Raw genomic sequence first — 1,153,433 nt, forward strand, 5'->3', positions numbered from 1 at the left:
TCCAGATGTTTCTTTATACGATGGGGTATGGTCGACTGTGATGCCATCATCCTTGGGGTAGTTAATGTGATGGAGAACACTGCCATCAAATTGTACCTTGAGCTCAGTGTAAACTTATTTCTTGTTAAGGTGAAACACACAAACTTCGTTGTTACTGGCATTGGGGTTCAGTCCCCATTTTTTGAAATATGAGTTAAGGGCCGCTAAGTCCTTTACTAGTGTTCCCTCTGAGCGACCAACCTTTCTTGATTGACAAGCCAAAGCGATATCGTCTGCAAAGCAGAATTTCCTTGAAGTTTTTCTTGGAAGGTCGGAAATATAAAGCCTGAATAGATGACGGCCAAGAACAGAGTCCCATGGCAGGCCATTAATTAGTTTCCTTATTGAGCTTCTATTTTCACCCAAACAAACCTGAAAGTATCTATTACTTATCATGTTATTAATGAGAGCTGCTGTTATTGAGCATTTAATTATTTTCAGCAATTTGTAAATCACATCTTCCCTCCAGACAGTGTCATATGCTACTGTGAGTTTGACAAAAGCCACGGAAGTCTTCACTTTCTTCTGGAAATTGGCATCATTGAAAGCTGTCAGAGACAGTACCTGGTTGTTGAACCTTCAGTGAGACCTAAATCTCGCCTGTTCCATTGGGATGTATTCTAGAATACAACCACTAATTCTATTGTGAACAAGCATATACATGCAACTAAGCAGGGAAAGTGGCTGAAAGTTCTGAGGGAGATCCGTTTATTTGTTACATTTTAAGATTGTTGCAGTTTTTATTTTTTTCTGTTCCTTCCTGTCTTCAAAATAACAAAGAAGATCCAGTCCTGGACCCTTACCACTTTTAACCTCTGCTAAAGCTACATCTGTTTCATCTACGGTGAATGGGGAAGAGAATTTTGAGTTGCTTGGCGACTGAGCTTTCAGATTTATTAGCTCTTTTTAGATTCTGGCGGTGTGCTGTTTATCTGTGGACGCTCTGGACGAGTTTACTATTGGCTTAGCACTATGACTGACTGAAATACCGGGTTTCTGAGCAGATTTATTAAAAGAGCTACCCAATTTATGAAGCAAGGATCACGTCTTCCTACTTGAATGTTTAAAATTCAAATTTTTTACTGTCTCAGACCAGCACCTTTATCTTGCATTATCGAGACTATGAAGAAGTTCATCCATAAAACCACTGTCTCCACTTCTGTTAAAATGTTTGTATAGGTGATCAAATCCCTCATCCTGTACTGGGATATACTCTCTCCTACATCCCCAAGGAATATGTTTGTTAGCAGATGGCTGTAGCTCTAGGGTTCTGTTGGATTGAAAAAAAAAGTGTTCTTCTGGGTGGTCAGAGAAATCCTGTCAGAACGCCTTTTTAAAATTACATCTAAGTTGTGGCACTGACGTAACCAGTGGGATACAATATTGAAAATAATTGGTCTGTGTTGGCTATGTGGGAAGTCTGACAGCGCTTTTCATGATGTAAGAATTGGTTTATCTTTACGATAATGACAGACAAATCACAGGTCTGGGTTGTAGCCTCTCTGCCATGCAGCTGATCTAAATGTATCTATATCTTTGGAGTCAGAGACTGATTAAAGGATTTTATTTTCACTCACAGCCACAGTATTGGTTTCATGTATGCTTCCAATGTGCATGGTGCCTGTTAAAATCACCAACGTATATTCTTGGATGGGCAGTAATCGACAGAGCATTTGGTAGTTTCCAGATTTTATGGATAAATGACCTCTTCAAGTTTTATTGAAACATGAATTTCATCAGTTGTATATGCTGAGATTAGGTGTGCATGATCAGTGTTAGCTCTAACATAAGTAGCAACAACATAAACGATGTGGTAAGTTGCACCAATAACCTCATGACCATGTGTCCTTCCTGTTCTACAAAGAGCCTCTTCATTTTAGACATTGGTTTCCTGGATGAAATCCATATCAATATTATTACTTAAAATAAAGTTTGACAAGTAATCACTTTTGGCTTGCCTAATTCGTTCTATGGGTTGGGGTTGGATTGTTTGGGGGAAGAGACCAAACTGTGAGGTCATCAGTCTCATCGGATTAGGAAAGGAAGTTGGCCATGCAATTTCAAAGGAACCATCCTGGCATTTGCCTGGAGCGACTTAGGGAAATCACGGAGAACCTAAATCAGGATGGTGGGATTGAACCATAGTCTTCCCAAATGCGAGTCCAGAACGCTAACCACTGTACTGTATCACTCTGTATTCATTCCATATTTAGTTGGCAATCAAGGACTGAAGGTCTCAGTGTTTTAGACGCTTGGTCCTGAGAAGGGCCTTTTGCTAGTGTTTTGTTGCCTAAGTTAGTCTAGTGTTTTCAACCAGGAAGTTCAACAAAGGTATGGCTGTTGAGGCGCTCTAGCTTATTTAACGTCAGTTCACACGCACATTGCCTGTCACATCATGGCATAAATCAATATAGGTCATGTGATCACCAATCGCATGGCTGATTGTGAGCTGTTTTCTTCATAGAATGTTTGCAAGATGAGTTTCAACTTTTTTGTGCAGGATTCATATACACAACATGATAGATTATATACATTTGTGAGAAAATGACTTGTATTGTACTTGGATGGTTTGAGCTTGCAGGGATGTGTTGTATACTAGAGAAGGAAGATAGAAGTGTAAAACAATTCGAAAAAGGGTGTGGCTGTAGAAAAATGTCATTACATGGTACAGAAGGGAAATTTAACACACTATACAAGGATCTCAAAGAACAGAAATCCCAGTTATTTTCATTAATGACGCCAAATTGCACCCAGAATTACTGAAAGGAACACAGTGTTATGAACTGCCATCACATCCCATGAAAAATTGATTTGTTTAGCGTTAAGTTTAGTTGCTAGTCCAATACAAATTTTTGTGTAATATTCATGTCTCCCTCAATTCCTTTCCCTTCAAGATTTATAGGTTTTCTTTGAATCTTGTACTTGGCTTTTAATATTTCAAGAGCTTTACTTCTACTGAGGTTAGCTAGTGAAACTACATAAATATTGACCACTGACGCTTGCAAAACTGTTTCACACACAATCCAGAAAGCTTCTTAACAATAAATAAGCCTTGTATTTAAACAAACAACTCTAATACATTACTTGGTGTGTACTTCACAAAAAGGGATCTGACCATTGTTATGATGTCTAATGGCTTCAGTACATTTATTTATGAAACAGTAGAAATTCCTGACAACATACCAATAAATTCCACTTCTACCCACAGCATTTTTTTACTTCAATTACAACCATATTGCAAACATTTCATTATAAAATATTAAATACAGTGACGGTATGTATAAAAATCCACTTCATAAGCATAGTAGAGATCAAGTATACTCATATACAATTCACCCCGTTACCTCACTGCCTCAACCAATCTTTCATCATTTATTATAAATTATGGCAAAAGAAATAGAAGAACAAAACAAAACAATTTATAACAAATAACGAACAACAAAAAACCGATAACAACCACGAAAATTATGACAAAACGAAATATGGAGGTCTGCACATGGCCGTGTATCAGAAGTAAATGAGCTTGAGGGTCACATGATCAACAAAAGGATGGATCACATCAGCCATCAAAACTTTCTTCCCAAGAAACCTTGTCAGTGCCATTCTGTGTCGTGACATGACGTGGTGTGATGTGATTCGATGTGGATGCCGCAGTTTCAAATACAATGCAGAATAATATGACAGGATGTAACATGATGGCCAGTGTAACTGGCCTTTGTACTCATTGCATGTGACTAGTAGCATTGCAGCACTTTTACTTAAAATATTAATTTACCAGTCTGCAGTCAGATACGTGCTCTAGTTCATTTTAGTATGCATGTAACAGAAATAAAACAGCTTTTTCGAAATAAAAAAGGAGAATGGGTAGTATGGCCCCATCGACGAGTGCAGCTAATACGGTACATAATTTGTGGGTTTCTGTAGTGGCATCATGAGCTACTGTTCACACTGGATGCCACGAATTCTAGGGTGCAAACAGAATAAGGTGGCCAGTAGATGTGCAATCAGCAGCACACACGTGGGGAGAGTAGTAATGGTTGGAGATGCAGGCAAGAGCTGTAGGGGAAATGCCGAGGGCTGTAGGCGAAATGCCATTCTAAACTGAAGGCGATGTTCACATATTTTGTAAATATAAAGTGGAGCACCTGCATGTCCACTCTTACATGGTGACCATTTTAAAAGGTATACTCTCACCTCTGCTTTGGTTAATACCTAAAAGGAAATCCGCTAAAAATGCAATAAAAGCAGCGATTTATTTTCAACCTGGCTTGTTAACCACTTGTAATTTTCAGAGAAGCATCATGAGTGATAAAGTTTGTGTAATACCTACATTTTTCTTGTTGCTGTGTTAAAATTTTCTTCTTTTGCCAATACACAGCGGAGTTTACACAATTTCACCTCACTAATACATTATGCAGGCACTACCGCAAGTTTTGAAACCATGGTTTATTAAGTTTATGAAGTGAGAAACTGAGGAAAAGTAAGATCAATAGCTTACGAAAAAGCATACCCTTGGTGGAAAAATAAACATATAATGTCTTCACTTATGCGATTCTGTAACCCTCAGCATTTTTCATTTCACCAGTTAACAATGCCATAGAAGATTGAGTTCTTTCATCGAAAAAGTCTGTTGTTAATGGAATAACACTGTAGATAATGAGGTTTTGCATAATAATCTTATGGGAAAATACTATCCTTTTTGCATGCTTTCATTTTCCAAAATCTAATTTCGATATCTCAAACCATTTATCAAATACAAGGAATATTGTCGATATGGCATTCTGGCTTTATCGGTGGTGCGCACGATCGCAAATGAGTGTAATACATCAGATCAATTTTCTCGATATTAGTGACAGATAGAGACCTCTAAACAAGACCCAAGAAAAGTTCAATATGTTGGATAAATTTCATACACAGCAACACGTTATGTAATATGTACCAAAAACAAAATCATAGCGACCCCCACTTTTCATTGCAAACCTTTTAGAATTTTTTTTGCAATGTCTTACTTACATGCAAATATCACAATAATTATGACCATTAACGAAATGATGGACATGTCATGTCATCTTAAGGCTCACATATAAAGATATAAGTAAAGCTAAAATGAAATTTTTACCGAATATTTTTTGTAAAACCGTTTGAGAAATATAAGTGGCATACCCTTCGATTGACATCGCAGATGTTAAATCAGGCAAACAGTGTCAGCCTCCCCTTCTGAACAAACGAATGGACTTGTCGAGAGCTTGGGACAGAAACTGGTAACTGTCCATTGGCCACAGTATCCTGCGTGGACTTTAGATAATTGTGAAGCTTTCAGTATGGCATCAATTGAAATCATACTTGCTGCATGAATGTTACAATATGGGCTACAGTAGTGCATCTGTGACCAGAGTGAATGCAAAGGAGACGAAACCCAAATGTGGGATCCAAAAATAGGCTTTTCATAGGGAAAATCTGGGACTTCAAACACGTTTATAAAAGAAAAAATGTTGTCTGAAATGGTAAACTAACCAACAGCTGGCATGTAAATATCATCTGGAGACACACCACTATTCAAGATGTTAAAATTTTATTGTATTCGTTCATCTAGGCATCTTGAATAACTAATTTTAGTTTAAAAGCTTCCAAATGACACTCTGGAGCTGTTTCCTGCATGTAATCCACAATTTATACAAAGCTTAGTCTCACAAATCATGAAATTTAAACAACTCGCCTTTTCCGGTTACATATATTAAGTTTACTGCTTATTCACCCAAAAATCTTTTAAGATTTTCGAATACTGCCATCCACCTCCACACACACACACACACACACACACACACACACACACACACACACACACACACACACACACATGCACATGCACACACACTGCTGCAGAAAATCAAACATAGGTTGCTGTTCTTATAGTTTCAGAAGCTGCCGAGCTGTGGTGGAAGATAACTGGCGCAACAAAGTACAACCAAACTGAACTTTTTCAGGCATGACATAAGATGTGTCACTAAACACTGGAGTTCACACCTGTAACTGTAGTATGCCACTATTTGTGGCGAGACTTTTGCTGCATGTGTGAACACAGATTATTTCACAATGCCAGCATGCTCGGTCAGAGGGTTAGCCCTCTGTAATAAATGAACTGAGTGAACGGTTCAATGATAAAGCTTGAACGGGAGTCATAGTATGTCCACCCAAACTAATAAAACGAACAATAATGAACAAAATGAGATTTAAAAAAATAGTGTATCAGATTGCAGATAAAGAGGTCACATGATCTAATTCTGGAAGCATAATACATTTTTAAAAGTTTTACGCAAACTACGAAAATCGCGTTAGCAACAACTGATGTTGCAGTTGTTTCGATTGTGGAATTTATTATATCTCTCTTGACATTAGTCTTACTCTGAGAAAAAAGAGAAAAGAGGATAAATGTACTTACTTTGCAAACAAAAAATTTACTTTTTTGGAAAGCACTTCTAGTACTGAAGATATCACCATACACCCAAAGTATAAGGACGTTTACAACGATGAGGTGATATGGATAGATATAAAGTGTACTGCATACAACATGCAGGTGACACAAACGTGAGGGCTGTGGTGTAATGAGTATAAACTAACGTTCTCATCTGACACAGACCTACTTCATCTTTATGTAAGATGATGAAACTGTAAAAATTTAAACAATAAGGATCCTAGCTAGACAGCACAAAGAAAAAAAAAATGTTTCTAATAAAGTAAAAAGTGTGTGGTCACATTAAGTAGAAATTATCTTTTCGAATGTGATGAGTGCGAACAGCGAAGGCAAATATAAGCGCATGTGAACAGCAAGGAAAACAATAATATTCTGTTCCTGACTGATGTGGTGAATTTTTGTATCTGGGATTTGGTTTTTATATGAGAGGACTGTCGAGTGGTTTTACAAATAAGTTCAAAATGTTTTTTCGTGTTAGCTTTGAACCAGCGATCTATGGACGTCGTCTTATAAAATTCGACGGTCTACAATTCTAACCACTAAACTACCATACAATTGAGACGTAATTAGTTGAAACAATTTTCACTATGTGTTTAATTTCGCTGAATGACGCAATCTTTCGTTGTAACAGTGGGAGAGCGTATCTCGGAAGCTAGTTAATGTTAACTGCACTGTGTAACATATTTTTTGGTTCATTAATGAAGTCGTGCATCGACGTGGTGGCAATTTTCTGGTACAGGGCAACCACATTTTATGCGTCTTATTCTCTGAACTCTCAAAAACAACTTTTCAGGAGTTTTTATAAATGTTTATGTACAGTATGGTACCACACATAATTTGTAACCCATTAGAGAGTGACATCACGGGCATCACATCACACGAATGGAGCGTTTTAGTGGCCTTTCAAATTATTTGATTTTCATTTCCATTTTCATAAAAGAATACTGAAATTTAAGATGGGGGGGAAAAACCATGTTAGGAGCATAAAATGACATAATTAATCATTTTAGACAATTTCCAGAAAACAGTCAGGTTGTCCTTCCTGGTGCCTGCAACAAACTTGGATGTCTCTCCATGCTAATTTGGAATTTTTTGTAAAGGCAAAAAATCACTTTTAATTATCTGTTCAATGAAAATACCAAAAGCTCATTTTTCAAGTTCATGATCTCCAGGAAGGAAAGAATCTTGACAAAATCTTGCATTATTCAAATTAACAAGATAAGTTCTTTTACAATGTGACGATCGTCTGCAATGCACTTTTCTTGTTTTTTGGAAATTTTCTGGTACAGGTAAACGACATCCGCAATTTTTATGGGAAGCATTTATGCGTTCAGCAGTAGCACAATGATTTCCACTTTTGCTCAGAATACTACAAATCGACCAGCAAGAAGAATAACTAATAAGCATCTGCATTCTATTTATTTCAACGCAGAGATTTGCAAATTTGTTTGCATTAACAATGCAGGAGTAGTGTTCAGTCCCCCCTCTTCTCGCTTCCTGTATTCCTTGTTGCGCATGCGCGGCTTCGTGATAGTTCCGACAGTCAGGAACCTTTGGTTCTATTGGAAGTCTCGAACGCATAATTTGCACGTTTCTTTGCCTGACGGACTGTGGTGCTGGTTGACACTTCTGGTCTATTCACGTTGTTGAAATGTTTCTGATGTAAATAATGAAACAATGTACTAGGTACGTATGTTTTTCATGCTTAGCACAACGCGTTTAGAGAATTTAATCGCATTGTCAAGTGAAAATATGCACGTAAGTATTTTGCGTACTGTTTGTACGTATGTTGTGCCTCTCTTGTATTGCATTGTGTCGTCTTGTCGAGGTTAAGTTACAGTATGTGCCTAACACTAAGACACTGTGAAACTTCACAAACACTATAAGAGTGATGGCTTGCAGATGTCTTGTTTTCTGAATAATTGAGAAGGTACAGAATCTTATAACAAAGAAAAGACGGCTACAGTGCAAGACAGGAAGCACAACACAGAAACACTAATGTAAATATTTTATCATGACCTTGAGAAATTCTCGAAACGCGTCGTGCGAAGCATGAAAAAATACGTAAGTGGTGCAGTGTTTCATTACTGTATTTTAAAACCTGAATTACATTTGCTGGCTTTCCAAAAACATCGATTTTGATTAATGAAATTGAGTAAAATGTTTCTGCTTCCCACTTGTGGTCTGCACTTGCACGTCTTGGAGAACCAGTAATACAAAATGTTAACTGAAGACGTTCTTTATTGTTCCCGAGACCATTTTCCTCATTAGTGGTCTGTTTTCTTTACATACTTTGATTATATGCATATTATCAAAAAAATTGAGCAGCTGTCTCATTGACTTTGGTAACACAAATTTTGTTTCTGATTGACAATACATTCCAGATAATTAGTACCAATGTTAATAAACATTGTAGTACATGCCCGAAAGTATCTAATCTGAAGAAAAATTATCGTTGGTTTAGTTGGTAGTGAGTGGCCGCAATAAGTCCACTGGTTAAGAATGCAGCTTAATTTCACTATTTATGTATAACAACATAGCGTGTTTATTTCTAACTATGTATCTCCCCTGTAAAGGGAGCCAACATAATCTGTGCGTGTCATTTATAGCAATGAGTTTGACCTCCCTATTATCGTCTATTGTCATCGGATCATTGTATGGATGAAAAAATGTATCCCTTTTGAAAGCGGTGTTAAAGGATAAAGAGATTCTGTTGCTTTTGGTTCCTCAGACTTTATATAGGCAACATATTTCTACAGAAAAATCCCTCAAGAGAACAAAATCACACTAGGAAGTATTAAATTTTCATAAGTTTGAGAAATACAGTTTCTTTACTAGGATATCAGGAACATAGAACTTCCTATCTTCAATGACAGTGCTACGACTTACGAGACTGGACATAAAAGCTCTGCACGTGCGCGCGCTGATCCCTTTGGTACAGGCTTCTGAAAGGTTTTGGAACCAGGCAAAGAATTAACTCTGATCAATCGAAACTAGTTGCAACCGTCCGTTGGTAGCAACTCGAACAGATACCACGCAGTCACTAACAACGGGAAGAACTGTGAGAGTACATGCGCGAAAGCATTCACATGGTTGAAACTGGATCTCGAACGAATATAGTAATCGACTAATCTCGGAAACTACTGTCACTGTGGTCACTGGTGTGTGAGCATAGGAGTGGAAGAGAAATGTGTGTTCGAGGTTAAGTTGTTGTAAACGTAGCACGTGATATATTGAGAAAAACACCATGGGAAAACTAAATGTTTCCATTTTGCGGTATCTCACGAGGGAAGATTTCCGTGTTCTAACTGCAGTAAGTTTGACGCCTTGTTGGGTTACCTGTAATAAGCCACACGGTTGATCTCAAAAGCTTTCTTCTTCTTTTTTTTTTTTTTTTAAAAAAAACTCGGCAAAGTGACTTATTTTAGTCGAACATTTAATAGAAAAACACACTGTCTTAATAACCTTTTATAATTTAGATACATCGTCAATGCCGGATATTCATTGTATAGTGTCAGAGGCATGGAGGAGGAGGGAAGGAATTAGGCGTCTGAAACACTTTTGCAGTGTCTCAGAGATGTGAAGGACGACAGGTGTTGAATATGTTTGTTATAACATGCAGATTTAGAACACACAGACATAAAGAAGAATTTTAGATTACGATAAATGATACTTTCACGCCATGTAAAATTAAAAAAAAAATCTAACGTACTTGCCCTGACAGTATATTATTTTGTATATTATTTTGTTCCCAGATTGAAATGGGAATGAAGAATCATGAACTGGTTCCTGCACCTCTTGCAGCCTCAATCGCTAACTTGCAGCATGGTGGCGTTCACAAAGTGCTCAAGGATTTGTGTAAACATAGACTGCTCAGCTATGAGAGAGGGAAACGATGTATGTAAAAATTTCTTTTGTATTAAGCTGATTAAATTAGCTGTTAGACATCGTTCTTCCGTGAAATTATTTATCCGACTTCGATACTGATGTTTGATTTGCAGATGACGGATACAGGTTAACAAATTCTGGGTATGATTATTTGGCACTCAAGGCCTTGACTATGAAGAATGTAATATCATCGTTTGGCAACCAGATAGGAGTAGGCAAGGAATCGAATATTTATGTTGTTGCTGATGAGGAAGGAAATCCACTGTGTTTGAAACTACACAGGTAATTAAATGTATATTACTATTCCTAACTTTAAATTATGTGCTAGTGGAGATATGTTAGAGTATATGCTATTGTATCCCCATTGTGTTTGCAAATTCCACATGGCAGTATCCCAAAACAAATTAAAACACTGGTGCTGTATGTAACAGGCAGAAGAGGTCTCCATTTGACTGTATACATGAGTCACAAATTGTACATATGGTTTATGTGTCAACACATCAGCAGTGTACGTGTCAAACAGCTGGTAAAAGTTACACATTGGACACCTCTTGCATTTTTAAATATGGCGCAGATGTAAACATTAGGCTTTGCTACCAGTCAATTTGTTACCACAACCAGATTTTCTACTTTCACATTCATTGGCTTCACAGTCTCCCAACCAAATTGTTACTTTTCAACCTAAGCTAGACTTTGGGCTGTGTGCCTTACGGAAGTGTCCAATTCTGTCTTTGACCCTTGATGTGATCAGTAAGGTGAAAATGCCCACTGCCAATGTACACAAAATGAAGACAGTGGCATCACTACATGCACACGCCATCAAATGCGGACAAAAATGAAAATGACATAACGTCCCCCTGTAAACATGAAATGAAACCAACAGGAGGTATGTGGAAAATTAGGCTTTTAGTATGCGGACAAGCTAAATATACAACAAGAAAAAACACCTCCCTATTAAAAAAAAAACAATTTAAATTGTATCTGTGTGGTACACCAATTAAACCACAGTAATTGGACATTTCCCTTGATCTATATACCTCAGCCACAGTTATTGATCTCTCTCTCTCTCTCTCTCTCTCTCTCTCTCTCTCTCTCTCTCTCTCTCTCTCTCTGGCAATGCCGCATATACATGTCCCTGGTCTGAACCACTGGAACTCTGGTCAGTGTCATGTTGTTGCCATAAATGACACCCAAATTTTCAGCAATCGCTCCGAACATCTGCAGAAACTGTATGCTAGGAATCATAACACCCATCTCTGAATTTTATGAGACACTCATGAACTTCGCTGTCATATTCATACCTAACAAAAAAACAATAAAAAAATACTTCTTTCCTGACAACAAACACCAAACTAATCAGACCTAACAAAAACGCCAAACGCATACAAAGAGACCTCAATAACTCACTGAAAATGCCTTCACAACCCACGTTATCGAACTAACTACTTAAACTCAAAACCACATTAACACGATGACAACCAAAACCAAAATGAAACTCAGCATGTCCACATCCACAACCAAAGTGTATGCTCTAATACAATACGACATCCTAAAATGCAACTAACTTAAAAACTCAGTGCAACAGTGATGTTATTAACCACACAAAACACTGTTACGTCATGGGTCAGAGCAGACTGGTGGAATTGGATGCTTCCATTGACTATAGTTCAGTCTTTCACAACAACCAAGATTTTTTGTGGGACCGGGGGGGGGGGGGGCATACCACATTTCAATCAACAACTTTATATAATGTAGTTTTTGTGCAACTTTGCTTAAAAAAAATTGCTTGTAGATTTTCTCCATACAGTAAAGGCATCAAAACCATAAAAAGCAGCTACTTTCAGTGGTAAGTAGAATGTATTGTTCTCAGCTATAATTTGGGCCAACTAAAGTGTGCTAATGTGTAACTGGTTTCATAAGTTTCAGTAAGAAACTTGGTGATTGTTATTGTCTTTGTGGTTGTTGAGCTTAGTGGGCAACCAGCAGGGAACATTCCATATACCTTTTCGAAGCTTACCCCAAAGTCAGGCTCATGCTGTGTGAATATTTCTCCCCGTAGGCGGAAGGAGAGGGGGGGGGGGGCTGCTCTTTGGTGGTTTGGTTGGACTAATGAACTTAATTCTGCTGCGGTGGTCTCCCCTCCAGAACAAGTAAAACTTCTGATAAGTGTTTCAGTAAGAGAGCACATTTATACCAAAATGTGTTTGTAATAGTGAAAGAGAGAGGGCACATGTCTGTAGCTTCCACCATTTAATGTTTAGTCATTACACACTATGATACAACATATCAGTGTATTACAAACATCCAAATTAGCAGAAACTTTAAAAATAAGATAAGTTTGGTGGGTTGTCTGATGTTATCAGAATGTGCAGCATACTTTATTTTCATTAAAGCTATTATCAGAGTGTGAGCTACATAATGTTCCACAAGTAAGGAGGTAATGGAGCAAATAGTGTGCTCAAGCACATGGCTAAACAGTGAGCTCAAGAAAATGGCTGTGTTAATACCATCTTGTATTGTTGAAATATATGAAAGAAGGCTTCCTCCACAGTAATGTGCAGCCATGTCTGTCCAGTCCCATGTGCTGCTATAATACCAACAACATGTTCATATTATACTCCCATGTAAAGGCCAAGCAACATCTGGAAAACATGGACAGGCAGCTCATGAAATGGAGATTGTATGGTGCTCTTTACTGCCATATCTAAATCTATGTACATTTTCCGCAAGTCAACTATTTGCCCTCCCCAGTATTGTCCTTATGTGCTCACACCATTTCTGTTTGCTTTGCAATGTTACATGGTGATTGTATTTCTGTGTGTGTGTGTGTGTGTGTGTGTGTGTGTGTGTGTGTGTGTGTGTGTGTGTTGTTCATTGTGCCTGTCTGCCGACGCTTTCCCGCTTGGTAAGTCTTGGAATCTTTGTTTTTTGCTCAAGTAACACTTTTTAAATCCATGGTGATTTGTGGACAGGAGCTTTTCAGTTCAAGGACATTTATTATATTTGAACTCGAATACATTCAAGAATTCTGCAGCAAGCCAGTGTCAAGGGTAATGATCTGTAATTTTGCAGGTCTGTTCTTTTATCCTTCTCGTGTGCAACTTATCCATGCTCTATTCCAATCACTTGGGACAGTATTGTTGCATGAGAGATTCACGATAAACAAATCTAAGTTAGGGACCAATGCTGTAAAGTACTCTTTGTGAAACCAAATTAGGGTTCCATCTGGACCTGCCAGTAAATTTCTTTTAAACTCTTCCAGTTGCCTGTCCACACCAGGGATGCCTATTGGTGTGTCTCCCATACTGCAATCTGTGCGAGTGTCGAACGATGATATATTTCTATGACCTCCTGCATGAGTGATTTCTTAAATCTGAAATTTAAAACCTCAGCTTTCCTTTAGCCATCCCATATTGCCACACCAGATTAGTCAACAAATGGCAGGATATATGTCTTCAACTCACATTGCAATTTTATGTAGGAGCAGAATATTCTCAGGTTCTCAGCAAGATCTTTTGCTGCAGTAAGACAGTTGACATTGTATGCTTTTTGCATTGATTTTTGATGGACGTTGTCAGTTGACTACACTATTTAAGTCAGAAATACTCAGTGTTCACTGAAGAGATGTCCCCGGAGCTGATGGTGACTTACTTACAAAGCAGTAAAGTCACTGCATTTTTATTGTTAAAATGCCAATGTTGGAAGTTGATGTTATTGAGATGCTAGTTTCTGTTTGTTGTGAAATGTTGTTCATAATTGTAATTAACGTCTTGTACCTTTCAGGAGCTGTGAGAAGTACACATAACACCAAAACTTGTATTTCCAAAGTAATTTTTCCACATGGCATGGAAAGTATACTTACAACAAAATTATATATATATATATATATATATCTTTTTTTTAATGTGGGAAGTGTACTTACCACTGACTTAACTGTTTTATCACACCTGTGGTACTCTTACACTTCTGGATGTGCCTGACATGTTGTGGTAGTAAGATGTACCAGATGTATAAAAACTTTGTGCCTTGCATGTTCTGGTAGTACATTGTGTCAGGTGTACAAAAAAAGCTACAGCAATCAGTTTCCATTTGCCATAAGATCTATACCGTTCTCATTTGTAAAGTCGCTGAATATCCCTAACTGGTGGGAAGAGCAGAAGTCATCAAATTTTCAAAATTGCTGCATAACAAATTGGCTTCCGATGATGTTTAGTGCCATCAAGGAATCTTGAAGTATGTGTAACGGCAACTCGTAACAGCTCCCAAAAAGACCATAAGTAGAAACTTAGCACTGCAGTCTTGGGTCCAAAATCACAAAGATTAAATATATTCAACTGATCACAGTTCTATTATGATACCAAAAGATTAACTTCATCCATGTTTTGTCACATTAATATGTTATTAGGTGGCTGGAGCTGCATGTAATGTCTTCCTCAAACTACCATGTGATAAAGTTTGTTCTGCACTGAGAGACTTCCATTTTTAATCTATTAAGGATCTCCAAGTGGTGTAGGGTAGGTGGTAACTGCAGCCAATCTATTCCCTTGGCGTGCAGACCTCTTCCTTAGGAACACTGCCTTGCTGTAAAGGGATAAAGTTATAAGCAGGTATTGCAAACTGCCACAACACAACCAGAATACTACAAAGTCCGTCAGTCAGCAAAGGGGCTGCATTGTCAGAGACTTCGCAACAATATGATGGTAACAGACACCACTTGTCGCCAATGTGTAACACAGCCTGCAGAAGTATTGCAACCCAGTTAATGACATCTAGGAAGTCACTGATAGTTTCCAGACGGTTCGGTGTGGCACACTGCCTGTGGTAAATGATAGAAATTGACACAGAGCAGCAGTATTTAAGGAAGCTCAAGCCATGTGATTGTTGTCGAACAGTTGGGCTGTAATGTTAGGTCGAACTTCTGCTACTGTGTCCACAAATATCAGATATTACATGAAAGATACAGAGAACATTAACACAGCGACGGCATTCACTACAGAAAGGAATGATATTACTCAAAGAATGTCACCAACTTCACCATCAAAAGGAAAATATATAGTGAAAATCAAAAGTCAAAGATAGTTGCTAAGCTATCAGATGCTCATATACTGTTGTGTGATGATTTGGTAAACACACACCTGCTGAAGCCATTTCAACTGGAAGTGTATCAAAGGAATCAGAGAATCCCTCTATTTTCCGTAACTTATGTCAATTTCTCTGATAAGTTGATATAAAAAAGGATGAACACCGAGTAATAGCACTTTTAGAATGGCTTCTGCATTTCAGTAGGACATTACTCATTCACCTATCATGAACGAACAGATTGCAATATGCACAATTGAGAATACACATTAATGAAACATGAAAAGTTAGTCTGGTACCGCATGCCGCGGAATTTGAATCTCCGCGAGACGTCATGGACATTGACGACAACCAGAGGTCTCTGCACCATTGCACCGTAAGCTGTAGAGTATTTAAGTGCTTGCCTCTTGCTCAGCCAGTGAGTCTAATCGGTGCGTGAGTCTTGAGACATCGTCTTGACATGTCAGTGTGTTTATCGTTATTTGTTTTTGTTACTAGTGGGCATCTTGGATTTGTTTGGTTGCCTCTGTCACTCCATTGCTTCTTGCATGTTGTCGTCGTAAGGTCTCTCTGCATCGTTTCGTGTCCGTCCTTTCCATTCATTCGTTGTTCGCGAGCTGCTCTCCTTTTGGTCCCGCCGCGCTTTCTCGGCCACCCGGTGATTGGAACGGTCGTGGTCACAACAGATTACAACAGTTAGTATGTCATTTAATAACTAATAATGTAAACTTAATAGTATACTTTTTTAAAATAGTTGTTGGTTAAATTGAGAATAATAAAGTTAGTCATAATGTGACATCATATGGTTTAATAACATGCTCTGGCTGTTCTATACATCCACCTCACAACAGATAAAAATTCATACAGATTTCACAGTCTTAGAATATTCTGAATTCTTGTTTCCAATTTTTCCAGTGGCATTAAGCATTATTAGCACAACTGCTGGGAAATTTTCACATTTTGTGAATAAGGAAAAATTCATGATATGTGCTAGTCTTGTAATGAAATCACCAGCAGTAAAGCCTACAGCAGTAAAGCCTACATTTATCTGTCAGTCTTAAGAACTTCTGTGAAGGTTGCCCTTTCCAGAGAGTTTTGGTGAAAGAAATTAATGCATGAAAAAAAAAAAATTGTTCTTGCAGTTTGTGTGTCATAGGTAATTCAGGGAAATGAATTAGTTGTATATTATATTTTATTATATACATTATTTGATGTTGCTTGTGGTTTTATTGAGACAGCTCTTACCTTTAAATATACCTTATTTCTCAGGCTTGGGCGTACGTGTTTCCGTAACCTGAAGGAGAAGAGAGACTATCACCAACATCGAAGAACTGCCTCGTGGCTTTATCTTTCTCGTATTTCAGCCACAAAGGAATTTGCATACATGAAAGCTCTGAGAGACAGAGGTCTGCCTGTTCCTAAACCAGTAGATTTCAACAGGCACTGTGTTGTTATGGAGCTTGTAGATGGGCATCCCCTGTAAGCACTATCTATCTGAAATTACTATCTGTAGTGTTTTTGTGGTAACAGAAGTAAAGCTGTAAAATTTATCATGAACTGTTTTTGACTGTTTCTTTGCATTATTTTTTCAGGTGTCAGGTTCATGAGGTCAAGGATGTTGACGCTCTGTATGACGAATTAATGAATTTGATTGTCAAGCTTGGGAGTCATGGTGTGATTCATGGAGATTTTAATGAGTTCAACATTATGTTATGTGAAGATGACAAACCAGTTATCATTGACTTCCCACAGATGGTATCCACATCTCATCCAAATGCTGAAATGTGTGTATTATTTAGTAACATAATATCACAGAGGAATAATGAATCTTTCTTGCATTTGTTATCACTAGATAGGCTACTCCCATGTAATTGTTATTCCCAACAAGTGATTAAAAACTGCTTTTTTGCTATACGTATTTTTATATACATAGTGTGATACATAATTGCTGGTAAAGACAAGTGTTAGGTGGTGTAATTACCTGATTTTGATTGGAATAATGTTATTTACATTCACATGGGTCTGACATGAGGGAAGGAATCTTTGCTGTCAGCAAAGCAAGAGTCAGCATTCACAGAATTCCCATACCACATGAGCTAGAGATTCTTTCTTTCATATACAGTTGGCAGCTAATGGGCCAGCAGCTCTCCTTGGTGTGAGTAGAGAGCCTTGGTCCATTTGGGGAACATGTGGTGATTACAGGTGTTACTTATATCTGAAGCCTGACATATTGATTGATATACTTATACCTCTAGTACAGATAGCTTATAAGGAATTGCAAGTTCATTTCTGTTTGAAGATGTGGCATTTTAGTTGGCAGAGCCATTGTGATAGCATATGGCCTTGTATTAACTAGCTGGAGGAGTTGTTGATGGAAGAGACTGATTTAGTGAGGCTTAATTTGAGTAAATAAGCTGTGTTTCTTTTGTTGAAATGTGAAGTGTGACTTTAAGCTGTTACTCTATTTTCTCTCTGTGGAGATTTTCCACAAGATTGCTGGGGCTCAGATGAAGTTGGTACATTGACTGTTAATAGTATAAATTTATCAATCCAATGATAGGATTTTGTCACGTTTCAGAATGCATTGAGATTGCTGCATATAAAATTGGTGTAGGAAAGATGACTGTTAACCTTGTCTTGCAGGTCAAAGTGAGACCCAAGACTCTTAATAAGGCTGTTTTAAAATTTCAGGACATACTGATACACATTAAGACTTTCGCTATGGAAAAGATAGTCATAAAATTTATGAAAGCATTGCTTATATTGAACATATGTAGGATCTGACTCATGTTTACACACATGTCGCTCCTTAATATCTTTTTCAGAGGTGTGTTCTGCATTTATATTCATTGTGATTGTCACATCTTTGTAGATGTAGAGACTTGAGTGAAGTAACTACCTCTAAAAGTGATTTTTTCCCATGTCGTAAATAATAATTAAAAATTGCTGTGTCTGACAGGGGCGATTAGTCAAACTGTTTGCTTCAAAAAATTCCCAGGCCGTTATTGCATTGTGGGACTGTGTGTGCTAAAGGAACCAGTAACTTGTATCACCCTTACTTGTCTATGGACTGAAATCTTCTAAGATACCTTATATTACACAATTGTTGTCCATGGCTTGACATTCATTGGACTATCTAGAACAACTTTGTTTCGTTACATGCTAGCATTTTTAAACTCCCTATCTCAAGGCTTCAGCTAGCTGCTGTTTCTCCACAACATCGAAAATGGACAAATTTCATAGTAAATAAATTGGTGTGACATCATGCATATCATGTCCAGGCAGTCATAACAAGCATAGCCATAAATGCCATCCCTGCCAGAACCCTGTATGCCATACTTGTAGCTGAAGAAAAGAATATGGCTCCTATCTGGGAGGGCCACTAGATGGCAATGCCTGAATACAATGCACTAGTTCACAGCAACAAAGTTGTGTGCAGCACAGCCTTTGGAACTCCCAGCCAGTTAATCATTATGCTGGATGTCAATGCCAGCAGAGTTCTGGGTTGAACAGATATTGCAGCGTCATTTATTAACATTGACATACTGAGGCTGGGCTCTCCACCACTTCAGCCACCTTAGTGGCAAGTGACTTCATATGGTGAACAAACAATACCACACAAAAGGCCAAATTACAGTGCAAGCTTGAGTATAAAAATGTACATTTGGTACTAGCACTTTCAGTAATAGCTTCACCCATAGTAGCTAACATATGTGCTCTTGATGCTTTTTCATTGTTTGCTTTTTAGAATACTGAGAAAGTAAATTGCATTTGTCACACCACACTGTTCAACCACTTGAAAATATTGTGGTGGTAAGGGCAGATGTTTGTTTGATCTTGGTCGTAGAGAAAATTTTACAACACTTATATCCTCAAATCCTTGGCTCAATCATAGTTTTGAAAAGCTTATCTAGTTCCATTCACCATATGTGATCTGGTAAAGGCAGATCTGGACAGACTACAAGGAATGGGAGCTTTTTCACCCATTACATCTAATCAGTGTGTATCACCCATGGTAGTTTTTAAGAAACTTATGACGTGTATGTATTTGTATTGATTTTAAGGCTACCATCAATGACTATAGCAATGTAGACTTCTATTCCAAGGCCAGAGGAGTTACTGAAAATACTATCTGGGGGTCAATAGTTTACTAAAATTAAGTGGATGTATACTTAGATTACCATCAAATCTAGAAATCGAGAAACTCTTAGAGACACTGTATGGACTGTACAGATATAATAGATTATCTTTGTTTTATGAATATGCTGACCATATTTCGAAGATATTTGGAAGAGATGAGACTATCTTGACAGATGCCAGAAATCTGCAAGCACTCATTAATTCGTCAATCAAGAGGGTTACATTGTTGTCTGGATGAATGTAGTTTTTCCAGCATACTTTCACATATTTCGGTGGTATATGAAGTATAACTGAGGTAATATCAGTTTCACGCAAAAGCAGTAATCTTCTATCTCCCCTCTCTCCCCCCCCCCCCCCCCCCCCCCCCCAACATTTACAGACATTCCTGCTGAAAGTAACATCAAATGACAAATTCATGCAGTACATTGCTCAGGTAGCTCATCTGTTAAACCTGTTATGCATAAATTATATTAGTTTTAAGATAGTTACAACTTTCCAGAAGGTTTCATGCAGTTTAAAACGTACCAATGGTCTGCTCCCTGCGTCACAATCTGGCAGAACTCTGATACCTATCAGTGTGTTACAGTATGCAATCAGGGTTGTTCTATTGCACAAAAATAATGAAGGCACAGAGCAATTTTTGTACACTTCCAAAACATCAATGGCACAAAGAAATCATTGTTGAATAGTGAATGAATCACTAGCTATTATTCATGGCGTCAAGGACGTGGGTGGACAGAGTACTTAATGAAAGTAGCATACATGTCATATCACATCTATTTCTTCCTCCGACACGGTCTCTACTCCAAGGATGGTGTCATTATGTCAGCCAAGGAGGATACAGTGTCAGGTTATTAGTCCAAAATGCGCAGGCAAAAAATTCCAAAGTTCCCCCACCAGTTACTCACATGACCCACATGAAAGAAATTGTGATGACATGTCTACTGACCAGGTGTGGATTAGGAAATAGAAAGAATGGTCTGGTCTTGTCACACATGCTGCCTGAGTCAATCAGCCACCAAATAGCATTTTTCGTGATGGCCAACATTAGAGCACTCATACGAAAGGGTGCATATTGATTCTGCCAGACCGTTCAAAAGTGCAGTGTTGTTTGTGGTTGATGCTCTCTCCAGTTTCCCGTATGTCCTTGGCTACCTCCCTGGCAGTGATCCAGGCCCTTCACAAACAATGCTCATGTGAGAGAATATACCATACAATTGTATCAGACAACAGCTCTAAGTTTGTGTCATTTGAGTTCAAGAATTTCTGCTAGAGAAACAAAGTATCTTATGTCACCACTGCTCCTTTCCAACCGGCATCAAATTCAGAAGTAGAGTGGGTGGTAATCACATTATTTGAAAACTCTTGTGGCAAAGACAGTGAAGACTGTCTCCCATGGATGCTTTAATGAGCATCCTCATGCTCTAATGGTCACCCACTATCACAGGTTGCAGCCCAGCAGAACTGCCACATGGGCACTGGTACTGTTTGCTGCTGGGTAATCATGAGCACCCAGAGCTCGTGGCTAACACCATGTTACCCTGCAGGCTCTCATTTAATGATTTTACAAGCTGAACCACATCCTCGGATGGACTGTAGGCATTGTAATAGGCTATCAGGGGCATCAGTTATTCTAAGATGTGGCAGGCCAAAACAAACTGGTTTGCCCATATAGCAAACTGCAGCTGCGACTACAGAAAACCTGTGTACCACCCAAGAGCCACGTGAACCCTCTGATCGCCCCATGATTGGCTGCCGCCTCCTCCAGACCCCCCACCCTCTGCTTCAGCCAGCCGTCATTCCTGCCTCCATGTATACAGTGCCATATCCTACATTTTTATGTTCATCCAGCAGTATAACTACAATCCAAATGAGACAAGCATACAGAGGTTGTGTCACACACAATTTCGACCTTCACCTCCTCAGACTGAAACAGAGATGAGCTCATGAAGGTCCCAGCAGAGACTGCCCAGAAAATGCGACTGTGTTTAAGTGAGACTGATATCATCATACCCCATAATGACAGAGCTGCTGGCTGTTACAAACATCCTCCACACTTCCACATCCAATACATTACCAGTTAAAGGGAATTAGGAATAATGTACACTCATCCCACAGCAAGACGAAACAGAGATGTTTGATCTACCACTGGGTGATACCAGTATGCTCAGTGTAGAGCATATTGCTGGGAGGCAGAGCCTGACAGAGGCCGTGTGTGGCATTAGAGGCCACTGCAGATGCTGACTGCTGGACAAGCCCTGTGGCATGAAGCACTGTACAGTCTCCTCGAGTGTTTCCGTGAGTAGATCACTCTACTATATGAAGCTGTGAGGTGCCATACTAGGCCATTGTTGACTACCTCACTGTGTACTTGGATTTCACATTGGATTTGTCTTTGGATGGCCAATACACTGCTGCTACCTGCTTTGCTGTGTTTATGAAATTGACAGTACACAACTTCTGTGACGATGTACGCCTCCACCTCTGGCTGGGTACAAACTCTGAATGTAACCTTTACGTTGTGGACTCAAACACAAGCACCCCTTGTGGGCTCACCTTTGCCACATCTAGCAGACACAATTTGTTTTTATTTTGTGGGATTCAAAATACTCTATAGATGAATTTCTGACTGTATGTTGTTGTTGTGGTCTTCAGTCCTGAGACTGGTTTGATGCAGCTTTCCATGCTACTCTATCCTGTGCAAGCTTCATCATCTCCCAGTACTTACTGCAACCTACATACTTCTGAATCTGCTTAGTGTATTCATCTCTTGGTCTCCCTCTACGATTTTTACCCTCCACGCTGCCCTCCAATGCTAGATTTTAGATCCCTTGATGCCTAAGAACATGTCATACCAACCAGTTCCTTCTTCTTGTCAGTTTGTGCCACAAACTCCTCTTCTCCCCAATTCTATTCAGTACCTCCTCATTAGTTTTGTGATCTACCCATCTAATCTTCAGCATTCTGCTGTAGCACCACATTTCAAAAGCTTCTATTCTCTTCTTGTCCAAACTATTTATTGTCCATGTTTCACTTCCACACATGGCTACACTTCATACAAATACTTTCAGAAATGACTTCCTGACACTTAAATCTATACTCAATGGTAACAAATTTTTCTTGAGAAACGCTTTCCTTGTCATTGCCAGTCTACATTTTATATTCTGTTTATTTCGACCATCATCAGTTATTCTGCTCCGCAAATAGCAAAACTCCTTTACTACTTTAAGTGTCTCATTTCCTAATCTAATTCCCTCAGCATCACCCGACTTAATTCAACTACATTCCATTATCCTCGTTTTGCTCTTGTTGATGTTCATCTTATATCCTCCTTTCAAGACACTGTCCATTCCATTCAACTGCTCTTCCTAGTCTTTTGCTGTCTCTGACAGAATTACAATATCATTGGTGAACCTCAAAGCTTTTATCTCTTCTCCATGGATTTTAATACCTACTCCGAATTTTTCTTTTGTTTCCTTCACTGCTTGCTCAATATACAGATTGAATAACATTGGGGACAAGCCACAACCCTGTCTCACTCCCTTCCCAACCACTGCTTCCCTTTCATGCCCCTCGACTCTATCTGCCATCTGGTTCTGTACAAATTGTAAATAGCCTTTCGCTCCCTGTATTTTACCCCTGCCACCTTCAGAATTTGAAAGAGAGTATTCCAGTCAACATTGTCAAAAGCTTTCTCTAAGTCTACAAATGCTAGAAATGTAGGTTTGCCTTTCCTTAATCTATCTTGTAAATAAGTTGTAAGGTCAGTATTGCCTCACGTGTTCCTGTATTTCTACAGAATCCAAACTTATCTTCCCCAAGGTCAGCTTCTACCAGTTTTTACATTTGTCTGTGAAGAGTTCATGTTAGTATTTTGCAGCTGTGACTTATTAAACTGATAGTTCGGTAATTTTCCCATCTGTCAACACCTACTTTCCTTGGGATTGGATTTATTTTATGCTTCTTGAAGTCTGAGGGTATTTTGCCTGTCTCATACATCTTGCTCACCAGATGGTAGAGTTTTGTCATGACTGGCTCTCCAAGGCCGTCAGTAGTTCTAATGGAATGTTGTCTACTCCGGGCGCCTTGTTTCAACTCAGGTCTTTCAGTGCTCTGTCAAACTCTTCTCGCAGTATCTTATCTCCCATTTCGTCTTCATCTACATCCTCTACCATTTTCATAATATTGACCTCAAGTGTATTGCCCTTGTATAGACCCTCTGTATACTCCTTCCACCTTTCTGGTTTCTATCCTTTGCTTAGAACTGCGTTTCCATCTGAGCTCTTGATATTCCTACAAATGGTCCTCTTTTCTCCAAAGGTCTCTTTAATTTCCAATAGGCAGTATCTATTGTACCCCTAATGAGATAAGCCTTTACATCCTCACATTTGTCCTCTAGCCACCTCTGCTTGGCAATTTAGCACTTCCTGTCAATCTCATTTTTGAGACGTTTGTGTACCTTTTTGCCTAGTTCATTTACTGCGCTTTTATATTTTCACCTTTCATCAATTAAATTCAATATTTCTTCTGTTACCCAGTGATTTCTATTAATCCTCATCTTTTTACCTACTTGATCATCTGCTGCCTTCACTACTTCATCCCTCATAGCTACCCATTCTTCTTCTACTGTATTTCTTTCCCCCATTCCTGTCAATTGTTCCCTTATGCTCTCCCTGAAACTCTGCACAACCTCTGGTTTAGTCAGTTTATCCAGGTCTCATCTTAAATTCCCACCTTTTTGCAGTTTCTCCAGTTTTAATCTACAGTTCATAACCAATAGATTGTGGTCAGAGTCCACATCTGCCCCTGGAAATGTCTTACAATTTAAAACCTGGTTCCTAAATCTCTCTTACCATTATATAATTTATCTGATAACTTTTAGTATCTCCTGGGTTCTTCCATGTATACAACCTTCTTTTATTATTCTTGAACCAAATGTTAGCTATGATTAAGTTATGCTCTGTGCAAAATTCTACCTGACAGCTTCCTCTTTCATTTCTTTGCCCCAATCCATATTCACCTACTACGTTTTCTTCTCTCCCTTTTCCTACTCTCGATTTCCAGTCACCCATGACTATTAATTTTTCGTCTCCCTTCACCACCTGAATAATTTCTTTTCTCTCATCATACATTTTATCAATTTCTTAATCATCTGCAGAGCTAGTTGGCATATAAACTTGTACAACTGTAGTCGGCATGGGTTTCATGTCTGTCTTGGCCACAATAGTGCGTTCACTATGCTGTTTGTAGTAGCTTATCCACATTCCTATTTTCCTATTCATTATTAAACCTACTTCAGCGTTACCCTTCTTTGATTTTCTATTTATAACCCTGTATTCACCTAACCAGAAGTCTTGTTCCTCCTGTTACCAATTCCCACTATATCTAACTGTAACCTATCCATTTCCCTATTAAATTTTCTGACCTACCTGCTCAATTAAGGCATCTGACATTCCATGCTCCAATGCGTAGAACGCCAGTTTGCTTTCTCCTGATAATGACGTCATCTTGAGTAATCCCCACCCAGAGATCCAAATGGGGGACTATTTTACCTTTGGAATATTTTACCCAAGAGGACACATCATTTAACCATACAATAAAGCTGCATGCCCTTGGGAAAAATTAGGGCTGCAGTTTCCCCTTCCTTTCTGCCATTTGCAGTACCAGCACAGCAAGGCTGTTTTGGTTAGTGTTAAAAGGCCAGATCAGTCAATCATCCAGACTGTTGCCCCTGCAACAACTGGAAAGGCTGCTGCCTCTCTTCAGGAACCACACATTTGTCTGGCCTCTCAACAGATGCCCCCTCCGTTGTGGTTGCACCTACAGTACGGCCATCTGTATCGCTGAGGCACGCAAGCCTCCCCACGAACAGCAAGGTCCGTGGTTCATGGGGGGGGAGGGTCTGACTATATAGCATGTGTATATGGTTGGGCAACATTTATTAAATGTTGTTGCAGATTGAGGTTAAGAAAAAGCTATGAATTTGCCAAAAACTGAATTGGACTGAGTAAGTTACCTTGTTGTGTATCTTGTCGGCACTTTTTCTAAAGTTTCCAATACTTCAATTTTTTGGTATGTATTTAACTGCACTTTAAAGACTAAAATGCTATTGATATTGGCACTCCCCTTGTGTGGATGGACTGATTAAGGCAGTGGATTGTTTATATGACACTGAACCTGTATTAAGTAAAAGTTTGTTCGTATAGGTGTATAACCATCCTGATTTAAATTTTTTGTGAAGTAACATGAGGTTAATGCTCACATGGTTATCTTGACTATAGAACATCGTATTCCAGTTGGGCTAATGATTGAGTCTTAATCACACATTTCCTCCTTCCCTCTTCCAATTCTTTTTTTCTCAGTTCTGTCTTCCTTTGCGTGAATAGAATGTACATAGTCTCATTAATAGGGAAACAAAATTTAGGAGGGGGGCAGCTTCAAATAGGGCATTCCATAAGGATCAGGATATGGATTGTTATTGTATTTGGCACTCATAAATGACTTACTAAATATGTATAACAACGAAAATAACCAATTTTGGCACAACATAATGTAACAGGGTAGATAAAAAATAAAATAGAAAAGTCTCCCCTTACCGGGGGTTCTAGGTGAATTTCCGAACTCTACCTGTTTTCCTAAACCTCTTCAGTCCTTTCCTGCACCCCTCTTTTTTCCCCTTCAACCCTTACGCCAGGATGAGGAGTCACTGGCTCTGAAAGCTTTCAGAAGTAAAACTTTTTTATTTTTTATATGTGTGTTCACCTTCTGCCACTTGGTGAGTAGATTTTTTATCTATCCAGTTAAATTATTAAATATGTAGGTGAACTCTTAAGGAATTCTTAAGTTTGCTAGTAACATAAGGAAACCTTGTGGGTCCAAAAAGTTTCATGACTGGAGTAATAAAAAAACAGTAGGGTGATTTTAATGCTTCAGGTGTTCTAAATAGTTGCTCTCCACTTGAGAACATTGCACAGAATAGTCATATTGTCAGAAAAGTCCTCCTTTGGTATACTGTGCAACTATGGTTACCAAATCACCTGGATTATCTGGCTTCTACTTGGTTATCAATGTTCTTTCTCAACTCTGGTTACAAATTTAAAAAAGAAAATCCGATTTTTGGACTCCCATGTCAAGTGATGTGAAGTGTCATCTGGCAGACTGAAATTAAAACTGGAAGTAATTTGGAAGAGATAAAAGCATAATCCCCCCCCCCCATGAACCACGGACCTTGCCGCTGGTGGGGAGGCTTGCGTGCCTCAGCGATACAGATAGCCGTACCGTAGATGCAACCACAACGGAGGGGTATCTGTTGAGAGGCCAGACAAACGTGTGGTTCCTGAAGAGGGGCAGCAGCCTTTTCAGTAGTTGCAGGGGCAACAGTCTGGATGATGGACTGATCTGGCCTTGTGACAATAACCAAAACAGCCTTGCTGTGCTGGTACTGCGAATGGCTGAAAGCAAGGGGAAACTACAGCCGTAATTTTTCCCGAGGGCATGCAGCTTTACTGTATGATTAAATGATGATGGCATCCTCTTGGGTAAAATATTCTGGAGGTAAAATAGTCCCCCATTCGGATCTCCGGGCGGGGACTACTCAAGAGGATGTCGTTATCAGGAGAAAGAAAACTGGCGTTCTACGGGTTGGAGCGTGGAATGTCAGATCCCTTAATCGGGCAAGTAGGTTAGAAAATTTAAAAAGGGAAATGGATAGGTTAAAGTTAGATATAGTGGGAATTAGTGAAGTTCGGTGGCAAGAGGAACCTGACTTCTGGTCAGGTGACTACAGGGTTATAAACACAAAATCAAATAGGGGTAATGTAGGAGTAGGTTTAATAATGAATAGGAAAATAGGAATGCGGGTAAGCTACTACAAACAGCATAGTGAACGCATTATTGTGGTCAAGATAGATACGAAGCCCACACCTACTACAGTAGTAAAAGTTTATATCCCAACTAGCTCTGCAAATGACAAAGAAATTGAAGAAATGTATGATCAAATAAAAGAAATTATTCAGAATGTGAAGGGTGACGAAAATTTAATAGTCATGGGTGACTGGAATTCGTTAGTAGGAAAAGGGAGAGAAGGAAACGTAGTAGGTCAATATGGACTGGGGCAAAGAAATGAAAGAGGAAGCCGCCTGGTAGAATTTTGCACAGAGCACAACTTATTCATAGCTAACACTTAGTTCAAGAATCATAAAAGAAGGTTGTATACATGGAAGAAGCCTGGAGATACTGACAGGTTTCAGATAGATTATATAATGGTACGACAGAGATTTAGGAACCAGGTTTTAAATTGTAAGACATTTCCAGGGGCAGATGTGGACTCTGACCACAATCTTGTGGTTATGAACTGTAGATTAAAACTGAAGAAACTGCAAAAAGGTGGGAATTCAAGGAGATGGGACCTGGATAAACTAAAAGAACCAGAGGTTGTACAGAGTTTCAAGGAGAGCATAAGGGAGCAATTGACAGGAATGGGGGAAAGAAATACAATAGAAGAAGAATGGGTAGCTTTGAGGGATGAAGTAGTGAAGGCAGCATAGGATCAAGTAGGTAAAAAGACTAGGGCTAGTAGAAATCCTTGGGTAACAGAAGAAATATTGAATTTAATTGATGAAAGGAGAAAATACAAAAATGCAGTAAATGAAGCAGGCAAAAAGGAATACAAACGTCTCAAAAATGAGATCGACAGGAAGTGCAAAATGGCTAAGCAGGGATGGCTAGAGGACAAATGTAAGGATGTAGAGGCTTATCTCACTAGAGGTAAGATAGATACTGCCTACAGGAAAATTAAAGAGACCTTTGGAGAAAAGAGGACCACTTGTATGAATATTAAGAGCTCAGATGAAAACCCAGTTATAACCAAAGAAGGGAAAGCAGAAAGGTGGAAGGAGTATATAGAGGGTCTATACAAGGGCGATGTACTTGAGGACAATATTATGGAAATGGAAGAGGATGCAGATGAAGATGAAATGGGAGATATGATACTGCATGAAGAGTTTGACAGAGTAGTGAAAGACCTGAGTCGAAACAAGGCCCCCGGAGTTGACAACATTGGAACTACTGACGGCCTTGGGAGAGCCAGTCCTGACAAAACTCTACCATCTGGTGAGCAAGATGTATGAGACAAGCGAAATACCCTCAGACTTCAGGAAGAATGTAATAATTCCAATCCCAAAGAAATCAGGTGTTGACAGATGTGAAAATTACCGAACTATCAGTTTAATAAGTTACAGCTGTAAAATACTAACGCGAGTTCTTTACAGACGAATGGAAAAACTGGTAGAAGCGGACCTCGGGGAAGATCAGTTTGGATTCCGTAGAAATGTTGGAACACGTGAGGCAATACTGACCCTACGGCTTATCTTAGAAGCTAGATTAAGAAAAGGCAAACCTACGTTTCTAGCATATGTAGACTTAGAGAAAGCTTTTGACAATGTTGACTGGAATACTCTCTTTCAAATTCTGAAGGTGGCAGGGGTAAAATACAGGGAGCGAAAGGCTATTTACAATTTGTACAGAAACCAGATGGCAGTTATTAGAGTCGAGGGGCATGAAAGGGAAGCAGTGGTTGGGAAAGGAGTAAGACAGGGTTGTAGCCTATCCCCGATGTTATTCAATCTGTATATTGAGCAAGCAGTAAAGGAAACAAAAGAAAAATTTGGAGTAGGTATTAAAATCCATGGAGAAGAAATAAAAACTTTGAGGTTCGCCAATGACATCGTAATTCTGTCAGAGACAGTAAAGGACTTGGAAGAGCAGTTGAACGGAATGGATAGTGTCTTGAAAGGAGGATATAAGATGAACATAAACAAAAGCAAAATGAGGATAATGGAATGTAGTCGAATTAAGTCGGGTGATGCTGAGGGAATTAGATAAGGAAATGAGACAGCTAAAGTAGTAAAGGAGTTTTGCTATTTGGGGAGCAAAATAACTGATGATGGTCGAAGTAGAGAGGATATAAAATGTAGACTGGCAATGGCAAGAAAAGCGTTTCTGAAGAAGAAAAGTTTGTTAACATCGAGTATAGATTTAAGTGTCAGGAAGTCATTTCTGAAAGTATTGGTATGGAGTGTAGCCATGTATGGAAGTGAATCATGGACGATAAATAGTTTGGACAAGAAGAGAATAGAAGCTTTCGAAATGTGGTACTACAGAAGAATGCTGAAGATTAGATGGGTAGATCACATAACTAATGAGGAGGTATTGAATAGAATTGGGGAGAATAGAAGTTTGTGGCACAACTTGACCAGAAGAAGGGATCGGTTGGTAGGACATGTTCTGAGGCATCAAGGGATCACAAATTTAGCATCGGAGGGCAGGGTGGAGGGTAAAAATCATAGAGGGAGACCAAGAGATGACTACACTAAGCAGATTCAGAAGGACGTAGGTTGCAGTAGGTACTGGGAGATGAAGCAGCTTGCACAGGATAGAGTAGCATGGAGAGCTGCATCAAACCAGTTTCAGGACTGAAGACCACAGCAACACAAAAGCATAATGAGATTTTCACTCTGCAGCGGAGTGTGTGCTGATACGAAACTGCCTGGCAGATTAAAACTGTGTGTCGGACCGAGACTCGAACTCGGGAACTCTACCAACTGAGCTACCCAAGCACGACTCACGCACCATACTCACAGCTTTACTTTTGCCGGTACCTCGTCTCCTACCTTCCTGCACACAGTTTTAATCTGTCAGGAAGTTTCATATCAGCGCACACTCCGCTCCAGAGTGAAAATCTCATTCTGGAAACATCCCCCAGGCTGTGGCTAAGCCATGTCTCTGCAATATCCTTTCCTTCAGGAGTGCTAGTTCTGCAGGGTTTGCAGGAGAGCTTCTGTAAAGTTTGGAAGGTAGGAGACAAGGTACTGGCAAAAGTAAAGCTGTGAGGACGGTGCGTGAGTCGTGCTTTTGTAGCTCAATTGTTAGTGGACTTGCCCGCGAAAGGCAAAGGTCCTGAGTTCGAGTCTCGGTCCCGCACACAGTTTTACTCTGCCAGGAAGTTTCAGATAAAAGCATGTTGGCAACAATTCTGGCACTCATTGATTGTTGTGACATGATGCCTTGATCTTACGCTTAGCTACTATGGAGTAACTTTTGTGCTTTCCTGCACAAAAGTCAGTTGGAATTTAACATGTATGTGTTAGACATTCATCTTAAATTGTTACTTAAAGCGTGACTGTTTGTGCCTTCATGGAATCTAGGTATTGATGGCTCCAGTATCAATCTGATTCTGTATACATAGTGTGTAGGGTCATAGCAGTAATGAGATGCTGAAACTGACTATCTAAATAAAATAACTTCTAGGATTGATCCTTCATGTAAATATGTACTCTGTTGTTTTGTGCTAAGTTCGTATTGATATAAAATCACGCATGATGAATTTTTCCAGGAAATAAATGTCCAATTTTTTGTTTGCATCCACATGTCATATTTGTTGTTTGGGGACTCAAGGTGTGTGGGACAAACTTGCGCCCCCCCCCCCACACACACACACACTTTTTCTCTTCTTCAAAATGTTCTGAAGAATGTCTTAAATCTTGATGTTGCGATTTGTTACTTAACAACTTTAACGCATTATGGCCACATGTCCCCTACTTAATGCTGCCTACTCACAACCAACTGGTTGAATGTGCATCTGTTGTTTACAGTTGTTAATTCAAGTTGCCACAGTTAATTACTGCACTAATGTTGCTTACATGCCAGGGAAAAATAAGTGTCAGAAGTTTTTGGACGGGCAGTTATTACTCAAGAACCTAGCGAAACACACATAGCCAAGATATCGATTGATCAGGATTATATGATACACTGTAGAAAATTTAGACAAAAAAACTCCAATCTCTAAATGAAATCACATGTCTAAAATTTGTAAGACAGTGGGTACTGAAGTATGTGTTCCATTGTTGGTGTTGAGCTTGTTGAGATTCCCAATTTCTTGAATTGTTGCATGAAAGCTTGTTGAATACCTGTGTATGACAGTGTATTAACTCTACTCTGAAATCTAGAGATGGATACAAAAACTATTTGAAAATTACTTTTGTGTCTTCTGTTATGGTTGTTAGATGACAGTTAAGATGAAACTGATTTTTGTCACCAATAAAAATCGTTGAGTAAATATACGGGTAAGTTGTGTAAGAATTCAGAGATCCTTAACAATGAATTTGAAAGATAGGCAGTTATCTGGTTTACACAGTATTCTCTCTGCTTACTTTCATTAATTACTTTATTTACTTTAGGTGCTCTGCCCCAAAAGAGTATCACATATATATGCTATGTAAACTTTAGTCAGTTTATCATAAGAGTTTACTTTCCTGTTGGCCCAGTTTCTTCATTCTCTTGAACCTCAACTTTCTTTCTTTGTCTGAAATTACCCTTCCCATTGTTTGTCTTGATTTTTTTTTTACTTTGATTGTATTGACTTTTGTCTTTTTTAAAAATATCCTGTTGTAATTGGTAGTTCTTTTATACCATCCGTGATTTTCATAACCTGTTTCACCATTATTCTTCAGTCTGTTCTCTTTCCTGGTATCCTCATTAGGTTTTCGAAGAAGGAAATGGGTTTCGTCCTTATTGTCCTTGTTTCTGGTTTAATTTCTGTGTAGACTGTTAATTAGAAGCTACTCTCAAGAGTCCACTTTTTGGGTGTTTTCATGTTTATCCATGTTCTGATTATTGTTCTTTCTGTCTTGAGAATTGCGTCTATTTCTGAAGTGTTAATTGTTTAGAGAGCAGTTTCACTTACAATTTTTTTTCTTGTATAACTAATTTGTTGTGCTGTAATGTTGTGACTGTTGAGAGGCATTTTTGTTTTTGTATTCTTGATGACATATTGTGATTTTGTCATTTTTTTTTTAAATTCTGTCTTATCACGAAGGTTTTCTATTGAGTTTAGGTATTATGACTTCTCCAACATACACTCCTGGAAATGGAAAAAAGAACACATTGACACAGTTGTCAGACCCACCATACTTGCTCCGGACACTGCGAGAGGGCTGTACAAGCAATGATCACACGCACGGCACAGCGGATACACCAGGAACCGCGGTGTTGGCCGTCGAATGGCGCCAGCTGCGCAGCATTTGTGCACCGCCGCCGTCAGTGTCAGCCAGTTTGCCATGGCATACGGAGCTCCATCGCAGTCTTTAACACTGGTAGCATGCCGCGACAGCGTGGACGTGAACCGTATGTGCAGTTGACGGACTTTGAGCGAGGGCGTATAGTGGGCATGCGGGAGGCCGGGTGGACGTACCGCCGAATTGCTCAACACGTGGGGCGTGAGGTATCCACAGTACATCGATGTTGTCGCCAGTGGTCGGCGGAAGGTGCACGTGCCCGTCGACCTGGGACCGCACCGCAGCGACGCACGGATGCACGCCAAGACCGTAGGATCCTACGCAGTGCCATAGGGGACCGCACCGCCACTTCCCAGCAAATTAGGGACACTGTTGCTCCTGGGGTATCGGCGAGGACCATTCGCAACCGTCTCCATGAAGCTGGGCTACGGTCCCGCACACCGTTAGGCCGTCTTCCGCTCACGCCCCAACATCGTGCAGCGCGCCTCCAGTGGTGTTGCGGCAGGCGTGAATAGAGGGACGAATGGAGACATGTCGTCTTCAGCGATGAGTCGCTTCTGCCTTGGTGCCAATGATGGTCGTATGCATGTTTGGCGCTGTGCAGGTGAGCGCCACAATCAGGACTGCATACGACCGAGGCACACAGGGCCAACACCCGCCATCATGGTGTGGGGAGCGATCTCCTACACTGGCCGTACACCTCTGGTGATCGTCGAGGGGATACTGAATAGTGCATGGTACATCCAAACCGTAATCGAACCCATCATTCTACCATTCCTAGACCGGCAAGGGAACTTGCTGTTCCAACAGGACAATGCACGTCCGCATTTATCCCGTGCCACCCAACGTGCTCTAGAAAGTGTAAGTCAACTATCCTGGCCAGCAAGATCTCCGGATCTGTCCCCCATTGAGCATGTTTGGGACTGGATGAAGCGTCGTCTCACGCGGTGTGCACGTCCAGCACGAATGCTGGTCCAACTGAGGCGCCAGGTGGAAATGGCATGGCAAGCCGTTCCACAGGACTACATCCAGCATCTCTACGATCGTCTCCATGGGAGAATAGCAGCCTGCATTGCTGCGAAAGGTGGATATACACTGTACTAGTGCCGACATTGTGCATGCTCTGTTGCCTGTGTCTATGTGCCTGTGGTTCTGTCGGTGTGATTATGTGATGTATCTGACCCCAGGAATGTGTCAATAAAGTTTCCCCTTCCTGGGACAATGAATTCACGGTGTTCTTATTTCAATTTCCAGGAGTGTATTTAAATTTGTATAAAATTTTGATTTCCTGTTACATTTTGATTTTTTTATAAGGGGTGGGCCAGTTAACAAATGGTATTTCTGATTTTTCAAAGGATTTTCTAAAGCAGTTTTCTACATGATCTCCTGTAGTTATTAAACATGTTGTCTAGTTTCCTGAGTGTTGTTGGACTGGAAAACAAGGTCATCAGTGATTCCCAGGCAGTTAACTTTGTGTTATCATGGGACTCACAATTTTGATATTCTTGAAGTTAACCTTGTCCCATTCTCTCACTACATATCCCAATGGACAGTTGAACATCAGTGATGGTCCATAGTCTCCTAAATTTGTTTGTGTAGGGAATTATTCAGAAAGTACTTGATAAAATCTATTATAAACTTCAGGATCTTATTTTATCTTGCTCTTTTGTTAAATTTGATGTCTATGTGAAGCTAGTTCTCATATTTAATGACCAAAGATGAACTGGCACGATCACTTGTAGTACCTGTAGATTATCTATTACATGATCTGTTAATTGGTAAATCACGTGGGTGTTTTCACATGTGGCTCTGCCTTTGATCATGTATGCCTTCCGGGTTACAGGACTGGAGTAGGAACAGCCATGGATACCAGGATGGCCCCCTCGTACTCCAACCTATTTATGGGTCACTTAAAGGAAGCCTTCTTGGTTACCCAGGCCTGCCAACCTAAAGTTTGGTACAGATTTATTGATGACCCCTTCATGATCTGGGCTCACAGTGAAGAACAGCTCCAGAATTTCCTCTCCAACCTCAACTCCTTGGTTCCATCAGATTCACCTGGTCCTACTCCAAATCCCATGCCACTTTCCTTGACATTGACCTCAGTCTGTCCAATGGTCAGCTTCACACATCCGTCCACATCAAACCCACCAACAAGCAACAATACCTCCATTATGACAGCTGCCACCCATTCCATATCAAACGGTCCCTTCCCTACAGCCTAGGCCTTCGTGGCAAACGAATCTGCTCCAGACCTGAATCCCTGGCCCATTACACCAACCACCTGAAAACAGCTTTCGCATCCCGCAACTACCCTCCCGACCTGGTACAGAATCAGATAACCAGAGCCACTTCCTTATCCCTTCAAACCCAGAACCTCCCACAGAACCACCCCAAATGTGCCCCACTTGTGACAGGATACGTTCCGGGACTGGATCAGACTCTGAATGTGGCTCTCCAGCAGGGATACAACTTCCTCAAATCCTGCCCTGAAATGAGATCCATCCTTCATGAAATCCTCCCCACTCCACCGAGAGTGTCTTTACACTGTCCACCTAACCTTCGTAACCTCTTGGTTCATCCCTATGAAATCCCCAAACCACCTTCCCTACCCTCTGGCTCCTACCCTTGTAACCGCCCCCCCCCCCCCCCCCCCGGTGTAGAACCTCTCCCATATCCCATGCACCACTACCACCACCACCACCACCACCACCACCACCACCACCACCACCACTTACTCCAGTCCCGTAACCCGGAAGGTGTGCACCGTCAAATGCAGATTCATGTGTGAAAGCACTCACATGATCTGTTAATGTACACGATACACATATACCATCATACACACATTTTCTCAGTGTTGACAAGCTGCTATCATATATCACCTTCTAGGAATGTGACGCCCGGTTTTGCACAATTTCATAGAACTGCACTTAAATTATTTTGTCACCATTCATTTCATGTCAGTGAATTTAATTCTGTTGACAAATACATCCCATAGTGACTGTCAATTTTCCTTAGAAGATTTTTAAGTAGAAATTATTTTCATTCACCCATGTTCTGTAAATCAAATGCTATGTCCATAAATGAAATATTTTGTACCCTCTGAACCTTTGGGTCTAAGTAAAATGACTTGCCCCTCCTTTTTAACCTCCATGAATCTATCGTTTCTTTCTTTTTGAGGAAGGAACTAACAGTTGCAAAAACTAAGCTAGTGTTTTTGCATGTGCCTGTTGGCAGCACCTAGAATTCACCTCCTTAAACTAATGACTGGGCACCCATTCTGTCTTCTTGTAATTATGTGAAAATGAAGATTTATATTTTCTTCAAAAAATAATATTCATTCCTAAGTAGGCCTGTGTAATGAAATAAGTATAGAAACTTAAAAATAGTTCGTTATAACCAGTGGAAAATAAATGTAGCAGCCCAAGAGTTATGGGCAATAACAAATACTCTAGAGATTGGTCATGACCAAACAGCAAACACAGTAACAACTCAGTGTATTGCTTACTTTAGTGGCTGATGTATCTGTGTTACATTGTTTACAGGGGTGTGTAAAATGTCAGTGGATTGTAATTTGTTGATGAAGCATTAGTAACAGGTTTTATAAAGTGAATTTTGTCTTTGTGAACAGGTTCTTTAACAGAGATGTCAACTGTGTCCGTGATTTTTTCCGAAGGCGATTTGGATATGAAAGTACACTGTATCCATCATTCAGGGATATCATGTAAGAGATGTTTCTTGATATTTACTTCTTATATTACTTCATATATCAGAAATAAATTGTAGAGGAGACCAGGTGAAGTAGCCAACCCATAATTGTAAACCCTCTAAACTGTTATAGGTTGGATAGTTGTTGATATAACAACAGTTGTAATTTCAGTAAATAAATGTGCTCAAAGCTCTTAAAAGGAGACTAAAGGTGTAATTCCCTTTGTAGCACACTGTGCAGAGGAAAAAAAGGCTACAAACAATTTTTTGTACTGTGTTGTCATTCTGTGCATAGTCTTCGATGAAATTGTCAGTAATTGCACATTAAATCCTAATCTTCCTTTTTCTCATAAATGTTCTCTCTCTTCCAGGAGAGAAGATACTTTGGATGTTGAGGTCCTTGCCAGTGGTTTTACACGGCAGATGGACAAATATCTCAACATTGAAATGGGCGTTGAGGAAGATGACAGAACTGGTGACCTTGAGGATGACAGCAGTAGTGTGAATGTGGATGAACTGAGACAAGAAGTAGAAAATTTAGTACAAGAGGGAACATCTCAGATGTCTGACAAACAGAGAAACGTAGCAGGAACTCAGACTGTGTACAGCTTGTCTGAAAGAGATGCCAAGGTAGAAAGTATTAGCACATGTGATGAAAGGACTGGGAATCAGGGTTCAGTAAGTGAATGTAGTTGTGTTGACGCAAAGCAGCAACATACAGAGGAGGGTGGAAATGAACACCTGCAGAAATGTGAAGAAAATTATGAAACATTGTGCCAGAACACTGCAGAGCAATTATCTAGTGTCATTAAATTTAAAGATAAAATTGAAGAGCATGATAAGGAGAGTTGTGGAGGCAGTGCCATGGGCGTTTCTCACAGTGATTATAGTGATGATGGTAACACAAGGGACTGTAACAGCGTAACGACAGGCTCATTTGACACTCGTAGCTTCCGCAGTACTTCCACTGCTGCAACAATTGCTCCACAGGCCATCCAAAGTCGTGTAAAGAAGTCATTGATGAAACGAGAAGCAGTGCTGGCTCGTCACAGAATGCACGTAAAGGGGGAAGCAAGTGCTGTGACGCGTGCCCGCAGGGACAACAATGATACCATCAAGCAGTCAACTGGAATATGGGGCTGGGCGTAATATTCCTTAGCAGGCAGAACTCAAGAGGTGAGTGTATTTAATGTGTCAAGTCAAATTATGCAGTAGAGTAATATAAGCGGGACTGAATGGTTCAGTCATTTAGGTCCAGTCCCCTCCCTCACTGTGTGTGTTGCATGGGCCTCGAGCTATTGCAGCCTTTTTTTCTCTCCTTAGCTGCATTCTTTTCCCCATACCCACTCCTCCTACTCCTACCTCCCCCCTTCTCCCTTGGCGTTGTCCTTCATGATGATCCAGCTATTTCCTTAGTTCCACTATTCTTTTTTGGTCTTGTCATATGTTTCCACTCTGTTTTTTATTATTGGCTTTTTCTGGTACCCCTTGGAGTTTGACATCCATTTATAAATTTTGTTTCAGTGGTGTGAACCATTTGGGGAAGAGCTCCCTCCCTAGCTTCTCTGGCATATGTTTCTCTCCCCCCCTTCCTTCCCCACTAGATCACTAGCACATGTAGCTAGTTTGTGGGGTGGGGCTGTTAAGTATGACAACACAGGCATGATACTTCTACTACCTGAGCTGCCACCACCTCGTATATGCTGAGTAGCAGCAGCTCATCTTCTTGGGGCTTTGGAACTCCCAGCAATGACACCCGTTTCAGGCGACCTTTGCCACAGTGCAGTGGCGTCCATAGAGTGAGACTCTGATCAGAGTGGGTGGTACAAGGCTGTCTGCTCTGCACATGAAGTGTGCTAAGCTCCATATCTCTGGGCGCTCTTCCGTGGCCGTTTCTTGAGACAGGAATGGTTCTCTCTCTGCTCCTGCTTTTGCTTCCTCAGACTACTACTGCCTGGCCACCCCATGGGAAAAGGACCAGGCCCACCAGCTCAGGGCGAAACCCTTTGCCTGTTACTTGATTTGTTCCAGGCAAGACGGGGAGACTTTTGCTGCTACCAAACTGCTCTTCTTTCGTAGAATGTACTAAAGATAAGTTTGGTAAAGTTGGCTCACTTACTAATGTGTGATGTGGTTCCCTACTGATTAAGACCTCTTCTCTGTCAACCCTTTTGTGCACTTAGGAGACATGTTGCTTTACACCACAAACCAACCAACCAACCAACCTGGTGAACATTATTCCTCAATGGTCCTTACATAAGACTCAGGGCATTATTTTCCTCCTCCTTCAACCTAACAAGTAACTCTGGACTAATCTGGCATGATGCAGCATTAATTTTGTCCAGTGAGTCCAGATAGGTCCTAAGGGCAATAACATTGATACTGTTGCTTTCATCCTGTCTTTTGAAGGGTACTCGTGGCAAAATCAAAGTTACGATTTACTGTTGCCATGTGAAGTTCTATATCCCACCTCCAGTGTCTCCAATTTGGTCACATATCTTTGGGATGGGAGACGAATTCTATTTGTGGGGACTACAGCTGCTCTCTCCTTGTGGCGAGTTTTGCAAACCATCATCCAAATGTGTGAACTGTTCCGGTCCAAATTTTTGTCACTCACAGAATTGCTTGATCTCTAGAAAGGAAAGGAAGCTCCAGGAATTCAAAACTCTCGACCTTGTAGCCTACTCTGAGGCCCAACACAAATTTGACTGTCTCTGCCTGATATCTTTAATGTCTACATTTGCTTCTGTTGCCTCCTCCCCTCTCCCTCGCCTTTCCTCCTCCCTGGTGGTTCCCATTTCCTCCCCTTATGAACCAATAATTCTCCTCAGCTGCAGAAGAGACACTCTTCTCTAGCGCTCATGGGGGTGGGGCTCCCTCGAGGAACCCCCCACCTTCAGGATAATAAGCCTCCAATGGAACTGTAATGGTTTATATTGGCACCTTCCAGAATTGCAGCCTCTTATTTCTCTCTACTCTGTAGCTGGGGTTGTGTTTCAGGAATCTTGTTTTGTGGGTACTCATTCACTGACTCTTTTTGGTTTCTAAGCTGTCTGTTGGAGCCAGGTTGGCCCTTTGCGAGCCTCCCGTGGTGTCATACTTTGGTCCACATGAACATTGTTAGTTCCTGGTTTCCTCTTCATACTGCACTGAAAGCGATGGCTGTTCGGGTCCATTTATACTCTGTGATAATGAAATGCAATCTTTATCTCCCTGTCCTCACGACTTCCCCACTATCCCCTCCTTCCCCTCTCTGTGTTATTACCTGTTTCAACCTGGTCATCCCTCTGGTTTCTTGTTTTATTCCTCCTTACCTTTTCTCTTTCATCCTTCCTTTATGGCATTTTCGGTCCTCCTCCTTTGGGATTTGACCTCTACTTCTATGTTTCCTCTCCGTAGTGTGAGCCATTTGGAGAACAACTCCCTCTCTAGTATCAGTGGTATGGATTCCTTTCCTCCCTTCCTTTTCCTGTTCTGTCTCTGCTGTAGCCCCCCACCTCCCCACTAGGTCACCAACACTTGTATCCAGTCTGTGTGGTGGGACTATTGGGTACCCATACTGCTTAGCCCCCTCACAACACAGGGATACCTGAACTGTTGCCTCTCCACGTATGCCTAGGAATCGTCGCTTGTCATCCCAGAGCTTCAGAACTCTCAGCAATGTGGCTGCTGTGCCAAAAAGCCGTTGCTATGGCTAAGTGGTGCCTACCAGGAGAGCCCTTTATTGGAGTGGCAGATGCTTTGTGTCTGAAGCATAACAAGCTCCAAAAATCTGGCCATTCTGCTATGGCCATCTCTTCAGTTGGTAACGGATCATTGAATGCTGCTTCTTATGTCCCTTTGGCCTTCCGTTCCAGGGCTGCACCCGGGGATGAGTGCCGGACCTGGTATAAGGATGTAGGGGGAGCATTCGCCGCCACAGAGCCATTATTTTTTGTGGAAAATGTCAGACAAGATTGGCTAAGTGCAGTGTCTTAGTAAGATGCAGTCGGATTCCTTGTTGATCAAAACTACTTCTGCCGCCCAATCTGCAGCGCTTCGTGTTTGTGACCATCTTGGCGACATCCCTGTGTCTATTACACCTCACCAGTCTTTGAATATGGTCCACGGCATCATCCCTTTGAGGTCTTCCAGTGGCATCTACACACTGTACTGTACGGATACTGTTACTACATGGATCCCACTTTATATCCCCTTGGAAGCAGTTGCTGTTGAGTCCACTTGGACTCTGCAATCATAGTTTGCAATCTGTCTCCCTCCTGACACGCCACCTACATATGCTGTCCTAACTGCCTTCCTCCAGTAACTCCACCCTCCCTTCCTCTTCCTTTGGAATTTTAATGCTAGTCACCCTTTGTCAGACAGTGCTTTTTCATCTAGTCGGGGGGGGGGGGGGGGGGTTCCTCATTGACCAATTTCTTGCAGACCTTGACCTTTGCGTTCTTAGTGATGGTTTCCCTACTCATTTTAGTGCAGCATATGGCACTTTCTCTGCGATTGATCTTTCACTCTCTTCCCCTCCCCTTCTTCCTTCCATACAGTGGTCATCACACAATGACCTCTGTGATAGTGACCACTTGCCGTTGATTCTCTTCTCCCCTTCCTGACTCCCAATGATCTGGGTACCACCCTGGACTTCCCTCATGCTGACTCGCTTCTGTAAGCCTCCTGGGTCATGTTTACACCTTCTTTGTCAGGTTGTATTGATGATGTCATCCATGATCTGTCCTATAAGATAACCCATGCTGCGAGCATTGCCATTCCCTGCTTTACGGGCCATGTTCACCATCGACCAGTTCCATGATGGAGCACAACCATTGCCACCACTATCCGTGATCATCTTCTAACATATTAAGTAGCACCTGTCTTCCGCCGCTCTTTTTACCTTTAAACATCTTCACACTAAAGCCCGTTACTTAATCAAATAGAGCAAATGGGTGTGTGGGGAACACTTTGTCTCCTCTCCTAGGTTCTTCTGTTCCTTCATCACGGATGTGGGCTACACTCCACACCTTCTAAGGTTGTCAGCAGGTTTTCCATTATGGACCTTGCACTTCCAGGTGGTCTTTGTACAGATCCATCACTTCTCGCAGAACACCTCACAACCTGTTTTGCGACGGCATTGCTGTCAGCCTCTTATACAGCTGCCTTCCTCCTCCAGAAATAGCGAGCTGAAGCTTCCTGCTTATGTTTTACCCATTGTCAGGTATAAACCTATAGTGAACCTTCTGTGGAAAAGGAGCTGCTTCCGGCCATCTTCTTCCCACGATCAGCTCTTGACTCTGATTCCGTCCATACCAATTGCTTCAACACCTCACTCCTCCACAACACCCGTATCTCGTCCAGGTATGTAACATTATTTGGCTCCAAAGCATTTTCCCCCCTCAATGGAGAGGCAGTATTATGGATCCTATCCTGTTTTTCGTTCCCTTTTCCTTTCTTCTTTCACTTTCTCCTATCCTTCCTCCACTTCAGTATTTGAGGCTCCCCTTTCTTCTTCTTCTTCTTCTTCTTATTCTTCCCTGTGCGCTCCTGAAGGCTGGCCCATGCATCTGACGCACAACAGGTGACTGGGTAATGTGTAATTCCCAGCCCCAGTCCAACAGATAGGGTTCACACATACCCTGTAGTACAGGTGAGGCCCAGGGAGAGGTGATTACCTGAGCTGCTACCTTCCCAAAATGCTGATTGGTCCCTCTGTTAGGTGATAGGGAGGTGTGACCTGAGGTGGGAACAATCACCTAAGATGGGTGTACCCCCTTGTGAAGGAGGCCCACAGTTGGAAGGAGTGCACCATCGGAGATGCTGGCAATTGAGGGGGTTTCCTTGCTATGAGCCAATCGTCATCTTTGCAGTCCAAATCTACCAGACAAATGAAATGAAGCTCCTGATTCAAAGACCCTCCCAGCTGCACCACGGTTCCCCGTGTTTTCACGTACTGAAGACAGTCAGCCTTTCACAATGGTAAATTCGTTTATTACTCAGAAAGGTGTTGATGCAATTGCCGGCTGTATGAAACCCTGCTCTCGTTTATGGAATGGCAAATTGCTTTTGGAGACTACATCTGATTCTCAACCAAAACAACTGCTTGCCACTTCACTTCTCCACGGCTATACTGTTTGTGTCAAGGGCCATAGAACTCTGAATTCTTCGTGTGGTGTTATTTACAGTCGTCTGCTTGACCGTTCAATCAAGGCCGAAATACAGACAAACCTCTCTGATCAGCGAGTCATTGCCATCCATCAGGTGATGAAAAATGTGGATGCCTTCTTAGTGCCCACACACCCTCTTTTTCTCACTTTTGATGGAGTGGTGCTTCCATCCAAGATCAAAGCAGGCTAAGATGTTATTACAGTCCAACCATACATTCTGAACTCGATGTGCTGCTACAAGTGTCATTGTTTTGACCACACTCGAATGTCATGTCAACACCCAACCAAATGTGTAACCTGTGGTAGGGATGCGCATGAGGGCGATTGTCCGCTTCCTTCTCCCCGCTGCTTCAACTTCAGTGGCGACTATACCCCCTCCTCTCGAGGTTGTCCCGCGTACTTCGATGAGCGGGCTGTCCAAGAGATTCAGGTTAAGAAAAAACTGCCTTACACGCTCGTTCACAACTTACTAATTGCAAACCCTGTGTTCTACCATCCGACACTTGTAATACTGTTCTCGCTACATTTCACTCCCAGAAGGATGTGGTCGTGCAGACGTGCGGCCTCAATTCAGCTCTGAGGTTGTCACCAGCTACACAACCGGTGTGCCAGAAAGGACAGAGTGAATACTCCTGTAAAGACTTCTACGTCCCTCCAGCCAACTAACATCTGATGCTTTCTCTGCTAACCGGAAAGGCTCGAAGAAGTCCAACAAAGGCAAACGGTCTTCTCCTTCAGCACTCGAAGATCCTCATTGATGGTGTCACCATGTGCTACCCTTGCCTGGCCAGCCTCCATATCGCTGGTGCGCACCACCTACTGTTTTTTGTTGTTGGACTCTGCAGGCCAACAGCAGAAGAAAACGCACACTTTGGTAGACCCCATGCAGCAGCATCCTCCTGCCTCTGTGCCCCATAGTAGTGAGTCTTCATACGCTGGTACTTGGTGGCTGCTGAGGTGACAGCCCTTCATTTTTTCATCATGACTCTCCCTACCCGTCTTCAAGCTGTTGCAGTTCACCTTTTCCTTCTTCACTTGACCTTTTCTCTTTATACCGTTTACATCCCTCTGTCATTAGATGTCACCAGGGGAGACTTCCTCCAGCTTATTGGGCAGCTACCTCATTCATTTCTGCTGCTGGGTGACTTTAATGCACACCATCCCCTTTGGGGTTCTTCCAGAAACTCTGAGAGATGCCTTCTGGGCTGACTTTCTTAATCAACTTAACCTCTTCTGCCTTAACACAGGAGCACCAATGTTCCTTTCAGACTCCTCGCACACATATTCCCATTTGGACCTGTACTTGTGCACTGCACAGATTGCCCATTGTCTCGAGTGATCCGTTCTTTCTGACACCTACTTGAGCGACCATTTCTTGTGTTTTATCCATTTGCCAACTCCTACCCCACCTATGTACACACCCAAATGGCAGCTTACTAAGGCTGACTGGAGGCTTTGCTCCTCCCTGGTGACCTTCGATGAACAAGATTTCCCCAGTTGTGATGACCAGGTGGAATATCATACAAATATTGTCTTTACTGCTGCAGAATGTTCCATTCCTCGCTCTTCCTCTGTACCACACCGTGTACCGGTTCCTCGGTTGGCTGAGGCACGCTGTGATGCAATTTGCACTCGGAGACGTGCTCCCTGCATTTTTAACCGTTATCGTATGATGGCAAACTGCAATCATTATAAATAGATGCATGCACAGTATGGTTGCATTCTTTGGGATAACAAGAAAGCTAGATGGATTTTATTCAGTAGTTCTTTTAACAGTTCCACTCCCTCTTCCATCATGTGGGCCAACCTCTGACGGCTCTCTGGGTCCAAGACCGATTCCCCAATTTTCGGCCTGACAGTATCAGACTATCATTGTGGACCCTATTGCTATCTCCAACACGTTGAGCTGCCATTTTGTGGAAATTTCGAGCTCCTTCCTCCATCAGAAACGAGTGGAGGAGGCTCGGGTGATACTCTTTTCTTTTCAGAATCGTGAGTGTTACAATGCTGCCTTTACGGTGAGGGAGCTAGATTGTGCTCTCATTTCATCCCTATCCTCTGCCCCAAAGCCAGGTGCTGTTAACATTAAGATGTTGCAGCACCTTTCTCTTGCAGGCAAGCTTAATAAGTACAACTGCATATGAGCAGAGGGCATGTTCCCCAGATACTGGTGTGAAGCTAATATCATACCCGTACCTAAGCCTGGTAAGGACAAATACCTTCTTTCTGGCTACCGCCCCATCACTCTCACCAGTTGGGTTTGCAAGGTGACGGAACATATGATTCATGCCCGGATTGTATGGTGGCTCGAGTCTGGCAATTTGCTAACTACTGCACAGGGTGGATCTCGAGTGTGCTGTTCTGCAGTTGACCATGTCATTACTTTGTACACCCACGTCATGAATGGTTTCCTGGGGAAATCCCGGACTGTGGCAGGGTTTTTTGATTTGGAGAAGGTGTACACCATCTGCTGTAGAACTGGTATCCTCTGTACTCTTTACATGTTGGGCTTCTGTGTGTGCCTGCCCTGTTTTCGTCTGGCATTTCTACAAGACTGGGTTTTCACGGTACGTGTTGATCCTGCCTTCTCAGACACCTTACTCCACATAAACAGTGTGCTTCAGAGTTCCTTCCTTCCTGTCGTCCTCCTTGCTATCGCCACTAACCCTATAATGACCACTCTCTCGTTAGGCATCTCTGGCTCCTTTTGTTGATTGTTTCGCCATGTATTTCAGTTCTGCACTCACCTATCTCATTGAGCGGCATCTTCAGCAATGTCTTGATCATCTTTATTCATGGAGAATGACTTTCGTTGACAAAAACATCTTATTTTCCGTCGATTGGGATTGACGTACACTATGTGATCAAAACTATCCGGACACCTGGCTGAAAATGACTTAAAAGTTTGTGGTGGCCTTCATTGGTAATGCTGGAATTCAATATGGTGTTGGCCCACCTTTAGCTTTGATGACAGCTTCCATTCTCGCAGGCATACGTTCAATCAGGTGCTGGAAGGTTTCTTGGGAAATGGCAGCTTATTCTTCAGAGTGCTGCACTGAGAAGAGGTATCAGTGTCAGTTGGTGAGGCTTGGCACAAAGTCAGCATTTCAAAACATCCCAGAGGTGTTGTATAGGATTAAGGTCAGGACTCTGTGCAGGCCAGTTCATTACAAGGATGTTATTGTCGTGTAACCACTCCACCAAAGGCCGTGCATTATGAGTAGGTGCTCTGCAACAGTGGGAAGCAAGAAGGTGCTTAAAACATCAATGTGGGCCTGTGCTGTTATAGTGCCATGCAATATAACAAGGGGTGCAAGCCCCCGCCCCCCCCCCCCCCCCCCCCCTTTAAAAATACCACCACCTCTTAATTTTACTGTTGGCGCTAGATTATGTGTACCGGGCATTCGCAGTAACCACACCCTGCCATTGCATCGCCAAATTGTGTATCATGATTTGTCACTCCACACGACGTTTTATCACTTTAAATCGTCCAATGTTTACACTCCTTACACCAAGTGAGGTGTCGTTTGGCATTAACTGGCGTGACGTGTGGCTTATGAGCAGCCACTTGACCATGAAATTCCATTTTTCTCACTTCCTACCTAACTGCCATAATACTTGCAGTAGATCCTGATGAAGTTTAGAAATCCTGTGTGCTGGTGTGGATAGATGTCTGTCTATTACGCATTACAAAACTGTTGGTATGAATTTCTGGTGGTTCAGTTGGTTTCTCCCACCATCTTCACATCTTGGTCCTGTTGATTTTCCATTTGTTGAAACTATGAAATTCCTTGGGCTCCTGCTCGATAGCAAACTATCTTGCTCTTCCATTGTGACTTACCTGGCAGTCTGCTGTACGCAGTCCCTCAATGTCCTATGTCTCCTCAGTGGTACTTCCTGGGGTGCAGATCGAACTACCCTTCTCTGTTTGTACTGGTCCCTTGTCCGTTCAAAAGTAAACTATGGGTGCTTTGTTTATTCATCTGCAAGTCCGTCCCTCGTATGTTGTCTCAATACTATCGACAATCGTGGCAACCATTTGGCCACTGGAGCCTTTTACACTAGCCTGGTTGAGTGTCTGTATGCAAAAACTGCTGAACTGCCCCTGTCCTGCCCCTGTGACTTTCTCTTCAGCAGATATGCATGCCTTTTGTCTGCCATGTGTGGCCACCCATCCTATACCACCTCCTTCGGTAAATCCGTTGACCGCCAGTATGGGATGTGTCCCTCTACTCTGTTACCTCCTGGAGTTTGCTTTCAGCTCTTGCTCCGGCAGATTAACTTCACGCTCCCTGCAACTTTCCTGGCGGGTGTGAACTCTTCACCACCTTGGCGACAGCATGTGTTAACCTTGGCCTTCATTCAGTTCCTAAGGACACTACTCCAGTCTCATTCTATCACCTTCAGTTTCACAACCTTCACATGGAACTACGCAATAGTACCTTTGTGTACACTGACGGCTCTTGGACTGATCTTAGTGTCAGGTGTGCCTTCGTCTTTGCACCGACATTATTCGGTATCGGATTCTGGGACACTGCTCAGTATTTACAGCAGAGCTCTTCAACTTGTATCGGGCCACACAATACGTCCGGCGACACAGGCTTTTCAATTGTTCCCTCTGCTCACTCATTCAGTGCTCTTCAAAGCCTCTGTACACAGTACTCTGTCATAACCTTAGTGCAATGGGTCCAGGAAAGCTGTCACTTGTTCACTCTTGATGGAACCACTGTGATGTGTATGTGAGTTCCTGGTCATGTCGGTCTGACAGGAAAAGAGGCTGCTGCCAAGGCTGCAGTCCTCATACCTCAGACTCCCAGTTCTTATATTCCCTCCAATGATATCTGCGTGCCATCTGTCAGGAGTGGTGTCACTTTGGCATCACCACTGGTCTTTCCTTCATGGGAGTAAGCTCCAGGTAATTAAGCCTCTCCCAGCAGCTTGGACGACCTCCTCTTGGCTCTTCCACCTCGAGGAGGTCATTTTAACTAGGTTGTATATTGGGCACTGCCTTTTTAGCTGTCGCCATTTGTTAAGTGGTGCTCCCTCACCACTTTGTACTTTGTGCACATTGCTCTCAACTTTTAACTGTCTGCCATTCCCTGATGGAATGCCCTTTTTTTTAACCATTTACATTCCCATTTGGGTTTGCTGTCTGAGTTATCTGCTGTTTTAGTGAACATCGTGCGGGCCGTCAATCCCATTTTACTTTTTATCTGTTGTGGCAAAGGCTACTTAATTTTTAGTTCTGGACCTCGGTTTCCCTATGGCGTATTTTATGGACCTTTCTTCATGTCCCTGTTTTTAGCTGTCTTCTGTCGATTGGGATTGATGTACACTATGTGATCAAAAGTATATGGACACCTGGCTGACAATGATTTAAAGTTCATGGTGGCCTCCATCAGTAATGCTGGAATTCAATATGGTGTTGGCCCACCATTAGCCTTGATGACAGCTTCCACTCTTGCAGGCACATATGTTCAGTCAGGTGCTGGAAGGTTTCTTGGGGAATGGCAGCCCAGTCTTCATGGAGTGTTGCACTGAGGAGAGGTATCGATGTCAATAGGTGAGCCTGGCACAGTCAGCGTTCTGAAACATCCCAGAGGTGTTGTATGGGATTTAAGCCAGGACTCTGTCCAGGCCGGTTCATAACAGGGATGTTATTGTCATGTAACCCCTCCACCACAGGCCGTACATTGTGAACAGGTGCTCGATCATGTTGAGAGATGCAATCACCATCCCGAATTGCTCTTAAACAGTGGGAAGCGCGAAGGTGCTTAAAACATCAATGTAGGCCTGTCCTCTGATAGTGCCACGCAAAACAATGAGGGGTGCAAGGCCGTGCCCCCCCCCCCCCCCCCTCCCCGTGAAAAACACTACCACACTGCACCATAACACCACCACCTCCGAATTTTACTGTTGACACTACACACCCTGGCAGATGACGTTTACCGGGCATTCACCATACCCACACCCTGCCATCGGAGTGTCGCATTGTGTATCGTGATTGGTCACTCCACACGACGTTTTTCCAATGATCAATCGTCCAATGTTTACGCTCCTTACACCAAGCGAGGCCATTGTCTGGCATTTACCAGCGTAATGTGTGGCTTATGAGCAGCTGCTCGACCATGAAATCCAAGTTTTCTCACGTCCTGACAAAATGTCATAGCACTTGCAGTGGTTCCTGATGCAGTTTAGAATTCCTGTGTGGTGTTGTGCATAGATGTCTGTCTAATACACATTACAACCCTTCTCAACTGTCGGCGATCCATCAGTCAACAGATGAGGTCAGCCTGTACGTTTTTGTGCTGTACATGCCCTGCCATGTTTTCATTTGACTATCACATTAGAAACAGTGGACATAGGGATGTTTAGGAGTGTGGAAACCTCGTGTACAGATGTATGATGCAGGTGACACCCAATCACCTGAACACGTTAGAGATCCGCGAGTTCTGCAAAGCTCCCCATTCTACTCTCTTAAAATATCTGACTACTGAAGTCACTGATATGGAGTACCTGGCAGTAGGTGGCAGCACAATGCACTTAAAATGAAAAATGTATGTTTGGGGGTGTCCAGATACTTTTGATCACATAGTATATAGTTGTTTTGAATTCCTCTCTTTGTCTTTGTTTTACACAGTTTTGACATGGGCATGTATGTCCTTAGTTGTTTTTGTGCCTTAAAACAAAACAAACAGCATTAGCCCTGTCAGTAGTCTTCTGGTTGACCCTGGGATCCCTGCCCTTTTGATTCAGCGGTCCTAGCTCCTGGTTTCCTATGCCATATCTATCTGTTCTTCCTCTGCTCACCCCTCCTATTCTATACTTTTCGTGGCTTGGAGCCGTCGCCTGCCTGCTGCCTGGCCTCAGATAGGTCTACTGGCTGGGCTCCATCTCACTCCTCTCCACTGTCACTTCCATTTCTTCTCCTTGCCTTCTTCCCTACATTTTCTCCTGACACTACCCTCCTTCCCCACCTCTTGGTTAGTTCTTCAGTTGTAGATTTGGATATACCTCTTCTGGGGTCAGGAAGCCTCTATTGCTCCAGTGGTGCCTTGTTTGTTGCGAATGCTCTTACGGGCATTTCACGATTGCTTTTTACACGAATGGTTATAAAATTACAGATCATATGGCATATGCTTTCATGTCTTCTGTTGGAACGGAATGCCACCTTTTGCCTGCCACATGTGGAGGGTTTACTTTGGAAATACTGGCCATCTATCATGCCCTCTGCTTCATTAAATAGTCGTCACTTAAGTTTCGCTATGTATGGACTCAATGAGTGGTCTTCAGACTATCGCTCAGAGTATTTCCCTCCACCACATGCTCTCTGCCATCTGTGACCTTCTCACTGATCTTGGTGATGATGCTTGTTTGATTAATTTTCTTTGGGCCATGTAGGTATCCCATGTAATGGACTTCCTGATCACCTACCTCCCCATACTGTATGCCTCTCTGGGGATGGATTTGTGGCTATAATTTTTGCTCAATCATGGACTGACTCTTGAGAGGCCCCCTTCCCCCCCCCCCCCCCCCCCCCTCCCCGACTAATAAACATAGCACCATCAAGGAGACTCCCACCATGTAGTGTTCTGCACTCTGCCTCTTCCAGCATGACTCCACCATCCTCTCCCTTCTTCATGCTGGCCATACTAGGTTGACTCATAATTTTTTATTCTGCATTTAGCGAGTGAGAATTTGCCAGCACCCTTGCTCTCTGCCCCAGCATGGCACTTGGATGGGACCAAGTGCACAAACAAATGCTTCAACACCAGTGGCTAGCCATCATCATATACTTGTTCTTTTTAACTGTCTCTGGAGCAAGGGATAATTCTCTTCCCAGTGGCGAGAAAGTGTCATTAATCCGGTTTTGAAATCAAGGTAACTGCCTCTTCAGATGGACAGCTATCATTCAGTCAGTTTTAACTCTGCAAGTTACTTGAATGTCTGATAAGTTGAAAGCATTGACTCTCGGCAGTGGATTGCTCTGGCTGGGTGGTGCCCATGGGTAGAGTCCCCATTCCGAGTGGGTGGCACCATGGTGGATAATTTGCACATGAAATGACTTTAAACTCTCTCTTGCTGATGGTCACATAACCCCTCTCCTGCTGGTGGTCACACAGCCCCAGCAGTCGCTTCAAATGGAAGAATGGCTCTGTGTGTTATTCCCTGCAATCTGTGTTCAGCAACCCCTATTGCTAACTAACAAAATAAATGCAGAATCGTCACCGTAGGCCCCGCAGCCACCAATAGATCTCTGATAGCCACTAAAAAGAGGACACTTGAAACAGAACCCTGTGGAACATCATTCTCCTGCAGATGGGAGGTGATACGGGAGGCACTACTTCGCACCTCAAGAGTGCAACATGAAAGAAAGTTAGCTGGTTGGTTTGAAATGAAAGAGACTAAACTGTAAAGTAATCAGTCCCTTCATTCGTTATGTGACAAACCAGGAGTAGTCGTCAAAGGAAGGAGGCAAAAGGCAAATCCTGGAAAGCCTAAGTGTAACTAACACAGGACCGTTGAGGGAACCTGGAGGGTGCGGGGACAAAAAGCTCTACCTTACAGGGATGAACAAAAACCATCTTTGTGGACAAAACGTATCATCAGATTAGCCACTTTGGCATCATCTGCTAGCATCAGAGGTAGCGTGACAGGAAACAAAGAAAACTCCTCTAAGTAGCCAAATTGAGACAGCTACAAGTAATTTATTTATTCTTCGTAATTACAGCCTATTATCTGCAAAGTTAAAATGTTGTTGTTGTCTTCAGTCCTGAGACTGGTTTGATGCAGCTCTCCATGCTACTCTATCCTGTGCAAGCTGCTTCATCTCCCAGTACCTACTGCAACCTACATCCTTCTGAATCTGCTTAGTGTACTCATCTCTCGGTCTCCCTCTACGATTTTTACCCTCCACGCTGCCCTCCAATGCTAAATTTGTGATCCCTTGATGCCTCAAAACATGTCCTACCAACTGATCCCTTCTTCTAGTCAAGTTGTGCCACAAACTTCTCTTCTCCCCAATCCTATTCAATACCTCCTCATTAGTTACGTGCTCTATCCACCTTATCTTCAGTATTCTTCTGTAGCACCACATTTCGAAAGCTTCTATTCTCTTCTTGTCCAAACTAGTTATCGTCCATGTTTCACTTCCATACATGGCTACACTCCAAACAAATACTTTCAGGAACGACTTCCTGATACATAAATCTATATTCGATGTTAACAAATTTCTCTTCTTCAGAAACGCTTTCCTTGCCATCGCCAGTCTACATTTTATATCCTCTCTACTTCGACCATCATCAGTTATTTTACTTCCTAAATAGCAAAACTCCTTTACTACTTTAAGTGTCTCATTTCCTAATATAATTCCCTCAGCATCACCCGATTTAATTTGACTACATTCCATTATCCTTGTTTTGCTTTTGTTAATGTTCATCTTATATCCTCCTTTCAAGACACTGTCCATTCCGTTAAACTGCTCTTCCAAGTCCTTTGCCGTCTCTGACAGAATTACAATGTCATCGGCGAACCTCAAGGTTTTTACTTCGTCTCCATGAATTTTAATACCTACTCCAAATTTTTCTTTTGTTTCCTTTACTGCTTGCTCAATATACAGATTGAATAACATCGGGGAGAGGCTACAACCCTGTCTCACTCCTTTCCCAACCACTGCTTCCCTTTCATGCCCCTCGACTCTTATTACTGCCATCTGGTTTCTGTACAAATTATAAATAGCCTTTCGCTCCCTGTATTTTACCCCTGCCACCTTTAGAATTTGAAAGAGAGTATTCCAGTCAACATTGTCAAAAGCTTTCTCTAAGTCTACAAATGCTAGAAATGTAGGTTTGCCTTTTCTTAATCTTTCTTCTAAGATAAGTCGTAAGGTCAGTATTGCCTCACGTGTTCCAACATTTCGACGGAATCCAAACTGATCCTCCCCGAGGTCTGCATCTACCAGTTTTTCCATTCGTCTGTAAAGAATTCGCGTTAGTATTTTGCAGCCGTGGCTTATTAAACTGATAGTTCGGTAATTTTCACATCTGTCAGCACCTGCTTTCTTTGGGATTGGAATTATTATATTCTTCTTGAAGTCTGAGGGTATTTCGCCTGTCTCATAGATCTTGCTCACCAGCTGGTAGAGTTTTGTCAGGACTGGTTCTCCCAAGGCCGTCAGTAGTTCTAATGGAATGTTGTCTACTCCGGGAGCCTTGTTTCAACTCAGGTCTTTCAGTGCTCTGTCAAACTCTTCACGCAGTATCGTATCTCCCATTTCGTCTTCATCTACATCCTCTTCTATTTCCATAATATTGTCCTCAAGTACATCGCCCTTGTATAAACCTTCTATATACTCCTTCCACCTTTCTGCCTTCCCTTCTTTGCTTAGAACTGGGCTGCCATCTGAGCTCTTGATATTCATACACGTGGTTCTCTTCTCTCCAAAGGTCTCTTTAATTTTCCTGTAGGCAGTATCTATCTTACCCCTAGTGAGATAAGCTTCTACATCCTTACATTTGTCCTCTAGCCATCCCTGTTTAGCCATTTTGCACTTCCTGTCGATCTCATTTTTGAGACGTTTGTATTCCTTTTTGCCTGCTTCATTTACTGCATTTTTATATTTTCTCCTTTCATCAATTAAATTCAATATTTCTTCTTTTACCCAAGGATTTCTAGCAGCCCTCGTCTTTGTACCTACTTTATCCTCTGCTGCCTTCACTACTACATCCCTCAGAGCTACCCATTCTTCTTCTACTGTATTTCTTTCCCCTGTTCCTGTCAATTGTTCCCTTATGCTCTCTCTGAAACTCTGTACAACCTCTGGTTCTTTCAGTTTATCCAGGTCCCATCTCCTTAATTTCCCACATTTTTGCAGTTTCTTCAGTTTTAATCTACAGGTCATAACCAATAGATAAGCCACAAAAATCAATTTCCTTGGAGATATACTACTACTACTACTACTACTACTACTACTACAGAAGTACATTAAAACCCTTAAGCAATTACTCAGCTGCTAATAGATTGCAAACAGTACAGAATTTGTCCTCTGTTCGTTCATTTAGCTGGTGTATTTGACTTGTGGATGGTTGTCTCCGCTAGTGGATCTGCCCTCTCACTGCCCCAATACACAGCTATAGTCTGCCAGATTCCTTGTGTGTCGGGCAGCATGTCATCAGCGTTTCCACTATAGCAAGTAATTCCATTCATCACTGTTACTTCTTAAAGTCCACACATCCAAGATCACTTCCAACAATGCAATGTAGATTGTTGGGAGAGTATTTCACTCAGTGGTTGTTGACCTCAGTTATCTTCTCTCCAGACTATGTTGTCTAGCCTGGATGGCAGCATGCTGACTTATGGTTGACTGCTTTGTGAATTCTTCCTTGGCCTTCCCGGATACTGTGGCTGCAGTATTATCCAAGAACCGTCAGGACAACTTGCTCCTTAGTGCTGCTTTGGGATCCAATATCCTTAATATGTGAAGTCCGTTACCCACTGGATCTTCATACAGCATGCCGTCCCACAATGTGCATTTTGGTGTGCCCTAACTGCTGCAGAGGCAGCTATCATTCATTTGTCTTCTGATTTTGTATGGATACGGGGCATAAAGGAGATGGGAAGTCAGGTAATGTATCAATCCACTCAATGGGCTAAGAAATCTCATTTTTAACCTCTCCCTGATGTTAGAGAGAAATTTGTATGTTCTCCTGCCTGTTCCTGAAGTGTCCCATTCATTTTACCACAGTTGTAATATGAGATCTTTTATTACCTTTTATGAACTGGCCTCAGTTCCAAGCACTCTTCGTACTTCCATTTGATCACTTTGCTGTAACCAGCAATAGGCTCTCATTTTCCTAATATACAAGTCCAGTGGGTACACTCCTAGAATTACTAACAAATCATCATTCAGGGTAGTGGGTATGTCAGCCACTGCCAAGTGAGCTCCACATCAGCGGTGGGGAAGGGGGGGATCTTCACGTCAGAGAATGTGGCCGTGGGTCAGACAAATGATAATTGATGTGACCAATGTAGAGGACGGTGGATTCCCTGGTAGAAACACTCAGGGAAGACTGCCATATGGGTAGCCTTAAATGTACTCAGCTCATTTGTGGAGACCTGGGCAGACAATTCTGAGTTCCAGGCTTAAACCAATTGATGGTGTATGACCGACCAAAGGTCTGGTTCTGGGATCCTCATTTCCAGAATCAGCATCCTGGTGGCCTTCCTGACCAACCAGTCCGTCATTTTACGGAATCCCAACAAGAATGAGGGTCCAGATGAAAACGTCTGGCTGTCCAGCTTGATGGAGGTCTGGCTAGCTGTAACCAGTGGATGAGGAGAGTAGCACTGGTCTACAGCCTGAAGGCTGCGAAGGGAGTCACTACAGATTAAGGTACTCATGCTAGCGGAAGAACAAATATGGCTAAACGCTAGTATAATGTTCATCAATTCAATAGTAAAGACACTGTAGCCGTTTGGCAGAGAGTGGAGTTCACTACACCATGCATGCGTATATGCAAAGCCTGTTAGTCTGTCGACTGCTGAGCCGTCATTGAATGCTACTTCAGATACCGCATATGTTTCGAGGACAGCCGTGAAAAGGCAAGGGAAAAATTGTGGAGTCAATGGAATCTTTTGGACCAAAGGAGACTTAGAGACAAATCGGAGGTCGGGGCACAAGCCACGGGGGAAGATGTGGTTTCTCACCGACCATAGGTGACAGTTGCAGTCTGAAGAAAGAAAACACACACACACACACACACACACACACACACACACACACACAGGAAAAAGGACATGGCAGTTCGGATGTCCAGGTAAGCTACGAATGCATAGAGCTTTAATACAGGAGCTGCTGTTGGCACCTGATAGGTAATAGGGACTCCAGCCTTGACTAGTAGGTTGTTCACAGGGCTAGTTCAGCAGGCTCCTGTTGCAAGTCAGACTTCTCAATGATGCTTGGAATCCAGTATCTGCAATGCTGAGGGTGATGCTGAACTGTGTGCAAGACTCCCATAATCGAGATGGGACAAAATAAGGGGTTTGTAGAGTCTGCACCCCAATTAGTGTTACTGAGGCAGTGAAGTGTATTGAGGCATTGCCAGCACTTTCACTTAAACTGGCAAAGGTGGGAAGCCATGTCAGCCAGGAATCCAAGACCAGTCCCAAAAAGTGGTGCGTCTCAACCACAAGAAGTGATTAATCGTCTAGGTGAAGTTTTGGGTGTGGGAGGGCAGCATGACAGTCAAAGAAATACATGACAAGTCTTGGGGGCTGAAAACCAAAAGCCATGGGTGAGAGCTCATGACTGCACCTTTCGTATGGCACCCTGTAGGCAACACTCAGCAACACCCATACTAAGGGAGCAGTAATAAAAGCAAAAATTGTCGGCATATATGGAGGGCGATTCCTAAGATCCCACAGCCACTGCTAGACCATCGATGACCACCAGAAAGAGGGGTATGTTCAGTACAGAGTGCTGTGGGTCTCCATTCTCTTGGATATGTGAGGTACCGAGTGAAGCACTCACTTGAATCTGGAATGTACGGTGTAACAGAAAATTGTTCACAAAAATCCGGAGTGGACCCTGAAGATACCACTCATGTAATATTATAAGGATGTGGTGATGCCATGTCATGTCATAAGCCCTCTGTAGGTCAAAAAAGACAGCAGTGAGGTGCTAATGTTCAAAGGCCAGCCAGATAGTGGACTGAGGTGCACCAGAGTATCAGCAGTGGAGTGGCCTTTGCAAAAACCGCCCTGAGAGGCACCCAAAAGGCCTCAACATTCAGTGAGACAACTTAGCCATATGCTCACAATGTGTTCGAGCAACTTACAGAGAACATTGGTAAGGCTGATGGGGAATAACTATCTCTGGGGTTCTTACCTGGTTTCAGTACCAGAACTATCATGCTTTCTCATCACTGAGATGGGAACTCACCCTGGTTTCAGATCTGATCAAAGAGGGCAAGGATGTGATGCGGACAATCCACTGAGAGATGTTTGAGCATTCAGTTGTGGATGTGGTCTGCCCCTGGGGCAATGGGTTAGGGTACTGGAGAGTTACCATTCACTCCACCCACTGGTTACATGCTGAAAGGCAAGGTAGATGTTCTCAGATGCATATGTGCAAGCATAATGCTCAGCAATATGTTCAGTGACCGTATCTGGATCAGTAAACAGCACCATTCTAAGGAAATACTTGGTACAATTGCAGGGCACTGGAAGCCATAGAAGAGTCTGATCTTTACCCATACTTCTGATGGAGAGCTACGTGATCAAATGGTGGAAACGTACAATTCCCAGGATTCTTGCTTTCGTCATTTTATGAGGTAGCATACTTGGGCATGGAGCCATATGCTCCAGTGAAGGATTCCACCGATGAGTTTGGAGAACCTGCCTACAATCTCTACTGATCGCAGAATCTCTGGAGTCTACCAGGGTACCATCATCTCATGGAAGGATTGCGAGGAAGAGGGGATGGCTCGGTTGGCTGCCAAAAAGAATGGCTGCCAGTGTATGCTGAACAGCCACATCAATACTGCCTTGCAATGGAGAACTAAGGTGAACCCATATGGGTGGGCATCCAAAGGGGAAACACTGAGGGAGGGACAGGAAGATCAGGGAGTGGTCACTACCACACAGATCAGCATGGAACCTCCAGTGGATACGTGGTAGAAGACCAGGACTGCAAATGGAGAGGTCAATGGTCGAATTAAGTTCCGTGTGCCATGCTGAAGTGTGTGGTGGTAGCAGAGTTCAAGAGGTGAATATCGAGTCATGCCAGTAATTCTGATGTCTTTATGATGGCCAGTGATCATTCTACCACCCCACAAAGGATTATGGGTGTTGAAGTTGCCCAATACTAGGAAAGACGGGAGGGGGGGGGGGGGGGTGACAACACCAAACACCGTAAGGAGGGAGATAAACATTAAATTACAAATGGTAAAATCCTGATGTGCTCTTACCCGAACAGCCGCAGCCTTGAAAGACGTATCAAGAGGCACAAGGTCACTGTATATACATACTTAAAAACTCCATCAGAGACCCACTCAGTCAGGGCTGCTCTTAAAATAACCTCAGCATCTACGAAGGGCAGGGGTCCAAGTTGTTGAAAATCACATTTCCTGGACGACAGTACAGAATGCAGGGTAAGTGCTTGAAAGCTGCTGTAACTCCGTCAGGTCGTGGAAAAATCCATTACATTTTGATTTGGAGGATCAGACTTGACTGAATACTGTTGAGGCACGAAGTGAACAGGAGGGGAGTAGGTTATGACCAGGTTGATGTGCTGCCACTGGTTGAGACATCAGGGGATCTATTGACATAGGTTCTGCGGCACATTGCCTGGGGAGATTTGGTGTCACAGAGGTGCCACCTTGGGCACAGGAGTAGTACATGCAAAACTGTGGTGTAGGGATCACCAGAGTTTCCTTCATCTTAGAGGACTTTTTCTGTCCCTGTTGTCCTCCTCCTCCTCCTCCTCCTCCTCCTCCTCCTCAGAAGATGAGGAGTGGGAAGTTTTCCCTGAACTGGTATCAGGGACAGAGGAGGAACAAGTCCAATGGCCAGCAGCCTGTGGTTCCTTTAGCCACTGGCTGGCATTAGGCTGTGGACCAGTGGGAACCATGGAAGGAAGAGTCCCAAGAGACCTCTTCCTAGCTAGAGACGCTCCTGAGGATGAGGTGCCTCTAGCTGGGGGATGGGGACCGATGTGCTCAGGAGCCAATGCTCCCAAAGTGGATGCACTGAAGCAGCAGAGGGACCTGTACTGCCTGGGGGAGGACCCACCAAAAGAGGTGCAACAGAGGAAGGCACCATTGACAGAAGGTGAAAATGTTGTGGCTGTAGCTTAAAATTATGTGCAATTAAGACAATCGTGTTTTTTCCTGGCTCTTGGTATGTGAGCTTGCCCATGGTCTTATACTCTTGGATTTTCTGCTCGAATTTAAAAATAAAATGGAGCAATCTCGTGAGCAGGTTGAGTGGAGCTCGCTACAGTTTACACAAACGGGGAGAGAGGCACAAGGAACATTCACGTGCAGTAGACGTCCACAATGCCTGCAGACAGAAATAGCGGTGCAACAGGAAGACATGTCCTAACTTCATACACTTTAAGCATCTCATAGTAGGAGGAAAATGGGGTTTCACATCACACCAGCAGACCATCACCCTGACCTTGTCATGCAACATATCACGGTCAAAAGCCAAGATGGAAGGTCTGGTAGCAACTCTGCTTTCCCCTGGTCACAACAGATGAAGTCTGCACTCCATCACTCTAAGTGGTCCTTCAGCTCAGATTGCAAAAGAAGATTACAGTGAAAGATGATGACCTGGACAATATTGAGACTCTTGTGGCGGCTGACAGTCACAGGAATGTCACCCAACTTTCCACATGAGAGCAGCACCTGTGACTGGGCAGAAGATGACATTTTGATCAGGAGAGAAACACTCTTCATCTTAAGATGCCTGCAACTTCCCTGTATTTGTCTTCAATGTGCCCAACAAAAAATAGAGGCTTCGTGGACAAAAAGATGTCCTCATCGGTCCTGGTATAGACCATGTATTTGGGGGAGAATTTTGCTCCTTGTCATCTAGTCCTGCGTTCCTCCCACAGTGTGGCCAAGGAAGAGAATACATTAGGATCATACTTCGTTGCATCCTGAGGCCCTCTGCCACCAGTTCTCATGTTTCTGGGTTCAGTAGTAGTCTGTACTGAAGGCTCAATGGCTGTCTGTTATGCTGGTCTTACTTAATGTTAATGGGAGATATAATGAACTCTATTCCTTGTCCTGTGGATTCAGTGTTTTGTCTGTGGCGATGGTAACCAACATTGTGATCTTGACCATATCTGATCCTGAGTTAGTGAGTCCTTCCTCATCTGTAGTATTTTGTTGAGCAGTTTACAAGCTCTTACAATCCCTTTGTCCTGAATATCCAGGATGCTACTTTTTGGCCTTAAATACTCACCTGGCGGTCTTTGTCTGGACCCGGAGTCATGTTGGGATCTTGGGGACTAAACTCGCTGACTGGCTGGTTAAATTGTATAGTGGCAAGCTGTCTTTTGAGATTGGTGTTCCAGAATTTGACCTTCAATCGGTATTACACTGTCACATTCTATAGATGTGGAATATTATACTGTGACTTTGCTGAACAAACTACAGGCAGTAAAGAAGACCACTAATTTGTGGATGCCCTCCATGCAGGCCTCTCATAAGGACTCCAGTATTTTTTAGCGGCTCTGCATTGACCATATTTGGCTGGTACATGGTCATGTCCTCCATCGCCAGTGTCTGCCCCACTTTCATTGTGATGTCCAAAACATTGGTCCACAGTTTGCTGTACATGCTGCCCTGAGGCAGACTCATTACCCATGGTATTAGTGGATGATGCCTTAGTGGCTGAAGAAGTTGTACAGTTTATTCGTGAAGAGGTTTTTTAACACTCTTTAAGGGAGGGTACCTCAGCCGTGTTGGCCCATGCAGGGGTTGGCAGGACACCCTGTTGGCGCCTCTGCTCTGAAGGGGCAGTGGCTGTCTGGGCTTGGTGGCCCGCACTAGCACTTGTCCTAACCGTTCTGGTTCCTCTTCACCCTTCTCACGTTTTCTGTTTGACTTTTGTGTTCTTCCTCTGTTTTCCTGTGCTTCTCTCTCCCTGTCTGTTTCGCTAGTCTTTTCTGTGTATTGTTGGGTAGGGCGCCTCATGGTATCCCGTATTGACAACCTAGCTTGTACGTAGGACATTTATTATGGTTTCTCCTGCTTTTTCTATGTTACACTATTTGTTTTGGTTAACCAATATTTGGTACCAATGTCAGGTTTTACCTCGCCTTTTTCAAAAAAATTTTCAGTCTCTGTGGGGAAGATCATCCTGTACCCAGCATGGTACCCAGTCCAAGTGCTGAGGATCTTATCTGGTACCTGTAAAGTGTTAGCCCCTCTCCCCCCCCCCCCCCCCTCCCCTCCCAATTGTGCAGAGCACACACAATTGGTGCCTGAGCTGCTACCTCTCCACACTCCATTTGGGGGCACTGTGATTCCAGGCTGTGGCTGTGAAGCCAGGTGGCCATTGCTCTGCTTGTGTGGTACCCATGGGGAGAGTCCTGATTCAGAGCAAGCAGCCTTAATATGGTACAGGATTTAATTTTTCACTGGGACTTGATGCTTCAAATGGCTGAAGAATTATATGGGAACTAGAAGTAAGGGGGCCACTTTCAGCAGCATATACTTCATGAAAACTCATTATATGAGTAACCACATGACTACTTCAGTTGTGGATACAGTGGCCCTCCCCTATCTCCAAAACTTGTTACCATAATTAAGTTGCAAAAATTCCAGGAACTTAGTCTCGGATTGCCTCTCATATTTTGCAGCTCTGAGAAAGTGTGATCGCTTATACTTTGGCCCAGTCGTATTGTTCTTGTGGTTCCAGCAGGTTCATCTTCAGAAACCTGGACTCCATGCATCAGGCCAGAGGAGCAACCTACTCTTCCAGTGCCTTCCAGTGGCAGGGCTTCCATTAGGAAACCTTCTGTACAGGTTGTCAGGTGGTCAGGATTTGGGAGTTGGTGTCAAGGTTAATAATTCAGTATATGGAATGAATGGGGCATGCCTAAAGAGGCATTAACAGGCGTCGGACAGTTTTAAGAGATAGAATTAACTGTAGAAGTAGGCAGTGGGAGAGGCTGCGGCTCATGTTAAGTTTTGTTGAAGGCAAGTCGTGCAGTGCCAAAGACTCTGTCTCCCAAGTGAGACATCTGCTCTAATCAAGGTCTGTATCATCGTGTGTGTGTGTGTGTGTGTGTGTGTGTGTGTGTGTGTGTGTGTGTGTGTTTGGGAGGGGGGGTGAAGGGGGAGGGAGAGAGAGGAAGGACAATGTTCTGCTCTGCAGAACCCTCCAATGACCACACACATGGCCCACCTCCAATGCTTACTATTGGTTAAAGCAATGGTGTGGATTTACCAGCAAATTCAGGTGAGGAGGAGTAATCTCTTGTCATTGGCTTTAACTAGGAAGAACTGATTGTGCTGAAAGTCAATCAGCTTGGGTCACACAGGCTCAATAGGAGTTACATTAAAAGAAAACTTGTAAGGACTTGTCTGGGGACTTTGAAATAACTTTTTTAAACTAAATCCCTAACTATTCCTTGCTTACCTGTTACCGCATTCCTTGCTGTCCTGCTACCATCTACACCTCTCTTTGGAAATCAACAGACCAGCAACACAACCCCAGTCAGTGGCTCATTGAGCTATGAACTGCAGGGTGCAGGACTGCTCACTCCTTTTCAGTTCCTAATCCCACAGCGAATAAACCCTCGTAAGGATCCTGACCTACTGTAATGGTTAAAGAGAAAAGAAATAATCATCAGGAGACAAAGCTACTCCAGTGATCCTGGAGATGACCCCCCGATCCTGGGGATTCCAAATCCCCCTTCCCCAACACCATTGGACCCTGAACTTATGTGACACACAGTGGTGTGTGATATGTCCTCTTGGTCCCCTCAAGCCTAACCAGGACCCCGTTGCAACAGCAATGCAGGTGCAAATGACTCGAGCGACCACCATTTTCAACTTGTCTTTACCTCTATGCAGGGCATTTGAGATGGCTACCTTTATCAGACTACTCTTCCCTCCCGTTTCTCACAGTTGACAATTTCACACACACAACCCCATGTGGGACATGTGGTAGATTCCTTCTGATTGAGATGGCCACCTTAATGTGAAAACTCTCTCCATCCCTTTCTCATACTTGGAGGTTTCATTCTTAACCCTCCTGTTGATCATCTGGTATGTGCCTTCTGATTAATTAACTTTTTTCCAAACTTGATCAGTGTCTCCTCAATGATAGTACCCCATCTCTGTTAACACCCTTGGCACCTATTTGCTGTTGACCATATGATGTTCCCCCAATCCCATGGCTTTGTTAAAATGTTTTCAATACTATGATCTTATTGACAGTGATTTTCTGATGATGCTCTCTTTTTTATGCTACTGCCAAGCAAGCCACAGCTCCAAAAGAATGACATCCTTCAGGGCTCTCTGCTGAGTGTTACAAACACACTTCCTTATCTTGGGCTAGAATGGCAGGTTATCAAGATTTAGGTGCGTTTGAACGTGGTGTTATAGTCAGTGCATGAGTGATGGGACACTCCCATGCGACCATATCACGAATGTACTGTGAATAGCAGGAATCTGGTAAAACATCAAATCTCTGATATCGCTGTGGTGAGAAAAAGACCCTGCAAGAATGGGACCAACAATGACAGAAGAGAATCATTCAATATGACAAAAGTGCAACCCTTCTGCAAATTGCTACAGATTTCAATGTTGGGCCATCAAGAAGTGTCAGCATGTAAACCATTCAACGAAACATGATATGGGCTTCTGGAACCGAAGGCCCACTCGTATACCCTTGATGACTGCACGACACAAAGCTTATGCCTTGCCTGGGCCCATCAACACCTACATTGGACTATTGATAACTGGAAACATTTTGCCTGGTGGTCGGATGAGTCTCGTTTCAAATTGTATCGAGCAGATGGACGTGTAGACAACCTCGTGAACCCATGGGCCCTGCATGTCAGCAGACGACAGTTCAAGCCTGTGGAGAATCTGTAATGGTGTGGGATGAGTGAAGTTGGAGTGATATGGGGCCCCTGATATGTCTATATATGACTGACGGTTGACATGTATGTAAGCATCCTATCTGATCACCTGCATCCATTCATGTCCATTGTGCATTCTGAGGGACTTGGGCAATTTCAACAGGATAATGCAGCACCCCACATGTACAGATTTGCTACAGAGTGGCTCCAGTAACACTCTTTTTGAGTTTAAACACTTCCACTGGCCACCAGACTCCCTAGACATTAACATTATTGATCACATATGGGATGCCTTGTGACGTGCTGTCCAGAAGAGATCTCCACCCCCCTCGTACTCTTAAGGATTTGTGGATAGACCTGCAGGATTCATGGTGTCAGTTCCCTCCAGCACTGCTTGAGATATTAGTTGAGTCCATGCCACATCTTGTTGCAGCACTTCTGCTTGCTCGCAGGGCCTCTACACGATGTTAAGCAGGTGTACCAGTTCCTTTGGCTCTTCAGCACATATGTTGATGGCTTTTGCATGTGATATATAGCTCCTGATCTGTAGCATTGGCTGAATGCCATCTCTAAGGACCCATCCAGAGGACTTCTGCTTGGATCATTACCCAAAGTTTCCAATTTTCTTATGTGAAAACGCAATCTGTGCTTTGGTTTTGTCATACCATGGTTCATGCTCAGCCAGAACAGTACTAGGGTACTCAGTACTTGTTGTAGTTCAGCCCCCCCCCCCATTTCTGGAACTCCTCTTTGATAAAAAAAGTGTTTGGCTGCCCCAAGCTGGTTAACTTAAGAGAAGCTACTTGGAAAAGCTTAATGTCCTTTGTGTCCTTGGAATGTGGATCGCACTGCTTTACTCATCCCAACTAGACACTGATTGTCAGGTTTATGGCTGAGTGGCATCTTCAGCTTTAAATTATTGGACCCCGTGCATCATCATTGACTAAAGTGGGGTTCGTAACTCTCCCATTCTGGTGGAACCAAGTCCTGTTCATATACACAATCAGCATATGACAATTTTCTGATTGTCCAATTTATACCACAAATTAAGACTGATCTATTTCAAGAACCTAAGTTTATTACCTCTTCTGTTTGGGAGTATGAGAGTGCTAATGTCATTTACACTGATGGCTCTAAAACTATGAGTAGGATGGGCAATCCTTTTACATACCCCACTGTTCAGGAACATCATTTGTTGCGAGAAATTTTTAGTGTTTTTAAGGTGGAGCTGATTACTATTAGCAAAGCCCTTTTGTTGTTGTATTCAGTCCAAAGATAGGTTTGATGCAGCTCTCCATGCTATTCTATCCTGTGTATGCATTTCCATCTGCAAATAACTAATGCAACCTACATTGTCCTGAATCTGCTTACTGTGTTCATCTCTTGGTCTCCCTCTACAATTTTTATCCAGCCTGTCTCCATCCCCCTCTCCTCCCGTACTAAATTGGTGATCCCTTGATGTCTCAAAATGTGTCCTATCAACTGATCCCTTCTTTTAATCAAGTTGTGCCACAAATTTCTTGTTTCGCCAGTTCTGTTCAAAACCTCCTCACTACTTGTTATACTGTCTCTCAGCTATTTCTCTTCATGTCTCAAGTTGTACGAGTATCGAGAGGAAAGAACTGGTTGACCATTTGTCTAGATATGTGATTACGTGCCCAACATTCCCTCGGACACTCCTTCATGCTTATTTGTGAGTGCAAATAAAACCTGATCCATAGACAGAACATTGTTAGGCAGGCTGATAAACTCTACCTATGGAGGAGACCACAGTTGCATGGCACTCTTCCTTATGTTCCTCTTAGAAGGAATCCACTATTACTTGTCACATGCAGATTAACCCATAGGTTTATCTGGCATAATGAGCTGCCCCTGTGTTACAGTTGCAGAGCCTTGCAGACAGTAGCCCGCATCCTGGTGGAATGCTCCCTCCTTGTGGCTCTCGAAACCACACACAGACTTCAGATATCTTTGCCTCTAATTACAGCAGATGGCATACAGACAGTTGAACTGGTTCTTCACTCCCTTTGAGATAGTAGTTTTCATTCTCCGACCTAATGTGTTAAACTGATTTCAGGGGCAGTGTTGTTGAGGTTTTGTTATCTTCCACCACTGCTGGGCTGGGCCCACTTGATCCTGCCTCCTATGCCAGCCATCCCAATCATCCCTCTTTCTCTGTATTCAATTACATTCAGATGCAGTTACCTTTTTTTCTGCTGCACCCTGTTTTACTTTTTTAGGAATAGCCCTTGATGTAACATTCCAACTTAGCAAGACTGGAAGTGTTTCTTATCCTCGATACTAGCTGATAACAAAGGGACAGTTGGACAGGTTTTTGTGTTTCCTTCGAGAGTAGGTTGTCTTCCCACCTTTAAGACTTAGACTGTAATGGATCAGAGAGGGACAGTTGTGGAAGGGACACCAGCCACAGGCCGAGGCTGCAGCCACTCCCCTATCACCTGGTTATTTTTGTCACCTTAATTTAATATTGTTGGTCCTACTGAAATTAATTATGATTTCATGCTTTTCAGTTTTACTGATATTGGTGTCCTCTCCACACACCTAGAAAGAATTATTTATTTCATCACACTGCATCGGGACAGTGAGGTTCAGATGTCTGGGAATTGCTTGTCCCTGCAGATGAGCCCTGAGAAAGCTTCATCTGCACTCACCTACAGACCAGCCTGGCTGTTGAATTATTTACTATCTTTGGCATCAGTACAGCTTTCGGTGCCTCAGTTGTATCACTCCTACAACACAACTTGATCAAAGTTTTGCCCGGCATCACTTTCTCCACGTTGGCTACCCCCTTGAAGTAGGGACTGATGCCTTCACTGTTTAGTCCCTTAACCCCCAACAAACCAACCAACCAACCAACCAACCTGAGCTAAGAGACAGTATTCAGATCACTGTCTGGAGAAAAGTGGTTAGGTGATTTATGCCCTAATTTGAAAAATAATTAGGGTATGCAATATTTGAGGACACTGGTCACTATTGGTTACAATATTGTGTTACCTACAGTTTGACTGTTTCAGGTTTCTGGTCTGATGTTTGTCAAGTTTCATTTCCCATGTCATGTAATTTATTGACAGCGAACTCTGTTGGAGATATTGTCCATTGTTATCAGCAGCATGTTACACAGAGTATTACAACTAAATGACCTAAAATCCAAAATGACAAGCCTTTATAGCATTTATTTGTTATGCTCATTGAAGTCAAAATAATTTGATTTCCAGGCTCCAAATTTCACTTTATTGTGCATAAAATTACTGTCAAAATACTCTTAGTAATTTGACAATTTGATTTTCTGAAACCTGGTTAAAAAAAAAAAAAAATCAGGGAAGTGTCTTTGCTTTCATATTATAGCTGCTCTGGTCCAAGCTCTTCAGTTCTTAAATTGCTTCAGATGCTATTCCTGAATTGTTGTTGTTGTATTGTATGAGCGGTTGATTTAATTTGAATGAATCATTGTATGAGGGTTTTGTTTTACAATGACAGAGTAATTACCAAATTATTCTTCTTGCGTTACGGCCTCCGTAGGACTACAGGTAGCCCCTTCATGGACTGCATTTTCCTCTTCGTCTCCCAGAACCTCTTCATTCTTTCTCTTCTTCTCTCTCGCTCTTCTTCAGAGTCCGTTTCTCCTGTTGGCTCCACTGGTGACACACTAATCTTTTCCTGTATTCTTCTCTGTCATTGATCTCCAGCAGTGGTATTTAATGTTTTTGTCTTGTTATAGGCGATCCTCAGTCCCACCTTTCTGGCTACCTTATTTAAGTTATTGAATTGTGTCTTTGCATCTTCTTCTGTCTCACTTACTATTGCTATGTCATCTGCAAAGGCTAGGCTGTCCACTTAAGCCCTGTTGTCCTTTTTGTCCCCCACATGGGTCTTTGGTATTCCCATTTCCTCGTTTATTGCTCTCCACTGTCTGATCACTTTGTCCAGTGCTATATTGAACATCTCCCTGTTTAACACCAGTCTTGATCTCAAATTCTTCTGACAGTGCTCCTCTGGATCTCACCCTTGCTTTTGTGTCTTGTCAGAATTTCTTTTGAGTTCTTGTGTAGTTCCATCAAGTCCTCTGTTCTTCAGGATCCTAACAAGAGTCTGTCTGTCGACGGAGTCATATGTCTTGTGAAGTCCACAAAGGTTATTACTGTTTTTTGTTTGTTTTGTTTTTTAAGGCCCTATGTTCTATCAGTTGCTTCAGGATAAATATAACTGTAGCTCTCCAGATCTGGTGAATTATGTTGGTCATGTTGCCTATTGCTTTGTTGCCTCCCCACTTTATCATCTCGCCTGTTATACCATCTTCTCCAGTTGCCTTATTATTCTTTAGATCGCTTGTGGCATGTGCGACTTCATCCCTGGTTGGAGGGCGTGGCTCTCTCTCTTCTGTGTCAGTCCCCAGTTCCAGCTCTTTTTCAGGTGGTTTACAGTTCAGCCCGTCATGAAAGTGCTCTGCAAAAATCTGACAGTTCTCCTTTACACTAACAGCCAGCTCTCCTTTCTTATCTCTTATAAACAGTTCTCTACCTTTGTATCCAATTAGACTCTCTTTGAATTTCCCGAAAAAGTGTCTGCTGTTGTTTTTTCCGAAGTTGGGCTCAATCTTGCCCAGTTCCTGCTTCATCTTCTGTCTTCTGGTCCATCTGATTGTTCGGGCTGCTTCCTTTCTTGCTCCTAAGAAAACTTCCATTTTTCCAGATCCTTCTTGCTGCTCCAGTCTCTCCAGGCTTTCCTGCGAGTCTCTACCGCTTCCTCTCATTCCTTTTTCCACCACCAGTGCTTCCATTTCTTTTCTTCCTTTCCTCATAGTTCAGCCTGTTTTGCCATATTTTGCTTCATGTCGTCCCATTCATTGAATGATTCAATTCCTTCCTCATATCTGGATCGATGTGTCTTAATTTGTCTCTGTCTACCTTTGTTTTCCGTTCTTCTTTTCGTCTGTGGCAGTCTGTCCCTGTTTGGAGTCCAAAGGCACTTAACTTCTGTAAGATAGTGATCCAACTCTATTCTTGTGTTCTTCAGGGTGTATACGACCTGGGACGACCGTAAGATCTGGGAGAAACCCAGGAATTTTTCATCCAGGAGAAAACCAGGGAATTGTTTAGAATGAAGGAGAGAAGAAAAAAAAATGAAAATAATGCTTCAGTTGCAAAGGAAATGCACCATATACAACAACAAAACACATTGCTCATACAAGCGTCTGCTAACAGCACAGTGTGTCGAAGGCTTAGGAAGAATATGCAGTGCTTCATAATAACATATTGTCTCCGATGAGCGTGACGTGACAACTGTTTAGAGTCGTTTGAGCAGTTGCGGACGGGCTCTTGCGCATGCGCAGTTTAGTCGCGTATGAGTAGCACCTTCTCCCACTTCTGGTTACAGAAGTGTGGCTGGGCGCCACTACCTAATATTTCTCCGGTTCGGAAATGTAGTAAATGCACAGAGCAGTCAGAGTTGTGGTGGGGAGGTGGGTTGTCTCCATATGACCCGTGTTTACATTCAGTGATTTTGTTGTTTCATCTTCGTTTATTGCTCTCACGTTAAATGATGATGAAACAGATTTTTGTGGCCGGGAGCTATCAAATGAATAAAAATATATTTGCTGAGTAATGGAAGGCTCAGATATGTTATTAGTTTCAGATTTTATTTCCTCTTTTCTGACACTCAAGCATTAATCGCATTGCAGAACAATGAAGTTATTTTTGTCGGTTTGCTAAAGAGATTTGGCTTTTATTAATATTTTCTGCTGAGGCAGTCAGTTTGACACGAAGTGTTTAATTTCACACTATTGGCTGGTTTCAACTGTTCGCAGCATTTCAAGTGCATGTTTGCCATTATACCATAGTTAAGAACCAAACGTGAGATAATACAGCACTGGTACTCCAAGAAAATGTGCATCCAAATACGGACATATGAATGTGCACTTTAAGCCAAAATATGCATTTTAGTGTGGTTCACAAAATTCCAATGCTCTTGGAGTATCCTCTGGTGTCTTGTTTCTTTTATGACATAATGTAAGATCTTTTAATGTTTTACACGTACGAACATATGGGCTTCCTGCATCGTCGTAGCTGCACAAGCGTGATGATGTGGTGCTCTCTTGCAACTGCTGAAACGAACCTATTTCTAACAGGTCGCGGGAAAATATTCTGAATGGTGGTTTGAAAAGCTTTACATTCAAAGCAAATTTCCTTTTGCGGAAGGTGAACTATGTGCGAGAATGTACGATGAATTTTTTAAATCACAAAGCATTAGACTCCATTTAAAAATCAACTCTTTGAGGACGCCCATTTAGAAGAATTTCGAGCCCAGGTCAGACATTTATGTCATTATTAAAAAATTTTACTGGCACATTTGTGTGATGTATCTTAATTTAAACCATGACCTATTCTTATTTGTGTGTTCGCACTAGTTAAGAGTGGTCTTGCTATTGGCTGACTAAGTCACGTGTGCTCTGTTGTCATCAGTGGGTGAGATAAAGTGACATGAACTATGACTGGCTTACAAAAGCGCATCGCATTCTCGATTTCAATGCTTCGGAAAGTGACATGTGGTGTTTTGTGGAATTCAAATTTATATCTTCGTAATACGAAAATATGCAGCTTACATGCCCCTCCTTCTGGGAGTTTCGTTTTCTAAAGTGCCGGGAAATTCTACGTTGGAATATAAAACCACAAACATTCAAAGGATTGATGAGTTTTACAGTGCCAAGGAAGAGTATACTGTCACTTAACACAGAATAAGTGTATTTTCAGCTGGGAGAATGTGTATTTTTAACCGAGAGATCTGGGAAAAATCTGGGAATTTTTTTTTTTCTTGTCCACATATACACCCTGGTTCTTCCTGACCTTTGCGTTCATGATTTCTTTAGCATTTGCCCAGCTGATTGCTATGTGGTCAATTTGGAATTCTCCAAGGCGGGTGCATGGGTTAGTCCATGTCTTTTTCTTACATGGTTTGGCCCTGAAGTGTGTTGTCATCAATCTCATTTTTTGTTCTCGGCACAGTTCAATTAGTCTTTCTCCATTTTTGTTTGTCCGCTGGTGTGCAGAGTACTTGCCCACTGCCCCTTTATGTTGCTTCTCTCTTCCAATCTGTGGATTATAATCTCCTGCGAGTATCTTTACATGCCTATATGGTATGTTTTTCAGTGTATCATCTAGCTCTTCCCAGAAGCTATCTGCAACTTCATTGTCTTTTCTCATCTTGTCATTTGTAGGTGCATGTCCATTTATTATTGTATACTTTTTTGTTCCCTGCTTGAAATGTCAGTGTTTCTGACCTGCTCTTCATTTCAGTTATGCCATCCTCGTATCTCTTGTCTACTATGAACCCTGTACCATAGCATCTAGGTGCATATCTTTCCTTTCCCACTTTAACTCCTGGTTTCCCCTTCAGTATTATGAAGCCTTCTGACACCACTGCATCTTCGTCAGTGTATCTTGTTTCTTGCCTCGCTAATATTCTGCTGCTTCTCTCTTTCATCTCATCTATTACCTGTTTAAATTTATCAGTCTTAATCATTGTCTGTACATTTATGGTTCCAATTCTGAAAGTTTTTAGTTTTAATCTTCTTTGATGTTCTTGGGAACTCCAACTCTTCCCTTACGTACTTTTTGGCAGGTCCCCCAGAATCAGAGTGCCTGCTTGCATCAACCTTGGTCAACGGGGTATTGTCCCCTGGGGTAATCTTGATTCTGTAGTGCGATCCATTCCATTAGCTAAAAAAATTTTTTTTTGATGGGACGGCTCGTGTCCGTCCAGTTATACGACTAAAGTTGTTAGCCCCAGATGATGTGTTCAGGCCACCCCTGACATGGGGACACAGATGCCTTTGGTAGCCACCACTAACATGAAGTACAACCACTACCTGATATATTTCAGTGGCTTTTCCACTCTGTCTGCTGTTGGGAAGCAACGTTCCTCTTCAGCCTTCGAAACCATTGGCCAGGCTTCGCCTGTAACCCTAGTTAGGGACCCTACCTGGGTGCTACCAGTTGGACCCAGGTTTTTTTACGAGGTTGTTACCTCTCCCCCTCCTCCTTCCCCATGACTTTCGAGATGGGGACCTGGGCTTGGGACAGGCAATGGCAGAGTTAATTCCCAAATTCTCCATAAAGGAAACAATGTTGCATATTTCTTTAACCTGTTCCTTGAATTGACACATTTATTTCTCTTTTATTTGTGTTTGAGTATCCCAGCATGACAGTTACTACTGTAAAGAATAAGTCAGAGCATAGTATGTTATCAAAAGTGTCAAGTGTGGAAAGAAGCTATCAGTAATGGGGACAAGAGAATTGGGAAGGGGGTCTGGGCGCCCAGTCCTGCAATTTTTCTTTAAATTGTCAATAAAAATCGATTTGAAGGCTAATTGTAATACTAGGGGGCCCTTAACTCCTAGTAAGCAAGAGAAGAAAGGGCCTGGAAGAATAAAAATTAGATCTATATATAACCAGTGTTCTTTATTCACAAACAACTGACTTTACTTTGTAAAGGATAAAAGGTGTAACACTCTGCCGCCACTGAATAGAGCACTGAGTATGTCACTGGTCAGTTGGAAACTGTGGTTGCAGTTGCTAATGACGTGTTCAAAAGACCTGATATAGTTGTGAACACATGAGAAAGAGGGCCAGGAAAAAAAATTACTCTGGCAGAGTATTCGTGATTTCAAAAGAAACAATTATTAACATTTACATTCATTTATCTATCCACAAAAGAGATTAAAAAAAAAATTGCAAGACTTAATTCAAACGTCACTCAGTTGCTTGACACTTGTCAGTGACATTACACTGTGAAGATCACTACACCATTCCATAAAATTTCAGGCATGCAGCCACATAAATTTCACTCCTTCTTCTAATATTGTGGCTGTGTATCAGCCAGCCATCTTCAGAGTGAATCAAGGTGACTGACACTCCAGCACTTACTCCATCCTTTTAAAATCGCAGGCCACACTACTGCACATGCAGCCATGGGTACACAAGTCGCCAGGGACGTTGATCAGAGGTTGAGAGGTATATCATTTGTGTGAAATTAGATCTGGCTGCACGGTCGATCCACACCACGGTGATATTGATGTATCACTGCATGCTGCACCATTGCATCATCTTCGTGAGTTTATCACAGAAAGTCCCGGATTCCATATTTGTCCAACCTGAAGCCACTACCTCTATTAATAAATTTCACCGCCAGTTGAATTTCTATTGTTCCTTTCCCCACTCAGTCGCAGAAAGATGAAGTCAACGCCAAAATTGTACATGATAGAGTATACCCAGTGCTCTGCTGCTGTCAATTTATTAGGCTGTAAGAGCCAGGTGTACCTGTGTTGTTATGTGCATCTCTCATGGGTTGTACATGTTTTCTGTCTAATGTATGAACGGCCACACTCACAGGGGGTCGTATAAACCCCATGCTTCTGAAGCACCAAATCATCTTTAATGTAACCAGGAGTGTTGCTGTCTTTGGTTGAGGGCAAAAAAAAATCACTTTCACTTTGTTTGCTGAGGATCTGCCCCATTTTTGATAATAGGCTTGCAATGTACGGCAGAAAAGCTGTGGATTTAAAACTTTCTGTATGTTGTTCTGCATTCCTGATGCTCACTGTTGGTTTCATTTGTAGTGCCTTATGTATCTGCTGTGAAGGGTACCCATTGGCTTCAAAACCTCTCCTAAAGTGTAGAATCTCATTCTCATGACTGCTTTGTGTACCAAGAGTTCTGAAATCACTTATCATCTGCGGAGGATGGTGGCAGCCATTTGCACATAAGTATAAATCCGTGTGGGTTGGATTCCAGTATATTGCATGTCCCAAAGTGCCATTATCTTTGTGTCGTACCAAAACATTCAATAATGGGAGGCACCCCTCTTTTTCGATTTCCAACGTGATTTGAGGAGAAGGTGCTGGAATCTGCTAGCTTGAAGCACACAGTATTTCGGAGGTATGTTGAATGTTTGTAGTGTGGCCTCATGGTGAAGATAAATTAAAAGAATTTTTAAATCATCTGAGTTCTATCTGTAGACAAATTCGGTTCACGATGGAAATCGAAAAAAATGGGTGCCTCCATTTTTGGATGTTTGACACAATGATGATGGCACTTTGGGACATGCAATATATTGGAATCCAACCCACACAGATTTACATTTATGTGCAAATGGCTGCCACTATCCTCCGCAGATAAGTGTTTTCAGAACTCTTGGTACACAAAGCAGTCTTGAGGATGAGATTCTACACTTTAGGAGAGTTTTTGAAGCCAACGGGTACCCTTCACAGCAGATACATAAGGCACTACAAATGAAACCAACCGTGAGCATCAGGAATGCAGAACAACACACAGAAAGTTTTAAATCCACAGCTTTTCTGCCGTACATTGCAAGCCTATTATGAAAAATGGGGCAAATCCTCAGCAAACAGAAAGTGAAAGTGATTTTTTGCCCTCTACCAAAGACAGCAACACTCCTGGTTACATTAAAGATGATTTGGTGCTTTGGAAGCCTGGGGTTTATACAATCCCCTGTGAGTGTAGCCATTCATACATTGGACAGACAATATGTACAGTCCATGAGAGATGCATGGAATAACATAGGTACACCTGGCTCTTACAACCTAATAAATTGACAGCAGCACAGCACTGAGTACTCTATGGTGTACAATAATGTTGAAATTTTAGTGTCGACTTCATATTTCTGGGACTCAGTGGGGAAAGATACAATTAAAATTCAGTTGGTGATGAATTTAATTAATAGAGATAGTGGCTTCAGGTTGGACAAATGTGGAATCCAGCACTTACAGTGATCAGCTCGCAAATACATCACAACGGTGTAGCTCGCTGTGATACATCAATATCACCATGTGGATCGCTCGCGCAGGGCACAGATCTAATTTCATGCAAATGATATACCTCTCAGCCACTGATCAACGTCTGTGGACTTGTGTACCAATGGCTGCATGTGCAGTAGTGTGGTCTGGGATTGTAAAAGAACAGAGTAAGTGCTGGAGTGTCAGTCACCTTGGTTCACTCTGAAGATTGCTGGCTGAAATACAGCCAAAATATTAAAGCAAGTGGAATTTATGCAGCTGCACGCCTGAAATTTTATGGAACAGTCGTTCCGCTGCGAAAATATGGGTTCATTATTAAATGTGATAACAGCCATTTATGGTTACATTAATATTAAAACACCGTGTATTGCCAATGACTTCCCTCATTAGAGTTTTGCTTTACAGTTTTAATAAATTTGCTGTTAAAGCAAAGCTTAACCTACAAATTGTTCTAGGGTAGCAATGCACTATATGTGGAGGGGAGTGTGGAAGTTAGCAGTTCCAGACTTTCTGATGGTAGTATCAACAATATTAGGAAAAGGTTGGGTTGTTTCACAATAAAGATGACATTGAGTTGTAAACAGGCACAATGAAAAGACTTTCACATTTAGTTTTTATTCAAAGCCTTTTTCAGGGAAGAAAGCACACACAAGCAAGCACATTTCATGTGCACATGACAGCCATCCCTGGCAGCTTGAACCAGAATTCAGCTGTCACGATGAGTGACAAACTGGAGTGGGGCAGGGAAAGGAGAGAGAGAGAGAGAGAGAGAGAGATAGCAAGATATAGGTGGTGGTAGAGGGGGCTTGGGGGATGAGATGAGAGCACTGCCAGGCAGAGTGTTGGGTTGCTGTGGGGCTGGGTATTGACAGCAGAAAAGAAGAGCAGCAGGGATGGGGAAAGAAAGGCGAGTATCCAGGAGAGGGAACCATACAGTGAGAGTGAGGGTACATGAATAGCGAGGAGGGAGTAGACCGTGGAGGGGAGCGGGATGGAAACTGTTGGACGGTAGGTGTGGAGACAGTAAATTATCATAGGTTGAGGTGTGAATAATTTTGGGTGTGGAGAATGTGATCTAAGGATAACTCCGTATCTGCAGTTCAGAAAAGCTGGTGGTCAGGGGAGGATCCAGGTTGTGAAGCAGCCATTGAAATCAAGCATGTTATATTCAGATGCACTTTGTGCCACGGGGTTTCTACCATGCTCTTGGCCACAGTTTGGCAGTGGCTATTCATTGTGGTCTTTCACTGACAGCCTGGCCCTGATGGTGTACGATAAGCCTGTGATGGGATTGGGATAGAAAGTGCCAGGTGAGTGGATTGAGCATGTGTTACACCTGAATCTTCCAAGGTTGGGATTGGCATAGGGATAGACTAGGATGTTGTGGAGGTTGGGTGGGCAACAGAACACCACTTTAGGAGGGGTGGGAAGGATGTTGGGTAAGATGGCCCTCACTTCAGGGCTTGATGATGGATCTTGATGAAGGTTGTGGTTCAGTTGTTCATTGGCTGATGAAGATGACACACCTTTGTAACTGGCTCTTGAGAGTAGTGGGGAAATGGCACGTGAGGTACTCTTGCAGATTAGGTATGTTGTTAGTTCCTGTCATTGAAGGCCTTGGTGAGACCTTCAGCATATTGGGCAAGGGAGGTCTGGTTACTGCATATACACTCATGGAAATGGAAAAAAGAACACATTGACACCGGTGTGTCAGACCCACCATACTTGCTCCGGACACTTCGAGAGGGCTGTACAAGCAATGATCACACGCACGGCACAGCGGACACACCAGGAACTGCGGTGTTGGCCGTCGAATGGCGCTAGCTGCGCAGCATTTGTGCACCGCCGCCGTCAGTGTCAGCCAGTTTGCCGTGGCATACGGAGCTCCATCGCAGCCTTTAACACTGGTAGCATGCCGCGACAGCGTGGACGTGAACCGTATGTGCAGTTGACGGACTTTGAGCGAGGGCGTATAGTGGCCATGCGGGAGGCTGGGTGGACGTACCGCCGAATTGCTCAACTCGTGGGGCGTGAGGTATCCACAGTACATCGATGTTGTCGCCAGTGGTCGGCGGAAGGTGCACGTGCCCGTCGACCTGGGACCGGACTGCAGCGACGCACGGATGCACGCCAAGACCGTAGGATCCTACGCAGTGCCGTAGGGGACCGCACTGCCACTTCCCAGCAAATTAGGGACACTGTTGCTCCTGGAGTATCGGCGAGGACCATTCGCAACCGTCTCCATGAAGCTGGGCTACGGTCCCGCACACCGTTAGGCCGTCTTCCGCTCACGCCCCAACATCGTGCAGCCCGCCTCCAGTGGTGTCGCGACAGGCGTGAATGGAGGGACGAATGGAGACGTGTCGTCTTCAGCGATGAGAGTCGCTTCTGCCTTGGTGCCAATGATGGTCGTATGCGCGTCTGGCGCCGTGCAGGTGAGCGCCACAATCAGGACTGCATATGACCGAGGCACACAGGGCCAACACCCGGCATCATGGTGTGGGGAGCGATCTCCTACACTGGACGTACACCTCTGGTGATCGTTGAGGGGACACTGAATAGTGCACGATACATCCAAACCGTCATCGAACCCATCGTTCTACCATTCCTAGACCGGCAAGGGAACTTGCTGTTCCAACAGGACAATGCACGTCCGCATGTATCCCGTGCCACCCTACGTGCTCTAGAAGGTATAAGTCAACTACCCTAGCCAGCAAGATCTCCGGATCTGTCCCCCATTGAGCATGTTTGGGACTGCATGAAGCGTCGTCTCACGCGGTGTGCACGTCCAGCACGAACGCTGGTCCAACTGAAGCGCCAGGTGGAAATAGCATGGCAAGCCGTTCCACATGACTACATCCAGCATCTCTACGATCGTCTCCATGGGAGAATAGCAGCCTGCATTGCTGCGAAAGGTGGATATACACTGTACTAGTGCCGACATTGTGCATGCTCTGTTGCCTGTGTCTATGTGCCTGTGGTTCTGTCAGTGTGATCATGTGATGTATCTGACCCCAGGAATGTGTCAATAAAGTTTCCCCTTCCTGGGACAATGAATTCACGGTGTTCTTATTTCAATTTCCAGGAGTGTATGTCATGCTTGGGTGGCCAAGCTGTATAGGTGGAATTTTTGGGTGCGGAAGGGATGACAGCTGTTGAAATGCGGGTACTGTTTGTGGTTGATGGGATTAATGTGTGGATGGCGCCATAAGATAGGTGATCAAAGTCCAGGAAGGGGACCTGCTGGATTATGGATGACCAGGTGAAACAGATTGGAGAGAGAATGTTGATGTTGTGAAGGAATGAAGATAGTTTTGTCTTCTCCCTGAGTCCAGATAGTGAAGATCCCATCCACGAGCCTGAACCAGACCAGGGTTTTGGGATTTTGGTAGGCCAAGATTTGCTCTAGATGGCCCATAAACAACTTGGGATAGGAGAGTGCACTGCAGATGTCCATGGCTGCACTGCAGATTTGTTTGTATACTTTCTCTTCAAAGGAGAAGTTGTTGTGTGTTAGGATAAAGTTATTAAGGTGTGTGAGGAATGAGGTATTGGGTTGGGAATCTGAAGAACGTCGGGAAACGTAATGTTCAATAGCAGCAAGGTCATGGGCATGGGGGATGTTGGTATATATGGAAGTGGTGTCAGTGGTGACAAATAGGGATCCAGGAGATAAAGGGATAGGGATGGTGGAAAGACGGTGAAAGAAATGTTTAGTATCTTTGTCGTGGGAGGTTGGATTTTGGGCGATTGGTTGATGATATTGGTTACTGAGGGTTGAAGTTCTTTCAGTGGCATCCAGGAGTGTTGGGTTTGTCGATTTTGGTGAGCATGTAGAAGGTGAATGTGTGGGGTATTGTAGGGGTGAGAAGGGGTATGGATTTAGGAGAGAGGTTCTGGGAAAGGTCGAAGGCTTTAACCACTGTGGACTTAGGGATCACTCTGGCAGAGTTTGTGGATGAAGGTGTCAGATAATTGGCAGACGTCTTCTGCCAGGTATTCTCGGATATTTGTGGCTACAGTGGAAGGAACCTTTGTCTGCAGCTAGGATGATTAGGTCAGGATTTATTTTGAGGTTGTGCCTGGCTGTCCTTTTTTCTGATGAAGGTCAGTTTTCTTTGGAAGAGGCCTGGGGAAGGATTGTGAGGCCAAGTTAGAGGTAAGAAATTCCTGGAAAGTGACCGGAGGAGGGGGGGATCACGGGTGGATAGTGGTATTAGTTGGAAGAGGCAGGGCTCGTTTTTGGCTTTGGTTGGAGAGATTGGTGGCAGAGACGTTTCCCCGAGTGCAAGGACTGGGACAAGGAGAGTAGGTTCTCAACAAGTCCTAAAGTTAATTTTATATGTAGGGCAAAGGTGAGGGCTTTGGGTGAGAATGAAATTTCTGTGGGAATGAAGATTTTGATGGAAAGGTTAACAACAGTGTTAAAGTTTCGGCTCAGGAGTGTGGCAGGCTGAAATGGTCAGTTAGGCAGGGTCTGGGTGCTATGAGTGATTGACGAGGAGTAACACTGTGGGTAGAATATGGCTTTTGATGGTGGTGCTCCAAGGCAGCAGTAGGATGTCAGCAGGTTGGATAACTTATGGAGGTGGTGTGTGGAATACTCATACAGGTGCTGGAGAGCAAGGGAATCAGTTTCAGAGATGTGGTGTATGTAGTAGGAATTGCACAGAACACTATCTTGTGGAGGGAGCAGAGGTGGTTCTGGAGTACCTGTGCCATGGATACAGAGAAAGGAATTTTTATGGTTAGACTATTGGGGGTGGGGAGCATGGTTTAGGCAGCATTTAACGAACAGGGCGTGGGACTGAATTTTAACCAGGGAAAGAGATACTTACCTGAACCGATGTGTAAAGATGTAACAGGAGTAAATTGTGGCAGGGATGGCATTGGGGAAGGAATGGTGCAGAAATGGGCAAATTAAGGTGTTAAGTGGCTGTGAGGAGAACTGGATAACAGAAAACATGCTTAAAATACAAAAAACATGTGCAAACGCATGAACACATGAAAAAAAATGTGGGAGGAAAGGATTTGTGGGAAGAATTTAGGGCACGAGATGCTGCACCAACAATCCATGTGGCTATGTATCTGTGTGTTGTGCTCAGATGAGATCATTGTGGCTTGGATGTCGGAGCATGTGTGGTTTGGATGGCAGTGAAAAATTGCAGCTAGTAAGAGAATGGACACTGAGAAGAGTAATGCTGTAGAGAGTATTAAAAAAAGGGAAACATCACTGGGTTGCGGGATGGAAGAAAACCTTTAGGCAGATTCAGATAGTAGAAACTCCAGGTAGGAATGTCTTATACATTTAGCGTTTGTCCAAAGCCTTCTTCATAACAGAAAACGCACAAAAATTCACACGAGCAAGTACACCTAATGCACACGTGATGGCCATCTCAGGCAGGTTGAACAGGAATGCAAATGTCACATTCAGTGGTGGCACCACTGACAGTGTGTGCAGGAACTAGATCAAGGGATGGCAAGACTGCCAGGTACAGCATCAGGAGGCTGTGGGGATGGGAGGAGGGAGTGGAAAAGGAGAGGAGCAGGGAAGGGAAAGATGGGCAGGTCTGCTGGTAGAGGGCAACACACAGTGAGAGTTAGGGGTGTGAACAGGGAGGAAATGATAGGACAGAGTGGGTGGAAACAGTTGGGTGGACAGTGTAGGGACAGTAGGTTACCATAATGTTAGGTCTAGATAATTTTGGAAGTGGTGAATGTATTGTAAGGGTAACTCCCATCTGTGCAATTCAGAAAAGCTAGTGGCGAGGGGAAGATATGATCCCCTGGTAAGGGGTTGCGGTTGGGAGTTGTATAGAGATTAAGGTGGCGTGGTTGTTTGGTGGTTAAAGGAACACCCTTTTAGGGACATTCTTTTAAGGGGGTGGCCTGTCCTATGCTACCTGTGGCAACCTGTTTATGGGCCACCTAGAGAGAACATCCCTAGCCTTCCAAACCCCTGGTCTGGCAGTGTCATCGATGATATCTTCATGATCTATTCTCAGGCAACCTATTTATCAGCCATCTAAAGGAAACCTTCCTAGTCTCCCAAATCCCTGGTCTGGTTGTTTCATTGATGATATTTTCATTATCTGTACTCAGGGCCAAGACACTTAATCCTCATTCCTTCCCAACTTCAATACCTTCTCTCCCAACTGCTTCACCTGGTCCTTCTCAATGTAGCATGCCACTTTCCTGGACATTGACCTACTCCTTCCTGATGGCTCCATTCACACCTCTGTCCACATTAAACCTAGAAACCACCAACAGTAACTGCAGTTAGACACCTGCTGTCCCTCCCACATGAAAAAGTCTCTCTCATACAGATTGGTCACCTGGGGATGGCAATCTGCATTGGCAAGAATTCCTTTGCCCACTATGCTGAAGGTCTCACCAAGCCTTCACAGGCACACGCTGTCGTCCAGACCTAGACTACAAACATGTCTCCAGTGTTTCCTAACACACACCCAGTCCTCATATGACCCACAAGAACTAGCTACCTCTTTGTCGCTCAATACCATTCCAGACTGGAACAAATGAACACATTCTGTGTCAGGGCTTTGATTACCTGTCACCATGCCCTGAAATGAGGGAAATCCTACCCAAGATCCTTCCCAACCTTCATAAAGTGGTGTTCCATCATCCACTCAACCTCCAGCATCCTAGTCCATTTCTATGCCATTCCCAATACCAGCCCATTGCCACAGGGATCATCCTCCTGTAGAAAACCCAGGTGCAAGACCTGGCCAATCCATGCACCCAGCACTTCCTATTTCAGTTCTGTCACAGGCTTGCCCTACGTCATCAGAGGCCTGGCCACGTGGGAAATCAGCCATATCATATACCAGTTGTGCTGCAATCATTGCACAGTTTTTATATTGGTATGACTACCAACCAGTTGCCCACAAGGATGAATGGCCACCACCAAGCTGCGGCCCCCAGGGGTCTCGTCACTCTTTGGCGGGTTTGTGCTTGGCTACCACAGGGCCCCAGCCTTTGCAGCACTGTGCCCTTCTGTGCTGCATCTCTATCCTCTTGCTATTCTTTTTCCCCTCCCTTGGGAAACATGTCTGGGGTATTGTTGGGAATGTTCTGTTCATGACCTGCAAACAGTCTCAACTTCCTTTTTGGCTCCTTTTTCATCTTTGTTTCCCTTCTCCTCTTGTTCCTCCGCTTCGGCATTTGAGTATCCTCTTGTTTCTTCTTCCTCCCTGTGTGCTTCTGAAGGCCGGCCCACACGTCTAGTGCGTAAAAGGTGACTGGGTAACGCGTAATTCCCAGCCCCAGGTTGACAGGTAGGGTTCGCACGTACCCCCTGATACAGACAGGCCCAGGGAGCTGTAACCTTCCCAGATTGCCCATTGGTCTCTCTGTCAGGTGTCCGGGAGGTGTGAACAATCACCTGAGGTGGGTGCACCGCTTTGTGTAGGGGAGTTGGAAGGAGTGCGCCATTGGAGATGCTGGCAACCATGCGGGATTTCCTCGCGATGAGTCACTCATCCTCTCCATCAACGTCGACGAAACTTATGCATAATGAGGCTACTGATTCGAAGACTCTTTCTGCTGCACCACAGTTCCTTGTGGTGTCATGTACTGAAGACGGTCAGTCCTTTGCCACAGTCAATCCATTTATTATTCAGGAAGGTGTTGATACAGTTGCTGGCCCTGTGAAATCCTGCTCTCGTTTACAGAATGGTAGTTTGCATTTGGAGATGGCTTCTGATGCTCAAGCACAACTACTAGTTGCTGCCTCGCTTCTCCACAGCTATCCCGTTATTGCAGGGCACATAGAACTTTGAATTCTTACTGTGGTGTAATTTGCAGCATGCTGCTTGACGATCTAATCAAGGCTGAAATACAATCTTACCTCTCTGATCAGGGTGTCATTGCCGTTCATCATGTAATGAAAAAGATCGATTCCTCCTTGGGGCCCACCCGCACTCTTTTCCTCACCTTTGATAGGGTGGTGCTGTCGTCAAAGATTAGAGCAGACTACGAAATTGTCGCAGTCCAGCTGTACATTCCGAATCCGATGTGCTGTTACCAGTGTCATCGGTTCAATCACACTAGAACGTCTTGCCGATACCCAGCCAAATGTGTAACCTGTGTCAGGGATGCACACAAGGGCGAATGTCCACCTCCTTCTCCCCGCTGTATCAACTGGAATGGCGGCCGCGCCGCCTCCTCCTAGGATTGTCCCATGTATCTAGATGAGTGGGCAGTTTAAGGGATTTGGGTAAAGGAAAAAGTGCCATATCCAGTAGCTCGCAAGTTACTGGCTATTCGCAAACCCTGTGTTCTCCTGTCTGGCACTTATAGTTCAGTTCTTGTTACCCCTTGCTCCATGAAGGACATGGCAACACAAGACATGCGACCTCAAATTTGGCTCAGAGGTTGTGAAGTTGCCCAATGTCAAGGTAACATCTCCATCCCCCGTCCTGCTGTGCAACAAACTGTCTAACTCTCGCCTAATGGGGCGGAGCTATCTACTACACAACTGGCATGCAGAAAAGGCCAGAAGGAATACTTCCTAGAAGATTTCCTCCGTCCCTCCAGCCAAACACCACCCAAGTCTTCCTCATCCCGGAAGGGCTTGAAGACAAACGGTCTTCACCTTCACCAACTTGACTTCCTGCTCAACGGTGACGCAACGTGGTCGCTTAGCCCGGCCGGCCTCTATCTCACCAGTGCACATCACCCAACTGTTTTTCGGCGTTGGACCTCACTGACTGACCGCAGAAGTGTGCTGGTGCATGTGTGGACCCCATGGGGCAGGATCCTCCTGCTTCTGTGCCCTGTAGTAGCAACTCTCTACCAGCTGTCCCTCCTCATGAGTGTCCTCCAATGGAACATTCGTGGCCTTCAGTCCCACAAAGAGCATTTGCGGCTGCTTCTAGCATCGCAGCATCCCCTTGTACTTTGCTTTCAGGAAATGAAATTGCACCCTCAAAACCACTTTGAGCTTCCACATTACTTACCGATTCGTTTTGGTCTTCCACTGAGGTCGACATCCCATCTCATGGTGGCGTCATGCTGCTTATACGTGATGTCCTTCATAGTCAACCTGTCTCCCTGACTACCCGTCTTCAAGCTGTTGCTGTTCACCTCTTCCTTCACCACCTGACTTTCTCCCTCCATCCTTCGATGTCACCAGGGCTGACTTCCTTCAGCTTATTGGGCAGCTACCTCCACCCAATTTTTCTACTCGGTGACTTTAATGCGCATCATCCCCTTTGGAGTTCTTCCAGGACCTGCCAGAGAAGGGCCCTCTTGGCTGACATTCTTAACCAACTCAACCTCTTCTGCCTTAACGCTGGTGCAACCACTTTCCTTTCTGACTCCTCTGACATCTATTCCCATGTGGACCTATCCTTTTGCACTAGCCAGCTTGCCCATCATCGTGAGTGGTCCGTTCTTTCTGATGCCTACTGGAGCGACCATTTCCCGTGAGCTCTCTGTCTGCCGACTCCTACCCCATCCAAGTGCGTGCCCAAATGGCAGCTTTACTCCTCCCTGGCAACCTTCGTAGAACAAGATTTTCTCAGATTTTATGACCAGGTGGACTAGCTCACAAACATTCTTTACTGCTGCAGATCGTTCCGTTCTTCACACTTCCTCTTTACCACGTTGTGTCCCAGTCCTTTGGTGGACTGAGGCGTGCTGTGACGCAATTCGTGCACGGAGACGGGCTCTTCGCATTTTTAACAGCCACTCTAAGCTGGAAAACTGCGTTCATTATAAACAGATGCGTGGAAAGTTTTGTTGAGTTCTTCGGTATGCCAAAAGAGCTAGTTGGATTTCGTTCACTGGTTCTTTTAACAGTTCCACACATTCCTCTGTTGAGTAGGGCAACCTCCGAAGGCTCTCTGAAACCAAGATCCATTCCTCCATTTCCAGCCTGACAGTAGGTGCCACTTTCATTGTGGATCCTGTTGCTATCTCCAACACTTGGGGCAGCCATTTTGCGGAAGTTTCGAGCTCTTCCCACTATCTCCCTACCTTTACCCATAGGAACGAGTGGAGTAGGCTTGAGCAATACCCTTCTCTTCTCCAAATCGTGAGTGCTACAATGCTGCCTTCACTGTGTGGGAGCTACATCATGCTCTCAGTTCATCCTGGTCCTCTGCCCCAGGGCTAGACCCTATCCACATTCTGATGTTGCTGCACCTCTGTCTTGTGGGCAAGCATTTTTAACACATACAACCGCATCTGGGCTGAGGGCACATTTTCTGGACGCTGGCATGAAGCCACAGTCATACCCATACCTAAGCCCGGTAAGGACAAAAACCTTCCTTCTGTCTACTGCCCCCATCTCTCTTACCAGCTGCATTTGCAAGGTGATGGAATGTACGATTCATGCCCGGCTGGTTTGGTGGCTCGAATCTCGCAATTTACTCACAAATGCACTGTGTGGATTTTGAGTGCGGCATTCTGCACTTAACCATCTCGTTTTTTTGTCCACCCATGTCAGGAATGGTTTTCTGTGGAAATCAGACTGTGGCCGTGTTTTTCGATTTGGAGAAGGCTTAAGACACCTGCTAAGAAGGCTTAAGACACCTGCTGGAGAACTGATATCCTCCGTACTATTTACACCTGGGGCTTCTGTGGGTGCCTGCCCTGTTTTCTTCAGGCACTTTTACAAGACTGAGTTCGCAAGGTGTGTGGGGGTTCTGCTTTGTTGGACACCTTTATTCAGGTAAATGGTGTGCCTCAAGGTTCTGTCCTGAGCATAATCCTCTTTGCTATCGACATTAACCCTGTCATGGCCTGTCTCCTGCTGGGCATCTCCGGCTCCCTTTTTGTCTATGATTTTGCCATCTATTGCTGTTCTCTACGGAACTGTCTCACTGAGCAGCGTCTTCATCACTGTCTTGATCGTCTTCAATGCTGGAGCATCACCAGTTGCTTTCGCTTTTCCACCGACAAACCGCCTGTATGAATTTCTGGTGGCACAAATGGTGTATCCCACTATCTCTGCATCTTGGTCCTGTTGCCCTTCTGTTCATTGACACCACAAAATTCCTGGGGCTCATGCTCTATAGGAAACACTCTTGGTCGTTCAATGTCTCTTACCTGGCAGCCCACTGTACATAGTCCCTCAGTGTCCTGTGTGTCCTACGTGGTACTTCTTGGGGTGCTGATCGAACCACCCTCCTCCATTTGTACCAGTCCCTTGTCCATTCGAAATTAGACTATGGGTACTTTATGCATCTGCACGCCCATCCATTTTACGCCATCTCAACACTATCCCTCATTGTGGCATCTGTTTGGCCACGGGCACCTTTTACACCAGCCCGGTTGAGAGTCTGTATGCTGAAGCTGCTGAACTACCACTGTCCTACCGCTGTGACTTTCTCCTCGGCAGGTATGCATGCCATTTGTCTGCCATGCGTTGCCATGCGTCCTATGCCTCCTTCTTAGATGGTTCCTTCAATCATCAGTATGGGGCAGTCCCTCTTCTGTTACCTCCTGGAGTTCGCTTTCGCCACATGCTACGGCGGCTTAACTTCATACGTCCTGCAGCTTTCTACATGGGTGTAAACCCTTCACCACCTTGGTTTCATGAAGTGGCCCATATTAACATTGGTCTTCATTCGGTTCCTAAGGACACTACTCCAGCCTCAGTCTATCGCCTTCAGTTTCACGACCTTCGCATGGAATTTAGCAATAGTGCCTTTGTATACACTGATGGCTCTCGGACTGACTGTGGGGTGGGGTGTGCATTTGTCATTGGCACCCGTGTCTTTCAATATTGGCTTCCGGCCCATTCCTCAGTCCCCCCTGTGGGTTCGGCGGTAAGAATAGGCCCACGGTATTCCTGCCTGTCGTAAGAGGCGACTAAAAGGAGTCTCAAACGTTTTGGCCTTGTGAGATGGTCCCCTAACGGGTTTGACCTCCATCCTTCTAAATTTTCCGAAGAGCGAGCCGATTGGGGAAGGGCGCCTTACAAGGAGCGATGTGTCCATCATGCATTACCATCTCTAGCCAGGTTTGTCGTCATCGCTTAGCAGTCCCGCTCACCTACCATCTCTTGGGCGTGGATTTGTTCTTGGGTGCAGTTTATTGCAGTCTGCTATGCTGTGTCGCTTTATGCGCCAATGACGATATTGGACTACATCACATGAAATCCAGCACGGTACCCAGTCAGTTGTGGTGGGGCCGCCATGTACCCTGTTGGTTGTAGCCCCCTGACCACACAGGGATCGCTCTGCTGATGCCAGGAGTAGATGCCTATCTCCTTGGGGCATTGGGACTCCCGGCAATGGCCATCCTGCCAGGTGGTCGTTGCTGAGGCTGGGTGGCGCCCGTGGGGAGGGCCCTTGGTCGGAGTAGGTGGCATCAGGGCGGATGACCCGCAATGAAGCATGGTAAATCATCTCTTGCTGGCGGCCAGCCGCCAGCAGTCTTTAAGCGTTCCAGGGCTCAATACAACACAACTACATATGACCCCAAATCGTTCCCCTCCCTGGCTACACCATGGGAGGAACGAAAGACTAAGGATGCCAGCGAAACATACTCGCCCCGCTACCTGGTGTGTACGAGAGCTGATGGTGAATCTTTTACATCCATGAAGCCTCAGTTCTTCGTCGAGCACTTAGAGGACAAGTTCGGGGAGGTGGAGGGCTTGTCCAAAATGCGCTCGGGCTTGGTTTTGATCAAATCGGCGTCTTCCGCCCAGCCCCGTCGGTTACTCGATTGTAACAAGCTGGGGGATGTTCCGGTTACAATCACGCCCCATAAGTCTCTTAATATGGTCCAGGGCATAATATTCCATCGGGACCTTCTATTGCAGTCCGATGTCGAGCTTCGCGCCAATTTAGAGCGGCGAGGTGTTCCCTTCGTCCGGCGTGTCCATCGTGGTCCAAGGGATAAGCAGGTTGCCACCGGTGCCTTCATCTTGGCCTTCGAGGGTGATACTTTACCTGAGAAGGTCAAGGTGATGGTCTATCGTTGTGACGTCAAGCCATATATCCCTCCCCCGATGCGGTGCTTTAAGTGCTGGAAGTTCGGGCATATGTCTTCCCGCTGTACTTCCAGCCTCACATGTCGAGATTGTGGATGCCCATCACATCCCGATACTCCATGTGCTCCGCCTCCCATCTGTGTAAACTGCGGAGAGCACCACTCGCCTTGCTCGCCGGACTGCAGGATCTTCCAGAAAGAGCGCAAGATCATGGAGTATAAGACCCTGGACCGCCTGACATACACTGAGGCCAGGCAGAAGTTCGAACGCCTCCATCCTGTTTGAATGACTGCCTCTTACGCCGCGGCTACTACTGTTATGGCCCCATTAGCCCTCCCTCAGACTGCCACCTCTCAGAGCCGGAATGCTACACCTGCCCCCTTGATGGTGGGGGGCACTTCACTCCCTGCTGCTCCTGCACTACCTGCCTCAGGAGCAGCTACCCCCCCAACCATCGGGGACATCAGTCCCCACTTCTAAGCTGGGGAAACCTCAAACTTCCCCGGCTCGAATAGCACGGAAAGGGTCCCTTGGGTCCCTTCCTTCCCAGGTTTCCACCTCTGGGAAGGGTGACGTCAGCCAATGGAAGAAAAGCAGACCAGCGGCTGGTCGCAGGGCTTCCCGCTCCTCCTCCGTCCCGGAGAATGACTCGCTGGAGCCCTCCCAGCCAATGAAACCCACGGACCAAAGAGACAAGACGAAGAAGAAGACCTCTAAGGCCAAGGCACACGAGGTGGCATCCACCCCACTGCTCCCTACAGGCCCTGCGTCCAAGGATAAGGTGGAGATCCGGGCGTCCGCTGAGGACCTGGATCTCGCCGGACCCTCAGACACTATGGAAGCAGATTGTACTGGTCCTCCATCAGTGGCAGCAGGTGACCCAGTGGCGTGATCTGCCTCCTCGGTCCCTTCACGCCTTTTTCGGACATGGAACTGCAGCGCTTTTTTCCACCACCTTGCTGAGATTCGCCAACTCGTCAGCAGTCAGTCACCCTTTCCTCTGCGTTGCCCTACAGGAAACTTGGTTTCCGGCAATGCGGACCCCTGCCCTACGTGGGTATCGGGGTTATTACAAGAACCGGGCAGCTTATGAGAGGGTATCTGGTGGAGTCTGCGTCTACATCCTTAACTCTGTCTACTGCGAATGTGTACCTCTTCACACACCTTTAGAGGCTGTCACTGTAAGGATGTGGACGCCTCAGCCTATTACTGTCTGCAGTTTGTATCTTCCGCCAGATGGCGATGTCTCGCGTCATGTGTTGGCTGCATTGATAGCACAACTGCCTCCTCCTTTTGTGTTACTGGGCGACTTTAACGCCCATAACCCCCTGTGGGGTAGCGCCGCGATTACTGGCCGGGGTAGAGATGTCAAGACTCTTCTCTCGCAGCTTGACCTCTGCCTCTTAAACACGGGAGAGCCGACACATTTCAGCGTAGTCCATGGCACATTTTCGGCCATCGACCTTTCTATCTGCAGCCCCGGACTTTCACCATCCATCCACTGGAGTGTCCATGACGACTTACGTGGTAGTGACCATTTCCCCATCTTTCTGTCACTACCACAGCGTCATTCTTCTGAACGCCCCTCCAGATGGGCTCTAAGTAAGGCTGATTGAGGCTTGTTCTCCTCTCTCGCCACTATCGCACCTCCTTCCCATGACACCATTGATGCGGTGGTTCAGTCGGTCACCACCGGCATCGTTTCTGTGGCGGCATCTGCGATTCCCTGTTCATCCGGGTCCCCTCGGCGGAGGACTGTGCCTTGGTGGGCGCCCGAGATCGCAGAGGCGATTAGAGATCGCCGGCGGGCTCTTCAACGCCATAAGCGGCACCCGTCCTTGGAGAACCTCATCGTTTTTAAACAGCTCCGTGCCCGTGCCCGACGCCTTATTCGACAACGGAAGCAGGAGTGCTGGGAACGGTATGTTTCCTCCATTGGCGTCCGTACCTCTGCGTCGCAGGTTTGGGCTAAGATTAGGCGACTTCATGGCTATCGGCCACCTGTCTCTGTCCCTGGGCTTTCGCTGAATGGAGTGGTGTGTCCTCACTCCGACACGATTGCGGACCGGTTAGCAGTGCATTTTGCTCAGTGTTCCGCATCTACGAATTGCCCACTGGTCTTCCGCTCCCGGAAAGAGCGGTTGGAAAGTTGGAGGTTTTCCTTTCACACGTGCCACGCGGAGTCGTACAATGCTCCTTTCACCGACTGGGAATTCCAGAGTGCACTATCTGCTTGCCCTGATACGGCTCCTGGGCCAGACCGCATCCACAGCCAGATGCAGAAACACCTCTCTGTGAATTGCCAGCGACGCCTCCTAGATGTTTTCAACCGCATCTGGGTTGAGGGTGTGTTCCCGTCTCAATGGCGAGAAAGCATCGTCCTCCCCGTGTTGAAACCTGGCAAGAACCCGCTGGAGGTGGACAGCTACCGCCCCATAAGCCTCACCAACGTTCTTTGCAAGTTGCTAGAACGTATGGTGAGCCGGAGGTTGAGTTGGCTCCTCGAGTCTCGAGGCCTTCTGGCTCCGTCTCAGGGTGGGTTCCGTAAAGGCCGCTCTGCCGTCGATAATCTGGTCTCCCTAGAGTCTGCTGTCCGTACAGCCTTTGCACGCCGCCAACATCTGGTTGCCGTCTTCTTCGACATGCGGAAGGCGTACGATACGACTTGGCGATATCACATCCTGGCCACACTTCATGGGTGGGGGTCTTAGGGGCCCACTCCCGATTTTTATTCAGAATTTTCTGTCGTATCGTTCCTTCCGCATGCAAGTTGCTGCGTCCCATAGTTCCTCCCAGGTCCAGGAGAACGGGGTCCCACAGGGCTGTCCTCTGTGTCTCCCTGTTTTTAATTGCGATCAATGGGCTCGCTGAGGCGGTGGGATTGTCCGTCGCAGCTTCGTTGTATGCAGACGACTTCTGCCTCTACTACAGCTCCGCTGGCATTGCAGTTGCTGAGCGCCAGCTGCAGGGCGCTATCCGCAAGGCGCAGTCGTGGGCTGTAGCGCACGGCTTCCAGTTTTCGGCCGCTAAGGCCTGCATTAGGCATTTCTGGCGGCGTCGCACGGTTCACCCTGAGCCACGCCTTTACCTTGACGGTGAACCTCTTGCTGTGGTAGAGACGCATTGGTTCTTGGGACTGGTATTTGATGCCCGGTTGACTTGGCTGCCTCATATTAGGCAGCTTAAACAAACATGCTGGCGGCATTTAAACACTCTCCGTTACCTTAGCCACACCGGATGGGGTGCCGATCGGTCCATCCTTCTCCGGCTGTATCAAGCGCTGATCCAGTCCCGCCTTGATTATGGGTGTGTGGCTTATGGTTCGGCATCGGCATCGCCATCGGCATTGCAATTGCTGGATCCCATCCATCACTGCGGGATCCGACTCGCCACAGGAGCATTTCGGACAAGCCCTGTTGACAGCTTACTTGTGGAGGCTGGTGTTCCTCCATTGCGGATCCGGCGCGACCGACTTCTGGCCGCTTATGCTGCCCACGTTTGTAGTTTGCCAGGGCATCCCAACTACCGTCTCCTGTTCCTGCACTCGATCATCCATCTTCCAGACAGGCGGCCCCGGTCAGCGTGTACGATCGCGGTTCGCATCCGGGCTCTACTGTGTGGGATTGAGTTTTTTCCTCTCCCGCCTGTTTTCCGGGCCAATCTCCGTCTGCCCCCTTGGTGTGTGCGCCGACCATGCATTCGGCTGGATTTGGCACAGGGTCCGAAAGACTCGGTCCCTCCTCCGGCTCTCCGCCGCCGCTTTGTTTCTCTCCTTGCCGAGTTTCCCGGATCTGCCGTGGCCTATACCGACGGTTCGATGGTCTCTGGTCGCACTGGTTACGCTCTTACTCTAGAGGATCATTGTGAGCAACGGTCGCTGGCACCCGGGTACAGCCGAGTTGGTTGCCATCTATCGCGCCCTAGAGTATGTCCGCTCCCGCTCAGGTGAGTCCTTTGTCATCTGTAGTGACTCCCTGAGTGGTTTACGAGCTCTTGACTAGTGCTTTCCTCGTTCCCATCTGGTGATGGCCATCCACGAGTCGCTCCATGCTCTTGCCCGTTGTGGCCGCTCCGTGGTCTTTGTTTGGACCCCAGGTCATGTCGGCATCCCGGGCAATGAGCGGGTTGACACGCTGGCTAAACAGGCAGTGAGTTCACTGGCTCTGGAACTCGGCCTTATGGAGTGTGATCTCCTGTCGCTTTTGCGCCAGAAAGTGCTTGGTGCCTGGGGTGCCGAGTGGCGCACCCTGCCCACGCCCAACAAACTTCGGGCGGTGAAGGAGACGACCGGTGTGTGGCGCTCCTCCATGCAGGCCTCTCAGAAGGACTCTGTCGTCCTCTGCCGGCTGCGCGTTGGCCACACGTGGCTGACGCACGGCCATTTGTTGTGCCGGGAGGACCCACCGCTATGTCGCTGCGGGGCAGCTCTGACGGTGGTCCACATTTTGGTGGACTGCCCGCTTTTAACAGGACTCAGGCAGACGTTTGCGCTGCCTGATACCCTCCCTGCCCTTTTATGTGATGACGTTGCTATGGCGGACCTCGTGTTGAGTTTTATTCGGGCAGGGGGTTTTTATCGTATGATTTGAGTGTTTGTCCTTTTATTTCCTGTATTGACTTGGGCCTTTGGCCTGTGGTTTTAAACTGTGGGTTTTAATGTCATTTGGTGGTTGGCTTTTCCTTATTTTCATGGTCGGCCAACCACCTTCACACTCGGTGTGATTTTAGTTCCGTTTGTCTGGTCTTTGTCTGTCTTTCGTGTATTGTGTCGTCCCTTGTCTCAGTTCTCCGTTTTTAACGACTGACAGCTTTTATTTCGTGTGATTTTATCGTGGAACAAGGGACCGATGACCTTAGCAGTCTGGTCCCTTCAATCCCACACCCAACCAACCAACCATTCCTCAGTATTTACAGCTGAGCTTTTTGTCATGTATCAGGGCACGGAGTACATCTGATGACACAGTCTTCCCAATTGTGTCCTCTGCTCCGACTCAGTCAGTGCCCTCCAAAGTCTCTGTGTGCAGTACACTGCTCAGCCCTTAGTGCAGTGGGTACAGGAAAACTGTCACTTACTCACTCTTGGTGGAGCCAATGTCATGTTTCTGTGGGTTCCTGGTCATGTTGTTCTGCCAGGAAGTGACACTGCTGCCAAGGCTGCAGTCTTCTTTATGTCAGCCCGCAAGTACCTCTATTCCCTCTGATCTCTGCATTGCTGTCTGTCAGGCGGTGGTGTCCCTTTGGCATCGCCAATGGGAATAAGCTTCGGCATATTAAGCGTCCCCAGGCACGTAGGACGACCTCCTCTCGGCGGGAGAGCTGAGAGGAGATAATTTTAACTGGGCTGCATATTGGGCACTGCCTTTTTAGCCATCATTAGCTCAGTGGTGCTGCCCCACCACTTTGTACGCATTGTGCCCAAGTTTTAACTGTCTGCCACTACCTGCTGGAATGCATATGGTGAAGGCCATTTAATTTTTAGTTTTGGATCAATACCATATTTCACAGTGCCTAATCTTGATAAGCAAATTGCGCAGTACTAGATAGGTAACACATTTTTCGATATGTATCGGTCCATATATCCACTGTATATTCACATGCATTCATACTTACGGCCCGGATAATGCTGAGCATTATACTTACTCACATTTCATTAGCTTGTCTTTCAGTGTTTTGTGCTACTATCATGTGATGAGGCAAAATGTTGGAAACACCTACATGCTCCAATTCTGAACAGACATTTACAAGCTACTGACATTTCTACGCACCTTTTTAATTACTGTAGCTTTCACTAAAACTCTTAATGCTTCAGAACTAACACTTTATCATGTACTGCAGACAATGTTCCTTCCTATAAGACAGGTGAGAGAGAGCACTTACCACAGTACATGCAGCTGACATCCTTATCAATCACTTTTCAAAATCTCTTCCAAACATTGTCACAACAATGGTCATTCATGCTCAGGATATACAGCAGAGTCCCACTAATCCAAACCCCAGTAATCCAAATGGTCGGTTAGTCCGAACATGAGAAATGTCAGTCTATAAGTATGGAAAACTATGCAGTAAACTGCTGTACATACACAGTACCGTATTTACTCGAATGTAAGCCGCACCTGAAAAATGAGACTCGAAATAAAGGGGAAAAAAAAAATTCCTGAATCTAAGCCGCACGTAAAATTTGAGACTCGAAATTCAAGGGGAGAGAAAAGTTTTAGGCCGCACCTCCAAATCGAAACAAAGTTGGTCCATTGTAATAAGAGACGAATGAAAGACGATACAGCTATTGTAGTTTGGTTCGAGTTGTAAGCTTAGCAGTTAAGCTTTACCAGGTACCCATTGCTGTGCACCAGGCCCTCCGTCCGTATTTATACGGGTACCCTTCCTTTTTCACGTGCTTCATCTGGTTTGAAACGATTGCTTATTTTGCTTTGATCTGATAAGTGTTGTTTTCTTTGTTATATGTGTTCACGTCACTCTAAGCTGAAAATGCATTACTGTACTGTGTCATGCATTGTTTGTCGCATTCTGATAGTGCGTGTTTACGGCCTGTAGCCGCTCGCGGCACGGCTTGATTCTGTGCATGCTATCGCCCCTTACAATATATAAAAAAAGAAAGGAATCGTCTAATTAGCGAAACAATGGCAAGAGACTGCTATTTGTTCTTACTTACACTTCTGCTTTCTTTGATAATGATTAACAAGAACCAAATAATAGACTGCGTATGATAGATGATGTTCTGAACGAGAGTTAGGCGAACATTTTTCTCTGTTTGAAAATCTTTGCGGCCGCTTCTTTAGTACATCAAATTGTGCACAGAAATTAGTCATCTTAGATTTAAAAATCTAGTCAGTTGCCGTGCTTCATTTCTGACTGTATCACTATTAGGTATAAAAATAATACAAATATAAACATGACACGATATGTATATTCTTCCGCGTTTGCTGTTGTCTCACTCTATAGTTCATTAGGCAAACGGGATTTAAATGAGATAGTAACAAACACGAAAGAATACAGGGCAAAATGTTTACATTCGTATTCTTTCTTATGGTGAAGAGAATACTGCATGTGATTCACATTTCGTCAGCTTCCTATTAGCAACCATCTCTTCTCACAGGTAAGGAAAAAATTCAGAACGTAGACTTGGCCATATTGACAAACATCCCAAACAGTCTCGCCTGTCGGATTTTCGTAGTAAATTGAAATTCTGCTACATTCGAAGATGAACAATACGGAATTTGTATTTACTTCGTTGGATAATGTCTGAAAATGCAGTGGTCGAAACTCAGGGCGGAGAATATAAGCTCGTCTACCACCTTTTTTAATTTATTTACTGACGCAGAGGTTTTGGCGCCAGTATCTTTGTGCCTACAAAGCATGCCTGTGTAGCGCTATGTATATTCGACGGCAGAAGTTAGTTGTGGCATCACCTACCAACATTTTTTAGAACTTCCGCTTGCTTTGCACTCGATTCTAAGCCGCAGGCGGTTTTCTGGATTACAAAAACCGGAAAAAGTGCGGCTTAGATTTGGGTAAATGCGGTATCTTAATTTACACAGTACAGTACACATGTATTACAAAAATTGGCAGGAAAACATCAGGCTTAAACAATGCATAAGAATAAAAGAAAAGCTGTCAATTTTACTAAAATGCAGCAGTCATTTTATCTCTGTAAAGGTTTCTTAAATTACCCCTACCAGTCACAAAATTTGTCAACTATTGTATTACTTATTTATTTAGTGACATGTTTTGAGGGAGTACCTCATCTACAGCCTAAATGGCATTACAAAAACAACTTTACAATAAGATCATACTGATGTTACATAGTCTTTTTATAAATGCAGTCCATCCTGTGGAAGAAGAGAAAACTTAGTAGGTGCAATGTCACTTTGGAAGCTGGACTGATGTTTGCACAAAATGTTTTGTAACGGTCTCTCACTTTGTTCTTCTGGCGTGGCAGTCTTGTTGTGATGTGCTGAGGTGTAATGGATTCAAATTCATTTTATCCCTACTTTTTTCGATGACAAAAACTGTCATTGTTTTTGGTGTAATGAAGACACTGTTATATGGCACATAGTTGCGCCATCGTCACATAAACATCAAATCTGCAGGTATAACAGTGGGCTGTTGCTCCAAATAACGTAGCGCGAGGTCAGGGGCTCCTGCAGCGTCACTGCGTGGCAACAGCTCTCCTTTGTCGCTTTCAGGCTCATTGTCACTTCCGTCACAGCAGTCCACTTCTTCCTGGTCTTGAGTCACAGCAGCAACTAAGTCAGCATCAGTAAGGTTCTCCACACATGCCCAATCCGTTGCCATCCACTCGTATACATCTCCTTCACTAGCTTCTTCACATCCAGGGATTATCTGTATCATTTGTAGCAGATTTTCCACTTCATTTCAACACAGTTCTCTCCACGATTTTCTCAGAGTATTTTCTGAAATATACTGCCATGCCTCAGCGGCCCAATAAACAACATCCGTCACATTGGTCTTTTTTATTTTGTCCACTAAAGGAATGCTATCATCCGTTCTTGAAAATTGTTTTCTGTAAATCGGTTTTAATGTTTGCAGTATGCCCTTGGCCATTGACTGTAGAAATGATGTAAAATTCGGCGGAAAAAACTTCGCAATTTCTCAATCGCATAATTCCTCAGTGCTGGTGTGAGATGGCGTGTTATCAATCAAAAGGATTGCGCGAGGAGACAAATGATTTTTCTCAGAAAACTGTTGAACAGAGGGAACAAACTGACCGTGAAACCATTCTTTGAAGAGCTTACCATCCATCCATTTTTCTGGTTGTGATAATATACAGGCAGGGACTTCATGTTGCAGTTTTTAAAAGCTCTGGGCCTAGCAGATTTGCCTATCAGCATTAAAGGCAGCTTGTGATTACCAGCAGCATTGCTGCACGCTAATCAAGTCACACAATGTTTGCACATTTTAAAACCAGGAGCGAGTGGTCTTCTGCTTTTGATGCCAGGATTTTTGTTTACAATACCCTAAAATTAAGGCCAGTCTCGTCAGCGTTATAAATTTGTTGGGGAAAATACTTTGTCTCTTATCATTTTTTCGAACTCACTCAAGTATTCCTTTGCTGCATTGTGGTCAGAAGAAAACTTCTCTCCAGTAGCTGTTAGCTGACAGATTCCATGACGTTTCTTGAATCTGTCCAACCAATCTGTACTTGCACTAAAGGACTCATCACCTTTCATTAACTTCTTCAGGTAACCAGCCTTCTCCTGAACCAGTGCTCCACTCAAAAGGAATTCCCCTTTCTCTTTCCTGCGTAAACCAAAGTAAAAGAGCTTCAACTACTTTAACATACTGTGACTGTTTCAAAGTCTGCCAAATTTAAAGTGTTTTTCCCGAAGACGTTGCACAGAACTGTTCACACTTCACTTGGTTCTTCTTCCAAACACAAATGGTTACTTTACCAACACTTGGTTCCGTTGTCAATTTAGATACATTTTCATCATTGTCTATCTGCTTCAAAGCGTTCAGTTTTTCTTTGAGAGTTAACTCATGGCGAAAATACATACACCACTACACAATACAACTGTTATGCATGCCAGCGATCGATAACTAACGTAACCAAACACTTTGTAAGCCAACTGGCAGTGCACTGGCCTCAGACACTAGATAGGTCTCAACAATGTACAACAACAAAAGCAGGAAGTGAGACTGAGCCATTGTTGCCACACTTGTTCCCATTTGTTACCTTGGTGTACCTACTTATTGCTTGGTATACTTCATTCTAGAAACTCTTCACCGTAATTCCAGCTAATCCGAACAAATCGGTAATGTGAACAAGATTTGGTTGCAATTAGTTCGGATTAATGGGACCCTACTGTATTATTTCAGATCAAGTTTCACTTCCGCTCTTTCCTTCACTTAGCATTCATGTGCCAAGATCCTACAGTGGATAACTGAGCAGTGCTCAGGTAAATACAGTAGATAGCTGGGCAATTCGAGCATGAGATGCTTCAATGAGTGTCATGGAAGTTGAATGCGGTTGTCTTCTCTGTCCAGAACGGCTGTATTGACATTTGATGGACTTAACATGGAAGTACACAGGCTGAGCAATTCGAGTGAGCATAAAGGTCAGATGCAGACCTCTAGTGTGCATGAAGTGTGATTGCTTGCTTTTGTGTGTGTGTGTGTTTTCTTTTCTGAAAAACACTCTGGTTGAAAGCTAAATGTGTATCAGTCTTTCATTGTGCCCGTTTGCAAATCAATGTACCATCTTTACGGTGAGTAGCAATCTATCCTTTCCCTAGTATCTTTGATATTCCAAACTGGAGTTTCCATTGTTTGATATTAATATCAGATGTTAAGCTTCTTGACTTCCACAGCATTACCCTGTTAGATATATCATTGTGTGTGCTATTTTGCTAATCATATCAGTGTGTTATGTGTTTATTCCAATTATTCTGCAGTGTTAATAAGCAATAGTGTATTTTGAACTTTGTCCTAAAGCTAAGCAATTAATATCCTTTGTACATGCCGATCAACGGTGAAGCGCTGCTTCTATTTGTTCAGTAGTGATTTGTTTTCATACATACCATCCTGGATTTATTACCGATGTACATATTGCCTAAAACAGCAGCTACATTCATGAAGAATCCTAATTGTTCTCATTAACGTGTGACTGAAGGCAAAAATGAGTGATTTTTGTGTCTCATCATAATAAAGTTTATTTCTTCATGTTGTTATGGTTACTGGTGAATGTTTCTCCTAAACATGACACATATTTCACTGACAATTCTGCCAGTCTGTCTCTCACCCCATTTTACGAGCAACCTGTTGGGCACAATTTTTTGTGCTGTCCATGGATTGTTTTTTTACTGGAGCATCTGTCTGGTATTTGGGCTGAATTCTTCACTGAGCAATAAAAATAGAACCTCATGCCCATGTGGCTCCTACATATGGCATATTCTGACAGCACAGCCCTCTGGTGGTACACTCTTTCTTCTGTGGATCACAAAGGAAACACTTGCATCTGGCGAGTTGGGTTGAACAGCAAAGGTGTGGTATTGTGAGAGCCCAAAACTGGAGGCAGCCAGCCCAGCCAGCAAGTTGAGTGCGACGGTAGGTCGGTAGTATAACTGAAAACCAGAAATGAGCTAAAGTTGTCAGGAGTCAAGCCTTCAGTATCTAGTTCCAAAAGCTTAGTCCAAGATGATAATTGTACTGTTATGGAGTATGTTCAGTAGCTTCGTAGATCTACATCTACATATATACTCCGCTAGCCACCAAGCGATGTGTGGCGGAGGGAACAATTCGCGCCAAAGTCACATTCCCCCCCTGTTCCACTCGTGGATCGTGCGAGGTAAAAACGACTGTCTGAATGCCTCAGTACGAGCTCTTATTTCCCTTATTGAATGATGATCATTACTCGATTTGAAAGTTGGTGGTAATAATATATGCTCTACATCCTCGGTGAAGATTGGATTTTGGAATTTAGTGAGCTGCCCCTTCCATTTAATGCGTCTTCTATCTGCAAGTGTGTCCCACTTCAAACTTTCTATGAGATTTGTAAAGCTCTCACAATGGCCAAATGTACCAGTCACGAATCTTGCCACTCTTCTTTGGACCTTCTCAATCTCTTGAATCAGACCCAACTGGTAAGGGTTGCATACAGACGAACAATACTCTAAGACTGGACCAGCTAACGTATTGTTTTCTATTTCCTTTGTTGAAGGACTGCATCGCTTCAGGCTTCTACCAATAAACTGCAATCTAGAGTTCACCTTACCTGTTGCTTGTGTAATCTGATGATTCCAGTTGAGATCATTTCAAATAGTCACACCCAGATACTTTACTGATGTTACCGCTTCCAAAGACTGATCAATTATTTTGTACTCGTACATTAATGGGGAATTTCGCCTTGTTATATGCAGTAGGTTACACTTACTAATATTGGGAGATAACTGCCACTCATTACACCACGCATTTATTTCCTGCCAATCCTCATTGATTTGTTCACAACTTTCGTGTGATACTACTTTCCTGTTGACTACAGCATCATCGGCAAACAGCCAAAGGCCGCTGTCAATACCATCAACCAGATCATTTATGTAAATCGTAAAAAGCAGAGGACCTATTACGCTTCCCTGGGGCACACCTGAAGTTACTCTTGTTTCTGTTGAAGTTACCCCGTTCAGGACGACATACTGCCCCCTGTATGTTAGAAAACTTTTTATCCAACCGCATATGTCACTGGATAGACCGTAAGCGTGCAGTTTTTGCAGTAAGCGACAGTGTGGAAGTGAGTCGAATGCCTTTCGAAAGTTGAGAAATATGGCATCAACCTGGGAGCCGGTATCTAGAGTCTGTTGTATATGATGCACAAAGAGGGCCAACTGTCTCTCGTATGACTGCTGTTTTCTAAAAGCGTGCTGGTTTCTGCAGATGAGATTCTCAGTCTAGAAAGGTCATTATGTCGGAACACAAAATATGTTCTATGATTGTACAACAGATCGATGTCAGTGAAATTGGCCGGTAAATATGTGCATCCGATTTTCTACCCTTTTTATAGATTGCTTTGACCTGGGCCTTCTTCCAGTCCCGTGAAACTTTCTGCCGTTCCAATGATCTCTGATAGATAACAGATAAGAATGGTGCTATATTTGTAGCATAGTCAACATAAAATCTTATGGGGATACCGTCTGGGCCAGATGCCTTTCTGGTGTCTAAGGATCTTAACTGTTTTACAATCCCAGATACACTAAACACTGTCAGCCATCCTTTCGTTTGTTTGACAATTGAAAGGGGGAATAGTGCTGCAGTCCTCTATTGTAAAGGAGTTTTTGAAAGCTAGGTTTAGAATTTCGGCCTTCTGTTTACCATCATCAGTTACATTACTTGTACTGTCAGCAAGAGAAGATATTGAATTATTCGCAGCGTTCATAGATTTTATGTACGACCAAAATTTTTTGTGGTTATTTTTGGAATCTGCAGGTAAAATATTGCTTTCAAATTCTTTGAGTCTCTCATTGTCCTCCTGACAGCTGCTTTCATTTCACATAATTTCTGTTTGTCAGCGGGGCAGTGACTACATTTAAAACAATTGTGCAAAATTCTCTGTTTTCTCAGCAACTTCCTAATATGTTTGTTGTACCAAGGTGGATCCTTTCCCTCCCCTATACTTTTGCTAGGCACATACTTCTCTAGCACAGGGTGGACAATACCTTTAAATTCCGACCAAAGATGCTTAATATATTTGTGGCCTGCTGTGAATGCTTGGAGTTGAATATGAAGGTATTCATTAATGACACTTTTATTTGCTTTCCGAAACAAGAAAACTCTACACTCCCCCCCCCCCCCCCCCTTTCAAACAAAAAATAAATAAATAAATAAAAATAACACAAAACTTCCACTGACATAGAAGCAACGACGACTTTATGGTCACTAATACCTACTTCTCGATTAACTCCCGCTAAAAGATCAGGTCTGTTTGTCGCCAAGCCATCTAATATGTTCCCATCTCGAGTTGGTTTTCTAACCAATTGCTCAAGGTTGTATGTTGAGAGCGCTCCTAAAATAACTTCACACGAATCTTTGCTTCTGCTCTCTGTGATAAGTCATTTTCCCAGTCAATGGTTGCTAGATTATAGTCTCCACCTATAACTAACGGATAATTTGGATATTTACTTCCTATGTACTCAAGACTTTCCCTGAAACGTTCTGCAATGTTTGTTGCTGATGCTGGTGGTCTATAAAAACATTCTAATACAATGGCCGATCCTTGTCTGATTGACAGCTTTATCCAGACTATCCCACAGTCCGACGTAGTATCGATCTCAACTGCTTTTAAACAGCTTTTAACTGCAATGAACAAACCACCTCCCATAGCATCAGTCCTATCCTTCCTAAACATTGTCCAATCACAGTTCAAAATTTCACTGCTTTGTATGCCTGGTTTCAACCAGCTTTCGCTACCTAATACAATATTGGTATTGCTTCTGTTTATTTTGGAGATTTAACTTGGGGATCTTGCTACAGACCCTTCAACAATTCAGTATCATGAGATTAAGTTTATTTAAATCCTTTGGAATTACCTGTTTAGGCGGACTAACAATTTTTTATAGTTGGCACACCCACATCAGTGTGACTAACTAGTAATTTTTGTGGCCAGCGGTTTGTTTCCCATGGGGAGGAACCTAATCTAAAAAAACCTCCATGTGCATGCCACAAACACTGTGCTACCCATGTAACTGCCTCCTGTGTGTAGTGCACCCCTGATCCATCGAGGGGCGTCCTACAACCTTCTACCCCATAGCGTAGGTATGGTAGGTAGAGGGCATACACTCTACTAGTACCTAACATGGATGTAATCTGAGGGCACTAAATTTTGTACCACTAGGAGGGCACTAAATTTTGTACCACTAGAGGCTGTGTCTCCAAGTCTATATCAGCATGTAGATATACTACTATGCAAAATATGAATCAAAACTGGGAAAGACTCTCTGTTGATTGGTATGCCACTTAGCTTCATCTTATTTAGTTCCTGCACAGTGATATTCTCAAATCTGGTGGTTGGTCGCCTTTGTGGTTTAGGATGGTTGTTTGCATTGCTGGTTACTAACATAGAGGTCTTGAGGTTGGTTCCTGGGGACCACATCAGTTTTATGTGCTTTGGAAAGGTCAGGAATTAAATTTATTCAGCATCATCGGCAAAATGTGTAGTTGCTTGAATTCAATACTAAGCTACAGAAGTATCATCAGATAGAAAGGCTTGCTCCAGGCTGTGCACCAAATGATCTTTTCTTTATAAAAAAATCTGAAGGCACTTATTGTAAGCATTTTACTACTGAATATTCCACCAAGGACTTTCCACTACCTTGGTACTATTGAGTTTGAACTGAAAAAAAATAAAGGAATCTTTAATGGTGTTGTTAAATTTTCATTCTTGTTTCTTTCAGAACAGCATGTTAGACTAATGCCTTTTGTTTTGTTACTTATTAGTTTTTTGTGTTGTTTAGGTTCCTTTGTGAGGAGAACATCAGTATAAACACCAGCTTGAAGTGCTGCGTAGCTGTAAAACCCATATTTGAATTTATTGGTAACTGGTAAGCCACTAATGACATCCTTGTCAATGCTGCTGCAGTCATGAAGTTTTGTTGTGAAGAGAAAACTCGTGTTTTCTGTATAGAACTGAATTATTCTCTTGTAATGTAATTGTAACATAAATAAAATTTGGAAGTAATTTTTTTCATTTGGAAAAAAAGTGAAATATAATTTATCTGAAATTAAGAACTAATATACCGAGTGAGATGGTGCAGTGTATTCGTGTTTGGGAGGATTACAGTGCCCCTTTCCTCAAATCAACCTATCTAAGAACTAATAGACTTTTGGCACTTTACCTGAAGAATCATATTGAACATTGTTTCATTGGATGAGTTGATGTGATCATACAAAACAATTCTGTATACTTGTAAGGTTTTCAGATGAGTTGCAACATTGTTGAAACAAACACACTAACTGATTTGTGATTGCCATTCATTTACAATATTGGAATTATATTGCAAATTTCTTGGCACTGAGTTCTCAATTTCCTTGTATTGTGAAGTCAGTGAGTTACCAAGAATTTTATATTTTGTGCTGACTAGATTCCTTATCACTGTGGAGCAGGTAGAGAAATAAAGCATATATTGCATTTCAACAAAGATGACATTGACGTCGTCATGACAGATAGGATTTATCAGAAATTCCCAAAGAAGCACTGAAAATCGTGTATACACACACACACACACACACACACACACACACACACACACACCACCTCCTTACAGTGTTAAACTATTAATTATTTAAAAAAATAAGATTATTAATATATTCAATTTAGTTTAGATTAATACCCACATTAAGTAAAAAGGCTATAGAATAGATGGTGCCAAAAGAAGTAAGTATTTAATACAAAAGTGCTTCCTGTAGATGATCTGCTAAAGAGGCTCTTTTCTGGTAGACCTTTTGAGGAGAAAGAGATAGAAGTACTCAAAATGTAAATCTAACAGCAGAGGAGTGTGGAATGAGGCTCACAGATTTGGCTTACGTAACACTGACAGTTTTGAAATATTTTGATCAGCTTCTTAATTGTCCAGATGCAATCCATAAGCATGAATACTCACACACATGAAAATCTAGAAGAAGATTGAACTCAAACTACCAAAGAAATTGAAGTTATTGAAGCCTTATAAAGTTAGTGGAGAAGACTGTGTTACAGCAGAACTTTTGAAGTGGCCTATACCAAAAATAGAGAGAGAGAGAGAGAGAGAGAGAGAGAGAGAGAGAACTTTTAAAACAGAAAATGGAAGGTAGCCTTGATACATCCATAAATAAGGGGTTGAACAAGTTGTTAACAACAATAAAGGAATAACTTATTGTCCAAGATTGTACTAAACATAGCAGAAACAACACTGGAGAATAATTTCAGTGAGTATCGGTGTGGTTTTAGGAACTGATGGAATCATTTGCCACAGATCACTGAATTCAAGAGGTCAGAATTTTTCGTTGTAACTCCATATAGTCTGTTGTGCAAGCATAGAGTATAATGGTTTTTGAAATGCCATTGTCTAGACTCCACAGTGAGTGAGTGGTCTAAATCATAGACTGACAATTTGCAGACCCTTGTTTGTTTCCCGCAGCTGCCAACATGTATATTTTACTTTTTATTTTGTTTTTATTGCTTTCCTCAAAATGTTAAAACTTTAAGTATATTTAAACAGTTCACTTTATATAGGCACAATTAAATTATTCAGTTGAGTTATGATTATTAACATTGTAAGTCAAAAGGCTATAAGCCACCACATTGTAGCATACTGGTATAATTTTGCTCGAGACGCCACTGCTATGCACCAGTGAACTTTTCTGTTAAATGGTGAGGACTGAACCTGAGTCACAATAAGGAAAACATTTTAACATACTGTGATAAATTTCCAATACCCTGATAGTTCATCAAAAGTAAAATATTTCAATTCATAGATATTACTGTTTAGCAGAGGAGGAGGAGAAAAAGAACAATAAATAGGAAACTAAACTTTAAAATAACTGATATGTATCAGAACTAATCAAGAGCTGGTATCAAATGTGTGTTATATTTAGACAGTTAGCAAAGTAAGCAGAAATTCTTAATTGTCAGTGACATAAAACACAGTATGTTGCTAAAATAGCTCATTGTTGAAAAAAATAGATATGATCTATGCACAAAATTGAAATAATTTTGCTATAAAAAAACATTTCCTACATTGCAAACTCAGTGCACGCCTCCAGGTTTGTTTGCTAATGTATTCTTACCAACTGCAGAACCAGAATAAATTGGAGTGGGGTTGACAGATGAGAACTCAAAACTTTGGATTGGGATGGAGACATTGTACAGTGTTAGGATAATGGTGTAACAGCCCAGAATCAATTTCTAAGAGTACTTCAATAATGTTTGTAGGTGAGTGATACGTGGAAGATGGGTGAGGATGGAAAAAAATATAGTATGCAAAAATAAACAAAATAAAATGAATTTAAGTGAAGAAGAAATGAGAAAAAAATGAAAAACAATATAAAATAAAAAAAAGATCTTTTTGTTTGGGTTGGAGGGGGGGGGGGGGGGAGGGAGAAAGTTACAGAAACAGCAAATGAGAGACAGATAAATAGAAAGGTTATGCAGAATGGAGTAAAGTTGTGGAAAGAGGGGGGAGGAAGCAGTGGCTTTCTTCAAAAGTAGTTGTTTTTGCCCTAAAATACAGGTACATGATACTCCAGAAGTGATTATCATAATTAATTTAGCACATTAGCAACAGTCATAATTTCTTGTTAGAACAATTTGCAGCCAGCAGAGATCGCTTCTATTAATTTAAAACTTGACTTCTTCCACATCCTTGAAGGCTCGCCTTCAGGTATATGAGTGAAGCAAAACCGAGATTGAAGGGATTAACAAGTTGGTGGGTGACAGAGCTATATCCTTGTTAGATTGTCAGTTTGAAACTGATGACTGTCAGAATTAACTGTTTAAGATGAACACCTCTGTGGTTCCTTTAAAACCTTTTAACTGTTTAAAGTACACTGGCCTAAGTAACTTTGTCACTAACAAGCAAATACCATTTTTCTGCATGAACCTAATACTACAAACCTTTGCATCCTTTATTTAGGAAATTTTAGAATTTTTTCAGTGGTAATTCTAGAAGACATGGCCTGCTGTGAGGTACAAGTGCTATCATGCATCAATAGACTCATCTTGTAGTTTTTTCGTTTAATTCAGTTTTATCCTGTTTTATTTTGTCATTGCTGTCCTCATACTTGGTATTTGAAGCTGTTTCTGGAGAAGCGCAGTTTATTTTGAACATAAGTCAGTGTATGTTCTAAGAGCTTCCAAAGCATAATATTGTCACCCTTTTTAAAAGGTTTTCAGTCAACAGGGTTTGGTTGCCATTGCAGTAGTATGATCTTAAGTTACTGTAACTATTGAAACTGGTAATAAAGTGCAGTAATTGTGATCTTGTTGACTGTACAAACATATCTATGAGCTCATTGCTTTTGCCTTTATGTGAAGTTAGTATTCACATGAAACACTCTCACAGTTTTACAGTGTTTTATTCTGTGAAATGTGAAGATTCCTAGTAATTACCATATTTATCTGATTATAAGAAAAGGTTTTCTTCCCCAGTTCATAATTCAAAAAATACAGTGTCATCTTATATTTGCAGTTCAAACTATTGCTGCCAAGGTTAATATTTTTACATTGTTTAATAGAATAAATATGGGTCATCTTACGTTACAGATGAAGCTTTGGCTGTTAAGGGCACATACAGATTTATTTTGAAGAATTTGGAAGAGTAGAGCTGGGCATATTATGCTCACCTTCGAATAGGCCTGAGATTTCCCATGATGCTGAAGTGCTTGATACAGTATCAATGTTACTCGAACATGCGTGTGATATTTGACTCACAAGGTACTAGTGCCTTGGATATGCGAGAAACTAAACTATTCACTACAACAGTATATTGTTCTGCTTAAAATCTGAAAATTTTGTGAAACAAAGGAGGAAATAGCACTAAATTTTATCATCTTACAAAACTCTTGTTGTATTCGAACAGGTTTGCAATAATGATCATGAGGATAAGATTAGGATAATTACTGCACACACAGATGCATTCAAACAACCATTCTTCCTGCACTGCATCCGTGAATAGAACAGGAAGGAACCCTAATAACTGATACAGTGGGACATACCCTCTTACATGCATTTCACAGTGATTTGCAGGATGTAGATGTAGAAAAGTTCTAATACATGTATGAACACAAGGTACAAACATTATGTTGCTTTTGAAGTAAAGTTAACATTCAAAAGTGGAAATGCTGCCTATCAAAAAAGTTTGCTAGATTTATATTTCATTTGATTATGAGGGACTGTAACGATTTACTAAGTGGGATGCAAATAAGGAATTCATTTGATTATGAGGGACTGTAACGATTTACTAAGTGGGACGCAGATAAGGAATTCAGTCACTGTTCATGTATGGGTAAAAATGTTACCAACTTTTAAATAGGTTTAGAACATTATGCTGACATTCAGATGAAACGGGAAGGAAAGTTCATCAAGAATGAATGTCTAAAAGATGAAATAAATCATAAGAAACTGACTGCAGTCATTATCATGATAACAAAATTACAGCTGCAAGACCTGCAACTGAAGATAGTACCAAGAGATGTCAGTAGATAGCAGGGCATGAGCACAAGTTTGAGAATTGGACTGAATAGTGATTCGCGATCTTTTATTTATGTATTACTTGCTGTTGTTACTTATGACTAGCAGCCTAGAAGATATTACAGTCTGTGTTTCACGGCTGCTCAAGCACAGCACTACAGAAGGCTTGTAGGGTGAACAGTGATGAGCTATATGAGTGTAGGGAGGGGAGTACTAAACAAGTAGCAAATTATCTCGTGTTGCCAACCATGGGAACGTATACCACATACTTTGGCTTTTCAGAAACATCTATCATGTTGACATTCCAGTTTGTGTTTCACCTTGTTCTGGAAGCCTTTCTCAATATAGGTTGTGAGGAACAGCACTTGATCGCAGCAGTTTCTACCTGCTCGGAAACCCGCTTGGTATATTGGAAGGTTGGCTTCGATGTATGGAGTTAATCTAGTCAGCAATATTCTCTCGAATAATTCATAGGAGGTACATAGCAGGGATATTGGTCTGTAATTCCTAGGATTATCTCCAGTCTTTCCGGGTTTCAGCACTGCGATGACTTTTGCTTCTTTCCATTCCTTAGGCACGACCCCCGTGCTTATGCATTCCGTACAAAGTTTGGTCAGCCACTAGATTGGACCCTAACGTACAGCTCACACCTTGAAGACACAAAGCAAAAACTAAAATCCCGCAATGCTATCCTTTCGAAACTGGCTGGAACAACATAACAACATGGGAATGTGGAGCGAGCGAGCACTTTGAGAACTTCAGCACTAGCCCTTGTCTACAGTGTAGCTGAATACTGTTCACCAGTCTAGAGGAGAAGTGCACACGTATCTAAAGTGGATGTCCAGCTGAGAGAGACAATGGGAATAATCTCGGGAACACTCAGGGCCACCCCCTGTGGATGGCTTCCTGTACTAGCGAACATAGAGCCTCCAGAAATCAGGCGATCACAGCTAGCCCTAAAAACCTACAGGAATATTATAGACAACCCGGACCTCCCCATCCACCAAGATCTCACACCGACAAACAGGCTTAAATCCAGATCACCTTTTTGGAAAATCGATGAAGAACTACAAACCTTTGAGCCGAGAACGGCCTGGAACGAAGTATGGTCGGCAAGTGAATTTAAGAACAAAAATTTAGTACACGATCCGAACAAGAAGAATGATGGCTTCAACCTACCAAGAACAGTGTGGACAGCTCTAAACCGGGTCAGAACGAGTGTTGGGAGATGTAAACACCTGATGATCAAGTGGGGCCTGGCAGACAGCACTGTATGTGAGTGCGGTGAAATACAGATAATGGACCATTTACTCGTGTGCAAAGTGTATGGCTATGGTGGTGAACTCATGGACATACATAGATTCAGTGACTCAGCCATAGAGTGGCTCAAAAACATATATAATATAGTGTAGAATTATATTGTTTTCTTTTTTAGTATATAGTGATAAGAATATTGTAAATTATGCCTCTGTGATGTTGAACGAGTAAGTAACCAGTTTGTGTGAATCTATTTGCAGTTGGAATTGAATTGACTTTATAATTGGACAAATACTTATTTGTTGTTGAGGTTCACTAAGACATATGACTGGTACGAAAGATTATCTGTCAACTGCTGGTTCTACGCAACCAAGGAGAGAGCGGTGAGCAGGCGATATGTTTTGAAAGCCAGAGATACAGGAACATTCTCACTTCAGTATAGCAGCAATATCCAGTATGTATTTGGTTAAAAACAGCTGTGTTCTCAGGTCCGATGGTAACCACAACCTCAGAAATCACAACATATTTGGAAGAAACTACTAAACATGTCACAACAAAAATATAAATTTCACAGCTGTGCTGTGAGAATGATGATTAAAAATAGTGATACCACAGATGACTGGTAGTAAGCAAAATAAGTAGAAAAGAAAACAGTCTTTATTTTTTATGTAAACAATTTCTTTTTATTTATTATCATAATGTAGACAATAAATGGCGTAAATTCAGAATAGGTATAATGTTAACTTTTTAGGGAGGTACTTTGTAATTGTGTTTAGTCAGAATATGTTAAAAATAAATTTTTATGAAGAAGCCTCTTGAAAAAACAGTCTTATTATCAGGGTCGTCTTATACCCGGGTAAATACAACTTCAAGGTAATTGAAGACGTTAAAATGTTCTTGGACATTCTCAGGAGTTATGCTTTGGTAACTGTACTGCATAACTGTATTGCTAAAGGAAAAAGAGATGTTGCTACAAACGCTTGGAGGTGTTTACTGAATATTCGCTCTAAAACTCATTCCATTTAGCTTTGAATGTAAAACCCCCTTTTTTGTTTGAGTGCTTACCTTCTCTGTTTTGCTTCAGTCTGCAGGATACCTTGAAGTGCCACTTCAATGAAATAATGTTGAACCTAAGAGGGAGCAGTACTACAGCATTTCAGTTTTGTTTTCTTGCATATTTCCTTGAGTCAACTGCAGCATTAAGATAATTTTATTGCTTACAATTCAGAAAACTGCACTCAGGATGGTGCAAAATGAACAAATTACATGAAGATACACCCAACTTCATTGTAGCAGTAACTTCTTTTTTTTTATCATAAACTATGGTTTTTATTGGCTACCATCTTAGAAGAAAATTTGTACTAATTTTGAGTAATCTGAGTATCACTCATGTAGGCACATCTGAATACAAGCCAAATTTTCAAGTTATTTGTTAACTTATGGCAAATGAAATTGTTCTGATCTCATAGATTCCATAACTTTGCTGACACATTTATAGAGAGAAATATGACACACACACACCACATACGAATAGATACGAAGAAACATTGTGAATATTACAGGTTAGTGCTGCCACACAATTTCAAATGTCAAAGAGATTTTTATGTTGGACAAAACATCAAGCATTTAATAAAGACTATCATTAAAACAATCACAAGAATAATTTCAACACACTTTCTTAATACATACAATTTTTACAAAGAATAGTAACTGTATTCATTGTACTAAGCAAAAAACATTGCTCTCCAAAATACTTAATTAATATATGTATTTCACATTCTATGTATGTGTGAAACAGTTGACACATGCACGATTGTTAAAAGTATATAATACAGAGAAAAATACGCAAGACAGTTTCATAATGAAGCAAAGCAGTCATAAATGTAATCTTGGATATATTTGTGCTGAGAATGTGGAATTCTCATCAAATTCAATAATTGAAGTCCATTTAGAGGAGAAAGTCATTTTACACTGTTATATTCCTTATTCAACAGTAGTCTTGTTATACTGATGAAAGTAAACAGTTGTTGCAGCTGAATATGGTAGTTGTACTTCAGTTATAGTTTATTGCAGTTGCAACTGTGGCTTGAAGTGTTCTTTTATCAGGACTTTTAGATCTTTTTTTATCATGGCCCTGAAATTAAAAATCTGTGAGAGAAGCCTGCAATATGATGTGACTTTACAATAAAGTTGCTAATATTGTACATTTCATTCATGAACCAATTTGGAGGCTTCTTAGGCTTTGAGTAGTTTCCTCAAAGAAGTATCATCAGTTTTTTGAACCCTGTAACAGTTCTGCTTCTGAATTTTTGCAACAGGAAAGAAAATCGTTAGATAATTAATTTAAGGAGTAAATGTAACAACTTACAAAAATGTTGCGGCACTGAGGTGCTGAAAGGGACATAAACAAAACTGAAAACTTAGCTAGCTTTTGGTGTAATCTTTTTTCGGGAACAAATTTTCAGCCTTGTTCATGGGTGTTTTGGTCGCTGAACTATTTGGGGAATCATTAATTTTACTTTTGAAGTTATTTATGTTTTTTCTGGACTTTCATAAATAACTCTAAGTTGTAGATACAATAGCATATATTAATTTTTATATCCTACGGCAGGTTCTTTCAATAACTGTCATGCACTCTACAAAAGGTAGAATCCACAATGCTGATATTTATTTTGGATGCTGAAAGATTGACATTGTGTTGTTGGCAATGAGAGGGAAAGGGAAAGTGTATGAAGTAGTAAAAAGTGACCAATTTTGCTGGAGTGGAGTGGGGGTGAGGTGAGGTGAGTTAGAAATCTGGTGGGGGAAAGCATAATTCATGTTAACCTTCAACTGCTGATGAATGTCATTTTCAAAGACATCATGGTGGTGTGCGGATTGACATATTTATAGCAGCAGACAGATAAGGAAAAAATGTCTACTTCGCACCGCACAAAGTAAGGAACAATATTCCAAGTTTAGACATTTTGGTTGATTTTGACAATATAGTATGGCTTTACACTTTGGACATAAATAATTATGATTTCCTCCCTTTTAAGTGATGTTAAAAGGCAGTTTCAAACAACTGTGATGTGAGAGAATCACAAACAAAAAATTGGGTTTTGGACCCTGGAAAATATGTTAGCAGTTACAAGAAAGATCTGTCCATACCATGTAAGTATCGGAGTATTATAGGCGAGGAAGATGAACAATTATTCTCTGTTGACAGTAGACAGTTACATAACACATGAAAATCACTTTTCCATCTCCTGAAAGTACAGATCAGAATGCTAGTATGATTCCAATATGAGATTGCCACAGTTACAGAACTAATTTGGGCAATCATCTCCCATCTTAAGATGTGTTGCATCTTTTCATACCTCATATGTCTGATTGCCATATGCTATGTTCATTGAATGTTGTGGGAGGAGAGAATTTTGGAAGATTACTGCAGAGTTGAGGTGGAGTAACAACTTAAACAAAAATATCTCTGGAACTACAGGCATAATTTTTTTTTTACTATGTACTCTTTTACATAATGAAAGGTTTTTCATTTAAGCTCAACTAAATGATCGATTGATGTTTGAAAATTCCTGTGCTGAATCCTGTATTGCATATGGTGATTTCCTGGGCATCTCTGCTAAAGTATCAGAGACAAAAAGTAAAGAGGTCAGTGCTCTCTAAAATAAATTTTTAAATGGTAGAGCCTTTTAGGAAAGTAAACTTCATATTTGAAGTTCATGAATATGACTACAAATATACTATTGTGCATTGAAAGGGCCGAATTCAGTGTAGTGTTTTGGAATTGCTAGTGGTAATTTAGGTCATTTAAAAAACTTTAAATGTCTGCCATGGAACAGAAAAAGCCACAAGTTTACTAATGAGTTTTATTTCAAATGTTTCTGCAGATGCCAGAGCAAATCGCGTGATGAATGTGTACATTCTTCTGCATTGGTCTAGTACATCCAAAGCAGCTTGTCTCAATATATCTGTAACAAATCATCTGGAATACATTATCAATAAGTCTGGTACAATTGTTAAATTTATTTGTGTTCAAGTGTGACTTTTTACTTTTCTATTGGCAACATACCATTACAGTGGAAATACTTGCCTTTTCTGAAGACTGACATGCAACTGGGTGTGCAAAAACATGCAATTTCTTGTGATCAGTGGTGAAATAGTTTTCAAAATACCTGTTAATTACTGCTTATTGTATTTTAGTTTTTTTAGTGTACATCACTGTAATTAGTGAAAGCTATGAACTATTCTGCAGTGTGCAGTTGGATACCAGATGCAGTTTTTTTACAATTTCCTGTGAAAAATAGAAATTATGTGGAGTGCAACAGAGGGGAAAATAGCTAAGAAATGCAGATATATTTAGCCACTAATTGTGATGCACCTGTGTAAGACACATACTTTGTTCTTTTGAATTTATATGTCAAATGTAATAATTAATTGTATTTGTATGCTGAAGTATGGCAGATGTGGTTTCATAACCATAAATATTATTCAGCTATAAATTTAATACTCTCTCAATATGAGGAAAATGGCAATAATTATTTCAAAAACCATCTTTAAACACCTGCTCCAATTCAGTTATTAATTTCTGCAAATGCTCTGCAGCTGCGGTGACTACTTGAATCTCAAAATTATCTGATTAGGCTATGGAAGTTGCCCATATTAGGTAACAACATTTTTCTAATTAATAACAAATTAATGTTATGACAGTGTCAATTTGTCCATTGCCATTGCAGATATAGTAATTCAAGACTTATATGCTGCAGATGGCCTGCCTTTTCACTGCAACTGGAATGACTGAATTATACCATTAAAGCACAGTAAATTTTGTAGTCCAGCTGTTTTACTTAACTGTTAATTCTGTTTGAAACTTATACCAGTTTTTATAGGTAAATAATAATTACTCAAATCATATCTGAGGAACACATTTTCAGATATGCTTAGTGAACCTTTATTTTAGGTTTATGGATTTTTTTCTTATATGGTTCCCTGTTGTTTGGACATTTTCTCTGTAATCAATCTATTGGTAGTATAGGCATAAAGAATTATTGAATCCTCACAGTTTTGTAGACTGCATCCAAACTACAGATTAGGGTTAAATTACAGCTTTTGTCTGTAATAATTTGGTAGTTAGCTTTCCTTTACACTTCCAATAGCAAGTATCTCATCAATACTCAGCTGTAGAAATACAGTCAGCTCATTAGTAAGCAGCCAGAAGACCATCGACCATTGCTTATGGTGACAGTGTGTCTCTGTGACAAGTCTCACGTGGCACGCTGGGATCGCTGGGGTGCACAAGCTGTGTATGTGAATGACCGAGTGCCTGTTAGCGAGATGCGTGGCTGTTGCTCCGGTATTTGGCTGTGATGTGCAGGTAAGGAGAGTCACGGCTGACTACCTTCACCTGGCAGGGGTCGTGGCGCAGTAGAAAGTGGTCCAATGTGTCCCAGCCTCCTCCCACACGCACCATCATATGCCGGCCTTTCAGCAGCTGTAAAAATAAGCCCACCATTGTCAGTAGATTATGTGCTCTACAAATCCTTCGCACAACTTATAATGATGTTGAGCAAGTATTTAAAAGCTACTTACTTTAATTCATTTTCATTCTTGGGTGTGTACTACCATTTCACACAAGACTGTTTCAGAATGTAATAACAAATTTGCAGTATTGCTCTAAGTGAAGAGCCAAAGCCTTGCATGCTTGTGAAGGAAGGATATGACCTTTGGGAAGGCATCAACATCAGCCAACAGATGACTTTGAGTGCACAATAAGTCAGTCAGAACAATATAACAGCAATACAGTCATGTACAATTTTGCAACCAGAGTCAGCTAACGTAAATACGATGGTGTATAAAAAGTAGTACTCTGAATAACTGCTTATTAAATAAAGCTTTATTAATATTCTACATCTTTATTACATCTACATATTTGTCTCTCAACATAGTCACCTTTGCGACAAACACATTTCTCTCAACGAGAGACTAGTTTGTTGGTACCAGCACTGTAGAATATTCGACTTTGTGGACAGAGCCACAACATCACCCCTGCATGCTTCATCCTATCAAAGTAAAGTTCTCAAAAAAAAAAGGTCTTTATGGAGGGTGATTGATGGCAGTGAACAAAAGGTTTCGGATTGCTGCAAGGGTCACAATTTTCGCGTGTGGTCTGGCATTGTTATATTGTGTAGTGAATTTTAATATGAGAAGAGTTATTGTTACTCATCAGTTAATCATCTGCTTACACAGTGACAGTTCATCAGGGAATTACATGATCACAATTTTGGGGTTGCTGAGGATTGCAGCAATCCGAAACAGAGCATTCCACAAGAACTGTTCAGCATGGTGCTCACTTAATGATCAGTTCTTGTGTTCTGGCAGCCAACTTGCTGTGCCCTCACTATACCCAGTCAGTGGGGACTCGTAATGTACTAATATATGTAGATTACCAATTAATACAAGAAGCACATATGTGGCCTGAGATGTCACACTACCTTGTCAGTACTGGCTCATGAACAAATAACTTCAGTGACTATTGCTTAGCAACAGAGGGTTGCAACTTGCATTAGTGAAGCAGAAAAGTTGAATGAGTGATATGCATGTCATGTAATACTTCAACTAGTATTGAGATCAGAATAAAACAGTTTAAGACATTACTTTTCAGCTAGCCCTCACATTTTTCTGGGTATGATGCCTTGTCATATTGTAAAATAGCTGACACTGCATAAAACAGACATTTCAGCCACAGTTTCACTGTCCTTGCTCTGGACCCACAGTGTTGTCTGGACAACATTATATTTCATCACAGCTCCTCTGCAGAACACGACATTTAGTCACAATTTTGAAACCACTGATATTATTGGTCTCCTTTGCTTGATGGACTGGGAAACTTCATTAGATTGGCTTCCTGTGGTGCAAGATGTGGCAGAAATTGTTACAAGTGGACGCATCTGCTTAAAAAGCAAAGTACAACAATCACTGGCTAATTGCTCTATTAGCATCTGTGCACTCTGTTTCTGATTAAATCTAGGATCATGCTCTATGGGAATTAGTTTATTTCCTTAGTTTTGCCTTTTGACAGGGAACTGAACACGAGCACTGAATTCACCTACGTAATTGTTAAGGTTTTCAGCTACCACAGTTGGTGTGCCAACTCGTTCCTTAGCCTGCCCTGTGATTATCACAAGATGATGTATGTGCAGATGTCTACATCTATTTTGGCACAATATAATGCTTAAAAATAGAACTACCTGGCGCATCTTACCACAAGTAGTAAAATTTGAGTGAATCGTCATGGGAAAGCATAAGGCAGAATGGAGGTGTCAGTTGTATTAGGCCAAGAAGTAGTATCATCTTTACATAGAGGAAGTCGTTTTCACAAAGCACAAAAGACTTCTGTCTAAAGGCATCCTACACCTTGCTGTGTGCACAGTATCCACAACTGTTAACATGAGCCACAAACAGAAATTTCAGAATGTGCAGCATCCCACATATAGCCGTGAACTCACCATATGACAAAGCTGGTGGAGCTTCACATCTGGTATGGTTTTCTACTCCCAAAAATAACTCATTTCCAGTATTATTAGTCTGTTCACACATAGTACTTACCTAAAAAAAGGTCTCAGAATCCTATTTAGTCTTAAGGTCACTTAAATTTATTATTCAGTTTATTTTTTCAAGTGTTCTTATTACATTTGTGTAATCAAGTTTCATAAGGGCACTGTTAATTGGAAGTTAAAGTAAGCTGAAGTTAGCATTGCAGTTTGAGATGTATAAACTTTGTGGGCCAATAAGTAAAAACAAAAGTTAGGCATTCCAACCCTCCTGCAACATATTTTAAAATACTTAAAAATTACCTTCTGCAATAATTAAACCTGAAGTTCTGGACAAGTACCATTTGACCTCAATTACATACTTTTGTTATCTTAAGTTTTCTGTACAGTATGCCACACAGCATTAAGTAATCAACTCACTGATTAATTTGATTAATAATTTCATATAATTTACCAGGATTAACAATACAGTGTCTATTCATGTAAATGAGGGGCATCACATTGCAAAAGAAAAGTAGTGTCTGTATTTTTCAAAGTTTCTGTCCAGCAACATTTTCTGTATTCCAGAATTCTATCGATTCTAGTAGTTCATAAAAAAAGTAAAGTTAGATGTCACCAATATTATTATTATTTCTTTCCTTTCTCAGACATTATTTCTGGTTAAAAATGGAAAGTGACGCGGATCTTGATCAAGCGTGACTTCCTTTTAACTGTACGGTATATGTTACATTGCATTTAGGAACTTTCGGGTAATTGAACATGTATCAATAATTACAGATTTCTGTAGTTGTATATATACGTTTGGATGTAGCTGTATTGTGTTGATGTACTGGTGGATATTGTGTGGTATGACTCCTGTAGTTGATAGTATAATTGGTATAACGTCAACTTTATCCTGATGTCACATGTCCTTGACTTCCTCAGCCAGTTGGACGTATTTTTCAATTTTTTCTCCTGTTTTCTTCTGTATATTTGTTGTATTGGGTATGGATATTTCGATTAGTTGTGTTAATTTCTTCTTTTTATTGGTGAGTATGATGTCAGGTTTGTTATGTGGTGTTGTTTTATCTGTTATAATGGTTCTGTTCCAGTATAATTTGTATTCATCATTCTCCAGTACATTTTGTGGTGCATACTTGTATGTGGGAACATGTTGTTTTATTAGTTTATGTTGTATGGCAAGTTGTTGATGTATTATTTTTGTTGCGTTGATGTCAAATGGTACTTGTCCAGAACTTCAGGTTTAATTATTGCAGAAGATAATTTTTAAGTCACATGTCCTTGACTTCCTCAGCCAGTTGGACATATTTTTCAATTTTTTCACCTGTTTTCTTCTGTATATTTGTTGTATTGGGTATGGATATTTCGATTAGTTGTGTTAATTTCTTCTTTTTATTGGTGAGTATGATGTCAGGTTTGTTATGTGGTGTTGTTATATCTGTTATAATGGTTCTGTTCCAGTATAATTTGTATTCATCATTCTCCAGTACATTTTGTGGTGCATACTTGTATGTGGGAACATGTTGTTTTATTAGTTTATGTTGTATGGCAAGTTGTTGATGTATTATTTTTGTTGCGTTTTCATGTCTTCTGGTGTATTCCGTATTTGCTAGTATTGTACATCCGCTTGTGATGTGATCTACTGTTTCTATTTGTTGTTTGCATAGTCTGCATTTATCTGTTGTGGTATTGGGATCTTTAATAATATGCTTGCTGTAATATCTGGTGTTTATTGTTTGATCCTGTATTGCAATCATGAATCCTTCCGTCTCACTGTATATATTGCCTTTTCTTATCCATGTGTTGGTTGCGTCTTGATCGATGAGTGGCTGTGTTAGATGATATGGGTGCTTGCCATGTAGTGTTTTCTTTTTCCAATTTACTTTCTTCGTATCTGTTGATGTTATGTGATCTAAAGGGTTGTAGAAGTGGTTATGAAATTGCAATGGTGTAGCCGATGTATTTACATGAGTGATTGCTTTGTGTATTTTGCTAGTTTCTGCTCGGTCTGTAAAGAATTTTCTTAAGTTGTCTATCTATCCATAATGTAGAATATAATAGAGGGAAACATTCCACGTGGGAAAAATATATCTAAAAACAAAGATGATGTGACTTACCAAACGAAAGCGCTGGCATGTTTATAGACACACAAACATACACACAAAATTCGAGCTTTCGCAGCCCACGGTTGCTTCATTAGGAAAGAGGGAAGGAAAGGGAAAGACTGTAGGTTTTCTATGTCGATAAATCCCCTTCCTCCTTCCTTTCTGCTTAATGTAAATCTTTCTGCTGCTGAATGTATGTGATGTATTCTATATTCGTGGCATTGTGATAGTGTAAGTGTATTGAGTGCTTCTAGGTCTGTGTTACTCCATTTCACTACTCCAAATGAGTAGGTCAATATTGGTATAGCATAAGTATTTATATCTTTTTTCTTGTTTCTTGCTGTCAATTCTGTTTTCAGTATTTTTGATAGTCTTTGTCTATATTTTTCTTTTAGTTCTTTAATATTTGCATTATCTATTCCTATTTTTTGTCTATATCATAGATATTTATAAGCATCTGTTTTTTCCATCGCTTCTATGCAGTCACTATGGCTATCCAAAAAGTAATCTTCTTGTTTAGTGTGTTTTTCCTTGACTATGCTATTTTTCTTACATTTGTCTGTTCCAAAAGCCATATTTATATCATTGCTGAATACTTCTGTTATCTTAAGTAATTGGCTGAGTTGTTGATTTGTTGCTGCCAGTAGTTTTAGATCATCCATGTATAGCAAATGTGTGATTTTGTGTTGGTATGTTCCAGTAATATTGTATTCATAATTTGTATTGTTTAGCATGTTGGATAGTGGGTTCAGAGCAAGGCAGAACCAGAAAGGACTTAATGAGTCTCCTTGGTATATTCCACGCTTAATCTGTATTGGCTGTGATGTGATATTATTTGAATTTGTTTGGATATTAAGTGTAGTTTTCCAATTTTTCATTACTATGTTTAGGAACTGTATCAATTTAGGATCTACTTTGTATATTTCCAATATTTGTAGTAACCATGAGTGGGGTACACTATCAAAAGCTTTGTGGTAATCAATGTATGCATAGTGTAGCGACCTTTGTTTAGTTTTAGCTTGATATGTCACCTCTGCATCTATTATCAGTTGCTCTTTAAATCCTCGTGCATCTTTACAACAGCCTTTTTGTTCTTCATTTATAATTTTGTTCTGTGTTGTATGCGTCATTAATTTCTGTGTAATGAGTGCAGTAAATATTTTGTATATTGTTGGTAGGCATGTTATGGGGCAATATTTTGCTGGGTTTGCTGTGTCTGCTTGATCTTTAGGTTTCAGATAAGTTATTCCATGTGTAAGTGTATCAGTGAATGTGTTGAGGTGAACTTCTTTAGCCAGAAATTTGCTATTTTATCTTTTCCAGGGGCTTTCCAATTGTGACTTCATGTTGCAAAATTAACACTTCAGGCATTTGTGGTATCATCCTGTATGTGTCTGTTTCTGCTTGTATCCACCGTACATGTCTGTTATGTTGTACTGGGTTTGACCATATGTTGCTCCAGAAGTGTTCCATGTCTGTTATGTTTGGTGGATTGTCTATTTTAATGTGTGTGTTATTTATTGTCTGGTAAAATCTCTTTTGGTTTGTGTTGAATGTTTGGTTTTGTTTCCTTCTATTTTGACTTTTTTTGTATCTTCTAAGTCGTTTGGCCAATGTTTGTAATTTCTGCTTCTTTTCATCTAATTGCTCTATCGCTTCTTGTTGTGAGATTTTACCTAACCTTTTTCATTTTTTGTCTGATATTTCATTTCTTATAAATTGTGTTAGCTGTCTGATGTCTTTAGTCAGTTTTCTATTCTGATTGTAGCCTGTGTTGCCATGCTGGTTTTGTAGATTTCTTCTGTGTGTTGGTTGGTTCTGATCTCTGCCTAGTGTGTATATTTAGTGTAGTGAGTGCTCCTATATAAATCAGTAGTTGTAACTCTTCCATCTATTTTCATTTATTTTGTTGTGTATGATTGTGTTGATAGTTGTTATTGTTGTTTCGACTCGTGGGTTATTTGGTGGTCTATGCAATAATGGCCTAATGTCTGTATTTGTGTCTTTGTTTTCTATATCTGTCAGATGAAATTTTTCTTCTATATCTAACGTGTGTGTCACTTCGTGTTCTATTTGTGCTTGTTCTGGTGGCTGTCTTAAGATTTCGTTTTCCTCTGATTGATTAATTGCTGTGTGTTGTTCTTGGTTTGTTTGCTCTGGAATGTTTGAGTCCATTACTCTATTTTCTTCTTCTTCTTCTGATTGCACATTATTTTGTTCCAGTATTTGTTGTACTTGTTGTTTGATTTTTTTTAATTCTGACTGGGGTATCCTGTTATTTTTTATTATTACACGGATCTGATCAGCTAGTCGTTTTTCTGTTAAAAATTTTTAATTCTGGGTATCTGGTAATAAATGTGTATATTTGTGATCTGTATCCATTTGTGTTGGTTCCTAAGTTTGTTGCTCGGTAATAACAGAACATGAGGTGTCGGTTAACTTCATCTGACCGTATCACCTGTCTTTGCTTTCTTTCTAGAGTGTTTGCAGGAAGCATATCCTGCAAAACACCCCTATTTGGATTTAAATCATTTTCCGTGTGGCTAGCAGTGTAGTTACCAATGTGGACGGGCATAGGGTTCAAGCGTCGTCCCCGACCGTGACAGCGCTTGTCCGAGGCTTCATTAGTTCTGTCCTGAACCAACTAATCACACTAAAAGGGGGGTTATCCCTATTAGTGGTTTGTTCTTTTCGTCACCTTTTACGACTGGCAGAACATACTGGAGGCCTATTCTTTTCCCAGGCCTCCAAGGGGTCTTTTATTATTATTATTATTATTATTATTATTATTATTATTATTATTATGCCATGAACCATGGACCTTGCCGTTGGTGGGGAGGCTTGCGTGCCGCAGCGATACAGATGGCCGTACCGTAGGTGCAATCTGTTGAGAGGCCAGACAAACATGTGGTTCCTGAAGAGGGGCAGCAGCCTTTTCAGTAGTTGCAGGGGCAACAGTCTGGATGATTGACTGATCTGGCCTTGCAACATTAACCAAAATGGCCTTCCTGTGCTGGTACTGCGAACGGCTGAAAGCAAGGGGAAACTACAGCTCTAATTTTTCCCGAGGACATGCAGCTTTACTGTATGATTAAATGATGATGGCATCCTCTTGGGTAAAATGTTCCGGGGTTAAAATAGTCCCCCATTCGGATCTCCGGGCGGGGACTACTCAGGAGGACGTCGTTATCAGGAGAAAGAAAACTGGCATTCTACGGATCGGAGCGTGGAATGTCAGATCCCTTAATCGGGCAGGTAGGTTAGAAAATTTAAAAAGGGAAATGGATAGGTTAAAGTTAGATATAGTGGGAATTAGTGAAGTTTGGTGGCAGGAGGAACAAGACTTTTGGTCAGGTGAATACAGGGTTATAAATACAAAATCAAATAGGGGTAATGCAGGAGTAGGTTTAATAATGAATAAAAAAATAGGAGTGCGGGTAAGCTACTACAAACAGCATAGTGAACGCATTATTGTGGCCAAGATAGACACAAAGCCCATGCCTACTACAGTAGTACAAGTTTATATGCCAACTAGCTCTGCAGATGATGAAGAAATTGATTAAATGTATGATGAGATAAAAGAAATTATTCAGGTAGTGAAGGGAGACGAAATTTTAATAGTCATGGGTGACTGGAATTCGTCAGTAGGAAAAGGGAGAGAAGGAAACATAGTAGGTGATTATGGATTGGGGCTAAGAAATAAAAGAGGAAGCCGTCTGGTAGAATTTTGCACAGAGCATAACTTAATCATAGCTAACACTTAGTTCAAGAATCATAAAAGAAGGTTGTATACATGGAAGAATCCTGGAGATACTAAAAGGTATCAGATAGATTATATAATGGTAAGACAGAGATTTAGGAATCAGGTTTTAAATGGTAGGACATTTCCAGGGGCAGATGCGGACTCTGACCGCAATCTATTGGTTATGACCTGTAGGTTAAAACTGAAGAAACTGCAAAAAGGTGGGAATTTAAGGACATGGGATCTGGATAAGCTGAAAGAACCAGAGGTTGTACAGAGTTTCAAGGAGAGAATAAGGGAGCAATTGACAGGAATGGGGGAAAGAAACACAGTAGAAGAAGAATGGGTAGCTCTGAGGGATGAAGTAGTGAAGGCAGCAGAGGATAAAGTAGGTAAAAAGACGAGGGCTAGTAGAAATCCTTGGGTAACAGAATAAATATTGAATTAAATTGATGAAAGGAGAAAATATAAAAATGCAGTAAATGAAGGAGGCAAAAAGGAATACAAACGTCTCAAAAATAAGATCGTCAGTAAGTGCAAAATCGCTAAGCAGGGATGGCTAGAGGACAAATGTAAGGATGTAGAAGCTTATCTCACTAGGGGCAAGATAGATACTGCCAACGGGAAAATTAAAGAGACCTTTGGAGATGTGTATGAATATCAAGAGCTCCAATGGCAACCCAGTTCTAAGCAAAGAAGGGAAGGCAGAAAGGTGGAAGGAGTATATAGAAGGTTTATACAAGGGCGATGTACTTGAGGACAATATTATGTAAATGGAAGAGGATGTAGATGAAGACAAAATGGGAGATAAGATACTGCGTGAAGAGTTTGACAGAGCACTGAAAGACCTGAGTCGAAACAAGGCGCCCGGAGTAGACAACATTCCATTAGAACTACTGATGGCCTTGGGAGAGCCAGTCATGACAAAACTCTACCAGCTGGTAAGCAAGATGTATGAGACAGGCGAAATACCCTCAGACTTCAAGAAGAATATAATAATTTCAATCCCAAAGAAAGCAGGTGCTGACAGATGTGAAAATTACCAAACTATCAGTTTAATAAGTCACAGCTGCAAAATACTAACGCGAATTCTTTACAGACGAATGGAAAAACTGGTAGATGCGGATCTCGGGGAGGATCAGTTTGGATTCCGTAGAAATGTTGGAACACGTGAGGCAATACTGACCTTACGAATTATCTTAGAAGAAAGATTAAGAAAAGGCAAACCTACGTTTCTAGCATTTGTAGACTTAGAGAAAGCTTTTGAAAATGTTGACTGGAATACTCTCTTTCAAATTCTGAAAGTGGCAGGGGTAAAATACAGGGAGCGAAAGGCTATTTACAATTTGTACAGAAACCAGATGGCAGTTATTAGAGTCGAGGGGCATGAAAGGGAAGCAGTGGTTGGGAAAGGAGTGAGACAGGGTTGTAGCCTCTCCCCGATGTTATTCAATCTGTATATTGAGCAAGCAGTAAAGGAAACAAAAGAAAAATTTGGAGCAGCTATTAAAATTCATGGAGAAGAAGTAAAAACTTTGAGGTTCGCCGATGACATTGTAATTCAGTCAGAGACAGCAAAGGACTTGGAAGAGCAGTTGAACGGAATGGACAGTGTCTTGAAAGGAGGATATAAGATGAACATCAACAAAAGCAAAACGAGGATATTGGAATGTAGTCGAATTAAGTCGGGTGATGCTGATGGAATTAGATTAGGAAATGAGACACTTAAAGTAGTAAAGGAGTTTTGCTATTTAGGAAGTAAAATAACTGACAATGGTCGAAGTAGAGAGGATATAAAATGTAGACTGGCAATGGCCAGGAAAGCATTTCTGAAGAAGAGAAATTTGTTAACATCGAATATAGATTTATGTATCAGGAAGTTGTTTCTGAAAGTATTTGTTTGGAGTGTAGCCATGTATGGAAGTGAAACATGGACGATAACTAGTTTGGACAAGAAGAGAATAGAAGCTTTCGAAATGTGGTGCTACAGAAGAATGCTGAAGATAAGGTGGATAGATCACATAACTAATGAGGAGGTATTGAATAGGATTGGGGAGAAGAGAAGTTTGTGGCACAACTGGACTAGAAGAACGGATCGGTTAGTAGGACATGTTCTGAGGCATCAAGGGATCACAAATTTAGCATTGGAGGGCAGCGTGGAGGATAAAAATCATAGAGGGAGACCAAGAGATGAATACACTAAGCAGATTCAGAAGGATGTAGGTTGCAGTAGGTACTGGGAGACGAAGAAGCTTGCACAGGATAGAGTAGCATGGAGAGCTGCATCAAACCAGTCTCAGGACTGAAGACAACAACAACAATCATATTGACCAACTAGGATCACATTAACAACTTCATTTCCTATCATTCCTTTGTTGTTGTTTTCCTATTTTTCCAGTATTCCCTCATTTTGTCCCCATGAAGTCTCTTCCTTGATTCTGATCACATTGTTTCCAATTTTTTATTTCTTCTGCTTTGAAAGCCTCCCAAATTTAGTATTTTATTTTTAAAACAGTTTCTTTCTGTTATTTCTGATTCTTTGATGATGTTTCTTTCTAGATCGTTCCTTACTTCTGTAATCCGTGCTATTGTCAATTTCTTCTTCCTGAAATGTAGGAGTATTTGTTTTAAATAAAATAGAAAGAAACTTCCACATGGGAAAAATATATTAAAAACAAAGATTCCAAGACTTACCAAGCGGGAAAGTGCCGGCAGACAGGCACAATGAACAAAACACAGAGTGTATGTGCGGATGGATATGTGTGTGTGTGCGAGTGTACACCTGTCCTTTTTTCCCCCTAAGGGAAGTCTTTCCGCTCCCGGGATTGGAATGACTCCCTTATAACCCACATCCTTTCGTGTTTCCCTCTCCTTCCCTCTTTCCTGAAGAAGCAACCATCGGTTGCGAAAGCTAGTAATTCTGTGTGTGTGTTTGTGTGTTTTGTTCATTGTGCCTGTCTGCCGGTGCTTTCCCGCTTGGTAAGTCTTGGAATCTTTGGAGTATTTGTTTTGTTAGTCTTGTCGATTTCTTCTACCAGAAATGTAGGATTATTTGTTTTGTTAGTCTATTTCCATCCATTCGGTAAAGGTGTCCGAATAAGGTTAACCTTCGTTTGGCCATTACTTTAGATATTTTCTCTATATTTTTGTAGATCTCTTCATTACTCCTTATTTTCCATCCATCTGCAGTTTTTATTGCACCCATTATTTTTCTAAGAATCCTTCTTTCAAGTACCTCTAGTCTGTCAATCTTATAGTTCATCATTCGGCATTCAGAACCATATAAACATTTTGGTCATACCACTGTGGTGTAATGTTTTAGTTTTGTTTTTCTAGATATACATTTCTTGGCGTAAATATTTTTGGTCAAACGATATGCTCTTTCCATTTTGTTAATTTATTACATCTATTGCAGATATTTCTAGTCCATTCTGTTGTATAGTATCTCCAAGACATTTAAATTTATTTACTTGCTCTATTGTGTTTCTATGAATTTTGGTGCATTTTTTATATTTGTCATGAATTTTGTTTGCTCGGCTGAAATTTTGAGACCAGTTCTGTTTGCTATTTTTTCCAGGTTTATCTGAATAACTGCTTCTGTCAGGTTTTCTGAAAGTATTGCACAAAAGCCAAGCAGTTTACCTTAATTCTATTTGTTTTCCTTCCCAGAGTATTGGTTCAATTTTATGATTTTTTAGCTCCAAATTCCAGATCCTTACAATTTTTTCTAGAACACAATTAAACAGTAAAGGTGATAAACCATCACCTTTTCTAACACCAGTTTTTATTTCAAATGGCTGAGATACTTCTCTCATAAATTTGACTTTAGATATTGTACGTGTTAATGTTTCATGAATTATATTTGCTAATTTTGATTTAACACCAAATTCTCTATGTTTCTCTGTCTATACAATCAAATGCTTTCTTGAAATCAATAAATGACACTGTTATTGGTTTGCTGGCAAAATATTGACTTTCAGTTAAAAATTTGTTCTGCACAGGATCTTCCCTTTCGATAACCACCCTCATGTTCTCTCAGTTGTTTGTCTAAAGTATCTACCACTCTGTTCAGGAGAATTTTTGATAATATTTTGTATGCCACTGGCAGAAGTGGCATTCCTCTGTAATTATTGACATTTTGTTTGTCTCCCTTTTTATGTATCATGTGGATTAATGCTGTTTTCCATTCAACTGGAATCTTTTCAGTTTTTCAAATGTTCTCAAAAAGCTGCTGTAGACCCTTTATGGTTTTTGGTTCTGACCGCTTCAATAATTCTGCTGCAATGGAGTCTTCACCACTTGATTTATTGTTTTTGAGTGCTCCGATGGCTTCGTGAATTTCTAACTCTGTTGATGGGAAGATCTTCATCCAGATTTTGAGGTGTCACTGGAAATTCTAATTTATCTGTTGGAACTGGACAGTTTAACACCTTTTCAAAAAAAAAAAAATTCTAGAATTTCACAATTTTTTTTTTGTTATTTAATCCATTTGGCCTTTTTCATCTTTGAAACAAATAGTTGGTGCCTGATATCCTTGAAGTATGTGTTTAAAAGTTTGGTAAAAATTTCTAGTATTAATTTTGGTGAAATTTTCTTCTCTTTCAATAAGCTGAGAATTTTCAACATTTCTTTTGATTTTCTGGATTATTTTTTATGTTTCTTTTCTTTGTTGTTTGAATTGTTTAATGTCTTCCTCTTTCTTTCGAACCTGTCAATTTTTCTCCATTTTTGAGCTCTTTCTATTAGTGCTTCTCCACACACTTCATTCCACCATGTCTTCTTTTCATTCTTGGCCAATCCTAAATTTTTCTCTGCTGCTTCAGTTATTTGCATCTGGAGTTCATGCCAATCACCTTCTTTATTTTTTTCTTTTGTTATATTAGCTGTGGTGGTGTTGTACCTGATCACTTTCTTGGTCACCTTTTTTGTTTTCGATGGGAGAAATTTTATTTTAATCTTAGAGAGATAATGGTCTCGAGTTGAATTCCCCATTTTTATTTTAACATTCATAATTTCCGTGATACACCTTGTAGATATGGCTACGTGATTATTTCTATTATTTTATTATTACAGCCTGTAACTGCTTATTTTTGTCTTGATAACCTGCAGTCGTATGTTGTAGAGAGAGGCAGATCATCCCTAAACATACAAGTAATTTATCACCCTTGCTTTGCAATATCCTAATATTCTGATGAAACAGACTAATTTAACTCATCTGAAAACCATCAGATAAGCACACCAAACAAAAAATTAGTCATCCCCAGGAGACATCACATTAATTCATTGTGACACCACCTCTAGCTTTGATAATGGTCTCTGTTCAGCAAGGAAAATGAGTCAATATGTTCTTCAGGTGCCATATCTAGCTCAAGCCATTCATTGAGAATGATATCCTCCAGAGCTACCAAATTGTGAGGATATTGTTTGCCAAGTTTCACTCGCTGGTCCAAATAGTCCCACATTTTATGTGGAATTAAGATCGGGTGATTTAGTGGGTCATTTGAGATTTAATAAGGTGCCAGAGTGTCAAACCAGAATGTATTCATGCAGCCTGTTTTCATCTTGGAAGATGCAAGTGTCAACAGCATACTCATCAGGATCATGTAGCGAAGGGACAATACATGGTCAGTGATAGGGTTGAAATAAACATCCTGGTTCATGTTCAAGGTGCAAAAAATGTCCCCAAGTATCACAGAACCACAACCAGCCTGAACTGCACTCTCCATACACTGTGGGTTAAATAGTGCATTGGGCCAACAGTGGACTTGATATCTTACAAAGTTGAAAGGAATCAAAATTGCAACTTGTCAGACCACACTACATGTCACCAAACAGCTAATGTGTTGCCTGGGTCAGCAAAATCGTGCAACTTAATGTGCTGCTGTGAGCAATGGTGTTTAGTGAGGTACCTGACTCAAAATGCCCATTGCATGCAGTTCCCTCACAATGTTCCCTTGGAAACTAGGTGGAAAGGACCTGCATTCTCTGACAGCAGCAATGTCTGTTTGGAGTGAAATTGTTTGTCACTGATAGGATGTGACACTTGTCTCCTGTCCATATCAGGTAGGATCTTTTTACACACACTCTTGTTACATGGCTGGGAGTGGTGCACTATTCTGTGTAGACACTTTGGACAGCCCTCGTAGATACACAGCCTAATGGAGCACCTTCATTGCTGGTGGTCGTAGCCACATCCAAACATGATATCTCCTTTATTTCATGTTTCCATGTCAATCTGTGCTATTCTGGTGATTCCCTACAACTGACTGGTGCATACACACTGCTTCACTATTGTGATATACATCTGTGATGGAGTGTCATTTGACAACCTGGTGCCTGTTCTGCACCACCTACAGTGCTCCAAGGTGACCATGGTACACTCTTAAGGACGGGTGCCTAATATTTGGTGAAGTGGGCCTATTTTGTATGTCTGTTCTATTTTATTCCTTTTGACATTTCCTGTCAGTAAAATGACTAACTTAAATATTATCTTGCAATTTCTACTGCATAAGAGGTGAAGCCATACTTGAGGCGACAACATAGCTAATCTTCCAATGTGGATGAATGGAAATATTCAGTCCATATTGTTCAAGATCGCCATGGCAGAGTGTTTTCTACAATGCAGGATATTATATATGAGTACATGCTGTGCAACACAACTGCTTGATCATAATGTGGTTGCTTCTATGATAGTTTTTCTCGTTTTGGTTTTTCCATCCTTTCTCCCACCACCGAGAAGGCAATCATTTTCGATTTATTTTTTTATCTCTTGTACATTTTGCAGATTATGTTTCCCCTGTCTCCTACCCCCTCCATTTTGTCTCAGCTTTACTTCTGTCTTGTGCCTGTCTATCCATCCTTATCTTTAAATTAATGATGATGTAAATAAAATAGAAAGAAACTTCCACATGGGAAAAATATATTAAAAACAAAGATTCCAAGACTTACCAAGTGGGAAAGCGCCGGCAGACAGGCACATGAACAAAACACACAAACACACACACAGAATTACGAGCTTTCGCCATGTCTGCTTGTGTCTGTGTATGTGCGGATGGATATGTGTGTGTGTGTGTGTGTGTGTGTGTGTGTGTGTGTGTGTGTGTGTGTGTGTGTGTGTGCGAGTGTACACCTGTCCTTTTTTTCCCCTAAGGGAAGTCTTTCCGCTCCCGGGATTGGAATGACTCCTTACCCTCTCCCTTAAAACCCACATCCTTTCATTTTTCCCTCTCCTTCCCTCTTTCCTGACGAAGCAACTGCCAGTTGCGAAAGCTCGTAATTCTGTGTGTGTGTTTGTGTGTTTTGTTCATGTGCCTGTCTGCCGGCGCTTTCCCGCTTGGTAAGTCTTGGAATCTTTGTTTTTAATATATTCATCCTTATCTTTAATGAGAAGTATTTTCATCACTTCTCAGTTGTTGCTGGTATTTCATTTTTGTTGACGAGGTCTTTCATGGGTTAGCACTAAATATTCATGAAGTTTGTAGAGGACAATTATGCATTTATAATTTGTTCCTGAAGCTGGAAAACAGTGTGCCGTCATAACTCAAAAAAACTACTATCATCACTTTTCCAGTGAGTGAATAAATTAGATTGAAATTAAATTATTCTCCTTCCAGCACAAGATGTTATATACTACATGTCGGTTAGTAACTGTGGGTTCACAACAAATCACGAATGATGAAAAACTGGGCTAGGTTATTTTGTTCTTCCCCATGGTAGCGACTGAGACATTTTAATGCCAGCCGTATTCCTGGACTTTGGGTGCATGGCACACGTGAAACTTTGTTATAATCTAACATGCAATGCATTATCAGATTTACCATCCAAAGTGAACACTCAATCTTTTTTCACCCTCCTGTCTTCTCTGATTAAGTCTGTTAGTGTCAAAATTATAAAGATAGTAGACTACTCAAAACTGAGGGCTTCAAGTTGCAGAGGTTGTATTATAAATAAAAATTTAGTTGTTTGGTGACATTAACAACTTAAATAATAACATAAATTTATAGACAACTGTTTAAAGTAATGGCTTCCAGTCTGTAAGCATGCATTATAACACAATATATTATGAGAATTCTGTGAATGTCATGGCAATTATCACGAGTTCAAACTCATTTTAGTCTAGTGCTCGTACACTGTGTTTATAATTGGCGTGTAACTGCTGCTCCAACGGTACTCTACACACTGAGTTATTTGAAATGTGAATTTTGCTGCCAAGATGACAGGTGCTTATTCATTGTGTGTTGTATGTTAACCAGGGATCTAGAAATGACGGAGAGGCTCTGTCCCCGCCGCAGCCGCAGTGGTCCACAACCCCACGACGACTGCTACAGTCCACTTCACCCCTCTGCCGCCCCCGACCGAAACAAGGGTGGTTGTGCGGTTTGCCCCTCCCCCCCCCCTCCCCTCCCAAGTGGACCCCCCCCCCCCCCCCCCCAGGGAACGTCTCACACCAGACGAATGTAACCCCTTTGCTTGCGTGGTAGGGTAATGGTGGTGTACGCATACGCGGAGAACTTGTTTGCGCAGCAATCGCCAAAAGAGTGTAACTGAGGTGGAGTAAGGGGAACTGCCTAAAAACCATCCACAGACTGGCCTGCTCACCGGACCTCGACACAGTTCCGCTGGGCGGGTTTGTGCCGGGACCAGTCGCTCCTTCCCGCTCCAGATGCTTATTCATTAACCTTTTCCCACACAACCTCAGATTATACTGTGCGAACAATTCTTTGCCAAGGACCTTCATCATCTCTCTAATTTGTTGTAAATTCTACTCGTGATTATAAATGTCTTCTAATGGTTAGACTTTTCCTTAATCTTTAGCTTTCATGGTACTGCAGCCTGTGACATACATTAAATGCAATTTGCTCTTTCTTCAACAACCAGTCATGAACTGGAAACAGTGTTTTACTACACAATCAATAAACACAAAAGACTGTGTATTGTTTTCAAAGGTGGTTTCACCACTGTTGATGTGGCAGGCAATTATTTGCTATAAACAACCAGTTTAATGTTGGCACATATCTAAATGAACTAATCGGCCACCTAGAATTGCTATGAGGTAAAGTGACTTAGATGCACAGCTGAATACTAGTGGGCTCGGGAAGAGCTGTAGCCAGCTCAGGTTGTTGAGTGATTCTGCCCAGTGATGTAAGAGACAATGAGTTTGTTGCTGGAAATGGGTAAATCCCAGAGTGGGGACGTATAATGCTCGCATTGCCTTTGTGCAGAATATGCTCCAGAAAATGGTGGAGTGTCAGATAATCATAAAGATGGCCAAGCTACAGCTCTTTGAGATTCAGCAATCAAATATTAATGGAAATCTGAATACATTTGTGGTCTCAGAAAAATGAAGTGCATCCAATTACACATTATATGTCAATATCTTTAAAACTACAGAAGGTAATATCTGACAGCGAATTAACATTTTCGCAATGAGCCTTTGAATTAACAACTTTTAATCACTTCATGCAACTACAACAGATGTTATGTCAGATGATGGCATTGCACTGTAGCTATCACCCCTGAAAGCTACAAATCTGTATCTATTTTATTTGTTGATTTATGATGTCTTTTACATCTTTTTCAGCATGCAAATGTATTGTCCACATTTACTCAGCAAGTAAAAGCAGCATGAATACCTCATCCTTTGTTATACTAGTGTTTTTATTTAATGAACAGTTAACTACTGTGCCAGTAACTTTATTTAAATGTTGGTTGCAAGTGCTATTAAAAACTGTGCTAATTTAAGAAATGCCAGTCACGTGTGTTAGCAGACACCACAGTTGAAAAGAGAACCAAAAGATGCCGCTGTCAAGAAGGCATAAATAATGGTTTACATAATATTTAGCAATAATCTGTAGTCATTTAACATGAGTGGACTTGTGCAAGAATACTAGTTTGTTTGTTTATAAACCAACTATTACCTATATTCATAAATGATCTGAAAGTAAACAAAGTGGTCAAGATGAGTCAAATCATGTATGTAGAACATGAGGATGATGTATTTTTGGTGGGACAGCCTTCAGCCAATGAGAGTTGGATAGTGGCGGAACATTGCTGGAGTGAAGAAAGGATTGGGACTTTCCAAGTGAAGTGCTCAAGGACGTGATTCTGGACTCTTTTACACGAGTTTTGGCAGGAGGCAGACCTGCCTGTGGTAACCAGTCATACTCAACTCTGAAGGTGATCGATTCTGGGAAGTGAGTGGCCACAGCCATATTTAAAACTTCTGAAGGGACATATATTTTGAAAGGCTCGAATATGCTCCAGAGTAGGACTCTTTAACTATTTACAGAACTGAGAATAGACACTACGAGTTACTATGCTTTTTGTTGCATGTAGTAGTTTGTTAATCATCATGTTGAACTCCAAACTGTTTTTAGCTGGTGAATCTTTAGTGTATTGTGATTACAAAATGGACATAGTTTTCGTGTATGATCAATGACTGTTTAGTTTGGGGAATTTGCTACCATGCTCGTAATGCTCTCAATGTAACTTTATTGCATTTGGTGAGAAAATTTTCTGTATGTATTTTAGCTGAATATCATTGGACCACTTTCTGTTTATTTGAGATGTCCTTTCTTGAATAAAGATTATTCAACATAATTCTCCGTCAATTACAGATGTTAGAATAGAGTCTTTATTATTAAATTATTCATTTATCATGTATTTTGTATTTGCGTGTATTTCATTAGTTTGCAATTCTAGCTAGTGAGTAGACTATCTGATTGCTGGATCACAGCTACAGGTTGTTATATGCACCGAATTAGCTGTGGGGAATGAAAGCAGATGTGCACAGCTTGACCCTATAACAACATCAAACTACTATTCTTTTTAAACAGAGCGATGCATAGCCCAAGTACTTAAAGTACGAGTAACTGTAGGTACAGATGCAACCGGTTTGCTTGTATGGGATGTTGTTTGGGGAGAGCAACTACACAGCAGAAACCCTTAGGTGCCGTTGCATTACAAACATGTGTCTAACACATATTGCTCATTCAAGACCTCATATTGCCTGAGATATTCATTTCTGACTACTGGTTCATGATCTCAATACTCACTGCAAGATCCTCTACTATATGTACATGTATGACCAGGTTGGTAGACTTATTCAAAAGCACAGCCAGCTTTTAAGTATTGTATTATCTTCACAGACATTGGGTGTCACATGATGAATGTCATGAATCATCAGACTAATGCTGCCACTTTAGACGTTATAGCCTCAGACATGTATCTGCATGCCTCAGTTTGTAACTATTGTCCTACTTATAGTCATCACTTCAGCAGATACGAATTTACCTAGCTAAAACCCACTCCCACATCATGTTCTTGAAGTGCTGCCTATGCAGTCAAACTCCCCCCCGCCCTCAATGGCCTAGCTGAAAAAAAAAAAAAAAAAAAAAAAAAAAAAGAAAAAAAAAAATGCCTTTCTCTGGATCAAACCCCTCCTGTCACAACAACCTTCACCTTTTCAGATTCGACCAGTCCATATCCCTCACAAACCTGGTCTGTAGAAATACATTGCTATGCCATAGGCATCCCAGCACCACCTCTGCTCCCTCTGCAAGATACTGTTATTGTGCAGCCCTAACTACGTAGATCAAATCTCTAACACCTGGAAGAGCATTCTAGACACAACCTCCATAAATCGTCCACTTCCGCCTTGGAGTATCACTACTCCTCAACACGTAACCTTCATGCAGTAAACCCCCCATCTACCCGTCACAGCACCCAGGCCCCGCCAAGTTGACCTTTTAAACTTGCCACATCCCCCAAAACTCTCTCCCAGCATTCCACAGAATCCAGAACCTGAACAAACACAAAACACAGTTAGTAATATTTTTGACAAAAACCTCAATCCCACAAAGTTTCAGTCCTATCAAGAGCCCCCACATTCAGCCCCACTCCCATGTTTAACCATACTGGACTTGTCAAAGACCTACTCTCCTTCTTCTGAGTCACAAAGTGGAAACACTTCTTGGCTACCAATCACTTCAACTAAAACCAACCTAATCCTAACATTAAAGCTTGTATCTTCCAGTTCACACCACCATCTGTCTGTGCCCCTTCCCACTTAACCATTCCTGATCAACATCTAGGAATTCCCTAACTCCAACTTGGCCTCACTATCCTTCTCCAGATCCCTTCCTAAGAACACTATGCACTCAACAGAGGAAAGGGCAAAATTCACAACCTCAAAACCGATCTTGAGCTAACGATCCATGATGATTCATAGTGACTACCTGACAGAGGACTTTCGCCAACTGTCTGACTCCTCCATCTAGAAGCTCTGCCGTAGTGATCTCACCACAGAAGTCCACCATAACCTCCAATTCATACTGAAATCCTTAGACCTATCCCGGAACCTTTACCCTGAGTCCATGTCCCTCCCCAACCCAATGACACCCCACATACCAACCTTCTATATGCTCCCAATAATCCACAGATCCAACAATCCTTGACACTCCATAATAGGTGCTTATTGTGTTCCTATTGAAAGAATCTCTGCTCTTCTTGATCAACACCTCCAGCCAATTGACCATAACCTAGTATCGCGCGTCAAAGGTACTAACCACTTCTCCATCACTAACTCTCCTCTATCCCCACCCCTTTACTTTTTGGATTTATACTCCCTATAAACTAACGTCCCTAATGCCCAAAGCCTTGCCACTATAAATACCATCTTTCACAATGTCCTCTCTTCTCATACACCTTACCAACTATATCCTGACAAAGTACTACTTCCCCTTTGAGGGGAAGGTACTCAAACAAATCTGAGGCACAGCCACGGAAGCCTCCTACGCCACCATTTTTATGGGCCATCCATACGATACCCTCTTAGCCTCCCAAAACCCCAAACCTGTTGTCTGGTTCAGATTTATTGATGACATCTTCATGACCTGGATGTAGGGCCAAGATACCTCCACAGCCTCAACATCTTCTCTTCTATCCCCTTTATGTGACTCAATGTACCTCGGGGGTACGAATAGGCCCGCGGTATTCCTGCCTGTCGTAAGAGGCGACTAAAAGGAGTCTTCAAAGTTTCGGCCTTATGTGATGGTCCCCACTTGGGTTTGACCTGCCATTTTCAAAATTTCCGTTGTTAGTGCGTGCCATTTGGGGAAGGACGCCTTACGTGGTGTTTTTCTATTGGTCCATCGTGCACCTCCATATTGCATGCTATCTATTGTCGTGTGGAGGGATTTACACCCCATGTCTTCTGGGTTGCCTCCTCGTCTTGTGCGCAATCCCCTTCTTAGCGCCCACGGCAATTGTGGACCCTTTCAACACCTAAAATCCAGCACGGTAGCCAGTCCGTTGTGGTGGGGTCGTCATGTACCCTCTTGGTGGTAGCCCCCTGACCACGCAGGGATCGCACTACAGATGCCAGAGCTGTTTCCTCCCCATGCATGCCAAGGAGTATGTGCCCATCTTGTCTGGGGCACGGGGACTCCGGGCAATGGGATATCGGCCAGGTACCCGTTGCTTTGGCTGGGTGGCGCCCTTGGGGAGAGCCCTCGTTCGGAGTAGGTGGCATCTGGGCGGATGTGGCGCAATGAAGCGCAATAAATCTCAGCAAGCTGGTGGCCGCACTGCCACCAGCGTCTCTAAGCGAGGTAAAATTGAATTCGATGCTGCACAATATGATCCTCAGTCGTTCCCCTCGTTGGCTGCGCCATGGGAGGGACGCAGATCTTTTGCCAAGCAGGAGCCTTATGTACCACAATACCTTGTCTGCAGCAGAAGTGATGGTGACTCCTTTCTTTCGACAAAGCCTATGTTTTTTGTGGAACACCTGGAGGATAAGTTTGGGGAAGTGGCGGGTTTGTCTAAAATGAGGAATGGGTCCATCCTCCTCAAGACGGCCTCCCCAGCCCAGTCACGGGCGTTGCTCTTGTGTGATAAGCTGGGAGATGTCCCTGTTACCGTCACTCCCCACAGTAGCTTAAATATGGTCCAGGGGATTATTTACCATCGCGACCTCTTGTTACAGTCCGATGACGAGCTGAGAGCTGACTTGGAACGACGTGGTGTGCATTTTGTCCGTCGTGTGCACAGAGGACCCAAGACCAACAGGGTGGCCACCGGTGCCTTTATCTTGGCCTTCGAGGGTGCTGTATTGCCTGAGAAGGTCAAGGTAATGGTTTACCGTTGTGACGTCAAGCCATACGTCCCTCCCCCGATGCGGTGCTTCCAGTGCTGGAAGTTTGGGCATATGTCCTCCCGTTGCCCATCCAGTGCCACATGTCGAGATTGCGGACGCCCCTCCCATCCCGATTCTCCATGTGCGCCTCCGCCTGTCTGTGTCAAGTGTGGGGAACACCACTCTCCATGCTCGCCGGACTGCCCCGTTCTTCATAAGGAGCGGAAGATTATGGAATTTAAGACCCTGGACCGGCTTACTTATCGCGAGGCAAAACTGAAATTTGAAAGGTTGCATCCTGTCCCTCTTCAAACTTCTTATGCTGCAGCTACGTTATCGTCGCCCTCGCGGGCGGCAGTTGTCGCCTCCTCTGTGCCGCCTTCAGTTGGCCCTCGGGGCCGTCCATCTCTGTCTGCCCCCCTTGTGTCTGGGGGCAAGCCTTCCTCTGTTGCCCCCTTAGCAGTTGGGGGCAAACCCCCTTCTGTCACTCCCCCCGCACATGCTTCAGGAGTGACATCTGCTCCAAAACCAGGGGGCTCGATCCCTCCCCCTCCCCCTCCCCCTTCTCTGCCGGCGTCGTCTCCGCCGGCGTCGTCTCTGCCGGCTCCTCTCTCGCGGAAGGGGTCCCTCGGGGCCCTCCCTTCTTCCGTTTCTTCTGCTACCCCGCCGGATGTCAGCCAGTGGCTGAAGGTTCATCCACCTGCTGGTCGTAGGGCTTCTGCGTCGTCGTCAGCCTCCGACGCTCCTTCAGAGAAACTCTCCCAGCCCTCTAAGCCAAAGGACAGACGCGAGAAGAAGGACCGGAACGTGTCCAAGAAGAAGGACGCTCCGGCAGTTTCAGTACCGCCTGCTGTCAATAGCTCTGGCTCTGGGGATGCGGTGGAGATCCTCGCCTCTGCCGCGGATCTCGCCCTCACGGAACCCTCGGGGACGTCTCCTATGGACACAGCTGACTCTCGCTCGGTGGCGGCCGTTGACTCTGCGGCGCCGTCTGCCTCTTAGTGGACTTAACGCCCTCCCAGTCCCTTCCTGCTTCCATTCTCCAGTGGAATTGCGGCGGTTATTTCCGCCACCTGCCTGAGCTCCGGATGCTTTTGAGTGTTTCCCCTGTTCTGTGCATTGCTCTTCAGGAAACTTGGTTTCCAGCAATGCGGACCCCTGCCCTTCGCGGTTATCGGGGATACTATAAGAACCGCGCTGACTGTCAACGAGCTTCAGGTGGAGTTTGCCTCTTTGTTCACCACTCTGTCTGTAGCTCACCAGTACCCCTTCTGACGCCTTTAGAGGCAGTCGCTGTCAGGATTGAGCTCTCGCCGGCTATTACTGTTTGCTCTGTTTACATTCCTCCGTATGGGCAACTCCCCCGACATGTCTTGGCTGCGCTGCTGGCTCAACTCCCGCCGCCATTGCTGCTTCTGGGCGATTTCAATGCCCACAACCCTCTATGGGGTGGGACTGTCTCCGATGACCGTGGTCGCGCTGTGGAGCATGTGTTGGCTCAGCTCGACCTTAGCCTATTGAACACCGGTGCTCCCACGCATTTCAGTGTGGCCCATGGCTCGTTCTCGGCCATCGATCTCTCTCTTTGCAGCCCCGGACTTCTCCCATCCCTTCACTGGAGAGTGCATCCTGACCTGTGTGGTAGTGACCATTTTCCCATCTATTTGTCACTGCCCCAGTGTCATTCTCCTGGTCGCCTGCCCCGCTGGGCTCTCAACAGGGCTGACTGGCCGGCTTTTACTTCCGCTGCCACCATTGCTTCTCTCCCACAGGGTGACATTGACGAGGTGGTCCGTGTCTTGACCTCGTCAATTATTTCTGCGGCCGAGACTGCCATCCCTCGCTCTTCTGGACTCCCTCGGAGGAAGTCTGTCCCCTGGTGGTCGCCGGAGATTGCTGAGGCTATTCGCGACCGTAGGCGGGCTCTCCAGCGTCATAAGCGGCACCCGTCTCTGGAGACCCTCATCGCCTTTAAGAAGCTCCGTGCCTTGGCCCGTCGTCTTATTGCACGGCGTAAGCAGGAATGCTGGGAGAGGTACATTTCATCCTTGGGCTCCCGTGTCTCCCCGTCGCTCGTGTGGTCCCGCATCCGGCGGATTTATGGATACCAGACCCCTATGGGTGTCCCTGGAATCTCCCTGGATGGCGCTGTCTGCACGGACGCCGCCACCATTGCTGACCACCTTGCCACGCACTTTGCTACGAGCTCTGCGACTGCAACTTACCCTCCTGCCTTTCGCTCTCTAAAGGAGCGCGCCGAGCGGACGCCGTTATCGTTCCACACACGTCGTTCTGAAAAATACAATGCTCCTTTCAGCGAGAGGGAATTCCTTGCTGCCCTCGCCAATTGCCCTGATACAGCGCCAGGACCGGACTGCATCCACGCGCAGATGCTGAAGCATCTCTCCAGGGACTGCCAGAGACACATCCTCACCATCTTTAACCGCATTTGGAGCGAGGGCGTGTTCCCGTCGCAATGGCGAGAGGGTGTTATCGTTCCCATCTTGAAGCCCGGTGCGGACCCTCTGGCGGTGGACGGCTATCGCCCCATTACACTAACCAACGTTTTGTGCAAATTGCTCGAACGTATGGTGGGGCGGCGTTTGTGTTGGGTCCTTGAGTCGCGCGGTCTCCTCGCTCCATCCCAGGGTGGCTTCCGTCAGGGCCGGTCTGCTGCGGACAATTTGGTGCGGCTGGAATCTGCTATCCGTACGGCCTTTTCCCGCCGTCAGCATCTCGTTGCTGTATTTTTTGATCTGCGGAAGGCATATGACACAACATGGAGGCATCACATCCTTGCTACGTTGCGCGAGTGGGGTCTTCGTGGTCAGCTTCCAGCTTTTCTTCAAAACTTTTTATTGCGCCGCTCTTTCCGGGTGCAAGTCGGTGCCGCCTCTAGTTCATCTTATATACAGGAAAATGGGGTCCCGCAGGGCTCGGTATTGAGCGTTTCCTTATTTCTAGTGGCCATTAATGGTCTGGCTGCAGCTGTGGGGTCGTCGGTGTCTCCTTCTTTGTATGCCGACGACTTCTGCATCTCATTTAGCTCAACGACTACGGGAGTCGCCGAACGCAGGCTGCAAGCAGCCGTTCGCAAGGCGGCATCATGGGCTCTGACTCATGGATTTCAGTTCTCTGCGGCCAAGACTCGAGTTATGCACTTCTGCAGGCGTCGGACGGTCCACCCTCATCCGGAACTTTACCTCGACGGTCACCTACTTGAAGTGGTGGACACTAGCCGCTTCTTAGGACTCGTCTTTGATGCCCGGCTCACATGGGTTCCTCATATTACTCAGCTGAAGCAAAAGTGCTGGCAGCACCTCAACGCCCTCCGCTGCCTGAGCCATGCGTCTTGGGGTGCAGATCGCAGCACGCTGTTGCGATTGTACAGAGCCCTTGTGCAGTCCAGGCTTGATTATGGGAGCCTGGCCTATGGGTCTGCATCGCCCTCAGTGTTGACGTTGTTGGACCCCATACACCACTGTGGGGTTCGGCTTGCAACTGGTGCTTTCCGTACGAGCCCCGTGGATAGTCTGCTGGTGGAGGCCGGGGTTCCCCCGCTGCGGATTCGCCGCCACCGACTGCTCGCCGACTATGCTGTCCATGTGCATTGCTCACCGGGCCATCCCAATCATCGCCTGCTTTTCCCTGCCAGGGTCCTCCCTCTGCCCGACCGGCGACCTAGGTCTGGGCTTTCCATTGCTGTCCGTGTCCAGTCCCTGCTGTCGGAACTGGGGTCGTTCCCTCTTCTGCCGCCCTTCCGGGCCTGTGCACCCACGCCTCCCTGGTGTATGACCCGTCCGTCCGTCCGCCTGGACTTGGCACGGGAACCCAAGGACTCGGTTCCGCATGTGGCCCTCCGTCACCGTTTTCTTGCGCTCGTCGCCTCGTTTTCAGGCTGTGAGCCTGTCTACACTGATGGTTCCCTGGTGGATGGTCGTCCTGCCTACGCTTTTGCTCACGCTGCCCATGTTGAACAGCGCTCCTTGCCGGCTGGCTGCAGTATTTTTACTGCAGAGCTGGTGGCCATATTGCGAGCTCTTGAGCATATGCGTTCCTGCTCAGGTACGTCCATCGTCATCTGCAGTGACTCCCTGAGCAGCCTCCAGGCTATCGACCGCTGCTATACCTCTTGTCCTCTGGTATCCTTTATTCAGGAGTCTGTTTTTGCCATTACCCGCTCTGGTCGTTCGGTGGTCTTTGTTTGGACGCCAGGTCACGTTGGCATCCCGGGGAATGAACGTGTCGACAGGCTGGCCAAAGGGGCGGTCGACGCCCCCACTTTGGCGATCGGCCTCCCGGCTCGTGATTTGCAGCTGGCGTTGCGCCGTAAGGTGCTTCAGATGTGGCGTGACGAGTGGCGTAGCCTGACTTCTCCGAATAAACTGCGGGCTGTCAAGGAGACGACTGATGTGTGGCAGTCCTCCCTGCGGGCTTCTCGCAGGGACTCTGTCGTCCTGTGTCGGCTCCGCATCGGCCATACCTACCTGACGCACGGACATCTTTTGCGTCAGGAGGATCCCCCCCTGTGTCAGTGTGGGTCCCGGTTGACGGTCGCCCACATTTTGTTGGAGTGTCCCTGCCTGCGCATCCTCCGGCAGACTTTTAATCTCCCGGGCACGTTGCCTTTGGTTTTATGCGACGATGCCTCCATGGCTGACGACGTTTTAAATTTTATCCGTGGTAGTCCTTTTTATGGTTCCATTTAGGGGGGACCTGTCCCTTTCCCTTTCTGTGTATCTTGTCCTCGAGTGTCTCATTGGTTGCAGATTTTAATGTGTGTATTCGGATGGTTGACTCTTTCCCAATTTTTGTACCCATGGTCAGTCAACCAGTCTCCGACCCTCTTATTTTCTTCCGTTTCTTTCTGTCCAGTGTTCGTCTGTACTCTTCTTGTCTCTAGTGTTCGCTGACACATTGGTGTTCTTTCAGTGACTGGGGGGAGGGGCGTCTCCTCCCCCCTTGGGGTTTTACCTGTTCCGTAAATTTTGTTTCGCCGGTTTTTTGGAATGGGGGACTGATGACCTTAGCTGTTTAGTCCCCCTTAAACATCCCAACAACAACAACTCAATGTACCACCTTCCTGAACGTTGGCGTCCACTTCTCTGATGGCTCTATCCACATGTATGTCTGCATTAAAAGCACTAATCCCAAAGCACCCACATTTCAACAGCTGTCAATGTTTCCACACCACAGAATCTCTCCCACTGAGACTGGCCACATATGGATGTGAATGCAGTGATGAGAACTTCCTTGCCCAACGTGCTGAAGGTCTCACAAGTCTTCAAAGAGAGACTTCCCACCCACCCCCCTACTACCACCCCCCTCCCCAACATAGTCTGCGAACAGATTTCCCGTGCCATATTCTCGTGCATCACTATTCCTTCCACCACACCCAAAAATAGCTACAAAGGAGCACCCTGCTCGACATGTAATATCAGCCTGGACTGGAAAAATTGAACCGTGTCTTTGCCACCACTTTTATTATAATGCCCACCCAAGCTACAAGTCATCGTGGTCCACTTCTATGCCATTCCCAGCCCCATGCCACAGGGATCATATCCCTTGGAAGACTTAGGTGCAAGACCTGCTCAATCCACCCATCCAGCACTTCCTACTTCAGCCCTGGCACAGGCTTATTTTACCCAATTACAGGCAGGGCCACCTGTGAAAGCATGAATGAATGGTCACAGCCATTGGCTGCTTCACAACCTGGACCATCTCGATCCCTCTCTCCCCTTCCTCTGTCCTTTCACCCCCTCTCAATCCACAGCTTCACATCATCTTCACATTGCACCCCACCCCACAGATTCTCGTTCCTTTGCATCACAAACCCAACCCGTGTGGCTGCCACCCCTTCCTGCCACATTCCTAGCCAGCAGACATACTGCCTCCCTCCAAGCCAGCCCCTTCTGTTTGCCTCTGACCCTTCTTACTTTCCCTCTACCCATCTCCCAGCCCGACATAAACCCCACCCACCCCACCCCAACTGCCGAAAATGTAATGCCAGAATTGTTTGATCAGCACACTGTGTGTGTGTGTGTGTGTGTGTGTGTGTGTGTGTGTGTCCATGCCTGTCAATGACTCAACCCTTCTGCTATTCAGTGTGTGGTCTCCTTTATGCCTAAATTATTTACATTCTGTGGAAACTTTCTTACTAGTGTAGATACAACTTTTTATGTCTTGCTGCAGTAGAATGAAACTTATACAGAGGAACAAAATATTATCAAAAGAAAGTACAGAGTACTGCAGGAAAACAGAAATATGTGGCAAGCACAGAGAAGCCAGTGAGAAGGAACAGAAGACAGAATCCAAGGTTTATCTGTACTTCACAGTGTTAGTAGATGACAATTACTCAAAGCACTCTAAGATGCTCATATTATTACTCTTGCCTTATACTTTTTTGCAAAGCACTATTAATGGACATTATAGGTGGTCCCACCCCTGTAGAACTTGTAGAAGAATGCATAGTATTATTGAATAGATGAGGCAATGGTGTAGATAATATTTATTTGTAACTGATCAAAGACCATCCCACTCTCTCTCTCTCTCTCTCTATCTCTCTCTCTCTCTCTCTCTCTCTCTCTCTATCTCTATCTCTCCCTGCTTTTTGTGAAGCACATAGAAAGACAAAGACAAAAAATTCTTGCTCACCCGCACAAAGACATTCCTGCCAGCAATATTGTATTTTCCCTCCCCGACCTTTCTGACCTTGAGCTTCGGGCACCTGCCAGATGGACAGTGACACTGACGTTGTGCTAGGCGTGTTGCTTGCTGTACCTGAAACACAAAGACATGTTGTGCCGTCTAACAAGGAATTATTTCAATGGTATGGAAAAAAGTTGAAGTAAAGAGCTAATGACATTAGTCACTGTAATCATCATCTTTGTTTAAATTTTTGATTTTGTAGCCTTTTAGGCATCTAACTTTTGTAGAGAGCAAAAGTTCCTACTATATAATTTTAACAATGTGGGAAAGCACAGATTGCTACTTACCGTAAAGAAATTTTGCTAGTTACCGTAAAGAAATTTTGCTACTTACCGTAAAGAAAACGTGTCAAGTTGCAGACAAGCACAACTTCTAAGACACTATCAATGTGCCTTTCTGCAACTTGACATGTCTTCTTTATGGTAAGTAGCAATCCATCTTTTCCTACATTGTTGATATTCCTACCTGGAGTTTCCACTGTTTGATACTACGTAATTTTAATACATCAAGAAAGAATTGCTGGCCAATGTTTAAATTCAGCAGGCAAAATTATAGCACTGCTGGCAAACACATATAAAAGTGACAACACTATCCTCACTTTCAGCACTACTAGGGAGGGACAGGTTTGGGCACAGCAGGTCACCCAAACTCATCAATGAGAGGTTCCACCTGTAATGTGTAAGAGGGCAGATATTTCACCTCTGAGATCAGAGTGATCTGCAGTGCATAATGAACGGAATATGAAAGGAGACACATCACATTAGGCATCCATCAGGGATCAACTGTAGGGCTGTTGTCATTTTCCTTATATATTAATAACATATTTTTCATACTTTTGCACTGCACCTACCCATTGCATGCAGAAAATTTTCAGTTATTGTTTCTGAACTTCAGAGCATGAAATTTAATGGAAACTATTTCATTCATTAAATTTTCCGAGCTATTTACAACAGGGTGAATAAAATACAACTCCAGCTCAACATTACTAAATTTTGAGGATTTATCACAGCGTGTCAATAACTCATTAATTTGCATCTGCACGAATTCCTTTCACAAGTAGTTCTAAACAATATAGAAATTCCTTTCAGTTAGTCAGAAAAGCCTCCCCTCCATGAACCATTGACCTTGCCATTGGTGCGGAGGCTTGCGTGCCTCGGCGATACAGATAGCCATACCGTAGGTGCAACCACAACGGAGGGGTATCTGTTGAGAGGCCAGACAAACGTGTGGTTCCTGAAGAGGGGCAGCAGCCTTTTCAGTAGTTGCAAGGGCAACAGTCTGGATGATTGACTGGAATTCGGTAGTAGGAAAAGGGAGAGAAGGAAATGTAGTAGGTGAATATGGATTGGGGGAGAGAAATGAAAGAGGAAGCCTCCTGGTAGAATTTTGCACAGAGCACAAATTAATCATAGCTAACACTTAGATTAAGAACCATGAAAGAATGTTGTATAGATGGCAGAACCCTGGAGATACTAAAAGGTATCAGATAGATTATATAATGGTAAGACGGAGATTTAGGAACCAGGTTTTAAATTGTAAGAAATTTCCAGGGGCAGATGTGGACTCTGACCACAATCTATTGGCTATGACCTGTAGATTAAAACTGAAGAAACTGCAAAAAGGTGGGAATTTAAGCAGATGGGATCTGGATAAACTGAAAGAACAAGAGGTTGTACAGAGCTTCAGGGAGAGCATAAGGGAACAATTGACAGGAATGGGGGAAAGAAATACAGTAGAAGACAAATGGGTAGCTCTGAAGGATCAAGTAGTGAAGGCAGCGGAGGATCAAGTAGGTAAAAAGACGAGGGCTAGTAGAAATCCTTGGATAACAGAAGAAATATTGAATTTAATTGATGAAAGGAGAAAATATAAAATTGCAGTAAATGAAGCAGGCAAAAAGGAATACAAACGTGTCAAAAATAAGATCGACAGGAAGTGCAAAATGGCTAAGCAGGGATGGCTCGAGGACAAATGTAAGGATGTAGAGGCTTATCTCACTAGGGGTAAGATAGATACTGCCTACAGGAAAATTAAAGAGACCTTTGGAGATAAGAGAACCACTTGTATGAACATCAAGAGCTCAGATGGAAACCCGGTTCTAAGCAAAGACGGGAAAGCAGAAAGGTGGAAGGAGTATATAGAGGGTCTATACAAGGGCGATGTACTTGAGGACAATATTATGGAAATGGAAGAGGATGTAGATGAAGATGAAATGGGAGATATGATACTCCGTGAAGAGTTTAACAGAGCACTGAAAGACCTGAGTCGAAACAAGGCCCCTGGAGTAGACAACATTCCATTAGAACTACTGACGGCCTTGGGAGAGCCAGTCATGACAAAACTCTACCATCTGGTGAGCAAGATATATGAAACAGGTGAAATACCCTCAGACGTCAAGAAGAATATAATAATTCCAATCCCAAAGAAAGCAGGTGTTGACAGATGTGAAAATTACCAAACAATCAGTTTAATAAGCCACAGCTGCAAAATACTAACACGAATTGTTTACAGACGAATGGAAAAACTAGTAGAAGCCGACCTTGGGGAAGATCAGTTTGGATTCCGTAGAAATACTGGAACACGTGAGGCAACACTGACCTTACGAGTTATCTTAGAAGAAAGATAAAGGAAAGGCAAACCTACATTTCTAGCATTTGTAGACTTAGAGAAAGCTTTTGACAATGTTGACTGGAATACTCTCTTTCAAATTCTAAAGGTGGCAGGGGTAAAATACAGGGAGTGAAAGGCTATTTACAATTTGTACAAAAATCAGATGGCAGTTATAAGAGTCAAGGGACATGAAAGGGAAGCAGTTGTTGGGAAGGGAGTAAGACATGGTTATAGCCTCTCCCTGATGTTATTCAATCTGTATATTGAACAAGCAGTAAAGGAAACAAAAGAAAAATTTGGAGTAGATATTAAAATCCATGGAGTAGAAATAAAAACTTTGAGGTTCGCCGATGACATTGTAATTCTGTCAGAGACAGCAAAGGACTTGGAAGAGCAGTTGAACGGAATGGACAGTGTCTTGAAAGGAGGATATAAGATGAACATCAACAAAAGCAAAACGAGGATAATGGAATGTAGTCGAATTAAGTCGGGTGATGCTGATGGAATTAGATTAGGAAATGAGACACTTAAAGTAGTAAAGGAGTTTTGCTATTTAGGAAGTAAAATAACTGACAATGGTCGAAGTAGAGAGGATATAAAATGTAGACTGGCAATGGCAAGGAAAGCCTTTCTGAAGAAGAGAAATTTGTTAACATCGAGTATAGATTTAAGTGTCAGGAAGTCATTTCTGAAAGTATTCGTATGGAGTGTAGCCATGTATGGAAGTGAAACATGGATGACAAATAGTTTGGATAAGAAGAGAATAGAAGTTTTCGGAATGTGGTGCTACAGAAGAAGATTAGATGGGTAGATCACATAACTAATGAGGAGGGAGGAGGTGCTGAATAGGATTGGGGAGAAGAGAAGTTTGTGGTACAACTTGACGAGAAGAAGGGATCGGTTGGTAGGACATGTTCTGAGGCATCAAGGGATCACAAATTTAGCATTGGAGGGCAGCGTGGAGGGTAAAAATCGTAGAGAGAGACCAAGAGATGAATACACTAAGCAGATTCAAAAGGATGTAGGTTGCAGTAGGTACTGGGAGATGAAGAGGCTTGCACAGGATAGGGAAGCATGGAGAGCTGCATCAAACCAGTCCCAGGACTGAAGACCGCAACAACAGTCAGAAAAGATGGATTGCTACTCATAGTAAAGATGAAACGTTGAGTTGCAAATAGCCACAACGAAAAGACACTTGCACATTAATTTTGGCCATGTGGACAAGAAAGGGCATTCCAGTCCAAGCTGCCGGAAATAGCAGTCATGTTTGCATGAAGTGTGTTTGCTTATGTGAAGGATGTGTATGTGCATTTCCTTTTCTGAAGAAGGCTGTGGCCAAAAGCTAATTTGTAAGTGTGTTTTCATTGTGCCTGTTGACATTCCAATCTCGCAGTCTACAATTAAAGAACTTGATGGAATGCTGGACAAGCACTTAATGGAATGATGGAATGGGAATACTTCTTTGATCCGGAAACTATATGGATCACTTCACTTTTACAAATTCACTGGAAACTTTCCCTGTTGCATAAAAATAAAAATAGCTCAGGGGCAAGATTTTTCCATCTTTGATTACTTTGATCTCCTCAGCGCCTTGACTTCTTTCTAAGTTCCCTTGCAAGATGCACTACTGTATGATCACATTGTCACTTCTTCTGGAGAATAGGTCTGGTTAGATCTAGTCTAATGGTGTAGATATTGCATGCTTTGTTTGCTTTAACAACTATTTTGCCATCACAACACCAAATACCTATTCTGAGGTATTACAAAATTTACAATATGCTAAATCACTGCCAGTGCCTCTGCAGTCCACAAGTGTTTGTGTCCTCTGCGCATCTAATGTGGCTTGCCCCATAAAAGGAGAGAAATTATAAAGTTTCATACTAAAAGCAATTTACAAAAGCTAATGGATTACCTCTCAAAATAATGGCAGCTCATTTTCCAGCTGTGTCCATAGAAAAAGAAGGCAACTGATAAGGAAATAGACTATAGTAAAATTCACTACTGAAGGGTCAATGACCTAATCTCATATCATTGAGAAACATTGGAAAATTCGGCAGAGTGTGTCAATCAATCAGAAGAATCAAATTCAATTAAAAAAACAATTCTGGAAGTTTTAGAAGAATCGTTGGAGCAGTAAAGAAAGAAAATATTGGACTTCCTCAATACAAATATAGTAAGAAAAGTTCTGACAGAACGTAAATAATCTTAGAAGTAAAGACCACTCACTGAATAACAGAAGCACTTAAGTCATCAATAGGTACACACAATATATTGGATAAAATGAGTGCTCAAAAGAAATGATAATTGTATTAGAATAACAATATAGAAAGCTAAATGATTAATTAAAAAGATTAACAAGAGAGGAGTGGGTGAAAAGTCAGTGAGACAAGAGAAAACTAGAGAAATTTTAGAAGAAATATATAGAACAGCAATGCAACTAACAAACAAAAATTTAAGAAACTTCAGCAAAGACTACAGAGTCAATAAAAACAAAATGACATGAAGATTGATTGGAATAACTTTAGGAATTGATAAAGAATATGTATGGCAAATTTTGCGTAACTAGTTTAACATGAGAAAAAGAGTGTGTGAATTTGGTCCTGAAAATCATCATGACTGAACAGAAATAAGCTCATGAAAGTGTTTTTATTCACACTTTGAATGCCACTGAAAATGGTCCTAATTTTTGGGGAATCTTGGTTTTTGCAGTACAGCATCCCACTGTTAGACCACCCATTTTATTCACCTGACCTAGCACCCTGTAATTTTTATTTATTCCCCAAGGTCAAATCTATGTTAAAAGGAACAAGATTTCACTCCACTGAAGCAGTGAAAGGAAAAGTGGCATGTGTCATCAGGGAGCTCACAGACAAAGACTTGCAGCACCGTTTCCATAAGTGGAAAATTTGCATGGAGTGTTGTAGGGATAGAGGAGGGGAGCACATTGGCGGTAACAATAACTAAATATGCATGGTATTGAAATAAAATTTTTTGCAACAGTTGTCCTGTTATTTTATAGCCACACCTCACATACACACTCAGTTGTGGCACCTCCAAGTCTTAAAATTTTCACAAAAAGGCCCAACCAACATGGGTCACTGGCATTCCATTAAATTTCAAGAGATTGCACTAAATTTTGTGTTTACATTCATAGGGCAAAGTAAAACAAATGTGATGTTTTGAAAAAGGTCAAGATTTTCAAACCACTTCTGCATAATTTACACAAAAATATGTGAGGACATGCTATTTTACTTTTAACTGTGTCTGACTATAAAAGATAAATCACAGAACTTGGAGACATAGAGGCTGCAAGAGTAACAACTAATATGATGATTAAATGAAAAAGTGGTTGTCCAGCGTGAACAACTTTTTGCAAATTTGACACTAGTAAGCACTCTCTTGCCCTCATTGACATGTGGACTTTACCATTTGTGTAGAGGTTTCTAATACAAGTTCTCTTTTGGGTTTGCAAAACTCAAGAATAGCTCACATTATACTGGACGGACTTAAGTCAAACTACAGCCTATTAACAAATGAATTGCATTAAGAATTTAAATACACTGTTGACATCATCTCACATGGCTGTCCAGTTTTGCATGTTTAAAATGAAAAACTGCTGTTCAATTTGTGAAGTTCATAATTAGGAAGCTGCTAGGGACTTCACGACTATCAATGTCACACAAACCTTGCGGTCAAGCTCTGTAACATCCTCTGCACGGCTGCCATCACCATCTAACTCCAACTCGCCATCAGCATCATCCTGGTCAGCGTCACCATCTGCATCGGCACTGCCACGTGACCAGTCATCATCAACTTCAGTGGCATCACTCGGTACTCCGTCGCTCGCTGCATGACCCTCACTAACGGTGCGCCGTGCATCGTGTGGTGGTGATGCCGATGAATCCAGCATCAGGCTTCGCCTGTCACCACTCCGCGGCCGCCCCTTCCCCCACCGATTGCCACTCGCTGACATTGAGATGGCTGATGATGAGCTGCAGGCAGGATAGTAATTAACATCGTCACCTATTGTCATCCCCAGATACTTGTGCAGTTTTGTAATGAACTTGGAAATTATCACATTTATCTTAGTGAAGTACATGATCCACCAAGTCTGATTTTTGCAACATGTTCCTAACAAGTCATCTGTATTAAAACTACATGAGTACAGCTACTTGATGCTTTTAAAACATGAAAATTTGAATAATTCATTGTTTTTTTTTTTTTTTTTTTGAGAATACGGGTCTTGGAGATTTAATTAAGAAAAGACTAGCATTTGTGCCATATTTTCTTTATAATTAAAATTTTTGGTAATTATGTTTAATTAGCTGGCTGTGTTTAAAATTATGTTTTGTAATTTGTTAAGCAGAATATTTTCTTACAAATGGGAGTATATTGGTATTGATTTCACCAGAGTCATAATGATAGTGTGTTTGTTGTGTTTTATTAAAATTTTCTCCTTAAAGTAATAAAAGTGATAAATTATGCCAACAAAAGTAATGTGACATTTATGAAATGCATTTTACATTGGAAAATAATTGTAATAGGAAATATTTAGTGACTCATGAATGTAACATCTGTGTACTTGGTATTTGGTATGCCAGTTTTTGTTACTGTCTGCAGCATAGTGTCTTACGTATTAATGAAAGTGTAAACAACAATAAATATTCACAAAAGTCATGAACTAAGCTGAATAAGACTATCTATTTAATGATACACATAAAAGCAAATGCAACATTTTAGAACAAATTGGGGACAGAAATTTTGTGACAAAAAAGAAAATTACAAGGAATAACAACTTATCATATTGAACAGAAAATCCTCTTTTTTGTTTTGATGTAGATATGACATTTGCTAAATAATTTATTAATTGTTGGTTTATGTGTTGCAGTTTAGAGATGGCTAGTTGGAAGGGAATTCAATAAGTAATACAACACTTTTTTCTGAAAGCAGGTTGGTTTTATTCAAGATTACAATACACCATTTTATCCCCCACTCTTTTAGCTGCAAAACTCTATTTTTTAACATACCTTCCTTTCAAGGCAACTGCTTTATGATACATTACTGGGAGGGCCTGCATCGCCACATGGTATCACTCTGCTCGTCGACATCAGAGACAACATCACCCTGCATCAATAAGCTCCCCATCATCTATGTACTGCTTCCGGAGTGCATCCTTTGTTGGGCCAAACAGATAGAAGTCGGAAAGTTTAAGATCCGAGCTGTAACGTGGATGAGGAAGAACAGTCTATTGACAATTTGTGAGCTCCTCTCACATGTGCAGACTTACGTGAAGTCTTGCATTGTCGCAGAGAATGAGAAGTTCATTTGCATTTTTGTGGTGACAAACTTGCTGAAGTCCTACACTTCAGAGTTGACTGTCGCACCACGAGGGAGAACACGAAACAGAATAACACCTTCAGAGTCCCCGAAGGCTGTCTTCATGAAGGTGCGTGTCTGAACTTTTTCTTCAGAATAGAGATGGTGTGGCATCAGTTCATGGATTACAATTTTGTTTCCGGTTCAAAGTGATGAACCTCTTGTTTCATTGCCTGTGGTGATGATCAAGAAAAAAAAATTATGATCAACCTCATAACATGGAGGCAATTCCACACAGATGGTTCTTCGTTGCTTTTTATGATCTTCTGTTAGGCCTAGCAGGCACACACACCTTTGTATACCCCTAAAGGTGGACGAGTGTGTCAACACTAGCAACAGAGACATCCAATTGAGCAGCAAGATGTTCATCTATCACCTCAAATGAGAGTGTCTGCAAGTTCCAGCACTGCAGGAGTCACAGCTGTGTGCGACTGGCCAGCACACAAGGGCTCATACAGGTTCACGTGACCTTGTTGCAATGACGGCAGACACCTTGCTCACCGTCTCACTGCATTTTTGTTCATTGTAAGGTCTCTGTAGACCAGGGCTTCCCAACGAGTGTTCCGCAGACCACTTAAGGGTCCGCTGGCTCTTTCTAGGGGATCCACGGCCACCTTTCACCAAATTTTGTAAAATTATTGAATAAAAATGTGAAAATTAAATTCATCACTATTTTTTTCGTGTGAAAAATGTGTACTTTTACTTCAGGTTGTCTTCCCAAGTAGCCTTTGCAGTTCCTAAGTGAGAACGCATACACAGTTTAGTGCCAGAGAATGTGGCTTCTCTGATCAACTGTTTCGCAACAATACGGGGGTCGTTTGTGCGCCGGCTCACAGCTCTAGATCCGCTGAAACCTTTTACGCATGTGCAGAGCAAGCTCTGTCAACCAATCGCAGCGCTCGCTGGTCCGTATGGGGCCCCAGGCATCATCAAATGTTAAACTTGCTTTTTCAGTGCACTACCTATTTCATAAGTCGATTTTTGACCAGTTTATTACTTCTAACATGGATTGGCAGCTCAAGTCAGAATCATTGAAGAAGGATTTAGTTTCTCCATCACCTTCCCAACAAAGGAAGTTTCCAGTTGAAATGAATGACGAGGGCGGACGGCCAAAGGAAGAACAATCACAAGAAGCTTCAAATCCGGATTTATTATGTGAAAATGCTGCAAGTACTCCATTGGTTGCGATATCCTGTAGAAGTGGAATAGCCAAAAAGTGTAAGTACATCAAAAGCTATTTAGAAATGGGCTTTATGGAGCAAAGGAGGGTAAAGCTCAGTGTGTAATTTGTGCGTGAGTCCTTCCGGAGAGTTCAATGGTTCCAATTAAATTGCGCCGTCATTTTGAAGGTACTCACCCAGATTTCCAGGCTAAAGACATAGATTTTTTCAAAAGGAAGAGTGCTGAACGAGCTGCTTCTCAGCATTGCAAACAATTAATGAAAATTCATTTAAAGCTTCTTTCTTGGTTAGTTATCGAGTGGCAAAAACAGGCAAAGCTCATACCATTGCAGAAAATCTCATAAAACGGTGTGTTAATGTTATTGTTTTTTGCATGCTAGACGAAAATTCAGTAAAGCTTGTATTTTCGGTGCCATTATCAAACAATACTGTCAAGAGACGCATTGTTGACATGTCAAATGATGTGAAAGACGCTCTTGTTTCTCACATCCAACACAATTCATTTTCTCTGCAGATAGATGAATCCACAGATGTTGAAGGATTAGTGATTTTATTGGCTTTAGTCTGTTATGAATATTCTGGATGTTTAGAGGAGGACCTCTTATTGTGCAGACCACTACCTGCCCACACAACAGGTACTGAAATATTTCGTCTATTGGATGACTTTTTTAAGGACTAATGAAGTTTCATGGTCTAATTGCATAGATGTGTGCACAAATGGTGCAATAGCTATCACGGGTTCTACTGTCGAAGCAATAACGAAACTAAAAGAAAACGCCAAGAATTGCAGCAGTAGTCATAGTGCTCTCCACAGATTCACTTTAGCTCTGAAACAAATGCCTGTTTCAGTCAATAAAGTTTTAGACGAATCCATTCAAATCATTAACTACATAAAATCAAGGCCATTGAAGTCAAGACTTTTCACAATACTGTGTGAAGATATGGGAAGCCTTCATCGTTCCCTGCTTCTTCACACAGAAGTGAGGTGGCTCTCACGTGGGAATGCACTGTCTCGGTTGTACGAAGTCTTAGCTTTCCTTTTGGAGCACAACACCAAATTAGCTGACCTTATTAATGACGAAAATTGGCAGCGTATACCTTCCTATTTATCAGATATTTTCTCCAAAATGAATAAAATAAATATTTCACTCCAAGGGCAAAGTGAAACAAAGGTCACTGCTATTGACATAGAGCATTCAAGAGGAAAATCAATTTTTGGGCAGAGAGTGTCAAGGAGGGGGAGGTCGAGTGTTTTCCTCTCCTCAAGGAGTTTTTGAAAAACAAAACATTGGTGGGATGAATTTGTTTCATCAAATCCTGGAACATCTCCGAAGCTCGATGTCATTTTTGGAGCATTATTTCCCATCAGCTGAAGATGAGAAGCTGCAGAAATACAAATGGGTGGTCAACCCATTCACTGTATCCAAAAAGCCGAACATTCTATCATCAAATTAATATGAGTTGTTTATAGAAATTGCCACAGACCCATTTAGATAACAAGAAATACTACCCCCTTGTTGAAAAGGCAATCAGTACTTCTTCGTTTGCCACAATATACATGTGTTAATCTAGATTCTCGATCTATGCTGCCCACAAAACTAAATACCGAAGCTGTCTAGACGCAGAACCAGACATCCGTCTCCTGTTGTCAAGAATTGAAGCCAACTTTTCAAAATTGTGCCAGCAGAAGCACCCTCACCCATCACATTAGGATTCCATTATTATTCCTACAGCTTCATCTATAGTAAAGAAGAAAGCATTTTTCTTCATAGATGCTCAGTGAGCTTACCTGAACTATAACTCTGTAGGAATTTTGTTTCTGTCTTCTATCATTTACAAAATAATTATTAATTGAATTCTGTTGGCATAGATATTTTTGTTACAAAAATTAAAATGATCTCTAAAGCTAATTTCTTTTCTTTATAATATATTCCGTCCTCTCAGTTAAAAATATGGTGTGCCTATACTTCTGTTACAATTACTTGGTATTACTCTGACACTATATTGTGGCAACTAGCTGTGAGCATAAACAAAATGAGGGCTTTTCACGTGCCACCTTGTAAAAGGTAAACCTCCTCTGCCAGGATTGTTTCCTTTCAGGAAAAAGTCTTATTTTCTGTGAAATACTTTGTCTTCTTACACAGAAATAAGAGAGTCTGTTTGTTTGTTTCCGTAATTTGCTTACAGTCGATGCTGACTGCCACGATATAGTGTCCAAGTAGTAGTTGAAGTTGTCAGCTGTGGCTAAACTGTTGCCATGCTTCCTGCCAGTTGCCAGCTGCCAACTGACAGTACACTCTTGCAACGGTGCCTGCTAGCTGCCGACTATGGACTGACAGCTGCTGTTCAGTGGATATGCAGAAACATAAAAATAACTAGATTTTCTGAGATGGTTACATAGGCACAAAAATCGATTGTGGAACTGGAAAACAGCTTTATAAAAGCAGATTTCCACAATCGATTTCGAAGTGTTTACCTGACCAACCAAAAGCGGGACTGGGACATTGGCTTACGAAATCCAGTTTTGGAAATGCATGTAAACTGGGTGAATGTATTTGCACACATTGCACAACAGATGTCACAATAGTCCTTTAAAGGCAATACCTTGGCCTCTTTTCTTTCGTGATGTGTTTTTATCCTGAATCATGGATCTGCCTCTTTTCTTCACAGCCACGCGGAATGACAGCGCAATCTAATGCGCCATGTCATCGTGGATTGCGTGGCCGCTCCCGCCGTAGCTTCAAGCCCTCCCTTGGGCAGATGTGTGTGTGTGTGTGTGTGTGTGTGTGTGTGTGTGTGTGTTTGTTTGTTTGTTTGTTTGTTTTGTCCTTAGCGCAAGTTAAACTTAGGTTAATAGTGTGTAAGACTAGGGACTGATGACCTCACCAGTTAAGTCCCCTAGACTTTACATACATTTAAACATTTTTCTTTGGATTTCACGAAAAACCACACACACACACACACACACACACACACACACACACACACACACACACACATGACTGTTACGAAATATGCATGCTCATTACACAACAGTAGCCAAACAGTGGAAGTGAACAGACCACAAGCGGCAGTTTATCAACAGCGAACAGTTTGGACATGACGTTGATTGATCTTGGAGGAAGGGGCAGCTCCAACGTGTGGATTGCCAATTACCAAGTAATTTTAATCAGGCTATAGTGTGTTGAACAAAGAGAGTAAATCCACTAGTAAGTGTCTGGATACAGTGGGAATTCAAATTGGATCGTTAATTTCAAGTTGTTTGCATTCATCTCCAAACCAAATAATATTGATATTTTGGGGGGGGGAGTCATTGGGAACATGGCACTTGCATTAAGAAGCTTTCAGTTCCCATCAGTTTCGTCCGCCGTGGATTTTCGACTGAAGAAGGGGTCCACCAGCTGAAAAGGTTGGGAAGCCCTGCCGTAGACATTCTGCAAGCAATTATCTGCAATGCTCTATTTTGCTGCCAAAAGAAACTCAATGACAACTCTCTGCTTGCAACACACTTCTGTTACAAACACCATTTCGAAAGGTATGTATAGTGGTGCTATCTATCAGGATTTCATAATACTTACAGCAGTTGAAGCGGGAATATTCCATGATGTTCTGTAACAAATTCAACATTTTTGAACCAAAAATGGCCGAGCAAAAATTGCATTGCATTACTTATTGAACGCCCCTTTGTAGTTTTCCAGCTGAATTAGGTGTTTTAATTAAAATGTGTGTTTCAGCTATTCTAATAGCATTTTGCAACAAATATTTCAACAGTGAGTACAAATGGAAGATTAAAAATAAAAGATTACATTTCTTACGTACCACACTGATGTGCAAAACTTGAAGGTGAAAGTAACTTTTTCATGATATTGTTTCCCTGCCAAAGTCACATAGCTTGATGAAACTTGGAACACATAGAAAGAACTGTTGCAGTAAAGCACAGAAGGCAAGTGAAAGAAATAGCCAATAAAACTAACAGATACCATGGTTCATTTTGGTCCCCTAGACATTATAGAAGATGGATGTGTGATCCACATGGAAGGCAAAGTTTGGTCTGTGACATGATGTCATGCTGGCCACATAGTTTGCCACAAATTCTGCACCTCCATCAGAGTGACTGACAACTGTCGGGTGGTAGTTGATGCATGTGGAAAATATGTTTCCCCAACACATCCCACATGTAGTCAGTGATATTTAAGTTGGGGGAACTGGCAGGTCAGTCCATTTTCCAAATAACTTCTCATTCCAAGAGCTGCTTCATCCTCGCTGTTTGATGTGGTCGTGCATTGTCATCCACACAACTGAAATCAGAGCCAAATGCACACCCCTGAAAAGATGAACATGGGAAAGGAGTACAGTGTCACAAAAACGTTGAACAGTGAGTGTACAGTGTTCAAAGATTTGGAGATCAGTACACCCATGCGACATTATGCCTCCCCACACTGCAACACCCGGACCACCAAAACCGTCATGTTTGACAATGTTCCTGAGGGCATTACGTGTTCCCACCTCCTGCCATATGAGGGTATGTCCACCATTGTTGAAGTTGATCATTTTGATTGTCCAGGTGTTGATGTGGTGAGGTATAATGTTGAAGGGGCATGTTGGTATACTTATCTTTGAAAATGAAAATGGTGCTCTCACTGGACAACGTTAATCTGACACTAATCATTCCCCATGTGTGTCTTTTGAGGGTTGGATTTGGCCCCAATTTCATTTTTAGGGATGACATTGTGCAACCGCATTGAGCAGCACTGGTGGAGCACCTCTTGGAACAGGAGGATATTCGGCAATTGGGCTGGTCTGCCCATTCCACTGACATAAATCCAATTGACCAGCTATGGTAGCACCTTAGGGGGACTTATTGCAACATGGGAGCATGGTGATCACATGCCCTGTTTGAAAGCATTCTCGTCTTTTGTAATGCCCAGTGGACCATCATGAATTGCAGTGATGTCAGTGTAATTATTGTCTTCAAGTAGAGATGTCATTACTGTTCATCTCACTGTATATTTCTTTCAGTTACCTTCTGTATTATACTGCAGCAGCTCTTTCTATGTGTGACTCAAGTTTCATTGAGACACGTTACTTGGCAGTGACACATCATGCCAAAGTTACTTTTGTCCTTAAGTTTTGCATGCCATTGTATGATGTATATCATAGGGTGTGTGCTGATGAAGTTTAATACTATGCAATGAAATTTTATTAAGGAAGAGTGGATTTCAAATCCTGATAAGGTTTTCTGTGGCTTCCCTATATCACTGTGTATGATTCCTCCAGAAAGATAATGACAAATTTCATTCACCAAATGTGTCTTACCAATTTAGTGTTTCGTCTCTAATGACACAGAAGTCAGTAGGATGCTGAAGTCTAACTTACCTTGCTAAACACTTACTCCTTCATTTCAGTGATCATTCAACAGATTTCACATGTGAACAGGAAATACATTTTCTCTGCTTGAATAACTTACACGAATGTAGTGGGGTAAATTCACTAGAAACCACCCCTGTTTGCCTTGTCATTTTCAAGGCTCACAACTGCTAACAGAAGTAGAGATCAATGCGCATACATTAGAGGAAGTCCCATGTGTGAAGTCCATTGCCATCAAGACAGATAATAAATAAAGCAATGTAGCACTAGCACATTGATAATTTAACTAAAGACCACAGTTCTTCTCACTTTGCACTTACAAACCTCTCACTCTGTTGTCATGGATATGTGATTCCTAGCATGCTTTCTATACTTTCTCTCAATGTTGTCCTATGACATGATCCTCTGAGACAACACAGCAGAGGTCAAAAAAGTACTTATTCCGTGTAAGTGTTGAGCAAGGATATTATGAAAGTCAATAACAACTTTCACAAGCCTCTTCAGCAACCATATAAACAATAGTGTTTCTAAAGCTATCATAAAAGTTTCTGGATGGAACAATATGTAAAATAAGGACAAGGCAACCATTCACCTGTAGCAGACTAATGTGGTGTGCAAATACACACATAACAGAAATCAGTATTAACTAACATTCGAGCTCTGGCTCTTTTTCTAGTTGAAAATGCACACATTCACATACACAATCACACAGACACCAAAACGTGTCCTACTGCACCTGCGACATCACTTATTACTGATTATTAATTACTGAGAGCAGTTGCCTAGGCTGATGGATGTGGGGAGATGATTGGGAAGGATGCACAAGGGAAGGATGGGGTAGCAGGTTAGTGAGAGGCAGGAGTGGCTGACTCGGTGACTGCACAAAAATATTGAGAGGATGTAGCATATAAAATGTACAGAGAGAGGGAAGGAGGGAGATAGAGGAAGGTGGAGAGAGTGAGGAGGGAAATGAAGAGGGGTGGGAAGGTGGAGGAGGGAAGAGAGGGAGATAGAAAGAAAGGGCGGGGGAGGGGGTGGTGAGGGGAGGGAGGGGGAAAGAAAGAGAGAGAGATAGAGAGAAATGGTGGAAGAAGACAGTACAGAATCTGGACAGTGAAGGAGTGCTGTGCATGACAACAGAGGTAAAAAGTGAAAAAGTAAGGTGAGGTAGTGGGGAACAGGTTTAGGCCAGCAGGATTGTGCATGGTTTGATGCAGAGACATTTCCCACCTGTATAGTTCAGAGAAAATAGTGCTGGGGGCGAGTATCTAAATGATGCATGTAGTGAAGCAGCTATTAAAGTACTTGCGTTATGGTGTGGAGCATAACTGAAATACATTGTCCAGTCGCATAAATGTGATCACCTGTCAATGGCATGAAAACTACTCTTTGCAGTGCAGACCACTGTGAGATGTGCAGGAAGAGAGTCATTGAGAACGTGGAAGGTACTGACAGGGATGGGGAGGCACACGGACTCCAGTATTGTGGCCAGATGCACTACATTTCTCATTGAGATACTACGGCAGAAACAGGCCGATCGAGGTCATCCCATAGTCTCGACTTTGTTTAAATCTGGGGATTTCAATGGCCAGGAGAGTTCGGCAAATTCATCCTGTTGCTCTCTGAACAACACATGTGCACTTTGAGTTGTGTGACACATTGCATTGTCCCGCTAGTAGATGCCATCATGCCAAGGAAATACAAACTTTGTTTAAGGGTGGGCTTTGTCCCCAAAGACAGATACATACCTGTGTTGTTCCACCATGCCTTCCCAAATGGTGATACACACAGGGGATCACACAAAAGAAATTCCCCATACCATAACTGCTGCAGGGTGTTCACTTTCAGACATTTGACAGTAAGTACCCACAGCTGTCTGTCCAATGGGGCATAAGGCATGATTCATCTGAAAAGGCCACCTGTCACCACTCATGCTTTCAGAGGTATGATAGTACATGCCCACAGCCATCTGTCTAATGGGAAAGCACGATTCATATGAAGAGGCCACCTGTCGTCACTCAGTCCAGCTTTTGTCACTGATGAACAGCATTCAGCATGGGTGCATGAACCAGGCACCAGACACTTGGTGTCTGCTGTGAATGCCCATACACAGTAATGTTCACCGAATGGTCATTGAGGAAACACTGTTGGTAGCCCCTTGGTTTATCTGGGTGATCTGTTGCTCTACAGTTTATTTTGCCTTGCGTGGTATACTTTAACCACTGCAGCATGTGAACAGTTTACAGACTTAGTCTTTAAGAAATGCTTCCACCTGTGGCTGGAAGCCAGTGATCATGCCCTTTTGGGGACAAAATAAATTATTCTGTTCCCTATTATGACAACTACTACACTGTTATCCAAGCCTCCCCAAAACACTTTATATACCATCCACTGCTAGTGATGACATCTGTGAGTGGATATTGCACATTGACATCGAACAGATGTGGTAGACACATTAATGCGAATGGGTCATATACGTATAACATAGCTGCTTTCACATGTGGCCCTGCTTTTTATAGTGCAGAAATTGTGGGACAGGTCTTGTATATGTGTCATCGACAAGGGAATTTCCTATGGGGTACTGGGTTGGGAGCAAGATTGGAATACAGAGGGACAAGGATACTCTGTAGATTAGATGGGTGGCAGAACACTACTTTGCGAAATGGGGTAGGATTATGGGTGCGATATCCCTCGTCTCAGGACATGACAATAGGTAGTCGAAGCACTGGTGAAGGATGTGGTTGAGCTTTTCGAGGCCATGGTGATAATAGGTGATCAGAGGAGAGTTGTTTGGTGTTTGGCCAGGCGATCAGAGGAGAGCTGTTTGGTGGTTGGCTAACAGGTCTAACGCTGTCAGAGGATACAGTACAGGAGATTTGATTACGCATGTGCTGGATTGTATGTTTTCTGTCAATAAAGTCTCTGGAAAGGTTAATGGTATATTTCGACAGGTTCTGCTTTCCACTGCTGACGTGGTTATGTGGAAAAGGTGACAACTGTCAGAGACAAAGTACTATTGGTGGCTGGTGCCCTTGATATGAACAGATGTATTTATGGAGCGATCTAAGATGTGGAAATCGACATCTAATAAGGTGCCTTGTTGAGTTGAGACCAGGTGAAACAGATGTGAGAGTAGATGTTGAGGTTGTTGAGGAAAGAGCAAAAGTTGTCCTTGCCGTGAACTAAGATAACGAAAATGTCATCAATGAATCTGAACCAGACAAGGGGTTTTAAGTGTTGACTCAAAAGGAAGGATTCCTCCAGGCAGCCCGTCAGTAAGTTGGCACAGGCTGGTGCCATGTGAGTACTTGATGGCAGAGCAAAGTAATTGTGGGCCAGGATGTGGTTGGCCAGGAGGATTAGGAAAGAATTGGTGGGTTTTGTATCTGGAGGACAATGGGAAAAGTAGTGCCATGGGGGATGTTGGTGTCATACAAGGGCATCACATCCACTTGACCAACAAGGAGTCTTGTGGTAACAGGACAGGACCTATGAAAAGGCAGCAAAGGAAGTCAGCAGTGTCTTGGGGATAGGATGCGAGATCATGAATAATAATTTGGTCAACAAAGGCAGAAGTTCATTCTATGGGAGCACTGTAACCAGCACAGTGGGGTGACCAGTAGAGAGAGAGAGAGAGACTGGTGGGGCTCGTTTTGTAGAGTTTGGAGACAGGTAAAAGGTAGGAATGCAGGGGTTGCTTCTGTGAGGAGGGAGATGGATTCAGGTATCAGAGTTTGGGACAAAGTCACTGAAGGTCATGTTGGACTTCTCCAATGGGATCACATAAGGCGAATACAGAGATACTAAAAGTTGGCCATAACCCTCAGCCATGTAGTCACTATAATTTGTGACCATAGTGGTAGCTTTTGTGCCTAGGAAGGATGATAAGGTCTGGATGGGTTTTCAGGTTAGGGATAGCTGTGTGTTTCACAGAAATAATGTTGGAGTCAGTAGGGAGAGATTTATGAAAGGAAGGTGAAGCCAGGTTAAAAGGGAGGACATCTTGAAAGATTACCAGAGGAGGGCTAGGTGGAAGGGTAGGAGGGTCACTGTTGGAGGGAGGTTGGATCAAGGTTCTATGTGGGGTTTTGGATGACTGTTTCCAATAAGGTGCGTGGCGAAGAAATGTTTGTTACTGCAAAGAACGAGAACAGGAAAGGAGGTGCTTTATAATTCCAATTTGGCCTAATAACCCAGAAGATGTTAACTTCAGTGACAATGGCCATGAAAGCCTGCAGACTTACATACAACAAAGGAGTCAATTTGGAAATGTATAATAGAAATTCCTGGATTTAATAATATGTGAAATACAGGAAAGGTAACCATTCACCTATACAGAGTGATGTGTGGTGCATACACATATGTAACAGGAAAGAGCATTCACTAGCTTTTGAGCTCTGGCTTTTGCTCCAGTGGTATTTGTGTTTATTAACGAGAATGAATTTAGGATTAACTGTGAAATTCACAGCCACAATATTACAAATAAAAGTATGCACCACACATCAGTCTGCTATAGGTGAGTGGTTGTCTATCCCTTATTTTACTTAAAAGTAAAAATTATTTACATATAGCCTGTGCCTCTCCAACTAGGGTTTAGAATAAGAGTTTTATATGCTAGTGCAACAGTCTGTAACAGGTTGCTAATAAGTGTCAGGCAGGAAATTGAAAATCCTCTGTTATTCGAATTCATAATAAAGGGAAACTTCATTAGCCACTCCTACAGTTTATCACAATATTTTGAATCATGGTTTTAAATTTCTCCGAAGTCTAATGCTGTTTTCAGTTCACTTTACTGGAGGTACCTCGAGTGGCTGCTTCTCCTTGTTAATACGTAACTTGACTTGTCGCACAGCCTTGAGTGTTCTACTTTATGGTAGGATTAACAAGACACAATGTGTGCGTGAATGAATGAGAACAAAATCAATATTAAAATGTTAGCATTGCATCTTGTGCCAAAGTAACTGATGCAGAGATGTTATCTTTGCAGTAGTGAAGAAAATAACCTCATCTCGCCTCATTTCATTGACAGTATGATAGATTAAATAGAGCTGCTCTTGAATCACATATAAATTTAGGTTCTTTATTTTTCTCAACAGTTGTAAAACAAGTGCAATTATTCATGAGTCACAAAGAAATATTTATAAATTTTGTTTGGTGATGCTTCATGTTGGTCAATCTTCAATATCAAGGTACCATGTCCTTGTGAACTGTTACTGCAAAGAACGTTTAAAGGGAAGAAGGAGCTTTATAATTCCAGTTTGTTTGAACTTTGGGCTAATGGTGAGGCCTTTAGAAAGTACCAACACTAGAATGGCAGAAGGAGTCAACATGACCCCTGTCATATATTTTTCTTCAATGTGACATCCAGTTTTTTTATTCTGTTCATGAAATAATATGACTTATTTGAATTTTTTCTCCTCCTTATGATGATGTAATAGAATTTACAAAATATTTATAGTTTCTTGGATATTTCATTTGATATACCTAGAAACAATCAAAACATCCACTTGACATTGCTGTAATTTCTCTTCTGAATATCTGTAAATAATGCAACACTGGAGTAGCAGTAATCAGCTATCATGCAAAATAATTGCTTCTGGTCATTATTGTGTATTTGCACATGCATTTTCAGTTTGACACAGTTTATATTGTGTCATTCAGATAATATTCTTTGTCCATGAAAGACATTTTTCAAGACATCTCGTCAGTGTGGACTTTCTGATGAAGAAATATTATATCTCTTACTTTCTGACACTGAATCGGAGATCAACTTCACTGATGAAGATGAGAATACTCTACCATAGACAAGATGAAGAACTTGTGAATGAGGAGGGATTAGTAGACGAGGACTCAGATGCTGATCCATGTCAGCTTTCACCTCATCCATCACAGCCATCCCATATGAACATTTCTGCAAAGATGGTCACTAGGGATGGAACTATGCAGGAAACTGCCAATTTTTTACCTTCTGGAAGAACGTCAGATGTGAACGATTTAAAGGAGAGAGGAGGTCCCACAACTTTTGCTTGCCAATAAGTAGACAACTCTGTGAACTGTGTTTTCTGTCTTATTTTTGATAAAGCAACACTATGTCTAATGAAGAAATACAAAGAACCAGCTGCTCAAAAAGTACCAAGAAACAATGATTAGACTGTGTCACTTAAGGAACAGGAAAAATTGACAGCCATCATATATGCCTGGCGTGTCAATTGTACTTAAGGTTTGTCTGTGGACTTGTCTGGTCAATTTCTGGAGACTTACTTTCATCAGGGAGGATAAGCCAAGGGACAGGTTTCAGGAACTTCTCAGCTTTCTCCATTCCAAGGAAGAATCAACCCAAGATGAACATCTATCAGCCAACACATTTACTTTTGTATCTGAAATTTGTGGACAGTTACCCCTGGACAAAATATAACTGTAGATATAGTCTCAAATTCAGGATTGCTCCGATGTACGAGGGTTGTTTGAAAAGTTCTCGGAATGGAATAGAAAAAAAGTACTTACATCACTGAAACTTTTTTTTTCAGTGTAGTCACCTTGGAGATTAATGCACTTGGTCCAGTATTGTTCCAATGCCTTGATCCCATCTCAAAAATGAGTTTCCTCCAGGCCAGCAAATTAGGTGTCAACTCTGGCTATCAATTCTTCGTTTGAAGTAAATCTTCGTCCACAAAGAAAAATTTTCAGTTTTGGGAAGGGATGAAGTCTGACAGAGCCATATCACGTGAATGAGGTGGGTGTTGCAACAATTCATACCTTAGTTCCTGTAATTTTGCAATGATGATGGCACGTGTATGGGTGCGCATTGTCTTGATGGAAGATGACATTCTTCCTTGATAAACTTGGCCTTTTTTGCGTATCTTTTGTTGGAATTTGTCCAGGAGGTTAGCATAGTATTCTCCAGTAATTGTTTGCCCAATGGGGAGATTATCTACAAACACAATCCCCTTTGCATCCGATAACACTGATGCCATAATCTTTCCCACCAAAAGAATTGTCTTTGCTTTCTTTATTGGTGAAGAATCAGCATGTTTCCACTGCTTTGACTGTTGCTGTGTCTCTGGGATACACCCAAGTTTCATCTGTGGTCACAAACCAGAGCAAAAAATCTTGTTTGTTTCTACTAAAACGTGCCAAACACTGTTCCAATATTTCCATTCTCATGTGTTTCTGATCCAGCATCAACAGTCGCGGCACCCATCTTGCAGATAATTATTTCATTTCTAATTCATCAGTTAAAATGTGATAATACACTTTCAGATGACATCTGGCAAGCAAAATTTCACGCACTTCCGATTGGTGATCCTCCATGACCATTTTGTGCACTTTTGCAATGATTTCTGGAGTAGTGACACATCTTGACCGTCCACTTCACAGATCATCATCTAAGCTCACCAGACCAAATTCAAATTCATTTTTCCACTTGGAAACAGTTGAATATGAAGGAGCAGAGTCCCCAGTATATTCTGGAAATTGGCATGAATGTCCTTTGTTTTCATATCTTTCTTTATGAAGTACTTAATCACTGCTCGAATCTCAATTTTTTTCCATCTTCACAAATCACTACACAGGATCAACAACAGAGCCACATCACCGCCACAGCTCTCTTCCGAGAGCACTGATGTGCATGATTGGCATGAATGTCCTTTGTTTTCATATCTTTCTTTATGAAGTACTTAATCACTGCTCGAATCTCAATTTTTTTCCATCTTCACAAATCACTACACAGGATCAACAACAGAGCCACATCACCGCCACAGCTCTCTTCCGAGAGCACTGATGTGGCATGTGTTTACAGGCAACAGTCCAATGAATATCATGTGAACAACTCGTTGTGCTAGCACTGACTCTTGTGGTGATTCTGAGAACTTTAAAAACCACCCTCATAGCAACGAAGTATATATGTAATGCTTTCTGCCATCTCAAGTAGAGAAAAGTAACTGTTTGGAGAGTACACTGTTATATATCTCATGGAGCCATTTCTAAATCAAGGAAGAAACATGGTTGCACACAACATCTTCAAATCTCTTGAACTTGCTAAGAAATTCCAAGAAAAGGAAACTTCATTAGTTGATACAGTGAACAAGATTAGCCATAAAATCCCTCATGAGGTAAAGAAGCAAAATGTTGAAATACACTCCATCATCATTCTGTGCCAGACTGGCAATAGACACTGTACCATGACTGTATACCAAGAAAAGAAGAATGAAAATGTAATTCTTCGGAGTGCACTGCATGCTGAAGTAGCAATAAGCAAAGAAGGAAAGGAGAAACCTGAAGATGTAAGGTTCTATAATTAACAAAGTACAGGATGGATATAGTTGAGAAGATAGTCCACAAATGTACTGCAAATGTACAATGCATATCTTTTACAATATCTTTAAGATGGCAGCAATAAATACAGTGGTATCTGCATAATTTTAACTAACAAGAAACTGTAGAGGAAGAAGTTCATATTTCAACTGGTGAACAAACTCAAGGAAACAAAAGAACAACAGAGAAAGACAAAAGAAGAGGATACAGGATCAATATTACCTAAAAAGCAGATGAAGTGCAAAACCAGCCTATGAAAAGGCAACAAGACCAGTGACACATAAATCACCTGTGATAAGTGTGTCAAGCAGATTCCAGTGAGTTGAGTATAAAGGAAACAAAGGCATGTGTAGAACACTTGTGAGTATAATGTGCACCATATACACTAAATGTGACTCAACGGTTCTACAAATAGTTACTGTATAAAAGTCTATTGTTTTAGGAAATTTATTGGCACAAGCAATGATAAATTGGTAAGATGTTTTTTGTTGAAATAAATAAGTAATTTATTAATTATCACATTCATTTACTACTGTTATAACTTGCAAAAAGGTTGTTGTTGTTGTTGTGGTCTTCAGTCCTGAGACTGGTTTGATGCAGCTCTCCATGCTACTCTATCCTTGGCAAGCTTCTTCATCTCCCAACATGTACTGCAGCCAACATCCTTCTGAATCTGTTTAGTTTATTCATCTCTTGGTCTCCCTCTATGATTTTTACCCTCCACACTGCCCTCCAATACTAAATTGGTGATCCCTTGATGCCTCAGAACATGTCCTACCAACCGGTCCCTTCTTCTCGTCAAGTTGTGCCACAAACTCCTCTTCTCCCCAATTCTATTCAATACCTCATCATTAGTTGTGTGATCTACCCATGTAATCTTCAGCTTTCTTCTGTAGCACCACAGTTCAAAAGCTTCTATTCTCTTCCTGTCCAAACTATTTATCATCCATGTTTCTCTTCCATACATAGCTACACTCCACACAATTACTTTCAGAAACGACTTCCCGACATTTAAATCTATACTCGATGTTAACAAATTTCTCTTCTTCAGAAGCGCTTTCCTTGTCGTTGCAAGTCTTCATTTTATATCCTCTCTACTTTGACTATCATCAGTTATTTTGCTCCCCAAGTAGCAAAACTCCTTTACTACTTGAAGTGTCTGATTTCCTAATCTAATTCCCTCAGCATCACCTGACTTACACTACATTCCATTATCCTCGTTTTGCTTTTGTTGAAGTTAATCTTATACCCTCCTTTTAAGAAACTATGCATTCCGTTGAACTACTCTTCAAAATCCTTTGCTGTCTCTGACAGAATTACCATGTCATCGGCGAACCTCGAAGTTTTTATTTCTTCTCCATGGATTTTAATACCTACTCCGAATTTTTCTTTTGTTTCCTTTACTGCTTGCTCAATGTACAGATTGAATGACATTGGGGAGAGGCTACAACCCTGTCTCACTCCCTTCCCAACCACTGCTTCCCTTTCATGTTCCTCGACTCTTATAACTGCCATCTGGTTTCTATACAAATTGTAAATAGCCTTTCGCTCCCTGTATTTTACCCATGACACCTTCAGAATTTGAAAGAGAGTATTCCAGTCAACATTGTCAAAAGCTTTCTCCAAGTCTACAAATGCTAGAAACGTAGGTTTGCCTTTTCTTAATGTAGCTTCTAAGATAAGTCGTAGGGTCAGTATTGCCTCATATGTTCCAACATTTCTACAGAATCCAAACTGATCTTCCCTGAGGTCCACTTCTACCAGCTTTTCCAATTGTCTGTAAAGAATTCGCGTTAGTATTTTGCAGCTGTGACTTATTAAACTGATAGTTCGGTAATTTTCACATCTGTCAACACCTGCTTTCTTTGGGATTGGAATTATTATATACATGCAAAAAGGTATGGATTAACATACAAAAGGGTAGCAATTAACATACACTGTAAGGAAATACTTGTATAAGTCAAATATGAAAACATTTTATGCAGGTCCAAAATGACCCCTCTCCACCATTTTAGGAATGGAAGGAACTCAACTGTCCTTGGTTAAGCTCCTGACACTATTGTGACAATGGATTATATCATTAAGTACTTCTCTGTGCTCGCAGGGACCCAACACAATATTAGGCAGGTGTACCATTTTCTTTGGCTCTTCAGTGTATGTGACAACATGTACAATTCTCACTGGCTATAACTGGAATCTGCCAGCCAGAGAAGAGGGCTGTCACACATTCTGCAGGCAGGAGACATATATCACAGCCAAACATATTTGGAGTCACAATCTAGGCACTAGTGCATACTGTTGTGTATGCAGGGACTCGAATGATTTCATTAGAAAGTTGCTAAAATGCATTTTGATGAGAACAGAGAGATGGTTGAGAGTCAAAAGTGCAAATGTTTGTGATATCTTATTTAGATGACTGTTCATATAAGTTATTTTGAGGAAGTGAAACAGGCATTTCTTACAAAATGCCAAACTTCACATGTCATATGACACAGAAATCATTTAGAAACTAACTAATGAACAGTGTAGTATTTTTGGCAAGTGTAACTGTACTGAGATTAAGTAACAGAAGGTTTAGTGTTTGATATAACTAGTGTGAATGCTGCACAGACAGTTACAGCTGAACTTAAACAGATGAACAGTGCACCACAGACTAGCAGTTGTAATTAAAGTACACACTTAGGAGCAGTCTGATGACTTGGCTAGTTCTGAGGACATACTTCATTTATTGTTTTCAGTACTTATTTCAAGTAGTAGAAAACTAATTCCAAGATGTAGAACATACATTCAACTATTTCAAAGAAAATAATATATAGTTTGGGGCACATGTGATGCAGCTGTAGTTTTACACAGTTTGTCACAGCTTTTCGTGGCTGCCCTAGGTCAGGCAGTGGAATTCATGATTCCTACTGAGATGAGTGAAACTGTGTCTTGCAGAATTACAGCAACTACATTTTAGAATCTGCACTATCACAAAATCACTCAATGTTATGTAACTATATGCAGCATACATAATGAAAATCTTCATCAGAAAACTACAAAAAAGAAACACCACCTGCTATGTCGCATCTTGTCAGGCGACGCACGTGGAGTGAGTGCCGGCGAGGCACGGAACTGCCAGGACAATAGCGAGTCATCTCGCTCTCTCTGCTCCTCTTCAGCAATCTCGCGTTCCAACTGCACGAGACCTGCTGGCTCCACCCCCAGCCTAGCTGCCAGCCGCGACACTTCCAGCAGGCACAGGACGACACTGCGGGGCTGGTTGTGTAGTACTAGAAGGTCAAGGTACCCACATGTTAGTTTCCCTCTAAGTACATAGAGTGCTGCATGAGGAAAGATAGGGCACAGTAGACAAGAGAATGATAGCTAAGTAAGTGCCAGATGAGAATTCCATAGTTTTTTATATCGATCCCTCATCCAGACCTAGAAATTTTCTTTAATTATGTATCACTTTTTTCTTCTTTGGAAGTTGTTTGTGTTTGCGAAAAAAAGGCAAACTGCACCAGAGTACACATTAAGCTGTTGGTCTTCCAATAGCTGGATGAAAGACCAGGTTGTATCATTTCTGATAGGACCATGCCTAGTATATCACTACGGTGTTCAAACCAAACCTCAGGTTGAGGAGAGCTTTAGTTAGTTAGAAACACTTACAGAAACTTACTCTTTCTATGTAGGTAAAATATCTACCTGAATTCCAACAATATAAAGAAAAAATAGATTGCCACTCAAATTAAGGACGACAGGACGAGTTGCAGATAGGCACAACTAAAAGACATTTACATATTAGCTTTCAGCCATAAGTCGTCTTCAGAAAAGGAAATAAAACACACACATATATACACCCGTGACCACCATTTCCAGTAGCCCAAACAAAAATTCCAGTCCAAGCTGCTGGACATGGCAGTCATATGGTGAGGTGTGCTTGCTTGAAGAGAGAGAGAGAGAGAGAGAGAGAGAGAGAGAGAGAGTGTGTGTGTGCGTGTGTGTGTGTGTGTGTGTGTGTGTGTGTGTGTGTGCGCGTGTGCGTGCGTGTGTGTGTCTCCTTCTGTCCTGCGTGCGTGCGTGTGTGTGTCTCCTTCTGTCCTTCTCTGAAGCTAGCTTTGGCCAAAACCTAATGTGTAAGTGTCTTTTTGTTGTGCCTGTCTGCAGCTCTATATATCATCTGTATAGTGAGTAGCAACCAGGAGTTTCCATTGCTTGAAATTCCAGACAGTTCTCAAAGGGAATGATTAAGGTGCTTTCTGTGTATGACAAATGTAAATGATTTTCTGCTGCTATTTGTTAGTCTGTTCATGTTACTGTAGCAATGGAGTGGTTTCCTCCCATGAAATGTTAATGTGGTATTCTACATTAAAGTATTGGTGAATTTCATGTGTATTCCAGAAGTATATGTTTATGTTGTTTAAGTGCAGATAATAATGCATCCAATACTAATCATTTGTATCGAAAGAATGGAATATGAATATATTTAAGTTCTGGAAGCCTTAGAAGGAGACTTGGTAGAAGTGAAGAAGGAAAAGAATGAGACTGACTGGATTACTTCAAGGATATGCTAAGCACTGTCAAGGGCATCATCCATCACAACTGGACTAAATGCCATGGTGTTGCATCAGGGAAAACAAACTGTGAATGGAATAATATTAGAAACAAATGACTAACCCACATTCCTCAAACTCAAATCCTTTGTTGGCTGTTGACTCTTCAAGAACCCATCATAACTTACAATGTCCTGAGTCTTTATAGCACAAAACTTGAATTTCACAGGAACAAATACATGCTCTTACATCATTATCATTTCACCTACCAAGGTCATCACTCTCAAAGATGAGATTCTCATGGACACCAAGTCTACGGCAGAATTGGATGAAATTCTCCATGTTGTCTCGAGAGAAGAAGCTGCGTCGCGCAGCATTGTCCCAGCAGCGTCCACGGATCACAGGTACCTGCTGTGTATCAAATAAAACTTCAGTGGACATCTGGTATAAATAGGTAGCTCTTCAGACTTAGACATAATTCAATTTTTACAAACAAGAAAATAAAAACATCTTTGGCCTTAATCAAAGCTTATAAAACAGCTATATTCTCTTGATAGCATATACTTTGTTGCACGACCAGCAGAAATACTCATCACCATAAGAGTTTTGTTATCAAATATTCCCACTTTTTTATCTCAATGTGGAAGAGAGATGATGTGAAATGATGGAGGAGGTTTAGTGAATCAGGAACAGATCAGGAGATATCCAGAAGGCACTCAGTACAAAGAGAAGGGAAACAAGGAAAGAACAGTGAATCAATCACTTGAAAAACATTGCCAATAGTATTTATTCATTCTTTCCATCATCAGTAGGAACTTTATCTGAGTCAGCTATAATGATGTGGTAGTTTACAAATGTTCACTCCCACACCCATTTGTCATGACAAAAGTTATCAGACAAGTATGAAATTCAAAGGAGATTACAACTGTTATTCTAGACACATGAAGGTGAATAAGGTTTGTGGGGATGTAACTCTGTGGAGTTACCTGGAACAATATTGCTGCCCTGAGGTAGCTCAACTAACCTCTCTGGACCTGCAGTTAGTCTGCTCCGATTGACATTTGTGACAACATGCTTTGTACCTTGTAGGACAATGAAATATTTTTATGTGGATTTGTACAACCTGTTAGTTATTATTATATGTAACTATTACTGAGCACTGTATTTCCTACAATGATGACCCTGAAATTTCAATCTTGCCACGTTTATAAAATCTCCCATGCCAGTCTGTTGTCCTACATTGCTGCAGCTACCTCCAGCTCAACCATTTCCTGCTCCGAAGGATGCCTGTCTCAACTCTTTGTCAACACCAGTGAATTCCATGAATTTTCTTTGTCTCAGTGTGATCCAATTTTTCCAGAACTTGGGCAAAGTGTCTGATTCGGTAGCATGTAGCGAACCGATGACAATGCTTCCATTGTTTCCATGTCTACCATGCCAGATCATGCCACTTCACACCAAACTTGCCAATGACATGTGTTCTATTCTCGGTGTGACCTTAGCAGTGGCAGCACTGTAATGGTGCTTGGTGACTATTTGCTTAGAAATTCTGCTACGACAACAAATGTTATTCTGGACAAACAATGGCTTCCTGCACCCCATTTGCCAGTACGCAGTGTTCTGAGCTTCAATGTGGGAAGTAATGACACTTATTCCTGTGGACACTTCTTTAGTGCCAGTGAATCTACATACATTTAACAGTTCCTCTGTTTTGCAGAACTATACGGACACCGACCAGAGTTCCATCATAGTTGGTCAATTCTGGCTCCTGCTAAATGATCCTCAAACCATTTCCAATTGTTTGCCACTTTCCAGACAAAACAACATAGATTCAAGTGATTTTCCTGGACATAAAAGTGAACTACCCGACACAGACTATGTCGTCATGCAGCATTCACATGTGTTATCTGCATCACCTTAGTGACATCACATCTCTGCACTATGGTGGTGGGGGAGGGGGAGGGGGGAGGGAGGGGGGTGGAGGCTCTGTGGGGACATAAACTCTGGAGACATGTGGAACAATATTGTCAAGTAGAAGAAGGTATAAATAGATGAATGACGAACACTAACTTCACTTAACGAACGAACTGCCTCTGGCCACAACACATACAGTATATATACAGTTACAGAACATCTCAGCACAATGATTCTTGACAATTGTAGATACTTCTAGAATGTACCCGAACTGAATATAGAAATTAAAATTTTAGAGTGCAGGTGAGTTTTGAAATCATGATCCTCCATGCAACAGTCTAATATCGTAACCACTACACCATGGTGACTGTGGTACTCAGCTTCTTCTGTGACATTGCTCCCCCCTCAGCTGTGGTTAACACCTGGCCAATGTAGTCATCGTCCATGTCCACAGTGTCTCTCACGTTACGTCGTCCTAGTCTGTGAACGAGTCATCAGTCCTGCATACTCCGACTCCTGATGACAGATGTCTTCCCTGGCACTGATCATCTTAGAACTTCCTTTGCCGCTACGCTCTTCATCACCTTTCTGCTTGTTGCCTGTCGCTGGAACTTCGAATTTACCCTGGGTTGCAGGATCCTTATAGGACTTCATTCGAAGGATGTGGACCGTATCTCTGATCTTTCGTCAAAATCTTGAAATTCATAAGTAATATCAGACAAACTGTCTTACAACCTTATAAGGTCCAAAGTAGCGCCTGAGGAGCTTCTCAGAGAGACCAACCTTCCAAACAGGAGTGAAGAGCCAGACGAGGTCACCAGGCTGGTATACAACAGGGCGATGGATCATGTCATACTTTCGACGATCATTTTCTTGAGCCTGCAGCGTGCAGAGTCGAGCTAACAGCCGAGCTTCCTCAGCTCTGGTTAACACCTGGCTGATGTAGTCGTCGTCCACGTCATCAGGATGTAACGAGAACACAGTGTCCATCGTCGTAGACGCCTTATGTTCATGCACCAGGGAAAATGGCTTAAATCCTTTGGTGTCTTGTTTGGCGGTGTTGTAGGCAAACGTCACGAAAGGTAGCACGTCATCCCAACTGCTGTGCTCAACACTGACGAACATCGATAGCATGTCGGCCAAAGTCTTATTAAGGCGTTCGGTAAGCACGTTAGTTTGTGGATGGTAGGCAGTCATCATGTAATGAGTAATGTTGCACCGACGGTTTATCTCTGTCACAAGATTCGATTGAAAAACTCTACCTCAATCCATAATCAACGACCTTGCGTCACCGCGTTTTAATACAATGTCTGCCATTATGAATTTGCCTACCTTGAATGCTTCGGCTGTTTTCACGGCTTTTGTAATGGCATAGCGTGTCAGATAATCAGTACAAACAATAATCCATCTATTGCCACTAGCAGACGTTGGAAATCGTCCGAGGAGGTCAATTCCAACACGCTGGAAAGGCGTTTCGGCTGGTGGAATTGGTATGAGTTGGCCAGGTTGTTTCTGAGGAACTACCTTTCTCCTCTGATACTCTTGACATGCGACACATAGTGATGGACACTCCTCAATATACATGGCCAGAAAAATCTCTCGTGGATCCTATTGTATTCTTAATACACTACTGGCCATTAAAATTGCTACACCGAGAAGAAATGCAGATAATAAACGGGTATTCATTGGATAAATATATTATACTAGAACTTACATGTTATTACATTTTCACGCAATTTGGGTACAAAGATACTGAAAAGTCAGTACTCAGAACAACCATCTCTGGCCTTAATAACGGCCTTGATAGGCCTGGGCATTGAGTCAAACAGAGCTTCGATGGCGTGTACAGGTACAGCTGGCCATGCAGCTTCAACACGATACCACAGTTCATCATGAGTAGTGACTGGCGTATTGTGACGAGCCAGTTGCTCGGCCACCATTGACCGGACGTTTTCAGCTGGTGAGAGATCTGGAGAATGTGCTGGCCAGGGCAGCAGTCGAACATTTTCTGTACAGGAACTGCAACATGCGGTCGTGCATTATCCTGCTGAAATGTAGAGTTTCGCAGGGATCGAATGAAGGGTAGAGCCACGGGTTGTAACACATCTGAAACGTAACGTCCACTGTTCAAAGTGCCGTAAGTGCGAACAAGAGGTGAGCGAGACATGTAACCAATGGCACCCCATACCATCACGCCGGCTGATAAGCCAATATGGCGACGACGAATACAGGCTTCCAACGTGCGTTCATTGCTATGTCGCCAAACACGGATGCTGTACAGAGAACCCGGATTCATCTGAAAAAATGACGTTTTGCCATTCGTGCACCCAGGTTCGTCGTTGAGTACACCATCGCAGGTGCTCCTGTCTGTGATGCAGCGTCAAGGGTCACCGCAGCCATGGTCTTCGAACTGATAGTCCATGCTGCTGCAAACGTCGTCGAACTGTTCGTGCAGATGATTGTTGTCTTGCAAAAGTCCCCATCTGTTGACTCAGGGATCGAGACGTGGCTGCACGATCCGTTACAGCCATGCAGATAAGATGCCTGTCATCTCGACTGCTCGAGTGATACGAGGCCGTTGGGATCCAGCACGGCGTTTCGTATTACCCTCCTGGATCCACCGACTCCATATTCTGCTAACAGTCATTGGATCTCGACCAACGCGAGCAGCAATGTCGCGATACGATAAACCGCAATTAGGCTACAATCCGACGTTTATCAAAGTCGGAAACGTGATGGTACGTATTTCTCCTCCTTACACGAGGCATCACAACAACGTTTCACCAGGCAACGCCAGTCTACTGCTGTTTGTGTATGAGAAATCGGTTGGAAACTTTCCTCATCTCAGCACGTTGTAGGTGTCGCCACCAGCACCTTCCTTGTGTGAATGATCTGAAAAGCTAATAATTTGCATGTCACAGCATCATCTTCCTGTCGGTTAAATTTCGCGTCTGTAGCACGTCATCTTCGTGGTGTAGCAGTTTTAATGGCCAGTAGTGTAAATGCTATATGTGCGGCCTCAGGTGGTTCATGGTATTTCTGTAGAACATCTAAGCGCATACATTTAGGAATCACTGGTAGCCACCTCTTTCCAAACGGATCAAAGTTTTTCTTGCAAATTAATCCATAAACTACCTTAAATTGTTCGTTCACATCCTCTGACCGCCTTAAGGCAAGCATAATTTGAGATATCTCTGCTCAGCAGAGAGACCCTGGAGTGCAGCAAGACGACAGTCACTACCTTCATCAAAGCCTTGATGGTCTTGCACACGGTTTCTTGAGAGACAGCATCTTGGTGTTGTTTGTTTTTTTCCTCTTTTGTACACTACGGTAGTGTCATACTCTTCAAGACGCATTGCCCACATGGCGTGTCGTCCTGTTGGATCTTTAAGACATGTCAACCAGCAAAGTGAATAGAGATACGGTCGAAATTTCCACATGGCCCACATCACAGCGCTATATTCTCTTTCTGTATTTGAGTAGTTTCTCTCGGAGTTTGTAAGTGTCCTAGAAGCATAGGCTCTTTTCCATCCGAAATTTGTACCAGAACAGCACCGATCCCATAGCCACTGGCATCTGTGTGTAGTTCGGTAGGTGCTCTCTCTTCATACAGACCAAGTATAGGGTCAGTCGTCAGAGCTTTTCGCAGCACATCGAAAGAGTCTAGTTGAGCACCACCCCACATAAATTTAGCATTGGCTTTTAACAACTCTTGGAGTGGCCAGGCTTTGATACAAAAGTCTTTGGTAAAACGACGGTAATGAGAACAAAATCCGAGGAAGCTTATCTCTAATACTTTTAGGAATAGGAAATTCCGTTATAGATCTCATCTTTTCTGGGTCTGGCCGCACACCTTCGTTTGACACAAGGTGTCCAAGTATTTTGATTTCTTGGATTAAGTCTCAGTCCACTTTGTTGGAGACACTTAAGAACGGCCCTCAGTCTTTTTTACGTGTTTATCAAATGTCTCTGAGAACACTATTATGTCATCTAAATGACAAAGACACAGCGTCCACTTCAGGTGACAGAAGATTATCCATCATCCGTTCCGAAGTTGCTGGTGCATTACACAAAGCAAACGACATTACCTTAAACTCTTACAGGCCCTCAGGGGTGATGAATGCAGTTTTCTCACGATCAGCCTCATCTTCATCGATTTGCCAGTATCCCTATTACATGTCCATGATTGAGAAAAACTTAGTCCCCTTCAGACAATCTACTGTATCGTCAGTTCGTGGAAGAGGGTAAACGTCCTTTTTAGTTATCTTATTAAGCTTCCTGTAATCAACACAAAAGCACCAACTGCCATCCTCCTTCCTGACGAGAACCACTGGTGACGACCATGGGCTCTGCGAAGGCTGAATGATGTCATTCTTCTTTATTTATTCTACGTCGTCGCTAATTATTCGACGTTCCATTGCTGACACTCGGTATGCTCTCTGGCTAATTTGTTGATGGTCTCCAGTGCTAATTCGGTGCTTCACCACTGATTTGTCTAATTTGCTCATCACTTGTGGAGTGAAGCATTCAGAGAACTCTTGAAGAATGGCAAGTAGCTTCTTCTGTTGTTCCTTAGTGAGACCTGGTGATAGTCGAGCTAGATCTTGTCTCGTAATGGTAACGCCAATTTCGCCCACAGACTCGGCATGGGAGGTTTTTATGATGCTCAGCCGTTCGGCAATTAAAGGTTCAGCGTTTGCTACGCACATGCGTCTTGGAAGGATCTGCGGTTCTCGGCGACAGTTAACTATTCACAATTCATGAAATCCGTTCTTAAACGAGACGACAGAGGCTGGGATGACCAAGTTATTCTTCAGTGGTATACTTCCCTTACATTCCACTACAAGATCCATGGGTTGATGCATGGCATGACACATGACAGCTACCTTTCTAGCGCTGACTGGAGGAATGATCACTTCATCCAGCACACACAGTCTCCACACACTTGGGTGCGCATCTTCCTGTCCACAGTGTCTCATCTCGTCTAGCATAATCTTCGAGTGACCACAATCTATAATTGCAGGAGAATGACTTTATGACTATACTCTTGTAAGACGATGAATTGTAAGGGCTGTGTATGGTCACTTATACCCACATGAATGACACATCTTCTTGTAGGTTTTGCATATTTCCCATTTGCCACCTTCGGCAGAGATGTTTTGTTGTCGACGAATACGGTTTTCTGTAACTAACGACGGTACTTCTCCGAAATGACTGAATATGATGCTCCAGAGTCCACAAGAGCGTCGGCTAGTCGGCCATCCATGAGGACATTGACGTCGTTTCCTATTATTTTTGTAGTGATCGACGGCACGGAATTTTTCTCGTCGGTGGCCTCACCTCCAAGGAGGCTCGCACCCTTTAGTTTTCCAGGTTGCGGCGGGTAGGTGATCGGCTAGAGGTTCTAAACGGCGATGGAGACCTTGATCGGCGTATTGGGGAGCGTCCTCTCCAGCGGCTAGCTTGCGGCGATGGTGACCTATGTCATACTGCGCCCATATCATCTTGTTCATCTTCGTCGCTCCGGAGTTGACGTCGGCTAAGAAAGGTCTGCTGTCTTCTGGTGCGGGCATCATAAAATATCCGCCGCCTTTCTCGACAATAGCGCACCACATGTCCGCAGTGGAAACATACTGGTTGCTTATCCTGAGTCCTCCAGACGTCAGTCTTCCTTGGTTCCCAATCAGGTTCCTCATGCGTCACTGTAGGAACGTAACTCCGCCTGGATCTCGACTTTTTCACCGTTTTAAAGGGAAATGAAGGACGAGAGATTGGATTCAATGTCTGTTCCAGTTCCTCCCTTATGACGTCTCGAAGGGTCTCGGTTTTTTGCTCGCCATGCAATCCAAATGCCTTGTGAACTTCCTCTCACACTATCTGATGAAGAACACTTGTGAGATCAGTTTCTTCCTCCATCACATACATCGATACGACGTTTGGCAGCCGTTCAAACTTCTTTCGTGTAATTTTTTTTTTTTTTTTTGATGCATTGTCTCGATATACCATTTTATGAAATCGTCTGCTGTCGAAACCTCCTACAGGAGTAGGGCTTGATACAGGTCCTCAGCAAAACCCCTCATGAGATGTGCAACCTTATCTTCCTCCTCTATTCCTGGATCCACTATTTTACACAGCTCCAAGACGTCTTGAATGTAGGATGCTGTAGTTTCTCCTGGACACTGTGCCCTGCACTTTAATTTTTCTTCAGCCTTGCACTTCTGGTGTTGTGTGTGCCGCCGTAATACTTGTACAGTTCCGCCTGAAATACTTCACAGCTTGTGAACTTCTCCTCGTTGTTCTCATACAACTGCTTGGCAGTGCCCTCCAAGTAGAAAAATACGTTAGCCAAACACACGGTGTTATCACATTTGTTAAATTTGGCTATGCGCTCATATACATTCAGCCACTTGTTCCGATCTTGGCCATCGGCACCAGAGAACCCGGAAGGATGTCTCATGTGGTGGCACACAGTTGCTGTCGTCGTAACGTCCTCTTCTTCTTCTGTCTCCGATCGATTGTGATCTGTTGAATATGGCTCAAACTCTAGTTTCTCGCCACCTAAACGTCGGCTCTGTCGTGGCCTGATGGGAGCCACTGTGTCGTCGATATTGTGCGCTGTCACAAGTTCCAATACCCGGGGCCTCCACCAGAATAATGTCACGTAGAAGGAGGTGTGATTAGATGAATGACGAGCACTAACTTCACTTAATGAAGGTTTATTCAGCCTGCAGCCAGAACACATACGGTATATATACAGTTACAGAACATCGCAGTACAATGATTCTTGACATTTGTGGAAGCTCCTAGAATGTACTCGAACCGAATATAAAAATTAAAATTTTAGAGGTGAGTTTTGAACTCACAACTCTCCATGCAACAGTCTAGTATCATAACCACTACACCACGGTGACTGTGTTACTCAGCTTCTTCTGCGACAATATTGCTGCCCTGACATATGTCAACTAACCTCTCTGGACCTGCAGTTAGTTGCTCTGATCGATATTGGTGACAGCATGCTTTGTACCTTGTAGGACAATAAAATATATTTGTATGGAATCATATGGCCTGTATGTTTTTATTACACGTAACTACTATTTTGAGTATTGTACTTCCTATAGGTTGTTTCAAAAAGGTCAATGAATAGAGCTATCTCCTCAAATCTATGATTTCTAATAGCTTCACAGCCAAAAGTCATTAAGTGTAAGTAAAGTCTGGAAACTGAAAGGAATTCATATGAGAAAGAACTACAATAACATGGTTATAACAGAATCTCTGTGGTAGCACTGGTTGACAACACACACTTCCACAATCATAAATGGATTTTTGGTCTCCCACATGTGACAGTTCTGGGTATTTATAATCTTATCAAAAAAAAGTGATTTATCTGTTCACAGCACTTTTAAGGAACATTGCAATATTTGCCATTTGTAAAGGAACACATTTTCCAAATTATTGATGTTTCACAGAGCTGGTTGCTTTCAGTTCCCTTATAAGGATGCCTTTGAGGGTGATTTAATTGATATTCAGACAAAGTGTTTTAACATGCTTGTTGGTCTAAGAATGATAGTTTTGTGTTTAATCTAGAGTGCAACTGCAACATACATTTTGGATCTTCCATTTTTCACACATGCTTTAAAATGCATATGCCTTCAAACATTTCAATCACATTTTTCAGTGATGATCATGTGATCTGTCAATAAACTTCTCTAAATGCTCAAATCTAAATGTTATACTCATGCAGTCAGAGTTATGATAACATAATTTCACTAAAAGATCTTCACTTTGTCAAGGGCACACTGAGAAGTAATGCCTTCAATTTTTTATACGAAAACTTTTTAAATGTGGCTTTTGAAACAAAACTTTGTAAATAAAGCTTGAAATAAAGCTTTTTAAATAATCATATTTCATTAACATTCTACATCTTTAGTCTTCAGGTGTATATAAATTATTTCTCAACATTTCTCCTGATGAAAGGCCAAGTTGTTGATACTGTCACTGTAGTATGTTTGACTTTGTTGACAGAGCCACAACCTCATATCTGCTTGCAGCACTTCATCACTCTCAAAGTGATGTCCTCAGAGGTAATTTTGGAAGCAGATGAAAATCAGAGGGGCCAAACTGGGACTATATGGAGGATGATCAATGACAGTGAAACAAAGGCATCAGATCGTTGCAGATGTTGCATCACTAGTGTGTGGTCTGGCATTATCATACTGAAGGAGAAGGTGCTCTATATGTGGTCAAAGTTTTCAATGATTGAAAACTATTACAGCACACCTTTTCTCATGCACTTACGTAATTCTGTTGCACACCATCACATTACACACTACAATCTGAAGCAGCAAAATTGGAAAGTTGACTGAGTAATATGTATGACATTATTCTATATGAGATATTATATGACATGTAATACCTCAACCAATATTGAGAACAGAATAAAGAATTCGGATGCACAGCCTTGTAAAAAACACAAGATGCAGAAAGTTAAATATCAGCTTTCCCTTGGTCTGAAATTTACATCCTTCACAGTTAAGTTGGACTGGTCAGTGTTCACAGTCATGCATGGTATGAGCAGGGAAAGCCAGGAACTCTGTTAAGTAGCAATGGCAGCACCTCCAGAACCAAAAGATCACCATTTTTTAATGCAAAATCCAACTATTTTGGCAATAAATGTTTTCATTATTAAAAACATCCAATTCTTTCACTCATTATCATGAAAACTGCTTTCTAACTAATACAAAATATTGTGGGAATATTGATTTTCACTTTTTTAACAATGTTGTGAATAGAATAGGATGCTACTCACCGTAAAGATGACATGTTGTGCTACAGACAGGTCCGATGAAAAGACTGTTACATATAAGTTTTGGCCAAAACCTTCTTCACAAAATAAAAAAAAAAAAAAATGCACAGACATTCACACAAGCAAGCACATCTCACTCACTCATTCACTCATTTACATACATCTCAAAATTCTGGTCAAAGAGAGCAGTCATATGAGTGTGAGGTGTGCTTGCTTGTGTGAATGCATGTGTATTTTTCTCTTCTGAAGAACACTTTGCCCAAAAGCTTATATATCAGTCTTTTTCATTGTGCCTGTCTGCAACTCCACATGTTAGCTTTACAGCAAGTAGCAATCTACCCTTTTCATAGCATTGGTGGTATTAAAATCTGGATTTTCCATTGTTTGCTTTTCAATTTTTTGCTATCTTTGGAACATTCAGCTTAATTTCTTGACGTTTAATGGATCTCTGAGCTAATTTTGAGTGTGAGTATTAGAGCTGACAGGTATGGAGATGTGAAATATCATTATTTCTTTTTTAAGAAAGGAAAAGCTACAACCATCATCACATTTCTGGGCATACTCTAATCAGAATACCAGATAAGTAGAGAAGTCAGCAATGAAGAAGAAGCAGACAAAAAATCCATTAAAAATGAAGGTACGTTAGAGATCCCTTTACGATGCAACAGTCAGTGTGTTGGCAGAATTTGCTGCACTCTTAGGAGCATACATGGTAAACCAGTAAGCTACCATTTTCCCCTGTTCCGTCTGTAGGTAGTGTATGGAAGAGAGATTGTTGGTACTCCTCTGAATGAGCCTGACTTTCACCTAATTCTAGCATCATTGTCATTATGTGAGGCGTATGTCATACAGTATTATATCTTCTTGACTTGTTTGAAATTTGTGTTGCTGCACGGAGTGGCCATGCAGTTTTAGGTGTCATGTCACAGATTGTGTGGCCCCTCCCACTGGAGGTTCGAGTCCTCCCTTGGGCATGTGAGTGTGTGTTGTTCTTAGCATAAGTTAGATTAAGTTAGTTCAAGTAGTGTGTAAGTCTAGGGACTGATGACCTCAGCAGTTTGGTCCCTTAGGAATTCACACACATTTGAACATGTTTTTTTAATTTGGGGTTCTTAGTATTTTGCTAGTAAGTATCTCTGTGATGCACATTCTCATCCTTGTAACATCTCTCACTGCATTTAGTTGAGCATATCTGTCATACTCTCAGGTTGACTAAACATATATGTCATAACTAATGCAGCTCTTTTTAAAATATTTTCTATCATTTCCATTCATACAAATTGATAAGGGTCTCAGAATAACACAATACTCAAGAACAGGTGAAATGGGGTTTTGCAAGTGACTTGTTTCATGTGTAAATTAATCTTCTTTAGGAAGTTTCCAACAAAGCCTGAGTCTGGCATCTGTCTTTCCCGTAGCTAGGTTACTTTGGCTGCACTCAACTTCCACTACAGGTTACTTATCTTGGGGTCTGAGTGACTTGGTCTTTCTTTCTAACCTCCTCCAACCTAGCCCTCTCTCCTCCCCAAGGAGGAAACTAGTAGCTGTGAAACGTAGAATTGCATCATCACTTTCTCTTTTATATTTGTCTGTCAGCATTTCACATCCTCAATTAAGTACTGGTCAGCAATTCTGTTGCAGTTTATTAGTTTTTTCAGTTGATTTTCCTTTTGATACACTAAAAATTGGATTTTAATTCCAATAATTTCACAGATTTAATTTTTATAAGCAGAATGGCATTATGGTCTTCAGTGCCCAAATAATGATTACGATTTGTATTACAGTAATAATTGTAGACTTCAAGATTTATTTGGGTCATAATGACACTGTGGTGTTTAGCACCTAAATACTAATTAAAGATAGTAATAATAATAGCAGATATTGAGAATAACAGTGAAATTATTTAGTTTTGCATTTGTGATCATGTTTAATATGATCAGAAACAGGAGGGATAATGACAGAGAGGATTGAAAAGACAGTGGCAGTTACTGTTATTATTACTGTTAAGGAAGAGCAGACTGTTTCAGTAGAGGTCTCCACAGTAAAGGATAGGTGGGGGGGGAGGCAGCTATTGGTTGACTAGCGAGAGTTTCAGACAATTAAGTGGACAAGCTAGCTATATTACAGATCATGGGACATTAACTGCCTTGTAAAGTTGGGAAGGAGAATTTCCCTGAGGTTGGGATGAAAACCACTCCAAAAACCATGTCCCTGAGGTGGAAAATTATTCTGAAATGGTGGCTGTGTCATGCTGCAGTGTAGAAAGGCTTTTCCTTTATTGAGAACTGGTATCTCTGCAATGCTGTTAATGTTATGGTACTAGAACTGACAACAAATAAGAGGGAATACAATGACTGAGCAAATGGCAGTGCAAGTAGAGGCTATGATGTTCTCTTCACATAGCAGTGCTAGTTCTTCAAAGGCAGGAGTTGTGCAGTTGAAAAACCAAATATCACAAAAGTAATGCACCCCAAAGCATTCATTTGGGTCTCACCCAATGTGAACTCTCTTATCAAAATCCTTGAAGAATAACATTACCATAATCAAAAACTGGAATTATTTTGATAACAGAACCTTCCGTCGGTTCTTGGTAGAACAACATTGTAATAAATGAACAGCACCAGAATGAAATGTAGAACAAAAGCAAACTGGTGCTGTTCATTTATTATTGGAATTATTTTCTTTATTTTTAGCTCAAGAGGACGTTCTTTTTTATATTTCTGCAACACAAAGAGAAATGCTGACATTGTCTTAACAACTCAAGTTGTGTGTTCAGTCTATTGTACACGATATCCTCAAATTCTTAGCAGAGAAACAAATAGATATTACTGAACCATACAGGATTAGGGACCAAAAAAAGTCTCTGGACTGAGAAGATATACGTTTTTTGTGACTGTCAAAATTGTATGTGTTTAGATGGTTTAAGTTTCAAACACATTATCTTTGTCCATTATGATAAGGCAAGTAAGTCACTGTTTACATGCTGGATGGCTGTGAACACTTGAATTTAGGTATAACTGGAGATCATCAGCTCATAGGCAATACTTACAATAAGAGAGAACAATTGACACAGCATTAACGTGTAATGACAAAGATGAAGGACTAAGTACTGATCCTTGAGGGACCCCTGATATACATGTCCCCACTCTGACGTTTTTGCTCTGATCATTACACAATGTTGGGGGAATGCTAGTCATGGCAAACACCACTCAACCCAAAAATGAGGAAAGATTTAGGATTGTTAATTTCAAAAGTATGAGAGGTACTGTGAAATATTTAATTTTCACCTCAAAAAATTGACCTCTAGAAAAATCAGCCTGTGACAGTCTTGGTGATGTTAAACTTCTTGAAAAAGTCACCTTTCAACTTGACAACTTTTTACCAATGGTGGCTGGTTTAGCAGAGACCTTGACTGTAGGAGTCTGCATATTGACCAGAAAAAAATCATCTTGCCATTCTGGAAATTCCTGTCACACTACGATTTCTTCACCCGATAGAGAGGGTGAAGTAACTGGATGCCATGTCATGAGAATTCAGTGAGTGGGATGAGGCAAAAATTTGATCGCTTAAGGAAGTAGTATTTTGGACTGTCTTTTTGCAGACTGAGCTGAGACACTGTCATGGTGCAAAACCATACTTTCAAAGAGCTTTGTATTGATAGCTCCCCTTAAAGTTGTTAGGAGATTTTGGCTGCGCACTATTATGACAGTTTCCCCTCATGAGCTGAATCTGTTAACACCACATCATGACAGTCATAGAAATAACTCAGCGTCACCTTGCCCAATGACAGTTGCATCTTTGGATTTTTCAGTGGTCCAAATTTTCCACTGCTCACTTTGCTCCTTTGCCTTGGGGTCATAGTGCTACAGCCAGTTTCCCCTCATGAGCTGAATCTGTTAACACCACATCATGACAGTCATATAAATAACTCAGTGTCACCTTGCCCAATGACAGTTGCATCTTTGGATTTTTCAGTGGTCCAAATTTTCCACTGCTCACTTTGCTCCTTTGCCTTAGGGTCATAGTGCTACACCCAGTTTGCCCTCATGAGCTGAATCTGTTAACACCACATCATGACAGTCATAGAAATAACTCAGCATCACCTTGCCCAATGACAGTTGCATCTTTGGACTTTTCAGTGGTTCAGATTTTCCATTGCTCACTTTGCTCCTTTGCCTTGGGGTCATAGTGCTACACCCAACACTCATTAACAGTAATTAGGTCACTAAAGAAGTCGCCTGGATAGGTCTGACACAGTTGAAAATTTACGTTGCTGCCTCGGTTCGGAGTCTTTTGGAACAAGTGTGAGCAGTTGCGGAACCCAAAGGTGGTGAGGTGACATTTGTCATGTTCAAAATGTGGTGTAACATGTTGAAAACTGCTCCTTGATAGATTTTCACTTTTTCCTTTTTTGCCCCACTTAGCTCAGTCTTTGAGTACCAAGGCTTCCCCTTCTCTTGTGATTCTCATTTCTTAACAGTGAAAGACTGCCAATTCATTCTTTGTCATTCAGACTTGTCAGACAACACATGAAATATCTGCAACACCTAACCACTGTGTCTATGTTGGTGTTTGCAGTGTTGTTCCCCTTCAACTGCAGAGAACAATTTATCGCTCAATACTCCAGTTTATCAATGGGCTGTGCCATTTTGCATTGGCTCCTCTCACAGCATGCTGTGGTATTGTGTAATGGGGATTCCAATGCTTATCAGGACTTCTGATGTGGATCTAACACAAATAACAAAAATAATTATGTAACTTTACTTTTTCAAACTTTCTGAATACCTCCCATCAAATGTCAAATTATACAGTTCTGAAAGCTTTTCTGAAGTTCAAAATACACATAATAGTCGCCTCTTGTTTGCCCATGGACATTTTATTTCATCTTCACTTTTATCTGAGCAGTCATTGTGCTGCGATTTTTGTAGAAACCTGACTGGTTTTCATCTAGAACAGGGTTCCCGAAACGTTTCTTCTGGTAGAACATTTTGTGAATACTGATACTGTGATGGAGAATCTTATTTATTTAGAACATCGATAAAACTAATACAGCTTTCAAAATGAGAAAACTTGATTTATTCGGTGATTATTTCAATTTTAAATCAACTAATAATAGAGAAATCATAACTTTTCTTAAAAACTAAGAAAAAAATTCTTTATTTGAAACATATTTAGTAATTATTTTATTTGTTTCCTTAACTCATTACAAAGAAGTCGAATGAAGTTTTCAATGGCATCTGTGATTTTAGATCCTTAAATTACAAATCTTCTTGATAACATAAGCAATAGTACAGAGCTGAATTCTAATATATGGTGTGGCATCAAGCCTGTTCTGAACTTCATCTTCATTGCAGCATATTTAGAAAATCCTGCATCACATATATATGTTGTGGTAAATGGAAGTAAAACAATAATAGCTCATTTTGATAAACTCAAATAGTCTTCTGATAAATGAGCCCAGAAATTACATAAAGCCTGACCTTTGTCCTTTTGCTTTAAATAAGAGTCACTTATTAAGTCATTTCATTTTTTGTAATCCCTTACACTTAAGCCTGTCAGGTTAGCTATTATACAAAACGGATTTTGAACTGAGAATTATTCTCACTAATCTTTGGAAAATATCACAGAAGCGTTTTTCCCAAGTCATGTAAGTTATTTATAAATAGCTTAGAAACTTCATTTATTTTGAAACAGTTTTCAGTCAAACATTCTTGTAAAGTGAGAAAGCAATTAAAATTGTTTCCTTGAAAGGAAGAAATTGAAAATTGCAATTTTCTCTCATAATATGCAATTTTGTCTCTTGTATTAAAAACTGTATCACACTTTCCTTACAATGACAAGTGAATCCCATTGCACTATGTAAAAAAGTCAGCCAAATACGCAAGTTTTATCAACCATAAAGGACTTCTTAAAAATTCAATAGATTTTTGTACTGAATTATTTTGTGCATTAACGAGGGGCCCACTATTCATTATGAAGTTACTAAAGGCTCAATAGAATTTTTCTCTGGATAGCCATACCACTTTTGTAAGTAGTAAAAGTGCGTCATGTTTACCACCCATTTTGTCACACAAAATTTTAAACACTTTGTCCTGCAGCAGTCGAAACTTTACATAGTTCATCATCTTGCCTGCTTCATACATAACTATAATTTAAACCTATAGGATTTCTTTTTGTTTCTAGAGCTTGCGTATGCAGAATACAATGACTACTGGTGGCCCTTGTAGCTACCTGCAGTATACACGGTATAGTTCTCTTTGTTTCGACTACCATGCTTATAGCACCATCTGCGCAAATATCAATACACTTCTCCCAACCCACCTCATGATTTATAAGGTAATCATTAATACAATTGCATATAACTTCTTCTGCTGATTTTTCACATAAATATGCACTCATGAGTAACTTGTCTTCAATACATTTATCAAATATTTAACAAACAAGTATTACTGGTACAGCTAGTCCTGTGACATCTGGCATTTGCAGTGTATACTCACTGAAAATCCCAAATCTAAAAATTAACTCTTTCTCTATGGCAGGGGAAAGATCTTCGATTCATCACAAAACAGTATTATTAGATTGAAGCAGTATTATTAGATAACTGTACTGCATCGTCTTATGTCTTTTACACAACTTAATGAATTTTTTCCCAACTGAATGAGTGTCACCATTAAGCACAGTACACTAAGATACACACTAAGATACTTTGATTATATTTTCATTTTCAGTTTTTGCAGAAGTAATTATCTGATATTTGGCTTTTCTATTGAGTCGTGCTCTCTTTTCAAAAAATTAAAAGAGAATATCTTTTTCTTTGTGATCAGCAGGTATTGTTCCTAGGTTCCTACAAAATTTAGCTGGGGTCAAAGAACTGTTTGCAAGTTTTGTCTGACATAAAACACACACTGAAACACAAGCATCTGACATGTGAATTAAAATTTATGCAGCTTTCATAATTCTTCATTTAGGTTTGTTTGTATGGGACACACATTCTTTAATATTATCTTTTGGAGAAGGCCCAGTTTTTGTATCATTTTCTTCTTCAGTAGTAGACTTATCAGTTGAAGTACCACAACTTTGAGAGGTGGAAGTTCACTCAAAGTTCCCCTCTTAGCTGAGCAGTCAATGTGTCTGCCATGGAGCAGGCTGAGGTTTCTTTCCTGGCCAGGTTGGGGTTTTTCTCTGCTCACGACTGTGTGTTTTGTTGTCCTTATCGTCATTTCATCATTGTCGAATTGCAAGTCACCTAAGTGGCACCACGTAAAAAGACTTGCAAATCCCCGGCTGGACTACTCCAGGTAGGGTCTTTCGACCATCAGTGCCGTGTGATCATTTCATTTTATTCCTCTCTTTAGCCGTGAATCTGAGGATACTTTTGAGGAATATACAAATTCTGTAAAAAGAAAAACAATCCTGTTGAAATGCCTTCCTTAAGCTTTAAATAATATATTTACAAAAGTTCATAGAGCTTTGATTTATTGATGCTGAATTGAGGTTTGGCCTTGAGGGAGCACAGGAAGCAGAGGAAGAACATAGCCTCTGCATGGTGAACACATGTTAGAGGAAATGTTGCTAAGTTTTTCTTTTAGTGGTAACCATTCAGGTGTGCACCTGCTTCACCAACTGTGGTATAAATTACAAATGGAAATAACAAATTTCATGAATGTCCACCACAGACACACAAAGACTGAAACACATCCATTACATGATTTATTTCTTTACTGACATATACAACATGACTCAGTCAGATGCTGCCACATCTGGTAGATTACTGAGTTTGGCAGCTGTAAGAAATATTTTACAGTGGATGCCAAGTGAACTGAGACACGTTAGGGTCAAATTCAGAACACCGATAGCTTTCTCTGAACTTAAGCCTGATAACTTGCATGATCAAACCGATGTAAAAACCCAACTGTAGGATACAAAATTTATTGTGCCTTGTTACGTGTATTGTCATTTCAACAGTAAATCCAATTTTATATGTGAAGAATTAAAATGCGGATCAACTCTTCCCCTTTTTCATTCCTCGCCGACTCGATTCTTCTCGAAGATTCGATTCGGGTACTTCCACCATCAGAAGCCCAGCAGTAGATAATTATGAAATATACCATCTGGTCACATTAACGGGAGGACCTATCGTGTGCCCGGATGAACACCTTTTGCAGCAGGTACTACTGCAAAACGTGCAGGAAGAGTGTTAGTGAGGTTCTGGAAGGCACCATCAGGGATGTGGAGCCAAGCTGACACCAGTACTGTGGCCAGCTGTGCTAGGTTCCTCAGCTGAAGGTCCACTGTGTCAACAGCCCGGTCCAGCTGGTCCCACAGATTCTTGACTGGGATTAAATCTGGGGAGTTTGATGGGCAGGGGACTACAGTAAATTCATCCTGGTGCTCTTTAACCTGTGTACATACAATGAAAGCTGTGCAAGACATTGCATTGACATTCTGCTATATGCCATAGTTCTGAGGAAAAACAAACTGCACGTGGAGGTCGACACGGTCTCCGAGGACAGAAGCGTACTTATGTTGATCCATTTTGCCTTCCAGAATGGCAAGATCACCCCGGAATGCCACAAAAACATTTCTCATGTCACCACCTCCTCTTCCAGCCTGGTTGTTTGCATTTAGATGCATTCATCTGAAAAGGCCACCTGTCACCACTTAGTGGACATCCAAATGCAGTACTGGTGTGCAAATTACACCCTTTGCTCTCTAATGAACAAAAATCAGCACGGGTGCATGAACCGGGCACCAGTGGTGAAGGCACATACACAGCAACAGTTGTTGAAGAGACACTGTTGTAGAACATTGTTTTACCTGGGTGATCAGTTACTCAACTGTAGCACGTCTATTTGCCCATACACATCTCTGCAGCTGGGTGTTGTTCATCCTGTCATCTGTGTCCTGCGGTGCACCACAGTTGCCTTGGTGCCAGTTTTGGATGGACCCATTTTGCCACACATGGCAACCGAGGTGGCACATGAAAAGTTTACTGCTGACTGTGGGTGGTTACTGTATGCTGAAGTCGAACATAGGCATTGGTCACATTAATTGACTTGACTGTGTATTATATATAAATGTATCATTTACAAAATCATTTTCCAAACAATCATGTGTTAAGTAGGTCGCACACGGAATTTCGGTAAAGTGTTTAGTGCTTTATTTTTTTCTTGTTTCCTTAACAATAATTCAGTTTTGTTTGCAAATTCATGAGTTTTTGGATATTAGTCACAATTACATTATTCAAAAACTCAGAAATCCATTATAAAGCACTGAATATCGTACAAAGTCCGAGTGCAAGTGGGTACAATTCAAGTCGCCAAATTTGGTTCCGACATATTCTGCCAACTTCTACAGTACAGTTACGAGCAAATGAAAATTGATTAATACTGAGGAATGGAAGATGTTCTGTTTTGTTTCTCTGTGTTGGCAGACCTTCCAAAATTAATTTACATTATTCTGCAGAATAATATTGAGTGTCACATTTTAATTGTAGAGTTTGCCAATAATAATGAGCAAAGCAAAGTCTCCCATACCCAATACCATCTCATGCCATTGTTGTAAAATACATATTCAAAGAAAAGAAACCGTCTCCTAATGGCACCCATGAATAAAAGCAGAAATGTATGTAGTGAATAGACTTGTCTACTGTCCATCTTGCTTCGTGAGTAAAAGTGTAATAAAATATACGAGGTGCATTTTTTAAGTAAGGTCCGTTTGAACTTAAGAACACAATGAAACATTATTTCAAAAAAGTAAATTTATTTTCAGAAAGTACATACTTCACTCTATTTATCGACATAGTTGCCAAGTTTGTTCAAACACGTATTGTACCTCTAAACCAATTTTAAAATACCGTATTCATAAAAACATGCCATCTACTCTGATAATCGAGAGTTCACTGCCACTTTCACATCGATGTTATCATTGTAAAGGTTGCCACTGAGGTGTTATTTGAGGTGGAGGAACAGTTGGTAATCGCTCGGTGCAAGATCAGGACTGTAGAGTGGGTAGTCTAAAACTTCCCAGCCAAAACTGTCCAATAAATCATGGGTCTGACCTGCAGTGTGAGGTCTTGCATTGTCATGGAGAAGGACAATTCCCTTTGTCATCATGCCGCATCTTTTGGTTTGAATCACTCTGCATAGTTTTCTCAGAGTTTGGCAGTATTCTTCTGGATTGATAGTGGTTCCTCCTTGCATGAAGTTGACCAACAAAACACCATGCCTATCCCAAAACTCTGACGCCATTATTTTGCTCTGTTGCTTCGAATCAGGCACGATATGTGAAACCCGTGTTTCATCTCCAGTTACGATCTGACTCGAGAAGCCATCACCTTTTTCATGATAATGAGACCAGAACTTCATCGCACACTCAAATCTTTGGCTTTTGTGGTCCTCTGTTAGGAGTTTTGGGACCCAACGGGAGCACAGTTTCCCAAACTTTAGGTGTTCAGAACCAATGTTGTAAAGCACTGATCTCGATATGTCAGGAAATTCATTTGAGTGACCTGTTATTGTGCAGCACCTGTTCTCACGAATCCTCGCTTCAACTGAAGCCACCAAATTATCTGCAAATCAAAGAAGGACGACCAGAGTAGCCCTCATCGTGGACGTTACCACAGCCATTTTTGAATTCTTGTACCCACTTACGCACTTTGCTTTCACACATCACAGTATCACTGTACACTTCACAAATCTATCAATGAAATTCTGTAGCAGACAGGTTCCTTGCTGACAAAAACTGTATCACTGAGTGAATCTCACATGCGGCAGGTGTGTTGATAGTCTTAAACATTTTGAAAGCACAGAACAGAATCGTACAGGTTGGCTACAGAGCTGAAACTGAGCACGGTTATTCCCGAGGCATGCCGGTACATGACACACCTGCTCGTTGTGGTATGCGCATGAACTACTAGTGTCTACAACAAAACAGACCCTACTTTAAAAAAAAAAAAAAAAAAAGCCTCATAGGAGCAAAATTTCTACTGCCATCCAAATGTTAATTTATTGTAGTTCAGATGAGTTTATCAGCCCAGTCTTTTCACATCTACTGATCACAAGTGGGACATTGAAACAATATGCCAGAGTGAATATTGGGATTTGATTAATTTTAATTGATAAAACAACTTGTAGCTACTTGTGAGTTACACATTATTACACCTCCGGAATTTAGACATCCTTACTGATGTATTTCAATTAGATTTATGAAAAAAGTATCAGCAATAATGTGCTGCCACGATGACTAGCCCTCTGCTGCACAGAATTACGGCAGCAGAGGAAAGAGATCCAAAGCGATCGCAATTGTCGAGAGGGACGGAGGTGCGGTGAAATGACTTTACGCACCTTAATTCTGTACAGAAAACACAACTGCTTTGTACAGATCACCTGGGTTTCATTAAGAAGCATTTCAGAGACATTCTTCTTCAAATGTGGTGCTTTTTCGTCATAATGATTATGAAATGAGTTATGTGAACGCTGTTGTAACTCCATTACTCAATGAGTAGATAAGGGATGACATTTTGAACAGCAATTTAACATGCAGTCAGGCAGTGCGCAACCACACTGTTAGATTGTTCCAACATTGAATGATTTCCAACATCTATTGACCATCATTGATAAGAGGAAGGAACACATATAAGGTATTTTGATAACAAATAAAAACTGGAAGAAATGCGTAATTTTATTGGTAATTTCTAACACGATGTTTTGTGACACCAACAGCAGTCGGTAATGAAATTTACATTCATTCAATGATTATCAGCAAAATTTCTAAACACTTATTCACGTCCCACGGGACAGTAGAGTCCCAGGAACACAGTTTGGGAAATGTGGGTCTAGAAGGTCATTTGATGTTAAGTACTTAGTAGATGTTGTGGGGAAGTTATTGTGGAATGTAAATACGTTAGAAATAAAGCAGACCATGTACCGAAAAGCAGAAGCATCGATTTGTCGATAGGCACACACAAAAGGAGGAAAACTTGATGGCTTCTTTCAGAGTTATCCTTTGACAAGCTAGAAACACACACACACACACACACACACACACACACACACACACACACTTACAACTTTGCATAATGCCAACTACACTGACACATTGACAGTACCAATGGTAACGCTGATTGTGCTGGGGGTAGTGTCCAGTGGGGGAGGAGGAAGGAAGAGGGAGAGGAAGGCGGGAGGCAGGGAGAGGGACTGGGGGTGGGTGGCTAACAGGTAGAGTGGACGGCAGTTTGCTGGGTAGGGGGTGGCAGGTATAGCTGTTGCTGGTGGCAAGGGGCACTCGCTAAAGGCAACACGAATTGAGAGGTGTGTCAGGATGGAGGAGGGGGGACTGTTGGGTGGAGGGAGTGGGACAGAAGCGGGAATGTGTGTGTGTGTGTTTACGTACTCTAACTCTTCAAAGGATAACTACAAAAGCTAGCAAGTTTTCCTTCATTTTTACATGCCACAGATAAACCGATATTTCTGTATTCCGGTGAGTGGTCTCCTTTAAAACTAAGAAGTTAGTAAGCTGATTGTGAGCTATGTAGTGTAAAGCCATAAACGATGATGGTAGAATGCGAATGTATATTAGAGGGTAGAAAGTGTGGTGGGTCGCTTACCGTGGAGCTGATGTCACCTCGATCGGCGAGTGCCTGGGCACGTTCGTGGATGAGTCTGGCTAACCTGCACAGCAGAGCACCGTTGTCCAGCACGTCAAAGAAGTTGTCCCCCGTCACGCAGTCCAGCCCTGCAACAGCCACACTATGCTTCATCATCCACACACGTTGTCTATCAACACACTGATGAGCTTAAACATTATGACCACCCATTTATTAGCATGTCGGTTCACCTTTGGAACGCAATACAGAAGGAGTTCTGTGTGACACAGATTCTACAAAGCCCCGGTAGTTTCCGAGACCAAATGTCTACGTAAAAATTTCGCAAGACCCATAAATTATGGGCTGGCAGTGAGTGGGTGTCCCAAATGTGTTCCACTGGTGGGCTCAGATTAGGCAAATGTGGTGGCCGAGACACCAAACTTAGTTCGCTATCGTGTTCCTCAAAACACTGTAGCATAATGAGATGGACAGTGATCCCACTGGAAGATGATATGGCTGACAGGAAGGGATGCAGTTGATCCAGAATGATGTTCACATAGTCCGTTCCTGTAGTGGTGCCTTCAATTATTACCACAGGTCCTACGGAAACCCAATTAAATGTACTCCTTAGGAAAATGCTGCCCTCATCAGTCAGCATCTGTGGCGTGTGATTTTTCGAGCAGTCATTAATCTGCATAACAGTCTATCCAGAACAAAAAGTTCACTGTTACCAGTCACCGTTTTATTTATTTCCACGACACGTTTCGAAGGTTTAAACCTCCATCATTGAGTGGATTTACATTAGTAAGTATTACATTTGTGTGTGTGTTGTGTTACGATTTTTGGAGGAACTTGTGACACTGCCTGGTGGAGAAAACAAGACACTATTTCAGAATATGGTTTAGGATTACTTTTGACAAAAAATTAAACTGATATCTAATGGTAAACATTAAATAAGTAAACTACTGTACCTTCAGTGGCCACAGGTTCCTTTTGCTGTTGTAACACATCACATGTATACTGCCACATTTGTAAACAAATATGGCGTAAGAAATCAGCTGGGTGTAAGGATCGTATAACAGAAGAGAAGACATAATCGCAGAGTGCAAAGAGTATACATCATAACAACATTATTACAGAATAATTGCTTTAAGCATTTGGCGGTGTTTGTTTTGAGGTGTCAAATATATGTGTGTGTACTTCATGTGGTATATAAATCCAATTCTGACAAGTTAAAACTGCTAAACATTCATACTCGTTAAACAATCAGGTGAAATGTTAAAATGGCTTAAACTTCATACTTGTTGATAACAATTAGGTGAAATGTTACAGACTTAAATTACAATGATCATATTGGCTACAATAGTAAAGACATACATACATTACACTCTTTGATTGGGATTAATAAACAGATGTGAAGTGAGGGGCTGGAGGCAGAGAGAGAGAGAGAGAGATAGAGAGAGAGAGAGAGAGAGAGAGAGAGTGATTATGAGAGCAAACATTTACATGGCAAGGAGTCTTAAGATTGCATGTTGCATATATTAACTGCCTAAAGGTTGGGGTAATACATCGGTTAATGTTATAAAATATGCAGAAAGATATACACTTGTGCCAGTAGTTGATGTACATACAGTTTTAAGCTGACAAGGGGTACAAGCTGTTGGTGTGTTGAATTATATGTGAATGAGGTCAATCTCTTGTACTCTTGGTAGCTGTCAATATTTATGGTAAATATTAGGTGTGTGTGTGTGTGTGTGTGTGCACTTTTAAGAGTGTAGGCAGTTGCTGAAAACGGAGATGATACTATTGTAAATATTGTAATTTTTGTCATTTAAGATAGATTCTGGTTGTTTCTTTTGATGTTTGTATATTTGGAGTGTTTCAAGGATGTCTAGTTTTCTGCCCTTTGTTGGATGTGTAGGATGCTAATACTTGTGTTGTTAACATGGTGTTTTGTTTCATGCGGGTGGGTAGCTATTGCTGATGTGTGATATTTTATGTTTTTTAGTGCTGCCATGTGTTCCTTAAACCTAATGTCAAATGATCTGCCTGTCTGGCCTATGTAGAAGCAGTCACAGTCCAAACATGCAATTTTGTACACACCTGTGTGATGAAGTGGGTTTCGTGTACCGATGTTGTGGGGTAACTTCTGTCCAATCTTGTTGTCTGTTGGAAACGATATGCTTATGCCTTTCCGTATGAAATGTTACCCAGAAAGGGGGTTGCATGGAAGATGTTATTTTCTTTTTGTTTTTTGTGTTGTGATTCCTTTGGCATTATTGAGTGTTTTAACGTGTCTACTATGGAGTTGTTATAACCATTTTCAATAGCTGTTTGTTTTATTATTTCAATTTCTTGATCACATTTATCTTCTGAGAGTGGTAGTTGGATAGCTCTATTAATCATGTACAGGAATGCTGCCATTTTGTGTGCTGTGGGGTGGCAAGAGGAGTTGTGGATTGTGGTATGTGTTGTGGTAGGCTTCCGATAAATTTCAAACTGATGTCTGTTGTTCTTTATTCTAATGGTAAGGTCTAGGAAATTTATACTATCATCTTTTTGGTGTTCAACTGTGAATTTTATGTTTTCATGGGAGTTGTTGAAGAAATGATTCACCTCAGTTATGTCGTCTTTAATGCCTTTGATTAAAATGATGGTATCATCTACATATCTGTAGTAGTAGATGATATTTTTGAGGAGGTGGTGATTGGAATTCAGGATTTTGTCTTCTAGGTTACTTATAAAGATTTCAGCTAGCAATCCGGAAAGATTTGAGCCCATTGCCAGACCTTCTGTTTGTTTGTAGATTTTATTGTTAAATTTAAAATAGTTGTGTGAAAGTGTGAATTCAGGCAGGTCCATTAGTTCATTAACGTGAGTTGAAGGGATTTTTTTGTGTTTATGTAGGTTGGCATTAATTATCTGTAGTGTGGGATCTATTGGCACAGAGGAATATAGGTTTTGTATGTCAAATGAGGCAAGTGAGGCTCCATCAGGTACTTGTATGTTTTTGACATATTGTGTAAATTCTGTTGTGTTTTTAAGTGTTCTCTCATTATTGAATGTTTATGCTTGTTTGAGAATTCTGAAGAGTATTTTATTCAGTTGTGACTGGTAACAGTGAACTTTTTGTTTCATTTAATGTCAGTAACTGTCACGGTAAAGCCTAACCTAAAAATGTTCGCATTTAAAGTCTATCCAGACACGACCACTGAACTGTTGTAACAAAAAATGTGATTCATCCAAACAGATGACTCGTTTCCATTCATTTGAGGTCTAATTTACGCGATTCTGAGCCCACTGCAGTTGTAAATGACGTGTAGTCGCATTCCACAGAGGACGTCTGCTATGGAGCCCCACGCTCAACAATATGTGCTGAAAATATTGTACATGCACCAGTATGGTACTGTGTGTCACAAGACCTGCCACAGATCACCGCCTATCCTGCTCTACAGGGTAGGCGCACCTTGGACCTACACGTTCCGAGGTAAGGTGTGGAGGTCTGATACCTTGTCACTTACTCTCTGTTTGACAATCCTCCAACCACTTCCAACTGTTGCTCACTCGGGGCGGGTTTGAGAATGTGATTCCGCACAAGCGACTTATCATTTTGCGACCATCCACCCCCCATTACTCTCTTTTCTCTTGTACGCTATTTTGAGCATTAAGAAAACTTTATATTGATGACAAATTATTGTACCCATAGCATCCTCAACCTATATACTGTAGACATTCTGAGATGGAGTTACGTCTGAAGAAAATGTTTGGTGCCTATACAGTGCTTATAAACGTTTCTCCAGCAGACGAATGCATCACTGCTTTGTTAATTTTACTTTAAAATGTGTACCTAATGTCTGTTGCGTGGCGTTAAATCATTGCCACATCCGTGTTGTAAGTTTGACATTCTCATCTTGTGTGCACTTTTCATCCGAATGTACAAGGTCGAGTCACATTAATATGGCGACGCCAGCGTGCAGAAACCACTGACAGGCGGCACCACTGCCAGTGGAGAACACATACAGCGTGACGGCAGTGCAGGCGTAACGGCAATGTGCAAACAAAGCGGCTTATGTCACGTCCAAAACGGCACCATCATTGGCTCTTGGGCCAAGTTTGGAAGCATTTCTGAAGTGGCTAATATTCTACCGAGGGCCATCGACTATGAGGGTGGATGACAACTGCGGCGACTGTACAGGCGAACAGACGTGCAACTTGCTATATCGACATTTTTTGATGTAGGACCAGCAACCCTTTTATTTCACTATTAGTTTATTATAAATCTGATATAGCTGCGTTATATATACTTTGGTGACTAGTTTTGAACTGATCGGTTTATTCTGATCCTGACCTACTGAGACTACACTAAAAGCGCCTTATGTTAATGACAACCAGCTAAAATTGACAATTTCATCAGAGATGCAACTGTCGAGTAACTGACCGCCCAGACGAACCGAGGAGCTACCGACAGTGTCTCCTCGACGACCATTCAGCAAAAATTGACTCGACAGTTGGCACCTGGTCCATACATATGTGCCGATTACTGTTCATCAGCGACAAATGCTGGAACTTGCACGCAACTGGACAGCAACTAAGTGGTGACAGGTGGCCCTTGCAGACGAATCAGGTTTTATGCTCCATTGGACATATGGCCTAGACACGTATAACCCTGCATCAATCGTCAGGATGATTCTGGCCGGAGGAGGGAGCGTTATGCTATGGGAAATGTTTTTGTGGCATTCCCTGGAAGATCTCGTCAGTCTGGAGGGCACAGTGATTCAACACAAGTATGCATCTATTCTTAGGTACCTACACCTACGTGCAGTTTGTTTATCTTTGGCACAGTGGCATCTACCAGCAGAACAATGCAACATGTCATACAGCTGGCAGTGTAAGTGCTTGGTACGAAAAACACCAGGATGAGTGTACTGTACTCCCCTGGACGCCAAATTCACTGGATTTAAACCCAGACGAAAATCTGTGGGGCCAACTCGATCGGGATGGGACGTTCACGGCACGGATCCTGGTGAAGCTGCCCACGTCACTGAAGCCACCGGAGCTTCACGTCCCTGTTGGTACACACCAGAGCCTCTGATTCTCTTCCTATACGTCTGCACCACAAAGGGTGGTGACTGAGGCTTTTGACATGCGGTCCACAAAGGCGAAGATGGTCTGCTGGTTCAGAAATTGCACGCTTCAGTTCCTTTCAACCTATCGAGAGCCTGTCCAATCTATGTAACGCAAAATGTGACACAGTATCGTGTAGAAAAAAGGTACCACAACACCTTGAAAACACAGTCATTCCCATTTTCAAAAATTGTCATTTAGCTGATACAACTAAAGGGTTATGTCTCTTAACATCATTTGGCTGTGGAGTTTTGGAATACGTCTCACTCTCGATTATTACAACCTTCCAGAAAACAGAATACGAACGTACTTTCCGTAATCAAAGACTGAAATCCAGTTCACACTGTACTTCCATATGCCTCTCCACACCCCACAAGGCAGTAGATATCGGTACCCAGGTTGATACTTTCGGTGATGATCATTCTGTCAAAATGATGGAAAAATACCAAAATTGCTGATACATAATTGGAGGTTAATTTTATAAACATTTGATACCATATACCGCCAGAAACCTATCGGCATCAAACATGCACAACCGACGTTATACTGCATGTAAAAAGTGCACTATTAAGCAGATCTTCACTTCCGCTGTCCATTCTGCCGAAGTAGAACTCTGCTTTGATACGAATATTGACAAATTTCGATCGTATCATAAGCCAATCTACAACCAGAGAAATCGGTGCTACTTAAGAAATAATACTGTCATATACCGAGTAGAATGTGACCCCTGCAGTCCCTCTGTGGTTGCTATACTGGAGTTTCGTACCCGAAAAGTTTGCAGTTATTGTGTATGTGGATCTCTACACCGGAAAACTTTACCATGTGAATGTATTTCAGGTGCTGGAAATAAGATTTCTCACGGTGGAATGTTAATATCGTTATAAGTCCAGACGACTAAGAGGCCATGAAAGTCTAGTTATAAAATAAGAGCAGTGTCAAGTGCTGAACTACGTAGCCTCAGAGAGTGCAACGATTGTGGTGGGGCGCACTACCCGTAGCGCACAACAGGCGACTCGCATCTGTCTGCGTGCCGAGCTGCGAGACGTGGCGCTGGCCGCTCCAGGCGGAGAAAACGATCTGCCTGGCACGCGGGCACCACACGGCGACACGCTGAGTTCCAGCTGCTCGTGTGGCCAGGACTGGACTCCAGCAAGAGTAAAACGTGTGTAGTCATCCGACACCGGCACATTTAGTGCTGACGCACGTCGCCTGCCCCGCCGATGTATCTGGACGCGTAGCGTGGGGGTTGCAGCCCTGTGCAGCTGGGCGCGACAGTGGCGGTGCCGGTGGCAGCGGCGGGAAGCGCAGGAGGCCTCGCGTGCTCTGCCAGTGGCGTTGTTTAAACTTTAATCGAATAGATGGCACCTCCTTCACTGATAGCCTGCTACGAGCGCGCGCACACACACAACAGCAGCACCTGTCTGACAGCCACACACGTTGCACCAATGAGCTACACAGTTTTAAACTTAGGACAACTGCTCTAATTCTGACAACCAGTGGGCTTCACACTATGTTAAACTTAGTGCATGTGGATTTTTTTTCATTTCTTGCCTTTTCAACTTAAGACAAGAGATTATTCTTTCAAAAAGCCCGTCTTTTAAACTTAGGGAATGTCAGTTGTTTGGATTCTAAACTTATGTGGCAAACAGAATGAAATTTTCACTCTACAGCGGAGTGTGCGCTGATATGAAACTTCCTGGCAGATTAAAACTCTGTGCCGGACCGAGACTCGAACTCGGGACCTTTGCCTTTCGCGGGCAAGTGCTCTACCGACTGAACTACCTAAGCACGACTCACGCCTCGTCCTGACAGCTTAAATTCTGCCAGTAGGAAGGTAGGAGACGAGGTACTATCAGAATTATAAAGCTGTGAGGACGGGGCGTGAGTCGTGCTTTGGTAGCTCAGCGCATATGTAAATTACCGTTTGCCGGCGCGGTAGCTCAGCGTGTTCGGTCAGAGTTAACAGCCCTGTCATAAAAAAAAAAAAAAAAAAAAAAAAGCTGAGTTAATCGATCAACAACAAACTTAAACGGATGTCTTACGACGTCCGCCCCGAGCAGATACAACGAACGAAAGCGAACAAAATGAGATTAAAAAAAAAAAAAAATGCCGGTAGAGCACTTGCCCGCGAAAGGCAAGGTCCCGGGTTCGAGTCTCGGTCCGGCACACAGTTTTAATCTGCCAGGATGTTTCTTATGTGGTAAATGTTTGAACAGCACAAGTGGGGTGGGGGAATTGTTTGAACATTCAAGTTGAACATCAGAGGAATGGGGAAAATTGTTTAAATATTAAATGTGACCACAGCACAAGTGAACTTAAAACTTAGGACACGTCCCCGAATTTAGGATGTCAGTCACGCAAGCTATGACGTCAGAGGGATGGGAGAAATAATTAAACTTAGGAAAACTCGACTACTCCTTTTCAAACTTAGCTCAAACGGCCTGTGACATCACAGGAATGGGGAAACACGATTTTTTAATTTCCCGCTATTTTTCACTTAGTACCGGATTCTAAACTTAGCTTTAAGTACAGCTTATGACAGCTAATACAGCAGACACGAGATGGCCTCACAATTGCTCGATTGTTTAACGATTAAGTTCGTCAAGAAATGGCAGCGAAGTCTTTAGTGATCACTTGCTGACTATTTCTATACGCATTTTCATTCTCTTGGGTCTGTAATGTCTTAAAGTATGTAGCAATCTTTCGGTTCAGTTCTTGTTTTGTGAACTGAAGGGTATGTATAAGGGGTAAGGATACTCGTTTCTCTATGCTCCACGTACGTCATTTTCGTATTACTTGGTACGCCGTAAGCTACGTACTGCTCCAGTGTTATCTCCGTACAAGAACTGCGGCAGGTGCACCGCAAGGGCTTCGTCGGGCCTTTCTCAGGGTTCCTTGTGACGCGTAGTACGACCGGCCCACTGCAGTGCAATGGAGGTCTTTTGTTAAATCTCGTTTATGCTTTTGCGTAATTAGATCGACCAATCCACGCTTTAAATTACTGTGTCTCCTAAATCAGGAGCATGAAAGTAATCAGTACGATTGGATCTTACTGAATGGCTCATTTTGCAGATTCTCACGGAAAAGTTAGTATCGCTTTTAACCGTGATAAACCTTTTCATTTGAAAATGGGTCAAATGGCTCTGAGCACTATGCGACTTAACTTCTGAGGTCATCAGTCGCCTAGAACTTAGATCTACTTAAACCTAACTAGTGGTCGCTCGGCTCCAGACTGTAGCGCCTAGAACCGCACGGCCACTCCGGCTGGCTTTTCATTTGAGATAAACAGAATGCGTATTAATCACTCCTACGTACTTAACCCAACACTGGGGTAGTTTCTCGATTCCGCACCTAAAAGTCTGCTGTTTTGTACGAGGGCTGTTCAATACAGAATGATCATATTTTTTTCGCTCTAAAATTTAATCTTATGATATTCGGTTAGCTTAATGTGCAACAAACACTTCTTAGTAGCAGTGGCGGATTTACATGTAGACCCACTAGGCAGGGTCTGGGAGCGGCCCCTCGGTTAGCAAGAGAAGCAGCTTGAGAACTGGGTGGGCGACATCAATGCCCTCACACATATTGCCAATAATACATTAGAAAAACCACTTGTGCGAGATGAAGCTTCAGCTTTATTGAAACAACTCAGCTGTCTAGAAATAGTATTCATGGATGGAAGGGCATACTCCAGAGAGTTAATAGTGTAAGTCTGAAATTGCAAAGCGTAAATATTGATACTAAAATAGTGCATGAATTATATGAATCACTTGCAGTATTTATTGCATCTATTCGTGGCATGTTCGACTACTATGAAAATATAGCCATGGAGATTGTGATTGATATAGATATTGATAAAAGACCACAAAAACGCAAACTTCGTGATGACGAAGAAGCGGACTCAGAAGAAGTTTTTCTGACTGGAAGGGAAAAATTGGGAGTCGAAACATTTCTCCCAGAACTCGACAACTTGTACGCCGAATTAGTGAGATGGAAGGAAAGCTACAGGACACTGTTGGACTCCTTCACAGTTTTCAGTAACCTTAAGAACAGTTCACCTGATAATACTGCTGAACGTGCAGCAAAACTCCAAGTGTCATACAACACAGAATTAGAGCCTTCCTTCCCTAGTGGATGTGTACATTTCGCTGAACATTTGAAATCTTCTGAGATTGCTGATATACCAGTAAATTTTTACGAAAAGAGGGGTTTCCGAATGTTGACATTGCCCTTGGAATATTTCTACGTATGGCGCTTACAAATTGTTGAGCAGAACGCTTGTTTCCTGCTGTTAAAAGACTGAAATCGTACCTACGTTCTACGTTGTCTGAGGAGAGACTGAACGCCTTCACATCGAAGCCGACCTCCTAACTGAAACCGTCTGAACTACGAGGCGTGTTTTTTTAAGTAAGTACCGTTTTGAAATTTAAAGAAAGACGTGCTAAGATATCTCAATAATTTTATTTTTACATGAAAGCCTGTACCTTAATCTAAGCACTGAAGCCATTACTGTCCTAATCTTCCTTGTTGACGTTGTGTACTGAGTGTTTAAGATGCCTTCGATAATCGTGAGTCTCGCCGACTGTGAAGTACGGGCTCTTATAAGATTTCTTAGTACTAAAAGCCTAAAAGCGATCGATATTCATCGTGAGATCTCTGCAGTTTACGGAGAAAACATTATGAGTGATGGATTGGTAAGAACGTGGGTGAGAGCATTTAAAGATGGTCGCACAAATGTGCACCAGGAACAACGGAGTTGGCGTCCTTCGCTCGTTAATGAAAGTTTGGTGGAGGAAGTGGACAATAAGGTGAGAGAAAACAGATGTTTTACGATTTCCTCCTTGCGGGATGACTTTTCTAATGTTTCTTGTAGTGTTTTGTATGACATTGTGACCGAGCACTTGAATTACCGAAAATTGTGCACAGTTTGGGTACCGAAAATGTTGACGGATGTGCACAAAACCAAACGTTTAGACAGTACATTAACTTTCCTTGAGCGGTGCTACAATGACGCTGAAGATTTCTTAAGCCAAATTGTTACGGGCGATTAAACATGGGTGGCCTACGTCACACCAGAATCACAGCAACAGTCCATGGAAGTTGACCAAGGACATCTTTTTTCTGCAAAACAATGCTCGTCCACATGTGACCAAAGATGTCATCACATCTTTTCGATGGGAAACTCTAGATCATCCTCCGTACAGCCCCGATCTTGCGCTCAGTGACCACCATTTGTTTCTGCACTTGAAGAAACCCCTGGGCGGTCAGCGTCTTCAAGACGACGACGAAGGCAAAACAGTGGTGACGCAGTGGTTAACAAGTCAGGCGGCAGACTTTTATGAGGAGGGTATTCAAAAACTGGTACAACGTTATCACAAGTGCCTCAATATTAACGGAAATTATATAGAAAATTAGATTTAGGTACAGGCTTTCATGTAAAAATAAAATTATTGAGATATCTTAGCACGTCTTTTTTTAATTTCAAAACGGTACTTACTTAAAAAAAACAAGCCTCGTATGAAGATATGATCAACGAGTATTCTGCCGTCAAACTAGACACAAACTTTGCTGACTGGTGAACTTGTTTATTTATTCATACTAGTTTTAAAAATTTAAGATTATAATGTGATTTTTATTATAAGTCAGACCACATTCATTAGATTTACAGACTACGAATTACCTGTTTATTTTACAATTGCCGATGGCAGAACGCGGAAGTAAACCACGTTTACGTGCAGACGTGACCGAAGGCAGCCGACAGTACCAAACAACACCCGAGTGACGCAGGCCGCTCGGCGCTGTACAGTCCAGTCGTACTGACACTGCAGTACTGTAGTGTATTACGACTGATGCGTATTCTTGGCGTCTTCTGAAATGTACAGTTATTGCGGAAATATGCGTTAACGGAGGGAACGCTCAGATGAAAAAGTGTTAATAAGTAATGTAGTTCAGTTCTGTCCGTAAGTACATAAATCTTTGCTGATACCGTCAGAGAGAGTTATGGTGAGAGCAGTAGTTTCAGTACAAAAAAGTTCAGCCCTTACATAGATTAACGGTATTGTGTACACCTAAAATGTAGCATCTAGCTACACAGACCCTAATGCTTTACACGTTAACTATTAGATTATAAAACAAATTTGATTTTTCCTCACTAGTCTGTAAAATTATGTAATAGCACTCCTATTCTGTGTTTGCTTGTGTGTATTTAGTTATCAGTTCGTGTGACGAAATTCTGTTAGATTTTCATTTCTTACGCTTTCTTATAGATCCACGTATGTATCGAATGTGTTTTTTTTAATCTATTGCACATTCAAGTTATTAGATAGTAAAACGACAGTGTAATTTTAATTTTGAACGCATCTCTGTAAAAGTAATTATTAATTTCTAATGTATGACACGTTCGCTTCAATTTTTAGATCGTAACACAACTTATTTATTTTCATTTTCAATGGTTTCGTGTAAAAGAACATATTAAAAGCGAATGTGTAACAAAAATCCGTTGTCTCCTACACGCTGCGCTCAATTTTTAGACCATAAAAGAAAAGTTATTTTCCTTGTGTTCGTTTCTGTTGTCTTTCGACAGAAGAATGTGTTAACACGATGCAGTTTTAAGTTAATTTTATCCGCTGCCGTACACCAAGTACAGTTCAGGAACCATATTACATTTTGATTGAGCGCGACTAGTCCGCTGACGCGTCCTTCAGAACAACGAACAGCAGATTACGGAAACAGCTCACAGCGCTCGCACAGACTGCGACCGTTGCGGTCGCGCTGTTCCAGACTGTAGCGGCTAGAACCGCTCGGCCACCCCGGCTGTCGACAAGGTCAGACATGTTCAGTATCGCCTAGCGATGCAGTGGAGGTAACACGCGAGGAACAATATGCGGCTTTGAAGTTCTGCTTTCGTCTCAACAAATCTTCAGCTGAGGCCTATACAGTGTTACAGGAGCCTATGGAGAGAGTGTTCTTCCCTACCACACAGCTCGAAGGTGGTTTAAAATGTTTAAAGAGGGGAGACAATCAATTTCAAAAGAAGGTGAACCCGGTGCTCCAGTTACTGCTCTTACATCAACCTTGCTGCTGTCATTGTGGGTGAGGATCGACGAATTACCTTAAGATCACTTTCTGAAACACACGTTCGTGACAGAAAAATTACACATGACACGTCTTTGTGCGCGATGGTTTCCAAGACTGTTGATTCTCGAACAAAAGTACATTCGCGTACAGGTCTGCATGCAGTTAAAGTTGATGTTAGAGGAAGATTCGGAGTGTCTTTCAAATGTAATCACTGCTGATAAAACTTTGCTAGATCATTTTGATCCTGAGAGCAAACAGCAAAGCTCACTGTGGAAATCTCCTTCATCACCAACCCCCCAAAAAGGAAAAAGTAGTTGCTTCTGCTGGGAAAGTTATAGTCATCTGATTGTACCTGCACACACATCAGTAACTGGCCGATACTACAGGGATGTCCTGTAAGTATTGTAATTCCGTATGAGGCGCGAGTGAGCAGACTTCCGGAAGCAGGCTGGGTGCTGCACCGCGACTGTGCCCGGCCGCGTCTCGCCAGCGTTGTTGCTGAAGATGTCGCAGAAATCCACGCCAAGTGCATCCCTCACAGTCCGGATGTGGCTTTCTTCTGTTCCCTAACATGAAGAAACGCCTTCGTGGAAGGCATTATGAATCATCAGAAGAAGTGCTGAAGGTTTCGGAGGCGATTTTGAAGGACCTCTCAAAAAATGGTTTCCAGCATGTATTCGAAGACTGGCAGAAACGCTGGGACAAGTGCATCGCATTCATAGGATACTGCTTTGTGAAGGACCATCAAAATTATGAGGATGAGTAAAGGTATGTTGTCAAAAAATTATGATCATTCTTTATTGAACTGCCCTCGTACTTTAAAAACGCTAGCAAGTCATGTTGCAAAGAACAAGGAAAAATTGGGAGTCTGAGTACCCAATATATAGAATAATCAGAGACGTGGGATTTAGCACATCCGAGTTCCTGGACGGCTGTTTTTGTTAAGTTCACGGTTTATACACTGGTAAGTTCACGGTTTATACAGTATTTCCTCAAGTTGCTCATGGCCTGGTGCCAGATTCTGTACACGTTGTTCGTCGAAACTTTAAACCGCATGCAAACAAAAGCCCGCTCATCGTGCTCACGATCATCGGGCGCCGTAGAGAAGGCACACCACATGCGACGCCATTAGCATTAGGCGCTACTAAGCGCCAGTTATTTTGTTTCAATTCCAGCGTGAGTGACACAGTGTGGCATGCAAAGGCACTGAAAGTGTTCGCGGCTTGCGCCAACCACAGCGCCGAGTGCCTGGCTCCTGCTCCTCAGCTCACAGCACAACCACAGCGCCGAGTGCCTGGCTCCTGCTCCTCAGCTCACAGCACAACCACAGCGCCGAGTGCCTGGCTCCTGCTCCTCAGCTCACAGCACAACGCTTTGTGTGTCCCGCCAGTTGTGCTCCTGTGGTGTCGTCGTTCGTTTGCACTGCGAATATGTAGAGAAACATGGACGCAGAAGATCGTTAAAATGCAGTGAGAAACAAACTGTGCTTTATGTCTTCGGAAAGCCACTGGACCGATATTAACGAACTTGGTATACATCTCCCATTGTCAGGCAACAACACCTGTGGGGCTAAGAACCACCTACGTATCAGAGTTCATGAGATGTGACCCCATAAATAATGAGATACGTGAAAAGGTGGCGCATCATGCTGGACGTTTAAATTTATTACTTCTGTGCTACTGATAGTATTCGGAATAGCCGGCCGCGGTGGCCGAGCGGTTCTAGGCTCTTCAGTCCCGAGCCGCGCGACTGCTACGGTCGCAGGTTCGAAATCTGCTACGGGCATGAATGTGTGCGATGTCTTTAGGTTAGTTACGTTTAAGTACTTCCTTCTAAGTTCTACGGGACTCATGACCTCAGATGTTAAGTCCCATAGTGCTCAAAGCCACTACTCAGACACTCCTACAGTCGTAAGTCGTGTCAACTTCAGAAAATGCCTGACCGTAGCAGCGACGCAAGTTGCCAAGCACAAGCGGCTGTAGGGGCTATAGCCGTCTATAGAGCTATGAAAAAGCGTGTTGCCATGCAGATGTTAACAAAATTGCGTTGTAAACACGCGAAGCAATTGTGCCAGAGTGCCGAAGATGTCCAGGATCATGCTTCTTATTACGGATGCTGTACTTACACATTTGTATGCGCATCTCTTTCCACAACTGTTTCACACTTTCAAAGGTATTTCCAAGAATACATGGAAATGAAATTTTTTTGATACTTCACTACAAACAAAGTTCTTTTTTTCCGTTTCTAACAGGAAACAGTCGAAATGAATACTCGAGCAATGCTGGATTTGTCAGCTAGTATTCTATATTTATTAAAGTTTTTGCTGCTGTTCGTTCTCTCTCGTATCTTTCGCTTCCTGCATGAACCCTTGCGTAGCGTGTTACAGAATTTTGCTGTTACATTATTTCACTGTCTGTACAAATTTTACTGAATAGAATATGAAGTGACACTATCTCTCCGCTGTTCACCACATGTACAACTTATGAAATATGAAATTTGTCGTTTTGGTGTTCGACTTTTACGATATCTTAGTCAGTTAATGTTGATGCAAGACTGAATCTCTCAAAGCGCGAATCCCAGTGGCTAAGAGGACAGCGTAGCTGCAGGTTAAACGCGCCAGCGAAGACGAGGCGGCCGCGCGGCCTAGGGCGGTGCAGTCATGGACTGTACGGCTGCTCCCGGCGGAGTTTCGAGTCCTGTGGTGTGTGTGTTTGTCCTTAGGCTAATCTGGGTTAAGTAGTGTGTAAGCTTAGGGACTGATGACCTCAGCAGTTAAGTCCCATAAGATTTTACACACATTTTATGAAAGACGATGTATGAGCTATGAGGCTGCCAACAGTAACGTACCGCAATAATCGTTCGCGATTGTGCACAACGAGACATCATTTACGTTCCGCCAGATCGAAAACGCCAACGATGTAACAAGAAAGGTGAAGGAGTACATAGCACAATGCTCATTTCCGTGTTAAACTTGGGATGCGTCACCGAGAAGTCTAACGTATGGAGTCTTTTGAGTATAACTGTTTCGCTTAGGCTGGTGATTCAGATGTTGATTTTTTTGGCGCTCGGTATAATAATCAGGCAATTGCTCAATATGAATGTATACATTTAGCGAAACGACCAAAGTAATTATTCACAAGCAACCTCGCCGTCACAGTATTCCATGGACACAATGGCAGCTTTTAGATAATGCCTCGCCGTGCCAACACAGCACGAGGAAGGCCACCCTCTCTCTGTCCCCTCCCCCCCCCCCCCCCCCCCCCCCCCCGTCGTGCCAGACCTGCGGTGAAAGCCCAGCCCTCTCTGCCCCACAAACGCCAGCACGTCCTGTTCTGTTCTGCTCTTGTGGCATCGCTCCGTACGTACGTACGGTTCACTGGACGAGCAAACATATCTGAATTAAGGTAAAGCCGTCAGCATGTGAAGGTTGGTTTAAACAGTACAGAGCACACTGCTGTACCAGGCTTGGGCATGTTGCAAGAGTCTTTCCTTCCTCCGACCTGTCGAACTGACTTGTTGGTGATTAGTTACACGGATGCTTACAATTTAGCGTGTGTTCAGAAAAAAACGACGAGGGTGGCATTTTTCACTTAGAAATCAATGACAGAAGTGAAGGAAGCGATGAATGACAGAAAAAATCCTTGGATCGACTGGGGAATGAACCCTGAACTTTTAGTTCGTAACATAAAGAAACCGTACAACAGTTGCTTAATCCACTATCTTTTATTGTGTACACGACCGGTTTAATAACACTTAAAAGTTTCATCATTTGGTGTAATCTGTAATAATGAAAATATGTTTAACGAGAATGGGAGGGGATCCTCAAGCCTGAAATATCAGGTAAGGAACTATGGGACTAAAATTTCTAAACTGAAATAAATCAAAAGAGAGAATAGGATGTTACTTACAAGTAAAATCACTTAGCCACCTGAGGTCATCCTCACCCCAATGTTCCCATGTACACTCCTGGAAATTGAAATAAGAACACCGTGAATTTATTGTCCCAGGAAGGGGAAACTTTATTGACACATTCCTGGGGTCAGATACATCACATGATCACACTGACAGAACCACAGGCACATAGACACAGGCAACAGAGCACGCACAATGTCGGCACTAGTACAGTGTATATCCACCTTTCGCAGCAATGCAGGCTGCTATTCTCCCATGGAGACGATCGTAGAGATGCTGGATGTAGTCCTGTGGAACGGCTTGCCATCCCATTTCCACCTGGCACCTCAGTTGGACCAGCGTTCGTGCTGGACGTGCAGACCGCGTGAGACGACGCTTCATCCAGTCCCAAACATGCTCAATGGGGGACAGATCCGGAGATCTTGCTGGCCAGGGTAGTTGACTTACACCTTCTAGAGCACGTTGGGTGGCACAGGTACATGCGGACGTGCATTGTCCTGTTGGAACAGCAAGATCCCTTGCCGGTCTAGGAATGGTAGAACGATGGGTTCGATGACGGTTTGGATGTACCGTGCACTATTCAGTGTCCCCTCGACGATCACCAGAAGTGTACGGCCAGTGTAGGAGATCGCTCCCCACACCATGATTCCGGGTGTTGGCGCTGTGTGCCTCGGTCGTATGCAGTCCTGATTGTGGCGCTCACCTGCACGGCGCCAAACACGCATACGACCATCATTGGCACCAAGGCAGAAGCAACTCTCATCGCTGAAGACGACACGTCTCCATTCATCCCTCTATTCACGCCTGTCGCGACACCACTGGAGGCGGGCTGCACGATGTTGGGGCGTGAGCGGAAGACGGCCTAACGGTGTGCGGGACCATAGCCCAGCTTCATGGAGACGGTTGCGAATGGTCCTCGCCGATACCCCAGGAGCAACAGTGTCCCTAATTTGCTGGGAAGTGGCGGTGCGGTCCCCTACGGCACTGCGTAGGATCCTATGGCCTTGGCGTGCATCCGTGCGTCGCTGCGGTCCGGTCCCAGGTCGACGGGCACGTGCACCTTCCGCCGACCACTGGCGACAACATCGATGTACTGTGGAGACCTCACGCCCCACGTGTTGAGCAATTCGGCGGTACTTCCACCCGGCCTCCCGCATGCCCACTATACGCCCTCGCTCAAAGTCCGTCAACTGCACATACGGTTCACGTCCACGCTGTCGCAGCATGCTACCAGTGTTAAAGACTGCGATGGAGCTCCGTATGCCACGGCAAACTAGCTGACACTGACGGCGACGGTGCACAAATGCTGCGCAGCTAGCGCCATTCGACGGCCAACACCGCAGTTCCTGGTGTGTCCGCTATGCCGTGCGTGTGATCATTGCTTGTACAGCCCTCTCGCAGTGTCCGGAGCAAGTATGGTGGGTCTGACACACGAGTGTCAATGTGTTCTTTTTTCCATTTCCAGGAGTGTATTTTAATTTACAAAATATAGCTTCATAGTTCCTTATCTGATATTTCAGACTTGAGAATCCCCTCCCTTTCTCGTGTAACATAATATTTTCATTATTGCAGTTTACACCAGATCATGGAACTTTAAGTGTTCCGAAACAAGTGATGTGTATGCACAATAAAAGCTTGTGGATTAAGCAACAGTTGTGCGTTTCCTGTTTTTTATCCAACGGACTTATGCTGCTTGTTGGTTGATTTGGGGAAGGGGATCAAACAGCGAGGCCGTCTGCCAATCGTATTAGGGAAGGATGGGAAAGGAAGTCAGTCCTGCCCTTTCAAGGGAACCATCCAGCCATTTACCTGAAGCGGTTTAGGAAAATCACGGGAAACCTAAATCAGGATGGCCGGAAGTGGGTTTGAACCGTCGTCCTCCCAAATGAGATTCAAGTGTGCTGACCAGTGCGCCACCTAGCTCGGTGGACTTAAACGGTTGCGGCTTCCCCATAAGAAGAAGCTGCACTGTTTAGTTTGTAGATTGGTATTTACCCACTCAGCCACGGCAGAAGAGATGAAACATAAAACAGTTTAATGTCATTGGCTCATCGCTTGATAAGAAATGGACGAGCCAAGCCCCTTAAAATAGTCCCGTACCCTCCCTCTAATAGCTTGGAAACGAGAGCCGACTCAAAACAGGATTTTAAAAATTTCGTTACCATATGTTCCTATAGGATAAAATTGATGACAAATCCGTGGGATGCTGTATAGTTAACATATAAAACACGAAATAATGTGTATATAAAAGGTAAACATTGCATACTGGTGGTTAGCAGCCGTGGGCAGTGGAGCAATGGCGCTTTATGTTTGGTGGGAGCCGCTTCCTTGCAGCTCAGCCGCACCATGCTCCCGGATGTACGGCGGCACGCTTCTGTGGCACGGCGCTAAAGGTGTGTCTGATCGCTGCTCCCGTTATATCGTTTCCTCTAACTGCCACACCTTCTGGCACTCAACACAAATATACTTTTTTCCCTCGGTTCTGAACGTTCAGCAAAGTTTCTCGTGTATTTTGAATCATTTCGTCTCTTGGTTATCTTTCTTCTTTTGACTGGAAAGCAGTGACATAGTTCCCACGCCCGGGTTCCCGGGTTCGATTCCCGGCGGAGTCAGGGATTTTCTCTGCCTCGTGATGGCTGGGTGTTGTGTGATGTCCTTTGGTTAGTTAGCTACTTAAACCTTAGAACTACTTAAACCTCTAAGTTCTAGGGGACTGATGACCATAGATGTTAAGTCCCATAGTGCTCAGAGCCAGCCACTGACAGAGTGAGTAGATAAGAAATTTCCTGCTAGGTTGATTTCACACACACTTAAATGCATTTTGGGGAGGTTCTGTGTCATGCACACTATACAGGTTTGGAAGAACAACGGTACAGTAAACTGCTTAGACCGATCAGTGTATAAAACTTTAAAGCATGAGATTCGCTTAATGATTAACCGGGAAGCAGGATACCAACTAAGCACTGCATGGAACCCGGCATTTGAACTGCTGAAGCAATGCCGGAGAACACCAACAACGAGCCTCAGACATGCGCACACTGCGGGCATGAACCAAGAAGGGAACACGAGGAAGCCTCAGCCGCAGTCGGAGACGGCCAGAGCGGGAGCGGACGGAGTAGGGAACGTCCAGAGCGGCATTGGAGCGCCACTCGCGGGTGCGGACCGAGAAGGGAACACCAGGAGGCCACGCTCGCTCGCTCGCAAATTCACAGAGCTTCATGCTCTCGTGTGTCGTAGGGTGAGCGGATCACGCCTTTCCTACTTCTATCTTGGGTTGATGGTTGTTTTCCTCTTTTTCTGGATCTTCGTCTCGGTTGCGTTGTTTCTTTTCTTTCTTCTAGCTCGTGTTGCGGCGTATATTTACGCCAGCAACAGATCTGGCCACCTTGTGGTCAGGAGCCAGTGCACCTGGTTGCCCAGGTTGCGGACGAGGCCGTTCTCCGAAGTCCTCGCGGCCGCATAAAATCGATGCGCCGCTTGCCGGAATCGGTGTTTGAGCAGCGGTACTCCGGCTATTCTGTGGAGTTCTCCGGTGCTGAAATCTCGTGGTAGGTGAAGCGCTAACCTAAGCGCCTTGTTCTGGACCGTCTGCAGCTTGGCGATTGACGAGTCGGCCGCGTTGCCCCACACCACAGCAGCGTACTCTAACAATGGCCTGATCAATGTTAGGTACAGTGTAACACCGCAGTGTCGTCGCTGGGTTCAGTGAGGGGTATAGCAAGCGCAATCTGCCAAGCGCTTTACCCCTTACTTCCTTGATGTGCGCCTTCCACGTCAGGCGCGACCGCAGTTGGAGACGGCCAGAGCGGGCGCGGACGGAATAGAGAACACCTAGAGCGGCAGGAGAGCGCGGCTAGCGGGCGCGGAGCGCCTAGGGAACACCGGGCACCGGGCAGGCATAAATATGCTACCCGGTCCAGCAAGCAGCCAGTCTCAGGGAACACCTGATGAAGACGTCAAGTAATGACGTCGAAATATCGTGTTTGGAAGACGCTGATATCCGGCACAAAACCCGATTTCCACGAGATGTCATTAAATCGCCGGGAAAGTCTAAGAAATTACATCACAAGTATTTATATGCTTGCTACGGAAGATGGCCGCACAAACAAACGTGTTAACATTGTGCGCTTCACAAAACGGAATAACCCTAGTGTCGTTTGATTACAATATCAGTGAGTTTGGAGTCGGTCAACTGATACAGATATCCGGGTGTAGCAGTTTATAGGAATATGAAATGGAAGACTCCCATAGGCTCAGTCGTAAGTGAAGCAGTTGGCAGATTTCGGTTCACGTAGTCAGTTTACAAAGAAGATTACTTACAATACACTCGTGCAACCCATCCTAGAATATTACTCAAGTGTGCGGGAGCCATACTAAATACACCAGGGTGGAGGCCACGGGGCGCCTCCTACTGCCGCGCGGGCTTCCCACACCGGCCGCAGTGCAGCAGCTCGGCCTGAACAAGCGGCGGGAAGTGCTGAGCCACGCCGCCCCTGTAGTCGTCCACAGTTGTGGGCGTGACGCCGGCGCACGGTATTTTGCACAAACGTACTTCTCGACTATGTCCCACAAACGTTCGATGGAATTCGTGTCAGGCGATCTAAGCGGCCAAATCATTCGCTCGAATTGTCCAAAATGTCCTTCAAACCAATCGCGCACATCTGTGGCCCGGTGACATATCAAATTGTCATCCACAAGAATTACATCGTTGTTTGCGAGTATGAAGTCCACAGACGGCTGTAAATGGCCTCCATGTGGCCGAACGTGACCATTTGCAGTCACTAATCGTTTCAGTTGGACCAGAGGAGCCAGTCCATCCCACGCAAACACCGTCCACAGCCACCGCCAGCTTTCAGAGCACCTGTCGGCTACTTGGCCCCACGGTTCGTGGGATGTGCGCCACACTCCAAACTTCCCGCCAGCTGCTGCCAGACTCACCTGACCGGCCTGAGGTTTCCCAGTCGTCTACAGTCCAACCGATACGGCCACGAGACCAGAAGAGGCGCTGCAGGCGGTGCCGTGCTGTTAGGGAAGGCATGTGCGTCGCTCATCTGCCGCCACAGCCCATTAGAGGCAAATTTCGCCCTCTGTCCTAACGGATACGTTCGTCGGACGCCTCAGATCGATTTTCGTGTTTATTGCGTGCTGTGTTGCCTGTCTGTTAACACTTGCGCCTATACGCAGACGGCGCAGCTCTCGGTCGTTAAGTGAGGGCCGTCGGCCAGTGAGTTGTCCGTGGTGAGGTGACGCCTGGCATCTGGTATTCTAGGCGCACTCTTGACACTGCCGATCTGGGAGTACGCAGTTCCCAACCGATTCCTAAATCGCAACTTCCGATCAGTCTATCTCCCAACTACCATTCCGCATTCAGAGTCCGCCAATTCCCGCCGTGTGGACATATTGACGACGGAAACCTTTTGACACGAGCCACCTGAGTGCAAATGACAGCTCGACCACTACACCGCTCTTTTCTACCTCGTGTACGTGATACTACGTCTATCGGTATATGTGCATATCGCTATCCCACGAGTTTGGTTACGTCAGTGTGTGACTAACAGTGGACATCGAACGTATACTGGTAAGTGCAGCACGAACACTCACAGGTTTTTCTGATCCGTGGGTGGATATCATGGGAAGACTGAAAAAAGTGAAATGGTAGATACCTGAAGATTTACTCAAACGCCCCCGAGAACGCCTACTTGCATAATTTCAAGAACCAGCTTTTAATAATGAATCTGTAAATCTGCGCATCGCTCCCGTAGGAACCGCGAGGGCAAGATTAGATTAATTAGAGCGCGCACAGTGGCATTTAAACAGTTATTCTTGGTGCGCTCCGTACATAAAGGAGCGGCAAGAAGCCACAGTAACTGGCACAATGGGAAGTATGTCTGCGATGCAGCTGGCAGTCGTTTGCAGAATATGTAGTACACTCGAACAGCAGTCAGTCTCTTTCCCGATTTATTAGCATCTACTCTGCAGGTCGCCTTATGGCGTGTGGCGAAGGATGCTCCGAGTGGCACTCTCGCTTCCCGCCATACCCGTAGTTTTTGTAACGTTGCGTATCCTCCTCAAATAGGCTCGTGGAGCTTCCCAAGTTATACACACCCCTACGTGAAGCGGACATCGCTAGATGTGGCAGGAGGCGGACCTGGCAGTACCGCACGCCGCGAGAGGACCAGAGAAGCAGCAAGCGCAGAATGGGTGGGTCAGGAGAGGTCGTTGACCCAGAATGTGGACTGCCGTGGTCACTGGACGTCGGCTGAGCAACACACCCAACAAGAGTACTGCAACCTTTCTAATGCTGCCCAAGTGGAGTGTCGGTAATGCGACCGTGAAGTCAGCAGGCACAACTGAAACGAGGACAGGCGCTCCTGATGAACAGAGCGGAGGGTGGCAGCGAGAAAGCGGCGTCGAGTCGGCGGGAAGCATCACTCGTCGCTTGGAGAGTGCTGCCGGCAGTGCAGCTCCGTACAATGATTCGGCACAGCGCAGTTGGCTGAGGAGCTGCTCCTCCTAAATGACACATTTCTGTACTCGGGGCCGAGCGGCGCTTGAGGAGGGGCCAAGAGCGATGTCAGTGGGCGCTGGATGATTAGAAACGAGTGATTTAGGCTTATGAACAACGCTATTCGCCGTGGCAGTCCGATGGAAGAGTTCGGTGGTCGCGAATGGCTGGAGGACGTTACCTGCCATCACGCGTTGTGCCAACAGTGACGTACGGGGGTGGCGGAGTTCCAGTATGGAGTTGCTCGGTTAGGGTGTGGTGCCTGACTGCGCTTAATTAAAAAACTGAGTGCGGAACGATACGAATCAGTTTTGCAGCACTGTGTACGGCTCGCAATAGAGTAACTGCAGACGACAGCTGTTTGTATCAGCAGGGCGACGCATCCTTTCGTACACCGGCATCCGTGAACCACTGACTTGTACACAATTACATTCCTCTCATGGACCGGCCTGCCAACAGTGAATAGCTTTGCAATCAGTTAGAACGTCGATTTCGCTCCAGATCCCGGCGTACAACGTCACCACCTTCTCTGGTTTCGGCTCTTGAGGAAGAACGGGCTAGCACTCCACAACAGACAATAAGAAACTTCATTGAAACTCTCCGAGCGAAGTTTAAGTCGTTATAAAATCGAAGGATCGAACCAGACGAAATTGAGTTACTTTCATTACATCTGAAGAATTGTCTCCATTAAGGATGTCGTTCTGTGTTCTGTGTTCTACTTGACAGAATATTCTAAAGGGAATAGGATAATTACACAGACTCGGCGTTGGCAAGGCAGATGGCAGAGTTCGGTTGATTTGCAGGATGCTCGAGAAATCCAGTAGTACTGCAAATGAGCTAATGATGAAACATACGGGCGTCCCAACGCAGAAGTGTGTCTGTGTGTAACCAAAACAGATACCACTAATAAGAGATACTAAACGTATACAAAAAAAAAAAAAAATACTTATGGGGACGGTCACAGGCTTATGTGACACGAGAGTAGAGTCACAGAAATTATGTGAAGCCTGAAAAGGCCGATACTGGAAGGTAGAAGCCAATTATCCCGTTAAAGTCAGTTTACAAATTTTCGGGAACGAGTATTAAGTGAGAAATGTAAAAATTTCCTTCCCCTTTACGTATGACTCCGGCAGGTATGAGAACGACAAGAGAGGACTAATTAGAACGCGCAGAGAGGCGTTTAAGCAGTTATTCTTCCCGCTGTCGGAATGTGAGTGGAACTGAAGGAAGCCCCAAACAGTTGCTTGTGGAGTGTGTACGGACACGCTCGGGCCCACTGACGCTGCTGGCCGCCAGCGGGAGGCAGGGCCGCGCCCTGGCTGGGGCCGCGCGAGAAGCGCCTGCGGGGGGGCGCCGGCGACCCCAGCGGCTCGGCGCCACTCCTTTACCCTGCGCTCCCGCAATCGATAGCAGGCCCACTGTTGCCACGTGCCTCGCTCGCAGCCCAACACCAACTAACTACTCCCTAAGGCAAACCCTGCTCTGTTAAAATAGCCGACAAAAATACGTGCAGTTACTGTGGTCTCCAGAGCGAAGAATGGTTTGAGTACTAAATGTGCCAGCTGATGCACTCTCCAGGATTGAAGCCATAACTGAAGCAGTTGATTTTGAAGCTCTCGCCGCAGCGCAACAGTCTGATAGTGAGCTCCGAGATTTGCTGGCGCAACTGTCGGGCCCACAACTCCGCCGTATTACACTGGCACTGTCAACTGTGCTGCCGTATTGGGTGTCGCCACCGACAAACCGAGACCTTTTGTGACCACTGACTTTCGCCAACAGGCAATCGCCTCTTTACATAACTTGTCGCACCCTGGAATACGAGCCACTACCGACACGGTGAAGCGAGCTTTTATCTGGCCACGCACGGACAAAGATTGCGAGCAATATGGGCGACAATGTGTGGCCTGTCAACGGAATAAAGTTACCCAGCACTGTTAGGTCATCTCTTGGCACATTTCTGCCTCTAAATCAGAGGTTTGATCGTGTCCACGTAGACCTCTCCCACCATCGGAAGGATACACCTACTGCCTTACAGCCATCCATCACCGCCGAAACTGTCGCGACTGCATTTTCAGGGAATGGATCGCCCGTTTCGGAATGCCGTTACGAATCACAACAGACCAAAGAAGGCAGTTTGAGTCGTATTTGTTCAAAGAACTCTCCGCTTTACTGTGTACAAGGCCCATTAGAACTACAGCTTACCACCCGTCAGCCAATGGTTTAATTGAACGCATGCACCGCCAACTGAAAGTGTCGCTTCGTTGTCACGACTCACAGCGGTGGACAGAGACGTTGCCCACTGTCCCCCTCGGTCTCCGTGCATCGCTGGAAGAACACCCGAACGCCACGACTGCAGAACTCGTTTATGGCCAGCCGATACGACTTCCCGGCGAGTTCTTTGCTAATGTGCCAGACAACGGCACGGGCACTTCAGATTTTGTACAAAAGCTGCGTACACAAATCCGGCAACTGCGCCCCGTTGCTCCGAGGCATCAGCAGACCCGTCGCCCATTTGCGTTTGGCGCGCCACGGGAACGCCAATATGCCTTCTTACTGCATGGCGCAGTACGCAAGCCGCTGCAGCCACCCTACGACGGACCTTATCGTGTCATCAGCAGGGAGGGCAAGACAGTCAATGCCGACGTGATGGGTACACCAACCACCGTCTCCGCCGACAGGCTCGAACCAGCTTTCCGCTCTCCCTACACTGGTACAGGCGCATTTGCTCCAGCAGCCCCACTGGTCAGCCTTAACGGACGTCTGCGGCTACCTGTTACGCACCGTCGGCAGCCTGTGCGCGTCCCGTTGTAATCCCGTCCGGACGACATGTCTGTTTCAACAGAAAGTGCCGTTGACACTAAGGGGGGAGTGGTGATGGCCATTTGTAATTACTATCTCTGGCGCGGTCTCTGATTTATGTTTCCTCATTTGTTTTTTGCTGTTCTGGCGTTTAATTCTCTAGTAAAGGAGTCGCATGACTTACGGTGTATTTTTATATTGCAATTAAGTAAAAACAACTAGTCCCGCAATACTTCTAATAGTTTCCACAACGAAACTCTGTCTCGCAATCTGGCAGAAAACCTAAAGAGATTCTGGTCGTACGTAAAGCAGACCAGCGGAAAGACAGAATCAACACCTTCACTGAGCGATGAAAAGTGTGATGTTAGTGATGACAGAGCCGCTAAAGCAGACTTACTAAATACGGTTTTCAAAAATTCCTTCACCAAAGAAAGCGAAGTAAATATCCCAGAATTCGAACCAAGAACAACTGCTAACATGAATAACTTAGAAGTAGATATCCTTGGTGCAGCTTAAAACACTTAAGAAAGTCAAGCTTCCAGTCCAGATTGTACACCAGTCAGTTGCTTTCAGAGTATGCTGATGCAATAGCTCCATACTTAGCTATCATATACAACTCCTCGCTCGTAGAAAGATCCGTATCCAGGGGCTGGAAAGCTGCCCATGTCACAACAATACCCAAGAATGGAAATAGGAGTAAGTCGCTGAATTACAGACCCATATCATTAACGTCGATTGGCTGTAAAATTTTGGAACGTAACCTGTGCTCTCACATTATGAACCACCTCGAAGAAAACGATTTATTGGCAAATTGCCAACATGAATTCACAAAATGTAGTTTTTATGAAATACAACTAGCTCTATTCCCACGAAGTAATGAGTGCTTTCGACAGGCTGTGTGGCGCTGAGTCCACACTTTTAGACTTCCAGAAGGCTTTTCCTCACAAGCGACTTGAAATAAAACTGCGTGCCTGCTGACTATCGTCTCATCTGTGTGACTGGATTCGTGATTTGCTATCGGAAAGGTCACAGTTCGTGATAACTGACGAAAAGTAAGAGTAAAACGGAAGTAACGTATGGTGTTCCCCAACAAAGTGTTACAGGCCCTCTGTTGTTCCTGACCTACATTAACGATTTAGGAGACAATCTGAGCAGTCCTCTTAGACTGTTTGCAGATGATGCTGTAATTTCCCGTCATGTAATGTCATCAGCTGATGATAACGAATCACAAAATGATTTACAAAATATATCTGTATGGTAAAAGGGCGATGTACTTGAGGACAATATTATAGAAATGGAAGAGAATGTAGATGAACATGAAATGGGAGATACGATACTGCGTGAAGAGTTTGACAGAGCACTGAAAGACCCGAGTCGAAACAAGGCCCCGAGAGTAGACAACATTCCATAAGAACTACTGGCGGCCTTGGGAGAGCCAGTCCTGATAAAACTCTACCATCTCGTGAGCAAGATGTATGAGACAGGCGAAGTACAAGAGACTTAAAGAAGAATATAATAATTCCAATCCCAAAGAAAACAGTTGTTGACAGATGTGAAAATTACCGAACTATCAGTTTAATAAGTCACAGCTGCAAAATACTAACGCGAATTCTTTACAGACGAATGGAAAAGCTGGTAGAAGTGGACCTCGGGGAAGATCAGTTTGGATTGCGGAGAAATACTGGAACACGTGAGGCAATACTGACCTTACGACTTATCTTAGAAGAAAGATTAAGGAAAGGCAAACCTATGTTTCTAGCATTTGTAGACTTGGAGAAAGCTTTTGACAATGTTGACTGGAATACTCTCTTTCAAATTCTGAAGGTGTCAGGGGTAAAATACAGGGAGCGAAAGGCTATTTACAATTTGTATAGAAACCAGATGGCAGTTATAAGAGTCGAGGAACATGAAAGGGAAGCAGTGGTTGGGAAGGGAGTGAGACAGGGTTGTCGCCTCTCCCCAATGTCATTCAATCTGTACATTGAGCAAGCAGTAAAGGAAACAAAAGAAAATTTCGGAGTAGGTATTAAAATCCATGGAGAAGAAATAAAAACTTCGAGGTTCGCCGATGACATGGTAATTCTATCAGAGACAGCAAAGGATTTTGAAGAGCAGTTCAACGGAATGCATAGTTTCTTAAAAGGAGGGTATAAGATAAACTTCAACAAAAGCAAAACTAGGATAATGGAATGTAGTCGAATTAAGTCGGGCGATGCTGAGGGAATTAGATTAGGAAATGAGACACTTAAAGTAGTAAAGGAGTTTTGCTATTTGGGGAGCAAAATAACTGATGATGGTCGAAGTAGAGCAGATATAAAATGTAGATTGACAATGGCAAGGAAAGCGTTTCTGAAGAAGAGAAATTTGTTAACATCGAGTATAGATTTAAGTGTCAGGAAGTCGTTTGTGAAAGAATTTGTATGGAGTGTAGCCATGTATGGAAGTGAAACATGGATGATAAATAGTTTGGACAGGAAGAGAATAGAAGCTTTTGAACTGTGGTGCTACAGAAGAATGCTGAAGATTACATGGGTATATCACACAACTAATGAGGAGGTATTGAATAGAATTGGGGAGAAGAGGAGTTTGTGGCACAACTTGACGAGAAGAAGGGACCGGTTGGTAGGACATGTTCAGAGGCATCAAGGGATCACAAATTTAGCTTTGGAGGGCAGCGTGGAGGGTAAAAATCATAAAGGGAGACCAAGAGATGAATACACTAAGCAGATTCAGAAGGACGTAGGTTGCAGTAGGTACTGGGAGATGAAAAAACTTGCACAGGATAGGGTAGCGTGGAGAGCTTCATCAAACCAGTCTCTGGACTGAAGACCACAACAACAACAACATGGTGCAAAAATTAGCAACTGACTCTCAGTCATGAAAAGTGTGAAGTCATCAACATACACTCTTGGAAATGGAAAAAAGAACACATTGACACCGGTGTGTCAGACCCACCATACTTGCTCCGGAAACTGCGAGAGGGCTGTACAAGCAATGATCACACGCACGGCACAGTGGACACACCAGGAACCGCGGTGTTGGCCGTCGAATGGCCCTAGCTGCGCAGCATTTGTGCACCGCCGCCGTCAGTGTCAGCCAGTTTGCCGTGGCATACGGAGCTCATCGCAGTCTGTAACACTGGTAGCATGCCGCGACAGCGTGGACGTGAACCGTACGTGCAGTTGACGGACTTTGAGCGAGGGCGTATAGTGGGCATGCGGGAGGCCGGGTGGACGTACCGCCGAATTGCTCAACACGTGGGGCGTGAGGTCTCCACAGTACATCGATGTTGTCGCCAGTGGTCGGCGGAAGGTGCACATGCCCGTCGACCTGGGACCGGACCGCAGCGACGCACGGATGCACGCCAAGACCGTAGGATCCTACGCAGTGCCGTAGGGGACCGCACCGCCACTTCCCAGCAAATTAGGGACACTGTTGCTCCTGGGGTATCGGGGAGGACCATTCGCAACCGTCTCCATGAAGCTGGGCTACGGTCCCGCACACCGTTAGGCCGTCTTCCGCTCACGCTGCAACATCGTGCAGCCCGCCTCCAGTGGTGTCGCAACAGGCGTGAATGGAGGGACAAATGGAGCCGTGTCGTCTTCAGCGATGAGAGTCGCTTCTGCCTTGGTGCCAATGATGGTCGTATGCGTGTTTGACGCCGTGCAGGTGAGCGCCACAATCAGGACTGCATACGACCGAGGCACACAGGGCCAACACACGGCATCATGGTGTGGGGAGCGATCTCCTACACTGGCCGTACACCTCTGGTGATCGTCGAGGGGACACTGAATAGTGCACGGTACATCCGAACCGTCGTCGAACCCATCGTTCTACCATTCCTAGACCGGCAAGGGAACTTGCTGTTCCAACAGGACAATGCACGTCCACATGTATCCCGTGCCACCCAACGTGCTCTAGAAGGTGTAAGTCAACTACCCTGGCCAGCAAGATCTCCGGATCTGTCCCCCATTGAGCATGTTTGGGACTGGATGAAGCGTCGTCTCACGCGGTCTTCACGTCCAGCATGAACGCTGGTCCAACTGAGGCGCCAGGTGGAAATGGCATGGCAAGCCGTTCCACAGGACTACATCCAGCATCTCTACGATCGTCTCCATGGGAGAATAGCAGCCTGCATTGCTGCGAAAGGTGGATATACACTGTACTAGTGCCGACATTGTGCATGCTCTGTTGCCTGTGTGTATGTGCCTGTGGTTCTGTCAGTGTGATCATGTGATGTATCTGACCCCAGAAATGTGTCAATAAAGTTTCTCCTTCCTGGGACAATGAATTCACGGTGTTCTTATTTCAATTTCCAGGAGTGTAAGTACTAAAAAGAATCACCCGAATTTCTATTGCCCATTAAATCACATAAATCCAAAAGCCGTAGTTAATTAGGTTACTTAGTTACATTAGTTAGTTACATTTTCCATACTTCATTTTGGACGATATATCACAACTCTATTTTTTTTCAAAAGAAAAACATATACACATGTGAATTAGTAATTGCTACCCATCTCCTTTTTCACATGACTGTAATAGAAAATCTTCTACGGACCAGGAGTTGTCGGAAACATTTTCAGTTTGTTATCAAATTTTATTCTGCTGTCAGTCAATTTATATCAGTGGATACTAGACGGAAGATGATTTACAAATATGAGGAACAGTAGTGAACCTCATACATTTCCCCCAGTCAGAGTTATGTCCCTGGCCTATTTTGCTTGATTTATTAAGTACAGGTTTCTGCATTCTTTTGGTTAGATATCACGTTATCTATTGGTTGGCTATACCACCAGTCCCAAGAAGTGTCAATTTATCTAGGAGAGTACTGTGATTCACACAGTCAAATGCCTTAGAGAGGTCGCAGGAAATACCAACCAGCGCAATTTTATTATTTAATGCTTGTAAAATCTGGTGAGTTAACGAGTACATGGCATTCACAGTACAGAAACGCTTCTGAAACCCAAACTGTAATTTGCTAAGGATGCTATTGGTGCTAAGGTGAGATACGACTCTAGAATACATCATCTTCGCAAAAATTTTGGAGAATGATGTCAGCAGTGAAGCAGGTCCGTAGTTTTTTTAAAGGAATACTGAAACCTGGTAGTCAAGGTAAGGCAGGATTCAGTTACGATTGTGGACAGGGCCGTAATGAGTTACTATTGATTGCCTTCTACAGTTACACACAATTTATTTTAAACTAGTAATTCCAGACTCAACAATAAATAAAAATACCACAAGTTATTAATGAAAGAATAAACAACTGTGTAAATAATAGTGTTTTCAGTGAGTTACAATTTAGCAAATCACCATTAAATACAGATACAGCAGATAATGTTTTAAAAGCAAGCCACTGTGATCTGGGCACAAGGCCTTACACGCCAGGAACGGCAATAAATTAAGAATTGTTTAAAACTCGCTGCAACTTACAAATTACAGGTATCGGAATATTAAAGGCAAGTCGCCACAAACACAGTAGAAGGCGTCTGTAATATTAGTATCTGTTTCGATAGCTTAAATAAACTTACATTCGATAATCTAACCATGCAGGCTCATAAAAGCAATACAATTTGTGTAAACATTTCTTAGATCGCCGCTGAGCAGCGACCACCTGATATTTCAAAGAATACCTTACGCGCCACTGCGCGGAATAAGAATTGTTCATAAATTGTATCGATGTCTTTCGTGTTTCTCATGTTTTGACAGCTGAAGAACTGTAATTCTCTTCTGTTACCACACTCGTGAGATTTTTTAAAGACAGTGGACTTGTATATGGCCTGGTCCGCAACCACTAATTAGTTATTATAAAATATTACTATTGTGCAGTGCTATGTAAGAATTTATGTGTGCTGCTAAGATGAAACGTTGAAAATGTTAAAGGGCTTTATTTAAAGAAATAGCCAGCAAGATATAAAATTGAAATGTACGGAGCCTATTGTTAGAAATACTTACTAAGTTAATTAAATTGGTTTAATGTGTTCTCAAATGCTGTAGTGCCTGCTTATTACTTAAAGTATTTCCATGCTATCCATCTCCTATTAATGGCAACAGAAATAACGGTGATTTTATAGTTTTCGTACAGCTACCAGGGACCGACTGCATGCCGGCAAACGTCGTAGTTAAGGCAGAAGGCGCATTGCTATTTTACCTTGTTTGTGATTTAAATCCAACTTCTTTTATTGTGTGGTGTAGTGTAGCAAAGAAAATTTAGAGCTCTGTCTGGCTCCTTAGGTTTCTCTGTTCGTAGTTGCTGTGTCTCATATCCGGTCGTGATCGAACATGATCATGCCACAAATAAATTAAGTGGCATTGCGAACTATGTTATTGATCTTGGGAACGCTACGCCTTCTCCAAACGATTTCAAGTGACATATAAACTATCACTTGCAGTACTTAAGTGTTTTGAAAAGTCTTAGCTCTTCCCGCCAAGAAGTGGTGCAAAACTCACAACAGATTTCTGAATCTTCACATGAGAATAATACTTTAATCAAAATATAGATTTTTTTCAAACACCACACACCAGACGTCAGAAATGGCAGGTTTTAAGGCTTACTGCTAAAATACAAATGCCAAATTAGAATTTTAAGGCAAGTGACCACAGTCATGGCTGAAGGCCTTGCACGCCAGGAACGGCAATAATATAAAAAAATTTAGAAATCCGCTGTAAAACAGCAAATACAATAGCAAAAGTTAATTAAAAACAAACAAGCAACTGATCAATACTCTCCTTTTGACTTGTTCTACTTCAACATTTAATCAGTTATGCACTCATATCCCTACTATCTTTTTTTTCTTCCTCATCTCGCCATCCCCTATACATATACCCACCTTTAACAATGCTTCTTTTCGCACTTCTCCTTCTCCTTGTCGCTATTGTCCTTTGGCATTGAGATTCCAAACCCGCCTCCCTTTTTTAATTACACTGCTAACTATCTTAAATTTCCTTATTTTATAAGGCTTGGTTTAACAATATATAGTCCTGTATTTCCCATCCCTCTTCAGTCAGCACCCATTTAACCCCCCTTCCTCCCCCTCCCCCCCCCCCCCTGCCCCCCGCCGCCTCGGGCGTAGATGTGTGTGATGTCCTTAGGTTTAAGTAGTTGTAAGTTCTAGGGGACCGATGACCTCAGATGTTGTCCCATAGTGCTCAGAGCCATTTGATCGATTTACCCCCCTCCCCCCATGTTTTAACTACTTTTGTATTATCAGTGGCACTTACTGTGTTCTTGTATGTGATTCACTGACTTTGAATTGTTTTTCATTTCGTTACTTGTAGACTTTAGTTCCTCACCCAGGTTAATGTAGATTCACTTACAGCTGCTTACAGTCTGATGTAAACATGAAACTTCCTGGCAGATTAAAACTGTGTGCCCGACCGAGACTCGAACTCGGGCAGAAGTAAAGCTGTGAGTATCGGACGAGAGTCGTGCTTCGGTAGCTCAGATGGTAGAGCACTTGCCCACGAAAGGCAAAGGTCCCGAGTTCGAGTCTCGGTCGGGCACATAGTTTTAATCTGCCAGGAAGTTTCATATCAGCGCACACTCCGCTGCAGAGTGAAAATCTCATTCTGGAAACATCCCCTAGGCTGTGGCTAAGCCATGTCTCCGCAATATCCTTTCTTTCAGGAGTGCTAGTTCTGCAAGTTTCGCAGGAGAGCTTCTGTAAAGTTTGGAAGGTAGGAGACGGATACTGGCAGAAGTAAAGCTGTGAGTACCGGACGAGAGTCGTGCTTCGGTGGCTCAGATGGTAGAGCACTTGCCCGCGAAAGGCAAAGGTCCCGAGTTCGAGTCTCGGTCGGGCACACAGTTTTAATCTGCCAGGAAGTTTCATATCAGCGCACACTCCGCTGCAGAGTGAAAATCTCATTCTGGAAACATCCCCTAGGCTGTGGCTAAGCCATGTCTCCGCAATATCCTTTCTTTCAGGAGTGCTAGTTCTGCAAGTTTCGCAGGAGAGCTTCTGTAAAGTTTGGAAGGTAGGAGACGGATACTGGCAGAAGTAAAGCTGTGAGTACCGGACGAGAGTCGTGCTTCGGTGGCTCAGATGGTAGAGCACTTGCCCGCGAAAGGCAACGGTCCCGAGTTCGAGTCTCGGTCGGGCACACAGTTTTAATCTGCCAGGAAGTTTCATATCAGCGCACACTCCGCTGCAGAGTGAAAATCTCATTCTGGAAACATCCCCTAGGCTGTGGCTAAGCCATGTCTCCGCAATATCCTTTCTTTCAGGAGTGCTAGTTCTGCAAGTTTCGCAGGAGAGCTTCTGTAAAGTTTGGAAGGTAGGAGACGGATACTGGCAGAAGTAAAGCTGTGGGTACCGGACGAGAGTCGTGCTTCGGTAGCTCAGATGGTAGAGCACTTGCCCGCGAAAGGCAAAGGTCCCGAGTTCGAGTCTCGGTCGGGCACACAGTTTTAATCTGCCAGGAAGTTTCATATCAGCGCACACTCCGCTGCAGAGTGAAAATCTCATTCTGGAAACATCCCCTAGGCTGTGGCTAAGCCATGTCTCCGCAATATCCTTTCTTTCAGGAGTGCTAGTTCTGCAAGTTTCGCAGGAGAGCTTCTGTAAAGTTTGGAAGGTAGGAGACGGATACTGGCAGAAGTAAAGCTGTGAGTACCGAACGAGAGTCGTGCTTCGGTACCTCAGATGGTAGAGCACTTGCCCGCGAAAGGCAAAGGTCCCGAGTTCGAGTCTCGGTCGGGCACACAGTTTTAATCTGCCAGGAAGTTTCATATCAGCGCACACTCCGCTGCAGAGTGAAAATCTCATTCTGGAAACATCCCCTAGGCTGTGGCTAAGCCATGTCTCCGCAATATCCTTTCTTTCAGGAGTGCTAGTTCTGCAAGTTTTGCAGGAGAGCTTCTGTAAAGTTTGGAAGGTAGGAGTCGGATACTGGCAGAAGTAAAGCTGTGAGTACCGGACGAGAGTCGTGCTTCGGTAGCTCAGATGGTAGAGCACTTGCCCGCGAAAGGCAAAGGTCCCGAGTTCGAGTCTCGGTCGGGCACACAGTTTTAATCGGCCAGGAAGTTTCATATCAGCGCACACTCCGCTGCAGAGTGAAAATCTCATTCTGGAAACATCCCCTAGGCTGTGGCTAAGCCATGTCTCCGCAATATCCTTTCTTTCAGGAGTGCTAGTTCTGCAAGTTTCGCAGGAGAGCTTCTGTAAAGTTTGGAAGGTAGGAGACGGATACTGGCAGAAGTAAAGCTGTGAGTACCGGACGAGAGTCGTGCTTCGGTACCTCAGATGGTAGAGCACTTGCCCGCGAAAGGCAAAGGTCCCGAGTTCGAGTCTCGGTCGGGCACACAGTTTTAATCGGCCAGGAAGTTTCATATCAGCGCACACTCCGCTGCAGAGTGAAAATCTCATTCTGGAAACATCCCCTAGGCTGTGGCTAAGCCATGTCTCCGCAATATCCTTTCTTTCAGGAGTGCTAGTTCTGCAAGTTTCGCAGGAGAGCTTCTGTAAAGTTTGGAAGGTAGGAGACGGATACTGGCAGAAGTAAAGCTGTGAGTACCGGACGAGAGTCGTGCTTCGGTACCTCAGATGGTAGAGCACTTGCCCGCGAAAGGCAAAGGTCCCGAGTTCGAGTCTCGGTCGGGCACACAGTTTTAATCTGCCAGGAAGTTTCATATCAGCGCACACTCCGCTGCAGAGTGAAAATCTCATTCTGATGTAAACATGTTTATTGTGGTGCATAGTGCGACCCCAAACGTATTCATATGTAGTCTGAAGATGTCAAACATTAATAGTCATGTCAAACTTTGCCATTTTAGTATTCGGTTGGTCTATTACTCATGCTCTTTGACTTCACTATCAGTACGCTTTAAGGACATGTGCTCATCTTTAATTTACCAACGAAAGCCTGTTTTTACTAAATATGAAGTGCTCCCGCGATTATTTACTGATCTGTTATAAGATTGTGATTTTACATTTGGCATTTCACGGGGAGCCAATATTAATATTAATTTATGCCCGACTTTGAACTTGACAACATGTTAAGTGTCCTGCAATATATGTTACAGACATAAAATTTAAGTACATATTTCGCAGTAATGCACCCATTTACTTTCATTGTTTAAGACATTTTACATCTTTTAAAATTTCACGTGGTCTTACTGTACGCAATTTTTGCTTTTAGGAAATACCTGAAAGCGGCATTAAAGGCCAGAACCTGCGTATTACTTAAATAAACAATAAAACAGTCCGATGTGGGTGTGTTCCTTTAAAAAATATTGTACGATTGTTGCTCAGCAACAACGAAAAGATAGGTAGTTATAAGATATCTCTCTTATCATCTTTCTTAAGATGAGGCTTAACAACGGCATATTTCAGTCTCTCTGGAAAGATGCCTTGAGTTAGTGATGCATTACATATTTCAGATAAGACGGAGCTTATTACATTGGACCAAATTTTTAGTACTATATTAGAAACACCATCAAAACCACATGAGCTTTTATGGAATGATGACATAGGTAATGTTGTGCGGAAAGCAACCAAGGACTGCGATTTATTGGTAGAACACTTATAAAATGTAACATGTTTACTAAAGAGACTGCTTACACTACACTTGTCTGCCCTCTTCTGGAGTATTGGTGTGCATCCAAATCAGATAGGATTGAAGGAGAGTATCGAAAAATTTGAAAGAAGGGCGTCATGTTTTGTATCACCGCGAAATAGGGAGGAGGTGCACGGATAAGATACACGAATTGGGATGGCAGTCATTAAAACAAACGGTTTTTCGTTTTAGCACGACCTTGTCGTGGAATTCCAATCACCACTTTTTCCTCAGAATGTGAAAATATTTTGTTGGCGCCCACTTACATAGGGAGAATTGATCCTCATAATAAATTATGAGGAATTAGAGCCTCGCTGACCAGTACACTGTGCACCCATAATCCAGCCGCAATCGAACGAAAGCCCTATAAAACTGGAGCAGATGCACCTTGTCTGCTCCCCAAATCTGTCGGAAGACACTCCATAATGTTCAGTGCCTTTTGGGCCCCAGCCTTCAGGTCTTCACACACACACACACACACACACACACACACACACACACACACACCTCCGCAGAAAACGTAAATTCAGCCCACTCCTCAGCCTCTTCAATGTGAGTTTCAACTGACGGGTTGCTGTTGCAATGTTGCAATACTGGAGGAGGAACAGAATACTGCAGAAAAGCCCACAAATTGGGAGCAGTATACGAGACTCTTACCATAGACGTGATACTGTTTATTGCTGTGTCAAAGAGGGTAACACGTAAAACACTGCTTTGAAGAACACCTTTTTCCTGCTGAAAGCGGTCTGACAGCATGTCACCAATGAGGCTTCTAAAAACGGCTTAGACACGAATGACATTATGAAGATGGGGATGTGGCCAGGAAACCCCCCTCGGTGGGTCCGAGCGAGAATACTATGTCCTCAAGTAGTGTCATATGCCTTACTGATGTCAAAGAATATACAAAGATGCTTACGTAGGAAAGCCAGCTGAACAGCCGCCTCTAGCAGGGTCAGATTGTCGACACTGGACCAGAAAGTCCGGAATCCACACTGAGAGCGGTTAAGGAGTTGGCTGGTCTTTAACAACTATCAGACTGGACGACAGTTAACCATTCGCTCTAGGGCTTTCCTTCACAGCTTATTAAGGCGATACTCCAATAACTACTGGGACGTGTGTGATCCTTTCCTAGTTTGAGGAGAGGTGTCAATGTTGCGTTTTTCCCCACTTGGAAAACTGGTATGTCTGCCATATCAAATTAAAACATTCGAGGAGGATTTCCTTTGACGCTGCTGTCAAATATCTAAGCATGCAGAACCGGATTTATTCATGGCCAGATGAGTCTCAGACACTGCTGATCCCAGCTCCCACATGGAGAAAGGGCAACAGTAAGACTCAGAATTGTGGGATCTGAAGTCCAACTCGCCTATCTCTGCAAATGCACGGTAGTGGCCAAAGGAAGGGATCCTAGCTGGCAAGGGCAGTGGTCATTGCGAAATGATCTGCCGTCATCTGAGCAATGTCGCTGGGCTTTGTTTGGACGCACTGCTGTCCCATAACTGCTGCTACTGGTAAAAGACGATGTTTACTGGTAATCCTCCTGATGGCTTCCCATACTATTGTAGTGCAAGTGTAACGGTTTATGGAGTCCAGGAATCTTGCCACGATCTTTTCTTGGTCTCCTTACGCGTCGAGCCGTGCTCTCCCAACTCGCCGCTGTGAAGTTGTCTGTTGTTGGGCAGCACATAAACCGTCAAAGAGCCAGACGCCTGTCGTGGATTGCCGAACGGCACTCATCGGACCATCAAGGTACAGATTGCCTCCTAAGATAACCTGGAGACTTTCAGACGGATAAGAGTGGCATGACGGGTCATCAGTCATGTAATACAGTCCACCCATTCCTGAATACTGTCGTGGTGTTCAAATATCCTCCAGTTAGGCCTGCTGACCATCCACTTTGGTGGCTTCTTTTCAGGTTATGCTCCATCTAGTAGATGTATGCAGAGTGGGAAGTGGTCACTGAATGAAGGTCATCAACAGTTTCTCACTGAAGAGTTTGCGAGGGCTGGAGAGCAGAAAGAGAGGCCTATGGCTGTGAATAGCCCAGTAGCAGCTCAGAAGTGGGTGGGAGTAACTGCGTTGAGGATGCACAGCACGTGAGGCATCAGGAGGCTCTCCAAAACCCGAACTCGAGGTTGAACCCCACAAGTGTCCCAGTAGGATAAATGATCAGGGGAGTAGTTCCACGAGATCTGCGAGAACCTCGCAGGGTATTGCGCCTTGTGGAGGTAGATACAGGTAGCAAACAATGATTTTCCGACACATTTAAATATCAGTGGCACATGCTAGCAGGTCAGTAACCAGAGGGAGAGCACAAGTTACTGACAGACACAGCGACCTCCCCCTTGGCTCTTTCCCCAGTCAGATCATTCGTGTGATAGAGCACGTATCTCCACAGGACATGGGAATCAGGCGTTTGAAATACATTTCCTACAAACACAAGGGGACGTACCTGTGCTAGGAATTTCAGTTCCTCCACATGTGACCTGAACCCATTAATGTTCCACTGTAGGGCGGGAGCCATCTATCATGGAGATAGCTCTTTCATCCTGTCTTTCTGCCAAGGAGGGTAGCGCGCAATGGATGTAGGCTAGTTCTGGGGCGTCTGAAGAAGATTCGAAAGAGGCATAGGAGAGGATGACATCGACATCGTCGTACTGTGCACTTCCCGTCTATGTCAATGGGCGATTCCTGCCTCTCAACTTCTACTTTATTTGTCTGAGGCAGCTTCAGGGCCACAATCGCGGTAGTAGCAACGCTGGATGGTGGACAAAACTGGATCTTTGGAGGGGCAAGGAGTCCCACAAGGTGAGAAACCGTGGCCTTTTCTGAAGTTCGAGGTGGACTGGCAGGCTTCGAAGTAACTGCAGCAACACAAGTGCACTGACAAATGCAGATACTAATGTTGACACTAGCAACTTCCAGTTGTGTAGCAGTTTCGGTTTTCTGGACTGTCTGTTTGAGAATGGAAGCAAAGGAGACAGCAAACGCGAGTGTCTGCATGTCCTTGACACCTTTTTGGTTTCACCATACTGGATGCGCTTTGTCGTTGTTGATTTTCCGTTCTTCAATGAAGATACTGCAATCCTTACTCCAGACAGGGTGATGCCCAAAGCAACTCATACACTTTGGAGGAGAGGTACAGTCAACGCCATCCTGGGCAGTTTTATCACATTTGTCGCAAGTGGCATCTCCCTTACAACTAAGAGTACTTTGCCAGAGAGCTGGCATTTAAAGCAGCATGCCAACAATGCCTTCCTGGGACGACGCAGCTTACAATTCTTCTTTGAGAATGTTAACTAGATCCCTGCAAACCACCACTGTAGTTCAAGGTGTCGTGCCATTCAGTTTCTACCACATACTCCCCCGAGGCACTGAGCTTTCTGGATGTTCTTTACTTGTTAGGAAATAGTTGTTTCTATCAACAGTGCCCATTTCGCAAGCGCTTGACAGATTTTAAAGTTCCAGCGATGCCCTCTAAACCTTTTTATATGTAGAAAGCTGAAACTTTCCTAAAGCTGCCCTCTTTCCGTTCAACTGTAAGAAGCACATTCTGGGCACCAACATGAGAATGAAAGGCTTCGTGTAATCAGGAAGTCAGGAGGACTGGCTAAACAAACCCTTTTATTTGACTGGGTGTTAGCATCTACCAGCGGCCCACCCTTTTCGCTGGAGGAGAAGGAGATAATTTCGAGGGTTGCATCTCGGTCCCACGAGCAGGTAGGGAAATGAAAGTCTACCTAGACAGAGCCCCACGTGCCTAAGTGTGCCCTCTACAACTGAGGCGCGGCAGGATCCGCAGAGCTTACCCGCTGACGACTGCCCCACCTCAACAAGCATGCACCTCATCGGCCCCAGCATACTTCGAGACTGGAGAGTTTCCTGCAGAGGTTTCTATCGTCCTCGCGATCCGGGTGGTCAAGCCAAGATCCCCCTTATCTGTGACACAACGGTCCAATGTTGCGTCGCACGGTGGTCTTTGAAGCATGCCCAGAGCTTACGGTGACAGATGTCTGGCCGTTCTTATCAGTGATAGCTCAGGAATTATGGGGTCGCCAAGCCCGTACCCAGCAAACGAATGACGGGCCGATGAGGGCTTGAACAAATTAGAGTACATTTACTTTGATTCCTATATTTTCGAGGGCTTCCCACAGTACGTTTCGTTTCCCCTGCCACAAGCCTTTTCGTAGTCTATGAACATATTTCATAATGTAAATTAAACCGTTTTCTTTTTTTGGTTCTTTCTTTGTCACAATATAATGTGCATATGACCTTCCCCCTTTTTACAAGCTCCAAAATAGTCGCGAATAAAGACAATGATCTGGAAATACATATATATTGATCTTAAAATGTAATGAAACATATGTGATTGAAGCAGAGGAAGTCTTACATTATCCTAATATGATTAATCCAAAATGACATCGTCAAAAGATACACACGAAATCAGCTTGGCATGATCGACGACATACCAGGCCACAGCGCAGAAAGAATCATAACTGCACGGCGCTGCTGTTCACAGCAATTGCGGGTGCAGCAACGAACTAAAAATTTTGTTTGTGGCTTAAGCTCGTCAGATGTCGCTGCTGTACACATGTTTAATAAATATGTGCGCCCAATTAAGTAAAAAACATACCATAAGGCAAGCCTAAGTTTTGTATATACACCATCTGAACAAAAATATCCGGACACGGGGTAGTGAACATTAAAATGCTTAGACCTTACGATGACTTGAACTGTTTTGGGGACACTTTCAATTATGTGTCTGAATATCTGTGAAGAAATAGTAGACCATTCTTTCTCAATAATAGAAACTGGAGAAGGCAGCGTTGTTGAATCGTGGGGGTCTCGAGCGAAATCGAAGTTCTAAGACATTCCAAAGATGTTCCATTGGGTTCAATTCGGGACTCTGTGGGTGGCCAGTCCGTTTCACGAATTTTACTGTCCGCAAACCATTGCTTCACAGATGGTGCTTTATGACGGGGTGTGTTTTCTTGCTGAGACAAACAGCCATCGTCACTGTACTGTTACTATACTGTACGCGGTTGACAGTGCTGTAAACTGTAGTCACATCCTTCCGCATTTAGCGTGTTCCCTTAACCGCAATAAGGACAGCAAACTTAACCACGAAAACCAGCCCCAAACTGTAACATCACCTCTTCCGTACTTCACTGCCGGCGCTACACACAACGGCAGGAAACGTTCTGAGGCCATCCGCGTCCGCAGCTCGTGGTCTAGTGGCTAGTGTTGCTACCTGCGGCTGACGGGGTCCCGGGATCGATTTCCGGCCGGGTTGGGGATTTTATATTCCCTGGGAATGGATGTTCGTGTTGTCCTCATCATTCGTGAAAGGGGCTAGATTGGACTGTGTACAGATTGGAAATTTGTACACGCGCCGATGACCGCACAATTGAGCGCCCCACAAACCAAATGAACATCCAGGCATTAGCGACACCGAAACTCTTTCATCGAAACGCCACAGGGGATACCTTTATCATGAGACGAGGTCACTCTTTTCCAGTCATCCACTGTCCAGTAACGTCCATCTTCACACCTTCTTAAGTGTCAGTTGACACTGACAGCAGAGACTGTGGATTGTGAGGAGCTGCCCGACCTGTGAACCCCGTTGTTTTTGGCACCCTACGCACAGCTGCACTGCCGATAACACTCTGCAACACGTGAGGGATTCCTGCAGCAGCTACCATGAGATTTTCTACAACCATCCTCCACAACGCTCGACGGGTCTGTCCGCAAGCACATGGAGACTGGCCAGTCTCTGTTCAGCTGTGTTCGTTCCTCCGCGTTTCCGTTTGACAACTGCACCACCAGGAGCCGACATGGGCGGCGTTAGAAGGGCTGAAGTCACTGAGCCCCTGTGACCGTACCATTCTGCCGTTAACGCTTCGATGCTGACAGCTCAGGAGTCCCTGCCTTCTTTCATACTGGGATCCGCGTAACGTTGTATCTAGTGGCCAGTTTCACATTATTTAGGGGTGAACAGATACCTTAAATTAGATAGTTTACACGAGATTGGTACCTTTTCATTATTTCATTGTTTATTCTTTACGAGATGTACATTATCCAAAATGGTACTTATGGGCCGAAATCGATGTTCTGACGACAATATTTTGTTTTCATCTACTGTAATTTGAAAAAGAAAGAAAAACAAATGATCTTACTTTTCTGCAGCCAGGGTCCAATCTTAACAGGCATTTAGAGAGTTATTCTTGTGTAATTTGTACACAATGACATTATTATTGTTATATGGCGAATATATTAAGGGCTTCATTCCGTTCTTCTGCTACACATCTTATTTGCCAAGAGGTATTCACAAAGATTAGCGGCCTTTGTAAAAGGCTGTGTGACGTATATTTGATCAGTTCTATACTAATATCTAATTTCTAATGTGTGTCGGTTTTCCACGTGCAGCTGCGGAGTTAGAGGCTTGCAGTATATCTGCGTCGAGCAGGGAGGGTGAAATACGGCTCCAGTGCTCAGCGTCTCCTGGGCTGTAGAGTGCGGGCTTGCCACGGTGCGGCGTATGTGGCGTGAGCGAGGCAGTCCTGCAGCCACGTGCGGCTTCCTCAGTGTTGCGTAATGCTGCACGTAATGTCGAACTGTGAGCAGAGGAACAAGAAGTACTTAAAAAGGTAACAAAAGGCTGCCCGCAAGACTTTGTAAATGGACCTATCTTCTGGGAGCGAACTGCCGAACCCTCCCTGTTTTTCCTCAACGGGAGGACTCTGTCGATGGTTGACGACGTGCGCGGGCGACGACCTCGTGGGTGGAGCTGCACGCTAATCAAAGAACAATTATTCTGAGCAAGAAACCCCATAATTAAAATCAATATTGCTGCGAAATCTGCAGATATTTGAAATTAAAATTGATTAGAAGGGGAAATTTTAAGACACACGTTGATGTAACCACAGGAAACGTAAATGGTGCACAAGTTGGTGCTAGCCGGTATGGGCTACCGTTGACAGGCACGTCCAGCCCGTTCGGCAAATATCCCCTCCTTCCAGGGGCTGCTCCACCAGCTCTGTTCGATGCGGGCACGTGCTGTCATTCGTAAGCATGAAGTCGGCGCCGAATGCAGTACTGAAGAAACGTACGGGGGGGGGGGGGGGGGGGGGGGGAGGAGGAGTACTGCGACACGATAGCGTTGAGCCGAAAGTCGACGGTGACCACAGATCTGAAAGTCGGCGGGCCCACGCATCATTGTGCCTCCCTGTCCACACCGTAACACGGGGATCAGCAAAACGATCATGTTTGACAATGTTCCTTCTTTGTTCATTATGTTTTCCCAACTTCCGTCATGTGACGGTATGTCGTGTGCTGTCGCACATGATCGTTTTGGTATTATAGAACGGGGAGGCATAATGTAACATGGCCGCACTGACCTCCAAATCTCTGAACACGGTACACTCATCGTCATTACGATACTGTACTTTTTCCCTATACGTATCTGTTAAGGGTGTACTCAACCCTGACTTCATTTTTATCAATGTCAATACGTGATCGTATCGAACAGTGCACGAGGTGGAGGCCTTAGAATTGGAGGATGTTCGTCCCTCCCCACTTACATTCCATGGACCAGCTGCAGCATGCGCTGGTGAGTGGCTCATCACGCTGGGTACTCCCTCCCACGAGAACTCTTTACCAGACTTGTGGCCAACACGGGTGCACGTTCGAGAGCATGCACTATTCTCCTTAGTGCTCACAGACCCTATTAACAACTATTTTCCGCATTTTGTAATGTTCAGGGGACCATCACAGATCGCGGTGTTGTCAGTGTAATCATTGCCTTTGTCATTTGTGTTCGTCTCATTGCGTATTTCTTTCCGTTACCTTCTGTCTCTACCCTAGCAGTTCTTTCTATGTATGGTCCTAGTTTGGTCGAGCTGTGTTACTTGGCAGCGACGCATCATGGGGAAGTTACTTTTGTCCTTAAGTTTTGCACACCAGTGTAGTTGGTTTTCACGCGAAGACAAGAGAAAAAATAACCCGTCAGACAGCAAGAAAATACATTGGGTTGTCATGCAGTGTTAAGCATCACATCGAAAAAGTAGTTACGAAATTAATTTTTGGTTTGTGAACATAAAATTTTGAGTATAGTGCCGCGTCACATTGTAACATAACCGTCACTGGATAATGCCAGTTTCCTGCCACGGCGTGTAGCCTAGTGTACATAGCAAGCGTGTCGCTTTCACTTATTGCTCGCCATGTTTCTGCCAGGCGGACGGCAGAATGGTTCATATATGCGTCCTTTCCAGATTTTGCCTGTAACGTTACAGAAGGCAAGGTGACCCCTAATAACATAATACCGGCACACATCGGCAACCCGATGGTATTCTAACGAACGAAACCGCTTGTGACACAATAAATGTGTGTCGAAACAGCTGTGCACGTTCTCATATCATCTAATTAAACTTCATTAAAGCTGAACGGATGTGGAACTGAAACTTGTGTGTCGAATGTGCCAAAGAAATTATTTCTTACTTTCATGCAGCAGGATGTTTAACTATGTCGATTTCGCCCCAGTACAAGGACATAGTCGGTCTAAAGACGAAATGGGTCCTCAGAAATTTCACAAATGCATATCTGAAAGATATTTGTGGGACTGAAAATTCTACTCGGGAACCTTCTGAGATATGACCCTAAAGCAGGTCCTGCTGACGGCGATGAAAAGTTACGGAGGAGTGATTCTTGGTCTCGCAGGATTTTGGAACATGCTACACCTCCAGCTGGTCTGCGAAATAAATTGATAGGTTCACTGCGGTATGTTCAGGAAAATGTAGATGTGAGGCCGTCCCATGTAAAAACAGTTTGTCACGAAGAGGTGAATTATTAGCTCGAGGGATTAGCATCCACCACACGGAGAAAATGCCGTGAGAAAATTTTGACGTTGAAGCGAGAGAATGTTGTTAATCTAGCCTCAGTTTCATATGCCCTGAAAATTGCAGAAAAAAGTACTTTCGATCCTCTTACTCTCTGCCAACAAGTTTGTCAAGGAATCTGATTATAACCAGTGAGAACTGTTCAAATTTGAGCTTGCTCTCTTTCCAATGCGTCTCTTCACTGAGGACGGAATCCTCATGAGCACAAAGTCAGCACTATACGCAGCGCTCACTCCGACACAATGAGTGTACTTTGGGATGCGCAGAAAGTGAGTGTGGATACGTCCTACATACAGTTGTGCAGGACACGACTACAGCTGCCACGTGGCTGCTGTATGATGTATATGGACTGTACATAAACACTTCGGAAGTAACGCCATAATAGTTGTCCGTATCCTAATGACGTCCGTTACCAAAGAACCAAAGCATCACACGTTGATGCACAAGGCTCATAAAATTAGTCTTCTGCACAAGAACAGCCGTAGCAGTGTCACACGAATATCTTTTTAACTAAATGACTCCAACAAATAGAATTTCATTTCAACGTTGGTGACTAAAGTGGCTGCAAAGGGCATTGTGGTTAAGCTTGGAAAAGAAGATGCTTGTGTGGTAATAATGAAAACCGCTATAGCAAAGGCTGCTGACTTTGACAACGAAACGATCACAGGTGAAGACACAGCCATCCTGGTATTGCCGGAAGCATTAGTCACGTCCCAAAATGACATCTATTGCCGGAAGCGTGGAGGGGTAAGTCCCCCGGAGTTCTGTACCCGTCAGCATAATTTAAATACAATCCACAGGATATTTTCTTCCTGCAGTAACCGGGTGTGCCATTACTTCGATTCCCTAGCATGAAAAACCTTCGTTATTTGTCGCTTTCACGAGGCTTTAGCAGAAATAAACATCACAGTGAAGGTAGGTGGGAAACATTTCTTGATGATAAACGTTGATTATTACAAGCACCTACCACTAATGTTTTTTAAAAAAAAGATGTAGTCTACACTTAAAATTATAATGTTAAAACCTGGTTTTCTTGCAGTTATTTTGATATTTTGAGAATTCTGCCGTTCCACTGAAGCTCCGGATTTTGGTTTGTATTTGGTGTAAAAATACGTTTGACAAGTGCTAACTGTAGAAAATTTTAGTTGTACAACAGAGGTCTGAGTGCTTTTTGTCACAAGACGCACAGAAAAAAATATTATGAAGCGAAAACTGAAAAAAATGCCAAAATTTGGCGGTTTTTGTGGTTCACCGCAAGTCAGCACTTGGCTGCTACACTTCACACAATCCACATACAACGCGCTAAAAGTTTTTAAAATTCTGGTCTATTTTAAGATCCAATGAACCTGCCAACTGGACTGCAAATGTCGTTTCGGAACGCTACGCCCAATTATTACACAGTGTGGTGTCAAATCGACGTGACGACGCAACACAGTCAAGCAGCAAAGCACGAATACTGCGTCCCAACATTCCAGTAATGCGTCCCCTACTCATATCCATTATCTTACATTTATCCACATTCAATGCAAGCTGCCTTTCATCTCATCTTTATATTTCGCGTATAAGGTGGCTCTAGATTGTCAATAATATTGTGCAATTTTTTATATTCTGCTATGTTACCGACCGTCTATAAGATTGAAGATTGTCCAATATATTGTATGATATATTGACGAATGTACTGACATTAGATTTTTATTGCAGAAACCTCTTACACTGTATAGCTCTGAATAATATTGTACATCTTTTTCAGCGTATGGTAAACTGTTTGTTTTGATATGTGCCCCTTCTCATGCTACGTATATGAGCCGTTAGGTTAAAGACTCCGGGGCAGCAGAGGAATGGCGTTATTTGGGAGGAGGAGCGGAGCCGGAGATGTCGGGCGAGCGGTCGCCTGCGCCTGCGGCCGCGTTGCAGAGGCAGCTCACGCCGGCCGCCGGAAGCGTGTGGCCACAGGGCGAGCCGCGCCACACACACCTAATGGCGGCTCCGAGCGACGCCGCCGACACCTAACGGCCTCTCCCGATTTTCGGCTCCGTCCGAAAAGTAGCCCGTCTCAGGCTATTGTTGTAGCGGTCTTCAGACCGAAGATTTGTTCGGTGGACCTCTACGAGCAATCCTCTACATCTCTACATACACTGCGGGGGATAGCGATACGCACATATGCAGGTGCGGTAGTGTCGCCTACACGTGCTGTAAAACGGCAGTGCATCGGCGGAGCTGTCGTTTGCACTAGGGTGATTTATGTGAAATGAGTCCGCCGTGATTATGACTGCACTACCGGAATTAACAGACTTTGAACGCGGAACGGTAATCGGAGCTAGACGCGCGGGACATTCCATTCCGAAAAGCGTCACGGAATTCAGTATTCCGAGACCCACATTGTCAGGAGTGCTGCACCGAGAATACCAAGTTTCAGGCGTTACGTCTCACCGCGGACAGTGCAGGCGTCGACGGCCTTCACTTAATGACCGACAGCAGTGACGTTTGCGTGGAGATGTCAGTGCTAATAGTCAAGCAACACTGCGAGAGATAACCGCAGAAAGTCAAAGTGGGACGAACGACGAGGCGAACGTATCCGTCGGGACACTGCTGCGAAATTTTGCGTTAATGCGCTATGGCAGCAGCAGTGGGTTCCCCTGGTCCAGCTGAAGCAATCGCTGATGCAAAACGGTTATGTTCGGCTACAATGGGATTTTCGCGAATGGGCGACAGTCGTGCGCGGTGGGTTTGGAGATCATTCTCGGCAGTTCGAGCGAAAGATCTGGCGACCCAGATCGCCCGACACGAATCCGACCGAACATTTATAAGAGATAATCGACAGGTCGGTCCGTACACAAAATCCTGCTGCGGCAACACTTTCGCAACTGTCGCCGGCTGTAGAGGCGACACGTAGGCGACTTCCAGACACTCGTCGAGTCCGTGCCGGGACGAGCTGCTGCACGGCTCCGGACAAAAGGAGGCCCGGCGCCGCGTCACACCTTTGTCACCTCAGTGTGCACTGCGAGCCGCGACGTTCTTCAGCAACACGTTTGTCCACCTTTGCAACACAGCATAGTAGCGATTCTGCATGGCACGAATTCGACAAGTCCTTGGTCAATTTCTGAATGTATGCGGCAGCAGGTACCTTAGCTCAGATCAAGGGCCGATGGTTTGTGGACGAAGAGCCGGCACCCGACAGCGTCCCGGCGGGTTCCGCCGGGTTCAGATCGGGCGAATTTGGTGAAGGAGACATCAAAGTAAAGGGTAATACGACCGCTAATTGTCATCTGGCGATCAGGGTGGGAATCAATGGTCCGCTGTTTGCTGACGATGCTGTGATGTACGAGAAGACGTCGCCGTTGAGTGACTGTAGGAGCATACGGGGTGACAGAAAATTTCGAGTTACTCTCATGAACGACAGGTAGCTGTAAATGTAGAAAAGTTATTCTGCCGCTTAGCACAATCACGTTATTTAACCACCTGGGCGCACCGTTGCGAAGCGATGTGAAATAGAACGACCGTGTAAGGATTGTAATAGGGAAAAGCCAACTGTCTACTTCGGTTTATCGTGTGAATTTTTGAGAGGTGTAGTTCATCTGTAAAGGAGGTAAGATGCAATGCACTAGGGCGACCTCTTCCTAAGTACTACTGGAGTATTTGATATTAGCACCAGGTTGGATTAAAGGAAGACATCGAAATGATTCAGAACCAGGCTGCTAGATTTGTTATCGGTAGGTGCGAACAACATGCAAAAGTTACGGAGATGCTTTGGGAACTCAAATGGGAATCCTTCTAGGGAAAGCGACGTACTTTTCGATGAATACTGTAGAGAAAATTCAGAGAACTAGCATTTGAAACTCACTGCAGAACGATTCTTCAGTAGAGATTTGGAGGACCGGTTTCTACAGGATATTGAGAAGTAGCCTAGTACAAGCTCCAGGCAAGCGACCCACCGACATTGTGTAAGCCGCAGTATGATGATGTGTGTCCTGTATGGCAACCGGTTTTATCTCAATCACCTGCAACGAGTACAACTCATACGAGCAGCACATTTCCCTCTACGGGACGTATTTGGTCGATGGTTTTAGCAACAGACCATCACAATTATGGGATCCCTGTTACCGGTCCTCTTTACCGGCAAAGTAGCCTCTACCAGAACTGCCATAATTAATCTGCGTAATTGTCATCCGTGGGCTACAGACACGGCGCATGGTCAGAGGAACTTGCATTCTTCAGCGTCATCTACCGTTGCAACGATGCATTTCCGGGCACATGTTCACAGGACCTTTTTCCTCCATTTCCAGTCGGGGGTCCGTCCCTGCAGTTTGTCGGTTTAATTTATGTTCACCCTGTGGACAGTCGTTTTTCCCTCGCTCTATTTGCGAGTAGAGGAGGAAAGCAGGTGACTAGTAGTGGTACAGGGTACCCTCCACCATGCACCGTATGGTGGCTTGCAGACTATGTACACAGAACTAGAACGTGAGTTCATTACCGCCGAACGATGTGATCACATTCGGGGAAGACGGGTGCCTCGCCGCTTTGGAGATGCTAGTTCTGAGGTGCCGCGCTGTAACAATCTGCCCTCTGTCAAAGAGTCGCTCAGGTCAGTAGATTTCCGGTTTTGCGACACCGTATCGTCGCTAGAATGGTCCCCTATTCGCCTCTGCTCCACTGGTGTACTTTCCTCACAACGTCACCACGCAGCATTCAGCTTTGGGCAGTGGTCAGTCATCATGTTTTAGGTCATCACTCCAACAACCTGCTCACCGCAATCAAGACTTGGTATCCCTCCCCAATTTTTATCCACAATACACCCTCCATTAAGAAATTAATTATTCCTCGATGTCGCAGGGTCTTCTCAGCGATCCCTTCTTTTAATCAAGCTGTGACCATAAATTCCTTTTCTCCCTAGTTCGGTTCTCTTCCTCCTCATTAGAAGCCGACTAACGAACCTAATCGTCAACATTCTTCTCGTAATGCTTTTATTCTCTTCTTTTCAGAAGAGCTTGTCGTCTGCGTTTCACTTCCTTACGAGCTCCACTCCAGACAAATACGTTCAGATAAGATCTCCTAACGTCAATTTGATTAGAACGAGTTTTTCTTTTTCCCAACCGTTTTTCTTGTTATTACCAGCTGGCATTTTGTATCGTCTCTGCCTCCCCGCCTTCATTTACATCTCTGCCCAAGTAAAAGAACTCATTTCTTACTTTTAGCGTAATTACGTAATTTAAACTACGGCATTGCCTGATTTAATTCGACTACACGATTGTTACCCTTGATTTGTCGAAGTTGAGCTCTTAATTCATAGCCCTTTTCAAGACACTACCATTCCGTTCCACTGACCTCACAAGTCTTTAGATGTGTGTGACAGAATTACAATGTTACCGGCTTGCTTCAAGATTTTAGTTTCTTCTTCTTAAACTTTCATTCCTTTCCCAATTTTCTGCTCAGTTTCCTTTTATCTTTGCTCAACGGACAAATCGAATAATATAGGGGGATTGGCTGCAACCCGATCTCACTCCCTTCGCAGCTATCGCTTTCCTTTCACGTATTTAGATTGTTATGAGTGCAGTCTCGTTTCCGTACACAAGCTGCACAAGTGGGTAACCGCCGGTTCCCTGCATGTTTTTGCTGCTACACCCAGAATATCAAAGAGTGTCTTCCAGTCAACATTTTCAGAAGCTTTCTCTTGATCTAAAAATGCTATTAACGTAGGTTTGGCTGTCTCAGATCGCCGATTTGCCCCGTGCACGAGCACAGGATGTTGTTTGTACGAGACAGTGGCTCCAGTTAGATGCGGCCGTTTCTTCCGGCAGTTGTGAATGGGTCCACTGGCTGTCGGTCACACTCGGCACGAGGACCTCCTCTCAGAGGCTCTCAGTTCGTTCATTACCGGAAAACTCTAGTTTGCCCAGCTTTCTGGTGAGCGCATTTTCCAAATTTATTAGTAGCATCCGTCTGGGGGGCTTATGTAACTTCGAATGTTCCCAGAATACTAGAAGGTGAACCCGAAGCTCCACCGACTAAATTTCGGAAATTGTTCAGTAATTTGCCTGACAAAAAAAGAAAGTGGAGCACTAAGAAGACGTGGTTGGACGTCACACACACACATACACGCACACACACACACACACACACCATCATGGGGTATGTAAATTGTTACAGCTGCAGTTGTCTGTCACTGGCAGAACAGCAACCAGAGTGCACTAGCGTTGTTCGTGTTTATTGTTGCTATCAGACCTTGTGAGATAGCGGGCGTCCACAGCGTCAGAGACTGAGGAACCACTGTGTACGACACGGGCATGCCGTGTACTCGTGTGATACAGCGCTATCAACATCTCAAACAGCTTGAAGGCAGTTTCATTTTGAATGAATATTCAGATTTTTGAGCATCCGACGGTGCGTTCGGCAGCAGCCGGGCTGCGAACCACGCACTCCAGAGAGCAGCGTTCACTGTGTCCGTGCGTCGGCTGCCGTCACTACCACCACACAGACGACTGCGCTTTCAGCAGTGTCCTCGGCGGGAGCGCAGGCTGCTGATGCCTGGCGTCGCACTGTGTCGAGCGACAAACAGCGGGTCTGCGCTGGCATCCGTGACCACCGTTGGCTGGGGACGACTTTCATTTTCACCATCTTTTGCAGAGGCACACTAGTGTTGCTCGTAGAGTGACGCCGTGCGGAACCATCGGATGAGACCCCGAGTGACGGCCGGCAGTGGCTGACAGGACGACGCAGCATCGCAGACATCCTGCGCCCTCTTGTGTCACTTCTCAACCGACATTATCGTGGTGCTACTTCTCAACAGAGCAATCATCGTCCACACGTGGTACAGGTTTGAACGAACTGTCTGTGTGATGTTTAGCTACTAACGCGACCTGCTAGATACACAAATCTGTTGCTGATAGAACATGTTTGGGACCGACTCAGATGTCAATTTCGTCCTGGTGCCAATGTCCAGGCTGTCGAGGACCAGGCACAAAAGCTGTGGGCCTTCTTGCCTCAGGAGAGGATACATCGGCATTATCAATACATTCTGGATAGATGGCAACATCAGTCCTAATTACTGGAATCCTTTATTTTACAGATCGATTTCGGTCACTGTGTGACCATCTTCAGAGCAAATTATTCGAACCTTGTAGACCCGCATCATAATAGCACAACATTTTCTACGAGGTGTAGCACGTACTGTGATGATTACTTCCAACATATGTCTTCACTTTTATTGCAGTCAATAATTTTTAATAATGGTTCAAATGGCTCTGGGCACTATGGGACTTATCATCTTAGGTCATCAGTCCCCTAGAACTTAGAACTACTTAAACCTAACTAACCTAAGGACATCACACAACACCCAGCCATCAAGAGGCAGAGAAAATCCCTGACCCCGCCGGGACTCGAACCCGGGAAACCGGGCGTGGGAAGCGAGAACGCTACCGCACGATCACGAGATGCGGGCAATAATTTTTAAATTTACAGAAGAGCCTAACTTGTAACCTTACCACTTGTCGATCCAACGTACGTACTGGTTAGTGGACTCATACTGCTAAATTGTTTCTAAATGTGACTCGATTTGGTACTCACTGAAATAACATCACATGCCATCTCAACCGGTAAACTTTCGTTTCGATCCGACCTCCCGTCCTGGGTGTTTCACTTTCTTTGTCGTTAAGCAGTGTCTGTCGTTTCGTTTTCACATGATGACCTGCTAATTCTGGTACCTTTTAAAACAGAATTTTAATTCGTAACCTGATTTCATGACACCACCATTCCGTTACCCAGAAAAAAAGTTTAAGTCTCGTCGCTAGCCTCCAAGTCCAATTCTGTGCGATAACAGCTGTGCACTGTCTAGAAAGCTGGTTATTTCGTTGCGTAGTTTATAATATCGCAGAATTTGTTGCTCACATCGTCAGCGGCATGTAGACGGTAGAGCTGTGCTCCACTCAGCATCGTGTCCGTCTCCATAATCTGCACAACGCCCACTTAGTTAAAGTCAACATTTTACTTGGACGATCTGTCACCTTTCCGGTCAACACTCTTTTTTTCTTTATTCTTGCCATTGTCATTGCGTTTAGTGGCGTTAACAACAATCCATACGGCTGCCGCGAAGGCGTTTTCTGCGGACACTTTGATCTGGGGCGTGGCTGTACCTATCCGTGCGGGCAAGGCACTCCGTGCTACGGCTGGGCATATTGTTCGATTCGTAGAACCACAATAAGAACATCTCCAAGAACGTGGAACATCTCGGAAAACTAATGCGCATCATAAGCACTAACAAAAGAATTGATGCGATCTTAAATGAGATGTTTCTCAAGGGTGTGGGGAAAAAGCCATAAATTTTACATGTTTTATACCATTTACACTTTATTTTATAAAGCTGAACACAAACAGTTGACTTTATAGATTCCGAAGTCCGTAATACAGTTCACAGGCTATTGTAGCCAAACATCGTCAAAATAAAAACAATTTAAAGGCTTACTTTCACATGGCGCATTACTTCGTTGAACCTGTGCCGAGGTCAAATAGTACACAGCGTTAACACTACGTGACGTGGAGAATTGTAAGCACTTTAACTGACTATACTAGAATTCTGTCAGTGCAGTAGCAACTGGCTACCTCAGACATCTCTTAAACTGTGGCTTTATTGATAATGAGATTTTCACTCTGCAGCGGAGTGTGCGGTGGTATGAAACTTCCTGGCAGATTAAAACTATGTGCCGGACCGAGACTCGAACTCGGGATCTTTGCCTTTCGCGGGCAAGTGCTCTACCAACTTTTTGTTTTGTTTTATTCTTTTAAATTTATGCAGTGGCGGGGATCGATCCCGGGACCGAAGACGTTTCAATTACGAATCAAGGACGCTACCCCCTTTTTTTATTTTTTTTATTTTTATTCCTTTTAACAGTAAGGAACAGAAAACTAGTAAGTGCACTCGTTCCGTCGAGTTGGGGACGCACGTAATTAAAACCATACTAATAGTTGTAGAAAAGGGCATAAAGAAAGAGAGCAAAGTGCGGGGCGAAGGAAATCATGAAACAAAACTGAAGGGTGGAATCCATACCACCATTAACAAGTGCTACATCTTGCACCGGATGGGAAAACTAAAACTGCGAAGACCTTTTCGCACCGGGGACAAAAAGAGGAAATGGGACAAATACTGCTGCAGAGTGTGAGGGTTCACAACGAAACTCTCCATCTGCTGTATCATCCAGGTATGACTTCTCGTAATGATGAAAGTAGATCCCACGTTGTACCGTGTAGTGTTCTATTATCGTATTGTAATTTTAGCTTCTCTTACCCGTGATGTTCCAGCTACGTGGAGGGTCGTGGAACGCACTCCACAAAAAATTGGAAAAATGTTGTCGATACTTTGGGTTACGGAGGATCTTGCAATGCCGTTCCTGCAAATAGTTCCAAAAGTCTAAAGAGTCCTTAGTGCCATCTTGAAACAAATAATGCACTGCATGTCCACGAAGCCACGTCATTGCATTAGTTTTAGTGCGTGGGTAATACGTTTCATCCGGGTATAAGATAGTCTTGGGGTCGATATGATGCGGCGTTACCCGAAGGAAGTATGCTGACATTTGCCTCACTAAGTGCCACACTGCTGTAGACTCGCCACAGCTAAGACGGTGTTCATCGTTGTCTTGAACGCCACAGCTCGTGCACATGGGTGAGTCTACCATGTGGATCGCATGTAGCCTTGATCTGGTCACCTGCTTACCGTTGACAGTGATATACCACATCGCCGTGACGTCAGTGTCTAGTGTTACGTGGTGAATTGTCCTCCACACTACTCGCCAGTTGACGTTTGGGTGCTTCCTCTCCACGACGTTATCGGGTCGTCCACGTTGCAGGACCCTATAAACAGTCTTTGCCGTCGCCAGTTGAGTCGCTGGTAAGGCAAGTCGAACGTAACTGAGTTCGAGGTAAAAGACACCGATGTAGAAGAGCGAAGAGGGGATGTGGTGTATCGGCACAGGCGGCAACAGGGAGTGCGGTGCTAGTTCTTCTATTAACAAACTGGTCAGACTGTCCGGACGGCGGTGCCATAGTTTGACTAATGTGCTCACAAATAGGGCGACCGCTCTGTCATAAACGTGATAAAGGCCAAGCCCTCCCCGATCCCGGGGAAGGGTGAGAGTCTCATATTTGATCTTGAAGAGCATTCCAGAACTCACGAAGGACCCAAAGCCGCAAGTATACGGCGAGCTAACATCACCGGTATAGGTAATATCTGGGCGTAGTGCGGAATGCGTGACGCTAAATGTGTGTTGGACGATATCCAGGGCTCGTAGGCGGTTGTTGGCAATTCCAGTCCGAACATTTCGTAAAAGCCGTCGAAAGTTGTGAGCAGCGGTCCGTCGTATATCGTCTGTAAAGTCAATGCCGAGACATTTCAAACTATCACTGAGCTGTAAGGGGGTGACACTGTTCTCAGACAATCCGACCCCGATGTTCATCGCCACCGATTTTGCGACGTTGATACGACTACCAGTGGCCATGCCATATTTCGCTATCCAAGTTAGTGCGCTAGCGGTGTCGTCCCCGTTGCGGATGACAATCACCAGGTCGTCAGCGTACGCTTTACATCGGAAAGTGTGGCCTCGTAACGCCATACCCGTTAGTCGTTGGCGCAGGCCGCAGAGGAGAGGTTCCATGGCCACAGCGTAAAGTAAAGTGGACAGAGGGCAGCCTTGGCGTATCGATCGAGAAATGGTGAGGGGCTGCGAAGGTCGGCCGTTGACGATCACCTTGGACGTCGCGCCACGGAGTAGTCGCATGACGACAGTGACGAATGGCTGTGGGTACCGCATATGTTGGAGGACCGCTTCCAAATAGTTGTGGTCCACTCGGTCGAAAGCTTGACTAAAATCGATGGCCACCAGTGCACCCTTCAGACGACATGCCCTCGCCAGTGAGATCAAGTCACGATATTCGCTGAGTGCCGTTTGAATATTATTGTCGCCTCCTAATGACGTCTGATCGGGTGAGATAACATTGCTTAGGGTCTGGCGTATCTGCGCCGCCAACAGTCGAGAAAATATCTTGAAGTCGCAGTTCAATAGCGTCAACGGGCGGTAGTCCTGCAGTCGTGAGCCACCGGACGGTTTGTGAATAGGAATAATCATCCCTTCCACAAGGGCCGCAGGGAGCGGCACGTCCGGGGATAGTTCGCGACAGGTCCGTCCATCGGGAGGCTAATAAATATTGAAAAGTCCGGTAAAATTCCAAGGGGAGGCTATCAGGACCCGGAGACTTGTTGACAGCTCCTTTTCTAATGGTGTTGATCACTTCTTCTTCTGTAATTTCTTCCATCAAGGCCGCTTCTATTACCGGGGTGACGGTGCCGTAAATCGTCTGAGAGACGTCCTCCAGTGCTGTCGGATCAGGGGTCTGAGCGGAATAGAGCTGGGAATAATGATTGTAGAACGCTGTGTTTATGTCTTGTTGCGTGGTGAGGCGATGTCCGTCCTCCGTGTCGATGAAGCGTATCAGCGCTCGTTGGCGTCGTTTACGTTCACGAAGGACGTGGAACATTGACGGGCGTTCGCTAGGTATCCGATCCTGCGTCCTCGAGCGGATGACTACTCCCTCTAGGTGGCGTCGCACATGAGCGAGGATCTGAGCCTTAGCACGGTGGACCGCCGTTTGTCGTTCCGGAGACGGCGCCATAGCATCGCAGTCGCGCAGGACCCGGAAGTAAAAGTCGAGTGTATGTCTTCGCCAAGTATCGTGGTCGCGACCGTAGGTTATCAACGTTCGCCTCAGTGCCGGTTTGGCGCAGTCCAACCACCAGCGGATCGTTGTGGGATATGCACGGAGGCGATTTTCACACGAATGCCACGTATCCTCAACGGCTTGGCGGCAATCCGGGTACGACAGGTGAGCGATGTTTAATTTCCACGGGCTGCGGCTTCTCCACACTTGTTGCCGCCGCAGGGTGACGGCACAAATGTAAGCTGAGTGGTCCGAGAATGCTGCAGGCCACAGTTCTGCATCATGTGTTCCAGCGGCGAGAGAGCGTGAGACATAAATCCTGTCGATACGACTGGAAGAGTGACTCGTGAAGTGCGTGAATCCCGGTCGGTGGCCGTGAAGATGTTCCCAAGTGTCCACCATCTGCAGGTCTCGAATTAGCGTCTCGAGTTCCGGGCACGGATTATGTCGTGGGAGTTGGTTTCTGGGCGACAGTACGCAATTGTAGTCACCGCCTTGGAAGAGCGGGGCGACGTCTTCCGCAAAGAATCGTGAACGTTCGCGACGTTTGTCCGTCCCGGAAGGTGCGTAGATATTGATAAGGCGGACACCCAGTACTGTGAGTGCCATTCCTCTTGCCCCAGGCAGAAACAGGATATCGTCCGCCACTATCCATTCCCGAAGAAGTACAGCGACACCGCTGCCTGTTGGGGAAGCTGGAGAGACGCAAGCATCGTAACCGTACATGCCTGGGAAGTCGTCGACGTACACTTCCTGGAGGAGGGATATGTCGATGGAAGCTGAGTTCAACATATCCTGAAGCAAGGATAACTTAGCGCGCGTCCGTATAGTGTTGATGTTTATTGTTGCAATGCGATAAGTTTGAGGTCTATCCACAGCATCCGTGTTGGCCATCAGTACCCCTGTAAGGCTGTCTCGTCATTCTAACTGATGGCGGGAAAGGGTCAGCACTGGTGGGGTAAATTTCCCCCCGTGTCGTCCGACACGATGGGCAAGGTGTGTGCCTCACAGTCGTCTGCCCAGTCGCCATGAAATACCATCGGCTGTTGGTGGCTGTTAGTGGCTGCTGCGGCACTCGGCGCTGACTCCATCGGCTCTGCTGGCTGGGAATCGGCAGCGGCTGTCTGCTTGTGATACTGCTGTTCTGTGGAGTCGGAGGGGCTGAAGCCGTTACCACGGCGATCTGTTGAGTTTGAAGTTACAGCGCCCTCTGTACCGCCGGTACCGTCGTCGGAATTTCCACAGTCCATGGCAGACGATCGCTGCAAACACTCGTCCGATGGAGCACGCCGCCGTCTCTTGTGTTTTCGCGGGGAACGCTGTTTACGGACGTGTGCTTTAGTATCTGAATGTGGGTGGATTTCTTCAGCTGCTCCGGTGTCTGGAAGAAAAGCCGCTGTCGGCAGAACCCGTGGGTCAATGTCCATCCTGGCATCTACGCCTTCTTGCAAGGTCGGTCGGTGATTATCTTCAGGTGGGGGTGCCGTTGTAGAGGCCGGATCCTGTACTGCAGAAGCCATTATGTTCTCGCCATCGGGGGCGGCTATCGGACTAATGTCGTCAGCATCGGTAAAGGTTGCTGCCCGTGTAACTTCGGCGTAATTGAGAGGAAGGGTCGTCACCGTAGAAGGAATCATAGATTCACCTGTCGGGATTTGAGTAAGCCGTCGTCGGAGACAATCCGAACGGACGTGCCCTACTTGGCCACAACCAGAGCAAGTGCGTGGCTGACCGTCATACATAATGATCGCCCTACATCCGCCGATGACAAGATATGACGGAACATGTTTGGTCAATTCAATTTTAATCTGTCGTACCCCGTTAAGAACGGGGTACGTTGTAAAGGTGGTCCAATTTTCGGCCATATGGCTGATCACTCTGCCGTAGGGCTGGAAAGCCGGTGGTACTTCAAAAGGGAGTTCGAAGACGCGTATCGTACGTAGGCCAAGCCCCGCGTGATCGATAGAGACCGCCCCAATATGGCCATCAGAATGTTTGAATTTAATACCGTTGGCATGTGCGCTCACGATTGTGTTGCACACCTCGTCAGTTACTAGCTTGACGTAGACAACACTGCTCGTGATAGAGAGATGGATACCAATTATGTCTCGCGGGTCAATTTTAACGTCGTCACGAAGGAAACGTTCCACTTCAAAAGCTCGCGGTCGTGCATGATCGGGTTGAAAACTGATCTTGATGGTGGTTTGTCTGTATGAATGTGCCATGTTGCGTCGGTAGTGATGGACGCTAAAGTAGCGACAACGCAGTAGTAAACAACTACGAGCACTCGCGACCGCGCGGACGGGACGTAAACAAGACGTCCTCGCCGCAGCGCTGCGGAAAGCAGACTGTTGGTGATATGAAACTTCCTGGCAGATTAAAACTATGTGCCGGACCGAGACTCGAACTCGGGATCTTTGCCTTTCGCGGGCAAGTGCTCTACCAACTGAGCTACGCAAGCACGACTCACTACCCCGTCCGCACAGCTTTACTTCTACCAGTATCTGGTCTCCTACCTTCCAAACTTTACAGAAGCAGTCCTGCGAACCTTGCAGAACTAGCACTCCTAGAGCACTTGCTCGCGAAAGGCATAAGTCCCTAGTTCGAGTCTCGGTCCGGCACACAGTTTTAATCTGCCGGGAAGTTTCATATGGGGCTTTATTACTATCTACTCTTTCTATAGTTGCTGCCACGCTATTGAAAATGGGTCATTCTACACAGCAGATACTTTTCTTGACCTAAGTGAATTGTTTTAAGTCTGTAAGAAAATAATTAATATTCCAGGTATTGATTCAGTGATCTGAGCTCTTGGTCTGAAACGGAGATACATGTATTAATTATGACACTTCAGTAATTAGTATATATCTGAGGTCCTTGAAGTTATTGAACACATGATTCGTATTACTGGACAGAGAAAAATTTAGCGGTGCTCGAAGGGACACACTAAAATATAATATCGTATGACATTGTGAAGTGAAAGTGAGCAAAGTATGATAACATTTGTAGAAACGAAAATCGAAATATTCAGTCCGTTAAGTGATGTTAATTCGCGAATCTCATTCATATCTCAGTAGCAATCTCTAGTTCCTTCCACTGGCACTCGAGCACATGAACTTCAGTGTGTGATCAGTTTACTGACAATACGAGCATGTTTGAACGGAACAGCGATATCCGTTCATTAAACACGAGCACACGAGCGATCTTCATGTTGCAAGTACCTTCCCAAATGCTCTCCAAAAAATTGTGCGGCACACAGCAACGTTACTCAATTTTCCATTCGCTTCCGTAGAATCTGAAGGATTTTCCCCTGGGGTTTACTTCTATTAACTGCAACAGTACCGTTAGCCAGATGACCGGAGTTACGCAAACGTAGTGAAGAACAGAAGAAACGAAACCATCGACAAACTTAACATTAAAATAACTGGCGAGGTGCTGAGAGGAATGGCGCACTGGGAGTTCTATAGAAAGTTAATCATGTATATAGACAGTTCATTCATTCCGGGAATCGAGAACGTCGCCCAGTTTTGCCTGTAAATGATACTGATCCTGGCAAGATATCGGTCCCAAGAATTCCAACATTTTAGAGAACGTTTTAATTTCAATAATATAAATGTGACAAAAGGTATGCAAGCGGCATGAGACCATTATTTACAATAATCGGTAGTTCTCCACTCATGCTGACTGGGTCGCAGTGGTCAAAGTCAAACATCAGGCGAGAATTGACTTTGTTGCTCGTACGATGCGTTTAGAAATTTACCGATCTCATACGTTCGAGAGTTATTGCTGCAAGCAGAGGTGACGTTCAAAGCTGTATGTGAAACAAACATTTGCAAACTAGTTGTTTCATATATAACTTCAAACGCCATACTTCTATGCAAAAATCGCTCCTGGAATTTTGCCGTTCCGTTGAAGCTCTGTGTTTCGGTTAGTATTTGGTGTGAAAATACTTTTTTCCAGTGTAAATTGTAGAAAATTTTACACTGTAGAAAAAAGGTCTGTGTGCTTTGTGTCGTAAGAAGCAAGTAAAAAACATTATAAAGCGATAACTGAAAAAAAGACAAAATTTGGCGGTTTTTGTGGCTCACCGCAAGTCAGCACGGAGCTCTTGAGGTCTAAAAATTTAGTGCTACACTTCACAACATGTATATACCACACGTTGAAAGTTTTCAAAATTCGGAACTACTATAAGGTCCAGTGAGCCTGACAACTGGACTGTAAATATCATTTTGCAACGCTACGCCCAAATATTGTGTAATGTCAGACAGACGTAACACAGTCAAGCAGTACACCGCGAATACTGCGTCCCAACATTACAGAAATGCCTCTTCTACTTATCCGCATTAACTTACATTTATCCACATTTAAAGCAAGCTGTCCTTCATAGCACCTTTTAAAGGTGAACGAAAATACTTCGTGTACAATGCGGCTCTAGACTGTCAATAATATTGTGCAATATTTTATACTGTGCAATGTTACTATTCGTCTGTGGATAAGATTGAAGGTTGTCCAATATATTGTATGATATACTGTATGATATACTTCGTGTATAATGCGGCTCTAGACTGTCAATAATATTGTGCAAAATTTTATACTGTGCAATGTTACTAATCGTCTGTGGATAAGATTGAAGGTTGTCCAATATATTGTATGATATACTGACGAATCTGCTGAAATTAGATTTTTATTGCGCAAACCTCTTAGACTGTGTAGTTTCTAACTAATATTGAATATCTTTGTCAGCTCAGTCTCATATGCTAGCCTATTTATTTTGGGCGATTTGTCGTATTGCGAAGCCCATATGCCTTCGAAGTCAGCGGAATGCACGTTCATTGATAATTCATGGAAGTATACAGGGTGTCTCAGGAGGTTTGGTCAATCTTCAAGGAAATGAGAGGAACGATAATTCGATCAAAGACACCGAGTAAACATAGGCTCTAAAATGCATACCTTGAGAGCTATGAGTACTTCTTTATCTTCGATACTGTGAAACATGTTTCCTGCTGCAAGTTCGTTGCTTTCCATATTTTGAGAGGTGATAGTATGGACCAAAACAAGAACAAGAGACCTGTAAACATGTCTCTTACGTGCATACCGTAAGAGCTATGAGCACTCTTACATCTTCGCTACTGTGAAACACATCTCTTCTTCTGTCAAAGTGTCCAAAGCTCGTATGTTATGCATTTCAGAGCCTGTATCTACTAGACATTTTTCCTTGTCCGGAGTAGGGTCCCTTGCGTCAAATTGATACGGTGAGTCCTCTGCAACATCCCTGAAAGTCTGTAACAGCATTACGGCAACACTCTGTACAGAGAAGGAAAACATCAATTATGACTACGCAGTATTTCACATAGTAACACAAACGTATTAGAAATCTGTCTATATTGTCCCTATATTATGACGTATCTTATCAGTTTTACGCCATAAGGCACAGAAGAAAAGGAGGAAGCAAACAAGCACTGTTGAACATATAAAGTTCTCCAGTACACATTTATCTCATAACGGGACGATGTGTTCCCAAAACATGTTGTGTTTTTAAATTCATGACACACCGAGACCGCTGGAGCGTCTTAATCTTCTTACTGATAACTTGACACAATTGTAGTGTGATTTCAGAACGGATAGTTCCATAATTGTCATTAACAAGGCCTGACGCTCGCCTAATGTTCACGTCGCTTAGGTCCCTCCTACGATCGTTCTCGTGGGCCACGCTACGTGTCTGTGGGTGGTATGCTATTCCTTGTAGACATGTCGTACACGTAGAGTGGTCATGGGCTCGTCCAAACACGACAGCTCACGTCTGCCGTTCTGCAACGTCTCCACTCCGACTCAGCCTGTTGTGCCCGCTCTATGTATCTGGCACGTCCATAGCGTCCATAGCCTTCTGGCTCAAGCGGTTGAGACACCAGCCATGCAGCATCAACGGCGCTGCAAAGCGACCAACGTGACTAATACTTTATCCGCTGAGATTACATCATCAGTTTAACGGCACCCCTACACATTTTAAAGAAAGTAGACCAAGGAAATGGCCTGGGGTCTGAAGATTAGACAACGTCAAAAATGAGAAATGAGGGACGTGGAAGAAGCTTTTGAGAGGAAGCAGTTACTACGGTATGGTCATTTTCGACGACATGGCTATAGACTACCAAAGAACGTAGGAGGAAAAGAATACGAAGTAGATCGCCAAATATGACAGATTTCAAGGAAGCCTTTGACTCCAGGAGTCTCCTATGAAAAATTAACGTTAAAATAGTATTCAGTGTGCTTCACAATTCATCTTACACACTTCTAGAGGTTGTAGACTGGACTTAGTAGATCAAGATTTGCATAGGAAGTCATGTTCCGAAAAGTCAACCAACGCCGCTACAGATCTTCAGAGTTATAGGCGCCGGCGCCTGATACACGTACTGCTGAGATTGTAGGGAAGGCAACTTTCCAGATGGTGATATGGAACCAGACAAGGAAAAAACGTCCAGTAACTATGGACTCTAAAATTAATACCGAAGGAGCTATGACCACTTGTTCATCTTCGCTACTATGGAACACTATAACCGAAGAAGTGAAAAGAAAATGTGCAATAAACAGTAACGACATAAAACGACTTGTTAATTTTTTGTATTAATAACAGTTTAAAACAATGCGAGATTGGACTGCAAAAGAAATAAAATAAAAATAAAAATGACATGGAGCGCTTGTGGTTAAGTCTGTATTACTACAGTCCTGTCTTCAGATATGCAGTATCCGGCTAAAGGCACCCACTGGCAACTAGATCCTGTAGGTTTATCATACTGTGTAGATGTTGACTGCTACGTTTCATCCAGTTCCCAAACAGTCTCGGACATCTTCTATGGGACTAATATCGGATGATTCACACGTTTTCAAAGACATTACCCACATTTGGACATCGAAACGAATCGATGGTACACTTGGAAAGCTGACCGGGACTCGAACCCGGATCTCTGCTTAATGCGAGCGGTTGCATCGTCTATCCGAACACGCGTCCCATCCGACCCACATTCCCAGCTTCTTCCATACTGCTAGTGTGGTGTCACGTACACATTAAAACCCAGTGTCGCTATTTCGGATTTCCACAAGATATAAAAGCCTTGGAGTGCATCCGCACTGGAAGAATGGATCTTTCTTAGGTCACCATATCTTATAGGAGGGGTGTTCAAAAGAATACATACAAAACAACACTGTGGGTATAATTGATGCCTTTATTCAAAAGTAATCATCAGAGGCGTGAGCAACACTTTCACATTGCTTTACGAGCCAATGGCTTCCCTGTCCCCAGAATACCTGTCGCCGTGACAGGATGGCTGGTTGCTTGGTTTAAAAGAGAGGGGAAGGGACCAAACTACGAGGTCATCGGTCCCTTGTTCCGAAGGAAACAATGCCACAAAGGTGACAATGACACTTACAACACAAAACAGAATGGAAGGAAAAACCACAACAACGACTGAAGGGCAGCAAACACATAAATGGACAGAAGGGGACAAGAAAACTACAAAGACGCAAGAAACAGGAAGAAGAGGTTAAAACGAGAAAGCAGTTTACCATGGCTGGCTGACCATGAGGATGTAAAGGAAAAGCCAGCCAGTCTGCAACACATTTAAACTTCCACCCTGAAAGCACTAGGATGGAGGACACAGAGGGACAAAGAACGTGTGCTAAAACTCAGAGCAAATGATAAAACTCACCCTCAAGAATAAAACGTAAAACTAAAGCTGCTGTTGAGGTATTGTAGCCCTACACCGAAGGTAGGGTACTGGGAAAGTTAAAAATCGGCCACAGAGTGGGCAGTCCAGCAAGAGGTGGACGAGCGTCATTCGTGAGCCACAGCGACACTGAAGTGGGTCCTCGCGACTGAGGAGGTGACCATGCGTCAGCCACGTGTGGCCAATGCGGAGCCGGCAGAGAACCACCGAGTCCCTGCGAGAGGCTCGCACGGAGGTCTTCGACACATTCGTAGTTTCCTTAATGGCACACAGCTTGTTGTGCGTACTTAGGTTATGCCATTCTGTCTCCCAAAGCCACAACCCCTTGCGGCGTAATACTGAACAAAGGACAGTTTCAGAGAAGCTGATCTCCATAAGCGATTTCCGCGTGGCCTGTTTGACCAGCCTGTCGGCAAGTTCATTGCCTGGGATTCCGACGTGACCTGGGGTCCAGACAAACACCACTGAACGACTGGACAATTCCGGGGCATAAATGGACTCCTGAATGGTCGCTACCAAAGGATGACGAGGGTAGCACTTGTCGATAGCTTGGAGGCTGCTCAAGGAGTCAGGACACAGGAGAAATGACTCGGCCGGACATGAGCAGATGTGCTCAAGAGTACGAGATATGGCCGCTAAGTCTGCGTGGTTCAATGAGTCCTTAGGGCCATGCGAAAGGTCCAGGCGAAGCCGCGGCCTAGGTGTACACCATAGAGGTGTTCGTGAGTGCACCTCAAGTATAGGTGGTAAAGGCAAGGACACCAGTTCGGGGATAAGGGATCGCACACGAGCTGGAATTGGAAGCCCTGACCTGGACCACCGATGCGGGAGACGAACCGCCGTGGGCGGGAAAAGCTGACGGTAATTCGGATGCGCACGAGAAATACGAACGTGTTCAACGTAACTGAAGAGATACTGCGCGCGCCTAACCTGCAACGGAGGGACTCCGGCCTCCACTGCTCGTCACCAGACTCGTCTCAAGAGCTCGTGTCGCTAGGCGGACGCCACAGTGGTGCACTGGGTCGAGTAAACGCAACGCTGAGGGCGCCGCCCAACCACAAACCAGACTCTCATAGTTAAGGGGGGATTTAACAAGGGCTCTATAGAGCTGCAGCAGCGTAGAGCGATCTGCACCCCAGTGGTGGTGCTCCGGCAGCGGGGGGCATTGAGGTGCTGCCAGCAATTCCGCTTAAGCTGTTGGAGGTGAGGAAGCCAAGTCAATCAGGCGTCTAAAACCAGTCCTAAAATCCATATGTCTCCACCACGATGAGCGGATCGTCATGAAGGTAAAATTCTGGTTCTGGATGAACGGTACGACGCCGACAGAACTGCATAACACACGACTTTGCGGCCGAAAACTGGAAACCCATGACTGCGCCTTGTGGATGGCTCCCTGTAGGCGCCGCTCAGCAACACCAGTACTGATGGAGCAGTAGTCGTCTGCATACAGAGAAGGTGAGATGGACGGCCCTACAGCTGCTGCTAGATCATTAATGGAAACTAAAAATACCTTGGACATGGAAAGTACGAAGCGACAAGAAATTTTGGATAAAAATCGGGAGCGGGCCTCGGAGAACTGACTCTTACAATACTGTAAGGGTATGACTACGCCAGGTAAAGACGGCAGGTGTTAGCGTCTGGAAAAGGGTGTTCGGATGACAGACTAGACGGACACAAGATTATCAGTGGTAGAGCGACCCTGGTGGAAGCCGCCCTGACATGGAGCCAATAGGCCACGAAATTCCAGGACCCAACCCAACTCCCGATACACCATAAGTTACAGCAGCTCACGAAGATCGTTGGTGAGGCTGATGGGCCTATAGCTATCCACACAGAGCGGGTTTTTACCGGAGTTAAGCACCGGAATAATGGTGCTTTCCTGCCATTGCGATGAAAAGACACCATCGCACCAAATCCGGTTGAAGGTGATGAGGAGATGTTGCTTGTCGTCAGATGGGAGATGTTTAATCATCTAACCGTAGATTCGATCTGATCCAGGAGCTGTGTCAGGGCAATGTAGAAGGGCACGGAGGAGCTCCCACTCTGTAAATGGGGCATTGTAGGGTTCACTGTGGCGTGAAGCGAACGAGAGGACTTTCCTTTCCATCCACCGTTTCAGGATGCGAAAGGCTGGGAGAGTTATCTGATGCAGAGGCTTGAGCATAGTGCTCAGCAATTGCGTTTGTGTCGATAGCTAACACGCCATTTATGTTAACACCGGGAACACCTGTTGGGGTCTGGTACCCAAAAACACGTTTGATCTTTGCCCAGACTTGGGAAGGTGATGTATGGCACCTAATGGACGAGACGCATCTCTCCCAAGACTCCTGCTTCTGATAAGATGGCATGGAGTTGCTTAAAGGCTATGAGGTGCTCCAGGGAAGGGTGCCGCTTATGCCGCTGTAGAGCTCGCTGACGCTCCTTAATTGCCTCAGCGACTTCTGGCGACCACCAAGGGACTTCCTTTCGCCGGGGGCACCCTAAAAAGCGATGGATCTCGTTTTCTGCTGCAGTGTTGTTGTCACATGGTCAACCATGACATCGATGTTACCGTATTACTGCAGAGGTGAAAGTTTCCCAGTCTGCTTTGTTTAAAGCCCATGTGGGCAGGTGTCTGTGGGCCTGACGCTGGGGCAGTGACAGGAATATGGGGACGTGGTCACTACCACACAGGTCGTCATGTGCTCTCCAGTGGATAGGTGGGAGTACTCCTGGGCTGCACATTGATAAATCAATGGCCGAGTAACTACTACGAGTTACAGTGAAATGTGTGGCGGCCCCAGTATTTCAGAGGCAGAGGTTGAACTGAGCCAGTGAAGTTTCGACATCTCTGCCTTGACCAGTAAGCATGGTGCCACCTCACAAGGGGTTATGGGCGTTAAAATCTCCCAAAACTGGGAAAGGTTTAGGGAGTTGATCAATCAGTGCAGCTAATACACTCAGGGATACTGCACCATCTGAATATACATTGCAGACAGTTATTGCCTGCATCGTCCTTTTTATGACAGCCACAGCTTCAAGAGGGGGTTGAAGGAGCAGAGTTTCACTACAGAGTTTAGGACATTAACGCAACCTCCACCTGACACTCGATTATAGTCGCTAAGGTTCCCATAATATCCCTTACAGCCATGGAGGACAGGGGTCTGCATTGCTAGGAACCAGGTTTCTATAGCTCATCCAGGTGTAATTCCACTGGAGGATGACATCATGAGACTGGGAAAGCATGGAACATTCAATGAGGCAGTTTACGCCTTCAGGGCCACCTGCTGACACCGACTTATTGCTTGAGCAGTCTATATCCATTGTTTCTGAGGGTCTGGCGAGATGTAGGTCCTCAGCAGACGCCAGAATCTCCACCTTATCCCCAGACGCATAGCTTGTAGGCACCGCAATTTCCTTGGCCTTAGGGGTCTTCTTTACAGGCTTTTCCCACTGGATGTCTCTGGCTGGGAGGGCTCCACTGAGTCAGTCTCCAGGACTGAGGATGAGCGTGAAGCCCTACGACCAGCTGCTTTTGGGCATTTCGGCCACTGTCGGGCGTCATCTTTCCCACTAGCAGAAACCTGGGAAGGGAGTGACCCAAGGACACCTTCCTGGCGAGAGGAGCCGAAGAAGACTTACGCTTCACCGGCTGACAAGTGGGTACTGGTATCCCTCACAGTTGGAGGGGTGGGGGGGGGCAGTGCTCCCAAGGTAGGTGGTGTGGGAGCAACAGTGGGGGAAGTGGCCCCCCACCATCAAGAGGCTCTAAGAGCCGACTGGAATTCACAGAACTGTTGGGGCTACAACTGTTCTCGTTGTGGCAGCGTGTGAGGAGTTGATAGCCACAGTGTAGTTCAGGCGGTCCAGGGTCTTAAATTCCATTATCTTCCGTTCTTATTCTAGAATCCTACAGTCCGGCAAGCAAGGGGAATGGTGCTCTCCACAGTTAACACAGATGGGAGGGGGCACGTGGAGTATTGGGATGTGAAATACGTCCACAATCTCGACACATGACACTGGAAGTACACTGCAAGGACATATGGCCAAAGTTCCAGCATTTAGAACACCGCATCGGGGGAGGGATATATGGCTTCACATCACAGTGGTAAACCATCACCTTGACGATTTTGGGTAATGCGTCACCCTTGAAGGCCAAGATGAAGACACCAGTGGCAACCTGATTATCCCTCAGACCCTGATGGATGAAGTGAACAACTCGTCGTTCTAGGCTGGTGCACTGTTAATCATCAGACTGCAAAACTAAATCCCTGTGGAATATGAGACCCTGAACCATGTTCAGGTCAGTACAGTGTCTTGTATTCCATGAGTTTCCTCTCTTTCTGTAAAATCCTGCAGTCTCGTTAGCAAGGTGAATGATGCTCTCTGCAGTTCACACAGATGGGAGGCAGGGCACATGGAGTATTGGGATGTGATGGATGTCCGCAATCTCGACATGTGACGCTGGAAGTACAGTGGGAAGACATATGGCCAAACTTCCAGCATTTAAAGCACTGTATCGGGGGAGGGACATATGGCTTGACATCACAGCGGTAGACCATCACCTTGACCTCCTCGGGTAAGGTGTCGCCCTCGAAGGCCAAGATGAAGGCACCGGTGGCAACCTGATTATCTCTCGGACCCTGATGGACGCGCCAGATGAAATGAACATCTCGCTGCTCTAAATTGGCGCGCAGCTCGTAGTCAGACTGCAAAATAACGTCCCTGTATAATATAATACCCTGGACCATATTTAATCTCTTATGTGGCGTGATGGTAACAAAACATCCCCCAACTTGTTACAAGCGAGTAAAGCCCATGACTGGGCAAAGGATGCTGTTTTTATCAACACTGACCCAGATCGCGTTTTGTACAAGCCCTCCACCTCCCCAAACTTGTCATCTAAATGTTCTACAAAAAACTGAGGCTTCATCGAAATAAAGCAGTCCCCATCAGTTTTCGTACATACTAAGTACCAGGGTGGATAAGGTTCACTGCCATCCTTAGCCTGGCGTTCCGCCCATGGGGTGGCCAGGGAGGGTATTGTTTTAGGGTCGTATTTTCTTGCTTTGTACAGAGACTCGGAACACTTAGAGACTGCAGGTGTTTGATTACGAGCAAGTGATGACGTGGTATGCTTCATCGCACGTCATCTGCCCTGATGCCACCCACTCTGACCAGGTGCCCTCCCCACGGGCGCCACCCAGCCACAGCAAGGGCCACCTGGCAGGATGGCCTTTGCCGAGGGTCCCGAAACCCCAGGGTGACGGGCATCTTACTCCTTGTCATATGTGGGAGGCAGAGCGATCCCTGTGTTGTGAGGGGCTACAACCAACAGGGTACATAGCGGCCCCACCACAACGGACTGGCTACCGTAGTGGATATGAGGTGCAAAAAAGTCCATGGTCATCGTTGGCACAGATATGACACTGCACAGTGCATGGTGGAAAACGCACCCAGGAAGGTGTCAAGAGATGGAGACTGAGCTGGACTGCAATGCGACGATGAGAATGTCGGCTAAAGATCTCAAGGCATGATGGACACGATGCACCATGTAAGGCGCCCTTCCTCAATTGGCTCGCTCTTGAGGAAAGTTTTGGAAAATCGAGGTCAAACCCTCCAGGGGACCATCACACAAAGGCTGAAACGTGTGAGACTGCTGTTAGTCGCCTCTTACGACAGGAATACCTCGGGCCTATTCTAACTTCCGAACCCGCTAGGGAGGAGGGGGGGAGGGGGAGGGGAGAGAGGGGGCGCTGTGAGACGAGCCAGTCATCCAGTGTGTCCCATGAGATGCTTTCTGTGCGGATCAACCACATGGAAGCCAGAGGGTCTTTAGCGCGAAAGCTCGAGCTGCTCCCACCTGAACTTTGCCATCACACTTTGTGTGACGTTGGAGGTGTGTGGACACGCGTCATCATGGATCACTCCCTCCGCTAGCGGCCCAGGCCATTAGTTGTCGGTGGTCTTGTATAGTCCGCAAGGTGCTTTACAGTACACGTCACTACGGGTGTTTCACAGTACACGTCACTACCAGTGGTTCTACAGAACCAGTGGTTTTACAGTACACATCACTACCAGTGGTTTTACAGTACACGCCACTACCAGTGGCTTTTGCCTTTCTCGAGGAATTCGATGAGCATCAGATCTCGGACCTCACAAAAGACGGTGAGCATCACCTAGCCTAGTGAGAGCACAGCTTTGAATTTTTAAAGGGGAGGTGACGACACCTGTTTCCACGTCTCTAGACGTTACACTTCGTTATCACAAAGCTGCACATGCAAACATCAACCGGTTTTGTCGTTACAACGTTTCGTTCCTTTTCATGTGAACATATGTAAAGAACCGGGAAAAAGAAATTAGTTCACTTGGGAAGTCGACGTCAATCTTGAACCGATGACGGCGTATGCCTCGTGGGTGATAGTAGATGTACAATATTTTTTCCATCTGTGAGGTGTGAGGGTTCACATTACATTGAATGAAATTTTTGAAATAGATAATTGTTTCAACGTCATCTGCTAACAATAGCGTAATAGCATAGCTACCAGAGCGCCATCTGTATCTATCCTTTATAGGGAACGCTGACAGCAGAAAGATCAGTGTGGTGCAAATGTGTTAAGCAAGCACACAAACGTACCAAGGAGACGCACTTGTGCTTTCTACAGCTGAATGAGCGAGTTTGAAAGGGACCAAAGTGTGACGTCTCGAGCGGGGTAGCACAGTCGTTAGCACACTGGACTCGCATTCGGGATGACGGCAGTTGAAACCCGTGTCCGGTCATCCAGATCTAGGTTTTTCGTGATTTCTCTAAGTCGCTTAAGCCAAATGCCGAGATGGTTCCTTTGCAAGGGCACGACCGAGTTCCTTCTCCATCCTTCCCAAATCCGAGCTTGTGCACCATCTCTAATGACCTCGTTGTCGAGAGAACGTCAAACACTATTCTCATCATCACCATCTCATCCGTCGTATTGTTAATGGCAGCAGTGGCAGATCGTACAGCTACCATAGCACAGATAGAAGGGCTTGTGACCCCAAACGTGTAAACACAACCCGAGCTGTTGCGAACCAGTTATGAGCAATGGACTAGAGGCGTGCAGAGCTCTTCCACCCGCGCCGCAGCATCGACGTGCCGTCAGAGGAACATCTGGAAAATGGAATGGCGCGCCATGGTCCTCAGGTCCTGCCTGCACGCAGGTGGCGGTCGCCGTGGTAGGCGCCGTCTCGTAAGAGCGCATTCGTTCTAAACACGCCGGCCCCACCCAGTGCCTTACGGTCTGGGGTGCGATAAGCTACAACTGTCGTTACCCTTTGGTGTTTCTAACCAGTGCTCGGTACATTCAGAATTTTGTCAGAACCGTTCTTTTGCCATTCTTGCTACAGGAAGGTGATGCGTTGTCCCTACAGGGTAATGCTTGCCCACACTATTTCAGTGAAACTCGACGTGCTCTGCAAGATGTGCAGCAACTTCCTTGGCGAGTACGACTTCTGGACTTGTCTCCTACCGAACACGCGTGGGATGTGACGGGATGAGACTCGTCAACCAACAACTCTCACAGAACTACGTGAAGGGGTCGTGCACTCGTGGCCCCGCGTGCCCCAAGGCAGTATTTGCCATCTGTTGCCAGAGTCAGTGCCTGCAGAGACAAAGACGCGACTCGTCCGATACCACCACACCACGCGCTACCGTGAGTCGCTCTGCACTTTCTGCGCTGGTTGGACCATTGACCAGCAGCTTTGTGAGCCGATGTGAGCAACGGCCCTTTCCGAGGCACTCGGCTCCAATTGCCAGTAATGTTCGTTCGGAAACTGATTGTAATGGCCCTGCAGTCACCTATACGGCAATTCGTTTCGGCCTTGAAACTGTTGTTTTATTGACACGACTTAACACTCATCCCCGAGTCTTTGTCGCTTATCGTGTTTTTAACGCTAGTCTTCATACGCCCTGTTTTATCGCTGCTACTTGGGTTCGCCATTCCTTGCAAACGAACTGAACAGAAGGCGTCGATACGGAAAAAAATGGGGCAACTTAATGTTTGGTCACGGGTACGACAAAACACTATAGGCCCTTCCTGCCATTCTGTCACGACTCCAAGTCGACCCATCTAAGTACGTCGATTAGGTACAACCGACTGGCATATGCACAATAATTCACTTGCGACAGAAGTGTAAAGCGATATGTCTGCCTGGTAGTATTTGTAGATCATCTACAACGCCCCAAAGAGACCAGTATGCTCTTTTATGGACGTGACTAATATTTTAGTGAGTTTACTTTTCGACTTCGAAAGTCGTTACGTTTACCAATTTGATGGAAAATATTGTGAAAAATGGTCCACCCCGAAGACAACAGGACAAACAAGAAGTGTGCAGGAAGCCAGGCTGGGGAAGAGCCTACGGCTGGCCTGTCGGCACGAGCGTGGCGTGCACTTCCTCCACTGACGGGACGCGCTCCAGCGAACACTGCGTAGCCGCCTGCCTGCAGTGCTGGGCCACTCGCCGCAGCGGCCGCGCCAGGCCACGTCAACTCTGCGGGTCCAGGAGCAGCCGAGGCGTCTCATTACGTAGGCAGGCGAGAAAACCACTCTGGGTGCCCCCGCAGCTCTATCACACGTGTAATATCTTCCGTAATTTGTACTATCATCTGGCGAGAATAAATGATACAGACATCTCAGCAGGATACGACATCAGATTTTCAAGCGTAGCAGCAATATGTCCACAGAGAGATACAATTTTATTGACAAAATCGGAATGTTAGGCGTTTAAAAATGGTTCACTTGGCTCTGAGCACTATGGGACTTAACATCTGAGGTCATCAGTCCCCTAGAACTTAGAACTACTTAAATCTAACTAACCTAAGGACATCACACACATCCATGCCCGAGGCAGGATTCGAGTCTACGATCGTAGCTGTCGCTCGGTTCCAGACTGTAGCGCCTAGAACCGCTCGGCCACAATGGCCGCCTGTTAGGCGTTTACAGAGGATCTCGACAACGAGTTTCTTTTACAGTGGGATCACGCTTCGTACAACGCTCTGTAGCACGGAGACAGCTGCGTAACGAACTTTGGTTCTCCCAGCAGCTACACCTAACTGCAGTCAGGTTCAGAGTATGTTAACTGCCGAGGCATATGTCTTCCTACTAGACAAGATTCCCAGTAATCGTAATAACCGATCCTTCTGTGAGAATTCGTCAGTTCGCGTGTTTTCGAGTCAGTTAATTCGCCACACCGTCTCGTAGCAATTAACGTGCTCTGCAGCCGCGAGCAGAGATGGAAACGCTTTCGAGTCAAATGAACAGCTGCAACAGGTAGCAGGACGGTGAAACCTCAGAGGCGGGGACCACACAGCCGTGTTTTCTCCGAACGAGCGTGCCGGCTCTGTCGCTCGTGAGCGAGGCAGGCCTTTTCGAGAGAACCTCTCCACACCACACGCAGATAACATGTGCTTGTTTCGAGTTCCTTCGGCAACAAATTGCCTAGCAATGAAACGTTTTCTTTTCTTGTCGCTAATTTATTCTTTGTTATGAACGAAAAATTAGCCGCTTTTGGGTGACAGGCTGTCTTTGATATATTGTTTGACGTAAACCAACTATATTTTGAAGAAGTTACAGAACTTTACAATACTAGAAAACAGCTCTCAGAACCGTTTTATTCCCTGGTCATCTAACAAAATATCTGGGAATAACACTAGATCATCTATTATTTGTCAAAGATCACACGACAGAAAAATGAACAAAACGTCTCAATATCAATGAGGAAATGGCCCCCTTTTTGTAAGCAATGAATTAAAATTCGAAACAAGAATAACATTGCACAAAGGCATAGCACTTCTGGCATTATTATGTGGTTACTCAATTTGGGGCATTCCCTGTACAGCCCAACTAAACAGATTGCAAACAATTCAAAATAAACTTCTCCGCTGGATTATAAAAGCTGTCCCATGGGAAAGAGTCGTTGGTGTTCATGAGGCCTCCCACGTGCACAACTCCAAAACTACAGTTAGTAAACATGTGGAAAACTGGCATCAGTTACGACAAAATAATCGAAAATCGAATGAAATTTACGTGACTTCCCATAATCCCACAAACACAACAGAAATACCGCTCAGCATCCTTGAAGAAAGATAAGAGCGATGGTTATTTGGAATGACTATGAGCCAGCAGCGTCACATTTAACTCCCATAATTGTTCCTCAATGTATGAAATGAAGAGTGCCCCTAAACACTGTACTTTAAATTCTTCGAGGATTTCTTGCCACGTCAGATTTGTAAGTGGTCAGGAGTTTCTGTAAGATGTCTGTGATGGAAAAACACTGGTACCGATGTTCATTTGTCAGATGCTCCGTGACTCAACTACTTCTTGCTGGCTTTCAGCATCAAGTGCCCCTTTCCACGAACCACTGGGAGTACAGGGCTATCACGGTAGTTTTTGATGTTACAAATTTCGATCTCAACGGCTTCCTTGATGACAGAAGCCCAGTAGGCTGATGCAGTGGATACTATTCCCGTTTTATCAAACATAATCGGTGGATCCGACTACAACAGGAGATCAAAAAAACTTTTCCATGTTGTATACGTATTGTCGACTTACCGCTACGACGTTGAGGTACTCTGAAACACACATCGAGCAAGCCGCAGACTTCACTATATTAAAGGAACAGCTACACCATACGCTCTCATACAAAGTTTTCATATTAATGCGTGCAACTCATCGTGCTAGAAGCGAAATAAATCTTGTGTCTAGAGCCATCAAAGACAGATTGAAAGAAGTCTTGGTACGCAACGGCTGTCTGTTATATGTGAGCTATTCGGAAAGTAAGTTCCGATCCCTCACGAAATGGAAACTGCTGTAAAACTCCGGTGAAGTTTTGCACAGGCGTGCTGGGCAGTGTCTTCAGCGTGTACGTCGGTCGCCGCATGTTGCTCTTTGCACTTCTGTATGCACAATTAGCACGTAAAGATGACTTGAAAATAATGTCTCCCGCCCAGTATGAGGGCCTGGTGACAAGTTTCGCCTCATGTCGCGCAGCTCACAGAACACACCTGTTACGCGTTTCGTTTTTCGAGACAATTCTCGGCCGCACTCTGCAGGGACAATGAAAATGAAGATGCTCCTGCAATTTTTCGATGGGAAGTATTTGATCACCGACAACACAGCTCATAATGCGCTCGTCCTGAGTTTCATCTCTGCTCACATGAACCGCTCGCTATGAAGACAACATTTTGACACAGACAACGAGCTGTAGACGAGTGTAGAGTATTGGCGAAAAGCACAAGCGGATGCCTTCTACAACGAGGGTACTGCAAAAGTTGGTACGACGCCACGACAAATGCCTAAGTCGAAGGAGCGACTATGTGGAGAAGTAGCTGTAAGGGGCAGCCGACTACTCTTTGACTTTCACTGTGGTGTCGGCTCCGCAACCGATCGGAACTCGCTCTGCGAATAGCGCTGCTATGTTTCTACTTGCCACTCGCCACTAGTGGCCACTTTCAGCTTACTGGCATGTCTCCAGTGTGAAAACCTCAAAATGAAATTAAAATGTAACATGAATCAGATGATCAAGGTAGACGTACATTCCCATTGTGATGTGTTTGATTATTCGCGAAAACTGACAGTTACTGACGATAAATATTCCGGGAAAAGACACAAGTGAACGTAGCAAGCCAACGCCCAGCGAGACACCCAGAGCTATGCATATAAACAGGTACTTCTTCTTCCTTCTTGTAATCAAAACAAATGGCATGCTGGGAACAAGAGTACCATAAGGCTGCTTAGCCAACAGTCCTGCAGTCTCAGCGATACTCCAAGTCTTCCAAGCCAAAGTGTTAGCACCTGGAAATGCTTCAAGGCACAAGTTGCGGTTGCGATAAGCACGGAGCGTCATTCGCTCTGCGAACGTCGAGGAGTGCGGACGCATAGCTAGCTCTGGGCTTCTCACTGGGCGTTGGCTTGCTACGCTCACCTGTGTTACCGCGCCACAGCAATGCCTCAGCGGCGTGCATGGAGTCGTCGCTGGCGGCGCAGTCTACCTGTGTATCGCAGTTTGAAGGCGATTGATATTGACTTGGCTGGGCAGTTTAATAAGCAGCAATTGATTGGAGGTCCAAATGTTTTTCGTGGACTCCATCTGAACTTCACCTGTGATGTTCAAGGAGTGTTTGGAGGTAGTAGGTGGCTCACACTTGCTGTTGTATGGGGCAATCAAGCAGATTATGGTGGCCTTGAAGCATTTCCAGTTATTAAAAATTTAGGAGAACGTTTTCCAAATGTTTGCGAGTCGTGTAAATGAAAGGGTAGGCGGGTATCAGCTTGGTATTCACCTAGTCGGGTGTGGTTTCCCACATTACGACCAATGTTACAATCAGGTGCCACCAGTTTATTGTTTATGCACAATATATTACATTTACGATAACATGTCCTGTCAACTAGACCGAGGCGTTTTAGACAGAAAGAGACAGCGATCGGGGATGAAGTTATATTTTGGATCTGCCAGGTGATTAAAAAAGTCTGTGAAATGGACAATGTTTAATAGCTATGACGTTTAGATCGATACTTTGTTATTCAGCATTTTATCTCCCACTTCTTCGGCATTAGTCAGTTACCTAATTGCCCAAAAGCAAAACTCAATAAGCCAAGAAGATGGCATTTCTAACATAGCATGATGTAATATTAGAACCACTGTACGTCAGCGGATATACATTTTGCATTCTGAGACGAGAAGACGGATTTAATGCTATCGATATACATCCATGACGGGATACCTTAGTTTTCTTATCAAAGATTTCCCTATTAATACAGTATTCACAACACACTTGATGACATATTCGTACAGCTAAGTATAATTAAATTGTAAATCGTGTATTACAGTGTAGTGCGAAAGCTTTCAAAAATACCTTTATAAATAATGTCCGTGACTTTTGTAAGCAAACGGCCTGTGAACTGTACTGTATGAATCCGCAAACAAGTATTGTCACAGCTGTACCGTAGGTGCGCTGGGAGGAGTCAGTGTGCAGTTATCTGGTAAGGTGGGAAAGCCTGTAATTATCCAGCGATGCCACATCCAGATAGCCCAGCGGGGAGCTAAGCACATATTGTCGCTGCTTGTTGATATAACCCAATAGCCCAACGTTAATTAATTACCGATGAAGAGCCAATGAAGGGAGAGCGAGCTATCGTTCGATGTGAAGGATGGTTCTGATCACGCTCTACACGCCACAGCATGGCCGAAACAGCACCGAGTAAACTCACTTCCTTTACTCCTTTCACTTAGAACGAACACTTCATGAACAAAAATTCACTCTTTTTAAACTTAGTTGTCGATTATGTCATCAACTAAGGGTGTACCGAGAGAGAGGTACGGTATAGCAACTGTACTCCCCGTAACTGTTCGTATACAAAAAAATAACCCTGGTCTTACAAAGCAAAGTCACATCCTGCCCAACCACCTACACACATGCTTGGTCTATGAATCACTTTGAAGAAAGTCATAATACGTAATGGATACTAACTAGCAGCAAGTGTACCCAGAGCCGTTTATCGATAAATCTCAAAAACTATTTCGAGATCGCCGCTATTCTCGTAGCACCTGAGAATGTCACGTGGCTTTGCGCTCCAAATGCCTCCACTGTGCGGCTGGTCCCGGCGGAGGTTCGAGTCCTCCCTCGGGCATGAGTGTGTGTGTTTGTTCTTTGGATAGTTTAGGTTAAGTAGTGTGTAAGCTTAGGGACTGATGACCTTAGTAGTTAAGTGCCATAAGATTGCACACACATTTGAACATTTGCTTCCAGTGGGGTTGCATCTTCAATTCACGATGTTTAAGTCTCGTGTTATCAGCTGAAGTAAAAAATTACTAAAATATTTACATGGAGCTGAGAGAATCCTGACTGACGAAAAAAAAATCTTTCGTCAGTTAAGATCGTAACCGCGTAATCTGAATGTTAGATGGTTTGCATACGTATTGGGCGTAACCTCACTTCGATCGGTTTGCTTACGTATGCGATCAGTCTCTTATTAGATTCCCATAGAAACTGGAAGCGGTGATCCATCTGGCAAACTGAGTGAGGATATATGGAACATTTTGGTTCTACAATGTCTGTAACTTAAAAATAAACAACGTTTATAGCAAAATTGAAATTGTCAATGTTTAGTTTTGTTTTTCTTCCGAAAACTGTTGATTTTTAACGAGAAACAGAGTCATGTTCTAGAACACATAAAAATAGAGATTTATCATACCTCGCTAGGGAACACAATTTTCTAAAAAAAATAATTAGAAAAACGCAAACCAAAAACTTCTCAGACATAGCTCCGTTACTTCCTAGAGCTTACTTAAAACAAGTTTCTATGATTCATAAACAACTTTCGCATTTATCAATAAAAAGAAGAAACTCTTGTCTTTGATTATTATGAAGAAAGTTCTACTGAGTACAAAATACCAACAATAATTATATAGATTCTTTAAGCCGGTCGGAGTGGCCGTGCGGTTCTAGGCGCTACAGTCTGGAGCCTAGCGACCGTTCCTGTCGCTGGTTCGAATCCTGCCTCGGGCATGGATGTGTGTGATGTCCTCATGTTAGTTAGGTTTAATTAGTTCTAAGTTCTAGGCGACTGATGACCTCAGAAGTTAAGTCGCATTGTGCTCAGAGTCATATAGATTGTTTTATGTTTGTGCATGTAAGCTGTACTTGCATCAAAAATAATTGGTTTGGTTACATAAAAGCTCAGAAGTTACGCGACAACTAATTCTTATTACTTATAAAATGCAATTTATATTTTGTAAGGATATAAAATACTCAATGGACTAACAGTGCACGATATGCGATTCCGATTATGTGCAAAACGAACAAACGCAAAGAAAAGTCGTCGGCTCTCAGTGCCTCTCTCTCTCACACGTTCATTTACGTTTCTTTCCGTGTCAGTACCATCAACACCCCCGCACTATCAATACTAGCGGCAATCCCACCATTTACTACGTCACTTGTGTACTGTATCGAAACTACCGAACCGTAGTTTTGGTAGAGCGCAACTCTGGTTGTTCCTCCACATTCGCTCAGATCCCGAGTTACTATTGCAATAGCACTTTTAGTTGTCACTTCGTAATCCACTGCGAAGCTTCAAACTGCTGTGTGAAAATGAACAGAGACTGACACTTTAATTAACGACCCGTCGACAACGAGGGCGCTAGAGACGGCGGTACGAGTTCACGTTAGGGATGGAAGGGGAAGGAAATCCAACGGGTCCTCTCCAAAGGAATCATCCCGATTTTGGCCTTAAACACCGGTATCCGGATTGCCAGACAGGGATTTGAACTGCTGTTCTCCTCAGTTCAGACTGTCTTATCACTGTGCCACCGCGGTAAGCATGTTATTCAGAACAGAGAGAGAGAGAGAGAGAGAAGAAAAAAGGAGAAAGCGAAAGCGGGGGGGGGGGGGGGGGGGGTAGGACAGAGAGAGGAGACAGTGGGGGCGTACCTGGACACGCACGACTTTTCTTCGATTAAAATTACTTGCTAGTTGACACCTGTCACCTGTCGCTTCAGTACTGCCACATCAGCTGCCGGCTACGGCTCGGTTATATGTGACTCACATACGTGGTGGATCACTTCACAAATCCCGTTAATGTGTAACGCGGAGCAAGTGGCCACTGAGAGGTATGTCAAAAATGCGAGATCCTCTGTCAGTTTTAAGTGATCAGTGACTAAACTGTAGCAGACGACGCGTTTTGTAGCCCCGAATTTAAACGCATGTCCTAAGGTAATCGTTAAGTACAAAATATTCCAGAAAACGGCGGTGAATAATCTGCGGCAGAACTAAAATCACGAACGCTTTGTTCACGACGACTAAAGTTAAACTTTACGAGCACACTTAAGACAAAAAAAAAATCAATTTCAGCTTTAAAAGTAAACTGTAATTTCTGTCTGTTATTGGCTGCCTGAAATTATCTTCGCACTGGCTACACGAGCTGCCGCACTACCAACCGATGAGCAGTCCTCGTTGGCACTTTGTTGCAGATTATAGGCGACACAGACAGATTGATAAGGAGAAAAATAAGAGCTTAGGGAAAAGACAGTACGATGATGTTAAACAACAGAGCAAAGGATCAGAAATAAAAATACTGCATTGAGACCAATTAACTGAATAAAAATTAAAAAGTAATCATAAAAATCTTTTCGCTAACTATATAAATAAGAAAAATATTTCACTATGTCTCACGAGATTTATACCAACCACCTTCTACACAGCACACTAAACCGCTACCAACTAAGCTACAGCACATGAGGGCCAGTTTTCGTTATAGACTGAAGCGCCAAAAATACTGGTATACGTATGCGTATTCAAACAGAGTTTTTTTAAACAGGCAGAACACAGCGCTTCGGCCGGCAACTCCTATATAAGACAACAAGTGTCTGGCACAGTTGTTAGATCGGATACTGCTGCTACAATGAGAGATTATCAAGATTTGAGTGAATCTGAATGTGGTGTTATAATCGGCGCACGAGAGATGGGACAGAGCATCTACGAGATAGCGATGCAGTGGACATTTTCTCGTACGACCATTTCACGAGTATACCGTGAACATCAGGAATACGGTAAAACATCAAATCTCCGACATCGCTGCGGCCGGAAAAAGATCCTGCATGAATGGGGCCAAGAACAACTGAAGAGAGTCGTTCAACGTGACAGAAGCGCAAACCTTCCGCAAATTGCTATAGTTTTCAGTGCTGGGCCATCAACAAGTGTCAGCGTGCAAGCTGTTCAACGAAACATCATCGATATGGGGTTTCGGAGCCGAAGGCCCATTCATGCTCGACACAAAGCTTTCCTCCTCACCTGGGCCCGTCAATACTGACATTGGACTGTTGTTGACTGGAAACATGTTGCCTGGTCGGACGAGTCTCGTTTCAAATTGTGTCGAGCGGATGGACGTGCACGGGTATGGAGATAATCTCATGAATCCATGGATCTTTCATGTCATCAGCTGGTGGAGGCTCTGCAATGGTGTGGCGCGTGTGCAGTTGGAGTGATAGGCCCCCTGTTACTAGTAGATAAGACTCTGACAGGTGACACGTGCGTAAGCATCCTGTCTGATCACCAGCATCCATTCATGTCAATTGTGCATTCAGACGGACTTGGGCAATTCCAGCAAGACAATGCGACACCCAAACGTCCAGAATTGCTACAGAGTGCCCCCAGGAACAGTCTTCCGAATTTAAACGCTTCCGCTGACCACCAAGCCCCCCACACATGAACTTTATGTAGCGTATCTGGGATGCCTTGAAACGCGCTGTTCAGAAGAGATCTCCAGGATTTTAGGCAGCTCTGCGGGATTCATGTTGTCAGTTCCCCAAGCACTACTTCAGACATGAGCCCATGCCACGTCTTGTTGATGCATTTCGGTCCATACACGATATTAGGCAGGTGTACCTTTACTTTGGCTCTTCAGTGAATTTTTAACTGCGGTTGCCCAGGCGCAACCTTAAAAAATCCGGCTTCACGCAGTGTCTCGCGAAGCTTATACAATTAATGTAAGATGAGCTCTTTGATTACGTTAACTGTATATGTGACGCTGAATCGCATCTTGTGCCGAAGTATCCAGAAGTTCTTGATGAGTGCTGTGTGTGAAACGTTTGTATTTCATTAGCATCGTCGTTTGTGGTCCAAAAATGGTTCAAATGGCTCTGAGCACTATGGGACTTAACATATATGGTCATCAGTCCCCTAGAACTTCGATCTACTTAAACCTAACTAACCTAAGGACATCACACAACACCCAGCCATCACGAGGTAGAGAACCCGGGCGTTGGAAGCGCTACCGCACGACCACGAGATGCGGGCTCGTCGTTTGTGTTTGTTATTTGTGCTGTGGTTATCACGTATGATGAAATACAAAAGAAAAATTCCAGACTCACGATTCGGGGTCCAAACACGCACAGTAAGAATTCCAGAGGATGAATTGGAAGTGAACTGCTGCGGCAGTTTGGCAAGGGCGAAATGTTCGGACGTGACGTCGAAGCGCTCTCAGTGGAGGCAACCAGCTCCAATGCGTGAAGTGTCAGCTATCAGGTAATTTTAATCGGTTTGTAGTACGGCCGCGGCACAGGGTGATCTTTCTCAGGGGTGGGGGGCGAGGGAGGCGTGAGGGTTACGGTCAATAGGAAAGTGCGCTGTGCGCAGGCATAACAGCTGGCAAATCTCAGCCGTCTCGGTGTTAGCGACGGTCGTTGGCTCGGGCTGTAACGCCTGGGCCCGCTGGCGCTGCTTTAAGTTGGAGCGACGGCTCCTGGCGCGGGGGTGGTAGTGTTACGGGCTCCGCGTCTGTACAGTGGCGACTAGACGAGCAGTGAGGGGCAACCCGCGAGCGGCCGGTGTCGGCTTCAAGTGGCGCCGCGCGGGCGCTAATTGAGCCACGTCACGCGACACGGGCCGCGGGGGTGGGGGAGGGGGGGGAGGGGGGAGCGGCCGCTGCCTGGCGGACGGCCCTGCCCCGGCACTGCGCGGCCGTCGCCAACCGCACCCAGGCTACCTCCGTCGGCTGCCTCAGCTTTGTTCGCCGTGTGTCCTGCCGTGGGTCACTGCCAGCCACCTGTTGGTGGCCCCGTTGTTCTCCGAAGCCGAACGCCGCTCTCGATAAACGTCTGCCTTGCGATTACCACGGTACACTGCTCACAGTGTCCTCAGCAGCCCTTTAACTCTTTAAGTTATAATGCTGAAAATGAAAGCCCTGTGTTCTGACACAGCCATGAATTTCCACTGATACCTTACCAACGAACTGGGCGCATGTAAATTTCATTGAACAATATTTTACGCGAGACAGCGAATGATCACCCTTAATTAATAATTTATGTTTCTCCGGAAATCAAGACAGGACCTCTAATATTGTCACTACCAACAGAAATGCTCTCATACTATTCTCACACGCTGTCGTTTACGGGAATTCGAAATGACTTGACCAACTTTCGATCTGTTGCACGACAGGTTATCGTAAATGTAAGAAATTGGTGGCACCTTATTGCTACATTGGTCGTAATGTTTCGGAGTCTGTTACATTGTCTAAATATTTTAAATTAAATTGGAAGTTCATGTGAAATTAACATTACGGAATGCAGTGATAAAACCTTCACAATTGAATGTGACGTCAATCGGTATCCACAGATGGCAAGTAACTGTTCCCATTTATTCTGTGAAGGCAGGACATGTGAGGACCTATTTGTACTCTGCTACATCCAGGCAGAACTCAGATTCTGATGTTATCCATCAAATTTGCGTCCTCCAAGATCTCATTTCTGTGCAGAAGTAGCACCTATGTCGCAAGCCCGTTGTTCTTACTCTAAATGGGCTAAGGATCGGTAGGATTCTAAATGATGAATCATTATCGACTGGGATGCCGATAGTTTTGTTTTATTTGCAACACACACAGCAGGAAAATCTACAAACGTACTAACAAGCGATTTAAAAAATGTACGCATACAATGTCGCACGTAATACAGTTCCAGGTCGTAAAAATTCTAAATATTAATACAAATGGGCACAAATTAGATGTGAATAGAGTGTACGATAGCTTACTGTTGAGACGATAGGCACTATGATCGTCAATTACATCTAAATTTTGTTTTAAAGAAATACCAGAAAAAGAAAATTCGTCCGCACCTCGATCCATTTCTTACGTCACACATCAACTAACGCATCCTTCCTCAATTATGAAGTGAAACTTGGGATTGAATACTACGGATCCCAGAGCCAGAAATACTGCATAAGGCGAATGGAATAAATAGTTTTTTTTTGTGGATATTTGGGAAACCTATTGTCATTCACTATATTTTAGGATAGTGATGTAACGCTTGAAATCCTTCTCGACTCTGCCAATATCGGAAGAAGTTCAAGCCATTCAAAATTACGCTGCTACGAGCTACTAGGTGAGTGCAGCTCATCAAAAATAAGAATTACACATAAGCTCAGGAACTGGAATGGGACTCGCTGCAAGAAAGAGGACGTTGAATACACGGAGTATGGCGAAGATTGGGTAGAACGGATTCTCCGATTATCAGTGCACTGGCTAGCAGCATTATGAAATACACGTTATATCAACACGTCGACATACTCGTACGGGGAACTTCAAAAGATTTATCTCATTTTACACGACTGTATGTTCTAGGTGAACGAAGACAGGAACCTGAGATAGAAACACATCGGAATTCGGAGATCAGCACACCGCCAGCTGGGAGTTCGCGGCTGTCGGCAGCTGCCTTCCTGGTGCAGCTGTAGCCAACGTGCGCCGAGTCGCGGTACCTATAGGGCGACGGAGGAAGTTTCGCGTTCTCCACTTCAACAGCTGCAATTCACTCACAGCTGCGCGCCGTGGTTTTCGTTCTTTTTAAGTCGCTTTCATCGTAAGTACGCTAATTAGCCATCAACAATTACACTAATTAGCTGTCAACATCATAGAAAATTAATTATTAATACAGAATGAAAATATTATTTTAAAGTAACTATACAGTATTTCTTCATTGTTCGCAAAAAGGCTTAAGATTTCTCAGTTTCTTAAACCAAAAGTAAGAATTACACTTTTGTCTGCACAAAATGTTTACGAACAGGTACGTAAAGTCACTGCGGGGAGATATTCGTTGAGAGTGCGGCTCTGCACCTCGTACAGCTCAAAGCATTCCACAATGGTACCATCAGTTGCAAGACTCTGGTTGTCTGTTGTTTATATACAGGCAAGAACACAGCCGGCCCTGTGTGTGAGTTCAACACGCCGAGCGCACTCAGCGGAGTTTTGCACTTGGTCCGCCCAAGTCTAACAGCCGTGCCAGCTGTGACTGATCGTTGTTCGCTTGTCTGACTGCTGTGTTTTGCGGCGTTATTTGTATTTTAAACCGTACAGGTTTCAGTTGCTGGTAGTCCTTCTCGACGGTGATAAACCACGAACTGTAGAGTTTCCTAAATTATTCTGGGCGTGGAGATGGAATGTGACAATTTCCTTTCACGTTTAGTATTCTGCATGAGGCTGCGTTCCTTTTAAGTGGAAGAGTGGAACACTACAAATTAAGAATGTAGGGAACTCATCAACCACACATCAGAGTCGAGCACGAGACAGACCCTCCAAAGTTTCGGGTACCTTGCACTGTTTCCCGACAAAAGATTAGCTGCCCTGTCCCTTATGCATTACAGGAATTACATACCTGCGGTATGTTGAAGATCTGGCTTTTTCCGCAAATGCGAAAACATGCCGTAAATTTCACGTTTTAACCAAACGTAACACCATTGTGCAGCTTACCGAGAATTATTCTTCCCACTCACTATTCGCGAGTAGATCTGGGTTGGAGGGATCAGTTAGTGGTACCGGAAATACCCTCCGCCACACTCAATTAGGTGGCTTTCGGAGTACGATGTAGACGTAGAAGTTTCTCAACAGTGAGCTGCCTCAACGGTGGGTCGGCTGTAAGCGGCGAGGCATCAATCATCTCGTATTGCACACTCAGCCTCCACCGTCACCCGTGCTCGTGACGTGTTTCACCACGATTGGCACGTTTGTCGTGGATTCTGGGCAGGGATCGTCGAACATTTGTAAAAGAATAATGAAAACGTGGATAAGAAACGCAGCTGTAAGAAATACCTGAAGTTTGCATGTACGTGCATGTTATAGATATATACCACGGTAAAATAGGACGGTTCGTTTGAAAATTAAAATTCTCTAGTTTTACGCGTGAGTTAAAATTTCTCTCGTTTCGTTAGAAGAAACAGTGCTGTGAAATCGTATGAATTTTTTGAAACAAACTCCATTTTGCATATTTCTTCTAAACGCTTTATTTCATGAGGGAGCTGGTCACTCAAAAAAAGTATGTATTCGTGGCACAAAAGGGATGATAGAGAATTAAAGGTAGGAAAAAAATGACCATCGGTAGTCAAAACTAAAGCTGACAGTGACTCGGAAAGGAGTTCAGCACGGAGCATGAAAATCTTTTCGTCTGCACAGTGGTGTGAAATACCTGAAGGTGACAAACCAAATGTTAACACTATAACGAAATATTGCGTAAATAGAAGATGAGGGGGGAGAAAGAAAAGGGAAAGGAGGGAACGAATGACATCAGCTGCACTGGGACTGCACGCGCGATCTCGGCGACGAGTGGAAACGCGTGCCGGCGCGGCATGTCCCGCGCGCTGGGCAGCTGCGCCCTCAGGACACGGCGCTCGCCGCAGGCGCGCCGCCTCTCTGGGCGCGGTCGCCCACCCACCACCACCCCCACCCGCAGCCACCTGTCCACGGCCCCCGTCCACGTCCGCCATGCTCGCTAATTTTAGATTCCTTCTTGAAGGTCGGACGTTAATGCGCATCCGCACGGGAGCTTGTGAATCCATCGAGGCGAATCCACTACACGAATGCCTCGTATCTGTTATGTTGCATATGTCTAAAAGCGCAGACACGCGAGGTACGATGCGAAGCAGGCGGCGGCCGGGAGTGTGGTGTGCTGACCACGTGCCCCCTCCCCCCTCCATATCCACATTTAACGGCGCCCGTGGGCGGAAGACGACACGGCGCCCGGTCAACAGCGTTGTGCCGTACCCCTGTTAGTGTGGATTTTAGTTTTGCACGTGTACTAGCGTAAAAATATGTTATCTTTTTGTCACATGAATACTGACAAAGACCATTACGTTTATCTTGATTATACACTCCTGGAAATTGAAATAAGAACACCGTGAATTCATTGTCCCAGGAAGGGGAAACTTTATTGACACATTCCTGGGGTCAGATACATCACATGATCACACTGTCAGAACCACAGGCACATCGACACAGGCAACAGAGCATGCACAATGTCGGCACTAGTACAGTGTATATCCACCTTTCGCAGCAATGCAGGCTGCTATTCTCCCATGGAGACGATCGTAGAGATGCTGGGTGTAGTCCTGTGGAAGGGCTTGCCATGCCATTTCCACCTGGCGCCTCAGTTGGACCAGCGTTCGTGCTGGACGTGCAGACCGCGTGAGACGACGCTTCATCCAGTCCCAAACATTCTCAATGGGGGACAGATCCGGAGATCTTGCTGGCCAGGGTAGTTGACTTACACCTTCTAGAGCACGTTGGGTGGCACGGGATACATGCGGACGTGCATTGTCCTGTTGGAACAGCAAGTTCCCTTGCCGGTCTAGGAATGGTAGACCGATGGGTTCGATGACGGTTTGGATGTACCGTGCACTATTCAGTGTCCCCTCGACGATCACCAGAGGTGTACGGCCAGTGTAGGAGATCGCTCCCCACACCATGATGCCGGGTGTTGGCCCTGTGTGCCTCGGTCGTATGCAGTCCTGATTGTGGCGCACACCTGCACAGCGCCAGACACGCATACGACCATCATTGGCACCAAGGCAGAAGCGACTCTCATCGCTGAAAACGACACGTCTCCATTCGTCCCTCGATTCACGCCTGTCGCGACACCACTGGAGGCGGGCTGAACGATGTTGGGGCGTGAGCGGAAGACGGCCTAACGGTGTGCGGGACCGTAGCCCAGCTTCATGGAGACGGTTGCGAATGGCCCTCCCCGATACCCCAGGAGCAACAGTGTCCCTAATTTGCTGGGAAGTGGCGGTGCGGTCCCCTACGGCACTGCGTAGGATCCTACGGTCTTGGCGTGCATCCGTGCGTCGCTGCGGTCCGGTCCCAGGTCGACGGGCACGTGCACCTTCCGCCGACCAGTGGCGACAACATCGATGTACTGTGGAGACCTCACGCCCCACGTGTTGAGCAATTCGGCGGTACGTCCACCCGGCCTCCCGCATGCCCACTATACGCCCTCGCTCAAAGTCCGTCAACTGCACATACGGTTCACGTCCACGCTGTCGCGGCATGCTACCAGTGTTAAGGACTGCGATGGAGCTCCGTATGCCACGGCAAACTGGCTGACACTGACGGCGGCGGTGCACAAATGCTGCGCAGCTAGCGCCATTCGACGGCCAACCCCGCGGTTCCTGGTGTGTCCGCTGTGCCGTGCGTGTGATCATTGCTTGTACAGCATTCTCGCAGTGTCCGGAGCAAGTATGGTGGGTCTGACACACCGGTGTCAATGTGTTCTTTTTTCCATTTCCAGGAGTGTATTTTAGCCGCTGCACTATTATGTATCCTGTAAATGACAATATCGATCCACGTACACAAAGCTATCGTGTACACATTACAAGTAATTTGAGTCGATCCACACCATGCTATTACAGTTCTTACTTCTAATACAGTATCCGCCCGCAATCCTAAATAACGGAAAAATTACACTGCCTGACAAAAAACGAGTGATGCACCCGGATGAGGAAGAGGAAACGTAATTAACTTCACGGGATGAAAGGGTACGTGACGCTATTTCTGTAATTACAGAACCGAGTCATATTTACGAAGCACTTGCCTGTTATGATGTTCCATCGTCTCTGGTCTGCATGCCGGAACTACATTGGTCTGGTTGCGAATGTCGTCATACCGCCGTGGTAGCGTCTCGTGAGGCGAGCTGGTCACACACATGTTCTGTCGGGGACGCATTTTCAGATCTGGATAGTCGCGGGAGTAGCTAAACATCACGCAGACAAGTGCACCTGTGTGAAAAGTGGCACCGCGACACTGTTGCACGAGAATTAACACACGAGGGCACACTAGATCCAGTAAGTACTGCTGTGCCACCAGAGTTCCCTCAGTGACTGTCAGCGGTGGCCTGTAGCCGTATCCGATGCCTCCTCACATCATGGAACCAGGAGCAACACTGCCTGCCTCTCCAAAACATGTGAACAACTGGACCTCTCCCCAGGCCGCCGCCATACGCGCCCACGATGGTGATCTGGGGTAGTGCAGAACACGGGGCGACGTCAGTCGTCTGCACTCTGTGCTTCCTGGCCGAGACATCACTCCAAACGCAGCCGTTTGTGTCGTGTTAACGGCAGCCCCCGCTTGGAACCATATTTGCCTAGTCAGGCGGTTAGCGACACCTGTTTCAAACTGTGTCTTTAAACCTTCCAGGATGGCCGCGCGCGTCGAAGCGCCCGCTTCTGGGACGGGGAAGCCCAGGCCCCGGTTCGAGTCTACGATGACGGCCGGTGTGCCGGCCAGCTTCATCGTGGATTTTTGGCGGTTTCCCACATCACTCTAGGTGAATACCGGACTGGTACCTACATCCCGCTTCAAGAAACGTTACGCAAACATTTAAAAAACTCTCTCAGACTTGCACACAGACTTTACTTAAAGTGCAGACGGATGGCTTGGGTTGTGAATACCACGCTGATGGCCTTAGATCTTTAGTCCGCTTAAAGCCATAATGAGCAGCAGCTCAGATGTTGTTAATAACGCTGTCTCACGCGAGGTCGCAGCATCTCCGTGTACTTCGCCGTGTTCGCTCAACATACGACGTATCCTAGCAGGCCTGCTAAGAACGCTAAACACGAATAACACTAACGCACTGCCGATCATTTACATACCCATCGATCGTGTTTACATGTACCGATTATGTCTTCTGGGTATGAAGATGGCATCTGTTCTTTCGGACATGTCATCGCCATTGCCATCGGTGACCGTGCAGCTCTCTAGAATGAAATTACAATTAAATCAATACCATTAGCTGCTGACGGGCTTGATATACATCAACGAGGACAGTTGAAAACGTGTACCCTTACCGGGACTCGAACCCGGGATCTCCTGCTTACATGGCAGACGCTCTATCCATCTGAGCCACCGAGGGCACAGAGGATAGCGCGACTGCAGGGATTTATCACTGGCACGCTCCGCGTCAGACCTACATTCTCAACTTATAGTCCACACACTACATTCGTAGTGCCCCTGTCATTATACCCATTACTCGCGGCAGACAATCCACCGACTACCTTGAGAGTTCAGGCAAATCGTGTGAATCCGCACTGAAGAAGGTCATGAGCCGGTTAGCCTTAAACGACATGAAGATGGCGTCTGTTCTCATCTTCATACCCAGAAGACATAGTCGGATGTCAAAACAATTTCGTACATGTATACACGATTGGTGGGTATGTAAATGATCGTCGGGGCGCCAGTGCTATTCGTGTTTAGTTTTGTTATCAATCGTGGTAGGATACGTCGTAGAGTAATGTGAGAAACCGCCTAAAATTCACGATGAAAGTGGCCGGCACACCGGCCGTCATCGTTAATCCGCCGGGTCGTGGTAATACACAGAAATGCATCGAGTGAAACATAAGCGATTTATGGCGTTCCACAAGGTAGTGTTATACCACCTCTGTTGTTCCTTATGTATATAAATGATTTAAGAGACAATTTGAGCAGCCGTCTTAGGTTGTTTTCAGATGGTACTGTCGTTTGCCGCCTAGTAAAGTCATCAGAAGATCAAAACGAACTGGAAAACGATTTATAAAAGACTTCTGTACGGCACAAAAATTGGCAATTGACCCTAAATAATGAAAAGTGTGATGCCATCCACACGAGTGCTAAAAGGAATCCGTTAAACTTCGGTTGCACAATACATCAGTCAAATCTAAAGGCCGTAAATTCAACTAAATACCTAGGAATTACAATTACGAACTTACATCCGAAACAAGACAGAAATGTTTCGTGGAAGGCAAACCAAAGACTGTGTTTTATTAGCAGAACACTTAGAAAATCTAACATATCTGCTAGGGAGCCTGCCAACACAAGGCTTGTCCATCCTCTTTTGGAGTTCTGCTGCGCGGTCAGGGTTCCTCACTAGACAGGATTAATGGAGTACACCAAGAAAATTCAAAGACGATCAGCACGTTTTGAATTACCCAGAAATGGGGGAGAGAATGTCACTGACATGATGCAGGATTTGGCGTTTTTCGTTGCGGCGGGATGCTCTCACGAAATTTCAGTCACCAACTTCCTCCTCTGAATGTGAAAATATTTTGTTCATGCCGATTTACATAGTGAGAAACGATTATTATAAGGAAAATATGAGTTCTCAAAGTAAGATACAGGCATTCGTTTTTTCCGCGCGCTGTTCGAGATTGGAATTATTGTAAAGGTGGTTCGAAGAACCCTCTGCCAGGCACTAAGTGTGATTTGCCGAGTATACATGTAGAATATGGATCATCAAATGAAAGACTACAAAAGACTGTGGACTAAGTTCTACCGCCTGCTTAGTACGTTACATAGGAAACTCTGAAAAAGGAGGTCATTCGCGAAGAGAAAGCTCTCGGATTGTCCCAAAACGCTTCCAGAAGGGCACGGACCGGCAACGCCGCAGACTGCAGCCCACCCAGCGTGGCCGTGTCCGGGCGCCGGTGAAGAGAAGCGAAGGCCAGGCGTCGTGGTCAGCAGTGCCGCGGTGATCAGAGCGCGCTCCGGCCCCGAGTGAACGAGAGTAAGGCCAATAAATCACGCCTTCGCCGGAGGAACTGTACTGGTATTCACGTCAGGTGGTTCAGCAAGTGAGAGGGCAGTGACACGGGACTTGAACCTCGTTCCTGCCGAAGTGAATCAAGCGTGTTAAACCGACGATGAGGGCCGACCGCGGCCCGATGCATTCTCGGGTAAACAGCGCTGACCGATACCGTCGGAATCTAGGTTAGGGGATCGCGTGACGGCACGCCAGAATGTGTGGCCACGCAGTACTTCCAGGCGGGCCTCCCGGATTTATAGGGCTGCGCTTATCTCACACTGGATCTGATTTTATGTGCTGCGCGTAAGTAAGTGATGGCACACATCTTTCCTGGGCGGCAGCAGGCACCGAGGAGGTGAGTTCCACACGCAAACCAGTACTTGCACAAATCTGTACGAGCCACTTTATGGCATTGCTGATTTAATAATCTTTCTAAATAAAGTAAGTACTTCAGACAAAAAGAAACACAACACGGTCATTTCACCACGTCCAGCTGGAAACACTTATTGACGATTAGATCCTGTAGAGCTAAGAAACTGATAGATTTCACCTTTTGTTTCAAATAGACCCAGACATTTTTTGCGGGGTTAAGAATTGAATTAACGGACCAGTCTAGATGCGATAAGGTGCCTGTGTATTCATAAAACCAGGAATGTATGTTTGCAGTCCTGTTAACCCGGCTGTTGGCATTTTGGAGGACGTGAATTCCATCGGCATACTGACCATGGAGACGTAGAAAAAAGTGAGACACTCGGTCACCGAGAACGTAGAAATAGCCATCGTGGCACACGTTCATGTTTACTCCAGTTGGAGAATGAAGCCAGAGCAGCAGAGGACGACCCGTGCAGCTGACAGCGGCTGCACTCGGGGCCCCGCACCGCCTGAGGAGAGGCGCGCCCGTGGCTGCCACTCGTCGGACCACTTGCGCTCAGCTGGTGTCCAGCACCTGCGTTCGTTGGGCCTCCAGGCCTTGCAGCCTACTGAGCCACTGCCAGTTCCCCACTCCACCTCACCATTACATACAGTTTGGCCGCGCGGGGTAGCGGCGCGGTCTCACGCGTCTTGTCACGGTCCGCGCGGCTCCCCTCGTCGGAGGTTGCAGTCCTCCCTGAGGCGTGGGCGTGTGTCGTAGTTAGTTTAAGTTAAAGTAGTGTGTATGTCTAGAGACCGATGACCTCAGCAGTTTAGTCCCATAACACCTTATCTGCATTCACTGGGAGCAGCAGCTCCTGCTTGGTTCGAAACTGGTTGTCATTGACAAAGCTGCGAAGGTTGCGGAATTCCTTAGACTCACGTTGGAAAAAGTCGGCAGTGGTACACTAACACATCCAATTAATTCACGTCACGCGCATTTGCACGTCCACATGCTACATCTCCTTCGTACCATTGTGTCACGTGTCCACGACGAACCATATTTCTGCGCTGATTCCACACAACAGACTAACATTTCACAGCATGGCCGCATTACTGTGTCGTACTAGTTCAAAGCCATCTGCAGCTCTCCAAATCCACCGAAGCGCTCTTTTAACGAGAAGACTAGTATTTTGCCCGGTGAGCTTAGGATCTTCAGCAACGTGCAATGTAAAGGACGCACTGTAGCTGAGGTTGCAAGTTGTGGCGGGCCACCAGGAAACCCTCAACTGCAGCAGTGCTTCAGACGGCACTAGCCTCGGTCGTCTGCTATTGCTCCTCGCCTACAGATAAGCAGCATCGCATTGTTTTACTAGGGAGCCTATATAGCCAGAGAATTAACAAACCTCTGGCCGCAGCCACGTATTTACTAGGCTGCGATTACGATGTAGAATTGGTTAGCGTTACATGGACGCGAGAACTCGCCCACCAATTATAACAACAATAAAGCAGCACTTCCAGTTTATTGCTTGATAATAGCCTAAAACATGTCATTTCTTCACTTCACCTACTATCCGTCTAGCAGGAAGCCCACAGAAGAATAAAGCTACTAACATTCGTAGTGCCCCTAAGAGATGTAGTGGTGTGGACATGTTGGGAATGTGGGTCACACGGGGAGCGTGCAAGGGGTAAGTCCCTGCAGTCGCGCTATCCTCTGTGCCCTCGGTGGCTCAGACGGATAGAGCGTTTGCCGTGTAAGCAGGAGATCCCGGGTTCGAGTCCCGGTCGGGGAACACATTTTCAACATGTCACTAATGAAGTACATCAACGCCCGTTTCCAGCTAGGGTGTCCATTTAATTATCGTTTCATCTCTATCTATCTATCCGCTCCACCAACATTGTACCACTCTTTCCAATTCCTTGAATGTCACGCACGTCACTTCGCTTTCCTTACCCCTCTTCGCTACCCTATACGAATTCTTCAGCAGCTCATCACTTTCCTCTCTCCCCTCACACACGTTCCACTGTCCTCGAGAAAGAGAACCTTTACTTTTAATCCTCTGAGCACCGGTGCTTGTTTTTAGTAAATACACCTGCATATGAAGTTGAAGCAACGTAAATTGGAGTTTGAACTGCTGATTTTATTAATGTTTTCGAATGAAACCAATGCTCTTCTCATTTTTAAATTTTAGGCCCATTTCGCTTGTTATTTGGGACTCTAATTTGTTATAGACATTATGAGTTGATGGACGTTTCAAGGTGTGGGATTATGTGCAGAAAAAATGTGAAAGTCATTTCCAATACATCACATTAAATGATGGGTGGTTGTAACCTATGTATCCCAAGGGTTCCAGAGTGAAACCACCTCCTTAAAACAATTTTCTTTGATTTTTGCCAGTTTCTTACTTTATTAGTTTCTTGCTGTGATAATAAAGGTTCTTCTTTTAGTGTTCAACCATGAGGTTGGTTTGCAGCAGAGCGCCGTTCCCCTCTTGTGTCTGCCTTCCTCTTCATGTCTACATTGTTCATGATCTGCTGCATGTATGATATCCTTGGTCACCCCCGCCGACTCCTTTCCTCAGTAGCTCCTTCTGCTACTATTCCAATGATGATGTAGTGTCGTAGGATGCGCCCTACGAGCTTGTCTCTTCTGGTTTGGGTGTGCCTCCACAGAGATCTGGTTTTCTGTACTTTTCTAAATACTTCTATAGCACCACATCTCGAGTGTCTCTAGCAGTCTTCTTGTTTCTCTACCCATTGTGCAAGTTTTACATCAATATAGGGTTACACTTCAAACGAAAGCTTTCGTGATACGTTTTCTTATTTTCAGACTGTACGTGCTGGTTAGTAAGTTCCTCCTCAGATTAAATGCAATTTTGGCCTGTTGTAATCTGCTCGGAATTTTTTTCCGGCTTCTACCATCGCTTGTGATTTCCTTCCCAGGTAGGTAAATTCCTGCATCACTAAAAGTTAATTTTGTGAAAAAAAATTAAAATTATATTCCAGAGTGAAGTGATCTTACTGAAACAACGGACAGTTTACTTTTTACCAATATCTTCTAGTATTCCTTGCTTGGTACGGTACTAAAGGTTAATTCTGTGAATAACTCTAAAATTAGGTTTCTCATGTTGCTGGGAATCAAAGGGTTAAACTAGATTATTCTTTCATTAATCGTGAACATTTTCGCCGTGAAAATATGTAACGAGCATTTGTGGTCTTTTTGCGTCTCCCCGTATGCACTTAGTATCATACAATACAATTTTGACTCTGTCCACCTCAACACACGAGAAAAGATGCTACTATTATTACAATTTTTTCAGATGAGGAAGTTTCATTACTCCAAGATTACTTTAGCAAGACGCAATACATTGGATTCACCCAGTTCTGCTCCAAAACTGTAAGTTACACTTCGAATTTACATGCAACGGTGAACAATGTGGTTTGTGCGCATGCGCCCTCGTGTGTGTGTGTGTGTGTGTGTGTGTGTGTGTGTGTGTGTGTGTGTGGAGAGGGGGAGAGAGAGAGAGAGAGAGAGAGAGAGAGAGAGTGAGTTTTTGTTCCGTGTAGCGAATTTTCTAGCTGCACTGTCGTCTGCAGACCCACGTAAAACACCTGAAACGACTGACTCTCTCTCTCTCTCTCTGTCTGTCTCTCAAACCGAGTATAACAAAATTGTCATCCATATGACGCTGATATCCAAACGCACAGTGGGTAAATAATATAAGAGGAGAGTTATTGGTAGTCATATTTTTTTTTTTATTTTTCCAGTGATCAAACATTTCTCAGTTCCCTAATAAAACGGACGCTGGAGACGCCAAATCTGTGTGCACCTGTGTTATTGCAACTACAGCACCCTACGGACAGTGCACGTTGGAATCCCAGTTCTGAACTCCCGCTTTACGTAGCTGCTTCTGCCGACACCACTCGTAGCTGGACCGCGGCAGGAGGCGCCGCTCTTTCCACTAACACAAAGACGTAACTCCAAACTGTCGCCACAGTCAAGGAAGCATCCCACTGTCGAAACTTTAGACTCTCGCAAATTTCACAGTGCACGTTCGCTGGAGCGCGACACGCCGTTTTCTGCAGCGCTTACAACGGTAGAGACAGCCGGCAGGAGGGGGTCGAGTGCAGCAGAGGAGCAACGCATGTGAAGCGTGCGGCTGAGCCAGCACGCAGTTTCTGCGTGGGGATGATGCGGGATGAGCCGGACGTAGCTTCTCACGGCTGGCGTCGGCGTTAGCTCTCTGAATGCCCCGCGCGTCACACCCTCACGAGATCCTTGGCGCGGACCTGGGTGTCGCGTTTCCAAAATGGTGCCGTCCGTACGTTTTTGTAACTGTCAGTACAATGTAAGAACGCTAAACGCCACAGAAAAGTAATATTTATTTTCTCTTCGCTTTCAATTTAGGGGATAAAGATACATGAATATGTAACTGTGCTTTATATTATAATATAAATACTTTTATTTTCAGTGATGTTCAAAAATGGTTCAAATGGCTCTGAGTACTGTGCGACTTAACATCTGAGGTCATCAGTCGCCTAGAACTTAGAACTACTTAAACCTAACTAACCTAAGGACATCACACACGTCCGTGCCCGAGGCAGGATTCGAACCTGCGACCGCAGCGGTCGCTCGGTTCCAGACGGGAGCGCCTAGAACCGCACGGCAACTCCTGCCAGCTTCAGTGATGTATAAGACTCAATAATTGCAGTATAAATCATATACATCTATTTCTTATATTAACTAAAACTAATGATATTACAAATAACAACACATAAATATGAAAACATTAAATATCAATCGCTCTGCACTTCCAATATCCCATCTTCTCTTCGACGACAGCAATCGCAAACTACTTGGCGTCTTGAGTGGTTCTTTCATACAAAAAGTTTGCATGTCGGACAACTACAGTAGTCTTGTTACTCTTGTGTGGGCCTCATTCCAGGCAAAAACCTACTTTTTTTCGTTCGGTTGTTTGTCGATTCGGTATTAGCTGGTTCTCGGTAGTCTTAGGTTTTGCACGGTCTTTGCAGTGTTTGGTCTGTATTATTCCACATCCACAGTATGTGTGCTATGATTCTTGTCATGTTGACAAATCTCAAAAATATTGCCAGCGGCCATCTTTCCGTTCTTCTGGAAGTCGAATAAGACGGAAACTTTTGGCCAGCTGCGTTGATGCCACCCTTGGTACGGTTACAGTCCGTTATTGGGGCAGGTTTTCCAGTTTCTCTGTCCGTTTCCTCGTAATAATGCGTTGCAGCTAACACGAGGACACATTTTTTCTTCTTTGGCATATAGGACTCCAGGGTGTAATCGGCCTGGAATCCAAATAGAGAAGAGCTCCTTTCTTGGAATTTCAGATCCAGAAACTCTGAGGGGATTTGTTTTTTGTTCTTTTCCATTGTACCAAGAAATGTTACACCATTCTCCAGAAGAAACTTGTAGATGGTCACATTTCTGTGAGAACCTAAGATGTGCTGAAGCAGTCGCTTTACTATGTCGAACGGTTTGTTCGGTGTAAAATAAGGGCCTTCACTCTGTTTCCCCCAGTATACCTCAAAGCTGCGAACATAAAACGTCCTACCGACGCACGTGGCATAAAATTTCAGGTCGTACTTTGGCTGCTTGGTAGGCATGTACGGGTTTCATGAAGAACCCTACAAAGACCCTGCAAAATCTAAGAATAGTATTGGATGAAACTACACCGACCTCGAAAGGGAAGCAGCATTTCATCAATGGGCACATATTCTGATAGGGAGTAACTGTTTTAAGTTACTTTCAAAGTCCCTTTACACCTCCCTAAAGCCTGCTAATTTATCTTTCTTCCCCTGGTCGCCCTCTCATCAAACCTGATGCTTCTCAGTAGAAAAATAAACCTGTTATAGCAAAATGCAGCTCGGCAAGCCATCATCCCTGTGCCGTTACGTTTCCAACTTCTTCGGGCATCGCGATGGCTACTTTTGTTGAGAGAGATCGAGAACGGAATTCCACAAAGAAAGCGTTCATATCAGAAGAAGAAATAAACCCAGAATCTCTTTCCTCCGTGTACTGAATTGTACATCGGCGTTCTGAAATACACGGGTTTGTGTAACTAACAATTTTGTCAATCATATATTTAGGAATGAATCCCATAAACGCACCTAATATGGGCGGGTCGGGCCTGGCAATACTTTTAGAATGTTTTTTGATTTCGTTTCATTCGACAGAGATCAGGGCCGGCCGGAGTGGCCGTGCGGTTCTAGGCGCTACAGTCTGGAACCGCGTGACCGCTACGGTAGCAGGTTCGAATCCTGCCTCGGGCATGGATGTGTGTGATGTCCTTAGGTTAGTTAGGTTTAAGTAGTTCTAGGGGACTGATGACCACAGCAGAAGTCCCATAGTGCTCAGAACCATTTGAACAGAGATCAGGAATTACTTATCCAAAGTGGTCCCTCATCTTTTTCGACGTGAAAACGGTAATCATTGCCTTGAATATCATCTAAGGGATTGGAATGTTCGTCCACGGATTGTTCTGAGTCGCTACTATGTTAATTCACATTCACACTTTCTTCCTCCTCTTCACTTTCATTGGTGATATTGCACGGAGGCCCTACCACATCATCTCAGACATCCCACAAAGTATTAGAGGTATAACTTCATCATGTATACTGTCCCTATTTCTAGAAAAGCAAAAGGGAGCAAAGACGTAATTATGTGCTTTGCACTTATTTCAGTACGTATATGACTGACCGCGGTGGTATGGAGTGCCTCTTGAGCGACGTTTCCAGTTCATTGGATAGTTTCTCATCGACTATACAAGGAAACAGGAGACTCACCCATGCAATATTCGGGGAAGGGGTGAACGTGGGAATTGCTATAAACGGAAAGTGGGGGGACTGAGGACTGACACGTACTTCCGTGAACTGTGGGTTTGCGGTACTTTCTGCCGCCGTGCGGTATTTAGAGGGTTAATTAGCTGCCAGGTGAAGCTGGTAATGGAACATCTGTCATTGTTGTGACTATCTGTTTAAGATTAAACACCCACTGTACTGCAGTCGTCAACAGAGGCAATATCTGGCAGAGGTAAGGGTGGTATCGTGAGCCGCTGCTGGTAATTTTGGTCCCTTAACATCTGATAAGCGAAGGTGCACATGCTGGAGGTGAATTTATCAGTTAGAGGTACAAATTTGGAGCTGGTGCCTGCAGAATACCCAGACGCACAAGCTGAATTTTGTAGACGTTACCTTACTTTCTTCGCCACCAAACACTTCTAGAGCTAGGGGTGTCGGTGGTATTATTACAGCTATGCCTATGGAAACACTCATTGTACTATATTTTGTATTGTACGCGTATAAGGGTTATGTTCCGGTATTATGGGACGTTCTAGTATTAATATTTCATATTATACTTATCGTTAGAAAGCAAAAAAAGAATTTTGGGAGTACGGTGGCGACATTGGTGTTACGAACCCCTTTAGTGCTGTCAATGTGAACACCCTACATAAAATGGCCGAAATTATATAACTACTACAGAACTTCTGTTGATTTTTGTGTTGCAGATACCTGGTGAAGATGTAACGTCGTGAAGAAAACAAAAAAGAAAGATTTTGTATAAAAATACATGAAAAGAGCTTTAAAGGGACTACCAGATAAAACAACTGGCCTAAAAAGGCAGCAAAAATGTTTTCTTTTCCTGGAACAAGCAAACCAAGGCTATTTGGACATGACTTGCTTTTTACAGAAGTAGTTAGTAAAAAAGTCGAGAGGAAGCCCATTTCTCTATTGATATGGAAGAGGAACTTGTTGACTATTCAATTATAATTGCATCTAAATTCTGTGATCTCAAAATACACGATGTGCAATGTTCGGCTTTCCAGATATGGGAGAAGAATTGAACCCCACATCCACTCACGACATGCCTAGTTCGAACGTTTCATGACCTGCCAGAAAGGTGTTTTGTCTCCCCCAAAACTTTCAACAACTTCACATTCTCGTAGTAACGAATTCACCAAGAAGGCTGCAAACTAGTTTTTTAATATCGAGGAGACAGGTTGATAAAGATATCTGTCCACTGGATTCACAAGCATATATATAGGGCAAAGCAAGATCCTCGATTGGTTGGTCTCAAAGAGAATGCAAACGCCAGGTTCGTGTTTCAGCTGCTGCTGACCGGAGGAGTCTCATTATAGCTGTTTATTGCACGAGTCTCGGAGAAAGTCCTGTCCCACCGCTGATGGTTTTCCCGAGGAAAAACTTGGTAGATATTTTAATGAAATTGGCCCCAGCTGGTGCTATTGGAAAAGTCCATTCTTCTGGTTAGGTTCAAGGAAATCTAGTTACAGCCGATTCAATCACTTCAGTAAAAAGGTCAAACCCACAGTAGAAGATTGTGTCCTCCTAATGTATAGGACGAGTTTGACTGTCATCTGAATATTTCTTGTAGGTTCGATGGAGGACGCATTGAACATTTGTGAAACATAAACGAAAGCTTTATTCCTAACTATAATTGTAAAAAGTATCTCACGTTATATGTGCATGTATTGTAAAAATATTCCTTTCTAAAATCGGTTGGTTCTTTCAAAAAATTGAAAAAATCTCTGTAGTCTTATGCGTAAGTCGAAACAGTCTGTACTTCTTTTAGAACATTGCAGTTGCCAAGAATGTAGCGTCGCATCATAACCATATCCTACATTTCACGTATTGATCCTTGTTTCAGTCCTGTTCTTGTCAGGCTGCCAATTCATCGAGACTGGTGGCGGACTCAATTAAAGTGGTCTCTCGCCGTAAAAACGTCATATGACGTGTACCTACCCTTTGTCGTTCAGTCTTCAGTCTTCAGTCTGATGATATTTTTAAAGCCAGCTTCTGCTGAATAATGTGTGTCATCCCTGAAATAATTGCATATTTGTATGGATTTTTAATCGCGCATTTAAAAATCCCCACTTTATCCTAAAACTGTAAACTGAATTGCAGACACGTTTCCGGCTCGCCCAAGACGGTAACTGAATAGCTTTTAGCCTTCGCTGTCACGACGCTGCTCCTGTGATCATGATTTCAATGAATAAGACTTAACAAGGAAGAGCTTGAGTGACGAAATGGTTTTAAGATTTCATGGCAAATGGCACTGAGTAGACTTGCTAGTAGTACTCAATATATATTACATGTTATGGCTTTTAAGAAACTGCAACTTAATTGGTAAGTCTTTGTCTGCGGCCGGACAGTATAACGGGTTAGTTTGTAAAAATATTTTTCTTTTTTTTTATGTTAGAGAATGGAGGAGAGGAGCTCCCGCTGGTACGCCCTTGGAACGCACCTCTGAAAATCATTCAGAGCTTGCCGCGTGTAATAAATACTTAAGTTTGTCATCAGTCACAATCTATGCTATGGGTGGAAAAACCTCCAGAGTATGACAGTGGTCCCCATACTGCCTGCTAAGCTCCTCGCGTTTGTCTTGTATTTGCCGGGATCAAATGAGCTCCACTACACTGAGGTGACAAAAGCCGTGGGGTACCTCCGAATATCACGTCGGACCTCATTCAGCTGATCAACTCGAGGTGGCGCAGTGTCCACAAGTGACAGAAAGTGCGCTGCAGACGTACTGAGCCGCGCTTCCTCCGTAGCGGAGGCGTCGCGCACCAGCTGACTCCCGGTTTCGTCCCACAAATGTTTGACGGGATTCGTGTCAGGCGATCTAGACGGCCAAACGATTCGCTCGAATTTTCCAAAATGTTCTTCACACCGAACAATTGTCGCCTGCTAACATGACATCGTTGTTTGGTTACATCAAGTCCACGAATGGCTGCAAACGATCTCCAAGTAGCCGGACGTAACCATTTCCAACGAATCAATAATTGGTTGAGTTGGATCAGAAGACCGAACGCATTCCACGTAAACACAGCCCACCCCAGCTTGCACATTGCACTTTTGGCAACTGGGCTGCGTGGCTCCGTGAGGACTCTGCGCCACACTCGAAACCTACCACCAGCTACTACCTACTGGAGTCGGCACTCGTGCGACCAGGTGACGGTTTTCCAGCGTCTGGGCTCCAGCCGAGACGGTCGCGAGCCCAGGAGAGGCACTCGCGTCAGCCGTCTCTGGTCCATCGCCGCACTGCCCCACCGTTCCTGCAGCGTTGCATGTCTGTTTGCATTTACAAATATACGCAAACGCCGCGATTCTCGGTCGTTGAGTGAAGGTCATCGGCTACTGCGTTGTCCTGATATGTGGAATTCTCGCAACACTCTTGACACTGTGGATCTCGAAATACTAACGATTTCCGAAATGAAATGTCCCATGCGTGTATCTCCAAAAACGATTCCTCGTTCAGACTATTATTTGTCGTCGCGCGGCCTTAATCGTGTTGGAAACATTTAAGGTGAATCACCTGAGTACAAATAACAGCTCCGCCAATGCACTGCCCTTTTATACCGTGTGTCGGCGATAATACAGCCATCTGTATATGTACGTATCGCTATCCCATGACTCCTGTCACCTCATCGTTTCCGGACCATCAGTTTGTGCAGCACACCTGAGTTGCTGAATTGTCTTCATGCGGTGCGCGCCAGGCAGCGTGTACGTGATTTGCAGTGCGGCTGGCGAGTCCTCGGTGGCTGCGACGCAGGACGAGCCGACCGGCGGTCCTGCAGCCGCAGCGCTGCCCAGTGCAGTGGCCGGCGTGCACCACACGTGTTTCGCTTCGGAAATGGCCACGCTGCGTTGACTTATTTTGCGATTCTCAAACACTGCGCACATGTCGATGGACTCAAATCCACTTAACACGATGTCAAGAGATCTATAAATATATTCCGTTTCCACCCAAACAAATTATCACTGCTCAACTACTTAAATGAGCTTGCACCGTTTGGAATTTCTCCGGAGCAAAAATTTATTTCCGTGCTGGTATCAACACAATCCCCCAACATAAAATGCAGTTTCCGCCGAATAAGCTGTCTGTGCAAGCAGTGCAAACGTTACCAAAGTTTGAGTTTCTAACCTGCTTCTCTTTGCAGCATTTTAAAATTCTGTTTATTTGTTTTGCGGTCGAGCCCAATGTTATCGTCTACAATATATTTACACATTCCTTCTATGGCTTGTTATTAATTCATTCCATTTTTATTGGGTATGTTGATCACAATTTATTTTGATATTATTCTAATTTTAAAACTAACTTAAGTTTAAAACGATGAAATATTCACGTTTGTTTTAAAGTGAACTAAAAGATGGATGACGTCTACAATACACAAGTACTGTTTTAACTAAGCCAGTGTCAAGACGCCGATGGTTTTAACAGAGACGGCCGGTTTGATCCAGAACAAGAGGAACACGGATGGCGTTGCGTTTACATTTTAAGACACAGGTGTTTGGTCGTGTGTAACAAAAAAGAGTTTATGGAGACGGTACTGTAGATACTGATTCTGATGGTGGCTAAATCTGCAAAGAGATGGTGGATTAGATTTGATAACTGGGCACGTTTCGCCATTTGGAAATGCATTGGGAGTCCTTGTGGAGTGTGTGTAGGTGTAGTGTTCAGGGGGGGGGGGGGGGGGAGGTGAGGGTAGAAGAGGAGGTAGTGTACTGGCATAAGTACGCCAGTAACTCAGCATTGGAAATCGACGGATTACATTAAAAACGTCAGTGTCTTGGCCATATGCTACTTCGTTAAAATTGATAACCGGTTTCGGCTTTGCAGCCATCATCTAATCGAAAAATTACAGGAGTGACATGTAGGCATGAAGACGAGGTAGGTTTATTGAAATATAGTCTCCGGGATTTATAAGATACGACCCCTACATGTTTCCATGTTGACCCAAAAGCATCGTCACTTACAGTACCAATGGACACGGGATCATCGACGTGGAGCCGTACATGAACGGAAGTACGTCGCCTGTTCGAACGAATGCCGTTTCGGCAGCTCGGCCGTCGTGTCCAGCTATGCTGTTATCCAGACGCGAATGGCTGCCCGAAACGTGCTTCTGCCACTCCTCGGGGGAGGGATCTGACTGTCGTGCTATGGGGGACGATCACCCCGACTTGCACCAGACCTATGCTACTAATCTAAGGCATTATGACAACTGTCGAGCGCGTCAACATTATTGCGAACCACCCACCTGCATCCCTTCATACCTGACGTCTTCCCCGACGGCGACGACATCTTCCAGGGGGATAACTGTCCGTTTTACGTAACCCGAATAGTGCTACGTTTGCTTGAAGAGCGTGATAGTGAGCTCACGTCGATCTGAATCAGGTGGTACACTTCTTGTATACTGTTGGGCGTCAATTCCTCTTCCACAATCCACAGGTCCGTAAGTTAGGTAAAATGAGTGGCCAGGACGTAGACATCTGACGTCACATAACTCGCAAATCCGTCGAGAACTTACCGAATCCGTGCTATGTAGAATGGGTGTTGCCTTGCGTTCCAAACTTGTATCAACACACTATTAAGTTGATGGTCGTAACATTTTGGTTCATCAGTCTGTACGCAGACGCTGAATGGAGACGATAGTTTGATGAGCTAGTAGGAGATTCCTCGAGGAGAGGATAAGTGGATGTGGAAAACGAGGCCTAGGTGACTCATGCTCAGTATTTCAAGGGCTCGACAGAATTTTAACGATGTGCACAACCAAACGAAACCGAAATAAGTTCGGGACCCTTTGTCTCTCACAAGAGATTCGTTGCTCCCGTGGGCACCGACAAAAAACAATTTCCTTCTAATTCGACAGTCGTTAAACCGAGGAGGAGGAAAGCGAGACGCTGTTGGGTGAGGCAGCGCTTTTAAGGAGCGTGGGGCGTGGCCGCAGCTGGTGCGCGCCCTGGCGGAGGCTCGGCGAAGCAGGCGGGTGTGCCGGGAAGCGGACCCTCCCTTCCGCTGGGGGCTGCTAATTGCTGATCCATTACCCGGATAACGCGTCACGCACTCCTGCGAGAGCTCGGCAAACGACGACCCGGGTCGTGTTGCTTCGTGTCCTGAAGCGGCTCCTCCAAGAGCAAGAACGGTGTTTACACGGTGACCTTCATAAAACGTAACAGCCTTTTTATTTTGTGAACGGTTCAGAAAGTCGAACCGAAGTTTTCGGCATGTAATATTACGCAAAGGGTCGTGTAATTTTGCTTCGTAGCTCTTCCGTCAATCAACTTATTGAAGAAAGATTTTTATAAGTGGACAGGTATAATTCTTTAACAGAATCCGAAAAGTGTTGAAAATACGAGTGGTGTGATATAACGCTTGTTAATGTTGACGTTCAACATTTCGGAAAAAATTTCCGGAGAATGTCCTGAAACTGGAAAGCGAGGCTGTCGGAGTCAGGTTTAAACACACCACCAAGTGAGCCTCCAAGGCTCCCATGCGACCCCCGTCGTTATGTAAAGTCTTCCCACTGTTCACGCGTTTTCATTTAAATTTGACTATGTACACACATTTTAAATTATCTTCCTAGAAGCCTTTTTATGTACAAGAGGTTAGCTGACTCCGTATCTAGGTCTACGAGATGTGTGAGAAAAGAAGTGGCACTGATTTTTGATCTACCAAAGTTTTCATGTTTTTCAAACAACAATATTGTCTCCTTCGGCAGCAGCTATACACCGGCGGAGTTGACTGTCTCGGGCTTGGTAGCAGCTCTGAAAAGCTTCAACTAATAGGTCCGTTAAATATGTCATATTCTTTTGAATGCTCTCTAAAGTCTCAAAACACTTCCTTTTAGACATTTTCCAATTTCGGGAAAAGAAAAAAGATCACCAAGATGCAGACCAGGTAAACAGGAAGGCGGTGGAACAACGGAATGTCTTCGGCTCAGTTGTGAGGTTTTTCGGCATCTTTTTGGAACAAACCTTTCGCATATGCGAATCTTTGATCAAAATTTGATGTATGGTGAAAGTGTTTAACATGTCATCAATCATTCGTACTGAGGTGTGCACGGCTTATATTCGTGCCATTTATTGTTTGTCATCTTCCATTACGGTACCGCCGCCGTGATTGCTATTCACAATAAAGTGCCTGGCAGAGGATTCAATGAACCACCTTCAAGCTGTCTCTCTACCGTTCCACTCTCGAACGGAACGCGGGAAAAACGAGCACTTAAATTTTTCTATGCGAGTCCTGATTTCTCTTATTTTATCGTGATGATCATTTCTCCCTATGTAGGTGGGTGGCAACAGAATGTTTTCGCAATCGGAGGAGAAAACTGGTGATTGAAATTTCATGAGAAGATTCCGTCGCAACGAAAAACGCCTTTGTTTTAATGATTGCCACTCCAATTCACTTATCATGTCTGTGACACTATCTCCCCTATTTCGCGATAATACAAAACGAGCTGCCCTTCATTGTGCTTTTTCGATGTCATCCGTCAGTCCCACCTGATGCACAGCAATACTCCAAAACATGGCGGGCAAGCGTGGTAAGTGTTCTGACAATGAATCACAGGCTTTGGTTTGCTAAGCCCATAATATTATCTATGTGATCGTTCCAATTTAGGTTATTTGTAACTGTAATCCCTAAGTATTTAGTTGAATTTACAGCCTTCAGATTTGTGTGACTTATCGCGTAATCTAAATTTAGCTGATTTCTTTTAGTACTCATGTGAATAACTTCACACTTTTGTTTATTCAGGGTCAATTGCCACTTTTCGCACCATACAGATATCTTATCTAAATCATTTTGCAAGTCGTTTTGATCATTTGATGACTTTACAAGACGGTAAATGACATCATCTGCAAACAATCTAAGACGGCTACTCAGATTGTCTCCTATGTCGTTAATATATATCAGGAACAATAGAGGGCCTATAACACTTCCTTGGGGAACGCCGGATATTACTTCTGTTTTACTAAATGACTTTACGTCTATTACTACGAACTGTGACCTTTCTGACAGGAAATCGTGAATCCAGTCGTACAACTGAGGCGATATTCCGTAGGCACGCAGTTTGGTTAGAAGACGCTTGTGAGGAACGGAGTCGAAAGCCTTCTGGAAATATAAAAATATGGAATCAATTTGACATTTTATTACTTCATGAGTATAAAGAGCTAGTTGTGTTTCACAAGAACAATATTTTCTGAATCCGTACTGACTATTTGTCAATAAATCGTTTTCTTCGAGATACTTCATAATGTTCGAAAACAGTATATGTTCCAAAACCCTACTGCAAATCGACGTTAGGTGTATAGGCCTGTAATTCAGCGGATTACTGCTACTTCCCTTTTTGGGTATTGGTGTGACTTGAGCAATTTTCCATTCTTTAGGTACGGATCTTTCTGTGAGCGAGTTGATAAATAGGGAGCTACTTTATCAGCACACTCTGAGAGGAAACTGACTGGTATACAATCTGGACCGGAGGCCTTGCCTTTATAAAGTGATTTAAGCTGCTTTGTATCGGAGTGTGTAGTGCTGTTCCCATTGCTACGAGGTTCGTGGCTCACCGATTCTGGACATGAAAGTTGAGTTTTGACTTAATCTACCAGCAAGTCACGACTGAAAGATTGTGGCGTTTGGAGTTCGTTGTCGGCTGTTGGGATATTCCCGCGAGCAACAACTTGTCTTTTCAAGTTGGCAAATTTCAGCCACCCTCCGATGGAGTTTAACTGTACTTGGTTATTTGAATTGAAGTGCATCTGCGGAATCTTCTGCCTTGTAGCCGTTAATGTTCCGGTTACCTGCCCTGGCCGTTGACGTGTAGTTTGACGGCTCAACGTACAATTGGTTGTGGGAGCCAATATTTTCTACATTGTTCCACTGAAGTTCCTGTTGCGTGCTGGTCGGGTGGAGCGGAAGTTATCTTGTCGGTGGGCCCGTTGACTGTCTGTCGGTTGGGTTGTCGTCGGACTGAGAATGTTTGGGCTGACTGCCTGTCTCACCTAAGCGAGCGTTAGTGCTTGAATCCCAGGCCGACCCTCGGAACCTCTAAGCGCCCTTGGGTGTACTGCCTTTTCTTGTTTGTTCTTGCTGTTTTTACTTGGTGGCTTCTAGCCGATTTTTAGATCCTGAAGTGGTAGGACACTCCCTGAGCAAGGGTGATCTTCGTCGCGTTCTCGACCTTCCAAAAATGATTTGTGCCAGTGAGAAAACTTGTGCTGTTGTTAAGGAATGTGCCCCATAGGCGTGTTTCAACTTTTCAATGGTCACACTCGCCGATTCCCCGAGTTTGACAAAACTTGATGGTATAACGTTGCTCTAAATTCCGCTGTTCCGTTTTCGTACTACACTACAAAAATACAACGTCACTGATGGCGCTCTGTGCAATCGGGTGACGGCTGTACGGAGCTGATGCTCGGGCTGAGCAGCTGGAAGGGATGAACGCGCCATCTGAGCAAGCAGAACAACACAGCGTTTCCAGATCTCTCGCAGTGTTGTCAGTCTCGTTACTTTTCTGACACACCTCACAGAACCACAAATAAAAGATAACAATCAATAAATAAACGTACGGAAATCGGAATATCAACATGCAAAACAAAAATGCAACGGACTTAAGATCCAGCCTCATACGACGAGAGTAAAGTTTTTGAAAGAAACAAACAGTCTCGAGTGCCGATTGTCTGTGATACGACACTGGCGTGTACTAAAGTTTAGTAGTGTCGTGTTAGGTGGACGTATTTTCGTCACTGTATCCTTCCATACTAATGCGCTGGTAAGTCTGTAAGGGGACAGAATCTTTGGGGGAAAGCTGTGAGTGTGGATGCTCGAAAAGATTCGCCAGACAGTGAGAACCACAGGCAGTGAGGTGGTTAGAACTGAGCGTGCTCTGGTGGCGGGCATGTCCAGGCGTGGCTCTAGCTGTCGGAGGCAGCGGGCGCTGCAAGACGTCTGGAGGCGGCGGGCGCTGGAAGAGGTCTGGAGACGGCGGGCGCTGAAAGAGGTCTGGAGGCGGCGGGCGCTGGAAAAGGTCTGGAGACGGCGGGCGCTGAAAGAGGTCTGGAGGCGGCGGGCGCTGGAAGAGGTCTGGAGACGGCGGGCGCTGCAAGACGTCTGGAGGCGGCGGGCGCTGGAAAAGGTCTGGAGACGGCGGGCGCTGAAAGAGGTCTGGAGGCGGCAGGCGCTGGAAGAGGTCTGGAGGCGGCGGGCGCTGGAAGAGGTCTGGAGGCGGCGGGCGCTGAAAGAGGGCTGGAGGCAGCGGGCGCTGAAAGACGTGTGGAGGCGGCGGGCGCTGGAAAAGGTCTGGAGGCAGCGGGCGCTGGAAGAGGTGTGGAGGCGGCGGGCGTGGAAGAGGTCTGGAGGCAGCGCCGCCTGCCGCGTGGCTGTGAGAGCGGGGCGCTGCGTGGCGCGTACCACGCAACACAGTGTTTCTGTCGACAACTTTCCGAGATATAGAAACGAACTTTCCACAAATGGTAGTACACATAGGGGCTTGTAATTTTGTATTATGACTAATATTTTGGTTCTTCTATCAATCGAGAAAATGAAGCAAATATTGTTTTAGTTTGAAAGACGAATAGAGTGGCATATTGTTCGTTCATATTGCAGTTGAAACGTATGCGAAAAATGTTCTAAAAGTGGAAAGATTTGCGACTGGAATCAGTTATCGCAGTGTACATTGCACTAAATGGAGCTGACGTTGCAAGGTGTGTAGTTATATGCAGTAAGGAGATGGGGCTACGCTAATGAGGTGTGTTGCGCCCTGCCCACTCGTGAAATACGGGGTGCATAGGGAGCCCGCTCTCTCGGGTCTCAAGACAATAATTCAAGCAAATCGTATTAATAAAGTTTATTACAAGAGGAAATGATTACAATACTTAAGTTCGAGAATTTACAATGATGTGTCGCAAGCAAGTGGCGACAGACAAATAAGAAGTCTCTTCAGTATATACAGTTTGTAATACAAGAGTAGTAATACAGTTCCTAGATCGCTGATTCTCGATGCCGCTGTGGAAGTGATAGAACTGCCGGTGTTCACGTGTGCGCGGCCGGCCGGCGCACCACTTACGGCCTCTCCGTGTCGAGGGCGCTGCCGTCGCGTCGTCCTGCTACAGAGGGGTCGGTCAGCGTGCGGTTGGCTGACGTCTTCTTCACAGCCCTCTCTGCTCTTAGCGTTCCCGACCCGCGTGCCGGGGATTAAGTCGGAACAAATGCTTCAAATGGCTTTGAGCACTATTTGACTTAATATCTGAGGTCATCAGTTCCCTAGAACTTAGAACTACTCAAACCTAACTCACCTAAGGACGACACACACCTCCGTGCCCGAGGCAGGATTCGAACCTGGGACAGCGCATTAGTATGGAAGGATTCAGTGACGAAAATACGTCCACCTAACACGACGCTACTAAACTTTATTACACGCCAGTGTCGTATCACAGACAATCGGCTCTCGAGACTATTTGTTTCTTTCAAAAACATTACTCTCGTCGTATGAGGCTCGATCTTAAGTCCGTAACACTTTTGTTTTGCATGTTGATATTCCGATTTTATTGATTGTTTATTTATTGATTGTTATCTTTTATTTGTGGTTCCCTGTTGCTATTTGGGTTCACATATCGTCATTTTGTTATTTGGAGATAGTGAGCGAAGCTGTGAACACTGGAAAATGAAATGCAAACTAGAGAATTGGGAACATTTCCAACACATTCTTCCGTTTGACTTCAATAGAGCGCTGATAGCAGCGTGTACTTGGGATAATGCCATTGGACGGAGCACGCCACGAAAATGGTTGTATCGCTTCGAGGAGGATCGTTTTGACGGTAGTGACTCTCCCACGTCCAGGAAGGCTTGCGGGGTTTGATAAAGACCGTTTAAACTCATCAAACCACAATGATCCGTGTCAGTGCGCTCGAGAACTGGCAAATGTGATCAAAAGTGAGCATCCACCATTGTGCTACATCTGCATGCAATAGGGAAGGTTGAAAAATCATTGGGTTGCCGTAAGTGCATCTCTGCTTGCTCGTCATCAGTTGTGTACAACGCCGACCATTCCTATCCCGTATCGTTACTGGTGACGAGAAGTGGTGCCTTCGTGCTGGTACACTGAAGAGGCAAAGAAACTGGTAGACCTGCCTAATATCGTATAGGACACCCGCGAGCAGGCAGAAGTGCCACAAAATGAGGTGCCATGGACTCGACTAATGTGTGAAGTAGTGCTGCAGGGAACTGACACCGTGAATCCTGCAGGAATGTCCATAAATCCGTAAGAGTACGAGGGGAAGGGGTTCTCTTCTGAACATCAGGTTGCAAGACATCCCACCTATGCTCAATAATGTTCATGTCTGGGGTGTTTGGTGGCCAGCGGAAGTGTCTAAACTCAGAATAGTGATCCTGGAGCCACTCTGTAGCAATTCTGGACGTGCCGCATTGTCCTCTTGAAATTGTCCATGTCTGTCGGAATGCACAGTGGATGCAGGTGATCAGACAGAATGCTTACGTACGTATCACCTGTCAGAGTCGTATGTAGACGTAGAAGAGGTCCCGTATCACTCCAGGTTGAACAGTCCACTGGTGACATGCAGGATCCATAGATTCATGAGGTTGTCTCCATACCAGTTAAAGTCTATTCGCTCGATACAGTTTGAAACGAGACTCGTCCGACCAGGCAACATGTTTCCAGTCATCAACAGCCCAATGTCGTTGTTGCCCGGCCAAGGTGGGGCGTAAAGCTTTGTGTCGTGCAGTGGTCAAGTGTACACGAGTGGGTCTTCGGCTCCGAAGGCCCATATCGATAATGTTCCGTTTTATGGTTCGCAATCTGACACTTGCTGATTGCCCAGCACTGAAATGTGCAGCAATTTGCGGAAGGATTGCACTTCCCTCACGTTGAACGATTCTCTTCAGTCATCGTTGATCCCGTTCTTGGCCGGCCGGTGTGGCCGAGCGGTTCGAGGCGCTTCATCTGAAACCGCGGGACCACTACTGTCGCAGGTTCGAATGTGTGTGATGTCCTTAGGTTAGTTAGGTTTAAGTAGTTCTAAGTTCTAGAGGACTGATGACCTCAGATGTCAAGTCCCATAGTGCTCAGAGCCATTTGAACCAACTTTTAAGCAGTTCTTGCAGGACATTTCTCAGAGCCGCAGCAATGCCGGAGATTTGATGTTTTATCGGAGTCCTGATATACATGGTACAATGGTGAAATGGTTCTACGGGGAAATCCGCAGTCCATCGCTGCCTCGGAGATGCTGTGTCCCGTCATTCGTGCGCAGACTATAACACCACTTTCCAACTCGTTTAAACCTTGATAAGCTACCACTGTAGCAGAAGTAACCGATCGAACAACTGCGCGGGACACTTTGTTGCCGACCGCATCGCTGTATTCTGCGTCTTTACATATCTCTGTATTTGAAAACGCATGCCTATACCAGTTCCTTTGGCGCTATAGTTATAGCAAGGAATCAGCCGATACAAAACAGCAACTCCCTGTGCAAAAACCTGCACGCATCCACCAAAGATAATGTTATGCATTTCTTGGGACAATGACGGTGTGGTGAATCACGAATTGCTACCCCGAGGTGTAACAGTAACTGCTGTAACTGCTGGCATGTATTGTCAACAACTGAGTCGAAGAACAACGATCAGGAATACTGCGTGAAGCGACGCTACTCCACGATGACGGCCGTCCTCATTCTGCTTCACCGACAAAAAACATTATGCAGCAGTTGGGGTGCGAAGTCATTCCTCGCCCAAATTATTCGCTTGACCTTGAGCCGTCAGATTTTTACCTTTTCCGTTCTTAATGGAACAAACTTCAAGGAACTTTGTTTCCAGATGTAAACGCTCTCCGAACGTGTTTCGATGACTTCTTCGTCTCAAAACCACGTGATTTCTACAGTCGCAGATGGGTAAAGTTACCCCAACGTTGGCAGACTCTTGTTAACAGTGAAGGAGAATATATTATTGACGACTAAACTCTCTGTTACGTGTATATGTTAAACTTATGCGGCCACCCAACGTATAACTCAGCAGCAGAGAGGGACCTACAGCAGCTCAAAGCTATGTACAAAGAGCGATCAGAAAGTTGCCGTTTGAACGTGCTGCTGCATCGTATATGCGACGTAGCATGACTCCGGAGCACCCACGTGTAAGCGAGGGATCAGTGCGGCATTCGTGTGTTTCCCTCGAGCCGTAAACGCACACTAGTCAAGTACGGCGACGTTGTTACCAAATGCGCCCAAACGAGACCCACGTGCTGTTGTTGTTTTGTCGGCTGCTGAAGGATAAACGCTGCCAGAGAATGAAGACAGTGCACGGATCAGCGTGTCTGCCGAAGACCACCGTTGTGGAATCGCGCGACGTCGCAAATGTTGCAGAGCAGGAGTCACGCCGACCCCCTCTGTAGTTCTGATCCCCCCCAAGCGACTTCGGCCCCTTAGAAAAAGCCTTGCACGGTCGACGATTCCTTCTCCACGCAGCAGAATACTATGTTTTATCAAGCGTGTGTCTTCAGCCTGGTGCATCGGTGAGATGATCGTCTCGCCGCTCACGATCACTTAATCGATTATCATACCGACTCTGGACTATACGGTTTTCGAACAGAAATTGTGAGATATCATCTCGTATATTTAAATTATTTATTCCACGTATTGTCATTAAACTTATTATTGTGACAACTTTTTATACACGTGTGAGTGTATTTATTGACCGCCTCACTTGCCGATACCCCATTGTTTATAAGAAGAGCGTCACCGTAGTGGAGAGCCAAGAAGTGACGAATAATAATGAAGACTCCCAAGAAATCCGGGTAACGAATTAATGAGTTAAAGGTATTGCGGTTACTTTTCCACAGATTTTTCATTTATGTAATAGTGTCTCTTAAAATAGATTCCACCAGAGCCACAGCGAACACTTTTCTTCAGCTACGGTTCGCAATCGCGGACCTCCAGCAGAAATGAAAAAAGCTGGTGGCAAGACGCCAGGAAGCAGGGATGAAGGTATGATATATGACGACGTCCTGGCGCTCACGGCAGGCACCACAAAAAGCCACTGGCAACCGGGAGATTACCTCCGACGGCGGAGGAGGAGGAGTAGGAAATATCCGACAGTAGGACGCCGAACAACAGCTACGGCACAAAAGACAACCAACACCTGAAAGTGTGCGTACAGAAATTGCGATTTTTTGGGTGTTGAAAATTAAATGAATAGATTAAAAACGACGGGGACAGAACGACTCTATATTCTGACAGCATGAGACGCTACACTTTTCTGAAGCAATTTTAGCCAAGCTACTAACAAATGTACGATTATCTTGGCAATAAAAATGAATCAATTGTGAAGTTGACGCACTAAAATACGATATACGTTTCTTTTATCCGTCAGAAATGGTTGGTCGAATCCTGTGACTGTAAAAACTGTTGTTTAGTTTGTTTATAAATAATTTTTTCTTCTGGTGGTCACGATTTTCAGTACGACGTGTTTCAGTAAGTGATTGCCATTATCAAAGACATTTTCGTGTGCTGTGACACTTTCATGCGTGAAGTTTGTGATGTAGAGTTGCTGCATTATTCTGGCTCCAGTACTGTACTACAAACACATGCAAATGTGCAGTTACCGGCGAATCTTTCTGTATAGTTAACGACAAATTTGTAAAAAAGACTTACTTACGGTTTTGTCGTACGTACTCCACTTATGTGGAAACACACGCACATTAAACATCAGTTACACAGTTTAGCCGGCAGATGTGGCCGAGCGGTTATATGCGCTTCAGTCTGGAACCGCGAGACCGCTACGATCGCAGGTTCGAATCCTGTCTAGGGCATGGATGTGTGTGATGTCCTTAGGTTAGTTAGGTTTAAGTAGTTCTAAGTTCTAGGGGACTGATGACCTCAGAAGTTAAGTTCGATAGTGCTCAGAGCCATTTGAACCATTTTTGATACATATCAAAACAAACATGTATCACAGCTGCGTCGTTACAGATCACACTGACGAAGCATTAAAGGCGAAACGCGTATGGGAGAATAACATACAGCGCAGCGAGAGAAGGCGTTTTTTATCTAAGGAAAAAATATATCTTTGCTTGCGGCGGACGATAGCCACGGTAACATTTAAAGACTTTCTCGCAATTCACGTTTGTGTTTATAACTTTGTCTTTTACTTTGACTGACGTTCAAATGATGCGATGTTCCCGAAACGTGTCAATAAATAAAAAGTTTTGGACAGCAAGTGACCAGTTACTCTAGCGAGGTATTTCACAGTGGCGCAAGTTCCACACGTTTAAGCCGACGCCACAGCCGTCATGCGCGAGCACCTATCGCACCTTAAGGTGTTTGAACTTTGCTGAAGCTGCCCGAGTCGACTGTCGGTGACGCGACTGTGAAGTGGAAACGCGAAGACACGACAACAGCTGAAGCGAGGCCACGCGGACGTCAGGTACTGACGACGGGGACCGTCGGGCACTGCGGCGGGTGGTCGTAGGGAGTCTGAAGGAACGACTCGGGGGTACCGAAGTGCCGGCACCTGGCCAGCTAGCACAGTGAGTGTGCTCAGGGAATTCAGTGGAACGGGACTCAATGGCCGAGTGGGCGAACACGTCTGCAGTCGGTGCTGAGCGGAGGGCGGCGCCAGTGGGTGGCGCTCGTCCGCAGCGGGTGACTCGCGCTGCGGCCTCTGGCAGTCCGGCGGACAAGTCTGCGTTTGGTGAGGTGCGGAGCAGCTAGTGTTACGGTGTGGGGATGTTTCTCGTTGTCAGGGTACGGTCCCCCAGCCGCGCTTACTTAAAACCTTAAATGCGGAAGTATGTGGACACATTTTACAGAACTGTGCAACAGACGAATGCGTCGGTGGCATTGATTTTTTGTATCAATACCGGTGATAAAGCGGCATCTGTGAGGCAATGGCTTCATGTCACGAATTCGTCCGCCAAAAGTTGCGATCTAAACCCAGTGGAACACTTTTGGGGTAAGTTAGAATATCGACTTCGCTCCAGCCTCCACCGTCCAACATCACTCTACCTTCTCTGGTTTCTGAACTCGAGGAAGAATGGCTTGCCGTTCCTCCACTGACGCACAGACAAAAAAATGGTTCAAATGGGTATGAGCACTATGGGACTTAACTTCTGAGGTCATCCGTCCCCCAGAACTTAGAACTACTTAAACCTAACTAACCTAAGGACGTCACACACGTCCGTGCCCGAGGCAGGATTCGAACCTGCGACTGTAGCAGTCGCGCAGTTCGACACTGAATCGCCTAGAACCGCTCGGCTGACGAACAAACACCTCAATGAAAGTGTCCCCAGCAGAGACCTAGACGCCATAAAGGTGAAGGGCGGACTCGCCGCATATTAATGTCCACTAATAGTTGTGCCGAAGTTTTTTATCAGATACTATATTAAAAGGCTTGTGCAAGGCGGAATGGCACAGAGCTGTTCGAAGCACTGATCACTGCGACAAACAGAGATCGCGTGACGGCAGGGACAGAAGAGAAGAGCAGGGACGTACCGTTGTGGAAGGTGAGAACGCTGCACTGGAGGGTTGTGAGCGGGCCAGGCGGGCGCAGGGTGGTGCCGCTGCAACACCTGCTGCCGCGGCGCGTATGGGCCAGCCGGGCCCCGTGCACTCCGGCCTGTCCCCTGCTCCACGCTCTGCTACTGCACTCTGGAGCAGCAGGGTGGTGCCACTGCAACACCTGCTGCCGCGGCGCGTATGGGCCAGCCGGGCCCCGTGCACTCCGGCCTGTCCCCTGCTCCACGCTCTGCTACTGCACTCTGGAGCAGCAGGGTGGTGCCACTGCAACACCTGCTGCCGCGGCGCGTATGGGCCAGCCGGGCCCCGTGCACTCCGGCCTGTCCCCTGCTCCACGCTCTGCTACTGCACTCTGGAGCAGCAGGGTGGTGCCACTGCAACACCTGCTGCCGCGGCGCGTATGGGCCAGCCGGGCCCCGTGCACTCCGGCCTGTCCCCTGCTCCACGCTCTGCTACTGCACTCTGGAGCAGCAGGGTGGTGCCACTGCAACACCTGCTGCCGCGGCGCGTATGGGCCAGCCGGGCTCCGTGCACTCCGGCCTGTCCCCTGCTCCACGCTCTGCTACTGCACTCTGGAGCAGCAGGGTGGTGCCACTGCAACACCTGCTGCCGCGGCGCGTATGGGCCAGCCGGGCCCCGTGCACTCCGGCCTGTCCCCTGCTCCACGCTCTGCTACTGCACTCTGGAGCAGCAGGGTGGTGCCACTGCAACACCTGCTGCCGCGGCGCGTATGGGCCAGCCGGGCCCCGTGCACTCCGGCCTGTCCCCTGCTCCACGCTCTGCTACTGCACTCTGGAGCAGCAGGGTGGTGCCACTGCAACACCTGCTGCCGCGGCGCGTATGGGCCAGCCGGGCCCCGTGCACTCCGGCCTGTCCCCTGCTCCACGCTCTGCTACTGCACTCTGGAGCAGCAGGGTGGTGCCACTGCAACACCTGCTGCCGCGGCGCGTATGGGCCAGCCGGGCCCCGTGCACTCCGGCCTGTCCCCTGCTCCACGCTCTGCTACTGCACTCTGGAGCAGCAGGGTGGTGCCACTGCAACACCTGCTGCCGCGGCGCGTATGGGCCAGCCGGGCCCCGTGCACTCCGGCCTGTCCCCTGCTCCACGCTCTGCTACTGCACTCTGGAGCAGCAGGGTGGTGCCGCTGCAACACCTGCTGCCGCGGCGCGTAGGGGCCAGCCGGGCCCCGGGCACTGCGGCCTGTCCCCTGCTCCACGCTCTGCTACTGCACTCTGGAGCAGCAGGGTGGTGCCACTGCAACACCTGCTGCCGCGGCGCGTATGGGCCAGCCGGGCCCCGTGCACTCCGGCCTGTCCCCTGCTCCACGCTCTGCTACTGCACTCTGGAGCAGCAGGGTGGTGCCACTGCAACACCTGCTGCCGCGGCGCGTATGGGCCAGCCGGGCCCCGTGCACTCCGGCCTGTCCCCTGCTCCACGCTCTGCTACTGCACTCTGGAGCAGCAGGGTGGTGCCGCTGCAACACCTGCTGCCGCGGCGCGTATGGGCCAGCCGGGCCCCGTGCACTCCGGCCTGTCCCCTGCTCCACGCTCTGCTACTGCACTCTGGAGCAGCAGGGTGGTGCCACTGCAACACCTGCTGCCGCGGCGCGTATGGGCCAGCCGGGCCCCGTGCACTCCGGCCTGTCCCCTGCTCCACGCTCTGCTACTGCACTCTGGAGCAGCAGGGTGGTGCCGCTGCAACACCTGCTGCCGCGGCGCGTAGGGGCCAGCCGGGCCCCGGGCACTGCGGCCTGTCCCCTGCTCCACGCTCTGCTACTGCACTCTGGAGCAGCAGGGTGGTGCCACTGCAACACCTGCTGCCGCGGCGCGTATGGGCCAGCCGGGCCCCGTGCACTCCGGCCTGTCCCCTGCTCCACGCTCTGCTACTGCACTCTGGAGCAGCAGGGTGGTGCCACTGCAACACCTGCTGCCGCGGCGCGTATGGGCCAGCCGGGCCCCGTGCACTCCGGCCTGTCCCCTGCTCCACGCTCTGCTACTGCACTCTGGAGCAGCAGGGTGGTGCCACTGCAACACCTGCTGCCGCGGCGCGTATGGGCCAGCCGGGCCCCGTGCACTCCGGCCTGTCCCCTGCTCCACGCTCTGCTACTGCACTCTGGAGCAGCAGGGTGGTGCCACTGCAACACCTGCTGCCGCGGCGCGTATGGGCCAGCCGGGCCCCGTGCACTCCGGCCTGTCCCCTGCTCCACGCTCTGCTACTGCACTCTGGAGCAGCAGGGTGGTGCCGCTGCAACACCTGCTGCCGCGGCGCGTAGGGGCCAGCCGGGCCCCGGGCACTGCGGCCTGTCCCCTGCTCCACGCTCTGCTACTGCACTCTGGAGCAGCAGGGTGGTGCCACTGCAACACCTGCTGCCGCGGCGCGTATGGGCCAGCCGGGCCCCGTGCACTCCGGCCTGTCCCCTGCTCCACGCTCTGCTACTGCACTCTGGAGCAGCAGGGTGGTGCCACTGCAACACCTGCTGCCGCGGCGCGTATGGGCCAGCCGGGCCCCGTGCACTCCGGCCTGTCCCCTGCTCCACGCTCTGCTACTGCACTCTGGAGCAGCAGGGTGGTGCCACTGCAACACCTGCTGCCGCGGCGCGTATGGGCCAGCCGGGCCCCGTGCACTCCGGCCTGTCCCCTGCTCCACGCTCTGCTACTGCACTCTGGAGCAGCAGGGTGGTGCCGCTGCAACACCTGCTGCCGCGGCGCGTAGGGGCCAGCCGGGCCCCGGGCACTGCGGCCTGTCCCCTGCTCCACGCTCTGCTACTGCACTCTGGAGCAGCAGGGTGGTGCCACTGCAACACCTGCTGCCGCGGCGCGTATGGGCCAGCTGGGCCCCGTGCACTCCGGCCTGTCCCCTGCTCCACGCTCTGCTACTGCACTCTGGAGCAGCAGGGTGGTGCCACTGCAACACCTGCTGCCGCGGCGCGTATGGGCCAGCCGGGCCCCGTGCACTCCGGCCTGTCCCCTGCTCCACGCTCTGCTACTGCACTCTGGAGCAGCAGGGTGGTGCCGCTGCAACACCTGCTGCCGCGGCGCGTATGGGCCAGCCGGGCCCCGTGCACTCCGGCCTGTCCCCTGCTCCACGCTCTGCTACTGCACTCTGGAGCAGCAGGGTGGTGCCACTGCAACACCTGCTGCCGCGGCGCGTATGGGCCAGCCGGGCCCCGTGCACTCCGGCCTGTCCCCTGCTCCACGCTCTGCTACTGCACTCTGGAGCAGCAGGGTGGTGCCGCTGCAACACCTGCTGCCGCGGCGCGTAGGGGCCAGCCGGGCCCCGGGCACTGCGGCCTGTCCCCTGCTCCACGCTCTGCTACTGCACTCTGGAGCAGCAGGGTGGTGCCACTGCAACACCTGCTGCCGCGGCGCGTATGGGCCAGCCGGGCCCCGTGCACTCCGGCCTGTCCCCTGCTCCACGCTCTGCTACTGCACTCTGGAGCAGCAGGGTGGTGCCACTGCAACACCTGCTGCCGCGGCGCGTATGGGCCAGCCGGGCCCCGTGCACTCCGGCCTGTCCCCTGCTCCACGCTCTGCTACTGCACTCTGGAGCAGCAGGGTGGTGCCACTGCAACACCTGCTGCCGCGGCGCGTATGGGCCAGCCGGGCCCCGTGCACTCCGGCCTGTCCCCTGCTCCACGCTCTGCTACTGCACTCTGGAGCAGCAGGGTGGTGCCACTGCAACACCTGCTGCCGCGGCGCGTATGGGCCAGCCGGGCCCCGTGCACTCCGGCCTGTCCCCTGCTCCACGCTCTGCTACTGCACTCTGGAGCAGCAGGGTGGTGCCGCTGCAACACCTGCTGCCGCGGCGCGTATGGGCCAGCCGGGCCCCGTGCACTCCGGCCTGTCCCCTGCTCCACGCTCTGCTACTGCACTCTGGAGCAGCAGGGTGGTGCCACTGCAACACCTGCTGCCGCGGCGCGTATGGGCCAGCCGGGCCCCGTGCACTCCGGCCTGTCCCCTGCTCCACGCTCTGCTACTGCACTCTGGAGCAGCAGGGTGGTGCCGCTGCAACACCTGCTGCCGCGGCGCGTATGGGCCAGCCGGGCCCCGTGCACTCCGGCCTGTCCCCTGCTCCACGCTCTGCTACTGCACTCTGGAGCAGCAGGGTGGTGCCACTGCAACACCTGCTGCCGCGGCGCGTATGGGCCAGCCGGGCCCCGTGCACTCCGGCCTGTCCCCTGCTCCACGCTCTGCTACTGCACTCTGGAGCAGCAGGGTGGTGCCGCTGCAACACCTGCTGCCGCGGCGCGTAGGGGCCAGCCGGGCCCCGGGCACTGCGGCCTGTCCCCTGCTCCACGCTCTGCTACTGCACTCTGGAGCAGCAGGGTGGTGCCACTGCAACACCTGCTGCCGCGGCGCGTATGGGCCAGCCGGGCCCCGTGCACTCCGGCCTGTCCCCTGCTCCACGCTCTGCTACTGCACTCTGGAGCAGCAGGGTGGTGCCACTGCAACACCTGCTGCCGCGGCGCGTATGGGCCAGCCGGGCCCCGTGCACTCCGGCCTGTCCCCTGCTCCACGCTCTGCTACTGCACTCTGGAGCAGCAGGGTGGTGCCACTGCAACACCTGCTGCCGCGGCGCGTATGGGCCAGCCGGGCCCCGTGCACTCCGGCCTGTCCCCTGCTCCACGCTCTGCTACTGCACTCTGGAGCAGCAGGGTGGTGCCACTGCAACACCTGCTGCCGCGGCGCGTATGGGCCAGCCGGGCCCCGTGCACTCCGGCCTGTCCCCTGCTCCACGCTCTGCTACTGCACTCTGGAGCAGCAGGGTGGTGCCGCTGCAACACCTGCTGCCGCGGCGCGTAGGGGCCAGCCGGGCCCCGGGCACTGCGGCCTGTCCCCTGCTCCACGCTCTGCTACTGCACTCTGGAGCAGCAGGGTGGTGCCACTGCAACACCTGCTGCCGCGGCGCGTATGGGCCAGCCGGGCCCCGTGCACTCCGGCCTGTCCCCTGCTCCACGCTCTGCTACTGCACTCTGGAGCAGCAGGGTGGTGCCACTGCAACACCTGCTGCCGCGGCGCGTATGGGCCAGCCGGGCCCCGTGCACTCCGGCCTGTCCCCTGCTCCACGCTCTGCTACTGCACTCTGGAGCAGCAGGGTGGTGCCACTGCAACACCTGCTGCCGCGGCGCGTATGGGCCAGCCGGGCCCCGTGCACTCCGGCCTGTCCCCTGCTCCACGCTCTGCTACTGCACTCTGGAGCAGCAGGGTGGTGCCGCTGCAACACCTGCTGCCGCGGCGCGTATGGGCCAGCCGGGCCCCGTGCACTCCGGCCTGTCCCCTGCTCCACGCTCTGCTACTGCAGGAGGGGTCGCTGAGAGTACCAGGCGAGGAACTGGGAGACACCGCGGCGAGTGCCCGGACTGACGTTCCGAAAACACTCACTGGCTTCCACTGCTCTATTTATTACCTTCGCGCGGCCGGTTTTGGACAGTGTGTCAACTTCTTCCCCTATCGCACGTGGCCTGCCCGTGACACGAACTGGCGCGCCAGTTATTACCGAAATAATAAAACATTGTATTCCGACTGATTGCGGCGACCGCCCTCCGAGGTTGTCCGCTTGTTAGTTCGGTTCTTTCTTACGTCTTCTTCTCCTTTTACCTAACGTCAATCCCGTTTTCAGTTTTGGTCCGCTGTACTCAAGTTTCGGCCACTTTATACACGTATATATTTTAACTTTATAGCCGAGCACTGCTCCTGGGCCGCAGTCTTGCAGCCTCGCCCTGTGCGGCACTCTCTACGGACTGTGTAAACTCGTCCTGTGAATCATCCACTTTTCCTGCTCGAATATCGCATTTTCTGACGCGGAAACTGATGACCAGTCGAGCATCTCCGTTTATTAGCGTGCTGCGCGTTACGCTATACGCGCAGGTCAACGTGATTTTCTTTGTAATGAGAAACGAGCGCGGGAGGGAGGTGATTATGTAGAATCGTGAAACAAAAAGCTTCGCATATACGTTATGTAACTCACTGAGTGGTCCAAGTAGTTTTATGTTATTTGTTTGAGTTACGAAACTACTTGTCGAAGTGTTATGCTGGTGTGTAACTTCGTAGCGTTTTTCTGTCGCATGTTGATAATCCAGTTGTTGTGGGTTTATTTATTAATTTCCATTTTTTATTTGTGGTTCACTGCTGAAGAATGAAGGGACGAGAATTGGCTTTAACGCCCCGTCGACACCGAGGTCACTAGAGACGGAGCACAGGTTCGTACTGTGTCTGGGGTGGGGGAGCAAATCAGCCGTGCCCTTTCAAAGCAACCATACCGGCATTAACATGTAGCGATTCAGGGAAATCACAGAAAACCCAAATCTTGATGGCCGGACGCGGGTTTGAACCTTCGTCCTGCGGAATGCGAGACCACTGCTCTTACCACAGCGCCACCTCGCTCGCTAGGTTCACTGTTGCCGCTTCATTTAATGTGTTGTCGTTTTGTCATTTGGAGACAGTGAGTGGAACTGTGGAGGCTAGAAAATGGAGTTGCATGTGGAGAAATGGGAACATTCCCAACGTATTCTTCTGTATTAATTCAATAGGCAGGTGACAGCAGCGGAGGCAGGCGGAAACATTTGTACCTTGTGTGGGGACAATGCCACTGGGCAGAGCACAGCAAGAAAATGGTTTTCTCATTTTGAGTAGCGTCGTTTTGACTTTAATGACTGCACGTTGAGGAAGACCTAAGGGATTTGACGCAAATCATTTAAACTCTTTAATTCACAATGATCCACGTCACTATACTTCAGGACTGGCAAATGTAATGAACTGTGACCATCAATCATCGTGCAACATTTGTATGTGTGGAAGGTTCAAAAATCGGGTGTATACTCTAAGCCAAAATCACAAAAATCAGAGTGTTACCATATGTGCATCTCTCCTTGCTCCTCATTGCTTGACTTGTGAACAAGATCTACTATAGCTATCCAGTATTGTCCTGTATTGTTACTCGTAACTGAGAATTGGTGTAGTTATGCTAACACGAAGTAAAGAAAGGAATTAGCCCAGACAAACTAGCAACCCCAGGTACAAAGACCTGCGCACATCCACAACATATAATGTTTTGCATCTGGTGCAACATCGCCGGTGTGGTGTACTACGAATTGCTTCCCCGACTGGAACCACGCGTCTGCTGGCACTTATTGTCAACAACTGAGACGTCTTGCACACGCAATCCAAGAACAGAGTCACTTGATGCTAATCCACGGTAGCTCCCACCCACATTCTGCTACTTAGACTGACAAAAAACTCTTTACAGGAGTTGTGCCGGACCGGGACTCGAACCCAGTCCTTTAGCGTACCGCGAGCGGTCGCCTTAACCATCTACGCTATCGCGTACGCTTGCAGGACCATTCCCAATTTGCATGTCTCCCTGCAGGAACAGGCAGTGTAGTAATAAGTGTTACAGGCTAGACGGGCAAAACGACAATACTAACGCTGAACACGTTTGTCTCATTAACCTTGTCGCGGGAACCTAGGTAATCTGCGAGCAATGAGGGCGTAGGCACGTGGCGTTAATGTGACCACTCACGATCCTGCACAAATTTTCGTCTGTCACAAACAGGTATGGTTACATGCCTAACACAACGGATGTCAAAAGTATTCGGATGATTCCATGCCTAATGATCCTTGTGTCAAAAATATTCGAAATTGTGATAAAATTTTGTTATATACACGAGCTCTAGAAATGGAAAGCGTAAATTTGCTTCTCCCATTGTCAAGAGCGCGAGACAGAGCATCCGGACGGCAATGTTCACTGTGCGTCGTTGTAAGGTCACTTTTAATGCATCCATCAATACACACAATTCTCCCTGTGTCCGAGCAGCTATTATGTTCTCCCTGCATTGAAACGCGAAGAAACCTGCAGGTGATGAGGCATGAGGGTAAGGGGCGGGGAGGGGGGAGTGGCAACATGACCTTTCCCCCTACAAAAAGCTTAATGAGAGCATACATGTTTTTACGCACCAATTTACAAATATTTCAGCTTTTGGTAAATAAAGTAGCTCGATAATTTAAGAGTCTCAAAACCGGCGTGGAATTATGGAAAATTAGAAGTCACATTGTGAAAAATGTCGTTTCATTGAGTAGCATGGAGATAAACGTGTATATCCCTGATCCCGATGTATTAGAGTCGATGGATTAATTTTGTTGTGGTCTTCAGTCCTGAGACTGGTTCGATGCAGCTCTCCATGCTACTCTATCTTACGTTAATTATAAATAATAATTTTGATATTGTGTTACAATGTCTTACTATTACTTGAATATGTATGATAAATATCACTAATTGTCTTTACGAGACTGTTATAGTGTCGCAGAAGAAGCTGAGTAGCACTGTTACTGTGGTGTAGCGGTCATAATGCTAGAGTCTTACACAGATGGTCTTCAGTTCACAACTTACCTGAACCGTAAAATTTTAATTTCTATATACGGTTTGAGGACAATCTAGAAGTATCCACAAATGTCAAGAAATTGTACTGGAATTTTCTGTAACTGTATACATATCGTATGTGTTCTGGCCACGCTCTTGTATGTGCAAGTGCTGAATAAATCTTCGTTAAGTGAAGTTAGTGCTCGTCATTCATCTATTCACACCTCCTTCTACGTGACATTATTCTGGTGGAGGCGCCGAGTATTGGAACTTGTGATAGCGCAGATTATCGACGACACGGTGGCTCCCATCAGGCCACGACAGAGTCGCCGTTTAGATGGCGAGAAACTCGAGTTTGAGCCATATTCAAGAGATCACAATCTATCGGAGACAGAAGAAGAAGAGGACGTTACGACGACAGCAACTGTGTGCCACCACTTGAGACATCCTTCCGGGTTCTCTGGTGCCGATGGCCAAGATCGGAACAAGTGGCTGAAGGTATATGAGCGCATAGCCAAATTTAAGAAATGTGATGACACCGTGTGTTTGGCTAACGTATTTTTCTATTTGGAGGGCACTGCCAAGCAGTAGTATGAGAACAACGAGGAGAAGTTCACAAGCTGTGAAGTATTTCAGGCGGAACTGTACAAGTATTACGGCGGCACACACAACACCAGAAGTGCAATGCTGAAGATAAATTGAAGTGCAGGGCACAGTGTCCAGGAGAAACTACAGCATTCTACATTCAAGACGTCTTGGAGCTGTGTAAAATAGTGGATCCAGGAATGAAGGAGAAAGATAAGGTTGCACATCTCATGAAGGGTGTTGCTGAGGACCTGTATAAAGCCCTACTCCTGAAGGTGGTTTCGACAGCAGACGATTTTATAAAATGGTATATCGAGACAACTAATAAAAAAAAAAAAATTACACGCAAGAAGTTTGAACGGCTTCCAAACGTCGTATCGATGTCTGTGATGGAGGAAGAAACTGATTTCACAAGTGTTCTTCATCAGATAGTGAAATAGGATGTTCAGAAGGCATCTGGATTGCACGGCGAGCAAAAAACCGAGCCGCTTCAAGACGTCATAAGTGAGGGAGTGGAACAGACATTGAACCCAATCTCTCGTCCTTCATTTCCCTTTGAAACGGTGAAAAAGTCGAGAACGACGTGAGATTACGTCCCTACAATGTCGCATGAGGAACCTGTTTGGGAAGCAAGTAAGACTGACGTCTGGAGGACTCAGGATAACCAACCAGTATGTTTCCACTGTGGACGACCGGAACATGTGGTGCGCTATTGTCGAGAAAGGCGGTGGATATTTTATGACCCCGCGAGAGGAGACAGAATACCGATCTTAGCCGGCGCCAGCTCCGGGACAACGAAGATGAACAAGATGATGTGGGTGCAGGACGACATAGGTCACAGTCGCCGCAAGCTAGCCGCTGGACAGGACGCTCCCCAATACGCCGATCAAGGTCTCCATCGCCGTTTATAAGCTGCAGCCGGTCACCTAGCCGCCGCAACCTGGAAAACTAAAGCGTGCGACCTTCCTTGGAAGTGAGGCCGCCGTCGAGAAAAGTCCCCCGCCGTCGATCACTACAAAAATAATAGGAAACGACGTCGATATCCTCATGGGTGGCCGACCAGCCCAAGCTCTTGTGGACTCTGGGGCATCGTATTCACTCACTTCGGAGAAGTACCGTCGCCAGTTGCAGAAAACCGTATTCGTCGACGACAAAACATCCCTCCTGAAGGTGGCTAGTGGGAAATATGTAAAACCTACAGGAAGATGTGTCATTTGCGTGGGTATAAGTGGCCTTACGCAGACCTTCATCGTCTTACAAGAATGTAGTCATGACGTCATTCTCAGATGGGACTTTTTGAAAGCTTCTCAGGCAATTATAGATAGCGGTCGCTTGAAGATTATGACAGACGAGATGAAATACTGTGGACAGGAAGATGCGCATCAGAGTGTGTGGAGACTTTGCGTGCTGGATGAAGTGATCATTTCTCCAGTCAGCGCTAGAAAGGTAACTGTCATGTGTCATGCCATGCTCCAACCCATGGATCTTGTAATGGAATGTAAGAGAAGCATACCACTGAAGAATAACTTGGTCATCCCAGCCTCTATAGTCTCGTTTAAGAACGGATATGATGAATTGTGAATAGTTAACTGTCGCCGAGAGCTGCAGATCCTTCCAAGACTCATGTGCATAGCAAACACTGAGCCGTTAATTGAAGGACTGCTGAGCATCATAGAAACCTCTCATGCCGAGTCAGTGGGCGAAATTAGTGCTACCACTACGGGACCAGATCTTCTAGCTCGATCTCACCAAGGAACAACAGAAGATGCTGCTTGCCATTCTTCAAGACTCCTCTGAACGCTTCAATCCACAGGTGAAGAGCAAACTAGACAAATCGACGGTACCGGATTAGCACTGGAGACGATCGGCCAATAAGCCAGAGAGCAAACCGTGTGTCAGTAACGGAACGTCGGATAATTCGCGACGAGGTAGAGAAAATGATGAAGAATGACATCCTTCAGCCTTTGCAGAGCTCATGGTTCTCGTCAGGAAGAAGGTTGGCGCTTTTGTGTTGATTACAGGAAGCTTAATAAGATAAGTGAAAAGGATGTTTACCCTCTTCCACGAGCAGGGAGTAATGTCACAGCAGAAGCTAAATAACACAGTCACCGTGGTGTAGCGGTTATGATACTGTTGCGTAGAGGGTCGTGAGTTCAAAACTCATCTGAACTGAAAAATTTTAATTTCTATGCTCGGTTCGAGGACATTCTAGAAATATCTACAAATATCAAAACGTTCTCTAACTGTATATATACTGTAGGTTTTCTGGCCAGAGGCAGTTCGCTCCGCGCTCTTGTATGTGCAAGTGCTGAATAAACCTTCGTTAAGTGAAGTTAGTGTTATACATTCGTCTAATTACACCTTCTTCTAAGCGACAATGTGTTTAAGAAGCTTAATTCCGCTGAGAATCGAAAGTTCAATAATGTGATTACATTTTTTTGTGCTACCATATGCATATTTGCATCCTTTCCCTTAGAATCTGCAGTCTTTACTGTTTGTTATTCGAGCTGCGATGTATTTCATGGCACTGTACTATATTTTAACACGGTCAATCACTACCAAAATTATTGCTCTTCTACGCCGATCTCTGCGTCTGGCTTCATCACAAAGGGAAAAATAATAGTAATGGCGCAGAATCAGCTACAGTGGGAGATTGGTTAAATCGTATCTTAAATGAAAACTAAATAATATAATTTTCTCTCCCGCTGCAGCCTTTGTGACTTTCCCGTCTCAGAACAATTAGTATTCTGAGGCACAGTGCAATCCAGCATTCAGTGGTCCCATCTTTATTCTGAATACACATTTTTAATTGAAGTATTACAGTATCTAACACGGGATACCTGCTAGTTTGTAGGCCATGCGGATGGTCTTTCACCCTGAACGACTGTGTAGAACGTTCCAATCAGCCAGGGGCGCATATTCGCAGAGTGGCCGTACCTGCTGATGGCAACAGATGCACAGCTAGGACCGCGAGCCTCGTGAAATTGAGTAAGCCGGGGCAGTCGGGAGGGGGGGGGGGGGGGGGGATGGGGCAACGGAGCGATGTGTGGCACTGCTGACACACTGGACTCGCTTTCGGAAGGACGGCGGTTCAAACCCCCGCTCATCAGCCAGACTGAGGTTGACGCAAATGCCGGTGGTTCCTTTGCAACGGATACAACGTGCATACTCTGAATACAAGGCCTTACGTCGATTATTAATTCTTTCTGGTGATTTACACTGAATCAGAAAAGGGTAAGATTTTTCTTTTAAGACCTATTACTACACTTTGTTCGTTGCATTTATTACTCCAGCAAATTATGTTCGTTAGAGCTTGAACGTTAATGAATCTCTAAGGGTATAGATGGCTTCTTATTTGCCTGGCCAACGCGTTGTACTTGTCTTTAGCGTCAGCTTGGAAGTACTCAAGCAGTAAGTTTTTAAATCCTACCACCGTAGCATGCTGTGAACAAAAATATTGGGGACATTCTCAGCTGTTTCGAAATGCAGGACTGTTTCTTGGTTGGACTCTTAGCAACAAACGGCTCAGAGCACTATGGGACTTAACATCTGAGGTCATCAGTCCCCTAGAACTAGTTAAACCTAACTAACCTAAGGACATCACACACATCCATGCCCGAGGCAGGATTCGAACCTGCGACCGTAGCGGTCGCGCTGTTCCAGACTGAAGCACCTAGAACCGCTCGACTACACCGGCCGGCCGTTAGCAAGAAAGTGTGACTGAGTCTCTTCTGCACAACAAGGTGTACGCCACGCGCGTCGGATGCTCGGTCGTGAGCTTACCCGAAATGCTTGCCCTCATCTGGTACCTTTCGTTCTGTGTGTTACATTAACTGCTGGTCGTATCCTAACACAGACTGAACGGTGCCATGGGTAAAGGAGATACGTGCTTCGCATATATTTATGTCATAATGTCTTCCAAACAAATCTTTCATTATTTTAAAGCGGATGGAAGTCTTGTCATGACTGATCGAATATACTACATTTTCCACTTTTCTTTCGCATTTTAATTTTTCCTCATTTTTTCTACTTCTTCTTTTTTAAATAATATCAGGAGGACCTTAATCTTGGGGGCATTTCCCAGACTGCCCCTGCTATTATCGCTGGATGGTTTACTTATTGTACTGTGATTATTTTCCGGTTATCGCCTTAGAGTAAACAACATATGGCGACGAGACGCAGTTCTCAACAATGCAGGTGTCGCTGCAGTGGCACAAGCCGTTGCCTGGCAACAGTTTGAGACGACACCACGGCGAGCAGCATGAATGCATCCGACCCGTGTGAGCAAAATCTTAAGAAGACTGCGGAATGCAGTAAGAAGATGGAGCAACGATAGCGTTCAGAAGGTAAGCTATCAACCAACATCTGATTTCTGCCCAGCGGTGAGACTTAAAACGCACGCGTCATATCGACTGCAGTTAGGAGGAATTCTACCAGTCAGCTTCGACCAGTGACATTCTGTGTGTCGGCGTGAGGTTACGATGCAGGATATAAGTGGACTGTTAATCAATTCTGTCTCTAGTTGCCTTATTAGCTGACGCAAACTGCGCCGTTTATTCTAAAAATGTCGCGATTTACGAGGTTGCGGTTAGCAAGAATCCAAGCGCACAGCGTAGCTGCTGCGAATGAGACGATCTGCAGTCGCATTTATAATCCTGGATCTCACAAATGTTGGCTATTTCATTGTGAATATGGCACGATTTACGAGGGTGAGTTTCGTCAGGAATCTAAGATAACAGCTGTACAGGCCAATTCTAGTTCTCCATTCAGCAGTTCGTTATTTTATGTGATTTTTCATTACGTGTGTATTGTCAGCTCTTTTATGGTTTAATTTTTCTTTCTGCCTCCGTACTTGAGCTTTATGGGACAAGTTATCAAAGCCAACGTTTGTTATTTTACGCGCTTTTTGCAGTATCATAGCGACACAAAAAATTAAATCATTAACTATATAACAACCCAAATCCGATAAAAATCACGAAAAATAACGGAACGTGAAATCGAAAATCAGATTTTACCTGTATAGCGAAATTATAAATAAAGTACCAAAATTTAAAATTTGAAAACAAAGCACTTCGCAAACCCGTCGCAATAACAAGAAAAATATAAAATCTTGGAATCTTTAACTAGAATTGATCTCTATGGGTGAATTCCAGTTACTGATTCCAAGGTTTGTTACTTTCCGCGGTTTTTTAATTGGTGTTTGCACTGGTATTTTTTAGCATTTTCACTTTCGGACCCTCTGTTTGTACTATTTAGAACAAAAGAAAACTAGTAATCGCAAGTCGAATTCATCTATATAGGTGAATCCTAGTTTTCGATTCTAAGGTCCATTGTATTTCCGTTTTTGCGATATGTGCTGCAGTGTTTTCTATCAACATTTCTATTTTTTTATGTTGCTCTCTGTACTACTGCGAAAAATAACGAAGCTAGGAGTCATTAAATGCAACAGACCTATATAGGTTACTTCTAAATTTCGGCTCCAAGGTTCGTTGATTATCGCTTTTCTCCAATAGTACAGAGAGTGTTACCCTACAGCCGATCTTCCTGACCGAGCAGTTCTAGGCGCTTCAGTCCGGAACCGCGCTGCTGCTTCGGCTGCAGGTTCGAACCCTGCCTCGGGCATGGATGTGTGTGATGTCCTTAGGTTAGCTGGGTTTAAGTAGTTCTACGTGTAGTGGACTGATGAACCCAGATGTTAAGTCCCATAGTGCTTAGAGCGATGCTATATACGGAAAGTCTCAGAGAACTCATAGAACATGCGTAATGCAACATTAGTAGCATACAATATCATACAGCAACCCTGCTGTACATTCTTGTAGAGTTTTCATATGTGGTATCGCTCTAAGTGTCCGTTGCAAGTTCCTTTATCACGCCACTCTCATTAGGTGTGGACTGCTAACTCCTTATGAAGTCAACTGTGTAGGTCAGTTCTTGTTACCGATTACCGAGCGGGGCAGCGCACTGGTAAACACTCTGGACTCTGCAGGACGACGGTTCAAACCCGCGTCCGGTCTTTCAGATTCAGGTTTTCCGCGATTTCCCCGAATGGCTTTAGGCAAATGCCGGGATGGTTCCTTCGAAAGAGCACGGCCGCTTTCCTCCTCCATCCTTCCCTTATCAGAGATTGTGGCCCATCTCTAACGATCCCATTGTCGACGGGTCATTGAACGCTAATCTCCCTCCTCTGGTTACCTATTCCATGGTTTGTTATTTATCACAATAGTACAGGTCACACCAGTATTCGAGAGAGGCAATAGGAGTAACCGACTAATTACAGGTCCATAACAAACTTCGATATGCAGCAGGTTTTGGAAAACACGTATATTGTGTTCGAAAATTATGAATTACCTCGAAGAGAACGGATTTAGAAAACATCTTCTTGTGAAACACAACTAGCTCTTACTCACACGAAGGGTTGAGTGCTATTGACAAGTGATTTCAAATTCATTCCGTATTTGTAGATTTCCAGAAGGCTTTTTGACACTGTACCTCACAAGCGCCTTCTAATCAGATTGCGTGCTTATGGTATACCGTCTGAGTTATGCGATTGGATTCGTGATTTCGTGTAAGATAGGTCACAGTTCGTAGTAACTGACGGTAAGTCATCGGGTAAAACACAAGTGATTTCTGGCGTTCCACAAGGTAGTGTTACATGCCCTCTGTTGCTCTTCATCTACATAAACGATTTAGGAGACAATCTGAACAGCCATCGTAGGTTGTTTATAGATGATGCTGTCGTTCATCGCGTAGTAAAGTGAGCAGAGGATCAAACCAAACTGCAAAACTATTTAGAAAAGATTTCTGTATGGTGCGAAAATTGGCGATTTACCCTAAATAATGAAAAGTGTAAGATCATCCACATGAGTGCTTAACGGGATCCATTAAACTACGGTTACACGATAAATCAATGAAATCTTAAGGTCTTAAATTCAACTTAATACCTAGTAATAACAAATATGAGCAACAAACTGGAAAAAACATATAGAATATGTTGTGGGGAAGGCAAGCCAAAGACTGCGTTTTATTGGCGGAACACTTAGAAAACGTAACAGATCTACAGAAGAGACTGCCTACACTACGCATGTCCGTCCTCTTCTGGAGTACTGCTGCGCGGTTTGAGATCCTTACCAAATGGGATTAACGGAGTACATTGAGAAAGTCCAGGGAAGAGCAGCACGTTTTTTATTACCGAGAAATGGGGGAAAGAGTGTCAGCGACATGATATAGCATTTGAGGTAAACATCATTAAAACAAAATCGCTTCTCGTTGCGGCAGGATCTCCTCACGAAATTTCAATCACCAGCTTTCTTCCCCAAATACCTACCTACTTAGGGAGAAACGATCATCATAATAAAGTAAGGGAAGCTAGAACTCACAGGGAAAGATATGGGTGTTCTTTTTTTCTTCGCGCTATAGGAGATTACAATAATAGAAATTATTGTGATAGTGTTCGATGAAGCCTCTGACAAGCACTTGTATGTGATTTACAGAGCATCCATGTAGATGTTGATGAAAGCAAAATGAAAAATAGAAATCCTACAACAAACGACTGCACACATCCACTGCATAAACGCTGTTAATAAGGAACTGCGTAATTCATAATTAGAACTGACCTGTTAGCCTAACTAGCAGAGTTCCTGCCGTTGTCCAGGTATGTATGTATTGCAGTTTTCCACGTCCCGCCCCTCCCACTGTCCGTCTGCTCCTCCCCCTTCCTCCCCTTCGTGTCCATTTCCTCTCCCTCTCCTCTCTCTGTCAGTCACCTCCTCCCCAGTATCTCGTTACATATGCTCCTCCTTCCTCTCTGTCCATCGGCTCCGCTCCTGTCTCTCTGTACATTTCCCTCTTTTCCCTTTCTCTGTCCATCGCCTCTCCTTGTCTGTGACCATCTACTGCTTCCATCCTCATTTCCCTTTCTCTCCCCCTCATCGAGTTACTGTCCCCACACTAACAGAAAGCTCGTGAGAACCAGCAACTTCTTACTGATGTGTGGATGATAGCGTGGTTCTTATCCGCATCGTATTTCCTTCCAGGCAGCGGGTAACACGTGTAGCAAGTTTGGCTCAAAGCGACCCAAGAGTCTGGGAGGAGCTTTTTACCCATGGCTTTGCCCGGTTTCAAACATGTCATATATATTTCACCTATATTTAATATATTTCACAAATATTTGTGCTCATATTTCACCTGTATCTCTAACAACTTGCGCCATACAGCTTCGTTTTCACGCAGCTCAATGCTTATGACATCAAATCTCCCGAACTATGTGCTATACAGTGGTATGTTTCTGTAAGTACTCTGTGTGGAATATGTGAATACTGTCTGCAAAATGTGTTACGAATATAATTAGTAGTAAAGAACTAATAAATTAAAACGTCATGCAAGACGCGGCAGCTTTTCCTCGTCTCAGTGCGATGACGTTGTATCTCGTGGGCTGTGTGTCGTACAATGACATATTTTTGCAGATATAGTCAGTGATACATGTGAATACTGTCTACAAAATCTGTTGCGAATAGAGTTAGAAGTAATGAAATAATAAATTAAAACGTCATGCCGGATGCAGAAGTTTCACTGGATGAACAGCGAAAATGTAGAAAGCGTGCACTTTTTTCCTTTCGTTATTTTGTGGGGGTCGTTAGCGAGAAAAAGTTTCGTAAAGGTTTGAAATATTATGTAAACTTTTTGCAAGTCACCAAGTGTTCTGTTTTTCAAATAATGGATGAATGTAGCCATAGTTGCACTTCTTTTTCGCAACCACCCCCACCCCTTTGAGAAGAAGGTGTTTCGTATCCTCAAACTGATTCTTTCAAGACTGTAAGTGATATATGAACTAAGTTTGGTTAAAATCGATCCAGTGGTTTAAGAGGCAATGTGGAACATATGTACGTACGTCATACTTTTTTATAATATGTATGGATTCTAGTTACCGATTCCAATATTTGTTATCTTTTCGTGAATTTTCGTTACCTGTGTAGTGTCTTTTCTTTTAGAATTTCTATGTTGCTTTCCCCTTATATCCAGTTTATGTTCCTTTTATGATTCTTATATGTTACTATTTATTTCGTTTTGCGGTTGCTGCCGTTAGATTTTGGTTTATTGCCACTCAAAACCTTGACGTTCTCGTGGTAGTCTCCACACATTCAGAATTTGTTATTAAGAATTACCGGCATTCCAAAACATTACAAATTTACGATGCGTGATATTGTAGTGGACTTTAAAGGTCATCTCTAGTTCTTCCACTTATTCGCTATAATTTTGATGATAATTTATTTCATGCATGTATACCTCCTTCTCTTCTTTTGTTACGTTCTTTTTCGTTACCTCAGTTTCTTTGAGAAACATTTCGTGGCGTGAAATGCGATTGTACTTTATCGTATGTACTCTATGTTATCGAAAGTATCCGGACACCTCCAAAAACATACATTTTTCATATTAGCTGCATTGTGCTGCCACGGCCTCCATATCAGCGAAAGCAGAATGGGGCGCTCCGAGGAACTCACGGACTCCGAACGTGATCAGGTAACTCGGTGTCCCTTGTGTCATACGTCTGTACGGGAGATTTCCACGCTCCTAAACATTCCTAGGTCCACTGTTTCCGATGTAACAGTGAAGTGGAAACATGAAGGGACACGTACAGCACAAAAGCGTCAAGCCCGACCTCATCTGTTGACTGACAGACTGCCGACAGTTGAAGAGGGTCGTAATGTGTAATAGGCAGACAGCTATCCAGACCATCACACAGGAATTCCAAACTGTATCAAGATCCAGTGCAAGTACTATGACAGTTAGGCGGGAGGTGAGAAAACTTGGATTTCATGGTCGAGCGGTTGCTCATAAGCCACACATCATGCCAGTAAATGCCAAAAGAGGCCTCGATTGATGTAATGAGCGTAAACATTGTTCAATTAATATTCGCTAGGCCCAGTCCTGTATAAGGCTTATTTACCTTTAGTAAGATTTATTGGTGTAAAATGTCACGCTTGTCCAACTTTTAAGAGACTCCTTTGATATCATTTTAATGATTCTCGCTTGTTGGGTTCTTAATTATTAATAAAGTACAAGGTAAATCTGGAGGTCTCCTCCTGGTAGAAAATTTTGATGAAGATTGTTTTAAGGAAATAAAGAAATATTAAATTATCACCAAACTTACGCACACCTCTCGATACTCCTAAAAACGCTACTATTTTAATACTGGGAAAAACTGCACTTGACCGACCAGCGTTATTAAATATCCATTTCAATCGTTCATCGTATCATTCTTCACCTTGTAACGGAGTGCGCGCTAGTTTGAAACTTTCTGCCATATTGACACTGTGTGCAAAACGGGGAATCGAACTTGGGATCTTTGAGTAAATCCTGCTAGGGTAGCTCAGTGAGTAGAGCACTTGTCCGCGAGATGCAAGACTTTAGGTTCGAGGACCAGTCCGGCACACAGTTTTGATCTGCCAGGAAGTTTCAATGTTTACTTTCTATTCGTTTCTTTTTCTCGGAGACAAGGGACCTGTCATTATAAGGGGTCCCGACTGCCCCGATTTTGTCTCGCCTCTGGGGTAGGCTCACCATTAACAGTACGCAGTAGCACCGACAATCGCTTCCCCACAGTACGAGAAATGCTCAAACAAATAGCATTCCTGCCATGTCCGCATAGCCATAGATTGCAGACCTTACATCATGCAAAAATTTGGTGATGTTTACGTTTCGAGAGTTTGTTGCCATAACACATCTTAAATTAGCTGCATGACACATGTACGAGGGTCGTTCGATAAGTAATGCCCCACTTTTTTTTTCTCAGAACGTATTTATTGTTAGGAGTCCAACATGTCTTGTCCATATCCTGTTTTCCTACGTTGTTTCCACCATGTTCTATGGCCGTACGCTAACGTTGTGGAAGAGCACATATTCTCTGCTTGCAAAAGCTCTAGTCGTGTAGTCATAGTGATGTTTTCACTGTATGGCTGTCGCTCTTGTCATCTTCAATGCTTGTTCCCCGTAGAGAATCTTTAAGCGGCCTCTCCGTCAAAACAGTCCAACAATTCAGATGAAATGGCCTTTCTTTGAATCTTATGGTCCATTGTGAGCATTCGTGAACACCTCTTTGAATATCAGAGTGTCTCTGTTATTTCAGACGCACTTCCAATGCTGACCGACAAAGTGATGCGCCGGTCGGCACGGATAATGGCGTCCGCACGATTCAGCACGTCTGGAGCAGTGGCTGTGGCAGGACGTCCCGAGCGTGGCTCTGGTTCTGCATTTCCTGAGGCTCTAACTTTCTTTGCCCATCGCCCAACTATACTCCTATCAATCGTAGCATCGTCATACACTGCACACAAACGTGTAGGATGTTCACCACGGTTTCTTTTTCTGCACACAAGAATTCAATAACAGCACGCTGCTTGTAGAGTGAGTCGTAAGTAGAAGCCATTTTGACGTTGCACTACGGCTCTGCCATCTGCCGGAACGGTTCGAAACTTCACCGGTGCACAGGACAAATATCGAATGTGAAGCACCAAAGAGGACATTTGTCTGTGTGTATTAATCGCTTTTAAAAAAAATTTGGGGCATTACTTATTGAACGACCCTCGTACTTCTCAAATTTTGGGACTTGTGCTTCTCACATCCTACATTTCTCTGAACTGCAATGTCTTCAAGGTTATGTTGAAGAGATGTACTAAACTCCTGTGTAAGGAAATTATTATCATTATATTAAGACCTTTTTTACGGCAGAGAGAGACTGTAACAATCTATGACCGTGTCCAGAACGAACCTTGGATCCGCGACTGCAAGTGATGTGGGTTGCGGTCTTCCATTTGTTGGTCAACGTCCGAACACACTTTCAGTGTATCTGATACGGTTGATGACGTTCTGTTCGTTAGGGAAGGTTCAACAGCGTGCGTTATTCCACGCTCCGACGCCAGAAACTCGTCGCGCAATCTGTTGACGATGGAATACACGAGCCGTCTGAGGACGACTTAGTCCGCGAAGGAAGTGGCGCTGCTGGGCAGGCCGCTGCTGCCTGCAGGGGTACCGTAGTGTACAGGGAGAGAAAGGTTACTTACAACTTGTACGTGAACCACACAGCAGTTAGAGGAGCAGAAGGACGTGAAAGGGAAACAATGGTAGTAAGCCTATTCTCGATGTTGACTAAGATAGGCTAAAACTGATAAGCTACAACCGCATTTTTGAAAAAGGGGCACTTGTTAAAGTAGAATATTAATTTTAATGTTAGGATATCTTTTATGAATGTATTTGTCTCGAGCGTAGCATTGTATGGAAGTGTAACGTTGACAAAACATTTCACAGAAGAATGTTGACGCGCTAGACGGGCAGATCGGATCAAGAGGTACTGAATATAATTGGGAGAAAAGGAATTGATTAAAAGATAGGATTGGTTGATAGAACATCCTTAGTCACCAGGAGATTGTCAGTTTGTTAATGGAGGGAAGTTTTTGTTTTTGGGGAGCGGGGTAAAAATTGTAGATGCAGGGAGTTCTTGAGTATTGTAAGGAGGGTCAAATGGGTGAAGGTTGCAGCAGTCAGGCAAAGAAGAGAGTTGCACAGTACAATGTGGAGAGCTGTATCAAAGCAACAACGTGCAAACGAGTGAGGTACTGTGCAGTCAGCCGAGCCGCTGGCGTGCTCCCACAGCTGGCGCCAGAACCCGCCGACGTCTCCCTCGGGGTCTGCTGCCGGGACGAGCCGGTCGATACAAGGAGACTGGGGAGCAGGGTCGCACCTGCCGCAGTGCCGCCTCCCGCGGGCAGCCTGCTTCTTAAACACTCCACCCCACAAACACAATGCCGCGTGGTTATTGTTAAAAAGCAGTTACGCACAGAGCTCCAGTGAGGGCTGTATTTGTCCTGTGGCAATGGAACTCGGTAGATAACCTAATCCGTCGATGCGGACCCGATTTACGCTGGAAAAAAAAAATAGTTCCAATTTAGGCACCAGGTGAAAATCTGGCGTTGTGAATGGAAGAAGGACGTGTAGAGACTTTTCTGTGTGCAATGGATGAGGAACGGGAGGTGGCAGAAAAGGTCAAACATATGCGATAAGCATAATGTCGGATCTATCATTAACCGCCACTTACACAGTTTGTTGAACAGCAACACTAGACACGTCGAGGAGATAGTGTACAGCGCTAGAATTGCAACTGGTGGACAAATCGGAACTAATTGTTTTCTACCGTAAATCAAAAAAAATTGTTCAAATGGCTCTGAGCAGTATGGGACTTAACAGCTGAGGCCATCAGTCCCCTAGAGCTTAGAACTACTTAAACCTAACTAACCTAAGGACATCACACACATCTATGCCCGAGGCAGGATTCGAACCTGCGACCGTAGCAGTCGCGCGGTTCCAAACTGTAGCGCCTAGAACCGCTCGGCCACAACGGCCGGCTGTCGTAAATCGGTTCCTCATTAACGCATTAGAAAATCTACAAAGTTTCACTGTCATACGATAATTGCAGCCCACACTAGATCTTCGTGAGTAGCTACGCTTTATTATAACCACCCGGCACTTCCCCTAAAAATCAACAGTGATTTAGAAAATGTCACTGTTCGCGTATCATCATATATGACCACTGTCAATCGCGAGAATGAATGCCGCCTGTTAGAGCTGCGAGCACGTGACGCGGCAGGGAATATACATATATATACGAGGACCCAAACGGGGAATCATTCTGTCGACGACATGGCCCGCGGCTATGAGAATCTACTGACAGAAGCGACTGACAAAGGCCGCCGACTACGAACGAGCATTTCGGAAAGAGCGAAGCTGGTCGGCTGTTTTTATGTTACTGTCGTGAGCGTCTGCGGGAAGTGGTCGGAGGACGCTGCAGCCGCCAGTAGCCGCCAAGTTGTTGGGGCGTACAATCCTCATCACAGAACGTACAAGTCGGACAGGTGTGGTGACGGCGCCGGTGTTTCGGCGCACGACGTTGAGCACACACTGTGCGGCCGTGGGGCTCCACAGCAGACAACCACTTTCCCAGTCTGTACTCAGTTCAACTACATCGTCGTTTACGATTGCAGTGAGCAAGGGGTCAACGAGACGGAAACGTGTCGCCTGCTTGGATGAATCACGTTTCTTCTCACGCCTGGTCGATGGTCGTGCCCACCCGACACGCTGTCATCCGGTCCAAACATACACCGTGCACGGACGCTGGTCGGCCGGGCAGTGTGTTATGATACGAAGCACATTCAGCTGGTCTTTCACGTGACATTTGTTATTACACGATGGCAAGTACGGACTACGTGGACATTACTGCGGACACTCTGCATCCCTTCATCCTCGCTTCGACGATGGCGACGGCATCTACCGACAAGACAACTGTCCACATCACAAATTCACACTCGTGCTACAGTAGTTTGAGGAGCAAGATATTGGTTCAAATGGCTCTGAGCACTATGGGACTCAACTGCTGTGGTCATCAGTCCCCTAGAACTTAGAACTACTTAAATTTAACTAACCTAAGTACAGCACACACATCCATGCCCGAGGCAGGATTCGAACCTGCGACCGTAGCAGTCGCACGGTTCCGGACTGCGCGCCTAGAACCGCGAGACCACCGCGGTCGGCGAACACGATATTGAATTCACGTTGATGTTTCCAGCATCAAATTCGCCTGATCTGAACCCGACGGGACACATCTGTAAAGCTATCGGGCACCAGCTGCTCGCTCACAAATCAGCTGCCCGTAACGCGCGGTATTTCCGTGACCTGTGCCTAGAGATCTGGCGTCACATGTTTCTGGAAACCTACGAAGGACTCGTCTATACTGACGAGCCAGAACATAGCGATTTGCTTCATACACACACTGGGTATTTTTCCTACAGGTCGTCAGGTTCACATTCTTTGGTGTTTTCTTAGATATACACAGTTTCGTTTTTGCAACGTGTAGCTGGAGTCAGCCCAAACGAAACCTCCTCATCATGTCTCACATACGATGCCCAGCGTCGACGGAGAGCACCGGTTTGTTTTCCGTTACAAACAGAAGCATTTTGAAATCGTAATTTTTAGTGCCCACTCGATAGAGCGATCCGAAATCACTGTAGTGCGTCATTCGATTTATCGATGTGTGTTAACGGGAACAGTGAAACACGAAGAATAATAGCACGGGTTGAGCAGAACTGCTGCAAGGCGGCAGAAATCAGAGCTGGCCACAGCGGTGCTGTGGCTGATAAAGAGTACTGGTAATGCTCCGTGTTTTACTGCCCCTGTTAATACACATCGACAAAACGAGTACTGCACTAGACTAATTTGGAACCACTCTGTCGAATGGGCACGTAAATTTCCATTTTAGAAAACGCTTTGTCTGCAACGAGGAATATCGCCGCTTTGCATCAACTCTGGGTGCCGAATGAAAGACGTGACGAGCAGTATTCGTCTGCTGTGATTCTATCTACACCTCGGTAAAATAAATTGCATGTATCTACCGAAATACCAGACAGAATGCGCTGGCGACTAATAAGAGAGACACCCCGTATATACACCCGTGTGTACAGTGGACAAAAATCGGGGAACACCTAAAATGGAACACATACAATGCGTAATACAGTATAGGTACGGAAAAGAAAGATTTGCTGGAAAATCGTAGGAATTCAAAACACTTCCTGGTCGTCTCCGAATGGATACAGGTCCCTGTACCATTCTACCTGCAGAATAATGACAAGTTCACGTAACGATAATGAAGAAGGATGGCGATTGTGCTGCGTTTTCTGCGAAGTAGACCACGAAGGCTCAATAATATTCATTGTGGTGTCTAGGAGAGGTGCGACAATGCAAACTCGTGTATACAAAACCCATTCTGGACGTTGTTGACTGTCTGAACGGGGTCCCTGTTGTCTTCGACAGCAGGATCGTCGCTGGGGAACACTGTGCCACAGGACGGACCTACTCAGCCGAGTGTCTGAACGGGGTCCCTGTTGCCTTGGAACGCAGGACCGTCGCTGGGGAACACTGTGCCACAGGACGGACCTTCTCAGACGAGTGTCTGAACGGGGTCCCTGTTGGCTTGGAAAGCAGGATCGTCGCTGGGGAACACTGTGCCACAGGACGGACCTACTCAGCTGAGTGTCTGAACGGTGTCAGTGTTGGCTTCGAACGCAGGACCGTCGCTGGGGAACACTGTACCACAGGACAGACCTACTCAGCCGAGTGTCTGAACGGGTCCCTGTTGGCTTGGAACGCAGTATCTTCGCTATGGAACTTTGTGCTACAGGACGGACCTACTCAGACGAGTGTCTGAACGGGTCCCTGTTCGCTTGGAACGCAGGATCGTCGCTGGGGAACACTGTGCCACAGGATGGACCTACTAAGCCGAGTGTCTGAACGGGGTCCCTTTTGGCTTAGAACGCAGGATCGAAGCTGGGGAACACGGTGCCACAGGACGGACCTACTCAGGCTAGTGTCTGAACGGGGTCCCTGTTGCCTTGGAACGCAGGATCGTCGCTGGCGAACACTGTGCCACAGGACGGACCTACTCAGCCGAGTGTCTGAACGGGTCCCTGTTGCCTTGGAACGCAGGACCATCGCTGGGGAACACTGTGCCACAGGACAGACCTACTCAGCCGAGTGTCTGAACGGGTCCCTGTTGGCTTGGAACGCAGTATCTTCGCTATGGAACTTTGTGCTACAGGACGGACCTACTCAGACGAGTGTCTGAACGGGTCCCTGTTCGCTTGGAACGCAGGATCGTCGCTGGGGAACACTGTGCCACAGGATGGACCTACTAAGCCGAGTGTCTGAACGGGGTCCCTTTTGGCTTAGAACGCAGAATCGTCGCTGGGGAACACTGTGCAACGGGACAGACCTACTTAGGCGAGTGTGTGAACGGGGTCCCTGTTGTCTTCGAACGCAGGATTGTCGCTGGGGAACACTGTGCCACATGACGGACCTACTAAGCCGAGTGTCTGAACGGGGTCCCTGTTGGCTTGGAATGCAGGTTTGCCGCTGGGGAACACTGTGCCACAGGACGTACCCACACATCCGAGTGTCTGAACGGGGTCCCTGTTGGCTTGGAACGCAGGATCGGCGCTGGGGTACAGTGTGAAACAGGACGGAACTACTCAGCCGAGTGTCTGAACGGGGTCCTGTTGGATTGGAACGCAGGATCGTCTCTTCGGAACACTGTGCCACAGGACGGACCTATTCAGCCGAGTGTCTGAACGGGTTCCCTGTTGCCTTGGAACGCAGGAACGTCCCTGGAAAACACTATGCCAAAGGACGGACCTACTCAGCTCTGTGTCTGAACGGGGTACCTGTTGGCTTGGAATTCAGGATCGTCGCTGAGAAACACTGTCCCACAAGACGGACCTACTCAGCCGAGTGTCTGAACGGGGTGCCTGTTGCCTTGGAACGCAGGACCGTCGCTGGGGACACTGTGCCACAGGACGGACCTACTCAGCCGAGTGTCTGAATGGGGTCCCTGTTGTCTTCGAACGCAGGATCGTCGCAGAGGAACACTGTGCCACTGGAATGACCTACTCTGCCAAGTGTCTGAACGGGGTCCCTGATGGCTTGAAACACAGGATCGTTGCTGGGGAACACTGTGCCACAGGACGGACATACCCAGCCGAGTGTCTGAAAGCGGTCCCTGATGGCTTGGAACGCAGGATTGTCGCTGGGGAACACTGTGCCACAGGACGGACCTATCCAGCCGAGTGTCTGAACGGGGTCCATGTGGCTTAGAACGCAGGATCGTCGCTGGGGAACACTGTGCCACAGGACGGAACTACTCGGCCGAATTTCTGAACGGGGTCCCTGTTGGCTTGGAACGCACAATCGTCGCTGGGTAACACTGTGCCACAAGACGCACCTACTCAGCCGAGTGTCTGAACGGGGCCCGGTTGTCTTATAACGCAAAATCGTCGTTGGGGAACACTGTGCCACAGGACGGATCTACTCAGCCGAGTGTCTGAACGGGGTCGCTGTTGGCTTGGAACACAGGATCGTCACTGGGGAACACTGTGCCACAGGACAGACCTACCTAGCCTAGGGTCTGAACGGGGTCCCTATTGCCTTAGAACGCAGGATCGTCGCTGGGGAACACTGTGCCACAGGACGGACCTACTCAGCCGAGTGTCTGAACGGGGTCCCTGTTGGCTTGGAACACAGGATCGTCACTGGGGAACACTGTGCCACAGGACAAACCTACTCTGCCGAGTGTCTGAACGGGGTCCCTGTTGCCTTCGAACGCAGGAACGTGCCTGGAAAAGACTATGCCACAGGACGGAACTACTCAGCCGAGTGTCTGAACGGGGTCAGCGTTGGCTGGGTCCGCATTATCGTCACTCAGGAACTCTGTGCCACAGGATGTACCTACTCAGGTGAGTGCCTGAAAGGGGTCCCTGTTGTCTTGGAAAGCAGGTTAGTCGATGGGGAACACTGTGCCACAGGACGGACCTACTCAGCCGAATGTCTGAACCAGGTATGTGTTGGCTTGGAACGCAGGATCGTCACTCAGGAACACTGTGCCACAGGACGCACCTACTCAGGTGAGTGTCTGAACGGCGTCCCTGTTGTCTTCGAACGCAGGATCGTCGCTGGGGACACTGTACCACATAATGGACCTAATCAGCCGAGTGTCTGAATGGGGTCCCTGTTGGCTTGGAACGCAGGAATGTCGCTGGTGAACACTGTGCCACAGGGCGTACCTACTCAGCCGAATGACTGAACGGGGTCCCTGTTGGCTTGGAATGCAGGATCGTCGTGGGGAACACTGTGCCACAGGACGGACCTACTCAGCCTAGTGTCTGAACGGGGTCCCTGTTGACTTGGAACGCAGGATCGTCGATGGGGAACACTGTGCCACAGAACAGAGATACTCAGCTGTGTGTCTGAATGAGGTCCCTGTTGGCTTGGAACGCAGGATCGTCGCTGGAGAACACTGTGCTACATGATGGACTTAACTAGCCGAGTGTCTGAACGGGGTCCCTGTTGCCTTGGAACGCAGGATCGTCGCTGGGGAACACTGTGCCACAGGATGGACCAACTCAACCGAGTGTCTGAATGGGGTCCCTGTTGGTTTGGAACACAGGATCGTCACTGGGGAACACTGTGCCACAGGAATAACCCACTCAGCCGAGTCTCTGAAAGGGGTCCCTGTTTTCTTGGAACGCAGGATTGTCGTTGGGGAACACTGTGCCACAGGACGGACCTACTCAGTTCTGTGTCTGAACGGGGTACCTGTTGGCTTGGAATTCAGGATCGTCGCTGAGAAACACTGTCCCACAAGACGGACCTACTCAGCCGATTATCTGAACGGGGTCCCTGTTGTCTTCGAACGCAGGATTGTCGTTGGGGAACACTGTGCCACAGGACGGACCTACTCAGTTCTGTGTCTGAACGGGGTACCTGTTGGCTTGGAACGCAGAATTGTCGTTGGGGAACACTGTGCCACAGGACGGCCTACTTAGCCGAGTGTTGAACTGGGTCCCTTTTGGCTTAGAACGCAGGATCGTCGCTGGGGAACACTGTGCCACAGGACGGACCTACTTAGCCGAGTTTCTGAACGGGGTCCCTGTTGGCTTGGAGCACAAGATCGTCACTGGGGAACACTGTGCCACAGGACAAACCTACTCCGCTGAGTGTCTGAACGGGGTCCCTGTTGGTTTGGAACGCAGGATCATCACTGGCGAACACTGTGCCACAGGAATGACCTTCTCAGCCGAGTCTCTGAAAGGGGTCCCTGTTTTCTTGGAATGCAGGATTGTCGTTGGGGAACACTGTGCCACAGGACGGACCTACTCAGCTCTGTGTCTCAACGGGGTACCTGTTGTCTTGGAATTCAGGATCGTCGCTGAGAAACACTGTCCCTCAAGACGGACCTACTCAGCCTAGTGTCTGAACGGGGTCCCTGTTGACTTGGAACGCAGGATCGTCGATGGGGAACACTGTGCCACAGGACAGAGATACTCAGCCGTGTGTCTGAACGGGGTCCCTGTTGGCTTGGAACGCAGGATCGTCGCTGGGGAACACTGTGCTACATGACGGAATTAACTAGCCAAGTGTCTGAATGGGGTCCCTGTTGCCTTGGAATGCAGGATCGTCGCTGGGGAACACTATGCCACAGGATGGACCAACTCAACCGAGTGTCTGAGTGGGGTCCCTGTTGGTTTGGAACGCAATATCGTCACTGGGGAACACTGTGCCACAGGAATGACCTACTCAGCCAAGTCTCTGAAATGAGTCCCTGTTTTCTTGGAATGCAGGATTGTCGTTTTGGAACACTGTGCCACAAGACAGACATACTCAGCCGTGTGTCTGAACGGCGTCCCTGATGGCTTGAAACGCAGGATCGTTGCTGAGGAACTCTGTGCCACATGACAGACATACTCAGCCGAGTGTCTGAAAGCGGTTCCTGATGGCTTGGAACGCAGGATTGTCGCTGGGGAACACTGTGCCACAGGACGGACCTAATCAGCCAAGTTTCTGAACGGGGTCCCTGTCGGCTTGGAGCACAGGATCGTCACTGGGGAACACTGTGCCACAGGACGGACCTACTCAGCCGAGTGTCTGAACGGGGTATCTGTTGGCTTGCAACGCAAGATCGTCGCTGGGGAACACTGTGCCACATGACGGACCTATCTAGACGAGTGTCTGAACGCGATCTCTGTTGTCTTCGAACGCAGGATCGACGCTGGGGAACACTGTGCTATAGGAATGACCTACTCAGCCGAGTATCTGAAAGGGGTCCCTGTTGTCTAAGAACGCAGGATCGTCGCTGGGGAACACTGTACCACAGGATGGACCTACTCAGCCGAGTGTCTGAACGGTGTCCCTGTTGGCAAGGAACGCAGGATCGTCGCTGGTTAACACTGTGCTACAGGACGGACCTACTCAGCCGAGTGTCTGAAAGGGGTCCCTGTTGGCTTGGAACGCAGGATTGTCACTGGGGAACACTGTGCCACAGGACGAACCTAATCAGCCTACTGTCTTAACGGGGTCCCTGTTGTTTTGGAACTCAGGATCGTCGCTGGGGAACACTGTGCCACAGGACGGACCTACTCAGCCGTGTCTGATCGGTGTCCCTGTTGGCTTGGAACCCAGGATCGTCGCTGGGGAACACTGTGCCACAGGAATGACCAACTCAGCCGAGTGTCTGAACTGTGTCCCTGTTGTCTTCGAACACAGGATCGTCGCTGGGAAACACTGTGCCACAAGATGGACCTACCCAGCCGAGTGTCTGAAAGGTGTCCCTGTTGGCTTGGAACACAGGACCGTCGCTGGGGAACACTGTGCCACAGGACAGACCTACTCAACCGAGTGACTGAACAGGGTCTCTGTTGGCTTGGAACGCAGGATTGTCGCTGGGGAACACTGTGCCACAGGACGGAGGTACTCAGCTGAGTGTCTGAACGGGGTCCCTGTTGTTTTGGAACGCAGGATCGTCGCTGGGGAACACTGTGCAACTGGAATGACCTACTCTGCTGAGTGTATGAACGGGTTCCCTGTTGGTTTGGAACGCAGGATCGTCGCTGGGGAACACTCTGCCACAGGACGGACCTACTCAGCCGATCGTCTGAAAGCGGTCTCTGTTGGCTTGGAATGCAGGATTGTCAATGTGGAACACTGTGCCACAGAACGGACCTTTTCTCTCGAGTGTCTGAACGGGGCTCCTGCTGGCTTGGAACGCAGGATCGTCGCTGGGGAACACTGTGCCACAGGACAGACCTACTCAGCTGAGTGTCAGAATGGGGTCCCTGTTTTCTTGGAACGCAGGATCGTCGCTGGAGAACACTGTGCCACAGGACGGACCTACTCAGCCGTGTCTGAACGGTGTCTCTGTTGGGTTGGAACATAGGATCATCGCTGGGTAACACTGTGCCACATGACCGACCTATTCAGCTGAGTGTCTGAACGGGGACCATATTGGCTTGCAACGTAGGATGGTCGCTGGGGAACACTGTGCTACAGGACGGACCTACTCAACCGAGTGTCTGAAAGGATTCCCTGTTGGTTTGGAACCCAGTATCGTCTCTGGGGAACACTGTGCCACAAGAATGACCTACTCAACCGAGTGTCTGAATGGGGTCCCTGTTCTCTTCGAACGCAAGATCGTCGCTGGGGAACACTGTGCCACAGGACGGACCTACTCAGCCGAGTGTCTGAACGGGGTCCCTGTTGGCTTGGTACGCAGGATCGTCGCTGGGGAACTATGTACCACAGGATGGACGTAGTCAGCCGAGTTTCTGAACGGGGTCCCTGTTGGCTTGGAAAGCAGGATCGTCACTGGGGAACACTGTGCCACAGGACGGACCTACTCAACCGAGTGACTGAACGGGGTCCCTGTTGGCTTGGAACGCAGGATCGTCGCTGGGGAACACGGTGCCACAGGACGGACCTACTCAGCCGAGTGTCTGAACGGGGTCCCTGTTGTTTTGGAACGCAGGATCGTCGCTGGGGGACACTGTGCCACAGGAATGACCAACTCAGCCGAGTGTCTGACCGGGGCGCCTGTTGTCTTCCAACACAGGATCGTCGCTGGGGAACACTGTGCCACAGGATGGACCTATTGAGCCGAGTGTCTGAAAGGTGTCCCTGTTGGCTTGGAACGCAGGACCGTCGCTGGGGATCACTGTGCCACAGGACGGACCTATTCAGCCGAGTGTTTGTACAGGGTCCCTGTTGACTTGGTACGCATGATCGTCGCTGGAGAACTATGTACCACAGGATTGACCTAGTAAGCCGAGTTTCTGAACGAAGTCGCTGTTGGCTTGGAACGCAGGATCGTCGCTGGGGAACAGTGTGCCACAGAACGGACCTACTCAACCGAGTGACTGAATGGGGTCTCTGTTGGATTGGAACGCAGGATCGTTGCTAGGGAACACTGTGCCACAGGACAGAGCTACTCAGCCGAGTGTCTGAACGGGGTCCCTGTTGTTTTGGAACGCAGGATCATCGCTGGGGAACACTGTGCCACTGGAATGACCTACTCTGCCAAGTGTCTGAACGGGTTCCCTGGTGGTTTGGAACGCAGGATCGTCGCTGGGGAACACTGTGCCACAGGACGGACCTACTCAGCCGATCGTCTGAATGCGGTCCCTGTTGGCTTGGAACCTAGGATTGTAGCTGTGGAACACTGTGCCACAGAACGGACCTACTCTGCCGAGTGTGTGAATGGGTTCCCTGTTTTCTTCGAACGCAGGATCGTCGCTGGGGAACACTGTGCCACAGGACGGACCTACTCAGCTGAGTGTCTGAACGGGGTCCCTGTTTTCTTCGAACGCAGGATTGTCGGTGGGGAATACTGTGCCACAGGACAGACCTACGGAGCCGTGTCTGAACGGTGTCCCTGTTGGGTTGGAACTCAGGATCATCGCTGGGTAACACTGTGCCACATGACCGACTTATTCAGCTGAGTGTCTGAACGGGGTGCCTATTGGCTTGCAACGAAGGATCGTCGCGGGGGAACACTGTGCCACAGGATGGACCTACTCAACCGAGTGTCTGAACGGGGTCTCTGACGGCTTGGAACACAGAATTGTTGCTGGGAATGACTGTGCCACAGGAATGACGTACTCAGCCGAGTGTCTGTACGGGGTCCCTGTTGGCTTGGTACGCAGGATCGTCGCTGGCAAACTATGTAACACAGGATGGACCTAGTCAGCCGAGTTTCTGAACAGGATCCCTGTTGTTTTGGATCGCAGGATCGTCGCTGGGGAACACTGTGCCACTGGAATGACCTACTCTGCCGAGTGTCTGAACGGGGTCCCTGTTGGCTTGCAACGCAGGATCGAAGCTGGGGAACACGGTGCCACAGGACGGACCTACTCAGGCTAGTGTCTGAACGGGGTCCCTGTTGCCTTGGAACGCAGGATCGTCGCTGGAGAACACTGTGCCACAGGACGGACCTACTTAGCCCAGTGTCTGAACGGGTCCCTGTTGCCTTGGAACGCAGGACCGTCGCTGGGGAACACTGTACCACAGGACAGACCTACTCAGCCGAGTGTCTGAACGGGTCCCTGTTGGCTTGGAACGCAGTATCTTCGCTATGGAACTTTGTGCTACAGGACGGACCTACTCAGACGAGTGTCTGAACGGGTCCCTGTTCGCTTGGAACGCAGGATCGTCGCTGGGGAACACTGTGCCACAGGATGGACCTACTAAGCCGAGTGTCTGAACGGGGTCCCTTTTGGCTTAGAACGCAGAATCGTCGCTGGGGAACACTGTGCCACAGGACGGACCTAAGTAGCCGAGTGTCTGAACGGGGTTACCTGTGGGATTGGAACGCAGGATCGTCGCTATGGAACTTTGTGCCACAGGACGGACCTACTCAGACGAGTGTCTGAACGGGGTCCCTGTTGGCTTGGAACACAGGATCGTCACTGGGGAACACTGTGCCGCAGGACAAACCTACTCAGCCGAGTATCTGAACGGGGTCCCTGTTGGCTTGCAACGCAGGATCGAAGCTGGGGAACACGGTGCCACAGGACGGACCTACTCAGGCTAGTGTCTGAACGGGGTCCCTGTTGCCTTGGAACGCAGGATCGTCGCTGGCGAACACTGTGCCACAGGACGGACCTACTCAGCCGAGTGTCTGAACGGGTCACTGTTGCCTTGGAACGCAGGACCGTCGCTGGGGAACACTGTACCACAGGACAGACCTACTCAGCCGAGTGTCTGAACGGGTCCCTGTTGGCTTGGAACGCAGTATCTTCGCTATGGAACTTTGTGCTACAGGACGGACCTACTCAGACGAGTGTCTGAACGGGTCCCTGTTCGCTTGGAACGCAGGATCGTCGCTGGGGAACACTGTGCCACAGGATGGACCTACTAAGCCGAGTGTCTGAACGGGGTCCCTTTTGGCTTAGAACGCAGAATCGTCGCTGGGGAACACTGTGCCACAGGACGGACCTAAGTAGCCGAGTGTCTGAACGGGGTCCCTGTAGGATTGGAACGCAGGATCGTCGCTATGGAACTTTGTGCCACAGGACGGACCTACTCAGACGAGTGTCTGAACGGGGTCCCTGTTGGCTTGGAACACAGGATCGTCACTGGGGAACACTGTGCCACAGGACAAACCTACTCAGCCGAGTGTCTGAACGGGGTCCCTGTTGGCTTGCAACGCAGGATCGAAGCTGGGGAACACGGTGCCACAGGACGGACCTACTCAGGCTAGTGTCTGAACGGGGTCCCTGTTGCCTTGGAACGCAGGATCGTCGCTGGCGAACACTGTGCCACAGGACTGACCTACTCAGCTGAGTGTCTGAACGGGTCCCTGTTGCCTTGGAACGCAGGACCGTCGCTGGGGAACACTGTACCACAGGACAGACCTACTCAGCCGAGTGTCTGAACGGGTCCCTGTTGGCTTGGAACGCAGTATCTTCCTATGGAACTTTGTGCTACAGGACGGACCTACTCAGACCAGTGTCTGAACGGGTCCCTGTTCGCTTGGAACGCAGGATCGTCGCTGGGGAACACTGTGCCACAGGATGGACCTACTAAGCCGAGTGTCTGAACGGGGTCCCTTTTGGCTTAGAACGCAGAATCGTCGCTGGGGAACACTGTGCAACGGGACAGACCTACTTAGGCGAGTGTCTGAACGGGGTCCCTGTTGTCTTCGAACGCAGGATTGTCGCTGGGGAACACTGTGCCACATGACGGACCTACTAAGCCGAGTGTCTGAATGGGGTCCCTGTTGTCTTCGAACGCAGGATCGTCGCAGAGGAACACTGTGCCACTGGAATGACCTACTCTGCCAAGTGTCTGAACGGGGTCCCTGATGGCTTGAAACACAGGATCGTTGCTGGGGAACACTGTGCCACAGGACGGACATACCCAGCCGAGTGTCTGAAAGCGGTCCCTGATGGCTTGGAACGCAGGATTGTCGCTGGGGAACACTGTGCCACAGGACGGACCTATTCAGCCGAGTGTCTGAACGGGGTCCATGTGGCTTAGAACGCAGGATCGTCGCTGGGGAACACTGTGCCACAGGACGGAACTACTCAGCCGAATTTCTAAACGGGGTCCCTGTTGGCTTGGAACGCACAATCGTCGCTGGGTAACACTGTGCCACAAGACGCACCTACTCAGCCGAGTGTCTGAACGGGGCCCGGTTGTCTTATAACGCAAAATCGTCGTTGGGGAACACTGTGCCACAGGACGGATCTACTCAGCCGAGTGTCTGAACGGGGTCGCTGTTGGCTTGGAACGCACGATCTCCGCTGGGTAACACTGTGCCACAGGATGGACCTACTCAGTCGAATGTCTGATCGGGGTCCATGTTGTCTTGGAACGCCGGATCGTCACTGGGGATCACAGTGCCACCGGACGGACCTACCTAGCCTAGGGTCTGAACGGGGTCCCTATTGCCTTAGAACGCAGGATCGTCGCTGGGGAACACTGTGCCACAGGACGGACCTACTCAGCCGAGTGTCTGAACGGGGTCCCTGTTGGCTTGGAACACAGGATCGTCACTGGGGAACACTGTGCCACAGGACAACCCTACTCTGCCGAGTGTCTGAACGGGGTCCCTGTTGCCTTCGAACGCAGGAACGTGCCTGGAAAAGACTATGCCACAGGACGGAACTACTCAGCCGAGTGTCTGAACGGGGTCAGCGTTGGCTGGGTCCGCATTATCGTCACTCAGGAACTCTGTGCCACAGGACGTACCTACTCAGGTGAGTGCCTGAAAGGGGTCCCTGTTGTCTTGGAAAGCAGGTTAGTCGATGGGAAACACTGTGCCACAGGACGGACCTACTCAGCCGAATGTCTGAACCGGGTATGTGTTGGCTTGGAACGCAGGATCGTCACTCAGGAACACTGTGCCACAGGACGCACCTACTCAGGTGAGTGTCTGAACGGCGTCCCTGTTGTCTTCGAACGCAGGATCGTCGCTGGGGACACTGTACCACGTAATGGACCTAATCAGCCGAGTGTCTGAATGGGGTCCCTGTTGGCTTGGAACGCAGGAATGTCGCTGGTGAACACTGTGCCACAGGGCGTACCTACTCAGCCGAATGACTGAACGGGGTCCCTGTTGGCTTGGAATGCAGGATCGTCGTGGGGAACACTGTGCCACAGGACGGAATTACTCAGCCTAGTGTCTGAACGGGGTCCCTGTTGACTTGGAACGCAGGATCGTCGATGGGGAACACTGTGCCACAGAACAGAGATACTCAGCTGTGTGTCTGAATGAGGTCCCTGTTGGCTTGGAACGCAGGATCGTCGCTGGAGAACACTGCGCTACATGATGGACTTAACTAGCCGAGTGTCTGAACGGGGTCCCTGTTGCCTTGGAACGCAGGATCGTCGCTGGGGAACACTGTGCCACAGGATGGACCAACTCAACCGAGTGTCTGAATGGGGTCCCTGTTGGTTTGGAACGCAGGATCGTCACTGGGGAACACTGTGCCACAGGAATAACCCACTCAGCCGAGTCTCTGAAAGGGGTCCCTGTTTTCTTGGAACGCAGGATTGTCGTTGGGGAACACTGTGCCACAGGACGGACCTACTCAGTTCTGTGTCTGAACGGGGTACCTGTTGGCTTGGAATTCAGGATCGTCGCTGAGAAACACTGTCCCACAAGACGGACCTACTCAGCCGATTATCTGAACGGGGTCCCTGTTGTCTTCGAACGCAGGATTGTCGTTGGGGAACACTGTGCCACAGGACGGACCTACTCAGTTCTGTGTCTGAACGGGGTACCTGTTGGCTTGGAACGCAGAATTGTCGTTGGGGAACACTGTGCCACAGGACGGCCTACTCAGCCGAGTGTTGAACTGGGTCCCTAATGGCTTAGAACGCAGGATCGTCGCTGGGGAACACTGTGCCACAGGACGGACCTACTTAGCCGAGTTTCTGAACGGGGTCCCTGTTGGCTTGGAGCACAAGATCGTCACTGGGGAACACTGTGCCACAGGACAAACCTACTCCGCTGAGTGTCTGAACGGGGTCCCTGTTGGTTTGGAACGCAGGATCATCACTGGCGAACACTGTGCCACAGGAATGACCTTCTCAGCCGAGTCTCTGAAAGGGGTCCCTGTTTTCTTGGAATGCAGGATTGTCGTTGGGGAACACTGTGCCACAGGACGGACCTACTCAGCTCTGTGTCTCAACGGGGTACCTGTTGTCTTGGAATTCAGGATCGTCGCTGAGAAACACTGTCCCTCAAGACGGACCTACTCAGCCTAGTGTCTGAACGGGGTCCCTGTTGACTTGGAACGCAGGATCGTCGATGGGGAACACTGTGCCACAGGACAGAGATACTCAGCCGTGTGTCTGAACGGGGTCCCTGTTGGCTTGGAACGCAGGATCGTCGCTGGGGAACACTGTGCTACATGACGGAATTAACTAGCCAAGTGTCTGAATGGGGTCCCTGTTGCCTTGGAATGCAGGATCGTCGCTGGGGAACACTATGCCACAGGATGGACCAACTCAACCGAGTGTCTGAGTGGGGTCCCTGTTGGTTTGGAACGCAATATCGTCACTGGGGAACACTGTGCCACAGGAATGACCTACTCAGCCAAGTCTCTGAAATGAGTCCCTGTTTTCTTGGAATGCAGGATTGTCGTTTTGGAACACTGTGCCACAAGACAGACATACTCAGCCGTGTGTCTGAACGGCGTCCCTGATGGCTTGAAACGCAGGATCGTTGCTGAGGAACTCTGTGCCACATGACAGACATACTCAGCCGAGTGTCTGAAAGCGGTTCCTGATGGCTTGGAACGCAGGATTGTCGCTGGGGAACACTGTGCCACAGGACGGACCTAATCAGCCAAGTTTCTGAACGGGGTCCCTGTCGGCTTGGAGCACAGGATCGTCACTGGGGAACACTGTGCCACAGGACGGACCTACTCAGCCGAGTGTCTGAACGGGGTATCTGTTGGCTTGCAACGCAAGATCGTCGCTGGGGAACACTGTGCCACATGACGGACCTATCTAGACGAGTGTCTGAACGCGATCTCTGTTGTCTTCGAACGCAGGATCGACGCTGGGGAACACTGTGCTATAGGAATGACCTACTCAGCCGAGTATCTGAAAGGGGTCCCTGTTGTCTAAGAACGCAGGATCGTCGCTGGGGAACACTGTACCACAGGATGGACCTACTCAGCCGAGTGTCTGAACGGTGTCCCTGTTGGCAAGGAACGCAGGATCGTCGCTGGTTAACACTGTGCTACAGGACGGACCTACTCAGCCGAGTGTCTGAAAGGGGTCCCTGTTGGCTTGGAACGCAGGATTGTCACTGGGGAACACTGTGCCACAGGACGAACCTAATCAGCCTACTGTCTTAACGGGGTCCCTGTTGTTTTGGAACTCAGGATCGTCGCTGGGGAACACTGTGCCACAGGACGGACCTACTCAGCCGTGTCTGATCGGTGTCCCTGTTGGCTTGGAACCCAGGATCGTTGCTGGGGAACACTGTGCCACAGGAATGACCAACTCAGCCGAGTGTCTGAACTGTGTCCCTGTTGTCTTCGAACACAGGATCGTCGCTGGGAAACACTGTGCCACAAGATGGACCTACCCAGCCGAGTGTCTGAAAGGTGTCCCTGTTGGCTTGGAACACAGGACCGTTGCTGGGGAACACTGTGCCACAGGACAGACCTACTCAACCGAGTGACTGAACAGGGTCTCTGTTGGCTTGGAACGCAGGATTGTCGCTGGGGAACACTGTGCCACAGGACGGAGGTACTCAGCTGAGTGTCTGAACGGGGTCCCTGTTGTTTTGGAACGCAGGATCGTCGCTGGGGAACACTGTGCAACTGGAATGACCTACTCTGCCGAGTGTATGAACGGGTTCCCTGTTGGTTTGGAACGCAGGATCGTCGCTGGGGAACACTCTGCCACAGGACGGACCTACTCAGCCGATCGTCTGAAAGCGGTCTCTGTTGGCTTGGAATGCAGGATTGTCAATGTGGAACACTGTGCCACAGAACGGACCTTTTCTCTCGAGTGTCTGAACGGGGCACCTGCTGGCTGGGAACGCAGGATCGTCGCTGGGGAACACTGTGCCACAGGACAGACCTACTCAGCTGAGTGTCAGAACGGGGTCCCTGTTTTCTTGGAACGTAGGATCGTCGCTGGAGAACACTGTGCCACAGGACGGACCTACTCAGCCGTGTCTGAACGGTGTCTCTGTTGGGTTGGAACATAGGATCATCGCTGGGTAACACTGTGCCACATGACCGACCTATTCAGCTGAGTGTCTGAACGGGGACCATATTGGCTTGCAACGTAGGATGGTCGCTGGGGAACACTGTGCTACAGGACGGACCTACTCAACCGAGTGTCTGAAAGGATTCCCTGTTGGTTTGGAACCCAGTATCGTCTCTGGGGAACACTGTGCCACAAGAATGACCTACTCAACCGAGTGTCTGAATGGGGTCCCTGTTCTCTTCGAACGCAAGATCGTCGCTGGGGAACACTGTGCCACAGGACGGACCTACTCAGCCGAGTGTCTGAACGGGGTCCCTGTTGGCTTGGTACGCAGGATCGTCGCTGGGGAACTATGTACCACAGGATGGACGTAGTCAGCCGAGTTTCTGAACGGGGTGCCTGTTGGCTTGGAAAGCAGGATCGTCACTGGGGAACACTGTGCCACAGGACGGACCTACTCAGCCGAGTGTCTGAACGGGGTCCCTGTTGTTTTGGAACGCAGGATCGTCGCTGGGGAACACTGTGCCACAGGAATGACCAACTCAGCTGAGTGTCTGACCGGGGCGCCTGTTGTCTTCGAACACAGGATCGTCGCTGGGGAACACTGTGCCACAGGATGGACCTATTCAGCCAAGTGTCTGAAAGGTGTCCCTGTTGGCTTGGAACGCAGGACCGTCGCTGGGGATCACTGTGCCACAGGACGGACCTATTCAGCCGAGTGTTTGTACAGGGTCCCTGTTGGCTTGGTACGCATGATCGTCGCTGGAGAACTATGTACCACAGGATTGACCTAGTAAGCCGAGTTTCTGAACGAAGTCGCTGTTGGCTTGGAACGCAGGATCGTCGCTGGGGAACAGTGTGCCACAGGACGGACCTACTCAACCGAGTGACTGAATGGGGTCTCTGTTGGATTGGAACGCAGGATCGTTGCTAGGGAACACTGTGCCACTGGAATGACCTACTCTGCCAAGTGTCTGAACGGGTTCCCTGGTGGTTTGGAACGCAGGATCGTCGCTGGGGAACACTGTGCCACAGGACAGACCTACTCAGCCGATCGTCTGAACGCGGTCCCTGTTGGCTTGGAACCTAGGATTGTAGCTGTGGAACACTGTGCCACAGAACGGACCTACTCTGCCGAGTGTGTGAATGGGTTCCCTGTTTTCTTCGAACGCAGGATCGTCGCTGGGGAACACTGTGCCACAGGACGGACCTACTCAGCTGAGTGTCTGAACGGGGTCCCCGTTTTCTTCGAACGCAGGATTGTCGGTGGGGAATACTGTGCCACAGGACAGACCTACGCAGCTGTGTCTGAACGGTGTCCCTGTTGGGTTGGAACTCAGGATCATCGCTGGGTAACACTGTGCCACATGACCGACTTATTCAGCTGAGTGTCTGAACGGGGTGCCTATTGGCTTGCAACGAAGGATCGTCGCGGGGGAACACTGTGCCACAGGACGGACCTACTCAACCGAGTGTCTGAACGGGGTCTCTGACGGCTTGGAACACAGAATTGTTGCTGGGAATGACTGTGCCACAGGAATGACCTACTCAGCCGAGTGTCTGTACGGGGTCCCTGTTGGCTTGGTACGCAGGATCGTCGCTGGCAAACTATGTACCACAGGATGGACCTAGTCAGCCGAGTTTCTGAACAGGATCCCTGTTGTTTTGGATCGCAGGATCGTCGCTGGGGAACACTGTGCCACTGGAATGACCTACTCTGCCGAGTGTCTGAACGGGGTCCCTGTTGGCTTGGAAACCAGGATCGTCGCTGCGGAACACTGTGGCACAGGCCGGACCTACTCAGCCGAGTGTCTGAACGGGGTCCCTGTTGGCTTGGAACGCAGGATCGTCGCTGGGGAACACTGTGCCACAGGACGGACCTACCTAGCCTAGTGTCTGAGCGGGGTCCCTGTTGCCTTAGAACGCAGGATCGTCGCAGGGGAACACTGTGCCACAGGACGGACCTACTCCTCCGAGTGTGTGAACGGGGTCCCTGTTGGCTTGGAGCACAGGATCGTCACTGGGGAACACTGTGCCACAGGACAAACCTACTCAGCCGAGTGTCTGAATGGGGTTCCTGTTGGCTTGCAACGCAGGATCGTCGCTGGGGAACACTGTGCCACATGACGGACCTACCTAGACGAGTGTCTGAACGCGGTCTCTGTTGTCTTCGAACACAGGATCGACGCTGGGGAACACTGTGCCACAGGAATGACCTACTCAGCCGAGTATCTAAACGGGGTTCTTGTTGTCTAAGAACGCAGGATCGTCGCTGGGGAACACTGTGCCACAGGACGGACCTATTCATCCGATCCTCTGAAAGCGGTCTCTGTTGGCTTGGAACGCAGGATTGTCAATGTGGAACACTTTGCCACAGAACGGACCTACTCTGCCGAGTGTCTGAACGGGGCCCCTGTTGGGTGGAATGGAAGATCGTCGCTGGGGGACACTGTGCCACAGGACGGACCTAATCATCTGAGTGTCGGAACGGGGTCCCTGTTTTCTTCGAACGCAGGATCGTCGCTGGGGAACACTGTGCAGCAGGACGGACCTACTCAGACGTGTCTGGACGGTGTCTCTGTTGGGTTGGAACACATGATCATCGCTGGGTAACACTGTGCCACATGACCGACCTATTCAGCTGAGTGTCTGAACGGGGTCCATATTGGCTTGCAATTTAGGATGATCGCTAGGGAACACTGTGCCACAGGACAGACCCACTCAACCGAGTGTCTGAAAGGGGTCCCTGTTGGTTTGGAACCCAGGATCGTCTCTGGGGAACACTGTGCCACAGGAATGACCTACTCAGCCGAGTGTCTGAATGGAGTCCCTGTTCTCTTCGAACGCAGTATCGTCGCTGGGGAACACTGTGCCACAGGACGGACCTACTCATCCTAGTGACTGAACGGGGTCCCTGTTGGCTTGGAACACAGGATCGTCACTGGGGAACACTGTGCCACAGGAATGACCAACTCAGCCGAGTGTCTGAACGGGGTCCCTGTTATATTCGAACTCAGGATCGTTGCTAGGGATCACTCTGCCACAGGAATGACCTACTCAGCCGAGTGTCTGAAAGGGGTCCCTGTTGTCTTCGAACGCAGGATCGTCGCTGGGGAACACTGTGCCACAGGACGGACCTACTCAGTCGAGTTTCTGAACGGGGTCCCTGTTGGCTTGGAGCACAAGATCGTCACTGGGGAACACTGTGCCACAGGACAAACCTACTCCGCTGAGTGTCTGAACGGGGTCCCTGTTGGTTTGGAACGCAGGATCATCACTGGCGAACACTGTGCCACAGGAATGACCTTCTCAGCCGAGTCTCTGAAAGGGGTCCCTGTTTTCTTGGAATGCAGGATTGTCGTTGGGGAACACTGTGCCACAGGACGGACCTACTCAGCTCTGTGTCTCAACGGGGTACCTGTTGTCTTGGAATTCAGGATCGTCGCTGAGAAACACTGTCCCTCAAGACGGACCTACTCAGCCTAGTGTCTGAACGGGGTCCCTGTTGACTTGGAACGCAGGATCGTCGATGGGGAACACTGTGCCACAGGACAGAGATACTCAGCCGTGTGTCTGAACGGGGTCCCTGTTGGCTTGGAACGCAGGATCGTCGCTGGGGAACACTGTGCTACATGACGGAATTAACTAGCCAAGTGTCTGAATGGGGTCCCTGTTGCCTTGGAATGCAGGATCGTCGCTGGGGAACACTATGCCACAGGATGGACCAACTCAACCGAGTGTCTGAGTGGGGTCCCTGTTGGTTTGGAACGCAATATCGTCACTGGGGAACACTGTGCCACAGGAATGACCTACTCAGCCAAGTCTCTGAAATGAGTCCCTGTTTTCTTGGAATGCAGGATTGTCGTTTTGGAACACTGTGCCACAAGACAGACATACTCAGCCGTGTGTCTGAACGGGGTCCCTGATGGCTTGAAACGCAGGATCGTTGCTGAGGAACTCTGTGCCACATGACAGACATACTCAGCCGAGTGTCTGAAAGCGGTTCCTGATGGCTTGGAACGCAGGATTGTCGCTGGGGAACACTGTGCCACAGGACGGACCTAATCAGCCAAGTTTCTGAACGGGGTCCCTGTCGGCTTGGAGCACAGGATCGTCACTGGGGAACACTGTGCCACAGGACGGACCTACTCAGCCGAGTGTCTGAACGGGGTATCTGTTGGCTTGCAACGCAAGATCGTCGCTGGGGAACACTGTGCCACATGACGGACCTATCTAGACGAGTGTCTGAACGCGATCTCTGTTGTCTTCGAACGCAGGATCGACACTGGGGAACACTGTGCTATAGGAATGACCTACTCAGCCGAGTATCTGAAAGGGGTCCCTGTTGTCTAAGAACGCAGGATCGTCGCTGGGGAACACTGTACCACAGGATGGACCTACTCAGCCGAGTGTCTGAACGGTGTCCCTGTTGGCAAGGAACGCAGGATCGTCGCTGGTTAACACTGTGCTACAGGACGGACCTACTCAGCCGAGTGTCTGAAAGGGGTCCCTGTTGGCTTGGAACGCAGGATTGTCACTGGGGAACACTGTGCCACAGGACGAACCTAATCAGCCTACTGTCTTAACGGGGTCCCTGTTGTTTTGGAACTCAGGATCGTCGCTGGGGAACACTGTGCCACAGGACGGACCTACTCAGCCGTGTCTGATCGGTGTCCCTGTTGGCTTGGAACCCAGGATCGTTGCTGGGGAACACTGTGCCACAGGAATGACCAACTCAGCCGAGTGTCTGAACTGTGTCCCTGTTGTCTTCGAACACAGGATCGTCGCTGGGAAACACTGTGCCACAAGATGGACCTACCCAGCCGAGTGTCTGAAAGGTGTCCCTGTTGGCTTGGAACACAGGACCGTTGCTGGGGAACACTGTGCCACAGGACAGACCTACTCAACCGAGTGACTGAACAGGGTCTCTGTTGGCTTGGAACGCAGGATTGTCGCTGGGGAACACTGTGCCACAGGACGGAGGTACTCAGCTGAGTGTCTGAACGGGGTCCCTGTTGTTTTGGAACGCAGGATCGTCGCTGGGGAACACTGTGCAACTGGAATGACCTACTCTGCCGAGTGTATGAACGGGTTCCCTGTTGGTTTGGAACGCAGGATCGTCGCTGGGGAACACTCTGCCACAGGACGGACCTACTCAGCCGATCGTCTGAAAGCGGTCTCTGTTGGCTTGGAATGCAGGATTGTCAATGTGGAACACTGTGCCACAGAACGGACCTTTTCTCTCGAGTGTCTGAACGGGGCACCTGCTGGCTGGGAACGCAGGATCGTCGCTGGGGAACACTGTGCCACAGGACAGACCTACTCAGCTGAGTGTCAGAACGGGGTCCCTGTTTTCTTGGAACGTAGGATCGTCGCTGGAGAACACTGTGCCACAGGACGGACCTACTCAGCCGTGTCTGAACGGTGTCTCTGTTGGGTTGGAACATAGGATCATCGCTGGGTAACACTGTGCCACATGACCGACCTATTCAGCTGAGTGTCTGAACGGGGACCATATTGGCTTGCAACGTAGGATGGTCGCTGGGGAACACTGTGCTACAGGACGGACCTACTCAACCGAGTGTCTGAAAGGATTCCCTGTTGGTTTGGAACCCAGTATCGTCTCTGGGGAACACTGTGCCACAAGAATGACCTACTCAACCGAGTGTCTGAATGGGGTCCCTGTTCTCTTCGAACGCAAGATCGTCGCTGGGGAACACTGTGCCACAGGACGGACCTACTCAGCCGAGTGTCTGAACGGGGTCCCTGTTGGCTTGGTACGCAGGATCGTCGCTGGGGAACTATGTACCACAGGATGGACGTAGTCAGCCGAGTTTCTGAACGGGGTGCCTGTTGGCTTGGAAAGCAGGATCGTCACTGGGGAACACTGTGCCACAGGACGGACCTACTCAGCCGAGTGTCTGAACGGGGTCCCTGTTGTTTTGGAACGCAGGATCGTCGCTGGGGAACACTGTGCCACAGGAATGACCAACTCAGCCGAGTGTCTGACCGGGGCGCCTGTTGTCTTCGAACACAGGATCGTCGCTGGGGAACACTGTGCCACAGGATGGACCTATTCAGCCAAGTGTCTGAAAGGTGTCCCTGTTGGCTTGGAACGCAGGACCGTCGCTGGGGATCACTGTGCCACAGGACGGACCTATTCAGCCGAGTGTTTGTACAGGGTCCCTGTTGGCTTGGTACGCATGATCGTCGCTGGAGAACTATGTACCACAGGATTGACCTAGTAAGCCGAGTTTCTGAACGAAGTCGCTGTTGGCTTGGAACGCAGGATCGTCGCTGGGGAACAGTGTGCCACAGGACGGACCTACTCAACCGAGTGACTGAATGGGGTCTCTGTTGGATTGGAACGCAGGATCGTTGCTAGGGAACACTGTGCCACTGGAATGACCTACTCTGCCAAGTGTCTGAACGGGTTCCCTGGTGGTTTGGAACGCAGGATCGTCGCTGGGGAACACTGTGCCACAGGACAGACCTACTCAGCCGATCGTCTGAACGCGGTCCCTGTTGGCTTGGAACCTAGGATTGTAGCTGTGGAACACTGTGCCACAGAACGGACCTACTCTGCCGAGTGTGTGAATGGGTTCCCTGTTTTCTTCGAACGCAGGATCGTCGCTGGGGAACACTGTGCCACAGGACGGACCTACTCAGCTGAGTGTCTGAACGGGGTCCCTGTTTTCTTCGAACGCAGGATTGTCGGTGGGGAATACTGTGCCACAGGACAGACCTACGCAGCTGTGTCTGAACGGTGTCCCTGTTGGGTTGGAACTCAGGATCATCGCTGGGTAACACTGTGCCACATGACCGACTTATTCAGCTGAGTGTCTGAACGGGGTGCCTATTGGCTTGCAACGAAGGATCGTCGCGGGGGAACACTGTGCCACAGGACGGACCTACTCAACCGAGTGTCTGAACGGGGTCTCTGACGGCTTGGAACACAGAATTGTTGCTGGGAATGACTGTGCCACAGGAATGACCTACTCAGCCGAGTGTCTGTACGGGGTCCCTGTTGGCTTGGTACGCAGGATCGTCGCTGGCAAACTATGTACCACAGGATGGACCTAGTCAGCCGAGTTTCTGAACAGGATCCCTGTTGTTTTGGATCGCAGGATCGTCGCTGGGGAACACTGTGCCACTGGAATGACCTACTCTGCCGAGTGTCTGAACGGGGTCCCTGTTGGCTTGGAAACCAGGATCGTCGCTGCGGAACACTGTGCCACAGGCCGGACCTACTCAGCCGAGTGTCTGAACGGGGTCCCTGTTGGCTTGGAACGCAGGATCGTCGCTGGGGAACACTGTGCCACAGGACGGACCTACCTAGCCTAGTGTCTGAGCGGGGTCCCTGTTGCCTTAGAACGCAGGATCGTCGCAGGGGAACACTGTGCCACAGGACGGACCTACTCCTCCGAGTGTGTGAACGGGGTCCCTGTTGGCTTGGAGCACAGGATCGTCACTGGGGAACACTGTGCCACAGGACAAACCTACTCAGCCGAGTGTCTGAATGGGGTTCCTGTTGGCTTGCAACGCAGGATCGTCGCTGGGGAACACTGTGCCACATGACGGACCTACCTAGACGAGTGTCTGAACGCGGTCTCTGTTGTCTTCGAACACAGGATCGACGCTGGGGAACACTGTGCCACAGGAATGACCTACTCAGCCGAGTATCTAAACGGGGTTCTTGTTGTCTAAGAACGCAGGATCGTCGCTGGGGAACACTGTGCCACAGGACGGACCTATTCATCCGATCCTCTGAAAGCGGTCTCTGTTGGCTTGGAACGCAGGATTGTCAATGTGGAACACTTTGCCACAGAACGGACCTACTCTGCCGAGTGTCTGAACGGGGCCCCTGTTGGGTGGAATGGAGGATCGTCGCTGGGGGACACTGTGCCACAGGACGGACCTAATCATCTGAGTGTCGGAACGGGGTCCCTGTTTTCTTCGAACGCAGGATCGTCGCTGGGGAACACTGTGCAGCAGGACGGACCTACTCAGACGTGTCTGGACGGTGTCTCTGTTGGGTTGGAACACATGATCATCGCTGGGTAACACTGTGCCACATGACCGACCTATTCAGCTGAGTGTCTGAACGGGGTCCATATTGGCTTGCAATTTAGGATGATCGCTAGGGAACACTGTGCCACAGGACAGACCCACTCAACCGAGTGTCTGAAAGGGGTCCCTGTTGGTTTGGAACCCAGGATCGTCTCTGGGGAACACTGTGCCACAGGAATGACCTACTCAGCCGAGTGTCTGAATGGAGTCCCTGTTCTCTTCGAACGCAGTATCGTCGCTGGGGAACACTGTGCCACAGGACGGACCTACTCATCCTAGTGACTGAACGGGGTCCCTGTTGGCTTGGAACACAGGATCGTCACTGGGGAACACTGTGCCACAGGAATGACCAACTCAGCCGAGTGTCTGAACGGGGTCCCTGTTATATTCGAACTCAGGATCGTTGCTAGGGATCACTCTGCCACAGGAATGACCTACTCAGCCGAGTGTCTGAAAGGGGTCCCTGTTGTCTTCGAACGCAGGATCGTCGCTGGGGAACACTGTGCCACAGGACGGACCTACTCAGTCGAGTTTCTGAACGGGGTCCCTGTTGGCTTGGAACGCAGGATCGTCGCTGTGGAACACTGTGCTACAGGACGGACCTACTCAGCTGCGTGTCTGTACGGGGTCCCTGTTGGCTTGGAACGCAGGATCGTCGCTGGGGAACACTGTGCCACAGGACGGACCTACTCAGCTGAGTGTCTGAACTGGGTCCCTGTTTTCTTCGAACGCAGGATCGTCGCTGGGGAACACTGTACCACAGGACGGACCTACTCAGCCGTGTCTGAACGGTGTCCCTGTTGGGTTGGAACACAGGATCATCGCTGGGGAGCACTGTGGCACAGGACGGACCTATTCAGCCGAGTGTCTGTACAGGGTCCCTGTTGGCTTGGTACGCACAATCGTCGCTGGGGAGCAATGTACCACAGGATGGACCTAGTCAGCCGAGTTTCTGAACGGGGTCCCAGTTGGCTTGGAACGCAGGATCGTCGCTGGGGAACACTGTGCCACAGGACGGACCTACTCAGCTGTGTCTGAACGGTGTCCCTGTTGGCTTGGAGCACAGGATCGTCACTGGGGAACACTGTGCCACAGGACAAACCTACTCAGCCAAGTGTCTGAAGAGGGTCCCTGTTGGCTTGCAACGCAGGATCGTCGCTGGGGAACACTGTGCCACATGACGGACCTACCTAGACGAGTGTCTGAACGCGGTCTCTGTTGTCTTCGAACACAGGATCGACGCTGGGGAACACTGTGCCACAGGAATGACCTACTCAGCCGAGTATTTAAACGGGGTTCTTGTTGTCTAAGAACGCAGGAACGTCGCTGGGGAACATTGTGCCACAGGACGGACCTATTCATCTGATCCTCTGAAAGCGGTCTCTGTTGGCTTGGAACGCAGGATTGTCAATGTGGAACACTTTGCCACAGAACGGACCTACTCTGCCGAGTGTCTGAACGGGGCCCCTGTTGGCTTGGAATGCAGGATCGTCGCTGGGGGACACTGTGCCACAGGACGGACCTAATCATCTGAGTGTCGGAACGGGTTCCCTGTTTTCTTCGAACGCAGGATCGTCGCTGGGGAACACTGTGCCACAGGACGGACCTACTCAGACGTGTCTGAACGGTGTCTCTGTTGGGTTGGAGCACAGGATCATCGCTGGGTAACACTGTGCCACATGACCGACCTATTCAGCTGAGTGTCTGATCGGGGTCCATATTGGCTTGCAATGTAGGATGGTCGCTAGGGAACACTGTGCCACAGGACAGACCCACTCAACCGAGTGTCTGAAAGGGGTCCCTGTTGGTTTGGAACCCAGGATCGTCTCTGGGGAACACTGTGCCACAGGAATGACCTACTCAGCCGAGTGTCTGAATGGAGTCCCTGTTCTCTTCGAACGCAGTATCGTCGCTGGGGAACACTGTGCCACAGGACGGACCTACTCATCCTAGTGACTGAAAGGGGTCCCTGTTGGCTTGGAACGCAGGATCGTCGATGGGGAACACAGTGCCACAGGACGGACCTACTCAGCCGAGTGTCTGAACGGGGCCCCTGTTGGCTTGGAACACAGGATCGTCGCTGGGGAACACTGTGCCACAGGAATGACCAACTCAGACGAGTGTCTGAACGGGGTCCCTGTTATTTTCGAACTCAGGATCGTTGCTAGGGATCACTGTGCCACAGGAATGACCTACTCAGCCGAGTGTCTGAAAGGGGTCCCTGTTGTCTTCGAACGCAGGATCGTCGCTGGGGAACACTGTGCCACAGGACGGGCCTACTCAGTCCAGTTTCTGAACGGGGTCCCTGTTGGCTTGGAACGCAGGATCGTCGCTGTGGAACACTGTGCCACAGGACGGACCTACTCAGCTGCGTGTCTGAAGGGCGTCCCTGTTGGCTTGGAACGCAGGATCGTCGCTGGGGAACACTGTGCCACAGGACGGACCTACTCAGCTGAGTGTCTGAACTGGGTCCCTGTTTTCTTCGAACGCAGGATCGTCGCTGGGGAACACTGTGCCACAGGACGGACCTACACAGCCGTGTCTGAACGGTGTCCCTGTTGGGTTGGAACACAGGATCATCGCTGGGGAACACTGTGGCACAGGACGGACCTATTCAGCCGAGTGTCTGTACAGGGTCCCTGTTGGCTTGGTACGCACAATCGTCGCTGGGGAACAATGTACCACAGGATGGACCTAGTCAGCCGAGTTTCTGAACGGGGTCCCAGTTGGTTTGGAACGCAGGATCATCGCTGGGGAACACTGTGCAACAGGACGGACCTACTCAGCTGTGTCTGATCGGTGTCCCTGTTGGCTTGGAACGCAGGATCGTCGCTGGGAAACACTGTGCCACAGGACAGACCTACTCAGCCGATCGTCTGAACGCGGTCCCTGTTGGCTTGGAACCTAGGATTGTAGCTGTGGAACACTGTGCCACAGGACGGACCTACTCAGCTGAGTGTCTGAACGGGGTCCCTGTTTTCTTCGAACGCAGGATTGTCGGTGGGGAATACTGTGCCACAGGACAGACCTACGCAGCCGTGTCTGAACGGCGTCCCTGTTGGGTTGGAACTCAGGATCATCGCTGGGTAACACTGTGCCACATGACCGACTTATTCAGCTGAGTGTCTGAACGGGGTGCCTATTGGCTTGCAACGTAGGATCGTCGCTGGGGAACACTGTGCCACAGGACGGACCTACTCAACCGAGTGTCTGAACAGGGTCCCTGTCGGCTTGGAACCCAGAATTGTTGCTAGGAATGACTGTGCCACAGGAATGACCTACTCAGCCGAGGGTCTGAACGGGATCCCTGTTGTCTTCGAAAGAAGGATCGTCACTGGGGAACACTGTGCCACAGGACGGACCTACTCAGCCGAGTGTCTGTACGGGGTCCCTGTTGGCTTGGTACGCAGGATCGTCGCTGGCAAACTATGTACCACAGGATGGACCTAGTCAGCCGAGTTTCTGAACAGGTTCCCTGTTGGCTTGGAACGCAGGATCGTCGCTGGGGAACACTGTGCCACAGGATGGACCTACTCAACCGAGTGACTGATTGGGGTCCCTGTTGGCTTGGAATGCAGGATCGTCGCTGGGGAACACGGTGCCACAGGACGGACCTACTCAGACAAGTGTCTGAATGGGATCCCTGTTGTTTTGGATCGCAGGATCGTCGCTGGGGAACACTGTGCCACTGGAATGACCTACTCTGCCGAGTGTCTGAACGGGGTACCTTTTGGCTTGGAACCCAGGATCGTCACTGCGGAACACTGTGCCACAGGACGGACCTACTCAGCCGAGTGTCTGAACGGGGTCCCTGTTGGCTTGGAACGCAGGATCGTCGCTGGGGAACACTGTGCCACAGGACGGACCTACCTAGCCTAGTGTCTGAACGGGGTCCCTGTTGCCTTAGAACGCAGGATCGTCGCAGGGGAACACTGTGCCACAGGACGGACCTACTCCGCCGAGTGTCTGAACGGGGTCCCTGTTGGCTTGGTGCACAGGATCGTCACTGGGGAACACTGTGCCACAGGACAAACCTACTCAGCCGAGTGTCTGAATGGGGTCCCTGTTGGCCTGCAACGCAGGATCGTCGCTGGGGAACACTGTGCCACATGACGGACCTACCTAGACGAGTGTCTGAACGCGGTCTCTGTTGTCTTCGAACACAGGATCGACGCTGGGGAACACTGTGCCACAGGAATGACCTACTCAGCCGAGTATTTAAACGGGGTTCTTGTTGTCTAAGAACGCAGGATCGTCGCTGGGGAACATTGTGCCACTGGACGGACCTATTCATCCGATCCTCTGAAAGCGGTCTTTGTTGGCTTGGAACGCAGGATTGTCTATGTGGAACACTTTGCCACAGAACGGACCTACTCTGCCGAGTGTCTGAACGGGGCCCCTGTTGGCTTGGAATGCAGGATCGTCGCTGGGGGACACTGTGCCACAGGACGGACCTAATCATCTGAGTGTCGGAACGGGGTCCCTGTTTTCTTCGAACGCAGGATCGTCGCTGGGGAACACTGTGCCACAGGATGGACCTACTCAGACGTGTCTGAACGGTGTCTCTGTTGGGTTGGAACACAGGATCATCGCTGGGTAACACTGTGCCACATGACCGACCTATTCAGCTGAGTGTCTGAACGGGGCCCCTGTTGGCTTGGAACACAGGATCGTCACTGGGGAACACTGTGCCACAGGACAAACCTATTCAGCCATGTCTGAATGTTGTCCCTGTTGGCTTGGAACCCAGGATCGTCGCTGGGGAACACTGTGCCACAGGAATGACCAACTCAGAAGAGTGTCTGAACGGGGTCCCAGTTATATTCGAACTCAGGATCGTTGCTAGGGATAACTGTGCCACAGGAATGACCTACTCAGCCGAGTGTCTGAAAGGGGTCCCTGTTGTCTTCGAACGCAGGATCGTCGCTGTGGAACTCTGTGCCACAGGACGGACCTACTCATCTGCGTGTCTGAACGGGGTCCCTGTTGGCTTGGAACACAGGATCGTCGCTGGGGAACACTGTGCTACAGGACGGACCTACTCAGCTGAGTGTCTGAACTGGGTACCTGTTTTCTTCGAACGCAGGATCATCGCTGGGGAACACTGTGCCACAGGACGGACCTACTCAGCCGTGTCTGAACGGTGTCCCTCTTGGGTTGGAACACAGGATCATCGCTGGGGAACACTGTGGCACAGGACGGACCTATTCAGCCGAGTGTCTGTACAGGGTCCCTGTTGGCTTGGTACGCACAATCGTCGCTGGGGAACAATGTACCACAGGATAGACCTAGTCAGCCGAGTTTCTGAACGGGGTCCCAGTTGGCTTGGAACGCAGGATCATCGCTGGGGAACACTGTGCCACAGGACGGACCTACTCAGCTGTGTCTGAACGGTGTCCCTGTTGGCTTGGAACCCAGGATCGTCGCTGGGGAACACTGTGCCACAGGAATGACCAACTCAGCCGAGTGTCTGAACGGGGTCCCTGTTGTCTTCGAACACAGGATCGTCGCTGGGGAACACTGTGCCACAGAATGGACCTACTCTGCTGAGAGTCGGAACGGGGTCCCTGTTTTCTTCGAACGCAGGATCGTCGCTGGGGAACACTGTGCCACAGGACGGACCTACTCAGTCTTGTCTGAACGGTGTCCCTGTAGGGTTGGAACACAGGATCATCGCTGGGTAACACTGTGCCACATGACCGACCTATTCAGCTGAGTGTCTGAACGGGGTCCCTATTGGCTTGCAACGTAGGATCGTCGCTGAGGAACACTTTGCCACAGGACGGACCTACTCAGCCGAGTGTCTGTACGGGGTCCCTGTTGGTGTGGTACGCAGGATAGTCGCTGGGGAACTATGTACCACAGGATGGACCTAGTCAGCCGAGTTTCTTAACGAGGTCCCTGTTGGCTTGGATGGACGCTGTGGAACACTGTGCCACAGGACCTACTCAAACGATCGACTGAACGGGGTCCCTGTTGGCTTGGAACGCAGTTCGTCGCTGGGGATCACGGTGCCACAGGACGGACCTACTAAGCCGAATTTCTGAACGGGGTCCCTGTTGATTTGGAATGCAGGATCGTCGCTGGGGAACACTGTGCCACAAGACGGACAAACTCAACCGAGTGACTGAACAGGGTCTCTGTTGGCTTGCAACGCAGGATCGTCGCTGTGGAACACTGTGCCACAGGACGGAGCTACTCAGCCGAGTGTCTGAACGGGGTCCCTGTTGTTTTGAAACGCAGGATCATCGCTGGGGAACACTGTGTCACTGGAATGACCTACTCTGCCGAGTGTCTGAACGGGTTCCCTGTTGGTTTGGAACGCAGGATCGTCGCTAGGGAACACTGTGCCACAGGACAGACCTACTCAGCCGATCGTCTGAAAGCGGTCCCTGGTTGCTTGGAACGCAGGATTGTCGCTGTGGAACACTGTGCCACAGAACGGACCTACTCTGCCGAGTGTCTGAACGGGGCCCTTGTTTGCTTGGAATTCAGGATCGTCGCTGGGGAACACTGTGCCACAGGATGGACCTACTCAGCTGAGTGTCTGAACGGGGTCCCTGTTTTCTTTGAACGCAGGATCGTTGCTGGGGAACACTGTGCCACAGGATGGACCTACTCAGCCGTGTCTGAACGGTGTCCCTGTTGGGTTGGAACACAGGATCATCGCTGGGTAACACTGTGCCACATGACCGACCTATTCAGCTGAGTGTCTGAACGGGGTCCCTATTGGCTTGCAACGTAGGATCGTCGCTGGGGAAAACTGTGCCACAGGATGGACCTACTCAACCGAGCGTCTGAACGGGGTCCCTGTTGGCTTGGTACACAGGATCGTTGATGGGGATCACTATGCCACAAGAATTAACCTACTCAGCCGAGTGTCTGAACGGGGTCCCTGTTGTCTTCGAACGCAGGATTGTCGCTGGGGAACACTGTGCCACAGGACGGACCTACTCAGCGGAGTCTCTGTATGGGGTCCCTGTTGGTTGGTACGCAGGATCGTCGCTGGGGAACTATGTACCACAGGATGGACCTAGTCAGCCGAGTTTCTGAACGGGGTCCCTGTTGGCTTGGATGGTCGCTGGGGAACACTGTGCCACAGGACGGACCTACTCAACCGATCGACTGAACAGGGTCCCTGTTGGCTTGGAACGCAGGATCGTCACTGCGGAACACTGTGCCACAGGACGGACCTACTCAACCGAGTGTCTGAACAGGGACTCTGTTGGCTTGCAACGCAGGATCGTCTCTGTGGAACACTGTGCCACAGGACGGAGCTACTCAGCCGAGTGTCTGAACGGGGTCCCTGTTGTTTTGAAACGCAGGATCATCGCTGGGGAACACCGTGCCACTGGAATGACCTACTCTGCCGAGTGTCTGAACGAGTTCTCTGTTGGTTTGGAACGCAGGATCGTCGCTAGGGAACACTGTGCCACAGGACAGACCTACTCAGCCGATCGTCTGAAAGCGGTCCCTGGTTGCTTGGAACGCAGGATTGTCGCTGTGGAACACTGTGCCACAGAACGGACCTACTCTGCCGAGTGTCTGAACGGGGCCCTTGTTTGCTTGGAATTCAGGATCGTCGCTGGGGAACACTGTGCCACAGGATGGACCTACTCAGCTGAGTGTCTGAACGGGGTCCCTGTTTTCTTCGAACGCAGGATCGTCGCTGGGGAACACTGTGCCACAGGATGGACCTACTCAGCCGTGTCTGAACGGTGTCCCTGTTGGGTTGGAACACAGGATCATCGCTGGGTAACACTGTGCCACATGACCGACCTATTCAGCTGAGTGTCTGAACGGGGTCCCTATTGGCTTGCAACGTAGGATCGTCGCTGGGGAAAACTGTGCCACAGGATGGACCTACTCAACCGAGCGTCTGAACGGGGTCCCTGTTGGCTTGGTACACAGGATCGTTGATGGGGATCACTATGCCACAGGAATTAACCTACTCAGCCGAGTGTCTGAACGGGGTCCCTGTTGGCTTGGAATGCAGGATCGTCGCTGGGGAACCCTGTGCCACGGGACGGACCTACTCACCCGAGTGTGTGTATGGGGTCCCTGTTGGTTTGGAACGCAGGATCGTGGCTGGGGAACACTGTGCCACAGGACGGACCTACTCAGCCTTGTCTGAGCGGTGTCCCTGTAGGGTTGGAACACAGGATCATCGCTGGGTAACACTGTGCCACATGAGCGACCTATTCAGCTGAGTGTCTGAACAGGGTCCCTATATGCTTGCAACGTAGGATCGTCGCTGAGGAACACTGTGCCACAGGACGGACCTACTGAACCGAGAGTCTGAACGGGGTCCCTGTTGGCTTGGAACCCAGGATCGTTGCTGGGGATCACTGTGCTACAGGAATGAATCTACTCAGCCGAGTGTCTGAACGGGGTCCCTGTTGTCTTCGAACGCAGGATCGTCGCTGGGGAACACTGTGCCACAGGACGGACCTACTCAGCCGAGTGTCTGTACGGGGTCCCTGTTGGCTTGGTACGCAGGATCGTCACTGGGGAACTATGTACCACAGGATGGACCTAGTCAGCCGAGTTTCTGAACGGGGTCCCTGTTGGCTTGGATGGTCGCTGGGGAACACTGTGCCACAGGACGGACCTACTCAAACGATCAACTGAACGGGGTCCCTGTTGGCTTGGAACGCATGATCGTCGCTGTGGAACACTGTGCCACAGGACGGACCTACTCAGCCGAGTGTCTGAACTGGGTCCCTGTTGGCTTGGAACGCATGATCGTCGGTGTGGAACACTGTGCCAAGGGACGGACCTACTCAGCCGAGTGTCTGAACGGGGTCCCTGTTGGCTTGGAACGCATGATCGTCCCTGTGGAACACTGTGCCACAGGACGGACCTACTCAGCCGAGTGTCTGAACGGGCTCCCTGTTGGCTTGGAACGCATGATCGTCGCTGTGGAACACTGTGCCACAGGACGGACCTACTCAGCCGAGTGTCTGAACTGGGTCCCTGTTGGCTTGGAACGCATGATCGTCGGTGTGGAACACTGTGCCAGAGGACGGACCTACTCAGCCGAGTGTCTGAACGGGGTCCCTGTTGGCTTGGAACGCATGATCGTCCCTGTGGAACACTGTGCTACAGGACGGACCTACTCAGCCGAGTGTCGACGTAGTGCTCGGCAGTCGTGCCACCTCGTAGAGTACCACTGGGCAACACATTACGGCTGCACAAATCGTCACCGAACCGCCGCCGTGTTTCACTCTCGGGTACGTAAACTCATCCACAAGTTAAAAACGTGCGTAACGAGACCTATCCGACCGTATGACGCTCTTCTATTGCTACGTAGGCCAGATTTTGTCTCTTCGGCACCATGTTTCCCTGTTACGGCCATCTGTATCACTGCACGAGTCGTTTTGAAACTGAATCTCGTCCTGCAGTTCCCTGTTTCTGGAAGTCTCTTTGTGTTGATTTACTGTTGACGGGGTTCGCGAGCGCCAAATTCACGTCCAGAATGAGTTTTGCAACTGTCGCCCTCTTATTTTTCATCACAATCTTTTTCATTGACTGTCCGTCACGATCACTGAGCACGCAGTTCCTTCCGGGTCGTGACTTATCAGATGGTGCTTTTCCGCTATGCTTGTATACGGTACAGCTGTTCGATACGGTGACTATTAAAAGTCAAAACACTTCGCCTCCTTTTGTTATGGGTGCACCCATCTTAGGGCAACAGAAATTTGGCGACGTTAGAATTCAGATAACTCCGACATAATGGACTCACAAATATACAGAACGCTGTTCTACCCGCTATTCGAAATAGGACCCCTTTGATCGGACAGAAGCGTTCTGTCGTTTCTCCCAGTGCTCAGAAAAGTTCAGCAGGTTGTTCTCCGCGATGCTGGTCGTGAGCTGAGTCGTTTTAGCCTCCACGAGCACGGGAGGACGCGTCTGTAATGCAGGGCACGTGCACTGCCACTCTGGCGATCATCTCGATGAAACTTGACGCACTCCAAAAATATCTGACGATTAATGGCTTCTTAGTAACCTCAGCACTCTTGTTTATTTTTGTGCTCACGTTGCAGGAGGAGAGTCAAAGAATTTCATAAGAAAAACGTCATTCGAACTTAGGACGAGTAATGGGAGGCGAATGAAAAACAGGAATGCTGTGTGAAGCACATCTACGTGTATAAAATGCTGCAGAAGTGGGTAGGTCAGTCGGTAGAGAGTTTCTTCGCACAAGACGAAGGTACCAGTTCGATTCCTGGCCTGGAACACAGGAAGCTCGAAACTAGCGCATACTCTGCTGTAGAGTGGAAATTGATTCCACTAGATATATTGCTGCCGTCCACCGGCAGGCATAAACAGCACAACTACTCTTCAGACTGGCGGAAAACGACATGTTGGTAAGTAGTGAAGGAAACGAATGCTGGGTGTGCAGGAGCCTTAATGGACGCCACTTCGGAGGAGACTCCCGCCTTGCAGCATCGATCTCGTTTACTTAGTAGCAGACTTCGTACATGACATTTACGGCGGAGCGCAACAACACGCTCAAATACTGACACTGAATGGATCAACATTCATGACAGTTGTAACAGCATACGGACGTAGGTCAAGATCGAAAACAATTTTGCTCTGTAATGCCGCGTTAAGTAATTCCTCATTAACCTACATACACAAAGCCTTAAAAAAGTGCCAAATATAGTTTCTTTTAATTTTTTAAAGACACATGACTCGAGCATTTACAATGCTGCGCGGTTATCGTCGCTATGTCGTCGTGTTAACGACGCGAGCCAGCGTGGCCCTTCACTGTGTGCATCGAGCCTAAAGGCACGTGCTGTATCAGGTTTCCGTTGCTTTTTCAACAGTCCTTTAACGGCATGTACGATAGCACCCGTAATTATGAATAATTGTCGATAGTCGTTAAGAATATCGCTCGGTATTACTGTGACTACTATTCTAGCACACAATGGTTGCAAAATTTGTGTATCTGAGAAAATACAAGACGGTACCATACAACTGAACTGTTTTTGTAACATTAGTGTATGTGAGCTTCGGACTGGGTGCTGAGCAGCTTCTTTGTGCGCGAAGTTGAAGGGCAGAGAGCCGCAGGGGCTGGGAGAGGCGGATGCCGCTATCGACGGGCCGCCGCTGACGCCCGGGGTTTCCCTGCAGGGCGGGAGGGCTTCAGGGTCAGCACCCCCCCCCCCCCGCCTCCCCCCCCCCCCCCCCGGACACTGCACTGACGCTGCTCAAACAGCAGCGTGCCTTACCGCTGACAACAAAACCTCCCGCCGAAGGGCTCCGCTCCCAACTTCTCTCTGTCGCATTTCGCTAACGAGACGGCTGAAAGCGCAATAATACAGTTAAAAATCTATTATCCCATGACCTAGGAATAACACTGATATCACTTACATATCAAATGGTGTACATATACTGAGGTAACAAAGTTCATGGGATAGCGACATCACGGACATATACCGAGGTAACAAAGTCCGTGGGCTAGCGACATCACATGTACAGATGGCGGCAGTGTGGCGCACAGAACATACAAAAGGTCACAGCTGTCATTTGAACTCAGCTGGTTCAAGTGAAAAGGTTTCCGACACGATTACGGTCGCACGACGGGAATTAACAGACAGTGAACGTGGAATGGCAATTACAACTAGAGGCATGGGACATCCTATTTCGGAACTCGTCAGGGAATAGAACATTCAGAGATCCACAGGATCAACAGCGTGTCGAGAACACCAAATTCCAGGCATTACCTTTCACCACGGGCAACGCAGTAGCCGATGGCCCTCACTTAACGAACCGAGAGCAGCCGTATTTGCGGAGAGTTCACAGTGCTTACAAACGAGCAACACTATGTGAAATAATTGCAGAACTTAATGTGCGACGTACGACGAACTTAACCGTCTGGACAGTGGCGTTGAGGGGCTGCGGCGGCAGACAAGCGACGCGGTTGCTCGTGATAACAGCACGACATCGCCTCCAGCGCCTGTCCTGGGCTCGGGACCAAATCGGTTGGACGGCAGACGACTGGTAAACCGTGGCGTAGCCAGCTGAGTCCCGACTTGAGCTGGTAACAGCTCGTGAGCCAGCTGAGTCCCGACTTGAGCTGGTAACAGCTCGTGAGCCAGCTGAGTCCCGACTTGAGCTGGTAACAGCTCGTGAGCCAGCTGAGTCCCGACTTGAGCTGGTAACAGCTCGTGAGCCAGCTGAGTCCCGACTTGAGCTGGTAACAGCTCGTGGTCGAGACAGTGTGTGGTGCGAGCCCACGAAACTGTGGACCCAACCTGCCGGGGCACTGTCCGAGCTGGCAGTGGCTCTGTAAAGGTGTGGGCTGTGTTTACGTGCAACGGACTGGGGCCGCTCGTCCAGCTGAACCCACCATTGTCTGGAAATGGTTCTGTTCGGTTACTTGGAGATCATATCCAGCCACTCGTGAACTTCATGTTCCAAAACAACGATGGAATTTTTGCGGATGTCGTCGGACCACATTTGTTCGCGATTGCTTTGAAAAACATTCCGGACAATTTGAGCGAGTGTTTCGCCCACCTATATCGCCCGTCACGAATCCTATCGAACATTTTTGGGACGCAATCGAGAGGTTAGATCGAGCACAAAATCCCGCACCAGCAACATTTTCACAATTCTGGACGGCTATAGAGGCAGCAGTCCCCAATACTTCCGCAGCGGACTTCCGACGACTTTTTGAGTCCACGCCACCTCGAGTTGTCGCACTACCCCGGGAAAAAGGAGGTCCGGCACGACATTTGGAGGTATCCCACGGCTTTTGTCGCCTCACTGCACGTGGAAAATGGTTGACGCAGTGGATTAACTGCAGTGGCAGTGTGAACTAGCAACTGTAAACAACAGATGTGCACAGGACCGGTCAGCTGTGAGCAGGCAGTGTTACACAGTATGTCAACGTTGTTATGTCACAAATCTCAATGAACCAACATATCTAAATCAAGCGTTACAGACATTCTCCAGAATGTTCTAAGAAGAGAAAAGTGTGTGCAGTTTTTGCTCTGCACGCGTTCACTCGCGAACAAAAGCAGCGACGCCAGGACTTGACTGAACTGCAGAACGCGGACAAATCTTTTCTGGAAAAAACTATCACGGCGGCGAGACTTCGTGCTGTCAATACGAACCTACCACGAAACGACACAGTGCAGAAATTCGCACAAACGTTGAATCCAAGGTGAGTTGCGAGTGGAAGAATATTCCAAAGGGGGACTTCTCTGACAGTTTCACGTGGCTGTATGAAGTTTATGTTCGTTGTAGTCATATGAGGGGAGACCATATAGACCACCTGAAGCATTAATACCAGCACCTTCACTTTTCACTATTTTTTATTATTCCCGTCTCGAAACACCCTCATTCATTCCATCTTCCATCCCCACGAAGATTTTGTACTCCCTTCAAATCCTAGGAATCCATGCACTCAGTAATTTTGTACATTGGAGTGGCCGAGCGTTTCTAGGCGCTTCAGTCTGGAACCGCCCTACCGCTACGGTCGCAGGTTCGAATCCTGCCTCGGGCATGGATGTGTGTGATGTCCTTAGATTAGTTAGGTGTAAGTAGTTCTAAGTTCTAGGGGACTGATGACCTCAGCTGTTAAGTCCCATAGTGCTCAGAGCCATTTGAACCAATTTTGTACATTACTTTGAACTTTTACGGCCGTATTGGGAACATTCTTGGAGACATTTAAAAATAAACGCTAGCGGTACCGATTTTATATTCATCTCTTTGCTAAAGCCATAATTCTTTTCATTTGCACATGACCATCTTCAGATGACTGCACTCACACATTAAGCAATACATATTAGCCCTAGCTTGTCCACTTTCACAATGTGTGAAATTTCGATCAAACAAGCGTGATATTAACGAAGAAATAATTAGTTATCACACAGTGCAAAAGCAAACGACATGGTGCGAAGAACATTCAGTGCTTAATATGTGCCTGTACGTAAGCCCTTGTAACACAATGGTTGCTGGCTTTTAGTTGCAATTTTCTCCCAATATACAAGGTAAATAAAAACTTGTGTTAGAAACTTTGGCAATTTATTCTTAACAACAAACAATACAAAAAGCTCATGGCTAGAAAAATCCTTTTGTTTGGGGGTATATGAAAGGAATTCCCTGTAGTGTAACCTGGTAACCTACAACTGGTTGTTGTTGTTGTTGTTGTTGTTGTGGTTGTGGTCTTCTGTCCTCAGACTGGTTTGATGCAGCTCTCCATGCTACTCTGTCCTGTGCAAGCTTCTTCATCTCCCAGTACTTACTGCAACCTACATCCTTCTGAATCTGCTTAGTGTATTCATCTCTTGGTCTCCCTCTACGATATTTACGCTCCAGGCTGCCCTCCAATGCTAAATTTGTGATCCCTTGATGCCTCAGAACATGTCCTACCAACCGGTCCCTTCTTCTCGCCAAGTTGTGCCACAAACTCCTCTTCTCCCCTATTGTATTCAATACCTCCTCATTAGTTTTGTGATCTACCCATCTAATCTTCAGCATTCTTCTGTAGCACCACAGTTCGAAAGCTTCTATTTTCTTCCTGTCCAAACTATTTATCGTCCATGTTTCACTTCCATACATGGCTACACTCCATACAAATACTTTCAGAAACGACTTCCTGACACTCAAATCTATACTCGATGTTAACAAATTTCTCTTCTTCAGAAACGCTTTCCTTGCCATTGCCAATCTACATTTTATATCTTCTCTACTTCGACCATCATTAGTTATTTTGCTCCCCAAATAGCAAACTCCTTTACTACTTTATCTCATTTCCTAATCTAATTCCCACAGCATCGCCCGACTGTTTCGACTACATTCCATTATCCTCGTTTTGCTTTTGTTGATGTTCATCTTATATCCTCCCTTCAAGACACTGTCCATTCCGTTCAACTGCTCTTCCAAGTCCTTTGCTGTCCCTGACAGAATTACAATGTCATCGGCGAACCTCAACGTTTTTAGTTCTTCTCCATGGATTTTAATACCTACTCCGAATATTTCTCTTGTTTCTTTTACTGCTTGCTCAATATACAGATTGAATAACATCGGGGAGAAGCTACAACCCTGTCTCACTCCCTTTCCAACCACTGCACTGCTTCCCTTTCATGCCCCTCAACTCTTATAACTGCCATCTGGTTTCTGTACAAATTGTAAATAGCCTTTCGCTCCCTTTATTTTACCCCTGCCACCTTTAGAATTTGGAAGAGAGTATTCCAGTCAACATTGTCAAAAGCTTTCTCTAAATCTACAAATGCTAGGACATAGAACTTAGAACCACTTAAACCTAACTAACCTAAGGACATCACACACATCCATGCCCGAGGCAGGATTCGAACCTGCGACCGTAGCGGTCACGCGGTTCCAGACTGAAGCGCCTAGAACCGCATTGCCACACAGGCCGGCTCGCATATTTATTATTCACTTTCTTGTTTACAGAATTTGTTTTGTTTTCTCTGATTGTCGTCTGTTCTCTCTTAGAGTAAATTCCACCACAACGCATCACAACGCTATATTTACTGTCTTAAGTGACGGATTTGCACCGTGTGTACGGCCTAGGAGATCTGAACATGGACGCAGCATGTCAACTTTGTGCTGAACGTTACCCTTGTAGGCTGTCAGTTACCTTGCCCAAGAACGTTTGTAGGACTCCACAAACACCTGCGGTAGAGACTTATTTGAGGAGAGAGTTCCAGGTGATGGAATAACACATAATGTACGAATGCTTGAATTTCAAGAATGGGTTCCTCATATTGTGGATCAACTCCCATCAACTAGTACAAGGAGGATAGCGAGAAAGGAAGGTGTTAATCGCACGACATTCTGCAAGATTCAGAACGAAAATCTGCTGTACCCGCATCGCCTTAACGGGTGTAAAAATTAAATGAGTCGGACTTTCAGGCAAGAATAACTTCCTTCAACGCATGTTAAGGCACTGTGTGTGTTTCTGCAGTCCTTGGCAAGTACTTGATTCGCTGATGAAGCTGGCTTTTCACGTAATTGGTTCTCCAATCATCATAACAATGAAGGATGGGCTTAAGAAAACACTGATGACGTGCGACAAGGCTGACATTAACAGAGGTTCGGGCTCAACATGTGGAATCATTCACGATCAGGTCTATGGCCTCCACTTCTTTCCGCAGCGTCTTCCGAGAAAAACGTGTCAGAAGTTTGTCAGACACTAGTTGCTTCATTTACTTGATGCTGTACCTCCAAACGTCATTCTACGAACGTAGTTTATGTACGATGTTCCTTCACCTCATTTTACACGGATAGTTAGCCAGTATCTCCTTAACCAGTTCCCGAACAGCTGGTTTGGTCGACGGGGATCCATTGGATGACCTGCTCTAACGCCAGATTTAAATCTAAAGGATTTTTTTCTTTTGGAAACAGTTAAGATCACTGGTGTACTGAACTCCTGTACTCAGTGTGGATGTTCTGAGGGAGCGTATCCATAATCGATGTAACCAAATACTAAACACATGAGGAGTATGGAACGCAGGCTCCGGACATTCACGGAAGCAGGAGATGGTCACTTCCAACAATTTTTGTAAGTTTAGCAAAAAAACTATAATTTTTCTGCCATAAATAATAAATCGTTTCATACGTCCCAAACGAAGGATTTTTGGACCCAAGTTCATATGTGCTTATGTAATGTTTTAACATCAAGAATAAATCCCTAAAGCTTGTGACACATGTTCTTATACACGCTGTGTACTCGTGCACGCTGCCTCCTCCCTCCTTGGCCACCCGTATCCTGTACCAGCTGACAAGAGTTCCCCTATACCTTCAAACGAGTGGAATACCTTCGCCAGTCCTGTGCCTTGCGCAAAAACGGATCCCGAAGGCCCACTGAGTCACACACATCCTTGCGGCCCCTGGCCTCTGCTACCGTGTCCCAGCTTCCTCACATCCTTTCCTAGGATCATTCCAACCGCGTTCGCCACCGTCAAATCATTCCTGAGATTTGTATCTGTGTCCTATCAATTATACTCTGCCCTGCCTCTTTCATTCCAAACGAAAGCTGCAATCCACGTAACTGCAATGCTACGGCCGCCGCCCACCGCCTACGTCTCGTCTCCTGACATTCTTTAATATTCATTCCACATCCTTTATCCAGTGCCATCTGCAACCAAATCCCTTATCTAAAAAAGGAGCGTACAGCACCACTAAATTCACAAGATTCAATCCAAGGGCTTAACAGCGGAAATATTACTAATTTGCCAGCCTGCTGCCTACTCGGGGGCGTGCTCAAAAAGTCATGCATACGATTTCTTTTATGTGAAAATTCTCAAAGCTTTGTAAATAAAGCAAACGTTACTAACATTGTACATCTTCTTTCTTCAGGTCTACATATTTATTTCTCGACATAGTCACCCTGGCGACGAAAACGTTTCTCGTAACGAGAGACCAGTTTGTTGCTACCGTCACTGAAAAAATGACTTTGTTGCAGACCCACAACCTCATTTCTGCTCGCACTGCTTCATCTCTATCGAAGTGGAGTCCTCGAAGGAGTTTTTTTTGTTTTTTTTTTTTTGTTTTTTTCGTGCTGTTGCCTGTGTCACAGCGCTCGTGTGTGGCGTGGCCTGCCAGAGGCTGCTGCGAGCTCCGTGTGTGGGCGGACTGTAAACTCTAGCACAGCACGCCGTCTCTCACGCACAGGCGTAATTACGTTACACACCGCTACGATTCGCAGCCTTCTACCGGCAGAGAGCTGCAAATATGCAGACACGAAGAATAAGGATGTATAATGTTAATAACGTTTGTTTCATTTAAAAACCTGTAAGTGTTTACACATAAAAAAAATCGGTGGCACTCCTTGCCAACACGCCGTCGTAGATGTAAAAGAACTTGTCTCACACAAATAGCAAAAACATAAAGAAATTGAATGTAAAATTAACGTGTTTCGATTAACAGGAGAGAGAGACAAGGTGCGCCATAAAGCGCTGCATTTCGTCACGGCATCCTCCAGTCGGGTGAGAGTGTTGCGCAGGTGCCTAACAAACTCCAGTGGCAAACGCTGCAACAGAGGCGTTGTGCATCGCTGAGAGATTTAATGTTGAGTTTCCGAGAGAGTACCTTCCTGGAAGAGTCGGACGACACATTACTACGTCCCGCGAAGTGGACACAATGAGAAAATTCGAGAAATCAGAGCTGATAATTGAGATTTACCGACACTCACGCTTCTCACACACCATTCGCTCGCGCGTCGTTAACTTAGCGGTCGTTCGTTGTGTTTTAACTATGAGGAACAGATCGCTGGGCTTATAATAATGTGTTATTACGTTTTTTGATCAGATTCGTCGTTATGTCCATCAAATGGAGAAATGAACACCTTTGGAGCCCAGGTAGTGCAGGACTGAAAATAATAATGTACGACCATAATTTATAGTAACCTGCTTCCTTAAGTGTAATCAACAATTTTCTGAATGATGGGTGATCCTTCCTGCGACATAAATGTACACATGACGACGTACTGCACCCTCAGCAAGTGAATTTACTTTGGTAATTTACTCATCCTTAGAGCAATTTCCCACCAGCGATCTTCCAGCTTTTTTTTCTTGTACGTTTCCTTGGCAAAATTGTGTCGAGCGAGGGGGCGCAGTGGTTGGCACACTGAATTCACATTCGAGAGGACGACGGTTCAAACCCGCGTCCGGACTTACTTATTTAGGTGACGGATGGTTCCTTTCAAAGGGCACTGCCGACATCCTTGTCTAATCTGAGACCGACCAGCCTTTGCAAACTTACAATAGCACTTTCGTTTATATCCAAAGCAAAGTAATTCTTCCGATATTGATGGGTTGATCGGTTAGGTTCCACTAAATTTTTAATCGTTTAAGCAGATACCTAACATGCAAACCCTTTTTCTCGACTGCCCTCGTACTGAAATCCCACGAGCAATTGTGCGACATCGAACGTTTCAAATAATAAGTTTTCACGAACTTTCTTCGTTCACTGTTCAGCATCACACAACGAATAGAAGAATTGCTCTTGCAACCGTAAGAAATAAAAAGAGACAAAATCACATCGCTCAACGAACGACCCGTGCGACAGCAAGCTGCATGTATCAGAGCAGCCGGGACACGAAAAGACGACGGCGTCGTGTGCACATGCGCAGCACGAGTGGTCAAGTCCTCGCTGTTCTCGTGGCGAGTGGGCAAGTGTGGGTTCTGTAAGGCCGTAGCGGTGGCGCCTGCTCGGCTCACACACGAGCGGCGGGTCGCGGCGAGCCCTCGCGTGTCAGACGGCCTGCAGTCGGTCGCACTGTTTGCTCCGCGTTTCTGCAGAGCGTGCTGCCAGCAGCAGCACTGCTCACAAGATTATCGTAATTCTTGTTATAAATTGCATAAACGAGATTAAGAGTATATAAATGACAACCCATTAGAGTGCAACTGCACAACAGATTTGCCCTGAACATTTAAATTAAAATGTCCTCTTAACGTTACTGTATGTACGTATGGTACTCTGTTTAGAAGCTAAAAATTATAATAATGAGGATAATTATTTCATAAATACCTCAAAATCGTAAGACGGAACCAATTGAATCGTGACTATTATTATGAACTTCCCACCATTTCTACTTCTATAGCACAAGCTTGAAAATGGTAATCACATTAAAATCGGAGGGTGTACGAGGGACGTTTGAAAAGTCCGTGCAAAAATAAAAACTACTTACGTGTTTGGGGTAAACCTTTTTTTTATTTTTCGAAATAGTGTCCTTTTAGACTTATACACTTCGTCCAACGCTGTTCTAATTTGTTGATCCCTTCCGAATAACAGGAACTGTCTAAATCTGCAAAATAGCTATTAGTTCCTGCAATCACCTCCTCGTTTGAATATAATCTTTGTCCTGCCAGCCATTTCTTCAAATTGGGGAACAAATAGTAATCTGAGGAAGCCAAGTCTGGAGAATAGGGGGGATGTGAACGAGTTGGAATCCTATTTCCAATAATTTTGCGAGACACATCTGCTGAGGTGTGATGGTGCATTGTCGTGATGGAAAAGGACTTTTTTGCGGTCCAGTCGCCGGCATTTTTCTTGCAGCTCGGTTTTCAAACGGTCCAATACTGATGAATAATATGCACCTACAATAGTTTTACCCTTTTCCAGATAGCCAATGAGGATTATCCCTTTAGAATCCCAAAAGACAGTCGCCATAACCTTTCCGGCCGAAGGAATGGTCTTCGCCTTTTTTGGTTCAGGTTCTCCCTTAGTAACCCATTGTTTAAATTGTTGTTTGGTCTCAGGATTATAGTAATGTATCCAAGTTTCATCCACAGTGACGAAACGATGCTTAAAGTCCTGCGGTTTCTTCCTGAACAGCTGCAAACCATCATTGCAACACTTCGCACGATTCCGTTTCTGGTCATGCTTTAGCAATCGCGGAACCCATCTTGCGGATAGCTTTCTCATTTCTAAATGTTTATGTGAAATTTTATGTACATTCGAGATGCCCACAACATTAGCAATCTCACGCACCTTAACTCTTCAGTAATCCATCACCATATCATGGACTTCATCAGTGATTTCTGGCGTCGTAACCTTCACAGGGCGTCCAGAACGTTCATCATCACTTGTGACCATATGGCCACTCGGAAAATTTTGAAACCACTTACAAATTGTTCTAATCGAAGGTGAAGAGTGAGCGTAATGTTTATCAAGCTTCTCTTTAGTCTCCTGAGGTGTTTTGCCTTTCATAAAGTAATGTTTAATCACCCCACGAAATTCTTTTTCGTCCATTTTTTGACAATCACCCGACTTCCTTGATTCACACGAATGCCAAACACAAAGAAATAGACCAATATGGATGAAACTTGGTGTGCGTTCTTTCCAATGATACCTCAATACGCGCGGGTGGTGCCATCCGTCGGATTTTTCAAACGCCCTTCGTATTTTGTATTACTTCTTAATTTAATGGCAACTCTGGCGCCCATTTCACTTCTCAGAGTAGTTCGTGTTCCCTGGGTTACAATGAGTTCTAACGTAAGTTTCTCACTCGAGGTGGGCAAAGGGAAACGAAACAAAACGATCGGTCGGAAAATGGAAACCACTGTGAAAATAAAAACTGTTTTATTTGCAACAGTTAGCTACACCTTCCAGCTACTTTGTGAAGCGTTGTACCGACGTTCCGATACACTCGTCGTAGAAGCCAGCCGCCTGCGCTTGCTGCCAATTCTCTACGCTGGTCTGCAGCTCGTAGTCTCTGCCAGAACGTTGTCTTCATAGCTGGCGATTCATGTGAACAGAGATGAAACTCAGGGAGAGTCAATAGCGGGCTCTATAGCGGGTGATCAAACACCTCCCATGGAAAATGCTGCAGGAGCATCGTTATTGCCCCTTAAGAGCGCGGCCGAGAATTGTCGTGCAGAAGGAAACGTATGGCACTTACGTTACGTGGGCTGGATGGCATCAGGCGAAATCTCACACGACGCTCTCGTACTTCGCGGGAAACAGTGTTGTTTTAAGCATCTTCACGTGCTGACTGTGCACTCAGAACTGAAGAGAGCGACGTGACGCGATCGACGGGCATACTAGAGACACTGCCCGAGACATCTGTGCAAAGCTTCATCGGAATTTAACGACGGTTTCCGTTTCGCACCCCATCGGATCTTACTTCCGAATAGCCCCGGTAACTGCAGAAGAGAGTCGTGGCCATACTTCCACTCATCGCTGGTAGCCGCCTAGGCAGCCATATTGCGTGCGAACCGTCGGATTGCCCAGGATTCCCGTGCGACCAGCGATCGGCGACCTGTCGCTGCAGCTTGCGCACACACGTCCAGTCTACGAAGGTATCGGTCGCCCGTGCGGCGTATCCACGCAATCCGCCGCTCGCACGTAGGGCCCTCTACACGTCTGTAAGTTGGTGCGAGTTTTCGCTGCCCACAGCCAGCCAGCCGCTGGACTCACCGAGCGTCTTGTTGATCCAGTCGGCGAGGTCCTCGACGAGCGGCAGCAGCTGGCGGCCGTGCGCGGCGCGGATGCGCTCCTGGAACACCTCGGCGCACTCCTGCTCGGTCTCGGGCAGCGGCTGCGGCTGCGGCTGCGGCTCCGGGGGCAGGGAGGCGGGCCCGCCGTCGTGCAGCGCGCCCCAGCCGCCACCGGAGCGCCGCCAGCGGCCGCTGCCCGCGCGCGCCAACCCCGTGCCCGTCACCGCCCCCGCAGCCGCCGCTGCCGCAGAAGTCGGCGTCATCGCCGGCGCCGTGGTCGGCCGCCGCCGCGCAGACCCCGCCACGCCTGCGGCACAACACCGAAGCGTCCGGTCAGCCGCCAGCAGCGGGTACCACACTGTAAACACATCAAATAGGTTCCCAGGTATGTGAGTCGCCCGATGACTCCCTAAGTAATACAACCAGCGTCTTTTCCTCGATGGCGAGTGGTTATCTGTGGAGTGTCCCAGGGAAGTGTCATATGACTGCTGTTATTTTCTATGTACATGAATGACCTGGCGGAAAGGGCGGACAGCAATCTGCACTTGTTCCTGATGACGCTGTGGTGTACGAAAAGGTACCGTAGCTGAGTGCCTGTAGGAGGATATAAGATGACTCAGACGAACTTTCTAGTTGGTGTGATGAATGGAAGCTGTCTCTAAACGTAGAAAAATGCACGTTAGTGTGGATGAGTAGGATACAGCGTTAGTAGTGTTGAGCTTGACACAGTCACGTCGTTTAAATAACTGGGCGTAACGTTGCAAAGCGATATGAAATGGAACGAGCGTCTGAGGGGTGTCGAAGGGAAGGTGAATGGTCGACTTCGGTTCATTGGGAGAGTTCCAGATAGGAGAGTGTGGTTCATCTGTAGAGGAGACCGCATGTAGGACGCTAATGCGACCTACTCTTGAAAGCTGCTAGAGTTTTTGGGACATCGACGCAATTCACAGGCGAGCTGCTACATTTGTTACCAGTAGGCGCGATCAACACACAAGTGTTATGGAGAGGCTTCGCGAATGTAAATGGGAATCCATGGAGGGGAGAGACTTCCTTTTTGAAGAATACTATTCAAAAAATTTAGAGAAGTGGCATTTGAAGCTGACTGCAGAACGATTCTACTGGCGCCAACATACACTGCCCATTGAGATCACGAAGACACGCGAAATTAAACATCATACGAAGCCCTATAGACAGTCGTCTTTCCCTCGCTCTGTTTTCGAGTGGAACAGGAAAGGAAATGACTGGTAGTGGTACAGGGTGCGCTCTACCACGCGCCGTACTTTGACTTGCAGAGTATCTCTGTAGTTGAAGATGTAAGTCGTGGGCTCCTCGTACCAGAATACACAGAAAATATCTCTGAACAACCTATGAAAGTTTGTCGGCGGAGTTCTGATTCACCCTGTACGGAACATGTAATGTGCTCCTTTCAGTCAGTGGGCCACAACTCTGCGGCGTCTTTCTGGAGCTTCCAGTCAAAGGGATCCAATCTCAGGCTTGTTGCCTTCTGTGTAGGAGATAATTCCACATTGGGGGGCTGTGGAACGGATCTGAAAATTGATGACTCAGAAGAATCCACCGTGCTGTAGATATTGAAGAAAAACTGCCCAAATTCGAGATTAGGCAGAAAAAATTTAGAAGAACATTCTCGGAGAGTGGGTCATTCTGTTAGTGTGGGGGAAGAGGGCATCAGAAAATAGCTTTAAAAGTTTCTACCAATAGTTTGAGTGGTGAGATGAAGAACCCGATCTGGTCAGTTGGATGGCTGGATATTGTACATGTACCACATCGAGTGGGAGCCAAGTTCTTTACGAGACAGGCACTAGCTAATGATGAGAGTTTTTCAGTTTGAGCATGAATATGTACAAAAAATCGAGTGTTAGTGGAACGAATCAGTAAATCAGGTTACAGGTGGAGATAGCAGAATCTGGAGTGGAAAATTGTGAAGACTAAAATGAAATAAACGTAGGCAGTAGATAAGAAGTGGAAATGTGATGAGAGTAAGGACATTAAGGAATTCAGGAGAAAAGACAGTAATAAGAAGTCGTTAAAGAAATTGCACTCGCGTTTAAATAGACCAAATGTCGGAAGTATTCAATCACGTGTACATAAAAATAAACAGTAATCGTTCTATAGGATGTGTCGTTTAATATCTTGTATTTTGCATGAGGAAATTTCCAGAATGGTACTAACCAGAGTAAAAATAGTATTGTAAAAGCAGTGACGAGTGTAAATGACAACTGAAGCTTATAAGGGTTGGAATTGGTGATTGTAATTATAAGAGCTATTTCTTCGCTACTGAATACAAAACAGGCACATCTCGCTATTGATAAAAATGAATATTGTCATACTATTATTAAGTATACAGGGAGATGAGATGGGTGCTACGCACAAGGTCACAGCTCCTAACGTCCCGTCGTTTACATCTGGATTGGTTTTTCAGCCTAACTTTGTAATTTCCGCTTACTTTCAATTAAATTCGTGACCATTAACTTACATAGAAATATAGGCGAGAGGGGATGGAGCCTTACAACACGCACATGGCAACTTTCGCTGAACGCCGGGGAAGAGATCGACTCAGTGTAAAAGAGCTCGCTGGTAGATCGATGTAAGGCACTTCGGCGTGTGCTGGGACGCCGAGCGAGACATCGCTCGCGCATGTATGTAGTCAGGCCCAACTGCTGATGAAGGGGATGCAACCTAGTGTGTGAGTGCGAGTCATGTCGGCGATGCTGAATGGGACAGAAGAGAACAAGTGTAAAGCAAGACGAACATTTTTATATTATGCTTGGCTACTAGGCGTAATTGAGCAGTTTTGGTAAGATGGTTTCAACATCGCAACGCGATGATGAGAACCTTCAGTGTCGAAATGCGCCGACGTGTTACGTAGTGAGGTGAACGCCGGTCAGTTGTGCCGCCTTGCTCGTATTTCGCATCTTTCATTCCCCGCTCAGAGCAAGGCGGGCCGTCGTAGAACTTAACCATTGTCAACCAGATAACGCAACAGGCTGGGAGTGGCACAGAGAGAGACCCAACTGAAAACAGAACGTTTCAAATCCGCAATCAATTTGCTCCATAGCGGATATATGTTTCATTCAAGCAGTTGGTTATCGTGACGATGTTTTAATGTTTACGAGTTATGGGAGAGCACTCAGCTGCAGTTTACTCAAAATAAAAGCTAGGAAGTCTTTTTTAAAGCCACCCAATCATAATTGGGATTTATCAGTTTTTGTGTCGGTCATCCATTTTTAATTATTTCAGTAAAATAATAATATTTGGTTCGAACCCACAGAATTCGCGATATGCTCACGACTGGTTTCGAGAGCGACTGTAGTCTTTAAAAAATACAAGAACTTTTATTGGAAGTTATCACTTTAACTATGTAAAAGGAAAAACAATGATTGTGTTATTGCATATGATTTGCTTGAAAGGGCGTCGGCTACTGAGCTTCATAATAGAGTCAGATAATTAACTGGTCGTGTTGTAAATAGTTTTACTGATTCAAAATCGAGACGAAAGGCGTACATGACTGCAAAGTGGAAAATAAAGAAACTTTAATAAGAGACTGCATGACACATAATAATTGTTTGATATAATAATAGTAGGGATTCACTAAACCTATGATACGATGCGATTAGTTACCTGATTCTACAATTGTATTATTCGCGAAGAAAGATACATAAATCAAAGGCGGTAACCAAAAATTGGAGCCGGATTGGGACTCGAGTCTGGATTTCCCACTTCACGCGAGAGGCTGCCTCAACAAAACTGGTTCAAATGGCTCTGAGCACTATGGGGCTTAACATCCGAGGTCATCAGTCCCCTAGAACTTAGAACTACTTAAACCTAAGTAACCTAAGGACATCACGCGCATCCATGCCCGAGGCAGGATTCGAACCTGCGACCGTAGCAGCAGCGAGGTTCCGCCTGAGGCGCCTAGAACCGCTCGGTCACAGCGGCTGGCTCGCCTTAACAGCTTCGGGTATTCGAGCACACCTCCCGTCCAGGCCACATTCCCACCTCACCACTCAGTACTTCCGCAGCGCCCCTACCATCATCATTGCTCGCAGCGTATCGCATGATTCCCACACTATTTCGGAGCTACGGTGCATCCAATTCGAAGATATAAGGAAATGCCGTCACGACGTACATATTACTATTACATCCTTGATTTTTCGTCTTATGCTTGCTGCAATTTGAGCATTTTTCCATCACACAAGGGTCGCTTTTATTTATAAAGAATTTTTTGTGGTTATTCTGAAAATATAACATGCACAATATGTCTCTACATTTTGGTACTTACAGGTTATAAACAGTATTTCTTGATAACACTGAAGTACAATTTACTTACGGTGTTTTTTCCTCTTGTTCATATACACTCCTGGAAATTGAAATAAGAACACCGTGAATTCATTGTCCCAGGAAGGGGAAACTTTATTGACACATTCCTGGGGTCAGATACATCACATGATCACACTGACAGAACCACAGGCACATAGACACAGGCAACAGAGCATGCACAGTGTCGGCACTAGTACAGTGTATATCCACCTTTCGCAGCAATGCAGGCTGCTATTCTCCCATGGAGACGATCGTGGAACGGCTTGCCATGCTATTTCCACCTGGCGCCTCAGTTGGACCAGCGTTCGTGCTGGACGTGCAGACCGCGTGAGACGACGCTTCATCCAGTCCCAAACATGCTCAATGGGGGACAGATCCGGAGATCTTGCTGGCCAGGGTAGTTGACTTACACCTTCTAGAGCACGTTGGGTGGCACGGGATACATGCGGACGTGCATTGTCCTGTTGGAACAGCAAGTTCCCTTGCCGGTCTAGGAATGGTAGAACGATGGGTTCGATGACGGTTTGGATGTACCGTGCACTATTCAGTGTCCCCTCGACGATCACCAGAGGTGTACGGCCAGTGTAGGAGATCGCTCCCCACACCATGATGCCGGGTGTTGGCCCTGTTGTGCCTCGGTCGTATCCAGTCCTGATTGTGGCGCTCACCTGCACGGCGCCAAACACGCATACGACCATCATTGGCACCAAGGCAGAAGCGACTCTCATCGCTGAAGACGACAAGTCTCCATTCGTCCCTCCATTCACGCCTGTTGCGACACCACTGGAGGCGGGCTGCACTATGTTGGGGCGTGAGCGGAAGACGGCCTAACGGTGTGCGGGACCGTAGCCCATCTTCATGGAGACGGTTGCGAATGGTCCTCGCCTATACCCCAGGAGCAACAGTGTCCCTAATTTGCTGGGAAGTGGCGGTGCGGTCCCCTACGCCACTGCGTAGGATCCTACGATATTGGCGTGAATCCGTGCGTCGCTGCGGTCCGGTCCCAGGTCGACGGGCACGTGCACCTTCCGCCGACCACTGGCGACAACATCGATGTACTGTGGAGACCTCACGCCCCACGTGTTGAGCAATTCGGCGGTACGTCCACCCGGCCTCCCGCATGCCCACTATACGCCCTCGCTCAAAGTCCGTCAACTGCACATACGGTTCACGTCCACCCTGTCGCGGCATGCTACCAGTGTTAAAGACTGCGATGGAGCTCCGTATGCCACGGCAAACTGGCTGACACTGACGGCGGCGGTGCACAAATGCTGCGCAGCTAGCGCCATTCGACGGCCATATTTAATAAAGTTTCATTATTTTAGCACACTGTTAAGTTAAAACAAAACATGCATCACAATATTTCATTTCCCTCCAACAATTCAAAGAACTTAGCGCGTAGACAATAAACACTTCATAATTATATACGCTTAATTACAGCTTTACTGTCTCAGGACTGAAGACCACAGCAACAACAACAACAACCACTCATAATCGATAATAGTGTTAAAAGCTCAGAGTCGAGTACGCCTGGACTTGATTTGGGTTACTCCACCAGTGTTCTGTGTAACCAGAGTACTGTGCCTACTAAACGAACCAACACCAATTAAAGTCTTTTGCAACGTGTTTCATTAGTTTATATTGTCTTCATTTCTGAACTGCCTAACGGCTGTCTGCTTCACGTCTGCTGTGCAGCGAGCTACCTTAATTTAAGTATTAATTGTATTTTTCTTACTTGTCACTTCTTCCGTGTGTTACTGCTTTTAGGAAATTTGTCGAGTGCTATTAAGTGTTCCACAGATTTCGTGTTTGTTTTGAATATAGTCAGAGTCCCTTTAGTCAGCCATAGTGCCAGTAGTGCTAGTGTTTGTTTTCAATACAGTCCAGAGACAGGTAGTGCTATTTTCATTGTTTTCTACAAGAAGTGGCTAGCAACCACAGTTTTGTCAATAATCAGCCGCCTTTAGTGAATTAGCAATCTAGTTAAAAGTTGATTAAGTCTCTTCAGTAAATTGATACCTTAGGATGGATAGGATGTGTGACTGCTGTGTACGGACGCAGGAGGAGCTGGCCACTGTTCGCGAACAGCTGAACGTGTTGATGGCCGCGGTCAGCCGTCTTCAGGCTGCTGCCTCGGAGTGTAGCGGCAGTAGGGAGTCTGGTGCGTCGCAAGGTACACCCCAGGTGTTACATGCTTCACCCACAGTCCCTGCTGTCGAGACATCTTCGCGGGTACCGGGCGCGGTTGGGCCACCCTCTCCCCAAGGGGAGTGGCGGGCTCAATGGCGTTCGTGTCGCACGAGGCGGAGGGTCAATGTGGAGGCTGGCCGTGTGGCGTCGCTCGCTCTGCCTGTGAGTGGATATGTGGCCGCTCCTTCAGCGAGGTCCGAGCAGACACACGGGGGGAGGGGATTATTAGTGATTGGGAGCTCCAATGTTAGGCGGGTGGTGGAGCCCCTTAGGGAAATAGCGGAGAGGTCGGGGAAGAAGGCAAGTGTTCACTCTGTCTGCTTGCCGGGGGTCTCACCCGAGATGTGGAGGAGGCCCTGACGGCAGCGATAGAGAGCACTGGGTGCACCCGACTGCAAATTGTTGTTCATGTCGGCACCAATGACTCCTGCCGTCTGGGTTCAGAGGTCATCCTCAGTTCATACAGGCGGTTGGCGGAGTTGAAGGCGGAAACCCTCGCTCGCGGGGTGGAATCTGAGCTAACTATTTGTAGTATCGTTCCCAGAACCGATCGCGGTCTTCTGGTTTGGAGCCGAGTGGAAGGCTTAAACCAGAGGCTCAGACGATTCTGCGGAGATCTGGGGTGCAAATTTCTCGACCTCCGCTATCGGGTGGAGAAATTTAGGGTCCCCCTGAATAGGTCAGGCGTGCACTACACGCCGGAAGCGGCTACAAGGGTAGCGGATTACGTGTGGAGTGCACATGTTGGTTTTTTTAGGTTAGAGAATTCCCTCCCTAGGCCCGACAAGACGCCCCCTGAGACGCGGCAAGATAGGAGTAGGCAAAATGCAACAGTGAATAACAATATTAATGTGCTAATAGTAAACTGCAGGAGCGTCTATAGAAAGGTCCCAGAACTGCTCTCATTAATAAACGGTCACAACGCCCGTATAGTACTGGGGACAGAAAGTTGGCTGAAACCAGACATAAACAGTAATGAAATCCTAAACTCAGACTGGAATGTATACCGCAGAGACAGGCTGGACAGTGAAGGGGGAGGCGCGTTTATAGCGATAAGAAGTGCAATAGTATCGAAGGAAATTGACAGAGATCCGAAATGTGAAATGATTTGGGAGGTCACGCTTAAAGCAGGCTCAAACATGGTAATGGGATGTCTCTACAGGCCCCCGGGCTCAGCAGTTGTTGTGGCTGAGCACCTGAAGGATAATTTGGAAAATATTTCGAGTAGATTTCTTCACCATTTTATTGTTCTGGGTGGAGATTTTAATTTGCCGGATGTAGACTGGGAGATTCAAACCTTCATAAAGGGTGGCAGGGACAAAGAATCCAGTCAAATTTTGTGAAGTGCATTATCTGAAAACTACCTTGAGCAGTTAAACAGAGAACCGCCTCGTGGCGATAACGTATTAGACCTTCTGGTGACAAATAGACCCGGAGTATTTGAAGCAGTTAACGCAGAGCAGAGAATCAGCGATCATAAAGCGGTTACGGCATCGATGATTTCAGCCGTAAATAGAAATATTAAAAAAGGTAGAAAGATTTTTCTGTTTAGCAAAAGAGTTTTTAGCAAACAGAACACAGCATGCTGTTATCAATGGAGAGACGTCTACAGACGTTAAAGTAACCTCTGGCGTGCCACAGGGGAGTGTTATGGGACCATCGCTTTTCACAATATATATAAATGACCTAGCAGATAGTGTCGGAAGTTCCATGCGGCTTTTCGCGGATGATGCTGTAGTATACAGAGAAGTTGCAGCATTAGAAAATTGTAGCGAAATGCAGGAGGATCTGCAGCGGATAGGCACTTGGTGTAGGGAGTGGCAACTGACCCTTAACATAGACAAATGTAATGTATTGCGAATACATAGAAAGAAGGATCCTTTATTGTATGATTATATGATAGCGGAACAAACACTGGTAGCGGTTACTTCTGTTAAATATCTGGGAGTATGCGTGCGGAACGATTTGAAATTGAATGATCATATAAAATTAATTGTTGGTAAGGCGGGTACCAGGTTGAGATTCATTGGGAGAGTCCTTAGAACATGTAGTCCATCAACAAAGGAGGTGGCTTAAAAAACACTTGAGTATTGCTCATCAGTGTGGGATCCGTACCAGATCGGGTTGACGGAGGACATAGAGAAGATCCAAAGAAGAGCTGCACGTTTCGTCACAGGGTTATTTGGTAACCGTGATAGGGTTACGGAGATGTTTAGCAAACTCAAGTGGCAGACTCTGCAAGAGAGGCGCTCTGCATCGCGGTGTAGCTTGCTCGCCAGGTTTCGAGAGGGTGCGTTTCTGGATGAGGTATCGAATATACTGCTTCCCCCTACTTATACCTCCCGTGGAGATCACGAATGTAAAATTAGAGAGATTCGAGTGCGCACGGAGGTTTTCAGACAGTCGTTTTTCCCGCGAACCATACGCGACTGGAACAGGACAAGAGGTAATGACAGTGGCACGTAAAGTGCCCTCCGCCACACACCGTTGGGTGGCTTGCGGAGTATGAATGTAGATGTAGATGTAGTGACAAAGCAGATTACACAGTACCTGACGGCTCAATATAAAATTTTTGTCTCAAGTACAGATAGTGTTAAGGATCAGTGGACAAAGTTCAAAGCCATCGTACAATATGCGTTAGATGAGTATGTGCCAAGCAAGATCGTAAGACATGGAAAAGAGTGGCAAAACAACTTAGTTAGAAAACTGCTGCGGAAGCAAAGGGAACTTCACAGAAAACATAAACATAGCCAAAGCCTTGCAGACAAACAAAAATTACGCGAAGCGAAATGTAGTGTGAGGAGGGCTATGCGAGAGGCGTTCAATGAATTCGCAAGTAAAGTTCTATGTACTGACTTGTCAGAAAATCCTAACAAATTTTGGTCTTATGTCAAAGCGGTAGGTAGATCAAAACAAAATGTCCAGATACTCTGTGACCAAAATGGTACTAAAACAGAGGATGACAGACTAAAGGCCGAAATGCTAAATGTCTTTTTCCACAGCTGTTTCACAGAGGAAGACTGCACTGTAGTTCCTTCTCTAGATTGTCGGACAGATGACAAAATGGTAGATATCGAAATAGACGACAGAGGGATAGAGAAACAATTAAAATCGCTCAAAAGAGGAAAGCCCGCTGGACCTGGTGGGATACCAGTTCGATTTTACACAGAGTACGCGAAGGAACTTGCCCCCCTTCTTGCAGCGGTGTACCGTAGGTCTCTAGAAGAGCGAAGCGGTCCAAGGGATTGGAAAGGGCACAGGCCATTTCCGTTTTCAAGAAGCGACGTCGAAAAGATGTGCAGAACTATAGACCTATATCTCTAACGTCGATCAGTTGTAGAATTTTGGAACACGTATTATGTTCGAGTATAATGACTTTTCTGGAGACTATAAATCTACTCTGTAGGAATCAGCATGGGTTTCGAAAAAGACGGTCGTGTGAAACCCAGCTAGCGCTATTCGTCCACGAGACTCAGATGGCCATAGACACGGGTTCCCAGGCAGATGCCGTGTTTCTTGACTTCCGCAAGGCGTTCCCCACAGTCGTTTAATGAACAAAGTAAGAGCATATGGACTATCAGACCAATTGTGTGATTTGATTGAGGAGTTCCTAGATAACAGAACGCAGCATGTCATTCTCAATGGAGAAAAGTCTTCCGAAGTAAGAGTGATTTCAGGTGTGCCTCAGGGGAGTGTCATAGGACCGCTGCTATTCACAATATACATAAATGAAAGGTGGATGACATTGGAAGTTCACTGAGGCTTTTTGCAGATGATGCTGTGGTGTATCGAGAGGTTGCAACAATGAAAAATTGTACTGAAATGCAGGAGGATCTGCAGCGAATTGACGCACGGTGCAGGGAATGGCAATTGAATCTCAATGTAGACAAGTGTAATGTGCTGCGAATACATAGAAAGATAGATCCATTATCATTTAGCTACAAAATAGCAGGTCAGCAACTGGAAGCAGTTAATTCCATAAATTATCTGGGAGTACGCATTAGGAGTGATTTAAAATATGGACTATCAGACCAATTGTGTGATTTGATTGAGTTCCTAGATAACAGAATGCAGCATGTCATTCTCAATGGAGAAAAGTCTTCCGAAGTAAGTCATATAAAGCTGATCGTCGGTAAAGCAGATGACGGACTGAGATTCATTGGGAGAATCCTAAGGAAATGCAATCCGAAAACAAAGGAAGTAGGTTACAGTACGCTAGTCGCCCACTGCTTAAGTACTGCTCGGCGGTGTGGGATCCGTACCAGGTGGGGTTGATAGGGGAGATAGAGAAGATCCAACGGAGAGCAGCGCGCTTCGTTACAGGATCATTTAGTAATCTCGAAAGCGTTACGGAGATGATAGATAAACTCCAGTGGAAAACTCTGCAGGAGAGACGCTCAGTAGCTCGGTACGGGCTTTTGTTAAAGTTTCGAGAACATACTTTCACCGAGGAGTCAAGCAGTATATTGCTCCCCCCTACGTATATCTCGCGAGGAGACCGTGAGGATAAAATCAGAGAGATTAGAGCCCACACAGAGGCATACCGACCATCCTTCTTTCCACGAACAGTACGAGACTGGAATAGAAGATAGAACCGATAGAGGTACTCAGAGTACCCTCCGCCACACACCGTCAGGTGGCTTGCGGAGTATGAATGTAGATGTAGATGTAATTTGGGTACGCCCCACGCACATGTTTTCAGAAAAACTTAATTTTATATGCGCGGCAGCGCAGTGCTGAGGTGATCCTGTGCGCCTGGCAGATGTACGAAAGGTGCCCACCCTGCTCCCGTCATACGTAAAATTGATTTTCTACAATTTTGTCTACGTAGATTTAGCTAAGTTTATAATTTGTAAACAGGTTTAATAAAAATGAAGAGCACCAAGCCTGACTGTCCAGTGAGGTGTTATACAAGAACTTCGTGAATAATAAGTTTAGCACAGTGATGACCAAAGAAATTTTGCCTTTCGGTGCTTTAGCGTGCGACAATGTTGCATTCGTGCTAGAATAATCTCAACATACCTAATGCAAGAGGAACGCATGCTTCCAGTGGTCTTACGACACCAAATGCTTAGCAGTGTAACCACTGACCGGTTGGGACGAACAACTCCAGTTATTGTGTCAATTAGTCGCATGAGGTTTATTCCAGAACTCTTTTTTTATTTATACAGCACATCGTACCAAACAAAACTTTGGAACTGCGAATGTACTGACTGGAGGGACAAGTAAATTACGTATTCCTCCTCCCCCCCCCCCCCAAACTTTCGTGCTTGCTTCCTCCACCGTCACGCCTCGCTCAAGTCCTCTGTGGGCAAAATAGGAAGCCTTCGGTCCAACAGAATATTTGCTTCAGCACCAGTTCGCTAAGTTTTGAAATCCCACAATACTGTAGCGAAGTAGCAGCAGTAACCCCATTGTTGACCATTGTGCTGTGTAGGCGCTCTGTTGGCACACAAACCGTTTTAAACATACACGTCTGTTCCTTAGTAGCCGTTTCTTTATAATACTACTTGGACGAAACTAAATTGTAGAACTAACACAATGCCAACAGCGTGCGTTTAAGGTCACGAGCCGAGGGAATGACTTCTTTTCGCGAGCAGAACACAGGAACGCGAGGGGTAGGAGAAATTGCGTACTCTCCCGGTAATTGTTGAAACGCCTTCCTTTCTATTTTTTCCCGGTCAGTTTTTGAGCCCCCTCCATCCTCTCGGCACTGCCCCGATACGGTGATATCGAACGTTCGTTGCGAAGTAGTGCTCTCCTGGACGTTAGGTAACGCTCTGTACAGGCAAGCGATGCGGGTGGAGAAGCGGCAGGCGCTCGCTCTGGTAGGCCGACTCGGTACGCAAGGTTGGCGGAGCGTCGCGGTTTCACGCAGGTGTACGCTGTGCTCAGCGGGCGAGACTCTATTAGCTGTGTGTGTGTGTGAGAGAGAGAGAGAGAGAGAGAGAGAGAGACTGGCTGGAGCGCCGCCTTAGCCCTGCGTGTCCACCGACAAGTACACCACAGTTTCCTGCACCCGTCAGCAACGTTTCTGGCCCGTAACCGCACTGGCGTAAACAATAACGAATGTTGATTATCACATACATTTAAAATGACACTGTGCGCGTTCCAAGTGGCTGCCATCGTCTTCTGAATACTGTGCCTCCGCGTCGTTTCAACGTGCAGTTCTCCTCCCCTTAACGGAAGCACACGCGCAACGCGCTCCAGGCGTATGCGAGGCACAAGGCCTCGCCACGCGCCGTAATTTCACCATTGTCGCAACTGTTAACCGGCAGGCTCCCACAGGGCCTTTACGGAGTGGCTGTCCTCGGGTTTCTTCAGCTTTTTAAAGCTTTACGGCGCAATTCTCAAAGAAATTTAAAAAATTGCGTTTGAATAGTAGAGAATTTCCTTTGTATCCGTGAGGTCGGTGCTTTAAATCTTGTTGAAAGCAACTTTCTATTTTAACAAATGGAATGCCAACTAATAAATTTTGAATCATAACTTTTTGATTTTAGTCACTAATCGCGTGAAAACGCTAGTATTCGCAAGAAATTGAAATGTGGTGCAAATATACTAAACATCATTTACAAAATCAGATAGTTTCTATGTTTGTAGAATTTAATAATGTTATTGATGAAGATAATTTTCTAACTCCTTGGCAGATTAAAACTGTGTGCTGAAACGAGACTCGAACTCGGGACCTGTACCTTTAAAATTTCATGTCGGAGCACACTCCGCTGCAGAGTGAAAATTTCACTCTCAAAATATTCTCGAGACTGTGGCTAACTCATGTCTCCGCAATATCCTTTCTTCCAGGAGTACCGTCTTGCAAGTTTCGCAGGAGAGCTTCCGTGCAGTTCCGAAAGTAGGAGACGAGGTACTGGCAGAAGTAAGGCTGTGAGGAGTGGTCGTGAGTCGTGCTTGGATGGCTCAGATGGTAAGAGAACTTTCCGACGAAAGGCATAGGTCCGAGTTAGTCTCGGTCCGGCACACAGTTTTTATCTGCCAGGAAGTTTAGTGTCAACATACTCTCCGGAGTGAAAATTTCACTCTCGGAAGACAATTTTCATTTACCTACAAGGAATTTCGCTTTTCTGTTCGAAATTGTAATTTATTATATACGGCCAGTATGCAAAGGGTAACCAGGCCTTACACGTGTTCCGACTGCTGCCAGCAGACAGCACGAGCAAGGAGCCATCTATTGTCGTGGGACAACACGCGATCCGCTTGCCGCTAATTCCGCCAGCCGTTATTGCCAGTACACGGATGTTGCTGACGCCGCTGCTTCTTTATTCGAGCAGCTCTTCATCTAGCGTCACGTGGCTGAGAAGCGCTCGCTATCTCAGGAGAAATCTGAGGAGGTACCAGCAATAGAATCCGGGCGGTACTAGAGATTCCGATATGGAGGTATTTAATACTAAATGTTACATTTTGTTGAGAAATTGATTCAGTATCTGTCAACTGGCATTTCCATTTGTTAATAAACATGGAAATTAAATAAGTATAAGACATATACGTTTTATCAACGGTATTTGAAACACCGACTTTACGATATGAACCTTTTACGGTACGCACTCAGTTACCAATGACTACATTAGTTGGAAAAAGTACGGAAACACAGCGAGAAATGCATTTCTGAACATAAATGCAAATACTAGGCTAGCCTGCAGGTTGTACTGCTGTATTTGACGACGAACGGCAACTGTGGAATGTCCTCGACACGTTGCAAGTGTCAGAACAGTGTTGTGTGTAGTAGTGAATGCACTACGGCGGAGCGAGGTGAAACTGAACGTGGGAAAATTATTGGTGCCCGTACGGTGGGTGCTTCCGTTACCGACAGAGCCGAGATGTTGGTGTATTAAGGGGCACCTATCGAAGATTTATACCGCTTAATGGAAAGCGGGAGAAAACTGTCATGTGAGATAATACGATCACGGAAGTGACCGTAACAAACGGCCACTGAAGAGGACCGCGGCGAAAACTAAACAAGACGGCAGAAGAAAGTCACTGCAGCGATAAATGGCGCACTCGCCAACGCTGTCAGCAACCGAAGCCGTGAAACCTGGGCTATGGCGGAATGGAAGAAAGTCCTTTAGTGGGATGAGTCTTACGGCACACTGTTTCCGACTTGTTAGGAAGCTTAAATCTGGAGAGTGAAGCACGGTGGGGGTTCGGTGATGATTCGGGCAGCCATACCGTGGTACCCCGTGGGGCGCCTTACTGGCAAGGAACGAGTGACCACTGGAGCTAGTAACGTCCAGTGTATGACACTGTGCTGTGTTGTGAGACGACGGGCGCCCTGTCCACACAGCTCGCGTCGGCCAGGACCGGCTCCGTGGACACGAGGCACCAGGATGAACTGGCGCCTCTCTACTGGCCACCCGTCACCAGACCTTAGGATTACTAAGCCTTCCTGGTCTGCTTTGGAGAGAAGGGCGAGTGATTGCTACCCACCTCCATCATGGTGACATGAACCCGCCACTATTTTGCGCTACCAGTGTTATGAAATTCTCTAGGGAACCATGCAGGACCAGTAGTTATCCATTCCGAGACGACTGGAAGCCATTTTGAACGCTAACGGTTTTCCTGTGTCATATTAGACGTGATACTGTGTTGCGCATTTCTTGCTTCCACATAGTTATCTAAACACTGTACGTTAGTACACTAGAAATGTTTTGTACATAACAATTTCCGACAATGTTTCAAGTTCCGAAAGCAATTTTTTTCGATTTTGTTTAGAACTGCGTCGTATCGCTTAAGGGAACTAACGTCAGAACACTGTGTGAAGAAGAAAATCTAAGATGGAAAAGAGTCTGAGAGATCTCCTCGTCAGAGCACGCTTTCTGCTGACGTCCCAGGAAATCGTTTTTGCTAACAATAGCTTACCATGAAAGTCTCTTCGGGTTTGCTGTCGGATCCTATAATCAACTTGATTAAATATTTCGGTAATCCAACCGTTCGCCATCTTCAGCCGAACGCTGCTGCGTCCCGCTGAAAATTGATACCACGGCTGCAGATGGTCATCCTGTCTAAGTGTACGTACTGTACACGGTGCATTCCCTGCCCATCACTGTTGCTGCCCTCAAAGAATGGGAAGGTGGCACCGAACACCGACGGCAACGATATATTGCACTTAAACACTATTTTCACACTCGAACTGGCTAAACAGGAGAACTTTTTATTTTGATGCGGCTTAGTACAGGGGTCGACGTCCTGCTAAGAGGAAAGCCATTGGCTCTATTAATCAAGTTGTCTTCCAACCGAACTTCAATTGCGTCCTTATAAACACTGTCCCAAATCCGGGAGTACAGGGAACTACCACCGTCTCGTCAAACGTCATCCCGTGTCCCCCGTTTAAACAATGTCCTGCTACAGACGGTTATCACGACTGCCGTAGCCTCGTACAACGGCCATCTTCCACGCACTGGTCCTCAGCTGTGCGAATCGAACGGACGATGTAAGACTCCCCCACACTGAGCCGGAATATATACGCCAAACTTACTAAGTCCCAAATCATCTTTAACCGAGACAAATAGTGCCCTATTGTTGTAAGGCGCACAGAACACACTCTTAATGTTAAAAATCCTTTAAATTTTGCAACCTTAAACGGGGTGTGCCCCCTGCCGCAGGCGGATAAGCAGCTGCCAGCAGCAAGTCGTATACTCTTAGTTCACTTATTTGTTACATAGTTTAATTCTTAATTTCTTTGCGTGTTTTTGGGTACTTGCATTGTTTAATTCATAAATTTCGGGCGTATTATAGTATTTGAGAGTTGTAGCATCGCACTTTAGTGTTTATTTTGTAGATTCTTACTTAAATTGCGTGTCAGTTTCGTATAGGAGGCGTAATTTCGAGTTTGTTACTATAATCGTAAATTCACGCAGATTGTAGCGTAGTCGCTAGGCATTTGTACAGGTTAGTTCATACATTCTTTGCGTGTTTCCCTTGCGTTATCTAGGCACGGGCTCGTGTTTCAGTAACTGTTGTTCAACATCGATTAGAATGGACAGGGACTGTGATTGCTGTGTTCGGATGAGGGCTGAGTTGGCATCCCTTCGCTCACAGCTGCAAGCGGAGCTGTCTTCGGTCGCGCAGCTTGAGGCTGTTGCCAATGGGCACCACTGTGGGGAGCCGGACTCGGGTATCACGGGGATGTCAACCTCGTCCCGTCTGTTCCCAGATCGGTCTGCCGCTGTGGTTGCGCCGGTTGCTGCCCGCAGTGGGGCTGAGCCCTCGCCTGTGGTTGATTGGGAGGTCGTTCCAAGGCGTGGCAGGCAGCGAAAGGCGTCCCCGGAGGCTGATCTGATAGCCTCCCCGGTGCGTCTGAAAAACAGGTTTCAGGCACTGTCTCTGGCTGAGCCAGATTCAGCTGCCTGCACTGTTTCAGAGGATGATTCTCAGCCTTCGAGGTCCGGGCAATCGCAGAGGGTGGGCTTATTGGTAGTTGGGAGCTCCAATGTTAGGCGCGTAATGGGGCTCCTTAGGGATACGACGGCTAAGGAGGGGAAGAAATCCAGTGTTCACTCCGTGTGCATTCTGGGAGGAGTCATTCTTGATGTGGAAAGGGTCCTTCCGGATGCCATGAGGAGCACAGGGTGTAGCCAGCTGCAGGTGGTGGCACATGTCGGCACTAATGACGTGTGTCGCTTTGGATGTGAGGAAATTCTCTCTGGATTCCAGCGGCTATCTGATTTGGTGAAGGCTGCCGGTCTTGCTTACGAGATGAAGGCAGAGCTCACCATCTGCAGCATCGTTGATAGAACCTTGGGTGCAGAGCAGGATGGAAGGTCTGAATCAGAGGCTCAGACGGTTTTGCGACCGTGTTGGCTGCAGATTCCTTGACTTGGGCCATAGGGTGGTGGGGTTTCGGGTTCCGCTGAATAGATCAGGAGTTCACTACACTCAGCTGGCGGCTACACGGGTAGCGGAGGCTGTGTGGCGTGGACTGGGCGGTTTTTTAGGTTAGAAGGCCTCGGCAAAGTACGGGGTGGGCTGCAATCTCAAAGGGTGCATGGTAAATAGAGGACGTGCTTGGATCAAGGAACAGTCGGAATTGTAGTTGTAAATTGTTGTAGTTGTGCCGGGAAAGTCCCTGAGCTTCAAGCGCTAATAGAAAGCACAGAAGCTGAAATCGTTATAGGTACAGAAAGCTGGCTAAAGCCTGAAATAAGTTCTGCAGAGATTTTTACGAAGTCTCAGACGGTGTTCAGGAAAGTTAGATTAGGCAGAATTGGTGGTGGAGTGTTTGTGTCTGTCAGTAGTGGTTTATCTTGTAGTGAAGTAGAAGTAGATACTTAGTGCGAATTGGTATGGGTGGAGGCTATTCTTAACAGCCGAACTAAGTTAATAATTGGCTCCTTCTACCGACACCCAGACTCAGATGATATAGTTGCTGAACAGTTTAGAGAAAATTTGAGTCTCGTAACAAATAAATACCCCACTCATACGGTTATAGTTGGTGGGGACTTCAGCCTTCCCTCGATATGTTGGCAAAAATACTTGTTCAAAACCGGTAGTAGGCAGAAAACATCTTCCGAGATTGTCCTAAATGCTTTCTCAGAAAATTATTTCGAGCAGTTAGTCCACGAACCCACGCGAATTGTAAATGGTTGCGAAAACACACTTGACCTCTTAGCCACAAACAATCCAGAGCTAATAGAGAGCATCATGACTGATACAGGGATTAGTGATCACAAGGTCGTTGTAGCTAGGCTCGACACTGTGTCTTCCAAATCCACCAGAAACAAACGCAAAATAATTTTATTTAAAAAAGCGGTTAAAGTGTCACTAGAAGCCTTCCTAAGAGACAATCTCCATTCCTTCCGAACTGACTATGTAAATGTAGATGAGATGTGGCTCAAATTCAAAGATATAGTAGCAACAGCAATTGAGAGATTGATATCTCATAAATTGGTAAGAGATGGAACTGATCCCCCATGGTACACAAAACAGGTCCGAACGCTGTTGCAGAAGCAACGAAGTTCAGAAGAACGCGAAATCCCGAGGATTGGCTAAAATTTACAGACGCGCGAAATTTGGCACGGACTTCAATGCGAGATGCCTTTAATAGGTTCCACAACGAAACATTGTCTCGAAATTTGGTAGAAAGTCCGAAGAAATTCTGGTCGTATGTAAAGTACACAAGCGGCAAGACGCAGTCAGTACCTTCGCTGCGCAGTGCCGATGGTACTGTTACCGACGACTGTGCCGCTAAAGTGGAGTTATTGAACGCAGTTTTCCGAAATTCCTTCACCAGGGAAGACGAATGGAATATTCCAGAATTTGAAACACGAACAGCTGCTAGCATGAGTTTCTTAGAAGTAGATACCTTAGGGGTTGCGAAGCAACTCAGATTGCTTGATACGGGCAAGTCTTCAGGTCCAGATTATATACTGATTAGGTTCCTTTCAGATTACGCTGATAAAATGGCTCCCTACTTAGCAATCTTATACAACCGCTCGCTCACCGATAGATCTGTGCCCGCAGATTGGAAAATTTCGCAGGTCGCACCAGTGTTTAAGAAGGGTAGTAGGAGTAATCCATCGAACTACAGACCTATATCACTGACATCGGTTTGCAGTAGGGTTTTGGAGCATATACTGTATTCAAACATTATGAACCACCTCGAAGGGAACGATCTATTGATACGTAATCGGCATGGTTTCAGAAAACATCGTTCTTGTGCAAAGCAGCTAGCTCTTTATTCGCAAAAAGTAATGGCCGCTATCGACAAGGGATTTCAAGTTGATTCCGTATGTCTGTATTTCCCGAAAGCTTTTGACACCGTTCCTCACAAGGGACTTCTAATCAAGCTGCGGGCCTATGGGGTATCGTCTCAGTTGTGCGACTGGATTCGTGATTTCCTGTCAGGAAGCTCGCAGTTCGTAGTAATAGACGGCAAATCATCGACCAAAACTGAAATATCAGGTGTTCCCCAGGGAAGCGTCCTGGGACCTCTGCTGTTCCTGATCTATATAAATGACCTGGGTGACAATCTGAGCAGTTCTCTTAGGTTGTTCGCAGATGATGTTGTAATTTACCGTCTAATAAGGTCATCCGAAGACCAGTATCAGTTGCAAAGCGATTTAGACGCTGAATAACGAAAAGTGTGAGGTGATCCACATGAGTTCCAAACGAAATCCGTTGGAATTCGATTACTCTATAAATAGTACAATTCTCAAGGCTGTCAATTCAACTAAATACCTGGGTGTTAAAATTACGAACAACTTCAGTTGGAAAGACCACATAGATAATATTGTGGGGAAGGCGAGACAAAGGTTGCGTTTCATTGGCAGGACACTTAGAAGATACAACAAGTCTACTAAAGAGACAGCTTACACTACACTCGTTCGTCCTCTGTCAGAATATTGCTGCGCGGTGTGGGATCCTTGCCGGGTGGGAGTGACGGAGGACATCGAAAGGGTGCAAAAACGGGCAGCTCGTTTTGTATTATCACGTAATAGGGGAGAGAGTGTGGCAGATATGATACGCGAGTTGGGATGGAAGTCATTAAAGCAAAGACGTTTTTCGTCGCGGTGAGATCTATTTACGAAATTTGTCACCAACTTTCTCTTCCGAATGCCAAAATATTTTGTTGAGCTCAACCTACATAGGAAGGAAAGATGATCAAAATAAAATAAGAGAAATCAGAGCTCGAACAGGAAGGTATACGTGTTCGTTTTTCCCGCGCGCTGTTCGAGAGTGGAATGGTAAAGAGATAGTATGATTGTGGTTCGATGTACCCTCTGCCAAGCACTCAAATGTGAATTGGGGAGTAGTCATGTAGATGTAGATGTAGATGTATGCCCCAGAACAAGGTGTAAAAGCCAAAAATCTGTGCTTCTCTTCGTGCACGTTCAGGAATGGTGCAAACTCCATAGTCCGAAGAATCTGCTTCTCAGAAGTATCCATTTTCCTTAAAAGCAGCCATCAAATGTGCAATTTCTTGGGTTAAACTGTCCACGTCGGAAATGGCATATGCTCTATGTACCACAGTCCTAAGGACTTCCTTGCGTTGGTTCAAAAATGGTTCAAATGGCTCTGAGCACTATGGGACTCAACTGCTGTGGTCATTAGTCCCCTAGAACTTAGAACTACTTAAACCTAACTAACCTAAGGACATCACACACATCCATGCCCGAGGCAGGATTCGAACCTGCGACCGTAGCAGTCGCACGGTTCCGGACTGCGCGCCTAGAACCGCGAGACCACCGCGGCCGGCCCTTGCGTTGGTATGGTGGATGGCAACTGTTCGCATGCAGATAACGATCTCTGTGTGTGTGTGTGTGTGTGTGTGTGTGTGTGTGTGTGTGTTTGTGTGTGTGTGTGTGTGTCGGCTTTCGATGAACACTATGTTCGAGAGTACCATCTTGTTTTTTTGTAAACAATCACCTCCCTAGGACTCTTCTACGCAGAGCATATGCCATTTCTGACTCGGAGAGATTAACGCAAGAACTTGCACATTTTACGGATGTTTTCAAGGAAAATGGATACCCTCAGTCGAAGATTCGTCTGGCTATGGAGTTTGGACCATCCCTAGAAGTACTCGGAAGATGAGCACAGATCTGTGGCCTTTATCCCTCATGCTAGAGGCATATCGTTTAAGAGTGGAAGAATTTTAAGCATTTTTAACATGAAGAGTGTGTTCCGTCCACCTTCCAAGGTTAGGGTACTATTCGGCTCTGTGAAAAATGAAGCCTGCCATGTACAAAATTCCGTATCAGTGTGGGAAGGCTTACATCGGCGATTGGATTCACACTCCGTGAAAGACTACGAAGTCACAAAAGCTTACCTTCCTTTAAAGCTCTGTCTCTGTTAGTCACCTCCATTTTACAGTCGGAGTGTCCTCGTATAAGTTCCAAGTTTCTACCACTGAATAGGAAACGTATGGCGCTAAGGATCTCTTTCTCGCTGTTCATAACGTCTTTGGCAACCTTAATAAAGAAATAGTATTCCTCAAAGTCAGTGCGGTATGTTCTCAGAGTACTAATCCCATCAAAGTCCGTTTCCTGTTATTCGACCAATGCTTTCTCCAGGTAATTGATCCATTTCAAAATTCTCTGCCGAATCATGACATACGCTTGGGCTCATTCACCCAACACTCGGTGTTGAAAGTCGCAACTTCATATCTACCCTTACAACAGTAAAGCTGCCGCCGCGAAACCCACCTGTTGTTCCCTTGTTCCCTACTTGATTTCCCAATTACACGGACTCAGTGTAACCACAGAAATTTCTGGAACCACACCGCCCCTCAGTCGTAAATTCTTCTTTCTCCTGACCTCTTAATATCAGCGTAGTTCGTACATTCAATGTCCTCAATCATTTCTTGGATGCATTCCTGTCTCTGCTTCTCCTACCATTTTTGCCCTCTCTGACCACCTCTACTACAATGGAACTTATGTCCTGATGTCTTATGCCTTTTTCTGATCGATACTTTCCGCATATAATTATCCTCGCCGACTCTTAAAATGCTACACGACCTCTGTTGATCTGAAAGTGCACTTATAATGCTGCGTCTTGTCCGTTAATTACCTTTGTAGTTTTATTTCCTCTACTCAGTGGGTCGGTAAAGCAATATTTTTCGGAAGATATTACAGTAATGCAGGATTATACTGATTAAAATTTTTCTTGAATAAGGGGAATTATGACCCTTGGAATCTGGGAATTTAAAAATGTCGTCACTGTCGCATAATTTTCTTGCAGTTGTTGATTGCTTTCCTATGTTATTCAGGAATAACCATTGACTGCTGCATACCTCCGTGGCTGCGTGTCAACCTGCAGTAATCTCTATGTCTCAGATAGGATATTTGAAAGAATTATATTCTTTTCTTCACATTTACAGTATAGTTACAGTAACAAAGTCTATCAATCACTCATTGAAATAAATATATCTAACTAGACGATGTATCGTGATGGTGACATAACCCATAGTGGAACGGCTTCAAAAGTGAAACACTACACTCTGTGGAGAATCTCCTCATTTCTTAACAGTCCACTGAATTTTCACCTTTTTCCTATAAAGCCACATGTCACCAACTAATATTATCTTCTTTTTAGTATTTGCCATAGTCCCTGATTCAACAACAGCTAACAACTCTCTATTCAGTGTTCCTGTCTAACAGTTTACCAGATTTGTAAAACAATATATGGACAAGTTCCCCACGACCTCATGAAAAGCCGACTGAAAACTACGCGCAGTGAGAGCTTTCACGAAGGCCACGTTATGCCCGGGTTTGGAGAAAATCCCTCAGACTGTCAACAAAGGAATAAGTCAGTCACCCGTAGTTCGGACCGTTTTCCGATAATCCAAGCTTTGCTTCCCCTTTTCTCAATGATTCACAACTGCAGACGTACAAAATTACTCTCCGCATTGACATCCGTATCGAATAACGACTCTCCCAACAGTCAGTCCCTACCAGCTGGGAAAAAGTACCAGTCCAGCCATCATTCAGTCTCGAGACTTTCTTTTGCAGCATTCGTTGTAGTTGCCACAATTCATTTTACTATTCACACCTTCTAGTACAGATGTAATGAGTCTTGCCATCTATCTTTTACTTATTTTTGGCACAAACTTTTAGGTCAAAGATGCACTTCTGAAAGGAGATAGGCCTTTTCGAGTGAAATATTTTATTTTACATCACACCTGAGTCAACCTGGGGTAGGTCATCTGAATTACTAAAATTCTTGGAAGATACTACCACGACAGAATTGTTCCCGTACGTATGCAGGGTTCTGAGACGGGCGAAATATCAATTGATTTCAAGGAAAAATAGAATAATATCGAAGAAAAGTACTGGCTAGGCCATTAACAAATCATCTGTCATGGTTGCAGAGTACCCACACGAATTAACTTCAGGACGATGGAAAGACTGGTACAAGCTGATCAGGGAAAAGAAAGTTAGGGTTCACAACAAACTTAGCAACTCGCGAAATAATACTGATCCTACGGCTTATCTTAGAAGATAGGTTCACTAACAGCACACCCACATTTTTTGGAAAAGGTTTCGATAACGTTGAATTAAACACTCCATTTCAAATTGTAAATTTCCACACAATAAACTAACATTAAAACCGAGGAGTGTCGAGTATGGTTAGGGATTGTATAAATTCCTAGCTACGTCTAACACAGGGCATTATGCAGCTGGTTGGGAGAGGACCTGCCTGCGTGGGTGGGATCGCAGCCTGACCGCCGCCTGCAACAGCCTAGTCGGGAAGACTGACCGCGCTTTCCGCCGACAAATCCGTAGCAAGTTGAGTGTGGCAGGGCAAAAGGGAAAAAGACCCTCCACTGACAAATATCAGAAAGGCTGAGTTTCCTTAGCCATAGTCTGCAGACCTGTGTTTACCCCTGGAATGCTGAGTGAACTACTGATAATGGTGAATGCAGACTACGGATCTGTATCGTGGGAATTAAGACGTTATTGACGTAGAGAGTTTTCTAATATTATCGTTCGTTCCTACATCAACTGCGTGACAGCTTCACTTTTCAGATGATCGGACGAATGAAATGCTGAGTTTCTCTGACGTGTATAATTTTTTTTTTTACATCAAAACATTGTATACGTTTTACTGTCACTAGTACGAAAAACGTAGGTATGTCTGAAGATCCATTACAGAGCAGACTAGTACGGGAGAATAGAGCCTTCCTCGTCAAAAGGAGTCGTATACCATCAAACATAGACATTAAACCGAGAAAAACTTTCTGAAACTGTACGCCTGGAGGCAGTATTGTGTGAAGAAGACTCATGGACTATGGGAAAGCCGGAAAAGAACAGCATCGAAGACACTGGTTAATAGCGTTACAGGTGAACACTGAAAACTAAGTCCACTGCTAATATAATAATAAAGGTCCTTCGCAAAACCAGGGAGCATATACATAACAAGAAAACAATAGCTAGAAGAAGTTGCACGAAGATACTGCATGTGTCAACATGTCGTGTGTAACTGAAAGAGTAGAATAAGGCAAAAACTGTAGGGAAATACGCATATACAAGAAATAATTGAGCAGGCCACAAAACTGATAACACCCCACCCCCAACCCAAAAAAAGTGTCCTTGGCTTTCTTATAACCGGAAACTCGGTCCCACACGCCCGGTTACTAAGGATTTACAGAACATGAAACACAGTGCAATTTCGAATTTTCCACACATGCTATCCATTGTCAGTGGTGCAAATCACACAAACAACAAATTCCAGAGCAAAATATCCTACGACTAGTGGACCGTGCGGGTAGGACTAATAGTATTAGAGACTGTACCGCATTATTAGGCCTCTTATTCGCATCAGCGAGTCATTTATTTGCATCGTCGAATATTAAGTTCGTAAGTTATTTTAACCCGTTCGGTTATCATGGAGCTGCGACGGTAGCATTGCCCCTGGCCTTCTTTTTTATCAGCAAACGTCGGACCCAGTAATTTTCATGTCATTGACTAAGGACATAGCCCGAGTAATTGTAAATCTTAGTAAACTTAATAAAACAATTATGAAAGCCCTCCGGAACTCTCCGCCACCTAAATAATGTCGTGCAGCACCAGTAGGTCGTTGGATTTTAATTTCGTAAGCAACACTCGAAAGCAAAGAAAAGAAAATTGAGCATCTGCTAGATGAGTTTGACTTTAGAAAAAAACAGAGGCAGCAATGAACCATCTCTGAAGCTACGCTTTAGAATGAAAGCAAGAATTACAAAAAAGTTCGACAAAGTAAAATGGCACATCATGTTCGAAATTCTCAGAAAAATAGGTATAATCTATGTGGAAAGGCCGGTTATATACACACATCAAAAAAACTTTTACATCAGCCCGTTTCCCAGAACTCTGGAAGATAGAAGTTGACTGTGGACATCGTATCACTGACACAGTCCCTTTGACTGTTCAGAGATGTCACTAAACCCGCCCAAAGATGTAAACACCCAAACATGAGCAGCGCCTATTTGACGGAGGGGCTCCGACAGCCGATCAGTTCCAGTCATTCCACCAGGAATGAGGTGCACGGCTCGTGTTGTCTGTAGTTCAACTATGCCTAGATGGTCAACACCGCGGTTCCATCGCGTCCGCATTGTTACTTTGTGCCAGGAAGGACTCTCAACAAGGGAAGTGTCCAGGCGTCTCGGAGTGAACCAAAGTGATGTTGTTCGGACATGGAGGAGATACAGAGAGACAGGAAGTGTCGATGACATGCCTCGCTCAGTCCGCCCAAGGGCCACTGCTGCAATGGATGACCGCTACCTACGGATTATGGCTCGGAGGAACCCTGACAGCAACGCACCATGTTGCTTTTCGTGCAGCCACAGGACGTCGTGTTACAACTCAAACTGTGCGCAATAGATTGCATGATGGGCAACTTCATTCTCAACGTCCATGGCGAGGTCCATCTTTGCAACCACGGCACCATGCAGCGCGATTCAGATGGGCTCAACGACATGCCGAAAGTACCGCTCAGGGTTGGCATCACGTTTTTTCACCGATGAGTGTTGCGTATGCCTTCAATCAGACAATCGTCGGAGACGTGTTTGGAGGCAACCCGGTCAGGCTGAACACCTTAGACAAACAGTCCAACGAGTGCAGCAAGGTGGAGGTTCCCTGATGTTTTGGGGAGCCATGACGTGGGGCCGACTTATGCCGCTGGTGGTCATGGAAGGCGCCGTCACGGCTGAACGATACGTAAATGCCATCCTCCGACATGGACGACAATTCGCGTCCCCGTCGTGCACATCTTGTGAACGACTTCCTTCAGGATAACGACATCGCGAGACTAGAGTGGCCAGCACGTTCGAACATGCTTGGAATAGATTGAAAATGTCTGTTTATGGACGACGTGAGCCACCAGCCACTCTGAGGGATCTACGCCGAATCGCCGTGGGACAATCTGGACCAACAGTGCCTTGATGAAGTTGTGGATAGTATCCCACGACGAATACAGGCATGCACCAGTGTAAGAGGACGTGCTATTGGCTATTAGAGGTACCGTTATGTACAGAAATCTGGACCACGACCTCTGAAGGTCTCGCTGTATGGTGATACAACATGCAATGTATGGTTTTCATGAGCAATAAAAAAGGCGGATATGATGTTTATGTTGATCTCTATTCCAATTTTCTGTACAGGTTCCGGAACCGAGGTGATACCAAACTTTTTTGATGTGTATACTATGCTTACAAGAAAAAAGAGGGAAAATAAGAATGGTAGGTCAACAACAAAGTGTTTGGATTATAAAGCGTATAAAGACAGCGATGCAGTTTCTTGCCACTACATTTCAATCTGTATATCTAAGAATCAATAACGGAGATAAAGAAATATTCAGAAGTGAGATTAAAATTCAGGGTTAAAAGACATCAATGATAAGATTCGTAGACAACAGTGCTATCCTTAGTGAAAATGAGAAAGAATTACAAGACCAGTTGAATAGAAAGAACAGTCTAATGTGCACACACTATCGACTGAGGCTAAACCGAAGAAAGTAATGAGGAGAAGCAGAAACGAGTGTACCGGTAAATGTTCCATCAGAATTAAGAGAAGGAATTCTGCTACGTTGGGAGCAAAATAATACATGACGGACTAAACAAGAATGACCTAAAAAGCAGATTAGCACAGGCAAAAACGACCGAAAGATAATTTCATGTTCCATGGATCATTTTTGCAGGTGAATCGTGGACTGAGGGGAAAACCGGAAAAGAAGGTAATCGAAGCGTTTGACATAAAACGACTTTGAAAATTAGATGGACTGATAAGAAAAGACATGAGGAGTTTCTCCGCAAAATCGGCGAGGAAGGAACATATGGAAACATTGACATGAGGAAGGGACAGGATGATAGGTAATGTTTTAAGCTATCAGGGAATAACTTCCTTGGTACTAGAGGGATCTGGAGAGGATGAAAACTGCAGGGGAAGACAGAGACTGGAATAGAAAAAGTAAATAATTCGGGCAAACAAATAAATGACGACATGGGGGGCTACTCTGAGATGAAGATGTTGGCACAGGAGACGAATTAGTGGCAGGCCGTATCAAGACTGTCAGTAAGCTGGTGACAATAAACCTTAATAACTGGTGCGATAACTTAATTTCCATTTTTGGATGTTAACAGATTTTTGTATAGTGAAATCGAGTACACCGGTTGTGTAGCAGGTAAAAACAACGCCAGTTTCCCGGGATTAGTAACGTCAACTAAGATCACGGTGTGACTCAGTGCGCATTTTTAATAAAAACATAGTTGGTTACCATACTGTTGTAATAGTTGCAAAGGAATGGACGTCTCTAAAAAGGGCCATCACAGAAGTTGGGAAGGAAAACATAGGTACAAAGAAGGTAGCTGCGAAGAAACCATGGGTAACAGAAGAAATACTTCAGTTGATTGATGAAAGGAGGAAGCACAAACATGTTCCGGGAAAATAAGGAATACAGAAATACAAGTCGCTGAGAAATGAAATAAATAGAAAGTGCAGGAAAGCTAAGACGAAATGACTGCAGGAAAAATGTGAAGACATCGAAAAAGATATGATTGTCGGAAGGACAGACTCAGCATACAGGAAAGTCAAAACAACCTTTGGTGACATTAAAAGCAACGGTGGTAACATTAAGAGTGCAACGGGAATTCCACTGTTAAATGCAGAGGAGAGAGCAGACAGGTGGAAAGAATACACTGAAGGCCTCTATGAGGGTGAAGATTTGTCTGATGTGATAGAAGAAGAAACAGGAGTCGACTTAGAAGAGATAGGGGATCCAGTATTAGAATCGGAATTTAAAAGAGCCTTGGAGGACTTACGGTCAAATAAGGCAGAAGGGACAGATAACATTCCATCAGAATTTCTAAAATCATTAGGGGAAGTGGCAACAAAACGACTATTCACGTTGGTGTGTGGAATCTATGAGTCTGGCGACATACCATCTGACTTTCGGAAAAGCATCAGTCACACAATTCCGAAGACGGCAAGAGCTGACAAGTGCGAGAATTATCGCACAATCAGCTTAACAGCTCATGCATCGAAGCTGCTTACAAGAATAATATACAGAAGAATGGAAAAGAAAATTGAGAATGCGCTAGGTGACGATCAGTTTGGCTTTAGGAAAAGTAAAGGCACAAGAGAGGCAATTCTGACGTTACGGCTAATAATGGAAGCAAGGCTAAAGAAAAATCAAGACGCGTTCATAGGATTTGTCGACCTGGAAAAAGCGTTCGACAATATAAAATGGTGCAAGCTGTTCAAGATTCTGAAAAAATGTACAACAACCAAGAGGGAATAATAAGAGTGGACAATCAAGAACGAAGTGCTCGTATTAAGAAGGGTGTAAGACAAGGCTGTAGCCTTTCGCCCCTACTCTTCAATCTGTACATCGAGGAAGCAGTGATGGAAATAAAAGAAAGGTTCAGAAGTGGAATTAAAATACAAGGTGAATGGATATCAATGATAGGATTCGCTGATGACATTGCTATCCTGAGTGAAAGTGAAGAAGAATTAAATGATCTGCTGAACGGAATGAACAGTCTAATGAGTACAAAGTATGGTTTGAGAGTAAATCGGAGAAAGACGAAGGTAATGAGAAGTTGTAGAAATGAGAACAGCGAGAAACTTAACATCAGGATTGATGGTCACGAAGTCAATGAAGTTAAGGAATTCTGCTACCTAGGCAGTAAAATAACCAATGACGGACGGAGCAAGGAGGACATCAAAAGCAGACTCGCTATGGCAAAAAAGGCATTTCTGGCCAAGAGAAGTCTACTAATATCAAATACCGGCCTTAATTTGAGGAAGAAATTTCTGAGGATGTACGTCTGGAGTACAGCATTGTATGGTAGTGAAACATGGACTGGGAAAACCGGAACAGAAGAGAATCGAAGCATTTGAGATGTGGTGCTATAGACGAATGTTGAAAATTAGGTGGACTGATAAGGTAAGGAATGAGGAGGTTCTAAGCGGAATCGGAGAGGAAAGGAATGTGCGGAAAACACTGATAAGGAGAAGGGACAGGATGATAGGGCATCTGCTAAGACATGAGGGAATGACTTCCATGGTGCTAGAGGGAGCTGTAGAGGGCAAAAACTGTAGAGGAAGACACAGATTGGAATACGTCAAGCAAATAATTGCGGACGTAGGTTGCAAGTGCTACTCTGAGATGAAGAGGTTAGCACAGGAAAGGAATTCGTGGCGGGCCGCATCAAACCAGTCAGTAGACAGACGACCAAAAAAAAAAAAAAAAAAAAAGGTGGGGAGGGAGAGAGGGAGTGGGGCAGACTGGCCGGAGGTCGTGAGTGTGTCGTTTCTCTAAGAAGAAACCAGAGACCAGAAAGTGCCTTTTACTGCCCGAGCATTAGCAGAAATTTCCTGAGCTGGGGGTTAATTAATATTTGTATCATAGTGCGAAAGTGGTCGAGTTAGAATCAAAGCCTGACGTGGGTCTGATTTCGCTGTTCGAGAAAAGCAAATATTATTTGATATCAGTGGCCAAATTTTATTTTTGTTTTTGCCATTTGCCACAGTTACAACGAGGGTGTGGTCGTTTAGTCGTATACGACGAGCAAGATAAATTCTCAGTAGAGATTCTAGGTATCTCCTGTAATGGTAAATGATAAACGTGATAAATTCATCTAATTTCTTCAAACAGAAAAGAAATGTGTTGAACACAGACCACAGTTGAAGCAAGTTCCATTGGCCCAATAGTGACAACCAGTCAAATATGCATCTAGAAAAATAAAGAATAATTGGTTAATTGGTCTCATTCTGTTAAATAATCCATTATATATTATGGGAACCTAATGAAGTAGGAATTAATAATTTGAGAACTGGTTTTGCTATAGCCCTCTCGAGTTTAATTATTCATTGCTATCAGATTTTCAATTACCTAGATGATTATCTTTTCAACTAAAGTAACTGGCGGCACCAGAATGAGCTACATAAAAAGAAACAGTAATCGAGATTCTGAGCATTATACTTAACCAGAAACAGGAACATTTCAGACCATTGTAAAGAAAAAGAAGATAACATACAATGGCCTGGCATCTTAGTGAGCTCGCCTATCGCCTATAAAATAAGTGAGTTAAATTTCCGTTAGAGGATTGAACCTACGATCTGGAATGAAAATATTTGTCATTTGTGACATTCCTAAAACATAAATCTTTGCTAAGACATTGCTGTCCTCTCCCCCCATCCCATACTAACCTCCCAAAAAATAAAAAAAAATAAAAATCATACATTCATAACAGCATCTCTGGAGTCTAGTGCGCAGAGAAACATTCGTATAGGCGACGGACCGTTTATATCTAAGGGACAAAATAAAATAAACAAATGTAGCGTCATACCTATCACAATCTTGATACGTTCTGTAAGCTAGTTTTCTGTGATTTTTTGTGCGGTACACTTCCGTAACATTTGGGAGTCAAATGTAGTTACTAACGGGTGTCGTCACATATCGCATTCTGTTAGTTGTAATGTAGGCTACTTTGTTTACCTAAAGTACGTAAAAACACTATAATGTTTAATGATATTAACGTACAAGCCATCTCCATGTAATAAGCGTTGCAATGTGTACCTGTAAATTTATTTCAAAGGAATGTTGACAGCTTCGCTGATTTTACACCGTACAACATTAATGTCGTATGTGGAACACAGACAGGAGCCAAAAGATGGAGAGTCGATTCCAGTGGATGTAATGGCCCAGAAGAGATATTATTATTATTATTATTATTATCGTCCATTATTTACGTGATTTTGTGTACGAGGGAAAGTCAATTATTAGCCACAAAGCAGTTATAAAATTTTATTGTAAACAAATAGGAAACTTAGAAGAACATAATTTTTCCGACATTGTCTTCTTACGTTTCAGCGCACTTGGTTCATCATTGTACAAGCTTCCCGATGCCCTCGCAATAGAAGGTTCTCGGTTGAGCTGCGAGCCACGAATGCACCGCTTCTTCGGCTGCTTCGTCCGAGGCAAGTCGGCGGCCCCTTAAATCGCTGTCTGAGTGGACCGAACAAGTGACAGTCAGAAGGGGCGAGATCGGGACTATATGGAGGATGAGTCAGTACTTCAAATTTGAGTTTCTGGAGCGTTTCAGCAGTGTGGGCAGCAGTAGGCAGGCGGGCACTGTCGTGCAACAACACAGCACCTTTCGACAGCAATCCTCGGCGTTTGCTTCGAATTGCAGGCTTTAGGCTGGCGGTAAGCAACTCACTCTAACGTACACTGTTTATTGTTGTGCCCCTTTCCCCATAATGTTCCAGTACTGGACCTTACGCGTAGCAAAGAACCGTAAGCATCAGTTTTCCTGCGGACTGTTGGGTCTAGAAGCTTTTCTTGCACGGAGAATTTGTATGTTTGCATTCCATACCTCGCCGTTAACACTCCGGCTCGTAATGATGGATCCGTGTGTCGTCACCAGTAATGATCCTGCCTAAGTAGTCGTCCCCTTCGCGTTTCTTTATGCGAGTGTGTGAGTAGTTTTGGGGCACACACTTTATGAAACCCAAGTCTGTTGTGGATGACTTCGTAGGCCACGCGGGATTAGCCGAGCGGTCTAGGGCACTGCAGTCCTGGACTGTGCGGCTCGTCCCGGCGGAGGTTCGAGTCCTCCCTTGGGGATGGGTTAAGTAGTGTGTAAACTTAGGGACTGATGACCTCAGCAGTTAAGTCCGATAAGATTTCACACACATTTGAACTTTTTTTGATTTCGTAGGCAAACCGTGACTAATTTGCAGACGATGTGCCACTTCGTCATAATTAATAATCTGTCTAAGAGAATCATTCACGTGAATGCTCAATGAATTCTTCATTTGTGCCGGTAAACGGTTGTCCGGCTCCTTCGTCGTGCGTAACACTTGTGCGATCATTTCGGAATTTTTCAAACCATTCGTAGACACTCCGTTGTGGCAAAACCCTGTTTCCATACTGTACCGAAAGTCTTCGATGAATTTCGGTCCCTGATACGCCTTACGACCACAAAAAACGGATCACTGAAAGTTGCTCTTCTTTTGTGCAACTAGACAGCGGAGGAGCCATTGTTAACAGCACGCCAGCGATAACGAAACTAACCTAACAGCTTGAAAGTTGCAAACATATAACGACAAATAAATAAAGCATCGACGTAAAACGACGGCACTGCCAAACTAAACAAAATAACTAAATTGCGGATAATAATGGACTTACCCTCGTATGTCGTAAAATGGTGGACTGGGATAACGGCGGTTGTCAGCTACCTGCGCATCAACTGCTTCACTAAATCGATATACATGTGACTGGTTTCCAAGATATATTTCATGACGATCATGTATGCTGCGTGAGTAGCCACATGAATATAGTTAATTTACAACCTATTTAAAAAAAGTACGTAGTGGCTGCGTACTTCCCGAGGTGCTACCGTCAACAACGATGGCGAGATTAAAAAAGACGGTCATTATTATTACTGATGCCCGGATATTTATCCGCAGGTCACTATTATTGCAGATACGGGCATCGGTCCAGACCTCTTTCTGTGACCAGCCAGCTATTGTACTCGGAACATTTGAATTGGCAGTTGACACCTACCTCTAGCTTGTCGGTGGCTCGGCAGTGAAACTCCTACTCTACTGACAGAAGTGCAACGCCTCTGCGTTTCCTCGGGGCGTCGTGTTAAGGCGGAGACAGCTGCTCGCCACGGCCGCGCGGCAGCAGGGGACACGTGGGGACTGGCCGGGGAGGTTTGTTTTCGTAGCTCTGCAGGCGCTGCTTGCTGCACGCCGCCGCGCCGCTCACACGGGCTCCCGTTTTTTCTACCCCTCTGCCGGCCTCTGCGTCCCATCCCTCGTCAAAAGAAACCGGTACCAGGGAGGGGCGCGCGCTTGCTCGGAGCGGTGCCCTCAAGCTGCGCGTGTAGCAGCTGTTACTGTCAGCTGCCGCACCAGCCAGCCACGGCGGTACCCGTCTGTGCACCTCACCTGCCGCACGGCAGAAACTCACTTTGTACAGCAATAATACTAGCAAGGGCAGGCCTTTCTAATTACTGTACAGATACGTTGCGTGCTGTTTGACTGACTTGACTAGTGTCGCTCATCAATTCTGCTCCCGCAGCTGGGTGATCGGACTGGCTGACTGCCACGCAGAGGACCCAGGTTCAGTCCCCGGTACGTTTCCTTGGCGGGAGTATTGGAATCGGTCGAGTCACACTCCTGACGCCAACTGAGGAGCTGCTCGCATCGAGAAGCAGCGCCTCCGACAGCGACCGGGGGAGCACTGCTGGCCACAGGCCCTCCAGTCGGCATCCAGGTGACGCCATTTCCTGGAAACGACACCGCGGTCACTCGGTCCCGGTTGGCCCGCCTGACACGTCAACGGTGGATAATTAACACGAGCGTTTTCGCTCATCGGGTGAGAGGGCCTTCAGATCTACATTTGTACTCTGCAGAACACTCTGAAGTACATGGCACAGGCTACTTAGCACGGTACCACATATTAAAGTTTCAGCTCTTCTCAGTATCGTATGGTGCCGGGAAGAATTACTTCTTAAATGATTCGTTACTACACAGCAAATAGTCTAATCTTTATATATTACTGACATCGTCAATATGGGGGCGACCTACAATATTGGTAACTTAAGTAAACTTAACAATCCAAGACAGGTAAAAGAGCATTTCATTGAATGGCTGGTTTTCTTCAGAGCTATGTCGTCATCATCGGATCTTACGCTTTTGAATTTTGGCAACATATTTTCCATCAGTGTTACAAGTTGCTTCACATTACAGATGAACTTCCCACTGCCACGAAGATCACAACACGTCGGCATGTAAAATGTAAAAATATTATGTAGAAACCAAACATAACTACACTGCGCCGATTGCAAGTGTTGGTGCTCAGTACCAGCTGACAAGTGATACAAGTGGTGTGAGAACGATCTCCGTGTACGTCCATCAGGCGGCAGTGCGCCAGTGTAGGCACAACGATCTCCACGTACCTCCCTGAGGCTACACCGTGCCGGTGTCAACACAACGGTCTCCATCTACGTCCACCAGGTGCCACAGTGCCAGTGTAACCACGATGGTCTCCATGAACGTCCACCAGATGGCACTGTGCCACTGCAAAACGACGACCTCCGTGTGCCACGGTAGCTATGTTTATGTTGGGGCATTTGACATGCTGATGTGTTGCGATCTTCGTGGTAGTGGGAAGTGCAACTGCAGTGTGAGGCGACTTTAATACTGATGGATAATACGTTGTAAAAACTCGAAAGAATATGATCCGATGACGGTAACATAGCTCCGTCGAAACCGACCAACAAGAAAATGCCTTTTTTAGCGATACTGCCTTGCGAAATTTTCTCAGGTAGCATAGTCTTGCCTTCACGGTTCCGATGAGAGCGTCACGTAGGGGCTGAAGAATGGATTCTTCATTTAATACTGACTTTTTTTACAAAATTTGTTAACTGTACACCTTCCATCCAAAAAGCTTCGACGCTGATTTTACTACTGTCGCGTAAGCGACAACAGCGTGGTAACTAAGGTGACAGTTACCACTAGCAACTTCAAACAAGAGATGTGCATTCCATCAGTGGACGTGTAAGCATAGTGCGTGGACGCGGCTGTCTCACAAATCACAATGGAGTAACATCTGTTAAATGAGGAGCTCTAGACATTGTCCAGAAAGTTCTGAAAAAGAGAAAAGTGGGTGCAGGTGCTGACCCGCACTCCTTGACTCACAGGCAAAACCGACGCACGGACGCCGGCCGCGACTTGATTGAAACGCAAGCATCAGCAGTTCCTTTCTGGGGAAAACCGTCACCGTTGACGAAACTCCACGTACGAATCTAGCACAAAACGACAGAGTGCAGAAACTGAAACAAAGATTGGACTATTTGACGATTAACCGTCGTTGAAGCCCACGTGACGTGCGAAACGAACAACATATCAAAGCAGCGCTTACTGTTTCAGTTGGTTGAATGAAACTTCTGCACAGTGTACGCTAGCGGGGAGAGACTACACAGAACATCTGAAGGAGCATAAACCACTATCTTAAATTTTCTTTATTTTTTATTAATCCTGTGTCAAAATTTTTTTTACCAACGGGTACTTTTCCGGGTTAATATTCGTTACCTTCGAGAGTGTCTGCAAAATCATGTTTTTCAGCATTTCCGTGGCGCTCTACCGCAACTCAAAGAAAACCAGTGACCATCCGTGCTGGCCTTCTTTATATACGGCCAGTGTTCCCTGCTTCTCCTCTTCGTTTCTTCAACAACCAGGGTTCAAAATACCTATCTCCAGATCAAAATAAACCAGCACTTTAGCGACTTTGGCTACGACAGGAATACTAAATTTTAATTGTTAATATCGTCTGCAGTCATACGGGAAAAAAGCAAAATCGAATTTCCAATTCTCTTTATCCCTCGATAGTGATATAACGCAGTTCAAATTTTCAGTAGCATTTATTTCATACTTTGTAACAAAAATCTCGAGGGGAATGAAATGAACAAGGGTAGCACTGACGTACGCCTACAGCCGTAAGTGAAACGCCGCTACCGTAGCCACGTCTGCAATCGGGAACCCAAGGATGGCGAATGTGAAGTAGGTTCAAATGGTTCGAAAGGCTCTGAGAACTATGGGACTTAACATCTATAGTCATCAGTCCCCTAGAACTTAGAACTACTTAAACATGTCACTGTTGGGTGGTCGTAAGGAGAGGATTTCCGCTTGGTGTAATGACTGGCAGTTCTCTTTACATGCGGGGAAAGGCAAGATAATGCCGATGACAAAGACAAAAGAGCTGTTGTACCCAGCTCATCTCTTACATATATCTGCTGACAAAAGAAAAAAATGAAGCACCTGGAAGTGGTGGAAGAAAGGAAAAGAAATTGCGCCGGTTGAGAGGTTATGTGATTTTTTGTTATTCAGTGATTAGAAAATCGAGTGAGATTTACACAGGACTTGTCAGTATAATCCCACTTGTCAGTACGATATTGTGGCCACTCTGGCTTGGAAGGACGCACTATTTCGGATGAGAAGGCTGTCTTTGAGCCATTGCATTCTCTTTCATTACGGGTCCTCTATTCCTGGATCCTGGCACCGGGGTAAAGTTGACGTCGGAGCTGATCGCACACACGTTCTATCTGGGAGTGATCAGGGGTTCTCGCTCACCACGGTAGTATCTCGACATTGTGCAGAGTGTTCGTGGAAACACGTTCCGTAAGTGAACGAGCACTGGCCTGTTGAAAAGTAACGCGTTGCTAGTGTCGCATGAGAAGTAATACACGAGGGTGGAGTACATGCGTGACGTACTGCTGTAGTGTCAGTGTTCCCAAGGCCATGACGGCAGGAGTAACACCCGTCGAAGCTCTCCAAAACATTGGAAGAATCTCAGCAGGTCGCCGCCATACTCGCTGAACATCGGTGAATACAACGCGACGCCATTCATCAGAAGTCCACGCTTCCCGGTCCTCACACACACACACACACACACACACACACACACACACACACACAAATGGTTCAAATGGCTCTGAGCACTATGGGACTCAAAGAACTACTTAAACCCAACTAACCTAAGGACATCACACACATCCATGCCCGAGGCAGGATTCGAACCTGCGACCGTAGCAGTCGCACGGTTCCGGACTGCGCACCTAGAACCGCGAGACCACCGCAGCCGGCACACACACACACGTGGCACCGTAGTCCCCTAGTGCAGGTCCGGCTAATCTCTGACCAATGGTGCGAGATGGCACAGAAAGCAGCAGGCAGTCCGCCTCTTGCTCTCGGGTGGCGTCCGCAGACTGAAGTGTTGCGACGTGCTCGGCGCGCAACACGGCGATCCTGCCTTTCGGCGGACAGACGTGGCTGACCAGAACCTCTACGACGAGTATGCCTGCCGTCCCGTTCTGCAGCTGCCCACTCCCTGTTTACTCTCACAAACAAATGCCCTCGAAAATCTGGATCAGTACGATTCGTCCGAGGGGCCAAATGGAGACGCACAACGAGGCTCCTAACAAACTGCGGTAACGCTGGCTCGCACGTGTACCGGGCAGTTCCGTGTCGTTCAGTGATCACTCGACACCTGGCGCTATGGACGCCCCTTGTGTATCCTACAACGCCTGCTAGCGACCCTGAACACTAACGAGACTGAAGCACGCTGGCACAGTAAATTGCAAATCATCTTTTCTTTCGGGCAGGGTCTTTAGAGATCGTACCACAAGGCGACACGAAACTAAATGAACACGTGAAATTATTAGTTGCGTGTCCGGAAGGAAGACTTAGGCGTGTTGGAAAGGCTTCGAGAATCTCTCGACGCATCTGCGAAGGAAACCGCTTACTGCGTGTCTGTGTGACCTATGTCTACTACTGCTCAAGCGTTGGGGTCGTCAGTGGAGGAGGCAAATATCGGAGATATTCGTAGACGCTCTGCTAGAATCGTAACGTGTCAAATATATCCCATAGTAAAATGTAGCACAGATCGTAATATTTTTCGCGATTTTCTCCATTATTTTGGTCGTAGAATTCTGTTTGCTGGTCCGTAGTTTTAAAGTATTTATTTAGAAAACGGAAGTTAGTCAGCTACACTTTGTACTTCATTCACCTATATATTTTTTCGCGACTAGTTTCCGGTCGCAGACCCTGTTCGCGTATACAGCCAAGATGTCGAGCTGCGATCTGGCTTCATGAGAAGTGGCAGCTGGCAGCGGACCCAGCTGGGCAGCTCGGCTGCGCACGAGAGTGAGCGCCAGCAGCAGGCAGGCGGTCCGCCAGCGCGGCCGACGTTCTGTCCCCACCAACCCTGTCACTTCCGACGCGTGCACGCCTTATTGCCTGCGGGCTCCGAGGCGACGGATTTATCGCCGATTCGTCGCACAGGCCACCACGGTGCTGGGATCTCCATCATCCATCCTATTCACGGATTAGGCTACCTATACGAGCATCGGCGTCGGCATCGGCAACGTTCACGACGGCCCCCTGTGAGCTACGGAGAATTCGCGCGGTACGGTCGCATCAAACCGCCAGCGCCAGTTCAGTCTCGTCACGTGGGCGGCGACTACTGGCGACAACCTCGTGGGGCCAGCCATCCTTCCACACCGCCTCAGAGGCGACGCACGGCTGCACTAGCAGCAGATGACCCCGGCTTTCCGGGCGGAAGACGTGCCTTTGGCGCTGCTGCAGCTCACTGCCCTTTCCAGTGTCGGCCTAAAACACCGGTACAAACATGACGTGTGTCCTCATGCATCCGTTTATCCACTGACACCTGCTCTGTCAAACATCCTTTATTTCCACCTTCAAGTGGTGTACGTTGCTCGGGATGTATCACCTTTTTTGCTCCTTCTCTCGCCGATAGTTTATTGCAATTTGTTTCCATTTAGTGAAATCTCCATGGATACAACGTATGGTTGTGAAACTTATGTTCCCAAATTAGGTGCTGAAGGAATCTGAGACGCTTTGGAAGAAAGAGTTTGTTATCGAAAAACTCTTTTGGGTAAATTTAATGGATGCGCGATGTAGGAAGACGATGCGGTAATTGTACTACTCAGGCGCGTGTCTCTCTAGGAACCGTAAGAATGAGAGAGGGCAGGACCCGCACCGAGGCGTACTCACGCTCTCCTTTCCCCTTACTCCATAGACGAAAGGAATAGGGCAGAAAATTGTACCGTTGGTACAGAGCGCCTACGGCCATGTGCTTTACAGTGGACCACTGGGAAACATTTTAGCTTGTTCAAATGGTTCAAATGGCTCTGAGCACTATGGGATTTAACATCTGAGGTCATCAGTCCCCTACAACTTAGAACTACTTAAACCTAACTAACCTAAGGACATCACACACATCCATGCCTGAGGCAGGGTTCGAACCCGCGACCGTAGCGGTCCCTCGGTTCCAGACTGTAACGCCTAGAACCGCTCGGCCACCATGGCCGCCCTTTAGCTTGTTCCACTAGAAAACAATCAAAGGTCGAGTGCTGATACAGATGTAGGTGTAAACGTTCGTGGCCAGTGCTTTGATAGAGAGGCGCCCTAATTCGACCTAAGTGCAGGCACAATTACGATTTCGAAACGCTTCTTGTAAAATTATCATTGAAACTTCGTGGCAGATTAAAACTCCGTGATGAGCCATCACTCGAACACGGAACCTTACCTGTTTTGGGTTCCGCTCTTAGCTTCTTTATTGCGGACCAGTCATCTAAAAGTTTATAAACGACAAAATTTTCGCCGTTTTACCATTCAGTACCTTCAGCATATGTCAAAAGTATCGCGCAAAAATCTGTATATACATGTCGCCGTCGAGTGAAGTATGTTTGACATCGTCAAATGGAGAATGTTTGACGTCGTCAAATGGGGTACGTTTGACGAAAGTGTGTGTAGATTTCTGCGTGACATGGTTGACATGTGGGAGGGACGGTGCACCGCCACCGCACTTGACGGTAGCCCTATTGACCATATTGCAATAGTGGACATAATTAAGAGACAAATGGCAAAGAAGCTGTCATTTAGAAAGCTCTTACCTTGATCGGCAAGAGCCGTTCCCAAAGAGTCAAGGCGCCGAGTTCAACTCCACAACATATAAAATTTTAGTCTGCAAGAACGTTTCAAAATAGCATACAATCCGCTGCGGAGTGAAAGAGCGTTTCTGGAAAATTATAATTTATTAGAAGGGAGTGGAGTCGTGCTGGTTTCAGTGTTCATGCTTTTGGCAGTTCGTAGGTCAGTACTTAAACTAGTAAGTGAGGTGCAGTGTTTGCAGACAGAGTTAGACCCAGAACCGTAAAGGGTGTTAGTCGGCGTTATTAATGTGCGAGGTATTGGACGCAGACGCGCTGTCGGCCACCGGGTGCTGCGGTTGGTGAGGTGCGCCGTGCGGTGCGGTGCGGTTAGTGTGTGACACACAGAGGCTCGGCTCACCCTCCACGATGGTAGGCCCGAGTTCGAACCTCAGGCGGCCCATCGGCCCCGACCTCGCAATAGTCGCTGGCTGGCCCGCTCTGCCGCCTACAACCTGCACGCACACAGAACACAACAAGTACACTGCCGAGGGGCGCACAACACAACAACACTCACAAAAAATACACTCATTTTCATACAATTCTGGTCGCGCACGATTAGCCCAGCGGTCTGAGGCGCTGCAGTCATGGACTGTGCGGCTGGTCCCGGCGGAGGTTCGAGTCCTCCCTCGGGCGTTTGTCCTTAGGATTATTTAGGATAAGTAGTGTGTAAGCTTAGGGACTGATGGCCTTAGCAGTGAAGTCCCATAAGATTTCACACACATTTGAACATTTTGAATATACACTCCTGGAAATGGAAAAAAGAACACATTGACAACGGTGTGTCAGACCCACCATACTTGCTCCGGACACTGCGAGAGGGCTGTACAAGCAATGATCACACGCACGGCACAGCGGACACACCAGGAACCGCGGTGTTGGCCGTCGAATGGCGCTAGCTGCGCAGCATTTGTGCACCGCCGCCGTCAGTTTCAGCCAGTTTGCCGTGGCATACGGAGCTCCATCGCAGTCTTTAACACTGCTAGCATGCCGCGACAGCGTGAACGTGAACCGTATGTGCAGTTGCCGGACTTTGAGCGAGGGCGTATAGTGGGCATGCGGGAGGCCGGGTGGACGTACCGCCGAATTGCTCAACACGTGTCGCGTGAGGTCTCCACAGTACATCGATGTTGTCGCCAGTGGTCGGCGGAAGGTGCACGTGCCCGTCGACCTGGGACCGGACCGCAGCGACGCACGCATGCACGCCAAGACCGTAGGATCCTACGCAGTGCCGTAGGGGACCGCACCGTCACTTCCCAGCAAATTAGGGACACTGTTGCTATTGGGGTATCGGCGAGGACCATTCGCAACCGTCTCCATGAAGCTGGGCTACGGTCCCGCACACCGTTAGGCCGTCTTCCGCTCACGCCCCAACATCGTGCAGCCCGCCTCCAGTGGTGTCGCGACAGGCGTGAATGGAGGGACGAATGGAGACGTGTCGTCTTCAGCGATGAGAGTCGCTTCTGCCTTGGTGCCAATGGTGGTCGTATGCGTGTTTGGCGCCGTGCAGGTGAGCGCCACAATCAGGACTGCATACGACCGGGGCACACAGGGCCAACACCCGGCATCATGGTGTGGGGAGCGATCTCCTACACTGGCCGTACACCTCTGGTGATTGTCGAGGGGACACTGAATAGTGCACGGTACATCCAAACCGTCATCGAACCCATCGTTCTACCATTCCTAGACCGGCAAGGGAACTTGCTGTTCCAACAGGACAATGCACGTCCGCATGTATCCCGTGCCACCCAACGTGCTCTAGAAGGTGTAAGTTAACTACCCTGGCTAGCAAGATCTCCGGATCTGTCCCCCATTGAGCATGTATGGGACTGGATGAAGCGTCGTCTCACGCGGTCTGCACGTCCAGCACGAACGCTGGTCCAACTGAGGCGCCAGGTGGAAATGGCATGGCAAGCCGTTCCACAGGACTACATCCAGCATCTCTACGATCGTCTCCATGGGAGAATAGCAGCCTGCATTGCTGCGAAAGGTGGATATACACTGTACTAGTGCCGACATTGGGCATGCTCTGTTGCCTGTGTCTATGTGCCTGTGGTTCTGTCAGTGTGATCATGTGATGTATCTGACCCCAGGAATGTGTCAATAAAGTTTCCCCTTCCTGGGACAATGAATTCATGGTGTTCTTATTTCAATTTCCAGGAGTGTAAAATTCTTGTGAGTTGTCCACTGTGTTATGTCGTAAAATGTAGCAACGTTTCGGCCAGTTACAATACCTGTTTTCAAGTTGGTGCATTTTACGACTTGACGCGGTCGACAAGCCACGAGAATCTTATGGAAATTGTCTCCTGCCGCAAATGCCTACGACCTTACAAGTATGCTTACGTTGCTGTATTGGAGGGTAAAATAACGTGTACTTTAAATGATCTGTTTGCATCAAAACACCTTTTTTATCTCCGATAATATTTCCTGGAGTGGCGCTCACAGTCATATAAAACTTTTTAAAGGACACCGTTGCAGCGTTCGACCGTTAAAATTATTAATTTGTGAAGTTGAATATTAAAATTTAGGTCTCTGACCATTTTTAAGTGGAACATTTCAGCTGTTTCCACGTGAAAATAGCAAAATGCCGAAATTCCAATTGTAAATAAATAATTTTAATAGTGTAAGGCGATGACCCTATCTTTTAGAAAAGTTTATTATCCCCTTAGTTACTTAGAAGATCCCGTTTGACTCATAGACAAACTTACGATGACCTCTTCTTTAACATAAAGCTTCTCAAGCAAGTTTCTGAAAATAATGTGAGAGCGTGGAGACAAATGTAGTCTTTGCGGTGAATTTGCTGAGAGTAAGCAGCCTACATGACATGGCTTCATACAGTGAAGGAAGGTACAAAGAAAGACACTACCGGAAATACTGTTTTTTTGGTACGGAGGGTAATCACGACCTTTTACTTATCACATCGGAGGAATCGAGTTATGTAATTAATTACTCGTTTGGCTGCAAATATACGGCTACAGTCCTGCTACACACTGAAACCACGCCACCACCGTCCCGTAGCGCATCGCCAGAGAAGCCGAAACAAAATAGCGTAGCCCACTGACACAGCGGAGATTTTCTTTTATTCTTGCTCTTCTAGCCGCGTGATGCCGTACTGTGGCCTGGGAGTTTCACTGTTTACCGGAACTGCACACACTTTTATGCAAACACAGAAAAATAAATTATTCGTAACTTTCCTTTTTGGTATGACACTTAAAATTTTTTAATACTCCTTTTACGTAAAATACCAAGTTATTTGCTGTTAAGAAACTTTTTCATTTTTACAACCGCTTCCATTCACTGAACGTCCTCAGGTGGCAGGAATACTTTGATCCACGGGAGAACAAATAGAATACAATTTGGTTTTATGAAAATTGTTTGCGAAACTGTTTTCATATGTACCAAATCACTAGGCAAGATTCTGGGCACGTGTCACCTAAGGATATGTACTGACGTAGCCAGTAGTGGCACCTAAAGCATTTCTTACCAGAAATTGAAGCGGTGATTTATATGTACCTGACGGTATGAATACTTATCGCCGTATAATATGCAATATGCATAAAGTTATTTCGTACGTCAAAGAAAAAGTTATTTCGTATGTCAAAGAAAGGCTAACTTAATTTTAAATGAACACAGTTTCCTTTGTTCTGTGTTGCATTAAGTTTCATTGATGTAAATGTGAGTTTTTAAAAATTGTATGAAATTAGTTTTTACACCTACTTCACCCATGAACATGCCGTGATTTTTCCATCTGAATTGTAGGAGGAAGACGGAGATTTGAATACGTCCAACAAATAACTGAGAGTAAAAGCAACTTTGAGATGAAGAGTATGGCATAGTATAAGACTTACGAGCTAAAAAAATAAATCTGTGTGAGTTCCTTTCGACGAAGCTTTTTCCCCTCGTTGTTAAAGAGACTTATGTCTCGCCCCGATGAAACACCTGTCAGTGCGGCTGTGAAGGTAACATAGTAACTTCCTGTAGAATACAGGCAATGCGGCAGTAGTATATATACATACAAGAACCAACAAGTGATTTGTCTACATAAGTATAAGCGGCTACTGCACGGAGAGTTGTTACATCACAAGCAGCTGCCTGACATACGTACAGTGACTCAGCTGCCCTGACAACCCTGCACTGTCCACAAATGGCGACAATAGTGAATCGTCGTGCAAATCATTCGAGGGAACACATTAGTCCCGAGAAGGTAATGGTTGAAAGTTCGCAAAATCGAAAAATTAAAATTTGTTTTTGGAAGGACCGGAATGAGTGACGGGATTGTTTGACCGCTGTCCTGGCGCTACGTCGTTAGCTGGCTGTTGCCTCTGTTTGCCAGAGGCATTAGCCAGTTAGCGCCTGGCTACTGGCTACAGCTCCGTCTGCCCGCGGCACAAGACCTCGGACAGAGGACAACTTAAACATCCCGCCGGGTACCGACTGGTCTGACCTGCAGTTGTGGACCAGTTACAACAATGGGAAGATTTTTAAATGAGGTCTCGAGGCATGGATATTCGGATCTGTTAACTCAGCACCTATGAAAGTAAATTATTACGCGAAACATGCCCAAATATCATAGCTCGCAAAATATATCGCACACAGTGAATATTGTAGATACATACTTGGCAACAACGATCTATTCATGTGTTAAATACACATTCTGTACATGGAAAATGAGCATACTTGTTGACGTCGAAGACCTCTCTATAATATTTCCTTCTTTTGCGGTGAGTATAGTGCTAAAACTAATAAACAGAAGCAATGGCGATCCTTTTGTGTATACTAAAATCCTCACTGACGAGTTGGTTCGGTGAACAGAGGTGAATGTGCGAAATCTGTGGAGTGGACACCCATTTGTAATAATGATTGTCGGGATTTCCTGAAATATTTCCACGAGCAGTAGAAAACAAACGATTATTATCGTTCAACAACGGCTAGAAAACTCTCGAAGTTTTGTTTTACTCTACTGTATCCAGTTGTCACATTTTACTGTAAGATAGCAGATACAGCAGTGTTTACAAAATGGGGGCCAGCTAAAAACAGTGAGCGTTCTGTACTCTTGAATATCATCTGTGTGTTACCACAGTTCTGCGCCATTTACGAATGAAACACGGGATGGAATGTTGTAAATGTGATCATGTATATGATGAAAAACACGACAGCAACCTGTGGCCACTTGAAGTATTTACATTTATATCACTCTTCATCTTCGCAATCAAAGACCTTCACAAAACTTTGAGTCTTGTACTTAATTAGGGTTTTGTTTTCTTGGGTTATGGTAGCAAACTTTGCCACAAGGTGCCCAGAAGTCACAGATACAATACACAAGTCTTATTAATTGACAGAAATTCATATGATAATGAAGGTTTAATCGCCCAATACGACAGGCCTTGAGGGAATAAACATAAATTATGACCAGTACTTCGTACCTTCTATTTAAAGTACGTCTACGTTCATAGCAACTTGCTACTTTCGAGACAGACTGAGGAGCAATGCGCTAGGAGTTTACTCCACACGAAGATTTACCAACAGACTGATGTGTCGATTTATTGCCACACCTTGACAGTGTGACGTGGTGTTGGATGCTGCGTGGCTAAACGCGATACCGTTATACCAAAGAACGCTCACAGATATACATTAACGTTCTAACAACCGCCGTTATGGCGGTTATATGGTTATATGGTCACGAATAACCATTTCTCGATACCCCGAAAACGATTGCAAAAAAATGGTTAAATGGCTCTGAGTACTATGGGACTTAAATTCTGTGGTCATCAGTCCCCTAGAACTTAGAACTACTTAAACCTAACTAACCTAAGGACATCACACACATCCATGCCCGAGGCAGGATTCGAACCTGCGACCGTAGCAGCAGCAGCGCGGTTTCTAACTGAGCGCCTAGAACCGCGAGGCCATCGCGGCCTGCAAACGATTGCACTTAAACACGTTAGTGATAGAAAGGTATTGACTCAGAACCAGCGCATTCCAAGGACTGACAATGGCGACACACAAAGAAGTTGGGAAGAAAGCCGGTGAGCTTTTTTTCCCCCTCCTATAGTGGGTTCTTGAGTGTCAGTACTTCCTTCCGCTGCCCTTCGATCCGTTCTCCCACAAAAATTTTTTCTGCCGCAGTGTAGGACGGTGGTCGCAATAAAAACTCTTTCCTTAATCTAGCGAGCGACAGTCCCATTGGTGTAGGCGATAGAGTGCTCTCTCCTTGCTCGCTTCACGGCCATATTGTCACATTTGTGGAAATTATATAAGTAACGCGAAGGCAACTCTGCAATTTCAGAAACCGGCCAAAAGCTCGCCCAACAATATCTTGGCACAAGGTTTCTTTTCTCTCTGGTTTATTATGGGAATAATTATAAATATTGATATGACACCAAAAGCATAAAACAAACGGATTACTTTTCCCGGTCTGAAGACGTACGCTCGCAGCGGGAGCAGCCGTGGCAGTAAGCCCCCCCCCCCCCCCCCCCACCCTCCGGCGCCCCCCTCTCCCCACTGTCTGGACTGTTACTACCAACACGTTTTCTAGGCAGGAGTCGCTTGTCTAATGCTCGGCTCCGGTTGCTGCCTCTTCTGCTTTATGGAGAGGGGTGTCCGCCCTCCATCGCGCATGCACTGCTACGACATTCTCACTGAAACGTTTGTCTGTACATACACAGGCAAGCGACTGTTTTCTCAGTGACGTTGCGCATTATAAGCGTCCTGCACGGTGCTACGTTTTGTGATACTGGTTAGGTGGACGCATTCTACACCTACCTCTACATCTACACTCTGGAGGCCACAGCGCGTGTGAGTGGACGTCACTTCTGGTACCGACACTCCCTTTCCCTTACAAGAACGATACGCAGGTAGAGCGACTTTCGAGAAGCCTCCATAAAAATAATTTCTAAACCTCTCTGTGGTGCCAAACGGCTCTCTTGTAGCGCTATCTGAGGACTTTGTTCAGCATCTCCTTCAGCTATCGTGCAAACCACGCCACTGGTCGTTGGTTCTTCTCTACCTCTTATCAATCCAATTTAATAAGGATAATTATGAAAAAGGTAGAGGTATCACATCTTTCGCAGCTGCATATTACGCAGGAAGAGTTATGAACAAAATCATTATTTTACGCACGACATACAAGCAGGAGTGTAATGAAACTAAAAAAAAAAAGATCGAAAGTTCTCCGTTTCTTCTAGCAGAAAGTTGATGAAATCATCAGATTCTCAGTGCAACATTTCCATTAACAGTTTTTCACGCATATGTTTCTCTCTCATTTAAACAATTCCTTGTCCAGGCGCCTTGTTTACTTCTTCTTGTTGTTGCTCCTCTTTAGACACAGTGCCAGAGTCAATGTTAGAAATGCTTCAGCTACATTCCTAGCTCTTCTCAGTAGCGCCATAATATATCATACACGAAAAGCGTCTGTTTCAAAAGTAAGGTTAAATTGACATGTCTTTTTGCTGCATGTACGGTCTGTCTGTGTGGCCCGTCTGTAGCCAATTTGACAGACAAATTTTCTCTTTTACGAGGGTCTTAACAAGTATTTAAAAGTTTCATGGTTCATTCGAAGAAATTTGATGCAATCATCGGGTTCTGATTGTAATATTTCCTTTAACAGATTGTAATTGGTTAATCTTTCATTTTAAGCCACTCACTTGACCAGCGCCTTGTCTTCAAACACAGGGCTAAAGCCAACAGTAGGATTGCTTTCTCTGCATTTGTAGCCGTTTTTACTGCTGTAAAAATACTCACGAACACGAGCAGCATCTGCTTCGAAGTGTGGCTAAGCTGAGAAATTTTATTTGTACGTGTGCGGTCTCGTTTGACAAATCCGCAGCTACACAAGGCTGTGATTGCCAAAAATGTTTGCTCGTTTACAGGGGCCTTAACGCCGACCTTGCAATTTTTATAATTTGGTTTTCAGCGTACTACACGCTACACGAAAACGAATGGCTGCGACAGCGCTAGCTAAATTATATTTCTTTAGTCCGTGGTCTAGTGCTTAGGGTTGCCGACTCGAGACCAGTCCCCAACCTGGCGGTAATTACCCCCCGAGGGCTAAAATTAACTTTTCGGAGGGGCAAAAACTAAAGGGTTTAATAGTCCAGAATGAGACTTTCAATCTGCAGCGGAGAGTGCGCTAATATGAAACTTCCTGGCAGATTAAAACTGTGTGCCGGGCCGAGACACGAACTCGGGACCTTTGCCTTTCGCGGACAAGTGCTCTACCAACTGAGAGCACTTGCTCAGGTACAGCACTTTCCCGCGAAAGGCAAAGGTCCCGAGTCCGGCAAACAGTTTTAATCTGCGAGGAAGTTTCGGGTTTTATAGTGTTTGTACTTACTTTATTTTACTTTACATGTGGCAAGAGCCTTATCGACCATACGCCTGCTCTATGAGCAGTGTTTGTAACGAAACTAAATTATTTTTAAAAGATCATTTCTATTGTCAGTGTTTCCTAATATTATGTAATTGCTGGTAGAGCGAGGCTGAGGAGAAACAAAGAAAGGAAAGGGAAGGAAAGGAACTATTGATATCAGCTGCATCGGGATTTTCGCGTAACTGGCAACGATGAGTGAAAACGCGCGGAGTATCTCCGGTACGCTCCCCTGCTGACCATCACTGCCATCTAACGCATCTATCTGCAATCGCCTCCATGTACGCTACTTTCAGATTCCCGCTGGAGTTTGAACTTAAATGTGCATCCGAACTGAAAGACGTAGATTAATTGCTCATCGATGCGAATCAGTTATATGAATGCGTGGTGTCTGTTCTTTTGGACATGTCCGAAAGGACACCACGCATTCGTATAAAATTTTGTAACCCTGTAATAGTGATTACCTTGTGTGTGCGAACATAGTCCAACCACTACACACATGCTTTGTACTTTGTACCATGGATCTATGATAATAAAGCTGAGACACATACAATGAAGAGCCAAAGAAACTGGTAAACGTGCCTAATTTCGTGTAGGGTCTCCGCGAGCACGTAGAAGTGACGCAACACGACGAGGCATGGACTCGACTAATGTCTGAAACAGTGCTGGAAGGAACTGACACCATGAATGCTGCAGGGCTGTCCATATATCCGTAAGAGTACTAGGGGCTGGAGATCTCTCCTGAGCAGCACGTTGCAAAGCATCCCAGATATGCTCAATAATGTTTATGTCTGAGGAGTCTGTTGGTCAGCGAAATTGATTAAGCTCAGAAGAGTGTTCCTAAAGCCACTCAGTAGCAATTCCGGACTTGCGGGGTGTCGCATTGTCCTGCTGGGATTGCCGAAATGCACAATGGACGTGAATGGTTACAGGTGATCAGACAGGATGCTTATGTACGAGTCACCTGTCAGAGTCGTGTCTAGACGTATCAGGGGTCCCGTGTCACACCAACAGCACACGCCCACACCATTATGGGGCATCCCCCAGTCGGACAGCCCGCTGCTGACATGCAGGGTCCACGGATTCAAGAGGTAGTCTCCATACCCATTCACGACCATTCGCGCGATACTGTTTCAAACGAGACTCGTCCGACCAGGCAACATGTTTCCAGTCATCAACAGACCAAAGTAGGTGTTGACGGACCCAGGCGAGGCGTAAAGCTTTCTGTCGTGGAGTCATCAAGGGTACACGAGTGGGCCTTCGGCTCCGAAAGCCCATATCGATGATGCCCCGTTGAATGGTTCGCACGCAGACACATGTTGATGGCCCAGTAGTGTAATTTACGGAAGGGTTACACTTCTGTCACTTTGAACGATTCTCTTCAGTCGTCGTTGGTCCCGTTCTTGCCGGATCTTTTTCCGGCCGCAGCGATGTCGGAGATTTGATATTTTACCGGATTCCTGATATTCAGGGTACACTCGTGAAATGGTCGTTCGGGAAAATTGCCACTTCATCGCTACCTCGGAGTTGCCATGACCCGTCGCTCTTGCGAGTTCAGACTCACTTAAATCTTAGTAACCTACAATTGCAACAGCAATAACCGATCTAACAACTGCGCCAGACACTTGTCTTATACAGGCGTTGCCGACCGTAGCGGCGTGTTCTGTCTGTTTACATATCTTTGTATTTGAAGAAGCATGCCTAAACCAGTTCCTTTGGCGCTTCAGTGTACATCACATATGTTCAATAGCTCATGAGAATGCTTTCTTCGAGCTGAAGGTAGTATCCACAATAAACTAGAAATTGCTTCATTATTCACTTCACATCAATGAGTGGACTAACTGACGTTCAACATGACAGTAACTGTATTGCCTACTGCACTGTTGAAGGCCTGCACAACGTAATAATAATAATAATAATAATAATAATAATAATAATTATTATTATTATTATTATTATTATTATTATTATTATTATCCCGCCTCCGCAGCCGAATGATTAGCGTCGCTGCCTTCGGCGCGAAAGACCCGGCTACGATTTCTAGGTCCTCCTCAGATCTTCGTTTAAGGTAGAGTGGTCTGGAACGGGGTTGACTTAGTCTCATGAGGCCGGATGAAGATCTGCTCGAATAAAGAAGCACCGGCCTCATCAGGTTTCATCCAGTGGCAGTAACGGCTGGAGGGGATGGCGACGTGCTGATCACACGCGCCACCACCGCAGTAGTGCCCGTAGGGACAGGCTTGTCGCTGACGGCGCGGCGCGGCGAGGGCGGACTGGGGAACTAGCCAGTACGTGGCTGCACTCAGGCGCTCTAGTCTCAGAAAGACTGCGAACCACTGCTCTGGACCGTGGGGTTCGATTTCCGGCCGGGTGGACTTTTATTCGCTTGGGGACTGGGTGTTGTGTTGTACTCGTCATCATATCATCATCACCAGGCGCCAGCCAACGAAGTGGTGTCACATAAAAACACTTGCAAGTACCCTTTGGTGCGCATTTCACATAGTTTTCAGAGTATAAACGTAGTAAACCGCCGGGGGTTAATTACTCCAAAAATCTGCGCATTTAATTTTCAGCTTACGCACTAACAACTAATCGCGTGCCGTGCATACAATGGAAGTGCCTGTTAGGAAAACGTTCCTCATTTGCTGACAGCTGAGTACGACGGGTTGCGGAATGTATGAGAGACTGCTTGGGACATTAATCTGCGAGACTCGTCTGACAGAACGGTGCAGAGTTCACTGTGAACTAAGCCACGCACAGAGATTGTCCACCTGTTATACCGGCAGCCGATCCCAAAATTACGCCGAGTAACGCGATAATAGGCGGAAATGGAAATCAAAGCGAAACTAATGAAAGCAGCTGGTGACTACTCAACTGGACTTCAAGACAGGTAAATGATTACCTGTGTATACTCTTTGAAACCCAAATCTACAGCAATAGCGAATTCATTGCTTGGCACAAGACTTCGGTCAACTCTGGCTGAGAGACATACACGCAAGTTCTTGAAAATAACCCACATACAAGGCGAGTGAGTCGTCTCCTTTGCTGTCTTGCTTTCTAAATACGTTTCCACTGGTCCGTTCGACCTTTTTTTTCCTGCCGTTGGTGATATTTTGCTCGCTAAATAATACCTCTCAGAATGTTTTTTAAAACTAGGTCTTCCAACGTTTTACGACGGATACTGTGACGGTACGTCACATAAATGTACATTTGGAGAAAGGGAAAGTAAGTTTTTGTTATGAGATGTGTGAATTATAAATTATTTCAAGACTGTGTACGTGTGCGCAATGTATAACAAATACACTCCTGGAAATGGAAAAAAGAAAACATTAACACCGGTGTGTCAGACCCACAATACTTGCTCCGGACACTGCGAGAGGGCTGTACAAGCAATGATCACACGCACGGCACATCGGACACACCAGGAACCGCGCTGTTGGCCGTCGAATGGCGCTGGCTGCGCAGCATTTGTGCACCGCCGCCAGTTTGCCGTGGCATACGGAGCTCCATCTCAGTCTTTAACACTGGTAGCATGCCGCGACAGCGTGGACGTGAACCGTATGTGCAGTTGACGGACTTTGAGCGAGGGCGTATAGTGGGCATGCGGGAGGCCGGGTGGACGTACAGCCGATTTGCTCAACACGTGGGGCGTGAGGTCTCCACAGTACATCGATGTTGTCGCCAGTGGTCGGCGGAAGGTGCACGTGCCCGTCGACCTGGGACCGGACAGCAGCGACGCACGGATGCACGCCAAGACCGTAGGATCCTACGCAGTGCCGTAGGGGACCGCACCGCCACTTCCCAGCAAATTAGGGACACTGTTGCTCCTGGGGTATAGGCGAGGACCATTCGCAACCGTCTCCATGAAGATGGGCTACGGTCCCGCACACCGTTAGGCCGTCTTCCGCTCACGCCCCAACATCGTGCAGCCCGCCTCCAGTGGTGTCGCGACAGGCATGAATGGAGGGACGAATGGAGACGTGTCGTCTTCAGCGATGAGAGTCGCTTCTGCCTTGGTGTCAATGATGGTCGTATGCGTGTTTGGCGCCGTGCAGGTGAGCGCCACAATCAGGACTGCATACGACCGAAGCACACAGGGCCAACACCCGGCATCATGGTGTGGGGAGCGATCTCCTACACTGGCCGTACACCTCTGGTGATCGTCGAGGGGACACTGAATAGTGCACGGTACATCCAAACCTTCATCGAATCCATTGTTCTACCATTCCTAGACCGGCAAGGGAACTTTCTGTTCCAACAGGACAATGCACGTCCGCATGTATCCCGTGCCACCCAACGTGCTCTAGAAGGTGTAAGTCAACTACCCTGGCCAGCAAGATCTCCGGATCTGCCCCCATTGAGCATGTTTGGGACTGGATGAAGCGTCGTCTCACGCGGTCTGGACGTCCAGCACGAACGCTGGTCCAACTGAGGCGCCAGGTGGAAATGGCATGGCAAGCCGTTCCACAGTACTACATCCAGATCTCTACGATCGTCTCCATGGGAGAATAGCACCCTGCATTGCTGCGAAAGGTGGTTATACACTGTACTAGTGCCGACATTGTGCATGCTCTGTTGCCTGTGTCTATGTGCCTGTGGTTCTGTCAGTGTGATCATGTGATGTATCTGACCCCAGGAATGTGTCAATAAAGTTTCCCCTTCCTGGGACAATGAATTCACGGTGTTCTTATTTCAATTTCCAGGAGTGTAGTAATCAACGTAAGTTATGAAAACACAAATATCGATGTAATTAACAAAACGCAGATTTTTTGGTATAATCTCTGTGTAACGTAGGCCATTACGATCAGAGACAATGCTTTGATTGCACTAGCTCTCCTGTTTTGTTTCGTCTAGCGGTAAGCCGTCATTGTAGTGCTGTCTGATAAGTAACGTAAGTTTTACTGTATTTTTGAAAAACATAATAGAAATTATTACTAGAAAGTGTGTATTATTGACTTAATTGTCACCTCTCATGACTGCAACCATTAATTATAATTAACAAAATTGTTACAGAACTTCATAGTGCAGGGAGGAGCTCATCTCCCCTACCAGGATTTAGTCGGTCATTACGCTGACTGTATTATTTAATTAAAATTTCATATCATAATATTAATGTAAATGAGAGAGACTTCTCCATTTTGATCTTTCATTAATTTCGAAGTTAAAATTACAGTTTGTGTAAGAATACGCATATTGTCTTTTCTAAATAGCAGCGCTCACGTAAACTTTTTATTAGAAGGCGGTGAGTCGCGCGCTGTGTTTAAAAAATATGTCTGGCTTCACATTCATATGCTGTGCTACACCGGGCCACTGTCACATCCGAGTGCCCCGCAAGTCTGGATGCTGCACGATTCGGCTAGCTGGCTAAACGGAGATCCACAATGAGGCTCCTCTCAGACGCTTTGTAGGGTCTGATAGTGCTGCCTCAGACGAGTACGCGGCATTTCCGTGTCCTTCACAGCGATAACTGAGCACCCGACGCTGTTCGGGCGCTTTACGTGCCTTACCAGGGCTGATGACAAGACTGATCGCGAACAGCACTAATCCACTTCTGCCTGCCACAGACAACTGCAACACTAATACCCGCCGTTCGTGTACGAAGTTATATGTCTTCTGGATGCTTTACTTTTTTTATACGATACCTTTTCTTTATACCTTCTTTCATCTCTTCACGCCGTGAGCCGGTCGGGACTTCTCAGACACTCGTGCCGTCCATAGTAGTCTGTCCCAGTACCTGTGTCGTACAAGGTGTCCTTTCTTCAGTGAAGTGTTTTCCATCGACTTTTGTCGCAGCTTATTCTTTCTGCGACATCACGATTCCACTTCTTATACGCTCAGCATATTTACAACGTCCTCCTAAAGCACAGCATTTGAAATAATTCCGAAGTCTGATCCCGGTACAATGCCCAACACTATTTTAAAAAAATAGGAAGGAGACGAATCCGAAGAAAGCGTATGCGCCAGCAGTGCCCGAGTGAGATAATGCCTGCAGTTGGCCATGTTTGAAGGCAATGGATTTGTTTACCTTCTCGATACCCAAAGTGACACGTTTCTGCTAATTGTTTACTGTGTGACCGCTAAGAGTGCCTGTTGTCCAGGACGGATATATGTCTGTGGGCGTAGATGAATAAAATGAATGTCGCTGTAGAGCTCGGTTTTCCCACTTGCCACGCAGGAACCTCAGCTGTTGCCCTACCAAGGCGTTGAGGCGATGCTCGATCGGTCTGCGGTTGTTTTCGTCAGAGCTTCGTGGTTGATTTCCCTGACAGGCGGTACGCTGAGGTGTCGCTGGAGCGTGACGTGAACCCTGAGGCAGTGCATCGTTGCGGAGAGAGCATCTGGACCGGAAACCGGCAGGGACACAAGCAGACGGGGCAGGACCCACTGACTCAATGTTGACAGATATGGAGCGAGCGCACTCGATCCACAGATCTTACAAGGGAAACACACATCCAGTGGGTCTCTGATTTAGCACACCTTTTGCACGATTATAGAACACACTTAGAGATGCTCTAGTATGACGCGCTTCTCAAGCGTTTTCTATAAATCGGAAGTTCAAAATCTTACAAGCCTGCTGATTACTATACAAATACACCAGCTGTCGATCAGCAGCGTTAAGCCTTCCTCACACGGAACTAGTTGGCCTCTCGCGTGGGGCACAAAATAAATTGTGCGATATTTCGGGCAAGTTTCACAAAATGTCAAACCATCAAGAGGCAATAACGCTCTCTACGTCACAAGCAGAACTTGCGGGATGTCATATAGTATTTGTCGTTTTCAGCTGAAGCCTGTATTTGAAGGATTTTGTAAGATAACTTATACCCTATAAATATCTGGAACCCCCTGAGTGCGAGGTCACAAAAGGCTAATGACGCCCCCCATGGTCTACCGCGCAACCACAATATTGGCTGCTAACGGCAACAGGGGGCAGGACTGGGGGTATCCAATGGTGAGCACAGCAAGGGGCTACGGGGTGTAGTTGAACAGCTTAGTGGGCGAGTAACTCTCAACAGTGCTACAGTTGTCCTCAGCGCGTTCTCAGAAAATTATTTTGAGCAATTATTACAGGAGCTCACTCTAAGTGTAAATGGTTGTGAAAACATACTTGTCCTCTTAGCAACAAATAGTGGCCAGCAAATACGGAGCGTCATGACGGACTCAGTGATTAATGATCACAAGATTGCTATATCGAGACTGAATACCGTAACATCCAGACCCGCCGGACATATACGCAAAATAGATCTATTTAAAAATGCAGACAACAGTTCGCTTGTGACCATACTAAGCGATAGTCTCCATCCTTCCCTAGCTGACTATATAAGCGTAGATCAGATGTTGTTTAAAATCAAAGAAATAGTATCAACGGCTTTCAGAGACATATACCAAATAAATTAATAAGAGGCGGTACTGAGCCCCCGTGGTATACTAAACAGGTCAGAGAACTGTTGTAGTATCAGCGAAAAAATCTTGCGAAATTCAAAAGAACGAAAAACCCTCAAGAGATTGGCGAAGTTTTAAAGAAGCTCGAAATGTAACTAGAACTCAATGCCAGATGCTTTTAGTATTATTCACAACGAAACTCTGCCTCGAAGTCTTTCAGAAAATCGATTTTTCGTAGAAAGATCCGTAGCTAAAGACTGGAAAGTTTCACAAATTACACCAACAAGTAAGAAAGGAAACAGGAGTAATCTGCTGAGTTAGAGACTCTTATCGTTAAAGTCGATTTGCAGTCGAATTTCCGAAAATATACTACGTTCTAACATTATGAGTTATCTCGGTGAAAGCGACCTTTAGACAAACAGCCAACATGGACACAGAAAATACTGTTCTTGTGTAACAAAACTAGCTCTTTATTCTCACGAAATAATGAGTGCTGCCGACAGGCGATGTCAGATTGATCCCATATTTCTAAATTTCCAGAACGCTTTTGAAACCGCACCTCAAAAGAAACTTCTAATTACATTGCGTGCCAATGGACTACTATCTCAGTTGTGCTACTGGATTCGTGATTTACTGTCAGAAGGGTCACAGTTGGTAGTGACTGACGGAGAGCCATCGAGTAAAACACAAGTCATGTCTGTCGTCCGCCAAGGAAGTGTCATGGGGCCTATGCAAGCGATTTAGAAGACAACCTGAGCAGCGCTCTCAGATGATGCTGTCATTTACCGTCTTATAAAGCCATCAGATGATCAAAACATACTGGAAAACGATTCAATCGAGATACTTTTATGGTGCGCAAAATGGAATTTGACTCTAAATAAAGAAAAGTATGATATCATCTGAACGAGTACCAAAAGGGATCCGCTAAGTTTCCGTTTCACGATAAGTCACACAAATCTAAAGACTGTGAATACACTACATACTTAGGGGTTACAATTACGAATAAATTAAACTGGAACGGTCATATAGATAAAGACTACAATTTATTAGCAAAACACTAAAAAATGCACCAGGTCCACTAAAGAAAGTGCTTACACTATGCGTATCCACCCTGCCTTGGAGCACTGCAGTTCCATGTGGGATCCACATTGGATGGCAGCGACAGAGGACATCAAAAAGTTCAATCAAGAACAGCTCGTTTTGTGCTATCGTGGAACAGTGGAGAGAGCGCTAGGATATGGTGTGTGAACTGCGTCGGCAATAATTAAAACAAAGGTGCTTTTAGTTGCGGCAGGATGATCTCATGATGTTCAATCACCAACTTTCTCCTCTGAGTGTGAAAATCCACCTACACTTGGAGAAGTTGAAACGTCCCCTTAGAAAAATTTATACACGACTGGTCTATATGAAACGTCCCCTTTGAAAAATTATACAAGACTGTGCTTAAACTAAAACACAATATTTTTTAGCGCAACGCAATCTGACTTTCAAAAATCCCTACAAAAGAATGGCCCTGACCAACATTAACCTATACCTTTCATAAATCACTTACCTCACAAAAATCTTCGTTACTCGAACTACTGCAATACAGCGAGCGCCACTAATGCCAGCTAAATAAAAGATTCAGACTACGGAAGGCACTAACTACTGATAGGTATAGTTAGCAAATGAAAGATTTTAATAGAGAACAAACAGTGTATTTACCTTAATAGTCAAAATATATATGGTAGTTCATGCATTCCAGTCTTACAAATTACAAAACTCCGCCATTTCTCTCCTCACATCCACCACTGCTGGCGGCTCGCCTCCAACTGCGCAACGCTACGCGCTGTTAACAGCCAACAGCCCAACGCTACAATGGCAGACAACAATGCAAACCAGCCACAGACTGCACACGGCACAGCCAGTGATTTTTATACAGAGCGCTACGTGGCGGCGGCGTTACCAATAAAAAAACCTAAACAGCCTACTTACAAAGCCCCCATGCTCCCCACAAAAAAAATTACAAATTGTTTTGGGCAGTGGCCAATACAGATTTGAAAAATTTTTTCATAATTACAATAACAAAGAATGAAATGCACACACTTATCGATACAATGTTGGTCAAAAGCTAAAATTTTCTCACAGTCTATAAAGACAGTCCTGATCATTCATCAAAGTAAAATTGCAGTGTTTTTCTCAAAGTCTGAGTAGTAAAAGAAAATGCACACGGAAGTAGTGGATTTCAATACAGTCTTGAAGAAGTAGTGTTGTCCTTCCAACGGAAAGACAGTGCTTAATTACAATAACAAAGAATTAAATGCACACACTTTTCGATACAATGTTGGTCAAAAGCTAAAATTTTCTCACAGTCTATAAAGACAGTCCTGATCATTCATCACAGTAAAATTGCAGTGTTTTTCTCAAAGTCTGAGTAGTACAAGAAAATGCACATGGAAGTAGTGGATTTCCATGCAGTCTTGAAGAAGTAGTGTTGTCCTTCCAATGGAAAGACAGTGCTGACTCTTGACATGCAGACAGGTAATGGGCCACAACAGAGCAAACCCACAGCAGAGTCAGTCGAAGTTTTGAAGAATATTGGTAGGTAGGTCATCACAGAGTAGACCCCTTGTAGTCCTGGTAGAGATTACGGTATTGGTGGGCCACCAGAGATGCAGACCCACTGTAGACCTTGTAGAAATAATGGTATTGGTGGGTCATCAAAGGTGTAGACCCACTGTAGTCCTTGTAGAGATGGCCAGCAGCCATCTGTTTGACTGTGCAGGCGCACAATCACCATTGAAGAGTCTTGTGAATAATATAGCAAGTCCATAACCACCACTTGTGCACTCACAAAAATTGTTTTTGAAATGTCCTTAGAACCAGCAATGCTGTTATCCAGTCCCTTACTGAATTATTAACACACGTGCAAACACTATCAGTCCCTACTTCTCACATATTTTCCATATACTATGACCAACAGAAATGTGTGCAGTGAAATGCAACTTACAAGTTACTTAATTTGATGAACAGGTGTCAATTACAATTTTATAACATGAGAATACAATAACAAAGGTACAAAAAACATCATTGAAGAACATAATAGTACAGATAACATTTGCAGTAATACAGGCTTCACAAAATAATCGAAATAACATATACATCAGTGTTACAGGAATTGTGACAGGAGCACATACATAAACAATCAGAATAAATTTCGAAACATCAACTTCACACATGAGCATTAAAACAGAACAGATAAATAATGTCTTAACATCTTTACAAAGTAAATAACATATTATCAGAAAAATTCTACAACGTAACTCTCATCAGATAAACACATAAAGACAGGAAGAACACAAATGCCCAAGGGTACACAAACACATAATGGGATAACACAAGGAAAGGGCAGGGTTTGTTTTACTGCAGTATTTTGCAAACAAAACTTTCTTTACTTCTCGGAGATCTCCCTTTGTTCTTCATTATTTCCAAAAAGTCCTATCTATACCTGCTTTTGTACTTTTCTCATATAACCTCTCAGTGCATTTCTTCAAATCCATCGCAACTCATTCTCTTATATAGGCTACCCCCTCTTAAGCTAACTTAAATCTACTGAGCTCAGATGCTTAACTAAGGGACGAAGCAATGCAGCAGCACAAAACAATTTACACAAACAGCAATGATAAAAAAATGGAAATTGGCACAAAAAAGGCAGCAATATTACAACTAATATAAGGCAATGCGCAGCAAACAAGAAAAATAAATCAGTAATAAAATTGGCTTCACCTAGTAATACAAAGTGACATTCAGTAGCACTATGCATGGCAAACAGCAGCAGCAAATGCTATAACTTATACCTAAACATGACAAAGCTCAAGCAGAAAAAATGTTACACTAAAGACAACAATGCAGATAAGGACAATGTCTATTCACATCTTAATGTCTATGCAATTAAAGTGGTGCACCACAAAAACTAATGCTACAACAAATTACCAAGTACTTGAAAAGAAAATTATATATACAGTTACTGTTATTAGTCGCTTCTTATTGCTCTTTCCATTCCAAGAGCTCCTTTTTCGAATAATGTGGAACATAAAATAATTATTTAATAGATCTGTTGACAGAAAGTGTTCACATTAGCAAATGCATTTAATTTTATTTTATAAAACCAATGCTGCAACACAGCTGGAAAACAGATATCAAATGAAATAAGCAACTATGTACAAAGCATAAAAATATCATTCAATAGTCATGCAACATTTCATAAGTTAGTACAAATTCTCTCAACTCTTGTAGAAAGGCACTTGTCATAATGAGGTGTGCAGATGTAAGAATGTTTCCATGAAATAAGCGTATCGTATTTGCGGTGCTTTCTACAAAGGACTGTCAATAGCGAGGATAATGGCCTCCCTTTTTTTTCACCTGTGCCTCTGAAAGGCACACACTAATGGCTTTTTCCCGGTGGCTGTCGCACAGCTGGGTGCCCACGACGCATTACGTGCAGGTGGTCACTTACCTTTCTTACTGAAAAAAATACGACAGCTGTTTCCGCTACAGTGACAGTCTCATATAAAATATTTTCACAGGTTGCGAATTTGCGTTACAAATCTGTAGAAACAAAATCCTTTAAATATAATAGTGTCCAAAAAATTTTCGCCAGCATTGTGATACATTCACTCATATACACACATTTCATAACTCTTAAAGTACAATTCTCGGTTTCCAACATCCTTTTTCACAAACCAGAGTCCGTAACCACTACTCTTTATTCCTTACCTTATTCGTCGACACTTCTTCAATATTTCATCATAACAGATATGTTGCATAATCAAATAACTCATATAGCATCAGCTTATTGACCATAAACATACCACAACAGCATAATACACATACTCAACGTAATAATAACATCATAACACCTCAGTCAACTCTCAAAATCGTCGTAGCTTCCTCCAATAATTTCAAAACCTAAAAAAAAAATCTCTGCTCATGTCAAGTGTCATCTGCTTCAAACGTACTTTAAAAATCAAGATCTCATACCAAATATGTCATTCAAAGCTCCTATAGTATCACAATAGTTCTGAAAAAATATGAACAGTTCACAAAGTACAGACAAAATACAATTTCGTAAGTGTGATGTTATCCAACTGTGTAATTACATAAAAATCTGTCACTGATGTAGTAAAATGAATGTTTGTCTCTCCCAATTAAATGATCAGATAGCTGTGTAATTAATGTGTTAGAGAAATATGGTACCGATGTGTAAAGTTGTATAAGCAAATACCATATTAGCTAGGGCTCCTTGTGCTTGCCATACACATGGTACACAAAGTAGGCGTGTACCCACCTGAGGATTAATGTAATTATATGCTCAGATGTTACAGGTTACAGCAATGGAATGAAATGTATCACGGAAAACCTTTGTATCATTGTATTTCAAATATCTTTACAAATAAATGTTTTAAGTACAAAATTAGGCACTCAAATGCGCGTATTGTAGCGCTAAACTGTGCGTCGTGTTGTAAGATATGACATCCAGTCTTACAAATTACAAAACTCCGCCATTTCTCTTCTCACATCCACCACTGCTGGCGGCTCGCCTCTAACTGCGCAACGCTACGAGCTGTTAACAGCCAACAGCCCAACACTACAATGGCAGACAACAATGCAAACCAGCCACAGACTGCACACGGCACAGCCAGTGATTTTTATACAGAGCGCTACGTGGCGGCGGCGTTACCAATAAAAAAACCTAAACAGCCTACTTACAAAGTGATAATAATAATAAAATAGGAGAAATCAGAGCTCACACAAAAAGATTCGAGTGTTCGTTTTTCCCGCGTGCTGTTCGAGAGCAAAACTGTAGAGAAATAGCTTCAAGGTGGTTCTATGAGGCATCTGCCAGGCACTTAATTGTGATTTTCAGAGTAATAATGTAAATGCAGATACGAAGCAGAGCAATATCGACGATAAACAGAGCAAAAAGTGCGTTATATCCATAGCCAAAGTTGACATTTCGTCAGAAAGGAATTTTGCAGAGCAACAAAGAAGTGGCAGATGACATATCAGCGTTGCTGCAGGATAAGTCAGTGAAGTGTGCGGTGTCTTGTAAGCTCGACTGTGTGAACAATGTACATGAGGAGTACGGCGATGACGATACGTGCTTAACAAGTGAAGGTGGTAGTGTCATCGTACTTGTCTAGTTATTGTCCTCTGGCAGGAAGCCTCAAATGCCGGCCGTTGTGGCGAGCGGTTCTAGTCGCTTCAGTTTGGAGCCGCACGACCGCAGGTTCGAATCCTGCCTCGGGCATTGATGTGTGTGATGTCCTTAGGTTAGTTAGGCTTAAGTAGTTCTAAGTTCTAGGCGACTGATGACCTCAGAAGTTAGGCCCACAGTGCTCAGAGCCATTTGAACCATTTCAAGTCTCAATCCTGTCTCCCGTTACACGTGTCAAGGACAATCCAAAGAGCGGGTACTAAACATAGTTACGTACGTGGCAGATCATCCGCCAACGCACTGCCGCTCTGTGCCTCGTGTGGCGGCGCTGCAGCCGCCTGTACGAGCGCGTGTCGCTGCCGCACGGCTTGTGAGCGGCGGTCCGGTCGCGGCTCCTCTGCTCCCACCGGAGCCCGGCGAGCCAGTGGCCGCCAGCCGCTCCCCACCGGCCACCGCTCCCCGTCCACAGCTCCGGAGGGCGAACAGCCGGCCAGTGCCACCTAAAGGCACGTTTACATGGGCCTTAAAATTTACTTATTGCCGGCAATATTTCTCGGCAATGTTGTCTGTCAACTTTGCGGCAACACGAACTGCAGCCACACGTACGACGATATTATCGGCCACTATTGCCCGGCAGTTCAAATGGCCCTGAGCACTATCGGATCTAACATATGAGGTCATCAGTCCCCTAGAACTTAAAACTGCTTAAACCTAACTAACCTAAGGACATCACACACATCCGTGCCCGAGGCAGGATTCGAACCTGCGGCCATAGCGGTCGCGCGGTTCCAGACTGAAGCGCCTAGAACTGCTCGGCCACTACGGCCGGCTGCCCGGCAGTGTTTGCAGCTATACACTTCTGCGTCCGAAGTGTTTACACTGTTTCCAAAAAATGGACGAACGCGAGCTAGCGGAAGTGAGTGTCGCCATACTGCTCTTACGTCAGACAAGCAATCAAGTTAGAAAGAACAAGAGAAACTGGGTTTTGTCGATGCGTTCTTTTTTAAATGAACGGAACGCTTCAAAAAATTTAATTAGTGGACTGACGCTGAATACACAACTATTCTACAATTTTACCAGAATTTCCGAACAAGATTTCTAATATCTCGTACAAGTAATTTCCCCGAGAATTGCTGAAACTCAAAACTATATGAGAGAGTATACCGGTTACAATCCGATTGGCGATCAACCTTCGGTTTTGACTATTGGTACTACTGCTGATTCGAACAGAAATGTAATGTACCTGTAATAAAGTTAACTAATCATTAACAAGCCTCGTGGTACTAGAAGTATGCAATGCTTTGGTAGAAGGACTGAAAGATTTCGCTAAAAGAGATTTGAAATAAATATATGATTTTTACGTAATTTTGTTCACTGGCATGCGTCATTATTTATGCTATCAGCCCTTGCTTCACTTACGCCTAGAGAAAGTGTGGCATTAAATGTAAGCCGTGTGGATTTAGAGGCACATACAGTCTTCCTACGGATCTTTCTCGCCTCCCATCTGGCACAGGTTCTAAGGCTTCAGAATTTTTTATACGTTTCTTCAGGCTTGATTCCGAGCTCGCCGGCAACAGTTGCGTAACTGTTTTTTCAGACTTATCTTCTTATACATTCATTCGATGTCCCATAAATGTCTCCGATGATTTGCATTTGTAAAATTCACAGTTCTCATATTTGTCCACTTCTCCATTGGTGTACACAAGCAGCTCACGGCAACGAACAACTACAGAAAATTTTAGGTAATACCCACGTATTAACCAGCTATTTTTGTTGATACGTGTTCTTTCTGGATTTACAGGTTAAATATAATTGGAGAGGAATTCCGCCTTATGCAAGAAACCTTTCTAGTTTTGTTTTCACCCACATGTGTTTCGGCTCTTATTGTGCTATCTTCATGGGGTTTAATTGTTTATTATTCTTCTCACATGAAGGTATGGATGTTTACACTAGTAGTTGTAATTGTACTGCGCTATCTACAGCTTGTCGTGTGAAGAAGTACGTAACTGCCTGCTGCAGATTATCGTCCACGAGGTATCGTCGACCCCTCAAAGCCTTTTTAAGGGACTTTGTTGTGCGTGCTGTTATGCCATTCCGTCCCCCATGCCGGAAAACCCTGTGGTGTAACACAGAACGCAGGTCAGTTTCGGAGATGCCCATGTCCAGAAGCGGTTTGCGCGCCGCCTGTTTGACGAGCCAGTCGGCAAGTTCGTTGCCGGGGATTCCGACGTGTCGCGGGGTCCACACAAACACCACGGAGCGGCGGGGCTGTTCCAGGGCATAGGTGGACTCCTGAATGGACGCTACCAGACGCTGGCGAGGCTAGCATTGGTCGATAGCTTGCAGGCTGCTCAGTGAGCCAGTGCACAGGAGAAATGACTCGCCAGGACAGGTCTTCTGTTTGCACTGTTGTACTGAAGTGCCACTGGGCTGTGCCCGTCTGACTTCTAGGAATGCGTTACGGGATTCATGAAGATGGTGGTTTGGTTTGTGTGCGTGTTTTTGAGTAAATGTTTGTTTCGTGTGTGTGTTTTAAATGTCCCTAAAGTGGCGCGTAAGGGTTAGTTTAGGTCTCTTATGTTGAAGGTCTGGATGTTCGCAGCCTAAATTTCGAATGAGGTGATGGGGCAATGTTTGTGTCCTCTCATAAAGTTTGGCAGATTTTTCCTTTATGAGGGAATAGATGGTGGGTTGTTCTAAGAAATCTCTGATTTGCACTCGCCAGGGCACGAGCGGATGCACTCGAGAGCACAAGATATGGCCGCCAGCTCTGCAGTGAAAACACTACAGCCAACTGGCAAGGAGTGCTGCTCAGCATGTCCTCCATGAACATATGCGAAGCTTACGTGACCATCAGCCACTCAGCCGTCGGTGTAAACCACTTTAGAGCCCCGGAACACGCCAAGAATCGAGAGGAAGCGACAGTGGAGAGCAGCGGGGTTAACGCAGTCCTTAGGGCCATGCAAAAGGTCTAGACGAAGCTGCGGCCGAGGCGTACACCATGGCGGCGTACGTGAACGGACCGCAAGTAGAGGTGGTAAAGGGAAGGACTCCAGTTCGGAGACAAGCGACCGCACGCGAACCGCTATCGTTAGCCTCGATCTGGGCCGTCGATACCGGAGGTGGACTGCCGCGGGCGGGAAAATGGGATGCTCAGGGGAACTATGAAGGTGTGCTGCGTAACTGGCGAGCAGCTGCGCACGTCTCATCTGCAGTGGACGGACACCAGCTGGTCACCGGACTCGTCCTAAAAGCTCCTGTCGCTAATCGAACCCCACAGACGTGCACAGGGTACAGTAAATGCAATGCTGAAGGCGCTGCCGAACCATGAAGCACACTTCCATAGTCAATTCGGGATTGGACAAGGGCTCGGTAGAGCTGCAGCAGCGTACAGCGATCTGCAGCCCAATTGGTGTTGCGCAGGCGACGGAGGGCATTGAGGTGCTGCCATAACTTCTGCTTAATCTGACAAAGGTGAGGGAGCCAAATCAATCAAGCGTCGAAAACCACTGCTAGAAACTGATATGTCTCCACTACAGTGAGTGGATCCTCATTAAGGTAAAGTGTGGGTTCCGGATGAACGGTACGACGCCGACAGAAGTGCATGACACTCGACTTTTCGGCTGAAAACTGGAAGCCGTGGGCTAGAGTCCATGACTGCGCCTTGTGGATGGCTCTCTGGAGGCGCCGCTCAGCAACAACAGTACTGTAGCAGCAGTACGAAATGCAGAAGTCGTCTGCACACAGAGAAGATGAGGCGGAGGGCCCCACAGCTGCTGCTAGACCGTTAATGGCCACTAAAAATAGAGAGACACTCAATACAGACCTTGTGGGATTCCAAACTCCTGGATATGGATCAAACTATGGGCTACGGAAAGTACAGAACGACAGGAAGTTTTGGATAAAAATCGGGAGTGGTCCCCGGAGACCCCACTCATACAATGTGGCAAGGATATGATGTCGCAAAGCCGTGTCGTATGCTTTACGTAAGTCGGAAAGACGGCAACGAGGTGTTGCCGTCTGGAAAAGGCGGTTCGGATTGCAGACTCGATGGACATAAGATTATCAGTGGTAGAGCGACCCTGGCGGAAGCCGCCCCGACATGGAGCCAGCAAGCCACGTGACTGCAGGACCCAACCCAACCGCCGACATACCAGATGTCAAGGAGACGTCGCTTGTAGTCAGATGAGAGATGTTTAATCATCTGGCTGTGGATCCGATCAGGCACAGGAGCTGCGTCAGGGCAATGTGCAAGGGCACTGAGGGGCTCCCACGTTATAAATGGGCCGTTATAGGATTCACTGTAGGGTGTAGTGAATGAGAGGGCGTTCCCTTCCACCCGCTGTTTGAGTGTTCGAAAGGCTGGGGGGTAATTCTCCGACAAGAGACTCGAGCAAAGTGCTTAGTAAAGTGCTCGGCAATCGCGTTTGCGTCGGTACATAACTCGTCATTTATGGTAACACCAGGGACGGCTGTTGGGGCCTGGTACCCGAAAAGACGTTTGACGTTTGCCCAGACTTGGGAAGGTGACGTGTGGCACCCAATGGTGGAGACGTATCTCTCTGAATACTCCTTATTCGATTGTAAAGGTAGCGAACATGGACACGGAGCCGTTTAAAGGCTATGAGGTGCTCCACGGAAGGGTGCCTTTTATGTCACTGTAGGGCTCGCCGACACTCCTTAATTGCTTCAGCGACTTCTGGCGACCACCAAGCGGTTGCCTTACGCCCCAAGCACCCTAAAGAGCAAGGGATAGCATTTTCTGCCGTAAAAAAATTGTGCTAGTCATCTGCTCAACCATCACATCGATGCTATCGTGTGGGGGAGATTCAGAGGTGACATCAAAGGTGAAAGTTCCCCAGTCCGCCTTGTTTAAAGCCCATCTGGGAAGGCGTCTGTGAGCCTGACGCCGGTCCAGTGACAGGTCGTCATGTGGTCTCCAGTGGATAGATGGGAGAATCCTGGGTTGCAAATTGATAAATCAATGGCCGAGTAACTACCACGAGCCACACTGAAATGTGTGGCGGCCCCAGTATTTAAGAGGCAGAGATCGAATTGCAAAAGTAAAGTTTCGACATCTCTGCCTCGGCCAGTAAGCATAGTACCACCCCACAAGGGGTTATGGGCGTTAAAATCTCCCAGACGTAGAAATGGTTTAGGGAGTTGATCAATCAGTGCAGGGGTACTGCACCATCTGGAGGAAGATATACATTGCAGACAGTTATTTCCTGTGTCGTCCTTATTCTGACAGCCACAGCTTCAAGAGGGGTTTGAAGGGGCACATGTTCACTACAGACCGAGTTTGGGACATAACGCAAACTCCACCTTACACTCCATTGTAGTCGCTACAGTTCCTGTAATATCCCTTATAGCTGCGGAGGGCATGGGTCCTCATTGCTGGAAACCAGGTTTCCTGGAGGGCAATGCAGGTAGCAGGTGTAAAGTTGCCGTAGCTCAGCCAGGCGGTGGAAAAAACCGCCGCAATTCCACTGGAGGATGACATCGTGAGACTGGGAAGGCATGGAACATTCAGTGAGGCAGTTTACGCCTCAGTCACCTACTGCCACTGATTTATTACCTGAGCAGTCTATATCCATTATGTCTGAGGGTCTGGCGAGAACTAGATCCTCAGTGGACGCCAAAATCTCCACCCCATCCTCAGCCGCAGAGCTTGTAGGTAGCGGTGGTGTGGGTGTCACCGCAATTTCCTTGGTCTTATGGGTTTTCTTTTTGGATTTCCCTCTCTGCTCTGTGGGTTTCCCTGGCTGGGAGGACTTCACTGGCGCAGGGTCTGAGGATGAGTGTGAAGCCCTACAACCAGCTGCTTTTGGGCTCTTCAGCCACTGGAGGGTGTCGTCTTTCCCACTAGAAGAAATCTGGGAAGAGAGTGACCCAAGGGAGCCCTTCCTAGCGCCAGAAGCTGAAGAAGACTTACGCTTCTCTAGCTTAGAAGTGGGGATGGACATCCCTGATGGGTGGGCTGCGGCGGGGGGGGGGGGGGGGGGGATTTGCTCCCAAAGTAGGTGGTGCAGTAGCAACAGGGAGGCAAATTCCCCCACCATCAAGGGGTAGGTGTAGTCTTTCGGCTCTGAGAGGTGAACTGGGTTGGCAGAATTGATGGTGACGGAACTGTTGTAGTGGCTGCGTGAGACTGTCATACGCACGGGACGCAGGTTTTCAAATTTTCTCTTACCCTCAGTGTAGGTCAGTCGGTTCAGGGTCTTGTACTCCACGATTTTCCTTTCTTTATGGAGAATCCTGCAGTCAGGCAAGCAAGGCGAATGGTACTTTCCGCAGTTGACACATATGGGAAGCGAGGCACATGGAGTATTGGGATGTGATGGGCGTTCGCAGCCTCGGTATGTTACGCTGGAAGTACACCGGGAAGAAATCACATCAGTAGACCATCACCTTGACCTTCTCGGGCAGTGTATCTCCCTCAAAAGCCAAGATGAAGGCACTGGTGGCAACCTGACTATCCTTCGGACCACGGTGGACACGCCGGACGAAAGGCACACCTCGCCGCTCCAAATGGGCGCACAGCTCATCGTCGGACTGCACAAGAAGGACTCTGTAAAATATGATGCCCTGGACCATATCTAAGCTCTAATGGGGCGTGATGGTTACAGAAACATTCCCCAGCCTGTCACAAGCGAGTAACTCCTGTGACTGGGCAGAGGATGCTGTTTTGATCAAGACTGACCCAGATCTCATTTTGGACAAGCCCTCCACATCCCCAAAACTGTCCTCTAAATGCTCAACAAAAAACTGAGGCTTCTTAGTCACGAAAGATTCCCTATCAGCTCTAGAACATCCAACGTACCAGGGCGAATAAGATCTGCTGCCATCCTTAGCCTGACGTTCCTCCCACGGTGTGGCCAGGGAGGGGAACGGTTTGGGATCGTACTTCTGTGCGTTGAATGAACTCGTGATCGCTTACAGACTGCTGGTGTTTCACCACCAGCGCTGCAGTGAGCATGAACAGTGGTGTCGTAGCGATCGGGCTCGAAGCGCAAGTGCAGAGCGAGCGGCTGCCGCTTGCCGTCCTACACTGCGGCTGGTGAGGCGGTCTTAGTCCAGAGCCGCTGCAGGCGTGGCTCAGCAGGCGTGCACCACTGGATCAGCCAGGTCCTACGCGATCCCTATCGCCGGCGGATGGAAACTTGCAACTCCGTGACGCCCGTGGGGTGGTACCGACACGTGATAGCACACGGTGGAAGAACGAGCAGCACCAGCTGGCACGAGACGTAATCCTGCACCGGCAGGACTGTTTATCACCCTGCGATATCATTGCTCGCTTTGGACAGGATCCCGTGAATGTTATGTGAATATGGAATCGATGGGCTCAGAAGGACCGGGCTCAGCACCGTGCACGATTTCAACACTTGCACGTGAGCAGCGCCTGTAGTGCTTCGGGGTATTTGTAAACATCCCAAGACACCATTGGAAGACCCTCGACAAGAGACGTTCGTGAGTAAATTGAATAAGGATAAATGTAGTGGGAAAGGGAAATGGTGCGTTTGCCTTTCTCGTATGCAGTGAATGTGGAGCAGTGGTGTAGTCGGCGAGAAGGGGACCACTAAAAATGGTGTTACAACCATTGGTGCAGCAAGAGCGTGACTCAGAGAGCCATGGAGTAAACAACGCAGCAACGAGGACGTATTGAACAACTGAAAATTGGTTGTCGTTTTCTTCTGATTTTTCTCTTAATTCCTACAGTATGCATGTACGGACGATTGAATGTACTCAAGACAGTGGTATTACCGTAGCAATTGTTAATTCTTTTGCGAAAAGTAATAGTGAAAATGTTGGACAAAACATAGCCCTCTTTGTGAGAAGTGTGGCTATTTATTCAGTAGCGCAATAGAGAAAATTGCGGAAGCATTCCAGGAATCTTCACCGTAGTTGGGTTGACAGAGAGGTGGCACGGAAGGATCCGACAACCAAGAAAGAAAAAAAAACTTCTCTGAGAATAGAGGATAAAGGTAATACTACCTTCATCTGGCGATGTAGTGGGATCGGCAAAATAATGCCCTGTTATATCGGTCAGGGACGCAACTTTCCGCTAGTGCTGGTATAAGACCCACCAAACATCTTACAAAATAAACAACAGCAAGAAAAGAAGGAAAAATATACCTCACGCTCAAGAGGACAGAAGTATTGTTTGGCTTGCCATGCAAAATCACACAGCAACGTGACGTGCCTACAGTCAGGAAATGAGGTAATTCGCAACAAGACATGCCGTGACACCTAGAACAACGACGGCTGTCTGCAAGGCAGTAGCATACAAGGGCACTCCGTAAGTAGTGCTTCGAATAACACTGATCAAACTGTCTCTTCAAGTGAGGCCCGGCCAGTTCTGCGTACAGCATCACCATTGAGGCTACAAGGAGGATGGATGCTGTCAGGTTGTATTCGTTATTCTCATATGCGCCCAGCAGCTGGTGCCCGGACCGTGATCTGAACCGAGCGAGGTGGCGCAGCGCTTAGCACACTGGACCTGCATTCGGTGGGGCGACGGTTCAAACCTACGTCTGACCATCCACATTTAGGTTTTCCGTCAGTTCCCTAAATCGCTCCAGGCAAATGCTGAGATGATTCCCTTGGCAGGATACAGCCGATTTCCTTCCCCACGCTTTACACAAATCGGAGCTTGTGCTCTGCTTCTAATGAGCTCGAGGTCGACGGAACGTTAAGCCAGTCTTCCCTTCCTTCCTGAGAGCCGTTGGATACACATCACCATCACTTCTCCTTCGAACTGCCAGTAATTTAGACAGCAGTGGTTACATTTCTGACTTATTCAGGCCGGAGACTTCGCCCCTGTTCGAGGTGTCGTCAACATCTGCCAGCAAGATAACGCAAGGCGCACATCGCTGTTGTTGTCCGGACCTGTCTCGATACACAAGATGTGGGACTGTCGCACTGGCCAGCACCTTCTCCAGTTCTCTCACCACGGAAACGTCTGGTCACGGGTTGCCACGGCACTGGCATGTCAGCCACTACGAATGGTGAACTAAGTCACAGAGTTGAAACAGCGTGGAATGACGTACCCGTACGGGTCGTGAAAGCCCAGTGTGACTCAAAGCCCAAGCCACTGTTTCTGCCAGAGGTGACAAATCACCTAAACAGGCAATCTCGCTTTATTTCTGCTATATTGTATACACACAAGTAACATTCCCCAATTTGCTATTCTTCCTGGAGTTTCTCTTGCACTTGTTTACGGTTTTGTAAGTTCCCAATATTGTCTGCTACACACGCATGTGGCGATGGCGCTGAAAACGTTTACACAGTTCTTCCACAAATATGATGAACACTGGTGGACGTGAGAAGCTTGTCGGCTCGATGCTGAACAAAAGCGACCTAGACGAGGACACTCCCTGCCGCACAGCAGAGTGCCGGTAGCGCCGGATGTTTCCGGGGGAGCTCAGCTGTGTGAAGGAGCCCGCAGTGGGCAGCGGCCGGCCTCTCACCTCGGAGTCAGCTGGCCGCGGTCCAGTGGCTCCGTCTCGCTACAGTGGCCGCAGCCGTCTCCCGTTACACGTGACGCATCGACACTCTTCTGTCAGCAGCCCGGCCCAGGTGCCGAGTCACATGGGAACGAGACACCTGACGTATTCCCAAGAGCAGCAGCGGCTGATATGCTAAGCGAGCACTGCGCGCCTGTCCGTATTACTGTCCACAGCATTTTACGCACAGTCGCAGGTAATGGGAGAAAACGCGAAGCAACGTTTACTGATCTACTGGTTAATATAAAACAAAAATTAAATACACGTAACTTAAAAACCAACTAATAAATATTTGCTTACTTTGGATCTCAGGTTTACATTTAACTGCCTCGGTACTTACAACACAATTTATAACACTTTTTTTCATATTTACAGTTTCTCACCTGTTCTTTCGAAGCATCTTGGACTCGTTTCCTGAACCTCTGGATGGCAGAATGAAATATGAGACAAAGAACAGCAAGTCTTCATCCGGACAGCGTCAATCACAGCGATGATTGTTCAGATCACCACCTGTCTACAGCGAATGGTCGAGTCATTCGCAGCCGTGTAGCATGGCGTAGAAGAGGATTATAAAAACTGAATGTAACTGACGGCGAACGAGAAGGGTGTCACAGCTTGTCAGAGACAACTTGTTTCACACCGGACAGGAAATGCTGTTGTCAGTGAAAGCATGCCCATCTCAGTCACTTCCCGAGTGAACATTACGCATGGAACTGCACGCAATGGACATTTGAAGTCTGATACTTCGCCGCAGTGTGTGTGTGCTCGGTGTAGATCGATCAGGACGTGACCGATAGGTGTTTTAGGACTGCTTTTCTTCCCGTTAATACACGATGTTAATTCCATCATTTCGCAGTGACAAAGTGCTGTCCTTTCTTCTACGTCATCGTGCTGAGTAAGTTGCAAAATCTCCCATTATAAAAGAGGACAACAACCTTGTTCCCTGCACTGCAGGCGTACGTTCCTGGTTTAACGAACACGAGGGCACCCCATCTAACTTTGAGCGGCCCGCTTAACCAGCCGATCATCATCTCATAGAAAATGTTTGCGTCTGTTTGGAACGGCGGATGAAACTTAGCGCTGTATATGGCAGGCATGAAGAAATTGTGGAATCTCATCCTCGCAGAACTGAGGTTATTACCAGCGCTGGAGGGAGCGGTATTAGCTTGATGTCTCCTGGGAGTCAATAACTTTTTGTCCAGTATCGTTTTCAAGTATGGAAGATAGTGTAATGGAATGTAGCCTAAACTCCATAGCTTTTCTCATCCCTATAACACCGCAAACACCGTTTCCAGGAAAAGTGGCGATATTAAACTCTTGCCCTGAAGAAGAAAAAAACCAACGACGACGACGACGACTTTGTTCATACCATTCTACTGGAACTGCTTGTCCCACACGACAGTAATAGTTTTTAAATTAGAATGTAATGTTCACTTCTTCCCTGCTGCGAAAAACCACTCCTTTTGAAAACTCAAAAGTAGGAGATGTAATGCGGTGGATTTTAAGGTGAATTGTTATGCGACAGTTTCTTCCAGTTTATCGTGCAGTTTCGACAGTTTAAACTGCCACACTTGCACTGTGTAGATGAGTAAGAAAGACTTGCTTCTCATTCACAGTCTTTACTGTGTTCTGTCTGAAGTACTTGCTCTTGGTCTTACATGTAAAAAAAAAAAAAAAAGGCATTTCACAACAAACAACAGTTTGCCAAGAGACAGTTGCACTTTTTTTTTTTTTACTGAGGTTGGCACACCTTAGCTACGCTAATGTCAGAATGTGATCAGTAATCAAATAACAATACATTTTTCAGGAGTTTATGCCGCACAGCTCGCATACATCAGAAAAGTGCTACACTACTGCCCCGAGCCGCTGGTAGCATACTTCGTTTACACAACCAGCTCCAGTCGCCTGCCCACCATCACGTTCATAAAAGTATTCACAGCCTCATGTTACGCGAAATATAAAATCATTATCATCCGGTGATAAAACCATGAGTTACATACTGTTATCACATCTGAAAGTAAATTACATCGTCAATCTGTAAGTTCAAAGCGTTAATACCTATTACAGTTTTAACATGAATGAGTATGCTACCTGCCATAGCGATTACAGATCGACGACGAAATTTTTATTACGATAACAGTGTGTTATATTGTAAATGAAGTATTTTAGCAGCAGCTAGAGGAAATAATACGAGATTTTTCGAATAATCGAGAGAGATGTCTTTTCCTTTATGACTCTCTGTGTTTCCTTGTCCGATAATGCACGGCTGTATCTCAAAAGTGACGTCGCGGGACGTGAAGGATGTTTTTCGCGGTGCACTGGGCGCGTGGCGTCACACAGCTGTCGCTGTGCGTCTGCTAATTGTCGCGGTCGTGAACTGCAATCACCAGCAGCGTACAGTCTGCGGGGAGCGGTCTTCATCCGCGCGGAGCCCGTCCAACACAACGGAAACTTCTACCATTACTTTATAGCTCTCTGTTATGTATGAAGAAAAAACAAACAGTCCCGTTAAAAGAACAGATACTAGGCGGGAATATACTCGAATGTTTCATGTACAGCTTACGCACCACGGAAATACAAGGCATGTTTGTCGTCAGTAGTGAAATTACACGTGCTCTGTTGTAGTGCACAACGCATAATGAGCCTTGAGATTTCATTTAATGATTAATATCGATTCTATGTGTGCTGCTGGTCTTGAGGGAGCGGGAGTCCGATGTTTTGTTTACTCGCTCCGCAGTAAAATGTAATATGGTCTAAAAGATGTATCACAGCAACTGCACCTACACATAGACACCACAGAAGTCACTGTACCTTGCTTGGTGGAGGGTAGTTCGTACCAATGTTAAGTATTCCCTTTTTCTATTTCCTTATGACTCCGCGAAAGAATGACTGCATCCCTTGATCAGCGTCCTAGAATTGGAACAGGGAGGGGGCTGGAGGGGTGAGTGATTTGTAACTTGGTATGCAGCATTTATCCACACTTGAAGAGAGCTACCATTCAGTACGCCAAGTGTTGATACTGGTCAAGTCGCACAGTACAGACATTTGATAATCTAGTGAAGAGGGTTTCTTGTAGGTCACTTCACCGTAGGTTAATAATTGTAGTGATTCTGCCACTATCTCTCTTCGGGAAGCACTAGATACAACTACTCATTGTGTTCAAATTCTTTGTCCAGTGTATTTGTGAAACATTGCTCGAACGAACATGTATTCATGAAGAATCTCGTTTCATCCTATGAATATTATCAGATGATATGGAAAGCTTTTTGGAAATCTATGTGGGCGGAAGGTACTTGCTCAGCTGTACCTTATGTGGCTGATAGAATGAGGACGATGTCTCATCAACGCCTTACTCGTTTGGGTCGGAACAATGGCTTTGGTGGGCATAACGGGGCAGGCAGCAGCCCTGGCAGCCGTCGCCTCTTTAAGGAACAATCCCAGCAATCGTCTCACGTATCACCGAGTTCAGAGTACCGACACGCCACTCAGTTTTAGTCCGCCAACGAACTTTATTCCACTGTAGAAACAAGCGTGTTAGGAAATAAATGAATAAATCGTAACTACTCTGAAATTGTTACAATTGTACAATGTTAATCGTAAAAAGTGGCTTGGGGAAGGCTGGGCGCAGCGGGCGCGAGCTGCGTGAGGCGGCGGCAGAGGAGCGTGCAGCCGCGGGGCTCCCGGCCGCACACGGCAGCCGCGCCGTCACCGGCGGCGACCGGCCGCCGCTTTTTTGCCGCCGCTACTGTGCGCTTCTTGCCCCGCCACGGCGCGCAGTAAACACGGCGCCGCGCCTCTGCCGGGGAGGAACAGACGCGTTCACAGAGCCGGGGGCGGGCCGCCTCTTTGTCCGTCTCGCTGCCGCCCGCCGTACAGCGGAGGGTCCCCGACTCTCACAGAGCCGCTGTGTGCGCCTGATAATGAATGGAACCGATCTTACTTCCGATACTTCTTGCGCTTAAAGCTCTCCACTTCCCTCGCGTTTATTATTTGAAGCCTTAACGGATAAATCCGTACCGTCAACACTTCGCTCAAGGTGGACCACGGTCATACGTAAGCCCATTACAAATAAGGAGGCAACTGTAGACTGTGCGATCCCGAAAAATTTGAGTGGTAAAATTATTTCACCTGTCACAAGTCATATCCGGCGAACGACATAACTATGACATGCAATATTCTGTTATCGTTTTCGGGCTTAAGTTCCTAGCTGGATGCCGTTAGCCCAGCCTGCGAGAGATCATTTTTTTCCCACTAATAATTCATTAGAAAATATGCTGTCAGTTACTCAGCATGTTAGAGCTGTTATCAATATTTCTAAAACACACACACACACACACAGGAGAGAGAGAGAGAGAGAGAGAGAGAGAGAGAGAGAGAGAGAGGGAGAGAGGGAGGGAGAGAGAGAGAGAAAGAGAGAGTTAATGCCTATATTGCACCATGTCGTAAACTATTATTTCACGTGTTTGTAACACTCCTTTCCTCTTTTTTCTAACTATACTTTCGGATTGGGCCTAGAAAAATGGTTCAAATGGCTCGAAGCACTATCGGACAGTTCATCAGTCCCCTAGACTCAGAACTCAGACTCAGAACTAGTTCAGCCTAACTAATCTAAGGAGATCACACACATCCGTACGCGAGGCGGGATTCGAACCTGCGACCATAGTAGCCGCGTGGTTCCGGACTGAAGCGCCTACAACCGTTCGGCCACAGCGGCCGGCCGATTGGATCTAGGAGATGGGGTGTTCCGTCAAGTACTCAATGCGAGTTAATTGTTTACGGCCGCGCTGCTGCACACTGCGTGTTGCGGCAAGATATAGAGTGGGCAGTCGAATGAAAAAGAGGCAACGGGAAAAATGCAACTTCTTATTATTACAAAAGTAACTGCTGTAACTGTTAATACACTTATCCTCCTATGAGACAAGACAGTCAGTGCCATCATGAATAAATGTTTTCGGTTGCCTACGGACCCATTATTTACGCAAGCGAATACTTCTTCGTCAAATGTATGGAAATCGCCGTGATAAGCGTCGGGAATACGTAGGCAGATCCACATGTTACCAAGCTAGTTTCGACTGCGACGCAGGTGGTTCTATGGGAAGTCCTCCCACATCATCTTTACAGCCCCGATGGTTCCCCGTGCAGATTCCATATTTTTGTAGGCCTGAAAAAAAAAGGAAAAATTGGCCGTCGATTTGCTTCGGATGAAGAAGTGGATGCTGGGGTAGAATCGTGGTTCCGCAGGCAGCCACAAAAATTTTCCATGACGACACTGACCATCTTGTCTCACAGTGGGATAAATGTATTAATAATTATGGCAATTACTTCTGTAATAAGGAGCAGTTTCGTTACTTTTTCCCATTGTGACGTTTTCGCTTGACTGTCCCTCATAAGAACATGACCCCTAATTTCCATTAAATTATTTTTGGTCTAGAACGCCTCATTTTGCGCAATCCTGGTATACAGCTGGCAAGTGAAACTGCTATGCCAAGAATGGAAGCTAACAACTTATTTTGTCTACACAGTATAATAGAAAGAATACACGGTCCAATTTGTTGCTGATTTGGAGGTATACAGTGCGCACACTTTAGTACACAGAGGTGCCACCTATGGTAGCAGCAATGGCGCTTAACCGGCTCGCCATTCAGATGCGTGACATACGGGTGGTCACGGCGTGCTGCTGCTACTCTGTGGCGGCGTTCACCTTGCTAAACTCGTGGATTCAAAAAACACCAGGCCGATAATTCTACCACCGGAAACCGAACACCAGATTGTAATTCTTTTATTAATCGAGGGAGTTTGATGCACAACGTGAGTTTTATCCGGGACCAGTAGCGCATTTAGTCTGCCTATTCACACGAGCAGAAAGCTTCTTCACTTAACCCTCTTTCACTGGATGACCGGCTGGTTACCGTGCTGTTTGGTTGGTCGGTTGACTTGGGGCAGGTCACCAAACAGCGAGGTCATCGGTCCCAACCATTCTGGCATTTGTCTGAAGCGATTTAGGGAAATCACGGAAAACCTAAATCATGGTGGCCGGACGCGGGTTTCAACCATGGTCCTCCAAAATGCGAGACCGTGGTGGTGGTCGTGGTGGTGATGCAGTCCTGGAGGAGTTTATACGAGTCGAGAACTGACCTTGGGCGTGTAGAAGATGCACCCTTCAGTACGCGTGGAGCGTCGGTCAAGAGTGCAACCTGCGTTGGTTTGTAACGCCGTGTTACAAGAAGTTGGTTACTGTAGTTTTGTTCGAGCTTAACACGCTTTCCGTCGAGCGTTTAATTTACCCCCACGGATTCCTGCACCATCTTCCAACATCATCAGCGTTTTTGAGAGAAACTTTGAAATCACTGATAGCACTGCAAAGGAAAGAAAAAGAGTTGATTGTGCAAAAAGAATTTAAACCGAAGACAATGTTGATCGTGTGCATCAAGTTTAGCAATCTCACTCTGTCTTCAGGCCACAAGTGGCCCATCGGGACCATCCGACCACCGTGTCATCCTCAGATGAGGATGTGGACAGGAGGGGCGTGTGGTTAGCACACCGCTCTCCCGGTCGTTATGTTGGTTTTCTTTGACGGGAGCTGCTACTAATCGGTCGAGTAGCTCCTCAGTTGGCATCACGAGGCTGAGTGCATCCCGAAAAAGGCAACAGCGCATGGCGGCCACCCGAGTGCCGGCCACGCCCGACAACGCTTAACGTCGGAGATCTGACGGGAACCGGAGTATCCACTGCTGCAAGATCGTTGCCATCAATTTTAGGATGTCTGCAAAAGCCGGCTATACGACACAGTTCAGAACGTGCAGATTTACCGGAGATTGGAAATTGTTCGAGAAAACTTACTCGAGTCTTAGTAAATGAACTAGCACAGATCTTAAGTGTCGTTCATAGGGCACGGCACTCAGAGACCGATGAAAGACACTCACAGCACTTTCAAAGCGACACCTGGAGCTCAAATAATTAAGCAAGCCATTCACGTGATCGGAAGATCGGCGAAGTGGAAGCAGTAGAACCAGGGGAAACCAACTTTCCACCTCTTGTCTCCCATATATATGACATAAACCTTTTATGAGCTTGTTCACTAATTTCATAACGCAATGGCTGACACACCCTGAACCTGATAAAGAAACGTACAAATTACTGCAAGCCAGCGCGAAGGTAACCTGTTGCACGGAGCAGCTGTATTAAAAATGTGTTGGAGGTAGTAGGAGAGAGGGCAGTAGCCCCCTAAACCGCTAATCTCAGCTGGCACCGGACTCGTGTGGTCGGCCCAGGCAGACGGGAAAGCCTCTCTGCCGCCCCCTGCACCGACCTCGCCTCGCGGCCTCACGACAGCGTTTCGGCGACGCTGGCGCAGCTCTCGCTGCGCACGCCGCTTGTGCCCTGGCGACGCCCACTGCCGTGCTCGTGTTGTGCTGCGAATGCGACGCGGTTCGCCGAGTCCGTAGTCAAACGTACAAATTACTGCTCGAGTCCAGGTTCACCGTGTCACTCACTTTTCTAACATGGGGGCTGTTATCTGTACTTGCTCAGGAGCTGTTATTTTAACAGTTTGTGACGTCAGTTGAGTAATGTGCACCAAAGTGCTTCGGGTCAGTAGGCAGATATCTATTAAATAACACAGCCTGAGGTGAAACAGTGGACGGCGCTACGGCGACTGCAGCACCGGCCAGGAGAGCGGTCCAGCAGAGCAGTTCAACTGCGCGCCGTGCCTACTCGGCGTGTTCCCGAGCCGCGAAAGCAGCCGACTCTGCTCAACTACGATATACTCTTCCATTCTGCATCTAATTTCATACACTTACCACAATTTTGTTTCGTTTTAACACCTTGATGTGCCACGTATAAACGGCGATGTTCGCTAACACGTTCGTCCACATTTTCTTATAATATACTAGTGACGATGTGCGGAAGCCGAGCGCAACACGTATAACTAAGTCGTTCTGCAGCTACTGTAAGTTCCGTAATACACTTTTATATCTGTCAGCCGTTTATTTCAGATTACGTATGTAAGATCAAACGTAGCAAGACTTTATTTGGTTTAACTGTTCTCGAGATATTCGTGTCTTGATCATAAATACGAGTGCGACATTAGACTGAGGTTCGAAATATTAGTTTGGTACATCGAATTTTCCGCAGCTGTTTCTAATTTATCTGAATATTAGTTCCAAGTTCTTCTCAGTTTGACTTACGAGGTCTATGTTATCTGCTAACTAAAAAGTTTGTGTTTGTCTTGTGGGTGAGAACAGCTACTACTCGCCTTTTCCTGCTGGACTTTTGTTATTGCGTTCAACCAGACATCTTTCGGTTAACTATTGCAGACATCTACCGTGTTCTAGAAGTAAACAAAGTAAATAATCTTTTGCTTAAAAATATAAAAAATAAAAATACTCGTATAAATCATCAGTGTCCCCATGACCACGCCGCCCACCGTTACGCTCTAACATCGCGCTCTGCAGCTAAGATGAAGAGCAGTGCTGAGCAATGTCCTGACATGACGCTAAATGAAAACTTAGAAAATAAGTTTGAGACCAGAAGTGCTTACAGGATAGCCAGTCAACATACAACAGCATAAGGTACTTAAAGTTACGGTGGGCTACACCATTTACTTCTAAATATTTTGACTTTACCGTAGAAAGTAATGTTATAAAACACTACATATCTCAAATCAACGTTTTATAATTATGCATACTTCCTTGTAGACCGCTTAACTGTGTATACAACACTTACGTGAACGATGTTTCCATTAATAAATCTTCAACAGCATAACAACAAATAGTTATTCTTCTCTATAAGGTAAACATCATTGTAATTCAGAAACAATGGCTGCAAACGTTGGTAAAACCAAAATGTTTCTAGTAGTGGAAATACAAGCGTTTTACACGATTTGTCTAGTAGCACATGGATTTCCACAACGAATCGAGACCTGGGCTAGGGATGGGAAGCGAAAGGTGCAGCAAGTGGAATCTCTCTGTCCGTGTAGCCACAATATTACGTCCTTTGTACGGACGTTTGGTTTGCAACAATTCGTAAAGACGCGACATCACTGCGAAGGCAGCCCTCGAGGGGCTGCAAAATGCTTTCGCCACTGTAGGTGGGTGAGGTGCACCCGCAAAGCCAGCCTTCTGGTGTCGTACGCAGACAGATGATTGCACCTTCCACGGGAGCCTTAGCTTTTTAAACTGGAGCAGCGGAGACAATAGCGCGATAAGGAGGTAGATGGCCTTGTTTGCCGCGCCGCTGTCCCCAGATAAGAGGGCACTTGGCACCGGAGGGCTGCTTTCGCGCATCGCCGCGGCCGCGGCACTGCCAGCCGCCTCCGCAGCTCGGCTACATCCGCCAGATGGGCAGGCCAGCTCTAGCTGCTACCGAAGTTTCGGCATCAAAACAAAAGGCCAGCTCACGATCCGAGTTGCAGGCTGTCTCAAACGTTCAACAATACTACCTGGAAACAAAAGAAAGGAGACTGTCGCATCGAGTGGGCGCTCCGCTGTTTCCCGAGACTGAAGTCTGCCCTTACGCCGTGACCACCTTAATCAAAATCTGTGGTGCACTTTCAGCATATTGATTGTGGATAACGAACTGCGACTGTGATTTAAACTGGCGATTTATCATGTAATAAATATGCGAACGGTCGCCTTTTTTAGTTTTTTAATACGATTTATTTCACCATACACATGCAGGCTCATCGTCAGATGGAGGTGTTACAAGAACATTATGCTGCGGACCAAGTGTAGCTACAAGCACTGCTGATGCTCATGGCGGAAATGAAGGAAATTTAGTAATCGGTGACGAAACGTTTACGAAACAGAAAGTTTTTATGTTTTAGGTACTTACAGTGCACTGTCTTATGGGATCCATATCAAATCTCTTCCTATAACGTACATTAATAAGCTACGAACAAAAATATAGACAGTATGTAGCTGCACTCAGTTTTACACTGATTCACAGAAAATAACACTGGATGTTTTTACAAAGAATATTCAAATGACAGATATGACTTTCTGTGAATCAGTGTAAAACCAAGTGCAGTTAAATTGTCTGTAAATTTGTGTACATAATGTACGTTATAGGAAGAGATTTGATACGGATACTACGGATACCACAAGACAGAGCACTGTAAGTACATAAAACATAATAAACTTTCCGTTTGGTAAACGTTTCGTCACTGATATTTCCCTCCTTTCCGCATCAACCATAAGCACTGCATCTCCACCGAAGAGCCAAAGAAACTGGTACACCCGCCTGATATCACGTAAGGCCGCGACGAGCACGCACAAGTGCCGCAACACGAGTGCCACGCACTAGACTAATGTCTGACGTAGTGCTGCAACGAATACGTAGGAGTCCGAGCGGGTGGAGATATCTTCTGAACAGCATGTTGCAAGGCTCAATAATGCTCATATCTGGCAAGTTTGGTGGCCAGCGGAAGTGTTGAAACTTAGAAGAGTGTTCCTGGAGCCACTCCGTAGAAATTCTGGACGTGCAGGATGTCGCACTGTCCTCCTGGAATTGCCCAAATGCGTCTGAATGCACAATGGACATGAACGGGTGCAGGTGAACAGACAGGATGCTTACGTACGTGTCACCATCCAGAGTCTTATCTAGACGTATCGGGAGTCCAAAATCACTCCAACTGCGGACGCCCCATACCATCACAGAGTCTCGACCACCTTGAACAATCCCCTGCTGACATGCATGGTCCGTGGGTTCACGAGATTGTCTCCATGCCCGTACACATTCATCCGCTCGATCCAATTTGAAACGAGAGTCGTCCGACCAGGCAACATGTTTCCAGTCATCAATACTCCAATGTCGGCGTTGACGGGACCAGGCGAGGCGTTAGGCTTGTGTCATGCAGTCATCAAGGGTACACGAGAGGACCTTCGGCTCCGAAAGTCCACTTCGATGATCTTTTGTTGACTGGTTCGTACGATGATACTTGTTGACGGCTCAGCATTGAAATCTGCAGCAATTTGCGGAAGGGTTGCACTTCTGCCACACTGAAGGATTCTCTTCAGTCGCCTTTGGTCCAGTTCTTGCAGGATCTTTTTTCGGCCACAGCGATGTCGGAGATTTGATGTTTTACCGGATTCCTGATATTCGCGTTCCGCTTGTGAAATGGTCGTACGTGAAAACCTCCACTTCATCGCTACCTCGGAGATGCTGTGTCCCATCGCTCTTGCGCTGAATATAACATCACATTTAAACTCACTTAAACCTTGATAAACGACCGCTGTAGCAGCAGTAACCGATCTAACAACTGCGCCAGACACTTGTTGTCTTATATAGGCGTTGTCGACCGCGCGCCGTACTCTGCTTGTTTACCTATCTCTTGATTTGAACATGCATACCTGTACCAGTTTCTCTGGTGCTTCACTGTAGCTACACTTGTTCCACAGCGTAATGTTCTTGTAACACCTCCATCTGACGATGAGCCTGCATTGGCTCGAAAACATATATTTGGTTGAATAATCATATAAAAAAATTTAAAAATCCGACTGGTTGCATATTTATTACCAGACAAATCGCCAGTCTATGGTGCACTTCTGTGTGTTCTCCTGATATGATTTTTTCCACTTTAAACACAATATTCCCACGAATGACGAAGCCGTCTTCTTCAGGAGCCGCGAGTTTTCTGTTACGTGTACTCGCTGCCTCAACTGCAACCACACTGTGCACTTCTGTTGTTCTCGCGTCGCTGTTTAAAGCTGAGTTCGATTCCCTATGCCTGCTACGCCCTTAGACGCTCTTTAGGCGTTCACAGCCTGCGCTGACATCCCGTGAAATGCAAATTCTCGCAGCGTTTTCCTTCTGTGCTAGATGTGTTGGCGAGATATTTTTATAAATTGCATACCAGACCCCAAGTCGTGTTTCAATTGAAACCTCCATCCCTCGATAAGGTGGTGAATTACTGCGTCCCAGACATTTGGCGTTTGTACCGCGATACTCATCGTATTTCATTTCATGATTACATTCGAGACGGTGGTCGGCCACGACTAATTTGCTTGGTTATTTTTGTCGACAGTGTCACTGATGTTATTGCACCTCTCCTCTACTTTTCTGGTAGTCTGCCCACGTACGACATGCTACAGTTACCTACAGAAAAAACAGAACACGTTCAACGACTAGAGACAGGCCATGTACATTAGTATGTTTTGCATAAATGATAAGCATTTGAACCATGTCGGCCCGCGACTTCGAGGTCAATATCGATATCGCGGCACAACACCACCTACCGGTAAGATGTGCCAGCGACTCTCGTTGTCGCTATAAGCCGAAGGAAATGGATCAGTGTGACTCGAGCAGACGTGCAGGATGCCTCGGAGACGTACCACGAACCGCAACGACAGACCAGTGAGTTTGAAGGAGGACGCATTAGTGGGCCAACAGAATGTGATGCATCCATCTGGAAAAACGCTGCTCGTGTGGGACGAAGTGTTCCGGCAGTGCAACGGGTGTGTGTGTGCACAATGGTGCCCGTAAGGCCGTACAACATGACGAGACGGGCCAGCTCCCACCAACACGCAGAAAAATCCCCCCCCCCCCCCCCCCCCCCCCCCCCTCGAGAACTCGACACTCAGTACGAATGACATTGCGGGAGAGATCTGCGTCGTCCTCAGCTCTGGAGCAGCAGTGGAACAGTGGAACACATCGTACACCATCAGGGCTGACAGGCCACGGAGTACATCCGGCAACACAGCCTTTTCTATTGTGCCTCTGCTCAGACTCACTGAGTGCCCCTCAAAGTCTCTGTGCGCTGTGCACTGCCCATCCCTTAGTGCAGCATGCCCAGGAAAACTGTCATCTGCTCACTCTTGGTGGAGCCAGTGTGCTGTTTCTGTGGGTCCCTGGTCGTGTCGGTCTGCCAGGAAACGAGGCTGCTGACGGTGCAGTCCTCGTACCTCAGCCCGCGAACTGTCTTCCCTCCGATGATCTCTGTGTTACCGTCTGACAGGAGGTGGCGTCCCTTTGGCACCGCCAATGGTCCTCTCTTCACAGGATTAAGCTTCGACTTATTAAACCTCTCCCAGCGACTCGGACGACGTCCTCTCGACCCTCCCGATGGGAGGAGATTATTTTAACTCGGCTGCATATTGGGCACTGTCTTTTTAGCCATCGCCATTCGCTAAGTGGCACTACCCCACCACTGTGCACACATTGCGCCCAAGTTTTAACTGTCCGCCAATTCCTGATGGAATGCCCTTTTTTTAACCACTTACATTCCCGCCGTTTTAGCAAATGACGCGTGGGCTGTCGACCGTGTTTTACTTTTTATCCGGCAAAGCAATATGGTGAAAGCCATTTAATTTTTAGTTTTGGACCTCCGTTTCTGTAAGGTGTCTTTGTAAGCAGGATGTTTAGGTTTTTTTTTTTTTATTGGCAACGCCGCCGCCATGTAGCGCTCTGTATAAAAATCACTGGCTGTGCCGTGTGCAGTCTGTGGCTGGTTTGCATTGTTGTCTGCCATTGTAGTGTTGGGCAGCGGCAGCTGGATACTAACAGCGCGTAGCGTTGCGCAGTTGGAGGTGATCCGCCAGCAGTGGTGGACGTGGAGAGAGAGATGGCGGAGTTTTGAAATTTGTAAGACTGGATGTCATGGACTGCTATATATATTATGACTATTAAGGTAAATACATTGTTTGTTCTGTATTAAAATCTTTCATTTGCTAACTATGCCTATCAGTAGTTAGTGCCTTCAGTAGTTTGAATCTTTTATTTAGCTGGCAGTAGTGGCGCTCGCTGTATTGCAGTAGCTTGTGGAACGAAGATTTTTGTGAGGTAAGTGATTTGTGAAACGTATAGGTTAATGTTAGTCAGGGCCATTCTTTCGTAGGGATTTTTGGAAGTCAGATTGCGTTGCGCTATAGAATATTGTGTTTCAGTTTAAGCACAGTCGTGTATAAATTTTTCAAAGGGGAATGTTTCATCTTTTTTAGCCCTTTTTCCACATGCGTATTTTTAGCTGTCTTCTTCTATAATGTATGACTCCAGTTGTTTTTTGCGTCCTAAAGCCAAACCAAACCAAACCGTCGCCCTTTATTACGGCATGGGTTACATGCGCGTCTTTCACTTTTCCGCCTACCGTTGACGAATGTTCAGAAACATGCTATAAGTCAGAGGTGTATGGAACACGTCATTGGAAACAGAAATGACATCAGATTGCTTTTTCGGACGAATCCAGGTTCTGTTTGTTTAAAAATGCCGGCTGCGCTTTGGTTCGCCGCAGACAAAGGGTATCACACTGACTACATTCGCACAAGACATACAACGGCAACTCGAGGCCTTATGATGTGGAGTGCTGTCGGGTAACACCAAAAACCACAGTTGGTGCGTGTCCAGGGCAATGTGACCAGTGTGTCCTACGTGGATCCCATTCTGCGACCCGCAGCCATACCCTGTATGCACAAAATCCCAGGCACTATTTTCCAGCAAGACAATGCATGGCCACGTGTTGCTGCATTAACACGTGCCTTCTCGGTGTCACAGGAGGTCATTCAGCCTTTTGCCCTGGCCCGCCAGTCGGAAACGTGTGGGCTGTGGTGAAAGGACGGCTGCAGCGCTGTCACCCAGTGCCGATCACCGCAGACGAACTTTGGAACCATGGGGCTGCAACATGGATGGTTGTATTACGAGACGCCATCCGCGCCTTATACGCCTCGATGCCATCACTCGTGTAACAAGTTATCAGGACCCATGGCGGACTCTGTTCCTACTAGGCAACAGGACATGTGCTGAACCGAGGTGTCTGAAATGGAAATTATTTCCGCGGAACATACTAATGTACATTCCGGTGAATATGAACGTTCTACCTCCAGTCGTTCAAGGTGGTGTGTTTTTTTCTGAACATGAGTGTACAATCGTACGAAATGCTATACGCACCCCCTTTCAGGGACATAGATCATCTTCAATATTACAAAGAAAACTTTTCATCTTAGTTGAAGGGAACAAAATACAGTGGATGGCGTGTTACCATAGGAATCTATCGATCTTTCCAGATATTGGCTAGTATATGATAGATAAGCGAATTTTGGCTTCTCTTCCTCGGACTCAGCCATACCGACATTCTCAGGGATTCTTGATTTTGGCTGCTCTATGGACTAGAGTCTTCGGCAGCGATTATCTTTGAGATGGATATTGATGGCTCGAGGCGAGGAGGTAGAGGTTTTCTACATACATCAACAAAAATGTTGCAGCACCCTGATATGTCGTACAGGTGTGTTGCAATTGTGGCCTCCCATCTACCGACCGGGAGGTCACCTCAGACATTATTTAGAAACAAACACATGTTTACCATTAACTCTACCTACGGGTAGAGCGCCGCACTGTAATGGGTTACAGCATTTCAGCTGAAAGTAAAGCACTAGTAAGTGGTTGAGCGGTTCTAGGCGCTACAGTCTGGAACCACGCGGCCGCTACTGTCGCAGGTTCGAATCCTACCTCGGGCACGGATGCGTGTGATGTCCTTAGGTGAATTAGGTTTCGTCTACATCTACATGACTACTCTGCAATTCACATTTAAGTGCTTGGCAGAGGGTTCATCGAACCACAATCATACTATCTCTCTACTATTCCACTCCCGAACAGCGAGCGGGAAAAACGAACACCTAAACCTTTCTGTTCGAGCTCTGATTTCTCTTATTTTATTTTGATGATCATTCCTATCTATGTAGGTTGGGCTCAACAAAATATTTTCGCATTCAGAAGAGAAAGTTGGTGAATGAAATTTCGTAAAAAGGTCTCGCCGCGACGAAAAACGTCTATGCTGTAATGACTTCCATCCCAACTCGTGTATCATATCTGCCACACTCTCTCCCCTATAACGCGATAATACAAAACGAGCTGCCCTTTTTTGCACCCTTTCGATATCCTCCGTCAATCTCACCTGGTAAGGATCCCACACCGCGCAGCAATATTCTAACACAGGACGAACGAGTGTAGTGTAAGCTGTCTCTTTAGTGGACTTGTTGCATCTTCTAAGTGTCCTGCCAATGAAACGCAACCTTTGGCTCGCCTTCCCGACAATATTATCTATGTGGTCCTTCCAACTGAAGTTGTTCGTAATTTTAACACCCAGGTACTTAGTTGAATTGACAGCCTTGAGAATTGTACTATTTATCGAGTAATCGAATTCCAACGGATTTCTTTTGGAACTCATGTGGATCATCTCACACTTTTCGTTATTTAGCGTCAACTGCCACCTGCCACACCATACAGCAATCTTTTCTAAATCGCTTTGCAGCTGATACTGGTCTTCGGATGACCTTACTAGACGGTAAATTACAGCATCATCTGCGAACAATCTAAGAGAACTGCTCAGATTGTCACCCAGGTCATTTATATAGATCAGGAACAGTAGAGGTCCCAGGACGCTTCCCTGGGGAACACCTGATATCACTTCAGTTTTACTCGATGATTTGCCGTCTATTACTACGAACTGCGACCTTCCTGACGGGAAATCACGAATCCAGTCGCACAACTGAGACGATACCCCATAGCTCCGCAGCTTGATTAGAAGTCGCTTGTGAGGAACCGTGTCAAAAGCTTTCCGGAAATCTAGAAATACGGAATCAACTTGAGATCCCCTGTCGATAGCGGCCATTACTTCGTGCGAATAAAGAGCTAGCTGCGTTGCACAAGAACGACGTTTTCTGAAGCCATGCTGTTTACGTGTCAATATATCGTTCCCTTCGAGGTGATTCATAATGTTTGAATACAGTATATGCTCCAAAACCCTACTGCAAACCGACGTCAATGATATAGGTCTGTAGTTAAATGGATTACTCCTACTACCCTTCTTGAACACTGGTGCGACCTGCGCAATTTTCCAATCTGTAGGTACAGATCTATCGGTGAGCGAACGGTTGTATATGAGTGCTAAGTAGGGAGCTATAGTATCAGCGTAATCTGAAAGGAACCTAATCGGTATACAATCTGGACCTGAACACTTGCCCGTATCAAGCGATCTGAGTTGCTTCGCAACCCCTAAGGTATCTACTTCTAAGAAACTCATACTAGCAGATGTTCGTGTTTCAAATTCTGGAATATTCCATTCGTCTTCCCTGGTGAAGGAATTTCGGAAAACTGCGTTCAATAACTCCGCTTTAGCGGCACAGTCATCGATAACAGTACCATCGGCACTGCGCAGCGAAGGTATTGACTGCGTCTTGCCGCTTGTGTACTTTACATACGACCAGAATTTCTTCGGATTTTCTACCAAATTTCGAGACAATGTTTCGTTGTGGAACCTATTAAAGGCATCTCGCATCGAAGTACGTGCCAAATTTCGCGCGTCTGTAAATTTTAGCTCATCTTCGGGATTTCGCGTTCTTCTGAACTTCACAAGCTTTTTCCGTTGCCTCTGCAACAGCGTTCGGACCTTTTTTGTGTACCACGGGGGATCCGTTCCATCTCTTACCAATTTATGAGGTATGAATATCTCAATTGCTGTTGCTACTATATCTTTGAATTTGAGCCACATCTCGTCTACATTCGCATAGTCAGTTCGGAAGGAATGGAAATTGTCTTTTAGGAAGGCTTCTAGTGGCACTTTATTCGCTTTTTTAAATAAAATTATTTTGCGTTTGTTTCTGATGGATTTGGAAGAAATGGTATTGAGCCTAGCTACAATGACCTTGTGATCACTAATCCCTGTATCAGTCATGATGCTCTCTATCAGCTCTGGATTGTTTGTGGCCAAGAGGTCAAGTGTGTTTTCGCAACCATTTACAATTCGCGTGGGTTCGTGGACTAACTGCTCGAAATAATTTTCGGAGAATGCATTTAGGACAATCTCGGAAGACGTTTTCTGCCTACCAACGGTTTTGAACAAGTATTTTTGCCAACATACCGAGGGTAGGTTGAAGTCCCCACCAACTATTTGTATTTGTATTTATTTCTTACGAGACTCAAACTTTCTCTGAACTGTTCCGCAACTGTATCATCGGAGTCTGGGGGTCGGTAGAAGGAGCCAATTATTAACTTAATTCGGCTGTTAAGTATAACCTCCACCCACACCAATTCGCATGGAGTATCTACTTCAACTTCACTACAAGATAAACCACTACTGACAGACACAAACACTCCACCACCAATTCTGCCTAATCTATCTTTCCTGAACACCGTCTGAGACTTCGTAAAAATTTCTGCAGAACTTATTTCAGGCTTTAGCCAGCTTTCTGTACCTATAACGATATCAGCTTCTGTGCTTTCTATTAGCGCTTGAAGCTCAGGGACTTTTCCAGCGCAACTACAACAATTTACAACTATAATTCCGACTGTTCCTTGATCCAAGCACGTCCTGTAATTGCCAAGCACCCTTTGACATTGCAGCCCATCCCGCACTTTCCCGAGGCCTTCTAACCTAAAAAACCGCCCAGTCCACGCCACACAGCCTCCGCTACCCGTGTAGCCGCCAGCTGAGTGTAGTGAACTCCTGACCTATTCAGCGGAACCAGAAACCCCACCACCCTATGGCGCAAGTCAAGGAATCTGCAGCCAATACGGTCGCAAAACCGTCTGAGCCTCTGATTCAGACCCTCCACCCGGCTCTGCACCAAAGATCCGCAGTCGGTTCTGTCAACGATGTTGCAGATGGTGAGCTCTGCCTTCATCTCGTAAGCAAGACCGGCAGCCTTCACCAAATCAGATAGCCGCTGGAATCCAGAGAGAATTTCCTCACATCCAAAGCGACACACGTCATTAGTGCCGACATGTGCCACCACCTGCAGCTGGCTGCACCCTGTGCTCTTCGTGGCATCCGGAAGGACCCTTTCCACATCAGGAATGACTCCTCCCGGAATGCACACGGAGTGCACATTGGATTTCTTCCCCTCCTTAGCCGCCGTATCCCTAAGGGGCCCCATTACGCGCCTAACATTGGAGCTCCCAACTACCAGTAAGCCCACCCTCTGCGATTGCCCGGACCTTGAAGGCTGAGAATGATCCTCTGAAACAGGGCAGGCAGCTGCATCTGGCTCCGCCAGAGACAGTGCCTGAAACCGGTTTGTCAGACGCACCGGGGAGGCTTTCTGATCAGCCTCCGGGGACGCCTTTCGCTGTCTGCCACGCCTTGGAACGACCTCCCAATCAACCACAGGCGAGGGCTCAGCCCCACTGCGGGCAGCAACCGGGGCAACCACAGCGGCAGACCGATCTGGGGACAGACGGGACGAGGTTGACATCCCCGTGATACCCGAGTCCGGCTCCCCACAGTGGTGCCCATTGGCAACAGCCTCAAGCTGCGCGACCGAATTCAGCGCCGATTGCAGCTGTGAGCGAAGGGATGCCAAGTCAGCCCTCATCCGAACACAGCAATCGCAGTCCCCCTGTCCATTCTAATCGATGTTTAACAACAGTTACCGAAACACGAGTCCGTGCCTAGATAACGCAAGCGGAACACGCAAAGAATGTATCAACTAACCTGTACAAATGCCTAACGACTGCGCTACAATCTGCTGAATTTACGATTACAGTAACAAACTCGAAATTGCACCTCCTATACGAAACTCACACGCAATTTAAATAAGAATCTACGAAGTAAACACTAAAGCGCGATGCTACAACTGTCAAGTACTATAATACGCCCGAAATATATGAATTAAACAATGCAAGTACCCAAAAACACGCAAAGAAATTAATTAAACTATCTAACAAATAAGAAAGCAAGGGTTATACGACTTCCTGCTGCAGCTGCTTATCCAACGGCGGCAGGGAGCACACTGACTGTGACCAACCGACACTGGCCGTTCACAACAAAAGTAGTTCTAAGTTCTAGGGGACTGATGACCTTCTGTAGTTAAGTCCCATAGTGCTCGGAGCCATTTGAACCATTTTTTAAAGCACTAGTAACGACGCTTTAAAGACTGTGTGGAACAGTAGAATGAACATCCATAGGTCCGCATCATGCATAACGCGAAGTAGGCTTATCAGCCTGCGAAGTTGATTCATGTGATCACCGGAGTCCTAATGATGCGATGCCGAAAATGTGTTGAGAAACTACACCGCACAGGGAGCCCACGTTCGACGTGTGCACGAGTGGTCAACGTCTCAGACTTTTGTGTGAAAGGAACCGTGGACTGAGTGATCCAGAATTGAATTCGGCTTTGGAAGAGGCTACAAGAAGTTATGTATCGTATCAAATCGTTAGCAGATGATTGCATGATCCGAATCTCCATTCGCAACGGCCACGGCGAGTGGCATGTCGTACATCACAACGCTATGGTCTCCGTTGCAGATGGGCACGGAATTACGCGTGATGGGCGCCCCAGGACTGGCGTGCAGTGTTGCTTACGGACCGTACTTGACTCTGTTTGTACCCTGATGACAGCAGGCAACGTGTTCGGATACAACGCGGTAACATCGAACGCTTCCAACATTGCATCCCACATCTGCAATTAGATGGTCATGGAGTGATGTTCTGAGATGGCATTAAACGGGGCCATTGTACACCTCTCGTGGTTGTTGTCATCTTTCGCCAACATTTTGTTGACAGTTTCATCTTGATGGATGATGACTCGCGTGTTCGTCGCGCTGTTCTCGTGAACACCGCCCCTTGAACAGAAGGGAGTGGGCTACTTATTCCCTGGACATGTATCCAATCGAACATCTGTCGAATCGACTGAAGCGAGATGTTTTTTGAGGTCGGCAACAACCGCATATTCCGCTCGACTTACGCAGAATCGCCATTGAGGAGTTGGACAGTTTGAACCGAGGGTCGATGATCTCATCGATAGTATGTCACGTCGCGACGGATTCAAGCAATACGACATTCCACTGCTTATTGACGTTGTTCATGAGTGACGTGAAAAAATCCCTATGGGAAATTAAAGACTCTGTCGTTACACAAATTTAAAAAAAAATATATGGTAGTATGGACGCATTGCAAATGAATATATACGCATTCTCAGAGCCAATTTTTGTTTTCGGTGCGATGAATTTCCAAAGACAGGGACGAGGCAAAACTTTTGTTGATGACCGGCCGGAGTGGCCGTGCGGTTCTAGGCGCTACCGTCAGGAGCCGAGCGACCGCTACGGTCGCAGGTTCGAATCCTGCCTCGGGCATGGATGTGTGTGATGTCCTTAGGTTAGTTAGGTTTAATTAGTTCTAAGTCCTAGGCGACTGATGACCTCAGAATTTAAGTCGCATAGTGGTCAGAGCCATAGTAGTTTTGTTGATGTGTGCATACACACTGTGACCTAGGGATCTGTTCGTCAATCTCATAGTAACACTTCGAGGAATGGGGGCTGGCTCTACTTTTCCCATCGCGAATTTTGTCTTAAGAAGGGTTGTTCGTGGAACTGCCAAGTTTTTTCGTTCCATGTGCAAAACTTTTTATTTCTTCCCCTTGAACTATAATTACCAGTCCACATTTCTCCTCTGCTTTCCATACTGATCGTTGAACGAACAGATTGAATAACGTCCAAGTACCAATAAAAACACGTTGTTTTCAACTTACCGATTTCTAGTGCCTTTACTTAAAAGGGCTCCATGTATAGGTTCGTCACGGCAGGTGATAACGGAATACCCATCGCCACGTCACCGGTTTGTTGACGCCAGAAAGTGCCTAAAAAGTTTTGTGAAACAGTCTTGGAATTTTTTCACGTTTTTTCTAAGGCATCAGAAAATGGAAACATCCTTCTGATTGTGTACGACAAGTTAACTACGAACGCGTTCTTGTGCGCCCCCGCAAGACAAAATCAGTGGGATGTCAGCGCAAGATCACGGAATACAACATGCAAAAACTGATTGGAGCAGCTGAAGGATGGAATGTGTTCTACTTCAATAGCAACCACCACTAACTGAAGGTATTTGGTAAGTACGCAAATTTACAGCGTCCCCCGTCTCAAATCCATTGTGTCAGAGCTCGTACACATCACTTTTCCGCAAAAAACGATTTTGCACGATAAAATGATTTACCACCACGCATTTCAGAGGTGGATTTAGTAGTTATTATGAAAGCCTGATGAAAGGTAATGTCTCCAAATTTTCTATGTGAAAATTTCTTAACGCTTTTTTAAAGAAAACAAACGTTATTAACGTTATAGATCTTTAATCTTCATGTCTACACATTTAATTATGAACAGTCACCATGGCGATGAAGGCATTTCTGCCAACGAGAGACCTGTTTGTTTATACCGCCACTGTGGAATGTTTGACTTTGTTGACGGAGCCACAACCTCACCTCTGCTTGCAGTGCTTCATCGCTATCAATGTGAAGTCCTCGCAGGTGTTCTATTTTGTTTATACCGCCACTGTGGAATGTTTGACTTTGTTGACGGAGCCACAACCTCACCTCTGCTTGCAGTGCTTCATCGCTATCAATGTGAAGTCCTCGCAGGTGTTCTATAAGTTTTGGAGACAGGCGACAATTGGATCGGGCGGGGTCGGGACTGTATGAAGGCTGAGGGACGACAGATGGCAGCCCAGGGCGTCGCACTGCTGCGGACTCGGCAGCGCGCGCCCGCGGACTGCCACTGCCGTACTGACGGAGGGGAACTGCTCCTCTGCGGTGACAGACACTGCCGTACTGACGGAGGGGAACTGCTCCTCTGCGGTGACAGACACTGCCGTACTGACGGAGGGGAACTGCTCCTCTGCGGTGACAGACACTGCCGTACTGACGGAGGGGAACTGCTCCTCTGCGGTGACAGACACTGCCGTACTGACGGAGGGGAACTGCTCCTCTGCGGTGACAGACACTGCCGTACTGACGGAGGGGAACTGCTCCTCTGCGGTGACAGACACTGCCGTACTGACGGAGGGGAACTGCTCCTCTGCGGTGACAGACACTGCCGTACTGACGGAGGGGAACTGCTCCTCTGCGGTGACAGACACTGTCACAGCACGCTCTCGCTCACGCACCGACGTAGTTACGTTACGCACCGCCATGTTACGGCGCTCTGGCGGCAGAAGGCTGCCAATATATAGACATGAAGAATACAGATGTAGAATGGTAACCTCGTTTGCTTTATTTAAAAAGCAGCTTATACAATTTACACACAAAAAATTCGGATACATTATTTTTAGCACACCTTGGTACATATTGGAATTTACTCCTGACATGGACACGCATACCTGTACGAATGCAAGATGATTCCAAACATTTTTGTCACTTTCCTATTTGGCAAACAGAAGGCACACGTGCGCACTCCAAGTAAATTCCACAATGCAAAAATACCTTAATCCATGTGGTGACCATTGACGCCGAGCAAGCTGTATTAGAAACTAGCACAGAAAAGGAGTTGAAAGACCACTTGGACGTAATGGATAGTGTCTTGAAAAGAAGTTGTATGGTGAGCATTAACAAAAGTGAAACAGGGGTAATGCAACGTAGTCGAACTAAATCAGGAGATGCTGAAGGAATTAGATTAGTAAATGAAATATTAAAAGTAGTAGACGAATACTGATATTTGGGCAGCAAAACAACTGATGATGGAGAGGTAGACAGGCCAGCAATAGCAACAATAGCATATGTGAAAGCGATAAATTTGTTAACATCTAATATAAATCTGGATGTTAGACACTTTTTCTGTTTTCTAGCGTTTTAATGGAGTGTAGCTTTCAACGGAAGTGAAACATGGACGATATAATAGTTCTGACACGAAAAGAATAGAAATGTGTGTCGCAACTTGACTAACAGAAGTGATCTGGTTACAGAGGGAAATGTGTGGGGATAAACATTTTGGAGGGAGACCGAGCCTCATCTACGGTGGCGAGGACCGAACAGATGTAGTTTGGAGCAGTTAAGCGGAGACAAAGTGGCCTGCACAGGGTCGGCTAGCGTAGCAAGCAGCATGAAACCAGTCCTCGGACCACAGGAATCCTAATTTATCCGTCTGAACAAAATAGTGCAACCAGAGAACGTCGACAAGTGGTACAAACAAAACTACAGAGGAACAGCAGCGGTTGTCGCTTGACTACGTTACTGTGCAACGCGTGCCAACATTACAAAAGGAAAGCCACCGCTAGCGCCGTGCCCGTGCGCCAGCCAGACTGTGACGTCCGCGCACGGCCAGCAGACGCCCTGCCGCCCTCCGGCTGGGGGCGTCATTAAGGCCGCCGGTGCTATACATAGTGTGTGGGAGCTGCGCGCTCCCCTGCTAAACGCGCCGGAACTTAATCGCCAGGGGACCACACAGGCGGCCTGGGGGCGAGGTGCGGGACGCCAGCGAACTCGTCACCCACCCTCCGCGCCGGCACACCGCAGCCCTCCGTCCTCCCTCCCTCAGTGCTCTCGGAACGATACACTGATTCAAACTACCAAATATCTGCTGCACATAATTGTACCGCAGATTAGCTATCACCGTAATTATCATCCACTGACAGTATTTGTTACGCAGCCGATTTGCGACTACGCGAACTCTTCAACGTATCGAGGATAAGCCTTCCCACGTACCTCCTTGCTGACGGCTTGCCGTCGGAGTAATTGGATTGTCAACCTAAGAGCACGGTGGTGAAACTTACAATGGTACGTACCATTTCGACAACGTGTCACTATTTCCTCGTGTTTGTGCTTCTAAATCTGATCCCCCTCGCTTACCTAATTTATGGAACGAAAAATCATTACCTTTTACGTTGGTGCATAACTTTGCACAGTTTTTGTTTTACATGTTGGTGTTCCGATTGTAAGGGTTTATTTATCGATCGACATTTGTTGTTCGTAGTTTACTGCTGCTATTGGAGTTCACATATCGTTATTTTGTCATTTGGAGATATTTAGTGGAGCCGTGGACACTACAAAATGGAGTGCCAAGGGGAGAAATCGGTACATTTCCGACATGTTTTTTTTTTCTTTCAGTTCAGTGTGGGGTTGAACACAGCGGAGGCAGCCAGAAGTATTTGCTCCGTACATGGCGACAGTGTCACTGGACAGAACATGCCGAGGGAGATCGTTCTCACCTTAGTGACCCTCCACATTCTGGGAGTCCAAAGGAGTTTGATGAAGGTCTTTTAGATGCATTAATCTACAATGACCAAGTCATTGCACTCGAGAACTGGCAAATGTGATCCACGAAAGACAATGTTATGCATCTAGTGAAACAGTGAGAGTTTGGCATACTAGTTGTTTCCCAAAGCGTAGCCACCACTGCCGACACTTCCTGTTAACGTCCTGCTGGTGGACTCCGAGAACGACGACCAGAAACGCCACTCCGCCACAACCCGCCCGCAGTCTGCTGGAATCACAAAAACGCTATACAGGAGTTGGGTTGGGAAGTCATTCCGCACCCACCTTGTTCACTTGGTCTTGCGCCCTTAGATGTCACCTTTTCCGCTTTCTCTATCGAAAAACCTTCAAGGAACTTCCTTTCCACAAGAAGATGCGCTCCGAAAATAGATCGACGAGTTCTTCCCTCAAAACCATGCGATTTCCACAGTCGCGGACTTGCAAAGTTATGCCAGCGTTGGTAGACTGTTCCAAATAGTGAAGGAGAATACATTATTTATGGCTAAATTCTCTGTTGCGTGTATCTGTTATGTTTATTAAACTCATGGAAAAATTCTACCAACTTATCCACCAACCTAATACATCTGTACTCCGCAAGTGGAGGGTACATAGTGTGCAATGAAACTTCTCGCCCCCCCCCCCCCCCGCCCCATATTCCTTTTACTTAGGATTTTTAAGAAACCCGTCACAAACAGTGCATCTCTTTTTTGAATCTTTTCTATCACTTCCGTTTCCTTTGTAGGGTCCCAGACTGTTTATATTTTGATTGCTGTAAGAACATGTCGTTTCAAAGCCCAAGTGCATTAAAAATCCATCAAAATGCGCCCATTTTGTTATAAAATGATATTCTGAGGCCATCCTCGCTTCCTTCAGACAGTTTGATGAATTCGTGAAAATAGTTAGCCGCTCCAGCAAGGTGTACGCAGGGGTCGCTATTTGCAGCATCGTACCCGGAAACGATCGGTCTCCTTTGGTTTGGAGGCGAGCGCATGATCTAAACCAGAGGCTCAGACGATTCTGCGTGTCTCGGGTGCGGATTTCTCGACCTCTCCTACCGGACGGAGAGCTGCAGAGGCCGCCTCAATCGGCCAGCCGTGCAATATAGATGGCAGGCGGCTACTCGTGTAGCAGAGCACGTGTGGCGTGCTCATGGGGTTTATTTAAGTTGGACGAACCCCTCCATTAGATCATTGATGATTTGCTGCCGAAAACTAAGTTAGATCAGAACTTCTTGCAGAGTCCAATGATTAGACGTTAGCATTATCAGTAAACAGTGAAGAACAGCGAAATTCTTAATTCAGTTTTGAATGATTGTGACGTCAGCTCTTCGATACGCCTTCATCACTGCGTCTTTATGGGCTCAGAAATCCGGTTTTTCAATAACTCGATTTCTGGATACAGCTTCTGGTTGTCCTTGTAAAAGTTCCGCTCTCGATTCCGGAAATGTGAATTTGGATGCCGGAGATCCTACCCCTCAATCTGTTTACGCTCCATGTAGAAGCTCTTTCGCATTTTAGCCGCGACTTGGTTCTCAGGTTGCTACTTGTTTCTTAAAATCTTGCTTACCTGGACGAAATGATTATGTGTGGTCTGAAGCAAAACAAAAAGTACTGCACTGATTAATCAAAACCGAAATGCGAAGGTGAATCACCTATATCCAACGTACCAAGCGCTTTGATAAAATCATGCAAGGCCTCAGACGCTAAGTGCCTAAACTCGAAGTCGGTAACGGCATTTTTTCGATACAGTCAACCAAAACAAAATATGGCCGTTTGTGTTGTACATTATAAACATTCCTTATCACATAACAGCCGTCGTTCTTCAATAATGCCGTCATTGGCAAAATAGCAAAATCGAAATACTTGCCAACAGCCTCCTCATATAGTATGTAGCTGGCTAATTTGTAAATTGCTATACGCATTCTTTTTTGGGGGGGTGACATAGTATAACGTTATATTGTATTTTTCTTGCTTTTATTGTTAGTAAAATTGCTTTTACTAGATATAATGAATTAATTATGCACTGATGCAGTAATGACCAAGAAAGGAGTTTTATTCTTAAAATGTGAATCAACACTGTTTCAAAATGTGTAGGAAGGAGTATAAATTACAATATCTTTGTGATTGATCTCTATCGTTTGTCTTTCTTCTACTGTCACTTCCTTCGTTATATTTCCTCCTCCTGACATTGGTCTGCTATGATGTATGTATTATTGTAAACATATGTGTTGTTGTTGTCTTCAGTCCTGAGACTGGTTTGATGCAGCTCTCCATGCTACTCTATCCTGTGCAAGCTGCTTCATCTCCCAGTACCTACTGCAACCTACATCCTTCTGAATCTGCTTAGTGTACTCATCTCTCGGTCTCCCTCTACGATTTTTACCCTCCACGCTGCCCTCCAATGCTAAATTTGTGATCCCTTGATGCCTCAAAACATGTCCTACCAACCGATCCCTTCTTTTAGTCAAGTTGTGCCACAAACTTCTCTTCTCCCCAATCCTATTCAATACCTCCTCATTAGTTACGTGATCTATCCACCTTATCTTCAGTATTCTTCTGTAGCACCACATTTAGAAAGCTTCTATTCTCTTCTTGTCCAAACTAGTTATCGTCCATGTTTCACTTCCATACATGGCTACACTCCAAACAAATACTTTCAGAAACGACTTCCTGATACATAAATCTATATTCGATGTTAACAAATTTCTCTTCTTCAGAAACGCTTTCCTTGCCATTGCCAGTCTACATTTTATATCCTCTCTACTTCGACCATCATCAGTTATTTTACTTCCTAAATAGCAAAACTCCTTTACTACTTTAAGTGTCTCATTTCCTAATCTAATTCCCTCAGCATCACCCGATTTAATTTGACTACATTCCATTATCCTCGTTTTGCTTTTGTTAATGTTCATCTTATATCCTCCTTTCAAGACACTGTCCATTCCGTTCAACTGCTCTTCCAAGTCCTTTGCCGTCTCTGACAGAATTACAATGTCATCGGCGAACCTCAAAGTTTTTACTTCGTCTCCATGAATTTTAATACCTACTCCAAATTTTTCTTTTGTTTCCTTTACTGCTTGCTCAATATACAGATTGAATAACATCGGGGAGAGGCTACAACCCTGTCTCACTCCTTTCCCAACCACTGCATCTACCAGTTTTTCCATTCGTCTGTAAAGAATTCGCGTTAGTATTTTGCAGACGTGGCTTATTAAACTGATAGTTCGGTAATTTTCACATCTGTCAGCACCTGCTTTCTTTGGGATTGGAATTATTATATTCTTCTTGAAGTCTGAGGGTATTTCGCCTGTCTCATACATCTTGCTCACCAGCTGGTAGAGTTTCGTCATGACTGGCTCTCCCAAGGCCGTCAGTAGTTCTAATGGAACGTTGTCTACTCCGGGGGCCTTGTTTCGACTCAGGTCTTTCAGTGCTCTGTCAAACTCTTCACGCAGTATTGTATCTCCCATTTCTTCTTCATCTACATCCTCTTCTATTTCCATAATATTGTCCTCAAGTACATCGCCCTTGTATAAGCCTTCTATATACTCCTTCCACCTTTCTGCCTTCCCTTCTTTGCTTAGAACTGGGCTGCCATATGAGCTCTTGATATTCATACACGTGGTTCTCTTCTCTCCAAAGGTCTCTTTAATTTTCCTGTAGGCAGTATCTATCTTACCCCTAGTGAGATAAGCTTCTACATCCTTACATTTGTCCTCTAGCCATCCCTGTTTAGCCATTTTGCACTTCCTGTCGATCTCATTTTTGAGACGTTTGTATTCCTTTTTGCCTGCTTCATTTACTGCATTTTTATATTTTCTCCTTTCATCAATTAAATTCAATATTTCTTCTGTTACCCAAGGATTTCTAGCAGCCCTCGTCTTTGTACCTATTTTATCCTCTGCTGCCTTCACTACTACATCCCTCAGAGCTACCCATTCTTCTTCTACTGTATTTCTTTCCCCTATTCCTGTCAATTGTTCCCTTATGCTCTCTCTGAAACTCTGTACAGACTCTGGTTCTTTCAGTTTATCCAGGTCCCATCTCCTTAATTTCTCACATTTTTGCAGTTTCTTCAGTTTTAATCTACAGGTCATAACCAATAGATTGTGGTCAGAGTCCACATCTGCCCCTGGAAATGTCTTACAACTTAAAACCTGGTTCCTAAATCTCTGTCTTACCATTATATAATCTATCTGATACCTTTTAGTATCTCCAGGGTTCTTCCACGTATACAACCTTCTTTCATGATTCTTAAACCAAGTGTTAGCTATGATTAAGTTGTGCTCTGTGCAAAATTCTACTAGGCGGCTTCCTCTTTCATTTCTTAGCCCCAATCCATATTCACCTACTATGTTTCCTTCTCTCCCTTTTCCTACACTCGAATTCCAGTCACCCATTACTATTAAATTTTCGTCTCCCTTCACTATCTGAATAATTTCTTTTATTTCATCGTACATTTCTTCAATTTCTTCATCATCTGCAGAGCTAGTTGGCATATAAACTTGTACTACTGTAGTAGGTGTGGGCTTCGTATCTATCTTGGCCACAATAATGCGTTCACTATGCTGTTTGTAGTAGCTTACCCGCATTCCTATTTTCCTATTCATTATTAAACCTACTCCTGCATTACCCCTATTTGATTTTGTGTTTATAACCCTGTAGTCACCTGACCAGAAGTCTTGTTCCTCCTGCCACCGAACCTCACTAATTCCCGCTATATCTAACTTTAACCTATCCATTTCCCTTTTTAAATTTTCTAACCTACCTGCCCGATTAAGGGATCTGACATTCCACGCTCCGATCCGTAGAATGCCAGTTTTCTTTCTCCTGATAACGACATCCTCCTGAGTAGTCCCCGCCCGGAGATCCGAATGGGGGACTATTTTACCTCCGGAATATTTTACCCAAGAGGATGCCATCATCATTTAATCATACAGTAAAGCTGCATGTCCTCGGGAAAAATTACGGCTGTAGTTTCCCCTTGCTTTCAGCCGTTCGCAGTACCAGCACAGCAAGGCCGTTTTGGTTAATGTTGCAAGGCCAGATCACTCAATCATCCAGACTGTTGCCCCTGCAACTACTGAAAAGGCTGCTGCCCCTCTTCAGGAACCACACGTTTGTCTGGCCTCTCAACAGATACCCCTCCGTTGTGGTTGCACCTACGGTACGGCCATCTGTATCGCTGAGGCACGCAAGCCTCCCCACCAACGGCAAGGTCGATGGTTCATGGGGGGAGGGTAAACATATGTAAGTGGGAATAATTATTCCGTTCAAGAAATGACTCTTGTTTTATTATTTCTTAACATTAATTTTTTAATACATTTTTGACAGGTTCCTAAGTGGAAATATTGATGAGTCTTGTTTCACGAGCGCAAATAACAGAACTGAACGACATTTGTTTAGACAAACTGTGTATCATCCGATTAAAAAGGCCGGATTAAGCAGTGCGAATCGAACTAGCACACAATATATATTCGAAATCTCCACGGTCACGAAACTACAAAGCTAAGCCAGTTATTCCGAGAGAATAATACTTAGTGTCTTAAAAATTTTAATCCGTAAACCTTTCATCAGTCTAATTCGCCCGGTTCTAATTACGGTCAGTTAAAATACGTTCCCATACACAATCAATGGCTCCCGAGAAAACACTCCATAATTCTTTTTTCTAATTATTTGTACGTTCAGAAGTTTTCTAGCCACTCAGAGTCTCCTAAATGTTCCAGTGATCACTTCTAACTTGTTTGGATCCAGTCGCGTGTAATAAAACACTACCTGGCACTGACGTGCTCGTTAACCACCTCTTTGTCAACGACGCGTAAGGGAATCGTACCCTCTCTTTATTAAAAACTTACCCAGGTATAAATAACGTCACATCACTGTGTTCACTGAAGCGGAACAGCTGGTTTGCAGCCGCAACTCGCCTTCACAACTGACGCTCGGAAAACAGTAAGCAACTGACGCTCGGAAAACCGGTGCCTGACCGGGTTGACAAAATTGCGCTGGCCTAGCATGTAAATAAGGCAGCGAAAATCGATTTCCGGAATTAGAGTTTCGTGTTCCGCAAGTGGCATCGCGTGTAAACGCGGTGCTTGAACACAGTCGGGCGACCAGGAAGTTGGCGGGTGGGCATTATAGTGGGAAGGGAGGCACGCCACGGACGGGGGCACGCCCCACATGTGCAGGGGGGGGGGGCAACAGTGGGGAGGGGAGCCCATCACGCCGGCGGCTTTTTAACCTTGGGAAAAATCATCGATGCTCATCTGATGGCAGGACGAGTGGAAACTGAGCCGTCCTGGAGGGACTGGAACGACGGAAAATCCCTGCCCTTACCTGGGACTGAAAGCGGGACTTCCACGCTGGGACTCTAGCGCTCTATGCGCCCGGCTAGACCATCGCGGCCATTTCCATAAGTGATACCTAAAAGCGAGGAACACCGGCAAAATAATTTAGAGAACATGGAAACGGAAAGCATAAATAATGCTAGAAAAGTAAAGCAAAAAAGATGTGTCGCAGGACATTTCATCTGCGTGACGTAGGTGTAGTGTAGCTGTATTTTATGTAAATTTCACCGCACAACCAAGTAATGAAGTCAACGAAGACAACGCTTACAGTCAGGAGTGGGCAGATTGTAAAGGAAATCCTAGTTAAGGGCTGACTCCGACGCTGATACACGGCCAATGAACAATGTTCACATCAGAAGAACGAATAGCCTTCTACAGTTCTTCCAGAAGGTGGCGCGGTTCTGCGCAATCCAATACCTAAAAATAGTACTTCGTAGGACATGCCGACAGTAAAAAAATGTCGTGTTGTCCACATCTGAAGACGATGCCCCTTTCTTCCTGTAAATATCTTGTGCGTGGTCGGCCACGTCATGTCAGAAAATGACATGTTCAAAGAGACCGTTATCGAGATCTATAATGTGACTGTGGAAATACAACTTTCTTGGTGTGGCCCCACTCCTTCCCCTGTGATTCCCTCAAGTAATATCAATAAAATTCGCCATACGAATCCGTGCTGCTACAATCAAAATCCGTCTTCGCGATGTTGATGACAGCTTCGTCAACTGGCGCCACAGGGGAACAGGACTCCGCACCTTCCACTCACCGCATAGTGCCGAAAGAAACAAGTTAAAAAAGAAATAGAGCGGCCATTTCTCGACGTGCATGTGTACAGGTTGCTGTATGGTAAACCAGTTCACACAGCCCAAAGGAGGCTCAGAGGCACTGACTGACTTCCATATGTACGCCCCACCGCCAGCGACAGAAGAAGAGTTTGGCATTACATACGCTGACGGAGATGCAATACATACAACATAAAAGTCGGAGGTGCGGACGGCCTTCAGAGCTAACGGATGCAGCAAAAAGCCCATAAACAAAAGTATGTCCACAGAACACAAAGGGTAGACAGTCGAGCGGGTGAAACGAGTGCAAGCCATGCTTCTACCATATGTACAGAGAGGCACCGGCCGTGTGGGCCAAAAGAACCACTTTCTGTGCACATTTATTTATGCCAATAAGTGTTCCGGGCTTTCCCCATCTTCAGTTGGCATAAGACATTTATAGCTTCGCCAGTGTAACGTTTATATTGAGTACATTCTGAACTCTGCAGGTGCCCCGTGCAACATAACGAGTTTAGCAGCCACGTTCACGAGTTGTGTTTTATCTGTAATTAATATTTAGGTGTATTTACTTTTGTTCATTAATTTGTTTTTGATTTTTCGCCTTCTTAAGCATTGCACCCACACTTTTAGGTTTACTAACGCAGCGCAGCATTCTCCAAGTGGCGAATATGTGTTTACTTATACCGAAAATTACATCTGAAGTCAGGTTACAATTTTCTTATAGTCTGAAATTTCTTCTGAAGCTAGCTCTGTGTACAAACTTAGTATTGTTAATCTGAAAACTTGTACATGCCTTTATATGATAAAAAATGATCAATAGTACATTTATGTACTGCAATGAGTCGTGCTTGGTTATTTTTAAAAATGTAAAATGGCTATTAGCGGTTAATATGAATTGTTGAGAAGTGACTGCTTATCATTAACAGAATGGTAATTAAATTATGTCTAATGCCACAAGAAATATGGCATATTTCACATATAAGTAATAATTATCACATACTTTACACACGCTTAATAGAATGACACATTCAACTAACATTTTAGACTGAATAAATGCAAGAAGTAAATTATTTAAATTATTCATAGTTACCCACTTTTGTAACACTCGACATATTTCAGTTTTTCTGTTAATGCTGCCGTCCGGAGTGGCCGTGCCGTTCAGGGCGTTAAAGTCTGGAGCAGGGGGACCACTACGGTCGCAGGTTCGAATCCTGCCTCGGGTATGTATGTGTGTGGTGTCCTTAGGTTACTTAGGTTAGTTCTAAGTTCTAGGCGACTGATGACCTCAGAAGTTACGTCGCATAGTGCTCAGAGCCTTTTGTTTTGTTAATGCTAAACAGTCACTACTCCTCTAAGTTGATAATCATTCAGTTGCTAATATCGTCGTAGCATTAACAAAAAAAACTACCAGTAAAATGAGATAATTCTACTCATTACAGAACTTACATTGAATATTAAGCAATTTTTTCGTCTAACAGAGGCATGTATCAAGATTTAGGGCCAGTAATATTAAGACTAAGAACGAAAATGGCTTCAGAAACAGCTTCTAAATACATAAAAAAATGTAACTTGAGTTTAAATGCAATTTCCAACATAAAAGACGTAGAAATTGGTCTCACGGCGAATGCCGCGCTGCATCAGGGAACCTATATATAAAAGAGCTTATGCTATGGCTAACATCGAAAACATGAGCTACAAATTATAGAACAAAAGTACGTGCACATAACTATTAACTGAAAGCAAATACACATCTCGAAAAACGTAGTACCTAAAGGAATTATGTGACATAGGGCAACAGCCGTGGTCACAATTTAGTCGAAAAAACATTGAGCGGATATTACGCCAACTGTAGAGGGATGAAAGGCCGAAAAGTGTGTCGGCATAAATTAAGCTATTCAAAAAGTGCCTCGTTGCTGTACGTTTTGAAGCTACGCAGAGTTATCGAGAGATGGGGCGACTAGTAACAACAATCTACATGAAAGTTTTCTGGGAATGGTACTGCGTCATAATGGAAAAAACTACTGCTGCTATCTTTTTTTTCCATTATGACGAGGTACCATACCCAGAAAAATTTCATGTCGACTGACTCTGGCCGCGGTAGCCTACGCAATTATATTAGTAAGAACAAGTTTTAAACAGCACGTATGTCCGAAAAGGCTCGGACAACGTAATTAATCGGGGAGTAAACACACGCAGTTTGAGGTAGTTCTGGGTTGCAACTAGGCAACCTCCTACCTCCATAAGGAAAGTACCAGAGAGGCCGGCCCATGTCGCGAGGACGCCAACACTTTCGCGGAACCACGTGGCCACGTGCTGCTCGCGGGCGGAGACACCGCTGTGTTTGTTGCAGCAGCACGGCGTCACGGCGAGAACCTCTGCGCCGACTCCATGACATGGGCCAATAACATTCCGCCTCAAGTTACAAACGGTAGTCACTTCGTCTCTCTTCCTCTCCACTTTCGACATCGACTCGTATGACGAATTATGTACACTCCTTTCAAGAAATTACAGGGACAAGAGAGTTGCACTGCACCGGCAATATCGCATAAAAGGAATAAGCCGATTTTATGGAAACTGACAGCGGCCACTGAAACCTACGAACTTAGTGATAGGCTCTGATCAAGTAACGTCGCAAAACGTATCTCTGTGTAAATCACTGATTCCAGGATCTTTCCGAACTAGATTAATACTGCATCACGACCTGCCGCAATGCAGTACTGCAGCTATGTTAACAACGCGACGGGGACGCTACATTAGCGATTGCAGCATATGCTTCCAAGTATAATTTTATTCTTATTTTATCATTAAGAACACACAGTTATTCGGCATCTTTTGAAGATTCTGGGATGATTCTTTATCTCCTCTTCTTAAACTGAAGATGACCACTGGCTGAAGTGGTTCCAGCACTGTGGTATGATTTCGTACACAACTCGTAAAATATAAAAGTGCACAACCGCCTTAGTTTAAAATCTTGAAGAAGTATAGTGATTGGCCAACATGTCACATTAACGTGTCCCCTCTTAAAAACTGAAGCTCCTTCCGTGACAAATTACTGCCCCGGACGTTCTAACTGAGTAAGTTGTTAACGAGGTAGGATCGGCAGGTAACGCACAATAATTTTTTCTCCCATGGTATTGCAGCTGAAATGTTCACAGTTCACGACGGTATAGTTTGAAGTTTGCGCTACTGACGGTATTTCGTTTTCAGGTGCAGCTGTAGCAAGAGAAGCCTGAAATATGAAATAAACATGGTGCGCATGTTACTGTCGACGACTTGGGGAGAGCAGCGAAGTGTAGTTCGATATTTGTGGGCCAAAGGGCAGTAAGCCCACAGGGACACGAGTGACGTGTACGGAGACGACTGTACGGATCGTAGCAACGACTCGGCCGGTGCGCGTTGTGGCACGAGGGCCGTGTCAACCTCAGTGGCTGGCCTCGCTTCGGGCGGCCGCTGACAGCTGCCGCCCTGCAGTGTACCGTAGCCACTGACCAGCGTGTGCAACTGCAGCAGTTCAGCATTTCCTACGGTACGGTGTACATTTTGTTCATAATATGCTGAAATTTCTTAAAGTTAGTGGTCGTTGGGAGCTTAAGAACCTGACAGACAGCTACAAGGGCCAATGTGAAGAAATCGCCAAATTTTAGGTGAGGGGTGCTCCAGCATCCACCATACAGTCCGGACGCTGCAACGTCCGCCTTCCACCTCTTGAGTCCCAGCAACAAATTCCTGACTGGCCCACAGTTTGCGACGATGCGGAACTGAAATCTGCTGCCAGTAGTTGGCTATGCTCCACCCAAACGGACTTGTAACAACAGAGCATACTGAAATTGGTACCACGATGGGAGAAATGTGTTGAGAACGTTGGTGACTATGCAGAAAAGTAGGTAAAAGATGCAAGTTCATTTGTGATTTGTTACTTATTAAACATTTTGGCAATAAAATTATTACACGTTACTTTTCGATCTCATATAATGTGTGCGTGTGTGTGGCTGGGGTAAAGAAAAAGGCCCATCGAGAATGGTCACAGACGTGGGAGATCTCACAACAGTCCGTGGGAGGACATTAAGCCGAGTATTCCGCGAAGAACCTGGTTCTCCCAAACCAAACGATCTAGACAGCATACCACAACTATAACGCGCATCCGGCTGGGTCACGGCTGTTATCCGCTACATACAGGGTGTACAGGAAGTCCGGGAACACTTTCAATTATTTATTGCACAAGAACCAAACATTGTATGTCATTTTGAAGAGAAATCCTGATAGTTTATTTTCCTGTACATTGCCACAGCCTAGTTTGGTAATTTGCCGATAGTCGGCGCTAGTCGCAAACACGACGAGTTCAGGTGCGGAGCGAGCCTTCTGCGTGTTTGAGTCCGACAAGAAGAAGTGTGCTACAGCTGTTCAGCGGGTGTTTAGAACAAAGTACGGTAAGAAGCCACCAACAAGGGAGGCCACTTATTACTCGCACAACAAATTCGTTTTGACGGGTTGCTTGTGCCCGGCAAAGAGAAGCGGACGTCCCTGTGGGAGTGAAGTGAATAAGGAGCGCGTACGAGAGACCTTCATAAGGAGCCCAAAGAAGTCGGTGCGTCGTGCATCCCGTGAACTTGAAATGGCTCAAATGACAGTGTCGCAAGTCCTGCAACAGAAGCTGTATATGAAACCACTCAGACTGGAGCCGGTGCAGGAGCTCAATGACGACGACAGAGACAAGAGTTTTTTGTTCGCAGTTGCAACAGTTGAATGGGGATGGCGTTGTTGATCGCTTAATTTTTAGCGACGAACCCACTTTTCACACTAATGGGAAAGTGAACAGGCATAATCGTCGAATCCGGGGTACAAAGCATTCACACGAATACATTCAGTGTTGAGCGTGATTCCCCAAAGGTAAATGTTTTTTGCGCCTTGTCACGTCGAAAACTATACTGGCCGTTCTTCTCCGCCGAGAGCATTTTCACTGGATATTCCTACTAGGACATGTTGCAGCAGTGGCTGATGCCTCAAATGCAATCGGACTCTCCGTTCATCTTTCAGCAGGATGGGACTCCACCCCATTTTCATCGTGAAGTTCGTGGGTACCTGAACACGGAGCTGCTGCATCGATGGATCGGCAGAAGGGGACAGCTGCTTCATGAAATGGCCTCCGATCTCACTCCGTGTGACTTTTTTCTGTGGGGACACATTATAGATTTGGTCTATGTGCTGCCTCTACCAAATGATGTAGCAGAGCTCCGGGAGAGAATACGGGAAGCGACTGCCGTAGTCGACGATGCCATGATGGAACGGGTATGGCAAGAATTTGATTACCGTATAGACGTATTGACATTGTTCCCGGACTTTATGTACACACTATATTTATATGGTAAAATTCAGACATCTCCGTACTGCGAAGTCCACCCAACTGAGATTGCAGACTTGAACCACGTGATACTAGAGTGTTCACGCTGCGACAGACAACTCCGCAATTATCTTAAGGCGCTGATCAGAGGAGGAATTCCCCAACCTACGTCTGTCACGGACCTTATTCGATAGCTGACCACAACTGACAATGTCAGTATCGCTCGGTTTCTGCAAGAAGCAGGCACAACGATCCTCTCTGAGACATTGTGATATCCGGACTGTAGTGCATGTGTGAATGTACAAAGTGTCGTGTGAAGTTTATCTGGAATTAATTTAATTTCTAATGCCTGTGATGTGTGTATGATATTGGATGGTTGGTTAATTCGGAGGAGGAGACCAAACAGCTAGATCATCCGTCCCATCGGATTACGGAAGGATGGGGAAGAAAGAAGGCCGCGACCTTTCAAAGGAACCATCCCGGCATTTGCCTGAAGCGATTTGCGGAAACCACCGAAAACGAAAATCAGGATGGCTGCACGCGGGTTTGAACCCTCGTCTTCCCGAATGCGAGTCTAGTGTGCTAACTACTGCGCCACCTCGCACGGTGTATGATGTTCAATACGAAATCTGTAGTGACTCGCTTCTCTTACTAAGTGGTTAATACCAAAGGCCGAATAAATTTAAAAACAATCGTTTGTGGAAGGTTGCGTGTGGAAAGCTACGTTGAATGAACTGCCAAAGTAAATTCTAGCAAACTGCACTCAATTCTTTCCTATATAACAGAGTGGAGGCTTGCTTATTCTCATATCTCCTAAAGCTGTCTCGATGTCACCATTGAATTTCTTCTCCGTAGGCCGCTGTATCTAACATGCAATTTTAACAGAGAGGTTTGTAGAGGTTTTTGGGAAGGTTATTACGACATTAGAATAGCGTCTCAAAACGACGTATGCCGTATGAGTTACCAAAACCAAACCAAAAAAAGGGAAAACTTCTTTGTCACAGTCAGCCAATATTCACAAAACAATACGAAGCATAATTCACCGTTTCTTCACTTCAAATTATCGTTTCATTAGTAAATATTAAACTTTAAATCATTTCCTTAAGTGAAATGAAGCGCTCGTGATAAATACATGTTCAGATCATGGACGGCATAGCTAAACTACTTTAAAAAGTCTCTCACTATTTCTAGCCCATTTGTGCAGGATGCACTTTGATGATGGGTCGACAATCTCTGCCAACATTCGACACATAAATTTAATTCTAAGACTCCAGCACTGTCAGCTGGACATTACGCATCTAGGTGTCAAATCTGATACGGGATTCCGTATGATTTGTCATCGTTCAAGGACAACTTGGCTTTCCCACGCTCGCTGTCTATATGGCATGACTTGCGTAGTGGTAGTTTGTCTTCTACGCCGAGCTGCATCTCTGCAACAGCGTGTGCTGCTACAAGATATGACAAATCGTAGCCCGCAAAGTGGCATAAACGCCACACCGTGTCACGATCTGATTGACCACCCAAGACTGTATTCGTATCGGGAGCAGTAGGGCTGGTGTCTATGTCGAGACGTTCGGATTTCGGTTAACCGTGGTTCTCCTGCATCATTTAAAGCGTATACCTGCACGGTTCGTTTTTATTGGTCGATTTCCTTCCTCGTCCTCGCCCGATCCGACTTTGAGTAAAGTTCGCAATCGCTTCGACGTCGACTCTGCCGTCTTCATGGTCAGTCTGAATTGTGGTGGTTTCTCCCTTTAAGGCCATCCACGGAGGCATTGACGTGTTACGCGTGGGTGAGTTTGGAGTTATTGGAATGCTTGAGTCCAACGAAGCTCTGAAGGTTCTCGCCAAGACTGAACAATCACATTCTCCATGGAGCAGCGCCGCGTTCGAACAAATGAAAATAATCTGCTTCGAAAGGCCGTCGTCATTCCTTCAACGGAAATTCTTATTTATAAAAAAGCAATATCTAAAAATATAATTATAGACCCGTTACAACCGCGAAACTAGACTCCTGGAAATTGAAATAAGAACACAGTGAATTCATTGTCGCAGGAAGGGGAAACTTTATTGACACATTCCTGGGGTCAGATACATCACATGATCACACTGACAGAACCATTGGCACATAGACACAGGCAACAGAGCATGCACAATGTCGGCACTAGTACAGTGTATATCCACCTTTCGCAGCAATGCAGGCTGCTATTCTCCCATGGAGACGATCGTAGAGATGTTGGATGTAGTCCTGTGGAACGGCTTGCCATGCCATTTCCACCTGGCGCCTCAGTTGGACCAGCGTTCATGCTGGACGTACAGACCGCGTGAGACGACGCTTCATCCAGTCCCAAACATGCTCAATGGGGGACATATCCGGAGACCTTGCTGGCCAGGGTAGTTGACTTACACCTTCTAGAGCACGTTGGGTGGCACGGGATACATGCGGACGTGCATTGTCCTGTTGGAACAGCAAGTTCCCTTGCCGGTCTAGGAATGGTAGAACGATGGGTTCGATGACGGTTTGGATGTACCGTGCACTATTCAGTGTCACCTCGACGATCACCAGAGGTGTACGGCCAATGTAGGAGATCGCTCCCCACACCATGATGCCGGGTGTTGGCCCTGTGTGCCTCGGTCGTATGCAGTCCTGATTGTGGCGCTCACCTGCACGGCGCCAAACACGCATACGACCATCATTGGCACCAAGGCAGATGCGACTCTCATCCCTGAAGACGACACGTCTCCATTCGTCCCTCCATTCACGCCTGTCGCGACACCACTGGAGGCGGGCTGCACGATGTTGGGGCGTGAGGGGAAGACGGCCTAACGGTGTGCGGGACCGTAGCCCATCTTCATGGAGACGGTTGCGAGTGGTCCTCGCCGATACCCCAGGAGCAACAGTGTCCCTAATTTGCTGGGAAGTGGCGGTGCGGTCCCCTACGGCACTGCGTAGGATCCTACGGTCTTGGCGTGCATCCGTGCGTCGCTGCGGTCCGGTCCCAGGTCGACGGGCACGTGCACCTTCCGCCGACCACTGGCGACAACATCGATGTACTGTGGAGACCTCACGCCCCACGTGTTGAGCAATTCGGCGGTACGTCCACCCGGCCTCCCGCATGCCCACTATACGCCCTCGCTCAAAGTCCGTCAACTGCACATACGGTTCGCGTCCACGCTGTCGCGGCATGCTACCAGTGTTAAAGACTGCGATGGAGCTCCGTATGCCACGGCAAACTGGCTGACACTGACGGCGGCGGTGCACAAATGCTGTGGAGCTAGCGCCATTCGACGGCCAACACCGCGGTTCCTGGTGTGTCCGCTGTGCCGTGCGTGTGATCATTGCTTGTACAGCCCTCTCGCAGTGTCCGGAGCAAGTATGGTGGGTCTGACACACCGGTGTCAATTTGTTCTTTTTTCCATTTCCAGGAGTGTATGTCTAGGTATTTCCAACGCAGAAAGGAAAATATCTCCTAGTTCTGGCGGTCAATGTCAGTCTACTGTGAGGGGTCAGGAAGTAATATCCAAAGCACGGAATCTCATATAGCACCATACTTGCTGCCTAGTCTCATCTTGTAGTTTCTTCTAATTTTGTCTGCCATGAGTTTATCACTGACTTTTCGAGAAAAATCTAACGTTTGATCTTTAGTATCTTTACACAAAATTATTCCTGGATTTCATCTTTGTCAATTAAAATATTTTCGAAGCAAGGAGATAAGCAAAACATATTTTCAGTCAGTTACAGTTATTTGAAACCACTCATCCGAAGAGGGAGACGAATATAAACATTGGTTCTTTAGTCGACAGAATTAAACGAGGAGTTGCACAGTACTAACAATTAAGAGGAGTAATAACGGAATTTCTTTCACATTTTCGGATTTTTATCTCATTAGAAAATTTGCAATTTTCCGAGTAAAATGAATCTACACTGGTTGAAAATGTTAAAAATTTTACATACATTACTTCAAGACTAATAAAATCAGTATTTTTTTTATATAGAAGGCTGTGGATTGCTGTGTTATAAAGGTTAAATTATACATGTCTGTATGTCTCATGTCCAGAAGATGATGGGCCCCAGGTTGGAAGTTGAAACAAAGTTTGAGAAACAAGAAACTTTCTGATGGTAAGACCATAAGAGGCAGGCTTACAGGCAAAATGATTGACGAACTACAGCAGTATTATGGGATGGCCATTAGAAATAATACTGAGGATTTGTTGAAGATGAAGCAGGTAGTTTGGGCTACCTCCTTCCACAGACTGTCAACTGATGAAAACCCAGTACACCATGTTTGCTCTCCTGGACCTGATTCATGGTAACTTAAATGATCGTATGGCCTTGTTGACCGGAAGGCCTCATTCGGGGAGTTGGGCCGCCATATAGCAAGACGTATTCAGGTGACGCCACATCGACGACTTGCGAGTCAATGACGACCTCTATGGGACGCTGTAACGCTACCGCTACGCTATGGGGGCGGACCTGATTCGTGGTGCAATTACCGCAATGCCCACTACTCAAACAGTTCGTACAGCCATAAACATTCCATCCCAGCAGCAGTCATGGATATCATAAAACCTATTTACAGAGACCTGGCAAATCCTGAATTTCTGAAGAAGTGTCTGCATGGTCAGACTCCAAATCTCAATGAGTATTTCCGTAATCTTATGCCAACTCGCTTACCAAAAAATGTTTTTGTTGGAATGAAGACACTAAAGTGGGGGATCAGTGATGCTGTTATTGCTTTTAATTATGGCCACATTGGTAGAGTGAAAGTGCTACAGCTTTTGGGAATTAATCCTGGAGCAACCTTCATCAGAGAACTTGAACGGATGGACAAGGTTCTCATTGATAAAGCACAGTTGGAGACTGAGGAGTCCAGAAAGAAGAAAAGAAGAAAAAACTTGGAAAAAGATCAAGAGGCTGATATACAATATGGCGCAGGGCGATTCTGAGTGACTAAGAATTAAAAAATTAAGCACATATTAAGTGAGTTACAGTCTTTTGAAACTTTAGAAGCCGTTCATGAAAATTTACATTTTCTTTTGCATTTTTCCCTAAATCTCTGAAAACACCTCGAGTAGAGTATTCAAATTTTCAGGGAGTAATAACATACATATCCTGAGTCTACTGAACTAAAAGAAGAATATAATGTTGTGTTTAATTAAAATTATTTAGGATAGCGTACAAAAAAAGTACATGAAATTTCAACCGTGAAATTAAAAAATTGTAGATCAGAAAGCAGTGGCTGAAATGTAATTATTGTATTTCAGTAAGTCGACTCAGAACATATAGTTTAATGTGTGTAAAAGTTTCATGTCAATGGCTACAGTGGTTCCTGAAATACAGGGAAGCCAAGTCACTAAATCTAACATTGTCGGGACAGGGCGCTTCAACTACCGTTAAATGTACGTACTCGGAATACTATCGACATACCCGTTTGTGTCACACAACTGGAAAGGCAGTGCGTCACTGCGTGATATACAACAAAATGAAACACGAATAAAGTTAAAAATGGTAGGAATAAATAAACGGAGAACAAAATATAGTAAAATGTTTACCAACATTCCGGACGTCAGAGTATAGACAATACACCAGGTGCTTCGAAAACCACAGTTACATGGTCTAACCGCAAGCATAAGCGAGTACTTCAATACAGCAAAAGTCTCTTAAATCGTGGATCAATTCTGGCAGGTATTCTGCAGTAAGTGGCGCACCGGCTCCGTTCCAGTGCGTGAGGTATGGACTGTTGGGTTCAGGGACTTTTTTTTTTTTTGTAAGTTGAATACCCAGCAAAGAACCTTAAAACTTCTCAAATTGTGAAAAGTGGATACTGTGTGTGAACGCGAAGAGATAAGACAGATATTTTCCACTCGGCTTATCCCTATTTCTGGAGCCGAACTGTAGTTTTCATCTGATAGAAGAGCCATAAGTACTTCATGTAGAGTAGACGAAATGCAACCAGACTAAGACGGGCACTGTATGACAAGAAGTGAACCAAATCGGCAGAAGTCGTGCAGCTTCGGAGCAACCAAAATCAGTGATATGACGAGTCATGGAACAAGGACGTCTAAAACCCGATAATCCGCCTGTCACTGCTGGCAGCTGCTGATCCTACCCACAGATAATCCAAGACAGGCCGCAACCAAGTGAGCAGTGACGTTTATGAAACTACGACATCAGAGTTAACATACACGTCTGTCGAATTTCACATCCGAAATATCTTTTCTTGTAGATGCGCTATCACAAACTAATATTTCGTAGGTCTGTCAGAGAGATTTTCTGCGTGCTTTGGTATTATGAACACGTGGTCTCCTGTGTATTGTATTTCGTTTGATTTGTTAAGTCGATTTATGAATAGATCAGCATTCGAAACATCTGTATAACAGTGTAAATATGGACAGTGCGTACTGTTTCTTGTGTTGCGCTCCCTCACGGTGCTTGCTTGTAACCAGCGACTGGAGAGCACGGCTCCCTGCCCTTACACTGAAACACTCAAAAAAGTTCCCAGAGAAACCCTCGAAGTTACGTCGCAGGTGTTCGGCTTAACCATGTATTTCCCATTCGTTCCCCGCATCCAGTCTCTCGCTCCTGAACTACTATTCCTTCATTACAATTTTATGACTCTTCATTTTAAATATAATTCCTCCCAATTGTTTTGGTGAACAAAACTGGAAAGACGATATAAGTAAATTTTCAGGAGGGATAGTGTGAGATGGGGACATCTTATTCCTCATTTTTGTGGTGTCACGCTTTATTATTCTTTACTGATAACATGTACGCTTTCGGAGCTCGACTCACACCTGCCCATTCTTCGTGAGTCGATAAATTCAGAAGTAAGAAAGAATATGGTTTCACGTCCCATAGACGACGAAGCATTCGAGCTCGGTTTGGACAAGGCTGGGGAAAGAGATCGGCCGACACTTTTTCGAAGGAGCTATTTCCCTTGAACGATTTTGGAAAATCATTTTCCTTAAACGATTTAGGAAATAGACGTGAGACGAGCCAAAATACATCGCTCGAAGGGAATCTGTCAAGAGACTTTCTCGTCACACGCAGTGCCTGAGAGGACCCCCAGAGAATGTTTTCGCACGCTTTGCTTATACGTAAGTCATCCTGCCCTTCAAGCCGTGCGCTTGCTCTGAACGGCAATCGATCATTACCAACATTGCTATGATTTATTAAAGAGAGTTTTAATAAGCCAACTGTTGTGAAACTTTGTATAACCTTTTGTAAACATGATAGTTAACAACAGTATGAATTCCTGATTTTCACGTTAAGCAACTTTTGGTATATTTAAAAATTAACTGAAACACAGGAGTTTTAACTTCCCTTGATGAAGAGGAACTTTCTGACATGTTAATACGTTATGTATAGAACTCAGCGAAGAACATTAAGTGATTACCTGAGTTTACATAACGAAGTAAACTACATTTGGAAGAAAGCTCTAAACACCTACGCACTAATTCCAATTTCACTACTATTATTCATTCTTACGGATATCATTCCTTAAATTTGGTTTGTTGTGCAAGTACGAGTCACTGAAATTGTGAATAACTGAGAACGACGGAGCATGGGAATCACATTGTGCAGCCTTGGTGTGAATTTGGGTGTATGATAATTGTAAAACAGCCCGTTTGTCAACATTTTAGAAATAAAAAAGCAACTTCAGTCTTTCACACTATTTAAGATTTCCTTAATTTGTTTTTATCCGGTTTTTTTTAATCTGTTATTTTGTAATTTCATGTAAAGTGATTTTCTAAACGGACTCTGGTGCAAAGGAGGAGACTACAGGGTCATGTGAATCGAAATATGAACCCAAGTGGCCACTCTGTTATTCGGCCAGAAGAGGAATCTCGCGCCTGAGTCAGCAGTAGTCTGGGGCAGCTGTTGTGACGGAACGTCGCATAGCCTGGAGCTCTGTGCATTTCCATGAAAACTGAGCATTAATGCGTAAAACTTCATGATCACTCATGGATTATGTGTACGAAAATTTCTGATTCTTTAGTGAAAACTGAGACTCTGGGAGGATATAAATACTGCATCGTGTACAGTCCATGAACTTGTAAGGTCCCCCTTGTGTTCAAGCCACATTCTATTTGCTTATTTTCCAGTTTTGCAATTTTGTATCGCACATATCACGTATATTTCACGTAACATTCAGTGAGTAAAGCGGTCTTGGCGAATTCACACAGTTGGTAGTAAGATTTCAGTTTTGACGCTAGCTGAAGGAGCCGTTGGACGATATGGCGTTGCCAGTGGACGATGATGTGAGGCGCTGTTGCTAGACATGAGAACGCCCGCTACGTCAGCAGGAATGTACGTAGCGAAAGCATAGTTAGTCTGGTGCGAAGCAAGTAATATTGATTAACAAATATTTGCTAATAAAAGTTGCTTTTTCCAATACGGATATCAGGAGAAATACCTTCTTACAACAATATAACAACGCCACAAGTCCATCGTTTTAATAAATATTCGAATAATGTTTAAGCTCACGAAAATGTGGGAACGAGTTCCTAATATCACGAGGTATATACAGTCTGTGCGCCACAGCTGCGACTCGCCAGTACGATAGGTTCTGGTTCTGTGGTAAGACAATGCTCTAAGGACATCGTTACTTTTCTCTTAAACCATTATTAACGTGTCGATATTACCAGTTTATGGTGTTTAGTAAATAGTTCTAATAGCGTCCCTTTTAAACATTATTCCGAAAAATACAGCTTTTCACTTCATCACTTATTATCACAGGAAGTAGAGTTTCACTATACTGAGAACCCCACAGCGCTGATACTGCATCTGCGAGGGACATAAACTTCGAGAACTTCTCGGTAGGACAGGTAGAAAGAATGCTATACGACGACTAAGTAAGACAATCCAAGGATGGCTGGCCTTAATCTCTCCGAAACTCGGTTGGAAAAGCACGTCCGTCATACTGTACGTCTTCTACATAATCCTCTACAGACTCACTAGCAAAACTGATACATGTCTGGAATTTAGTACAAGCGTGGGGTCCTTACAAACTTTCAGAGTAAAACACGTCATCATCTGCATAGTATTTGAGTGTGCTTTCAAAACAATTAAATATCCTGCGTTTTTTCACAAACTAAACGACGAAAGTTGGTTCTTTCAGTAAGGGGTCAGTAAAAACCTTACACTGGCTATTACATAGGGTGGGTGTATTGTAAGGATGAACAGATTAGTAAAAATTGTAATAATTTTTGTTCTTCCGTTTTTTACAACTGAATGTTACTACAGACTTGATAGCAAATGTGTGTACATATAGGACAGGACAGATGTTTTAATGCGAGTGCTTTTCCCATCTGGCATTTAGCCACACCAATGAGAAACTCATTTCAGCAGTTTTTGCAAGTACACCTGCGAACCACGTTGACACGCCTAGTGCAGCTAACTTCCCTCAGTTGAGGGACATTATGCGTCACTTCAGGGCAGGCCGTGTTTGTGAAACACTCAGAGCGGCGAGTGAGTGAGGAGGCTGTGGCCGCCACGCGCAGACGCCGCAGGCTCGCCGGTCGCCGCCAGCTTCACAGACCGCCGCCTCCCCGGACGTCGCAGCGGCGCGCGCCGTCGAACGTGGCGAATTCTCGCTTCCGCGGGCGGCAGCCACAGCGACTCAAACCTCGCTTCCAGAGGCTCGCGCCTCATTCCACAAACGACAGTACTTTGCGTTAAGCCAGCCTCACTTTTTTGCGTCATCAGTCTCCTGTACCAACCTCTTTATCTCAGAGTCGCACTTGCATCCCAGACCTCAAGTATTCGTTCGATTTATTCTAATCTGTCTTTCCCTATAGTTTTTACCCTCTACAGTTCCCTGTAGTGCCGGAGAATTTATTCCCTAGTGTCTTAACACTCGTCCTATAAATTTGCCCCTCCTCCCTCTCAATACTTTCCGCGTGTCCTATTCTTCGCCGATTCTGCAGAGGATCTGCTCCTTCTTTATTCTGTCAGTCCAAATAATATTTAGCATCCTTCTGTAAAACCACATCTCAAACGCCTCAATTCTCTCACTTCCCGTTTTTCCCACAGTCCAAGATCCACTACCGAGGAATGACGTTCTCCAAACAAACATTCTCAGAAATTTCTTCCTTAGACTGAGGCCAAGTTTTGATACGAGTACACTTCATTTGGCCGCGAATGCCCTCTTCCCTTGAGATAATCTGCTTTTTATGTACTCTTCACTTCGTCTGGCGTGTGTCATTTTGCTTCCAACGCAGCGGAATCCCTTATTAAATGTTTCAAATGTGTGTGAATTCCTAAGGGACCAAACTGCTGAGGTCATCGGTCTATAGATTTACACACTACTTAAACTAACTTATACTAAGGACAGCACACACACACACACACACCCATGACCGAGGTAGGACTCGAACTTCCGCTGGGAGGGGCCGCGCAATCCGTGACATGGCGGCAACTCTGCACCACAATCGCTTATCTTCGTCTACTTCGTAATCACACATTTCGATGCTAAGTTTATCGCGAATCTCATTACCGCTACCCTTAATTACTTTAGTCTTCCTTCGATTTACTCTAATTTCATAATCAATGTTCATTAGACATTTCAGTTCAACACGTCCTCATACGAAACGTGAAAGCGAACGACGTCTGTGACGTCACAACGTGCAGTTAGCGCCGCAGAACATTTCCGAGCGTGAAAGGCAGAATCAGACAAGTCAGAGTTTTGCAGCACGGAGACGGACGTGCCCAATGAGATGCAAAATCAGCTTCTATCTCACAGACAGGACGTGGGAGACACCATACTGGATTCAGTCGAAGCCCATATCAGATAGTTTGTATATTATATTATAATCCACAAATGATGTTTGAGAACACCGGCACACGAAGCTCTCTCTCTCTAACGCGTCGATTTTGGTGCGATTACTTATAATAAAATGACGATAAACAATACATTGTAGCTTAGGGTTTTGTTTTTCGTGCCTTTTGTGTCGCAACTTCGATGCTACAGAATTACGCCATTTGAAAACACCGGCGCATTGAAAACTTACCGTAAACTGGCTGAGTGCGCCGCCTTAACTGACTGTGTATTTGTCCGACCTTACCGCCATCACTCCGCCTCTTTCTCCCTCTCTCTGCCTCCTCTCCCTCCTCTCCGTTCTGACCTCCCGTTCCATTTCTCTGCCTCCTCCTCCTCCCCTCTCTGCCTCCACCTCCTCCTCTCCTTTCTCACCTCCTGTTCCATTTCTCTACTCCCTCCCTCTCTGTACATCTCCTCCCATCTCTCTCCATCACCACACATGATCCCCACCTCAATGAGAAGTTGATGGTTCTCATCCATATAGTATTTCTTTCCAGATGGCAAGTAACATATGTACCACGTTTGGCTGAAATCCACGCATGTGTTAAGGAGGGCCGCGCGGGATTAGCCGAGCGGTCTTAGGCGCTGCAGTCACGGACTGTGCGGCTGGTCCCGGCGGAGGTTCGAGTCCTCCCTCGGGCATGGGTGTGTGTGTTTGTCCTTAGGATAATTTAGGTTAAGCAGTGTGTAAGCTTAGGGACTGGTGACCTTAGCAGTTACGTCCCATAGGATTTCACACACATTTGAACATTTTTTTTTTTTGTTTGTTAAGGAGGAAGTTTTTGAGGGGTGACAGTATTGGCGATTCTGAACAAAAAAAGTTCATATGTCCTGTTCCGTACGGTTTCCAGAGATAGAACAATTTTATACGTTTTTCTTGAATACCTCGAAAACCGTGGGCTCTAACGAAAACGTGTCATAGTACAAAGTTCAACTACATTAAATTTTCTACAAAAGAGGCCATATTTATTTTTTCTCTAGGGCTAATTGTTTGCACGAACAAGGTCAGAGAATAGTAAAATGCAGCGCGACACGCACACACTGTAGCTTAGGTAGTTTTTGCAGGCCAATCTGAGGCAGTTCCCGGTGTGACGGACCGCAGGTTTCCTACTTATCAAACTGCTCGTCTCGAATTCCTCTACACTACTGTGGTACGTTTCAAACATGGATAATGTACTGCATAATACAGAAAATAACCATTCGGAATAGGGCATATGTTCATAAGAATCTTTTTTATTCAGAATCACCAATACTAACACCTTACGAGGCGCGTACCTCTCCTCATCACTCTGTCTGTAATTCACTTAACTTATTTCACACATATTTCACCTGTATCTCTAGCGAACTTCGCCCTGCAGTTTCGTTTTCACGCAGCTCAATGTTTATGGCGTCATATCTCGTGAACTGAATCGTACAATGATATATGTTTGCATGTACATTCAGTGGTATATGCGAACACTGTCCGTAAAATGTGTTGTGAATAGAATTAGTAGTAAAGAAGAAATAAATTGGAAAGTTAATGCATGATGCGGCAGTTTTTCACGTTCCTCAGTATTTACGGCGTCATATTTCCTCAACTATGGGCTATACAACGATTTGTTTTTGGAAGTACACTCAGCGATGTATGTGAATACTGTCTGCAAAATGTGTCGGGAATAGAGTCAGTAGTACAGAAGTAATAAATTAAAACGTCATGCCTGATGCGGCAGTTTTACTGCATGAACAGCGAAAATACAAGAACATCACAAAAAGTTCTGCATCAACCTGGTTCCCAGAACTCCTGAAGATAGACGTTGACTGTAGATATTCTATAGCAGACACAGTCCCTTTGACTGTTCAGAGATGTCACTAAACCCGAACAAAGATGTAAAACAACCCTGCATGAGCAGCGAATATTAGACAGAGGGGATCTGACAACCGATCAGTTTTAGTCATTCCACCAGGAAGGAGGTACACGGCTCTTGTCGACTGTAGTTCAACCATGCCTAGACGGTCAATACTGCGGTTCGATCGCGTCCGTATTGTTACTTTGTGTCAGGAAGGGCTCACAACAAGGGAAGTGTCCAGGCGTCTGGGAGTGAACCAAACTGATGTTGTTCAGACATGGAGAAAATACGGAGAGACAGGAACTGTCAATGACATGCCTCGCTCAGGCTGCCTGTAATGGATGGCCGCTACCTACGGATTATGGCTCGGAGGAACCCTGACAGCAACGCCACCATGTTGAATAATGGTTTTCGTGCAGTCACAGGACATCGTGTTACGACTGTGCGCGATAGGCTGCATGATGCGCAACTTCACTCCCGACGTCCATGGCGAGGTCCATCTTTACAACCACGACATCATGCATCGCGATACAGATGGACCCAACAACATGTCGAATAGCTTGCTCAGGATTGGCATCGCGTTCTCTTCACCAATGAGCGTCGCATATGTATTCAACCAGACAACCGTCAGAGACGTGTTTGGAGGCAAACCGTTCAGTCCGAACGTTTTAGACACACTGCCCGGCGATTGTACCAATGTGGAGGTTCCCTACTGTTTTGGGGTGGCATTATGTGGGGCCGACGTACGCCGCTGGTGGTCGTGGAAGGCGCCGTAAAGGCTGTACGACACGTGAATGCCATCCTCCGACCGACAGTGCAACCATATCGGCAGCGTATTGGCGAGGCATTCGTCTTCACGGAGGACAATTCGCGCTCCCATCGTGCACATCTTGTGAACGACTTCCTTCAGGATAACGACATTGCTCGACTAGGGGGGGGGGGGGGCAGCATGTTTCCCAGACATGTTTGGAATTATGTGTTTGTTGCAGGTCATTAGGTGCTCTCATCCTCTAATGTCTGCTGAGCGTCGTGAGCTACTCTCTTTTTCAGGCGCGTCCCGACCGCAGCCCTTTAAGAAGTAGCTGCTCCTCAATCCCACAGCGATTCTTCTCAGACAGTCAGTGATATGTGTACCAAGTTTTCGTGAAATCGGCCTGGTGGTTTAGGAAGGGACGTGTAACATACACACATCGATCTTCATAATATGTATGGCTGCATCATTTTTGATACCATTCGTTGTAATTGTCAGGTGACTACACGTCGGCGTAACGCCGGGGGCCGCGCTTGCGTGCTGCCCTGTCTGTGGCTGGGCGCTGCCTCCTCTGTACGAGCGGGGACGCGTCTGCTATGCACACAGAGTCAACGGCATCCTAGAGAAACACTGAAACTGCCGATACCACTCTGTTTTAATCGGTGACGTTATCAAAATAGCGGACATAAACCAGTCTTTTACGTCCAATATCCGTAAAATATGATCCACACCGAGAATTGTAGCTTTTCTCATGATATATTCGTTGGCATCGCCATTTCACAAACGAACACTGACCTTCCAAACTAACCTGGACTTGGGTTACGCTACAGATAATCTGTCAACACAACCTACACAAAAAATGAACATTGTTGTTTTTAAGTTCTGTTTCTGTTTGCCAGCTCATGACGTCATATGATACATCATTACGTCACCGACGTCCACCATCTCTTCCTAGCTACCAACAAGTTACTCGACTGTTTGTAGCATACTGAGCACTAAGCGTGCCTGTGCCGTTATGCCAGTAGGTACTTATGTCCAGAATGCCGAAAATGCCTCTTTAACTCAAGATGTAGTACAAATAGTGGAGCAATATAAAGAACGGATATGTAGAAAAAGTCATAGTTCAACACCCAAGAGCTGCTAACAGCTACTTCTTTACTACAACCGATATCGGTCTTCAAGAATCTTAGTTATTTAAAACAGCTTACATGGGAATGCCAATAATAAACTGCACCAAACACTATTAATCTTCATTCTACAGACTGCTCGCATCTCGTGGTCGTGCGGTAGCGTTCTCGCTTCCCACGCCCGGGTTCCCGGGTCCGGGATTTTCTCTGCCTCGTGATGGCTGGGTGTTGTGTGATGTCCTTAGGGTAGTTAGGTTTAAGTAGTTCTAAGTTCTAGGGGACTCATGACATAAGATGTTAAGTCCCATAGTGCTCAGAGCCATTTGAACCATTTTTTTTTTCGTTCTACATATGCAGTCGGGATCCAGTATTCCGTGACAGAAGCTATGTATATGCAACATTTCGTGTCAAAAAATGTAGAAACAGTTGGCAAGTGGGCTAAAGGCTTTTCTAAGCAAAAGAAAGAACACAGATGATAAGCAGCTATTTGCTTCAAACTCATTTTCTTTTGTACAGGATCAGAGCGAGTTTTCCTTGACTAATAATTAGAGGTTAATTTAACTCACCTGGGTTACCTTGCAATGAATTGAAAGCATTACTGATAGGTACCTAAAAATAGGGCAGCACTGATACAGAGCTGAAAATATGACACAAGAAATTGTACCAAGATCCGCCCAGGCCTATACCAATCAAAACATCCACAAATGTACACCTCCAGAACAGCCATCACCACCAAACAACAGAAGTTTGCAAAATCGGGCTTGCTCGTTAATTGAGGTTGAGCTGAAATCTAAAAATAGTACTCACTTTTCCCCTAATTGTTTCTATTGTACTCATCCGGACGAAGACTGCTTTGATGCAGCTCTTTAGAATGTAGTGGAGCAGCAGCTCTTCAGGAAATGTAACAGATGCAGTTACCTCTTGCTTTCAGTTATGCCGCAGGCCGCAAAGCCATACTGCATAGTGTTACAAGGCCAGATCAGACACAATATCCAGAGTGTTACCCCTGGAACAATTGAAATGTCTGATGACCCTTTCTATCTACCACGCTGTTAGTCCGGCCTCTCCACAGACAACCTTCCGACACGGTCGCACCTACTTCGCGGTTATCTGTATCGCTGTGGCACACAAACCATCCAACTATGTCAACAACAGAAAAACGAAGATAATGGAATGTAGTCAAATTAAGTCGGGTGGTGATGAGGGAATTAGGTTAGGAAATGAGACGCTTAAAGTAGTAAATGAGTTTTGCTATTTGGGAAGCAAAATAACTGATGATGGTTGAAGTAGAGAGGATATAAAATGTAGACTGGCAATGGCAAGGAAAGCGTTTCTGAAGAAGAGAAATTTGTTAACATCGAGTATAGATTTAAGTGCCAGGAAGTCATTTCTGAAAGTATTTGTATGGAGTGTAGCCATCTATGGAAGTGAAACATGGACAATAAATAGTTTGGACCGGAAGAGAATAGAAGCTTTCGAAACGTGGTGCTACAGAGAATGCTGAAGATTAGATGGGTAGATGACATAACTAATGAGAAGGTATTGAATAGAATTGGGGAGGAGTTTGTGGCACAACTTGACCGGTTGGTAGGACATGTTCTGAGGCATCAAGGGATCACAAATTTAGCATTGTAGGGCAGCGTGGAGGGTAAAAATCGTAGAGGGAGACCAAGAGATGAACACATTAAGCAGATTCAGAAGGATGTAGGTTGCAGTAAGTACTGGGAGATGAAGGAGCTTGCACGGGATAGAGTAGCATGAAGGTGCTGCATCAAACCAGTCTCAGGACTGAAGACAACAACAACAACAACAACAACAACGTGAAGGCCCCCACTTCGTCAGATATCTTACGGTTATTTTCCTTCGTTAAGGCCGAACAAACTGTTAAGGACGACGTAGTTAGAACGACAGGCATTTCTTTACACTTGAGGAAGTACGAGAAAAGTCCTCAAACGAAGTTTAGTGACACAACGACGGAATTTATTAGTCACAGTCCTATAGGAAGTTTCGTGCCCTTGTTTCTTTTGGCTTTGGGAACCAGCCTAGCAGTTCGGCTGTTGCATAACCAGCAATATAATGTGGCACATCGACTTGAGACATTTCACGTTCGTTTGCCTCCATAGCTAAATGGTCAGCATTGGGGAATGCCATGCGAGAGGCCAAGGTTGGATTCGCGGCTCGGGTGAAAATTTTCTTTTCTCCAGGACTGTGTATTGTTTTCATTATCATTTCATCTTCATCCACATGCAATTTGCCGAAATGGCGTGAATTTAAGGATTGACAGGGGAAATGGAGAAGATGTAAGAGACCGGCGCATTTCCTTAGAGATCCATTTAGCAAGTGCTAAATGGTGACGCAGATGCTGGGTCAGCTCCAGTGGCAGACGCTGCAGAGAAGCGTGCCGCACCGCGCTGAGCTCTGCTGTCGAACGTTCCGAAGAGCGCGCGAGCAGCCGCTCTTCCCGCCGACCATTCGCGAGTGGAGCAGTTCTTCCCTTAGAAAGTGACTGTGGTACGTAAAGTACCTTAACATGGCTTGCGGAGTATAGTTGTAGAAGAAACCTGCTTCGATGCAGTCTGTGTTGTGCTGTGCAGGCCTTTTAATCTCTACATAACTAACGCTGTCAACAAGCATACCAATCTGCTTGCCCTGGTCTCCCTCTACAGTAACCCTCCCCCCCCCCCCCCCACCACTTCTGCCTGTTAATAATTTAATGATTTCTTGTTGCCTCAGATATATCCTACCAGCTGATCCCTTCTTTCAGAGAAGTTGTGCCACAAATATCTTTCCTCGCCGATTCGATTTTATCTTCGTAACTTTTTGAATCTACGCCATTTAATCTCCAGCCTTCTTATGTAGCACCACGTTTCAAACGATTTTATTCTCTTCTAGTGTATTATATTTACTTCACAAGTTTCAGTCCAGTGCAAGGCTACACTCCACACAAATATCTCCGGAAAATACTTACAAACATTTACATTTCATTGATCTGATGGAATTACACTTTCCTGGACCCATATTGAGTCCTACTTTTATCTTCGATAAGGACAGTTGCTGAAGAACTGAATTAAAACTTGTGCCAGTGCCGGGACTTGAACCGAGGTTTCCTACTTACCATGCAGATGTGTAATCAACTACACCACCCTGGTGTTGTGGCTAACACTGTTGCACGAACTGCTCTAATCCAGTGCCCTTCCTAACACAAACTTCAATTCACACTTCATTATTCACTAACCAATACCGTAATGGATCTGTCCACATGCGAAGCATGAACGTAATTAATAGGTCTGAGGTACTTACTGGTTTTACAGTATTTAAAATTTGCCTCGGTCATTCTTTGCTTTATTGAAGCAACCTTTTTCGGGAGATTAATTTTTCACCTACGGGCATTTGCCTACGGTCAGTTGTTGCAAGGCATGGGAAGGATTACCAGCTTGCAGTAATATGAACCGTGGTACCTCAAATTTAAGCTGAAACAGTTGCATCTACTACATTTCTTCCATTCTATGCAGAGTTTCCTCTCAGTGATATACAGCTGTTTTGCCATTTTGTCGTGCGGTACTAAGTTGTATGCAATGTTGCAACTCCTTTCCCTTACCGTTTTTCATGTTTTATTCACATATTGCCATTGAACCTTTGTGCATAGTGTAAGCGAAACTGTATAAGCAAGAATATACAAGTGAGTACCCGCACCTCCGTAGCACTTCCGAGTGTGAGCACCCAGGTCGCCCCACGTTATACCGGTGTCAGAGGAGAGTACGTGTTCCGCGTCTCCTGCTTACGTAGTTCTGCTGCGGTTCGGGTAACGGGTGCATCACAATGAGCGACTGCAATTGCGCGGCGTCTGGAAGCGTACTACGAAGCTGAAGTACGGGGGACAGCATAGCTCTTGTGAGCAAAGTGTCTGCCTTGCACACATCGTACGCGTGAAAGTTTGGCGGCATGTGGACCAAACGCAATGCTGCGTGCAGCCGTAGAGAAACTGTGGGGCTAACAGACTTGGGTGATGCTGCCACGCCATCCTTTCAGTAGCCTGAAGAACGCCTGGGGCAAAACAGATTTGTCAACTTGAGGACGTTTCAAAAATGGTTCAAATGGCTCTGAGCACTATGGGACTTAACGTCTAAGGTCATCAGTTCCCTAGAACTCAGAAATACTTAAACCTAACTAACATAAGGACATCATACACATCCATACCCGAGGCAGAATTCGAACCTGCGACCGTAGCGGTCGCGCGGTTCCAGACTGCAGCGCCTAGAACCGCTTGGCCACCCCTGCCGGCCAGGACGTTTATACAGCGATTTTCGAATTGCTCAGTGATCAAAGAGCGGCTTTCTATCGTCAAGTATTTGAACGATTAGTAGAGTGCTCCTGTCGTTGTTTGCAGAGGCTTGGTAACTATGCTGAAAACTAGGGTCACATTCCTGTGTCACTTTGAAGTGTAGAACAGCATTCAATAAAAATTACTTCACCTGCGTTAATAATGTGTAACTTACTTTTTGAACTTCCGTAGAACTATACCGACAGTGCTACAGAAGTGAATATATTAAAGATTGTATTAAAAAAAATAGCAAAATACGTTTCATAGAGCTTCAATCTTCGATCATTAGCTTATGTGAGAATAGGTCTCATAAACCATTTCATGTTGATTTTCCATTGCCAGTTTTAGAAGTAGTAGCACCACCCTATGATTCATACTGCGAGACACAACTCTTCTCCATAACAGTTTTCCAGAGAAGATCAGGTCTTCTTCCTGTCCACAAAACCTAGCTGACACGTAATAGTCCGTTTGTCAGCGGATTTCAACTCTCCCCAATAAGTGATGCGCGGGTGGTCACAGATTTCGTTCTGCTCCTTCATTAATATGGAGCTGTAACGTTTTATTTATGTTCGATGTAATATTTTTTGTAAAAGTTGATGAAATAAGGCAAAATCAACAAGACAGTCTCATAAATGCAATGCGAATGAATGCTCTACTACAGAATGATACACGTCTACATTTTGAGAGAAAATTTTGCAGAGAAGAAAGTATGTGTACAACGTGAAAATGTTTCAGATTGAATTTGAATATGTCTGGTATCATGAATCACGTAACTGAAAGCTGATAACACATCTTGTCCCTTAAGACTGTAATTGTCATAGTGTCATAAGCGTATCATGGTGTAAGATAAATCTTACAAAACCGATCGCCTTTAGCACTGAAAAGTGTGGCATAGATGAATTTTAGTTACTGAAACTAACAGCGTAAATGTGTCACGAATGGATAACTTTAGCGAATTATATTTCTTAGTTTCTTGGCGTTCCACTCGCTCATGTTTGTCTTCTTACGTATTCTGATCTCTCTTATCTTATCCTTACGATCCTCTAGGTGAGTCAGTTCCAATTTTACCGAGGGTTCTTTAGACGCGATAAGCTTCCCACGTAAGATCCGTGAGTATACGCGCCCCGTACTCTTACTGGCACAGCAGCCGGTTAAACGCCTACCCTCTAAATTACCCCCTCCTCTCGTCCGACTCTTAACATCAGTCACGGTCAGACATCAGAATACTACTCAACAGACTGCACGACCGTTCTATGTGGTCCTCTTTGCACCTGCAATACACTTCCTTACAACTCTGTTTTTAACATGTATTCGCCTTCTTTGTAACACTCTTTATGTTTTCATCCCATTTATATGCTACCGCCAATACACTCTATAAAAAAAGGAAGAAACTACGCGCCACTTGGGAAGTATTCGAATGGGACGGAAATCGGAAGACGTGATGTTCAAGTGCAGATCAACAAATGATTACAGTTTCAGGAAAATTGTTTGAGTTATTCGAGAGAAAGAGCTTCGCAAATTGAGCACGTCAGTAATCCACCCCTGGCCCTAATACAAGCAGTTATTCAGCTTAGCATTCATTGTAGAGTTGTTCGACGTCTTCCTGAAGGATGTTGTGCCAAATTCTGTCCAGTTGGCGCCTTAGGTCGACAGAATCGTGAGCTAGTTGGCAGGCCCTTCCCACAATGCTCCAAATGTTCTCAGTCGCAGAGATATGCGCCGACCTTGTTGGCCGTGGTAGGGTTTGGCCAGCACGAAGACGAGCAGCAGAAGCTCTCGCGGGCGCCATTATATTGCCGAAACGTAAGGCCAGGATAGCTTTCTATGAGGGGCAGCAAAGCGGGGCCTGGAATATGGCCGATGTGCCGCGGGTGGCGACAGAATGGGACAGACAGGTCCTCCTGTGAATCGATACACCGTCACTCTCAGCTGTCGGGCCAAATGGCGGGAACCGATCGGGTTGGTAGCCCACCACGGTCAGGGCCGTCGTCATACAGGTGTTCGCTGTCCCGCTGGGCCCAGTAAAAGGCGTGACATTCTAGGCCCAAGACGTGTCTGGAGACGCTCCGGACGACACAGGGATACGAACCTGCGGCTCCCAGACCAGACCGTACTCCCCGACAACCGTGACTAATCGTCTGGAGTACCATTTCTTCTCATAGCAGGACTCCTATGGTCATCATCGGCGACACCCTTACAGCACAGCGGTGGTATTCTGCTCCCCGTTTTGTTGTCCTTCACGGCACGCCATCGTAGGCTTACATTTCAGCAAGATAATGCCCTCCCACAAACGGTCAGAGTTCCTGCCGCTTATCTTCGTTCTTGCCAAACCCTATCTTGGCCACCAATACCGCAGGATCTCTCCCAAACTGAGAACGGTGGAGCATTATGGGAAGTGCCTTTCGACCGTTTCGAGATTTTGATTACCTAATGCGCCAATTTGATGGGATATGGATCGATATCCCTGAGCAGGAGATCTAATAATTCTATCAGTCGATTCCAAACCGAATAACCGCTTGCTTAAGGGTCAGAGATCGGCCAACGCGTTATTGACGTGCTCAATTTGCGAAGCCCTTTCTCTTGTATCAAGCGATTTTTTCTGAAATTGTAATCATTTGTTTGTCTGTACATATACATCACACATACCGATTTCTGTCCCATTCGGACAATTTCTTCGTGGTTTGTCGGTTTTTATGTTTCTTTAAATTTTTTTCACTCTTTCACGTTTAAGAGAAACTGCAGTTCCAAGCAGTAAATGTTTATCAAATTGTTCGTGTCCGATTTTCTGAGAAGTCTGCCTGAACAAATGTCCGTCTTTCATCACTTGCGATGTTTTTATTCCTGCCAGAATCTGTGAATATCAGATTACGCGAAGAGAATCACTTAAAACACAAATTAAATTTTACAAATTATAACACCTTCTGCTAGATTAAAGTTGTATGCTAGAACAGGACTAGAACTTGGGACGTTCGCCTTTCGCGGAAAGGTGGTGTAACTACTGACCTGGCGAAGCTTCTACTCTCCAATAGGGGAACTTTCTTAAGAAATGCAAATGTCCAACGTCGAGTCCAGATCCAGAGTACAGTTTTAATACGCAAGGAATTTTAAAATCAGTGTACACTCCACTTCAGAGTGATAATTCTTTCTGGATTACAAAATGTTTCTTATGAAACAAGGCGTATTCGTTATACTAGTTTAGCCGGTAAGTGGCCAATATCAGTACCGTTAGGATTGCTGACATGAATTTCTGGAGGCTGCACAGGGTGCGTTAATCAGGGTTTGTCTCGATCTCACCACGACTGAAAAGATTACAAGGATTTTGGGTGCTTTGCTTTGGACTTTAACGTTCCCAAGCGTAGACAACTGTGGGATTTCGAAGTTTAGGAGATAGGCAGGACCTTGTCCCTTTAGGTGGTTCCATCCAGTGATAGTCTTTTACAGTTGATCACATCTCCTGTTTAGGGTGAGTGTGTTTTACGTAGCCCTCCGTTGCACTGAGGAAGCTGTATCTCGATTTTAGCCTCCGAATAGCCGGCCGGACGCCGTACAGTGGGTTTTCATTCGGACGTGAAGGATTTGCTTTTCTCGTTGCAGGTAGTTGCCTGCCGTAGTCGGTGGAGTGGTTTCACTCAAGTGGTAGATCTTATTTCTGAGAGTAGGTTTCAGACAGTCTGTGATCAGTCTGCACATTTTGTTGAGTGTGACAGCTTTGTTCGTGTGGGAGAGCCGTATTCGCCGACGGAACAGCAAAATGCCAGTGATATTTATCACTTCCGGTTTAGCACCGGAAATTGTGCCTTCAGTTTTACACACGACATGGTTTCTAACATTGACTTCATTTTTGATTGGACGCACTGTTGCTCACACGAGGTGTGAGAAAAGTAATGAGACCGATTTTTTATCTCCCACAGATTTTTTTCAGACAGCAACAACGTCCCCTTCAAAGTAGCTCCCTTCGGCAGCAAGACGACGGCGGATTCGTTGTTCCCAGTCTTGATATCAGCGCTGAAAGGTTTCAATGTTCGCCAGAGTCCGAAAATGACTTTCTTTTAAGACATTTTTCAATTTCGGGAAAAGAAAGAACTGACAAGGACACAGACCAGGAGAAGAGGAGGGCCGTGGAACAAAAGGAAAGCCTTTTGAGCTGAAAAGTTCCGTTACGGAAGTGACCGTGTGGCGTGCGGCGTTATCAAGATGGAGCATCCGTTTCTCTGCAGTGTCCGGTCTCACTTGATTCACCGTTTATCCGAGCGTTTCAAGGACATATTTGTAAAACACTTGGTTGACAGTTTGTACTGAAAGACTACACTGTTTGTGCACCATACCCGTACTGTCAAAACAGCTAATTAGCGTTGTTTTGATCTTTGATTTGTCCATTCGAGCTTTATTCGGCCGAGGAGATATCTCAGTGTACGACTCATGATCCTGCCGCTCTGTCTCTGGACCGTACTAAAAAATCCAGGGTTCATCACCTGTGATCACATGAATGAGCTATTCAAGGTCATGGCAATCCTCTCCACAAGATCACATTACAAGTTTCGATTATTCCTCTGCTAAGCTGTGAGATTTTTCGGCACCATTTTGGCACATGTGCAAAACTGCTGTCAAAATATGATGTACGCAGAAACCCATCATCCTCACTGTAAAACGCAGGTCTGGTCTCACAAGAGCACACTCACGGTCGACGTTTTCGTCTGTTTTTAAATTTGAAGGTCTCCGTGGGCGAGATTCATCTTCACCGTGTTCTCGGCTTTCAAAAATGATCTGTGCCACCAATAAAACTGTGCTGTGCAGTTCTACTAAGGTCACACTCTCGAATTCCCCTAGTTTAACGCAAAATTTCATTGCATAGTGTCGCTTTAAATTCCGCTTTCCATTTTCGTAAAACACAAGAAAAACATAACTTGGACTGAAAACTGCTCGCAGTGTTGTCAGCCTTATTACTCTTCGTAGACAGCTCGTGTGTGAGGACCCTGTCCAGAATCTAGAGCAGGCACGCAACTGTAGCAGCGCCCCTCTCCGTGTAACCCACAGCGCCCTCTCCATGTGAAGTTTAACCTGTTGTGGAGATGAAAGGGACGGACCGGGGTTCTTGTAGGGCTGAAAGGCTCAAGTTGGCTACAAATGTAGTACTGTTACAGCGTCTCTAGGGATCTCTCCTTAAATGACTTGACCTGTCGGCTATAGCTGCCTCACTAAGGCATGTTAAGTTAGTCTAACACTCGGTCGAGTACGGTCACTGATGTACCGAAACGTGTCGTGGCCTGTGCGCTGCAGTACGCTTGCAATGCGAAACGGTTAACACAATTACATTAACAGTATATCTTTGATACGTCACTGAGGAACTGAGCGACATCGTGTACGAGAACAGTCTGAGGGAGGAGTGGCCAGCTGGTAGGGCCAGTGGGGCAGGCCTCCCGTCAACAGCTGCGGTTACCAAACTGGAGCCAGCAGAGGCGCGTCGTGCTGCAGGAAGCTTGCCTCTGAATGGGTTAATTCCTTAAGTGGCTGTCCCCGGCACTCGCCACCGACCCTCCACGTCACAGGGGCTCCAGGCGTCTCAGGAGCGCCTCAGTGGAAACGGCGGCCACTGCTCTGCCGACTCACGACTCCTCAGGCTGTCCTTCACGGTGTAATTACAAGTCCAGCCGCGAGGCACTACTTCTGTCAGAATGCGGCGACAGAAACACATGAAAGAGTTCGAAAGGGGCACGCCTTCACAGATTATGTTATAATTCTGCTTATCTGCTGACTTTCACTCAGAATTTTTCTTTCCACATCTGTTCATTCAGGCATTTTTTAATGTAGCGTTATTTATCTTATATTTGCGTGTGTGAAATTTTGTACTTGTGTATGTTATGAAATCTGATTGCTATGTCCACGTACAAATTATCGTTGTTTTTGGTGTGGTCTTCAGTCCGAAAATTGGTTTGATGCAACTCTCTGTGCTAGTCTATCCTGCTGCAGCGCCTTCATCTATCAATCATCACTGCATAACACTACGAATCGTTATAGGAGGGTTGAAACTTTAATAGTGGCAACTATTTATTTACAGATCGTACAAAATAGATACGTGTTTAAAAGTTTCAGTGACCTTCAAAGTAGTCACCAGCATTGTGTATAGCCCGTTGCCAGCGATGTGGAAGTCGTAGGATATTCTCAGCAGTGCCAATTGTGTTGACAGTTCGAACGGCGCGGTCTATTGCCCTACGAATTTATAGCAGTTTTGAAGCGAATGCCGTGAAGTGTTTCCCTCAGTTTAGAAATCGAGTTGAACTCACAAGGGCTTAAGTCAGGGGAGTGCAGTAGGTGGTATAGTAGCCCCATCAATCAAACAAATGTGTCAGCTTGCACTGAACGTGCTTGAGCATTGTCCAGCAAAATGATGGTCAGTTCCTGCAGAAAGTGTCATCACTTCTGTCTCTAAGCTGGTCGTAGGTTTTGTTCCAAAAATGAACAGCACAGTTCCCATGCAGTCCAACATCAGAATGCCCAGCAGATCTGGATATTACACCATCGACCGGCCAGCCGCGTGGAGGCCCGCTCTGACGGCACTTTTAAACTCTGCCAGGCGCTGATAATACTATCTCACACGCGTACAAGGCATCTCCTTGTCGTTCACAATGACAGCTCAACATCTGACACTGTTCGAGCTCCTTTATATACCGTACCAGGCCCGGTAACAACAATAAACACGTACGATACTAATTCACTCTGGTGGGCGTTTTACACGTCTCACAGAATCGTAACTCAAGTCATTTACTTGCCCGCTGATGACGTGCACATGTACAGAAGGTACATTGACATCCGACCGTGTCTTCCCTGCGCTTCACTCTTTTTATCGGGCGCTGTACTTATTGCTCGTGCAAGAATTACATCTACATCTACACGCATACTCTGCAAATCATATTTTAGTGCCTGACAGAGGGTTCATCGAATCATCATCACAATCTCTGTTATTCCAATCTCATATAGCGCGAGGAAGAAACGAACACATACATCTTGCCGTGCGAGCTCTGATTTCCCTTATTTTATTATGCTGATCGTTTCTCCCTACGTAGGTCGGCGTCAACAGAATATCTTCGCACCCGAAGGTGGAAGTTGGTGACTGAAATTTTGTTTTGATGGTGTCCACTCCAAATCCTACCAGTGACACTCTCTCCCCTGTTCCGCGGTAATACGAAGTTGAACGGATTCCTTTTAGTACTCATGTGGATGTCATCACACTTTTCGTTATTAAGGGTCAATTGTAAACTTTCGCGACATACAGATATATCTTGTAAATCGTTTTGTAATTTGTTTTGATCTTCTGATGACTTTACTAGCCGATAAACGACAGCGTCATCTGCAGACAATCTTAGACGGCTGCTCAGATTGTCTCCCAAATCTTTTCTATAGATAAGGAACAGCGAAGGGCCTATAACACTAGCTTTGGGAACGCCAGAAATCACTTCTGTTTTACTCGATCACTTTCCGTCAGTTGCTACTAACTGAGACCTCTCTGACAGGAAATCAGGAATCCAGTCACTTAACTGCGACGATATTCCATAAGCACGCAATTTCACTACAAGCCGCTTGTGTGGTACAGCGTCAAAAGCTTCCTGGAAACCTAGAATTGACTGGCTCTTGAAAATTAGAATGTCTTTGCCTGACAACGTATATGTGGGTAATATTTCAGTTAAATTTAGATGGACACAACGAAGTTCCCACAACAGCTTACCTACGCTTATAAGTTTCTGATTTCTTCAATACCAACCAGAGATCATACGACACAGCAGCAACCAAAGCGACTTCTACGTAGCGTTTTGTTTCCCGACCATTTGAATGTACACTTCATTTGCACTTGGTGGGGCGACGAGTCCTGCCAATGTACACGTTTTCTACGTCACGTCTCAGCACTGCGGTGAGTGTTGTTATCTGTACAGTCAAAACGGTATGGGTCAGCGTAGTGAAAATATACCACAGATCTTCACGCATGCGGTGTATGGTGACATGATGTTTGTCTACGGGTTTCGCAATGAAAAAGGACCGTACGAATGAGCTTAGCTCAGCACGACAGCACCCACAGAAAATCCAATGCAGTTGACGCTGGACATTTTGAACATTTCTTGTGAGGAAACTCACAAAATTAAACAAAACATGAGCTCACAATGTTTCATTTATTACCAACTGCATTTATCCTATTCTCCACTGTTTTCGTTAGTTTCTTTGATTACTGTTAAGAACAGGACATTTGTCCATAAGACTTTTTTTTGCTCAGAATAACTAAAACTATCTTCCCTCGAAGCATATATCTTTCCTCCTGACTTAGCCACGGCGGCCGGAGTGGCCGATCAGTTCTAGACGCTACAGTCTGGAACCCCTACGGTCGCAGGTTCGAATCCTGCCTCAGGCATGAATGTGTGTGATGCCCTTTGGTTAGTTAGGTTTAAGTAGTTCCAAGTTCTAGGGGACTGATGACCTCAGAAGTTGTCGCATAGTGCTGAGAGCCATTTGAACCATTTGAACTTAGCCCCGCGGTCTAGGGCACTTTGCACGGTCCGTGCGGGCCCCCCGTTGGAGGTTCGAGTCCTCTCTCGGGCAAGGGAGTGTGTGTTGTCGTTAGAGTAAATTAGTTAGGTTAAATAGTGCGTAAGCTTAGGGAACGATGACCTCAGCAGTTTGGTTCCATAAGGCATTACGACAAATTTCCAATGTCCTCCTGACTTACCCTGTATTAAACTTGTATTACAGGGCTGGCTAGAGGCACTGCTCTAACGAAGGCTTTGTAAGCCTTTGGGTCATGACTACTTTTTATGAGAATTATTTCAATGAATCTGCATTTGCCTTACCTCCGACTAGTTTTTTGGGATCGTTCCACTTCAACTATCTCGGTACGTATACTCCTGTACAAAGTGTGTCTCCTACGAAACGGCGAGCGCATTTTTCTGGTGTTTCGGCTGACACTTGAAGTTTTGGTTTTGCAACGTGTAGCTAGAGGCAGCACGAACAAATCCTGCTCATCGAGTCCTTTATAGGAAGCCAAACGTCGATTGAAAGCGTCGTTACAAACAAAATGATTTTTGAAGTGGAATTTTGCTCGGCCATTGGGCTAGTACGATCTTCGCATCACCGATATGTACTGACAGAGACCATGGGATTGGGGAGGGGGGCGCGTAGTCCATGTAGTTGTGTAAAGCAACTGTGCTAGGATGAAGTAGTGGTTAGCGCATCTTTCTAGTGAGGGGGAGACACGGGTTCGAATGCCGTCCCTGGTACAAATTTCCACTCGTCGCTTCAGTCTGGATATGTAGATCATAAAAGACACTGTTAACTATCGTAGGCAAAAGGGCTTCAACGATGCCCAAGTTCGTACTTGTATCTTGTTAGTCACGAACAAGGCACTCCCTTTTCATAGTATCTTATGACAAACACTATTTATTTGTTTTAAAATACTTACTGACTGGAAAAATTGTATACGGCACTGCACAGATAATAACATTGACCACTGCAGTAGTCCATTGTCTTTGCCCGTCTTACAAGCTGACCTTTCTAAATGGATATACTTCCCGAAACGACAAAACATATATCACACTGTCGTCTTGAACTGTAATTTACCTATTGCTACTAATGTGCTTACTGTAATGAAATTGTTTTCAGAGTTGAAGTTTATAGGTTCTGAGGCCCTACTGACAGTCCCTGATCTCTACGCATCGCACAAGCCGAGACAAAACACATTTTTGAACACACGAAAATGTATACAGACAAATACGTCAAAAACTGGTGATCATAATTTCACGTCGATCGGTTCATTTTTAAAGATGTTTTTTCTTGATTTTCCATAATTACTACAGTTATAGGAAACACTGTCACTATTTGAAACTATAAAAATGCAAAAGTTTGTCACGGGTCGCCCGGTCTAACGAATTTATCGCTTTACATCCCCAGCGGGACCTTCGGAAAATTTATAGCAACAATATTTCTTTTCTTCGGCATTTGTGGTGGTGTTGATCTCTGGGATGTAGGAGCACGTGTGACGCGTGTATTGCCCCGCACGAAGCACTGCACGCCCTCCGTCGCTCGCGCAACTCGCGGCTGCTGCCGGCGTGGACCGCGTTTGGTGCTGCTGCGACGCGCAGCCCACAGGGCAGCGGCCACCAGAGCAGGGAGCTGCGCCACGAGGACGCCGCAAGACAAGTCTCACGCGTCCGGTATGTGGCCTGCGTATCTGTGCCTAGGGGCCGGAAGTTGCAGGTCACGGTGCTCAAGTGATCGCGCCGCGGCAGCACGGCGTGTTCGGTCAGAGGGTTGGCTGCCCTCTGTAATAAAAAAAGCTGCCTAACTGGATCAACGGTGAACTTGAAGAAGCGCCACGCGGCGTCCGGTCCGAACGAATACAGCTACCCATAACAAGCAAAATGAATGGTGGACAAGTGATTAGCGTCCGAGCTTCGTAACACGAACGTATATGAAGCGACGTTTCCACTCCCGCTCCAACTTAATAATTAATCTATTTTCTCATCACTGGTCATATTATCTAATTTTTATGATATTTGATAGGTAATATAATGAAAAAAACGTGCATTTGCACGAAGTATTTACATCAAGTTTCACTTTATGTTTTCCATGTCTGTATAACAGATACCACCGTCCTGCAACGTATAATGTCGAGAGAACGTCCGACGAGTAAATTATACGTTACTCTTGTAGTCCGGCACATGTGAATTACTATATTACTGATTCTGAATAACGTCATTCGCATCATTATTTATCGTTGTGTCAACTTGGGCTTTCCAACTCTGTCCCTCGTCCTTGAACATTTAATTACAAATAGTAAATAGTCAAATAACATACGAAATTCAATACAATATCATAAAAAGAGAACGCGGTTTTTTCATTATATTACCTCTCAAATTTCGTATAAATTAAATAAAGTGATCAGCGGTGAAAAAAATATATTAAAAATAAGTGTTTGCGTGACTCGAACTTAATGCTATGCGCGAACGCTAACCGCTTAACCACAACGACTTCTTACAGTTCGTACCTTCGCACAGAAATATGAGCAACATAGCAGACGCGTAAAACTTCTCTTACGAGTTTCTCGGAATCGTCACTGTAGTGCACCTTACTCTTTGCACATTACGTTTCTTTAATGGTCTACTAAAGGTGTACAAAGTCTGAAACAATACCGTCATCTCAACGTCGTCGCCTTCCCCTGTAAGTTACTGCTCGAGTACTGATTATTCGTCGTCTTATGCTGCAGCTGTTCATACATATCAGTAAAATGACTATCGCACTACAGTTATCTGGTTGCGATCTCTAAAATGTGGATGTAGACTGAAGAGCCAAACAAACTGGTACACCTGCCTAACATCGTGTAGAGCTCCCAAGAGAACGTGGAAGTGCCGCAGCACGACGCGGCATCGACTCGACTAATGCCTGAAGTACTCCTGGAGGAATCTGACACCACGAATCCAACAAGGCTCTCCATAAATCCGTGAGAGTACGAGGGGATGGAGATCTCTTCTGAACAGCACGTTGCAAGGCATTCCAGATACTCTCAATAATGCTCATGTCTGGGGAGTTTGGTGGCCAGCGGAAGTGTTTAAACTCAGAAGAGAGTACCTGGATACAATCAGTAGCAATTCTGGACGTCTGGGGTGTCGCATTGTCCTGCTGGAATTGCCCAAGTCCGTCGGAATACACAATGGACATGACTGGATACAAGTGATTAGAAAGGACGCTTACGTACGTGTCACCTGTCAGAGTACTATCTAAACGTATCGGGGGTCTCATATCACTCCAACTGCACACGCCCCACACCGTTACAGAGCCTTCACCAGCTTGAACAGTCCCCTGCTGACATGTAGCGTCCATGGATTCATGAGGTTGTCTCCATACTCGTGTGTCCATCCCCTCGATTCAATCTGAGACTCGTCCGAGCAGGCAACATGTTTGCAGTCATCAACAGTCCAACGTCGGTGTTGACGGGCCCAGTTGAGGCATAAAGTTTTGTGTCGTGCAGTCATCAAGGGTACACGAGTGGGCCTTCGGCTCCGAAAGCCCGTATCGATGATGTTTCGTTGAATGGTTCGCACGCTGACACTCGCTAATGGCCCAGCACTGAAATCAGCAGCAATTTGCGGAAGGGTTGCACTTCTGTCACGTTGAACGATTCTCTTCAGTCGTCGAATGTTTTTCCGGATACTTGATATTCACGGTACACTAGTGAATGGTCGTACAGGAAAATCTCCACTTCATCGCTACATCGGCGACGCTGTGTCCCATCACTCGTGCGCTGACTATAACACCACGTTCAGACTCAATTAAATCTAGATACCCTGCCATTGTAGCAGCAGTAACCCATCTAACAGCTGTGGCCGACACTTATTATTGTCTTATACTGGCGTTGTCGACCGCAACCCCGTATTCTGGCTGTTTAGGCCTACATATCTCTGTATTTGGATACTCATGTCTATACCAGTTTCTTCAGTGTAAAATTCCGATTTAAAAATAATTTTGTTTCAAACGGGAACAAACCGACGAATTTCGTCGACGCACGGAGTCGTATGAAAGACGAGATGAGCAGGATTTCTTTGGACTTACACTAGTTACACGTAAAAACGAAATTGTAAATGCCTCCAGAAACACCAGAGAAAATGCTCCTGAAAGCCGATGGCAAAGACACCAAGTGTATTTCACTGATGTCTCAGTATCCAGTGATTGTTCTGCAGTCGTGTAATCATACAATAACTGGTCTTTCTGCCAATTCACCTATTTATGTATAATACGTTACCTTTGTTTATATTGAGTTTCTGTTGGCAATCCCTCCAAACAGTGTCGACCCTCTACTGTACCCGCAAATCATCTGCATATTGAATCTTCGTAGTACACGCACAATCAATAAAAGTTCGTTATTAAATATTCTTCCGCGGTGAAGCAGTTGTAATGGGCAGTAGTGTAGGTAGCATAGCCCCATTTGAGGCCGCGTCTCGCAGCTGTTGATCCCACGAGCTATAAACTGAAATGGCGTCAGTGAAGCAACGAAATGGAGTTGAGAAAAGGCGCTGCTGTGTATGGAAAGCCTCTGTGGGCGGCCACCGGGAGACCAGAAGCCAAACTCGGACGGTCGTGTGGCGGGTGCAGCGAGACGCAGGAGAAAGAGTGGGGCGGCTACATTTCCTGAGGGTTGTCAGTCTGCCGCCTGCCTTCCAGATGATTAGTCTCATGTTATCGTTCCACTTTAAATCGCACCGTTCGCATACTGCTACGTATTTTACTTATGTGACTGCTTCCAGTCATTGTTCATGAGTCGCGCAACCCAGTGAACGGCAAGTCACAGGTCGGGGCATATAAAGAATCGTCAGTGCGTTCGTACAGAGTTTGGTTCTAATGGGGGAGGAGGGGTGGGAGGCATTTTGTTTACACTCTGTACTCCCTCCAAACTCTAACTTGCCCTGTGCGGCTGGTCCCGGCGGAGGATCGAGTCCTCCCTCGGGCATCGGTGTGTGTGCGTTTGTCCTAAAGATAATTTAGGTTAAATAGTGTGTAAGCTTAGGGACTGACGACCTTAGCAGTTAAGTCCCATAAGATTTCACACACATTTGAACATTTTTTTTCTAAATTGCCGTCGCTCGCACTTCTAACGTGCCTCAGACGTCTACGACAATAATAATTTATTTGCTTCAGTACGTAGTACATCGCTATAGCGTAGCTTCCAAGATAATTTTGTGTCGTACAATCGACTGAAAAACTATGACAGTAATAACCTCTCAAAACTACGAGAACAACGAAATTTACACAATGTAAAATCGGAATACTGCATGTCCTAACCATTATCACTATTTCACTAACCACAATAATTGTGAACATAAGTCTGAGGTCTATAACTACGCGAGCGCGTAAACAAGCACAATTTTTGAAATAAGGTATAAAGAACACAAAAGAACATGTAAATAAGGCACCAGCCATTCCATATTTGCAGAACACCTCCGGCAAGAAAACCAACACTCTCTCACAACAGAAAGGACATGAAAATAGTCAGATTCAGAAACAAGATACATCTCCTAAACCTGTAAGAAAACTTGGAAATTGAAAAGCAATAATAGAGAAGAAACACGTAATAAATGATCAGACAAACATCAACAAACACGCGCTATTTAAACTAATAAATCATATTGTTGAGAAAGAACAACCCTCCCAGACAGCACAAAGTAATATAAAAAACTAGGCAATAGCTCTGCATCTACATCTACATCTACATCCATACTCCGCAAGCCACCTGACGGTGTGTGGCGGAGGGTATCCTGAGTACCACTATCGGTTCTCCCTTCTATTCCAGTCTCGTATTGTACGTGGAAAGAAGGATTGTCGGTATGGTTCTGTGTGGGCTCTAATCTCACTGATTTTATCCTCATGGTCTCTTCGCGAGATATAAGTAGGAGGGAGCAATATACTGCTTGACTCTTCGGTGAAGGTATGTTCTCGAAACTTTAACAAAAGCCCGTACCGAGCTACTGAGCGTCTCTCCGGCAGAGTCTTCCACTGGAGTTTATCTTTCATCTCCGCAACGCTTTCGCGATTACTAAATGATCCTGTAACGAAGCGCGCTGCTCTCCGTTGGATCTTCTCTATCTCTTCTATCAACCCTATCTGGTGCGGATCCCACACTGCTGAGCAGTATTCAAGCAGTGGGCGAACAAGCGTACTGTAACCTACTTCCTTTGTTGTCGGATTGCATTTCCTTAGGATTCTCCCAATGAATCTCAGTCTGGCATCTGCTTTACCGACGATCAACTTTATATGATCATTCCATTTTAAATCACTCCTAATGCGTACTCCCAGATAATTTATGGAATTAACTGCTTCCAGTTGCTGACCTGCTATTTTGTAGCTAAATGATAAGGGACCTATCTTTATATGTATTCGCATCACATTACACTTGTCTACATTGAGATTCAATTGCCATTCCGTGCACCATGCGTCAATTCGCTGCAGATCCTCCTGCATTTCAGTACAATTTTCCATTGTTGCAACCTCTCGATACACCACAGCATCATCTGCAAAAAGCCTCAGTGAACTTCCGATGTCATCCACCAGGTCATTTATGTATATTGTGAATAGCAACGGTCCTATGACACTCCCCTGCGGCACACCTGAAATCACTATTACTTCGGAAGACTTCTCTCCATTGAGAAGGACATGCTGCGTTCTGTTATCTAGAAACTCCTCAATCCAATCACACAATTGATCTGATAGTCCGTATGGTCTTACTTTGTTCATTAAACGACTGTGGGGAACTGTGTCAAACGCCTTGCGGAAGTCAAGAAACACGGCATCTACCTGTGAACCCGTGTATAAGGCCCGCTGAGTCTCGTGGACGAATAGCGCGAGCTGGGTTTCACACGACCGTCTTTTTCGAAACCCATGCTGATTCCTACACAGTAGATTTCTAGTCTCCAGAAAAGACATTATACTCGAACATAATACGTGTTCCAAAATTCTACAACTGATCGACGTTATAGATATAGGTCTATAGTTCTGCACATCTGTTCGACGTCCCTTCTTGAAAACGGGGATGACCTGTGCCCTTTTCCAATCCTTTGAAACGCTTCGCTCTTCTACAGACCTACGGTACACCGCTGCAAGAAGGGGGGCAAGTTCCTTCGCGTACTCTGTGTAAAATCGAACTGGTATCCCATCAGGACCAGCGGCCTTTCCTCTTTTGAGCGATTTTAATTGTTTCTCTATCCCTCTGTCGTCTATTTCGATATCTACCATTTTGTCAACTGTGCGAGAATCTAGAGAAGGAAGCACAGTGCAGTCTTCCTCTGTGAAACAGCTTTGGAAGAAGACATTTAATATTTCGGCCTTTAGTCTGTCATCCTCTGTTTCAGTACCATTTTGGTCACAGAGTGTCTGGACATTTTGTTTTGATCCACCTACCGCTTTGACAGAGGACCAAAATTGCTTAGGATTTTCTGCCAAGTCAGTACATAGAACTTTAGTTTCGCATTCATTGAAAGCCTCTCGCATAGCCCTCCTCACACTACATTTCGCTTCGCGTAATTTTTGTTTGTCTGCAAGGCTTTGGCTATGTTTATGTTTGCTGTGAAGTTCCCTTTGCTTCCGCAGCAGTTTTCTAACTCGGTTGTTGTACCACGGTGGCTCTTTCCCATCTCTTACGATCTTGCTTGGCACATACTCATCTAACGCATATTGTACGATGGTTTTGAACTTTGTCCACTGCTCCTCAACACTATCTGTACTTGAGACAAAACTTTTGTGTTGAGCCGTCAGGTACTCTGTAATCAGCTTTTTGTCACTTTTGCTAAACAGAAAAATCTTCCTACCTTTTTTAATATTTCTATTTACGGCTGAAATCATCGATGCAGTAACCGGTTTATGATCGCTGATTCCCTGTTCTGCATTAACTGATTCAAATAGTTCGGGTCTGTTTGTCACCAGAAGGTCTAATTTGTTATCGCCACGAGTCGGTTCTCGTTTTAACTGCTCAAGGTAGTTTTCAGATAAAGCACTTAAAAATATTTCACTGGATTCTTTGTCCCTGCCACCCGTTATGAACGTTTGAGTCTCCCAGTCTATATCCGGCATATTAAAATCTCCACCCAGAACTATAACATGGTGGGGAAATCTACTCGAAATATTTTCCACCTTGATCATCCACCACTGTACCATAGAAAAGCAATAACTTGCACACTCAGTAGCTAGGACATGATAGCTCTCTTCACTCACACACACACACACACACACCTCTCTGAAAGTGCCGTGTGCAAAACCTCTACACACACGCGTGGAAGATGAAGAATAATGCAGTGTACAACAATAAATGAAAAGTGAGTGACGAAAAGAATAAAAACTGTTTATAGTGGTAAATGAAACATGCGAACTGTTCATGATCATAACAAACCGTATCTTTACAGTGAGCACTGAAGTTACTTCAGAATAAAATGAAACGCGTCTGGTCTTAATAAGACTTTTTTTTAAGTTGCAAAAGATAATAATTAACCTACACAACTTGTATAGATGCAACTGCGGAAAAAAGGCCGAAAAACAAAGAAGATAAGATGTACAAGGGGAATGCTGTTTCTTTGAGTCGTTTCCGCCTACGTTCAGGAGGTCAGTCTTTCTATTATTTTCTTCTTCGTTACAATTAGTGGAGAATCTTTTACTTTCTGTCTCGGTTTACTTTCTGCCTTCTCGACACACTACACTGAATCACGTCAGGGACAGCCTCTGCTCCTGACGATGCACCCCATTAAGAACGATACACAGTTCTGTCAGGCAGGCATTCATCATATCTCTTCAGACATTCGGTATGAAAGTGTTTTGTTTACTAGCGACGGTGCGAAATGGCATCTAAGGCTTCATGGAAGTCAACAAACACAGCGTCAGCCTGAGGTTGGCAATCTACTGCCTTCTGGGTCTTCTGAACTAACAAAGACACATGGTTTCCCTAAATGTGTAGGTCGTCAACGATACGATTACTCGAGTGCTGCTGTCCATGACCAGTCGTCAAAATGCCGAAGAAGCGAAATATGTTTACAGCAGTTAATGTTGACGAAATACGTGAGCAGTAAGCGGCCGTGGTCTAGCAGCTGCAGCTATTCCCCCTCTCGTCCGTGCAGAAGTAGGAAACCATCGAAAATTCAAACGAGAATTGTCCGTACAGTCTGTATACTTGCCGTCTGGATACGAATCTAGAGCCAGCTCGCTTGGTGGGAGGGTGACCAATATCCACTGTCGTGTATCTGATAGTGATTTGGTTGGAGGGGACCAAACAGCTGGACTGGCGAAGGAAGCCGACCGTGCTCTTTGAAAGGAACCATCCCGGTATTTGCCTGAAGCGATTTAGGGAAATAATGAAAGCCTAAATCAGGATGGCCGGAAGGGGGTTTGAGCCGATGTCCTCCCGAATGCGTGTCCAGTGTGCTATCCACTGCGTCACTTCGTTCCTTGGTAGTGATTTGAGAAGTATCATGATCGATTACTTATTTATAAACGAAAAGCACAAATATTCTTATGCTGTACAGTATCCATTTATTCTTGAACTGGCTTTCGGTTTACAAACCATAAAATAGTACAATATTCGTGTATTCGGGAACAACAATGAATAGGACGCTGTCTTTCGAGAGAGAGGTGAACACAGATATAATGTCACCTCTGACAGTGCAGTGGTAATGTAATTAAAATGTTAAACAGTAAATAAATATAATAGGTGCAAACCACAAAACAGTGCCTGTATAACTATTTAAATTAAATTAACAATCAGAATAAAATAAAACTAATACAAGAGTACTGACGGTTAGCTTGAAAGGGTGTTATATGTGGAAGGCGGTAGACATTTATCTCACCGTAAGGAATATGTATGGTACATACCATAACGCAGCGGACAATCATAATAAAATTAATGAGTACAGAAAAAAATATAGGAATGGGATGTAAGAGACATCACGGGAATCACTGGAAAACCATGAGGATCGAATGAATTCTAGAACAGGGGAGATATTTTATTGTGATTAGTAATCTAATTTCAATTGTTACTGTTTTTCTCAGAGGTTTGATGTTAGTGTTTCTCTGGTCTCTTCTCTTTACAGTTATTTACAATGTGATGTTTTTAGTTACATTGTCACAGCGTTGTCAAAGATGGCATTTACTGTGTGTTCATATCTCTGTGTGGCAGTGTTAACATTTCTTCCAAAGATGCTCACGACTACTGTACCCTCTTTACGACGACGTCTGTTTACGTCTGATGGTGGCTTTCTAAACTGAAAACAAGTCAACATGGGTTAATACACTAAAACATACAAAAAATTCTCCTTTTCGTTTTTAATTATGAAGGTGTTGTGACGCCAAACGACAGAAGACTATATTAACAAGATCATGTAAATAACAGCACTCACAAGGTATTCGTAAATCGAAGAATTGAAATCACCTTTTCAGTAGCTCATTGATAAACCCGACATCGAAATGGAAAATGATGAAGAGACTGCCGAAAAACTCTACATTGTGACACTGTTACGCTAGAAGAATGGCAAGTACATTCTGTACTTACTTTGTATGTGACTTACCACTGGAGAACTTGTTGTTGTTATTGTCTTCAGTCCTGAGACTGGTTTGATGCAGCTCTCCATGCTACTCTATCCTGTGCAAGCTGCTTCATCTCCCAGTACCTACTGCAACCTACATCCTTCTCAATCTGCTCGGTCTACCTCTACGATTTTTACCGTACAATACTAAATTGGTGATCCCTCGATGTCTCAGAACATGTCCTACCAACCGATCCCTTCTTCTAGTCAAGTGGTGCCACAAGCTCCTCTTCTCCCCAATTCTATTCAATACCTCCTGATTAGTTATGTGATCTACCCATCTAATCTTCAGCATTCTTTTGTAGCACCACATTTCGAAAGCTTCTATTGTCTTCTTGTCTAAGCTATTTATCGTCCACGTTTCATTTCCATACATGGCTGCACTCCATACAAATACTTTCAGAAACGACTTCCTGAGATTTAAATCTATACTCGATGTTAACAAATTTCTCTTCTTCAGAAACGCTTTCCTTCTCATTGCCAGTCTACATTTTATATCCTCTCTATACGACCATCATCAGTTATTTTGCTCCACAAATAGCAAAACTCCCTTACTACTTTAAGTGTCTCATTTACTAATCTAATTCCCTCAGCGTCACCCGACTTAATTCGACTACATTCCATTATCCTCATTTTGCTTTTGTTGATGTTCATCCTACATCCTCCTTTCAAGACACTGTCCATTCCGTTCAACTGCTCTTCCAAGTCCTTTGCTGTCTCTGACAGAATTACAATGTCATCGGCGAACCTCAAAGTGTTTACTTCTTCTCCATGGATTTTAATACCTACTCCGAACTTTTCTTTTGTTTCCTTTATTGCTTACTCAATATACAGATTGAATAACATCGGGGATAGGGTACAACCCTCTCTCACTCCCTTCCCAACCACTGCTTCCCTTTCGTGTCCCTCGATTCTTATAACTGCCATCTGCTTTCTGTACAAATTGTAAATAGCCTTTCGCTCCCTGTATTTTACCCCTGCCACCTTCAGAATTTGAAAGAGATTATTCCAATCAACATTGTCAAAATCTTTCTCTGAGTCTACAAATGCTAGAAATGTAAGTTTGCCTTTCCTGAATCTAGCTTCTAAGGTACGTCGTAGGGTCAGTATTGCTTCACGTGTTCCAACATTTCTACGGATTCCAAACTGATCTTCCCCGAGGACAGCTTCTACCAGTTTCTCCATTCGTCTGTAAAGAATTTGCGTTAGTATTTTATATCTCCCCTTTCATCTTCATCTACATCCTCTTCAAATTGCATAATATTGTCCTCAAGTACATCGCCCTTGTATAGACTCTCTACATACTCCTTCCACCTTTCTCCTTTCCCTTCTTTGCTTAGAACTGGATTTCCATCTGAGCTCTTGATATTCATACAAATGGTTCTCTTTTCTCCAAAGGTCTCTTTAATTTTCCTGTAGGCAGTATCTATTTTACCCCTGGTGAGATAAGCCTCTACATCCTTACATTTGTCCTCTAGCCATCCCTGCTTAGCAATTTTGCACTTCCTGTCGATCTCATTTTTGAAACGTTTGTATTCCTTTTTGCCTACTTTATTTACTGCATTTTTACATTTTCTCCTTTCATCAATTAAATTCAATATTTCTTCTGTTACCCAACGATTTCTTCTAGCCCTCGTCTTTTTACCTATTTCATCCTCTGCTGCCTTCACTATTTCATCCCTCAAAGCTACCCATTCTTCTTCTAGTGTATTTCTTTCTCCCATTCCTGTCAGTTGTTCCCTGAAACTCTGTATAACCTCTGGTTTAGTCAGTTTTTCCAGGTCCCATCTCCTTAAATTCCCACCCTTTTGCAGTTTCTTCAGTTTTAATCTACAGTTCATAACCAATAGATTGTGGTGAGAGTCCACATCTACCCCTGGAAATGTCTTACATTTTAAAACATGGTTCCTAAATCTCTGTCTTACCATTATACAATTTGTCTGATACCTATTAGAATCTCCAGGGTTCTCCCACGTATACAACCATCTTTCATGATTCTTAAGCCAAGTGTTAGCTATGATTAAGTTGTGCTCTGTGCAAAATTCTACCAGACGGCTTCCTCTTTCATTTCTTACCTCCAATCCATGTTCACCTACTATGTTTCCTTCTCTCCTTTTTCCTACTCTCGAATTCCAGTCACCCATGACTACTAAATTTTCGTCTCCCTTCACTACCTCAACAATTTCTTTTATTTCATCATATTTTTTTCTATTTCTTTGTCATCTGCAGAACTAGTTGGCATATAAACTTGTACTACTGTAGTACGCATGGGCTTTGTGTCTATCTTGGCCACAATAATGCGTTCACTATGCTCTTTGTAGTAGCTTACCCGCTCTCTAATTTTTTTATTCATTCTTAAACCTACTCCTGCATTACCCCTGTTTGATTTTGTATTTATAACCCTGTATTCACCTGACGAAAAGTCTTGTTCCTCCTGCCACCGAACTTCACTAATTCCCACTGTATCTAACTTTAACCTATCCATTTCCCTTTTTAAATTTTCTAACCCACCTACTCGATTAAGGGATCTGACATTCCACACTCCGATCCGTAGAACGCCAGTTTTCTTTTTCCTGATAACAACGTCCTCTTGAGTAGTCCCCACCCGGAGATCCGAATAGGGGACTATTTTACCTCCGGAATATTTTACCCAAGAGGACGCCATCATGACTATGCGAATGTAGACGAGATGTGGCTCAAATTCAAAGATATAGTAGCAACAGCAATTGAGATATTCATACCTCATAAATTGGTAAGAGATGGAACGGATCCCCCGTGGTACACAAAAAAGGTCCGAACGCTGTTGCAGAGGCAACGGAAAAAGCATGCGAAGTTCAGAAGAACGCGAAATCCCGAAGATGGGCTAAAATTTACAGACGCGCGAAATTTGGCACGTACTTCGATGTGAGATGCCTTTAATAGGTTCCACAACGAAACATTGTCTCGAAATTTGGTAGAAAATCCGAAGAAATTCAGGTCGTATGTAAAGTATACAAGCGGCAAGACGCAGTCAATACCTTCGCTGCGCAGTGCCGATGGTACTGTTATCGATGACTGTGCCGCTAAAGCGGAGTTATTGAACGCAGTTTTCCGAAATTCCTTCACCAGGGAAGACGAATGGAATATTCCAGAATTTGAAACACGAACATCTGCTAGCATGAGTTTCTTAGAAGTAGATACCTTAGGGGTTGCGAAGCAACTCAAATCGCTTGATACGGGCAAGTCTTCAGGTCCAGATTGTATACCGATTAGGTTCCTTTCAGATTACGCTGATACTATAGCTCCCTACTTAGCACTCATATACAACCGTTCGCTCACCGATAGATCTGTACCTACAGATTGGAAAATTGCGCAGGTCGCACCAGTGTTCAAGAAGGGTAGTAGGAGTAATCCATTTAACTACAGACCTATATCATTGACGTCGGTTTGCAGTAGGGTTTTGGAGCATATACTGTATTCAAACATTATGAATCACCTCGAAGGGAACGATCTATTGACACGTAATCAGCATGGCTTCAGAAAACGTCGCTCTTGTGCAACGCAGCTAGCTCTTTATTCGCACGAAGTAATGGCCGCTATCGACAGGGGATCTCAAGTTGATTCCGTATTTCTAGATTTCCGGAAAGCTTTTGACACCGTTCCTCACAAGCGACTTCTAATCAAGCTGCGGAGCTATGGGGTATCGTCTCAGTTGTGCGACTGGATTCGTGATTTCCTGTCAGGAAGGTTGCAGTTCGTAGTAATAGATGGCAAATCATCGAGTAAAACTGAAGTGATATCAGGTGTTCCCCAGGGAAGCGTCATGGGACCTCTACTCTTCCTGATCTATATAAATGACCTGGGTGACAATCTGAGCAGTTCTCTTAGACTGTTCGCAGATGATGCTGTAATTTACTGTCTAGTAAGGTCATCCGAAGACCAGTATCAGCTGCAAAGCGATTTAGAAAAGATTGCTGTATGGTGTGTCAGGTGGCAGTTGACGCTAAATAACGAAAAGTGTGAGATGATCCACATGAGTTCCAAAAGAAATCCGTTGGAATTCGATTACTCGATAAATAGTACAATTCTCAAGGCTGTCAATTCAACTAAGTACCTGGTTGTTAAAATTACAAACAATTCAACTAAGTACCTGGTTGTTAAAATTACAAACAACTTCAGTTGGAAGGATCACATAGATAATATTGTCGGGAAGGCGAGCCAAAGGTTGCGTTTCATTGGCAGGACACTTAGAAGATGCAACAAGTCCACTAAAGAGACAGCTTACACTACACTCGTTCGTGCTCTGTTAGAATATTGCTGCGCGGTGTGGGATCCTTACCAGGTGCGATTGACGGAGGACATCGAAAGGGTGCAAAAAGGGCAGCTCGTTTTGTATTATCACGTTATAGGGGAGAGAGTGTGGCAGATATGATACACGAGTTGGGATGGAAGTCATTACAGCATAGACGTTTTTCGTCGCGGCGAGAGCTTTTTACGAAATTTCAGTCACCAACTTTCTCTTCCGAATGCGAAAATATTTTGTTGAGCCCAACCTACATAGGTAGGAATTATCATCAAAAAAAAAAAAAAAAGAGAAATCAGAGCTCGAACAGAAAGGTTTAGGTGTTCGTTTTTCCCGCTCGCTGTTCGGGAGTGGAATAGTAGAGAGATAGTATGATTGTGGTTCGATGAACCCTCTGCCAAGCACTGAAATGTGAATTGCAGAGTAGTCATGTAGATGTAGATGTAGATCATTTAATCATACAGTAAAGCTGCATGCCATCGGGAAAAATTACAGCTGTATTTTGCTCTTGCTTTCAACCGTTCGCAGTACCAGAACAGCAAGGGCATTTTGGTTAGTGCTACAAGGCCAGATCAGTCAATTATACAGACTGTTGCCCCTGCAACTACTGAAAAGGCTGCTGCCCGTCTTCAGGAACCACACGTTTGTCTGGCATCTCAACAGATACTCCTCCGTTGTGGCTGCACGTACGGTACGGCTATCTGTATCATTGAGGCACGCAAGCCTCCCCACCAACGGCAAGGTCCATGATTCACGGGGAGGGGGGGGGGGTGCTGGAGAACTTAACTATAGTTTATTCAACTATACTTTATTCAAAGGAAGTTATACTTTATGCGCTAGTTAATTACAGTTGCTGGAGAACTTAACAACCGTAATTAACTAGTGCATAAAGTATGACTTCCTTTGAATAAAGTGTAGATTAGTAACATTTACGATGGTTTAGTAAGCATGTAACATTTTCCCACCTTTAGTGGTACAGAGTTACCCACTGTCTATAAGCTGGCGAGAGATGACTGTGGCACGTCCTCATAATGAACCCGAGCCCACGGGAAAGGCAGACATCGGCGCGCGCCTCACGGAGGCAGTAGGCCTGTGCCCGCTGGTTCCGCTCGGCAGACGACCTGCGCTCCTAAACCTGTCCTCGTAACTGTATGGTTACGTACTAACGAGATTGCATCTTCTACTGGGCTCTGCCAATATGCAGTCTTACTGATTACTAGCACTACAACAATATACACGACTTGGCAGTATGCTGTAAGTTAAGATATGTGCTCGACATAAATGGTCTAACGGCTGGTTTACAGCATTTAGTATCTCCTTCTTAACAGTCCTTATTTCATACGAGATGTAGTGCCTGATGAAACCGACAATCATTTCGGCACGGTTTAATTTTACAGTACAGCCGTAACAATCAGTGGTACGCCAGTGGACTTCCGATCGTTCGAGGACTCCTTAATAGCGGATTCCAGTAGGAGACGCAATTCTCGCTAGTACGTTAACTCCCAGTGACGAGTTGACAGGTACAGAAACGCACTTCCTCAGGTTTGCCCTCGAGACGCGCGCCGCGGTGTGTCTTCCTCGTGGGCCGCGGAGCAACTCTACTGTGCAGTAGAAACAAGGCGGCAGTCAACAGAAAGCTTGTTTCGATTTGAATGTTGAAGTTACCGGTCACTTGCAGTGTTTTCTGCACCCCTTGCTGAGGCGTATTTGCTGTCGGACTACGAAATATATTGCAGTAAGAGAGACGCAGACAACTGAATGTTACGTGGCTCTGTCACCGAGGTCGGTAAGGCACGCCTGCGTGGTGCCGCTCGACTCGGGAGCTAGACCGGTTCCAATCCTCCTGGTGGGGGATTTCATTTTCACTGTCAGTATTTGGCCGGCAAGTGGAACAGAGGTGGTGGCCTAAAGTTTCCGATCACCATTCTTTAACCCAGTGTCCTGGATTTAATTCCAAACCTGTCCACAGACGCATGTGGCTCTCCTGACTGTGATTTTCGTCGGACGGGGCGCTAAACTGGGCACTCCCGCTGTGCTTTACGAGAGACGTAGACTCATGTGCCGGCCGGGTTTCAACCTCTCCCTTTCCTTCATCCCTGAGAGTACAAACATGAAACTAGTCCGCACAGCACTCTCCACAGCCATCCACAGGACGCAGACACACGCTCGACGTTTCGTAACAGGTCGGAGGCAGGCAGCGGAGAAGCACCGCTACTGAGACACTGCAGGAGCTCTGCATCCACTCCCGATGTGCTCGCCCCCTGAGTATGGCACCATTTGAAGGGAACGACAATATAAGGATTATTGCACAGAATAACAAAGATATTCTTATCGCAACACAGATTCATATATATCCTTAATTGTTATGTATTTACTGTTTTGACGATACTGAAGCGATGCTACACAAAAAATGTGAGTCTTGAAATCCAATTTTGTTTTGGATCTCGTTTTCTCACTTTTGGCCACGGATGGATAGTTTCATTTCTTCCAAGGTGTCCATTTTCCAAATCTTCTCTGTGTTATGTAACACCAGGATATCGATATTTATGTTGAAATAAGGTTTATTTTGTCCACCATATTGTGTCTACTGCACAATATGAGTTGATTGTGACTACACATTTTAAGTGTCCTTTGAAAGTTTAACGATGGTTAATAATATCCGAGAAGTCACAGCAATGAAGGTAACACAACACTCGGCAAAAAGACAGTAATTTTGTGTGAACAAAGTAAGACTTTTTCTCCACATTAAGGCCATAGCACATGTCAAGACTGTAAAGAACAAATTCAATATCTTAAAGCTTAATTGTTTCCTTCGACAAGATGATGACACGTTCGTCATTTGGCTCCACGAACGGAGAAACGTGGCGAGTTCTTGGAACTTGGACAATAGATCGTCTTTCCTTACTGTCCTCGTCAGCCTCAAATGAAGTGGATGCCTCGGTCACAGTGTCCAAAATTTGACGAAACATCTGTTGTGGCTCGCGCTAATGGCTTCTGGGACTGAGCAATTAAAGATGACACTGAAAAAAGTCGCCGATAACACCCTAAATAGAGACGGTGGCCTGCAGATCCGCACGGCGATCCAGTAAATCCCGCGTCTGAAGTGGGCACACCGAATAACAAGTCGGCGTATCCCCGATGCCGCCAGCAGCAGTGACGTCACCCGGCAGCTACAGTATGCAAGAGGCGTATCAGCGGCCCACTGCCCATCATACCATTTGACACTGCACAAAAAGTGCTTCATGAAAGCTCCTGTAATTCTAATCATTTGATGTCGCTGGAAACGAGAGAACTTTTTATTCAATTTTAATTTTCATTTGTACTTTTGTTAAATATTTTTATATTGACAATGTAGTCTGAAGATGAGGTTTGTAGCTAGAAACATGTTGATACATTAAATTATTTAGGTAAGTCTAAAAAATTTGTGTACTGGTAGTGGTCGCTGGAAAGCTTTTTCATATGTTTAAAACAGACACAGTCTATTAACAGCCAAGTTCCTCAACGGGGGACACCACCTTGACGACTGTCCGTGCGGGTGGAGAGGCTTGCGTATCCGCGAGAAGCTGGGCTATGCCGAAGGTAGAGGACCTACTGCCGGAAAGGCCTCAGCTGATGGTTCAGACTGAGAGTGTCCCACAACGTCCCATGTTCCCTATACACTCCGAGTCCTACCCAATTCCCTGACCCAACCCAAGCTGTGATGTGACTTGTGCCGAGGCGTGCGTGTCACATGGGAAGATGTCTCGCAAACGCAGCCTCAGGGATAACGGGCGACCTCCATCAGTAAGTAGCCTTACACAGTGCGGGGTATTCGTGGTGAGGACCGCGTGGATCCCCAAATCTCGTGGGACCAATATGGACACGATTAAAGCAAACATAGAAAAACAAACTGAGGGGCAAATTGAGATCTCAGACACCCAAACATCGCGGTCAGGACCGATGGGTGGCATGCCCATACTGAATCAGGGTCTAGACCTGACTAAGATCAAACTAAGTTCAGAGCCTGTTCTGGGGCCCAAAGGAGGAAATTGCTCGGGGAACAGAGGAAAAAGGACGGGAAAGAATGGCTTCCTAAAGAAAAGTGGAGGGAATTACAGGGACTTGAACCGAACCCAAGGAAAAACTGTCCCAGACCCCCACAAAGTCGCAGACAGGTAGCAAGAGGATAAGGGAGGAATCTAAGACTCCCTCCTCCATGGATAAGCGAGTCCAGAAAGAAACAAGGCAAGTCTCTGTTTTTGGAATGGCAGTTATCCAGGAAGGCTATCCACTTGTGGCCATCACCACACAGCATGAGGAATTGGTACAGATGGGTCTCTTTGAAAAGATGAGGGGGGGGGGGGGGGAGGGAGAGACGCTGGCCCAGGACTCAACTTCAGGAGGGTCTATCTAGATCGTGGTGTCTGTGAGGGGGTGCACATGGTGGACAAGGTGCCCATGATATCTCTGTGGGAATACGTGAGGATGCTGGTCAAGATGGCAGTGGAGCTTCTTAAGACCGCAAAGGTGTCAATATGGGTACCAAAGATCCTTAAGAAAGTCTCTCTTAAGACTCTGTTCGAGAAAATAGGGACCCAGAACCCAAAAGTCTCGACAGAAGACTGGAGAGTGATGAACCAGAAGGTTGTACCAGAAGGACGAACCCTGGTGGTGGAGGTCGGAGAGAAGTCCCTGAAGACACTGTGGGAGCAGGACCTGAAATTGTTTTTAGGTTTCTCGTAGGTCACCGTCACGGTTCTCAAAGACCTCAAAGATGGCAGCAAGACGGAGACTGGAGGTGCTGCAGAGTAAGCTGCAGCGCTGTAAGTGGGACTCTGCTGCCCGGAGCCGCTGCCTGAGGAGGCAGGAAGTGGACGTGACCCTGATACAAGAACCCTATTTATGCAAAGAGGGTGTATTGGGCCTCAGTGGCACTGGAGGTAAGCTGATTTATACTAGAAATCTAAGAAACTACAGAACATGCATCTATGTAAGAAATGGAATTTCTTTCATGCCAATGATGGATTTCTGCTCCAGGGACTTTGTGACCATTAAAATGCAGCAATGTGAAAATGTATCACGAGGGAAATTATTTTGGCCTCAGCATACCACCCTTACGAAGACAGCTCTCCTCCTCGTTTGGAGACTGATAGAGGCTTGCCATCAGCAAGGTGACTAACTGCTGGTGGGATATGACGCCAGTGCCCACAACCTAGGACACCAACAATAGAGGTGAGTACCTTCTTGAATTTTTTTTAGCTAAGAACCTGTAGATCCTGACTATGGGCAATGAACCTACATTCAGGAATAGCAGAAGGGAAGAAGTAATTGACGTAACTTTGGTTCCATAATGATGGACAGCTATCTCAAAAAAGGCATGTGGTGCTAGAGCCATCCTGATCGGACCACATGTATATTAAATTAATGATTGAAATGGGAATCAGACAGACCATCATGACCTATAGGAATCCCATGAAAACAGACTGGGAGATACATAGGAGGGACCTTGACTTAAGTTTATCGGAAATTAAAACCTCGATAAGGAATCCAGTAGAGTTTGAGGAAGTAGGAGGGGCTGTTACCTCTGCCATAATGACCTCATATCAGGACATCTGCACAATCACTAAGTAGTGCACAAATAGTAGTGTGCCTTGGTGGAATCATTTGGAAAGGCAAAGAAAACAGGTATGGACACTGTTCAACATTGCGAGATATAAAGCACAATGAGCTAAATATCGTGAGGCCCTTATCCATTACAACCCGGCAACCAGACAAGCAAAGAAGGCATCCTGGAAGGTATTCTGTGAGGAAGTGGAGAGCATGGCTGCTCAAGCTAGACTTCACACAATTCTAAAAAAAAAAAAAAAAAAAAAAAAAAAAAGTTCAAATGGCTCTGAGCACTATCTGACTCAACTGCTGAGGTCATCAGTCCCCTAGAACTTAGAACTACTTAAACCTAACTAACCTAAGGATATCACACACATCCATGTCCGAGGCACGATTCGAAGCTGCGACTGTAGCGATCACGCGGTTCCAGATTGTGGTGCCTAGAACCACTCGGCCACCCCGGCTGGCCAGAATTCTCATTAGAGTACCACTCAATCCAGGAGGTACGTTGAGGAAGGAGGATGGGGAATGTACAAATAGAGCACATGAGACACTGGAACTGCTCCTCAAAACTCACTTTCCTCAAAATGATCTGCCAGACAACACAGCCCAGACTGTGATTCTGGAGAGACACTGGTTCTCAGGCACTCCAAGAGAGGACTGGGAATCGGCCAAGGAGTGTGTGGACTTTAATAATAAAATCCAATGGCCGGTGGGAACATTCCAACCGTTCAAGTCACCTGGCCCGGATGGAATTTTTCCAGCTCTCCTGTAAAAGGCAGGAGAGAAACTCATAAGAGTCTTATGCAAGTTATTCAGGGTTATCGTAGCAGTAGGAATCATTCCCAATGCCCGGAGGGCAGTGAAGGTTGTCTTTATTCTAAAGCCAGGGAGAGTTGATCATACCAAGGCCAAGGATGTGAGAGCAATTCTCAAAACATTTGAAAAACAGGTTAATGTATATGTTGGGGGGGGGGGGGGGAGGAGGAGGCTAATTGGGGCCCCTCTACATTCAAACCAAAACGAATATCAACCAAGTAAATCGTGGGACAGCTCTCCACCATCTCGCTGAGAGGGTGGACAAAGGACTTCACTTCCAAGAAATAGGCCTCTGCATCTTCCTGGATATAGAGGGGGCCTTCAGTAACACGACCTTCGATTCCATGGTAAGGGCAACAGAGGTGCATGACCTATGGACCATTATATGTAGGTGGACCAGGGCCATACTTAGTGGAAAAGGCTGCCCACAAGGAGGAGTTCTGTCCCGTTTATTGTAGAATCTGAACAAACTCATTGCATAACTAAATTCTACACAGTGCTTCTGCCAAGGATATGCAGATGACCGTGTCATAGTAATACTTGGCAAATTTATTGACACAGAAATATGGCACAAGGAGAATTGGACATTGTGTAAAATTGGTGCATCAACAAGGATCTGAGGGTTAATCCTAAGAAGACTGTTGCGGTGAAGAGGCATATCCAACACTCGAGTTGGGATCTAATGCTATTCGATGAAGCTCTATCTGTGAAGGGGACACTGAAATATCTAGGAGTAACCTGAGATAAGAAACTAATGCGGACAGTCCTAATTAAGAACATCTGCTCCAAGGCAAAAAGTACTCCAGCGACTACCAGAAGGGCTTGTGGCAAAAACTGCGGTCTGAGCCTCAGGGGTATGCACTGGATATACGCCACAGTGGTTAAACCTAGTATTTCCTCTGGGGCTGTAGTGTGGTGGAAGAAAGTAGAACAGTGGGTTGGAGCTAAGGAGCTCGCTAAGATGCAGAGACTGGCCTGCTTAGCCGTAAAAGGAGGAATTAGCAGCACACTAACTGCTGGATTGGAAGCCATGTTGGGCATGCCTCCAGTATACCTTTGGGTCAAGATGGAGACAGCAGCTGGGGCATACAGACTTAAAACTGGCAAAAACTGGGTCTCACTCGGATATCCAGAATCACACACTAAGATAGTGAGTGAGGTAAATATAGGAATGGCTGGGGAAATGCCTGCCAACTATATAATAACTCCCAACTATATAATAACTCCCAACTGTTTCAAAAAGCCTTAAAAATAGTTCAAATGGCTCTGAGCACTATGGGACTTAACATCTGTGGTCATCAGTCCCCTAGAACTTAGAACTACTTAAACCTAACTAAACTAAGGACATCACACACATCCATCCCCGAGGCAGGATTCGAACCTGCGACCGTAGCAGTCGCGCGGTTCCGGACTGAGCGCCTAGAACCGCTAGACCACCGCGGCCGGCTCAACAAGCCTTACAATATAATAATTGGAAGCAGGCAGCAGTGGGGAAAAACAGTTCGACACCATATAGGGGACACAGTTCAGTTCGTCGATGGGTAGAAATCAGACCGAGGAGTTGGGGCAGCGGTGTACGAGGTTCATCCAAGACTGGAGGGCATCATCCGTCTAGGGAAACTGGCCTCTGTATTTCGAGCTGAAATTACTGCAATCAGGGCACGTATGGAGGAGAATATGCGTAGGTGCTACAATGACCGTAACATCTACATCTATTCAGACAGCCAGGCAGCCCTGAAAGCATTGGCAGCTCCTGCAACGAGATCAGATTGTTGCAGAATGCCACAGGGCTCTGGCGGAGCTAAGGTGAAGCAATAGGGTAAACCCATTGTGGGTCCCTGGCCACTCAGGGGTCTGTGGCAATGAACAACTAACAGATTGGCCAGGATGGGGGCAATGACTGCGTTTATTGGACTGGAACCTGTCCTGACAATCACCAACGCTATGATCAAACTACTGAACTGGCTTAGGAAACAGCACATAGAATGTTGGATGGGTCAGGTTGTTTGGGGGAAGAGACCAAACAGCGAGGTCATCATCGGATTAGTGACGGATGGAGAAGGAAGTCGGCCGTGGCCTTTCAAAGGGACCATCCCGGCAATTGCCTGGAGCGATTTAGGGAAATCACGGAAAACCTAAATCAGGATGGCTGGACGCGGGATTGAACCGTCGTCCTCCCGAATACGAGTCCAGTGTGTAGAATGGACCAAGATCCATAAACAAAAACATGGTAAGGTAATGGTGCCCAAGCCGCGTTTTAAAAGAAGCTCTGTGATCCTGAGATTGAACAGGAAAGAGATCAAACTCTCGAGTGGACTGATGACAGGCCGCGGGAATTTCAAGAAACACCTACACACAATTTGTATAATGGAAGAAGACCCTAAATGTAGGATCTGTGATGGGGCTGAAGAAACTGCATCACACCTAATCTTCGAATGCACGGCATTGGAGAGCAAAAGATACAGGACCGAGATACAGGACCTTCGGAACAACTAGACCGGACGAAACTGTGTCCAACAAAAAAGTGGTAAAGGGACTCCTTGCACCATTCGAGGGCATTGGTTGGCTTACTAGATATACAGGGAGCGATACCACACGATAAACTCAGTTTCGGTGCGGGCAGTGGTGGGTTAGACCTAAGCTGTTTTAGCTTCCCTGTTAAAATCAAATCAAAACAGTCAAGTTTCTGTACAATAAAATGACCTGGCATCTGAAGGAAGGCACCCCATTTCGCTTGGAATACCCATGTCCGTTGCAACCCGGCACGACGCGGGAAAGCGGACGAAAGGGTGCACAGTGGTCTCGGTGCCCCAGGGCGGAATGCTGGTACGTGAGGCGGGCCCGGGAGCGCTCGGCTGAGTGAAGCGCGGCGCCGCCTCCAGAGGCTCCGGAAGACGCGGCGCCGAGGCTGGGAGCAGCGGCGCAGGCCGGGCTGCGCTTTGTCCCAGCCAGGGGCGCTTCCTGCCCGCGGGCCGCTATAAATAACGCCAGGCGCCCAGCGACACCGCATTAACTTATTGCCACAACAAAGGCGGCAGGCACAAACAGGTGACTGAGTAACTGAAGCTCGCTACGGCTGTCCCTACACTTTATTCCAAAAGTATCCTTACTGGGCACGGTATTCTTGACGGCTAGTGTTCGTCAGGGACAAGGGTATCGTCAGGAGAGTCGTGAGGAACAGTGATAGGACCGATACGACACTGAAGAGCCGAAAAAACTGATACACCTGCCGACTTTTGTGTAGGGTCCCCGCGATCACGCACGAGTGCCGCAACACAACGTGGCATGGACTCGACTAGTCTCTGAAGCAGCGCTGGAGGAAATTGACACCACGAATCCTGCACGACTGTTCATAAACCCGTAAGAGTACGAGCGGGTGAAGAGCTCTTCCGAACAGCGCGTTGAAAGGCATCCAGGATATGCTCAATAATGTTCATATCCGTGGAGACTGGTGGCCAGCGGAACTTCTCAAAGTCAGAAGAGTGTTCCTGGAACGACTCTGTAGCAATTCTGAACATTTGGGGTTTCGCATTTTTCTGATGGAATCGCCCAAGTCTATCGGAATGCACAATGGACTGTCACAGTCATATCTAGACGTATGAGGGGTCCCATATCACTCCAACTGCACACGCCCCACACCGTTAGCCTCCACCAGCCTCAAAAGTTCCCTGCTGAGATACAGGGTCAGTGGATTCGTGAGGTTGTCTCCATACCCGTACATGTCCAGTCGCTCGATGCATTTTGAAGCGAGACTCGTCCGACCAGGCAACTGTTTCCAGTCATCAACAGACTAATGTCGGTGTCGGCGGGCCCACGCGAAGTGTGAAACTTCGTGCCGTGCAGTCATTTAGGGTACACGAGTGGGCCTTCGGCTCAGAAAGCCCATATTGATGACGTTTCGTCGAATGGTTCGCACGCTGAACTTGTTGAAACTGTCCTTGTAGTGTGCTGTACTTTAATATGTTGATAGAACTTTAAATGTCCCTTGGCCAGTTCACAAAGACGTGATGTGTTTTACCCTTAGAGCATTACAATTCTGTCGTTTCTTCTACAACTTGATCAGGACGCTACATATAAACTGTTTCACTTTAACATAGTGCAATAAGACATTTAATTATTCCTCACCAGTTTAAGTAATGTTAATGTTAATATCATTCAACATTCCGGGTAAATGTCATAGATTTTTGCTCTGAAACACAAAAGGTCTGTTTGGTTAATAACACAGAAAACACGACAAGATGTCCCGTACGACTGACTTACTTATTGCGATACTGTTCATGCACGTGTATTATATTTAAAAATGTTAATAATACTCAAAAGATACAACTTTATAAAGTAGTCTATAGTCTTCCTCAGGGTTCAGGCTATCGCCATACCAAATACCATTGGAATCGGTTCAGCGGTGGAGTAGTGAAAACGTAACAGAATGATTTAGTTTCGCAGTTAGTAAGTTTGGTATTAGTATGGAATTATGGGTAATTGAGAACTGAAAAAGCATTATATTTCTTACGTTGAATCTATTACACAGAACATATTAACTAATAAAAGCATGTTCACAAATATGACAAAGCTCAAAAGTGGAGACAGTAAATAGCTTTTTCATAGAGTAAGTATTAATTTGCGTAACATTCTTCAACTGAATAAATATCTTGTACTGCATACTTTGTAAGGTAATCCACCTTCATCAGAGTTTAAGCCATCTCACACCAAATTTATGGATATCGGTTCGGCGGTATAGCCGTGAAAATGTAACGGACAGAGTTACTTTTGAGTGGGAGGAAAACAATGTTGTTCCTTTGCAATAAAACGGAATGTGTCAGCTCGTTCTCTCAAACCGTGTAGTTCAGCTGGAACAATAAATATCACGTACCTCATTCAAGATATGTAGTAGTGTCTAAAAATCGCTACCTCAGGTCTGGTAAAACGAACAAAGTTAAAATAATTCTACCGAATTCTTCGCTCTTCCCATAAACCAAAGAGCGATGGTAAACACTCGAACTATACCTAATCAATCATCCGCTAGTTTTCATACCAGTATTTTTACTTGCACTGCCTTTATCAGCTCTGTTCGCGAGATTCAGATTTTCATGTCTGATTTTCCCTTTTAGCCGGCCGAAGTGGCCGTGCGGTTCTAGGCGCTACAGTCTGGAACCGCGAGACAGCTACGGTCGCAAGTTCGAATCGTGCCTCGGGCATGGATGTGAGTGTTGTTCTTAGGTTACTTAGGTTTAAGTAGTTCTAAGTTCTAGGAGACTGATGACCTCAGAAGTTAAGTCCCATAGTGCTCAGAGCCATTTGAACCATTTGAACTAAATTGGTGATACCTTGATGCCTCAGAACATGTCCTACCAACCGATCCCTTCTTCTAGTCAAGTTATGCCACAAACTCCTCTTCGCCCCAAGTCTGTTCAATACCCCCTCATTAGTTATGTGATCTATCCATCTAATCTTCAGCATTCTTCGGTAGCACCGCATTTCGAAAGCTTTTATTCTCTTCTTGTCCAAACTATTTATCGTCCATGTTTCACTTCTATACATGGCTACACTCCATACAAATACTTTCGGAAACGACTTCTTGACACTTAAATCTATACTCGATGTTAACAAATTTCTCTTCTTCAGAAACGCTTTCCTTGCCATTGCCAGTCTACATTTTATATCCTCTCTACTTCGACCATCATCAGTTATTTTGCTCCCCCAATAGCAAACCACATTTACTACTTTAAGCGCCTCACTTCCGAATCTAATTCCCACAACATCACCCGAATTAATTCGACTGCATTCAATTATCCTCGTTTTGCTTTGGTTGATGTTCATGTTATATCCTCCTTTTAAGTCACTGTTCATTCCGTTCAGCTGCTCTTCCAGGTCCTTTGCTGATTCTGACAGAATTACAATGTCATCGGCGAACCTCGAAGTTTTTATTTCTTCTCCATGAATTTTGCCGGCCGGTGTGGCCGTGCGGTTCTAGGCGCTACAGTCTGGAACCGCGTGAACATTACGGTCGCAGGTTCGAATCCTGCCTCGGTCATGGATGTGTGTGTTGTTCTTAGGTTACTTAGGTTTAAGTAGTTCTAAGTTCTAGGGGACTGAGGACCTCAGAAGTTAAGTCCCATAGTGTTCAGAGCCATTTGAACCATTTGAACTAATTTGGGATACCTTGATGCCTCAGAACATGTCCTACCAACCGATCCCTTCTTCTAGTCAAGTTATGCCACAAACTCCTCTTCGCCCCAAGTCTGTTCAATACCCCCTCATTAGTTATGTGATCTATCCATCTAATCTTCAGCATTCTTCTGTAGCACCACATTTCGAAAGCTACTATTCTCTTCTTGTCCAAACTATTTATCGTCCATGTTTCACTTCCGTACATGGCTACACTCCATACAAATACTTTCGGAAACGACTTCCTGACACTTAAATCTATACTCGATGTTAACAAATTTCTCTTCCTCAGAAACGCTTTCCTTGCCATTGCCTGTCTACATTTTATATCCTCTCTACTTCGACCATCATCAGTTACTTTGCTCCCCAAATAGCAAACCACATTTACTACTTTAAGCGCCTCATTTCCGAATCTAATTCCCACAACATCACCCGAATTAATTCGACTGCATTCCATTATCCTCGTTTTGCTTTGGTTGATGTTCATGTTATAGCCTCCTTTCAAGACACTGTCCATTCCGTTCATCTGCTCTTCCAGGTCCTTTGCTGATTATGACAGAATTACAATGTCATCGGCGAACCTCGAAGTTTTTATTTCTTCTCCATGAATTTTGCCGGCCTGTGTGGCCGTGCGGTTCTAGGCGCTACAGTCTGGAACCGCGTGAACATTATGGTCGCAGGTTAGAATCCTGCCTCGGTCATGGATGTGTGTGTTGTTCTTAGGTTAGTTAGGTTTAAGTAGTTCTAAGTTCTAGGGGGACTGATGACCTCAGAAGCTGAGTCCCATAGTGCTCATAGCCATTTTCATTTTCCCTTTTAGAAATTATTCGTTGCATTACTAGTACTTATTGAAGAACTTACGGAACAGTTCACTTCGGTAAAATTTGAGTTTATATTTGTAATCTATGAATCGAAGTAAATCTTTTACACGTACCGATAATGTATTGAGGCGGGGGGGGGGGGGGGGGGGGGGGGACGGTTCATCGGTTTTTCTTGAAAAAGAAGTGAGCGGCAACAATAAGATAGCATCTGTTGATGAGTGTGGCGACATGAGTTTTCCTAAATCTCATATTTGTGTATGGAAAGATAATACAAGGTGAGGTTTAAGAGAGAAAATTTGAAAAGCAGTGTATATAATTCCAACCAACAAAGAAAACACTACACCTGTACGGTAGAACACCCTGTTACTCTCCGGGAAAGCGCTTAAAAATAATAATAAGTCTTGCAGCAAATTCTTCCGACTATTTTGCAGATGACATGCTTTCAAACTTTACAAATGCAGAGAAATAGTCGTCAACACGTACTATCCCACCTTCATAATTAATGGCGTTTCTGGTGTTACAGTTTTAGGTCTATAATAGAACACCAGCCACGTAACTGTTCAAAGTGGCGATTTCTCGCCTCAATGAATACATTACATCATATGCGAGCGCGGAACTGAACTCTAGATTTGGTCCCATTCCTTGCACACGTTATCATGAGGGCGTCATTGCTGCTTCCTCAGTCTTTACTCAATTCTTCTAACCGTTCATTTCACGGACTAGTTGACGAGTGGCTTTGATCGTAAAGTTTTGGACACACTGTGTAAGTACTATTCACAGTAGCGACTGCAGTTGCATCCCCGGTTTACGGCTTCTCTCCACGTCCTGAGGGCAGACCGCCTCTCCTGCTCCAAACGATCAGCTCCCCTTTCGCCCTCTTGAACAGCTGGTGCTTCGAAAACAAAGAATTAAAGCGCGTTCTTTCCGCTTGACTGTGCACCCCAGATGTTCCAGCGAGATCCCGACGTACCGGCCTTACCGAGAGAGACTCGAAGACCTCAGCAGGCAGCAATTTCAGTACTGTCATCTCGTTTATTTACAAATTACACTACAGCTTTCTGAAACTTAACATCTATCAAGGAAACTGGCATACGTGAGGTATCTTATCCTGTCACACAATGAATAGAATTGTGACATATCTTTATCACAGTGTGCGTTTTATTAAATGGGGATAAAGTTTTTCCCAAATTATTTTTGCAGCATGACTCTTGCTCGCTGCAGATGAGCACAGTTACAGCTTAGTCAGTAGCCCAATCCGTAGAGGCAACGATGTCTGTAATAACTTAAAAATAATACTGATAACGTCCACAAGTATTTTACTAGTTGTATTCTCGCAGAGTAATAAATAAGATTTGTTAGCATCACGATTTTTAATGCGTTCCTATAGTGCTTAGCCTGCCATGTAATACTGACCCATTTATTTCAATGATGCCTTCAATCGACGCTATCTTTTGAAGGAACATATTGTCTAAAACAGCTAAGTAAATGAGTTTTAATATGCGTAGAGTTGATTCAACGAGATTCTAATCAGAGCGTGAGAAACCAAAGTAAAGTACACTGGGCTGCAATGACAGTTATCAAACACTTACAGGTACATCAGTCCAGTCTAAGAGACATCATATGGCTTTTGACGGTATAAATCAGACCTGCAAAGTACATCTGCACTACAAACAGATCATTACGTTGAATAAAAGTGTGCCATTAATTTCTTTTCACCTCGATTCGGATCATTACATCAGTTACCCGATTTATGAACGTAATCTATAGCATTCTTCTGTATAGAACCACTTTTTAAAAACTGATACACTTGTCTGAACTGTTTATTGTTCTCGTTTCGCTTCCGTATAAGGCTACATTTGAGATGAACACCAACACTTAATTGTATATCCGATGTTTACAAATTTCTGCATCACAAATTACCTGTGCTTTTGCCATTATCAGTAATTTTCCAGCCCAAATAGCAGAACTCAGCTACTCAACTTTGTATGCCGTCGATTTATAAGCAACAGTGGACTGTGCCGCAGTATCGAGTTATTACTAGTGTCTCATTTCTTAGTGAAAGTCCCTCAGCACCACTTCATTTAATTCGACTTGAATTCATTGCTCTTCTTTTATTTTCGTTGATTTTCGCCTTACACACCCTTTTCCACAGCCTAACCGATTCGTTTAACTGATTTGCAAAGTCCTGATCTGCCTCTGACAAAATTACGTCGTCGAAAAACCTTTAAGGTATTACTTTTTCTGCCTGAACGTTAATTGCCTTTCCAAATTATCTTTGGTTTCCTTTACTACTTGCTGAATGTAGAAACTGAATAATGTAGCGATAGGCTTCAGGCCTGTGTTTCTTCCTTGCCAAAGACTGCTTCAGTTTTTTGTCATTCGCCTCTTTATAACTGCAGTATTGTTTTTGTACAAGTCGAAGATAAGTTTTCGATCCTAGCTACCTTCAGAATTTCGTCGAGTGAATTACAGACACGATGCGAAAACTTTGGGTTCCATCGATATAAAAGGAACAGTAGGACGTGGTGCAGTATCGAGTTGTTAAGCTCGACTCTGGTGTTAGAGGAAAATGAAGCGTCAAACCTGCGTTGCATAATACCTGCACTGAACATGCCGCTGGGTTTAACGTCTTGTTCTCAAACAATGGTCGTCAAACTGCGGCGCGAATCTAGTATTCGTGAGGTCCGTGTTTTCAGCCGTATTTTGTAATAATACGTATCCAGCACCTAAAATCTGTACCCAAAAACATCCACTATCGTTAAGAGCCTCTTAATAGTGTATCTTTCCTGCTGAGTGACATACAAAAATAGTTAGAGACAGATTAAACCAAACCACAGCGGCTAGTGGAAGTAGAGAGATCAGCGGAAGCGAGGTGTTAAGCCGAATCGGATATCCTGGGTACACTAACGAACTACGCAGAACTCCAGGACGGCACACACGTACTAATAAGATCACAAATCGGCAATGAAGCAGCTTCACAAATAAATAGAAGTGAAATACATGTAGAGCAATGGAAACAGATCCATTGGACAAACGACCCCCGTAAAAAGTAATATTCTGACATGTGCTTAATTTTAATTGATGGTAGTAAATTGGGCGGTGAAGTTGGTCGCTCATCTCAGAGGTAGAGGCTAAGTAGCGCGGCCGCTGGGGATCCGAGGAGTGAGGAGCGGAATGTTTTATCGTCGTGAGGCAACTGAACTGCTTGGCGCCTTGGCTCCATTCCTTCTTCGTACTGATTTGTTGTATGCTCTACCAAAACCTGCCTTCAATCGTACCATTTCTTGTCTACAATGTCAAGAAATTTAAAACAACAAAAATAATAACCCTCATCTTGTCATGAATAATATGAAGGAGTAGGACTGTATCACCTTCTTCAGCGTCAGAACTGTCCGTTACATTGGAAACAATACAGCCAACTTGACGCTGTTCTCTGCATTGTGTAAGCTCTCAGATATCGATAGTAACAATCTGAGGGCAAAGCGCGGGAGCGCGATTCTAAGCATTGTTGTCAGACGAGATCTGTCTGCGAGAGTGGGTCGGTCGAGAGCTCTGAAACAGAAGACGTGTCACGCTGTCCTCACGTCGGTGATGGCAGATCTTACCACACTCGAGGCCTGATTTCATTTATGTAGCCAGGGGAGATTTAGGTGGCTTAACTACGCTTGGAATTGAAGGTAAAGTTCGCAAGCACAGCGTAAGGCGCAGTTGCACGGGCATGCTCGTGATCGTCAGTCCGAGTCTGCAATAATCTCGTGTTTTGCCTGTCAGCTAAAGAAGCCTCCCTATCCTCCAAATAGTAATAATCATTCTCCACATATAATTAATAAGTAAATGCTACGGTTATTAAATGTTAATGTGACTCTGAAATTGAAATAATTTGTTAATCTGGCAGTCAGGCATTATTGATACCTATGTCATTATAATTGTCATTGTCTATTATTGGTTATGGATTCTGAAGTATTAAATAGACTTAATTTATGAAATCTCTTCTGAGAAGTTATTTAGTAGCTAACAGGACCCAAGCAAACTCCTTCTTATTAACTTCACTTTAGTAACAACAATAAGCTTTCGCTGCTGCTGCTGCGGATTGCTGTAAATCTCATGGAAAAAAGCAGCAATCTAAAGTGGTGAGTGCAGAGACACTGACACACCACAACATGGCATGCATCCTCATCCAGTGAATTCCATTGCACAAGTCAGATTCAGTATCACTTGTAAATTCTTGTTCAAAAACGCAGTCAGATAGCTTATCTAAATGTTAGTTTTAAGATTTTCAAGTAACGATCTGTTGAGGGCTTAAATGACCGAGAATCTGACACTTATACAACACGCACGCGGTGTTACGCTGGTTAGATTTAAAAAAATACAGTTAACAATAACTGCCACACCCTATCCCCAAAAGCTTTAGTTGCTGCACAGTTTCTATTTTATAATTTATTGTTGTGCACGTTTACACCTTTATAGTTTCGACTTAAAATAGATAATATTTAATGACACTTCTAGGTTCACTAACATAATTTCACTTCTGTAATTTTACGATCTTCATATCTTTCATTATTTACACATCCATTGTTCTAGGCCCATATTGTTAATGTTTGGCTCTTGAGAAAACAAAATCTAACGATAACTGTTCTAAAAGTTACAACGTAGAGGCGTGGATTGTAGACCAGGTCTCTAGTGCAAGAGTCTGGATATCAGCCACTGCGCACCGCCTACTGCCTCCACATCCCCGCCCTCTGTTGTCGGCGTCATTCCAGCCACAAAACATACCTTCTACTTCCCATATTCGAACCAGATTCTTTTGGAGCCAGCGCCGTATATATATCTAGCGACGGTAACAGCGGAGGCAACTCATCTATAATCGTGCCCGTCTAGAAACTAGACTACCACATTATTTTCAGGCGTTCTGAGACGCAGTAGGACACCTGTAATAATTCTTTCTCTTTCTTGGAATTTGGAGCGAGATTAGCTATCGGAGCCGTGTCTTCACGATTTGGGGTTTGGGATGCCGGCGCGGCCTTATCTGGGCGGTGTGGCAGGCTGCGTCTGCGTGGCGGACGAGCTGTCGGCGGTTGCGGGCAGCAGGCGGCAGGCGGCAGGCGAGGAGTCGCCGCTGGTCAGCCGGGCTGCCGGCGCCGCCACACGTGCTCCGGCCCGCTGTGTGCAGTGTGGCTACTGGCGAGATTAGACTGGAGCCAAGTTGCACGTATGAGCCGCAGCCAGTCACAACATTTGAGATCATTACTCTTCAAGCGTTTCGATTTATTAGTGCTCATCCTGAACCATCAACACATGAGCTAGGAGCCATCAACGCATGTAACTCATTTAAACATCATTAATACACGCAAGCTGCACCCAACAATTCCGGAGATGCTCCGTGAACTCAAATGGAATCCCAGGGGGGAAGACGATACTGTTTTCGCAAGGCACTTTTGCAGGAAAGAGAACCGGTTCAAATGGCTCTGAGCACTATAGGACTTAACATCTATGGTCATCAGTCCCCTAGAACTTAGAACTACTTAAACCTAACTAACCTAAGGACATCACACAACACCCAGTCATCACGAGGCAGAGACCCCGCCGGGAATCGAACCCGGGAACCCGGGCGTGGGAAGCGAGGAAAGAGAACCGGCATTTGAGGCCGACTGCAGAACGATTCTACTGCCGCCAACGTAGACAATCCTTTTCCCCCGCTCTGTTTGCGAGTGAAACAGGAGAGAATACGGTTAGTAGTAGTGCAAGGTACCCTCCGGCATGAATCGTACGATGGTTTGCAGAGTGTGTACATAGATGTATATGTTGGTAATACTACTTAACAGATTATCACAGATTAGTACACGTTTATATGCCAACTATCTCTGCAGATGACCAAGAAACTGGTTAAATGTAAGATGAGATAAAAGAAGTTATTCAGATAGTAAAGGGAGATGAAAATTTAATAGTCATGCGTGACTGGAGTTCGGTAGTAGAAAAAGGGAGAGAAGGAAACGTAGTAGGTGAATATGGATTGGGGCTAAGAAATGAAAGTGGCAGCCGCCTGGTAGAATTTTGCACAGAGCATAACTTAATCATAGCTAGCACTTGGTTCAAAAACCATAAAAGAAGCTTGTATACATGGAAGAAGCCTGGAGATACTGACAGGTTTCAGATAGATTATATAATGGTAAGACAGAGATTTAGGAACCAGATTTTAAGTTGTAAGTCATTTCCAGGGGCAGATGTGGACTTTCACCACAATCTATTGGTTATGAACTGTAGATTAAAACTGAACAAACTGAAAAAGGTGGGAATTTAAGGAGATGGGACATGGATAAACTGACTAAACCAGAGGTTGTACAGAGTTTCACGGAGAGCATAAAGGAACAATTGACAGGAATGGGGGAAAGAAATACACTAGAAGAAGAATGGGTAGCTCTGAGGGATGAAATAGTGAAGGCAGCAGAGGATCAAGTAGGTAAAAACACGAGGGCTACTAGAAATCCTTGGGTAACAGAAGTAATATTGAATTTAATTGATGAAAGGAGAAAATGTAAAAATGCAGTAAATAAAGCAGGCAAAAAGGAATACAAACGTTTCAAAAATGAGATCGACAGGAAGTGCAAATGGCTAAGCAGGGATGGCTAGAGGACAAATGTAAGGATGTAGAGGCTTATCTCACTAGGGGTAAGATAGATACTGCCTACAGGAAAATTAAAGAGACTTTGGGAGAAAAGAGAACCACTTGTATGAGTATCAAGAGCTCAGATGGAAATCCAGTTCTAAGCAAAGAAGGGAAAGGAGAAAGGTGGAAGGAGTATGTAGATGGTCTATACAAGGGCGATGTACTTGAGGAAATATCATGCAATTTGAAGAGGATGTAGATGAAGATGAAATGGAAGATATGATACTGCCTGAAGAGTTTGACAGAGCGCTGAAAGACCTAAGTCGAAACAAGGCCCCGGGAGTAGACAACATTCCATTAGAACTCCTGACAGCCTTGCGAGAGCCAGTCCTGACAAAACTGTACAATCTGGTGAAGAAAATGTATGAGAAAGGCGCAATACCCTCAGACTTCAAGAAGAATATAATAATTCCAATCCCCAAGAAAGCAGGTGTTGAGAGATGTGAAAATACCGAACTATCAGTGTAATAAGACACGGCTGCAAAATACTAACACGAATTATTTACAGACGAATGGAAAAACTGGTAGAAGCCGACATCGGGGAAGATCAGTTTGGATTCCGTAGAAATGTTGGGACACGTGAGGCAATACTGACCTTACGGCTTATCTTAGAAGCTAGATTAAGGAAAGGCAAACCCACGTTTCTAGCATTTGCAGACTTAGAGAAAGCTTTTGACAATGTTGACTGGGATACTATCTTTCAAATTCTGAAGGTGGCAGGGGTAAAATACAGGTAGCGAAAGGCTATTTACAATTTGTGCAGAAAGCAGATGGCAGTTACAAGAGTCGAGGGACATGAAAGGGCAGCAGTGTTTCGGAAGGGAGTGAGACAGGGTTGTAGCCTATCCCCGATGTTATTCAGTCTGTATATTGAGCAAGCAGTGGAGGAAACAAAAGAAAAATTAGGTGTTAAAATTCGTGGAGTTCAAATGGCTCTGAGCACTATGGGACTTAACATCTGTGGTCATCAGACCCTTAGAACTTAGAACTACTTAAACCTAACTAACCTAAGCACATCACACACTTCCATGCCCGAGGCAGGATTCGAACCTGCGACCGTAATGGTCACGCGGTTCCAGACTGTAGCGCCTAGAACCGCACGGCCACACAGGCAGACAAAATTCATGGAGAAGAAATAAAAACTTGGAGGTTCGCCGATGACATTGTAATTCTCTCAGAATCAGTAAACGACCTGGAAGAGCAGCTGAACCGAATGGTCAGTGTCTTGAAAGGAGGATATAACATGAACATCAACCAAAGCAAAACGAGGATAATGGAATGCAGTCGAATTAATTCGGGTGATGTTGTGGGAATTAGATTCGGAAATGAGGCGCTTAAAGTAGTAAATGTGGTTTGCTATTTGGGGAGCAAAATAACTGATGATGGTCGAAGTAGAGAGGATATAAAATGTAGACAGGCAATGGCAAGGAAAGCGTTTCTGAAGAAGAGACATTTGTTAACATCGAGTATAGATTTAAGTGTCAGGAAGTCGTTTCCGAAAGTATTTGTATGGAGTGTAGCCATGTATGGAAGTGAAACATGGACGATAAATAGTTTGGACAATAAGAGAATAGTAGCTTTCGAAATGTGGTGCTACAGAAGAATGCTGAAGATTAGATGGATAGATCACATAACTAATGAGGGGGTATTGAACAGTCTTGGGGCGAAGAGGAGTTTGTGGCATAACTTAAGAAGGGATCGGTTGGTAGGACATGTTCTGAGGCATCAAGGGATCACCAATTTAGTATTGGAGGGCAGCGTGGGGGGTAAAAATCGTAGAGGGGTGACCAAGAGATGAATACACTAAGCAGATTCAGAAGGATGTTTGTTGCAGTAGGTACTGGGAGATGAAGAAGCTTGCACAGGATAGAGTGGCATGGAGGTGCTGCATCAAACCAGTCTCAGGACTGAAGATCACAGGGCAACAACAACAACATTAACAACAGCATGATGTAAATGTTCATCATGGTACAATGCCGGCGATTTTCTGTCTGTATACTTTCTGCACTGTTCGGTGTGGTGGTCGAGCATGTATCTTCGTTTCTGTACGACTTTTTGCATTGTTTCAAACACTTTTTGCTTCGCAAAATACGTCGCTCAGTCCCAGTTGCGCGTTGCTTGCCTAACGGCTTCCAGGAACAGCAAAAATGCTACCATAATCCATTCACTGAGATCTCTTATCTTACATCGAAGGTTTAATGCACGAAGTCAAGTATGAAACCTGCACACTGTATGTGTTGCAGCAACGTAAGTCAGGTGTGTAAATTATCAATCCAGTATTTGACAGCACTTTGCGACCTACAACAAACTGTGATCAGAATTTCAAATCATTTCGAACCTTTTTCTGAGCAACACCCTTCACGAAACAATGATAGAAATTTTTTTTATCAGGTCCTACATTTTTAGCTGATAATGCAGTGTAACGTCAGCATCTGGTACGAGAGTTTCACTCATTATTTCTTTACTACTAACGCTATTCGCAACACATTTTGCAGACAGTCTGCACATATACCACTGAACGTAACTACAAAATCATATCGTTGTATGACTCACAGTTGAGGAGATATGGAGTCATAAACTTGCTTTTCTTAAGATGGAGCACGTATTACCCAGACTACATTCATTAGCGACTTCCAACAAACTTTAAACAAACTGATTCATACATGTGGGTTGGGTCCTTTGTAGAATCGGCTATGTGTGTTGGTTGTGTATGTTTACAGGAGCAGAGATAAGCAATGGGGCGGGTATGAGTCTAACGCTGCTGGTTGCATACTTCCACCTGTAGTTCTCTTTTACTGCATCGTGCAGAACTGTAAGGCTAGTCGTGACTTACTGTTGCTACGTAAGACGACTACATGCCCGTCCTGCTGTAAAGTGGCACTGAAAAGTCAGCCTTAAACGAACTGTGTTTTGTAAGATTGTGGAGGGGGTAAGGCGAAAATTAATTGACGCAAAGTACACGATGGCAAATGTGTTCCATTAGAGAATAAGTTTCATGTTATAGTCCACTCTTCAGACGAGAAACATACAAAATCCACCAAATGAAAACAGAGTGATCGTATTCTTGTTTATTCCACATCCACTATGAGAAAACATACATGTGCTGTGTCAAACGAAAACTGGGCGCAGAACTAATTACTGTTATATCCCTATGACTAAAAATAAATAAAAAATAAAAGACGCGCTATTTCTGAATTCATTTGGTTACAGTATTCATTTGCTCGTAGCAACTTGCGTTTATGGTGTAACAAAGAGCTGTGCAGCTTATTATTCATTTCTATAATTTAGTAACTAGTCTCTATTTAGAGATTGCACTTCATCCTCATGTAATGTTTTCAGGTACTGTCGTTGGAGACTCGGTAACGCCTTGTAAGTATGTGTATGTCACAGCAATTCTTAGTCATTCTCACGGTTTTAGAATGCATCGCTAGTGTGAAACTCAGCTCGCTCTTTCCTGATACGGTATACGGCAAAGTATGCAACAGGGGGAACAGGCATATTCCATGTTTCTAAGTTTCCGGAAAGCATTTGATACAGTGCCTCATTGCAGAGTCTCAACGAAGGTACCAGCATATGCCATAGGTTCTCAGATATGTGAGTGGCTCGAAGACTTCTTAGGTAATAGAACCCATCATGTTGTCCTCAACTGTGAGGGCTGATCAGAGAGGAGGGTATCATCAGGAGTGCCCGAGGGAAGTGTGATGGGACGGCTGTTATTAGCTGCACACATAAATGATCCGTCGGACGGGGTGGAGTGCAGTCTGCGGTTGTTTCCTGACGATGCTGCGGGGTCGTAGGAGGATATAAGATCACTTAGAGCAAATTTGTACTTGGTGTTATGGATGGCATATACCTCTAAATATAGAAAAACGTAATTTAATGCGGGTGAGTAGGAAAAACAAACCCGTGATGCTCGGATACAGCAGTATTAATATCCTTTTTGTTACAGTCACATCGTTTAAACACCTGGGAGTAACGCTGCAAAGCGATATGAAATGGACCGAGCATTTGAGGGTTGTGATGGGGAACGCGAATGGTCGACTTCGATTTATTGGGAGAATTTTGGTAAAGTGTAAAGACCTATTCCAGTGTTTGGGATCCGAAACATGTCGGATTAAAGAAAGTCATCCGAGCATTTCAGAGGCTGACTGCTACATTTGTTACCGGTAGATTCGAACAACACTAAAGTGTTCGGAGATGCTTCACGAACTCAGGTGGGAGTCCCTGGAGGGTCGGTGAAGTTCTTTTCGAGGAAAAGTACTGAAAAAATTTAGAGAACCGGCATTCGAAGCCGACTGCAGAACAGTTCTGCTGCAGCGAACGTACATTTCGCCTAACGACTACGAAGACGTCAGAAATTATGGCTCATACGGCAGCAGACAGACAGTCGTTTTCCCGTCGCTCTGCTTGCGAGTGGCGCAAGAAGTGTCGACTACCGCGGAGGTAACTGCACAGCAGAGCGGGTGGCTCCGAGGCGCCAGCGCCGCACCGCTGCCCTGGAACAGCTTCGCCAGGGGTCAGGAGGTCGGACCCTGCCCGCTCCCAGGACGTTCCCGTCGGAGTCTTGTCGCCGTGCTGCCTGCTCGCCGGGACACAACCCGTGTCCACTATGAACGGCGCCTACGCCCCAACGCTGTCAGAACTGTGCCAGCAAGTGTCTATGAACTTGTACCTTCAATTGACTGTAGTGAAGCCACAGTAGGGCTGAACTTGTTTCAATTCGCCACTCACTAATCGTGACTCATTAAGTGTGTTCTGAAGCGCAGGTCCACGTGAGCAGTCTCACTGCTACAGCGGAGCCTGGCGAGCAAAGCCAGATTTGGCTGTAATTAATAAACTATTACTTATTCCGAGTGTCCTAATAACTGTATTATTGCTAGCCACCTTAGAATCCAAGAAGTTGGACGCAACACTCAGCTTACATTTCTGGTAAAGCTGCCCAATCATCAGTTTGCGTGTACCTTGTGACCAAATTCAACCACTGCTGCACCACCCTGAAGTGCTAAGACCGGTATTACACTATCATACTTCTTTGTCAAAGTTGAAATGTCGAATATTTATGTCAAAGAAATTTGAAGGTGTAACAGGGAACTTCGTCAAATCTCCCCTGTGGTCAAATAAATATGATCAGATCTAGGGGTTCGCCGTAGATTTGATCATAAAGGTCGTTCATCTTCTGGTGACTGCAATGTGAAATATAACCGCTTCGAGCGCTGGCATCGCTACAGCTATTTGACGTCTCTGTCGTGTGGCTGCAAAGTTGGTTTGTTCCTTCGACTCCTTTTTCATGAACCTGATTCGACCAGAATGAGGGTGAAGAAAGGGCACAGTGCACGCTGTTAATTGTGAGTTGATGGGCAGATGGAATATGCTGCAGGTGACTTCACAATCACAGCTACAGCCATTCACGTCTGCATCTGAATGCATCCAGGCAGCTTTTCAGCAAGCCGGAATAGAGGAGTGGTCACACTATAAAATAAAAAAATCATTCTTAGCTTTCCATTTTACTTTATTTTTGAACTCTGGATACCACAAGTTAAAAAGCGCTTCATCTGTTTCGTACTTTTTATTAATTTTGTAGTTGTTGGAACACTAATTCTATTTACTAAATTATTCAAAATCAAAAATAGTTCTTATTGCCCATATAGTGTACTTAAAATTTTATTTACTTTCACATATTCCCCCTTAACTGATTTATAAGTCGCCTCACATGTTTCCGGAACTATTTTGGTTCTGTGTCCTAAACTAGAGCAGCTGTCTCATGCATCAAGAAATCGCAGTGTCACAGTTCGCCTGTCTTCTGCACATACGGCGTTTCTCTAGAGAGTATTCTGTTTTGTAATATGACAAACCACTTTACTGAGCAAATACTAAATTACACTCATCCATTCGTAACTAATTAATATATAAAGACTTGACTTCCTCTTCTTGTAGCTCTGTTAACGAATTTTGCTGAATGCTTCTATCATATCGACGGAATACCTAGGGCTTCATCCCAGTAAGTTTCCTTTTTTTCCGCTGCTTTTCTTCCAAATACAATTGTGGGACTAGCAACTGCAGCGTATAAAAACGAGTTGTCGTGCGCCATCTTGAAATCTGACGAAAAATATGACAACAGTAATATCCCTTTTTAGCGCGACGTCAAAGATTTTTGCCACAGAAATTTGACGAATATCTTATCATATAAGTTTGTCAAAGAAATATGATACTGTAATAGCGGCCTAACTGGCGCAACTATTTTATAAGGCCGCTCCTAGTTACTCTTGTTTTTCCTCAGGTGCAAGGAATGAGAACTGCTACGCGAGCCCTAGCAACGGTCTGGCGCGAATGCGGTGATCGTAGCCTGACCCCCGTCTCCCCTGCCCTCCCCCTCCCCCGAATGTTTCCCGGGCAACGATGAACCCAGCACTTGCCTCGTAAAACGGACTGTATTCGCAGCGAGTTAGCGTGCGCAGGCGCACTACATTTTCTGACTCGCCGCACGAGGTGTTGTCTGTGCGGCTGTTCAAGCAGCACTAGAGCCGAGCGAAGAGTGCTCCAGCGTCACGCGCACACGTAATGCAAGGCAAAGCCAGGCATAATCCCCTGCTGTGGAAAGTACACAGTGCGCCGGCAAAATCCGCTTAATGCTCGCCTGTCTGGGACGTGACAGCTTGCGCGCTCTTTGCATGAAATGCCGCGACATGTCGACAAACGGTGAAATGTCGAGGTATCCTCTGGCCGGAGTAAAGACGTTGTCGCGTTTCGGGCAATTACTCACCCTTAATAGTCACCACGCTCATAAACGTACAACGCTGTCTCCAGCCATGTCCTCAACAGAATGATGTGACAGAATCAAGGAATAGCGATACGCACACATACAGATGGCGGTAGCAGCGCGCGCACGAGGTATGAAAGGGCGGTGCGTTGGCGGAGCTGTCACTTGTGCTCAGGTCAAAGGTTTCCCACGTAATTATGGCCACACGGTGGGAATCAACAGACGTCGAACGCGAGATGGTCGTTGCACCTAAACGTATGGGACATTCCAAGTCATTTGGGAATTCAGTATTCCGAGATCCAAAGTGTCAAGAGTGTGTCGAGAATACCAAATTTCAGGCATTAGCTCTCACCACGGACAACGCATTGATCTACGGACGGCCTTCTTTTAACGACCAAGAGCAGCAGCGTGGGTAGTGTCATCAGTGCCAAGGGTCAAGCAATGCTGCGAGAACTAACTGCAGAAATCAGTTTGGGACATACGACGAACGTATCTATTAGGACGGTGCGGCGAAATTTGGCGTTAATGGGCTGTGGCAGCAGACGACCGACACCTCTGCTAAGAGCACGAGAGCGCCTCTCCCGGGCTTGTCACCACATCGGCTGGACCCTAGAAGAATGCAAAACCGTGGACCCGTCAGACGAGTCCCGATTTCAGTTGCTAAGAGCTGATGGTAGGTATCGAGTGTGGCGCAGCGTGTGGCGAAGCCGTGGTCCTGAAGTGTCAACAAGGCACTGTGCAAGCTAGTGCTGGGTCCAAATTGGTGTGGCTGTGTTTGCATGGAATGGACTGGTACCTTTGATCCAGCTCAACCGATAATCGACTGGGAACGGCTAGGTTCGGCTTCTTGGAAACCATTGGCAGCTATTCACGAATGGAATTTTTATGGATGACAATGCATTGTGTCATCGGGGCACAATTGTTCGCGATTGGTTTTAAGAACATTCTAAACAATTATAATTAATGATCTGGCCCTCGAGATTACCCGTCATGAATCCCATCGAATATTTATGGGACGTTAGTCAACAGTCTCCTGACTGGTTTGATGTGTTCCGCCAAGAATTCCTCTTCTGCGCACCGTCTTCTTCTCAGAGCAACACTTGCAAGCTACGTCCTGAATTATTTGTCCTACCATCCTGTCCCTTCTCCTTGACCTCCTTTCTGTGCCGATTCTGCACGGAACCTCCTCATTCCTTACATTAGCAGCCCACTTAAATACATCTAATCTTATCTGTTCCGATTTTGTCGCAGTCCATGTCTCACTACTATATAATGCTATGCTCGAAGCGTACATTCCCAGAAATTTCTTCCCCAAATGACGACCTAGGTCTGATACTAGCAGACTCCACTTGGCCCGGAATGGCCCTCTTATGCTACCATGCTACCGCTAGTCTGCTTTTTGTGTCCTCCTTTCTCCATCCGTTGTGGGTTATTTTGCAGTCTCGGTAGCAGTATTCCTTCACTTCATCTAGGCCTACTTCATGATCAGCAATTCTGATTTTAAGTCTGTCGCTGTTCATATTTCTGCTGCTTCTCATTACTTTCCTCTTTTTTCGGTTTACTCTCCAGCCATATTCAGCACTCATTAGACTATTTCTTTCAATAGATCCTGCAATTCTTCTTCACTTTCACTGAGGGTAGCTATGTCATCAGGGAATCTTAACGTTGATATCCTTTCACCCTAAATTTTAATCCCACTCTTGAGCGTTTCTTTTATTTCCGTCATTGCTTCTTCGACGTACAGATTAAGCAGCGAACGCGAAAAACAACGTCCCTGTCTTACGCTCTTTTTAATTCGTCCACTTCGTTGTTGGTCTTCCAGTCTTATTGCTCCCTCTTGGTTCTTGTACATTTTGTATATTAGCCGTCTTTTCCTAAAGTTTTCCCCAAAAATTTCGAATGTCTTGCACAATTTTGAATTGGTGAACGCTTTTTCCACGTCGACAAATGCTATGAACGTGTCTTGATTTTTTTTTTTTCGTCATACTTCTTATAGACTATCAGCTTCAACGTCAGAACGGCCTCTCTGGTGCCTAAAGCCAAACTGATACTCATCTAACAGATCTTCAAACTTCTTTTCTGTAACTCTGTGTATTAGATCTTCTGTATTCTTAGCTCTTGTAGCTACAAATAGGCCGGACCTTGTCGACAACGTCAGTGTAGAAATGGGGATTAGCAATCATGATGTCACTATAGCAATTATGATTACGAAAGTTAATAAATCAGCCAAGTCTACGGGAGTGCTTCTGATAGCTAGAGCAGATAAGCAGTTGTTAGCATACCACTTTGAAAGTGAACTGGGGTCACTTAATTCCAGTAAGATGTATGCTGAGGAATTGTGGGCGAAGTTTAAGCAGATTGTAAATCATTGTCTGGAGATTTATGTGCCTAGTAAGTGGTTATAGGATGAAAAAGACTCACCACGGTTTAGTAACGAATTTCCGTGGATGCCGAGGAAGCAAGAGCTGTTGTACTCTCGGTTCAAAACAGAACGCATAAATGACGACAATCGAATGTTAGTAGAGATTCGTGCGTCTGTAAATGGATCCATGCGCGAAGCATGCAACTACTACCACCGTCACACCTTAGTAAAAGATCTGGCAGAAAACCCGAGAAAATTCTCATCTTACGTAAAATCGATAAGCCGGTCTAAGGCTTCCACTCAGTCCCTTGTTGACCAGCCTTGTGTGGCAGTGTAAGATAGCAAAACGAAAGCTAAAGTTTTAAATTTCACGGTCAAGAAATCTTTCACACAGGAGACTCCTACAAACATACCGTCATTTGAATGTCGGACAGACTCCCATATGGACGGCATAGTAATAAGCATACCTGGCGTACAGTTACAGCTGAAAGCTTTGAAAGCAAGTAAACATCATCAGGTCCGGACGGAATCCCAGTTCCAGTCTACAGAGAGTATTCTACGGCATTGGCCCCTTACCTAGCTCGCATTTTTCGTGAATCTCTCGGGCAGCACAAAGTCCCTAGCGACTGGAAAAAGGGGCAGGTGACTCCAGTAAATAAGAAGGGTACCGGTAAGGAACGGACCCGAAAAATTACAGACCAATAACCTTAACTGCTGTTTGTAGCAGAATCTTTGAACATATTCTCAGTTCGAATATAATAAACTCTCTTGAAACGAATCAGCATGGCTTTAGAAAGCATTGTTCGTGCGAAAACTCAGTTTGCGGTTTTCGCATATGATGTACTGAGAACTATTGAAGAAGAGGAGCAGACAGATTCCATATTTCTGGTTTTCCGCAGAGCATTTGACAGGTGCCTCGTTGCAGGCTGTTAACGGAGGTACGAGCATATACATCTGGTAGGGCCCCCGCTAGCACATAGCAGTGCCGCAATACGACGTGGCATAGACTCGACTAAGGTCTGAAGCAGTGCTGGAGGGAATTGACGCCATGAATCCTGCACGGCTGTCCATGAGTCCGTAAGAGTACAACGGGATGGAGATCTCTTCTGAACAGCAAGTCGCAAGGCATCCCAGATACGCTCAATAAGTTTCATGTTTGGGGAGTTTGGTGGCTAGCGGAAGTGTTTAGCCTCAGATGAGTGTTCCTGGAGCCACTCAGTAGCAATTCTGGACCTGTGGGGTGTCGCATTGTCCTGCTGGAATTTCCCAAGTCCATCGGAATGCACAATCGACATATATGGTACAAATGGCTCTAAGTACTATGGGACTTAACATCTGAGGTCATCAGTCCCCTACACTTAGAACTACGTAAACATAACTAACCTAGGGACATCACTCACATCCATGCCCGAGGCAGGAATCATACCTGCGACCGTAGCAGCAGAAGCGCCTAGAATCGCTCGGCCACAACGGCTGGCTCGACGTAAATGGATGCTGGTGATCAGACAGGATGCTTACGTACGTGTCACCTGTCAGAGTCTTATCTATACGTATCAGGAGCCCCATATCATTCCAACTGCACACGCCCCACACCATTACAGAGGTTCCACCAGCTTGAACTGTCCCCTGATGACATGGAGGTCAGTGGATTCATGAGCTTGTCTTCATACCGGTACACGTGCAGTCGCTCGATACATTTTGAAACGAGACTCGTCCGACCAGACAACTGTTTCCAGTCATCAACAGATTAATGTCGGTGTTGACGGGCCCATGCGAAGTTTAAAGCTTTGTGTCGTGCAGTCATCAAGGGTACACGAGTGGGCTTTCGGCTCCGAAAGACCATTTCGATGATGTTGCGTTGAATGGTTCGCACGCTGGCACTTGTTGATGGTCCAGCATTGAAGTCTGCAGCAATTTGCGGAAGGGTAGCACTTCCGTCACGTTGAACGATTCTCATCAGCCGTTGTTGTCCCGTTCTTGCAGCATCTTTCTCCGGCCGCAGCGATGTCAGAGATTTGATGTTTTATCAGATTCCTGATGTTCACGGTACACTTGTGAAATGGTCGTACGTGAAAATCCCCATTTCATCGCTACCTCGGAGATGCTGTGTCCCATTGGTCGTGCGCCGAGTTTAACACCACGTTCAAACTCACCCAAATCTTAATAATCTGCCATTGTAGGAGCAGTAACCGATCTGTGCCTGACACTCGCAGCGCCGTATTCTGCCTGTTTACATATCTCTATATTTGGATACGTATACGTATATGAGTTTCTTTGGCGCTCGAGTGTAGAATAAGTTCACAGTTGTGTGAGTGGCTCGAAGACTTCTTAAATAATGGAAGCCAGTATGTCGTTCTCGACGGCGACTGTTCATCAGAGACAAGGGTATGGTAAGGAGTGTCAAAGGGCGCTGTTGTTCCCTGTATACGTAAATGATTTGGCGGACAGGGAGGGCAGCAATCGGCGGTTGTTTGCTGACGATACCGTGGTGTACGGAAAGGGATCGAAGTTTGGTGACTGTAGGAAGACACGAGATGACTTAAACTAAATTTTGCAGTTGGTGTAATGAATGTGGAAAAACGTAAGTGAATGCGGACGAGTATGAAGACCAGACCCGTTGTGTGTCGGAGGCAGTGTTACTGGTGCCCTGGTTGACACAGTCGCGTCGTTTACATATCTGAGCGCGACGTTGCAAAGCGAAGCGGTGTGCGATGGTGAGGGCGTGTGAGAACTGTAGCAGGCGAGGCGAATGGTCCACTTGGGTTTAGTGGGGGAATTTCAGATAAGAGTAGTTCGCCCTGTGAAGGAGGTCGCATTTAGGAGGCTGGTTGCGACCTATTCTTGAGTATTGCTCGAGTGTTCGGGATCCATACCAATGCGGACTGAAGGAAGACATCGAAGCAATTCAGAGGTGGGCTGCTAGATTTGTTACCGGTAGGTTCGAACAACACGTATGAGTTACGGAGATTCTTCTGGAACTCAAATGAGAAGGCGACGCTCGTGAATCTCATTTCAGGAACACTACTGAGAAAATTTACAGAACAGGCATTTAAAGTTGACTGTGGAACGATTCTACTGCCGCCAACATACACTGCGCGTATGGACAACGAAGATGAGGCACGAGAAATTAGGGCCCATACGAGGCATATGGAGAGTCCTTTTCCCGTCGCTATGTTTGCGAGTGGAGCAGGAAAGGAAATGACAAGCAGTGGTACAAGGTACCCTCCGCCACGCACCGTAAGGTGGCTTACGGAGTATCTATGTAAATGCAGATATAGATACATTGTTGCTGTCAGCAACAATGGTTATATACCGTCTGACTTTCGAAAAACAGGCATACACACGATTCCGAGAACAGCAAGAGCCGCCAGGTGCAAGAATCATCGCACAATCCTTCTGCCTTACTTTATTTTAAGTCTTCCAAAGCTCTTCTATGTTCTGATTCTAATACTGGATCCCCTATCTCTGCGCTGTCGACTCCTGTTTGCATCTTCTGTAAGTTTATTGGATAAGTCCTCCCCACCATAGTGGTCTTCAATGTACCCTTTCCATCTATCCTCTCTCTTTTCTGGAATTCCTATTGCATTGTTAATGTTACCGCACTTGCTTTTAATTTCACCGAAGAGTGTTTGGACTTTTCTATATGCTGAATCAGTCCTTCCGACAATCATTTCTTTTTCGATTACCTCACATTTATTATGTAGCCATTTCGGCTTAGCTACCCTGCACTTCCTATTAATGTTATTGCTAAGTGACTTGATTTCTGTGTTCCTGGTTTCCCTGACCATTTTCCAACTTCCTTCTTTCGTCCATTAGCTGAAGTATTTCTTCCGTTATCCACGGTTTCCTCGCACTCACCTTCCTTGCACCTACGTTTCTCTCTTCAACTTCTCTGATTGCCCTTTTTAGAGATGTCAGTTTGTCTGCAAGTGAATTGCTTACTGAGCTATTCATTACCGCAGTATGTACAGCCTCAGATGTCTACATTCTTTTGCACCTCCGTATCCACCTTCTTTGCCCACTGATTCTTTCTGACTAGTCATTTGAACTTCAACCTTCTCTTCATCGTCACCGAATAGTGATCTGAGTCTATATCTGCCCCACGGTACACCTTATAATCCAATGTCTGATTTCGGAATCTCTGCCTGACTATGATGTAGTCTAACTGGTCTTCTTCTTGTGATTCTTGAACAGAGTATTCGCTATTACCATCTGAAATTCATCGCAGACCTCAGGTCCCTCCTCTCTCATGCCTCCTGCCAAGTCCATATTCTCATGTAACCCTTTCTTGTACTCCTTCCCCTGCAACCGCACTCCAATCTCCCACGGCTATAAGACCTTCAGGTCTCTTTGCGTATCGAATTACGCGTTCTTCATCTTCTGCTTGTAACGTCAGCACTTATACTTGAACTATTGTTGTCAGTTTTGATTTGCCGTCGATTCTGAGGAGAACAACCCTCTCACTGATCTGTTCGCAGTAACTCACTCTGTACTCTGTCTTCCAATTCATGACGAATCCTACTTGCGTTATACCATTTTCTGCTGCTGTTCATATTTGAACACAAAACCATGAACTTCTTTCCGCTTCACTTCATCGACGCCACTATCTGTCGATTGAACCTTAATATTTGCTTTCTCAGATTTTACAGTTTCCCTACCACGTTCAAACTTCTGATATTCAACTCCCCGACTCGAAGAACCTTATGCTGTCGTCGGCTATTCAATCGATTTTTAATGCTCACCTGACCCTTGCCAGAGATCACGATGACACTTTCTCAACTACAGGCCACATATCCTGCGGACACACGTCAACCGTCTTTAATGGAGTGGTTTCCATTGTCTTCTCCATTCTAACGCCACTGATCATTGCTCGTGGTTCTCCCGCAGCTTCTCACCTCGAGGGCCAGAGTGTGCTGCTCCTCCGCCCTCTTTGACAAGGCCGTTGGCAGGATAAGTGTGATTTCTCATGTCGGAAGTCTTCGGCCGCCACTGCTGCCGAGGTGTGGCAGCGCTCCTAAGTTTCCACCAAACCGGGGACGTCTGCATGCAAAAGTGTGACTCGCCACTTCTCATCTTGGTATGGAGACAGAGAAGAAACGGCAACCTACGTCACCGATATTCTTGAAATAAGCATCCTGCTTCACGTTCGCAGAAACCTGAACGAATAGCTCTGAAACACCGCAGAACCACCTGACACCTGAACTATAACCTCCGCACAATGCGAGTTAAACGCCTCGTACAGGCGTCGGTGTCTCAGTTCGAAAAAGAGGGAAAATCGTGACTCGTTATACCACTCCACACGCATATTAGCTCCAGTTTGATCATGCGTAACAAAGCACTGCCATGCTCTATTCGACCTTCTGGCTAAGATACGTTCATGTTTTTCACAAGGGTTTCCATTCCAGACCTGCACATGCTGATAAAAACTGTAGACTTTTCATGATGAACAACTTAAAAAGAATAAAGAAAGAAAATTTTCGGCCAGGCGTGGAAGCGAAGCATTTTTATTACCTTCCTCCTACGACTACGATAAGAACATGCACGACACAGAGAGCACGGATTCATTACACGCGCTGCCATCAATAATCGTCAAACACTAAACCTGACAGTAGAAAATGATTCAAATGGCTCTCAGCACTGTGGGACTTTAACAGCTGAGGTCATCAGTTCTGTAGAACTTAGATCTACCTAAACCTAACTAACCTAAGGACATCACACACATCCATGGCCGAGGCAGGATTCGAACCTGCGACAGAAGCGGTCGCGTGGTTCCAGACTGAAGCGCCTACAACCTCTCGGCCACAGCGGCCGGCAAACCCAACAGTAGACACGGAGGTAGTTTGGACGTTGCTATACGGAAGTCCGCAGTTGGTTGTCTAGTGATTAGTGTCGCTGTCTCTATATCATGGGTAGCAGGTTTCATTTCCGGTCGGTCGGATGTTTTCTTCGCTCGGGGACCGGATGTTTTTGTTGTCCTAATAATTTCACCTCATCCTCATCACAAAGACGCTGAAGACGCCCAAGTCCCGTCAGATGGAAAGACTTGCATCTTCCGGCCAACGACGGTATATGATAATTTCATTTTGTGGAAATGAAGTATGGGTTTCAAATAGCCAACATTAACGACAGCGCGCAGATGAATTATTTTAGAGACGCAAAAAAATGGAATTGGGCGGACCAAATAAAAAAGGATGACAATGGAAACGAATTTAGTACAAGCATCATACACAACAAATGCAAAACGAAAGCACATGAATGCAAACAAGGCTGAAGATGAAACTGTGTCGCTTTAATTAAAACGGTAGACATGATGCTGGCTAACCGAGTGACCGATGGAACACCCAAGAAACTCTAACTTAGTTACCATGGAAAGTTAACAAGATGAATCCGTGGAAGTAAACACAAGCCGTGCATAATAGCCTCAGGAAGTAACGTAAGCTACTGACTGCGGGCAGAGCAACGACGTAGCGTTTCTGTTGGCTTTAAGCGGAGCGCAGGCGTGGAGAATGGTTGGTGTTTACTTGTTAAGGAGGGCTTTTGAGCACGAGCTTGGGTTACGGCGTGTCGTGCAGTGTCAATACACAGCTCGTCTCGCTATGGCGCCGACGCTCGTTAAAGGGAACGCCTCGGCGACGTCACGTTGTGTTCACCAGTTTACAGGACAGGTCGGCCCTGCGCCTCTGCGGTTACATTGCGATTCAGTTATGAAGTTTGGGCTCCATGGAAGTTGTGGCATTAATGCCACTCTGCGAGCTATGATTTGTCACACGTAGAAATGCCTACGCTGTTGTAGAGGTGTGGGCCTGTAGGAGAAGACACGTTACTCACTCCACCAGTGACAGATGTTGGTGACGTATGGATCGGCACTGGGGGAAAGCGATGCGAACAGGCTTCTTGTCCTTGATTGACGACAGAGCTTAGGAAATCGCGTACCAGATTTGGTGCCAAGATGCATAACGTCCGCTATTAGTATTTAATTTAACCGATTAAGAAACTAATGTGGCTATGTCGAAGCAGGCGGGAAACAGTGAGGCAGTACAGCCATGCCGTCCGCGTGTGATTCATTCCATTTAAGAAAAAGATTCAATTTTCACTGGTGACACGTTAACTCGAATAAGTATGTACACAGATACTACGCGTTATTTAGTGGATGTTGTGTTATTGTTATTTAGTGAATGTTGTGTTATTGTAGTTACTGGAATTGACGAGTTTAAACTAGCTCTCATAAAGCATTGGCTGAGATAAAGTTTTTCCTATTTTGGTTTGAATTAGTAACGTACGTGGCATCCCACGTGTTGATATATTATAGTAGCGTCATAGCAGCGGTCCCTAAAGCCACTCCAAACTCAAAACTTCTTTCTTCTCCCTGAACTTCAATTCCCTTTCCAAATTTCTCCCTGGCTTCCTGTACTGCTCGTTCAATGTATAGTGTGCATAATACCGCGGAGGGGCCACAACTCTGCCTCAGTTACCGTCCCCCTGTCATGTTCTTCGACTCCCCTAACGACAGTCTGGTTTGCGCACAAGTTGAAGATCAGCTCCATCTCCTTGTATTGTATCCCTGATACTTTCAGAACTTCAAAGAAGTTTTCTCCAGCTCTACAATTGGAGATACTGCCCAGTGGAACCAAAAAGTTATTCTCACATTACTTTGTCGAGTGAGTTCAAGCTATCCACATGACTGGTACCATTATTATAGAATCAATGAAGAAATATATTAAAACCTCCTGTGAGCTGTAACATTATTGATTGAAAAGCATAAGACAGTAACGAGAGAAATTATACCACAATATGATAGACTAAACCGATACTACTATTTCACGCAATCTGTATGGGGTGCGAAATCTAGTTACGCCAGTGTTGACGTACTGTATGTACTTCGTCTCTCCCAGAAAAAAATGTCATTCTGTAACACGGGCAAGCGGTTTACGTTTTGTCAAAAGTGTAACTTATGCAACATCCCTCCTTCTCAGGCTTTCGATTTACTGCTCCTGACACAAGATAGCCTTCAGATACTCCATCCATTGACTTTTACTTGCCCGAGGCTACTACACGGTGACCGCACATACACTCAAGCATGTGCGTGTCGGTAAGCTTCCATAATTGAATATCGATAGAGCCTAGAGCAGCTCGAAAGGTCGGAATGTCTTCGCAAAATTACCTTACTGTTGCTATACTCTAACCATCACAAATTTAATACGGAAGAAAACATTGCCTTATACATCATCGTTTGGTGTTACCTCGTTGTGGTCTCCTTCCCGCAGAACGTGAATAACAGTCGCACACGTATTAAGGTACGTCTGTGCCGCAGCCTCGCAGCTCACACGTCACATTCTCTGGCGCGATTAACCTGCAACTGCGTTTGTCTCCATTCCGTTGGAATCCACGATGTACGAGAATTAGGCTACAGCTGCAGCATTAACGTAGTTGCATGTGAGCTTCGTTATATATATAGGGTGTTACAAAAAGGTACGGCCAAACTTTCCTCACACACAAAGAAAGAAAATATGTTATGTGGACATGTGTTTGGAAACGCTTACTTTCCCTGTTAGAGCTCATTTTATTACTTCTCTCACATTAATCATGGAATGGAAACACAGCAACAGAACGTACCAGCGTGACTTCAAACACTTTGTTACAGGAAATGTTCAAAATCTCCTCCGTTAGCGAGGATACATGCATCCACCCTCATTCACATGGAATCCCTGATGCGCTGATGCAGCCCTGGAGAATGGGGTATTGTATCACAGCCGTCCACAATACAAGCACGAAGAGTCTCTACATTTGGTACCGGGGTTGCATAGACAAGAGCTTTCAAATGCCCCCATAAGTGAAAGTCAAGTGGGTTGATGTCAGGAGAGCGTGGAGGCCATGGAATTGGTCCTCCTTTACCAATCCATCGGTCACCGAATCTGTTGTTGAGAAGCGTACGAACACTTCGACTGAAATGTGCAGGAGCTCCATCGTGCATGAACCACATGTTGTGTCGTACTTGCAGCACAGGTAGAGTATCCCGTATGAAATCATGGCGGTGAATCGAGGAAGTACAGTACATACTGACGAAACTAAAATGAGCTCTAACATGGAAATTAAGCGAATACGATAACTTCAAATGCCATTTACACAATCTGTAAGATCAGTCAAATAATCTACGGTAAAACTCCTTAACACGCTTCAAATAGCAGCAGGCGGATAGCGAAAGTTATGAAAGAGAATAAGCACCAGAAAATCCTGTTGCCAAAACAGCACATTTTATCTGCATGAGGTATGAGTAAGGTAAAAGCTTATTGTCGACCTTCCTCAGTACTACTAAATACTGAAGCCACAGAATGTAGTGCTTAGTCCGTAGCCAATTCCTTCCAGATCAGAATTTGAGTGACCCGGAGCTGTCACCTGCTACACCGATGAAGAGCCACAACAGGAACAATCGTATAGGCACCCAATTCCATGCACGCGCCTTCGAGCGCACAGCAGCTTTCACAAAGTCGTGAAATTTTACGTACGCACACGACTGTCGTTTTCTCGCCTTCTACCTGTGTTCCGACTTTCTTTCCGGCTCCTAATACACTCGGCACAGAAGTTCCTATTAATTAATTCTCTTCCCACGAGGTGGATTGGAAGAACGTTAACAGCAAGTTCGAGTGGAATACCGTCCAGGTAGTACGTACCACGGAGCAGGCAACCCTACTATCCTGTGTGACGGTCTAGGACACGGTGCCTGCGCACTAACGCAGATAGGGCGGGCGGATGGTTTTCCAGCCCACTTTGTTGGCACAGTGTTATGATGCTACTTCTGTAATCTGCCGCGTCTGTAGCGAAGGACTTTTTTCCAAAAGCTTCTCGAAAACGTTAAGCACAATCTGTTTCTCCCTGCTTTTCAACTTGATACATTTTCACAGCGCGTAAGTACGACGAGGTCACATGAGCACAACTGGGGTGCAGAAAAGCGATCGTGCAATGATATTTGGAACAGGAACTAATCGTTAATCATTCAACATGGTGGTTGGCAGAAACAGTGAAGCCTTCCAAAGTTTCAGCGTGCCTCATTGGGTAAGTCACGCTAGAATAACGACGACTTAAGTGATACATAGAGCCTAATTTTAGATGCCTCGGTACGAGAAGTGTAAGGTGGACTGCGCCCTAGGACCAGTCACTGTGCAGGAGTTTGTTTGTGTTAGAATTGAACTTATGATGAGCACAGTACAGCACAAAGTGCTCGATCATTCCTGCTTGTCGAGCTTTCAGTTGCTATCCACGGCGCCACGAATAGTTGCGGCAGATTATAGATATTTCTGTTGGATTCGATGCTACAGCCTGAGCTACCAACATTGGCCCCGTTACCCCCTAACAGTGAGACAGTTTATATTTGTTGATAGGATTAGGGAACTCGTGTTTTGCATGCGCACAGGACACTTTCTTCGTTCGTGCCCCTCGCCCCTATGACAACGTACACCGCGTGGCTGCACCATAGGATTCCGGCAGTGACTGAGGTGCGCATTCTGATGTCCTCTGGAACACAGTAGTGCATGTAATTCATCAGTGCAATCACGTGAGCACTGCTAGGGCGCCCGTACGTGAGTGATGGAGTGCTGCAATACGTCAGCACGTCGTGCGCGCGATCTGTCTGGAGATCGCAGGTGTGTCGGCCAATCGCACATCGCAGCGGCCGATCGAATTCCCGTGCAATCTGACGAGTCACACGGAGCGTATAAGAATATTGTTGCCTGGTCGCGATTTGCTTCTCTTTTACATATTACGTGTGGTTATGTAGATTTTTTTTTTTCATTTCGTTATGTTCACACAGTGTAAGATCTCTACGTTAACACTCAGTCCACAAAATGAATTGGAAGGACATTAACAACAAGGTCAGGTGGAATACCACTCACTGAAATGCATTTATATTTTTAAGCAAATTACATGTACCATAATTTATATTAATAAATTTAATACTTGTTGATATTGTTGGGAAAAAGAAAGATTAAAAAACATTTTATTGAAATAGGAACAAGTAACTGTACGCCCAAAAATCTTCAGTGTTACATATATTATTTTACTAGTGTCAAATCGCACACAGCTTGGTACTTTCATCACATCAATTGACTTCACTAGACAGCTATATTCCTACAAGGTAGACAATTTATTGTTAAACAATTCAAATAAATATTGAAAATAAAGTAAGTATTATTATTATGTTGTTACATGTCAAGACACATGAAACAAGGAACACTTATTTTCACCACACAAACATCTATTGCAATTTGTACAAAAGGAATAATATTTTCTATCATTATTACACTTATTTTTCATTCCAAACATCACAGCGAAGAGGTTTCTTGACAGCTCCTCATATTCTGGCTCACCTTCTTCATCGCCGAGATAACTCTTGAAACGAAGTTCACGGATGTGAACCTTTGGTTTGCCGTGATATTGCCGTTTGTATTTTTTACAGATTCGCAAAAGTGTAGGACATACCTCGTTCCGTGGAGAGGCTTACTGGTTCTTTTACCTTTTGTTCCTTCGCAACACAAGGAATTCCATCGAAAAATGAAATGTTTTTCGTCAAATAAGCTGACAATTTTCATGCCATATCTGCCAGGTTTCTTTTTAGTTTTTGAAAGACATCGTCCTCTAAAGCAAAGTAACGTTCCGCCTTCAGTCCGGTATTTTCAGATGCCGCATGAAGACCTCTACACTGAATGGTGTGAGTCCAGAACCCACCTAAGGCCACAAATATGGCGTTTTGTTACCTTTGATGTCGTGTTTTCTTGTCAAATCTAAGGGCACGGATAAGAAATACAAATCGGTCTCTAGACAATATCAACCGTAAAATCTGCGGACCGTCAATTTTTGACATTTCCTCTGTGTTCAATGTACAAACGACAACTTTTCATTTATCTTCTCCTGTCTGGCAAACTACAAAGCGGTTTCATCTAAGTCTGCCTGTGGGTGCGGTATACCTTTCAAAAGAACTGAATCGCCTGGCTATTTCTTCGATTTCCTGATCTGTCTATTTCATCAACATAACCATCATTTCCTCATTTACGCCGGCCGGAGTGGCCGAGCGGTTCTAGGCGCTAGAGTCTGGAAGAGTCTGAAACCGCGCGACCGCTGTGGTCGCAGATTCGAATCCTGCCTCGGGCATGGATGTGTGTGATGTCCTTAGGTTAGTTAGGTTCAAGTAGTTCTAAGTTCTAGCGAACTGATGACCTCAGAAGTTAAGTCCCATAGTGTTCAGAGCCATTTGAACCATTTTGATTTCTTCATTTACAAACAACGAAAATGGTTTTGCCTCATCCGTCATGCCTTGGGTGAGAAAAGGTGTTATACTGCATTTTTTGTACACTTATTGGCATATTTACATTTTAAAGGTCCATATTCCTTGTAAACATTTCTCCAGCGCCAAATATCTAGCTCCGTCGTCTTTGTCTTCGGGTATCTGCGCTTCTTCAAAGATTACTTCCTCGGGTTAGAATTCATCGTCGGTAGCATCATCATCAGGTAATACGTCATCCAGTGTCTCTGAGCAAGATTCCTCAAAATTGCCTTCATCCTTATCATCAGAATCCATCGCAATTTGCCTTCGCAACTCCTCTAAAACATCTCTGGGGTGGTGAGCATAGTTCTGTGGGCCACTGTGATATGCGCAAAAATAGGTCAAAAAAATGTACAGTGTTAACGAGGTTGGGCGGAAATCCAGCCGAGTACCGTACGTGGAGCGGGTAGTAGGTACCACGGTGCAGGTGGTGAGAGTGGCGGGTTAGACGGGTACACCAGCTGGGGAGTAAGGCCCGAGAGCTGCGCCGCGCATGCTGTGCTCTGAGGAAGGCAAACAGGGCGGGCGGCTGGTTTTTCACCCCACCTCGTGGCCAGAGGGTTGACGGGCTTCATGCGCTCAATATTTATTCCGTAAAATGCTATGTCAATACATCTCGCGAAAATCCGAGGCCAAGAACGGCACAATATTATTGTGCAATATTTATCCCCGGGGCCCGTCAATTGGAATTCTGCCTTCGCAGTGAACAAACCGGTGCTCGACGATGTGGAATTCGTATGTGTTGCTTGTCAAGCAGGTGCCGTGCAGAACGGACGAAAAAAGTCCGAAAAGCCTCCAGTAAACACTTCAGAGAACTCATTCGCTGTAGCGTGGATTCGTAAACCACAACAACTAATTGCAAATTGAACGAGGGAAGTGTGGAATTTATCACGTGCCTGTGCAGTTATCTATGTTCTTCTCTGCTGCAACAACTGTTGCAAAAGAAGTAAAACAATTATTTACTGACTACTGATTGAAAGCTTCTTACAAGATCTTCAGTCCATGGCGTGACAACGGTCGCAAAAAAACATAATATGCGCGCTCATTAGGCAGCTGACCTCGTCTTATTTGCCAATCCTAAAAACTGCTACAAGTAAAGTAAATAACTCTCTTTACTGCCATGCAGCTAGAATCTTCTGTTTTCTCGGCTGCTGCTGACAGCAAGGTTATCTATCAGTTTCCAAATAGTCAAGAATTTCATTTCTCAAAGTACCGCACGATCCTTTTACATCATCCAGCTCACTCCGTGATCTTTTTTCGCTCACCTTTTTCAGTTATTTGCGGATATTCGTTCGAAGGGAATTTAATTTCTCTCGTTCTCGGCAGTAACTGCCGTTTATTGCTCAATACTACCCTTAGACGGTACAATATATTGCGCAATATACTGGACGAGCGTCAATATTATAGCGCACAAATCACTCTGAAAAACTGAGTTCGAAACCAGATGCCGCATTTAAAAAATACACATAAAAACGTAAAAATAATACAATAACATTGATATCCCCACAAATTGGAGTAATTAGCATTTTCAAACTTTTGCTGTAGAATCGACAATTTGTGAGAAATACACATGATACACGGTTCTACGTCTGGTGATTTTGAGATGCAAACCAGCTCTGCCGTATTTGATGAGACTTCTATAAACGCATCGATATTTCGAAAGCACAGAGTGGATTCAGAGTAATAAATGAAAAAACAATTGACGATTTTAAAAACTACGTTTTTCTTGCATAACTCGAAAACCGCAGCCTCTAGCGAAAACATGTCGCAGTACAAAATTAAAATGGGATACCAGTTGAATTTTACACAGAGTACGCGAAGAAACTTGCTCCCCTTCTTGCAGAGGTGTACCGTAAGTCTCTAGAAGAGCGTGCCGTTCCAAAAGATTGGAAAAGGGCACAGGTAATCCCAGTTTTCAAGAAGTGACGTCAAACAGATTGAAACGTCCCCTTAGGACAATTGTACACAACTGTGCTTAAACTGACACACAATATTTTTTTGCGCAACGCAATCTGACTTTCAGTAATCCCTACAAGAGAATGGCCCTGACTAACATTAATCTATATGTTTCACAAATCACTTACCTCACAAAAATCTTCGTTACTCGAACTACTGCAATACAGCGAGCGCCACTACTGCCAGCTAACTAAAATATTCAAACTACGGAAGTCACTAACTACTGATAGGCACAGTTAGCAAATGAAAGATTTTAATAGAGAACAAACAATGTATTTACCTTTATAGTCATAATATATATATCAGTTCATGACACCAATTCTTACAAATTTCAAAACTCCGCCATCTCTATCCCCACGTCCACCACCGCTGGCGGCTCACCTCCAACTGCACAACGCTACGCGCTGTTAGCATCCAGCTGCCGCTGCCCAACACTACAATGGCGAGTATTACAACAATGCCAACCAGCCATAGACTGCACACGGCACAGCCAGTGATTTTCATACAGAGCGCTACGTGGCGGCGGCGTTACCAATAAAAAAACTTAAACAGCCTACTTACAAGATATGCAGAACTGTAGACCTATATCTCTAACGACGATCAGTTGTAGTATTTTGTATCATGTATTATGTTCGAGTATAATGACTTTTCTGGAGACTAGAAATCTACTCTGTAGGAATCAGCATGGGTTTCGAAAAAGACGGTCGTGTGAAACCCAGCTCGCGCTATTCGTCCACGAGACTCAGAGGGCCATAGACACGAGTTCTCAGGCAGATGCCATGTTTCCTGACTTCCGCAAGGCGTTCGATACAGTTCCCCACAGTCGTTTAATGAACAGAGTAAGAGCATATGGACTATCAGACCAATTGGGTGATTGGATTGAAGAGTTCCTAGATAACAGAACGCAGCATGTCATCCTCAATGGAGAGAAGTCTTCCGAAGTAAGAGTGATTTTAGGTGTGCCGCAGGGGAGTGTCGTAGGACCGTTGCTATTCACAATACACATAAATGACCTTGTGGATGACATCGGAAGTTCACTGAGGCTTTTTGCGGATGATGCTGTGGTATATCGAGCGGTTGTAACAATGGAAAATTCTGCTGAAATGCAGGAGGATCTGCAGCGAATTGACGCATGGTGCAGGGAATGGCAATTGAATCTCAATGTAGACAAGTTTAATGTGCTGCGAATACATAGAAAAAAAGCTACAATATAGCAGGTCAGCAACTGGAAGCAGTTAATTCCATAAATTATATGGTAGTAGGCATTAGGAGTGATTTAAAATGGAATGACCATATAAAATTAATCGTCGGTAAAGCAGATGCCAGACTGAGATTCATTGGAAGAATCCCAAGGAAATGCAATCGGAAAACAAAGGAAGTAGGTTACAGTACACTTGTTCGTCCACTGCTTGAATACTGCTCACCAGTGTGAGATCCGTACCAGATAGGGTTGATAGAAGAGATAGAGAAGATCCAACGGAGAGCAGCGCGTTTCGTTGCAGAATCATTTAGTAATCGCGAAAGCGTTACGGAGATGATAGATAAACTACAGTGGAAGACTCTGCAAGAGAGACGCTCAGTAGCTCGGTACGGGCTTTTGTTTAAGTTTCGAGAACATACCCTCACCGAAGAGTCAAGCAGTATATTGCTCCCTCCTACTTATATCTCGCGAAGAGACCATGAAGATAAAATCAGAGAGATTAGAGCCAACACAGAGGCATACCGACAATCCTTCTTTCCAGGAACAATACGAGACTGGAATAGAAGGGAGAACCGATAGAGGTACTCAAAGTACCCTCCGCCACACACCGTCAGATGGCTTGCGGAGTATGGATGTAGATGTAGATGTAAACTACATTACATTTCGTACAAAAAAAGGCCATATTAATGATTTCTCTAGTGCTAATACTTTCTGCGAAAAGCGCGAGAATATATTGAAAAATCTGGCGCGATGCACATGCGCTCTAGCTTAGCAGGTTTTTATAGGCCAGTTTGAGGCAGTTTCCCGACCTGATGGGCCACAAAGTAGCCTACATGACAATGTACATTAAATCGGAAACTATTCGAAATAGGCCATACATCCATATGAAGATTTTTCTCAGTATAACCAACTATGACACCTCAAAGTATATACCTTTCCTCCTGAGTCAACACATATCCTATTTACACGGCAGCTACTGATACCATTACCGCACAAATGAAAGTGTCTCCTAATATTATTCCGCAAGTATAGGTCCACCGAAACAGACGACGTTTTATAGATTTACGTCGCTCAAATACGTTAGAGTTAAGGGTCCGACACACAACTGACGGATCACTTGCGATATCGCCTGCAGTCGCTCGCTCGTTTCGACACCAACACACATGCGATTTATCAATCAGTTGTATCCAGTATTTCGAACGTCACTCTCCCTAATATCCACTGTGAGAAATGAACTACTGTGTTCAAGAGCAGACCCTGTTGATATTGCTTTTTTTTTGGTGGTATGTTCCTATGGGTCCAAACTGCTGAGGTCATCGGTCTCTGGGCTTAATCTAACTTAAACTTACTTTATGGACAACACACACATACCCATGCCTGAGGTAGGACTCGAACCTCCAACAGGGGGAGGGGGTGGGGGAGACGTGCGAACCGTGACAAGGTGCCTGAGACCACATGGCTACCCCGCGCGGCCCCAGTTGATATCCATTCATCCACTCAAGTTTGCAGAAACTAAAATTTAATTAACCGTTTCGAAACGCTTTCGCCGACCGTTGTAGCCGAGAGGGTCTAGGTGCTTAAGTCGAGAACCGCGCTGCTGCCACGGTCGCAGGTTAGAATCCTGCCTCGGGCATAGATGTGTGTGATGTCGTTAGGTTAGTTAGGTTCAAGTGGTTCTAAGTCCAGGGGACTGATGACCTCAGATGTTAAGTCCCATAGTGCTCAGAGCCATTTGAACCATTTGAAACGCTTTCCTTGAAACTGTAGGCAACGTTACGCAATAAATTACGTTGTTCATTGGCGGCAAGAGTATGTGTACGAACATCTTTCCTGTCTGTATTTAACGTATGAAACTGACAGTAAAGGTTTTCTATCTCGGAAAGACAAATTTAAAGAAACGTGATTTCTAATTTATTAACCGTTTCGAAACGCTTTCGCCGGCCGCTGTAGCCGAGCGGTTCTAGACGCTTCAGTGTGATGTCGTTAGGTCAGTTAGGTTCAAGTAATTATAAGTTCTAGGGGACTGATGACCTCAGATGTTAAGTCCCATAGTGCTCATAGCCATTTGAACTATTTTTTTTTTTTTTTCTAAGTGCTGTTGTCGGTGCAGGGGACATCTTTAGAAGACTGCAGGTTGGTGAAAATTAGCAAACGTCTACGCATTTCAGTGAGGGTGCTGGGACAACTAGGCACGATGCATTCCCAGGGCAAATGGGTCATTACCACGTAATCTGTGCTGAAACAGAGGAGGCTAATACGAATCATATTTCTTTTACGCAGTGGGGTGCGATGTCTGCATTCACATTTACGAGACGTTTCGTCTTTGGGAGTGGTGAAGTAAACAGGAAACTGGAAAATATACTGCCAGAAATAAAATTGCACTTCCCATAAATAATTAATGTAGGGTAATGAAATTTCGTGAATAGAAACAACTTTCTGTTGAGGGCAACTGCAGCTGAAGTAATCCATGTTTCTGAAATAAACCGCTTTCAACCGTCCACGATCTTTTACAGGAAAACGTCCGGGTTGGTGATGCGGGCCGAGGCAACACGTCGACACGCGTGTCGGCGCACAGCAGCCGCGCGAAGGCGAGCGCTGTCCTGCTGGAAAACGTCTCCTGGAATGCTGTTCGTCAATGGTCGGATCGCCAGACTGACGCACGAGGCTGCAGTCGCGGTGCTCGGATAACCACGAGAGTGCTCCCGCCGTCGAACTCCGGACCCCAGCTCCATCTGCAGGTGCAGATCCAGCTTCTGCCACACAAACAGGTTACCGACATCACCTCCACAGGCGTCCTCCTAATCAACAGACGGACATCACCAGCGTGGAGGTAGAAGAAGCTTTCATCAGAAAACACAACGCGCCTCGACCCGGTCATCCAGTAACCTCTCGCTTGCCACCACTGAAGTCGCGCTACAGCAACGTCTGGCTGGAAGCTTTCCTTGGAGTAGCCGACTTATAAGAGTTGGTCGGGCCACCAGTGTGTCACGTGCTGCTCAGATTGCTGCTGCAGATGCAGTACTTTGCCGCAGATGCATTCGCCGAACGCGACGGTCTTCCCTGTCGCTAGTGCCACGTGGTCGTCCGTAGCCCAATCCTCTTGCGCCCGAACCACCCATCGACCACCGCTGCCGGCAGTCACGGACAGTGGCTGCACTCCTGGCAAGTCTTTTTGCAGAATCGCAGAAGGAACATCCAGCTTCTCGTAGCTCTGTCACGCGACTTTGCTCGAATCCAGTGAGATGCTGATAATGGCGTCTTTATCGCTTTAAAGGCATTCTTGACTAACAACTCACCACGTACAATGCCAAAGGCAACTAATGCTCGTGACCGTTACAGCGTGAATTTAAACCAAACTCGATTTGCATCCTAATAGTAGCCCCACTTTTGTCTCTTATGCGACTGGCACGAAAGTTGAACAGACGTCATCTTTTAGGAACTGAAACATGCCTACCACATTTTGTTTTGGTCGCACAACACTTTCTCCGCGTTGTGATTTTTTTATTTTTTTTTTTAGGCGTGTAAACTGAGAATAAGGAAACACAACCCGAGAAGGCTGACAAGGAAGTCCACCCGTATTGCGATACCGCTAAGGCAGACTGTCTACAACGGCAGGGCGGCCGGGAAGGCGTTCCCTGCTGCTCCCCGCCTCGCCGCACGTAGGCACTCTCGTGCAGTGCCTTCACACGGGTGATGGCGTGATCGAGGGAGTGGCTGGAGGACGGCGGACAAAACGGCGGTGCAGCGGCTGGCAGCGCACAACAGATGTAATCTGGCGGTGTGGGCTGGAGGTGGGCGGCGAGCCTCTGCCGCCAGGAAACGCCTCGCGTAAAACAATGGGCGGTCGCGGGAACGGTCGGCGCGGTGCGGCGCCATTGTCGCCGCCTGCGGAAGCGGCCCGGCGGCCCGGCGGTCAGCTGGAGGGCGGCTGGGCTCTGCGCATGCGCACTCACCTTGTGCCGCTGTATTTAAGCAAAGGCCCGGTCAGCCCGAGCAAGCGAGAACCATGTGCTATTATTTTATTATGTACACGACTTAGTTTTTTTAAAAAAATCAAATCGCTCTGAGCACTATGGGACTTAACATGTATGGTCATCAGTCCCCTACAACTTAGAACTACTTAAACCTAACTAACCTAAGGACATCACACAACACCCAGTCATCACGAGGCAGAGAAAATCCTCGACCCCGCCGGGAATCGAACCCGGGCGCGGGGAGCGAGACGCTACCGCACGACCACGAGTTGCGGACAATAACAATATAATGTTCGCAATTCCATAAGCGGCAGATTCTGACAGGTGTGAATATTACCGAACCATCCGTCATGCTTGCAAAATACTGACACGAATTATCTGTAGAACACCGGCAGAAGTCGACCTCACACAGGAGCAGCTTAGGTTGCAGAGAAATGTAGGAACACTTGAGGCTGTGCTCGCATTACATTTTATCTTAGACGATACACTGAAGAAATTTGTTTTATAGTTTTTGTAGATTTACAGAAAGATTTCGACAACGCTGACTGGAATAGGCTCTTCCAAATTCCGAAGGTACCACGGATAAAACGTGGGAGGGCTAACACACATTCCAACTTTGAACTCACGGAAATTTCAGGGCAGGTATCTTAAAATAATTCTCTTTCATAATCGAGAATGTAGTCAGTTGTAGGGTGCAACACAAGACTTCTCTGAGCAGGCATCAATGTCATTCATTTTGCTCCTAGTGCGGAGCACAAAATATGAACTGTGACCAAGTCGTCTGCCATTGTGCTGATAGGTCCCATCCAGAGGAAAACCTTTAGGGACGTGAAATGTACAATAAACAAAGACGAACAAATCGTAGACGTTAATTTGTGGTAGCAGTAAATTATCTGTATCATGGTGTTGCTGTGCATTATTCATAAACAAGATTTCACCACTTTAGTGAAAGCAAGAATCCCTTTGCTGGCAATAATACAATTGTTATTAATTGAACAATATTCCAGAACTACCACGCAAATCGATCCATGACCCGTCAGCTGATCGACATGTTGGCTTCAATACAATGGCATCGTCTACATATTGTGCACGATATCTGTGGTATAAGCTCTACAGCAACCACTCGCTCCAACACGACCAGTGTGTGGGCCTTCTACTAGCTCCGCTGAACTTAATATCGACGCTGTTTTGCATCAGCAACGGCGCAACACTTGCATGCAGCTGATGACGCACATTTCGCCGACGGGTACTTGCTAATCGCCGAGTAATGCCATTCATAGTGTTCGCCGACGAGCTATTTCACTCATGACATCGTCAACAATATCCGTATCTCACATCGGTGCTGTCATGCAAATTCACGTGCCAACGGGGAAAATGATTTTTAACATTGCTTCTACATAAATGTGTGGGGCGGCGAGATCGGCAACCGGTTACTGATCCATTTACAGGCCGCAGATATGGGAAATGGCACGACTTGTCAAGTAAACTAGAAGAGATGTCTTCGGCTAAAATGCTAGGAATGTCCTCTCAGTGCGACTTCATACTGCAGCGAGCAGTCATAACATCACTGAAATACAACACACCTCGACTGCTCTATTACTAAATACCTAAAACGGTGCACGATCCAAGTTTCACGTTGCCTCCAGGTACTACAAAAATTTTATTTGCAGTATTTCATATAATTATTATAGAATTTTACATTGTGCGATAATTTACTCATTAAGAGCTCTGATCTTACGTTTAACATTTAACACAATTACTGAACTTAGAAACTATGTTGAGGCAACGTAACGCACGGTGTGTGAGTTACCCACACTGTATTCCCCTGATATTTGAGACTGAGAGCACTTATCGACTTTCAATAAATTTTACACATTATTTCGTAACTTTTCTAAAAACTTTCCCGTTGCCATCCCCACAAAATAATGAAAGGAGAAACGTTTATCACTTATTGTATTTTCTCTCTTCAAGGAATAAAACTTTTGCATCAGGTATCAGGTTTTAATTTATTTTTCTGTGCCAAGAACTCTATTAGCAACACATTTTCCATACTGTATCCACATATACCACTCAATGTACCTACAAAATTATATCACTGTACAACACACAGTTTTGGGAGGTATGCCGTCATGAACGTAAATATGAGGGCAAAACTAACTTTTCTTAAAACGGAGCGTAAATAACACAGACTAGGCTCATCAACTGTTTGATAATGACAGTGCTTTGATCCAACATACTTTTTCTCGCTTACAGCCCCACGAAATAATGAAAGGAAAACTCCTTGCAGGTTACTAAATGTTACATGTTCGTGAGGAAAACCTTTTGCATCAAGCATGACATTTTCTTTATTATTTCTTTACTACTAATTCCCAGTTCCTCGTATGTGTGTGTGTGTGTGTGTGTGTGTGTGTGTGTGTGTGTGTGTGTGTGTGTGTCTGTGTGAGGAAGAGGGAGAGCGAGAGAGAGAGAGAGAGAGAGAGAGAGAGAGAGAGAGAGAGAGAGAGAGAGATTCAGTTGATGATGGTCTGTAAATCTCTTTGGTTTTTCAGCTTTTCATTAGTCTATGGGTGAATATTAGTTAAAACAACATAATTATGGTTTTTCACATTGAACGATAAAGATTTTACACGTTAACGTCGGCACATTAATACATTAATTCAGATGTAACGTAAGCAGACATCTGAAGACGTTTATACACGATAGTTCCATTCCTTAAAGAATCGGGGTTGTGGGGCTACTGATAAGGGTATTCTAAATTGTATCCGATTTTTTGTCTGTAGGGATAGATCCAAAACCTAAAGAGAAAAAGGAAACAGGGATAGGAACTAGTATTCCGCAAAAAAAACTATGTAATAAAAGAACCGGCATCAATAAAAGCTACACGTGAAGCTAAAGGTAACGGAGGTGAAAGTAATATTGAGGCAGGCGCTTTGACCCTGTAAGTTTAACACAATATTTGTTAACCGATAAGATCACAATATACATTTTTCGTGATTATCAGATTATGTTGTTTAGCGAACCATCTTGAGATCTATGTAGGAAAAGTGAAAATAAATTGTATTACAAATAGCGGTAAGACTCAACTACTGTCATTAAAATGTTAATGAATACACATATCAACTCATTACATGTCGCATAACAGGCTAAGTTAAAATATTGTGTTGCCTATTTAAGACGGCGAAGGCACACAGTACGCTCTCGACATTGGTGATCTGGTACGTAAATAATAGGCTTTCTCTAAACAAATCTCATGTTATGCATTAGATTTTTATAAATAATAAAAATGTTTGTTTGTTTAAGACCGTTACATTTGTATTGATGGATCACGAAATAAGTCCCGAAAGAAAAAATGAAATTACGAGTTTAAAAATTTTTTTTCGTTTTGTACTTGGGCCTCAGATCACACAAATGGACTTGCTAGAAGGTCATCATATGATGATCTCAATATGTTACCTACTAACTTGTCGAAGTACAACTGAATAAAGAGCTTTAGTACAGCTACATCTACAGGACACACGATTACTGCAAATAGTGATTTAAGAAAAGAAAAGGTTATTTTATTTTGCATCTGCGTATTTCGATTCAGTAAAGGGGGAAGCTTCATTCACAGGGTTATTTTCAGAATATGTAAATATATCATATCACCTATTAGTTCTAGAACGTCCAGAAGAGACGAATAAAATTCGATTAGTTTACTTCTGCACTGCTCGAACTATCACTTCTTCCTCCGAGATGTATAATTAAATTTTCCAGGCAATCTTCCATAACGCATTCGTTTTTGGTTGCGTCTCTAATGAAGGTTGCAGTAAAGTTCAGCATTTTCTTCCAGGTCTCACTAAGCACGTGATTTGACTGCTTCCACAAGGAAACTCCGAACATCAGAGGTCGTGAGGTTTGTGTTGTTTGCAGCTTAGTGACTCTTTATATGCTCCCATACCCCTTCAATAGCAGTGAAATGACAATCGTATGGAGGAAGCCGAAGGATTTCATGCCCGTCCATTTTAACCATTTCATGAACGATGTGTGTTGGAAATTATGATTTCTTTTGTGCGACAGTTTCGAGCAACTCACCCTTCTTCAGACGTTCTCTGAGATCCGCATCTCGTCTCGTCAGCTACTGAACGACATCTTTTCTTGTTATCAAAGCTGGTGACTTATCGTGGACAACTGACTCCTCCTGCCGTAACAATCAGTGACCGCCTTCTCAGGTTTCTCACAAGCGGTGCCTCAAGCCGCTTCTGGACACCCACTGTGTTTTGTCGCCCGTGGTCTCGGGGTGTCGAATCGAGACGTAGTACAGCAGAGACGGAGCAGCGCTGCTACACTGCGGCAGCGACCTGCAGTACTGCTTATTGCTGCTGTTTTACTCTTGCTGTTCACACATATCGGTAAAACGAGTGTCGCACTAATCTGGCACCGCCGTACCAAATGGGAACTTGAAATTCCTCTTTAATGGGCAACAAACTGAAGCTTTCCGACGACACTGGGCGGCCCGTGAAAGATTTGATGATCACTATTTTTTTGGGATGACCCCAGCTACACACTGAGAAAACAAAATGACGGATGTTAGGAAAGAAGCACGGTATATGACGACGAAAGATCGCTCAATGCTGTCGCTTGTTTCTCCACTGGCCGCTGGCCGCTTTCTTCGGGGCGACTGCGGCCTTGTGGTGACACTCTTATCCCTTTCTATACTTCACTGTTCTTTCCCTATCGTTACACAGCATTTTTGATTACTTTCGAAGATGTTGCACACCACTTTAGAAGTTGAGCATCATAAAACAAGAGCTCACCTTTTTGTTTCTCATAATACGAACTCACTGAGCACGTGATCGTGTAGCATGCCTTTGTTCCTCTTTTTCAGTCTGTGTTCAGCTCGCAGCACTCGTCGCGATGGACACGATTGGCAATGAAATAGAAGTGAAGAAACACTAAAAACACCAAAATCGAAATAAACTACGAACTAGACTTCTAGTTAAACAAAGTGAAATGACAGTAGCAGTTACGACCAATTTCGGAAACTTGCGCGTCAGTTTTGCAGAGAGGCAAACTGGCTCGTGCTATCCTCTCGAGCATAACGCGTCACTGGATGGCTTCCTGCGGTCACATGGCAATGAGAAAACAAAAAACGACGCTACTGAGTTTCAGTGCCGATGACTCGATTCTACTCCCTGAACATATTCGACAGAGAACGTAGAGAAGTTGGCTGAACAAGCGGAGTCCCGGAGTCCGTGCGTGTACTGAACGCGTGGCCGTGTCTTTTCAGTCAGCGCAGCACAGACCGCGCGGCGCGCACAGTACTGCACAGGTGAGGGGGAGAGGGGGGGGGGGAGAAGGGCATGGGGGGGGGGGGGGGGGAGGGAGCTGCCAGCTGCGCCAGCAGACACGTGGAGCGTGCGTGCGGCAGCTGCCGACTGCACGCACTGCCGCGGGCTGCGTACAGTTCGACTCAGGGGCGCGAGGCGTAAGAACAGAAGTTTGCTAGCCCACTGCGTTTTCGGTGTTCGCGAGAACTCTCGTTGGACATACGAATACCACACCTGGGAACGAGACGGCCCGTCTTGCACTGTGGATCGGCGGCACACGACAACACTAAGTGTCGCATGTGCGTTCGTTTCCTTTTCCTTACGGCTGCCTCTTGCACACGGTGTAACTCGGCATTTTTGTGGGAGCGAAGGAGTCGGTGGAGTCTGCCATCCTCTGCTAGGGGACACTGCGGCGCAGGCGCCGTGCGAAGAGGAGTCGGGGCTTGTTCTCTGCACGTACAGTGATGGGCCAAAACAACCTCAATGGCTTGCTTGTCCGTCTTTGGTTGGTGGGTTTGTGGAGGATGTAGCACGGTTCGGCTTCCAGACACAGATAACAATACTGCTGAAAGACGACAATATCTACATAGTCACCTTGGTGACGAAAACGTTTCTCCCAACGAGAGACCACTTTGTTGTTAGCGTCGCTGTAGAAAGACTCTGTTAACGGAGCCACAACTTCACCTCTGCTTGCACCTCCTCAGAATTATCGAAGACTAGTCCTCGAAGGTGTCATTTGAGTTTTGGAAACAGATGAAAATCGGATGGACCAAGTGGAGATTGTATGGATTATGATCGATGACAGTGGAACCAAGGCGTCTTAGCGCTCTGTGTGGTTCTGGTTGGTTGGTTGGTCATCGGCCCCTGTGCTTCTGGAACTGCCATGCTGAACCAGACGGTGCCAGACGTGTGGACGAACACCTCAGACTCGAAACCGGATTATAGCACTCTGCTTCTCACGCACCGACATAGTTACATAACACATCGCCATGTTACACTCTGAAATTTGGAGCACTCTAGCAGAAGATGGTTGCAAACATGTAGACATTAAGATGTATATTATTAATAACGTAAAGCTGTACTAATTTTCGAATAAAATATTCACGGATATTAGTTTTCAGCCCGCCTTCGTAATTCAACTATGCAACTGACATTAACTGTAAATAAACGTTTACTTTATTGCGATCGTTCATGAATTGGTTCAAATGGTTCAAATGGCTCTGAGCAATATGGGACTTAACAGCTATGGTCATCAGTCCCCTAGAACTTAGAACTACTTCAACCTAACTAACCTAAGGACATCACACTACACCCACCCATCACGAGGCAGAGAAAATCCCTGACCCCGCCGGGAATCGAAACCGGGAACCCGGGCGTGGGAAGCGAGAACGCTACCGCACGACCACGAGATGCGGGCTTCATGAATTGTGTTGCAGTTTAGCCGGAGAGAGAGAGAGAGAGAGAGAGAGAGAGAGAGAGAGAGAGAGAGAGAGGCGTTTTGTCACGGTTCGCTATGTCATCCCCGTCGGAGGTTCGAGTCCTGCCTTGCGACATGGGTGTGTTTGTTTCCATTAGCGCAAGTTAGTATACGCTAGATTAAGTAGTGTGTAAGCTTAGGGAGCGATGACCTCAGCAGTTTGGTCCCATAAGACCTTACCACAAATTTCCAAATTTCGTTGTTTCCATGCGAGGCGCAGTAGATGACATGAAACTCCACATTATGGGCGCAGTAACACTACGAATCCGACAACGGTGATACCTTTACGACAGCACCCGGCTACGTGCGGCTGAAGCTAAATGTTACTTCCCTCCTAATTTTCGAGTACAGAAAGCTGCTACAAGCTAGGCTTTGTTCTTGTAAGTTGTCGGATCTATACTCGAAAATTAGGAGGGAAGCTTAGGGGTTAATATATCGAAGACAGGGCGGTCATTAGAGATGGAGTACAAGCATTTCATTACTTCATTTGCCTTGTGCGATTTACGGAAATTACGGGATGTACAAACAAGCAAGGATGCAACGCCCAACGGGAATTTCAACCATTCTTCAAGAATATGTGAACGCGTGCCTTCCTACTGCGTTTTTGATTCCTTTCTATTTTCAAGAAGAGAGTTTTCGACCCGCTGACGCTTTCGGCTGTGCTCATCGCTGCGGTGTCCGTGACCACTGACTACCACGATCAGGAATGCCACCTGTTGCGTTGCAGGCACATGATTCTGTACGGAAAGCTTATAGGTGGAGCCAAGAAATGGAGAATTGTTATAGCGAGGATGTGGGCCGCAAGTAAAGGAATATACAGAGACTACCGACTGCGACAAAGCACAGATTGCTGTGGCTACGTGTCTGGCCAGTAGCAACCGAGTAACGGCGAAACTGGTCGGCTGTTCGCGTGCTACTGTCGTGAGCATCTGTGGAAAGTGCTTGACGGACAGTGAAATGACGAGCAGACGAGAAGGTGGTGGACGGTGGCGCCTCACCACGGAGCGTGGCGGTCAGCAGCAGGGTGTCGAGATGCGTCGTCACTCAGGTGACACGCTGCACGACCTGGGGATTTAAACGGCAAACAGGAATGAATCTTGTAAATTACTGAATGGACGAAATGAATTCATCAGCGACGCGTTACTCAAGGTATACGACGACCTCATCCTGTAGAAATCTGGCCAACCAGCAACTATTTCGCGTCCCTCTGCTGCGCCCGTCTTAACGCTGAGGCCTGCGAAAGTAGACTAATAACGATCTAAACAGTCCAACAGCAAGCGCCCGCTAACCAAGTCTGGCCAAGTCTGTGTCAATATTCTGCGATATTTAAAACATTTATATTGTAAAAAGAAATAAAAATGTAACAACAAAGTAATGAAATTTTAGATCGAATGTATATGCTCCTCATTTTCACGAAACTAGCACATGTAAAGAGTTTTCATCGCTTTTGTAACCGCCGCTATATGTCTATAGTGGATAGGTTTTGAGTCTAACATGTAAAATGTAGCAAAATGCTTTTACGTTAGTGAAAACTTATCCCCCCCCCCTCGTCCCAAACCCGTGTGAGAATTTTGCCGTCTCTTTGTTTTATAATACTTAATGTGTTTGCCGGCCAGGGTGGCCGAGCGGTTCTAGATGCTACAGTCTGGAACCGTGCGACCGTTACGATAGCAGGTTCGAATCCTGCCTCAGTCATTGATGCGTGTGATGTCCTTAGGTTAGTTAGGTTTTAGTAGTTCTAAGTTCTAGGGGACTGCTGACCTCAGAAGTTAAGTCCCATAGTGCTCAGAGCCATTTGAACTTCGTGTGTTTTACGAGCGACATCTTAGCCGCACGCAGTTGACGTCAACAACTCTATGGGCCTGAAGATGACGTTGTTACAACGTTGAAATTAGATGCCAAAATAAAATCGACACCATAAATACAACTGCAGGAATTTCTTCATTCTTACGTTTGAGACAGTCGAAACCAGAAATATGAAAAGGTAATTGCGATTTTGCTGAGGGAAAAAAACAACATTTTAAGTACGCACAGCTGCGCACGAACTGCAACGAGCAGCAGGTCACTCTGGCGCAGCCTGCAGCCGTTGTTCTATTCCGAGCTGGCCGACGTCGAATCGACGAATGAAATTGTCTTCCGCCGCATCGCGCCGGAACCGTGACCTTTCGAGCTCGGACGCTAAGCGGCAGCTGTCGGCGCCCGCTTCTCACTATTTGCATTTGCGTGACGGTGCCGCTCCACGCACGGAGGCAGTTTGGTCAGCGAGGACGGTCGATAACTGCACGAGGATCTGCTCCACACGGTGCAGGCGTGCGTGTGGGCTCTGACAAGGCGCGTCGCACTTAGCTGGCAGACCGCGCCGGGCCTCGAAACAGGGACTCTACGGCAGAGCTACGCAGGCAGAGCTCACCCGCCCCACAATTCCCAACTGTCACTGCTCTCTCAAAGTGGCAGCGACGCAGCACGAGGCTGACGCGCCTAGAACCACACGGCCACACCGGCTGGCCCTCTCTGAAAATAAGGAAGAATTACACGACCTATTGAATGAGATGATGAGCAAAGAATGATTCACAGTAAATAATGCAAAGACTGAACTTCGAGGGCATTTCGAAAAGTAAGTTACCTATGTGGTTCCACGTTACGACCACTGCTCAGCAAGGGTGGCGCACTGCTAGAAGGCAGCACTCGTTCTGCTGCTGTACGGATGACACGAGCATCGCAGGGCGCGAATGAAATGGCACGGTAGCTGCAAACGTACTGCAAAGGTGAAGGAAGCGCGGCAGTACGATTCTTGTGGACAAAGCGCCTAAACTGCACACGGATTCACAGCAACATGCTGCCAGTATATGGATCAAATGCAATGTCACGTCCTGCCGTAGTGAAATAGTGCCAACAGTTGATCGAGACAGCATACGCGTTGTCAATGCTGATCGAGAAGGAAGGCCATTGACATCGAGCACAGACGACAATATCGGCGCAATCGAGAAACTGATTCGCAGCAATCGGAGGTTCTCCAACGACGAGGACGTTCAGACGGCTGTTCCCGCACAGCTCCGTGTCCAGGGAGCAGGTTCCCATCGCCAAGGCACTGGACGACCGGAGGCACGCTCTGAAAGTCGCTCACAGGCTTGGCGAACACGTGTGTCACCTTGAAATGTAGCGCAGCATTCAGTAAAACTTGTTTGGCCTGCCATAATAATGTGTAACTCACTTTTTCCCTCGTGTTAAAGAGCAGCGCAAATGAGTGTAGCGAGAAACTTATCATCAGCATTGCGTACGACGTGGTAGGTAAGGTGAACTCTTGCGCTACACTGTACGCAGAATAAAGTTGACGGACGAAGGAAGCACGATGAAAGCAGCAACCTATCTAAAGAAAAGGGCGCATTCCTTGCCAAAAGGAGTCTACCAGTTTAAAACATAGGCCTTAATTCCACAAAAAAATGGTTCAAATGGCTCAGAGCACTATGGGACTCAACTGCTGTGATCATCAGTCCCCTAGAACTTAAAACTACTTAAACCTAACTAACCTAAGGACATCACACACATCCATGCCCGAGGCAGGATACGAACCTGCGACCGTAGCAGTCGCACGGCTCCGGACTGCGCGCCTAGAACCGCGAGACCACCGCGACCGGCTTAATTCGACAAAGAAACTTCTGAGATTTCACGTCGACGGTGCTGCACTGTATGGTATTTCGGAAACTGGAAAAGAAGAGACTCAGAAGCATTTGAAATGTGATGTTATGTAAGCATGATCAAAATTCTGTGGACTGATACGATAAAAAATGAGGTAGTCCTCCCCAGAATACGCGAGGAAAGGAATATCCGGAAAATACTAATGCCACGTAGCCACAGGAAGTAAGGGTACGCGTTAATGGGATAATAACGGAAGACATACAGTATTACATACGATAAACAATAGAGGACATCGGTCCGTAGCTCGTGGTCCCGCGGTCGCGTTCTCGCTTCCCGAGAACGGGGTTCCGGGTTCGATTCCCGGCGGGGTCAGGGATTTTCACCTGCCTCGAGATGACTTGGTGTTTGTGTTGTCCCCATCATTCCATCATCATTTATGAAGGTGATGAGATTGGACTCAGCAGAGGTTGGGAATTTGTACGGGCGCTGATGACTGAGCAGTTGAGCGCCCCACAATCGAAGCATCATCATCGTCAATAGAGCACACTGGTTGTAACTGATGCTCTGAGATAAAGAGATTGGGAGGAAATAGTGGCGGCCCAGACCAAACCGGTTAATTCCTCCTGAATCATAAATTTTGTATTATACTTTTCTGTTCCTTTGTTCTTGTGATTTAATTTGATTTATAGCGTATCCTTCAGTTCATATTTTAATTTTTTTAAATTACTCGCATTTTATTGAGTATGATTTATGACGACGTCTTCACGTTTCACATGAAACGACTAACACAGATGACAACAAAAACTGCAAACACAATAGATACGCTTACATGAGAACCAATTTACACGTTTTCCGTGGAAGAACTTGGACGACACAGTGAGCGAGTAGCCACACACGATCGCACGAAACGCCTGCCCGCGGCGCCCGCAACGCCACTGCAGCGACCGGTCTCAGCCTCGCTTGGCCCGTTCCATTTCCAGACACACACGGCGACACTGCGCCCGAGTACGACCACGGCGCAGCCCGGCCGCACGCTTCGCCTTCCTTCAGGCTTCTGCTGAGGCGTTCTCGGCTGCCGCAACGGACTCGGGGCTCTCCCAGTCCCCACCGTATTTCAGCAGCAGCGTTCCCCCACTTCAGCACTCTTCTTTCTCTAATCCCCAGAGCTGCTTAGCGATTACTCTACCCCTGCTTCTTAACTAAGATGTTTAATGTAGTTGCGAAGCTCTCTTTGTGGGTTTTCTTTCTACATATTTTGAAATATTCTTCTTCTTTGTGAGCTGTTTACTCCTGCAGTTGGTCGTTCCCCATATTTTCCAGTTACAACATAACGAACATAATTCCAAATAACCATAGAACGACACTATTCTTTTGTGTAGCAATCAAAAATGCCTCAAGAAAGATTAGGCTGTTAGTCCGTTGAGTTCAGAAGAGAACATTTCGTTTCATTGACTTACGACAAAGTAAAAAAACTTCCAGATGACTTCACAACACCGTCATCTTTTTATGTTTACAAAATGTACATCATCAGCACAGCTGTTTGTAACTTCGGTTATGCCTAAAACATTTATACCCACTAGCTCGGCGCCTAGGCTCCAGGATTTGGGTTCTGGTGCAAGGACGTGTAGCATCGTCGGCAGGGCCTCTCCTGTGGGGCTCCGCTTCCCACTGCATTACATTTTGTGAAACAGCCATTGGTGGTACTTTTTTTTGCATCCCTTACTGTTTTTAGAAAAGAGTTATTCAAACCCACATATATCAATCCTTGAATGAATATTCGTGGTTCACCCTATCAAATGCCTTTGAAAAATCGATAAAATTTAGGCCAAATTTTTTTAGGCAATGCCGGTATAATTGCTGTTGTGCCTCCATACATGCTCACGCTACATGCAGGGAGATACGTCTGATGGTTGCCAATTGTCTTCTGCCACACAGATAGCAACCTCGGTTTCATCACTCGGACAAGTATTTTATGATCAATATTCATTACGCAAAGAGTGAGCCGTGGCGCAGCTCTCGGGCGCAAGACGCTATCGATTACTCCTCTGGTTGAGGTTGGCACTATGTGCGATCGCGAGCGCCTCCTGTCGGAGCGGGTCCTAACGAGGGAGTGAGTACGAGTAAAGAGAGGCGGCAGCAGGGGAGAACGGACATTGCGGCCGCACTCTGAGGCGAGAAGAGAAGAGTTGTTGTGCACGGCCGAGAAGGAAGCGTTGAGCAAGGTGGCACTCAGCATCGCTTTCCGGAGGACAGAGAGTTGCGGCAGTCCAGCGAGCAGACACCAGCTCCGGGAGCAGTGCTCCGGTTTGTGGACGTGACGTGGGTCGTATTTTGGCGCCGTATAGTTTGCTTGGTACGCATCTGCTGCTCCCTTTATGCCCAAGTGTGTTGTTCTGTCCGTATGTGCATTGAAAAGGTTACGCTCCGGCTGGAACAGTGGCTTGTGCTTTACGTTCATGCACCGTGACTCATTTATTTTGCTGCAGGCAGCTGTAATTTCAGAGATTTTTTTTTTCGTCGCGATTGTCTTAGCCCGGTGGTGCCTAGTATCCGAGAAGAAGACAGCTAACAAGTGACCTGTTGTTTCGGGTTTTCGAGTCCTGTTGGGGCAACCTAGTTATCACGCACAGAAATGTATTGCTGCCGAGTGAGGTTAGCCCTAATCTTGTGAAACTGTGCTTTCAGTGACTGGCTCGTCTGTAAATTAATTAATTTAACCTTTGTGGTGTGTTGTTTTTTTGCTTTCAATGGTGATTTTCTTGTCATTCATTTGTGTATGTTTCGCCGTTATTGATAACTGTGAGTAAGATATCAAGGTCTTGAAGGGCTTGCGTATCGTGACTGTATTTTTGGCAACTGTTTAATTTGATTCCTTGTTATCGGTTTGGTGAAAAGTTATGCCAAGTTCAATAATTTCCGCCTGTGGTCCGGAAGTTGGTTTGAAGGTAAATCCGTTGGTAAATCTTTACTGGACCAAACTGTTAACTGATCTTGCTTTGAACTAATGCCATTATTAAATCGTTTCTTGTGTGCTATAAATTGTATTACCATAGACAAGGAGACAGGGAACATTCTGTGGTCGAGGGGTAGGCACGGTTGCTGCTTTGCGCGTGGCGTCTTGTCGCTCGCTATCATTTCCCGCGTCCGTACGGGAGGCGTGAGATTTGTTTGCTCGCGGTTGTATGGCCGCTAGTCAGCTGTGCCTGCTCCCGCTTCAGGGTGTGCCGTGTTTCGTGCCGACTTTCAGTTACTGTTACTCCTGTGTTGCTGTCGGTCGCTTGGACTTGGCAGTTACCTTCTGGTTAAACAGATCAGACTTGTTTATTTGCTGTAAATTCCTAAGTAGTTTGTGAGAAAAATTGTAACTCAGCTTTTCATGATTTTACACAATTCAAGCATTTTGGTGAGGCATTTTCCTATCTATGTTTTATTTAAATGAGAATTCTTTATTGGGGTTATTCATCTGTTGAAGCTTAACATAAAATTTGTAACTTAGCTTTCATGATTTTACTTAATTTAAGCATTCTTGTAAAGCAGTCCTTTATCTACGTTTTATTGATTGGTAATTCTTTGTTGGGGTTATTCAATGGATGAAGGTTAACATTTGTTTGTAACCAAGTTTATGTCCTTGCTTAATTGAGATTTGTTAAGAGCCTTTATTGCTGGAAGATCATTAAAGCTTGGGTGCTTGTAATTGTGAATACTGTTGTCTGTCTATGTTGTGGGCTACCCTTCCACTTCCACAGCCAAGCTGTCCTACCTACCAGTACAAAAAGGTCTCATTTTCTTTATGTCTTTTAAACCTGTGTTTCTTCCTTTTGGCAGTAATGATGTCCTTTTTCGGGACATGAAAACACGTGGAGGAGCAACTTGTGACGTCACAGCGCGGAATTCCACTTTCCACTATACTGCGTGTTGCTTTCTCGTTGCCACTGCAATGTCGTCATCGCCACTGTATCATAGGAATCAAGGGAGAGGATGTTGTTTCGTGGGTTGTATCCTCTTTCTAAAACACAACGGCACACATGTATTAATAGCGTTCTTATTTACATAACAGGAAGCTAATTATCTTAAGAGAGTCCATGTGTTGTGGTACTAGCTCTTCCGTTAATGGTCCACGTCAGCCTCACTGCTGGTCAAGTACAAGTCCCGCTATGCGATGAATGACAGACGCCAAACTAGAATGCGAGTTAGTGTGGCAGTGAGAGAGCGACTGCGCTGCTGACTGGGACTGACCGAGGAACCGATACCTCCGGTCAGTGGCGGCCATCTAAGTACCTGCGGGCGGGAGGGCGTTGGCGGCGCATTGCCTGCCAGTCTGTCTTTGGCCTCTCCTGCGATAGGCACGCTTGATCCAGCATTTACTGTCGACGTTCTTCTTTCAGCTGTGCCCACCGGTGTGCTGGCGACAGCTTATGCCAGTACACTGCAGAGTGTGAAATAAAGACTCTGGCATGTCAGAGTATTGCCTCATGGAAAGGACTGTGGCCAATCAAATGTGACATAGGTTTACATTACAAGCATAACACACGCACTGCCATATTATATGGCGTTAAACATCATGTTTGTTGGATTTTATTTCTCATAGAGTATATGGTATGAATATAAGTTGCTTAAAATAATCAGGAAATTGAGGATCCCTCGAAAGCGCTTTAACTCCGTTTGCTTACAGTAAAAAGAAAGAAAACTTCATATCAGTAGGCTTCCTGGAGTTGATGGTTTTAGTGTTATAGCTTGCGTCCAACTAAAGTATTCCATTTTAGTGGTATGGCGCAATTATGAACTATCAAAAGCGCGTCTTTTTGGTACAATTTGCATATCATATATCAAATAATGAGATATTTAGATACAGCCACTAGACAGTGTATGCCAGATAAGCTAAAAGTATCTCACTGAAATCGATTAGAAAAAAAGGGAACAAAGTAAAAGTTAATTTAGAAAGTTTCGACAGATATCCATAAATCTTACAGTTTATAGCCAATGTAAATACATTAAAAGATTGTGCCCTTTTACACACACAGGCCCCGAAGAAACAAACAGAAAATGTATTTCACAACTATCCATACTTCAAATTGAAGTGTCAATACGTCACAATGCGCACAACAATTCACACAACACAGAGTTCATATGTTACTGTGATGCACTTGTGTCACGGTATTTTGTTAAATAAAATCTGGAAAATAAGAAAGAAAGAAAAAAGAAAAAGCTGCAGCACAATTGGTAGCGTTGTGGATTTTGATTTGAAAAGAGAAAAGTAGCACATTCGTGCCCACCTCCTTCCATTTCTTTTCACATTTAATTTTCTAACATATTCTGGGCGTTTATTATTCAGTTAATAGAAGTGTTATCTCAAAAGGCGATTTTATTTATTATAAACAATATATTTGCCGCAATTCTTGTTGCAAAGGCCAACAACTGGAATGTTTCTCTAGTGGCCAGTTTACGTGTGAGTGTAAACTGGAAATTTTTGCAGCTATGAAACTTTCTGTAATATATAGATAGGCCTGTATCTACCTATGGACTGACTCAAGTTCGTATCTTGCAGACAAATATCTTTTTCATTGATGGTGAGCAGCTTCGAAAAAATCTACTCTTCCATTCGAATGAAATTACGAAACGAATCTCAAGCCTGAAATTTATATGGTGAGTTCCTAATTTCTGAGCGTTGGTAGTCAATTCAACAACTTTAATATGCATATTACACATCTGTAGACTGTCTTTAGGCACTATACTTTAACCATATTCAATTTAAAACAGAGAAAAGAATGAAGACTCAATTAAGTTCATGAATAATTTCTACCAGTATACACCTCAGGTTGTTTTACAGTTAACGAATAACTTCTACTAGGATGTACACTGAAGCGCCAAAGGAACTGATATAGGCATGCGCTTTCAAATACAGAGATATGTAAACAGGCAGAATACGGCGCTGCGGTCGGCAACGCCTATGTCAGACAAGTGTCTGGCGCAGTTGTTAGGTAGGCTACTGCTGCTACAATGGCAGGTTATCGAGATTTAAGTGAGTTTGGACGTAGTGCATGAGAGATGGGGCACACCATCTCCGAGGTGGCGATGAAGTGGGGATTTTTCCCGTGCGACTATTTCATGAGAGTACCGTGATTATCAGGAATCCGGTAAAACATCAAATCTCTGACATTGCTGCGATCCTGTAAAAGGTCCTGCAAGGACGGGACAACGACGACTGAAGGAGAATCCTTCATCGTGACAGGAGAGCAGCCCTTCCGCAAATTGCTGCAGATTTCAGTGCTGGGCCATCAACAGGTGTCAGCATGCGAACCATTCAACGAAACATCATGGATATGGGGTTTCGGAGCAGAAGGCCCACTCGTGTATCCTTGATGACCGCACGACACAAACCTTTAGGCATCGCCTGATCCCGTCAACATCGACACTAGACTGTTCATAATTGGAAAAACGTTGCGGGTCAAACGAGTCTCGTTTCAAATTGTATCGAGCAGATGGATGTGTACGGATATGGAGACAACCTCACGATCCATGGACCTACATGTCATCAGTGGATTGTTCAAGCTGGTGGACGCTCTGTAACGGTGTGGGGTGTGTGCAGTTGGAATGATATGGAACCCCCGATACGTCTAGATACGACTCCGACAGCTGACATCCATTCACATCCATTGAGCATTCCGAAGGACTTGGACAGTTGCAGCAGGACAATGCGACACCCTACGGGTAAAGAATTGCTAAGAGTGGCTTCAGGAACAATTTTCTGAGTTTATACAATTCCGCTGAGCACCAAACTCCTCAGACATGAAGGTTATTTGGAACATTTGGGATGCGTTGCAACGTGCTGTTCAGAAGAGATCTCCACCCCCTCGTACTCCTACGTATTTATGGACAGCCCTGCAGGAATCATGGCGTCAGTTCCCTCCAGCACTACTTCAGACATTAGTCGAGTCCACGCCACTTCGTGTTGCGTCACTTCTCCGATCTTGCGGGGGCCCTACACGATATTAGGAAGGTGTAGCAGTTTCTTTGACTCTTCAGTGTATCACAGATCATTTTACACCTTTATGAAGTGTTGCTTTACTAGCCATTCGCTTTTCCAGCTAGCTACAAGTCCAGAATCGTCTTCACGGTTTTCTCCGTTCATCTTCGACAATTGCTAATATACACTACTGGCCATTAAAAATGCTACACCACGAAGATGACGTGCTACAGACGCGAAATTTAATCGACAGTAAGAAGAGGCTGTGATATGCAAATGCTTAGCTTCTCTGAGTATTCACACAAGGTTGGCGCCGGTGGCGACACCTACAACGTGCTTACACGAGGAAAGTTTCCAACGCCGGCCGCGGTGGCCGAGCGGTTCTAGGCGTTTCAGTCCGGAACCGCGCGACTGCTACGGTAGCAGGTTCGAATCCTGCCTCGGGCATGGATGTGTGTGATGTCCTTAGGTCAGTTAGGTTTAAGTAGTACTAAGTTCTAGGGCACTGATGACCTCAGATGTTAATTCCCATAGTGCTCAGAGCCAAAGTATTCCAACCGATTTCTCATACACAAACAGCGGTTGACCTGTGTTGCCTGGTGAAACGTTGTTGTGATTCCTCGTGTAAGGAGGAGGAATACGTACCATCACGTTTCCGACTTTGATACAGGTCGGATGGTAGCCTATCGCGATTACGGTCTAACGTATCGCGACATAGCTGCTCGCGTTGGTCGAGATCCAATGACTCTTAGCAGAATATGGAATCGATGGGTTCAGGACAGTAATACGGAACGCCGTGCTGGATCCCAACGGCCTCGTATCACTAGCAGTCGAGATGACAGCATCTTATCCGCATGGCTGTAACGGATCGTGCAGCCACGTCTCGATACCTGAGTTAGCAGATGGGGGCGTATGCAAGACAACAACCATCTGAACGAACAGTTCGACGACGTTTTCAGCAGCACGGACTATTAGCTCGGAGACTAAGGCTGCGGTTACCATTGGCACTGCATCACAGACAGGAGCGCCTGCGATTGTGCACTCAACGACGAACCTGGTTGCACGAATGGCAAAACGTGAATTTTTTTTCCGATGAATCCAGGTTCTGTTTACGGCATCATGGCGGTCGCATCCGTGTTTGGCGACATCGCGGTGAACACACATTGGAAGCGTGGATTCGTCATCGCCATACTGGCGTATCATCCGGCGTGGTGGGATGCGGTGCTATTGGTTACACGTCTCGGTCACCTCTTGTTCGCATTGACGGCACTTTGAACAGTGAACGTTACATTTCAGATGTGTTACGACCCGTGGCTTTACCCTTCATTCGATCCCTGCGAAACCCTATATTTCAGCAGGATAATGCACGACCGCAAGTTGCAGGTCCTGTACGGGCCTTTCTGGATACAGAAAATGTTCGACTGCTGCCCTGGCCAGCACATTCTCCAGATCTCTCACCAATTGAAAACGTCTGGTCAATGGTGGCCGAGCAACTGGCTCGTCTCAATACGCCAGTCACTACTCTTGATGAACTGTGGTGTCGTGCTGAAGCTGCATGTGCAGATGTACCTGTACACGCCATCCAAGCTCTGTTTGACTCAATGTCCAGGCGTATCAAGGCCATTATTACGGCCAGAGGTGGTTGCTCTGGGTACTGATTCCTCAGGATCAATGCACCCAAATTGGGTGAAAATGTAATCACATGTCAGTTCTAGTATAATATATTTGTCCAATGAATACCCGTTTATCATCTGTATTTATTCTTGATGTAGCAATGTTAATGGCCAGTAGCGTACATCTATTTGAACCTGGTGTTGTAGTCTTACTGAATTCTCCCTACAGTTCCTACCACCCTTACACTTCTCTCCATTACCGAGCTCACAATTACTTGATGTCTCTTGATATGACCTGTCAACCAACCCCTTCTTTTATTTAAGCGTGTAACAAATTTCTTTTCTTTCTAATTCAGTACATACTCATTACTTATTCGATCTATGATTCTAATCTTCAGCATTTTGCTCGAGCATCAGATTTCAAAAGCATCTGTTTTCTTCTTATCATAACTCTATAAGCCTTGTTTCACTTCCGTACAAGGCTTCACTCCGAATAAATAGCTTTAGGACAGACTTTCTAACATTTTAATTTATTTTAGAAATAATGTGATGTAACACCGTAAGCTGTTGTCAACAGCATTCTTTAATATGCTAGCTGTTTCGGTCAGATACCGTTTTCCAGCGCACCTTGCGTTAAAAAGTTACATTGGAATATAGTGACGTCATAAAAGAAGTACAGAGTAAAAAAGTCGACTGAAAACTGTATGACTGGAAACTCTGTAATGAGTAAACGTATTTGTGGAATAGAATACGCAAGTATACTATATAATTCTGTTTAGTACCTATACAGTTTTCAGTCGACGTTTTGCATTTTGCTCCTTTTGTTTCCCAGTGTAAGTCCTGCTGTTAACCCAAGCAGCGCCGGAAAATGGTCCTCGAGAGATACCCGTCCACGTTAAAGAACCAGCTCAGAGTGTTACATGATGTCATGTATGAACTTTATCGAAGCTGTGGACCACAAGTAACGGAAAATATTTAAATTTAAGTACATTCGATTTAAACAAATCGCTGTTTCTCTGAAATGCTTTTCTTGTTTTGCCAATCTCTATCTTATATGTTGTCTACTTCGGTCGTCGTCACTTATTTTTCTACCCAGATAATAACTAATTTTAGTGTCTCATTTCCTACTCTAATTCTCCTAGCATTGAATGATTTAATTCAACTACATCCCATTCCATTTTTTTACTTTTGTAGGTGTTCATGTTAAAATTTCTTTTCAAGACGCCATCCCTTCCGTTTATCTGCATTTTATAAGTTTACAGATCAGCTGGAACTCAACGTTCTACGATTATCCAGTTAATTACGTATTTACGTCATATTAAAATCATTTGCGTAAATTTTTATTTGCACAGGGACGCGTGTACAAGCGTGAAGCATGAGATTGCATAACCACATTACCTCCGTCCCCATAATGGAGATAAACATGAATTTTACGTGGGAAGAAGGTTCGTACAATGTATAGCGCAACAAAAATATGCAAAGCATCGTTCATGTTAATGGCTGTGTGTTAGCTTCGCACGATACTGCGAACGTAGGCACTGCGGTACATCCTGTTTTCCTACATTTCTAAGAAGCGACCGGCACGGTACCAGACCTTAGCACGATAACTAGAAACTACGGGCATGTCTATTATGTACTGGATACGTGATTTTTTGACAGAAGAAACGCAGAAAATAATTGCTAGATTAAAGATGCCCCCGCAACAGCCATCAACATGAAGAGAAAAAAGTGGCAGTACTCAAACAGACATGTATTTTGCTAGGTGATGAATGCTCGTAGTGTAATTTACCTATACGATAATGAAACAAGCATTTTTTTCAAAATATATTTATGTATTTATTTTCACAGCCGTAGAAAGTTTTCGGAAAGGGAAATTAGTGACATCAAGCTTCCTAAGTTTGTAATAAACTCTGCGAAAAAGGTTAAAAATGAGATGAATGTAAAGAGTTGGGCAGTCGGTGCAACCTTTGTTTTTTGTTTTGTTTTTCGTTCCTTATGTTTCACTCCTAACCTCATATGGCATCACAGGACGACGATAGAAGTCAAGCGTTTGTCTCCGCCGCAGATGGTATACTGTTAGGGTACCGTTTTTTATACGTACAAAATCGGCGTTATTTACATTTGAAAATTTCGTTTTTTTACTTTATCTGAGGGGGTGGTTCACATTCGTGCCGTTTGCTTCCCTGCAAAACTTCACCTAGGGCTGGGTTATGTTCAACTTTGATGCTGGTATACATGTCGTGTTGGTTTTCTCGTAGTAGTTGAAATTTGATTTGTGCGGCGGTCTTGTGAGTGCCTGTCACATTGGCCAGTTGTGTGTCACCGATGTAGGGAATTTGGGGTCGCTGTTCGTGTAGATATCCGTCTTTATTAATATTTCTATTCGTTTCTTTATGAATTATTTTTTCTATTTTTGAAGTCAATTTGATTAATATTGATGGTGGCTAATTCTTTGTAAAGTGTATTGCTCGTCTAGTTTGTCGTTCTGGCGGCTACTCCAAATATTCTGGGACAGTTTATAATGAGTTTTATTTGGGCGTGAGATGTCATCCATTAAGAGGCAGCGTGTTCGACGATTGGCCTATTGAGTGATGTGTGTGCAGCAGCGATACTGTAGAATGAACGCGAAGTTTTCATTTGGTGACAAGCCATCATTACGTTGCTTCTCTAGTGATTCCTAATGCTTTAATGTGGTTGTTCTGGTTAGCGTTAGGTTTCTGGCTTTTGAGACTCATATGTCCGAATACATCTGTCAACGCCAGCTTTCTCTGGAATTGGAATTATTATATTCTTCTTGAAGTCTGAGGGTATTTCGCCTGTCTCATACATTTTGCTCGCCAGATGGTAGAGATTTGTCTGCACTGGCTCTCCCAAGGCTGTCAGTAGTTCTAATGGAATGTTGCCTACTCCCGGGCCCTTGTTTCGACTTAGGTCTTTCAGTGCTCTATCAAACTCTTCACGCAGTATCATATCTCCCATTTCATCTTCATCTACATCCTCTTCCCTTTCTACAACATTGCCCTCAAGTTTATCGCCCTTGTATAGTCCCTCTATATACTCCTTCCACCTTTCTCCTTTCCCTTCTTTGCTTAGAACTGGATTTCCATCTGAGCTCTTGATACTCATACAAGTGGTTCTCTTTTCTCCCAAAGTCTCTTTAATTTTCCTGTAGGCAGTATCTATCTTACCCCTAGTGAGATAAGCCTCTACATCCTTACATTTGTCCTCTAGCCATCCCTGCTTAGCCATTTGCACTTCCTGTCGATCTCATTTTTGAAACGTTTGTATTCCTTTTTGCCTGCTTTATTTACTGCATTTTTACATTTTCTCCTTTCATCAATTAAATTCAATATTACTTCTGTTACCTTTCCCTTCTTTGCTTAGAACTAGGTTTCCATCTGAGCTCTTGATATTCATACAAGTGGTTCTCTTTTCTCCAAAGGTCTCTTTAATTTTCCTGTAGGGAGTATCTATCTTACCGCTAATGAGATAAGCCTCTATATCCTTACATTTTTCCTCTAGCCATGACTGCTTAGCCATTTTGCTCCTCCTGTCGATCTCATTTTTGAGACGTTGGTATTCCTTCTATTTGAATGGAGTGTAACCATGTATGGAAGTGAAACATGGACGATAAACAGTTTGGACAAGAAGAGAATAGAAGCCTTCGAAATGTGTTGTTACAGAAGAATGCTGAAGATTAGATGCGTAGATCACATAACTAATGAGGAGGTATTGAATAGGATTGGGAGAAGGAAAGTTTGTGGCACAACTTGACTAGAACAAGTGATTGGTTGGTAGAGCATGTTCTGAGGCATCAAGGTGTCACCAATTTAGTATTGGATGGCAGCGTGGAGGGTAAAAATCGTAGAGGGAGACCAAGAGATGAATACACCAAGCAGATTCAAAAGGATGTAGGTTGTAGTAGGTACTGGGAGATGAAGAGGGTTGCACAGGATAGAGTAGCATGGAGAGCTGGATCAAACCAGTCTCAGGACTGAAGCCCACAACAACACCATCATGTCCGAATGCAATCAACTATTTACGCCTTTGGTCTTGCTGGAATGTCATCAGTACACTCAGCCGTCGGCCAGGTCTTCGCTTCAGAGTGTGAAACATCAGCTGCGTATAAACCGAAGTTCCACTTCGTCACCCGATGTTTCCATGCGGAAGCACGTGAAAGTCATCTAATCTGGAGCTTTGGGTTTCATATGAAGACTGTTCCGATCACTACTAAGAAAATTGTTTCACTTCAACCGGTAATTAGGACTTTTGACAAGCATTTAAAAAATACACTCCTGGAAATTGAAATAAGAACACCGTGAATTCATTGTCCCAGGAAGGGGAAACTTTTTTGACACATTCCTGGGGTCAGATACATCACATGATCACACTGACAGAACCACAGGCACATAGACACAGGCAACAGAGCATGTACAATGTCGGCACTAGTACAGTGTATATCCACCTTTCGCAGCAATGCAGGCTGCTATTCTCCCATGGAGACGATTGTAGAGATGCTGGATGTAGTCCTGTGCAACGGCTTGCCATGCCATTTCCACCTGGCGCCTCAGTTGGACCAGTGTTCGTGCTGGACGTGCAGAACGCGTGAGACGACGCTTCATCCAGTCCCAAACATGCTCAATGGGGGACAGATCCGGAGATCTTGCTGGCCAGGGTAGTTGACTTACACCTTCTAGAGCACGTTGGGTGGCACGGGATAGACGCGGACGTGCATTGTCCTGTTGGAACAGCAAGTTCCCTGGCCGGTCTAGGAATGGTAGAACGATGGGTTCGATGACGGTTTGGATGTACCGTGCACTATTCAGTGTCCCCTCGACGATCACCAGAGGTGTACGGCCAGTGTAGGAGATCGCTCCCCACACCATGATGCCGGGTGTTGGGCCTGTGAGCCTCGGTCGTATGCAGTCCTGATTGTGGCGCTCACCTGCACGGCGCCAAACACGCACACGACCATAATTGGCACCAAGGCAGAAGCGACTCTCATCGCTGAAGACGACACGTCTCCATTCGTCCCTCCATTCACGCCTGTCGCGACACCACTGGAGGCGGGCTGCACGATGTTGGGGCGTGAGCGGAAGACGGCCTAACAGTGTGCGGGACCGTAGCCCAGCTTCATGGAGACGGTTGCGAATGGTCCTCGCCGATACCCCAGGAGCAACAGTGTCCCTAATTTGCTGGGAAGTGGCGGTGCGGTCCCCTACGGCACTGCGTAGGATCCTACGGTCTTGGCGTGCATCCGTGCGTCGCTGCGGTCCGGTCCCAGGTCGACGGGCACGTGCACCTTCCGCCGACCACTGGCGACAACATCGATGTACTGTGGAGACCTCACGCCCCACGTGTTGAGCAATTCGGCGGTACGTCCACCCGGCCTCCCGCATGCCCACTATACGCCCTCACTCAAGGTCCGTCAACTGCACATACGGTTCACGTCCACGCTGTCGCGGCATGCTACCAGTGTTAAAGACTGCGATGGAGCTCCGTATGCCACGGCAAACTGGCTGACACTGACGGCGGCGGTGCACAAATGCCGCGCAGCTAGCGCCATTCGACAGCCAACACTGCGGTTCCTGGTGTGTCCGCTGTGCCGTGCGTGTGATCATTGCTTGTACAGCCCTCTCGCAGTGTCCGGAGCAAGCATGGTGGGTCTGACACACCGGTGTCAATGTGTTCTTTTTTCCATTTCCAGGAGTGTACAATGGGCTATGTTTTACTTAATTAAAATAAAGTAAGCTCGTTGGAAAAGTTGTTTTCTTTTTCGTAGTAGCGAACAGTTGAGGAAATAACTTGACTGTTCTCGCTGTCCGGCAGCGGGTGTACGGACTGCTGGTGAGGGAGTCGGCGCCTGCTGTGGCGCTGTCTGCAGGGGAAGAGCCCACCAGGTGCCGCCGCCAGAGTATACAGCGAGCGATGCCAGAGGGTTCGGTGATTTACTGGTCACCTTACATGTGCATATATATAGACAAGGTTGGTTGGAGGGAGGGGACCAAACAGAGAGGTGATCGGTCCCAACGGATTAGGATAGGATGGGGAACGAAATCGGCCGTGCCTTTTCAAAGCAACCATCCCGCAATTCGCCGGAAGCGATTTAGCGAAATTATGGAAAATCTAAATCAGGATGAGGGTTTTAACCGTTTTCCTATAGAATGCGAATCCACTGTTCATATATCCAAGATAGAGCACGTAACCATGGCAATATACCCGCTGTATCTGATTACAGCATTGTAAATATCTGTGCTCTGCCGTACACATTAACTACCTTCTATCTCATAGTAACGCTGCGTAAGGAAGGATATTACATGGAACGAACGAATCAAATCATTTGTGGCTATTCAGAACACTTCCAGCCTTCAAGAGGCGCACGTGGGGAAGCTCGGCGCATTTTCAAAGGGGGCCGCACACTAGGAGTCGCTGAGCAACGTTCTTCCGCACAACTCTGAAATCTTGATGAAGTTCTTACAGAAGAAAATGAAAAGTAACGGCCACAGTAAGTTGTTTCAGTTTGTCTTTCAGATCACAAATAGTCGGAGTCTCCAAGTCACAGTCCATCACAGATAACAAACAATATGACAACACCAACAATATAGGAGTAAAGGTTTCCTGTGTCTTGTGATAAACTTAAATTGGGAAACTGCAGGCGTTACAGAAATGTGGACGGATTTAAACCTGTTGGCGCTAAACGGCGAGATCCCACGATGGTGGTACTGTTGAGCGATTAGTCACTCCCGCTAAGACGGAAAGCAAGCTGGGCGCCGAATCGTGCGGAGGTGCGCGGACGGCGGGCGCTGGCTTCACGACCGGAGACGAGTGAAACTCAGCCGAGGATCGGGCTGCGCTTTCCAGGACCGATCTGCGTTTCGTGTACGGCTTAACCACCACCGCATTTGTCATTACGTCTGATATTTTCGATGCACATCAATAACACTAAAACATAGGTGTGAAGTGTAGTCGATCATGTCAAGTGATAATGGGGAAATTACATTAGGAGGTATGAGAAGCTTAACGATGAAGGGAAGTCACATGTATATGATAAAAATACAGATAAGAAAATAGAAGGTTTTGTAATGTGGTGTTGCAGAAGAAGGCTGGAGACCACATGAATAAATCGGGTGGCTAAGGAACAGGTACTGGATCTAACTCGGGAGAAAAGAACTCTATGGAACTAAATGAAAGACTCGGTTAATGAGACATATCGTGACATGTATGAAATATGTTCATCTTTCACAAATTATGACATTCTTTTGCTTATATTTTTCTCTTGTTAAATAGATCTGTTAGTGGCAGTAAAGCTGATCAAATAAAATATAATAAAACCAAGATTGGGAATTTTAAATTTAGGCTAAAGCGACCTCATTTTACATCCTGCGACATCAATTAATAGTGAATTTGGTCAGAAAGGAGGCATGAAATTACAGAGATAGGCCGAGGCTTGAACACAGTAAGCAGGTCCAAATGGATGTAGGTTATCGTGGTCATGTAGAGACTCGCATAGGATAAGTTAAGCCGCTGAGCTGCATCAGATCTGTTCCCGGACTGAAGGCAACAACAGTGCAAGTGTTGTGAACCTCCAGCACGTCAGTGGCAGATACCAGACTGTCGGTGCATACCTGGTTGCACTGATCCCGTCCAAAGGCGGAGATGAACTGAGAGTGTCCGCTGTTATAGTGCCTATCGCCATGTTTACCTATAACGTTCGTGCGAAAGGGATGTCTTCATGACAAGAGTCTTGGATCTACTGGCTGTCTCTCACAACAGAACGTGAAAAACGTACATCTGGTAAATAGAGTAATGGAAGAAAAGCAGTTTTCTGGTACAGACAGAGAGTAGCAGTAGTGTTGGTGGAAGGCGGGAGGAGGGATTTTAACCTTTTAACTTCTGATGATGAGAGCACTGCCCTAAAGAGATTTTCCCTGCTAAGCGAGGACATGGCTACGAGGGGAACTGCACAAGCAGAACGATGATGGCAAAAGTTGTAGCTTTCTAAGAAGCTGAACTCAAGAGTCAGCTGAACAATAGGGGAAACGCACAATATGGACTGTCTTCCTCCAAACGTGAAACAGTGAAGATCCTGTGGTGTTTGGGCTGTCAGCAACGTCATTGAGTAATGAAAGTAAGTAGTATATGTGGGGTCTTGCCCACTCGTCTGGTATAGGGTGCCTAAAGCATGCTGCGTTCTCGGAATGCTATGCAACAATTCAGGCAAATAACATTACTAGTTTTTATTACAAATAAGAAGACTGACAATACTTACTTGTATTTACAACAAATGTCGCAAGCGATGGGCGGCATGCAAACAGTAATGTCCTTCGCTATAGACAATGTGAAAACAAGCGATGGATATGGATCAGTTGTAACTGTTCTCGTAGCACTATCTGCCAGACCGTGCTAATACTCTGCGAATACTGTCCACTAAAGTCTGGTCGATGTTGGCAGGAGCGGTGCTCGTATTCACTTCGGCTAGATGCCGCTCCCATCGCGGTGACGTCCTGGTCAGCGCGCTATAGGCCGACGTCGTTTCACCGCCTTCTCTTGCGTTCTTCATCTTCGTTCCGGCGCTTGCGGTTACGCCAGAACAGTATAATAATAACTTCGTGTAGATGAATAGCGTGCTGCAAGCATTTCAAGTGGCTGTCAATTCGTCGTCTTGCGTGTCTCGGATCTACCTCAGTTGACCAACTAGGAAAATATGTCATACGGTTAAATGTGGACGCCGAACTAAGAGTCGTTTCTGGCCATTCAGAGGCAAATGTTAGGTTGAAGCCATAAAAAATTTTAAAATACTCAGTCGTGGTACCTTTATTTCTGTTCCACAGCCTTTTGGTTTCAAGTTACGCAGTTTAGATCTGCACCACCAAAAAGTATACATGAACTGTAATAAGTAAGAAACGATTTTACGTAATCGTCTTTATGTTCATTATTTTAAGCAGAGCAAGATTTATTTGACGACCATCAAACAACCTCTTCCCTCTTCTCCAGAAATGCCACATTTGAATGTTATTAAACCATGGAGCCGTAAGCACGAAAACTAATAGTGGATAATTACCTTCTAACGCCATGTCTCACTGAATTGGAACTATCGAAAATCCCAGAGAGTACCGCACACAGAATTTAACGATTAAATCCCCAAAATGATTTTCGCTGCCACGGTTGGTCCTAGGCCACGTTGAAGGAAGGCAGGTAAGTGTTAAGTCCCATCAACAACGAGGTCTATAGAGACAGCGAGGCACTGACTCTACGGAAATTGAGAACCTTCGTCAGGAAGAAAGTGAATGGAAAAAAATAGATATCTATTTTTCCAAAAATGAACCGAAAGTTAGTGATGAGAAATGCAGTGTGTTTTAAGGGTAATTTTGTTAATAAGTTGTCAGCTTCCGGCAAGTAACGTGTAAGTAATGCAATGGACTTTCGTATGTGACATGTGGCATGTTTCGTGGATTACCAGAGTTTTCTACGTTATCTGTGCAGCCTCGGATGCACAATTAGCCGAATAATATTAGAGGGTATCTGAAATTATTAAATTTAATTTTAATGTGTTCTCTCCACTGATATTAACCAGGTAACTATTAGCGAGAATGACTGACTGAAGCGTAAGAGGCGGAAGCGTTGCTGAAGAAATGACTGTAGTTGATGTTCGTGAAGTTGCGTGCACTGCCACTGAGGCAGGCGGCCGGCTTTCAGCTCTCAGCTGACCGCACTAACGACGCTGCCGGCCAGCTTTTCGGCGCTAATTGCCGCCCCTGTCACACTGCACCGCGCCGTTGTCTGGCTCTTCGCGTGCTCGCAGGGGCGAAATGCGGACGGTGGCAAGTCGCGGCTAGAGCACCACTTTGCTCCACAGCTTGTGAGGCGCTTAAAGCCTACCTCTTACACTTTTGAGCCATATTGCTTCTTCTCCACCGGCTACGTATTTATGGCCGTGGCCAGCCACATAATTTTATTACTTCACGTGCTCTTCCTTAGTCATACAAACATTGAACTACGCGTTTCGAGCCGGTCGGAGTGGCCGTGCGGTTCTAGGCCCTACAGTCTGGAACCGAGCGACCGCTATGGTCGCAGGCTCGAATCCTGCCTCGGGCATGGATGTGTGTGACGTCCCTAGGTTAGTTAGGTTTAAGCAGTTCTGAGTTCTAGGCGATTGATGACCTCAGAAGTTAAGTCGCATAGTGCTCAGAGCCATTTACGCGTTTCGAACTTTTGCATATCATAAGATTTGTTATTACGCTTAAGTTTGATAGAAAACGCATTTGCAGCTGCTACTGTCTGGTTTGTGTTTCATCAGCGGCTGACAGTGCAGATTCAGTATAAAACCATTATAGACGTACTTTAATGGAATACTTGTTATCGTCATGAGTAAAGCTACAACTCACTACACGTCGGGAGCCCGCCCAGTTAGTCGTGCGGTCTGACGCACTGACCATTATTCTACCATACAAACATATGGGGTTACACTCGTCTGGTGTGAGACGTTCCCTGAGAGGGAGGGGGGGGGGGGGGGGGGGATCCACTGGGAGCCGAACTGCACAATAACCCGGGGTTCGGTGCGGGGCGGCGGTGGGCTGAGTGGATTGCTGTATCCTGTTGTGGGGTTGTGAACCACCGAGGGCGAAGGGGGGGACGAAGCCTCTCCGTCGTTTCTAGGTCCCCAGTTCAACACAATACAGGTCGAGAGGAAAGAGCCCCTGGCTACATATCGATGGTAGACAATGTAATCCCCAAAACTCCATTTGTCTGTTAAAACTCTTAATTCCAGTAATTAGTAACCCCTTTACTAAAGAGAGATTTGAAAGTTCACGGATCTCTATAACCAATCAATAACTAGGTTACAACTACATAGTTAGATATCTAGCAATTTTATCTATATCACTTTACTTATTTTTTCAGAAACTGATTTTGCTTCGCCTGTAAAATTTTGCAAAATGGAGTTACCATCGATATGATGATATTTTAGCGCAGAATATACGCTGGAATTCAGTGCACTTTTTCTGGTGAACATCGACTCCGAATAACGTCTTACTCTAATTGCACGCAGTTTAGCACGGCGGTCTGATAAAAATAACACACGCTTCACATGTTAACATTTCACAAACTAGAAAGTTTGACGCTAAAAAGATAATAAATAATATTGGTGAGACAGAACTGTATTCATAGTCTGTTAAATTGGTGCATAAGACATTCATAATGTCAACTCGACGATTGGTTTGACACCACATTTCGTTATTCAACAAGGTCATGTCGCACGAGGTATTCCCTTATATTGACCCATGATCTGTAGACTGCCTCACCCAACTATCAGAACAACCCCCTGGACTGAAAGCAACGATCACTCATTGTTGAACTACGCCCGATTATAGAATCTTGTAAAGCAAGAGTTTCTAGAAAGGACGACACATATCTGCATAATGCACAGTAGCAATACTTACTGAAGATTTTCGTTCTCGAAAAGAAGAATAATTGTCACTTAAGCGACTTTGTAGAGGTTCAAGGAAAATATCTTACTAAAAATAGAGTTGCTTCAACGTTTCCAGTTACTGAGGTAGGCTAACCTAATACCGATCTACAGAAGTGACTTGTGTTTGCCAAACGCAGTATGTAGCTTAGGATCCGTCAGCCAAAGAAAAGTATTGTTAAAATTCTGCGACATACATACGATATTTGAGGGGGCGGGGTTGGGGGGCGGGGGGGGGGGGGGCGGGACGGGTGTCACGAGCGAAGACGTTGGTCTGCTGCTGATCTGCAAAGATGAAATACGAACAATATGTGTTCGTAGACAAATTACCCCGCATTATGCTCGTATAAAAAGGTCTACAAGGTACAATACATAACAGTGCACAAGCGTTTGCGACAACACCACACATCAGTAACTCCAGTTATTGCAAGATACGTGCTAACACTGTAACATACATTAAAAAAAAGAAAAGAAAAAAGGGACATAATGCAGCCAGGCGACCCACACTTCCGTTAGGGACGCCACAGTTAGTGGTATAACAAGAATGATATTTCAGTTTCACAAGGGCGACAATATCTCTTCCTAAAGGCGAAAACGTGTCCACTGTTACAGACAATCGATGACACTTTTCCGGTTTCCAGACGCTATTTACGTAGGATGTACGTTTCCTGTGGGTGGTGGCGGCGTGGCTCCGCACTGACCTGCCAGTGGTGGCCCGCCGGTGCGTCCGCGTCCGCTGGCTCGTCTGCTGCCGCTGCGGTCACTGCGCGCACACCACTGCCTCTGCCGCCACCTGCCGCATGGCGCGTCGCCCGCTCACTGCCTCGCCTCGCGCTCCACGGCTCCGAGCCTCCCCAGCCTGCCGGGACGGCCGCGGGCGGCGCTGCCGTCGGCGGCAGATCAATAGCGTAGTGGCAGGTCGCGGGGGTGGAGCAGGACGGGGGGCCAGGGAGCGACCCTGCGCTGCGCAACCCGGGACCGCGCGAGACGCCGAACCACCAAACAAACTGAGGACGGCGACAACACACACACCACCGGAAACGAATAAAACCTTCACAGAAGCTGCCACTTTCGTCCCCGTACAGTAGTCGCATAAAAGGGACTGACAGAGATCTGTATCGAGGTCTCGGTGTTATTCCGTCCGTACATTGAGCAAGCTGTAAAGAAAACCGAGGAGGAATTGGGAAAGGAAAGTAGAGTCCAAGTAGCAGAAACATAAACCTCGATCTTGTCGATGACATAGTAATTCTGTCAGAGATGGCAAAGGACTCGGAAGAATAGTTGAACAGAATGCGTAGTGTCTCGAATGGAGGTTATAAGATGGTCATCAACGAAAGTAACACGAGGGTAACGCAATGTAGTCGAATTAAATCAGGCCATGCTAAAGAACATAGATTAGGAAATGAGACACCAAAAGCAATAGATAAGCTTTGTTATGCGCACAGCAAAATAACTGACGATGACAGTTGCAGAGAGGGATAAAATACAGACTGACATTAGTAAACAAAAAATTGTTAGCGTAAAATGTAAAGTTGAATGTTACCAAGTCTTTTTTGAAGTGCGATTTACCGAAACGAGTCGAGGATAAACGAAATTTATGGCATAACTTCACTAAAAAAAAAGCATCAATCGACAGAACCATTGTCAGATGTCAAGGAATCGTCGGTTTGGCAGTGGAGATATAGGAGATTAAATTGTAGAAAGAGACCAGGGCTTCAAGACAGTAAACAGGTTCAAATGGATGTGTTAGAAAAAAATGGTTCAAATGGCTCTGAGCACTATGGGACTTAACTTGTGAGGTCATCAGTCCCCTGTAACTTAGAACTACTTAAACATAACCATCCTAAGGACACCACACATATCCATGTCCGAGGCAGGATTCGAACCTGCGACCGTACCGGTCCCGCGGTTCCAGACAGTAGAGCCTAGAACTGCACGGCCACCCCGGTCGGCGACGTGTTAGATTTAGATATGGAGAGGCTTTCACATGATAGATGAGCTGCAACAAACCAGTCTTAGAACCGAACACAACTACTACAACAACAGCAGCAACACCAGCTTCAACCATCTAGATTCAGTCCGAACATCGAAGAAAATCTGTTAAATAGCAGGGTGTAGCATTTGGTAACAAACTACGAACAAAAAAGACGGAATCTGACTTTAACTGTCTTTAATCCTAGCGCTTGATCGTGAAGGTGCATCATCTAATTATTGATCCCCGCCTATGATGACCATTGTCAGATCTACTAGCCCCAAGAAAATACTGTATGTAGCTGCCAGAACAAAGATTTCAAGCGTTATGAGAGTACCGATTGATAAAATAAAATAATTATAATTGGTATTTGTAATAGATCGCTGACGGATTCCAAACCATGTTGTCTAAGAGAGTACACTTTCAAATGACCTCGCCATATTGATGAGGTCTTCTGCAGATGTAGATTCCAGCTAAATCGAAATAAAACAGAGGTGACAGCATTCCATCTCCATAACAAATACGCATGCAGGAGGCTTACTAGTGTTACTTGATGTGGTCCAAGTTTCTCATAAGCAAACATATCGGTGTCAACCTCGATCAGATACTGACATTTAAACAGCACTGCGCGAAAGTGTCGAAGAAGCCTGACTCAAGCGGAAATCTTCTCCAAAAAATATCCGGAAAAAATTGGGACACAAATGCACATGGGCGACTCAGTGGTGCAATTTTACTTCTGTTCTCGGCTGCTCAATATAGATGCCCTCAGTGGGAAAACAGCGTACATACAACAACGTGTGAATGAGACCGAGAGACACTGTCAGATCTGCTTCCATTCCGTGGTTGCATGTTATGTCCCATATTGCTGCTCCGGATGTCAGAAGAACAACTTCCAAGGAATAAACTTTAGGAAGACAGAGTGCTATAAGAACTCACTTGTAAGTAGGGCTTTCCGCAACCCCCCAGCTATACAGCTAAAGTCATGCAAGCCATCTTTGGATCACAGAAATTTTCATTGTCACCGAGAAGCGGAAAGAACGCTAGAATGACCATACATCCCAGAACGCCAACTTAATTCAAAAGAAAAGTGCGACCTACTTACGTGTATACACTATCAGCGTAGTAAAGAGCTTAATGAAGTGTGTGGATGATTTTTAAATTTATTTGGCTAATTTAATGTCTAGTGGACAGTTAAAGACCTATCGCATTACTGTGTTACTATTTTGTTAACGAATAAAAACTGCATTACACTTATCGCTATTGCGTCATACATGAATTAGGATTACAATTTCATCAGTTTTTCGATGCCGCCATTAGTCTTTTTCAAGAGTGCTCAGTTTTTTGCTTATCTACATCTTATTCAGTGATCTGATCAAACTTAGCATTATTTCCTATTACCTATTTTAATATTAACCTATACTTTTACAGATAGCTACTGCAGTCTGTTATCTGTTATCTGATACTGACGTTACACTAGTCGTTTTGCAATTTATTTTGTACTTAAATGCGTTTTTAGCCCTCAGAATCAACACTGCGGCTCATTATGCAAATTACGTCGAATTAACAGAAGATATAAATTAACCTCCCCCCTTTAAAAATTAATAACTTGTAAACGCCTTAAGTGATCTTACCAAACGAAGTGTCAGCTGAAATTGCACTACTGAAAATCAGCTACAAAACATGACTGACCTACCTCATTGTTAATACTAGGGCCGTCCGGAGTGGCCGTGCGGGTTTAGGCGCTTCAGTCTGGAACCGCAAGACCGCTACGGTCGCAGGTTCGAATCCTGCCTCGGGCATGGATGTGTGTGATGTCCTTAGGTTACTTACGTTTCAGTAGTTCTTAGCCTAGGGGAGTGAGGACCTCAGATGTTGAGACCCATAGTGCTCAGAGCCACTTGAACCAGCTAATACCTGGGACTGCACGTTTGAGAAGTGCTTCAGTACCTGGCCGCCTCATAGTGGACCAGAATCCTCAATAAGTCGCTATAAACTTTAAAAAATCGGAGCTGCGAAGTTTCGTTCAATAGGTTGTCTAGAGCAATGTTGGTACTATTGAATCCCGGTCTTAGGAGCGGCCAGCTTTTTATTCCGAACGCTGAATTTCGAGTCCGACGCGGCATTCGTTTGTGACCACGCAGAGATAGCAGGGCTGGAAAGTACTGCGTCATTCGAATTTAATGTTTTGTTCAGCAAAATCAGATCGAAATGTTTTTAAATGGAGGCTGTTCCGGACGGTATATACTTTATCAGGAACACTTATGGCAATATTGAGTCATAGTTAATAACTGTTTTTTTAAAAAATTAACTTCTTACTGGAAACTGTAAAACGCGAGTGAAAAAAGAAATGAGTTTTAGATTTCGCGATATTTCGCCTCCTGTTTCATTACGTCCTTAAGTTTGTACTGTAATATTCGCGCCTCAGCCTTAAAATCCAGCTGGTAGCCGCAACTCCGACTTTGAACCATTTTTTAAGCGACAGTTGCAAAATGCCGTTACTTACACTGAGAAAATAGAAATGAAAATTTTACTAAAGTGCAATTAAAACTCACATGCAGGTATGCACACATAATCATTCAACTGAAGGCATGCGCGGAAAACCGGACAATCCTCAAATGTAAATGCTTAGAGATAAGGTTTCTGATATGTTGCTAGGTACGGGAACTATCAAAATTGGCATTGGTCTCACCCCTAAGCATTACAAGCGACGAGACCAGTGTTAATTTATCTCTAAGTTCAGACATTTGAGGGTTAGCCCGTTTATCCGTGCATGTCTTCAACTGCTATTTCTAGAAGATTGCTAATAAGCTATTACAAAATAAAAATATGATTACTACAATTTTACCAATTGGTCAGCTGTCGCAAGATCCTCAGTAACCAACAAACAAACTAATAAGGCAACATCGCCCAAGCTCTGTCCGAAAGCCTTCTCCCGTAAAAAATATGGACGACGTGTTCCGGAGATTTCTGGCAACAATCGATTCCTGTATGGCTTCTTCGTCGAAACCATCTCTGAGGAAAGTGGAAACTTTGTCGTCAGATGGTGTTACTCTCTTGGTGCTTGCTGCAGAGGATTAAGAGGTATCAGGTGCTGAGGATGATGAACGGGAAGCAAACGTCGGTTAGGAAGAAGTTGAAGAAGAAAATGAAGATGAAGAACAAGAAGCACAAGAGGAAGAAGACTAAGAAGACTGATAAAACTTTCACTTTTTTTACACACATATATTTTCTATAATAAAAGCGATAATAGAGGCAGTTTTGTAACATAGTTACCACTAAATTATAAATGTTCACCGAAAATATTTTTTGTTCACATTATTAATTTTTTCCAAATTCTTTTCGTTATATTTGATCCGCCTTTTGAATTTTTAAACTTCGATATAAAAATCGGTACCACTAGGATCAGAAACCTCATTCACCTATTTTAGCCCATAGTGGAAACTTTGGCCAGGTTTTCAGAATTCTTGCCAATAGTGCGCCTCAACCTCCTATGACGGTAATGGGTTGTCGGACAAAACCTGCATTCATCGGTGAAGAGGACCAGACGCCACTGGTACAGTATACATTCGAGATGTTGCCTTGGTGTCGCCTTCCACGGCGTTGCTGGGAGGTGGGAGGGGGTTAGCACTGCTCGCAGTGTACGTCTGTGAGACGGAGCTGATGGCACTGTCTGGGTCTACCCAGCCTTCCCCGTGGGCTCCAAACGCAGCGTGGAGTTGTGTTTCATTCTTCTCGGAACGCCTATGCGGCATTATTTGTAAGTTGAGGCCGGCACATGGTGTTGTTGATTACGGGCGACCACTACGAGGCAGGTGTCCGCTTTGTGGCTCAGGACGATGCCCGAGTCTTCAACTGACGCCGCTGCGGTGTACATCAGTTGCGTAGGCAACCTCGGACACTGACAGCCCTTACTGACGTTAGGCGAGAACACAAGAACGACGCCCCCGAGGATTGCTGGCAGAGTGAACAGCTTACACCAGCCGGGGTGTACCGTACACCACTGCAGACTCACAAGTACTCCTTATATTCGAGACACGTCCTACAATTTTGTATCGAGTCTGCGGGCATCATGTAGCGTTCCGTGAATAAAGCGGTACGGCAGAATGCACACAGTTGAGCGTAAGATGTCAGTTCCCACCCTGACTGAGTGGGAGAACCACGTGGCGTTTCCAGTGGGCGGTGGCGTGAGACGCTGTGGCTGGACATGAGAACGCTCATTACGTCGGCACAGCTACTCTGGCACGAAGCAAATAATGTTACTAAATAAGTATTTGCTTGTAAAAGTTGCTTTTTCGAATGCAGATATTAGCAGAAGCCTACAGGTCAAAAGTAAAAATGGCTCTGACCACTATGGAACTTAACTTCTGAGGTCATCAGTCCCCTAGAACTTAGAACTACTTAAACCTAACTAACCTAAGGACATCTCACACATCCATCCCGGGACAGGATTCGAACCTGCGACCGTAGCAGTCACGCGGTTCCAGACTGTAGCGCCTAGAACCGCTCGGCCACTCCGGCCGGCTCTGGGTACTGATTTCTCAGGATCTATGCACCCAAATTGCGTCAAAATGTAATCACATGCCAGTTCTAGTATATTTGTCCAATGAATACCCGTTTATCAACTGCATTTCTTCTTGGTGTAGCAATTTTAATGGCCAGTAGTGTAGTTTTGTCGTAAGACATCGTTCTCAGGAAATCGTTAGTTTTCATTTCTTCATTATTAGTTGTGTCGATATTATAAGTTTATGGTGTTTAGTAAATAAGTATATCATAATGGCATCCCTTTTGAAAATTATTACGAATAATGTAGCTGTCCTTTTCATCAGTTGTAACCACATGAAGTAGAGTTGCATTTTACAGAAAACCGACGGCGCTGATAGTGCTTCTTCGAGAGACATAAGCTTCGGGAACTTCTCGGCACAACAGATAGAAAGAACCGTAAACGACGACTCACTACGACAGTCCCAGGACGGATTGCCTTACTCTCTGCAAAACTCGGATGGAAAAGCGCGGCCAGTCATTCTGTACGGCTCTTGTACCATCCTCTACGGACTCGGTGTCTAAATTGAGACGTTTTTGGAGGTTTAGTACAAGTGGGGTGGTCTTGCAAGATGCATCGCGTTGTAACCGACTTCTTTACTTTAACTGCATTGCAAAGACAGCTGTACGTAGCGTTTCCTGTCGTCAAAAAAGTAGTGAGGTAGACGTTTCAGATATTTTCGATAATAGAAACAACACGGGACTATTCAAGCCTTTATGGCACTGCAAAAGTTGGTAGCAGTTTATATGGGCTTCATATGAATAATAACGAACAGTTATTTATCTGATCACAAATTCCCTCTGACATCTCAACGAAGAGGCCTGTTTTCTTTGGCTACATCCGTAGGATCGACCAGGGAAGATAGATAGATCGGATATTGCAAGTCATCCAGAAGACCCTGGATGTGAGAGAAAGAGATTTGGAAGAAAGAAATTTTAACAACCGAGATTTACAGCAGGGTACGTTTCAGGTCGAAGCTGCGAAAGGTTCTTTGGGCAGATTGAGAATCAAGAGGAAACCGACAGGGATGGAGGAGAGCATAATGTTACAAAGTGTGACAGTAAAATAATACCGACAAGGATAGGACCCGAGAGTGTGAAGAAACCTACTCAAAGGATGGCATCGAAACTTTATCATTACTTAGATTAAAGACTATCAAGCTCTTGAGTCTAAAATTTATTTCAGAAAATTCAATAAATAATGAGTGTCCAAATTGGCGTATCGGTTTTCGTGTGTGACATGGGGATGGCGGGAGATGGTAAATAGATAGTGGTGATAGATAGGTGATGAGGTAACATTTTCCCTTATTTTTTCTTCGCAGTAGTTGCATTTAAGGGTTACAAATTTTACCTAAGCTGGCCATTCCCATTAAAAGAAAATTTTTGTAATAGCAGGGAGACGCCCACAAAGCGAAACTGTCCGTTACATTCGTCGCTGCCTGACAAGTCAACGTCCCGGAAGGGTCCTTCGAAAACTCCTGCAAAAGACACAGTCAAATTGCCTGTAGATATTAGTGCCACTTTGTAAGGTGTCAGGCAAATCCAACACCTTCCATGAAAACCCTGACATAATAAGCAAATCTACTAGTATGTCACATAGCTCCGAATAAATCGTGCATTAAATTAACCAAAGTAATACGAGTAACGAGTGAGCAAATGGAATACCACAGACTAACACAAGAATGCCTAAATGCATGTCGTACCTTCCCACCGTGAGGCAGACGCAGTTCCGAGGGGAGAAATGAGGACAGAAGCCGAGAGCAGAACCGTGTTAAGCTAGAAGGCCCTACGATAAGGGACGGATGGGCCAGACTACCTGTACCACTACCACCCGCACGTTTTAGCCTGAGACTTTTTCGCGTCTCAGGTACGTCAAGGACCACCTCCAGCCCATGTTAAAAGCTAGAGCCCTCCAGAAAAGCAGTATAGATCTTACTATAACACAAAAAGGGCCACTACCACCCGCAAGTTTTAGCGTGAGACTTTTTCGCGTGTCTGTTACATTAGGACAATCCTCCAGCCCATGTTAAAAGATAGAGCCCTCCAGAAGAACAGTATAGATCTCACGATAACGCTAAAAGGACCACACCAGCTGCAGGTTTTAGCGTGAGACTTTTTAGCGTCTCTGTTACGTTGCAAACTTTAAAAACATTGCCCCACCACGAAAAGTATAACGTTTCTCATTGGATAGACAGAATTTTTGTAGGCGGAGCTTAAGGTTAACATTGAGACCCTGATTGGTCAGATGAAAACATAGCCAGATAGTTTTTTAAACTAACTTCGGTAAATTGTAGTAAGAAGAAGTGAAGAGAGAGTTAGTTCCGATACTGCGGGCTGGATGGCTGCTGCGCCGGCCGCTGCCGCCCTGACGCTGCTTAATCATAGACAAGGTAATGAACGCATGCGATGCCGCATTTTTGAGCGCATAAGGCTTCACTCCGAACTGCAGAAGTCTCATCTGTTACACCTCCTTTTTGCGTAATACTAGTGTCGATCGCAATTAAAACTCATGGTGTTCACATTTGCCACTTGAAGTAAAAATCTGAAACGCGATAATTTTTCTGTTATATAGTTATTGAGAAGCCACATCAGCCACTGTAATTTACGACAAGTTAGTTAAGTAATTAAAGATAATTGAGGGTCACTGTAGACCATTTTGATAGTTTGCTCTTTTGTGAAACTTAATTTATACCTAGATTATAGATGTGATATGGCATAGGTCATCCTTCGATCCATTGTAGAACTTGGAAACCCATTTAGGGAATATTCGTTCACATTTTTGTTGAACGCAGTTGGTTTTTACCATCCTGTATTAAAACATTTCCTTTTATCAATAGTGCAATTTATAAACGATGTTTCGTGAGTAGAATAAAATTTCCAGTGGTAATTTTAACTGCTTTTTCGACGTTATTTTACCAGCTAACTAAAAATAGGAAAGCCTTGAACCCTTTCCACTAAATTTGGTTAGTATTAAGATTCTTTTACAGGGAGTGCAGTGGAGCTGACGCTGAGATCATTTAGTATTTGGTTATATCATCGCTAGTCTCACTGAACTCTTCTGAATTCTACATGTCATGTGTGGTCTGGCGTCTCCTTACCAGCAACAGGTCCCAGGTTCAAACTAGTTAATTCCCTAAAAAACACGCTCAGAGCGCCGTTGCGCGAAAGTGGTAGGGAGACACGGTATACAACAAACAGACACCACCATGAATGTTTAGAACTTTGGTCTGTACACTGTTTTCATTGGCAGCTGAGATTTTAAAAAACATTAATGCGAGCAGTAGCTTTCACGTTTTGAACCAACGTGACGAAACTAACGCATTTCTGAAATGGGACGATCAGCCTCTGAGCTACACGCATCTACAGTTTAGGCCCCATGCTACAGAAATGTGCGTGAGTGATGAAGGTGGTTTGGTGGTGGTAAGTTCCTACGGGACTAAACTGCTGAGGTCATCGGTCCATAGGCTTACACACTACCTAATCTAACTTAAAGTAACTTAGGTTAAGGACAAGACACACACCCACGCCCTAAGGAGGACTCGAACCTCTGACGAGGGGGCCGCACGAACCGTGGCAAGGCGCCCGAGACCGAGCGGCTACCCGGCGCGACGAGTGATGAAGCCTGAGAAGTTTAGGGAAGGCTGGCGGTTTCCAACGCACAAACGATTCAAGCGTCTCGTTGCTCGCGAGTTGTGACAAGTCGATTAATACACACGGTAACGATGACAGCTCAAAAGTATGCCCGCAACCGAACCGCCACGTCATCCATGCTGCCGCTCAGGTGCTGGAGCATCATGTGACAGAGTCTCTCGCCCTCTCGCTTTCAGTTTCTTGTGCACTGGTAATAAAAAATGGGCAATTTTCTCCTGTTGACTAAGTACAGGCTGTTGATCCAATAGTGTATAAGCGCTGAACAGTTTAAGCACACTTTGCCGCTATTTCAATGAGGTTACATTACTTGATTAACTGATGTTCTTGTATTTGTTTCTAAGTGTTGTATTTAACATTCCTCTTTATTTGCGTATGTCTATGATTCTTACATACGCAGTTTTGTAGTCTTTCCACAGATCCTTAAAAGCTGTTAGTAACTACCACAAAGAAAAAGAGCCAACTCAAATCGACGTGATCCACAGACAGTGAAATAGAAACAAGAAGCTCCTACCCCACATGATTAAACACCTGCGTCTAAGGACTTCAAGTCGCCGTTGTTATCCGCAGTTGCCATCTCGGCCCTGGCCCAAGCAAATTTGTCCACACTTTCCTCCTTTCCCACCCAACCACGAACTCTCTCCTCCGGAATCCACTTGTTTTCGAAAAATATACCGCAGGTTAAGTCGACGATTTAAAAGTACCCCACCACACACGAGGCAAAGTGGCGCAGTGGTTAGCACACTGGACTCGCATTCGGGAGGACCCGAATGCGTCCGGCCATCCTGATTTAGGTTCCTCGTGATGTCCCTACGTCACTTCAGGTAAATGCCGCGGTGGGTGCTGTGAAAGAGCACGGCCGATTTCCTTCCAGATCCTTCCCAAATCCGATGGGAACGATAGCCTCGCTCTTTGGTCCTCTCTCCCGAATCAATTAACCAACATCTTTCTTGTCACTTTTCATCAAGGGTGAACTAAGCAAGAATGAATTTATGCTTTAAAATCGGTGTCTTATCTTTCTCACTGATGTGGGAACTGATGAAAGATCTTGTAGTAGACTAACCTAATACGCAAAGCCTTTTCGATTTAGTATTTTCCTCATATGCACCAATAAAAATGTTCCCAAGTTGGTAATCCTAAAACTCGTTATCATATATTCAGAATAAGTCGACCAGCCTGGTTTGGCAGTAGAAATAGCGAAAGGAAGGCAGAAATGTTAAATCCCACGTTTAAGAAATCGTTCACGCAGGGGAATCGTAGAAACGTACCGTCGTTTGACCATCGCACAGAGTCCCGCATCGATACATAGTAATAAGCAATCCAGGCGTAGAGACACAACTGAAAGAACTGAAAACAAATAAGTCGCCAGGTTCGGATGGAATCCCAATTCGGTTTTTCAAACTACGTCGTTCGTCGCTCGCTTAGTTTTTATCTCGAATCTCTGGACCTGCGCAAAGAGCCAAGCGACTGGAGAAAGCGCAAGTGACTCCTGTGTATTGTTGTTGTGGACTTCAGTCCTGACCTAGTCTGATGCAGCTCTCCATGCTACTCTATCCTGTGCAAGCTGCTTCATCTCCCAGTATCTACTGCAACCTACATCCTTCTTAATCGCCTCAGTGTATTCATCTCTTGGTCTCCCTCTACGAGTTTTACCCTCCACGTTTCCCTCCAATACTAAATTGGTGATCCCTTGATGCCTCAGAACATGTCCTACCAACCTACCCCTTCTTCTAATCAAGTTGTGCCACAAACTTCTCCCCAATTCTATTCAATACCTCATCATTAGTTATGTGATCTACCCATCTGATCTTCAGCATTCTTCTGCAGCACCACATTTCGAAAGCTTCTATTCTCTTTTTGTCCAAACTATTTATCGTCCATGTTTCACTTCCATACATGGCTACACTCCATACAAATACACCCACTAACGACTTCCTGACACTTAAATCTATACTCGATGTTAACAAATATCTCTTCAGAAACGATTTCCTTGCCATTGCCAGTCTACATTTTATATCCTCTCTACTTCGACCATCATCAGTTATTTTGCTCTCCAAATAGAAAAACTCCTTTACTACTTTGTCTCACTCCCTAGTCTAATTCCTCTCAGCATCACCCGACTTAATTTGACTACATTCCATTAACCTCGTTTTGCTTTGGTTGATGTTCATGTTATATCCTCCTTTCAAGACACTATCCATTCCGTTCATCTGTTTTTCCAAGTCCTTTGATGTCTCTGACAGAATTACAATGTCATCGGCGAACCTCAAAGTTTTATTTTTTCTCCATGGATTTTAATACCTACTCCGAAATTTTACTTTGTTTCCTTCACTGCTTGCTACAACCCTGTCTAACATCTTTCCCAGCCACTGCTTCCCTTTCATGCCCATCGACTCTTATATCTGCCATCTGGTTTATCTACAAATTGTAAATAGCTTTTCGCTGCCTGTATTTTACCCCTGCCACCTTCAGAATTTGAAAGATAGTATTCCAATCAACACCGTCAAAATTTTTCTCTAAGTCTACAAATGCTAGAAACGCAGGCTTGCCTTTCCTTAATCTATTTTCTAAGATAAGTCGTAGGGTGAGTATTGCCTCACGTGTTCCAACATTTCTACGGAATCCAAACTGATCTTCCCCGAGGACAGCTTCTACCAATTTTTCCATTCGTCTGTAAAGAATTTGCGTTAGTATTTTGCAGCTTTGACTTATTAAACTGATAGTTCCGTAATTTTCACATTTGTCAGCACCTGTTTTCTTTGGGATTGGAATTATTATATTCTTCTTGAAGTCTGAGGGTATTTCGCCTGTCTCATACATCTTGTTCACCAGATGGTAGAGTTTTGTCAGGACTGGCTCCCAAGGCTGTCAGTAGTTCTAATGGAATGTTGTCTACTCCCGTTGCCTTGTTTCGACTCAGGTCTTTCTGTGCCCTGTCAAACTCTTCACGCAGTATGATATCTCCCTTTTCATCTTCATCTACGTCCTCTTCCATTTCCATAATATTGTCCTCATGTACATCGCCCTTGTATAGACCCTCTATATACTTCTTCCACCTTTCAGCTTTCCCCTCTTTGCTTAGATCTGGGTTTCCATTTGAGCTCTTGATATTCATACAAGTGGTTCTCTTTTCTCCAAAGGTCTCTTTAATTTTCCTGTAGGCAGTATCTGGTGAGATAAGCCTCTACATCCTTACATTTGTCCTCTAGCCATCCCTGCTTAGCCATTTTGCACTTCCTGTCGATCTCATGTTTGTATTCCTTTTTGCCTGCTTCATTTACTGCATTTTTATATTTTCTTCTTTCTTCAATTAAGTTCAATATTTCTTCTGTTACCCAAGGATTTCTAGTAGCCATCGTCTTTTTACCTACTTTATCCTCTACTGCCTTCACTATTTCATCCCTCAAAGCTACCCATTATTCTTCTACTGTATTTCTTTCCCCCATTCGTGTCAGTTGTTCCCTCATGCTCTCCCTGAAACTCTGTACAACTTCTGGTTTGGTTTATCCAGGTCCCATCTCCTCAAATTCCCATCTTTTTCAGTTTATTCAGTTTTAATCTACAGTTCATAAGCAATAGATTGTGGTCAGAGTCCACAATTGAAGAAATATATGATGAAATAAAAGAAATTATTCAGATAGTGAAGGAAGACGAAAATTTAATAGTCATGGGTGACAGGAATTCTGTAGTAAGAAAAGGGAGAGAAGGAAACTTAGTAGATAAATATGGATTGGGGGGAAGAAATGAAAGAGAAAGCCGCCTGGTAGAATTTTGCACAGAGCACTCCTGTGTATAAGAAGGGTAAATGAACGGACCTGCAAAATTACAGACCAGTATCCTTAACACCGATTTGCTGCAGGGTTCTAGAGCATATTCTGAGTTCTAATATAGCAAATTTCCTAGAGACCGAAATCTCATGCCCACGAATCGGCACGGATTTATAAAGCACCACTCGTGCAAAACGCATCTTGCTCTTTGCTCACATGACATACTGCGAACGATGGATCGAAGAGTTCTTAAGTAATAGAATCCAGTGCCTTGTCCTCAACGGCGAGTGTTCGTCGGAGGCAGGAGCAACACTCGGGAGTGTGGCAGGACCGTCGCTGTTTTCTAAACACACAAACGAGCTGCCAGACAGGGTGAGCAGCAGTCTGCGGATATTCGCTGAGGACGCTGTGGTGTGCAGGAAAGTTGACACAAGAAGACCCAGACAAAATTTCTAGTTGGTATGACGAATGGCAGCTCGCTCTTAATGCAGAAAAATGTAAATTAATGCGGATGAGTAAGAAACACATACCCTTACTGTTTGGATACGGCATTGGCATTGTCCTGCTTTACACAGTCACGCCGTTTAAATATCTGGGCTTAACGTTTCAAAGCGATATGAAGTGGAACGAGCATGTGAGGGGTGTCGTAGGGAAGGCGAATGGTCGACTTCAGTTTATTGGGAGGACCTGAGGAGAGAGTTGTTCACCTGTAAAGGAGAATGTAGGACGCTGGTGCGACCTGTTCTTGAGTACTGCTCGTGTGTTTGGGATCCGCACCAGTCGGACTGAAAGAAGACATCGAAGCAATTGAGAGGCGAGCTCCTAGATTTGTTACCGGCCGGTTCGATCACCATGCAAGTGTTGCGGATGTGCTCCGGGAGCTCAACTGCGAATTCCTGGAGGCAAGAAGACATTCATTTCGAAGAACACTACTGAGAGAGTTTAGATAACCGGCATTTGAAGCTGACCGCAGAACGATCCTACTGCCGGCAACATATACTCCGCGTAAGCCCCACGAAGATAAGATACGACAGATTAGCGGTCATACGGAGGCATAAGGACTGTCGTTTCTCCCTCCTTTTCTATTTGTTAGTGGAACAGGAAAGTAAACGACTACTTGTGGTGAAGGGTGTATACACTCTGCAACGCTGCATACAGTGGCTTGCGCAGTACGTAGATTCATTCAAGTCGGTTAATTGATGTTGCACCAATGCAGGCGACCGATGCAACTTTCAGAGAGATTATATTTTTGTTGTTAGTACTTAATTCATGAGGTCGAAAGATTACACGGCCTGGACTCCAGGTCTCATGCTGTGTGTAGGTCAACTGGTGTTTTGTAAGACATACAATTGGAACTGGTGCATTTTCCATACTTGGATGTAGATAGGTTCTATGTGGAGAACTTGACTTCGTTTCCTGTTAGGACCAGATTAGTTTCATTTTCAACTTATAGATAATACCGGACGGTTATAATTAAACTGACGGTGTTCTGAGTGCTGCAATACGTGATGTATACAGCGCAGTACGCGGAATCATCCTGCCGGCCGCGGTGGAGGAGCGGTTCTAGGCGTTTCAGTCCGGAAGCACGCCGCTGCTACGGTCGCTGGTTCGAATCCTGCCTCGGGCATGGATGTGTGTGATGTCCTTAGGTTAGTTAGGTTTAAGTAGTTCTAAGTCTAGGGGACTGATGACCTCAGATGTTAAGTAACACAGTGCTTACAGCCATTTGAACCATTTTTTTGAAACATCCTCGTAAGTTTATTAATTGGTTGGTTCGCGGAGTATGCTGATAAAATAACAGATCTATTTTCTACCACCAGGCGAAAATATGGTGCTGTAAGTAGTCAGGACGTGGTGTGGGTGCAGGAAAATGGGAGGAATGATCAAACACATGATAACGATGGTTCTAGCATTTTTATTAGGATACGATCACAAGTTACAACGTGTCAAATATGGTCTCCCGACTCAGCAGCATGCTTCATCCGTAATGCGGCATTGTCGACAGAGAGATATGGTGTGGTACACTATACTTAAGACCAGGAAGAGTCCGAATACATTCCTAATAGACATGCTCTTTCAGTTGTCCCGACAACCAGAAGTCATGTGGATACGTATTTGGAGTACCACAGATCCTGAAACTGCCTAGCGGCGATGCAGTGGTTACGGAAGGTTTCTTCAAGGAAACCTTTTACCTGACAAGGAACATGTAGTGTCGCTCCATCTTGCATGAAAGTCTGGATGTAGACTCAGTTGGAATCAGGTGTCGCACATGGAGGTCGCTATAAAGTCCAGATGTCACCGTACTCCTAACAAGCCAGCGAGGTGTCATCTCCTCGAAGAAAAACAGACGGAGAATAGAGGAGCCTGTGAAACCACACCACACAGCCATATAAGCTGAGTGCAGTGGACGTTCCTCCTACACAACATGTGGCGGAACAGAATCCCACATGCGACAGTTCCGTAAATTCACGGCACGGTGCAGAGTAAAATGTACCTCGTTAGTTCAAAGAATATTCCCCGGCCACATGTCATTCACTTCCATACGTGCCAAAAACGAAGGGCAAAGTGACGGCGTTGTATCCTGTCTTGGGGCTTCATTTGGAACGCATTCTTAATGTTGTAGGGATACCACTGTAAAATGCGCAGAAAAATTTTTGGCTGCGGGAGAGACATTTCCCGTGACGAGTCGAACCCTGGCTGCAGAATTTGAGGCATGTGCTGCAAGGTCGGCTGTAGCTACGGCAACGCCATCAACAACTGCCACCGGAATAGGCTACTTCTCTCTCCCTGCTGCGCCAGGTAATCCAGCTGTTTGTTCAAATTTGTTGATCGCATACTTGAGCCCATTTATCGACAAGGAGCTCTTCGCAGCCCGTTCCTGTCGACGATATTCCAGCAGGGCAATGCTGCTGTTATGATATAGCAACTTTACCAGCAGTGCACGGTCTCTCTTCTCAATACCCATTGCGTTTTGTACTGAAAACTTCAACCTTACTAACCCTTTACACCAACAGTCACTTTTCACCAACAGTCACTTCACAAAGTTAGTCAACACGCGTCAGCAAGCGACAAACGACATATTGACGTTAAAGTAGGAAACAATTCATCTTCTGACTGCATACAACGGCACGTTTTCCGCTGGTCGCAGAGAGCTCAACTGATTTTATTTATTTATTTGTTTTTTACAGCATTCTTATCGAGCGCATCGATTAACAGACATACCTGAGCCGTACCGTGTCGACAGCTGGTGGTACGTCTTCCGCATGCCATCTTTGCCTCTAGCGGAGCGCGTGCCGTTTCGACGTAGGCTGGTGAGTGGCAGTGTGGGGAATGAGTTGGACGGCGGCTGGCGGCGGGGCGAGGAGGGCTTTAGAGGCAGGGCGTGTTGTGATCTGAGCCGTGCTGTTTCTCTGTCGTTCGACTGGACTTCGGTATTCTTGGGGGTCGCGTGTCCGAGATTAAGTTTTCCTCCTGGAGGCGCCGTGGCTAAGAGAGAAGTGTGCCGTCTTAAAAATACAGTTAGGAATCATACCTCTGTTGAGTGAATTTGGGGACAATGGGAGGTTCGCGCAATGTTCCTTTCTTCTGTCTTCCCCACTGCGTCGCAGTCTCCTTATACGCCTTACCCTCCTTCACGGCTATTAGAACTATAAAAATACCAGCTCAATCTTCCTGTCTGCTTAAGTCCCCGTCGTTGGACGATGACTGAGAGTTCAAGAGGCCTGCACGTGTTTGTACCAACTGCTTACTATACCACCTTAAATTTGTGATTTTCTGTAATTAAGAGATACTTTGTTTTTACCTTCTTATGTATGATTGCTTTGTGGACCTCAGTTGTAACCTCATTTATTGTTGTGAGTAGCTTAGATGCTTGCTAGTTAACTTGTTAATTCTAGGAGAAAAGAATTCGTGCCGATCTCTCGGTATTTAAGGTACTATCTGCTGATGCAACTGAAGTTCTTTTGTGCTACCGTTACGCCACTCGGCGTTGTCTGAAGCTGAAATGAGGTACCGAGGGGCTTGGCTTATGCCCCTTTATTGATATGTGGGTGCGTAAGTACGCTCATAGCTATGGTGTGTTCGTTTCCACGATTGATCATCTATGATTTGATGATTCGTTGAACTTGAAAGGCCTCTGTTGGATTCCCTTCATGTTAATATCTTAAATACACTCCTGGAAATTGAAATAAGAACACCGTGAATTCGTTGTCCAAGAAAGGGGAAAATTTATTGACACATTCCTCGGGTCAGATACATCACTTGATCACACTGACAGAACCACAGGCACATAGACACAGGCAACAGAGCATGCACAATGTCGGCACTAGTACAGTGTATATCCACTTTTCGCAGCAATGCAGGCTGCTATTCTCCCATGGAGACGATCGTAGAGATGCTGTATGTAGTCCTGTGGAACGGCTTGCCATGCCATTTCCAACTGGCGCCTCAGTAGGACCAGCGTTCGTGCTGGACGTGCAGACCGCGTGAGACGACGCTTCATCCAGTCCCAAACATGCTCAATGGGAGACAGATCCGGAGATCTTGCTGGCCAGGGTAGTTGACTTACACCTTCTAGAGCACGTTGGGTGGCACGGGATAGACGCGGACGTGCATTGTCCTGTTGGAACAGCAAGTTCCCTTGCCGGTCTAGGAATGGTAGAACGATGGGTTCGATGACGGTTTGGATGTACCGTGCACTATTCAGTGTCCCCTCGACGATCACCAGAGGTGTACGGCCAGTGTAGGAGATCGCTCCCCACACCATGATGCCGGGTGTTGGGCCTGTGAGCCTCGGTCGTATGCAGTCCTGATTGTGGCGCTCACTTGTACGGCGCCAAACACGCATACGACCATCATTGGCACCAAGACAGAAGCGACTCTCATCGCTGAAGACGACACGTCTCCATTCGTCCCTCCATTCACGCCTGTCGCGACACCACTGGAGGCGGGCTGCACGATGTTGGGGCGTGAGCGGAAGACGGCCTAACGGTGTGCGGGACCGTAGCCCAGCTTCATGGAGATGGTTACGAATGGTCCTCGCCGATACCCCAGGAGCAACAGTGTCCCTAATTTGCTGGGAAGTGGCGGTGCGGTCCCCTACGGCACTGCGTAGGATCCTACGGTCTTGGCGTGCATCCGTGCGTCGCTGCGGTCCGGTCCCAGGTCGACGGGCACGTGCACCTTCCGCCGACCACTGGCGACAACATCGATGTACTGTGGAGACCTCACGCCCCACGTGTTGAGGAATTCGGCGGTACGTCCACCCGGCCTCCCGCATGCCCACTATACGCCCTCGCTTAAAGTCCGTCAACTGCACATACGGTTCACGTCCACGCTGTCGCGGCATGCTACCAGTGTTAAAGACTGCGATGGAGCTCCGTATGCCACGGCAAACTGGCTGACACTGACGGCGGCGGTGCACAAATGCCACGCAGCTAGCGCTATTCGACGGCCAACACCGCGGTTCCTGGTGTATCCGCTGTGCCGTGCGTGTGATCATTGCTTGTACAGCCCTCTCGCAGTGTCCGGAGCAAGTATGGTGGGTCTGACACACCGGTGTCAATGTGTTCTTTTTTCCATTTCCAGGAGTGTATGTTGTCATTTACGGCGTAAATTCCTCTTCTAAATTTACTGTGGTGTTTCTGACTATCTGGGAGGAGACTGAGCAGTGGAACGTGTTACTTTTACACATAAACAAGAACGATCTGTCACACTACTACACTTTAAAACACATGTAATTCATGTCACAGAGTCTCATACGAGACCTACTTCCGCTTTCTTATATATATTGTATTACATAAGATACTGCCATCCCCCTTCCCTTCTGTGTGAGAGGATGAATGAGCAAATGTATTTCTAGTTGCATTCTTCATCGTAGCAGACAAGCCTGTCTGCTAGAGAACAGTAGGACCAACGTCGGAACAGGTAGCTACGCTTTCTAAAAGCAGAGAGGTTTCCATCATTAGTATGTTCCTCTCCGTCCCTTGTCATGTTGGCATAGGATGCTGTCTCTCTGGTCACTTCCGTTTGTATCTGGGAAGCACGCTCGGTAGCGGGCCAGGTCAGTCTCTCCGCGGCGAGCGTCTGCAGTGGTAAGATCTCCGGCTAAGCGCGTGTCTGCTAAGTCCGCAGGACAATGGATTTCTTAAGTTCAGCCTAACTGAAAATTTAATCACCTTTATTTCAGGTTTAGCTCTAAAATATCTGATGTTATCTTAAATTGCAAACGCAGTGTAATTCGAGTGTGAAGGTCAGAATATATTCCGGTAGTTGCTTTGTCACTACTTTCTGAGTAAAGTGTAACCACGTGTTGATCAGTAACTCTAACTAAGATCATCAGTCTTAAATGCGAATGTGCGTGAGATTATAACGTCTCGTCTTGACAATATTTTTCAATCTAGCAACTTTTCTTTATGTTCAACCCACGTGGGGTGTACTTTGTGAGAGCAGTACCACGTGCTTATACAATTGTTTGACCCATCAGGTTAGTAGTAAGACGATAGTGAAGCATGTGGTGTAATCATCAAAGTAGCCCTTAGCTATTCTTTTCGGGAAGATTTCACAGAGAGTTAGTGTGAATTTATTATACCAGTGTGTGGTAATTACATGACGGACAGGATTGCACTACGAACGTAACTTCTTTGGGTGAAAATTGAATCGGTTGGTTGTGGTTAATTTCCTCTTGCATATGTTTCAACATTCTTCGTGTGTAATTTTATGAATGCAGTGATGTATGCAGTCTCCTAATCTTGGCTCCATATTCGATGTGTTCCGTAAGATTACAAACTCACATTTTCACAGTCCTAAATAAGGCACCAGCTTAGTTATGACTCAAGTTTAATATGCTGAAATTTCAATGTTCAATGTTAGATAAATTTCCAAATATAAACTAATTTATTTCTTTTTATTCAAATTCTCTTTCTTATATATACAGGATGAGTCATCTAAAGTTACAGCTGGATATATTTCGTAAACCACATCAAATACTGACGAACCCATTCCACAGACCGAACGTGAGGAGAGGGGCTAGTGTAATTGTTTAATACAAACCATATAAAAATGCACAGATGTATGTTTTTTAACACAAACCCAGGTTATTTTAAATGGAACCACGTTAGTTTTGTTAGCACATCTGAACATATAAACAAATACGTTATCAGTGCCGTTTGTTGCATTGTAAAATGTTAATTACATCCGGAGATATTGTAACCTAAAGTTGACGCTTGAAACCTCCGACGTTCAGTTGCGTGTTGTAACAAACACGGGGCCGGCCGCGGTGGTCTCGCGGTTCTAGGCGCTGCTATTGTTATTGTTATTCTGCATTCGTCTCCGCACGCAGACGAACTGTTGTACACCGTGTTACCAGACGTCTGTGATAGTGTAGTGTTGTAGGGACTGTGACCATAGTGTATTCGAACTCTGAAAAGGCAGAGATGATACTCATCTATGGCGAGTGTCGACGAAATGCAGCCGAAGCCTGCAGGGTGTATGCAGAATGGTACCCGGACAAAGAGCATCCAACGTGCCGCACATTGCAAGACATCTACCGCCAACTGTATGCAACAGGTATGGTTGTAGCACGCAAACTGGTCCGTAACAGGCCCGTCACAGGAGAAGCGGGTGCAGTTGGTGTGTTAGCTGCTGTTGCCATGAACCCACACATGAGTACACGGGACATTGTGAGAGCCGGTGGACTGAGTCAAAGTCACCGCTTTCACCCGTTACATGTGTCGCTACATCAGCAATTACATGGTGATGACTTTAATCATCGAGTGCAATTCTGTCAATCGGCATTAACAGAGAATGCGTTGCAGTTCTACCTGTTTACCGATGAAGCGGGTTTCACAAACCACGGGGCAGTGAATCTACGGAACATGCATTACTGGTCCGTGGACAATCCTCGCTGGCTCAGACAGGTAGAGCGGCAGCGACCGTGGACTGTAAATGTATGGTGCAGAATCATTGGCGACCACCTCATTGGTCCTTACTTCATTGCAGGGGCCCAAACAGCTGCAACATACATCGCGTTTCTACAGAATGATCTGCCAACGTTGCTCGAAAATGTCGCACTGGAAACGCGTCGACGTATGTGGTATCAGCATGATGGTGCACCTGCACATTCCGCAATTAACACTAGGCTGACCCTTGACAGGATGTTCGACGGGCGTTTGATAGGACGTGGAGGACCCATAAATTGGCCAGCCCGTTCTCCTGATCTTACACCTCTGGACTTCCTTCGGTGGGGTACGTTAAAGGAGAATGTGTACCGTGATGTGCCTACAACCCCAGAGGATATGAAACAACGTATTGTGGCAGCCTGCGGTGACATTACACCAGATGTACTGCGGCGTGTACGACATTCATTACGCCAGAGATTGCAGTTGTGTGCCGCAAATGATGGCCACCACATTGAACATCTATTGGCTTGACATGTCGGGACACACTCTATTCCACTCAGTAATTGAAAACGGAAACCACGTGTGTACATATACCTCACCCCTCATGATAATGTACATGTGCGTCAGTGAAAAAGACCAATAAAAAGATGTTAGCATGTGGACGTAATGTGCTGTTCCAGTCTCTTCTGTACCTAAGTTCCATCACCGTTCCCTTTGGATCCCTATGTAATTCGGAGCTCTCCGATACACACGATCGAACAGCGGAGGAGTGGTACTCAAGTGTCAACTTTAGGTTACAATATCTCCGGATGTAATTAACATTTTACAATGCAACAAACGTCACTGATTACGTGTTTGTTTATATGTTCAGATGTGCTAAGAACCTAACGGGGTTCCATTTAAAAAAAACGTAGGTTCGTGTTAAAAAACATAATTCCGTGCATTTTTTATGATTTGTATTAACCAATTACACTAGCTCCTCTCCTTACGTTCGGTCTGTGGAATCGATTCGTCAGTATTTGATGTGGTTTACGGAATATATCCAGCGGTAATGTTAGGTGACTCACCCTGTATATCACCGGTTTTCGTATGACTATTAAAAGATTATTATTAATGTTAGTCTGGTTGGGAATTTGGTAAGCTAGAATGAATACATGGTGAAACAGATGCGCAGTAATGCAAGGTTAGCTTCCCCAGACAGCTCACAGCTTTTGAACCGCTTTTATGGTCTTGTCTATCAGCACCGCAATCAGAACAAATTAAGGCAACAACGTTACACATGGCGACCCTGTTCTGTGATTCCGCTAGACTCTGGAATCTCTGAAACGTTAGACTGCGAGCGTTGTATAATCTTAATTTTTTTCCCTGCAGCCCTCAAACAACTTCTGCCTTGTTTCTGAGCAGACTTTCAAGTGATTCACGGCGTTGTTGAGCGGCGTTGTGTTGTTTGTCTTGTTGTTTTGTTTTCTATATTTGTGTTTTATATGTGTGTGTGTTTTTTTTCCTCGCTTGTAAATTTCTCTGTTTCGATCAAAGATAAAAATTTGTTTTGCGTGTGAAAAGGTGCGTACTAGGTTGGGTACCTTTCGTATAACTGTCGTAATTTTTGGGGGATACATTTATTCTGATTAGTGTCTTGCGTACCGGGTATACATGGAACTAATGCAGACACGTAACCAAGCTAAAAGTAGGCGGTCCAACAACTTAAGCAGCTTGGACCAAGGGGATAATTTGATTTCGAATATTAACGTGTCGGACGGTTCCGAAAATGCATTATTTTGTTTATTTATTTATTTAACCTGATCAGATTAGGGTCATCAGGCCCTCTCTTACACCAGACCAGTGTTCCACACATGCAGCATTTCACACATCAGAGTTACATCATGACAATAGTTTAAATGAGAATATTAGCTTACTCTAGTGACAATATGAATAAAGAGTAGTGACTAAGACCTAATTAAGTAAATGCGGCAGTATTTTTACAACAGGTGCTATACATACAGATTATGATAAAAGCAATAACAAAATGTAATGATAAACATGACTAAGACTTAATAAATTAAATGCTGGCAGTATTTTTACAGCAGGTGCTATACATACAGATTATGAGAAAAGCAATAATAAGCAATAATAATAACAGTAAAAAAAATCAAATAATAATGACGAACATGAGAAGGGTTGGCAATAGTAATGAAGGTTTGTGCAGATGTACGTAATATCTTGGTGTGTAAAGTAGATGTTTACTAGTTTAGCGTGTTTTGGGGAATGGGGATTTAAGGAGGGGGAAAGAGGGAAGTAATGAGGTGAAGTGCATTCATGTACAGAGGAAGGCATTACTGTTGCTTAAGTAGATACGTCATTAACTGTTTTTTGAAGCTGGACTTGTTTTTAAGTTCTCTAACATAACGAGGGAGGTTATTCCAGAGTCGGGTTCCCGCTACTGTAAAGGACTTGGAGAAGGTAACTGAGCGATGCAGTGGAACGGAGAGGATTTTATTATAATGGGAACTTGTGTTTCTGTCATGTTGTTCCGACATGAGCGTTAGGGATGAGGAGAGATATGAGGGACAGTTTACATTTATAAGGCAGTAGATGAGACAGAGTGTATGGAAATCTCTGCGTTTGTCTGCGCGCAGCCAGGACAATTTTGCATATGCTGGTGAAATGTGATCAAAAAGTCGAACGTCACAGATATATCGGACGCAGGCATTCATGACCAGTTCTAGACGTCGGGAATTTTCCTGAGAGAGGCCTTGTAGGATAATATCGCTGTAGTCAATGATTGGGAGTATAAGCGTTTGTACTAATTTCTTTTTCAGATCGAAAGGGAAGAGTTTTTTTATATTTTTGTAGGACATGAAGGGATGCTGATGCTTTTCTGCACACTGCATTTACGTGCTCTGTCCAATTTAGATTTTCATCTATTATTACTCCCAAACTCTTTGCTGAGGGAGATAAGTTAATATTTGTTCCATTTAGGACAAGAGGTGGTAAGGATTCCCGATGTTTTGGGCTAATGAGCTTAGAGTGACCAACAAGTACCGCTTGTGTTTTAGATGGGTTTAGTTTTAGACCTATGTCCTGTGCCCATTTTGACAGTGCATCGAGGTCAGTATTGAAATTTTCAATAGCTTTCTTGAGATTGCTTGGCTTCGCACTTAGATACAACTGAAGGTCATCAGCATACATATGGAATTTACAATAGGTCAGAACCGATGACACATCGTTGACATACAGAGAGAAGAGTATAGGACCTAATACTGAGCCTTGGGGAACGCCTGACACTACCTGCCGCCATTGTGATTTTATATTCCCATATAGGACGCGTTGCTGACGAGACGTCATGTATGAGCGAAACCATTGCACTGCACTTGGTGAGAAATTTAGACAGCTAAGTTTGGCCAGTAAAATGTCGAAGTCGACAGTATCAAATGCTTTGCTGAAATCTAAGAAGCAAATGATAGTCGATTCTTGTCTGTCCAGTTTCAGGTCATCTGACACTTTTATCAGAGCAGATGTCGTGCTTCGATGTTTACGGAAACCTGATTGGTATTTGTCTAGTAGGTTGTTAGTAGTGAGGTAGATGGTGAGCTGGTCATGAACTATATATTCTAAGGCCTTTGATAGTGCAGGAAGAAGGCAGATGGGGCGGTAGTCAGAGGGTGCTGTGGCTATGTCCTTTTTAGGCAGTGGCTTAATTTGTCCCAGTTTCCAGGCCTCAGGGAAAACACTTATGATTAATGAATCGTTGAAAATGTCTGTTATAGAGGGCAGTAGTTGGTCAATAATAAGTTTTACCATATGGATAGTGATACCATCATGTCCAGTAGATGCTGATCTAATCCGCATTATGGCTTTCTTGACAGTACTGCAAGTGACGTGCTGTAGATAGAACTTTTCTTTGCTACAGTCGTTCAACCCCATGAAGTAATCAATGATTCTCTGTTTTTTTTTGTGGTACAATTTTGGTTGTAGGTAACGTGAAGAACCGGTTTAGTTCTTCAGCTGGGACCATGTGATTTTCTGCAACTTTTATTTTGCCTAAACCGAGACTACGAAGATTTTTCCACAGGATAGCTGGTCTACATCTATTGTCAGCTAATGTACGGGCATGTCTGAGCTTAGCGTTTCTCACCACTTGACTGACTTTGTTTCGTTTCTGCTTGTATACAGCATGATTTTCAGATGTAGGGTGTATCTTGTATGCTCGATGTGCAGCATCTCTGAGATTCATGAGCTGTTTTAGTTCATCAGTCAGCCAGGGTGCAGGTTGCCTTTTTACTTTTCTGGTCTTTATTGGAGCATATTTGTCATACAGTCGAGTAATTTTGTTAGTGAAATCCTGGAGTTTGTCGTTTATGTCCATGATGGGAGTAGAGGTCATCCCCCAAATTATTTCTTGTGCCTCAGTTTCGAGTTCAGGCAAATTTATGCGTTTGAGGTCTCGGTATGTAGACAGTTTTTGTTTCTTTCTAGGACAGTCTAGTGAATACGTCATGAAAATGATGTCATGGGCAGACATGTCAGGTGCAGATATTTGAGAGGTGCGGATTATTCTGTTCGGAGATTTCGTTGCGAATATATCAATGAAAGTGTAACTGGTAGTCGTGTGATGAGTAGGTGCCAGCTGAAGTAGCGTCATATTTGAGGAAGAAAGTATCCTCTTAAATTTCCCAGTGGAAGGACTATTGCACAGAAAATTAATGTTAGTGTCACCTGCTATAATTACATGTTCATATGACGATACGAGACTATAGAGGGCAGTTTAGAAGCAGGCGAACCCACCTACTTTAGGAGGTTTGTAAAGGACACATATTAAGCACTTTCTGTTAAGCGATTTGATCTCTATGAACATATATTCCACTTGTTTATCTACATTGTTGTCGGATGTGTGTAGTACTGTAGGTGACAAATCAGAGCGTATGTACGCCCCTACTCCAACCCCCTCGTCTGTTGCATCTGTCGTGCCTGAGAAAGATATAGCCATCTAGGTTTACGGAAGTTGCAGGAATACTTGGTTTGAGCCAAGTCTCTGACAAAAGTATTACGTGTATATCAGCAGTTTGAAATATATATTTTAACTCGTCGAAGTGAGCTGGCAGAGACTGGACATTTGCATGTGCAATATGCAACTTGGTGCGTTCGGGTGTTGATTGCCCGAGGAGGCTGCCGACCGATGTTTGCGGGTCGTGGTTGGCGGTGGCAAGAGGGTCTGGCATGAGGAATGCGGAAGGCGTGTGAAGGAGGGGGGTGAAGGAGTGTCCTCCTAGTTCTGTGCAGTGAAAGAAGTCGGGAAGGGGACTTACTTAAGAGGAAATGCAAAACAGGACGAACGGGCTCACACCAGAGCCAGAAACAACTAACCAAATTGATTTGGCAGAACTCATGAAAGCCTTATTGCAACAAAATAAAGAAAACACAGAGAAATCTGAATAATCGATTCGAGAGCTAGGCGAACAAATGACGCAGAAATCTGAAAGATCGATCCGCGAGCTAGGCGAACAAATAGACGAAAAACTAATCCAGCAGACAAATAAAGTCGACAAGTCGATGCAGAGAGTGTCCGATGATATCTTACAAAGAATAAACAATCTGGCAAGTGAAATAAAAAGTGATATTATGAAAGAATTAGGCCGTACGTTTGAACAAATCGATTACCGTCTGCAAGCCTTAGAACAGGGCAAGCGGAGTCGCGATGCGGAATCGAAAGAGAGCGAAGAACAGCTACTTTCCAAGAGCTGAGAGAACAATGCCAAAAAGAACACCAGCAGGTACTTTCCAGGGTCCAGGAGGCGGAAACGCATTGTCCCGCGTCCATTAGCAACACAGTAGCGGACAACAGTCAATCGATTCACGCACTCGAACAGCAAGTAGAACAATTGAAGCAGACTGGGGCGGAGGACAACAGACGAATACATGATAAGATTGCGGCATTAGCGGACATCGTAGGCACGTTGAAGGTGACGGAGAGCGATAACAATACTACACCGGTAGCGAACGTTGAGACCGAAGAAGTGCGTTCGCTTCTTAGGTTTCAGAAGGGCAGTTCGAAGTGAACAGGCGACACAAAGCTCTAACAGGCGAATTACAAGAACGCGTGGCGCATCTGGAAAGCCGCATGGGGCGTGATTCCGAACTCGCCAATAGCACTAAAAATAGCCGTACGCACAGTGCAGAGAGGGACTCCGGCCACGAGGGAGATTTTAACGACAGGGAAGAATGTACTTTGAGGGGCAGACATGAGAAAAATAGAAACATACAAGTGCCTCGCCGGGAGGAACTGCGGGGATTTGATTTCAAACATTTCCTTAGGTGAGAAAGTTTGAGATATTTCGAAATTCGCAAAAAGGAATACATCCACGAGCATGGCTCGAGTAATTTGAGTTCTGTCTTCCGCCCAACTGGGCAAGTTCACATAAGATAGAATATATGAGTGGCGATTTGGAAGGCGAACCGGCGATTCGCATGAGATCGGCAGCGCGTCACTGCAACTCCACTCAGGAGTTTCGACAAGCCTTTGTGTCCGCCTATTGGTCCGAAGCGGCACAAGATAGGGTCAAGCATGGCATAATTATGCTGCCAAATTTGAACCAATCTGGTTTCGACAGCCCAGCACACCTATTTGACCACATGCTGCAGGCAAATAAATTTTTATACGACCCATACGGGACGATGCAAAGAGGACGTGGAAACGTTTAAGACACTTCTCCAAGAGTTGAAATACAATACAGCAGAATGCCCACCTAATCAGGCACAAAGTTATTACGGGGCACAGCAGCGCGATCGCAATCGTGGCCGTAGTACTAATCAACGGCGTGACTGGTCGTCGCGGCGCGAATGGAACAATAATCGGGACCGGCCGTATAGAAACTGGGGTAACAGTCGCGAACACAGGTGGAACAATGGAAATGATCGATGACGTGGACAGGATCGTGAACGCAACAGTTACGGCAACCAGAATCGATACTACGGTGAACACGGTGAGAATAGGACTGTAGGCGGAGCACCTCATGATGTTGAAATTCGGCCGGCCAACCCTAGATATAATCCAGCAAATGGAAATGAACAAAACCGGCAATGACAAACGATCAGCGCAGAAGGTGCCCAATCGGAACAAATGAGCGACATGGCAAATGAGTGTATACGGTATATAGAGAGGGAAGGTATTAGAGAGGATTTGTTGCAATAAACTACGAGTGCTAAAATTTCGGGAATAAGTCCAGTCGTGAGAGTTGCAGTAAACGAAATATGTTTTAAGTGTGTCATTGACACTGGAAGCCCTTTCTCCATAGTGAGCGAGGCGGCATTTCAAAAGTGCGAAGGGGCTGGGACTTGGCCCGTTTTTCAAGAGCGAGGAATAAAGGTGAAGGGTGCAATCTACGGTAAGAGCGTAGAAATCCGAAGGCAGACTCGGCTTAATTTTACCTGCCAGGGAAGAGAGTTTGAGTACAACTTCTTTGTGCTCCCAATGCTGAATGTGGCAATGATTTTAGGAAATGACTTGATGAATGCCCACCATGCAGTAATTGACATGGATGGAGGAGTAATGACAGTTGAAGTTGGGGATCAGCCAATTAATTTAGCATTTGATGAATGCATATTACGTGCCGAGTCAGAAATTAGTTGCCTAAAATTTCAAGCTCAAACCGAGTCGCAACCCAGACTGGAGCTACTCGTGAACTATGTAAGTGAGTCGTGCTCTACGTCTGGTGAGCAGGGGAAAGATGTTGTTTTTGCTGATGCACTGAGAAAGAGCATCGCAGGTGTCAGAACCACGGACAGGGAAAAGCAGCACCGCTTACACAACAATATTACAAACTTAAAGATCCTTCCTCTTGCCAAATAATAGTAGCTGTTACTAGCGCCATGTGCGGACTTGAGTCGATCGTCCGGGAGGTATCTGTATCTGATCTGTATCTGATGTACGCTGAGTAATTGCCTGAGGGCAGCCAGTTGGATTCCAAGGTCGCGGGTTGCGCTACCTCTTGATCAACAGTACTCGCATCGCCAAACAGAAATTGCTTGACGTAACGCTGTACCTGCCTTTTTTTAAATTTATGTACTTTCCGAAATGTGTGTCATTTTGGGAAACGGAATGTAAATTTTAAGGACACAATTTCAGTAAGTTTTCATTCCTTTGGTCAGTAGTGGTGTGGAATATTGTGTGCAATTGTAAATCAGTAAACATACTGTCAGAAAATACAGTAAGGTGATTTGCTAAACTGTTTGTGACGCAAATTCTTCTTGCTGTAGCTGCCATTTTGAAGCATAGATGCCGTATTAAATTTCTGCATCGTTCTTCTACCACATAAGCTTGCACCAAAAAAAATTTGTCTGTTAATAATTACACGCTATCTCTTTATGGAAATTGAAACTTAGTCTAAGCGATTAATTCCAATTGAACTGCAACAAATTTCTTTGCCCCTGTGATGCGAGTTGTCGAAAGTATTCGCTTCCGTAGCTGTGACAGTTGAGTGCAAAACTCATTTGTTGTCTTTGGACAGGGATATTTTCATAAACATACACGACATTTTGGGTTTCCTATGTGGGTCAGTGTGACAGTGTATAAAAGTCTCACTTGAATGCAAAGATCACTTTTGAGACTTGTTGTTCTTAACGTCTTTTTATTTAATTTTTGCCGGCCGGAGGGGCCGACAGGTTCTTGGCGCTACAGTCTGGAACCGCGCAACCGATACGGTCGCAGGTTCGAATCGTGCCTCGGGCATGGTGTGTGTGATGTCCTTAGGTTAGTTAGGTTTAAGTAGTTCTAAGTTCTAGGGGACTGATGACCTCAGAAGTTAATTCCCAAAGTGCTCAGAGCCATTTGAATTTAATTTTTGAAAGCTTAAAAGGAAATTTTCCTTAACTGGTTTTATGGTCTTTGAAGCATTCGCTGTTCAATAAATACTTTTGTCACGAATGATGCTGAAGCCTTACTTGGGCCCAGACGTCCCCCTCCTAGAGGAGCGCACGCAGTAACAATGTACCAGCACCTGCGATGTTCCAGGCTCCTGTCGTGTACACATCCCGCACTGCAGCACTCCGAACACCGTCAGTTTAATTACAGCTACATGACAGAATAAATCTACTGTATTTCTGGAGTATTTGCTAGCGTCATCTGCATACACTTCACAAAGTTATAATACCCTCCGACTATCTATGTATTCATACTTTGGTCGAGTCTAATAGATCGTACACGTCAGTTGAGACTAGGATACTACAGTATACGTAGTTGAGGTGCTAAGGGCCGCGTGCCAGTGATGGCAGTACGTGGCAGAGCTGGCGATTGGAGCCCACGTGGAGCGTGGATGGGCGTGCCGTCACAGCAAAGAGCCGGAGCGGAACGACGATATCGACAAGGAGCCAGCGCCGGCGAAGCAGTCAGACACGAGCTCGGCCGTTCTCAGCTTCCGAAGAGAGCAGCCGCTGGAGGTGGCGAAGCAGCGAGGCACCGCCGACTGCCGACACGAGGCAGCGCCCCAGAGTGGAGCAGCAGTGGACGGCGCTCCTATTCGGATCCGGGGAACACAGTACGGTCGTCAGTCTAGTGTTGCTAGCTGTGGTGTGTTTACAATTTCGACGCTTAAAAGACAGTGTGCTGGTTCAAATGGCTCTTGCACTATGGGACTTAACATCTGCGGTCATCAGTCGCCTAGAAGTTAGAACTACTTAAACCTAAGTAGCCTAAGGGCATCACACACGTCCATGCCCGAAACAGGATTCGAACCTGCGACCGTACAGGTCGCGCGGTTCCAGACTGTAGCGCCTACAACCGCTCGGCCACTCCGGCCTGCTCTTCGATTTACTTTCAATCCGTATTCGGTACTCATTAGACTGTTCATTCCATTCAATACATCATGTAATTCTCCTTCATTTTCACTGAGGATGGCAAAGTTTTCAGCGAATCTTATCTTTGATATTCTTTCACCTTCAATTTTCATTTCTGTCTTCAACCTTTCTCGTATTTTCGTCATTGCTTCTTCGATGTATAGACTGAACAGTAGGGCTAAAAGACTACATGCTTGTCTTACACCCTTCTTAATCCGAATTCTCTGTTCTTGGTCTTCCACTCTTATCGCTCCCTTTCGACTCAATACATATTTTATATTACCCGTATTTCTCTACAGCTAAGCCCAGTTTCTCTGGGAATGTCGAACATCTTGCACCATTTTACTTTGTCGAAAGATTTTTTCGGGTCGACAAGCCGGCCGTTGTGGTCAAGCGCTTCTAGGTGCTTCAGTCCGGAACCGTGCGACTGCTACGGTCGCAGCTTCGAATCGTGCCTCGGGCATGGATGTGTGTGATGTCCTTAGGTTAGTTTGGCTTAATTAGTTCTAAGGGGACTGATGACCTCAGATCTTAAGTCCCACAGTGCTCACGGCCGTTTGAACAGGGTCGACAAATCCTTGGAATGTGTTTGGACTTTTCTTTAGTCTTGCTTTCGTTATCTACCCAACGTCAGAGCTGTCTCAATGGTGCCTTTACCATTCCTAAACCCAAACTGATTGTCATCTAACACATCCTCAGCTTCCTTTTCCATTATTCTGTATGTTGTTATGTCAATAACTTGGATGCATAAGCAGTAAAGCTGATTTTGCGAATATTCGCTAACTTGTCGGCTCTTAAAATTGTGTTTATGATGTTACTCCGTAAGCAAGAGGGTATATAGCCTCTTTCCTGTATTCTACACACCAAAGTGAAGAGTCGTTTTGTTGCCACTTCCCCTAATGGTTTTAGAATGTTATCTATCCCTGCTACCTTACTTGTTTTTAAATTTTCAAAGCTCTTTCAAATTCTGGTTGCAATACTAGAGCCGCTATCTCTTTTATGACGACTACAGTTTCTTCTTCTATCACTTCATCAGATAAGTTATAACACCCCACCCATCACTTATCTGGTTTTGGTGTGTGTTCACCCCAGGTAATTGACTAGTAGATCAACAGAGAGTGCAAAAGTGCCGCAATATCGGATAATCCAAAGAAAGTAATAAGGCCCTGCGACTCCTGATTGAACTGCGGTGGCAGTGTTGACATTAATTGATCCAGAATTGATCCCTTTTAATTAAAAAGGGGTGCACATTGATGTTATATTCAGCTATTGAACACCAGATGCAAATGTTGAACATAAAATTAATTAAGAAAGTGACTTGGGATTTCAACTACTTGATTGAAAACAGATATAGTCAATTAGCACAGATTTATTTTAACTCACGACCTGAAGTCATCACATTACATGACTCTCCTAACAGGCAGTGGTAATAAATTGCGTTTGCGTGGAGTAAAGCACAATAAATCAGAAGTAATTCTTATCGACTGACCCAGGCGTAATGCAAAGTGCGAGAAGAATTCTACAATACATGGCCCATGAAACCCTTATGGAAACTATGCCTACGTGATCCCACAAATTAATTAGTGGCCGGAGCGGGCGCAATATCACCGAATTCAGCATGGCAGAGCGGCATCGTTGTGTGGACGTCAGCTGACCTCGTGGTGCTGCAAGGCTGCACTTGTCTATTCACTCCTAGCTATCTTGCTCAGTACATAGCTGAACCAAAACTTCCTATCTCCAAGCTCAATCGTTCCATTTGCTAAGTCCTAAACTGCAGAGATGCTCACTCTTTCTCAGGCAAGCTGAGTAAAGAACGCCACGTCCACACTCTCGGCCAGCTGGGAACGGAAGACCTCTACCGAGACTTCTCAAAGTCCGCTCTTCACCTCGGTTTCCCTTCCAGCAAACTCATTTACGCCAATTGCAGTGCAAGTCACATTAATTATGCGTCACTTCCCAGCACCGCCCAAGTGCACAATTTCCCACAAAATTTCCCTTCCTCTCAACCTGCTATTTAGCTCCGCCCAGGCCACCCAACAAGGTTAGCATCTGCACAAACACCAATTTTTCCAGAATTCTGACTCCCAGGACAGTACTTCAAATTCCTTGGTCCTACGTTCTCATCGGAGTCCGGTGTATTTCATTCTGTCGCTCTTCACCTGATTTACTTCAGGCTCTGCGGACTGTGAATTCAGCGTGAAGTTGCTATAGTCACGAACACGCATATTTTGACCTCTGTTGACCGCTCCACCATAGCTTTGCGCGGCTTTCTCGCATGTTTCACAGAAGACGGGACAATGGACATTTATCAACAGGCGTACAAGTTTTCCGTCCATTTCCCGGTACACCAGCATTGAGTCGGGGTCAACCACCCGCTCACTGTCACTCATCTTAAGGCGGCTGGAGGCTTTCTCAGAGCTTGAGCCACCCTAAGCTGCCTATTGTCGCTTCCCTTCGCTGTTCCCCAGCCGGCCACGGTCAACTCTAAATGCTTCCCTGGAGTAAACCAGCGTCCAGTAAATCGACTCATTTCCACAAAGTTTTCATGTCGTGTGAATTACTTTAAAACCATCACCTGACATTAATTATTCCAATACATCCATACTATACGCTCTACAAGATGCATTGTGCCTTGTCAGTGATTTTGTTCAGCCCTACTGTTCGCTCAACGTGAGTTACGTGATCTTCAATGACTTCATGTAAGGGGCATAGTTCTTGCCATCTTACATAGCCCCTCTCTTCAAATTAATGTTGTAGTACCACCTGTGGTACAAAATTAATATCTCCATAACTGTTATTTTTAATCTGTTCGCATGAGTAGTTACAGGTGATTGATTACACTGCCTCCTCTCTGATGCAAACTCCCACTCATTCCTATGGTACCTGCCTTCAATGACTGGATTTACTGTTAAAGACGTGGTCATTATTTAGTCTAATTTTACTTTAATATCTGCCAATTCCTGAGACAATTATTTGTCAGAGTACTCAAAAGAAAATTACAATTATGTTACAAAGACACACGTCCCAAAGGGCAAATACACATGTTTAAGCACGTCTGTGCTTGTCATTTGAATGGCAAGACCCGCAATTATAACTTAAAGTCCATTCACTCTCAGTTATCGATCCCTACTCGACTTAAATTACTAAAAACATACCTGAACAATATTTGTGTAACATTTTTGGAGTTGATAGTGGTTGCTCTCATTCAATTATATGTGAACGCCCGTTTGACACTTTCTAAATAAAAGTTTTTTTTGTGTCTCACTGTCTCTGGACGTTTACATTGTGCATGGTGTAAGTATCATCTTTACACAATTCAACAAGGTCTGGCCCAGTCCAGTGTCTGGATTGTGTAGACAAATGTACCTTATATAAGCAAAATGACAAGAATCATTGCGTAATGAGCAACCACTGTTGTGTATTTGTAACAAGGTTGTTGTTGCTGTTGTCTTCAGTCCTGAGACTGGTTTGATGCAGCTCTCCATGCTACTCTATCCTGTGCAAACTTCTTCATTTTCCAGTGCTACTGAAACCAACATCTTTCTGAATCTGCTTAGTGCATTCATCTCTTGGTCTCCCTCTACGATTTTTACCCTCCACGCTGCCCTCCAAAACTAAATTGGTGATCCCTTGATGCCTTAGAACATGTCCCACCAACCTACCCCTTCTTCTAGTCAAGTTGTGCCACTAACTCATCTTCTCCCCAATTCTATTCAATACCTTTTCATTAATTATGTCATCCACCCATATAATCTTCAGCATTCTTCTGTAGCATCACATTTCGAAAGCTTCTATTCTCTTCTTCTCCAAACTATTTATCGTCTATGTTTCACTTGCATACATAGCTACACTCCATACAAATAGTTTCAGAAACGACTTCCTGACACTTAAACCTATACTCGATGTTAACAAATTTCTCTTCTTCACAAATGCTTTCCTTGCCTTTGCCAGTCTACATTTATATCCTCTCTACTTTGACTATCATCAGTTATTTTGCTCCCCAAGTAGCAAAACTCCTTTACTTCATTAAGTGTCTCATTCCCTAATCTAATTCCCTCAGCATCACCCGACTTAATTCGACTACATTCCATTATCCTTATTTTGATTTTGTTGATTTTCATCCTATATCCTCCTTTCAAGACACTGTCCATTCCATTGAACTGCTCTTCCAGGTCCTTTGCTGTCTCTGACAGAATTACGATGTCATCGGCGAACCTTAAAGTTTTTATTTCTTCTCCATGGACTTTAATACCTACTCCGAATTTTTCTTTTGTTTCCTTCACTGCTTGCTCAATATACAGACTGAATAACATCGGGGAGAGGCTACAACCCTGTCTCACTTCCATCCCAACCATTTCTCCCCTTTCATGTCCCTCGACTCTTATAACTGCCATCTCGTTTCTCTGCAAATTGTAAATAGCCTTTCGCTCCCTGTATTTTACCCCTGCCACCTTTAGAATTTGAAAGAGAGTATTCCAGTCAACATTGTCAAAAGCTTTCTCTAAGTCTAAAAATGCTAGAAACGTAAGTTAGCTTCTAAGATAAGTCGTAGGGTCAGTATTGCCTCACGTGTTCCAATATTTCTAAGGAATCCAAACTGATCTTCCCTGAGGTGGGCTTCTACTAGTTTTTCGACTCGTCTGTAAAGAATTATCGTCAGTATTTTGCAGCCGTGACTTATTAAACTTATAGTTCGGTAATTTTCACATCTGTCAACACCTGCTTTCTTTGGGATTGGAGTTATTATATTCTTCTTGAAGTCTCAGGGTATTTCGCCTGTCTCATACATCTTGCTCACCAGATGGTAGAGTTTTGTCAGGACTGGCTCTCCCAAGACTGTCAGTAGTTCTAATGGAATGTTGTCTCCTCCTGGGGCCTTGTTTCGACTCAAGTCTTTCTGTGCCCTGTCAAACTCTTCACGCAGTATCATATCTCCCATTTCATCTTCATCTACATCCTCTTCCATTTCCATAATACTGTCCTCAAGTACATCACCCTTGTATAGACCCTCTATATACTCCTTCCACCTTTCTGCTTTCCCTTCTTTGCTTAGAACTGGGCTTCCATCTGAGCTCTTGATATTCATACAAGTGGTTCTCTTTTCTCCAAAGGTCTCTTTAATTTTCCTGTAGGCAGTACCTGTACCTATCTTACCCCTAGTGAGATAAGCCTCTACATCTTTACATTTGTCATCTAGCCATCCCTGCTTAGCCATTTTGTACTTCCTGACGATCTCATTTTTGAGACTTTTGTATTCTTTTTTGGCTGCTTCAATTACTGCTTTTTTATATTTTCTCCTTTCATGATTTAAATTCAATATTTCATCTATTACCCAAGGATTTGTACTAGCCCTCGTCTTTTTGCCTACTTGATCGTCTGCTGTCTTTACTACTTCGTCCCTCAGAGCTACCCATTCTTATTCTAGTGTATTTCTCTCCCCAATTCTTGTCAATTGTTCTGTTATGCTCTCCCTGAAACTCTGTACAACCTTTTCCGGGTCCCATCTCCTTAAATTCCCATCTTTTTGCAGTTTCTTCAGTTTCAATCTACAGTTCATAACCAATAGATTGTGGTCAGAGTCCACATCTGCCCCTGGAAATGTCTTACAATTTAAAACCTGGTTCCTAAATCTCTGTCTTACCATCATATAATCTGAAACCTGCCAGTATCTCCAGGCTTTTTCCATGTATACAACCTACTTTTATGATTCTTGAACCATGTGTTAGCTATGATTAAGTTATGCTCTGCGCATAATTCTACCAGGCGGCTTTCTTTTCATTTCTTACCCCCAATTCTAATTCACCTCCTACGTTTCCTTCTGTCCCTTTTTCTACTGACGAATTCTAGTTACCCATGACTATTAAATTCTCATCTCCCTTCAGTATCTGGATAATTTATTTTATTTCATCGTACATTTTTTGTATTTCTTCGTCATCTGCAGAACTAGTTGGCATATAAACTTGTACTACTGTAGTATGCATGGGCTTTGTGTCTATCTTGGCCACAATAATGCGTTCACTATGCTGTTTGTAGTAGCTTACCAGCACTCTAATTTTTTTATTCATTCTTAAACCTACTCCTGCATTGCCCCTATTTGATTTTGTATTTATAACCCTGTATTCGCCTGACCAAAGGTCTTGTTCTTCCTGCCACCGAACCTCACTAATTCTCACTATATCTAACTTTAACCTATCCATTTCCCTTTTTAAATTTTCTATACCTGCCAGATTAAGGGATCTGACATTCCACTGTAACAAGGTAGAAGTATGAAATCTTATTGTAACACAAACAGACGTGGCATGACAAATATATGACGTTTTTACAAATGGTACATTTATAAAATCATAACCTTCTTATAACATAATTCACAAACAGAACAAATGAGTACGTTCGTTGTGGCGCATGTTATTCATTTGAATCCACATTGACACACACACACGGCACAAGTTTCTTGCAGGAACCTAAGTGACATTAGTTCTGACTAGCAAGTAGAGGGATGGCTAACGGCTGAGAAGAGTGCAACGTCGATAACGGAGATGGCGCCACAGGCGCCCGCCTCTTTTTGAGGCAGGATGGCTCTCACCTAAGAGCTCATTGTTGACATCTTGTCCGACAGGCTCAAGACCCCATCGGTGCATCTATGTTCGGTGACCTCTCGCGGCTCGGCCACAGGTCATTGCTCCTTCTATAGACATTTTAAGGCAAGGGAGGGACCGTGATAAGACAAGAACCTATTTTTTGCTCAGACCCTCAAAGTTGGAGTCATTAGGCACGATAGGTTAGGTGGGCTGTCGCTCCACCTGACGTGGCGAGCAACAAATATAGAAACCTTCTTCGACCTCTTCATTGCTGCCCCCAATGCGTTCCGTGTAGAGAGACCAGGACCGACCTCTTTGTCGTACACAGAGGTGCTGGATCTCACCTCTCCTTGGCTGCTGAGTTGACCACCGGTTCGTCGATCAGGGCGTGGTCTGCATGCCATCACCATCGTCAGCTGTGTGCTCCCCTCATTGCTGTCGTCCTCGTTCCTCGTCAGCCCGTGTGTGGTGTGCCAGGTGTCGTAGTATCAACTCCCTCTCGCTCAGTTACGCCACCTTAACGAACTAAAATAACTAATTTTAGTACACGGAAAGTTCTGATGTTTAACCATCAGTACCATACATTTTTGTAATACATAAACACAAAAAATGTACAAGACAACTTGCTTCACACTCACACACACTCAAGGGACAGGGAATCAAGATTATCTGGTCAAGACCCCATCACCATTTTTAACTACCAATTCCTACGACTAACACGGTGTTGGGCAACGCGACTACATATTTACTATTTACTACTTTTTATCTCTAATCTTGTTTTTTATTCTCAGTTCCCTATGTGGCAGACGTCCCTCTTTTTGTACCTGCGGACATGTATAAAACGCAACAAACTTAGACATGTGTCAGTCTTACCAAGATTTTTGTTGGAAGTTTGGATAGCGTCTTTTATCGCGTTCTATTGCGACACTTCTTCTCTCCTCTATTTTCTTCCCGTTTTCTCCTTTTGTCACGAATGGTTTTATAAGGCCTGTAAACATGTTTCGGATTAGCAATGTCATAATGGCAAACGACAAATATAGCTCACTGCTCACACTCGCAGTTGTTACACTATCTTGGTATCAACAAGTATTTCTGGCGTATCAATGCTGCTGTTCGCTCTGTAGATGATTACATCCGGTTCATTTCAACATACACTGGGTGCGCTAATTCACGTAACTGCGCATAGCTGTCCACCTCTTACGTATTCAGGGGCATACGAGATGCTTCAGTGCGTCCTCGTAACGACCTACGGGACTGGCTACCTTAAATATGTTCTCCAATGACGGAGATGCAATTGCGGGAACTTTTCTGTAATTTACAGAGCTCCTACGCTATCTTTTTCTAGGGGTACGCCCAGAAATACTTGTATTCCATTCTTTAATGATGTGCTTTTACAAAATAATCTAGTGCTTCACTTTCACAACATCGAGAGGCGAGATATGATTATTAATAGTAAAACACAAAATATGGCACATATAAACGAGACATTCTACCACTAAGAGCAGTATATACACAAACAAACAAGACACTTTAACAAAATCCTTATTCTGAGCCTATAGTTACTACAATTCCATGTAGGGAGTCTGCAGTTCGTCATTCCACAAATGCCTTTACATGTGCTACCGGACGCACTGCCAGCGATGTTCCCGCTTTCGTGGATTCTACTTACACTGCGTTGGCACGCGCTACTCTCCGCACGCGCACAGGCCCACCACACGCGGCGAACAGTTTGTGGCACAGCTTGCTCTGCTTGTTCGACAGCCGGTGTGCCTTAAGGAGTACCTCTCCCCCAACCACAAACTGTCGTACTCGCGCCCCTTTATCCGCTCGTGCTTTGCGCTTCTCGCCCGCACGTCGGTTACTCTGTAGTCCTTCCTCCACGACGGTCCCACGTCGCTGCCTGTTCACGGAGGCTGTCCGGCGGGTCCCGGTTCTTTAGTACCGTAGTTGGAGCCAACAGGGTGGTGCTATGGGGTATCTCGTTAAGTACTTCCTGGAAATCTTTGATGAAGATGTCCCACGTGGCGTGCTTCTTACTGTAGTACAATATGCAAAGGTTTCGTAAATCCTTCATTGTTCTTTCAGAGGGATTAGAACTGCGGTGGAAGCGGGATATGAAAACTGGTTTAATTCCATGACTTTCAAGTGCTCTCTTCCATACCTCCGACCTGTACTGTGGCCCATTGTCTGACAAAATATGCTTTATTGGCCCTACCTGTGCCAGGAAATCTTTACGTAGCGCCCTGCTCACCGTTGTCCCGGTTGCTCTTTTCAATTGTGTCAGGGTGACGTACTTAGAATTCTAAGACCATCATGATGTATCTATAACCCCTTTGTGTGGTTCGTAACGGACCCATCAAGTCCGTTGCCGCTGTTTGTCTTAATTTCTCCGGAATAATGGGGTACAGAGTCGGCTGCATGGCTACAGTACTTGTTTTCGCATTCTGTCACTTCTTACATACCGCGAGAACCTTGCGTATTCGTCTCTCCATGTTTTTGAAGTGACAGACGCTTTTCAGTTTCAAGAAGCACTTCCTGGGTCCGAACTGAGCGTAGCTGAGATGTGTATACCAGATGAGTATGTTTATTACTTCCTCTGGCACACACAGATCCACAACGTCTGACCCGGATTTCTTCTGTAAAACAGGACCCCCTTTCTTAACATATAATGCTGCCTAAGCCTGGCTTGCGTTCTATCTCTCCACTTTTCTTTTATTCCTCTCAGCACACGATCTTTGTCTTGTTCTCGCCCAATATCACGCATTGTCACTGTGATATAACTTTCAAATGCCACTTTCCGCAGATAGAACAAGGAGAAATGTTCTTGTTCCAGTTCTTCAGCCTGATAATCGCTTATCCCTAGAGGTGAACGGGATAGTGCATCCGCTATAACATTTGTAAGTCCCGGCGCGTAGACTATTGTCAAATTGAAGTCCTGGGGGACAGCAACCCATCTCGCAAGCCTCCCATGCGTTAATTTGGCCGTAAGTAAGAACTCCAGAGCTCTATGATCGGTATAGTCATGTGTCTTACGTCCGAATAAAAATTACTTGAACTTCTGGAACCCCTACACTATCGTGAGGGCCTCCAGTCCGGTTACTGAGTAGTTCCTTTCGCTTTTACTCAGCACCCAACTCCCGAACGCGATCGTTTTGTGTATCTTTACTCCGTCTTCTTCGTATTCTTGGAAGACCATTACGCCTAGCCCGGTTTTCGCGCTACCGTGGCCATACAGAAGTCATGCGGCAGATCAGGATGTGACAGAATCGGAGCCTTTACCAGAGCTGACTGTAGCATACTGAATTCGCTTCCTGCATCCTTGTCCCACCCACGCCGCATTCCTTCCTGTTAATTGACGCAGTCGTCGTGTCGCCAGAGCCTCTACATATATGAATTTCTTGTAAAAATTCACGAAGCCGAGAAAGCCTCTCAGCTCTTTTCTTGTCGTAGGCGTTGCAAATTCTGCGATTGCCCTCATCTGCTCTGGGTCTGGCATAATTCCTTCCCCTGAGATGACATGACCCAAAACATGTACTTGTCTTCCTCCAACACAGGACTTTTTTATATTTACCATCACCCCATGTTTTCTTAATTTGGAGATCACTTCTCCTAGAACATTGTGAGAGTCCCATGTCTTTTCCGCACTGAGGATATCATCAACGTAACATGTTATTCTCTCCCTTAACCCCTCATCCAAAATTGTTCCAAATCCTCCTATACATGCTGCAGACGAAATATTCAGGCCAAAGGGGAGTCTCTTAAATCGATAGCATCTACCAGATGCGATGAACGCTGTGTATCTTCTACAGTCTGGATCCAACTCGATTTGCCAGAAGCGGGATTTCACATCCAGAGAGGGAAACACCGAAACTCCTTGGAATTTCTGCAGAATTTCATCGAGCCTCTCGAGTCCGTCGGTTTCCGGAACTATGATCGTATTGACTGCAGGGAATCTAACACAAGTCGAATTTCCCCCTTCCTTTTGTCTACGATCCTGAGGGGGCTGTTGTATTGTGACTTTGCTGGTTCTATCACATCCTCCATCTGCATCCGCTGGAGTTGAATAAAAACACGATCTCGGTACGATCACGGAATCGGGTATGGCGGTACTCGAAACGGTTTGTGTCTCTTTACGTCAAATTCATATTGATAGCCCTTTATGGAGCCCGTCTTGTGGAGAAAAACTTCAATATTCCTTCTTAGCACATTGTCTAACCCTTCTTTGTGTGCGTCTCTTATGACCTTTATGCCCTGCAATTGCTCGATTATTTCCTTATGCATTTCTTCTAACTGTGCTTGTTTCGAAGTACTGTCTCTATTGTCCTGTCCGCCGTCGGCTTCACCTGCTGACTCCTCCTGGTTTGGAAATTGTAGTCTGAGGCAGCTCTTTTGTACCTGCCCTGGGATTGCCTTTTCATCGAAACGAAGATGGATTTTGTCACCCTCTCCTAATGTGACTTCTCCTCGACCCAAATCGATCGTGGCTTTGTTCGTTGATAGGAAATCCATACCAATGATAATATCTGTGGACAGTTTAGCAATGACAAAAAGATTAGCAGTCAACTGATGTCCCTGACATTCGAATTCTAAACGTTTCTGTTGAGATATTTCTATACTCTTTCGAAGTAATGCACCCCTGACCTTCGTCTTTTGTGTGGCAAGAGTCGGTGGGTTCAGCCCAATCTTACATGTCTTAAATACCTTTTCTGAGATCGCTGAAAGCTGGCTTCTACTATCAATTATAGCTGCCAGCGTTAAGTCACCTATTTTGTTTTTGGCTACTGGGTATATTTCTTTATTTTGTTGCCCTTCCTTTTCTTCGAGGAGCAACTCGGTGACATCCTCGTATTCGATAATGTTTATGTTACTGACTAGTTCCGAGGTTACGGACGTTTTGCAACTCCTGTCCGCGCTCTGGTCTAGTCCTTCGTAATCCTGCCCCTTAAGGTGGGATGGACCAGGCTTTGGATTGGGGACTTCGACCTCTTCCCCGTGTTGGCCTACTATCCCACTGAGATCCAGTATTGCGACGGTTCTCATTTTGTTCATGCTGTCGGCGTTCGTCCCGCGCCAGTTCCTCTTGAAATGCGAATTCCAGTTCGAGCAGAATGCCCTCAAATACCTCAGTATGGCTACCACAACGACCGGCAAGTGATTGTTGATACGAGATGGGAAGTTTCACCGCTACATCGGTTGTCTAGGTACTGGTTCCTTTTTGTCATATTTTCAAAAAATTTGACCGGACTCCGGTACCCTGCCCCTTCTATATCTCTCGACATCATAATTTCTTGTTTGATCCTTTCTTGGGTTTCTTTAGACCAATACTTGCCCAAAAAAGGCATTTTTGAATTCGTCGAACTAGACGCTCGTCTTCGCTACATTTCTCATGTACTCAGCGGTCGCGCCCCCCATATGGGAGCACACAAAATCCGGCTGGTATATCAATGGCCACTGTGGGGGCAAAGATAACTCGAATTGTCCCATAAAAGTTGTTGGATGCAAGCTACTACCTTCGTCCTTGTAGTGATGGAACTTTCGGACTGACACAAAATGCTTGTAGTCAAACCGGTCATCATTCCATTTATCATTTCGACCGTTCTTACGATTCGTATGAACTTCGGGACGTGGACGAGTTCGTTCCGACACGCTATCGTCATCTCCCTGCTCTGTATGTTCGACAGTTGTTCGGTACATCTACTCAGCCGACAGGAATTGTGCTCACTGGACTGCTGCGCGCTGTCCGTGTTTACCTCGGTCGTTGCCTCAGAGCTGTGAATCAAGGCGTGGCTCCCGTTGCTTATAGTGGCAACTTTGTCACACCGTCAAGCAGTTATCTGTGTTCCGGCCAGTGACCATTCAGTCGACGCAGTAATTACACCCTTCTCCTATCCTGATGTCTTTGTAATGAGACATTTTACCTCGTCCTCTAAATTTCTTTTTAATATCGCCACCTCCTCTTTCATCATCTCGATAGGCCCTATGTCCGGTTCCTCTTGTTGATTTTCTTCAACACGTTTTATCCGGCTCTGTAGCCTTGATAACGTGACCTTTCCTACTTTTGCCGTACTTTGCGTGGAGTCCCGAGTTTCTCTCGCTATTTTCCTTGCACCTTTCGCAATTAATTTGGTTCAATTGCCGTTCGTTTGATGGTGGTAATCTCTTCCTCTATTTTGACGCCGAGATTCTTTACCTCCTTTTTTACTTCTCTATGAACTTCTGTGAGCCTATAGTTCAGCTCCGAATTCGCCTTTTTAATTTCGGCATTAAGGTTAGCGCTCTGCTCTTTCAGCTCCGAATTCGCCTTTTTAATTTCGGCATTAAGGTTGGCGCTCTGCTCTAAGTTCACCGTTTGCATCTGTTGCAACAGGTCCGTAATGTCTTTGAGAGTAGCCGCATTTTTTTTTGTTTAAACACACTCTGGCTTCTTTGGCTGGATCTTCCATACTTATGGATTAATCCTGTAGTCCCTGTGTCCCCCTAGCCCTCAGTATCACTGCCTGAATCAACGTCCTTGCTATTCAGCGGACTAAACTAGTCATGAGACGCAGTTTCAGGGAGTTGCAACTCGTGTTCGTCACGCTCATCGGTAGAGATTTCCCTACTATCACCCATGTTCTCCTGAGCAACAGTCTGATTATATTCTGCCATTGTCTTGGCTTTTCCCCTCGTTATCATTTGCACTTTTATGTTACACAAAAAATCAAAACCCAGATACCCCTTACACTCAATAATTAGATAACACAAAACATATATCAGGACACAAATTGATACACTGGGTGTGAGCAATGACCCGACAAACAGTTCATAAAGAATTCCCCCAAAAAGGCTAGTACCAATGATTGTGTTCTGTGTGCTCAGCATCAGCTGATTATGGCACTGCACATCATAAGTACTCCAAAAAATCACAAATACAGGCACAGGCACCTATAAATGTCAATTTAAAACGACAGAACATGAAGAGGATAATGTAACTTACTGTAACTAATGCTACCTGTTTTTCAATTGAAAATGGCTAAGCAATGAATCATGTGGAAAAATTTCCTTTTTCAAGACTACTTCCTAGCAAATCCAAAACTATCGTATCCTGGCAGGGTCGCAATATGTAACACCCCATCCGTCACTTATCTGGTTTTGGTGTGTGTTCATCCCTGGTAATTGACTAACAGATCAACAGAGAGTGCAAAAGTGCCGCAATATCGGATAATCCAAAGAAAGTAATAAGGCCCTGCGACTCCTGATTGAACTGCGGTGGCAGTATTGACATTAATTGATCCAAAAAAATGGCTCTCAGCACTATGGGACTTAACATCTTTGGTCATCAGTCCCCTAGAACTTAGAACTACTTAAACCTAACTAACCTAAGGACATCACACACATGCATGCCTGAGGCAGGATTCTAACCTGCGACCTTAGCAGTCGCGCGGTTCCGGACTGAGCGCCTTAACCGCGAGACCACCGTGGCCGGCTATTGATCCAGAATTGATTCCTTTTAATTAAAAAGGGGTGCACATTGATGTTATATTCAGCTATTGAACACCAGATGCAAATGTTGAACATAAAATTAATTAAGAAAGTGACTTGGGATTTCAACTACTTGATTGAAAACAGATATAGTCAATTAGCACAGATTTATTTTAACTCACGACCTGAAGTCATCACATTACATGACTCTCCTATCAGGCAGTGGTAATAAATTGCGTTTGCGTGGAGTAAAGCACGATAAATCAGAAGTAATTCTTATCGACTGACCCAGGCGTAATGCGAAGTGCGAGAAGAATTCTACAATACATGGCCCATGAAACCCTTATGGAAACTATGCCTACGTGATCCCACAAATTAATCTGTGGCCGGAGCGGGCGCAATATCACCGAATTCAGCATTGGCGGAGTGGCATCGTTGTGTGGACGTCAGCCGACCTCGTGGTGCTACAAGGCTGCACTTGTCTATTCACTCCTAGCTATCTTGCTCAGTACATAGCTGAACCAAAACTTCCTATCTCCAAGCTCAATCGTTCCATTTGCTAAGTCCTAAACCGCAGAGATGCTCACTCTTTCTCAGGCAAGCTGAGTAAAGAACGCCACGTCCACACTCTCGGCAAGCTGGGAACAGAAGACCTCTACCGAGACTTCTCAAAGTCCGCTCTCTATCTTGCTCAGTACATAGCTGAACCAAAACTTCCTATCTCCAAGCTCAATCGTTCCATTTGCTAAGTCCTAAACTGCAGAGATGCTCACTCTTTCTCAGGCAAGCTGAGTAAAGAACGCCACGTCCACACTCTCGGCAAGCTGGGAACAGAAGACCTCTACCGAGACTTCTCAAAGTCCGCTCTTCACCTCGGTTTCCCTTCCAGCAAACTCATTTACGCCAATTGCAGTGCAAGTCACATTAATTATGCGTTACTTCCCAGCACCGACCAAGTGAACAAATTCCCACAAAATTTCCCTTCCTCTCAACCTGCTGTTTAGCTCCGCCCAGGCCACCCATCAAGGTTAGCATCTGCACAAACACCAATTTTTCCAGAATTCTGACTCCCAGGACAGTACTTCAAATTCCTTGGTCCTACGTTCCCATCAGAGGCCTGTGTATTTAATTCTGTTGCTCTTCACCTGATTTACTTCAAGCTCTGTGGACCATGAATTCAGCGTGAAGTTGCTATAGTCACGAACACGCATATTTTGACCTCTGTCGACCGCTCCACCATAGCTTTGCATGGCTTTCTCGCATGTTTCACAGAAGACGGGACAATGGACATTTATCAACAGGTGTACAAGTTTTCCGTCCATTTCCTGGTACACCAGCATGGAGTCGGGGTCAACCACCCGCTCACTGTCACTCATCTTAAGGCGGCTGGAGGCTTTCTCAGAGCTTGAGCCACCCTAAGCTGCCTATTGTCGCTCCCCTTCGCTGTTCCCCAGCCGGCCACGGTCAACTCTAAATGCTTCCCTGGGGTAAACTAGCGTCCAGTAAATCGACTCGTTTCCACAAAGTTTTCATGTCGTGTGAATTACTTTAAAACCATCACCTGACATTAGTTATTCCAATACGTCCATAATATACCCTCTACAAGATGCATTGTGCCTTGTCAGTGATTTTGTTCAGCCCTACTGTTCGCTCAACGTGAGTTAGGGGCCATCTTACAAAGTCTTCCCCTAAGTAGAGGCCTTCAGTGTACTGCATTTAACAGTGGAATTCCTCTTGCTTTAATTTCTCCATAGGTTGTTTTAACTTTTCTGTATGCTGAGTCAGTCTTTCCGACAATCAATTCTTTTTCGATTTCTTCAGTTTTTCATTCAGCTATTTTGTCTTAACTTCCCTGCATTTCCGATATATTTTATTCTTAAGTGATTTGTATTTCCTGGTTCCTGTGTTTCCCTGAAAATTTTTGTATTTCTTTCTTTCGTCGATCAGCTAAGTACTTCCCTTGTTACCCCTGATTTCTTCACAGCTACCTTCCTTGTACCTATGTTTTTCTTTCCAACTTCTGCGATTGCCCTTTTCAGAGTTGTTCGGTCCGCTTCTACTGGACAGCCTACTGAAATATTCACTATTGTAGTTTCCATAGCCCTCGAGAACTTACAGGATATGTCTTCATCCTTTAGTGCCTCCTCTCCAACGTCATTCTTCACAGATTCTTCCTGACTAGCTTTCTAAGCTTCAGCCTACTCTTCATCACTACTGAATTAATCTGAGTCTATATCTGCACCTGGATACGCCTTACAATACAGTATCTGATTTCGGTATCTCTTGCTGACCATGATGTGATCTAACTGAAATCGTCCTCCATCTCCCGCCCTTTTCCAAATATATCTCCTCCTTGTGTGGTTGCTGAACAGAGCATTCGCTATTACTAGCTAAAAATAGAACTCAATTAGTCATTCTCCTCTCTCATTCATAACAAAAACAAAATTTAATTGAATTCACGGCTATCAGACTGCCGTGCCGCGAGACTTCTATCTTGCTCTAGTTGCTCACTAGCCTCGAATAGTGAGAACAGTCTAATTCACGCTGTCGCGACATTCCCTAATGTGTTTGACAGCTGGAGCGACACTAGCGTTCCAAGCTGTGAGAAAGCAGGCAGTGACATGTGTATTAAGGGTAATGTATGTTTTATTTATTTTTCTACTTTATTAACGATATAATTGCTATATTCTTCCGTTCCATCTATTAATAAATTATCAAGGAACATGAATTATCCGAAACAAATGTAACACAGCCAGACTTTCACTGATTCAGTGAGATAAACTACAACTTAAACATTAAGAAATACTCTCAAATGTGTACATAATTGCAGCTTACTCCGCTGACAAAAAGAGGATACAAATAGATACTTCATGCATAGGAAGCACATCTTCATGTTGTTGTCCTTGTTATCACAGGCACGTTCCTTGACAAGTAAATATATTTTTATGGAGGGTATCGCTCCGTACATTTTACAATTCACTCGACTTTGTGATGTACGAATATTTTATTAAATGTAATAACTTTTGATTCAAAAGCGAATATATTGAAGATTCTTGCCGTTTGTGTCTCAGATGTAGCAACAATTGTGAAATTAATTTCTTCTCTGTTGGAAACAGCTTTAATTCATTTTGATGATTTATTACGATGTCTGTGCGGGTTTCCCTTCAGCTGTAGTTGCAGTGGTTTACTTGATAGTTTAAATAATATAGGTATTATATTTATACTGGTTTCGTTCATTCCACATTCACATATTTGGACGGAACTGTGGTGAACAAAAGTTTTTCAGTGAAGTTCATATCTTCTAGTGTTTACTGACAATTTTTTGTTATCAAAGGAAAACGACATTCTTCAGTAAGTATCACGACGTTACAAGAGAATCGTAAATGAATTGTCCTGTAATCTACCGTTTCATGCCTCCCAGGGTCCTTAGAAAACTAAGGAATGAAAAATGTTATGTCATTTTTTAGTTATTGTCAATTTTTATCACACTGCTTGTGCTCCTTATTCTAAAAAGTATAACAGAATGAGACTGAACGCCGGAGCGACGCCACGGTTTAACCTGGCCTGAACACGAATAAGGCGTATAAATAACTTATCGGCCTAGAAATGACATTCGGAAATGCAGAGTGACGCAAGGTGTCTGAAATCCTCAGGGAAATTGGCATGCACTGTAGGAAACACGGGTAATATACAAAACGTACCGGAAACAAGACCAAGAAAGACCTCCATAGTAGTAACTGGACTAACGTAGGCGTAAAATACTAAAGCATTCTCCCCTACTCTTCATGATTTACATCGCAGAAGCAACGAAGGAAATATAAAAAAAAAAGTAGAAAAGTTGGGATAACTCTTTCATGATAAAAATTTATTACGCATATACTAGAAAAATTAAAGGACAAAAACTATCTTTCTTTGTCATAAAAAATACACTTCCACTACCACAAAATTTTGATATGACCTATTTCGAAAATCAGTGAGTGGGATATATGTCTCCCATGAATCTCACTAGGTGCATGTTTTCATGTAAATCTAGGATTTTCAAGGTGGCAGTTAGGAAAAAGTCTAACAAATGAGTTTCAAAACACATTTATTCCCCTGAACATGGAAAACATGAAATATCACATTGGAGTTTTCAACATAACGTTTGAAGATGGGTTTGACATAGCACACACCAATGTTTGCTACGTTCTATGAAGTTTTGTGGGACTTACACATCCCGCTACATACACGTTATGTACTAACCATCTGAATTACTGAGGTGTGTAGTAATGTTTCACAACAACGTGTATGATGTTTAAGAAAGTACAATTAGTTATCTCAGACATTTTTAGGGTGCAGAAAATTGTGATTTAATCTAATTTTGCAGAAACAAACGCACTGTGCCACCTATAAACACATGCCGCCTTATTTGATCACTCACAGACTTCTATATATCCACCGCTTGGTCCGCAGTATTTTTCTCCACGTTCCGAAAGCACGTCGCTACATGCTAGCACTAGACAGATATCAGATACAGACGTCCCAACGCTCAAAACTGGGTGCTAGTTTAGTGGGACATATCCCATCGGCCACGAACGGGTTGAAATTCAGTGTGAAAATATGTTTATGATAAGTTTCGCAGACATTGTTATCCTCAGTGAAAGGAAGGAGTATAAGATCTGTTGAACGAATTGATCTACATAGCACAACATGTTCTTATCGAAAGTAACCAGACATTACCTGCTCGTATAGCTTAAGGTCCAGCGCTCCAGCAAGCGAGACTGGAACCTGAACGAGATCCGTATCGAATCCGAGAGGAGAACTGAAGGCCGTTGGTGTGGTACACAGGCCATCCTGATTGTGGTTTTTAGTGGTTTTCGAAGCTTTTTTAGGCAAGTAATATGTTTTGTCGGTAGTATCAGAGAAAGACAGTACACAAACAGCTAAAACACAGTAACTCTCAGAAGTAATTTTAGGTGATTCACAGGCTGGTAGTAACCACGCGTTCCCTCCATGACTCGACAGGAAGAGCATGCGGCAACAAAGTTAAAATACAATTACGACTGCATGGGCTGTAACCATGTATGAATGTGAAACGTGTACGATAAATAGTTTAGACAAGAAGAGAAAATAAGCTTTCGAAACGTTGTGCTACAGAAGAATACTGGAGGTTAGATGGGTAGATCACGTAACTAATGAGGAGGTACTGAATAGAATTGGGGAGAAAAGGAATTTGTGGCACAATTTGACTAGAAGGAGGTATCGGTTGGTACGACACGTTCTGAGGCATCGAGGGATCACCAATTTAGTACTGGAGGGAAGCGTGGAGAGTAAAAATCGTAGAGAGAAACCAAGAGCACTAAGCAGATTCAGAAGGATGTAAGTTGCAGTAATTACGCGGAGATGAAGAAGCGTGCACAGGATAGAGTAGCATGGAGAGCTGCATCAAACCAGTCTCTGGACTGAAGACCACAACAGGAACGTCTACCCATTACGACACACGTAGTCGGATAACAAATGAATTTTTTCTTGTTATGTAACTCAAAGTTAACAACTTTCACATATTTGTCCTTTCTGGGCGAACGGGTAGTATCCTCAGGTTTTGATGAGTGAATTTGCAAATATCAAAAAATGGCCGTATATTTTGGTTGCATTGACTTAGAAGCTTAACGTTTTACAGCACCAAGGAACTACAGCTTAATATGTGATATAAATTTCGACCTGATATGACCAACCGTTCCTGAGAAGATTCGGTCTTAACAAACACATGGGCAGACAGACCGTTGGAAAATAAACGACAAAACTTTCTTCGTGTGATATATTTACAAAAGACCAATTTTCAGGTTTTTCCCTTCGGTTTTAGTGTGAAACCTTGCTTCTTTCCAACTTTCACGATCCCAAGTAAACAGAAAGTAATCTACAGGTTTCGATGACTGAGATTGCGAATATCAAAATATGAAAGATATGTGGCATTAATAGCCATATCTTTTGGTTGGATTGTCTTAGAAGATTCACGTTTTTACACCATGAGGGAGTCGTAAGCCTTAGCACGTGCATAAATTTCTATTCGATACTTTGCGAAATGAAGAGATAAAGTAGCAATTAAATGTATCTCGTTGAACGAAAGATTTTACCAAGTCATGATAAATTGAGAAAATCACATCTTTAGAATGGAAGACAAAACAATTCCGAAGCTTCCCCTTAGATACCATCCTGCCAGAAGAAGAGATGTTGATTGGCACATGAAGAAATGATTCGTTGACTGATATCAAAATAGGTTAATAACCTAATCCTGGAACAGGGAGTAAGCAAGTAAGTAAACAAACGAGGACGCTGGGTGTAAGCGCTGCTCTGCGTGGGTCAGCCAGTCGTAGCAGGCCGCGTCAAACTAGCCACAATGTCCTGTCTCCCCACCCCCTCCGGGTCCGGGGTTTCGGAAGGGCCCGCGGTATACCTGCCTGTCGTAAGAGGCGACTAAAAGGAGTCTCACGCCTTTCGGCCTTTACGTGACGGTCCCCTGTAGGGTTTGACCTCCATACTTCCAAATTTTCCTGAAGAGAGAGCCAATTTGGGACTGGCGCCTTACATGGTGCCTCTTGTCCATAGTGCGTTGAGATCATTAGCCCCCTTTCTCGTTGTCGCATTGCAATCCCGTTCATTCTCCATCTGTTGGGCGAAGATACGTTCCTGGGTGCTCATAACATGTACGCTTTCACGGCCGGGATCTTCATTAATTAAAACTTCCAGGCTGAATTGGCGTGATCCATATATAAAACTTCTTCTCCTTCCTGACGTTTCGTTGCCTATTGCGGGCAACATCTTCTGTGGTGAGTCGGCGAACGAGACATCAGGAAGGAGATGAAGTTTTATATATGGACCATGCCAATTCAGCCCGGAAGTTTTAATTAGTGAATCCTGGGTGCTGTTTCAACTATTCACTATGCAGTGTCGTTTTCTGCGCTGACGACGACCATGGACTCCTTTGCGCCTGATATCCAGCATGTGACAACAAAGAGATCGCTCTGCTGTTACCTGCGCCGTTAACTCACCACATATGCAGAAGTAGATACCTGTCTCCCTGGACATCGGGATTCCCAGCAATGGCTGTTCTGCCAGGTGGCCCTCACTGTGGCTGGGTGGCGCCTGTGGGTAGGTCCTTGGTCTGATCAGGTGGCATCAGGGTGGATGACACTCAATGAAGCGTGGCACATGTTCTCTTGATGGTGGCCACCTGCCAGAAGTCTCTAAGTGTTCGAGAGCTCACTTCAATGCACAGAAGTATGACCCCAAAAGCATGGTAGCCAGTCCATTGTGGTGGGGCCGCCATGTACCCTGTTGGTTGTAGTCCCCTGACAACAAAGAAATCGCTCTGCTGATACCTGCGCCGTTAACTCACCACATATGCGGAAGTAGATGCCTGTCACCCTGGACATCGGGATTCCCAGCAATGGCTGTTCTGCCAGGTCGCCCTCACTCTGGCTGGGTGGCGCCTGTGGGGAGGTCCTTGGTCAGATTAGGTGGCATCAGGGTGGATGACACTCAATGAAGCGTGGCACATGTTCTCTTGATGGTGGCCACCTGCCAGAAGTCTCTAAGTGTTCGAGAGCTCACTTCAATGCACAGAAGTATGACCCCAAATCGTTCCCCTCCCTGGCCACACCATGGGAGGAGCGAAAGCCTAAGGATGGCAGAGAGATGGCTCATACACTCCTGGAAATTGAAATAAGAACACCGTGAATTCATTGTCCCAGGAAGGGGAAACTTTATTGACACATTCACACTGACAGAACCACAGGCACATAGACACAGGCAACAGAGCATGCACAATGTCGGCACTAGTACAGTGTATATCCACCTTTCGGAGCAATGCAGGCTGCTATTCTCCCATGGAGACGATCGTAGAGATGCTGGATGTAGTCCTGTGGAACGGCTTGCCATGCCATTTCCACCTGGCGCCTCAGTTGGACCAGCGTTCGTGCTGGACGTGCAGAACGCGTGAGACGACGCTTCATCCAGTCCCAAACATGCTCAATGGGGGACAGATCCGGAGATCTGGCTGGCCAGGGTAGTTGACTTACACCTTCTAGAGCACGTTGGGTGGCACGGGATACATGCGGACGTGCATTGTCCTGTTGGAACAGCAAGTTCCCTTGCCGCTCTAGGAGTGGTAGAACGATGGGATCGATGACGGTTTGGATGTACCGTGCACTATTCAGTGTCCCCTCGACGATAACCAGAGGTGTACGGCCAGTGTAGGAGATCGCTCCCCACACCATGATGCTGGGTGTTGGCCCTGTGTGCCTCGGTTGTATGCAGTCCTGATTGTGGCGCTCACCTGCACGGCGCCAAACACGCATACGACCATCATTGGCACCAAGGCAGAAGCGACTCTCATCGCTGAAGACGACACGTCTCCATTTGTCCCTCCATTCACGCCTGTCGCGACACCACTTGAGGCGGGCTGCACGATGTTGGGGCGTGAGCGGAAGACGGCCTAACGGTGTGCGGGACAGTAGCCCAGCTTCATGGAGACGGTTGCGAATGGTCCTCGCCGATACCCCAGGAGCAACAGTGTCCCCAATTTGCTGGGAAGTGGTGGTGCGGTCCGCTACGGCACTGCATAGGATCCTACGGTCTTGGCGTGCATCCGTGCGTCGCTGCGGTCCGGTCCCAGGTCGACGGGCACGTGCACCTTCCGCCGACCACTGGCGACAACATTGATGTACTTTGGAGACCTCACGCCCCACGTGTTGAGCAATTCGGCGGTACGTCCACCCGGCCTCCCGCATGCCCACTATACGCCCTCGCTCAAAGTCCGTCAACTGCACATACGGTTCACGTCCACGCTGTTCGCGGCATGCTACCGTATGCCACGGCAAACTGGCTGACACTGACGTCGGCGGTGCACAAATGCTGCGCAGCTAGCGCCATTCGACGGCCAACACCGCGGTTCCTGGTGTGTCCGCTGTGCCGTGCGTGTGATCATTGCTTGTACAGCCCTCTCGCAGTGTCCGGAGCAAGTATGGTGGTTCTGACACACCGGTGTCAATGTGTTCTTTTTTCCATTTCCAGGAGTGTAGTTTGTACGAGAGCTGATGGGGAGACTTTCATGATGATGAAGCCTCAGTTCTTTGTCGAGTATTTAGAGGACAAGTTTAGGGAGGTGGAGGGCTTGTTCAAAATGCGCTCTAGGACAGTTTTGATAAAAAAAAGCTTCCTCTGCCCAGTCACGGGCATTACTCGCTTGTGACAGGTTGGGGGATGTTTCTATTAATATCACGCCCCATAAGATCTTAGATAAAGTCCAGGGCATTATATTCCACAGGCATCTTCTTTTGCAGTCTGATAACGAGCTGCACGCCAATTTGGAGCGGCGAGGTGTTCATTTCGTCGTGCGCGTTCATCGGGGTCCGAGGGTTAATCAGGTTGCCATCAGTGCCTTCATCTTGGCCTTCGAGGATGACACTTGCCTGAGAAGGTCAAGGTGATGGTCTACCATTGTGAAGTCAAGCTCTATTTCCCTCCCCACGATGCGGTGCTTTAAGTGCTGGAAGTTTGTCCACATATCTTCCTGCTGTACTTCCAGCCTCATATGTCGAGATTGTGGACGCCCATCACATCACAATACTCCATGTTCCCCGCCTCCCATCTGTGTCAAATGCGGAGAGCATCATTCAACTTGCTCGCCAGACTGCAAGATTTTACAGAAAGAGAGGAAAATCATGGAATATAAGACTCTCAACGAATTGACCTATGCTGAGGCAAAAAGGAAATTTGAAAGGCTCCATCCGATGCGCATGACAACGTCTTACACCTCCACTATAACTGCAGTTCCAGCCCCATCCATTGCACCAGTTCCAGTAGACTGCACCTGCTATATTGATGGTGGGGGGCACTTCCTTCCCTACCTACTTCAGGAACAAAACCCCCCAACCATTGGGGACGTCCGTCCCCACTTCTAAGCCGGAGAAGCTTCTTTGGCTCCTCTCGCTCAGAAAGGGTCCCTTGGGTTCCTCCCTTCCCATATTTCTTCTAGTGGGAAGGATAACGCCCGCCAGTGGCTGAAGTGTCTAGAAGCAGCTGATTCTATGGCTTCATGATCCCCCTCAGTCCTGGAGACTGAATCTGTGGAGCCCTCCCAACCAGAGAAAGCAGAGGACGAGCGAGAAAAGTCAAAAAAGAAGACCCCCTAAGACCAAGGAAAGTGTGGTGACACCCCTCACCACCACCGCTACCTACCAGCTCTGCACCTGAGGATGCAGACGCAATGGCTCTGGATTCAGGCTCTCCTTCAGTGGCTGTAGATGACCCAGTGGCGTAATCTGCCTCCTCAGTCCCTTCATGCCTTTTTCAGCTGTGGATTGCAGTGGTTTTTCCACCACCTTGCTGAGCTCCAACAACTTTGCAGCCTTCACCCTTTCTTCTGCATTGATCTCCAATAAACATGTCTTCTGGTGATGCAAGCCCCTGCCCTCCATTGCTGTTGGGGGGTATTATAAGAATTGTGCGGCTTGTGAGAGGGTTTCTGGTGGTGTCTGTGTCTACGTCCTTAACTCTCTTTACAGCGAGTGTGTCCCTCTTCAAACATGTTTAGAGGCTGCCACTGTTAGGGTGCGGACGCCTCAGACTGTCTGCTGTCTCTATCTTCCACCTGATGGTGGTGTCCCACAGTATGTATTGGCTGCACTGATAGCCCAATTGCTGCCAATTTTTCTGTTACTGGGTGACTTTAAAGACCATAACCCTTTGTGGGGTAGATTGGTGGCAACAGGCTGAGGCACTGTTGTTGAGCAGGTGTTGGCACAACTCGACCTTCCTCTCTTAAATAATGGTGCCTCCACACATTTCAGTGTGCCGCATGGCATGTACTCAGCCATCGACCTTTTGGTCCACAGCCCTGGCGTTCTACCAGCCGTCCACTAGCATGTACATGACGACTTGTGCGGTAGTGGCCAATGTGCCTCCCCAGATAGGCTTTGAATAAGGTTTACACGGTCACCACCGGCGTTGTTTTTGCAGTGGAATCTGCAATTCCCTGTTCTTCTGGGTCCTCTCTGCAGAGGACTGTGCCTTGGTGGTCACCAGAGATCGCTGAAGCAATTCGTCATCGCAGGCAGGCTCTCCAGTGTCATGAGCAGCACACATCACTGGGCCACCTCACTGCCTTTAAGTGGCTCCTTGCCCAAGACCAACACCTTATTCGCTGACGGAAGCAGGAGTGTTGGGTAAGGTATGTTTCCACCATTGGCATCTGCAGGTTGGGGCCAAGATTAGGCAACTCTATGGCTCCAGAATGAGATTTTCACTCTGTAGCAATGTGTGCACTGATATGAAACTTCCTGGCAGATTAAAACTGTGTGCCAGACTGAGGCTCGAACTCAGGACCTTTGCCTTTCACGGGCAAGTGCTCTACCTACTGAGCTACCCAAAGACTTCCCCCTGATAGACAAAGGTCCCGAGTTCGAGTCTCAGTCTGGCACACAGTTTTAATCTCCCAGGAAGTTTCAACTCTATGGCTATTGGACCCCTGTCATCGCACCTGAGCTTTCCCTGAATGAAGCAGTCTGTACTGACTCTGACACGATTGCAGATCTCTTAGAGGAGCATTATGCTCAGTGTTCCACTTCTAGGAATTACCCAATGGCCTTCCACTCCCTAAAAGAGCGGTTGGAACAATGGAGCCTTTCATTCCATATGTGCCGCCCTGAATCATACAATGTTCCATTCAGTGAGTGGGAATTCCAAAGTGCCCTAGCCAATTGCCCTTATACGGCTCCTGGACCAGATCTCATTCACTACCAGATGCTCAAACACCTCTCAGCGAACTGCTAACAACACCTCCTAGACCTTTTTAACTATATCTGGATGAGGGTGAGTTCCCATCACAATGGCAGTAAAGCATCGTCATACCCATGTTGAAACCTGGCAAGAACCCGCTGGAGGTGGCCCCATTAGCCTCACAAACATTCCGCGCGAGTTGCTTGAATGCATGGTGAGCCAGAGATTGAGTTGGCTGCTTCCACCAATAATCTGGTGTGCCTGGAGTCTGCCATTAACATGACATTTTCCCGCCATCAGCATCTAGTGGATGTCTTTTTGACATGTGGAAGGCATACGATACAACATGGCGGCATCACGTCCTTACCACACGTCATGGGTGGAGTCTTCGGGGCCCACTCCCGATTTTTATTCAAAATTTTCTGTCGCTTCGTTCCTTCCACGAGCAAGTTGGTCCCTCCCATAGTTCCTCCCGAGTCTAGGAGAATGGGGTCCCGCAAGACTCTGTCTTGCGTGTCTCTTTTTTAGTTGCTATCAATGGGCTAGCTGCAGCTCTGGGAACGCCAGTATCGGATTCTTTGTTTGCTGATGACTTTTACCCGTAGTATAGCTCCACTGGAATTGCGGTTGCTGAACAGAAACTTCGGGGCGCAGTCTTGGGCCGTCGTGCACGGCTTCCGGTTCTCAGCGGCCAAACCTGCGTCATGCATTTCTGCCGGTGTCACACTGTTCACCCTGAGCCACGGCTTTATCTTCACAGAGAACCTCTTGCCCTGATGGAGACACATCGGTTTTTGGGCTTGCTTTTTGATGCCTAGTTGACTTGGCTCCCTCATGTTCAGCAGCTTAAACAAACGCGCTAGAGGCATCTTAACACTCTGCGTTGCTTGAGTCACACCAGCTGGGGTGCCAGTCGGTCTACCGTTCTACAACTATGTCAGGTATTGATTCAGTCCCGTCTCGATTATGGGAGGCTGGATTACGGTTCGGCATCGCCTTCTGTGTTGCGGTTGCTTGGCCCCATACTTCACTGTGGGATCTGTCTCACAACTGGAGCTTTCCACACAAGCCCAGTAACCAGCATACTTGTGGAGGCTGGTGTCCCTCCATTGCGGATCCGTCGTCAACAACTACTGGCCACTTCTGCTGCACATATTTGTAGGTTACCTGGGCATCCCAATTACCTTCTCCTGTTCCCCAATTCGATCGTCCTTCTTCCAGAACGGAAGCGTCAGTCAGGGTGTCCGATTGCGGTTCGCGTCTGGTCTCTTCTCCCTGGGCTTGAGTTTTTCCCTCTCCCAGCTCTTTTCCGGACCCATATCCGTATACCGGCGTGGTGTATGCCCTACCCATTATTTCAGCTGGATCTGGCACAAGGCCTGAAACACTCAGTCCCTTCTGAGGCCCTCCTCCAACGCTTTCATTCCATCCTTGCCGCGTTTCACGGCTCTGCCGTGGTCTATACCGGCGATTCGATGATTGCTGGTCGAGTTGGTTATGCTTTTACTCTTGGGGATCATTCTGAACAACGCTCATTGCTGGATGGGTGGAGTGTTTACACAACAGAGGTGGTAGCCATCTCTCGCGCCGTAGACTATATCCGCTCCTGCTCAGGTGAGTCCTTCGTCATTTTTAGTGGTCCCTGAGTGGTTTACTAGCTCTAGTCTGGTGATGGCTATCCATGAGTCCATTCATACTCTTGTCCGTTGCGGCCGCTCCGTGGTTTTTTTGTGGACCCCGGGTCATTTCAGCATCCCGGATAATGAACGTGTTGACAGGTTGGCCAAACAGGCTATCAGTGAACTGGCCCTGGAGATTGGCCTTTCGGAATGTGATTTCCAGTTAGTATTGCGGCAGAAAGTCCTTGACACCTGGGGTAATGAATGGTGCACCCTGCCTTCACCCAGAAAACTTCGGGTCATCAAGGAGACTGCAGGTCAGTGGCGCTCGTGCATGCGAGCCTCCCTCAACCACTCAGTTGTTCTCTGCCGGCTACGCATTGCCCACACCTGGCTGATACATGGTCATTTGTTGCGCCGCGAGGACTCGCGTCTATGTCGCTGTGGATCAGCGTTGACAGTGGTCCACATCTTGTTGGAGTGTCCCCTTTTAACTGCGCTCAGGCAGACGTTTGCGCTTCCTGATACGTTCCCTGTCCTTTTAACAGATGACGCTGCTATGGCAGGCTTAGGTTTGAGTTTTATTCAAGCAGGGAGCTTTTAGAATGAAATTTTCACTCTACAGCGGAGTGTGCGCTGATATGAAAGTGCTCAACCAAGGGACCGCGAAAGGCAAAAGTCCCGAGTTCGAGTCTCGGCCCGGTACTCAGTTTTAATCTGTCAGGAAGTTTCATATCAGCGCACACTCCGCTGTAGAGTGAAAAGTTCATTCTAGAAACATCCCCCAGGCTGTGGCTAATCCATGTCTCCACAATATCCTTTCTTTCAGGAGTGCTAGTTCTGCAAGGTTCGCAGGAGAGCTTCTGTAAAGTTTGGAAAGTAGGACACGAGGTACTGTCAGAAGTAAAGCTGTGAGGACGGGGTGTGAGTCGTGCTTGAGTAGCTCTGTTGGTAGAGCACTTGCCCTCGAAAGGCAAAGGTCCCGAGTTCGAGTCTCGGTCCGGCACTCAGTTTTAATCTGCCAGGAAGTTTCTGGGAGCTTTTGGCCTACGGTTTTAGATTCGGGGTTTTAGTGTGCCTCTTGGCGGTTAGCTTTTCCTTGTTTTTGTTTCCATGGTCGGCCAACTACTGTAACACTCTGTGTGCTCTTACTTACTCTTTTCTGGTCTTTGTCTCCGTCTTTCTTGTTCTTTGTCGTCCGTTGTCATCTCCGTTGGTTGATTTTCTTCCTTGTGAATGTTTCGTGGTCGTGGAAAAAGGGACCGATGGCCTTTGGTCCCTTCAACCAACCAACCAACTTGACTAGCACTCTAAAAAGCTGTATTGTTGATGAATTGTTAGCGCTCTGAAACTCACCACCGTAAAAGTGAGCAACAGAAGCCCACTCCATCATGTCGACCGTTTCTAGTTTCGGAAAAAAGACAAAGACAAGAGTATACCACTCGGTATTACACGACTTTAATATTGTACCCGAAAATAGGGAGAGGCAGCTAGTTCGGTTGTTCATTCTGCGGCCCGTGCTTGATATCCGAAGGCCAGCAGCAGACATTGCGTTGCGCCGCAGCCATTAAACAGCTCCAGGGCCATCTGTGTAAGCACCGTTTCGTGGTCCGTGCCTTGCAGCTTGTTACCATTGCCGTAGCGGCGAGTGAGGGCTCCGTCGTATCGCCGTATTGCAGGAAGTCTAAGAAAAAAAAGAGTCGTAATATTCTCCTTCGAGTAAATTCTTAAAGACAGAAAATTTGGAAATATCTGATAGCGTAATAAATTCGCTCTTTATGATCTATTCCTGTGACAGGCAGGTAAAGTGACTTACAGAAAAGAAAGCCAATACGAAATTAACACCTATTATGGAGTTCTGAAATAAATTTCCGCTGGTAATAGAGATTAAGTTCAAAAATCACTTTTAAAAGGCCTGGAGGCACGGGAAGATTCCAACTGGATTATATCACGATCAGAGATTCCTAAACTAGATACTGGAATCTAAGGCTTACCCGGGAGCTGCTATCGACTCTGATCAAAATTTGGTAGTGATAAAGAACAAGGTGAAGAGAACCGTCCATAAAAATTAATGTGGAAAAGTGGGACACTGAAATACTGAAGAGTGATAAGGTGCTTACGACGTTCTTTAGGATCGTAGATATTGCGGCAGCGAGTACCACAATAATAAATTCAGTTGAAGAAGAACGGACATCACTAAAACTGCACAGACAAACATAGGTGCAAGTACGGTCACTGTGGAAAAACCTTGGGAACTGAAGAAATACTTCAAATGAACGATGAAGGAAGGAAGTACAAAAATGTTCGGATAAAGACAGGAATACAGCCATATAAGTCACTTATGGAAAATAAATGCGAAGTGCTCGGAAGCCAAGGCGGAATGGAGAAGAATTAGAAAAGAAATAGTCGTCGGAAAGAATGATTAAAAATAGGGGAGCGTAGTGCAACATCGGCCGGGTTAAGCTTTTTGATTCTACTGTGGAACTGTGGTGGTTCATTGGAACGTTAATATACTAGTCCCTTTCCTCAATATATGTTCTTTGAATATCACAGTGAAATGATTTTTATGTTTTATTTATTCTGCTTAATTACATACAAAGCAAAACAACTACTACTCGTATTAGAAGGTTTGTAGAAAGTGTATTGCAGTATCGGCCACTGTCCGTTATGTGATAATGCGGTTGTTGATGATTCACTGTACTGATACTTATTGAATAATAATAGAACACCATAGGAGCTTATTGTTACTATTTCAGCTCAATTCAAGAATGTTTAGCTCTCTGTTTTGCAGAGATCGCAAATGAAATACAAAATATTCTTTTGATCCACAGTCCAACATGTCCCCGTACTCTACACATGGCACATAGGGCCTAGTTTTTTTCAAACCACTCCAGAAACATAAGGCACTTTTGAGTCTCTTTTATTCACCCATTATTTCAGTAAATTCTTCGCCGCTTTGTAATTGTCTTTCAGGGCCAACCTTGGCGTGTTTATTTTATTCTAGAATACTCAGCTTAAGTTCAGCTTTCTCCAACTCCTTTTAAGGCTTTATTTTTTCTGCTTTTAATCTCTTCTCTTTGGCGGCAACATTTTGTTTCCTAATTGTCGAAACCGCTTTAGATGTCTCACTCGAGGTCATTATATTAGGCATTGTCATGCACTCTTCTTTCCATTTTAGTGTCACTTTCTTCTTATTGACCGTCATTTCAGTCTTAACAAAAGTAAGAAGAAAAAAATATAATTTAAAAATGAAAATTACTTCTGGTCGATACTGAAAGATAATTGGGCGGCCGATAATGCACGACGAACACGCAGTAAGGCGTACTCACCTGGTACATTCTTTTATAGCAATCATCATGAAACGTTTGATAAATGCTATTCCAGAAGACAGCAAATTACTTCCTCAAGTTCACCGCATTAGGCTCTATATTCGGTCGATATATACCTATTCCCTGGTCACTTTGACATAACATCTCGTTCTGTGTTCTAAAATGGATTGTAAATGTAGCACAGATGCCACCACCTACCTCAAATGCATTGATCGGGACGTGTAATATAGCACTGCACTCGACTATATCCAGTCACATCCACATTCGGAGAGCGTTTACTCTGCTTTCTGTATGATTATGCACGCCTCGCGGACGGCTCTGAGGACCCAGTCCCACCGGCTGGTGGACCAAACTTCGAACATCGAATACGTGTCCGGACGTAACACGTAGTTGGTCCACCCGCGAACCCTATCGTAGATGTGGCGCGTGGTGGATCCGTCTCCGAACATAGCTCTGTATAGTCCACGGCAGATCTAGACCCTCACGTTAACTCGCATGTGATAGATTTTGGATCTGCATCCCAACAACGCTTCGTACATTGCGCGTGGCGGATCCACCTCCGAACCCAATCCCGTGCGCGGCGTATTGTGGATCCGCATCTGAACACCGATCCGGATATAACATGCGGAGGATCCACAATCGAAAGCTAACTCTGGTCTCCTACGAGTCCTGGGAATCGTCCGCGAGGCGTGCATGTACAGAGAGACATACAGAAAGCAGAGCAAACGCTCTCCGAATGTGGATGTGACTGGATACAGTCGAGTGCAGTGCTGTATCACACGTCCCGGTGACGTTTGGGCTAGCTGGTGGCATCTGTGCTACATTTACAATCCATTTTAGAACACAGAACGAGATGTTATGCCATAATCATGTACATAGATCTGACCTCAAATAGACAGAATTGCGAAAAGTGACCAGGAAATAGGTATATATCGACCGAATATAGAGCCTAGTGCGGTGAACTTGAGGAAGTACCTTGCTATCTTCTGGTTAGCACCGAACAATTTGTATATCGGACCAAGTATGCTGCAACAGAAGGAATCTCGAAGAAACGTGGACATCTAAACGAAGGGAATAAGGGTGGCAGTTAATTTTTTTCCCATTGACGGTGCATTATACTGTATGCCTATTGATGGACCAGTGATTCAGGAGGCATCAGTCACGTGACATAGCCTGCGTTCTACTCGTATACAGCTACGTGTTCCGTATGTGTTTTAAAGCACTGTCTACTTGCGATCGTTAACGGTAAACCTGTCGGTCATCAGAGGACTTCCATCTCATGTGTGAATAAACTTGACACACTCCTCTAAAGGAGCTTTCATTTATGCGATCACCCCTGTCGCATCTTGGGTGTCAAATCGAGACTTCAGCGTCATAACTAACTTAGTGGTAAGACCTTGTGACGCACTGCAATCGCTGTGTATGCACTGTCCGACTGATGCGCTGTTTACAGAGTTAAGGACGGAATGAGTTGTAATTTCCACATGTCGCATGCTGCTGCTTTGCGTTTATCTGTCTCCTTGTGGGATGTATCCCCCACTAGTAAGTATCATTTTATGTAGGCCTTATGTAGGCATCGGATGTGAACAATGGACACTATGCGTCTTCGCAAAGCTATATTGCACACGTATCATGAACAGGAAATGTTTTACGATTCGATAAGATAGTTCAACATAGAGAAACTGCGAAGAAGTATGTATGTCTGATAGGGGTGAGAGGTTTTCGATCTAATATTATAAACAGTTTTCAAGTGCAGAACGCCGCAGTCTTAGGAGTGTGTGTGTTTATGTTCTCTATCTTACGAATACCCTCCAAGTACAGATCCTAGACTCTAGAACAATAATTTAGAGTTGATAGCTTCTTTGATTTAGGTAAAAATGTATGAAACTCATCTCGAACTCCATTGCGTATAAAAATAAGTCTTGTCTTGTTCTTCTTAACTGTATGTTATTACATGACGGCGCTTTGACATCTGTTACTATACGTCGATAAGGAGTGCTAAGCTCCTCGACATGGTAACATCTCGAGAAATCTCGTGCACTTGGATGGGTTGGGGCCTGGAGAGCCATATTCATTCACGAGATGTGGAGTGTAGCACTCTTCTTCTGATTGCTTCGAGATTAATTCTCTAGCGGTGCTGCATGGTGGGTTGGTCAATGACTGTGTGAAGTTGGTCTTTTACCCTAAGACGGGGAGAATGCTCTGTGACTCCCATACGCTGAGAGATAGATCGTGAATTAAACACTATGCTCGAAGTGTTACAAATACATAGAGCATTGTCTGACTTTGATCACTTATGTCTTCGAGAATGAACAATGAATGCACGTACTGCACAGTAATCTACCGACATTCGCAATCATACTCGCAAAGTGATGTAAAAGGGGCGGTTTAGTTGTGATACTGAAATTGGGGGGCATGCTGTCACATTAATGGACGGTGCTAAAATTAGTGTAAAATTCTTCGCACTATCAAGTCAGTTGCTTAATATTACAGTACTTCGAAGGTGTCTTTTCAATCACATCCACGCACCGGTTACCACATAACAATTGAGTGATATAGCTTGTTTGAGTTGGGGGAGAAGTTTTGTGGGTGGGAGACAACTTCTGGGGGTTGCTAGCAGCTAAACAGTGATCGCGTACATGAGTGCCAAATTACCAATAACTAGAAATGGAACGCCGAGCCATCATCTGTTCGGTCACGGCGAATGTAGAGGTCATGAAAGACTTTCGCACGGTAGCTTGGAAACCCTCCACAACGCTGTCAAACTCTTCTACTTTCCTTATGTTGTAAGTGTGTTTTATTTAATAATAATTCAGTGTTATGTTATCCGCGGTAAGAATATGATTTACATAGTGTGATGTCTAGTTTTCTGTGCTCGTGGATCAGAGCGTCTTAATGCCAATTTAGAACGTGACATAGAGATCGAAGTCGTGGCAGAAAAAAGAAATGTTTGGCAGAGTACAAAGCGCGATAGAAAACAGTGTTTCAAATAAGTAAACAGGGCCACAGTGGGCGTTTCTTGCGATTTACTGTATAGAACGTGGGATACGATCATTCTCCTAGAGGTGATGAAACTATAAAATACCCTCTGTAGTGCATCAATAAGTGTCTATTTAATAAGTTTGTTGGATCCAGGGAGCAGCAGCAGCGGCAGTTTGAGGGGTAAATTCAGTGAGGGGCGAAGTATGCCGTTAGGGCTGCACGCTGTGCTATTCTGGGAAGCATTGCGAAATGTCTCTCTCTCTCTCTCTCTCTCTCTCTCTCTCCCTCTCTCTCCCTCTCTCTCCCTCTCTCTGCGCGCTGGACCCCCAACGCAGCCTTGCCGCAGCGCGCGAGTAGCGTCCATGTGAGTTCTATATCGGTTGAAGTTATTTGAGCTTCTATGGTTGTTAATTTTTGTCTGGTGGGGGGCTAGAGAATAGCGATGACAGGATGTTGGGATGTTTGAACCGATGTGGATCTGCGGTACTTGTATGTAGTTTGGGGACACACCACAACGCGCGCATTCCCGCCGAATGGTCAGAACACGGTCCTGTCGCAGTAACTCATTTCGCTCTGTTTCTAGACTGACTGCAGAAGATGGTGGATATGGCTTTGTCCGACTTCTGCTCAGTCCCGACTTAAAATGGTGTGATCACTTGTGCAAAGCTGTATAAATGGGAGCAGTTGCAAGATGTGTAGGGACTGACTAAGACAATGTTGGATTTGTACTGTAGCAGATAGGTTCGAGAAATGATTCGTTTCGAGATATGATTCACTTGTGGCTGTGATCTTTCTCAATGAGTCATCTACTTTAACACTGTGGATATATATCGGAACATCTGACATGGTATCGAGACAGAATACGTTACACATACTGGATAAGTATCTAGCGGCGTGAGGGAGTTGCAAATACCGGTCACATACTGCGTTCCTTAACCGAATGACTTTCAAAATTCATCGGGCGGATATGTGATATGTCCGCATTTGAGGATCAGGTTTATAAAGTATATGTGTTTGTGTAAAGGAAATGTCCATGTGCTGTTGTAGGGGGGGGGGGGGGGGGGTTGACTTGTGGTACTGTGATAACGAAGGGAAGAGTATGACTAGTGCTAATGAAGGTACAGGTATTTCCAGAGCCACTGCGTTCAACAGAGTGTATTTCCAATACTTCGCCCATTGCCGAATACCGTTCAGTTGAGACCTAAATCGTAAGATTTAATTCTAAGCATAATGATAGAAGAAATATGTGAGGTGTTTTCTAGATGTGTTCGTGTATGCGACGTCTATGGTGGTATTGATTCGCATTCCCACGTTAATGGCAGCGGTCTTCCGAATGCAGAGGCCTGTTGGAGTGTAGGAATTTATGATAGTTAACTTTACCATGTTCTAGACGACTGAAGAGCGAACTAAGTATGTCCTGGGTTACTTTCGTGATCAAGTGTAACTTTGAGAAGATGGCGCGTTTGCGGTGGAGCGTTATTCCCTCCCATGTAAATTGTTTGGTCGACTGCTTCTGCACATTTGGTGCCTTTATTTAGTTGAGAGAATATGGACTGTGGTGTGTTGGACACACGTTTGCCTGTTCTCTAGACGTGAGAACGATCATAATTGGTTTGTAGAGAATATTGGTCATCTCGGATCTGTTACATGAGCGACTTCGGTATTCGAGAGTGCTAATATCAGTTTACTCTTCTTGTTTCTAGTTAGTCAATGGTTTACAGCACGCTGCACCTCGCTGAAGTTTGGTGTTTGTGGAGAAATAATTTACAGTGTATATGTTGTGCATTATGCTACGTTAGCGATCGGGAGGCTAGTGCGGTGTTCTTGATATCGGGAAGTACAGCGAAAATTGATGGTACTCGGAGATATATGCCCTCGTTGGAGATCGGTTTACGGTCCAATATTCTTGCGAATATGGTTTGTATTTGATGACCTGTACACAACTTCGCGATGTTTAGTTGTCTGTGAAAAATGGTGATCAGTGTAAAATAGTTTATTACCATTGAGTGTAGCGTCTGTAGAAAGAAAGAACAGGTTGATGTACCAAAATATCGCCTAATCCAGTCTTCCTCCCAGACATAACGTGATAGCCTTCGATAAGAGCTAATGAGAATGCTCGATTGGTTATGATGTGATGCAGGAGCGGTGAAAACATTTGCGTATCGAATTTACCAGTCGAATTACTAACGCCGTCGCTATTGAAGCACCATCCACCTTTTCTTTCTGGCGCTCTCTCTCTGCGCAATATAACCGAATTCAGCATGGCGGAGCGGCATCGTTGTGTGGACGTCAGCTGACCTCGTTGATGTTCATCCTGTATCCTCCTTTCAAGACACTGTCCATTCCGTTGAACTGCTCTTCCAGGTCCTTTGCTGTCTCTGACAGAATTACAATGTCATCGGCGAACCTTAAAGCTTTTATTTCTTCTCCGTGGACTTTAATATCTACTCCTTCTTTTGTTTGGTAAACAGGTTCTGTTATGGGACGAATTTCCGTGCATACAAACTGAGGCATGAAGAAAGCAAGCGTTAACCATTTCTGGGACACTATACAGTGCCCGAGAGGTAGACTTAGCTCTTATTTTTTTGTAAAGAGATGTGACGTAAGAACAATGTTTAGAACGTTTTAGATGGTGAGTCGTCACGCAGACGTTTCGTGGCGAGGCGAGATCCGTGCTGGGTAGTTAAGTATGGTTAAACGTGTGTGTGTGTGTGTGTGTGTGTGTGTGTGTGTGTGTGTGTGTGTGTGTGCCAACACCCCTTGCAGTCAACAGCAGAGACAAGCGGCACCTGGAGATGCCTCGAATATGAGAGTGGTGTGATCGCTGCTTGGAATGCAACTTTCACCGGTGTTTGGCGGCGGGGGCAGGCTGGTGCGAGCTGTGGCTGCCTCACTCCGCGGGGGTTGTGACGCGCGCTGTGAAGCGTCAGTCAGTCGTCACTTATGGTCCGTTAGAATCACTAAGAGGGGAAAGCAGGTTCTGCTATTGTGGAATGGAACTCTGAAGCGTCTTCGCCGGACCGCAGTTACAATGAGGAAGGCCGAACGCGCGCGGCTCTGCTTGGAGTGCGCGTTGTGTGAAAATAAACGGCCGGTCATCAACGGCGCCTACATACAAATTTGGCCTGCGTTCGGCTGCAGCTCGCGGTTGCGCTCCCGCCCGATCCATCAGCACGTGTGTGTCTGGGTGAGCACTTATTTGGATAGGAATCTCTCAGGTGTTACGTACGAATGGGAGGTGACGCCACCTCATGCTTGCGGAAGCCGAGATGGGGCTGTGTGACATCTGAGGTATACGTCACTTATCGCTACCTCCTGTGTACTCAATGGACTGTGCTTATTTCAGGATCGGGTCTGTACGCCTTCATATGCGCTATTTGAATAGTTTACGAGTACTTAGCGTGTCTAAACGTCATTGTGCTATATTATTTAGAAGCAGTTTGCAGGTCTGCACTGAAATTACTTCCGAAAATTAGGAGTTGTTGGCTATTTAGACGTAAACGTTTTGCATTATTTACTAGCGGTTCGCATGTTTGTAGGCTGTGCGATTCGTTATTTTTAACTGTTTACAATTAGCAAGTGTGTGTGTAGAGACATTGTAAATGAGTTATGTAGGAATGGTTTGCAGGTCTGTGTGGTGTGGGACATGTCAGTGTGTGTGTTCTGTGATACATATACTCCATCCCTAAGTAAAGTACATTCGTTCCTCCATCCATAGGCCCAGTGCGGGCTGAGTCCTTTTACCAGAAGCCCGTAGGAAGAGGTTGCGTTCTGGAGGCTTAGGTTAGTGGTGATGAGCTTCATTTGCAAGAATTCTCTTAGGTTGGTGGCGGAAGCACAAGTGACCTTTCTTTACTGGCAGAATTCAACCTTGGCGCTGGTTCATACGAGGACGTGGCAGTCAGGTGGCTGAGGTTAGTACAAGTGACCTTTCTTTCCAACCATTTGCTTAGGTTGGTAGAGAAAGAGGAAGTGACCTTTCTTTACTGCCAAAATTCAAACTCGGCAAAGGTTCCTAAAAAAAGGTGGAGGTCCCGACCTTGAAAGTGGTTGAAATTATATATCTTAAACGCTTTTCATACTTGAATGATATTGTAAATTGAATTATTTAATATGATTAAAATTGAAATGCAATTAAGTACTTAGGCAACTGATAGCTTAGATGTGCGATGTGGGTGTTAGCATATTTACAGAAGACTACGTCCGGCGCGTGTATGGAGGCGGCGATCGAGGGTGTGTGACGTAAGCAGTCGGATGCCCGCGGAGCGTGTCCGTTTATAACGTGCGTGTGAGAGCAAACGATCTTTGGTCAGTTAACTTAGTGAGAGCATTCTTTGTCGAGCACGCCACATGATGGACCGGCGGTTGTGTGACGCCAAGGCAGATTCCACTCTCCAGCGAACAACTCTGGCCTCAAGCGTGTTCTCTGTCCGCCACGAAACCACGTGGTGGATCGTAACCGCAGTTGTGACGCCAGAATTGGCAGGTTCGAACGAGCAAAACGCATTTAGTGGTCTGAGCGGCCGACCGACCATCGTGAAGTAGGCATGAACAGGCATCAACCCGTCCAGCAAAACAAATTTGGCGGTGGATCGTAAACGGACGGTCTGTTGTGTGATGTCAGCATCGGCAGGTTCCAACGTGACCGGCGAAAACATGTTTACACGGTCCAGCAGCTAGCGCGCTCCGAGCTGCCGCTGGACCGGTGGCGGGCTACCGCTGACCGGTGGCGCCAGGGGGAGCTCCTCTGGTGGCGACGATTTGGAGCCCGGGCCTAGTGGCGAGCGCACTGGGTGTTGCTGCGATCTCGACGATGTGTACCGAGTCATGTGATGACTGTACTGCTTGAAATAAAGACTTCAGTCCTTTTGCCTTGCAAAATTAGAGGATGTGAATTACGCTACTACAAGTGCAGTTTATTATTTGACGCGCTTTTGACAGGCTGGCAGTGAAAAAAGATAAGTGACAATCAAAGTTCGTAGCATGTGGACTATATCGTACATGTGATCGATTATGGTGTTGGAATTTCAACTTGCGACAGATTTTTGTTATGGATGTAACGCAAATTGCTTTCTTCCCGCTGAAATAGGACATCTTGAATAAATAATAAACTATAATAATAATTAATTGAAGTACAGTTTTCGAAGCATTATAATGTTGGAATTTGAATTTGCTGCATTTCTCTAGTGGAGGTAGGCCAATAATAATAAATAATAATGAATGATAATAAATGACAATGACTGATAAAAATGACAATGAAAAAAATAGTTCAAATGCGTCTGAGCACTGTGGGACTTAACATCTTAGGTCATCAGTCCCATAGAACTTAGAACTACTTAAACCTAACTAACCTAAGGACGTCACACACATCCATGCCCGAGGCAGGATTCGAACCTGCGACCGTAACGGTCACTCGGTTCTAGACTGCAGCGCTTAGAACCGCATGGCCACCGCGGCCAGCTAATGATAATGAATAATAATAAAGACAAGTGCAGTTTTTGCAGCCATTATCAAGTTGGAATTCAATTTTGGGGCCAATTTTTTGTGGAGGGTTAGGTTAGTGGAGGTACCCCAATTGGTTTTCTTCCCACCAAAATCTGCCATCTTGAATGACATCACAGTGGCAGGGGTATGAACTAACACAGTTGGACTCAGGATCTCATAGCGAACACATGTGCATGGTATAAATAATACTGATAAATAATAATATATGATAAGAAATGATAATGAATAATAGTAAAGACAAGTACAGTTTTCCAGCTGTTATCCTGTTGAAATTTGAATTTCGTGCCAATTTTTTCTGGAGCTTTACATAGTAGATATAGAACAATTGACCTATTTTCCCGTCAAAATTCAAATTTGGCGCCATTTTTATGGGGGTTCAGTTAGTGGACGTACCCCAGTTGACATATTTTCCCGCCAAAATCCGCCATCTTGAGTGACATTATGCACTGTTGCCAAGTCCACACGCCGCCATCTTGGATGATGTCATCGCCGCCATCTGCAGCGATTTGACACCTGGGGTTCACTGTCACGGATCGTCCACCATATGCCATCTACTTGGCCCCATCCGATCTTCATCTATTTCCAGAACTCAAGGAACACTTTCGAGGGCTTCATTTTGATAGTGATGAAGCATCAATAAACTGGCAGAAATGTGTTTGCCGCCAGCGTGACTTAGTTGAGAAATAAATATGTGGACATGAAGAATAAAGATGTACAATGTTAATAACGTTTGCCTTATTTAAAAAGCTTTAAGAGTTTTCACATAAAAAATTCTGAGGTATTACTTTTCGGTACGCCCTCGTACTTGATATGCTTATCATTTCCTTGTCTAACCATGCAGCTTACTTCACGCCAATTTGAAGCGTGTTGCACGCTGCTTTCCTAGTACTGCAATTACAGTGGGCAGCAGAGCAACAAAGCACTAAAAGCTCGGCAACCGAGATGGCGACACTTGGCAAATTTCGAGTCGAGTGCTCATTTTGACCTGAGAAAAGTGTGCTATAATTGTCAGGAACTGCGAGCCCATAGAATCTAGTTCCCTTTTCTCGTGGCATTAGTTGCGGGAACTGTACTCAACAGTGAGCTACAAACAGTTCTGTTCCGCATGAAGCAATCCCTCCACAGTTCGTGAATTTGCCTTAGCTTTTATATATCCTCTCTACCCCTTTCTTTCTCTCTTCTCCCCACTGTCCCCCCTCTCACACATGCACACACACATACGCACTTTTCAATCCGGAGTTTCGTGGTGACTTTATGCAGAATTTCGCCTTGTACTCTTACAAAAGTGCTTCGCAACACGGCTAGGAGATAAGAAGTGAAAAATTTATCGCCCTGTGCTGTATGTGCTATATGTGTTGCTGCAGGCAGTTGCTCAAGAGTCCACAAGAGACAGAGATACAAAACAGCTTCTGACTCATATAACTTCAGGTTGTAAATCTGAAGCTGAAGGGAACATTAAAGAAATAAAAATCTGCGCTGTGTTACAGTAACATTTTACAGGACGTTTATGTTACTACCACTAATTCAACGTCATGCAAAGGCTCTGTGTCGTATTATACACAATGCTTCAAAATGATAACGAGAAGCTCCGAGATGTTGTTGAAGATAAACTTAGGAAGACGTGTCCTGACATTCTGCCCAAAGGCTCAAGAGAGCATAGAAAATATTGAAACCAACACCTTTATAACACTGAGCTACGGCCTATGAACCTTTTTCTCTGCGATATTTAAAGAGCCTGGTTCATGAAATATGAAACTCCAAAGGACCTCAAGACGCACTACCCCCACGACCACATCCAGTATTGGACAGAGCAACTCTAACTCCACGTATGAGGAGCTTAATTATGGCTGAACCTCTTTTTTAAAAAATGAGAAATTTTTTTACAAGAATCAATGTTGTACAAGAATAATGTGAAAAACATTTTTACGCGATTGCTTCCTTAGTCTTACCCAAAATATTGCAAAATCGCTCGCATTACAAGCTGAGTAAGGAGAGTGGACGGGCATCCTCTGGCGAGAAAGTCGGTCAATGGTACTCAGCTGTTGGGAGCCGCGAGACTCTCCGTGTAATGTAGTTTGTTAAGTTTCGGTTTTAGCTTGAATAACTTCTTCAAAGTCGGTGTTTTGTGCAGGCAGTGTGGAACAGCTTTCAGAAAGGCTACATTACATTACATGTATTACACAGCTAGACTTATTTTCATTTTTGCTATTGATTTCGGTCACTCTCTGACATATCCACCAAAGGAGAAGAACCACACATGAAGTGAATACATTAACTGTACATGGTGCCCCATAAAACATTTTTTGTCTGGTGTAGATGCATTATACTTAGAAAAGACGTATTTAACTGTGCAGCACATGCGATATCATATGCTACGCTAAAGTGGAATGTTTCGGGAATGATTAGTTACTGCAGTTGCGAAAAACACAGGATATTTGCAAGGATATTATTTGTATACGTGACGCTTTTTGTATAATACATTATTCTCGATGGAAAAAGTGTAATGAACCACCAGGTACAGTAATTATACAAAGTTGTTTTGTATATTTTTCGGTCCTCAATAGTTAAATTTTGTCCCGTTTAAGTTATATTTTCGTTTGCTTTTCCTCTAATTTGCGTCAGAGAAAATTGAGGCAATTCGTTGTATGTACTGTACTTGTTTTATTCATTGTTCAGCAACCGATATCGGTTCATATTGGACCATCTGCAGGCTATAGAAGGTGTTTCACAGTTCCTACTATATGGTTGTTGGAGATGTAGAGGGGGCTTAGCAGATCAAGTTGTGATAATGAACGCATGTTAGCAAACCCGCAGATTGGATATGATATAAGTCTGAAGACAAACCACTTCAGATTTGCTGCTGCACGGTACGCGCAGTGATTTCCGTGCCCTACAGCAGCCCATGACGTGGGGCGGGTTTCGAATACTCGTCGTCGGATTCTCTTCTACCTGACGAAGGACGTCCTCTTCAAGGTCGAGACTCCGAAACATTCTTGCAGCACCACACCCAACCCTCCTAGTTGCGAACGTACCCGTTCTTCGCAGTCGTTGTATGCGACGTCATAATTACAACGGAGATTGACGACAGCCTTCTTCTTAGTTTGTGTGCGTACCGTGAAATGAGAGATTTAAAAGTGAGTCAGTCTCCAGATTTGTTTCACTATCCAAACGCTACATTTTCTGATATAGGTACCTTATCAAAACTTTTTACTTGACTCTCACATATCGCTGAGCGATGTCAGATTATTTTCTGCACATTTATGGCTATTTTTGAAGCGCTTGTGACGGTGTTACATTTTTGTTTAAATGTGAGTGTATTTCGATCTGTTGTATTACTTTTGATTTACGAGCACCGCACTTAGCTCGTCATAGGTGTGCTAAAGCCACGTTAAAGAGAGGCAGGAGTAAGAGACAAGGGCAGGCTCATGACGACCCGGCCAGGACCCTGCTGCTTCAATCGTTTGGGTTTTCCAAGTCAGAACGCCACAGTGAGGTACATCTCAGAAAGCAAAATAAGTTGTAGCGGCTTTTTACGGCCCAGTTCTGTCCCGCTTGCGCGTTGCTCAGCAGCTGCAAAGAAAAGGAGGACAAAAAGCGACAAAAATGACAGAGCTAGACAGAATATGTGATTCCCAACTGATATCATTTCAAGGTAGGATGCTCGATGTTTCAAAATTGTGGAAAACGGTGCGGCCATTTGCAATCGAGATTGGAAAAGGTAGAGAAAATTAACATCTCACTTCCACAAAAGTTGCATACTGTGGAAGATACTAATACATCAGCCACTAGGTACAAACTGTAAAGGAGCAAGCTGTATTGGAGGCGACGGAACTGGTATAATTTGAAAAAAAACGGAAGAGTTTGTCTAACTGAAATATGAAGTAGTTACTAACAAAGAGATAGAGGGGCTGGCCAGTACTTACCTCAGCTCAGTACAGCCGATAGAAACACAAAAAACAACCGAAAATTTAAGTTCCTAGCTTTCGGAATAAATGTTCCTTCATCAGGGAGGAGAGAGGGGAAAGAAAGGGAAGAAGGGAAAGTGGATTTAGTTACTCACAACCCAGGTTATGAAGCAACAGGGAAAGGAAAACAGGGAAGGTAGCAAGGATGGAGGCATGGTTGTCAGAGGGAAGCCAAAGATATTCTACTGCAGGTACTGTGCCAGCTTCAAACCAAAGAGGATGCATACAGAAGTAAAGAGGTGTATAGTATAAAGTTGTAGGATGGAAAGATGCATGAATGGCTGAAGAGGAAAGGGAAAGAGGAGAAGACTGAAAAGTGAATGGGAGTGAGGTTGTTTAACGTAGGTTCAGTCTAGGGGGATGGCGGGATGAAAGGATGTGTTGGAGTGCAAGTTCCCATCTCCACAGTTCAGAGGGACTGGTGTTGGGTGGGAGAAGCCAAATGGCACATACAGTGTAGCAGGTTCCTAGGTCCCTAGAATTATGCTGGAGGGCATGCTCCGCTACTGGGTATTGGACATCTCCTAGGCGGACAGTTCGTCTGTGTCCGTTCATGCGCTCAGCCAGTTTAGTTGTTGTCATACCAATGTAAAAGGCTGTGCAGTGCAGGCATGTCAGCTGATAAATGACATGTGTAGTCTCACACGTGGCCCTGCCTTGAATTGTGTATGTTTTCCTAGTAGCGGGGCTGGAGTAGGTGGATGTGGGGGGATGTATGGGGGCAGGTTATGCAGCGGGGTCGGTTACAGCGGTAGGAACCGCTGGGTAGAGAAGGTAGTCTGGGAATATTGCAGGGTTTAACAAGGATGTTACGGAGGTTAGGGGGACGACGAAAGGCAACTCTGGGTGGTGTGGGGAGAATTTTGTCAAGGGATGATCTCATTTCAGGGGTTGACTTGAGAAAGTCATATCCCTGGCGGAGTAATTTATTGATGTATTCGAGGCCAGGATAATATTGGGTGACAAGGGGGATGCTTCTGTGTGGTCTGAGGGTAGGAATATTGTTGTTGGACGGGGAGGAATGTATTGCTCAGGAGATCTGTTTGTGGACAAGGTCTGCAGGATAGTTGCAGGAGAGGAAAGCACTGGTCAGGTTATTGGTGTAATTGTTGAGGGATTCGTCACTGGAGCAGATACGTTTGCCACGAATACCTAGGCTGTAGGGAAGGGAGCGTTTGATGTGGAATGGATGGCAGCTATCAAAGTGAAGGTACTGTTGTTTGTTGGTGGGTTTGATATGGACAGAGGTGTGGATGTGAGCTTCAACAAGATGGTCAACATCCAGGAAGGTGGCTTTTGTTTTGGAGAAGGACCAGGTGAAATTCAGATTCGAAAAGGAGTTGAGGTTATGGAGGAAATTAAGGAATGTTTCTTCACCATGAGTCCAGACCACAAAGATGTCATCTACAAACCTATACCAGGCCAGGGGAAGCAGCTGTTGGGTCTTCAGGAAAGCCTCCTCCATGCAGCCCATGAAGAGGTTGGCATAGGATGGAGCCATCCTGGTTCCCATGGCAGTTCCCCTGATTTGTTTGTAGGTCTGGCCTTCAAAAGTGAAGTAATTATGGGTGAGGATGAAGTTGGTAAGTGTGATAAGGAACGAGGTTTTTGGAAGATCTTCAGGTGGGCGTTGGGAGAGGTAGTGCTCAAGGGCAGAGAGACCATGGGTGTGTGGGATGTTTGTGTAAAGGTAAGTCCTTTAGGGGTCCTTTACCCCTTTAGGGGTAATTCCAAAGGTTAAGCAGGAACGGAATGTAAATTATGTGGTATAGGATTAGGGTACATAGTGGGTAACTGGTGGGTAGGGAAATTAAGTAACTAAAGTTAGAATAGTAATCATAAGAAGGAATAAAACACGGAAGGAAGGGCGAGAAAGAAAGAAATTGTGTTGGTAACGTTAAATACCAAAGAAAGCTGTTACCCAGGATCCCAATCCCCTTCATTCAGACTGAGCTGCAGAAAATCATAAAAATCCAAGGTCCCTCACAAGGCCTCACAATGGCTTCCATAGACTTACTCACTCCACCTGAGCCACGTACCCCTACCTTCTACCTATTACCCAAAATCCACAAAGAGAACCATCCTGGCCGTCGCATTGTAGCAGGCTTCAAAGCCCCAACAGAACGTATCTCAGCTCTGGTAGACCAACACCTCCAACCTATCACCTGCAGACTCCCATCCTACATCAAGGACACAAACCACTTCCTAGAACGCCTAACCTCCGTAACATCCCTGTTAAACCCTGCAATATTCCCAGACTACCTTCTCTACCCAGCGGTTCCTACCCCTGTAACCGACCCCGCTGCAAAACCTGCCCCATGCATCCCCCCACAACCACCTACTCCAGCCCCGCTACTAGGAAGACATACACAATTCAAGGCAGGGCCACGTGTGAGACTACACATGTCATTTATCAGCTGACATGCCTGCACTGCACAGCCTTTTACATTGGTATGACAACAACTAAACTGGCTGAGCGCATGAACGGACACAGACGAACTGTCCGCCTAGGAGATGTCCAATACCCAGTAGCGGAGCATGCCCTCCAGCATAATTCTAGGGACCTAGGAACCTGCTATACTGTATGTGCCATTTGGCTTCTCCCACCCAACACCAGTCCCTCTGAACTGCGGAGATGGGAACTTGCACTCCAACACATCCTTTCATCCCGCCATCCCCCTGGACTGAACCTACGTTAAACAACCTCACTCCCATTCACTTTTCAGTCTTCTCCTCTTTCCCTTTCCTCTTCAGCCATTCATGCATCTTTCCATCCAACAACTTTATACTATACACCTCTTTACTTCTGTATGCATCCTCTTTGGTTTGAAGCTGGCACAGTACCTGCAGTAGAATATCTTTGGCTTCCCTCTGACAACCATGCCTCCATCCTTGCTACCTTCCCTGTTTTCCTTTCCCTGTTGCTTCATAACCTGGGTTGTGAGTAACTAAATCCACTTTCCCTTCTTCCCTTTCTTTCCCCTCTCTCCTCCCTGATGAAGGAACATTTATTCCGAAAGCTAGGAACTTAAATTTTCGGTTGTTTTTTGTGTTTCTATCGGCTGTACTGAGCTGAGGTAAGTACTGGCCAGCCCCTCTATCTCTTTGTTAGTAATTGTTTCACATCTTTATATGAGATTTTCCATTAATTAGTTTGAAATGTGAAGTAGAACAGTTAAGAAAGGAGACTGAGCGACGGTGGGCAGTGCGTCGCGGTGCCGCTAGTATCAGCAGCAGAGAGTAGAATATCCCGCGCGAAGAAAACAGGTCTCGGAAGGCTCAAGGGTACCGACCGACCGCCGTGTCGTCCTCAGACGATAGGCGTCAATGGACGCGGATATGGAGGGGCTCGTGGCCAGCACACCGCTCTCCCGGCCGTTCTCAGTTTTCGTGACCGGAGCCGCGACTTCTCAGTCAAGTGGCTCTTCAGTTGGCTTCACAAGCGCTGAGGGTACCGCGCTTGCTAAAAAACCCCGGCAGACCCGGAGGGTCACCTACGAGCAGCTAGCGAAGCCCGTCAGCGCTTAACGTCTGTGACTGGCTCGAACCGACGTTACCATTGCGGCTAGGCCTTTGGTAGAGAGTAGAACAGAACATCTGCAACAGTTCGCAGTCAAACAGTTTACCTTTGCCGGTACAGGACTGCGGCGACGAGATCTGTGTCCGGTAAAGTACAAAACTTTGATTACAAACGCTTCCTCTCTCTGAGAAAATTTGTTGCTTGTACTGCAGGCAGAGATCTGCGTATCGAAACGAGAATGGCACAAACCGAGGGCAGTTTACCAAATGTCTGGTCAATCCGAAGAAAATTCGGTGAAGAAATTGTGAAGGTGTTACCATTGATAAACTTGAAGAATTTGAGTCAGAAATGGGGCAGTGCAGATAACGGAACTAACAAATCCAGATCTAGGTCGTAACCAAAGAGCCTGACAAAAATGAGCACTTTTATAGAACATTTTCTATAGTTTTTATTTATGTGTAGCTATAGGTTTTAATTTTTTATTTGTGTTTGGGTATAAGCTTTGGGTAATTTTCTGTGTATATTTAGTGTGTTATAGTCGTTAGTGTTTTCTACACGAGAGGTTTTTTTTCGGGGTAGCTATGGTTAGCCGGCCGTGGTAGCCGAGCGGTTCTAAGCGCTACAGTCTGGAACCGCGCGACCGCTACGGTCGCAGGTTCGAATCCTGCCTCGGGCATGGGTGTGTGTGATGTCCTTAGGTTAGTTAGGTTTAAGTAGTTCTAAGTTCTAGGGGACTGATGACCTCAGAAGTTAAGTCCCATAGTGCTCAGAACCATTTGAACCATTTTTTTAGATATGGATAAATTTAATAGATTGTATGTGTACGGCGTTGAAAATAAACGCACATCGCAATAATTTGACACTTGCATGGCTGAGGGCACACGACACTTCAGTTCAAATTCGTATGGGGTACGAATCTTTAACTGTATAAATGTAATACGTGTTTCACGAATGTTCTAGATAAAAACGCACAGCTGCAATCATCGAGAACCATCGGCGAGTCCTGTCAAGACGTATTTTTCTAACACTCTGTCAGCGGTGTCAAGAGGTCTACGTAAGGTAAAGAAAAACGAAATATATCGCTCGTCTAAAAACTGTTTTTTCTCAGGTGCCTCATTTCATTCTCCTTTGATGTCTGCTGCATATGTAATAAGTTATATGTTTTATGTTGCGAGACGTTGGGTTTAGTTTTTGTAAAGGGAAAAGGGAAGCCTTTTATCTCTACCACCCATCTCAGAGGTCAGGGGGATGAGGGGGGGGGGGGGAGGGGTGTAGCATTACGCATTTGTGACATGAGAACTGACTTAATGTCAATGACGTAAGGGGGACTCTGGTTTCTGTTTGTTTTCTGGCTGATTGTGCTACACGCTGGAGGTATTTTTGAGATATTTAGCCCACCGCCGGCTGCAGATAACGCCCCGAGGAACTTCCCGGCGGACTGTGATGATTTGTCAGTCACCAGCTTTAGCCAGTTGAACGCTGAGCGTGTCTCACAATATTTGTGTTGCAGATATTATTTTCTTCTACGTCACTTCTGTGCGTCCTACCGACTATTAGTTAGCACGTGCTGTACTGTTTGGGGTACACCATCCTTGCTGAAGTTGTAACGAGAATTCAGCTCACTAAATTGATTATGTGGACAAACTCATAAACGACTGTATCAGATATGTGGCAGATTTTGAGGGAACGAGTTGGTAATCTACTAGTTCCGTTGCACTAGACATTTTCTGTGGAAATCGTGCATTTCTGTACTGTGAGTTGAAATAAATGTAACTATACATGAAGTATAAAATGATTGTTTGATTACACTGCTCACAGATCTCAATTCAGTTGCAACATTTTAAATACTCGTGAAGTAATTAGTATATTAGTATCTATGAAGTGCTTTCAGTAAGTAATATAACACTTTTTTTCTGAAAGCAGGCCGGTTCTATTCAGGATTCCAATGGACCGAATTATTTCCCACTCGCTTGACAACAAAACCGTCTTTTTCGACATCACCCAAGTGCGACGCCCTGTCGCTGCCTCGCTGGGAGGGCGCTGACACCACTCTGCCGGTGGGTGCCAGAACCAGCGACCTGCTGCAGCAGTCACTTCACAATCATCCACGCACCGCTTCCCGAGGAGTGCATCCTTCTTTGGGCCAAACGGGTGAAAGTCGAAAGTGCGAGATCCGGGATGTAGAGCAGATGAGGAAGAACAGCCCGATCAAGCTTTGTGAGCTCCCCTCGGGTCCGCACGCTTGTGTGGAGCCTTGCATCGTCATGGAGAGTGAGAAGTTCGCTTACATCTTTGCGACGACGAACACACTCAAGTCGTTTCTTCCATTTCCTAAGGGCAGTAGAATCCACTTCAGAGCTGATCGTCGCACCAGGAGGGAGGACGCCAAACAGAATAAACCCTTCAGGGTCCCAGAGGACCACCGCCATGGCTTTGTCGGCTGAGAGTTGTAAGGAGTGCGTCAGAACTAACCATTACATTGGAAACAATATAGTCAACTTAACGGTATGCTTTGCATTGTGTAAGCTCTCAGATATCGATAGTAACAAGCTGAGGGCAAAACGTGGGAGCGCGATTCTAAGCACTGTTGTCAGACGAGATCTGTCTCCGAGAGTGGGTCGGTCGAGAGCTCTGAAACAGAAGACGTGTGACGCTGCCCTCACGTCGGTGATGGCAGATCTTACCACACTCGAGGCCTGATTTCATTTATGTAGCCAGGAGAGATTTAGGTGGCTTAACTACGCTTGGAATTGAAGGTAAAGTTCGCAAGCACAGCGTAAAGCGCAGTTGCACGGGCATGCTCGTGATCGTCAGTCCGAGTCTCCAATAATCTCGTGTTTTGCCTGTCAGCTAAAGAAGCCTCCCTATCCTCCAAATAGTAATAATCATTCTCCACATATAATTAATAAGTAAATGCTGCGGTTATTAAATGTTAATGTGACTCTGAAATTGAAATAATTTGTTAATCTGGCAGTCAGGCTTTATTGATTCCTATGTCATTATAATTGTCATTGTCTATTATCGGTCACGATGACTTCATTTATGAAATCCCTTCTCGCAAGTTATTTAGTAGCTACCACGAACCAAACAAACTCCTTTTGATTAAATTCATTCTTAGTAACAATTAGCTTTAGCCGCTGCTGCTGCATGCTGCTGCTTATTGCTGTAAACCACATGGAAAAAGGAGGTCATCTAAAGAGGTGAGTGCAAAACGTAAGTTGACTATATTTTTTCCAATGTAATGGTTAGTTCTGACGCAGCACAACATGTGACGTACTCTAATCCAATTAAGTCACCTGTACAAGCCAGTTTCTGTATGACCTGTAAATTCTTGTTCGAAAACGCAGTCAGATAGCTTACGTATTCATTGTTACAGATTCGTTTCTTCCTGTAGTTTTTTCATATTCAAGTACGCAGTCAGATACCTTATCCAAATGTTAGCTTTAAATTTTTCATGTAACGATCTGTTGAGGATTTCAATTAGAGTGACACTGACACTCATACAATACGCACGCAGTGTTGTCCAGGTTAAATTCTGCTTATTGATAGCTCATGTTGCTTATCGAGTTTATTCTCAGACGAACAACGGCATATATTTGTTGTAGCTGCCGGCCGGACTGGCCGTGCAGTTCTAGGCGCTACAGTCTGGAGCCGAACGACCGCTACTGTCGCAGGTTCGAATCGTGCCTCGGGCATGGATGTGTGTAATGTCCTTAGGTTAGTTAGGTTTAATTAGTTCTAAGTTCTAGGCGACTGGTGACCTCAGAAGTTAAGTCGCATAGTACTCAGAACCATTTGAACCATTTGTTGTAGCTACGTCACATATTAGTTGTAGGTACGTTACATTTGTTGCAGTTACGTTACACAGTGCGGCTTTGAACTTTTTCTTTGCAGAAGAAGTGATAGATCCATCTTTCATCATCAGTCACGACGCTGGACGAAACTTTTCACGATCAGCCTCGTAAAGCGCAAGCAATTCCACACAGACGGTCCTCGGTTGCTCTTTGTGATCTTCTGCTTGGTGACGACGAATCCGGCAATATGAATCTCCCACTGTTGGACAATTGTGTCAGCGATACCAGCAGAGAAGACCAGTGGGGCAGCGAGATGTTTCATTAAGATCTGCCCGATGACCTCGAAGGAGGGTGTCCGCACAGCAGTCACACCAGTGTGTGGCCGGCGCCACGTGAGACAGCGCACAGGTTTGCGCGACTTGTTGCGTTGACAGGCGCAGCGCTCAAAAATGACCGTGCTTTTCTTCACTTACTGGTCTCCGTAGACATTCTGCAAGCGTGTATGAATATCTTCGATGCTCTGGTTTTCCGACAAATGAAGCACAGTGGCAGCTCTCTGCACCTCCGCTACAGACGCCATTCTGACGGCTACCTAGAGCGCCGCCACGTATCGGAACTTGGTGAAACGGTGAGAAGGGGGAATATTCCACGATTTTCCACAACAAATTCCGCCTTTTTTGAACAGAAACTCGGCGAGAAAAAATGTGTTGTATTACTTTTCGAACATTTATCATACCTGTGGGATTAAGATGATATGTATAACTTCAGAGTTAACCAACAATAGCGTACGAATGTTGCATGTCCAGCTCTGCCGCTAGGCACACGTTCGTTGGGCTCCAGCAGCAGGTATGGCGAAGGGATTCTGCTGGGACGAGCAGGCTGACCCACTACTAAACGTGCTCTCTCAAAAGGGCGCCACCAGCATGTGTCTGCTTCCGCTGGCGTGTCGGCAACCCCACCAAGGCAGACATTCCGCCACAGCAGCGATCGTTCCTTCTATGGGAGGAAGCCCTACGTGACGAAATACATTATCTTAGCTGGGCTTTGTTAACACACGAATACAGAATTTATTTTCATGTTATCGATCTTTCTAAACATCTTGACCGCTGCATGCCTGCTTGTGAATCAGCCACCAGCTGCCCCTCAAATAGGTCAATGACTTCAATAATCAAATGATTCCGTGGAGTGTAGAGTTCTAAGATCTTTACTAAGCTGTGCACTGCACATGCGCAAAGACAGGGGACCGTGGCATCGTCTGCTAACGTCAGTACCTGATCAATCCACACCAAGTTCACTGATGTCGTACTAATGGACATTTGTGCTGTCGTGTCTTTTGATTTATCTTTTATTGTTAACTTTGTATTCGTGGTTCGCTGCAGTGATGGTACGAGGACTTGATTGTTTTTCGTGTGAGTGCTATCCCACACGAGAGACGGTTTGTGTCCTCCGACGAAGTCTATCAGGACCGTACAGTGGCTGTTTCCAAAAACATACAGCTCCACCTTGCCCGATTCGCCTTTTTTGGCGGTGGTGACTTCACACGTGCCCACTGTTTCCTTCGCTCTCGTGGTCGCACTGACACCCGGCACTCGTCTGTGGTGACTAGGTTGCTGAAGAAGTCAGCTGGACTGGCTTGAGACGCGTGGACGGGAAATATCCTATTCTATCCGTTCTCATCAGTGTGAAGAATTTACTATACAAACTTTGTCGACAAAATCCACAATGATTTGTTCCTTAATGCTACTACTATACTTGGAATTTTTGTAAGAATGACGATATCGATAACTAACGTTCGCCTTTCAGACGCCAAGGAGACAGCAATCAGAACACGAACAGTTTTGCTGCCGAAATGCAAGCGAAAACCTCGAGTCGTGAAAAAGCGAGTCTCGTTACAGGAATGATACGCCAGGGGGACTCCACTAGACAAAGCTAGTTCGAGATAATTTTCCTACACAAATGACATATCATTTGCTCTCCCTCCCTCCTTCCTTGGACCTTTCTACGTTTACACCTACAACTACATACCTTGTGGTATGTGGCGGAGGGTACTTTGTGTACCAGTGTCACTTCTTCCTTCTCCTTTTCCAGTTGCGTATGGTTCGCCGGGAGAACGATTGACACTGAGCCTCAACGTGGGTTCAAATCTCTCTAATGTTATTTCGATGGTCTTTCCGCGAGATGCACTGATCAGCCAGAACATTATTATCATCTACCTAACAGCAGGTGCATCCATCTTTGGCACGGATAAAAGTGGCGACACGTGGTGGCATTGAAAGCAACGAGGCCTCAGTAGGTCGATGGAGGGATTTGGCACCACATATGCACACACAAGTCACCTTCTTCCAGTAAATTCCCTGGAGGTGGGCGACGAGGTCTGACGCCACGTTCAAGCTCATCCCAAAAGCCTTCGATTGGATCCAGACCTGGCGAGTTGGGGGGCAGCACATCAACTGGGACTCGCCACTGCGTTCCTCGAACCATTCCTCCCCCCGCGAGGGTCTCGAGTTTAGAATAGGCCCGAGGCATTCCTGCCTGTTGTAAGAGGCGATTAAAAGAAGTCTCACACGTTTCGGCCTTTATGTGATGGTCCCCTGTAGAGTTTGTCCTCCATTTTATCAAAGTTTTACCGAAGAGCGAATCAAGTGGGGAAGGGCGCCATAAATGGTGCATGGTGTCCATGCGTTGAGAGCTCTTGCATTCTTCGTCGACGTGTATCTGCACTTCCGCTCATCCTCCAGCTGTTGGGGGAGCTCACCCTCCTGGGTGCGTTTTCCTCCATCCTCTGTGCAGTATCCCTTTCTGCGCTGTCGACGATAATGAAGTACTTAGCTCGTTTGCGGCTGATATACAGCACGGGCGCCAGCCAGTTAGGATGGGGCCGCCATGTACCCTGTTGGTTGTAGCCCCCTAACCACACAGGGATCGCTTTGCTGATGCCTGTGCTGTTAACTCCACTCATATGCCAAGGAGTAGATGCCCATCACTCTTGGGCATTGGGACTCCCAGCAACGACCATCTTGCCAGGTGGCGCTTGCTGCAGTTGGATGGTGCCCCTGAGGAGGGCCGCTGGTCGGAGTGGGTGGCATCAGGGCAGATGACACGCCATGAAGCGTAGTACATCATCTGTTGCTGGTGGTCAAACACCAGCAGTCTCTAAGCGATCAAGGTCCAACTTGAGAAATACGACCCAAAATCGTCCCACTCCCCTGGCCATACAATGGGAGGAATGCCAGGCTAAGGATGGCAGTGAAACTTATTCCCCCCTGTACCTTGTGTGTACCAGAATTGATGTGGAATCTTTCTTGTCAATGAAACCTTAGTTTTTTTTTTCAGAGCATTTAGAGGACAAGTTTGTGGAGGTGGAGGGCTTGTCCAAAAAGCGATCAGGGTCGGTCTTGATCAAAACAGCACCCTCTGCCCAGTCACAGGCACTACTCGCCTGTGGCAAGCTGGGGGATGTTTCTGTTTCCATCATGCCCCATAAGAGCTTAAATATGATCCGGGGTATCATATTTCACAGGGACCTTCTTTTGCACTCTGACGAAGAGCTGCACGCCAATTTACAGTGTCGATGTGTCCATTTCGTCCAGTGCGTCCACTGGGGTCCGAGGGATACTCAGGTTGCCACCGGTGCCTTCGAGGATGACACATCACCCGACAGGGTCAAGGTGACAGTCTACCACTGTGACATAAAGCCATATATCCCTTCCCCGATGTCACTCTAAGTGCTGTACTTCCAGCGTCACCTGTCAGGATTGTGGACGTCGTCACTTCCCAATACTCCCTGTGCCCCGCCTCCCATCTGTGTCAACTGCAGAGAGCACCATCCCCTTGTTCGCCGGACGGCAGGATTCTTCAGAAAGAAAGAAAAATATTGGAATACAAGACTCACCTACACTGAGGCTAAGAGAAAATATGAGAGGCTACATCCTGTGCATATGACGTCAACCTACACTGCCGTTACAACAACTGTTCTACCATCTTCCATTCTGATGTATACAGTTGGCTCTCAGAGCCGTCAGACTCCATTGCCCCCTTGATGCTAGGGGGCACTTCCAGTTGCCCCTGCACAAGATACTACAGGAGCAACACCCCCCCCCCCCCCCCAACCATCAGGGACCTCAGTCCCACTTCTCAGCTAGAGAAGCGTAAGTCTTCCTCGGCTCCTCTCACCAGGAAGGTTTTCCTTGGGTCTCTCCCTTCCCAGGTTGCTACCAGTGGCAAAGCTGACACCCACTAGTGGCTTAAGCAACCACAGGTAGGTGGCTGTAGGGCTTCACGGTCTTCCTCAGTCCCTGAGATTGAATCAGTGAAGCCCACCCAGCTGGACAAACCTAAGAAGCAGTGAGAGAAACCTAAAAAGAAAAAAGAAACCAAGAGCCAAGGCACTACAGTGACACCCACACCACCACTATCTACAAGCTCTGAGGATGAGGTGGAGATCCTGGCGTCAGTTGAGGACCTAGATCTCGCTGGGCCCTCAGACACAATGGATGCCGATCACACAGGTACTCATCTGGTTGCAGCAGGTGACACAGAGGCTTAGAGTGCCTCGTTGAGTGTTTCACAGCTTCCCAGCATCACGATCACGTAATCCTCGAGTGGAATTACGGCGGTTTTTTCCACCAACTGGCTGAGCTACGGCAACTGTTAAGCTTTACGGCTACTTTCTGCATTGCCCTCCAGGAAGCATGGTTCCCAGCAATGCGACCTCTGCCCCCCGTGGCTATAAGCGATATTACAGGAAACGCAGCGACTATAATAGATGGAGTTTACGTCTATGTCCTGAACTCAGTATGTAGTGAACTTGTGCCCCTTCAAACCCCTCTTGAATCTGTGGCTGTCAGGGTCTGGACAATGCAGGAAATGACTGTCTGCAATGTGTATCTTCCTCCAGATGGTGCAGTACCCCTGAAAGTATTGGCTGTACTGATTGGTCAACTCCCTAAACCTTTCATACTTCTGGGAGATTATAATGCCCATTACGTCTTGTGGGATGGCGCCATGCTTACTGGCCGATGTAGGGAGGTCGAAAACTTACTGTCATAACTCGACCTCTGCCTTTTAAATACGGGTGCCCCCACACATTTCAGTGAGCCACATGACACATATTCGGCCATTTGTCTCTCGGTTTGCAGTTCTGGCCTTCTTCCATCCATCCACTGGAGAGCTTATGACGACCTGTGTGGTACTGACCACGTTCCCCTCTTCCTGTCACTCCACTGGCGTCATGGCCACTGACGCCTACCAGATGGGCGTTAAACAAGGCAGACTGGCCTTCACCTCTGCTGTCACTGCAGAATCTCCCCCACATGGTGCCATCGATGGTAATGTTGAGCAGGTCACAACAACGATCGTTTCTGCGGCGAAAAACTCGATCTCTAGTTCTTTAGGGTGCTCACAGCGAAAAACAATCCGTTGGTACTCGCTGAGGCAATTAGAAAGCGTTGGTGAGCTCTAGAGCGACATATGCGGCACCCTTCCCTAGAGCACGTCTTAGCTTTTAAGTGGCTCTGCGCCAGAGTTCGCCAGCTTATAAAACGACGAAAAGAGGTACGTGTCAACCATTGGGTGCCATATGTCACCTGCCCAAGTCGTGACGAAGATCAGACTTCTTTTTGGGTACCAGACCCCTCAGATGTCCCTGGCATTAACATCAATGGCGTGTTATCTACCGACGCAAAAGCTATTCCGGAGAACTATGCTGCGCACTGGGCTCGAGCCTCTGCGTCAGAGAACCACCCCCAGCCTTTCGCACCCTCAAAAGGCGGATGGAAAGGAAAGTCCTCTTGTTCACTACACGCCACAGTGAACCCTATAACGCCCCATTTACAGAGTGGGAGCTCCTACGTGCCCTTGGACACTGCTTTGACACAGCTCCTGGGCCGGATCGGATCCACAGTCAATGATTAAACATCTCCCGTCTGCCTACAAGCGACATCTCCTTATCTTTAACCGGATCTGATGCGATGGCATCTTTCCATCGCAAAAGCGGGAGAGCACCATCATTCCGGTGCTCAGACCCAGTCAAAACCCGCCTGACGTGGATAGCTACCGGTCCATCAGCTTCACCAACTTAACATTTGATGATGCTACTATGGCTGCAGTACATTAGGACTGTTTTTATAAAACAAATCTGATGATGGTCATTATAGGCCGAAACCGGTAATCTATTAACAAAAAGTTCGTGACCATAGACGTAAATTAAAGGAATCTTATTCTTTGTAAGCTGCGGAATGTATGGTGTGTCAGGGGTTGGGTTCGGTCCTGGAGTCACGTGGCCTACTGGCTCTACCACTGATAATATTGTGTCCCTCGAGTGTGCCATCCTAACAGCCTTTTAAAGACACCAACATCTGGTTGCAGTCTTTTCTGACTTGCGTTAAGCAGACGACATGGCCTGCGGAAATCATATCCTTGCCACAGTGTACAAGTGGGATCTCCGGGACCCACTCTCGATTTCTATCCAAAACTTCCTGTCACTCCGTACTTTCCACGTCCAAGTCGGTGCCCCCCATAGTTCCCCCACATTCAGGAGAATGGCGTTCCAGAGGGCTTGATACTAAGTGCCTCTCTATTTTTAGTGGCCATTAACGGTCTAGCAACAGCTGTAGGGCTGTCCGTTTCAGCTTCTCTGTTTGCGGATGACTTCTGTATTTCGTACTGCTCCTCCAGTACTGGTGTTGCCGAGCGGCGCCTACAAGGAGCCATTCACAAGGCGCAGTCAAGGGCTGTAGCCCTCAACTTCCAATTTTCAGCCTCGGAGTCGTGTGTCATGCATTTCTGTCGGAGCCGCACGGTTCATCCAGAACCAGAACTTTACCTTAATGACGATCCACTCATTGTAGTGGAGACATATCAATTCTTAGGACTGGTTTTCGACGCTCGATTGACTTGGCTACCTCACCTTTGGCAGCTTAAGCGGGAGTGCTGGCAGTGCTTCAATCCCTCCGCTGCCTGAGCAACACCAACTGGGCTGCAGATCACTCTATGCTGCTCAAGCTCTACAGAGGGCTTCCTCAATCTCGCCTTGACTATTGGAGTCTGTTTTACGGTTCGATGGTGCCCTCAGCGTTGCGTTTACTGGAACCAGTGCATCACTGTGTATTTCGCCTATCGACGAGAGCTTTTAGATCGAGTCCAGTGACCAGTGTCCTGGTGGAGGCTAGAGTCAATGTCTCCTTTTCCCAGCCACGGCGGTTCATCTCCCGCATTGGCGGCCCAGGGCCGGATTTACGATTGTCGTTACGATTGCGGTTTGCGTCCAGTCCCTTCTGTCTGAACTGGAGTCCTTCACATTACCACCTCTCCTCGAGGTCCACTCATGTACACCTACTTGGTGTACACCTAGACTGCAGATTTTTCTGGACCTTTCGCATGGCCCTAAGGACTCTGTTAACCATGTGGCTCTCCGGTGTCACTTCCTCTCGATTCTTGCCATGTACCAGGACCATGAACTGGTTTACACCGACAGCTCAATGGCTGATGGTCACGTAGGTTTTGCGTACGTTGATGGAGGACACATTGAACAACACTCCTTGCCAGAAGGCTGCAGTTTTTTCACTGCCGAGCTGGTGGCCATATCTCGTGCTCTTGAGCACATCCGCCCACGCTCTGGCGAGTCATTTCTCCTGTGTACTTACTCTTTGAGCAGCCTACAAGCTATCTACCAGTCCTACCATCGCCATCCATTGGTAGCGTCCGTTCAGGTATCGACGGTTCAATGGTGTTTGTGTGGACCTCAGGACACGTTGGAAGCCCAGACAACGAACTTGCTGAAAGGCTGGCCGAACAGGCTACGCAGAATCCGCTTCTATAGGTGGGTATCTCTAAAAGTGACCTGCATTCTGTCTTAAGACGCAGGGTTTTTCAGCTTTGGGGGACAGAATGGCACAACAGTACACACAACAAACTGCGTGTTATTAAGGAGACTACAAATGTGTGGAAGTCTTCCACGCGGTCCTCTCGCAGGTAACCAGTTGTCCTCTGCCGGCTACGGATTTGCCATACGTGGCTAACGTATGGTTACCTCCTCCGTCGCGAGGACCCACCTCGGTATCCCTGTGGCTCCATCTCTTGCTGGACTGCCCACTTTCCGCCGCTCTGACGAGGCCTTTTAACTTTCTCAGCACGCTACCTTCAGTGTTGGGCGACAATGCCTCAGCGGCAGCTTTAGTCTTACGTTTTATTCGTGAGAGAGGGTTTTATCATATGATCCAACTTTTAGCGCATGTCCTTTGTCCCTCTGTGTCCTCTTCTCTAGCGCTTTTATGCTGGGGATTTTAATGTGTTGCAGAGTGGCTGGCTTCTCCTTTTATTCTCATAGTCAGCCAGCCATGGTAATACGCTATCTTGTTTTGATTTCTTCTACATGTTTTTTGCATCTCTGTGTGGTTTTCTTGCCCGATTCTGTCCATTTTAGTGATTGTTGCCCTTCTGTCATTCTTGTGGTTTTCTCCTTTCTTCCAGCTGTGTTTTTCATGTCTCGATTATTTTACTTCCACCCTTTTGGAATTATTTTAATCGGAACGAGGGACGAATGACCTAGTAGTTTGGTCCCTCCCCCTCCTTTAAACCAACCAACCAACTGGACCACTCAATCACACTCCTGGTCTTGTGCGGCGCATTATGTTGCTGAAAAACGCCACTGCCGTTGGGAAACATGATCGTCATGACGGGATGAACGTGGTCTGCCACCAGTGTACGACACGCCTTAGCCGTCACGGTGCCTCGCACGAGCTGCACTGGACCCACGGATGGGCGCGTGGGTGTTCCCCAGAGCACGACGGAGCCGCCGCCAGCCCGCCTCCGTCCCGCGGTACAGGTGTCGAGGAGCCGTTCCCCTGGAAGGCGACGGACGCGCGCCCTCCCACTGGTACGACGAAGAAGGTATCGGGATTCGTCAGGCCATGCAACGTCCATTTGGATGGGCGCGTTTCCATTTCATTCGTAGTTGACGATGTCACTGTGTTAAAATTGACACATCCGTGGAATGTCGTCGGCCGAGGCCCATCGTTAGGAATGTTCGGTGCACTGTGTGTTCAGACGTACTCTGCCCAGCATTAAGGTCTGACGCTAGTTCAGCCAATGTTCGCCGTCTGCCCAACCTACGACGTCCGACAACTGTAATGTGGGACGGCTGCCCAACCCCGAGACGTCTGGACGTGCTTTCACCTCAGTTTCGCCACGTGTTTCAGACACTCACCACAGCACTCTTCGAACACCTGATAAGTGATGCAGTTTCCGAAATGCTCGTGCCGAGCCTCCGAACCATCACAATCTGCCATCGGTCAGATCGCGCGCCTTTCTTACAGCACTCTTACTTATACTACATGCACCGTGCGTGTGGCTGACTGGCAGTCATTTGTCGCCAGGGGACGCTGCTCTCCCCTGGACGGGTTAGTATCCAGCTCTGAGTGGTCCCTTAGGTTTCTCTGTCTCGCGGCGGCCCGCGCTCGGTGCTGGCATTTGACCCGCGGGCTGTGTGTTTCCCTACACTTCCACCCCTACCAGCTCTGTGTGGTCCCTTAGGTTTCTCTGTCTCGCGGCGGCCCGCGCTCGGTGCTAGCATTCGACCCGCGGGCTGTGTGTTTCCCTACACTTCCACCCCTACCAGCTCTGTGTGGTCCCTTAGGTTTCTCTGTCTCGCGGCTGCCCGCGCTCGGTGCTGGCATTTGACCCGCGGGCTGTGTGTTTCCCTACACTTCCACCCCTACCAGCTCTGTGTGGTCCCTTAGGTTTCTCTGTCTCGCGGCGGCCCGCGCTCGGTGCTGGCATTTGACCCGCGGGCTGTGTGTTTCCCTACACTTCCACCCCTACCAGCTCTGTGTGGTCCCTTAGGTTTCTCTGTCTCGCGGCGGCCCGCGCTCGGTGCTGGCATTTGACCCGCGGGCTGTGTGTTTCCCTACACTTCCACCCCTACCAGCTCTGTGTGGTCCCTTAGGTTTCTCTGTCTCGCGGCGGCCCGCGCTCGGTGCTGGCATTTGACCCGCGGGCTGTGTGTTTCCCTACACTTCCACCCCTACCAGCTCTGTGTGGTCCCTTAGGTTTCTCTGTCTCGCGGCGGCCCGCGCTCGGTGCTGGCATTTGACCCGCGGGCTGTGTGTTTCCCTACACTTCCACCCCTACCAGCTCTGTGTGGTCCATTAGGTTTCTCTGTCTCGCGGCGGCCCGCGCTCGGTGCTGGCATTTGACCCGCGGGCTGTGTGTTTCCCTACACTTCCACCCCTACCAGCTCTGTGTGGTCCCTTAGGTTTCTCTGTCTCGCGGCGGCCCGCGCTCGGTGCTGGCATTTGACCCGCGGGCTGTGTGTTTCCCTACACTTCCACCCCTACCAGCTCTGTGTGGTCCCTTAGGTTTCTCTGTCTCGCGGCGGCCCGTGCTCGGTGCTGGCATTTGACCCGCGGGCTGTGTGTTTCCCTACACTTCCACCCCTACCAGCTCTGTGTGGTCCCTTAGGTTTCTCTGTCTCGCGGCGGCCCGCGCTCGGTGCTGGCATTTGACCCGCGGGCTGTGTGTTTCCCTACACTTCCACCCCTACCAGTTTTCGCTACCAGTTGTGATACGCCCTGTGTACAGATTTAGCATCTGGGCGTCTGTGGCTGCCTCTGAGCTTGGCACCGCGAGAGCCCGACTGCGGCTCACACCGGCTCTGACAGCAGACTCACCACGAGCGGCCGGGTTCCTTCCCAGCCTCCGCTTGTGCTCCATTCCTAACGACCTCGTCGTCGACAGGCCGCCCATCCCTAATCTCCTTTCTTATTTCCTCGGTCTGGGGCGGTGGTCCTTCGTCTGGGGTTGCATTACTTTTGGTGATCTTGTAGCTTCCGTGACAATGTTGGACCGACCGTGAAATCCACACTGACATATTCCCGTCCTACCAGATCTAAAAGAATCCACCCCACCTTCCTGTCCTCCCACGTCCGAAGACTCGGTCCGGGTCGTCATCCATCTCCACTCTACCAAACCCCTCCTCCAACCATCTGCCCACACTAATACCGTCTTACTCACACTCCTTCCGTGGCAGTCTACACCCAATCGTTACTTCACTCCTCTATGTCTCTATCTTAATCAGTCAACATATTGCCTTTTTACTTTTTTACTTATGTAACTGTCCCTCTCTCTTTTATATTTTGTGAAACATACACTTGCCATATCATCCGTGTCAATATTTTAATGAATCAGCGAATCAGCCTTTTATATTTCAGCCTGTGCAACTGACAATCTGTCTTTTTATAGTGTCAAACACTCATTTTGTCGACCTCCGTTTCCAATTTTATAATATATTCTAACACTTATACTCTTATGTGGCTGAAGAGCGGCGACGTGTGTCCGCCGACATCCCACTTCTAGTCCATACGGGGTGAAGGGGTGAATTAACAATTATGGAAAAACAGGATGCTGTCGGATGCTCGGGCCATCGGCTGCTAAAAACAAAACTATATGTACTGCCTATTCCTCCGTTTTCCTCTTTTCAACTTAGCTGTATTTAATGACGTCACATTTTCACGCTATCGATTCCAAACTCTATTTCAGGTCCATCTTCAGGCATCAGACTAGAATCAGGAATCAGTTTAAACCCGCAATGTACAGCCTCTCATCACATACTCTGTAAGGGCGTGACATAAACTGCTGAATCAGATTTATACCTGAATTCTTTTGTAAGATTCGTGAGAACGGTTCGCTCTGAAATGCAATTTTATGTATGTATGAAACGTAATTATGACAGTAAATACAGCTGAGAAAGAAGTATACGTAATAAATATTTATTTTTACTTTGTCAGATACTTTTATTTGTTTCAAAATGAACGAAAATGTTATAAACTGTGGAATTCTTACTGCATTGTGTTAATAACAAGACTCTGTCTACGCAAAACTATTAAAACTACTCACCTACCGAATAAGGGATTCCGTCCCTCCACAATACTCCATACCCACAAAGCATTAACCCTATCTGTAAAGTAGGTGATGAGAAATGCCTGTCTGGAGTTGGCACTGCGGCTCGTAGCGAGCCGTTTCTTGGAGACGGGCCAGAGTGGGCTATGTCTGGCGTGTTCTCGCGTATTGGGATAAGGCAGAAAAAATACGTTCTACCCGTGCGTTCCGACGATCTCACGTTCTTCGTGAGACACTGAGGCTCCAAAGGGAGCAATGACCTCTAGAGTTGACAAGTTGGATGACAAGGCTTCGACTCCATGCTCTGTTGCACAAGTCTTTTGAGATAACCCTGAAACGATCATATACGAATAAGATAAAAAACTGATATTCATCAAAAAACGAAAATAATTCCAGATAATATAATTCTCAAGTAAATGCATTCGGATAAAGGCGAAGGTCAAACTGCCTGACAGACTGAAACTGTACGGTAGATTAGTTGTTGGTTCTCTTTCTTGAGCCTCTTTTTCCTCAACAGGAGATTCAGGTCGTTTTTAGAAAAGACAACAGCTAACCGAGTGGGAGATTTAACGGTGGTCTCTTTTTCCCGACTACAACGGAAAAATAGCCAAGTTATGTAAATCACTAATTAGTTAATGCTTTTCTTGGTTCATAGTGCCCTCTCTTCAGTTTCGGGTTGCCTATCTAACTGCCTCCAGGGGCCAAAAATTGTAAAAGTGTATCATAAATAAATCATTAAGGGATATAAACTAATTTTAACACATTACACACTGTCTTGAGGCAGAGGGGCTGAAGGCGCGCAGATTATCCAGAATATATGAACCCACTAACTGAGAATGAGACCACTTAGCCACTTCAACAAAGTTTACACAAAATTTCACACCTCTTCGAAACTTCATGTTGCTGATACACCCCTGAAAGATAAAGAGATAAAGAAAGGCCAAAAAGTTTATCGCTCATTACATTTTCGCTGTTCATGCAATAAAACTTCAGTATCCGGCATTACATTTTAATTTATTAGTTCTTTACTACTAATTCAATTCGCAACACATTTTACGGTCAGTATCCACATATACTGCTGAATCTATCTGCAAAGTTATAGCACTCAGCGACATATGGTTCGGAAAGTATGAGGCCATAAACATTGAGATGCGTGAAAAACTACATTTTGCTTAAAACGGAGCTCACATTACGCAAACTGTACATATCCAGTCTTTGACAATGAGACCACTGAGAGACTTGAAACATAATTTCAGATATTTTCAAAGCTCTTCCACAGAAGTGTAAAGCTGTTAACTGCGTGGAAGTTCGATTCTTTAGGGATTCTGGGTTGTACCGGTTTCTGCTAATAAATAATATGTTTTAGTAAACTCTGCGTTACATTTTGCCCAACGGAACTAAATAATATTCCCTACTCCTTTTTTTTAATAACGCTTTCAGATCAGAGTAGAAAAGAAAAAAAAAGACAAGTGGCCAAATGGCAAAAGAAATATTTTTTGGTATAGTATAATTACTAATTAACAGTTTTCTGATTCTTTTCCTTTTCTTGCACCGTGAAAAATTTCTTTTTGTCAAATTTCTTAATTGCACGTCAATGTGAAGTACCCTAAGGTTTTAATGAGTGAGTTCGTGAGTATGAAAATGTGAGACATAAATGGCAGTATCTTTCGAAGAATAAATGTCTTACACCACCTTGGGACCGTTGACCCTAATACGTGACATAAATTTGAACTTAGTACGTCTCCCAGTTCCTGAGAAAAAGAACCGCCTCGAACACCTGGACGGACAACAAAGTGATACTATAAGGAATCCATTTTTACAGATTGAGGCACAGAACCCTAAAAATTTAATATGTTAAATAATAGTCCTTTAAAATATAGCGAAGCCAAATTATATAAAACTTGTAATTGGACCAACGGAAGGAGTACTAAAGCTAGTGTCAACGATTTTGTGACACTACACTGAGGTTGTCTGTCTTTCACGGGCAACTACCCTGCTGACTGAGCCACCCAGGCACAACTCACGGTGCCTAATCACAGCTGTACTACTTCCTGTGTTTCTTCTCCATCCTTCAAAACTTTATAAAGTTTCAAATCGGTGCCCGCTCTGCCGCAGAATGATAATTCATTCTTGGGTCAATCCCCTAGGCTGAGCCTCTCCGCAATATCCTTTCTTCCAGAAGTGGCAGTCCATCACGTTATGCAGCACAACTTCTGCGACGTTTAGAAGGCAGGAGGTGAGATACTGGCGGAAGTGGTGGTGTGAGGACAAGTCGTGAGTCGTGTCTTGATAGCTCAACTGGTAAGAGCAGTCGCCCACGAAAGGCGAAGTTTCCGGGTTCGCGCCCCATACAGCACAGACTTTCCGTCTGCCAGCAAAGTTCAGATCAACGCACACTCCGCTGCAGAGTGACAGTCAGTTCCGCAAACAGTGGAGCACAAAAAGCGGCGTGGAGTAGCCCTGAGCTGATTCGTCAGTTCGACGGCTTTGTCTACACCGAGAGAGACACTCTTACAGTCTTTTTCTGCCACTGGAGCTGAATTTCGTAAATGTACTTGTATGATCGCGCATCTCAGAGAGCTCCACACAATGTGCTCGGGTAAAGTAAGGGCAGTAGATAAGCATTTTATTGACTGATGTTACATATACTAAACTGAATACTGTTTCATGTTATATTTTCGTCAGTTCGCCGCTCGTATGCGTTTTATATTTACATTTTTGCAATGTTTGACGCTGTGACGTGTTTATGAATCAGTTTCAAAAACAACTTTTGTAATATTTAATAATTATCTCCGGCTCCCTTATTTCGTATTATCAGTTCTATGGAGTAGCGGAATGGTATTGAAGGTCGCAGCTCGTTTGAATAGTTTTATGGGCCTTTTATTGTGCAGTGTGGAGTGACCCTCCACAGCCTTTTCTTACACCTAATAAAGTACCTATTTGTCTGAGAATTTCAAGCCTGTTGCCCCATTTTATGTTTTGGGCATTCCGTCTAAGTCAACAGATCCTATGAAACTGTTTTGAATTTTCTTTAAGTCTTGCTTACATTACGAAGCCCATTGTCTGTTACCTCTCTGATGCCTTTATCTTTCCTAAAATAAAACTTATCCTCGTGTAATAGATTCTTAGTTTCTTTTCCATTCTTCTGTGTGTCATTCTTTTCAGCATATTGGTTCCGTACTGTCGTATTCGAATGAGTGTCTACAGAACCAGAGAACTCCCAAGTGCACTTTAGAGTCCTCAATACTGAATGATCCCACTTCTGTATATATTGATTCTTCCCAGAGAGCTTCTTAAACTACAGCCTGCTCTTCGTTTTCCTTCATTCATCTCCTCTCATACACTGAAAAACTTGCTCACTTCAGACCAACCTCCCAATTGTTTCATATCCACTTATTGACCCTCAGGCTTTGTCACGCTAATACCAGCAGATCCCCTCCATCTTCTTTCTAAACATCACATCCCAGCGGAACTTAAACCACATTCTACTCAACTATGAAATCTTCCCAGGGATCTATCCACATTTAAGAGGAAACCTCCATTCATTCTCATGTCAGGGTTCATTTTCTTCCTACTATTTTGCTTCCCTTCCAGATAGCTTGGTTGGTCTCCCACAAAACTATCTCTAACTACTTACTTCTTTCCCACTGCCAACGAACCCAATTTTTGATACATCCCTACTCCCCAACAGCCCCAAGTTATCCACTATCATCAGAATCAATAATTCCAAACATCAACTGAAGTTTTGTTAGCTTATATCATTTCATAATGATAAAAGTATATAATAATAAAAAGCATAAACTGTGAATGTTCTGCAGTATTAATTTATATAAATGGTCTTTGGTTTACAAAGCCGTCATAAGACTATAACAATCATAGTCGAAGAGGATTCAGTGATGGTGTTACAACTTTAAAAAAAGATATTAAACGTGGAGAGTGAGGTGCACAGGGTAAATGTCATCTTTGGGAGTGCAATAAAAAACGTAACAAACTCTTAAAGCTAAACAGTAAATAAGCGTCAAGAAACCAACTAGAAAACATTAAGACCAAACATCGAAAAAATCTGTATTTGACTGTGTTTGTTTGTTTGTGTGTGTGTGTGTGTGTGTGTGTGTGTGTGCAAGTAAGAGGGGGAATTGGAGGACAACGTGAGCAAAGAATTATATTGAACAGAACAAAAGATGCACGTGCGGTAAAACAACAAATCAAACATCAAATCAAACAAGAGTATTGGAGAATAGGATTTATCTTTTAATACAAACTCAGAGACGGCGATACCTATTTTGACTTATAGCTTACATGTAATTTAACAGAGTATTTATTGTTTTAAAATCACTTTAATGTATTTCTAAATCTCTCTGACTGAAGAACAGATGCAAGTGCTAAGATCCATTCCCCGCTCATGCCCCCCCCCCCTCCCCCCTTTCCATACCAACTTCAGCCGAGAGGCCGAGAGGATGAAATAACGACAAGGAAGTAATGAAACGATAGTTGAACGGTCCACAACCAGGGCCGCAGCGTCGTGGCTTGAATGTCAGGTGACCTTTCAGGTATTGTTTGCTGACCCCTGACTGAAAGTAATCGATGATCTCTGTAACGAAAAAGTGAGTCGATTTGAAGTTAGATCGAATTGACCGAATTCTTGTTCATCGTATTTCAGGAAGAAAGGAAATAAATTCCGACTCCATCGTGTCATAAATGAGTTACAATGTCTCTCCGAAGATTAAGAGATTTACCAGCAGTAAAATGGCGTTCCACGCGCTTACGTGGCCGACATCTTCTGGAACGCACACTAATGATAATCCGACGAACATCATACATATTACAATTCAAGTATTTCAAGTCAACATCCCTTTTTCTCAAATCGTAGTAATCGTACAGGGATAGCTGTGGTATCAACAGAAAAGCTCTTTAACCGGATTTTGATATTGTATAGCGATTTTGTGCTAAAACGTACTGCTTGTGGAAAATTATAACATAAAATAGGCTTTTACCTATCCATAGGCAAAAAGGCATTACGGATGCCCGGCTTCATATCTATATTTTACGAAGCTAACTTATTAATCTCGAGTAAGAGATTCCCTTCTCATTCTACCCTACCACAAATACAATTTTATTTGTTTTTAAGTACTTGTTAACTGGATAATTTGTATACAGCAGTTTCATAGACAATAACCGTGGCCACTGTATTTGTCAATCATTACTGCCTCTATTCTTTAAAGAAAATGACAAACAAAAAGCGCACCAAAATTATAATATTCTTACGTCAAATATCGTTTACACGGAGATACTTTAGTGGTCAGTAGAGAACTTTGTTCCGAATTATGTGCATTGAAATGTTCGTACAAGGATGTAACATACATTCTTGATCCTTATTTCACGTCGTACGGCTCATTTTGAAAGATGTTTTCTCTTCATTCCCACAGCTATCTTTATCCCAAAAACTACACTTATTCCAAATACTGTCATTAGTTAAAACGATAAACTATGCAAGTTCCGCGTGGGTCCCCTGTTCACAATTAATGCTCAGCTTATTGGCAACTGGAAAACTTTCGTTGAACCACGGATAAACTTAACACCATCTGATCCAAAGAAGCCTTGCTAATTGACAAGAAGTCAGTAGCTTATTAAAATTGCGTTTGCAAATCACTATAAACAATTTCTAAACATTCATGGTGGTGTCTGTTTGTTCTATATCGTGTCTCCATACCTCTTTCGCGCAACGACGCTCTGAGCGTGTTTTTTTAGGGAATTGACTAGTTTGAACCTGGGACCTGTTGCTGGTAAGGAGACGCCAGACCACACATGACATGTAGAATTCAGAAGAGTTCAGTGAGACTAGCGATGATATAACCAAATACGAAATGATCTCAGCGTCAGCTCCACTGCACTCCCTGTAAAAGAATCTTAATACTAACTAAATTTAGTGGAAAGGGTTCAAGGCTTTCCTATTTTTAGTTAGCTGGTAAAATAACGTCGAAAAAGGAGTTAAGTTTACCACTGGAAATTTTATTCTACTCACGAAACATCGTTTATAAATTGCACTATTGATAAAAGGAAATGTTTTAATACAGGATGGTAAAAACCAACTGCGTTCAACAAAAATGTAAACGAATATTCCCTGAATGGGTTTCCAAGTTCTACAATCGATCGAAGGATGACCTATGCCATATCACATGTATAACCTCGGTTTAATTTAAGTTTCACAAAAGAGAAAACTATCAAAATGGTCCACAACTATCAAAATGGTCTACAGTGATCCTCAATTATCTTTAATTACTTATTTAACTTGTCGTAAATTACAGTGGCTGATGTGGCTTCTCAATAACTATATAAAAGAAAAATCATCGCGTTTCAGATTTGTTCTTCAAGTGGCAAATGTGAACACCATGAGTTTTAATTAACGATCGACACTAGTATTACGCAAAAAGGGGGTGTAACAGATGAGACTTCTGCAGTTCGGAGTGAAGCCTTATGCGCTCAAAAATGCGGCATCGCGTGCGTTCATTACCTTGTCGGTGTTTAAGCAGCGTTAGGGTGGCAGCGGTCGGCGCAGCACCCATCCAGCTCGCCGTCTCGGAACCAACTCCTCTAACTTCTCCTTACTACAATCTACCGAAGTTAGTTTAAAAAAACTATCTGGCTATGTTTTCATCTGACCAATCAGGCTCTCAATGTTAACCTTAAGCTCCGCCTACAAAAGTTCTGTCTATCCAATGAGAAACGTTATAATTTTCGTGGTGGGGCAATGTTTTTTAAAGTTTGCAACGTAACAGAGACGCTCAAAAGTCTCACGCTTAAACCTGCAGCTGGTGTGGTCCTTTTAGCGTTATCGTGAGATCTATACTGTTCTTCTGGAGGGCTCTATCTTTTAACATGGGCTGGAGGATTGTCCTAATGTAACAGACACGCGAAAATGTTTCACGCTAAAACTTGCCGGTTGGTAGTGGCCCTTTTTGTGTTATCGTAAGATCTATACTGCTTTTCTGGAGGGCTCTAGCTTTTAACATGGGCTGGGGGTGGTCCTTGACGTATCTGAGATGCGAAAAAGTCTCAGGCTAAAACGTGCGGGTTGTAGTCGTACAGGTAGGCTGGCCCGTACGTCCCTTATCGTAGGGCCTTCTAGCTTAACACGGTTCTGCTCTCGGCTTCTGTCCTCGTTTCTCCCCTCGGAACTGCATCTGCCTCACGGTGGGAAGGTACGCCATGCATTTAGGTATTCTTGTATTAGTCTGTGGTATTCCATTTGCTCACTCGTTACTCGTATTACTTTGGTTAATTTAATGTCACGATTTATTCGGAGCTATGTGACATACTACTGGATTTGCTTATCATGTCAGGGTTTTCATGGAAGGTGTTGGATTTACCTGACACCTTACATATCACCACCCTTGGAACTTAATTTTTGCACTGAATTTAGGCAATGATTGAACCGTTGCCTAAGTCAGTCAAAAATTTTCTAATTTATCTAAATTTTGTTGCATATTGTTCAGCCACATTATTCTTTTCTATGCTAGTTTGTATTACTAATTTATATTTTTATATTCTTCCACATTATAATTAAAAATGACAAGAGAAGGATATTTTTATGCTATTATTAATTTTTAATTACTTTCTTTCTTTATTTAAGTGTGAAGTTTATTTTTTAAGAAGTTTGTTATCGAAAGTGAGGAGTCTTTCACATCGATTTTCTTATAAATATCGTTTTTATAAGTGCAGTAATTAAGTAAAATCTATTCCTAACACATTTTCTAAATATCATGTACCAGTAAAATGTTTTTGTTTCTAGACACTCATTTCAACATTGTTACACTAACAAATAAGAATTATTTCCAAGAATTGCTTTGACAAAAAAATATACATACACAAGTATTGAGATATTATCCTAACAAATTTTACAAATGCTAAAAAAAATTGCTTTGACAAAGAAATATACATACACATGTATTGAGGTATTATCCTAATAAATGGTACAAATGTTAAAGAAAGGGAAAACATCCAACAAGATAATTTTTTATTCTTTGTTTTTATAAGGAGAAACTTAGTAAATATAATTATTCTTTCATTTTTATGAGGAGAAAATAAGTGGCATATTGTTTCTTTATATACTGTCCATTTCAGAACTAATGACTTGTTTTTATCGACAGTCTATTTTTTACTTAAGTCCATAGTCAATGACTGTTATTTTGTAGTTTATTAGCTGTCTGGTGTGCTTTACTTATTTAGTTTTTCACACGTTTCTTTTGCACAATTCCTACATCACGTAATTTGATTTCACGCATTCACACAATCCTATGAATGTTCAAGCATGAGGTTGGCGAATGTTTTTGCACGAAGCTGATGGACTTGAGCGAGATGGATGAGGGCAAGCATTTGATGTACAGCTTCGTTTGTCATTCCTTGTTGGCTTTGCAAGTGTGTGGTGCTGTTGTGGGGGTCCCATAATGGAATGGAGCTCTGAGTGCAGAATCTTGTGGTTTACTGGCTCTGTATGCGTGAAAGTCATCGTTATATGTCGCCGAAAGCGGTCGTTTTTCGTTGTAATACTTCGCAGACGACTAGTTTACAATAGGATAGGGATTTGGGAAGGTATGTCGTGTATTCTTCACCCATCTTCTTTCTTGGTCTCAATCTTGCGAATCTTCAACTTCTGTTCTTCCTGCTTTTTCGCTGCTCTTACTTGCTTCTTGGTTCTTCTCTGGGCAGGATATGGAAATATTTATTGATAACTGGTCGCTTTGAAGCTCTCCTCCTAGTAACAGTTTGATAAATTGTTTGGGCGCGTCATTTTTAATTTGTGTAAGTTCTTCTTCAGCTTCGTGCATCAGCATGCTGTTTAATAGCAGTAGTGTGACTTTTACGCATAGTTTTTTGCCAGTGGTGACTTGCCCAAGCGGTCTTCTCGTCCGGCCGTTTTTTGCTCGCTCTGTTCATTCGGGGCTCGGAGACCCTTGCAGCATTCGCCCTCCCAGCGGCGTCCCGCCGCGTCTCAGCAGGGGTCTGTCACAGTGCGGCTCGGTGTTCCATCCCAGCAGGGTTCCTCCTAGCGGGCAAATTTATTGCCCACTTTCTATACAAGGGCCTGCTGTTGATTTCGCTGTCCTTTCCCTTCTGTCGACGTTCCTGCTATGTAGGAATCTTGTCTTGCTAATTATGTCCTTTTCTTTCTTGATACTTCTCGCGATGCAACTTGTGGGTCGTTGCATCTCTTCCTTGCTGGAGTTTTTACAATGGTTCTTACAAAAAGTTTTACTTATAATCACCTAACATATATCTAGTACCTACTTGTTATACGCCTTCTTAAAAAGCTTTACAAATTTCGGCGCCCTTTCCATGTTACAATTCTAAGATATTTGGAGTCTTAAAGTCTACTCAAGAATCCTCAAATTCGTTTTTTATTTTTGTGTAGTGTCGTGGTGTATAGCATATTAGTATTTCATGCTGTTAGACTATCTACGCTTTATCCCTTCACCTTAAGCTATGGTACTATTGGTGTTATTATTGAAACTACTTTCTTTTTCCCACCTTCCTCTCTCTTCATTCTTCTTTCTCCTGACGATCTTATCTGCAACATAATCTTGAAATATTGTGCTGATTATTTACCAGTAATAAAATTAATCTTCAAACTTATACTGAAAGTTTTTAATACTGCCTGTCTTAGGTAAAAATACCTCTGCTTTATCTCATAAAATACCCTCTAATTCTGTTTTACTGTGTTCCGAAATTCCGCGAACTTCTTGCAATTTTTCGTCGATTTCTTTATGGACTTCTAACATGAGTTGAGGCAATTCCCCCTTTTGTGCATACCATTCTAATTCTTCGTCCTCTGTATCTCGCATCATTCTTAATTGTTTGTTTATAACTGGTATTTCTTCTGATTTAACTTTTGCTCAAAGAGAAGTGTGACACTCCCGAATTTTACGCTACCTTTCCACATATCTATTATCGCTCGTCTCTCATTTCAAAAATCTGCACCTATAATCAAGTCTACAGTTAGTTTAGGTATAATCACGAAGTTGGCTTCGATCTTTTGACCTTGGCACGAAAGAGTTAACCTTGTTTGTCTCGTAACTTCCGCAGCATTGTTTCTAATAGGACCTCTTACTTTAATCTTACGTGTTTTCAGAACTGGCAATTCCTCATTGGCATTACACTGCATGAATAAATTTTCTGAGATCGCAGTCAGTTCACTTCCGCTATGAATTACAATATTGACTGGGATATGCTTTACCATGGCCTTCACAATTCGTTGAATTTGAAAGGGTTGGTTCTGTTCTCCTTCCTCTTGCATCAACGAATCCTCCACTGAATCATACATGAGTCTTTTTAGGAATTTCCCTTGTGAATTCGAACTTTCTGTAGGATAAGCTTCGACTGCTACATATCTCTCTTTTATTTCCTCTTCCCTATTTCTTCCTTCATATACGCTTCCTTCTACATCGTCTACTTTTTCCTCATCCTTGTCTATCTTCTCCTTCTTCGTCGCTACTTCCACATAATCGCGTCTAAATGCACTAATTATCGTTTCATAACTTCCTTCATTATATACGTTGGGTTGTGTGCCCACTCGTAACTTATTTTCAACTTCTGTCGACTGCGCATTATCCTCATTGAATTCGCTTTCCCTGGTTTCCATCTCAAATATCTCTGCAATACTCGTTACTTCGTCCTTTCCTCCTACATTCGTTGTGCATGCCTCTGGTAATTCATCTTCCTCTCCCAATTAATTTCATCCCAACACGATATTGTTGTTTTCTTGTCTTCGTTTTCACCTGGTCCCTGCGGATTTGTTTCTTCCTTCTTCTCTTCTCGTGATAAGATTTTTACTTCTCTGTTCAAGGTGCTGCAATTGTCCTGGGTCGGTGTGTCATTCTCTTTGGCATGGGCGCTTAGCTGTCAACTCGAACGTTTATCGGGTTTTGGTGGTCTTACCTCAACCTCTTCTATCTGTATTCGCTTTCCTTGTTCAACTTGTTGATAGTGGTTTCTTTGTTGATAATTTGTCGGTCTATTGGTTCTCCAGTACCCGTTCCGGTTGTCGTTATTCCCTATGTAATAGTTGTTGCCGTTCCTGGGTGAATCATAGTTATTGCCATATTCTCTTCTAAATCCATAACCGGTTATTTGTTGCAATCTATTGTCGTTTCTTGGTGCGAAGTCATCACGTGGTTCGTAATTATTGTTTCTTCGTACTGTGTCTTGTGGATTCCACAGCTTTTTGCTTTCGTTTTCACGTGCGCTTCGTCGTTTTCTTGCGTCATCTTCCGAAAATATGAACTCTAGTTCCCTTAGAATACCTTTAAATGCTTCGACGGCATTGCCTCCGCGACCTACTAATGATTGCTGGTATTTCAATGGTAACTTCATCGTGCATAATTTAATCAGCTCTCCGTCACTGTATGGTACATCTAAGAATTGATTTTTGTTTGCCATTACTTCGAAAAATTTCACGGGACTCTTCTCTCCTGAATTTTCAAAATATGGGTTCTGTAATAATCCGTACTTCACTCTGTTCTGTGCTTCGCTGGACCAATATCGTGAGAGAAACTTCTCTCTGAAATCTTCGTACGATCGGCATGTCACTGCAACATTCTGCATGGTTTCTCCGAATGTTCCTGACATGTGTGCACATATAAAGTCTAATTTGTGTGCTAGCGTCCAGTGTTCTGGTAATCCTACTCGGAATTGATCAATAAAAGTTCGTGGATGTAATGAGTTTCCTTCTCGAAAGTGTTGAAATTTTCTGACTGTGAGGAAATGATCGTTGTCGTACTTCGTCATAGTTCCATATGAAATTCGCGATTCTTCGCCACTTTTGTTTCTGATCATTTCTCCCGTCGTTCTTTCCCGTTGTTGTAGATGCATTGGATATTGTCTACTGTAACTTTCGCCTACCCTTGCGTAGTATCGTTGGAGTGGTACGCAATAATTTTCTTCCATCGGTTGTGAACATGTAGCTGAATGCATTGCACTGTACTCTTCGCGACCTGGCTTTCCATTGTCACGTATGTTACTTTCCGCCTGTGATTGGAATCGCAAATGCGTAATATCTTCGTTAACTGCTTGTTTTTCCGGTGCTGTTACAAATGCGGATTTGGTTGCAGACTCAGTGCTTGTTCGATCCTGTTCACTACGCTCTTCAATGTTTTACAACAACTCTGTTCGCAATTTGTGAAATTGTCGCTTTGTTTGCGTTTCTATTTTGACTATGCGGTTGTCATATCTTTTCAGCGCTGCTTTTGTGATACGTTTGTGTAACACACTGTTTTCAACAATTTCACGCGCTGTACCTGCTGCTTGTCTAGTAATTACGTGTATCTGTTTCTCTAGTTTCTTGACTCCTCCCTGGCTGTCGTTACGTAATGTTTTGATCTCGTCCTGAATGTCATTACGCAATGTTTGTACTTCCGCTTGTACCTTGTCAATGTCTGTTCTCCATTGATTGTAACCTGTTTTTAAGTTTCCTATCACTTCTCGAGATTCTTTTGCCTCGTCTTCAATATGACTCAGGTGTAACTGAATTTTTTTGTTTTGTTCTTTAATCTCACCCATTTGTCTAGTGGTTTCTGCATTCTGAATTTGAATTTGGTTCGCTATGTCTTTATTCTGCCTTGTCATGGTTTCCGTAATTTGTTGTAATAATTCTGCCAGATTGGTGGGTCCTACTGCGTTTTGTTCCGACGTACTACGCTCTGTGTTTTCGCCCAAGTGTTGGTTCGCAACCGATTGCATTGAACTGTGCGGTGACATGTTTCTGCTCGCATTCCTTGTACTTTGTGGTGAGGGAGCTCTGATTACTTGTACTATGGGTTCTACGTATTCAAGACGCAAGTTAGAATCCTCAGCGACTGCCTCTCTACTTTCCTGCTCCTCTGTCGTATGCTGACCTAGGTTTTCTATGCCTCGACGTACATTATCCTCGTTATGGTGCGTTATCTGTCCTATTTCTCGCGATACTGCATCGTCTGTTGCATTGTCCTCTATTCTCTGTCCATTTTCATACTGGGTCCCTACCTCTATTCGGTCAAGGTCTCGATCTGCCATTGCTAATCTTTCCGAATCCCTTATTTTCTATTTTAAAAGCAATTCACACGCCCTACTTCGCGACAACATGAGCTCATACGATCTCACATGTTTTATAAACTTTTTGTTCACACGACTTGACACTACCTAGACTGACAAACCATTCGCTTACTTGTTGGGTCAGAACCAACTTGTCAACGATGTATCCGCCACCTGTGCGCTTGCATTGGAGAGAAAACTTAATTCTAACAATTTTCAAAATTCATAACTTAATTATGCTATTGTCTCTGCTAGAATTCTTACATTTTCTTGAATACTTTAACTATCTATCGGTCCAGCTACTGTTTTCAACTATGTATAACTCCAGAAAAAAATTTTTTTACTACGAAAATTTTTTAGCAGGATCTTTTTCTGACCTTGTTAGGCATGTGGTCGACCTTCAATCATGATATTTTACCATCCTGGCAGGGTCGCCATTTTCTAAACATTCATTGTGGTGTCTGTTTGTACTATATCGTGTCTCCCTACCTCTTTCGCGCAACGACGCTCTGAGCGTGTTTTTTAGGGAATTAACTAGTTTGAACCTGGGACCTGTTGCTGGTAAGGGGACGCCAGACCACACATGACATGTAGAATTCAGAAGAGTTCAGTGAGACTAGCGATGATATAACCAAATACGAAATTATCTCAGCGTCAGCTCCACTGCACTCCCTGTAAAAGAATCTTAATACTAACTAAATTTAGTGGAAAGGGTTCAAGGCTTTCCTATTTTTAGTTAGCTGGTAAAATAACGTCGAAAAAGCAGTTAAGTTTACCATTGGAAATTTTATTCTACTCACAAAACATCGTTTATAAATTGCACTATTGATAAAAGAAAATGTTCTAATACAGGATGGTAAAAACCAACTGGGTTCAACAAAAATGTGAACGAATACTCCCTGAATGGGTTTCCAAGTTCTGCAATGGATCGAAGGTTTAATTTAAGTTTCACAAAAGAGAAAACTATCAAAATGGTCTACAACTATCAAAATGGTCTACAGTGACCCTCAATTATCTTTAATTACTTATTTAACTTGTCGTAAATTACAGTGGCTGATGTGGCTTCTCAATAACTATGTAAAAGAAAAATCATCGCGTTTCAGATTTGTTCTTCAAGTGGCAAATGTGAACACCATGAGTTTTAATTAACGATCGACACTAGTATTACGCAAAAAGGGGGTGTAACAGATGAGACTTCTGCAGTTCGGAGTGAAGCCTTATGCGCTCAAAAATGCGGCATCGCGTGCGTTCGTTACCTTGTCGGTGTTCAAGCAGCGTCAGGGTGGCAGCGGTCGGCGCAGCACCCATCCAGCTCGCCGTCTCGGAACCAACTCCTCTAACTTCTCCTTACTACAATCTACCGAAGTTAGTTTAAAAAAACTATCTGGCTATGTTTTCATCTGACCAATCAGGCTCTCAATGTTAACCTTAAGCTCCGCCTACAAAAATTCTGTCTATCCAATGAGAAACGTTATACTTTTCGTGGTGGGGCAATGTTTTTTAAAGTTTGCAACGTAACAGAGACGCTCAAAAGTCTCACGCTTAAACCTGCAGCTGGTGTGGTCCTTTTAGCGTTATCGTGAGATCTATACTGTTCTTCTGGAGGGCTCTATCTTTTAACATGGGCTGGAGGATTGTCCTAATGTAACAGACACGCGAAAATGTTTCACGCTAAAACTTGCCGGTTGGTAGTGGTCCTTTTTGTGTTATCGTAAGATCTATACTGCTTTTCTGGAGGGCTCTAGCTTTTAACATGGGCTGGGGGTGGTCCTTGACGTATCTGAGACGCGAAAAAGTCTCAGGCTAAAACGTGCGGGTTGTAGTCGTACAGGTAGGCTGGCCCGTACGTCCCTTATCGTAGGGCCTTCTAGCTTAACACGGTTCTGCTCTCGGCTTCTGTCCTCGTTTCTCCCCTCGGAACTGCGTCTGCCTCACGGTGGGAAGGTACACCATGCATTTAGGTATTCTTGTGTTAGTCTGTGGTATTCCATTTGCTCACTCGTTACTCGTATTACTTTGGTTAATTTAATGTCACGATTTATTCGGAGCTATGTGACATACTACTGGATTTGCTTATCATGTCAGGGTTTGCATGGAAGGTGTTGGATTTATCTGACACCTTACAAAGTCCGTCCCCCCCCCCCCCCCCCCCCCCCCCATGAACCATGGACCTTGCCGTTGGTGTGGAGGCTTGCGTGCCTCAGCAATACAGATGGCCATACGGTAGGTGCAACCACAATGGAGGGGTATCTGTTGAGAGGCCACACAAACATGTGAGGGGCAGCAGCCTTTCCAGTAGCTGCAGAGGCAACAGTCTGGATGATTGACTGATCTGGCCTTGTAACACTAATCAAAACGGCCTTGCTGTGCTGGTACTGCGAGCAGCTGAAAGCAAGGGGAAACTAAAGCCGTAACTTTTCCTGATGGCATGCTCCTTTTCTGTATGGTTAAATGATGATGGCGTCCTCTTGGGTAAAATATTCCGGAGGTAAAATAGTTCCACATTCGGATCTCCGGTCGATAACTACTCAGGAGGACGTCGTTATCAGGAGAAAGAAAACTAACATTCTGCGGATCGGTGCGTGGCATGCCAGATCCCTTAATCAGGCAGGTAGGTTAGAATATTTAAAAAGGGGAATGGATAGGTTCTACATCTACATCTACATTTATACTCCGCAAGCCACCCAACGGAGTGTGGCGGAGGGCACTTCATGTGCCACTGTCATTACCTCCCTTTCCTGTTACAGTCGCTTATGGTTCGCGGGAAGAACGACTGTCTGAAAGCCTCCGTGCGCGCTCGAATCTCTCTAATTTTACATTCGTGATCTCCTCGGGAGGTATAAGTAGGGGGAAGCAATATATTCGATACCTCATCCATAAACGCACCCTCTCGAAAACTGGCGAACAAACGACACCGCGATGCAGAGCGCCTCTCTTACAGAGTCTGCCACTTGAGTTTGCTAAACATCTCCGTAACGCTATCACGGTTACCAAATAACCCTGTGACCAAACGCACCGCTCTTCTTTGGATCTTCTCTATCTCCTCCGTCAACCCGATCTGGTGCAGGGAAATGGATAGGTTGAAGTTAGATATAGTGGGAATTAGTGAAGTTTGGTGGCAGGAGGAACAATACTTTTAGTCAGGAGAATACAAGGTTATAAATACAAAATCAGATAGGCGTAATGCAGAAGTAGGTTTAATAATGAATAAAAAATAGGAGTGCGGGTAAGCTACTACAAACAGCATAGTGAACGCATTATTGTGGCCAAGATAGACACGAAGCCCACACCAACTACAATAGTACAAGTTTATATGCCAACTAGCTCTGCAGATGATGAAGAAATTGATGAAATGTATGATGAGATAAAAGAAATTATTCAGGTAGTGAAGGGAGACGAAACTTTAATACTCATGGGAGACTGGAATTCAACAGTAGGAAAAGGAAGAGAAGGAAACGTAGTAGGTGAATATGGATTAGGACTAAGAAATCAAAGAGGAAGCCATCTGGTAGTATTATGCACAGAGCATAACTTAATCACAGCTAACACTTGGTTCAAGAATCATGAAAGGAAATTGTATACATGGAAGAACCCTGGAGATATCACGTAGATTATGTAAAGGTAAGACAGAGACTTAGGAACCAGGTTTTAAATTGTAAGATATTTCCAGGGGCAGATGTGGACTCTGACCACAATCTATTGGTTATGAACTGTAGATGAAAACTGAAGAAACTGCAAAAGAGGTGGGAATTTAAGGAGATGGGACCTGGATAAACGGACTAAACCAGAGGTTATACAGAGTTTCAGGGAGAGTATAAGAGAACAATTGACAGGAATGGGGGAAAGAAATACAGTAGGAGAAGAATGGGTAGCTTTGAGAAATGAAATATTGAAGGCAGCAGAGGATCAAGTAGGTAAAAAGACGAGGACTAGTAAAAATTCTTGGGTAACAGAAGAGACACTGAATTTAAATGATGAAAGGAGACAATATAAAAATGCAGTAAATGAAGCAGGCAAAAAGGATTACAAACGTCTCAGAAATGAGATCAAAAGGAAGTGCAAAATTGCTAAGCAGGGATGGCTAGAGGACAAATGGAAGGATGTAGAGGCTTATCTCATGAGGGAAAAGATAGATACTGCCTACAGGAAAATTAAAGAGACCTTCGGAGAAAAGAGAACCACTTGTATGAATATCAAGAGCTCAGATGGAAGCCCAGTTCTAAGTAAAGAAGGGAAAGCAGAAAGGTGGAAGGAGTATATAGAGGGTCTATACGAGTTTGACAGGGCACAGAAAGACTTGAGTCGAAACAAGGCCCCGGGAGTAGACAACACTCCATTAGAACTACTGACAACCTTAGGGCAGCCAGTCCTCACAAAACTGTACCACCTGGTGAGCAAGGTATATGAGACAGGCGAAATTCCGTCAGACTTCAAGAAGAATATAATAATTCCAATCCCAAGGAAAGTAGGTGTTGACAGATGCGAAAATTACCAAACTATCAGTTTAATAAGTCAAAGCTGCAAAATACTAACGCGAATTTTATACAGACGAATGGAAAAACTGGTAGAAGCCAACCTCGGGGAAGTTTAGTTTGGATTTCGTAGAAATGTTGGATCACGTGAGGCAATACTGAACCTACGACTTATCTTACAAGAAAGATTAAGGAGAGGCAAACCTACGTATTTAGCATTTGTAGACATAGAGAAAGAACCAGACATTGTAGAGAGTTTGAGAAAGGGCATTAGGTAACGATTGACAAATACAGGGGAAAGAAATACAGTAGAAGAAGAATGGGTAGCTTTGAGGGACGAAATAGTGAAGGCAGCAGAGGATCAAGTAGGGAAAAAAAATGAGGGCTAGTAGAAATCCTTCGGTAACAGAAGAGATATTGAATTTAATTGATGAAAGGAGAAAATATAAAATGCAGTAAATGAAGCAGGCAAAAAGAAGAAGAAAAGACTCAGAAATGAGATCAACAGGAAGTACAAAATGGCTAAGCAAGGATGGCCAGAGAACAAATGTAAGGATGTAGAGGCATATATTACTAGGGGTAAGATAGATACTGTCTACAGGAAAATGAAAGAGACCTTTGGAGAATAGGGAACCACCTGCATGATTATCAAGAGCTCAGCTGGAAAACCAGTCGAAAGCAAAAAAGGGAAAGTAGAAAGGTGGGAGGAGTACTTAGAGGGTCTAAACTAGTGCAATGTACTTGAGGGCAACATTATGGAAATGGAAGAGGATGCAGATGAAGATGAAATGGGAGATACAATATTACGTGAAGAATCTGACAGAGCACTGAAAGACCTAAGTTGAAAAAAAGCCCTGGGAGTAGACATCATTCCATTAGAACTACTCATAGACTTGGGGAACCCAGATATGACAAAACTCAAGCCATGACAAAACTCAGCTAGATGTATGAGACAGGCGAAGGCGAAATACCCTCAGACTTCAAGAAGAATATAGTAAATGTAATCCCACCCAAAGAAGAAAGCAGGTGCCGACATGTGTGAAAATTACCAGACAATCAGCTTAATAAGTCGTGGTTGCAAAATATTAACACGAATTCTTTACAGACGAATGGAGAAACGTAACAGCTGACCTCGGGGAAGATCAGTTTAGATTCCGTAGAAATGTTGGATCACGTGAGGCAATACTCACCCTACGACTTATCTTTGAAAATAGATCAAGGAAAGTCAAACCTACATGTCTAGCATTTTCAGTCTTAGAGAAAGTTTTTGACAACGTTGACTGGAATACTGTCTTTCAAATTCTGAAGGTGGCAGAGGTAAAATACAGGCAGCGAAAAGCTATTTAAATTTGTACATAAACCAGACGGAAGTTATAAAAGTCGAGGGGGATCAAAGGGAAGCAGTGTTGAGAAGGGAGTAAGACATGGTTGTAGCCTATCCCCGATACTATTCAATCTGTATATTGAGGAACCAGTAAAAGAAACAAAAGATGATATTGTAATTCAGTCAAAGACAGCAAAAGACCTGGAAGAACAGTTGAACGAAATGGACAGCTTCTTGAAAGGAGGTTCTAAGATGAATATCTGCAAAAGCAAAACGCGGATAATGGAATGTAGTCGAATTACGTCAGGTGAAGCTAAGGGAATTACATTAGGAAATGAGACACTTAATGTAGTAAATGAGTTTTGCTATTTGGGGAGCAAAATAACTGATTATGGTCGAAGTAGGGAGGATATAAAATGTAGACTGGCAATGGCACGGAAAGCGTTTCTGAAGAAAAGAAATTTGTGAGCATCGAGTATAGATTTAAGTATCACGACGTCTTTTCTGAAGGAGAGTGTAGTCATGTATGGAAGTGAAACATGGACGATAAATAGTTTAGACAAGAAGAAAATAGAAGCTATCGAAATGTGGTACTACAGAAGAATGCTGATGGGTAGATCACGTAACTAATGAGGTACTGAATAGAATTAGGGATAAGAGGAATCTGTAGCACAACTGGAGTAGAAGAAGGGACCGTTTGGTAGGACACCTTCTGAGGCATCGAGGGATCACCAATTGACTACTGTAGGGAAGCGTGGAGGGTAAAAACCATAGAAGGAAATCAAGAGATGAATACGTTAAGTAAATTCAGGAGGACTTAGGTTGCAGTAGTTACTCGGAGATGAAGAGGCTTGCACAGGATAGAGTAGTATGGAGGCCTTCATGAAACCATTCTCTGGACTGAAGACCACAACAACAACAATTTTCTATCCCTTAGAGAACATGAAAAACATAAAGTATGAGAAAATTATATATTTACGTCAAATGTCGTTTACACTGAGGTATTTTAATACTCTGTAAAGAATTTCGTTCAAAATTAAGTACATGGAAATATACATATAAGATTCTTGATTATTATTTCACGTCTTTCGGTTAGTTATTAAACATGATTTCTGTTCATTCCCACAACTAACTTATCCCATTCAATACACTTATTCCAACTACAGTTACTACTTCAAACTATAGAAGTATGGAAAAATTCGCGGGTCCCCCGGTGGTCCTTTAATACGTAAACATAAACAGGAATTAGAAGCGTACTGCGCGACCGAATGATGAGTTTACCTGACGTATAGCGGCACATTTTGTGCCTGTCTGAGGTGCGGTGCACTCAGGGCAGGGCGTCTTTGTTCTTTCGCCGTTCTCTGGAGAGGACAATGAGGCGGGCTGCAGAAGCTTAGTTTTCCATTTCTCATCTGCCTTGAGTACACCAATACCTGCACTCTTTAATGCTAAAACACAGGACAGTCATCTCTCATTAACAGGCATACTTTTTTCTTGGTCGATGTTTCCTTGGCGCGTTTGAACGCTCAATTATATTTAAGTTCATTTCACATCCAATTCGAATCTCATATATATGCCAGCAACGCTTTCAACTACGTAGCTGTTACTTCAGTGGCATTAAATGTACGAATTCAGATTGTACAAGTTGTAAAAAGTACGAAGGTGTTCCAAATTTAAAAAAAACACACACAATTCAATTTTCTCATTTTGCGAGAACTGAAGGGCGATTTGTTTATTTGTTAAAAACCATTCAACAGCAACGATTGCATATTTAAGACAACCTGTTTCATCAGACTATGCTGTCATCTTCAGGTCAAGATCTTTTGCTGTAAAATATGTTTATTTTACGCTGACCTCACGCACAAGGGGTCAGGTGGATAGAAGTAACTCATTGTAAAAGGTTTGTCATTATATTTAAAAATATAAAGTATCTTGTGCAGCAGGGTATGTCCATCATACAAACACGGTACACAACTGCTTACATATGCTGGTCACACTCTAAACATTGCGAATCCACTTCAAATGGTGTATAAGGTGAATGCGCGATTATTGTTTCGATGGTCGCTGCAGATGTTCTCGTCAGGACGACTAGACACCAGACACCAGCGTAGCCGCTCTGAAGGCGAACATTATAAAGAGGTCGAAGCGTCGCGTGTGTATTTGTTTTCATCTTTTGTAATGACATGGCCTAACACCCAAAAGGATTTTACCTAAGTTGATACTACATGTGGAAGCCTACGAACATAAATTACACAAATCTTCATACTATACGAAGTATCCAAGTTTTCGCCTGTTTCACCAGATAAAAGCGAAGCGCAAAGCAAATGGCCGTATGACTGCACACGTGTATTGAACAATTACACTGATCAAACGGTAAGGTAACTGATCATTCCATTTATTCCGCGGCTGTTTTAGCAACTAACGAAGTACACTAGTTGTTTTTTTTACTTGACTGGTAAATCCATGCAAAATTAGAAGAAACAGTGTCCTCTAAAAATAAGTATCAGTGACTCGATTCGAAAGTTCGATCGAGGTGGTGCAGAGGTTGAGAACCTGAAAATTCACATCCTGGAAGGATGGATTCAAATTGTCTCTTGCGTTCCTAATTCATGTCTTGCGTAATTTGTCTGAATCGGTGCAGATGCGCGACGGGACAGTTCCGTCAATATGCTACGGTGCTGTATGTCCGCTCGACTGTCGAGGTCGACAACACGTCATGTTATCGCACTTCTTCCCATCGAGACGACAGAGTGTGTATTAGAGACAAACGTACGTCACGTATTGTTTGTCGCCTTGACGTAAATAACGTTTATTGCATCCCTTGCTGACTTCAACAGATACGCTGTTCATGATGAAATGTTGTTCTATTGGCCTCAAAATCAAATGGTAAATTTATATTATTATTTTATAAGTGACGTGTAACGACATCAACCGCGCAGAACTACGAAGGGCGTTCAGTAAGTAATGGAACATTCTTTTTTTCGGCCAATTTAGGTTGAAAAACTGCGGAATTTATTATGGTACATGGTGGAATATTTTCGCTTCAGCCCCTACAGTTTCAAGAAGTTCCAATGCGCTATGGTGCTATACATAGCTTCAAAGTGGCGTCTGCCGTGTAGGTGCGTTCCAAGCAGAGTGCTGTCAACGAGTTTCTTTTGGCGGAAAACCAAAGCATCGCAGATATTCATATGCGGCTGCAGAATGTCTACGGAGGCCTGGTAGTAAACAAAAGCACGATGGGCCGTTGGGTGAGGCGACTGTTGTCATCGGAACACGGTCGCACAAACCTGTCCAGTTTCCGACGTGGCGGCCGGCCGCATGTAGCTAGTACTGCTGCCAAGTTGCAACGTGCTGACATTCTCGTTCGAGGTGATCTACGGACCAGACCAGAGTCAGACTCCTCGCAGAACAACCGGACGTCGCGGCGGGCAGTGCTGGCACACTCGCCCAGCAGCTGCGGTACTCAGATCTGAGTGGCCGCTGCGTTCCTTTCCGCCAAGAGAACGAAGGACCATTTGTGCGGAACTGCTGGCACGTCCCGAGGCTGATCGAGAAAATTTTTCGTCGAGCATCGTCACAGGTGATGAGAGACGTGTTTATCACTTCGAACAGGAAACAACACGGGAATGGCGCCACTCCACCGCTTCTCCGAACAAGAAGTTCAAAGCTACATCCTCACTCCGTAGTCACAGCGACGGTTTTCTGGGACTGTGAAGGGCTATTTTGTTTGATATCCTCCCTCTTGGTGCAATCATCATCTGGGAAGTGTATTGTAATATCATCAGAAAACTGAAAAACAGCGTGTTGTTCGACACAAAAATGCGGACGAATTTCCCGTTCCCCGTGTCAACTAAGGCTCGACACACGTCTGTTCGGCCGAGAGGAGCTCACAGAACTTCATTAGATTGTTCTTCCTCATCCTCCCTACTGTCCCGATCTCGCTCCTCCCGGCACCCGTGTGTTCGGTCCAGTGATGGATCCACTTCGTGGGAATCAGTACTCGGATGATGTGGCGATTACTGATGCAGCAAGAAATTGGCTCAGATGTGGACCCGTGAAAAGGTACCGTGCGTGCATACAAGCTGTCCAAATAAGAGGCGTAAGGTCGTCGCATTGAAGGGAGATTGGGGAATAATATGCTGTATTGGAATCCTGAATAAAACCAATCTTCTTAAAAAACTGTTGTAGTACTTATTGAATTCCCATCGTAATTTATTACAACGGCTTACTAATAGCTACAGTGATTGTCAGTTGATAATGTTCCACATTGTCTTCCTTAGTAAAAATCAGAGAATGCCAGGTAAAAGTACTCTACCAAGAATATCACGTATGCAGGAAAAAACTACAGAACTGGGATCATAGACACGCAGCTGGCCACTTAAACTGCAACACATTGTCGCTATGTAGTGTAGTCGGAACAACACCTGATTAAACTTTTAGATGATTTACGGCATCACGTCAAACACCTCTATTAAGAGTTTGTTATCTGCATTTCTGGAATTTCTACATACTTTGGATGCCTCAAACGCTAAGCAAAAATTTAAAATCCCTTATTGTTCGCACGCAATCTTTGGTCAGAGCAGCTGTGTCGCTGGAAGATGTGCTTGTTTTGTCATCGCTACTCGGCAGCGAGGAGCGCGGGGATTCTGTCGTTAAAGGGTAGCGAGAGAGTCGCTGAGGAGAGGACTCGAGGCAATGTACACCTAAAGTTAAGTGCATCTGCACTGAAGTGAAATGTTTTGTGTTTGAATCTTGTGAAACAGAGGAGAAAAATTCGATTAGCGATTTAGAATGAAATGAGATGTAAGGATATTAAAAAAGCGTATGAAGAGGAATAAAGGTAATATATTTTTATTTAGTGGTATTGCAGTCGCTCGTAATTAGGGTCCATTGTTGAATGAGTCATCGGTATGAAGGAACTTTAGAGTTTTCATTAAAGAGCGAGTAATTTTCACTGTAAGGTATTTTTCATGTTTATTAATTATCTGTCTAACACTTCTTATAGTAAGAGTTTGGTATTAAAGTTGCCCTTTGTCAGTGTTAATGAGCGTTCTGACAAGAATTGCGAAGAAATAATAATATATCTGATAATTTAAAAGAAGTTTGTTCAAGGAATATTTCATAGGCGAGCATTGTCCACCTTCTCGATCCAAGCCATTTTTATTTACAGGATTAAATCATTCAATGATGAGTACAAAACAGTTTACCTGCTGTCTGGAGCACAGCACTAAGTTCTTAGAACCTATAGCTAGAAATATGCAGCTGGTGCGCAGAGAGCAGCATGCACCGCGTTTCCAAGCAGTTACATTACGAGTTAAGGTATTTTAATTTCATGATCTGTTTGTTATGAAAATTATGAATGAACAGGGAACATTTCATGAACAGTATTATTAGGCAGACAGAGGTTATTACGCTGACAGAGGTTGTAAAGAGCAGCCTTTCGACGGAAGTCTGGTGGACAGAAGTTTGAAAGCACTGGTAGCCAGCAAGTGGGTGTAGACTGGTAGAGTCCAGCCTACACCTACTTGCTGGCTACCAGTGCAGTGTCCAAAACACGTGCCAATGGCTAAGTCACATTTCATAGGACTATGGACAACGGTTTCTGTCACTCTGTTTGTGACACTGCGTGTGTCAGTTCAGCGGAAACTTGTCAAATTGTAACGAGTGTACAACTCATGCGTAAAATTTAAAACCACCGTTCTTTGCATCGTGGAAGACTGTCCACTTAAAAACGGTGCTTTGATCTCACGATCTGTTCATAATTCTTCATGTAATAATTAAAGGAAGATTTGCTTACGACGAGAAATGCACGCGCATTCTCTTTGGCGACTGAGATTCGCGTGACATGCCTAGCTCACTACCGGCAACACCGCCGCCCTCTACACTGCTTTATTACCGCTTCACATAGGGACCTATTGATACATTGAAGAGCTCGTCTCTCTCGCAGAACTTTATTTACACTAGCTTAGCGTCCGCTGCTTCTCTCGCGTGGACTATATGGTCAGTACAGAGTTTTTTCGTTTTTTTTTTTAATCGAATTTTTATGTTGATCGCAAATCGCAACATATTCGATACTTTTCACGTTAATTAAAGCCATAGAAGTACGGTCATTTCCGAATGTACTTCCGATGAAAATGCGATTCTCGCCGGCCGCAGTGGTCTCGCGGTTCTAGGCAAGCCGGCACGGTGGCTCAGCGTGTTCGGTCAGAGGGTTACGCGGCCTCTGTAATAAAAAAACTGAGTCAATCGATCAAAAAAAAAAAAAAAAAAACGAACATAAATGGATGTCTTACGACGTCCGCCCGGAGCAGTTGCAACGAACAAAAGCGAACAAAATGAGATTTAAAAAAACAAAAAACAAAAAATCGCGCGCTGTCCGGAACCGCGCCACTGCTACGGTCGCAGGTTCGAATCCTGCCTCGGGCATGGATGTGTGTGATGTCCTTAGGTTAGTTAGGTTTAAGTAGTTCTAAGTTCTAGGGGACTGATGACCACAGCTGTTAAGTCCCATAGTGCTCAGAGCCATTTTTTTTTTTTGCGATTCTGGTCGTTGGAGTACAAACTTTTTGTTAATCATATCTTTTACATTCTCGCAGACATATTGCCATAGAAAATTTCATTCTCTAGCACATATTTCTGTTTACCTTACCGAGAAGCAGAATACTAATTTACATAAATTTAGCTTTAAGTTTTTCAATATAATGAAATATTTCATCCTTTAAGGAGTCAAATTCCAAAAACAGCGAAACATGTATTTTTAATTTCCAACAGAAAATTCAAATACAAATTTTCATAGATTTAGTTTTGAAATTGCTTTCATTATGAAAGAAATTGATAGAACTTTTCATCACTATTTCACTTCCTTAGGGGGCTGAATTTCCAAAAAACATTGAAACACGTATTTTTTTATTTCTAATCGAGAAGTCAAATACAAATTTTCATAGATTTAGCTTTAAAAATGCTTTACTAGTTCTTAAATAATTAATTCTTTTCAAAATATCTTCACCTTCTATTTTAACCCCTTAATGGTTAAATTTACAAAAATGCTGAAAAACCTTTTTAAAAAAAAGTTACTTTAAAAAATTCAGTCTTGACCGCACCCCGTACGCTTGAAGAACATAGGTGACCGGTTTCGGTCATATCACATGACCATCAACAGACCTGTAATTTAATTTAGAAAGTAATAGAAACCTTACTAGATTGACAATAAAATATGACAAAATGCTTATAGGGATCAAATACAATAAGACTTGTTATACCCATGGCAACCTTCGAAGATGCTAGGTGGAGCACTCTTCTCAGCTGCTGTGATGTCAACTGGTGCCAGCAAGTGACGGGCATACGCTTAAATACGTAGATGCTCCGCCTGCCTCTTCTCCCTCTACCTCACGTCAACTCCAATCAGTGTAAAACGGGTTTACATAATCGTCATAAGGTAAAAAAAAAGTACAATAACATAAAAATAGTTATGTATAAAATATCTCTTTAGAACCATGGAACTACTTAAATATTGTATAAAATATCAATTAAAAGCTTTAAAAATAACTGTACAGACGATGTATATTCAATGTTCCCTCTATGGGCTAAGGTGGTACTACCACAATTGTTTCAAAGTCAACGATGTTGTGAAGGTCTTTGGCATTGTCGCATCATATCGATATGTGAGTTGTGACTTGGCTGGAAGTATACACATATGCTATATCTATATTAAATGTCATAAAACTGATTTATTAAAAATAGAGTGTTATTTCGTAATATTTCTAGTTGGAACTTTTAAGATTGTGATATAAATATTTATGTACTGTTCTAAGGTACATTTATGCCATGGACAGAACTGGGTCCTATGATTTTTTGAACAAAAGAGTACATACGTGTTCATAGAATTTCGTCATAGGGATCATAAAAACGTTTTTCACGAAAATCCAACTGTTCATTGAGAAGCACTGACGGTTCATCTGTATAATGGGCATATATCTCGATCTTTGTAGGTAACGATAACGATAGATTTCATAGATCAGTGGTTACAAGATCCAATGTCGTGATTGTAGAAAAATATACATTGGCCAAACAGGCTAGAGCTTAACTACACAATACAAAGAACATACATCAGGTGCCGCACGAACAAGATCAGTCTTCAGGCATCACATAACTTTTAATAAGCATGCCGAAGGGACGGTACAAAGAATTTTCAGGTCCTTCATTACGCTAATGAAGGCTTATTATTAAATATTTTGGGTGACCCTCTCGTGGCTGCCATATTAAGGGAAGCGAGCTGACAGCCCGCAGTGCATGAGACGCCGCCGCACAGTCCGTGAGGAGACTTGAGGAGTGAAAGTGGTAAACTTCCCAACTGCCATTTTGTCCAAAATATTGCTTTAAGTATTATTGTGTTCTCGGTACTCTGTTGCATGTCCCTATAATTGTTCCAAGCGTCAAATAGTGGAGAAAATGGTTCAATATTTCATTACTAGAGTGTTAATGATTCTTTTGTGTAGCAATGCTTACCTCGGAAGTTGCTTCAGCTACAGCTACAAACCCATTCCACGTAATTGCAATGGGTACAATAGACATATTTGATTTTAAATATGCTGCTGAAACATTGTTGCCAATGGAAAACTGTCATTGTATTCAAAAGGGGAAAGACCATGATAGATGTATGTCATGCCGTACTTCACCTGAAAGACCAACCGTGTTTATCAGTTGCAAAACAGAAAGATTTTGACGATCTTACCATTCCTCCGTCAAATGCATAGGAAGTTTAACAGTATCCTTTGCAACTTCTGATCCCAGGGATGGAGTTATGAAAGAAACAGAAGTCAATACTGAGATTTTTTCATGAATTTAATTTTGTTATTCTCTTGCACAAAAAAAAAGAAAAAATGGAGAAGAAATGACAAATGCTTTTTGTTAACTCCAGTTTTACTATTCTTTATTTGCAAGGCCACAAATAAAACGTAATGTCTTTGTATAAACGGCACTTGCAGCAGAAACTTTCTTATTGGTGCTAGGAACCAGTCAGTTTCTTGGTATGACACTTAGAAAGTTCTTAATAAATTATTTATTTTCTAATTTGCCTCGTTAACTTTTTGCAGTGATGAGTTGGGCAGCGTAATTATGTCGTATCAGAATACCTTCTCAACTTTTTTTGGATTCAAATAAGTTATGTACAAAATGAGATACATCATTGCTTCATCCTCCTGGCTAGTGCGAGATTTGGCATTTGAACGTGTATCCTCTTCCCCTCTTCACTTGTCCTGCTGCAAACAGGCTCATTTCCCTACTCCAGTTACTTCACGAGGTTGAGCGATACTGGACGACCAAGTGAACAATGGACGTGCCCTCTCGGGTGTTACGTGCTTGTGGCTGTTGGAATCCTGCATGGCATTACAGTCGTGAGTCTCTAGCAAAGTGGGCAGCAGTATCGAGGAACCACAAACTACAGTTTGGGTAGGCCACGATCTTGCCACTATCGAATCCACACACATGCTGGCAAGCATTTCTCCTTAAATGAGGCAAAACACGATCTTCTGACAAACAGACGACATTCACATGCGATTTCTGAATCAGAAACTCTCTGTGTAATCTTTTCTTATTCACAGACCGCAGTTGGCGCTACCCTCCTGTACTTTGTGCACAAGGACTGAAATACAGGGTGTTTGAAAATGAATGTACTCTTTTAAGGTTTTGTAGCGTTTGTTACAGGCAACTTACAATTATAAATAATACATTAAATGAAAGAGAAACTGATAGTTTTTGTCACAAGTGTTCAATGTGAGAATATTTCGTCACACGTCGAGTCACTAGGGGTGTTCTTCCGAAACGTTGGTCAGTGTGTCTGGAGTAATTGTTAGAACAATGCTGCTTCTGAAGTCGGCTGGGTCAGCTGCTGCAGTCGGCACGGGACACGGCGGCCGGTGTGCGCGGCCAGTCTTCGTCCGAAGCGCTGCGCGAGTTCGTCCGTGTATTTGGAAGGAGAGTCCGACACTATCCGCCACCTTTCGGCCGGCCGGCCATGATAGAATAGAGGCAAACGCCCTGCAACCTTTCTCGAACGATTTTACGGAAGCTATTCAGTATTGCAAATAATTTTTAAGGGCCATTAATAGCCGATGAAACAAGAAGTGATTTGGGTTTTAGCACAACATAAGTGGAGACATTACACGTTTATTTTGTACCAAGGATGAGCTTTTTCATAAGATACTGACCCTACTTTTCCTCTGTTTCTCATTTAATAAACTTCATAAACCAATGTTTCAGATTTCTCTCGCAATTGCGGCTGCACAACTTGTTAGTGAGGTGAAACTGTGTAAACTCCGCTGTGTTTTGGCAAAAGGAGCAAATTTTAAAATGGCAACAAGAGAAATATGTGGGTTTTACTCACTAGTACTTACATGACATGTGAGCGTAGGCCCCGGTTCAGAAGGGCGCTTCCCCGGCCGCGCCAGGCACTTCCCCCACGGCGCCTGCCTGCAGCCCCCACCACTGCCGCCCTCCCCCCCCCCCCCACCGCACTTCCCCCACGGCGCCTGCCCGCAGCCCCCACCACTGCCGCCCTCCCCCCCCCCCACCGCACTTCCCCCACGGCGCCTGCCCGCAGCCCCCACCACTGCCGCCCTCCCCCCCCCCCCACCGCACTTCCCCCACGGCGCCTGCCCGCAGCCCCCACCACTGCCGCCCTCTCCCCCCCCCACCGCACTTCCCCCACGGCGCCTGCCCGCAGCCCCCACCACTGCCGCCCTCCCCCCCCCCCCACCGCACTTCCCCCACGGCGCCTGCCCGCAGCCCCCACCACTGCCGCCCTCCCCCCCCCCCCACCGCACTTCCCCCACGGCGCCTGCCCGCAGCCCCCACCACTGCCGCCCTCCCCCCCCCCCCACCGCACTTCCCCCACGGCGCCTGCCCGCAGCCCCCACCACTGCCGCCCTCTCCCCCCCCCCACCGCACTTCCCCCACGGCGCCTGCCCGCAGCCCCCACCACTGCCGCCCTCCCCCCCCCCCCACCGCACTTCCCCCACGGCGCCTGCCCGCAGCCCCCACCACTGCCGCCCTCCCCCCCCCCCCACCGCACTTCCCCCACGGCGCCTGCCCGCAGCCCCCACCACTGCCGCCCTCTCCCCCCCCCACCGCACTTCCCCCACGGCGCCTGCCCGCAGCCCCCACCACTGCCGCCCTCCCCCCCCCCCCACCGCACTTCCCCCACGGCGCCTGCCTGCAGCCCCCACCACTGCCGCCCTCCCCCCCCCCCCACCGCACTTCCCCCACGGCGCCTGCCCGCAGCCCCCACCACTGCCGCCCTCCCCCCCCCCCACCGCACTTCCCCCACGGCGCCTGCCCGCAGCCCCCACCACTGCCGCCCTCCCCCCCCCCCACCGCACTTCCCCCACGGCGCCTGCCCGCAGCCCCCACCACTGCCGCCCTCTCCCCCCCCCCACCGCACTTCCCCCACGGCGCCTGCCCGCAGCCCCCACCACTGCCGCCCTCCCCCCCCCCCCCCACCGCACTTCCCCCACGGCGCCTGCCCGCAGCCCCCACCACTGCCGCCCTCCCCCCCCCACCGCACTTCCCCCACGGCGCCTGCCCGCAGCCCCCACCACTGCCGCCCTCCCCCCCCCCCACCGCACTTCCCCCACGGCGCCTGCCCGCAGCCCCCACCACTGCCGCCCTCCCCCCCCCCCCACCGCACTTCCCCCACGGCGCCTGCCCGCAGCCCCCACCACTGCCGCCCTCCCCCCCCCCACCGCACTTCCCCCACGGCGCCTGCCCACAGCCCCCACCACTGCCGCCCTCCCCCCCCCACCGCACTTCCCCCACGGCGCCTGCCCGCAGCCCCCACCACTGCCGCCCTCCCCCCACCACACGTCCTGGCGCCTGGCGGCCACGCTATTCTGCGCGCACTCTGCCGCAGGCACACACACACACGTGATCCTTTATATACGCCCAAACGTAAAAATGACATGGCATCAGATTGTGTGTAAATGTGGAGGTCATGTAAAACAAACTGTGGCATCTGGCCCCTTGTGGCCAAGCCAGCACTGTCGTTTATCCAGTTGTGTCCTGAGTTATGCCAGCGAAGCAGTGCACCATCTTGCTGTCAAATAATGTTCTGTGGTTCAGCTTCTCCCGGTTCAGGAAAGATGCATAGTTCCAGCACTTCAAGGTAAGGAACACCAGTTACAGTTGCTTCATAGATAAAGAAAGGCCCATAAACTTTCTGTCAGAAAACAAAACCTGTATTTCCATTTTGGAACACATTGTAATTATCGTTTGTGTATGTAAGCATAGAGTACATTGGCGCAACTTCCGGTGCTAACAGTGTGGTGTAGTGGTCTGCATTGCTGGCTGGCCCGCTATGGGTCGCCAGTTGAGATCTGACCACTAGCATTTATTTGTTACTTAGTAATCGTCGTTTCTGAAAGGTTCTCGTAATATGCAACATTTGTATGTTCTGGAATGTTGAATGTTTGTGTAAACAGGTGCACTCGGCGTCCAGGGTTTCCATTCTTTTCCAACTCTACGTTGGTGTCATTAATAAATGTTCTTTCAGTTGTAAGTGTTGCACTTCACTGAAGATCCTGCCTTCGGATTTGGGTTTCTTTATGGTTTCGATTTGACATTGTTTGGCGGATATCCCACGTATTTTAATATATCTACACATCCTTGTCTCCAGTCAGCCAGTGTAAAAGCCATCGCCTACACAGCAGCCCAAATAACTGTGCCTGTTAGAGTGTCTGTGGTGGGGAGGTGGGCCAGCCTCGGACTGATTCTGCCTGGCCAGCCTCAATGTGGGTTTTAAACGGATCCCTACATCCTGTGAGGTGAATACTGGTCTGGTACCCAAGTTTCGGCTCAGTTAGACAGTTTGCAAACATTTAGGAAACTTTTGATCACTTTTACTAGAGTAACACTACTACAGAGGGCAGTTGCTAGCCACACAACAGCTCCCAAAACATCAGTGAAGTTTCACAATTACCACATTCTCTGTGCCACAGGCAGAACCTGATCTTTCAGTCAGCAAGCGGGTAGTAAGCCAGTCTTCATTACCAAGAGTGGGTTGTGGTTTCTCTAAAACTCAAAAGGACGTCATTCTCTCCAGTTCGAAATGCAGACAGAATGGCAACTACAACACACATATTCTGTAACATGGTGGCGATTGGCCATCACTTAAACTAACCGTGCCAAATCAGCTAATTTCGTTGTCGATCCATCACGGATTCGACAGAGTCGCCAAATACAACCGGTGGAATGAAATGATGTGTTTGAAAAACGTGTACTTTTACCTGGATGGTACTGCTCATCTCTGTTCTAGAACGACGTTGACAAACTCAGCAACTGGGACGATTTCTTGGCCAAACTGGAGAAAATGTTTGGCGAGAATTATCTGTAACGCCCCTTGGAGGAAGAAGAAGCGAAGAAGAGGTCGCAACGTCATGGCGAAACGACGCAGTCCCACATACTGAAAGTTTTTGTTCTCTCCCCCATTGTGAATCCGAATATGATAGATGGCAACAAAGTGTGACACTTGCTGAAAGGCGTCGCAGAACGTACACCGAGCTCATCAGATTAAGATGAGCAACAGCAGAAGAGTTCATCAAGAAGTGCCAGCAAATCGAGTAAATGCATCAGAAAAAGAGCTGGACTATGGATGTATGAGCGACTGCTGGGTATGTTCCCTAGGCAGTTGTGGGAAACCCCCACGAGTTCGCTTGTCTCAGACGCCAGAGAAAAAGACCAAAGATACAGCACTGTGTATGGACACAAAAGTTGGACCGAGTATAAAAGAGATAGCAGCCACGAATGTCGACCCCATATGACAGGAGGCAAAAGGGAATGTCGGAGAACAGCTGCGTCGGTCTTTGCCACCAACCGTCGCCACTAGTCGACTAGTCGAACGCACAGTTGCAGCCCAAATACGTTCGGCGCACGAATATTGAGTTTTTAAAGTTTTATTCCTACAGCAGCCAGGTACCAGGGGCCAGCCCAGTCGATATGCTAATTGTGGCGTCACCGCCAGACACCACACTTGCTGGGTGGTAGCCTTTAAATCGGCCGCGGTCCGTTAGTATACGTCGGACCCGCGTGTCGCCACTATCAGACCGAGCGCCGCCACACGCCAGGTCTAGAGAGACTTCCTAGCACTCGCCCAGTTGTACAGCCGACTTTGCTAGCGATGGTTCACTGCCTACTTACGTTCTCATTTGCCGAGACGATAGTGTAGCATAGCCTTCAGCTATGCCATTTGCTACGACCTAGCAAGGCGCCAGTATCAGTTACTATTGATATTGTGAACTATGTACCGTCAAGAGCGACGTTCATCATTAATGGATTAAAGTTAAGTATTCCACCAGCTACGTCCGTTGTTTCTAAATTCTAATTTCCTTGTCCTGTTCCAGACCTCACGCCAGCCTGCGTGAGCTAAATCGCGTACCTTTCGGCCTCCTCTAGTAACACGGTGTTGGCTCTCCTGCCTACCACAACACTAGACGGTATTGTCGGTATGACGACGAAACACCCTGGGCAGCTGAAGGTATGCAGCATCGAGAAATGGTCGAGCGCATGGACAGGTAACACAGTGTGACCGCGAGTGGAGTAATATTTTGTAACTCGGGAACTTGCGTGCTACATGTTGGAAATATAACTGGGCCTAGCAAGCTGTGCTCGGTGCAGAGTGAGCTAGGGAAGGATGACAGGACAAGCAATGTGAAGCAAACCTACTCGTTGCCCTCCAGTAGGACTACGTCAGAAGCATAGCTGCAAGGGTACAAATAATCGAGCTAAGAATCTCAAAACATTCAGCAGTGCCGCCATTCTGTCTGCATCTTGACTGGAGAGAATGACGTACTTTTAAGTTTCAGAGAAACCACAACCCACCCTTGGTGATGAAGACTGGCTGACTACCCACTTGGTGACTGAAACACCTAGTTCCTGCGAGACATGGCTGCCTGTGGCGTAGAACTGTGGTAATTGTGAAACTTGTCTAATGTGTTTGGAGCTGTTGTGCGGCCAGAAACTGCCCTCTGAAAGACTTTGGCCAATGGACTGCGAACTGTCTACGATATGGATGGGGGAGGCCTGCCCTCGCAGACTTCTAGCCACCGTGACGTCACCGACCATCATCCCGGTTGATCCCTGGAGGAGGAGGGGAGCGGGGGGGGGGGGGTGAATGGGGTACTGCTCCAAAGTGCACGACATGGGGACAACAAGTAAGTGCGGGAGTGCGGGGATGCGTAGCCAGCAAGACTCCAGAGTATCTAGGTGGGCCATATTCGTTCTTCGCCACTGGCGGCACACATGGCGTCACCTCCTGGTGGGCTGGTGGCTGTCGCCCGTGGCCCAGGGCGATGTACTGGCAGATCAGGTCGTCAGTGTATTCCGCAGTCAGCTGCATTTTCACGTACACGGTGCGTCCGTGCGAACGGCCAGACTGCTTTATAAAGCTGCTCGAATAAACGCCTATCAATACTACTCCTATTTGACTGTATGCCGCGGTATTAATCTGCCGTCCCGCTCACCATTTCTGTCACCCATCCTGATGTGTAGTGGCCAGGAATACGCTTCGTTGTTACACCACAATGAGGAATGTACTCTGCTAACTCTACTACCGAGACACAAGATGAATGTTGGAAGATTATTACAGCGCGAGACGACAGCCATCACAGCAGACCTACTCAAGCCAGTAACTGCAGACCAGACGATTGTAGTGACCTCATGGGACGAAATCCATCGCTGTAATCTAGACAAAGTCGCTCTCTAACAAGTCGTAACTGTTCCCTGTCGCCGTACAGATGTACCAGCTGTTCGCCTAGCTGCAAAATTCAGGAAACTGTGAGACGGCAATATATGGAGGAGAACCCACCACAGATGAAAATCCTCTCTAGACGACAGTCACCAAGGCAGTAGGGAACCTCACTGACACCGTCATCGACGACCAAGCTGTCCACACGTTGGTCGACTTAGGGGCTTCTTTTTCTGTAATGTTGGATGCTTATCGCCATAAGATAAGGAAGATTATGTTGTGAGATACAAAAGCGATTGTACTGAAAGTCAAAATTGGAAAATATGTACAGCCAACTGGAATTTGTCGTTTTACCAGAATGTATTCATAATGATATTCTTGGATGGCACTTCTTGCAGGCATCGCTAGCAGTTATATATAGACTGTGGAAGCTCAGAGCTCCTGACTGACGAAAAAAGTGCAAAAAGATGGCTCTGAGAACTATGGGACTTAACTTCTGAGGTCATCAGACCCCTATAACTTAGAACTACTTAAACCTAACTAACATAAAGACATCACACACATCCATGCCCGAGGCAGGAATCGAACCTGCGACCGTAGCGGTCGCGCGGTTCCAGACTGTAGCGCCTAGAACCGCTCGGCCACCCCGTCCGGCAAGCAACTGCAACAGGCACCCATAACAAAGATTGCTCTGGGCGATTGTTTGCCGTTGAAGAGGTTGTTACCCCGCCCTCATCAACAAGAGGAGTTCCAATCGTCAGTCGATATGTTCAGTTAAATTGTGAAGCTATCGTGGATTTGAGAAAGCTGTTCACACTTGGAAAAGAAATCTACATGCCAGCGAGGATCATAGGTCTTACCAGCGGAAGAATGCTCCTATTTGAGCACGAAAAATGCCAATATATTGCTGTTTATTTAAAAGACTCTGACAGAAAACTGGCGTACCACCTGCCTCACTCTACCTCTCTAGGCACCTTGGAAAATGTTCCCATAAATGTTAGTATGTGAACATATTCGCGCTTCATTAACGCGTAACTCACCTCAGACTTCCACAAGCTCCCATAAATGTAACTCTCTCACAAGCTCCTGTCCATTTCGTAAGCTTCCATTCGCAGTCGCCCCTTCTCACTGACTCATGCAGCCGAACTCATTGTCCTTATCTCTTTGTGTCTCACTGTCACTGTCTCCCGTGGCACAGCCACTGTCCTACTACTACAGTCTCCTACTACTGTCCCTTACTGCTACCATCTCATTTTTTCCTACTGCTCTTGTCTCTTCTCACTGTTACTATCTCTCCATGCCATGTGCTCTGTCTGTCATTATCAATGACTCCCACCCACTTTCGCTGTCTCTTTCTCTTTATTTTTCCACCCGTGGCACTATCTTATTTATTATTTCCCTAGCAATGTTCTATCACTGTCCCTCTCTTTCTCTCACACTGCCATTGTCTCCTTCGCTCTTTTTACAATACAACCACTGTCTAACGTTTTCCAGTATTTATTACTTTTCCACGGTCTCCTTCTTTCCAAGCACAAACAAGCGCAAACACATTTGCATGCCAAACTTTTTGGGAGATTTGTTAAAGATGGTGAGGAAGGTAGAATGAGGCAGCTAGTACCCCGCGCTTCAGTCAAAGCCTCTTAAACAAACAGGAACATAGCCGCATTTTTTGTGCCGCTTCCTGTCTTTTCCCTGCTACAACAAGGCGTGTAACTCGTATGAGAGGAAATATATTGGTCAGTGAAACTTAGATGGTTTACTTATGTGAAATTGAAATTACGCAAAACTAATTTTACCCCTCAGTTCGGATTTTTCGTGAAAAAAAATGGATGTGATTCAGCACTACAGCATGGTGTTCCCAGATGATAACGGAGAGACAGCATATTTATCAGTGCTAAGTCATTTTATAAACCATGTTTTCGCCTCATACTGGATTATACATATGTATTTTATGTTTCTGTTAGTAGCCGTCTCGAAATCATCGGCTTGCTTTTGAAATTTAAAAAAAGTTTTTGGGATGTTTCTCGATAACCGATGAAGGTATTTGAAAACGGGAAGTTGGCTCCTTTACATAAATGCCTAGAGAATATATCGTCAAAATTTCAGCAATTTCCTAGAGTTATTGATTATTTAGATTTCGCCTCATAGAGATTTCACTCGTAGAAGTAGGCTGACTTTAAACTTCTGTATCTAGGAAATGGATAAAGATACCAAGAAAATATTCAAGATTGTTTCAGATAGGGGTCTTAGGAAAATATGGTAAAAATTTTAACCATTTTCTATGTGTAGGTGTCTTGGGCTCCTCGGCTGGGTTGTGGTTCGCTCGTGCAAAAACATCCTTTTTGAGGTTTTCCGAGGAACCGTACATAAACTAAAGTAATGGTGCCTCCGTAAGTCACATCAAGCCCACTGTAGACCACACCAAACTTAAAAAGAGCCGAGCGATATATTCAATTTGCCTAAGCAGATGGAAGTGTGTAACTTTCATATTTTGAGCCTGTGTTGTAGGAAGGTAGTACTAAGACAAACCTTCTGTTGAGTATACAAACAGTCCCTAGCCCAAGGCTATCCAGTACTCTTGATCCTACCTTAACATCAATAGAATCCGAGGTTTGAGCACAAGAAAATCCTGTTTTTTCGCCCAGCTCTTTGGGAGATATTAGGTTTGCATGCTGTTGTACGCATACCGATAGATGGCCAATGAGAACTTTGGATCACTAATTGTCACAAGCAGCCGCAATTGATCCCTGGAGGTATGTTTGTAGGGACAGCCACATCAGTCTAATATGGGCAGCATAGAGTCATCGACGAAGTATCGTGCTCTTCCACTACTACATGCAACAAAGGGAGAAAGCTGCTATCGAACTTACAGTAACATCTGGCCTGGTAGAGGAACGTCAGCGAGTGATAGCCATTATGCGTCAGTTTCGAAGTGCTTTCAAATACAGACTGGAGAAAACACAGACCAAGCAGCACATAGTAAATGACTGTATCAACACTGGAGATGATCCACCAATTAGCCATTGTTCACATACAGTGTCGCTGGCTGATACAAGAGGAAATAGAAAGATGTTGCAAGATGAATCTTAAGAGAGTCTTTGATCCTGTCTTGTGGTTCTTGTGAAGAAGAAGTATGGCCTATGGTGTTTGTGGGTTGACTATCAACCACTAAACCAAATTACAAAGAAAGATGTCTATCCACTGCCAGAGATTGATGACACTGTAGACTGCTTGTAAGGGGCAAAGCCTTTTTCAGTTATGGAGATGCACATGGGCTACTAGTAAATCGAGGCTGACGAAGCAGACTGGGAAAATACTGCCTTCATAACCCCTGACGGCTTCTATGAGTGTAAAGTAATGTCTTTCGTACTGTGTAACACTCCAGCCACCTTCGAGCATATGATGGACAGTGTGCTTCGACATCATAAATAGATAACATGTCTTTGCTCTTTGAATGACACTGTCATGTTTGTCTTTGACATCTGAAGAACACTAAGCCGCCTCACAACCATGTTGATGTGTGTTCAGACTACAGGCCTCCTCTTGGATCAGAAATAGTGCCACTCTGTTGCTCAAGAAATAAAAGTCTTGGGGCATAATGGGACTGTAGTCCGTCCTGATCCGGAGAAAATAAGAGCAGTCACGAATTTTCCAACTCCACAGCATATTCAAGATAGAGAATTTTCCTGGTAATGCGCTCATAGTAATACAGTGTCAAAAAAAAAGAGTCTTCTATACCAAGGCACGACCCTTCCAAGAGATGTTGCAAGAAAAACTCAAATTTACCTGGAGTGAGGTGCAGGAAAGATCTTCCCTTGTGCTTAAGAAGTCGCTAACACCTATTGCAGTCATAGTCGAGAAAGCTGAGACAGAACTTCACACTGACACTAGCGGTTATGAGATTGGGACATATTGTAGAAGGTGCTGAAAACGTGACTTCTTATGCTTCCAGAGTACTTCCCAAATTCGAGACGATCTACTTTACAACCGAAAAAGAATGCCTTGCAGTTGTTTGGGCCATCAACAAGTTCCGACTGTATATATTTGGCAAACCATTCGCCACTGTGGCAGATCACGATTCTCGCTGCTGGCTGACTAACCGGAAGGATCCATCGGACCGACTGGGAAGATTGGCACTGTGGCTTCAGGAGTATCACGTCACAGTGTTTTGCAAAAGCAGATGCTGAAAAAAAGACACCAACTGCCTTTCAAGGAATCCTTTTGGAATAAAATTTTAGTTATCGCTACATTAAATCAGATTCCTGCTGAACAGAGGGAAGATCAAGCAGTGCTGAAAACCATGATGATGATGAGTCCCACACTCCTTTCCAGAGCGTAGGGGAGCGACGCGGGAGACCCGCGCCGCCTTACTAGGCAAGGTCCTAGTGGAGGTGGTTTGCCATTGCCTTCCTCCGACCGTGATGGAGATGAATGATGATAATGAAGACGACACCCAGTCATCTCGAGGCAGGAAAAATCCCTGACCCCGCCGGGAATCGAACCCGGGACCCCATGCTCGGGAAGCGAGAACGCTACCGCGAGACCACGAGCAACTATAGAAACCTTGAAGAATGAAGAACCGACCGGACGAGAACTCCAGTTAATAAACCAGTTCATCCACAGCTGTCTGACCTGAAGTATTTCCACAATGCTCCAACATCTAGTCACCTGGGATTTTTGAAGCCGCTAGACAGATTCAAACTTGGGTATTATTGGTCAGGTCTCTACTGACGCGTTAGACACTAGTGAGTCTCTCTAAGGAATACCAAGGATGGAAATACGTGCCACAATTACATCTTGTGGCAATCTGGTACGTCGACAATTGGGAATCGATGGATAATAGTCTCCACCTATTACTTCATCGGTTGTGCCCTGAGCAAAATTGTGACAACTATCAAAGCCCTGGAAATTGCGAAGTTCCTTGTAGATGATATCCATTTGTATCATATAGCAGCCCGTGTGATGGCCTCTGATCGTTGAGGTTCTGCAGTCTAGACAAGTATCAAAGGTAATTTCACACTGCGACGTCACCTACAGGATCATCATTCAAAGACGAATGACCTCACAGAATGCTCTAATAGACATTTGCAGTCATGCTGTCGACGTACTTCGATGTCAAATGGAAAGATATGGATACAGTACTGTCTGTCGTAATATTTGCATACAACAAAGCTAAAGAAGACACAATAGACTTCGCACTGTTCTTGCTGCCTCATGGTCTCGAGGCGAAAAAAAACACACTTCCAGTTTTAGTCGATCGATACTGTGACTGACTACGTGAAACATCTCATCACCATGGTCGAAGAAGTGCGTCAGCGGATCCTGGGTGCCCGGGAGAAAGACCGAGAGCACTCTAATACGGAGAACTGGCCTGTAATCAACAGCCCGGGTGACGTACTGTGTATTTTTAGGCGTTTACGAAACGTGGGACTATCGGGAAAGTTATTGAAGTGAAACTTTACACCGTATCGTATTCTTCGTCACTTGTCAGGCGTCAAATATGAAATTGAGGGTTGCGTCCCCTCATCGAGAAGACAAAAGCGCATAGACAGCGTCCTTGTGCTCCGTGTGAAGCCCTGAGAGGAAGCTCGATAATGGAAGGCTCGAGGAAGTTGAAGGCCCACCAAAGAACGCGGCGGCGGTCTAGCTTCGATGCTCATCGTAGTGCAGAGGATGGGAGGACACGACCAAAGCGCAACGTTCCGCCAATAGGGTCTATTGGCAAGATTTAGATCAACGGTGGGTGCTGCAGCCGGCTCCACTCGTACAGTCGGAAACAGCGGGCAGCTGTTTCTCAAAGGACCGGGACAATTCCTAGAGTGGTGGTGGTGGTTAGTGTTTAACGTCCCGTCGACAACGAGGTCATTAGAGACGGAGCGCAAGCTCGGGTTACAGAAGGATTGGGAAGGAAATCGGCCGTGCCCTTTCAAAGGAACCATCCCGGCATTTGCCTGAAACGATTTAGGGAAATCACGGAAAACCTAAATCAGGATGGCCGGAGACGGGATTGAACCGTCGTCCTCCCGAATGCGAGTCCAATGTGCTAACCACTGCGCCACTTCGCTCGGTACAATTCCTAGAGTGCTGGTGGCTGTTTGGCGTAGTGGAAAGCGGCGCTGGCTGGCGCACTGTGCGTCGCCAGTTGAAACCCGACCGAAACATCTTCTCTGTAATGTTTGTGTATTCTGGAATATTCGATGCTTGTATAAACAGCTGCACTCTCTGTTCAGGAGTTCAGTTCTATGGCTATACGTGGGTGTCAATAATAAACGTACTTTCAGTTTAACGTGTTGTACTGCATTGACAACCATGTTTTGGATTTGGACTTCATTGTGATTTCGACGTGACAATATTTCAATCCACCATAACGGTTCTGCAATTTCAATGTCGAGCTTTGTACTTATGACTGAGTTAGAGTGTAAACATCACCATGGAAGTGGAGGAACCAGTGTATTCAGTCCTGCGTGTTGGATAGCAGAACTTATAACAGAAAAAGTAAAATTCGCTTACTTGCCAGTGAGAAGCGCACAACTACTTCTAAGTCACCCCCTTCCCCCCCAAAAAAAGAAGAAGAAAGTTAGTAAAGTGAACGATCAGGCGAAGGCGATAGCCTTATACCGAACGGCCGACGTGGTATCCTCTGTAGTAACGGCTGTGGTGTGGAGGGCAGGCCGGTACTTACCCGTAGGTACTCCAGACCTAGCAGCGGTTCACCATTTGGCACGCAGAGGCTCGGAGGGCCGCGTTCTAGTCCTCCTCACACCGAGGGAAAGTCCTCGGAAGTATGGGGCATCGAACCCAGGCCTGCGTGGCAGTCACACACGCTGACCACTCACCTGCCGAGGCCGACCTCGGAAGTCTTCCACCGTCTGGACAATTTTGCTGATCAAGTTTTACGACATAATGTGTTATGTTTAAAGTTCTGTGATGAAAAACACGCCTTTAAAATTAATAATGAAGCTTAAAAAGCAATAAAACAGCTGTGAGAAAACAGCCCGTATTCAGTCCAGTCGTACCAAAAAGACTTTACGTTTCCCGTGTACTCGGGCGCCTGGGGGAGTCCGTGTTCAGATACTGCTCGTGGCACGTGAGAAGACCGCGCTGTGCGAGTGCCGTGGACCGGCTGCGGTCGGCCCTTACGTCAAGACTTTTCTCGCCGCCGCCGAGCACCCTGCACAGAACTACTTGTGGAAGCTCTGAATACAAACACCACGCACAGCACAACATGGCTTCCCTGTTATAACTTTGTTTTTGAAACAACAACGGTTTTAAAAGTTTTTCCGTACTGACCTACACAATTACCTCTTTAACTTCTTGTGACATATATATATCCATCACGAACTAAGGCGTGCTCGCTGCTAACGACATATATATATATATACGGCAAGAAGAACTACCGCCACGACGGTGGATGTCGCATACATAACTTCCAATCACATTAAGGCCTTCCTTCGTATCTTTCTTAGAGTCAATTCGAATACTACACATACAGCAGTCTAAGTTTTACATTTTAGTTACTTAAGAACTAGAATAGAATGAAAATGTTGAAATAACGTAAGGGAATGCAGCAGGGTGACGTCGCCGACAAAAGTCGATATTTCGACAGGACCACACTCTGCCGTTTTCAAAACAAAACTGTAGAAAGTAAGAGCTGTGCATGCGAATTTAAAAATTCGGTCTGCAGACAAACTCCTGAAACACACACACACACACACACACACACACACACACACACACACTAGTGCCATCGCAAACCAGACGACCGACGCAGAAGTTATTGGTAGTGAAATTTATAATTAGTAGGTGAAGTAGCATAAACTAGGTCGCTCTGTTTATTGACAAGTGAGAGAGCAGAATTCCATGCAGAATTTAAATGAAAGTAACCATCACTATGCATGACGTTTCTTGATAATTTAATTTCACAGCTTCCTTAGTAAGACCATCCCAATAGCAGCAAGAAGCCTCCGGGTTGTTATATTCCTTACGATGATCAGTGCCAAGACAATGTTCTACGATGGCGCATTTGCTCGACTGTTGTAAGAACGTGTGACGCTTATGCTCAGTGCACCAGACTTCGACAGTCCTGATAGTCTGACCAATATACACACATCACAAAAAGTTTTGCGTCAGTTCTGAGAGTTCCGGAAAATGTACAGAAAATTGGGATACAGATCAACATAAACATCCTTACCGCCCTTTTTATTACTCATGAAAACCACTCATTGCATGTAATACCACCGTACAGCGAGACCTTGAGAGGTGGTGGTCCAGATTGCTGTACACACCGGTACCTCTAATACCCAGCAGGAAGTCCTCTTGCATTGATGCATGTCTGTATTCGTGGTGGCATGCTATCCACAACTTCATCAAGGCACTGTTGGCCCAGATTGTCCCACTCCTCAACGGCGATTCGGCTTAGATCCCTCGGAGTGATTTCAATATATCCCAGGCGTGTCGATAGGGTTCACGTCTGGCGAACATGCTGGCCACTCTAGTCGAGCAATGTCGTTATCCTGGAGGAAGTCATTCACAAGATGTGCACGATGGTGGCACGAATTGTGGTCCATGAAGGCGAATGCCTCGCCAGTGCACTGTCGATATGGTTGAACTATCGATTGGCATTCACGTTATCCTACAGCCGTCAAGGCGCCTGCCATGACCACCAGCGGCGTACGTCGAACCCACATAATGCCACACCAAAACAGCAGGGAACACGTACCTTGCTGCGCTCGCTGAACAGTGCGTTTAAGGCTTTCAGCCTGACCGGGTTGCCTCCAAATACGTCTCCGACTATTGTCTGGTTGAAGGCGACACTCATCGGTGAAGAAACGTGATGCCAACCCTGAGCGGTCCATTCGGCGTGTTGTTGGGCCCAGCTGTACCGCGCTGCATGGTTTCGTGGTTGCAAAGATGGATCTTGCCATGGACGTCAGGAGTGAAGTTGCGCATCATGCAGCCTATTGCGCGAGGTAACACGACTTCCTGTGGCTGGACGAAAAGCTTTATTCAACATGTGGCGTTGCTATTAGGGCTCCTCCGAGCTAGGTAGCCGTCATCTACTGCAGTAGCATCCTTTGGGCGGCCTGAGCGAGGCATGTCATCCATAGTTCCTGTTTCGCTGTATCTCATCCATGTCGGAACCTCATCGCTTTGGGTCATTCCGAGACACCTGGAAACTTCCCTTGTTGAGAGCCCTTCCTGGGACAAAGTGACAATGCGGCTCAACGTGAAGGAGTACTTCATACATTGGTTCACAGGGCCCATCTTATCTCGGGCCCTGGGGGTTTGTCGCCTGAGTTAGCCCAGAATGGTTATGGTGAAAGGCAGACTACACGTGTGATACGCTGTCCCCCAACTGTGCACGGGTGAATGATGATAATATCGATTTGGCACGGAAGTCTATGGCGTTTTTGCCTTACGCAGGGAGCGTTTCGAACAAATTGGTCGTATTTTGGGGAAATATGTTTTTCGCCCAGCATCTAAGTTCAGGGTCTTGTACATTCCCTGAAGGATGACGTCTCTTTGCTAAGGCAGTTGTGGCATCACATACTCTGAAGAGCCAAAGAAACTGGTACACGTGACTGTAGAGACCCCACGAGCATGCAGAAATGCCGCAACACGACATGGCGTTTAGTTATGTCTGGAGAGAATTGACACCATGATTCCCACAGGGTTGGCCATAAATCCGTAAGAGCACAAGGGGGTGGAGATCTCTTCTGAACAACAATTTGCAAGGCAGGACAGATATGCTCAATAACGTTCATGTCTCGGGAGCTTGATGGTCAGTGGAAGTGTATAAACTCAGAGGAGTGTTTCTGAAGCCACTCTGTAGCAATTTTGGACTTGTGGAGTGTCGCATTGTTCTGCTGGAATTTCCCAAGTCCGTCGGCATGTACGCTGAACATAAATAGATGCAGGTGACCATACAGGATGCTTACGTACGTGTCAGCGTAGATGTATCAGGGGTCCCATATTACTGCAACTGCACACGCCCCACACCAGTAAACAGCCTCCAGTTCCCAGATGACATGCAGGCTCCATGGATTCATGAGGTTGTCTCCATACCCTTACACGTCCATCCGCTCGATACAATTTCAAACGAGACTCGTCCGGCCAGGCAACATGTGTCCAATCATAAACAGTCCAATGTTTGTGCTGACGGGCCCAGGCGAGGCGTGAAGCTTTGTGTCGTGGAGTTACCAAGGGTACACCAGTGGGCCTTCGGCTCCGAAAGCCCATATCGGCGATGTTTCGTTGAATGGTTCGCACGCTGACACTTGTTGATGGCCCAGCACTAAAATGAGCAGCAATTTACGGAAGGGTTGCACTTCTGTCACAGCGAAACGATTCTCTTGAGTCTTCGTCATGCCTGATATTAACGGTAGTGAATTTATCTCAAAACAGAATTTTTAAGTTAGCTTGCAGGGCGCTTATTTGCTGCAGTTTCTCCTTGAAGACGGCGGGGTGAGCTCCTAGCGACGTGTCGGCAGGTTCCTGCAACGTTACTCGACACCATCCCCGCACGTTGTTGAACATCGTATACGCCGTGAGGAACTAAGCTCCCACAGAAATAAAATGCTATGTATGGAATTATAAACGATTTGAAACAAGACTTGAATTTATGTAACGACAGCGTGAACAACTACTAACTAACAACGATAGCAGTAATACTGCTACTGCTGATGCTGCCGCGATTGCTAATGGTAATTATAGTGATAGTGGGAGAACGAAAATGTATTTATGTGTACAAAAGATATATCCTGACGTAGTGAAGACTGAGTCTACTGGCTGGAAAGGAAGGTACCGAGTTGTTATGGGGTAAGTTGTGTGTAAGGATAGAGAGACACATTATTGTTGTTTTGTTAGGCGTATCGTAACTGCCTTTTGAAGCTGGAGATGTTATTCAGTTGCCGCAACAGGAATACACAACTTAAAATAATGGAGTTGTTAGTCGTATTCATAAATACATTGATGTTGCCCATAATTGTCACAAGACGCCTTGTTTGTTGTGTTTCTCTCATTTGGCTAAATTACAGTGTAGGACGTGTAAGGAAGCAGTCTAACAAGAAACGTGCTACGAGGATTATCGAACGTGAGAGTATATGGCTCAAATGGCTCTGAGCACTATGGGACTTAACATCTGTGGTCATCAGTCCCCTAGAACGTAGAACTACTTTCAACTAACTGACCTAAGGACATCACACACATCCATGCCCAAGACAGGATTCGAACCTGCGAACGTAACGGTCACGCGGTTCCAGACTGAAGCGCCTAGAACCGCACGGCCACACCGGCTGGCGTGAGAGTATAAGGTGACTTATGACTCCTTCGGGTGAGGATTCTGAGGCTGTTTGCTCTCGCTTTTCCATGTGTTAGGGTCAATAAAATCGTTCTTCACGCTTCGCGTGACCGCCTTACAGGAATGAAGCAGGTGATAATGACGAAGGCGCTGGCGGCAGAGTTACCCTCCGGTCTGCAGGAAACGGACAGAACCGGCCAGCAGCACAGTAACATCGTCGAACAGAACAGGTACACACAACTATGTGCCTACAGCGCTCTCGTCAGACTGCTGAAGAATTTTGCTACATGTTTTATGTTCGCATATTTTCATACGACTCGTGAGGAATCAAGATGGACTCCCGCAAACAACGATCGTGTGAAACCCAGCTCGGTTTTGTCTGTTTGTTCAGAAGACACGGAAAGCTGTAGGCACCGATGCCCAAGTTGCAGTCGTCTTTCTTGACTTCCGGAAAATTTTCAGTGTAGTTCCCCATTGTCGCTTAGTTAACAAAATACTTTCTTATGGAAAACAAGACCAGCATTTGTGATAGGATCGATGAGTTTCTTACAAACAGAAAACGGACGTCATTATTAAAGGAGAAATATCATCTGACGCAAAAGTAACGCCGAGCGTACCGCGAGGAATTTTTATACGACGATTCGCAATGATAAGCCAAAGCATTATGACCATTGCCCAACGAGAGACTGAATGGATCCTGGTGGCGTGAGCGGAACGCTAAGCAGTGAGGAATGTAATCTCTAAGGGGTAAAAAACCGCACCACGAAGGAAAAGCAAAGGATCACAATTTCAGAAAGATTGATGGTTTATTCGAGAGAAAGAGCTTCACAAACCGAATAAGCCAATGACGCGCTGTTCACGTGTGAACCTTACGCAAGCAGTTATTCGGCTAGCATTGGTTGATAGAATTGTTGGCTTTCTCAGGGATAATGTGGCAAATTTAGTTCAATTGGAGCATTAGAACGTCAAAATGCCTACATATTTGAAGGGTTCTGCCCACAACGTTCCAGACCTTCTCAACTGGGGAGAGAGCCGGTGACGTTGCTGGCCAAGGTAGGGTCTGGCAAGCGCCAAGACAAGCATTAGAAACTCTCACTGTGTGCGAGCGGGCGTTATCTTGCTGAAATGTAAGCGCACGATGGCTTACCGTCGAGGGTAACAAAACGTGGTGCAGAATATCGTGGACGTACCGGTGTGCTGTAAGGATGCCGCAGACGACAACCAAAGGAGTTGAAATGGCGCCCCACACCACCACTCCGGGCCACGTGGAGGGCATCCGGCTGCTCTCTGGCGCGCCTACAGACACCTCTTCTGCCTGGAAACTCGTTGACAAGAGTAGCAATGTGCTCAGTGGTGAGTCCCACTTCAGACTGAGCCCAGGCGTGTCTGCAGAAGCCCCAGACAGGGGCTGTTGCCTGCCATGCGGCCCGACAACCGGGAACGCTGGCCTGGAGTGCTCTCTCTTTTCATAGGAGGACTCCTTTCCTTGTGATCCGTGGCACCTTTATAGCACGCCCGTACGTCGCTTCCTTTTCTTGCCCTTCATGCAAGCCGCTCTGGGCTTACATTTCAGCAAGTGGTGCCCACCTGACCACGGCGAGAGTTTCTACTGCTCATCTTCGTGCTGGCCGAAGCCTACCTTGGCCAGTAAGGTCGCTCGATCTCTCCCCAGTTGAGAACGTTTGCAGCATTATGGTCAGGGCCCTCCAACGAGTTCGGGATTTTGTCCAGCGCGAAAACTCGACAGGATTCGGCACGATGTCCCTCGGGAGGTTATTCACCAACTCTGTCAGTCAATACGGAGCCGAATAACGACAGCATCGCCAGTCACCAGGTGCCTCGCTTACTCAATGCACACTTTCAGGATACACACCTCCTCCGTTAATCCAACAATTCACTGATATTTTTATCATATTCGAAGAAGTGTCAAAACCACTCTCTACACAGTTTCAAGAGCTAATTGGTTAAGGTTAATTTTTGACACTAAAACAATTAGATGTGGTGAAGGAAAACTGGCTTTTCACTAACGGGGTAATTATCATCTAGCTTCTCACATGCAGATTGTGCTAGTCTCATGTCAGTGGGATCTTATGTCGCTTACTGCGATTATAGTCCGATTCGAAGCCGTATGTTAGTTTTCACTATTTAAATAAATTTCTTAGTTCGCAAAATGCTACTGTAAAACCTGAAATTACAAGATAATTCGATTATTGCTCTTACTATTACTATAATTTTCTTTATTCAGTTAATGATAGAGATGTGCCTGCAGGAAGCATTTCAAGCATTTTCGTCATTTTTTTAGAAGCAGTTGCCAAAAAATAGGTAATTTCATGCTTTTTGGTCAATTTTTAGAAGCAGTTGCTCCATATCTAGGGAATACCTTTGACATCTCCATTTGTTCATTGATTACATCAAAAGTAAAGTCATTGACGAAGACATTACTTGGTAACAAAAATCGCATTGAATTATTTCATTTAAGTAAGCTTAGCAATGACGCTCGTTAAAGAAGCCAGAACTGTTAATGTTTTCCATTAAATGTCACGATCTTTCTTTTCAGATAACTCGTTTAACTTGGATGACACTTATTTCAATGGTATAAGGACGAAACTATTGCAAGAGCCGATATTACTATAATTTTGTTTGCGTGCCAATAAACTCAAATACTTCAGCTTCACATTTTCGTAGTGTCAGATTAAACTGAATGTTTACTTCAACGATGTAGAAAAATATTGCACAGCTGCAAACTACACATATGAATCAACTCTCTTATAATTCGATTTAAACCATTTGTCACTTGACAGATAGCGCGCAGCTCGGTTACTTGGAATGTTCCACTGTAGACCCTCACTGCCGTCCGCTTTCGCTGCGTTGCCTAAACTAGAGCATTGTGCCAGCCAGCCGTGAGTGGCTGCTGTAGCTTCAGGTGCCTTACGATGTTCGATGAAAGTAGTCGAAAGAGGGACAGATCAAGGATGCACACGCCTGGAGTGGAACGCGTCGCTGTTACACGCAGTCAGTCGCGGGAATTCGTGTGTTCCTAGAGGGAATATTTTGTGAGAGAGAGGGGTGGTGCAGGATCGTCTCTCGTTCTTTTAGGTAAGGTGGTAGAGCGAACTGCAGCTGCTCTGCAACTTAGTAAATAATCACTCAAATGGATTTTCAAAGAGAAATTCGTGAAAGAAGAATCTGGCGAATCATCTAAACGTGCGTGAGGAAAAGACACCTAAGAAGATGGTCACAAATCTTGACTCTTTCCAGAAAGATAGGATTGCTCTTGAGAGATACACATATTACTCAATGAAGGAGAATACGACACACAATAAGCTATTTGCGACCCTTGTAACAGCGGACCTGTTTCAGGCTGGTAAATCGTTCATGTTGAAAAAGTTAGCATTCAGCTATAAATCTATTTCTGGCCGAGAGTTATTAAAAGAACGGAAAGATATTGCAGTCTGGCGATGCCGCTTTCTTAGGGAGTTACAAGGGACAAATTTTGTCGACATTGTTCGACTTGATGAAACGTGGCTGAGTGCAGCACACAGTTTTAAAAAGGGCCAAGCAGATGGTGGTGGTTAGTGTTTAACGTCCCGTCGACAACGAGGTCATTAGAGACGGAGCGCAAGCTCGGGTTAGGGAAGGAAATCGGCCGTGCCCTTTCAAAGGAACCATCCCGGCATTTGCCTGAAACGATTTAGGGAAATCACGGAAAACCTAAATGAGGATGGCGGCAAACGGGATTGAACCGTCGCCCTCTCGAATGCGAGTCCAGTGTGCTAACCACTGCGCCACCTCGCTCGGTGGGCCAAGCAGAGAACACCGTCAGTGGTAGTGTGGCAGCTCTTACAAGCAAGTTTAAAATAGAATAACACAATCGTTAAATATAGTTTTATTTTCATGAGATATTACAGTTTTTAAAAATTTCGAAATTTAAATTCCAAATAGCAGAACAGATTTAAGGAATACAGGTGAACAGTAACCCAAAGTTAATACGAGGGACGTTCAATAAGTAATGCAACAAATTTTACTTGACGGCCAATTTCTGTTGAAAAATTGCGGAATTTGTTGAGGGACATCGTGGAATATTCTCGCTTCAGCCCCTGTGGCTTCATGAAGACCCGATAGGTGGCGGCACAATACACAGCATTCGAAATGGTGCCTGCAACGGAGGTGCGTTCCAAGCAGAGAACGGTCACTAAGTTTCTTTTGACGGAAAGCTGGAGCATCGCAGACATTCATAGGTGCTTGCACAATGTCTACGCAGACCTGGCAGAGAACAAGTGTACGGTGAGTCGTTGGGAGAGGCGTCTGTGTCATCGCCATAACGTGGCGCAAACCTGTCCCGCCTGCCGCGTGTCGGCCGGCCACAAGCAGCTGCGACTCATCCGAGGTGACCGACGGATCACAAACTCCTCGCTGCGTAAATGGACGTCTCTGTTGATGGTGCTCACGCACTCGTTATCCGTGATGGACAAAGATGGCTCTGGCGTCGACGTATGGAGTAGTACCACGCGCACGTACAGGCTCTGCCGCTAAGGCGGCCCCAAGCCGTCATATTCAACGGAGATCGTATTGGAAAATAGTGTTTTGTAGCCAAATGAATGGGAAATAGCACAGTGTGCTGAAATCCTAAACAAAACCAGCCTGCTTTCAGAAAAAAATGTGTTGCATTACTTATTGAACTCCATTGTAAATTAAGTCTAACCTAAACCTCCAATTATTCTTCCGAACACTCATTAAAAAGCAACATTTTACCCAGTCGTTCAGGCGATAATTTGTAATGTCGTGTTTTAAACATCATTACAGAAACAAACAAGTAATTGGAATCATCAGCTCAATGGAATTTCAAGTAAACAAAATACGAACCGAACGTTGCAAGATTGGTGAAGCATCGCTAGTGTTTTCGTACACTCAGTCTGTCGCTCACCCGTGCACACACACACACACACACACACACACACACACACACCGTTTTTCGTTGAATTGTTGGCTTGTAGGTGCACGTGCCCTTAATTGTTTAAAGTGTTGGAACTGAGTTATACGTTCAAGATTATGGGCAAATAATAAAAATGTAAGAAATATTTAGTGGGATCATTCGATACGACGCCTGCTGTAACGTACTGATATTAGTAAAATATTCAATTGGAAACGATGGAGTACAAAGGTATCGGTATCGAGATGAAAATAGTCGATAACAGGGTGCGTCGATACTCTTTCCGTGACGTGCCCCCTCCTGTTAACTCCAGGGCAAACCACGCTGTCTAGTGAAAATCACATCAACCTCCTGCATTTGCTGGTCTCCACTTGCGAACTCGCGTTGACATAACATTTCAGGATAACAGCTTCGCCCACAGGTCGTTTCCTGGCTGCTCCTAGACCAACTAAAGCCTGCTCCAGGCCGACTGCGACGAACAAACACACAAACACACACACACACACACACGCACGACGTGTGACGTAACACGTACTGAGGAAACAGGTTGCCGCCGGTGCCGCCCTCAGGGCGAAGGTTCACGTAACGCCAACACCGATGTGAGCGTCAATCGAGTTTGACAAATCGTCTCTCGGTTTAACAAGTTGTTCTGTCCTAGAAATATGTAGATCAAAGAAAGTCCTGCAGGCTCGCGGACCAGTCGCCGTCTAACATAATGCCTGTGATCGGCGGCGACACACGCACAAAGGAAATGTCGCGCAAGTCGTCGGCTTATTGCTATAAACGTACACCGTTGCACATATTGTAGGTGATTCTCTTTCTGGGACATATTAAATTAAAAGAAGTTCCCCTCTGCCGGTTCTGAAAAAGGTTTTCGCCAAGTTCCTCTTGGCTGTCACCCAAATGTCGGAGCTGGGAATCCCCTATGAAATATTTCCAACCCCTCTGCCCTCATACCAGCCGGCCGGTACTTGGCTGCAAAGGTCGGAGAGACTGGTCTACCTTTAGTGTCATAGAAAAATGCATTAAAAATACATTGCCTGGCAAAAATGTGAAGTAGTTAGGAAGGAAGGACGGAACGAAATGAAGCTTCACGGATTCAGAGGTCATATGATGTTATTTCAGTGGTTACAAAAACGAGTAAATTTATGAAAGAAGTGGCAGCACGAGCCCACTTACCGGTGTCTGCATTCCTTCTGACCTGGATGCTTGGATGCATACACTCAATCGTTTGAGAAAGGTGTCACAAAACCATTGTATCTTCTTTGTCATCCGAGAGTTCCGCAAATATGGATATTGCACGATTCGACCAGCCAGCCAAAAGGAGACCGACTATGGGTTCTTTTCCAAATCTGTCAGGTGCGGCTAACGCTGTCTCAAAATATGCGTGCATATCCGTATCCTTCACGGTGATTCTTCAACATCCGACGTCGTTCACGTCCCTTACGTCACCCACCAGTCCTGATAAAAATACTAAACACGAACAACAGCAGTGCACATTGACGGGCCTTCTATCTGTCGCAAATAATTGCGATAGTTAATCATTTACCTACCCGCCGATGGTGTGTGTATGTACGAAGTTACATGGACATTCGAACATGTCTTGTGGGTGTTTCAGGCAGGGTACTCAGTAGCTCTATAAATAACTCTTTACCCATAGTAGCATTGTAAATGACAAACGTACAGCAGCACATAATATCCCGCACGTATTCAGTACTTTATGGACACTTTTTTTGTACACAGACACGACTCCTAACTGAACTACTGCTTTGCTTTCATTCCTACTTCCTTATATTACGACGGATCTGTTTGTGTTTCTCACAGTTAATGTCTGTGCAATGCATGACACAGAAGCTATTTACAGTTTCGCAAATGTTGAGTTTGTCGTTGACGTCTGTGTGGAGAAAAGAAATGTTACCCACACCGCATCCTCAAGTGCCTTGACCGCATTCACATCCTCAAGCCTTTCATAGGCATCTGCAGACATTAAAACTGTGTGAGGCAATTTACCCCTTTCGGTATAATGTAGCTCTGACGATAGGAATGCGCATGGCCTGAACTTTTGTTTGCTACAATCTGTCATCGCAATTTACATTTCATTGACGGAGACGGTAGTGGATGATGGTTGCCACATTTTAATACGGCACAGCCTGTCATGTCCATGACGTAGCTGATTCATGTTACTGTAAATGAGAACTGGCACAGGTGTGTTACCGGACGTTTCCTATTACGACCGGTTTCGTTCACTGAACGTAACCTAGTTCCACTCCCAACAAATCTTCACAGAACTGTGCCGTTATCGCAACGGAAGAAGTCTAATTGTCTTATTCTCCATTCTTAACACTTTCCGCACATTACAAGTTTCTGTGCACATTACTGAAATCGATTGTGTGAATCTTTCTACGGGACATAACAGCAACAAAGCGAAGTCAAGTGGTGGCGTCACAGGTAGTGGTAACACGTTTGCACTGCTGCCTGTTTATCGAACGTACATCAGCTCACCGCAATACCAAATTATGTCACGGAGCTACATTCATAAACGTAACAAGCGCTGAAACATACACTTGTAAATATACAATGACGGCAACAGAATCACAGCACCAGGACAGAAACAAAAGTTGGTACGCGCGCAGCAGCGTCCCTTCAAACACACGCCGTACCGGTCGTGGGCGTCACTTACCTCCGAGACCGGACGTGCTGAGCTGATGTTGGTCGAGAACGCCTTTAATGGGATGTTGTTGTTGTTGTTGTGGTCTTCAGTCCTGAGACTGGTTTGATGCAGCTCGACATGCTACTCTATCCTGTGCAAGCTCCTTCATCTCCCAGTACCCACTGCAACCCACGTCCTTCTGAATCTGCTTAGTGTAGTCATCTCTTGGTCTCCCTCTACGATTTTTACCCTCCACCCTGCCCTCCGATGCTAAATTTGTGATCCCTTGATGCCTCAGAACATGTCCTACCAGCCGATCCCTTCTTCTCGTCAAGTTGTGCCACAAACTTCTCCTCTCCCCAATCCTATTCAATACTTCCTCATTAGTTACGTGATATATCCACCTAATCTTCAACATTCTTCTGTAGCACCACATTTAGAAGCTTCTATTCACATCTTGTCCAAACTATTTATTGTCCATGTTTCACTTCGATACATGGCTACACTCCATATAAATACTTTCAGAAACGACTTCCTGACACTTACATCTATACTCGATGTTAACAAATTTCTCTTCTTCAGAAACGCTTTCCATGCCATTGCCAGTCTACATACTTCGACCATCATCAGTTATTTTGCTCCCCAAATAGCAAAACTCCTTTACTACTTTAAGTGTGTCATTTCCTAGTTTAATTCCCTTAGCATCGCCCGACTTAATTCGACTACATTCCATTATCCTTGTTTTGCTTTTGTTGATGTTCATCTTATATCCTCATTTCAAGACACTGTCCATTCCATTCAACTGCTCTTCCAAGTCCTTTGCTGTCTCTGACAGAATTAAAATGTCATAGGCGAACCTCAAAGTTTTTATTTCTTCTCCATGGATTTTAATACCTACTCCGAATTTTTCTTTTGTTTCCTTTATTGATTGCTCAATATACAGATTGAATAACATCGGGCAGAGGCTACAACCCTGTCTCACTCCCTTCCCAACCACTGCTTCCCTTCCATACCCCTCGACTCTTATAACTGCCATCTGGTTTCTGTACAAATTGTAAATAGCCTTTCGCTCCCTGTATTTTACCTCTGCCACCTTTAGAATTTGAAAGAGAGTATTCCAGTCAACGTTGTCAAAATCTTTCTCTAAGTCTACAAATGCTAGAAACGTAGGTTTGCCTTTCCTTAACCTCTCTTCTAAGTCGTAGGGTCAGTATTGCCTCACGTGTTCCAACGTTTCTACGGAATTCAAACTGATCTTCCCCGAGGTCGGCTTCTATCAGTTTTTCCATTCGTCTGTGAATAATTTGTGTTAGTATTTTGCAGCTGTGACTTATTAAACTGATAGTTCGGTAATTTTCACACCTGTCGACACCTGCTTTCTTTGGGATTGGAATTATTATATTCTTCTTGAAGTCTGAGGGTATTCCGCCTGTCTCGTACATCTTGCTCACCAGATGGAAGAGTTTTGTCAGGACTGGCTCTCCCAAGGCCGTCAGTAGTTCTAATGGAATGTTGTCTACTCCCGGGGCGTTGTTTCCACTCAGGTCTTTCAGTGCTCTCTCAAACTCTTCACGCAGTATCGTATCTCCCATTTCATCTTGATCTACATCCTCTACCATTTCCATAATATTGTCCTCAAGTACATCGCCCTTGTATAGACCCTCTATATACTCCTTCCACCTTTCTGCTTTTCCCTCTTTGCTTACAACCGGGTTTCCATCTGAGCTCTTGATATTCATACAAGTGGCTCTCTTTTCTCCAAAGGTCTGTTTAATTTTCCTGTAGGCCGTATCTATCTTACTCCTAGTGAGATAAGCCTCTACATCCTTACATTTGTCCTCTAGCCATGCCTGCTTAGCCGTTTTGCACTTCCTGTCGATCTCATTTTTTAGACGTTTGTATTCCTTTTTGCCTGTTTCATTTACTGTATTTTTATATTCTCTCCTTTCATCATTAAATTCAATATTTCTTCTGTTACCCAAGGATTTCTACTAGCCCTCGTCTTTTTACCTACTTGATGCTCTGCTGCCTTCACTATTTCATCCCTAAGAGCTACCCATTCTTCTTCTAGTGTATTTCTTTCCCCCATTCCTGTCAATTGTGTCCCTTATTCTCTCCGTGAAACTCTGTACAACCTCTGATTTAGTCAGTTTATGCAGGTTATATCTCCTTAAATTCCCACCTTTTTCAGTTTATTCAGTTTTAATCTACAGTTCATAACCTATAGATTGTGGTCAGAGTCCACATCTGCCCCTGGAAATGTCCTACAATTTAAAACCTGGTTCCTAAATCTCTGTCTTACCATTATATAATCTATCTGATACCTTTTAGTATCTCCGGGATTCTTTCATGTATACAACCTTCTTTTATGATTCTTGAACCAAGTGTTAGCTATGATTAAGTTATGCTCTGTGCAAAATTCTAACAGATGGCTTCCTTCAATGGGATAGAGGCACTATTATCACCAGGACACCGGTTTCGAAAGAGGTCTTGCAACGGGGCTACAAGAAGCTGGATGTTCCTTCTGCAATATTGCACACAAGCTGCGCAGGAATGTAGGCGCTGTTCACGATTTCTGGTGACGGGGGGTCAGTAGAATGTTCGGTCGCAAGCAGACTGGCCTGCAGGCGGCCACGTGTTGCTGCCCAGAGCGGAGAGCCCGCCGTTGGACGCACGGCTCTGCCACATCCCGCATCTGCCGCAGCAGTTTGAGCAGCTCTTGGTACCATAGTCACACGACCACCTGCCACAAATCGGCAGCTCCCAGCCAGGCGACCTGCAGTGTGCATTCTGCTGACCCCAAACCATCGCCATTTGCGATCTCAGTGGTGTCAAGCGAGTGCTGACGAGGGGGCAAGGTAGAGCTCTGTGGTGTTTTCAGATGCAATCTTTTTGTGCCTCGGTGCCAGTGTTGGCCGTGTGTCGGCTAGAACGAGGCCAGCCGAGGGCGTGCAAAGAAGCTCTCTGCGTGGTGGACACTCTGCACGGGTTGCGGTCTGGGATGCGGTTTCGTACGGCAGCAGGAGCACTCTCCTGGTTATCCCACGCACACTCACTGCCAGTCTGTACGTCAGTCTGGTGATTCGACCAACTGTGCTGTCATTCGTGAACGAGAGGGTGTCTTCCAATAGGATAACGTTTGCCCGCACACCGCCGTCATACCCCGACACGCCTACAGGGTGTCAACACGTTGCCTTGGATTGCTCGATTGCCATCTCTGAAAATCGTCGGACAACAACTCCAGTGTCATCCACAAACAGCATCAACTTACCTGTGTCGACCAGAAAAGTTGAATAGGCGCGGAACTCCACCCCCGAAACTGACATCCAACACCTGTGCGACACAATCCGTGTCCGTTTTTGTGCTTGCATTCGACATTCTGGCGTTTACACTGGTTATTGATGTACCAGAATTTCACATTTGCAAAGGCTTATCTTGTGCTTACGTTGAACTGCGATCTTGCAACGTTAATCACTTAAATACATTACCTAGAAAAATATACTGCCGAAATTTCATTACTCTACATTAATTACTTTTTGGTGCCGTTATTTTTTTTCTGTCAGTGTATTTCAGAGAAATTGAGATTTTCATTGATTTTATAGTGTATATCGTTCATATTGTATACGAAACACAAGCTGGGATCACAATATGAAGCGAAGTTTCCAATTGGAACAGAAGTAGAGAATCACTGAGTATTGCGGCCCAAATGGCAGATAGCGTCAAAATTCCGGGAATTGTTGATATCAGTATCACCTTTCCAGGAATTGCTGACGTCAGCATCCGGCAGCTGGGGAATGAGGGTCATCCCTCCCCCACAGCCTGTAGCCAATGGTGTCGTGTCGACGGCCCTGCGGGGCGCGAATAGTGTAAAAGCTCGCCCCTCCACCCTCCAAGCTATTTTCAGTTTTATAGTTCACCTGCATGCTCGCGGTCATTTACTGTCAGTACATGCGTGCACGACGATGCGCCACCACAGCAGCAGTGGCAGTGATCAGCTGGAAAGAAGAAGATTCTAAGTATTCGCCTATCTCTAATTATTATTATTATTATTATTATTATTATTATGTCTGTATGTTTCACTATATTCAGGGCTTTCTTATTACACATGAGGACACAAGAACTTCCTAAATAGAACACAACAGCAACGCCAGCCACTGTCCATAGGACGTCTTCCCGACGTTTCAGATGTGGTGTCGTTCGATGTTACAGCACAGTCACAGCAGCAGCCCAGGAATTTGAGTCTCAGCTACGCGCTATGACAATACTGCTACTCGTCAGTACATACAATTTAACTGCAAGTGGATCCAAACACATCAGTGAAGACCTAGCACCTCACACTGACACTGATATCATGATTGAGATAGAAAACTTTCGACGTACTGGTAATGGAGTGCAATATTCATGATGTGAAAGGGACTATCTATGTAGCCTGATATAGTTCACAGACGGAAAGATGACGCCTGAACACAATCCATCACATACTCCTTTTAATATGAGCATGTTGAAGACTGAGGCACCAACTGTCAACGTGTACGGAGTACAGTGCTTGAGTTGTAATTACAGGCTGTGTCATATGCATTAAACATTCAAGTGTGGTGAATTTAAACAACCTCTACAATGCTTTATTGATCGTACCAGACAGTATGAACCTCTGACATTCTTATATTAAACCTGCATATTGTGACTTAATTTACTATTTACATATGCATAGTGTAACTATAATTAAATTAGAACAATGTATTAGATGACTATGTTCATCCGACACCAAGATATGCATCTGAAAACCCCGTAAGCATAAATCTGTGGAGACTGAATTTACTAAAGAAATGTATTTAATTTCACCCGTAGGTCAGAATACGATTCAGACGGAATTCAATACATGTAGAAAAGAATTATTTGGACAATACTGTAAAACTGAATGACCGCGTGTCTGAATATATGTGTAAGTAAAAAAATCGTAAAAAAGTTGTTGCTTCACCTCGTCTTTAATCAGGTGAATGACTTTTTTGTTCTGAGGTGCTGTGTCTTAAGCATTATCGGCCACGTATCCAGGTGTGTCGATTACCTATGGCTGTAGCTAATTACTTCAACTGGACTGCAGCCTTTCATCCAGTAGATGAAATTGTCTATAGAGTAATTTCAGTGAAGTATGCATACCAAATTAACTTGTGGTTCATTATCACTAACAATACTTTTTTGGATTAAAAAGAAGAAGAAGAAGAAGAGATTGATTATGTGTACAGAGAGACACCACAATAATAAAATTCATTGTCATGTACACGAGTAGCAGCATCTCACTGCTGCTGTACCATGAAAAATTTCTGCATGCAAATTGTAAGTTTTTGAAGTTTTATTCCAGCTGTGGCCAGGAAGTAGAGACTGGCTTGGCTGATGTGCTAATCAAATACGCCACTGAGCGATATTGTTGACATTACGTCAAATCACTCCAGGCAGATGGGTTTCACTACACTGGTCAACGCAGAAACGCATAGAACTGCTAATGCGCACACAATATAATTCAGAGGGAGGTGACATTTTGTAACTCAAAGCACTTGTGTGCTACTGACAAACTTACATGTTGCCAAATTAACCAGTCCTAGCAAACCATGCTGGCGCAGAATGAACTAGAAAATGCTGACAGAAGAGATAGTAACACAAATCCATTCATCCTCTCCCCAGGAGGATTACGTCAGAAGTGTGATTATACGAGTATAAATAATCCAGCTTAAGGGCTCAAGGCGTGTGGTGGTGTCTTGAACCAGAGAGAATGGCGGGCTTTTCAGTTTGGGAGAAACCACGGTTAATCCTTGTTGTTGAAGATCTGCTGGTTGCCTGCCCGTCGATTAATTCCGTCAAATTCCAATACAAGGCTCGCCGTGCCTGTGGAAGAGTGGCTGTGGTGTGAGGGAAATTTTGCCGATGCGCGGAACTGGTGTGTGGCCAGCCGCCATCCCCTCTGAGCGCTTTGGCTGACGAACTGAATGCTGTACACTGTCTCGCTGGGAGGGGGGGGGGGGGGGGGGAGGCGTGCAGTTTTGGCCTCCTAGCCACTTACACATAATCGGCCATCATCTCAGTCGACCTGTAGGAGGTGACTGGGGCATTGCTGCTCACCTTCAAACAAGTAGCCTCGATGAGGAACTTGAGTACATGCAGGTGTGCCTAGCCAGCATAACTCCAGAGGACGTCGGTGGACTGTGGTTGTTCTTTACCGCTGACGACACACGTTGTACGACAATAGCTGCTAGCTGTAACCCAGGACGTTGCAGTTGTCATTAGGGCATCAGTGCATTTTCTCGAATAGCTGCATATGTGTGCACTCAGTGTGGCTCTGTAGCTGGCCGGAGTGCTGTATAAGGCTGCTTGAATAAACACCTGTCATTGTACCCCGGGGTGTGTCTGCCCTCTCCCTAGACAGTTCTGTCACCCATGCTGATGCGTAGCAGCCTAGAGTACGCAACGATGCAAAGACACATCATAGTAACACTAAGAGAGGTAGAGAATTACTTTTAATAAATACAATTCTGTGTCTTGTACATGACTAACAGCATCATATTATTGATAAACAGAGACGTGTCATACCATCGCAGTTCATTGTATTACACACGGCCAGCAGCATCTGACAACATAGATACATCATACACTGTCGGAAAAACAATCACAACACCACACAGTAGTTAATGTAGAGTAATGAAATTTCGACAATACATTTGTCTAGGTAACTAATTTAAGTGATTAACATTGCAAGATCAGAGGTTAATGTAAGCGCAAGATAAGCCATTCGACAATACATTTGTCTAGGTAACTAATTTAAGTGATTAACATTGCAAGATCAGAGGTTAATGTAAGCGCAAGATAAGCCATTCGACAATACATTTGTCTAGGTAACTAATTTAAGTGATTAACATTGCAAGATCAGAGGTTAATGTAAGCGCAAGATAAGCCATTGCAAATGTGAAATACTGCTACATTAATAACAGATGTAACTGCCGGAATGTTGAACACAGTTATGCAAATCTGCCTGTATTATGCTGGATGTCAGTTTGTGGAATCGAGTTCCATGCCTCTTTCACTTAGTCGGCCAGTACAGGGGCGGTTAATGATGTTTGTGGTTGATGCTGAGTTGTCATCTGATGATGTACCATATGTGCTTGACTGGAGACAGATCTGGTGGTCGAGCAGACCAAGACAACATGTGGAGTTCTGTAGAGCATATTGTGTCGTCACAACAGCAGTATGTGAGCGAGCACTGTCTTGTTGGAAGACACACTTGGAATGATGTTTATGAAGACCAGCAGAACAGGTCGAATCTCTAGACTAACGTACCAATTTGCAGTGAAGTCGCAAACGGTTTGGGGCCATTAGAATGGAGGCTACAGGGCCTCTGGTTCGGAGCTGTCCATGAAATAACCGATTTGTAACAGATCGCTGCGTCACTGTGCTCAAATTGCTGCTGCAGGTGCAATAAGCTGCGCCACAGCCATATGCTGAACACGGTGCTCTTCCACACAGCCCGCAGCCGTACAGAGCCCCGTATTCTCGCAACCGTACATTCATGTGAAGGCGCTACGAGCAGTAATGTTCAGTGGCTGCACCCTTGCGGTATTGCAGAAGGAGTGCCCAGCTTCATGTAGCTCTCCTACATGACCTCGGTCAATCTCTGTGAGGTGTTGATACTGGTAACTTTGTTGCTTAAAGATAGTCTTGAATAACATCATCTCAGCATGTTCAGTCTCAAAGGTAACTAAGCTCATGACCACTACAGCGTGTATTTGAAGCAAACCTGATTTGCATCCACATAGCGGATTAGCGCCACTCTTATGCGACTTACTCGCAATTTGAACAGATATCATCTTTCAGATGCAGAAACGTGCCTACCAACTTTCGTTTATGTAGTACAATTCCTTCTTGACGCTGAGATTGTTCTTTTTTTTTCGTAAGTGTATGTATGTATATAAGTTCCACATCACCTCCTACACCATATGGACCGATTTCCACCAAACGTGGTACATATATCACCTATTGTCCGGAAATTATCGCTGTAGGGGTGAGAACCGCTTACCTATCAAAGGAGTGGGGTGGGAATGGAAAAGCAGTGTAACACTCGACGCACAAAGACCCATACTTTAGCCGTCCTGTATTTGAGAATGAGAGTATTTAGCTTGAAACGAACTTCACGCATAATTTAAAACGGTTACTTTATTTTTTCCTGACTACACTCGCCAAATGATGAAAGGAAAAAGTTTAGAGGTTACCACATTTTCGCTCTTCATGCAGTAAAACGTAAAGCATGACGTTCTAATTTAATATTTCTTTACTTCACTACACTTTTTGCGGACAGTATTAACATATGCTACTGAATGTATGAGAAAAACATATCATTGTGTGACACATAATTCAGACATCATAAACACGGAGGCGCACGATAAACTCCTGCACCATGCAACAAGTTTAAATTTATTACTTCCTTCGGCCTTTCGTAATACTTTTTCGAAGACAGTATCCGCATCTACCGCTGAATGTACCTACAAAATCATATCATTGTACGCCACCTAGATCAGGTGATACGACGTCATAAAGATTACGCTGCGTGAAAATGAAACTGCAGAGCGAAATTCACTGGAGATGTAGGTAAAATATGTGTACAACCTACTTGTGAAATATGTAAAATATATGTGAAATATATGTGTCATCTGCGTTAGCGGGTGAAGCCACCCGTAAAAGGTGATCTAAAGCCACGGAACGATTTCATCCATATTTGATACACATGTGTGTTACAATCTGGAAAGAAATACTGCGTAAGTAAGAACCACCAGCCTCGTATTAGGATGAACGAGATGACGTGGAGAGAGAAGGGGCGAGGAAAAGATGAACAGACAGCGAGGGGGAAGGACAGGACTGGCACAGACAGCAATGGGGAAAATGAACAGAGGGAGGGGAGAGGAGGAGATGAAGAGAAAGAGAAGGAGAGACAGAGAAAGGAACGAGGATGAGAAGACTATGGAGAGGCGGGAGGAGATGGAAGCAGAGAGGGCGATGAGGAGTGGACAGAGAGCTGGGGAAAAGATGAAAAAAAAGAGGGCAAGAAGGAGGCGAAAAGGTGGGATAGGAATAAATACATATTGTAGCAACATAGGGTACTTAACTAGTTTAATAATAAGTAAGTACAAACAACAATTTTAAATCGCACATTATTCCCCACCTACTATTTTATGGCCCACAAAAATACAGTTTAATGTTTGAAATTCGCCTGTAATCGTTAGCAATCCTTCTAAAAATGTATTAGTCCTTATGATACGAACATGAAAAACACATCAGTCTCTGTGTGGGATGCACAAAAGGTTTTTTTTTAGATTAGGCGATTCTCCATCTAATACAGATAACGGTAGCTGTAGTAAACTCAGAAGTATCAGTGTAAGGTCGAAAGTATTAAAATCCTGCCGAAGCATTCGCAGTAAAGTGCCATAGTTTGAAGTGCTCATGAAAAACAGTGAAACTCAAAATACTAGGCACAGAAAACCAGTTGAAACCCACAACTGATAGCAGTGATATTTTTGGAGAAAATGTAAGTGTATATAGAAAGGATAGGCAAATGGGAAATGGAGGTAGTGTATTTGTCGCAGCAGGCACGAAACACAAATCGACTGAGGTAGAAATTGAAGCAGAATGTAAGTTTCTATGGGCAAGTACCCGTGGTCTAGGAGTCAAGGCTGCCCTCTTTCGGCGATATTGTACGCCCACGTCTTGGAATCACTTCATAAACATCATTCCAAGTGTGTCTTCCAACAAGACAGTGCTCGCTCACATACCGCTGTTGTGACGACACAATATGCTCTACAGAACGCCTGACTTGGATGTCCCTTGGTGGACACACTTTTTGCTGCACTGCCTATGCGGATGATCTGGTACTCCTTCTTCGCAATAATGACGATGTTCGTGCAGCACTGGCGTGGGTGGCGACCTACGGCGCGGCATCGGGGAGCCATCTCAATCTCCAGAAATCACACGTTCTGTCTATAGGCAGAGGCCTACCCGACGAGAGCGTCACACCGCTACGAATCAGTGACACAATCCGCTGTCTCGGCATTGATTTCGCATCTGACATGAAGCGTTCAACAGCCCTTAACTACAGGCGTTTATTGAATCAGACGAGAGCAGAAATAAGTGACCACCGTCTGCGACATCTAGCCCTCCTGCAACGGACACGATATGCTAACGTCTATTTGGCGTCACGTATCCCCCATTTTGCACAGATACTCCCCATACCACCTACCCTGGCTCACCGCATGTTGGCGGTTTTGAGATCCTTTGTTAATACGGGCATGTTATTTAAGATTCGTTACGAATCCCTAACCCTCCCGAGGAGCCGAGGGGGTTTAGGCATTTTTCATGTTCAGAACAGAGCGAAGGCCCTGTTCGTCAGCTGTCACCTGCAACTGTGGCGACGAAGTCCGACGTGCCTCACAAGTCTCTTACTGGAAGCCCTACGACCAACCTCACTCGCGCCCACTTTTGATGATATCGGACATCCCAGCACCTATAGGACATCCCAGCACCTTTCTTCTACATCAGCCAATTCTTCCTTGAATTAAGCTACATCCGCACTGCACTACTAGCCACACGCTTGATGATGACGAGGGCGATATATGCTGCCATGCAAATGAACATGACGCCGAATGTGATTGAAAGCAAACACCCCAATACAAAGTGGCGCGCTGTGTGGCAGGCTGTGAATGCCACCACCCTTGATACTGACGTGCAATATGTATGGTACGTAACTGTTAATGGGAAACAGTTGTGCCAATCCCGCCTACATCACATCAACCTCGCTTATTCCCCCTTGTGTGCCACATGCCAAGTGATTGACACGGATGAACATCGTTTCGAAAGCGGGTCGGCAAAGGACGTATGGTATTTGGTGCGTCAGATATTGGCTTTTCTCACACGCACGACTCCCGACACGATAACTACCTGAACACTTCTTTTCCCCGATAAGATTTATTTCTCAAGAGCAAAAACGAACTCTGTGACGTGGATCAGCGGCCACGTTGTTCACTACCTCTTCGGTAATGGCGAAAAGACAGTACCCGATTTTTGGTATTACCTCAACGAACGACATTGTGCGATCTTCAAGAACCCTAAATATAGGCAATATTTTTCTAATTTCCTTTGGAGCGCATTCAATAATCCGCCTCGCAGCTGGATTATCGATGACATGAAAAGATAACCATAGCACCTCTTCCCAGTTTCTTTTTTTTATGAGATTGAACAAACAACGGAAACAACACAGCAACGAGAATACAGTCATCGAAAAATTCGCAGCGGGCTATAGTATGGAGCGTCCTTTGTCGTGACGGGACGACTTCCTATTATTCTGTTTATGTATCCGAAGAGGAACGGCCTTCCCTTTATCCATTTGTATAAAAATAAAATGAAATAAAAGTAAAAAAAAAAACAGAAAAACAAACCTTCCAAAATACTGTTTCCTTTTTTTCATTAAAAAAAGGGGTAGCGTCTTTGATTCATAATCAAAACGTCTTCGGTCCCGGGTTCAATCCCCGCCACTGCCTACATTTTGATAAATAATCAGCATTGGCGGGAAGCTAAGACGAAATGGCTGCAGGAAAAATGTGAAGATATCGAAAAAGATATGATTGTCGGAAGGACAGACTCAGCATACACGAAAGTCAAAACGACCTTTGCTGACATTTAAAGCAACGGTGATAACATTAAGAGTGCAACGGGAATTCCACTGTTAATTGCAGAGGAGAGAGCAGATTGGTGGAAAGAACAAACTGAAAGCCTCTATGAGGGTAAAGATTTGTCTGATGTGATAGAAGAAGAAACAGGAGTCGATTTAGAAGAGATAGGGGATCCAGTATTAGAATCGGAATTTAAAAGAGCTTTGGAGGACTTACGGTCAAATAAGGCAGAAGGGATAGATAAGTTTCCATCAGAATTTCTAAAATCATTAGGGGAAGTGGCAACAAAACGACTATTCACGTTGGTGTGTAGAATATATGAGTCTGGCGACATATCCTCTGACTTTCGGAAAAGCATCATCCACACAATTCCGAAGACGGCAAGAGCTGACAAGCGCGAGAATTATCGCACAATCAGCTTAACTGCTCATGCATTGAAGCTGCTTACGAGAATAATATACAGAAGAATGGAAAAGAAAATTGAGAATGCGCTAGGTGACGATCAGTTTGGCTTTAGGAAAAGTAAAGGCACGAGAGAGGCAATTCTGACGTTACGGCTAATAATGGAAGCAAGGCTAAAGAAAAATCAAGACACGTTCATAGGATTTGTCGACCTGGAAAAAGCGTTCGACAATATAAAATGGTGCAAACTCTTCACGATTCTGAAAAAAGTTGTGGTAAACTATAGGGAGAGACGGGTCATATACAATATGTACAACAACCAAGAGGGAATAATAAGAGTGGACGATCAAGAACGAAGTGCTCATATTAAGAAGGGTGTAAGACAAGGCTGTAGCCTTTCGCCCCTACTCTTCAATCTGTACATCGAGGAAGCAGTGATGGAAATAAAAGAAAGGTTCAGGAGTGGAATTAAAATACAAGGTGAAAGGATATCAATGATACGATTCGCTGATGACATTGCTATCCTGAGTGAAAGTGAAGAAGAATTAAATGATCTGGTGAACGGAATGAACAGTCTAATGAGTACACAGTATGGTTTGAGAGTAAATCGCAGAAAGACGAAGGTAATGAGAAGTAGTGGAAATGAGAACAGCGAGAAACTTAACATCAGGATTGATGGTCACGAAGTCAATGAAGTTAAGGAATTCTGCTACCTAGGCAGTAAAATAACCAATGACGGACGGAGCAAGGCGGACATCAAAAGCAGGCTCGCTGTGGCAAAAAAGGCATTACTGGCCAAGAGAAGTCTACTAATATCAAATACCGGCCTTAATTTGAGGAAGAAATTTCTGAGGATGTGGGAATACCGGAACAGAAGGGAATCGAAGCATTTGAGATGTGGTGCTATAGACGAATGTTGAAAATTAGGTGGACTGATAAGGTAAGGAATGAGGAGGTTCTACGCAGAATCGGAGAGGAAAGGAATATGTGGATAACACTGATAAGGAGAAGGGACAGGATGATAGGACATCTGCGAAGACATGAGGGAATGACTTCCATGGTACTAGAGGGAGCAGGAGAGGGCAAAAACTGTAGAGGAAGACAGAGATTGGAATACGTCAAGCAAATAATTGAGGACGTAGGTTGCAAGTGCTACTCTGAGATGAAGAGGTTAGCACAGGAAAGGGATTCGTGGCGGGTCGCATCAAACCAGTCAGTAGACTGATGACCAAAAAAAAAAAAAAAAAAAAATGGGCAAGACAATATCAGGGGTGGGCATAAAATGCTAATCGGCTCCTTCTAACGTCCACAAGACTCATCTCCTCATGCAACCGAAAACGCCAGAGAAAACCTCAGTTCACTCGAGTGTGAGTTCACCAGTCATACTGCAATCATCACTGGAGACTTTAATCATCCAACAATTAATTGGGAAAATTGCAGTTTTGTGACTGGTGGTCGCGGTAAGACTTCCTGTGAAACTTTTTTACTGAATTCCTTCTCTGAAAACTGCCTAGAACAGATAGTTAGCAACTCCTCTCACGATGGAAGTATTTTGGGTCTAATGGTAACAAATAGACCTGACCTTTTTGCGGATGTCCACATCGAAACTGGCATTAGTGACGATGCTGCTGCTGTGGCAACAATGATAGCCAAAGCACAAAGGATAAATAAAACAAACGGAAAGATATATATGTTCTGTAGTCTAGATAAAAAATCAGTAGTATCATATCTCAATGAGAAACTTGAAACTTTTAGCATAGGGTAGGAGTACGTAGAAGAACTATGGCTTGGCTGTCAAGGGAGCAATGCGTGAGGTCTACAGTGGCCACCGTAGCAGAGTACTGTCAAGTGATCTTTGACAGAATCCAAAGAAATTATGGTTGTACGCAAAGGCTGTTAGTAGCATCAAAGTTAGTGTATAGTCCCTAGTGAATGTGACTAGAACTGAACTTTTTTTGAGGGTAGCAAGTCAAAAGCTGAAATGCGTAACTTCATTTTCAAATGCTATTTTACATAGGAGAATTACACCAATTTCATACTCGTACCACTGAAAAGATGAATAAAATAAGTTTCCGTGTCAGTGGAGTTGAGAAACAGCTGAAATCGTTAAAACTGAACAAAGCTACAGGGGCCGATGGAATCCCTGTCAGATTCTACACTGAACTAGCGGCTGAGTTAGTCCCCCTTCTAATTATAATCCATCGTAGATCCTTCGAACAAAAAACCTTGTCAAGTTCTTGGAAAAAGGCACAAATCACACCAATCTACAAGAAGTGTAGTACAAGTGATCCACAAAACTACCGTCCAATATTTTTGCCACCGATTTGTTATAAAATCTAAGAACATATTCTGAGCTCACACACAGCGAGGCATCTTGAAGAGAATAACTTCTTCAGTGCCAAAAACTACCGTCCAATATCCTTGACACCGATTTGTTATAAAACCTAAGAACATATTCTGAGCTCAAACATAGCGAGGTATCTTGAAGAGAATCACTTCTTCAGTGCCAACCAGCACGGTTTTTCATAATATCAGTCACGTGAAACCCCACTCTCACTTTTCTCACATGACATACTGAAAGCTTTGGATCAAGGCAACCAAGTAAATGCAGTGTTTCTTGTTTTCCGAAAAGCATTTGACTCAGTACTACACCTATGCTTATTGTCAAAAGTACGATCGTATGGGGTATCAAGTGAAATTTGTGACTGTATTGAGGACTTTTTGGTAGGGGGGACACAGCATGTTATCTTGGATCGAGAGTCATCGTCGGATGTAGAAGTGACTTCGGGTGTGCCCCAGGGAAATGCGTTGTGTCCCTCGCCGTTCACGTTGTATACTGATCACCTTGCAGGCAATATTAATAGTAAAATCAGATTTTTGCGGATGGTGTTGTTATTGCTAATGAAGAAGTACTTTCTGAAAGAAGCTGCATAGATATGCAGTCAGATCTTGTTAAAATTTCAAGATGGTTCAGAGATTGGCAACTTGCTTTAAGTATTCTGAAATGAGAAATTGTGCACTCCACAAAATGAAAAGAACGTGGTATCCTATGATTACAATATCAGTGAGGCACTGCTGGAATTTAACCACTCATACAAAAACCTGTGAGTAATACTTTGTAGGAATACGAAATGGAATGAGTACATGAGTTCAGTCTTGGGTAAAGCAGGTGGTAGACTGACTGTTTACTCTAGTAATGTACTAGAATGCCCTAAATAACATTCACATAGGGATCGTCAGCATAAGATTACAATAATTACTGCACTCGCAGAGGCATTCAAACAATCATTCAGCCCCCGCTCCATACGTGAATGGAACAGTAAGCAACCCTAATCAGTGCTACAATGGGTCGCACCCTCCCGCACTACACCTCACGGTGGTTTGCAGAGTACGAATGTAGCCGTGTTTCAAAACATCACGGCGGCACACTCGCTTGGTTGAACAATTCGAACTGATACAGAGATCACCTGCCACCTCGCAGGATAACGTATTATTTGGAAACCGCTCGGGTTTAGCCGCCCGATCTGGTGCGCCTTCCCACGGTTCGCGCGGCTGTCCACGTCGGAGGTTCGAGTCGTCCCTCGGGCATGGGTGTGTGCGTGTCTTCCTTAGCGTAAGTTAGTTTAACTTACATTGAGTAGTGTGTAAGCCTAGGGACTGATGAACTCAGGGATTTGGTCCCATAGGAGCCTACCACAAATTTGAATTTATTAATTGCAGTACCCAAAATTCCCTGCAATTACAAGATTTATGAAATTTATGTTCCTTCAACACAAACTGTCTCAGATAAACTTGATAAATATTGTAGATGACTGCTTGGGAAAATTAAATTATCCTGAACATAATTGCAGTGTCGAAGATACTCACGTTCATTAAATGTAAAATTTACCTCATGCGTCCACCGAAAGATGCAGTCGGTTTGACGCCTGCGTTTTGGTTGCCAAGGATTGACGGAACTCAGATGTTTGCTACCGTTGCTCCGTGTTGTAACGTCTGCACTTCACGCCCGCATCTCGTGGTCTTATGGTAGCGTTCTCGCTTCCCACGCTCGGGTTCCCGGGTTCGATTCCGGGTGGGGTCAGGGATTTTATCTGCCTCGTGATGGCTGGGTGTTGTGTGATGTCCTTAGGTTAGTTAGGTTTAAGTAGTTCTAAGTTCTAGGGGAGTGATGAACATAGTTGTTAAGTCCCATAGTGCTCAGAGCCATTTGGACCATTTTTTTTGCACTTCACGATTTTCGTGAGGTTTTGCTGACTGGCGACTGAGAAACATATATTGTCTCAAACTAATGTTAAGCAACGACTTACTCAAAGAGGATGTGCCGCACGATTGAGAAAATTATCCAGTGATATTAGCAGGAGAGAAAGTAGGCTGGCACGATTTGTCCCGTGCTTCTGTGGATAAGGTGCTTCTGCAATTACCAAAAAAATGACAATATTAGGAAATGTGAAACAGTTAATTGGAAAATTTAGTAAAACTAATAGATCAAGAAAAGATATCCATCATTTAAAGAATAATAAGGGACTGTTTTAGTAATCATTCTGACATAAAATCATGCAAATGATTTTCTTCAATTATATAGCTCAAAGGTCACTCTGTTTCAGGATACATATATAGAATGAAAGGGCCTAGATGTGTGGAAGCGTCTGCACCGAGGCTGTGACGGAGCATCCATCATGAGTGGCACATACACTGAGGTGACAGGGGTCCTCACATCGCGCCGGAGCTCCTTTTGTCAGGCTTAGTGCAACAACTCGACGTGACACGAACTCAACAAGGCCTTAGAGTCATGCTGCCTCTATAGCCGTCCATAATTGCTAAAGTGTTGCCACTGCAGGATTTTGTGCACGAACTGGCCGTTCGATTATGTCCAAAAATGTTTTACGGAATTCATATCGGGCCATCTGGGTGGGCTGATCATTCACTCAAATTGTCCAGAATGTTCTCCAAACCAACGCGAACAATTGTGGCCCAGTGCCATGGCACGTTGTCGTCTGTAAAAATTCCATCGTTGTTTGGGACACGAATTCCGTGAATGGCTCTAAATGGTCTCCGTGTAGCCGGACATTAGCATTTCCGGTTAATGATCGGTTCAGTTAGACAAGAGGACTCAGTCCATTCTATGTAAACGCAGCCCACACGGTTACGGGGCGACCATCAGCTTGCACACTGGCTTGTTGACAACTTGGGTCACGGCTTCGTGGGGTGTGCGCCACACCCGAACCCTACCACCAGCTCTTACCAGCTGAAACCGGGACTCATCTGAGCATCGCACGGCTTTCCAGGCGTCTAGGGTCCAAGCGATTGGTCACGGGCCAAGGAGAGGCGCTCCGGGCGGTGTCGTGCTATTAGCAAAGGCGCTCACGTCGGTCGTCTGCTGCCGTAGCCGCCCTGTCCTGACGGATACGGCCGTCGTATGTCCCACAGTGGTTTCTGCTCTTACTTCACGCAGTGCTGCTTGTCTGTTAGCACTGACTACTCTACACAAACGCTGCTTCTCTCGATCGTTAAGTGAACGCCGTCGGGGACTGCGTTGTCAGTAGTGAGAGGTAGTGCCAGAAACTTGATTGAAACGAGGGACTTAGGGAAAGCAGGAAAAGGCGTGGACGGGGCCTAATCAGTTGCCGTTAGTTGCCCAGTAAACGAATACAATTTATTGAAGGAGATAATTTATTAAAACAATCATTTAAAAAAAATGACTGTAACACAAGCTACATTGACGGCTAAAGGCCTTATTAAGAAGAATTAAAATTATTTGTCGGCTAAAGGGCACAAGCAATTGGAATAATTTAAATAAATATTATTTTTAAACGATTGACACAATCAGACTAAATAAAGAAGGGAGTGATCGACAGACAGCGCTCAAAGGAATAGGATGGCGACTCAAAGTAGGGACAGTTTAAACGCAGATCAATCCTCTTACCAATTGCACCTAACGTGTCATAACCAGTACAACGATGGTATAATTCAAGAGTGGGTGAAGCGACAGACAGCACTGCGTGGTCAGAATCCGGTGTGTAGAACATCGAAAGGCAGAAGGAACCACTACAACCTGGGTAGACAAAGAAACCACAGTCCACACCGCAATCGAGGAGGCTGTCGAACTACACGTCATGCCGGACAGCATCGGCAAGACGAGGGAAAGTACACTGCTGCGAAAATACACTAACCTCCAGGGCAGGTGACTGGGGGGTCAGCGGCCACTAGGAAGTAAACTACCGCTGGTTGCAACAGACGGTAGCAGACAGGTAATAGGTTCTGCCAACTCGACACGCTCCACTTGCTGCTGTTCGTCTCACGGCGACCCACGACCAAACGGCGTGATCTCAAAATAGTGGAGGTTTAACTACTGCCTCAATGTTCACTCAGCTCAATGTGTTGGGTCCGGGGGACAACGAGGCTGTGGCCGTCGCAACTACAGCCCCTCGACCCGGCAATGCCTGCATGCCGCCAGCCGTCCCAACCGAACTCGCGACACACCCGACCCGGAATACACTTCCCATCCATGCAAAGATAGTACGGGCACTAGATATCGATAAACGCTGCTGCTGCCACTCGCGGACAGACAACACTAGCAAACGTAGTGGCGCCAGTAAACAGAAGAAGAAGACCAGACGCCACCATCCATATTACACGATGACAACCTACCAACGGCACCAACGCGAGCCGCACACGGCTCATTGGTATTTTCGGCATATTCTTGACACTGTAGATCTCGGAATAATGAGTTTCTTAACAAGTTCCGAAATGGGATGTCCCATGCATCTAGCTCTAGCTACAAATGCTATTCCCTGTTCAGAGTCTGTTAATTCCTGTAGTGCGGCCATAATACCTGAGTACAAATGACAGCTCAGCTAATGCACTGCCCTTTTTTACCACGTGTATGGGATAATACCGCCATTTGTATATGTGATTATCGCTATACCACGACTTTTGTCCCCTCACTGTACAATGTTACATAAAAAACGATCCATTCACCATGCAGGTTAAGTCCCTGAAGGTCCTGTGGTGACACAGGTAGTGTGACTAAAAGACTAGTTCCGTCAGTACTTTCAAGGTAACCCTGAAAGCACCTAATCCAATGGGTTGGTTTTGCAGGTAAGAAACCATACATATAGTTAAAGATTTATTGGCATTGTTTTGCGCTGGGCAAGAAGTACACAACAAATACGATGAGAGGCCGCGACCACACAGCCACAACCATTTGCCCAGCGACTCACAGCTCCGCGCTGCCGCTCCTTCTGCTATTCTGCCACTTCCACCAGCACACTGCGTATGTCCGACGATAGTGTGGACAGACAATAGGGAACGCTGTCATCTGCGCATACTTTGCTTCCACCTTGTACAGGCGGCCATAGAAACACTTTTGCCAACAGGCGCGAGATGCTGCAGACACTCGGACTGCTGCAAACAGTTTACTAGACATTACAGATAACTTCCTGCATTCAGCTCAGTACAGTAGTCTGGACCATACCTCCGACTTAGCAGCCATGTTTGCAGAGAACTTGAACCATGCCAGAGTGTCTGCAGACATTACTGTGAGTGATACAATGTTATAGGCTGTCAATAGAATGGTTCAAATGGCTCTGAGCACTATGGGACTTAACATCTTAGGTTATCAGTCCCCTAGAACTTAGAACTACTTAAACCTAACTGACCTAAGGACATCACACACATCCATGCCCGAGGCAGGATTCGAACCTGCGACCGTAGCAGTTCCGCGGTTCCGGACTGCAGCGCCTAGAACCGCACGGCCAACGCGGCCAGCTGTCAAGAGATAGCAACGTTACTTAGATATCACTATATTAAGTTCTGGATATTAAGTACCACACATGAAATAGTGCTACGCTGAAGTGACAAAAGACATGGGATGCTGATATGCACATATACAAATGGTGGTATTATCGCATACATATGGGATAAAAGATGATTCATGTGAAAAGCTTTCCGACATGATTATGGCCTCACTATGGGAATTAACAGACTCTGAACGCGGACTAGTGCTCGCAGTTAGACAGATGAATGGGACATTCCATTTCGGAAATCGTTAGAAAACTCAATATTTCGAGATCCGTAGCGTCAAGAGCAGCCGAGAGTACCAAGTTTCTGGCATCGCCTCTCACCACGTACTTAACGATCGAGGGAGGCAGCGTTCACGTAGGGTAGTCAGTACTAACAGGCAAATTGGGCGTTAGTGGGCTACGGCAGCAGACGACCGTCGCCAGTGCCTTTGTTGACAACACGACATGGCCTGCAGCGCCTCTCCTCGCCCCGTGGCCGTGTCGGTTGGACCCTAGACGGCTGGAAAGCCGTGGTCTGCTCAGATGAGTCCCGATCTGAGCCGGTAAGAGCTGGCGGTAGGGTGCGAGTGTGGCGCAGATCCCACGGAGCCGTGTCCCGACAAGTCACTGTCCAAGCTGGTGCTGGCTCCATAACGGTGTTGGCCGTGTTTACATAGAATGGACTAGGTCCTCTGCTAACTGAACCGGTCATTCACTGGAAATGGTTACCATCGGCTACGTGGAGAAAATTTGCTGCCATTTATGGACTTTAATTTTATGAATAACAATGCGTCAAGTCACTGGGCCACATCTCATTGCCACTGATTTGAAGAACATCTTGGAGAATTCGAGGAACTGATTCGGCCCCCCAGATCTGATGACATCAATCCCATCGAGCATTTATGAGACACAATGGAGAGGTCAGTTGGTGCACAACATACCGCACCGGCAACACTTCCACAATTATGGACGGCAATAGAGGCAGGATGGCTCAGTATTTCTGCAGGGGACTTCCAGCAACTTGCTGAGTTCACGTCACGCCGAGCAGCTGCGCTACAGCGGGCAAAGGAGATCCCACACGATATTGGGAGATATTCTGTGGCTTTGGTCACCTCAGCGTAACGTTAAGGGCCGTTTTGTAACAAACTCGAAATAAACGTCGTTTGTTATTCGTACCGTGTTGGCAAACCTTCGCCTACGAAACAAGTGTTTATTGGCAACCGTGCAAATCAGCGACCATTAGGGAACGTAGCAAGGAAACAGTTTCCTACTACCGCGAATGTTTGGGGTGCATTAATAGAGGCATTCAGTTATTACATTCACAATAGACCTTTTTCTGGCTCTGAGGAACATAATTCGCAAGAACAAGAAACGTATAGAAGTATAACAAATTCGTCTTAAAAACAGAATCTTACTCTTTTCAAATTCCATACAAACCATTAGCAAGAATTTATATACCAACTAAGACCCTACAGTCTCACAGTAGGGACGTGGCAGCTGCATATGACTTTTTAGGAAGAGCGCTGTCAGGCAGAAAGATGGAAAGTTACGGTTTAGCGCCTGGTCGACGATGAGGTCATCAGAGATGGAGCGAAACTCTGGCAGGGGAAGGATGTATAAGGAAATCCTGTAACGTTACTAAGTCAACAGCAACTGTACAGTAAATACCACGTGAATCGGACTTGGTCTCTGAAGCTAATGGAATGCTGTTTTAAATAACTAAACCGCGCTTCACCAGTGCGGCACTAGGCGACACATTTTGTGTCACCAACTGTTACAGAATCTTTTCCTTAGCACGATGGTGCCCTCCGTGGTAAATCCGAGGAGGATGGCGAAACAGAAGGTTGGGTTGTCTTGTGTTGGTGTTACAACCGGAAGTTTTGCCTTACTGAGAAGGAACTCACTTCAGCAAGTGGCTAGCGTGTGGAAACCGTGATATTGTCACTGGGAAGGTAGGCAGGGCTGTGTAGTGTCCCTGGTAACCTGCCGTATTGGTTCAGACGTTGACTGCAACGCGACGTTCAGCATGAGCCGTCCTGGAACTCTCTGTGGAACGCAACGCGCCGGGGATGTGCTGGACCGACCTGTTCTCAGCGAACCTTAGTGCATCTGTTCAATAGTAACAGAACTTCCAGGAGAGAATATGTATGAGGACAGACGCAATTCAATCAACGACTTATTGAATACAAGTGGTAAGTTCTGTTTGCGTGATATCTGCGTGCTAATTGAAGACTGATGTTCGCTGACTACTCTTCTCAGCGCGTGAACCTCCGATTGTGCCGACGTTACTAGCGAAGAGTATTACTCTATTTTATGACTAGGTTTTCGGCAGCGATGTTTTGTGGCTGAATTGTGGTTAAGAACACACTATCTACACGTTCGGATATCTGTCAGGGTGGTGTGGATTTTTCCCAACTGACTGTATGCTCTAGCGCAAATATTGTCTTAGAAAAAATCTCGCAGGTTGTTGATAAAAGAAAAGCATCTGCCACTACCTGTGATAACTTGGTTTTAATGACTGGCGTGAGTACTGAATTTAATAGATACCTTTGCAAGCTATCACTTTAAGGAACAATATTGTTTTTCCAATTCTGATTGTATATTAGATGTTGCTGTCTGGGGGTTTTGGAAATTTAAATTGTGCTGGACACGCTAAGCTTCTTAATTACGTTATCATTTTGAACTTATTTTCTAAGCGTGTCTGTGTAAGATTTACCTCCGACCACGGAGTATTGATTTATTAAAAATTAATGTATTTTTTATGTACTGGTGGAACAGAAAAAAATAATTTGCCCATCTTTCAGAGATTCTTATGAGTAGGTACCTCAATTTTCCTATCTCGTCTGATTTTAATGTGATCGGTTTTTCAGATGAGTGAAAGTATCCACCAGTGTATCGCAAGAATGGCTCTGAGCACTATGCGACTTAACTTCTGAGGTTATCAGTCGCCTATAACTTAGAACTAATTAAACCTAACTAACCTAAAGACATCACAGACATCCATGCCCGAGGCAGGATTCGAACCTGCGACGGTAGCGGTCGCTCGGTTCCAGACTGTAGCGCCGAGAACCGCACGGCCACTCCGGCCGGCCACCAGTGTATCGAATTTAAGTTGTTGATGAACAAGAGCCATATGTAACTGACAGCCTGTAAACGGCAGAAGAGTACGTATCATCAAGAAGTGAAGGCTGCTGCTAATTCTGTTACTGTAATCTATTGAGGCAGGCTGTGTAAATTGTGTGTACATATTTTGCTGTAGCATGAATTTGTCAGATACTGGTGTTCAGAATTTGTAATTTAAGACATTAAATGCTTAGAAGTCATTCTGCAGATTAATCTCTCAGTTTATCGCTCCCACTACCTACTAGTTGAAATGCCCGCTAAACCCTCTGGGCAGAACAAGTGGTTAGGATTGTGGAAAGGATCAAATAAAGTTCAGATCAGTTTCACCTTAAAATTGTGATTTACAACCCAAACGGCTAAAGGCCTCCAAAACAAGAAATTTTTAAGATCAACAAGAAAAAACCAGTTAAAATTGCAATATATATATATATATATATATATATATATATATATATATATATATATATATATATATATATATATGACAGCTTAATACATATACATATTTGACTGTGGATAATTACGTCCGTAACATTTTGTTTAAGTTCTCATGTGCCGGTTGGTGGCATATATACGCTCCTGGAAATTGAAATAAGAACACCGTGAATTCATTGTCCCACGAAGGGGAAACTTTATTGACACATTCCTGGGGTCAGATACATCACATGATCACACTGACAGAACCACAGGCACATAGACACAGGCAACAGAGCATGCACAGTGTCGGCACTAGTACAGTGTATATCCACCTTTCGCAGCAATGCAGGCTGCTATTCTCCCATGGAGACGATCGTTGAACGGCTTGCCATGCTATTTCCACCTGGCGCCTCAGTTGGACCAGCGTTCGTGCTGGACGTGCAGACCGCGTGAGACGACGCTTCATCCAGTCGCAAACATGCTCAGTGGGGGAGAGATCCGGAGATCTTGCTGGCCAGGGTAGTTGACTTACACCTTCTAGAGCACGTTGGGTGGCACGGGATACATGCGGACGTGCATTGTCCTGTTGGAACAGCAAATTCCCTTGCCAGTCTAGGAATGGTAGAACGATGGGTTCGATGACGGTTTGGATGTACCGTGCACTATTCAGTGTCCCCTCGACGATCACCAGAGGTGTACGGCCAGTGTAGGAGATCGCTCCCCACACCATGATGCCGGGTGTTGGCCCTGTGTGCCTCAGTCGTATGCAGTCCTGATTGTGGCGCTCACCTGCATGGCGCCAAACACGCATACGACCATCGTTGGCACCAAGGCAGAAGCGACTCTCATCGCTGAAGACGACACGTCTCTATTCGTCCCTTCATTCACGCCTGTCGCGACACCACTGGAGGCGGGCTGCACGATGTTGGGGCGTGAGCGGAAGACGGCCTAACGGTGTGCGGAACCGTAGCCCAGGTTCATGGAGACGGTTGCGAATGGTCCTCGCCGATACCCCAGGAGCAACAGTGTCCCTAATTTGCTGGGAAGTGGCGGTGCGGTCCCCTACGGCACGGCGTAGGATCCTACGGTCTTGGCGTGCATCCGTGCGTCGCTGCGGTCCGGTCCCAGGTCGACGGGGACGTGCACCTTCCGCCGACCACTGGCGACAACATCGATGTACTGTGGAGACCTCACGCCCCACGTGTTGAGCAATTCGACGGTACGTCCACCCGGCCTCCCGCATGCCCACTATACGCCCTCGCTCAAAGTCCGTCAACTGCATATACGGTTCACGTCCACGCTGTCGCGGCATGCTACCAGTGTTAAAGACTGCGATGGAGCTCGGTATGCCACGGCAAACTGGCTGACAGTGACGGCGGCGGTACACAAATGCTGCGCAGCTAGCGCCATTCGACGGCCAACACCGCGGTTCCTGGTGTGTCCGCTGTGCCGTGCGTGTGATCATTGCTTGTATAGCCCTCTCGCAGTGTCCGGAGCAAGTATGGTGGGTCTGACACACCGGTGTCAATGTGTTCTTTTTTCCATTTCCAGGAGTGTAGATAGATAGATAGATAGATAGATAGATAGATAGAGATAAAACAGTAAAAAATTTTTTTTTTAAAGCATGGTTATGACAGATTGTAAACAGACAATTAAACACTGGTGAGAAGGACAGTAAAGACAACACTCAGAAGCCTCCAGGGTGTCGGTCTGCCCTCGTTCACTTAGGTGAGACACGTGGTAAGCCCAACTACACTCGACCCGTCGGAAGCCAACCAAGGGACAGCCATGGACCGACCGACAAAACGACTTAACTTGCCACCAATCGCTACATGAGAACTCAAACAAAATGTTACGGACGTAATTATCCACAGTCAAATATGTGTATGTATTAAGCTGTCAAAACTATACACCGTGTTGAACAGCGACAACAGATGAGGAGAGGACACTGCCTGAAATGACGTTAGTGGCCAAGACAGGTAACCGGAAAGCTAACGGCCACAAGGCAGAAAATTCCGGTGGTGCACTTGAATTGTAGTCAACCAATATAGCTAATTCCACCGCATGGCGGCTAAATTTAACGGCTACAAACACTCGCTGTTGGTCACAGGGAACCTCCCCAACAGCGAACCACAGAAACGAACCACACAACATGAACGAACCTGGCTCGGGTAATTGAAACCACTACTCAAGTTTGACGTCCTGGGTCGGAGAACCACGAAGCTCGTAGAGATCGGACAGCTCCACGCACGCTCCGACACTGCGCAGGGACCGGCAGCGGACCCCGCCGAATGCACCGCACGGAGATGTCCTCCCTGGTCCGTACCAACCGACCGACTGCCCGCTGCTCCGTCACGACGGCACTGCTGGTGCGTCTCCCACTCACTACCAGACACGACGCCGGAAATACTGGTTCAAATGGCTCCGAGCACTGTGGGACTTAACTTCTGAGGTCATCAGTCCCCTAGAACTTAGAACTACTTAAACCTAACTAACCTAAGGACACCACACACATCCATGCCCGAGGCAGGATTCGAACCTGCGACCGTAGCGGTCGCGCGGTTCCAGACAGTAGCGCCGGAAATACTGGCTCTGGACCCAACCGTGCAGAGGAAACACGCCCACTGGCCAAGCGATATCCCTGCACCAGGAAAGGACCGACGCAAGTTCCACAAGATGGTAATTGAAGGGGTCCAGAAGCGCTCGGAGAAACAATTACACGTCATTCGGTGAGACGACCGACCTCTCAGAACCAATACGCCGACACAATTTAAAATAGCCTGTCAAAGGAAATCACGCGAACTACACACGCAACCTGACAAACACTGCACGAAGACATGAACGATATCCAACAGTAACTAAGCACATACGAAGACAAATCGGGAGTCGATGCACACACACAAACACAGCCGACTCATGAACGATCGGCAAGCCAAATCGCGTCGTCCGGCTCAGGTGATGCGTGACGGCAATGGTCGGGCGAGCCACGTCGACGCAGCCCTCACTGCTGCTCCAACCCGACCCCACCAGCGCCGCATTGTAACTCCCCGACCGGCAGGTCCGGACTGCGCTCCAGACGCCTTCCAACTGACTGGCAGACCTGAACTCGCTATCCCAACTTCCTTACGACAGACAACGACCTGGAAGTAATAGCAGTCGAGCAAAGATACTACAGGAGGGGATATGTCGATACGCGCTGGCAGCGCCGCTCACGGTCAGGCAAAGCAGCAACTCAGTGACAGTAGTAATTTAAATGAACATAGTAAGGTGGAACTACGTTAAAAACGGGGTGTAAAATACCTGATGCAGGAACACGAGCTACGCACGGCACAATAGTGTAGCACAAGAAATACCTTTTCTCAGTGTAGTGTCTATGTGGTGGCTTAAAAGATAAACAGTCTAAGGTTGCAAAAAAGTGTATTCAAGCTTATTCCAGCGTCACACACTAAGAAGCATGTGCTTCCACAAATATCCAGATTACAGGAAATCATGCGGATGTCTGTTTTAACAGATAGCACACTCTAAACGACAGTTTTAAAAGAATGTTGTACCCCCACTTTCGCAATATAAATTAAATTTCCTGTCAAATTAGATGAAGTTGATTGTTTCATAGGTTACGTGGAAAATGACGACAAGCTGCATTGCTACTTGGAAATGAAAGTCAGCCATCGACAGAGCAGCGGATGCACGACGTGATTCGAAGGAATATTGTCACATTCTCACATCAGTGTGTCATTGTATCCATAACAGTAACTCATTCGGAAGAAACAGGCATATCCATTGACAAACAATATTATTAATTTCATTTAAGCTGTCCTATTATGTCCCAACTTAATGCTCATATCGTAATCAATTACGTATTCGGAAGAAACAAATATATGTGACACAAAGATTATAAATTTAATTTTTATAACTATCGTGCTCCAACCTAGAGTTGGTTTCGGACTAAACTACAGATCAGGCTGTCACCACAAGCAGGTCTTTTTGGCTTTTACATTCGTTGGCTTCGTCAACTCATACCGAAGTGTCACATTCCAACCTAACCTAAACCTCGGCCTAAGCTACAGATTAGTTTGTTTGCTCTAGCAGGTTTTTTTTAATTTTCTCATTTGTTGGGTTCGGTAACTCACAACCAAACGGTCACATTCCAACCTAACCAAAACCTCGTAATTCGTGACATATTCGGTAGAAAACCGTCTGATATTTGCGACAACAGCGAACAAGAGAATGGTCCTATTTCGGAGCGAGAACTTCATTGACTCTATTCTCTCCTTTAGTTTCTTGAATGTATTACCCCATTGGCTACGTGAAACTGACACGTTGTCAACGTATGAGTAGCAGAGAAACGCCGCCACGCTGACATAGGCTTCAGCCCAAAGTCGTAGTTAGACCCACGTAAGTCCAGTCTGGTGCACCGAATCCAAATTAATTACAGTTACTTTTACAGCAAATCCAGAATACTACATTCATGTCTCTGTAAGTGAAAGTTTTCAAAACACACGGTTGCTATCTGAAAAGCAAGAAAAGCTCCTTTCAATAGTGAATCCTATATTGCAGTCCTGAACAACTTTTTTCAGTATTTTCCATCCTGCGGGCTTACAAAAAAATTAATGTTGGCCCTCAACTATGTACCCTCAGACTCAGAGTTGAAATATTATAAGTTTTGGCTAGCTTCGTTGTCTAGGGGCTGCGATACGTAGTTGCCACATTACATCCAAAATACTGCTGAGTCTACAGTATACAATATGAATACACACATGAATCGAATGGTCAAAGGTTCCTATCACTCGGCAATTGCGAATTTTGAATGTAACATAGAAATTTATAAATGAGAGATTACAATTAAATAAAAACTGTATGTACTATTTTAACGACTTTAAATGATGAGTACGATAGCAGAAGTACCTTTAAAAATGCCATTTATTACTGTAAAACACTTATTGGTGTCTATGGTCCAGCATTTAAGTTGAATAACAGGGAAACAATAGGTTCCTACTTCACGTAATTAGTTATGGGCAACAACATAGTTTGCGAGATATTCACTTGTAAATGCAGAGTACGTGTTTACTGCAGAAGCCCCAGTTGCAAAGTCGGCACTACGAAATATTTCTATCTACCAAGACCACGCGCAAACTGCTCAACACTCTCCAAGTATTTCCTGCGACCGTCCGTCGCCCCTCCCCCCCCCCCTTCCCCCATGTCCTGTGCGACCCGATGCTCCTCTCCCACTTCCATCCATTCTCTCCATTGACTTAGCCGGCCGCGGTGGTCTCGCGGTTCTAGGGACTCAGTCCGGCACCGCGCGACTGCTACTGTCGCAGGTTCGAATCCTGCCTGGGGCATGGATGTGTGTGATGTCCTTAGGTTAGTTAGGTTTAAGTAGTTCTAAGTTGTAGGGGACTGATGACCACAGATGTTAAGTCCCATAGTGCTCAGAGCCATTTGAGCCATCCATTGACTTCGGTAGTCGCCTACAGTAGTAACGAGAGCTGTGACTGGCGCTCCCACCATGTCTTCAAGCCAACGCAAACTCACAAACATATTGAAACACGTACGAAATACTGGATTTACATTTCAATAACTTAAAATTGAGTAAGTATTCCTACGGGTGGACCATAAACACGATCTAACACACATTATTAAATACATAAGCAAATTAAATAAACATATATCAAAGGAATAAAGAAACAAAAGTAGACCAGTAGCCTAATGCCTCTGTGCTTTCTAAAACACAGTAAATATTTGGCCAGTTTCTTCACGAGTAGTATATATCGTATATAAACAAAGAGATAGACGAATAAATATAATTATAAGCATGCTGCTACCATTCCTTCGTGTAACTATGGAGTACTTATGGCCTGATCCGATCAATAGTAATCGGCCACTTTGACTTTCAATAACTCATGTACTATTCAAGTTACATGCCTGTAATTCATACCAATTTAGGTTTATACTAATAGCTTTCTAAAGACACGCCGATCGACGAAATCGGATGAACAGTTTGGATTTTGGAAACTCGTTGCTGGGTGTTATTTGTATAATTTACAGTCAGATAATAAAGATATTGAAAATCTGATTACACTCTCAGATCGTAGTGCAAATAATGATAATGTACATGTTTCTTTGTAAGGTATCACGATTCCTCTGGCTAACATTAATTTCTACATGAACTGTGAAATGTCTGCCACTATGGTTTCACAAAGTCTGCTAAGTTTGGCACTCCCGGCATACAAACCTCCTCCGTCGACACAAAGCACATTCCTCGACACAGCGTCAACAGGGCACTGCCAGCCACGCACTGGGGCTGCCCCTCTTCCTCGGGCACTCCCAGCCATGCACTGGGGCTGCCCCTCTTCCTCGGGCACTCCCAGCCACGCACTGGGGCTGCCCATCTTCCTCGGGCACTCCCAGCCACGCACTGGGGCTGCCCATCTTCCTCGGGCACTCCCAGCCTCGCACTGGGGCTGCCCATCTTCCTCGGGAACTCCCAGCCTCGCACTGGGGCTGCCCATCTTCCTCGGGCACTCCCAGCCACGCACTGGGGCTGCCCATCTTCCTCGGGCACTCCCAGCCACGCACTGGGGCTGCCCATCTTCCTCGGGCACTCCCAGCCACGCACTGGCGCTGCCCATCTTCCTCGGGCACTCCCAGCCACGCACTGGGGCTGCCCATCTTCCTCGGGCACTCCCAGCCATGCACTGGGGCTGCCCATCTTCCTCGGGCACTCCCAGCAAAGCACTCGGGCTGCCCATCTTCCTCGGGCACTCCCAGCCACGCACTGGGGCTGCCCATCTTCCTCGGGCACTCCCAGCCACGCACTGGGGCTGCCCATCTTCCTCGGGCACTCCTAGCCTCGCACTGGGGCTGCCCATCTTCCTCGGGCACTCCCAGCCACGCACTGGGGCTGCCCATCTTCCTCGGGCACTCCCAGCCACGCACTGGGGCTGCCCATCTTCCTCGGGCACTCCCAGCCTCGCACTGGGGCTGCCCATCTTCCTCGGGCACTCCCAGCCATGCACTGGGGCTGCCCATCTTCCTCGGGCACTCCCAGCCACGCACTGGGGCTGCCCATCTTCCTCGGGCACTACCAGCCACGCACTGGGGCTGCCCATCTTCCTCGGGCACTCCCAGCCACGCACTGGGGCTGCCCATCTTCCTCGGGCACTCCCAGCCTCGCACTGGGGCTACCCATCTTCCTCGGGCACTCCCAGCCACGCACTGGGACTGCCCATCTTCCTCGGGCACTCCCAGCCACGCACTGGGGCTGCCCATCTTCCTCGGGCACTCCCAGCCACGCACTGGGGCTGCCCATCTTCCTCGGGCACTCCCAGCCATGCACTGGGGCTGCCCATCTTCCTCGGGCACTCCCAGCCACGCACTGGCGCTGCCCATCTTCCTCGTGCACTCCCAGCCACGCACTGGGGCTGCCCATCTTCCTCGGGCACTCCCAGCCACGCACTGGGGATGCCCATCTTCCGCGGGCACTCCCAGCCACGCACTGGGGCTGCCCATCTTCCTCGGGCACTCCCAGCCACGCACTGGGGCTGCCCATCTTCCTCGGGCACTCCCAGCCACGCACTGGGGCTGCCCATCTTCCTCGGGCACTCCCAGCCACGCACTGGGGCTGCCCATCTTCCTCGGGCACTCCCAGCCACGCACTGGGGCTGCCCATCTTCCTCGGGCACTCCCAGCGACGCACTGGGGCTGCCCATCTTCCTCGGTCACTCGCAGCCACGCACTGGGGCTGCCCATCTTCCTGGGGCACTCCCAGACACGCACTGGGGCTGCCCATCTTCCTCGGGCACTCCCAGCCAAGCACTGGGGCTGCCCATCTTCCTCGGGCACTCCCAGCCACGCACTGGGGCTGCCCATCTTCCTCGGGCACTCCCAGCCACGCACTGGGGCTGCCCATCTTCCTCGGGCACTCCCAGCCACGCACTGGGGCTGCCCATCTTCCTGGGGCACTCCCAGCCACGCACTGGGGCTGCCCATCTTCCTCGGGCACTCCCAGCCACGCACTGGGGCTGCCCATCTTCCTCGGGCACTCCCAGATTCGCACTGGGGCTGCCCATCTTCCTGGGGCACTCCCAGCCATGCACTGGGGCTGCCCATCTTCCTCGGGCACTCCCAGCCACGCACTGGGGCTGCCCATCTTCCTCGGGCACTCCCAGCCTCGCACTGGGGCTGCCCATCTTCCTCGGGCACTCCCAGCCACGCACTGGAGCTGCCCATCTTCCTCGGGCACTCCCAGCCACGCACTGGGGCTGCCCATCTTCCTCGGGCACTCCCAGCCACGCACTGGGGCTGCCCATCTTCCTCGGGCACTCCCAGAAACGCACTGGGGCTGCCCATCTTCCTCGGGCACTCCCAGCCTCGCACTGGGGCTGCCCATCTTCCTCGGGCACTCCCAGCCACGCACTGGGGCTGCCCATCTTCCTCGGGCACTCCCAGCCACGCACTGGGGCTGCCCATCTTCCTCGGGCACTCCCAGCCACGCACTGGGGCTGCCCATCTTCCTCGGGCACTCCCAGCCACGCACTGGGGCTGCCCATCTTCCTCGGGCACTCCCAGCCACGCACTGGGGCTGCCCATCTTCCTCGGGCACTCCCAGCCACGCACTGGGGCTGCCCATCTTCCTCGGGCACTTCCAGCCACGCACTGGGGCTGCCCATCTTCCTCGGGCATTCCCAGCCACGCACTGGGGCTGCCCATCTTCCTCGGGCACTCCAAGCCACGCACTGGGGCTGCCCATCTTCCTCGGGCACTCCCAGCCACGCACTGGGCTGCCCATCTTCCTCGGGCACTCCCAGCCTCGCACTGGGGCTGCCCATCTTCCTCGGGCACTCCCAGCCACGCACTGGGGCTGCCCATCTTCCTCGGGCACTCCCAGCCACGCACTGGGGCTGCCCATCTTCCTCGGGCACTCCCAGCCTCGCACTGGGGCTGCCCATCTTCCTGGGGCACTCCCAGCCATGCACTGGGGCTGCCCATCTTCCTCGGGCACTCCCAGCCACGCACTGGGGCTGCCCATCTTCATCGGGCACTCCCAGCCTCGCACTGGGGCTGCCCATCTTCCTCGGGCACTCCCAGCCACGCACTGGGGCTGCCCATCTTCCTCGGGCACTCCCAGCCACGCACTGGGGCTGCCCATCTTCCTCGGGCACTCCCAGCCTCGCACTGGGGCTGCCCATCTTCCTGGGGCACTCCCAGCCATGCACTGGGGCTGCCCATTTTCCTCGGGCACTCCCAGCCACGCACTGGGGCTGCCCATCTTCCTCGGGCACTCCCAGCCACGCACTGGGGCTGCCCATCTTCCTCGGGCACTCCCAGCCACGCACTGGCGCTGCCCATCTTCCTCGGGCACTCCCAGCCACGCACTGGGGCTGCCCATCTTCCTCGGGCACTCCCAGCCACGCACTGGGGCTGCCCATCTTCCTCGGGCACTCCCAGAAACGCACTGGGGCTGCCCATCTTCCTCGGGCACTCCCAGCCTCGCACTGGGGCTGCCCATCTTCCTCGGGCACTCCCAGCCACGCACTGGGGCTGCCCATCTTCCTCGGGCACTCCCAGCCACGCACTGGGGCTGCCCATCTTCCTCGGGCACTCCCAGCCACGCACTGGGGCTGCCCATCTTCCTCGGGCACTCCCAGCCACGCACTGGGGCTGCCCATCTTCCTCAGGCACTCCCAGCCACGCACTGGGGCTGCCCATCTTCCTCGGGCACTCCCAGCCACGCACTGGGGCTGCCCATCTTCCTCGGGCACTCCCAGCCACGCACTGGGGCTGCCCATCTTCCTCGGGCACTCCCAGCCACGCACTGGGGCTGCCCATCTTCCTCGGGCACTCCTAGCCTCGCACTGGGGCTGCCCATCTTCCTCGGGCACTCCCAGCCACGCACTGGGGCTGCCCATCTTCCTCGGGCACTCCCAGCCACGCACTGGGGCTGCCCATCTTCCTCGGGCACTCCCAGCCACGCACTGAGGCTGCCCATCTTCCTCGGGCACTCCCAGCCACGCACTGGGGCTGCCCATCTTCCTCGGGCACTTCCAGCCACGCACTGGGGCTGCCCATCTTCCTCGGGCACTCCCAGCCACGCACTGGGGCTGCCCATCTTCCTCGGGCACTCCCAGCCACGCACTGGGGCTGCCAATCTTCCTCGGGCACTCCTAGCCTCGCACTGGGGCTGCCCATCTTCCTCGGGCACTCCCAGCCACGCACTGGGGCTGCCCATCTTCCTCGGGCACTCCCAGCCACGCACTGGGGCTGCCCATCTTCCTCGGGCACTCCCAGCCACGCACTGGGGCTGCCCATCTTCCTCGGGCACTCCCAGCCACGAACTGGGGCTGCCCATCTTCCTCGGGCACTCCTAGCCTCGCACTGGGGCTGCCCATCTTCCTCGGGCACTCCCAGCCACGCACTGGGGCTGCCCATCTTCCTCGGGCACTCCCAGCCACGCACTGGGGCTGCCCATCTTCCTCGGGCACTCCCAGCCTCGCACTGGGGCTGCCCATCTTCCTCGGGCACTCCCAGCCACGCACTGGGCCTGCCCATCTTCCTCGGGCACTCCCAGCCACGCACTGGGGCTGCCCATCTTCCTCGGGCACTCCCAGCCACGCACTGGGGCTGCCCATCTTCCTCGGGCACTCCCAGCCACGCACTGGCGCTGCCCATTTTCCTCGGGCACTCCCAGCCTCGCACTGGGGCTACCCATCTTCCTCGGGCACTCCCAGCCACGCACTGGGACTGCCCATCTTCCTCGGGCACTCCCAGCCACGCACTGGGGCTGCCCATCTTCCTCGGGCACTCCCAGCCACGCACTGGGGCTGCCCATCTTCCTCGGGCACTCCCAGCCATGCACTGGGGCTGCCCATCTTCCTCGGGCACTCCCAGCCACGCACTGGCGCTGCCCATCTTCCTCGTGCACTCCCAGCCACGCACTGGGGCTGCCCATCTTCCTCGGGCACTCCCAGACACGCACTGGGGATGCCCATCTTCCGCGGGCACTCCCAGCCACGCACTGGGGCTGCCCATCTTCCTCGGGCACTCCCAGCCACGCACTGGGGCTGCCCATCTTCCTCGGGCACTCCCAGCCACGCACTGGGGCTGCCCATCTTCCTCGGGCACTCCCAGCCACGCACTGGGGCTGCCCATCTTCCTCGGGCACTCCCAGCCACGCACTGGGGCTGCCCATCTTCCTCGGGCACTCCCAGCGACGCACTGGGGCTGCCCATCTTCCTCGGGCACTCCCAGCCACGCACTGGGGCTGCCCATCTTCCTGGGGCACTCCCAGACACGCACTGGGGCTGCCCATCTTCCTCGGGCACTCCCAGCCAAGCACTGGGGCTGCCCATCTTCCTCGGGCACTCCCAGCCACGCACTGGGGCTGCCCATCTTCCTCGGGCACTCCCAGCCACGCACTGGGGCTGCCCATCTTCCTCGGGCACTCCCAGCCACGCACTGGGGCTGCCCATCTTCCTCGGGCACTCCCAGCCACGCACTGGGGCTGCCCATCTTCCTGGGGCACTCCCAGCCACGCACTGGGGCTGCCCATCTTCCTCGGGCACTCCCAGCCACGCACTGGGGCTGCCCATCTTCCTCGGGCACTCCCAGTTTCGCACTGGGGCTGCCCATCTTCCTGGGGCACTCCCAGCCATGCACTGGGGCTGCCCATCTTCCTCGGGCACTCCCAGCCACGCACTGGGGCTGCCCATCTTCCTCGGGCACTCCCAGCCTCGCACTGGGGCTGCCCATCTTCCTCGGGCACTCCCAGCCACGCACTGGAGCTGCCCATCTTCCTCGGGCACTCCCAGCCACGCACTGGGGCTGCCCATCTTCCTCGGGCACTCCCAGCCACGCACTGGGGCTGCCCATCTTCCTCGGGCACTCCCAGAAACGCACTGGGGCTGCCCATCTTCTTCGGGCACTCCCAGCCTCGCACTGGGGCTGCCCATCTTCCTCGGGCACTCCCAGCCACGCACTGGGGCTGCCCATCTTCCTCGGGCACTCCCAGCCTCGCACTGGGGCTGCCCATCTTCCTCGGGCACTCCCAGCCACGCACTGGGGCTGCCCATCTTCCTCGGGCACTCCCAGCCACGCACTGGGGCTGCCCATCTTCCTCGGGCACTCCCAGCCTCGCACTGGGGCTGCCCATCTTCCTGGGGCACTCCCAGCCATGCACTGGGGCTGCCCATCTTCCTCGGGCACTCCCATCCACGCACTGGGGCTGCCCATCTTCATCGGGCACTCCCAGCCTCGCACTGGGGCTGCCCATCTTCCTCGGGCACTCCCAGCCACGCACTGGGGCTGCCCATCTTCCTCGGGCACTCCCAGCCACGCACTGGGGCTGCCCATCTTCCTCGGGCACTCCCAGGCTCGCACTGGGGCTGCCCATCTTCCTGGGGCACTCCCAGCCATGCACTGGGGCTGCCCATCTTCCTCGGGCACTCCCAGCCACGCACTGGCGCTGCCCATCTTCCTCGGGCACTCCCAGCCACGCACTGGGGCTGCCCATCTTCCTCGGGCACTCCCAGCCACGCACTGGGGCTGCCCATCTTCCTCGGGCACTCCCAGAAACGCACTGGGGCTGCCCATCTTCCTCGGGCACTCCCAGCCTCGCACTGGGGCTGCCCATCTTCCTCGGGCACTCCCAGCCACGCACTGGGGCTGCCCATCTTCCTCGGGCACTCCCAGCCACGCACTGGGGCTGCCCATCTTCCTCGGGCACTCCCAGCCACGCACTGGGGCTGCCCATCTTCCTCGGGCACTCCCAGCCACGCACTGGGGCTGCCCATCTTCCTCGGGCACTCCCAGCCACGCACTGGGGCTGCCCATCTTCCTCGGGCACTCCCAGCCACGCACTGGGGCTGCCCATCTTCCTCGGGCACTCCCAGCCACGCACTGGGGCTGCCCATCTTCCTCGGGCACTCCCAGCCACGCACTGGGGCTGCCCATCTTCCTCGGGCACTCCTAGCCTCGCACTGGGGCTGCCCATCTTCCTCGGGCACTCCCAGCCACGCACTGGGGCTGCCCATCTTCCTCGGGCACTCCCAGCCACGCACTGGGGCTGCCCATCTTCCTCGGGCACTCCCAGCCACGCACTGGGGCTGCCCATCTTCCTCGGGCACTCCCAGCCACGCACTGGGGCTGCCCATCTTCCTCGGGCACTTCCAGCCACGCACTGGGGCTGCCCATCTTCCTCGGGCACTCCCAGCCACGCACTGGGGCTGCCCATCTTCCTCGGGCACTCCCAGCCACGCACTGGGGCTGCCAATCTTCCTCGGGCACTCCTAGCCTCGCACTGGGGCTGCCCATCTTCCTCGGGCACTCCCAGCCACGCACTGGGGCTGCCCATCTTCCTCGGGCACTCCCAGCCACGCACTGGGGCTGCCCATCTTCCTCGGGCACTCCCAGCCACGTACTGGGGCTGCCCATCTTCCTCGGGCACTCCCAGCCACGCACTGGGGCTGCCCATCTTCCTCGGGCACTCCCAGCCATGCACTGGGGCTGCCCATCTTCCTCGGGCACTCCCAGCCACGCACTGGGGCTGCCCATCTTCCTCGTGCACTCCCAGCCACGCACTGGGGCTGCTCATCTTCCTCGGGCACTCCCAGCCACGCACTGGGGCTGCCCATCTTCCTGGGCCACTCCCAGCCACGCACTGGGTCTGCCCATCTACCTCGGGCACTCCCAGCCACGCACTGGGGCTGCCCATCTTCCTCGGGCACTCCCAGCCACGCACTGGGGCTGCCCATCTTCCTCGGGCACTCCCAGCCACGCACTGGGGCTGCCCATCTTCCTCGGGCACTCCCAGCCACGCACTGGGGCTGCCCATCTTCCTCGGGCACTCCCAGCCACGCACTGGGGCTGCCCATCTTCCTCGGGCACTCCCAGCCACGCACTGGGGCTGCCCATCTTCCTCGGGCACTCCCAGCCACGCACTGGGGCTGCCCATCTTCCTCGGGCACTCCTAGCCTCGCACTGGGGCTGCCCATCTTCCTGGGGCACTCCCAGCCATGCACTGGGGCTGCCCATCTTCCTTGGGCACTCCCAGCCACGCACTGGGGCTGCCCATCTTCCTCGGGCACTCCCAGCCTCGCACTGGGGCTGCCCATCTTCCTCGGGCACTCCCAGCCACGCACTGGGGCTGCCCATCTTCCTCGGGCACTCCCAGCCACGCACTGGGGCTGCCCATCTTCCTTGGGCACTCCCAGCCACGCACTGGGGCTGCCCATCTTCCTCGGGCACTCCCAGCCACGCACTGGGGCTGCCCATCTTCCTGGGCCACTCCCAGCCACGCACTGTGGCTGCCCATCTTCCTCGGGCACTCCCAGCCACGCACTGGGGCTGCCCATCTTCCTCGGGCACTCCCAGCCACGCACTGGGGCTGCCCATCTTCCTCGGGCACTCCCAGCCACGCACTGGGGCTGCCCATCTTCCTCGGGCACTCCCAGCCACGCACTGGGGCTGCCCATCTTCCTCGGGCACTCCCAGCCACGCACTGGGGCTGCCCATCTTCCTCGGGCACTCCCAGCCACGCACTGGGGCTGCCCATCTTCCTGGGCCACTCCCAGCCACGCACTGGGGCTGCCCATCTTCCTCGGGCACTCCCAGCCACGCACTGGGGCTGCCCATCTTCCTCGGGCACTCCCAGCCACGCACTGGGGCTGCCCATCTTCCTCGGGCACTCCCAGCCACGCACTGGGGCTGCCCATCTTCCTCGGGCACTCCCAGCCACGCACTGGGGCTGCCCATCTTCCTCGGGCACTCCCAGCCACGCACTGGGGCTGCCCATCTTCCTCGGGCACTCCCAGCCACGCACTGGGGCTGCCCATCTTCCTCGGGCACTCCCAGCCACGCACTGGGGCTGCCCATCTTCCTCGGGCACTCCCAGCCACGCACTGGGGCTGCCCATCTTCCTGGGCCACTCCCAGCCACGCACTGGGGCTGCCCATCTTCCTCGGGCACTCCCATCCTCGCACTGGGGCTGCCCATCTTCCTCGGGCACTCCCAGCCACGCACTGGGGCTGCCCATCTTCCTCGGGCACTCCCAGCCACGCACTGGGGCTGCCCATCTTCCTCGGGCACTCCCAGCCACGCACTGGGGCTGCCCATCTTCCTCGGGCACTCCCAGCCACGCACTGGGGCTGCCCATCTTCCTCGGGCACTCCCAGCCTCGCACTGGGGCTGCCCATATTCCTCGGGCACTCCCAGCCACGCACTGGGGCTGCCCATCTTCCTCGGGCACTCCCAGCCACGCACTGGGAATGCCCATCTTCCTCGGGCACTCCCAGCCACGCACTGGGGCTGCCCATCTTCCTCGGGCACTCCCAGCCACGCACTGGGGCTGCCCATCTTCCTGGGCCACTCCCAGCCACGCACTGGGGCTGCCCATCTTCCTCGGGCACTCCCAGCCACGCACTGGGGCTGCCCATCTTCCTCGGGCACTCCCAGCCACGCACTGGGGCTGCCCATCTTCCTCGGGCACTCCCAGCCACGCACTGGGGCTGCCCATCTTCCTCGGGCACTCCCAGCCTCGCACTGGGGCTGCCCATCTTCCTGGGGCACTCCTAGCCTCGCACTGGGGCTGCCCATCTTCCTCGGGCACTCCTAGCCTCGCACTGGGGCTGCCCATCTTCCTCGGGCACTCCCAGCCACGCACTGGGGCTGCCCATCTTCCTCGGGCACTCCCAGCCACGCACTGGGGCTGCCCATCTTCCTCGGGAACTCCCAGCCTCGCACTGGGGCTGCCCATCTTCCTCGGGCACTCCCAGCCACGCACTGGGGCTGCCCATCTTCCTCGGGCACTCCCAGCCACGCACTGGGGCTGCCCATCTTCCTCGGGCACTTCCAGCCACGCACTGGGGCTGCCCATCTTCCTCGGGCACTCCCAGCCACGCACTGGGGCTGCCCATCTTCCTCGGGCACTCCCAGCCACGCACTGGGGCTGCCCATCTTCCTCGGGCACTCCTAGCCTCGCACTGGGGCTGCCCATCTTCCTCGGGCACTCCCAGCCACGCACTGGGGCTGCCCATCTTCCTCGGGCACTCCCAGCCACGCATTGGGGCTGCCCATCTTCCTCGGGCACTCCCAGCCACGCACTGGGGCTGCCCATCTTCCTGGGGCACTCCCAGCCATGCACTGGGGCTGCCCATCTTCCTCGGGCACTCCCAGCCACGCACTGGGGCTGCCCATCTTCCTCGGGCACTCCCAGCCTCGCACTGGGGCTGCCCATCTTCCTCGGGCACTCCCAGCCACGCACTGGGGCTGCCCATCTTCCTCGGGCACTCCCAGCCACGCACTGGGGCTGCCCATCTTCCTCGGGCACTCCCAGCCTCGCACTATGGCTGCCCATCTTCCTGGGGCACTCCCAGCCATGCACTGGGGCTGCCCATCTTCCTCGGGCACTCCCAGCCACGCACTGGGGCTGCCCATCTTCCTCGGGCACTCCCAGCCCCGCACTGGGGCTGCCCATCATCCTCGGGCACTTCCAGCCACGCACTGGGGCTGCCCATCTTCCTCGGGCACTCCCAGCCACGCACTGGGGCTGCCCATCTTCCTCGGGCACTCCCAGCCACGCACTGGGGCTGCCCATCTTCCTCGGGCACTCCCAGCCACGCACTGGGGCTGCCCATCTTCCTGGGGCACTCCCAGCCACGCACTGGGGCTGCCCATCTTCCTCGGGCACTCGCAGCCACGCACTGGCGCTGCCCATCTTCCTCGGGCACTCCCAGCCACGCACTGGGGCTGCCCATCTTCCTCGGGCACACCCAGCCACGCACTGGGGCTGCCCATCTTCCTCGGGCACTCCCAGCCACGCACTGGGGCTGCCCATCTTCCTCGGGCACTCCCAGCCACGGACTGGGGCTGCCCATCTTCCTCGGGCACTCCCAGCCACGCACTGGGGCTGCCCATCTTCCTGGGGCACTCCCAGCCTCGCACTGGGGCTGCCCATCTTCCTCGGGCACTCCAAGCCACGCACTGGGGCTGCCCATCTTCCTCGGGCACTCCCAGCCACGCACTGGGGCTGCCCATCTTCCTCGGGCACTCCCAGCCACGCACTGGGGCTGCCCATCTTCCTCGGGCACTCCCAGCCACGCACTGGGGCTGCCCATCTTCCTCGGGCACTCCCAGCCACGCACTGGGGCTGCCCATCTTCCTCGGGCACTCCCAGCCACGCACTGGGGCTGCCCATCTTCCTCGGGCACTCCCAGCCACGCACTGGGGCTGCCCATCTTCCTCGGGCACTCCCAGCCATGCACTGGGGCTGCCCATCTTCCTCGGGCACTCACAGCCACGCACTGGGGCTGCCCATCTTCCTCGGGCACTCCCAGCCACGCACTGGGGCTGCCCATCTTCCTCGGGCACTCCCAGCCACGCACTGGGGCTGCCCATCTTCCTGGGGCACTCCCAGCCACGCACTGGGGCTGCCCATCTTCCTCGGGCACTCCCAGCCACGCACTGGGGCTTCCCATCTTCCTCGGGCACTCCCAGCCACGCACTGGGGCTGCCCATCTTCCTCGGGCATTCCCAGCCACGCACTGGGGCTGCCCATCTTCCTCGGGCACTCCCAGCCACGCACTGGGGCTGCCCATCTTCCTCGGGCACTCCCAGCCACGCACTGGGGCTGCCCATCTTCCTCGGGCACTCCCAGCCACGCACTGGGGCTGCCCATCTTCCTCGTGAACTCCCAGCCACGCACTGGGGCTTCCCATCTTCCTCGGGCACTCCCAGCCACGCACTGGGGCTGCCCATCTTCCTCGGGCACTCCCAGCCACGCACTGGGGCTGCCCATCTTCCTCGGGCACTCCCAGCCACGCACTGGGGCTGCCCATCTTCCTCGGGCACTCCCAGCCACGCACTGGGGCTGCCCATCTTCCTCGGGCACTCCCAGCCACGCACTGGGGCTGCCCATCTTCCTCTTGCACTCCCAGCCACGCACTGGGGCTGCCCATCTTCCTCGGGCACTCCCAGCCACGCACTGGGGCTGCCCATCTTCCTCGGGCACTCCCAGCCACGCACTGGGGCTGCCCATCTTCCTCGTGAACTCCCAGCCACGCACTGGGGCTGCCCATCTTCCTCGGGCACTCCCAGCCACGCACTGGGGCTGCCCATCTTCCTCGGGCAATCCCAGCCACGCACTGGGGCTGCCCATCTTCCTCGGGCACTCCCAGCCACGCACTGGGGCTGCCCATCTTCCTCGGGCACTCCCAGCCACGCACTGGGGCTGCCCATTTTCCTCGGGCACTCCCAGCCACGCACTGGGGCTGCCCATCTTCCTCGGGCACTCCCAGCCACGCACTGGGGCTGCCCATCTTCCTCGGGCACTCCCAGCCACGCACTGGGGCTGCCCATCGTCCTCGTGAACTCCCAGCCACACACTGGGGCTGCCCATCTTCCTCGGGCACTCCCAGCCACGCACTGGGGCTGCCCATCTTCCTCGGGCACTCCCAGCCACGCACTGGGGCTGCCCATCTTCCTCGGGCACTCCCAGCCACGCACTGGGGCTGCCCATCTTCCTCGGGCACTCCCAGCCACGCACTGGGGCTGCCCATCTTCCTGGACCACTCCCAGCCACGCACTGGGGCTGCCCATCTTCCTCGGGCACTCCCAGCCTCGCACTGGGGCTGCCCATCTTCCTCGGGCACTCCCAGCCACGCACTGGGGCTGCCCATCTTCCTCGGGCACTCCCAGCCACGCACTGGGGCTGCCCATCTTCCTCGGGCACTCCCAGCCACGCACTGGGGCTGCCCATCTTCCTCGGGCGCTCCCAGCCACGCACTGGGGCTGCCCATCTTCCTCGGGCACTCCCAGCCTCGCACTGGGGCTGCCCATCTTCCTCGGGCACTCCCAGCCACGCACTGGGGCTGCCCATGTTCCTCGGGCACTCCCAGCCACGCACTGGGGCTGCCCATCTTCCTCGGGCACTCCCAGCCACGCACTGGGGCTGCCCATCTTCCTCGGGCACTCCCAGCCATGCACTGGGGCTGCCCATCTTCCTGGGCCACTCCCAGCCACGCACTGGGGCTGCCCATCTTCCTCGGGCACTCCCAGCCACGCACTGGGGCTGCCCATCTTCCTCGGGCACTCCCAGCCACGCACAGGGGCTGCCCATCTTCCTCGGGCACTCCCAGCCACGCACTGGGGCTGCCCATCTTCCTCGGGCACTCCCAGCCTCGCACTGGGGCTGCCCATCTTCCTGGGGCACTCCCAGCCATGCACTGGGGCTGCCCATCTTCCTCGGGCACTCCTAGCCTCGCACTGGAGCTGCCCATCATCCTCGGGCACTCCCAGCCACGCACTGGGGCTGCCCATCTTCCTCGGGCACTCCCAGCCACGCACTGGGGCTGCCCATCTTCCTCGGGCACTCCCAGCCTCGCACTGGGGCTGCCCATCTTCCTCGGGCACTCCCAGCCACGCACTGGGGCTGCCCATCTTCCTCGGGCACTCCCAGCCACGCACTGGGGCTGCCCATCTTCCTCGGGCACTCCCAGCCACGCACTGGGGCTGCCCATTTTCCTCGGGCACTCCCAGCCACGCACTGGGGCTGCCCATCTGCCTCGGGCACTCCCAGCCACGCACTGGGGCTGCCCATCTTCCTCGGGCACTCCCAGCCACGCACTGGGGCTGCCCATCTTCCTCGGGCACTCCCAGCCACGCACTGATGCTGCCCATCTTCCTCGGGCACGCCCAGCCACGCACTGGGGCTGCCCATCTTCCTCGGGCACTCCCAGCCACGCACTGGGGCTGCCCATCTTCCTCGGGCACTCCCAGCCACGCACTGGGGCTGCCCATCTTCCTCGGGCACTCCTAGCCTCGCACTGGGGCTGCCCATCTTCCTCGGGCACTCCCAGCCACGCACTGGGGCTGCCCATCTTCCTCGGGCACTCCCAGCCACGCACTGGGGCTGCCCATCTTCCTCGGGCACTCCCAGCCACGCACTGGGGCTGCCCATCTTCCTGGGGCACTCCCAGCCATGCACTGGGGCTGCCCATCTTCCTCGGGCACTCCCAGCCACGCACTGGGCTGCCCATCTTCCTCGGGCACTCCCAGCCTCGCACTGGGGCTGCCCATCTTCCTCGGGCACTCCCAGCCACGCACTGGGGCTGCCCATCTTCCTCGGGCACTCCCAGCCACGCACTGGGGCTGCCCATTTTCCTCGGGCACTCCCAGCCACGCACTGGGGCTGCCCATCTGCCTCGGGCACTCCCAGCCACGCACTGGGGCTGCCCATCTTCCTCGGGCACTCCCAGCCACGCACTGGGGCTGCCCATCTTCCTCGGGCACTCCCAGCCACGCACTGGGGCTGCCCATTTTCCTCGGGCACTCCCAGCCACGCACTGGGGCTGCCCATCTGCCTCGGGCACTCCCAGCCACGCACTGGGGCTGCCCATCTTCCTCGGGCACTCCCAGCCACGCACTGGGGCTGCCCATCTTCCTCGGGCACTCCCAGCCACGCACTGATGCTGCCCATCTTCCTCGGGCACGCCCAGCCACGCACTGGGGCTGCCCATCTTCCTCGGGCACTCCCAGCCACGCACTGGGGCTGCCCATCTTCCTCGGGCACTCCCAGCCACGCACTGGGGCTGCCCATCTTCCTCGGGCACTCCCAGCCACGCACTGGGGCTGCCCATCTTCCTGGGGCACTCCCAGCCACGCACTGGGGCTGCCCATCTTCCTCGTGAACTCCCAGCCACGCACTGGGGCTGCCCATCTTCCTCGGGCACTCCCAGCCACGCACTGGGGCTGCCCATCTTCCTCGGGCACTCCCAGCCATGCACTGGGGCTGCCCATCTTCCTCGGGCACTCCCAGCCACGCACTGGGGCTGCCCATCTTCCTCGGGCACTCCCAGCCACGCACTGGGGCTGCCCATTTTCCTCGGGCACTCCCAGCCACGCACTGGGGCTGCCCATCTTCCTCGGGCACTCCCAGCCACGCACTGGGGCTGCCCATCTTCCTCGGGCACTCCCAGCCACGCACTGGGGCTGCCCATCTTCCTCGGGCACACCCAGCCACGCACTGGGGCTGCCCATCTTCCTCGTGAACTCACAGCCACGCACTGGGGCTGCCCACCTTCCTCGGGCACTCCCAGCCACGCACTGGGGCTGCCCATCTTCCTCGGGCACTCCCAGCCTCGCACTGGGGCTGCCCATCTTCCTCGGGCACTCCCAGCCACGCACTGGGGCTTCCCATCTTCCTCGGGCACTCCCAGCCACGCACTGGGGCTGCCCATCTGCCTCGGGCACTCCCAGCCACGCACTGGGGCTGCCCATCTTCCTGGGGCACTCCCAGCCACGCACTGGGGCTGCCCATCTTCCTCGGGCACTCCCAGCCACGCACTGGGGCTGCCCATATTCCTCGGGCACTCCCAGCCACGCACTGGGGCTGCCCATCTTCCTCGGGCACTCCCAGCCACGCACTGGGGCTGCCCATCTTCCTCGGGCACTCCCAGCCACGCACTGGGGCTGCCCATCTTCCTCGGGCACTCCCAGCCACGCACTGGTTCTGCCCATCTTCCTCGGGCACTCCCAGCCACGCACTGGCGCTGCCCATCTTCCTCGGGCACTCCCAGCCACGCACTGGGGCTGCCCATCTTCCTCGGGCACTCCCAGCCATGCACTGGGGCTGCCCATCTTCCTCGGGCACTCCCAGCAAAGCACTCGGGCTGCCCATCTTCCTCGGGCACTCCCAGCCACGCACTGGGGCTGCCCATCTTCCTCGGGCACTCCCAGCCACGCACTGGGGCTGCCCATCTTCCTCGGGCACTCCTAGCCTCGCACTGGGGCTGCCCATCTTCCTCGGGCACTCCCAGCCACGCACTGGGGCTGCCCATCTTCCTCGGGCACTCCCAGCCACGCACTGGGGCTGCCCATCTTCCTCGGGCACTCCCAGCCTCGCACTGGGGCTGCCCATCTTCCTCGGGCACTCCCAGCCATGCACTGGGGCTGCCCATCTTCCTCGGGCACTCCCAGCCACGCACTGGGGCTGCCCATCTTCCTCGGGCACTACCAGCCACGCACTGGGGCTGCCCATCTTCCTCGGGCACTCCCAGCCACGCACTGGGGCTGCCCATCTTCCTCGGGCACTCCCAGCCTCGCACTGGGGCTACCCATCTTCCTCGGGCACTCCCAGCCACGCACTGGGACTGCCCATCTTCCTCGGGCACTCCCAGCCACGCACTGGGGCTGCCCATCTTCCTCGGGCACTCCCAGCCACGCACTGGGGCTGCCCATCTTCCTCGGGCACTCCCAGCCATGCACTGGGGCTGCCCATCTTCCTCGGGCACTCCCAGCCACGCACTGGCGCTGCCCATCTTCCTCGTGCACTCCCAGCCACGCACTGGGGCTGCCCATCTTCCTCGGGCACTCCCAGCCACGCACTGGGGATGCCCATCTTCCGCGGGCACTCCCAGCCACGCACTGGGGCTGCCCATCTTCCTCGGGCACTCCCAGCCACGCACTGGGGCTGCCCATCTTCCTCGGGCACTCCCAGCCACGCACTGGGGCTGCCCATCTTCCTCGGGCACTCCCAGCCACGCACTGGGGCTGCCCATCTTCCTCGGGCACTCCCAGCCACGCACTGGGGCTGCCCATCTTCCTCGGGCACTCCCAGCGACGCACTGGGGCTGCCCATCTTCCTCGGTCACTCGCAGCCACGCACTGGGGCTGCCCATCTTCCTGGGGCACTCCCAGACACGCACTGGGGCTGCCCATCTTCCTCGGGCACTCCCAGCCAAGCACTGGGGCTGCCCATCTTCCTCGGGCACTCCCAGCCACGCACTGGGGCTGCCCATCTTCCTCGGGCACTCCCAGCCACGCACTGGGGCTGCCCATCTTCCTCGGGCACTCCCAGCCACGCACTGGGGCTGCCCATCTTCCTGGGGCACTCCCAGCCACGCACTGGGGCTGCCCATCTTCCTCGGGCACTCCCAGCCACGCACTGGGGCTGCCCATCTTCCTCGGGCACTCCCAGATTCGCACTGGGGCTGCCCATCTTCCTGGGGCACTCCCAGCCATGCACTGGGGCTGCCCATCTTCCTCGGGCACTCCCAGCCACGCACTGGGGCTGCCCATCTTCCTCGGGCACTCCCAGCCTCGCACTGGGGCTGCCCATCTTCCTCGGGCACTCCCAGCCACGCACTGGAGCTGCCCATCTTCCTCGGGCACTCCCAGCCACGCACTGGGGCTGCCCATCTTCCTCGGGCACTCCCAGCCACGCACTGGGGCTGCCCATCTTCCTCGGGCACTCCCAGAAACGCACTGGGGCTGCCCATCTTCCTCGGGCACTCCCAGCCTCGCACTGGGGCTGCCCATCTTCCTCGGGCACTCCCAGCCACGCACTGGGGCTGCCCATCTTCCTCGGGCACTCCCAGCCACGCACTGGGGCTGCCCATCTTCCTCGGGCACTCCCAGCCACGCACTGGGGCTGCCCATCTTCCTCGGGCACTCCCAGCCACGCACTGGGGCTGCCCATCTTCCTCGGGCACTCCCAGCCACGCACTGGGGCTGCCCATCTTCCTCGGGCACTCCCAGCCACGCACTGGGGCTGCCCATCTTCCTCGGGCACTTCCAGCCACGCACTGGGGCTGCCCATCTTCCTCGGGCATTCCCAGCCACGCACTGGGGCTGCCCATCTTCCTCGGGCACTCCAAGCCACGCACTGGGGCTGCCCATCTTCCTCGGGCACTCCCAGCCACGCACTGGGCTGCCCATCTTCCTCGGGCACTCCCAGCCTCGCACTGGGGCTGCCCATCTTCCTCGGGCACTCCCAGCCACGCACTGGGGCTGCCCATCTTCCTCGGGCACTCCCAGCCACGCACTGGGGCTGCCCATCTTCCTCGGGCACTCCCAGCCTCGCACTGGGGCTGCCCATCTTCCTGGGGCACTCCCAGCCATGCACTGGGGCTGCCCATCTTCCTCGGGCACTCCCAGCCACGCACTGGGGCTGCCCATCTTCATCGGGCACTCCCAGCCTCGCACTGGGGCTGCCCATCTTCCTCGGGCACTCCCAGCCACGCACTGGGGCTGCCCATCTTCCTCGGGCACTCCCAGCCACGCACTGGGGCTGCCCATCTTCCTCGGGCACTCCCAGCCTCGCACTGGGGCTGCCCATCTTCCTGGGGCACTCCCAGCCATGCACTGGGGCTGCCCATTTTCCTCGGGCACTCCCAGCCACGCACTGGGGCTGCCCATCTTCCTCGGGCACTCCCAGCCACGCACTGGGGCTGCCCATCTTCCTCGGGCACTCCCAGCCACGCACTGGCGCTGCCCATCTTCCTCGGGCACTCCCAGCCACGCACTGGGGCTGCCCATCTTCCTCGGGCACTCCCAGCCACGCACTGGGGCTGCCCATCTTCCTCGGGCACTCCCAGAAACGCACTGGGGCTGCCCATCTTCCTCGGGCACTCCCAGCCTCGCACTGGGGCTGCCCATCTTCCTCGGGCACTCCCAGCCACGCACTGGGGCTGCCCATCTTCCTCGGGCACTCCCAGCCACGCACTGGGGCTGCCCATCTTCCTCGGGCACTCCCAGCCACGCACTGGGGCTGCCCATCTTCCTCGGGCACTCCCAGCCACGCACTGGGGCTGCCCATCTTCCTCAGGCACTCCCAGCCACGCACTGGGGCTGCCCATCTTCCTCGGGCACTCCCAGCCACGCACTGGGGCTGCCCATCTTCCTCGGGCACTCCCAGCCACGCACTGGGGCTGCCCATCTTCCTCGGGCACTCCCAGCCACGCACTGGGGCTGCCCATCTTCCTCGGGCACTCCTAGCCTCGCACTGGGGCTGCCCATCTTCCTCGGGCACTCCCAGCCACGCACTGGGGCTGCCCATCTTCCTCGGGCACTCCCAGCCACGCACTGGGGCTGCCCATCTTCCTCGGGCACTCCCAGCCACGCACTGAGGCTGCCCATCTTCCTCGGGCACTCCCAGCCACGCACTGGGGCTGCCCATCTTCCTCGGGCACTTCCAGCCACGCACTGGGGCTGCCCATCTTCCTCGGGCACTCCCAGCCACGCACTGGGGCTGCCCATCTTCCTCGGGCACTCCCAGCCACGCACTGGGGCTGCCAATCTTCCTCGGGCACTCCTAGCCTCGCACTGGGGCTGCCCATCTTCCTCGGGCACTCCCAGCCACGCACTGGGGCTGCCCATCTTCCTCGGGCACTCCCAGCCACGCACTGGGGCTGCCCATCTTCCTCGGGCACTCCCAGCCACGCACTGGGGCTGCCCATCTTCCTCGGGCACTCCCAGCCACGAACTGGGGCTGCCCATCTTCCTCGGGCACTCCTAGCCTCGCACTGGGGCTGCCCATCTTCCTCGGGCACTCCCAGCCACGCACTGGGGCTGCCCATCTTCCTCGGGCACTCCCAGCCACGCACTGGGGCTGCCCATCTTCCTCGGGCACTCCCAGCCTCGCACTGGGGCTGCCCATCTTCCTCGGGCACTCCCAGCCACGCACTGGGCCTGCCCATCTTCCTCGGGCACTCCCAGCCACGCACTGGGGCTGCCCATCTTCCTCGGGCACTCCCAGCCACGCACTGGGGCTGCCCATCTTCCTCGGGCACTCCCAGCCACGCACTGGGGCTGCCCATCTTCCTCGGGCACTCCCAGCCACGCACTGGGCCTGCCCATCTTCCTCGGGCACTCCCAGCCACGCACTGGGGCTGCCCATCTGCCTCGGGCACTCCCAGCCACGCACTGGGGCTGCCCATCTTCCTCGGGCACTCCCAGCCACGCACTGGGGCTGCCCATCTTCCTCGGGCACTCCCAGCCACGCACTGGGGCTGCCCATCTTCCTCGGGCACTCCCAGCCACGCACTGGGGCTGCCCATCTTCCTGGGGCACTCCCAGCCACGCACTGGGGCTGCCCATCTTCCTCGTGAACTCCCAGCCACGCACTGGGGCTGCCCATCTTCCTCGGGCACTCCCAGCCACGCACTGGGGCTGCCCATCTTCCTCGGGCACTCCCAGCCATGCACTGGGGCTGCCCATCTTCCTCGGGCACTCCCAGCCACGCACTGGGGCTGCCCATCTTCCTCGGGCACTCCCAGCCACGCACTGATGCTGCCCATCTTCCTCGGGCACGCCCAGCCACGCACTGGGGCTGCCCATCTTCCTCGGGCACTCCCAGCCACGCACTGGGGCTGCCCATCTTCCTCGGGCACTCCCAGCCACGCACTGGGGCTGCCCATCTTCCTCGGGCACTCCCAGCCACGCACTGGGGCTGCCCATCTTCCTGGGGCACTCCCAGCCACGCACTGGGGCTGCCCATCTTCCTCGTGAACTCCCAGCCACGCACTGGGGCTGCCCATCTTCCTCGGGCACTCCCAGCCACGCACTGGGGCTGCCCATCTTCCTCGGGCACTCCCAGCCATGCACTGGGGCTGCCCATCTTCCTCGGGCACTCCCAGCCACGCACTGGGGCTGCCCATCTTCCTCGGGCACTCCCAGCCACGCACTGGGGCTGCCCATTTTCCTCGGGCACTCCCAGCCACGCACTGGGGCTGCCCATCTTCCTCGGGCACTCCCAGCCACGCACTGGGGCTGCCCATCTTCCTCGGGCACTCCCAGCCACGCACTGGGGCTGCCCATCTTCCTCGGGCACACCCAGCCACGCACTGGGGCTGCCCATCTTCCTCGTGAACTCACAGCCACGCACTGGGGCTGCCCACCTTCCTCGGGCACTCCCAGCCACGCACTGGGGCTGCCCATCTTCCTCGGGCACTCCCAGCCTCGCACTGGGGCTGCCCATCTTCCTCGGGCACTCCCAGCCACGCACTGGGGCTTCCCATCTTCCTCGGGCACTCCCAGCCACGCACTGGGGCTGCCCATCTTCCTCGGGCACTTCCAGCCACGCACTGGGGCTGCCCATCTTCCTCGGGCACTCCCAGCCACGCACTGGGGCTGCCCATCTTCCTCGGGCACTCCCAGCCACGCACTGGGCTGCCCGTCTTCCTCGGGCACTCCCAGCCACGCACTGGGCTGCCCATCTTCCTCGGGCACTCCCAGCCTCGCACTGGGGCTGCCCATCTTCCTCGGGCACTCCCAGCCACGCACTGGGGCTGCCCATCTTCCTCGGGCACTCCCAGCCACGCACTGGGGCTGCCCATCTTCCTCGGGCACTCCCAGCCACGCACTGGGGCTGCCCATCTTCCTCGGGCACTCCCAGCCACGCACTGGGGCTGCCCATCTTCCTCGGGCACTCCCAGCCTCGCACTGGGGCTGCCCATCTTCCTCGGGCACTCCAAGCCACGCACTGGGGCTGCACATCTTCCTCGGGCACTCCCAGCCACGCACTGGGGCTGCCCATCTTCCTCGGGCACTCCCAGCCACGCACTGGGGCTGCCCATCTTCCTCGGGCACTCCCAGCCACGCACTGGGGCTGCCCATCTTCCTCGGGCACTCCCAGCCACGCACTGGGGCTGCCCATTTTCCTCGGGCACTCCCAGCCACGCACTGGGGCTGCCCATCTGCCGCAGGCACTCCCAGCCATGCACTGGGGCTGCCCATCTTCCTCGGGCACTCCCAGCCACGCACTGGGGCTGCCCATCTTCCTCGGGCACTCCCAGCCACGCACTGATGCTGCCCATCTTCCTCGGGCACGCCCAGCCACGCACTGGGGCTGCCCATCTTCCTCGGGCACTCCCAGCCACGCACTGGGGCTGCCCATCTTCCTGGGGCACTCCCAGCCACACACTGGGGCTGCCCATCTTCCTCGGGCACTCCCAGCCACGCACTGGGGCTGCCCATCTTCCTCGGGCACTCCCAGCCACGCACTGGGGCTGCCCATCTTCCTCGGGCACTCCCAGCCACGCACTGGGGCTGCCCATCTTCCTCGGGCACTCCCAGCCACGCACTGGGGCTGCCCATCTTCCTCGGGCACTCCCAGCCACGCACTGGGGCTGCCCATCCTCCTCGGGCACTCCCAGCCACGCACTGGCGCTGCCCATCTTCCTCGGGCACTCCCAGCCATGCACTGGGGCTGCCCATCTTCCTCTTGCACTCCCAGCCACGCACTGGGGCTGCCCATCTTCCTCGGGCACTCCCAGCCACGCACTGGGGCTGCCCATCTTCCTCGGGCACTCCCAGCCACGCACTGGGGCTGCCCATCTTCCTCGGGCACTCCCAGCCACGCACTGGGGCTGCCCATCTTCCTCGGGCACTCCCAGCCACGCACTGGGGCTGCCCATCTTCCTCGGGCACTCCCAGCCACGCACTGGGGCTGCCCATCTTCCTCGGGCACTCCCAGCCACGCACTGGGGCTGCCCATTTTCCTCGGGCACTCCCAGCCACGCACTGGGGCTGCCCATCTTCCTCGGGCACTCCCAGCCACGCACTGGGGCTGCCCATCTTCCTCGGGCACTCCCAGCCACGCACTGGGCTGCCCATCTTCCTCGGGCACTCCCAGCCACGCACTGGGGCTGCCCATCTTCCTCGGGCACTCCCAGCCACTCACTGGGGCTTCCCATATTCCTCGGGCACTCCCAGCCACGCACTGGGGCTGCCCATCTTCCTCGGGCACTCCCAGCCACGCACTGGGGCTGCCCATATTCCTCGGGCACTCCCAGCCACACACTGGGGCTGCCCATTTTCCTCGGGCACTCCCAGCCACGCACTGGGGCTGCCCATCTTGCTCGGGCACTCCCAGCCACGCACTGGGGCTGCCCATCTTCCTCGGGCACTCCCAGCCACGCACTGGGGCTGCCCATCTTCCTGGGGCACTCCCAGCCACGCAGTGGGGCTGCCCATCTTCCTCGGGCACTCCCAGCCACGCACTGGGGCTGCCCATCTTCCTGGGGCACTCCCAGCCACGCACTGGGGCTGCCCATCTTCCTCGGGCACTCCCAGCCACGCACTGGGGCTGCCCATCTTCCTGGGGCACTCCCAGCCACGCACTGGGGCTGCCCATCTTCCTCGGGCACTCCCAGCCACGCACTGGGGCTGCCCATATTCCTCGGGCACTCCCAGCCACGCACTGGGGCTGCCCATCTTCCTCGGGCACTCCCAGCCACGCACTGGGGCTGCCCATCTTCCTCGGGCACTCCCAGCCACGCACTGGGGCTGCCCATCTTCCTCGGGCACTCCCAGCCACGCACTGGGGCTGCCCATCTTCCTGGGGCACTCCCAGCCACGCACTGGGGCTGCCCATCTTCCTCGGGCACTCGCAGCCACGCACTGGCGCTGCCCATCTTCCTCGGGCACTCCCAGCCACGCACTGGGGCTGCCCATCTTCCTCGGGCACACCCAGCCACGCACTGGGGCTGCCCATCTTCCTCGGGCACTCCCAGCCACGCACTGGGGCTGCCCATCTTCCTCGGGCACTCCCAGCCACGCACTGGGGCTGCCCATCTTCCTCGGGCACTCCCAGCCACGCACTGGGGCTGCCCATCTTCCTCGGGCACTCCCAGCCACGCACTGGGGCTGCCCATCTTCCTGGGGCACTCCCAGCCACGCACTGGGGCTGCCCATCTTCCTCGGGCACTCGCAGCCACGCACTGGCGCTGCCCATCTTCCTCGGGCACTCCCAGCCACGCACTGGGGCTGCCCATCTTCCTCGGGCACACCCAGCCACGCACTGGGGCTGCCCATCTTCCTCGGGCACTCCCAGCCACGCACTGGGGCTGCCCATCTTCCTCGGGTACTCCCAGCCACGGACTGGGGCTGCCCATCTTCCTCGGGCACTCCCAGCCACGCACTGGGGCTGCCCATCTTCCTCGGGCACTCCCAGCCACGCACTGGGGCTGCCCATCTTCCTCGGGCACTCCCAGCCACGCACTGGGGCTGCCCATCTTCCTCGGGCACTCCCAGCCACGCACTGGGGCTGCCCATCTTCCTGGGGCACTCCCAGCCACGCACTGGGGCTGCCCATCTTCCTCGGGCACTCCCAGCCACGCACTGGGGCTGCCCATCTTCCTGGGGCACTCCCAGCCACGCACTGGGGCTGCCCATCTTCCTCGGGCACTCCCAGCCACGCACTGGGGCTGCCCATCTTCCTGGGGCACTCCCAGCCACGCACTGGGGCTGCCCATCTTCCTCGGGCACTCCCAGCCACGCACTGGGGCTGCCCATATTCCTCGGGCACTCCCAGCCACGCACTGGGGCTGCCCATCTTCCTCGGGCACTCCCAGCCACGCACTGGGGCTGCCCATCTTCCTCGGACACTCCCAGCCACGCACTGGGGCTGCCCATCTTCCTCGGGCACTCCCAGCCACGCACTGGGGCTGCCCATCTTCCTGGGGCACTCCCAGCCACGCACTGGGGCTGCCCATCTTCCTCGGGCACTCGCAGCCACGCACTGGCGCTGCCGATCTTCCTCGGGCACTCCCAGCCACGCACTGGGGCTGCCCATCTTCCTCGGGCACACCCAGCCACGCACTGGGGCTGCCCATCTTCCTCGGGCACTCCAAGCCACGCACTGGGGCTGCCCATCTTCCTCGTGAACTCCCAGCCACGCACTGGGGCTGCCCATCTTCCTCGGGCACTCCCAGCCACGCACTGGGGCTGCCCATCTTCCTCGGGCACTCCCAGCCACGCACTGGGGCTGCCCATCTTCCTCGGGCACTCCCAGCCACGCACTGGGGCTGCCCATCTTCCTCGGGCACTCCCAGCCACGCACTGGGGCTGCCCATCTTCCTCGGGCACTCCCAGCCACGCACTGGGGCTGCCCATCTTCCTCGGGCACTCCCAGCCACGCACTGGGGCTGCCCATCTTCCTCGGGCACTCCCAGCCACGCACTGGGGCTGCCCATCTTCCTCGGGCACTCCCAGCCACGCACTGGGGCTGCCCATCTTCCTCGGGCACTCCCAGCCACGCACTGGGGCTGCCCATCTTCCTCGTGAACTCCCAGCCACGCACTGGGGCTGCCCATCTTCCTCGTGCACTCCCAGCCACGCACTGGGGCTGCCCATCTTCCTCGGGCACTCCCATTCTCGCACTGGGGCTGCCCATCTTCCTCGGGCACTCCCAGCCACGCACTGGGGCTGCCCATCTTCCTGGGGCACTCCCAGCCATGCACAGGGGCTGCCCATCGTCCTCGGGCACTTCCAGCCACGCACTGGGGCTGCCCATCTTCCTCGGGCACTCCCAGCCACGCACTGGGGCTGCCCATCTTCCTCGTGCACTCCCAGCCACGCACTGGGGCTGCCCATCTTCCTCGGGCACTCCCAGCCACGCACTGGGGCTGCCCATCTTCCTCGGGCACTCCCAGCCACGCACTGGGGCTGCCCATCTTCCTCGGGCACTCCCAGCCACGCACTGGGGCTGCCCATCTTCCTCGTGAACTCCCAGCCACGCACTGGGGCTGACCATCTTCCTCGGGCACTCCCAGCCACGCACTGGGGCTGCCCATCTTCCTCGGGCACTCCCAGCCACGCACTGGGGCTGCCCATCTTCCTCGGGCACTCCCAGCCACGCACTGGGGCTGCCCATCTTCCTCGGGCACTCCCAGCCACGCAATGGGGCTGCCCATCTTCCTCGGGCCCTCCCAGCCACGCACTGGGGCTGCCCATCTTCCTCGGGCACTCCCAGCCACGCACTGGGGCTGCCCATCTTCCTCGGGCACTCCCAGCCACGCACTGGGTCTGCCCATCTTCCTCGGGCACTCCCAGCCACGCACTGGGGCTGCCCATCTTCCTCGTGAACTCCCAGCCACGCACTGGGGCTGCCCATCTTCCTCTGGCACTCCCAGCCACGCACTGGGGCTGCCCATCTTCCTCGGGCACTCCCAGCCACGCACTGGGGCTGCCCATCTTCCTCGGGCACTCCCAGCCACGCACTGGGGCTGCCCATCTTCCTCGGGCACTCCCAGCCACGCACTGGGGCTGCCCATCTTCCTCGTGAACTCCCAGCCACGCACTGGGGCTGCCCATCTTCCTCGGGCACTCCCAGCCACGCACTGGGGCTGCCCATCTTCCTCGGGCACTCCCAGCCACGCACTGGGGCTGCCCATCTTCCTCGGGCACTCCCAGCCACGCACTGGGGCTGCCCATCTTCCTCGGGCACTCCCAGCCACGCAATGGGGCTGCCCATCTTCCTCGGGCCCTCCCAGCCACGCACTGGGGCTGCCCATCTTCCTCGGGCACTCCCAGCCACGCACTGGGGCTGCCCATCTTCCTCGGGCACTCCCAGCCACGCACTGGGTCTGCCCATCTTCCTCGGGCACTCCCAGCCACGCACTGGGGCTGCCCATCTTCCTCGTGAACTCCCAGCCACGCACTGGGGCTGCCCATCTTCCTCTGGCACTCCCAGCCACGCACTGGGGCTGCCCATCTTCCTCGGGCACTCCCAGCCACGCACTGGGGCTGCCCATCTTCCTCGGGCACTCCCAGCCACGCACTGGGGCTGCCCATCTTCCTCGGGCACTCCCAGCCACGCACTGGGGCTGCCCATCTTCCTCGGGCACTCCCAGGCACGCACTGGGGCTGCCAATCTTCCTCGGGCACTCCCAGCCACGCACTGGGGCTGCCCATCTTCCTCGGGCACTCCCAGCCACGCACTGGGGCTGCCCATCTTCCTCGGGCACTCCCAGCCACACACTGGGGCTGCCCATCTTCCTGGGGCACTCCCAGCCACGCACTGGGGCTGCCCATCTTCCTCGGGCACTCCCAGCCACGCACTGGGGCTGCCAATCTTCCTCGGGCACTCCCAGCCACGCACTGGGGCTGCCCATCTTCCTCGGGCACTCCCAGCCACGCACTGGGGCTGCCCATCTTCCTGGGGCACTCCCAGCCACGCACTGCTGCTGCCCATCGTCCTCGGGCACTCCCACCCACGCACTGGGGCTGCCCATCTTCCTCGGGCACTCCCAGCCACGCACTGGGGCTGCCCATCTTCCTCGGGCACTCCCACCCACGCACTGGGGCTGCCCATCTTCCTCGGACACTCCCAGCCATGCACTGGGGCTGCCCATCTTCCTCGGGCACTCCCAGCCACGCACTGGGGCTGCCCATCTTCCTCGGGCACTACCAGCCACGCACTGGGGCTGCCCATCTTCCTCGGGCACTCCCAGCCACGAACTGGGGCTGCCCATCTTCCTCGGGCACTCCCAGCCACGCACTGGGGCTGCCCATCTTCCTCGGGCACTCCCAGCCACACACTGGGGCTGCCCATCTTCCTGGGGCACTCCCAGCCATGCACTGGGGCTGCCCATCTTCCTTGGGCACTCGCAGCCACGCACTGGGGCTGCCAATCTTCCTCGGGCACTCCCAGCCACGCACTGGGGCTGCCCATCTTCCTCGGGCACTCCCAGCCACGCACTGGGGCTGCCCATCTTCCTGGGGCACTCCCAGCCACGCACTGGGGCTGCCCATCTTCCTCGGGAACTCCCAGCCTTGCACTGGGGCTGCCCATCTTCCTCGGGCACTCCCAGCCACGCACTGGGGCTGCCCATCTTCCTCGGGCACTCCCAGCCACGCACTGGGGCTGCCCATCTTCCTCGGGCACTCCCAGCCACGCACTGGGGCTGCCCATCTTCCTCGGGCACTCCCAGCCACGCACTGGGGCTGCCCATCTTCCTCGGGCACTCCCAGCCACGCACTGGGGCTGCCCATCTTCCTCGGGCACTCCCAGCCACGCACTGGGGCTGCCCATCTTCCTCGGGCACTCCCAGCCACGCACTGGGGCTGCCCATCTTCCTCGGGCACTCCCAGCCACGCACTGGGGCTGCCCATCTTCCTCGGGCACTCCCAGCCACGCACTGGGGCTGCCCATCTTCCTCGGGCACTCCCAGCCACGCACTGGGGCTGCCCATCTTCCTCGGGCACTCCCAGCCACGCACTGGTGCTGCCCATCTTCCTCGGGCACTCCCAGCCACGCACTGGGTCTGCCCATCTTCCTCGGGCACTCCCAGCCACGCACTGGGGCTGCCCATCTTCCTCGGGCACTCCCAGCCACGCACTGGGGCTGCCCATCTTCCTCGGGCACTCCCAGCCACGCACTGGGGCTGCCCATCTTCCTCGGGCACTCCCAGCCACGCACTGGGGCTGCGCATCTTCCTCGGGCACTCCCAGCCACGCACTGGGGCTGCCCATCTTCCTCGGGCACTCCCAGCCACGCACTGGGGCTGCCCATCTTCCTCGGGCACTCCCAGCCACGCACTGGGGCTGCCCATCTTCCTCGGGCACTCCCAGCCACGCACTGGGGCTGCCCATCTTCCTTGGGCACTCCCAGCCACGCACTGGGGCTGCCCATTTTCCTCGGGCACTCCCAGCCACGCACTGGGGCTGCCCATCTTCCTCGGGCACTCCCAGCCACGCACTGGGGCTGCCCATCTTCCTCGGGCACTCCCAGCCACGCACTGGGGCTGCCCATCTTCCTCGGGCACTCCCAGCCACACACTGGGGCTGCCCATCTTCCTCGGGCACTCCCAACCACGCACTGGGGCTGCCCATCTTCCTCGGGCACTCCCAGCCACGCACTGGGGCTGCCCATCTTCCTCGGGCACTCCCAGCCACGCACTGGGGCTGCCCATCTTCCTCGGGCACTCCCACCCACGCACTGGGGCTGCCCATCTTCCTCGGGCACTCCCATCCACGCACTGGGGCTGCGCATCTTCCTCGGGCACTTACAGCCATGCACTGGGGCTGCCCATCTTCCTCGGTCACTCCCAGCCACGCACTGGGGCTGCCCATCTTCCTCGGGCACTCCCAGCCACGCACTGGGGCTGCCCATCTTCCTCGGGCACTCCCAGCCACGCACTGGGGCTGCCAATCTTCCTCGGGCACTCCCAGCCACGCACTGGGGCTGCCCATCTTCCTCGGGCACTCCCAGCCACGCACTGGGGCTGCCCATCTTCCTCGTGAACTCCCAGCCACGCACTGGGGCTGCCCATCTTCCTCGGGCACTCCCAGCCACGCACTGGGGCTGCCCATCTTCCTGGGGCACTCCCAGCCACGCACTGGGGCTGCCCATCTTCCTCGGGCACTCCCACCCACGCACTGGGGCTGCCCATCTTCCTCGGGCACTCCCAGCCACGCACTGGGGCTGCCCATCTTCCTCGGGCACTCCCAGCCACGCACTGGGGCTGCCCATCTTCCTCGGGCACTCCCAGCCACGCACTGGGGCTGCCCATCTTCCTCGGGCACTCCCAGCCACGCACTGGGGCTGCCCATCTTCCTGGGGCACTCCCAGCCACGCACTGGGGCTGCCCATCTTCCTCGGGCACTCCCAGCCACGCACTGGGTCTGCCCATCTTCCTCGAGCACTCCCAGCCACGCACTGGGGCTGCCCATCTTCCTCGGGCACTCCCAGCCACGCACTGGGGCTGCCCATCTTCCTCGGGCACTCCCAGCCACGCACTGGGGCTGCCCATCTTCCTCGGGCACTCCCAGCCACGCACTGGGGCTGCCCATCTTCCTCGGGCACTCCCAGCCACGCACTGGGGCTGCCCATCTTCCTCGGGCACTCCCAGCCACGCACTGGGGCTGCCCATCTTCCTCGGGCACTCCCACCCACGCACTGGGGCTGCCCATCTTCCTCGGGCACTCCCAGCCACGCACTGGGGCTGCCCATCTTCCTCGGGCACTCCCAGCCACGCACTGGGGCTGCCCATCTTCCTCGGGCACTCCCAGCCACGCACTGGGGCTGCCCATCTTCCTCGGGCACTCCCAGCCACGCACTGGGGCTGCCCATCTTCCTCGAGCACTCCCAGCCACGCACTGGGGCTGCCCATCTTCCTCGGGCACTCCCAGCCACGCACTGGGGCTGCCCATCTTCCTCGGGCACTCAAAGCCACGCACTGGGGCTGCCCATCTTCCTCGGGCACTCCCAGCCGCGCACTGGGGCTGCCCATCTTCCTTGGGCACTCCCAGCCACGCACTGGGGCTGCCCATCTTCCTCGGGCACTCCCAGCCACGCACTGGGGCTGCCCATCTTCCTCGGGCACTCCCAGCCACGCACTGGGGCTGCCCATCTTCCTCGGGCACTCCCAGCCACGCACTGGGGCTGCCCATCTTCCTCGGGCACTCCCAGCCACGCACTGGGGCTGCCCATCTTCCTGGGGCACTCCCAGCCACGCACTGGGGCTGCCCATCTTCCTCGGGCACTCCCAGCCACGCACTGGGGCTGCCCATCTTCCTCGGGCACTCCCAGCCACGCACTGGGGCTGCCCATCTTTCTCGGGCACTCCCAGCCACGCACTGGGGCTGCCCATCTTCCTCGGGCACTCCCAGCCACGCACTGGGGCTGCCCATCTTCCTCGAGCACTCCCAGCCACGCACTGGGGCTGCCCATCTTCCTCGGGCACTCCCAGCCACGCACTGGGGCTGCCCATCTTCCTCGGGCACTCCCAGCCACGCACTGGGGCTGCCCATCTTCCTCGGGCACTCCCACCCACGCACTGGGGCTGACCATCTTCCTCGGGCACTCCCACCCACGCACTGGGGCTGCCCATCTTCCTCGGGCACTCCCAGCCACGCACTGGGGCTGCCCATCTTCCTGGGGCACTCCCAGCCACGCACTGGGGCTGCCCATCTTCCTCGGGCACTCCCACCCACGCACTGGGGCTGCCCATCTTCCTCGGGCACTCCCAGCCACGCACTGGGGCTGCCCATCTTTCTCGGGCACTCCCAGCCACGCACTGGGGCTGCCCATCTTCCTCGGGCACTCCCAGCCACGCACTGGGGCTGCCCATCTTCCTCGAGCACTCCCAGCCACGCACTGGGGCTGCCCATCTTCCTCGGGCACTCCCAGCCACGCACTGGGGCTGCCCATCTTCCTCGGGCACTCCCAGCCACGCACTGGGGCTGCCCATCTTCCTCGGGCACTCCCAGCCACGCACTGGGGCTGCCCATCTTCCTCGGGCACTCCCAGCCACGCACTGGGGCTGCCCATCTTCCTCGGGCACTCCCAGCCACGCACTGGGGCTGCCCATCTTCCTCGGGCACTCCCAGCCACGCACTGGGGCTGCCCATCTTCCTCGGGCACTCCCAGCCACGCACTGGGGCTGCCCATCTTCCTCGGGCACTCCCAGCCACGCACTGGGGCTGCCCATCTTCCTCGGGCACTCCCAGCCACGCACTGGGGCTGCCCATCTTCCTCGGGCACTCCCAGCCACGCACTGGGGCTGCCCATCTTCCTCGGGCACTCCCAGCCACGCACTGGGGCTGCCCATCTTCCTCGGGCACTCCCAGCCACGCACTGGGGCTGCCCATCTTCCTCGGGCACTCCCAGCCACGCACTGGGGCTGCGCATCTTCCTCGGGCACTCCCAGCCACGCACTGGGGCTGCCCATCTTCCTCGGGCACTCCCAGCCACGCACTGGGGCTGCCCATCTTACTCGGGCACTCCCAGCCACACACTGGGGCTGCCCATCTTCCTCGGGCACTCCCAGCCACTCACTGGGGCTGCGCATCTTCCTCGGGCACTCCCAGCCACGCACTGGGGCTGCCCATCTTCCTCGGGCACTCCCAGCCACGCACTGGGGCTGCCCATCTTCCTCGTGAACTCCCAGCCACGCACTGGGGCTGCCCATCTTCCTCGGGCACTCCCAGCCACGCACTGGGGCTGCCCATCTTCCTCGGGCACTCCCACCCACGCACTGGGGCTGCCCATCTTCCTCGGGCACTCCCAGCCACGCACTGGGGCTGCCCATCTTTCTCGGGCACTCCCAGCCACGCACTGGGGCTGCCCATCTTCCTCGGGCACTCCCAGCCACGCACTGGGGCTGCCCATCTTCCTCGAGCACTCCCAGCCACGCACTGGGGCTGCCCATCTTCCTCGGGCACTCCCAGCCACGCACTGGGGCTGCCCATCTTCCTCGGGCACTCCCAGCCACGCACTGGGGCTGCCCATCTTCCTCGGGCACTCCCACCCACGCACTGGGGCTGCCCATCTTCCTCGGGCACTCCCATCCACGCACTGGGGCTGCGCATCTTCCTCGGGCACTCCCAGCCACGCACTGGGGCTGCCCATCTTCCTCGGGCACTCCCAGCCACGCACTGGGGCTGCCCATCTTCCTCGTGAACTCCCAGCCACGCACTGGGGCTGCCCATCTTCCTCGGGCACTCCCAGCCACGCACTGGGGCTGCCCATCTTCCTCGGGCACTCCCACCCACGCACTGGGGCTGCCCATCTTCCTCGGGCACTCCCAGCCACGCACTGGGGCTGCCCATCTTTCTCGGGCACTCCCAGCCACGCACTGGGGCTGCCCATCTTCCTCGGGCACTCCCAGCCACGCACTGGGGCTGCCCATCTTCCTCGAGCACTCCCAGCCACGCACTGGGGCTGCCCATCTTCCTCGGGCACTCCCAGCCACGCACTGGGGCTGCCCATCTTCCTCGGGCACTCCCAGCCACGCACTGGGGCTGCCCATCTTCCTCGGGCACTCCCAGCCACGCACTGGGGCTGCCCATCTTCCTCGGGCACTCCCAGCCACGCACTGGGGCTGCCCATCTTCCTCGGGCACTCCCAGCCACGCACTGGGGCTGCCCATCTTCCTCGGGCACTCCCAGCCACGCACTGGGGCTGCCCATCTTCCTCGGGCACTCCCAGCCTCGCACTGGGGCTGCCCATCTTCCTCGGGCACTCCCAGCCACGCACTGGGGCTGCCCATCTTCCTCGGGCACTCCCAGCCACGCACTGGGGCTGCCCATCTTCCTCGGGCACTCCCAGCCACGCACTGGGGCTGCCCATCTTCCTCGGGCACTCCCAGCCACGCACTGGGGCTGCCCATCTTCCTCGGGCACTCCCAGCCACGCACTGGGGCTGCCCATCTTCCTCGGGCACTCCCAGCCACGCACTGGGGCTGCCCATTTTCCTCGGGCACTCCCAGCCACGCACTGGGGCTGCCCATTTTCCTCGGGCACTCCCAGCCACGCACTGGGGCTGCCCATCTTCCTCGGGCACTCCCAGCCACGCACTGGGGCTGCCCATCTTCCTCGGGCACTCCCAGCCACGCACTGGGGCTGCCCATCTTCCTCGGGCACTCCCAACCACGCACTGGGGCTGCCCATCTTCCTCGGGCACTCCCAGCCACGCACTGGGGCTGCCCATCTTCCTCGGGCACTCCCAGCCACGCACTGGGGCTGCCCATCTTCCTCGGGCACTCCCACCCACGCACTGGGGCTGCCCATCTTCCTCGGGCACTCCCATCCACGCACTGGGGCTGCGCATCTTCCTCGGGCAGTCCCAGCCACGCACTGGGGCTGCCCATCTTCCTCGGTCACTCCCAGCCACGCACTGGGGCTGCCCATCTTCCTCGGGCACTTCCAGCCACGCACTGGGGCTGCCCATCTTCCTCGGGCACTCCCAGCCACGCACTGGGGCTGCCCATCTTCCTCGGGCACTCCCAGCCACGCACTGGGGCTGCCCATCTTCCTCGGTCACTCCCAGCCACGCACTGGGGCTGCCCATCTTCCTCGGGCACTCCCAGCCACGCACTGGGGCTGCCCATCTTCCTCGGGCACTCCCAGCCACGCACTGGGGCTGCCCATCTTCCTCGGGCACTCCCAGCCACGCACTGGGGCTGCCCATTTTCCTCGGGCACTCCCAGCCACGCACTGGGGCTGCCCATCTTCCTCGGGCACTCCCAGCCACGCACTGGGGCTGCCCATCTTCCTCGGGCACTCCCAGCCACGCACTGGGGCTGCCCATCTTCCTCGGGCACTCCCAGCCACGCACTGGGGCTGCCCATCTTCCTCGGGCACTCCCACCCACGCACTGGGGCTGCCCATCTTCCTCGGGCACTCCCATCCACGCACTGGGGCTGCGCATCTTCCTCGGGCAGTCCCAGCCACGCACTGGGGCTGCCCATCTTCCTCGGTCACTCCCAGCCACGCACTGGGGCTGCCCATCTTCCTCGGGCACTCCCAGCCACGCACTGGGGCTGCCCATCTTCCTCGGGCACTCCCAGCCACGCACTGGGGCTGCCAATCTTCCTCGGGCACTCCCAGCCACGCACTGGGGCTGCCCATCTTCCTCGGGCACTCCCAGCCACGCACTGGGGCTGCCCATCTTCCTCGTGAACTCCCAGCCACGCACTGGGGCTGCCCATCTTCCTCGGGCACTCCCAGCCACGCACTGGGGCTGCCCATCTTCCTCGGGCACTCCCAGCCACGCACTGGGGCTGCCCATCTTCCTCGGGCACTCCCAGCCACGCACTGGGGCTGCCCATCTTCCTCGGGCACTCCCAGCCACGCACTGGGTCTGCCCATCTTCCTCGGGCACTCCCAGCCACGCACTGGGGCTGCCCATCTTCCTCGGGCACTCCCAGCCACGCACTGGGGCTGCCCATCTTCCTCGGGCACTCCCAGCCACGCACTGGGGCTGCCCATCTTCCTCGGGCACTCCCACCCACGCACTGGGGCTGCCAATCTTCATCGGGCACTCCCAGCCATGCACTGGGGCTGCCCATCTTCCTCGGGCACTCCCAGCCACGCACTGGGGCTGCCCATCTTCCTCGGGCACTCCCAGCCACGCACTGGGGCTGCCCATCTTCCTCGAGCACTCCCAGCCACGCACTGGGGCTGCCCATCTTCCTCGGGCACTCCCAGCCACGCACTGGGGCTGCCCATCTTCCTCGGGCACTCCCAGCCACGCACTGGGGCTGCCCATCTTCCTCGGGCACTCCCAGCCACGCACTGGGGCTGCCCATCTTCTTTGGGCACTCCCAGCCACGCACTGGGGCTGCCCCTCTTCCTCCGGGTAATGTTCGGCACCGCGCGGTTGCTGACGCGCGCCGGCTTCCCGAGCGGCACGTGCTTCCACGCCAGAGCCGGACTTAGACCATTATCAGGGCGCCACAACTCGCCCGTTACCTCACAATTTCCCATTTACAACCCTAGAAATTATATATCATTGCTAAACCACTAAATCAAAGGGCATTATACATTTTTATAACTTCACTGATGCCACGTAAGCACTCCGTCTTCAGGCTACGAGTGGCCTACCGAGACCACCCGACCGCCGTGTCATCGTCATAGGAGGATGCGGATAGGAGGGTGTGGGGTCAGCACGGCCGTTATGATGGTATTCTAGACCGAAGCCGCTACTATTCGCTTGAGTAGCTCCTCAATTGGCATCGCGAGGCTGAGTGCACCCCGAAAATTGGCAACAGCGCGTGGCGGCTAGTTGGTCACCCATCCGAGTGCCGGCCAGGTCCAACAGCGCTTAACTTCGGTGATCTCATCGGAACCAGTGTATACACTGCGGCAAGGCCGCTGCTAGATGCCATGTTAACTGTCAGTGAACCTCCTTCTCTCTCTCCCTCTCTTTCGAGCTTTCATCGCTCACAACCAGATGCCATTTCCGTCGTTTTCTCGGATTGTCTCTTTCTCAACGGCGTACAGCAGCAGTTTTTTTCATAACATCATGAAAACTAAAAACAATCATTAACTTCCACTCCCTTAATATAGATACAGTTTATAAAACACAACATGTAATCTTAAACTATAATTTCTTTTCTGTGCTGAGAAGATATCTGCATCTCTTACCTCCTTAGCCCCTTAGCTGAATGCTCAGCGTGTCTAGCTACTATGTAGTGAGTCCTGGTTCGATTCCCGACCGTATCGAGAGTTTCCCTGCTATGGAACGTCAGCTTCAGTGCAGATGCGCAGAGTGACGTCAGAGCTCCTGTGGGAATCTCAACCGTCCGCGGTGGTCTCGCGGTTCTAGGCGCGCAGTCCGGAACCGTGCGACTGCTACGGACGCAGATTCGAATCCTGCCTCGGGCATGGATGTGTGTGATGTCCTTAGGTTAGTTAGGTTTAAGTAGTTCTCAGTTCTAGGGGACTGATGACCACAGCAGTTGAGTCCCATAGTGCTCAGAGCCATTTGAACCATTTTTTTGGGAATCTCAGAGTGGTGAGCATGGAGGGCGTGGCGTGGCCTGCGGGCGGCTGGCAGCGGGTGTTGTTGTGGGCCCGCGCAGCCGTCCAGGGAGCAGCAGGCCACGCGCCCACTCTTCGCCGCAGATTCCTCACGCAACTGACGCCAACACTTCCTTCACTTTTTTTCCTTTCTCTCACCTCGACCTTCAATTTACATAATTATCCATCTCCACGACGTATTCATTTTAGCAGTCTTCTGTAAGAGTGGAAATTCTCAAGTCGATGTACGGTAACTTCAAGAACAATTAAAGAATTCATTTTAGTGGTACCTCTTTAGATAATTATTTGAGCGAGGAAGTCTTAATAATTATTTGCAGTCAACACGACGTGAATATCGTCACATTATGATCAACTGGAGTGAGGTAGTTGTTATTATGTGTTTGCTGCCAGCCGCCCTGTGTCGGCCCCTCGGCCGCGCTCACACACACACCCGAGCCGGCGGGCCGCAGTGCCAGCTGTCTGCTGCTCTACTGGAGCCGGCACGTTGGCTACCACTGTGCGAGGCAGTTGCTCCGGCTCGCGCTCCGGCTCCAGAAATCAGTTCCAGCGCAGCGAGCAGCCCCTGGAAGGCTTCGCCGGGACGCCACTCGCTGCATCGTGCACGCATTTCCACTCTGCACGTCACCGAGGGACAGGGCTTCGTCAGCGTAACGGTGTCTTGCCAGGAGGCGGGGTATACCCCCTCAACGCTTTGACAGCGTCCGACTTAGCGCTGGTAGTATTTGCACACTTACACAGTTTCTCTGGTTCTCTTGGCTGAACTTCATCAGAGAAATTCCAAGTGTCATGATACCGTTACAACTTTTGTACTTTAACGTCTGTCTAAGGTTCCAGACTTCTACTTTTGGTTCCGATTTCAGAACTTAACGTTGTTCGAGTAATTGGGAAACTTTATCTTTCACTTGAGACTTTAATTTTGTCAAACTTACAAACTTTCATTTTGTTGAACTCTGAAGTTGCTTTTGTTGTTGGTAACTCACTGCAAGAAGACCCAAATTTGTTTCTTTGGAAGTTAGTAATTGAGCTACGGTAGAGGCAGTTGCATTACATGTGTGACATACTGTATATTTAGTTTCTTTACAGTAAAACATCTGATTGGTGCATGTAATGTATTTTCGTGTGGTATATTTGTTGGGGTGAGACATATTGCTCTTTATTTTGCTTCGACTTTTTTTTATTTACTGGGATTCTGCAACTCACAGATCGTCACCTCAAAAAAGCCTACAGTAAAAGTGTTACCTTAGAATTGGCCTCATCCTTTTCAAATAGTACATCCCCGAATTTAGCTCAAGCGCTATGGCGAGAAATCACTTAAAATCTCTTTCTGGAGGACGGAAGGCGATTTCAGTCACCTCTCTCGCTAATATGAGACCGGTATCCTACCACTGTGACATATCGTTGGGTTTCTCTCGGAAATAGTTAGCACCAAACGATCATGTGACAAACTACTTCACTAAACTTTCAAAATGTGTGGAAGATGAGACACTGAGAATAAAACACCTAACAAAGGAATTAAAGCAGGGGAGAAATACTTATACCGCTTGTGACGCAGTTCTTAAAAATGAAGACTTACACTTTTAATGAAATTTTCTCATTTAATTTCTCTTTTGTTTCCAGCAAAGCTAATATTGATGGGGATTTTACTTAAATTCGCAATGATGTATCTAATAGAATCCACGACTGTTGCAAAAGCTAACCATTATTTTTCAAGTTAAAAACATTTTTAAAAATACTTATGTTCTACTACGAAAAGGTAGTACCGTTTGGAAATATTATCAATACGTGAAAGTTGGCGCTACTGGTTACAGTCTTATTTGATGAGCGAGACAGCGTAACACAAACTTTGAAAAACCTTAACTGGCAGAACGTGAAGCAACAGGCCGTAAATGCCTCAGCAAGGTTCGCGGGAAACCACAGGACCCGTCTTTCAGGGTAGAAGTCGTGAATGTACTTCTGTCCCCTACGTGCCCACCCTACAGAGAACGTGCAGATAAAATTATGGAAATGACGGCTCAGCCAGAGGCGCAGAACTATGTATTCGTCCAGCTCTTCATATGTGAATGGAAGGGGATCAGACTTTCGCGTATTGGTCAGTAAAAAGTTTCATCTGACATGTAGTTTACAGTGATTCACAGACTACAAATGAGGACAACATGTATAAGTTATACAGAAAATTAAAGAGCGCGAGAAATTGATTTCTCTAAAATGAAGGACCATTTTTCCATATACAAGATTAAGGGAAAACTCACTAAGTGAGGCAAGAAATGAGGTCAATAGGCAAACATTTCACTAACAGTTCACATTTTTGGTCAAATGTTTGAACGTAACGCAAACACGACTCCCTTTAAATTACACAACTGGGTATCAAACTGACGGAGTGTGGTCTCATTTGGCAAGAAGAGTTTAAATTCTTGAAAATCAGCGTAATTAATAAAAAATGAAAAAGTAACTTTAGGGAAAATTTTTGTTCGAATTTTCATAGCCAAACGAAGGATGGGCATGGGTAAATGGAGTATCAAATTGACCAGCGTGAGGTTTAGTTTTGAAATAAGGAGTGTAATGTGCCTTAAAGTAATCAGCTTAACATACATTTTGCTACTGATTTGATGGGAATTTCTTGCCCAGTTTTTCACATCCAAACTAAGTGCGGGAAATAGACTAATGGAGTATCGAACAGACCAGTAGGTTGCTGATGAATGCGTGTAAAGTACAGTGTAGTGTTCGTGGTCCGAGACATAGCCTACTTCTTTTGATTAGTATCGAAACTGTTGCCGTGTTTAACATCCGAATCTGACAGATGGATCTCTATCAATAGCTTTACAGGGGCAGAGCAAAGAAGTTTAGAGTTCACCCGAGGATCCTTCTACAGAATCTTATAAAGAACTCAAAGTCACGATATCTCTCCACTTGCAATCCAAATGTTGATAGTGAAAATTCTTCCCGTCGCCAGCATTTGAACAAGTTACCTCCGGAGTCGAACACAACTGCACCAGAGTATGTAAGTGCTTCACGAGGATTTGCACCCGTTCCTAGTGAATAGCCTCAACGATAGTTGCAAGACCTTTCATAAGTATCATCATAACACCAAGGAGGATTCTTTATGTTAATATGGTAGAATAACTAATCTGTTCCAAAACAAAGTTCGAAAGCCTTACCCTCGAGATAGCGTCAAGATTCAGATACCTAGAATGCCAACTGTCAAGTGTGATGCCATCACTTTGGTAACGACCATTAGCTTCACTCTTCAGTCATATTTGCGGACAATATAAAAGTTCACGAGGAGTTAGATAAGGGAACACAGGATGGGCGACATTCCGAACATGGGCATTTACGAAAAGAGGACAGAATTAAACCAGTAACCCAACCTTTCATTCTTCAGAGAATCGAACTCCCATGTATGATACAGCTTCAATTGTCTGATTACTTTGCAAATGAGTTAATGTGTTAAATATTTGACGTTTAATTTGTAAAATCTTTATGTTTGAAGACGTAAAACCGTAATTATGTTGGTTTTATTGGTTTAGGATTATTGAATCATAGAGTGTTGAAAAAGTCAAACCAAAACTGGACAGAAATAGTGTGGGTAATTTTCCCTCCCTTTTAAGAAAAGCTAATTTGTCGTGCAACTCATGTTTCATACATTTCAGTGTCTCCGTAATTATGTGTCATATAATGATATAATTTTCCAGGTATGCAGGGTGTTACAAAAAGGTTAGGCCAAACTTTCAGGAAACATTCCTCACACACAAAGAAAGAAAATATGTTATGTGGACATATGTCCGGAAACGCTTACTTTCCCTGTTTGAGCTCATTTTATTACTTCTCTTCAAATCACATTAATCATGGATTGGAAACACACAGCAACAGAACGTACCAGCCTGACTTCAAACACTTTGTTACAGGAAATGTTGAAAACGTCCTCCGTTAGCGAGGATACATGCAACCACCCTCCGTCGCATGGAATCCCTGATGCGTTGATGCAGCCCTGGAGAGTGGCGTATTGTACCACAGCCGTACACAATACGAGCACGAAGAGTCTCTACATTTGGTACCGGGGTTGCGTAGACAGCAGCTTTCAAATGCCCCCATAAATGAAAGTCAAGAGGGTTGAGGTCAGGAGAGCGTGGAGGCCATGGAATTGGTCCACCTCTATCAATCCATCGGTCACCGAATCTGTTGTTGAGAAGTGTACGAAAACTTCGACTGAAATGTGCAGGAGCTCCATCGTGCATGAACCACATGTTGTGTCGTACTTCTAAAGGCACATGTTCTAGCAGCACAGTATCCCGTATGAAATCATGATAACGTGCTCCATTGAGCGTAGGTGGAGGAACACGGGTCCCAATCAAGACATCACCAACAATGCCTGCCCAAACGTTCACAGAATATTTGTGTTGATGACGTGATTGCACAACCGCGTGCGGATCCTCGTCAGCCCACACATGTTGATTGTGAAAATTTACAATCTGATCACGTTGGAATGCAGCCTCATCCGTAAAGAGAACATTTGCACTGAAATGAGGTATGACACATTGTTGGATGAACCATTCGCAGAAGTGTACCCGTGGAGGCCAATCAGCTGCTGATAGTACCTGCACACGCTGTACATGGTACGGAAACAACTGGTTCTCCCATAGCACTCTCCCTACAATGAGCTCTAACATGGAAATTAAGCGTTTCCGGACACATTTCCACGTAACATCTTTTCTTTATTTTTGTGTGAGGAATGTTTCCTGAAAGTTTGGCCGTACCTTTTTGTAACACCCTTTATATGAATCCTGCAGTATAACGTGTTATCAATACAGTTAGAAGTAAAAATGTAAAGAATTAAAACGTTATGTCTAATGCTGAAGTTTTGCTGCATTAACAGCGAAAATGTAGTACGAGATTAACTTTCTTCATTACGTTATTTTGTGGGTATCAGCGGGAAAAAATTTCGAAAAGGTTTGAAATTACCAGCAATGTTTGTCGCAGTTAAGTTAGGTGAGTGCTCTTCTTCTGAAGTACTGAATGTACAGTGTGATTGAGTTGCTCCTAGCTGTGAGTTGTACACAATCGGCAACACCTTCACATTGGCGGAAGATTGAGTTTCACGTCCGGTCCAAGTCGAGGTCATTAGAGACGGAGCACAAACTCACATTGTGTCGAGGATGGGGGAGGGATTCAAAGGAACCATCCCGGCATTTACCTGGTGCAATTCAAAGAAATCATGGAAACCCTAGGCGCTTCAGTCCGGAACCGCGCTTCTACTACGGTCGCAGGTTCGAATCCTGCCTCGGACATGGATGTGTGTGATGCCCTTAGGTTAGTTGGGATTCGGTAGTTCTAAGTCTACGGGACCTGTGACCTCAAATGCGATTAGAGCCATTTTTCACCGGAAGCCCTAGATCTGGATGCAGGTTTAAACTGTCGTCCTCCAGAATTCAAGACCTGTGTGCTAACCACTGCACCACGTAAATAACACGAGCAAGATTTCCATATTCTCTCCCTTGCTATGTGGAAACTATTAGTCCTACAGAAAAAAATGAAAATGACCTTTTCGTAGGAAATTTAATGTAATTAAATTTTGTACTGGAATAAGTTTTCGCTATAAGCTGTAGTTTTCGAATTATAGAATAAAAGTATACAAAAGTGACCCTCAAAGGAGTTTTTATTGAATAACTCGAATATCTTGGCGTCCAGCGATAACGTATTCCGACAGAAAATTTAATGTAGTTTTGCTGTAAGACTAATAGTCTGCACATAACGAGTGAGAGAATATGAAAGTCACATGCGTTATTTTTGAAGGCGTTGCCGGTTGCATGAAACCCATTGGTATGGGTAGCTGAGTCACCTGTACAAAACCTGGGTGATTTGCAGACTGAGAGTCGAACTGCCGCAAGACATACTCGTGTTGGCCAGAAAACGTCTGAAACGCTTGAAGGGTTGTTGCAGGGCAGGTTGTACTGAGAATTAAATATCCAGAAAAAATTCGGTACTTTGTGCTGTTCCCGAGCTATTTAGCACTAAAATTAGCCAATCGAGGCGTCGCGGTCTGCCAGAGGCAGTGTCGCCCACAGAGTGTTTTGTCTGGTCAGCTGAAACCTGTGCGTGCGACGATTGGCTAATTTCTGTGCTAAATAACTTGGAAACAGGTCCAAGTATAGATTTTTTTCTTTGCATTTAAGTCTCAGTACAACCTGCCCTGCAACATCCCTACAAAAGTTTCAGACATTTTCTGCCCACCCTGTATAGACAGTTTCTAACTGTGTTATTCGTCTTATCGTGTTAAACCTCAACGTAAGATTAAACCTCTTAATGAGTAATTGTGACCGAATTTTAGATGTCTAAATACTGTCACTAATTATATGAAATACTGGCAATCGAATTTTTGTTGCTTTTTGAAAGCCTCTATGTTAGGCAGGCTGCAGCTGGCAACGGGCAACGTTGTGAGGTTCCATGCCCTCTTTTGCACGTCGCCTCTCATTTTCATCAATTTTATTATCATTGCACGGTGGTAACAGGCCGGTTATTCTAATGAGAGTATTTGTACTGAGAGCTGAAAATACTTTTCACTTGATTGCTATGCATGTTGGGAACTGTACGTGGTCTTGCTTTTAGTTTCCTCTGTTACTCCCCTGGGTGGCCTGTGCGAGGCGAGCACCAGAGGAGGCGGCACACTGCGTTTCTGGCGGGGGGAGGATGCGCTTCTGTCAGTACTGGGAGGGTCGTGCATCAACGGGCTTAAGCGCCTGGCGGGCGAAACTACCTGCGAGACGTCTGAGTGTCGCCGCATTTTGTGTGTTTACCGTTCTGGTGTGTCTGGAATGAAGGCTGCTGGTGACGACTAACTGCCTTGTCCGCATCATTCTAAGAATGCTTGTGGACTGTGCGCTGCTGGGCGCGACTGTCTGGCGCCAGATGGCCGCTGCTCTAGGCATGTTGTCTTCGTAGCCGGTCAAACGGCAACTTAAGAGCCCTCAGCTGCATAGCAGAGCCACCATTGGTAAACTTAAACTGAGGCTATTTGACGTCATAAAGCCCTGCTCGAAATTGGAGGGAACAGTCGCTATTGGCTCCAATGATGTTCTGAGGAAATCTGGAATCAGCACTGAATGCTGATTCGCAGTTTACGTGGGTAGTAGGGAGTTGAGAAATGTTGGCCTCACTCTTGCGTTGTGCGAGCGTAGAGGATTCAGGTCCTGCGGTCCTGCGACTTCGTCGCACTTTTTCGCCAGAACTTATAATTCTCGGACAGCCTTAGAGGCCAGGAGTGGGAACAGAGTTGTTGCACGACAGAAGTCAGCGCCTACATCATCAGAACGCTGCCTACCGACGACGTGCTGCAGACTTCAGGACTGGTACAGTATTTTACGGCTTCGGCGTTGTACTGCCTACTGAGTACCTCAGCAGCATTCGCTCTCTCTTTACTACAACTCCACCTGGCTTGTTTCTCCATGTGACCCCATTTGAGCTCTCATTATTACTCGCAATACTGCATTATAGTCAGGGGAGTAATATTTGTGATTAGGACCTTCAGTCATTATTGTCAATCTATTGTATCGCAGAGAGTAGCAGCCCCTTATTCTCATAATAGTTCTGTATAACCTACCCAATAGCCTACTCTTTGTATTGACAATCAAGTACCTTTGTGTGCTTATTTATATCAAACCGCATCGTAATATTATCGCAGAAAAAGCTGCGTAGTACCGTGGTTTAGTAGTTATGATACTCAACTAGTAGCGTCGTCAGTTCGAAACTCACCTCGACTGTTCAATTTTAATTTCTAAATTCGGTTCGAGTACATTCCAGAAATATCCACAAACGTCAAGAATCATTGTACTGGGATGTTCTGTAGCTGTATATTTACTGTATGTGTCCTGGCCGGAGGCAGTTCGCTCCGTGCTCTTGTGTGTGCAAGTGCTCAATAAACTTTCGTTAAGTGAAGTTAGTGTTCGTCATCACTCCTTATCAAAGACTTTTGTATCAAAAACAGGCCACTCTAAGACTTGTTAAAAGCTGATGCTAAATTTATTTGGTGTGGTGCTTAACAAGATTCTTTCGAAGTGCTGCGAAAAGCCCTGATGACTGACCCTGTACTTGGTCTATATGATGAGAGAGCACCTACAGAACTACACACAGATGCCAGTGGGTGTGGGATCAGTGCTGTTTTGGTGCAAATTTCGGATGGAAAAGAAAAGGTTACAGCCTATGCTTCTAGGACACTTGAGAGAAACTGCTCAACAACAGAAAGAGAATGTCTTTCTGTGATCTGGGCCATGTGCAGATTTCGACAGTATCTCTTGTTACAGACCATCATTCAGTTAGTTGGTTGACAGGTCTTAAGGACCCAACAAGACGACCGAGATGCCGACTGTCTCTCAAGAAAACCTGTGCAAGACCGTCAAGACTTTGATGTAGATAGAGACTGACTCATGCACTGCAGGATCTCTCTGATGAGCAGAAGAAGGACGCCAACATGTCTCGAATTATGCTTGCCTTAAATCGGTCAGAGGACGTGGAAGGACAATTTAAGGTAGTTAATGGATTGCTTTGCACGAAAAGCTTTGATCCGTCTGGAAAGAGGTGACTACCAGTGATTCCTAAGCACATGCGCTTAGACGTTCCACAGAAATTCCATGACACACCTCAGACCGGACATTTAGGATTTATTAAGACATACGATAGGATCGGCAAGAGATTTTTCTGGCCAGGTTTATTTAGGAGTGTCCGTCACTATGTGTCGCACTGTCGAGAGTGCCAGAGGAGAAAGGCAGTCCCTCAGATACCACCTGGCCGACTCATACCAATTCCACCAACCGGAACGCCTTTCCAGCGTGTTAGGATTGACCTCCTCGGACGTTTTCCAACGTCTGCTAGTGGCTATAGATGGATTATTGTTTGTACTGATTATCTGACACGCTACGCCATTACAAAAGCCGTGAAAACAGCCAAAGCATCCGAGGTAGACAAATTCATCGTGGAAGACTTTGTATTAAAACACAGTGCCCCAAGGTCGCTAATTACGGATTGAGGGAAAGTTTTTCAATCGAATCTTGTGACAGAAATAAACCGTAGGCGCAACATTACTCATTACATGACGACTGTCTACCATCCCCAAACTAACGGGTTTACTGAACGCCTTAATGAAACGTTGGCCGACATGATATCAATGTTCGTCAGTGTTGAGCAGAGCAACTGGGATGAGGTGCTACCTTTGACGTTTGTCTACAATACCGCCAAACAAGACACCACAGGAATTACGCCACCTTTCCTGGGGCACGGTCGTGAGGCGACTACGCCGATGGACACTGTGTTCTCGTTACATCCTGATGACGTGGACGACGACTACATCGGCCAGGTGTTATCCAGAGCTGAGGGAGCTCGGCAGTTAGCTCGACTCCGCACGCTGCAGGCTCAAGAGAACGATCGCCGCAGGTATGACGCGAGCCACCGCCAGGTTGTCTGCCAGCCTGGTGACCTCGTCTGGATCTTCACTCTCGTTCGGAAGGTTGGCCTATCTGAGAAGCTTCTCAGGTGCTACTTTGGATCTTATAAGGCTGTAAGATTGTCTGATGTTACTTATGAAGTTGAAGAATTCGGGACGGACACAAGACGACGAAAGACCCAGTGTAAATTCTAAGCTCGGCAAAAGAAGTTCTGAGAAGATCACCGTCAGGGCGAACATCAGTCATCGGGAGTCGGAGTATGCAGGACCGATGACTCGTTCCGGACTAGGAGGACGGAACACCGAGACCCTGTTCTCTTAAGGAGGGAACAATTTCGCACAAGAACTTGAGTAGCACACTGGTATAGTATTTGTGGTAGTACGACACTGCATGCAGGGGCGTGAGTTTAAAACTCACCTGGAGTGTACGATTTTAATTTCTATATTCGGTTCGAGTACATTCTGGTAGTATCCACAAATGCCAAGAACCGTTGTACTGGAATGTTCTGTAGCTGTATATATATTGTATGTGTTCTGGCCAGAGGCAGTTCGCTCTACGCTCTTGTATGTACAAGTGCTGAATAAATCTTCGTTAAGTGAAGTGTTCGTCATTCATCTAATTACAACTTCTTCTACGTGACAATGTTCAATCCGCATATCATTTCAAAGATAGATGCAGAATCCCATTTCCTGTCGTTAACTGTGATAGAATTTCGCTTTTTCTTTACTAAGTAGATAATGACTTTTATTAAATTATTGTGAGTGTGTACTCGTTATTTTACCAGTTAGCAGGGTCGACCCCCCCCCCCCCCTCCCTCCGCACACAATCAGCTGATAAGTAAGAGGGGGACGAGTGCATGACCAGTTCTCTTGCAAAATTCGCCATAATTAAAGAGGTACAAAGTCTTCTCCACCCCAGCGCCTCTCAACGTCTGACCGTTTAGTAATGCAGATAAGCGTACGTATTGTGTAATGGAAAAAATTGAGTATAGCAAGGGATGAGGTGAGGCTGCCACCAGCGAAAGCTTACAGATGTCTGCCTACCGGCAGCGGATGACGTCACAGTACTTCACTGATTCGCCAATAGATCTTCGATTACAGACAGCGCGAAAGCGGTCAGAATGCTTTTTTCATTTACTAGACTTTAACTAAAAGCACACGTCAGATGATGATTCTGAGTGAACAAAGCCAACCCACACAGTCTGTTCTACTGTTCTGAACCTAACCACATCAGAACCATCTTAGCCGCTTTGTAGCGTTAGATGATAAATTTCCCACCTACCTATTTATTTTGTGCCTAACCTGCTTTACAACGGAACAGAAGGATGAAAGAAAAGTGATCCACTGCTGTATTTTGTAAGAAGTGGTCGAGCGGTACATTAACTAGGTCCTGCTGACGCAGCTTGCACAATTTGACTCTCCTAATCTGAATATTCTCTTTCTGAGTCTCCTGCCAAAATAATGTCTTGATTGTGACAGACGCACTGAATGTTTTCCCAAAAAAAAAAAAAAATAAAAATAAAAAAATAAACCGCAGCCCACGAAGAAATTATCCAAACGGGATGGAAATCGGTAAAAGTGATGTAAATGTATAGACAAACAAATGATTACTATTTCAGAAGAATTGGGTGTTTTATTTAAGTGAAAGAACTACACGAATTGAGCAAGTCAATAACGTGTTGATCCACCTCTGGCCTTTATGCAAGCAGTCATTCCGTGTCAAATTGGTTGGCACAGTTGATGAATACCTTCCTGAGGGATATCGTCCCGAATTCTGTCCAATTGGCGCGTTAAATCGTCAAAATTCCGAGCTGGTTGGAGGACCCTGCCCGTAATGGTCCAAACGCTCTCAATTTGGGAGAGATCTGGCGATCTTGGCGGCAGACGCGGTTCCTTGTGCGGAAGCACATTATCTTATGAAATGTAATCCCAGAATGGCTAGCCATGAAGGGCAACAACACGGAGCGTAGAATATCGTCGAGGTACCGTTGTGCTGTAAAGGTGCTTCAGATGCCAATCTAAGGGCAAATGAAAATCAAATGGCACCACCTTTGTTGTCCGGCCGTCTGGAGAGCTACAGTCAGATTGGTACCCTGGTGCTGTCCGGGGCGTCCCGAGACACGGCGTCTCTGGTCATCGGCGCTCTGCTCGAAGTGGGGCTGATCACTGAAGACAATTCTACTCCAGTCATTGAGATTCCAGGAAGAATGTGGCCGATACCACTGCGAACATCTTTTCGGTGAATGATGGTCAATTGTAACTGGTGCCAGGGGCGTCTTGAGCTCAGCCCCCTTTGTGTGAGCCACCTTGTGGCCAGTGGCCACCAGTCGTACGTCGGATCGATGATACTGACGAACCGTGGGCTCTGAGTGCCTCCGGACGACTGCTCGGGCGTCACATTCTGTCGTCTCTCTAGGTCGATCGCTTCCTTCTTGACGCTGAGTTCGACCACGCGAACTTCCGATTTGCTCCACCTGGCTTCTTTGAGCCCAACTAAACGTCCTCGCGCAGAGTTGCCACCTGCGTATATTGTTCCCCTGCTTGCGAGGCACAGTTAGTGTCCAGCTGAGTACACGGAATGAATTTCGCATAGACATTATGCCCTGATATCGACATGGCCCACGTTTACCATCCTTGCCAGCTTCGCGGTGAATTTGCGAAGAAGCATCACACATTCATCCATAGATCGCCGAGTTTACAATTTTGCATTTTCCTTCCATATCTCTATGAATATCAATTTGTAACCACTTTGCATAACTCATTCGTGATACGTCGTTTATCTCTTAGAGTGTATAACGATTTCGGTACAGATTAACAAGATCAAACAAAAGGAAGATACGAGTGCATTATTCGCACGCGTCAGGTTTAGACTCGAAGTACGCTTAACTAAGTGCACACATGTTCTTCATACCTCGCATTCGCACAAGAGAACGTGCCAGTATGCTCCAGTCGCGTCTGGCATATATAAAGGGCAAACTTTATTGACACATTCCTGGGGTCAGATACATCACATGATCACACTGAAAGAACCACAGGCACATAGACACAGGCAACAGAGCATGCACAATGTCGGCACTAGTACAGTGTATATCCACCTTTCGCAGCAATGCAGGCTGCTATTCTCCCATGGAGACGACCGTAGAGATGCTGGATGTAGTCCTGTGGAACGGCTTGCCATGCCATTTCCACCTGGCGCCTCAGTTGGACCAGCGTTCGTGCTCGACGTGCAGATCGCGTGAGACGACGCTTCATCCAGTTCCAAACATGCTCAATGGGGGACAGATCCGGAGATCTTGCTGGCCAGGGTAGTTGACTTACATCTTCTAGAGCACGTTGGGTGGCACGGGATACATGCGGACGTGCATTGTCCTGTTGGAACAGCAAGTTCCCTTGCCGGTCTAGGAATAGTAGAACGATGGGTTCGATGACGGTTTGGATGTACCGTGCACTATTCAGTGTCCCCTGGACGATTACCAGAGGTCTACGGCCAGTGTAGGAGATCGCTCCCCACACCATGATGCCGGGTGTTGGCCGTGTGTGCCTCGGTCGTATGCAGTCCTGATTGTGGCGCTCACCTGCACGGCGCCAAACACGCATACGACCATCATTGGCACCAAGGCAGAAGCGACTCTCATCGCTGAAGACGACACGTCTCCATTCGTCCCTCCATTCACGCCTGTCGCGACACCACTGGAGGCGGGCTGCACGATGTTGGGGCGTGAGCGGAAGACGGCCTAACGGTGTGCGGGACCGTAGCCCAGCTTCACGGAGACGGTTGCGTATGGTCCTCGCCGATACCCCAGGAGCAACAGTGACGAAACAGATTACCGTGACGACACTTCACGTTATAACATTTTCCTTTGACCTGTCGCAAGCGCTTATCTTTTTTAAACTTTTTTGTGGAAGTGTCATTGTGAAAAAGTTTCCAAAAATGTTTCCATCGTGTGTATAGTTTTTTGGAAGTTGCTGTGCGTTCTCATTCCCAAATACGGTACTAGACGGGTGTAGTCTGGGAAGTTTGCGTGCCCTGATTTGCGATGCCTCAAGACGTATACCCAGTTTGTAACTTTAACACTTAACTCAATGTGTTATATCTTTAATGTAAGATTATGCCTCTTAATGAGTATATTATGACAGCATTTTAAATTTTGCAATTAAATGAGAGACTAAAACTAAGTATTTGTCTCCCCTGGAAGCTGTTAGTTAGGCAACCTGCTACTGCATCTGGGTGACCGGGACACCGTTTTAGGCGTTTAGTAATACAGATAGCTTAACGTGCAAAGTAAGGCAGGCCATACAACATGGTTTGGCTAAACTACGGGAGGTGAACAACTTTGTGTGGTACCATTATGAAACAACATACCCGCTGATTCAAAAAGAAAGAACCGGTTTCATTTCCTTACTACGGGCAAACTGTAAAAGTAGAAACACATTGCTTATATGACTGGATAGAGGAAGTTTGAGAGTTTTGACACAACTGCACCGTTTGTTTGTAGCAACATGGAAACTGCATCACAAGAGAAATCATTTTGTTTGTTGAAATTTACGCAAAGTCAAACCATTTTCAAGTGGTATTTGCATTCCTCCTTTAATTCAGCAGGAAATCGCCTCTGCATAAGGAGATTTATGACTGGCATACAAAATTCTTGGAAGATGGTTGCATGTGCAAAGGGAAAAGCACTCGTCGTCCACGCATGTCAGGCAAGTATGTTGAGAGTACAGGAGGTGCGCTCACGCGGAACCCTCCAAGTCCACAAGACGTGCAACCCAAGTACTTCAAACAACGGTGTGGCGTACTCTGAAAGCAAGCAGCTGAATTCCGACGATCATAACATAAGGATATGGCAGAACGACTCATTTCTCGGACGAATCGACGTTTCATCTAGGGGTTAAGCAAACCACTGTAATGTTAGAATGTGGGGCCACAAAATGCTGCCGTCGTCGCCGAACATGAAACAGACTCACCGAAACTGAATGTGTTTTGCACCGTTTCTGTTCACAGAGTTTATGGACATTTCATTTTTGGGGAGAAACTGCGACGTAATGTCATACCCGGCCATGCTGCAAAACTGGTTATTTGTTGAATTTCACGAAGATTCCAATGATTTAATTTTTATGCATGACGGCGCCCCACCTCAGTTTCACGTTGAGGTGTGGCGTTGTCGTAACACCATCATCCCACAACGTTGGATTGGAAGAGGTGGACAACAAGATATTGTTCATTGCTTTTGGCCTCCAAGGTCACCCAACCTCACACCTGGCGATTTTTTTCCGTGGGAGAACATGAAAGTCTTTGCTCCACATATGACAACTTCTCTTCCCGAGCTGAGAAATCAAATTGTTGAAGTTGTCGATTCGGTAAACAGGGACCTGCCGATTCGTCTGTGGAAGGAAATGGACAATCGTTTCGATGTTTCTTGAGCAATGAATGACCCTCATTTGAGTGTTTAGTAGTGTCTGTGCGAACATAAAACTCTGAACCTTCCACTATCCAGTGACATGCGCAACGTGTTTCGGTATTTCATAATTTGTCTCTAATAAACAACTGAAATCTGTTCTTTCTTTTTGAATCACTCTATATATCACTGGGTTCATGATGTGTGCGCGTCACAGAAAAGTTTGTCTAAGATAATCTGATGTACTCTCTGGGCTCCCATGAGGATAAAGCATTTCTGAGGAAACTTTCCGTTACCTACTGGCGACGGTGGTGCAGTGTGTGTGAATTTTCGCCGTTCAGCAGTTACGTGCCTCTCAGAGTTGAGAACAACATACCAGTTGGGTTTCTACCACGAAGGGCTGCCCTCAAGTGCTGAGATAATGGCGTCAAAAGGTTGGACGACACCAGCTAGAAATTGTCGTTATTATTAATATTTTCACATTTAGAGTCTTTTGTACAACATATACGATTGAAATGACCTGAAAGAGCAAAATAACCAAATCGATGAACAGAAACTAACTATTCATACATACCTTTTGTATGTTGTGTCTTGAGATGAAGTGGCTTATACAGGGTAGTCCATTGATCGTGACCGGGCCAAATATCTCGCAAAATAAGCATCAAACGAAAAAACCACAAGGATCTGGCCTTGCTTGAAGGGGGGAACCAGATGGCTGGCCCGCTAGATGGCGCTGCCATAGGTCAAACGTGGATCAACTGCGTTTTTTTTTTTAAATAGGAACCCCCATTTTTATTACATACTCGTGTAGTACGTAAATAAATATGAATGTTTTGGTAGGACCACTTTTTTCGCTTTGTGATAGATGGCGCTGAGTCACAATTTTAGACAAACAGTTGGTAACAGGTAGATTTTTTAAATTAAAATACAGAACGTAGGTACGTTTGAACATTTCATTTCCGTTGTTTCAATATGATACATGTACCCTTTGTGAACTTATCATTTCTAAGAACGCATGCTGTTACAGCGTGATTACCTGTAAATACCACATTAATGCAATAATTGCTCAAAATTATGTCCGTCAACCTCAGTGCATTTGGCAATACGTTTAACGACATTCCTCTCAACAGCGACTAGTTTGCATGTTCGCACATGCATTGACAATGCGCTGACGCATGTTGTTAGGCGTTGTTGGTGGATCACGATAGCAAATATCCTTCAACTTTCCCGACAGAAAGAAATCCGGGGACGTCAGATCCGGTGAATGTGAGGGCCAATCCACCTGTCATGAAATATCCTATTCAGTACCGCTTCAACCGCACGCGAGCTATGTGCCGGACATCCATCGTGTAGGAGGTACATCGCCATTCTGTCATGGAGTGAAACATCTTGTAGTAACATCGGTAGAACATTACGTAGGAAATCAGCTTACATTGCACCATTTAGATTGCCATCGATAAAATGGGGGCCAATTTTCCTTCCTCCCATAATGCCGCACCATACATTAACCGGCCAAGGTCGCTGATGTTCCACTTGTCTCAGCCATCGTGGATCTTCCGTTGCCCAATAGTGCATATTATGCCGGTTTACGTTACCGCTGTTGGTGAATGACCCATCGTCGCTAAACAGAACGCATGCAAAAAATCTGTCATCGTTCCGTAATTTGTCTTGTGCCCAGTGGCAGAACTGTACATGACGTTCAAAGTCGTCGCCATGCAATTTCTGGTGTATAGAAATATGCTACGGGAGCAATCGCTGTTGATGTAGCATTCTCAACACCGACGTTTTTGAGATTCCCGATTCTCGCGCAGTTTGTCTGGTAGTGATGTGAGGATTAGCCGCGGCAGCAGCTAAAACACCTGCTTGGGCAACATGATTTGTTGCAGGTCATGGTTGACGTTTCACATGTGGCTGAACACTTCCTGTTTCCTTAAATAACGTAACTATCCAGCGAACGGTCCGGACACTTGGATGATGTCGTCCAGGATACCGAGCAGCATATATAGCACACGCCCGTTGGGCATTATGATCACAATAGCCATACATCAACACGATATGGACCTTTTCCACAATTGGTAAACGGTCCATTTTAACACGGGTAATGCATCACGAAGCAAATACCACCCGCACTGGCGGAATGTTACGTGATTCCACGCACTTATACGTTTGTGACTATTACAGCGTCATCTATCACAAAGCGAATAAAGTGACCCAAGTGAAACATTCATATTTCTTTACGTACTACACGAATATGTAATAAAAATGGGAGTTCCTATTTAAAAAAAACGCAGTTAATATCTACCGCTTTACATTTGTTTGATAAGTGGTTCCTAAATGGTTTCATATGTGAGTGAGTCGCAGTTGAACTATTCGTTGGATAGTGTCAGCGCAGGAGAGCCAGACTGCGCTGGGCGTTTCCGGGCCGGGTGGCGCATGGAGAGGCAGCAGCGGAATAGCAACACTTGCAGCGCGTAATTAATTAGGTTTTTTTTGTACGTATGCTGACTGACTGGAAATAGTCAGAGGATGCATATCGCAAGATTCCGCTTGTGAATTCTTGAATAGTTAAGTAACGAGGGAAATCTGACTCTTTGATGGTGAGGAGTTGGTAAAGTATTTTATTGGGAGTGAGAATTCTATGGTGCAGACTATGTGGAGCTCACACTCTGATTAGGAAGTCTTGATTGTAAATGGGGATCACATGCTTATCTGAATGGTTCTCTAAATTTGTATTGGTTTTACAGTTTCCACTTACGGTTGAGTGGTGCAGTAACTGTTTCGTGCAGGAATTTGGTACACTCAGATAGAATCGAGGTCTCTACATGGATAGTTATAGACTTATGCACTCACTGAGAGAATAGTGCGGTACGTTATTGTTGTAAAAAGTAATTTATTTTCTGAGTAATAGGAACTCCCCCCTGGAACCATAGACCCTGCAGTTGGTGGGGAGGCTTGCGTGCTTCAGCAATACCGATAGCGGTACCGTAGATGCAATCACAGCGGAGGGGTATCTGTTGAGAGGCCAGACAAACGCGTGGTTCTTCCAAAGGGGCAGCTGCTTTTTCAGTGGTGCCAGGGGCAACAGTCTGGATGATTGACTGATCTGGTCTTCTAACACTAACCAAAACTGCCTTGCTGTGCTGGTACTGCGAACGATGTCTCTGACAGAATTACAATGTCATCGTCGAACCTCAAAGTTTTTATTTCTTCGCCATGGATTTTAATACCTACTCAAAAATTTTCTCTTGTTTCCTTTACTGCTTGCTCAATATACAGACTGAATAACATCGGAGAGAGGCTACAACCCTGTCTTACTCCCTTCCCAACGACTTCTTCTCTTTCATGTCCCTCGACTCTTATAACTGCCATCTGCTTTCTGTAAAAATTGTAAATTGCCTTTCGCTCCCTGTATTTTACCCTTGCCACCTTCTGAATTTGAAAGAGAGTATTCCAGTCAACATTGTCAAAAGCTTTCTCTAAGTCTACAAATGCTAGAAACGTAGGATTGTCCTTCCTTAATCTAGCTTCTAAGATATGTCGCAGGGTCAGTATTGCCTCACGTGTTCCAACATTTCTACGGAATCCAAACTGATCTTCACCGAGGTCGGCTTCTACTAGTTTTTCCATTCGTCTGTAAAGAATTAGCGTTAGTATTTTGCAACTATGACTTATTAAACTGATAGGTCGGTAATTTTCACATCTGCCAACACCTGCTTTGTTTGGGATTGGAATTATTATATTCTTCTTGAAGTCTGAGGGTATTTCGCCTGTTTCATTCATCTTGCTCACCAGATGGTAGAGTTTTGTCAGGACTAGCTCTTCCAAGGCCGTCAGAAGTTCCAATGGAATGTTGTCTACTCCGGGAGCCTTGTTTCGACTTAGGTCTTTCAGTGCTTTGTCAAACTCTTCGCGCAGTACCGTATCTCTCATTTAATCTTCATCTACCTCTTCTTCCATTTCCATAATATTGTCCTCAAGTACATCACCCTGTATAGACCCTCTATATACTCCTTCCACCTTTCTGATTTTCCCTCTTTGCTTACAACCGGCTTTCCATCTGAGCTCTTGATATTCATACAAGTGGCTCTCTTTTCTCCAAAGGTCTCTTTAATTTTCCTGTAGGCTCTATCTATCTTACCCCTAGTGAGATAAGCCTCTACATCCTTACATTTGTACTCTAGCTATAGCTGCTTAGCCATTTTGCACTTCCTGTCGATCTCATTTTTGAGACGTTTGTATTCCTTTTTGCCTGCTTCATTTACTGCATTTTTATATTTTATCCTTTCATCAATTAAATTCAATATTTCTTCTGTTACCCAAGGATTTATACTAGCCTTGTCTTTTTACCTACTTGATCCTCTGCTGCCTTCACTAATTCATCCCTCAAAGCTACCCATTCTTCTTCTACTGTATTTCTTTCCCCTGTTTCTGTCAATTGTTCCATTATGCTCTCCCTGAAACTCTGCACAACCTCTGATTCTTTCAGTTATCCAGGTCCCATCTCCTTAAATTCCCACCTTTTTGCAGTTTCTTCAGTTTTAATCTACAGTTCATAACCAATAGATTGTTGCCAGAGTCCACATCTGCCCCTGGAAATGTCTTACAATTTAAAACCTGGTTCCAAAAATCTCTGTATTACCATTATATAACCTATCTGAAACCTGTCAGTATCTCCAGGCTTCTTCCATGTATACAGTCTTCTTTTATGATTCTTGAACCAAGTGTTAGCTATGATTAAGTTGTGCTCTGTGCAAAATTCTACCAGGCGGCTTCCTCTTTCATTTCCTAGCCCCAATCTATATTCACCTATTACGTTTCCTTCTCTCCCTTTTCCTACTACCGAATTCCAGTCACCCATGACTATTAAATTTTCGTCACCCTTCACTATCTGAAAAATTTCTTTTATTTCATCATACATTTCTTCAATTTCTTCGTCATCTGCAGAGCTAGTTGACGTATAAACTTGTACTATTTTAGCAGGTGTGGGCTTCGTATCTATCTTGGCCACAATAACGCGTTCACTATGCTGTTTGTAGTAGCTTACCCGTATTCCTATTTTCCAATTCATTATTAAACCTACTCCTGCATTACCCCTATTTGATTTTGTGTTTATAACCCTGTAGTCACCTGACCAGAAGTCTTGTTCCTCTTGCCACCGAACTTCACTAATTCCCAGTATATATAACTTTAACCTATCCATTTCCCTTTTAAAATTTTGTAACCTACCTGCCCGATTAAGGGATCTGACATTCCACGCTCCGATCCGTAGAACGGATAACGACATCCTCCTGAGTAGTCCCCGCCCGGAGATCCGAATGGGGGACTATTTTACCTCCGGAATATTTTACCCAAGAGGACCCCATCATCATTTAATCATACAGTAAAGCTGCATGCCCTCGGGAAAAATTACAGCCGTAGTTTCCCCTTGCTTTCAGCCGTTCGCAGTACCAGCACAGCCAGGCCGTTTTGGTTATTGTTACAAGGCCAGATCAGTCAATCATCCAGACTGTTGCCCTTGCAACTACTGAAAGGGCTGCTGCCCCTCTTCAGGAACCACATGTTTGTCTGGTCTCTGAACAGATACCCCTCCGTTGTGGTTGCGCCTACGGTACGGCTATCTGTATCGCTGAGGCACGCAAGCCTCCCCACCAACGGCAAGGTCCATGTTCATGGGGTGGGGGGGAGTCATAAATATAAAATCAAGCAGGGGTAATGCAGCAGTAGGTTCGGTAATGAATAAAAAAAAGTAGGAGCGCGGATAGGCTACTACGAACAGCATAGTGAACGCTTTACTGTAGCCAACATAGACACGAAGACCACACCTACTACAGTAGTACAAGTTTATATACCAATTAGCTCCGCAGGTGATGAAGAGATTGAAAAAAAAAATGTATGATGCGATAAAATAAATTATTGAGATAGTTAAGGGAGACGAAAATTTAATAGTCGTCTGAGGCTGTTATTCGATAGTAGGGAAGGAAGACAGGGAAAAGTAGTAGGTGAATATGGACCGTGGGTAAGAAATGAAAGAGGAAGCTGCCTGGTAGAATTCTGCGCAGAGCAGAACTTAATCGTAACTAACACTTGGTTTAAAAATCATGAAAGAAGATTGTGTACATGGAAGAGGCCTAGATACACTAGAAGATTTCAAATAGATTATATAAGGTGAGTCTCTAATTATTGCCACGTAGAATAACTCTGAAAGTATGTTAGAAACTGAAACGTTTATGGGGCAAATGTTGCAGGGGACAACGTGGGCCATAATATCACGTTGGTTTTTTGTTGGTAGGTGGGGTTGCATCAGAGATACGAAGGTCAACTTTGTTGTTTTAAATGGGATATCATAATTTGGTACTGTAGGTAACGAAGGTTTCAAAGGTGGCATAAACATTCATTTACAGAAGGTGTTCGAAGTGTTGACCATTGGTATCATAGATGGAGTGGTATTCCTTGTCACATTGACAGTTGTCGAAGTATATGTTCTGATAATTCTCTCTCGGATATCTTCAGGTGCAGTTGGAACATGTTTATAAACAATGTCTTTTACGAATCGCTACAAGAAAAAATCCAGAGCCGTCAAGTCTGGCTAATGAGCCGGCCACGACACATTTCCTCCTCGTCCAATCCAATGATTTCGGAATTGTCTTTCCATCTCATTTCTAGCCATTAGCGACAAATGTGCCAAAGGTCTATCGTGTTGATACCACATTCTGTTCTTTGTTCCTAAAGGTATTTCTTCCAATAACATAACTAACGTTTCTTGCAGGAATGTGGTGTACTTCCTACCATTAAGATTTCCTTCGATGAAATAAAGGCCTATAATTCTGTCCTCCAGAATCCCACGCCATACATTCACCGACCACGGTTTTTGGTGTGCATCTTTCCGCAGCCAATATGGATTTTCAGTAACCATAATGCATGTTCTGCAAATTAGCATTTCCATGGTTCGTGAATGTACCCTCGTCAGTAAATAACATCAAATTAATAAATGTGACTTCCCTCTGAATCTGAAGCTGAGCCCATCGGCAGGATTCAATGCGTCGCATACAATCAGTACCAGTTAATTCTCGGTGGAGACTGGTACGGTAAGGATGATATTTATGGCGATGCAGAACACGAACAACACTACTCTGGCTCAAGCCAGATTCACTTGCGATTTGACGCGAACTAACACAAGGATCTCCAACCACAGTGGCAAGAGTATCAGTTTCTGTTTCCTCGTTAGTAACTTTCATTTGCCGGATTCGTTTCCGGTGCGTTAAAAATCCAGTTGTTCTCAATTTATCATAAACATATTTAAATGCGGGACGTGCAGGGTGAGTGCGTTGAGGATAACGTTCAGCGTATAAGTGCCCAGCTCTCACTGAATTTCATTGGCATTCTCCGTAAATTAGAAGCATATCGACTTGTTCTTCGAATGAATAAATCATTCAAATTCGCTTGATTCGACGATACTAGTATTACCGTCCCTTTAGTGTTGTATTGCGAAACCGTCGAGTGGAGTACATGTCAATGGCACGTTAGATAGATACACCGTATTCGGCGAATATTTACTGTTTGCACGATATACGAGAGAAAATTGTCAGAGCATGTGGTTCCATATGTACCGAAGTGATAAGGAGTACCATTCAGTCCATGATGAGAAGATTGTGGCTCTGCACTGATACCAATGTTCGTCACTTCGAACACCTTATGTAAATGGACGTTCATGCCACCTTTTTTGCCCTTCGTGGACCTTCAAAAACCTTACTGTTACACATCATTTGATTCGTCTCGATAGCCGCTTCAGAAAATAAGTACCAAACTATAGCATCCCATTAAAAAATAAATAAAAAATGTTGACCTTCATATCTCTGAAGCGACCCCATCAAGCAACAAAAAAACCAGCGTCATATTATGGCCCCCCGTTGTCCCATGCATCTTTTGTCCCACAAATTTTTCAGCTCCTGTCATACTTTCTGAGTTATTCTTCGTGGTAATAGTTAGTTACGCGCCCTTTTTAATGGTATGACAGAGATTTAGGAACCAGGTTTTGAATTGTAAGACATTTCCAGACGCAGATGAGGATTCCGACCACAGTTTATTGGTAATGAACTGTAAACTAAAACTAAAAAAATCTGCAAAAAGGTAGGAATTTAAGGAGATGGAACCTGAATAAACTGAAAGAACCAGAGGTTGTAGAGAGTTTCAGAGAGAGTATTAGGGAACGATTGACAAATACAAGGGAAAGAAATACAGTAGAAGAAGAATGGGTAGGTTGAGAGATTAAATAGTGAAGGCAGCGGATGATCAAGTAGATAAAATGACGAGGGGTAGTAGAAATGCTTGGGTAACAGATGAGATAATGAATTTAATCGAAGAAAGGAGAAAATATAAAAATGGAGAAAATGAAGCAGGCGAAAAGAAATACAAACGTCTTAAAAATGAGATCGACAAGAAGTGCAAAATGGCAAAGCAGGGATGGCTAGAGGACAAATGTAAGAATGTAGAAGCATGGTATGTCACTATCGGTAAGATAGATACTGCCTACAGGAAAATGAAACAGATCTTTGGAGAAAAGAGGACCACTTGTATGAATATCAGTCGTCAGTGGTGGCCGAGCGGTTCTAGGCGCTTCAGTCCGGACCCGCGCAACTGCTACGGTCGCAGGTTCGAATCCTGCCTCGGGCATGGATGTGTGTGATGTCCTTAGGTTAGTTAGGTTTAAGTAGTTCTACGTTCTAGGGGACTGATGACCTCAGATGTTAAGTGTCATAGTGCTAAGAGCCATTTGAACCATGAATATCAAGAGCCCTAATGGAAAACGAGTCCTAAACAAAGAACAGAAAGCAGAAAAGAGGAAGGAGTATATAGAGGATTTATACAAGGGCGATGTACTTGAGGGCAATATTGTGAAAATGGAAGAGGACTTAGATGAAGATATGATACTGCGTGAAGAATTTGACAGAACACTAAAAGACATAAGTAAAAAAAAAAAAAGCCCTGGGAGTAGACAACATTCCATTAGAACTACTCACAGCTTTGGGAGAGCCAGCCATGAAGAAACTCTACCATCTGGAGAGCAAGATGTATGAGACAGGTGAAATATCCTCAGACTTCAAGAAGAATATAATAATTCCAATCCCAAAGAAAGCAGGTGTCGACAGGTGTGAAAATTACCGAACTATCAGTTTAACTAGTCATGGCTGTAAAATACTAACACGAATTCTTTACAGATGAATGGAAAAACTGGTAGAAGCCGACCTCGGGGGAGATCAGTTTAGATTCCGTAGAAATATTGGAACACGTGAGGCAATACTGAGCGTAAGACTTACCTTAGAAGCTAGATTAAGAAAAGGCAAACCTACATTCGTAGCATTAGTAGACTTAGGGAAAGCATTTGACAATGTTGACTGGAATACTCTCTTTCAAATTCTGAAGGTGGCAGGGGTAAAATGGAGGGAGCGAACGGCAGAAACCAGATGGCAGTTATAAGAGTCGAGAGACATGAAAGGAAAGTAGTGGTTGGGAAGGGAGTGAGACAGGGTTGTAGCCTCTCCCTACTGTTATTCAGTCTGTATATTGAGCAAGCAATAAAGGAAACAAAAGAAAAATTCGGAGTAGGTATTAAAATCCATGGAGAAGAAATAAAAACTTTAAGGTTCGCCGATGACATTGTAATTCTGTCAGACATAGCAAAGGACTTGGTAGAGCAGTTGAACAGAATGGACAGTGTCTTCTAAGGAGGATATAAGATGAACATCAACAAAAGCAAAACGAGGATAATGGAATGTAGTTGAGTTAACTCGGGTGATTCTGAGGGAATTAGATTAGCGAATGAGATACTGAAAGTAGTAAAGGAGTTTTGCTATTTGGGGTGCAAAATAACTGATGATGGTCGAAGTAGAGAGGATATAAAACGTAGACTGGTAATGGCAAGTAAAGCGTTTCTGAAGAAGAGAAATTAGTGAACATCGAGTATATATTTGTCAGGAATACTTTCCTGACTGCATTTGTATGAAGTATAACCATGTATGGATACGATACATGGACTATAAATAGTTTAGGGAAGAAGAGAACAGAAGCTTTCGAAATGTGGTACTACAAAATAATGCTGAAAATTAGATGGCTAGATCACGTAACCAATGAGGAGGTAAATACTGTAGAACTGGGGAGAAGAGGAATTTGTGACACAACTTGAATAGAAGAAGGGATCGATTGACAGTACACGTTCTGAGTCATCAAGGGATGCTGAAAGTACACGTTGTAAAAATCGTAGCCGGAGACCAAGACATGAGTACACTAAGCAGATTCAGAAGGATGTAGGCTGCAGTAGGTACTGGGAGATGAAGAAGCTTGCACAGGATAGAGTGGCATGTAGAGCTACATCAAACCAGTGTGTGGACTGAAGTCCAGAACAAACAAGAAAAGGAAGTCAACTAGCAACGATTGGCACTGACGGATTCTGGAACGCTTCAAGCTTCGTTGAAGCTTTTACTGGCAACAGGCTTGAGTGGTCACCGACTGTTTAAAATTAACTGCCCCCCAAATTCGATTCCATGCGAAACAGTATAGAAAGTGACTTATTGGCAAAGATCTATTCCTTGTTACAGTACAAGAAGTATTTAGCCGCTAAAAGTGTAAGTAGAGCGCATGGAGTGACATTGTGTGTTAAGATTAACACCTCTGCATATCACCACAGTAAATAGCGACAGTTTACTACACAAAAGCATACGAGTTGTTCCGTCACACGACGCACTCATACTATTATCTAGGTGCATAAATTCGTAGCGTTTCAGTTTTTCAAGTTGGCATTTCAGTTGTCATGGGGTGATTTATCGGCTGTCATTTTTTATTTGTAGTGTAACTACTTGAGTTTACGTATTGTCATTTTGTCATTTGGAGGCAGTTGTTGGAACTGTGGGAGTTAGAAAGTGGAGTGCCGAGTGTAGAAATAGGAACATCTCCGATATATTCTTGAGTAGAGCGGTGACAGCAGCGCCGGCTGCCAGAAACATCTGCGCCGTGTGTGGGGATGATAGCATCGGACAGAGCGTGCCAGGGAAACAGTTTTCTCGTCCTAAAGAGCATCGTGTTGACACAGTGGCCCTCCACGTCCAGGAAGACCTTCGGGGTTTGACGAAGACCGTTTAAACGCATTAACCCACAATGATGCATATCAGTGTACCCGGGAACTGGCAAATGTGACGAACTGTGATCATTCTATCATCGTGCGACATTTGCATGCAATGGAGAAGGTTCAGAAATGGTTTGTATGGGTATCGCATGCTCTAAGCTAAAAACCCAAAAATGAGCGGATGGCCATACGTGCATTTCTGTGTGCACGCCATCGATTGGATCACGTACAACACCGACCATTCCTATCCTTTGTCGTTAGTAGTGACGAAAAGTGGTGTCTTTATGCTGACATACGGAAAAGAAAGGAACGTTCGAGCCCAAATAAAGCAGCAACTCCCTGTACAAAGACCTGCGCACATCTACAAGACAGCCGGCTGGTGTGGCCGTGCGGTTCTAGGCGCTTCAGTCTGGCACCGCGTGACCGCTACGGTCGCAGGTTCGAATCGTGCCTCGGGCATGGATGTGTGTGATCTCCCTAGGTTAGTTACGTTTAAGTAGTTCTAAGTTCTAGGGGACTGATGACCACAGATGTTAAGTGGCATAGTGCTCAGACCCATTTTGATCCATCTACGAGGCAGAATGTTGTGCGTCTGGTGGAACAGCGGCGGTGTGGTGTGTTACGACGAATTACTTCCCCGAGGTGTAACCGTCGCTGCTGACATTTACTGTCAACAACCGAGACGACTTGCAGACGCTGTCCAAGAACAACGACCAGCTAGACTGCGTGAAGCGACGCGACTCCAGGGCGACGCCCGCCTGCACTCTGCTACACTGACAAACAAATGTAGGGGTTGGGTTGCGAAGTCATTCCGCCCACACCTTGTTCAGCTGATCTTGAGCAATCAGTTTTTCACCTTTCAAGGAACTACTTTTTCTGATAAAATTGCGCTCCGATCGTGGATTTCTTCGCCTCAAAATCACGTGATTACTACGGTCTCCGAATAGAGAAGTTACCCAGTGTTGACAGACCGTTGTAAATAGTGAAGGAGAATATATATTGATGACTGAAGTCTCTTATGTGTATTTGTTGTGCTTCTTAAATTTTTAGCCAAACGCTACGAACTTATACACCAACCCGATACATTTTCGCTGTTAGTGCACTAAAAAATCAAATACAGGCCTGACGTTTTAATTTGTTTCTTCTTTTGTAGACAGTATCCACATATGCCACTGAATGTGCCTGCAGAATGATATCATTGTACGAAACATAATTCAGGACATAGAGCGTCATAAATATCGAGACGTGAAACGGATGTTTTATACATGGAAGCTCGAATCTTTAAAGAATCGGGAGGGGGGAGGGGGGGGGGGGGAGGAGTTACTGCTGAAATAGAAAAGTGAATTGTATTGTCTGTGGAATGATAATTCCAAAAAGCAAATGTCTGCAGGGGCAGTAGTATCGATTACTGTAACCGAACGGCTCTCAGCGGGAGAGGAGTGGGCTTAACAGTTTATACAGTCGACTTCGCGGCGACTTGAAACGGCCGTTTATCGAAACAGAACGCTACCCACGGAAGCTCATCTTGAGGAGAGAGTTTTGTTGTAGCTGCAAGTAGACCCGGTGACGACTCGTAGGGAATGAGTGTGAGACTGGGGAACTATGGAAACTGTGTTCACGGAGGAGAAATTGCATCCCATCCTTCTTGCTCCGTCCGGCAGTTGTGAGAGATGTATGTCTCGAGTGCGGTGTCATGTGAACAGGGAGCAGACGTTATTCTCAAATGGTTCAAATGCCTCTGAGCACTATGGGACTTAACATCTGACGTCATCAGTCCACTAGAACTTACAACTACTTAACATAAGGACATTACACACATCCATGCCCGAGGCAGGATTCCAACCTGCGACCGTAGCGGTCGAGCGGTTCCAGGCCGAAGCGCCTAAAACCGCTCGGCCACACCGGCCGGCCGTTATTCTCAGAAGGATGTTTTGACGTAAAGAGTAGTCTTAAGGGTAGGCGGCTTATATTTTGTAGGTATTTAAAGAAAGGTTGACAGTGACAGATACCTACGGAGTAATACAAAGACCGCAGTACTGTCTTTTAATCAAGTAATATAAGAGCCGACAACCAGAAGATGAAACCTTTCGCGCGTTGTTGTGTAGGGTGAAAGATATTTTACGATAAGACTGAGTGCTGCAGCATTATAAAACAGAAGGGAGGCACTGAGAGTACTGAAGCTGAGAGGGGAGGCGTAGAGCAGTGTCTTGAGAGTGTTTAGATAACTCATGTGGATAATGAAGTAGTGTCGAGTGTAAAGTGATTTATGTCTGTACGTACACAGAAGGCAAGGGGAAAACTTCAGATTACCCCCTTTCTGATCACCATGTTTATTTTTCTGTATCTTCTCGCAAACTGTCTTTTATAGTGTTTAAATTGGCTTAATTTCTTTTTCCCATGAGTCTTATTGCAACAACCGGTTGTGCTTTCTTCACAGTGACAGTAGAAATAAATGCGATGATAAGAGTTGTACGCAAGTTTGCCAAGTGAGATATTTAGAAAAATTTAATGGCCTGGTACAACATATAAGATGACGTCTCTGACATTATACTTGGTTCCATGTGCTGTGTCTCTCCTCTGTTATCCTACACAACTTGCAACATTGTAATTTTATTTATTTTTTCGTCTGTTTCGTTGTGTTCTCATTTATGTGTTTCTTTGGTTGCCCGTTGTTACTTGGATAATTTTCACCATTGTACCTTTGTTTATTTTCTGTTTACTTTCTTTATGTTCAGTTCTTTATGTGTATATTTAGTACCTCATTTGTTTTTTGTGTAATTAATATCATGGTTTTTGTGCATTTGTCTAATACATTTGTCCTAACTTGTCAAATATGTCCAAAACCTCTCAAAAAGAGGACAGTGACACCTTAAACCATTTCTAGAACATAATTAGCATTGTCCCTAGCTTTGAGTTGTAAGATCTATGGTTACAGTAAACAATCGTCTACTCGAAAATGGATCCCTTGCGTCACTACTCCCTCAATATATGCAAGTGTTTTGTTTTCAGTGGATAACGGAAACGCAAAAAAAAATTACGCAAAAGAAATGCTTCTACATTCATCTAGAACCAACTGAAACTATTTCGATTATATCACTAAAAGATTGGTGCTCTTATCAGAGTCACGGCACAGATAAAAAGCAAAACGACAAAATGCAGAGAACTGCCGTCACAATGAAAATGATCGGAAGGAAAGATAGCGAAAGAAATTTAAAACATGTAGAAATCGTTAAAAATGGTAATCAAATGTTTTTTTCTTCTTCTTAGACAATTGTGCCTGTTTCAGACTTTCCTTTTCACTACCACCTCGTTCTGGGTCGTCCTACGTTTCGTCTTTCTCTTGGCTGCCAAAGCATGGTCAGATGTGGGATTCTCTCTGCACTCATTCTTTGTAGGTGAGGTTTCAAAAATGTTTTAGTTTCTTCATTCATTGATATTATGAATATCGTTCACACACAATATCTTTCTTTCTTCCATGGTAAAACTTCTCTCTTTACTAAGAAATCTCACTTCTGCTGCTTGTAGTTTTATCGCACGTTTTAGGGACCCAGTACTCCCCTCCATATAGCAATGTAATCAAATGCAATGTGAAATTATTCTTCGTGTTCAATATAAATAAAATAAATGTGGTTTAAAAACTGCGCGAATAGGAGTTTAAAGGCCAGAATTTAATTCAAATGCAATTGTGTAATTAAAATGATGCACGACCCTGGTTAAAGATGATGACGAAAGCTGATGGAAGTCGCCGTGGGCTCTGTAACGAACGACTCTAAAGTGATTTAGACCAATCAAACCGCCCTTGTATCCACCATGTCGACGATTGATACCGGAGCGGACGCAGAGTACCAAACAACAGTAGTTTCTTTGTTTTCTTTATAGCCAGCTGGAGAGCAAGTATGATAATCAGTTCTTCCTCATTTGCTGTTGCCTTTTCTAGCAACATTCTTGCGTTTATTTCTCTTTAGTCCACTTCACAACTAATATCTTACCTCTTTTACTTCTAATGTTAAAACTTTACATTCTGTTGCTCCTTTTTCCTTTATGTTGTTTGTTGTCAACATTATGTAGTTTCTCAGCTCCAGCTTCTTGTTAATTTCTTGTCCAAGAGATACAGTCTGTAAAATTCTCGAAAAAAATTGTTTTTTCTTTTCTTTAATGTTTCTGTTACCTTTTCTGTGGTTTATACGTTTCGTAATTACATATTAATTTACAAGCTTCAGCGCTTCTTAAGGGATGGGCAACTTACCTCATAATAATTCCAGTTTTTCTAATTCATGTTGCAATACAACACCTTCGCTTGCATAAAGAAACTCTAGTTCCAGTACCGTGTTGTATTGCACCATTTTTTCTTTTATGGATAAGCACGTTTTATTGTTGATCTTCTTAGCTACTCCATATGCTCTTTCTACAGGGTGTTTCAAAAAGAATATACGTCTCACAAAGTATTATTTTGTCCGAACTATCTGTCGCTACGCCTCGGCTCTGCTATTGGAGAAACGAATACATAGTCTAGTTTATATCAATAGCCGATAGATGTCAGTTGTCTTCTGTTTTATTTGGTAACCGTCATATGATTAAAACGGCTACTCTGCAACAGGAATCATTTTGCGTTCTCGAGTTTACGAAGTGCAACTCCGTGATTACAGTGCAAAGACGTTTCAGGTTGAGGTACCAGGTTGATTCTCCGAATGGGTGGAACATTCGCAGATGGTATCGACAGTTTCTAGACAGGATGTGTATATAAAGGAAAGCGCCTTCGTGTTCCTGAAGAAAATGTTGCACGAATTCAAACTGCTTTCCAACAGCGTCCTTCAAAGTCAACTCGTCGTGCCAGTCGGGAGTCACAACTGCCTACAACAACAATTTGGCGTGTTTTGAGACCTCGGTTGGTTATGAAGTACAAGCTGCAGCTGTTACGAGCTCTGCGTCCTGATGACAAACGCAAAAGTCTGGCATTTTGTAACGAGATTCTTGATGCTGCTGACAATGATAACACTTTCGCACAACGCATCGTGTTCAGTGATGAAGCGGCTTTCAGTGTTAGTGGTCAGGTAAACAAACACAATGTTCGAATTTGGAGCCTACAGAATCCACATGCAGCCATTGAACATGTACCAGATTCACCCAAAGTCAATGTGTTTTGTGTGATATCCCGATCATCTGTTTACGACCCATTCTCCCATTCTACTTTGACATAAACACGGTTAACAGTCAGCTCGCTATGTCACAAAGCTGGTCGTTTCCGAGGCTGCACGAAGACAACTTCATTTTTCAACAAGACGGGGCAACCCCTCACTGGAGTCTCCAAGTGCGTGAATATCTGAATGAAACTCTACCGAAGCGTTGGATTGGTCGTCAAGGAGCTGGCGACTTAGCATGTCTCAGCTGGGCTCCACGGTCACCGGATTTGACACCTTCTGACTTCTTCTTGCGGGATTTTGTTAAAGACAACGTTTATGTACTACCACTTCCACAAGAACCTAGAAAAGTTGAAGAACCGGATCCGTCCTGCCATAACATCAGTGACGAAGGACGTGCTTGCCCGAGTATGTGAGGAATTTGAGTACCGATGTGATATTGATCGTGTCGCTGATGGACGACATATTGAACATCTGTAATCTGGACTTCAGAGGTTCGTAAATGTGTGTAAAGTCTCATATTCGTATGTCTTGAAATTTAATAAATATATGAATTCTATATACGAATATTCTTTTTGAAACACCCTCAATATTGTTAATCTTTTCATGTAAGGCAGATTTTCCTAATAAATTTTCTTACCTCTTCCAGATGCTTGAAAATTAAATTTTTCTGTTTGGCCTATTTCTAACACTAAAAACGTTGGTGTATTGTTTATGTTAGTAATAGAATTTAGTTTTCTCTTCTGTGATTTATAAACTAGCTCTACTTGCCACCTGTTCCAAGATAGTAGCTCGTGTATCTCTGCCTGCTGAAATATGACTGTTACAACTGCCAGTTTTATTTCATTCGTGGTTGTAATTCAGACATATTCCTCTTTCTTGTTCCAGACAATTGCAAGTTTTTTTCAGTACTTAGTTGACTGTAAACCAGAAGAAGAAAGTTGATTCAGTGCACAGCAGTGAATAATATAACTAAATTTAATACGAAATCGAATTTTGGGTAATCAGCATATGAAGTTAATTTGAACTTGAATTAACATTTTTGGTTAAGTGTATTTACAGAAGTTCTCTTGTTTATTTCATTCTTTTTATGAGTACTAGCTGCATTCATAAGCAGCTAACAATACAATAAGATGTAATCAATTAGCACTGACAGAGAACTTAACATTCTGTGAATTTTCATTTTCTCTCTCTGAACTATGATTTTCACATTATCTTTGTCATTATGTGTTATCAAGGAAAATCTTTTACTTTGTGAGATGGATTTACTGCTTCCTCATATCGAATGTTGAATGTTTCCATAGTAAAATAAAAATACGCTGTTATAATACTCTTCGGATTTAAGCTATTGACGTTACGTTTTAACGGTATGTTAGCTTAATCTGATGAGCGTCTGTTTAGCAGTGTTTTCGCAGTTTATGTGGCTCGTTCGTGGAGTGTTTGTACAGTGCATAATTGCAAGAGTTCCTGTTGGGTGCAAGATTACCAGAAAGTAGACTGTTCACTACTGTTATACGAAGCGTTAGGTTTGGTGTAAATTTCGGCATCGTGCATATTTCATTGTTCATAGAGAGCGCAGTAGCGCAGCTTGATTGTTTGTTGTGAGTTTTGTCTAATGAGTCGAGAATTAAAAATTAGTTAATTATGTATATAACTGAGATTACTTTCACGTGAAACGCACTGTTGTAGACAAATATTTTGAACGGGGTAGCGATTTTAGAATATGAACGTGTTTCACACATTGTGCAGGAGGATATGTATGATTCGAGACAGTGAATTTTATTACGATTATTACGATAATATTTGCGAAACAACAGAGGTATTAGAACAGAACTGATACAAGCGGAAAGTTTCTACATCAAAGAAAATTTGCTAGTATCATATACTGACATGAAGTTGACGAAGACCTTTCTGTAAATGTTCTTTTCGAGAACAGTACCCTATCGAAGTGAACATGTTAGAGGAAACCGAAAGCTTCTGAAACTTGCTTCAGTCGAAGCATGTTGAAAATGAAGTCTACAGACAGAGAACATAAAAAAGTGGAAACATCAAGTACGAGATAAGATTTCTGTCGGAAACAATGGAAAATAGACGACAGGTAACTAAACCGGTGAGAAGGTAACTCAGAATATCCAGCAGCTACGGATGGGAAAAAGTTGTAATGTTAGGCAAAGATTGAAATATCAATCACAGAATACTGACGATACTGGATGTTTTAGGAATGCAAAGGTGTAGAGATGGCCCAGGACTGGAAAAGCGATAGTAGACTGATCGGAATGTAGTTCACGTGGTTGCGTTTAGGATAGATGACAGAACAAAATCACGCGATATCTGAAGTCCTTGAGCAGCGTGCAGAGTTTCTTAGGGCTTTTTGTGACGGCAACCGAATATGCGGAATCGTAGTCAATGATACTATGTGAATAACACTGTTCGAAAATGATTCTGAACTGCTATTGTATCAAAGACGACACTAACGCCTCTGTAGCAACACAATTAAAACGAAGCGTTGTTTGCTTTAAAACCGCCCATCAGTGTTCCTGATGTTTATCGATAGTTATGCCGTTTTTCCGTAGGTCCGTAGTGAGGAGATCCTCAAATATGTAGTACAGGTCTAAAAAACAAATATACACAATATGTATTTATAAAACAGGACACATCCATTGAATGTGAAAACTGTATGATTCTCTCTTTCTCACTAACGATGCTCTAAACTCAAAAGTTGGCTTCAGCACCTCAGTTATTTACTAGGCATTGCTTTATTGGAGGTGGTATTCCCTTATTTTGGCCTTGGGGTCTAAGGTGCCTTGCCACGGTTCGAGCGGCTATCCCTGTCGCAGGTTCTCGTCCTCCCTCGGGCATAGGTGTGTGTGTTGTTGTAGGCGTAAATTAGTTTAAGTTACATTAAGTAGTATGTAAGCCTAAGGTACTTACCACAGAATGGTTCAAATGGCTCTGAGCACTATGGGACTTAACTGCTGTGGTCATCAGTCCCCTAGAACTCAGAACTACTTAAACCTAACTAACCTAAGGACATCACACACACCCATGCCCGAGGCAGGATTCGAACCTGCGACGGTAGCGGTCGCACGGTTCCAGACTGTAGCGCCTAGAACCGCTCGGCCACCTCGGCCGGCGTACTTACCACAGATTTTCCAAAAAATTTTCCGTTATTATCTTGATGTCTTTTAATTGGCTTATCGCAGGAGTTTAATGTAGATTCCTAACCACTGTATAACTAGAGATTATTCACTTCTAACCAAACATGCATCACCGTAAGAGCTGAAATAAAAACAGATTAACGGAACTTAAAAGCAATCACTAGTTGACAAATGCCGAGGCGTACTCGGTTGTAATCTCGTTGATTTTAAAACATTTGACGCGGCTGGAATCGCGAGAGCGTTTTAGCAGTATTTATGGCCGCGAAACCATGCATTCATATTTTTTTCTGGTGTTTCGGCAGATACATACCATTTCGTTTTTCAATATGTATGCAGAGTCATCCAAGCTTACTCAAACACTGCAGTGCTCAAACCAGCTTTCAGATTGACAGATTCATTAAAAAGAGAGAATAATTCGTTTTCATACACGAAAAGCAGAATTTAAAATACCAAGAGGGCCATTTTACTTAGGATATGCAGCTCATCACATGTTTCATGCGACGCCCAGTGCAGTGGAAGACCTAGGTCTTACATTCATTTAAAAAAAATGTATTCTAAAATGGGTTTCATGTGCGCTTGGGATACAGAGATCTTAAAGTAGTAGTAAAAATCCGGTATACTGCTTATTCTTTGTATTTTGCTGTCCCTGTCTACGCATATCATTAAACCGAATGCATCACGACACGGGCGTCCTATGATACATTTGATGAGCGCTATTTCTTTGGGATTTTACCATCTTCATATTGTTCAAATGCAATTATAAATTTCTACGAAAACACCAGAGAATATGCCCCTGATGATTCTTAGCAGAGACACCTCATAAATACAGGTTATACCACTATTAATTGCGAAAACCGGCGCAACTGAAAACGTACAATAATAGAAGCAAAAACATTCCAGAAAACATGGATCTGAAAACGAGCTGTTTGGGACATAGTGACGAATGTGAGTTTCCGAACCACCACTGACTTTAGTATGACATGTTGACTTAGCTAGTGCAAATCTATTGGAAGTGCAAACTTTTCTATTAATTCCTCATCTAGTTTGTTTCACATTTCACCCTTTGCCTATCTTGGCGAGGAACATGGAGTATCATCTCAGTTATACGACTGGATTTGCGATTTCCTTTCAGAAAGGCCACGGTTCGTAGCAATCGACGGAAAATAATCGAGTCAACCAGGAATGAATTCCGGCGTTCGAAGTGGAAGTCTTATATGCCCGCTGCTATTCCTAATCTATATAAATTATTTAAGAGACAATCTGAGCAGCCATCTTAGATGGTTTGCAGATGATACTATCATTACCGTCTAGTAAAGTCATCAGAGGCTGAAAACCAACTGCAAAATGGTTTAGAGTACGGAGCGAAAAGTGGCAATTGAACTTAAATAACGAAAAATGTGAGACCTTTCACATGACTACTAAAAGACAGCCCTTAAACTTCGGTTGCACAATAAATACTCAAATGCAAAGGATAACAGTTATGAACGACTTAAATTGGGACTATTACATAGATAATGTTGCGAGGAAGGCGAACAAGAAGAGTGCGTCTTACTGTCTACAATACACTTGTACGTCGTCTGCTAGAGTGTAGCTGTGCAGTATGAGATCCTTACCAGAAAGGATTGACAGAGCGCATCGAAAAGTTCGAAGAAGGGCAGTTCGTTTTGTATTACTGCGAAATAGGGGAAAGAGTGCCACGGATGTGAAACGTGAGTTCGGTGGCAATCATAAAACAAAGGTGTTTTACGTTTCGGCCAGATCTTTTCAAAAACTTTGAAACACCAAATTTTCTCCTCCGAATGCAGAAATATTTTATTAATGCCCGCGTATGTAAGGAGAAATTATCATCACAATACAGTAAGAGAAATGGCTGCTCGCATGAAAAGATTCAAGTGTTCGTTTTTCACGTGCGCTGTTCGAAGGTGGAATGGTAGAGTAATTGTGTGAAAGTGGATCAGTGAACCCTCTGCCAGGAACTTAAGTGTCAATTGCAGAGTAGTTCTGTAGACGTAGGAAACAATATTGGTTCAATACATCACATATCACAATTTACTGTATCCTCGTAATCAGTGGCGGTCGATAAGAGGAGGCAATGCAGGCCACGCCTCCTTACTTTTCCACAGTAGAAGTAGTAGTAGTCGTAGCAAAATAATTTTTACGATAAATATTTATTGACTTTTAGCAGCGAGCGCGAGAAACGTTAGCTTGTGTTATTTCTTTTAAATTGCCGGCACTAGAGAGCAAGTCAACGTACGGAAGCTTAATGCTGACATAAAGTAGACGGAAGCGTGGAGCACATAACGCGGAGGCCAGACACGCGCCAGGCCTCCTGGTTGCCATGGTAATCGTTACGACACTCATAGAAACAGGAAAGTGGGTCCAGGCTGAGTCAGCTCTGGTGCAACGCGCCTCCATGCCACGGGCGGCCAGTTGCCGCCGTAATGACTCTAGGTTCCCTTACACTCGTCGTCTCGTGTCCAGTGAAAATGGACAAAGCCCAGATTTGTACAAGTACTGAACTGATGTAAAACCTTCGAGTAAGGATATCATTACTTCCTAACAGTTGCTTTCGTTGTCAATGAGATCTGAAACTGAGCAACATGAAATTTTGAAGAAAGGACATCCAACATCTGTGATACACCCTCTTCAGAAAGATAAGAACAGAACACATGCATTTCCAACTTCATGACATGTGCAGCTGAAGTGGTTATGTGCTAGCCCTACAAAAGGAAAGCTGTTCTTCTGGTCGTGTTTGTTCTCATACACAAGGAAAACGGTATGGTCCATTGCGGCTTTCGACAACCTGAAGAGTCTGTCTAGAGGTTTAGCACTGCTTGCTCCTTCTAAAGATAATCTAAGTACTCGTAATTTTAATTCATTTCAAGAACTATCCAGCGAGTGTTTAGTATTTCAGAGTTGCTTAATGGAAATTGAAAACAGATGAAAATTAGAAACAACAATGAAGTGTAAGCTGACACAAATCACGAAAATTCTAATTGATATTACAAGCCTTTTGTAGAAGCAGGACCTAGCTTTCAGATGTCATGATGAAACAGAAGATCCCCTGAATCCTAGGAATTTCAGAGCCATTTTGAAAGCAAGCTGGAAGTAAATGTGCTGTTTCTGGATATTTTAAAAAATTGTTGCAAAACGAACTCAATGAATGTGTAAATAAGTCGATTTATAATATATACATTCAGGTTTCGACGGAACATCATGTTATGCCTACATTGAGGACGAAACAACAGACGTTTTGGACACGTCACAATGCTCTATTGTTGTGAAGCTGGTGGACTCTAAAGGCGCAATTTAAATAATTTTTTTTTGTTTTTTGTTTTCATGATGGTAGCCAAGTTGCTTTAGTCACTGTGCTGAGTGGCGTGTTTCAGACTTCTGATACGAAGAGTAAGCATCTGATGGTGCTTCCGTCCTGGCAGGAGAATTAAATGGCTTGCATGCTAAGTTCCGCGAATTTGCCCCACCAAGCTCTTTCTAATCACTGTTTCGCACATCGTTTCAATTTAATTTTGCAGCAGAGCTGTTCTTCTACAGAATCAGTAAGGATTTTTTCTTCACGCTTCAGAGTATTCCCGCATTTTTCTACTGGTCTTCCAGACGCACAGCAATTCTCGACAGTATTACTGGTGAACGCATTCCTTTGAACAGTGAAACGAGATGAGCCTGAAATGGCAGAATAATACCTGCCATACACGAAAACTGCCCGTGACCAGTTGAGTCTTTTAAGAAAATAATTGCAATCCAGTGACTACAAAAGAAGTCTGTGGTTTTAAAAATAGCCTAATAGACTTTGGCTTTTTTCCTTCTCTCTGTTTTTCAAAGCATGATTTTAAAGACTGAATTGCTTTGCTACATTCTTCAGAAAAAAAAGCAATGACGCACTGTTTTGCAACAATGCTGTCTCACAATGCGCAGCTTACACGAAAAACTTAAGAAATGGAGGTAAATTGATAGACTTTTTAAATTCTACGAATTGCTCGATTAATATGCAACCTGAAGATTCCGTGAATAGAGTTGAATTGGTAGATGAATACATTGGCAATCCACTGGGGTAAAATACTAACAGGTGTACTTCGAGGTGTTAGATAATATTGAAACACTACGGAAACCAGATTTTCGCATAGTGATAAACTGATCTTCCTTAAATTAGGCGACACTACTCTTTTCGACTGTTATGTTCAACCTTCCTGTAGACGATGTGGATTCATTATTACAAACGTACGGTGCGTCCTTCAGTTGCGTGTAGAACAGGAGGCGTTATTGTCTTCCCAACATAAAGTAACATCTCACTCCATCGACTTCGGAGACGTAATCAAAAAATTGACTGAGAATGAAACGGACCAAATTCTTCCAGAAGCTTTAAAACTATTTTGTCTAATTGCTACCATTTCTGCAACATTCCTTATCTTGAACGCGTGAAAGCATATTTGAGGAACAGTATGGCTGAGAATCGCTCATCAGTTCTTGCTTGTGTCTGAAATTAAAAACCAGTACTGCGAATACTTGAAAGCCGAGCCACATGGTGCGACGATTTCATCGAAAGATTCGGGAAGAAGAAGAATCGTCGTATTAACTTGTTTCACTGGTAAGAAGCTCAAAAACCCAATCTATCAGTTCGTTTGTAAATAAAAGCGAATGTCACTGTTATTACCATTATGGTTATTAGTAGCAGCAGCAGCAGTACTGGTGATGGTGGTGGTTGTCAGGATCGCTAGGTACGCGTACATTCAAAGGAGAAGAAACGAGCTTTTCCAAAGATTCCTGCCCTCCCCAGAATTTAGATCCGTGATCTGCCACTGGTCTCCTACCTGTTAAAGGAGATGCGCTGTATTTTAGGTGCAGTACAGCACTCGACCCTGCAGTGAGTCACGAATTCTTTGAAATACCGCCGGATCATGTCTTGCGGCTTGACACGACTGTACAATTCGCTCTTCCAGTTCTTCAGCCGCATCAGTGGTAGTGCTGTACACTTCCCTTATTGCTTGACATCGCACGTAAAAATCAGAGGCTTGGGGATAGGGGATCTTGGAGGGTAGTAAGGCTCTGATCGACTCACCCGTCTTGGAACATACAGACGCGTGAGATGTTTCACCTCTGCAGTAAAATGTTCCGGTAGCCCCTTTATGCACCTACCACAACCACGGGTAACAGTTATCTCCTCGTCACGATTGCATTTTCTGCGTCTGCTGGAGACTCGCTACAGTTATGCGGAGTCGTTTGTTGAGTAAAAGTGCTCCGTGTCTGGGCCACAGCAACATGTCTCTTGCCTGCCGCTGCGCAGACAGTATCCTCCCACGCACAGTTATACGCCCGCAATTAAACTCGGACTAACTGCCGGAAACAGTTTCGACGTTATGCAACAGTGTGTGCACAGAATGTCTTCTGGGTAATGTTGACGACGCAGCTGCATGGCCCGAAATCGAGGAGTGGAAACTTGCTTCATTATTGACAGAAAGAAACGAGTAAAAATGACATAAAGAGTCATCTTTCGAGCCAAGGTTTTCTTTCAAAGCTACCCAAGACAAATACTCAAAAGTAGCTGGTGGCACCTCACTCACCCTTGAAGTCTATTGCTATGAAAATTTTTTCTAAATACACCAACATTCGTATTAATTTCCTTAAAAATTGCATTAGGGTTAAAACGAAAGCTTCCCAATGTTTTCATTTTAATTCAGGATCGCTAACGTTTACAACATTTTCACGTCATTCTACATAAACTTCATTCGACTGGCGCAAGTAATCTTTTCCATGCTTAGTTGGATAACTCTCTCTACGTTCTCCTATTAAGGTAATAGAAAATAACAAGAAGGTTGTTAATTGAGCAGTCCACACGAATGTGTTTGAGACTCACCATGCAAGACATTTGAATTTATTACTTCGTTGCTGCTCACTCCTTTACACATTTTGCAGACGGCATCAGAATATGCCACCTAATGTACCTACAAAATTATATCATTGTACAATACATAATTCAAGAGACATGACGTCATAAACATTAGGCACAAGAAAAGACGCCGCGTGCTACTCCGAGCGAGGTGGCGCAGTGGTTGGCGCACTGGACTCGCATTCGGGAGGACGACGGTTCAAACCCGCGTCCGAGCATCCTGATTAGCTTTCCCGTGATTTTCGCAACTCGCTTCCGCTAATGCTGAGATGGTTCCTTTGCAACTATCCTGACTTAATATAAAAAATAATCAATACAAAATTTCGTGGCATTCCTTCCTCTTGACCTTGTACCAGTCTTCAGAAAACCAAATCAGTTTACTTGGAGTCAGGGCATCGTACAGATTCTACGGCGAAGAACTGTGTTAACGTAGTCTGCTTAATCTACATTTTCCGTACTAAAACAGCTCGAATTCGATTTTCTTACTTTTAATTGAAATTCCGTCTATAATTACTGAATAGAGGTAATGAAGTAACCCACGGTGCTTAGTATGACGGGAAGAGTCGTGCATGTCCTTGCTATAGGAATCGCTGTAGCATTCACTTCTAATTATTTTTCGAGCTACTGGTGTAAAGTATCCTATAATATTCATTTTCTGTTTTACGCCGTACACGTAAAATTTTATATTTTCCTAATCTAACACAATATATGAACCATTAAATTTCGTTTAAACCAATAATGCTAATTTAAATGTTGTAAATTCAACTAGATAGATGGATTTACAGTTAAAAACCTAAATAAATAAATTTCTGCTAAACGGACAATAACAATTTAACTAGATAGCTGGATTTACAGTTAAAAACAACCTGGAACCATCACATATACAATGTTGTGGCAGAGGCGAACCAAAGACTGCGTTTTGTTAGCAGAACACTTAAACTGTGAAAGACATCTACTAAAAAGACATCGCTTGTCCATCCTCTTTTGGATTATTTCTGTTCAGTATGAGACCCTTACGTAAGAGATTTGACGGAGGACATTGAAAATGTTGAAATCAGGACAGCTCATTTTGTATTATCACCGAATGCGGGAGAGAGTGTCACAGAAGCGAGATGGTGTGGCAATCGTTAACAACAAATGGGTTTTTGTTGCGTCGGGACATTTTCAGTAAATTATAAGCACCAAATTTCTTCTCCGCATGCCAAACATTTTGTCGATTCCCTCCTACCTATGAAGAAATGATCATTGTAACGAAATGGAAATAAAATGGAATGATCATATAAAGTTGATCGTCGGTAAAGCAGATGCCAGACTGAGATTCATTGGAAGAATCCTAAGGAAATGCAATCCGAAAACAAAGAAAGTTGGTTACAGTACGCTTGTTCGCCAACTGCTTGAATACTGCTCAATAGTGTGGGATCCGTACCAGATAGGGTTGATAGAAGAGATAGAGATAATCCAACGGAGAGCAGCGCGCTTCGTTACAGGATCATTTAGTAATCGCGTAAGCGTTACGGAGATGATAGATAAACTCCAGTGGAAGACTCTGCAGGAGAGACGCTCAGCAGCTCGGTACGGGCTCAAAAGTTTCGAGAACATACCTTCTCCGAAGACTCAAGCAGTATATTGCTCCCTCCTACGTATATCTCGCGAAGAGACCATGAGGATAAAATCAGGGAGATTAGAGCCCACACAGAAGCATACCGACAATCCTTCTTTCCACGAACAATACGAGACTGGAATAGAAGGGAGAACCGATAGAGGTATTCAGGGTACCTTTTCGCCACACACCGTCAGGTGGCTTGCGGAGTATGGATGTAGATGTAGAAATAAGAGAAATCGGAGCTACCACTGAAATCTATACGTATTCATTTTCCTATGTGCTGTTCTAGGCTGTAACGATCCGGAAATAGTCTGAAAGTGGTTCTATGAACACGCTGCCAAACACTTAAGAGTGAACTGTAGAGTAATTATGTAGATGTGGACGGATGCATATTAAAGATCCGCGGTCTACCACCTTTGTAGACTTTAAGAAGAAAGACATACCGTTTTTTACACAAGAAGAATTCAGAGACGGCAGGAACGTCGGAGAAGTAATCTACTACATTCTTAAAAAAAATTACCCTGTATATATACGTTCCATAACTCTGCTGCCTCCTGAAAAATTTCGCTGGGTTGTTATGGCAATTGGCCAACATAACACAAAAAATTCTTAACATTGCATAAGTACAGACTGATAAAAGTTCGGGAATGTAGCATGAAAGATATAATTAGTAAAGAGATACAAATCTTTGTGAGCATCTGGCTCTTTGAATAGCATAAAAATTTAAATTTGGGAAACATTTTATTTAAGCATCTAACAACTGTGTTTAGGAATCATGAATGTACAAATAGTCAGGTATGACAGTGCTCTTGTGCATCACGAAACTTTGAAATGTAGCCTAATATCTAGGAAAAATAATAGTATGAGCAAATCGCTCCTTACAAAGTGCTTGGGAATTAAAACAATCAGAGTTATACGATACAGAATTACAGAAAATCATTACTAAGTATTTACAAACTTGTTAAGAAATGTAGTGTTTACATGCACTAGTATGACAGATGAAGTAGCCATTTACAACGCCCGTTCCTATAGTTATTGTTACATGAAGCATAGTGTAGCTTCATCATGAGTATCAAATATAAAGTAAAGAGTGAAAAAGACAAGGATAAAGTATTGGGTGAGGTAAGGTTACACCCTTGATGGTCTGCACATCAAGGATCCGTAGACATTGGTTCATACTTCTTCATCAGAGGATTATATTTCTAAATCACGTTATCTTGAATATTTTTTGAACATCACTAGGTATGTGAAAGTAGTGAGATTTGGCATTGAGCAAGATCATTGGTAGCAGTAGTAGGTATGGAAACTCACACCCCAGTTGTACACTAAGTGCTGCCTAGTACAGTAATGAGCGCAATGGATGGAGTCACAACAGCCTTCTCGTTTTTAGTCTGTTATCGTCGACGTCGGTAAGCTTGCCTGCATTTATATTGTTGCAAGACAAGTAAACAACCATGTTTCATTATTATCTCAGTGGATAAGCTAGAGAAGGACAATAGGATAAAGACAAAAGGGGACGTAAAGAGGCATTAAATGCTTTTAAAATTGCAAAGTACGACAGTAGTGGATATTAATATAAAATCCTAAAATTATGCAGGTCACAAATACATTATTTATGGCAGCGCCATCAATATATATGTGCGGAATTGAAATCATAGTTCATTATCTAACAATATGATACATAGACTATGTTTTAGACTCATAGCTGAGCTACTCTAGTAATAAGCTGGTGATAAATACATTTTCTAGTAGTGACTGTCCGCAGAACAGTAGTGGCAACATATAGAATAACAGTGGTTGTGCCAATAACTAGACTTGAAAATTTAATGTATACAGGCAATAATTCTAGAAAATAGTACATGAAGATTGACTGTAATAAATGACAAAATAGTTCATAATTAATAATCCTACATGGCGCTAGAGCTCGAAAAAAGATCGGTATAGTAGAATATCTCTATAGTACATGATATCTGAAAATGGTATTTGTTGCAAATATTGACTATGCATAAGTAATATATCTTGAACAGAGAAGTGAAAATAAAATAATAATAGCAGATGTAACGAATGCGCAAAACTACTGGGGAAAGTGTGGATAAGGCAAAGGAAAGTGCAATTTTACTGCAAAAGAAAATCATTATCGTCCATAGTCGTCAAAATGGTTACTCAAAATAAAGCAAGATGAGAACGTGTGATCACAAGAGTATTCTAAGAATAGACGTGAAAATGTTAAATAAAGCAGAATGAACTAGAAGCGTACAAAAGAAAAAGAAAATGGGTGATGAGAAACGGCTCATGGTAAAGCATGAGGAAATTATTATGCTGGTGTTGTTGATGACATAGTTAATTAAAACTAAAGTAGTGCATATCTTAAAGTGAGTGTACCAAATTAATCTGTTGATTAAATCTTCAGGTATGCATAAGATCCAATTGTCGCTGTATGGATGTGTACGTAGAAAGAGAATATTGTTAGGTACTAAGCAGTGGTGTCTGATTGTTGAATTAGTCTTGTCATTCCAAAGCTGCTAAATATTTTTCCAGATATTGTTCTTATCCTGTTCTTTAGAAGTGTCTTTAAGAGATGAAGAAATAAAGTTCTCAAACGCTACTTGTTGTATGTACAAAATACTGTAATTAGTTTGGCAAAGATGTGTGGCAAGGTCTTGTTGTCTGGCAGTAACTGAAAGGGATAAAGCGTCAGCTATCACCTTTTGAGAACCGGGAATATGGATTACAGTAAAGTCAAATTCTTGTAAATATAACTTCCATCGTCCAAGGCGGTCGTGGGAAAATTTGGCGGAAAGCAGAAACTGAATAGCACGGTGGTCAGTATAAACAGAGGTATGACTTCCATACAAAATGTGTCTAAATTTATTAAAGCCCCAAACGCCAGATAAGGTTTCCAGCTCCGTAATCGAATAGTTCCGTTCTGCAGCAGATAGAATGAGGCTCGCAAATGCAGTGCCTTTAATGACAATGATGCCATCGCAAATGCAATGCTTTTAATGACAATGATGACATCTTCTTCTATTTCTTGGAAAATGTATACGCTGAGGGTTGTTTTGGAACTGTCGGTGGCGATCGAAAAGTTCTTAGCGGGATCAGGGTATGATAGTATCGATGCATTCAAGAGTATATGCTCAAAGGTCAAGAATTCGGGAAGAGCGTGTTCATCCCATGTCCAGATAGTATTTTTGCCTGTTAATTGATATAACTCGGGGTATCCAGTGCAGAATAATAAATGAGGCGATAAAAAAGTTGATCAGTCCTAGGAAGCTACGAAGTTTCTTTCTTTTAGTAGGAATTGTAATATCTCGAATTGCTATAAGTTTTTCGGGATCGGGCGCTATGCCGCCGGCATAAATGAAATAACCAAGATATTTAACGGAAGCTTTACCAAAGTGTGATTTACTCAGATTAACTGTGAGGCCTTGCTGAAGAAATGTCTGAATTAAAGCTCGAATAGTATTGTTACGGTCAGACCAAGTGGGTTCCGTAGTTAAAATGTGATCAACACACATGGTTATTCTGTCTTTCAATTCAGCCGTTATTGCTGTGTTCATTCCTCGTATAAATGCGGAATACCTTGAATTTACGTACTGACAATTGTTGTCTTCAGTCCTGAGACTGGTTTGATGCAGCTCTCCATGCTACTCTATCCTGTGCAAGCTTCTTCATCTCCCAATACCTACTTCAACCTACATCCTTCTGAATCTACTTAGTGTATCCATCTCTTGGTCTCCCTCTATGATTATTACCCTCCACGCTGCCCTCCAATACTAAATTGGTGATCCCTTGATGCCTCACAACATGTCCTACCAACCGATCCCTTCTTCTGGTCAAGTTGTGCCACAAACTTCTCTTCTCCCCAATCCTATTCAATACTTCCTCATTAGTTATGTGATCTACCCATCTAATCTTCAGCATTATTCTGTAGCACCATATTTCGAAAGCTTCTATTCTCTTCTTGTCTAAACTGTTTATCGTCCATGTTTCACTTCCATACAAATACTTTCAGAAATGACTTCCTGACACTTAAATCTATACTCGATGTTAACAAATTTCTCTTCTTCAGAAACGCTTTCCTTGCCATTGCCAGTCTACATTTTATATCCTCTCTACTTTGATCATCATCAGTTATTTTGCTCCCCAAATAGCAAAACTCCTTTACTACTTTAAGAGTCTCATTTCCTAATCTAATTCCCTCAGCATCACCCGACTTAATTCGACTACATTCCATTATTCTCGTTTTACTTTTGTTGATGTTCATCTTATATACTCCTTTCAAGACACTGTCCATTCCATTCAACTGCTCTTCCAAGTCCTTTGCTGTCTCTGACAGAATTACAATGTCATCGGCGAACCTCAAAGTTTTTATTTTTTTCTCCATGGATTTTAATACCTACTCCGAATTTTTCTTTTGTTTCCTTTACTGCCTGCTCAATATACAGATTGAATAACATCGGCGACAGGCTGCAACCCTGTCTTACACCCTTCCCAACCACTGCTTCCCTTTCGTGTCCATCGACTCTTATAACTGCCATCTGGTTTATGTACAAATTGTAAATAGCCTTTCGCTCCCTGTATTTTACCCCTGCCACCTTTAGAATTTGAAAGAGGGTATTCCAGTCAACATTGTCAAAAGCTTTCTCTAAGTCTACAAATGCTAGAAACATAGGTTTGCCTTTCCTTAATCTTTCTTCTAAGATAAGTCGTAAGGTAAGTATTGCCTCACGTGTTCCAGCATTTCTACGGAATCCAAACTGATCTTCCCCGAGGTCGGCTTCCACTAGTTTTTCCATTCGTCTGTAAAGAATTCGAGTTAGTATTTTGCAGCTGTGGCTTATTAAACTGATTGTTCGATAATTTTCACATCTGTCAACCCCTGCTTTCTTTGGGATTGGAATTATTATATTCTTCTTGAAGTCTGAGGGTATTTCGCCTGTTTCATACACCTTGCTCACCAGATGGTACAGTTTTGTCAGGACTGGGTCTCCCAAGACAGTCAGTAGTTCCAATGGAATGTTGTCTACTCCGGGGGCCTTGTTTCGACTTAGGTCTTTCACGCAGTATCGTATATCCCATTTCATCTTCATCTACATCCTCTTCCATTTCCATAATATTGTCCAGAAGTACATCGCCCTGATATAGACCCTCTATATACTCCTTCCACCTTTCTGCATTCCCTTCTTTGCTTAGAAATGGGTTTCCATCTGAACTCTTGATATTCATACAAGTGGTTCTCTTTTCTCCAAAGGTCTCTTTAATTTTTCTGTAGGCTCTATCTATCTTACCCCTAGTGAGATAAGCCTCTACATCCTTACATTTGTCCTCTAGCTATAGCTGCTTAGCCATTTTGCACTTCCTGTCGATCTCATTTTTGAGACGTTTGTATTCCTTTTTGCCTGCTTCATTTACTGCATTTTTATATTTTCTCCTTTCATCAATTAAATTCAATATTTCTTCTGTTATCCAAGGATTTCTACTAGCCCTCGTCTTTTTACCTACTTGATCCTCTGCTGCCTTCACTACTTCATCCCTCAAAGCTACCCATTCTTCTTCTACTGTATTTCTTTCCCCTGTTTCTGTCAATTATTCCCTTATGCTCTCCCTGAAACTCTGTACAAATTCTGGTTCTTTCAGTTTATCCAGATGCCACCAACTTAAATTCCCACCTTTTTGCAATTTCTTCAGTTTTAATCTACAGTTCATAACCAATAGATTGTGGTCAGAGTCCACATCTGCCCCTGGAAATGTCTTACCTTTTAGTATCTCCAGGGTTCTTCCATGTATACAACCTCCTTTCATGATTCTTGAACCAAGTGTTAGCTATGATTAAGTTGTGCTCTGTGCAAAATTCTACCAGGCGGCTTCCTCTTTCATTTCTTAGCCCCAATCCACATTCACCTACTACGTTTTCTTCTCTCCCTTTTCGTACACTTGAATTCCAGTCACCCATGACTATTAAATTTTCGTCTCCCTTCACTATCTGAATAATTTCTTTTATTTCATCATACATTTCTTCAATTCTTCGTCGTCTGCAGAGCTAGTTGGCATATAAACTTGTACTACTGTAGTAGGTGTGGGCTTCGTATCTATCTTGGCCACAATAATGCGTTCACTATGCTGTTTGTAGTAGCTTACCCGTATTCCTATTTTCCTATTCATTATTAAACCTACTCCTGCATTACCCCTATTTGATTTTGTGTTTATAACCCTGTAGTCACCAGACCAGAAGTCTTGTTCCTCCTGCCACCGAACTTCACTAATTCCCACTATATCTAACTTTAACCTATACATTTCCCTTTTTAAATTTTCTAACCTACCTGCCCGATTAAGGGATCTGACATTCCACGCTCCGATCCGTAGAATTCTTTCTCCTGATAACGACATCCTTCTGAGTAGTCCCCGCCCGGAGATCCGAATGGGGGACTATTTTAGCTCCGGAATATTTTACCCAAGAGGACCCCATCATCATTTAATCATACAGTAAAGCTGCATGCCCTCGGGAAAAATTACAGCCGTAGTTTCCCCTTGCTTTCAGCCGTTCGCAGTACCAGCACATCAAGGCCGTTTTGGTTATTGTTACAAGGCCAGATCAGTCAGTCATCCAGACTGTTGCCCCTGCAACTACTGAAAAGGCTGCTGCCCCTCTTCAGGAACCACGCGTTTGTCTGGCCTCTCAACAGATACCCCTCCGTTGTGGTTGCACCTAGGGTACGGCTATCTGTATCGCTGTATCGCTGAGGCACGCAAGCCTCCACACCAACGGCAAGGTCCATGGTTCAGGGTTGGGGGGGGGGGGGGCGTACTGACAATAAATGCTTATAATGGAAACCATCGTGTCACAAATTTTGTGTTGGTTCATTACTGTTAAAAAAATGTGTTTTGCGGATTCTGTTCCGTGTCTAATTCTCTCATACGTCGTGATCTGCCAAGATTGTGCTCTAGCAGCGTAGTATGAAATTGTTCTGCCTGATTATATTGGAAGTTACTATGTACTTGATTGATCTTTTAATGTGGCAATTTCCTGCTTGAAACTGTTAACTTTACGATTCAATGCATTCCTATGCAGGTTCAACTCCCAGATTGAAAGGCGAAGACAATGTGTCTTCAGATTTAGAATCGTTATTACTTTCTAAAATATATTCTCTGTTCGATAGGTCATTGAGCAGTATTGTTGGTGTCACTTTCGTCGGCCTGTTTCTGCAGTTTTTTATACACTTGTTAAGTTTGCGTATGTCAGATTTGACTACCGTAGAATCAGTATCAAGTTGTAATTGTTCAAGTGCACTGGTGACAGTCTGTATGCCATCCGGAGTGGCCGAGCGGTTCTAGGTGCTTCAGTGTGGTATCGCGGGACCGCTACGGTCGCAGGTTCGAATCCTGACTCGGACATGGATGTGTGTTATCTCCTTAGGTTCGTTATGTTCAAATAGTTCTAGGTTCTCGGGGACTGATGACCTCAGATGTTAACTCCCACAGTACTCAGAGCCTTTTTTTAAAAAAAGTGTTTGTATGACTTCTTGGTGTTTTTCGTATTGTTAACTGAAACGAGTATTTACTTGTATCTTATACTCTGTAAAACCACTTTGAAGTTGTGTGTTCGTGTCTTCTACGGTTTTAAGGTCACCGAAAACTTTACTGTAGCAACTGGCTGTGTATTTTTCTGCGTGAGCTGCTACAGTTTTGCTGATTTCATGCTTCTCGTGAACGACAGTTTCGTGTATATGTACAGTCTTTTTACTTTATTGGTGAATGGTCTCATTTTGTGTTGGATTACAAGTGTAACATGCTCGTGAAATGATTACATGCCTCTATGTGCTGACTGAGGCGTTCATTAAGTCGTTTTTCTTGTTGTTCAAAGCATTCGTTAATTTGTTGTTCTATACTGCATGTCAGTTCTTCTTGTAATTCTCATACTTTATTAACTTCGTCACTGAGTTTTTGTGTCTGTTGGTTCATCGCTTCACTAATTTGAGAGAAACGTTCGGCTTGTTTCTGTTGCCACTTTTTATTGCCGTCCAAGATTTGTTGAAACGTATCATAATGGCATCATCCGATAATTGACCATCAGTGTTTAAAGTATTGTGCGTAAACTGTTAACTGTGCCTGCATTTGACATGCATGTTGAAGTTTGGGTATTGTAATTCTGATTGGATTCTAAAGCTAATTGATCAGAATGCAAAGTTTGTAAATAGCACGTATGTGCATCGGCGGCTTCCGCGCCTGTGGAATGTGCCGCCTGATTTGCGACATCGTTAAGTGAAGCAGAATTCAACGTAGTTGGACTGTTTGCCATTGAAGATTCACTTTCATTGATTGTCGTGTAATGCGCTATCGTCAGACCAGTATTGTCAGAATTGGTATTCATTGCAGCTGATTTATTTGAAAAAGAGTATTTCCGGCATTGTCCATGACTGAGCTACGCATGGTACTATTAATCGTTTCACTCGGTAAGATGAGGAAATACAATCAAAGGACAAACAAGTAGACAAGAAATAAAGAGCAATTTGTTGTTGACTTGTTAGGAATAACTGACACAGATTAGTAAATGCGTAGCGCAAAATTGCTAACTTCACTTACTAAGTAACAATGAGCAGAGCATGTGCCGGACTGCATTGTTTAAAAAAATACCAAAAAGAATTTCGATCTTCACAAAAGTTGTCGCCAAGTGAAACATGCGCGTTTGAAATAAGTGAAACATGTACAGTCGTGCTCAAAAGTATCCGAACGACCTGAATCGCATGCAACCCACATAACGCAGCTGTCTAACAGGTCCTCCAAACGCTCCTTGGTGCAGTCGTTTGAATATTGAAAATGGCTCCAACAAGTCACCCCTAGAAAACTTGGCTCTGTAACGCAACTCAAAATGTTAAGTAATACCACGATACTATAAATATCAGAGAACACCTTATCACAGATATGACTGTCCTTAAGGCTTGTAAGCAACCATTTATTGCAATAAATGACATAACTGAAATGTTAGCACTCTCATTATTACGTCAGACAGGTAATGCACATAGTAAGATCGTCGTATTCATGATTTCTTCTTCAAATTTAACATACCGTACTTGTTATTTAACACAAAATGAATCATAATAAATCGTCTGGACTTTGGAACATTTGAACCGAAGCGCGGGTTCAAGGAGAATTTTAAACGGAAGACTCGCAAGAAAGGTCCGGATGCTTTTGGCCACACAGTGCAGCTCAGCTGTTGGGCGACGACGGTCTGGCCCCGGAGGAGCGGGTTAAATACACTCGTCTGCAACTGCACTGACTATGAGTAACAAGTAGTGTTCCAATGCCACACATAAGCGTCTCGAATGGGGACCATTCACATAGTTACGAATTTTGCTGCTTGACGTTGGGTCAAACAGCTGACGCGCTTCCCTTCTGGGCGCTGCAGCAGCAGGTCAACGACTGCGGATGACGACGGTGGCTGCTCCTGTCCTACATGTGATTTTCAGCTATGGCGGTGACTCGTGCAGTTGCAGTATGGTCTGTGTCCCGTCAGCAGTGTTAATAGCAAACAGAAAGAGTGGCGTGGAAAAGGCCGTGTACCCAAACTTCGTTGATCTTACATAACACTTTGGAAGAGACTCTGCTCCTGACTTCACATTATACTTTGCCCTTACATATATATACTACCGCTGGGTCTGGACCACATGGGGATGCGGGAGATCACCGCAGCTCCGACACCGGGGATGCACCCTTGCCTCCGTCTGCCTCTCGAGATCCAGTGGTGTCAACGTCCCTGGGCGACTGGGCGCAGGAGATGGAGTTGCAGGATGCGTTTCAGAACCAAGACGATGCACCGATGCCGATGGCAGCGTCTACGCGGCCGGCGACAGACGCCTAGGACGGCATGAGCACCTCTCGTCGCTGCCTAGCACTTCGCAAGACCGGCGCTCCACGTCACGACTACTGCCCTCCTGTCATACCATGGTCACCTCCCGAGACTTGATGGACCAGGCATACCGCCTCGCCACGATCAACGTCAATGGCATTACATCTGATGTCAAGACCCGTATGCTGAAGGACACGTTACGCGCTGCGGATCTGGACGTTGTTTTCCTTCAAGAAGTCCGATCAGGACTCTGTCTCGATGCCTACGGATATGACGCCTACACTATGCCTGCAGATGTGGGCGGCGGAGGTACGGCGATTCTACTGCGGGAAGGGATAATGGCCACTGATGTCTCCTATTTACCGTCGGCCCGGGGGGTCGCACTCACGATTGGTACAGTACGTCTGGTGAACTTATATGCTCCTTCAGGCACCGGCAAAAGGAGAGAACGGCGCACCTTTTTTGCCGAAGATATAGCCCCGCTCTTCCAGGGCAATACCGACCACTTGGTAGTAGGCGGCGATTTTAATTGTGTGCTCCGCCCATCCGACCAGGAGCCACACTATACCACCTGCCCGGCACTCCAGGCACTTGTACAGGACTTGGCCTTGTTGGACACCTAGATCATCCAACACGGCGACCGTCGAGCACACACCTACTTTACTAGTCACTCCGCGAGCCGTTTGGATCGAGTCTACGTGACCCGCGGCCTACGATCGGCCGTTGTCGACGCTGAGATGTGGCCGGCAGCGTTCACGGATCACCTCGCATATGTGTGTACTCTCACCCTTCCCCGCCAGCGCGTCCGCCGAAGCAGGGGTCCGTGGCGCCTCAATGTGGCCCTTCTTGATGAGATACATTGCAGACGCGCAGTCGAGTCCACATGGAGCAATTGCCACCGGCGTTTACCCGCCTACCGTTCTGTACTTCAATGGTGGTTACGGTGTGCAAAACCCGCACTGTGCCGAACATTAGTCAGCTATGGACGCGACCGAGTGCGCTGGTATACTGCGACTACTGATTTTTACTATACTGCGCTCCGCGAACTGGCTGTACAACCGCCGTCGCCAGAGCGACAATCAGCAGTACAACGCGTCAAGGCACAATTGCTTCGTATCAACGCCGTACGGCTTGCGGGTGTGCGGGTGCGAGCGAGGACGACTGATGATGTTCGTGGTGAACGACCTTCCCTCCACCATATCATTCAAGAACGCCGAAGACGCAAGAGGCAGCTCATTACCGAGGTTGAGACGGAGGACGGGCGACGCGTTGACGCACAAATGGATATCGTCCGAGCGTTCACACAGTCATATAAACTTCTTTACGAGAGGGAGTCCCACATGAATGTAGGGGTCAGGGAAGTCCTATCTGACCTACCAGTCTCTCGGAACCTACAAGATGATGCTACGCTCTTGTCGGCGGTGACTTTGGAAGAACTGCGAGAGGCTCTGTTGCGTGGCTCTCCCAACAAAACGCCTGGCCCTGACGGCCTCCCTCTTGAATTTTACAAGCGGTTCTTTGATCTCATGGGCCCAATGTGGGTCAGGATGTACAGTGAACTCCTGGACGCCGATTTTCAGGTACCATCTGACTTTACTGAGGGTCTCTTGATCCCTGTGCCCAAACCCGGCGGAGGCCGTCGCCCTCTTGATTTTCGCCCGTTGACAATGCTAAACACTGACTATAAGCTGTTGACACGCATGCTCCTTGAGAGGCTCAAACCTACGGTAATGGCGGCCATTCACACCGATCAAACCTGCCTCGGGGGTGACACTAATGTGTTTACGACTTTAAGCACCTATAGAGACGTGGTGGCGCTCATGCAAACTTGCCGCCTCCAAGGCGCTCTTGTTGCGCTGGACTTCGACCATGCTTTCGACCGCGTTAACCATGGTTTCCTGCGTACTGTTATGGAACACATCGGTGTCCCGCGTCTGACGACGTCTGTTGTGCTTCGATTGATCCATGGGGCTGTCACGAGGATTATGATCAACGGCTGTCGGTCCGCCCCCGTCCGTGTCAACAGGTCCGTCCGGCAGGGTTGTCCTCTTTCTGCCATGCTCTTCGCCGTTGCCCTCGAACCAGCTCTTCACGGACTACGGCGACGCTTAGAAGGACTTACCCTCCGTTCCGTAACCTTTCGATGTGGTGCATACGCCGACGATGTGATGTTCTTAGCATGGTCTGGTGACGAAATACACACGGCGTTTTCCTGGCTCCACCAGTATGGGGCGGTGGCAGGCAGTGTGCTCAACCTTCGGAAATCACGCTACATGGAGGTAGGACGAGGAATGCCTGCAGGTCTGGCCGTACCTCTGACAAAGGTCCCGATGCTCAAGTGTTTAGGGATATCACTCCATCGACAAATACAACGCACGGCGACCTTTACGTATCGTATGGTCTTACGACGACTCCGTTTAGAGGCTCGTCTCAATAAATTCAGATCATTGAACATTTTGCAACGCGCCCAATACGTTAATGTGTACATGGCTTCTCACCTTAACCATTACGCCCATGTACTGCCGATAACGGACACGATGGCTTCCAGGATACAGGCAGTGTTTGGACACGTGGTGAACAATGGTGCTGTTTTCAAGATCCGTTTTGTTACGCTTACTTTACCCTTCGACAAAGGCGGTGTTGGACTCACTCACGTCAAGCACAGAGCGCTGGCACTGTATCTCCGTTCCATGAGGCGACTCTGGCTTTCACCAACAGCCAGTCTCCCCGGCCTACTGATTGAAGAAGTGGCCCCACGTACGCTGTACCCACCGGTACCAGTTGGACATTTATCGCCCTCGCTGTCACACATTAGAACGTTTTTCGTCGAGCATAGCTATGTGTTGCGGGTTATATCGGAGACACGGAATCCGACAGCGAAGACTTATTATAGTGCTCTCCAGCACTGGACTCCGGATAACGACATTGTACGGCGCCACCCTACGGTCGACTGGCCACGAGTATGGCGAGCCATCCACGCGCCGTTCCTGTCTACTTTCGTGCGGTCGACGTGGTATGTGGTCGTTAACGAGAAACTTCCAATCCCACAACGGCTGCATGCCATTCACCTAATTGACGACCCTGTGTGCCCCCGTTGCACGACGTTAGACACGGACGAACATAGACTGAACTGTGGCCCCGCGCGTGAGTGCTGGAAACTGATCCGCCAGATCCTGGCTTTCCTGCTCCGCCGCCCCTACGTTTCGATTTTACCCCAAGAACTCTTTCATCCCGACGCTGTCTATTTCCCTATGACCCGGATGAATGCGGTTAATTGGGTACGAGGAATGGCGATACACTACATATACCGCGATGGAGACAAAGACGTCCTCGATTTATGGTACTATATGATCGACGAGTTTCTGGTCTTAACGAACAGACAGGATTACCGGAACCTTTTTGCGAACTATTTGGGTTCGTCATTCATGGACCCACCACCCATCTGGGGTGTGCCGGGTGTGAGAAGACATTAACTTGTAGATGTGATCTTTCCACCATTCCCCTATGGTAACAGAAACAGTCTCTGACTGTGTGCAGCGGCCCCGGGCGCTCCAACGATTGGTGGCTGGTGATGTCCAATGCAATGACGACCGCCCGTTCCTGGCCGCCCGCCTAGCAATGTGACCGCGGCGAGCAAGATGGCCCTTTTTAGTTCACTTTATTGGCAACTTTTTGCGCATGGCGGCCTTGTTTTTTTTTAATGCATTCTCAAAAAAAAATGTAGTTAGTAGTTTGTGAAATAAGCATTGTAGGCTGTGATTATATTTTTGTTGAGCTTAATAATTAGTGTGTGTAGAAACACCATTTTCTTTAAGTATTCATTGACATATTTCTGTACATGTTATTTGCATAAGTGCCTTAGTACAACTTCAGTTTTGTGGCTTTGTCATAAAAAAAAAACAAAGAAAAAAAACAAAAAACAAAAAAGAAAAAAAAGGAAATGGAAAAAAAGGGGGGTAGCGTCTTTGATTCAAAACGTCTTCCGTCCCGGGTTCGATACCCGCCACTGCCTAAATTTTGATAAATAATCGGCACTGGCGGTCGAAGACTTCCGGCATAAGAAGTCAGCCTCATCTGCCAACGGCCTTGTCAAAGGGGATGGAGGAGCGGATAGAGGTTCAGGGCACTCTCTTGTCCTAGGGGTGGGAAACTGCCCCTAAAGGCGGAAGAATCAGCAACGATCAACGACATTAGGATGCAGAAGACAATGGAAACCACTGCATTAAAGACACGTAACGTGTATCCACAGGACAAGTGGCGTGTAGTTGAAGAAGTGTCATGATGATCTCTCCATTCGGATCTCCGGGAGGGGACTGCCAAGGGGCAGGTTACCATGAGAAAAGGATTGAATAATCAACGAAAGGATAATGTTCTACGAGTCGGGGCGTGGAATGTCAGAAGCTTGAACGTGGTAGGGAAACTAGAAAATCTGAAAAGGGAAATGCAAAGGGCTCAATCTAGATATAGTAGAGGTCAGTGAAGTGAAGTGGAAGGAAGACATGATTTTCTGGTCAGATGAGTATCGCGTAATATCAACAGCAGCAGAAAATGGTATAACAGGTGTAGGATTCGTTGTAAAAAGGAAGGTAGGGCAGAGGGTGTGTTGTTGTGAACAGCTCAGTGACTGGGTTGTTCTAATCAGAATCGACAGCAGACCAACACCGACAACGATAGTTCAGGTATACATGCCGACGTCGCAAGCTTAAGATGAACAGATAGAGAAAGTGTATGAGGATATTGAAAGGGTAATGCAGTATGTAAAGGGGAACGAAAATCTAATAGTCATGGGCGACTGGAATGCAGTTGTAGGGGAAGGAGTAGAAGAAAATGTTACAGGAGAATATGGGCTTGGGACAAGGAATGAAAGAGGAGAAAGACTAATTGAGTTCTGTAACAAGTTTCAGCTGGTAATAGCGAATACCCTGTTCAAGAATCACAAGAGGAGGAGGTATACTTGGCAAAGGCCAGGAGATACGGGAAGATTTCAATTAGATTACATCATGGTCAAACAGAGATTCCGAAATCAGATACTGGATTGTAAGGCGTACCCAGGAGCAGATATAGACTCAGATCACAAAATAGTAGTGATGAAGAGTAGGCTGAAGTTCAAGACATTACTCAGGAAGAATCAATACGCAAAGAATTAGGATACGGAAGTTCTAAGGAATGACGAGATACGTTTGAAGTTCTCTAACGCTATAGATACAGCAATAAGGAATAGCGCAGTAGGCAGCACAGTTGAAGAGGAATGGACATTTCTAAATAGGGCCATCACAGAAGTTGGGAAGGAAAACATAGGTACAAAGAAGGTAGCTGCGAAGAAACCATGGGTAACAGAAGAAATACTTCAGGTGATTGATGAAAGGAGGAAGTACAAATATTTCCGGGAAAATCAGGAATACAAAAATACAAGTCGCTGAGGAATGAAATAAATAGGAAGTGCAAGGAAGCTAAGACGAAATGGCTGCAGGAAAAATGTGAAGACATCGAAAAAGATATGATTGTCGGAAGGACAGACTCAGCATACAGGAAAGTCAAAACAACCTTTGGTGACATTAAAAGCAACGGTGGTAACATTTAGAATGCAGCGGGAATTCCACTGTTAAATGCAGAGGAGAGAGCAGATAGGTGGAAAGAATACATTGAAAGCCTCTATGAGGGTGAAGATTTGTCTGATGTGATAGAAGAAGAAACAGATTTAGAAGAGATAGGGGATAGATAACATTCCATCAGAATTTCTAAAATCATTAGGGGAAGTAGCAACAAAACGACTATTCACGTTGGTGTGTAGAATATATGAGTCTGGCGACATACCATCTGACTTTCGGAAAAGCATCAGTCACACAATTCCGAAGACGGCAAGAGCTGACATGTGCGAGAATTATCGCACAATCAGCTTAACAGCTCATGCATCGAAGCTGCTTACAACAATAATATACAGAAGAATGGAAAAGAAAATAGAGAATGCGCTAGGTGACGATCAGTTTGGCTTTAGGAAAAGTACAGGCACGAAAGAGGCAATTCTGACGTTACGGCGAATAATGGAAGCAAGGCTAAAGAAAAATCAAGACACGTTCATAGGATTTGTCGACCTGGAAAAAGCGTTCGACAATATAGAATGGTGCAAGCTGTTGGAGATTCTGAAAAATGTAGGGGTAAGCTATAGGGAGAGACGGGTCATACACAACATGTGCAACAACAAAGAGGGAATAATAAGAGTGGACGATCAAGAACGAAGTGCTCGTATTAAGAAGGGTGTAAGACAAGGCTGTAGCCTTTCGCCCCTACTCTTCAATCTGTACATCGAGGAAGCAATGATGGAAATAAAAGAAAGGTTCAGGAGTGGAATTAAAATACAAGGTGAAAGGATATCAATGATAAGATTCGCTGATGACATTGCTATCCTGAGTGAAAGTGAAGAAGAATTAAATGATCTGCTGAACGGAATGAACAGTCTAATGGGTACACAGTATGGTTTGAGAGTAAATCGGAGAAATACGAAGGTAATGAGAAGTAGTAGAAATGAGAACAGCGAGAAACTTATCAAGATTGATGGTCACGAAGTCAATGAAGTTAAGGAATTCTGCTACCTAGGCAGTAAAATAACCAATGGCGGACGGAGCAAGGAGGACATCAAAAGCAGACTCGCTATGGCAAAAAAGGCATTTCTAGCCAAGACAAGTCTACTAATTTCAAATACCGGCCTTAATTTGAGGAAGAAATTTCTGAGGATGTACGTCTGGAATACAGCATTGTGTGGTAGTGAAACATGGACTGTGGGAAAACCGGAACAGAAGAGAATCGAAGCATTTGAGATGTGGTGCTATAGACGAATGTTGAAAATTAGGTGGACTGATAAGGTAAGGAATGAGGAAGTTCTACGCAGAATCGGAGAGGAAATGAATATGTGGAAAACACTGATAAGGAGAAGGGACAGTATGATAGGACATGTGCTAAGACATGAGGGAATGACTTCCATGGTACTAGAGGGAGCTGCAGAGGACAAAAACTGTAGAGGAAGACAGAGATTGGAATACGTCAAGCAAATAATTGAGGACGTAGGTTCCAAGTACTACTCTGAGATGAAGAGGTTAACACAGGAGAGGAATTCGTGGCGGGCCGCATCAAACCTGTCAGTAGACAGATGACCAAAAAAAAAAATCGCAGCACAGGCCTGCATTGATGTTTGAAGCATCTTCTTGCTTTTCACTGCAATTCGGGGATGGCGGTTACAACTTTCAACACGATCGAGCCATTGTTCACGTTGCACGGCCTGTGGCGGAGTGTTTACACTACAATAACATCCCTGTAATGGATTGGCCTGCACAGAGTCCTGACCTGAATCCTATAGAACACCTTCAGGATGTTTTGGAACGCCGACTTCGTGCCGGGCCTCACCGACCGACATCGATACCTCTGCTCAGTGCAGCACTGCGTGAGAAACGGGCTGCCACTCCCCGAGAAACCTTCCAACACCTGATTGAACATATGCCTGCGACAGTGGAAGCTGTCATCAAGACTAAGGGTGGGCCAACACCATATTTAATTGCAGCATTACAGAGGAAGGCCGCCACGAACTTGTAGGTCATTTTCAGCCAGGTGTCCGGATACTTTTGAGCATATAGAGTATACTATGATGTCCAGTCTGCGCCAGGCAATGCCGTACCAATGACGCAGCTTCCACCACCGTCGCTAGGCCTGGAACTTTTCACTGCCACCTCATCACCCGACACTTGGACAGTTCAGCACCCCTCCGCCTCTACGAGACTACAGCCACCTCCCTATCTGACAAGATTGAAACTCAGGTCTCCTTCACCCTGCGCCACTTGTACAAAAGGCAATCTTAGAATCTTTCACACCAGTAGTTTCTTTACGTGCAGTTTGCCTACAGTAAAGTTACATTCTCTTGTGACTGAAATAATTAACGGATAGTGCAATTGAGTGACTTCTAACTTCTTGTTGGAAGCAGAAATAAATAACTTTTTACGTTATATCATGCACATGAAGTGCTCACCTGTAGGCCTAATTTTTGCTGCTCATAAATAACAAACATTCCAGTAGTGGAAAGTGTGTTAACTGATTTAATTATTTTTTTAAGCCCTTGATCTGTGGTGCAATGCAAGATAAGTGTGGATGTTGCCGTGGGGAAGTCAAAGAGGTAGTGTTATGAGTAGACTGTGGGTTGTAATTTGACTGGAGTGACTGTGGTGGGAAACTGAATGGGTGAACTCAGCGATGGTCTCCTATCGAACTGTAGGTTTTGCACAAAAGACAAGGGAAATGCCGAGCAGGAGGCAAAGATTTGTATTCTTTGGGCTGAATTAGATCACGCGAAATTTGAACTGGATGAGGTTAAGGGGGAAAAAGATCTTGGGAAATGGGTAAAGTTAACAAGCAATCGGAGAAAGGGGAATCTGCATTTGTGCTGACAGTATCGAATGAATCTGACTTGTTAGCTGAAGTAGGAGGGGAAGAGCCTCGTCCAGCTGTAGGTCACGACGGGGTGCCCCAGACTCCACTTAGCGCAGCACCAAAGGAGAGTAGCAAGAAAAGAGTCTTGTCGCCAGGTAGTAGCTATGGGAATGGGGTAGGTCAGCTGGTAAAGGACGAATTAGGAACAGTGTATCAGGTCACAAGTATTGAGAAGCCAAGTCATAGCCTTACCTAGTGACAGAGGACACAGGGGATCAGTGCAAAGGTTTGGGAAAAGAGAATCAGGTTACTGCAGTAGGTGGAGCAGGGAACAGCCCAGCTAAGAACGGTAATTACAGCATCAGGGGTAGCCAGGATGAAATAGGAGTTGCAACTATACACTCAAATGTGAGTTTTGTGGAGATCCTGCAGCGTCATGATCAGCCTTGGGTTACATCTGCTGTGAGCTGTGTGAATACTGGGTTGAGAAGGCTGTTGATGACAAACATGAAATCTCATATGAGTGCAGTGCTTGTTGGTACAATCGGGAGAAGGGGCCTACACTTGGAGAGGGAACGATAGCTTGACTGAGCTCCTTGCAGGTAACATACAGGGAGCCACAACCACACCTAGCAAGGTCTCACACACAGCAAGGTTCCTGTCGTTACTGGTGTCAGAGAGGAACCTTTTTTTAGGTTAGAATTAGGATTTAGGAGCCCTGTTTTGAAAGAAGTGAAAATAAGAGAAGAGCCCCACAAAATGCTTAAGAATGGACAGAATCCTTGAACATATTCTCTGTTCGAAAATGATAAACTTTCATGTAATCGAGAAGCTTACGTCCACGAATCAGCTTGGGTTTAGAAAGCATAGCTCAAGTGAAACCCAGCTTGCCCTTTTATCACATGGTTCAAATGGCTCTGAGCACTATGGGACTTAACAGCTATGGTCATCAGTCACCTAGAACTTAGAACTACTTAAACCTAACTAACATAAGGACATCACACAACACCCAGCCATCACGAGGCAGAGAAAACCCTTACCCCGCCGGGAATCGAACCCGGGAACCCGGGCGTGGGAAGCGAGAACGCTACCGCACGACCACGATATGCGAGCTTTCTCACATGACATACTGCGAATTACAGATGAAGAACAACAGGTAGATTCCACATTTCTAGATTTCGAGAAGCATTTGACACGGTGTCCGATTGCAGGTTGTTAACGAAGGTACGAGCATATGGAATACGTTCACAGATATGTGAATATCTGGAAGACTTCTTAAGTAATATAACCAAGTACGTTGTCCCCAACAAAGACTGTTCATCAGAGACAAGGGTATTGTCAGGAGTGCCCCATTGAAGTGTAAAGTGTAAGTATACATAAATGATCTGGCAGACACGGTGGATAGCAATCTGCGGTTGTTTTCTGATGATGCCGTGGTGTACGGTAAGGTGTAGAAGTTGAGAGACCTTAGGAAGATACAGGACTACTTAGACAAAATTTTGTGTGAGAATTGCAGCTAGTACAAAATGTGTAAAGAAGTAAGTTAATGCGGATGAGTAGGAAAAACGAACCCGTCATGTTCGGTTACAGCATCAGTGGTGACACAGCACGTCGTATAAACATCTGGGCGTGACGTTGCAAACCGATATGAGATGGAACGAGGCATGTGAGAACTGTTATAGGGAAAGCGAATGATCGGCTTCCGTTTATTGGGAGAATTTTGGGTTCAGAAAGTTCCACAGGGCTCTGAGCACTATGGGACTTAACATCTGTGGTCATCAGTCCCCTAGAACTTAGAATTACTTAAACCTAACTAACGTAAGGACATCACACACATCCATGCCCAAGGCAGAATTCAAACCTGCGACAGCAGCAGTCGCGCGATTCCGGACTGAGCGCCTAGAACCGCTCGGTCACCGCCGCTGGCAGAATTTTAGGAAACAGTGGTTCATCTGCAAAGCAGACCGTATATAGGACGCTGGTGCGACCTATTCTTGAGTACTGCTCGAGTGTTTGGGATTGAAGGAAGACATCGAAGCAGTTCACAGACAGGCTGATAGATTGAAGGAAGACATCGAAGCAGTTCAGAGATAGGCTGATAGATTTGTTACCGGTAGGTTCAAAAACACGTAAGTGTTACGCAGATTCTATGGGAATTCAAGTGGGAATCCCTGGAGGGAAGGCGACGCCCTTTTTGAGAAAGACTATTCAGGAAATGTAGAGAACCAACATTTGAAGTTGACTGCCACACGACTGTACTGCCGCTACCATGCATTGGGCGTAAGGACCACGAATATGAGATACGAGAGATTACGGCTCATAAGGAGACAGTCCTTTTCCTTCGCTGTATTTGAGAGTGGAACAGAAAAGGAAATGACTAACAGCGGTACAGGGCACCCTCCGACACGCAACGAACGGTAGCTTGCGGAGTATCTGTGTAGGTGTACTTCTTAATTTAAATGTTCTTACTGATGTTCTGGCCGCCTCTGTCGCTAAGTGGTCAACGTGGCTCTAACTTGCATGTGGAGGAGGGGGGAGGGGGGGGGGGAGGAAGGGGGACAAATGGTTCAAATGGCTCTGAGCACTATGGGACTTTACTGCTGTGGTCATCAGTCCCCTAGAACTTAGAACTACTTAAACCTAACTAACCTAAGGACATCACAAACACCCATGCCCGAGGCAGGATTCGAACCTGCGACCGCAGCGGTAGCACGGTTACAGAGTGTAGCGCCTAGAACCGCTCGGCCACACCGGCTGGCGAAGGGGGAGAGACCAGGTTCTGTCAGGGATTTTTCCTTTGTGGAAGGAATTGGACGTGGTGCACTCAGCGTCGTGAGGCCGACTGAGGAGCTGGTCGATCGATGAGCAGCGGTTCCAAAGTCACGAAACCCGAGGACGACCGGCAGAGCCGTGTGCTGACCGCACTGGAGGAGGTCGACGCACTGTTCGGCCGGTCTTGACTGGCCTGTGAAGGGAGCTTCACCTACACCTTCACTGTTGCCCTGTTTCCTAAATACTCTTTACATTTTTCTAACCGTAACGCAGCTCTCCTAGCTTTACTGACAGGCGCATTATCATTCTGCCACAGAAAAGAGAAGACTGTTGCTTCATTATGTTTCCATGTACAGAGTGTTTCAGATAAAGTGTATGTCTCTGTAATTTTCAAAATGGTAGGCGACCTGAATTTTATTGAGATAGATCCACAAAAGAAACATTCCACTTTCTATGAGGTAATGAACATAGTTTGTTGAATCATTCTTCAGAAAGTTACAGCAGTGAGACACAATTTTCTTAGATTGAACATTATCCTTTTCGATCACGTAGCTGATATACAGGGTGTTTCCATAAGGGCGTGCAGAAATGTAACAGGACACAAAGAATGATCCACTGAACTATTTGAAGTACGGAACCTGGGCTCGGGGAGGCCAGCTTAAGGCGATGTGGAAGTAAACTTGTCTACCGCTTTGTCTAGCTTTACTGATTTCCAGATTATTCACAACTAACATTCGTAGAAGTTTACACGTACTGTGCTGTTTATTTACATATAAATTCTTTATTTCCTGCTAGGGAACAAGGAGGACGTGCGTAATTACCAGGAAATCATAATGCAGGTTTTGTTTTCTTCACTTGTCCATAAGGTGACTATCGTATCGTATTTACGTTGACCCACGACAGAACGTGCTGTGAATCAACGACAGACCCATTCATTAGGCAGTGCTATTCAGAGACGTACAGTACGAAACCAGGGAGCATTACCGGTACAGTTGCGCAGAACTCACTTAAGTTCACCTTTTGTATGGGAAAGTATGTTGCAATGCTGTCGCTGATGAAAGGCTGCACAGGAAACGAGTTCCTAACAGGCATCGTATATCACGACGAGTGTCTATTTCTCTCGATCGACGAATGCGGAAGACTGGTTCATTGGAAAGAAGAAACGAGAGGCCTGGGAAAATGAGGACCATTCAAACAGCCGATTATAAAGATGAGTGCGGCAACGTGTTGCAACGGACTCCACTACATGTACTCGTCGTATTGCACGTGAAACAGGCTCTGCAGTACTAGCGTGGGGCGGGCACTCCACGAACAACAGTTACACCCATATTACCCACAACGAGTCCACGCAATGCTTGTGGCTTTTCTCGAAGGGTCGCATTGTGTCAGCGGATGCTCCAACGATACATTGATCAACCAGATTTCCTCCAAATCGTGTTGTTTGCTTTCCGAGGCCTTATCTGATCGTGATTGTATTTCGGACGGTAGGAATAGCCGTGTGTGGGACGATGAAACCCTCACGCTGTAGTAGTGTCACACCATTAAGTATGTTTTGCTGTGAATATCTGGGCCAGCATTTCAGGCGACAGTCGTATTGGGGCATATCTTCTAACTGACCGTCTGAATGGCAACCTGTGCTTCAGGTTCGTGCAAAGAGCTCTATTTGAGTACTTGAAGAACGTACCCTTAGCTGTTCGTGAGAGGATGATGCGCTGTCTGACTTCAGTGTGGATGTCCCTAACCTTCTCAATGCCGTATTTCCTGGTCGTTGGACTGGATTGGGAGATTCTATTTCATGGCCTGCAATGTCACCTGACTTGTATCCCCTTGATTATTTCCTAACCCCCTTGGTTATTACCTATGGAGATATTTAAAGTCACTTGTGTATGAGATTCCAGTGGATACGGAAATGGAATTAGTTGCCAGGATTGTAACTGCTTATGATGTGATTCGAAGCACACCATGGATATTTGTGAAGGTGCGTCGGAACCTTGTTCGCCGATGTCATGCTTGCAATGAGATTGATGGCCGTTAGTTTCAGCAGTAGTATGTAGGATACAGTGCAAATGGTACGTTCATTGTGTCAATGGTGGTATTTGCAATTAACTGTCACTATTGTAAATAAAAAACTAATCAGTAATATGATTTTATTTTTATTTTCTCCTTTAGCTGCTTCCCCGACTCCAGGTTCCCTACCTCAGATTGTTCAATGGAGCATCCTCTAAGTCCTGTTAAATTTTACACCACCTTACCTAAACATCTTATATTTAAACCAGCTGTGTACATGACGGTTTAAATCTCATTTCTGTCACGTATAGTTTGGGGGCTATAAACCTTCACTCGTTGTACACAGTGCTTGGTTGTGTGCAGGTGAATGTTGTGATGACGGAATATTGATTTAAGTGAGGTGCTGAAATGTGTTGTCATATTCCTGAATGCAAAATGCGACGTGCCTTCTAAACGACCTGGGGACGAGATGTAGCGCCGCTGGTATCACAGAGTGACTAGCTCCTCCATGCGCCATTTGGAGTCATCTGGGGTTGTGGGTTCAGTGACATATATTCGTTTCTTTATATACCACCTTAAAAAGAAATCTACTGGTCTTAAATCGGACGACCGTGCGAGTCAGTCGTGAGGATCAAGTTGCCCCAAACGTCTTGCGGGAAATTCGTTGTTCAGTTCTTAACAGGATCACGCGCAGAATGATCTGAGTGACCATCGTGCTGCATTCAAATAAGGCTTTTAATGACTAGACCGACGTTTTCAAGGAAAGCACCTAAATTTTCGACGATAAAACCTCGAAGCATCTCACTTGTCGGTATGCCTGTGAAGCAGTCTAGACATATGGTTTAATGCCCAAGGATTCCACACCACACATTAATATGCCACATCCATTGACGATCGACAGGAGGTACCCACCTAGGATTTCCTGAGCCACAGTAGTGTAAAAATCTCGAAGCACTGTGAGACTTCAGAGGTCATCAGTCCCCTACACCTACAACGACTTAAACCTAACTAACGTAAGGACAGCACACACGCCCATACGCGAGGCAGGATTCGATCCTGCGGCCGTAGCAACAACGCGGTTCCGGACTGAAGTGCCTAGAACCACTCGGTCACAGTAGCCGGCCCCAGTAGTGCATATTATGACTGTTCACTGCGGCGTAACTTGTGAACGTGGATTTTTCAGAGAATGTAACACTTTGTGAGGCACTCAGAGTGAAATTACGCATGATTCATTCGCAGAAAGTTTCTCTCCGACTGAAATGGTTTTCATGCTGCTCCTTGTCAAAGGCAGATGATAAAGACGAAACCTGTGAACGTGTACATAACAGACACTAGTGACTGCAACAGCGCCTTGCAAGCAGACATGAGATCGTGGTAAGCTGCTGCTAGAACAAACACCTCTGTCTCAACAGTGAAACCTGTGACCGTGTACATTACGGCACACAGATATCAGTGACTGCAACAGCGCCTTGCAAGCAGATGTGAGATCATGGTACACTGCTGCTAGAACAAACACATCTGTCTCCACAGTGGAACCTGTGAGTGTGTACACTATGGCACACAGATACTAGTGACAACAACAGCGCCTTGCAAGCAGACGTGAGATTGTGGTACGCTGCTGCTAGAACAAACACCTCTGTCTCCACAGTGAACCCTGTGAGTGTGTACATTATGGCACACAGATACTAGTGACTGCAACAGCGCCTTGCAAGCAGACGTGAGATCGTAGTACGCTGCTGCTAGAACAAACACCTCTGTCTCCACAGTGAAACCTGTGAGTGTGTACATTACGGCCCACAGATACTAGTGACTGCAACAGCGCCTTGCAAGCAGACGTGAGATCGTGGTACGCTGCTGCAAGAACAAACACCGCTGTCTCCACAGTGAAACCTGTGAGCGTGTACATTACGGCACACAGATACTAGTGACTGCAACAGCGCCTTGCAAGCAGACGTGAGATCGTGGTACGCTGCTGCAAGAACAAACACCGCTGTCTCCACAGTGAAACCTGTGAGCGTGTACATTACGGCACACAGATACCAGTGACTGCAACAGCGTCTTGCAAGAAGACGTGAGATCGTGGTACGCTGCTGCAAAAACAAACACCTCTGTCTCCACAGTGAAACCTGTGAGCGTGTACATTACGGCACACAGATACTAGTGACTGCAACAGCGCCTTGCAAGCAGACGTGAGATCGTGGTACACTGCTGCAAGAACAAACACCGCTGTTTCCACAGTGAAACCTGTGAGCGTGTACATTACGGCACACAGATACCAGTGACTGCAACAGCGCCTTGCAAGCAGACGTGATATCGTGGTACGCTGGTGCTAGAACAAACACCGTTGCCTCCACAGTGAAACCTGTGAGTGTGTACATTATGGCCCACAGATACTAGTGACTGCAACAGCGCCTTGCAAGCAGACGTGAGATCGTGGTACGCTGCTGCAAGAACAAACACCGCTGACTCCACAGAGAAACCTGCGAGCGTGTACATTACGGCACAGATACCAGTGACTGCTACAGCGCCATGCACGCAGACGTGAGATCGTGGTACGCTACTGCATGAACAAACACCGCTGTCTCGACAGTGAAATCTGTGAGTGTGTACATTACGGCCCACAGATACTAGTGACTGCAACAGCGCCTTGCAAGCAGACTTGAGATCGTGGTACACTGCTGCTAGAACAAACACCTCTGTCTCCACAGTGAAACCTGTGACCGTGTACATTACGGCACACAGATACCAGTGACTGCAACAGCGCCTTGCAAGCAGATGTGAGATCGTGGTACACTGCTGCTAGAACAAACACCTCTATCTCCACAGTGGAACCTGTGAGTGTGTACATTATGGCACACAGATACTAGTGACAACAACAGCGCCTTGCAAGCAGACGTGAGATTGTGGTACGCTGCTGCTAGAACAAACACCTCTGTCTCAACAGTGAAACCTGTGACCGTGTACATTACGGCACACAGATATCAGTGACTGCAACAGCGCCTTGCAAGAAGATGTGAGATCGTGGTACACTGCTACTAGAACAAACACCTCTGTCTCCACAGTGGAACCTGTGAGTGTGTACATTATGGCACACAGATACTAGTGACAACAACAGCGCCTTGCAAGCAGACGTGAGATTGTGGTACGCTGCTGCTAGAACAAACACTACTGTCTCCACAGTGAACCTTGTGAGTGTGTACATTATGGCACACAGATACTGGTGACTGCAACAGCGCCTTGCAAGCAGACGTGACATCGTAGTACGCTGCTGCTAGAACAAACACCTCTGTCTCCACAGTGAAACCTGTGAGTGTGTACATTACGGCACACAGATACTAGTGACTGCAACAGCGCCTTGCAAGCAGATGTGAGATCGCGGTACGCTGCTGCAAGAACAAACACCGCTGTCTCCACAGTGAAACCTGTGAGCGTGTACATTACGGCACACAGATACTAGTGACTGCAACAGCGCCTTGCAAGCAGACGTGATATCGTGGTACGCTGCTGCAAAAACAAACACCGCTGTCTCCACAGTGAAACCTGTGAGCGTGTACATTACGGCACACAGATACTAGTGACTGCAACAGAGCCTTGCAAGCAGACGTGAGATCGTGGTACGCTGCTGCAAGAACAAACACCGCTGTCTCCACAGTGAAACCTGTGAGCGTGTACATTACGGCACACAGATACCAGTGACTGCAACAGCGTCTTGCACGCAGACGTGAGTTTGTGGTACGCTGCTGCAAGAACAAACACCGCTGTCTCCACAGTGAAACCTGTGAGTGTGTACATTACGGCCCACAGGTACTAGTGACTGCAACAGCACCTTGCAAGCAGACGTGAGATCGTGGTACGCTGCTGCAAGAACAAACACTGCTGTCTCCACAGTGAAACCTGTGAGTGTGTACATTACGGCCCACTGATACTAGTGACTGCAACAGCGCCTTGCAAGCAGACGTGAGATCGTGGTACGCTGCTGCAAGAACAAACACCGCTGTCTCCACAGTGAAACCTGTGAGTGTGTACATTACGGCCCACAGATACTAGTGACTGCAATAGCGCCTTGCAAGCAGACGTCAGATCGTGGTACGCTGCTGCAAGAACAAACACCGCTGTCTCCACAGTGAAACCTGTGAGCGTGTACATTACGGCAGACAGATACTAGTGACTGCAACAGCGCCTTGCAAGCAGACGTGAGATCGTGGTACGCTGCTGCAAGAACAAACACCACTGTCTCCACAGCGAAACCTGTGAGCGTGTAAATTACGGCACACAGATACTAGTGACTGCAACAGCGCCTTGCAAGCAGACGTGAGATCGTGGTACACTGCTGCAAGAACAAACACCGCTGTTTCCACAGTGAAACCTGTGAGCGTGTACATTACGGCACACAGATGCCAGTGACTGCAACAGCGCCTTGCAAGCAGACGTGATATCGTGGTACGCTGGTGCTAGAACAAACACCGTTGTTTCCACAGTGAAACCTGTGAGTGTGTACATTATGGCCCACAGATACTAGTGACTGCAACAGCGCCTTGCAAGCAGACGTGAGATCGTGGTACGCTGCTGCAAGAACAAACACCGCTGACTATACAGAGAAACCTGCGAGCGTGTACATTACGGCACACAGATACCAGTGACTGCTACAGCGCCATGCACGCAGACGTGAGATCGTGGTACGCTACTGCAAGAACAAACACCGCTGTCTCGACAGTGAAATCTGTGAGTGTGTACATTACGGAACACAGATACTAGTGACAACAACAGCGCCTTGCAAGCAGACGTGAGATTGTGGTACGCTGCTGCTAGAACAAACACCTCTGTCTCAACAGTGAAACCTGTGACCGGGTACATTACGGCACACAGATATCAGTGACTGCAACAGCGCCTTGCAAGCAGATGTGAGATCGTGGTACACTGCTGCTAGAACAAACACCTCTGTCTCCACAGTGGAACCTGTGAGTGTGTACATTATGGCACACAGATACTAGTGACAACAACAGCGCCTTGCAAGCAGACGTGAGATTGTGGTACACTGCTGCTAGAACAAACACCTCTGTCTCCACAGTGAACCCTGTGAGTGTGTACATTATGGCACACAGATACTGGTGACTGCAACAGCGTCTTGCAAGCAGACGTGACATCGTAGTACGCTGCTGCTAGAACAAACACCTCTGTCTCCACAGTGAAACCTGTGAGTGTGTACATTACGGCACACAGATACTAGTGACTGCAACAGCGCCTTGCAAGCATACGTGAGATCGCGGTACGCTGCTGCAAGAACAAACACCGCTGTCTCCACAGTGAAACCTGTGAGCGTATACATTACGGCACACAGATACTAGTGACTGCAACAGCGCCTTGCAAGCAGACGTGATATCGTGGTACGCTGCTGCAAGAACAAACACCGCTGTCTCCACAGTGGAACCTGTGAGCGTGTACATTACGGCACACAGATACCAGTGACTGCAACAGCGTCTTGCAAGCAGACGTGAGATCGTGGTACGCTGCTGCAAGAACAAACACCGCTGTCTCCACAGTGAAACCTGTGAGTGTGTAATTTACGGCCCACAGATACTACTGACTGCAACAGCGCCTTGCAAGCAGACGTGAGATTGTGGTACGCTGCTGCAAGAACTAACACCGCTGTCTCCACGGTGAAACCTGTGAGCGTGTAAATTATGGCACACAGATACTAGTGACTGCTACAGCGCCTTGCAAGGAGACGTGAGATCGTGGTACGCTGCTGTAACAACAAACACCTCTGTCTCAACAGTGAAACCTGAGACCGTGTACATTACGGCACACAGATACTAGTGACTGCAACAGCGCCTTGCAAGCAGACGTGATATCGTGGTACGCTGCTGCAAGAACAAACACCGCTGTCTCCACAGTGGAACCTGTGAGCGTGTACATTACGGCACACAGATACCAGTGACTGCAACAGCGTGTTGCAAGCAGACGTGAGATCGTGGTACGCTGCTGCAAGAACAAACACCGCTGTCTCCACAGTGAAACCTGTGAGTGTGTACATTACGGCCCACAGATACTAGTGACTGCAACAGCGCCTTGCAAGCAGACGTGAGATTGTGGTACGCTGCTGCAAGAACAAACACCGCTGTCTCCACGGTGAAACCTGTGAGCGTGTAAATTATGGAACACAGATACTAGTGGCTGCAACAGCGCCTTGCAAGGAGACGTGAGATCGTGGTACGCTGCTGCAACGACAAACACCTCTGTCTCCACAGTGAAACCTGTGAGCGTGTACATTACGGAACACAGATACTAGTGACTGCAACAGCGCCTTGCAAGCAGACGTGATATCGTGGTACGCTGGTGCTAGAACAAACACCGCTGTCTCCACAGTGAAACCTGTGAGTGTGTACATTATGGCCCTCAGATACTAGTGACTGCAACAGCGCCTTGCAAGCAGACGTGAGATCGTGGTACGCTGCTGCAAGAACAAACACCGCTGACTCCACAGTGAAACCTGCGAGCGTGTACATTACGGCACACAGATACCAGTGACTGCTACAGCGCCATGGACGCAGACGTGAGATCGTGGTACGCTACTGCAAGAACAAACACCGCTGTCTCGACAGTGAAATCTGTGAGTGTGTACATTACAGCCCACAGATACCAGTGACTGCAACAGCGTCTTGCAAGCAGACGTGAGATCGTGGTACGCTGCTGCAAGAACAAACACCGCTGTCTCCACAGTGAAACCTGTGAGTGTGTACATTACGGCCCACAGATACTAGTGACTGCAACAGCGTCTTGCAAGCAGACGTGAGTTCGTGGTACGCTGCTGCAAGAACAAACACCGCTGTCTCCACAGTGAAGCCTGTGAGTGTGTACATTACGGCCCTCAGGTACTAGTGACTGCAACAGCACCTTGCAAGCAGACGTGAGATCGTGGTACGCTGCTGCAACAACAAACACCTCTGTCTCCACAGTGAAACCTGTGAGCGTGTACATTACGGAACACAGATACTAGTGACTGCAACAGCGCCTTGCAACCAGATGTGAGATCGTGGTACACTGCTGCAAGAACAAACACCGCTGTTTCCACAGTGAAACCTGTGAGCGTGTACATTACGGCACACAGATACCAGTGAATGCAACAGCGCCTTGCAAGCAGACGTAAGATCGTGGTACGCTGCTGCAAGAACAAACACCGCTGTCTCCACAGTGAAACCTGTGAGTGTGTATATTATGGCCCACAGATACTAGTGACAACAACAGCGCCTTGCAAGCAGACGTGAGATTGTGGTACGCTGCTGCTAGAACAAACACCTCTGTCTCCACAGTGAACCCTGTGAGTGTGTACATTACGGCACACAGATACTGGTGACTGCAACAGCGTCTTGCAAGCAGACGTGACATCGTAGTACGCTGCTGCTAGAACAAGCACCTCTGTCTCCACAGTGAAACCTGTGAGTGTGTACATTACGGCACACAGATACTAGTGACTGCAACAGCGCCTTGCAAGCAGACGTGATATCGTGGTACGCTGCTGCAAGAACAAACACCGCTGTCTCCACAGTGGAACCTGTGAGCGTGTACATTACGGCACACAGATACCAGTGACTGCAACAGCGTGTTGCAAGCAGACGTGAGATCGTGGTACGCTGCTGCAAGAACAAACACCGCTGTCTCCACAGTGAAACTTGTGAGTGTGTACATTACGGCCCACAGATACTAGTGACTGCAACAGCACCTTGCAAGCAGACGTGAGATTGTGGTACGCTGCTGCAAGAACAAACACCGCTGTCTCCACGGTGAAACCTGTGAGCGTGTAAATTATGGAACACAGATACTAGTGGCTGCAACAGCGCCTTGCAAGGAGACGTGAGATCGTGGTACGCTGCTGCAACGACAAACACCTCTGTCTCCACAGTGAAACCTGTGAGCGTGTACATTACGGAACACAGATACTAGTGACTGCAACAGCGCCTTGCAAGCAGACGTGATATCGTGGTACGCTGGTGCTAGAACAAACACCGCTGTCTCCACAGTGAAACCTGTGAGTGTGTACATTATGGCCCTCAGATACTAGTGACTGCAACAGCGCCTTGCAAGCAGACGTGAGATCGTGGTACGCTGCTGCAAGAACAAACACCGCTGACTCCACAGTGAAACCTGCGAGCGTGTACATTACGGCACACAGATACCAGTGACTGCTACAGCGCCATGGACGCAGACGTGAGATCGTGGTACGCTACTGCAAGAACAAACACCGCTGTCTCGACAGTGAAATCTGTGAGTGTGTACATTACAGCCCACAGATACCAGTGACTGCAACAGCGCCTTGCAAGCAGATGTGAGATCGTGGTACACTGCCGCCAGAACAAACACCTCTGTCTCCACAGTGGAGCCTGTGAGTGTGTACATTATGGCACACAGATACTAGTGACAACAACAGCGCCTTACAAGCAGACGTGAGATTGTGGTACGCTGCTGCTAGAACAAACACCTCTGTCTCCACAGTGAAACCTGTGAGTGTGTACATTACGGCACACAGATACTAGTGACTGCAACAGCGCCTTGCAAGCAGACGTGAGATCGCGGTACGCTGCTGCAAGAACAAACACCGCTGTCTCCACAGTGAAACCTGTGAGCGTGTACATTACGGCACACAGATACTAGTGACTGCAACAGCGCCTTGCAAGCAGACGTGAGATTGTGGTACGCTGCTGCAAGAACAAACACCGCTGTCTCCACAGTGGAACCTGTGAGCGTGTACATTACGGCACACAGATACCAGTGACTGCAACAGCGTCTTGCAAGCAGACGTGAGATCGTGGTACGCTGCTGCAAGAACAAACACCGCTGTCTCCACAGTGAAACCTGTGAGTGTGTACATTACGGCCCACAGATACTAGTGACTGCAACAGCGTCTTGCAAGCAGACGTGAGTTCGTGGTACGCTGCTGCAAGAACAAACACCGCTGTCTCCACAGTGAAGCCTGTGAGTGTGTACATTACGGCCCACAGGTACTAGTGACTGCAACAGCACCTTGCAAGCAGACGTGAGATCGTGGTACGCTGCTGCAACAACAAACACCTCTGTCTCCACAGTGAAACCTGTGAGCGTGTACATTACGGAACACAGATACTAGTGACTGCAACAGCGCCTTGCAACCAGATGTGAGATCGTGGTACACTGCTGCAAGAACAAACACCGCTGTTTCCACAGTGAAACCTGTGAGCGTGTACATTACGGCACACAGATACCAGTGAATGCAACAGCGCCTTGCAAGCAGACGTAAGATCGTGGTACGCTGCTGCAAGAACAAACACCGCTGTCTCCACAGTGAAACCTGTGAGTGTGTATATTATGGCCCACAGATACTAGTGACAACAACAGCGCCTTGCAAGCAGACGTGAGATTGTGGTACGCTGCTGCAACAACAAACACCTCTGTCTCCACAGTGAACCCTGTGAGTGTGTACATTGTGGCACACAGATAATAGTGACTGCAACAGCGCCTTGCAAGCAGATGTGAGATCATAGTACGCTGCTGCTAGAACAAACACCACTGTCTCAACAGTGAAACCTGTGAGTGTGTACATTATGGCCCACAGATACTAGTGACTGCAACAGCGCCTTGCAAGCAGACGTGAGATCGTGGTACGCTGCTGCAAGAACAAACACCGCTGACTCAACAGTGAAACCTGCGAGCGTGTACATTACGGCACACAGATACCAGTGACTGCTACAGCGCCATGCACGCAGACGTGAGATCGTGGTACGCTACTGCAAGAACAAACACCGCTGTCTCGACAGTGAAATCTGTGAGTGTGTACATTACAGCCCACAGATACCAGTGACTGCAACAGCGCTTGCAAGCAGATGTGAGATCGTGGTACACTGCCGCTAGAACAAACACCTCTGTCTCCACAGTGGAACCTGTGAGTGTGTACATTATGGCACACAGATACTAGTGACAACAACAGCGCCTTGAAAGCAGACGTGAGATTGTGGTACGCTGCTGCTAGAACATACACCTCTGTCTCAACAGTGAAACCTGTGACCGTGTACATTACGGCACACAGATATCAGTGACTACAACAGCGCCTTGCAAGCAGATGTGAGATCGTGGTACACTGCTGCTAGAACAAACACCTCTGTCTCCACAGTGTAACCTGTGAGTGTGTACATTATGGCACACAGATACTGGTGACTGCAACAGCGCCTTGCAAGCAGACGTGAGATCGTGGTACGCTGCTGCAAGAACAAACACCGCTGTCTCCACAGTGAAACCTGTGAGCGTGTACATTACGGCACACAGATACTACTGACTGCAACAGCGCCTTGCAAGCAGACGTGATATCGTGGTACGCTGCTGCAAGAACAAACACCGCTGTCTCCATAGTGGAACCTGTGAGTGTGTACATTACGGCCCACAGATACTAGTGACTGCAACAGCGCCTTGCAAGCAGACGTGAGATTGTGGTACGCTGCTGCAAGAACAAACACCGCTGTCTCCACAGTGAAACCTGTGAGCGTGTAAATTATGGCACACAGATACTAGTGACTGCAACAGCGCCTTCCAAGGAGACGTGAGATCGTGATACGCTGCTGCAACAACAAACACCTCTGTCTCCACAGTGAAACCTGTGAGCGTGTACATTACGGAACACAGATACTAGTGACTGCAACAGCGACTTGCAACCAGACGTGAGATCGTGGTACACTGCTGCAAGAACAAACACCGCTGTTTCCACAGTGAAACCTGTGAGCGTGTACATTACGGCACACAGATACCAGTGAATGCAACAGCGCCTTGCAAGCAGACGTGAGACCGTGGTACGCTGCTGCAAGAACAAACACCGCTGTCTCCACAGTGAAACCTGTGAGTGTGTACATTATGCCCCACAAATACTTGTGACAACAACAGCGCCTTGCAAGCAGACGTGAGATTGTGGTACGCTGCTGCAATAACAAACACCGCTGTCTCCACTGTGAAACCTGTGACCATGTACATTACGGCACACAGATAACAGTGACTGCAACAGCGCCTTGCAAGCAGACGTGAGATCGTGGTACGCTGCTGCAAGAACAAACACTGCTGTGTCCACAGTGAAACCTGTGAGCGTGTACATTACGGCCCACAGATACTAGTGACTGCAACAGCGCCTTGCAAACAGACGTGAGTTCGTGGTACGCTGCTGCAAGAACAAACACCGCTGTCTCCACAGTGAAACCTGTGAGTGTGTACATTACGGCCCACAGATACTTGTGACTGCAACAGCGCCTTGCAAGCAGACGTGAGATCGTGGTACGCTGCTGCAATAACAAACACCGCTGTCTCCACTGTGAAACCTGTGACCATGTACATTACGGCACACAGATAACAGTGACTGCAACAGCGCCTTGCAAGCAGACGTGAGATCGTGGTACGCTGCTGCAAGAACAAACACTGCTGTCTCCACAGTGAAACCTGTGAGCGTGTACATTACGGCCCACAGATACTAGTGACTGCAACAGCGCCTTGCAAACAGACGTGAGTTCGTGGTACGCTGCTGCAAGAACAAACACCGCTGTCTCCACAGTGAAACCTGTGAGCGTGTACATTACGGCCCACAAATACTAGTGACTGCAACAGCGCCTTGCAAACAGACGTGAGTTCGTGGTACGCTGCTGCATAAACAAACACCGCTGTCTCCACAGTGAAACATGTGAGTGCGTACATTACGGCCCACAGATACTTGTGACTGCAACATCGCCTTGCAAGCAGACGTGAGATCGTGGTACGCTGCTGCAAGAACAAACACTGCTGTCTCCACAGTGAAACCTGTGAGCGTGTACATTACGGCCCACAGATACTAGTGACTGCAACAGCGCCTTGCAAACAGACGTGAGTTCGTGGTACGCTGCTGCAAGAACAAACACCGCTGTCTCCACAGTGAAACCTGTGAGTGTGTACATTACGGCCCACAGATACTAGTGACTGCAACAGCGCCTTGCAAGCAGACGTGAGATCGTGGTACGCTGCTGCAATAACAAACACCGCTGTCTCCACTGTGACACCTGTGAGCATGTACATTACGGCACACAGATAACAGTGACTGCAACAGAGCCTTGCAAGCAGACGTGAGATCGTGGTACGCTGCTGCAAGAACAAACACTGCTGTCTCCACAGTGAAACCTGAGAGCGTGTACATTACGGCCCACAGATACTAGTGACTGCAACATCGCCTTGCAAACAGACGTGAGTTCGTGGTACGCTGCTGCAAGAACAAACACCCCTGTCTCTACAGTGAAACCTGTGAGTGTGTACATTACGGCCCACAGATACTAGTGACTGCAACAGCGCCTTGCAAGCAGACGTGAGATCGTGGTACGCTGCTGCAAGAACAAACACTGCTGTGTCCACAGTGAAACCTGTGAGCGTGTACATTACGGCCCACAGATACTAGTGACTGCAACAGCGCCTTGCAAACAGACGTGAGTTCGTGGTACGCTGATGCTAGAACAAACACCTCTGTCTCCACAGTGAAACATGTGACCGTGTACATTACGGCACACAGATACCAGTGACTGCAACAGCGCCTTGCAAGCAGACGTGAGATCGTGGTACGCTGCTGCAAAAACAAACACCTCTGTCCCCACAGTGAAACCTCTGAGCGTGTACATTACGGCACACAGATACTAGTGACTGCAACAGCGCCTTGCAAGCAGACGTGAGATCGTGGTACACTGCTGCAAGAACAAACACCGCTGTTTCCACAGTGAAACCTGTGTGCGTGTACATTACGGCACACAGATACCAGTGACTGCAACAGCGCCTTGCAAGTAGTCGTGATATCGTGGTACGCTGGTGCTAGAACAAACACCTCTGTCTCCACAGTGAAACCTGTGAGTGTGTACATTATGGCCCACAGATACTAGTGACTGCAACAGCGCCTTGCAAGCAGACGTGAGATCGTGGTACGCTGCTGCAAGAACAAACACCGCTGTCTCCACAGTAAAACCTGTGAGCGTGTACATTATGGCAGACAGATACTAGTGACTGCAACAGCGCCTTGCAAGGAGACGTGAGATCGTGGTACGCTGCTGCTAGAACAAACACCTCTGCCTCCACCGTGAAACCTGTGACCGTGTACATTACGGCACACAGATACCAGTGACTGCAACAGCGCCTTGCAAGCAGACGTGAGATCGTGGTACGCTGCTGCAAAAACAAACACCTCTGTCTCCACAGTGAAACCTGTGACCGTGTACATTACGGCACACAGATACTAGTGACTGCAACAGCGCCTTGCAAGCAGACGTGAGATCGTGGTACACTGCTGCAAGAACAAACACCGCTGTTCCCACAGTGAAACCTGTGAGCGTGTACATTACGGCACACAGATACCAGTGACTGCAACAGCGCCTTGCAAGCAGACGTGATATCGTGGTACGCTGGTGCTAGAACAAACACCGTTGTTTCCACAGTGAAACCTGTGAGTGTGTACATTATGGCCCACAGATACTAGTGACTGCAACAGCGCCTTGCAAGCAGACGTGAGATCGTGGTACGCTGCTGCAAGAACAAACACCGCTGACTATACAGAGAAACCTGCGAGCGTGTACATTACGGCACACAGATACCAGTGACTGCTACAGCGCCATGCACGCAGACGTGAGATCGTGGTACGCTACTGCAAGAACAAACACCGCTGTCTCGACAGTGAAATCTGTGAGTGTGTACATTACGGAACACAGATACTAGTGACAACAACAGCGCCTTGCAAGCAGACGTGAGATTGTGGTACGCTGCTGCTAGAACAAACACCTCTGTCTCAACAGTGAAACCTGTGACCGGGTACATTACGGCACACAGATATCAGTGACTGCAACAGCGCCTTGCAAGCAGATGTGAGATCGTGGTACACTGCTGCTAGAACAAACACCTCTGTCTCCACAGTGGAACCTGTGAGTGTGTACATTATGGCACACAGATACTAGTGACAACAACAGCGCCTTGCAAGCAGACGTGAGATTGTGGTACACTGCTGCTAGAACAAACACCTCTGTCTCCACAGTGAACCCTGTGAGTGTGTACATTATGGCACACAGATACTGGTGACTGCAACAGCGTCTTGCAAGCAGACGTGACATCGTAGTACGCTGCTGCTAGAACAAACACCTCTGTCTCCACAGTGAAACCTGTGAGTGTGTACATTACGGCACACAGATACTAGTGACTGCAACAGCGCCTTGCAAGCATACGTGAGATCGCGGTACGCTGCTGCAAGAACAAACACCGCTGTCTCCACAGTGAAACCTGTGAGCGTGTACATTACGGCACACAGATACTAGTGACTGCAACAGCGCCTTGCAAGCAGACGTTATATCGTGGTACGCTGCTGCAAGAACAAACACCGCTGTCTCCACAGTGGAACCTGTGAGCGTGTACATTACGGCACACAGATACCAGTGACTGCAACAGCGTCTTGCAAGCAGACGTGAGATCGTGGTACGCTGCTGCAAGAACAAACACCGCTGTCTCCACAGTGAAACCTGTGAGTGTGTACATTACGGCCCACAGATACTACTGACTGCAACAGCGCCTTGCAAGCAGACGTGAGATTGTGGTACGCTGCTGCAAGAACAAACACCGCTGTCTCCACGGTGAAACCTGTGAGCGTGTAAATTATGGCACACAGATACTAGTGACTGCTACAGCGCCTTGCAAGGAGACGTGAGATCGTGGTACGCTGCTGTAACAACAAACACCTCTGTCTCAACAGTGAAACCTGAGACCGTGTACATTACGGCACACAGATATCAGTGACTGCAACAGCGCCTTGCAAGCAGATGTGAGATCGTGGTACACTGCTGCTAGAACAAACACCTCTGTCTGCACAGTGGAACCTGTGAGTGTGTACATTATGGCACGCAGATACTCGTGACAACAACAGCGCCTTGCAAGCAGACGTGAGATTGTGGTACGCTGCTGCTAGAACAAACACCTCTGTCTCCACAGTGAACCCTGTGAGTGTGTACATTACGGCACACAGATACTGGTGACTGCAACAGCGTCTTGCAAGCAGACGTGACATCGTAGTACGCTGCTGCTAGAACAAGCACCTCTGTCTCCACAGTGAAACCTGTGAGTGTGTACATTACGGCACACAGATACTAGTGACTGCAACAGCGCCTTGCAAGCAGACGTGATTTCGTGGTACGCTGCTGCAAGAACAAACACCGCTGTCTCCACAGTGGAACCTGTGAGCGTGTACATTACGGCACACAGATACCAGTGACTGCAACAGCGTGTTGCAAGCAGACGTGAGATCGTGGTACGCTGCTGCAAGAACAAACACCGCTGTCTCCACAGTGAAACCTGTGAGTGTGTACATTACGGCCCACAGATACTAGTGACTGCAACAGCGCCTTGCAAGCAGACGTGAGATTGTGGTACGCTGCTGCAAGAACAAACACCGCTGTCTCCACGGTGAAACCTGTGAGCGTGTAAATTATGGAACACAGATACTAGTGGCTGCAACAGCGCCTTGCAAGGAGACGTGAGATCGTGGTACGCTGGTGCTAGAACAAACACCGCTGTCTCCACAGTGAAACCTGTGAGTGTGTACATTATGGCCCTCAGATACTAGTGACTGCAACAGCGCCTTGCAAGCAGACGTGAGATCGTGGTACGCTGCTGCAAGAACAAACACCGCTGACTCCACAGTGAAACCTGCGAGCGTGTACATTACGGCACACAGATACCAGTGACTGCTACAGCGCCATGGACGCAGACGTGAGATCGTGGTACGCTACTGCAAGAACAAACACCGCTGTCTCGACAGTGAAATCTGTGAGTGTGTACATTACAGCCCACAGATACCAGTGACTGCAACAGCGCCTTGCAAGCAGATGTGAGATCGTGGTACACTGCCGCCAGAACAAACACCTCTGTCTCCACAGTGGAGCCTGTGAGTGTGTACATTATGGCACACAGATACTAGTGACAACAACAGCGCCTTGCAAGCAGACGTGAGATTGTGGTACGCTGCTGCTAGAACAAACACCTCTGTCTCCACAGTGAAACCTGTGAGTGTGTACATTACGGCACACAGATACTAGTGACTGCAACAGCGCCTTGCAAGCAGACGTGAGATCGCGGTACGCTGCTGCAAGAACAAACACCGCTGTCTCCACAGTGAAACCTGTGAGCGTGTACATTACGGCACACAGATACTAGTGACTGCAACAGCGCCTTGCAAGCAGACGTGAGATTGTGGTACGCTGCTGCAAGAACAAACACCGCTGTCTCCACAGTGGAACCTGTGAGCGTGTACATTACGGCACACAGATACCAGTGACTGCAACAGCGTCTTGCAAGCAGACGTGAGATCGTGGTACGCTGCTGCAAGAACAAACACCGCTGTCTCCACAGTGAAACCTGTGAGTGTGTACATTACGGCCCACAGATACTAGTGACTGCAACAGCGTCTTGCAAGCAGACGTGAGTTCGTGGTACGCTGCTGCAAGAACAAACACCGCTGTCTCCACAGTGAAGCCTGTGAGTGTGTACATTACGGCCCACAGGTACTAGTGACTGCAACAGCACCTTGCAAGCAGACGTGAGATCGTGGTACGCTGCTGCAACAACAAACACCTCTGTCTCCACAGTGAAACCTGTGAGCGTGTACATTACGGAACACAGATACTAGTGACTGCAACAGCGCCTTGCAACCAGATGTGAGATCGTGGTACACTGCTGCAAGAACAAACACCGCTGTTTCCACAGTGAAACCTGTGAGCGTGTACATTACGGCACACAGATACCAGTGAATGCAACAGCGCCTTGCAAGCAGACGTAAGATCGTGGTACGCTGCTGCAAGAACAAACACCGCTGTCTCCACAGTGAAACCTGTGAGTGTGTACATTATGGCCCACAGATACTAGTGACAACAACAGCGCCTTGCAAGCAGACGTGAGATTGTGGTACGCTGCTGCAACAACAATCACCTCTGTCTCCACAGTGAACCCTGTGAGTGTGTACATTGTGGCACACAGATAATAGTGACTGCAACAGCGCCTTGCAAGCAGATGTGAAATCATAGTACGCTGCTGCTAGAACAAACACCACTGTCTCAACAGTGAAACCTGTGAGTGTGTACATTATGGCCCACAGATACTAGTGACTGCAACAGCGCCTTGCAAGCAGACGTGAGATCGTGGTACGCTGCTGCAAGAACAAACACCGCTGACTCCACAGTGAAACCTGCGAGCGTGTACATTACGGCACACAGATACCAGTGACTGCTACAGCGCCATGCACGCAGACGTGAGATCGTGGTACGCTACTGCAAGAACAAACACCGCTGTCTCGACAGTGAAATCTGTGAGTGTGTACATTACAGCCCACAGATACCAGTGACTGCAACAGCGCTTGCAAGCAGATGTGAGATCGTGGTACACTGCCGCTAGCACAAACACCTCTGTCTCCACAGTGGAACCTGTGAGTGTGTACATTATGGCACACAGATACTAGTGACAACAACAGCGCCTTGAAAGCAGACGTGAGATTGTGGTACGCTGCTGCTAGAACATACACCTCTGTCTCAACAGTGAAACCTGTGACCGTGTACATTATGGCACACAGATATCAGTGACTACAACAGCGCCTTGCAAGCAGATGTGAGATCGTGGTACACTGCTGCTAGAACAAACACCTCTGTCTCCACAGTGGAACCTGTGAGTGTGTACATTATGGCACACAGATACTAGTGACAACAACAGCGCCTTGCAAGCAGACGTGAGATCGTGGTACGCTGCTGCAAGAACAAACACCGCTGTCTCCACAGTGAAACCTGTGAGTGTGTACATTATGGCCCACAGGTACTAGTGACTGCAACAGCACCTTGCAAGCAGACGTGAGATCGTGGTACGCTGCTGCAACAACAAACACCTCTGTCTCCACAGTGAAACCTGTGAGCGTGTACATTACGGAACACAGATACTAGTGACTGCAACAGCGCCTTGCAACCAGACGTGAGATCGTGGTACACTGCTGCAAGAACAAACACCACTGTTTCCACAGTGAAACCTGTGAGCGTGTACATTACGGCACACAGATACCAGTGAATGCAACAGCGCCTTGCAAGCAGCCGTAAGATCGTGGTACGCTGCTGCAAGAACAAACACCGCTGTCCCCACAGTGAAACCTGTGAGTGTGTACATTATGGCACACAGATACTAGTGACTACAACAGCGCCTTGCAAGCAGATGTGAGATCGTGGTACACTGCTGCTAGAACAAACACCTCTGTCTCCACAGTGGAACCTGTGAGTGTGTACATTATGGCACACAGATACTAGTGACAACAACAGCGCCTTGCAAGCAGACGTGAGATCGTGGTACGCTGCTGCAAGAACAAACACCGCTGTCTCCACAGTGAAACCTGTGAGTGTGTACATTATGGCCCACAGGTACTAGTGACTGCAACAGCACCTTGCAAGCAGACGTGAGATCGTGGTACGCTGCTGCAACAACAAACACCTCTGTCTCCACAGTGAAACCTGTGAGCGTGTACATTACGGAACACAGATACTAGTGACTGCAACAGCGCCTTGCAACCAGACGTGAGATCGTGGTACACTGCTGCAAGAACAAACACCACTGTCTCCACAGTGAAACCTGTGAGTGTGTACATTATGGCCCACAGATACTACTGACTGCAACAGCACCTAGCAAGCAGACGTGAGATCGTGGTACGCTGCTGCAAAAACAAACACCGCTGACTCCACAGTGAAACCTGCGAGCGTGTACATTACGGCACACAGATACCAGTGACTGCTACAGCGCCATGCACGCAGACGTGAGATCGTGGTACGCTACTGCAAGAACAAACACCGCTGTCTCGACAGTGAAATCTGTGAGTGTGTACATTACAGCCCACAGATACCAGTGACTGCAACAGCGCTTGCAAGCAGATGTGAGATCGTGGTACACTGCCGCTAGAACAAACACCTCTGTCTCCACAGTGGAACCTGTGAGTGTGTACATTATGGCACACAGATACTAGTGACAACAACAGGGCCTTGAAAGCAGACGTGAGATTGTGGTACGCTGCTGCTAGAACATACACCTCTGTCTCAACAGTGAAACCTGTGACCGTGTACATTACGGCACACAGATATCAGTGACTACAACAGCGCCTTGCAAGCAGATGTGAGATCGTGGTACACTGCTGCTAGAACAAACACTTCTGTCTCCACAGTGGAACCTGTGAGTGTGTACATTATGGCACACAGATACTGGTGACTGCAACAGCGCCTTCCAAGCAGACGTGACATCGTAGTACGCTGCTGCTAGAACAAACACCTCTGTCTCCACAGTGTAACCTGTGAGTGTGTACATTATGGCACACAGATACTGGTGACTGCAACAGCGCCTTGCAAGCAGACGTGAGATCGTGGTACGCTGCTGCAAGAACAAACACCGCTGTCTCCACAGTGAAACCTGTGAGCGTGTACATTACGGCACACAGATACTAGTGACTGCAACAGCGCCTTGCAAGCAGACGTGATATCGTGGTACGCTGCTGCAAGAACAAACACCGCTGTCTCCATAGTGGAACCTGTGAGTGTGTACATTACGGCCCACAGATACTAGTGACTGCAACAGCGCCTTGCAAGCAGACGTGAGATTGTGGTACGCTGCTGCAAGAACAAACACCGCTGTCTCCACAGTGAAACCTGTGAGCGTGTAAATTATGGCACACAGATACTAGTGACTGCAACAGCGAGTTCCAAGGAGACGTGAGATCGTGATACGCTGCTGCAACAACAAACACCTCTGTCTCCACAGTGAAACCTGTGAGCGTGTACATTACGGAACACAGATACTAGTGACTGCAACAGCGACTTGCAACCAGACGTGAGATCGTGGTACACTGCTGCAAGAACAAACACCGCTGTTTCCACAGTGAAACCTGTGAGCGTGTACATTACGGCACACAGATACCAGTGAATGCAACAGCGCCTTGCAAGCAGACGTGAGACCGTGGTACGCTGCTGCAAGAACAAACACCGCTGTCTCCACAGTGAAACCTGTGAGTGTGTACATTATGCCCCACAAATACTTGTGACAACAACAGCGCCTTGCAAGCAGACGTGAGATTGTGGTACGCTGCTGCAATAACAAACACCGCTGTCTCCACTGTGAAACCTGTGACCATGTACATTACGGCACACAGATAACAGTGACTGCAACAGCGCCTTGCAAGCAGACGTGAGATCGTGGTACGCTGCTGCAAGAACGAACACTGCTGTGTCCACAGTGAAACCTGTGAGCGTGTACATTACGGCCCACAGATACTAGTGACTGCAACAGCGCCTTGCAAACAGACGTGAGTTCGTGGTACGCTGCTGCAAGAACAAACACCGCTGTCTCCACAGTGAAACCTGTGAGTGTGTACATTACGGCCCACAGATACTAGTGACTGCAACAGCGCCTTGCAAGCAGACGTGAGATCGTGGTACGCTGCTGCAATAACAAACACCGCTGTCTCCACTGTGAAACCTGTGAGCGTGTAAATTATGGCACACAGATACTAGTGACTGCAACAGCGCCTTGCAAGCAGACGTGAGATCGTGGTACACTGCTGCAAGAACAAACACTGCTGTCTCCACAGTGAAACCTGTGAGCGTGTACATTACGGCCCACAGATACTAGTGACTGCAACAGCGCCTTGCAAACAGACGTGAGTTCGTGGTACGCTGCTGCAAGAACAAACACCGCTGTCTCCACAGTGAAACATGTGAGTGCGTACATTACGGCCCACAGATACTTGTGACTGCAACATCGCCTTGCAAGCAGACGTGAGATCGTGGTACGCTGCTGCAAGAACAAACACTGCTGTCTCCACAGTGAAACCTGTGAGCGTGTACATTACGGCCCACAGATACTAGTGACTGCAACAGCGCCTTGCAAACAGACGTGAGTTCGTGGTACGCTGCTGCAAGAACAAACACCGCTGTCTCCACAGTGAAACCTGTGAATGTGTACATTACGGCCCACAGATACTAGTGACTGCAACAGCGCCTTGCAAGCAGACGTGAGATCGTGGTACGCTGCTGCAATAACAAACACCGCTGTCTCCACTGTGAAACCTGTGAGCATGTACATTACGGCACACAGATAACAGTGACTGCAACAGCGCCTTGCAAGCAGACGTGAGATCGTGGTACGCTGCTGCAAGAACAAACACCGCTGTCTCCACAGTGAAACCTGAGAGCGTGTACATTACGGCCCACAGATACTAGTGACTGCAACATCGCCTTGCAAACAGACGTGAGTTCGTGGTACGCTGCTGCAAGAACAAACACCCCTGTCTCCACAGTGAAACCTGTGAGTGTGTACATTACGGCCCACAGATACTAGTGACTGCAACAGCGCCTTGCAAGCAGACGTGAGATCGTGGTACGCTGCTGCAAGAACAAACACTGCTGTGTCCACAGTGAAACCTGTGAGCGTGTACATTACGGCCCACAGATACTAGTGACTGCAACAGCGCCTTGCAAACAGACGTGAGTTCGTGGTACGCTGCTGCAAGAACAAACACCGCTGTCTCCACAGTGAAACCTGTGAGTGTGTACATTACGGCCCACAGATACTTGTGACTGCAACAGCTCCTTGCAAGCAGACGTGAGATCGTGGTACGCTGCTGCAATAACAAACACCGCTGTCTCCACTGTGAAACCTGTGAGCATGTACATTACGGCACACAGATAACAGTGACTGCAACAGCGCCTTGCAAGCAGACGTGAGATCGTGGTACGCTGCTGCAAGAACAAACACTGCTGTCTCCACAGTGAAACCTGTGAGCGTGTACATTACGGCCCACAGATACTAGTGACTGCAACAGCGCCTTGCAAACAGACGTGAGTTCGTGGTACGCTGCTGCAAGAACAAACACCGCTGTCTCCACAGTGAAACCTGTGAGTGTGTACATTACGGCCCACAGATACTAGTGACTGCAACAGCGCCTTGCAAGCAGACGTGAGATCGTGGTACGCTGCTGCAATAACAAACACCGCTGTCTCCACTGTGAAACCTGTGAGCGTGTACATTACGGCACACAGATAACAGTGACTGCAACAGCGCCTTGCAAGCAGATGTGAGATCGTGGTACGCTGCTGCAAGAACAAACACCGCTGTCTCCACAGTGAAACCTGTCAGCGTGTAAATTATGGCACACAGATACTAGTGACTGCAACAGCGCCTTGCAATGATACGTGAGATCGTGGTACGCTGCTGCTAGAACAAACACCTCTGTCTCCACAGTGAAACCTGTGACCGTGTACATTACGGCACACAGATACCAGTGACTGCAACAGCGCCTTGCAAGCAGACGTGAGATCGTTTTACGCTGATGCAAGAACAAACACCTCAGTCTCCACAGTGAAACCTGTGAGCGTGTACATTACGGCCCACAGATACGAGTGACTGCAACAGCGCCTTGCAAGCAGATGTGACATCGTGGTACACTGCTGCATGAACAAACACCGCTGTCTCCACAGTGAAACCTGTGAGCGTGTAAATTATGGCACACAGATACTAATGACTGCAACAGCGCCTTGCAAGGAGACGTGAGATCGTGGTACGTTGCTGCTAGAACAAACACCTCTGCCTCCACAGTGAAACCTGTGAGCGTGTACATTACGGCACACAGATACCAGTGACTGCAACAGCGCCTTGCAAGTAGACGTGAGATCGTGGTACGCTGCTGCAAGAACAAACACCTCTATCTCCACAGTGAAGCCTGTGAGCGTGTACATTACGGCACACAGATACTAGTGACTGCAACAGCGCCTTGCAAGCAGACGTGAGATCGTGGTACACTGCTGCAAGAACAAACACCGCTGTTTCAACAGTGAAACCTGTGAGCGTGTACATTACGGCACACAGATACCAGTGACTGCAACAGCGCCTTGCAAGCAGACGTGAGATCGTGGTACGCTGCTGCAAGAACAAACACCGCTGTCTCCACAGTGAAACCTGTGAGTGTGTACATTATGGCCCACAGATACTAGTGACTGCTACAGCGCCTTGCAAGCAGACGTGAGATCGTGGTACGCTGCTGAAAGAACAAACACCGCTGTCTCCACAGTGAAACCTGTGAGCGTGTACATTACGTCACACAGATACTAGTGACTGCAACAGCACCTTGCAAGCAGACGTGAGATCGTGGTACGCTGCTGCAAGAACAAACACCGCTGTCTCCACAGTGAAACCTGTGACTGTGTACATTACGGCCCACAGATACTAGTGACTGCAACAGCGCCTTGCAAGCAGACGTGAGATCGTGGTATGCTGCTGCGAGAACAAACACCGCTGTCTCCCCAGTGAAACCTGTGAGTGTTTAATTTATGGCACACAGATACTAGTGACGGCAACAGCGCCTTGCAAGCAGACGTGAGATCGTGGTACGCTGCGGCTAGAACAAACACCTCTGTCCCCACAGTGAAACCTGTGACCGTGTACATTACGGCACACAGATACCAGTGACTGCAACAGCGCCTTGCAAGCAGACGTGAGATCGTGGTACGCTGCTGCAAGAACAAACACCTCTGTCTCCACAGTGAAACCTGTGAGCGTGTACATTACGGCACACAGATACTAGTGACTGCAACAGCGCCTTGCAAGCAGACGTGAGATCGTGGTACACTGCTGCAAGAACAAACACCGCTGTTTCCACTGTGAAACCTGTGAGCGTGTACATTACGGCACACAGATACCAGTGACTGCAACAGCGCCTTTCAAGCAGACGTGAGATCGTGGTACGCTGCTGCAAGAACAAACACCGCTGTCTCCACAGTGAAACCTGTGAGTGTGTACATTATGGAACACTGATAATAGTGACTGCAACAGCGCCTTGCATGCAGACGTGAGATCGTGGTACGCTGCTGCAAGAACAAACACCGCTGACTCCACAGTGAAACCTGTGAGCGTGTACATTACGGCAGACAGATACCAGTGACATCAACAGCGCCTTGCAAGCAGACGTGAAATCGTGGTACGCTGCTGATAGAGGAAACACCTCTGTCTCCACAGTGAAACCTGTGAGCGTGTACATTACGGCACACAGATACCAGTGGCTGCAACATCGCCTTTCTAGCAGACCTGAGACGGTGGTATGCTTCTGATAGAACAAACACCTTTCTCTCCACAGTGAAACTTGTGGGCGTGTACATTACGGCACACAGATACTAGTGACTGCAACAGCGCCTTGCAAGCAGACGTGAGATCGTAGTATGCTGTTGCTAGAACAAACACTTCTCTCTCCACAGTGAAGCCTGGGAGCGTGTACGTTACGGCACACAGATACTAGTGACTGCAACAGCGCCTTGCAAGGAGACGTGATATCGTGGTACGCTGCTGCTAGAACAAACACCTATGTCTCCACAGTGAAACCTGTGAGCGTGTACATTACGGCACACAGATACCTGTGACTGCTACAGCGCCATGCACGCAGACGTGAGATCGTGGTACGCTACTGCAAGAACTAACACCACTGTCTCGACAGTGAAATCTGTGTGTGTGTACATTACGGCCCACAGATACTAGTGACTGCAACAGCGCCTTGCAAGCAGACGTGAGATCGTGGTATGCTGCTGCAAGAACAAACACCGCTGTCTCCACAGTGAAACCAGTGAGTGTGTACATTACGGCACACAGATACTAGTGACTGCAACAGCGCCTTGCAAGCAGACGTGAAATCGTGATACGCTGCTGCAAGAACAAACACCGCTGTCTCCACAGTGAAACCTGTGAGAGTGTACATTACGGCCCACAGATACTAGTGAATGCAACAGCGCCTTGCAAGCAGATGTGAGATCGCGGTACACTGCTGCTAGAACAAACACCTCTGTCTCCACAGTGGAACCTGTTAGTGTGTACATTATGGCACACAGATACTAGTGACTGCAACAGCGCCTTGCAAGCAGACGTGAGATCGTGATACGCTGCTGCAAGAGCAAACACCGCTGTCTCCAAAGTGAAACCTGTGAGAGTGTACATTACGGCACACAGATATCAGTGACTGGAACAGCGCCTTGCATGCAGACGTGAGATCGTGGTACGCTGCTGCAAGAACAAACACCGCTGACTCCACAGTGAAACCTGTGAGCGTGTACATTACGGCAGACAGATACCAGTGACATCAACAGCGCCTTGCAAGCAGACGTGAAATCGTGGTACGCTGCTGATAGAAGAAACACCTCTGTCTCCGCAGTGAAACCTGTGAGCGTGTACATTACGGCACACAGATACCAGTGGCTGCAACATCGCCTTGCTAGCAGACCTGAGACCGTGGTATGCTTCTGATAGAACAAACACCTTTCTCTCCACAGTGAAACTTGTGAGCGTGTACATTATGGCACACAGATACGAGTGACTGCAACAGCGCCTTGCAAGCAGACGTGAGATCGTAGTATGCTGTTGCTAGAACAAACACTTCTCTCTCCACAGTGAAGCCTGGGAGCGTGTACATTACGGCACACAGATACTAGTGAGTGCAACAGCGCCTTGCAAGCAGACGTGAGATCGTGGTATGCTGCTGCGAGAACAAACACCACTGTCTCCACAGTGAAACCTGTGAGCGTGTACATTACGGCACACATATACCAGTGACTGCAACAGCGTCTTGCATGCAGACGTGAGATCGTGGTACGCTGCTGCAAGAACAAACACCGCTGTCTCCACAGTGGAACCTGTGAGTGTGTACATTACGGCCCACAGATACTAGTGACTGCAACAGCGCCTTACAAGCAGACGTGAGATCGTGGTCACCTGCTGCAATAACAAACACCGCTGTCTCCACTGTGAAACCTTTTGAGCGTGTACATTACGGCACACAGATAACAGTGACTGCAACAGCGCCTTGCAAGCAGACGTGAGATCGTGGTACGCTGCTGCTAGAGCAACCACCTCTGTCTCCACAGTGAAACCTGTGACCGTGTACATTACGGCACACAGATACCAGTGACTGCAACAGCGCCTTGCAAGCAGACGTGAGATCGTGGTACGCTGCTGCAAGAACAAACACCTCAGTCTCCACAGTGAAACCTGTGAGCGTGTACATTACGGCACACAGATACTAGTGACTGCAACAGCGCCTTGCAATCAGACGTGAGATCGTGGTATTCTGCTGCAAGAACAAACACCGCTGTCTTCACAGTGAAACCTGTGAGTGTGTACATTACGGCCCACAGATACTAGTGACTGCAACAGCGCCTTGCAAGCAGACGTGAGATCGTGGTACGCTGATAAAAGAACAAACACTGCTGTCTCCACAGTGACATCTGTGAGCGTGTACATTACGGCCCACAGATACTAGTGACTGCAACAGCGCCTTGCAAACAGACGTGAGATCGTGGTACGCTGCTGCAAGAACAAACACCGCTGTCTCCACAGTGAAACCTGTGAGTGTGTACATTACTACACACAGATACTAGTGACTGCAACAGCACCTTGCAAGCAGACGTGAGATTGTGGTACGCTGCTGCAAGAACAAACACCGCTGTCTCCACAGTGAAACCTGTGAGCGTGTACATTACGGCACACAGATAACAGTGACTGCAACAGCGCCCTGCAAGCAGACGTGAGATCGTGGTACGCTGCTGCAAGAACAAACACCGCTGTCTCCACAGTGAAACCTGTGAGCGTGTAATTTATGGCACACAGATACTAGTGACTGCAACAGCGCCTTGCAAGGAGACGTGAGATTGTGGTACGGTGCTGCTAGAACAAACACCTCTGTCTCCACAGTGAAACCTGTGACCGTGTACATTACGGCACACAGATACCAGTGACTGCAACAGCGCCTTGCAAGCAGACGTGAGATCGTGGTACGCTGCTGCAAGAACAAACACCTCTGTCTCCACAGTGAAACCTGTGAGCGTGTACATTATTGCACACAGATACTAGTGACTGCAACAGCGCCTTGCAAGCAGACGTGAGATCGTGGTACACTGCTGCAAGAACAAACACCGCTGCTTCCACAGTGAAACCTGTGAGCGTGTACATTACGGCACACAGATACCAGTGACTGCAACAGCGCCTTGCAAGCAGACGTGAGATCGTGGTACGCTGCTGCAAGAACAAACACCGCTGTCTCCACAGTGAAACCTGTGAGTGTGTACATTATGGAACACTGATACTAGTGACTGCAACAGCGCCTTGCAAGCAGACGTGAGATCGTGGTATGCTGCTGCAAGAACAAACACCGCTGACTCCACAGTGAAACCTGTGAGCGTGTACATTACGGCACACAGATACCAGTGACTGCTACAGTGCCATGCACGCAGACGTGAGATCGTGCTACGCTTCTGCAAGACCAAACACCGCTGTCTCGACTGTGAAATCTGTGAGTGTGTACATAACGGCCCACAGATACTAGTGACTGCAACAGCGCCTTGCAAGCAGACTTGAGATCGTGGTACACTGCTGCTAGAACAAACACCTCTGTCTCCACAATGAAACCTGTGACCGTGTACATTACGGCACACAGATACCAGTGACTGCAACAGCGGCTTGCAAGCAGACGTGAAATCGTGGTACGCTGCTGATAGAAGAAACACCTCTGTCTCCACAGTGAAACCTGTGAGCGTGTACATTACGGCACACAGATACCAGTGACTGCAACAGCGCCTTGCAAGCAGACGTGAGATCGTGGTTTGCTGTTGCTAGAACAAACATCTCTCTCTCCACAGTGAAACCTGTGAGCGTGTAATTTATGGCACACAGATACTAGTGACTGCAACAGCGCCTTGCAAGGAGAAGTGAGATCGTGGTACGGTGCTGCTAGAACAAACACCTATGTCTCCACAGTGAAACCTGTGAGCGTGTACATTACGGCACACTGATACCAGTGACTGCAACAGCGCCTTGCAAGCAGACGTGAAATCGTGGTACGCTGCTGATAGAAGAAACACCTCTGTCTCCACAGTGAAACCTGTGAGTGTGTACATTACGGCCCACAGATACCGGTGACTGCAACAGCGCCTTGCAAGCAGACGTGACATCGTGATACGCTGCTGCAAGAACAAACACCGCTGTCTCCACAGTGAAACCTGTGAGCGTGTACATTACGGCACACAGATACCAGTGACTGCAACAGCGCCTTGCAAGCAGACGTGAGATCGTGGTACGCTGCTGCAAGAACAAACACCGCTGTCTCCACAGTGAAACCTGTGAGTGTGTACATTATGGAACACTGATACTAGTGACTGCAACAGCGCCTTGCAAGCAGACGTGAAATCGTGGTACGCTGCTGATAGAAGAAACACCTCTGTCTCCACAGTGAAACCTGTGAGTGTGTACATTACGGCCCACAGATACCGGTGACTGCAACAGCGCCTTGCAAGCAGACGTGACATCGTGATACGCTGCTGCAAGAACAAACACCGCTGTCTCCACAGTGAAACCTGTGAGTTTGTACATTGTGGCACACAGATACCAGTGACTGCAACAGCGGCTTGCAAGCAGACGTGAAATCGTGGTACGCTGCTGATAGAAGAAACACCTCTGTCTCCACAGTGAAACCTGTGAGTGTGTACATTACGACACACAGATACTAGTGACTGCAACAGCGCCTTGCTAGGAGACGTGATATCGTGGTACGCTGCTGCTAGAACAAACACCTATGTCTCCACAGTGAAACCTGTGAGCGTGTACATTACGGCACACAGATGCAAGTGACTGCAACAGCGCGTTGCAAGCAGACGGGAGATCGTGGTACACTGCTGCTAGAACAAACACCTCTGTCTCCACAGTGAAACCTGTGAACGTGTACATTACGGCACGCAGATACCAGTGACTGCAACAGCGCCTTGCAAGCAGACGTGAGATCGTGGTACACTGCTGCTAGAACAAACACCTCTGTCTACACAGTGAAACCTGTGAGCGTGTACATTACGACACACAGATACTAGTGACTGCAACAGCGCCTTGCAAGGAGGCGTGATATCGTGGTACGCTGCTGCTAGAACAAACACCTATGTCTCCACAGTGAAACCTGTGAGCGTGTACATTACGGCACACAGATGCCAGTGACTGCAACAGCGCGTAGCAAGCAGACGGGAGATCTTGGTACATTGCTGCTAGAACAAACACCTCTCTCTCCACAGTGAAACCTGTGAACTTGTACATTACGGCACACAGATACCAGTGACTGCAACAGCGCCTTGCAAGCAGACCGGAGATCGTGGTACACTGCTGCTAGAACAAACACCTCTATCTACACAGTGGAACCTGTGGGTGTGTACATTACGGCAAACAGATACTAGTGACTGCAACAGCGCCTTGCTAGCAGACGTGAGATCGTGGTATGCTGCTGCTAGAACAAACACCTCAGTCTCCACAGTGGAACCTGTTGGTGTGTACATTACGGCACACAGATACTAGTGACTGCAACAGCGCCTTGCAAGCAGACGTGAGATCGTGGTACGCTGCTGCTAGAACAAACACCTCTGTCTGCACAGTGAAACCTGTGAGTGTGTATATTACTGCACACAGATACTAGTGACTGCAACAGCGCCTTACAAGGAGACGTGAGATCGTGGTACGCTGCTAGTAGAACAAACACCTCTGTCTCCACAGTGGAACCTGTGAGTGTGTACATTACGGCACACAGGTACTAGTGACTGCAACAGCGCCTTGCAAGCAGACGTGAGATCGTGATACGCTGATGCTTTAACAAACACCTCTGTCTCCACAGTGGAACCTGGGAGTGTGTACATTACGGCACACAGATACTAGTGACTAAAACAGCGCCTTGCAAGCAGACGTGTGATTGTGGTTTGCTGCTGCTAGAACAAACACCTCTGTCTCCACAGTGAAACCAGTGACCGTGTACATTAAGGCACACATATACTAGTGACTGCAACAGCGCCTTGCAAGCAGATGTGAGATCGTGGTACGCTGCTGCTGGATCAAACACATCTGTCTCCACAGTAAAACCTGTGAGTGTGTACCTTACGGCACACAGATACAGTGACTGCAACAGCGCCTTGCAAGCAAACGTGAGATCGTGGTACACTGCTGCTAGAACAAACACCTCTGTGTACACAGTGAAACCTGTGAGCGTGTACATTACGGCACACATATACTAGTGACTGCAACAGCGCCTTGCAAGCAGACGTGACATCGTGGTATGCTGCTGCTAGAACAAACACCTCTGTCTCCACAGTGAAACCTGTGAGCGTGTACATTACGGCACACAAATACTTGTGACTGCAACAGCACCTTGCAAGCAGACGTGAGATCGTGGTACGCTGCTGCTAGAACAAACACCTCTGTCTCCACAGTGAACCCTGTGAGTGTGTACATTATGGCACACAGATACTAGTGACAACAACAGCGCCTTCCAAGCAGACGTGAGGTCGTAGTACGCTGCTGCTAGTACAAACACCTCTGTCTCCACAGTGAAACCTGTGAGCGTGTACATTACGGCACACATATACTAGTGACTGCAACAGCGCCTTGCAAACAGACGTGAGATCGTGGTACGTTGCTGCTAGAATAAACACCCCTCTCTCCACAGTGAAACCTGTGAGCGTGGACTTTACGGCACACAGATACTAGTGACTGCAACAGCGCCTTGCAAGCAGACGTGACATCGTGGTATGCTGCCGCTAGAACAAACACCTCTGTCACCACAGTGAAACCTGTGAGTGTGTACATTACGTCACACAGATACTAGTGACCACAACAGCGCCTTGCAAGCAGATGTGAGATCGTGGTACGCTGCTGCTAGAACAAAAACCTCTGTCTCCACAGTGAAACCTGTGAGCATGTACATTACGGCACACAGATACCAGTGACTGCAACAGCACTTTGCAAGCAGACGGGAGATCATGGTATGCTGCTGCTAGAAGAAACACCTCTGCTCCACAGTGGAACCTGTGAGTGTGTACATTACGGCACACAGATACTAGTGACTGCAACAACGCCTTGCAAGCAGACCTGAGATCGTGGTATGCTTCTGATAGAACAAACACCTCTCTCTCCACAGTGAAACTTGTCAGCGTGTACATTACAGCACACAGATACTAGTGACTGCAACAGCGCCTTGCAAGCACAAGTGTGATCGTGGTATGCTGTTGCTAGAACAAACACCTCTCTCTTTACAGTGAAGCCTGTGAGCGTGTACATTACGGCACACAGATACTAGTGACTGCAACAGCGCCTTGCAAGCAGACGGGAGATGGTGGTACACTGCTGCTAGAACAAACACCTCTGTCTCCACAGTGAAACCTGTGAACGTGTACATTACGGCACACAGATACCAGTGACTGCCACAGCGCCTTGCAAGCAGACGGGAGATCGTGGTACACTGCTGCTAGAACAAACACCTCTGTCTACACAGTGAAACCTGTGAGCGTGTACATTACTGCACACAGATACCAGTGACTGCCACAGCGCCTTGCAAGCAGACGGGAGATCGTGGTACACTGCTGCTAGAACAAACACCTCTGTCTACACAGTGAAACCTGTGAGCGTGTACATTACGGCACACAGACACTAGTGACTGCAACAGCGCCTTGCAAGCAGACGTGAGATTGTGGTACGCTGGTGATAGAACAAACACCTCTGTCTCCAGAGTGAAACCAGTGACCGTGTACATTACGGCACACAGATACTAGTGACTGCAACAGCACCTTGTAAGCAGATGTGAGATCGTGGTACGCTGGTGCTAGAAAAACAACTCTGTCTCCACAGTGAAACCAGTGACCGTGTACATTAAGGCACACAGATACTAGTGAGTGCAACAGCGCCTTGCAAGGAGACGAGTGATCGTGGTACACTGCTGCTAGAACAAACACCACTGCCTCCACAGTGGAACCTGTGAGTGTGTACATTACGGCAAACAGATATTAGTGACTGCAACAGCGCCTTGCAAACAGACGTGAGATCGTGGTATGCTGCTGCTAGAACAAACACCTCTGTCTATACAGTGGAACCTGTGAGTGTGTACATTATGGCACACAGATACTAGTGACTGCAGCAGCGCCTTGCAAGGAGACGTGAGATTGTGGTACGCTGCTAGTAGAACAAACACCTCTGTCTCTACAGTGGAACCTGTGAGTGTGTACATTACTGCACACAGATACTAGTGACTGCAACAGCGCCTTGCAAGCAGACGTGAGATCGTGGTACGCTGATGCAAGAACAAACACCTCTGTCTCCACAGTGGAACCTGTGAGTGTGTACATTACGACACACAGATACTAGTGACTGCAACAGCGCCTTGCAATCAGACGTGTGATTGTGGTTTGCTGCTGCTAGAACAAACACCTCTGCCTCCACAGTGAAACCTGTGAATGTGTACATTACGGCACACAGATACCAGTGACTGCAACAGCGCCTTGCAAGCAGACGGGAGATCGTGGTACACTGCTGCTAGAACAAACACCTCCGTCTACACAGTGAAACCTGTGAGCGTGTACATTACGGCGCACAGATACCAGTGACTGCAACAGCGCCGTGCAAGCAGACGTGAGATCGTGGTACGCTGCTGTTAGAACAAACACCTCTGTCTGCACAGTGAAACCTGTGAGTGTGTATATTACGGCACACAGATACTAGTGACTGCAACAGCGCCTTGCAAGGAGACGTGACATCGTGGTACTCTGCTAGTAGAACAAACACCTCTGTCTCCACAGTGGAACCTGTGAGTGTGTACATTACGGCACACAGATACTAGTGATTGCAACAGCGCCTTGCAAGCAGATGTGTGGTTGTGGTTTGCTGCTGCTAGAACAAACACCTCTTTCTCCACAGTGAAACCAGTGACCGTGTACATTAAGGCACACAGATACTTGTGACTGCAACAGCGCCTTGCAAGCAGACATGAGATCGTGGTACACTGCTGCTAGAACAAACACATCTGTCTCCACAGTGAAACCTGTGAGTGTGTACCTTACGGCACACAGATACAGTGACTGCAACAGCGCCTTGCAAGCAGACGTGAGATCGTGGTACGCTGCTGATAGAACAAACATCTTTGTCTTCAGAGTGAAACCACTGACCGTGTACAATACGGCACACTGATACTAGTGACTGCAACAGAGCCTTGCAAGCAGACGTGAGATCGTGGTACACTGCTGCTAGAACAAACACATCTGTGTCCACAGTGAAACCTGTGAGCGTGTACATTACGGCACACATATACTAGTGACTGCAACAGCGCCTTGCAAACAGACGTGAAATCGTGGTACGCTGCTGCTAGAATAAACACCCCTCTCTCCACAGTGAAACCTGTGAGCGTGGACATTACAGCACACGGATATTAGTGACTGCAACAGCGCCTTGCAAGCAGACGTGAGATCGTGGTACGCTGCTGCTAGAACAAACACCTCTGTCTCCACAGTGGAACCTGTGAGTGTGTACATTACGGCACACAGGTACTAGTGACTGCAACAGCGCCTTGCAAGCAGACGTGAGATCGTGATACTCTGATGCTTTAACAAACACCTCTGTCTCCACAGTGGAACCTGGGAGTGTGTACTTTACGACACACAGATACTAGTGACTGAAACAGCGCCTTGCAAGCAGACGTGTGATTGTGGTTTGCTGCTGCTAGAACAAACACCTCTGTCTCCACAGTGAAACCAGTGACCGTGTACATTACGGCACACAGATACTAGTGACTGCAACAGCGCCTTGAAAGCAGACGTGAGATCGTGGTACGCTGCTGCTGGATCAAACACATCTGTCTCCACAGTTAAACCTGTGAGCGTGTACATTACGGCACACATATACTAGTGACTGCAACAGCGCCTTGCAAACAGACGTGAGATCGTGTTAGGCTGCTGCTAGAATAAACACCCCTCTCTCCACAGTGAAACCTGTGAGCGTGGACTTTACGGCACACAGATACTAGTGACTGCAACAGCGCCTTGCAAGCAGACGTGACATCGTAGTATGCTGCCGCTAGAACAAACACCTCTGTCACCACAGTGAAACCTGTGAGTGTGTACATTACGTCATACAGATACTAGTGACCACAACAGCGCCTTGCAAGCAGATGTGAGATCGTGGTACGCGGCTGCTAGAACAAACACCTTTGTCTCCACAGTTGAACCTGTGAGCGTGTACATAATGGCACACAGATACTAGTGACTGCAACAGCGCATTGCAAGCAGACGTTAGATCGTGGTACGCTGCTGCTAGAACAAAAACCTCTGTCTCCACAGTGAAACCTGTGAGCATGTACATTACGGCACACAGATACCAGTGACAGCAACAGCACTTTGCAAGCAGACGGGAGATCATGGTATGCTGCTGCTAGAAGAAACACCTCTGCTCCACAATGGAACCTGTGAGTGTGTACATTACGGCACACAGATACTAGTGACTGCAACAACGCCTTGCAAGCAGACCTGAGATCGTGGTATGCTTCTGATAGAACAAACACCTCTCTCTCCACAGTGAAACTTGTCAGCGTGTACATTACGGCACACAGATACTAGTGACTGCAACAGCGCCTTGCAAGCACAAGTGTGATCGTGGTATGCTGTTGCTAGAACAAACACCTCTCTCTTTACAGTGAAGCCTTTGAGCATGTACATTACGGAACACAGATACTAGTGACTGCAACAGCGCCTTGCAAGCAGACGGGAGATGGTGGTACACTGCTGCTAGAACAAACACCTCTGTCTCCACAGTGAAACCTGTGAACGTGTACATTACGGCACCCAGATACCAGTGACTGCCACAGCGCCTTGCAAGCAGACGGGAGATCGTGGTACACTGCTGCTAGAACAAACAGCTCTGTCTACACAGTGAAACCTGTGAGCGTGTACATTACGGCACACAGATACCAGGGACTGCCACAGCGCCCTGCAAGCAGACAGGAGATCGTGGTACACTGCTGCTAGAACAAACACCTCTGTCTACACAGTGAAACCTGTGAGCGTGTACATTACGGCACACAGACACTAGTGACTTCATCAGCGCCTTGCAAGCAGACGTGAGATTGTGGTACGCTGCTGATAGAACAAACACCTCTGTCTCCAGAGTGAAACCAGTGACCGTGTACATTACGGCACACAGATACTAGTGACTGCAACAGCGCCTTGTAAGCAGATGTGAGATCGTGGTGCGCTGGTGCTAGAAAAACAACTCTGTCTCCACAGTGAAACCAGTGACCGTGTACATTAAGGCACACAGATACTACTGAGTGCAACAGTGCCTTGCAAGGAGACGAGTGATCGTGGTACACTGCTGCTAGAACAAACACCTCTGTCTCCACAGTGAACCCTGTGAGTGTGTACATTATGGCACACAGATACTAGTGACAACAACAGCGCCTTCCAAGCAGACGTGAGGTCGTAGTACGCTGCTGCTAGTACAAACACCTCTGTCTCCACAGTGAAACCTGTGAGCGTGTACATTACGGCACACATATACTAGTGACTGCAACAGCGCCTTGCAAACAGACGTGAGATCGTGTTAGGCTGCTGCTAGAATAAACACCCCTCTCTCCACAGTGAAACCTGTGAGCGTGGACTTTACGGCACACAGATACTAGTGACTGCAACAGCGCCTTGCAAGCAGACGTGACATCGTGGTATGCTGCCGCTAGAACAAACACCTCTGTCACCACAGTGAAACCTGTGAGTGTGTACATTACGTCACACAGATACTAGTGACCACAACAGCGCCTTGCAAGCAGATGTGAGATCGTGGTACGCGGCTGCTAGAACAAACACCTTTGTCTCCACAGTTGAACCTGTGAGCGTGTACATAATGGCACACAGATACTAGTGACTGCAACAGCGCATTGCAAGCAGACATTAGATCGTGGTACGCTGCTGCTAGAACAAAAACCTCTGTCTCCACAGTGAAACCTGTGAGCATGTACATTACGGCACACAGATACCAGTGACAGCAACAGCACTTTGCAAGCAGACGGGAGATCATGGTATGCTGCTGCTAGAAGAAACACCTCTGCTCCACAATGGAACCTGTGAGTGTGTACATTACGGCACACAGATACTAGTGACTGCAACAACGCCTTGCAAGCAGACCTGAGATCGTGGTATGCTTCTGATAGAACAAACACCTCTCTCTCCACAGTGAAACTTGTCAGCGTGTACATTACGGCACACAGATACTAGTGATTGCAACAGCGCCTTGCAAGCACAAGTGTGATCGTGGTACGCTGATGCAAGAACAAACACCTCTGTATCCACAGTGGAACCTGTGAGCGTGTACATTACGGCACACAGATACTAGTGGCTGCAACAGCGCCTTGCAAGCAGACGTGATATCGTGGTACGCTGCAGCTAGAACAAACATCTATGTCTCCACAGTGGAACCTGTGGGCGTGTACATTACAGCACACAGATACTAGTGGCTGCAACAGCGCCTTGCAAGCAGACGTGATATCGTGGTATGCTGCAGCTAGAACAAACATCTATGTCTCCACAGTGGAACCTGTGATTGTGTACATTATGGCACACAGATACTAGTGACTGCAACAGGGCCTTGCAAACAGACGTGAGATCGTGGTAAGCTGCTGCTAGAACAAACACCTCTGTCTCCACAGTGAAACCTGTGAGCGTGTACATTACGGCCCACAAAAACGAGTGACTGCAACAGCACCTTGCAAGCAGACGTGAGATCGTGGTACGCTGCTGCTAGAAAAAACACCTCTGTCTCCACAGTGAAACCTGTGGGCGTGTACATGACGGCACACAGATACTAGTGACTGCAACAGTGCCTTGCAAGTATACGTGAGATCGTGGTACGCTGCTGCTAGAACAAACACCAGTCTCCACAGTGGAACCTGTGAGTGTGTACATTATGGCACACAGATACTAGCGACTGCAACAACGCCTTGAAAGGAGACGTGAGATCGTGGTACGCTGCTGCTAGAACAAACACCTCTGTCTCCACAGTGAATCCTGTTAGCGTGTACATTACGAAACACAGATACCAGTGACTGTAACATCGCCTTTCAAGCAGATGGGAGATCGTGGTATGCTGCTGCTAGAACAAACATCTATGTCTCCACAGTGGAACCTGGGAGTGTGTACATTACGGCACACAGATACTAGCGACTGCAACAACGCCTTGAAAGGAGACGTAAGATCGTGGTACGCTGCTGCTAGAACAAACACCTCTGTCTCCAAAGTGAAACCTGTGAGCGTGTACATTACGGCACACAGATGCTAGTGATTCCAACAGCGTATTGCAAGCATACGTGAGATCGTGGTATGCTGCTGCTAGACTAAACACCGCTGTCTCCACAGTGAAACCTGTAAGTGTGTACATTACGTCACACAGATACTAGTGACTACAACAGCACCTTGCAAGCAGACGTGAGATCGTGGTACGCTGCTGCTAGAAGAAACACCTCTGTCTCCACAGTGGAACCTGTGAGTGTGTACTTTACGGCACACAGATACTAGTGACTGCAACAGCGCCTTGCAAGCAGACGTGAGATCGTGGTACGCTGCTGCTAGAACAAACACCTCTGTCTCCGTAGTGAATCCTCTGAGCGTGTACATTACGGCACACAGATACTAGTGACTGCAACAGCGCCTTGCAAGCAGACGTGAGATTGTGGTACGCTGCTGCTAGAAGAAACACCTCTGTCTCCACAGTGGAACCTGTGAGTGTGTACTTTACGGCACACAGATACTAGTGACTGCAACAGCGCCTTGCAAGCAGACGTGAGATCGTGGTACGCTGCTGCTAGAACAAACACCTCTGTCTCCATAGTGAATCCTCTGAGCGTGTACATTACGGCACACAGATACTAGTGACAACAACAGTGCCTGCTAAGCAGACGTGAGATTGTAGTACGCTACTGCTAGAACAAACACCTCTGTCTCCACAGTGGAACCTGTGAGTGAGTACATTACGGCACACAGATACTAGTGACTGCAACAGCACCTTGCAAGCAGACGTGAGATCGTTTTACGCTGTTGCTAGAACAAACACCTCTGTCTAAACAGTGGAACCTGTGATCGTGTACATTACGGCACAAAGTTACTAGTGACTGCAACAGCGCCTTGCAAGCAGACGTGAGATCCAGGTACGCTGCTGCTAGAAAAAACACCTCTGTCTCCACAGTGAAACCTGTGAGAGTGTACATTACGGCACACAGATGCTAGTGACTGCAACAGCGCCTTTGAAGCAGACGTGAGATCGTGGTACTCTGCTGATAGAACAAACACCTCAGTCTCCAGAGTGAAACCAGTGACTGTGTTCATTAAGGCACACAGACACTAGTGACTGCAACAGCGCCTTGCAAGCAAACGTGAGGTCGTGGTACGCTGCTGCTAGAACAAACACCTCTGTCTCCACAGTGAATCCTGTGAGCGTGTACATTACGACACACAGATACTAGTGACTGCAACAACGCCATGCAAGGGACGTGAGATCGTGGTACGCTGCTGCTAGAACAAGCACCTCTGTCTCTACAGTGAAACCTGTGAGCGAGCAAATTACGGCCCACAGATACTAGTGATTAAAACAAGCCTTGCAATCAGACGTGAGATCGTGGTACGCTGCTGCTAGAACAATCACCTGTGTCTTCACAGTGAATCCTGTGGGCGTGTACATTACGGCACACAGATACTAGTGACTGCAACAGCGCCTTGCAAGCACACGTGAGATCGTGGTACGCTGCTGCTAGAACAAACACCTCTGTCTCCACAGTGGAACCTCTGAGTGTGTACATTACGGCACACAGATACTAGTGTCCACATCAGCACCTTGCAAGGACACGTGAGATCGTTGTATGCTGCTGCTGGAACAAACACCTCTGTCTCCACAGTGAAACCTGTGAGCGTGTACATTACGGCACACAGATACTAGTGATTGCAACAGCGCCTTGCAAGCATACGTGAGATCGTGGTACGCTGCTGCTAGAACAAACACCTCTGTCTCCACAGTAAAACCTGTGGGCGTGTACACTACAGCACACAGATACCAGTGACTGCAACAGCGCCTTGGAAGTAAACGTGAGATCGTGGTACGCTGCTGCTAGAACAAACACCTTTGACTTCACAGATGAACCTGTCAGTGTGTACATTATGGCACACAGATACTAGTGACTGCAACAGCGCCTTGCAAGCAGACGTGAGATCGTGGTAAGCTGCTGCTAGAACAAACACCTCTGTCTCCACAGTGAAACCTGTGGGCGTGTACATTACGGCACACAGATACTAGTGACTGCAACAGCGCCTTGCAAGTATACGTGAGATCATGGTACGCTGCTGCTAGACAAACACCACTGTCTCCACAGTGGAACCTGTGAGTGTGTACATTATGGCACACAGATACTAGTGACTGCAACAGCGCCTTGCAAGCAGACGTGAGATCGTGGTACGCTGCTGCTAGAACAAACACCACTGTCTCCACAGTGAATCCTGTGAGCGTGTACATTACGAAACACAGATACCAGTGACTGTAAGATCGCCTTGCAAGCAGACGGGAGATCGTGGTATGCTGCTGCTAGAACAAACACCTCTGTCTCCACATTGAAACCTGTGAGTGTGTATATTATGGCACATAGATACTAGTGACTGCAACAGCGCCTTGCAAAGAGACGTGAGATCGTGGTACGCTGCTGCTAGAACAAACATCTCTGTCTCCACAGTGAAACCTGTGAGCGTGTACATTACTGCACACAGATACCAGTGACTGCAACAGCGCCTTGCAAGGTAGACAGGAGATCGTGGTACGCTGCTCCTTGAACAAACACCTCTGTCTCCACAGTGGAACCTGTAAGTGTGTACATTACGGCACACAGATACTAGTGACTGCAACAGCGCCTTGCAAGCAGACGTGAGATCGTGGTACGCTGCTGCTAGAACAAGCACCTCTGTCTCCACAGTGGAACCTGTGAGTGTGTACATTACGGCACACAGATACTAGTGACTGCAACAGCGCCTTGCAAGCAGACGTGAGATCGTGGTACGCTGCTAGTAGAACAAACACCTCTGTCTCCACAGTGAAACCTGTGAGCGTGTACATTACGGCCCACAGATACTAGTGACTGCAACAGCGACTTGCAAGCAGACGTGAGATCGTGGTACGCTGCTGCTAGAACAAACACCTCTGTATCCACAGTGAAAACTGTGATCGTGTACATTACGGCACACAGATACTAGTGACTGGAACAGCGCCCTGCAAGCAGACGTGATATCGTGTTACGCTGCTGCTAGAACAAACACCTCTGTCTCCACAGTGGAACCTGTGAGTGTGTACATTACGGCACATAGATACTAGTGACTGCAACAGCACCTTGCAAGCAGACGTGAGATCGTGGTACGCTGCTGCTAGAACAAACACCCCTGTCTCCACAGTGAAACCTGTGAGTGAGTATATTACGGCACACAGATACTAGTGACTGCAACAGCACCTTGCAAGCAGACGTGAGATCGTGGTACGCTGCTGCTAGAACAAACACCTCTGACTCCACAGTGAATCCTGTGATCGTGTACATTACGGCACACAGATACTAGTGACTGCAACAGCGCCATGCAAGCAGACGTGAGATCGTTTTACGCTGTTGCTAGAACAAACACCTCTGTCTAAACAGTGGAACCTGTGATCGTGTACATTACGGCACACAGATACTAGTGACTGCAACAGCGCCTTGCAAGCAGACGTGACATCGTCGTACGCTGCTGCTAGAAAAAACACCTCTGTCTCCACAGTGGAACCTTTGAGCGTGTACATTACGGCACACAGATACTAGTGACTGCAACAGCGGCTTGCAAGCAGACGTGCGATCCAGTTACGCTGCTGCTAGAAAAAAAACCTCTGTCTCCACAGTGAAACCTGTGAGAGTGTACAGTACGGCACACAGATGCTGGTGACTGCAACAGCGCCTTGCAAGCAAACGTGAGGTCGTGGTACGCTGCTGCTAGAACAAACACCTCTCTCTCCACAGTGAAACCTGTGAGCGTGTACATTACGGCACACAGATACTAGTGACTGCAACAGCGCCTTGCAAGCAGACGTGAGAACGTGTTACGCTGCTGCTAGAACAGACACCACTGTCTCCACAGAGAAACCTGTGAGCATGTACATTACGGCACATAGATACTAGTGATTGCAACAGCGTATTGCAAGCATACGTGAGATCGTGGTATGCTGCTGTTAGAACAAAAACCTCTGTCTATACAGTGAAACCTGTGAGTGTGTTTATTACGTAACACAGATGCTAGTGACTACAACAGCGCCTCGCAAGCAGACGTGAGATCGCGGTACGTTGCTGCTAGAACAAACACCTCTGTCTCCACAGTCAAACAAGTGAGCGTGTACATTAAGGCACACAGATACTAGTGACTGCAACAGCGCCTTGCAAGGAGACGTGATATCGTGGTACACTGCTACTAGAACAAACACCTCTGTATCCACAGTGAAACCTGTGAGCGTGTACATTACAGCACACAGATCTAGTGACTGCAACAGCGCCTTGCAAGCAGACCTGAGATCGTGGTATGCTTCTGATAGAACAAACACCACTCCCTCCACAGTGAAACTTGTGAGCGTGTACATTACGGCACACAGATACTAGTGGCTGTAACAGCGCCTTGCAAGCAGACGTGTGATCGTGGTATGCTGTTGCTAGGACAAACACCTCTCTCTCCACAGTGAAACCTGTGAGCGTGTACATTACGGCACACAGATACTAGTGACTACAACAGCGCCTATCAAGGAGACGTGATATCGTGGTACGCTGCTGCTAGAACAATCACCTATGTCTCCACAGTGAAACCTGTGAGCGTGTACATTACGGTGCACAGATACCAGTGACTGCAACAGCGCCTTGCAAGCAGACGGGAGATCGTGGTACACTGCTGCTAGAACAAACACCACTGTCTCCACAGTGAAACCTGTGAACGTGTACATTACGGCACACAGATACCAGTGACTGCAACAGCGGCTTGCAAGCAGACGGAAGATCGTGTTACACTGCTGCTAGAACAAACACCTCTGTCTACACAGTGAAACCTGTGAGCGTGTACATTACGGCACGCAGATACCAGTGACTGCAACAGCGCCTTGCAAGCAGACGTGAGATTGTGGTACGCTGCTGATAGAACAAACACCTCTGTCTCCAGAGTGAAACCAGTGACCGTGTACATTACGGCACACAGATACTAGTGACTGCAACAGCGCCTTGTAAGCAGATGTGAGATCGTGGTACGCTGGTGCTAGAAAAACAACTCTGTCTCCACAGTGAAACCAGTGACAGTGTACATTAAGGCAAACAGATACTAGTGAGTGCAACAGCGCCTTGCAAGGAGACGAGTGATCGTGGTACACTGCTGCTAGAACAAACACCTCTGCCTCCACAAAGGAAGCTGTGAGTGTGTACATTACGGCAAACAGATATTAGTGACTGCAACAGCGCCTTGCAAGCAGACGTGAGATCGTGGTATGCTGCTGCTAGAACAAACACCTCTGTCTCCACAGTGGAACCTGTGAGTGTGTACATTACGGCACACAGATACTAGTGACTGCAACAGCGCCTTGCAAGCAGACGTGAGATCGTGGTACGCTGCTGCAAGAACAAACACCGCTGTCTCCACAGTGAAACCTGTGAGCGTGTACATTACGGCACACAGATACCAGTGACTGCTTCAGCGCCATGCACGCAGACGTGAGGTCATGGTACGCTACTGCAAGAACAAACACCGCTGTCTCGACAGTGAAATCTGTGAGTGTGTACATTACGGCCCACAGATACTAGTGACTGCAACAGCGCATTGCAAGGAGACGTGAGATCGTGGTACACTGCTAGTAGAACAAACACCTCTGTCTCCACAGTGGAACCTGTGAGTGTGTAAATTACGGCACACAGATACTAGTGACTGCAACAGCGCCTTGCAAGCAGATGTGAGATCGTGGTACGCTGATGCTAGAACAAACACATCTGTCTCCACAGTGGGACCCGTGAGTGTGTACATTACGGCACACAGCTACTAGTGACTGCAACAGCGCCTTGCAACCAGACGTGTGATTGTGGTTTGCTGCTGCTAGAACAAACACCTCTTTCTCCACAGTGAAACCAGTGACCGTGTACATTAGGGCACACAGATACTAGTGACTACAACAGTGCCTTGCAAGCAGACGTGAGATCGTGGTACACTGCTGCTAGAACAAACACATCTGTCTCCACAGTGAAACCTGTGAGTGTGTACATTACGGCACACAGATACCAGTGACTGCAACAGCGCCTTGCAAGCAGACGTGAGATCGTGGTACGCTGCTGATAGAACAAACATCTTTGTCTTCAGAGTGAAACCAGTGACCGTGTACATTACGGCACACAGATACAGTGACTGCAACAGCGCCTTGCAAGCAGACGTGAGATCGTGGTACGCTGTTGCTAGAACAAACACTGCTTTCTCCACAGTGAAACCTGTGAGCGTGTACATTACGGCACACAGATACCAGTGACTGCAACAGCGCTTTGCAAGCAGACGGGAGATCATGGTACGCTGCTGCTAGAACAAACACCTCTGCTCCACAGTGGAGCCTGTGAGTGTGTACATTACGGCACACATATACTAGTGACTGCAACAACGCCTTGCAAGGAGACGTGAGATCGTAGTACGCTGCTGCTAGAAAAAGCTCCTCTGTCTCCACAGTGAAACCTGTGAGCATGTACAATACGGCACACAGATACGAGTGATTCCAAAAGCGTATTGCAAGCATACGTGAGATCGTGGTACGCTGCTGCTAGAACAAACACCTTTGTCTCCACAGTTGAAGATGTGAGCGTGTACATTACGGCACACAGATACTAGTGACTGCAACAGCTCCTTGCAAGCAGACGTGAGATCGTGGTAAGCTGCTGCTAGAACAAACACCTCTGTCTCCACAGTGAAACCTGTGAGCGTGCAAATTACGGCCCACAGATACTAGTGACTGCAACAGCGCCTTGCAAGCAGACATGAGATCGTGGTACGCTGCTGCTAGAACAAACACCTCTGTCTCCACAGTGAAACCTGTGAGTGTGTACATTACGTCACACAGATACTAGTGACTACAACAGCACCTTGCAAGCAGACGTGAGATCGTAGTACGCTGCTGCTAGAACAAACACCTTTGCCTCCACAGTTGAATCTGTGAGTGTGTACATTACGGCACACAGATACTAGTGGCTACAATAGCGCCTTGCAAGCAGACGTGAGATCGTGGTACGCTGCTGCTAGAACAAACACCTCTGTCTCCACAGTGAAACAAGTGAGCGTGTACATTAAGGCACACAGATACTAGTGACTGCAACAGCGCCTTGCAAGCAGACGGGAGATCGTGGTACACTGCTGCTAGAACAAACACCTCTGACTCCACAGTGAAACCTGTGAACGTGTACATTACGGCACACAGATACCAGTGACTGCAACAGCGCCTTGCAAGCAGACGGGAGATTGTGGTACACTGCTGCTAGAACAAACACCTCTGTCTACACAGTGAAACCTGTGAGCGTGTACATCACGGCGCACAGATACCAGTGACTGCAACAGCACCTTGCAAGCAGACGTGAGATTGTGGTACGCTGCTGATAGAACAAACACCTCTGTCTCCAGAGTGAAACCAGTGACCGTGTACATTTCGGCACACAAATACTAGTGACTGCAACGGCGCCTTGTAAGCAGATGTGAGATCGTGGTACGCTGGTGCTAGAACAAACACCTCTGTCTCCTCAGTGAAACCAGTGACTGTGTACGATAAGGCACACAGATACTAGTGAGTGCAACAGCGCCAAGCAAGGAGGCGAGAGATCGTGGTACACTGCTGCTAGAACAAACACCTCTGCCTCCACAGTGGAACCTGTGGGTGTGTACATTACGGCAAACAGAAACTAGTGACTGCAACAGCGCCTTGCAAGCAGACGTGAGATCGTGGTATGCTGCTGCTAGAACAAACACCTCTGTCTGCACAGTGAAACCTGTGAGTGTGTACATTACGGCACACAGATACTAGTGACAGCAACAGCGCCTTGCAAGGAGATGTGAGATCGTGGTACGCTGCTAGTAGAACAAACACCTCTGTCTCCACAGTGGAACCTGTGAGTGTGTACATTACGGCACACAGATACTAGTGACTGCAACAGCGCTTTGCAAGCAGACGTGAGATCGTGGTACGCTGCTGCTAGAAGAAATACCGCTTTCTCCACAGTGAAACCTGTGAGCGTGTACATTACGGCACACAGATACTAGTGACTGCAACAGCGCTTTGCAAGCAGACTTAAGATCGTGGTACGCTGCTGCTAGAACAAACACCTCTATCTCCACAGTGAAACCTGTGAACGTGTACATTACGGCACACAGATACCAGTGACTGCAACAGCGCCTTGCAAGCAGACGTGAGATCGTGGTACGCTGCTGATAGAACAAACATCTTTGTCTTCAGAGTGAAACCAGTAACCGTGTACTTTACGGCACACAGATACTAGTGACTGCAACAGAGCCTTGCAAGCAGACATGAGATCGTGGTACACTGCTGCTAGAACAAACACCTCTGTGTCCACAGTGAAACCTGTAAGCGTGTACTTTACGGCACACATATACTAGTGAATACAACAGCGCCTTGCAAACAGACATGAGATCGTGGTACGCTGCTGCTAGAATAAACACCCCTCACTCCACAGTGAAACCTGTGAACGTGTACATTACGGCACACAGATACCAGTGACTGCAACAGCGCCTTGCAAGCAGACGGGAGATCGTGGTACACTGCTGCTAGAACAAACACCTCTGTCTACACAGTGAAACCTGTGAGCGTGTACATCACGGCGCACAGATACCAGTGACTGCAACAGCACCTTGCAAGCAGACGTGAGATTGTGGTACGCTGCTGATAGAACAAACACCTCTGTCTCCACAGTGAAACCAGTGACCGTGTACATTTCGGCACACAAATACTAGTGACTGCAACAGCGCCTTGTAAGCAGATGTGAGATCGTGGTACGCTGGTGCTAGAACAAACACCTCTGTCTCCACAGTGAAACCAGTGACTGTGTACGATAAGGCACACAGATACTAGTGAGTGCAACAGCGCCATGCAAGGAGGCGAGAGATCGTGGTACACTGCTGCTAGAACAAACACCTCTGCCTCCACAGTGGAACCTGTGGGTGTGTACATTACGGCAAACAGATACTAGTGACTGCAACAGCGCCTTGCAAGCAGACGTGAGATCGTGGTATGCTGCAGCTAGAACAAACACCTCTGTCTGCACAGTGAAACCTTTGAGTGTATACATTACGGCACACAGATACTAGTGACAGCAACAGCGCTCTGCAAGGAGATGTGAGATCGTGGTACGCTGCTAGTAGAACAAACACCTCTGTCTCCACAGTGGAAACTGTGAGTGTGTACATTACGGCACACAGATACTAGTGACAGCAACAGCGCCTTGCAAGCAGATGTGAGATCGTGGTACGCTGATGCTAGAACGAACACCTCTGTCTCCACAGTGGAATCTGTGGGTGTGTACATTACGGCACACAGATACTAGTGACTGCAACATCGCTTTGCAAGCAGACGTGAGATCGTGGTACGCTGCTGCTAGAAGAAATACCGCTTTCTCCACAGTGAAACCTGTGAGCGTGTGCATTACGGCACACAGATACTAGTGACTGCAACAGCGCTTTGCAAGCAGACTTAAGATCGTGGTACGCTGCTGCTAGAACAAACACCTCTATCTCCACAGTGAAAGCTGTGAACGTGTACATTACGGCACACAGATACCAGTGACTGCAACAGCGCCTTGCAAGCAGACGTGAGATCGTGGTATGCTGCTGCTAGAACAAACACTTCTGTCTATACAGTGAAACCTGTGAGTGTGTACATTACGTCACACAGATACTAGTGACTGCAACAGCGCCTTGCAAGCAGATGTGAGATCGTGGTACGCTGCTGCTAGAACAAACACCGCTGTCTCCACAGTGAAACCTGTGAGTGTGTACATTACGTCACACAGATACTAGTGACTACAACAGCACCTTGCAAGCCGACGTGAGATCGCGGTACACTGCAGCTAGAACAAACACCTTTGTCTCCACAGTTGAACCTGTGAGCGTGTACATTACGGCACACAGATACTAGTGACTGCAACAGCGCCTTGCTAACAGACGTGAGATCGTGGTATGCTGCTGCTAGAACAAACACTTCTGTCTATACAGTGAAACCTGTGAGTGTGTACATTACGTCACACAGATACTAGTGACTGCAACAGCGCCTTGCAAGCAGATGTGAGATCGTGGTACGCTGCTGCTAGAACAAACACCTCTGTCTCCACAGTGGAACCTGTGAGTGTGTACATTACGGCACACAGATACTAGTGACTGCAACAGCGCCTTGCAAGCAGACGTGAGATCGTGGTACGCTGCTGCTAGAACAAGCACCTCAGTCTCCACAGTGAAACCTGTGAGCGTGCAAATTACGGCCCACAGATACTAGTGATTAAAACAGGCCTTGCAAGCAGACGTGAGATCGTGGTACGCTGCTGCTATAACAATCACCTCTGTCTTCACAGTGAAACCTGTGGGCGTGTACATTACGGCACACAATGACTAGTGACTGCAACAGCGCCTTGCAAGCAGACGCTACTGCTAGAACAATCACCTCTGACTCCACAGTGGAACCTCTGAGTGTGTACAATACGGCATACATATACTAGTGTCCACAAACAGCGCCTTGCAAGGACACGTGAGATCGTTGTATGCTGCTGCTAGAACAAACACCTCTGTCTCCATAGTGAAACCTGTGAGCGTGTACATTACGACACAGAGATACTAGTGATTGCAACAGCGTCTTGCAATCATACGTGAGATCGTGGTATGCTGCTGCTAGAAAAAACACCTCTGTCTATACAGTGAAACCTGTGAGTGTGTACATTATGTCACACAGATACTAGTGACTGCAACAGCGCCTTGTAAGCAGACGATAGATAGTGGTACGCTGCTGCTAGAACAAACACCTCTGTCTTCACAGTGAAATCTGTGGGCGTGTACATTACGGCACACAGATACTAGTGACTGCAACAGTGCCTTGCAAGCAGACGTGAGATCGTAGTGCGCTGCTGCTAGAACAAACACCTCTGTCTCCACAGTGGAACCTGTGAGTGTGTACATTACGGCACACAAATACTAGTGACTGCAACAGCGCCTTGCAAGCAGACGTGAGATTTTGGTACGCTGCTGCTAGAACAAACACCTCTGTCTTCACAGTGAAATCTGTGGGCGTGTACATTACGGCACACAGATACTAGTGACTGCAACAGCGCCTTGCAAGCAGACGTGAGATCGTGGTGTGCAGCTGCTAGAACAAACACCTTTGTCTCCACAGTCGAACATGTGAGTGTGTACATTATGGCACACAGATACTAGTGAATGCAACAGCGCCTTGCAAGCAGACGTGAGATCGTGGTAGGCTGCTGCTAGAACAAACACCTCTGTCTCCACAGTGAAACCTGTGAGCGTGTACAGTACGGCCCACAGAAACGAGTGACTGCAACAGCGCCTTGCAAGTATACGTGAGATCGTGGTACGCTGCTGCTAGAACAAACACCACTGTCTCCACAGTGGAACCTGTGAGTGTGTACATTATGGCACACAGATACTAGTGACTACAACAGCGCCTTGCAAGCAGACGTGTGATCGTGGTACGCTGCTTCTAGAACAAACACCTCTGTCTCCACAGTGAATCCTGTGAGCGTGTACATTACGAAACACAGATACCAGTGACTGTAACATCGCCTTGCAAGCAGACGGGAGATCGTGGTATGCTGCTGCTAGAACAAACACCTCTGTCTAAACAGTGGAACCTGTGAGTGTGTACATTGCGGCACATAGATACTAGTGGCTGCAACAGCGCCTTGCAAGGAGACGTGAGATAGTTGTACCCTGCTGCTAGAACAAACACCTCTGTCTCCACAGTGAAACTTGTGGGCGTGTACATTACAGCACACAGATACTAGTGACTGCAACAGCGCCTTGCAAGCAGACGTGAGATCGTGGTATGCTGCAGCTAGAACAAACATCTATGTCTCCACAGTGAAACCTGTGAGTGTGTACATTACGGCACACAGATACTAGTGACTGCAACAGCGCCTTGCAAGCAAACGTGAGATGGTGGTACGCTGCTGCTAGAACAAACACCTCTGTCTCCCCAGTTGAACCTGTGAGTGTGTACATTATGGCACACAGATACTAGTGATTGCAACAGCGGCTTGCAAGCAGACGTAGGATCGTGGTACGCTGCTGCTAGAACAAACACCACTGTCTCCACAGTGGATCCTGTGAGTGTGTACATTATGGCACACAGATACTAGTGACTGCAACAGCGCTTGCAAGCAGACGTGAGATCGTGGTACGCTGCTGCTAGAACAAACACCTCTGTCTCCACAGTGAATCCTGTGAGTGTGTACATTACGAAACACAGATACCAGTGACTGTAACATCGCCTTGCAAGCAGACGGGAGATCGTGGTATGCTGGTGCTAGAACAAACACCTCTGTCTCCACATTGAAACCTGTGAGTGTGTACATTACGGCACGTAGATACTAGTGACTGCAACAGCGCCTTGCAAGGAGACGTGAGATCGTGGTACGCTGCTGCTAGAACAAACATCTCTGTCTCCACAATGAAACCTGTGGGCGTGTACATTACTGCACACAGATACCAGTGACTGCAACAGCGCTTTGCAAGGTAGACGGGAGATCATGGTACGCTGCTCCTTGAACAAACACCTCTGTCTCCACAGTTTAACCTATGAGCGTGTACTTTACGGCACACAGATACTAGTGACTGCAACAGCGCCTTGCAAGCATACGTGAGATCGTAGTGTGCTGCTGCTAGAACAAACACCTCTGTCTCCACAGTGGAACCTGTGAGTGTGTACATTACGGCACACAAATACTAGTGACCGCAACAGCGCCTTGCAAGCAGACGTGAGATTTTGGTACGCTGCTGCTAGAACAAACACCTCTGTCTTCACAGTGAAATCTGTGGGAGTGTACATTACGGCACACAGATACTAGTGACTGCAACAGCGCCTTGCAAGCAGACGTGAGATCGTGGTGTGCTGCTGCTAGAACAAACACATCTGTCTCCACAGTGAACCTGTGAGTGTGTACATTACGGCACACAGATACTAGTGACTCCAACAGCGCCTTGCAAGGAAACATGAGATTGTGGTACGCTGCTGCTAGAACAAACACCTTTGTCTCCACAGTGAAACCTGTGAGCGTGTACATTATGGCACACATATACTTGTGATTGCAACAGCATCTTGCAAGCATACGTGAGATCGTGGTATGCTGCTGCTAGAACAAACACCTCTGTCAACAGAGTGAAACCTGTGAGAGTGTACATTACGTCACACAGATACTAGTGGCTACAACAGCGCCTTGCAAGCAGACGTGAGATCGTGGTACGCTGCTGCTAGAACAAACACCTTTGTCTCCACAGTGAAACGAGTGAGCGTGTACATTAAGGCACACAGTTACTAGTGACTGCAACAGTGCCTTGCAAGCAGACGTGAGATCGTGGTACGCTGCTGCTAGAACAAAAACCTCTGTCTCCACAGTGAAACCTGTGAGCATGTACATTACGGCACACAGATACTAGTGACTGCAACACCGCCTTGCAAGCAGACGTGAGATCATGGTACGCTGCTGTTAGAACAGACGCCTCTGTCTCCACAGTGAAACCTGTGAGCGTATACATTACGGCACACACATACCAGTGACTGCAACAGCGCTTTGCAAGCAGACGGGAGATTGTGGTACGCTGCTGCTAGAACAAACACCTCTGTCTCCACAGTGAAACAAGTGAGCGTGTACATTAAGGCACACAGATACTAGTGACTGCAACAGTGCCTTGCAAGCAGACGTGAGTTCGTGGTACGCTGCTGCTAGAACGAAAACCTCTGTCTCAACAGTGAAACCTGTGAGAGTGTACATTACGGCACACAGATACTAGTGATTGCTACAGCGTCTTGCAAGCATACGTGAGATCGTGGTAAGCTGCTGCTAGAACAAACACCTTTGTCTCCACAGTTGAACCTGTGAGTGTGTACATTATGGCACACAGATACTAGTGAATGCAACATCGCCTTGCAAGCAGACGTGAGATCGTGGTAAGCTGCTGCTAGAACAAACACCTCTGTCTCCACAGTGAAACTTGTGGGCGTGTACATTACAGCACACAGATACTAGTGACTGCAACAGCGCCTTGCAAGCAGACGTAAGATCGTGGTATGCTGCAGCTAGAACAAACATCTATGTCTCCACAGTGAAACCTGTGAGTGTGTACATTACAGCACACAGATACTAGTGACTGCAACAGCGCCTTGCAAGCAAACGTGAGATGGTGGTACGCTGCTGCTAGAACAAACACCTTTGTCTCCCCAGTTCAACCTGTGAGTGGGTACATTATGGCACACAGATACTAGTGACTGCAACAGCGGCTTGCAAGCAGACGTAGGATCGTGGTACGCTGCTGCTAGAACAAACACCACTGTCTCCACAGTGGAACCTGTGAGTGTGTACATTATGGCACACAGATACTAGTGACTGCAACAGCGCTTGCAAGCAGACATGAGATCGTGGTACGCTGCTGCTAGAACAAACACCTCTGTCTCCACAGTGAATCCTGTGAGCGTGTACATTACAAAACACAGATACCAGTGACTGTAACATCGCCTTGCAAGCAGACGAGAGATCGTGGTATGCTGCTGCTAGAACAAACACCTCTGTCTCCACATTGAAACCTGTGAGTGTGTACATTACGGCACATAGATCCTAGTGACTGCAACAGCGCCTTGCAAGGAGACGTGAGATCGTGGTACGCTGCTGCTAGAACAAACATCTCTGTCTCCATAATGAAACCTGTGGGCGTGTACATTTTTGCACACAGATACCAGTGACTGCAACAGCGCTTTGCAAGGTAGACTGGAAATCATGGTACGCTGCTCCTTGAACAAACACCACTGTCTCCACAGTGGAACCTATGAGCGTGTACTTTACGGCACACAGATACTAGTGACTGCAACAGCGCCTTGCAAGCATACGTGAGATCGTAGTGTGCTGCTGCTAGAACAAACACCTCTGTCTCCACAGTGGAACCTGTTAGTGTGTACATTACGGCACACAAATACTAGTGACCACAACAGCGCCTTGCAAGCAGACGTGAGATTTAGGTACGCTGCTGCTAGAACAAATACCTCTGTCTTCACAGTGAAATCTGTGGGCGTGTACATTACGGCACACAGATACTAGTGACTGCAACAGCGCCTTGCAAGCAGACGTGAGATCGTGGTGTGCTGCTGCTAGAACAAACACATCTGTCTCCACAGTGGAACCTGTGAGTGTGTACATTACGGCACACAGATACTAGTGACTCCAACAGCGCCTTGCAAGGAAACGTGAGATTGTGGTACACTGCTGCTAGAACAAACACCTTTGTCTCCACAGTGAAACCGGAGAGCGTGTACATTATGGCACACATATACTTGTGATTGCAACAGCATCTTGCAAGCATACGTGAGATCGTGGTATGCTGCTGCTAGAACAAACACCTCTGTCAACACAGTGAAACCTGTGAGAGTGTACATTACGTCACACAGATACTAGTGGCTACAACAGCGCCTCGCAAGCAGACGTGAGATCGTGGTACGCTGCTGCTAGAACAAACACCTTTGTCTCCACAGTGAAACGAGTGAGCGTGTACATTAAGGCACACAGATACTAGTGACTGCAACAGTGCCTTGCAAGCAGACGTGAGATCGTGGTACGCTGCTGCTAGAACAAAAACCTCTGTCTCCACGGTGAAACCTGTGAGCATGTACATTACGACACACAGATACTAGTGACTGCAACAACGCCTTGCAAGCAGACGTGAGATCATGGTACGCTGCTGTTAGAACAGACACCTCTGTCTCCACAGTGAAACCTGTGAGCGTATACATTACGGCACACACATACCAGTGACTGCAACAGCGCTTTGCAAGCAGACGGGAGATTGTGGTACGCTGCTGCTAGAACAAACACCTCTGTTTCCACAGTGGAACCTGTGAGTGTGTACATTACGGCTCACAGATACTAGTGACTGCAACAACGCCTTGCAAGGAGACGTGAGAACGTGGTACGCTGCTGCTAGAACAAACACCTCTGTCTCCACAGTGAAACAAGTGAGCGTGTACATTAAGGCACACAGATACTAGTGACTGCAACAGTGCCTTGCAAGCAGACGTGAGTTCGTGGTACGCTGCTGCTAGAACGAAAACCTCTGTCTCAACAGTGAAACCTGTGAGAGTGTTCATTACGGCACACAGATACTAGTGATTGCTACAGCGTCTTGCAAGCATACGTGAGATCGTGGTATGCTGCTGCTAGAACAAACACCTTTGTCTCCACAGTTGAACCTGTGAGTGTGTACATTATGGCACACAGATACTAGTGAATGCAACAGCGCCTTGCAAGCAGACGTGAGATAGTGGTAAGCTGCTGCTAGAACAAACACCTCTGTCTCCACAGTGAAACTTGTGGGCGTGTACATTACAGCACACAGATACTAGTGACTGCAACAGCGCCTTGCAAGCAGACGTAAGATCGTGGTATGCTGCAGCTAGAACAAACATCTATGTCTCCACAGTGAAACCTGTGAGTGTGTACATTACGGCACACAGATACTAGTGACTGCAACAGCGCCTTGCAAGCAAATGTGAGATGGTGGTACGCTGCTGCTAGAACAAACACCTTTGTCTCCCCAGTTGAACCTGTGAGTGGGTACATTATGGCACACAGATACTAGTGACTGCAACAACGGCTTGCAAGCAGACGTAGGATCGTGGTACGCTGCTGCTAGAACAAACACCACTGTCTCCACAGTGGAACCTGTGAGTGTGTACATTATGGCACACAGATACTAGTGACTGCAACAGCGCTTGCAAGCAGACGTGAGATCGTGGTACGCTGCTGCTAGAACAAACACCTCTGTCTCCACAGTGAATCCTGTGAGCGTGTACATTACAAAACACAGATACCAGTGACTGTAACATCCCCTTGCAAGCAGACGGGAGATCGTGGTACGCTGCTGCTAGAACAAACACCTCTGTCTCCGCAGTGAAACAAGTGAGCGTGTACATTAAGGCACACAGATACTAGTGACTGCAACAGTGCCTTGCAAGCAGACGTGAGTTCGTGGTACGCTGCTGCTAGAACGAAAACCTCTGTCTCAACAGTGAAACCTGTGAGAGTGTTCATTACGGCACACAGATACTAGTGATTGCTACAGCGTCTTGCAAGCATACGTGAGATCGTGGTATGCTGCTGCTAGAACAAACACCTTTGTCTCCTCAGTGGAACCTGTGAGTGTGTACATTATGGCACACAGATACTAGTGACTGCAACAGCGCTTGCAAGGAGATGTGAGACCGTGGTACGCTGCTGCTAGAACAAACATCTCTGTCTCTACAATGAATCCTGCGGGCGTGTACATTACTGCACACAGATACCAGTGACTGCAACAGCGCTTTGCAATGTAGACGGGAGATAATGGTAAGCTGCTCCTTGACAAACACCTCTGTCTCCACAGTGGAACCTATGAGCGTGTACTTTACGGCACACAGATACTAGTGACAGCAACAGCGCCTTGCAAGCATACGTGAGATCGTAGTGTGCTGCTGTTAGAAGAAACACCTCTGTCTCCACAGTGGAACCTGTGAGTGTGTACATTACGGCACACAAATACTAGTGACCGCAACAGCGCCTTGCAAGCAGACGTGAGATTTTGGTACGCTGCTGCTAGAACAAACACCTCAGTCTTCACAGTGAAATCTGTGGGCGTGTACATTACGGCACACAGATACTAGTGACTGCAACAGCTCCTTGCAAGCAGACGTGAGATCGTGGTGTGCTGCTGCTAGAACAAACACCGCTGTCTCCACAGTGAACCTGTGAGTGTGTACATTACGGCACACAGATACTAGTCACTGCAACAGCGCCTTGCAAGGACACGTGAGATTGTGGTACGCTGCTGCTAGAACAAACACCTTTGTCTCCACAGTGAAACCTGTGAGCGTGTACATTATGGCACACATATACTTGTGATTGCAACAGCATCTTGCAAGCATACGTGAGATCGTGGTATGCTGCTGCTAGAACAAACACCTCTGTCAACACAGTGAAACCTGTGAGAGTGTACATTACGTCACACAGATACTAGTGGCTACAACAGCGCCTTGCAAGCAGACGTGAGATCGTGGTACGCTGCTGCTAGAACAAACACCTTTGTCTCCACAGTGAAACGAGTGAGCGTGTACATTAAGGCACACAGATGCTAGTGACTGCAACAGTGCCTTGCAAGCAGACGTGAGATCATGGTACGCTGCTGTTAGAACAGACTCCTCTGTCTCCACATTGAAACCTGTGAGCATATACATTACGGCACACACATACCAGTGACTGCAACAGCGCTTTGCAAGCAGACGGGAGATTGTGGTACGCTGCTGCTAGAACAAACACCTCTGTCTCCACAGTGGAACCTGTGAGTGTGTACATTACGGCACACAGATACTAGTGACTGCAACAACGCCTTGCAAGGAGACGTGAGATCGTGGTACGCTGCTGCTAGAACAAACACCTCTGTCTCCACAGTGAAACAAGTGAGCGTGTACATTAAGGCACACAGATACTAGTGACTGCAACAGTGCCTTGCAAGCAGACGTGAGATCGTGGTACGCTGCTGCTAGAACCAAAACCTCTGTCTCAACAGTGAAACCTGTGAGAGTGTACATTACAGCACACAGATACTAGTGATTGCTACAGCGTCTTGCAAGCATACGTGAGATCGTGGTATGCTGCTGCTAAAACAAACACCTTTGTCTCCACAGTTGAACCTGTGAGTGTGTACATTATGGCACACAGATACTAGAGAATGCAACAGCGCCTTGCAAGCAGACGTGAGATCGTGGTAAGCTGCTGCTAGAACAAACACCTCTGTCTCCACAGTGAAACCTGTGAGCGTGTACATTACAGCCCACAGATACGAGTGACTGCAACAGCGCCTTCCAAGTATACGTGAGATCGTGGTACGCTGCTGCTAGAACAAACACCTCTGTCTCCACAGTGAAGCCTTTGAGCGTGTACATTACGGTACACAGATACCAGTGACTGCAACAGCGCCTTGCAAGCAGACGGGAGATCGTGGTACACTGCTGCTAGAACAAACACGACTGTCTCCACAGTGAAACCTGTGAACGTGTACATTACGGCACATAGATACTAGTGACTGCAACAGCGCCTTGCAAGGAGACGTGAGATAGTTGTACCCTGCTGCTAGAACAAACACCTCTGTCTCCACAGTGAAACTTGTGGGCGTGTACATTACAGCACACAGATACTAGTGACTGCAACAGCGCCTTGCAAGCAGACGTGAGATCGTGGTATGCTGCAGCTAGAACAAACATCTATGTCTCCACAATGAAACCTGTAAGTGTGTACATTACGGCACACAGATACTAGTGGCTGCAACAGCGCCTTGCAAGTATACGTGAGATCGTGGTACGCTGCTGCTAGAACAAACACCACTGTCTCCACAGTGGAACCTCTGAGTGTGTACATTATGGCACACAGATACTAGTGACTGCAACAGCGCTTGCAAGCAGACGTGAGATCGTGGTACGCTGCTGCTAGAACAAACACCTCTGTCTCCACATTGAATCCTGTGAGCGTGTACATCACGAAACACAGATACCAGTGACTGTAACATCGCCTTGCAAGCAGACGGGAGATCGTGGTATGCTGCTGCTGGAACAAACACCTCTGTCTCCACATTGAAACCTGTGAGTGTGTACATTACGGCACATAGATACTATTGACTGCAACAGCGCCTTGCAAGGAGACGTGAGATCGTGGTACGCTGCTGTTAGAACAGACATCTCTGTCTCCACAGTAAAACATGTGGGCGTGTACACTACTGCACACAGATACCAGTGACTGCAACAGCGCCTTCCAAGGTAGACGGGAGATCATGGTACGCTGCTCCTTGAACAAACACCTCTGTCTCCACAGTGAAACCTGTGAGCGTGTACATTACGGCACACAGATACTAGTGACTGCAACAGCGCCTTGCAAGCGGGCGTGAGATCCTGGTACGCTGCTGCTAGAACAAGCACCTCTGTCTCCACAGTGGAACCTGTGAGTGTGTACATTATGGCACACAGATACTAGTGACTGCAACAGCGCCTTGCAAGCAGACGTGAGATCGTGGTACGCTGCTGCTAGAACAAACACCTCTCTCTCAACAGTGAAACCTGTGAGCGTGTACATTACGGCACACAGATACTAGTGACTGCAACAGCGCCTTGCAAGCAAACGTGAGGTCGTGGTACGCTGCTGCTAGAACAAAAACCTCTGTCTCCACAGTGAAACCTGTGAGTGTGTACATTACGTCACACAGATACTAGTGACTACAACAGCGCCTCGCAAGCAGACGTGAGATCGCGGTACGTTGCTGCTAGAACAAACACCTCTGTCTCCACAGTGAAACAAGTGAGCGTGTACATTCAGGCACACAGATACTAGTGACTGCAACAGCGCCTTGCAAGGAGACGTGATATCGTGGTACACTGCTGCTAGAACAAACACCTCTGTATCCACAGTGAAACCTGTGAGCGTGTACATTACAGCACACAGATCTAGTGACTGCAACAGCGCCTTGCATCCAAACGTGAGATCGATGTACGATGCTGCTAGAACAAAAACCTCTGTCTCCACTGTGGAACCTGTGAGTGTGTACATTACGGCACACAGATACTATTGACTGCAACAGCGCCTTGCAAGCAGACGTGAAATAGTGGTTAGCTGCTGCTAGAACAAACACCTGTGTCTCCACAGTGAAACCTGTGAGTGTGTACATTACGTCACACGTATACTAGTGACTACATCAGCACCTTGCAAGCAGATGTGAGATCGTGGTACGCTGCTGCTACAACAAACACCTCTGTCTCCACAGTGAAATCTGTGAGCGTGTACATTACGTCACACAGATACTAGTGACTACAACAGCACCTTGCAAGCAGTCGTGAAATAGTGGTTAGCTGCTGCTAGAACAAACACCTCTGTCTCCACAGTGAAACCTGTGAGTGTGTACATTACGGCACATAGATACTAGTGACTGCAACAGCGCCTTGAGAGGAGAAGTGAGATCGTGGTACGCTGCTGCTAGAACAAACATCTCTGTCTCCACAGTGAAACCTGTGAGCGTGTACATTAAGGCACACAGATACCAGTGACTGCAACAGCGCTTTGCAAGCAGACGTGAGATCGTGGTACGCTGCTGCTAGAACAAACACCTCTGTCTAAACAGTGGAACCTCTGATCGTGTACATTACGGCACACAGATACTAGTGACTGCAACAGCGCCTTGCAAGGAGAAGTGAGATCGTGGTACGCTGCTGCTAGAACAAACACCTCTGTCTCCACAGTGAAACCTGTGAGCGTGTAAATTACGGCACACGGATACTAGTGACTGCAACAGCGCCTTGTAAGCAGACGTGACATCGTCGTACGCTGCTGCTACAACAAACACCTCTGTCTCCACAGTGGGACCTGTGAGCGTGCACACAGATACTAGTGACTGCAACAGCGCCTTGCAAGCAGACGTGAGATCGTGGTACGCTGAAGATCGAACAAACACCTCTGTACCCAGAATGAAACCTGTGATCATGTATATTACGGCACACTGATAGTAGTGACTGCAACAGCGCCTTGCAAGCAGACGTGAGATCGTGGTACGCCGCTGCTAGAACAAACACCTCTGTCTCCACAGTGAAACCTGTGAGCGTGTACACTATGGCCCAAAGATAGTAGTGACTGCAACAGCGCCTTGCAAGCAGACGTGAGATCGTTTTACGCTGCTGATAGAACAAACACCTCTGTCTAAACAGTGGAACCTGTTACCGTGTACATTACGGCACACAGATACTAGTGACTGCAACAGCGCCTTGCAAGGAGAAGTGAGATCGTGGTACGCTGCTGCTAGAACAAACACCTCTGTCTCCACAGTGAAACCTGTGATCATGTATATTACGGCACACTGATACTAGTGACTGCAACCGCGCCTTGCAAGCTGACGTGTCAGTGTCGTACGCTGCTGCTAGAACAAACACCTCTGTCTCCACAGTGAAACCTGTGAGAGTGTACATTACGGCACACAGATACTAGTGACTGCAACAGCGCTTTGGAAGCAGACGTGAGATCGTGGTACGCTGCTGATAGAACAAACACCTCTGTCTCCAGAGTGAAGCCAGTGAACGTGTACATTAAGGCACACAGATACTCGTGACTGCAACAACGCTTTGCAAGCAGACGTGACATCGTGGTACGCTGCTGCTAGAACAGACAGCTCTGCCTCCACAGTGAAGCCTGTGAGCGTGTACATTACGGCACATAGATACTAGTGATTGAAATAGCGTCTTGCAAGCATACGTGAGATCGTGGTATGCTGGTGTTAGAACAAACACCTCTGTCTCCACAGTGAAACCTGTGAGTGTGTACATTACGTCACACAGATACTAGTGACTACAACAGCGCCTCACAAGCAGACGTGATATCATGGTACGTTGCTGCTAGAACAAACACCTCTGTCTCCACAGTGAAACAAGTGAGCGTGTACATTAAGGCACACAGATACTAGTGACTGCAACAGCGCCTTGCAAGGAGACCTGATATCGTGGTACGCTGCTGCTAGAACAAATACCTCTGTCTCCACAGTGAAACCTGTGAGCGTGTACATTACGGCACAAATATACTAGTGGCTGCAGCTGCGTCTTGCAAGCATACGTGAGATCGTGGTACGCTGCTGCTAGAACTAACACCTCTGTCTCCACAGTGAACCCTGTGAGTGTGTACATTACGGCACACAGATACTAGTGACTGCACCAGCGCCTTGCAAGCAGACGTGAGGTCGTGGTACGCTGCTGCTAGAACAAACACCTCTGTCTCCTCAGGGAAACCTGTGAGCGTGTACATTACGGCACACAGATACTAGTGACTGCAACAGCGCCTTGCAAGCAGACGTGATATCATGGTACGTTGCTGCTAGAACAAACACCTCTGTCTCCACAGTGAAACAAGTGAGCCTGTACATTAAGGCACAAAGATACTAGTGACTGCAACAGCGCCTTGCAAGGAGACCTGATATCGTGGTACGCTGCTGCTAGAACAAACACCTCTGTCTCCACAGTGAAACCTGTCAGCGTGTACATTACTGCACACAGATACTAGTGACTGCAACAGCGCCTTGCAAGCGGACGTGAGATCAAGGTACGCTGCTGCTAGAACAAACACCTCTGTCTCCACAGTGAAACCTGTGAGTGTGTACATTACGTCACACAGGTACTAGTGACTACAACAGCGCCTCGCAAGCAGACGTGAGATCGCGGTACGTTGCTGCTAGAACAAACACCTCTGTCTCCACAGTGAAACAAGTGAGCCTGTACATTAAGGCACAAAGATACTAGTGACTGCAACAGCGCCTTGCAAGGAGACCTGATATCGTGGTACGCTGCTGCTAGAACAAACACCTCTATCTCCACAGTGAAACCTGTGAGCGTGTACATTACTGCACAGAAATACTAGTGACTGCAACAGCGCCTTGCAAGCAGACGTGAGATCGTGGTACGCTGCTGCTAGAACAAACACCTCTGTCTCCACAGTGAAACCTGTGAGCGTGTACATTACGGCACACATATACCAGTGACTGCAACAGCGCCTTGCAAGGAGACCTGATATCGTGGTACGCTGCTGCTAGAACAAACACCTCTGTCTCCACAGTGAACCCTGTGAGTGTGTACATTACGTCACACAGATACTAGTGACTACAACAGCACCTTGCAAGCAGACGTGAAATCGTGGTTAGCTGCTGCTAGAACAAAAACCTCTGTCTATACATTGAAACCTGAGAGTGTGTACATTACGGCACACAGATACTAGTGACTGCAACAGCGCCTTGCAAGCAGACGTGAGATCGTGGTACGCTGCTGCTAGAACAAACACCTCTGTCTCCACAGTGAAACCTGTGAGCGTGTACATTACGGCACACATATACTAGTGACTGCAGCAGTGTCTTGCAAGCATACGTGAGATCGTGGTACGCTGCTGCTAGAACTAACACCTCTGTCTCCACAGTGAACCCTGTGAGTGTGTACATTACGTCACACAGATACTAGTGACTACAGCAGCACCTTGCAAGCAGACGTGAAATCGTGTTTAGCTGCTGCTAGAACAAAAACCTCTGTCTATACACTGAAACCTGTGAGTGTGTACATTACGGCACACAGATACTAGTGACTGCAACAGCGCCTTGCAAGCAGACGTGAGATCGTGGTACGCTGCTGCTAGAACAAACACCTCTGTCTCCACAGTGAAACCTGTGAGCGTGTACATTACGGCACACATATACTAGTGACTGCAGCAGTGTCTTGCAAGCATACGTGAGATCGTGGTACGCTGCTGCTAGAACTAACACCTCTGTCTCCACAGTGAACCCTGTGAGTGTGTACATTACGGCACACAGATACTAGTGACTGCAACAGTGCCTTGCAAGCAGACGTGAGATCGTGGTACGCTGCTGCTAGAACAAAAACCTCTGTCTATACATTGAAACCTGTGAGTGTGTACATTACGTCACACAGATACTAGTGACTACAACAGCGCCTTGCATATAGACGTGAGATCGTGGTACGCTGCTGCTAGAACAAAAACCTCTGTCTCCACAGTGAAACCTGTGAGCGTGTACATTACGGCACATAGATACTAGTGATTGCAACAGCGTCTTGCAAGTATACGTGAGATTGTGGTATGCTGCTGTTAGAACAAACACCTCTGTCTCCACAGTGAAACCTGTGAGTGTGTACAGTACGTCACACAGGTACTAGTGACTACAACAGCGCCTCGCAAGCAGACGTGAGATCGCGGTACGTTGCTGCTAGAACAAACACCTCTGTCTCCACAGTGAAACAAGTGAGCGTGTACATTAAGGCACACAGATACTAGTTACTGCAACAGCGCCTTGCAAGGATACCTGATATCGTGGTACGCAGCTGCTAGAACAAACACCTCTGTCTCCACAGTGAAACCTGTGAGCGTGTACATTACTGCACAGAGATACTAGTGACTGCAACAGCGCCCAGCAAGCAGACGTGAGATCGTGGTACGCTGCTGCTAGAACAAACACCTCTGTCTCCACAGTGAAACCTGTGAGCGTGTACATTACGGCAGACATATACTAGTGACTGCAGCAGCGTCTTGCAAGCATACGTGAGATCGTGGTACGCTGCTGCTAGAACTAACACCTCTGTCTCCACAGTGAACCCTGTGAGTGTGTACATTACGGCACACAGATACTAGTGACTGCACCAGCGCCTTGCAAGCAGACATGAGGTCGTGGTTCGCTGCTGCTAGAACAAACACCTCTGTCTCCTCAGTGAAACCTGTGAGCGTGTACATTATGGCACACAGATACTAGTGACTGCAACAGCGCCTTGCAAGCAGACGTGATATCATGGTACACTGCTGCTAGAACAAATACCTCTGTCTCCACAGTGAAACCTGTGAGTGTGTACATTACGGCACACAGCTGCTAGTGGCTGCAACAGCGCCTTGCAAGCAGACGGGAGATCGTAGTATGCTGCAGCTAGAACAAACACCTCTGTCTATAGAGTGAAACCTGTGAGTGTGTACATTACGTCACACAGATACTAGAGACTACAACAGCGCCTTGCAAGCAGACGTGAGATGGTGGCACGCTGCTGCTAGAACAAACACCTCTGTCTCCACAGTGAAACCAGAGAGCGTGTACATTAAGGCACACAGATACTAGTGACTGCAACAGTGCCTTGCAAGCAGACGTGAGATCGTGGTACGCTGCTGGTAGAACAAAAACCTCTGTCTATACAGTGAAACCTGTTAGTGTATACATTACGTCATACAGATACTAGTGACTACAACAGCGCCTTGCAAGCAGACGTGAGATCGTGGTAAGGTGCTGTTAGAACAAACACCTCTATCTCCACAGTGAAACCTGTGAGTGTGTACATTACGTCACACAAATACTAGTGACTACAACAGCGCCTCGCAAGCAGACGTGAGATCGCGGTACGTTGCTGCTAGAACAAACACCTCTGTCTCCACAGTGAAACAAGTGAGCGTATACATTAAGGCACACAGATACTAGTGACTGCAACAGCGCCTTGCAAGGAGACCTGATATTGTGGTACGCTGCTGCTAGAACAAACACCTCTGTCTCCACAGTGAAACCTGTGAGCGTGTACATTACTGCACACAGATACTAGTGACTGCAACAGAGCCTTGCAAGCAGACGTGAGATCGTGGTACGCTGCTGCTAGAACAAACACCTCTGTCTCCACAGTGAAACCTGTGAGCGTGTACATTGCGGCACACATATACTAGTGACTGCAGCAGCGTCTTGCAAGCATACGTGAGATCGTGGTACGCTGCTGCTAGAACTAACACCTCTATCTCCACAGTGAACCCTGTGAGTGTGTACATTACGGCACACAGATACTAGTGACTTTACCAGCGCCTCGCAAGGAGACCTGAGGTCGTGGTACGCTGCTGCTAGAACAAACACCTCTGTCTCCTCAGTGAAACCTGTGAGCGTGTACATTACGGCACACAGATACTAGTGACTGCAACAGCGCCTTGCAAGCAGACGTGATATCATGGTACGCTGCTGCTAGAACAAATACCTCTGTCTCTACAGTAAAACCTGTGAGTGTGTACATTACGGCACACAGATGCTAGTGATTGCAACAGCGCCTTGCAAGCAGATGGGAGATCGTAGTACGCTGCTGCTAGAACAAAAACCTCTGTCTATACAGTGAAACCTGTGAGTGTGTACATTACGTCACACAGATACTAGTGACTACAACAGCGCCTTGCAAGCACACGTGAGATGGTGGTACGCTGCTGCTAGAACAAACACCTCTGTCTCCACAGTGAAACCAGTGAGCGTGTACATTAAGGCACACAGATACTAGTGACTGCAACAGTGCCTTGCAAGCAGACGTGAGATCGTGGTACGCTGCTGCTAGAACAAAAACCTCTGTCTATACAGTGAAACCTGTGAGTGTGTACATTACGTCACACAGACACTAGTGACTACAACAGCGCCTTGCAAGCAGACGTGAGATCGTGATACTCTGATGCTAGAACAAAAACCACTGTCTCCACAGTGAAACCTGTGAGCGTGTACATTACGGCATACAGATACTAGTGATTGACACAGCATCTTACAAGCATTGGTGACATCGTGGTATGCTGCTGCTAGAACAAATACCTCTGTCTATACAGTGAAACCTGTGAGTGTGTACATTACGTCACACAGATACTAGTGACTACAACAACGCCTTGCAAGCAGAAGTGAGATCGTGGTACGCTGCTGCTAGAACAAACACCTCTGTCTCCACAGTGATACCAGTGAGCGTGTACATTAAGGCACACAGATACTAGTGACTACAACAGCGCCTCGCAAGCAGACGTGAGATCGCGGTACGTTGCTGCTAGAACAAACACCTCTGTCTCCACAGTAAAACAAGTGAGCGTGTACATTAAGGCACACAGATACTAGTTACTGCAACAGCGCCTTGCAAGGATACCTGATATCGTGGTACGCAGCTGCTAGAACAAACACCTCTGTCTCCACAGTGAAACCTGTGAGCGTGTACATTACTGCACAGAGATACTAGTGACTGCAACAGCGCCCAGCAAGCAGACGTGAGATCGTGGTACGCTGCTGCTAGAACAAACACCTCTGTCTCCACAGTGAAACCTGTGAGCGTGTACATTACGGCAGACATATACTAGTGACTGCAGCAGCGTCTTGCAAGCATACGTGAGATCGTGGTACGCTGCTGCTAGAACTAACACCTCTGTCTCCACAGTGAACCCTGTGAGTGTGTACATTACGGCACACAGATACTAGTGACTGCACCAGCGCCTTGCAAGCAGACATGAGGTCGTGGTACGCTGCTGCTAGAACAAACACCTCTGTCTCCTCAGTGAAACCTGTGAGCGTGTACATTACGTCACACAGATACTAGAGACTACAACAGCGCCTTGCAAGCAGACGTGAGATGGTGGCACGCTGCTGCTAGAACAAACACCTCTGTCTCCACAGTGAAACCAGAGAGCGTGTACATTAAGGCACACAGATACTAGTGACTGCAACAGTGCCTTGCAAGCAGACGTGAGATCGTGGTACGCTGCTGGTAGAACAAAAACCTCTGTCTATACAGTGAAACCTGTTAGTGTATACATTACGTCATACAGATACTAGTGACTACAACAGCGCCTTGCAAGCAGACGTGAGATCGTGGTAAGGTGCTGTTAGAACAAACACCACTATCTCCACACTGAAACCTGTGAGTGTGCACATTACGTCACACAAATACTAGTGACTACAACAGCGCCTCGCAGGCAGACGTGAGATCGCGGTACGTTGCTGCTAGAACAAACACCTCTGTCTCCACAGTGAAACAAGTGAGCGTATACATTAAGGCACACAGATACTAGTGACTGCAACAGCGACTTGCAAGGAGACCTGATATTGTGGTACGCTGCTGCTAGAACAAACACCTCTGTCTCCACAGTGAAACCTGTGAGCGTGTACATTGCGGCACACATATACTAGTGACTGCAGCAGCGTCTTGCAAGCATACGTGAGATCGTGGTACGCTGCTGCTAGAACTAACACCTCTATCTCCACAGTGAACCCTGTGAGTGTGTACATTACGGCACACAGATACTAGTGACTTTACCAGCGCCTTGCAAGGAGACCTGAGGTCGTGGTACGCTGCTGCTAGAACAAACACCTCTGTCTCCTCAGTGAAACCTGTGAGCGTGTACATTACGGCACACAGATACTAGTGACTGCAACAGCGCCTTGCAAGCAGACGTGATATCATGGTACGCTGCTGCTAGAACAAATACCTCTGTCTCTACAGTGAAACCTGTGAGTGTGGACATTACGGCACACAGATGCTAGTGATTGCAACAGCGCCTTGCAAGCAGATGGGAGATCGTAGTACGCTGCTGCTAGAACAAAAACCTCTGTCTATACAGTGAAACCTGTGAGTGTGTACATTACGTCACACAGATACTAGTGACTACAACAGCGCCTTGCAAGCAGACGTGAGATGGTGGTACGCTGCTGCTAGAACAAACACCTCTGTCTCCACAGTGAAACCAGTGAGCGTGTACATTAAGGCACACAGATACTAGTGACTGCAACAGTGCCTTGCAAGCAGACGTGAGATCGTGGTACGCTGCTGGTAGAACAAAAACCTCTGTCTATACAGTGAAACCTGTGAGTGTGTACATTACGTCACACAGACACTAGTGACTACAACAGCGCCTTGCAAGCAGACGTGATATCATGGTACGCTGCTGCTAGAACAAATACCTCTGTCTCCACAGTGATACCAGTGAGCGTGTACATTAAGGCACACAGATACTAGTGACTACAACAGCGCCTTGCAAGCAGACGTGAGATCGTGGTACGCTGCTGCTAGAACAAACACCTCTGTCTCCACAGTGAAACCTGTGAGCGTGTACATTGCGGCACACATATACTAGTGACTGCAGCAGCGTCTTGCAAGCATACGTGAGATCGTGGTACGCTGCTGCTAGAACTAACACCTCTGTCTCCACAGTGAACCCTGTGAGTGTGTACATTACGGCACACAGATACTAGTGACTGCACCAGCGCCTTGCAAGCAGACATGAGGTCGTGGTACGCTGCTGCTAGAACAAACACCTCTGTCTCCTCAGTGAAACCTGTGAGCGTGTACATTATGGCACACAGATACTAGTGACTGCAACAGCGCCTTGCAAGCAGACGTGATATCATGGTACACTGCTGCTAGAACAAATACCTCTGTCTCCACAGTGAAACCTGTGAGTGTGTACATTACGGCACACAGCTGCTAGTGGCTGCAACAGCGCCTTGCAAGCAGACGGGAGATCGTAGTACGCTGCAGCTAGAACAAACACCTCTGTCTATAGAGTGAAACCTGTGAGTGTGTACATTACGTCACACAGATACTAGAGACTACAATAGCGCCTTGCAAGCAGACGTGAGATGGTGGCACGCTGCTGCTAGAACAAACACCTCTGTCTCCACAGTGAAACCAGAGAGCGTGTACATTAAGGCACACAGATACTAGTGACTGCAACAGTGCCTTGCAAGCAGACGTGAGATCGTGGTACGCTGCTGGTAGAACAAAAACCTCTGTCTATACAGTGAAACCTGTTAGTGTATACATTACGTCATACAGATACTAGTGACTACAACAGCGCCTTGCAAGCAGACGTGAGATCGTGGTAAGGTGCTGTTAGAACAAACACCTCTATCTCCACAGTGAAACCTGTGAGTGTGTACATTACGTCACACAAATACTAGTGACTACAACAGCGCCTCGCAAGCAGACGTGATATCGCGGTACGTTGCTGCTAGAACAAACACCTCTGTCTCCACAGTGAAACAAGTGAGCGTATACATTAAGGCACACAGGTACTAGTGACTGCAACAGCGCCTTGCAAGGAGACCTGATATTGTGGTACGCTGCTGCTAGAACAAACACCTCTGTCTCCACAGTGAAACCTGTGAGCGTGTACATTACTGCACACAGATACTAGTGACTGCAACAGAGCCTTGCAAGCAGACGTGAGATCGTGGTACGCTGCTGCTAGAACAAACACCTCTGTCTCCACAGTGAAACCTGTGAGCGTGTACATTGCGGCACACATATACTAGTGACTGCAGCAGCGTCTTGCAAGCATACGTGAGATCGTGGTACGCTGCTGCTAGAACTAACACCTCTATCTCCACAGTGAACCCTGTGAGTGTGTACATTACGGCACACAGATACTAGTGACTTTACCAGCGCCTCGCAAGGAGACCTGAGGTCGTGGTACGCTGCTGCTAGAACAAACACCTCTGTCTCCTCAGTGAAACCTGTGAGCGTGTACATTACGGCACACAGATACTAGTGACTGCAACAGCGCCTTGCAAGCAGACGTGATATCATGGTACGCTGCTGCTAGAACAAATACCTCTGTCTCTACAGTAAAACCTGTGAGTGTGTACATTACGGCACACAGATGCTAGTGATTGCAACAGCGCCTTGCAAGCAGATGGGAGATCGTAGTACGCTGCTGCTAGAACAAAAACCTCTGTCTATACAGTGAAACCTGTGAGTGTGTACATTACGTCACACAGATACTAGTGACTACAACAGCGCCTTGCAAGCAGACGTGAGATGGTGGTACGCTGCTGCTAGAACAAACACCTCTGTCTCCACAGTGAAACCAGTGAGCGTGTACATTAAGGCACACAGATACTAGTGACTGCAACAGTGCCTTGCAAGCAGACGTGAGATCGTGGTACGCTGCTGCTAGAACAAAAACCTCTGTCTATACAGTGAAACCTGTGAGTGTGTACATTACGTCACACAGACACTAGTGACTACAACAGCGCCTTGCAAGCAGACGTGAGATCGTGATACTCTGATGCTAGAACAAAAACCACTGTCTCCACAGTGAAACCTGTGAGCGTGTACATTACGGCATACAGATACTAGTGATTGACACAGCATCTTACAAGCATTGGTGACATCGTGGTATGCTGCTGCTAGAACAAATACCTCTGTCTATACAGTGAAACCTGTGAGTGTGTACATTACGTCACACAGATACTAGTGACTACAACAACGCCTTGCAAGCAGAAGTGAGATCGTGGTACGCTGCTGCTAGAACAAACACCTCTGTCTCCACAGTGATACCAGTGAGCGTGTACATTAAGGCACACAGATACTAGTGACTACAACAGCGCCTCGCAAGCAGACGTGAGATCGCGGTACGTTGCTGCTAGAACAAACACCTCTGTCTCCACAGTAAAACAAGTGAGCGTGTACATTAAGGCACACAGATACTAGTTACTGCAACAGCGCCTTGCAAGGATACCTGATATCGTGGTACGCAGCTGCTAGAACAAACACCTCTGTCTCCACAGTGAAACCTGTGAGCGTGTACATTACTGCACAGAGATACTAGTGACTGCAACAGCGCCCAGCAAGCAGACGTGAGATCGTGGTACGCTGCTGCTAGAACAAACACCTCTGTCTCCACAGTGAAACCTGTGAGCGTGTACATTACGGCAGACATATACTAGTGACTGCAGCAGCGTCTTGCAAGCATACGTGAGATCGTGGTACGCTGCTGCTAGAACTAACACCTCTGTCTCCACAGTGAACCCTGTGAGTGTGTACATTACGGCACACAGATACTAGTGACTGCACCAGCGCCTTGCAAGCAGACATGAGGTCGTGGTATGCTGCTGCTAGAACAAACACCTCTGTCTCCTCAGTGAAACCTGTGAGCGTGTACATTACGTCACACAGATACTAGAGACTACAACAGCGCCTTGCAAGCAGACGTGAGATGGTGGCACGCTGCTGCTAGAACAAACACCTCTGTCTCCACAGTGAAACCAGAGAGCGTGTACATTAAGGCACACAGATACTAGTGACTGCAACAGTGCCTTGCAAGCAGACGTGAGATCGTGGTACGCTGCTGGTAGAACAAAAACCTCTGTCTATACAGTGAAACCTGTTAGTGTATACATTACGTCATACAGATACTAGTGACTACAACAGCGCCTTGCAAGCAGACGTGAGATCGTGGTAAGGTGCTGTTAGAACAAACACCACTATCTCCACAGTGAAACCTGTGAGTGTGTACATTACGTCACACAAATACTAGTGACTACAACAGCGCCTCGCAAGCAGACGTGAGATCGCGGTACGTTGCTGCTAGAACAAACACCTCTGTCTCCACAGTGAAACAAGTGAGCGTATACATTAAGGCACACAGATACTAGTGACTGCAACAGCGACTTGCAAGGAGACCTGATATTGTGGTACGCTGCTGCTAGAACAAACACCTCTGTCTCCACAGTGAAACCTGTGAGCGTGTACATTGCGGCACACATATACTAGTGACTGCAGCAGCGTCTTGCAAGCATACGTGAGATCGTGGTACGCTGCTGCTAGAACTAACACCTCTATCTCCACAGTGAACCCTGTGAGTGTGTACATTACGGCACACAGATACTAGTGACTTTACCAGCGCCTTGCAAGGAGACCTGAGGTCGTGGTACGCTGCTGCTAGAACAAACACCTCTGTCTCCTCAGTGAAACCTGTGAGCGTGTACATTACGGCACACAGATACTAGTGACTGCAACAGCGCCTTGCAAGCAGATGGGAGATCGTAGTACGCTGCTGCTAGAACAAAAACCTCTGTCTATACAGTGAAACCTGTGAGTGTGTACATTACGTCACACAGACACTAGTGACTACAACAGCGCCTTGCAAGCAGACGTGAGATCGTGATACTCTGATGCTAGAACAAAAACCACTGTCTCCACAGTGAAACCTGTGAGCGTGTACATTACGGCATACAGATACTAGTGATTGACACAGCATCTTACAAGCATTGGTGACATCGTGGTATGCTGCTGCTAGAACAAATACCTCTGCCTATACAGTGAAACCTGTGAGTGTGTACATTACGTCACACAGATACTAGTGACTACAACAACGCCTTGCAAGCAGAAGTGAGATCGTGGTACGCTGCTGCTAGAACAAACACCTCTGTCTCCACAGTGATACCAGTGAGCGTGTACATTAAGGCACACAGATACTAGTGACTACAACAGCGCCTCGCAAGCAGACGTGAGATCGCGGTACGTTGCTGCTAGAACAAACACCTCTGTCTCCACAGTGAAACAAGTGAGCGTGTACATTAAGGCACACAGATACTAGTTACTGCAACAGCGCCTTGCAAGGATACCTGATATCGTGGTACGCAGCTGCTAGAACAAACACCTCTGTCTCCACAGTGAAACCTGTGAGCGTGTACATTACTGCACAGAGATACTAGTGACTGCAACAGCGCCCAGCAAGCAGACGTGAGATCGTGGTACGCTGCTGCTAGAACAAACACCTCTGTCTCCACAGTGAAACCTGTGAGCGTGTACATTACGGCAGACATATACTAGTGACTGCAGCAGCGTCTTGCAAGAATACGTGAGATCGTGGTACGCTGCTGCTAGAACTAACACCTCTGTCTCCACAGTGAACCCTGTGAGTGTGTACATTACGGCACACAGATACTAGTGACTGCACCAGCGCCTTGCAAGCAGACATGAGGTCGTGGTACGCTGCTGCTAGAACAAACACCTCTGTCTCCTCAGTGAAACCTGTGAGCGTGTACATTACGTCACACAGATACTAGAGACTACAACAGCGCCTTGCAAGCAGACGTGAGATGGTGGCACGCTGCTGCTAGAACAAACACCTCTGTCTCCACAGTGAAACCAGAGAGCGTGTACATTAAGGCACACAGATACTAGTGACTGCAACAGTGCCTTGCAAGCAGACGTGAGATCGTGGTACGCTGCTGGTAGAACAAAAACCTCTGTCTATACAGTGAAACCTGTTAGTGTATACATTACGTCATACAGATACTAGTGACTACAACAGCGCCTTGCAAGCAGACGTGAGATCGTGGTAAGGTGCTGTTACAACAAACACCTCTATCTCCACAGTGAAACCTGTGAGTGTGTACATTACGTCACACAAATACTAGTGACTACAACAGCGCCTCGCAAGCAGACGTGAGATCGCGGTACGTTGCTGCTAGAACAAACACCTCTGTCTCCACAGTGAAACAAGTGAGCGTATACATTAAGGCACACAGATACTAGTGACTGCAACAGCGACTTGCAAGGAGACCTGATATTGTGGTACGCTGCTGCTAGAACAAACACCTCTGTCTCCACAGTGAAACCTGTGAGCGTGTACATTACTACACACAGATACTAGTGACTGCAACAGAGCCTTGCAAGCAGACGTGAGATCGTGGTACGCTGCTGCTAGAACAAACACCTCTGTCTCCACAGTGAAACTTGTGAGCGTGTACATTGCGGCACACATATACTAGTGACTGCAGCAGCGTCTTGCAAGCATACGTGAGATCGTGGTACGCTGCTGCTAGAACTAACACCTCTATCTCCACAGTGAACCCTGTGAGTGTGTACATTACGGCACACAGATACTAGTGACTTTACCAGCGCCTTGCAAGGAGACCTGAGGTCGTGGTACGCTGCTGCTAGAACAAACACCTCTGTCTCCTCAGTGAAACCTGTGAGCGTGTACATTACGTCACACAGATACTAGTGACTGCAACAGCGCCTTGCAAGCAGACGGGAGATCGTGGTACGCTGCTGCTAGAACAAACACCTCTGTCTCCAGAGTGAAACCTGTGCGCATTCAAATTACGGCCCACAGATACTGTGATACAATCAGCGCCTTGCAAGCGGACGTGAGTTCTTGGTACGCTGCTGCTAGAACAAATACCTCTGTCTTCACAGTGAAACCTGTGGGCGTGTACATTACGGCACACAGATACTAGTGACTGCAACAGCGACTTGCAAGCAAAAGTGAGATCGTGGCACGCTGCTGCTAGAACAAACACCTCTGTCTCCACAGTGAAACAAGTGAGCGTGTACATTAAGGCACACAGATACTAGTGACTGCAACAGCGCCTTGCAAGGAGACCTGATATCATGGTTCGCTGCTGCTAGAACAAAAACCTCTGTATCCACAGTGAAACCTGTAAGCGTGTACATTACGGCACACAGATCTACTTACTGCAACAGCGCCTTGCAACCAAACGTGAGATTGATGTACGCTGCTGCTAGAACAAAAACCTCTGTCTCCACAGTGGAACCTGTGAGTGTGTACATTACGGCACACAGGTACTAGTGACTGCAACAGCGCCTTGCCAGCAGACGTGATATCATGGTACGCTGCTGCTGGAACAAACACCTTTGTCTCCACAGTGAAGCCTGTGAGCGTGTACATTACGGCACACAGATACTAGTGACTGCAGCAGCGCCTTGCAAGCAGACGGGAGATTGTGGTACGCTTGCTGCTAGAGCAAATACCTCTGTCTCCACAGTGGACCCTGTGAGTGTGTACATTACGGCACACAGATACCAGTGACTGCAACAGCGCCTTGGAAGCATACGCTACATCGTGTTACGCTGCTGCTAGAACAAATACCTCTGTCCCCACAGTGGAACCTGTGAGTGTGTACATTAAGGCACACAGATACTAGTGACTGCAACAGCTCCTTGAGGGCAGACGTGATATCATGGTACGCTGCTGCTAGAACAAATACCTCTGTCTCCACAGTGAAACCTGTGAGTGTGTACGTTACGGCACACAGATGCTAGTGACCGCAACAGCGCCTTGGAAGCAGACGGGAGATCGTAGTACGCTGCTGCTAGAACAAACACCTCTGTCTATAAAGTGAAACCTGTGAGTGTGTACATTACGTCACACAGATACTAGTGACTACAACAGCGCCTTGCAAGCAGACGTGAGGTGGTGGTACGCTGCTGCTAGAACAAACACCTCTGTCTCCCCAGTGAAACCAGTGAGCGTGTACATTAAGGCACACAGATACTTGTGACTGCAACAGTGCCTTGCAAGCATACGTGAGATCGTGGTACGCTGCTGATAGATCAAACACCTCTGTCTCCAGAGTGAAACTGTGATCATGTACATTAAGGCACACAGATACTAGTGACTGCAACAACGCCTTGCAAGCAGACGTGAGATCGTGGTACGCTGCTGCTAGAACAAACACCTCTGTCTCCACAGTGAAACCTGTGAGCGTGTACATTACGGCACACAGATACTAGTGACTGCAACAGCGCCTTGCAAGCAGAGGTGAGAAAGTGGTACGCTGCTGCTAGAGCAGACACCTCCGTTTCCACAGTGAAACCTGTGAGCGTGTACATTACGGCACATTGATACTAGTGATTGCAACAGCGTCTTGCAAGCATACGTGAGATTGTGGTATGCTGCTGTTAGAACAAACACCTCTTTCTCCACAATGAAATCTGTGAGCGTGTACATTACGGCACACTGATACTAGTGATTTGAACAGCGTCTGGCAAGCATACGTGAGATCGTGGTATGCTGCTGCTAGAACAAACACCTCTCTCTCCACATTGAAACCTGTGAGTGTGTACATTACGTCACACAGATACTCGTGACTACAACAGCGCGTTGCAAGCAGACGTGAGATCGAGGTTCGCTGCTGCTAGAACAAACACCTCTGTCTCCACAGTGAAACCAGTGAGCGTGTACATTACGGCACACAGATACTAGTGACTGCAACAGCGCCTTGCAAGCAGACGAGAGATGATGGTACGCTGCTGCTAGAACAAAAACCTCTGTCTCCACAGTGGAACCTGTGAGCGTGTACGTTACGGCACACAGATACTAGTGACTGCAACAGCGCCTTGGAAGCGGACATGAGATCGTGGTACGCTGCTGATAGAACAAACACCTCTGTCTCCAGAGTGAAACCAGTGACCGTGTTCATTAAGGCACACAGGTACTAGTGACTGCAACAACGCCTTGCGAGCAGACGTGAGATCGTGGCACACAGCTGCTAGAACAAACACATCTCCCTCCACAGTGAAACCTGTGAGCGTGTACATTACAGCACACAGATACTAGTGACTGCAACAGCGCCTTAGAAGCAAACGTGAGATCATGGTACGCTGCTGCTAGGACAAACACCACTGTCTCCACAGTGAAACCTGTGAGTGTGTACATTATGGCACACAGATACTAGTGACTGCAACAGCGCCTTGCAAGCAGCCGTGAGGACGTGGTACGCTGCTGCTAGAACAGACACCTCTGTCTCCACAGTGAAACCTGTGAGCGTGTACATTACGGCACATAGATACTAGTGATTGCAACAGCGTCTTGCAAGCTTACGTGAGATCATGGTATGCTGCTGTTAGAACAAACACCTCTGTCTCCACAGTGATACAAGTGAGCGAGTACATTAAGGCACAAAGATACTAGTGACTGCAACAGCGCCTTGCAAGGAGACGTGAGATCGTGGTACGCTGCTGCTAGAACAAACACTTCTGTATCCACAGTGAAACCTGTGAGCGTGTACATTACGGCACACAGATCTAGTGACTGCAACAGCACCTTGCAAGCAGACGGGAGATCGTGGTACGCTGCTGCTAGAACAAACACCTCTGTCTCCACAGTGAATCCTGTGAGTGTGACCATTACCGCACACAGATACTAGTGACTGCAACAGCACCTTGCAAGCAGATGTTAGATTGTGGTACGCTGCTGCTAGAACCAATACCTCTGTCTCCACAGTGGAACCTGTGAGTGTATACATTACGGCACACAGATACTAGTGACTGCAACAGCGCCTTGGAATCAAACGTGAGGACATGGTACGCTGCTGCTAGAAGAAACACCCCAGACTCGACAGTGAAACCTGTGAGCGTGTACATCACGGCACACAGATACTAGTGACTGCAACAGCGCCTTGCAAGCAGACGTGAGATCGTGGTGTGCTGCTGCTAGAACCAACTCCTCTGTCTCCACAGTGAAACCAGTGAGCTTGTAGATTAAGGCACACATATACTAGTGACTGCAACAGTGCCTTGCAAGCAGAGGTGAGATGGTGGTACGTTGCTGCTAGAACAAAAACCTCTGTCTCCACAGTGAAACCTGTGAGCGTGTACATTACGGCACACAGATACTAGTGATTGCAACAGCATCTTGCAAGCATATGTGATATCGTGGTATCCTGCTGCTAGAACAAACACCTCTGTCTATACAGTGAAACCTGTGAGTGTGTACATTACGCCACACAGATACTAGTGACTACAATAGCGCCTTGCAAGCAGACGTGAGATCGTGGTACGCTGCTGCTAGAACAAACACCTCTGTCTCCACAGTGAAACCAGTGAGCGTGTACATTAAGGTAAACAGATACTAGTGACTGCAACAGTGCCTTGCAAGCAGACGTGAGATCTTGGTACGCTGCTGCCAGAACAAAAACTTCTGTCTCCACAGTGAAACCTGTGAGCGTGTACATTTCGGCACACTGATACTAATGACTGCAACAGCGTCTTGCAAGCAGACGTGAGATCATGGTACGCTGCTGCTAGAACAGACACCTCTGTCTCCACAGTGAAACCTGTGACCGTGTACATTACGGCACACAGATACCAGTGACTGCAACAGCGCTTTGCAAGCAGACGGGAAATCGTGGTACGCGGCTGCTAGAACAAACACCTCTGTCACCACCGTGGAACCTGTGAGTGTGTACATTACGGCACAAAGATACTAGTGACTGCAACAATGCCTTGCAAGGAGACGTGAGATCGTGGTACGCTGCTGCTAGAACAAACACCTCTGTCTCCACAGTGAAACCTATGAGCGTGTACATTACGGCACACAAATACTAGTGATTGCAATAGCGTATTGCAAGCATACGTGAGATCGTGGTTTACTGCTGCTAGAACAAACACCTCTGTCTCCACAGTGAAACCTGTGAGTGTGTACAATACGTCACACAGATACTAGTGACTACAACAGCGCCTTGCAATCAGACGCGAGATCGTGGTAAGCTGCTGGTGGAACAACACATTTGTTTCCAAAGTTGAACCTGTGAGCGTGTACATTACGGCACACAGATACTAGTGACTGCAACAGCGCTTTGCTATCAGACGTGAGATCGTGGTAAGCTGCTGCTAGAACAAACACTTCTGTCTCCACAGTGAAGCCTGTGGGCACGCAAATTGCGGCCCACAGATACTAGTGGTTCCAACACCGCCTTGCAAACAGACGTGAGATCGTGGTACGCTGCTGCTAGAACAAACACCTCTGTCTCCAGAGTGGAACCTGTGAGTGTGCACATTATGGCACACAGATACTAGTGTCTGCAACAGCGCCTTGCAAGGACACGTGAGATCGTTGTACGCTGCTGCTAGAACAAACACCTCTGTCTCCACAGTGAAACCTGTGAGCGTGTACATTACGGCACACAGATACCAGTGATTGCACTGCGCCTTGCAAGCAGACGTGAGATCGTGGTACGCTGCTGCTAGAACAAACACCTCTGTCTCCACAGTGAAACCTGTGAGCGTCTACATTACGGCCCACAGATACCAGTGACTGCAACAGCGCCTTGCAAGCAGACGGGAGATCGTATTACGCTGCTCCTTGAACAAACACCTCTGTCTCCACAGTGAAACCTGTGAGTGTGTACATTGCGGCACACAGATACTAGTGACTGCAACAGCGCCTTGCAAGCAGACGGGAGATCGTGGTACGCTGCTGCTAGAACAAACACCTCAGTGTATACAGTGAAACCTGTGATAGTGTACATTACGTCACACAGATACTAGTGACTACTACAGCGCCTTGCAAGCATACGTGAGATCGTGGTACGCTGCTGCTAGAACAAATACCTCTGTCTCCACAGTGAAACCAGTGAGCTTGTACATTAAGGCACACAGATACTAGTGACTGCAACAGTGCCTTGCAAGCAGACGTGAGATCGTGGTACGCTGCTGCTAGAACAAAAACCTCTGTCTCCACAGTGAAACCTGTGAGCGTGTACATTACGGCACACAGATACTAGTGATTGCAACAGCATCTTGCAAGCATACGTGAGATCGTGGTATGCTGCTGCTAGAACAAACACCTCTGTCTATACAGTGAAACCTGTGAGTGTGTACTTTACGTCACACAGATACTAGTGACTACAACAGCGCCTTGCAAGCATACGTGAGATCGTGGTACGCTGCTGCTAGAACAAATACCTCTGTCTCCACAGTGAAACCAGTGAGCTTGTACATTAAGGCACACAGATACTAGTGACTGCAACAGTGCCTTGCAAGCAGACGTGAGATCGTGGTACGCTGCTGCTAGAACAAAAACCTCTGTCTCCACAGTGAAACCTGTGAGCGTGTACATTACGGCACACAGATACTAGTGATTGCAACAGCATCTTGCAAGCATACGTGAGATCGTGGTATGCTGCTGCTAGAACAAACACCTCTGTCTCCACAGTGGAACCTGTGAGTGTGTACATTACGGCACAAAGATACTAGTGACTGCAACAATGCCTTGCAAGGAGACGTGAGATCGTGATACGCTGCTGCTAGAACAAACACCTCTGTCTCCAGAGTGGAACCTGTGAGTGTGTACATTATGGCACACAGATACTTGTGACTGCAAGAGCGCTTTGCAAGCAGACGTGAGATCATGGTAAGCTGCTGCTAGAACAAACACTTCTGTCTCCACAGTGAAACCTGTGAGCATGCAAATTGCGGCCCACAGATACTAGTGGTTTCAACACCGCCTTGCAAGCAGACGTGAGATCGTGGTACACTGCTGCTAGAACAAACACCTCTGTCTCCACAGTGAAACCTGTGAGCGTGTAAATTACGGCACACAGATACTAGTGACAGCAACAGCGCCTTGCAAGCAGACGGGAAATCGTGGTACGCTGCTGCTAGAACAAACACCTCTGTCTCCACAGTGAAACCTGTGAGTGTGTACATTACGTCACACAGATACTAGTGACTACAACAGCGCCTTGCAATCAGACGTGAGATCGTGGTAAGCTGCTGGTGGAACAAACACATTTGTTTCCACAGTTGAACCTGTGAGCGTGTACATTACGGCACACAGATACTTGTGACTGCAAGAGCGCTTTGCAAGCAGACGTGAGATCGTGGTAAGCTGCTGCTAGAACAAACACTTCTGTCTCCACAGTGAAACCTGTGAGCATGCAAATTGCGGCCCACAGATACTAGTGGTCTCAACACCGCCTTGCAAGCAGACGTGAGATCGTGGTACACTGCTGCTAGAACAAACACCTCTGTCTCCAGAGTGGAACCTGTGAGTGTGTACATTATGGCACACAGATACTAGTGACTGCAACAGCGCCTTGCAAGGACACGTGAAATCGTTGTACGCTGCTGCTAGAACAAACACCTCTGTCTCCACAGTGAAACCTGTGAGCGTGTACATTACGGCACACAGATACTAGTGACTGCAACAGCGCCTTGCAAGCAGACGAGAGATCGTGGTACGCTGCTGCTAGAACAAACACCTCTGTCTCCACAGTGGAACCTGTGAATGTGTACATTAAGGCACACAGATACTAGTGACTGCAACAGCGCCTTGCAAGCAGACGTGAGATCGCTTACGCTGCTGCTAGACCCACACCTCTGTCTAAAAGGTGGAACCTGTGAGTGTGTACATTACGGCACACAGATACTAGTGACTGCAACAGCGCCTTGCAAGCAGAGGTGAGATCGTGGTACGCTGCTACTAGAGCAAACACCTCTGTCTCCAAAGTGAAACGTGTGAGCGTGTATAATACAGCCGAAAGATACTATTGACTGCAACAGCGCCTTGCAAGCAGACGTGAGATCGTGGTACGCTGCTGCTAGAACAAACACCTCTGTCTCCACAGTGAAACCTGTGAGCGTGTACATTACGGCACACAGATACTAGTGACTGCAACAGCGCCTTGCAAGGGGGCGTGATATCGTGGTACGCTGCTGCTAGAATAAATACCTCTGTCTCCACAGTGAATCCTGTGAGCGTGTACATTACGGCACACAGATGCTAGTGACTGTAACAGCGCCTTCAAGCAGACGTGAGATCGTGGTAAGCTGCTGCTAGAACAAACACCTCTATCTCCACAGTGAAACCTGTGAGCGTGTACATTACGGCCCACAGATACTAGTGGCTGCAACAGCGCCTTGCAAGGGGGCGTGATACCGTGGTACGCTGCTGCTAGAATAAACACCTCTGTCTCCACAGTGAATCCTGTGAGCGTGTACATTACGGCGCACAGATACTACTGACTGCAACAGGGCCTTGCAAGCAAACGTGAGGTCCTGGTACGCTGCTGCTAGGATAAACACCACTGTCTCGACAGTGAAACCTGTGAGCGTGTACATTACGGCACACAGATACTAGTGACTGCAACAGCGGCTTGCAAGCAGACGTGAGATCGTGGTACGCTGCTGCTAGAACAAAAACATCTGTCTCCACAGTGGAACCTGTGAGCGTGTACATTACGGCACACAGATACTAGTGACTGCAACAGCGCCTTGCAAGCAGACAAGAGATCGTGGTAAGCTGCTACTAGAACCAACACCTCTGTCTCCACAGTGGAACCTGTGAGTGTGTACATTACGGCACACAGATACTAGTGACTGAAACAGCGCCTTGCAAGCAGACGTGAGATCGTGGTATGCTGCTGCTAGAACAAACACCTCTGTCTCCACAGTGGAACCTGCGAGGGTGTACATTACGGCACACAGATACTAGTGTCTTAAACAGCGCCTTGCAAGCAGACGTGAGATCGTGGTATGCTGCTGCTAGAACAAACACCTCTGTCTTCACAGTGAAACCTGTGAGCGTGTACATTAGGGCACACAGATACTAGTAATTGCAACAGCATCTTGCAAGCATACGTGAGATCGTGGTATGCTGCTGCTAGAACAAACATCTATGTCTCCACAGTGGAACCTGTGAGTGTGTACATTACGGCACACAGATACTAGTGATTGCAGCAGCGTCTTGCAAGCATACGTGTGATCGTGGTACGCTGCAGCTAGAACAAACACCTCTGTCTCCACAGTGTAACCTGTGAGTGTGTACATTACGGCACACAGATACTAGTGACTGCAACAGCGCCTTGAAAGCAGACGTGAGATCGTGGTACGCTGCTGTTAGAACAAACTCCACTGTCTCCACATTGAATCCTGTGAGCCTGTACATTACGCACACAGATACTAGTGACTGCAACAGCGCCTTGCAAGCAGGCGTGATATCGTGGTACGCTGCTGCTAGAACAAACACCCCTCTCTCCACCGTGAAACCTGTGAGATTGTACATTACGGCACACAGATACTAGTGACTGCAACAGCGACTTGCAAGCAGACGTGAGATCGTGGTACGCATCTGCTAGAACAAACACTTCTGTCTCCACAGTGAAACCTGCGAGCGTGTACGTTACGGCACGCAGAAAGTAGTGACTGCAACAGCGCCTTGCAAGCAGACATGATATTGTGGTATGCTGCTGCTAGAACAAACACATCTGTCTCCACAGTGAAACCTGTGAGCATGTACAATACGGCACACAGATACGAGTGATTGCAACAGCGTCTTGCAAGCATACGTGAGATCGTAGTACGCTGCTGCTAGAACAAACACCTCTGTCTCCACAGTGAAACCTGTGAGCGTGTAAATTACGGCACACAGATACTAGTGACAGCAACAGCGCCTTGCAAGCAGACGTGAGATCGTGGTACGCTCCTGCTAGAACAAACAGCTCTGTCTCCACAGTGAAACCTGTGAACGTGTACATTAAAGCACACAGATACTAGGGACTGCAACAGCGAATTGCAAGCAGACGTGAGATCGTGGTACGCTGCTGCTAGAACAAACACCTCTGTGTCCAGAGTGAATACTGTGAGTGTATACATTACGGCACACAGATACTAGTGACTGCAGCAGCGCCTTGCAAGCAGACGTGAGATCGTGGTACGCTGCTTCTAGAACAAACACCTCTGTCTAAACAGTGAATCCTGTGAGCGTGTAAATTACGGCACACAGAAAGTAGTGACTGCAACAGCGCCTTGCAAGCAGACATGATATTGTGGTATGCTGCTGCTAGAACAAACACATCTGTCTCCACAGTGAAACCTGTGAGCATGTACAATACGGCACACAGATACGAGTGATTGCAACAGCGTCTTGCAAGCATACGTGAGATCGTAGTACGCTGCTGCTAGAACAAAGACCTCTGTCTCCACAGTGAAACCTGTGAGCGTGTAAATTACGGCACACAGATACTAGTGACAGCAACAGCGTCTTGCAAGCATACGTGAGAAAGAAATACGCTGCTGCTGGGACAAACACCTCTGTCTCCACAGTGAAACCTGTGAGTGTGTACATTACGGCACACAGATACTAGTGACTGCACCAGCGCCTGGCAATCAGACGTAAGATCATGGTACGCTGCTGAAAGATTAAACACCTCTGTCTCCACAGTGAAACCTGTGAGCGTGTACATTACGGCACACAGATACTAGTGACTGCAACAGCGCCTTGCAAGCAGACGTGAGATCAAGATACGCTGCTGCTAGAACAAACACCTCTCACTCCACAGTGAAACCTGTGTGCCTGTACATTACGGCACACAGATACTAGTGACTGCAACAGCGCCTTGCAAGCAGACGTGAGATCGTGGTACGCTGCTGCTAGAACAAACACCTCTGTCTATACAGTGAAACCTGTGAGTGTGTACATTACGGCACACATATACTTGTGACTGCAGCAGCGCCTTGCAAGCAAACGTGAGATCGTGGTACGTTGCTGCTAGAACTAACACCTCTGTCTCCACAGTAAAACCTGTGAGCGTGTACATTACGGCACACAGATACGAGTGATTCCCACAGCGCCTTGCAAGCAGACGTGAGATCGTGATACGCTGCTGCTAGAACATACACCTCTGTCTCCACAGTGAAACCTGTAAGCGTATACATTACGGCACATAGCTACTATTGACTGCAACGGCGCCTTGCAAGCAGAAATGAAATCGTGGTACGCTGCTGCTAGAACAAACACCCTTATCTCCACAGTGAAACCTGTAAACGTGTACATTACGGCACACAGATACTAGTGACTGCAACAGCGCCTTGCAAGCAGACGTGAGATCGTGGCACAATGCTGCTAGAACAAACACCTCTGTCTCCCCAGTGAAACCTGTGAGTGTGTACATTACGGCACACAGTTACTAGTGACTGCAACAGCGCCTTGCAAGCAGACGTGAAATATTGGTATGCTGCTGCTAGAAAAACACCTCTGTCTCCACAGTGAAACCTGTGAGCGTGTACATTACGGCACACAGATACCAGTGTCTGCAGCAGCGCCTTGCAAGCAGACGTGAGATCGTGGTACGCTGATGCTAGAACAAACACCAATGTCTCCACATTGAAACCTGTGAGCGCGTACATTATGGCACGCAGATACTAGTGACTGCAACAGCGCCTTGCAAGCAGACGTGAGATCGTGGTACGGTGCTGCTAGAACAGACACGTCTGTCTCCCCAGTGAAACCTGTAAGCGTGTACAATACCACACATTGAAACTAGTGACTGCAACAGCGCCATGAAAGCAGACGTCAGATCGTGGTACGCTGCTGCTAGAACAAATACCTCTGTCTCCTCAGTGAAACCTGTGAGCGTGTACATTACGGCACACTGATACTAGTGACTGCAGCAGCGCCTTGCAAGCAGACGTGAGATCGTGGTACGCTGCTGCTAGAACAAACACCTCTGTCTGCACAGTGAAGCCTTTGAGCGTGTACATTACGGCACACAGATTCTAGTGATTGGAAAAGCGTCTTGCAAGCATACGTGAGATAGTGGTACGCTGCTGCTAGAACAAACACCTCTGTCTCCACAGTAAAACCTGTGAGTGTGTACATTACAGCACACAGATACTAGTGACTGCAACAGCGCCTTGCAAGCAGACGTGAGATCGTGGTACGCTGCTCCTAGAACAAACAGCTCTGTCTCCACAGTGAAACCTGTGAGCGTGTACATTACTGCACACAGATACTAGTGACTGCAACAGCGCCTTGCAAGCAGACGTGAGATCGTGTTACGCTGCTGCTAGAACAAACACCTCTGTCTCCAGAGTGAAACCTGTGAGCGTGTACATTTCGGCACACAGATACTAGTGATTGCAACAGCGTCTTGCAAGCATACGTGAGAAAGTGGTACGCTGCTGCTATGACAAACACCTCTGTCTCCACAGTGAAACCTGTGAGTGTGTACATTAGGGCACACAGATACTAGTGAGTGCACCAGCGTCATGCAAGCAGACGTAAGATCGTGGTACGCTGCTGCTAGAACAAACACCTCTGTCTCCACAGTGAAACCTGTGAGCGTGTACATTACGGCACACAGATACTTGTGACTACAACAGCGCCTTGCAAGCAGACGTGAGATAAAGGTACGCTGCTGCTAGAACAAACACCTCTCTCTAAACAGTGAAACCTGTGAGCGTGTACATTACGGCACACAGATACTAGTGACTGCAACAGCGCCTTTCAAGCAGACGTGAGATCGTGGTACGCTGCTGCTAGAACAAACACCTCTAGCTATACAATGAAACCTGTGAGCGTGTACATTACGGCACACATATATTTGTGACTGCAGCAGCGCCTTGCAAGCAAACGTGAGGTCGTGGTACGCTGCTGCTAGAACAAACACCTCTGTCTCCACTGTGAAACCTTTGAGCGTGTACATTACGGCACACAGATACTAGTGACTGCAACAGCACCTTGCAAGCAGACGTGAAATCGCGGTACGCTGCTGCTAGAACAAACACCCTTATCTGCACAGTGAAGCCTGTGAGCGTGTACATTACGGCACACAGATTCTAGTGATTGCAACAGCGTCTTGCAAGCATACGTGAGATAGTGGTACGCTGCTGCTAGAACAAACACCTCTGTCTCCACAGTGAAACCTGTGAGTGTGTACATTACAGCACACAGATACTAGTGACTGCAACAGCGCCTTGCAAGCAGACGTGAGATCGTGGTATGCTGCTGCTAGAACAAACAGCTCTGTCTCCACAGTGAAACCTGTGAGCGTGTACATTACTGTACACAGATACTAGTGACTGCAACAGCGCCTTGCAAGCAGACGTGAGATCGTGGTACGCTGCTGCTAGAACAAACACCTCTGTCTCCAGAGTGAAACCTGTGAGTGTGTACATTACGGCACACAGATACTAGTGATTGCAACAGCGTCTTGCAAGCATACGTGAGAAAGTGGTACGCTGCTGCTGGGACAAACACCTCTGTCTCCACAGTGATACCTGTGAGTGTGTACATTACGGCACACAGATACTAGTGACTGCAACAGCGCCTTTCAAGCAGACGTGAGATCGTGGTACGCTGCTGCTAGAACAAACACCTCTGTCTATACAATGCCCGCATTTCGTGGTCGTGCGGTAGCGTTCTCGCTTCCCACCCCCCGGTTCCCGGGTTCGATTCCCGGCGGGGTCAGGGATTTTCTCTGCCTCGTGATGGCTGGGTGTTGTGTGATGTCCTTAGGTTAGTTAGGTTTAAGTAGTTCTATGTTCTAGGGGACTGATGACCATAGATGTTAAGTCCCATAGTGCTCAGAGCCATTTGAAGCTTTTTTTGTCTATATAATGAAACCTGTGAGCGTGTACATTACGGCACACATATACTTGTGACTGCAGCAGCGCCTTGCAAGAAAACGTGAGATCGTGGCACACTGCTGCTAGAACAAACACCTCTGTCTCCCCAGTGAAACCTGTGAGCATGTACATTACGGCACACAGTTACTAGTGACTGCAACAGCGCCTTGCAAGCAGACGTGAAATATTGGTATGCTGCTGCTAGAACAAACACCTCTGTCTCCACAGTGAAACCTGTGAGCGTGTACATTACGGCACACAGATACTAGTGACTGCAGCAGCGCCTTGCAAGCAGACGTGAGATCGTGGTACGCTGCTGCTAGAACAAACACCTCTGTCTGCACAGTGAAGCCTGTGGGCGTGTACATTACGGCACACAGATTCTAGTGATTGCAACAGCGTCTTGCAAGCATACGTGAGATAGTGGTACGCTGCTGCTAGAACAAACACCTCTGTCTCCACAGTGAAACCTGTGAGTGTGTACATTACAGCACACAGATACTAGTGACTGCAACAGCGCCTTGCAAGCAGACGTGAGATCGTGGTACGCTGCTGCTAGAACAAACAGCTCTGTCTCCACAGTGAAACCTGTGAGCGTGTACATTACTGTACACAGATACTAGTGACTGCAACAGCGCCTTGCAAGCAGACGTGAGATCGTGGCACGCTGCTGCTAGAACAAACACCTCCGTCTCCACAGTGAAACCTGTGAGCGTGTACATTACGGCACACAGATACTAGTGACTGCAACAGTGCCTTGCAAGCAGACGTGAGATCAAGGTACGCTGCTGATAGAACAAACACCTCTCTCTAAACAGTGAAACCTGTGAGCGAGTACATTACGGCACACAGATACTAGTGACTGCAACAGCGCCTTTCAAGCAGACGTGAGATCGTGGTACGCTGCTGCTAGAACAAAAACCTCTGTCTATACATTGAAACCTGTGAGCGTGTACATTACGGCACACAGATACTAGTGACTGCAACAGCACCTTGCAAGCAGACGTGAAATCGCGGTACGCTGCTGCTAGAACAAACACCCTTATCTGCACAGTGAAGCCTGTGAGCGTGTACATTACGGCACACAGATTCTAGTGATTGCAACAGCGTCTTGCAAGCATACGTGAGATAGTGGTACGCTGCTGCTAGAACAAACACCTCTGTCTCCACAGTGAAACCTGTGAGTGTGTACATTACAGCACACAGATACTAGTGACTGCAACAGCGCCTTGCAAGCAGACGTGAGATCGTGGTATGCTGCTGCTAGAACAAACAGCTCTGTCTCCACAGTGAAACCTGTGAGCGTGTACATTACTGTACACAGATACTAGTGACTGCAACAGCGCCTTGCAAGCAGACGTGAGATCGTGGTACGCTGCTGCTAGAACAAACACCTCTGTCTCCAGAGTGAAACCTGTGAGTGTGTACATTACGGCACACAGATACTAGTGATTGCAACAGCGTCTTGCAAGCATACGTGAGAAAGTGGTACGCTGCTGCTGGGACAAACACCTCTGTCTCCACAGTGATACCTGTGAGTGTGTACATTACGGCACACAGATACTAGTGACTGCAACAGCGCCTTTCAAGCAGACGTGAGATCGTGGTACGCTGCTGCTAGAACAAACACCTCTGTCTATACAATGCCCGCATTTCGTGGTCGTGCGGTAGCGTTCTCGCTTCCCACCCCCCGGTTCCCGGGTTCGATTCCCGGCGGGGTCAGGGATTTTCTCTGCCTCGTGATGGCTGGGTGTTGTGTGATGTCCTTAGGTTAGTTAGGTTTAAGTAGTTCTATGTTCTAGGGGACTGATGACCATAGATGTTAAGTCCCATAGTGCTCAGAGCCATTTGAAGCTTTTTTTTGTCTATATAATGAAACCTGTGAGCGTGTACATTACGGCACACATATACTTGTGACTGCAGCAGCGCCTTGCAAGAAAACGTGAGATCGTGGCACACTGCTGCTAGAACAAACACCTCTGTCTCCCCAGTGAAACCTGTGAGCATGTACATTACGGCACACAGTTACTAGTGACTGCAACAGCGCCTTGCAAGCAGACGTGAAATATTGGTATGCTGCTGCTAGAACAAACACCTCTGTCTCCACAGTGAAACCTGTGAGCGTGTACATTACGGCACACAGATACTAGTGACTGCAGCAGCGCCTTGCAAGCAGACGTGAGATCGTGGTACGCTGCTGCTAGAACAAACACCTCTGTCTGCACAGTGAAGCCTGTGGGCGTGTACATTACGGCACACAGATTCTAGTGATTGCAACAGCGTCTTGCAAGCATACGTGAGATAGTGGTACGTTGCTGCTAGAACAAACACCTCTGTCTCCACAGTGAAACCTGTGAGTGTGTACATTACAGCACACAGATACTAGTGACTGCAACAGCGCCTTGCAAGCAGACGTGAGATCGTGGTACGCTGCTGCTAGAACAAACAGCTCTGTCTCCACAGTGAAACCTGTGAGCGTGTACATTACTGTACACAGATACTAGTGACTGCAACAGCGCCTTGCAAGCAGACGTGAGATCGTGGCACGCTGCTGCTAGAACAAACACCTCTGTCTCCTCAGTGAAACCTGTGAGCGTGTACATTACGGCACACAGATACTAGTGATTGCAACAGCGTCTTGCAAGCATACGTGAGAAAGTGGTACGCTGCTGCTGGGACAAACACCTCTGTCTCCACAGTGATAACTGTGAGTGTGTACATTGCGGCACACAGATACTAGTGACTGCACCAGCGTCTTGCAAGCACACGTAAGATCGTGGTACGCTGCTGCTAGAACAAACACCTCCGTCTCCACAGTGAAACCTGTGAGCGTGTACATTACGGCACACAGATACTAGTGACTGCAACAGTGCCTTGCAAGCAGACGTGAGATCAAGGTACGCTGCTGATAGAACAAACACCTCTCTCTAAACAGTGAAACCTGTGAGCGAGTACATTACGGCACACAGATACTAGTGACTGCAACAGCGCCTTTCAAGCAGACGTGAGATCGTGGTACGCTGCTGCTAGAACAAAAACCTCTGTCTATACATTGAAACCTGTGAGCGTGTACATTACGGCACACATATACTTGTGACTGCAGCAAGGCCTTGCAAGCAAACGTGAGGTAGTGGTACGCTGCTGCTAGAACAAACACCTCTGTCTCCACTGTGAAACCTGTGAGCGTGTACATTACGGCACACAGATACTAGTGACTGCAACAGCATCTTGCAAGCAGACGTGAAATCGCGGTACGCTGCTGCTAGAACAAACACCTCTGTCTCCATAGTAAAACCTGTGAGCGTGTTCATTAAGGCACACAGATACTAGTGACTGCAACAGCGCCTTGCAAGCAGACGTGAAATCGTGGTACGCTTCTGCTAGAGGAAACACCTCTGTCTCCACAGTGAAACCTGTGAGTGTGTACATTACGGCACACAGATACTAGTGACTGCAACAGCGCCTTGCAAGCAGATGTGAGATCGTTGTACGCTGCTGCTAGAACAAACAGCTCTGTCTCCAGGGTGAAACCTGTGAGCATGTGCAATACGGCACACAGATACGAGTGATTGCAACAGCGTCTTGCAAGGATACGTGAGATCGTAGTACGCTGCTGCTAGAACAAACACCTCTGTCTAAACAGTGAGACCTGTGAGCGTGTAAATTACGGCACACAGATACTAGTGACCGCAACAGCGCCTTGCAAGCAGACGTGAGATCGTGGTACGCTGCTGCTAGAACAAACAGCTCTGTCTCCACAGTGAAACCTGTGAGCGTGTACATTACAGCACACAGATACTAGTGACTTCAGCAGCGCCTTGCAAGCATACATGAGATCGTGGTAAGCTGCTGCTAGAACAAACACCTCTAACTCCACAGTGAAACCTGTGAGATTGTACATTACGGCAAACAGATACTTGTGACTGCAACAGCCCTTGCTAGGAGACGTGAGATCGTGGTACGCTGCTGCTAGAACAAACACCTCTGTCTGCACAGTGAAACCTGTGAGCATGTACATTACGGCACACAGATATCAGTGACTGCAACAGCGTCTTGCAAGCATACGTGAGATAGTGGTACGCTGCTGCTGGGACAAACACCTCTGTCTCCACAGTGAAACCTGTGAGTGTGTACATTACGGCACACAGATACTAGTGACTACACCAGCGCCTTGCAAGCAGACGTAAGATCGTGGTACGCTGCTGCCTAGAACAAACACCTCTGTCTATACAGTGAAACCTGTGAGCGTGTACATTACGGCACACAGATACTAGTGACTGCAACAGCGCCTTGCAACCAGACGTGAGATCAAGATACGCTGCTGCTAGAACAAACACCTCTCTCAGCACAGTGAAACCTGTGTGCATGTACATTACGGCACACAGATACTAGTGACTGCAACAGCGCCTTTCAAGCAGACGTGAGATCGTGGTACGCTGCTGCTAGAAGAAGCACCTCTGTCTATACAGTGAAAACTGTGAGCGTGTACATTACGGCACACATATAATTGTGACTGCAGCAGCGACTTGCAAGCAAACGTGAGGCCGTGGTACGCTGCTGCTAGAACAAACACCTCCGTCTCCACAGTGAAACCTGTGAGCGTGTACATTACGGCACACAGATACTAGTGATTGCAAGAGCGTCTTGTAAGCATACGTGAGATCGTGGTACGCTGCTGCTAGAACATACACCTCTGTCTCCACAGTGAAACCTGTAAGCGTATACATTACGGCACATAGATACTAGTGACTGCAACAGCGCCTTGCAAGCAGACGTGAAATCGTGGTACGCTGCTGCTAGAATAAACACCCTTATCTCCACAGTGAAACCTGTGAGCGTGTACATTACGGCACACAGATACTAGTGACTGCAACAGCGCCTTGCAAGCAGACGTGAGATCGTGGTACGCTGCTGCTAGGACAAACACATCTGTCTCCTCAGTGAAACCTGTGAGCGTGTACATAACGGCACACATATACTAGTGACTGCAGCAGCACCTTGCAACCAAACATGAGGTCGTGGTACGCTGCTGCTAGAAAAAACACCCCTGTCTCGACCGTGAAACCTGTGAGCATGTACATTACGGCACACAGATACTAGGGACTGCAACAGCGCCTTGCAAGCAGATGTGAGATCGTGGTACGCTGCTGCTAGAACAAACACCTCTGTCTCAACAGTGGAACCTGTGAGTGTGTACATTGCACCTCACAGACACTAGTGACTGCAACAGCGTCTTGCAAACATACATGAGATCAAGGTACGCTGCTGCTAGAACAAACAGCTCTGTCTCCACAGTGAAACCTGTTAGCGTGTACATTACAGCACACAGATACTAGTGACTGCCACAGCGCCTTGCAAGCAGACGTGAGATCGTGGTACGCCGCTGCTAGAAGAAACACCTCTGTCTCCACAGTGAAACCTGTGAGCGTGTACATTACGGCACACAGATACTAGTGACTGCAACAGCGCCTTGCAAGCAGACGTGAGATCAAGGTACGCTGCTGCTAGAACAAACACCTCTCTCTCCACAGTGAAACCTGTGAGCGTGTACATTACGGCACACAGATACTTGTGACTGCAACAGCGCCTTTCAAGCAGACGTGAGATCGTGGTACGCTGCTGCTAGAACAAACACCTCTGTCTCCACAGTGGAACCTGTGAGTGTGTACATTACGGCACACAGATACTAGTGACTGCAACAGCGTCTTGCAAGCATACGTGAGATCGTGGTACGCTGCTGCTAGAACAAACACCTCTGTCTCCACAGTGAAACCTGTGAGCGTGTACATTACGGCACACAGATACTAGTGACTGCAACAGCGCCTTCTAAGCAGACGTGAGATGGTGGTACGTTGCTGCTAGAACAAACACCTCTGTCTCCACAGTGAAACCTGTAAGCGTATACATTACGGCACATAGATACTAGTGACTGCAACAGCGCCTTGCAAGCAGACGTGAAACGTGGTACGCTGCTGCTAGAACAAACACCCTTATCTCCACAGTGAAACCTGTGAGCGTGTACATTACGACACACAGATACTAGTGACAGCAACAGCGCCTTGCAGGCAGACGTGAGATCGTGGTACGCTGCCGCTAGAACAAACACCTCTGTCTCCACAGTGAAACCTGTGAGCGTGTACATTACGGCACACAGATACTAGTGACTGCAACAGCGCCTTGCAAGCAGACGCGAGATCGTGATACGCTGCTGCTAGGACAAACACATCTGTCTCCTCAGTGAAACCTGTGTGCGTGTATATTGGGGCACACAGATACTAGTGACTGCAACAGCGCCTTGCAAGCAGATGTGAGATCAAGGTACGCTGCTGCTAGAACAAACACCTTTCTCTCCACAGTGAAACCTGTGAGCGTGTACATTACGGCACACATATGCTTGAGACTGCAGCAGCACCTTGCAAGCAAACGTGAGGACGTGGTACGCTGCTGCTAGAACAAACACCCCTGTCTCGACAGTGAAACCTGTGAGCGTGTACATTACGGCTCACATGTACTTGTGACTGCAGCAGAGCCTTTCAAGCAAACGTGAGGTCGTAATACGCTGCTGCTAGAACAAACACCTCTGTCTCCACAGTGAAACCTGTTAGCGTGTACACTACGGCACAAAGATACTAGTGACTGCAGCAGCGCCTTGCAAGCAGACGTGAGATCGTGGTACGCTGCTGCTAGAACAAACACCTCTGTCTAAACAGTGAAACCTGTGAGCGTGTACATTACGGCACACAGATACTAGTGACGGCAGCAGCGCCTTGCAAGCAGACCTGAGATCGTATAACGATGCTGCTTGAACAAACACCTCTGTCTCCACAGTGAAACCTGTGAGCGTGTACACTACGGCACACATATACTAGTGACTGCAGCAGCAAATTGCAACCAAACGTGAGGTCGTGGTACGCTGCTGCTAGAACAAGCACCCCTGTCTCGACCGTGAAACCTGTGAGCATGTACATTACGGCACACAGATACTAGGGACTGCAACAGCGCCTTGCAAGCAGATGTGAGATCGTGGTACGCTGCTGCTAGAACAAACACCTCTGTCTCCACAGTGGAACCTGTGAGTGTGTACATTGCGCCTCACAGACACTAGTGACTGACCACAGCGTCTTGCAAACATACATGAGATCAAGGTACGCTGCTGCTAGAACAAATACCTCTCTCTCCACAGTGAAACCTGTGAGCGTGTACATTAAGGCACACAGATACTAGTGACTGCAACAGCGCCTTTCAAGCAGACGTGAGATCTTGGTACGCTGCTGCTAGAACAAACACCCCTGTCTCGAACGTGAAACCTGTGAGCGTGTACATTACGGCACACATATACTTGTGACTGCAGGAGAGCCTTGCAAGCAAACGTGAGGTCGTGGTACGCTGCTGCTAGAACAAACACCCCTGTCTCGACCGTGAAACCTGTGAGCATGTACATTACGGCATACAGATACTAGTTACTGCAACAGCGCCTTGCAAGCAGACGTGAGATAAAGGTACGCTGTTGCTAGAACAAACACCTCTCTCTCCACAGTGAACCTGTGAGCGTGTACATTACGGCACACAGATACTAGTGATTGCAACAGCGCCGTGCAAGCAGACGTGAGATCAAGGTACGCTGCTGCTAGAACAAACACCTCTCTCTCCACAGTGAAACCTGTGAGCGTGTACATTACGGCACACATATACTAGTGACTGCAACAGCGCCTTGCAAGCATACATGAGATAGTGGTAAGCTGCTGCTAGAACAAACACCTCTATCTCCACAGTGAAACTTGTGAGCGTGTACATTACGGCACACAGATACTAGTGACTGCAACAGCGCCTTTCAAGCAGACGTGAGATCGTGGTACGCTGCTGCTAGAACAAACACCCCTGTCTCGAACGTGAAACCTGTGAGCGTGTACATTACGGCACACATATACTTCTGACTGCAGCAGAGCCTTGCAAGCAAACGTGAGGTCGTGGTACGCTGCTGCTAGAACAAACACCTCTATCTACACAGTGAAACCTGTGAGATTGTACATTACGGCACACACATACTTGTGACTGCAACAGCGCCTTGCAAGCAGATGTGAGATCGTGGTACGCTGCTGCTAGAACCAACACCTCTGTCTGCACAGTGAAACCTGTGAGAGTGTACATTACGGCACACACATTCTAGTGATTGCAACAGCGTCTTGCAAGCATACGTGAGGTAGTGGTACGCTGCTGCTAGAAAAAACACCTCTGTCTCCACAGTGAAACCTGTGAGTGTGTACATTACGGCACACAGATACTAGTGATTGTAATAGCGTCTTGTAAGCATACGTGAGATCGTGGTACGCTGCTGCTAGGGCAAACACATCTGTCTCCTCAGTGAAACCTGTGAGCGTGTATATTACGGAACGCATGTACTAGTGACTGCAGCAGCGCCTTGCAAGCAGACGTGAGATGGTGGTAAGTTGCTGCTAGAACAAACACCTCTGTCTTCACTGTGAAACCTGTGAGCGTGTACATTACGGCACACAGATACGAGTGATTGTAATAGCGTCTTGTAAGCATACGTGAGATCGTGGTACGCTGCTGCTAGGGCAAACACATCTGTCTCCTCAGTGAAACCTGTGAGCGTGTATTTTACGGAACGCATGTACTAGTGACTGCAGCAGCGCGTTGCAACCAAACGTGAGGTCGTGGTATGCTGCTGCTAGAACAAACACCCCTGTCTCGACCGTGAAACCTGTGAGCATGTACATTACGGCATACAGATACTAGTGGCTGCAACAGCGTCTTGCGAGCATACGTGAGATCATGGTTCGCTGCTGCTAGAACAAACACCTCTGTCTCCACAGTGAAACCTGTGAGCGTGTACATTACGGCACACAGATACTAGTGACTGCAACAGCACCTTGCAAGCAGACGTGAAATCGCGGTACGCTGCTGCTAGAAAAAACACCTCTGTCTCCACAGTGAAACCTGTGAGCATGTACATTACGGCACACAGATCCTAGTGATTGCAACAGCGTCTTGCAAGCCTACGTGAGATCGTGGTACGCTGCTGCTAGAACAAACACCTCTGTCTCCACAGTGAAACCTGTGAGCGTGTACATTACGGCACACAGATACTAGTGATTGCAACAGCGTCTTGCAAGCATACGTGAGATAGTGGTACGCTGCTGCTGGAACAAACACCTCTGTCTCCACAGTGAAACCTGTGAGTGTGTACATTACGGCACACAGATACTAGTGACTGCACCAGCGCCTCGCAAGCAGACGTGAGATCGTGGTACGCTGCTGCTAGAACAAACACCTCTGTCTCCACAGTGAAACCTGTGAGCGTGTACATTACGGCACACAGATACTAGTGACTGCAACAGCACCTTGCAAGAAGACGTGAAATCGCGGTACGCTGCAGCTAGAAAAAACACCTCTGTCTCCACAGTGAAACCTGTGAGCTTGTACTTTACAGCACCTAGATACTAGTGACTGCAACAGCGCCTTGGAAGCAGACATAAGATCGTGGTACGCTGCTGCTAGAAGAAACACCTCTGTCTCCACAGTGAAACCTGTGAGCGTGTACATTACGGCACACAGATACTAGTGATTGCAACAGCGTCTTGCAAGCATACGTGAGATAGTGGTACGCTGCTGCTGGAACAAACACCTCTGTCTCCACAGTGAAACCTGTGAGTGTGTACATAACGGCACACAGATACTAGTGACTGCACCAGCGCCTTGCAAGCAGACGTGGGATCGTGGTACGCTGCTGCTAGAACAAACACCTCTGTCTCCACAGTGAAACCTGTGAGCGTGTACATTACGGCACACATATACTAGTGACTGCAGCAGCGCCTTGCAAGCAAACGTGAGGTCGTGGTACGCTACTGCTAGAACAAACACCCCTGTCTCGACAGTGAAACCTGTGAGCATGTACATTACGGCACACAGACACTAGTGACTGACACAGCACCTTGAAAGCAGACGTGAGATCCTGGTACACTGCTGCTAGAACAAACACTTTTGTCCCCACAGTGAAACCTGTGAGATTGTCCATTACGGCACACAGATACTAGTGACTGTAACAGCGCCTTGCTAGCAGACTTGAGATCGTGGTATGCTGCTGCTAGAACAAACACGTCTGTCTCCACAGCGAAACCTGTGAGCGTGTACATTACGGCACACAGATACTAGTGATTGCAACAGCGTCTTGCAAGCATACGTGAGATCGTGGTACGCTGCTGCTAGAACTAACACCCCTGTCTCCACAGTGGAACCTGTGAGTGTGTACATTACGGCACACAAATACTAGTGACTGCACCAGCGCCTTGCATGCAGATGTGAGATCGTGGTACGCTGCTGCTAGAACAGACACCTCTGTCTCCACAGTGAAACCAGTGAGCATGTACATTACTCACACAGATACTAGTGACTGCAACAGCGCCTTGGAAGCAGATGTGATATCGTGGTACGCTGCTCCTATAAAAAACACCTCTCTCTCCACAGTGAAACCTGAGAGATTGTACATTACGGCACACAGATACTAGTGACTGTAACAGCACCTTGGAAGCAGACATGAGATCAAGATACGCTGCTGCTAGAAAAAACACCTCTCTCTCCACAGTGAAACCTGTGAGCGTGTATATTACGGCACTGAGATACGAGTGATTGCAACAGCGTCTTGTAAGCATACGTGAGATCGTGGTACACTGCTGCTAGAACAAACACCTCTGTCTCCACACTGAAACCTGTGAGCGTGTACATTACGGCACACAGATACTAGTGACTGCAACAGCACCTTGCAAGCAGACGTGAAATCGCGGTACGCTGCTCCTATAACAAACACCTCTCTCTCCACAGTGAATCCTGTGAGATTGTACATTACGGCACACAGATACTAGTGACTGTAACAGCACCTTGCAAGCAGACATGAGATCAAGGTAAGCTGCTGCTAGAACAAACACCTCTCTCTGCACAGTGAAACCTGTGAGATTGTACATTACAGCACAAAGATACTAGTGGCTGCAACAGCGTCTTGCAAGCATACGTGAGATCGTGGTACGCTGCTGCTAGAACAAACAGCTCTGTCTCCATAGTGAAACCTGTGAGCATGTACATTACGGCACACAGAAACGAGTGATTGCAACAGCGTCTTGCAAGCATACGTGAGATCGTGGTATGCTACTACTAGAACAAACACCACTGTTAGCACAGTGAAGCCTGTGAGCGTGTACATTACGGCACACAGATACTAGTGACCGCAACAGCGCCTTGCAAGCAGACGTGAGATGGTGGTATGCTGCTGCTAGAACAAACAGCACTGTCTCCACAGTGAAACGTGTGAGCGTGTACATTACGGCTCACAGATACGAGTGATTGCAACAGCGTCTTGGAAGCATACGTGAGATCGTGGTACGCTGCTGCTAGAACATACACCTCTGTCTCCACAGTGAAACCTGTAAGCGTATACATTACGGCACATATATACTAGTGACTGCAACAGTGCCTTGCAAGCAGACGTGAAACGCGGTACGCTGCTGCTAGAACAAACACCCTTATCTCCACAGTGAAACCAGTGAGCGTGTACATTACCGCCCACAGATACTAGTTACTGCAACAGCGCCTTGCAAGCAGACGCGAGATCGCGATACACTGCTGCTAGGACAAACACATCTGTCTCCTCAGTGAAACCTGTGAGCGTGTAGATTACGGCACACAGATACTAGTGACTGCAACAGCGTCTTGCAAGCATACGTGAGATCATGGTACGCTGCTGCTAGAACAAACAGCACTGTCTCCACAGTGAAACCTGTGAGCGTGTACATTACGGCACACAGATACTAGTGGCTGCAACAGCGTCTTGCAAGCATACGTGAGATCATGGTACACTGCTGCTAGAACAAACACCTCTGTCTGCACAGTGAAACCTGTGAGCGTGTACATTACGGCACACAGATACTAGTGACTGCAACAGCGCCTTGCAAGCAGACGTGCGATCGTGGTACGCTGCTGCTAGAACAATCACGACTGTCTCCACAGTGAAACCTGTGAGCGTGTACATTACGGCATACAGATACTAGTGATTGCAACAGCGTCTTGCAAGCATACGTGAGATCGTAGTACGCTGCTGCAAGAACTAACACCTCTGTCTCCACAGTGGAACCTGTGAGTGTGTACAATACGGCACACAGATACTAGTGGCTGCAACAGTGGCTTGCAAGCAGACGTGAGATCGTGGACGCTGCTGCTAGAACAAACACCTCTGTCTCCACAGTGAAACCAGTGAGCATGTACATTACGGCACACAGATACTAGTGACTGCAACAGCGCCTTGCAAGCAGATGTGATATCGTGCTACGCTGCTCCTATAACAAACACCTCTCTCTCCACAGTGATTCCTGTGAGATTGTACATTACGGCACACAGATACTAGTGACTGTAACAGCACCTTGCAAGCAGACATGAGATCAAGGTACGCTGCTGCTAGAACAAACACCTCTCTCTGCACAGTGAAACCTGTGAGATTGTACATTACGGCACACAGATACTAGTGACTGCAACAGTGCCCTGCAAGCAGACGTGAGATCGTGGTACGCTGCTGCTAGGACAAACACTCTTGTCTCCTCAGTGAAACCTGTGAGCATGTACATTAGGGCACACAGATACTAGTGACTGCAACAGCGCCTTGCAAGCAGATGTGAGATCGTGGTAGGCTGCTGCTAGAACAAACACCTCTGTCTCCACAGTGGAACCTGTGAGTTTGTACATTGCGGCGCACAGATACTAGTGACTGCAACAGCGTCCTGCAAGCATACGTGAGATCGTGGTACGCTGCTGCTAGAACAAACAGCTCTGTCTCCACAGTGAAACCTGTGAGCATGTACATTACGGCACACAGATACGAGTGATTGCAACAGCGTCTTGCAAGCATACGTGAGATCGTGGTACGCTGCTACTACAACAAACACCACTGTTAGCACAGTGAAACCTGTGAGCGTGTACATTACGGCACACAGATACTAGTGACCGCAACAGCGCCTTGCAAGCAGATGTGAGATCGTGGTATGCTGCTGCTAGAACAAACAGCACTGTCTCCACAGTGAAACGTGTGAGCGTGTACATTACGGCTCACAGATACGAGTGATTGCAACAGCGTCTTGGAAGCATACGTGAGATCGTGGTACGCTGCTGCTAGAACATACACCTCTGGCTCCACAGTGAAACCTGTAAGCGTATACATTACGGCACATAGATACTAGTGACTGCAACAGTGCCTTGCAAGCAGACGTGAAACGTGGTACGCTGCTGCTAGATCAAACATACTTATCTCCACAGTGAAACCTGTGAGCGTGTACATTACGACACACAGATACTAGTGACAGCAACAGCGCCTTGCAGGCAGACGTGAGATCGTGGTACACTGCTGCTAGAACAAACACCTCTGTCTCCACAGTGAAACCTGTGAGCGTGTACATTACGGCCCACAGATACTAATGACTGCAACAGCGCCTTGCAAGCAGACGCGAGATCGTGATACACTGCTGCTAGGACAAAGACATCTGTCTCCTCAGTGAAACCTTGGAGCGTGTAGATTACGGCACACAGATACTAGTGACTGCAGCAGCGCCTTGCAAGCAGACGTGAGATGGTGGTACGCTGCTGCTTGAACAAACACCTCTGTCTCCACAGTGGAACCTGTGAGTGTGTACATTGCGCACACAGATACTAGTGACTGCAACAGCGTCTTGCGAGCATACGTGAGATCGTGGTACGCTGCTGCTAGAACAAACACCTCTGTCTCCACAGTGAAACCTGTGAGCGTGTACATTACGGCACACAGATACTAGTGACTGCAACAGCACCTTGCAAGCAGACGTGAAATCGCGGTACGCTGCTGCTAGAAAAAACACCTCTGTCTCCACAGTGAAACCTGTGAGCGTGTACATTACAGCACACAGATACTAGTGACTGCAACAGCACCTTGCAAGCAGACGTGAAATCGCGGTACGCTGCTGCTAGAAAAAACACCTCTGTCTCCACAGTGAAACCTGTGAGCGTGTACATTACAGCACACAGATACTAGTGACTGCAACAGCGCCTTGCAAGCAGACGTGAGATCGTGGTACGCTGCCGCTAGAACAAACAGCTCTGTCTCCACAGTGAAACTTGTGAGCGTGTACATTACGGCACACAGATACTAGTGATTGCAGCAGCGCCTTGCAAGCATACGTGAGGTCGTGGTACGCTACTGCTAGAACAAACTCCCCTGTCTCGACAGTGAAACCTGTGAGCATGTACATTACGGCACACAGACACTAGTGACTGCAACAGGGCCTTGCAAGCAGACGTGAAATCGCGGTACGCTGTTGCTAGAACAAACACCTCTTTCTCCACAGTGAAACATGTGAGCGTGTACATTACGGCACACAGATACTAGTGACTGCAGCAGCGCCTTGCAAGCAGACGTGAGATGGTGGTACGCTGCTGCTAGAACAAACACCTCTGTCTCCTCAGTGAAACCTGTGAGCGTGTACATTACGGCACAAAGACACTAGTGACTGCGGCAGCGCCTTGAGAGCAGACGTGAGATCCTGGTACACTGCTGCTAGAACAAACACCTCTGTCCCCACAGTGGAACCTGTGAGTTTGTACGTTACGGCACACAGATACTTGTGACTGCAACAGCACCTTGCAAGCAGACATGAGATCGTTGTACGCAGCTGCTAGAACAAACACCTCTGTCTCCACAGTGGAACCTGTGAGTGTGTACATTACGGCACACAGATACTAGTGACTGCAACAGCGTCTTGCAAGCATACGTGAGATCATGGTACACTGCTGCTAGAACAAACAACTCTGACTGCACAGTGAAACCTGTGAGCGTGTACATTACGGCACACAGATACTAATGACTTAACAGCGCCTTGCTAGCAGACTTGAGATCGTGGTACGCTGCTGCTAGAACAAACACGTCTGTCTCCACAGTGAAACCAGTGAGCATGTACATTACTCACACAGATACTAGTGACCGCAACAGCGCCTTGCAAGCAGATGTGATATCGTGGTATGCTGCTCCTATAAAAAACACCTCTCTCTCCACAGTGAAACCTGAGAGATTGTACATTACGGCACACAGATACTAGTGACTGTAACAGCACCTTGCAAGCAGACATGAGATCAAGGTACGCTGCTGCTAGAACAAACACCTCTCTCTGCACAGTGAAACCTGTGAGATTGTACATTACGGCACACAGATACTAGTGACTGCAACAGCGCCTTGCAAGCAGACATGAGATCGTGGTACGCTGCTGCTAGGACAAACACTCTTGTCTCCTCAGTGAAACCTGTGAGCATGTACATTACGGCACACAGATACTAGTGACTGCAACAGCGCCTTGCAAGCAGATGTGAGATCGTGGTACGCTGCTGCTAGAACAAACACCTCTGTCTCCACAGTGGAACCTGTGAGTTTGCACATTGCTGCACACAGATACTAGTGACTGCAACAGGGTCTTGCAAGCATACGTGAGATCGTGGTACGCTGCTGCTAGGACAAACACATCTGTCTCCTCAGTGAAAGCTTGGAGCGTGTAGATTACGGCACACAGATACTAGTGACTGCAGCTGCGCCTTGCAAGCAGACGTGAGATCGTGGTACGCTGCTGCTTGAACAAACACCTCTGTCTCCACAGTGGAACCTGTGAGTGTGTACATTGCGGCACACAGATACTAGTGACTGCAACAGCGTCTTGCGAGCATACGTGAGATCGTGGTACGCTGCTGCTAGAACAAGCACCTCTGTCTCCACAGTGAAACCTGTGAGCGTGTACATTACGGCACACAGATACTAGTGACTGCAACAGCACCTTGCAAGCAGACGTGAAATCGCGGTACGCTGCTGCTAGAAAAAACACCTCTGTCTCCACAGTGAAACCTGTGAGCGTGAACATTACAGCACACAGATACTAGTGACTGCAACAGCGCCTTGCAAGCAGACGTCAAATCGTGGTACGCTGCTGCTAGAGCAAACACCTCTGTCCCCACAGTGAAACCTCTGAGTGTGTACATTACGGCACACAGGTACTAGTGACTGCAACAGTGCCTTGCAAGCAGACGTGAGATCGTGGTACGCTGCCGCTAGAACAAACAGCTCTGTCTCCACAGTGAAACCTGTGAGCATGTACATTACGGCACACAGATACTAGTGATTGCAACAGCGTCTTGGAAGCATACGTGAGATGGTGGTACGCTGCTGCTAGAACAAACACCTCTGTCTCCACAGTGAAACCTGTGAGCGTGTACATTACGGCACACATATACTAGTGACTGCAGCAGCGCCTTGCAAGCATACGTGAGGACGTGGTACGCTACTGCTAGAACAAACTCCCCTGTCTCGACAGTGAAACCTGTGAGCAAGTACATTACGGCACACAGACACTAGTGACTGCAACAGGGCCTTGCAAGCAGACGTGAAATCGCGGTACGCTGCTGCTAGAACGAACACCTCTGTCTCCACAGTGAAACCTGAGAGCGTGTACATTACGGCACACAGATACTAGTGACTGCAGCAGCGCCTGGCAAGCAGACGTGAGATCGTGGTACGCTGTTGCTAGAACAATCACGTCTGTCTCCACAGTGAAACCTGTGAGCGTGTACATTACGGCACACTGATACTAGTGATTGCAACAGCGTCTTGCAAGCATACGTGAGATCGTGGTACGCTGTTGCTAGTACTAACATCCCTGTCTCCACAGTGGAACCTGTGAGTGTGTACATTACGGCACACAGATACTAGTGACTGCAACAGTGCCTTGCAAGCAGACGTGAGATCGTGGACGCTGCTGCTAGAACAAACACCTCTGTCTCCACAGTGAAACCAGTGAGCATGTACATTACTCACACAGATACTAGTGACCGCAACAGCGCCTTGCAAGCAGATGTGATATCGTGGTATGCTGCTCCTATAAAAAACACATCTCTCTCCAAAGTGAAACCTGTGAGATTGTACATTACGGCACACAGATACTAGTGACTGTAACAGCACCTTGCAAGCAGACGTGAGATCGTGGTACGCTGCTGCTAGAACAATCACGTCTGTCTCCACAGTGAAACCTGTGAGCGTGTACATTACGGCATACAGATACTAGTGATTGCAACAGCGTCTTGCAAGCATACGTGAGATCGTAGTACGCTGCTGCTAGAACTAACACCTCTGTCTCCACAGTGGAACCTGTGAGTGTGTACAATACGGCACACAGATACTAGTGGCTGCAACAGTGGCTTGCAAGCAGGCGTGAGATCGTGGACGCTGCTGCTAGAACAAACACCTCTGTCTCCACAGTGAAACCAGTGAGCATGTACATTACGGCACACAGATACTAGTGACTGCAACAGCGCCTTGCAAGCAGATATGATATCGTGCTACGCTGCTCCTATAACAAACACCTGTCTCTCCACAGTGAATCCTGTGAGATTGTACATTACGGCACACAGATACTAGTGACTGTAACAGCAACTTGCAAGCAGACATGAGATCAAGGTACGCTGCTGCTAGAACAAACACCTCTCTCTGCACAGTGAAACCTGTGAGATTGTACATTACGGCACACAGATACTAGTGACTGCAACAGCGCCTTGCAAGCAGACGCGAGATCGTGATACACTGCTGCTAGGACAAACACATCTGTCTCCTCAGTGAAACCTTGGAGCGTGTAGATTACGGCACACAGATACTAGTGACTGCAGCAGCGCCTTGCAAGCAGACGTGAGATCGTGGTACGCTGCAGCTTGAACAAACACCTCTGTATCCACAGTGGAACCTGTGAGTGTGTACATTGCGGCACTCAGATACTAGTGACTGCAACAGCGTCTTGCGAGCATACGGGAGATCGTGGTACGCTACTGCTAGAACAAACACCTCTGTCTCCACAGTGAAACCTGTGAGCGTGTACATTACGGCACACAGATACTAGTGACTGCAACAGCACCTTGCAAGCAGACGTGAAATCGCGGTACGCTGCTGCTAGAAAAAACACCTCTGTCTCCACAGTGAAACCTGTGAGCGTGTACATTACAGCACACAGATACTAGTGACTGCAACAGCGCCTTGCAAGCAGACGTCAAATCGTGGTACGCTGCTGCTAGAGCAAACACCTCTGTCCCCACAATGAAACCTCTGAGTGTGTACATTACGGCACACAGGTACTAGTGACTGCAACAGCGCCTTGCAAGCAGACGTGAGATCGTGATACGCTGCCGCTAGAACAAACAGCTCTGTCTCCACAGTGAAACCTGTGAGCATGTACATTACGGCACATAGACACTAGTGACTGCAACAGGGCCTTGCAAGCAGACGTGAAATCGCGGTACGCTGCTGCTAGAACAAACAACTCTGTCTCCGCAGTGAAACCTGTGAGCGTGTACATTACGGCACACAGATACTAGTGACTGCAGCAGCGTCTTGCAAGCAGACGTGAGAACCTGGTACACTGCTGCTAGAACAAACACCTCTGTCCCCACAGTGAAACCTGTGAGATTGTACATTACAGCACATAGATACTTGTGACTGCAACAGCACCTTGCAAGCAGACGTGAGATCGTGGTACGCTGCTGCTAGAACAAACACCTCTGTCTCCACAGTGGAACCTGTGAGTGTGTACATTACGGCACACAGATACTAGTGACTGCAACAGCGTCTTGCAAGCATACGTGAGATCATGGTACACTGCTGCTAGAACAAACACCTCTGACTGCACAGTGGAACCTGTGAGCGTGTACATTACGGCACACAGATACTAATGACTTAACAGCGCCTTGCTAGCAGACTTGAGATCGTGGTACGCTGCTGCTAGAACAAACACCTCTGTCTCCACAGTGAAACCAGTGAGCATGTACATTACTCACACAGATACTAGTGACCGCAACAGCGCCTTGCAAGCAGATGTGATATCGTGGTATGCTGCTCCTATAAAAAACACCTCTCTCTCCACAGTGAAACCTGTGAGATTGTACATTATGGCACACAGATACTAGTGACTGTAACAGCACCTTGCAAGCAGACGTGAGATCGTGGTACGCTGCTGCTAGAACAATCACGTCTGTCTCCACAGTGAAACCTGTGAGCGTGTACATTACGGCATACAGATACTAGTGATTGCAACAGCGTCTTGCAAGCATACGTGAGATCGTAGTACGCTGCTGCTAGAACTATCACCTCTGTCTCCACAGTGGAACCTGTGAGTGTGTACAATACGGCACACAGATACTAGTGGCTGCAACAGTGGATTGCAAGCAGGCGTGAGATCGTGGACGCTGCTGCTAGAACAAACACCTCTGTCTCCACAGTGAAACCAGTGAGCATGTACATTACGGCACACAGATACTAGTGACTGCAACAGCGCCTTGCAATCAGATGTGATATCGTGCTACGCTGCTCCTATAACAAACACCTGTCTCTCCACAGTGAATCCTGTGAGACTGTACATTACGGCACACAGATACTAGTGACTGTAACAGCAACTTGCAAGCAGACATGAGATCAAGGTACGCTGCTGCTAGAACAAACACCTCTCTCTGCACAGTGAAACCTGTGAGATTGTACATTACGACACACAGATATGAGTGATTGCAACAGCGTCTTGCAAGCATACGTGAGATCGTGGTACGCTGCTACTAGAACAAACACCACTGTTAGCACAGTGAAACCTGTGAGCGTGTACATTACGGCACACAGATACTAGAGACCGCAACACCGCCTTGAGAGCAGACGTGAGATCGTGGTATGCTGCTGCTAGAACAAACAGCACTGTCTCCACAGTGAAACATGTGAGCGTGTACATTACGGCTCACAGATACGAGTGATTGCAACAGCGTCTTGGAAGCATACGTGAGATCGTAGTACGCTGCTGCTAGAACATACACCTCTGTCTCCAAAGTGAAACCTGTAAGCGTATATATTACGGCACATAGATAGTAGTGACTGCAACAGCGCCTTGCAAGCAGACGTGAAACGTGGTACGCTGCTGCTAGAACAAACATACTTATCTCCACAGTGAAACCTGTGAGCGTGTACATTATGGCCCACAGATACTAGTGACTGCAACAGCGCCTTGCAAGCAGACGCGAGATCGTGATACACTGCTGCTAGAACAAACAGCTCTGTCTCCACAGTGAAACCTGTGAGCATGTACATTACGGCACACAGATACTAGTGATTGCATCAGCGTCTTGCAAGCATACGTGAGATCGTGGTACGCTGCTGCTAGAACAAACACCTCTGTCTCCACAGTGAATCCTGTGAGCGTGTACATTACGGCACACATATACTAGTGACTGCAGCAGCGCCTTGCAAGCATACGTGAGGTCGTGGTACGCTACTGCTAGAACAAACTCCCCTGTCTCGACAGTGAAACCTGTGAGCATGTACATTACGGCACACAGACACTAGTGACTGCAACAGGGCCTTGCAAGCAGACGTGAAATCGCGGTACGCTGCTGCTAGAACAAACAACTCTGTCTCCACAGTGAAACCTGTGAGCGTGTACATTACGGCACACAGATACTAGTGACTGCAGCAGCGTCTTGCAAGCAGACGTGAGATGCTGGTACGCTGCTGCTAGAACAAACACCTCTGTCTCCTCAGTGAAACCTGTGAGCGTGTACATTACGGCACAAAGACACTAGTGACTGCGGCAGCGCCTTGAAAGCAGACGTGAGATCCTGGTACACTGCTGCTAGAACAAACACCTCTGTCCCCACAGTGAAACCTGTGAGATTGTACATTATGGCACACAGATACTTGTGACTGCAACAGCACCTTGCAAGCAGACGTGAGATCGTGGTACGCTGCTGCTAGAACAAACACCTCTGTCTCCACAGTGGAACCTGTGAGTGTGTACATTACGGCACACAGATACTAGTGACTGCAACAGCGTCTTGCAAGCATACGTGAGATCATGGTACACTGCTGCTAGAACAAACACCTCTGACTGCACAGTGGAACCTGTGAGCGTGTACATTACGGCACACAGATACTAATGACTTAACAGCGCCTAGCTAGCAGACTTGAGATCGTGGTACGCTGCTGCTAGAACAAACACGTCTGTCTCCACAGTGAAACCTGTGAGCGTGTACATTACGGCACACAGATACTAGTGATTGCAACAGCGTCTTGCAAGCATACGTGAGATCGTGGTACGCTGCTGCTAGAACTAACACCCCTGTCTCCACAGTGGAACCTGTGAGTGTGTACATTACGGCACACAGATACTAGTGACTGCAACAGTGGCTTGCAAGCAGACGTGAGATCGTGGACGCTGCTGCTAGAAAAAACACCTCTGTCTCCACAGTGAAACCAGTGAGCATGTACATTACTCACACAGATACTAGTGACCGCAACAGCGCCTTGCAAGCAGATGTGATATCGCGGTATGCTGCTCCTATAAAAAACACCTCTCTCTCCACAGTGAAACCTGAGAGATTGTACATTACGGCACACAGATACTAGTGACTGTAACAGCACTTTGCAAGCAGACATGGGATCACGGTACGCTGCTGCTAGAACAAACTCCTCTCTCTCCACAGTGAAACCTGTGAGCGTGTACATTACGGCACACAGATACGAGTGATTGCAACAGCGTCTTGTAAGCATACGTGAGATCGTTGTACGCTGCTACTAGAACAAACACCTCTGTCTCCACAGTGAAACCTGTAAGCGTATACATTACGGCACACAGATACTAGTGACTGCAACAGCGCCTTGCAAGCAGACGTGAGATCGTGGTACGCTGCTGCAAGAACAAACACCTCTCTCTCCACAGTGAAACCTGTGAGATTGTACATTACGGCACACAGATACTAGTGACTGCAACAGTGCCTTGCAAGCAGACGTGAGATCGTGGTACGCTGCTGCTAGAACAAAAACCTCTGTCTATACATTGAAACCTGTGAGTGTGTACATTACGTCACACAGATACTAGTGACTACAACAGTGCCTTGCAAGCAGACGTGAGATCGTGGTACGCTGCTGCTAGAACAAAAACTCTATCGCCACAGTGAAACCTGTGAGCGTGTACATTACGGCATACAGATACTAGTGATTGCAACAGCGTCTTGCAAGCATACGTGAGATCGTGGTACGCTGCTGCTGGAACTAACACCTCTGTCTCCACAGTGGAACCTGTGAGTGTGTACATTACGGCACACAGATACTAGTGACTGCAACAGTGGCTTGCAAGCAGACGTGAGATCGTGGACGCTGCTGCTAGAACAAACACCTCTGTCTCCACAGTGAAACCAGTGAGCATGTACATTACGGCACACAGATACTAGTTACTGCAAAAGCACCTTGCAAGCACATGTGATATCGTGGTACGCTGCTCCTATAACAAACACCTCTCTCTCCACAGTGAATCCTGTGAGATTGTACATTACGGCACACAGATACTAGTGACTGTAACAGCAACTTGCAAGCAGACATGAGATCAAGGTACGCTGCTGCTAGAACAAACACCTCTGTCTCCACAGTGGAACCTGTGAGTGTGTACATTGCGGCACACAGATACTAGTGACTGCAACAGCGTCTTGCAAGCAGACGTGAGATCGTGGTACGCTGCTACTAGAACAAACACCACTGTTAGCACAGTGAAACCTGTGAGCGTGTACATTACGGCACACAGATACTAGTGACCGCAACAGCGCCTTGCAAGCAGACGTGAGACCGTGGTATGCTGCTGCTAGAACAAACAGCACTGTCTCCACAGTGAAACCTGTGAGCGTGTACATTACGTCACACAGATACGAGTGATTGCAACAGCGTCTTGCAAGCATACGTGAGATCGTGGTACGCTGCTGCTAGAACAAACACCACTGTCTCCACAGCGAAACCTGTGAGCGCGTACATTACGGCTCACAGATACTAGTGACCGCAACAGCGCCTTGCAAGCAGACGTGAGATCCTGGTACACTGCTGCTAGAACAAACACCTCTGTCCCCACAGTGAAACCTGTGAGATTGTACATTACGGCACACTGATACTTGTGACTGCAACAGCACCTTGCAAGCAGACGTGAGATCGTGGTACGCTGCTGCTAGAACAAACACCTCTGTCTCAACAGTGGAACCTGTGAGTGTGTACATTACGGCACACAGTTACTAGTGACTGCAACAGCGTCTTGCAAGCATACGTGAGATCATGGTACACTGCTGCTAGAACAAACACCTCTGACTGCACAGTGGAACCTGTGAGCGTGTACATTACGGCACACAGATACTAATGACTTAACAGCGCCTTGCTAGCAGACTTGAGATCGTGGTACGCTGCTGCTAGAACAAACACCTCTGTCTCCACAGTGAAACCAGTGAGCATGTACATTACTCACACAGATACTAGTGACCGCAACAGCGCCTTGCAAGCAGATGTGATATCGTGGTATGCTACTCCTATAAAAAACACTTCTCTCTCCACAGTGAAACCTGAGAGATTGTACATTACGGCACACAGATACTAGTGACTGTAACAGCACCTTGCAAGCAGACATGGGATCACGGTACGCTGGTGCTAGAACAAACTCCTCTCTCTCCACAGTGAAACTTGTGAGCGAGTACATTACGGCACACAGATACGAGTGATTGCAACAGCGTCTTGTAAGCATGTGTGAGATCGTTGTACGCTGCTGCTAGAACAAACACCTCTGTCTCGACAGTGAAACCTGTAAGCGTATACATTACGGCACACAGATACTAGTGACTGCAACAGCGCCTTGCAAGCAGACGTGAGATCGTGGTACGCAGCTGCTAGAACAAACACCTCTCTCTCCACAGTGAAACCTGTGAGATTGTACATTACGGCACACAGATACTAGTGACTGCAACAGTGCCTTGCAAGCAGACGTGAGATGGTGGTACGCTGCTGCTAGAACAAAAACCTCTGTCTATACATTGAAACCTGTGAGTGTGTACATTACGTCACACAGATACTAGTGACTACAACAGTGCCTTGCAAGCAGACGTGAAACGTGGTACGCTGCTGCTAGATCAAACATATTTATCTCCACAGTGAAACCTGTGAGCGTGTACATTACGACACACAGATACTAGTGACAGCAACAGCGCCTTGCAGGCAGACGTCAGATCGTGGTACGCTGCTGCTAGAACAAACACCTCTGTCTCCACAGTGAAACCTGTGAGCGTGTACATTACGGCCCACAGATACTAATGAGTGCAACAGCGCCTTGCAAGCAGACGCGAGATCGTGATACACTGCTGCTAGGACAAACACATCTGTCTCCTCAGTGAAACCTTGGAGCGTGTAGATTACGGCACACAGATACTAGTGACTGCAGCAGCGCCTTGCAAGCAGACGTGAGATCGTGGTACGCTGCTGCTTGAACAAACACCTCTGTCTCCACAGTGGAACCTGTGAGTGTGTACATTGCGCACACAGATACTAGTGACTGCAACAGCGTCTTGCGAGCATACGTGAGATCGTGGTACGCTGCTGCTAGAACAAACACCTCTGTCTCCACAGTGAAACCTGTGAGCGTGTACATTACGGCACACAGATACTAGTTACTGCAACAGCGCCTTGCAAGCAGATGTGATATCGTGGTACGCTGCTCCTATAACAAACACCTCTCTCTCCACAGTGAATCCTGTGAGATTGTACATTACGGCACACAGATACTAGTGACTGTAACAGCAACTTGCAAGCAGACATGAGATCAAGGTACGCTGCTGCTAGAACAAACACCTCTGTCTCCACAGTGGAACCTGTGAGTGTGTACATTGCGGCACACAGATACTAGTGACTGCAACAGCGTCTTGCAAGCATACGTGAGATCGTGGTACGCTGCTACTAGAACAAACACCACTGTTAGCACAGTGAAACATGTGAGCGTGTACATTACGGCACACAGATACTAGTGACCGCAACAGCGCCTTGCAAGCAGACGTGAGACCGTGGTATGCTGCTGCTAGAACAAACAGCACTGTCTCCACAGTGAAACCTGTGAGCGTGTACATTACGTCACACAGATACGAGTGATTGCAACAGCGTCTTGCAAGCATACGTGAGATCGTGGTACGCTGCTGCTAGAACAAACACCACTGTCTCCACAGCGAAACCTGTGAGCGCGTACATTACGGCACACAGATACTAGTGACCGCAACAGCGCTTTGCAAGCAGACGTGAGATCGTGGTATGCTGCTGCTAGAACAAACAGCTCTGTCTCCACAGTGAATCCTGTGAGCGTCTACATTACGGCACACAGATACTAGTGACTGCAACAGCGCCTTGCAAGCAGACGTGAGATCGTGGTACGCTGCTGCTAGAACAAACACCTCTGTCTCCACATTGAAACCTGTCAGTGTGTACATTACGGCACACAGATACTAGTGACTGCACCAGCGCCTTGCAAGCAGACGTGAGATCGTGGTACGCTGCTGCTAGAATAAACAGCTCTGTCTCCAAAGTGAAACCTGTGAGCATGTACATTATGGCACACAGATACGAGTGATTGCAACAGTGTCTTGCAAGCATACGTGAGATCGTGGTACGCTGCTGCTAGAAGAAACACCTCTGTCTCCACATTGAAACCTGTCAGTGTGTACATTACGGCACACAAATACTAGTGACTGCACCAGCGCCTTGCAAGCAGACGTGAGATCGTGGTACGCTGCTGCTAGAATAAACACCTTTGTCTCCACAGTGGAACCTGTGAGTGTGTACATTACGGGACACAGATACTAGTGACTGCAACAGTGGCTTGCAAGCAGACGTGAGATCGTGGACGCTGCTGCTAGAACAAACACCTCTGTCTCCACAGTGAAACCAGTGAGCATGTACATTACGGCACACAGATACTAGTGACTGCAACAGCGCCTTGCAAGCAGATGTGATATCGTGGTACGCTGCTCCTATAACAAACACCTCTCTCTCCACAGTGAAACCTGTGAGATTGTACATTACGGCACACAGATACTAGTGACTGTAACAGCACCTTGCAGGCAGCCATGAGATCAAGGTACGCTGCTGCTAGAACAAACACCTCTCTCTCCACAGTGAAACCTGTGAGATTGTACATTATGGCACACAGATACTAGTGACTGCAACAACGCCTTGCAAGCAGACGTGAGATCATGGTATGCTGCTGCTAGGACAAACACCCTTGTCTCCTCAGTGAAACTTGTGAGCATGTACATTACGGCACACAGATACTAGTGACTGCAACAGCGCCTTGCAAGCAGATGTGAGATCGTGGTACGATGCTGCTAGAACAAACACCTCTGTCTCCACAGTGGAACCTGTGAGTGTGTACATTGCGGCACACAGATACTAGTGACTGCAACAGCGTCTTGCAAGCATACGTGAGATCGTGGTACGCTGCTGCTAGAACAAACAGCTCTGTCTACACAGTGAAACCTGTGAGCATGTACATTAAGGCACACAGATACGAGTGATTGCAACAGCGTCTTGCAAGCATACGTGAGATCGTGGTACGCTGCTGCTAGAACAAACACCACTGTCTCCACAGTGAAACCTGTGAGCGCGTACATTACGGCAAACAGATACTACTGACCGCAACAGCGCCTTGCAAGCAGACGTGAGATCGTGGTATGCTGCTGCTAGAACAAACAGCACTGTCTCCACAGTGAAACCTGTGAGCGTGTACATTACGGCACACAGATACAAGTGATTGCAACAGCATCTTGCAAGCAGACGTGAGATCGTGGTACGCTGCTGCTAGAACAAACACCTCTGTGTGCACAGTGAAGCCTGTGAGCGTGTACATTACAGCACACAGATTCTAGTGATTGCAACAGCGTCTTGCAAGCATACGTGAGATAGTGGTACGCTGCTGCTAGAACAAACACCTCTGTCTCCACAGTGAAACCTGTGAGCGTGTACATTACGGCACACAGATACGAGTGATTGCAACAGCGTCTTGTAAGCATACGTGAGATCGTGGTACGCTGCTGCTAGAACAAACACCTCTGTCTCCACAGTGAAACCTGTAAGCGTATACATTATGGCACACAGATACTAGTGACTGCAACAGCGACTTGCAAGCATACGTGAAATCGTGGTACGCTGCAGCTAGAACAAACACCCTTATCTCCACAGTGAAACCTGTGAGCACGTACATTACGGCACACAGATACTAGTGATTGCAACAGCGTCTTGCAAGCATACGTGAGATAGTGGTACACTGCTGCTAGAACAAACACCTCTGTCTCCACAGTGGAACTTCTGAGTGTGTACATTACGGCACACAGATACTAGTGACTGCAACAGTGGCTTGCAAGCAGACGTGAGATCGTGGACGCTGCTGCTAGAACAAACACCTCTGTCTCCACAGTGAAACCAGTGAGCATGTACATTACGGCACACAGATACTAGTGATTGCAACAGCGCCTTGCAAGCAGATGTGATATCGTGGTACGCTGCTCCTACAACAAACACCTCTCTCTCCACAGTGAAACCTGTGAGATTGTACATTACGGCACACAGATACTAGTGACTGCAACAGCTCCTTGCAAGCAGACGTGAGATCGTGGTACGCTGCTGCTAGGACAAACACCCTTGTCTCCTCAGTGAAACCTGTGAGCATGTACATTACGGCACACAGATGCTAGTGACTGCAACAGCGCCTTGCAAGCAGACGTGAGATCGTGGTATGCTGCTGCTAGAACAAACATCTCTGTCTCCACAGTGAAACCTGTGAGCGTGTGCATTACGGCACACAGATACTATTGACTGCAACAGCGCCTTGCAAGCAGACGTGAGATCGGGGTACGCTGCTGCTAGAACAAACACCTCTGTCTCCACATTCAAACCTGTCAGTGTGTACATTACGGCAAACAGATTCTAGTGACTGCACCAGCGGCTTGCAAGCACAAGTGATATCGTGGTACGCTGCTGCTAGAATAAACAGCTCTGTCTCCACAGTGAAACCTGTGAGCATGTACATTACGGCACACAGATACGAGTGATTGCAACAACGTCTTGCAAGCATACGTGAGATCGTGGTACGCTGCTGCTAGAACAAACACCTCTGTCTCCACAGTGAAACCACTGAGTGTGTACATTGCGACACACAGATGCTAGTGACCGCAACAGCGCCTTGCAAGCAGACGTGAGATCGTGGTACGCTGCTGCTAGAACAAACACCTCTGTCTCCACAGTGAAACCTGTGAGCCTGTACATTACGGCACACAGATACTAGTGACTGCAACAGCGCCTTGCAAGCAGATGTGAGATCGTGGTACGCTGCTCCTAGAACAAACACTTCTGTCTCCACAGTGAAACCTGTGAGCGTGTACATTACGGCACACATATACTAGTGACTGCAGCAGCGTCTTGCAAGCATATGTGAGATCGTGGTACGCTGCTGCTAGAACTATCACCTCTGTCTCCACAGTGAACCCTGTGAGTGTGTACCATACGGCACACAGATACTAGTGACTGCACCAGCGCCTTGCAAGCAGACGTGATATCGTGGTACGCTGCTCCTAGAAGAAACACCTCTGTCTCCTCAGTGAAACCTGTGAGCGTGTACACTACGGCACACAGATACTAGTGACTGCAGCAGCGCCTTGAAAGCAGACGTGAGATCGTGATACGCTGCAGCTAGAACAAACACCCTTATCTCCACAGTGAAACCTGTGAGCACGTACATTACGGCACACAGATACTAGTGATTGCAACAGCGTCTTGCAAGCATACGTGAGATAGTGGTACACTGCTGCTAGAACAAACACCTCTGTCTCCACAGTGGAACTTCTGAGTGTGTACATTACGGCACACAGATACTAGTGACTGCAACAGTGGCTTGCAAGCAGACGTGAGATCGTGGACGCTGCTGCTAGAACAAACACCTCTGTCTCCACAGTGAAACCAGTGAGCATGTACATTACGGCACACAGATACTAGTGATTGCAACAGCGCCTTGCAAGCAGATGTGATATCGTGGTACGCTGCTCCTACAACAAACACCTCTCTCTCCACAGTGAAACCTGTGAGATTGTACATTACGGCACACAGATACTAGTGACTGCAACAGCTCCTTGCAAGCAGACGTGAGATCGTGGTACGCTGCTGCTAGGACAAACACCCTTGTCTCCTCAGTGAAACCTGTGAGCATGTACATTACGGCACACAGATGCTAGTGACTGCAACAGCGCCTTGCAAGCAGACGTGAGATCGTGGTATGCTGCTGCTAGAACAAACATCTCTGTCTCCACAGTGAAACCTGTGAGCGTGTGCATTACGGCACACAGATACTATTGACTGCAACAGCGCCTTGCAAGCAGACGTGAGATCGGGGTACGCTGCTGCTAGAACAAACACCTCTGTCTCCACATTCAAACCTGTCAGTGTGTACATTACGGCAAACAGATTCTAGTGACTGCACCAGCGGCTTGCAAGCACAAGTGATATCGTGGTACGCTGCTGCTAGAATAAACAGCTCTGTCTCCACAGTGAAACCTGTGAGCATGTACATTACGGCACACAGATACGAGTGATTGCAACAACGTCTTGCAAGCATACGTGAGATCGTGGTACGCTGCTGCTAGAACAAACACCTCTGTCTCCACAGTGAAACCACTGAGTGTGTACATTGCGACACACAGATGCTAGTGACCGCAACAGCGCCTTGCAAGCAGACGTGAGATCGTGGTACGCTGCTGCTAGAACAAACACCTCTGTCTCCACAGTGAAACCTGTGAGCCTGTACATTACGGCACACAGATACTAGTGACTGCAACAGCGCCTTGCAAGCAGATGTGAGATCGTGGTACGCTGCTCCTAGAACAAACACTTCTGTCTCCACAGTGAAACCTGTGAGCGTGTACATTACGGCACACATATACTAGTGACTGCAGCAGCGTCTTGCAAGCATATGTGAGATCGTGGTACGCTGCTGCTAGAACTATCACCTCTGTCTCCACAGTGAACCCTGTGAGTGTGTACCATACGGCACACAGATACTAGTGACTGCACCAGCGCCTTGCAAGCAGACGTGATATCGTGGTACGCTGCTCCTAGAAGAAACACCTCTGTCTCCTCAGTGAAACCTGTGAGCGTGTACACTACGGCACACAGATACTAGTGACTGCAGCAGCGCCTTGAAAGCAGACGTGAGATCGTGATACGCTGCTGCTAGAACAAACACCTCTGTCTCCTCAGTGAAACCTGTGAGCGTGTACACTACGGCACACAGATACTAGTGACTGCAGCAGCGCCTTGAAAGCAGACGTGAGATCGTGGTACGCTGCTGCTAGAACAAACAGCTCAGTCTCCACAGTGAAACCTGTGAGCGTGTACATTACGGCACACATATACTAGTGACTGCAGCAGCGCCTTGCAAGCAGACGTGAGATCGTGGTACGCTGCTGCTAGAACAAACACCTCTATCTCCACAGTGAAACCTGTGAGCGTGTACATTACGGCACACAGATACTAGTGACTGCAACAGCGCTTTGCAAGCAGACATGAGATCGTGGTACGCTGCTGCTAAACAAAGACCTCTGTCTCCACATTTATGCTGTTCTTCGTCTGTTACCGCCACGTCTTCTCAAACTACTTGCTTCCTGATGTCTTTGTTCAGGGGGACCGCGTGTTTGTTCGTCCTCATCATTTCATCATCATTCACGGAAGTGGCGATATTGGACTGTGCAACTTGTACGCACGCTGCTTAACGCGCATTTGAGCGCCCCACAAACCAATCATCATCATCATCGTCATCTATTTTGAGCATCTAAGAACGTAATGGCTGAAAAAACTCCTAGACCACAGTATCTCACAGCATACGCCACAGCTGCTTCATTGGCATCGTGACGGCATTCGCCGAACATGAGCAATAAGTCAACGTGTTATTGGAGGTGTACGTCACGGTTATTCGACGTCAGTATCCGCGGCACACTGAAACAAGTCTGTTTGTGCGGTCGACCTGCTCTCTATGCTGCGCTGCGGGGCGACGGTAGGCAGTCTAGCTGAACAACGACATCTAACAGCGCACAGATGAAGCTAGTCACTTTGCGAAACCGTACATCGTGAAACCGTTATATCCCGCCCGCATATCGTTTAGAATTTGTGAATGCAGCAATAGGGGCACACATTTGAACACCTCATTTCCAGCAATTATTCGCCATCTGCACACAAGCAAGTGTAATATACAAAGTGTTGAATCCATCCGTAACATTGTGAAGGTATCTAGCTCCACAACTGAACGTGATAGAAATGTGATTTAAACTGACTTCTACGCAGGTGGTTTAAATACATCACCTACATGACAGAAGAAACTAATATTCTGTTAAAAAAGTTGTATCTCTTTGCTGTACCTCACAGGACAATAATTCAATAAACTATAATCAAAATATCCACGGGTGTACTGCCGGTCTACAGTGTCCAACGGGCACAATATTTCGGCGATCATACATGTCGCCATCATCAAGTAAACTGACGGACTGAGCTCCTGTGAACGTGCCGGCACGGAGATCCGTACGCTATGGCTGCTCAGGGGGACTTGGGTTCGGTCGCGGCGGCGGCCGATTTAAATACCATCCTCCCGGGGCGCGCTCCCTCCGCCGTCCGCGCCCCGCGCCACGGTCTCGCGGTGGAACAGATTGCGATGGCGTCTGAGATGACGTCGGAGTGATGGCTCTGTCCGCCGTGGCCGTCACAACTATACGTTTGCTCGACTTACTCTTGATTAACCCAATCGCTGGTTCCCAAGCCCTGCAAAGTTTATAGTCACAGTCACGGTTTATGAGGTCGTCATTGGTGCGAATTTCGATGGCCTCTCTAACAACGCTGTCCCAGTATCTCGACATCTGTACCAGAATCCTCGTGCATTCATACTCCATAGCGTCATTTTCCGACAAACAATGTTCAGCGACCGCCGACTTGCTCGGATACATCAGTCGAGTGTGCCTCTGGTGTTCACGGCGTCAATCCACGACGGTACGCATCGTCTGACCAATATACGACTTGCCACATTGACACCGAATCTGGTACGCTCCAGCGTTCCTCAGACCGAGGTCATCTTTGGCGCTCCCCACCAGTGCACGAGTTTTATTCGAAGGACAAAAAAAAGTTCCGGCCCGGTGTTTCTTCAAAATGCGGGCGATTTTCCCAGAGAGTGCTCCTGTATATGAGATAAACGCAGTGCCTACCTTCTCCCTCGTGATTTTATCCATCTCCACAGGCTGTGCTGTAGTGGTTCATAACCACACAGAAAGTGCAAAGTTTCTTATGTCGACCGACCACAATAAATATTCCTGGCACCTATTATTCTGTAAATTACAGACGCGTAAACTTTATCTGAAATACCCTGTCGGTACATAGACTTATTGGAGATCACGAAACGAAAGCAATAAAAACACAGATTTATCGTAAGGAAAAAAGACTGATAAATCAAAGAAGAATTCCCGCCGAAACAGAAGAGACACTATTTTGTTTCTAATACACAACATAGTCAAAAAGAACACTGTATCTCGAAACTAAGGAAAATCTTACAACCGAAGACACTATAAAGAAATGAAATTCAAGAGAGGTACCGAGAAGTGTCGCCACTGCACGAATCCTACGGCTCGCACCGTGATTTCCTCTTGACACAGTTACTTCGGACCGGCATCAATCCCGACCTAAGCAGTGACGCCTATTGTGCACATTATCGTTTGATCACCGAGGCTGGCAGCGAGAGGAGTCAAAATATTAGCGGCCTCTAACGACCCAGCACTAGGAAGAGCGAGAAGCCGACAAGCTGCATTCACACTAAATCATCAATTTCAAATTACTTTTCATTCCGGTAATAAGACACCTGTGATTTAAAAGGCAAATTAGTTTGTGACAAAAATACAGCTTAATGCATAAAATCCTTCTATAATGCGTTATAAATTCTTATAAAATGTATTACTTCTTAAGATAGTACGCGTCAGAAACCTGCGTTACAAGCCACAATGACGATAAGCTCGGCTTGCCGAACATTACATCAACCAGCTCTTGGGAGGGAAGCTTCGTAGAAGAATGTATAATCTGTGCTAGTCCGACATTCCTGTTCCTAAAACATTTATGAAATGAATGCTTCTGCAACCGAACGGCCTCAGACGAACCGTGATAAATAGCACGGACGACTGGTTTTCAAAAGCAAGTAAATCTGAAAATAAATAATAAATCTGGAAATAAATAAATCTGAAAATAACAACTGTTTTTTCGAAGACTTCCGTATTCATTAAGCATACATACGTGTGAGGATTTATGTTACGCATTTGCAGAATATTGCAAACGCCTGTGTTTTACTTGGCGCAACTCAGTTGTTTGTTAACGGCCTTTTCTTCTGACCTCTTGTAGATGATCAGTGCTCTTACCCAGTAACAAGGTTTTCTTAAGATTTTGCTGGTTGTGTTCGGAAAAGTTCATATTGCTCGCCACTGATCTCGCCTGGAATGGATGCTAAGCAACTGGAAATCATTCTGAAGCAAAGATACGTGAATCACTTACCTTCTACATCCAGATCAAAAGTCATTCTTTTTAGGACTCTAACATAAATTATTTGAATCCATAGAATGAAAATAACTATGTGTGACGAAATGATACGGCCAATCCTATAACGGAGCATCGTCATAAGTGGCGTATGCAGTGGTGTGAAAAAAAATAACCACGTCACAATCTAAATTTAGTCCTTAAAGACGCTGGAAAGACCAGGAGGACAGTTAAGAAAAATACCTATTCTTCGAAGCAGTTGAGAACATCTACAAATGTTTTGACCACAGAATGATAGGTGGTAGGTTTTTAAAAAGTTGTTTCGTGATTACTTTCTAGGTGCCGCTAAGGATGCTAAATCTAAAGCTTTTGGCTGGCGGATGCCAAACCATCTATAAACTAAAGACAGATTCATTGATGTTCTTCAGGCTTTGACAAACGTGATTCGCGAGGGTAAGAAATGTAACGAACAGCTCTTATAACCGAAACTGAATCATTTTATGATTCACTGTAACGTGCTGGGAGCGTTAATATGGCACTAAGACTTTGCAGAGTTGGACTTTGAAGCTTCTCAAGACCTCTTAGGAAAGGCGTTGTGAGAAGCGAAGGGAGAAACATTAAGGTTTAACCTCCCGTCGACGACGAGGTCATTAGGGGCAGAGAGCGTACGAAAAGCATGGGGAACGAAATCGGCAGTCTTTCTTTTCGAGACAAACCTCCGTGCATTTGCCTGAAACCATTTGAAAGGAAGCAATGGAAAAACCTAATCTGGACGGCTGGACGGGAATTTCAATAGTAGTCCTCCCAAATACGAATCCAGTGTCTGCCTTACCACTGCGAAACTTCACCCGCTGGCTGCCTTCGAAGAATCACGCCACAAACTACAAGGCGATATTTTCAATATCTGTGAAAGAGGGTGCATCAAATGTAAGTAGTCTGACGAAGTAAAACAGTGAAGAGGCACTTCGACGAAGTTGGAGAGGGGTAGAGGTTGGCAGAAACCACAACTGGACGTAATGTGAAATTTTATTTGTCCAATGATTAAGAACAGTTATTCGCAGTAGCTGGTTTTAAGGAATGAAGTAAGCCATAGGCGCATACGTAGCTACGGCCATACAATGTTTCGTCGTATCTGCCGCATGTGACGAAACTGTTAAAAATGATGACTTCAGTTATACAATGACATTTCCTAACGACATTCCCCTTCGGTTTCCAACAAAGCTAACGTTGATAAGAACTTCATTTAAACTATAGTTATAAAAATAAGTGCCTAGTGTAAAAGCCTTAGCAGAGCTGTTGCCGAATTTTCCTGATGGATGCACTGCCTTGCTGATATCTAACAGAATCTACGGCTATTGAAAAACCTAAGCTTCTTCTCCAAAGCTGAAAATATGTGGTTCCTGAAGAGGGGCGGCAGATTTTTCAGTAGTTACCACAGTCTGGATGACTGACTGATCTGACCTTATAACGCCAATCAAAACAATCTAGCTGTGCTGGTACTGAGAACGGCTAATAGCAAAGTGAAACTGCAGCCGTAATTTTTCACGAGGACATGCAGCTCTTCTATATCGTTAAATGATGATGAAATACGCGTGAGTAAAACATTTCGGAGGTAAAATAGTCCCTCCTCCAGATCTTCGGGCTAGTACTATTCAAGAGGGCTTCGTCATAAGAAGAAACTAGACTGGCATTCTTCGGATCACAGCGTGGAATGTTAGATCACTTAATCCGACAGGTAAGTTAGAAAATTTGAAAAGGAAAATGGGTAAGTTGAAGTTAGATATAGTAGGAATCAGTGAAGTTCGGTGGCAGAAGGGACAGGACTTCTCGTCAGGTGAATATAGGGTTATAAATACAAAGTCAAATAGGGTTAATGCGGGATTAAGTTTAATAATGAATAAGAAAATAGGAATGCGAGTAAGGTACTATGAACAGCATAGTGAACGCATTGTCGTATCCAAGATAGACACGCAGCCCAAGCCTAGTACAAGTCGACATGCCAATTCGCAGATGATGAGGAGATTGAAGAAATGTGTGATGAGATAAAAGAAATTATACAAATAATTAAACGAGACGACAGTTTAGTATTAATGGGAGACTGGAATTCGATAGTAGGAAAAGCAAGAGAAGGAAAAACAGTAGGCGAATATGGACTAGGGGGGGATGGGGAGGGGAGGAACTGAAAGAGGAAGCCACCTGGTAGAATTTTGCACACAGCATAATGTAATTATCACTGACACGTGGTTTAAGAATCATAAAAGAAGGTTGTGTATGTGGGAGGGACTTGGAGGCGGCGGAAGGTTTCAGACTGTTTATATAATGGTTAGACAGAGATTTAGAAACCCGATTTTAAACTGTGAGGCATTTCGGGAGAGATGTGGACGCTAACCACAATTTGTTGGTTATGAACTGTAGATTAAAAGTGAAGAAATTGAAAAAAGTAGGAAATTAAGGAGGTGGGACCTGGATAAGTTGAAAGAACCAGAGATTGTTGGGAGCTCCAGAGGGAGCACTAGGCAATGATTGACTAGAACAGGGGAAGGGGAAACAGTAGAAGACGAATAGGTAGCTTAAAGAGATGAAATAGTGAAGTCAGCAGAGGATCAAATAGCTAAAAAGACAAAGCCTGGTAGGAATCATTGGATAATACAAGAGATATTGAATTTAATTGACGAATTAAAAACGCAGCAAATGAAGCAGGTGAAAGGAAATACAAACGATTAAAAAATGAGACTGACCGGAAGTGCAAAAAAGGATTTATAAGCATATTTCACGGGCTAAAGATAGATACCGCCTACAGGAAAATTAAGGAGACCTTTGGATGAAAGATATTCAGCAGTATGAATATCAAAACCTCAGATAGTAATCCAAACATAAGCAAAGAAGAGAAAGCTGATATATGGAAGGATATCATAGAGAGTCTGTATAAGGAAAATGAACTTGAAAGTAATGTTATAGAAATGGAAGTGGGCGTAGATGAAGCTGAAGTGGGATATATGGTGGTGCGAGAAGCATTTGACAAAGCTCTGAATGATCTGAGTCGAAACAAGGCTCGGAGTAGACTATATTCCGTTAGAACTACTGATAGTCTTGGGAGAGCCAGCCACGGCAAAACTCTCCCATCCGGCGTGCAAAATGTATGAGACAGGCGAAATACGCTCACACTTCAAGAAGAATACAGTAATTCCAAAGAAAGCAGTTGCTGACTAGTGTGAAAATTACCAAACTATCAGTTTAATAAATCACGGCTGCAAAATTCTAACACGAATTCCTTACAGACAAATGGAAAAATAAGCCGAAGCAGACCTCGGGGAAGATCAGTTTGTATTTCGCAGAAATGTAGGAGTACTCGAGGCAGTACTGACCCTACGACTTATCGTAGAACGTAGGTTAAGGGAAAGTAGTGGTTGAGAAGGGAGTGAGACAGGGCTGTAGCCTGTCTCCGATGTCATTCAATATGTACATTGAACAAACAGTAAACGAATCCAAAGAAAAATTTGGAGTTGGAATTAAAGGTCAGGGAGAAGAAATAAAAACTTTGAGATTTGCCGATAACATTGTAATTCTGTCAAAGGTAGCAGAGGACTTGGAAGAGCAGGTGAACGGAAAGGATAGTGTCTTGAAAGTAGGATATAAGATAAGCAACAACCAAAGCAAAACAAGGATAATGGTATGTAGCCGAATTGAATCAGATGATGCTAAGGGAATCATATTATGAAACGCGGTACTTAAAGTAGTAATGAGTTTCGTTATTTGGCATCAAAATAAGTGACAGTGGCCAGAGTAGAGAAAATAAAAAACGTACACAGGGAATGGCAAGACAAACATTTTTTAAGAAAAGAAATTTGTCACCGTAGAATATAGATTTAAGTGTAAGAAAGTCTTTTCTGAAGATATTTGTCTGTAATGCAGTCATTTATGAAAGTGAAACATGGATGATAAACAGTTTAGATAAAAAGAGAATAGAAGCTCTCGAAATGCTATGTTACAGAAGAATGCTGAAGATTGGATGGGTCGATGCCATAACTAACGAGAAAGTACTGAACAGAACTGTGGAGACTAGGAATTTCTGGCACAACTTGGCCAAAAGACGGAATTGCTTGATAGGATACATTCCAAGACATATAGGGATCACCAATTTAGTGTTGGAGGGAAGTGTGGAGGATAAAAATCGTAGAGGGAGATCAAGAGGTGAATATAGTAAGCAGATTCTGAAACAGGTAGGTTGTAGTAGTTATTCGGATATGAAGAGGCTCGCACACGATAGAGTAGCATGGAGAGCTGCACCAAACCAGTCTCAGGATTGGAGACCATAGGTACAACAATGCTAGACCCTACAATTCAGGGATACTTAACCCATCCTGTAAGTCCCTTGATTTGACACGCATAGAGCCCGTATGGGATGCGATGGGTAGATGTATACTTCCCTACCAGTCTCTAACAATCTGAAAGAAGCTGACAGGTCATGTGCATGGCAAGAAATTGTTCAAGTTGACATGCAGAGGCTGCTTCCGTGGCACAATGAATACAAGAGTTTATTTGTGCCCGTGTAGATCACATCTGATACTCATCTTCATCAGTACCGAAAGGAATGAAACTATAATCACTTAATACCCGTTATGTCATGAAGATCTCCACAGAAATGATATGATGTGAGGTCCACAAGTTAGGCAAAACACCGTTTTTCCAAGTTCCCAAAAATGTTTCAGCACCACTGTGCTACCATCAGTGGGTTTCCGTTTTATTTAATCTGTAATGTGAACATTTTGACTAAATGATTATACTTTGCACTTGACCTCTTTTACGACTTTATTTGTTAAAATACGTGTCATATTTACGTGTGCTTCACAACACCTCACTATGATGCTGAGAATAAAAGGGCTTGCCACACGAAGACGAAAGTAATAACGAAAACAGTATCGCTACAAACTAAATTACTTTCCTACAAAACCTTCTCATCAACATCGTTTGGTTGAAGATGACAAGCTACCTGTAATAAATAATATACTAGTGATCCAGGAAAATCATGCACACCAAGTGTAAAGGTATTAACAAAAAGAAACGAGCTATTGTTCGAACTGAATATCTACATAATTTTGTAATCATTTAGTAAAAATGTTCACATTACAGTTTAAATAAAACTGAAACCCACTGATGATGGCACAGTGGTGCTAAAACAGGTTGGAGAACGGAAAAAAAGGTGTTTTGCATAGCTAGCAGACCTTACATCGCACAATTTTAACTGCAGGCACGGTAAACACGAAGAGCTGCAAATCCAAATGACGAAGATCTCCACAGATTTGAGACGAGTAATTCATGGCTTAATACTTTCTACAGTGATGTGAAAAATTTAAGGACGAAAGAAGCTTTCGCATGGCGTGTCAGTGTCAATTAACATAGTGCGAAGGAAGGAAAAAGGAACAAAGATTGGGTTCAACGCCACGTCAATATCGATATCATTAAAGACGAAGGACAAGCTCGGATCGTGTCAAGGATGGAGACGCCCTTTCGATGGAACCATCCCGACATTGGCCTGAAGCGATTTAGAGAAATTATGGAAAATCTAAATCTGGATAGTCGGACGAGAGTTTAAATTGTCGCTCCAAAATGCGAGACTAGTGTGCTAGCCACTAAGCCACCTCGCTCAGTACACAGTTCGAGCCATACGCAGAGAGAACTGCCATAATATAGTACGGAAGGTAACTGAAAGAAACTCGCAATTAGACGAACAGTAATGGCGGTGCCCTGGTCTTTACAAAGCACGGGACACGGGTGGTGACGCGTGCTGCCGTGCTGGCCACAATGTTGGCAAGGAATTCTTGTGGCAGGACTTTCCATTCCACCACCACGGCGGTTGACACCTGCAGGTGTGGTCTCTGTGTCATGTGGGCGTGCTGCTGTACTTCCCATGAGTACTCCGGGAAACGGACAGGCCAGTCCATCCGTCGAACATCCTCTCGTTCCAAAAGCTCCGCCATCTTCGCAGTTCGATGCGGTCGTGCATTTCCATCCATAAAAATTAAATTGAGATCGATGCTCCCCTCTAAACACACACATGGGAAAGGAGAAGAGCATCCCAATAAAGTTGACCGCTGAGTGTAATGTGTTGAAAGATCTGAAGGTCAGCACGCTCATGCAGCACTGTGCTTCCTCGCACCGCACCACGTGCACAACCAAAACAATAATGTGCGGCAGTGCTGGAAGAAGTCTCGTATGGCAAGAGATGGGAAGTACGCCTTCCTGTGCACCCAGGAACGTTGTCGAACGTGATCGTTTTGGTGGTCCACGTGTTATGGAGTGGAGTAGCACTGTGCTGCACGGGTGTACTGACCTTCTAAGCTTTGAACACAGTGAACCCACTTGTCATCGATATTGTGAATAAAGATTCATTTTTGTTCGTCTCGTTGCGTATTTGTTCTGTAGTACACCTGTAGCAATTCTTTATATTTATGGTCCAAGTTTCATCGAGTTATGTTACGATGATTTAACTGAAAGTACCGCGTTTTCTTCTTCAACAATTCTTTATTGAACATAGTGAGAATAACACACACGAAAGAATAGTCTTACATCTACACACCCTGTTTTGCACATAATGTCCATCCCGCTGTATTGCCTCCCTCCAGTGGAAAACAAGGGCGCGTACTCCATGTCGGTACCAATCCTTGTCCTGGTAGCGGAGCCAGTGATTCACTGTGTGAATCACCTCCTCATCGTCCTCAAAATCTCTTCCACGAATAGCATCCCTTTTTTTTGGCATCAGTCTGCTGACTGGTTTGATGCGGCCCGCCACGAATTCCTCTCCTGTGCTAACCTCTTCATCTCAGAGCAGCACTTGCAACCTACGTCCTCAATTATTTGCTTGACGTATTCCAATCTCTGTCTTCCTCTAGACTTTTTGCCCTCTACAGCTCCCTCTAGTACCATGGAAGTCATTCCCTCATGTCTTAGCAGATGTCTTATCATCCTGTCCCTTCTCCTTATCAGTGTTTTCCACATATTCCTTTCCTCTCCGATTCTGTGTAGAACCTCCTCATTCCTTACCTTATCGGTCCACCTAATTTTCAACATTCGTCTATAGCACCACATCTCAAATGCTTCGATTCTCTTCTGTTCCGGTTTTCCCACAGTCCATGTTTCACTACCACATAATGCTGTACTCCAGACGTACATCCTCAGAAATTTCTTCCTCAAATTAAGGCCGGTATTTGATATTAGTAGACTTCTCTTGGCCAGAAATGCCTATTTTGCCATAGCGAGTCTGCTTTTGATGTCCTCCTTGCTCCATCCGTCATTGGTTATTTTACTGCCTAGGTAGCAGAATTCTTTAACTTCATTGACTTCGTGACCATCAATCTTGATGTTAAGTTTCTCGCTGTTCTCATTTCTACAACTTCTCATTACCTTCGTCTTTCTCCGATTTACTCTCAAACCATACTGTGTACTCATTAGACTGTTCATTCCGTTCAGCAGATCATTTAATTCTTCTTCACTTTCACTCAGGATAGCAATGTCATCAGCGAATCGTATCATTGATATCCTTTCACCTTGTATTTTAATTCCACTCCTGAACCTTTCTTTTATTTCCATCACTGCTGTACAGATTGAAGAGTAGGGGCGAAAGGCTACAGCCTTGTCTTACACCCTTCTTAATACGAGCACTTCGTTCTTGATCGATTATTCCCTCTTGGTTGTTGTACATGTTGTATATGACTCGTCTCTCCCTATAGCTTACCCCTACTTTTCTCAGAATCTCGAACAGCTTGCACCATTTTATATTGTCGAACGCTTTTTCCAGGTCGACAAATCCTATGAACGTGTCTTGATTTTTCTTTGGCCTTGCTTCCATTATTAGCCGTAACGTCAGAATTGCCTCTCTCGTGCCTGTACTTTTCCTAAAGCCAAACTGATCGTCACCTAGCGCATTCTCAATTTTCTTTTCCATTCTTCCGTATATTATTCTTGTAAGCAGCTTCGATGCATTAGCTGTTAAGCTGATAGTGCGATAATTCTGGCACTTGTCAGCTCTTGCCGTCTTCGGAATTGTGTGACTGATGCTTTTCCGAAAGTCAGATGGTATGTCGCCAGACTCATATATTCTACACACCAACGTGAATAGTCGTTTTGTTGCCACTTCCCCTAATGATTTTAGAAAATCTGATGGAATGTTATCTATCCCTTCTGCCTTATTTGACTGTAAGTTCTCCAAATCTCTTTTAAATTCCGATTCTAATACTGGATCCCCTATCTCTTCTAAATCTGTTTCTTCTTCTATCACATCAGACAAATCTTTACCCTCATAGAGGCTTTCAATGTATTCTTTCCACCTGTTTGCTCTCTCCTCTGCATTTAACAGTGGAATTCCCGTTGCACTCTTAATGTTACCACCGTTGCTTTTAATGTCACCAAAGGTTGTTTTGACTTTCCTGTATGCTGAGTCTGTCCTTCCGACAATCATATCTTTTTCGATGTCTTCACATTTTTCCTGCAGCCATTTCGTCTTAGCTTCCCTGCACTTCCTATTTATTTCATTCCTCAGCGACTTGTATTTCTGTATTCCTGATTTTCCCGGAACATGTTTGTACTTCCTCCTTTCATCAATCACCTGAAGTATTTCTTCTGTTACCCATGGTTTCTTCGCAGCTAACTTCTTTGTACCTATGTTTTCCTTCCCAACTTCTGTGATGACCCTTTTTAGAGATGTCCATTCCTCTTCAACTGCGCTACTCCTTATTGCTGTATCTATAGCGTTAGAGAACTTCAAACGTATCTCGTCATTCCTTAGAACTTCCGTATCCAACTTCTTTGCGTATTGATTCTTCCTGACTAATGTCTTGAACTTCAGCCTACTCTTCATCACTACTATATTGTGATCTGAGTCTATATCTGCTCCTGCGTACGCCTTACAATCCAGTATCTGATTTCGGAATCTCTGTTTGACCATGATGTAATCTAATTGAAATCTTCCCGTATCTCCTGGCCTTTTCCAAGTATACCTCCTCCTCTTGTGATTCTTGAACAGGGTATTCGCTATTACTAGCTGAAACTTGTTACAGAACTCAATTAGTCTTTCTCCTCTTTCATTCCTTGTCCCAAGCCCATATTCTCCTGTAACCTTTTCTTCTACTCCTTCCCCTACAACTGCATTCCAGTCGCCCATGACTATTAGATTTTCGTTCCCCTTTACATACTGCATTACCCTTTCAATATCCTCATACACTTTCTCTATCTGTTCATCTTCAGCTTGCGACGTCGGCATGTATACCTGAACTATCGTTGTCGGTGTTGGTCTGCTGTCGATTCTGATTAGAACAACCCGGTCACTGAACTGTTCACAGCAACACACCCTCTGCCCTACCTTCCTATTTACAACGAATCCTACAACTGTTATACCATTTTCTGCTGCTGTTGATATTACGCGATACTCATCTGACCAGAAAATCATGTCTTCCTTCCACTTCACTTCACTGACCACTACTATATCTAGATTGAGCCTTTGCATTTCCCTTTTCAGATTTTCTAGTTTCCCTACCACGTTCAAGCTTCTGACATTCCACGCCCCGACTCGTAGAATATTATCCTTTCGTTGATTATTCAGTCTTTTTCTCGTGGTAACCTCCCCCTTGGCAGTCCCCTCCCGGAGATCCGATTGGGGGACTATTCTGGAATCTTTTGCCAATGGAGAGATCATCATGTCCTGTGGATACACGTTAAGTGTCTTTAATGCAGTGGTTTCCATTACCTTCTGCATCCTCATGTCGTTGATCACTGCTGATTCTTCCGCCTTTAGGTGCAGTTTCCCACCCCTAGGACAAGAGAGTTCCCTGAACCTTTATCCGCTCCTCCACCCTCTTTGAAAAGGCCGTTGGCAGAATGAGGCTGACTTCTTATGCCGGAAATCTTCGGCCGCCAATGCCGATTATTTATCAAAATTTAGGCAGTGGCGGGGATCGAACCCGGGACCGAAGACGTTTTTGATTATTAATCAAAGACGCTACCACGGGTAGCATCCTTTAATGGCCCAACGAGTGAAAGTCCGAGGGGGCTAGGTCATTGCTGTAGGATGGATGGAGTAACACTGTCCAAGCCCCGTGTTCAGCAGTCCTCAGACTTGGGTGAGGCCGAGGGTTATCGTGTTGCAGCAAAGTCGCCGAAAGCGAGTCTTCAGTTTTGTTAATGAGTTGGCTTATGCTCCTGAATTGATGGTACCGTCTCTTGGCATCACATCAATGAGAATCACACCTTCACAGTCCCAGATCATTGTCTTACCGGCTGTAGCAGTTGCTTTGTATTTTTTCTTGTGGGGAGTGGGAATAGCTCCATTCAATCGACTGTCGTTTTGTTTCGGGCTCAGAATGGTGAACACAGGTTTCATGGCCCGTCACAGTCTAGTAGAAGAAGAGCTTCCCCTCGGCTCCAAAACGTTGCAACAAATCGAGACAAATGTTTTTTCTGTGCGGCGGGACCCATCTTGTACACACTTTTGAATATCAGAGAGTGCGGATAGTTGCATCCACGCTTGCTTTGCCGATTGACAGATGCAGCGCCAACTACCGAGTCGCAATGCGTCTGTGCTCGCGAATGACCAAATCCACTGGGTGTGACAGCCGTGGACTGTCTCCTCGACAGCCGAAAATCGTGGAGCTCCGCCGAACCTCCTTCCGATGACGACTAACAATACTTCTGCCAGACGCTGCATAGACTTTGCACAAGTGTTTGTGAATATTCCCCAGTAAATTCGATGACGCCACGTTGCTTGTAAAGTGCATCGCCTACAGACGCCACTTTGAAACTGTCCTACAGCTACGCTATGTGTCGGAAGTGACGGAAACGTGGCGCGCTCACTCAAGAGACTTCAAATAATACGTACGTAACGTTTCGCATTCGTAGCATCGTTTTCGGCAGAGAAAAAAATGCGGTGGATTACTTTCTGGGCATCCCTCGAATGTGACAGGGATACACCATACGAAAGTTACTTTCGTCCCTAAGTTCTGCATAGCAGCGAATTTCAGTCAGTGAATGTGCACGGCCGACATCCTCAGTGAAGAACGTTTGGTGGCACTGGACGCGTCCCGCCGCCCCCTGCTGACAGAGCGGCAGGCCCGGCTTGCCGCCGCCCACGCGGGCCGGCGTTACGTCAGCGGCTGACGGCCGCCGCCTCTGCCGGGTTTCTTCACCTCGCCGCTGCCGCCGCCGGACGGTCGCTAAGTCTGTTTTCGTGTCGGCGCGTAGGAATGCCGCCCACGGGGTGGGTCCGCGGGTCACAGCCGGCCCCGATACACCTGCGCCAGGTGGCGGGCGGCCTTCGGCGTCCTCTGACAGTCCTAACAAGGCTGCCGTCCCAGTGGAGCGAGGCGCGCGCCCGCTGCCGCAACTACTGCTTTCTTTTCCTTTCCTTAATGTCCGCGGTGTCGCCTCCGGACACGACTGCTTTTTGGCCTAACCGTCAAATCCTCGTTTGCGTAGAAGCATTCATCGCACCTCTTTCAGTTATACTGCTGGCCACTGAAGTTGGGACACCAGGAAGGATAACAAACAACGATGTGCATCTACGCTGTACAGTACTCTAGGAGAAATATATGATTATATTCGTCGGTAATTTGGGCGTATACATGGAGTAAAACGTAGCAACTACACCTATTACCTCTGACAAAGGAACAACTTCCCTAATCCAGCGCGGATTCGAGCCGGACTGAGCTTTGATGAATTCATTCCATTTAGTTTCAACTCTCTGCCAGAGTACACCATTTCTACTTCAAAGTTTAATGTTCTGATTGGTATATGAAAAATATGTAAAACTTATTTTGAGGCGTTCAGTCTAGGGCACCGTGTAACGGATTGCGCGCCCCCTCCTGCCTGGCGTTCGAGTCCTCCCTTGGGAATGGATCTGTGTGTGTGTTGTTCTTAGCATAAGTTAGTTTAAGTAGTGTGCATATCTAGGGACCAATGAGCTCCTTTAGGAATTCACACACACACGCACACACACACACACACACACACACACACACACACACACACACTCTTACTTTGACATTGAAACATGTTAATCTTAGTGCAGAGCAACAGAACTGAGTGAAAAATTATTTTTGAATGGAAATATGTGGAGCTCACGTTGTGACCTCCGGTTTTTTTGCCCTCTCTTCCTTTTCTTCTCTCTCTACTCCTCTTCCTTCTTCCTACGTCCTACCGTACGGGGCGCAGCATTCAACTTTTCACTGACACTGCAATGCTCTATTTTATTGCCCGGGATCCCTGGGGGATCCGTTCACAGGTATGCCAAACCAAATAACACATGGATGGGTGTCAGGTTTAAAGCATCCTTTGATTCGAGTTACATTACGTACTTAGATGTGAATAACGTATACGGACATGCGATGATGCAGCCACTGCCAGTTGGTTGGTTTTGATGGGTGCCTGAAAACGAATTGAAGGAATTAGGTGGAAATATAATGGGTCTTGTGGCCAATTCTGATGTAGGGTATATGGTAGAGGCAGATATTACGTATCATAATAATTTGCATGGAGAGACAAGCAACTTGCTGTTATGTCCAGAGCAACAAATCCCACGAGGAAGGACCATACCTAAACTGTTGGAGATAAGCAGAGGTATATTATTCATTATCATAATCTCCAGCAGTGCCTCAACTTAGGGATGAAGCTTGTTAGAATGACCTGGGATATCTCCAGCAAGCATTCCACTGGTTGAAGGAGTATATTGAAGTAAATAACGAAAGAAGGGCGGTCGCCAGTAATGATTTTGAAAAAGATTTTTATAAATTTATGACCAATTCCATTTTCGGGAAGACTATGCAGAATGTAAGAAATTAACGCGACATTTTGATTAGAACCGCATGGGAAGGGCGTTATGACGTGCAGTAGAGTTTACGAAGTCTATTTATTTGGTTATGTGCATACTGGATATCTCTAAATTCTACATGTACCACCTCCACTATAAGTTTGCGAGACCTCATTTCGCAGAACCAAAGTTGCTTTATATGGATACGGACAGGTTTACCTACTGGATCAAGAACTGTGATCCATATGAATTAATTAGGTGCCACAGTAAAGAATTCGACAGGTCTTCTTATGAGGTCGATAATCCTTACGGTATTGTTCCTAAAAACAAGAAGGTTATCAGTCTCATGAAAGAAGGGGCGAATGGTTTACCTATTGTAGAGTTTGCGGGATTGAGGTCCAAAATGTATGCATATCATACAATAGACAGGGGCACCCAGAGGCGGGAAAAGGAGACTATTTGCAGTGCCTCTATGGTCACAGTGTTCAAGGCGCTCGTCCATACATTGTTCAGCAAACTAGTATTCGATCGCGAGGTCATGAACTGCACTGCAGTCTAACGTCGGATTGTCTCCTTATGACGATAAAAGAATCATTTGTGAGGATAGAGTGGAAGCCCTCCCATACTCACACTATTTACTTGAAGCGAAAGTAGGGGTGGGAAACTCTGATCGGGAGATAGAGAGAGAATGAGTGTGTGAATGGGGTGAGGGGGTTTATGCATCAAATAGTATGACTCTTTTATCATAGTGTAATTATTGGTTATGTGTGTGTGGTGTGGTGTAGTGTGTGTTCATATGTGGGGGTGTAAAAATATGCATGAATGTGTGTGTATATGTGTGTGAGAGTAAAATATGTATGAATGTATAAATACATCTAATTTTATATATATAAAAGCACAATGTGCAGGAAAATAAAAAAATATATAGCCACTTTATTTATATATAAGCACAATGCACTGAAAAAAATGTTATTGTCTCTCTTTCATTATCCGTGTGTGTGTGTGTGTGTGTGTGTGTGTGTGTGTGTGTGTGTGTGTGTGTGTGTGTGTGTGTGTGTGTAGTCTTTAAGCTTCACCTATCGCTAGCCATCCAGTAAAAGTAGTTTCATTTCCATCCAAATAATTTTTTTCTTTAGTACAGCTGTTTGGGTTGGACGTTTTAGAGCCACCCAATTAACTGTTATTATCAAAGTATTTCACCTGTCTGTGGTGGAGAATTTCTAGAGCCACCTAGTTCAAAAAATATTTTCAGTTGCTTAATTTCGTTGGAACCATCCAATTCAATGTTGTTGTTATTAAAGTATTTGAATGATAAATGTATATTTCAAACATGTCTCCCTAAATTGGGAGAAATTAATTATTTCACAGAAAATGTCTACATCAAAACAAAAAAAAATAGAGCCATCTAGTTAAGTAGGAGAACGTTAATTCACAGAGCAATGCGGTTCAATATAGTCTGTTTGGATGGAATTTCATTAGTAATAGTATTTAGCATGTACGTTAGTCAATACTTATACTTTAGTTTGAGGTATGGCTCTATAACCGACATTCCCTTCGAGGAATCTCCAACATGTATTGGGTTCTACTAGTAATAATAATAAGTTAACAGTATCACTGCATTGAACTGAAATCTATCTCAAGAATTATTATATTGCACATCACAAACTAAATTGTAATCTCAAGAACTGAACTGAAATCGCTAAAGGAAAATATTTCGTTTCCCCACATCACTGTTCTTATTTTTAAAAAACCCTTATCATTATGTTTTTGCTAAAATATATCTGTGAAGATTCTGCAGTTTCATCCGCACTGCACACATTTCTACATACCGTAGCGTTATAACACTCACATTTTCAGGGAATTCCCTGCAGGTGAGGTGAAAGCGCACCTATTAACAGCACAGGTAGCGCTACTCCCCAGGTGGCAGCGCGCGATGGCTGTGGTGAGTGAGTCATACAGTTCCAGTAGCATGCAGGTATACATGGGGGCAGGTATAGTAACATGACTAAACTTACGTGCTAGGGACGTAGGCCTCAAAAAGAAAAAGTATTCACTGATTGGTATGTAAGAAAAATTATTTCTCATCCAACTTAAAAGTAATTTTACATTTTCATAAGCAGATACAGTAGCACTATTTTGATACATGTTCTTGAGTCGATGGATAGAAGGACAGCCGTAGAATTCCAGCAAATTTAAAGATTCGACACATCCATGAGACCTTCTCCTTCCCCTTCATGTAGATGATTGTATCCATGTGATCGAATAATTTAAGCACAGTCACCATATCTTTATAGGGTATGCTGAGATTATCCCAGTGAATTCCATGGTAGAAATGTGTCAACCACTTTGCACTCTTCAGTGTCTTAGCACACCTCACTTGCTTGAAAGATCTTGGTGATGCAATGTTTGCTTAAAATGTCTCCATTATTCCAGAATCCAGTGTGTACGCTACAAACACAACATATTTAAATACCAACTGTCTACCCTCATCGTCATAGAAACCCTGAGCATCCGCAATGATGTTCACACTAAGACATACTACGACATACTACTACTACTACTACTACCACTACTACTACTACTACTACGTGATCAGGCCCAGTGGACCGCACGCATCCACAAGTTTCCTCCTCCACTGTATTCTGTCCATTGCTGCTATCCGCTATCCGTTCACATCTATTGACACTTGGTTTAAATCTTCATGGAGTCCATCCCTCCAACGCTTCTTGGGTCTCCATAATGGTCTCTTTCCTGGAGGTGTGAAATCCAGGAGCTTCCGAGGCCATCTGTGATCCTCCATTCAGGCCACATGGCCAGCCCACTGCATTCGTTTAGCTTTGACAGTTCCTGCCATGTTGGGCTGCTGGTATAGTTCCTCAAGCTCTTGGTTGTATCTGATCCTCCATTCCCCTGTATCTGCATCCAGAACAGGACCGAAGACCTTCCGAAGCACTTTTCTCTCCAAAACAAGGAGCTTATGGAAGTCCTGTTTCCAGATACTCCATGTCTCACAGCCATATAGAACAACAGGTTGGATCAGGGTTTTGTACAGTCGAATCTTGAACTGTCTGGAGAGACATCTGGACCAAAGCAGTTGTGCTAGGCTGGGGTAAGATCGGTTTCCTGCTTGTATTCTGGCGTTGATCTCTGCTTCACATGACGAGTACCACACCACGACATGTCATCGTGAAATGCTCTAGGTACTATGCAGCACATATTCATTTATAGAGCTCGCTGCACAACACCTGTGAGCGGATAGCAGTTGATCAAACAGTCATGTAGAACTAGAGCATACGCGGCAGTGTGTTCTGGGAAATTCGTCGATGATTCAAATTCATTTCGCACATTTATAGGTCCAGACTTAATTAGCTCATTCTGTTTCGAGCTGTCAATTACGATGATCAGTGGAAGCTCTTTGAACTTCCGCAGACTGAGTAGACACCCTCCTCCCTCTCCCTCAGCAATTTCATAGTAAGAGGCGTGAAACCTTGCATACATGTCATACGCTAGACAGTATACATTTTGATTCCACTGCAGATGTAGATTGTCATATGGGTACAATTCTGAATTAAGGTAGACTTTGGGATTAGCGAACTTGCAGTTGTCGAACACGATGGAATCATTTGGTATATTACTTCTATCAGTCTGAAATGCAAGTATGATGAATCTAGTGTCTTTAGATGGCTGGAGGTTTTAATAGCCCATGTTTGTCTGCTCGCATTTGGTAACACAGGTACTCAAAACTCTCCCACGAGCGAAATGTCAATGACAGAAATGTACTGGAATTTAGGACTTTTAAAAGCTTCAAACGTACGTTGTCTGATACACTGATGTGAGACATTTTCCATATTATCTTTCTGATTGTGATCATATTCTCCTCTTGAGCTCCTTGAATGTATGAGTTATTGTCTGTCGCACTCCGCACCAGAATGAGTTCCTGTTTAGCGTTCATAATAATCTGTTTCATGTCCTCAAAGTACCCCATAAGCATTTTTAGAGGTAGGCAGGCAGTAAATCGCTTGTACTCTGCAACTGTTATATCCTCTGGATCGTCTATGAACCATCCTGCATTTTATAAACCATGTAAATCTACGGGTGATTCCAAGACATATGTTTTAAGGATTGATGTTATGCCAACATTGCGTGTACGATCGATCTCAGACCCATTCAGTTCACAGCGTATCTCTTGGAACAGAAATGCTAAAGTGTTAAAAATCACCTTGGATCCCACTGTATCGCTGAAGTCAGTTTTCTTGAATGACCCCTCTAGATATATGAAACTCTTGCATGGAAGCGTTAGTGCGTCTTGGTGCTGGATGACAATTCTGATTTCATCGTTCTTGTTAAATGTGGTTGAAGTGTAAGGTTTATGAGAGAAGTATTACTGACGTATAATTCTCTCATCATACACTACTGGACTGGTTTTATTGAGTGATGACGTCACTGCGCAGCTTCAGGCCAACTGGTTTAAGCAACTCGTAATTCGCACATGTTGTAAGTAGGCTGTTTAGGTTTTCTTATTGGTAACGCCACATAGCGCTCGGTATGAAAAAATCACTGGCTGTGCCGTGTGCAGTCTGTGTTTAGTCTGCATTGTTGTCTGCCATTGTAGTGTTGGGCAGCGGCAGCTGGATGCTAATAGCGCGTAGCGTTGCGCAGTTGGAGGTGAGCCGCCAGCAGTGGTGGACGTGGGGAGAGAGATGGTGGAGTGTCAGTAGTTAGTGCCTTCAGTAGTTTGAATATTTTATTTAGCTGGCAGTAGTGGTGCTCACTGTATTGCAGTAGTTCGAGTAACGAAGATTTTTGTGAGGTAAGTGATTTGTGAAACATATAGGTTAACGTTAGTCAGGGCCATTCTTCTGTAGGGATTATTGAAAGTCAGATTGCGTTGCGCTAAAAACTATTGTGTGTCAGTTTAAGCACAGTCTTGTATAATTTTTCAAAGGGGACGTTTCATATAGACCAGTCGTGTATAAATTGTTCTAAGGGGACGTTTCAATGTTATCACTTTGCTGTTCGGTAGCAAAGTGGCATGCTGTGAATTGCGTGCACTTGTATAACGTACGCCCATCCTGCGGTGGTGGTGGTTAGTGTTTAACGTCCCGTCGACAACGAGGTCATTAGAGACGGAGCGCAAGCTCGGGTTAGGGAAGGATTGGGAAGGAAATCGGCCGTGCCCTTTCAAAGGAACCATCCCGGCATTTGCCTGAAACGATTTAGGGCAATCACGGAAAACCTAAATCAGGATGGCCGGAGATGGGATTGAACCGTCGTCCTCCCGAATGCGAGTCCAGTGTGCTAACCACTGCGCCACCTCGCTCGGTGCGCCCATCCTGCCTTAGATGTAATCGTACAATGATTTCCTCACCACGAAAGTCATCAATTTCATTATTCTGGCCCACAATAGGCAGCTCCAAATAGTCCAATGTCTGAGCTGTCACTGGAAGGCATATTGCATTGGCAGGGGTCTCAACCATCTAGTACCCCATTGCAACTGAGGGGAAGAATCCGTAAATAGCGTGAATCGGACTATCGTTGAGATATGAGTTCGTTGCAGTGTTACACTCGACACGGACTCACTATCTGGTCTGACTTGTGAAATTTAGTTTGATCCTTCTTCAAAATCTGCCCTTTTGTGAAACCCAGAAGACGTCCTACTGAATCTTTCTGGTTAAAGCCAATCGTTGCATTTACAGTCCTCAGTGATATTTGGGATGCTGTTGTACGTCTCCAGTCCAATCTATGCAATACTCCATTGACAATGCTCAAATCAACTGGTGGGAAGTAATTTGCACACAATACAGATGATCCTCCTTTTAACGTCAAAGTGTAAGGCATTACATCTGAACGTCAACTCATGAAGGAATGTTTAAAGGTCCTCCTTATATAACATGGTTCTTCTTCTTCTTTTTGAACGTCAGGAGAAACATGATGCACAGATGTCCACAGAGATGTGTGTTCAAGTCCTGATAGTGTCGATAATTGTAGAGCACCCGTCTTCTGTGAGTGAAGTATCATTGTAATACTTGTGGTGGTTGCAGGTAACCTAATGAGTCCAAATAGTACATTGTATCCGCATTTTTCATAACATGTGATACCCAGTGGGTGCTGGGACCTCCAGCAACATCTAATTTCACAACGCCGCATTCACCAGTTTTCCACATAGTCTTCGGTAATGTATCCCGCATAAACACACCACGGAATCTTGGTATGTTGTATTTGTTTCTAACAAACTTAAGAAGCTCTGTATTTGTGAGTGGTCGATCTGGTAGGACCACTAATGGGCTTTTTTTATATTTATGAATAGACCAAACCCTTTCCTGTATGGTTTCTAGTATATTCGTTTTCCGATGGCTGCAGCTTCCATCATGCGGTTACGTCTTCTTGTCTCTTCTAACTGTGCTTGGGAGTTTTGCGCGTTCTTGACCGTTCGAGCGATAGGTGCAGCACCATCAGCGAGGGACCCTACCGCCGAGAGCGCGGAGAGGGCCGGGATGAGAAATGGAAGAAAACCGCCAGATGTCTTGGGAATTGGTAGAAGTCGAGGTGCTTTTTCTTCTTCCTGCATCTTTCTGCTTCAGTGCGTTTTTGGCTGCATACATCTCTGTTAGTTCTTCAAACAGCTCTACTTCCCACCCTTGTCCTTCTTCTTTCTTAGTGCACAACGTGCAGCATTCATAACTCGCTTGAACTTCATCACTCCTAAACCCAACTCAATTTTTCCTCGCATGGTTTTATCTACTGCAAATGCTGCGATGCGTTGACCTATATCAATATCCTTTCTTCTCCGTATCGCCTTAGCCTTATCAGCTAAAATCCTATCTGCAATGTGGCTTGATAGATCTTTATTTGCAGCGTATGCAATGTCGTGTTCCATACACACTTCGTCGAGCAGATTAACCCCCTTATCACCTCTCGGTAAGCGTTTCTGAAGCTTTGTCCCAGGTCCACAGTAGTTATACCTAGGGATGTGAAATTCCATAGGTTGTTTGTGTAGAATAGCACCACCTCCTCTAATGCGTCTCCTAGCACGCATGTTATGCTACTGTGGTGGTTGTGGACTATGCACGCCCGTTATATAGCAAATCGACGGCATCAATCCAGCTGTTTTGTGTTGCAGGAAAACCAAGCCATTTGACGTCTTATGACTCTCTCCACGAGAAAATCGTCCGGTTTAGAGCTTTTATGCAACTCCTCGGTGGAGAAGCAACCTGCAATTTCTTCACCGTTACTATCCTTCAATATTTAAGTTCTATCATTCGTTCGTTGCACCTATGAAACTGTAAGTATCTAAGTTGACCAGTTCGGTAGGTATGATTTCTCAAATGCCGTCTTCTGATTTGAGATACGTACCAAATAATTACATTTCTGTTTGCGTTGATCCAGCATCTTAATGCGATAGTACACTGTATGCTTGAGTCCATTATCACGAACATCGATTGGTCTCATTTTTATTGTGGTGTGTTTGGTTCGATTATACTGAGCAATTATTTCTGAGAGGATATCTGTCCATTTGTATGAGCCGCAAAGCCGGCCGCGATGGTCTCGCGGTTCTAGGCGCGCAGTCCGGAACCGTGCGACTGCTACGGTCGCAGGTTCGAATCCTGCCTCGGGCATGGATGTGTGTGATGTCCTTAGGTTAGTTAGGTTTAACTAGTTCTGAGTTCTAGGGAACTGATGACCTAAGCAGTTGAGTCCCATAGTGCTCAGAGCCATTTGAACCATTTTTATGAGCCGCAAAGATTAAAACGCTTCCGCATTCGACCTTTTATTGTTCTATTCAGACATTCCACGATACTTGGGTTCAGGTGAGTGAATGTTGAGTGGTGATGTATTCCGTACCGCTGCGTCACGGTCTTTAAATACCAATTGTAGAACTCACCACCGCGATCGATTTGGAGGTTGTCTGGGCATCGATTCATTCCTGTATGTAGCAAACGCTCAAAAACATCCGCGACATATCTACCCGTTTTTGTTTTTACGGATAATGGCCAGATTTGGAGTATGTACAGTACTGGCCATTAAAATTGCTACACCACGAAGATGACGTGCTACAGACGCGAAATTTAAACGACAGGGAGAAGATGCTGTGATATGCAAATGATTAGTTTTTCAGATAATTCACGCAAGGGTGCCGCCGGTGGCGACACCTACAACGTACTGACATGAGGAAAGTTTCCAACCGATTTCTCATACACAAACAGCAGTTGATCGGCGTTGCCCGGTGAAACGGGTAACATGACGTTTCCGACTTTGATAAAGGTCGGATTGTAGCCTATCGCGATGCCAGCTTATCGTATCGCGACATTGCTGCTCGCGTTGGTCGAGATCCAATGGAACGCTGCGCTGGATCCCAACGGCCTCGTATCACTAGCAGTCGAGATGACAGGCATCTTATCCGCTTGGCTGTAACGTATCGTGCAGCCACGTCTCGATCCCTGAGTCAACAGATAGGGACGTTTGCAACACAGAAACCATCTGCACGAATATTTCGACTACGTTTGCAGCAGCATGGACTGTCAGCTCGGAGACCATGGCTGCGGTTACACTTGACGCTGCATCACAGACAGGAGCACCTGCGATGGTGTACTCAACGACGAACCTGGGTGCACGAATGGCAAAACGCCATTTTTTCGGATGAATCCATGTTTTGTTTACAGCATCGTGATGGTCGCACCCGTGTTGGGCGGCAACTTCCGTCATTCATCAACAACACCTGTAGTTCAGGGCCAACGTTGTGAACAGCGTTGTACAGCATATCGATAGGCATGGTGAGGAATCGCTGTCGCGTGTTGCTTTTTAGCACCCTTAATGAGGTCGAACGATCTCCGGTGCATGGTGCAGGGAATGGCAATTGAATCTCAGCCCGCATCCCGTGGTCGTGCGGTAGCGTTCTCGCTTCCCACGCCCGGGTTCCCGGGGTCGATTCCCGGCGGGGTCAGGGATTTTCTTTGCCTCGTGATGGCTGGGTGCTGTGTGATGTCCTTAGGTTAGTTAGGTTTAAGTAGTTCTAAGTTCTAGGGGACTGATGACCATAGATGTTAAGTCCCATAGTGCTCAGAGCCATTTGAACCATTTGAATTGAATCTCAATGTAGACAAGTGTAATGTGCTGCGAGTACAAATTTTCTGAGCTGAAAGAGCATATAAGGAGAAAAGGGATTTTGCAACGATGAGGACGGTCAGGCAGTGGTTCTCAGATGGCTCCTTGAGAACTGAGAGAATTTCTTTAGTCGAGGAATTGCACGCATGGTGGAGCGTTCTGAAAGTCGTTTATAAAAACTTGGAGACTATGTTAAATAATAGTGGCACGTATCTGTGTGATTTCGAGGGGTAGTGCAGCTACTGGGCCACCCGTACTTTATTTTCCTCCGAAATGTTTTGCTTGAGTCTTTTAACTGGTTTGATGCGGCCCGCCACGAATTCCTCTCCTGTGCCAACCTCTTCACCTCAGAATGCCACTCGCACCTTGCATTCTCAATTATTTGTTCGACGTATTCCAATCTCTGTCTTCCCCTACAGCTTTCATTCCCTACAATTTTCCCTGAAGTCTTAACACATGTCCTATCTTCTTCTTCCCTGTTGTTGCCACTGTTCTCTGATAATGTTCAGAAACCCCCCCCCCCCCCCTCCATTCCATGTCAGTTGTCTACCTATTTTCAATATTCTTCTGTAGCACTACATCTCAGACGCTTCCTTTCGCACATATAACGTAGTGATAGATGTGCATCTATGTCGTGTGGATGACTGGATGCTGGTACAGTGTAGTAATGTGTTTGCGTTGTCATGGATGAAGGCAAGGGGGGGGGGGGGGGAGAGTGTAACCCGGTGTCGACACCTTGCCTATGATTCTCGTGAAACGCCAACGGGGCCGCTGACCTTATCTTAAAATAATAATACACTATTTTACAATTATTTAAGAATGTAGCCACGTCTGATTACATAAGGACTTGTTAGTGTACTAGTAGGAGACTCACACAAAAACAATGACTCCACTGACAATCTGAAGCATCCATTGGCAAGAAGTATCTATTATATCATCTTCAAATTTTATGTAATTTGGTTGTGTACTTGTATTTATGTAGTTTAGCAAACTGACGTCTACTTGTAGAAATTCCGTCTCAGCTTTTATACGGGTACTGACACTGATGTATCACTCAAAACTGGTTTAACCACGAGCCCGCTCCGCGTTGAATCCAATTCGCGGATTAACGACGAGGGTTGGAGGTCCAGCCAGCCTACCTGAGGATGTTAGGTCGTTTCCCACTAGGCTAGTACCCGGCTGCTAGCCACGTCTCGACTCAGGCGCACGCTACGCGAACATTTAGAAAACGCTCTCACAATGAAACAAGAGATTTTCTCGAGGCGCAAAACAGAGGGTTCCGCCTCGAGGGCAGTGGTGGCATGAAGAAGAGCATCCGCCGACCAGCTGTCACTGACACTGCCGTAACCCATACAACGAAGCCGACTCCGTAGGGAAGGGGCAAAAGGAGAAGAGGAAGAGGAAGAAGGACGAGAAGCGTTACGGGAATGTAGGCTTCCTCGGAAGAATCCATGAATTCTTCTCGTACAAAGCCGAGTCGTACCTCTGTTGTCGCAACGTTTCGCCTGAAGATGAGTTTGAAATTCTATCAACCGTTGCGACAATGCGACCACACGAATCGGCTGATAGACCGAGAAGATTTCATCAAATCAGTAATGGCGGCTGCTGCTCATCTCTGTTATGGGCTTACTAGACTTACTAGGGCGCAATGAAATCATACAAGTCTATTTCTGGATGCTATCCTGGCGTACCCAATCATATTTATACGAATTTATTGTCTAAGCAGAAACCTGTGAAATAATCATCATTAATCCTGAAACGCTTTTGAACAAGAGACGTATTTCTATCGTTTGTGTCGAACCAGAGTTTTTTTTATATTCGTCGCTTTATTTTTAGCTTTCTGTTAAAGTTTGGGTTCTCTTTTTCTCACTCGTACCACGTTATACCACTTACTCTCCCTTTGAAATGTTGAATGGCAATTCAATCTTCTAATGTATTAAACTAAAAGACTAGCCGGCCATGCGAAATTTCTACGGCTGTGGCATGGGCTCCGAAGCCCCGGCTGCAGATATCGGTAAACATACTGTTTACTAAAGGGGAAGCGCTCAATTCCGGACACCTGCTCTTGGCTGTTGTTTTTGAAGTCAAATATTAGAACTTCCCTCGCGAACAAACACTTCCTGCTTAGAAGGAGAACGTGGCACAGCCGGTAGAGGAAACAGACCGAAATGTTATCATCGACAGTACTTACCCAAGTTATCTTCTAACGATTAGTAGTTCGTGCAGCGTGCCTGCGGGAACATATTGGTAAGAAAGTCGATGATGTTCAAATGGCCCTGAGCACTATGTGACTTTACTGCTGAGGTCATCAGTCCCCTAGAACTTACAGCTACTTAAACCTAAGGACATCACATACATCAATGGCCGTAGCACAATTCTAACCTGCGACCGTAGCGGTCGCACGGTTCCAGACTGTAGCGCCTAGAACCGCTCGGCCACACGGCCGGCTCGATAATATTGTGTGCCTCTTAAGGAAATGTTTAGCACCTCAGTACCTAAAGTAACAACTTTCGCCATGAACCGCCTGGACGTTTGCGAATGGTTGTGGGCTTCGAATCAGCGGCACCAGGGAATTAAGCAACAATCTTTATCTAACTAAAAAAATAACTTTCCTATGAAATAAAAACAAAAGAAAACAATAGCCAAAATTATAGAAGAGGTGCAGATTTACGTTTCATGAAGAAACGAACCTTATGAACTGCTGAACGAAAACAACCAAGCCTCCACCGAACCCTATTTCAGCATCTGTATGCGACGGACTGTTATCCTTCTGACACCCTGGCTGTTGTAGGCACAAACTTAAGGGATGAGTAGAGTGCAATGAAACAAGCAAATCATCCTAATAAACATACGTCCGGAAAATAATGGTTTCCCCAACACGACGTAGCCTAAGCAGAAGTTCAGTTGTGCCAATGCTACTCTGCTGCCGTTCCAGAGGAAGTCACAACGGTGGTAGGTTAACACTGAAATGCTATAACTGTCAAGTTATGATTCGCGTGATGGAAGAAATTCCATATGCAACATAAAGCACAATGATGGTTCTATACATCTAAATGTTAATTTCTCATAATAATATAAAATTATGTTACTATGTACGACAATCTGTAAAGTTTGTAACGTATTACTATCTTTACGACGTTTCTCATTAACCCATGTACGTTATCTCTCATTTCTGGCTGCTTCTCTCACAAAAATAATGATACAAATTCAGAAATTCAGGGTCGCCACCAGCCCAAGCCCTTCCTAACCATTTAGAAAAAACGAAGCTGGAAAATAATTACTTTAATTGCCTTAATAATTTAATTACAAGTATGCAAATTTCTTTAAGTAGCCAAATAAATAGCGCTCCGTGTAGTGCATGAAGCAAATTGATTAATTCAGGATTGGAAATCGGAGTAAGTGGGTAAGATCAACACCACTGAATTTATCTTTCACGTAGATTATTTATTGTACCTAAGTATTTGGTTGCACATCCTAACTACACATAACTGGTGCCTGACTAGAAATATTTAAGTAAGAATTACATGAGAATGTAACAGAGCACAATTTAACTGCAGCAAGAAGAAACACAGAAAACGGGGGTGGGAGACAATGTTACTATCATCTCCTCTGCATTCATACCATAAAAACATCTCAGAGAGATTCGCATTACGATTCTACGCATTCGCTATTCTGGGCAGAGGTTTAACCAATGCACGAGGTTGTGCGATAATTATTCAACATACTAACTGCGCCTGCTGCTTGCAAACGGCCGAACTAGAGCACGTGGTGCATTCTGAATCAAACTGTTGTGCTGCTTTGTAGAAAGCGCACGAAAGAACAGATATTCTTGCAGAAATTATAGCTAATTAAACAAGCAAACTGTTGAAATAAAGCCTATTGAGGTGCCGTGGTGGACCAGAAGGGTCTTTGCTTACCAAACACGTGGCACAAAATCGATACAAAAAGACAAAAGCAACTTCCACAAAATATAAGATTAAAAATTATTAACAATCATTAAAAATTCGAGACAGTATTACACTCACGTACGGTTGAAGTGATCCTAACCAGCTTTTCCTAATCAGATTTACCGTTTGAAATTCTACTTCATCATTATTCAAAATGAACAAAGTAACTTCCACACTTATAACTCAAACACCCGAAAATCGCCTATTTAAAGCAATATAATTATGGCACATTCGGAAAAATAACTCGCTTCACACGCTTCAGTTAAACTGAAGTTCTCAAGTATTTCAACAGTTAAACATAACGAAGTCCTAACTCAACCTGCTTCCTATCACCTGAAACCCCACTTAAGAGCTACGATCCGTACTCACAAAGCGTTCACCGAAGAGGGCCGCTTTCTCTTTCGATATTACCTAGCTCCCCGTGCGGCGGAAGCTACTAGAGGGGTAGCCGTCCGTCACCAACTTCAAACACAAAAACAGCCTTCGACTAAGATGGGTAAACCTCTCTGTTCAGGTACTGGAAACCTAAGTTGGTTATCCCGTGATCTCCTCCGAACGAGAAGAAACATCGTCTGCTCCCAGAAAAGGATGACCAACTCAGCGTTTCCCACAAAACAAAACCGAAATCCCGCATTAAAACACACATATAATATTCAATAGGCCTTATTTGAGTGCTCAGTCTTTCTGGAAGAGCTCATGAATTGAGCTAAAATCAGGTAGTAAAATGGATAAGTTGTACCCAATTCGACAAGCGTCTTATGAAACGACTTCACAGAGACGTTTCAAGTTATTAATAAATATTTGTTCCATGAAGAAAAACTAGGTGCCATAAAGAGCAAAAATTGTAGGAGAATATAGCAGGAACTCTATCGACGAAATTTCGGTGGAGGTAGTACGAATAATTCAAAAAAAAAATATCTAGTAAACATGGGCACTAAAATACATATCTTGAGAGCTATAATCACGTGTACATCTTCGATACTGTGAAACACGTCTCTTGTACTACATGCTGTTTGCCTTCCGTGTTTTGGGAGGGGCAATACGGATCAAACCCTCCCTGGGGACACCGTAGGCACCTTCAGTACCGGGAGGGAGGTCTGCGTGCCTCGATGAAGTCGAGAGCTAAGCCGGCGGTACCGTAGCTACCGGCAGGGTCAGCCAAGCCGGACTGGTCTCGACTCAGGAGGGTATGAGGCAGGGGGGCTCTGTAGGCATAGGGAAGCCAACCTCCTCAGTAATCCCTAAAGAAATCCAGATCCTCCAAGAGGGGGGGGGGGGGCATGGGGCCGATAGCGTCACTCTGTGAAAATGACATATCACGGAATCTCAACATGAGCCTCGGATGATGGATGAGACACAAAAAACACGACGTCGGCAAAGAAAAAGGACAAAAGATTTGGCAATAGTATCACGGAATGTAAGAACAATGTTGAAACCTGGAAACATGAAAGAAGTAGTTGATGAGATCATGAAGTTCAATATTGTAGCGCTACAAGAAATAAGATGGCAAGAACACAGTTAGATATGCCCCAGTATTCTGGACCAGGCAGAAGAACAGGACAAGCTGGAACGGGATTCATAATAACAAAGGATGTTGGTAAAAGTGTTTTGGAATTTAAACCCATAAATGAAAGACTTATCAGACTGATAGAGAAAGAGAAATTCAGAAACATAACGATAATAACAGCACACCAACAGAGGAAACGGAAGAAGAAACAAAGGAAAAGTTTTGTGAAAATCTACAAAGGGCATACAGTAAACAACAAAAGTATGATCTGTTCTTAGTTATGGGTGGTTTTAATGCACAGGTTGGGCGAAGCGAATATCGAAGAGTATCTGGGAGATACACATTACACGAAGAATATGGAGAAATGTAATGTCAGTTTGCTGCTAGTAATAATCTAATCATCAGGAGCACATGTTTCTCACATAAAAGAATACATCTCGGAACATGGAAATCAAATGAAAGTGGAGCCGTCAATCATATAGACCATGTGTTAGTAAAGGTACGACGTGCCACATCAGTTATCGATATGAGGAGCTGCAGGGGCCTAACTGTTACGCAGACCACTACGCTGTAAGACCTGCAGTGAGAGAGGAACTATCTGTAACACCTAAACCTGTAATGGAGGTAAATACAAACTGGGACACAGAAGTTGTGAAAGCACACCAAGCAAACGTTAGATGTGCACTGGCTCCCAGCGAGGAAACAATGGGAATCCAAGAGAGATGGACTAAGATCCATAAAGTGGTGAAAGAGGCAGCAGAAGACATAGTCGGGATGAGAAGAGATGCAAGAAATGAGTGGTTTGATGATGAATGCAGGCTAGTAATGGAACGCAAAACTGCAGCAAGACTGAGAATGATACAGAGAGAAGCAAGAAGAGACGTGGGGGTGCCCAAAAAATATGCAAGAAAAAGAAAAAGAAGTGGCTGAAACCAAGTTTAAAACGATAGAAGAATTAAAGGAACAGAATGAAACGAAGAAATTCTATCATACCACAGGAGAGACGAGAAATAATTTTCAACCCAAACAAAATGCATGCAAAAACAGAAACGGTGAGATAATAAGAGATGAACAAGAAATATTGCAGAGGTGGGCAGGATACTTTCAAGATATGCTCAACAAGAACTCAGATCAGGCCCAAGACACACACACAGAAACGGCAAGACAACAGAGAGGCAAAAGAAATTGAAAGGGATGAGCACCAATGCTGGAAGTGGAAACAGTGATAAATAATCTAAAAAAAGCGTGCACCCAGTGAAGATGATATCGTGTCAGAACGAATAAAACCAGGCGGGCAACCTCAAATACGTTAAATATTTAAACTAATAAATAACATATGGGTAAATAAAAGCAAGCCAGAGGAGTGGAATATTGGAATAATATGCCAATACATAAGAAAGGAGAAAAGCTCAGTTGTGAAAACTATAGAGGCATAGCCCTACTGAATACAGTATATAAGATCTTCTCTGGAGTGCTGAATGAAAGGGTAAAGAAGTGCGCTGTACAGATACTCGAAGAATATCAATGTGGATTCCGACCAAACAGAGGTACAGCTGATCAGTTGTTTGTTGTTAGAGATATAACGGAAAAATTTTATGAATATGATATAGATCTCCACTTCCTGTTCGTTGACTTTAAACAAGCTTTGGGTCGAACTAATAGACCAGCATTCTAAAAAGGGCTGAAAGAATTGGGAAGGCTAATCGAGATAACGATGAAGAATGCAAAAGTAAAAGGAAAAATGAATAACAGAATGACAACGTAGTTTGAGGATGGAGTGAAAAAGGGTGATGGCCTCTCTGCAGTCCTGTCTAACTTAGCACTGCATAATATCATACAAAAAGTAGATAAAAGAGGAACAATAATGATGAAGTGCAGCCACATATGCGATACGCAGATGATATTGCCATTGTGACAAGGGACGTAACATTGCTTCAAGAAATATATGGAAAATGGATGCAGAAGGAATAAGAATTGGACTTACTGTACTTGAAAGCAAGACAAAATATAAGGTTATGTCCACTCCTGAAGCTAGAAGGACACACATTACCTGAAGATCTCTGATAAATGCTTCAAAGCTGTTAGATGCTTCCATTATTTAGGTGTCCTCCTAACCAATGATAATAGTATGACACAATGTATCAGAGAAAGCCTATTACGCAAACCTAAATATATTCAAGAAGTTTCTAATTACAAGGACAACTAAACTGAGAGTACACTATTCCTTTGTGCAACCTGTTGTCACATATGGACCGGAAACATGGACAGTAACAGAAGCAGACAGTAACAGCCTAAGGGCATTTCAGAGGAAAACCGCAAGAAAAGTCTATGGGCCTGTGAGAGAGGCAGAAGGTTGGAGAGTGAGATACGACCATGAAATACAAGAACTTATGCAAGGAAAAGAGATAGTGAAATTTAGCAAATCTCAAAGACTGAGTTGGTTAGGACACGTGGAGAGGATGACGGAGGACAGGATGCCCAAACGAATAATGATTGCCAGACCGTATTCCACCAGAAGGAAGGGCGGACCAAGAGCTAGAAGGGTGGACAATGTGCTGGCTGGCCTTGCCAAGATGGGGATCCGTGGATGGAAGAAGAAAGCTGAGAATAGAGAGATACGGAGGCCGAGGCCCACCAATGGCTGTACTGCCGAAGAAGAAGTATGGGTCAGAACAAGAAAAAATGTTCAGTAAACATAGGTTCTAAAGTGCATATCACCAAACCTCTTAGAAGACCGATGGCCTAAAGCAATAATATCTGTATAGCACTTCTATTACCCTTCTCAATCTACTTCATCAGTCCTACGTATAATGAGCTTCCACACCCAAGAACAAAAATTAAACATCGCCTGAAACTTCCGTGTACAAAATACTCCTTCGAAGAACTATGCTCAGTCTCTAATCAGCTCGTTATCGAAGAGACGTTGATGAACCCTTGTCTTCCATCCTTACCTCCTTGTGTCCCTGGTTGGCGACTTTTCACTCTAGACACGCACTGGATGGCATGTCGCGGAAAAGTCCAGCAGCTACGAAACAGCACGACTCTCTCACACTGTATGGAGGAGTACGCTGGCACGAAACTTCGTATTAGATTAAAACTGTGTGCCGGACCGGAACTCGGCATCGGAACCTTCTCTTGCCCGGGAAACGGTTGTACCGGCTGAGTTGTTCAGGGACGAACCACAGTCCGTCTTCAAAGCCTCAATTCTGCCAGTGCCTCTCTGCTGCGTCTCAAATTTCACAGAAGCTCTTCTAGTAGTTCTCCAAGCAATAAGCTGCGGAAAAATGTCTGAGCCACAACTGAGAGTTTATTAGCAAAATGAATGTTTCGTTCTGGTGTAGACTGTGCCTGATCGAGACCCGAACCCGAAACTGTTCCTTTCTCGAGAAACATGGAAGGAGTTAGTTACAGGATGAAGGTGTCAGGACGGGGCATTGCTCGTATCTGGGTAACTCGGCCCCCGCGAAAAACAAGGTTCTACTTAGAGTTGCAGTCCAGCACACAGTTTGAGCTTGACGTGACGTTTCAACACGATAAGAGTGTCTCTCTTTTTTTTTAGAATGCAGACAGCGGGGAAATTATCTTTGTACTTTTCCTCCGTCCATCTGAACCCTGGGGGGGTCGTGTTTCCACCTCCAAAATTTGGCCAATAATCAGAGGAGAGGTGATGATGTACAGGCCCTGATCAACAGATTATTTGTCAAATTCAGTGCTGAAATAGTGCTGAAATTTGAAACGTCTTCATATATGGAACGAAATCTAGAGACATTTTTCATAATTGGCTTTTCATCAGGTGGGCACACAAGGACACAGAGTGTGGCCCCTTCGTTTGGTAACGTTCCGTGGCATCGACAGGATGAAGGGAGTATCTATCTTTCGTCCTCCTTTCATCATCTCTCGCTTCCTTCTACCATGCACAAGTGCAAACACGATAAATTTCTACCCGTCTACGCTCAGACACTACTGTTGTTGTTGTGGTCTTCAGTCCTGAGACTGGTTTGATGCAGCTCGCCATGCTACTCTATCCTGTGCAAGCCTCTTCATCTCCCAGTATTTACTGCAACCTACATCCTTCTGAATCTGCTTAATGTATTCATCTCTTGCTCTCCCTCTACGATTTTTACACTCCACGCTGCCCTACAATACTAAATTTGTGATCCCTTGATGCTCAGAAGATGTACTACCAACCGATCCCTCCTTCTAGTCAAGTTGTGCCCCAAGCTCCTCTTCGCCCCAATTCTATTTAATACTTTCTCATTAGTTATGTGATCTACCCATCTAATCTTCAGCATTCTTCTGTAGCACCACATTTCGAAAGCTTCTATTCCCTTCTTGTCCAAACTACTTATCGTCCACGTTCCACTTCCATACAATGCTACACTCCATACAAATACTTTCAGAAACGACTTTCTGACACTAAAAACTATACTCGATATTAACAAATTTCTCTTCTTCAGAAACTCTTTCCTTGCCATCTCCAGTCTACATTTTATATCCTCTCTACTTCGCCCATCATCAGTTACTTTGCTCTGCAAATAGAAAACTCCTTTACTACTTTAAGTGTCTCATTTCCTAATCGAATTCCCTCAGCATCACCCGACATAATTTGAGTAAATTCCATTATCCTCGTTTTGCTTTTATTGATGTTCATCTTATATCCTTGTTTCAAGACACTGTCCATTCCGTTCAACTGCTCTTCCAAGTCCTTTCCCGTCTCTGACTGAGTCATCGAAAAACCTCAAAGATTTTATTTCTTCTCCACGGATTTTAATTCCTACTCCAATTTTTCCTTTTGTTTTCTTTACTGCTTGCTCAATATACAGATTGAATAACATCGGGGATAGGCTATAGCCTTGTCTCACTCCCTCCCCAGCCACTGCTACCCTTTCATGTCCCTTGACTCTTATACCTGCCATCTGGTTTCTGTAAAAATTGTAAATAGTCTTTCGTTCCCAGTACTTTACCCCTGCCACCTTCAGAATTTGAAAGAGAGTATTCCAGTCAACATTGTCAAAAGCTCTTTCTAAGTGTACAAATGCTAGAAACGTAGGTTTTCCTTTCCTTAATCTATCTTCTAAGATTATTCGTAGGGTCATTATTGCCTCACGTGTTCCAATATTTCTACGGAATCCAAACTGATCGTCCCCGAGGTCGGCTTCTACCAGTTTTTCCATTCATCTGTAAAGAATTCTCGTTAGTATTTTGCAGCCGTGAATTATTAAACTGGTAGTTCGGTAATTCTCACATCTGTCAACACCTGCTTTCTTTGGGATTGGAATTATTATATTCTTCTTGAAGTCTGAGGGTATTTCGCCTGTCTCATACATCTTGTTCACCAGGTGGTAGAGTTTTGTCAGGACTGGCTCTCCCAAGGCCATCAGTAGTTCTAATGGAATGTTGTCTACTCCGGGCGCCTTGTTTCTGCTCAGGTTTTCAGTGCTCTGTGAAACTCTTCACGCAGTATCTTATCTCCCATTTCATCTTCAACTACATTCTCTTCCATTTCCATAACATTGTCCTCAAGTACATCGCCCTTGAATAGACCCATCCTTACATTTGTCCTCTAGCCACGCCTGCTGAGCCATTTTGCACTTCCTGTCCATCTCATTTTTGTGACGTTTGTAGTCCTGTTTGTCTGCTTCATTTACTGCATTTTTATATTTTCTCCTTTCATCAATTAAATTGAATATTTCTTCTGTTACCCAAGGATTTCTACTCGTCTTTTTACCTACTTGATCCTCTGCTGCCTTCACTACTTCATCCCTGAAAGCTACTAATTCTTCCTCTGCTGTATTTCTTTCCTCCATTCCTGTCAGTTGTTCCCTTATTCCCCATGAAACTCTGTACAACCCTGGTTTAGTCAGTTTATCCAGGTCCCATGACCTTAAATTCCCACTTTTTAGCAGTTTCTTCAGTTTTAATCTACAGTTCATAACCAACAGATTGTGGTCAGAGTCCACATCTGCCCCTGGAAATGTATTACAATTTAAAACCTGGTCTTACCATTATATAACTTATCTGATACCTTCTAGTAGCTCCATGATTCTTGAACCAAATGTTAGCTATGATTAGATTGTGCTCTGTGAAAAATTCTACCAGGCGGCTTCCTCTTTCATTTCTTACCCCCAATCCATATTCACCTACTACGTTTCCTTCTCTTCCTTTGCCTACAATCGAATTATAGTCACCCATTACTATTAAATTTTCATCTCCCTTCACTACCTGAATAATTTCTTTTATCTCAACGTACATTTCATCAATTTCTTCGTCATCTGCAGAGCAAGTTGGCATATAAACCTGCACTACTATAGTAGGCATGGGCTTCATATCTATCTTGGCCACAATAATGCGTTCACAATGCTGTATGTAGTATCTGACTCGCATTCATATTTTCCTATTCGTTATTAAACCTACTCCTGCATTACCCCTATTTGATTGTGTATTTATAACCCTGTATTCACCTGACCAGAAGTCCTGTTCCTTCTGTCACCGAACTTCACTAATTTCCACTATGTCTAACTTTAACCTATCGAATTCCATTTTTAAATTTTCTAACTACCTGCCCTATTAAGGGATCTGACATTCCACGCTCCGATCCGTAGAACGCCCATTTTCTTTCTCCTGATAATGACGTCCTCTTGAGTTGTCCCCGCCCGGAGATGCGAATGAGGGACTATTTTACCTCCGGAATATTTTACCCAAGAGGACGCCATCATCATTTAACCATACAGTAAAGCTGCATGCCCTCATGAAACATTACGGCTGTAGTTTCCCGTCTCTTTCAGACGTTCGCAGTACCGTTTTGCTTAGTGTACACGGCCAGATCAGTCAATCATCCAGCCTGTTGCCCCTGCAACTACTGAAAAGGCTGCTGCCCCTCTTCAGGAACCACACGTTTGTTTGGCCTCTCAACAGATACAGCTCCGTTGTGGTTGCACCTACGGTACGGCTATCTGTATCGCTGAGGCGCGCAAGCCCCCCTATCAACATGAAGGTCCATGGGTCATGCGGGGGAGGGCTCATACACTATGTGATCAAAATTGCTCATACATATGTGATCAAAAGTGTCCGGACACCCCCCCCAAAATATACGTTTTTCATATTAGGTACGTTGTGCTGCCACCCACTGCCAGGTACTCCATATCAGCGACATCGGTCATCATTAGACATGGTGAGAGGCTAGAATGAGAGCTCCACGGAACTCCCGAACTTCGAACATGGTCAGGTTATTAGGTGCCACTTGTGTCATCCGTCTGTACGCGAGATTTCCACACTCCTAAACATCCCAAGGTCCACTGTTTCCAATGTGATAGTGAAGTGGAAACGTGAAGGGACACGTACAGCTCAAAAGCGTACAGGCCGACCTCGTCTGTTGGCTAACAGAGACCACCGACAGTTGAAGTGGGTCGTAATGTGTAACACGCAGACATCTATCCCAAACTGCTTCAGGATCCACTGCAAATACTATTAGGCGGATTTCATGGTCGAGCGTATGCTCATAAGACGTACATCACGCCGGTAAATGCCAAACGACGCCTCGCTTGGTGTGAGGAGCGTAAACATTGGACGTTGTGTGGAGTGACGAAACACGGTACACAATGTAGCGATCCAGTGGTAGAGTGTGGATGTGGTGAATGCCCAGTAAATGTCATCTGCCAGCGTTTGTAGTGGCAACAATAAAATTCGGAGGCTGTGGTGTTATAGTGTGGTCGTGTTTTTCGTGAGGGGGTTGCACCTCTTCTTGTTTTGAGTGGCACTAACACAGCGCCGGCTTAAATTGATGCTTTAAGCACCTTCTTGCTTCCCAGTGTTGAAGAGCAATTCGAGGATGGCGATTGCATCTTGCAACACGATCGAGCACGTGTTCTTAATGCACGGCCTGTGGCGGAGTGGATACACGACAATAACATCCCTGTAATGGACTGGCCTGCACAGTGTCCTGACCTGGATCGTACAGAACACCTCTGGGATATTTTGGAACGCCGACTTCGTGCCAGACCTCACCGACCGACGTCGATAGCTGTCCTCAGTTCAGCACTTTGTGAAGAACTGGCTGCCATTCTCCGAGAAACCTTCCAGAACCTCACTGAACGTATGCCTGCAATAATGGAAGCTGTCATGAAAGCTAACGGTGCGCCAACACCATTCTGAATTCCAGAATTACCGATGGAGGGCGCCACGAACTCTTAAGTCGTTTTCAGCCGGATGTCCGGGTAGTTTTGATCACATAGTACAGGAACTTGGTCGTTGATGCAGTAACGCTTTTATCTTCTTCGAGGCGAGAGTGCTTCGAGATAGTAAGGTTATCTTAGTTTTCTGTCACCATAATCCCGCTCCGTTGTTTCAAATAGGTAGCACTGCAACATAAATTTCATTCAAACGGTTTTTATCAAATACGCTCTCTGCCTATGAAAGCGAAGAACTCATAGCAGATCGTCGGATGTCAGTGCAACTTCTGTAGATACACTGACCAGCCAGAACATTATGACCACCTACCTAGTAACCGGTGTGTCCACCTTTGGCACGGATTACTGCGGCTACGCGCCGTGGCGTGGGAGCAGTGAGGCCTCGGTAGGTCGGTACAGGGAGCTGCCACCACGTCTGCACACACGTCACCTGATTCCCGTACATTCCGGGCAGGGAGGTAATGAGCTCTGACATCAAATTCAATCACATCCCGTATGTGTTCGATCGGGTTCAGACCTGACCATTTGTGGGACCAGCACATTAATTGGAACTAGCGATTGTGTTTCTCGAACCGCTCCATCACACTCTTGGCGTTGTGACACGGCGCTTTATCTTGGTGGAAAATGCCACTGCCGTCGGGAAACATGATCGTTATCGACGGGTGTACGTGGTCTCTAACCAGTGTACGATACTCCTTGGCCGTTGTAGTGCCTTGCACGAACTCCACTGGACCCGTGGGAGCCCACGTGAATGTTCCCCAGCGCACAATGGAGATGCTGCCAGCTTGTCTCCGTCCCGCAGTAGAGGTGTCGTAGAAGGCGTCGCATTCGAGGCCTCCCATTGGCATGATGAGGAAGGTATCGGGACTGCGACTGCGCTAACGTCCAGCGCCGATGCTCACCTGCCCATTTCAGCCGTAGCTGCCGATGTCTTGATGTTAACATGGCACATGGGTGGGTGCCCTGCTGCGGAGTTAGGAGTGTTAGGTGCACTGTGTGTTCAGACACATTTGTACTCTGCCAAGCATTAAAGTCTGATGTTAAGTTCCACCACAGTTCGCGGCCTGTCCTGTTTCACCAGTCTGCCCAGCCTACGACGTCCGACACCTGTAATGACGGGTGGCCGCTGAACCCCACAACTTCTGTAAGTGGGTTCACCTTGGTTTCGCCAAGTGTTGTAGACACTCACCACAGCACTCCTCGAACACCCGACAAGTCGTGCAGTTCCCGAAATGCTGGTGCTGAGCCTGTGACCATCAAAATCTGGCCTCGGCCAAACTCAGATAGATAGCGCGCCTTCCCCATTCTACACACGGACAGCACACTCGCTGATACCATACGCACTTTGCTTGTGTCTGACTAGCTGCCACTCCCCGCCAGGTGACGCTGCTACCGCCTGGACGATCTCTCTCTCTCTCTCTCTCTCTCTCTCTCTCTCTCTCTCTCTGAGAGCCCGCGATCCAGCAAACGTTGGCTGTGGTGAGGAAGCACGCTTCTGACGTTTGAGCTAAATACAGCTATTGACATGGTACACACGCACCGATTATTTTTACCGTTTATTTAGACAGTTTGTAGTTTTAGTGTGTTCCGAAGAAGGCATGGTTATCCGCGCCGAAACCTACGTCAACATCCGATTTCGATTTTCAATCAAGCCGGATTCTTTATAATCATTATACAAAGGACAATGTAGAGCCGTAGTTGACCAGCTTGCCTCAGTAGAGGATACAACGGCCTTATGGGAGCCTTCCCAGCCAGAGTGTGCGACGTCATACTAATACGTAGACTCGTAATGACGAGTTCTCCGGAAATCTGACTCGATCTTTTACTCACCGCAGTAACGTGACACACCCTGCCTACCGACGAAGGTTCATTTCGTTTGCTGCTCCATTCTGGGTGCCTCACGTTCTTCTGTCAGTCGGTGTCTGTTACATCGAACGAAGTAGCAGAGGCACATTAACGTGTTACTGATTAGGGCGACTTATGCAAGAGAGAAAGAAATCAAAGTATATCGAAGTGTTTTGCACTTAGGGACTCTGCTAAACAAGGGGCGTAATTTATTTTGAACTTATTTGGGCGCTTTTTAGAGATTATGTATTTGCTTCTTCAGACATACAGGGCGTGTTTTCTGAATTCCAAGTTTCGGGCTGACTTTCGGCCAGCTCCCGTTTTTGTAGTATTTATAACTTGTGCTTGTGTGATTAAATGATCTGAGATGGGTCTTTCTTGCGCGAATTTTTTCATTGGCCTTTTTTTTAATTCTTAACGTGGCCTCATGGGCCTCATGTTTATCTATAAAATAAAATGGGTGTTCAGAAATTCCCGTACTAATTTCTAGGACTTGTACTAGGGAGTTTGTATATAATATTTCGAATAGGAGCTCAGGTTCGGAAACTTACTGTTTCCGTCCACGTCTGCTTCCACTCAAACTAAGTGGCCCTGCATCCTTGATCTTCCTTCAAAGCTTACTGAACCAGTTCTTGGAAGCAATGCCACTGAATGTCCGCTAGGAAATGTGGATTCAACATGATGGTGCGCCACCTCAGTTCTCACGTGCGGTTCGGTGACATCTCAGCAGACGAGGTGGTGGAAGATGGTCAGGAGGAGGTGGTCCAACCGCGTGGTTATACTTGTAAACACCAGGGAAAGTGTCTAAAGTACGCAAAACAGAAAATCCTTCCTGTCTGCTGCTTCAACAATTCTTTAAAAAATATTTTCACTTTAAGACCACATCAACTTTAACTTTTAAATGCAGACTATTATAACGTAATTGGTTGGTGTACGAAGTGCATATGACTAGTACCTTACACTTCATGTCCAGTATACCAAGAGAGCGTCAGCAACTTATACACAGTAACGTTTCCGCTGTGGGCCAAACAACGGGTAGTAAAATGAGTCGGCTTTCTCGTCATTAAACTCCATCAACAGGTAGTGAGGTTCACTGGTAGGTGACGACCCCCACAAGCCAGCAGACATCACGAACGTACTCAGCTTCTCAATCGAGGTCGTCAGTTCTCATAAGTATGCAGCGACAGCCGAATCGCACGTCTAAGAGGGGGAAAATTTTCACTGTCGAAATTAGGCTGACAAGGAAAGGCGAGAAGGATGGCAGTCGGTGGTGACGCTCGTGGACTGAGCGCACACTGAGTAAATCACGCTCTGTCAAGAATGTCCCTTGCTGCGGCCTGTGCGATTCTATTCGGCTACTTGCTGACGTTTGATTTCACTCTCTCCTATCGGCAACAATAATGAAATGCTCGTACAGTTCTCATCACAATAACTACATTAAACAGATGAACTGATAACGAAACGTGCTCTACGGAGGAATGATGTCGGTGTGCTCGATGGCAGAACTGAATTCACCTGTCGTGCGGTTCTTACTTGCTAAGGTTATCGCCAGCCGAATCCAAAGGAGCTGTGAGAAGGTTTTCCTGGAACACTTGTCCTTCACTGGTGTGAACTGTATGCCTACACCGATTTTAAATGTCCCAAATTGCAAATTCGAAGAAATATCATTTCATAAACATACACTGTCTGATCAAAAGTGCCCGGACACTCATTAAGGGACATTAATATGCGGTGTGTCCGCCTCTCTCCTTTATGGCGGCTCCAACTCTGCTGGGGGCGCTCTCGGTGAGGCGTCTGAATGTCTGCGGGGGAACTGAAGCTCTTTCGTCCTCAGAGCAGACAGCTATGTTGGACGCTGGCGTCTGCAGCAAATTCGACTTTTTAATTCATATCAAAGGTTTTCCATTGGGTTCAGGTGGAGACTCTGGGAGGCCAGTCCATTTCAGGAATATTACCGTCCAAAAACCTTTGCCTCACAGCTGTTCCTCGACTGTAAGCTGTACACATTGCAGTGAAATTTGTTCAGATCCATTCGTATTCAGCATCTTCGTAAGCGCAGTGAGGGGAGCACAACCTAACAACGGGAGACACCCCGATAACATAACACAATCTCCAGAATGAGATTTTCACTCTGCAGCGGAGTGTGCGCTGATATGAAACTTCCTGGCAGATTAAAACTGTGTGCCCGACCGAGACTCGAACTCGGGACCTTTGCCTTTCGCGGGCAAGTGCTCTACCACTGGTAGAGCACTTGCCCGCGAAAGGCAAAGGTCCCGAGTTCGAGTCTCGGTCGGGCACACAGTTTTAATCTGCCAGGAAGTTTCATAACACAATCTCCTGTGAACTTCAGTGTTGCCACTGCACATAATGGCAGGTAACTTTCTCCAGACATTCGTCAAGACCAAACTCTTCCATTAGATTGCTGGAGATTGTAGCGTGGTTCGTCGCTGCAGAGCAGTCGTTTCCAGCCACCCGCTGTCCAGCGGCATCGCTCACGCTTGTGTAGCACTGCAGCAGTGTGAGGCTTATGAGCATCTGGCCCAACATTGTGTCCCATTCTCTTTCACTCTCTATTCTAAGAATGCTACATTCTGTGTCCATTTCAGAAACCATTGCTACGAAGTTTGGTGATAATTAATTGCATTTTTCAGCTAGTCACATAGCTATGTAAATGCGTAGTTATATAGTACAAGAGACAGCAATGTGTAAAAAAAAAAAAAGGTTCTGAATTAGATGATTTAATGAAAAAAAATTTTAATACTCGCCTTATTTCGTGAATGTATTTGTGGCTCCACACCACTTCTTCTCTAGGGGATAATGTAAAGGCACAGGTTTGTCGAAATAAGTGGATGTGACTTGTTCACATTTTCATCGCATTTTCTTTTATTTACCAGCCAGATACGACAAAACAACCAAATTTATGCACGAGTTTTTTATACTAAAGAGAGTCTTATTGCGAGCATAGAAGATTTCATAATGATCACTGTCCTCAACCAACATATTGGTAAAACGCTCCGAATGCATTTTCTATACAAAGTTACAGTTTGCTGCATAAAAAGTCGTACTGGCGCTCATTCCGTCCACAGTACGAGGACTAGCTTACAACTCCGCGTCAAAACAAAGACTATACCACGCGAACCCGAGGACAGACTAACTGACATTTGGCACGTAGAGAAACGTTATAGAGTATTACAGCATGAAGTTCTAGATTTTTGCGGAACCAGCAATTTGTCAAATAAAGCTAATGGAATTAATATGATAATTAACTTCTTTTATAGTCTGAAATAGATATTTCCATACAATATATCGATCCCATAGGCTCGCCTCTTGTACGTGACACACAATTTTAGGTGAAACATAGTTGCAAAAGGAAAGGAACCGCAAATGTCGTCAAACAGGCTCAGTTCCGAATTGTAGTATCGATCAAACATCGCAGTGATACTGGTTCGTTATGCTACACACATTTACTGTGCTGGACGGACGCCTGGCAGTACTTCGCAGATCACGAGCTATTCCTTCCGCTGAAGTGGTGCCGCTTTTACCACCACCCTGCCCAGTGACTGGCGAGCCCTCTCTGGCGGTCTGTGGAGTCCGCCTGGCCTCTGTTCAGCTCTGGCTGCCTCTCCGTGTTTCGGCCTCACAGCCACACCACCAGCAGTCGACTTGGCAGCCGCAGAGGGATTGAAGCGCCCCCCATGGACTTGTTACTCAGGTGACACCCGGCGTCCAGTCCGCGCTCCAAGTCACTCGCTCGCTGCTGCTGTGCCTCTCTGCTGAGAACACGACACTCTCCGCGCCCCGTTATTCTGAAGGCTACGCGTCTCGTCACATCCAATGACCGATTCCGCATTTCGTAGTGGTTCTCCGAACACTTTTCATCAGATAGTGTACGAAGGGCGTTCAGTAAGCAACGCAATACTTTTTTTTCTGAACGCATGTTGCATTTATTCAGGCTTCCAATAAACCATATTATTCTCCACTTTTTTAGTTACAAAATCCTAATTTTCAACGTAATTTCCATTCAATATGAGGGCTTTACGCCACCTCCTGCCCACACGGTACCAGTCTACTGGTTCAAGTCGGAGCCGACGGCTTGCTGCAGCAGTGACCTGTCCATGGCGCACGTACTGCATCCCACGGAGTGCATCTCGCTGCTTCATCGTCGGAAAGTGGGAGATCCGGGCTCCAGGTGGACCCCAGAGGGCGCACATCTTTTGAGAACCGCAACTGGAGGACTAGTGTGTGACCGCCACCAGCAGGGACGGCCAGCTCTGCAGTGAGGTGCCTGAGTGTGATCCGTCAGTCACCACGAAGGAGAGTGTCCGCACGTTCCAGCTGTGCAGCGGTCACAGCTGTGCGCGGCCGGCCGGCGGGCCGGCGAACCGGCGGCAGGGAGGGAGGGAGGTCGCACAGGTATTGGCGGCCTCGTTGCGACGGCGACGGACGTCTCCCCCAACGACTCACCGTGCTTCTATTCACTGCCCGGGTCTCCGTAGACATTCTGTACGCGCCTGGAAATTCTCTCGCTTTCCGCCAAACAAATTCAGTGATAGCTCTCTGCTCGATATGCACCTCAGTCACAGGTGTCATTGTGAAGACTAGGTATATCACCGCCACCTATCGGAATTTCATGAAACTACAGGGACTGAAGCGGAAATATTCCACCATGTCCCATAACAAACTCCGGATTTTTTCAACCGAAATTGGCGTTGAAATAAAATTTGTTGCATTACTTATTGGACACCCCTCGTAGTAAATTCACTGGGTGCAATGTTAATTAGCTCCTTAAAGAGAAGACATGTCGCTTCGGATGTTACAGAACTGGTAACAGGCGGAAAGGCGGCTCTCTGCCGCTGACGCAAGCGATGTCAGTGAAGCCGTGTGTACGTGCCAGTCGACTGTATGGATCCGGCGCAGTGGGCTGGGCCCGCAGGGAGACGTGGCGGCGGCGCGGCAGAAAGCAGCCGACGTGGTCGCACGTGCCCGTGGCCACATACCCACACCCAAAGCGACTCGCCAGATTTGTTGCTGCAAAGCGGCCACTGTCCAGCGTATGTATAAGGGACGGTGGGCCACCCGCAGCCACGTGACATGGCGGGGAGGAAAAAAAATTGACTGACAGCAACCACTGTCGACTGTCGGTCTGAAATTCAACAGGAATGGAGGCCCATCCTAAACCATACCCAAGTTGTGAGCGATGTATGGGTGCTATTCTCTCATTCTGTGCAACGGATTAATCTGAGATGTACCCTTTACCCTGTGGCTCCTGCAAGATGCAATTTCCACCCCCACACTACTACCGAAGTCAGGCAGACGCTCCTAACGTTCTAGAGATAAATGCCTGAAAAGCTTCCAGCAATAAATATCTTCTGGAGTCGCCCACTGTAAGGAAATGACACAAAAATTCACAAAATTTCTTACGTAACTAGTGGGATACTTGGGTACTGGAGTAGTGCTAATTAGTGTAAGAAAAACATGAAACTAACTAAAATTATTATTATTATTATTATTATTATTATTATTATTATTATTATTATTATTTTAATTTCTGAGAAATCACAATGTCACTTTTAGTTATGAACTGAACAAGTTATTTCCGGGTTCTTTTTGGAATGTAAGTTACCTCTTAAGGATAGGATTCGCTAATGAAATTTCTATACAAAGTTTAAGATTTTCATTGACTTGGCTGAATGGCTGAGAGCCGCGCCTACTCCATTTGAATAATTATCCGTTAGAATGTTGCTAGGTACAGTCGAGGCTGTTGCGTGTGAAATGCAGTGAAGTGTATTGTTATGGAAGAAATATTGGGCTCGCAAGAGCTGTAGCGCACAATACTGTAAGCTGCGATGACTGCTGTGTGCGCTGCTGACAAGTAAGATAACTCTCGTTCTATCTCGATTGACCTTCGGCAATCAAACCCTCCCTACGCCTTGATCAAGTCAAGGACTCCTATTCGCCCCTAGTCTAACTATTGGTGTGGTACATGGGTCAGATAACTAGTCCACCACAATGCCGCTGTAAACTTTGCTCGCAGGTGTTTAACCATAACTCTGTCTGTTCACACCGCACAATAAGTGTGGTAACCGACACAGTGAACGACGCTTAATCGCAAGGGCTCAATATAGAGTCGCTCTCAGATTCGCTCTCGACAGAGGTGCTCTCCCAGTGAAGTACTGAGGAGAGACTTGTTCCTCACTCTTTGAGTACACGTACGAGCGCACACGATCTCATTATATGTTCTCGCTCTAAGAGTGACAACGGAACAGCCCCTCCCCACGCCAGATGTGAAGGGGTATATCTTTCGGTCTCTTCCATTACTCCTTCAGCTCAAGGCATCAGGAATATCGTCTGACAGTGAGCATTGCTCTTCTAAAACGGGAGAATGACGTCTCGTTTAAGGCGACCAATCCGGAAATCTGTATCATCGGCGTTTGCTGTCTCCCTGTGAAAACCACTGCAACTACGTGCTATGTTTGTAAAGAGTGCATAGGCTGGGCGCTCCCACACAATGTAGCGGAATTTGCTTTTAAGCCGAACACGGGGTCGTTCTCCCTTTCTCTCAGGTAAACACTGTCTGCTCTACGGGGGGTCGCTGGCGGACGTAGATGGGTTGACTCGTCCTCTGATGGGACCGGCCCTCTGGCATGCGGTTTGCCTCTCCTGAACTAAAAGCTTTTGTGACCGTCATGTCTTGAATGTGTGTGTGTACGCCAGCCTCGAGTATTTCAATCTCGGTGCGCACTTGCGATTTACTTGTTTACATGAATTCATACAACATTGACTTTATCTTATCGAGTATGGGTTCGAATGAAGCGTCTTGATGTGCGGAATATGATTGTGAAGGCGGAGTATGTAAGCAATGAAGGTCAAGAGACCACGACGTCTTACAAAGTGAACGCTGCTGAGGGTACTACATACAACGGGTTCCTCACAAAAAGTGCTTCCTCATGGCGGCAGGTGAAGCAACACATCTCCAGTGTATCAGACGACGACGACACTAGACGGTATCCGACTGGAGGCCTGTTGCATGGTGCCACAAGTCACGGGTTCGATGCTGCGCGTCGAGATGTGAAGGGTGTAGTACAGGCCACAGGTGGATCTGTCATGTTTTGAGGCTGTTTCTCATACTGTGGCTCGGATCCACTCGTGCAGGATGCTGTGAACATGAACCAACATTTATCATGCGAACATGTATCGTGTGTAGCCCATTCTTCTACATCTTCATAATGAATATGTTGTTGACTCTCCCATCTTCCGAGATGTCAACATTCACGTTTACAGAACTGAGCGCATTCGTTTCTTGTTTGACACATGTACTACGGACCCTCGACTATCCACTAAATCACCCGACATTAACCATCCAAAGAATGTCTGGAGCTGTTTGCAACAGTTGGTAAAACACAGCATTAACATCTTCACACTCTGGAAGCTCTACAGGGTGTAATCTTCATTCACTGGTCTTTGATATGGTAAATCTGCAGAAACTCGAAGACTCTCTTCCTTATCGTGTTGAGGCCATTATTAAAGCTAAGGGTGGTGTTACACCATATCAGCGTGACGTCTATCGAGGATGTCTAATTTTTTCCGGTTTTCTTGTTTGACGAATGTCGGTATGAAGGATATGCTTATCGTTGGAAAGAAGGGGGGAGGGGAGGAATTATAGTAGGCGAGCAACGGAGGACAATTACTAGGGAAAGGAGAGATAAAGTGAGTAAACACTGGAACGTAATGTCGCAACTGGGGAACAACCAAAATAAGGTCATGCAAGTGAGGATCGTACTCAAATAACTACGGATTTGAAACGTAAAACCACGAGGAAGATCACTACCATCAGCAATGGCAGAAAATGATACTTCGTCCTTGTATACGCCCTCTTAAGACTGAAATGCCATTAAAGATTCAAATTACTCGTGAAGCATTTGCAACGAATCTCTAAGATCACTAGATTCTCACAACGGGAAATTACGGACAGCCTCTCTTTGACTTTCTTCATACCACGCAGACAGGCCACTGTCCGAATACATGTTTCTTACCGCAGTACGACGCATGTAAATTAGGAAAAAAATTGCGTTTGGGATTAGATTTCCAAGCGCTGTCAACTACAAGGCGCTTGTAATTTGCGGTCACACTTGTTTGTAATGAATCCGTAGCATAAAAATCTGGTAATTTCATGCCAGTTTCCTTCAATATCGGCAGCAGAACCTGGTTTTTCTTTTATGTCAACTCCAAATATATTAATGAATGGAAATGTTAATTAAATTGTTCTCATTCATAATTTAAATAAAAATAACATATTTTTTAATTACTAGGCGTATGAAGAAGTGTTTTATTTTCTGTTTGACATTTCGCATTTTTGCAGCAAATTTTAATTTATTATCAAGACTAGTATTTTCATCGGATTGTAATTACAAATGAAAATACGTTATTTTTATTAAAAATAATGATTCAGTATTTGTTAAGTAACAATATGTAATTTAGATAAAAGTAAAAAAATTGTGGCTGCTTGCGCGATTTGCAGCAAACTCTTTACGATTACAATACTTTTATACGCTACACTCAGCTATAACAATAATATTAGTAAGCTCCAAGTGCTTAACTCGGAATTCTATTCTTCAAAGGCGATTTTTTTCGAGTTTTCTAGGGAACAGCGTTTTACTACTTTAGGAAAATAATTTCTGAGCGCCGAGCTGACAAACGCAGCACCGACAAGAGATCTTTTCCCACCGGAGCTGGACTAACAAGAAGCAGAAAGAACCCTTGAGTTCAAAAACATCTCTCCGTGGAACACTTAACACTGACCAAAAAGGTTGAGTTTTCACCCATCCCGAATTTCCTTACACTTATTTTTTAAACAAGCTGTAGTTTAATGAAATTGAAGCTACTCTTATACAGGGTGTTACAAAAAGGTAAGGCCAAACTTTCAGGGAACATTCCTCACACACAAATACAGAAAAAATGTTATGTGGACATGTGTCCGGAAACGCTCAATTTCCATGTTAGAGCTCATTTTAGTTTCGTCAGTATGTACTGTGAAAGTTGGCTGTTTAGGTTTTTTTTTATTGGTAACGCCACGTAGCGCTCTGTATGAAGATCACTGGCTGAGCTGTGTGCAGTCTGTGGCTGGTTGGCATTGTTGTAATACTCGCCATTGTAGTGTTGGGCAGCTGGATGCTAACAGCGCGTAGCGTTGCGCAGTTGGAGGTGAGCCGCTAGCAGTGGTGGATGTGGGGAGAGACATGGCGGAGTTTTGAAATTTGTAAGACTGGATGTCATGAACTGCTATATACATAATGACTATTAAGGTAAATATATTGTTTGTTCTGTATTAAAATCTTTCATTCGCTTACTATGCCTATCAGTAGTTAGTGCCTTCCGTAGTTTGAATCTTATTTAGCTGGCAGTAGTGGCGCTCGCTGTATTGCAGTAGTTCGAGTAACGAAGATTTTTGAAGGTATAGGTTAATGTTAGTCAGGGCCATTCTTTTGTAGGGATTTTTGAAAGTCAGATTGCGTTGCGCTAAAAAATATTGTGTGTCAGTTTAAGCACAGTCTTGTATAATTTTTCTAAGGGCATGTTTCATAACTGTACTTCCTCGATTCAGGCCAGCTGGCCCAACTGAAGGAAGTTAATGTTGACTTCAGAGCTTGTGTTGACATGCGACTCATTGCTCTACAGTACTAGCATCAAGCACATCAGTATGTAACATCAACAGGTTAGAGTTCATCACGAACGTGGTTTTGCACTCCGTGCAATGTTTACAAATGCGGTGTTGACAGATGTCCATTTGATGTGATTAGCACGGGGCAATAGCCGTGGCTCGGTACGTTCGTACCGAGACAGATTTTCAGAACGAATGTGTCCCGACAGGAAGACGTTCGAAGCAATTGATCGGCGTCTTAGGGAGCACGGAACATTCCAGCCTATCACTCGCGACTGGGGAAGACCTATAACGACGAGGACACCTGCAATGGACGAGGCAATTCTTCGTGCAGTTGACGATAACCATAATGTCTGCGTCAGAGAAGTTGCTGCTGTACAAGGTAACGTTGACCACGTCACTGTATGGAGAGTGCTACGGGAGAACAAGTTGTTTCCGTACCATGTAAAGCGTGTGCAGGCACTATCAACAGCTGATAGGCCTCCACGGGTACACTTCTGCGAATGGTTCATCCAACAATATCTCATACCTCATTTCAGTGCAAATGTTCCCTTTACGGATGAGGCTGCATTCCAACGTGATCAGATTGTAAATTTTCACCATCAACATGTGTGGGCTGACGAGAATCCTCACGCAATTGTGCAATCACGTCATCAACAAGATTTTCTGTGAACGTTTGGGCAGGCATTGTTGGTGATGTCTTGATTGGGCCACATGTTCTTCCACCTACGCTCAATGGAGCACGTTATCATGATTTCATACGGGATACTGTGCTGCTAGAACATGTGCCTTTACAAGTACGACACAACACGTGGTTCCTGCACGATTGAGCTCCTGCACATTGCAGTCAAAGTGTTCGTACGCTTCTCAACAACAGATTCGGTGACCGATGGATTGGTGGTGGCGGACCAATTCCATGGCCTCCACGCTCTCCTGACCTCAACCCTCTTGACTTTCATTTATGGGGGCATTCGAAAGCTCTTGTCTATGCAACCTCGGTACCAAATGTAGAGACTCATCTTCTGGACGGCTGTGATACAATACGCCACTCTCCAGGGCTGCATCAGCGCATCCGGGATTTCAGGCGACGGAGGGTGGATGCTCGTATCCTCGCTAACGGAGGACGTTTTCAACATTTCCTGTAACAAAGTGTTTGAAGTCAGGCTGGTACGTTCTGTTGCTGTGTGTTTCCATTCCATGATTAATGTGATTTGAAGAGAAGTAATAAAATGAGCTCTGACAGGGAAAGTAAGCGTTTCCAGACACATGTCCACATAACATCTTTTCTTTATTTGTGTGTGTGGCCGTACCTTTTTGTATCACCCTGTATACTGGCGACCAAGAGATATCTGAATCGTATTATTATTCGTCGAGACGTAAGTCCCTATACTATTTCATTACAAGTGTCTCCCACTGGGCAGTGTTTTCATTTCTGCGACTGGTTTTATACTCCTTCTACACATATTATACGCATAATTACTTGTCATTAATTTTATGTTTGTCCGCCATACGCTGTTCCCTCACGAGCTTGGCCCTACTCCCTGCCGCCGTTGGATAAGCAGCTGCAGCAGCAAGTCGTATAACCCTAGCTTACTTATTTGTTACATAGTTTAATTTCTTTGCGTGTTTTTGGGTACTTGCATTGTTTAATTCGTATATTTCGGGCGTATTATAGTATTTGAGGGTTGTAGCATCGCGCCTTAGTACCTGAATAGTGCAAATTTGCGTAGTCGTCTGTCTTCTGTTTTTGTTGTGAACGGCCAGAGTCGGTTGGCCAGTCATTGTGCTCCCTGCCGCCGTTGGATAAGCAGCTGCAGCAGCAAGTCGTATAACCCTAGCTTACTTAATTGTTACATAGTTTAATTAATTTCTTTGCGTCTTTTTGGGTACTTGCATTGTTTAATTCATATATTTCGGGCGTATTATAGTATTTGACATCGCGCTTTAGTGTTTACTTCGTAGATTCTTATTTAAATTGCGTGTGAGTTTCGTATAGGAGGTGCAATTTCGAGTTTTAGTTACTGTAATCGTAAATTCAGCAGACTGTAGCGCAGTCGTTAGGCATTTGTACAGGTTAGTTGATACATTCTTTGCGTGTTCCGCTTGCGTTATCTAGGCACCGACTCGTGTTTCAGTAACTGTTGTTAAACATCGATTAGAATGGACAGGGACTGCGATTGCTGTGTTCGGATGAGGGCTGACTTGGCATCCCTTCGCTCACAGCTGCAATCGGCGCTGACTTCGGTCGCGCAGCTTGAGGCTGTTGCCAATGGGCACCACTGTGGGGAGCCGGACTCGGGTATCACGGGGATGTCAACCTCATCCCGTCTGTCCCCAGATCGGTCTGCCGCTGTGGTTGCCCCGGTTGCTGCCCGCAGTGGGGCTGAGCCCTCGCCTGTGGTTGATTGGGAGGTCGTTCCAAGGCGTGGCAGGCAGCGAAAGTCGTCCCCGGAAGCTGACCAGAAAGCCTCCCCGGTGCGTCTGACAAACCGGTTTCAGGCACTGTCTCTGGCTGAGCCAGATGCAGCTGCCTGCCCTGTTTCAGAGGACCATTCTCAGCCTTCAAGGTCCGGGCAATCGCAGAGGTTGGGCTTACTGGTAGTTGGGAGCTCCAATGTTAGGCGCGTAATGGGGCCCCTTAGGGATATGGCGGCTAAGGAGGGGAAGAAATCCAGTGTGCACTCCGTGTGCATTCCGGGAGGAGTCATTCCTGATGTGGAAAGGGTCCTTCCGGATGCCATGAAGAGCACAGGGTGCAGCCAGCTGCAGGTGGTGGCACATGTCGGCACTAATGACGTGTGTCGCTTTGGATCTGAGGAAATTCTCTCTGGATTCCAGCGGCTATCTGATTTGGTGAAGGCTGCCGGTCTTGCTTACGAGATGAAGGCAGAGCTCACCATCTGCAGCATCGTTGACAGAACCGACTGCGGACCTTTGGTGCAGAGCCGGGTGGAGGGTCTGAATCAGAGGCTCAGACGGTTTTGCGACCGTATTGGCTGCAGATTCCTTGACTTGCGCCATAGGGTGGTGGGGTTTCGGGTTCCGCTGAATAGGTCAGGAGTTCACTACACTCAGCTGGCGGCTACACGGGTAGCGGAGGCTGTGTGGCGTGGACTGGGCGGTTTTTTAGGTTAGAAGGCCTCGGGAAAGTGCGGGATGGGCTGCAATGTCAAAGGGTGCTTGGCAATTACAGGACGTGCTTGGATCAAGGAACAGTCGGAATTATAGTTGTAAACTGTTGTAGTTGCGCTGGAAAAGTCCCTGAGCTTCAAGCGCTAATAGAAAGCACAGAAGCTGATATCGTTATAGGTACAGAAAGCTGGCTAAAGCCTGAAATAAGTTCTGCAGAAATTTTTACGAAGTCTCAGACGGTGTTCAGGAAAGATAGATTAGGCAGAATTGGTGGTGGAGTGTTGGTGTCTGTCAGTAGTGGTTTATCTTGTAGTGAAGTCGAAGTAGATACTCTGTGCGAATTGGTGTGGGTGGAGGTTATACTTAACAGCCGAATTAAGTTAATAATTGGCTCCTTCTACCGACCCCCAGACTCCGATGATACAGTTGCGGAACAGTTCAGAGAAAGTTTGAGTCTCGTAACAAATAAATACCCCACTCATACGGTTATAGTTGGTGGGGACTTCAACCTACCCTCGGTATGTTGGCAAAAATACTTGTTCAAAACCGGTGGTAGGCACAAAACGTCTTCCGAGATTGTCCTAAATGCATTCTCCGAAAATTATTTAGAACAGTTAGTCCACGAACCCACGCGAATTGTAAATGGTTGCGAAAACACACTTGACCTCTTGGCCACAAACAATCCAGAGCTGATAGAGAGCATCATGACTGATACAGGGATTAGTGATCACAAGGTCATTGTAGCTAGGCTCAATACCATTTCTTCCAAATCCATCAGAAACAAACGCAAAATAATTTTATTTAAAAAAGCGGATAAAGTACCACTAGAAGCCTTCCTAAATGACAATTTCCATTCCTTCCGAACTGACTATGCGAATGTAGACGAGATGTGGCTCAAATTCAAAGATATAGTAGCAACAGCAATTGAGATATTCGTACCTCATAAATTGGTAAGAGATGGAACGGATCCCCCGTGGTACACAAAAAAGGTCCGAACGCTGTTGCAGAGGCAACGGAAAAAGCATGCGAAGTTCAGAAGAACGCGAAATCCTGAAGATGGGCTAAAATTAACAGACGCGCGAAATTTGGCACGTACTTCGATGCGAGATGCCTTTAATAGGTTCCACAACGAAACATTGTCTCGAAATTTGGTAGAAAATCCAAAGAAATTCTGGTCGTATGTAAAGTACACAAGCGGCAAGACGCAGTCAATACCTTCGCTGCGCAGTGCCGATGGTACTGTTATCGACGACTGTGCCGCTAAAGCGGAGTTATTGAACGCAGTTTTCCGAAATTCCTTCACCAGGGAAGACGAATGGAATATTCCAGAGTTTGAAACACGAACATCTGCTAGCATGAGTTTCTTAGAAGTAGATACCTTAGGGGTTGCGAAGCAACTCAAATCGCTTGATACGGGCAAGTCTTCAGGTCCAGATTGTATACCGATTAGGTTCCTTTCAGATTACGCTGATACTATAGCTCCCTACTTAGCACTCATATACAACCGCTCGCTCACCGATAGATCTGTACCTACAGATTGGAAAATTGCGCAGGTCGCACCAGTGTTCAAGAAGAGTAGTAGGAGTTATCCATTTAACTACAGACCTATATCATTGACGTCGGTTTGCAGTAGGGTTTTGGAGCATATACTGTATTCAAACATTATGAATCACCTCGAAGGGAACGATCTATTGACACGTAATCAGCATGGCTTCAGAAAACATCGCTCTTGTTCAACGCAGCTAGCTCTTTATTCGCACGAAGTAATGGCCGCTATCGACAGGGGATCTCAAGTTGATTCCGTATTTCTAGATTTCCGGAAAGCTTTTGACACCGTTCCTCACAAGCGACTTCTAATCAAGCTGCGGAGCTATGGGGTATCGTCTCAGTTGTGCGACTGGATTCGTGATTTCCTGTCAGGAAGGTCGCAGTTCGTAGTAATAGACGGAAAATCATCGAGTAAAACTGAAGTGATATCAGGTGTTCCCCAGGGAAGCGTCCTGGGACCTCTACTGTTCCTGATCTATATAAATGACCTGGGTGACAATCTGAGCAGTTCTCTTAGGTTGTTCGCAGATGATGCTGTAATTTACCGTCTAGTAAGGTCATCCGAAGACCAGTATCAGCTGCAAAGCGATTTAGAAAAGATTGCTGTATGGTGTGTCAGGTGGCAGTTGACGCTAAATAACGAAAAGTGTGAGATGATCCACATGAGTTGCAAAAGAAATCCGTTGGAATTCGATTACTCGATAAATAGTACAATTCTCAAGGCTGTCAATTCAACTAAGTACCTGGGTGTTAAAATTACAAACAACTTCAGTTGGAAGGACCACATAGATAATATTGTCGGGAAGGCGAGCCAAAGGTTGCGTTTCATTGGCAGGACACTTAGAAGATGCAACAAGTCCACTAAAGAGACAGCTTACACTACACTCGTTCGTCCTCTGTTAGAATATTGCTGCGCGGTGTGGGATCCTTACCAGGTGGGATTGACGGAGGACATCGAGAGGGTGCAAAGAAGGGCAGCTCGTTTTGTATTATCGCGTTATAGGGGAGATAGTGTGGCAGATATGATACACGAGTTGGGATGGAAGTCATTACAGCATAGACGTTTTTCGTCGCGGCGAGACCTTTTTACGAAATTTCAGTCACCAACTTTCTCTTCCGAATGCGAAAATATTTTGTTGAGCCCAACCTACATAGGTAGGAATGATCATCAAAATAAAATAAGAGAAATCAGAGCTCGAACAGAAAGGTTTAGGTGTTCGTTTTTCCCGCTCGCTGTTCGGGAGTGGAATAGTAGAGAGATAGTATGATTGTGGTTCGATGAACCCTCTGCCAAGCACTTAAATGTGAATTGCAGAGTAGTCATGTAGATGCATGTAGATGTACTCACGTCAACCACCACCTGACAGTGGCAACGCACCTTGAGTTGACTACATCAGTAAGCCTCAACTGTGGCAGTAACTGTTACTGTTAGTGAACTTTTGATGTCGATGAGCTGCTGCTGCCGATTAACTATTCCTAATGGAGAACTGTTGCTGGCAGAGAACTGTTGTTGGTGGTGAACTGCTCTTGGCAGTGAAATGTTGTTGGTGGCGAACTGTTGTAGTCGGTGAAGTGTTCTCGGTGGTGAGTTGTTGCTGGTGGTAAACAATTGCTGGCAACGAATTGGTTTTCTGTGGCTGTGTGTGCGTATTTATCGGTGACGTGCGGGAGTGTCTCAATCTGTGATCTATTTTGCGGAGACGAGAATTAGTTCTGGGATCAGCGCCCTCTGCCCTCTGGAGCGGACTCGTCTTGTGGTGGAAGCATAAATACGTTTCGGCGGCCGAGCGCCATGTCAGTAGTGACTAACGGGAGCTCGGTGGAGCCACAGCTGGCTGCTGGCCCCGTGTGCAGCTGTCACTGTATACCAGTACCACTGCGTACACGGCACGTCCACAGTCAACATCACCTCCTGGCTAACTAGCAGAGCTCCGTTGCTTCATCCCCTTGTTAAGGTCGCCTGTGCAGTCCAATTAAAATTTCAAATTTTTGTTTTATTTCTTATTTTTCATTTCTATATTTTCCCGCAATGTACAGTATTAGACATAATAACAGACTGGCGGCCAGCCGTCACAGAGACTTAAGTCCGAGTCGTTTACTTAAGGTGGCCAATAGAACTGACCGCCCCTGACAGCTCTTAAGTCCGGCCATCTGCACAATCTGGCAACACTGTAAGATGCGGAAGTGTTGTCTACTTCCGAGATATTCTCGAATTGTGTGAGCCCGTGGTCTAGCGGTAATCGTCGGACATTCTAAACTTGTAGTCGCCTGTTCGCGTCCAACTGTATTTTTTTTTTTACCTCATTTCGGTCTAAAGTTATGAGTCTGATTGAGCATCGAAAAGAATTCTAAACACCAGCAATAACAAGTATTCCAGAAACAATTCCGCAGGACAGCCTGTGGCTGCGTCGCTTTCAGTGTATGTATCGACTGTCATTTTCGAATTTGAAGTTCTAGTTATCACTTGCAGTTAAGCATTGGATTTTGCATACTTGAAAATCATGGACTACCGTTAAGCATTGTAAAATAAAGTTTCAAGTAGAAAAAAGTGTAACATCTGCAACACAACGTTTACTTATGGTATAACAGAGGGGAGGACACAGAGGAGGCAGCTAGAAAGATTTGAACTGTGTTTGGAGCGAGTGCCTTTGGGAAAAATACGCCGGAAAAAGATATTAAAGATCGTTCTAGCATGAATGAGTTCCTACACTGAGGCAGTCTCGACTACTAATATATGTGATAGATTACCATTTTACCAACATGCGACAAAGTTCAGAAATCTGGTGTAGGAGTACTGCATGCTCTAATTCGAAACAACAAAAATCAACGGAGTGACTATTATTGAACGTCAACAGGTCGCTCATTGAGCATTCCTATGCAGTACTGTTACTGGTGACGTGTCATGATGCCTTTACCGTTAACTTCCTAAAGAAATGAAAGGCTGAGCCCCACCAAACGACGTAAACTCGGGCAAAGATCAGTTGAACATAATATTTTACATCTGATAGCTCCTAAAGTGAGTTTTGGGCTACGAATTCTGCCCCAAGGGGTGTGTGCAACACAGCTGGAATTTGTTGCCAACAACTGAGACACCTTTCGGTCGCAGTGTAAGAAAACCGAGCAACAAAACATCATTTATGCTACTGCATGATAACGCACAATGTTTATTTGAGAAACAAACTATCCAGTAGATTGACAGCAACTGTCGTCTCTCAGGCACTTGTATTGATAGGGAAGTCCTCTCTCAAGCACTTGTCCCTCTGGTCATATATTCGTAAAATTTTACCTTTCCCGCTCTTGATCGATCAACCGTCAAGGCAATTCATTTCTCGACGAAAATACTCTTAAAACTAGTCTGCTCTAATGACATCGTTACAACCAGTGAGTTGTCAGACTGTTTTAGATATCGTGAAAGAAAATTCTGCTGCTGATTAATTTCTGTTCGATGATTTCTGTTGCGTTTAGTAAACTAATGGAAAATGCAATTAAAATATTCACTGTACTAATACAAATTAAATTGAGCCTACTACAGAAACATCACGATGGCAGTCTATCTTGATAACGCGTTAAGTGTCTGTAAGACCATTGAGCCTATTTTAACACGAATTAGTAGGATATTACCAACTTTTGACTGCGAAAAGATCTGTATTTACTTCATTTCCTGTATCAAACGCAAGTATTATGAACATGTGGCATTTCATAGGTAAATTAAGTATTCACAACAACAAAAAATATGTCGGAAGAAAACAAAAGTCGCATTATGAATTTGGCAGTACCGTAAGGTTTTCGCTCTGATTCTAAGGGTTACTGAAAGTAGCAAGACGAATTTTGCTCGAGCGCTGTTGTACGATTCCCTTATTGAGTCTGTATGTGCCTGCTTGTAGCTCTACTACAAAAGAATTAAAAATCTGGCTTTCAGTGAGCATCGAAAGGCGAACGAAAGCAGCTTGCACCTGGTAGCTAAACACAGTACCTAAGAAATGGTTTTTTCCTAAAGCGGGAAGACATCCTTTTGAGGTTGAATTGTTGGCAAATGTCAGTCAGACGTGTACCGTTAGTCTAAGTGTTTCGGTGTGCTGAATTTGTACCAATGATTTTTCTATAGGTTTTTCTGTCCCAAGTAGAGAGTTGTAGTCTCCCATTAGTATTTTCATGTCATCTTGGATTTTGCTCATAGTATTTTCGAGTGTGTTCCAGAACTTTTTCAACGTTTTCGGTGTTTTTCTTATTTTCGATGTTGGTGGGGGCAAGTGCATTGATGAGTGTACATTTTTTACTGGGGCTCTGAATGAGCATTGTCATAAGTCGATTGTTGATGGGCCGGCCGCGGTAGCCGAGCGCTTCTAGGCGCTTCAGTCCGGAACCAAGCGACTGCTACGGTCGCAGATTCGAATCCAGCCTCGGGCAAGGATGTGTGTAATGTCCTTAGGTTAATTAGGTTTAAGTACTAGGGGAGTGATGACCTCCGCTGTTAAGTCCCATAGTGCTCAGAGCCATTTGAACCATTTGATTGTTGATGGGTGGGATTTCTTTGACAGAGTTGATAATATATCTGTGTTCGAGAAATGCAATGCCGAAGATTGGTAAGCCTTTCTCTTCCTTCTGTTGTATTTTGCCCTTGAAGATGCAATGGTTTCCGTAATTCAAGATTTAATTGTCAGTTAGTCGTGGTTCTTGAAGTGCAAGGATGAGAATTTTTTGTCGGTCGATTTCTTTTGTGACATTATGTAGTTTTCGTGTTTGGTTCAATGTATCGATGTTTAGTTTTCAAATGCATGTTTTCTGCTTGTAGGGAAATTTACCAGAGATCTTCGATATCCTCTGCCATGCTAACCTGGACTCCCCAGAATCCGAAAATCCAACGATCTGGTATCGAAATGAAATGACAGAAATCGGAGAATTTGAACGTCTGTATTGCAACAATGCTGAGCACATAAATTCCTATGGATTCCAATGGCTTCAACACCCTCTGGTCCTGTCTGGTCCTGGAATCACCCAAGCCAAACCAATGAAACACAAACAGACATGAACTGTGCAAGCAAAGTCAAACTGCCGCCTTCGATAAATCTTACGTAATGATCGTGGGTGGGTTGGTTACTAAAAGTATACTCGTCCACAAAACCCATGCGGACAATTATCTGATAATCGGTCAAGTTTTGCTCTGTCGCAGCTCTTTAGCATACAAGTCCATTTACTTTCAGTCTCCTCCTTACAATTCTTGCACTGCAAGGTAATTGAAAAATCTCATCCACTTGACGCCAACTGAGGAATTGACTGTTGCATGTGTTGTCCAACACACAGTAGTTGTCACCCTCACTGGAATCAATGACTATTTGTGTGTGTGTATGTGTGTGTGTGTGTGTGTGTGTGCGTGTGTGTGCGTGTGTTTTCGTGTTCACGCACAATCTGAATCAATACTATCAACATTAGAGAGACAACCAACAATAAATATTGCATCAAATATGACTGTAAAGTATTTTATTGCGATGGAAAGTTACAAACTGAATTTTTACCAAACCCACCTCCTGCATATTACGTTAAGTAAGATGTATTACCTCCATAGTATCGTTAGCAGAGACAGTGCGCTCTTGTTGTCGAGGCTCCTGACAAGTGCAGCGATTAGCAGTGCCCAATGCCGCCGCGATTTGTTTATGTTGGCTGAGCGTGGACACTGCAGCAGACGCCACGCCATAAACAGAAAGAAATCAACTTGGCTCTGACAGCAGTGAGCGGATATTACTGCCTGCGTGTTCTTACAGTAACCTACTTGAGACAACTCACAGGTGCCATGGAGCAATTGCAGCGGTATTATGTCATTAGTCATCAGAATATTAACCAGTGATGAAATGTCCACTCTATTTGAATCCCAAGAAAATAGGAACCTTGTTACAAAGGAGTGTGAGGTGATATCAAAATTTATCCAACATACAAAAATTAACTGCAGGGCTTTCATGTATGCAGTAGTAGCACACAGGGAAATACTATGTCTTGGAAGCGTATATTTCATTTCGTCTTCTCATATTAACACCCTTGTTTTAGTATGAAGTGAGAAAATAAACACGAAAAACTAAAGTTCCTGAGAAGCATATAAGTCATTTCCTCTTCTCATGTCATAACTTTTGTTTTAGTATGAAGTAAAAAAATAAACAGTTTAGGGCTGTGAAGCATAATATGACACCACGTTCTTATCGTAGGCGCTATCAGAAACGCTATTGCTTTATGTGGGCTCCAAAGCGCTCGACAGTTTTTTGATTATAAGCAGGATACTGTGCTTTCACTTTTTTTTAATTCCTGTAATATTCTTTTACGTTGGTTCTAAAATCAGAACTGTTCTAATTTGGCAAAACTCCTCCGTCTCCGAAATTTCTTTCGTTCGTTGGAAAATATATGGCTTCCGTACAGACCTCATATGCATCCAGTGCATAATAACTTAAATTGTGAATATATTTCTGAGTGACTGTTTGTTATGTATTTTTCCGTCACCCTTTTCACTGCTATATGTTCTACAAGGAACATTTATTTTACCCTAATTAATACTTCAATTTTGTTCCACAATTTAAAGGAATATACGGGTGCAAACATGGAGCACGTGGGAATAATGCATCTGCTCAGTAACAGGTATGGGGGCCAGCCGGAGTGGCCGAGCGGTTCTAGGCGCTACAGTCTGGAACCGCGCGACCGCTGCGGTCGCAGGTTAGAATCCTATCTCTGTCATGAATGTGTCTGATGTCCTTAGGTTAGTTAGGTTAAGTTCCAGCGGACTGATGACCTCAGAAGTTAAGTCCCATAGTGCTCAGAGCCATTTGAACCATTTGTGAAGTATACAAATATTTACGAACAGTAGAAGCAGGATTGCAGCGATCTGATCACTTAACCAAGTGCAAGATAGAGTACCTGTGTAATGAGTCATGCCAGCTGTAAAGCTGAGGGTAACACTTCTTAAGCAAGTCATTTCAGAATTATTGTAATATCCGCACGATGATCTCTGTGGCCATACTGTACCATTAGCAGCCCGAGAATGGAATACTATGTTCGTCAAATCGGATTACTCAAGCTGAGGCCAAATAAAGAAAAGCGACGACGAAACAACACTGTCTTTACTTAAGTAGGTAGTCAGTGCTAAATTATTTGCATCACCATTAACGTTACTGTAAGCAGTTTGATAGCAAAACAACACCACAACTACCGACAACCTGAACCATTATAATCAAGCAGTTGTGACTCGCAGTATTTACAAGTTGCTCATGTTTGTCAAAAACAGCGGAAAGCGCCTCTGAAGTTCCATTTGCATTACAACTATTAGGGAGAGAATACTAAATAACAGTAATAGGTCACCCAGTGAAGAGAAGAGTCGACGTATTGCCCAAGTTCTTGCAGTTTGATATTAATGCAGTTCCCGATGGTTTCACACTAACGGGTTCTTTTGGCTATCGGAATACTCATATAGGAATTATAAAAGTGTAAGTCTCTGCTAACGATACTATGGAGTTAATACATCTTACGTAACGTAATATGCAGAACGTGGGTTGGGTAAAAATTCAGTTTGTAACTTTCCATCGCAATAAAATACTTTACAGTCATATTTGATGCAATATTTATTGTTGGTTGTCTCTCTAATGTTGATAGTATTGATTCAGATTGTGCGTGAACACGAAAACACACGCACACACACACACACACACACGCACACACACACACAAATAGTCATTGATTCCAGTGAGGGTGACAACTACTGTGTCTTGAACAACACACGCACCAGTCAATTCCTCAGTTGGCGTCGAGTGGATGAGATTTTTCAACTACCTTGCAGTGCAAGAATTGTAAGGAGGAGACTGAAAGTAAATGGACTTGTATGCTAAAGAGCTGCGACAGAGCAAAATTTGACCGATTATCAGATAATTGTCCGCATGGGTTTTGTGGACGAGTATACTTTTAGTAACCAACCCACCCACGATCATTACGTAAGATTTATCGAAGGCGTAGGGGCATTGATTTCATTAAGTCGTCGACAGTGCAGCGTGATGGTTTACTTCCTATCATACGTTTTCTATATTCGTCCAAAGGTCGCTTTCATTTGTAGGTCCACATGGCAATGATCTTGTTACCTCTGCCCACATATTGTCTATCTGGTTGATGTTCGGTGATCGTGGAACAAATGGCAACAGCTTTATCTTCTCTTTGCCCTGAAACCAATCTCGCACTTCTCTGCTATGATGGATGGGGCTCTGCTCCTGTAAATAAATTGTTATCTCGTTAGTTCATATATTTATATTTAAATAACGTATTTGTAATAAGCACATTGGATTATTATTTTCCACAGTGTTTAAGAATTCAGGCCCTGTCGTAGATAAGTGATCTAGATTCAACAGCCCGATTAAGAATGTGGTTCACCCAGTCTATCATATGATGAGAGTCGTAGTCGGATAATCACATTAAGATTGACTGGCTGAATCCGATTACAACGATCTGGTATCGAAATGAAATGACAGAAATCGGAGAATTTGAACGTCTGTATTGCAACAATGCTGAGCACATAAATTCCTATGATGGAGTAACAGGTAGGAACTTCCTAAGAAAAAGTGAGAAATATGTCTACTAGCAGCAATGTAACGTAATTATAACCCATATTTACGTGATGGATGTACTGAGACGAGCAATACACATCTATATCAGTGGTGGGAAGATACACCATATCGGATTTGCTGATGACATAATGAGGATAATAATAATAATAATAATAATAATCCCGTGTGGCCGACTGGGGAAACCCACCCACATAAGGGTGGTACCGAGGAAATCAAATACTTGGGGTGAACCAAATACTAACATAATCGTGAACGGCTACTCAATCCGTCGAACTGAAACTCCAGACACGTCTGAGTGAAAATCACCGCTACTCTGGTCACCGTCTGTTAGCTCAATGAGCTCGGCTGAAAATATTTGCTTCCAATGGCTTCAACACCCTCTGGTCCTGTCTGGTCCTGGAATCACCCAAGTCAAACCAATGAAAAACAAACAGACATGAACTGTGCAAACAAAGTCAACTTTACCCCAGGTGGTAGACAACCCGGCTGTCGACAGGCTGCAGTTGGATTTTCGGATTCTGGGGAGTCCAGTTTAGCATGGCAGAGGATATCGAAGATCTCTGGTAAATTTCCCTACAAGCAGAAAACATGCATTTGAAAACTAAACATCGATACATTGAACCAAACACGAAAACTACATAATGTCACAAAAGAAATCGACCGACAAAACTTCTCATCCTTGCACTTCAAGAACCACGACTAACTGACAATTAAATCTTGAATTACGGAAACCATTGCATCTTCAAGGGCAAAATACAACAGAAGGAAGAGAAAGGCTTACCAATCTTCGGCATTGCATTTCTCGAACACAGATATATTATCAACTCTGTCAAAGAAATCCCACCCATCAACAATCAAATGGTTCAAATGGCTCTGAGCACTATGGGACTTAACAGCGGAAGTCATCACTCCCCTAGTACTTAAACCTAATTAACCTAAGGACATCACACACATCCTTGCTCGAGGCTGGATTCGAATCTGCGAACGTAGCAGTCGCTTGGTTCCGGACTGAACAGCTCGGCCACAGCGACCGGCAAACAGTATTCACTTCAGTATATGTATTAGCGCACACTCCTCTGCAGAGTGAAAATCTCATTGTGGAAATATTCCCCGGCTGTGGCTAAGCCATGTCACCGCAGTATCCTTTCTTTCAGGAGTGCTAGTCCTACAAGGTTCGCAGGAGAGCTTCTGTGAAGTTTGGGACGTAGGAGACGAGATACTGGCAGAAGTGAAGCTGTGAGTACCGGGCGTGAGTCGTGCTTCGGCGGCTCAGATGGCTGCAGTCGGCTCTCAGCAGTGGCCGCGTGCGGACGGCCCCGCGCGCCGGCCAGCGCTCCGCTGCAGGTTTGTTTACTTCCGCGTCTTAGCTTTAAGGCTTGTGTCCGTCCATCATGAACAACATATCGAGTGCTTACCGCCGTGCGACCCTTCAAGTTTCCTTCCCAGCTGAACATGCGCGACCTCTTGCACATGAAGTTGAAACGTTCATACGTGAAGAAGTTCGTTTAGATCCTAACCACGTTATTGGAATCCATTTTTCGATCACGAGTAGTGTCGTTTATATTAAAATGACAAACACCGAGGTGTGTCAAGATGTTATTCGCCTCCATGCCAATCGACTTAAGTTCAAATACTCTGATGGTCACGTCGGAGCAGTAACACTTGAACTCGCAGAGTACGGTCAGCGCACGATTAGGGTGTTTGAACTACCTTTTGAAGTGCCGAAGGACGAAGTTGTCTCTGCGTTACAACCATACGACAGTAAAGTCATCGGTTACGTAGAAGAAAAATGGCAAACCTTCACGACCTACCACGTCCTTAATGGTGTGCGTCAGGTCAAAATTGAACTGATAAAACATATACCGTCATACCTGACAATTGGCGTGGTGCGAGCCATTGTCATGTACGACGGCCAACCCCGAACATGTGCGGGTTGTGGACAAGAAGGCCACGTCAGATCCGCCTGCATGCGACGCCGCCTGATCCAGACGCCGGTCGGCGAGGAAGCGTCCCCAGCGGTGATCACTCAGATCCCTGTCACATATGCCAAGGTTGCCCAGGAAGGTAGCACCTCTACACAGGGTCTTCCTGCTCCGTTGACGTCGTGTGATCAGATAGATGCAACCGCTACTGAGATTCCTTCTGACGTGCCACAGACGCCAGATCCTGACCTGCCGAATCCTCGCAGCACTGTGACTGAAAATGCTACTGAGATGGACGTTGATTCGGGAGTGGTACCTACTTCTGCTTTCCTTAAGACTGGTCCGGAGTCAGATGAAAGCCAACCGCAATCAGACTCTGAGCGACATGTTCGAAAACAAGGATCGACACGAAAGAGAAAGAAACGTAACCGTTCGTCCTCTGATGAATCCATTTTACGGATGGATACCAGGGATGTAGACCCGCAGATGGCCGACAAACCGCTCTTTGATGACTGATGCGAACGACCCGCCACAGGCGACCACTGGCAACGATCACCCCTCCTTACTGGCGCCGTCACCCCCACAGGTCGACGTTGAAGAAAGTCTATATGCTAAGCCGAAAACTACGTCTCCTCTCCACATGGATGAATGGATGATATGCACAGCCGATGCCCTACCGCAGTATCAGTCTCCTGGGCAGACGACGTGGAGATCGAAGGGACTGGGGTGGACGGTGCTGATGATGGGGCGCCCCCATCGGCTGCGCCCGCGCCCGCAAACTCTCCACAATAGCAACCTCTTCAGCGGACCGGCAAGATCGACGACCTCTCGCTCCTGAAGAAGCAGCCCCACCTGTGCCTTTGGGACTCCCAACACCAGCATTATCGTGTCGAAACGATTAACCTCGCGACCATACGTGCGCCCCACAAACTAGCGCTGCTCCGCGACATGATTTATGATGCGGACATAGATATTGCACTTTTTCAGGAAGTGCATGTCGCCGATTTTTCACCTCCACATGGCTTCACGGAGCATCATTCTACCGCTTCGTACAACGGTAGTGGTGTTGCCATCATCTTACGAGGTCTTCCCGCCGAAGATGTCCTATACGTCCCCAACGGCAGGGGTATGGCCCTTACTCTCTTTGGTGTACGCATCGTCAACATTTATGCGCCGTCGGGCTCCAGCTACCGTCGTGAACGCAATGCCTTCTTCGCGAATGAAGTTACACCCCTTTTTATGGGACCACACGATGACTGGGTCATGGCTGGAGACTTCAACTGCACCTAGCGACCTCAGGATCTATTGCCGCGTCGCTCACCATGCGCAGCTCTGGAAACAGTCGTGACGTGGCTACAATTTGTCGACACGTGGAGACATGTTCACGGTGATCTAATGGGATTTACGTACTACACTGCGCACTCCTCTAGCCGGCTGGATCGCATCTACATCTCGCGATCCCTAATTCAACACACTCGACAGGCTGAAATCTGGCCTGTTGCTTTCTCAGATCATGAGGCTTACTTCTGTGATGTTGTTCTCACAAGACAGGCAGTATGGAAACTGAACACGGCACTTCTTAATTCACCTGACTGTCGACTTTTAATAGAAGACACTTGAATCACATGTAATAGACGCCGTTCCACGTATCCGTCTACCATATCTTGGTGGATCCAGTATGCAAAACCTGCTCTTCGAAAAACTTTGATCCGGTATGGCAAAGATGTTGTCGCCTGGAGGAAGAGCACTATGGACTCTTACTACAGGATCCTACGAGAATGCTCCACGATGCCGGCCTCCCCTGAGTGCCATACAAGGATGAACCATGCTAAGGCCCAAATCTCCAATCTCATGCGAAGCATTTGGAAGGAGCGATAGTACGATCTCGCACTGCTGATCGCATGCCTCATGAACATCCGTCGATGTACCATATCATCCAAGAACGCCAAAATCGACGCCGAAAATTGATTCACGTCCTAACAGACTAAGAAGGGCGTCGCCACGTAAACCAATCTGCAATAGGCAATGTGCTTCACGCCCACTACCAGCAGCTCTACGCCGCAATTCCACATTCCCCAGAGTTGATCGAGGAAGTCTCGCAGCTCAACTTCGGTGGTATCCCAGGAGATGCGGCGATTGACTTGATGTCAGAGGTGACTGATAATGAAGTCCGCGATGCGATCATGGCAGGAACCATCAAACGCTCCCCAGGACCCCTCGAATTTTATCGCATCTTCTGTGATTTGTTAGAGTCCACCTTCACCTCCATCTGTCGCGAACTGATGTCTCCGGAAGTACCTGTGCTGGACGCTTTCATGGAAGGAATTATTATTCCTGTACATAAACCACATGGTGGCAACAATATCAGTGATTATCGGCCCATCACCCTCCTTAACAGTGATATGAAAATCTTCACTCGCCTTTTGGCGGCACGACTTAAAAACGTTGCCCATGGTGAGGCATCGGGTAGCTCTTTAAACGTACTTAAGTCACAAGTTATGTTCATTGGCACAGGACTTCCCGTGGAGTGCGTTACACATCTCACCACCGTTGATACCATTCGCTGTTTGAGAATAGATTTTTCATCTGATTTCCGGCTTTCAGCCACCATCAACTGCCGACGCCTCCTTTTAATGACCAGAGCAGGTCTTATGGACCATCGCCTTCGATCCCTAGATATTCTCCAACGAGCTCGATATGTCAATATCTACACTCCTGGAAATGGAAAAAAGAACACATTGACACCGGTGTGTCAGACCCACCATACTTGCTCTGGACACTGCGAGAGGGCTGTACAAGCAATGATCACACGCACGGCACAGCGGACACACCAGGAACCGCGCTGTTGGCCGTCGAATGGCGCTAGCTGCGCAGCATTTGTGCACCGCCGCCGTCAGCGTCAGCTCTCTTCTCCTCCCACCGGCCGCCGCTCATCGGACCACGTACCGGTGACCCTTCCAGCTGCTATGGATACCGCCGGGGCCGACACGTCGCGCTCAAAGCCTGACGTTACTCCGGCGCCACTAGCAACAGCGACGACTTCGGGCCGCCACCCACCCGACCATATGGACGCCCCTTCATCTGACGTTCTCGCGACGGCCTTCCTCTCAGAGCGACGCGACTCCCTACCGACACGGAGGGACGAACCCGCAAAAAACGTTCACCTGAGAGGCGTAAGAGGAGGTGCCTTACGGTCTCGGAACGAGACGGATCACCTCCCCCTGATGCTCCAGAGGCCGTCCGACCCGACGAGGCCTCGGAGAACCTACACAACGATATGAGTGACGACAACATGACGCCGACTGTGGCTGTGTCGATGCCTACTCTACCGGCTCGCCCAGGTGCTCCTGAACCAATGGACTCCACCGCTGCGACTGCCGCTGAGACGTCCGCCGCCCCTACGACCGACGTGGAACGTACGACCATCAGAACGACAGCGCCTTCAATGGTGTGGAGTGAGGACGTCGATGAGGACTCGGGCCCCACGCTGGGGACAGAGTTACCCCAGACGGAAGCACTGTTACGCCGCTGATACCGCCGTCAGGTGGCGTACGGCACGACTCGCCGTTACCTCGCCCCTCTTCATCCTCCGCCGGTGGAGTTCCCCTCCACGGCGGTGTACGGCTCCAAACCTACCGAATAGCGACGATCAACACTAACACCATTAGCTCACCCGTGAAACTTCAACTGCTGCGAGAGATGATATGGGCGTCGGACGTCGATATCGCACTACTACAGGAAGTACGCTTGGCCACACTTCCAGACGTCGCGGGATATAACACTTTTCCTTCTGCTGGTGACCACCAGCCATCTACGCCAGAGAAGGCATTCCAGTGGCCGATATCACATACCTTCCATCTGCCAGAGGCATGGCCGTCACCGTCATAGGGACGCGTATCGTTAACATTTACGCTTCGTCAGGCTCCACCCGCAGACGTGACAGGGCACTCTTCTATTCAGAAGAAATCGCTCCTTTGTTTCTTGGACGCTGCGACCATTACTTGCTTGGGGGTGATTTTAATTGTGTCTTGCACCCTAAAGATCAAGTGCCCCACTACAACACCTGTCAAGAACTGCGTCTTGTCGTCCGAGATCTGTTGCTCCGCGACACTTGGGAAATTCAGCACGGCGACGCGCCTGGACATACTTACCAGACGAGTCACTCCGCGAGCCGCCTTGACAGAATTTACGTCTCTCTGGAACTCACACCTGCAGTCCAAGGTGCAGAACTTTGGCCCCTGGCCTTTTCGGACCACTGTGCCTACATCTGCAACATTCCCTTCCCCAAGCAAGTGGTCTGGCGTAGTCGTGCACCGTGGAAGCTAAACACCACCCATCTTCATGATCCCGAATGTCTTCAACGTGTTACCGAGACATGGGCCACCTGTGAACGTCGCTTGCCTACATACTGCACGACCTTTACCTGGTGGCTGGAGTGTGCCAAACCTGTCATTCGACGTACTTTGATTCAGTATGGAAAGGAAGTAGCTGCGTGGCGCCGGCACACTACTGACTATATCTACGCCGTTCTCCGCGACCTGGCCGCCCAACCGCCCACCCCCGACACCCAGAGGGAACGCAGCAGGATTAAGGCGCAAATTGTAACGTTGACACGCCATGGACTGCAGGGGGCTATGGTGCAAACCCGATGTCAAGATTCGGCGGAACAAGAACATCCCACCATGCATCATATCGCCTCCAATAGGAAACATCGACGACAACAACTCATCACCGAGATCAACACCTGTCGCGGCCAGCACGTCACTTGCCAAGCTGAAATCGTCAGTGCCTTTGTCGATCACTACCGCACAATGTACCAGGAGGAGACTACCGACAACCACGCTGAGGAGTCTGTGTTACCACACGTAACTCGCACCCTCACCAACGACGAAGCGGACGAGATGATGGAGCCAATTACGCGTGACGAAGTCCACGATGCAATCCAAAACGGCGCTCTGAATAAGTCACCTGGTGTCGACGGATTGCCGATAGAATTTTATCGCGCTTTTCTCACACTAATGGCGTCACGGTGGACAACAATGTTTCATGAACTGCTGACGATGGGGAACGCCGTACCGCCGTCCTTCGTCGCGGGAATTATTATACCCATCCACATACCGATACCAGGTGTGACGAGAGCACATTACCGTCCCCTGACTCTGCTTAACGCGGACTATAAAATTTTTACACGCCTACTGGCAACGCGATGCCGCAAGGTCCTGCGTAGCATTCTATCCCCGGAACAGACAACTCCGGGCGGCTCAGTTAATATACAAACGGCCACAGGAGAATGTCGCGATTTAATTGCACTGGCAGCGGCGTGCAGACTCCGCGCCGCAGTGGTTGCCATTGATTTTGACAGCGCATTCGACAAAGTGCGGCATCTTTTTATGTTCTCAGTGATGAACCGCATGGGTTTTCCACCAGCCTTTATCGACGTAATCCGGCGCCTGTACGGCACAGCCGAATCGCTGATTCAGGTTAATGGCCGTGTGGCGGGACCAGTGGCGATCCGGTGTTCCGCACGGCAAGGCTGCCCAATTTCGACCCTACTCTATGCCATAAGCCTTGAGCCACTCATCGGGAGTCTGACGAGTCACCTTTCTGGTCTCACTTTGCGACAGCACAGTTTTCGATGTCGTGCGTATGCCGACGACCTCCTCCTCTTAATCCACTCATGGAGTGAAACGCACACGGTACTTGATTTGACATCAACGTACGGCACTGCAGCGGGCAGTAACATGAATGTGGCTAAATCCATGGCGATGTCCATTGGATGCGGCCTCTCACACGACGACTTAGCACCTCTCCTGTGTGTACAAAAACTACGATACCTTGGTATCATTTTCACCTCCACCGTGCGTCGCTCCGCTGCCATCAATTTTCGGCATGCGCTCCAAACTATCCGCACGACGGTGCGACAAAACCTCTCCGACGACTCGATTCTTCACAACTATACCTCAATCAACATGTGGCGTCCAAAATGGTCCACATCGCACAGGTCCTCCCGCTGCCATCAACAGTTGGACGCAACCTCCAGGCTGCCTTCGGATACTTTCTTACGGCCGGTACGCTCTTTAAGGTCCGCTACGACACGCTCACCCTCCCCCCGCGAGCGGGAGGCCTCGGCCTTGTCAATGTACGACTCCGAGATGCGTCCTTGTACATGTCCACCATGCACAAGCAGTGGCACGGAGGCACCTCCCTTACGCGCAGCTTACTGGAAATTCTTGTGCTCGCGACCATAACACCACCAGTACCAGTCGGACACGTCAAGCACCATCTGACGCACATTTCTGATTTCATCGTCGACTTCAGTTATGCTCACACACACTTACCGACCACACGTTCTCCTCGACCTAAAGATTTTTACACCCCACTGCTTCGTTCCATATCCAGCAACAATATCGAACTGAGACATCCGTCCAAGCGGTGGCCTACGGTTTGGCGTCGTATCCACCAGCCTTTTCTTCCCTCCAACGTCCGGGCAACATGGTACCAAGTCGCAAATGAAAAATTCGCCACAAATCATCGACTTCACGCCATCGGACTAATGGACTCTCCGCTTTGTTCCATTTGCCACCTCGTGGACGACGATGTCCATCAACTGACTTGTGCTGCCACCAGTGACGTCTGGAAACTTGCCCGACAGTTCGTCGCCTGTTACCTCCGTGTTCCGCCGGACTCGATTGACCCATGGACTTTTATCCATCCTGAGAATACTTATTTCCCCGCCACCAAAAATCATGCGATTGTATGGGTCAAGGGATGGACCATCACCTACATGTATAATGATGGCGACAAATCACGCCTTGATTTTTGGCAGTACTTACAAACCGCCCACAGTCAAGTCGAACACCGACCACGCTACCGCGCCTTTTTCGTCAATTACCTACATGCGATCGTTACGTCAACCACGCTCAGCTGGATGGTGCCACACGCCGACAGCACTCCTGCCCCCCCCCCCCCCCCTTCCCCCCTGCTGACATCTGAGACTCACCGCGCTACTTTCTATATTGTACCCACAGTGGAGAAGGCGAATGGACACGCGCCTCCTTTCTTTTATGTACTATACCAGAACACACTGGTTTTTCCCTCACTTCACTGTATATTGCTTCACACATCTTAGCTTACATCTCATTATTCTTTTTTTCCTACACCTTGTTCATAAAAACAATAAAATTGCTCGCCTTGTAAGAGTATAATGTATTGTGTTATTTTCGCCGGAAGGATGGCATTTCTGTTGTATTTAAGTTTGTACCAATAAATATCTTTTGTTAATTTACCCTGTTCCTGGTAAAAAAAAATCATAATAATAAAATAAAAATAAATATAAAAGCTACTTTGAGGGAGTGCCTACTCATAACTGAACATTCTTGACTAAAAAAAAAAAAGCGTGAGCAGCTGTGGAACCAGAGGTCCTTGGTTCAAGTCTGCCCTCTAGCGAAAAACTTTAATTTTTTATTTTCAGACAAAAAGTAATCGTCGTGCATTCTAAACTTGTAGTCGCCTGTTCGCATCCAATGGTATTTTTTTTACCTCATTTCGGTCTAAAGTTATGAGTCTGATTGAACATCGAAGAGAATTCTAACCACCAGCAATAACAAGTATTCCAGAAACAATTCCGCAGGACAGCTCGTGGCTGCGTCGCTTTCAGTGTATGTATCGACTGTCATTTTCGAATTTGAAGTTCTAGTTATCACTTGCAGTTAAGCATTGCATTTTGAATACTTGAAAATCATGAACTACCGTTAAGCATTGTAAAATTATGTTTCAAGTACAAAAAGGTGTAACATCTGCAACACAACGTTTACTTATGGTATAACAGAGGGGAGAACACAGAGGAGGCAGCTAGAAAGATTTGAACTGTGTTTGGAGCGAGTGCCTTTGGGAAAAATACGCCAGAAAAAGATAATAAAGATCGTTCCGGCATGAATGAGTTTCTACACTGAGGCAGTCTCGACTACTAATATATGTGATAGATTACCATTTTACCATCAAGTGACATTTGCATTCAACAGGCAAAGTTCAGAAGTCTTGTGTAGGAGTACTGCATGCTATAATTCGAAACAACAAAAATCAACGGAGTGACTGTTATTGAACGTCAACAGGTCGCTCATTGAGCATTCCTATGCAGTACTGTTACTGGTGACGTGTCATGATGCCTTTACCGTTAACTTCCTAACAGAAATGCCGGCCGCGGTGGTCTCGCGGTTCTAGGCGCGCAGTCGGGAACCGTGCGACTGCTACGGTCGCAGGTTCGAATCCTGCCTCGGGCATGGATGTGTGAGATGTCCTTAGGTTAGTTAGGTTTAAGTAGTTCTAAGTTCTAGGGGACTGATGACCACAGCAGTTGAGTCCCATAGTGCTCAGAGCCATTTGAACCATTTTTGAACCTAACAGAAATGAAAGGCTGAGCCTCACCAAAGGCGTAAACTCGGGCAAAGATCAGTTGAACATAATATTTTACATCTGATAGCTCCTAAAGTGAGTTTTGGGCTACGAATTCTGCCCCAAGGGGTGTGTGCAACACAGCTGGAATTTGTTGCCAACAACTGAGACACCTTTCGGTCGCCGTGTAAGAAAATCGAGCAACAAAACATCATCTATGCTACTGCATGATAACGCACAATGTTTATTTGAGAAACAAACTATCCAGTAGATTGACAGCAACTGTCGTCTCTCAGGCACTTGTATTGATAGGGAAGTCCTCTCTCAAGCACTTGTCCCTCTCGTCATATATTCGTAAAATTTTACCTTTCCCGCCCTTGATCGATCAACCGTCAAGGCAATTCATTTCTAGAAGAAAATACTCTTAAAACTAGTCTGCCCTAACGACATCGTTAGAACTAGTGAGTTTCTACGGGCGTAGAATTTGTAAGCAAATTTAGCATTCAGAATGAGATTTTCACTCTGCAGCGGAGTGTGCGCTGATATGAAACTTCCTGGCAGATTAAAACTGTGTGCCCGACCGAGACTCGAACTCAGGACCTTTGCCTTTCGCAGGCAAGTGCTCTACCATCTTTTTTTAAAAAAACAATCTTTTTTTTAACTAAAAAAGACCCCAAGTGCCACCGTCACTTTTCATCCTATAACAAAAAAATCCTGGTCCACTTTAGGCGTTGGCTCCTGACTGAACCTACCCCAGAGAGCTGCTTATACACCAGGGGAAATATGGGAAACCAAGGTTAGGGCTATCCTTACAAACAAAACAAAATCTTTCTTTTTCTGAATTTTATTTTTATTTTTATTGTGTTTATTTTTATTTTATATATATAGTTTTGATGTGTAATTGATCAGAGGCCTTCTGCGCCCCGCTGGTACGACTTCTCGAAATTGATGTGTTCCATTCAATTCTTCAGAAATGTTCATTGGTTCAAACAGGAAACCTTCTCCTCTCTTGGCTTAACACATTCCAGCTGCGAGGCGGGTCGTGGAAAGCACTCCCAAGGAAGTTCGAGAAAAATTGTCTGTATTTTGGGTGACGGACAACTACATAATGACGGTCATTGAGGTATGTCCAAAAATCGAGTACAGAGTCTACAGTTTGTCCAAATAGGTAGTGAATGGCATGTCCGCGAATCCAATTCACAGCAATCGTTTTTGTCAGAGGAAAATAGTGACGTTCCGGAAATAATAATGAAAGGGGAGTAATCCGATCCGGAATGTTCCGCGTTAGAAAAGCCACAATACGTCGAAACAAGTGCCAAACCTCCGCCGCTGGTCGGCAAACAAACCGATGTTCATCATTGTCTGGCACTCCACACGAGGAACATAGAGGTGATTTGGCGAGGTGGATACGATGAAGGCGAAATTGGTTGATTTGCTTACCATTGACAGTTCGGCACCAGACAGATTGAACATTCGTGTCAAGGTAATAGGCGAACACCGCGCGCCATACATGACGCCAGAGAACCTGGGGAAACTTTTGTTCAATCGGGTTAAGTGGACGACCTAATTGGAGGACATTGTATACTGCCTTTGTCTTGAGTAAAAGCTGTCTTGGTAAGGTGAGGCGTAGACAACTGAGTTCAAGAAAGAAGTACCGTATATAATGGAACTGGGTCGGAACATCCGAGATCGTCACTGGGGCTGACAGTGAGACCGGAGAATATGCCGACAGGAGGAGACCAGTGAGGCTTGTTAGGCAACGTGTCCATACCGTCATCTGGGAGCTGACAAATAGGGCGCGAGCTCTATCCGGCACGAGAAACAGACCTATCCCACCTCGTTCACGGGGAAGAGTAAGGTTTGCATAGTTAACTTTGAACAACAGCCCAGAGCTGACGAAAAATGCCATCGCTGCCAACGTGCTACGTGCCACAGTAAGCGGGAAAGGTAGAACTTGTGCTACATGGGGAACTCGGGATGCGATATACACTCCTGGAAATTGAAATAAGAACACCGTGAATTCATTGTCCCAGGAAGGGGAAACTTTATTGACACATTCCTGGGGTCAGATACATCACATGATCGACTGACAGAACCACAGGCACATAGACACAGGCAACAGAGCATGCACAATGTCGGCACTAGTACAGTGTATATCCACTTTTCGCAGCAATGCAGGCTGCTATTCTCATATGGAGACGATCGTAGAGATGCTGGATGTAGTCCTGTGGAACGGCTTGCCATGCCATTTCCACCTGGCGCCTCAGTTGGACCAGCGTTCGTGCTGGACGTGCAGACCGCGTGAGACGACGCTTCATCCAGTCTCAAACATGCTCAATGGGGGACAGATCCGGAGATCTTGCTGGCCAGGGTAGTTGACTTACACCTTCTAGAGCACGTTGGGTGGCACGGGATACATGCGGACGTGCATTGTCCTGTTGCAACAGCAAGTTCCCTTGCCGGTCTAGGAATGGTAGAACGATGGGTTCGATGACGGTTTGGATGTACCGTGCACTATTCAGTGTCCCCTCGACGATCACCAGAGGTGTACGGCCAGTGTAGGAGATCGCTCCCCACACCATGATGCCGGGTGTTGGCCCTGTGTGCCTCGGTCGTATGCAGTCCTGATTGTGGCGCTCACCTGCACGGCGCCAAACACGCTTACGACCATCATTGGCACCAAGGCAGAAGCGACTCTCATCGCTGAAGACGACACGTCTCCATTCGTCCCTCCATTCACGCCTGTCGCGACACCACTGGAGGCGGGCTGCACGATGTTGGGGCGTGAGCGGAAGACGGTCTAACGGTGTGCGGGACCTTAGCCCAGCTTCATGGAGACGGTTGCCAATGGTCCTCGCCGATACCCCAGGAGCAACAGTGTCTCTAATTTGCTGGGAAGTGGCGGTGCGGTCCCCTACGGCACTGCGTAGGATCCTATGGTCTTGGCGTGCATCTGTGCGTCGCTGCGGTCCGGTCCCAGGTCGACGGGCACGTGCACCTTCCGCCGACCACTGTCGACAACATCGATGTACTGTGGAGACCTCACGCCCCACGTGTTGAGCAATTCGGCGGTACGTCCACCCGGCCTCCCGCATGCCCACTATACGCCCTCGCTCAAAGTCCGTCAACTGCACATACGGTTCACGTCCACGCTGTCGCGGCTTGCTACCAGTGTTAAAGACTGCGATGGAGCTCCGTATGCCACGGCAAACTGGCTGACACTGACGGCGGCGGTGCACAAATGCTGCGCAGCTAGCGCTATTCGACGGCCAACAGCGCGGTTCCTGGTGTGTCCGCTGTGCCGTGCGTGTGATCATTGCTTGTACAGCCCTCTCGCAGTGTCCGGAGCAAGTATGGTGGGTCTGACACACCGGTGTCAATGTGTTCTTTTTTCCATTTCCAGGAGCGTATATTAGTAGTCGAGACTGACTCAGTGTAGAAACTCATTCATGCCGGAACGATCTTTATTATCTTTTTCTGGCGTATTTTTCCCAAAGGCACTCGCTCCAAACACAGTTCAAATCTTTCTAGCTGCCTCCTCTGTGTTCTCCCCTTTGTTGTACCATAAGTACACGTTGTGTTGCAGATGTTACACCTTTTTCTACTTGAAACTCAATTTTACAATGCTTAACGGTAGTTTATGATTTTCAAGTATGCAAAATCCAATGCTTAACTGCAAGTGATAACTAGAACTTCAAATTCGAAAATGACAGTCGATACATACACTGAAAGCGACGCAGCCACGAGCTATCCTGCGGAATTGTTTCTGGAATACTTGTTATTGCTGGTGGTTAGAATTCTCTTCGATGTTCAATCAGACTCATAACTTTAGACCGAAATGAGGTAAAAAAAATACCATTGGATGCGAACAGAGGACTACAAGTTTAGAATGCACGACGATTACCGCTAGACCACGGGCTCACACAATTCGAGAATATCTCGGAAGTAGACAACACTTCCGCATCTTACAGTGTTGCCAGATTGTGCAGATGGCCGGACTTAGAGCTGTCAGGGGTTGTAAGTTTTATTGGCCACCTTAAGTGAACTACTCGGACTTAGTGATGGCCGTCCGGCGGTCAGTTTTTATGTCTAAAAATGTACAATTCATTGCCATCTATGTGCCGAGTACGATTGCTGTTTAAGCAAATGTTTATTTCTGAGAAACGTGCTGACAAACAAGCTGCTACGTAGCGCCGTGGGTAGCCAATAGGGAGCTTAAGAGAGAAATTAGGCACCGGCCGATGGCAGCTGCCTCGAGTGTGGAATCCTGCTCGAGGCTCTCTCTGTCATAGAGTCTCAGGCGGGTGATCCTCCTATCATTCTCCTTATTTCTCGTGCATTGTGCTGACTGTGAGATTCTTCTCACGAACACCGTGAATCGCTGACTGCCTCACAGTGCCCTGGGCGCGCCTAGATGCATTGTGTCTACTGCATATTATAAGTTAACATCGAACTAGCTCTTTCTTTACAAAAACCTCTTTCAGATGGTCACATCCCTGCCTCTCTTTGCCAGATCCCCGTCTGCCCCCACACACTCTGCATTTTGACATTTTTGGGTCTTCTCCTTGGAATACAGTCCACAAGATGGGTGAGTCACTGCTGCTCAGCTCCGTCCCACTTTTTGAAATGGCTCTCCAGAGGTCATCGACTGGTCAGGAGGGCTTCTGTGAGACGTCGAGTTGCAGGCATGCTCAAGTAGGGTTCATACCGTCAGGTACCACAGGACATTCATTTTTTTTATTTTTTTTACTGGGGGTGGTTCCTGTCTCCTGGAGCAAGTTATCAATAAAGACAAACCTGTCGCTGTGCTATTAACCAGAAGGCTAGAAAATGGTGAATGGTTTCTGTCCTGGTGCTGCACACTCTTCAAATTAACCTCGACAGAGATGAGAGGCATCCATACATTTGTAACATTGCTGTCACATATCGCTAAGCGATAGTGTTTCATTTTCTGCTACTACTTGGTGGTTATTTTATATAGAGTACTGGACACCTTGGTTTGGGATAAAGGCTTCGCGTTCTTCACAGTGGCGAGGTGTTTTCCTGGTGCGGTGTCAGGGTCTTGTCGTCGGCAGAAGGCACTCGGCGAACCTCACTAAGAGAGGCGAACCTTCCCAGGCAGGCGGGCAGCTTTCGGAGAAGTGAGGCTGCGGCCTGCTTCGGGCCTTTGTGAGTAGAGCAGGCTCCAAAATTTTGCTCATTCTGTAATATTGTTGTGTAAGCGGTGTTGCTATTCATGACCATAAAAGTGGGATAAAAGCTGTGAGCTATCTGAGGAAGTTAACCTTGCATTACTGCGCAACTGTTTCACCAGGTATCCAGTCTAGCTTACCAAATTCCCAACCAGACTAACATTAATTATAATCTTTTAATAGTCATACGAAAACCGGTGAAATATATATAAAAGAGAATTTAAATAAAAAGAAATAAATCAGTTTATATTTGGAAATTTATTTTAACATTGATCATTGAAATTTCAGCATATTAAACAAGAGTCATAACTAAGCTGGTACCTTATTTAGGATTGTGAAAATGTGAGTTTGTAATCTTACGGAGCCAAGATTGGGAGACTGCATACAACACTTCATTCATCAATTAACACACGAAGAACGTTGAAACGTATGCGAGAGGAAATTAACCACAACCAACCGATTCAATTATCACCCAAAGAAGTTACGTTCGTAGCGCAATCCTGTCCGTCATGTAATTAACACACACTGGTATACTAAATTCATACTAACTCTCTGTGAAATCTACCCGAAAAGAATAGCTGAGGGCTACTTTGATGATTACACTGCATGCTTCACGTGGTCAACTTGGTTTACACAAATAGTGTAACTCCACAATAATTTTGATAATTAAAATAAATTAGATCGAAAAGCAATTTACAAAAGAAAAACCTCGAACTGGTTAGTATCGTCTTACTATTAACCTGATGGATCAAACAATTGTATAAGCACGTGGTACTGGTCTCACAAAGTACACCCCACGTGGGTTGAACATAAAGAAAAGTTGCTATATTGAAAAATATTGTTAAGGCGAGACGTTATAATCTCACGCACATTCGCATTTAAGATTGATGATCTTAGTTGGAGTTACTGATCAACACGTGGTTCTACTTTACTCACAAAGTAGTGACAAAGCAACTACCGGAATATATTCTGAACTTTACACTCGAAATACACTGCGTTTAAAATTTAAGATAACATCAGATATTTTAGAGCTAAACCTTAAATAAAGGTGATTAAATTTTCAGTTAGGCTGAACTTAAGAAATCCGCTTAGCCGGAGATCTTACCACTTCAGACGCTCGCCGCGGACAGACTGACCTGGCCCGCTACCGAGCGTGTTTCCCAGATACAAACGGAAGTGACCAGAGAGGCAGCTTCCTATGCCAACATGACAAGGGACGGACAGGAACATACTAAGGATGGAAACCTCTCTGCTTTTAGAAAGCGTAGCTACCTGTTCCGACGTTGGTCCTACTGTTCTATAGCAGACAGGCTTGCCTGCTACCATCAAGCATGCAACTAGAAATACATTTGCTCATTCATTCTTTCACACAGAAGGGAAGGGGGATGACAGTATCTGATCACATACAGTATATAAAAGAAAGCGGATGTAGGTTCCGTATGAGAGTGTGTGACATGAATTATATATAAACCGTGTTTTAAAGTGTAGTAGTGTGACAGATCGTTCTTGTTTATGTGTAAAAGTAACACATTTCACTGCTCAGTCTCCTCCCAGATAGTCAGAAACACCGCAGTAAATTTAGAAGAGGAAATTATGCAGTAAATGACAACAGATTTAAGAAATTAACATGAAAGGAATCCAACAGAGACCTTTCAATCCAGTCGAGACGACTACTGAAGAGACCTACTGAAGAGACACTTCTACAGCCCAGTACAAATCTTGGGTTTGTTATCGTGCATTTTGTACAGCAAGGGTTGTTGTTACCTACAAATAAGCAACTTCTCGTCCATAGCAATGATGATGATGATGATGATGATGATGATGATGACGATGACGATATTTTGGTTTGTGGGGCCCTCAACAGCGTGGCTATCAGCGCCTGTAAAAATTCCCACTCTTCACTTTCTAGCGTCACCATTTTCCTGAGTGATTATGAAATAATGAGGAAAACACAAATATCCAGTCCCCGGGCAGAGAAAATACCCGACCCGTCCGGGATTCGGGATCCCGTGACAATAGAAAGGAGTCGTTCCCTCCATGTGTTTTTTTCGACAAGTTTGGAGTTGTGGTCTGTGGACTGAGATTCTGCACCATTCTGCTCCAGGCTGTCCTGCTGGGCATTTCCTCTCTGGCTTACTGCCTGCTGCTGTTTCGTTCCTGCTCTCTGTTGTTGGGAAACTGCAAGTATTGCAATTGCTCGTTACTTGCTTACTTTGCCACGCAATTTGTCTTCCTTAATGTGGTTGTAATTTATGGCTTCTCGTCGTATCATTCAATTCTTACGAGCTGCTCAGATGAGCAACTATTGCTGTGCTTTCTCTACAAAGTATTCCAAGCTTTTTGGTGTCTGCACACAGTGTTAGCGTCACTTTTCAATTTAATCTGAGGTTTAGAGGACTTGTTTCTTCGGTAATTTTATTGGTGACTTACGTGAGTCATTACAGTAAATAAATAATTGTCAATCTCAGCCTTGACAAAGATTTCAACATCGTTTAAATTGTTCTATAGCTTCAGGTGACCTACTAATAACAGATATAACCTGGTGCACACTTAAGATCTTCGTTCTGACTGCGACGATGCTATTGTTATGCACATTGACTAAACTCAACAGTCATTCGCTTACTGCCCAGTTAAGGTAACTGGCTCGTCTTGTTTGATTATAAATATGTTTAGGATCTGGGCCCGTAGGAGAGCTGTGTCGATTTCCTCTAGAATTACTGCGTGTTGTTTTATGACTATTTGGTTAACAGTCCTGCAGTATTCAGACGCAATAAGCAGCCCCATTGTATTACAAACGTCAGGTTATAAAAACTCTTCACATTATGCAGACCCAAAAACTTGACTGACCTACCTACTCACAGAAACAGTGGGAACACGTGCCTGAGTCGCGCCTCGGTATCTGGCATCCCGTTCTCTTCTGTGTCAGAAACTACTGCAGTCGTCAGTGAACAGGTCCCACGTCACTGATCCAGGCGTATGTTCGCTTCCCCACCTTTTTTGTGTGTCATGGTGCTGAGGAGTTTGTATTGTAGCTCGCAGTGGATACACTAGAGACCAAACTCACTGTGCCGAATATTCGCACTCCCTCTCCGCCGATTATTTACGCGGAACTCTTTCACGTCTCCCACCATAGACTGACGTCACAGTGCTCCACAGATGACTGATACGGACTGTTCCAAAAGTGGGAAACCACAGGACCCGTCTAAGAGGGAATATCCCTATAAGGAAGACCACAGAAAGTCACAGTAAAAGGACACAAGGTGCACTGCTATGTACAGCATATATAGTGTAGTTGTTGACGTGAATAAAAGTAGCTACAACCCACATTCCAGACTTATGCAATGATATTTAACATTTCACCGATTTTGTACAGCGACGTCATGCATGCTCCATCCTTTTCTGTGTGAATACCGTGGGTATCCAATTTGGTACACCGACCTTTGCATATATACTCCGCAGACCACTGAACATTGCACGGCGAAGCGTACTTTCCATTCGTATATTGTGTGACAGGAAATGACTGACTTTATTCCTCTGTAAGTGCCCAAATCTTATCTTATTCTCACGATCCATAGGTGAGATACACGTTGGTAGTAGCAGACATCGTCTGTCTTCCAATGATTCCCTTTTAAGTTTCCATAGCATTTCTGTTATACTTTCGTATGGGCTACTCTGACCGGTTAGGGTCCTAGCACACTGTCTCAGACTCCTTCCCATGTCCGTCGACACGATTGCCTCATAAAGACTGCGATCACTGGAACCCATTGGTCGCACTAGTGTACTGTATGCGATTTCCTTTTGAGACGGATTGCGTTCTCGCAGAATCCTGCCATCAAATTCAAGCCCTCCGTGTGCCTTCCCCAATACTGATTTAACGTGATCGTGCCATTTTGAATCGCTTTCTAGTATAACTCCTCCTCGTGGGGGGGTTAAAGCCTTTACCATTAACCTCGTAATCAAATAATGGTGGATTCTTCCTTTCTCGTTTAGCGACTGAATTCAAGGTGAGCTGTCACGCATTATAGCAGGCGGAAGTCTTCCTGCAGTTCATTACGATCGTTCAACGACGCTTCTCCACGGTGTCGCTCCACGGCACAGTAAGTGAACAGTCTGGCAGTGCTGCTGGTCCCGCCTGATAAATGGTTTACGCACGCGTATGTTGAGTGCATGGGATGGCCCAGATCCGCCCGGACAGCCCGCTCCGGCTTCCGCGGAGGCCCGCCGGCCGCGGATCGAAGCCGACGAGGGCAGGCGTGCTGTCAACGTGGCTGTGGTGTTCACGCGGTTTCCCAGTCATGGCCCGCGTGCCGCCCCAGTTACAGGATAAGGAAACATATCCAAAACGTTGAGACACTTTCACACGGAATAACACGTCTAACGTACCTCCGCTTCCTCTACTGGCTAATGATGGCGGAGACTTGCCATGAGTACGTTCAAGTGATAATTTGCGCAATGAATATTATAACGCTACTGAAGTCGCCCTGACACTTGTACAGCCCCCAGTAGGAGTACGTCATTCTCATTAACCATGTAATTTATCATGTGATAACCTACCCGTTTCCTGATCTTATCCTGTGGATACGATAGAATGTCAGGATAAGCCGACAAAATCCAGTCCCCTTTCAACGAATAAGTTATACAATGTACATGAGAGAGACAGGAAAATACTATGTACTAAAGGATAAATGCTGTGATTTTAAAACATTTATTCATCATAAAAAACAATTCAAAGAAAATGAGTAAGGATTAAAAATCTCAGGTTCTCTCTGTATTAAAACTGGCCCTTAAAGTTTCTGGCTCTGCCCTATAATGCACTCGCGATCTGTGATTAGGCGCGGAGTAAGTGACATCCCCCGTGTACTAAATAGCAAAAAGGAACTACTATCTCAATGAGCAGCGTGAAACCTCAGTGGAGAACGAAGTGGAACCCGTGATTCACCGCTCTAAATTCTCTTTCCCACATGCCGGTGCATAAGCAAGATCACCGCAATGATCAGAAGCTATAACCGCAGGGCTTCTCGCCTCAGCGAGATAATAGCAAAATTGTACTTCACCAAAGCTACAGCCGAAGACGTCCGTGGACTGCCGCGGACCTCCACGACCACCCTCCTGCTCCACGACCCCCCAACGACTCCACTCCTTTTTTCTTCTCTCCTCTTTTCGCTGCTCAAAGTCTTTTCTCTCCCTTAAATTTGGGTGTCGAACTATCTTTCCGAAAGGCGCTCGTTTCTGAACGCCGACCGATCGCAGTTTAGAATCCAGATCGAAGTTTCCGGAAGTTCTTACTATGTCCGTAGGAAAGTACGCGAATACCTGCTGGCGCGTGTTTCTGGCCGACCAGGCCGCCTTCTCACCCTGCCCGCCGGACACGCATTCCCGTTCCGCAGGTGGTCCAGCTCACGGGCGGGCCACGGGGTGTCAGCCTCCCGTGTCCTTCCATTATACCACTGGCTTCACAGCTCTGTATGTTCCCCAGTCAAAGGGCATGCAGACATTATACGAGAAATTAAGTATAGTAGACAATGTCAGTCACATACATGTTTTTAACGAATGAGCACAAACCTGTCTTTTCTCTCACTTATGTCGTATTGGATGAAAGTTATAAAATAACGCCACATTACACACTAAACGTTGTTACTCTTTCACATAGGACAACACTTAGCCCACACAGATGGGACACAGTAATTCGGTGTCGTTTGGGAAGGGGTGGCGACAGCCATCACGTCAGACGCAGGCGGACGCGGCGTGCACCAGTGTCTCGAGGAGCAGGACCTGTACTCGTACGTCAGCGTTCAGCGGAGTAGCCTTCTGCGAGCACCCCAACTGTAGCACACACCAAGCGTGTAAAGCAGGCGGCAGTGTGGCTCGTTCTGCACGAGGAGCACCTTCATCCGTTCCGACCCCGGAAGGCTCGTGCAATGAATCGGCGTCACCTTCCTCGTCGCGCCAACTTCAACCGATGGCTGATGAGTACAGCACACTTCCGCAAGGCGACACGTGCTCACTTGAATGACGCCTTTGGCAACCGGTGGACTGCACTCGGAGGCCCGACAGCCTGACTCCCTCGCTCACCGAATCTGAATGCGCTGAATTTTCATTCCTGCGGGTACGTGTAAAGCGTGGTATGCGTGACGCTGTGTCGTCACCAAAAGATCTTGTGGTACGGATACAAGAAGTGGTTGGAGTCATCAGCTATAAGACACGAATCTCTAAACATTCATGATGGTGTCTGTTTGTCCTATATCGTGTCTCCCTACCACTTTCGCGCAACGACGATCTGAGCGCGTTTTTTAGGGAATTGACTAGTTTGAACCTGGGACCTGTTGCTGGTAAGGAGACGCCAGACCACACATGACATGTAGAATTCAGAAGAGTTGAGTGAGACTAGCGATGATATAACCAAATACTTAATGATCTCAGCGTCAGCTCCACGGCACTCCCTGTAAAAGAATCTTAATACTAACTAAATTTAGTGGAAGGGGTTCAAGGCTTTCCTATTTTTAGTTAGCTGGTAAAATAACGTCGAAAAGGCAGCTAAGTTTACCATTGGAAATTTTATTCTACTCACAAAACATCGTTTATAAATTGCACTATTGATAAAAGGAAATGTTTTAATACAGGATGGTAAAAACCAACTGCGTTCAACAAAAATGTGAACGAATATTCCCTGAATGGGTTTCCAAGTTCTACAATGGATCGAAGGATAACCTATGCCATATCACATCTGTAATCTAGGTTTAAATTAAGTTTCACAAAAGAGCAAACTATCAAAATGGTCTACAGTGACCCCCAATTATCTTGAATTATCTAACTTGTCGTAAATTACAGTGGCTGATGTGGCTTCTCAATAACTATATAACATAAAAATCATCGCATTTCAGATTTGTTCTTCAAGTGGCAAATGTGAACACCATGAGTTTTAATTAACGATCGACACTAGTATTACGCAAAAAGGGGGTGTAAGAGATGAGACTTCTGCAGTTCTGAGTGAAGCCTTATGCGCTCAAAAATGCGGCATCGCGTGCGTTCTTTACCTTGTCGGTGTTTAGGCAGCGTCAGGGCGGTGGCCGGCAGCACAACTCCGCTCACCTAGCTATCTCGGAAACAACTGACTCCTAACTTCTTCTTACTACAATTTACCGAAGTTGTTTTAAAAAAAACTATCTGACTGTGTTTTCATCTGACCAATCAGGGTCTCAATGTTAACCTTAAGCTCCGCCTACAAAAATTCTGTCTATCCAATGAGAAACGTTATACTTTTCATGGTGGGGCAATGTTTTTAAAGTTTGCAACGTAACAGAGACGCGAAAAAGTCTCACTCTAAAACCTGTAGCTGGTGTGGTCCTTTTAGCGTTATCGTAAGATCTATACTGTTCTTCTGGAGGGCTCTATCTTTTAACATGGGCTGGAGGATTGTCCTAATGTAACAGACACGCGAAAAAGTCTCACGCTAAAACTTGCGGGTGGTAGTGGCCCTTTTTGTGTTATCGTAAGATCTATACTGCTGTTCTGGAGGGCTCTAGCTTTTAACATGGGCTGGAGGTGGTCCTTGACGTACCTGAGACGCGAAAAAGTCTCAGGCTAAAACGTGCGGGTGGTAGTGGTACAGGTAGTCTGGCCCGTCCCTCCCTTATTGTAGGGCCTTCTAGCTTAACACGGTTCTGCTCTCGGCTTCTGTCCTCATTTCTTCCCTCGGAACTGCGTCTGTCTCATGGTGGGAAGGTACGACATGCATTTACGCATTCTTTTGTTAGTCTGGGGTATTCCATTTGCTCACTCGTTACTCGTATTACTTTGGTTAATTTAATGTCACGATTTATTCGGAGCTATGTGACATACTACTGGATTTGCTTATCATGTCAGGGTTTTCATGGAAGGTGTTGGATTTGCCTGACACCTTACAAATCTTCCAAATAGTTCCACAACGTATCAACAGGTGGTTCACAAAATGTATCAACGTTGGTGGCCATCATATTGAGCCCTTTCTGTAACTGAATTTAACTAGTGTTTACGGATCGTGTAGTCCAAGTTGCCAACGCCCTCCTCCACATTTCAGAGACGCTAGCACGTAAACGAAGAGTTTCCGAAGCGTGAACATCGACTGAAAAATGACATGCTACAGCCATAGAAGGCGAACTCCTTTGAGTTATAAGCCATGCAGAATGTTATAAACCTTGCAGAATGAATATAGAGTCATATTGGGGTAACGAGGTGATGAGAACCGATGGGATGTGATGGGTTGCGAAACAGTTTGACGTGGAGCCTATCGTGAAACTGGCACTCCGCTAAAGCGTAGCTGCAGGTTGTGCAGTAACATGTTTTATAGGGACGGAAAAGACGAACATACAGAGGCCGAATTTGTCCAGTGGTTCCAGGCGGTACGAATTGCAATGTCACACACTTTTCAGGAGGGATAGTGTGCTCTAAAGGAATTTGATTTTTATATGCAGACCAGGAATCAAGCAAAAGCTTTTGACCAGGTTCTGTCCATAAGCAGTGCTCATACCATAGTTGCAGTTCTCTTACGCGCATTTTCCCACTCTCGCTAGCTGTGATATAAATATTCCCTACTGCCCTTGCAGGATCACGCACATGAGAAAGAATCGTAAGGGGCCGAGCACTTATAGTTTGTCACACCTCAATAAATAAGTTTCCAACCTATTTACCATCAGCATAATTGTATACGAATGCGTTAAGGCATTGATGTTGTTGCATCTTGATACAACTCTCTTGGCACCTCTAATTAGCAGGGTTCATTTCATACGTATTTCCTCTTCAAATCCCGATTGCTTGAAGCTGAAAACAATTCCTTAACTGAACCATAAGTTTGTTTATCTCGCCTACAAATTTTCGGGCCGATTTCGCACAGTTTGATGATGAACTAATGGCTCCAAACCTGTTTCAAATTCACGTCCACCTGTAAGCATATATCTTCATCATTGTACGCCGTCCGCACAGCCGAGCGTGTACGACGCCACACATTCCACCGGCTTATTTTCAAAAAAACGTTAATATCTGATTTGCGACTTCTTTCTCAGTCTGCTACATTCCTTGGGTTCCCTTCTGACGAAAAACTCCGGTAACTGCTGCTGTAAATATAATGCAACGTTTGCTTTGTTTATCGTCGCCATTGCCGTGTTCTGAATGAACCCCGCCAGCACTGCAGCACTGTTACTGGTTGGCTAAGCAGCTCGACTACGCTCAGTGCCGCGCTGGGCACCTGTCCGGTCCAGGCCGCTTTGCCACAGCTTGCGCGGCTACCCCTGTCGGAAGTTCGCGTCCTCGGGCATGGCTGTGTGTGTGTGTGTGTGTTGGCCTTAGCCTAAGTTAGTTGAAGTGTCACCTTAGCACTTTGGTCCCGTGGGTCATTAGCGTTATGCGACGTCGCACTCAGGGTGTCTGTTGTTAGTTGTGAGGCCGGGTTTTGTCGAATTTCACAACGTAGTGAGCGCCTGTCCGCGTGTGGCTCCTGACGGGCTCTCCTGGCCGATAGAGGCCCGCTCAGGTACGCCACGCCACGCCACGCCACGCTTCCGTCGCAGAAGCCGCCGCCGCCAACCACGACAGTGGCGACGCGATGGCCTGAGCAGCCCGGATGGGGGTAAACGACCGAACCACAGCTGCTGGCTCCTGGCATTCTGAGGGCGGACTCACCACTACAAATCTTTTTACTGTACTGTGCTCATTGTAAGAATGCATTCTTTCGCGTTTGCTCGAATCTCATTGAATTTCGTTTGACGTGGAGCGGAAGCCAAGCTGTTCCGAGTACAGTCGACTACAATAATTGGGATAGTTTCATGCTGTGCGTTACGCGCACATATACTGAGCGAAAAATACAGGACAATAGCTTTACCGGCGCGTTTACCTTGTCGTGAACAGTTGCAGCTACGACGTAAAAAGAGACGAACAGAGGAACAATATCGCTCGATGTCATTTAATTTTTAAAGAGACTGACACAATATTCGGCAAAATTTCAGCACTATCTCCTGCTTCTTAGAACAGATGGGAATCATAACGTGCTCTCGTTCTTAGCTAACACAATACTGTAATTAAAGACAGGAAAATTAAAAATACCTAACTTAAAACACTAGTTAACTTTCCTGTGCTAGTCATGTATAGCTCAAAAGCATGCGTTTCATAATATAGGTTTTACTTACAGTCAGTCGTCTGGTAATTCTCAACTACTTCCATATCCGAGTTAGACAAATAAATTTCAGTACTGGAACTGCCATCTGCCACGCTGAGAACTAATCCATCAACAACAGAACGCGTGAAGTCATCCAAGTACCACTTTTCCTTCCATTCTTTTTTGACGTGCTGTTCTGTACCGGCCAGCTTTCGGCAGTGACGTGTGATAAAGCTTCGTGCATTAGTCCTAGTACCTCTGGCAGCTTAAATATCTCATTATTTCTCCCTTAACTTGTCCCCAGGTCAGTTCTGATGAGTTCATATTGCAGACGTACAGTGGCAACTGTAAAAATGCAGCATTTGTATGGTGTGCTCGATGCCGTAAAATTGTTTTCCGTGTTTGTTCGATGCTTAGGCTATCTCTCTGGCATTCGTGGTATAAAACAGTGGACATACTCCAAATAAAGACTATGCTATTTTTCATTTTTGTCCAAAAAATTTTATTTCTTATGTTTTGTTAGTTTAAACAACATTAGATAATCAAGGATGTATAGCTAAAATGAAAATAGGAATTTTGTATGAAATACATAATCAGAAACAAGAATACGTGAATTTCTCAAAAAAATAATTAGTTATGTGTTAAATAGCATATATTTGATTAATTTTATATTTAAAAGATGCAGATATTCCAAATTAGACGGCAAAAAAGACCTAAGTGAGATGTGAACCAGCGACCCATCTACTCCAATATTACGACAATACAACGCCACAGTTTCAGCTATGCATATCGCTAAGAATAAATGTCTTCAGTTTACTAAATAAGGGCTTCGAAAAACTTCAAAGGAGATTACTTAAGAAAAGCATTGATGGCGGTTAATTTATTAGAATACATTATAGTATTCTGTTACACAGTATAAAATATCTAATATATAAGTAGGACATACTTCCAAGAGCGAAACTACATCGCTGTTCCCGTGCTACGGCTGCTGACCAGTCACAGCATTCGTGTTTGTTTATATCACATTTATTCTTAAACAAAGCACAGTGATTAACCGAGAAACGCATCCATACCACCGAGCAGCAGCTCTTTCCACGACAGTGACAGCTGCGCCTCGCCTTGACCCTACACTGCAGGCTACCGCACACTGTCGACAAGCCGTGCTGATGATCCTCAACTGCTGCTGCCCAGTCCAGCCCCCTGCACCCGAGCTCAAACAACAACATTTCTTTCCTGAAAACATGGCAAGGCCAGCTCGTGTCCGTGACGTCGTTCAGATGTAACCAGCAACTCTGGCCGTCTTACCTCTGTTTCTTTAAGGAATCTGACTCTCCTATACGATACAATTCTAGACGTCGGGTTACCTCAGAAATGAATTAACGTGCTATGCAGTCAAGTGCAAAACAAACTGGTATATGCAAGAGTATTCAAATTCAGAGATATATGAGCAGGTAGAATACGGCGCCGCTGTCGACGACGCCCATATAAGACAACAAGTGTCTGGCGCAGTTGTTAGATCGGTTACTGCTGCTACAATGGCGGGTTATCAATGTGGTGTCATAGTTGGCGCATGAGCAATGGGACACAGCAACTCCAAGTTAGCGAGGAAGTGGGGATTTTCCCGTACGACCATTTCACGAGTGTACTGTGAATATCAGCAGTCCGGTAAAACATCAAATCTCCGACATCGCTGCGACCGGAAAAAGATGCTGCAAGAACGGGACCAACGACGACTGAAGAGAATCATTCGACGTGACAGAAGTGCAACCATTCCGCAAATTGCGGCAGATTTCAATGCTGGGCTATCAACAAGTGTTAGTGTGCGAACCATTCAACGAAACATCATCGGTGTGCGTTTTCGGAACCGAAGGCCCACTCGTGTATCCTTGATGACCGCACGACACAAAGCCTGGGCCAGTCAACACCGACATTGGACTGTAGATAACTGGAAACACGTTGCCTGGCCAGACGAGTCTCGTTCCAAATTGTATCGAGCGATGGGTACGGGTATGGAGACAACCTCATGAATCCGCAGATCCTGCATGTCAGCAGGGGACTGTTCAACCTGTAACGGCCTGGGGCGTCTGCAGTTGGAGTGATATTGGACCTTTGATATGTCTAGATACGAGTCTGACAGGTGACAGGTGACATTCTGTCTGATCACCTGCGTCCATTCATGTCCATTGTGCATTCCCACGGATGTGGCAATTCCAACAGGACAATGCGACACCACATACGTCCAGAATCGCTACAGAGTGGCTCCAGGAACACTCTTCTGAATTAAAACACTTCCGGCGGCCACCAAACTCCCCAGACATGGCCGTTATTATTGAGCATATCTGGGATTCCTTGCAACGTGCTGTTCACCCCCTCGTACTCTTACGGATTGATGGATTCATGGTGTCAGTTTCCTTCAGCACCACTTCAGACATTAGCCGAGTCCGTGCCACTTGATGTTGCGGCACTTCTGCGTGCTCGCAGGGGCCGCAAACGATATTAGGCACGTATACGAGTTTCTTTGGCTCTTTGTATATATTTTAAAGAAAACATGTAAAACTTTTATGGCGGAATAGCGTTATTAGTACAGAAATAACAACATAAAACGTCATCCTTGATTCTTAAGTTCTGCCGTAACAACAAAGAATATTCAGTAAGCTATAAACTGCTTTCCTTTCATTATTTTACGGGGTGCAAGCGATAAAAAGTTTAAACGAAGGTTTTAAGTTGTGTTTAAAATTTGGTAGGAGTCGCTTTGTGCTCTCGTTAGTAATGACTAGACTGGTATAATCTGGGAAAACTGCGCTCCATTGTCAGAACAACTAGTGTTTCTCGTATCTCGTCGATTATGACGTCATATCTCCAGAACTACGTGTCGTACTATGGTACAGTTTCGCGAGTATAGTCTGTGGCATATTTAGATACTGTCTGCTAATTGTGACTTGAATAAAGTTAGAAGTAAAAAGTTAAAACGTGATGCCTGACGCTGAAATTTTTCTGCATGAACGGGAGAAGTGTAGTAAGCGATAAGCTTTTTTCCCCTTCGTTATTTTGTAGCGGTCGTCAGAGAAAAACTTTCAAAAACGTTTGAAATTTTGTATACAGTTGTAATTCTCCACGTGTTCTCGTTCTCAAGTATTGGGTGAATATATCCTAAGTACGCCTATCAATTTACTCGCCGTGAATTGCACTATCTCAGGGCATACACACAGCTTCTAGCTTTAATACTTGATTATTTTCATCATGGCAGCAACACCAGCAACCGCTAGGAATTTTTTTTTTTTTTTCAAGTAAAAACCAGCCCACAGTTGCACTAATTATGTTTGTACTAAATCTTGACCATGGTTTCGACTATAATAATATAGCCTTCTTCAGAACTCGTAAGCTTTTAAAAATGAAAAGCGTCTTAGCCCAGCGGCTGCGTCACGATCAATAAAATAAAATAACTTACAGACATAAGTCTGTTTCGATCATAAGCACAACTACATATGGCACCGTATGTCCTCCGCCACTACCGGATCCTAATCGAGGTGCACATAATCCTGCAGCGGCAACGCTTTCACAATTACGGATGGCTGTAGAGGCTTCATGGCCAGCCGTTGTGACGGGGCGGTTCTAGCCGCTTCAGTCTGGAACCGCGCGACCGCTGCGGTCGTAGGTTCGAATCCTGCCTCGGGCATGGGTGTGTGTGATGTCCTTAGGTTAGTTAGGTTTAAGTAGTTCTAAGTTCTAGGGGGCTGATGACATCAGATGTTAAGTCCCATAGTGCTCAGACCCATTTGAATTTGAGGAGGCATCATGGCTCAATATTTCTGCAGGTAACTTCCAACAACTTCCTCTGTCTATGGCACGTCGAGCTGCTGCATTATACCGGGCAGATGGAATTCCTACGCGATATTAGGAGGTATAGCCGACGTCTTTTTGTCACTTTAGTATAAAGTCGTATGGCATGAACTGCTAGGAGATCCCCAAGGCAGTTTCTGCTGTTTACTCTCTCCGTGCCTGCAGCCACCTTTCCTTCACGAAATATGAGAGCTGTTTGTGTAAGTGTATCAGTTAAGCGTATATAACTAGTGTGGTGCACGTGTAGTGCAGTGTTTGTAATGGAGATGACGACACAAGGCGGAGTGTGAAAGCCGGTGCCGGCACGAAGGCTGTTCCTCTCGACGACCGCCGCGCCACAAGTTCTCATCCGGCAGATGGGCCACCCTCGGCAGTGTCGCGTGGTCACACTTCATCAGACACTGTCGAGAGACCAGGACACAGGTGCAAAGACTGCCGATCGAGGACTATATGCCACATACCCTCCTATACCTTCTGGCATAGAGCCGAGTGAAAATTGTCAATAGGACGCAGCGTACCCGGACGGTTACCCATTCGATTACAGGCCACACTCGACAACGCTTAACTTCGGTGATGTAATGGCAACCGGTGTAACCGTCTCGGCACGGCCGTTGACAAGCTTTTCTGTTACACAGATGGGAGTGATTCAGTGTTTATCTGACCGTGCAGGTTGTTAACGAGTGCTTCGGATAAAGAAAACAAACCTTTTCACCTGCTACGGTCAGGTTAAAAGTACCTCACCTCCGTTCCCAGCTGTTTCTATTCCACTAGGGTGTACGTTGAGAAACAAAGAGACCTCTAGTCCCTGAGCTATGATCTGTGTCCCGATGACCTGGTCCAGATGTCAAACCGCTCACAAGTACGTGAGGACATGTGGCACTGACACTGTCACTAACACTGACAATCCGCGCGTCAGTCGGGAACGATGACCTCGCCGACCTCCTTAGTACCGTTCAAGAGAAACATGCTATACGCCGACATCTAGTCTCATCTTCTCCAGTATTTATTTCTATGACCAGCCATAACATCAATGCACCGCACAAGCTATCATCGCACAACTCCAAGTATCAGTCACAGCTTAAAGCAAGAGAACGACAGACCAAGTTGACCAGGATTTTGCCACGAGAACTACGTCGTACGTTGCATACTGTAACTACATTCGGTAATATGTCTAAAGAGAGAATCAGTCAAACACTTCTTTTACCATTACAGGCTTCGAGAGTCTGTTGCCTCATGCATTTTTCGATTCCCACGTAGACCTTGCCTCTGTCGAAGAGAAGGGAGGCACAACATGGTTTAATTCTCTGCAGACAACTAGGGCATTATAGATGAAGCACAAGCCTGGATTGGGTAAAGGCTAACGAAGGAAGTCGGCTGTGGTCGTTTCGAGGAAATTATCGCAACATTCGTCTTTAAATGACTTACGGAAACCACGGGAAATATAAAACTGGATATATGGATGAGATTATTCTTAGGAACGTGCGTCTGCTGGGGAAGCAAAGGGAAATTCACAGCAAACATAAACATAGCCAAAGCCTTGCAGACAAACAAAAATTACGCGAAGCGAAATGTAGTTTGAGGAGGGCTATGCGAGAGGCTTTCAATGAATTCGAAAGTAAAGTTCTATGTACTGACTTGGCAGAAAATCCTAAGAAATTTTGGTCCTACGTCAAAGCGGTTGGTGGATCAAAACAAAATGTAAAGACACTCTGTGACCAAAATGGTACTGAAACAGAGGATGACAGACTAAAGGCCGAAATACTAAATGTCTTCTTCCAAAGCTGTTTCACAGAGGAAGACTGCACTGTGCTTCCTTCTCTAGATTGTCGCACAGTTGACAAAATGGTAGATATCGAAATAAACGACAGAGGGATAGGGAAAAAATTAAAATCGCTCAAAAGAGGAAAGACCCCTGGTCCTGATGGGATACCAGTTCGATTTTACACAGAGTACGCGAAGGAACTTGCCCCCCTTCTTGCAGCGGTGTACCGTAGGTCTCTAGAAGAGCGAAGCGTTCCAAAGGATTGGAAAAGGGCACAGGTCATCCCCGTTTTCAAGAAGGGACGTCGAACAGATGTGCAGAACTATAGACCTATATCTCTAACGTTGATCAGTTGTAGAATTTTGGAACACGTATTATGTTCGAGTATAATGTCTTTTCTGGAGACTATAAATCTACTCTGTAGGAATCAGCATGGATTTCGAAAAAGACGGTCGTGTGAAACCCAGCTCGCGCTATTCGTCCACGAGACTCAGAGGGCCATAGACCCGGGTTCACAGGTAGATGCCGTGTTTCTTGACTTCCGCAAGGCTTTTGACACAGTTCCCCACACACACTGGACTCGCATTCGGGAGGACGACGGTTCAATCCCGTCTCCGGCCATTCTGATTTAGGTTTTCCGTGATTTCCCTAAATCGTTTCAGGCAAATGCCGGGATGGTTCCTTTGAAAGGGCACGGCCGATTTCCTTCCCAATCCTTCCCTAACCCGAGCTTCCGCTCCGTCTCTAATGACCTCGTTGTCGACGGGACGTTAAACACTAACCACCACCACCACAGTTCCCCACAGTGGTTTAATGAACAAAGTAAGAGCATATGGACTATCAGATCAATTGTGTGATTGGATTGAGGAGTTCCTAGATAACAGAACGCAGCACGTCATTCTCAATGGAGAGAAGTCTTCCGAAGTAAGAGTGATTTCAGGTGTGCCGCAGGGAAGTGTCATAGGACCGTTGCTATTCACAATATACATAAATGACCTGGTGGATGACATCGGAAGTTCACTGAGGCTTTTTGCAGATGATGCTTTGGTGTATCGAGAGGTTGCAACAATGGAAAATTGTACTGAAATGCAGAAGGATCTGCAGCGAATTGACGCATGGTGCACGGAATGGCAATTGAATCTCAATGTAGAAAAGTGTAATGTGATGCGAATACATAGAAAGATAGGTCCCTTATCATTTAGCTACAAAATAGCAGGTCAGCAACTGGAAGCAGTTAATTCCATAAATTATCTGGGAGTACGCATTAGGAGTGATTTAAAATGGAATGATCATATAAAGTTGATCGTCGGTAAAGCAGATGCCAGACTGAGATTCATTGGAAGAATCCTAAGGAAATGCAATCCGACAACAAAGGAAGTAGGTTACAGTACGCTTGTTCGCCCACTGCTTGAATACTGCTCAGCAGTATGGGATCCGCACCAAATAGGGTTGGAAGAAGAGATAGAGAAGATCCAACGGAGATCAGCGCGCTTCGTTACAGGATCTTTTAGTAATCGCGAAAGCGTTACGGAGATGATAGATAAACTCCAGTGGAAGACTCTGCAGGAGAGACGCTCAGTAGCTCGGTACGGACTTTTGTTAAAGTTTCGAGAACATACCTTCACCGAAGAGTCAAGCAGTATATTGCTCCCTCCTACGTATATCTCGCGAAGAGACCATGAGGATAAAATCAGAGAGATTAGGGCCCACACAGAAGCCTACCGACAATCCTTCTTTCCACGAACAATACGAGACTGGAATGGAAGGGAGAACCGATAGGGGTACTCAGGGTACCCTCCGCCACACACCGTCAGGTGGCTTGCGGAGTATGGATGTAGATGTAGATGTAGATGTAGATGTAGGCTATGTGAATATATGCGGCCACATGAAATACATTGGGGTAACAGAAGTCATGGGATTTCGTATCGGAATTCCTTTTGTCCTGTGTAGTGCATCAACTCGACATGGCATGGACACAGCAAATCGTTGAAAGTCCCCTGTAGAATTACTGAGCCACGATACCTCTACAGCAGTCCATAATTGCGGAAGTATTGTCAGTGGAGTATGTTGAGCACGAATTGACCTCTCGATTATGTCCCACAAATGTTCGATGGGATTCATGTCAGGGGATCTGGGTGGCCAAATCATTCGCTCGAACTTTCCACAATTTTCTTCAAACCAATCGCAAACAATCGTGGCCAGAGGACATGGTGCACTGTCATTCATAAAAATTACATCGTTGTTTGGGAGCATGAAGTCCATGAATAGCTGTAAATGGTCTCCAAGTAGCCGAACATAACCATTTCCAGTTGGAACAGAGAAACCAGCCCAATCCACGTAAACACGGCCCATACCGTTATGGTGCCACCACCAGCATGCACAGTGCCTTGTTGACAACTTGGCTCCATTGCTTCTGGGGGGGGGGGGGGGGGGGGGTCGCACTCGAGCCCCAACATGAGCTTCTTACTACTGAACTCGGGACTCATCTGACATGGCCACGGTTTTCTAGGCATAGAGGGTCCGACCGATACGGTCACGGTCCCAGGAGAGGCGCCGCAGGCCATACCTTGCTGTTAGCAAAGGCACTCGCGTCCCTCGTCCATTAACGACAAATTTCGCCGCACTGTCCAAACGGATACGTTCGTCGTACGACCCACTGTGACTTCTGCGGCAATTTGACGCAGTGTTGCTTGTCTGTTAGCACTGACAACTATAGGCAAACGCCGCTGGCTCTCTGTCATTAAGTGAAGGCCCCCGGTCACAGCGTTGTCCGCGGTAGCGGTAACGGTAATGCCTGAAGCGTCGTGTTCTCGGCAACTCCTTGGCGCAGTGGATCTCGAAATATTGAATTCCTTAACGATTTTCGAAATGGAACGTCCGTGCGTCTATCTCCAACCACCATTCCTCTTTCAAAGTCTGTTAATTCCCGTCATGCTGCCATAATCACGCCGGAAATCTTTTCACATGAATTGCCTGAGTACAAATGACAGCTACGCCAACACACTGCCCTTTAGTACCTTGTGTACGCGATACTACCGCCATCAATGCGTGTGCATTTCGCTATCCCGTGACTTTTTGTCACCTGAGTATACTTGGAACATGAAAAGTCTGAGACCACTGCTGGTGCTGGATTCGCGTTATTAGTTGCTGATACAGGGGTCGTGGGTTCAAGCTTCGTTGGCCGCTCCTTGTCTGACGTAAGTAAGGCTCAGGAAAACAACCACTTGGCCTCGTCAGGCTGAATAACAACCCATTTTAGTATGCAATAGCTATGATATCAGTTTGCAGAAATGGAGTCATATCGAAATAACTGGCCCAAGCTACCCTTCTATTATTAAAGCCTACCCTTATATTGCTGACCTTGACTCTCTTTCAAACCTGATTTGTTATGTTCGAAATGCACGTTTTCTCTTAAGCCACGGTTACTGTGTGTATTCTGGTGAATTGGCAGTGCCTCTCTGTATGGTAAATTCATGGTATGCAACGTCGTATGAAGTTATTAAATGGATTTACTTGTGTTTTAGTCAATAAAATATTCGTAAAGTACAACAAAACTAATATTGAGGCTTCAACGTGACGCTCCCGGGAACGCGTTTCATTAAATAGTTGGGATTCATTTTTAAAGGAGATGTCTCTTTACTAGTATTCATCAATAGCAATGTTGCTAGGCTTTTATGAAATGGATATTTTTATTTTCTTGGAGAGCCGGCCGGTGTGGTCTCGCATTTCTAGGCGCTCAGTCCGGAACCGCGCGACTGCTTCGGTCGCAGGTTCGAATCCTGCCTCGGGCATGAATATGTGTGATGTCCTTGGGTTAGTTAGGTTTAAGTAGCTCTAAGTTCTAGGGGACTGATGACCACAGATGTTAAGTCCCATAGTGCCCAGAGCCATTTGAACCATTTTCTTGGAGAAGGCCTTTTAGGTTTAAACAAATATTGGAGCCATTTTGGGGGTTTTAATGAAAAATATATTATGAACACCCCCCCCCCCCCCCCCCCATGAACCATGGACCTTGCCGTTGGTAGGGAGGCTTGCGTGCCTCAGCGATACAGATTGCCGTACCGTAGGTGCAACCACAACGGAGGGGTATCTGTTGAGAGGCCAGACAAACATGTGGTTCCTGAAGAGGGGCAGCAGCCTTTTCAGTAGTTGCAGGGGCAACAGTCTGGATGATTGACTGATCTGGCCTTGCAACATTAACCAAAACGGCCTTGCTGTGCTGGTACTGCGAACGGCTGAAAGCAAGGGGAAACCACAGCCGTAATTTTTCCCGAGGACATGCAGCTTTACTGTATGATTAAATGATGATGGCGTCCTCTTCGGTAAAATATTCCGGAGGTAAAATAGTCCCTCATTCGGATCTCCAGGCGGGGACTACTCAGGAGCACGTCGTTATCAGGAGAAAGAAAACTGGCGTTCTACGGATCGGAGCGTGGAATGTCAGATCACTTAATCGGGCAGGTAGGTAAGAAAATTTAAAAAGGGAAATGGATAGGTTAAAGTTAGATATAGTGGGAATTAGTGAAGATCGGTGGCAGGAGGAACAAGACTTTTGGTCAGGTGAATACAGGGTTATAAATACAAAATCAAATAGGGGTAATGCAGGAGTAGGTTTAATAATGAATAAAAAAATAGGAGTGCGGGTAAGCTACTACAAACAGCATAGTGAACGCATTATTGTGTCCAAGATAGACACAAAGCCCATGCCATTACAGTAGTACAAGTTTGTATGCCAACTAGCTCTGCAGATGATGAAGAATTTGATGAAATGTATGATGAGATAAAAGAAATTATTCAGGTAGTGAAGGGAGACGAAAATTTAATAGTCATGGGTGACTGGAATTCGTCAGTAGGACAAGGGAGAGAAGGAAACATAGTGGCTGAATATGGATTGGAGCTAAGAAATGAAAGAGGAAGCCATCTGGTAGAATTGTGCACAGAGCATAACTTAATCATAGCTAATACTTGGTTCAAGAATCATAAAAGAAGGTTGTATACATGGAAGAATCCTGGAGATACGAAAAGGTATCAGATAGATTATATAATGGTAAGACACATATTTAGGAATCAGGTTTTAAATTGTAGGACATTTCCAGATGTGGACTCTGACCACAATCTATTGGTTACGAACTGTAGATTGAAACTGAAGAAACTGCAAAAAGGTGGGAATTTAAGGACAAGGGATCTGGATAAGCTGAACGAACCAGAGGTTGTACAGAGTTTCAAGGAGAGCATAAGGGAACAATTAACAGGAATGGGGCAAAGAAACACAGTAGAAGAAGAATGGGGAGCTCTGAGGGATGAAGTAGTGAAGGCAGCAGAGGATCAAGTAGGTAAAAAGACGAAGGCTAGTAGAAATCCTTGGGTAACGGAAGAAATATTGAATTTAATTGATGAAAGGAGAAAATATAAAAATGCAGTAAATGAAGCAGGCAAAAAGGAATACAAACGTCTCAGAAATGACAGGAAGTGCAAAATGGCTAAGCAGGGATGGCTAGAGGACAAATGTAAGGATGTAGAAGCTTATCTCACTAGGGTTAAGATAGATACTGCCTACAGGAAAATTAAAGAGACCTTTGGAGAGAAGAGAACCACTTGGATGAATATCAAGAGCTCAGATGGCAACCCAGTTCTAAGCAAAGAAGGGAAATCAGAAAGGTGGAAGGAGTATATAGAGAGTTTATACAAGGGCGAGGTACTTGAGGACAATATTATGGAAATGGAAGAGGATGTAGATGAACACGAAATGGGAGATAAGATACTGCGTGAAGAGTTTGACAGAACACTGAAAGACCTGAGTCGAAACAAGGCCCCGGGAGTAGACAACATTCCATTAGAACTACTGACCGCCTTGAGAGAGCCAATCATTACAAAATTCTACCAGCTAGTGAGCAAGATGTATGAGACAGGCGAAATACCCTCAGACTTCAAGAAGAATATAATAATTCCAATCCCAAAGAAAGCAGGTGCTGACAGACGTGAAAATTACCGAACTATCAGTTTAATAAGTTGTAACCTCCCCACAAAATAACTTCCGAAACCTCCCAACAGCAAAAAAATATAATATAAATAATATTCTCATTTAGCGTGACTACCCAACAGTGAAAATATGTATAGCATTGATATTTAGCGCATCCTACCAATAATACAATGTCACAAACCTCTCAATAAAATTGTCGCTCACTTATAACCTTTCAATAATTGACAGTCAATTTAACCTGGTAAATTTTGGACGTCACCAGTGCTGCGTCATGGCCCTGATACATCATTCTGAATAAACTGAAAAATCTTACCTTAATTAGGTCGCCGGATAACGCGTATATATCTGCTCCTATAAGAAATTTTCCTGGCGCATCTAAGTGCAATGCTGGCCGATAGATTTGTCTTATATAAAAGGAAAGAACTGATTTTTCTTTTCAATAATCGAGATGACCAAGAATCGGAGAAATTAGTAAATTCTTTAAATTGAAATGAATGATGTTTTTATGAGAAAGATTATTATTAAGAGATTTTTTTTAGAAACATTTACATGGGACTTGATGTAACAATACTGCATATGCACGAGGCTGCTTTTACCTTATACTACAACGCTCAGGCTCCGCCATCGCTGCACACGACCGGCCCAGCCAACACGATACACCAGACTGCTCGCTAGCATCTACTTACTCCTACTGCCACACAGTTCCTACTGCAGTCAACAATGCTGTTTGGTCTCAGATTCTCTTATAGCTTACATGTCGCAGGCACCGCGTGAGCAATACATCGAAATTACATCTGCTCGAGTGCGCTAGCAACATATTCTTTAATCATGGACCTCTTACATAACCCTCCACTGTGGGGGCAAAACTTTGGCAGCGATGGTGTGTCAATTGGACTTGCCATGAGCAACAAATTTTTCTATAATCTATTTAGTTTAGTAAGGCTACAGCACAGAGTATACACATTATTGATAAGTGCAGAACATATTAAGAAATTAAATAGAGTGCACATGCACTGAGTACAAAACATATTCAGAAACGACAAAGTATATACGCAATGAGTATAAAATATATTAACAAATGACATAAAGTGCACATGTACTGCATAAGTCTTTAGAATTTTTACATGAACTGATCACATTAACAAATGAAATAAAGTGCACTCGCACTATAAAAGTTTTTAAAATTTTGTAAGTGCTCAATTCATTAAGAAAAGAAATAAAGTGCACACGCACGATAAAAATTTTCAGCATATTTAGGACAACTGATCATATTAACAAATGAAATGAAGTGCACACCCACTGTGTAAGTCTTTAGCATTTTTTACACAAACTGAATACATTAACAAATGAAATAAAGTGCACACGCACTATAAAAGTTTTTAGCATTTTGTAACTACTGAATTCATTAAGAAAAGAAATAAAGTGCACACACACGATAAAAATCTTCAGCATATTTAGGACAACTGATCATATTAACAAATGAAATGAAGTGCACACGCACTGTATAAGTTTCTACCATTTTACAAGAACTAGGAAAGGAATGGGAAGGATTGCATCATGGTTGTAGCACAGTAGGTTGCATGTAGCTGCACTGAAAGTCCATATCTTTCTACAGAAGCACAACACCAAGTGAGACAATCTGAACTTCTCTTTCCTGAAGTATTCATCAGTGTAGCCAAGACATTGAAATCTTGTATTAATATTGTATGTTATCATTTAGTAGTACATTAGGTACACCAAACAGTAGGACCACAATGACATCTCCATCGTTCAAGGTGGTGGACAGCTTGATATGTCAACACCATATTCTTGTAGAATCCATACTCTTACAGCAATGTAGAATTGGTGCAAAAACCAATATAGTGCTCCATGATCGTGAGGATGGACAGGACAAACGGATATTTCAGTAATTGCTGGTAATGAGGTCAGAAGGTGAAGGACACATTAAGTCTTATGCTAGTCATGATAGAATTACACTAGTGTATCAACCGATCTGAATAATTATTGGCATTCATTGGCTATTTACACAGCAATTAAGTAGTATGTTTAGAGTATTATAGAACATTATTGATAAGTCATGTAATTACAGTAATTATTGGCATGTCATCTCATTATAGTAATCATTAGCATCATAAGACATCTCATTACAGTAATCAGTGGCATTCATTGTCCACTTACAAAGCATTTTTTTGCGTTATTCAGAAGTCATCATTCAAAGCAACACTTAATTAATGGCATAGCATTTATGCATAAGTCATCATATTACAGTAATCAGTGGCATTCATAAGACAATTCATGACAGTAATTATTGACATTCATTGGCTAGTTACAAAGTATTCATATAGTGTTACAAAACATTATTCAGTGTTATTCACAAGTCATCATTTAAAACAGGAGTTATTGAGTGTAGCATCAAGTTACTGGTGTTTATATACGATATCTTGTAAGTGACATAAGACATATTTAAAATGTAAGACATTGGAACTATTACTCAAGGTCGGTAGTCCAATAATACATAAACATAATGGAATCAATACACAGAAAAATTTGAATTTTATTTAAGACTAAAAACTATATCATAAACTGGTAACATTATTTAGCTGTATACTGGTAATAGTTGGGACTGGTTTTTTTGTGCTAACAATGCATTGCGTTGGGATCGATAGTTGCTGGGGCATGAAAGTATTTACTTTTGACTTATTGCTGGAAATAAGGATTAATAACGTCATTCGTCATGAGTCAGCTGTAGCAAGGTTATGAAACACATGTGATCACATTCATGAATAATACACACAAATGGGTTAAAAAATGCAAGTATTAGAATAGGTTTCATACCTAAGTGCTTATAGCGTATTAATATCATGAAACGCTTCTCCTGGAAAAACTACAAAATTGATTATTGAGCTGAAAGAAAAAATGTATATTATGCTGAAAAATAGTAAATTTCAAATTAACAGGTAATGAAACGTGTGCTTAATATGTATGTACTCTAGTTGTCTTTCCCAAAACTTTCAGTCATTATACTGTGCGACATAATACATGCTGTCAAAAGGAACTGCAACAAATACTTAAATAACTACATAGTATTTCTTAACTAACAGTAAATATATAAATATCATCATTATCAACTTCTGCAAAGAAAACCCTCATTATTCATATTACCATATTCTTCATATAACTATTCATCATCATTTATTATCATCTGCAAAAAATTGACACTTCGTTATGCATATTCATATTACCATTTACTTCATACAACTATTCATTATCATTCATTACTTCATATAGTATAGAGTTTCTTACTTCTAGCACATTCCATCACTAAAATTAACATCTGTAGTTCTGTCTGACAGTCTGCATCAATCGCCTTGTATTCTGAAAGAAAAATAATTAGTAAAGACTGCTATCATACGATATGTACAGTATATTCTGGTTAATGCTTGTTAATTCCGGTCCATTTACTCTTCATGACAAGATATTGCTTTTTCTTTCCTTCATTCTGATGGTAAAATTTCTATTTCATAGTAAACCACTGTGATTGTTTAATTCATTTCTTTTACACGGTATTGCTTTCTGAAAAATGATGAATAAGGATTAATATCTGGCATTTAATCACATACTCATTAAATGAAAACTTGTTTGTAGTGATATGACTAAGCATACAGCATAGTATGACAGAAAACATATTAGGCAAAACATAGACAGTTTTTAAGTGTATAAAATATACACAGTATCATAATGTAGTAGCAAAAATGTAGAATAGTCAAGATGTTGAGATATCATAATGCAAAATGTCAATGTCAACTGGTGTTTGTGTCTGATTTAGCTTTCTGGCAGATTTTACATTACGCTAAAACTCGTCGAATACGTTTCTCCATGTTGGCAAAATAACAGTTCTGCCTCAGTATAAGAAAACATTTTCTGGCTCCATAATGTGCGTAACTCAAATGAGTATACCACATTAATTTGTTAACAAGTTCGTCAGGAATGCATAATAACCAGTTGTTGCCGTCAGGGTGAGAGCGGCGGAACAGAATGTTATTGCGTACAGTGTAATGGTTTCTAATGGTAACGTTATTCTTATCTTGCCAAAGGTGTTTAATTTCTTTCCATACGTTGTCTTTACTCTGCTCTTGTGCTACGTCTCATAATGACGATGAAATGAAACTTTCAAATGCGACATGTTGAATATACATGACGCTAGAATTTGCTTGGCAGAAGTTGGTTGCGATGTCTTGCTGATTGTTGCAGAGAGAACGGGATAGTGCGTCTGCTACAATATTTTGTGTACCGGGAATGTGAACAATCGTAAAATTAAATTCCTGTAAATACAGTTTCCATCTGCTTAATCTGTCATGTGTAAATTTAGCGGAAAGTGAAAACTGGATAGCTCTGTGGTCTGTGTAAACGGTAGTATGTCTTCCATAAAGAAAATGCCTAAATCGGGTAAATGCCCATATAACACTATGTTTCAAGCTCTGTAACAGAATAATTGCGTTCAGCAGGTGACAGAATGCAACTTGCAAAGGCGATGTTTTTAATTACTGTACTACCGTCTTCTTCAATTTCCTGAAAAATGTGTACGCCTAAAGCTGTGTTAGAACTGTCGGTGGCAATGGAAAAATTTCTAGTGAGATCTGGGTGTGATAAAAGTGGTGCGTTCAACAAAGCTTGTTTCAGATTGACAAATTCTGACTGCGCTTGGCTATCCCAGGACCAAATAGTGTTTTTACCCGTCAGTTGGCATAATCTAGGGGTGTCTAAAGCAGAGTAATGAATAAATTTACGGAAAAAGTTAATTAATCCCAGAAAGCTGCGTAATTGTTTCTTTGTCGTTGGAACAGTAATGTCACGTAAAGCTTGAAGTTTTTCCGGGTCCGGCGCTATGCCTTCTGCTGAAATTACTTTTCAAAGAAATTTTATAGAAGTTTTGCCAAAGTGTGATTTGCTATGATTAACTGTCAGTCCTCGTGCACGAAAAGTTTGCAACAGTTGTTCCAGAATCAAATTGTGTTCAGACCAGTTAGCTTCTGCAATAAGAATGTCGTCTACATACGTTGAGATTCTGTCTTTCAATTCTGTCGCAAGTATATTATTCAAACCGCGAATAAATGGTGCTGAAGAAATCGTTAAACCGAACGGTAATTTGCAAAATTGATAACAGTCACCAAAACAGAGAAATGCTGTGTACTTTCTGCAGTTCGGATGGAGCTGAATTTATTATTAAGAGATTTTTTTTAGAAACATTTACATGGGACTTGATGTAACAATACTACATATGCGCGAGGCTGCTTTTACTTTATACTACAACGCTCAGGCTCCGCCATCGGTGCACACGAACGGCCCAGCCAACACGATACACCGGACTGCTCGCTAGCAACTACTTACTCCTACTGCCACACAGTTCCTACAGCAGTCAACACTGCTCTTTGGTCTCAGATTCTCTTATAGCTTACATGTCGCAGGCAGCGCGTGAGCAATACATCGAAATTACATCTGCTCGAGTGCGCTAGCAACATATTCTTTAATCATGGACCTCTTACAAAGTCACAGTTGCAAAATACTAACGCGAATTCTTTACAGACGAATGGAAAAACTGGTAGATGCGGACCTCGGGGAGGATCAGTTTGGATTCCGTAGAAATGTTGGAACACGTGAGGCAATACTGACCTTACGACTTATCTTAGAAGAAAGATTAAGAAAAGGCAAATCTACGTTTCTAGCATTTGGAGACTTGGGGAAACCTTTTGACAATGTTTCAAATTCTGAAGGTGGTAGGGGTAAAATACAGGGAGCGAAAGGCTATTTACAATTTGTACAGAAACCAGATGGCAGTCATAAGAGTCGAGGGGCATGAAATGGCAGCAGTGGTTGGGAGAGGAGTGAGACAGGGTTGTAGCCTCTCCCCGATGTTATTCAATCTGTATATTGAGCAAGCAGTAAAGGAAACAAAAGAAAAATTCGGAGTAGGTATTAAAATTCATGGAGAAGAAGTAAAAACTTTGAGGTTCGCCGATGACATTGTAATTCTGTCAGAGACAGCAAAGGACCTGGAAGAGCAGCTGAACTGAATGGAGGATATAAGATGAACATCAACAAAAGCAAAACGAGGATAATGGAATGTAGTAGAATTATGTCGTGTTATGCTGAGGGTATTCGATTAGGAAATGAGACACTTAAAATAGTAAAGGAGTTTTGCTATTTGGGGAGCAAAATAACTAATGATGGTCGAAGTAGAGAGGATGTAAAATGTAGACTGGCAATGGCAAGGAAAGCGTTTCTGAAGAAGAGAAATTTGTTAACATCGAATATAGATTTATGTATCAGGAAGTCGTTTCTGAAAGTATTTGTATGGAGTGTAGCCATCTATGGAAGTGAAACATGGACGATAACTAGTTTGGACAAGAAGAGACTAGAAGCTTTCGAAATGTGGTGCTGCAGAAGAATGCTGAACATAAGGTGGATAGGTCACGTAACTAATGAGGAGGTATTGAATAGGATTGGGGAGAAGAGAAGTTTGTGGCACAACTTGATTAGAAGAAGGGATCGGTTGGTACGACATGTCCAGATGCATCAAGGGATCACAAATTTAGCATTGGAGTGCAGCGTGGAGGGTAAAAATCGTAGAGGGAGACCAAGAGATGAATACACTAAGCAGATTCAGAAGGATGTAGGTTGCAGTAGGTACTGGGAGATGAAGAAGCTTGCACAGGACAGAGTAGCATGGAGAGCTACATCAAACCAGTCTCAGGACTGAAGACAACAACAACAACAACAACAACAACAACATAATGAACACTAATATTAACATGAAAAATTTATTAAAATTTTCGCACAGTTATGTTAGTGCTTTCTGAAAAATAAACAATTAACTCTTCCTTATCTAACACTCAAAAAAATGCTCAAACAGTTATTTACCGGTACTACATTTATTTTCTCTTTTATGATATCTTAATGAAAATACTTCTACTCAAAAACGCATTTCATGCGTCACTCACAATAAAACACACACTTGTGATTTGTACCTATGTGGCCCAACGGTGCAACTAAAAAGTAATTTTTTAGTATATTTTGATATTTCAGTACATAGTTATCAATATTTCTAAGTTTTGTAAAGTGAAACTTTCTTTGTTGGCTACCAGTACATTTTTGTAGCCTGAGAAAGATCTCTCTCCAGCACAAGAGGTTAACGATGCACGTTTCATCGACGCAATTGCTCGTGGTCCCCAGTATAATTCACCTACGACTTTCTCAGTCTGAATAATGGCAGACATTTTCTTCGTATATTCATATCTGATATTCATCGGAGGAATTTATTGATTTATGCTTACCCGCTGTACCATATATTTCCTCGGGATACATCTTATCCTCGGAGACCACGTCTACAGCGTCTTTAAGTGGTAAAGATCCGAGTTCCACGCTCTTAAAATGTCAAGGAACCAAAAATCTTGTTATTCTTAAGGGCAGTCTTGGATTTTTCAAATAAAGCTGATTCATAGAGACGAATGACTTTTCGGCAGTGATCGGCGTAATACAAAGCTGTCAACAGCCAGCTTCACTACCGTCTAAGTATGGGTTCAGGTGGGTGGAGAATGTTTGAATCTACTTCCTTAAAGCACTAAATGCCAGTAGGAGCTTTGAGAAATACTTTTTTAACAGAGGAAATGATACTGTTAACCTCAGGGGACTTATTTTTGAATTCCTCTGCTAGACAGTGTAGACCATGACCTAGGTATATGCAGTGGATCCTTCTGGGACAGAATTATGTCAGTGGCGCTGGTGCTTTTAACATACGGACGGCCCAGTCTGCCGACATCAGCAGATGTTCCTCATCTTGGCCGTAGGATATATAGGAAAAACCTGACAGTGCAGTTAGTACTGCGTTTCGTATTCTCCAGGTCTTTACATATGAGTACGAGGAGTTGTCCTGGGGCTGTGGAATCTTATTTCTCACCACGACATTAGCTATAAATCTGCCACAACTGTCAATTGTCTTACCGACTGAAAACACAATATAGTGTCAGAAATGTCTCTTTCAATATCAGCAGTAGCCTTCTCATACACCAGTTTCAAACAATTTTTGCGCCACGTTGACTCATCTGGTATACTGCTGTTCCTGATACTCTCCAGGAATACCTTAAAAGTAGTGTTCTTTAGAACGTTCCGTGACACATTAGGCGACACTAAAGCCTCACCGAAGCCTAGATTAAAGCTGTCTACTGCACTGTACGACATAGACGCCATTAATGGTTGAATCCGTTGTTCGTTCTTCTTGCTAGTGACGCTCGTAACGTGAGCTGCGAACTCCGTGTTTTATCATGGGTTGCCCAAAATTAAAACAAACAAAATCTAAGACGATGACAGTAACCAAAAAAATAAGAATGCAATTATGGGAGATTTCAACTCCAATTGAATCACGTATGCATGCCAGTAACTAATTTTAAAATTCGATTTGAAAATCAGAAGGAAGAAGACTAGCGACGATGATATTGATTTATAAAAATAACCGGTACATATGTTTGTGGATGGGGTCCGCCCCTAGCAAACCGCAAGTTTGTTTTTTATCCCAAACATGTTTCACTGTGTGATGTCCGGAATTTAAAAAAAAATGGGTGAATAAAGGTGAAGGGAAGTGGTTCTATTTTTACTGGAATGAACTTATTGATGGACATCACAAAAATTTATTTTACCTATATTTTTTTTTACTCATCGAAGAAGACAACACAACACACATAAAAGAAATCATCACACTAATATCATCTACAGAATGATCGTTTCACAAGACACTTTCTAGCTCGACTGACTCTTAAGACTGAACAAGACTCGACTGACTCTTAAGACTGCACAAGACTCGACTGACTCTACTCTCTCTCTGGACCACAGCCTCTTCACGTCCCTCTCGACCAGAGATTTCAACTGAGAATAGCACGCCGATTATTTAATTAATCGTACAGCCGCTGGGCGCGCGCTTGGCGCGTTATTTAAATGGGGTTAAACGCACACCGCGAGAGGCGTGGGCTAGCGGTGTCTTACATGGTATCGCCACAACTGCATTTGCAGCATCACCAGTGGTCTTTTATTTTATGGCTGTTAAACATAGAGAATGTTCTTCACTGCTTCTACATATGTAAATATTAGCTTTTAAAATCGTAATTACTGATTTTTGAAGAAACATATAAAATTATGAATTCATACCTTTTTACCACATGGTGTGGTTTTCCTGATGTATTATGTTTTTACAGTGACTGTTTTCTTTCACAGTTTGACATCTGCAGCCATGTGCAACTTAATGTATATGAATTATTTAACCAAAAATTACGATTTGGAAGCTGTTATGCCTATTCCTTAAATTAATTAATTTGCAAATTATTTTATATAGGACAAACAAGCAGGAACTTCAATACCAGATACACAGAACATGGAAGAGCATTAAAAAGTAACAGCTATCATTCCATATTTGCTGAACATCTTATGGACAAGAAACATAACCCATCAGACATCATTACTGACTGGAAAATTCTCAAATGTAGCAACAACCCCCACAAAACTAATAATTGAAGAAAACTGTCAAACACAAAAAGCCATAGTTGAAGGAAAACAAGTAATAAATGAATACACAGGTCTCTACAATGGAACTCTGTTCTCTGCCCTCAAAGAATTATCAAACAACACCAACCTATAGAGCCCCCCCCCCTCCCACACACACACACACACACACACCCACACACGCACAAAAAAAAAAAACGAAAAATCCTCAAACCTTCTCTCTCTCTCTCTCTCTCTTTCCACAGACACACACACACACACACACACACACACACACACACACACACACACACACACACACACATTAACACTCATGCACATACACAAAATGCATAGGTCCCTCTGAAAGATTCAGAACAACTGCCAGGACCACCTTCAACTGTTCCACTGTTAGCTATCTTGTTCTTACACCTTCAACTGTTCCACTGTCCGCCATCTTGTTTTTGCAGCTGGTAAACAGTGAAACAGTGACAGCTCAATATATAGAACTCTTCACAGTGAAGAAGAAGAGGAAAAAAGGAAACGTAAGTGAAACATAATGTAAATGACACACGTACACACACACACACACACACACACACACACACACACACACATAACCTTTAACATAGAATTAATTAATTTCTGGCGTAGCCAAAACAGCTTCCAAATCGGAATTTTTGCTTAAACAATTTCTCTGCATTAAGTTGTGTGTGGTTTCAGATGTCAAACTGTGAAAGGAAACAGTCACTGTAGAAACATAATACATCAGGAAAATCACACCATAAAAAGGTATGAATTTATGGAAGCCTTTATACTTTATGAAGTAACAGCTTTTTCATGAGATGAGAAAACATTTTATTTTCCAAGCACAGATCAAAAACTAACAAGAATAAACAACTCGTAACCAAACCGACTACGGCAAAGATAAATATCTATCAGCTGCAGCTTTCACCCGCTGTTTTTGGCGCAGTGGATAAATGACGTCGCACATCAGCGCCCCTCCTTCTGAAACCGTGTGCACCAGGTATGTGGGGAAACTTGCACTTGATTTTTCTACCAGCTCTCGTGAAAACATCTGGTGCAGGCAATGGCTGCTCCTGTTCTGCACTTGCTGCTTCATTGTCCTCTTCTGAAACCGAGGGCTCGGCGAGACTATCTGCTGTTTCTTTGGCCTCCACGTTTGAGGGTGATTTTGCAGACCGAGGAAGGAGTGTACCCTCTTCGGTGTAAGCAGGTTTAAGCCGCTCAATTGCGACTGTCCCTTCTTTACCATCCTTATCGATTTTGAAGCTCTGGCTTCCTCTTGTGATTACCCTGTATGGTCCAGAGCAAGGTGAAAAAAGCGGCGGGCGCACCCTATCATCCCTAAGCCACACGTGGGACGTTGCTTGCAGGTCTTTATATACAAACACTCTCCGGTCTCCATGTCTGACAGGGTTAGTGGGTTTGATGTTTCTCATTCTAACGCTGAGTTGTCTCGCGAATTGCGTGCATAGCTCAGGGGCGAACGGCTGTGTAGATGCTGGAACGATAAATTCTCCAGGAACCCTCAATTGCTCGCCATAAACCAATTGTAAGTCCTCCTCCACGGCTGTTCTCAATCCGAGTAGGACCAGCGGCAGTGCTTCAGGCCATGAAGTGGAAATACACATTAATGCAGCTTTGAGCGTGCGGTGTAGTCATTCCACCACTCCATTACTAGATGGATGATAGGTTGTGGTGCGTAGGTGGTTGCACCCGCACAGTAGTCAAAGTTCATTGAACAGTTGGCTTTCAAACTGCCTTCCGCGATCTGTTGTTATGTTTTGCGGAACGCCAAACATGGAGAACCATGAATGCGACAGTGCTTTTGCAACTGACTCCGCAGAAATGTCTTGTATTGCAACTACTTCTGGCCACCTGGTAAAACTATCACTGATTGTGAGCAAATAGCGTTGTTCTGAAGAGCATAATAGTGGGGCCACAATGTCCACATGTATATGTGAAAATCTTGCAGATGGCGTCGGGAAGTCAGCAATAGGTGCTGGCATGTTAGGCATGCACGCGCCCATGGACGAAAATCTTTTTGTATTCCAGGCCACACTACTTTGGAGGAAACTAACTTGGCTGTAGCTCGTACTCCTGAATGTGATAGGTTATGTAGTGCACTATATATCTCGCGACGATATTGTTCTGGTATGTAAGGTCGATCCTTTCCTTTTGCTACATCACACCAAATTCCGTCTGGAACATTTGGGACAGACACACGTCTGAGCTGCAGCGCAGTTCTCTGTTCCTCTATTCGACGGCGCAAGAAAGGATCTTCTCGTTGTTTACAAGCTAACTCGGTCCAACGAATTGAATTTAAACTGGCACAATTCCTAGACAGGCAATCTGCGACCAGGTTGTCTTTTCCTGAAATGTGACCCACGTCAGTTGTGAACTGTGCAATGTACTCGACTTGCCTGCACTGACGTGGTGAATTGAGCTCTGTGTCTCGCTGAAATATAGCTACTAACGGCTTGTGATCGGTAAAAAATGCAAAGTGCCTCCCTTCGACAGACGTGCGAAACTGCTTTATAGCTAAGTAAATAGCAAGCAATTCTCGGTCAATATAACTCCATTTTTGCTGCTGTCGAGTCAGGTTTTCAGAGAAAAATGCGAGCGGCTGTCATCTGCCATCAACTTCTTGCTGTAGCGCTGCACCAACTGCTGTTTGGCTCGCACCAACCATGAGCGCTAAAGGAGCGCTCAATCTTGGATGTCCCAGTAGTGTTGCCCGAGAAAGACATTTCTTTAAGTCATGGAAAGCTGCTTCAGCTTGTAGACTTCATGGAATTTTACGATTTCCTGTTGTATTTTTACCTGCAAGTAACGTTGTGAGTGGCTCTTGTGCGGCAGCTAATTTAGGTAAGTGACGTCTGTAATAGTTGAGCATGCCTAAAAATCTGCGAAGTCCTTTGTAAGTTGTGGGAAGGGGCATCTGTTGTACTGCTTCGACCAGCTCAGGCAAAGGTGACAGGCCTGCTGCTGATACCAAATATCCCAGGAAATTAACCTCGCGTTTTCCAAATGTGCACTTTGTTTCGTTAATAATTATGCCATACTCTGTCAGACGGCAGAATAGCTGCCGCAGATGTTCGACATGCTGATATACAGAACCAGAGAATACTAAAATGTCGTTCATATAACAAAATGCGAATGGTAATTCTCGAAGCACCTCATGCATGAATCTTTTTGCCATGTTTGGGCAGCGTTTCTGAGGCCCAATGGCATAAAATTGTACTCAAACAAATCGAATGGTAGCATAAAATTGTGCTCAAACAAACCGAATGGTGTGATGACTCCTGTTTTTTTTTTTTTAGTCAGATGAATCTGGGAAAATGCTTTGGCGCAATCAATCACACTAAATATTTTGGCACTGCTAATCGTACTGTTAAAATCAGTCACATTGGGTACTGGGTAGCGGTCGGGAACTGTGCGGGCATTGAGCGCCCTGTAGTCTCCACATACTCTCCATGAATTGTCTTTTTTACGGACCACGTGAACTGGAGATGCCCATGAACTATCAGAACTACTTACAATACCTGTTTTTAGAAGTCTGTCGAACTCAGCTCGCGCCGCGAGCAGCTTCTCTGGAGGTAGACGCCGCGGGCGGAAGGCAACGGGTTGACCTTGTGTCGTGCTGAGTATTGTGTCTGCATTTCCTGGTTGCGTTGACGGGTTCGGTAAGTGCTGGAAAGTCTTGAAGCAGTGTACGAAAAAGTGATTCCTCCGACAGTGCTCTGATATTGCCTACAGTATACGAATCGTTACGAGTGTCGGGTGTCTTCTTGCGTGACGCACACGTGTGCGCCCCGCTTAGCTGCGGGTACGAAATCGTATCACAATATCCCGACGCGGATGACTCGGTAGAGGAGCCGGAAATCTTCGTGTGGAAAGACACGCTCACATCGCACTGCACTTGAACCGACGCGGAAGACGCAGTAGGCAATATCCCTTCTGTGGGAACTGTCACCAAACGACGGTTAACCAGATCGGGCATAAGTCGGTAGTTCCGTAAAAAGCCCGGTCCAATTATAGGACTCGGCACATCAGCAACCACAAAAGTCCATTTTGGATGGAAGTTGGAATTCAGGTGTAATGCCAACTGTTTCTCACCATAGGTGGATATTCTGGAATTGTATGCTGCAGTCAGCACATGTTGCGTTGTTGTCGTGAGTATATCACCTCTCTTTCTTGGATAAACACTGACTTCTGAACCTGTGTCAATCAGAAACTTCTCACCTGAAGAGAGGTCCAACATGAACAATCGGTGTGATTGGTTGACTGCAGATACCGTGGCGTTTTCACCTCTTTGAATCACGCTATGACTCGGGCGCTTCTGTTGTTGACGAACGTTAGCGGCCGCCTTTTAAGTTTGGGTAGCTGCAGGGTTGAATACATTGACGGGCAGTGTTACCGAAGCGTCTGTGGTACCAGCACCATTGATCTGTCAAATCCTGTCGGATAGCACTTCTTCGTCTTTTCCAACTGCGACTTCATAGCTGCTGGTGGTGTGAGGTCACTTGCACGTTGAGTTTTGCCACTTGTGGTGCCAGTTGCTGTATGGTGGGCTCGGTCGATGATCACTGCTGTTGGGAAAGTATTATTGCATGTTCCTGGCGCACTGGAGTTATATTCCATCACACTACACGTTCTTGGGCCTCTATCCTGGCTGTAGTTGAATTCAGAACACGCAGAAACTTCGGTTAAGGTGTTTGCGATGGTGTCTGCCTTTTTTGCTAAGACTTGCAATGGTAAGTCTATTTCTCCTGCAATGACGGCACGGATGTTGGCAGGAAGTTTACGAAGCCATATTAGACGTAAAGACTCTTCAGGTAGGAGTTCCGGGCCGGCTAATGTACGTAATGCTTTGAGTACTTGTGACGGAGTCTTGTCGTCCAAATCTTCGTATGCGAAAATTTTGTGTAGTCGCAAATCTGGTGACAACGTATAATGCTGTATGAAAGCTACCTTTAGCACAAAGTAGTTTTGTTGCGACAAGGTTTCTTCTACTTGCTCTATCACTTCTAAATTTAGATGTGAAACCACTATATTAAAATGTCAATGTTGTTAGACACCCCACGCTGCCGAAATATGCACTCAGCCTGCGTAAACCAAAGCTGGGGGCGCGTCGGCCAGAACGCGGAAAGCTCAACATTTCCGTGTCGCGCGTAGGTGCTCCCATCTTTTGCGTTAACGTCTGTCGTTCCATTTTGTGGCGAATCAAAGGGCGTGGACCGCGATCCTTGGTCGAACAGACTGTAGTCTTCAATCTTAATTCCACTGCCCCATGCTTTTGTCTCTGAATTCATTATTCTCGTCGGTATATATATTTTCTTTATGCTTCTGCTACGATTTTTCGGGATCACCACTATGGAAGCCTTTATATTTTATGAAGTAACAACTTTTTCATGAGATGAGAAAACATTTTATTATACAAGCACAGATCAAAAACGAACAAGAATAAACAACTCGTAACCAAGCCGAATACGTCAAAGGTAAATATCTATCAGCTGCAGATTTCACCCGCTGTTTTTGGCGCAGTGGATAAATGACGTCGCCACAAATTAATAATTTTATGCGTTTCTTCAAAAATCTGTAATTACGATTTTAAAAAGTAATACAGGTGACACAGAGTAATGGAAATGTTTGAACTGAGTAGTGGCAGCACTGCGGGCTGCGGGTTGGTGAGAGTTGGCGAGTAACAGCCCACCGTTTCAGCAGTCATGCATCAGTGGAGCTGACAACAGCGTGCGTTAGCACTAAAAATGTTTGCTAGCGGCGTAGACGGAGTTTCCACGATTTCATAATTTAGGACATCATGATGCCGTTACGTCGAAACATGCGATAAAATGTTGGATTAATAACTCTGAAGAGACTGGATCTGCCCTCAAGAAGAAGCTAACAGGACGACCAAAAAGTGTGCGTTCTCCAGCGAACACTGATTTTGTACGCGAATCTGTCTTACAGAGCCCACGGCGTTCAATTCGTAAGAGAGCAGCAAAGCTTGCAATGTCCCGGGACAGTGTTTGCAGAATTCTTCATCTTGATTTAAAATTTCATCCGTACAAACTACAGATAGTGCAACAATTGAAGGACAACGATTACCGGTTACGATTAGGATTCTGCCAACAAATGATAACAAAAATAAACAATGACGTTATATTTCTAAACAAGTTGTGGATATCAGGTGAGGCACATTTTCATCTCACACGCTAAGTGAATAAACAGAAATACCGTTACTGGGCAAACACAAATCCTAATGACGTTCATGAGCGCCATTTACACGCTGGCAAAGTGACAGTATGGTCTGGTCTTTCATCACATAGGATTATCGTACCCTAATTTTTCGCAAATGAACAGGGAAACACAATAGCTGTCAATGTCGATCGTACGCGGAGATGTTACGTACTATCGTTACACCTGCGTTGAAGAACTTCCCAAACGTTCAAGAAGCCTGGTTTCAACTCGACGGAGCGACATCACACACTCCACGGCAATCAATGGCATATGTGGGAGAATTGTTTGGCAACCGTGTGATCCCACGATTCAGTAATAACCCCTAGCCCCTGAGATGGTCATATTTATCCGTTTGCGATTTTTTCTTGTGGGGCTACCTCAAGGGCAAAGTCAACATGAGTCGACCAAGAACCCTGGATGAGAGAAAACAGAGAATTCGGGATGCAATTCGCAGTATCCCAGCTGAGATGTTGCAGTGGTCAATGAGGAATCTCATCAGCAGATTTCACGAGAGTATTCGTACAGGAGGACGTTATTTAAAAAATGATAAATACCATCAATGTTTCGTAAATGCCAAAGGTGTAAGGTTTCAATTACTATGAATGCAATTTCTTTCCTTCATCACTTCTAGTTTTTTTGGATTGTGGAAATGTTCCCGTTTCTCTGTGTCACCCTGTATTTACATGTGTAGAAGCAGTAAAGAACAATATTTATGTTTAACAGCCATAAAATACGAGCCCACTGATGATGCTGCAACTTCAGTGAAACATGTTTCGGATAAAAAACAAAATTATGTTTGGCCAGAGGTGGACCCCATCCAAAAACATATATATTGTTACAGGAAACACGGACAAAAGAGCTTCAAGCTCAAGAAGAAAATAACCGGTGTTTACTTACTTGTTTTTGACAGGCTTGCCAAAAAATTACTCGGCTGTCAGTTGCGAAATTGGAGACTTCCCAGTCCACTGCCGGTAGAGACTAACTTCTAATATTTTCTGTTTAGGCACGACAAAATTACACTTAAATTGCACTACATCTACATCTACTACATTCATACTCCGCAAGCCACCCAACGGTGTGTGACGGAGGGCTCTTTACGTCCCACTGTCATTACCTCCCTTTTCTGTTCCAGTCGCGTATGGTTCGCAGGAAGAACGACTGTCTGAAAGCTTCCGTGCGCCCTCGAATCTCTCTAATTTTACATTCGTGATCTCCACGGGAGGTATAAGTAGGTGGAAGCAGTATATTCGATACATCATCCAGAAACGCACCCTCTCGAAACCTGGCGAGCAAGCTACACCGCGATGCAGAGCGCCTCTCTTGCAGAGTCCGCCACTTGAGTTTGCTAAACATCTCCGTAACGCTATCACGGTTATCAAATAGCGCTGTGACGAAACGCGCCGCTCTTCTTTGGATCTTCTCTATCTCCTCCGTCAACCCGATCTGGTACGGATGAGCAATACTCAAGTATAGGTCGAACGAGTGTTTTGTAAGCCACCTCCTTTGTTGATGGACTACATTTTCTAAGGACTCTCCCAATGAATCTGAGCCTGGTATCCGCCTTACCAACAATTATTTTTATATGATCATTCCATTTCAAATCGTTCCGCACGCATACTCCCAGATATTTAACAGAAGTAACCGCTACCAGTGTTTGTTCCGCTATCATATAATCATACAATAAAGGATCCTTCTTTCTATGTATTCGCAATACATTACATTTGTCTACCTTAAGGGTCAGTTGCCACTCCCTACACCAAGTGCCTATCCGCTGCAGATCTTCCTGCATTTCGCTACAATTTTCTAATGCTGCAACTTCTCTGTATACTACAGCATCATCCGCGAAAAGCCGCATGGAACTTCCGACACTATCTACTAGGTCATTTATATATATTGTGAAAAGCAATGGTCCCATAACACTCCCCTATGGCACGCCAGAGGTTACTTTAACGTCTGTAGACGTCTCTCCATTCATAACAACATGCTGTGTTCTGTTTGCTAAAAACTCTTCAATCCAGCCACACAGTTGGTCTGATATTCCGTAGGCTCTTACTTTGTTTATCAGGCGACAGTGCGGAACTGTATCGAACGCCTTCCGGAAGTCTAGGTAAATAAGCATCTACCTGGGAGCCTGTATCTAATAATTTCTGGGTCTCATGAACAAATAAAGCGAGTTGGGTCTCACACGATCGCTGTTTCTGGAATCCATGTTGATTCCTACAGAGTAGATTCTGGGTTTCCAAAAACGACATGACACTCGAGCAAAAAACATGTTCTAAAACTCTACAACAGATCGACGTCAGAGATATAGGTCTATAGTTTTGCGCATCTGTTCGACGACCCTTCTTGAAGACTGGGACTACCTGTGCTCTTTTCCAATCATTTGGAACCTTCCGTTCCTCTAGAGACTTGCGGTACACGGCTGTTAGAACACAGTGCGAATCAACACACCGAGTAACTGCATTTCGTAACTACAAAAATAATTAGACTCAAGGGCCACCTATTTCTTCTTTTAATGTACCACTCCATTGCCGGACGGCATTTGAGTAAAGGCTAGCTGGATTTGTCCGAATAAAGTGCCGTGTGGACACATTCTCAAAGTTACAATGCGACTACAACGCGTCATAGACAGCGTCTGTTTCTGTGCGGCCTGTATTTCTTACACCTTCCCAAGTACAGAAATAGGTAGAGTAAGGTCGCCGATGCTGCAGCGTGGTGACACATTATCCACATATGAAGACAACGTCATTGCTCCATAGAAATTCTGGATTTCAGAGCAGTGTATAAATTTATTTATTACTTCTTTTCGGAAGATGTCCACATTCAAACTGTTGATTTTCCTTAGCATTAATTCAGGAACTCCATTTAAAAACCGTATTTTTCTACAGAAATCCTCTTTAGCCCTATTCTTCTGTGAAAGTCCTATATAGCCCCTCTTACGCCTTTCAGCACGATGTTGTCATTCAGATCCGGGTAGTACAACACTGCTAAAGATTTCTGTTCAGCGCTTGAAGATGTGGCTCCAGAACAAAGGGCCCCTGCGTGTTCCCATGCTGACCCTACGACATAGCCAACTGCGACAGCAGAGGGGATGGGACGATCGATTAACGTCGCTGGTCGGATGAATCAGTTTCCTTGTTAATCAGGCGAATGGTCGTGTCTGGAGATGCCGATATGCAGGCGAGCAGCTGATCGAAACACGCGCCGTCGTACGAAGCAGGGCGGTGCGCGCAGCATTACGGCCTGACGGACACTCACTTGGACTTCCGCAGCGCCTGTGGTAGTAATCAGATCACTATGGCCGCTGCGGACCACATAACATTACAGATCACCTGCCACCCCTTCATGCCTGACGTCTCCCCAACGCGTGCAAGCTTCCGGGCTCTATCAATTGCAACCGAGACTTAAATAAATGTCAAAGATAATGTAAATCGGAACACTGGGAGGATTTGTGATCTAAATAACAATTGATTTATTCCCTATTAACATCAAATGACGAACGATGGCTAAAGAAACGCCACACAAACATTTTTATCTGACAATCACTTTCAGTAATATGCGGTCTATGGTTAACAAAGTGATCAGCTAGGGATCAACACAACACACTAACCAGAAGTAATCGCTTTATGTGACTTCATAAATATGAATCTGTGGTATGGCCCAAAAACTACTCCACTATAAAGCATCTATACTCTACTGATCTATAAAGAAAAATATGGTTCCAAAGGACTAGGTGCTGAGAAGCAAACACTGGAGCCCCGTGCCGTAGCAGCGAGTGCTTCGCCCTTCCGCAGGTGAGGGCGGCACAGCACGACGCGCTCACCGCGTGCAGTCACGGACGGCTGCCGTCTGTTCTTAACGGCGCGCGCCCGGAAGTATGTAAGTACGCGGTGTTCGGCTGATTCGGTACGCAGATACTTCCCTATGAGCCTCTGAAACCCCGGTGTATCCCAGTGTGCAGGTGGACCCGTTAGCTGCTCTGCCAAACCACTCTGACTCCGTGACACGACTCTGCATGACGGAATATGTCAAATGTTTAGATGGTCTACTCAAAAGAAATGAGTACACCCATGCATAACTCGTTGTGTATGTGATGCGAGAAGCAGTGCCTCTGATGGTTCAGTTGGTTACTGGCACAGGCTCTTAGTGGAACACTAGCGAAGGACACAAGTCTCACCATTTAGGTAAAGACCTGCAGTTCTTTACTAGCGAAGCGCCAGAACAGAAGTGCTCTTCTCTATTCTCTACAGCTTTCCTCCGCAGCTCGGTAGTGTAGCACACACATTTGCACGCTTAGACCACAGCCGCTTTAGTACAAGTAAATCTCGATCTACTCGGCATTCGAATCCGGGAGACTGCCCTCCTGCTCTGCATACATAGATTTGACCAACCAGCGACTTTAAAAATTAATTGGGAGAAAAGGAAAAAAGATTCAGCTTCGCTCCCTCTTTCCCACACATTTACCCCGTGTCTTTGCTAAAAGCACGACTTGGATGGAACCACAGCCCTCCAAAAAAGATAGTTATTTCCCCTGTTCTGTTCAATTTGTTCTAAAGAACAGCCATAAGCTCGCTAAAAGCCACGTGCCTTGACAAGTGTGTGCTGTAACAGAGTCTGGGCGCCACGGTCCTGTCGCACGGCATTCGCAAAATGTCAGTCTCGTCCACTCTCTTCCTGACAAGGGCCCACACTCTGCTTTACTGCCAGCCATCAGTTGCTGCAGTGCGGCGGTCACTCTGAGCCGATCCCTCGGCCCCAGTCAGCCTACCTGGACCCGGCCGCCGACCGACCGGCGCCACCCCCTGTGTCTGCACGATGACACCGGGGGACTTGGTTGTCGCCAAACTTTTTACCCACGTTCCGCAGGAAAAAGCTCTCCTCGGGTCTCAGCCGACGTACGCTTTTACTGCTGTCTATTAGCTCGGCACCCTCTTCCTTTGAACACAGGTAAAGCCTACTGCTATGCCTTCACTAGAGCATACAAGCAAGAGCGCTAACTACTGCCGACCATTTCATCATATGAATGAAGTCAGATCGCGACAAAAGTAGCAACCAAGGAATAAACATCACCTTCTGTACGAGCATTAAGCAGCATGACACTGTATCAAAAGTGAGAATGCCCTACAATCTCTCGCGTTTTAGGGTCTTCCAGCATGGAAACTGATCGTGTCAGATGCTCATAACGGTGATACAGTGATTTGAAGAGCATTCCTGAACTACCTCTGATGCGTTTGCCGCCAAATTCACCTGATCTGAACCCAGTGGAACATATGTGCAATTCTGTCGAGCTCCAGGCCTGCTGACACAAACTACAGGCCAGTAGTTTACAGGAGCTCGTAACATAAAAGTGGAAATCTGGTGCCACATACCTCCGGAAACCTAGAAAGGACTTTTTGAATCTATGCCATGTATAATCGCTGCTCTATTACGTTTCAAAGGTCGACCAACATGCTATTGACCGGCTGGTCACAACACTTTGGCTCATCAGCGTTTCGTTAGTTTGCTACAGGAACTGAAGCTACGACTGTAATAGTCTTCATAAACGATTTCTAGTACGCTTCATCAATATATTCTTAGACATTGGACCTCAACTCTTTGGGTGGAGATAGTTCGCACACAGTTTGACTGGACAGTTCATGTTGCTCTCGATATGAACGTCGTGTACTGCTTGAACGTTCTATACTGGATGAACAACTACCTTCAAGTTTGGACTCTGCCTGTCCTTCAAAATCAGTACATTTGTTCAACGTAACGTCAGGAATTTCTGTGTCAGCTCCATTATATTTCTGAATTATTACGTAGTGTAATATATCTGTCCTCGACCCCGATTTCATTTCCACATTCAACACATGGCAACTTTGTCCCTGATATTTGGACCATACAAGTAGGATTAAGTCTCTTGATTACGTAACGTCCACAGTTTACACAGTAACCCGCAAGCGAACACACCAACAGACACATTCGTACTGCAGCTGTACCATTCATTTGTTAGTGCAGATACTGCACGCATGACTCACGATTGATCCATTCAGTTGTACGTATCGGTTGAATTATTAATTAATTCTTAGGAGTAAAATCAATCTGTAGCTACGAATGGATGAAACCAATATATTCAGTTCGTTATAATGTTACGTATAGGTTGCATTATAATTAATCCATTTCTTTCATGTGAAACAGGTCTGTAGGAGCAACCTAGAGAAAGCAATCCATACAGTCGATTATACTTTTGCATACTGACTGAATTATTCATTCTTTCATTGCAAGTAAAATCAATCTATAGTTTTTCATTCTATTAAACTTCGAATTCTTTCTTTCAGCTGAAGGCATCTTTAGTATTTTGGCTGACTGCTGTATCCATTCGTTCTTCTGACTGAAGCCAATCACCAGTACTTTCATTCGACGAACTAAAGCAGGGGTATACAACTGTGGTATCCATATATCCGGAGAGGATCCCGATCCACTGAATAGAGTAATTCTTCTTTTCATCATTTAAAACCAGTTAATATATTGCTGTGATTAATTTGTTTTATATCCAGTTAAAGTGCAACTAATCAAGCTGACATATCGTTGGGTGCGCAAAACTGAGCGTAAAAGTGCGTGGAGAAGTTGCCACATTTTAGCTACAGGTTTACAGAAAAGGCGTTATGCTCTCCATAAATAAAATATCTATTGAATCTACACATTAAACACTTATTCAACATTTATCTGTATGAGAGAGAAATATTTGAAACAGAAATTCACGTTACAGACTAATACGTAAAAATGCACCTGTTTACACGTCACAGCCTGTGGCTAGTAGAAGGTATAATATTTCACGAGTATGAAGAAGTGCTATTCATACCCACTCATTGGTGCTTCAGTTTCACAATTAAATCCATCTCTTGCCAGCTCTGTAAAGAGTCGCACATGCCCAGCACGCCTGAACCCGGCACTTTCAGTTCTGAACAGAAACAATTGATCGTTATTAATTCACTGCTCTTAACTGCACTCTGTTACTGCCTGTAGTCATTCGTATTTACTTTTTACTTAGAGCCAATAAGTAGCTTCCAGTTCAGCTGTTAATACGGATTTATAGATGATGCATTTACTTAATTTAAACTTTGTGTTTGGATAAAAATGCTGTAAACCTAAGTTGCGTGAGGACTGTACACAAAAGCTGACATACATTGTGGTCTGCACCAGCTCTGAAAAGGAAATACGATTCCGTGGTTCATCCAGTAATCCTGCGGGTCACTTGAACAGTAACCACCAGCAGCTCTTAAGCACTGCAGCTGCGGCTAATTCGTCAGAAGGCAGAGCAGGCAGTGGACTCGGCCCACCTGCTGCTGGCTCTCCCGCCTCTGCCCCAACAACGCCTGCCTCTCCCTCTGTCGGCGCTGCCGCGTCCACCGACGTAACAGTGACGTCCAGTAGTAAAGCAGTGTTTTAATCGTCGAAGTGTGAAAGACTCCGAGCCTTCGGTGGCTTGTCTTCTTCCATTTTTTCCGTTTTTGTCACTCCATCAACGGGCGGTTGTGGTTATGGAATAACGTGTGATCAGGTACTGAGACGTCTAACTCCATTTGCCCTGATTCAGTTGGTTGACGGCTCTGGTCTTCTTTCTGTATTTTTCTACTGAAGCTGTGGGTGCGGCCGCTCTGCTAAGCGCGGTGCGCTTGCGGAACCGCGTGTGGTCGGGCTAGAGAGTTCCCAGATGGCAAGCGGTCGGAGAAAGTAGTGGGGCACCACCGTCGCCGAACCTCGGGGAACGGTCGCCGGTACGCGGGATGTAGAGGCAAGTGGCCCGGCACAGGTTTGCTGCAACTGGCTGGCGCCTCGCAAAGTAGCTCGACTGTTCGTACGCCGTACTGGCCGTTGTATCGGCGCCAGGCTCCTGCATTATCAGTTGGCGCTCTCAGAACCTGATGTCTGACACTGTGCGGTGTCCGAGAGGCAGCTGCCGCATGCGGACGCTGTTTGCGTTTTCCCACACCTCTGCCCTCCCACGCGCAGCCCGATTTGAGAACTGGCGTCATAGAGCGCCGCTCAAATTCGGCGCCAAGTCTCTTCATCCGGATTTTGCGTGGTGTTTTTCGAGGTGTTGTGCGGGTCGTACGGTAAGGAAATGATCGGTGTACGATTCGCGCGTAGCCAAGATTAGAAGGGTTGGAGTTTGGAGACGACGAAGCGCGCTAATTTCCCCGCGTTGGTGTACTGGGCAGAGTTTTTGAGGAGTCTCATCTGGGCCGCAAGAGAGAGAGGTTGTGACGTCTGTCCTGGACCGCCAAATACAGTGCCTCACCGTGGAGTAGAAGACCAAATTCTTGACCGACATAGGAGTCTTCCGAATCCGTGACTTGTGGGGAAATTATCAGCGCTTGCAGTCGTAACGGAAGTCGGCAATCCTGTTTGCAGCCTGCACAGCAACCCACTGCTGGTGGCTGTCTACCCACTATTCGACTTCAAAGTTTGGTAAAGCATTCGCAACACTTGCAAATAAATGACACAGATCAATGTTATTTTTATGACGGTGTTGATCTAAGCAGGGTTTCGTGCTGTTCCGAGCATTCGAGGTCAAGGGTGTTCGTCGTAAGCAATAATTCGGTCAGTATGCAAAAGTATAATGGACTGTATCGATTGCTTTCTCTAGGTTACTCCCACAACTTGTGTCACTTGAAAGAAATGGATTAATAATAATGCAACCAATACATAACACTATAACCAACTGAATCTATTGTTTTCATTCGTTTGTACCTACAGATTCATTTTATTCGAAAGAATTAATTAATAATTCAACCGATACGTATAATTATAATCGAATGGATCAATCGTGAAACTATAGATGAGTAACCTTAGTCGATTACTGTCGCACAGCTTAGTCTGGCGTTCAATCCAGTTGTAATTGCATTCTTTTCACAACGGAATGTAGAGAACGGTACTAACACAGTAGGTCCCCTTGACGTTGCATATGAGAATTATCTCTGTCCCCTAGGATAATAAATCTCATAGTGATTTTTACTCAAAGTATCATTTCAGAAGCTAAGGTACCACATTCAATATCCTGTCTGTCCTCTCCAATACATTTTTGGGGAATATTAGTTAATCCAATTATCTTCGAAATAAATTGTAATGGACGTGTCAGCTCTTGAAGAGTACAGTCGGAGGCCGAAATAGTTTTCTCTACCGTTAATTATTACCCATTGTCTGATAGGAGAATTACCAGCTCAGGGGAGGGAGGGAATCGGGGTAGCTCGTACTTTCCTTTTTGATACGGATTTATACAGAATGAGGTGGACATCCCACCTCTCCACCCCGGCACCTCGCGTGTACTGCAGCTTCGCAAGCGCCGAGAAACATACGAAGACAGGTGGTAAGTTCTGGTATTACGAATGCGAAAGAACTACCTAATGGGGACATTAATGATATTGACAGGTTATTCATTCATAATGTGGCTGAGACTGCATAAAAACATTCATATAAGTGAAGTAACCACCAGAGACTCGAGTCAGTCGACTGCCTCACATTCAGTGAAACCAACCAAACCCGGAGAGTGAGTGAGGAACATCCGTGTAACAGGTGTGGCTGCGGTAGCTAGCTTAACTTTTCATTTGACTCAAAAAGTCGACTCAACTAAAAAAACAGCTTAGTAGTCGATTGTTAAAGCCAGTCTGTTGTCCCACCACTACATAAGCCAGTTGTTGGCGACAATTCTTCCTGTTACTTGCCATAACCGACACAAATGACGCGCTACATCGTTTCTTGCCTCCCTGGTTACGTGACGGTGTTACACCTACTTCCACAGTTACAACACGACCGGGTTCCCCGCGCCAGTACCTGGCGGTACCAGACTGGCCGGAGTGAGCGGCCCTCTGCGAGGCGCCAGTTTCGCGGACACTCGTCACGGATCCGGCCTGCCCGCCGCAGGCTCGTCGTTTGACGTGCGGAGCCGGCTCTGCGGTGCAGATCGACATGCAAGAGGCCGCAGGTGGCGGGTTGCAGGAGTTGCAAATGTGTGTCACCAAAAGAATCTTCTACAGTACGACATTTTAAGTCACTGTTTGATTCTAGTACATTTGTAAAGTGATAGTTGTAAAATAATGGACTTAACACAATATTGCGTAACACAGATTGAACATACTGCGAGCTACTCTTTATTCGTTACTTGCTGACAAACACGGCATTGCTCGGATATTCGTTTTGCCACTTTTCTATTGCAAACGAAAACAAAAAATGAACTGTGCTTGTAGTGAAATATCGAAAAAAAATCATTTCCATATATTACGTAACTGTGGTACAAACAAATCTGCATAATGTACAAATGTGTCAGTACAGAATCGAAATTAAGAAACATGATCCCGAACAGTTTTTGTAAGCGGGATGATGCTGCTGCACGTGTCTCCACTGAGATTCTGTAAGCGTCTCTATGGCAACGCATCTTCGTAGCTCTGTAGAAGCGTGTCGTTTTCGCCTACAACTATTTCTGTTTCGCAGTTGAAAGCTGCCGAAAGCGCTGCCAAGTCTTAAGCCAACTCGACTGTAGGAGTGTGTTAGTAGCAAAGAATAAGGGTATTAAAACTTCGTGCAAGATGCGACAATTTTTTACTTCAGTGTTCATTACGTCATATCTCTAGAGCTGTGCGTCGCACAATTTTATACGTGTAGCCACATTCAGGGGCATATGACGATACTGTCAGCGAAATATGTTGCGAATAGACTTAGTAGCAAAGAAGTAATAAATTTAAACGTCATCCATGATGCTGCAGTTTTCCCTCATGGTTTATGATGTCATATCTCCAGAACTATGATGCGTAGGTGTTTCTTACTCCACTGCGATTGTTGCCTGATAGTAAGGGATATGCCGACCAAGATTGGTTGAAATCGGTTCAGCGGCTTAGAGGAAGGCGTGGAACACACACACACACATACATTTTTACAATATGTATGAATACAGCTCATTCTTTGTCTTTTCAGCTTTTCTCAAAGACTCCAGCTACGAGACCTCTTCTCTATTTGCCTACTGGTGCAGAGTTGAATATCGTCTAAAATGTTTCAGTCATCTCGTCCTATATCCTAATTTTTACATTCTTGTTCGTGTACTATCGAGCCACCATATAGTGTGTGGTGGAGTGTACCTTGCACCGCTATTAATCATTTACTTTCCTGTTCCGATGGCAAACAGTGCTTCCACAGGAGCCCTGACTTCTCTCATTTTATTGTCGTGGTCCTTACACTGAATGTACGTTGGTGGCAGTAGGATGGTTGTGCAGTCAGCTTCAGATGCTGGTTCTCCAAATGTTCTGCAGAAAGAACGCCGCCTTCTTTCCAGGGGTTCCCATTTTAGTACACGTAGCATCTTCGTACCACTCGCGTTTTGATCGAACCTTCCAGTAACAAATCCAGCAGCACTTCTCCGAATTGCAGCGATGTCGTCTTTTAATCAGTCAGGTGCGGATCGCAGAAACTCCAGCAGTCCTCAAGAATGGATCCCCCTGGTCTTCTACAGACAGTCTCCTTTACAAGTGAATCACAAAGTGAAACAAAGTCGACCATTCACCGTTCCTCCTACAGTCCTTACATTTTCGTTGCATTTCATATCGCTTTGAAGCGTTACACCTACATATTTAGTTGATGTGGCTGTGTCAAGCAGCGCACTACAGTTGGTGTATTCCAACACTGCAAGATATTTTTTCCTGCTCATCTCCATTTATTTACGTTTTCCTGCATTTGGAGCAAGTTTCCATTCATCAAACCAACCAGCAATTATGTCTAAGTCACCTCGCAGCCTACTACAGTCAATCAACGGCGATGCATTCCCGTGCACCACAGCATCAACAGCAGACAGCGCTGCGTCTGTAACATCATCCACGAGTACCTCCACACAGAACAAGAGCCGTCCTATCACACTTCTTTAGGGCGCTGTTGACGATTTCTTTGTCGCTGATCAACACTCGCCTTCGAGGACAACACATTAAGTTCTATCACTAAGGAAATTGTCGAGTCACATGTTGGGGAACCTACTCCACGTGCTCGTACCTTCGCCAGCAGAATGCCGTGTCGATCCAGAAACTGCGCTGTCCGCCCGTCGCCCTTCATCCCTCACACGTAGGCCGCCGTCTAAGACTACGTCCAGCTGAGTTCCGCACGAGCGATTCTTTATCACCCCGCGCTGGTTTGTGGATAGGAAGCTTTCCATCTCAAGGAAATTTGTTGTATTCGAACTGAGAATATGTTCAGGAACTTTATAGCAAATCGATGTTTAGGATATCGATCTCTAATTTTGCAGGTCCGTTCTTTTAACTTTCGTGTTAACGGGAATCACCTGCGCTTTCTTCCAGTCGCTTGGGGCTTGGTGCTGTTCGAGCGGTTCACGATAAGAGCGAGGTACGTAAGCGGCCAGTGCCGTGCAGTACTCTCTGTCTAACCGAACTGGGATTCCATCCGGACCTGACGTCCATATGTTTTCAACTATTTCGGTTGTTTCTCGACTACGGAACGATGGTACATTTATACGATCTTCCCACGTGAATGATTTCTTAAACACTGCATATAAAACTTTGGCTTTCCTTTTGCTGTCTTCTATTGCACATGCCAGATGGTCAAAATCCACAAGAATGTATTTCGGGGTACAGTTGGATAAGTTCTTAGGTGTGGTCATTGAGTAACTCCTTCACCGTCCTTAAAGCCACTGAAACTTGCTGTCTCGAAAAATAATGGAATGAAACGAAGAATTTTGCACAGATAACACTGCTCGTTTCGGAATTTTTCAGCAAGCACTTACACAAGGGATAAACTTGAAAACACAGAAAGTTCGGAATACATCATACGGACTGTCACAAGCAGTCTGAAAAAGCATGTACGGGCAAAACAGGATAGATTCAGCTGACAAATAATTGTTGAGAAAAAAGTTCGACACCTTTCGCGGTTTCCGAGTTAATTAGCATTGAAGTTAGCCAGTCATGCCGATGTGGCCGCAAATTAGAGCGGTACGTCAGATGCTACTAGTGTCAGCTGCTCTCGCAGCCTATGCCCCGGGTACGACGCTTACTACCCTTCCACGTCCAGTTTTTGTATCGCCCTCTTGTGCAGTTTTAGGAAACCAAACGAAGAAAACGATTGTCGACGCCGTGTCTGGTGGGCCACTTGAATTTACGCGCGCAACTGTCTGATTGGCTGACTTCAATGCTAATTGACTGTCAAACGGTGGAAAGTGTCAAACTTTTTCTTGACATTTATTTCCCAACGCAACCTACCCTTCAACAATCTTACAAAATTTTCAAACTGTTTCTGAGCGCCATTTATAATACGAGAGCTACTCCGAAAGTATGGTCCGTTCTGTCGCGAAGTGGGCGAAATGGAAACCACAGTGAAAATCAAAAATGTCATAATTGCAACAGTTAGCTTTCTGGCTACGTCTCTAGATGGTAGCCGCTCCGACCTAACACATTTGTCGTAGCGTTGTACCAACTTTCCAATAACCTCGACATACACACATCAAAAAAAGTTTTGCATCACATCGGTTCAGAGAGTTCCGAAATCTGTAAATAAAATTGGAATAGAGGTCAACATAAACATCATTTCCGCCCTTTTCATTGCTCATGAAAACAACACATTGCATGTTGTATGGCCATATAGCGAGAGCCGGCCGTTGTGGCCGAGCGGTTTTTTGCAGTTCAGTCCGAAAGCGCTCTGCTGCTACGGTCGCAGGTTCGAATCCTGCCTGGGGCATGCATGTGTGTGCTATCCTTAGATTAGTTAGGTTTAAGTAGATCTAAGTCTAGGGGACTGATGACCTCAGACGTTAAGTCCCATAGTGCTCAGAGCCGTTTGAACCATACAGCGAGACCTTCACAGGTGTTGGTCCAGATTGCTGTACACACAGGTACCTATAACACCCAGCGGCACGTCCTCTTGTATTGATGCTTAACTGTATTCGTCGTGGCATACTACCCATAACTTCATCAAGGCACTGTTACTCCAGACTGTCCCACTCCTCAACTGTGATTCGCCATAGATCCCTCAGAGTCGTTGGTGGGTCACGTTGTCCACAAACAGACCTTTCCAATCTATCAGAGGCGTGTTCGATAGGGTTCGTGCCTGGTTCATGCTGGCCACTCAAGTCGAGCGATGTTGTTATCCTGAAGGAAGTCATTCACAAGATGTGCACGATGGGAGCGCGAATTGTCCTCCGTGAAGACGAATGCCTCGCCAATACGCTGCCGATATGGTTGCACTATCGATCGGAGGATGGCATTCACGTATCGTACAGCCGTTACGGCGTCTTCCATCACCACCAGCGGCGTACGTCGGCCTCACATAATGCCACCCCAAAACATCAGGGAACCTCCACGTTGCTGCACTCGCCGGGCACTGTCTCTAAAGCGTTCAGCCTGGACGGTTTGCCTCCAAACATGTCTATGACGATTGTCTGGTTGAAGACATATGCGACGCTCACCGGTGAAGAGAACGTGATGCCAATCCTAAGCGGCCCATTCGACATGTTGTTTGGCCCATCTGTACTGCACTGCATGGCGTCGTGGTTGCAAAGATGGATCTCGCCATGGAAGTAGGGACTGGCGTTACGTATCATGCAGCATATTTTGCACAATTTTGAGTCGTAACACGACGTCCAGTGGCTGAACCAAAAGCATTATTGAACATGGCGGCGTTGCTTTCAGGGTTCCTCCCAGCCATAATCCATAAATACCGGTCATCCACTTCAGTAGTAGCCCTTGGGCGGCCTGAGCTAGGCGTGTCATCGACAGTTCCTCTCTGTACCTCCTCCATGTCCGAACAACATCCCTTTGGTTCACACTGAGAGGCGTGGTACTTCTTGAGAGCCCTTCCTGGCACTAAGTAACAATGCGGACGCGATCGAACCGCGGTATTGACCGTCTAGACACGGTTGAACTATAGACAACACGAGCTGTGTACCTCCTTCCTGGTGGAATGACTAGAATTGATAGGCTGTCGGACCCCCTCCGTCTAATAGGCGCTGCTCATCCGTGATTGTTTACATCTTAGGGCGGGTTTAGTGACATCTCTGTGTCTGTGATACAACATCTAGGGACCGGATTGATGCAAAACTTTTTTTGATGTGTGTAGAAGGCAGCCGCCTATGCTTTCTGCAAAGTCCCTACGCCGGACTATAGCTCATTGTCCGTGTCTTGGCTTCATGTGAGCAGAGATGAACTCAGGGTGAGTCAATTATGGGCGGGAGACACTATTCTATCATCTTTATGCGCTCATTGTGAGCACAGAACTGAAAAGAGCGACATGGTGCGATCGACGGACATACTAGAGACATTCCATTTCGCGCCCGATCTGACCTTAGTTTCCGAATAGCTATAGTAGCAAGGCACATATTTAGAAACCAGATTTTGAACCGGAATACATTTCCAGGCCAAGCTATGCGCTGTGACCATAATTCATGGGTTACGAACTGCAGAGTAAAGATCTCGGACTTGCTGCCTGTGGCTCACTCCAGTGTGGGCAGTGCCACTGCTCGCACCAGCCGTGCTGCTGTTAGAGGAGAACAGACTGCGGAAGTGAGGGACGCCGCCCCCGCCTACGGTGAGCGGGACGCTTCCATTGGGACACCCACTGGAATCGCCGACGCTCCAGCAGCAGCCAGCCGCCGCTGGAGCCTGCTGGACGGAGTGTGTGTGGCGTGGTCGTTCGTGACGCAGCGGCCGCGCCCCGGGATGTGACCGCAGCTGCCGGAGCCGCTCGTGGCGCAACCCGCTCGTTTCCACAGGCCGACGCCTCACCGACCTGAGCGCCAAATGGACCTGCTAGCGCTACGACGCATCTTTGTATCTATGTCTTATTTATACTCGGCAGTCTGTCGGCGGATCTAAAAAACCTCATATGCGACCGAAATACCGCTGGCAACCTCGACAGCAATACCTTCAGCAAATGCTCGTGCGGCGGGAGGAGTTTTAACGTCTCATTCCTAACAGTTCAGTCTGTCACAACAAGTTTCTTGTTGGCCGCTCCTTCACACTGCGTTGGTACATACTCACTCAGACGGCGGAAAACAGCGTTGAAGAAACACCGACTAAATACTTTAAGCGCGTAACTCGAGCTTGGTGGTAGCATCTGTAAGTTCGTAAAATTTCGCGCGTTCGGGATCGAAATAAACTTTATGAAACTGTTTTAAAGTTCAATTAACTAGGTTTCATTGTCTCCAAAACATGTAAATGGCTATTAAATCTCCATTTAATTTTAAAGTATTTTTGGTGCAAGTTGAAGGCTGTTTAGACTACATGTTCTCCACACTAAAGCAGCCAGAAGTTTATTAGTCCTACCCGAATGGTTTTAACTTTGTCGACAGTCTCTGACCCACAGCTGTTCGCCAGTTACTACATCAACTTGCTCAGTGGGCTTCTTAAAAGGAACTGCTCCCCATAATGTCTCGTCATTCATGCGTGGTTCCAGGCTTTCTCTAAAATGGTTAATACTGCAGTCGCTTTACAATTGCGATACGAGAATCGGCAAAACGGGAGATTTCCTTCATCTTGGCATAATTTTGTGTAACGCGAATTAATACTGATGATGTATTCCGCAAGACGGTTTCCAAGCGACTCCTACAGATAAGGAACTCTAAGATGTAACACTGCACAAAACGCGGGAGACTTAATTATTAGCTGATGATTTAGGCAGATGACCGGAACAGCACCAGCTCTCAAATACTTGCAGTAATCCCTAAGTCATCCAGTAGAATCACAGAGAGGAATTTATAAAATAAATTCTGAAATTACAAAATCGAATAAGTAAATAAGTAAACAAAACAAGTAAATAAAACAAAGTACGAATAATACTCAGAAACCAATTTCTACTTGACTGAACTCCAAAATTCTCTTTAGGCTGCTTTTATACGAAATCATGCATACTGGGACATGTGCCACGTGATTCATGACTGTACAAGAACTTTCCCAGGCACACATTTTACACCGTTATTGATAAAATAAAACATTCACACTCGACGTGTGCCCTCCATACATTCTCTCATTATCTCCACATTATTCACACAAAAAAATGGCTACGATTAATTCAGCAGCTATTGTAATGAACCCAAAGAAAAGTATACACCGATAAGCCAAAACATTATGACGACCTGCTTAGCGGCTTGTTTGCCCGTCTTTTGAACGAAATATGTCAGTAATACTGCGTATCACGGATCCGACAGTTTGTTGGTAGGTTTATGGATGTATGTTGTAGGTTTATGTATTGTACAGCATTAGATGTCTACGAACAGGTCATGTAATTCGCGTAAATAACGAGCCGCTGATTTGCGTACTCGGTGGTGGGCCCGATAGCGACCCAGATGGGTTCCAGAGAATTTACATCAGGCGAATTTGGTTGCCCTGACATCAACATGAGTTCAGTATAATGCTCCTCAAGCCACTGTAGCACGGATCTTTCTCCGAGCCACGGATAATTACGCTGCCGAAAGATGACATCGCCGTCGGGGAAGACTTGGAAGCATGAAGGGATGCAGGTGGTTCGCAGCTCTCGGATTGCCTTATATTACTACCACAGGTCCCATGCAAGGGCAGGAGAACGTCTCCCACAGCATAATACCAGTTCCATCAACCTGCGTGCACATTTGGAGCCGCCGTTCACCTCCTTGACGGCGTTTGTATATGCGACCACCGACCTATGATTTACCCGAACAGCCACGACTACCGACCTGGCGTTCCAAAAGTGTGATTCATCCGAACAATCGACATATTTCCATTGATCGACGTTGGAATCCCGATGGTCCCGTGATCATCTGAAATCATAAGTGACGATGTGGGTGGGTCAACATGTGAACGTGTAGTGGTGCTTTGCTGCGGAGCTCCATGTTCAACTATTACGATGAACAGTGGGCTCAGAAGCACTTGTGCATGCACCAGCATTGTGCTCTTTGGGCAGAGATGCCACAGATCACTACCTATCCTACATTACAGAGCAGACAAACCCCATAAACCCTGTGAAGAATTGTGGGCGTCCAACCAGTTAGCGCTTAGTGGTAGTTTCATTGTCCTACCTTGTCCGTAAATGCACACGACAGTAGCACGTGAACATTCGACCAGCTTCGCCGTGTTCGAGATTTTGGTTCACAGGCTCTTCGTAATAATACTCTGCCTTTTGTCAAAGTTGCTTATCTCAATGAATTTCCAGATTTGCAATCCGTATTTTCACTGGAGTGACCGCCAGTCCGTGTGTGCTCCGCGTATATCCTTTTTTTACCGCGTCACTTGCCCGTAACGCCACTGGGCGGCATCTAACGTCGCGGTGGGCAGTGTAGGAAAATAAACTATACGGACTGATTCTTCTGGTTATAGTTCCGGCTGATATCGTACACGGACAGATTACAACCTCTAGCTCAGTTATCTAATACCACAAAAGTTGTTATGGTTTTTAGGTACAATTTTTTATTTTCTGAAGTACTGGAGCTAGTGAACTGAGAATGTTACAGTAAGTCCGAATACGGAAAATGGAAAAGATGGAGTCAACTTAATACTGTTCCTTTCGATTTATTGCGAGTGTACACAGCGTATCGTGCGCACTCTGTAGGCCTTGCCCCAGTGGCCAGCGACAGCTGCGCACAAAGAAAAACTGCTCTCCTTCAGGCGATATGACAAGACGCACTTCAACATCGCTTACTTCCCTGCAGGTTGGACACGTTCGGTATAATTTACTTCGCTGGAGTCGGTCTCTTCGAACACGCCGTACGCGAGTTAAACATCTCCGTCTGCTTTGTTTTTACTCATCTGTCTGTCTGCGTAAGTAAAGAACCTCACACGCGAGAGATGTATCGCTGGTAGTCTAGACAGTAACATCTCCCATAACCGGACGCTCTCCTCGAACACTACGATACACAAGAGATTTACCAAACAATTTCAGTCAGCAGTTAGAGCAACAGTGTGCCACAATTTCGGTTACAGAAAAACCGCCGCTATGTTTAGCAGCGGTGGAAGTTAGCAAAGGGTCAGCAGCCTCGCTCTGACCCGCGAGACACTGACTAAATAAGAGCTCTGCACCAGCACAGCCAGCTGCAGAAAGGTTTCGTGACCCTGCCACCAGACCGGTATACGTACACTGCTAACAACTCGTACAATGCCTCAGTTAGGCTACCAGCGACTTCCACAACAAAATAGCAGTACAGATCAAAATCAAAAGGGAAGAGCGACACAAAAACACCACAGTCGAATTTCCACGGAAACGAATACACAATGCGTCACTTTTTCAAAAGCCCGTAATTGTCTTCCATTGGGACGCAGCACGCGAAACAGGTCCGAAATAGCATAAACACCGTTTGCTGCTATGCTTCATGTCCCTAATGGACCCACCCCGTATGCCAGATCACAACTGCAGATCACATTCAGTGGGGTTGCAGCTGCGCTATGTGCTGAGAGCAGTGTTTAATGGCGCGGGTGGGTGTGGGGGTTGGGGGCGGAGGTGTGGAAGGAGTGTGTGTCAGCAGTGTCAGACATTATCCAGAGCGTCACCCTATTCCTCAGCTACAGCAAGAAGTGCGCGAATGAACGCCCTCAAGACAGCGGTGGCTTCACTGTCGCCCTTTATGCCACCTTCTGACGGCTTCCCGTGTCGGTTCTGAGCTGCGGGGTGTCTGAAAGGTTTTCCTCGACCACCCACTAGGAAACCTTGTGAAAGGGCTGAAATGCGCACTAACCCACCGTACACATCACATCAACTACAGAGCTCAGGCATGCGTCGACACGTTGCTGTCTGAGGCGTCGCGGCGCGCGAGGGTGATGTCACAGGCGCCAAGTTCTTGCGCCATTACAAAGGTATGTTGTAGGCACCTTTGAGCTTAAAATTTTGCGTTGCAATGGGAGACAACTGCAGGGTTTCGAAGAAGTGATACGTTTTCCTTTTTCGTGCATTGTAGTTTTTCTTACTTGAATGGAAACCTCAGCGAGTGTGCCGTGCACCAGCCGCTTGGCTCGACCAGCCAGCTTCCGCGTCCCGCCTGGTCACCGTGACCACCCTCGCCAAATGCCAACATCCTCCTTGAAAAAATGCAAAACCGTTCAACACTCCACACACTCGTGCGAAAAACGCCCTAGCCTGTTCTCTCAGCTTCCATACTGAAAGAAATATTTCGTAGATCACTAAGTATTCGACCGCAGAATTCGGCAATATTATGGAATTATCACCCCTACTGCATAGATCCCACAACTCCAACACCCAGAAGGGCTTCCAATCTACTACCTCGATTTCGCGAGCGCCAAACCGACCCACAAAATTATTAAACATTTAGACCTACCAGCCAATCAGAATGAGGAGCAGAATCTAGGCATATTCATTGGTCGTTTCCTGCTTCCGTTAATAGAGCTTCTATAAATCGCTGCTTCCTCTTAAAAACTTTCATAAATTTCTTTGCGAGTATTGGAAATCACCAGTGCTCGAGAGAAATAGGATTCGACCTTGAGACAGCTTTGAATGCCCAGACTACGCCCGATTTAGGAGGGTTAGGGAGACACTGGCCTATCGTCACTAGGCTAATGGAAGCCTCCTTCCCCCAGAATCAGACCATGTCCTAGACAGTAGCTACAGTAAGAACATACACCCGTGGCCGGGAAGTGATATTATACACAACTAATATTGGTAGAACAATATGATTTAAAATTTATCACAGTTTCTTTGCCATTTTTTTCCCTGGAAACTGTAGACTAACTCCTAACAATGTCTTCAGCCCCAAATTCCTTAGCAGATTAAAACTGTGAGGTGGTCTGCGACTCATACCCATAATTTTGCCAATCGCGGCCAGTATTCTTAATGACTTGCCAATCCCAACACGACAAATTACGCGTCCTCATAGCTTTGAATCTACCAATAGCACTCTTATCTCTGTTTAATTTCCAAATGTCGTTCGAGTTCAGGTCCGGCAACCGCCTTTACACAGTATACCATTTATTCTGCGGACACTTATTTAAACTGTGCCAAAGTCATTTTTCCCAATGTCCTTTCTTCCAGGAGTGTTAGTCCAACAAGGTATGCAATTGACCTTCGGTGAGGATTGGAATTAAGAGAAAAGTGCTGGCGTAACTGAAGCACGGAGGACGGAGGACAGGACGTGAAACATGCCTAGTTATCTCCCTTGGTGAGAGCAGTGTCAGTAATAGGAAGTACCTTGTAGTAGATTTTTCTTAAATATTTGTCAGATCTCAAGGTCGGCGGGAAACTAGAAAACATTATTAAAAAGAAAATGGGAAAGGAGAATGGAATGAAAGAAAGAATTCTGCACAGATCACAATTTTAAGGTAGCAGACTATTGGTGTAAGAATCGTGAAAGGACGACCTACATATGGGAAAAATTTGAGAGATACCGAAAGGTTTAGATAAACAGTAAGTAAGACACATATTTAGAAACCAGATTTTGAGCTGAAGAATATTTCCACGAAAAGATATCCACCCTGACCATAATACACTCCTGGAAATGGAAAAAAGAACACATTGACACCGGTGTGTCAGACCCACCATACTTGCTCCGGACACTGCGAGAGGGCTGTACAAGCAATGATCACACGCACGGCACAGCGGACACACCAGGAACCGCGGTGTTGGCCGTCGAATGGCGCTAGCTGCGCAGCATTTGTGCACCGCCACCGTCAGTGTCAGCCAGTTTGCCGTGGCATACGGAGCTCCATCGCAGTCTTTAACACTGGTAGCATGCCGCGACAGCGTGGACGTGAACCGTATGTGCAGTTGACGGACTTTGAGCGAGGGCGTATAGTGGGCATTCGGGAGGCCGGGTGGACGTACCGCCGCATTGCTCAACACGTGGGGCGTGAGGTCTCCACACTACATCGATGTTGTCGCCAGTGGTCGGCGGAAGGTGCAGGTGCCCGTCGACCTGGGACCGGACCGGACCGCAGCGACGCACGGATGCACGCCAAGACCGTAGGATCCTACGCAGTGCCGTAGGGGACCGCACCGCCACTTTCCAGCAAATTTGGGATACTGTTGCTCCTGGGGTATCGGCGAGGACCATTCGCAACCGTCTCCATGAAGCTGGGCTACGGTCCCGCACACCGTTAGGCCGTCTTCCGCTCACGCCCCAACATCGTGCAGCCCGCCTCCAGTGGTGTCGCGACAGGCGTGAATGGAGAGACGAATGGAGACGTGTCGTCTTGAGAGATGAGATCGCTTCTGCCTTGGTGCCAATGATGGTCGTATGCGTATTTGGCGCCGTGCAGGTGAGCGCCACAATCAGGACTGCATACGACCGAGGCACACAGGGCCAACACCCGGCATCATGGTGTGGGGAGCAATCTCCTACACTGGCCGTACACCTCTGGTGATCGTCGAGGGGACACTGAATAGTGCATGGTACATCCAAACCGTCATCGAACCCATCGTTCTACCATTCCTAGACCGGCAAGGGAACTTGCTGTTCCAACAGGACAATGCACGTCCGCATGTATCCCGTGCCACCCAACGTGCTCTAGAAGGTGTAAGTCAACTACCCTGGCCAGCAAGATCTCCGGATCTGTCCCCCATTGAGCATGTTTGGGACTGGATGAAGCGTCGTCTCACGCGGTCTGGACGTCCAGCACGAACGCTGGTCTAACTGAGGCGCCAGGTGGAAATGTCATGGAAAGCCGTTCCACAGGACTACATCCAGCATCTCTACGATCGTCTCGATGGGAGAATAGCAGCTTGCATTGCTGCGAAAGGTGGATATACACTGTACTAGTGCCGACATTGTGCATGCTCTTTTGCCTGTGTCTATGTGCCTGTGGTTCTGCCTCCCGCATGCCCACTATACGCCCTCGCTCAAAGTCCGTTAACTGCACATACGGTTCACGTCCACGCTGTCGCGGCATGCTACCAGTGTTCAAGACTGCGTTGGAGCTCCGTATGCCACGGCAAACTGGCTGACACTGACGGCGGCGGTGCACAAATGCTCCTCTCGCAGTGTCTGGAGCAAGTATGGTGGGTCTGACACACCGGTGTCAATGTGTTCTTTTTTCCATTTCCAGGAGTGTATAATGTTGCTATTCCAGTAAATGATAGATTTTCCACAGTAGATATTAAAAGCTTATACTCGAACATCCCGGTGACGAAAACAATTTAAATAATTAGGGAAAATTTGTTGCGCCATAACATATTTAACCATGGCGAAATAGTAGAACTAATTGGCCTCCTTGAAAATACATTAGGTTTCAATTACTTTTCCTTTAACAATCAAACATATCAACAAAAGGATGGACTAGTTAGAGTCAAGCCGTTAGCACGAGCCTTAGCCGACATCTTTGTCTGTAATAAGGAAGTCAGATTTTTTAGAGACCACCCACACATCTACAAAAAATATATACTACAAACGATGTCGATAATATTTCTATATTATTTGATGATACGATGGATGAAACAAATAATCTGACGTACATGGTGAACGACATACACCTGAAACTTAGTTTTAAAGTAGAACATGAACAAAAAATTATTTGGACATCACCATCTTCAGTGTTAACGGACAACATATGTTTGGTATTTACAGAAAACCTACCACAACAGATGCCATTATTTGTGCTAGATCATGTCATCCTAACAGATATAAAAGAGCTTTCTTATTTTCCACGTTAAATAGATTAAACAGGATACCGCTAGCACCAGATCAAGGACATTAATACATTGAAGCAAATAGCGATAGCTAATGGATATGAATCAACTATAGTAGAGACACTACTACGTGAAATACAGGCAAGTCAACCTCAGCGATCCGAGAATTTTAAAAAAAAAATGCAATATATTGTGTAATACCACAGGAAACCCGAAAACCCAAATAAGAATGTCATAATAATTTAAAGTAGGGAACAGTGTTATCCTGACAGGTACGACAACTTTGACAATAATATAACACCTTAAAGTTTTAATGAACACCAATTTCAATAATTACTGAGTATGTCATGACACAAAGCTAGAAAGAAAGAATGGTTATTTTTAATTAGCTATCAAACATCTTATTAATAACTGCAAATCAGTACGACGAAAGTTAAGTCCAAAGTAATATGTCGGTCAGAGATAACATTTATTCTGAAAGAGAGTTGTAAACGCGGCGAAAAGGAAATTCAATGCTTCTACAATACTCGATCATGGAAAAGTTAATCGCTTGCTAGCCTTCTTACTCTCAAGTAGAGAGAGCACCGTTTGTTATAGTACTACAAACGGAACGCTACGAAATTGTTTCTATTTAAAAAAAAGTAATATTGTGTGATAGAGATGCGCGGACTTTGTTCTCAGTTATTTTGAATTGAGAACTTGAACTGAAGTGATATTCTGATAGTGTACGACGAGTTAATGAACTTTAAATATTGGAGATATTATTGTTAGACTCATCCTTCATCAAAGTGATCAGTTATAACGAAGAATGGACTTAGTATCGAAGACTGCAATACCTGATTAGCCTGGAGTGAAAACATTAATGCGACCACACGAAGATAATACACACACGTCGACTGTAACAGTTGTCGTAATTGTCACGATCCCCGAATTGAAAAGAATCGCAATTGATCTGATCCATCGGTGTGCGTGTGGTGTGATAGTTATAAACTAATTGCTAAGAAGGAACAATAAAATTGTTTGTCAGTAATGGAAATATCACGTGTTGGCTCCATCATTAGTTGAGCTGCGTGATAGTTGATAATCAAAATTAATTAACTGTGAACATTCTAATTGAAAGAGTGACTTGATGAACATTGAGCATTGAAAGGAGTGTTTTGCCTAAATAATATCATGACGCACGAAAGCAAGATAGCATTATAGATTGTCTCTGGATTTGCGTCGTGCCGTACTGAACAATTCTGCCTAGGAACGCAACAATAACTACTGATACTGAACTGCAAATGAATTTTTCCTCGCTTCAGTGGCGTGAAACGACGCCGGTGATGAATGATTCACTCAGTACTGCAATAAATAATTAACCAGGCATAACAAATCGCCATAAAATCATTATAGACCGTTCACATCAGTAGTTCGGATCGCTGAGAAGATTGTGCGGACTCGCCAACGGACTTTCATACATTACGCGGGGAACAATTTTCTTCGGAGATTTTCAGGTGGTGTTCCACGTTATCCGACGGGGACAACCTTCACTGCGCGTCGCGCCTCCGTTCCACCGACCGAGCTGCAGCAGTGGCGGCTCAACATCAAGGGCGACAACAAAAGGGGAAGATGCGACGTCACAATGGGTAACGTATCTGATAAAGTGAATAGACTTTTTAGAAACTCACACGTCACAATAGCCTTCTACTCAAACACCCTCGCCAATAGTTTAAGACAAAGTACAGAAGATTCCAAAAGTAGGATACTCACCAAACCGGGAGTCTACTAACTAACATGTAAGGATTCCAAGAAACTTTATATCGGGCAGACAGGCAGAAACTTCAAGACAAGGTTTAAAGAACATACTTTAGGATTCCAAGAAACTTTATATCGGGCAGACAGGCAGAAACTTCAAGACAAGGTTTAAAGAACATACTTTAGGATTCCAAGAAACTTTATATCGGGCAGACAGGCAGAAACTTCAAGACAAGGTTTAAAGAACATACTTTAGGATCATCGCGCAGTAAATTATTGTTTGGACAGCACCTAGATACAGAAAAATTTGCTGAAATAAATATTGATGACGATTTAAAGATACCACATGTAGTCCAAAAAGGGCCGATGATGGATATTTTAGAAAATTTGGAGATCTTCATACATCATAAAAAGGAACCAACAGCTCTACTGAATGAGCAAGTAGAGTTTTACGATAGAACATTTTTCGAGTTTTTCGAAAGAATTATTTGCATACAAGGATGATACTTTTCCTTTCTTGTAACTTTAATTATAATTATAAAAAAATATCATGCTATATACACGACAAATACCATTATGTATCCCTTTTTTAACTGATGTTCGTAAGTTTTCTAGTTACATGACATCTAACTATGACCTTAAAACATTTACTTTATGTTTTACATAGCATTATCACAATCCTATGTGGCGTGTAGCGTGACGGTGCCCTAATGATGATATCCATACCATAAACCAGCAATGGACATAGCTGATACCTCCTTCAGCATAATGTATAGTTTGACAGTTACATAACTACTTACAAAATATTTTGTTTTATGCAACTAACAGCAATACGACAATCGACTTCCTTTAAAAGAAACATCAATACATTGTCACTCACTAAATATCGTTTACACAATCATATTAATTCTATCGCTTGAGCCTTGTCCCGCAGTTACGCAGGGTCAGCCATCGTTAATCGGATTTGACATGTTAATGTTTAGAGGGTGGCCGGATGCCCTTCCTGTCGCCACCCCGCACCCCCCTGGACGTAATTACTGTACCCCAACTGTCTGTGTCGAGTGTAATTCATGGAATAGTGCGAATGTCGCCAGATGTCTGCGAGCCGTGTAACTGAAGCGGAAGTTGGAGACCAGCCCGTTATTCACATAGCGGGATGTGGAAAACCGCATAAAAACCACATCGAGGCAGGCCGGCACATCGGCCCTCGTCTTAATCCGCCGGGCCGATTCGATCCAGGGCCGGCGCGCCTACCCGAGTCCAGGAAGCAGCGCGTTAGCGTTCTCGGCTACCCTGGCGGGTTATAAAATCATATTAATATAAAGGCAAAATGTTGGTATTTTCGGGCGGACGCTTCTATACAAAGTGTAGGCTGCCAATACCTTCTGCACTATGACTATGGATTCCCTCCGAAGTGCGGTATCGATCCTATCGCTGCCTAGGTGATGGACAGCAACGTGTCAAAGGAGGCAGCCATATTGCGCAGCTGCCATGACAACAGCGTCCATAGGGCCTGTACTAGGCAACAGATAACATCGTAGCAGGCAGGACAGCCATGTTGGGGCGCTACCATGGCAACGGCTTCCATAGTACCTGGACTAGAGGGCTCTGTATATACTATTACAGATAGGCACACTTAAACTTGTTACGTTATTAAATGATAGAAATAGGATATAAATAACCACAAAGTAAATAGAATTCAGACAGGAAATTGTTTCCTTCCCCCACAGTATATTACGAATGAAGATAAGGTAACTTACTAATGTTCTTTTATAAGTCTGACGTTGAAAAGTTTTTTCACATACTTTTTATGTTTACTTAAATAACACTGTTTTTTAAAGATGAGCATGGTTTCTTTAAATTGTAAACTTAACACAAATTGTGTTTATACTTCAATTTTTAAGCGTAGACGTCTACCATTGGTCAGTGCTGGAGGTGTTCCTTACGCTCACGTGCTCATAGCTCGCTATATAAACCCAGGCATGAGGTAAACTCTTTACAGTCTCCTGCCACATCTCGGTACTCGTGACGCCACCAGCAGCGGGCCAACGGACAAAACATCATATTTACCTAATCCACTCTTATAAGGTGCATGTCATTAGTTTTGTCTAAGATGTATATGGTGTTTTCACAGTATGTTCGCCCGGAAGATGGCCGCTGCGATGGGCTGAAACTGGTTGGCACTAAATAAATAAAAAACGCGATTAAGACTGTTTTCTTAATACTAAGTTAATTTTATATCAATCGCTGTTACTCCATAACCATGTTGTCGAAACATCAAAATTATTAATGTTGTGTAGGTCGATAACTCACCGTTTTGAAACTACGGAAACTTGGCGCCACGAGCTCCGATTGGCCGTGGGATTGTTCTGTTGCCGTTCGTCGGTTCACGGGCAGTGCTATGGTTGTCGCTTCACACTTACAAACGTCCCTCGCCCCGTCCCTGCCCAACGTGATACGCACACGTGTGAATAGTTCTTGCTGTTTGTCTCCACCACACGTCAGAGGCATTCACACGCAAGCTTCCCTTCGGAGCGCACACACGTCACGTGCGATTTAGTCATGCAGTAAGGATAGCGGCACAGCATTCATTAGAAGAACAACGAGATACTAGCCGACAGTAATGAGCATGAAGCTTAGCCGTTGTTTGAGGTACGGTACCCAGCAAGACGTCACCCACACCCACAAATGTTTAGAGCAATTCACCGGCAACTTGGCGAAACAGACTCGTTAGTGGGATGCAATTGTGGTGCTGGAAGACCTCGAACACGAGGGGATGCTGCTTTGAAGAGGCTGTTCTCGAGCTCTTCGAGGAAGCACCTACGACAAGTTTTCGCTCGGTTGGACCCGACTTTAGGGGTCACTCGTAGGTGACTCTGGGGGGTTTTGAGGGATGATGGCCAGAAACTATTTAGTTTCCACCCTGTCCAAGACCTAAATCATGGGGCGGACTATAAACAGAGGGTAGGGTTTTGCCTGTTCTTTCTGTGACGGATTGCACGAGATCCCGACTTCCCCGCCATTATGTTGTTCACCGACGAGTACACCATCCATCGGGATGGCTTTTACAACACTCGAAACGTTCATTACTGGGTGAGGGGAAATCCTCCCGTCACGTACGCCCTCGTTCACCAGAAACGATTTTTTTCTCAATATTTGAGCAGGTAGTGTGGGTGACGATCTGATTGAGCCGGTCCATTTACCCCCTCGACTTACCGGGACAAATTACGTTCTACCCGGTCTCTACCCGGTCTGCTGGAAGATGTTCCCCTGGACCGGACATACGGCTACGCATGTGATTGCAGCATGATGGGGCTCTCGCACGTAAGAGTCGTGCTGTGTTCGGATATTTAAACGAACTCTTCGACGGCCGGCTAATTGACACAGGTGCTCGTAGGTCATGGCCCCCGCGATCACGAGGCCTCGTGCCACCGGACCTTTTCCTGTGGGGATTTTGCAAGGTTCTAGTTCACCCACCCAGACGCGAACCACCGAGGAACGGAGAGAAATTAATGGATCGCGTTCAACATGCCGCCAATCACATCAGGACAATGCCAAGAATCTTTGAAAGAGTTCTGCAAAACACAGCTCGACGGTACCAAGTTGTCAGAGGGTTACCAGTTCGAGCACCTGCTTTAAGTAAACAATATCCTAGTTACTAAAAAGGCCCTTTCCAGGGCCGACACAATTTGTTAAAGATTTTCTGCACGCGAACTAACAGCTGTTGACGGGTTTGTTCCGTATATGTCTTATGATGTAACGGATGTGTCGGGAGGCCGGCGGATTCGCCTCCAGAGAGGAAGGCTGGCGCGCTACCACCGGGCGCGCGGGCCGCCTTTGTCTCCGGCGGGCAAAGCATTCGCGGCTACGTACTGTCCAGAGCGTCCGGCAACAGGGTAACCCCGCGGCCAATTGGAGCGCGTGGCGCCAAGTTTCCGTAGTATCAAAATTGTGCCTTGTCGACCTACACAACATCACTAACTTTGGTTCCTACTAGTATCAGCTATCCAGCGTTAAAATTTGGTGACACAATTTTTCTCCACCCATGTGTGTATATATAAAAGTAAAGCAAAAAGTTGATATGAACATAGGTCCGCAAATGTTTAGTTACGGAGTTAGGCTAATAAAAGATTTTGCCTGAAACTTAGCATCTTCACTAATATGAAGCCATCGCAAAACTGTACAAGTAAACCACGATTTCCATTTACTTTGTTGTTATTTCTCTTCTAAATCTAGTGAAACATGTCTCAGACGTGTATCTGCAGTAGTTTTCCAGAACATCCAGAGAAGCAAAGATTATTATACAGGTAAATTTGTTTACTTTCCATTAAGAATGTAGAAATGCTTATGTCATTGTTAGCAGCCTTTAATCAGTTGTTTCAGTCGTTTTCTAACCTTGAAAAGAGTTAGTTTTCTGTATTATTCAGTGAAAGAACATAGTAACAAAAGTGTATCTCACTGAAGCCGCATAGTAACTGTTGTAGTTTTTAGATTACTTATGAAATAGGGATGCCTTTCAAATTTGCAACAGAGGAATATGCCGATATGGTTTTACTCATCCCAAATGTGATGGTAAAGCTACGACAGCGTTATCCAACTAGGAAGATTCCGAATGCACGATCCATTAGTGGAGTATTTTTAATGTAATAGGAGACGGGTTCTCTACCTAGCTGGTAAACTATTGCAGATACATGTCTTGGACATGTTTTATTAGATTCACCAGATCAATAACAACAGAATAAATGGAAATCGTGCTTTACTTTAACCTCGTACAGTTTTGCGATAGCTTCATATTAACGAAGTTGCTAAATTCCAAGCAAAATCATTTATTAGCCATAACTCCGTAACTAAACATTGGCGGACCTATGTATATATGAACTTCTTTTTTAGTTTTACTTGATCAATAACATATTTGCATATCTTTGTGAATCACCATATATATATATATATATATATATATATATATATATATATATATATATATATATATATATATATATGACGTGTCACTGATCTCACTTGTACTAAGACTGCAGTACAGGCGAGGTGGCTATTTGCTTTCACCCTGCAGTCTTCTATAACTGCTCTTCCCTGCGCAGGAAACAGCACGTAGGTCGTGAATCCATAATTTTGAGGCCGTAATAAACTCATAGCGAGAAACTGGTATTGTATAAATATATATATATTACTCATTATTAAAGCTGTTAGTGTCTCAGAAAGGAGTTAAACGTGCATGAACAAAAAGTTTTGATTATTTGCCTAATAAAACAAAAACTCTGATAGAGCAAAGTAAGTTTTGAATCTAACACAAATTCATTTCTTATGGACAACTCCATCTATTCCATATATGAGCTTTTAGTTAAAAACTGGTAGCCTGTGCAAAGAAGTAGTTTTCAGTGCAGTCGCATCATTTCCTTAAAACATCTTCACTGATGCAACACATCATTTGCAGACGTCGGCGACACGGCGAACGCTGTGCTGCAACAGCTGGGAAAACTGATCAACCTTTTCACATTTTGCCATTTTTGACCTCAAAGTTTACATTTTACGTCCATGAACTTTACTTCCTTGTCGTAATTTCTCCTTAATTTACTATACCGCTTGCTCAGTTACGGCAAGTGGAAGAGAGGGAGCGGTGTACATAGCGAGAGGGATTTTAGCGTGTATGATAAATCCCTTCCCTCGAAAATTTCCCTGCTTCATACCTCCTCTGTGTTACCACTGATAACGTGTCACTGATCTCACTTGTACTAAGACTGCAGTACAGGCGAGGTGGCTATTTGCTTTCAACCTGCAGTCTTCTATAACTGCTCTCCCCTGCGCAGGAAACAGCACGTAGGTCGTGAATCCATAATTTTGAGGCCGTAATAAACTCATAGCGAGAAACTGGTATTGTGTAAATAATTAAATTTTAAATAAGTTTGTTTATACTCGTTTTTATTAGCGGAAGACGAGAAACTGCACAATTATAGACCACTTCAGAAATCACAAATAACTTCCATTCTTCACATTTCCGTAGAAAACAAACAAAACGATGAACTGTGTATTTGCGTAATTACTATCAAGCTGTTCCCAATTACATGTCAAAATAAACCGATAACGACCAAGGCAAGAACATGTGTGTCTTGTGGGGCTGCCGGACCAGCGCTGGTCTTAGAGAGTCGAACCACTTCGCCCGCCCCCCGAGTCAGGCGCCATCCGTAATCTCCGAAGCGCTCCGCCTGCCTTCCTCTTTAGATACTGTTTGTTATTCTGCTGGTAATTAACATTGTTCAAATAATGGAATGATAGCCTGTTATTAAGAGGTGATTTGATATGAAAGACAAATAAATTCACTGTTTAGTTTTTCTAATATTAATAACAGAAGTTTGTCATTTTGGCGCGCTACTTCCGAACACAGAGGCCAATCGCTGAGAAGGACCACAATTTAAGCTGTCTTTCTGTCGATACCCGTACCGAACAAACCATCTGTCATCGGTACCTCACACCACATTACGTCATCCTACCTCTACTGCCTTCTCTACTGCTCTAAGAAGAGCTTTTAGTAGCTAAATATCATGGCTGTAAAGCCAGAAATGTTACGCAGTGTACAGACTGAATAACACGGAGGATAGGCTACCATGTTGTCTCACTCCCTTTTCAGTTACTGCCTCCATTTCTTATACACTCCTGGAAATGGAAAAAAGAACACATTGACACCGGTGTGTGAGACCCACCATACTTGCTCCGGACACTGCGAGAGGGCTGTACAAGCAATGATCACATGCACGGCACAGCGGACACACCAGGAACCGCGGTGTTGGCCGTCGAATGGCGCTAGCTGCGCAGCATTTGTGCACCGCCGCCGTCAGTGTCAGCCAGTTTGCCGTGGCATACGGAGCTCCATCGCAGTCTTTAACACTGGTAGCATGCCGCGACAGCGTGGACGTGAACCGTATGTGCAGTTGACGGACTTTGAGCGAGGGCGTATAGTGGGCATGCGGGAGGCCGGGTGGACGTACCGCCGAATTGCTCAAGACGTGGGGCGTGAGGTCTCCACAGTACATCGATGTTGTCGCCAGTGGTCGGCGGAAGGTGCAGGTGCCCGTCGACCTGGGACCGGACCGCAGCGACGCACGGATGCACGCCAAGACCGTAGGATCCTACGCAGTGCCGTAGGGGACCGCACCGCCACTTCCCAGCAAAGTAGGGACACTGTTGCTCCTGGGATATCGGCGAGGACCATTCGCAACCGTCTCCATGAAGCTGGGCTACGGTCCCGCACACCGTTAGGCCCTCTTCCGCTCACGCCCCAACATCGTGCAGCCCGCCTCCAGTGGTGTCGCGACAGGCGTGAATGGAGGGACGAATGGAGACGTGTCGTCTTCAGCGATGAGAGTCGCTTCTGCCTTGGTGCCAATGATGGTCGTATGCGTGTTTGGCGCCGTGCAGGTGAGCGCCACAATCAGGACTGCATACGACCGAGGCACACAGGGCCAACACCCGGCATCATGGTGTGGGGAGCAATCTCCTACACTGGCCGTACACCTCTGGTGATCGTCGAGGGGACACTGAATAGTGCACGGTACATCCAAACCGTCATCGAACCCATCGTTCTACCATTCCTAGACCGGCAAGGGAACTTGCTGTTCCAACAGGACAATGCACGTCCGCATGTATCCCGTGCCACCCAATGTGCTCTAGAAGGTGTAAGTCAACTACCCTGGCCAGCAAGATCTGCGGATCTGTCCCCCATTGAGCATGTTTGGGACTGGATGAAGCGTCATCTCACGCGGTCTGCACGTCCAGTACGAACGCTGGTCCAACTGAGGCGCCAGGTGGAAATGGCATGGCAAGCCGTTCCACAGGACTACATCCAGCATCTCTACGATCGTCTCGATGGGAGAATAGCAGCGTGCATTGATGCGAAAGGTGGATATACACTGTACTAGTGCTGACATTGTGTATGCTCTGATGCCTGTGTCTATGTGCCTTTGGTTCTGTCAGTGTGATCATGTGATGTATCTGACCCCAGGAATGTGTCAATAAAGTTTCCCCTTCCTGGGACAATGAATTCACGGTGTTCTTATTTCAATTTCCAGGAGTGTACTTCGCCTCTTAGACTGTGATCTGGTTTCATGACAAGCAGTGGATAACCTTTCGTTCCCTGTATTTTCTCTATTATAGTTTCAGTATTTCAAAGACTGTATTCCACTTAACAGCTTATAACATATCCCCTTGTATTATCTGCACTTTGTGTAATTAGTATTAACGAAGCGATGCTTCTTTCACTCATGACTTGTTAAAGGACAGTTACAGCTACAGTGACTCATGGAAATTAAAATTAACGGGAGAAATGAAACACAAACTACATAAATAAAAAATCGCCTGATTTATTCCTATATACTATCGTAAAATAATAATAATAACAGCCATAGCCTGTTCCAAGCTCGACTGAGAAAGAGGGGAGGAGTAACACCTTTTTTAAAATACCTTGATTCATCTGGCCCAGGAGACAGAACGTTGTAAGAGCCCCTAGCTAGGGTTAAGGCGAAGACTTCAACGGAAGTGAAGGGGAAATTGAGACCATCGGAATGGCAGAGCTGGCGAATGAAGAAATTCCGCTTTCTGGGGCAGTATAAAAGCTCAGGATATGAAAAAGAAATACTAAACGTCAATGTAAGAAAGAGCGCCGACATCGGCTCAAACCGCTACGTCTCAGAAATCAAAGTAAGATTTCAGCTGAATAGATCCAAGCAGAATATAAACAACAATCGTAGAATCAACACAGAGACAATGAAGCAAAACAAATTTTAGCACCTCAAAAACCTGCCTAAAATCGAGATGAACAGCTGGGAAGAAAACAAAGAAGCCTCAATCAAGGCATCTGAGGGTTTGGTAGACCTTCTGTGAAAACGGGAGCACAGGTGGTGGAATGAAAACTGTGACGAAGCATCTGAAAGAAGATTGAAATCCTGGAAGAGACGGAGCTTTAACAAGTCCGAGGGGAAAAGGGAAGACTGGAAGTACGAAAGGAAAGGAACATTCAAGATTCTAAAACATTCATGGTGGTGTCTGTCTGTACTATATCGTGTCTCCCTACACTTGCGCGCAACGACATTCTGAGCGTGTTTTTTAGGGAATTAACTAGTTTGAACCTGGGACCTGTTGCTGGTAAGGAGACGCCAGACCACACATGACATGTAGAATTCAGAAGAGTTCAGTGAGACTAGCGACGATATAACCAAATACTTAATGATCTCAGCGTCAGCTCCACTGCACTCCCTGTAAAAGAATCTTAATACTAACTAAATTTAGTGGAAGGGGTTCAAGGCTTTCCTATTTTTAGTTAGCTGGTAAAATAACGTCGAAAAAGCAATTAAGTTTACCATTGGAAAATTTATTCTACTCACAAAACATTGTTTATAAATTGCACTATTGATAAAAGGAGATGTTTTAATACAGGATGGTAAAAACCAACTGCGTTCAACAAAAATGTGAACGAATATTCCCTGAATGGGTTTCCAAGTTCTACAATCGATCGAAGGATGACCTATGCCATATCACATCTATAATCTAGCTTTAATTTAAGTTTCACAAAAGAGAAAACTATCAAAATGGTCTACAGTGACCCTCAATTATCTTTAATTACTTATCTACCTTGTCGTAAATTACAGTGGCTGATGTGGCTTCTCAATAACTATACAAAAGAAAAATCATCGCGTTTCAGATCTGTTCTTCAAGTGGCAAATGTGAACACCATGAGTTTTAATTAACGATCGACACTAGTATTACGCAAAAAAGGGGTGTAACAGATGAGTCTTCTGCAGTTCTGAGTGAAGCCTTATGCGCTCAAAAAAGCGGCATCGCGTGCGTTCATTACCTTGTCGGTGTTTAGGCAGCGTCAGGGCGACAGCGGCCGGCGCACCAGCCATTCAGCTCGCCGTCTCGGAACTAACCCTTTCTAACCTCTCCTTAGTACAATTTACCGAAGTTGGTTTAAAAAACTATCTGTCTGTGTTTTCATCTGACCAATCAGGGTCTCAATGTTAACCATAAGCTCCGCCTACAAAAATTCTGTCTATCCAATGAGAAACGTTATATTTTTCGTGGTGGGGCAATGTTTTTAAAGTTTGAAACGTAACAGAGACGCTAAAAAATCTCACGCTAAAACCTGCAGCTGGTGTGGTCCTTTTAGCGTTATCGTAAGATCTATACTGTTCTCTGGAGGGCTCTATCTTTTACCATGGGCTGGGGGGTGGTCCTAATGTAACAGAGACGCGAAAAAGTCTCACGCTAAAACTTGCGGGTGGTAGTGACCCTTTTTGTGTTATCGTCCGAT

At 46.1% G+C, this 1,153,433-nt stretch overlaps 2 protein-coding genes and 1 non-coding gene across 4 annotated transcripts; 2 read left to right on the forward strand and 1 right to left on the reverse strand.

Moving 5' to 3' along the window:
* Nucleotides 1-8,968: 8,968 nt before the first annotated feature.
* Nucleotides 8,969-102,612, forward strand: LOC126281179 (serine/threonine-protein kinase RIO2). 2 transcript variants are annotated; one of them, XM_049979871.1, is made up of 8 exons: nucleotides 8,969-9,824; nucleotides 10,267-10,408; nucleotides 10,513-10,681; nucleotides 16,748-16,957; nucleotides 17,071-17,262; nucleotides 36,323-36,415; nucleotides 36,771-37,575; nucleotides 101,927-102,612. In XM_049979871.1, exons 1-7 carry the CDS (start codon nucleotides 9,759-9,761, stop codon nucleotides 37,546-37,548), a joined length of 1,650 nt encoding a protein of 549 aa, XP_049835828.1. In that variant the 5' UTR covers nucleotides 8,969-9,758; the 3' UTR covers nucleotides 37,549-37,575; nucleotides 101,927-102,612. The 2 variants fall into 2 exon arrangements, with proteins under 2 accessions (XP_049835828.1, XP_049835829.1); XM_049979872.1 differs by lacking the exon at nucleotides 8,969-9,824 and adding an exon at nucleotides 10,019-10,104.
* Nucleotides 102,613-109,082: 6,470 nt separating this feature from the next.
* Nucleotides 109,083-609,338, reverse strand: LOC126281741 (uncharacterized). The gene is made up of 10 exons (XM_049980928.1): nucleotides 608,946-609,338; nucleotides 418,462-418,555; nucleotides 378,102-378,428; nucleotides 192,841-192,968; nucleotides 169,786-169,927; nucleotides 168,037-168,253; nucleotides 148,430-148,736; nucleotides 142,081-142,206; nucleotides 113,291-113,383; nucleotides 109,083-110,029 (listed from the first exon to the last, which is right to left on the reverse strand). The coding sequence occupies exons 1-10, from the start codon at nucleotides 609,336-609,338 to the stop codon at nucleotides 109,949-109,951; spliced, it is 1,908 nt and encodes a 635-aa protein (XP_049836885.1). The 3' UTR covers nucleotides 109,083-109,948.
* Trnat-ugu (transfer RNA threonine (anticodon UGU)) lies at nucleotides 286,479-286,552 on the forward strand. The gene has a single exon. It is a non-coding gene; the product is annotated as a tRNA-Thr (tRNA).
* Nucleotides 609,339-1,153,433: the final 544,095 nt, after the last annotated feature.

The sequence above is a fragment of the Schistocerca gregaria genome, chromosome 7 (assembly GCF_023897955.1).
Source record: "Schistocerca gregaria isolate iqSchGreg1 chromosome 7, iqSchGreg1.2, whole genome shotgun sequence".
NCBI lineage: Eukaryota > Metazoa > Arthropoda > Insecta > Orthoptera > Acrididae > Schistocerca > Schistocerca gregaria.

What these genes read in the sequence shown, in the direction of transcription:
- LOC126281179 (XM_049979871.1), top strand. Translation starts at nt 9,759, where the DNA reads ATGGGAAAACTAAATGTTTCCATTTTGCGGTATCTCACGAGGGAAGAT. An exon ending in CTGTGTTTGAAACTACACAG is followed by an intron (nt 10,682 to 16,747) that starts GTAATTAAATGT and finishes CTTATTTCTCAG; the next exon opens with GCTTGGGCGTACGTGTTTCC. An exon ending in CCATCATTCAGGGATATCAT is followed by an intron (nt 36,416 to 36,770) that starts GTAAGAGATGTT and finishes TCTCTCTTCCAG; the next exon opens with GAGAGAAGATACTTTGGATG.
- LOC126281741 (XM_049980928.1), bottom strand. Translation starts at nt 609,338, where the DNA reads ATGCGACTACTGTACGGGGACGAAAGTGGCAGCTTCTGTGAAGGTTTT. An exon ending in CGGCGGGCCACCACTGGCAG is followed by an intron (nt 418,556 to 608,945) that starts GTCAGTGCGGAG and finishes GTGTGCGTGCAG; the next exon opens with GTTGTAGGCGGCAGAGCGGG. An exon ending in CTGGATCAACAAGACGCTCG is followed by an intron (nt 192,969 to 378,101) that starts GTGAGTCCAGCG and finishes TGGCTGTTGCAG; the next exon opens with GGCTGGACTGCGTGACGGGG.